This window comes from Chlorocebus sabaeus, chromosome 15 (assembly GCF_047675955.1).
Source record: "Chlorocebus sabaeus isolate Y175 chromosome 15, mChlSab1.0.hap1, whole genome shotgun sequence".
Classification (NCBI taxonomy): domain Eukaryota; kingdom Metazoa; phylum Chordata; class Mammalia; order Primates; family Cercopithecidae; genus Chlorocebus; species Chlorocebus sabaeus.
In genome coordinates, this window is record NC_132918.1 from 79,778,699 (window position 1) to 80,876,592 (window position 1,097,894).

Genomic DNA, 1,097,894 nt, shown 5'->3' on the forward strand with positions numbered 1-1,097,894 from the left:
GGAACACAATTAAGTGACTCTGCTGATCTTGGCTGGGCTCACTTATGAGTCTTTAGTTGGTTTGGCTGGCTGTTGACTGATCTAGAATGGCTTTGGTTGGGACATCTGGGATGAATTGGCTCTCCTCCATGTGTCTTTTATTCTCCACTGGGATAGCCTCACCGTGTTTTCTTCATTGTGATGGCAGAGGCTCAATAAAGCGGATAGAGACACATAAAGCCTCTAGATGCAGGCCCAGAATTGGGACACTGGAACTTCTGCCACACTCTCTTGGCCAAAGCAAGACACAGATTAGTTCAAATTCAAAGGATAGGAAAGTAGACCCTCTCAGTTTAGTGAGAAAAACTGCAATGTCATATGGAACAAAACAAGGACGCAGGAGATGGCTAAAAACCAAGTCATCGTTGTAATGTACCACACATACTATATGCCATTCCTGTAAGGTATTTGTAGAAATCCCAAAATTCTTTTACCTCAAGCTTCTTTTCCTTTCTAGCAAGTGATACACATTGTCACCAGCCCATCCTTGTTGCTAGGAAGAAAGAACAATCCTATTTCACTCTATGTCATTCTCATGTTTTCTGGCTCTTTGTGGAAAGCAGTAGTGATGTAAATGAATATAGCAGGAGCTTTTTTATTAAACCTTGTAACCTGGGCTTTAGGCTGAATGACACTGAACCCCACAGAGTGGGGATGCTGTTGATGCCCTGGTCAGATCCCCTTTTCTGAGCTAGTGAACCTACTCCCCAGCTTCCCTGAGTGTTGGCTGCTAATGGCTCATACTTGCCCCCTTTTTCAGAAAAGTGCCTTCATTCATACAAAGACTGCCTTGCTTCAGGGGTTATGTACATACTCCCACTTCTTACCCTAGCGGCCTTTAGCCAATGATGAAATTAAATGGCTATATAAGAAGCTACCCTTTTGCCTCAAGGGGGAGCCAACTCAGTGGTGTAGTTTGCACCAGAGCACCCCATTGGATCAGCATGAAGCTAATCTTTAGCTGAAACTACGTCCTTGCTCAACTCCTTCTCCTGCCCAATCCTAGTTACTGTACTCCCCTTCTCCCGAGAACACTCCATCGATAAATCATGTGCAACTCAACACCTGTTTCAGGCTCTGCTTCTAGAAACCAAAACTAAGATAACTATCTAGCATAACATATGTCAAAGGGAAGAAGGCATTCTCCTCTTCTTTTTCAAAGACCAGCTTGTAGCTCTGGCTCTAGGGTAGCTCTGGTGTAACAAAGGCGGTTTCTAGTTAAGGGGAAGCAGTGCCCAGCAGGCCATGGAGGTGGTGTCTGGCCTAAAATGTTTAGAATTGTCAATCTCCCCTATGAGTCACCCTGAAGACTTTCAGACAACTGGCTGTGACTTGGAGAAAAAGGAGAAGGAAATCCTGTGTAAGTAAGAGAGAAAAGAAATCAGTAACATTGGGATTGTTAATGTTGATGTGAATCACCTATACTAACAATCCAATTCGGTAAGATCCAGTACAGCTTGAATTACATTGGTATCTTTAGTAAGCCTAGTGATTTTATTTCGCAATTTCTGGACTAAGCATGTGTCTCTGTATGATGCCTAATGGTGAAGGCGTATTGGAGTACACAATATGTCAAAAGAGCTGCTGACTATCTCCAAGTCTTCACAGGGTCCTCAGAAAAGTCCCTGTGCAATTAACAGTATTAGGTCAGCTATTAAGGAGTACTTAAGCTTTGATATTTCCCATCAACCTTCTACCTAGCATTCTGCCTCAGATTTTATCCTGTAATTCATTCTCCAAACTTTGGTAGATTGATCTTGTAAAAGTTTATTCTTATCTTGCTACTGATCTGATTAAATACGTTCTACAAGTTAAAATTCCAACTACTTTATCATGTCATAAAAGGCGTTTACAGACATGGTCTCCATTGTATTTCTAGTCTGCTCCTTCTTCAGTTTTGCAGGGTCTAGACTGAGCTACTGGCTGTTTGCTGAGTAGTCCAGAAGTCTTGCCCTACTGGCTCTGCACACACGATTTTCACTGAGTTGGTGTGTCCTTCACATACTGTGGCTAGTAAACTTCTAATTATCTTTCATGATTTACCTTTACCCTCTGCTTTTTTGTGCAGTATCTCCTGGTCATATTAATGTCATTTTTACCGCAGGATAAATTATATGCTCATTATATTCATTCTGAGCACCCGGGGCACACTGAACCTCCATCTATTATAGAAATTCATTGATGGATGAATGAATTAGAATGCATCATTCTTCTAAAATACCATCCTAAGTTCTGAAAGTACCATAAACACAAAATACACAAAATTGTTCAAGAATAGTAAGCCAAACAGACTTCAGGCCACAATGACATTTTTATTCATAAAAGATAGATGTTGTTATTACTTCCGAGGATTCTTGCCCATCTAGTATGCCTCCTTGATGTTACTTGCAATTTAATGTCTGAATTGCAGAACTTAGAAAACGTTCATTCCTTCTATATTCACTTTTTGAGACTTTTTATTATAAAAGATGTTAAATTTAATCAAATGCTTTTTCTACATCTATTGAAATATTCATGTGATTTTTATCATTCATTTTGTTAATGTGATGTATTACATTAATTGATTTGCATGTGTTAAACCAATATTGCATGCTAGGAATAAATTTATATGGAATTTCAAAACACCCTGAATAGCCAAAGCAATTTTAGCAAAAAAGACAAAGTTGAAGGCATCACATGCTCTGATTCAAATTCTACTACAGAGTTACAGTGATCAAAACAGTATGGACTTGCATAAAAACAGATAGTTAGGCCAATAGAACAGAATAGAGGGCCTAGAAATAAACCTAAACATATATGATTAACTAATTTTCAATGAGGGCACCAAGAAGATACAATGGAGAACAAAAGATCTAAACAGGCACTTCTCCAAAGGCAGGGTGGAGGGGAAAGGCCAATGGGTAGATAAAAAGGTGCTTAATATCACTAATTATCAAGGAAATCCAAATCAAAACCACAGATCTATGACCTAGCACCTGTTAGGGGTGATTACTAGGGCAAGGGAGTGGGGAAAATTAAGAGATGTTGATTAAAGGTAAAAAGTTGTTATATAGGATTAATAAGCCTAGAGATCTAATGTACAGCACAAGGACTATAGTTAATAATACTGTATTGTCAACTCAAAATTTGCGATGAGAGTAGATTTTAGGTACTCTTACCAAAGGAAAAAAGAAAATGATAGCTACATGATAGACATAGATGATAGATATGTTGTGAGATGATAGATATGTTAATCTGCTTTACTGTAGCAATCACTTCACTAGGTACATGCATATCAAAACATTTTGCATGCCTTATGTTTATATAATTAAAAACGGATTGGAAACAAAGAATGTACAATGGTTTGAAGGCAATTGATTGTAACTAACAAAGCAGGTGAGGTCCTCACTCACTCCAGCTTTTTCACTGTGGGCAGTTTTCAATTTTTTATGTGTTGATAAAGAGCACAGAAAGAAAGAGGCAGTGGTGCCAGGCCAGTGAAGCCTATACTGAATCTCAGAGCTTTCAAGACTGGGGGGGGGGACTTGAAAGGTGAAATCCCAAGGAAAATATTTTTATCTTTTCTTCTCAAAATAATTCCCTTGACTCCATTTACCTTAAACAGCATCCATGAAAGTGCACATCTTGGATGTTCTTTCAAAAAATAACTTACTGAGGAGTGCACCTAGTTCACAAATTTCAGCTGCAGCATCTTCAGGGTCTTCCTCAGTTGTCTGAGCCAAGGCTCTGCTTTTTGCAGCCAGACCTCAGACAGAGACTTAGCATGGTGGGGGTAGTTAGGGACCTGGCCATTTTTGTATAGTATGAAACTACTGTGTAGGCAGTCATTTCACCACATCTCTCTGATGTGCTAGCTGGGACTTTCTAAGCTGCACTGCAGTCTGAGGCTCTTACTATGTAATTCTCCTTTCTTCCCCTTCTCTTTTCATAGGTCTCAGGCCTGCATCATGGCCTGAGGGTTCTCTCTGTCTAGTTCTGCTTCCTTTCCCATTTATATGTCACAAGAGATACTCAAAATAAATCCATTTCACTTCTAACTTTATCTTAGTATCTGTTTCTGGAGACCCAGTTGACATGACCCAGCAATTATTGCCTCTATTCTTTGTTCCCTTTTATAGGAAAATGTCTTGAAATAGTTATTAAAGTCACCATCTGTAAGTCCCCTCCCCCAACTGGCTTTTAATTCACTTCATTCAATCATGCTTTAACAACCCCACTACCGCGTGCTACACATACACAAATGCGTATACTACTTGGAAACTGCTCTTTTTGATGTCATTACGGAGTACTTCTCCATTGCTAAATCTGAGGATCAGTTCTCAGCCATCAGCTGATTTGCCAGTTAATCACTCCCTCCACCTTGATTTGATGTGCATTTTTCACTTGACTTCCAGGACTCCATTTCTCTCTCTCTCTCTTTCTCTCTCTCTCTCTCTCTCTCTCTCTCTCTCTCTCTCTCTCTCTCTCTCCCTCTCTCCCCTCCCCCCCATCTCTCTCTCTCTCTGTGCCTCTCTTATTCTCCCTTCCACTCTCACCCTTTTTATTCGCATAGCTCAGTGGCAACTCCTTCTAGGTCTTCATTATGATTCTTTTTCTTAAGGTTAGAGTGCCCAGAGCTCAATCCTTGGACCTCTTTTCTTGCTTTATTGATATTTTCTAGGTGATTTGGGTCTAGTGAAATACTGGTGACTCCTAACCAACCAGCCAACTCAGCCCTTTCTTTGCTCAAACTCGACACTCATATGCCCACCCGCTGTTCACTTGGAGGTTTGAAAGATCCTTCAAACGTGAAATGTCCCATCTTCCTCCTACTCCTGAGCTTTCCCCCTCTTAGGCGATGACAATTACATCTTTCTACCTGCTCAGGCCCCATACCCTTCAAAGCCGCTTTTTCTTTTTCTTTCTTTTTTTTTTTTTGAGACGGAGTCTCACTCTGTCGCCCAGGCTGGAGTGCAGTGACCGGATCTCGGCTCACTGCAAGCTCCGCCTCCCGGGTTTACGCCATTCTCCTGCCTCAGCCTCCCGAGTAGCTGGGACTACAGGCGCCGCCACCTTGCCCGGCTAGTTTTTTGTATTTTTTTAGTAGAGACGGGGTTTCACCGTGTTAGCCAGGATGGTCTCGATCTCCTGACCTCGTGATCCGCCCGTCTCGGCCTCCCAAAGTGCTGGGATTACAGGCTTGACAAGCCACTTTTTCTCACAATCTGCATCCAATCCAGTTAGCACTACCTTCAAAATATCCAGACTATATCTGGAATTTGTCCATTCTTTACTTCCTCTACCAGTACTCTTCTGGTTTGAGACACTGTCATTTCTCCCCTGCATAATCACAGTAACCTTTCCTAGCCTCACTTCTTGTCCCCGTCTGTAGTCTATTCTCAATAGAAGAGCCAGTGATAGCTTCCAAAAATGCAAATTGAATCCTGTTACTTATCTATTCAAAATGTTCCACTGGCTTCTAGTTTTACTTAAAGTCAAAACCTGAGTCCCTACCAAGGCCCGTAGGTTCCCCAATACCCTCCTCTTCCAACTCCTGATGTTCTCTCCTGTAATACTCTCCTTCAACCCATTACCTTCATGGCCATTTTCCCAATGCACCAGGAATCCTCCTGCCATAGGGCCTTCTCTTTAGCTGTTCCCTCTGACTTGACTGCTTTTCCATGAGAAAAATTCTTAATAGACTATTTATTAACACTATGAGAGCACCACTCCCGAATGTTCCCCCTTAATCTACTCAACTTATAACACTTATCAATACTTAGCCTTCCCTAAGATTATCTTATTTATTGTGTTTACTCTTTATTATCTATTGGTAGTTTATTGATGGATGAATGAATCAGACTGAATGATTATTCTAGAAATTCTTCTTCAATGCTGCAAGCAAGTACTTCAGATGAAATAATGCACACAATGGTTTAAGTACAGGGAGAAGCGGCATGTAAGCAGGGACATTTGGCTCTTTTTTCTCTTACATATTTAGTGTCTGGTTTATAGTAGATGCTTAGTAAATATTTAATGAATGAAAAGTTGTTAATCTAAGGGCTCTGATCAAGATGGCTAAATAGCAGATGAATATGGCCAAAAGTGTCTGACCAAAGACTCTTCCACTAATGCATAGGTCGTGGGCTTGCTTGTTCATTCTATTTAGCCTTGTCACCTCCTGCTAAACGTCCTTAGCAGGTGACATCTGTTGTGTCTCTAGCTTTTTCTAATATGCTTTCTAAATATATTATCAGTCTGGCATTAAACATACCTGAAGCTTCTAAATAAAGTAATATGTATTTTTGTTGTGTCTATGGGTTATTCAAGAAATAATAACCTTTCCTCATTACTGCTAGATACATACAATTTCCCAGGAGTAAAGATATCATAAATGACAATGTAATAGGTGCTTTTGTTTCATGTTTAAAATTGCACAACTTTCAAAATTCAAGGGACTTTATTTAGCACAATTTTGAAATGATAATGATAATATCACATTTTTTTAAGGGATGAAGTGAGTATTAGATGAGTCTACATGTGGAAGCCTTGGTCTGTTTCTTGGGGCATAGGCAGGACTTTCATACATGTTAATGTCATTTCCTTCCCATAAGAATAAAGAAAAATCTGTACTACTCCCTACCCCAACCCCCTTATCCCATGCTCTTCTTTTCAGGAAGGCTTTCTTGGGATGATAATTTATTTCATCACATGTCCTTCCCTTTGGCAGAACGAGTGCTTTTTTATTTGTCACCAGTAATTAAATTTCTTCCGTATTTTATCCTTGGAGTGTGCTGCGAGCCACCTATGTTTTTCTTTGTTGTTTCCTTACTTTGAACTTGGTATTATAGCGGAACCCAATTCATTTTTTTGTTTATTCATTAATTTAGTCATAAATTAATATACATATTTATTGTGAACCTATTCTGTGTCCAGCTCTGCACTAAACTTTGGAGATAAAAATGCAAAGATACAGTTCATGTCTTCCAGGGTTTTCCAGTCTAGAGGAGGAAAAAAGGCAGACACTGTAGAGATATGAGACATTAAAAACCTCACAGAAGAATTACAAAATGCAATAAAAGTCTTAGAGAATTCAAAAACAAAGATTGAAATTGCCTAATTCTGTCTGGGGCTGTCATGAACACTCAGAGAAAGTCTGATCTGAACAATTGGGAGAGTAAGTGATTTGCCACAGGGCTCAAGAATGGGAGTGTTGGAGAGGGGAGAGGAAAATGAAGGCAAAGGTGTATTAGTATGAACCACCTGGTCAACTAGGAAATGTCCAAACAAATCAATGTGGCTAAAATTAGGGAATATGCAGTGTGGCCTGGACAGGTCATGAAAGCCCTGGAATGCCATCTACCATTTTTGCTTTTCTTCTTTGGGCATTAGAAGCCATGGACAGAAGAGTCTCTAAACTATTGCTTTGGCTATTTGTGCCAGAAACTAATTATTGATTATACCTATGTCACAATTTATATTTATCTTTCAAAAATACTATAAATATATAAGATAATACTATAAATATATACAAAGTATAAAGTAAGGACAAAGTATATAGTAAGGACAAAGACAAAGGCTCATAAATATAGGGAAAAGAAGAGCGGCAATAAGAATCTAAGAAAGCAACTGTGAATCCGAGGCTTCATTTTGAGTTTTTCCCCAAAACAAAAAGGGGAAAACTAAAAGCCTGATAGGTTACTTTTTTCTAAGAAAGAGCAACTGTCTCTACTTTGGGTTGCATGCTCTCTCAAGTTTGAGTTTAGAAAGACCACTCTTTTGTGAATCTTTGCATAAAGGGTCATTGAATAATTGTCAGAGGCATTGTCTTTGAATGTTTTACAGATATGCAGAGATTTGTACTTTGAACTTCTCATTTTACATTCAGCCTTTCAGGGAAAGGCGAATATGAAGCTGACATTGTATAACGGCAAAACTTAGGGGGCCAGAGCTGTAAAACATGTTCAGAAGACAGGGATATGTGTCTTTTTTTTTCCCTTGTATTGCTCATGGTGCCTAGCACAAAGTTGGAGATGTGATAGACTCTTTAATACAGGTATTCTTATATAGTTTACCATGGCAAAATCAACTTTGAATTTGGTTTGGTTTTCAGAGTACTTTTCATGATAAAAAGTTTCATTTGTTCTACTCTCAGAGCATGTGAGAATTACAAACTAAAGGAGAAAATAATGATGAGCAAATAATTGCCAAGGCTCCTATGGAGACTTCTCAGTAGAGCTGGATTTGGTAACTCGGCGAGTTGTCATTGGCAAATTTCATATTCATATGTCAGACCTAGAATAATGCTAGATGCTTATCCCTCTTGCATGGGAACAGCCAAGAAGTCAGAAGACGACCACAGACAGAACATTTGTTGGAGACAAGAGCTTTCATATCTTCAGAACTTGGCAATAAGTATTTTTAAATAATGGGAAGAATGAATTATTTGATTTCTGTGAATTTAGATTGCAAAAAGGAAATATGTGGGAGAAAATAGGTGCCTCCATTATTAACTGGCATTGACAAAACAGCATTCACAAAGTGTCAACAATTTCCTTTGACATTTGTCATTGCCCTAATGCTGTTAATCAGTGTGAGATTATTATTTTTCCTTTCACAAATGAAGAAACTGAGGTTCTCTATCTTCATCTCTATCTTCATCTTTACTTCCATCCACACTGCAATCTTCAACTCCATCTACCAATACCAGTTTTAAGCTGTGCCCCACCATCCTCAGTCATAGCAGTGCTCGATGTGATAAACTATAGAAAAATTTCAAACCAAACTGCCTAGCATTCACTGTTGTAAAGGACATGTAGAATCAGCCAACTGATAGATGCAAAGTAACATTGAAACTGGTTGAGCAATAATCACAAAGTTGGCGCTGCAACAGCTTCCTCAGTTGTACCTCTGTGTCCACCTCCCAGCTTTTTCCTGTTGCCTCCAGTTCCTCTCACTTGTACTTCTTTATTAACTATTTGTTAACATAATTTTCTATGGTTTTATTTCACCTAAGACCCAAACCTCTTCTCCTGGCTTGCATTTCCTCTACTCCCTGCCCAAGCCTGAGGTTGCACAAGAAACATGGCTCTAATTAATGTCCCCTGTTCCAGGAATTTGACTCATTGGGCCTGCGAAAGATTTTTGTGATAAATGAAATGTTTTTCTAAACCGAGGACTTGGGGATAACTTGAGGGTCAAGGATATCTTATCATATTTAAGGTGTGACTCTTATTTTTCTCTGTTGTGTTGTAATGTGTCAGCGTTTACTATTAATAAGAAAGTTTCTAAAAGTTAGTTAGAAAATTTTAAAAAAGAATGATAAATTTTGCTATAATGGAATCTGCTCAAGATAGAGCATTGAGATTAACTGGCAGACAAAGAGATAAAAAGATCTGCTAAGAAAGTCATTTAGTAGATAATAAATCTAACCCAAATGAGGCCTCTGGGTCCCACCCCAATGGATACAATATCCTAATTTCAGAAATGCAAATGTTATAGGATTAAAACAAAATGGAATAGTGAAAGAAGATTAAGCATAACCTGATGCCCTATTAATCTCAACCTTCCTCTGAGAGTCATGTTTCAGAGAACATAGCAAAGAACTCCCTAATGGAAGTATTTATGTCTGGGAGGCTATTCAATAGACACAAATAAGTCTTGCTTAATATGTAGATGTTATGGAAGGGAGACTTCTATCTCTATTCTCTATGGCTTTCTGGAGGAATCATTGACCTATGCCATAGCCAGAATATATCAATGTTGTTTGTAATCACAGCTCCCACCACACTACTGACACTGCAGCACCTGTACATTGAACTTAGAAACACAAGACAAATTATGCAATTTGTGAAGTACCCAGAAAATGGCTACCATGGAAAGTTAACATTTAATAACAGCCTCATTACAAGTTTAGCTTATTCTAAGCTACACTGGATCTTGACTTTCTTACTGATTTATTATATCCTCTATTCTGCAGATTATTTAAATGTGTTAGAAAACAGTGGGCTTTTTCAATAACAAAAAGCATCAAAAAAGGAAAAGAATGGCCCTTTACAGAATTCAATTATTTTTACAAATGCTTCACATCAATAAAGAATCATCAATACTAGTCAAATCTGCACTGAAATTTTCAACAACTGAAAATACAAATTCCAGCTGTCCAATTTCGAGTCAACACAGCTTGTCTAAATTCAACCCTTTGACATTAAAAACAACTTGAAATTGATTGAACTCCTTTAAGCTGCAGTTTAGACTTGTCAGATACCCATAGAGCACAACTGAGGTGAGAAAATCCAACTTCTGTCATATATAAGGATTACAATCAACCTAATTTTCCTTTTTAGGCCTTCCAATCAGGTTCCTATTCAATGCACCGTTTGGTTCCTGACGTTGCTGAGATTCGCAGGGCACCATTTTTATGCACAGTGGGATCAATTTTTTTTTTCTAGCCCAACCTAGAATAGACTTATTTCTAGAGCTTAAGGTCTTTTGGGAGTCAGAAAATAAGATTGTTTTAATTACTATTTGCCTCCTTGAGTATAAAAATATTCTGGACAGGTTAAAATCTTTCAGGCAATATATTATCAAAAGAAATGCTGACTTTCATATTATAAAACATCAAAAAATAGGCAATATATTATCAAAATAAATTTGAATTTTCATTTATGGATCTAAAATTCAAGGCTTGCTACATGCCATGGTATCATGACTTCTAATTATTTTGATATTGTAGGTTCATGGATTTTTCTTGACCTCTGAGTCATTCTCTAGAGCAGGAATCTTTGGAAACAAAAATTTTACATTTTGTTCAGCTTAATAAACATATTCTTAATATGTATTCTGGACTAGACCTGGAGTGAGGCTCTGACAGTACAGAAAAGGAGCAATCCCTGCCATCATGAAGTTCACAGTTTGACAAAGGAGAAAAACTAAAAACCTCTATGAACATGAAGCTCCTAGGAGAGAGGGAAGAAAAGATGCTAGATAGTGGATCTGCTCCCTCCCGGCATGATACTGCCCCAACTCCTTTATTTTTTAGGGCATGAAAACACCAATCATGTCTGTGTTGGTGGTGGTGGGGGGAGGTGTTTGAGGGTGGGGCGGTCAACTTCTATAGATAAGTAAATACCTCCAGATCTGATCCTGCTTAGTCAAGGCTTCTTTTCCTTCCATCTGCCTTTGCCAAGACCCTGAAATGCAAAGCAATGGCATGTATAGTTAGTCCTCTCTATTCGTGAATTTCACATGTGCAGATTCAACCAACTATGGATTGAAAATAATTAGATCTTTAGTGAACATGTGCAGACTTTTTTCTGTCATTCTCTAAACAATATAGTTTAACTGCAATTTACATAGCATTTACATTGTATTAAGTATTGTGAGTAATATCTGAGACTTGAGCATCTGTGACTTTTGGCATATGGGGGAGGTCCTCAAACTAACTCCCTTAGAGGGACAATTCTCCTGTTAAATCTTTTCGATAACCTGCAGCTGCCATAAAGATTTCTTGTGTGTATATCACGTGCTACAGAGTGTGTACTGTGTGCAGGGCCCGGGCACTGCATTACATGTGGAGGTAGAGAAGCAAAAAAGTCTCAATCAGTTCTTTTAATATCAAAACTCATAGAGCCAACTATTTGGTGGTGAAGACAGGAAAAAAACAAGTAAAGGAAGAAAATATAGTTTTTGTTGGTTCTATGAAGGAAAATAACAAGGTATAGCAATAGAAAATGGTCTATCTAATGCAGAAACATTAAAAGTGGGATCTGACACATGAAGAGCAAGCCACGCAAAGCTGTGGAGGAGAGAATGTTTCAGACAGTGAGGATGAAGCTAGAGGGAATGAAGGAGAGTGAAAATGGAAGAGAGTAGTAAGAAATGAGGTTTGGTGTTTGGTTAGGATATTGGCAAGGCTTTGTTGGTCATGACTAAGAGTGAGGATCTTATTCAGCTCCCATATGAAGACACTAAAAGTTTTGAAACTTCTCATATGTCACCACATATGATTTGCATGTTTAAAAACACTCTTCCAGTTCCTCATGGAGAATGGGTTTGTGTCCGTGGGATGAAAAGAATACCAGCATTTGCACTAGTTTAGGCTGCTGCAGTAATTTAGACAAATGTTGCTGGTGGCTTGGCCTAGGGCAGAGGTCATGGAAATGCTAATCCTAGGAAACAAGAATATGGGAACTTATCCTCTGTGGTCTGTTTTTCATGTCAAAATAGACTCCAGCTTTTCCAACAAAACTGTGCTTCATGAACCTGTTTATTCCTTCTGCCAAAATAGGAATATGTAGTTGGCACTGCATTACATGTGGAGGTAGAGAAGCAAAAGAGTCTCAATCAGTTCTTTTAATATTAAAACTCATACTCAAATGGGGGAAGATACAGACTTACAACTTACAGTGGACTAACAAGTGCAGCTATATAAGCTTATGCAAAATGAATCAATTGCATGTAGAAGAGGATGATCTCCCATTGAGAAATGTTACTCTACATGTGTGTGTGTGTGTGTGTGTGTGTGTGTGTGTGTATGGCAGGCTTTTCCACTGAGGAGGGCACCTGGGAGTCTTAAAACATCTAACATTCCAAGGAAGTTGGGAGCTGTTGGTATGTAAATGGCCTCAACCATCACCTCCTTCACTTCTTGCTCTTAGAATACAATTTGACATAACTGCTGACAAAAGGATTATAAGGCTGTACTTTATTATATAGTTACAGGAAAGAAGCAACACACTAAAATGTTTCATGGTAGAAACTCAATGAGAATGATCAGAATTTAGGATACTCTTTGCCAAGTTATGTCAATAGAAAGTTTATTTTACAAGAAAATGAAAGACATGGAATCCAGTGATTTATCTCAAGAAGTTGCTAGTTTATCAAAGAAAGAGAAATCCCAAGAGAATATGTAACTATTAGTAAAATGGAGCTTGTGTCTGACTTAGATGCAATGTCTTCTTGTGGAGTGAGGAGAAGGAGCTGATTTGAGCCACCATTCTGTACCTCTAAGATACCATGGACAGTCTCAACCCATGGGGCATCCTAACGCCTGGTAAGGGACCTTGGAGAATCATACAATTTGGGAAACTGTCACTTACTCCATATAATCCAGAGGACTAGAACCTAAAATATTTGTTAAGTGCTGGTGGCCAATATCAGTTCTCTCATGAACCCCCTACCATGCTCTGGGTCTTTGTCCATTTCAGACTCATATGTAATTGTGACCTAATTTTTTGTCTCTTGCTACTGAATTTACTGGAGAAAGAATTATTATTGATACTCAATTAACAAGACACAAATAGCACGGGCTTTAGAACTGGCAAGATTTTGATTTGCACCCTAGCTTTACTATTTAGTAGCTGTGTAACTTTGACCAAATGATTCAATAATTGTCAGACTCAGCTTTTTTTTTTTTTTTTTTTAAATAAATTTTTTTTTTTTTTTTTTTTTTTTTTTTTTCTGAGACAGGGTCCTGCTCTGTTGCCCAGGCTGGAGTGCATGGTGTGATCTTGGTTAACTGCAACCTCAACCTCCCAGGTTCAAGCAGTCCTCTCATTTCATCCTCCTGAGTAGCTGGCACTACAGGCACACCACACCACGCCTGGCTAATGACATGATCTTATATATAGAAAATACTAAAGAATCCCAAAATAGAAAATATATATATTAGAATTAATAATACATGAGCTGAGCAAGGATGAAAGAGATATATTACAATTTTTGAATGTTTTTGTAGTGACAGGGTCTCACTATGTTGCCTAGGCTGGTCTTGAGCTCCTGGGCTCAAGTGATTTGTCTGCCTCAGGCTCCCAGCAGCCCCAGTTTTTCATATCAACAAAATGAGGATAAGGATTATGGTTTTGGGAATATTGTGAGGTTTACACTAGATGATGAATGTGAAGTGCCTAGTTAGTCTGATGCTTGGTACATGGTAACACCCAACACATATTAAAATAATGCAATCAGATTTGACTTTTTCCTAGGCACAAGCTATGGCATTCTGTAGTCTGTTGCACTCCATCTCTCTGGACTTCCGGTACTGCTTGGACTTCTCTCTTACACCTTGGCCCTTTTGAAATCTATTCTAATTACCCCACAACCCAGAATGATTATTTTGAATCATTTCAGACATAGAAAAAAGTTGCCAAATAAAATAACCATCTGTATACCATCTAGATTCAATAATTAATATTTTGCCATATTTGCTTTAATTTTCTGTATATTTATGCTTTTTTGTCTAAGCATTTGACAGATACAGACACCATGAGCATTCTCCCTAAATATTTCATTCAGCTTGCATTTTCTAAGAATAAAAATATTCTCCTTCACCACTACAATAACATTATGACTCTTAGGAATATTAACACTAATTTCACATAATCACTTAATATCCAACTCAGAATCAACGTTCCTCAGCTGTCCCCAAATGTCTCTTATAGCTGCTTCTTTAATCTTTAAAGCAGCATCTAATTAAGGTGCATACTTTGCATTTGGTTATGTCTCTTTAATCTGGAACAGTTTTCCCACTTTTTTCCCATGATATTAATACTTTTTAGAGTACAGACTAGTTTTCTTGTAGAATGTCCTGACTTCTGAATTTGTCTAATTAAAACCCATTCCTCTGACTCAAAGCCACATTTCTTACTCAGTGCCCCAGTGGTTTTTTGAGTTGCCACCTTGTTGCTATAATGCATGCTAATACCTTGAAACCTTCTAGCCTGCAAGAAAATCATCAGTGGGTCTTCAGTCTTAGTATTTTCACATTAATTTGATTGAGGGAAGTTCCAAGGTGGAAAGTCAGGCTTGGAGAGGATGCTAAGGAGAACTTTGTGCTCTTTCCACCAAGAGGAATGAAGCCTGGGAGAGAGCCCCCCTTGCCTAGCATAAGGGAAATGCTGCCCTGGAGAAGGCCTAGATGGCCAAAGTGACTTCTGGAAGGCCCTTATAGGTTAAAGAGTCCACTGAGAGGTGGCTCCTCAGCAAATGGCTCCTGGAGCACTCACCCAACAGCAGAGGATCTCTCCTTGCGGTGCCTTGACTGAGGGCTGCAGAATTTTCATAGGTCAAGAGAGGCTAGTTTGCCAAGGATTCTAATTGAATCCCTTGCGGGACTTTCATAGTTTCCAGACCACATTAAAGCCATGATCCTTGCAGAAGAAGCTAAGGAAATTTGTCTGGCTAGACACATTAAGTTTTGTTTCTGCCTCTTCCCTGTAGACCAGCAATGTCTAATGGAACTTTCTGCAGTGATTGCAATCTTCCTTTCCTTTTGCTGTGCTGTCCAGTATGGATCTAGTAGCCACATGGGACTATGAACACTTGAAATGGGCTAGTGTGACTGGGGAACTAATATTTACATTTAATTTAATTTTAAATAATTTTCATTTAAATATAAATAGCTATGAGTGGCTAGTGGCTACTGTATTGAACAGCATTGCTGTAGATGGTGCTGCCACTGAAACCTAGTTTCCAGATTTAGAGACAAGGGGCTACTTTGACTAGTTCCATTTTCTTTCGCCTCCCCCTCCTCATTGGTACTATAGGGAAACATACATTATTTTCAACTGCCCAGGTTCTATTTTCTCCTTTCCTAAAGCAGCCACAGGATGTCTAGGAGCCAGCAGAGGGGCCAGACACGCTGTAATTTGTGCTGTAAAAGGAAGCCTGCCGCCATGAGTGAGTGAGGCAGTGGGAGCTATTGCTTGGCAGTCTCAACCTTTCACCTTTCCATCTGATGACTTGCTCTGAATCTTCACTTCCTGGGCAGGTGAGCTGAGTCCTAGAAAGTACAGCTCACAGCAACTCTGATTCAGAGTTGACAGAGATTGAATTTTCAGGATTAAATTTCTCTGAGAGAAGGTTAGCAATACTCTGACTTTGTCTTAATAAGCTGTAGTTTGTGATGCGATTGCTGGATAAGACATGAACCGTATCAGAATAGAATGGCAATGAAAATGACCACAAAATGAGACGGACAATAACAACTACGTTTTATTATGTGTGAAGTGCTTGGCACTTGCGTATTTTACATATATCTAATCTTTATAATAACTAATATAATATGTATTATGACTTCTTATAGATGAGGAAACATGATGTTCAGAAAGGTATATGACTTGATCAAGAACCCACAACCAGGCAATGAGAGGGATATGAGGCAAAATCCAATCTACCTGATTCCACAGGCAGATTCCACAAGCACTTTCTAGGGCTTCTGATTGTGACAGTGATTTTCTACCTTGAATCTGGTCTACCTCCATCTCTGTCTCCGTCTCTCTCACACACACATGCTCGCTCACTTTCTCTCTCTCTCTCACAAACACACACAACATACACACATACATTTGTGAATTTCTCAAGCATCAAATATTTACTCCTTCAATTTCTAAACTCTTAAATGGAAAATAATTGATCCTGACAGAGTTGTCAAATACATGTATTGACTTACCTTGTCCTACTAAAAAATTAGTCATTTCTTGGTGCACATAAATTGTTTTAGAACTGCAGTGTGTGATATATGCAAGTTTTAGTGAGACAAGTAGAACAGTTTGCCATACATGAACCAACTGCAGATCACTACAGTTTTTTTTTATAGTGTGCTAAACCATACATAACATTAAATTCACCATTTTAACAATTTTTAAGTGTACAGTTTAGTGGCATTAAGTACATACACATTGTTGTATAACCATCTCTATTACCTATCTTCAGAACTTTATCCAGCATTCCAACTGAAATTCTGCACTTATTAAATAATAACTTCCCCCTCTCCTTTCCCCCAGCTCCTGGTAAGTATGATTCTACTTTCTGTCTTTGTGAATCTGACTTCTACATATGTGGGCTTGGAGCTTCCTAGTCTGCCATTTTGCTGATATTACTTCTCAAGTCACCAAGTTTTTAAGGCCAATGCACTTCTTGTCCACAAGTGGTAGAGGTGAAAGATGAATTTAGGGTGTGTGTCTGTGTGTCTGTGTGTATGTGTGTGTGTGTACTGCAGGGGGCAGGTGTAGGATCTATAAGGCAGACAGAATAAAACTGAAATTCCTTCATGGATTTAGTTCCTGTTTTTCAAAGAACAAAGTAAGAGAATAGTTGCCAACTACATATTCAAAATTACACTTTTTTTTCCCTCCTCCTTCCCTCCCTCCTTCCCTCCCTCCTTCCCCCTCCCTCCTTCCCCAAAAGGTAAGTTATCGTAGTCTCAAAGAGTAGAAACCCAGATAATTCAGGAGGCAGATTATTTTTTTATTAATGGAGAAAATCAAGACTTGATAATCATATGCATGAAATTTCCGATTTACTTCAATGCCAATGGGGAACTGAATTTTGAGGAAACCTGGGCATGTTCAAATATCAACTGGTAGAACTAGCTGGGTTCTACTTTAACTCAGACTCACTAATTCATTTGAATATTCTCTGACTTCTGTGTCCTCCCCTTCTCCCAAGAAATATGGAAGATTAAAAACAGAGTCTCATCCCTAAGAAGCTGAATTCATACATTTTTGATTTGGTATATTATTTAATACTTTAGGATCTGATGCACTTTCAGTGAAAGCAAGACCTTTGTAATTTAGAGATATATGAAATTCTCATCACACAAGAAATGTTGATCCCTTTGAGTTGTGCAGGGAGGAATAAATATCTAACTTATTTTAACCTAATAATTGTCATTCCTTTTCATCTTCCAAAATGCTAGTCATTTCTTATTGTTCTTTTTTTCCCCTACCCCTATTGGCTCTTTTAAAAAGTGATCCTTTTGAGTTCAGCAGGGATAAAAGAGGCTTAAAGATAAGAAATAACTGAAGTCCCTGAACTTCATGGGGATTACAAGTAGAATTAACATGGCTATATAAAATGAAGCCACAGCTCAGGGGCTGGGAATGACAAGGTTATTTATTCTCCTAAATCCTGGGCACTGGTTAAGTTGTTATTAATCACAGTGAATTCATGACTGAGCCCAGGAAACTTCATTTGTAGCTGGCAAACTATTGGGTTTTTCAGTCTCTATCAAAATATCCTTTCTAAAAGCAATGTCCAAACATGGAAAAAAATCTAGCTTTTCAAAACTGTCTAAAATGAAGTTACAAAGGTATCAATCTTCCCCCACCTCCATCACCACACCCCAGAGATAAGTACCTTTTAAACATTTTCTTTTTTCATTCTTTTGGCACTTCCCATTAGAATTTTAAATGTTTTTATTTCTGCTTCTATTTCTTAAGCTATCAACTTTAGACAGCAACAATCTACCTTATGCAATAAAAGATGAACAGAGCCAGGCACAGTGGTGCGTGCCTGCGGTCTCAGTTACTCAGGAGGCTGTGGCAAGAAATTGCTTGAGCCCGAGTTCAAGTCCAGCCTCGGCAACATAGCAGTAAACTATTTCTAAAATTAAAAAAAAAAAGGAAGAGATTTTAGAATTTTTTTATTATTTTACTGTATATAACTTATCTTTATACTTCAATGTTGTCAATTATATTACTTTAGTTCTAGTAATTCCCTTTTTAACTGTAAAAGATATATATTCATATTTATATTTCTTGATTTACCAATGTTAGAGACTGTTAGAAGGTAGAATAAATACATTTTTAATTGTTTCTATTTTCATTTCTTCACCTATTTTTGTTGTTATTTTGCTTTTTGTTTTTTATTCTTTTTTCAAATCAATTTCCACAAATATTTGTTTTTATTTATTAATAACATATATGTTGTCAAGGCTTATAAGATTTATATTGTTCTCATTATACTTGTTGTTTTTTTTGTGTTTGGTCTGTAGGCTGATTTTCAAATTGAAATTCTCCAAAATAGTATTTACAGTAGAATCATGATTATGTGACTGTTACTCATTTTTGAACCAAGTAAGCAACTGTTCCCACAAAGGAAGATTTTTAATTCTGTGTCATTAAATCCTGCTACCTTCACTCCCAAAATGAATACTCTAGTGAGGAGACCCAGGAGATTCTGGTTTGGAGCTTTTTTTTTTTTTTTTTTTTTTTTTTTGAGTTTTCTAGGTAGAATCCAATGCTGATGCTACTGTTCTTGTAGTTCACATTATCTTCTTTTTACATTCCCCCCCTCAGAGTACCCTCTTTGATGGGTTATTTTAAAAATATGATTATCTGATTTTAATGCTTTATGAGAGCTTGCGTGCCTGAAAAGTATTTTGTCCAATATTTGTTTAACGGTTTGGCTGGGTATATATTTCAAGATTGAAAAAAGAAATTTGAAAAACATTGCTACATTATCTTTCAGTGTCCATTATTTATGATAAGAAATTTGATGTTAATTTGTGTTTCTCCAACTGTTGAAGCTTTTATAATTTTCTCTTTGTTTTAGGACTTTTGAAATTGCTGGAACATTAAATGTTCGCATTAAATGTGAACATTTTTCCTCATTGATTCTGCTAGTCAATCTGAAAATACATTATTTTTTAAATACAAGAAAACTTTCTTCGAGCTTAGTCTTGGTATTTAATGCTATCTATTCTCAGTCCAAGTACTGATTTTTTTTTTTTTTTTGCAATAGAATGTTCATTTTTTTGAAAGTTTTTTTTTTTTCTGTTTGTTTCATTTCTCCAGAGGCCCATTTTTGGTTTTGGAAGAAAAAATTTTTTGTTCTTTCTGAAAATTACTTACTAGAATAATTTATATTCTAACAATATTATGTTCATAATATTTTATTCTGAATATGCTTATTATTTTATTCTGAATATGCTTATTAGAATAATTTAAATGTTCTTTTCCTTGATCAACTCTAATTTATCTGGGATCAGATAATTCTTTTTTTCCATTTTAGGCTTCTTTTTTCATGCTGTAAATTTTCTTCAAATGTCTCAGGTCCTTTGGTTCAGTTTAATGACTAACTGTAACAGACAATTTTTGTGTCCTATGCCGTGTTCTGTGGTCTCCTTTTGGTTTTAGCTGCCACTCTGGTGGACATGACCCTTGCACTGCCAATGACCTGCCTCAATTGCTTGCTAATTCTCTCCACAGTTTTGCCTTCTTGGTTTGGAAACATGCTAAGTCTTACCCAGCTCATGTCCAGAGAGCATGGACATATTTGTTGGATGACGCCTCCAGTGGCAACCCTACCCATGGTGGGACTGGCAGGGGGTCAATGGATAAATGCCTCAGCTTTCTGTTTTTCAGGAAAACAATTCCGGGGTGTGTTCTATGAGATTCCTAATGGTTCCCAGCAGGATGGAGTCCTAGTGGCCTACAATGACAATCCTCAAATAACACATTATTGAATTTTCTTGTTCCTCTCTTTTCCCACTGTTGCTGTTTTTCATACCTGCTTCCTGGGATCACTTCCCATATAAACCATGTTTTGTCTTAAGTTTGATTATGTGGGCATCTAAGTCAGGGTAATTAGGATATGTAGGAGGCTTGGAACAAGGAGTTTCTCTGGAACTCTGTAAATTTCCCTCTCCAACAACCCTTTTCCTTGGATAGGAGAACTGACTGAGTTCTGTGTGTACTGTGGGGTGTTTTAACAAACAACTTCCCTGTAGAATGCCTAGATGTTTTAAGGTGTGGTTTTCTCTCTTCTATTTGCTGTGTCAATATCTTTTATCTATTTTCTGTCTGCTAGAATTTCTTCTCATTTTCTAGTCCATGAATGGCACCTTTTTTTATTCACTAATATCTAGATAGAGAAAAGGCAGTGTGGGGTACCACGATAACCCAAATAAAGAGCTCTTTACTCTGGAGGTGGGGCACTGTGGTGTTTTCACTCCAAGAAGGAGTTCCTCATTTCTTTCTTTCTCCTGGATGCCTGAGATCTAAGTCCAGAGCTGTCTTTCTTTTTCTCTGCATCTCTCACAGTTTCCATCCAGGAGCCATGCAGATTGCCTGCTTTCTTTAGAGAAAAGTTCATCCTGGCATTATAAACTTCTGTTCTTTGCACGTGCTCTTCAAACAAGGAATGGAGCAGGATGAGAAGACTACTGCCCTTCTGTCTGAACAGCTAATTTATTACCATGATGATTAACTCAGATATATTTCCACTTTGGCATAAGTTGACTGTGCTTGAAATTTTCCTGAAGATCCATTCAGAAAGATGTCTTTTATTTGCGTTGTTTTAAGGTGTGGTTTTCTCTCTTCCATTTGCCCTATCAATATCTTTTATCTATTTTCTATCTACTAGAATTTCCTCTCAGTTTCTAGTCCATGAATGGCGCCTTTTTTTATTCATTTACATAGACCATGTATTAGGTAAACATACATATGTTGAGTCTATCATCTTGAACAATTTCTCTTATTTTAGATGATGAAATTATAACTGACTTAAATGACTTGATTGGTCACAGACATGGAACCTCAGAATCTAGTAAAACTTCTTCAGATTTGAAATCTTGTGTCTTTCTGTTTCATAATTTTGCTTAGAGCTCTGAGTATGTATGAGGCAAACTTCACATGGAAAAGAAGCCATATTTTATAGATTCTAAAAACTATATGGAATCAAAGAGAACTAACTCATAGAAGCAAAATTTTGGAGATAAAACAAGGTATCTAATAGCAGTAGTGATCTCAGAGTAATGAGTGGATGACCCCCTATTGTTGCTCCTTCTTTTAAATAAAATCTTAATTGCAGGAGACATACTGAATGCATTTGGCCTTGGTGGCAGCTGGAATTCAAAAATCCTGGGTTGTGTTAGTTGACTAAGACAACATTGTAGTACTGGTAGAGAATTCTGAAATTAGAAGAGCTTCAATCTCTTCTAATCTAGTTGACTCTGGAGATTCAGGCAAATCATTGTGTTTCTGAGCCGTATTTAATTTCCGTATCTGTAATGTAAGGAGAAAATCAATAACTTTAATATTATCTGATTCAAAATGTAAGCAAACAGAGGAAGGTGATTGGCAACTTAGTTAATTGGCAGGGTTATTGGTAAAGAGTGGACACTGGGCATGATCCTTATAGGTGATGACATTTGGATAACCATCTTGCACCTTGGTCCAGTAGGCCAGCTACAGTAATTGCTGTGGGTTTTGCTGAGTCTAGGACTGGATTCCAATTCAGCTATGATTTTCACCAGTGCCTACTTGGGACGGGCAGATCCATACAGAGCAGTCCTCAGCTAGCTAGTTTGAATTATTCCTGGATGGATGCCTCCCACTGAAGAGCACCTGGCATTTTTACCAAGAAGAGATCTAGCCATTCCAGCAACCTCTGATTCAATCCCCTTTTTTTCATCATCTATATTTCTCCATGGCTATTCCTTCCAAAGAGAAGCTATTGCTATAGCACACCTAACTAGTACAACTTTACCTCAAGGACACAGCTTTTATTATCTGCTGCGGACCCTGATCTAATACTGTCAGGATAGAGCCTGGTGTTCTGGGGAAAACTTCAAGTTATTAAAGCCAGTCCTAATGGCTGGTTTAGATACGGCCTCTGTCTTGATTTCCCTGCATAGAACTTCTTTTATTAATTTGGTGACTCCCCAGAATTTCTATTCTGAGGAGCCTAGTACCAGTTGTATATTTTAAAGGGAGAGCTGTGGGTCTTTATTTAAACCTGTATATGCATACATTACCTTGTTTTTTTAAACTACACTTTCTTGCTCTTGTCGGTTTTATCCTTAGGGGTTTGGACATGCCCCGTCTCTGTACTTGATTCTGCTGACAATACAGAGGTTGACAGAAACATCATGGCACAATACTCTGTGTGCACCGACCTAGGGCCTGGCATGCTTCATGTAGATACCTCCTATCCCCTTTTCACCTGCATTTGTCTCAACCACAGGCCACAGGAGCTAACATTCCCAGCCTTTGACCCAACTAATTTTTGGCTTTTGCCAATCCCCGTTGACTCCCATGTAGGCCCTGTGTTCACCAGAAGAAACCTCATGTCTGTAGACTACATTAAGAGGGAGGATATGCCTCTGTGAATCCAATTGATGGATATCTCCTGTGTGCCAAGGAAAGGCAGGGCCATGGCTCTCTCAAAGCCATCCCCATAAAAAGCCTCCCCTGCACCTACTTCCAGTCCCATTTGATTCTCGAGCAAGGAGTTCCATCCAAGAAGGAAGCTGTCAGCTGTCACTCTCTTTTATGAATCCTTAAGAGAAGGACAGTAGGAGAGTTGAAAGGTTGGCAATCACAATGACAATAGGCTATTACAAGCAAGTTAAGAACCTTCTTTTGCTCCTTACCCGCAACTGCTGTTCAAATAATCAAAAAAGGGTCCTCACTGAAACTGATTTAATTCTCAAGAGGAATGAAAGACATTTAAAGGGCAAGTCAACTCCATATATGACATTAAAAGGGTTTAAAATACTGTTTTGCTTCTAAAGGGTGTTTGTAAATGTCAGAGGTAACATATTGATTACAGTCCTGGCAGTTCTTGCTCAGGGCTTCTTAGCTATCTTTGGCTTAACTAATGCTATTGACTTATGCTCATGGTATGAAATATCTCAGCCATCTTACTTTGTTTGCTTAAACTTTTCCAACTCACTAGACTTTATCTACATGTGAATATAAGATAACATCAAATTAGTGGTATGTATAATTCTCATGCTTTTTAACATCTCGTGAATTATATAAAGTTATGAAAATGACTAGGAATTGGCCTACAAATTCTTGAGATGTTTTATAAGTTCCTACAAAATATTGAAAATTTGTTGCTTTGAGGATATAATTCTGAATATTGAAACAAATTAAAAAGCCAATTTGGAAGGGGACACATGATCCCCTTTAAGTCAAGATCAGGGTATAACCTCTCCCATATGTTCTGGGTCCAGTCCTCTGTATTGAAAAGAACTCTGATACTTTATTTGCTGATACTATTAATGGGAGCCAAAAACATTGTGGATAAAGGTGATATTGTCATGGTGAATCTCTCTGAACTCCTGTTCCCAATTTGTAAACAGAGAGCACGATTGTTCTGACTACAGGATTATACTAAGTCTCTAAGGAAATGAGGATAGTGCACATATGTACTCTGATTTACAGTGTACAAAGGCCGTTCAATCATTGGTGAAGCTGAAACCAATGACTTTCCTTCTGATTTTCAGCACCATTCAGAATCTAGACATAGAATGTGTTTATGGCATTTAACCTAGTCAGACAGTAGATATGGCTCTAAGTCATGGCCTACACCTGTGAGCCTACTTATATCAGCATTTGCCAAATGTGCTTGTAGCTATGGTCCTGACCTCACAGAACTTGGCCAAACACCAAAGACTGCCTAATTCAGGAACTACTGGTAAGTAATAGATCTATTTTGTTTACTGTTCTAAGAATTTTATACAGTGTTAGGTGGGATGGGATAGACACTTCTTATTTTTATTATGAAAGTGATAACATTTCCATGATAAACTATAACAATAATGAAATGTGTAATGTAAAAAAATAAAATCCTATCCCTGATCACCCTCTCATTCTCTATTGGTAATCACTGTTAACAGTTTTATATATATATATATTCCTCCAGAACCTGTATATTTTACTAGGAATAAACACCCATTCATATGCTTCTGCTGCTTTCTCCTCCCTTCATCCCTTCCTCCCTTCCTTGCTCTCTTCCTTCCTCTCTATTTTTTTTCATCTATATCATATAGGACATTTTCTTCTATCTGTACTTGTATTGGCCATTCTTGCATTGCTATAAAGAAATACCTGAGACTGGATAATTTATAATGAAAGAAGTTTACTTGACTACGGTTCTGCAGGCTGTACAGGAAGTATAATGCCAGCATCTGTTTCTGGTGAGGCCTCAGGAAGCTTTTACTCAATGGTGGAAGGTGAAGGAGGAATAGTCCTCTCACAGGGCAAGAGAAGCAAGAGGGAGGAGGTTGGGGGAGGTGCCACACTTCTAAACATCCACATTTTGTGAGAACTCACTATCTCAAAAACAGCACCAAGCCATGAGGAATCCTTTCCCATGGCCCAAACACCTCCCATCAGGCCCCACCTCTAAGATTGGGGATTATATTTCAACATGAGATTTGAGCAGGGGCAAATATCCAAACTATGTCAGTACATATAGATGTACTTCCTATTTTAATGACATTACATGGATGTGACATAATTCTTCAATCATATCTATGTCAAGGTGCATTTAGGTTTTTTTTAAGTTGTTTTTTGTTTGTTACTGAAAACAGTTCTGTAAATACCCTTAAGCACAAAATTTATGTGATTTTGCAATTTGAGTAAAAGTCATACTTCCTTTTGCCCTAATTTTTTATTAAGACATTTCCAAACCTACAGTAAAGTTGAAAGAAAAAAAAAATCAGGAATGCTCAGATTTCCGTTTTTCTAGAGTCACTAATGGTGACTCATCCTTGACCACTTTTATTTGTGCTTTATCCTTCTCTTTCTCTGCATATATATTGACAATTTTATATATTGCAGAATCATTTGAAAGTAAATTGAAGATACCATGACATATCTTTCCTAAATAATTCAGCATGTATCACCTAGGAACTAGGCCACTTTCATACATAGCTATAACACCATTGGCACATGCAGGAAATATAGAATTCACCCAATAATGTTATCTAGGATATTCAAATTTTCTCATAATTTTTCAAAAATATTTTTATAGATGTTATAACTGTTGTGAATATCAGATCCAGGCAAATACCATTCGCTGCATTTGGTTGTTAAGTCTGTAATTCTAGTCTCTTCAATCTAGTACAATCTTGGCATTTCATGTTGTTGCTGTTGTGACATTGACTTGTTTGAAATATTTGGGTCAACTGTTTTACAGAGTGCCCCACATCTGGACTTGTCTTTTTGTCCCCTCATGATTAGATTCAGGTTAAAGGTTTTTTTCCAAAAACTATTACATAATGTTGTGTACTTCCCATTGCATCCCATCAGAAAGCAGTGAGATTTCCATTTGTTGGATTATGGGTGATGCTCAGATAATCACTTAGTTAAGGTTGTCTCTCTCCAGATCTCTCCATAGGAATTTTTAATTATGCATTATATTAACATGTTTATTATTAATAAGTAATGCATGATTACTTTGAAATTGTATGACTATTCTATTCCCTAATAACATTTACCCAGTCATTTGCTTTTCTATTAACAATCACATTCTAATAGTAAAATGGTGATTTTGTAATTCTACCATTTCTTCATTGGGTACCACTCATAGATTCCCCTCCCCTATCCCAGTGTACTATAATCTATCACTGTGCTCAAACTGTACTGAATTTGCTGGTGGAGGCACTGTCTTTTGTCTGTCTCCTATGCTCTGATGCTTTTTTCTTGCTTTCTAGAGAAGATGTTCCAGGATTACTTCATGCTGTCCAGGTCCTAGACATAGAATCATTTGCTTCTTCAAAAGTCTGGATCCCTTTAAGATATGAATTGTATTTGGAAGCCAAAGTATGGATGCTAGGTGTGCTCATGGCCATTGGAGTGTGTTTCTAGACCCAGGAATAAGCAAACAATGGCCTGTAAACTATATCCTGTCTGTGGCCTGTTTTTGTACAGCCTAAGAACTCACAATTATTTTAAAAATTGTAAATGGGAAAAAGTCAACAACAACAAACAAATCAACAAATAACCCCACCAAGAAACAGTTTCTTAAAGACCAGAATGATCAAGAAGTCTATGCAACAGAGACCATATACTGCCCAGAAAGTCTAAAGTATTTACTGTGTGTCCCTTTATAGAAAAACTTTATCAATCTTGGTTCTGTTTTCAGTATACAGAGCTAGGAAAATTATTTCATAAATAATATTGAGTTTATAAAGAACTTAAAAGAGAACTACCATTTGATCCAGCAATACCATTACAGTGTATACATCCAAAAGAAAATAAATCATTTTACCAAAAAGACACCTGTGCTTGTATGTTCATCATAGCACTACTCACAATAGCAAAGGCATAGAATCAATGTAGGTGTCCATCAACAGTGGATTGGATAAAGAAAATGTGGTATATATACATAATGGAATACTACACAGCCATAAGAAAGAACAAAATTATGTCCTTTGAAGCAACATTGATGCAGCGGGAGGCCATTATTCTAAACAAATTAAGGCAGGAACAGAAAACCAAATACTGCATGTTCTCAGTTACAAGTGGAAGCTAAACACTGGGTCCACATGGACATAAAAAATGGGAACAGTAAACGCTGGTGACTCCAAAAACAGGGAGGAAGGGAGGAAGGGAGGAGAGCAAGGGTTGAAAAACTATCTGTTTGGTACTATGCTCACTATCTGGGTGATGGACAGGATCATTTGTATCCCAAACCTCAGCATTCATGAAATATACTCAGGTAACAAACCCGTACACATACCCCCTAAATCTAAAATAAAAGTTGAAATTATATTTTAAAAAACCCTGTTACACATAAGTTTGCATACATTGTGCCCACTTTAAAAAATATTGAGTTTTTAATACCTCAACTTCAATTCTAACATCACAACTTTTTCCTATCCTTCTCGCATTGTGTATTAGTAATTTCCTTCTCCCAATTATCAGCAGAATTTCAACAACAGCAATATATTTTCTCTTTCCTATAATGTGTTCCAGTTTCAGAAATACAACATCAATACCAATTATTAGCAGAATTTCAACAACAGCAATATATTTTCTCTTTCCTGTAATGCGTTCCAAACAGTTTCAGAAATACAACATCAATACCATCACTAACAACAAATCTAATTCAAGTTCAAGATTTATTTACTTATTTGTTGTTGTTCTTATATGCCACTAAGACTGTACAGTCAGGTTACTGTGTTTAAAAGTAAGTCAATTATTTTTCTCTGTGCTTATTTCTATTAATGTAGTATGCATTAGGTTAATTAGTTTCTTTTTGTATTCAATTTTTGGGTATTTCTTTTTCTTTCCTTTTTTTCTTTTCTGAGACGGAGTCTCTCTCTCTCTTGCCCAGGCTGGAGTGCAGTGGCGCAATCTCGGCTCACTGCAAGCTCCACCTCCCGGGTTCATGGCATTCTCCTGCCTCAGCCTCCTGAGTAGCTGGGACTACAGGCGCCCGCCACCACGCCCGGCTAATTTTTTGTATTTTTAGTAGAGATGGGGTTTCACCGTGTTAGCCAGGATGGTCTCGATCTCCTGACCCTTGTGATCTGCCCGCCTCGGCCTCCCAAAGTGCTGGGATTACAGGTGTGAGCAACTGCTCCCAGTCAGGTATTCCTTTTTCATACTTTTAAATTAATTTATATTTGAATGTTATAAAACATCTACATGATTCAAACATTGAAATAATGTATCAAGCTAAACTTAGACTAATCTTACCCATCCCTAGAACTATTCTTTCTACCCTATTATCCACCCCTACATATAACTGTTTTAATTAGATTTAGCCTTTTGTGTTTACTTTTGTAAAAATGATACATGAGAATATATATACACACACACATATACATATATACAAACACATTGACAATATATTTCTATATTTTAAATTAATGTGTAAATTAATATATAATATATAAATAATCAGCTATGTATTTTGAATATCTGTTTATTTTTCTTATGTCATCTTTCTTACACAAGATGTAACATATTATATGTACCCCTTTATACCTTAACCTTTTCACTTAAAAATATGGATAGAAATTTTTAAAAAATCTTTTTCACTTTTCATGGCTGCAAAGTACTCCACTGTTTGGATGTATCATGATTTATCCAACCTTTCCACTAAAGACAGGGTTGGATTTTTGTTTGTTTCTAGTATTTCACTGTTACTGTGAATAATCTTGCATATATCATTTTTTATGGTGGAGGTGAGACTTCAAGGTAAAATTTTAAGGATTGAGAAAACTGTCTCAAAGGATAAATGCATGTGTAATTTTAGCAGATATTCCCAATTGTTCCTCCATGGGGGTTGTTCCATTTTTTTACTATCACCAGCCATGTATGAATATGCCTGTTTCTCCATAGCCTCACCACCCGAGTGAATTGTGCTTGTTAATCACCTGACTTTTTGCCAATTTAATAGGTGAGAAGTGATTTCCTAACTTAGTTTTGGTTTGTATTCCTTTTTATTATAAGTTGAACAACTTTTTGTATGTTAAAGGACAGTTTATATTAATACTTCTGTTTTATATAATGACTACTTCTGTTTTTACTTACCTTCCCACCAGATTTTAGGTAAATGACCTTATTCTTAATTAATTACATCTATGTGAGAAGCCATAATTTGAATCTGGCTTCATGCACTAAAATAAATGTATGTTGTAATTACTCTTGGTCACTGTGGCTCAGATGAAAAACTATTTCTCTACAACAAACAAATGCTTACTTCAGCGATAGTTTTGGCCCTGAGCTGATGTGCTAGGACTCATATAAATCAAGAATAATGCAGTTGACAGTGATTGCAGACTGGGTGAATCGTTGTCAAGATTTTATGAAAATCCAAAATGAGAAAATGAGAATGATCTCATGACACAAGGAAAGTGGGAGAGTAGATATTAGCTGCAGGATCAAAAACTCAACTCAGATCCTTGTAGAATAGGTTCAAAACTGCCAGGTCCCATGAGGTTTGGCAGCTGCCCATTCCCGTGAGAAATGCCTAACAACCAGAGACAAATGGCTGTTACTGATTCTAGAGAGGCCTTCATTTTACTTCACAGTGTCTGGAAAAAATACATTTATCAGACAAAGGCCTCAAATCCAGGCAATAATAATGCCTGTAAATCATAACAAAAAAGAAAAATACATTAGAAAAGTGGGAAAAAGTCTGAAACAGAAACTTCACAAATAAAAGAGTATCAGTGTTTAATACATAAACATAAGCATATTCAATCTCTTTAGTAATGCCAAAGAAAAATTGTGTCTAATGGAGTCAAACAGGCAAGGAAGACTTTATTCAAGACCATTGCAATGGGGGAGAGAGATGAACTTCAACTCCTCTGAAACTAAAGGCAGGACAGTTTTCAAGCACTGGGGTGAGCTAGTGGAAAAGTGCTGGAAGACTTTAGTGGGGAGCGTGGTCCATGTGATTAGGCGGTCTGTGTTTGCTAATTGGCACTTAGGGGTGTTAGGATTCTACCCTCCCACAGAAACTGTAGAAGATAAAGGCTCCATTTTTCTTGATGATTGCATTTCAAACGGATGGCTCCCAGGTCCTTGAGAAAATCATTTCCGGGTTTTAAAACTGGCCAAAGACAGGAAGAAGATGTACATCTTAAAGAAGGAGAAATGTTCTGGGGCCTAAAGGAAAAGTGGTTCTGGGGCCTAAAACCAGGAAGAAACCGGTCTAAAGTTTAATCAAGTTGAGGGGAATGCTAGTTCATCTTGATCACTTTCAAATTATTCAGTAATCTTTAGCTTCTTATGGTTATTTTACTCTAATGCTACTGATGAAGTTCTGAAGTTGGTGGTAGAAATCTAAATGAAATAATACATGTCAAAGTGCCCAACACAGTGTATTGTCTACATAGCATGTGTGTTAAATAAGTGAACAAATGATTGGATAAGAATTGGGTTCCTGGTGAATTTGTACACACAACTTAATAGCAGGATGTGAGCTTGGATGAGTAAAGTATCATAAATGAGTGTGTTGGTTAATCTGCCAAGTGTTACCAAATGTGAAATTATATCCTCCATATAAAGTGTAATTGGAGTGTAAAACTGAAGGAAGGTAATGATTTAGTTGTAACTGCCACTTCAGGTCTCAAGAATGCAGCTTCACTCACATTATAAATACTAATTGGATACTAATGGAAAGCACACACACACAACATATTTAAGAACTGACGTATCTTTTGAAGGATAACAAAAGATACTCCCTCCCTCTTTCAACAATTACTCTACCACTGCCAAGGTGTAGTTAGGGTCATGGCCAAGATTATTAAAATATAATATTACTTTAAAACTGACATTAATCTGGAAAAGAGGTGGTTTTATCCCCCTATTAAGAAAATCATTGCTCAAAATATTATTTTTCTTATTACAGATCATGTAACAAGGTTAAACATGTATATTTGAACTTATAACTGTCTGACTCCAGGCTAATATTCTTTCTTTGTAGATAGAAAAAAAATCTTCCGTTCTGTTTTGCTGGGGGCATTTGCTAGGAAAATTAGGAAGTACTCAATGTCCCCTGTAATGTTATAGCTTAAAATAAAGTAGGAAAATTCAATAACCGCCAACTCTAGCAAGTTATTTGCCTCTAATTTTAGATTGCTTACAATAAAACAACAACAGTAACAAAAGTGACTGCTGTCATCACCTTCACTGTTGGAGTGATAGTTCTACATTTGTAAAACAAGGAAATGTGATGATTATTCAAGGACTGTGCTTTTTTTATGCACAAATGGCCTGCCTGCCTGTCTGTGATAAAAATGAGCTGACAGCCTTTGGCTGTTTTCATTTAACATTTGGGTCCAGAATGTCCCTAGTTACCAACAGGCCTCCCTACTTTTAGTTCACATGCATTTTTTTCCTCCAGTGTAGGAGTAGGAATTCCTTAAGACTCAGCAACTTCCACCAATCATTGGCAGCTCTCATACTTCTCTAGCTTCATTTTTGTGCTATCACATATATACAGAAAAGAGCACAATTCATAAGGGTAAATTTTCACAAATTGTAAACACATTTAGTGATTTTTTAAAAAGCCAGATCAAGAATAGAATATTAGAAGAACGTAACAGCCTCTCTTAGGCCCATTTTGGTCATGACCCTTCATCCTTATTAAAGTGCGTTTATTATACCATATATTAGTTTTGACTATTAACTTCAATAAATGGAATCATAGCATATACTCTCTTGTGTCTTGCTTTATTTCATTCAATATTATGTTTAGGTAATTCACTCATTTATATTAGTGTATTATGTTTTCTTATAGAAATCCACCACAATTAATCTACTATTCAACTATTGATAAATATATAAGTTGTTTCAAGTTTTTGGCTATTATGAACAAAACCTGTTATAAACACATATATATAAAACCATATATATATAACCATATATATAAAACCATATCTATATAACCATATATATAAAACCATATATATATAAAACCATATATATAACCATATATATATATAACTGTGTATAACTATATATATATAACCATATATATGGCCAGGTGCGGTGGCTCATGCCTGTAATCCCAGCACTTTGGGAGGCTGAGGCAGGAGGATCAGAAGATCGAGACTATTCTAGCCAACATGGTGAAACCCTGTCTCTACTAAAATTACAAAAATTAGCCGGGACTGGTGGCGCATGCCTGTAACTGCAGCTACTCGGGAGGCTGAAGCAAGAGAATCGCCTTAAACCTGGGAGGCAGAGGTTGCAGTGAGCCGAGATTGCGCCATTGCACTCCAGCCTGGGGGACAAGAGCGAAACTCTGTCTCCAAAAAACTAAAAACAAACAAAAATGTTTACATATGTAAGTTACTGGAAAGGGGGTCCCAGTGCAGACCTCAAGAGAGGGTTCTTGCACCTCATGCAAGAAAGAATTCAAGGTGAGCCCATACAGTAAAGGGAAAGCAAGTGTTTTAGGAAAGAAAAGTAACAAAAGAATGGCTATTCCATAGGCAGAGCAGGGCTTGGGATGCTCAACTAAGCATACTTCATAGTTATTTCTTCATTATATGCTACATGAGGGGTGGATTATTCATGAATTTTCTGGGAAAGGGGCAGGGATTTCCCAGAAACAAGTGTTCTTCCCCACTTTAGATGATATAAGGTAACTCCTGGACATTGCCATGGCATTTGTAAACTGTCAGGGTGCTGGTGGGAGTGTCTTTTAGCATGCTAATGAATTATAATTAGTGTACAATGAGCAGTGAAGACAACCAGTGGTCACTTTTGTTGCCATCGTGGTTTTGGTGGGCTTTGGCCAGCTTTTTGCTGTGTCTTATTTTATCAGCAAGAACTTTGTGACCTGTATCTTGTGCTGACCTCCTATCTAATCCCGTGACTAAGAACACTTACCCTCCTGGGAATGCAGGCAAGCAGGTCTCAGCCTTATTTTACCCAGCCCCTATGCAAGATGGAATTGCTTTTGTTCAAAAGCCTCTGGCACATACATGCATTTATTTAGTATATACTTAAAATATATTTTAAAATACACAGCTGAGTCATAGTATATAGGGATGTTCAGTTTTACTAGATACTGCCAAAACTTTCCCAAAATACTTCTGTTGTTTCATACTTTGGTCAACAGTTTTGAAGCCTTCCAGTTGCTTCATATTCTCTCTGACACTTGATGTTTCCAGCCCTTTATTGAAATAAATTTTAATATTTCTAATGAAGTAGTAATAAAATATCACTGTAGTTTTAATTTTTCATTTCCTTAATGACTGACCAAGATGGCTTTTTCAGTCTCCTGAGCTGAGTTAAACTTTTGACAGATTTCTTCCTGGTTTTAGGCGCCGGAACTACTTTTTCTTGGAATATTTTTCCCCCTCTTTAAGATGTACATCTTCTTCCTGTCTCTTACCAGTTTTGAAACCCAGAAATGTCTTTCTCAAGGACCTGGGAGCCATCTCTTTAAAATGTAATCATTAAGAACAATGAGGCCTCTATCTCCCAATCTCTGTGGAAAGGTAGAAGCTTAACTAAGGGCTAATTAGCAAACACAGATGACCTAATTACATGAACCACTCTCCCCACTAATGTCCTCCAGCACTTTTCCCTTAGCTCACCTCAGTGCTTGAAAAGTGTGCAGCCTTTAGTTTCAGAGGAGTTGAATTCCATCTCTCTCCCCTATTGCAGTAGTCTTGAATAGAGTCTTCCTTTCCTGTGTGACTCCATTTGGTTCAATTTTTATTTGACATTACTCGAGATTGAATGTGTTTATGCTTACTTATTGAACAATTGGATACTCTTACTTGTGAAGTTCCTGTTTAAGGCTTCTTCCCACTTTTCTATTGTATTTTTAATTTTAAAAAAATTATTTGTGGGTGTTACGACTACCTGAATTTGAACCTTTTTTGATATGAGTATTTCCCTCACTAAATTGCAAAGTCACATTTTTACATAAATCGTGACCATATGTATACATGATCTGGTTCTGAACTCTTCTTTCTGTATAGCTTGCTTTCTTGCCATATGCCAAAGCCATTCTATTCTTAATTATTGGAACTTTATAAGATATGATATCTGTTAGTGTAATTGTTCTAAATTTGTTCCTTCACCCCAAATGGTCTTGGCTGTTCTTGGTCTTTTGCATTTCCATGTAAATTTTAGAATCAGCATGTAAATTTATGCAAACACACATTAGCTGAAGTTTTAATTGCGATTACATTGAATCTATAGGTCAATTTGGGAGATACATTTTTAATATTTCACCTTCCATTTCATAAATATGGCATGACTTCCCATTATTTTTAAGGTTTTGAGTTTGTCATAAAAGTTTTTAATTGTCTACAGAGAGATGCTACATGCCATTTTACAGATTGAGTCTTAGATATTTGGTGTTTTTGATAGTATAGAAAATGGTATTTTACAATTTTCATTTTCTAGTTGTCTGTTGCTAGTATATATAAATATACACCTATGTTGACTTTGCAAACATTGACCTGTGTACATGCATGTATGTATTTTTAAATTTATTTAAACATTTTCCTCTCTGTATGACCATGCTGTATTAAAATAATGATGATTTCATTTCTTTCTTTTGCAAACTCTCTCTCTTGAGCACACACATACTTTTTGCTTTATAGTATTGACCTGAACCTCTAGAACAATACCGAATAGCATTCCTTCTTGATCAGAAGGAATCTTTAAATATTTAACCATTAAACGTGTTTTAGTTTTTAAATTTTATTTATTTGTTTTTGTATATATTCTTTGTTATATTAAGGAATTTTCTTCTCTTGAATTGCTAATCTGTTAAGATGTTCTAATAAGGACTACTTGAAAATCCATTTTTTTGTTTGTTTGTTTTTTGTTTTTTGCCTTGATAAGGGCTTGTCTCTTCTCAGTTTGCTTTTACTTTTGTGGTATAATATATTAAAGATTCTGACTCAATTCTTTCATGTTGCTTCATATTTTGAGTTCATTGAAAGCTATACATGGTATCTTAGCCACGTAGCTGCAACTCTCTTCTGGGCCGTTTAGATTCTTGTCTTACCACGTAGAAATCACAAAAGGGGAATTTCTAGAGGAAACACTGAAAAGAATTTTAGGTTCATAGCAATGTAGTTCCCACCTCTGGGATCTTGACTCCTCCATATTTAACTGCCTTTGTTACTTTTCAATACCTTTAGTAGACTTTTTAAAATTCAGCTTTTCAATTGTCTGAAGGTTTAGCGCTAGAAGCAAATTCCACCATTTTATTTAACTGAGAATTATGTATGCTTCTACTGTAAATTCACCACTGTGTTAGATACAGTGACTATTCAAAGACTAAGGAATTTTCCCCTTCTCAAGAGAGTTGTTATGCAGTAGGGGTATAAGAAATACAATAAAATGCATTATGTACAAAATAGCATTGCAATCAGAGATTACAGGATTGAGTCACCCTCCTGGAACACTTGTTAGGACACATGATTTTTACAATTATACTTCTTTCCATGCTGAAAAACAATGGTTGCCTAGCTCAATTGATGTCATAGGTTAGCAACACGAATACCCTGAATTCGAATCCCAAATCTCACAAAATATTCTGTGTTCACGAACAAGCCAGCCAAGTAGAATTATATTCGATGAAGGGTTGTAAGAAACTTAACAGATTATACTGTTCGGTTCTCTCACTGAAGTTTCACACAGGCTAAAGTCACATAGCCAGTAGGATAGAAGCAGGAACCAGAACCTGAGGCTTAGCCTTCTTATGCTATGTTTTCAAAATATTTTAGGTATGTAGTAACAATGTGTAAACATCAAAGGGAAAATCACATTTATATGTGGACTGAAGTTTCATGTCTTGGGAAATATTGATTGATTTCCCAATATTGAAGTGCAAATTCAATATTATATATATTATATAAATTCAATAGTGCACTTGAAAGCTGGTGATAGACTGCAAAAAGCAAAAACAAACACAAAACACACACACACACACACACATCAAAAACTCAAAGTAAAATGATTCCTCTAGTTTAATTAGAAACAAACCAAGATACAACTACTTTTTCAGATTCTAATATGGTAAGCACTTTGTTCCTAGTCTTCCTATCACCATACTTGTCTCTCCAATTCATTCTTTTTCCCAGTTACTATGGTTTACATTCATAAATTTTGCATCGGAGTCATTAATATGCAGGCACACACATATACACACACACTTGTAATATATATAGAATCAAAATTTCACAAAATGATATTTAGTCCTCCAATATATGATCCAATTGATATAGGTGATCTCATTTTATTTATTCTATTTCATTGAACAATTATGCTGGCCTAGACCTACTACATTGACCTGAAGGAGATTCAGACCTGCTGTCTGGAAAACACTGTTCTATATACTAGCCAGTTGTCTTTTCCAAATGTCAAAGGGTTGATTACATCAGCTCTGAATTAAAAGCTTCCATTTTTAATCTCATTCTTCCCAATCACTGCACATATTATACAGTCAGAAGCATTCTATATACAAGGCTTTCTATGATATGGCTTAATTCCCCCTGCAGTCCTTCAGTGTACCATTTCTTCCAGCCTGCCTGGTCTGTTTGATATAGTTTTCTACAAAGCCCCTTCTCTCACCAATCTCAATATGCCTTTCAGTATTTGAGTTATGCCACCTTCTTTGGGAAACCTCCCATACTATCCAATCTGATTTTAATTTTCCTCCTTGTAAACTTACCATACTATAGTGGAACATTTAATGATGTTTATGCATTGAACACATAGTTTATATCAGAGGCTGTTTATTGTGTAGTGCTTTTGGTATAGATACTGATATAATCCCTGTTGATTTGATGAGGGAACTAAGGCTTAGAAAAGTGATACAATTGACTCAAGTAACGCTGCTGATGAACTGAAGATCGGTGGCTTGAGGCCAAGCACTCTGATCTCAGAGCTCTTGCTTTTAAACATCAAGGTATTTGAGGAGGCAAAGGGGTTAAAAACTACATTGTGTCTTATCTGGTAGTATCAATCCAAGCCCACAATTTAAATTTCTCTCCGTAGGTTTCTTAGCCTCTGATTAGATGTGTCAGGAATTTTGTTTGTTTGTATTTTCTGAGTTCCATGGTTTCTCTCTATACTTCTCTAGTATGTTGTTTGCATATATGTGAGATGCATAGCCTGAGGGATCTGCATAGTATTATCTGAAGAGATACTATGTTACTCATTGGACTTGTGGCTTTTAAAGTATGGTTGGTCTCATTCCTGGGTATCCTACTGGTGTTTGCTGCGAAAGTCTTTGCTGGAACTGGAGGTTTCCCTTCTTAGCTCAATCAGGGATCAGCAATTTTCTCTTATAAACTAATCCCCACAGCACTCTTGAATGTTGCAAAGGTCTCTGATCTTGGCTGTGTCTGACAGCTTGTTCTGGGCTCATTTCTAATGTCAGGTTATTTTACAACAAAAAGCCACTGCCTTTCAGCCATGTTACTGTTTGCTTTATCAAAGGTCACACAGGAACTTCTCTAGGTATCCAAGCTATGTGAAAGCCAAGAGAGGCTTGAAGACCTAACACGGCTTCTTTCTGTGTGACTATGTTATCAATGTCTATTTTTTTTTTTTTAAATCTTCTAGTGAACTATTTGAATTCTATTTTAGAACTCTTTTCTTACCCAAGGGTTGAGAAGATATTTTCTTGTTTCACTGTAGGAGTTTATAGTTTTAGCATTTATACTGGGTCCATGATCCATTCCCTTCCTCTGTGTTTCCACAATTCTTTAATCTAGGAAGGCCAGAGTTAGGGCTTCCTACTTCTTCTTCTTCAAGATATCCTTTGTCTTTACTTCAGGCATTGCTTAAAATTCTTTATGATTTTATCCACCAAGATGCTCTGTGCATATGTTTACAAGAGAGATAAAGGAACTTAGAAAAATTCCTTCTCCTTTGTCATAAAACCTGGCTGTTACATCTATTATCTTCCTATACATTTTTTTGCTTGTTTTAGATAACAAAAGCTATTTTAAAACTATCTTTTTAGATATGCCTCTTGTTCAGGCTGTCCCTTGCTCAGGGAGAAGGCAATGTAGACACAATTTAAAAGAGAAAAATTTTATTTATGTATTTATACAATACAACCCCTATTACACAGAAGTTCCCCAGCATTTGTATAATGAAATAATTCTTCATAAATGAAGATATCCGAAGGAGTGTATGAGAATCTGGCTGCACATGCTAAAGGACAGTAGAATATAAAAATAGCATGACGAATAGAAACTCCATGGTGGAAGGAGAGCTACAGCTGGAAGAATTACAGCTGTATTGGAAAGAAGGAGAACAGAAAATCACCACTGATGGATAATAATAGAAAAATAATTTAAGACTAGAATGGGGAGGGTAGTGTGATTGTGAGATAGAAAAAAAAATTGGAACAAGGTGGAAGAAGCCAGGAACTTTACTTCTTCTCTAAAACCAATCTAACTGAAGTTTTCACATTTTTCTGTATATTTGATATATATATATATATATATTTCTTTATATATATTTCTATATATCACTTTTCTGATACATAAAAATAGATACTATATTTTGATTTTACCTCCAGAAAGCACTGTAGTGCTATAACACGATATAATGCTATTTATATAGTAAGAAGCTAAAATGATGGTCATGGATAATATATTTTATTATTTTCATTAAAAAAAATTCAGCTTCTTTTACAAAAAAATCAGCTTCATTCATTCCAGAAATACTTGTGCATTTATTTCTCATCTTATAAGTGCTAGACCCGTGAAATACAAAGATGATTTAAAAACATTGTTTCTTAACTGAAGAAAAATTGAGGAACCCTGCAACACAAGTGGGCAAAAGTCAATGACTGTACTAAGAGGTGTGATAAACACATTTATAGGTCATTCGAGCAGATTTCTGGAGTACGGTGTGATTAAATTGAGTAGTAACTAATACATGTGAAGTTGTCAAGTTTCTCCCCAAGTGCATTCGGGATGCACAGCTCTCCTGTTCCTATAATCACTCAATAATTTGAATCCAGAGGTAGCTATTTGGGTGGGTTTCATCACTGGTCAAAAGGAGATGCTCTGAAGTAGAGGAGCTGGGGAAGAAGGTAATGAGAGAAAAACTTGTTTTGTTGGGGAAACAAGATACTTCATTTGGAAATGAATATTGAACAACTAAATTTTCTCACCAAAATGAGTAAAGATAGAAGCTAGGAAGTATTCATGTGATAACGCTTTGGGTCAGAAAATGTTATGTGATACACACAAAATATTATGTGTATATATAGTATTTTATATAAATGTTTTAAATATAGTCGATATATAACAAGTGTCCTAAGCCTTTGGAAGATTTGAGTCAGCAAGGGAGTCCTAAAACAATAAAAGATGTTTTTCTCCGTGTATAGATTAAAATCAGTTTGAAAATGAAATTTAGTTCTGCTTCTCTGGAATCATGACAGCAGAGTTTCTCTGTGGTTCAGAAATATTTGAAAATAACAATAAGAAAGAATTTAATTCCCAAGTGCTTGCTTAGCAAGCATGATGCCAGTTAAGCACTGTTCTTGCGTCATTGTGCAGATCCCCAGTGGACCAGAAGAAACTTCTTAATTAGATTTAAATAGTCCTTGTTTGCCAAGGTACACTGTTCAGGGATATATGGTGACTGGCTGGCTAAGCATTTGTTCTAGTTTTTGCCTCTTTTCTGTAGTATTCTGCTGAGATGTGACACTCTCTTGTTACTTTGCAGTTTCCTCTGACAACAGGTTAAGTTAGTCTGCCCCTGTCATATGTGGAACCTGATGGATGTCAAGGGATGAGACCAAATTAATTCAACAGGTGGCAGAGAACCCTGGGGGAGGAGAAACCTGCTCTGCGTGAATATGCTAATACATATTTCAGTGCATGATTATTCTGCAGTTCAGGAATAATTGAATTTGCATATCCCCAATGTTTAAGAATTGATTTCCTAAATGAGGAAATCTGGGGCATAATGACCATGTGCCTATGCATCACTGCACATTATTTCAGGATACATAGGAATCTGCAGAGAGTAAATTACTTAGTCCCCTTGGATAGATGGAATTTTCATGTTGTTTTAGGAAAGTTGTGGGCATTATTTTCTCCTAATCAAATGGAATCACTCTCTGTTCTAAACATAGGATCAGAAGTGCCTTGGAGGCAGCTGGGAGGGTAAATAATTAGCTAACCTACTGCCTAGAGAAATAGTTTAGAGGTTTTTAGAAACTCTGCACATTTGGACTGGCATATTATGCAAAATTCATTTTGGTTAGACTTTAATTTATCTAATTTATATAATTATTGAGAAAAGCAAACCGTGGACAGTTAGGAGCAAGGAATCAAGAGCTTGTGCAAAGGAGATTGGACATGACAGTTCTACTAAAGCAATAATGACAATTAAATATGGCTGTTTTTTTAACATAGCATATGTAAAGTTTGTTCCATATCCACCCCACTGTGTCCTCAATTGTATCTTTATTGTTCATAAACTTCATGTTTATCAGGATTAAAGTCCTGTGAATAAAGGTAAATAATCATGTGATATGATCATACTTCTATAGCGTTCCCACATATGACAAAATTTGATTCTGAATCTATTTCTTTAAACTCCCTGGCCATAGGCAGAAGATAACAAAACCAGGACTCTAAAACAGGAAGATTTTATGCTTTAGAGAACATGAAGGGAACAAAAATTTTAGAAGGCTATTTCTAATCAGCCTAGTGCTCCCTCAAGTGTGGTTCAGTTGACTCAAGCAGCAATGTAAGAAAACACAATACGGTTTATTATGGGCTGCTGTAGGATATTTAGGTTCACTCAGTGCCTCTGATGACTTTCAGACTTGTTAGGGAAGTTGAGTCATAGGCCTCTGTGTTGTAGGAGGCATGAAGAATAGATTTTGAATGGGATTGGAGATGGTAAAATTTGAAAGAGATGTAACATTTGATTAAGTCATAAGCTAACAGGCTCTTGAGACTAACTCATTGGGAAGAAGCTCAGGTTGGGTGGAGAGCTAATGGAGTTTAGTCATTAATATTTCAATTGAGCTTTAGTCACATCAGCACTCACATCAACCTTCTTTCTTGTGAACCACAGAAACCATTTATTAGGAGGGCCCTTGCCAAGAGAGCTATATCATCTGTTTGAGAGACTGACATTTAGTAGGTCTTTGTGGCATATTCTTTTTTAAGAAGTTCAAACTACAAGTTGAAAACCGATCATGTTGTCAGGCATAGGACCTGCTGAAGAAGCTAGGAGTATTAGAAAAGGTGGGAATGGGCAGGAAGCCTCAGTAAACATGCAGAGTCTCAGAAGTCAAATTAGAAGAGTGAAATCTGGGGAGTAGGAAGAAGGCTGAAGTGCAGACAAATTATCTTTGAGGGAAACTGAGATATTCAGTCCAGATTTTTTGACTACCTCACAGCTAGAAACATTAAACAGATGCACTTCTGACAAAGTTCCTAAAATCGGGCTCAAATAAGGTGCTCTCTTGTTTGTCCTTCTCAGTTCTTGACCAGCTTAATGTTAAGATCAGATGAGGAGGATGACACAAGTAAGGCGTTCCTAAAAACTTTCTTTGACCCTATCTCACTTTCTAAGCGATTTCCATCATTTTCTCTGCTTTCCTTCATAGACAAATGTCTAGAAATAAGGAGTTTCTGCCTCCAATTCTCTGATTACTCAATATGCTCATAAGCCTACCCCTTTCAGTTACCAGCTCAATCCAATTTGATGTCTTGTCACTACTCACCTGAAACTGGTTTTGAATTGTTTCCAAACCCAAAGCACACTTCTTGATCCATATCCTATTTGACATTTAGGTTGTAGTTAATGTAATTTACCACAGCTTCGTTGAAACACTTTCCTTTCTTGGGCTACACATCATACTTTCTCTCATGTGAGCTCCATTACTCCTTCACCAATCTCCCAATTTCAGGGCTCTCTGAGCAATCTCTCTTCAGATGCTTTATTCATTCACTAGATGTGAAAACCATCTGATTCTTATGAATTCCCAAATATATATCTCAAGGTAGAGCTGTTTGTCTCAGTTTCAGACTCATAGTCAGTTTTTAATTTTATTCACATTTGAATAGCTTACAGATATTTCAAACTTAACAAATCCAAATTTCTGGTGACGACCCCACTGTTATGACCTCATTTAAACTTAATTACCTCCCAATGACCCCACATCCAAATAACATAACATTAGGGGTTAGGGCTTCAACATATAAATTTGGGGAATGGGGGCAAAAACTTTCAGTCCGTAACAGTTGAATAACTCAGACACAGGTACAGTATTAAATAACCCAAGAACAGGACTATTAGTTGGAAATTAGATTCCAGCCTCTTCATTAAGTTAAGGAATATTTCTTATTAGAAGTAGAGTTGGAGAAAGTTGGAAAAATTTGAAAAAAGAGACAAGTGTCTAATATTACTTTCAGACTCAGTGCAGTTGGATTGAGAAGCCACTAAAACCAGGGTAGTGCCTTTTGTGAAACATTCTTTCTTTTAGAGAAATTATTCATTGTGATTTCTCAATGTCTTCTCTTCAACTTTAATTCTATTATTCATTTTATAACTTATGTGCATAGCATAGAATATGGACATCACTCTTCCCATTTTATAGTGGAAGAAATGGATATCTAGAAAAAGGTATAACTTATCTGAGCTTTACTTTACATCAGAGACTATGTTGGGAGGATAACTGCCATCCTCTTTGAAGCATGATACAGATTTTACCACTGTATGTTTCTCTCCCAAAGTCCTTGACCATAGTCATGTTTATGATCCTGTTAGTCATTTCCTCTTCAAGGCTGCTTATATTTCCAGTGTCATGACCTGGACCTGGTTTCTTCCTCACTAGGACAGGGAAAACAACTCCAGGTATCATTATAGATGTGTAATCTTGGTTAAGATATTTGACCGCTCTTAGACTTAACTTCTTTATCTGCAAATTTAATACATTCAAATGTTATTTCTGGTGCCTGATTTTCTATGATCCTGAAAAGTGACTTGGGAAAGGAAAAGTGTGGTAAATATGGTATTGATTACATCATTAATAACATTAATGACTGCCATCAATGCCAATATTTGTGGTAATAATCATCTATATCAATAAAAATTCAATGAGTATCTATGCAGAAAACTGGGAGGGAGACAAGAGTCAGTAAAATCTAGTGTCTCTCTAAATTAGGAAAATGCAATTACTCTAACAGAGTAGCTGGCATTATAATTCTTTGAAGAAGAAATAGAACTCATTGCTAGAGATGTGGGTTTTTCTGATTAGGGATTCAGTTTGAACAGAGACATTGGCTAAGAAAGTTTCTAATATGCTCAGGGCCCATAGATGAAAGAAGATGGACAGGTAGATGTTTTGAGGTGGTTTCACAGTGATATGGAAGCTGGGTCTGCTTCATGGAGAGTCTTATAATAAAGAGAGCTGTGGATCTGTGCCTCTCAATCTGGACCACTAGCAATACGCCAGATAATTTGCAAAACCATGGTACATACCTGGCACATTCTCTTGAAGAAGCAATTTTATGTCATGATAAGTAATTTAAAATATTAGTTTCAAATGAAAAATATTTTGTAGAAAAATATAATTTAAAAATGTTTTATTACAGTATGTGTGAAATGTCAAAGTACTGTTGCAACTGTTGTAGGCTAATTCAAACTTTAGCCTGAGAAATGCTAACCATAATTCCTTTCCTACCACTGGGGACATTTTTGATTAAAATTATAGGAAGCCTGCCAGGAAAACAGATGATAATGATGAATTTATAACCTGGGTTTGAAGAAAAATGAGGGCTAACATAAAGGATGGTGTGGAGGTGCAGGGGAGTTGCTGGAGACAGAAGGATGATATGTTTATACTGCACAAATCCAGGCAGAGGCAGTGAGGGTTTTGATTAGGTTATTGCAATTAAGGTGGAGAAGAGAAGCTGGCAGTGTGAGACAAGGCAGAGGCGGGCTCCATGGGCTGGACTGTGCAGTTGGATATGGGGAATGAGAGTTGAGTTGGTAAGATACAGGCACTGATAATGTTTCAGTTGTAGACAGCCTTTATGGTTGGAAGATCAAGTCATCTATATTGAAAAGTCATCTATAAAGAAAAGAAAGTAGAATACTAAAATACTCTAATAATCAAAACTGTTAGAGAAGAGTTACTACAAGATAGAGATTCAGACTGCATCTGAAGTAATACATTTGACGCTATCAGTATAACAATAAGCTTGGCTCTGTTTCAACTTTTGAGCTCCTCTCTGCCTCAGTATGATCAGAAGTCCCTGGCCATATATATATATATATATATTTAATTCACCCTATCCTTCCAAATCGGATTTTAGCTTGACCACAAGAGAGACTAATTGTACTCACTTAATTCTGCCATGAAGCCAGCAACAGGACTATGTGCTGGCAGGAAACATTGGCAGCTTCTTGCTCATATATGTCTGTGGAATAAATAAAGACCACTCTAACATCTTCCATAAAACAATTTGTCAAGTTTCTACTGTGTATAGTAAACTATGCTAAATGGTTGGTATCTATTAGTTCTATTAATCCAAGTAGTGATTATCATATCATTTTACAAAGCCAGAGATAGTAATTTACCTGACATTAAACAGCTAGTAAGTTCATTCTCCTTCATGGGACCATCATATGGGGTCAGTACATATATGCTGAATAAATAGATGAAGAAAGATTACATGAATGCGTATGGGCATATATATGAATGAAATAATGGTAAAATTCAAGTCTGTATAACATGAACATACTTTTCCCATGCTAATACAACTCTCCAACAATTAGTAAATGAAGGGTTTAATAAGCAAATAATAAATAAATATTAAAATGAACACAACATGTTTTATAGTTGCAGAAACCTTGGTCGTGAAGCTGAGTGGCTATGTCTGGAATCACTAGTGTCATTTATTAGGTATGTGATCTTGTGCAATTTACTTTAATTCTGGGATCCTCAGTTTGACCATACATAAAGTGGGCTAATGATGCTTACGGTCTTTACTAAAATGGTGAGGATCTGTTCAGACTAAGGTTTTACCATTAAAATGAGAACTTTTCAGGACTTGAGCCTCTTAATTTGGTGGCCAAGAGTGGTCCTAGAGTAGCCTATGGTCCTGTGAATAGTCTTTCTAGACCTAAATTTAGCAAAAGGAGGAAGTTCTCAGCACTCAATATTTGTAACTATGATGTGATAATTACTTCTTGCTATGCTTCACTGAGTAGCCAAGTTGAAACATTCTTATTTAACACATGGAGAAAGAGAAAGTTTAAATGACTTGCCTAAATCTACATAACGCCCCTTATTTACAATAAACATACACCTGAATGTACAATATTATACCAGGTTCTAGAAATTTTTGTCCTCAAATTTTGGCAGAGTGCCTCCCTGATTATAACCAGAAAAATCATAATGCTTATAATTTATACAAGTGAAAATAAGTCATAGAAAGTATAAGAGCCCACCCAAGATTAAGAAACTAATCAGTGGTAGGCACTGCATTCTAACCTAGACAGTCGGGCTCCAGGGCCAATGCTCTCAACTCCTACACTTTACTGCTTATGCTAATATTTTACTTGATATTTTACAGAATTTAACGTACTGTCTCATAAATTAACTCACAGATAACTCACGTTCATAGTGATCATGAGAACTAAATATTATCCTCACTTAAATTTCATGAGGACATGAAAGCTCTGGAAGATTAAGCAATTTGTCTTAGGTCAAGCTTGTGGTGACACATGAGTCTTCTTACTCTAAATTCCAGATTCTATCCACTAATTCATTAAGATGAGACACTCTATATGTTATTAGTCATTTATTGACAGTTATGCTGTATAAATTAGATTTCTCTCTGAACTCTAGGGTAGTAGGTTGCAAAAGACCACAGTCCTCCACCCCTGCTTGCAGTCATGTCCTTTGCTAACAACTTTGCAGCTTCTCCCATCAAGAGATGAAATCTGTTTCTCCACCTCTTGAATCTGTACTGAACATAAGACTTGCTTTGATAGATACAACACAGCAAAATGATGTGACAGTTGCAAACCCAGGCCTCAAGGGGCCTTGCATGCTTGAGATCCCTCTTCTTGGAGCTCTTCCCAGTTGCCATGTAAATGGGTATGGGATAGTCTGCTGCAGGACTTTCCAAGACATCCTGCTGAGGGCATCCTAGAGCAGCTAGTAAACAGTCAACCAACCATATAGCTGGTTGCGTATGCATGACTGAATCCAGTCAAGACAAGAAGAACCATGCAGACGAACTGAGCCCAAATTGAGGACCTGCAGAAATATGAGCTAAATAAAGGGTTATATATTAAAGCCACTAAGTTTTGGGGTGGTTAATTATGCACCTTGGTTTTCTTGATACCTCTATGTCTGATTCTTCCATCTTTTACGATGATCACTGAAGGATTTCTGTTCTTTCAGAGAGATCCCTTAAAATTTGATCCCACTTCAAATGTATGTGGCAAGCATCTCATTGAAAACAATTTCGAAGCGGGGGAATGTCCAAATTTTGTCTTTTGAAGAAATTTAAAATTCTGCTAAGCTAAAGACTACATAGGGTCACTTCTCCTATTTTGATTTGCCAGTAAAGTCCAGTTATAGTGGCAAAAAGATTCCTTGATGGCAGAGAGGCCATGGAGTCAACAGTGCCTTAAGTGTCACAGAATAATGTGTTTGGTAGTGACACGTGCTCACTTTATGTTTGTGCTGATTGCTGCCAAAGATTAGATAGATAGATAGATGAGAGAGAGATAGATAGATAGACGACAGATAGATGGATGAAACAGTGCATTTTAATTGTGCTAGAATCATGTAGTTATAAAGTTATTGGCATTCTGAGTGTACCAAAATAACTTAGATTTTTATCCAACAGCAAATTACAGTGGAAGATGATGTGATAGAAGCCTTAGCAGTGCATTTTTTTTTTTTTTTTTTTTTTTTGAGACCCAGTCTCGCCCTGTCACCCAGGCTGGAGTGCAATGGCGCGATCTTGGCTCACTGCAAACTCTGCCTCCCTGGTTCACGCCATTCTCCTGCCTCAGCCTCCCAAGTAGCTGGGACTACAGGCACCCACCACCATGCCCAGTTAATTTTTTGTATTTTTAGTAGAGACAGGCTTTCACCGTGTTAGCCAGGATGGTCTTTATCTCTTGACCTTGTGGTCCACGCGCCGGGGCCTCCCAAAGTGCTGGGATTACAGGCGTGAGCCACTGCGCCCGGCCAGGAGTGTATTTCTATTTTTCATTTTTTTTCTCTAGAAGTGGATAGTAAAATCAATGAAAGCAAGTGACTATAACCTTTACTTAATAATGCTTCTAGCATTAAGTCATGCCTGGCATTGTAAAGAACATTTGCAAATGAAGGCAAATTTCCTATGAGGTCACTTGAAAAAACAGGGCTATCTGACTTGGCTTCATTTATTATTTATTGACTTAGTTGTTCCCTTATTCATGCCTTTATTAAATACATATTTACAGAGTGTCTCTCATATTCTACTAAATGCTGGGAAATCAAAGAGAAATAAAACATACTGCCTAATATAAAGTCATTTATAGAATGGTATAGCATATATCATATATAGTACATAAAATAAGAAGGAATGAATTATAATATGTGAGCAAGAGATTGGTTTGTGCAAAACAGATCTGCAAAATTAATATAATATTAGATGTAATATTTTAAATTTCCATTTCTTCTTGAACTTCCTGACTCAGACTTATTTATTCTGGCATTATAAAAAAATCACCATATGTTTATCTTTAGTTCCAAATATCATTTCCTCTGTAGCAGTACCCTGAATTTACAAGGTGTTTTTTCCCAGCTGGTGTTACAAGTGACTTTTCAATAGGCCACTTTACCATTCTATGAGGCAAGCTACTTCTATAAGATGAGGTACATGAAAAAAAAAAAAAAAAACCCATTGGCATTAGTTTTTTACATATCTATTTTATTATAAGTTTTTTGATGGAAAGCATCATTGTGCATGCTACCATATTAATGTTATAAGGATTTGAATGACATTAACAGAAACATGTTTAGCAAGTAAAGAGGATTTGAGTCCAATACAAGTGTCATTTAGAATGAGGATAAATTACTGGCTCTTCCATGATTGAAAGGATCCAGTGTAATCACTTTGCCACCAGGAGATGAACTGATGGTTTTTAGAATCTGTTACCACATTCGGGGCTCCTGGTAGGTCACTACCCTTAGTGAGTTACCACTAAGCAAGGGTGGGATTCAGATGAGAACTAGCAAAACAAAAGCAAAAATGAAACCAACCTTTTTTTTTTCCTTCAGGCAGTATAGTGGAACTAAAGAACAACCTTTTAAAAAAGCCTGTTTACAAGCACCATCTCAGTTACTATGGCCACATTTTAAGAATCTCACTGGGGGTCTGGGGAGAGGAGGCCAGTTGACAGACTCAGAGAAGACCATCTTGTTATTTAACAGCCTCTTCTGCAATGGGATCCAACCTCTTCTGCAATGAGACCCTGAGGTCCATTTAAAGTGGTACATTCACATATATTTTCCCCAAATCTCCTTGTCAGCAGTCTTCCTAACTTGCTCCTTCCAAGGACATGACCGTGTAATCATGTCTACGTGGATCATTACTTTCAGCATATCTTGTTTTGCAATCTAAGTAGGAAATGAGTTGTAACACTTAAACTTATATCTGCCAGGGATACCTCCCTATTCTAAACTCTTTCATATCCAATCCATCTCTGAGTGTGGTTGCAATGGTCCAGCTCTACACTTTTACCTGGTGTTAGCCTATCATGCAGAATTTTTTATAAATTGATTTTTTTCTCTTTTAAACCAAGTAGTTATAAAAAGATTTCTCAGTCAGCACTGTTGATATTTTAAGTTTAAGAATTCTTTGTTTTGGGGGAGCTGTTTATGTACATTATAGAATGTTTGGTAGCATCTCAGACCTTTACCCACTAGATGCTCATAGCATCCCCTCTCCCAATTTGTTACAACCAAAAAATGTCTCCAGATACTGTCAAAGTTTTATGGATGGGAAAGAATCACTCCTAGTTGGAAAGTACTGAGTTATAGGTTGGGTGACAAGGCCTAATGATTTGGCTAGGACAGTCCCATTTTAGGCCTGTTTTCCTGGCCTACTTTTTAGCTCAAAAATGTCCCTGTTTATGATAAATTATAGTTACTCTAATCAGAAGGGACTCTCCATGAGATCAAAAGTGTGGGTTGATAGAGGGGAGATCGTGTGCCAAGAGAAGACATGCTGTGTGTGTGAGCCATCTGCTCATGTAACTTTCTTATGCTTTAGGAACTGCCTGGACCCAGTCTCATATACACCTCTTCCTTTTGATAAAGATGTGCTGCTGTGTGCATCTGACTTCACTGTTTGGAGTTTCTAGATAATAGACAATTCATGATGTCTAGCTCAGTTTGAATGGGCACATAGATTAGCATCAACTAAGAAAGAAAATGAAGCAAGAGTATTCTTCAAAATAATAGCTACTTTGTAAGGAGTGCACAGGCCTTTTTTTTTTTTTTCCTTGCACAGGATTTTAATCCATAAATCCTAAGAATTGTGATTTCTTTTCCCTCTCAGGATTGTCACAGGCTCCAGGCAGCATCCCACTGCCACAGATTTCAAGCATCATGGAGTCAGCTGGGTTGTGAGAACCAAGTGGCAGAACTTCTGACATTGCAACCTGAACCAGCTAAATAACTTCCTTTACTCCTGAACTCACTCAAAGATCAAAACATTTTTGATAATCCATTAAATAGATTGGAAAAGCATACTTAAATATGGTATAGGTTGCCTGTAAAATCCCAAAAGTCCACTTGGCATCTTCCTCAGTAATATGAAATGAAAGATTTAGGAATCTGTCTTTCACTTAAAGTATATGCCAAAATGCTCAAGATTACTGGTTACATTAAAATTGATGTCTGTATTTGCAAGGGATTCACCTCCTAACCACTATCATGTAAGTGTTTCCAAGGCATTCTTGGTATTTGCTATTTTCAGCTCTATAGATCCACTAATATGATGACTCAGTATGTTAAGTTCTGAGATAGTGAGAAGATTAAGGTTCTTGCAAACCAAATTGTGATACAGAACACTGAAATATGCTAAGTATGAAGGGTAAAGCTGTATAGTGATTTCTGCTAGGTGAAAACAATGGGTTCTGGTAGCTCTTCTTTTTAAGATAGGAAAAAATGGTTGTTAGATTAAGAAATAGCAGCATACTGACTGTTACAGATTAATGTTAATTTCTTCCAGCAAGCAGACCACATCTAGCAAAACAGCTTCAAATGGATTCATTACTTAAACAAGTGACCGTTCATTGTTATTCTCAAGGATCTTCATCTTCTATATTAGCCGAATTGGTGAGTTAAATAGAAATGTGAGAAGAATCAACACGTTGCACCTCTTGAGTCCTGAATGGTTCTGAGATATCCCCAGGGATGCCATTGTATTTTTGGTTCAGAATTTTGATATATAAAGAGAGTTCTAGGTCCTTTTATTCACCTTTCTACCAAAATAAACCTTACTCCATGGGTCAGATTACAATTTTGATTATGCCAGTTGCTGAGGGTATACAGTCTAAAATATACTTGGGAATTGAGGAAATATATGTGACATAGGTTCAAGAACCAACTTGGACTGTGAGATAGACTGGAGTCACAATCTATTGAATATTTGACCTCTATAAAGACTTTATTATTTTCTACACATCACAATGACATTCTACGTCCCTAGGGATTAGCTTTCATTTAAATTCAACTTTAACTTCCAAATATCCAAATACATCTCTTTACCCAATTCCCACTTAGCTTGGTAAATGGCCACAAAGTCATCTGGGGAATGCTGGAAGGAAGATTTATGATAAGTATCTGTGATGTTATTGCAGAGTCCTCTCTCCATGGTATCCAGCTTTCTCTTAGCTAAAAAGGGTCTGAATCTGGGAAGTAACTCAAGTGTAAAATGGTCCTTTCATGAGGGCTTAGATATTGCCTGTGCTAAGCACAAAATTTTGAGGGCTATAAATGTCAAGCAGAATTTTAGTAGACTGCTCATCCATTCCAGTCATGTAGAACCCCATTTTTAATTAGCCATAACCATATATTCCTGTGAGATGTATGTATAAAACATTTAGTATCCAAATAGTAAAATAAAACTTATGAAATAATTAGTTGTTCTCTGCATCACCTTCCATTCTCTCTCTCCCTCTCTTTTTAAATTTTAGGTTCAGAAGTAAATGTGCAGGTTTGTTATATAGGTAAATTGTGTGTCCAGGGGGTTGGTATACAGATTATTTTTTCACTTAGGTGTAAGCATAGTACCCAATAGGTAGTTTTTTTTTTTTTTTTTTTTTAACCCTCTCCCTCCTTCTGCTCTCCACCCTCAAGTAGGCTTTGGTGTCTATTGTTCTATTCTTTGTGACCATGTGTATGCAACGTTTACATCCCACTAATAAGTAAGAACATGTGGTATTTGGTTTTCTGTTCCTGCATTAATTTGCTAGGGTAATGGCCTCCAGCTCCATCCATGTTGCTGCAAAGAACATGATCTTGTTCTTTTTTATGGCTGCATAGTATTCCATAGTGTACATATAACACATTTTCTTTAAGTCTACCACTGATGGGCAATTAGGTTGATTCCATGTCTCTGCTATTGTGAACAGTACTGCAATGAATGCATGCAAGCACATGTCTTTTTGGTAGGATAGTTTATATTCCTTTGGATTATACTCAATAATGAGATTGCTGGATCAAGTGGTAATTGTTTTAAGTTCTTTTAGGTATCCCCAAACTGCTTTCCATATGGTTGAACTAATTTACATTCACACTAGCAGTGTATAAACATTCCCTTTTCTCTACAACCTCACCTGTATCTGTTATTTTTTGACTTTTTAATAACAGCCATTCTGACTAGTGTGAGATGGTGTCTCATTGTGGTTTTATTTGTATTTCTCTAATGATTAGTGATGTTGAACATTTTTTAATATGCTTGTTGGCTGTGCTTGCATCTTCTTTTGAAAAGTGTCTGTTCATGGCCTTTGTCCACTTTCTAATGGGGTTGTCTCTTTTTTACTTATTAATTTGTTTAAGTTCCTTATAGATTCTGGATATTACACTTTTGTCAGGTGCACAGTTTTCAAATATTTTCTCTCATTCTGTAGGTTGTCTGTCTACTCTGTTGATAGTTTCTTTTTCTGTGCAGAAGCTCTTTATTAATAGTTTAATCAGGTAGCACTTGTCAATTTTTGTTTTTATTGCAATCGCTTCTGGCATCTTTGTAATGAAATCTTTTCCAGGGCCTATGTCCAGAATGGTATTTTCTAGATTATCTTCCAAGGTTTTTATACTTTTAGGTTTTACGTTTAATTACGTAATCCTTCTAGAGCTGGTTTTCTTAAATAGTATAAGAAAGGGGTCCAGTTTCAATTTTCTTCATATGGCTAGCCAGCTAGAGAACAGGGAGTCCTTTCCCTATTGCTTGTTTTTGTTAACTTTGTGGAAGATCAGATGGTTGTAGGTGTGTCACATTATTTTTGTTCCATTAGTCTATGTGTTTGTTTTTGTACCAGTACTATGCTGTTTTGGTTACTGTAGCCATGTAGTATAGTTTGAAGTCAGGTAGTGTGATGCCTTCAGCTTTGTTCTTTTTCTTATAATTGCCTTGGTTATTTAAGCTCTTTTTTCCTTCCATATGAATTAAAACTTTTTTGTTTCTAATTCCGTGAAGAGTGTTACTGGTAATTTGATAGGAATAGCATTAAATGTATAAATTCCTTGGGGCAGTATAGCCATTTTACCAACGTTGATTCTCCCTAAATATGAGCATGAGGTGTTTGTGTCATCTCTGATTTCTTTCAGCAGTGTTTTGTAATTCTCATTTTAGAGATCTTTCACCTCTCTAGCTGTATTCTCAGGTAATTTATTCTTCTTGTGGCTATCATGAATGGGATTGTATTTTTATCTGGCTTTCAGCTCTGATGTTATTGATGTAGATAAATGCTATTGATTTTTGCACATTGATTTTCTATCCTTAAACTTTGCTGAAGTTGTTTATCAGAATAAGCAGCCTTTGGGTAGATACTATGGTGATTTCTAGGCATAGAATCATATCATCTGCAAACAGAGATAGTGTGACTCCTTCTCTTCCTACTTATATGCCTTTTATTTCTTTTTCTTGCCTGATTGATCTGGCTCAGACCTCTAGTGCTATTTTGAATAGGAGTGGTGAGAGTGGGAATCCTTGCCTTGTATTTGTTTTCAGGAGAATTGCTTCCAGCTTTTGCCCATTCAATATGATGTTTGCTGTGTGTTTGTCATAGATGGCTCTTATTATTTTGAAGTTTGTTCCTTCAATGCCTAGTTCATTAAGGATTTTTAACAGGAAGAGATACTGAATTTTATCTGCATCTATTGAGATAATCATGTGGCTTTTGTTTTTAGTTCTGTTTATGTGATGAATCATGTTTATTGATTTGCATATGTTGAACCAACCTGGCATCCTGGAGATAATGCCTGCTTGATTGTAGTTGATTAGCTTTTCGATATGATGCTGGATTTTGTTTGCTAGTATTTTATTAGGGATTTTTGCATATGTATTGATCAAGTATATTTGCCTCAAGTTTTTGTTGTTGTTGTTGTTGTTGTGTCTCTGCCAGGTTTAGGTATCAGGATGATGCTGGCCCCATAGAATGAGGTAGGGAGAATTCCCTCCTTCTCAGTTTTTAAAAATAATTTCAGTAGGAATGGTACCAGCTATTCTTTAAACACCTGGTAAAAATCAGCTGTGAATTCCCCTCATCCTGGGCTTTTTCTGGTTGGAAGGCTTTTTATTACTGATTCAATTTTGGAACTTGTTAATGTTCTGTTCAGGAATTGAATTTCTTCCTATTTCAATCTTGGGAGGTTGTATATTTCCAGAAATTTATCCTTTTCTTCTAGGTTTTCTAGCTTGTGTGCAAAGAGTTGTTCATAGTTGTCTCAGGGTTTCTTGTATTTCTGTGGGGTCAGTGGTAATATCCTTTGTCATTGCTAATTGTGTTTATTTGGATCTTCTCTCTTTTTTTCTTTATTAGGTTAGCTAGTGTTCTATCTATCTTCTTTATTCTTTCAAGGAACCATTTCCTTGATTCATTGATCTTTTGTATTTGTTTTTTCAGATTATAATTTCCTTCAGTTCAGCTCTGATTTTGGTTATTTATTGTCTTCTGGTAACTTTGGGATTTGTTTGCTATTGTTTCACTAGCTCCTCTAGGTGCACTGTTAGGTTGTTAATTTGAGATCTTTTTAACTTTGCCATGGGTGTTTAGCACTATAAACTTCCTCTCTTAACATTGCTTTAGCTGTGTCCTAGAGATTCTGGTATATTGTATCTTTGGTCTCATTAGTTTCAAAGAATTTCTTGATTTCTGCCTTAATTTTATTGTTTATCCAAAAGTCACTCAGTAGCAAGTTGTTTAATTTTCATGTGATTGTACGATTTTAAATGATTTTTTAGTATTGATTTCAATTTTTATTGCACTGTGATCCACGAGTGTCATTGTTATAATTTTGGCTTTTTTTGAGCTTGTTGAGGATTGCTTTATGGCCAGTTGTGTGGTTGATTTTAGAGTACATACCATGTGGTGATGAGAAGAATGTATATTCTGTGGTTTTTGAGTGGAGAATTCTGTAGATATCTGTTAGGTCTATTTGGTCAATTGAGTTCAAGGCCCAAATATCTTGGTTTGTTTTGTGATAGATAGATAAGATGATCTAACTTATACTTTCAGTGGGGCATTTAAGTCTCTTACTGTTATTGTGTGGTTATCTAAGTCTCTTCATAGGTGTCTAAGAACTTGCTTTATGAATATGGGTGGTCCTATATTGGATGTATATATATTTAGGATAGTTATGTATTCTTATGGAACTGAACACTTTACCACTATATTCCCTTCTTTGTCTTTTTTGATCATTTTTTATTTTGTGTCTGTTTTGTCTGAGATTAGAATATCAATCCCTGCTTATTTCTGTTTTCCATTTTGGTATATTTTTCTCCATCTCTTTAGTTTGAGCCTATGGGTATCACTGCATTTGAGATGGGTCTCTTCAAGACAGCATAATCTTGGGTCTTGCTTTTTTATTCAACTTGCCATTGTGCTTTCTAATTGGCCTATTTCCAGTCAGGGTTAGCATTGGTATGTGCAGACTCGATCTTGCCATCATGTTGTTAGCTGGTTATTATGCAGACTTGATTGTGTGATTACTTTAGAGTGTCAGTATTCCATATTCTTATGTGTATTTTTTGTGGTGGCTGGTAACAGCCTTTCCTTTCCATATTTAACACTCCCTTAAGGATATCTTATAAAGCAGGCAGGATGGTAACAAATTCCCCTAGCATTTGCTTGTCTGAAAATAATTTTATTTCCCCTTCACTTATGAAGTTTATTTTGTTTAGATATAAAATTTTTAGTTTGAATTTCTTTTCTTGAATAATGCTGAACACAGGCTTCCAATCTCTTCTGGCTTGTAGGATTTGTGCTGAAACATCTACTGTTAGCCTGATGGGGTTCCTTTTATAGGTGACCTTCTCCTTCTTTCTACCTGCCTTTAACATTTTTTTCCATTCCAACCTTGGACAATCTGATGCCTATGTATCTTGGGGATGGTCATTTTATATAATATCTTGCAGGAGTTCTCGACATCTTGAATTTGAATGTTGGCCTCTCTAGTGAGATTGGGGAAAGGTTCATGAACTACATTTTCAAATATGTTTTCCAAGTTGCTTGCTTTCTCTTCCTCTCTTTCACAGATACCAATAAGACATAGATTTGGTCTCTTTACATAACCTTATATTTTTCAGAGGCTTTACTCAGTCTTTTAAATTGTTTTTTCTTAATTTTTTTCTGACTGAGTTATTTCAGAGAACTGGTCCTCAAGCTCTGAGATTCTTTCCTCAGCTTGATCAATTCTGCTGTTTATACTTGCAATTATATTATGAAATTCTTGAGGTAAGTTTTTAGCTCTATCAGTTTGGATCCTTCTTAAAATGACAATTTTGTTTTCATCTTCTGTATTATTATATTATATTTCTTAGATTCCTTGGATTGGTTTTGACTTTTTCCTGAATCTTGATCATCTTTATTCCTTTCCATATTTTGAATTCTATTTCTGCCATTTCATCCATTTCATCCTGGTTAAAAACCATTGCTGGGAAACTGGTACAGTCATTTGGAGGTGAGATGACACTATGGCTTTTTGCATTTGTAGAGTTCTTGAACTGGTTCTTTCTCATCTGTATGGGATAATGTTCCTGCAGTCTTTGATGTTGCTATCCTTTGGATAGATTTTTTTTTTCTCTTCTTTGATGATCTTGGGGATTTGATTGTGGTGTAAGGTGGGTTTTGGTCAACTGGCTTTGTTTCTGGACGATTTCAGGGGGCCAAGGCTCAGCTCAGAAATCCTGGGCTATGTGTTATAGCTCTAGGGTGCTGGTACTGGGCCCCAGGCTTTGTTCTCTGACCTCTTTAGGTTAGGATCATGCTGTACTAAAGGGGCTGTGTTGTTCCCAGTCCACTGGCCATAACACTTTGATGGGTGGTGGCAGTGAGATCCATGCTCACTCATGCATGCCAGCAGTTGTGGAAGTGTGGGCAGGTGCATAAGCATTAGCTGGGGTGAGGTACTGGCTGGAGTGGGACTGCAGTGCTCCTACGTGTGCTTGTGCCAGTCATGCTCTTTAATCCTTCTCCTTTCAGGATCAGTGAGAAGGCTGGTAAAGCAGTCTTAAGAAGAAAGTTCTAGTGGCAAAGCACTATTACCATTTCCCTATTGGAACACTCTCTTTAGTAAGCCATGCTGAGGCACATACCCTTGGAGATATGTACCAGTGACAGAACCACCACAGGAATTATGGACATTGACTACATGTGCTACTGAGTTCTGCTAATCATGGATAATTGCTACCTTGTCATTTATTTGGCTTTCAGTCATATAGCAGTCTAGGTGACTAATCTGTAACTCAACCTGTGCTTTTACATCCTACTCTAGAAATGCAGGGTCACAGGTTACAGCACTCAACATACCAGGTTTAGAGCATGAGTCCACACGTCATGTGCTAGGGGGTGGTGAAGGAGATGTCTGCATTTCCTGAAACTTACATCACAGATGGAAGGACCCTGCCTGAAACTTATCTTGAAGTATTGGCTAGGTAGCAATAATTATGTGTGTTCACAGTAAGAAAGTAACTATATTTCCTTCGTCTTTTTCAGCCTGGTGTAGTCAAATTCAGTTTCCCTTCTGGCCAGGTGGAAATGTGAAGAAAAATTAATAAGGGTTTATGGCTATTTGTCCCTCTCCTTTGCACTGTAGTGTAAGTGTGAGCCCTGGGAGTGTATGAGGTCTTCAGCTCTGAAATCCAGGTCATGGTGCAGTCTTAGATCTAGAAGGGTGGGTTTTACCTAGTATTTGGCAAGAGCTACATATTTCCTGCCTGGAAGAAATTGATAGTACTGACTTCAGACTTAAGCCTTGAGAGGAAATGCTTTTGCTTTTACTTATCTACGTCCCCCAAAGAAAGGTGACTGGCCAGGGCAAGTCTGAGATCAATGGTCATGAACCACCTACATGGGATTTGAACATATTATTGGCCATAAACCACCTTAGTCTTACCACATAATATAGACATGCTTTTGCAGTAAACCCAGGAAGGTAAGCTGCATATGTATTGACTGTCTCCTGGCTCCTATTATACTCACCACTGAGGCATATAAAGAAACAGAAACAGCCTTAGAGTGTCTAAGGGCTGTTTGACTTTAAACATTTTTCATTTTCCAATTGAATTAGAGTAAAAACAGTAGTTAAAATATACCCTTGGCTGTTGTCATGAAAATTCACAATAACAGATTAGCCCAAAATAGCCAATTTTCTGTAGTTTCCAAGGATACGACCATAGTTAGAAGTGTCATCTGCCATTTAAAAAAAAAAAATTCAAGGGACATTAAAATAAGACAATGGAAGAAGAAGGGCCAGAGGGAAAGATTTTTTTTTTTTTCTAAATAAAGATTAGAAGAAAAGGATAAAGAGCTCTAAAGCAGATTATTTTGATTTTCTTCAGGCTAGTTTAAGGAAAATGACTGAAATGACTCTTAAATTGACTCTGGTCCCTCAGAAGTTTCTTAATTGATAACAAAACAGGTTGGGTCATGTTTCTGCTTTACAAAGTCAGGATGGCCAAGTCCTCTAATTTACCAGACCATAAAACCGTTATCCTTCCCCTGTCTGATTTTAGCCTTCATTTATTAAGTGCTCTACTGTCAGTCTCTAATTTAATCCCCATAACAATCTTATGAGGACATAATGTTAGACACTTTTTATTTTGGTCCACTAAACATCCATTCAACTATTTTTTGGCAATATCACCTTGATGTTCTTTTACAAAATTACCTTTTTCCCATCTGATAGTGTCCAGTTAGACAGTAAGTTAAGATACCCTAGACATGGTAGAAATGTGAAACAATCAGGCCACTTAGAGTTAATCCTGAGTAGATAAATCTTGACCTGAGCTTTAAGATTACTGAATATTGTTCAACTTATTTTCTTTGTGGAAATCCTAGATGAGGCTACAGTGTTCCTAGTAACTTGCCCACAATGTTGTTGTCTTGATTCCCATGTTCCTTTGTTAATTCTGTAAATTACTAACATGCTTCCACCAACTGTCAATTTTTGTTTGCATTAGCAAAAACTAAAAATAATACCAAGTGTTATTATTCTCATTTTTAATTTGATAAAACTGAGGCTCAGTTAAATTAAATCATTTGTCCAAGGCTAGTCAGTTAATGATGTAACCTGAATGCTAATTCATACCTGCGTCCCACTCCTCTGCCTCCACTATTTCCTTTTATGTGAACAAACAAGTGACCTCACTGACTACTCCCTTTGTGACAGTGGAATCAAAACATGACTCTTTCAGAGAAAAATGTCATCATTCACACTAATCTTTTTTTTTTTCTTTTTTCTGTGGTGAGTCTTTTCACATGTTTGGTGATTTTTCTGTTTGGTCTTTTCACCTGAGTAGGGGTAGAATGACGACTGTCATGAACTAGGATCAGAAACAGTTTATTTCAGAATATACCAGTGTCTTTTCTCTCCTTGCCTTTTCTCTCATCTCATCTCATCATCTCATTTCTGTTTTTCTTCTTTTTTTCTCCAGTGTTCTTAACTAGGATGTGAGCATAAGAATAAACAACAACAACAACAAAATTGGAGGATGGGGGATGTTTAAAATGAAGAATACTGGAAAGAACATGGGCTTTAAAGTCAGGTAGAGCTAAGTCTAAGTTCTAGCAGCAGAAATTTTTAGCTTGTTATTGAGGAGATTTCCTTTTCATTTATGAGAACTTCAGATTTAGTGTAATTTTTTTGTTGATGCCTTAAAGACCCAGGAAGATAGCTACATTTACAGAGAGGCAGTTCAACTGTCTAATGGCTGCCTCTGGTCTGCTTTGACATCCTAGATCTCCCTGCAGTATTACTGCCTTTGCACATGCCACTGTTACTTAGAAGAAAACAAATTCCAAAGTATAGCCACTTCCTTGCACACGTAGACCTGCCTTAGGCAGGCTGTGAATAATCTTCAGTTTTTTTGTGCCAGCTGAACCTGGTATCCAGATTAGAGGCTCCAAATGACTCTAGGGTTTACCCCAACTACCTGCCCTGTAGTTTCAGCAGGCTAGTTTCTATGATTTGCTTCAGGGGAGAAAGAAGGATGGGAGACCGAAGAGCAGGAAGGGGATCAGGATAATCTTGCTGCTGTGATCCTTCTGCTGCTCTTCAGTTCAAAGTACTCAGCATGCCAAGGTGCCACACTTTGGGGTATTGTGTTCTGAACTCAATAGGAGGAGGAAAACTAGGAAATTAAAAATTAAACTGCCACCATACTAAGCTATTTAATTCCTGTTCTTCAAATAACACTTTGAATTTTTATTGCAGATATTTCACTGGTCAATATTAAAATTATTTTGTGTAGGTGGGTAACATTTAAGGGAAGTTGCTCTCAGAGACAAACCCTAAAATCTTGATGACTTTGTATTATAGGTGTTTATTTCTTACTCATGTTAAATTCAGTTGGCAAGGGGAGGCATCAGAGGAGGTGAGCTTCACTTCTCATGGTCAGTCAGGGGGCTAGGTTGTGATATTGGTTCTGCCATCTTTAACATGCAGATTCCAAGATCACCCTGGGCCTTAGCATTCAATAGGCAGATGGAATAAAAGAAAGAAACTACGTGTTCATGCAAGAGATTTTTATGAGCTAGATCTGAAAGTGGCACACCTGGATTTCACCCACTCTCACTCACCATGTTTAGTCCTATGGCCATAACTGAAAATGAAAATGAGAAGTTAAACTGAAATGAGAAGGTAATTGAAAATGAGAAGTTAAAATTGAATCCTCTTCTATGCCTAGGAGGAAAAGGAAACAGATTTGGTGAAGAGATAACCCATCTTGTCCACAACATATCTATATTTTATGTCAGTTCACTAGCTCTATCAGAGTTAGAGTTTTACTAATGTTTATCTGCCACTTAGTTTAATATAGAACCTGGAGATAATAGCAATTCAATGAGTGTGCAATTTAATGGGCTTTTTGTTTTGAAACTTAATTTGAATTATTTAAATATTCTCTAATTTTAATCATGGGAAAAGCATTTCTAGCAGGGACTTGCAATGGACAAGGTTATACTCACATAAAGAAGAGATGGCAGATTGACAAAGTGGACTAGGTATGGAATAGAGTTTTCCTGAGGCTCTATAAACTGTGACAAAGACCTGCTTTATTTTAACTCATCATGTAAAAGGACACATATGTTTAGCTAGGTTAGATGAGACAGAATATGGTCTGTCATCTGCCATGATCCCATGCAGTGTAATGGAGAATAATCAAAGATGACACTAGTATTGCCACTATATTCCTGCTTAGAATAAATACTTTGAACAGATAAGGCATTGTGTGTGTGAGGAGGGTGTGGGGGGCTGTTCAACATTTAAAAAATTGCTATTAGCATCTCTAAGTATTACATTTTTGTGATATCATCTAAAATGATGTGGCATATAACACAATGTATCATTATTTTCAATGATGTACATAATCTCATCATTTAGAATAGGCCCAATTTTGGGCAACTTCATCATGATAATCTCTTACTGAGATATAAATTACCAAGTGACATGGAATTCTTGAATTTTCAAAAACTAAGAAAACGTGTAGTTTAACTCTCTTAATTAGGACATCAGGAAACACGTTCATAAGTTTAAAGATTTGTAAAAGAATACATAGCACAGTGGGGACTGGGAGCAAGTTTTCTTCTTATAGCAGCCAATATTCCTGAAGGACCACATGATGTGAGAGTCTCATAAGGTTACAACCAACATGGTTCTCTTGGTGGCCTGTCCTGTGTTTTCAGTTACTCCCGATGGGGAAATCTTTAGGATTCAATCAGAAGAAGCTAGACAAAAGGGCTCTGGAATCAATGAGTCCAGATCAAGCTTCCTTGTTCCCCAAATTACTTCCTTGTTGAAAATTTATTTTCTGATTTTTTCAAAGTCAAAAAATAAGAAAAGAGAGATGAAGAGGGAGAGAAAATGAGGAGAAATTAGAAAGATTTAGACTCAACAACTATGTCTTTAGCAACTTATGTATCACTGAAACTTGTGTTAAATACTTATGAGAAGAAAAGATCTAAAAATAGAGACACTACTTTATATTTCAGCCTAATTATGGATGACCCCACACTCCAAAATAAACAAATGCACAGAAAGTGTTACATTGATTAATCTGAGCATGTTAAAGACTAGCCTATTTCTAGAGAGATAAAACTATTATTTTTACTTCTTTAAATTAGCTTTGGTTATTTCGAGAAAATCCTACATCAAAAACTGGAGTTGGTACAAATCAAAATCACAATGAGATACCATCTCACACCCATTAAGATGGCTACTATAAAAAAATCAGTGCGTAATTTTTTAGCAAAAATGTGGAGAAATTGAAATTGGAACGGCTGTGCACTGTTGGTGGGAATGTAAAACAGGGCAGCCACTATGAAAAATAAGTATAACAGTTTCTCAAAATATTAAAAATAGAGTTACCATATGGTTTTGATTTGTGTCCCTGTCTAAATCTCATGTCAAATTGTGATCCCCAATGTTGGAGGAGGGGCCTGATAGGAGGTGATTGGATCATGGGGCTGGATTTCCCCTTTGGGTGCTGTTCTCGTAATAGAGTTCTCACGAGATCTGGTTGTTTAAAAAGTATGTGGCATCTTCCCACTCTTTCTTTTTCTCCTGCCCTGGCCATATAAGACATGCCTGATTCCCCTCTGTTCTCCACCATGATTCAAAGTATTCTGAGGCCTCCCTAGAAGCTGCTATGCAGCCTGCAGAACTGTGAGCCAATTAAACCGTTTTTCTTTATAAATTATCCAGTCTCATATAGTTATTTATAGCATTGCGAGAACAGACTAATGCACTATATTATATAGCAATTCCATTTTTGGATATAATGCCCAAAAGAACTAAAAGCAAGAGTCTCAAAGAGATATCTGTACAGCCAAGTTCATAGCAGCATTGTTCACAATAGACAAAAGGAGAAAGCAACTTAAGTGCCCATTGACAAATAAATGTGCAAAAAAGGTGGTATATATATTTAAACAAACAAATACCCTCATGTGCACAACGGAAAATTATCTAGCCTTAAAAGGGAAGGGAATTCTGACCCATGTTCCTACATCTGTAAGCCTTGAGGACATTATGCTAAGTGAAATAAGCCAACCACAAAAAGACAAATTCTGTTATATGCCACTTCTATGAGTTATTTAAAGTAGTCAGATTCAGAGGGACAAGAAGTCGAATGGTCGTTGCCAGGGGATGGGGAAAGGGCATAGTGGGGAATTGTTATTTAATGGGTATAAAATTTTGGTTTTGCAAGATGAAAATAGTTCTGGAGATTGGTTGCACGATAACTTGAATGTACTTCACACTACTGAGCTGTATACTAAAAATCGTTGGGATGGTAATTTTGATATTATGTATATTTTACCACAATTTTTTAAAGGTTGAAGTTGAAGGTCAGTATGAAGTCTCATAGGTGACTCCCATCCCCTTTTGAAATAGCTCTGAGACTTAGCTCAGAATGACTTTGTGCCTAAAACACATGAAGGTTTTTAGCATCAGCTAAAACTAAACATTAAGGAAGTAGGCAACTTGTGTGAGCTGCTGGTATTACTACCGCTGTCTGACATAATGGATTTTAGTGTATGTATGCATGCATACACTAGTTAGTTTGTACTGAGCACCAGTCTTTACATGCATTCTCTCAGACCTCACATTAACCCAGTGATTTGGGCACTGTTTTTATGGCAAGAAAACTTTGGAACCCGTGTCTGTCTGATTCCTAAACTCAAGCTCTTAATTATTCACGGTCTTCAGTTCTTCCATGTCAGAATTCCCAATAGATAGAAGGAGTCACAAACCACAGATAAGCCCCAAATCCTCATCTGGTCAGTGTTAGTTATCATGATCCAGCATTCATGACACTTTCCTCACTTTTCCTTTCCCCATGGCTGTTTTTGCAAAACTGCACTTTTCTCCTGAAGTTTTGCTTCCCATTGTTCATACTTCCTTTCAATCTTGCCAGGATAGCCACTTCAGGAGCATATAACAGGCATCCCAGAGGATGTTCATGTCCCTGCATCTCTCCTTCACCATTCATCTACATCAGTGCACATCTCTCACTCTTTTACTTCTCTCTTGAACAAAGCTTGGACAACACCTGTGATCTGAGTTACATTTTGCTTGACTCCTGATGATTTTTGTTCTGTTGATTAAAATAATTATAGTGCTTTTAAAACTGATTTATTGAGGTGTAATTGACATGCAATAAATTGGTTATGTTTGAGTTGAATAATTAAATTAGATTTAACATATGTATACACCCATGACATCATGACCACATTCAGGACAGTGAGTATATTCATAGCTCCCAAAAGTTTCCTCATGTTTTTAAATAATGTCTCCCTAAAGCTTCTCCTTAACTTCCCATCTCTGAGCAATCACTGATGTATTTTCTGTCATTATTGATTAGTTTGCATTTTCTAAAATTTTATATAAATAGTACAGTATGAACTATCTCAGTCAATGATAAAGGGAGATATTTAATGATAAAAGGATTAATTAATGAAGAAGCACAACGGTCTTAAATGTGCATGAACCTAACAACAGAGCTTAAATAATGTAAAATAGAAACTGATTGACCTGAAAAGAGAAATAGACAAATCCTCAGTTATAGCTGAAGATTTCAACATGCTTCTCTCAATAACTGACCAAACCAGACAGAAAATCAGTAAGGATGTATGAGAACTAAAAAGCAAACTTGACCAAATTGACATTTATAGAATATTCTCCCCAAGAAGAGCAAAATATATGTTTTTCAAAAGCGAATATAGAACATTTAAGATAGGGTATATCTTCAGTCATTAAAGAAACTTTAACACATTTAAAATAATTGTTGCTTATAGTATTTCCTTGTAAATGACATCTGTATGCCTGTGTTAGTCAACAACCTAGCTCAAGTCCTTTAAACACACAACTTACTGAAAGTCATACATGACAAAATAGATAACCTGAGTAGTGCTATACATTTTAATGTAAATGAGCTTATAGTTCAGAATGTCCTAACAAAGAATACTGCAGATCCAGGTGGTTTCATTGGCAATTTCTACCAAATATTTAAGAAAGAAACTATATCAGTTTTATGAAATTTCTCCCAGGAAATTGAAGAAAACACTTAACTCATTTTAAGAGACTAGAATTACCTTGACAGCAAACCAGAGAAATAAATATACAGAAAAAAACTATAGACTAATATTTATTGTAAACACAGATATAAAAGACCTCAGCAACATATCAAATTGAATCAAGCAATTTATGAAGGGAAAATATAGGACAATCAGATAACGTTTATTGTGAAAATGAAAGCTTTGTTTAATATTTGACAACGAATATAATAAACTATATAAATTGTCTGAAAAATAACTACACAATCATATTAATAGATTTAGAAAAGGCTTTCAACAAAAGTTACACTCTTAATATGATAAAACCTCTCAACAAACTAAGAAGAGAAGGGGACATTCTTATCTATTAAAGGGCATCTACAAAAAGCTAACGTCGTATTTCATTACACTTAGCATCATACTTAATGTCTTCTGTCACCACTCCTATTCAACATGCTACTGAAAGTTCTAGCCAGTGCAATAAGTCAAGAAAAAGAATTAACAATAATATATTTGTAAGTTAGTAAATAAAACTGTCTTTATTTTCAGCCATGATTTTGTTTGTAACAAAGGTCAAAGAATCTACAGAAAAGTTTGTAGAGCTAATGATCGAGTTTAGCAAGGGCACAAGGTACATAATCAGTACACAAAATTCAATCATATGTCTATATATTAGCAACGAACATGTGGAAACAAGTTTTTTAAAAAGTACTATTTATAATAGCTTTTCCTATAATTTTAAACTTCACAAAATATGTATGGGATCTATATGCTGAATAGTAAAAAATGTGGAGGGAAAAGATCAAATAAGATGGTAAATCAATAGAAAGATATATGATACACCATGTGTTCATGAATTGTAAAATTGAATATATTCAAGATGTTAATCCTCCTGAAATTGATTTATAGAATTAACACAATCCTTTTAAAAATTTCTGCAGGATTTCTTTTGCAGGTATTGACAAAATGACTCTGACATGTATATGGCATGTAAAAAAATAAGAATAGCCAAAATGATTTTGTAAGAGAAGAACAAAGTTTGAGGACTCACCTTATCTATATCAATACTGAATGCTACTTTAATTAAATCAGTATCTTATTGGTAAAATGTTAGACACATAGCTCAAGAGAACAGAATATCAAATTTAGATATTGACTGACAAGTATATGGTTCATTGATTTTTGACTAAGATGTAAAAGCAAATCAATGAAGAAAAGATAAAATTGTAACAAATAGTGCTGGAACAAGTAGATGTCCTTATACAAATTAATGATTCTTAACCTATCCCTAATATCTTATGCAAAAATTAACTCAAAATAGATCCTAGACTGAATGCAAATTCTAAAAGTATAAAACTTTTAGAAAAAACTCTTTTTAAATTTTTTATGTATTTATTTTTTTGAGACGGAGTTTCGCTCCTGTTGCCCAGGCTGGAGTGCAATGGTGCAATCTCAGCTCATGGCAAACTCTACCTCCTGGGTTCAAGCGATTCTCCTGCTTCAGCCTCCCGAGTAGCTGGGATGACAGGCATGTGCCACCATGCCTAGCTAATTTTTGTATTTTCAATAGAGACGGGGTTTCTCCTTGTTGGTCAGGCTGGTCCTGAACTCCTGACCTCAGGTGGTCCGCCCACCTCAGCCTCCCAAAGTGCTGGGATTACAGGTGTGAGCCACCACGCCAGTTCTCCTTATGATCTTTGGTTAGGCAAAAAAAATTTAGACCTGATGCAAAAAACCCTTCAATCTATAGAAAAGTAATAAATGGGGCCTTATCAAAATTAAAAATAGTTCTGTGAAAGAAGTTGATAAAGGGATGAAAATACAAATTATAGGTATGAAGAGAATACTCACAAGTCAGTTTTCTCTAAAAGGACATATTATGTAACCAACTCCCAAAACTCCATAATAAGAAAATATAGAACCTAATGAAAATAACAGGAAATCATTTTTACAGACACTTCAACAAAGAGAATAGGAAGATGGCAAATAAACACATGAAAAGATATTCTTTATTGTTAGTCATTAGAAATTGCAAATTGAAACTGTAATGTGATACTGACTCATTAATGCAAAAAAGAAGCAACCAAGTAACACATAAAAACTGAAAAAATAGAGAGTTGAAGATTCAGAACAACTGGAACTTTTCTACATTTCAGATGAGAATGCAAAATAAGAGAGTGACAAAAAATATTTTACAGTTTTTTAAAAGTAAAACATATTTACCATATAATCCACTAATCCCACTTTTAGGTTTTTACCATAAAAAAATAAATATTTGTGTTTGTGCAAAAACTTGTTCATGAGTTCATATTATATAAACGAATGTTTATGACAGTACGTTATGTAATTCCAAAACTGAAGATAACCCATATTTCATTCAGTGGGTGAATTCTAAACACTTTGTGATACATCCATACAATGAGAACTATTCATCTCTATGTCAGGGTAATGTATATCATAACATAAATTAACCTCAAATGTATAGTGTTAACTGAAAGTAGCTGTACTTAAAAGGTTACATGTGGTAGAATTCTATTTATATGATATCTGGAAGAGACAAAACTATCAGAGAAAACAGTCAGTAATTGCCAGAGATTGGGGTGGAGAGAGGGGGTGTGATTTCTATTGAGTGTCATGAGGGATTTTTTTTTTTTTTTTTTTTGCTTTGAGAGAACTATTCTGTATCCTGATTGTTATGGTGGTTACGTGACTCGACACATTTACTAAATCTCATACTACTGTACAACCACCACAACAAAATAAACTTTCCAGTTTGTAATTTTAAATATTAAAATTTTTAAAGAGATCTTGTCAAAAGATCTCTTGAAAAATATTGTCTTTTTTTTTTTTTAAAAAAAAGCCCCCAATTTGTGAGATGTTAGAACATTTACAAGGTAAGCTGTATATTATTTCCAGAGTTATGAATGGTTACATTCTAGTTTCCCTCATATGTAGATAGAACCCATCAATGTGATTATTAGAAAAAAATAGATGCATTTTTGTCAGAGAAATGATATGGACAGGAGGCAGGGAAATACTAGATAGAAAAGGGCGGGGTCCCTGGCAAGGGTTCCTCCCTCAAACCTGGACCCGCAGCCCTAAATGAGAATATGCATTTCTGTTTTCTTTCCTGAATGTTACCTTTTCCAAAACCACCCTGGCCTGCCAGTCCCCTGACCTTGTACCCATAAAAACCCCAAGCTTCACTGGCAGAGGAGCAGAGTGGAGCAGCAAAAAAGGAGAGAAGAGAAGCAGCAGCCAGACATTGGAGAAAAGCAGCTTGACTTTAGAGGAATGGCCACAATCCAGGGGATGATTGTTTTCCCACTCCATCCCCCTTCCAGATCCCCTTCCTGCTGAGATCCACTTCCACCACTCAATAAAATCCTTCATATTCACCACCCTCCAATTTGTTTTCACCACCTCATTCCTCCTGGACACTGGAAAAGGACCTGCGTGTGGGTGCCAAAGGCTGTCACAATGACTCTCCACTGAGTTGTTTAACACTTAAGCCATCCACAGATGGCAAAGCTAAAGGAGTACAATGTAACACATGCCCTCTGGGGCTCCAGGGTTTGCAGGCAACCCCTAGACATTACCACAGGTCAGTATAGGGTTTGTGCCTGTTGGCACCCAAAGGCACTCGCCCTGGCTCCTGCACCCACTTACCTATGTGCTCTACCTCCTGCAAGGCTCTGAGCACTGCAGGCTGAGTAAGAAAGCCACTCCTCATAAGTCCTGTGAAGGGGACAAGGGAACTAGTCTGTCTCAGGAGAACCACCAGAATGACCATAAACTTCACTTTTAGGCTGTAAGCACAGTTTATCAGGAAGATGATAATCCATACTGACAGATCAATTAAATGATAGAGTCATGCCCTAGGCCCCCAAGAATGCCATAATCGGAGAACATCCAAAGAATATTGGTAGTAGCTGGACATTTAGGAGCTGCTGGCAGGAGAGTGTTGGGGCTATCAATTCAAGTTTTTCAGACCTGCTGGGGGCTATTAGCAATACCACTGGAGATTGCTGTATTATTTTTTATGAAGCTATTATCATATTTAATCCCAAAGCTAATATATATATTATTGTGTTGCTGGATTTCAAGGCCGAGAAATTAGAGGCATTGATAATGATTAAAAGTTGTTTACCAGCTCAGGTCCCTGTGCCATGGAATAATTCTTGGCCTCCCTAATAGTAAGTAGGAAGTCCAAGACTATGATTCAGATTAATTGGAATAATATGGAATGAAAAACCTGAGCGAAGCCTGGTTGCTTGAGGTGTCAAAGTAAGCTGCTATTGCCATCTTACTCTGCCACCCTCCTCTGACTCCTCTCCCTTAGAAGGGCATTCACTACAAACAGAAGTGATAAACCCTCCCTCAGGCTGGCCAGTACAGGGATTATTTCCATGAATCACTACCTGTGACTGCCTATTTATTTTTGGTGAACAGTCCTAACAGAAGTGAAGGCTTGATAAGCTCAAGCTTGTGCTGTAATTGTATCTTTGGAATGATGGCTCTGCTTCAGCCTAAAAGTATGGCAGAGCCTTTGCTGCCACTAAAATTGGACCAGACCTGAAATATACTCTTTACTAATAGGGTATTCAATACAGCTGTCCTTCTCTTTCATTGGCTTCTGGTTTCCATCCATTTTGTGATGGAAATGGGGCAGAACCCCACTATGTACCTTCTGCCTTCTTCTGATGCCTAGATATCACCAGTCCTAGGCAAGATGATCTCAGAATCATTTTTTGCTTGTATACAGCAAGACTTTTTCTACCCTGTTTAGATACAAGTTGTGTTTTTTCAGGAATAATGGTTTATCTGGTTGCCAGTGCAGTTAGCTCACGTGAAACTGAGCAGAGGGTTTGGTTGTAGGCAGCAGGCTGTTTGGGGCAACTTGAAGAATCCATATAAATATCCTTTTGAGGATGAAGAGAGAGATGAAATCTGAGTTACAGTACTAAGCTTAACATAGCTCCATATGCCATTTCATTGACCTAAGGGTTGCATTGAGAGCATTATCAAGGACTTCTGAGGCCCTCAGTAGAGGGAATTTCAGCGTCTCTTATGGAAATACATCTGAGAAAGCATCAGATCCCCTAAACAGACTGGTGCATCTGTTCTCCAGCTGTGTGAGTGTTGGCTGCTGATAACTTACACAGCTGCCCTCCTATGGGAGAACTGCCGTTGGCTGGTGGGAAACTGGTTTCCTACCAGAGGTTTTGTGCTGCTGTCCAAAACTCAGGGGCAGCTGGAGTTATGACTAAGTGATATCAGGGAGCATAATTCAAGCCCACTTGTCTCAAGTGGGTATGTCTCTGTGTTGAGATTTATGTTGCAAACGCCCTGTGGATGAGACTTTACCTGAGACCACAAGTGTGACAGTTAATTTTATGTGTCACCTTGACTGGGTTCTAGGATGCTCAGATATTTGGTGAAGCATTATTTCTGTATGTGTCTGTGAGAGTGTTTCCAGAACAGATTAATATTTGAGTTTGTAAACTGAGTAAAACACATGGCCCTCCCCAATGTGGATAGACATTATTCAATCCATTGAGATCCTGAATAAAAGAAAAAGGCAGAGAAAAGGTGAAGCCACTCTCTCCATGACTATTGAGCTAAGATACTGATTTCTTCTTACCCTTGGCACTCCTGGTTCTCAGGCCTTCAGACTCAGATTGGAATCTATAACATTGGCTTTCAGCTCTCAGGTCTTCAAAATACACCACTGGCTTTCCAGGATCTCCAGTTTGCAGACAGCAGATTATGGGACTCCTCAGCCTCCATGGTCACATGAGCCAATAGCATCTAAAAAAAGCCTTTATGGAGATATAGATAAATCCTGTGCACCCAAATTGTTATCTCAAGCTCTGCTTTCTGAGGAGCTTTCCCTAACCACCAATTCCTTGGAGTTATTGGCAACATCTATCTTACCTGGCTTTGTTGCTCACCTCTTATCTTCTGGCACAGTTTTGAACATTTCTCAGTCTCTGCCTCAGTCTCTCTCTCTCTCTTTTCTCTCTCTCTCTCTCCTCTCTCTCTCTTTCTCTCTCTGTCTCTCTCATTTGCATAGCATCTCCTCAATTTTATTAAACACATCAACATTTATTCACTATTAAAGGGAAAAACACTCAGGATGTATAACAATAATAAAAGTGGTTAGATTGTAGATGTTAAAATTTCCTTTGTGTTTTAGGTATATATGTCCCTATTTTCTTTGTAATGAAGAGATACTATCTTTTTAAAATTATTTATTTATTTTTATACTGTCAACTTTTTTAGATTCAAGGGATACATTTGCAGGTTTGTTAAACTGATATACTGTGTGATGCTTATATTTTGGATATAAATGATCTTGTCACCCAAGTAGTGAGCATAGTACCCAACAGTTAGTTTTCCAGTCCTTCCCCTCCTCTTTTCCTCCCCTGACTAGTAGTCCCCAGTGTCAATTGTTCCCATCTTTGTGTTCCTGAATACCAAATATTTAGCTCCCACTTATAAGTGAGAAGGTGAGGTATTTAGTTTTCTGTTCCTACATTAATTCACTTAGGGTAATGGCCTCCAGCTGCATACATGTTGTTGCAAACAACACAATTCATTCTTTTATTTAGGGCTGTGTATTTATTATTCCATGGTATATAGGTACCACATTTTCTTTATCCAATCCACTGTTGATAGACATCTAGGTTAATTCTATTTATTGGCTATTGCAAATAGTGCTATAATGAACATACACATTAATATATATTATTGGTAGAATGATTTATTTTCTTTTGCATATATACCTAGCAGTGGGATTGGAGGGTTGAGTGGTATTCCATTTTAAGTTATTTCAGAAACCTCCAAACTGCTTTCCATAGTGGCTGAACTAGTTCACATTCCCACCAACAGTGTACAAGTGTTCCCTCTTCTCTGCAGCCTCATCAGGATCTGTGGTTTTTGACTTTTGAGTAATAGTCATTCTGATTGGTGTGAGATGGTATTTCATTGTGATTTTGATTTACATTTCTCTAATGATTAATGATGTTGAGTATATTTTAATATGTTTATTGGCAGTTTGTATGTCTTCTTTTGAGAAGTGTGTCTATCTGTGTCTTTTGTCCGCTTTTTAATGTGGTTGTTTTTTGATTGTTGATTCGTTTGAATTCCTTATCGATTCTAGATATTAGACCTTTGTCAGATGTGTAGTTTGAGAATATTTTCTCCCATTTTGTTGGTTGGTTGTTTACTCTGTTGTTTGCTTCTTTTGCTCTGTAGAAGCTCTTTAATTAGGTCTCGTTGTCAATTTTTGTTTTTATGGCAATTGCTTTTGAGGAGTTAGTCATAAATTCTTTTCCTAGGCCAATGCCCATAATGGTGTTTCCTAGGTTTTCTTCTAGGATTCTTATAGTTTGAGATCTTAACATTTAAATATTGAATTCAACTTGGTTAATTTTTGTATATGGTAAAATGAAGGTATCCAGTTTCATTCTTCTGCATCTATTTAGTCAGCTATCACACGACCATTTATTGAACAGTATCTCCTTTTCTTTTGCTTATTTTTGTCAACTTTGTTGAAGATCAGCTGGCTATAGGTGTGCAATTTTATTTTTGGGTTATATATTCTGTTCCATTGGTCTATGTGTCTGATTCTTTGTCGATACTATATTATTTTGGTTACTGTAGCCTTGTAACATAGTTTGAAATCAGGTAGTGTGATGCCTCTAGCTTTGTCTTTTTTGCTGAGAATTTCTTTCACTATTCAGGCTCTTTTGATTCCATATGAATTTTAGAATAGTTTTTTTCTAATTCTGTGAAAAATGACACTGGTAGTCTGATAAGAATAGTGTTGAATCTATAGATTGCTTTGGCCAATATGGTCATTATAACAATATTGATTCTTCTAATCCATGAGTGTGGCAAGTTTTTCCATTTGTTTGCATCATCTATGATTTATTTCAGCAATATTTTATAGTTCTTGTAGATATCTTTTATCTCCTTGGTCAGAAGTATTTTTTTTTGTGGCTATTGTAAATGAGATTATGTTCCCTCTCTCTCTTTTTTTTTTTTTTTTTGGCTAAGGGGTGGGGTGAGGACAGAATCTTGCTCTGTCACCCAGGCTGGAATGCAGTGGTGCAATCTCTCAGCTCACTGCAACCTCCACCACCCAGGTTCAAATGATTCACCTGTCTCAGCCTCCTGAAAAGGTGGACTACAGGTGCATGCCACCACGCCCAGATAATTGTATATTTTTAGTAGAGACAAAGTTTCACCATGTTGGCCAGGCTGGTCTTGAACTCTTGACCTTAAGTGATCCTCCCACTTTGGTCTCCCAAAGTGCTGGGATTACAGGTGTGAGCCACTGCACCTGGCCGGAGATTGCATTCTTAATTTAGCTTTCAGCTTGAATGTTATTGGTTAATAGAAATACAGCTGATTTTTGTACGTTGATTGTGTGTCCTGAAACATTACTGAAGTCATTTAGCTGTTCCAGGAGTCTTTTAGCAGAGTCTTTAGGGTTTTCTAGGCATACAATCATATCATCAGTGAAGAGAGGTAGTTTGACATCTTATTTTCTAATTTGGATGCTTTTTATTTTTTTCTCCTATCTGATTGTTTTAGCTAGGATTTCCAGTACTGTATTGAATTGGAGTGATAAGAGTAGACACCCTTGCCTTGTTTAACATCTCTTTAGTCCTGGAGGTGTACTTGGAGTTGTGGTGTGTATGGCTGGGTTTTCAATTTGAGTGAGATCTAGTCCCTTTAGGAGGCATCAGACTAACTCAAACTCACCCACAATATGATATACAGAGATCACATGGAACTGTTTAGGGAAAAGGTGAAGGAGACATTCTTCATTATGAGGGGCAAGAAAAGATAGGAGACAATATACATCTTTGTTCATAAACTAGAGAACAATCAGTGCAATTAGGAGCCGTTCTGGAATGTGTCAATTCTGAGAGAACAAGAGCCCAAAATGTTTCTAGAGAAATGTTCTTTATAGGAGAGAAAGATGCATACTCTCTTACTGGTAGAATTATATGTGATATTTATTTTACATAAGGCACAGCAATGCAATAATAGGTTGTTATTTATTGTGGATCCTTCAAATCTCCACAAATCACTGTAGCTCTTTCAAGCTAGACAGATATTCCCTTTTATATCTTTATTGATCACTCTTCTTCCTCTTTCGTTGCTTCAAAGAAAGATGCACGGTTTTATCCTTTGTATTGTGGTTATTGCATTTTAATCCATTCCTAAAATATTATTTGAGTCCTACAATTCCTACCCCTGCATTTGTCTAGATTTTCCTGAATGTGTTGTATTGGCAAGTATTCAAAAGCTTTTGTGCTAATTATAGCTTGACAGTTCTTTGGAGAACTTAATTAATAAACCATACACGTGTGTAAGAGACATCAGTTAGACCAGAATTCATATACCTATTTTTATGCTACCCTTCATACTAGAAAGCTGGTGATAGAAAACCCAGGGTAAAAATGCATCAAGAAAAGACGCCATTCCTGGAAGACAGTAAATGTTTGGGGTTGGGAGAAGGAAGCAGAAGTTCAGAGCCTGACAGGCCAGCAAGCAGCAAGTATGAAGACCTAAACCATTCATTCACCAAGTAAGCAATACCCAAAAATGAAAAATAAATACATTCTGATCTGGCATGGTGGCTCACACCTGTAATCTCACAGCACTTTGGGAGGCTGAGGTGGGTGGATCATTTGAGGTCAGGAGTTTGAGACCAGCCTGACCAACGTGGTGAAACCCCGTCTCTACTTAAAAAACACTAAATTAGCTGGGTATGGTGGCACAAGCCTGTAATCCCAGCTACTCGGGAGGCTGAGGCAGGATAATTGTTTGAACCAGGGAGGCAGAGGTTGCATTGAACCTTGCGCCACAGCAATCCAGCCTGAGCAACAAGAGTGAAAACTCTGTCTAAAAAAAATTTAAATAAATACATTCTTTCAGGTTTTGTTTTTCTAATTGCTAACTTGGTATCTAGACTACTTTTAGCATTCACCCTTCAAAGGCATGAAGATTGTGGGCTTTTAGGTATGTTTTTGTGGTTGTCAACTCTTCACAGTGATTTTGAAAGTAATATTTTCTTTACACTCTGAAGATTTAGTCTAATCACATCAACTTTTTGAAGATCAATGGATATTGAGGTGATAGTCCAGAAAAACAAACTACAGAATTATTAATCATATGCCCTCATTACAGAAGCACAGAGGTGCTTAATTAAATAATATTTCTGTGTGGGTGAAGGTGGGTCAGGACCATAGATTTCTTAGACACACTAGCCTTGATAGACGAGTGAGTAAAGAAAGGAGAGCATATATAGGGAACAGTATCACACACCTCTGGGACCCTCTCTGACTCATATCCTCTCAAAATCACCTCTGATTTCAATTGTTCTCTAGTGGCTAGTTCCTTGTGGGCTTCATGCACTGCATTTGGATGTTTCACCTTCAGCATATGCCACATGTGTTCCCCTTTAGGTCCCAGGTTTCTCTAACACGTTGGACACTCTCAGGAGCTCATTAATTTAAGTACATGTGCATTAGTTTAAGTCTGGAAGTACAGGGAGTGACCAGGACAGACCTCGACAAATACGTAATGGGATGGGAGCTGATGATTTGAAACTTCTGGTCAGCTCACTGGTGGAAAATTCTGTGAGGCAAACTATGTGTTCCTCAAAGGCTGCAGTAGAGGATCTTGCCCACTACTCTCAGTAAGTGATCAAGAATGTAACTTTCTATTGAAGCTTTCTTTCTCCCTTAGTCTCTCAGCTCCTTTACTCCTGCATCCAAGAATCCTTTACTCCTGCATCAGGTATGTCCAAGAAATACCTGCCCTCAGATCCTTGTCACTGCCTGCTTTTCAGGGGGACCCAAATTAAGATAGTATCAGGAGTGGTTTTAGAAATCAAATGCTCGCAATGAAATTGAGCCCAGCTGCCCACAACAGTGGACTAAGGAACATGACTTTTATTGCCTTTTCCTCCTTCCTTCGTTCTTTCCTGTTCTCACTCCTCCTTGGATGACCTCCTGAGTCAACGTTGGACACAAATTCTTACTCAGGGTCTGCTATTGGTGGAAACCCAAACTTAGGGACTGAGCAGGAGTGATAAGAAATGGAGCTAGCAGTTTCACATAAGTCAAAGGATAGACAAATTTCAAAAACAGTAATTAGTAACATCAAAAGCTATAGAGAGGTTTAATGAGATGAGAACTAGCCCAGGTGTGGTGGCTCATGCCTGAAATCCCAGCACTTTGAAGCAGAGAGGAGGGAGGATTGCTTTAGCGCAGGGGTTTGAGACCAGCTTGGGTAACTTGGTGAAACCCCGGCTCCACAAAAACTACAAAAATTAGCCAGGCATGCTGGCATGCATCTGCAGTCCCAGCTTCTGTGGTGGCTGAGGTGGGAGAGTCACTTGCGCCTGGGAAGTCAAGGCTGCAGTGAGCCATGATTGCACCACTGCACTCCAGCCTGGGTGACAGAGACCCTGTCTCAAACAAAACAAAAATGAGAATGGAAAAGAATCACATTTGACAATTGGAAGGTTTATAAGCAATCTTGGAATAGAGCTGTCAATACAATAAAGAAAGTAGATTTTTTTTCTATTGTTGAATTTTTTCAAAGTCTTCATTTCTCTGGTTTTGAGCTACAAACTTTCTCATCTTCCTGAACTTCCAGGCTATAAACTTTAACACTTCCAGTCTACGCAAAGGAATAATCTATGTTGAAACATATGAGTTAACCCTATCCCTTTTGTCTCCACAAATCTATTTTGCTTTTTTTTTTTTGACAGCTGAAACACCCACTTCCTTTGGAGTTGAGCCAGCCCACTTCTCTCACCTTAGCCTATACTTTCTACCTCCTCTTTTCACTTACCTGTCACCCTCTAATTGTTTGATTCCTCTAATTTTACATGACTATGACTTGCTTCCTTCATCATCAAAATTGGTTTTCTTGCTTTTTTTTTGAAATATATAAATCATCCTTTTTAAAAAAATTATTACCATTAAGCCTCTCTAAATTCTGGAGTTTGCCATGCATGTTAGAAGAATATTGAAACAAAATACAGGCTGGGGGTGGTGGCTTACGCTGGTAATCCCAGTACTTTGGGAGGCCAAGGTGGACGGATCACTTGAGGTCAGGAGTTTGAGACCAGCCTGGCCAACATGGTAAAACTCTTATCTCTACTAAAAATACGAGAATTAGCCAGGTGTGGTGGTGTGTGCTTGTAATCCTAGCTACTCAGGAGGCTGAGGCAGGAGAATCACTTGAACCCAGGAGGTAGAGGTTGCAGTGAGCCAAGATCATGCCACTGCACTCTAGCCTGGGTGACAAAGTGAAACTGTGTCTCAAACAACAACAACAACAAAAAATCCAACAAAATGCATTGGTAAGGGTTTTGACTCATTTGTGGAATCGAGTAACGAGGATAAGCAAACTTTTTATTTATTAGAAGGATCCAGAAATGGCAGACTCAATGAATAAAAATTATTTTGCCCATGTTAAAATGCAGTTTCTTTAGAATTTTATTTTAGTCTTTAATTTGAAATAGTCTTTTCCTTCACAGTGTCTCAGACATTATTGCCAATGTCTGAATCATCTGTAAATTCCTAGCATACACTCTCCTTTCTGAGCACAGTCAATTCCATTGGCAATATGGATAATTATTCTGATTATTAAAAGTAAATCTGTTGGGTAAGGAATTATGCAGCATTGGAAATTTTCTAGACACTCTAAGAATGTGAAGTGTGAGAAGTTCATGTGAATGTGGTCTCGGAAGTCAAGACAGTGTTTAACCTTGGGGAAGTGGATGCTTGTGACTGAAAGAGGGTTCAAGGGGACTTCTGGTGTCTTGTAAATGCTCTTTCTTGATCTGGGTACTGACTACAGGGGTATATTCAGTTTGTGAAAGTTCAGTCAGTTTTACACTTATGGTTTACATACATTTATGTATGTATTTTTTACTTAAATACAAACTTAAAAACCATAAAGATGATACCATAAATGTATTAGATGTGAACACAGAATTATTTTAAAACTTGACATTGAAGAAGTTCTTAACGACTACTCATAAATCAAAAGTCAATAGAAAAATAACTGACTAAATTGAGTGAAAAAAAGAAAACATACCATACAAGGTCAAAAGTTAAATGCCAAATTAGAAAAGATAGTTGCAACTTACATTACAACAAAGGGCCAAATCTCCTAGTATAGAAAGAGTTCCAAGAAATCAGTAAGCAAAAGAACTACCTAATAAAAATGCATCTAAGAGATTAAGTCTGTTTTCCACTGTTTAAATCTGGGCTGCTTCTGGGACTTGCTTTGGTCAATAAGATGTAGATGGTAGGCTGTGCCAGTTCCAAGTCTAGGCCAAGAGGACTTGCATGCTTCCCTTTTTTTTTTTTTTTTTTGGTGATGGAATCTTGCACTGTCACCCAGGCTGAAGTGTATTTGCATGATCTTGGCTCACTGCAACCTCCGCCTCCTGGGTTCTAGCAATTCTCCTGCCTCAGCCTCCCGAGTAGCTGGGACTACAGGCATGCGCCACCATGCCCAGCTAATTTTTGTATTTTTAGTAGAGATGGGGTTTCACAGATGGTCTCGATCTCTTGACTTCGTGATCCGCCCACCTTGGCCTCCCAAAGTGCTGGCGTGAGCCACCACACCCAGCCGAGGACTTGCATGTTCGCCTCCTTGGAACTCAGCTGAACCACCATGCTAATAAGCTCAGGCTAGCCTATAAAAGGATGAAAGACCATATGAACTAGAGATGAACCCTCCCCTACCCAAGCTGAGTCTGGCCTCTGCTCAACCCAGGATGTAACTGCAGACTTATGAATGGGCCCAGATTAGGTGATCTGAGCCAGGCCAAGTTCTGTAGAATTACCTAGTCACTCAACAGATAGAAGAGCACCAATAAAATGTTGTATGAAGCCATGCATTTTGGGTGCTCATTATGCAGCAAGACATAACCAATACATGAGACAAGAACTACTTTTATCTGTTGATAAGTCTCTTCCTTTCTTCCCAAACACCATACACACACACACACACACACACACACACACACCTCTGTGTGTGTGCGCGGGGGTGGGGGTGGCGGGGAGGCAGAAGAATGTTTCTAACTGAGCTGCACTTAGAAACTCTACACTGCAGTTCTTAATCAAATGAATGGCAGTTGCAGCACATTTATGAGCTTGCCGGTAACCATTAGTGCAGCTCTAGGAAGGTGATTTTTTTTCCATACATTTTATGGCTCACATTCTGACACTGCAGCCATCATTGCCATCAGAATGCCACAGTGCATGGATTCTCATCTTCAGCATACATTTCCCTTCTGAGAAAAAGAAGGAGATTGACTTACACAATGACTCTGCTGATTTGAAGGAGAAAAAGAAGTCTGTAATTGAGACTATGCAGACAGTGCCATCCAGACTCACATTTGTATTCTCAGTCCTAATTAGCTCTTTTGGAGCAGATTGTTTGCAATGAGCTCCAGAAAATTGAGTATGATTTACTCAAGGCAAACAGGGTTCAGTTGTTAACCTTTCAGTATTTAATGAGGTAATATCTTAAGGATGAACAACAGTAAACAAAGAAGCTCGTCAATAAGAATCAAGACTGTGCCAGAATTCAATTTTACACCAAAAAATGAGTCTCTGAAGAAAAATAACTTATCTGGTATGAAGCGAGTGCAGGAAGTGCTATAAAAAAGTACCATCCTAACTTGAAGCTGATAATTCAATTTCAAGTGTCCAATATTGAAAAATAAATATAAGGAAAACAATATTTTTATTCTTCAGAAGGCAATGAGAAAACAATAAATACTAAAATATGACAAAAATAGTTTCTGACTTCATAGAAATATGAGAGTATTATTCCAAAATTGTGAATTTTAAATGGCGTATAGTCTTAGGTATGAATTATTTCATTAATAAAACAAGTGATCAGAGTGAGGTGTGGGAGCCTACTCAGACATTTTTTAATACGGTGGGAGGATTCTTGTGCTCCACCCTAGATGAGAATGAATCTACAGCCATTCACACAACTCCTTGTACTCTTCCAGCTTAGCTTTCCACATTAAATACTCACTCTTTGCTGAGTACGCTTTGTATTGCTGCAGTTCCTTATCCTTTACCATGCTATTCTGTTTACCTGGACTACCCTTCCTGTCTTTCATGGTCTGCCAAGTTTTAGCTAATCTTTTAACTCCTAATCAAATTATCTCTTTTCCAAAGAAAAATGAATCCCTTCTTCATATGTGTTTCTTGGATACATTTTACATGGAGGTTTCTGGATAGACTCTGAGCCACCAATAGGCAAAAACTGAACTATTATTTCTGTATTTTTAGCTCTAAGATCATAGCTGCTGGACTGAAAGGATTTGGAGTACTGGCACCTTCCATAAATCTCAATGTTTTTTACATAGGTGCATAGAGAAAAATTTGCACAAAGAACATGTAGATACTAAGTAAGAATAAAAAGATGCATTTTAATCATACTTCTTAGGACATCTCAGATACAGGATAGAAATTCAATTTCTGATTCTTACTTAATTTGTAGAATGGGTTGGTGGAGTGATTGCAAAGATGGCAATAATTATTCCTTTCCTATATCAACACCCCCTTTGTAATTGTGATTTTCTGGCTTCTCTCAACAAAAGGTGACATCTATGCCCCTACTCTATGAACCTGGGATGACCTTGGAACTTGCTTCACCAATGAAATGCATAAGTCATGCTGTGTGAGTCACAAGTCTACACTTCAGAAGGGCTTGGATTCCTCTGCTTCCTCTCTTAGGAATTTGCCCAGCTATCAGGTGAAACATCTTAAGCTAGCCTACTAGAAGCTGCGAGACCATATATACTAGAAACAAGTCATCTCAGCTGGGACCGTCTGAGTCTAGTCAGCCTAAGCTAACCTAACAGCTGTGCAGAGATGTATGCGTGAATGCAGAGAAGACCAGAGAAACAACTCAGCTGAGTCCTGCCCAAATTGCTAATCCACTGAGTTGTGAACTAAATGAATGGTTGTTTAAAGTATCTGTGTTTTGACAACCCCATAAAAAGTGGGCAAAGGGCCAGGCGCGGTGGCTCAAGCCTGTAATCCCAGCACTTTGGGAGGCTGAAGCAGGTGGATCACGAGTTCAGGAGATCGAGACCATCCTGGCTAACATGGCGAAACCCCATCTCTACTAAAAATACAAAAAACTAGCCGGGCGTGGTGGCGGCGCCTGTAGTCCCAGCTACTTGGAGGCTGAGGCAGGAGAATGGCGTGAACCCGGGAGGCGGAGCTTGCAGTGAGCCGAGATCACGCCACTGCACTCCAGCCTAGGCGACAAAGCGAAACTCTGTCTCAAAACAAACAAACAAAAAAAACAAAAGTGGGCAAAGGATGTGAACAGACACTTCTTTTGAGAACGTTCTCAAAAGAAGACATTTATGCATCCAACAAACAAATGAAAAAAAGCTAAACATCACTGACTATTGGAGAAATGCAAATCAAAACCACAATGAGATAACATCTCACAGCATCTGATAATGGCAATTGTTAAAAAGTCAAGAAACAATAGATACTGGTGAGGCTGTGGAGAAATAGGAATGATTTTATATGATTGGTGGGAATGCAAATTAGAGCAACCAACATGGAAGACAGTGTGGCAATTCCTCAGAGATCTAGAACCAGAAATACCATTTGACCCAGCAATCCCATTACTGAGTATATACCCGAAGGAATATAAATCATTCTATAGAGACACATGCACACGTATGTTTACTGCAGCACTATTTACAATAGCAAAGACATGGAACCAACCCAAATGCCCATCAATGATAGACTGGGTAAAGAAAATGTGGTACATATACACCATGGAATACTATGCCGCCATAAAAAAGAATAAGATTATGTCCTTTTCAGGGACATGGATGAAGCTGGAAGCCATCATCCTCAGCAAACTTTTGCACATTTTTAATAGGGGTGTGTGTGTGTGTGTGTGTGTGTGCGCATGTGCTATTGAGATGTCTGAGCTCCTTTTATAATCAGGGTGCTAATTCCTCGTCAGGAGGGTAATTTGCAAATATTTTCTCCCCTTCTGTGGGTTTTCTCTCCACTTTGTTGATTGTTTCCTTTGCTATATGGAAGCTTTTTAGCCTCATATAATCCTATTTGCATATTTTTGGTTTAGTTACCTGTGCTTTGAGATCTTATACAGAAAATCTTTGCCCAGACCAATGGCCTGTAATGTTTCCAAATGTTTTCTTCTAGTAGTTTGATAATTTTAGGTCTTAGATTTAAACGTCTAGACCATTTTCATGTGATTTTTTTGTGTGTCTAGTAAAAGATTATGTTTCAGCTTAATTCTCTGCATATGGATATTCAGTTTTCCTAGTACAATTTATTAAAGAAACTGTTTTTCCCCATTGTATGTTCTTGACGGGTTTGGCAAAGATGAGTTGGCATAAATTTATATCTGGGTTCTTTATTATGTTTCATTGGTCTATGTATCTGTTTTTATGACAGTATGATGCTGATTCAGTTACAATAGCTTTGTAATAAATTCTGAAATCAGGTAGTGTGATGCCTCTAGCTTTGTTCTTTTAGCTCAGCATAGCTTTGGCTATTCTGGCCATTTCTGAACATAGGGTTATGTTAGTCTGTTTTCATGCTGCTGATAGACACCTGAAACTGGGAACAAAAAGAGGTTTAAATGGTCTTACAGTTCCACATTGCTGAGGAAGCTTCAGAATCAAGATGGGAGGCAAAATACATTTCTCATGTCAGCAGCAAGAGAAAAATGAGTAAGAAGCAAAGGTGGAAACCCCTGTTAAAACCATCAGATCTCGTGAAACTTATTCACTATCATGAGAATAGCATGGGAAAGACCAGCCCCCATGATTCAATTACATTCTCCTGGGTCCCTCCCACAACACATGGGAATTCTGAGAGATACAATTCAAATTGAGATTTGTGTGGGATCACAGCTGAACTATATTAAGGGTGTTAAAGTTCCCTATCATTATATTGCACCCTATCTCTCCTTTTAGATTTATTAATGCATGCTTTATATACTTAGGAGCTCCTATGTTGGGTGCATAGATGCTTGTAATTGTTATATTCTCTTACTGAACTGACCCTTTTATCATTATATAGTGACCTTCTTTGTTTTCATAGACTTTTATTTGTAATCATCACTTTATCTAAGTATAGCTACTCCTGCTCTTTAGTGGTTCCCAGTTGCCTGGAATGTATTTTTTTGCACCCCTTCATTTTCGTTTTATGTGTACCTTTATTGATGAAGTGGATTTTGTGCAGGCAGCATATAGTTGGGTTTTCTTTCCTTATTCATTCAGCTTCTCTATAGCTTTTTATTGGAGAATTTAGTCCATTAACATTCAGTGTTATTATTAAGAGTTACTACTGCCATTTCTGGATTGTTTTCTGGTTGTTTTGTAACCCTTTCTTCCTTTCTTTTTTCTCCCTGTCTTTTGTGATTAGTGGTTTTCTCTGGTAGTATGTTTTAATTCATTGCTATTTATTTTTTTGTGACTATATTACAGGTTTTGCATTGTGGTTACCATGTGACTTATAAAAAACATCTTATAAACATAACAAGTTATCTTAAAGAGATTAGTACTTATCTTAGACCACACAGAAAGTAATAGAAATAAAAAAGAAAAATATTCTACACTTTAACATCATACCCCTACGTTTTGACTCTTAGTTTTTTCAACTTATTTTTTTATTATGCATCTCTTAATAGGTTACTATAGCTATAGCAAAATGATATATTTGCATTTTGGGCTTCATACTAGAATTATAAGTGGAATACACACTACAATTCAAATATCAGAGTATTTTAGCTTGTCCATGTGTTTAATTTTACCAGTGAGTTTTATACCTTCAATTTTTTTAAGTTCATTAATTTTTTTCTTTAAGATCGAAGAATTTAATTTACCTTTTAGCACTTCTTGTAAGACAAGTCTGGTGATGCTGAATTCCCTCAGCTGTTACTTGTTTGGGAAAGACTTTATATCACTTTAATATTAGCAGGATAACTGTGCTGGATACAGTATTCTTGAATGGCAGTTCTTTTCTTTTAGCACTTTGAAAATGTCAAGAATATCATTCTGCTCCCTCTTGGCCTATATGTTTTTTGTTGAAAATTCTGTTGCCAGATGAGTTGGAGCTTCTTTATATGTTATTCGCTTCTTTTCTCTTGCTGCTTTTAGTATCTTCTCTTTGTCTTTGACTTTTAAGAATTTGATTAATTTATGGTTTGGGGCAGTCTCATTTGGGTCTAATCTGTTGGTATTCTCTGCCCATCCTGTACCTGGATTTTTAAATCTTTATTGAATTTTGAGAAGTGCACTCTTATTACTTATTTGAATAAGCTGTTCACCTTGTGCTCTTACTCAACTCCTTCTTGAACACCACTAATTCTTATATTTGGTATTTTGATCTAATTTTCTGTATCTTGTAGGTGATCTTTGTTACTTTTCAATTTTTCTTTTTCTCCTCTGTGTATTTTTAAATGGCCTGTCTTCAAGATCACTGATTCTTTCCTCTGCTTGATCCACTTTGCTGTTGAGATCCTTTAATGAATTTTTCAGTCTAGCAAATGTATTTTCTAAGTTCCAAAATTTCTGTTTGACTTTTTAAAATACTTCAATCTCTTTGTTAAATTTCTGTGATTAATTTCAGAATTACTTTTCTGTGTTATCTTGGAGATCACTGAGTTTTCTTAAAACGGCAGTTTTGAATTCTTGGTCAGAGAGTCCACATATCACTGTCTCTTTAGGGTCAGTCACTGATTCTTTGCTTTGTTCATTGGGAAGATTATGATTCCCTGTTTGCTGTTGTTTCTTGTGGACATATACCTATGTCTTTGCATTGAAGGATTAATTATTTATTCCAGTCTTCTGTCTGGCTGATTTTGTTTTTTATGAAATATATTTGCTGAGAGCTTGTTTACCACTAGATCATTGCCTCCTTTTTGGCTCTAGGTGGCAGCTTAAGCCCAGGTTCACTTCAGCTCTAGGAAAGGATAGGAGCATTGGCCTTCCTCACTGCGGAAGCTCTGGAAGGGGATACCCAGCAGTGTGGGAAAACTGGAACGGGTTTGTGTCCAGAAGACTTGTGGAATAAATCTCCTACAGCGTGGTGATGCTGAACAGCCACTCTGATTGGGCATGTCCTTTGACTGAGTTATAGAGTTGAAGTTCTAGGACTGGGGATGGTAATCCCACCTTCCCTTTTTGTCTCCCCTGTCCTCAGTGATGCTTAAAGGATTCACAATGCTTCCTGTGGGTTAAGGCATGAGCAGATTTCCTGCCAGCAAACTCAGGATTGTGGGACAACACCATCTTGAGGTGGCTGTCCACCTGAATTCATTTTGTCCACTTCAAAAATTTTGAGTTGGAGGAAAATTTTCCTGGAGCTTAGTACTGGGCAGATTAGGGGGAGGGGCATCACAGATATGCAGGTTAGATTCTTTTACTGTCTACTTGGGGTTTTTCACTTCTCTGTGGCCCTGGGAACTGTCTCATCTTCATATTTGAATTGTCCACTATTGCTAGTGATGATTTTGGTGCTGTATATTAGTTTTTGGTTTTCTGTGGTGGGTAGTGAAACTAACTTGCTTTTATTTTGCCATATGAAACCAGAAGCCAGTCTTTTCACTTTCTTGAAAATGTCTCTTTATGAAAAAAAAGGTAGTAATTTTGATGCAGCCTTCAATTTATCTGTATTTTGTTTTGATGCTTGGGCTTTTGGTGTCGTATTTTAAGAATCTTAAACCAATTTAAGGTTATGATGATTTAACCCTATGTTTTCTTCTAAGGGCTTATAGTTTTAACAGTCAAATTTAGCTTGTTGAATCATTTTGAGTTAATTGTTATATATGGTGTAAGATAGAAATTCAACTGTATTCTTTAATTCTGCTGTCCCAGCACAATTTGTTGAAGAGATTCTCCTTTTACCTTTGAACAGTCTTGGCACTCTTGCTGAAAATCAATTGGCTATAGAGGTATGAGTTTATTTATGGACTCTTGATTTTTTCCTTTGGCCTATATATTCCTCCTTAGGCCACTACAACACTGTTTTGATTGCTAGAGCTTTGCAGTAATTTGAAATTGAGGAGTATGAATCTTCCAACTTTGTTCTTTTTTAAAAGATTGTTTTGGTTATTCAGGTCTCCTTTCAATTTCAAATAAATTTGAGAACTTCATTAAATCTGTAGATCATTTTGTGCAGTATTGGCGTATTAGCAGTATTAGATTATTGAATTTGTGAACACAAAATGTCTCTTCATTTGCTCAGATCTTTAATTTCTTTTAGCAATGTTTTGCAGTTTTTAGTGTACAGATCTTTCACCTCCTTGGTTGCATTTATTCCTAGGAATTTTATTCTTTTGGATGCTATTGTAAATGGAAATGTCCTTTCGTATGTTAAGGCTAACCCCTTATATTCTTAATTTTTCTGAATGTTTTAATCATAAAAGGGTATTGAATTTTGCCAAATGCCTTTCTCTGCATCAATTGAAATGATTATGATTTTTCTTCTGCTTTGCTCTATTTTTGTGGTGCATTGGGTTGATTATCTCATGTTGAACAAACTTTGCATTCCTGGGAAAAATTCTACTTGTTCATATTCTTTCAATATGCTGTTTAATTTTGTTTTCTGGTATGTTATTGAGAAATTTTGCGTGTATATTCATAAAGAATGTTTACCTGTAATTTTCCTTTCTTGTGATGTCTTTATCTGGCTTTGATAATGAGGTAATGTATGAGGTAATGCTGACCTCATACAATGAGCTAAGTATTTTCTCTTTTTTCATTTTTTTAAAGAGTTTGAAAAGAATTGGTCTTAATTCTTTTTAAAATGTTTGTAGAATTTACTAGTGAAGACTTTGGATCCTTGACTCTTTTTGTTCAGAGGTTTATTTTATTATTATTGATTAAATCTACTTATTTGTTACAGGTCTGCCAATATTTTCAATTTCTTTTTTAGTCATTCAAATTTGTACATTTCTAGGAACATTCTCATTTCATCTAGTTTATGTAATTTGTTGGTATGTAATTGCTCATCATTTTTTCCTCATAATTTTTTAAAATTTCTGTAAAGTCAGTAGAAATGTCCCCACTTACATTCTTATTTTATTTGTTTGCATAAACTCTCTCTCTTTTTCTTTTCAGTCCCGCTAGGGGTTTGTCAAATTGCTGATTTTTTTCAAAGAACCAACATTTGCTATTATCGATTTTCTCTATTGTGTTTCTACTACCTATTTCATTTATTTCCACTGTTATCTTATTATTATTTTTTTCCTTGCTAGCTTTGGCTTGCAGGAAAAATTTTTCAAAATTGTCAAGTTGTAAAGTCAAACTATTGAGATGATTTTTAATGTGAGCACTTATAGCTATAAATTTTTCTTTAATGATTGCTGTCTATGCATGTTACAAGTTTTATTATGCTGTGCTTCATTTTTATTTACCTCAATTACTTCCTAATTTCTCTTGAATTTCTTTAACTCATTGGGTATTTAAGGCTATGTTGTCTAATTTCCAGATATTTGTGGATTTTCCAGTTTTCCTTCTGTTAACAATTTTAACTTAAGTTCATTGTATTTGAAAAAGATGCTCTATATAATTTTAATGTTTTCAAATTTATTGAGACTTGTTTTGTGGATTAACATATAGACTATCCTGGAGAATGTTCCATATGCACTTGAGAATGTATATTCTTCTACTGGTGAGAAGAATGTTTTAGAAATGTCTTTTAGGTATGGTGATATATATTAATAGTATCATATACTATACTATTTTTGATCTGTATTGGCCCATCTAGATCATCTGTCTATTATTTAAGGTGGGTATATAAAATCTCTACATATTATTTTAGAAAAGTCTATCTCTTCCTCTAGTTTTGTCAACATTTGCTTCATATGTATTAGGGCTTTATTATTTGATATATATATATTTACAATTGTCATATCTTCTTGAAAAATTGACCCTTTAACCAACATATAGGGTAGTTCTCTCTTGTAGAAGTTTTGCTTATGTCTGATTTTCTGAATTGAGTATAGCTACTCTAGCTCTCTTTTGATTATAATTTGCATAAACATATTTTCTGTCCTTTCACTTTCAACCTATTTGTGTCTTTGGAGCTAAAGTGAATGTCTTATAGACCTCATATAGTTGGATCCTTTTTAAAAGTCCATTCTACAAATCTCTGCCTTTTGATTAGAGTGCTTAATCCACTTCCATTTAAATTAATTACTGGTGAGGAAAAACTGCCATTTTGCAATTTATTTTCTCTGTGGTTTTTACCTTTGTTTTCCTTCATATCCTCTGTCGTCATTTTTTTTTGTGTTTAGTTGATTGTAGTAAAGTATTTTGAATCATTCTCTGTTCTTTTTGTGTCTGTTTTAAAATATATGTTTACTATTGTGGTAACCATGGGGGCTGTCTTTAATATCCTATGTTTATAGGATATAGTTTGAATTAATACCAACATAATTTCAATAGTAGACAAAAACTCTGTTCTAATACATATTTGCTCACCCCCTTGTGTTGTAGTTGTCAAAAATTGCATCTTATAGATTGTATGTATAATAATATATATTTATTATTATTTTTATGCATTTGACTTTTAAATTATTTAGAAAATAAAAAAGTTGAATTGCAAACCAAAAATATAAGAATACTAGCTTTTATATTTGCCCATTTAGATGCTTTTATTGGAATTCTTTCTTTATTCATAAAGAATCAAATTACATTCTTAGAGTTCTTTCATTTGAACCTAAAGGTCTCATTTGCCATTTCTTCCTCAGCTCTTGTTTATCTGGGAATGTCTTCATTTCTCTCCATATGAAGCACAGTTTTGCTACATATAAAATTATCGGTTGACAGTTTTTTCTTTCTTTCTTTTAGCACCTTAAATATGCCATTCCACTGTCTCTCCCACCATGGTTTCTGTTGAGAGATGGGCTTTTAATTTTATGAAGTCTGTCTCATGTTACTTCTCTGTTGCTGCTTTCAAGAATTTCTTGTAGGTTTTGCTTTTGATTAGAGTATGTCTCAGGATGGATCTTTTTTTTTTTTTTTTTTTTTTTTTCTCCAGTTTATATGTCTTTAATTTCTTCTTGCTCCATTTCAGTGCCTATGACTTCCAATGCAATGTTGAATAGAATGATGAGTACGGACATCCTTGTCTTATTCCTGATCTTAGGGGGAAAATGTTCAGTCTTTTTTTTTTTTTTTTTTAATTTATTTATTATTATTAAACTTCAAGTTGTAGGGTACATGTGCACAATGTGCAGGTTTGCTACATATGTATACTTGTGCCATGTTGGTGTGCTGCACCCATCAACTCGTCATTTACATCAGGTATAACTCCCAATGCAATCCCTCCCCCCTCCCCCCTCCCCATGATAGGCCCCGGTGTGTGATGTTCCCCTTCCCGAGTCCAAGTGATCTCATTGTTCAGTTCCCACCTACGAGTGAGAACATGCGGTGTTTGGTTTTCTGTTCTTGTGATAGTTTGCTAAGAATGATGGTTTCCAGCTGCATCCATGTCCCTACAAAGGACACAAACTCATCCTTTTTTATGGCTGCATAGTATTCCATGGTGTATATGTGCCACATTTTCTTAATCCAATCTGTCACTGATGGACATTTGGGTTGATTCCAAGTCTTTGCTATTGTGAATAGTGCTGCAATAAACATACGTGTGCATGTGTCCTTATAGCAGCATAATTTATAATCCTTTGGGTATATACCCAGTAATGGGATGGCTGGGTCATATGGTACATCTAGTTCTAGATCCTTGAGGAATTGCCATACTGTTTTCCATAATGGTTGAACTAGTTTACAATCCCACCAACAGTGTAAAAGTGTTCCTATTTCTCCACATCCTCTCCAGCACCTGTTGTTTCCTGACTTTTGAATGATCGCCATTCTAACTGGTGTGAGATGGTATCTCATTGTGGTTTTGATTTGCATTTCTCTGATGGCCAGTGATGAGCATTTTTTAATGTGTCTGTTGGCTGTATGAATGTCTTCTTTTGAGAAATGTCTGTTCATATCCTTTGCCCACTTTTGGATGGGGTTGTTTGTTTTTTTCTTGTAAATTTGTTTGAGTTCTTTGTAGGTTCTGGATAATCGGAAGTAAAGCACTCCTCAGCAAATGTACAAGAACAGAAATTATAACAAACTGTCTCTCAGACCACAGTGCAATCAAATTAGAACTCAGGACTAAGAAACTCAATCAAAACCGCTCAACTACATGGAAACTGAACAACCTGCTCCTGAATGACTACTGGGTACATAACGAAATGAAGGCAGAAATAAAGATGTTCTTTGAAACCAATGAGAACAAAGATACAACATACCAGAATCTCTGGGACACATTTAAAGCAGTGTGTAGAGGGAAATTTATAGCACTAAATGCCCACAAGAGAAAGCAGGAAAGATCTAAAATTGACACTCTAACATCGCAATTAAAAGAACTAGAGAAGCAAGAGCAAACACATTCGAAAGCTAGCAGAAGGCAAGAAATAACTAAGATCAGAGCAGAACTGAAGGAGATAGAGACACAAAAAACCCTCCAAAAAATCAATGAATCCAGGAGTTGGTTTTTTGAAAAGATCAACAAAATTGACAGACCACTAGCAAGACTAATAAAGAAGAAAAGAGAGAAGAATCAAATCGACGCAATTAAAAATGATAAAGGGGATATCACCACCGACCCCACAGAAATACAAACTACCATCAGAGAATACTATAAACACCTCTACGCAAATAAACTGGAAAATCTAGAAGAAATGGATAATTTCCTGGACACTTACACTCTTCCAAGACTAAACCAGGAAGAAGTTGAATCCCTGAATAGACCAATAGTAGGCTCTGAAATTGAGGCAATAATTAATAGCCTACCAACCAAAAAAAGTCCAGGACCAGATGGATTCACAGCTGAATTCTACCAGAGGTACAAGGAGGAGCTGGTACCATTCCTTCTGAAACTATTCCAATCAATAGAAAAAGAGGGAATCCTCCCTAACTCATTTTATGAGGCCAACATCATCCTGATACCAAAGCCTGGCAGAGACACAACAAAAAAAGAGAATTTTAGACCAATATCCCTGATGAACATCGATGCAAAAATCCTCAATAAAATACTGGCAAACCGGATTCAGCAGCACATCAAAAAGCTTATCCACCATGATCAAGTGGGCTTCATCCCTGGGATGCAAGGCTGGTTCAACATTCGCAAATCAATAAACATAATCCAGCATATAAACAGAACCAAAGACAAGAACCACATCATTATCTCAATAGATGCAGAAAAGGCTTTTGACAAAATTCAACAGCCCTTCATGCTAAAAACGCTCAATAAATTCGGTATTGATGGAACATACCTCAAAATAATAAGAGCTATTTATGACAAACCCACAGCCAATATCATACTGAATGGGCAAAAACTGGAAAAATTCCCTTTGAAAACTGGCACAAGACAGGGATGCCCTCTCTCACCACTCCTATTCAACATAGTGTTGGAAGTTCTGGCTAGGGCAATCAGGCAAGAGAAAGAAATCAAGGGGATTCAGTTAGGAAAAGAAGAAGTCAAATTGTCCCTGTTTGCAGACGACATGATTGTATATTTAGAAAACCCCATTGTCTCAGCCCAAAATCTCCTTAAGCTGATCAGCAACTTCAGCAAAGTCTCAGGATACAAAATTAATGTGCAAAAATCACAAGCATTCTTATACACCAGTGACAGTCAAACAGAGAGCCAAATCAGGAATGAACTTCCATTCACAATTGTTTCAAAGAGAATAAAATACCTAGGAATCCAACTTACAAGGGATGTAAAGGACATCTTCAAGGAGAACTACAAACCACTGCTCAGTGAAATCAAAGAGGACACAAACAAATGGAAGAACATACCATGCTCATGGATAGGAAGAATCAATATCGTGAAAATGGCCATACTGCCCAAGGTAATTTATAGATTCAATGCCATCCCCATCAAGCTACCAATGAGCTTCTTCACAGAATTGGAAAAAACTGCTTTAAAGTTCATATGGAACCAAAAAAGAGCCCGCATCTCCAAGACAATCCTAAGTCAAAAGAACAAAGCTGGAGGCATCACGCTACCTGACTTCAAACTATACTACAAGACTACAGTAACCAAAACAGCATGGTACTGGTACCAAAACAGAGATATAGACCAATGGAACAGAACAGAGTCCTCAGAAATAATACCACACATCTACAGCCATCTGATCTTTGACAAACCTGAGAGAAACAAGAAATGGGGAAAGGATTCCCTATTTAATAAATGGTGCTGGGAAAACTGGCTAGCCATAAGTAGAAAGCTGAAACTGGATCCTTTCCTTACTCCTTATACGAAAATTAATTCAAGATGGATTAGAGACTTAAATGTTAGACCTAATACCATAAAAATCCTAGAGGAAAACCTAGGTAGTACCATTCAGGACATAGGCATGGGCAAAGACTTCATGTCTAAAACACCAAAAGCAACGGCAGCAAAAGCCAAAATTGACAAATGGGATCTCATCAAACTAAAGAGCTTCTGCACAGCAAAAGAAACTACCATCAGAGTGAGCAGGCAACCTACAGAATGGGAGGATGGATCTTTTTAGGTTTATCAGAGTGGAGGGACTAAGTTTCTTGAATTTATAGATTTAAACCTTTTATCAGGTTTTGGGAGTTTATGGCCATTCCTTCAAATATTGTTCCTGCACATTTCTCTCTCTTTCCTTCTGGGTTTCCCATTATGCACATGTTAGTATACTTGATAGTGTTCTATGGGTTCTGTAGGTTTTTTACTTTATTTATTCTTTTTTGCTCTTCAAATTGGATCATGTCAACTTTGCTATCTTCAAATTCATGATTCTTTCTTTTGACTCTTCAAATTTACCTGCTTAACCTCTCTTATTTTAGTTACGGTACTCTTGGAACTCTTCAGTTCCAGTATATCTATATCGGTTTTCTTATTTCCTTTGGCTTTTGTCCATATCTATCTCCAATTTAGCTCTGAATATACTGATAGTTGACAAAGTCTTCATCTACTAATTCCAACATCTAGGTTTCCTCAAGGGCAGTCTCTCTCAATTTATTTTGTTCCCTTGAATGGGTCCTGTTTCTTTGTATACTTTGTGATTTTTTGTTGTTGTTGTTTACAACTGGGCGTTTGAGTATCATATTGTGGTAATATTGTATTATAAATATCATATTGTGTAAATCAGCTCCCTCTCCTCTAGAGTTTGCTTTGTTTGGATTGTTGATAGTTGTGGTCATCCATTTGTTTATCGACTTTCCCCAACTATATTATTTGTTCATAGTCTGTCTTTTTTTTTTTTTTTTTTTTTTTTGGTTATTTGGGGTCTCTTATGCCTATTTTATTTTAGCTTGTGTTTGGAAAGTGCTTTGACAGATATATATATATAAATTTTTAAACATGATGAGCCAAGCAAGCAAAAACATCTCTCCCAGTCTTTGCATGTCCGCTTTGTATTGGAACACTCCTTCAACACTTAGTCGGTACTGCACTGAGCCTAAATATATGATAGATATGAAAGCTTAGCCTCTTTTCAGGTCTTTTTTTTAAATTATGAGGTCTTGCCCTGGACATGTCTGTGGCTTTCTAAATTCTCTAGTGTACCTGGGTGCTTTCGAATGCCCTAACTTTCCAAATAAACTCTTCCTAGCTTTTCTTCCCATGTTTTTGATAGTCTATTAAATGTCTCAACTGTTATCTTTTGTCCCAGGCCACTACTGGTTTTTCATTAGCCTTACAATGTTTTCAGGTATTGTTTACCAACTTTCCTTCCTGAATAAGTTCCATGTTAGGCAAAACAGAGATGACACCTTTGGTCAATCCTTCAGGTATCCCCCAGGCAAGTTAGGACAGACATATTGAATAATCTGTGAATAAGGTATTTTCTGCTTTCCCTGGAAACACAGACTAGGTTCCACATTAGGAATTGGGCCTACAATCTTCAAGACTGCTGTTGAACTTGGGAGAGAATGAAGTAAGTTAAATGCCACAAAGCTTTTCTACCATTTAACAGTTGCCTTTACTTGATTTAGTACTTACTGAGTTGCTACAAATCTTTGACTGTTTTCTGTAGTTCTAGCAAAGTTAGTTCTGACAGTTTCTGCTTGGTTCTCAATGTTTCTGTGGAAAGAAGGAAGCTTAAAGTTGCTTACTCTGATATTTTGTTTATTTACCACGGGAGCAGTAGTTTTCCCACGTATTTTTGAAATTACTGCCAATCTACAGGGGCAAAAAATAGTATCTCATTGTTTCTATCGTTATTTCTCTAATAATTTGTTAGGTTGTGTCTCTCTTCATAAGTTTCTTAGGCACTTTGCTGGGAATTTAGGTTTTTTGTTTCTTACTGGTTTGTAGGTTTTCTTTAGATAGTCTTCAAATGAATTCTTTGTTATATATGTTGTAATTATTTTCTTCTCCCTTCCATTTTATTTTAATACTGTTTATGATGCCTACACTAAAAAATGTTTATAATTTTTATATAGTTAAGCTCAATAATATTTTCCTTTATGGCTTTTGAGTTTTATGCCTTGCTTAATAAGGCCTTTCCTAAAAATATTTTCTAGAGTAAATCTAATTCATATATTAGCTTACTAAATATTATTTAAATTAAAAAATTTATTAAAATCTTTGAATAAATAAACATTTATTTATATTTTTGATTCCCTTATGTTGTACTCTAATTTTTTTGCAACTGTCTTTTTATTTTGATTTTTTTTTCAACTGCTTTTGACTTTGTTTCAGCATTCTTTCTGACATTTCACTTTTCTTGCATGCTGTAGCCTGCTTCCACTAATTATAGAATGACATGGAACAAGCTTATCTGGGTCATTCTCCAGTGGCTTGTGTTTAGAGGGAGCATGATCTTGTTCCTTCTGGATGTCACTACTCACCTTGACACTTCTTGGCCTCTTTCATACAAGTTGTCACATCTCTGCCCTAAAGTTTGTGTCACCAAAGTATGAAAGAAAAACTGGTGTAAACTTAGTTCCACCAAAATTCATCATGATAATTCTTAATATATATTCATTTAAATTAATTACATTTAAATTAATTTAATTACATTAAAAATATATATTGAGAATTATGATGAATTTTGGTGGAAGTAAATTTGTATATTTATATACAAATATATTTGAAATAGTTATGTTTTTATATACCTATATTTCTCAATATATATGCTTATTGCATCTTTTACCTTTGATTTGGAGAATTTCTAATAGTGTTCCTGCCCTTGGAAGCTGTCTTTCTCTTTACATCCTTTAATCTGTGGTCCTCTTTGTCAAGCTGATTGTTTCTGCATTTTACTCTCATAGATTCTTCAACCAATTTGATTCACTGAAGAGAATCTTTTTTGTTTGTTGCTAGTATTATAATTTTGTTTGGTCTATTACATTTTTTATGTCTTCTCTAGGGAAGCAAAAGATATAAGCATTTGTTCTCAGACTAATATCTTGATCTAATTTTCTACATATCTTTTTATTCTTACCACACATTTTTATAATAGGATTTGAGGCTCTTTGAAAGAACACATTTAGTAAAATATAATAAAAATACTTGAGGGAATGAGAAGATACGAATAAGTAAAAATGGAAAGAAAACAGCAAGAAATTAGTTTGGTACTTGTAGGAATTCAGACCTTTGGCAGGCTTGGAGCTTACTCCTGATGAGAGATAGTAAAGCTAAGTGTATACTGGGAAACTCACCTTTGACTTGTCCAGAAATAAATTTCCTAGGATTGGTTTTGCACAGTCCCTAGAACTAGTGGATAGAAAGGTGTTTAGCCAGAGTTTCCAAATTGTAAATCTTCCACTAGAATGGAAAAGTGGTAGTTCTGATTATGGTCAGGATTTTATTCCACCAAGACAGAATCATTGGCAGCCGGGCATCTCAGAACTGATTATACACTAGCTTACCCATTCTGTGAGAGAAGGTTGTATGCCAAACTTTTCTTCAAATATTCTGGACCACAATATAATAATGCCAGTACTAAGGAAGTGATAAGGAAACAACAACTGAATTTTCTTGACAGAAATGAACAGTTGATTATGTAATCTTTTGTGAGCATTATGGTAAGGTTCTCCAGCTGCCTATCTTTGCCCTAGGACTTTTTGACTTGGCCTTTTTGTGAAAGCAACAGAACACAGTAGGACAGAAGCTCCAGAGAACTGGATGATATAGAGAGAATAAAAAAAGAGAGTCTATGATGAACCTCTGATTCACAGCATTCTTTTGTTAATAGTAAGGCATGATAAAATACAAGCATCACCCAAGGAATTAAAGGATTTTTTTGATCAGGAATTATAGATTCTAATTATAGATCTTTATTTACTTCCTGAATAACCCCTGGAAATTCAATTATTCTTTTATTTATTCTTCTGTGAAAGGGAGTGAAAGGAAATTCTAATGTTTTTTTTAATAGTATTAAAAAGAGTTAAGAGAAAAATTGGAGGCAAATGAAACTTTTGAAGTGGGAAGTAATTCAGTATAATTCTTGACGTATTCATGTTCATTTAATAGTAGCTCACCCTGTTCGAGTCTTAGACTACTTTCAAATATGGTTCAGTGTTTTCAGGACTCAGTAGCTTTATGATTTATTATTTTTTCCAGGTCTAATCCACATCATATCCCAGAATTACTTCTGAGCAAATGTCTTGTCTGTTCTGTGCTTCAGTAAATCCCACCACAGAATTGAGTTTACAGTAGAAACTGCTTGAAAGAAGAAATGAGTTTAAAACTTGAATTAAGTTTCCTCAGATAAGAACAATTGTTTTTTCCTCCCTGAAAAACCTTATAACCATGTACTTACTCTTAAGGAAAGTAGCCTGGACTTGATAATTGACCAAGCTGTAACTTGAGGAACCATCTAACCCCCAGAGGAAAATCAATTGAGGGAAGGTTGTGATGTGCTTATTTCTTTTGTGGGGTGTGGAGGGCACTTCCTGAATCATGGTGGGAGATCAATTTTTTGTTCATTCTTTTCGGTGCAGATCCTTAAAAGTAGAATCAACACTTTTTATCCTTCCTGGGCCAAATTGATTACTCCTCCTTCTACATCCAACCAAAATTTTGTATACTTCTTATTTAAGCCTTCCTGAGATTTAGAGATACAGTAGAGTGTGGGCTTTAGAGACAGAGAGATGTGGTTTCAAGTGCTGTCTCTGCCACTAATTAACCATATAACTTAAAACAAGTTGTTCATCAGTAGAGTAGGGATAATAACAACTATTTCTTTGGCTTGGTGTGAGAGTTAAATATGCTACTGAATGTAAATTCCACAGAGAAGTGTCTGGCACCTTATAGACATACAGTCAATCGCAGGATGGCACATGTGTGGTAAGATAAGAGAGAAGTTAGATCACAACCTCCATCTATGTAACATAGAAGGCATGAACAAAAATAGATGTCCTATTGCTGCACTGGCCACCATCAAACACATAGAATGGTACTGTTTCACTCAGCAGTCTTTAAAATGTGTAAGCCAGAGAAAGAGGAGTACAAGAATATCCAAGGCTTTGCATGGTTTGTCAATGCTCCTAATAATATTTCCACCCCATAAAGAATCCAAAAAGAAAAGTAGATGGGTGGACAAATTCTGATAAATCCTGTCCATATACTAAAGTAGGAAGTAGATTCGGTCCGGAAGATGTCAAAGAGGTTGATTATCATCAGTATTATCGTTTTGAATGTCTTAGCTAGTATAGTTATATGAGAAAAAAAAGAACTACAAAAGTGAGAATGAAACACATAAAATTATTTTTATTTGCAAAGGATATGATTGTGTACTATTACAACTCAGGAGAATTGTCTGAAAACTATTAGAAATAAAGAGAGTTCAGAAAATTCCCTGTTTGCAAAATTTATATTAGAATCATTGGTTTTTCTATATGTCAACTATAAACAGAAAATTTAATAAAGAAAATATCCCATTTATAATACCAGGAAAGAAAAGATTTAAAAAGCTCGTAAGAAGAAATATTCAGGGTTTATGTGAAGGAAACTTTAAAACTCTTCTGAGAGATATAAAAGAAGACTTGGAAAATAGACATAACTTAATCTTAGAAAGCCTCAATATCATAAAGATGGTATCTCACAAAATTAATTTATGAAGCCTATGCCACCTAAAATGGAATACAAATGAGATGTTTTAGGGAAAACTTTACAAAATATTTTCTGAGAAATATATTTATAAAATTGCTACAATTCTGAAAAAAAATAGGGTCAGTGGAATGAAGTTTAGATTCTAGGAAATATTCATCCAGAAATATATGGACATGTTATCTATGCTAAAGATGGAATTGCATTCAGTAGGAAAGACAGGTTAAATGAAAAACAGTGCTGTGAAAATTGAATTCACATTTGTGGAAAAAAATAAACTTGGACGGCTATGGTTACTTCAGTTTCAAAATGAATTTGAGATCTACTAATCACATAAATGCAAAAAATAAAACTTTAGCAATATTACAACAAAGCAATGACAAGTCATTTAATTTATATGAAATATTAATGAAGTAGTTACTTAAAAATGAAAAACTAGAGTATGGCCACAGCATGATAGTATGAAAAATAAAAATAAAACTTCACAAAATGCTTGCAAAATATACACTGGTTTTGAAAAATTATTAATAAATATTGCACCCATAAAATGGGCAATTATTTTACAGAAAATGAGACAAAATAAAAATAAACATAAAAATTCTAGTTTTCACTTATATTCAAGTGAATATAAATAAAATGAGAGAGTATTTATGTCTATTTAATTGGCAAAAGAGAATATCATAAATAATAGCAGTTTTAAGAAGGTCTTGGAATATGGATATTCTCCTTTGATTGAAGTCCAAACTGATGCCACTTTTGAAAGTAATTTGTCAACATCCAACACAATTTTAAATGTGCACACCATTTCACCCAACAATTTCATTATCAGGGGTTGACCTAGGGACCCTTTTGTAAAACTACACAATAATATGGAAGATAATTTTCTAATAGTTAAAAAACTATATAAATATAAGTTATGATACATTAAATAAAATATAACACTGTATATTCAAGCAACAAAATTCTACACAGTTTAAAAAGTGTGCTACATCAGTATTTATTATTATCAATAGATCCTCAAAATATAAAACTGTAAAAGCAAGGTATAGTTACACTGGGTGATCTGGTGATCTCTTTTGCATAGGTAAACTCTGTGTATGTGTGTGTGTGTGCGCACACGTGCATATTATGTTACTTGCATATTTTAACTAAGAGTTAAGAAAATTTTGGTACTTTTCTGTTATGTTTCTAATGTTATTGGGGATTGGATAATGAGAAACTTTTTTTTAAATATAAACTTTTTTTTAGAGCAATTTTGGGTCAATAGTGAAATTAAGTGGGTAGTACAGAAATGTCCCACATACCCACTGCCCCAAAACATGGCGAGCCTCCTCACCATCATCCTCCTGTACCAGAACGTTACATCTGTCACAATCAATCAACCTACATTGACAGATCATTATCACCCAAAGTTCATAGTTTACTTTAGGATGTACTCTTTGTATGCATGTTCTGTGGGTTTGAACAAAGTATAATGACATGTGTCCAACATTGTGATATTATACAGAGTAGTTTCACTGCTCTGAAAAATCCTTTGTGCTTTGGCTATTCATCTCTGTCTTCCCCTTATTCCCTGGCAATCAATATTTTTTCATTGTTTTGCCTTTTCTAGTGTCATATAGTTGGAATAACAATATATACAAAGCCTTGAAGACTGCCTTCTTTCACTTAGCAATATGCATTTAAGGTTCCTCTATGTCTTTTTTGTCAACATCTCTTTCCTTTTTGCACTGAGTAATATTTCATTGTATAAAATTCCCACAGTTTATTTATATATCCATCTATTAAAGGACAACTTTGTTGCTTCCAAGTTTTGGCAATTATGAGTAAATTTGCTATAAATACCTGTGTGCACGTTTTTGTCTGAATATAAATTTCCAACTTGTTTGGGTAAGAAATGCAAATTGCTCAACCATATACTAAGCATATTTTTAGTTCTATAAGAAATTGCCAAACTGTATCCAATGTTGGCTATACCATTTTATATTCTTACCAGGATTGAAGAAGAGTTTTTGTTGCTCCTTGCTAGCATTTGGTATTGTTTGTGTTTTCAATTTTAGCCATTCTAATAGGTACATAGTAGTAACTTGTTTACATTTACAATTTCCCAATGATGTAAAATGTTGAGCACCTTTTCCTATGTTTATTTGTCATCAGCACATTTTTTTGGTGAAGTGTCTTCAGATCTTTATCCCATTTTAAAATCAGATTGTTAATTTTGTTATTGTTGAGTTTAAGAATAATTGTTTATTTCAGACATAATTTAGATAAATTCTTGTTAACTTTAGATAGTTATTTATCATATATGTTTTTTAAAAATATTTTTTCCCAGGATGTGGCTTGTTTTCTCATTCTCTTGGCAGTGTCTTTGACAGAGCAAAGGTTTTTAATTTTAATGAAGTTAAATTTATCAACTTTTTCTTTCATGGAACATATATCTTTGGTGTTGTTTCTGAGAAGTCATTACTAAGGTCATCTAGAATTTGTCCTATGTTCTAGAATTTTTATAGTTTTGGACTTTATATTTAGGTCTATGATTTATTTTTAGTTAATTTTTGTGAAGGGTGTAATGTGTGTATCTAGATTCATTCATTTTGCATGTGGATGTCCAATTGTTCCAGTTCTATTTGTTAGAAAGATTGTATTTTTTTTTCCTATTGAACTACCTTTACTCTTTTGTCAAAGATCAGTTGACTCTGTGTCTATTTTTGAGCCCTCCATTTTGTTTCATTGATCTATCTTTCAATTTTTTTCTCTAATACCACCCTGTCTTAATTACTATAGTTTTACACTATGTTTTGAAATTAGGTAATATCAGTCCTTTGATCTTTTTCTTCAATATTATGTTGGCTATTGTATTGATTTGCTGGGGTTGCCATAACAAAGTACCATAGACTAAGTGGCTTAAACAAAAGAAAATTATTCTCTTACAGTTCTTGGAGGCTGGAATTCCAAAATCAAGGTGCTGGCAGGGTTGGTTTCCTCTGAGGCCTCTCTTAGGCTTGTAGATGACCACCTTCTTACTGCTTCTTCACTTGGACTTTTGTCTGCACAGAGACATGCTTGGTATCTCTAGTATCTTCATCTCTTCTACTTTTAATTACACTAGTCAGACTGGATTTGGACCTACTCTAAGATCTCATTTTAACTTGTCTACCTCTTTAAGGACTCTATCTACAGGTACAGTCACATTCTGAGCTACTGGAGATTATGACTCCAATTCACGAATCTGGGGGGAGGACACTTCAGTTCACAACAGCTATTCTGGATCTTTTGCCTCTCCATCTAAACATTAGAATTACAGTTGACCCTTAAACAACATGAGTTTGAACTGTGTGGGTCCACTTCTATGCAGATTTTCTTTGGCCTCTGCTACCCATGAGACAACAAAACCATCTCCTCCTCCTCCTCTTCCTCATCCTATTCAATATGAAGATGATGAGGATGAAGACCTTTATGATGATTCACTTCCACTTAATAAATAGAAAATATATTTTCTCTTATGAATTTCTTAATAACATTTTCTTTTCTTTAGCTTACTTTATTGTAAAAATGCAGCATATAGTAACATACAAAATATGTGTTAATTCACTATTTATGTTATTGGTAAGGTTCCTCTGGTCAATAGTAGGCTACTAGTAGTTAAATTTTGGGAGAATCAGGTGGGACATGGGGGCTCACACCTATAATCCCAGCACTTTGGGATACTGAGGCAGACGGATAACTTGAGACCAGGAGTTCGAGACCAGCCTGTCCAACATGGTGAAACCCAGTCTACTAAAAATACAAAAATTAGCCAGGCATGGTGGCATGTGCCTGTAGTCCAGCATCTCAGGAAGTTGAGGCATGAGAGTTGCTTGAACTGAGGGGGACAGAGGTTGCAGTGAGCCAAGATAGTACCACTGCATTCTAGCTTGGGGACAGAGCGAGATTCTGTCTAAAGAAAGAAAGAAATGAATGAATGAATATTGGGAGAATCAAAAATTATACATGGATTTTCAGGTATGTGGGTGGGTAGTGCCCTAACCGCTGTGTTTCTCAAGGGTCAACGATAGTTTGTCAGTATCTACAAAATAACATACTGGGTTTTAAAAATTAATGTTATGTAGAATGTATAGATCTGGTGGGAAAGGACTGACACATCTTGACAATACTGAATCTTCCTATCTGTAAGCATAGAGTATTTCTCCATTATTTAGTTTTTCTTTGATTTCTATCAGAGTTTTGGAATTGCCCCCATATAGATCTTGCACTTATTTTGTTACATTTACATGTATATATTCTGTTTTGGGTGTGTGATGTAAATGGTATTATGTTTTTAATTTCACGTTCCAATTATTCATTGCTGTTCTCTAGGAAAACAACTGACATTTGTATATTAACTTTGTGTTATGGGATGAATTGTGCTCCTCACCCCCAAAATTTGTATTTTAAAACCTTCCTAGCACCTTAGAATGTGATTATATTTGGAGATAGGGCTCTTAAAGGAATAATTAAGTTAAAATGAGGCCATTAGGGTGAGCTATAATGCAATCTGACCAGTGTCCTTATAAGAGATTTCTTTTTTAACAGTCTCACTCTGTCATCCAGGATGGAGTGGCGTGGTGCGATCTCCACTCACTGCATCATCCGCCTCCCAGGTTCAAGTGACTCTCATGCCTCTGCCTCCCGAGTAGCTGGGATTATAGGTATGCACCACTATGCCCAGCTAATTTTTGTATTTTTAGTAGAGACAGGGTTTCGCCATATTGGCCAGGCTGGTTTCAAACTCCTGGCCTCAAGCGATCTGTCCGCATCAGCCTCCCAAAGTGCTGTGATTACAGGTGTGAGCCACTGTGCCTGGCCTAAGGAGATTTGGAAACATTGAGAGACACCAGGAATGTGTGTGCACAGAGGAAAGGCCATGTGAGGACATGGCGAGAAGGCATCTCTATGCAAGCCAAGGAGAGAGGTGATCCTACTGACACTTCGATTTTAGACTTCTGGTCCCCAGGACTGTGAGAAAATAAATTCCTATTGAAACAGAGAAAGCTCCCTTGTCTCCCTAGCAGGCTGTGCAGTGGGGATGTGGCTCGCTTCTTCAGTGCCTGGCTACTCAAATCCCCGGGGGGGGGGGGGGGGGCAGGCAGATAGGCAGGTTGTGGGGCTCTCACTCGACGGCAGCATCTAGGAGTACATGTTTACAGCTCCTGAAGCCCCAGTGGGCATGTGTTACAGTGTGCTCTTTTAGTTTTTCCGTGCCTAGGCAGCTTGTGTTAGTCAGCTCAATTAGACCCTTTGCCTTATTGCAACGACAGAGGGCTTTCTGTATTCTGGGGTTTCTTGCCTTGGTGTACTGGAAGAACTGGATCAAACGTGGGCTTGGAGAATGAGTGCAATGTTTTACTGATTAGAAGTAGCTCTCAGCAGATGGAGGAGCCAGAAGGGAGATGGAGTGGGAAGGTAGTTTTCCTTTCTGAAGTCACACCACTTAGTGGCCTGGACTCTCCTTCGACTGCCCCAGCCAAACTCCACATCAATCTGCTGGTCGAGGGCCTGCCGGCCTGCTGGTGTCTATTGGTCTGCTCCTGCACTGGTGAGTTCCTCTCCATGTCCAGCTACTTGTGTGCCTACCTGCTACCAGGGTGGTCTGGGGAAAGACAACATATGGGCCTGTCCTCACCTAGGTCCCTGGGCGCAGGTTGAGTGGGTGGAGTCGTAGCCAGAGACTACACCTTTCCCAGCACTTCCCTGTTTAAGAAGCACAATCCGTGGTATTTTATTATGGAAGTACTAGCAAACTAACAGACCTTACATGCTGCAACTTTGCTCTAATTTCTTAGTTCCAGGAAGTTGTTCTGTTTTGGTGTGGTTTTTTACTTTGAGTGTTTTCTGCTTTATAACAAAAGAAAAAGCTAATGTATATTTCTGAAATATATAAATAATATACATCATTCTTCTTCCATGAATTGCAGTGATATACATACCCTCCATATAAGAATGTACCTATTTAGGGCAGCAGCATATGGTTAGGTCATAGCACAGTTCATAGAATGACATTGTGTACTCAATATTTGTTTAGTGAATAAGTTAGAGTTTAAATATACTGTTTGCTCCTATAATTTTCTAATAAGTTTTTAGGAAAAAATGATTCCTCAAAATTAGAAAGAATTGTTGAGATATGAAATAAATGAAGAGAAGAGAAAAGCTAATTGCGTAGAGGGACCTGTCTTCTGCCAACTGATCCTGGAGAGAAAATCCTCCCAGGAGCTCCATTCACAGATGAAAGGACAAGATTGTCTAGGATATAAAAAAATTGAGGCTCTACTTGATAATCTTCTAAAAATTTACTCTCCTATGCTGTTTCTCCAGTTTTTAAATGTGTTCTTGGCCAAGAGGGCACTAGCTGAAGAGTGTGCAATTCCTGCAAGGTTTCCTCTGTGGTCAAAGACAAAAATGAAATATGTCTGGCACTTACAGAAAGAAGGTTATATTAGAGGTCTAACTTACTATATGAATTTTTCCTATTTAAGTGAATTGTTTCCATTAGAGCTAGGCTGCATATATACTTATTATCAAAAGTTAATAGTTAACTGGAAAGTAGCCCAAGGTTTGACACATAGTAAGTGCTCAAAATGTATGCATCCGCATGTATGTAGATGAATGACCAGTGCAGGAACAATGCATGTTAGATTTAGGCTTTTAATTTTAACTCCTTGAAAGAGATCTGTCCAGCTTTGTTGCCTCTAGGACTGAACAAAGAAGCCTGTTTTTATGGGCTGATGAAGTAGACATCCCATAGTTTGTCACAGATGACTAAAATAAATGTCTGCCTTAATAAAAAGAGAAATTATTTATATGGCTAAAAATAATCTATAAGCTACAAAATTATTTCCTGGTGAAGAAAGACCTTATAAATTATTGTTAAATTGAAGTGTCTTTACTGTATTACCCCTTCCCTGCTTTTGAGAGAGCAAGAGAGTAAAAAGAATATAGCATATTAAACAGCAGTCTTTAACTATGGGGCTAATGGTGCTTTCTAAAATATAATTCCCTGGATTTTGGAGGTAATGCAAATTAAAAATTAAGTTTGGTTGAAACTTTTCTGGCTAAGGCAATTTTTAATCGTAGAAAGTCAGTACATACCTGCAGAGTTTTGAAAGTGAAATCATTTGGTCACCTGGCCTCAAACATCTACTTCTATGTCTTTTGTCTAAGAATCCAGGCATGACCTAACCCTTGAAGAGTTTAAAGCCTTTTCTCTGCAATCCACCCTCTTGTCTATCAGTGGTAGTAAGCATGTACTTAAAAATCTTTTATTTATTAAGCTGAGTGCTCATGAAGTGCAAGCATCTGTGCTAGATATTTCTAGCAGACGCAGAGTAGATCAAGATAGCATGAGGCCTCACCACCTAAGAAACTTGCAAGCTAGTTGGAAAGTCAGTTCATCTAACTTCTTTCTAATAGCTGGTACCAGAAGGAAAAGCTTATTACTCAGGGGATTGTAATATTCTTTAGTGGGATGTAGTAAGATAATGTTAAATTTCCATTGGCACTTATTTTTATCTAATGTCTAAAATTTCTATTATCTTTTAAAATAATGTATGTTATGTTAATATATTAGCAAATGTTGGTATAATCAACATGAATTGGGGGTATGGGCTTATTTCATGGAAAATTTATTTTGTAGATAGAGGTAAATGTTAAAATCATTTTGGAGAGTACTGGATATACCTGGCACTTGGTCTCACACACTTAGAAATAAAATGATCAGTATTTAGCAGAGGACCTGGGACAGTGCAGCACTCCACCAGATGTATAGATGGGGAACAGCATTAGTAGAAAGAGGTTGTTGAGGCTCATTTCCAGAGTTACGAGATAAAACTACCAAAAATATCTGCTAATAGAGTACTTGCAATCAAAATTTTATCTGGTAACGATGCAGGGCAGGCAAGCCCCCATACTGGGGCTTAGCATGGGAGGATTCTTTGCTTTATCCAGGAAAGAATTCAAGGGCAAGCTGGTAGTGTTAGACAGCAATTTTGATTGAAGCAGCAACGTGCAGCAGCAGCAGAGGGAGTGCTCCTTGTGGAGCAGAGCTAATTCATAGGTAGTGTGCCCAGAGTAGCAGCTCAGGAGCAGTCTTGTAGTCATATTTATACCCACTTTTAACTACATGCAAAGGAGCAGATTATGTAGAAATTTCTAGAAAAAGGGTGGTATCTTCTTGGTCATTGTGTCACTGCCATGGAAAGGGGCAGTCACTTCTGCGTGTGGCAATGTAAAAGATTTGTAAAATCTTTTACAAATTGGTAATGGTAATGACAATGGTAAACTGAAATGACACTGGTGAGCATGTCTTAGGGAGAGGTGCTTTCGCCTCTTCCCTGTTTCAGCTAGTCTTCAGTCTGGTCTTGAGTTCGAGTCCCCACCTCCAGAGTCAAGTCCTGCCTCCTGCCTTAGTAACAGCAGAATTATATGCAAAGCAAAACACAGACATTATTTCTCTTGCTATTTAAGTTGGTAACTGGAAGTTTCCTGCTCCTCTCATTCACTCATCTTTTTTACAAAATTGTAGGAAGCTACTAGTGTGTATATAATGTTTTGCTTAGGGTTTTTGTGACTTTTATGCCAATTATCTGATTCTGAATGCAAAAGTTAACAATACATATTTTTCTTCAATAGAGATTGGGAATTACAGATACCAACATGAATACTTTATTGCTCATCTGTGATATTTCTTCAAAGAAATGTCATTACAAGCACCTTTTTGTGCTGGTAGATACCATACAACATTTAGAAAATTGTTATCAGCAATTCAACAGGAATAAAGTGGAAAAAACCGCCTTGATTTAATGTTACATAATTTAAAAAGTATCTATTCTCTCCTCTATGTAACTGAATCCCTGTGCCTCTTGCTTGTTCTTTCTGGAACTTCACAGCCTCTTCATGAAACACAAAAGTTTGGTTGGGCTTAACTCTAAGTTTTCTTTTGCTCTAATGTGCTATGTTTCATGACAACACTTACAGATATTTGTTCCGTATATATAAGGAATATTATTCTTGGCTGTATTTCAATTGTTATCTATGACCTTTTTAAGTCAAAAATAATATTTTGCTAAGTGTTTAGGTGCTTCAAATATTTGTAGAGTAATACTCTCATTCTACTCCAGACATCAGATGGCTAATGTAACCATTTTTATTTCTTTTTAATATTTCTTGATAAGTCTATTATTCCTCAGTAAGTCTTTTTTATTTTCTGGAACCCTGATTAATGCATCAGAATCTTTCTGTAAGTCAGGTAGAAGAAGAATTCATGTTGATTGTGATTATGTAGCTTTATTAGAAATATGCATATTTGATGATATCCTTATATCTGAAAAATCATATACTGTCTGATCAGCTGCTGAGAGAACATGGTCCATCATTTTTCTCTCAATGATTAATCATAATGTTGAGAAACACTAGCTTATCTGAATCAATTGTAAAGTGTGTCATAATTGACTGATGACAAAATACTTTGCAAAAAATATTAAAGCAGATTGTAGGTTTCCCTTATAATAGAATCACTTTCACTCACACACCTCCATATGCTTTCTTGAGTGGGAGAGAAAGGATTAGAATTATGGCTGTTGCTAAGATTTAAAGATACATTGCAGAAACACCTATTAGAAGACACTGGTTAGATTTTAAGCATCCTTTCTTAGTGTGTTTCCTGTATATATAGGTGGAGGGGGTGGGGAATTAAGAATTAATGTCCCATATAATATATTATCAAGCTCAAGTTTGTGTCATCAGTATTGCCATAATTGCTATGATGGCCATAATTTATTTCCCTGCTCCTATTCTCCTCCTTACATGTTGCTTTCTACCTAGCAACCAAGGTGATCTTTTACAAATATGTCAATTAAGCCACCTTCCTTTTTCAAATTGCCCAGAAGCTCATCATTGTGCTTAAAATAAAATCCATACTTTTTATGGCCTATGGCTCCTTAGGATTTGACCTCTTCTTTCATCTTAGACTTAGCCTTTACTAGTCTTCCCTTTGCTCACCATCTATAGTTCAACCTCAAGCACATCTCAGTAGATGCTGTCAGTGTCACATCCATACTCCCTGACACTTACATTTGTATACATCTCAGCTGGACTTCAAATTATCAGCATGTGGATTTATTTGCCTAAAATCTTTCTTTGGGTACTGGAGGCTGCTAAGCCTGCAAATGAGGCAGTTGGGAAGTTGTAGGGAATTAATACCTCTTAGAAATAACCCTCAATCAAGAACTGACCAAAGTGAGTATATAAATACACCTAACTTCTTTATCCTTCAGGTGGGGTAGATGTGTATTTTACACTGCCTCCAAGAGGTGCACAGCAGGATTAAGTTACCATTGACCACTGTAGTAACTTGCTGAATTATAACACCTTTACTGACATGTTTTCCTTCACTGTATTACCTCTCCATTCTCTATTTGTGTTTCCTGAGATTGTCTACAAGGTAGAGTACTTGTACTCAGTCCTTTTCTTAGGGTCTGCTTCTAGAAGGACCCAGACTAAGATAACTGAGTTAGTTTCCACAAAACTTTCTTCCTTCCCAAAGATGTTGGACTTCTTCTGGTCATTTTAATTTCGTCATAAATATCATACCTTTAAAGAATGGTCTTGTCTCCTGTCTAAAGTGGCAAATTAATTATGCTCTAATATCAGTATATTTTAATCTCTACATATCAATTACTATTATGCTTTTTTCTTGCTTATGTGTCTGTCTGTTTTCTTACTTTCCGGTAGACAAGAGCTCTGGGGAAGAAAAGGCCTTTTTTTTTTTTTTTTTTTTTTTTTAAATTATTATTTACTATGGAAGTACCACAGTAAATAATAAAGTCCATGGAACACTGGGGACTTAATATACGTATTGAAAATTAAGTATCAACTGTGAGTTACTCATATTTAGTCAACTTCTTTTTTTGTTTTGGTTTTTGTCAAACGGTTTTGAAAAAGAAATTGCACAAAGCATTGGTTATTTAGAGGCATGTTTTCAAATGAATATTTTTGGTTTGCTTTTTAACTTTCAATTATGTATCTTTGAATGACTTTCCTAAAAGTGGGACACATTTGTTTGAACATACTGATATTTATCTACCTAGAATGAAAATAATATATAAAAATTACATTTTAAAAATTACCAAATTATTTTTCTTACATATTCTTATGAAATCATGATAAAAATAATATGAAGCTTATTTCCACTTTTTAGATCAGAAAATGGAGGCTTTGCTAACAATAACAATTATCAGTAAAATCCAAAACTGCTGTTTTAAAAAGATCAATACATTTGGAAAACTGCTAGTCAGACTAATCAAGGGAAAGAGAAAGAACGTGCAAATTCTTATCGGAAATAAAGAGGGCTCATCACTGTTGATCCCATGGATACTAAAAGGGTAATAAAGGAATATTATGAATATTATGGACACTCTGACAACAAACTTGACAATTTAGATACAATGTACCAATTAGTGCAAGACACAAACTACTAAAACTCATATAAGGAAAAACAGGCAATCTTGATAGGCCAATATTTATAAAAGAAATTAAATCAATAATTAGTAATCTTTTAAAAGAAGAACGAGGTCAAGATGGTTTTATTGGAGATTTCTATTAAATATTTTAAAAAGCAATGATACAAATTGTCTACAATCTCTTCTACAAAAAGAAAGCAAAGAAGAAGAAACAGAACAACAAAAAAAAACTGACAGACAGTCCTAATGTATCTATAATTACATCAAATGTGAATGGCCTAAATATGTTAATTAAAAGATAGGGATTGGCAGAAAAGTTACATGATCCTATCAGTTTATGTAGGAAAAGCATTTTCTAAAATTCAGTACCAATTCATGATTAAAACCTCTTTGAAAACTATGACTAGAATGGAATTTTCTCAAACTTGTAAAAAGAACATTTACAAATACCTACAGCTAACACATTATACTTAAGAATCAGAGAGTAAATATTTACTCACTGACACTAAGAACAAGGCAAGTAGGTGTACTGTCACCACTGCTCTATAATATAGTACTGAGTTCTAACTAATGCAATAAGACAAAGAAATAAAGAGATGCAAATTGGAATGAAAGAAAGGAAATTATTTCTTTGTGAAATTGATATGTAAGTCGACTTAGAAAATCCTAAGGAATCTTAGAAAATAAAAACTTCTAGAAATAATAAATGATTATAGCAGAGTTGCAGGATATAAAATCAACTTACAAAATCAATTGCACTGTTAAGTATTAGTAATGAGCATCTGGAAGGAAAAATTAAAATTATATGATTTATAATATCTCAAGAAATGCACACTTAGATGTAAATTTAACAAAACAAGCACAGTAATACTTCATTATACCTGGGGTATTAGTTCCAGAATTCCTGAGTGGATACCCAAATCCATGAATGCTCACGTCCCTTATATAAAAGTATGTAATACTTGCATATAATCTATATACATGCTCTTTTATGCTTTTAACTATCTCTACATTATTTGTAATACCTCATATAATTTAATGCTATGTAAATACTTGCTATAGTGTATTTTCATATTTGTATTCTATTTTATTTTTGCATTATTTTTTCAATTATTTTTGATCCACAGTTGGTTGAATCCGTGGAGTGGATGTAAAACCTGCAGATATAACGGACTGTACAGCACTTGCATACTGAAAACTACAAAATACTAATGAAAGAAATAAAAGATGATTATCTAAATAAATGGATAACTCTACCATGTTCGTGATTGAAAACTCAATATTTTAAAAATGTCAGTTCTCCCTAAATTGATATAGAGGTGTAATGCAGGCAAAATCTCAGGAAGCCATTTTGTAGATATAGACAGATTATTGTAAAACTTATCTGAAAAGGGCAATGAAACTAGAAAAGCTAAAACAATTCTGAAAAAGACCAATGAAAATCACTCTATTCAATTTTAAGACATTATTAAATAAGTCTGGTAATCAAAATCTTATGGTGTTGTTTGAACAATAGGGAAGTAGATCAATGAAGCAGAAAAGAGAAGCCAGAAATAGCTCCATACATATACAGTTAACTGATTTTTGACAAAGTTGCAAAGGTCATTCAATGAAGGAAGGATACTCTTTTCAACAAATGGTGCTGGAGTAATTGGATATTTAATGGCAACAACAACAACAACAAACAAACCTTGATCTAAACTTCACGTTATACAAACATTAACTAAAAATTGATCATAGACTCAAAATATTAAAGTATAACATTTTAAAAGATAATGTAGGAGGAAATCTTAAACACCTAGGCATGACGAAGAGTTCTTATACATAAAATCTAAGCACAATCTATACAAGGAAAAGCTGATAAGATGGACTACATTATAATTAAAATCTTTCACTCTGAAAAAGATTTTATGAGAGGATGAAAAGACAAACTATTTAAGATTAGGATAAAAATTTGCAATTCAGATATCTGATAAAGGACTCATATCTAGAATACATAAAGAAGTCTAATAACTCAATATTAAAAAAACAAAACAATCCATCTAAAAAATAGGCAAAATGCAGGAGGAAACAATAAACTTGTAGGGATATATGGATGGCAAATTAGCACATGAAGAAAGATTCAGCATCACTAGCCATTAGGAAAATGCAAACTAAAACTATAATGAGATATTGCTATACACTTATTAAAACTAAAAAAGTAGTAACAATAGTAAATGTAAGAAAGTTGCTGAGGAAATGGATTATTCATACATTTCTGGTGGTATTTTAAAATGAAACAGCCACTCTGAAAAATAGTTTGGAAGTTTTTTATAAAACTAAACAGCAGAAAAATAAAACACATACAAACACAAGGAAACTTTTGGAAATGATGGATATGTTTATTTCTTGGGTTGTGGTGATGGTATCGTGCATATTTGCATATGTCCAAACTTATAAAATTATATATATTAAACCTGTGTAGCTTTTGGCATACAATTATACTTCAATAAAGCAGATTAAAATGACAATAACCACAATAACAAAGCTAAACATACAAATACCATGTGACCAGCACAATTGCACTCGTGGGCATTTATGCCAAAGAAATACACACTTACACTTGCATAAAGATTTATATATGTTTGTTCACATCAGCTGTATTAATAGCCCCAAACTGAAAACAATACAAACATCCCTCAGTAGGTGAGTGTGTAAACAAACACTTCTCTATTCCATCTGTAACATGGAATACTGCTTAGCAATATAAAGGAATAAACTCTTGGTACACACAAAACAAATAGATCTCAAAAGATCTCATACTGTATTGTTTGTTTTATATAACATTCTTGAAATGACAACATTTCAGAGATGGAAAAGAGATTAGGGATTATCAGCAGTTAAGGATGGTGGGGAGGTGGGCGTGGGTGTGATTATAAAGGGGAATATATGGGAGGTGTTGGTGATGGGACAGTTCTGAATTTGGATTGTGGTGGTGATTACATGAATATACACATATAAAATGACATAGTACTATACACACACATGCCAATGTAAAATTCCTAGTTTTTAATATTAGTATAATTATATAAGATGGAACTATTTGTAAAATGAAGGGAAGGTACATAGAGCCTCTTAACCATCTTTGCAACTGCCTGTGGAACATAACTTCAAAATAATTTTGAAGTGTTTCAGTTTGTTTACTGTAGTAATTGTTTCATAAGAGTCTTCTTCAAAGAGTTAATATCAGTGTTTCAAGTAAGTTGATACTGGATATTCTAAAGATGAGTAACTAGAAAGAACATTATTTTTAACTTTAACATTTATATGCTAACATTCTACATTTCACAGGTAAATATTTGTTTGCATGTGTTGGTGTGAACAAAATTCCTAGCCTTTTCTTTCTAAGCTTATAGTTATATCGTGTCATGAAGGTTTTTTTGTTTGTTTTTTAAATAGAGTCTTGCTCTGTCACCAAGACTGGAGTGCAGTGGCTCAACTATAGCTCACTGCAGTCTCAACATTGCGGCCTCAAGCGACCCTCCCACCTCAGCCTTCCTAGTAGCTAAGACTACAAGCATGCACCACCATGCCTGGCTAACTTTTTTATTTTTTGTAGAGACCAGGACTCACTTTGTTGCCTAGGCTGATCTCAAACTCTTGGGTTCAAGTGATTCCCCTACTTGGTCTTCCAGAGTTTTGGGATTACAGGTATGAGTCACCACACCCCGCCATGTGTTCTTTTATCTATTAATAGTAATGTGAGTACCTGAAGTTTCATATACAGACATTCACATTTGCACACCTATTACAATTAGATGATTAGATATGATATAGTACATCTACATCTATGGTTTCATTTAATTATACAAATGGAAATAAGTTTAGATACATAAAATATTCCTTCAAGAAATCTGTAAATTTTCTACAATAACACATTAAGAAAGTTATTTTTTATATGTTCCTTTTATTTTTAAATTTGTAATTATATATATAAAATGTAAAATTTATAATTCTAAACATTTTTAAGTTTACAGTTTGGAATTAATGCTTTTAAATTATTTTTATTTTATTGTGTTTAACATTAACCTGAAGAAGTGCCAGAAAGTATATCAGATTCAGCAATCTGAAATGGATTTCATAATATCTCTCTAGAATTAAAGAATTTTTAAAGGGGGCCCTACAGGTAAAAAAGATAAAAAGAACAAGGGGAAAGATTTTTCTAGAAATAGAGCCAATTTGTTATCATCCTAGAGGAATTTGCATAAATTCAAAATACAAATAGATTAGATAAGAAACAAGAGGACTCAGGAAATAAAACAAAACAATGACAATTAGAAGAAAGCTTTGACCTGCTGCTTGCTCACCCTAGCAAATTTTACGTCCTTAATCACTGTGCAATTTGCAAAACAAAAACAGCACTTTATTCATAAATATAATCAGTCAATTTAAAGTGTTTAAGGAGTACTATTGCACATATATAAATGTTTGCTATTTTTTTAAATATAATGACTTTTTCCCCTCATTCTTCCTTTGTTGTTGTTAAACATCTCTCTTCAGATAGATTTCACTTATGAGGGCTGGAAAAAAAACACAGGGTGGCAAGGCAATTCAATCAATCTACCAGTTTCCTTTGAAATTTGGTTCCCACATAGTTGTTTATCTCAGGGATTAACACGTTAACTTTGAATATGTGACACTAGCTTTCATCTAGATGGTGATCAAACTATAGTAATGTTCGAAGACAAAAGAAGTTGTACTCCAGGAACAGACTTCAAAGTGTCTTCCTCTGCTGGCATCCTTTGCTTATTCTAGTGCTCATTTCCTTTCTCTAACTACAGATCAACCGAGCAAAACATAATTTGGTAAGGCAGCCTGAAGGCTAATGTAAAGACAAGGAAAATAAAAACTTATAATCTGCTAAGCTTTGTTTATTCAGTTTGGGAATTATGCATACTAATTACTTCCTTCCTTCTTCCATCCTTAAGATGCCTTCTGACCATTAAGAGATCTGAAGTGTAACTCAAAATGGATTTCTTTGCTTCCTATTAGTAGCTGCGAAATTATGGAATTGCTGGCTAACAAAAAATCCAAAACATAGTGGCTTAAAGTGACAAATATTTATTTAGTTTGTGATTCTGTAGTTTGGCGATTAGGAGTGGGCTCACCTGGGCAGTTCTTATAGTCTTAACTGGGCACATCTAATTTCTGCTGGACTTGTTAATAGAAATATGCTCAACAAGTCCACTGCTTTTCAATGACATCAGTTAAGATGGTTGGGATGATTGGCCTGTCTTCGTAGGTTCTTTTATCTTTCATTAGACCAGTACAGGCTTGTTCACAAGGTGGTCACAGAGTTCCAATTGCTGAAAAGAGGGCAAACCATAATGTACAAGAGACTTTCAAGTGTACCCTTCATTGGCCAAAGCAAGTTCCATGTCATACTCAGAATAAATGGAAGAGGTGGGGCACTTCTAAAGGCATGGATATGGAAGGCAGGAACAAATTAGAGTCTTTATGTTAATTGATCAATGATAGAAGCTTTGGTACATGAACTGAGAGAAGATGGAAAACATAATAACTTGGTATTGTCTGAATATTCCAGTTGAAACTGAAGATGTACCCCCTTCAAAAAAGAAGAGTTCAGCTTAAAACCACAGAAATGTTATTGATAAATTAGAAGTTAATAGCTCTGATTTCACACATAAGAATTTGATAAGCCAGATTCTTTCAGATTAGAATCTCAAGTAGGAAATCTTAAATTCTAACCTGGATTTTAGTAACCAAAGGAATGTGATTAGAGGACATCGATATTAGATACTTTCTTAAAACTTATGAAACAGCAACTTATATTTCAAGGTTTATTTTAATTTACTAGATTGTTTCAAGTAACATTATTAAATCTTATTTTAACAGCAATTCTGGGTCATTAACATTATTGTTTGTTTTCTCAAGAGAAAATTAAGCATCAGGAAAATTAAGTGATTTATCCCCAAGTCATATAACTAAATACCTCAGCCCCTGTTGTTTTGACTCTTAATTCAGTACTCCTTTAATTAAAATATGGTTGTCTCATAGTTAGTATTCAATCAGAATATCAGTTTCCCTTTTAATAAATATGTATTGAAACCAACTTTGAGGCTGATCCATGACTTCTGCACAGCTACACAGAGTAAGGCTCAATATCCCCTTTCTTTAGGTTTTCTTAACAATTTCTTCACATAGGTATTATGGCAGATGCTTACCACTTCATTTTATTAATTTTATATATGTTTCCCTCCTTCAGTAAGGAAAGGAGCTTTGCATTGCTTATCATTGTGACAATGCCTAGCATAGTGCTTGAGCCATACCAGGTTCAAGATGAATATTTGCTGAGCTTCATTTTCCATAACTACACAGTTACCATTAAACTCAGATTGACTCATAAAGTTACCATTAATCATCAAAGACCAATGCAATTCAGAGTATAATCCTGATCAAGGCAAGGAAGTTGGATAATTTAGAATTACTTGCAGCAGCAAATATTATGGAATGCTCGCTAGTCCCCAAAGATTTGCTACTTTTAAGATTAACCTTCAATTAACTAAAACCACAAATAATCCATCTCTGGTCATTACAGTTCAGTAAGTAGGTTTTCTTATTTTGAAAGTTTAGCACATGAAAATAGATCATTTGATTGAGGAACTAAGTGAGCTTGTTAAATTGACTTCACTAGGATGAAGTTGGCCTTCTGAGTATTTCTGGCAAGAGGTCCCTAACCTTTAGAGTAAAAAACTGAAGTGTGGTAAAATCCCAAATCTATGTCAATGAATCAGCACAATCAGTTTTGAGTATCTCCAACTTTAACCTCACACAAAGTTAAAAAACACTGAGAAGAAAAAGAAGTGATGATAAGGAAGGAAAGGTGATAGGAAACAGCCAGAATCATAAAGTTATAAAAAAATAAGAGAACTTGGACAGCAGCTAGTTCATCCCTACAATGTTAGGGATGTCCAGTCCTCTTTCATCTCCTTTCACCTGCAAATCCCCAACTTAGGGTCCATCAGGATGTATTGGCTATCTTCAGAGTTTAAAACTCAAGTCTCCATCCATAACAGCTAAGAGAACTAACAAAAGGCAGTTCTAAAATTTGGAATGAGTGAGGCCCCCTCTCAGAAAGTGGCCCAGATGACCAGGCACAGAGAATGTGGAATAATAACAGATTGGCAACTGGCCAAAGCAGTCTGCATCTGGATTGGTGCTGGCTGGATCTTCTATTCCAGGAGCTGGAATAGGGCACAGTGCCCATTTTGGCCATTTCTGGCCTAGCTCAATCTGATGTAGGGATAGAAGGGTGATGAGTTCAGGCATTATTCCTCTGCAGATGCAAAATCCAGCCTAGTTTCCTTTTTCCTAACTTCTCCCTTTAGGGTTCTGCTACTTCTACTCTTGCATACCTGATGGCAAAATATCATCTTCTTTCTTAGGACAAATGAAAAGACAAAATTATCTTGTATTTATTTAAATTTTTTATTGGATTACAATAGTTGTACATATTTTGGGGGTACAAATAATATTTAACACCTGTATACAATGTGTAATGATAAAATCAGGGTAGTTAGGATTTTCATCACTTAAAACATTTATCTTTTCTTTGTGATGGAAACATTACAAATCTCTTCTAACTATTTTGAAGTATATAATAAATTGGTGATTTTCCTACTGCACTATTGAATTCAACCCTAGTTTCCCTTCTTTCAAGTTCCCCCTTTAGAGTTCTACTATCTCTACTTTTAAATAATTGATGCTAAACTATCATCTTCTTTTTCAAAAAAGAAAGAAAAAAAACAAATAAAATTACCTTTTGAAGAACTCAATATTCATGACCCCAAAAGTTTGGAGGAGGGAGATTGGCTGGTAGCTCACTTGGCATTTTCTCAGTTTCTCAGCTTAACACAGAGGCTAATTATTTCCTATTCTCTCTCCCATAGAACTTAATTGCCTTGAAGAGGTTCTTATCAAAGAAATACCAGAGAATTTTCTAAAAATATATTTTATTTTACACTATAGCACAAAGAGAAAAATGCATAAAACATACGTATATATATTAATGAATTATTCTATTTCAAACATTCATGTATCATAACAGAGTTCAATATAACGTAATATTTTCTGTACCCCAGAAGGCCTCTCAGTACTCTTCATAATCACAATTTTACTGTTTAAATTGCCTCTTTCAAAACTAGCAAATGCCCTCAAAGGGAAGTCAGGCCCCCATCTAAAGTGAGCAATTCCTCACTACCATGTGAAAGTGCTCAGATGTCTTCAAGGAGATGTTATTGGTCCGCTTTTTAAATTGTCTGCAATGAGAAAATCAGTTCAAATAATCTAGTACCTCTGTTGTTAAAACTCACACAAGTCTCTTCTTAGTATTTGATCTTTTTGTGTCTTACAGTTATTCTTTCTCCCAAAGATAATCAGAATGCCTCTTTGACACGTGTTTTGCTAATGCAGTAACAATGACACATATTTTAGTCTATGCCAGGGCTTTCTATCATATGAATAAGAGAAAATTAATGTCCGGAGAGATGTGGTAGTGTTTTTACAGAAAACACTGTTTTTACTGAACTCATGTTTCCTGATGTTTGTGGACCTCATAACTCTGTAAAAATCAATCAGAATTTGAAAAGTAAGATTAAAGTTGCTGAAATAATTTAAATGGTGTTCTTTGACTTGCCCCCAATACGGCTTTGTGGTAAAGTCCAAAATTTCCCGTGTGTTACTTAATTTCATTTGTTAGAAAATATGGCCTTGGAACCCGCAAGGTGAAAATGAGCCTCTTAGCCTTATCAGTTCCCCGAAGCATATCCAAAATTTCTGTATTCTATTTCCTATTTGTGATAGAAATCTAGAGCAGTATTAGGATAGGACGAAAGATAAAAGGCCTTGGGTTATCTGGGGTTCTCCTGGATAAGGTTCTAAAGAGTGACGCTCTGATTATTTCGTGGGAGGAAAAAGAAAACAGTGCTTCTTCTTAGTGCCTCCACTAGTCCTAAACTTAAGGAGTTTACGAAACTAGAGATTTTTTTCTGAGTAGGCTGCTGAACTCTGTAAAGGCACTAAAGAAAAAGCTTCACTAAGCTCAATACTGAACTCCAGGTAATACTGGATGCCCCTCCATCTTCTTCCTGAACTTTGAAAGGAGAGAAGAGGAAATTAGTTCCAGTTCTATTAAGAAATTTTCCTTTGCAATTTTGAGGTGAAGCAATATGTGCATGAACAGTTGTAAAAAGTACCTTTACAATTTAAGTTTATACAGTGTTTTCTTTCTGCTTACCCATTTTTGGATCTTCTTCTTTTTTCTTCCTTCTTTCCTCCTTCCTCTCCCCTCTTCCTCCCGCAAAGGGAAATGCTTCCGGGACCTGATAGGGCTAAGAGAGTCATTTACACCTTGCTGGTTCCAAGGCCATATTTTCTAACGACTGAAATTAAGTAACCCGTGGGATAATTGGTTAATACTTTCTCAGTTTTTAATTACTTTTGTTTTATTTGTAGAGGTTTCCCTTTCATTTTTAACCTATTTATGTGTAGCTGTCATTACTCTGTATTGTTTTATGTTGTAAAATAACATAAACAGAGGTGAAATAGTCTAACTATTGAAAGGGAATTTCAACAACCTGAATGTCCACTCATTCACTTGCTGATTAAATAAATTAGGATAGATCATAAAGCAGTAATCATAAGAATTTTATATACACAAATGTGATCTATTTATATATAAATCATATTCACATTAGAAATGTTCCATAGGTAAGCATATATACATATATGTTTAGATATATGTAGATATAAATATATACATATAGCTTTTAAAGATATATCTATGTCTAAATTGTTTAAATTTTGTTCAATATATGAGAATATGCATTAAAATGTAAAAAATAATTGTCTGGTAACTGAAATTCTATCTAGGCTTATATTTTCTCAGCTATATATTCTCCTTATTATGTTATTAAATGCATCAGGCTTTTATAAATAACTTTTAGAAAGTAATACATGCATATTATAAGTACTAAAATGTTAATAACAGTCTTTTTCTCCATTCTAAACACTCTAATCCCAATCCACAGAGGTTACAAAAGTCAACAAGTTATTGTGTATGGCTCTGAGCACTGTCTAAATAATACATAAGAGAATGTACATGAATGTTTGTATTTACACAATATATTTGATATATATACATATGTTATAAATACATATATTTGCATATAAATATGTATATAATATATATGAAAATAGGTATATGCAAGAATATATGTTTTATATATATATATTATATGCATACTCACAAATATGTTTACACATACACTAAAAGCATAGATTTGATAGCTCCATTACAGATCCTGGCTCTTTCTCATCCTATCTGATAGAAAAGTTACTTTTCTATGCCTCATTTTCCTCATTGGTAAAGTGGCACTAATAATTACCTCAGGGGTGTGTTCTGATTATATAAGAAATTCACATAATAATATATATAAGAAATTCACATAATAATGTATTTTGGACCCTGCTTATCACATAATAAACATTTGATAAATACAAGTTCTTAATCTCATTAGAAACAAGTCATGAGAATCTTTTACCGTTTTCATCACCAACAGTGTCTACAATTCAACTTTTACCCTTTGCCAACCTAACAGATGAAAATGGTATCTGTTGTTTTAATTAATTTTGCATAGGGTTGCACATTTTATGGGTATTTGTTGAATGATTTAATTTTACATAGATTGCCTTTTACGATTTTTTAAACTTTATGATTTTTTAAACTTTCATTTTAGGTTCAGGGCTACACGGGTAGGTTTGTTATATAGGTAAACTTGTATCACAGAGGTGTGGGGTATAAATTATTTCATCACCCAGCAGAATACTCGATAGTGATTTTTTCTGATTCTGTCTCTTCTCCCACCCTTCTCCCTCAAGTAGGCCCCAGTGTCTATTGTTCCTCCGGTTCTGTCTATGTGTTCTCATTATTTAGTTCCCACTTACAAGTGAGAACATGTGGTATTTGGTTTTCTCTTCCTGTGTTAGTTTGCTTAGGATAATAGTCTCCAGCTCCATCCTTGTTCCTGCAAAGAACGAGATCTTGTTTTTTGCTTATGGCTGCATAGTATCTCATGGTGGTGTGCATGTACCACATTTTCCTTATCTAGTTTATTGCTGATGGGTATTTAGGTTGCTTCCATGTCTTTGATATAGTGAATAGTGTTGCAATGAACACATGAGCGCATATGTCTTTACGGTAGACGAATTTATATTTCTTTGGGTATATACCGAGTAACAGGATTTCTGGGTTGAATGGTAGTTCTGTTCTTTTACCATTTTTATTGCATTATCTTTTTTATTCATAAGTTATTAGAATAGTCAAGTAGATTTCTATGCTGCAAATAATATCTGGTTTTTAATTTATTCTATTATTAGTAATGTAAATTTAATTACATGCACTATTCTTTGAGGGGTTCTGAGTTTTCACTTACAGTTTAAAACACCATCCCCATTTTGCCATAAACATGTTTACCTGTGTGTCATCTTTAGTTTTGATATTTTATATATACAGTTTTGGTCAGTGTGATTTTTATTTGCATGTAATAAATTTTGAAAAGCAATATAAGGATGTAATTTGACAATATCTAATGCATTTAAATTTTTGCAAACCCTATGGCACATAGGAATGCACCGTATGACACAGCAATTCCATTTCTAGGAACATCACTTATTAAGCTCCGTTTATGTGCTATGAGACAAGTTTGATGATTTTTTTAAAGCATTATTTAAAAATAGAAGAAATCTAAATGTCCATATGCACAGAAGTGGTTTAATATGGTGTAGCCATAAAATTAAATATTATAAACCTGTGAAAATGAATGAATCTGAGTATTACTCACAGATACTACTAATTTGCAACAAATCTTTAAATGTATGTTAAATTCTCCATATGTATTTGAGTCTATTTCTGAATTTTCTACTCTATTGATCTCTTTGTTCTATTTTAGCATCAAATTCTATTACTCTTATAGCTTCTCACTCCCATTTAATATTTATAATTTTTTTCCATAATTTCTTGGATGTTTTGAAGTGATGGTTTTACCAGATAAATATTAACACTTTGTCATTTCAAAACCTTTCTGCTACATCTGAATATACAGATTAATTTGTAGAAAATTTTGAGTGCATGTGAGAAGAGAGAAAAAGAGACACTGAGAGAAAGGAAGAAAGAGTGAGGAAGGACAGGATGCCAATGGCAATACCATAGTTAAAAACATATATTGTGACATATAGGCTGGCTAGAAAATAAGATTACTTAGGCCCAGTTCCACTTAGTCTCCACTACAGAAAAGATGACACAACTATAATGTCATGCGCATCCGTGTGAAGAGACCACCAAACAGGCTTTGTGTGAGCAATAAAGCGTTTTAATCACCTGGGTGCAGGGGGCCTGAGTCCGAAAAGAGTCAGGGAAGGGAGATAAGGGTGGGGCCGTTTTATAGGATTTGGGTAGGTAAAGGAAAATGACAGTCAAAGGGGGGTTATACTCTAGCGGGCAGGAGTGGGGGTTACAAGGTGCTCAGTGAGGGAGCTTTTTGAGCCAGGATGAGCTAGGAAAAGGACTTTCACAAGGTAATGTCATCACTTAAGGCAAGGGCAGGGCATTTTCACTTCTTTTGTGATTCTTCAGTTACCTGCAAGTCACAGGGGATGTGATGGCTTGGCTTGGGCTCAGAGGCCTGACATATAATATAATGCAGGATGTGATAAATGCCATTGAAGTTATATACATGACGTTTTGAGAATACAATTTAGCAAGAATTGAGATTTTGCTTATGGGATGATAAGAGCAGGGCAGAGGTCGGGATAGGTGTTAAAGGGTCTTTAAAATGCAGATGGACCTGGGACCTCTCTTAATTTGAAGTTGGCTACAAATATGTTCACTTAATCATTCCTTTGACAAATATTTAATGAGCATGCGCTATGCCTGATAGTAGAATAATGTAAACTCAGCGAAAGGGGCTATTTTTGTCATTGTATTCTCCCCAGGTACACAGAAAACTAAGAGAAAAACTGACAAAAACATGATAAAAACCTAACAAGATGGTATATTAGATGATGTGACGAGCTAAAAAGAAAAAATGGATAAAGAGGAGGGGGGATGTTGGTGCTGGTAGTGGATGGTGTGGGTCCATCACTCAACTGATCATGTTCAGTGGACACAGCACACTCCTCAAACATGTTGATTCCCATGCCAATGCAGATGCCTCATGTTGCCCATAGCACCAACCTGAAATACAGAGATGTTTAATTTGTTGTAGAGAATACCACGAGGTGCTGTATAGGTTATAGGAACTATTTTGAAAGGTAGTCAGTGTTTTTTGAATGATAGTAACCTACTAAAATGGGGAACCCCTAAGCTCACTTGTACAACTGTTTTAGCTCAGAGACTATTAAAGACAGAAGGAACGTTGCCCATGACCTGATTCAAACTTCTCATCTTGGGATGACTTGTGGAATTAAGTGGCTTGCTCAAGGGTATGGAGATAGTCGGTGGCAGACCTGATGTTCAAGTCCAGATTGCCTGCCTCCAAGGCCCCCGTTGCTTCCATTAAACCAACTTTTCACTTTGTCTTAGGCAGAGAGGCCTGAGAGAGAGGAAGCATGACCTGAAATAAATAGTACCAGAACAAGAATCATGCAAGAGCATTTAATAAGGGGCCAACTTGTGTCAGGCACGATTTGAGAATTCCAAATTTTATTGTCTTATATTTAAGGAATATTTTATGATTCTATACTTCGTTCTGATTTTTTTGAAGAATGAAAATATTACATATTTTAATTGAAGACCCCTAACTACCACTCCTTAATTCCATGTTTCTTCTTTTCCAGAAAAAACTATCATCTTGAAAACAGATACTTCTTTAGGCCTTGCATGATTTCATGTTATTACACTTAATAAGTATACGTTAAAACAACAAATAGCATATTTTCAATTTTTCTACTACTATATTAATTTTACTCTAATGTAGATTTCTGCGATTTATTTTCACTTACATTTTGAGGTTTATTCAAATCCATACATGAGTTCTAGATATTCCATTATTATTTTTTCCCTTTAAATATTTTTTATAGCAGTTTTAACTTCACAGCCAAATTGAGCAGAAACTAGGTTCTCATAAGCCCTTTCATCGGAATCCTGCACCAGAGTGGTACATTTTTACAATTGATGAACCAGTGTTAATACATTATTATTAACTGAAGTCTAACGGATTCATTAGACTTTAGTTTCATTCTTTGTGAAGACTTATATTAGAGCATTCTTTGTGATCTGCAGTTCTATGGTTTTGACAAGTGCATAATGTTATGCATCCACCATTACAGTATCATAAAGAATAGTTTCGGTGACATAAAGATCCCTTATACTGAGCCTGTGTATCTCTTCCTCTTCTGCATCAAATCCCTGGCAACCATTGGTCCTTCTCCTGCCTTTATTGTTTTGTGTTTTCCAGAATGTCATATAGTGGAAACACCATAGTATGTAGGTTTTTACAACTGGCTTCTTTCACTTAGTAACATGCATTTAAGGTTTATCCATGTCTTCACAGCTTGATAGCTCATTTCTTTTTGGTGCTGCATAATATTTCATTTTCTGAATGCACATAGTATATCCATTCACCTCCTGAAGGACATCTTGGTTGTTTACAAGTTTTGGCAATTACAAATAAAGCTGTTGTAAATATTCGTGTACAGGTGTTTGTATCAGCACAAGTTCAAATCATTTGGGTAAATACCAGTGAGCATGATTTCTGGATTTTACAGTAAGAGTATATTTCGTTTTCTAAGAAACTGCCAAACTGTCTTCAAAATTGATTTACCATATTCATGTTCACCATGGCTTAGAAATCCATTATGTAAATATTTCAAAATCTATTTATCTGTTCTTTCACTGATGGACAGTTTGGTGGTCTCAAGTCCGATTTGTATTGGTTAATATATCTTCTTTAGTAAATGATGAGTTTTTCTAAGTTGTGGCTATAGATGTGGAATTTGTGGGTTATTGCACATTTCCAATTTTATTACATGTTCTCAGAGTGATCTCCAAAGATATTGTGTCAATTTACACTTCTTCTGCCAATGTATCAGAGTTCTATATTTTATAAATTATGATCCTGCACTTGGTATTTTCAGGCCTGATTTTTTAATTCAATCAAAGACTTGTGAACTGGGAATTCAGTGTTCTTTCACCTTGTATGCATCTGATTATGGAGGGTTGAGCGTATTCATATGCGTATTTGTCATTTTTTCTATATTAAAATTGAGATCGCTTATTTTTTTCTAATTGATCTGTAGGAATTTATATATTCTGGATAATAACAGTAATAGCTAACCCTTATTGAGCTTTGTTCCTGGTACTTTCTGAGCATTTTAGATATATGAGTGCAGTAAATTGTCTCAACCATTTAAGGTAGGTAATAATTCCATTTTACAGATAAGAAAACTGAAGTACTAAAAGATTAAGCTACTTGCTCAAGCTCAGTTTTAAGTAATAAATGCACAATTTCTAACCAGCTCAGCTGGCTCCAAAAGGGTTTATACTAGAATAAACATTTGTCTTTTATTCGTGAATAGCCACAATCAGTGACTTTCCATTTCAGTTGCTTTATGGTGTTTCATATCATTAAAAAAAATAATAATTTAATTGAGATTAATTGTACTATTTTATTTCTTTATGATTACTTTCTGTGTTTTGTTAAAATATTCCTACAGGATGTCAAGCTCATATTGTCCTATATTCCCTTCTGAAAGTTTTAAACTTTTAAATTATGAGAAATTTAATCCCTCTGTAATTTAATTCCTTGTACTGCGTGGAGTATTTTACTTTTTTCACTGTGGATATAGAATTATGTAAGCACAATATACTGAAGAGTATATACTTTATCCATAATTTGTAAAGTCAGTTCTCATCTATCTAGTTATCACAGGTCTTAGTTTGGATTTTCTGTTCTGTTCCACCAATCAATCAATTTATTTTTGTGCTTTCATTATTCTGGATTTTTATTATACTTTGCAAAACTTTGCAAAAAGGTTTTATAGCTGGGATAACAAGTTGCCCCCTGCCTTATCCTTCTTCAAATACATCTTAGTTATTATTCTCTTGACACATAATAATTGAATAATACGTATTTATGGGGTACAATATGTTGTTTTGATCCATGCATACACTGTGTAACGATCAAGTCATGGTAATGAGCATACTCATTTTTTTGCTGTAAGGACATTCAAAATCCTCTCCTCTAGCTATTTGAAACATACAATGCATTATTGTTGGCTGTAGTCATCCTCCTATCTAGTTATCTAATAATGTACCTGTTGAGCAACCTCTAATAATGCTCCCCTCCTCTCTACCCTTCTCAGGCTGTGGTAATCACAGTTTTACTCTCAACCTTTATAAGAGCTACTGATTTGTTGATTGATTGAGACAGAGCCTCCCTGTGTCGCCCAGGCTGGAGTGCAATAGCGTGATCTCGGCTCACTGCAACCTCCACCTCCCGGGTTCAAGCAATTCTCTTGCCTCGGCCTCCCGTGAAGCTGGGACTACAGGCGCCCGTCATGATGCCTGGCTAATTTTGTATTTTTAATAGAGATGGAGTTTTGCCATGTTGGCCTTGAACTCCTGACCTCAGGTGATCCACCTCGGCCTCCTAAACTGCTGGGATTACAGGCATGAGCCACCACGCCCGGCCAAGATCAACCTTTTTTAGATTGCACACATGAGTGAGATCAGGTGATATCTTAGTTATTCTTGATGCTTTTCTTGCCTATGAATTTTAGGTGGAGTTTATTAAGTTTCATGAAAACCCCTGTGTAATTTTGAATGGAATAATATTGAGATAATATATTATTTAACATTTAGAAATTTTATGTTTTATCACATTGTCTTCCCATCCACAAAATATATTTATTCTTTTATTCGCGTTTGCTCTAATGACATTTTTTAACTATCTCTAAATGATTTTTCATACATAGAAATATATTCAAACATATCTGATTTTATTCATCTATTTTCAGAAAGTTATGCTCTTTATTTCTATTCACTTTCTTTCACTCTGTGCAGCAGTGGTCCCCAACGTTTTTGGCACCAGGGACTGGTTTCTTAGACGTCAATTTTTTTTATGGATGGGGGATGGGGCATTGTGGGAGGTGGGGATAGTTTCAGGATGAAACTGTTCCACCTCAGATCATCAGGCATTAGATTCTCATAAGGAGCACACCACCTAGATCCTTTGCATGCACAGTTCACAACAGAGTTTGCACTCCTATGATAATCTAATGCCCTGCTGAGCTGAGAGGCGGAGCCAGGTGGTCACGCTCTCTCATCAGCTGCTCACCTCCTGCTGTGCTGCCTGGTACCTAACAGGCCATGGACAAGTACCAGTCCATGCTCCCAGGGTTGGGGATGCCTGATTTATAAGATGTATCTCTTTCATTACTGTATTTTAAACTCTTCTCTTAGATTTCTTACAGATGTTTCTGCAGGAAGTAGCATGTATCTTGACTTAGTACTACTCTGGCCCATTGGTTTATTGTTTCTATCATTTATTAGGTTTTACTCGTTTTATAATATGAAAACCCCTATTTTTTATTTGGTGATTTTAATCCATTTATATGAATTACAACCACAGATATATTTGGACTTATACCGTCATAACAGATGTTTTTGTTTCTTTAATTCTCCGCCCTCTTTTGAGTTGATTTTTGTAAAATTTTTCTCTAATGATGTGGAGTGTGTGTGTTTAGTTGTTAGCCTTAAATTTTAAAAAGCATCAAATGTGTAAGTATACTTTCTCCTAACAAGAATAGAGCATTAGTTCTATCCTAAAACATGAAAGGAAAGGTAGGGCTAATGTATGATAACCCTAATCTCATATTTTTAAAGCTGTAGCATTTTAATTTACATTTACTTTATGCTTAAGGTCCGAGTGCTCTTTAGTCGGCACATGATGAACACTGCCATGACTGGTTCCTTCCTTTCAAGGCAGCGGGTTCCCTTCTGTCCCAGGGTGTGTCTAGAAATGTCATCCAGGAGCTAGGGACTGGGATGGGGGATCTCATGACTCTCAGGAAGAGTCAAGAGGTTATGACTTTCCTTATGCTTCAGATAAGATAAATGTAAATTAAAATGCTACAGTATGATTAGTTTCCTGATGGTCAATAATGTTGAGCACCTTTTCATTTGTCTATTGGCCATTTATGTATCTGCTTTGGAGAAATGCTTATTCAAATCCTTTGACATTTTTAAATTGTCTTTTTATTATTGAGTTGTAATATTCTTATATATTCTAGATACGAGACTCATCACATATATAATTTACAACTATTTTCGTCATTCTATGATTTATCTTTTTACTTTTTGATGTATCATTTGAAACAAATATTTTTAATTTTGATGAAGTCCAGTTTACCTATTTTTTAAAATTGTTTCTTGACTTTATTCTGTTTTATAAAATGTATGCCTAACTAAGAGTCACAAAGGTTTTCTCCTGTATTTTCTTCTGAGAGCTTTAGAGTTTTGGTTTTACATTTAGATCAATGATCATGAGTTAATTTTTTTTTGTTTGATGTGGAGTAGGAGTTCAGTTCATTGTTTTGAATATGAATCTAGTTTCCCAGCACTATTTGTTGAAAGATTCACGATGATCTTTCTGAAAATCAATTTAATGTAAAAATAAGGTTTATCTCCGGGCTCTGACTTCTATACCATTAATCTATATGTCTATTCTTATGCCAGCACTATGCTTTCTTAATTACTATGGGGTTGTAGTATGTTTTAACATCAGAAAGTATGAGTCTTCCAACTTTGTTCTTTTTTCAACATTATTTTGGCTATTTTGGATCTCTTAAATTTCAAAATGAATTTAGAATTAGCTTATCTTTCCTGCAAAGAAGGCTGCTGGGATTGTAATAGATTTGCATTGAATGTATATGTTAATTTGGGGTATTTTGCCATCTGATGCATGATTATGGAATATCTTTCCATTTATTTAGTTCACTTTAAAAATTATTTCAACAGATGGGAGAGACTGAGCAAGATGGCCAAATAGAAGCCTCCATTGATCATCCCCCCTGCAGGAACACCAGATTTAACAACTATCTACATAAAAAAGCACTTTCATAAGAACCAAAACTCAGGTGAGCAATCACAGTACCTGGTTTTAACTTCTTCATGTCACTGAAAGCAGCACTGAAGAGGAGAGAAGAAACAATTTTGAATCACTAATGCCACCCCTCTTCCATCCCCACCACTATGACTATGTGGCATGGAGAATCTGTGTATTTGAGGAAGGGAAATCTCGGTGCCTGTGAGACTGCATTCAACTCCTTACTGCCCTGTCACAGTGGAAAGCAAACCCAGCTTGAACTCAGTTGATGTCCACCCATGGAGAGAGGATTTAGACCAGCCCTAGCCAGAGTGGAACTGCCAATCCCAGCAGTCAGAACTTGAGCTCCAGCAAGCCTCACCACCACGGGCTAAAGTGCTCTGGGGTTCTAAACAAACTTGGAAGGCAGTGTAGGTCCCATGGACCTACACAATTAGCACTGTGCTGGGCACGAAGACAGTGGATGTTGGGGGCACACATCCTAATGAGACACCAGCTGGGGCAGCTAAGAGAGTGCTTGCACCACCCCTCCTCCAATACCAGGCAGCAGAGCTCGCAGCAAAAAAACTGACTTCTTCCTTCTTGAGGAGAGAAGAGGGAAGAGTAAAGAGGACTTTGTGTTGTATCTTGAATACTAGCTCAGTCACAGTACAATAGAGCACTGGGAAGAGCCTTGAAGTTCCCCATTCCAGCTCCTAGCTCCTGGATGACATTTCTAGACACACCCTGGGCCAGAAGGGAACCCACTGCCTTTAAGGGGAGGAGCCAGTCATGGCAAGATTCATCATTTGCTGACTAAAGAGCACTTTAACCCTGAATAACCAGCACTTATACCCAGGTAATATATACCCTAGGCTATGGGTAAGACTTAGATATGCTGGCTTCAGATCTGACTCAGCACATTCCTAGCTGTGTTGTCTATAGGGAAAGACTCCTTTTAATTGAGGAAGGCAGAGTATAAAGTAAAGGAGGCTTTGTCTTGTACCTTAGGTACCACTCAGCCACAGTGGGGTAGAGCATCAAGCTCTTGGTGTCCCCATTTCCAGGCCTTGATTCTTGGATGGCCTTTCTGGACCTGCCCTGGGCCACAGGGGAGCACACTTCCCTGAAGGGTAAGTGTCAGGCCTAGCAATATATACCACAAGCTGACTGAAGAGATTTGGGGCCTTAAGTGAACATCAGTGGTAGCCTGATAGTACTCCCTGTGGGCCTGTGGTAGTGGTAGCCACAGGGAGAGACTCCTTGGCTTGTGGAAAGGGCAGGGCAGAGTGGCCTTAGCCATGGCAGTATAAAGCACCAGGTAGATTTCTAAGGTTTTTGGCTCCCAGATAGCATCTCTTGTTGCAGGAGGGCCTGGGAGGACTCACTGTCCTGAAGGAAAGAACATAAGTCTTGGTGGCTTTGCCACCGGCTGACTGTAGAGCCCTAGGCACTTAGCAAACATAGGTGGTAGGTAGGTAGTGGTTACAGCAGGCCTTGAGCAAGAACTAGTACTGTGCTGGCTTCAGGTCTGGACTCTGTAGTCCCAGTGATGGTGGCCACAGTGGGGGCTTGTGTCACCCGAATCAGGACAGAGAGACAGGCATCATCTATGTGGAAAAGTAAGGAAAGAGAGTAAGAGTCTCTGCCTGGTAATGCAGATAATTCTTCTAGATCTTATGTACAACCACCAAGGTAGTATCTCTACAAGTCTGCAAGAAACACAGTGTTACTGGGCTTGGCATGCCCCCTAATGCAGTTTGGCTTAGCTCATAATACCTAAATCACTTCAAGTGCATGGAAAGCCTTTTGAAGAAAGATGGCTACAAACAAGCCCAGACTGTGAAGACTATGATAAATACCCAAATGTTCAATGCCTGGACACCGACAAACATCAATAACCATCAACATCATCCAGAAAACACCTCACCAAATAAACTAAGTAAGGCACCAGGAAAAAATCCTGGAGAAACAAAGATATGTGACCTTTCAGACAGAGAATTCAAAATAACTGTTTTGAAGAAACTCAAAGAAATTCAAGATAACACAGAGAAGAAATGAAGAATTCTACCAGATAAATTTAAAAAGAGTCAAGCAGAAATTCTGTAATGGAGAATGTATTTGACATACTGAGTAATGCATTAGAGTCTCTTAATAGCAGAATGGATAAAGCAGAATTAGTGAGCTTGAATACAGGCTATTTAAAAATACACACAGGAGACAAAAAGAAAAAATAATAAAAAACAATGAAGCATGACTACAGGATCTAGAAAATAGCCTCAAAAGAGCAAATCTAAGAGTTATTGGTCTTAAAGAGGAGGTAGAGGAAGAGATAAAAGTAGAAAGTTCATTTGGAGGGGTAAAAATAGAGAGCTTTCCAAACCTGGAGAAAGTACAAGAAGGTTATAGAACACCAAGCTGATTTAACCCAAAGAAGACTACCCTGAGGCATTTAATAATCAAACTTGCAGCTGGGTATGGTGGCTTGCGCCTGTAATCCCAACACTTTGGGATGCTGAGGTGACACGGTCAGGAGTTCAAGACCAGCCTGGCCAAGATGGTGAAATACCATCTCTACAAAAAATACAAAAATTAGCTGGGCATGGTGGTGGGTGCCTCTAATCCCAGCTACTTGGGAGGCTGAGGCAGAGAATTGTTTGAACCCAGGAGGCAGAGGTTGTAGTGAGCCAAGATCATGTCACTGCAGCCTGGGCAACAGAGTGAGACTCCACCTCGAAAAAAAATTTTTTTTTTCAAAGGTCAAGAATAAGGAAAGAATTGTAGAAGCAGCAAGAGAAAACAACAAGCAATGGGGCTCCAATACAGTAGACTTTTTCCAAGGCAGTAGACTTTTTAGTGGAAACTTATAGGCAAAGAGAGAGTGGCATAACATACTTAAAGTGCTGAAGAAAAAAAAAAAAAACTTCTACCCTTGAATAGTTTATCTTGTGAAAATATTCTTCAAACATGAAGGAGAAGTAAAGACTTTCACAGACAAAAGCTGAGGAATTTCATCAACACTAGACCTTTCTGACAATAAATGCTCAAGGGAGTACTTCAGTATGAAAGAAAAAGTTTTTAATGAACAACAACAAAAATCATTTGAATGTACAAAACAGAAAATCACAGACTATTACAACACTGTAACTGTGGTGTTATGAAAAGATAAAAAAATAATAACTACAATAACTTTTCAAGACATAGACAGTAAAATAAGATAGAGAAAGTAAAAGTTATAAACCAGGGAGATAAAGTTAAAGAGTGAGTTTCTATTAGTTTTGTTTTTGTTTCTTTTAGTTTCTTTTTGCTTTTAGTTTTATTATTGCTTGTTTGCTAGTTTGTTTACACAATCAGTGTTAAGGAGTCATCGGTTTAAAATATGTTATGAGATACTATTTGGAAAGCTTCATGGTAACCACAAATCTAAAAACAGAGTACATCACCAGAGAAAATTACCTTCTTTATATGGAAGGCAGGAAGAAAGGAAAGAAGATCACAAAACAACCAAAAACCAAATAACAAAATGACAGGAACCAGTCTTTAACTCATCAATAACATTTAATATAAATAGACTAAACTCTCTAATCAAAAGACATAGAGTGGGTGAATGGATGAGAAAATAGGACCCAATGATCTGTTGCCTAGAAGAAACATACTTCACCTATAAAAATACACATAACCTGAAAATAAAGGGATGGAAAATGATATTCCATGTAAATGGAAACCAAAAGAGAGTAGGAGTTGCTGTATTTATATCAGACAAAAGAGATTTCAAGACCACAACTATAAGAAGCACCCAGTGGCTCATGGCTGTAATCCCAGCACTTTGGGAGGCCAAGGTGGGCAGATCACCTGAGGTCAGGATTTCAAGACCAGCCTGGCCAACATGGCAAAACCCCATCTCTACTAAAAAATTAGCCAGGCATGGTGGTGGGTGCCTGTAATCCTAGCTACTCAGAAGGTTGAAGCAGGAGAATTGCTAGAACCTGTGAGGAAGAGGTTGCAGTGAGCCGAGATCACACCATTGCACTCTGGCCTGGGCAACAAGAGCAAAACTCCATCTCAAAAAAAATAAAATAAAACAATAAAATAAAAAGAAACAAAGAAGGTCATTGTAGAATGATAAAGGGGTCATTGATAAAGGATATAACAATTTTAAGTATATATGCATTCTTCAATTCTGGATCATCCAGATATATAAAGCAAATACTACTAGAGTTAAAGAGAGAGACTGTAATACAAAAAGGCTGGAGACTTCAACATAACACTTTCAGCACTGGACAGATCTTCCAGACAGAAAATTAACACAGAAACATTAGACTTAATCTGCCATGTAGAACAAATGGACCTAATAGATATTTACAAAACATTTCATCCAATGGCTTCAGAATAAACAATTTTTTCCTCAGCACATGAATAATTCTCAAGGATAGACAAAACAAGTTTCAAAACATTCAAAGTAATTGAAATAATGTCAAGTATCTTCTCTGATCACAATGGAATAAAACTAGAAGTCAATAGCAAGATGAATTTTGGAAACTAAAGAAACCCATGGAAATTAAACAATATGCTCCTAAATGACAAGTGGGTGAATGAAGAAAATAAGAAAGAAAGTGAAAAATATCTTGAAACACATCAGGGATACAGAGAAAGCAGTACTGAGAGGGCAGCTTATAGCAATAAGTACCTACATAAAAAAAGAAAATTTCAAATAAATACCCCAATAATGCATTTTAAAGAACTAGAAAAGCAAGAGCAAACCAAATCCAAAATTAGTAGAAAGTAAAAATGATTGAAATGAAGAAAACAAAAATAGATCAATGAAATGAAAACTTGGTTTTATGAAAAGATACCAAAAAATATAAACCTTTAGCCTAACTAACCAAGAAAAATAGAAGACCCACATAAATAAAATTAGAGATAAAAAGCAGACATTGCAACCAATACTGCAGAAAAACAAAAGATCATTACCGGCTACCATAAGCAACTATATGCCAATGAATTGGAAAATCTAGAAGAAATGGATAAATTTCTAGACACATACAACCTACCGAGATTAAATCATGAAGAAATTTAAAACCTAAACAGACTAATAACAATTAATGAGATTGAAATCATAATGAAAAGTCTCACAGGAAAGAAAAGCCTGGGATCTTCTGGCTTTACTGCTGAATTTTACCAAACATTTAAAGGCAGACTAATACCAATCCTACTAAAAATATTCTGAAAGAGAGAGAATGGAATACATCCAAACTCATTGTATAAGGCCAATATTATCCTGATAACAAAACCAGAGAAGGACAAATCATAAAACAGAAAACTACAGACCAATATCCCTGATAAATATTGATTCAAAAATCCTCAATAAAACACTAGCAAACTGAATTCAACAATACATTACAAATATTATTTGTCATGACCAAGTGGGATTCATCTCACAGATGCAAACATGGTTCAACATATGCAAATCAATCAGTGTGATACATTATACACATAGAATGAAGGATAAAAAAACCAGATGATTTCAGTTAATACTGAAAAAGCACTCGATAAAACTTAATATCCCTTCATAAAAAGAACCTTTCAGAAACTGGGGATAGGAGTAACATAGCTCAACATAATAAAATCCATGTATGACAGACCCACAACTAGTGTTATACTGAATGGGAAAAAACTGAGTCTTTTCTCTAAGATCTGGAACATGATAAAGATACCCAATGTCATCCCTGTTACTCAACATAGTACTGGAAGTCCTAATTAGAGCAATTAGACAAGAGAAGGATATAAAGGGCATCCAAAATGGACAGGAAAAAGTCAAATTATCCTTATTTGCAGATGATATAATCTTGTATTTATATAAACCTAAACCTCCACAGAAAAACTATTAAAAACTGATAAGCAAATTTAGCAAAGTTGCAGCATACAAAAGCAACATGCAAAAATAGTAGTATTTCTATATGCCAACAGTGAACAATGTGAAAAAGAAATTTAAAAAGTTAACCCATTTACAATAGCCATGCGTAAAATTAAATATCTATGAATTAACCAAATAAGTAAAAGATCTAATGTAAACTAAAACACTGCTGAAAGAAATTGAGGAGGACACCAAAAAATAGAAAAATATTCCATGTCTATGACTTTGAAGAATCAATATTGTTAAACTATCCATACTACCCAAAGCAATCTACAGATTCAGTGCAATCCCTATCAACATTTCAATGACATTCTTCACAGAAATAGAAAAAACAATTCTAAAATTTATATGGAACCACAAAAGACCCAGAATAGCCAAAGTCATCTTAAGCGAAAAGAACAAAACTGGAGGAATCACATTACCTGACTTCAAATTATACTACAGAACTATAGTAACCAAAACAGCATGGAACTTGCATAAAACAAAAAAATAGACCAATAGAATTGAATAGAAAACCCAGAAACAAATCCACACACCTGCAGTAAACTCATTTTTGACAAAAGTGCCAAGAAAAATAGAAGACCCAAATAAGGAAAAGACTGTCTTTTCAATAAATGGTTCTGGAAAAACTGGGTATGTATATGCAGAAGAATAAAACTAGAATAAAAATGGAAAGACTGCTTGCTCTTGTCATATAGAAAAATCAGATCAAAATTGATTAAAGACTTAAATCCAAGACCTCAAACTATGATACTACTTCAAGAAAGTTTTTGGTAAAATCTCTAGGACATTGATTTGGGCAAAGGTTTCTTGAGAAATACCTTACAAGCACAAACAACCATAACAAAAATGGATAAATGGGATCACATCAAGTTAAAAAGCTTCTGCACAGCATAGAATACAACCAACGAAGTGAAGAGACAACCCACAGGATGGGAACAAATATTTGCAAACTACCTATCTGACAAGGGATTAATAACCAGACTATATAAGTAGCTCAAACAACTCTATAGAAAATAGTCTAGTAATCCAATCAAAAATGGGCAAAAGATTTCAGCAGACATTTCTCAAAAGAAGATATGCAAAATGGCAAAGAGGCATATGAAAAATTATTCAATATCATTGATTATCAGATAAAAAACTACAATAAGATGGCCGGGCACAGTGACTCACGCCTGTAATCCCAGCACTTTGGGAGGACGAGGTGGGTGGATCACGAGGTCAGGAGATTGAGACCTTCCTGGCTAACATGGTGAAACCCCATCTCTACTAAAAATACAAAGAATTAGCCAGGCATGGTGGTGGACACCTGTAGTCCCAGCTATTTGGGAGGCTGAGGCAGGAGAATGGCGTGAACCCAGGAGGCAGAACTTGCAATGAGCTGAGATTACACCACTCCACTGCACTCCAGCCTGGGTGACAGAGAAAGACTCTGTCTCAAAAACAAAACAAAACAACAAAACAAAACAACCAACTACAATACGATATCATCTTATCCCAGTTAAAATGGTTTACATCCAAAAGACAGACAATAACAAATGCTGCCAAGCATGTGGATGTGGAGAAAAGGGAACCCTTGTACACTGTTGGTGGGAATGTAAATTAATACAATCACTGTGGAGAACAGATTGGAGGTTCCTCAACAAACTTAAAGTAGAGCTACTCTGTAATGCAGCAATTCCACTGAGTATAGATCCAAACAAAGGAAATCCATAGATGGAAGTGATATCTATACTCCTATGTTTGTCACAGCACTGTTTACAATAGCTAAGATTTAGTAGCAACCTAAGTGTCCATCAACAGATGAATGGTTAAAGAAAATGTGGTACATACACACAATGGAGTACTATTCAACTATAAAAAGGAATGAGATCCTGTCATTTGCAACAACATAGATAGAACTGGAGATCATTATGTTAAGTGAAATAAGCCAGCAACAGAAAGACAGACATTGTATGTTCTCACTTATTTGTGGGATCTAAAAATCAGAACATTTAAACTCACGAGTATAGAGTAAAAAGGATGGTTACCAGAGTTTGGGAAGCGTAGTGGAAAGCAGAGAGGGGGATGGCTAATAGGTACTAAGAAAATAAGAAGAATGAATAAGACCCACTATTTTATGGCACAGTAAGATAACAATAGTGAATAGTAACTTAATTGTACATTTTAAAATAACTTAAAAAGTGTAATTGGGCTGTTTATAACTCAAAGGATAAAGGCTTGAGGGGATGGATACCTCATTCCACATGATGTGCTTATTTCACATTACATGCCTGTATCAAAACATCTCATGTACCCCATAAATATATACACGTACTATATACCCACAAAAATTTAAAAAAGAAAGAAAAATAAAAATGTGCATTTATACTGTCTTTAAAACTTAAATTATTTTCCCCAAATCCCTGCCCTTACTAGATGTTTTCTTGTGACTCATTGGTCAATAACTGATTACATGGCCACCTTTGTCTATAAGGGAATTTAGACAAGCTGAGGGCAGGTTTAACAATATTGGCTTAGACAAGTCATGATTCGTTATCACTGGGTGCTGGGCACTTTGGTGCCAGCCATACTCTCATTCTCTCAAGTTGCAGTTCTATTAACTGGGAAGAAAAAGGGGATTGTATGTAAGGTAGGTGGAAAACAGTGCCAGACGTATTGCTCCTTAACCCTCTCCTCCCACCCCCAGCACATAAACAGCACATACTGTGTCCTATATATTCTTGAGACGGAGTCTGGCTCTGTCGCCCAGGCTGGAGTGCAGTGGCCGGATCTCAGCTCACTGCAAGCTCCGCCTTCCGGGTTCCCACCATTCTCCTGCCTCAGCCTCCAGAGTAGCTGGGACTACAGGCGCCCGCCACCTCGCCCGGCTAGCTTTTGTACTTTTTAGTAGAGACAGGGTTTCACCGTGTTAGCCAGGATGGTCTCGGCCTCCCAAAGTGCTGGGATTACAGGCTTGAGGCACCGCGCCCGGCTGATTTCACCTAGAGAAAATCCATTTTCTAATTGTTTACTGTTCTACTCAGTAAGTGAAACTTCTCTGTAACAAAAAAGCTCTTGCTCAGTTCTTAACCATAGTCAATTACTTCGCTTACATGAATTCATAGCATACCACTGGTTTTCTCCTTCAAACCACAACTCCTGTTTGGAACTGGTATTGAAGTTATTGAGTAAAATTATAAAGAGCATGTAGAACACTTATGAACCGAGTCTACCTTTGCTAAGAGAAGAGGAGATTGCCGGTCCTGGTTGGGATGTTTTACATTAAAGGCAGGCAGAAGGTCAGAAGGACTGGGGCTCTTTGGAACACAGTTGCCTTTTCTTTTTTGTGAAAGAACCAAATGTGTGACATTTCCATTAAAATGGAAAAGTGAGAACACAAGGAATGAGACTTCATTAGGCTATTAGAAGTTTTATACCTAAAATGTTGACACAGTACACTGTGTCTCTACATACTGCCATACCAACCCCTTTATTTTAATACCATCAATGTTTGAACCCCAGGAGTTTGATCCTGCGGGATATTTGATTCCAAACTTGCAAATACCAGCAAGGTTTATAGTTAATCAATTTTAATAATGACCCCCAATTGTTTACTTCTCATATCCATGTCCTATGCTGTGTGATTTGCTGCTCTTACCATTAAGAGGTGAAATCTCTTTCCTCACTATTTGAATCTGACTGTGCCTGGTGAGTGACATTGAACAAAACAATGCAGCAGAAGTGATGGTGTGCCGATTCCAAGTCTAAGCTTTAGTCTCTTGAGATTCTTGCAAACAACGATATGTGCAAATCCAGGATGGCCTGCTGGAGGGAGACAAGTGAAACATCACCCTCTTCACCCTGACCAACAGCCAGCCAATCATTAGACATGGGAGGGAGGACATCCTAGGCCAGCCACTGACCTGATGACTGCAGATACATGAGTGAGCTCTGCTCAGATCAGCTAAATGTGGGTCGCACCAAAAGAATGACTCAGCTGACCAACAGATTCATGAGTTAAATATGTCCCTTTTGTTTTAAATCACAAATGTTATAGGGTTTAAACTATCTTGTTATGAAGAATAGTTGAACTACTTGCTCTGAGTAGAAGTCAATGTAAGTCACATTTTCAATAAAAATACAGGTTTGTTGTTATATAACTTAAGGTAAATGTGCTGGCCTAAATTATCTTTCCACTCTACTCAAGAGAAATTATTGTATTTCAAGGTCATTCTGATCAAATCCTCAAAGCCAATAATGTCTCAAAAGTACTTGCAAATATTAATATATTTTTATTTGATTTTATTAGTCATATCAAAAATCACTAAATACTTATGAATATTGTAATTCTTGACCTATTTTCCTTTTAATTTAAAACTTCTTAGTTTTAAATATATTACATGTTCATTAAGAAAGAAAAATGCAAAACAAAGTGGGAAGAAGAAATTTTTGAAAGAAAGTCTGTAATCCCATCGAGTCACAAAGAATTGTTTGACATTTTAAGCTGACTTCGAGTTTCCCTAAATGGTTTTCCAAATACAGACAGGGTCCAACTGGCCTCCTGCAGATAGAAATATACTCTATATGCAAATGAGAAAACTTCTGAATTTAGTCTAAAATATAGATATCTATCGTGTGCGTGCACACACACACTCACAAGTTCACACAATTACCTCCTCACAGAGGTTCCTCATAGACCTTTTTTTTTTTTCTTTTGGGGGAGGAGGGGTGTTTGTAGCAATAAATCAGAATAGAAAGCAGCAGCAGTAAAACGTTTTAGCACCTCCTGCCTGTGATTTCAGTGCCAAATATAATTTTCTAAGTTTTTAATCAAAATTTTGAGGTTTTTGTCACAAGCTGACCCACAAGTCCTAGAATAAAATAATGTCAATAACAATGTTATTTTTTGAGTGCTTAGTATACACTAGGTCACCTGATGCAGTCTCTACATTTGGAATTCTGTTTTTCTCTAAATAACACTCTGAGATAGGTAATGTTATTACCGTTATCTTATAAAGGAAATGAAGCTTCAGAAGGCCGAGACACCTTTGAATGTTTCATTTTAGTAAATATTGGGGCAGGGACTTTACCCATTGCAACTAATTACCAGTCTCCTTCTGTTAGCCATTCTGCTACAGGCCTTCTGGGGGTCCCAAGATTCCAGAGGGGTGTCATTGTTGAACTTTGTGTGGTTCTATTTAACAAAGAATATAGGATTGATGCAGAATATATCTTATCAATCTTAGTAAGAAAATTCTTCTATTCATGTGCCTCATACATTAAACCTGTGTGATCATAACTATAAAGTTTTATATTCATATAAAACATCATGTTTTTATGCTTCCTTTGGATAACAGTAGGTAGATCTTATTTCTACAGCCTAAGATCCAAAATGCGTAGCAGAAATAATACTAGATATGAAGTTGCATGGACCTGGGTTTAATTTTTAATTCCTACCAGTTCAATGAGATTATGGGCATGTGTGTTTGTGAACTTTCATAGATATTAGTCCAACAATAGATGCAACTCTTAGAACCCTGAAGGTGATTCTCAGGTACAGTTTTGTCTCAACCAGAAATCACAAACCAGTTGACTTAAATTTGCAAAATTGCTTGGTTTCAGCGTTTAACTTTGACCCATTTGATGTTAAATAACAAAAAAGAAAGAATAAAAAGGAAGGTATATAAAAGGAAGGAAGGCAGGAAAGGAGAAAGGAGGGAGAGATCTTGAACATATGTGGAAGCTCTAGAGATTTCACTTAAACATCTGTGTGTCCAGGTTCTCTTGAAAAGCAGAATATCAAACAATACAAGCACACATTCCATTTGAAGAAAAAAAAAACAAAAAAAAAACAAAAAAAACAAAACAAGCCAGAGCAGTGGCCAGTTCCCTAGTTTGGGCATATGATCATTATTGTGTCACATTCTTCACTGGTTCCTTTTATCTCCCAGGCCCTAAGGCTAAGTAGTAAATGTCAGGCATTGCCAAATGTGTGCTAATGTGTGTATATGTATGTGTCTAATGCCTCTTCTGGTGTTCCAGGCCTCAGGGTTTGAGACATAAATCCTAGCTAAATCCAAAATGAGTAAGAAAAGTGTTATATTACTGTCTTATTGTAAGTACAGTACTCTCCTTTCCTTAGAATTATTATTTACCATTACTTAGAGAGGTAATTGATCTTTTTTTTTGCTGCTCCCCCTCAACCTGCTCAAATAAAAATTTATTTTAAGGACTGGCCCTTAGTTTTACAAAAGAAGTACACTATTGAAGAAGGAATTAGTGAAATCAACTATAACCTAATCGTAGTAGTTAAAGAAATTTTAAAATCTTCTTAAAGTTGCTACAAAGTGTGACCCCCCCTGCCCCCGCCCTTACTCTCAAGTTAAAAGTTAAAAGAGAGTATTAACAGCCTGTCTTCTCTGTGTGGACAGTGGACCTTATCTATACTCCCCAACTCCACATTCCTCAACATTTATTTCAGACCCAGTGAGTTCCTGCATGGCTGCAGGGACACAAGACTGATAAGTTTAGGTTGCAAGACATGTTTCTCTCAAGATGTAAGAAATGTCGTAATGCTGCCTTTGTTTCTTGCTTCTGTAACTTGTGTACCACCACCTCACGTAGTTCCTCCTTAAGATGTTTAAAAGTAGGGAAAGCCCTTAGTTCAGGGCTCAGACTTTCTGCATGTATATCTGGCTGAGTCAGTGATCACCTTAATTTAATAAACCTTTTTTGGTCTCTCCAGTCTTTTATTGTCCCGTAACATTTCTGCAGGTCTGTCCGGGATTGGAGATGGCCAATTTTCTGTCTCCTTTGCCTGTGGGCTAGAGCCCCAGGACACAGGAGACCTGGGGTCCTTGGTGCCACCAGGAGAGCTTCAGCCTGGAAGGAGAACGTCCCTCCTTCATTCCCGAGCCCTTCCCCAACAGCACAAATGGAACCAGTAGAAAGGGTTGGAGGACAGTCAGTCACCAGAGCAGTGTGCAGACATCTGAACCGCAGTAAGGTTTGGACCCTAAGGCAAGACCTATCCCGTAAGGATGGAAGGGGAGCCTGGTCACCTCCCAGGGCATGAGGACTAGTCTGACCTGAGGGGGTTGGGACAATGGGAGAGGCACACTGATTTGAATGAAACTCACTCTGACACCAGACGCGGGTGGGGCTCGCCAGTTGGTCAGAAAGTAAAACCATTTCAGGGACGGGAGAGATGTGTGAAAGTGAGTGAAAGAGATTGTCCTGGGAGAGACCAATGTGGGGTGGGATGTGGGGAGGTACAGATCTCTTAGTGTGTACTGTGTGCCCCAAGGCAAGTGTGGGAAAAATCAGACCTATGACACTGCATATGGTCCATGGGACCAGCTCCACAGCTGCCGTTAGCTGTGACAGGAATTAAGGCATGCTCCTGACTAAGCAGTGTCTGAACCTCCTGTAATAGGACCCGGTCTGGTCTGTCCAGGAGTGAAAGTGCATCTCAAAAGGTGGAATGGGAGGAAAAGCATCAAAGCCTACTCCACTGGAGTGGATGTTGGAAAATTTCAAGAAAGGTTTTAATGGAGATTATGGAGTTAACCCCTCAGAGATTGAGAACTCTCTGTGAAATAGATTGGCCTTCTTTTAACGTGGGGTGGCTGACCGAAAGGATGATAGACAGAGAGATAATTGGCTGTGTGTTTAGGGTAATAACCAGAGTCAAACAACAGCCTGGGTACCTGGACCTGTTCCCATACATTGACTCCTGGCTGAGTGTCATTCAAACTTGCCCCAGGTGGTTACAAGCCTCTTTTGAGACTTACTATGAGACCCTGGTAGCTCGTGCCAGATCTGAGGCAGCAAAAGAACTTAAAGGGATGGTGGAAAGAAAGGAAAAGCCGCAAGGAAAACAGAAAAAACCTATTCTGCAGCCTTCGCCCAAGGAGAGGGAGTTTCCACCTCTGTATGTCCCAATCTGTCCATCTCTAGCAAGGCCAAGGCAAGATGCTACACAAGTGGCCCCTGAGGAATCAAGCTCAGAGGAGAGTGAGCCTCAGGCATCACCCCACAGGGAAGAGTCAGAGCCCCCTACCTATAAAGACTGAAGAAGCACTTCAAGGTGTTGAGGCAGGCCATCTCAGATCCAGCCACATCTGAGCCTTGCAGATGTTTCTCCAGGAGACACAAAGACAAATTTATCATGATAAATAGGGTCAAGTACAAGGAGGGCAATGCTTTTTTGTTTACAAGCCTTTCTACACCACTAACCTCCTAAACTGGAAACAGCATACACCCTCCTATGTGGAGAAGCCCCAGGCCCTCATAGACTTGATGTGGTCCATCTTTGTGACTCTTAACCCTACCTGACCTGATTGTCAGCAACTACTTTTAACATTGTTCTATACAGAAGAAAGCAGGAGAGTTACTCAGGCAGCCTTACGGTGGTTAGAAAGCAATGCGCCTGAAGGCACAAATTATGTCAAGTGGTATGCACAGGAGAGGTTCCCAGAAGCAGATTCAAATTGGGATCCAAATCAGGCAGAATTGCAAAACCTGCAGAGGTATTGGGAGGCACTCCTTAGTGGAATAAAGGCTGGAGGGAAAAAGGCAATGAATATAGGAAAGGTTTCAGAGGTATGCCATTCACTGATGAGAGTCCCAGTGAATTTTATGAAAGACTCTGTGAAGCATTCCAGTTTTGTACACCATCTGATCTGGAGGCTGTAGGGAATCAATGCATGGTTAATGCGGCATTTGTGGGCCAGGCATTAGGTGACATTAGACGGAAGCTTCAGAAGTTGGAAGGTTTTGAGGGTATGAATATTACCCAGCTCATTCAAGTGCTACTAAGGTGTTTGTTAATCCAGAGGAGGCAACCAAGAAAGAGGCAAAGTGCAAAGCCAAGGAAAAGGCTGATTTATTGGCTGCTGCTCTGGTTGAGAGAGAGACTGGTTTTGTGAGAGGATATGGACATGGTCTTGGACGTGGTCGCAGAAGAGGACAAGCTAGGCCAGGGTTTGAAGGCTGGTCTAGGCTTGAGAGGGATCAATGTGTGAGATGCAAACAGAAAGGGCACTGGAAGGATGAATATCCAGAAAGAGAAAAGGAAGAAAGCAGCAGCCAGGGACCTGATGCCCAGCCAAGGCCTGCAGCCTCTAACCATTGTTCTAAAGCTGGATGCTGATCTGGTCAGCTTAGCAGGAGTTGAGGAATATGAGGACTGAGACAGACCGGGCTCCATTTCTCTAGACCTCCAGGAGCCCCTGGTCTCTATGAAAGTGGGAGGCCAACAGATGGACTTTATGGTAGATACAGGTGCTGAACACTCGGTGGTAACACCGGCCTGTTGGGCCACTATTTAAAAACTATGCTACTATCGTTGGGGCAACCAGAGTATCAGAGAAAAGGCCTTTCTGTGAATCCAGAAAGTGTGTCATTGAAGGACAAGAAGTTCAACATGAATTTTTATATTTGCAAAATTGTCCAGTGTCCTTGTTAGGAAGAGACTTGCTCCAGAAATTATAAGGACAAATCTTTACACCAGAAGGGGACATGACTCTAAACCTACGTCAAAGAAAAGCCATGATAATGACCCTTACTGTCCCAACAATTGAGGAATGGAGACTCTATGAGAGATGCAAAATTTGTAAAGATGCATTTTACCAGTGGGAAAATGAGGCAATGTATGAGGAATTATTTCTCAAGCTGCCAGGGGTCTGGGCGGAAGACAATCCCCTGGGGCTAGCCATAAATCAGGCACCTGTAGTGGTGGAGCTGCTGCGGGGCACTTACCCAGGGCAAATCCGTCAGTATCACATGCCAGTAGAAGCCACCCTTGGGATTATAAAGCATAGAGACTGGCTTCTTAAATTTGGAATAATAGAAAGATGTGCCTCTTCTTGGAACACTCCATTGCTACTGGTGTTAAAGCCCTCTGGAGATTACCAGCTGGTACAGGATTTGCAGGCAGTAAATAAGGTTGCAGCTATATTATATGCCATTGTGCCCAACCCATATACAATGCTTGGGCAAATTCCTGCTGATGCTGCTGGGTTTACATGCTTAGACATAAAGGATGCATTCTTCTGCATCCCACTAGCTCCTGAAAGCCAGGGCATCTTTGCCTTTGAGTGGGGCTCATCACAGTATACTTGGACCAGGGAAGCTCCTCCAAGGATTTAAAAACTCCCCAGCCATTTTTTGAGGAACCGCTAGCCTCAGACCTGAAGGCTTTTGTGCTACCAAGTGACTGCTGTGTCCTGTTGTAGTACATGGATGATTGGTTGTTGGCTGCACCCACAAAAGAAGAGTGATTTCAAGGCACAGAAAGCCTCCTTCATGCTCAGTGGGAGACTGGCTATAAGGTGTCTAAGGAAAAGGCACAAAGAGCAAGGTATCTTGGCTTTAACATCTTTCAAGGGCAGTGTGAGCTTGAACGTGAGCAAAAAGAGACTGTGTGTGGCAGTCTTTGACCTGACAAGTGTGGGAGTTTTTAGGGGCCGCTGGTTTCTATTGCATTTGGATTCCAAATTACTCACTCTTGGCAAAACCATTGTATGAGGCTACCAAAGTGGGGGAAAAGGAACCCCTCCAGTGGAGGAAAGAGCAGGACATGGCCTTCAAAGAAATCAGGAAGGCTTTGATCCAGACCCCGGCATTAGGACTGCCAGACATGACAAAGCCTTTTTACCCGTAAGTCCATGGAAGAAAAGGAATAGCTACAGGAGTCTTGGTACAAACACTAGGGTCATGGTATCAGCCTGTGGCATATTTGTCCAAGTGACTAGACTTGGTGGCTACGGGATGGCCACCCTGTTTCAAGGCATTGGCAGCCACTGCCCTGTTAGTGGAAGATGCTAACAAGCTCACGTTTAAACAAAGGTTAATAATTCGGGTGCCCCATACAGTTGTCACCCTGATGGAGCAGAGGGAGCATGGCTGGCTTTCCAACACTAGGATGTTAAGATATCAAGGGCTTTTGTGTGAAAACCTGTATATAACCTTGGAGACTCTGAATACTCTAAATCCAGGCACACTGCTGCCAATAGAATAGGTGGAGCATGGGAAGCCCCCATTGTGTGGCCCAGGGTATCACTATTGTGTGGAAACAGTAGATGAAGCCGAAAAGACTTGAAGAACCAGCCCTTAAAGGACCCAGATGTTGAATACTTTACTGATGGAAGCAGCTTCATATCTGAAGGAAGACCGGCTGGATATGCAGTGGTAACACTGAATTCAGTAGCCGGGAACTTTGGCCCAAAGAGCGGAGCTAATAGCCCGCAATAGAGCATTGCTCTTGGCCAAAGGAAAGTCAGTACACATCTATACTGACTCAAGGTATGCTTTTGCCACTCTGCATGCCCATGGAGCTATCTATAAGGAAAGAGGATTATTAACAACTGAAGGAAAGGAAGTCAAAAATAAAAAGAAAATAGAGCAGTTCTTAGAAGCCATATGGGCTCCAAAAGAAGTATATTTTTGATGCCATTGCAAAGGGCATCAAACAGGAAGAGGTAATGAGGCTAGAGGAAAGAGAAAGGTGGACAGAGAAGCCAAAAGAGCTGCAATGACTGATGTAACTAAGAAGGAAGAGGAAACCCTTAACATGCCCTTACTGGAGCTTCCCCTTACAGAACCCCCTAACTACTCCTCTAATGAAAAGGCTTGGTTTGAGCAGGAGAATGGAAGTTACCAGAAAGGAGGTTTAGTGGAAGTTCTCAGATGGGAGGCTCGCCATCCAAGAAGCAATAGCTCCCCAGTTCATAAAGCAATGTCATCAAGAAATGCATGTGGGAAAAACTGCATGAGAAACTTGCGTAAGACGGCAGTTCTAAGTGTTGTGCCTAACTGCCATCCCTCGAGCCGTTTGTGATCAATGTTTAACTTGTACCCAGAACAATCCACAGCAGGGGCCAACATGGCCCCCAGGGATTCAAGAAACTGGAGCTACACCCCGTGAAAACCTGCTTGTGGACTTTACCTAGCTGCCTCGAGCTGGAGACTACCGGTACATGCTCGGTACAGAGAACGCTCGGGAAGTAATCGGAATCTTATTAATGGACATTATTCCTAGATTTGGACTGCCTCTAACTTTAGGAGCAGACAATGGCCCAGCATTTGTGGCAAAAATGATACAACAGCTAACGCAGATGTAAAAAGTCAAATGGAAACTGCAAACAGTTTTTCGCCCGCAGAGTTCTGGAAAAGTTGAAAGAATGAACCGGACACTCAAAACAGCTGTTAAAGAAGTTTTGCCAAGAAACTCATCTAAGGTGGGATCAGGTGCTGACCACGGTCCTTCTCCGAGTTAGGTGCACCCCTATTAAATTAACTGGGTATTCACCCTATGAGATAATGTTCAGCCGACCACCCCCGATCGTAACTCAGATGAAAGGGGAATTAAAAGAAATTGGGGAATTAACCTTAAGAAGGCAAATGCAAGCCTTAGGTGAGGCTATGCAGGAAATACAAGGGTGGGTAAGAGAAAGAATACCCATTAGCCTCACAGATGCTTCCAACCTGGAGCATCTCACTTCCAACCTGAAGACTGTGTCTGGGTCAAATGTTGGAACCCAACCACTTTAGGGCCTTTATGGGATGGTCCCCATATTGTGATTTTGTCTACCCCCACTGCTGTTAAAGTTTCAGATATCATACCTTAGGTTCATCATAGCTGGCTGAAACCAGCAGCAGCTACCACCCAGGACAAGCAGACCAGTCAACAAAACCCAGACCACCCGACACGGCTGATCCTGCAGTGAAACCAAGCCACTGCTGACAAGGACAACTGCCCTGCTCTGACCACTCTGGAGGCTGGTCAGTCCATGCATGGCTGAAGCTTGAGGAAACATCGAGCCCTGCTCTGGTCACACAACTGGAAGCTGACTTGTCTGTGCACAGCCAAAGCCTGAGGAAGTCAATGATAGATAAGTAAATGTGGATTAAATTTACAAACATAGTTTTATTCTTACTTGTACTGATTATTTTGCTGTCATGTTATCTTTGCAAATGCTGCCAAGCTTGTCATCCAGAAGGGTGCCCATGCATAGTGTAAGTTTAATCATACTAGTAATACTGAAGCCACTGACACTTTCACCTATGGTCATAAAAGGGGACCAGGATGCCTGTCATCACTGTATGATGGAAGCCTGGTCTGGAAAAGGTGTGACTAAAACTCTGTTATACCAGACCTACTATGAGTGTACAGGGACTCATACAGGAACTTATGTCTATAACCAGACGAGTTACTTGGTCTGTGATCCTGGAAACGGGAAGCCCCAAGTATGTTATAACCCAGAGTTCTTGCCCTATGACTTCTGGTTTGAAGTCCAAATTGGCGAACCCCTAATGCCATCATATACAAACCCCACAGAAACCGGGGGGTTTGTTCATTGTAAACAAAATGAACATATTCCCTTACTCACATAAAGGACCTGTCTCCATATATTTTGATGCCTGCCAAGCTGTACATCTCAGTAAACTAAATAATATTGGGACCATCTGTAAAAATCTAGGACAAGAAACAGTCAGCATCAGAGCCACCAAGGACAGACATACCACCACCCGAACAATGGCTCTGCAAAAGTACCAACCGGTATCCCAAGATGAGTATGTACCCACTCAAGAAGAAATAGCTATCTCTGGTGCTCTTTACTAATTTGCATTTGTGTTGAGCACCAAAAGTGGGGAGTGAAGGAGGAATTAATGAAATCAGCTATAACCTAATAGTAGTAGTAATAGAAATGTTAAAATCCTCTTAAAGTTGCTGCAAAGTGTGACCCCTCACTTACACTCAAGTTAAAAGAGAGTATTAACAGGCTGTCTTCTCTCTGTGGACAGTGGACCTTATCTATACTCCCCAACTCCACATTCCTCAATGTTTATTACAGGCCCAGCGAGTTCCTGCACAGCTGCAAGTCACAAGACTGATTTTTAGGTTGCAAGACGTGTTTCTCTCAAGATGTAAGAAATGTTGTAAAGCTGCCTTTGTTTCCTCACGTGGTTCCCACCTTAAGATGTTAAGATGTTTAAAAGTAGGAAAAGCACTTTGTTTGGGGCTCAGACTTTCTGGATGTATGTCCGGCTGTCAGTGATCAGCTTAATTTAATAAACTCTCCTGAACGTTTTTTGGTCTCTCCGGTCTTTGATTGTCCCACAACACTATATTCTAATAAAAATCCTCATTTAAATTATAATTTTATAGTTGGGTGTGGTGGCATGTGCCTGCAGTCTCAGCTATTTGGGAGGCTGAGGCAAGAGGATCCCTTGAGCTCAGGATTTCAAGTCCAGTCTGCACAATATATTGTGAGCCAATCTAAAAAAAATTGTTATACTTTTCTCTAATTTGATTCAATCGATATTACAAACCCACACTTTTTAGGGCACAAGGAATACTATATTTTAGTTGAACCCATTGAGCTGAGTTAGATGCAATGGGTCAAATAAGTTAATGTTCATGCCTTCAAAATTAAAATTCTTTCTACTTCCCTCCTCCAAAATGTGGTATTGGGGCCTATAGATGAGGTGGGTGAAATTAAAGTATCTTCACTTTTTATTCTAGGTGTTCTGATCTCATCAGTGGTGTTTCTGATGTTTCCAGTCTTCTAGGTATTGGTCCCCATTATATGCTCACACAGCTTAAGTTTCCAGACAGTGGTATGCTACGGCCAACTTGTACCAGCCTATGAAAGCCAATTGTGTACATCTTGTCCCAACTCTATCTTTGTTATTTTGGCTTGTCACTTGGTAGCTTTAAAGGGCCATGCTTGGAGTATTCATAACCTGGAAATTGGCAAATGCTACAAATATGAGCTGTTTCTCTTGAAGAGTTGATTGTTAAATATTTACAAACATACCAGTCCCTCCAGATAAAGTGGAATTCATGTTGTGTATTGTCCTCTTCCATTTCGACTGTGGGCTTGATTAGATAACTTGCTTTGACCAGTATGACATTAGCAAGTATGTCAGCAGATTTTTGTTAAGCCTTTCACAATGGTGATAGTTCTCTTCTACCATGCTATGAGGAAGCCAAAGTCACATGAAGAAGCCATATGGAAGAGAACTGAGAAACATAGTTGAGAGCTAGAATGAGGCCTCAGACATATGACCTAAATTTAGCAATCCCAGCTAGCGGCTGTCTATTTAAGCCACCTCAGCAGAGGTCCCAAGCACTGTGGAATAGAGAGGAGATGCCCCATTTTACCCTTCCTGAATTCCTAACACACAACATTGTGAGAAAATAAGCTGGTAAGTTTTGGTGTGGTTTCTTACACAGAAATAAAACACTTGAATGAACATGTTTTTCCAGTTTTTCAGCTTTCTCAAAGTCTCATGGCTCTCCATAGCTGACTCAATTTTGCCTCATATTTTGTTCATATTACATATGTGTCTGAGAATCCTCCATCATTTCCATTTGGTAAATGTCTCAGGCAGTTGTGCCATTTCTCTTCCTCTGGATTACCAGCACTCAATTCTTTGGTCAGCCCATGCTCAACAGAACCAAAACACCTCAGAGAAACTAGCCTCTGGTCTTCTTCTAAGAGCAGACCACTCTTACTTGCAGGTATCTTTGATTGCTATACCCAGGTTGATGTGAGGACAGACTATAAGGCAATATCTTTCTAGCATCCTCAGAGTGATTTGGGTATAAAATTTCCTGCCTAAGATAACTCCCTTAACTTTAAGATATCATTTAATTTCTGGGCTAAGGTTTAAAAATAACCATTTAATGACAACATGTTTGAGAAAAGTCTAAGAAACCTATTCCTTTTCAAAAGAAAATGATTTTATCACAGTATAGTCACATACTTTTAAAAAGCTAATTGAGGTTGATAATCTAAATCACTATGCCAGTTATACTGAGAAGTGAAGTCTACAGTAACTTGCATTTGACATGGAGTTGATCTTCTGCTGACTTGATGAATAACTTAGCAGCCAAACAGGTGGCTCTGTTACCTTACTTTGACGCTAAGAATGCAATTTTAATCAGTTTTTAATTAGTTCCATGGATAAAATCAGTTTGGATATGAGTTTGACAGTGCTATTTTAAATCTAACATTATGCATTAGAAATATTGGACATGATTTCTATAATGTGAAGATTTTAATGTAATCTTACTTTTCCCATTCTTTGGGTTCATGATTTTAAAGTATACTAAAAAAAACTTGGAGAATCTTAGAAATATTAAACACTGTTTTTTTTTGTTGTTGTTGTTCTTACTATTTTAGCCTTGTTGATGGGAGGCTAATGATACCTCACTGTAGTTTTAATTTGCTTTATCTTGATGAGTAATAAAGTTCAGCACATTTTCACACACTTACTGACCATTTGGATATCCTCCTTTGTAAAGTTTCTATTCAAACCTTTTGTTTATATTTTTTATATTTAATTACCTATTTGGACTGACTTATAACATTTTTTATATATTTTAGGTAAGATCCCTTTGTCAGATAGATATACTGCAATTATGTTATCTATGTGGCTTATATTTTTCCTCTCTTAATGGTATCTATTGAAAATTGAACTATATTAATTTTAACAAAATCCAGTGTATCAGTTTTTACGATTTGCACATCTTTTTTCTGTTTCAAAAATCTTTGCTTATTCCAAAGACATAACGATATTCTCCTATGCTTTCTCCTAAAATTATTTATCTTTCACATTAAATTTACAACCCATCTGTAATAGCCTTTTTTTTTTTTTTTTTTTTTTTTTAGTGGTTTGAAGTCGGGAATGAAGATTTATTTTTTTATTCAACAAGGATATTCAGCTCATCCAGTACCATATTGGAAAGGCCACACTTACGCCACTGCTCTGCAGTATTCCCTTTGTCATAAGTCAATTGACAGAGGGCCATGTGTGTTTCTCTGCACTCTATTCTGTTTCAGAGTCCTTTTGTATCTCCTTATGCCAATATCACTGTCATAATTGCTATAACTATATAATGAGCCTTGATATCTTGTAGTGTGCTTAATTATTTTTGACATATATATATATATTTTCAAATTGACATATAACTATACATATTGAAGGAGTACAGTGTAATATTTTGATACATGTATTCATTGCCTAATATCAAATCAGCTAAGGAGAGGAGGAGGAAGAGGGAGGGGGAAGAGGGAGGGGGAAGAGGAAGAGGGAGGGGGAAGAGGGAGGGGGAAGAGGAAGGGGGAAGAGGAAGAGGGAGGGGGAAGAGGGAGGGGGAAGAGGATAGTCAATGGGTATAAAGTTACAATTAGGAGAAATAAGTTCTAGTGTTCTTTTAGAACTGCTCCTGCTGGTCTATGGATTGCATTTTGGGTTGCGAAAGTCTTCTTTTTTTGAATTTACAGATTATATTTATTTATTTATATTATTTATTATTTTTATTTCCATAGGTTTTTGGGGAAAGGATGGTATTTGGTTACATGAGTAAGTTCTTTAGTGGTGATTTGTGAGATTTTAGTGCACCCATCACCCAAGGAGTATACACTGAACCCAATTTGACTAAAAGGCTTCTTAAAATGGCATAAGGACCCATTAGGGAGGTCTTAATTCAGTGTGACTTGTATCTTTATGAGGAGATTAAGATACAGATACAGCGAGGAAAGACCATGTAAAGACACAGAGAGAAGATAAACATCTACAAGCTTCAGATACTTCAGAAGAAATCAGCCCTGCAGACACCCTTGATCTCCAGAACTGTAATACATTTCTGTTGTTAAAGCTGACCAGTCTGTGGTACTTGTTACAGCTCTAACAAGGTAATACATTACAACTATTGTTACTTTCTTATTCAATAATTTCAAAAATGCATTTTTCAATAGGTACTTGAGTCTCACTGTGTCACATTGGGAATATATATACATATTCCCTATGTATGTGTGTATATATATATTTTTAGTCTTTTAATATGTTGGCTTTGTATTTTGGTCACTGTAGCTTTGGATTATTTTATCATTTTATTTTATTAATTCACCTTTATTCAGAGTGTCAATCTTAAGTTTTCAATGAGATTTTAATATATCTATTGATAAAAGAAGAAATGGGTATAATTAGGGTGAACGAAAAGCAGTCGTTTGGACAAAAGACGTAGACAAAAGACATGAGTATCCAAGGTCATGAATACTGTAATAGCAGAGAACAGAAGCAGTCTCTCAGGTGACACTGAGCAGGAACCAAACAACAAACTCAAACTTTGATGTTCATATGTGTCACTTGGGGATTTTGTTTACATGTAGATTCCGAATCAGTGGCTCTGGAGTGGTGCCTGTGAATCCAGGTGACATGGCTGCTGGTGATCTATGGATTGCATTTTGAGTTCCAGAGGGCAAGATTATCTGTTTCTTCACACTTTTATCTACTTTCTAGCATTCTCTGCTGCAGACCTGTTTCTGCCACCTGGCTCACACTCACAAATTCACTTATTTACATCTCACTGATGTAATTGCAGCTGCTCTACATTTTGACCTCATCTTATTTGCTTAAGTTATACTTGAAAGACTTTCATCTTTCCTGACCCAAGTGAAACTATTTTGTCAACCTGAGTGGGTTTAATAGCATTTCCTGGTGCTTTCTCCAGCACCATTCTATGTTGCTAGTCCTCTTCAATGAAACCAGAAATCATTTTCTGTTTATTTCCAATATAATTGGGCTGCACTTAATGAAAACTTGACATATAATTCTACAATTTTAAAAAAGGTTACTTTAAAAGAGGTGGATATATGTATATTATGATGAATTTAGAGGAAAATGTGAAAGTGTTGAAAAATGAATAATGTTTGCTATTCTAGCAGAAATACTAGAATATATAATTCTATTAAAGAATTACCTTAACAGTGAGCATCCTATCTTTCTTGTTGTAATTATTACATAAGAAGATATTCCTAACATTTCAATTGTCATTAAAATTTGCTTACAAATTTATTGAGTTAATATGCTATTAAGCAAACAAATACAGGTTCTTATTGATATGCATCAACTCTTTTGACATTTGTGTTATCTCAATAATGAATAAAAATGGAAATGAATGACATTTTAACTCACTAGTTAAACTGATATTTTAACTCATATATGTATATTTATATATATTTAAATCATATCTATATATATAACTCATATGATTTTAATTATAATAACCATATTTTGAAGTATTAACCCCAATATCATCATCTTGGGGGAGGCTTTGAGAGGTAATTAGGTTTAGATAAAATCATGATGTTGGGGCCCCCTTGATGGGATTAGTTTTCTTATAAGAAGAAAAATTCTCTCTCTCTCTCTCCCTTCTTCCCTCTCTCTGCCATGTGACAATACAGTGAGAAGGCAGCAGTTTTCAAGTGAAGAGGAGGACCCTTATCAAGAACCAAATCTGGTGCCACCTCAATGTTGAAATTCCAGTGTCCCAATCTGTGAGAAATAAATACCTTTTGTTTAAGTTGTGGAGTCTATGACATTTTGTTGTAGCAGTTTTAGCTAACACAGAAATTGGTACCACGAGCAGGGTGCTTATTTAACAAATACCTAAAAATGTGGAAGCAGCTTTGGAACTAGGTAATGGGTAGAATTTGGAATAGTTTTGGGGTGCATTATAGAAACGTTCACAATAAGGACAATTATGATAAGAGCTCAGAAAAGAGAGGAGTTGTAGAGAAAGTTTACATCTTATATATAAGTAGTCACAGGAAGAATGATGATAGAAATGTGGACAATAAAGCCCATTCTAGTGATATCTTATACAGGTGTGAGGAACATGCTATTAGACAATGAAGAAAAGGCAACCCTTTTCATAAAATGGCAAGGAACTTGGCTGAATTGTATTCATGTTCTAAAGTTTTGAGAGAGATAGAACTTGCAAGCAATGCAATTGGATATTTAGCTGAGGACATTTCTAACCAAAGTATTGAAGGAGTGACTTGATTCCTCATGATTGTTTATAATCAAATGTGAGAAGTGAAAAATAAATTGAACAAGGAATTGTCAAAAAGTATTTGTAAAATTCTGAGCGTGTCCACATCATAAAAGTTGAGAAAGCATGTTTGGAAGATAACTTCAAGTGTGTGACTGACCAACTCTTTGATAAGAAAATTTGTGTGGGTATGAACTATAAACCTAAGCAGCCATCTCAACAGAAACCAGAAAGGGACACTTCGCAAGAATTGGACCATGCCTGCACAGTGATAATGAACCCGCAGCCTCCATAACTGTGAGAAATAACTTTCTGTTATTTAAGCCACCCAGTGTATGGAATTACGTTATGGTAGCCTGAGCTGACTAAAATAATCTGTATGCCTTTTTTGTTATTGGTAGCCAATTCTGACTTTTCTAATGGGAAAGAAAAAATGCTGCCATGGCTTTTCTTAGGACTATGCATAAATTTCTAATCAGGTTCTTTGCTTGAATTAAAGAATTTCCAAACAAATTACAAGACTTTCAATTCTATCAGTGAGGACATTTTGGCTTTTTCACCCTTCATAATATTTACTATACAAAGTTTTGCATTTATGTGGTTACTCTAGGGACCATGAGATAGTTAGGCCTTGAGAATCTCATAAATTTACAGTAATGGTAGGGGATTTTCAGTAATTCTTCTTTCCCTATTTTCAAAAAGAATTCTGTTCCCTCGATATGAGGATTAAGGTTGCTTTTTCCAGCCTTCTTCTGAAATATACACATTGAACTCAGCATAATATTTGCTTCTAACTGGCATCATTTAATGTTGTGTGCCACAGGCCCCTCCTATTCTTACTGTATATTAATTTTAGTTATACAGAAGGGGGCTCTGTGAATCTTGACTTCCTGCCAGTACAATCAAATGTGAGCCATGGTAATGGAAAGTAAATGTTACCTTCAGAATTCTGGTAAGGAAGGTATTACAACTTATTTAAAAAGTAAGTTATGTTTTAGTTTAAGGATGACAAACGTCTTTAGTGGTTACAGGGTCTGAAATGAGCACCCAGTTAGTATTCTGCTCTTTGCTGGTCCATGCACAATGCAATTTCAAAATTTCATTTTTTAACAGCTCCATTGTTATTGATTAAATCATGCCTCTACCCTTCATATGTTGAAGTCCTAACCCTCAATGTGACTGTATTTGAATTTAGGGCCTTTAATGAGGCAATTAAGGTTACAGTAGGCCATAAGGTAGGGTCTAGCCTGATAGTACTGGTGTCCTTCAAGAAGAGAAATAGATACCAGTGATCTCTCTCCTTTTGCGCATGCACAGAGGAAAAGCCAAATGAGAAAACAGAGAAGGTGGCTGTCTCTAGGCAAGAAAGAGAGGCTTCACCAAAACCCAACTGGACAGCATTCTCATTCTGATCTTGGACATCTAGCATCTAAAACTGTGAGAAATGCATTTCTGTTGTGTAAACCTCCCGGTCTGTTTTGTTATGACAGCCCTAACAGATGAATATGCCTATTTTCCACATTTTATTAATTTTAGAATGACTCTTCTTTCTTTTGAAAGCAACTGTTGTGGAAAGTTGAGTGTAGAAGCAAGTGGAGATGGAAAGAAAATGACTGAGAAAATAAAATTGTTCTTCAACTCTGGCTTGTATTTACTACACAATAAGCTAGAGTATTTACTATACAACAAGATACCTACAGACTCTGCTGTGGTTGCACAAAAGTCAGATTGTAAGGTTTTCTCTTGGGCTGAAATGTTTCTTATCCTTCTGCCCTACCATCTGTAGGGAGCTAACTATAATTTATAGTCAGAATGTATGCGGTATAGTCAGCTTATATACATTATACATATATGAATGTTCATATTGTTTATTAACATATTTAACTATTTTCACATTGGAATAATTTTTGACATATTTGCTAATGTATCTCTCCACTCCAAGACACACACAGATGCAACAGACACAGACCACAAACACATTCACATATACTTAAAATCCTTTTAGTACCAGAATTTTGTTCTTTCTTTCCTTCCTTTCTTTCCCTCCCTTCCCTCTGTCCTTCTTTCCTTCTTTCCACCTTGCCTTTCCCTTCTTTTCTTTCTTTCCTTTCTTGAGACAGAGTTTCACTCTTGTTGCCCAGGCTCGCGTACAATGGTGCGATCTTGGCTCATCGCAACCTCCACTTCCGGGGTTCAAGTGATTCTCCTGCCTCAGTCTCTCCAGTAGCTGGGATTACAGGCATGCACCACCACACCTGGTTAATTTTGTATTTTTAGTAGACATGGGGTTTCTCCATGTTGGTCAGGCTGGTCTCGAACTTCCAACCTCAGGTGATCCACCCGCCTCGACCTCCTAAAGTGCTGGGATTACAGGAGTGAGCCACTGTGCCTGGCCCGAGGAGCTTTCTAATACATAGTTGAATAACAAAATGAATAAATAAATAAATCATACTCCAATTAAATCTGCTGGAGAGATTTCAAAGTATGTGACCTGAGTGAAACAGGTCTAACAATGCAACAGGGTATGATGAACTTGAATAATCTGGAGGGACCACCATGACACATGTTATAACTCTTGATGTGAATCCTACTATTTTCAATGCTTATTATGAAAAGGCCATGACTAAAAGAGTCCTAAAAATTAGCTTGCCAAAAGCTACATAATTTAAGTATGCTTTATTCATGTTCAGATACTAAATTGTTATTTCATTAATACTGACCTTAGGTCAAATGCATTAGCCTGCCAAGTAAAGTCTATGTCAGTGAAGGTCCCATGTTCCCCCTAAAAGATTTATAGAATGGTTGTGGTACTCCAAATGAATATCATTTCTAAGGTCTTCTCTTTTTCTCCATCTGTTTATCTGTCATCTCTCTCTCTCTGTCTGTCTTTTTGTTTTAAAAAGAAAATTCTCAAGATGTTGTCAAAACGATTACGTTTTATGCAACCAGAACAGCATTGCTATGTTAGTTGCAAATTATATTAGGACTAGGGCATCAACAGGAAGCAACCTCTTTTTTATATTCTTTATTATGTAACTGTAATGAACAATTAATCTTTGCATGTTTTTTCTCCAATGGAATAAATGCTTAGGCTTGTGTAGAGCTCCCCTCCATAACATAAAGATATACTCTTTTTACTTCTGTTTCAATTGAACTCCTTTATGAGTCATTAATAAAGGAGATGTTGATTATGGGATTAAATATTTAATATTTTTTGCCTATCTGGAATTTCTTTCACTGAATACAACAATAGGGTAAGAACCCTAATAAAATAATCTGTTTTATAGAACACCTGTTCCAGGCACTACAGTTTCTTTATACATGGGAAACAATTTAATCCTCCTACCCACACAGGAAGTTGGCATGAGTATCTCCATTTTACAGATAAAAGACTGAGGACAGTATGCACATTGTCACCCAGATAGGAAATGCTAGAGCTGGGATCAATATCCAGATCTGTCTGGCATCCTTTTCAGTCTAAACACATAAAATAAGTATTTCATGGGGACACAGTAAGGCATCACTAATATATTAGGTGTCATAAGGTTTAGATTTATGATGAATTTAGCCCCTGCTTTGCAAAGTCCCATTAAAAAATGAAGTTGTAATGAATTATTGTCATAACCTTGCTATTCACTGAGTACTTCTTTTGCTGTGTCTGGAAAATGGGTTAAGCACTTCACATTCATTAGTTCAGGTGATCCTCAGAAGAAATTATGTAGGTGCTATTATTTGTATTTGACAGATGGAATAAGTGCAACTCAGAGAAGTTTATCAACTTCTGCCAGGTTACACAACTTTAAGTGGCAAAGTCGGGGCTCAAACCAGAGCCACATCCTTAACCACCACCCTTTTCTGTAAAACAATCTCGGACTCCACTTAAAAACTGTTTTTTTACAGGTTTTATCAGAGCCTAAGATCAGCCCTGGGAATGAAAGGACTGAGGCTGGAAGTAGGACTGAGACAGTGTTGTTTCCTTTTTCTTTGATAGGGAGTCTTACTCTGTTGCCCAGGCTGGAGAGCAGTGGCATGATCTCAGCTCACTGCAGCCTCCACCTCCTGAGTTCAAGCAATTCTCCTGCCTCAGCCTCCAGCATAGCTGGAATTACAGGCACATGCTGCCATGCCACACTATATATTTTTTTTTCTTTTGTATTTTTAGTACAGATGGGGTTTTACCATGTTGGCCAGGCTGGTCTTGAACTCCTGACCTCAGGTGATCTGCCTACTTTGGACTCCCAAAGTGTTGGAATTACAGACACGAGCCACCGCGCCCACCTGGTGTGTTTCTACTAAAGAAGCAAATTAGGAAGACCTTCAGAATACAGTCATTATGGTAGTGTATACACCACAGTAAAGAAAAGCTTTTACACTTACACTGACTTTGTGTGCAATGAATGTCAATTGGGAAGCCTGTTTCTACAGAGGCATACATGCAACTTCCAGACTGATAAAGTCATAGGGCCATGCTAACTCTTGAAAGCTGAGAAATCTATTTTGTCATTCTAGGTAGTCATCAGAAATTTCAAAACGCAGACCTTGTTCTTGCTTTTGGGGAGAAATGTTCTTTGTATTCACTCCAGAAGCACATAGTAATTTTTCATTATTTAAAAATGTTTTACAGGGTCACGTTAACATTCTGCAATGTCACATCAACATTTTAAAAATATTTTTTTAAGCAACCAGCTATCTTTATGGCGGTATTTGTCAAGAGTAAGCTCTGCTTTGTCAGTAAACTCTTATCACCCATGCAGATACTTTATTAGGTGATTTCCCACTACTTCCCCCATTCTATTCTTTCTCAAGCATCACTATCATGATTATTTTATTTAGGACCTAGTAGTTATCTTTTTTTTTTCCTCTACATTCGAACCTTTGAGTAGAGTTGTCCAATATAGTAAATTTAAATTTAAATTATATAAAACAAAAAATTCAGTGTCTCAGTTCACTAGCCATGTTTAATGTGTACAATAGCCATATGTGGCTTGTTGCTACAATATTGAACACTGCAAATGTAATGTAATAGATCTTTTATTTCTAAAAATTGTATTTGTTAGCTTTAGAGCTTTGATTTCCTAAAAAAGATCTCTTAATGAATATTGCAGTAGATTGCATTTATTTTCATGATATATCTTGTACCTCCATTGTATGTCTCTCCATTGAGTTCCCTGAATATGATACCATTCTTTGCAAAAGGACTGTATATACCTTTGCCCCATTGCCATCAAACTTGAATAATGGCTTGCTTTGTCCAATGAATTATAAGCACTAGTGGTGTGTGTAACTTATAAGAGGAAACTTTAGTGGTCAGTGTATACTTCGCCACGATATCTTTTCCCTCTGTCATGAGAACAGTGTTTGAAAATAGTTTCTTCTGAGTCACTGAATTAAAGTGGCATTAAACAGGTTGGAACACATCCCTAATTAATATTTAATGTGGAAGAAAATAACCCTTTGTTACAATTACTACTTTATGTATCATTTATTATCACATAACTGGACATAAGCTGACTGATAAAAATATGGACACCTTTCAGCATTCTAGAGATGAAAACAGGGATATTAAGTGTTTTTCATCAGTGATATTTTGTACAGGGCTGGGCTCCAGGCCAATGTAACAGGAACAAACCATACAGATACACAGTTGCCCATCAAGTTCATGTATCATCCAGAGAACAAAAGCTTTGCCCCTGGGTGAATTGGTAAAACTATGTAATAGGCCAAGAGCTAGTGTTTCTGGATTTCATTCTATTATCAAGTGCCCAGAACCTTAGTGGTTTGATCCCTAGGGTGTGAATAGCCCTCAGATGAAGAGCCCTCTGTGCTAAATGTGCTTTCTGCAGTCGAGTGAGTCCATTTATACTAATAACTTCTCTGGTGTCTGCATGGGAGAGGTTTCCCTCTTTTTATTTCTAGGGTATTTGTCCTACCATTTCAATACTTTTATATTTTGCAGTTAAAATAGGGGAGTAATGACAAGTATGAATACACAGTAAGTGATTAAAGAGTTGGGAATAAAGTAGGTAATTAGTTAGTGACCTGCCCTGCCTGAGGAGATGTGGGAGATGAGGGGGCTCAAATTTTCAGTTTAATGTTTTCTTTTGTTATGTGTATTTTGATGCTTGGATTTGTATATTGACTGAAAAGAAAAAAAAATAAAAATTAAAAATTGTGATTCCTTGCAGATTAGATCCTGCTATTCATAGTGACTCAGATAATGTTTAAACAAAGAAATTAACCTATGGAGAGTTAGAGACTCATTTAAATCTCTTGAGTGTCTCAGTCAATAGAATTTTGAGACCATCAATGATGCATCTCTCTAAAAATGAATTCTGGAGCTAAGATACCCAAAAGAAAAGACTATTATCCCATAAGATTGAAAGGGCACTGGCCTAAAGATGTCCTGGCACTGATTTTAACAGCATGTAAGGATTGGGGGAATAAATTCCTCTATATGACCTCTACCCTTCTAGGTATAAAATTAATCATTTGCTTAGATGAGATCAGTGGCTCTAACTTGTGGGTGAATTTTAACAAAATCATCTACACAGTTTTAGAAATACATATATCATATGCCTAGGTATAAAAAATGTGTTAAGACTTTACCTGGAAACTAACAGTCTATCAATACATTGAACCAAATTTTTGTATACACTTGAAATGAGGTAGTATTCATCTTAACCACATTGTCTTAAACGATGCTAATTGTTATGCCCAGGGAAACTGCTAATAACTAAAAATATATAGTACAAGAAAAAGGACATTAAAATAAGATTCTAGAAAGTATCTATTTAACAGAGAAGTGGATGAAAATTTAGGGATAGAGGAACAAAGATATATAGAGAATAAATACCAAAATGGCAGATATATATATATATATACTATCTTATAAGTAATTATATTAAATGTAAAGTGATCAAATATTCCATCAAAATGTAGAAATTGGCAAGATGGATTAAAAAACGTGATCCAAATTATGCTTCTTATAACAGACACACATTATATTCAAAGACACAAATGGGTTGATATTAAAAGCCTGAAAAAAGATATACCATGAAAACAGCAACCTAGAGAGAACTGGAATCACTATACTAATGTCAGAAAAAATCAACTTTAAGACAAAAATAGTATTAGAAGAAAAAGGAAAATTTAGGATGATAAAAGGATCAAGCAAAAAGAAAGATATGAAAATTATAAACATCCATGCACCTAAAAATAGAGCCCCAAATATAAGGAGCAAAACCTGAAAGAATTGAGGGAAGGAAAAGAAAATTTAATAATAATAGCTGGAGATTTCAATACTTCACTTTCAAAAATAGGTAGAATAATTAGAAAACATTTAACAGGGATGTATATCTTTTTTTGAAAAGTGTCTGTTTATGTCCTTTGCCCACTTTTAACAAGCATATGGAAGAAAGCTCAGTAGCACTGATCATTAGAGAAATGCAAATTAAAGCCACAATGAGATACCATCTCATACCAGTCAGGACTATTATTAAAAAATCAAAAAATACCAGATGCTGGCAAGGTTGCAGAGAAAAGGGAGTGCTTAAACACTATTGGTGGAATGTAAATTAGAGCAACCAACGTGGAAGACATTGTGGCAATTCCTCAAAAATTTAGAATCAGAAATACCATTTGACCTAACAATCCCATTATGGCTATATACTCCCCAAAATGTAAATAATTCTACTATAAAGACACATGCACATGTATATTCATTGCAGCACTGATCACAATAGCAAAGACATCGAATCAACCTGAATGCCCATCAATGGGAGACTGGAGAAAGAAAATGTGGTAACTATACACCATGGAATACCATGCAGCCACAAAAGAGAATGACATCATATTATTTGCAGGAACATGGATGGAGCTGAAGTCTATCATGCTTAGCAAACTAACCCAGGAATAGAAAACCAAATACTGCACGTTCTCACTTGTAAGTGGGAGCTAAATGATGAGAACACATGGACACAAAGAGGGAAACAACAGACACTGAGGCCTACTTGAGGGTGAAGGGTGGAAGGAGAGAGAGGATCAGAAAAAATAAGTAACGGGTACTAGGCTGAGTACCTGGGTGATGTAATAGTCTGCACAACAAACCTCCATGACACGTACCTGCACATGTATCCATGAACGTAAAATAAAGGTTAAAAAAAGTAAATATTTTGCAAACAATCTAAAAAAATATTCAACAGGGAAATAGAAAACTTGAATAGCTCTATAAATCAACTAGACCTAACAGATATTGTATTAGTCTGTTTTCACGCTGCTGATAAAGACATATGTGAGACTGGATAATTTATAAAGAAAAAGAGGTTTCATGGACTCACTGTTCCATGTGGCTGGAGAGGCCTCACAATCATGGTGGAAGGTAAAAGGCATGTCTTACATGGTGGCAGGTGAGAGTGAATGAGAGCAAAGGGAAAGGGGAAGCCACCTTATAAAATCATCAGATCTCTTGAGACTTATTCACTACCACGAGAACAGTATGGGAGAAACTACCCCCATGATTCAATGATCTCCCACTGGATCCCTTCCACAACATGTGGGAATTATGGGAGCTAAAATTCAAGATAACATTTGGATGGGGACACAACACAACTAAACCATATTATTCCACCCCTGGCTCCTCCCAAATCTCATGTCCTCACGTTTCAAAACCAATCATGCTGGGTGTTGGTGGTATAGTGGTGAGCATAGCTGCCTTAAAAAGCAATCATGCCTTCCCTACAGTCCCTCAAAGGCTTAACTCATTTCAGCTGTAATGCTAAAGTCCACAGTCCAAAGTCTCATCAGATACAAGGTAAGTCCCTTCTGCCTATAAGCCTGTAAAATCAAAAGCAAGTTAGTTACTTCCTAGATACAATAGGATACAGGCATTGGGTAAATACATCCATTTTAAATGGGAGAAATTGGCCAAAATGAAGGGAATAAAGGCCCCATGCAAATCCGAAACCCAGCAGGGCAATCAAATCTTACAGCTCCAAAGTGATCTCCTCTGACTCCATGTCTCATGTCCAGGTGACACTGATGTAAGAGGTAGGTCCCATGGTCTTGGGCAGCTCCACCCTTGTGGCCTTGCAAGGTACAGCCTCAATCCTGGCTGCTTTCACAGGCTGCTGTTGAGTGTCTGGCTTTTCCAGCTTTACTGTGCAATCTGTCAGTGCATCTAGCATTCTGGGGACTGGAGGATGGTGGCCCTCTTCTCACAGCTCCATTAGGCAGTGCCCTAGTGGGAACTTTGTTTTGGGGTCTCACACCCTCTATTTCCCCTTCTGCACTGCCCTAGCAGTGGTTCTCCATGAGGGCTCTACCCCTGCAGCACACCTCTGCTTGGACATCCAGGTGTTTCCATACATCCTCTGAAATCTAGGTGGAAGTTCCCAAATCTCAATTCTTTACTTCTGTGTACCTGCAGGACCAAAACCACTTTTAAGCCACCAAGGCTTGGGACTTGCATCATCTGAAGCTATGGCCTGAGCTCTACATTGGCCCCTTTGAGCCATGGCTGTGAATGGAGGGCACCAAGTTCCTAGTCTGCACACAACAGGGGGTCCCTGGGTCCTCCCCATGAAACCATTTTTTCCTCTTAAACTTCTAGGTCTGTGATGGGAGGGGCTGCCACAAAGGCCTTTGAGATGCCCTGGAGACATTTTCCCTATTGTCTTGGTAATCAACATTTGGTTCCTTGTTACTTATGCAAGTTTCTGTAGCTGGCTTGAATTTCTTCTCAGAAAATAGATTTTTCTTTCCTACTGCATCATCAGGCTGCAAATTTTCCAAACTTTTATGCTCTGTTTCCCTTTTTTATTTTTATATTTATTTATTTAATTTTTGAGACAGAGTTTTGCTCTTGTTGCCCAGGCTGGAGTGCAATGGTACAACTTTGGCTCAGCACAACCTCAGCTCATTGCAACTTCCGCCTCCTGGGTTCAAGTGATTCTTCTGCCTCAGCCTCCTGAGTAGCTGGGATTACAGGCATGCACCACCATACCCAGCTAATTTTTTGTATTTTTAGTAGAGACAGGTCAGGCTGGTCTTGAACTCCTGACCTCACATGATTCACCTACCTCAGCCTCCCAAAGTGTTGGGATTACAGGTGTGAACCAACACACCTAGCCTCTGTTTCCCTTTTAGAACTGAATGGTTTTAACAGCACCCTTGGCATCTCTTGAATGCATTGCTGCTTAGAAATTTATTCTGCCAGATACCCTAAGTTATCTCCCTCAAGTTCAAAGTTCCACAAATCTCTAGGGAAGGGGCAAAATGCCACTAGTCTTTTTGATAAAACATAGCAAGAACCACCTTTACTCCAGTTCCCAACAAGTTCCTCATCTCCATCTGAGGCCATCTCAGCCTGGATTCCATTGTCCATAACATTACCAGCATTTTGGTCAAAGCCATTCAACAAGTCTGTAGGAAGTTCCAAACTTTACCACATTTCCTATCTTCTTCTGAGCCCTCCAAACTGTTTCAACCTCTTGTATTGAGTTCCTTATTTGATCATCTGTATCCAAATCTCAAATTTTTCTGCTGTTGATTTCTAATGTAACTTTATTATGGTCAGAAAACATACTTTATATAATTATTTTGTTTTAAATGTTTTGAGGCCAGGCGTGGTGGCTCACACCTGTAATCACAACACTTTGGGTGGCCAAGGTGGGTGAATCATCTGAGGTCAGGAGTTCAACACCAACCTGACTAACATGGAGAAACCCTGTCTCTACTAAAAATACAAAAAATCCAACCCCATTCCAAAGCCACTTCCACATTTTCAGGTATCTTTACAGAAGTGCCCCACTCCTGGTACCAATTTACTCTATTAGTCCATTTTCGTGTTGCTGATAAAGAAATACTCAAGACTTGATAATTTATAAAGAAAAAGAGGTTTAATGGACTCACAGTTACACGTAGCTGGGGAGGCCTCACAATCATGGTGGAATAGCAAGGAAGGTCTTACATGGCATCAGGAGAGACAGAATGAGAGCCAAGGAAAAAGGGAAACTCCTTATAAACCATCAGATCTCCTGAGACTTATTCACCACCACTTATTTCCCCAGAGCAGTATGGGAGAAACTGCCTCCATGGTTCAATTATCTCCCACCAGTTCCCTCCCACAACATGTGGGAATTATGGGAGCTAACACTCAAATGAGATTTGGGTGGAGACACAGCCAAACCATATCAGATATCTATAGAACACTCCACCAAACAATAACAAAATACTTATTCTGTGTGAGAGAAGATATGGTCAGTGGCTCATTCTTTCAAGTGCACATGGAACATTCTGCAGGACAGTACATATGCTAGGCCATGAAGGAAGTCTCAAAAAATTTAAAGCAATCTGAAATAAAATAATTATATAAAGTATGTTTTCTGACCATAATAAAGTTATATTAGAAATCAACAGCAGAAAAATTTGAGATTTGGATACAGAAGATCAAATAAGGAACTTGGTGCATATATTATTCTCATGGCCAAGAGACTCCTAATTTGTTGTGAATATCTCTTCCTTCGAAAATTCTTCATATGTATGAATGTATGTATGTATATATAAAAAAATATAAATATAAAAAATATAAAAATATAAATATATAATTATAAATATAAATGTATAAAAATATATAAATATATATAAATATATATATATTTGGCTTTACAAATCAGCTCAGATCATAAAGTGTGCACTTAAGGATTAGAGAGTAATTTCCATTTTTGGTTTTCTAGGATTTAAATGGCTTGTCTAATGTTCAACTGAGTTTTCAATGTCCTCTCTGGCTAATGCTCTATTTAATGTTAATCATTAGCTATAACAACTGGATATCAAATGCTCTCCTAACAGTAAGAGGTAGACAGGAAGAGAAGTTGTTCAGGATACTTGGGTAGAGTTAGCACAGTTCAGCTAAGGGAAAGAGAGAGAAATAAAGCAGTGAAGGACTTAATCATGATTAAAACGGTTTTAGAGTAACCATGAGAAAAATAAATTATTTTGGATTAAGGTTATAATTATTATAAAGCTAGACATATTTAGGAGTGGGGAGAAGGTCCTTAGTATTTCATTTTTTTAAAGAAAGACACTGGAATCAGTGACTTATACAACAGATTTGCTTTAGCTACATAACTGAGGACTGGATTAAACAGTTTATATCACCTCTTTTCACTCTTTTTATCTCATTATCATTAGTGAGAGAACACTTATAGTTTGAGGGGAAGGTTTATTCCTGAGTCTTCTGGGCTTATTCTTTGATCATCTTAATATTACCCTGTTCACTCTATGGAATTCAAATTAGAAGTTACGGGAATTGAGTTCCTTTGGCGACCTTTTAAATAATGAAGTGTCCCTATGTTCTGTACCTTAGTCTTTTCAGTCTGAAAAAAAAAAAAATCTCATTGTCTCTTAGCACTCATTTATCTGCCACATTTCCCCAAAATAACTTCAGGGAAGATCTTCAGTGATTTCTCCAAACTAAAGAATCCATTTCCTTCTCGGAACATTTCTTGGTACAATGAAGGCATGGTATTAAGTAATGCTCTCTTTCGAATTTGAGAAATAGACATTTCTCTCTTTCCTTCTACATTCTTGAGGCTATTACTATATAAACAACTCGTTTTAAAATACAAATGGAATTTTGCCCAAAAGAAAAATAGGAATTAAAGCAATTTATTCATACATATTTTTTCTTTCATTTACAGTACATGACAACTGATCCTCTTAATCTGTGCTTCTTATTATTTCTTACATTTACCATATACTCCTTTACAGTGCTTTCATTCCCACTTCCTAAATACTTAAAATATGATTTGAGTGACTATCATGTGGCAGATACTTTTATTATATTGTTTCTAATCATTGCTAGAGTTCTGCCTTTTGTCTATGATGGTCTTTACTCAACAGATGAAAGAATAGTGCTTCAGAAATATTAGTCACTAGGTTGAAGTGGAATAGTGAAGAGTCATAACTGGGATTAAAACACAGGCTGGCAAATGCGGAAGATTGAAACTAGACTCCTTCCTTACACCATATACAATAATCAACTCAAGATGTTTAAGGACTTAAATGTAAAACCCCAAATTATAAAAAATCTGGAAGACAACCTAGGAAATACCATTCTGGACGTAGGAACTGCAAATGTTTTATTTCAAAGACACCAAAAGCAATCGCAACGAGAGCAAATATTGACAAATGGGATCTAACACAACTCAAGAGCTTCTGTACAGCAAAAGAAACTAGCAAAAGAGTAAACAGATAACCTACAGAATGGGAGAAAATATGCAAAAACTGTGCATTTTACAAAGGCCTAATAGCCAGTATTTATCAAGAACATAAATTAATAAGAAAAAAACAACCCAATTAAAAAGTGGGTAAAGGACATGAACAGACACTTTTCAAAAGAAGACATACATGTGGCCAAAAAGTATATGAAAAGAAACTCAGTATCTCTGATCACTAGAGAAATACAAATCAAAACCACTATGAGATACCATCTCACACCATCAGAATGGCTATTATTAAAAAGTTAAAAAATAAGAGATGCTGGCAAGGATGCAGAGGAAAGGGAATGCTTATACGCTGTTGGTAGGAATGTAAATTACCTCAACCATTGTGGAAAACACTGTGGTGATTCCTGAAACAGAATTACTATTTGACTCAGCAATTAAATTACTGTGTATATACACAAAAGAATATAAATCATTCAGACTTAAAGATATAAGTACAGGTATGAGCGTCACAGCTATTCACAATAGCAAAGCCATGGAATCAACCTAAATGTTCATCAGTGATAGACTGGATTAAGAAAAGGTAGTACATACACACCATGGAATACTTCGCAGCCATAAAAAGAACAAGATCATGTTCTTTGCAGGAACATGGATGGAGCTTGAGGCTATCATTGTTAGCAAACTAACCCAGGAACAGAAAACCAAATACTGCATATTCTTACTTATAAGTGAGAGCTGAATGCTGAGAATACATGGACAGAGGGAGGGGAAAAACACACACCGAGGGAGAGCACCAGAAGATTAATTAATGGATGCTGCACTTAATATCCAGGTGATGGGTTGATTTGTACTGCAAACTACCATGGCACATATTTAGCTATGGAACGAACCTGTACATACTGCACCCCAGAACTTAAAGTTGAAGGAAAAAAGACCAGCATCTGATCATTTCACTTATTTGAAAGATCCGTGAAAAGCATGGGCAACTGGAAAAGCATGGTAAGAATTCTGAGAATCTTAAATAAAAACTGGCAATGTAGAATAGGAAATAGCACTATAGGGTGTTCAAGAAGAATAATAAGCAAGACTAAATGATTAAACAAGAGTTAAGGAAGAAGAGGGAGAGAAAGATGGTACAGTGAACATTAGCTAGATGGTCATCAAGTCATTTTCTCTCTCTTTGAACAAAGTTAATTGATATTTATTTTATATGCCTTGCAGTTGGGTGAAGCTACATGAAACACTTTTGCCAATGGAATATGAACATAAATGATTTGTGGGTAAGAGAGTTAAAGTGCATGTCTTTTCCAAGCTCTCTGATCTCCCAGTTATTGAGGTGGATGATGTCAAAATGACTTGGTACCACATTTTGAAGATGGCAGGTTCACTAAATTAAAGTATCTTGCATCCCTGAATGATTGCATGGGTACACACCCCACCCCACTGATCCACATTGGACTCAAATGTCAATGAGAAATAAACGGAGGGGTGTGTGTGTGTGTGTGTGTGTTTGCACACACTGATTTTGAGGTTTTTTTTTTTTTTTTTTTTGAGATGGAGTCTCACTCTGTCACCAGGCTGGAGTGCAGTAGTGCAGTCTTGGCTCACTGCAACCTCTGCCTCCCAGGTTCAAGTGATTCTCTTTCCTCATCCTCCCATGTAGTTGGGATTACAGGCGTGTACCACCATGCCTGGCAAATTTTTGTATTTTTAGGAGAGACAGGGTTTCACCATGTTCTCCAGGCTGGTCTTAAACTCCTGATCTTATGTGGTACACCCACCTCAGTCTCGCAAAGTGCTTGGATTACAGGTATGAGCCACTGCACTTGGCTTTGAGTTGTATCTTTTTAACAGAAGCTAGAGACACACTGACTAACATAGCTATCATTCACATTTCTTGCTTGATATTATGAACAGATGAATAACACCTTTCACCGAACTCTGGAACATGCTGTAAGTTTTTAGAGCGGAAGATACTTCAGATTAATCAACTAATTTTGATATGCCTAGGGTTTATGAAAAAGTGCATGCCACTTGAAGGTCTGGATATGATTCTGGAGTTCAGAAGAAAAGATAAGGCTGGACACTTAGTAATGGGAGTTATTAGCATAGATTAAAATTGAAATTGAAATTATGATAGTGAATGATAATACCCAAGAGTTTTTATGCTATGAGAAGAGACATTGTCCAGGACCAATACCTTATGAATATAAACACTGAAGAAATAAACAGAAAAAAATAACCTCCAAAAGACCCTGGAAGTGGAGTTGAGGGGTGCAACAAAATGGTTGAAAGGAAACCAAGGATAAAGGAGCATCTATAATACACAGAAGGACAGAGTTGTGCAAAGAAAGTAACAGCCAATAAAGTAAATATTTACAGAAAGGTCAAGGAGTAATCAGTTTATTATATTCTACTGCTAAGGAGTCATGTGTGTTATGGTCATATGTCCTGTTTGTTTAGAACAGTCGCAGTTTATGCTTAATTATTAACAGTGCTCTTTTCACTCTCAAAAGTATTCTGGTTTAGATGATAATAAATATATTCGCTTTAATCATGAGACTCTTCGGTAAAAACAGTTTCACTAGTGATGGAATGGGTTTGCTGCAGGTAGAGAAGTTCATGGATGAGAAAGTGAGAAGGAAGAAATACATGTTACTGTGAAGAAAAAGAATTGAGAAAGTTTGTTGAAGACTTGATGGGGGAATTTTTATTTGTTATTTTTGTACTCAAGTTAAAGGAAACCTAAGAATATTTTGTGCCAAGAGGAGGAAAATAATTATAGAGAAAAACAGATTTATTGGTAATAAAGAAAGTTTCTTAGATTTAATTCAAAATGAGGCAATATGAATTAAATATCAATTCTTCTTCTGCTTTGTTAATCATTGGTTCTCCGTTTTGCCCCTCAGGATCACAAATATAACAAGTTTTAGGCCTACATTATGAGTGATAGTCCCTTAAAAATGAAACCTTTTAATCAAATCGTGGACTATGAAGTCAACACTACTTGTTTAATACCTAGAGTATAACCAGAAGCATATTTATTAACAAGTATATTTTTATTTCTTCTCTTTTGGGGATTGTAATTCCCCAAAATATTTGATATTTGGCTATATGTTAATGACCTCAGAAGTCTGTAAATATCCAACATTTGCAATATAGAAGAACAATTTTTCTACAATATGCTACTAAATAATCAGTACTAACTGTACTACATATGAAGAAAAGGTCAGAATTAGAACTGGTAAGATAAAGTCAGAGTAACTGCAATTAGGATTCTTATCTGCTTAGAAACAGGAGGAAATGCAACCTTCAGTATCATTCAATCATGCATCTGTAATTAAATATTTTGTTTAGCAAAGAACTTTATTGCATAAAGAACCATTTTTTAATGAAAGAAATCCTTCTCTCATGGAAGAAAATGAAACTGTTTTAAAACAAATTAGATTTTGTTTAAGTTTGAAAAGGTAATGCTGCTAGAATTGGTGACAGGCTTATGGGCAAAGCAGGCACAAGCTCAGTGGTTCATGTATAATAGCAATCCAGGAGACTCAGCTGTAAAGTTGAAGTTGAGATCTCATTATAAAAAGGAACTTACTGCTGTTGAAGATCTGTTCCACTAGAGTTAATATTCAGCCCAAGAGAAGCCATTTTTCAGAGAGATGTCAGTGGTAATTGTGATTTTCCCAAAGTAGTAACATCCTATATAAATGATCATCTCTCATTCTCACTATGAGACTGCCATATTAAAAAATATTTTAGTTTAAGAACCATCTGACTCATCTACTTTAACAGCCAAGCAATATTTGTATTGGACTTTGCTAACTTATTTTTCCCCCAGGTCTCTGTAAATTTAGACTTGTTGGAAAATAGTTATGTATTTCCTCATGGAGATGAGTGAAACTTGGAGAAAGGAAGTAGAGTCTTAGCAAAACTAACATTAAATAGCATTGGATAGAAAGAAAACGATTGTCTTAAGTGGACAGTAATATACAAGTTAACATACGAGAGACGGTAGCAGGCTTGGTTATGCTGAGATAAGTAGACAAAGGGATTCTTGGGTAAAAACACGAAGAGCAATCAGGCCTGCCTGTATTTAGAGGAGCTAGAGGTAAGATTGCAGGATGTTGGAGTGGAACACCATATTCACTGGGAAGAGAATGGAGCTGTGCTTAATATCAGGCTTTACTGTGGGACTGTAGCAAGCTTATGAATCCTTTATTTCTAGAACCTGCACTTAAGCTAGATTTGATGTTTCTCCTGGGCACTAACTTGGTGTTCCCATTAAACTTGTCTTCTTCCAATCTTGTCCATCTTGTTGAATGAACGAACCACCCAGATTCCAGGAAAGAAACCTGGGAGGCTGGGCGCAGTGGCTTACCCCTGTAATCCCAGCACTTTGGGAGGACGAGGTGGGTGGATCATGAGCTCAGGAGATCAAGGCCATCCTGGCCAAAGTGGTGAAACCCCATCTCTACAAAAATACAAAACATTAGCTGGGCATGATGGTTTGGCCCAGTAGTCCCAGCTACTCGGGAGGCTGAGGTAGGGGAATTGCTTAAATCCAGGAGGCAGAGGTTGCAGTGAGCCAAGATCGCGCCACTGCACTCCAGCCTGGTGCCAGAGCAAGTCTCAAAAACAAACAAACAAACAAAAACTTAGGAATCATTCTTAATTTCTCTCTTTCTTGTTCTTTTATATCTAACCAATGCCCAAGTTAAGTAAATTGTTTCCTATAAGCATTTCAAATACATGCACTTCTTACCATCTCTATTGTTATGATGCTATTCTATGTCCTATCATCCCTTAACTGGACTTCTGTAACTATCTTTTCACATTTATTCTTATCTTCTACCATACCCTCTCTAAATAGCATTTGCTCTAATATTTGAACAATAAAAATCTAATCATGTTAACTCCCTATTATTTTATGTATTTATTTTTTGAGATGGAGTCTTGCTCTGTCACCCAGGCTGGAGTGTAATGGCACAATCTTGGCTCACTGCAACCTCCGCCGCCTGGCTTCAAGTGATTCTCCTACCTCAGCCTCCTGAGTAGCTGGGATTACAGGTGCATGCCACCATGCCCAGCTAATTATTGTATTTTTAGTAGAGACGGGGTTTCACCACTTTGGCCAGGATGGTCTCGACCTCATAACCTTGTGATCTGCCTGTCTCAGCCTCCCAAAGTGCTGGGATTACAGGGGTGAGCCACCGTGCCCAGCCAACTCCTTTCTTAAAGCCGTTTGTTTCCCATTTTCTTTATAATGTTGTGATGGTTAATACTGTCAACTTGATTGAAGTATCTAAAGTATTGTCTGTGAAGGTCTTACCACAGGAGATTAACATTTGAGTCAGTGGACTGGGAAAGGCAGACCCACCCTTAGTCTGGGTGGGCACCATCCAATCAGCTGTCAGCAGGCAGAATAAGATGAGAGAAGCTGACTTGCTGAGTCTTCCAGCCTTTATCTTTCTCCCAAGCTGGATGCTTCCTGCCCTCAAACATCAGACTCCAAATTCTTCACCTTTTGGACTCTTGGACTCAAACCAGTGTTTTGCCAGGTGCTCTTGGGCCTTTAGCCACAGACTGAAGGCTACGCTGTTGGCATCCCCACTTTTGAGGTTTTGGGAGTCAGAATGAGTCATTACTGGCTCCCTTGGTCCTCAACTTGCAGACAGCCTATGTAAGACTTGATGTTGTGATTGTTTGAGTCAATTCTCCTTAATAAACTCGCTTTCATATATCCATATAGCCAAATAGTCTGTCCCTCTGGAGGACCCTGACTAATATAAATACTTTCTAACATCTTTACTACATGACCTTCTCCTTTCTGTATTGTGTATGTCTCTGGAACATTTTATTTCATTCATTCATTCATTCATTCATTCATTCATCCATTTATTTTTTTATATATATATAGAGAGAGAAATGGAGTCTTGCTCCTTCACCCAGGCTGGAGTGCAGTGGCCTGATCTCAGCTCACTGAAGCCTCCACCTCCCAGGTTCCAGCAATTCTCCTGCCTTAGTCCCCTGCGTAGCTGGGATTACAGGCTCCCGCTATGATGCCTGGCTGACTTTTGTAGTTTTAGTAGAGACGGGGTTTCACCATGTTAGCCAGACTGGTCTCGAACAACTGACCTCAGGTGATCCACCTGCCTCAGCCTCCCAAAGTGCTGGGATTACAGGCATGAGCCACTGCCCTGGCTCATTTTTCTTTTTTTAATGCAATTCTTTCTGCCAGCCAATTTATATTCACCCTTCTGGTCTCAAATTAAATGCCACATCCATATGGAAAATCTTCCCGCATGTCATTCACGCTGATTAAGAACCTCCTGTTTTATATTCTTATAACAACCTGTCCACAGCATGTATTACAATGTAATTAACTCGGTTTGCTATTTGTGTAATAATTGGGTTAGTCATCTTCTGTTAGACTGTAAAATCCATGAAGGCAGGGTCTATGAAATGTTGGATTCCCTAGCATCTACAATAGTGCCTGAAACTTGATAGTTACTCATTGTTAAATTAGCAAATCAATGAATACCTGACTAAAGAGTTTAATAACAAAAATATTTTTGTGACTCTGAAATTATTTTACATAATAAAAGTCACTTTGACAATGATTCAAGATTACTCTTACTTATATTTTAAAAATTACCTGCAGTCATTCTCTTGTTCTGGACCTCTTCACTTCTTAGGATGAAAACACATATATTTTTATGTCCTAAAAAGCTTCCTGGCTCTTGTTCAACTTATGTGTGTTTGTGTGTTAACCAGTGTGTGTGTAAATGCCAAAGGTGGGTTTACAGGATTTTCACAGGTTTCTCTCTGGATATAAAGATATTTTAGAAAAGAAAAACTGAGAGAGAATCTCCTCAAAGCCAATCAGTTTCCAGATGTTAAGTGACTTGCTCAAAGCCACAGAAGACAGTTATAAGTAGGACTTTCCACTCCAAGAACAGTGCTTTTTTTCTAAGGTAGCATCCTGACCTTCTTGATATTGTCTTATAGATATAGCTACATGCAGATATTGTAGATGCATGGAATAATAATCTCGTAAGCCAAAAAAAAAAAAAAAAATGTTAACTGATGACAACTTTAGAAGCCACGGTACAGTAATTGTTTTAGCGCACTGACTTGTTCATGTGGAAAGGACTACAGACCTAGAATGTGGGACAGTCTGGGCATTTATCCTGCATTTAGCACATTCATTTTTGTTATATTTCTCTATTTTTGAACTCAAGTACAAAGTGGTGTTTCTCCTTCTCCTTAGTTCATAGCACATTAATATTATTTGTCTAGTAAATGCCCCCCTTTTAATTTTATTTTACTTCATGATTTTTTTTCCTCATTTCTCATTCTCACTCTGATTATCAATTCTGTTGTATTTGATATGTGTCTTTAAATATACACACACCTTGAGTAAAATGAGGGTTGTTTTGTGATTGTTTCAAGATCATATATTGGTGTTACGCTATAAATCACATCTGATGAACAGTTTCTTCAACCAGAACAGTAGTTCTTTACTGAGGGAAATTTTGTCTCCCTGGGAGATGTACGGAGCCTAGAAACATTTTTGGTTGTCACAAGCCAGAGCATGCTACTGGCGTCTACAGGTGTGCTGTGAAATGTCTTACAATGCCCTGAACAGACCCCTGCAACACACATATCAATAGTGCTATGGTTGATAAATGATTACTTAGAATAGGAATACAATTATGTGTAACATCCAGTGCTTGAATATAGTCTATCATTTACCAGCACCGTGGTCTTGGGAAACTCACTTTTTTCTGAGTCTCAGTTTTATCAGAGTGGAAGATTATACTGCTTGCTCTGAAGGATGACAATATATAAGAAGTGAAATGAAGTGACTATTCAGCAAAACGTAACTGTTAGTGCTTTACTCTCGACTCTTTTACAAGAAATGTAGGAAAAACGTATAAAAAATTATTCTGTATATTATGCAGCTGTGCTGTGGAATACTGTGTCCACTGTGTAACTTCATATCTATGTTTATATAAATTTTCACATAACAAAACTGAGGGATTTCAACCTGTCCTTAAGAACATTCTGACTGATAATTTCCTTAAAAAATACTGACCTGTTAATGATCTTCTATTACAATATCTTTACTTGGATACGTCTGTTTGATCCTCTTACAATTGGTAGGATTAAAAAACACATTGCATTAAAAACTTATTTTTCTGTGTAGACTTTGTCTCTTTAATTGTGCTGTATGGTTTCATAGCACTTGAGTTACATATTGGTATTAGTATTTATCACTCATTATTCTGATGTATCTAATCAGTTTTCTTTCTTCTATAAAAGTTTGTGAATTCATTAAGTGATTTATGTATCTTTAAGTCCCTGGAAATTAGTATATGGAAGGAGGCAGGGTCAATGCCGCAAGAGAAAAGCTCAGGGTGGCATATGTAGGAATTGAGGAATAGGCATGTTTGGAAGAAACAAAGTTCTTTTGGAGTGAACTAATGAGATATAATATTGGGAAGGGTGACTGTGGGAAAATAACAGAGACATGAATATCAGGTAGAGTAAGGAGTCTAAGATGTTCCTGATCAGTTAATGAAACAATGAATCATTCCAATGGATAGACATGGTAAAAATGGAGATATTTGGAAAGACTAAAGTGATTCCAGTATGCAGGGCAGTGTGATAGGGGAAGAAACTGAAAGATGAGGAACAAATTAGGGAGTTAATTAATTCAGTAGGTCACACATGAAGCTCCAGTATATATCACAGAGAAGGTCATAAATTCAGGGGACACTGTGGCAATAGAAGTAGTGATAGGAGCTAGTGACTGAGCACTTATGGCAACGAAGAAAAAGCCTTATTTATAGCATCGAAGTTTTACCCCTGAGAACATAGTGCCGACGACAGAAATATGGAAGCCAGTGGGTGAAGAGAGTTTTGGTACAGAAGACAAAAAGTGAACTAACATGCTTCTGTTGCCTGTTGTAAGCACTGGGGTAGTTTACAGAATATACTTTCTTCAACAAAGATATTTATATTTCTGAAATTTTGAATTTCTATTTTTTTACAATTAAGTGTTGAGTTTATTCAAGCTCAAAGCTTGAGGATGACCACCTGGGAGCACAGATTCAAGTTGCCCTGAATATATACTTCCATTAGCAGTAGTTACAAGTGTGTTTTCAAGGAAAAAAAGAAGAGTTTCTAAGTTGTTAACCAATAATTTACATTAAAATAACATAAGCGATTACCTGGCTATACATTGTTCTTTGTATCATAACTTCCAGGAACATGAAGATAATGAGTGAGACAGCCAGTAAGGAACAAAATGTCTATGACAATTGCCTCTGAGCGTGGGGAGTGGGGAAGGAAGTGGAGGCACCACTGAAGTCCCATACTCCTGTCTCTCTGGGCTTGATAACAGTTTGGCATACCACGCAGAGCTTAGATTGCTCTAGATATTTTTCTGTTCTCATTTCCCCCTTTTTGCCAAGATCTTTCAAAGAAAGCATTGTAGATGAACCTAAAGGGTTTTGGCTCCTTTTATGTTCAAGAGCTTAGTCCACCGTTGTTAGGAGGGCTCCTTCCCAGACAGCCCTGTCCCAAGGCCGGGGTAGAGGGAGAGAATCTAGGTATGGAGAAGCTATCTGTGTGGATATTTATAGCAGATAAATAGAAATGTGGCACAAAAACTGGATATGGCTTAGAATCATTCAGCATAGAAATGATAGTTAAAGCCCTGGGCGTAGATGAGATTTTCTAGATAAAAAGTAGAGAGAAAGCATCATCAAAATTAGAGTGAACATTGGAAAAACCCACAATTGAAAAAGGCAGGGAATGAACATAATATATAAAATTTATTGAATACTTACTATGTACCGAGCATTGGACTTGAACTTTATATATTAACACATTAAATGTGCCTGGCACAGAACAAGCAAAAATAAATACATATGTTTTAATGAAATAATGAATTTCTATGAGAACTATTTTATTAAGTGCATACTACGTTTGCCTCATGACAGATAGAGAAACTGAATCTAAGATGTCTAAGTAACTTTGTCATCACATACTTGTAACTGTTGTCTTAACATTTATTTGAAACCAGATTTGTTTGAGTTCAAAATGTATGGCTTTTCTACTATGCCACGTTGTCACCTTAGATATTTCTATGCCAAGACAGGAGGAAGTTTTAATTAAGAGAGGATGACCAAATATGTAAAAATGCTGAAGTGAGGTTCCAAAAAAAAAAAAAAAAAAAAAAAAACACTAAAAAGGAGAGAGGGGAAAAAATGTTCTATGAATTTGATGGTTAACTGCTAGTCTCTTTTAAGTGTAGTATCATTAGTTTGGTGGCAACAAAATATGTCAGAATCAGGATCAGAAGGAAAACGTAAAATCAAGGATTTGGGTGAGAGTCATTTTGTCACCATCACCTCGATGTTTCCCAGATTTTCTATTAATATATTTAATCTTCTCACTAAAATATATTCAACTATTTTCACTTTAAGTCGGCATATGGTAACACCTCCTTCTCTGTCTTTTATAATGTGTCTATTTTGTGCTTATATTGAACAATAGTTTAGCTGACTGTAAAATTTTGGGTTGAGTTATTTTCCCATAAGACAGTTTCTTTTGATATATATTGTTGCTGGTGGGTAGTCTGCTTTTATTCTAATTATTGTTTATTTTCTCTTAATCTCTCCCTTCTCTCTTTAAATATTAAGATTTTCTCACCCAGGTATCAAGCTTAGTACCCATTAGTTATTTTTTCTGATCCCAGAATAATCTATACAACAAACCTCCATGACACAAGTTTACCTATGTAACAAACCTGCACATGTACCCCTGAACTTAAAGTTAAGTTCTGAACTTAAAGTTAAGTTAAAGTTAAGCACGTGTACCCCTGAACTTAAAGTTAAGATTTTCACTGTAACATGATGCCACGCAGTTTCACTAAGTTGTTTTGGGATGGAGATTTATTTTTGTTTATTTTAATCTGTACTTATATGACACTTTTTATTTAAAAGGACTTAGGGTTTTCCTCAATTATAGAAACTTATTAGCTTTTTTTTTTTGGTCTTCTCTTTTTTTTCTGTTTTTCTAGGATTGCAGTTGTATGTATGTTGAAGCTTCCTGGCTTATCTATCATATCGCTTCACTCTACATTTATAATTTTTAATCTCCTGGTCTTCCTGTGATACATTTTGTGCCCATTTCTCAGTTTTATCTTTCACTCTGATGAGCTAGTTTTAATTGATTCCTGGCAAGACATTTTTTATGTTGAGGATTTTATGTTTTCTGTAATAATATATTTCACATCTGACTTCTGTCTTAAGTCTTTATATGACCCTATATATTCCTATTATTTATCTTCTAATCAGTGCCATTTCTTCATTCTTCTCTAAGTGCACAAGATAAATTTTTCATTAATGCATTTTTCAGATATTTCAATAAACGTAACTTTATACAAAATAAATTTAAGTTTAGATTAGTAATGTTTTATTGTTGTTTTTAGTGTAATTTAAGTACATTTTGTAATTTTTTATTTCCAGGCTCTTTTAAAGAGTCTTATAGGGGTTTTTTTTGTTTGTTTTCATTCTCACTCAATGTTGATTTTTTTCTGCTCTTCTTTGTGAGTTCCTCTATCAACTCATTCACAATCCAGAAAAATAATTGTTTTTTATAATTTTCATTGGTAATATTAATTCAATAAACTTCACAAAGAAAGCATTCAAAACTAATAAGTGTTCTACTATTGGTACAATATTTACATCAAAAAATTATTAGCATTTACATACATATAACCAGGTAAAAATTGCAATGAAAAAAGAAGCATCCTTTTTAACAAGTAACAAGAAAAAATATATTATACTTATAACTCTCCCAAGGACTTAAGAAAAATAAGGCTTTACTGAAGGACCCAAGTATATAGAGCTCTAAGTAATATTTATGCATATGAAGCCTCAATACGTACAATATATCAACTCTCCAGATAAATTCACACATTTGATTCACTTTCATCTAAAAATCTGAAAGGTTTTTACTTAGTGGAGGTTGCTTGACAAAATGATATTTAAAATAATGTGAAAGAAAAAAGAACAATTAATAGCGTTTACATTTTGAACTAAAAATTGGGAAGATAGGACGTATTTCTGCTGGATACCAAGACATGTTCTAATTGTATTTTAATTAACAGAGTATGGTATTTGCATAATAGAGTATAATAGAGCATGCAAAAAAAAGGGCCAGTAAAATATGGAAGTTTAATACACAGTAAATGTTATATACCGTTCCATAAATTATGTAAGAGCATTGACTCTTTATATAATCCATACATTCATCCTCACCTTATGCCATACACCCGAACAAATGCCACTGAAATGAGGATTTAATTTGTTTGGAGAAACTACAGGAGATATTATGATCCTGAAGTAGAAAAGTTCTTTCTAACTGGACACACACATGTGCACACACACTACCACCATGAAGAAAACGATTGAGGTATCCTGTTACCTTACATTTGTATTAAAAGAATAGCATAAAATATGGTTAAGCAGAAAGTCACAAACTACACAGGAGCTTTGCAGCCACATAAAACCAAAACACATAAATTTAGTATCCTTGCTTTTGTAAGAACTGCTAAAATTTAATGTGAAAAACAAATTATTTACTTAAAACATAGACATTGGTTGTAAACAAAGTGCAGAAAAAAACTCATGAATGTATTTGGAACAGCAGAGATTCATAAAAGTGTAATATTTCTGTATCATTTTAAATAGAAGTTTCCTAAATAGAGTCAACAGAAGAACAAGTGATGGAAATGGCTATCACTAATGGAGTCATTCGCGGCTGCTATTCAGATGGGTAAAAAGCTGAGAAAAGCAAAGTTGAAAAAGGCACAGGGCAAAAGGCATTTTTCTTCAATGTGGGCCTCCGAAGGGATCACTTTGGAAACATGAAAAAAAAAAAAAAAAAGAAAAAGAAAAAGGCTAAAAGTTATTTGGAGTTATTCTTGTGTTGGAGAAAAACAGAAGAGATAACTTGGTGTTGTGAGGAGAGAAAGCCTGTGGAGCTTGTACAGGAACCTGTTTTGACGATCATATAGCAGGCCCGGGTGCTTGCTGCTGGACCATGGTGATAAGAATGGGGTGGTGAAGCAGCATGGCCAGTGGAAATGGAAAGGCATTAATAGAAATGGACATTAAGGGCAGATTGAAGCTTCCGGGAAGGATAGGCATGCCACCATTGCAAATATTTATATTTTGTAAAAAGACAAGAATTGTTCAGATGTCCTACTTCAACCCATAAGATGGTCTGCTTGACAAAGAATGTTACAATTAAATGGTTAATTTTTAATTTTTGGGGTACATAGTAGGCTTATATATTTATGAGGTACATGAGATATTTTGATACAGGGATGTAATGGGTAATAATCACATCAGGATAAATGGAGTATCCACCACCTCCAGCATTTATCCTTTGTGTTACAAGCGATCCAATTGTACTCCTTTGGTTAAAGTATACAATAAATTATTGTTTACTGTAGTCACCTGGTTGTGCTATCAAATACTAGGTCTTCTTTATTCTAACTTTTATCTTTGTACCCGTTAACCATTTTTCACTCCCCTCTTGCTACCTTTTCCATCCTTTGGTAACCATCCTTCTATTATCTCTGTGAATTCAATTGTTTTAATGTTTTTAGCTCTCACAAGTAACTTTTATTTTCTCATGGAACAAATTTAAATATGTTAGCACTCTGTTGAATATCTTGGTAAATATTCATCTGGATTATAATGTGTGTCCTGGAAACACTGCCAGGGCTCAGAAAGTGTCAATTATATTTTTTTAAAAATCTATATTTAGATTTAGTCTTGCAGTAATAGCATTTGTTCTGTGTGGGCCTTGATTTAAGATATAGATGGGTGATAAAGGGATTAGCATTATGATAATTCACTGAATCATTGAAAGCACGTTGGGGCTGGAGTAGCCTAGTTCGGGTGAGGCCAAAGAAGCAGCACTGGTTTCAGTAGAAGACCAACTTCACTTTCTTTTTATTTTATTTTATTTATTTTATTTTATTTTATTTTATTTATTTATTATTATTATACTTTAAGTTCTAGGGTACATGTGCATAACGTGCAGGTTTGTTACATATGTATACTTGTGCCATGTTGGTGTGCTGCACCCATCAACTCGTCAGCACCCATCAACTCGTCATTTACATCAGGTATAACTCCCCATGCAATCCCTCCCCTCTCCCCCCTCCCTATGATAGGCCCCGGTGTGTGATGTTCCCCTTCCCGAGTCCAAGTGATCTCATTGTTCAGTTCCCACCTATGAGTGAGAACATGTGGTGTTTGGTTTTCTGTTCTTGTGATAGTTTGCTAAGAATGATGGTTTCCAGCTGCATCCATGTCCCTACAAAGGACACAAACTCATCCTTTTTTATGGCTGCATAGTATTCCATGGTGTATATGTGCCACATTTTCTTAATCCAGTCTGTCACTGATGGACATTTGGGTTGATTCCAAGTCTTTGCTATTGTGAATAGTGCTGCAATAAACATACGTGTGCACTTTCTAAAGATATGATCCTATCAAGCACGTGAGTGAGTGTAGAACTGGCTTCGATAAGGTGAGCAGCATGAAGGTAGTCTTTACATAGAGTGCAATATGATTTTCTTTGTCAGAATGGTGAATTTATTTGATATTAATAACATAGTGGTCTTCATTAGGTTAAAGATTATAAGGTGATAGCAAATCTATTTTTAATACTATTGTGCAAAATTATTGGGTTCACAAATAACAAATAACTGAACAACATAAATCAGATTTCAAAATGAAATAAAAAGTGATTTATTTACCTAGTGTAGAATGTGGCCATGCACCAAGTCCAGCAGAAGACATGATCTCATTCATTTTAGAAGTATTTGGAGTGAACATCAAAGTGATGTCTGTAAAGTGATTGAGGACTTGCCGTGTGTGTCTCATTGGTCCCAGGTAAATACACAGGAGCATGGAAAAGGATGTGAGAATCATTTTGATAAAGACATACTTGCCTTTTATGATAACATGTTGATATTCCCCACTCCTACCTCCAGAGGAAAGAACATTCTTTCTTCCCTCAAATTACCTAATTGATGTATTAGCCAGACTAGCCCCAATCCTGGCAAATCATTGGAATAGGTCTAGGTTATTAGGAAAAAGAACCCATAGCAGTGAAGATATAAGCAACAGCTGTTTCATCCCCTCAGCCCACATTCCCCAGAGGAGAGTTGGTGAAGGTGAAGGCCAGAGTTGTTGCTGATTTATGCTTCATGGGCATATAATCTATGCAGTCACCTAGGAACCATACCTAGAAGAGCTCATACTTGGTTTGATGCCCTGCTGTTGTCATCTTGAAATTCATAATCATTTTCAAATGAGGGGTTCCTGAATCATTATTTTGCATTGAACCCTGAAAATTATATAGTCATATATAATTTTCTGACTGTAGTATAACACATACACATTTCTGTGTGCCTAGGGATTTTGGAAGCTCCTGAATCTTCTTTGAGCCTTCTTTTGGGATATTCTTTATTGTAGATCATGAATTTGAGGTGATAAGAGAGGCTAGGGACCCCTGATTGTTGATAGAAAAATCCAGTAGGAAGGGAAGAAAAGCTGAGGAAGAGGAATAGGAAAAATTAGCCTTACAATATTAGGAAATGAGAATAGACGTCCTTTTGAAATGATGAGGTAACACTATCTGAATTATCCAGCCAAGTCCCTAACATACGCACATAGAAACACAATTAAATTAGCCTAAATGTTTACTATTGCTCAGTCTTTAAATCCAAACTCCAATATAGAACTCCAGCCACCTAGACTAGTACCCGTGGAAAGCTGTCCCCCAAACTCAGACTCAATTACAAAGTGTCCCAATTTGAAAGATCTCTACATTTCTCAGTATCACGAGAAAATTTATCATATAATTTTATTGATAACTCAAGAATGTGAGCTTTGTATTCTGACCAATAAGATTAACACTCCTTCTTGAAGGTGGATTAGGTAATTTGAGGGAAGAAAGTATGTTCTTTGCCCTGAAGGCCAGAAATATACTTTTCAAATATACGTAATTTTTAAAAGCTCCAGTTGTTACCAACGAAAGAATTTTATAGGTGACTGCATTTCTTTTCTCTTTGTAGTCTAGTAGCTGTAGTCCAGAAGTTGGAGCAAGTTTCCCTAAGGGCTAAAACTGTTAGGATCACCAAACAAGAATGTTCAATGTGAAATGCAGTGAGCCCAAACAATTTACAGCTTTCATTCTCTTTTTCCATAAATGGCACTTCATTGCTCCTCAATAGGCTGGAGGGAAATGGGTTTATTATATTCATTTTAAGAAATATTCCTTCACTTCTTTTGTGGGCCTTCCTACAATTTCAGTTATATTTCATCTTCTTAGAAGTTTGCTAAATGTAGCTTCAAGCAGCTCACTCTGGTAGGTGTGCTTGAGCCATTATCATCCATTTTTCAATAAAGCTGTGGGTGAAAGTGTCATTGATTCTTTTTCACCAGGAGAGAATATTAGCTTTTTATCCTCATCATATTATCTCTCTGCTTGACTGATAAAACTGTCATGCTGAAGGAAAGGTCAGGAATTATCGAGTGGGTGTTCATTTAATTCATCTTTCATCCCCTTCTTCCAACAAATGTATTGGGAATGTAGCAGAAAATTTGTGTTTATAAGATGAGAATAGAAGAGAGCTAAATAGATGAAGTCCTCATGGATTAATGATTTCATTTTGCTGCCTAGAAATATGTGTGAGCTTTAAAGGGTGTTCATTTTATAACTTATAGTTTCCCCTTATTTCATTTTCTTATTTTGATAAAAAGATCTCTCAAATGGCATTTAGCTGAGCAATACGGTTTCTTTCATGGGTTAAAAATTCCTGGCCATGGGAGGGGGAGGGAGAATATGAGACGATAGATGCTTTGAATGCCAGGAAAAAGATGATACCACTCTCATTATTCAATGCACTCAATGAAGTCATAATTAGTGTGAGTTACTTCTAATTATATTTTATTTTCCAGGCAACATTGATTAATGCTGTGATGAGCAACTTAGGATGAGGCGGATCAAAACAGAAAAGATTTGTTAGACCACCAGTGGGTAATTCAGAGGAAACCAAACAGTAAACATGGATAATAAAACTAATGGACCAGCTCCAGGTGCCTCTTTACTTTCCATTCCACTTTTACAAATTTTTATCTTGCCCTATATTTTTCAGATGATGAGGCTGATAGTTTAGGACTTTTTCTACATGCTTCTGCTACTCTCTAACTTTTAAACAGCAATCTCACCAAGCACCTGGGAGAGAGTATCCTTTTAGTTAGCAAGATCTAGACTGAATCTCAAATTGGCCATTTAATAGTTATATGACATTGGGTAAAACACTTATCTGCAGCTCGTTGTTCTCATGTAAGAAAGGAGAGGAGAGGGTAATAGGTGATTACTGTACAAAGTTTTACATTGTCTCTGAAGTCAGAAACTTAGAAGTCATCTTTGATTTGACCCTGTTTTCCATCCCTCACATCTAACTGACCAGTAAGCCTTCTCCAACTCTATCCACAAAATATCTTTCGAGATTGTTACCTGCTAATTTTTCTGTAGACCAGAACTTCACATCTGATTTGGACTATTGAAATGACCTTCTAAGTTGGTTTTTCTTCGTCTAGTCTGACACCCTTTTCCAATTTATTTCTCACTTATTCAAGATAATACTCTTTCCAGTTCCGTATCTTATTCAATTCCTGGCCATTCATTGTAACCAAAAAAGGGACAGTAAAGTCTAGATGGCTTTTAATGATAAGTGAACTTTTTCACAGTCTGGCTGTAGCCTGAAACTCTATTTTTTTCTTTATTTCTCTTTATAATACTTAATTAACCTTGTTGAGCCAGCTGTTGAATTCCTTTGTGCACGCTTGTCCCTAGGGCTATGGAGTCACTCCACAAGGCACTGCTTTGCTCGTCCAGTGGCTTCACTGTTTACTATTTATCTACTGAAGCACAGCTTAAACATTCCTTCTCAGCCTTTCTTCCTTCTTTGAATAATCTTTATTATTTGAACATACTTGTATTATTACATTTATTGCACTATATAGGATTTGTTTTAAATGTACCCCTTTTTAGAGTATATCTTCTAAATGGAAGAGACTATCCATTATAATCTTTGTATACTGAGTCTAGAACAATGTGAGGTTTAGGATATGAATGAATGAATGAAGTCATGAGCATTTGATAGGATCAGTTAGGTAAACTATCATGATCACAGTCCATATTAGGTGCCCAAGGTTAATCTCCCTATGTCCTCCCCTTTTCTCCTTTCTTAATGTCAGTGTCGTAATTTTTTAAATGTTGTGGAAAAGCCAGAAAAATACCCTTGAGAAATGCTTACTTTAGGAAAACTAAGTAAAACAAATTCCATGGCAAGCAACAGCAGAATAGGTTCATGAAAGCCACCAAACATGAAGTGAATGATAATGAGTTAATTCATTTACATTAACTTCTCATGGCTATAAATCTTCATAGGAGAAAATCCATCTCCTGTCTTTCACCCCTGGATTTTACCAAGCTAGTTGGAAGTCCACTGAAAGTGCCTTTCTATAAGCTGCTTTCTCTTTCTGGGATAATCTTCTCTCTTTCTTCAAAGGCATTATTCATTTTCCCCTTTGCTCTGGGAAGCAACCCAAATGCTCCAAGGCTGGGTTAATTATCTTTTTTTCTGTTCTCATGTCCTCTGTGCTTTCTACTTTCCACACTGTCTTGTAATAATCTATTTACACATTCTTCCCCATTTGACTGTGAGCTTCCTGAAAGCAGGGTTGATGGTTTATTGATTCTTGTGCTGCAATGCCTTATACAATGTAGATATTCACTAAATATTTGAAGTAGTTAGTGAGTGAAAGAATGATTAAATCGCTGAAGGAGGAATTTTTCTCTTATTGTTTTATATATACATCTTTCTAGAGTTTATCTCTGTAGGTGGTAGAGACTGTTCTACATAACCTTTGTATTCTGTGTACAGAACAGTGGTTCACCTGTTATTCAGGACTGATTGGAGACAAAAGCTCTAAATTCAAGGAATACTGAGCACAACCTTTTCCCACTAAGAGAAGTGGAAGATATAAAGGGATTAATCAGGAAGAATTCAGAAATGTAAGCACACCCTGACAATCCTGACATTCACCTGCAAACATTTGTATTATCCTCTTTTCAGTTTCTCATTAAAACCTGCAAAAATGATGGGGAAGTCAAACAGCACTTGCCTGGCACTTAACTTTGTCCTCTTTTAAATCTGCAAGTTCTAATTTGTTGTTGCCCACATGTGGGTCAGAGTTCACCTCTCTGCTGGGAACAGCCTGAACACTGATCCCAGACACCCCCACTCCTACCTTTCTGCTTGCATTTTTAGAATGCCGTAACACTTAGGGGAGCTTCTCCTGATTAAAAGGTTGAAAAATGAGTCAAGATGGCGGGCTAAAAATAACTGAAATGCCCCTGCTGTCCCAGTTATTAAACGATGGCCTGGCAGTTAAAACCCCCAGGCAGTGCCTCAGGCAGACTAAGTCCAGCACCTCATCATTATCCTCCCAGAAATCCTTGGGTTGGATGAATCTGCAACTATTAGCTAGAATGGAAAGGTTTTGACCTGTCATTTAAACAAGAAAAACCAACCAAGCCAAGTTCTTGAATATAGGGAAATTTTCAGTGTTATAAGAAATCATGCATGGCCTTTAATTTGTAAAGGAATAGTAGGGGAGCATCTTAATGCTTCCCTGACTGTCTGCCTTCCACTTGTGCCATTGCCAGTCTGATGTAGGTGGTGTTCTTGTGCCTTTGAAGACACCTCCACGTTCTCTGTGTCATAGCTCTTGTTGTTGTGGGAGGTACCGCAGAGTGGTGGCCAGGAAGGCAGTCTCTGGTGTCAAGTTGTTCAAGAGAGGATGTCAGGTCTACCATTTACTAGCTGTATTGTCTTGAACAAGCTACTTTACCACTCTGTACTTTAGTTTACTTATTAATAAAGTGGAGGTAAAAGTAATCTCTACCTCATGGGGTTGTGGTGCAAAAATTAAATGAGATAACACATGTACATAGTTCCTTTAAGACTGTCTAGGATACAGTAAATGCTCAATACATTTTAATGGCTATTACTACTGCAATGTTATTTTAATAATTATTATCACTTTAATCTTTATTTGTATGCCTGCCTTTCATACTGGATTGTGAATATCCTGAGAGGAGGAACACCATTTTTTGTCTCTGAATCTCCAGGAGATTATATAGGGCTCGGCTCGTAGTAGAAACACAATGAATGAATGTTTGAATACTTAAACGAACCAAATTCAACACCTTCATTTTAGAGAGAATAAAACAGAGACCACATATCAGAGTGCGATTGGAATTATAACTCAGATTTTCCTATTACTGTGTGATTTCCTACTGCAACAGGAATATCTGTGCAAGAAAAATGGAAAAGTGAAGTTGGCTTCATATTCAGTGGATTTGGCCCCTGATAGAACTTGAGAAAAGACAAGGAGGACTTGAATGTCATACCTGTGAAGCGTGTTATCTAAATTCTATTGTGTTAGTATATTATCTATACTCTAGACAAAATTTTCTAGAGATTTCTGGGGCATCAACATAAAAATCATTCAATTTAATAATGCCTTTTAGATATTTAAAGAAACAGATATACATTTTAGATGTATCTATACACACATATGACAACATAGAAAACAAAACGGTGGCTCACGCCTGTAATTCCAGCACTTTGGGAGGCCGAGGTGGGTTGATCACAAGGTCAGGAGTTCAAGATCAGCCTGGCCAACATAGTAAAACCTCGTCTCTAATAAAAATACAAAAATTAGCTGGGTGTGGTGGTGCATGCCTATAGTCCCAGCTACTCGGGAGGCTGAGGCAGGAGAATTGCTTGAACCCAGGAGATGGAGGTTGCAGTGAGCTGAGATCATACCATTGTCCTTCAGCCTGGGTGACAGAGTAAGACTCTGTCTCAAAAAAGAAAACCAAACCAAACCAAACCAAACCAAACCAATCGACTGATCCTAGATAATAAGTGAAAAAGTGACTCAGTCAACACAGTATTAAAATCTGACTCTTAATTCAGGGCTCTTTTCCCCAATCATACATGTTATCAATTATTGAATACCCATTAAATGGCACATATTTTGTTAGATTACTTATGTTAATAATCTTAATTTTTTCTTGCACATCTTATACACATCCCCATTTTCTTATACACATCCAGATAAGAATCCTAAAGCTTACAGTGATTAGGTAAACTTTCAAGGTTATGTAAATAGAAAGTGGAAGAGATGAGCACTATGACTCATTAGCAGAATGCCTCAAGATCACTCACTATCATATCAAACCACCTCTGCAACCATGCTTAGAAATTTTGAACTTGTGTGAACTAGAAGAAAAAATGACATCAATAAAAATCATAAACTACATCCAACACATAAACTGAGTTTCATGTTACTTTGCTTATTTTCAAAAGGAGCTTTAGATTTCTGCTTTTGGCAAAGATGGAATAATGGGGACTGGATTTACTCTCCTGCCTGCAACAACCAATAAAAAAACAAAAGATATACATTTTTAAGATACTGAATGTTAGTCAAGGAAAATGATCTCTGAAAGACAAGATAAAAACATTCAGCACACTAAAAATAGAACAGAACTTCCTCAATTAAAGAAAGGGAACCTACAGAAACTCCACAGCGGTCAACACACTTAAAGACACATCAGGACTTACACCAGACCATCAGCTCTTAACATTTTATTAAGTATTTTACTGGCGGTTCATAGCCAGCGTACTATGTCAAGAAAAAGAATAGAAGTCACTTTAATGGAAAATGAAGAAGTAAAGCTGTTTTTATTTGCAGGTAACAGAATTTCTACGTAGAAAATTCAACAAAATATACAGAAAAACTATTGTAAGTAATAAATTTAGTAATACTGCAAGAAAACAAGACTAATATAAAATTAATATATTTATATGCACTAGTCATTAATAATCAGAAATTAAAATATAAATAAAATCTAACATATAAATTTACAAATTTGTAAATTCAATTTACAAATATGAAGTACTTAAAACCATTTAAATATGAAGTACTTATTACCTTTCAAAAATATGAAGTATTTAAACATAAATCTGACAAAGCATGTGAAAGACTTATACACTGAAAGCTATAAAACATTACTGAAAGAAATTATAGAAAATCTTAAAAAATGAAGAAATATAGCATGTTCCGGGGATAAAAGACTCAAGATGGTAAAGATATCAATTCTTCCCAAACTGATGTAAAGAGCAGAATCCTAGTAAAAGTTTAAGTAGGCTTGTTTTGTTTGTTTCTATAACTTGACAAGTTAATTTTAAAATATATATGGAAACACAAAGATCTTAGTGTAGCTGAAAAAACTCTGAAAAAGAAAAAAGAAGCCAGGTGTGGTTGCTCATGCCTGTAATCCCAGAACTTTGGGAGGCTGAGGTGGGCAGATCACGAGGTCAGGAGATCAAGACCATCCTGGCCAACATGGTGAAACCCTGTCTCTACTTAAAAAAAAAAAAACAAAAAAAAAACACAGAAATTAGCTGGGCATGATGGCACATGCCTGTAGTCCCATCTACTTGGGAGGCTGAGGCAGGAGAATCACTGGAACCCAAGAGGCGGAGGTTGCAGTGAGCTGAGATCGTGCCATTCTACTCCAGCCTGGCAATAGAGTGAGACTCCGTCTAAAAAAAAAAAAAAAAAAGCATGAAGGGTCCAGTCATGATGGCTGAATGGCTGACTGGAAGCAGCTAGTGTGCACCACTTCTATGAAGAGAAGAGTGGTGACTGGAACCTCCAAATAGACACACTGGGATTCATCAAGGAAACAAAGTGACCCACAGAGAATGAAGAAGAGCAAGACAGGACAGCAGCCCACCTGAGAGTGTCACAGAGCTTTCTGGACTAACTCAGTCAGACAAAAAGAAAAAAAAAACAATAAAAAAGAATGAACAAAACCTCCAAGAAATTTGAGGTTATGTAAAGACACCAAATGTATGACTGACTCCTTGGTGTCATACACCAAGAGAGGGAGAGAGGGAGAGAAAGCAAGCAAGTTGAGAAACATATTTCATTATGTCATCCATAAAAATTTCCTCAACCTCACAGAGAGACCAATATTTAAATTCAACAAATGCAAAGAACCCCAGCAAGATACTGTTCTAAAAACTGAGGAGGAAGGACTCCTCCCTAAGTCATTCTATGAGGTCAGTACAGTATCATCCTCATACCACAACCTGGCAGAGACGCAGAAACAACAACAAAAACTTCAGGCCAATATCCTTGATGAATACAGCTGAAAAAATCTTCAAAAAAATACTGGCACACCAAATTCAGCAGCACAACAAAAAGCTAATCTACCACAACCAAGTAGGTTTTATCTCTGTGATGCAAGATTGGTTCAGTGTACACAAATCAACAAATGTGGTACATCACATAAACAGAATTAAAAGAAAACCTACATGATCATCACAATAGTTGCAGAAAATGTTTTTGATAAAATTCAACATCCCTTCATGTTAAAAAAATAATCAACAAACTAGGAATTGAAAGAACATAATTCAAAATAATAAGAGCCATCTGTGAGAAACTCACAGCCAACATCATACTGAATAAGCAAAAGCTTTTAAGAATTCTCCTTGAAAACTGTAACAGGACAAGGATGCCCTCTCTCACCACTCTTATTCAACATAGTACTGGACATCCTACCCAGAACAATCAGGCCAAGAGAAAGAAATAAAAGGCATACAACTAGGAAGAGAAGAAATCAAACCTTCGTGCTTGCAGAAAAAATGATTCTATATCTCATAATACTTGCCAAAAAGCTCCTTATTCTGACAACTTAAGCAAACTTTCAGGATACAAAATCAATATACAAAAATTAGTAGCATTCCTGTACACCAACAACATTTAAGCTGAGAGCCAGATCAAGAATGCAACTCCATTCACAATAGCCACTAAAAGAACAAAATGGCTTAGAATACAGCTAGATAGGAAGACGAAAGATCTCTACAACAAGAATTACAAAATACTACTTAAAGAAATCATGGATGACACAAACAAAAGGAAAAACATTCCACGCTCATGGATAGGAAGAATCAATATTGTTAAAATGGCCATACTGCCAAAAGCAACTTACATATACAATGCTATTCCTCTCAAATTACTAATGACATTGTTCACAGAACTACAAAAAAAAAAAAACTATTCTAAAATTCATGTGGAACCAACAAGGAGCCTGAATAGCCAAGGCAATTCTAAGCCAAAAAAAAAAAAAAGAACCCAAACCTGGAGATATCATGCTACCTAATTTCACACGATACTACAAGGCTACAGTAAACAAAACAGCATGGTATTGGTACAAAACCAGACATATAGACCAAAGAAATGGAATAGAGAGCTCAGAAATAATACTACACACCTACAATCATCTGCTCTTTGAAAAAGTCGACAAAAACAAGCATGGGGGAAGGACTCCGTGTTCAATAAAAATAGTATTGCAATAATTGGCTAGTCATGTAGAAGATTGAAAATGGACATGTACAAAAATCAATTTAAGATCAATTAAAGACTTAATGTAAAACCTAAAACTATAAAAACCCTGTAAGAAAAATTAGGAAGTATCATTCTGGACATAGAACCTGGCAAAGATTTCATGGCAAAGAGACCAAAGGAATTGCAACAAAAAACGAAAATTGATAAATGGGACCAAATTAAACTAAAGAGGTTCTGCACAGCAAAAGAAACTATTGAGGTGTGGTCAGAGGCTCCCACCAAAAAGAACCAAAATGGCAAGTGAATCCTGCACTGGCAACTGAGGTATCCAGGTTCTCTCATTTGGGCTGACTAGGTTGCTGTGACTCACGGAGAGTGAGGAAAAGCAGAGTGGTGTGATGGCCCACCCGGGAGCCACATGGAGCAAGGGAAACTCCAACCACCAGCCCAGGGAGGCGATGAGTGATTGTGCTACCCTGCCTGGAAAACCATGCTTTTCCCACAGATCCGTGGAACCCACAGATCAGGAGATGTCCCTTGTGAGTCCATGCCACCAGAGCCTTGGGTCCCAAGTGCAGAACTGTGCAGATTCTCAGTGGCTACTCTACTGGAGACTGTCTAAGACTACCGAGTTCCTTTGGAGGGGGGCGGCGGGTGGCCATCATCACTGTGGCTGCCTGCTGCCTAAGACAACTGAGCTCCCTGGGGGAGGGGCGGCAGCTGTCACTGCAACTACAGTCTGCCTTTTTTTTCCTACTGGTGCCAGGGAGGTTGGACAGTTTGGATCCAGGAGGAATTCCCTCATAGTGCAGCACAGCAGCTATGACAGATCTTGGCCAAACTGCCTCCTTAGGCCAGACCCTGACCCATCCCTCCTCACTGGGTGGGGCTTCCCTGCAGAAATGTTAAAAACTCCAGGCAAGGATTTAGTGACAGAACTCTCATCTCCCTGGGACTGAACCCCTTGGAGGAGGGGCAGCCATAGTCTCCATGGATCTGCAGACTTAGTCTTCCCCCCTGCTGACTCTGAGGAATCTGGGCAGCCCAGATGAGTGGGATTCCCGCAGTGCAGCACACCCCCTCCTCCAAGGGACAGCCAGAGTGCTTCATTAAGCAGATCCTGGTTCCTGTGCCTCCTAACTGGGTGAGATGAGACCCACCAACAGAGGTTGACAGACACCTTACACATGAGCATTCCCTCTGGCATCAGGTCAGTGCCCCTTAGGGACAGATATCCCAGAGGAAGGAGCAAGCAGCCTTCTTTGCTGTTCAGCAGCCTCCACAGGTGACACCTTCTGGTGCAGGAGGGAACCAGGTGAATAGAGTCTGGAGTGGACAGCCAGCAAACCACAGCAGCCCTATGGAAGAGAGACCTGACTGTCAAAAAGAAAAACAAACAAATAGAAAGCAACAATAACAAACAATAACAATAGCATCAACAAAAACTTCCCTACAAAAACCCCATCCAAAGGTCAGTAGCCTCAAATATCGAAGCTAGACAAACTCAGAAAGATGAGACGCAAAATGCTCAAAACTCAAAAAAACAGAGTGCCTCTTCTTCAAATGTTTGCGACTCCTCTCCAGCAAGCGCATAGAGCTGGACAGAGGCTGAGATGGATGAATTGACACAAATAGGCTTCAGAAGGTGGGTAATAAACTTTGCTGAGCTAAAGGAGCATGTTGTAACCCAATGCAAAGTAGCTAAGAACCATGATAAAACATTACAGGAGCTGTTAACCAGAATAACCAGTTTAGAGAGGAACATAAATGACCTGATGGAGCTGAGAAACACAGCACGAGTACTTCACAAGGCAACCACAAATATCAGTAATCAAATAGACCAAGCAGAGAAAATAATTTTAGAGCATGAAGACTGTCTTGTTGAAATAAGACAGGCAGACAAGATTAGAGAAAAAAAAGAATGAAAAGGAATGAACAAAACCTCTGAGAATCATTGGATTACGTAAAAGAGACCTTATCTGAAAAAGATAGGGAGAACGGAACCAAGTTGGAAAATATACTTCAGGATATCATTCAGGAGAACTTCACAACCTAGTAAGACAGGCCAACATTCAAATTCAGGAAACCTAGAGAACCCTACTAAGAAACTCCATGAGAAGATCAACCCCAAAACACATAATCATTGGACTCTCCAAGGTTGAAATGAAGGAAAAAATGTTAAGGGCAGCCAGGGAGAAAGGCCAGGTCACCTACAAAGGGAAGCCCATAAGACTAACAGAGGATCTCTCAGCAGAAACCCTGCAAGCTAAAAGAGATTGGGGGCCAATATTCAACATGCTTTTATTTATTTATTTATTTTTTAAGACAGAATTTCACTCTTTCATCCAGGCTGGAGTGCAGTGGTGTAATCTCAGCTCACTGCAACTTCCACCTCCTGGGTTCAAGTGATTCTCCTGCCTCAGCCTCCTGAGTAGCTGGGATTATGGGCATCTGCCACCATGCCAGGCTAACTTTTTTGTATTTTAAGTAGAGATAGGGTTTCACCAAATTGGCCAGGCTGGTCTCAAACTCCTGGCCTCAAGTGATCTGCCCACCTCGACCTCCCAAATTGCTGGGATTACAGGCGTGAGCCACTGTGCCCAGATCAATGTTCTTAAGGAAAAGTATTTTCAAACCAGAATTCCATATCTGGCCAAACTAAGCTTCATAAGCAAAGGAGAAATAAAATCCTTTTCAAACAAGCAAATGCTGAGGAAATTTGTCACCACCAGGCCTGCCTTTCAAGAGCTCCTGAAGGAAACACTAAATATGAAAGGGAAAAACCATTACCAGCCACTGCAAAGAACACACTGAAGTACAAAGACCAATGATACTATGAAGGAACTACAAAAACAAGTCTGCAGAATAACCAGCTAGCATCATGATGACAGCTGGCATTGGGATCAAATTCACACATAACAATATTAACCACAAATGTAAATGGGCTAAATGTCCTAATTAAAAGACACAGAATGGGAAGCTGGATAAAAAGTCAAGATCCATTGGTGTACTATATTGAAGACACCCATCTCACATGCAAAGACACACATAGACTCAAAATAAAGGGATGAGAAAAATTTACCAAGCAAATGGAGAGCAGAATAGAAGCAGGGGTTGCAATCCTAGTTTCTGACAAAACAGATTTTAAGCTAACAAACATCAAAAAAGACAAAGAAGGGCATGACATAATGGTAAAGGAATCAATTCAATGAGAAGAGCTAACTATTCTAAATATATATGCACCCAATATTGGATGATCCAGAGTTATAAAATAAGTTTTTAGAGAACTACAAAGAGACTTAGACTACCACATACTAATAGTGAGAGACTTTTACACCCCACTGTCAATATTAGACAGATCATTGAAACAGAAAATTCAGGACTTGAACTCACCTCTGATCAAATGGACCTGATAGACATCTACAGAACTCTCCACCCTAAAACAACAGAATATACATTTTTTTGGTGCCACATGGCACTTACCCTAAAACCAATAACATAACTGGAAGTAAAACGCTTCTCAGCAAAAGAACTGAAATCATAACAAATAGTCTCTCAGACCACATTGCAATCAAATTAGAACTCAAGATTAAGAAACTCACTCAAAACCACACAACTGCATGGAAATTGGACCACCTATTCCTGAATGATTCCTGGGTAAATAATGAAATTAAGGCAGAACTCAATAAGTTCTTTGAAACCAGTGAGAACAAAGAAACAACATTCCAGAATTTCTAGGATACAGCTAAAGAACTGTTAAGGGGGATATTTATAGTACTAAATGCCCACATCAAAAAGCTAGAAAGATCTCAAATCAACACCCTAAAATCACAACTAAAAGAACAAGAGAACCAAGAGGAAACAAACTCAAAAGCTAGCAGAAGACAAGAAATAACCAAGATCAGAGCAGAACTGAAGGAGATGGAGACATGAAAAATTGTTCAAAAAAAATCAATGAATTCAGGAGCTGGGAGTTTTTTTTGAAAAAAAAAAAATAATAAAATAGACTGCTAACTAGACTAGTAAAGAAAAAATAGAGAAGGATCAAATAGGCACAACAAAAAATGATAAAGGGTATATCACTACTGCCGACAGAGAAAAACAAAAAGCCATCAGATAATACTATAAACACACCTCTGTGAAAATAAACTAGAAAATCTAGAAGAAATGGATATATTCCTGGACACATAAACTCTCCCAAGACTAAATCAGAAAGAAGTTGAATCCCTGAATAGACCAATAACAAGTTCTGAAATTGAGGAAGCAATAAATAGCCTATTAACCGAAAAAAAAAAAAAAAAAAAAAAAAAGGCAAGCCCTGGATCAGAGGGATTTACAGCTGAATAGTACCAGAGGTACAAAGAGGTACAAAGGGGAGTTGGTATCATTTCTTCTGAAACTATTTCAAACAATTGAAAGGAGGGACTTCTCCTTAACCCATTCTATGAGGCCAGCATCATCCTGATACCAAAATCTGGCAGAGATACAACAAAAAAAGGAAACTTTGGGCCAGTATCCCTGATGAACTATCCTCAATAAAACACCATTAAACTGAATCCAGCAGCACATCAAAAGCTTATCCACCATGAGTAAGTGGGCTTCAACTCTTGGATGCAAGGCTGGTTCAAAATACGCAAACCAGTAAATGTAAGTGATCACATAAACAGGACTAAAGACAAAAATCACATTATTATCTCAATAAACAAAGAAAAGGCCTTCGATCAAATTCAACATCCCTTCATGTTAAAAACTCAATAAACTAAGGATTGAAGAAACATACTACAAAATAATAATAACCATTTATGACAAACCCACAGCCAGTAACATACTGAAAACACAAAAGCTGGAAGCATTCCCCTTGAAAATGGGCACAAGACAAGGATGCCCTCTCTCAACACTCTAACTTAACATAGTATTGGAAGCTCTGGCCAGAGCAATCAGGCAAGAGAAAGAAATAAAGCATGTTCAAACAGGAAGAGAAGAAGTCAAATTGTCTTTGCTGATGACATGATTCTATACCTAGAAAACCCCATTGTCTCAGCCCCAAAGCTTCTTAAGCTGTTAAGGAACCTCAGCAAAGTCTTAGGATACAAAATCAATGTGCAAAAGTCACAGCATTCCTATACACCAACAGCAGACAAGCACAGAGCGAAATCAAGCAGAGAGCAATTTACAATTGCTAAAAATAGAATAAAATACCTAGGAATACAGCTAACAAGGGAAGTAAAGAACCTCTTCAAGGAGAACTATAATCCACCACCCAAGAAAATCAGAGAAGACTCAAATGGAAAAACATTCCATGCTCATGGATAAGAAGAAACAACATCGTGAAAATGGCCCTACTGCCCAAAGTAATTTATAGATTCAATACCATTCCCATTAAATTATCATTGACATTCTTCACAGAATTAGAAGAAACTATTTTAAAATTCTTATGGAACCAAAAAAGAGCTTGCATAGCCAAGACAATCCTAAGCAAAAAGAACAAAACTGGAGGCATCACACTACCCAACTTCAAACTATACTAAAAAGCTACAGTCACTCAAACAGCATGGTACTGGTACAAAAACAAATACATAGACCAACACAACAGAATAGAGATCTTAGAAATAAGACTGCACATCTACAACCATCTGATCTTTGACAAACCTGATAAAAACAAGCAGTGGGGGAAAGGATTCCCTATTTAACAAATGGTGCTGGGAATACTGGCTAGCCATATGAAGAAAAAGGAAACTGGACCCCTTCCTTACATCTTATACAAAAATAACTAAAGATGGATTAAAGAGTTAAATGTAAAAGCCAAAACTATTAAAACCCAGAAGAAAATCTAGTCAATACCATTCAGGACATAGGCACGAGCAAAGCTATCATGATGAAATTGTCAAAAGTTATTACAACAAAAGCAAAAATTGACAAATTGGATGTAATTAAACTAAAGAGCTTCTGCACGGAAAAATAAACTATCATCAGAGTGAACAGACAACATACAGAATGGGATAAATCTATTTATTTGACAAAGGTGTGATATCCAAAATGTACAAGGAAGTTACACAAATTTACCAGAAAACGACATGAATAGATACTTCTCAAAAGAAGACATTTATGCAGCTAACAAACATATGAAAAAAAACTTGACATCACTGATCATTAGAGAAATGTAAATCAAAACCCCAATGAGATACCATCTCATGCCAGTCAAAATGGCGATTATTAAAAATTCAAGAAAGAACACATGCTGGCATAGCTGTAGAGAAATAGGAATGCTTTTACACTGTTGGTGGGAAGGTAAATTATTTCAACCATTGTGGAAGACAGTGTGGAATCCTCAATGACCTAGAACCAGAAATACCATTTGACCCAGGAATCCCATTACTGGGTATATACTCAAAGGAATAGAAATCATTCTATTATAAATATTTATGCATGTGTATGTTCATTTCAGCACTATTCAAAAGAGCAAATACATGGAATCAGCCCAAATGCCCATCAATGATAGACTGGATAAAGAAAATATGGTACATATGCACCATGAAATACAATGCAGCCATAAAGTGAAATGAGATCATGTCCTTTGCAGGGACATGGATGAAACTGGAAGCCATTATTCTCATCAAACTAACACAGGAACAGAAAACCAAACACCACATGTGCTCACTCATAAGTGGGAGCTGAATAATGAAAACACATGGATGCAGGGAGGGGAACAACACACACTGGGGTCTGTTGGTGGTGGAGAGAGCATCAGGATACATAGCTAACTCATGCTGGTCTTAATACTTAGGTGATGTGTTGATAGTTGCAGCAAACCATCATGGTGCAAATTTACTTATGTAACAAACCTGCACATCCTGCAGGTGGAAATAGAATAGAATAGAATAGAATAGAATAAAATAAAATAAAATAAAATAGAAACTATCAACAGAGTAAAAAGACAACTTACAGAATGGGAGAAAATATTTGCAAACTTTGCAAACCTGCATTCAACAAAGGTCTAATAGCCAGAATCTAAAAGTAACTTAAATAAATAAATAAGCCAAAAAAAAAAAAAAAAAAAAAAAAAAGAGTGGGCAAAGGACATGAACACTTTCTAATAGAAGACATACACAGGGCCAAGAAGTACATGAAAAAAATGCTTACCATCACTAATCATTAGAGAAAGGCAAATCAAAACCACAATGAGATATCACCTCATACCAATCAGAATGGTTACTATAAAAAGTGAAAAAACAGATCCTGGTGAGACTAGGAGAAAACAGAACACATACACTGTTGGTGGGAAGGTAAATTAGTCCCATCACTGTGGCAAGCAATTTGGACATTTCTCGAAGAACTTAAAACAGAGCTACTACCTGACCCAGCAATCCCATTATTGGGCATATACCCAAAGGAAAATACGTTATTCTACCATAAAGACACACACACACACACACACACACACACACACGTTCATTGTAGCACTATTCACAATAGCAAAGATGTAGAATCAACCTAAATGACCCATCAATAGTAGACTAGATAAAAAAATGTGGTACATATACACCATGAAATACTATGCAGCCATAAAAAAGAACAAGATCAAGTTTCTTGCGGCAGCATGGATGCAGCTTGAGACCATTATCCTAAGTGAACTAACACAGAAATAGAAAACCAAATACCACATGTTCTCACTCATAAGTAGGAGTTACACATTGAGAACACATGGACACAAAGAAGGGAACAACAGACGCCAGGGCCCACTTGAGGATGGAGGGTGGAAGGAGGGAGACGATTCAAACCGTACCTATCAGTTACTATGCTTATTACCTGAGTGATGAAATACTCTACAGAAAACCTCCATTACAATTTATCTATATAACAAATTTGCACATGAACCCCTGAGCCTAAAAGTTATAAAGAAAGTATAAATTTGGCAGACTAATATTACCAAATTTCAAAACTTATATTAATACTGCAGTTATCAAGAGAGCCATCAATGAAAACAAATCGATCAATAGAAAAGAATTGAGAATCAAAAAATAGAGCCACAAATATGTGGACAACTGATATTAGACAAAGATGCAAAGACAATTCAGTGGAAAAATGATAGTCTTTTTTAAACAATGTTAGTACTGCGATTGGATATCGATATGCAAAAGATAAAAAGGTCTTTGATGTATGCCACAAATTGCAGTTAAAAATTAACACTAAATTGATAATATGCCTAAATATTAAACCAAAAATATTAAACTTCAAGAAGAAAATAAAAAATGTTTGTGACTATTGGTTAGACAAAGTTTTCTTAAGATATTACACCAAAAACATTATATATAAAGTAAAACCTTTACCAATGGGACTTTCTCAACATTAAACTCCTGCTGTTTGTAAAACACTAAGAAAATAAAAAGACAAGCCAAAAATGTAAAAAATATTTCATGTGTCATCCAGAATTTGTAATCAGATTATATAAAGAACTCATAAAATTCAATAATAGGAACACAAAGACTCAATAAAATATTTCAAAGGAAGCTGGGCATGGTGGCCTGTGCCTGTAGTCTCAGCTACTTGGGAGGCTGAATGAGAAGGATTTCTTGAGCCCAGGAGTTTGAGGCTACAGTGAGTTATGATCACACCACTGGATTCCAGCCAGAGTGAGAGAGCAAAGACCTTGTCTCTCTCTCTCTCTCTCTCTCTCTCTCACACACACACACACGCACACAATTCTTGAAAAATATTCAAAGGATTAAACAGATATTTCTCTAAAGAAAATATTCATATAAGAGACAACATAAAAAGATGCTCAACATACTTAGTCTTGAGGAAAGTGTAACTTAAAACTGCAATGACATTGTGCACACCTATTAGAAATGCTAAAATTTAAAAGACCAATCATAGCAAATTTTGGTGAGAAATGTAAAAGAACTGAGACTCTCATTCTATGCTGGTGGGCCTGTAAGATTGTCTGACTACTTTGGAAAACAGTTTTGTAGTTTTCTAAAAAGTTAAATGTATATCTACTATATGAGCCAATAATCCTATTTTTAAGAATTAACCCAAGAGAAATAAAAGCATATGTCTATAAAAAAGACTTGTACAGGAACTTCAGAACAGCTTTATTTGTAATAGCCAAAACCAATATCCCTCAAAAGGTAACTGTATAAACAAACTGAGGTGTATCCATACAATGGAATATTATCCAGTAATAAAAAGTAATGAACTATTCATAACAGGGATGAATTTCAAAATAGCTATGCTGATGGGAAAAAAAGCCACACAAAAGAATATACATCCTGTGACTCCATTTGTATTAAACTCTGAAAAATGTAAACCATTCTTCAGTGTCAGAAAGCAAATCAGTGGTTGCCTGGAGGATAAGGGAGAGAGGAACATCAGGTAGGAAGAAGTTTCTAGGGGTAAAGATTATGTTCACTCTGTTGATTGTGATGAGAGTTTCATACAGGAAATAAATCATATATTTAAAATATGTTCAGTTTATTATATATAAACTATATCTTAATAAACTTACTTAAAAATAGATTTTGATTCATGGCCATAATATCAAGGAAACCGTGAGTCCTGTCTAAAAATCAGATGTACTATGTCATGGGCTAATTGGGCATGAATGGGGTACCTGGCAGAGATTTCACTACCCAAAGTGATGAAGATGCTAAGATCTGAAGCCCTTTTGTTATAATTACATGGTCTAGCTTGTTTTTGCTTTTCCTCACTTGTTTGTAACTCATTACCTGATAACCTAAATGTATAGTGAGTGATCCTGGTTATCGGCTCAAAGATACATGCCTACATTGATGACTACAGCTTGATGGCTCTTGAGAATTGCAGCTAAACCCAGCAGCAGTGGACTTGGTGGCTTCTGTTCAAACATGCACTAACTTTAGCTCTGAGGATTCCTGGTTCCATGAGGGATTAAGATAAATATTGCCTGCTCAACAGAGGATGGCCCAGGGAAAGCCCATAGAGCCTGAATCCACATGCACAACACAAGTTGCCCTCCAGCTAAATTTTGACCTGGCTTCTAAAGCAGCCACTAAAGCTACAGAAAGAACTCTAATTCGACACATAACTACCAGAGACAGAGACATACACTCTCACTTGAGCTCTGACATTTTTCCATCTCTGAGGGATGCCACCCCTTGAACTTTTTAGTGGCGTGCAGATTTGAAGAAGTCTGATGAAGACACCAGTGTTCCAAAACTGATGATACAATCAATTGAAAAAGACACAGCAATCAGGCAGCTGCAGATCAAAATATCAGATTTATTGAGTCTAGATAGGATGATGTGGAGTCTAATGGGGTGGCTTTAAGATCGAGCACTAGGAACGCTGTTAGGGCAACCTGAAAACTTTATAAAAACATGAAAAACAAAACTTCAAAAAAGTCTTTTGGTTTTCATCTTAAAACCCTCTCAGCATAGTTATGTGATTCAACCAGAAGAAACAAATTTAATTTTCAACGGCATTCAGTCAAGTGTTTGTAGGAACACAAAACATGGAGTTCACAGCACATCATACTGGAAAACTTCTGTATTCCTTTCTCATCCATTTCTTCCATCAGAGCTCTGTAATTTAAAGCAGCTGCTCTACTTTTCACTGACCCTCTCTCTCTCTCTCTCTCTCTCTCGCTCAGTCTCGCTCCCTCTTTCCCCTGCCTGCCTCCGTTGTTGCCTGCATCCCATTTCCTCAGAGAGTTGTGTGCCCTTTCTTTATTGATTGTGTGGTTCTAGTAGCTACCCTGGCTCCTTCACTCCTTGGAGAATAGGAAAGGTGCAAATCTGTGAATGTTTAGTCTCTGATATGTTTTCATCCTTGTTTCTTTACAGCAATAATGTCCCTATATCAATGAACATCTCCTGGCCACCTTCAAAATCTGCAAATCTCCAACCCCTGACACAAACTTTTCCCATTGCTTGATTTGTTTTTCTCCTTAGTACTTAACATTGTCTAAGTTACATTTTACTTGATATATTTTACTTGATAATTTTATCATCTGTCTTCCTCCCCACCCCCAGCCATAAATGTAAGCTTGAAGAGAGCAAGGATTTTTGTTTGGTTGGTTCATTGTTGGACTTCCAAAGCATTGAAATGAACTTAGCATATAGATTGGTTCTCAGTAAAGATATGTGCAATGAAGATGTAAGTATTTCAAGGAGGCACCCTGTTTGGTCATTTTTCCTTTCAGAGTGAGTTGCCACCATAGCATCCTTGCGCTCAGTTATTAGCTGCAAGCCACCCGTGGGAAGAGTGTCTTTGGTACAAATGGCATGATGGATTTCAGCACATAGCAGCCGGGACTTTTGATCAAGACCCTCCCCAGAGTCAGAGTCTGAAAGGAGCCTTCCCAATGCTGCCACACACAGCATTTTCCTTTCTGATACGTTCAATCCGCACAATCTGGGGATCCCCGAGAAGGGTCAAACACTTTCACTGTGTGATCATTTCCCTTCAAAATAATGACTTCATTCTGGAAGAAGGTTAAATTTCTTGAAATATTTCCCACCACATCAACTGATCCTAGATACCAGCTTGTGGAGTTAGAAAAGAAGAGGAGACGCCCAAGTGAAATTTTACAGGAACAAAATGCCCCCCACAGACCACCTTGTGGAAAACTTTCTGAAATAAGATGTAACACATCCTGTCCCTGGCAAAGAGCCTACCTTAGAGGTACCCAGAGAGAAGGACAAAGCAGACGCACTGTTCTGACACCTAGACCCTTTCCCACTCTGCCTGGAGCACCTGGGAACCCATCTCTGGGCCTGTTTCTTCAAGGTGAGAGCCTGAACTCAATAACCAATATTCAGAGGGCTCAGCCCAGCTCAACGATCCATGCTACCAATGCTGTTGACCTTTAACTGAAACCATCATTTTGGATTTATCTGTAATTTGGCACTAGCCAACTCCAGAGGGAGGAGAAGAGAATCTAATTGTTTCATTGTATGCATCTTGGCAAAAATTGGATCAAGAATAAGAGGTTGTTCCCTAGTGCTGCAACCAGGTTGGACCCTAAGTTAATATATAAAATGAGCATCTGCTCTGCACCAGACACTGTACTTGGTGGTGACAAAATAGGAATGGATAAGACATATTCGGGTGATAGGTACACTGAAAACACAGTCTTCACCACAACACAGTGTGTCCATGTAATCAAACTGTACTTGCATCCCCTAAATATATAAAAATTAAAAACAAGTTTAAAAATAAGACGTGGGCCATGCACTTGCGGCATTTACAATGTTACTGTATAGTGTGTCTTCTTCTGTTGCCATTTGTGCTACTTGATCTATTTCTTAAGTGATAACATTCTCCATAGTAGCCAATGCTCTCACACTGGAAGACAAATATTTTCACTGCAGTATCCACCAAGCCCTACTTTGCAGGATGTTTTAAAGATTAAAGACAATGTATGCAAAGCTATAGTCTAAGCTCTCGGCACATTTCAGGGGCTCTCACTATTATTGTAATACTTTTGCTCTTATAAAATGTTATTGGATCTGCCTGAACCTACTCCTATTACTATGGTAGAGAGTTAAGAGGTTAACTAGTGACAAATAATCTGCTTGCTCTTAACCACCTCATAAAGTCACAGTGGATGTGACAGAAGAATCAAGCACTGTAAACACTGCACGCCTTATAAGACTTTGAGTTTGAAATCTGGAACGTCAATGAAATCATAGCTACATTAGTCAGCCCTATGCACAGATTTTATGCTTCATTTGTATAAGAATATTCGAGTTTACTTATTTCTCACTCTCAGTGTCACAACAGTCCAACAAAACTTTTAAATGACCCATTTGACCATAATTATTTTCTACACATTACTGAACTGATTTCTTGATTTATTTTGATTATTTTCCTCGACTATTTCCATATCATTGAACATCTGATGGAGAGCTACATCCTTTTTAGAACATCCACTTTTCCTATGTGTCTGACATTGAGAATACTTAAAAATTCTTTTTATTACCTCTCCTCTGCCCATCCCTGATATCTGTGGCTTGTGGGATCTAGTCAGGCCCCTTCTCTCCATACAAAATCTCATTATATTCTTTGGTGTGTAGATTTCTTATATATTTATAATTTCAAGGGCTCTGTCTTCACTTGGGCCCTTTCTGATGAGCTCTTTGCCCACGTATTCTGCAACTTACCACAAAGCTCTAACTGGATGTTCTTGTTGCCTAGTCAACAAAGACCAGGCAATAAGAAATACACCTGTAGCCAAATAAGCTACAGATTTGTTTACAAGTTACAATATTTATTTTGCTTGCTGTGGCTCAGGAAGCACACACGAGAGACACCATGGGAATTAATTCTAGATTATGTGCTGTCAAAAGACAAGTTGATAATGGTGTATCCTGGTGATTTTTACCTAGGAAACATGATGATTCACGTTAAGCCTAAGTCACCATTAATAAAGAAGAGTGACCACTCCTGCCAGTTGGATGAGGAGACATTTAGCTATTTTGGGGTTTTAGGGTAACCTTGACCCTATCTTCATTTAGACATGGTCCTGGAGTGGCCTTGTCTGATTATTATTTACTTGGCATGAACATAGTTTATATTTGGTTGGGAAGTCATGGCCTAGGGCCACTTTTGCATCTGATTCCATGGGAACCTCAAAAGCCCCTATCCCTGTTTCTCCAGTGATTTCATTTACAAAGTTACCTCAGTGAGCCTCCTGCACTGTCTTGTATTCCCATCTACCCAAACCAACAAGTCTTGCCTCCCATCTCCTCATTCTGACCACAATTGCTCATTTCAGAAACTTGACACTTCTTCTCTCTTTAATACAAAGATATTTTTAAAAGTGTTCCTATACCTTTCTATTTGTCAATAAAATACCACTAACTTGTTTGGATACTGCTAACATAATGCAATTTCTAAATATAAATTTGATCATGCCACCAGCCTGTTTAACAACGTTCACTGGTTTATCTGGCACTCAGGGGATAAACCTAATCATTGTGTACTGTCTTGAAACCTTATTGATTTGGTCCTTGCCAATCTACTTTGGAAATACAGTGATAGTGCTGTCTAGTCCATGCCCTCAGGCAGCAATCAGTCTGCAAGCCACAGAGGTGGCGATTCTCCCCAAGTATGAGTTTGTTGCAATCACATTAGGCTGTGAACATCCCATGAGTGAAAGAAAGATTTGATGAAAAGTTAAATGGATGGAAAGATGGATAATGGAATTTACACATGGATACAGACATAGAGTAAGAGGTGGGAAAAAAATAAGAAAAATTAGATTGAGAATTGGAAGGTGAGAAAAAAAGGAAGAAAGTAAAAAAGGGCTTGAGAAAGGAAGAATGATGAAATTATATGGGAGAATAAGAAAAATATGTGCATTTGTGTCACAGGTGTATGGGTTAGTTAACGATCACCATCCTATTGCCGCAGATGGGCATTTGTTAACACCCCACCAGGTTGTGTAGAAGGGCTGGTGGCAGGGAGATGTCAGTACTGACTACAGTGTCTGCTTCAGGGTATGGAGAGGGCTTTCTTGACAACCAAACTTTTTAATATCATAAAATTAATCTTCCTTAGTACTGGTACTACTTGCTATGTCATTTCCTTGCAGTAATTTACACTGAAAAATTAAAAAGAAGAAAGGTGTTCTGTACTACACTATTAAATTCAGCTAGAGAGTATGTTCTGCCGAGTGGCTGTCTAATAAAAATAGCCCCAAAATGGTTCAAAGAAAATGCTGCTCTGGAGGTCAAAAGTAGTCTTTGAACAGAGCATTATTTTTTCTTAACATCTCAAAAATCTTTTTATCCTTGAAAATAAAGTGAAGGCAGTGAAATAGATTGGGTCACAACTACTAAACATGTGCTAATCCTTTGAAAATTTTGACATTCTATCAGAGTCTATGAAACATTTTCAAAATGCACTTGTGAGAATAAGGAACATAGTACCATCCAGATTTCCAAACTTGTGATGTGCTACTGGCTGAGAAAATAATTTTACCCTCTTAATAATCCAAATTAACATGAGATATAATAATTTCACCTTTTGAAAATCTAAATAAACATTGTGAAATGAAAAAACTGCTAATTGTTAAAATTCATACAGTATCATTTTCTCTCACTGAAACGTGTACTTCTTGGGAAAATACCAGAATCTTTATTATCTAGTGCAGTTAAACAAACAAATCAAATTGATGACTAAATGCTGCCACATCTTCAATAGTTTATTGTGGAAAAGATCAATTCCATTTTATCACATATTTTCTGGACACTTTCTTTATGCAAGATGCAAAGTCAAGTTCTGAGGGAGGTAAATAGCTCTTCTTAGGATTTATTAACTATCAGAGGGATAGGCCAGTTTATAAACAGCCATGGTTGAGTAATCTAAAAGATGTAAGAGACACATGAACTGGAAACTAGGGAGCTTCAGAAAGAGCAGACTCTCTGTTCCTTTGGTGGCCAGGGATTAGGAAAGGCTGTATAGAAGAGGTGGAACTGAGATAAGCCCTGAAAGCCAGAGACAATCTCCATTTTCCCTTTCAATGTTTCATATAGCATCTAGGATGAGCTTTCTAAAATGTATACCTAATCATGATTATTTTCCTGCTTAAAACTCTTCAATGGGTTCACATAATTTTCTTCATGATAAATTTAAAGCTCTCTGACATGAATAATGAGATCTTTTTTTATATGGCCTTTTTAATGCCTTTTCAGCCTCAATGCTTGCCATTTATCTCCAAATTATCTTTATGCACCAAAAAAAGGAACTGTCTAGTAGCCGTGTGTGGATACTAACATGTGATGATAATATGAAAGAATGTAGAAAGGTCATATTAAATGGGGGCAGGCCCTTCATTAGAGGCCCTGATATTATGGCTTAAGGTAATAGGCAGAGAAAATGATGACAGAACCTAGAGGAATGGAACAAGATCTAGGGCAGTGGTTCTCAAGACTTACGTATCAAAATCATCTGATTTTTGACTCCCGGTTTTTGACTCAGAGTTTAAATTTTCTGTAAGTTCCCAGGTGGTGCTAATGCACTATACTTTGAGAACCACTGATCTAGAATAATATGCAGAGAAATACTGGAGGAAGATTTTCCTTGAAGGTGTGCTGTATAGGTGTAGGACACTTTGTAAGACAGCTAGAAAGTGAGCAAAACCACCACTGTAGATCATTGCCAGGAATCCATTGCTTTGATTACATCTCTTATTTTGAATGATGGTAGGAAATTGCTCCGACATTTAAAACTAAACTCCTTGGAAGAAAGCTCATGAAGAAAGATCAAATTAACATTACCTAACTCATAGTATGGCTGTTGACTTGAAACGAATCAATGCATAGGAATCATCTAGCGCATAAGCAGACAAATTGGCTCTGCAAAAGCAAAGGTCTTCTCAATAGTATGAGCTATATCTCAACATTGTCATATCCTAAGTGCTTAGAATTACCATTACACATAGTAAGCACTCATACTTGCAGAATGTGTAAAGTAATCTCAATCATGTACTTAGAAATATCTTGGTCCAATTTATCATCTTTTATCCTTCTACCTGCCACTTTCAACTCAAACTCTCTCTATCTTCTACCAATCCTTCTCTACAATGCCCATTAAAACTAAATTTTTCTTTATCTACCTGCCATCACCTTGTCCTAGAGCATAAAGGCTGTGTACAATTATTGTACACAATCCTACCGTAACCACCAATCCCCTACCCTCTCTCTTTCTGACACTATGTATTGCACTTAGTTCTCAAGGTACTAAAGCTGAAAAGCATATTTAGTGGTTCTCATCCCACATTTCAGGGATCATCAATCCAAGAGAGAAGATAGTAAGTAGCCTTGGTGGGATATGAGATTTATTGTCAAAAAATGCAGTGATCCAAAGTCAGAGTATGAATGTTCAAAGTACTTAGTATATGCTTGACGAGATACTTGTTTTAGCCTAAGTTCCTTGAGGATGTAGAGCTTGAAACGGGGAAGCAGGGACTCCTATGTAGGTAATATATTCTGGGAAGCGATCCCAGGAAACAAGAATGAGAGACTGAGAGAGTAAAACAGGAGGAGAGAAGGTCAGGGATAAATGATCAGGTTGAAACCTCCAAATGTTTGGAGATGGAATGGACCTCCAAATTTTTTATCTCCAAGGGACATAAGAGCATTCATCCACTAATTTCCACTACATATTTGTTAAGGCTTGCCCGTAGAACTTCTAGGTTGTGTATATGTGAGTACCTAGAAAGTTGCAGCAACGATTCCTTTACTCTCTATGTCAGGGGTCACTTAGCAAGAAAGTCAGTGATATATGTAGAGCTAAGGCAATGTGCTCCATTAAACAATTGTGTAATGTCGGATGTTGTAGTAATGGTTATAGTAAATGTTAGAAAAAATTATATAACTTAGGGGAAGAGGTGTCCCTTCCAGTACTTTACATAGGTGTCTCATTTGACTTTTAAACAATCCTATAAGATTGGCTTCATTATTATAATTTAACAAAAACTATCCTAGAGGATACATATGGCCACCCGGAGTTTTATATAGCTATGATTGTAATGCATATATCTAAGTGCAGTCTATGCTTTTTCACTGTCCCTATATAGACCTTCCCATACATCAATAATCTTCAGTCCTGCAGTAGTGACATGCTCTTCATTGTTGACACTTCTTGCCATCAGCCCTCATTTTTATTTATGACACTTTGGCCCATGAGGAGTATTCTGGAATATTTAGAGTTGCTCTGATTCTAGACTCCAGCTCATCTCTGCCAGGCATATTCCTTCTGGATGTCCCATCATGAGTCTATCACAGTATTATGAGTCTGCCCTAGTCCTGTCCACCTGGATACCTAGAAATGTCTTTTTTCTCCCAGTGATCCCATGTATGATACATTTATGAAAACTGACATTTAAAATTATCCAGTGGTAAAATTTATACTAATAATTTTATTTATATTTTATAAGGGAATCATCATTTGAGTTTGCATTTTAGAGCTAGAAAATATAAGCAAATTACTGTTTATTCGTGTTATGCAAACTTAATAAGTGATAAACAACAGAATAAATACAATCATCCAAAGACATTTATCAGAAAAGTGGGGTTTTTTGACTCAATCTTTCCAGAATCCAAAATTTTTATTGAGACTTGTGAGGCACAGATTAAACAGAAAAATGCAGAATTAAACTTTTTCTATCATGGAAGAAGGCAAAGAAAGCCAGGACAGGAATTGATCACATTTCCTTAGAAGTTACCAGTTAGGCTACCACAACAACACACTGAAGCACATAGCCCAGAGACAATATAAAGCAATTACACCATCAAGTCTAAAAACAAGCAGCTAACAACCTTCTGGCATGATCAAAATCTCCACATGTCAATATTAACCCTGAATGCAAATGGTCTAAACATCCCATTTAAAAGACATAGAGTGGCAATCTGGATAAAAAGACAAGACTCAACTCTCTGCTGTTTTCAGGAGACCCATTTCACATATAATGACACCTATAGGCTCAAAGTAAAGGGCTGGAAAAAGATCTACCATGCAAACAGAAAACAGAAAAAGAGCAGGGGTAGCTCTTCTTACATCAGATAAAACAGATTGTAAACCAACAACAATCAGGAAGGACAACGAAGGGCATTACATAATGATAAAAGATTCCATTCAACAAGAAGACTTAACTATCCTAAATATATGTGCACGCAACATTGGGACAGTCAGATTCAGAAAACAAGTTCTTTTTGACCTACTAAAAGACTAGGGCAGCTATACAACAATAGTGGGGGACTTCAACACTCCATTGACAGCGTTAGCCAGATCAAGGCAGAAAACTAATGAAGAAGTTCTGGACTTAAACTCAACACTTGATCAACTGGACCTAATAGACATCTACAGAATACTCCACCTGACAACTACAGAAGATACATTCTTCTCATCCACACATGGAGCGTATTTCTAAGGTTGATCACGTTCTCAGTCATAAAGTAAGTCTCAATAAATTTTAAAAAATTAAAATCATACCAAGCACACTTGCAAACCATAATGTGATAAAAACAGAAATCACTACCAAGAAGATCTCTCAAAACCACATAAAAACATAGTAATTAAACAACTTGCTTCTAAATAACTCTTGAGTGAACAATGACATTGTTCCTTGAAAAATTCATTGAAATTAGTGAAAATACAGATAAAACCAAAATTCTTAGGATGCTGCTAAAGGAGTATTAAGAGGAAAGTTTATACTAAACTTTCTCTCCAGTATAAATGAATGTTTAGTATATACTAAACTTTAGTATAAACTGAAGTTTATACGAAACTAAAGTTTATACTAAATGTCTTCACCAAGAAGTTAGAGGCCAGGGGCGGTGGCTCACGCCTGTAATCCCAGCACTTTGGGAGGCTGAGGTGGGTGGATCACAAGGTCAGGAGATAGAGGCCATCCTGGCAAACACGGTGAAACCACGTCTCTACTAAAGAATACAAAAAAGTAGCTGGGCGTAGTGGTGAGCGCCTACATTCCCAGCTACTAGGGAGGCTGAGGCAGGAGAATGGCATGAACCCAGGAGGCAGAACTTGCAGTGAGCTGAGATTGTGCCACTGCACTCCAGCCTGGGCATCAGAGCAAGACTCCATCTCAAAAAAAAAAAAAAAAAAAAAAAAAAAAAAAGAAGTGAGAAAGATCTTGAATTAACAGTCCAAAAGTGCACCTAGAGTAACTAGAAAAAAAGGAAAGGAACCAACCAACACCAAGCTAGCAGTAGAAAGAACCAAAATCAGAAAAGAACTGAACACACGAAATTTAAAAGTCCAAACAGAAGGTGAATGAAATCAAGAATTGGTTATTTGAAAGAATAAACAAGATTCATAGACCATTAGCTAGATTAAGAAAGGAAAAAAAAATAGAAGATTCAAGAAACACAAGCAGAAATGACAAAGATGACATTAAAGCCAATTCCACAGAAATAAAAAGGCCTTCAGAGACTAATATGAACACCACTATGCACACAAATTAGAAAATCTAGAGGAAATAGATAAATTCCTGGAAACACACAACCCCCTAAGATTGAACCATGAGGACAGTGAAAACCTGAATAGGCCAATTGTAAGCTCCAAAATTGAATCAGTAATACAAAACCTACCAATCAATAAAAATCCCTGAACCAGATAGATTCACAGCTGAATTCTAGTAGATGTACAAAGAAGAATTGGTACCAATCTTACTGAAACTGTTCCAGAAAATTGAGGTGGGGCTCCTACCCAACTCACTTTCTGAAGCCAGCATCATCCTGATACCAAAATCTGGGGAAAACACTACAAGAACTAAAAAACAAAACTTTAGGCCAATATCTCTGATGAACATAGATGCAAAAATCCTCAATAAAATACTAGCAAATCAAATCTAGCAGCACATAAACAGAATTAAAAACAAATATCATATAATCGTTTCAACAGATGCAGAAAAATCTCTAGATAAATTCCAACATATCTTCATTATAAAAACCCCCAACAAACTAGGCATTAAAGGAAAATTCCTTGAAGAGCCATCTGTGAAAAAGCCACAGCCAACATCTGGGTAAAACCTGGAAGCATTTCCCTTGAGAATGGAAATAAGACAAGGATGCCCACTTTCAGCACTCCTATTCATAATAGTATAAGAAATCCTAGCCAGAGCAATCAGGCAAGAGAAAGAAATAAAAGACATTCAAATAGGAAAAGAAAAAGTCTAATTATATTTCTTTGCTGATGATATGATTCTATACATAGAAAATCTTAAAGGCTCTGCACAAGGCCACTAGAACTGATAAATAATTTAAGCAAAGTTTCAGGATACAAAATCAGTAGTATTTCTATGCTCCAATAACTTCTAGGCTGAGGAACAAATCAAAAGTACAATTCCACTTACAATAGCTGCAAAGTAAATGAAGCACTGAGGAATATAGTAACTAAGGAGGTGAAAGATCTCTACAAGGAGAACTACAAAACACTGCTGAAAAAGATCACATACTACAAAAATAAATGGAAAACTTATTCCATGCTCATGGATTGGAATAATGAATATCATTGAAATGGTCATACTTCCCAAAGCAATTTACAGATTCAACACTATTTTTATTAAACTACCAATTTTATTCTTCACAGAATTAGAAAAAAAACTATTCTAAAGTTAATATGGAATCAAAAAAGGGCCCAAATAGACAAAGCAATCCTAAGCAAAAAGAACAAAACTTGAGGCATCATACTACCCAACTTCAAACTATACAAAAAGCCTACAGTAAGCAAAATAACACGGTATTGGTACAAAACAGACACATAGGTTAATGGAACAGAATAGAGCACTCAGAAATAAAACTGCATACCTACAACTATCTGATCTTTGACAGACCAACAAAAACAAGCGATGGAGAAAAGACTCCCTATTTTATAAATGGTGCTGGAATAACTGGCTAGCCATATGCAGAAGAATGAAATGGGATCCTCACATTTCACCATTTAAAAAAATCAACTTAAAGTAGATTAAATATTTAAATGTAAGCCCTTAAACTATAAAAATCCTAGGAGAAAACCTAGGAAATACCCTTCTTGATGTTGGCAAGGTTTTTTTTATTATTATTATTATTTTTTATTTTTTTAATAAGTACCCAAAAGCAATTACAACAAAAACAAAAACTGACAAGTGGGATCTAGTTAAACTAAAGAACTTCTGCACAACAAAAGAAACTATCAAGAGAGTAAACAGATAACTACAGAATGGGAGAAAATATTTGCAAACTATGTATCTGACAAATGTCTAATATCAAGAATCTACAAGGAACTTAAAGAAATCAAGAAGAAAAAAAAACATTAAAAAATGGGCAAAGGACATGAATGGATACTTAAAAAAAAAAAAGACATACAAGCATCTAAACAAACATGGAAAAATGCTCATCATTGCAAATCATCAGAGAAATGCAAAGTATAACCACAATGAGATACTATCTCACATAAGTCAGAAAGGCTATTATAAAAAGTCAAACAAACAAACAAAAAACCAGTTGCTGGTGATGCAGGGGAGAAAAGTGGAGCACATACACTATTGGTGGGAAATTAGTTTAGTCATTGTGGAAAGCAGTTTGGAGATTTCTCAAAGAATTTAAAACAGAGCTATCATTTGACACAGCAATCCCATTATTGGTTATACAACCAAAGGACAGTGGATCATTACACCAAAAAGAGACACACATTTTTATGTTCATCACCATGCTATTCCCAATAGCAAAGACATGAAATTAGGTGTCCATCAATGATGAACTGGATAAAGAAAATATGGTACATATACACCATGGAATACTACACAGCCATAAAAAATAATTTATCCTAAGTGAGTTAATGCAGGAATAGAAAAACAAAGCCACATATTCTCATTTATAAGTGGAAGCTAAACATTGAGAACACATGGGCATAACCATGGGAACAATCGCCACTGTGGACTACTAAAGGCGGAAAGTAGGGAGGGAAGTGTGGGTTGTAAAACTACCCATTGGATACTATGCTCATTACTTGGGTGCAATAAATCCATGTAACATGGACCCCTGAATCTAAAATTAAAGTTGAAATTTTCAAAAAAGTAAAAATAGGAAAGGAGATTCACCAGAAAGAAGACGGAGCCTGGATTTGTGTCCCAAGTTCAACACTAGGCTTAAATTTTTGCAGTTCTGGAATATAAAACCAAGACTGGAAATTCCTAAAACTCAGCCACCCCTGGATGGCTTCAGGAATAGTGATAAAGCAAGTGATAATGAAATAGGTTACCTCACACACTTCTTCCACTCCATGTACCTGTCTGGGCCTTCTGATTTTCTGAGTGTCAAAAACAAAAATGGCTTCCACTTGATTTCTATCCTCTAAATCTTACCTGAAAATATTTTCACACTTCATATTTCATCATGTTTTACCACAAAGCAAAGTCAAAGAAGGAGTGAAGATTTTTGAATGCAAGGGATAACAAGGACTTGATTTTTGTCTTTCACAATAAACACACAAGTTGCACTCAAACACACAATACAAACAATTTGATCTCAAATTTTCATTTGTGGAAGGGTCAGAATTGCTAACTGACTTTAACCACAAAGATTGTCTCCAGCTGCCTCCTCCCAAACCATGGTTTGCTATAAGATGCCTAGAGTAGGTAATTATTTACCAAGAGACAACACACCAGTATGCAATCAGAGATTGCTTAAACTGGATGACATTGGGGGACATTCTGAAGTTTAATTGCAAACAACATAGAAATAACTTTTTTATTTAACTAATACATTTATTTCTCATCTTTTATTTGTTCAACAATACCTGTGAGTGCAATGTAATGGGGATACAACCGTGAAGTGGGCAAACATGAAAATTTTTCCCATTAATTAAACAGTCTACTGAAAAGATAAAGACAGTTGATAAGTAACAACAACAACAACAGCAGCGAAACTAAGGTATGTCTGAGAAACTGTCCCAGCCAAGAAGAACCTAGAGGAGGAATGGTGATTAGATGTAATATATCTTAAATGGCAGCTGGGACAGAAAAAGGGCATCAGGCTAAAACTAAGGGAATCTGAATTAAGTATGAATGCTCATTGTGACAAATCTAACAAATATAAGATTGAAATAGGGGAGACTGGGTGTGAGACAACTCTGTATTATGTTCAAAACTTTTCTGAAGATCTAAAAGTGTTCTGAGATAAAAAGATTATTTGTAAAATGTAGTTAGAAGGATTAGTGAGAGAGCAATATGGCACAAATAGCATTGGTCTTGATATTTTCAAATCTCCTAATACAGAAAGCAAGTAGGAGAACTAGCCCCCACATTCCCCCAACATCTTAAAACAACAAAAACAAAAATAATAAAACTAGGGGAGAAAGCATGGTAGTCTTAACCCACATACCTCTTGCTACTCTTGGTGGTTGGCCTTACCTGTTTTTATCTATCTTTTGCAAGAAAGAACTTCTTTTAAAAAACTGAAGAATTACTTTTTATTATCAGTTATGACCTTGAATCAATATTCTTCATATACAAAGTGTTATTGCAAATTAATTAAAGAGGGAGATAGGGCTGGACATGGTGGCTCACACTTCTAATCCTAATGCTTTGGGAGGCTAAGGAAGGAGGATCACTTGAGGCTGGGAGTTTGACTCCAGCCTGGGCAACATAGTGAGATCTCATCTCTATAAAATAAAATTTAAAAATTAACTGGGCATAGTGGTGCATGCCTGTAATCCTAGCTACTCAGGAGACTGAGGCAGAAGAATTGCTTGAAACGAGGAATTTGAGGTTATAATGAACCATGATTGTGTCACTATACCGCAGCTTGGGTGACAGAGTGAGACCCTGTCCCAAAAAAAAAAAGAGGGAGGGATGGAGATAAATACAAAAATGAAAAAAAATGTTTGAAGACATGAAGAGAAAAATCACAAGAGAAAAACTATAAATGGTCAATAACAAAATTATAATCCCCACATTTAATCAAATAAATGCAGATCATAGTGCTCTTATCCTGTCACACCAGAAAAGGCTTTATAAATCTTAATTTTAACAGAGGTTAAAAATGATGACCTCTGTTGATGAAAGAAAATTTACATATTTATATAGAGCCAGTGGGAATGTAAATCTGCACAGTTTTTCTAGGTAGTAATTTGAGAAAATATATCAAATGTCTTTTTTATTCATTTATTTCATGTTACTAGGAAGGCATTGAAAATATAGCTTTATGGATTAGTGCTTACTGTGAGGAAGATGACATTCACTGTTTTTGTTACAAGAAAGCATCTGGAAAATGGCCTCAGATAACTGGGTGTAGCAGACAAGAAGGGAATCAAACAAGTTGAAATCTCCCATCTATGGAAGGGAGAGTAAGAGTGAGTACAGCGTAGCAGGGAAAGACAGAAATTGATGGTTGAATGACTGCTAGAATGTGCAATGTAAAAACTCCCCTGTGGTTTTATGCACGGGATAGTATTCAATTTGACTTTGTTTTGTTCATGGTAAAATATGATACATATGTAAATAAAAAATAAATTAATGCATAAATGAAGTCAATAAGGAGGTAATAGATTGTTCCTGACTGTTAACTATGAAAGAAGTGCGATCAATTCCCTCCCTGGTTCTTTTTGCCCTTTCCCATGACAGAAAAGCTTTCACTCTCTGTTTTTCTATGTAATCTATGCCTCACAAGTCTCAACAAAATATTTTGGTTCCTGGTCCTGTGTTTGGAATTTAACTCTTTGATTGTGAATAACTCTCTTTCTTCACGGAGATAATCGAGGCTGTGTCACAGAACTGGATTTTTTCTATGATTTCATGTGGCCATTCTCCTAATGTTCATTCTTCAAAAATGAAAGCCTCTTCTGTGGCCTAGATTTTGAGTCTTGAAGTCCTGGACAGATGTTTCTTCTCCTCATACAACTGTCACACTGAAGAGTACTGTGAAGAAGGCTTGCTCTCAAAATTACTCCTCCATTTTAGGGTATTGTTCTGGAACTGATCAAATATTTTCCAGCTCTTCTCCTCAGTATTCATCACTATTTTCTATATTTAGCCAATCATGGCTTTGATAATTTCTCCTTTAGGCTTCCATTTATTTATTTTTTCTTATATTCTACTCTATGTCCCCTCTCTCCCTCTCTCTCTCTCTCTCATACACACACACACACACACACAGACACACACACATTCTTATCTCATTATCATGTTTTATTTTTCTTTTAAAAACACAGGGTTATGTTTTACTATATAAAATAGTTTGAAATATGCATTCCAGGGCATTTAAAATAACTTGCACTCAGAATAATTAATTGTATGGATATATCATAATACAATTTTGCTAAAAGTAAAATTAGTACATCAATGGATTTTTAATATACAACACAAAATTTCTGAGTTTTAACTTTTACTTACCATATGTAGAGCTGGCCTATTTTCCCATACTCTTATTAACACCTTTAAAAAGTCTTGTCAATAAAATGAGGGTCAGTAGCACACAGCAAAAATGCCCAAATTTATTGGTTAAAACACCATAAAATTGTATTTTGAAAGTATCAGATATCTGGAACTCTACAATCCACTACATGTTAAGGGCCCCTGGTTTCTGTCATCATCTTCACAATTCTAGAACATGACTCCAATACTTCAAGGTAAACCATGGTGCAAACAACTGCTAGAGCTCCAGCCATCACTTCTGCATCACAAAGTGGAAGGAGGAAAAACAAGGGGACAGAAAAGAGGTGCTTTCAAATGACTTGACTTTCTTTTAGGACTGCTTCCAGAAATTTCATACAAAGCCTTCAGTTACATTTTATTGACTAGAATACCACATGACTATACTCAGATATGAGTGAGATTATGAAATATAGATTTTTTCTTGATGGCAATATTGTCAAGTTAAAAACAAAATGTTATTGGTAGAGGGGAAGAAGAGAACAGGTATTGGGCTAGACAACTAACAGACTTCATTACAAGAGAAAAACATAGTGTTATCACAGTGTATTAGTTAGTAGGCTTTTGATTATCAGTGATAGAAGTTTATGTTCGTATTTGGTGGACTTTTGAAATTCTTCTGCATATTGCTTAGGCATATTTTTGGCCATTTATTCTGTTGGGAAGGAATATGAGATATTCTTGTGAAAAGACCTTGACAACAAAAGATATTTAAACTGGATATGAACAGTGAAAGCATGAAAACAAAATTGATTGTGATTATTGAATTCATTTAAATATAGAACAAAGTCTAAATTTCTGTCAGGAATATAGTTACAGGAAGTAAATATTAGGAACTCTGACAATATAAAAGTGAAAATGACAAAAACAAAACCTGAAGGTGGATGATAAAGGAAGTTGGAAGGAAAGAGTTGCCTATTTTCTTACAGCTTCTCAAAAGTCAGCCAATTGCTTCTGCCTCATTTCGATACGTCTACAATAGGAAAAACAAAATTATAGGGAAAATCAATAGAAGCAATAATACAAATATATTAATAAACGCAATGATCTAAAAGGAGTAGGGAAGGTGATAGATGTTATTTTTTCTCCTGCCATAACAAGAACTTTATAGATATGTTGTTCAAAGATGACACGGAGGGTTACATATACTGCAAAAGGTAAACTTATCCACTTAAAAAAAAGAGACAGTAGATCTTCTAAAGTATAAGAAGGACATTACATAGAAACAAACATACCTCATATATCCTAAAATAATACATACGCATATACAAAAGACAGAAAACATTAAAAACAAAAAAGCTAAAGACGATGACACTGGAGAGGCCAATTCTGTTCATTTAGAAAAATGATATAAATTTTAATCTATTGAAAAGATTAAAGGCTCAGATTTCACAAAAAAATTCCAGTATACATCACATACAAGAAACATGTTTAAAATAATGTGAACCAAAAAACTTTAAATGTAAAATGACAGACAAGTGTCTGCAATAAGATAGCAGCAAAAATAAGTGAAAGATAAAGGGGTGGGGGAGACTTGATGATGCATCCCTGTTAGACGATACTTTCAAAATTATTTTAACAGATACTCAAAACGTTATAAAGTGTAACAATATGGAAAAGTATGAATCAACTCTGCTTGTGAATATTAAGGTAAAACTTTAAAAATTGATCAGAGCAGCCAAGATGGCCAAATAGAAACAGCTCTTCTCTGCAGCTCCTACCAAGAAGGATGAAAATGGCAAGCGAATTCTGTATCTTCAATTGAGATACCAAGGTTCTCTCACTGGAACTGACTAGATGGTTGGTGTGACCTATGGAGAGCGAGGAAAAGCAGGGTGGAGCGAGGGCCCAGCCGGGAACTGCATGGAGCAAAGGGAGCTCCCTCCTCCAGCCAAGGGAGGCAGTGAGAGATTGTGCTACCCCTTCCTGAAAAACCACACTCTTCCCACAGATGCCTTCAATCCATGGATCAGGAGGTCCTCTGATGACCTCATGCCACCAGGGCCTTGGGTCCCAAGCACACAGCTGTGCAGACTCACAGCGGCTGCTCTTGTCGGCAACCACTTGAGCAGGCACTGAGACACAGGAGTATTTGCATACTCCAGCTCTGGGAACTCTGGTGAGGCATGAGATCCATCCACTTCTGTGGGAAGGGGGCTAAAGCTAGGGAGCCAAGTGGCCTCACTCTCATGGAACCCTATAAGCTAAAACTCACTGGCTTGGAATCCCTGCTGACCAGTGCAGCAGGCTGGAGACTGCCTAACAAGACTGGGGGCAGGGGTGGCTTCCATTACTGCAGCTCCAGTAGGCCTTTTTCTCCTGCCACCAGCGCCAGCAAGACTGGGCAGTCTGGACTGGGAGCAGTTCCTCACAGCCGCTGGGTCAGTTTGTGGCCAGACTGCTTCTTTAAGTGGAACCCCAATCCACTCTTCCTCATGGAGCAGGGCCTCCCTGTGAAAATTTCAGCATCCTCAGCCAGGGTTTTATGAAAAGAACTATGATATCCCTGAGAGGATGCCCTAGGAGAAGGGGCGGCTGTGGTATCATGGATCAATGAATGGTTTTAGTCTTTTCTGCCTGTTGGCTCTGGAGAATCAAGGCATTCCAGACAAGTGGGGTTCCCCCCAGTGCAGCACACCCATTCTGCCAAGGGGCAGCCAGACTCTTATTTAAGTGTGTCCCTGATCCTGTTCCTCCTGACTGGGTAAGACTTCCCAACAGAAGTCTCCAGACACCTCATACAGAAGCATTCAGGCCAGCATCAGGTCAGTGCCCCTCCAGGACAGAGCTCCCAGTGGAAGGAGCAGGCTGCCATTTTGCTTGTCTGCAGCCTCCACTGGTGATACCTTCAGGGGCATGAGGGAACCAGGCAAATAGGGTCTGGAGTGGACCCCAAACCAACCACAGCAGCCCTACAGAAGAGGAGCCTGACTGCTAACACAAAAACAGACAGAAAGCAATAACATCAACAAAAAGGAACCCCAAAAACCCCATCCAAAGGTCAGCAGCCTCAAAGATCAAAGGTAGATAAACCCATGAAGATGAGAAAGAATTAATGCAAAAACACTGAAAATTAAAAAGCCAGAGTACCTCTTCTCCTTCAAATGATCACAATACATCTCTAGCAAGGGAACAGAACTGAGCTGAGGCTGAGATGGATGAACTTCAGAAGATGGATAATAATGAACTTTGCTAAGTTAAAGAAATATATTCTACCTCATTACAAAGAAGCTAAGAACCATGATAAAACATTAAAGGAGTTGTTAAACAGAATAACAAATTTAGAGAGGAACATAAATAACATGATGGAGCTGAAAAACACAATGTGAGAACTTCAAAATGCAAACACAAATATCAACAGCTGAACAGACCAAGCAGAAGAAGAGATATCAGAGTTTGAAGACTATCTTTCTGAAATAAGGCAAGCAAACAAGATTAAAGAAAAAAGGATGAAGTAATGAACAAAACTTCTAAGAACTATAGGATTATGTTAGAAGACTGAACCTATAACTGATGTGGTCCCTGAAAAAGACGGGGAAAACAGAACCAAGTTGGAAAACACTTCAAAATATCATCCAGGAGAACTTTCTCAACCTAGCAAGACAGGCCAACATTCAAATTGAGGAAGTTAAGAGAACCCCAATAAGATACTCTACAAGAAGATCAACCCCAAGACATATAATCATCAGATTCTCCAAGGTTGAAATGAAGAAAAAAATGTTAAAGGCAGTGAGAGAGTAAGGACAGGTCACTTATAAAGGGACGCCCATTAGACTAACAGCAGATCTCTTAGCAGAAACCTTCCAAGCCAGAAGAGACTGTGGGACAATATTCAACATTCTTGAAGAAAAGAATTTCCAACCTGGAATTTTATATCCCACCAGACTAAGCTTCATAAATGAAGGAGAACTACAATCTTTTTCAGACAAGCAAATGCTGAGGGAATTCGTCACCACCAGGCCCGCCTTGCAAGACCTCCTGAAGGAAGCACTAAATATGAAAAACCAGTACCAGTCACTACAAAAACACCCTGAAGCACACAGACCAGTGACACTATGAAGCAACTACATAAACAAGTCTGCAAAACAAGCAGCTAGCATCATGATGACAGGATCAAATTCACACATAACAATATTAACCTTAAATGTAAATGGGCTAAATGCCCCTATTAAAACACACAGAATGGCAAGCTGGATAAAGAGTCAAGATCCATTGGTGTACTGTATCCAAGAGACCTATCTCACATACAAAGTCACACATAGACTCAAAATAAAAGGGTGGAGGAAAATTTACCAAACAAATAAAAAACAGAAAAAAGTAGAGATTCAATCCTAGTTTCTGACAAAACAGACTTTAAACCAACAAAGATAAAAAAAGACAAAGAAAGACATTACATAATGCTGAAGGAATCAATTCAACAAGAAGAGCTAAGTATCCTAAATATACAGGCACTCAATACAGAAGCACACAGATTTATAAAACAAGTTCTAAGAGACCTATAAAGAGACTTAGACACCCACAGAATCATAGCAGGAGACTATAACACACCATTGTCAATATTAGACAAATCAGTGGGACAGAAAAAGATATTCAGGACTTGAACTCAGCTCTGGATCAAGTGGACCTGAGAGATACCTACAGAACCCTCCACCCTCAAACAAGAGAATATACATTTTTCTCAGTGTCAATTGGCACTTGCTCTAAAATCAGTCACATAATTGGAAGTAAATTCCTCCTCAGCAAATGCAAAATAACTGATATCATAACAGACAGTCTCTCAGACCACAGCATAATCAAATTAGAACTCAAGACTAACAAACTCACTCAAAACCACACAACTACATGGAAATTGAACAACCTGCTCTTGAATGACTCCTGGGTAAATAATGAAATTAAGGCAGAAATCAAGAAGTTCTTTGAAACCAATAAAAACAAAGATACAATGTACAAAAATCTCTCAGACACAGCTAAAGGAGTGTTAAGAGGGACATTCAGAGCAGTTACTGCCCACATCAAAAAGCTAGCAAGATCTCAAATCAACACAATAACATCAAAACTAAATTCCAGTACACTTACGTCCTCCCAATACTGAATTAGGAGAAGATGAATCTTTGAACATAACAATAACAAGTTCTGAAACTGAGGCAGTAATAAATAGCCTACCAACCACAAAAGCCCAGCCCAAGATAGATTTAAGCTGAATTTTATCAGAAATACAAAGGGGAGCTGATACACTTTCTTCTGAAACTATTCCAAACAATTGAAAAGGAGGGACTCCTCCCTAACTCACTCTATGAAGCCAGCAACATCCTGATATCGAAACCTGGCAGAGAGATAACAAAAATGGAACACTTCAGGCCAATATCTCTGATGAATATTGATGCAAAAATCCTCAATAAAATACTGGCAAACTGAATACTGCAGCACATCAAAAAGCGTATCAACCACAATCAAGTTGGCTTCGTCCCTGGGATTCAAGGCTGGTTCAATATATGCAAATCAATAAGCGTAACTTATCACATAAACAGATTTAAAACAAAAACTGTATGATTATCTCAATTGACACAGAAAAGGTCTTCAATAAAATTCAACAACCGTTAACGTTAAACACTCTCAGTAAACTAAGTATTGAAGGAACATACCACTAAATAATAGCCATTTATGACAAACCCACAACTAATATACTGAATGGGCAAAAGTTGGAAGCATTTCCTTTAAAAAGTGGCACAAGCCAAGAATGCCCTCTCTCACTACTCCTATTCAACACAGTATTGGAAGTTCTGGCCAGAGCAATCAGGCAAGAGAAAGAAATACGTGGTATTCAAATAGGAAGAGAAAACATCAAACTATCTTTGTTTGCAGATGACGTGATCCTATATCTAGAAAACCTCACTTTTTCAGCCAAAAGCTTCTCAAACTGATAAGCAACTTCAGCAAAGTCTCAGGATACAAAATCAATGTGCAAAACTCACAAGAATTCCTATACACCAACAACAGGCAAGCAGAGATCCAAATCACGAATGAACTCCCATTCACAATTTCTACAAAGAGAGTAAAATACCTAGCAATACAGTTAACAAGGAAAATGAAGGACCTCTTCAAGGAGAACTACAAACCACTGCTCAAGTAAGTCAGAGGGGACACAAACAAATGGAAAAACATTCCATGCTCACAGATAGGAAGAATCAGTATCGTGAAAATGACCATAGTGCCCAAGGTAATTTATAGATTATTTCAATGCTATTGCCATTAAACTACCACTGACATTCTTTACAGAATTACAAAAAACTACTTGAAAATTCATATGGAACAAAAATTTTAAAAAACCTTTATTGCCAAGACAATCCAAAGCAAAAAGAACAAAGCTAGAGGCATCACGCTACCTGACTTCAAACTATACTATAAGGCTACAATAACCAAAACAGCATGGTATTGGTACAAAAACAGATACATAGACCAATGAAACAGAATAGGAGATCTCAGAAATAAGACTGCACATTTGCAACCATCCAATCTTTGAAAACCTGACAAAAATAAGCAATAGGGAAAGGATTCCCTATTTAATAAATGATACTTGGAAAACTGGCTAGCCATATGCAGAAAATTGAAACTGGACCCCTTCCTTACATGTTATACCAATGTTAACTCAAGACAGATTAAAGACTTAAAGGTAAAACCTAAAATTATAAAAACCCTAGAAGAAAATCTAGCAATACTATTCAGGACATAGGCATGTGCAAAGATTTCATGACAAAAACAACAAAAGCAATTGCAACAAAAGCAAAAATTGATAAATGGGATCTAAACTACCGAGCTTCTGCACAGCAAAAGAAACTATCATCAGAGTGAACAGGCCAACTACAGAATGGGAGAAAAATTTTGCAATCTATTTATCTGACAAAGGTCTAATATCCAGAATCTACAATTAAATTAAACAAATTTAAAAGAAAAAACAACCCCATTAATAAGTGGGCAAAATAACTGACCCTTCTCAACAAAAGATATTCATATGGCCAAAAAACATATGAGGAAAAGCTCAATATCACTAATCATTAGAGAAATGCAAATCAAAACCATAATGATATACCATCTCATGCCAGTCAGAATGACAATTATTAAAAAGTCAAGAAACAACAGATGCAGGAGAGGTGTTGGTGGGAATGTAAATGAATTCAACCATGTGGAAGACAGTGTGGTGATTCCTCAAAGATCTAGCACCAGAAATACCATTTGACCCAGCAATCCCATTACTGAGTATATACCTAAAGGAATAGAAATTATTCTTTTACAAAGATACGTACACATGTATGCTCATTGCAGCACTATTCACAATAGCAAAGACATGGAATTCACACACATGCCCATCAATGATAGACTGGATAAACTGGTACATATACACCATGGAATACTATGCAGTCATACAAAAGAATGAGATCATGTCCCTGCAAGGGATAGAGCTGGAAGCCATTATCCTCAGCAAACTAACACAGGAACAGAAAACCAAACAACACATGTTCTCACTTATAAGTGGGAACTGAACAATGAAAACACAGGGAGGGGAACCACACACACTGGGGCCTGCCAGAGGTGGGGTAGGGGTAGGGAGAGCATTTTGAAAAATAGCTAATGCATGCTGGGCTTAATACTTAGGTAATGAGTTAATAGGTGCAGCAATCCCCCATGGCACACTTTTACCTGTGTAACAAACCTGCACATCCTGCATATGTACCCTGGAACTTGAAATAATAATTAAAATTAATGAACAAACAAAAATAACAAATGTACTGCTTTGGTAGGGTGTGTTGGTAATTGGAAAATCTATGCATGTGTGAGGAAAATTTTATATGAGAAATGTCTAAAACCTTCCTCTAAATTTTGTTGTGAACCTAAAGCGGCTCTAAAAATCAAATCTACTTTAAAAAGAAAAAAAATTTAAAATCACATATAAGAAAATGTAGTTCAGTGTATGTTTAAAATAAAATATACTATGATCTAAGTGGTAAGTGTGCAAGTGAGGTTTATTGTTAGAATATTTGGTTCATTCAAAATGTATGCCAGCTTCCTTAGGATGAACATGTTGGTTATCAAAGAGGATGAACTGCTAAAAATCTACATTTTTCACACTCCTCATGGAAAGAGAGGCAGATATGACATTGTGGATTTGGTTGACAAGACCAACCATTACGGAGGTGGTACTCTCTTATCCAGACCTCAGCATAAATGGTGATTTCCTTCAGTTATCAGGTGTGGAAACAGCTTTCTCTGATTCCAAGATTCCCACTAAGGTGGTGTGATATTGAAGTTGGCAGCAGACACAGAGGCTTCTTGATTCTCTGGCTTCCTGGCACGGCTAAAGGTAGCAGCTGCCTTCATGAGCCAATTCTGCACAGTTGTTCTTGGAGAGTCTGGAGAGCTAATCTGAAGCTGAACTCCTGGTTTTAAATACCTTTCTGCTTAAAATCATCATGTTGGTTTTGACTGTATGCAGTGGTATTCTGACTAGATATTAATAAAAGAACAAATTATTGTCCATAAAAACTCTTAAAATCATACATTTAGCAATCAAGTATCTCTCTTATATCTTTGTGTATACATAAGCAATAGGCAGAATTTTTATAAAGTCACCTGTAAAATTCTGGTGGAGTAAACACATACCTACACTCAGACACACTTACAGACACAAGATTTAAGTAAATAGAAAGCCATTGTAAGACTTATCATTGTTTATTAATTTAATTACCTAAAAGTTCTCCTGAATTTTCTGATTGTTTGTAGTAGGTTTTAGGTTACCACATTTTGGGGTATCTTTACAGTAGTGCCCTTTTAGGTTGGAGTTTTACCTTGTTTCTTGTGCCCCCAATATTTTCAGTTACATCAAATTCTAACCTAAAAAATAAGCCACAAAAATACTAAAATGAAGCATGACTGAATTTACATATCATCTTGAAGTAGAAAAAGCATTGTAAGATTCAGAATTTAGAAACTCTAAATTAAAATAATCATAAATCTAGTCACATAAAAACTTTGAACTTATATTAATAACATCACAAAACACAAATGAGAAAATGGATAATATCTATAACATGTATTTTACCAGGATTCTATAAAAATCCAAAAAACTAGTAAAATAAATGAGAAAACATCTTAAATGTATCACAGCTAAACAAATACAAATAATGAAAAAATAAATAAAATATGCTAAAGCATACTCCTAATTAAAGACATTTAAGTGAAAGAAAAAATCAGATACTGTATTTATCTATTTAATTGGCAAAATTGTAAATTTGATAATATTAGTACTGAAAACATTTGTAGAGTTTTGTTTCTTATCTGAGGAAAATAACAGTTAGTGTCCTAAGATTTAACAACATCAATCTTTTGATTTGTACCTAAAAAGTTGGCCAAGTTATTTCAACTTGAATGCACAGCAGAGCTTTGATTATTATAACAAACAAACAAAAACCAAGCAGTGCATTGTTCACTAGATACTTGTCAAATAAAATATTTTTAAAAATGAAAATAAAAATTACAGGAAACTCTTTTATAAAAATTAACATATATAAAAAAAGATATTATGGTTTGGCTGTGTCCCCACCCAAATCTCATCTTGAATTGTAGCTCCCATATTTCCACATGTTGTGGGAGGGACCCGGTGGGAGACAATTGAATCATGAGAGTGGTTTCCCTCATACTATTCTTGTGATAGTGATTAAGTCTCACGAGATGTGATGGTTTTATAAAGGGAAACCCTTATCACTTTGCTCTTATTCCTCTGCCTGCCACCATGTAAGACATGCCTTTTGCCTTCCACCATGATTCTGAGGCCTCCCTAGCCATGTGGAACTATCCATTAAATCTCTTTTTCTTTATAAATGACCTAGTCTTGGGTATGTCTTTGTCAGCAGCATGAAAACTAATATAGTAAATTGTACTGGTAGAGTAGGGCACTACTGTAAAGATAACCCAAAATGTGGAAGCAACTTTGGAACTGGGTAACAGGAAAAGGTTGGAACAGTTTGGAGCGCTCTGAAAAAGAAAGGAAGATGTGGGAATGTTTGAAACTTCCTAGAGACTTGTTGAATGGCTTTGACTAAAATGCTGATAATGATATGGACAATAAAATTCAGAATGAGGTAGTCTCAGGTGGAGATGAAGAACTTGTTGGGAACTGGAGTAAGCATGACTCTTAACATGTTTTAGCAAAGAGACTGGCAGCATTTTGCCCCTGTCCTAGACATGTGTGAAACTTTGAACTTGGGGGAGATAATTTAGAGTACCTGGCAGAAAAAATTTCTAAGCAGCAAAGCATGAAACATGTACCTTGGGTGCTGTTAAAAGCATTCAGTTTTAAAAGAGAAACAGAGCATAAAAGTTTGAAAAATTTGCAGCCTGATGATGCAATAGGAAAAAAAAAATTCTGAGGAGAAATTCAAGCCAGCTGCATAAATTTGTATAAGTAACGAGGAACCAAATGTTAATCACCAAGACAATGGAGAAAATGTCTCCAGGGCATGCCATAAACCTTGGTGGCAGCCCTTCCTATCACAGGCACAGAGGCCTATGAGAAAAAAATGGTTCCTTGGGCTGGGCCCATAGCTCACCTGCTATGTACAGCCCAGGAACTTGGTGTCCTGAGTCTCAGTCACTCTAGCCATGGCTAAAATGGGCCAAGGGCCAAGGTACAGCTCAGGCCATGGACTCAGAGAATGCAAGCCCCAAGCCTTGGCAGCTTCCAAATGATGTTGAGCCTGTGGGTTCACAGAAGTCAAGAATTCAGCTTTGTGAACATCCACCTAGATTTCAGAGGATGTATGGAAATGCCTGGATTTTCAGGCAGAAGTTTACTGCAGGGGCAGAGCCCTCATGGTGAACCTCTGCTAGGGCAGTGTGGAAGGAAAATGTGGGGTTGAAGCCTCCAGAGTTCCCACTGGGCACTGCCTAGTGAAGCTGTGAGAAGAGTGTCACCATCCTCCAGACCCCAGAATGGTAGATTCACCGACAGCTTGATCCGTACACCTGGAAAAGCTGTAGGCACTTAACACCAGCCTGTGAAATCAGCCAGGAGTGAGGCTGTACCCTGCAAAGTCACAGGGGTGGAGTTTCCCAAGACCATGGGAACTCGCCTCTTATATCAGCATGACTTGGCTGTGAAATATGGAGTCAAAGGAGGTCATTTTGGAGCCTTAAGATTTGACTGCCCTGATGGATTTTGGGCTTACATGGGGCCTACAGCCTCTTTGTTTTGGCTAATTTCTTTCATTTAGAATGGCTGTATTTACCCAATGCCTGTACCCTCATTGTATCTAGGAATTAACTAAGTTGCTTTTGATTTTACAAGCTCATAGACAGAAGGGACTTGCCTTGTCTCGGATGAGACTTTGGACTGGACTTTTGAGTTAATGCTGAAATGAGTTAAGACTTTGGGGGACTGTTGGGAAAGCATGATTGGTTTTGAAATGTGAGAATGTGAGATTTGGGAGGGGCTGGGGCAGAATGATATGGTTTGACCATGTCCCCACTCACATCTCATCTTGAATTGTAGCTCCCATAATTTATACATGTTGCAGGAGGGACCCAGTGAGAGGTAATTGAATCTGGGGGTGGTTTCCCCCATACTGGTCTCGTGGTAGTGAGTAAGTCTCACAAGATCTAACAGTTTTATAAAGGGAAACCCCTTTCACTTGGCTTTCATTTCCTCTTTGCCTGCCACCATGTAAGACATGCCTTTTGCCTTCTACCATGTTTGTGAGGCCTCTTCAGCCACATGAACTGTGAGTCCATTGAACCTCTCTTTCTTTATAAATTATGCAGTCTCGGGTATGTCTTTATCAGCAGCATGAAAATGAACTAATGCAAGAGGATCTATATGTGTATGCTCTAATAGAAAGGGCTCTAATATATATTATTGAGTATAATAAACAAGAACCAGTAGATATTTTATACTACGATCTGTTGTGTAAATATGAATGATTACCTAGACATTAATATCAAGTGTACACTGATACATGCACAAAAATAATCTTGAAAGAATTATATGAATGTATTATCATGGTTACTTTGTACAAGGGAAATTGTAATATGGGGAAGGACACTTTGCTTCACCACATTTTTCTGTACTACTTGAAATTTCCAAAATTGTCCCCAAAATATTTTTCTTACAAAATATATCCACACAGAGTGTGATATATTTCATGTGAGATCTCAGGCATGTTTGCCTTTTTTATTTTATGTAAAGTTTAAAGAGCCTTTTAAATGTGTACAGAGGGTTGGATGGCTCTAACCTTTCTTGAAAACTTACTAAGTGACCATGAGCCAATTTTTCATACATTCTCTTTTAAATCTATGCCACAATGATGCGAATCACATAAGACAGCCACTCTATGTTTAAAGCTACAGGGACTCAGAGATGTCATTAGGACTTGTTAATGCCAAACACAAGGTAGTAAGAGGAGTAAGGATTTCAACATGCACATTTTATTCTCATATTGTATTTCTTCCAACATCTTTCTCTTCCTATCAACTATGACAAGATGTGTATATTTTCTTTAAATACATTTCCAAAGTTAAAATATATTTTAATTTCAAATATGGGTGAGTGCTCATTCTTCCTCTATGAATACAAATGGAAGATAATATGCTGAGATGACACTGTATCAATAAAAAATGATAATCTATTATTACAGCATGTGTAGGTGTGTTATACCTCCTTGTTAATGCCTTGCTATGCATGAGTGCCAGGAGATGAATTTGACACTTGATACTAACACAACTGTAAGGAGAAGACGTTGTATTATGGCCTATTGTAGCTTCCTTAAGGTTTGAAGAATTTTGTGTTCCAGAAATGAAAATATAAGGTTAATCTCAGTCAAAGAAGAGAAGTCAATAGCCTTCTGATCTTTGTGTTCTGTCCCCGTTTTTTTTCCCCTGTCCAATGATCCTACCATCTATGTTTCTAATGCTGTGTGCCTCCTTTCCCATCAATCTTCTTTTACAACCTCAGGGTCTTGAAAGGGGCAGTGGCCCTACACAGGATCATAGTAAAATTAGGAGCACCTATACACAGGATTAAAGTGATGCTTTAATTTGAACCTACATTAACATTCTGTGGTAGCAGTTATTTGAATTTTAAGGCACTCTTTCATCCCTCATCAAAAGGGCTTTAGGACAAGCATAAGGGAAAGAGGTTTGCTTGGAGCTGTAGCAAAAGCATATGCATGGGCCAAGGGCCTAAAACACTAGAGGCAGCTTTTGTCTAATGTCTAATTGCTTCTGCTTCAACCTTCGTATAGCCTCAGCATGGAGATTGGAGGGTAAAACTGGGCTTGGCTCACAGCCTATGGATGGGATGGAGTCTGGGCATTACTTACCCTTACGTTCCCTTCAATCTCATGTTCATATGCTCTTCTCCCAACCACAGTACTATCTCAAATGCCATCTCTTCCAATAGGCCCTCACCTCAACTTGCAGGAGAAGAAAAAGGAATCAGGAACTGCTCTAAGCACGCTTTTATCGACCTTCCTAGCATAAGATTTTTTTCTTTGACATCTTTGTTAAAAGCCCCCAGTGCCTCCTGCAGCATCTGACTCAGGTGTTCTCTTGTTAGGCTTCGTGTTCTTTTAGTGTCTTGTTCTTCTGAAATCCTAACCCCACCCTCTTCCCTCAAACATTATGCACAATCTCCTAAGACCTAACTGGATAGACATGCCTCTTCCACTCATGTAAATCAAAGGACCCTCAGGACACCTTTCATTTTTTAAAAAAGTAATTACATTAAATTGATTCTATAGATTTACATTATGAGCCAATGTGCCATCAGCCACCACTTAGCAGTAATATATAATCTCCCCTTGGGATGCTCTAGTCCAATTTCTCTGCGGTGATTAGCAATGCATTTATCAACATAGACCATGTCTTGTGGTAACCGGCGTAAACATTGGTTCTCCTCTAGTGTACTGCAAGTTCCTTGAAGGCATGTCATTATTTGATTTTATGTTGAATGGCATCCCCTCTCCACCAGGGCCTTGCAAATGGCTAAAGAAATATTTGTACATTGGAAATGACTGATAGGAAATAAAGTTCCACTTTGTGCTAAATGAGGGCCACATTATGGCCTTCTGCATACAGAGGACATTCTTAGAAAGACCCAATTTTCTGTGATTTTTCTCAATTTCAAAAATTATATCTTATTGTCACATAATATGTCTTGATTTTGGATTAAAAATGTGGTAAAATTAGTGGATTTCATCTCTCTCATGTGAAACATATGGCTTAATACGAGAGAATCACTTCTGCTCTGAACTCATGAAACAATTTTTATTTTTTTCTAAATTTTACTTGATTTGTGGTTGCTCCAGCTCACGTACATGCACCCACATGCAAACACAATTTTAATGTCAGTGGTATAGTCACTGAAAATGACTTTGAAATAAACCCATTTCATTTTACTATCTCAAATTACCTTTGCTGCCATTGCTTCCCATCACCATTTCTGTAGTTTCTTCCTTAATGCATTTATGTATGTAATTTAAGGTACACACCTGGGGACATAGGTCTCCAACTCTTGGCATTAAAAGCTCATAACCAAAAAGAGAAACCAAGATGACTAGAGTTAATAATAACTGTTTTATTTAAAGATTTTCTAAAGGCAACCATTTTAGCATCCTACAAAAGTCAAGAAGGGATAGAAATAATTTTTTCTCCCAAATCTCAAAACTGTAAACTTAATGAGGTTAAACACTTCTCACAAATCAATGTCTTAAAACAAAACATCTTTTGCTAAATACAGAAGTGGGTGCATTTTGCTATTCATTTCTCTCTTTTCCCCATCCTCTTCCCTTCGTCCTTCCTGTCACCTAGCTTTTGCTGTCCCTAATATCCCCAACTTCAGCTCTTTCTTTACAAAACTGCAGCACTGAAGTCGCACACTTTTAAAGTCAGAATTTGGAGCTTGACACAGTGGAAGGGATCCAGCTAACTGTGCAGAGAGAATCTAATTAGGTAGACGGGATTTGAGAAGTTGGAGTTTTTCTAGGACACCTGGCTCACCCTTCTGTGTAATGGAAGTTGTCACTGGCCTTTTGCTGGCAGCTGAGGCATCAGGACGTGGGTGTCACTTCTCATCTGAATTAAATACTGCCTCCAGCACGACATATCAGGCAAACAGGAACTGCTGGGTACTCAGGCATTGGGATTTTTACCCAAGTTTCTTTTCAACTCAGAGACACTGTAATTTTGCACAGCGGGAGAGCTGTCAGCTAAGAATAAGGAAGAACTCCTAAAAATCAGAACTACTAATACCAGGTAGACTTTTGCTGTGTAGTGGGATCTCCACTATTGCCCAGATTCAAGCAGGGGGGTGGCTTGCTAGGAGTAGGAAAGGAGGGTTAGCCTCAGCAATGGAACTTGCAACATTAAGCCTCAGTCTCACCCATAACAAAGCAGATACTAAAAATATTCATTCATTCATTCATTTAATAAATGTTAATTGAAAATCTACTGAATGCCAGGCATTCTTCTAGGGATAAGAATGCAATGCTTCCTAAAAGAGACAAAGTGTCTACCCTCATGGAGTTTGCATTTTAATGAGGAAAGACCAGAAACAAGCAAACTAATAACTGTTTCTCATATAACAGTGCTATTAGTGGGTACAGAATGATGATGAAAATGGAAATGCTGCAGAATTAAATTAAATTTAGAAATTTCTAATGATAGTTAAATTAGGTAATAATGAATAATATGTATTAAATACTTCTGGGTTCCTGGTACAATAAGCAAATCACTATGCCTTAAGTAAACCTCATTTCAACATGAGCTAATACTGTCATTTTACAGATACTGCAACTGAGGTTTTGAGTAGCTGTGTAGTTTGTCAAGTAAATGTAGCTAGTTAGAAGTGAAACTGACAAAGGAATTCAACTGTGAGCATCTGACTCATAGCAAGCACTCAGTTAATGGTGTTGATGAAATTTGCAAATATTTTTACCCTATTGAACTCTTATGAAGGTTAAAGTTAACATTTGATATATTTAACAAATATGGCATATGGCACAATGCTAGCAGCTATGGTATATGCAAGGAAATAGGGGATAATACATTTGCTTTGTTCTTACTTTCCACCTAGTTTGTGGAGCACTAGAAAAAAATGAAGTAGCATGTGATACAGGGATATAACATTTTCAGATAACAGAAATCACTGTTGTTATTGGCAGTGGGGAAACAAATGAAGAAAGGTAGCAATGGGGTTTTCATGGTTGGAAAATACATCTAGGATTGGCTAAAGTCTTCAGGGTGATAAATATGCAAGAAACTGGTGGGAAAAAGAAACAAAGTAAAACAGGTGGAGTGACTTATATGCAAAAATTAATGAAGCTTTTTCAAAAAACTGCAAAGTACTCAAATGTTCATCAATAAGACAATGACTAAAGAAATGGTAGTATATTCGCCCAACGCGATAGCATTCTGCAATAAAAAGATATAAATTACTGGCACACACAACAACACTAATGAATCTCAGATGCATGATGTTGAGTAAAAGAAGCTAGACACAAAAACATACATACTGTATGATTTCATTCTTATGTAGTTCAAATTAAGGCAAAATTAACCTGTGGGGATAGAAGTCAGAAAAGTGATTCACTCTTTGGGTATAAAGGGACTTAACTGGAAATGAGAATAAAGGAACACACTGGGGGAACAGATCCAGGCTATGGCTCCCAGCATGAGCGATGCAGAAGACGGGTGATTTCTGCATCTCCAACTGAGGTAACGGGTTCATCTCACAGGGGCTTGTTGGACAGTGGGTGCAGGTCAGTGGGTGCAGCCCACCGAGCAAGAGCCGAAGCAGGGTGAGGCATCATCTCACCCAGGAAGTGCAAGGGGTAAGGGAATTCTCTTTCCTAGACAAGGGAAACTGTGACACACAGCGCCTGGAAAATCGGATCACTCCCACCCAAATACTGCACATTTCCAAGGGTCTTAGCAAACAGCACACCAAGAGATTATATCCCGCGCCTGGCTCAGAGGGTCCCACACCCACGGAGCCTCCCTCATTGCTAGCACGGCAGTCTGCGATCTAAGGGCAAGGCGGCAGCAAGGCTGGGGGAGGGGCGTCCGCCATTGCTGAGGCTTGAGTGGATAAACAAAGCAGCCGGGAAGCTTGAACTGGGTGGAGCCCACCACAGCTCAAGGAGGCCTGCCTGCCTCTGTAGACTCCACCTCTGGGAACAGGGAATAGCCAAACAAAAGGCAGCAGAAACCTCTGCAGATTTAAATGTTCCTGTGTGACAGCTTTGAAGAGAGTAGTGGTTTTCCCAGCATGGAGTTTGAGATCTGAGAATGGACAGACTGCCTCCTTAAGTGGGTCCCTGACCCCCGAGTAGCATAACTGGGAGGCACCCCCCAGTAGGGGCAGACTAACACCTCACACAGCCGGGTACCCCTCTGAGATGAAGCTTCCAGAGGAATGATCAGGCAGCAACATTGGCTGCTCAGCAATATTCACTCTTCTGCAGGCTCTGCTGCTGATACCCATGCAAACAGGGTCTGGAGTGGACCTCCAGCAAACTGCAACAGACCTGCAGCTGAGGGTCCTGACTGTTAGAAGGAAAACTAACAAACAGAAAGGACATCCACACCAAAATCCCATCTGTACGTCACCATCATCAAAGACCAAAGGCAGATAAAACCACAAGGATGGGGAAAAATCAGAGCAGAAAAGCTGAAAATTCTAAAAATCAGAGCGCCTCTCCCCCTCCAAAGGAACGCAGCTCCTCGCCAGCAACAGAACAAAGCTGGATAGAGAATGACTTTGACGAGTTGAGACAAGAAGGCTTCAGATGATCAAACTTCTCTGAGCTAAAGGAGGAAGGTCGAACCCATATCAAAGAAGCTAAAAACCTTGAAAAAAGATTAGATGAATGGCTAACTAGAATAACCAATGTTGAGAAGTCCTTAAATGACCTGATGGAGCTGAAAACCATGGCACGAGAACTACATGACAAATGCACAAGCTTCAGTAACTGATTTGATCAACTGGAAGAAAGCATATCAGTGATTGAGGATCAAATGAATGAAATGATGAGAGAAGTTTATAGAAAAAAGTAAAAAGAAATGAACAAAGCCTCCAAGAAATATGGGACTATGTGAAAAGACCAAATCTACATCTGATTGGTGCACCTGAAAGTGATGGGGAGAATGGAACCAAGCTGGAAAACACTCTGCAGGATATTTATCCAGGAGAACTTCCCCAATCTAGCAAGGCAGGCCATCATTCAAACTCAGGAAATACAGAGAACGCCGCAAAGATAATCCTCGAGAAGAGCAACTCCAAGACACATAATTGTCAGATTCACCAAAGTTGAAATGAAGGAAAAAAGGTTAAGGGCAGCCAGAGATAAAGGTCAGGTTACCCACAAAGGGAAACCCATAAGACTAATAGTGGATCTCTCGGCAGAAACTCTACAAGCCAGAAGAGAGTGGGGGCCAATATTCAACATTCTTAAAGAAAAAAATTTTCAACCCAGAATTTCATATCCAGCCAAACTAAGCTTCATAAGTGAAGCAGAAATAAAATACTTTATAGACAAGCAAATGCTGAGAGATTTTGTCACCACCAGGCCTGCCCTACAAGAGATCCTGAAGGAAGCACTAAACATGGAAAGGAACAACTAGTACCAGCCACTGCAAAAACATGCCAAAATGTAAAGACCTTCGATGCTAGGAAGAAACTGCATCAACTAACAAGCAAAATAACCAGCTAACATCATAATGACAGGATCAAGTTCACACATAACAATAGTAACCTTAAATGTAAATGGGCTAAATGCTCCAATTAAAAGACACAGACTGGCAAATTGGATAAAGAGTCCAGACTCATCAGTGTGCTGTATTCAGAAGACCCATCTCATGTGCAGAGACGCACATAGGCTCAAAATTAAGGGGTGGAGGAAGATCTACCAAGCAAATGGAAAACAAGAAAAGGCAGGGGTTGCAATCCTAGTCTCTGATAAAACAGACTTTAAACCATCAAAGATCAAAAGAGACAAAGAAGATCAATACATAATGGTAAAGGGATCAACTCAACAAGAAGAGCTAACTATCCTAAATATATATGCACCCAATACAGGAGCACCCAGATTCGCAAAGCAAGTCCTTAGAGACTTACAAAGAGACTTAGACTGACACAGTAATAATGGGAGATTTTAACACCCCACTGTCAACATTAGACAGATCAACGAGACAGAAAGTTAACAAGAATATCCAGGAATTGAACTCAACTCTGCACCAAGTGGACCTAATAGACATCTACAGAACTCTCCACCACAAATCAACAGAATATACATTCTTCTCAGCACCACATCACACTTATTCCAAAATTGACCACATAGTTGGAAGTAAAGCACTCCTCAGCAAATGTACAAGAACAGAAATTATAACAAACTGTTTCTCAGACCACAGTGCAACCAAACTAGAACTCAGGATTAAGAAACTCACTCAACCCGCTCAACTACATGGAAACTGAACAACCTACTCCTGAATGACTACTGGGTACATAAAAAAATGAAGGAAGAAATAAAGATGTTCTTTGAAACCAATGAGAACAAAGATACAACATACCAGAATCTCTGGGACACATTTAAAGCAGTGTGTAGAGGGAAATTTATAGCACTAAAAGCCCACAAGAGAAAGCAGGAAAGATCTAAAGTTGACACCCTAACATCACAATTAAAAGAACTAGAGAAGCAAGAGCAAACACATTCAAAAGCTAGCAGAAGGCAAGAAATGCCTAGCATCAGAGCAGAACTGAAGGAGATAGAGACACAAAAAGCCCTCCAAAAAAATCAATGAATCCAGGAGCTGGTTTTTTGAAAAGATCGACAAAATTGATAGACCACTAGCAAGACTAATAAAAAAGAAAAGAGAGAAGAATCAAATAGATGCAATAAAAAATGATAAAGGGGATATCACCGCCAACCCCACAGAAATACAAACTACCATCAGAGACTACTATAAACATCTCTACGCAAATAAACTAGAAGACCTAGAAGAAGAGGATAATTTCCTGGACACTTACACTCTTCCAAGACTAAACCAGGAAGAAGTTGAATCCCTGAATAGATCAATAGAAGGCTCTGAAATTAATAGCCTACCAACCAAAAAAAGTCCAGGACCAGACAGATTCACAGCCACATTCTACCAGAGGTACAAGGAGGAGTTGGTACCATTCGTTCTGAAACCATTCCAATCAATAGAAAAAGAGGGAATCCTCCCTAACTCATTTTATGAGGCCAACATCATCCTGATAACAAAGCTGCAGAGACACAACAAAAAAAGAGAATTTTAGACCAATATCCCTGATAAACATCAATGCAAAAATCCTCAGTAAAATACTGGCAAACCGAATCCAGCACATCAAAAAGCTTATCTACCATGATAAGTGGGTTTCATCCCTGGGATGCAAGGCTGGTTCAACATATGCAAATCAATAAACGTAATCCAGCATATAAACACAACCACAGACAAAAACCACATAATTATCTCAACAAATGTAGAAAAGACTTTTGACAAAATTCAACAGCCCTTCATGCTAAAACCTCTCAATAAATTCAGTATTGATGGAATGTATCTCAAAATAATAAGAGCTATTTATGACAAACCCACAGCCAATATCATACTGAATGGACAAAAACTGGAAGCATCCCCTTTGAAAACTGGCACAAGACATGGATGCCTTCTCTCATCACTCCTAGTCAACATAGTGTTGGAAGTGCTGGCCAGCGGAATCAGGCAGGAGAAAGAAATAAAGTGTATTCGGCTAGGAAAAGAGGAAGTCAAATTGTCCCTGTTTGCAGACGACAAGATTGTATATTTAGAAAACCCCATCGTCTCAGCACAAAACCTCCTTAAGCTGATAAGCAATTTCAGCAAAGTCTCAGGATGCCAAAATCAATGTGCAAAAGTCACAAGCATTCTTATATACCAAACAGCCAAATCATGAGTGAACTCCCATTTACAATGGCTTCAAAGAGAATAAAATACCTAGGAATCCAACTTACAAGGGATGTGAAGGACCTCTTCAAGGAGAACTACAAACCACTGCTCAATGACATAATAGAGGACACAAACAAATGGAAGAACATTCCATGCTCATGGATAGGAAGAATCAATATTGTGAAAATGGCCATACTGCCCAAGGTAATTTATAGATTCAATGCCATCCCCAATAAGCTACCAATGACTTTCTTCACAGAATTGGAAAAAAACTACTTTAAATTTCATATGGAACCAAAAAAGAGCCCGCATCTCCAAGACAATCCTAAGCCAAAAGAACAAAGCTGGAGGCATCATGCTACCTGACTTCAAACTATACCACAAGGCTATAGTAACCAAAATAGCATGGTACTGGTACTAAAACAGAGATATAGACCAATGGAACAGAACAGAGCCCTTAGAAATAATACCACACATCTACAACCATCTGATCTTTGACAAACCTGACAAAAACAAGAAATGAGAAAAGGATTCCCTATTTAATAAATGGTTCTGGGAAAACTGGCTAGCCATAAGTAGAAAGTTGAAACTGGATCCCTTCCTTATACCTTATACAACAATTAATTCAAGATGGATTAGAGACTTAAATATGAGACCTAAAACCATAAAAACCCTAGAAGAAAATCTAGGCAATACCATTCAGGACATAGATATGGGCAAGGACTTCATGACTAAAACAAAAAAAGCAATGGCAGCAAAAGCCAAAATTGACAAATGGGATCTAATTAAACTAAAGAGCTTCTGCACAGCAAAAGAAACTACCATCAGAGTGAACAGGCAACCTACAGAATGGGAGAAAATTTTTGCAATCTACTCATCTGACAAAGGGTTAATATCCAGAATCAAACAAATTTACAAGAAAAAAATCAAACAATCCCATCCAAAAGTGGGCAAAGGATATGAACAGACACTTCTCAAAAGAAGACATTTATGCAGACAACAGACACATGAAAAAATGCTCATCATCACTCGCCATCAGAGAAATGCAAATCAAAACCATGATGAGATACCATCTCACACCAGTTAGAATGGCGATCATTAAAAAGTCAGGAAACAACAGGTGCTACAGAGGACGTGGAGAAATAGGAACACTTTTACACTGCTGGTGGGACGGCAAACTAGTTCAAGCATTGTGGAAGACAGTGTGGAGATTCCTCAAAGATCTAGAACTAGAAATACCATTTGACTCAGCCATCCCATTACTGGGTATATACCCAAAGGATTATAAATCATGCTGCTATAAAGACACATGCACACGTATGTTTATTACAGCACTATTCACAATAGCAAAGACTTGGAACCAACACAAATGTCCATCAATGACAGACTGGATTAAGAAAATGTGGCACATACACATCATGAAATACTATGCAGTCATAAAAATGGATGAGTTCATGTCCTTTGTGGGGACATGTATGCAGCTGGAAGCCATCATTCTCAGCAAACTATAGCAAGAACAGAAAACTGAACACCGCATGTTCTCACTCATAGGTGGGAACTGAACAATGAGAACACTTGGACACAGAAAGGGGTGTAGCACATTGGGGTGGGGGAAGGGGGGAAGGGGGAGGGATAGCATTAGGAGATATACCTAATGTAAATGATGAGTTAATGGGTGCAGCACACCAACATAGCACATGTATACACATGGAACAAAACAGCACATTGTACCCTAGAACTTAAAGTATAATAAAAAATTAATTAATTTTAACAAAAAGGAACACACTGGGATGATGGAATTGTTCTATAACTTGATCCGGGTGGTAATCATGTAAGTACATGCATTTATATAATGTCATTGAGCTTTCCACTTCATACTGTACATTTTGCTGTGTGTGCATTAAACTTTAATAAATCAAACAATAGAAGAAGAAAGATTGGAGTGGGAATACTCTATACATCAGATGCCATTTGTTATGTTACCTATGATAGATATTGCAGACATACAATTATTTTTCATGGCTGTTTTAAGTCAAATTTAACTAAAGCTAACAAATTTTAAGTGTATCATAGCTTTTTATTCATGTAACAGTGTATGTACTAGAGAGTGTCTTCTATCAAAATACTCTATATAAATGAAACCTATTCAATTGTAATAGCTAAATAGCATTCTTAACATGAATGTGTCTTAGTTTTTATAATAGTTATCCTATTTGTTACTATAAAAACATCTGCATAGAATATCCTTGTGCTATGCATCTGAATGCATACATGTATTTTTCTTGGAACAAGTCTAAGAAATGAATTTACTAAACTATATTTACAATTGTAATATATTTCTTACATATTATATAATATTTCCCTCAAACATGGCTGAACCAAGCTTGACACTGGCAGATGTCAAGGCAGCACATAAAAGTGCCTGGCACATTTCACAAATATCCTATTTTTATAATTTTTCCATGAGTCTGTCTTCCTTAATTAATAATAGAAATATTACTATTAGCTTAGTAACACATACAGGACATATTTTTTGTCTTGCAAGATCTTACAGTCAATATCTCAGTGGTTGACTGAAAAACAAGGGAGGTGATTGAAAGTTAAAGAAGACTGGTCAGGAGTGGTGGCTCATGCCTGCGATCCCAGCACTTTGGGAGGCTGAGGGGGGGAAGTATCACTTAAACACAGGAACTCAAGACCAACCTGCCTGGGCAACATAGCAAGAAACTGTCTCTACAAGAAACAACAACAAAAAATTAGCCAAGTGTGGTGGCACATGCCTGTGCTCTCAGTTATTTGGGAGGCTGAGGTAGGAGGATCACATGAACCTGGGAGTTTGAGGCTGCAATTAGCTCTGATTGTGCCACTGTACTCCAGCCTGGGAGAGAGAGGGAGACCTTGTCTCAAAAGAAAAGAAAAAAAAGATAAGACAATAACGAACTTTCCAGAAAAAGAAAAGGAAGGTAATGGTCATTTTTCACAACTTTTTGACATTGATTGAAGCTTTCATTCTTTGGTGATAAAGACTGCAGAAGTGAGTTGCATCATCAGGGATCTACATGACAAAAACCTCTGCTGTGAATTCAAAGGTATTCCTCTTGACTGTAGGCATGACGATTGTCCTGTAAACAGCATGGAATGGTGGAAACACCACTTGTCACTGATGCAGTTGCTGGTTCCAGCATTTCTGTTAATTAGTTGGTTATCCTGGCCATGCCATATATACTTTTGAGCCTTTGTATCCTCGTTTAAGAAAGTGAGAGTTCTCCAAAAATCTTTATACATGTAAAGTTACACTATCCCCAAAGCCAATAAAATAGGTATTTAAATAGTATATTCTTTCAGTATAACTTTAGTGTGCATATGAGTCGCCAGGAAAGTTTTTTTAAAGCACAAATTTCATCCCAGCACTTTGGGAGGCTGAAGCAGGTGGATGACCTGAGGTCAGGAGTTCGAGACCATCCTGACCAACATGGAGAAACCCCTTCTCTACTAGAAATACAAAAAATTAGCTGGGCGTCGTGGTGTATGCCTGTAATCCCAGCTACTCAGGAGGCTGAGGTAGTAGAATCACTTGAACCTTGGAGGCGGAGGTTGCGGTGAGCCAAGATTGCGCCATTACACTCCAGCCTGGGCAACAAGAGCCAACCTCTGTTTCAAAAACAAACAACAACAACAACAACAAATTTCAAAGTCCCACTATAAGAGGTCTTAGCTGGGGCATGGAAATTTGCGTCTCTTAAATTTGCAACACCACTTCTTAAGTGACGCTGATGCTGCTGGTCTTGGAACCACACTTGAAAAACTACTGCTTTAGCATGTTTCTCAGGAACTTAAGGGATGTAGATTGAAAAAAAAAAAAAAAAAAGCCTGGGAAAGAACGAACTATTGAGAATTTCTAAATGTCAGTGTGATAGGCTTTAGAGGCAGTGAGTGTGAAACCAACTTGTGTTTTCAAAGGGGCTGTAAGAATTTGTAATTCAGGGGAGACATGAGCAGAGTTCAAAATAGGGTGACATTGAAGGGAAAGGATAGAAAGAGATTAATTCAGAACAATTCAGGAGTTTGAATCAGAGGATCTTGATTGTATGTTGGGGATAAAAGCTGGGGAGGAGTCATTGATGTCTCACAAATTTCTGGTTCATACAATAATGAGAATGATGGTCACATTTGGATTGTGAAGCAAGGTAAGGATCTTCTAAGAAGGCTAGTCAAGACGGGTATGAGTACTGCAAGAGGGTAGCATCATGGGTAGCCTCATGTACCTACGCAAGGACCAGAAAACTACGGGAACACATAGGAAGAGTATCTAGAGGCCTAGTGTGACTTTAAGGTATGAATAATTCTGCCAGAACTGATACTAAATCTGAAGGTCAGGGAGAAGAAGGTTGTTCAAAAATGGAATTAGTTTTATTTTCACATTATATAGTTTACTGTATGGATTTTGAGAAGTACTCTGGAACTTCTGTAAATAAACAATAGCAAGGTTTGGGGCATTTATAAAAGAGTGATAAACAGCTAACTGTGGCAGCAGCAGTTAAAAATTCAGAAAGATAAAATAACAGAATCACGAATAGGTCAGAACCATACATGCATGTACTCATAAGATAGAAATGGAGAGGAAAAAAGGAAGGTGGGGTTCTTTAAATAATCTTCTTGTATTAAATAGCAGCAGCTTCAAAATACATATACAGATAAACTAGATAAAGGGATGGAAAGAAATATCTTAATGTCTAAGCAGTGAATATATCTGAGTGTTAGGTTTATGACTCATGTTTATTTTCTTATATAAACCTTTATTTCCTCAATTGCGTATGATCAACATGTTATACTTTTAAGACTTGAAAAAGTTACTGAAATGTTTTTTAAAAACTTGTTTTTGAAAAATAGAAGGAAAAAAAGCATTATGAAATCCTTGGGAGAACAGGTTAGCATTTGTTTTCCTGGTTCTGCTCTCTGTCCTTCCAGTGACAGATCTAGGCAGCCCACAGAGAACAGTCTAGAGCTCTCTTTGCTGAATGATTGGCAGGCGAGGACCCCCTGAGAGTTGCAGCCTCATAGGCAATCTGATCCATTCCCATTGGGAAGCCTGGGGCTAAGAGGTAATATTTAGAGTAACACTTAATGTTAAAACTACTTGAAATACAAAGAAAAATTGTTAGCGAGGCACAGTAGCCACAGCTCACCACATCTGCAGCCTCTGAGAAACCAGGACAGATGGAGGTGCTCTGGCAAATTTTCCTTGGGAACTCTGAGCTCACTTCACCTCACCAGGACTCACAGTGATGAGGGAACAAAAGGCCCAAATCAACACTGATGGATGCCAATAATAAAAACAGAAAATTTAAATAAGAAGTAAACAAGATAATTTCCTGCCTTGATCCTTGCCACAAAGTAAAATAGGCAAGTCTGATTTTAAGACCCATTCTTTATATGAGAGAAGCCATTAGAGGGAAAAGAAAAACAGAGGCCGATTTTGCTCCCACCTCACATTGATCCCTGTCTTTTCTTTCCATGGATGAGTTGGTTCTGTTTCTGTGGCTTTGTGACCCTAGAAATGAAACACAGCTGTTCAAAGTTCTATGGAATGCCTTCCCTTACCGATCCGTGTCCTCTACCTTCCTTTTCTCTGGAAGAACTACAGCCAAGAGCCCGCCTCTTGGAAGCCACTTACTACCCACACACACGCATCTGCTAATCCTCTCCTTTCCTCTCTTTCTTCCATGTACTCTCAAAAATGACTCAGAGTGTTTCAAAATCTTTATTCATCTGCATTGGATGATTCTCACTTAGGTTGACAGGGACATCATCTTCAGCCCCTATTTAAACTCTGTGTACTTTACATTTTATAGAGAACATGATGTGGCCGGCCCGCTTCTATTTCTCTTTCAACACGGTCATAAGAGGTGTGAAGTGGCCGTGATCACACAAGGATGAGAAGTTGATGTGGGAAGTTTTTCGCCTGCTTCTCTATAAACAGAATATCTTTCTAATTTTCCTTGGGTCACAGGCTGAGCTTTTTTACTTCAGCATGTCATTAGGCAGGCCTGAACGAATAGGGAAATAGAAGAAATAGTGGTTACCAGACGGAGAGTTGTATCTGTAGCCTTTGGTGGTAGAAGAACACTGCTACCAAAAACCGCAGAGCAACAGGAAGGGAACCAGAGGAGTAAATACCTCAGCCTCTGCCTCCTCTTCCATCTAATCTCTAAGTGGTGCCTCCAATTGGCCTAAACAGGAATCTGGAAGGGTTTCATTGCATATCTGTACTTATGTGCATGAAAGTACGTGCATGTATCTATCCATATAATTTTATTTTACCTAAATATTATCATTATATTTTGTTTTCTGAAATTTTATTTCTCATCTTAAAATATATGAGAGAAAGCTCTGTGATCTCCATTTTAATGGAATGGGACTTGATCAGCAAATACTGATAATTAGTCTGTGAAAAATTTCTGTCATATTACAAGAAAGTCAACAATTAGGGTAAAGCTGAGGTTAGGCCTTTTATTAGGTTCGTGTTTTATCCAGTAGTATGAATTCACATAAAGAAAATAAGGTGTTAAAGTATTTCAAGTCATAAGAATGTTAGAGAATATATTATTCAATGCAGATCATTTTCCGTGGTTAAATATAGAAAAGGGAACTTTTCTGGCTACAAAGGTCATTAGGTAATCTCACTTGAGCAATTTACTGAAAACACAGAAACAAAATATTTCTGAGCTGTCTCAGGAAGCTGAGTAATTTCTGAGGAGTTCACCTGAGCTAGGAAAAGAAGTTACCTTTATTTATCTGTAAGTAAATTGAAAAGGAGTCATGAGTTTAAACTTTTTGGGGAGATGGTAGAGAATCATATTTTGAATGTTTTATAACTTTTTATATTTTCCACTTCAGTGTCTTACTTTCAGTGGAAACTTTTATACTTTCCACACAGTGCTTAAAAGACTGGATATTATTCCATGTTATGCACTATAAATCTATTCACTAACATATTGAAGGGCATTTAGATTTGTTCCAATTTTTCCTTATTCTAAACTGCATGAAACACCCTTTTGAAAATTCTATTGCATCAGTATAGAACACACATACAAAAAGTACACCTAGGGAGTTCAATACATTCTTACTAGGTAGACATGTTTTAAATAACAGAGCACTGAGAGTCCCGGAAGTCTTCCTCACACCCCCTCCAAAACATTCTTCTCTCTCTCTTCTTCAACTTCACAAGTGTCATGGCTTCTAACATTGTCTATTAGCTTTTCTATGTTTAAATTTTACATAAATTGAATGATCTAGTTAGTGGTATGTTACATTTGAACTATTTGGCTCAAAAAATTATGTTATTAGATAAATTTCTCTTTCAATGTGTAGTTGCAGCTTAATATTTTCTTACAGTACTTTATTATTTGAAATGAATAGATATTTGTGTGGTTACTAGTTTGTGGTGATTAAGAATTCTGTAAATATTCTTGTATATTCTTCTTCTTTTTTTTATTTTTGTGAGACTGAGTCTTGCTCTGTCACCTAGGCTGGAGTGTAGTGGCACCACCTAGACTCACTACAAGCTCTGCCTCCCAGGTTCACGTCATTCTCCTGCCTCAGCCTCCCAAGTAGCTGGGACTACAGATGCCTGCCACCATGCCCAGCTAATTTTTTTTTTTTTTTTTTTTTTTTTTTTTAAGTAGAGACAGGGTTTCACTGTGTTAGCCAGGATGGTCTCGATCTCCTGACCTCGTGATTCGCCTGCCTTGGCCTCCCAAAGTGCTGGGATTTCAGGCATGAGCCACCTTGCCCAGCCATATTCTTGTATATTCTTACACACAAGAATGCATTTCTGAAAGATATTGCCAGAATACATTGTATGTTCAAATTGATTAATAATGACAAAATGTTTTCTGAAATATTTGAAGCAGTTAGTATTAAGAAGAATCCTTGGCTGAGGTGGATGGATCACTTGAGCCCAGGAGTTCAAGACCAGCCTGGGCAAAATTGCAAAAGCCCGTTTGTGCAAAAAATACAAAAATTAGCTGGGCGTGGTGGCGCATGCCTATAGTCCCAGCTATTAGGGAGGCTGAGGTGGAAGGATTGCTTGAACGGAAGAGGTTGAGGCTGCAGTGAGCCATGATCGCACCACTGCACTTCAGCCTGAACAGAGCAAGACGTTGTCTTAAAAATAAATAAAAATAAAATAAAAAGTATCCTACTGTTCCACGTTCTTACAAAACAACTTATCAAAATTCTTATTTTTAGACATTTTGGTGAATGTGAAGTGATAGCTCATGATTGTTTTATTTTTTATCTTACTGACAATAACTTCATATCATTATTTTCCACTTTTGTATTCTTTTGTGAAGTATTCCTAATTTCTTACAATTTTTGTTAGATCTTACTCCTTGGTAATTAAGTGAAAATTTTTATTAATTTGAAAGTGTTCTTTATATATCTTAATGGAAGCACTCTTTTGTTTCTATATATTGAAAAAATCTTTTTCTACTTTGTTTTACTGAATTCTCATGATAAACAGTAGTCGACAATTTAAATATAGTTCAATTTTATAGCTTTCCCCTATTCTTAGTTTTCTTTAAACCTTTGTTATTTTGCAACGTTATACATATATATTTTGCATTCCCCAATTTTACTTTTTACCATTTAAAAATTCATCGGAAATTTATTATTTCTGAGTTGTGAAATAGAGAGCAAGACTTTTATTCACATGGACATTCAATTTCCCAAGAAGTGTTATTGAAAACAGTTATTTTCTTCATTGTTCTTGAGTACTACTGTTATCATAATCAAGTGGTTATATATGTGTAAGTCTGTTTCTGCACTGTCACTCTGTTTACAAGGTTTATTTTACTACCTTGATGCTAACAACACAGTATCTTAATCACTGTAGCTATAAAATAAATTATGAAAATTAGTAGGGTTTTTTTCATTTTCTTCATTGTTCCCCTTGTCCTTTTTCAAAAGTATCTTGCTTCTTTTTGATACAATAGAATGTTGAAAGGTGGTGTTGTGGGTAGGCATGAATGGCTTTAACCCTGATATTAAATGTTTTACATTGCATCTAAAATTTATTTTCACACCTATTAGTTCATAAATATGCTTTACCAGTTTTCTCCTTTATCCAGTTTGCTAAGAGCTTTCTATCATAAATAGATGTTGACTTTGTCATACTTTATCTGCATCTCTTGAGTATTCATATTTTTCTTTTATTTTGTTAATATGGAAACTTAATGTATTTTTTAATGTTAAACCAAACTTGCATTACTAAAAATATTTTCAATTTAGTTATAAGGTATATACAGATATGGATACGGATATGGATAGATTTAGGTTTATATATAAATTTTTGACTATCAATAGCTTCTGTTATTAGTATTCTTTGTACTTATCTTTATAAAAAACAATTTTCCTTTCTTGTAATGCCGTTGTAAGACACTGGTAAGGTCATTGAGACCTCATGTAAATATTCAGGAAATATTTATTTGTATGTGTACTGGAAGAGATACTGTTAAGTCAACTGTTTTATTCCCCCTTATAAATTAGGAAGATTTACTATTAAAACTACCTGTGCCTGGTATAGTTTGTGAGAAGTTTTTTTGTTTTGTTTTGTTTTTAATGTCATAGATTGATTTTTCTCACTAGTCATAGAGCTATTGTATTTTTCAATAATTTTATATTAATTTTGATGTTTTGCTTTTTCAGGAATTAGTCAATTTCAGCTAATCATTCCTCATTAGTTTAATGCTTTTATCTTCTTGAACATATGATTCCAATCTACAAAAGCTTTTGATTATACTCATGTTCTAATTCTCTAATCTCTGTCATTTTTAGGTCTGTTTCTATTGATTTTTTTCCTAGTTATGGGCACATACTACTGTTTTGTTATGCCCAGGAATTTTTGACTCTTGGATATTTTGAATTTTATATTGTTTAGTGCTAAATTTTGGTGTATTCCTTTAAATATGGCTGGACATTTTTCTGACATACAGCTACTAAAGATCTCTGTATTCCTTTCCATGCATGTTTTCACGCTTTGTTACTGTGAGTCCAGTCTTTATCATAAGGCCAATTTAATCCCACTACTAAACCAATCATCCTCCGAAGACACTACCCAATGTCACATTTCATGATGTTCTACCAATTTAGCTATGAGGGTGCAAATTATCTCCCACCTGTGATCCTAGATAGAAAAAAGAAGAAAATGAAGCAGTTTCCAGGCTACAGCACAGGGAAGGAAGAACAATCAAAGCCTAGTCATCTTGCTGCGTTGACGAGAGAGATCAGAATTAAAGGCCCAAACTGTTAGATTTTATAAAGAAGAAAACGAAGAGGAATCTGCACAGAGAAAGACTTTCAGAGATTACAGACCTGAGATGCTATTACCCAATGACTATAAATGATTGACTCACATAATGTGTTTCGTTTTCTAGTTGTTTATTGTAGGAGGATAGATCTGGCCCTTCTTACTCCAGCATGGCTCGGAGTGGAAGTCACAATAATCTCCTTTTCTTGGCAAATTGATTCAATTAAGGATCACATTTTGCACCCAGTTGTCATGTAGTGTTCTTTAATCTGAAACAATTTCTCGGTGATTTTTTTTTTTTTTTTTTTTTACCTTTACAACCTTGATGTTTTTGAAGATTAAAGCCAGTCATTTTGTAAAATGTTTCTCAACGTGGGTTTATCTAATGTTTATTTATAAGGTTCCTTTAGTTATGCATTATTGGACAGAATATTACAGAATTGATACTATATTCTCCTCGCATTCTCTTCTGTGGTACACACGTTGATTTGTCCCTAACTGGTGGTGTGAACTTGTTGCCTTCCTTAAAGTTGTGTCTGCTAGATTTCGACATTGTGAACTTCTTTTGTAATTAGTATACGTTGTAAGAGGAGATACCTTGAGACTATGTAAAAATTTTCTTAAGTCAGTATCACTCACTATTGACATTTCTTTTCTTCATTTATTAAAACTATGTGGTTACTAAATGCTGATCTTATAATTCCATCATTCTTTCTATACTTATTGCTGGAAATTTTTTTTTTTTTCTTTTTTTGCGACAGACTCTTACTCTTTCACCCAGGCTGGAGTGCAGTGGTGCAATCACGGCTCACTGCAAGCTCCACCTCCCGTGTTCACGCCATTCACCTACCTCAGCCTCCTGAGTAGCTGGGACTACAGGCGCCTACCACGCCTGGCTAAATTTTTGTATTTGTAGTAGAGACGGGGTTCACCATGTTAGCCAGGATGGTCTTGATCTCCTGACCTCATGATCCGCCCACCTCGACCTTCCAAAGTGCTGGGATTAAAGGCATGAACCATCGTGCCTGGCCTATTGCTGGAAATTCTACTGTAAAAAGAATATTTTTTATTTCTGTATTTATAGCCATGCGGATTGAGAGATTCTTAATTTCTTTAGTGGGTTAGAATTCATTACTCTCATTAATTATTTTGATATATTCCTTCAGATTTGGTAATTTTTGTGTTGACTCATGTTCTTTTTACATGTCCCCATCAGACTTTGTGCCTACTTCCAGGCACCAGATATTCCAAATTCATTTTTAACTTCCTTTGCCCCAGTCCTGAAGTCAGCCATTTCACCAAAAGCCTGTAGACCTTTTAGTATGGAGTCATTTTACATATATATTATACATATGTAATTATGTGTATATGCACATATATATCACATACATTACCCATACATGTATGATGCATAGGTATTAAGCATGGTGCAGTGATATATATGTGTTTACATGGGTATATATATTTCTGTATCTACATGCATACATTGAAGACCATGTGTTTACACTGATACCTCTAACCAGTGTGACACCACAGTGTTCATTCTAGCTTTCTACATTTTCATATTTATATTTTCTTCTCTGGCATTATAATCTTGGCTTTCATTTTCCTTAGTGTACTTATCTGTTCATTTTCCCTACATGTAATAAATCTTCTAACTTCCAGGACTGCTTCCCCTCTTAGAGGACTTAATCACGTAAGTTCTGACTCTTTCAGGACCACGAGCCAGCTCTGGCAACCTTCTTGGTCATGCCTCAGCTCCTGGTGGGCTGCCGTACTGCCCTGCTCCATTTCCCTCCTGGGTACAGCCAGGAAAGAAGAAAGGCAAACTATCTGATGATGATGAGTTTAGATTTTGAATTTGTGAATTTTATTAGTCAATGTGCCAGTCATTTTTTAAAATATTTATTTTAGAGTAGTTACTTTATGTTTACAGAAAAGTTATAAGGTTGATATGGAGAGTTGCTGTATACCATATCTCATTCTTTCACCCTATTTTCCCTAACTTTATCATCTTATATTTTATTTTCTTACAATTCATAGTAGATTTATCACAACTAAGGAACTAATGGTAGTATATTACTGTTAACTAAACTCTGTGGTTCATTTAAGTTTCACAAGTTTTTCACCCACAGTCCCTCTGCTGTTCCAGAATTCCATTTAGCATATCACATTACATTTATTCATTTTATTTCCTTTGGCTTCTCAATACTGTGACAGTTTTTGATGACTGACAATTTTAAAGAGTACTGGTCAGGTACTTTTTAGAATGTCCTTCATTTTGAATTTCTCTGATGATTTTCTCAAGATTGGACTGTGATTACTGGTTTGGGGAAAGAGGATCGCATAGGTAAAGTGCCATTCTCATCAAGTCATATAACGGGTACATTCTACTGACATGACTTATCACAGATGATGTTAGCTTTGATCAGCTGACCAGGGTGGTGTTTGCCCATTTTCTCTATTGTAAAGTTACTGAAACCACCCCTAAAAACTTTATAAAATTAATCAGGGAAGAAGGGAGGAGGGGAAACAAAAACAAACCAAGCTTGCAGCACATTCAGCATTAATTATTAAGTCAGCTTATTCTTTGACCTCCTTCCTCATAGTTATTCGGTGCCTATTGTCCCAGAATCATGCAGACTCTGTTACAAGATTGTAATTCTTTTTAGATGCTCTTTAGATAACAACTTGACCGTTACACAAAACCTTAAGCTTTCCCTTTGAGATAATCCTTCAGGTCTTGCCTACTGATAAAACTACTGACACCAGCTGGTCTGAAGGATCTTGCTGACATCAACTGGTCCAAAGGAGCCCACAGGAAGCTGACTCACCAAAAAAGGCAGTTTCCACACCCTGATGACTGCATCCCCCTTTCCCCAGTCATTCAACATCCCCAGTTTTCTGGCCCCTCACCATCCGTGGACCTCTTAAAAACCCAGTCTAGAATCCCTTGGGGAGATGAATTTGAGGGTCTCCTCTCACTCAGCACCCAGTGACCATTAAATTCTTTGCTGCAGATCTTGCTGCCTCAGTGTAACGGGTCTGTTACTGCACAGTGGACATACCAACCCATTGGTCCTATAACATTACTTTTCACTCCTTTCCACTCTGTACTCTTTTGAAGCAAGTCACTCAGCAGAACCTGTAGCTAAAGACAGAAGGAGTGTATTAAGCTGGAGGGAGAAGTATGTCCATCAATTATATGGAAATCTGCTGTTAGGGTTGTTTCTCCTTTCATCATGTATAGTGATTTTATACATGCCTTTTAAATGATGCCTTTTTTTTTTTTTTGTCATATACATTTTCTTGGGTTTTGTGTTGGTTTGCTTGCTCTTCTTCATGGTGTTTTGCATTTTTGTGTGTTGTGTAAATTTCCGGTGCAAGTGTACTGTCAGTGGAATCTTATCTATGGTAGTCATGTGCTACAGTATGGAAGACATCACTTCTGCTCCATTTCACAGCCTTTCAGCCTAAATTGCTTTTTGTTCCTATTGCCATTGTGGTGACCAGCTCTCCTATGAGTCCTACCGACTTCATGTAGGCACACCCAATATCACCCACCAACGCACTCACAGCACTTGTCTCTTGCGTGTTGCCTGAGGCTTCCCTTTTGATGCCAGGGTTGAGAACATCACAGACCTGGCTCAGTAAACACTGACACAGTAGGGTAGTTAATACCTGATGAGGAAAACCTTTGACAAAGTAAAAGATAGAGCTGTCCTCTTGCTTCTTCTGGGACGACTGCCAAGATAAGTCATATGGTTACTTGGAAGAAAGTCCTGTGGGATCAATAAGAAGTCGCACTACCCGCAAACACATCCTCATACTGGCAGCTTTTCTTCGTTTCCAGTTTAACTCCCTTAGTCTCTCATTTACCCTAGTAAAATAGCAGCCCCAAGTCCATTGCCACAGACTTGGCTTCTAAGGAATCTAGGCTAAGACAACTGCCTCTGCAGAGTCCTCTTGAGATATTACCAGCCTAGGACCACCTTTTGTCTAAATTTACCAGCTTAGGGTTTCCTGGACCATGCAGGCATTGCAAATTTAAATTTAGACTTAAACTCTTATGAGCAGAGCATTATGATTATACATTCTCAAGGGATTTTTTTTCCCTCTTATTTAGAATTCACGGTAAAATAGACAAGTTATTTTTTCTTTATCTCTGAGGTGCCATTTTGTAAAAGCCTGATTCATCTAACAACCGAAGATGAAGCATTATTAGCATCACAGGTTTACATGGGGATGTTAGTATTGATTCAACATTTTTCCTTCTAAACATATGTGGCTGGTAAAACTCTAACTCTCAAATATTTCAACCACCACTTACGTGGCAGAAACCTCAGTGTCTACTCATGTCTGATTTCAGATTCCTCACTTTTCGTTCCTTGATATTTCCCTTACATTCTTTAGAGCCCTGCTGTGCATTAAAATCATGTTTATCATTTCTTCATATGATTTTTTCTAGGTGTTTTATTGGTAAGCTGTTCATGATATATTGTCTTCTGTATTCTCAGGAACAGAAACCCTGAGTATTTGCTATTCTCTCAGGCTTGGTGATCTGGTCTATAAATGCACATCAACTCTTAAGCAATAATCAAGAGGGGAATTTTCTACAAGTAAACATGTCTTTTCCTGATAAATAATATGGAAAAGGAGAATCCAGAAAAAGTAGGTACAGGAAAAGTAGTAGGCATTGCAGTGTGAGAAGAGAGAGTGCAGGGACAATCAGCACTATATATTTCCATATACCCGAGGGTCATCCGTGTCCTAGGCTTAAATTATTAATGTTGATAATATTGACATGGAATCATCAAGGAAACACAACATTTAAAAAAGAGTCACCATGTTGAAGATGGGAACACTACAGAAGTATATTGAATTCTACTTTTAAAAATAATTGTAAATGCTATTATTTAAAAGACAGAATAGTAGGAAGATAACCAATTATTGAGCTTCTAATAGGTGTCAGGTACTGTGTTCTACCTTTTAACTAGCTTGAACAGCATTAGCCTTGATACAATAAATCTGCAAGGTAACTATTAGGAGCTTTGCTTTATAATAAGTGCATTAGTGATACATAATTCGTTAGTGGCCCAGACAGAATTATAATTTCTCTGCTCTTTCTATTTTCCCGCACTGCCATTCTTTCCATCCAGGAAAATCTCTTATTCTGGATACACATTCTCAGAATGTACCAGGTAGTGAAGGCATTATCATACTTCCTTGCCTAGGAGATTTCCTGACAATTCAGAAAAAGGCAGCATGTGCCCTATTGTCTATCTTTTGGTCCCCATTCATGACCCCTCTCTTGCAGGTTCCAGGATGGTCAGATTCTCTCTCTGTGATGGACCTGTTTTGTTACACTTGCCAAATTTGTGGCATTGAAACTAGTGAGGAGGTAAAGCAAAGGGCCTGAGTAGTGATTCAAAAATGACAAAAACAGTAACAAACAGGAGGGACAAGTTTTCAAATATGGTAATTCTGCCTGGACAGTTGACAAAGAACAAATGCTGCCTGGCTCCCTGTGGAAATGATAATTTTTAAAAGTGGACTGGGGAGCTTCAGATGATTATTTAGTCCTTTTAAATATTTATGAGTTCCAGTGTGCTACCTACATTTTAAAAGACAGTTGACAACTGCAGCATATATCATCTTGTTCCCTTTGCAAGCTAAAAATAGTCTCTCTTTTTAATGTAAAAACAACACTTTCAGTTTGTTGTTCCTGAAATATAAGACTGTAAAATACGAATTTACAGGGATGATGGTAAAGATTTTTATAAGACTTTCTTCTTATAAACTCAGATGAGTAATCAGGTCTGTCACTTTTGCCTGAGAGAAAGACTACAGAGGCCACTCTTGATGAGTAGCCAGGACTGGGGAGGAGGTTTTAAGAGCCTGAGGTTAAGACTTCCAGTCTCTACCCATGGGGCACTGGAAGCTTAAGGAATGAGCCCAGTCATAGCCTGGAGGAGCAAACTTACAATCTATTCAGAAATGAGAACCACAAGCATCAAAGCATTGGCAGGAGCAGGAGTAAAAGAGCAGAAAGGAAACAAACTGCTGAGAAGTCAGTCTTGGGCCATTGTTTCAAATACAGCTCATGTTTTTATTCCACTTCTAGAGGGCAGATGTAGGTAAGTCTGGAAGATTTGAAGGGACAACGGGATACCTCCCAGCCTCTTCTGTGTCTTACTGAGGTAAAAAGCATCCTACATGCTGTCAGTGCCCCATTCAGATCCACTTTACCAGCAGATACGTCCACTCTCCACCTACTGAGAGTATTGGCTGTTAGCATCCTAGAGCCCTTGTTTTCTCCAAAAAATTGCCCTTGGCCTAAAAGGAGTTGTCTTGCTTGACAAGCTGCCCACTGCTCGAGTCAGGATTTGATCAATGATTGATTGACACAGGGTACAAAATGCCACCCCTTTTCCCTCAATGTGGGACTTATTCTGTGAGGCAATTCGTGCTCCAGAGCTTCCCATGGGACCGGGATGTTGAGAGCACATCCTTGTTTAGCTTCTTTGCCTGCTTCATCCTGCTACCTTTACTGCATTCCATGTTCCACCAAAGAGCATTCCCTCAATAAATCATTTGGCTGAGGATCCCCATCTCAAGCTTTTTTTTCTACGGAACCCAACTAAGCCAGAAGGATGGGGGGATACTTTGTCAGTCAAATGGAGAAAATGAATCTCTAAAAAGAGAAGTGGCTTCTCTCACACTATATGAAGTGCAGTCAATGCCTTTGACTTTTGCTCATCAAACATTAGTGATGGGCCACCCAGAACACAGCAGGAGCTCAATGAACTGAACCATTCTCCACGCTTAAACTTTCTTTCTCCTCCTGAACCCTGGCCTCGTGCTTCAGAAGTCACTTCTATGTCACTTTCTGAGTGAACACTTCCTGCTTGTCTTGCTTCTTCTCCTCAGCTCTGGGCTGATCCCATTTCTCCTTCACTGAGGCTTACAGAGTGGCTTGCATTGCTTTATGTTATCAACAGATTACAAGGTATCATAAAGTTGGCTCTAACTTTTAACGAGAGCCCCATAAAATTTCTAGCTTGTTTTACCTAGAGAGGATACGGCAGGGTAGAGGTCCATACTTGAGGTTTTGTTTCTAAGAGTAGCAGTTTCTCTCCACCTCCTTCTGCCAACTGAGGGCACCAAGTTCTCCATTTACCACCTATTTCACACTGCTTGAGGGTGGTAAGAATGTCCAGAATCAACAGGCATGCTATCAGGTCTGTTTGGAAGTCAAGTCTCCAGAAGTCTGTCTTACAGGTGGATGTAATGATAGAAGAGCACTGGGACCATAAGGGGAACACAATGTCTCCCCAAACAAGACTGGAGAGGTGGGATGGCTCCAGGCCATCCTCTTCACTTAAGCATTGTTGCTAAATTCTGTGCTGAGTCATATAAACAAACCACTTAGAAAAGCAAGGATGGTATCCTATCATGGAGCTGGTTATAAAATTGCTAAGGTGCCAGGTTGCCTTGTTACCACCCTGTGGAGAAGCTTCCAGGCCTGAGAAAGCCTGAGCCATGGGCAGAAATGTTGCAGCTGGACTAGTTGAACAGACTGCAGAGGGGGAGCTAGACCCTACATATTCCAAAACAAAGAGCTTTGAGACCTCATTGAACAACAGCTGGGACATCCCCTTGAGCATCACTGTGCCCTGAGGAGACTCCACAACTGGGAGACACCTGTATACAAAATCATTTGCAGGCGTATGTACACACTGAACAGCACAGGAAGCCTACCTGCAGATCTGTGTTGAGACCTGGATACATAAGTCTGCTATACTGAGTAGCACAGAAAGCACCTAGTGAGGAAATACAGTAAACCTGGCTCAAAGGAGCTTCCCTTGAGTCACAAGTGGAGGTTCTAAACTTGTAGTTACTCTTCCTTCTCACATCTAGGCCAGGAGCCTCCTACTAAAAGCCTTTGGTCCAAAGAAGCTAAAGAGTTGTAGGCACATATCGAGAGTCTGATGGGTGAATCAAAAGTGACTGGTAGGCCCGAGATACCCCAGGAACATCTTCTAAGGCAGAGGATGGGCTCGATGATGGATAGAAGCAGATGAACCTGTAAGAATCCAACACACACAGGGAGAGATTAGCCCTAGTGGAAAGGCCATACTCAGCCTCAGCTAGCTTATGGTTCAGACACAGTCTTTCTGCAATTGGTTCAAAAACCAAGAGAAGAAAAAATTTGTTAAGTGTATGGAAAAACACTCGAGAAAATGTCTCTCATGTGGGAAATAATGAAAAAAAATGTTTGCTTTTTGTCCACGGAGCATCTCCACGGAGCATCTGTGAGAAATGAGATCTTGCTCTCCTATTCAATTATAAAAAAGAGATTATTTCCTGAGCATAATGCTTTTTCTCAGACCTATAGTTCTTAGTCTAAGACCCATGCAGTGTAGATCTGCAGCTGGAATCAGGAACTTGAGGGACGGGATGGGGGACATTCAGGACTTACAAGTCATCCAGGGGGCTGCAGAGGTGGGGTTGGGGTGGTGGGCATGGTGTTAGATGCTGTGTCAGGACCTGGCAGATTCAGTCCCTTTTCAATCCTGAGTCTCCATGCCAATATCCACAGGCTTCTAACACCATGAGGAGAAGACTGGATTTAGAGAGGGAAGACTGAGTATGAATCCCGCTAGTAAGTCCAAGTATAGTTGTCAGGATTTAAGCAAGTAAATTCAGCCTGTTTTCTCATCGATAGAAAGTATACAACGAGGCCCAGATTTCAGGGTTATTGTGAAAAAGAAATGAGATCACTGGTAGAAATGTACTCACTATTCTGCCAACTACAAAGTTAAAAATTGAAGCTGTTTAATAAACATCTATTATCTGCTAAATACTTCATTAAGCAAAGTAATGGTCATACAAACATGGAGATACAAAATCTCTTCCTTTCGGTAGCTCACAACCCTGTTTAGGAGAGATGGCTAAGACGAGGTGCATGGATCAGATCACAGGCAGAATGGGACATATTACATGATATTTAAAGCCCTGTAAGAGCAATCCCAAATATGCCTTGAGCACAGAGGTCCTACTCTATTTATGTCCACATCAGTGGCATTAACATCAAGTTAAGTTACTCTCTTGTTGAAATAAATAATAAATGAATGCAGGAAAGAATAAATTTTAGTCCACTTACCTAGTTATATGTTTGTTTTCTTTACTATATTACAAGCCCACAGAATGTGGGGGGCTACATCTTATTCATCAATACCCGCATCAAATTGAAGACAAAAATATTGGTTGAGTTCTGTTGTTGTTGAATGAAGCTATGTATAAAGTGCTTTGCCAACACTGCAAAGCCAACCTTTAATTTAGACTGGAAGGGGGGCGGAGCAAGATGGCCGAATAGGAACAGCTCCAGTCTCCAACTCCCAGCGCGAGCAACACAGAAGACCGGTGATTTCTGCATTTTCAACTGAGGTACTGGGTTCATCTCACTGGGGAGTGCCAGACGATCGGTGCTGGTCAGCTGCTGCAGCCCGACCAGCGAGAGCTGAAGCAGGGCGAGGCATTGCCTCACCTGGAAAGCGCAAGGGGGAAGGGCATCCCTTTTCCTAGCCAGAGGAACTGAGACACACAACACCTGGAAAATCGGGTAACTCCCACCCCAATACTGCGCTTTAAGCAAACAGGCACACCAGGAGATCATATCCCACACCTGGCCGGGAGGGTCCCACACCCACGGAGCCTCCCTCATTGCTAGCACAGCAGTCTGTGATCTACCGGCAAGGCAGCAGCGAGGCTGGGGGAGGGGCGCCCGCCATTGCTGAGGCTTAAGTAGGTAAACAAAGCTGCTGGGAAGCTCGAACTGGGTGGAGCTCACAGCAGCTCAAGGAAACCTGCCTGTCTCTGTAGACTCCACCTCTGGGGACAGGGCACAGTAAACAATAACAACAGAAAGCTCTGCAGACGCAAACGACTCTGTCTGACAGCTTTGAAGAGAGCAGTGGATCTCCCAACACGGAGGTTGAGATCTGAGAAGGGACAGACTCCCTGCTCAAGTGGGTCCCTGACCCCTGAGTAGCCTAACTGGGAGACATCCCCCACTAGGGGCAGTCTGACACCCCACACCTCACAGGGTGGAGTACACCCCTGAGAGGAAGCTTCCAAAGCAAGAATCAGACAGGTACACTTGCTGTTCAGAAAGATTCTATCTTCTGCAACCTCTGCTGCTGATACCCAGGCAAACAGGGTCTGGAGTGGACCTCAAGCAATCTCCAACAGACCTACAGCTGAGGGTCCTGACTGTTAGAAGGAAAACTATCAAACAGGAAGGACACCTACACCAAAACCCCATCAGTACATCACCATCATCAAAGACCAGAGGCAGATAAAACCACAAAGATGGGGAAAAAGCAGGGCAGAAAAGCTGGAAATTCAAAAAATAAGAGCGCATCTCCCCCGGCAAAGGAGCGCAGCTCATTGCCAGCAACGGATCAAAGCTGGATGGAGAATGACTTCGACGAGATGAGAGAAGAAGGCTTCAGTCCATCAAATTTCTCAGAGCTAAAGGAGGAATTACGTACCCAGCGCAAAGAAACTAAAAATCTTGAAAAAAAAAGTGGAAGAATTGATGGCTAGAGTAATTAATGCAGAGAAGCTCATAAACGAAATGAAAGAGACAAAAACCATGACACGAGAAATACGTGACAAAAGCAAAAGCTTCAGTAACCGACTCGATCAACTGGAAGAAAGAATGTCAGCGATTGAGGATCAAATGAATGAAATGAAGCGAGAAGAGGAACCAAAAGAAAAAAGAAGAAAAAGAAATGAACAAAGCCTGCAAGAAGTATGGGATTATGTAAAAATACCAAATCTACGTCTGATTGGGGTGCCTGAAAGTGAGGGGGAAAATGGAACCAAGTTGGAAAACACTCTTCAGGATATCATCCAGGAGAACTTCCCCAACCTAGTAGGGCAGGCCAACATTCAGATCCAGGAAATACAGAGAACGCCACAAAGATACTCCTCGAGAAGAGCAACTCCAAGACACATAATTGCCAGATTCACCAAAGTTGAAATGAAGGAAAAAATCTTAAGGGCAGCCAGAGAGAAAGGTCGGGTTACCCACAAAGGGAAGCCCATCAGACTAACAGCAGATCTCTCGGCAGAAACTCTTCAAGCCAGAAGAGAGTGGGGGCCAATATTCAACATTCTTAAAGAAAAGAATTTTAAACCCAGAATTTTATATCCAGCCAAACTAAGTTTCATAAGTGAAGGAGAAATAAAATCCTTTACAGATAAGCAAATGCTTAGAGATTTTGTCACCACTAGGCCTGCCTTACAAGAGACCCTGAAGGAAGCACTAAACATGGAAAGGAACAACCGGTACCAGCCATTGCAAAAACATGCCAAAATGTAAAGACCATCGAGGCTAGGAAGAAACTGCATCAACTAACGAGCAAAATAACCAGTTAATATCATCATGGCAGGATCAAGTTCACACATAACAATCTTAACCTTAAATGTAAATGGACTAAATGCTCCAATTAAAAGACACAGACTGGCAAACTGGATAAAGAGTCAAGACCCATCAGTCTGCTGTATTCAGGAGACCCATCTCACATGCAGAGACATACATAGGCTCAAAATAAAGGGATGGAGGAAGATTTACCAAGCAAATGGAGAACAAAAAAAAGTGGGGGTTGCAATACTAGTCTCTGATAAAACAGACTTTAAACCATCAAAGATCAAAAGAGACAAAGAAGGCCATTACATAATGGTAAAGGGATCAATTCAACAGGAAGAGCTAACTATCCTAAATATATATGCACCCAATACAGGAGCACCCAGATTCATAAAGCAAGTCCTTAGAGACTTACAAAGAGACTTAGACTCCCATACAATAATAATGGGAGACTTCAACACTCCACTGTCAACATTAGACAGATCAACGAGACAGAAAGTTAACAAGGATATCCAGGAATTGAACTCATCTCTGCAGCAAGCAGACCTAATAGACATCTATAGAACTCTCCACCCCAAATCAACAGAATATACATTCTTCTCAGCAACACATCGTACTTACTCCAAAATTGACCACGTAATTGGAAGTAAAGCACTCCTCAGCAAATGTACAAGAACAGAAATTATAACAAACTGTCTCTCAGACCACAGTGCAATCAAACTAGAACTCAGGACTAAGAAACTCAATCAAAACCGCTCAACTACATGGAAACTGAACAACCTGCTCCTGAATGACTACTGGGTACATAACGAAATGAAGGCAGAAATAAAGATGTTCTTTGAAACCAATGAGAACAAAGATACAACATACCAGAATCTCTGGGACACATTTAAAGCAGTGTGTAGAGGGAAATTTATAGCACTAAATGCCCACAAGAGAAAGCAGGAAAGATCTAAAATTGACACTCTAACATCGCAATTAAAAGAACTAGAGAAGCAAGAGCAAACACATTCGAAAGCTAGCAGAAGGCAAGAAATAACTAAGATCAGAGCAGAACTGAAGGAGATAGAGACACAAAAAACCCTCCAAAAAATCAGTGAATCCAGGAGTTGGTTTTTTGAAAAGATCAACAAAATTGACAGACCACTAGCAAGACTAATAAAGAAGAAAAGAGAGAAGAATCAAATCGACGCAATTAAAAATGATAAAGGGGATATCACCACTGACCCCACAGAAATACAAACTACCATCAGAGAATACTATAAACACCTCTACGCAAATAAACTGGAAAATCTAGAAGAAATGGATAATTTCCTGGACACTTACACTCTTCCAAGACTAAACCAGGAAGAAGTTGAATCCCTGAATAGACCAATAGCAGGCTCTGAAATTGAGGCAATAATTAATAGCCTACCAACCAAAAAAAGTCCAGGACCAGATGGATTCACAGCTGAATTCTACCAGAGGTTCAAGGAGGAGTTGGTACCATTCCTTCTGAAACTATTCCAATCAATAGAAAAAGAGGGAATCCTCCCTAACTCATTTTATGAGGCCAACATCATCCTGATACCAAAGCCTGGCAGAGACACAACAAAAAAAGAGAATTTTAGACCAATATCCCTGATGAACATTGATGCAAAAATCCTCAATAAAATACTGGCAAACCGGATTCAGCAACACATCAAAAAGCTTATCCACCATGATCAAGTGGGCTTCATCCCTGGGATGCAAGGCTGGTTCAACATTCGCAAATCAATAAACATAATCCAGCATATAAACAGAACCAAAGACAAGAACCACATCATTATCTCAATAGATGCAGAAAAGGCTTTTGACAAAATTCAACAGCCCTTCATGCTGAAAATGCTCAATAAATTCGGTATTGATGGAACATACCTCAAAATAATAAGAGCTATTTATGACAAACCCACAGCCAATATCATACTGAATGGGCAAAAACTGGAAAAATTCCCTTTGAAAACTGGCACAAGACAGGGATGCCCTCTCTCACCACTCCTATTCAACATAGTGTTGGAAGTTCTGGCTAGGGCAATCAGGCAAGAGAAAGAAATCAAGGGGATTCAGTTAGGAAAAGAAGAAGTCAAATTGTCCCTGTTTGCAGATGACATGATTGTATATTTAGAAAACCCCATTGTCTCAGCCCAAAATCTCCTTAAGCTGATAAGCAACTTCAGCAAAGTCTCGGGATACAAAATTAATGTGCAAAAATCACAAGCATTCTTATACACCAGTGACAGTCAAACAGAGGGCCAAATCAGGAATGAACTTCCATTCACAATTGCTTCAAAGAGAATAAAATACCTAGGAATCCAACTTACAAGGGATGTAAAGGACCTCTTCAAGGAGAACTACAAACCACTGCTCAGTGAAATCAAAGAGGACACAAACAAATGGAAGAACATACCATGCTCATGGATAGGAAGAATCAATATCGTGAAAATGGCCATACTGCCCAAGGTAATTTATAGATTCAATGCCATCCCCATCAAGCTACCAATGAGCTTCTTCACAGAATTGGAAAAAACTGCTTTAAAGTTCATATGGAACCAAAAAAGAGCCCGCATCTCCAAGACAATCCTAAGTCAAAAGAACAAAGCTGGAGGCATCACGCTACCTGACTTCAAACTATACTATAAGGCTACAGTAACCAAAACAGCATGGTACTGGTACCAAAACAGAGATATAGACCAATGGAACAGAACAGAGTCCTCAGAAATAATACCACACATCTACAGCCATCTGATCTTTGACAAACCTGAGAGAAACAAGAAATGGGGAAAGGATTCCCTATTTAATAAATGGTGCTGGGAAAATTGGCTAGCCATAAGTAGAAAGCTGAAACTGGATCCTTTCCTTACTCCTTATACGAAAATTAATTCAAGATGGATTAGAGACTTAAATGTTAGACCTAATACCATAAAAATCCTAGAGGAAAACCTAGGTAGTACTATTCAGGACATAGGCATGGGCAAAGACTTCATGTCTAAAACACCAAAAGCAACGGCAGCAAAAGCCAAAATTGACAAATGGGATCTCATTAAACTAAAGAGCTTCTGCACAGCAAAAGAAACTACCATCAGAGTGAACAGGCAACCTACAGAATGGGAGAAAATTTTTGCAATCTACTCATCTGACAAAGGGCTAATATCCAGAACCTACAAAGAACTCCAACAAATTTACAAGAAAAAAACAACCCCATCAAAAAGTGGGCAAAGGATATGAACAGACATTTCTCAAAAGAAGACATTCATACAGCCAACAGACACATGAAAAAATGCTCATCATCACTGGCCATCAGAGAAATGCAAATCAAAACCACAATGAGATACCATCTCACACCATTTAGAATGGCGATCATTCAAAAGTCAGGAAACAACAGGTGCTGGAGAGGATGTGGAGAAATAGGAACACTTTTACACTGTTGGTGGGATTGTAAACTAGTTCAACCATTATGGAAAACAGTATGGCGATTCCTCAAGGATCTAGAACTAGATGTACCATATGACCCAGCTATCCCATTACTGGGTATATATCCAAAGGATTATAAATTATGCTGCTATAAAGACACATGCACACGTATGTTTATTGCAGCACTATTCACAATAGCAAAGACTTGGAATCAACCCAAATGTCCATCAGTGACAGATTGGATTAAGAAAATGTGGCACATATACACCATGGAATACTATGCAGCCATAAAAAAGGATGAGTTTGTGTCCTTTGTAGGGACATGGATGCAGCTGGAAACCATCATTCTCAGCAAACTATCACAAGAACAGAAAACCAAACACCGCATGTTCTCACTCATAGGTGGGAACTGAACAATGAGATCACTTGGACTCGGGAAGGGGAACATCACACACCGGGGCCTATCATGGGGAGGGGGGAGGGGGAAGGGATTGTATTGGGAGTTATACCTGATGTAAATGACGAGTTGATGGGTGCAGCACACCAACATGGCACAAGTATACATATGTAACAAACCTGCACGTTGTGCACATGTACCCTACAACTTAAAGTATAATAATAATAAATTTATAAAAAAAAAAAAAAGAACAGATAATTTAGACTGGAAGAATAAGGGAAGAAAAATAAGCTGTTTAACGTGAAAATATATGCATCATATAAAATCCACTTAATCAAAAGTAACATGTGAACAGAGGTGTAAAAGATGTTAAGATTTTCATCAAGTACATGAAATAAGATTAGTTGAGAAGTCACTTTTACTGAATTTGTGCTTTAAAATTTCATACTGTTTAATCTCTACATTTCTATCAGGTTCAACTTTATGCAATTCTTTAACAAATGGGGAAACTGATTCCTGGATAGGTCAAGAAATTACTGAAGTTTATAGAATTAGTTGTCTAAAATTTAGGATTAAACGCAGGTTCACAGGAGTTCAGAGCTGGCCCTCCCCCTCCTTCAGGTATGTGGCTCATTTAGTACTACAACTAGAACTAGATTCAGGTTTTTAAAATCCCAGTGCAGAGGTGTGTTCACTACATCACATTTTTGCTTTTCCATCAACTCTAAAGCAAGTAATTTTGGTTTCAGAATCTAAATGAAAGCACTGGGGTTGACCCTTTGGGAACCTGGTGTATGACCAAGTCCTTGTTTTCCAAAGCATCACTAGTATTTTTCACAAACCTAATAAGATTTATTTTATTGCAGACTAATGCCAAAGCAGATTCCTAACAGAATTTTTCTTTATGATCTAGGAGCAAGTTTTCTGATGCCTAGTTAGGTTCAAAATGTAGTTCCTTCTCTCCAGAGAAAACAAGAGCATTGAATCTAAAATCCAGCTTTCTGGTTTGGGAACAGGTGATTTCTCATATCAGGCAGTAAAATAACCTGAAGAGCAGAATAAATGTCCCAGTTCCTCCTTTGGAAAGCTGGGTGCTTCCTCAATGGAAATGTGCTATAATATGTCATTTTCTGCCACAAATTGCTCCTGGAGGCAGAAAGGCTTTGAATTCAAAGCAAACCACAGTCATGGCCAATTTCATTGGGCCAGGTTGTCTGACTGATAGGTGTTGTTTATTCAAAACAATAAATTATCTGTTATGTTTTTCATGTCTCCTTCCAATCCCCTAGAAAGTTGTTCAGCAGTAGAAATGAGGTGGCTTTATAATTAAAGCAAGAATAAGAATAATATTTAAAACTGATAAGAACAGTTCAGCCAAATAAAAGGCTGCTGAGCACTTTGACACTTCCTATTATCATTCACATGGTGGCTTTTGCTTATGCTAATTAAGAAAAATAAACACTGCTCCATGTTGAAGCAAATGTCAAAGCAAATACACAGTAGGAAGCATAATCCATTTGCCTTGCTACAAGTTCATGCTACTGAGCCAAGTCTTTTGAAGAAATCATTTAGCTCAGCTCAGGGCAACTGTATCAATTTCTGATTCTAACCCCCAATGCCAACATTTGTTAAGCTTCTACTTGGGCCAAAATCTATAAATATGAGGAAAGAGAAAACTCTCCATTTCTTGGGTGTCTTGCAACCTAACTGGAAATTTTTATGACATACACATTGCAAGCATTTTTTTTATTTTTTCAGTCACTCAACAAATATTTATTAAGCAACTAGTATTCTAGAAGGTGGGGATCGATACCGAACCTAAAATAGACAATTGCTACACGAAGTCCAAAGAACTTTGGACTGTAAACAAATAAATAAAATTCATACTGTAAGAGAAGCTGATAAATGCTATGAAGGAGAATAAAGGAGTAAAAGAGGGATATAGAGTATTGAGCTTGGGGCTGGGAGTGCCATTTTATATTAGAGTGGTTAGAAAAGTCTTCCTCGTTAAAAGACGTTGGAGAAATTGGGGAAAAAAGTAGGGAGAAAGCAATGTGTCCACGAAGGAAAAGGTGTTTTAAGTAGAGAAAACAAGTGAACAGGAAATGAGGGAACAGGGTGCTTGGTCCGAGGGCTCAAGGACCAGCAAGGAGGTCAGTATGGCTGGAGGGCTGTAAACAATGAGAGAGAGGAAGGAGAGGAGTTTACAAAGGTAGAGCAGTCAGATCAAATGGGACCAGGCACTATTGCTAAGGCCATACCTGTTGCTTTGAATACTTTGGGACATACTGGAGGGAATCAGCAGAGGAGTGACATGATTTGGCTATGTTTGAAAACGATTATCCTGGGTCCTCTTGAAGAATAAATGGAGTGTGACAAATAAGCAAGGAAACTAGATAAGTAACTATTGCAATAATCCAAACAGGAGATGAAGGTGGCTAGAATCAGGGTGATAATAAGGGGAGAGGTTGGATATTGAATGTATTTTTAAAAATAGAAACAATACTGTTTATGAATTTGCTATAGGGATTGAGAGAAAGAAATTGACCATGACTCTCCAAGGTTCAGAAGCCTAAACAAATATAAGTATGGATTTGCCATCTAGAAACCAGTGAAAACCGTGAGGAGTGTAGATGAGGAGTGAAATTATGAATTTAGTTATGAATTTAGTTAACACAAGTTTCGGATGTCCTATATTAGTCTGGGGCTCAAGAGAAAGATCTGCATTCCAGATGTAAATTTGGAAGACACTGACATAAAGGTGTTTTGTTTTGTTTTGTTACTATTGTTAATGAGAACTAAATATGGCCTGAGAAGGATTCGGTACTTCTATATTTGAGTCCTTGTGGACAAATGGTAACCTAGCCTAACAGGCAAATAAGATTGAAACCCTAACTTAGGAGTATGACCCTGTAACAATAGCTGAGTGTTGGCCAATCCCAGTGGGCATACTTCAACCACTCACAGACTGCTGAGTGTTCAGATAAGGCAAAGGCCAACCAGCAACCAATCCAGCTGTTTCTGTATCTCACTTCTGATTCCTGTACGTTACTTTACTCTTTTTGTTTATAGATTTTTTCTGACCATGAGGAAAAATCTGACCTAGAGTCTCTGAATCTGCGGTGATCTTAGAGGTTGCCTGATTTTGAATCGTTTCTTCTTTTGTTGCTCAATTAAACTCCAGAAAATTTAATTTGTCTGAAGTTTTCTTTTAACAGATCTGCCATCAGTAGTGGGATTTGAAGTAAAACTCCGGTGACCCCCAGGAACACTAGGTGACCAGGAGAGGTGCCTGCCAAGCCTGTTATGCTCACTGGTCTCTTGATTATAACTGGAGGTTGTGGGTGAGTTTTATCTCAGATTCCAAGCTCCACTAACTTATGTTTGGAGCTCTCTCAGTTTACTTGAGAACTACTTAGACTGGTCTGAGTCTCAGGTTGAATTGGATTCAATAATTAACTGGACTGGATTCCATTAGAGGCCTTGAACCTCCAGTAGGTAACTTATTTTAATAATGGGATCATCTCCATCCAAGGAGTCTGGGACTCCACACTCTGGGACTCCAGCTAATTTTATGTATAATAATTATGGGCCCAGAATGTGTGCATTTTTAGAAAAATGGGTTAACCTAACTAAAGAAAACTTAGAATGAAGATGGCCAAGATGGAGAAGTTTTAATTTAGATAAAATTATTTATTTGCGAGGCGTATTAGAAAAAAAGGGGATCCAAAACCCCATAAAAACAGTAGGATGCATTATTTCATTAGTATGCAGAGGGCTCTAAAAGACTAAATGAATCAAAAATTGCCTCCTTACAAGATTTTTGCAAAAAGCAAATGAAAAGCTTAAGGAAAAGACTAAGGACATGATGAAAGAGAACTGTACTCTGAACTAAACTCAACTATTCCTTCTCTTTATCTGTCTATACCTACATGCTGAGTAGTAACTAACCTTTTTGCTAAGTTACCCTTTCACAGTGAAGATGATAAAATAAAGTAAGTTAGACAGATTCTTTACAAAGTGAGACCTGATCAGGCAGACCTGCCTGCTATAACTACTTTCACTCCATGTTCTAAAACTAAGCTTAGAGCCATTGTGAAGGACTTCTCTGATCCAAGGGAAAACCCTCAAAAATTTACTGAGCATTTAGAATCCTCATAGGAGCTTACGATCCAGGACTTCCTGACCTTTCCCAGTTTATTCACATGATTTTGGAGCCTGGTGAAGCTCAGAGATGGATGGCAGCAGTAGACTGGGACAAACTTGAGGTAGATATTAAAGATCTACTCCAAAGGCTCCTTGTGAGAAGGACCAAAAGTAACTAGAAAAATGGCTGAAAACCTTTTAAATTCAATTCCTAAAATTTTTCTGCCAAAAACTGATTGGTCCATCACACAATCATGTAAACCAAAAAAGGATGAACCAGTTTCAGATTACAGAACTTGCTTCAAATTTTGTTTGTGAGACGTTCTCGGCTTAAAGTACAGCAAGGAGTATTTCCCTGTAGGAACTGAAATGGCATTAACTGTTTGATTTATAAATGAACTCCATCTTAAACTTAGCAGTTTAATTAAAAACGTAAGTTTGGATAGGAAGTTACAGTTATGACTGAATTGGTGGCCTTAACTGAACATTTTGACAGAACTCTACAGCAAGAAAAAACTCAAAAGACTAACAAGCTTATGCCCCTTCAATTACAACAGTTACAGGGACCAGGACAAAGAGACCAAAGGAACCTTCTTGTTCTCATTTTAAATCACAATCAAGAGGTCCTAGTACAAGCTCTTTACCCCAAGATGTCTGGTTGTGTTGCGAACAACCAGGGCACTGGAAAAGGGATTGCCCAGTTTTATATCCATCTGCCAGTAGGCCTCCCTTTAGGCCCTCGTCTTTCACCACAAGAGGGATTCCAAGAGACCAGTAAGTATTCTCCAGTAAATTGTTCCCCGTAATAACTTTAAATGAACATGGAGAAACAGAGGTTAAGGTAATGGGGAGTCATGTAGGGTCCCGGTGGATCCTGGAGCTACTCTACCATACACCTCACTTTAATAAGTCAACAAACTCCTCGGAGTGAAAAGGTCATTTCTGTGGTGGAGGTTTCAAATCAAGTTCAAGAGGTTCTCATATCTGAACCATCCAATTAACTTTGGGGCTCTTTTCAGAAAAACACTTTTACTATGTGATATCACTCCAGTAAACTTGTTAGGGTGAGATCTACTTTCAAAGTTAAAAGGGCACATAAAATTTTCCTCAGTAAGATGAATAATCTTAGAGTTTCCTGATTCTCCTGAACCGGAATTGTTATACTATCTACAGCTATAAATTGATAAGATTAAAACTCACACCTGTAATACCTCTGATCTTTCAAAAATACCTAAATGTTTATGGGCCTCATCCCTAACTGATATAGGAAGAATTAAAAATGTGGAAACTATTGAAGTCCAAATAGATCATTCCAAACCTTGGCCTAAATTACCCGAATATCCACTAGAACCTGAGGCAATTCAAGGGCTCTCACCAATTGTAGAAGATTTAATTAAAAAAGAACTCATAGTCCCATGCACCAGCCCTTGTAATGCTCCAGTTCTACCAGTTAAAAATCAGATGGATGAGGCTGGAGATTTGTTCAAGATTTATGGGCAATTAGTAAAATTGTAATACCAAGATTTCCTGTAGTCCCAAATCCTAATACTTCATTATCTAACATACTAACTAATTCCAAGTGGTTCACAGTAATAGATCTCTGCTCAGCCTTCTTTAGCATTCCAGTTCATAAAGTAAGTTAATACTTGTTTACCTTTTCTTGGAAAAATCAGCAGCACACCTTGACTGTAACACCACAAAGGCTTACTGAAGCCCCTTTATATTTTTTCCCAGGCATTGCATCAGGGATTAATGACATTACAATTTCCTTAAAATTTTACTGTAATTCAGTACATAGATGACTAATTGTTACTCTCTCACACTAAGGAGTGTGCTAAAATTGACTCAATTTACCTTTTATAGCAACTTGCATATATCACAAAATCACAAGGCTTCAATAGAAAAACTTCAATTTTTAAGAGGAAAAGTCCACTATTTGGGACATGGTTTGACTGCTGACAGGATTTTCCTCTCACCTGAGAGGATAAAAACTATTCAAAGTTTTCCTCAACCTGCAACCAAAAATCAATTAAGAGACTTTCTTAGAGTTGCAGGATATTGCAGATCCTGGGTTCCAAATTTTTCCTTAATAGTTTCACCATTTTATGAGCTCACTAAAAATGCTACACTAGAGCCTTTACCTTGGGGAGATAGTCATGAGCAGGCTTTTAGCCAAATGAAGTTGACTTTACAACAGCCCCCAGGCTTAGGACTTCCAAATTACACTCAACTTTTCACTTTGTCTTTTCATGAGTGTAACCGTCAGGCATTAGGAGTCCTTACTCGAGAACATGGTGGTGAACATAGGCCCACTGTATACTATAACCTGCAATTAGACCCAGTGGCTAAGGCATATCCTAATTTGTTTAAAAGCAGTAGCAGTGGCAGCCAAGCTGGTAAACTTCATCAGATTTGGTTTCAGGAAATGAACTTAATTTGCAACTCCCACACACTGTGGAAAGTCCTCCAACCAAACTCAGCACTTTTCAGGAAGTAGACTAACATCTTATTAATTACTTCACCTATCTCCTTCTAATCTTCATCTAATATACTGTAATCAACAGAACGCTGCTACTCTTGTTACCTCTGCCTGACGATGGTGAAGACCACAACTCTGTAAGTGTAGTGTCAGAAATGGTGGCCCCTCATGGTGACTTATAAGAAACTCCACTGGATAATCCTGAATTAATACTTTCTTTTAATGGGTTCTATGCAAAAATCTCAGAGGGAAAATATCAGGTAGGATATGCTGTTACCACTCAAAATGAGTTAATAGAGAAGGGAACTCTTCCTCAATTTAAGTCAGCCCAAACTGTGGAGCTTTCTGCCCTCACCTGAGCTTGCCATATAGCTAAGGACAAGTCATTAAATATTTATACCAATAGTAAATATACTTTGGGAGTAGTAAATAATGTTGGTATAATATGAGAACTAAGAGGGTTTCTCACCTCTAGTGGGACACCCACCAAAAATAGACTCTAAATGGATGAGCTCCTTTCTGCTGTCTTGTTACCGTTGCAGATTGCTGTTATTAAAATTGTAGCTTATACTTGTAGAACTGAACCCAAATATCAGAAAAATTCTGTCAGATTTTTATGTTAAATTAGAGAGTGATGAAACTGTTAAGATATGCAATTTGAATGAACCCCATAAGATTAATCCAAGCCAATTCCTTGTGATGACCTATTTAATAAACAGTGCAATGCACCTGATTTGGAAAAACAAAATTGGTATCTAAAAGGATGTAAATTTAATGTGAAGCCAGAAGGCCAGGATGGACGCCTAGTGCTTCCTGAATCTTTGAAGTTTCCATTGTTGAAAGCTCTGTACTCCACAACTCATCATGGAACAGACAAAATGATTCAAATTATGAAAAAATACTGGCGGGGTGACTTTCAAAATTGCTAAAATGGTTTATAATCAATGTTTGACTTGTCCAACTCATAATCCTGGAAAGATAATCAAAACTTCAGGTGGTGTATTTCCACCACCTGATGGACTATTTGAGCATTTACAATGGACTTCATTTGATTGCCACCCATGACGGGGTATCAGTATGTTCTTGTAATAGTTTGCATGTTTTCTGGTTGGATAGAGGCCTTCCCATGTAGGAAAGCTGATGCTGTGATGGTAGCACAGAAATTATTAGAAAATATTTTTCCTTTATGGGGAATCCCTCTAAAAATCATCAGTGATAGAGGAATTCATTTTATTGGGCAAATTATAAAGCAGTTAAATAAGATGCTACTGACACATGGCACTACCACTGTCCCTGTCACCCTCAATCTTCAGGAAAGGTTGAAATAACAAATGACATATTAAAGCTGAAATTGAAAGTTAACTGAATCAATTGGGTTGCTTTGGCAAAAGGTACTACCTTTGGCTTTAATGGCAATCAGATCCACTCCCATTGGAAAACATAAATTGACCCCTCATGAAATAGTCACTGGTAGGCCTATCTCCCTGATAATACCACCTCATGCTTCTCCTGCTCTCTTAAACTCTGACATGACTGAATACTACAAGGCTTTAATGCATTATGCCAAAGTGTACTTCTACTAGATAAAGGAAGCTTTTTGAGACCCACTAACTGAGAACAATCAAACCTGCATGGTCTGGAACCTGGAGACTGGGTCTTCTGGAAATGACATCAGAAGCAGACTGCTCGTGAACCTTGATGGAAGAGATCATACTAAGTTCTTCTCACCACCCACACTGTAGTGAAGCTTCAGGGTCTTGAACCTTGGGTTGACATCTCACAACTCAAATGGGCCCCTTCAGACTCCTGGAACTGTACAACTGTTGGAGACTTGAGGGTAAAGCTGACCAGGGAAATCTCTCCCATGAAGCAGATGACATCCTAGTTGTGGATAGCTTTCCCAAGATCAGAGATCAAGACTTCTCTACCATCATGAAAGCATTGTGTGTTTTCCTGTTTTCCTAATGTTTTGTCCTAATCCTTTCTTTTTCCCCACAGGAAAATCCATGGGACCGTAATCAGTGGATGACATTAGCTTGAGCTTATGATCTAGCAAAAACCAGAGTAATTATTGGGTTTCTGGGGTAATGCCAAAAAATCAGGAAATGATTCCACTGATGCCGGTGCCTCTCCATGTTCCCAATGAGAGTCACCTTGAAATTCCAAGGGAAGAATGGAAAGCTGTTCTTGATATTCCAAACATCACTGCTACTTACTTTTCTACACTCACTAAAAACAACTCTCTAACTTTTTCAATTGATAGCTCAGTCATTAGCAAACATAGAAAAACAATCCAAGTGAAGCCTGAAAAAGGCATAGTATTTTTTCAGGCATCACACACTCAAGATTTGGGAATTACTTATGTTGGTACAAGTAATTGCTTATATAATGTAACCAGATTAAATCCAGTAGAGTCTCTTTTTACTAGATATGATTTCACATCCTTACAACATGCTATAAAGGGGCCACAAAAAGGTAAATTTCTCACTGGATGCTGTTCAAGAGTGATGTAGATTTACGGTCAAACCTGACTGATCCCTGCTCAAATGCAACTACGTGGCCGTCTTTTCCAACCTCTGTGTATTCCGTTGTTCTGCCACCTCATTGGTTCAGTTCTTGTTATTTGGCCTGGCTTGCTCCTGCCTTTCTAATACTTGAAAATTTTTTTTTTCCTAGACGGAGTCTTGTTCTGTCGCCCAGGCTGGAGTGCAGTGGTGTGATCTCAGCTCACTGCAACCTTTGCCCCTGGGTTCAAACAAATCTTTTGCCTCAGCCTCCCTAGTTACTGGGATTACACATGTGCACTACCACACCCAGCTAATTTTTATATTTTTAGCAGAGACAGGATTTCACCAAGTTGGTCTGATTGGTCTTGAGCTCCTGACCTCAAGTGATCCACCAACCTTGGCCTCCCAAAGTGCTGGGATTACAGGCATAAGCCATAGTGCCTGGCCAGAAAATTCTATGGTTTCCCTTATCAGAGGCAAAAATGATCAATAACTAAAATTAACATTACCCCTGAAATAGATGAGGATAAGCTGGTTTCTACTTGAGAACAGATTCCAGTGGGGTTCCTGGGGGCTCACCTGTGGTTGTAATGGGGTATCAGTTATATGAAATTTAAAACTAATTCATAAATTGGGAAAAATATTAGATTTTGTAGCCAATCAGAGCTCCTAGGGTTTCAGACAGGTAGAAGCTACTCTCAGAAAGGTAGATGACAACACACATATCCAACAAAAACACTTGATGAAACATCATGCAGCCTTAGATCTTCTTTTTGCTCAAGCTAGAAGCCTGTTTGGTGTTAAACAGAACTGATGTTGTACTTATCTCTCCCCTGATTTTGTTACCAAAGAAAGCTTAATTAAAAAGGTTGCTGATGCTGCTGTTTCCTTAGACACTGCCATCAAATACATTAATAAAGAACTTTCTCAAGAGAGAGGAACCTCTGATGTGTTTACAGGATCAACTAATAGTTGGCTTGCAGGCATCCTAAGTGGTAGATGATATGCTTGGGTTTTCTAAGCATTTCTAATCTTTATATTTCTTCTAGTATGTTTCCAGGTTATTATGACTTGTATTACCGGGGTAACAATGAAAATGAGTACCTCTTTGGGTCAGGCTACTTTACAGTGAACTGTGGTCCTTAACTGCTATCACACTCCAAAGGAGGATTATTACCAATTAGAACCTAATACTGTTGAACTGCCTATACTGTCTGAACCTAAACTTGGCTAATTTGGTTTGCTTCATTTCATAAGAACTCCTGTTAAGGATTATGTGTTGGCATTTTGATATTATTCTCTTGACAGTCATAATAATAGTCCCCTTGGCAAGCTGTATCCTCTCAAGTCTTAAATGTTGTGTATGCAGGCATCCATTGAGAGTTGAATGATCTCACTCCAAATGGGTCAGCAAAAACATAAAGAATCATTCAGCTGGTACAAAGCTGTGACGTGTGAATTCCATATTGACATCAAAAACTTGTGAAACTCCATACTGAAACTAAAGACTTATGACTTCCACGCTGAGATCGAATAAGTCTTTATGACAGTGACAGAGAGTGGCATCAATTCCTAAAGTTTTGGTCAATCTCTCTAAATTGACAGGCTTATCGAAAGGGGGACATTATTAACGCTAACTAAATATGGCCTGAGAAGAACTCCATACTTCTATATGTGAGTCTTATGGATGAAACGTAACCTAACTTAATAGGCAGATAGGATTGAAAACCTTTCTTAGAAGTATGTGCCTGTAACAATAGCTGAGTGTTGGCCAATCCCAGTGGCCATACTTCAATCACTCATAGACTGCTGAGTGTTCAAATTGTGTTCATATAAGGCAAAGGCCAACCTGTAACCAATCCAAATGTTTCTGTACCTCATTTCTGATTACTGTACATCACTTTACTTTTTTATTTTTTAGTCTATACATTTGTTGTGACCACAAGGCACTCCTGGGGTCTCTCTGAATCTGCTGTGATTCTGGAAGCTGCCTGATTCGCAAATCATTTTTTTCTGTTTTTGCTCAGTTAAACTCCGTCAAATTTAATTTGTCTGAAGTTTTAACACTGTTTAATGAGACTGTCCAAAGGTTGGGTTAGTAGAGTCGAGAATGAGTCAGTGATGATTACTGAGGCCTGGTAATGTAGATTGGAAACAGAAAAACAAATTAGCAAAGGAGATGAAGAGGTTAGGAGGCAGGGAAAAGTCCACAAAGAGAGCCGTGTCAAGGAATGCTAGCAAAGTGTTTAGCCCAGGAAAAGAATGGCAAAGAATTGTGTGTGCGACCCAAAAACCTGGAATGGATCACACATACCCAGAAGTTCAGAGGAAATAGTTCTTAAGGTTGGAATACAGTGGAGGAAGCTTCATGAGGAAGATCTTATTTAGAATACAGCTGTAATTGGGAGAGAGGTAGACGTTTTATATAAGAGTCTATATTACAAATGTTTAAAAAAGTACTTACCACATGCCAGACACTATTCTAAAAATATGTTTATTAACTTGAATCCTTAATCCCAGCATTTTGGGAGGCCAAGGTGGACAGATCACTTGAGGCCCATAGATTGAGACCAGCCTGACCAGCATGTTGAAACCTCATCTCTACTAAAAGTACACAAATTAGCTGGGTGTGGTGATGCATGCCTATAATTCCAGCTACTCTAAAAGGGTGAGGCATAAGAATTGCTTGAACCTGGGAGATGGAGGTTGCAGTGAACCGAGATCGCACCACTCAACTCCAGCCTGGGAGACACAGTAAGACTCTGTCTCTAAAATAAAATAAAAATAAAGTAAAATAAAATAAAATATTGAAACTTTTAAAAAAACCTACGCTATATATGTACTTGACCCATGAACAAGAGGGGTTTGGGATGCTTAGGTCCATTTAAATGCCGATTTTCTTGTGCCTCTGCAACCCCTGATACAATAAGACCCACCCCTCAACTTCCTCCTCCTCCTCAATGTGAAGAGAAGAAGGATGAAGACCTTTATGATGATCTATTTCCACTGAATGAATTGTAAATGTGTTTTCTCATCCTATGATTTTCTTAGTAACATTTTATTTTCTCTAGCTTACTTTATTGTAAGAATGCAGTATATAATACAAATAAGATAAAAATACGTGTTAATTGAATATGTATATTATCTGCAAGGCTTCAGGTCAACAGCAATTTAAGTTAGTTGAAGTTCTAGAGAAGTCAAAAGTTATAAGCCAAGTTTCAACTGCATGCAAATGTACCACTAAACCCCATGTTGTTCAAGGGTCAACTCTACTGTTATTGTACCCTGTTGTAGATGAGAAAACAGACTTGAGGCAGTGGAAGGGAATCCTTGTTTGAGATTACACAGGTTTATGTACAGTCATTTGCCATATACACCATTTCAAACAACCAGAGACCACATATACAATAGTAGTCCCATAAGATTGTAAAGGAGTTGAAAATTTGCCTAGTGTTTTCTTGAACATCCTGACCTCATGTAGACCTAGGCTATTAATTTTTTTAAAAAAAGGTTTTAAAAAAATTCCAAACCCCTCAAATTTTTACAATAGAAGAGCTTGTAGAATGAGCATATAAAGAAAAAATATTTTTGCACAGCTGTACAATGTTCACTGTATTTGTGTTTTAAGCTAGTGTTATTACAAGAATAGTCAAAAAAATTTAAAAAGATGTTAAAAAGTTTATAGAGTAAAAAAATTACACTAAACTAAGGTTAATTTATTACTGAAGAATGAAAAATATCTTTTGGCTAGGCATGGTGGCTCACACCTGCAATCTCAGCACTTTGGGAGGCCAAGGCAGGAGGATCACTTGAGGCCAGGAATTCAAGACCAGTATCGGCAACATAGTGAGATTCTCATTTCTACAAAAACATTTTTTCAAAAATTAGCCAGGCATGGTAGTGCTTAGTCCTGTAGTCCTAGCTACCCAGAAGTCTGAGGAGGGAGGATACCTAAACCCAGAAGTTGGAGGCTGCAGTGAGCTATGATCACCACTGCACTCCAGCCTGAGCAACAGAATAAAACCCTTAAAACCCTGTCTCTTAAACAAAAAAAGATTTTAAAATAAATATGTTTCCTAAGTAAGTGGATTTATAAAGTCTATGGTAGTGAATAATATCTTAGGCCTTCACATTCGCTCACTATTCACTCACTGACTCACCCAGAGCAACTTCTAATCTTGCAAACTCCATTCATAGTAAGTATCTTATACAGGTATATCATTTTTTATCTTTTATACCATATTTTTACTATATGTTTATGTTTAGATATGTTTAAATACACAAATACTTACCATTGTGTCACAGTTGCCTACAGTATTCAGTACAATGGCATGTGGTTTGTATCTTAGGAGCAATAGACTACATCCTATACCCTAGGTGTGCAGTAGACTATACCATCTAGGTTTGTGTAAGCGCATTCTATGATGTTCACACAAAAATGAAATTGCCTAATGATGCATGTCTTAGTCTGTATCCATGTTGTTAAGTGATTCCTCTCTTTGGTAGTATGGCTCAAGGTTGCATTTTCTTGATGTCTTTATTCTGCTACATTGTTCATAGGTAAAGACATGAAGTCAAGAAAAGACATAGCTGGATTGTTAAGCCATAAAGTAGGCTCCTTTGACTAGGGTGGAAGATTTTTTTTTTTTTTTTTTTTTTTTTTTACAAAAGTGAGTAAGTTCAAAAGCAAGGTTAGGGCTATATCATATTAGGGCAGGAAAATCTTGATGAGTTTGGACTTTATGGTCAGTGGAGAGTCATTCATGTTTGTAATTGGTAAGGTTTTCAGTTAATGTTTTCCCATTTTGTAAAAGATGTATGACAATTTTACAATGACAGACTGTTAGAAGTCATGAGTTTGAAACAGTCTTAGAAATTTTAAAAGGATGGAAGCTGAGAGAGGACATTAACTTCAGTTCTCCAAGGTTATCTCCAACAGTTATCTTCAGAGCACTGAGCAGGACCAGGCACAATTCGTTTGCAACTTACGCCTACACTTTTACCAATAGAACTTGATGCTTATGCAATAGCTAACTTAAAACTGGCAAGATTATAGCAACAGAGGTCTTTTTATTTCATTTAATTTTACAGTTATTTTATTGGGAAATATTTCAACATAAAATTCTTAAAACAATTTAACAGACATCCTAGTTTCAATTTAAAGCTTTAGGTCTAAACCTTTTGTGAACATAGGTAATCCAAGGACAATCACCTATAAAATGCTTAGAAGGGATAGCAGGCAAAATCAGTGCTCTGTCCACATCCTTTCTGATCCATGCACACCAATTCATTATCTAATGGCCAGTTCTGCATTTATTTTGGAGTGTTGGCTTTAGGTTTTCAGAACCTATTTCCCTCACGCACTTGGTAGGTTAGAGTGTCCAGGGAGATAATATCTTCTAGAGGCAGCCCTTAAGCAATGACTTATGGGTGTGCAATATAGCTATTGTAGCTCCCTCACCCCAGCTATGACAATATCTCTACATGATTAATAATGCACTCTTTATGGGCTGCCTTTCTTTTTATCATTTTTTCATTTCCCTACCAGTGTGTTATGAGCTGAATTGTTTTCCCCAAAATTCATATGTTGAAGCATTAACCCTTACACCTCAGAATGTGACTATATTTGGAGACAAGGTCTTTAAAGAGTTGATTATGCTAAAATGAGGCCATTAGGGTTCAACCTAATTTAATCTGACTGGTATCATTATAAGAAGAGAAAATTTGGACATCCAATGAGACACCAAGGGCACATTCACACAGAGGAAAGACCACATAAGGACACAGTGAGAAGGTAGTCATCTACAAGTCAAAGAGAGAGAGACCTCAGAAGAACCCAAAACTGATGGTCCTTGCTTTTGGAATTCCAGTCTCCATAACTGTGAGAAAATAAATTTATGTTGTTTAAATGACTCAGTCTATAGTATTTTGTTGTGGCAGCCCTAGAAAACTGATACATAATGTGACTTTTACTTTCTCAATAAACTTTTTGGACAATCGTGGTCTCAGCATTTGCGTCTAGAAAAACAAACTATGACAGTAGATATAATGGAGAATAGATCATCTCTGGTGCCCTTTTATATAAATAGAAGTTCTGTTCTGGTTTTTTTTGCTGATTATTGCAGTGTTGACCTGTAAGGTGGTGGAGAATGTGCCAGCTCTAATTTTTAATTTGCATTTCCTGTCACCTAGAAGATGAATGCAGGTCTTGCCTTTTTTCATACCTTCAGGAAAAGTCACTAATTTGTATTTCTTTGTCATCTCATTTCAGTGTTAAGGGCTCAGGTCACAGGGCCTGATGGGGGCACAGCTATTGTTAGCAAGGGGCAAGAAAGCAATTTCACTTTCCTCTTTTTTTTTGTCCAGGGAGGAAGCACACTAGAATTGCCAAGGTAACACTCCAGTTTTCATTTAAATTAAAAAGCATTTGTATTTTTGGCCAAGTTCTTGCAGCCACCCTCTTGGAGTTAGCAACAGTGGGCTATGCAAGAAGAGTCCCTAATGTTCTGTGCTCTCCTCTTCTCTGCATGATGACCCTCCATGATCAACACTGGAAATCTTACTGTGTTCATCAATGGACAATAATGTCAATACCAAATATTATCAGATAAAAATTCTTAGAGAAGAAGAGATCTTCAAACATGATTTATTTGAAGAGATTTTAGGGACGGTAGCTTCATCTCTGATGACTGGAGTTAAACAGGCACATGATTGAAGAAATAAATTGATGAGGAAGGGAATTTAGCTTTCTTAAGCACCTACCGTCTATCATGCACAGCTTTAGGCTCTTTCACATACCTTATCTTACACAATCAGCCCTTATAATTTATTGATGAAGAAACAGGGCTCAGAGAGGTTAAGTGACTTGCCTGAAGCAACATGTTATTTAATGGTGGAGCCAATATCTGAACAAAAATCTCTGACTTCGAAGCCAGGCTTTTATAATATTATCTTGCCAAAAGGAGAGGTTGAAGAGAAGAAATATCCTAGAATTTTTTTTCTACTTTTTATAAAGTGAAGAGAGGCTGAGACAAGGAGTCAGAGGACTTATTAAATGAGAAAGAAAGGAGTGTTTGTCTTTCTCAGTTCCAGGAGGCATTCAGAAGCAGATGAATGTCTAAAAATCTAGCTCGAACTAAAGGAGATAGTTGACTCTCTCTCTGACATGGAGCTTAGCATAACACAGGTCAGAAGACACTTATAACTATAATCCAAGGAGGAGGATGTTATCAGAACCTTGAGTTTCTCTGAACAGCAACAGAGCTTACAGCTTTCTGGACATACAAGCCATTCCCTGTAATTGTGAGCATTCAGCCCAGAGGGCGGTCTCAAAAACTTTGAGAAACCAGGGAACTGTTTCAGGCTCTGTATTAGATACGTTTTGCTGCCAAAAACATAAAATCACAAAACTTGGTGCTTCACCACACGGTCTTGATTATTTTAACTATCTTAAAATTGAGTAGGCTGATCCTTATAGCATTTTTTCTTTTTCAGAATTATTTTAATTATCATATTTTCTTTGCATTTCCATATACATTTTAGAATAATGTCTATAACTACGTAAAAATCTTTGTGGGATTTTGATTGAAATTGTGTTAAAACTTTGTAACAATTTGGGGACAACTGACATCTTTGAGTCTTCAGGTCTACGAACACTGCATGTTTTTCTGCTTACATTTTTAATTTAATCAACATTTAATAGTTTTTAACATACCAAAACCACACCACGTTTTGTTAGCGTTTTACGAAATTATTTTAAGAGTAATTGGTATTGTGCTTTTAATTTCAATGTCCAAAAGTTCATTACTAGTGTGTATGTGTATATATGTGTGTATATATATTGATTTAGTTTTGAACTATCTTGTGACCTTGCTGAACTCAGTTATTAGTTCTAGAAATATTTTTGGTAGATTTTAAAAATCTTCCTATGCAGATAATGTCATCTAAAAATATGGACAGCTTGATTTCTTCCTTTTTTATCTATCATTACCCTTTTTGCCTTGTTGCACTGGCTAAAACATCTAAAACTATGTTGAATAAGTATAGTAAGAGCAGATATCCTTGCCTTGTGCTCCATCTTTGGGGGAAAACAGTCTTTTACCATTAAGCATCAGTTAGGTTGTACATGTTTTGATTAAGTTGAGGATATGCCCCTCCATTTGAGTTTCCTGATAGTTTTTTGAATCATAGATTTGTGTAGAATTTTTGTCAATGCCTTTTCTGTATCAAATTACAGTATATTTTTTCTTTTTTAGCCCATTAATAGAATGAATTACTTAGAATAATATTTGACCATTGAAACAGCATTTCATCACCAGAATTTACCTCACTTAGTCATACAGGGTACAATCATTTTGTGTGTATTTCTGCATTCTATTTGTTATATTTGGTTAAAAATTGTGTCTAATTTCATTTTAAAACTTGGTCTACCATTTTCTTTTTTAGACAATTTTGTTTGGTTTTAGTAACAAAGTAATACTAGTTTCATAAAATAAACTGAAAATCGTTTTTCTCTTCTTTGAATATTTGAAAATGTTTGTGTAGAATTGGTGTTAATTTTTTTTAACATTTGGCAGAATTCTTCAGCAAAAACATCTGATTTGAAAACAATTTATAACTGGAAAAATATCTGAACAGACATCTCATCAAAGAAGGTATACAGATTGAAAGTATGCCTATAAAAAGTTGCTTCATATCCTGTGTTATTGAGAAATTGCAAGTTAAAACAAGAAAATATTACACTCCTATTAATGACTAAAATCCAAAACACTGACACCACCTAATGCTGGTAAGGATGTGGAGCAACAGGAGCTCCCATTCTTTGCTGGTAGGAATGCAAAATGGCACAGCCACTTTGAAAGACAATTTGGCAGTTTCTTACAAATTTAAACATTTTCTTGTTATTCAATTTAGAAATCACACTTCTTGGTATTTACCCAAATTAGTTGAAAACTTACGTCTACACAAAGCCCTACACATCAGTGTTTATGGCAGCTTTATTTATAATTGTCAAATCTTAGAAGCAACAAAGATTTTTTTCAACAGGTGAATGGATAAACAAATGAAGACATATCTATATAATGGAATTATAAAGCCACAGAAAGGCATGGAGGATCTTTAAAAGCATATTTCTAAGTAAAAGGAGTCATCTGAAAAGGTTACATACTATATGATTCAACTGCATGACAATCTAGAAAAAGCAAAACTATGAAGAGTAAAAAATGTTAGTGGAGGGGCGGAGCAAGATGGCCGAATAGGAACAGCTCCAGTCTCCAACTCCCAGCGCGAGCAACACAGAAGACCGGTGATTTCTGCATTTTCAACTGAGGTACTGGGTTCATCTCACTGGGGAGTGCCAGACGATCGGTGCTGGTCAGCTGCTGCAGCCCGACCAGCGAGAGCTGAAGCAGGGCGAGGCATTGCCTCACCTGGAAAGCGCAAGGGGGAAGGGCATCCCTTTTCCTAGCCAGAGGAACTGAGACACACAACACCTGGAAAATCGGGTAACTCCCACCCCAATACTGCGCTTTAAGCAAACCGGCACACCAGGAGATCATATCCCACACCTGGCCGGGAGGGTCCCACACCCACGGAGCCTCCCTCATTGCTAGCACAGCAGTCTGTGATCTACCGGCAAGGCAGCAGCGAGGCTGGGGGAGGGGCGCCCGCCATTGCTGAGGCTTAAGTAGGTAAACAAAGCTGCTGGGAAGCTCGAACTGGGTGGAGCTCACAGCAGCTCAAGGAAACCTGCCTGTCTCTGTAGACTCCACCTCTAGGGACAGGGCACAGTAAATAATAACAAACGCAGCAGCTCTGCAGACGCAAACGACTCTGTCTGACAGCTTTGAAGAGAGCAGTGGATCTCCCAACACGGGGGTTGAGATCTGAGAAGGGACAGACTCCCTGCTCAAGTGGGTCCCTGACCCCTGAGTAGCCTAACTGGGAGACATCCCCCACTAGGGGCAGTCTGACACCCCACACCTCACAGGGTGGAGTACACCCCTGAGAGGAAGCTTCCAAAGCAAGAATCAGACAGGTACACTTGCTGTTCAGAAATATTCTATCTTCTGCAGCCTCTGCTGCTGATACCCAGGCAAACAGGGTCTGGAGTGGACCTCAAGCAATCTCCTACAGCTATAACCTACAGCTGAGGATCCTGACTGTTAGAAGGAAAGCTATCAAACAGGAAGGAAACCTACACCAAAACCCCATCAGTACATCACCATCATCAAAGACCAGAGGCAGATAAAACCACAAAGATGGGGAAAAAGCAGGGCAGAAAAGCTGGGAATTCAAAAAATAAGAGCGCATCTCCCCCGGCAAAGGAGCGCAGCTCATCGCCAGCAACGGATCAAAGCTGGACGGAGAATGGCTTCGACGAGATGAGAGAAGAAGGCTTCAGTCCATCAAATTTCTCAGAGCTAAAGGAGGAATTACGTACCCAGCGCAAAGAAACTAAAAATCTTGAAAAAAAAGTGGAAGAATTGATGGCTAGAGTAATTAATGCAGAGAAGCTCACAAATGAAATGAAAGAGACGAAAACCATGGCACGAGAAATACGTGACAAATGCACAAGCTTCAGTAACCGACTCGATCAACTGGAAGAAAGAATGTCAGCGATGGAGGATCAAATGAATGAAATGAAGCGAGAAGAGAAACCAAAAGAAAAAAGAAGAAAAAGAAATGAACAAAGCCTGCAAGAAGTATGGGATTATGTAGAAAGACCAAATTTACGTCGATTGGGGTGCCTGAAAGTGAGGGGGAAAATGGAACCAAGTTGGAAAACACTCTTCAGGATATCATCCAGGAGAACTTCCCCAACCTAGTAGGGCAGGCCAACATTCAGATCCAGGAAATACAGAGAACGCCACAAAGATACTCCTCGAGAAGAGCAACTCCAAGACACATAATTGCCAGATTCACCAAAGTTGAAATGAAGGAAAAAATCTTAAGGGCAGCCAGAGAGAAAGGTCGGGTTACCCACAAAGGGAAGCCCATCAGACTAACAGCAGATCTCTCAGCAGAAACTCTTCAAGCCAGAAGAGAGTGGGGGCCAATATTCAACATTCTTAAAGAAAAGAATTTTAAACCCAGGATTTTATATCCAGCCAAACTAAGTTTCATAAGTGAAGGAGAAATAAAATCCTTTACAGATAAGCAAATGCTTAGGGATTTTGTCACCACTAGGCCTGCCTTACAAGAGACCCTGAAGGAAGCACTAAACATGGAAAGGAACAACCGGTACCAGCCATTGCAAAAACATGCCAAAATGTAAAGACCATCAAGGCTAGGAAGAAACTGCATCAACTAACGAGCAAAATAACCAGTTAATATCATAATGGCAGGATCAAGTTCACACATAACAATCTTAACCTTAAATGTAAATGGACTAAATGCTCCAATTAAAAGACACAGACTGGCAAACTGGATAAAGAGTCAAGACCCATCAGTCTGCTGTATTCAGGAGACCCATCTCACGCGCAGAGACATACATAGGCTCAAAATAAAGGGATGGAGGAAGATTTACCAAGCAAATGGAGAACAAAAAAAAGCGGGGGTTGCAATACTAGTCTCTGATAAAACAGACTTTAAACCATCAAAGATCAAAAGAGACAAAGAAGGCCATTACATAATGGTAAAGGGATCAATTCAACAGGAAGAGCTAACTATCCTAAATATATATGCACCCAATACAGGAGCACCCAGATTCATAAAGCAAGTCCTTAGAGACTTACAAAGAGACTTAGACTCCCATACAATAATAATGGGAGACTTCAACACTCCACTGTCAACATTAGACAGATCAACGAGACAGAAAGTTAACAAGGATATCCAGGAATTGAACTCATCTCTGCAGCAAGCAGACCTAATAGACATCTATAGAACTCTCCACCCCAAATCAACAGAATATACATTCTTCTCAGCACCACATCGTACTTACTCCAAAATTGACCACGTAATTGGAAGTAAAGCACTCCTCAGCAATGTACAAGAACAGAAATTATAACAAACTGTCTCTCAGACCACAGTGCAATCAAATTAGAACTCAGGACTAAGAAACTCAATCAAAACCGCTCAACTACATGGAAACTGAACAACCTGCTCCTGAATGACTACTGGGTACATAACGAAATGAAGGCAGAAATAAAGATGTTCTTTGAAACCAATGAGAACAAAGATACAACATACCAGAATCTCTGGGACACATTTAAAGCAGTGTGTAGAGGGAAATTTATAGCACTAACTGCCCACAAGAGAAAGCAGGAAAGATCTAAAATTGACACTCTAACATCGCAATTAAAAGAACTAGAGAAGCAAGAGCAAACACATTCGAAAGCTAGCAGAAGGCAAGAAATAACTAAGATCAGAGCAGAACTGAAGGAGATAGAGACACAAAAAACCCTCCAAAAAATCAATGAATCCAGGAGCTGGTTTTTTGAAAAGATCAACAAAATTGACAGACCACTAGCAAGACTAATAAAGAAGAAAAGAGAGAAGAATCAAATCGACGCAATTAAAAATGATAAAGGGGATATCACCACCGACCCCACAGAAATACAAACTACCATCAGAGAATACTATAAACACCTCTATGCAAATAAACTGGAAAATCTAGAAGAAATGGATAATTTCCTGGACACTTACACTCTCCCAAGACTAAACCAGGAAGAAGTTGAATCCCTGAATAGACCAATAGTAGGCTCTGAAATTGAGGCAATAATTAATAGCTTACCAACCAAAAAAAGTCCAGGACCAGATGGATTCACAGCTGAATTCTACCAGAGGTACAAGGAGGAGCTGGTAGCATTCCTTCTGAAGCTATTCCAATCAATAGAAAAAGAGGGAATCCTCCCTAACTCATTTTATGAGGCCAACATCATCCTGATACCAAAGCCTGGCAGAGACACAACAAAAAAAGAGAATTTTAGACCAATATCCCTGATGAACATCGATGCAAAAATCCTCAATAAAATACTGGCAAACCGGATTCAGCAGCACATCAAAAAGCTTATCCACCATGATCAAGTGGGCTTCATCCCTGGGATGCAAGGCTGGTTCAACATTCGCAAATCAATAAACATAATCCAGCATATAAACAGAACCAAAGACAAGAACCACATCATTATCTCAATAGATGCAGAAAAGGCTTTTGACAAAATTCAACAGCCGCTGAAAACGCTCAATAAATTCGGTATTGATGGAACGTACCTCAAAATCATAAGAGCTATTTATGACAAACCCACAGCTAATATCATACTGAATGGGCAAAAACTGGAAAAATTCCCTTTGAAAACTGGCACAAGACAGGGATGCCCTCTCTCACCACTCCTATTCAACATAGTGTTGGAAGTTCTGGCTAGGGCAATCAGGCAAGAGAAAGAAATCAAGGGGATTCAGTTAGGAAAAGAAGAAGTCAAATTGTCCCTGTTTGCAGACGACATGATTGTATATTTAGAAAACCCCATTGTCTCAGCCCAAAATCTCCTTAAGCTGATAAGCAACTTCAGCAAAGTCTCAGGATACAAAATTAATGTGCAAAAATCACAAGCATTCTTATACACCAGTGACAGTCAAACAGAGAGCCAAATCAGGAATGAACTTCCATTCACAATTGCTTCAAAGAGAATAAAATACCTAGGAATCCAACTTACAAGGGATGTAAAGGACCTCTTCAAGGAGAACTACAAACCACTGCTCAGTGAAATCAAAGAGGACACAAACAAATGGAAGAACATACCATGCTCATGGATAGGAAGAATCAATATCGTGAAAATGGCCATACTGCCCAAGGTAATTTATAGATTCAATGCCATCCCCATCAAGCTACCAATGAACTTCTTCACAGAATTGGAAAAAACTGCTTTAAAGTTCATATGGAACCAAAAAAGAGCCCGCATCTCCAAGACAATCCTAAGTCAAAAGAACAAAGCTGGAGGCATCACGCTACCTGACTTCAAACTCTACTACAAGGCTACAGTAACCAAAACAGCATGGTACTGGTACCAAAACAGAGATATAGACCAATGGAACAGAACAGAGTCCTCAGAAATAATACCACACATCTACAGCCATCTGATCTTTGACAAACCTGAGAGAAACAAGAAATGGGGAAAGGATTCCCTATTTAATAAATGGTGCTGGGAAAATTGGCTAGCCATAAGTAGAAAGCTGAAACTGGATCCTTTCCTTACTCCTTATACGAAAATTAATTCAAGATGGATTAGAGACTTAAATGTTAGACCTAATACCATAAAAATCCTAGAGGAAAACCTAGGTAGTACCATTCAGGACATAGGCATGGCCAAAGACTTCATGTCTAAAACACCAAAAGCAACGGCAGCAAAAGCCAAAATTGACAAATGGGATCTCATTAAACTAAAGAGCTTCTGCACAGCAAAAGAAACTACCATCAGAGTGAACAGGCAACCTACAGAATGGGAGAAAATTTTTGCAATCTACTCATCTGATAAAGGGCTAATATCCAGAACCTACAAAGAACTCCAACAAATTTACAAGAAAAAAACAAACAACCCCATCAAAAAGTGGGCAAAGGATATGAACAGACATTTCTCAAAAGAAGACATTCATACAGCCAACAGACACATGAAAAAATGCTCATCATCACTGGCCATCAGAGAAATGCAAATCAAAACCACAATGAGATACCATCTCACACCAGTTAGAATGGCGATCATTCAAAAGTCAGGAAACAACAGGTGCTGGAGAGGATGTGGAGAAATAGGAACACTTTTACACTGTTGGTGGGATTGTAAACTAGTTCAACCATTATGGAAAACAGTATGGCGATTCCTCAAGGATCTAGAACTAGATGTACCATATGACCCAGCCATCCCATTACTGGGTATATACCCAAAGGATTATAAATTATGCTGCTATAAAGTCACATGCACACGTATGTTTATTGCAGCACTATTCACAATAGCAAAGACTTGGAATCAACCCAAATGTCCATCAGTGACAGACTGGATTAAGAAAATGTGGCACATATACACCATGGAATACTATGCAGCCATAAAAAAGGATGAGTTTGTGTCCTTTGTAGGGACATGGATGCAGCTGGAAACCATCATTCTTAGCAAACTATCACAAGAACAGAAAACCAAACACCGCATGTTCTCACTCATAGGTGGGAACTGAACAATGAGATCACTTGGACTCGGGAAGGGGAACATCACACACCGGGGCCTATCATGGGGAGGGGGGAGGGGGGAGGGATTGCATTGGGAGTTATACCTTATGTAAATGACGGGTTGATGGGTGCAGCACACCAACATGGCACAAGTATACATATGTAGCAAACCTGCACATTGTGCACGTGTACCCTACAACTTGAAGTTTAATAATAATAAATAAATTTAAAAAAAAAATGTTAATGGGTACCAGTGTTTTGGGGGGTGGAGGTGGGGTCAACAGGAATGAATAGGTGAAACATGGAATTTTTAGGGCAGTGAACTATTATGAATGATACTGTAATAGTGGAAGAAGCTTGTCATTATACCTTTGTCAAATCCCAATGAACATGCAACATTAAGAGTAAACTCTAATGTAAACCATGGACATTATTATAATACTGGCTTGTCAATTGTTACATATCTGTCAAATAAAGCAAGATTTTAATTAGGAAAGCTGTGTGTAGGGAGTGTTTGGAGGAGGGGTCAAGAAGGGGCATATGAGAACTCTATTTTCTGCTCAATTTTTCCACAAATCTAAAACTGCTCTAAAAAATAAGGTGTATTAACTTTTAAATGAAACAGTTCATCAGTAACATACACACAGACACACACACACATTTGAATCTGTAGATTTCTTTTGTGGGAGTTTTAAAATTACAAATTCAAGCTTTTTAATATTTATAGCACTATTTGTCAATTTCATGTTCCTTCAACTGTGGTATTTTGTGTTTTCAAAGAATTGGTTCATGTTATCTAAGTTGTTATTTTTATGGTATACAGTAGCTTACACTATTCTTTTTTTAATCCTTTGATGTCTATAGGATCTGTTTTTATATTTCTTGTTTCATTTCTTCTTTTGGGAATTTGTGCCTCATTTTTTCTTTGCCATTCTTGTTGGAGGGTTTGTCAATTTTATTGACCATTCAAAAACAAGCTCTTTATTGATGCTCTCTATTGTTTTTGTTTTCAATATCGATTATGCCTTTTTAAACTTTTGTGATATTAAAAATTGTATATATTTAAAGTGTGCATATTTTTATATACATGTTGTAAAATGATTACCAATTGAGCTAATTAACATAGCCATCACTTCTTATCATTACCTTTTCATATACGTGTAGTAAGAATACAAAAGAATTTTTTGAGCACATTTCAAGTATATAACACATAATTACTAAATAAACTTATTGAACTCTATATTTGGTCTCTGGAACTTATTCATCTTATAACTGCACATTTGTACCCTTGACCAATATTGCCCCATTTCTACATTGCCTAGCCCTGGAGAACCACTCTTCTATTTTTCTACTATCTGCTTCTACGTATTAGAAACTTAGATTTCACATATGATGTGGTTTGGCTCTGTGTACCCATCCAAATCTCACCTTGAATTACTATCCCTTAATCCCCATGTATCAAGGACAGGACCAGGTGGAGGTAATGGAATCATGGGGGCAGTTTCCCCCACACTGTTCTTGTGATAATGAATCTCAGGAGATGTGATGGTTTTATAATCTGGCATTTCCCCTGCTTTCTCCTTTCCGCTGCCTTGTGAAGGCGTCTTGCTTCCACTTCTGCCATGATTGTAAGTTTCCTGAGGCCTCCCCCAGCCATGCTGAACTGAGAGTCAATTAATACTCTTTCCTTTAAAAATTACCCAGTCTCAGGTGTTTCTTCGTAGCAGCACAAGAACAGACTAATACAACATATAGGCGATACCACGCATTGTCTTTCTACATCTGGCTTATTTCAATTAACCTAATGTACTCCATGTTGTCAGAAGTGACAGGGTGTTTTAAGGCTGAATAATACATCAATAGATATCACATTGTCTTCATTCATTCATTTGTCGATAGAAGCTTAGGGTTTTTCATATCTTGGCTGTTGTGAATAATGCTGTAGTAAACATGGAAATACAGATATCTCTTTGACATAGTGATTTTATTTCTTTGGATGTATACCCACAAGTGGGATTAGTGAATCACATAGTTTTATTTTTAATTTTTTAAGCAACTTCTATAATGATCCATAATGGCTGTACCAATTTACATTTCCAACAACAGGATACAAACTTCCTTTTCTTCATGTTCTTATTAACACTTGTTATCTTTTGACTTTTTGATAAGTTACCCTAGCAAATGTGAGGTGATATCTCAGCGTTTTTTTTTGATTTCCACTTCCCTAATAATTAGTGATGGTGAGTGTATCTTTCCACATAACTTTTGGCCATTTATATGTCTTCTTGGGAAAAAATGTCTATTCATTTGTCTAATCAAATGTCAGTTCCTTTGCCCATTTTTAAAAAAATATTTTTTTAACTATTAAATTGTAGGGCTTTCTTGTATATTTTAGTTATCATGCCCTTGTCCAGGTATATGGCTTACAAACATTTTCTCTCATCCTGTAAATTGCCTATTTTCTCAATTGTTTCATTTGCTTCACAGAAACTTTATTTTTTCTTTTCTTGCCTATGCTTTTGGGGTCATACCCAAAATATCAATGCCAAGACCAGCATCAAGGAACATGACATCTAAGTTTTCTTCCAGGAGTTTTATAAATTCTGGTCTCAGGTGTAGGTCTTTAATCCTTTTGATAGGATTTTTGTGCATGGTATAAAGTAAGTGTTCAATTTCCTCTTTTTTGTATGTGAATAGCCAGTTCCCAACACCACTTATTGGCAAGACTACCTTTTCTCCATTATGTATTCTTGGAGCTTTTGTCAAAGATGTATTGACCCATGCCTTAGTTTGTTTTTGGGCTCTCTATTCTGTTCCATTGGTCTATGTGTCTGTTATAATTCCACTACCACACTGTTTTAATTAATATGGCTTTGTAATATAATTTGAAATCAGAAAGCATGATGCCTTCAGCTTTGCTCCTCTTGCTTGAAATTGCTTAAGCCAGTCAGGGTCTTCTGAGATTCTATACAAATTTCAGATTTGTTTTATTTCTGTGAAAAATGCCATTGGAATTTTGATAGGGATTGAGTTGACTCTATATATCACTTTGGGTACAATGGATATTTTCATATTATTTTTTTCAATACATGAATATGGGATATATTTCCATTTATTTTTGTTCTCTTCAATATCTTTCACCAGTATTTTATTATTTCTAGTGTACAGCTCTTTTATTTCCTTGGTTAAATATTTTTCTCTTATATTACTTATAATATTTTATATATTTACAATAATTTTTATAAAATATTTTAATTTATAACTTTTTTATATTGGTAGAATTGTTTTTCTAATTTCTTTTTTGGGTAGTTCATTGTTGGTGTGTAGGAATGCAACTATTTTTTGTATGTTGTATATCCTGCAACTTTACTGAATTTCTTCATTGGTTTTAATAGTCTTTTAATGAAGCCTTTAGCGTTTTCTATGATGAACCTTTAAATGAGTAAATACAGAAGACTAAAGTAAATAGAATTACAAATGAAAGATTAAAATACAACTGATATCACACAAACAAAGAATCATAAGAGACTACTATGAATAATATGCCAGCAAGTTGGAGAAGCTAGAAGAAATGGATAATTCTTAGTAACATGCAATCTACAAAGATTGAATCATAATAAACTATAAAATAATTTGAACAGAATAGTGATAATTAAGGAGATTTAAACAGTAATCAAAAGTCACCCAATTAAAAAAGTTCAGGGTCAGACATTTCCACTGGTGAATTCTACCAAGCATTTAAAGAAGAATTAATACCAATCCTTATTAAACTCCTTTAAATAAATTGAAGAGGAGGGAATATTTCTAAACCCATTTAAGAGTTCAGCATTATCTTGATACAAAAGGCAGACAAGGATACTACAAGAAAAGAAAACTACAGGCCAACATTAGTGATAAACATAGATATAAAACTTATCAGGGAGATACTAGCAAACCAAATTTACAGCACGTTATAAGAATCATGCATCAGGATGAAGTGCAATTTATCCTGAAGATGCAATGATTGTTCATCATATACAAATCAATATTATATACCGCATTAGCAAAATATAGTATAAAAATATGTTCACCTCAATAGAGGCAGAAAAAGCATTTCACAAAATTTGCCACTATTTCATGATAAAAATTCTCAACAAATTAAGCATAGAAGTAATGTACCTTAACATATAAGCCCACAGATAACATCGTATGCAACAATGAAAAGCTGAAAATCTTTTCTCTAAGATCAGAAACAAGGTTGCTGGGTCACAGTGCTACTTCAGGATCCACAGTTGGGACTGATACTGGCAGGCATGTTACTGGCAGCACAGGTAGGTGTGTCTTTCACTGGATCCCTGTGCAGGCAGGACTGACTCTGGAACAGTGGTATACCAGGGCTGGAACCATGGCATAGGGTGGTTTCAAGATCCACAGTCAGAGTTACTATGGGTGATGCTATAACCAGAGGCACAGATGGGCATATTTCCTCCTGAGTTCCTTGACGAATGGGGCTTGTTGTAGGATCATGGCCAAATGGGGCTGAGGCCAGTTCCATAGAGGGACTGTTGCTTTGGCCTTGCAGCTGAAACATTGCTGACCTTGGCACCAGTGTGTACCTGCCTTCTCAAGGAAGCTCTCTCCAATACTGGGCTTCACCAGGATTTCATAATCTCCTACAGGCACCCAAAAGCTTCCAGAAGGATACTTCTGTTCATAGATGGCTGCTAGACTTTTGTGTGTTGGGAGCTATAATCTGGGGACCTATTATTCTACCATCCTACTGACATCTTCTTAATATTATTTATTTTGGTTTTTACCTTTGTAATGTCCTTCCTTCTGCTTCATTTTTCTCTTCTTTTTCTAAGCTCTTGATATCGAAGTTTAGAATTTTGAGAGTTTTGCTTTTTTAGTTTTTTAAATTTTTTAACTTTTTAGATACAGTGAGTACATGTACAAGTTTTTTACATGGGTAAACTGCATGATGCTGAGGTGAGGGTGTAGGTCATGCCACCAAGGTAGTGGGCATAGTACACAAAGGTAGTTTTCAGCCCATTCCCACCTTCCTCCCTTCCCCCTCTAGTAGTTCATAGTATCTATTGTCCCCATTCATATCCATGTGTGCTCTTTTCTGTTTTTATCTCTGTAATTTTGCTCTCTGAAATATATGTGTCTCACAGATTTTGATATATTGTATTTTAGTTCGTTTAGCTTCATGTTTTTAAAATTTATCTCCTGACTTATTCTGTGTTGTTTAGTTTCTAAGTGTACAAAGATTGTTCTGTTATTTTTCTGTGATTTATTTCTAGTGCTCTTATTCTATTGTAGTTTGAGAAGTCACTCTTTATCGTTCCATTTCTTTTAAATTTGTTGTGAATTGTTTGATGAGCTAGTATACCAGTCCACGTTCTATGGGCACTTAAAAAATGTACATTCTGCTGTTACTGGATGATTTATTCATGTCTATTAGATTACGTTATTTGATTATGCTTGCTAGTTTTCTGTCTATAAATTATTGAAAGGCTGAAATCTCTGTATAATGTAGATTTGTCTGTTTATTCTTTAATTTATATCAGTTTTTACTTTATATTTTGCAGTAAAAACTGTAAAATATACTTTATTTTGCAGAATACTTTATATTCTTTTTGTCAGTGCACACACATTTAGGATTGTTCCTAATGAACTGACCCTTTTATCATTATGTAATGGCCCTCTTTGTACCTGGTGATTTTTCTTCTCTGAATGCTACTTTATCTGTTATTAATAAAAATACTCTTGCTTTGATTAATATTCACATGACAGACTTTCTTCACATTTAATATTACTGTAGTTGAGTTTTTCTTGACAGTATACAGCTAGTTTATGTCTATTCCATTGCCACTTTTTGTCTCTTAATTGGTTTTTGAAACCTTTTGCATTTGTGTAATTATTGATATGTCAGGGCTTAAGTCTGACATTTTTTTCTGTTGTTGGGGCTCAGAAATGAAGGCCTCTGAAGCAACCTCAGTAACAAAAGTTTTTCCTCGGACCTTCTCCTGCCTTCCTGTTTCTCAGTTCCGTTCTCTCCCTGAGGCTAGACATAGAGACTAAAATTCCTCTTCCCCAAGGCGTGCCATAGAAACTAGAACTTTTTTTCCTGAAAGTCAGCCATGAAAACCTCAAAATATTACTCCAATTTTCCCTTTGACTTTCTGTGTAAAAAGTGGCCATTGAGAAATTGCCTGACCTATATCTTGTTTGAATATAGGTCTTATGACTGCCATTCCAGAGGGTCCTGCTCCATAAACAGAAAAAAGAAATTTGTGCTTAGAGTGGCCAAGAAGAATCTAGATAGATAGGCTTGTTGAGTTTCCCCAATTAGTCTATTAGCATTAGAGTATAATCTTTTTTGTCCAATCATATTTCTACATGGTTATCCATAGTTTGTTCAACTTAAGCATAAAAATGAACAATTTCCCCTAGATCTTTGAATCTTCATTCTGAAGACTGCTGTGTGTACACATTAAATAAATTTGTATGCCTTTTCTCCAATTAATCTGATGTACATGAGTTGATTTTTCAGCAAACCTTCAGAGGATGAAGGGAAACTTCCCCCTTGGCCACTACATGCTTTTATTTCTCTATTTTTCTTTTCTCTCTCTAACCTTCCTGTGTGTAAAATGAACATTTTTAGAATATCATTTTAATTTACCTATAGTGTTTTAGAGTACAGCTTTTTGAATAATATTGTTGGTTCTAGGAATTATATATTTATATAACTTATGACATCCCACTGGTGTCATCATTTTACCAATTCACGTGAAATGTAGAAAGCTTTCTTCCCTTTACATCTTTATATCCCACCCCCTATTTATATTTTTTAAAATAATTCCTTTATATACATTTAGGACTGTATCAAACATTGTCACAGTTTTGTTTTAACCATCAAATGTAATTTAGAAAACTCAGAGAGAAGAAAAGTCCATTGATTTTTGCTTACCATGCTCTTTTTGATGTTCCAAAGTTCCTTGTTTCATTTCTATTTTAAAAAATGTCTTTAGTCATTTTTTAGGGTAGTAGGTTGGTGAAATATCTTTTTTTTAAGTTTTCCTTCATCAGATCATGTCTTTATTTCTCCTTTCTTTCTGAAGTGTATTTTTGTTGTGCATAGGATTCTGAGTTAGCAATGTTTTTTTTTTGTTTGGGTTTTTTTTTTTTTTTTGAGCAATTAGAAAAATGTTACACCACTTCCATCTGGCCTCCCTGCTTTCTAATTAGATATTTGCTATCTTTTGAATTACTTTATTATATTCAAGATGTTATTGTTCTCTCATTATTTTCAAAATGTTTTGCTTTTTGTTTGCAGCCATTTGCTTATGATGTGCTTTGGGATAAACTTTTTTTGGTTTATCCTATTTGAAGTTTAATCATCCTCTTAAATCTGTAGGTTTATTCCTTTTTCCAAATGTGGGAATTTTTTTAGTGGTTGAGTACTTTTTCAGCCCTGTACTCATTCTTCTTCCAGAAATATGTTGGCAAACATTCAATTTTTTAAAATTTTCACAGGTCCTGAATTTCTCATTTTTATTTTCATCTATTTTGCTTCTGTTAAGATTGAGTTATATCTGTTGTTCTATTTTCAAGTACACTTAGTCTCTGCTTTGTATTTTCCATTCTAATGTTAAGCTTCTCCATTGCATTTGTTATTAAGATATTTTTTAGTTCTAAAATATGCATTGGGATTTCTTTCTATCTTCCATTTCTTTGCTAAAGCTTTGTGGTTTTTTTCCCATTGGTTTCATGTATATGTACAATTGCTTGTTGAAGCCATTTAAAAATCTGTCAAATAGTTCTGTCTTCTCTGCCATGGCAGTGTTGACAGCCCTGATGTATTTTTGTATTCAGTTTGAGATCTTTTTTCTTGATATAATGAGTGATTAAAACATGGACATTTTGGATATAAATTTGTGAAACTCTCAATCTTATTTAAAACTTCTGTTTTATCTGTTTTCTTTTTACATATCTCTCACAGGAAGAAAGGTACCCTCTTGTTACTATCAGGTGGAATAGACTGCTATTTTCTATTCAGCCTCCATTGGCATCCAAATGCCGGGAGTTCTTGTCACTGCTTGGCAGGGATGAGAATTCTGGCTCCCCACAAGTCCTCCATTTATAACTCCCTGGCTGGAAAGTGCTTTATTATTGCCCTTCACATGACCTCCACCGATACTACTGGGCATGACTTTAATTTTATTAACACTAGGAAATGGTAAACGTTCTGATTCATCACAAGGCCTCCTTTGAAACCTCCCAGTCAGGGAGAGGGAAGAATACCTTATTATTGCCAGGTGAAGGCGAGAAGGTAGAAGCCCAGGCTCCCTACATGGTCTTCACTGACAGTGCAGGAATGGATGTGTCAGTAAAGGTGTGATTGCTACTGTCAGGAATAAAAAATTCCAGCTCATTGCTCATGTTCTGTAACACTACACCAACGGAGGCACTCAGGTTACTTGTTTACAGCCTGTCAAAGTTGTAAGTCTAGACTGCTCACTTGTCCTTTGATGGCATGGGTGGGGCTGGCATCACAGTTATTACTGTGGTGCTTAAATGGAAAAGAGTGGTTGCTGATTACAAGTTTTCTGTTTTGCAAGGGTTCCCTTTCCTTGTCCTTTGGCTACAGAAGGCGAGTAGTTGTTAGAATTTTTGTCTGGACTTGTTGGCATTTCTCGGCTTCTAGTTTCTTCAGTCCCAAGTCTAGGATATCTGAGGCAAAAAGAAAACCCAAGGAACTCACCACTGTGTAATTCCTTCTTTATTTTTATTTTTATTTTTTTGAGATGGAGTTTCGCTCTTGTTGCCCAGGCTGGAGTGCAATGGCGCGATCTTAGCTCACCAGTCTCCGCCTCCTAAGTCCAAGCGATTCTCCTGCCTCAGCCTCCCGAGTAACTGGGATTACAGACATGTGCCACCACGCCCAGCAGTTCTTAGCCAATATTGCTACTTCTTTCTACCTTTCAGAGTCTTCTTATAATTCTTTAAATAAATAATGTTCAGGGTTTTCACTGGTACATGGTGGGAGGGATAGGGAAAAGCACATTCATTCTATCTTCCTGTAAGCAATAGTACCATATGTACGTTTAAAGTCTCTGCTTGTGTCAGGTAGCTATTGTCTCACTAATCATAGCTAGTTACAAGACCAACCCTAAGTGGTGGAGAAATAGACAATGTGCTTGATGGGAGAATCTTTGAAGTCACATTGCAAATGTATAGACACAGGAAGGGGAAGAATTGCCAGCCATTTTTATAACCTCTCGAAACCTGTCTTATGAATGAAGGATGAGGAGGCACAGAGAGAAATGTGGACCAAAGAGATCAACAGAAAAAGAAAGAGAGAGAGAGAAAGAATTGGTGTGTGTGTGTGTGGGGGGGGGGGGGGAGATCAACAAAGCTGTTAAAAATATCAAAAGGGAAACCATTAACACCATTGTTGAGGAAAAAAAAAAACAAAACTATCAGTAAAAGCTGCACTATTACATAAGTGAATAAGAAAGTATAAGCAGCAATTAAAGATGTGAAAGTGTCAAACTGAACAAACACATCATTTCACGTGGATGGTAAAAAGAATATGGGCACATAGAGATAGTATGGCCAAGGCACCCTTTATGGTCTTTTAGTTTCTTATTCTCCGGCGTGATGAAAATGTTTTCCTGTTTCCAATGTTGCAGAAGAAATGAAATGATTAATTTTTACATATTTTAGAATAAATTCTGACTTTTTAATATTTCCGAGATATACTGTTTTCCCCACTTATGGAACATCCATGTTCTCCCATGTTATGTCAGTGACTGGGAGTAATTATGATACCGCAGTGCTGGAAAGGGAAGAACATGGTCCCTTTAAATGATATGGAAGTGGGGAAGGGAAGTGCTGGATAGAGGAGAACATGGTCCCTGGGTAGGGCTCCACCCTCACGGACCTAGGTGAGGACAGGTCATCCTGTTTTCCTGTCCAAATGTTGCATTTTCCAAGACCATCCTGGCCTGCCACACCCCCATCCTGGGCCTCTAAAAACCGGAGACTCTAGCGGGCAGACACAGACAGCTGGAGATTAAGAGGATCACACTGGCTGAGGAAGAAGACACAAGCAGCTGGTTGTCGACAGAACATCGAGGGGAGCATCCCGACAGAAGAGCACACCGACAGGCACCGGCACCCCAGCAGGCCATCCACCAGCGGCAGGAGGTGGAGTTTGGCCCAAGCCGCCTGAGGAGAGCTGGGACCGATGGGCGGCCCAAATCCAGGGGAAGACTATCTCCCTTCTGGCTCCCCCATTGGCTGAGAGCTACTTGCATTCAGTAAAACTTTGCCCTCATTTTTCAAGCTCACCTGTGATCTGATTCTTCTGGTGTACCAAGGCAAGAATGCAGAATTCAGAAAGCCTTCTGTCCTTGCAACAGGGTAGAGGGTCTAATTGAGATGGTTAACACAAGCCACCTATAGACAGCAAACTAAGAGAGAACCCTGTAACAGTCGTCCACTGGGACTTCAGGAGCTGCAAACATTCACCCCTAGACACTGCCATGGCATCAGAGCTCCACAGCCTGCCCGTCTGTATGCTCCCCTAGTGGTCTGAGCAGCGGGGCACTGAAGAAGGGAGCCACATCCCATCATACACCCTGCGAGGAGGACAAGGGAACTTTTCTCGTTTCAATTAAAGTTTGAGATTTCTTGCAACTTCCTCCCTAAAAACAAACCTCAATGCTCAATCAGTGAACGGATAGACGACATATATATATATGTATGTATGTATGTGTGTATATATGTATGTATGTTTGTATGTATGTGTATATATATAAAATGAAATACTACTCAGCCACCTGGATGGAGTTAGGGACCATAATTCTAAGTGAAGTAACTCAGGATATGCTCTCACTTATAAGTGGGAGCTAAGCTATGAGGACATAAAGGCATAAGAATGACACAATGCACTTTGGGGACTCAGGGAGAAGGGTGGAAGGAGGGTGAGCAATAAGACTAAACATTGGTTACAGTGTATACATCTTGGGTGATGGGTACACCAAAATCGCAGAAATCACCACTAAAGAACTTATGCATGTAACTAATCACCACCTGTTCCCCAAAAGCAGATATAGATACCTTATATATGCGAAAATAAATATTGGAAAGTGAAATCAAAAATAAAAAGTTACATATTGGGTCAGGGAAGGAGGAGATGGAGGGGAAGGGATAGGAATGAAGGCAAGATTTCTTTGAATATAACTTATTATGAAACTTTGACTTTGGAATCGTGCAAATGTGTTCTCTTTTTAAAAAATCCAAAAAATAGGATGAACATAAGCAGCTTCCATATTCAGACTGTTTTTCACCAATACTGTCATCTAACCTTCATGTCACAATAATCATAACGTACAAATAATAAAAATAAATTGCTGTCAAACCCCCAAACCTCAAACTCCTTTTCTATTGATTCATTCATTTCTCAAAAACTGGCTCTAAGTTCAGTGTGCAAGAGAAGCATCTCCACATCCATAACACACCAACATGTTATTGTAAAGTGCGAAGTCAACTTCATTCCGTTTCTTATTTCATATTAGGTGTTAAGAGATTTCCTTGTATTAGATACTATGCTATACATTCTACATAAATTATCTTATTTGCCTACTTTGATGTAAACATTATAATCACCATTATAAGGAGAAAATTGAGACTTAGAAGAGTTAATGACAAGCAGAAGGGCACCCTGAAAGTAACAAAATTAGAAATTAAACTTAGTTTTCTCTAGTTCAAAGTTATGGCCACTTGACCATAAAGTCACACTGTATCCCCAAATAAACCTCAAACGGCAATAACAGTGAGGCCAGAATCCTGGGAATGAGGGAATTGATGCCACCGCTGTTGGAACTTTAAGCATTAAAGTAAAATTTGTGACACTGAAGTTGAACATCACAAATATGTAAAGACTGGAAAGACTTTACCTTTCTCCGAGGATGCTCAAACAAGCCATTTTAATAACAGAGTTTTAGAAAGAGTTTGAGAGAAAAATTGTATTAACATGTTTAGCAGGTACTGTTAAATTCTTACAAATGCTGCAAGCTTTCTTATTCTGAGCTTAAATTAATCAACGCTAATATACTGTTCTGAGATACTAGACTCAGAGATAATTTACAAATAAAAATTTTTAATCGTGTTTCATCAATTTCTCCTGCTTAGCTAGTACTAGAGCAAATACATTTAACCTGTGACATCTTAAGTATCACATATTTTATTAAACCAATAAATACTAACATGTTTGAAATTAATAACTTGATAGAATGTCTGAAACTAAGCTCTACCTCTATGAAAATAGACATTCCTTACAACTCTGTTCCGCTCTAGTTTTGAGAACATTAAAATTGTGAGAAAGAAAATCAAATAACAAAGCACAAATTATCTTAAACTGATTGACACCACTAGGAATCATCTGCATATATGGGAAATGTAGAACTGTCTTTTCTCCCAAAGACCCGTTGACAATGAAGATCCTACTGGAGGTCATACTTTGGAAGGAGGAAGAGGAGAAAATAAACTGCCAAGAGCTAGGAAATGAAAAAACCCTAGAAATTATGTTTATTCATATATTGCTTCATTTATCAGAAGGTGCACTCATCACTGAGCAGCATGAACAGTGAATGGAGTGAATTTTTGATTCATGCAGATTATGTTTTATACCCAATTCTTCTACTTCCTGGTATATTGTGCATTCTCTATAAGCTTCAGGTTTTCCATCTATACAATAGATTCTTTTATTAAATTATTTTATTATGAAATGACCCTCTTTATTTATGGTGATGCAGATTCAGCATCCTTTGTTTGAAAATCCCCAATTCGAAATGCTCCAAAATCCAAAACTTTCTGAGTGCTGATATAGCTCCAAAAGTAAAAAATTTCACTCCTGACCTCATGTAATAAGGTGCAGTAAAAAATGCAGTCAAAACTCTTTCATCTTGAAAATTATTTTAAAATATTTTATAAAATTAACTTTAGACCATGTGTATAAGGTATACATGAAACATAAATGAATTTTGTGTTTAGACTTGGGTCCCATTTCCAAGATATCTCACTATGTATATGCAAACATTCCAAAATCTTAAAAAAAGAAACCCAAATCTGAAATACTTTTTGTCCCAAACATTTTGGCTATAGTATACTTAGTCCATATTTTCTGTCTTTAGTACTACAATATTGGATGTTAATGTAGCAGCACCTGCTTCCTTACGCTTAGAGTTTGAATGGTATATATATTTTCCATCCTTTTATTTTCAATGTGTTTGTCTTTGTATTTAAAAAGTGTCTGTTGTAAATAGCATGTAATTGGGTCTTGCTTTTTCTCTACTCTGAAAATCTTCACATTTTGAGTGTTTACACTGTTTATGTTTAACGTAATTGTTACATGGTTAGAGACGTCTACCATTACATTCTTTATGTTTTATTAGCCTTTTTTTGTTTTGTTTCCCTGTCCTACTCCTGTCCTCCTTTGGGTTAACTGAATATTTTATATCTCCTTTTGTGGCTTTTTAGGCCAAATAAGGCTGTTTGTTTGAAATATTTAGCTCAGTGATTGAACTCAACTTATGAAACTATCTTTTTTGGAGAGCTCTTAATCGTTAATTACTGATAACATAATGAATAACCTACTTTTGCTGACATCATGTAAAATCCATGTGTATGGAGAATTGTTTTTACCCTGAAGGGGACTTAGAATTTCGTGAGGAAGTGTAATACATAGGTTATATACAAATGACGTATGTCAAAATGAAAACATATACAAGTATGTTCAAGAAAGCATTGAAACACAGGGCAGGTAGGATTTGCAGAAAAAGGATGAAAAATATATTTTCAACTGAGACATTGAGAAGAAAGGTAGTTTATTTGCAAATAGTCATGTGTATAAAAAACGGTTATGTTAGCCAACTTTGATTACTGTAACAGGTTTGAAATACAATCCACATATGTGAATATGTGGAGAAGACTGACCATAAAAGTGAGTGGATTCTGGATTAAAAGGTACTCTATGCTTCACTTAGGGAACCTGAACCTCATTTTAGTGGCAATAAGGAGTTTCTAAATGATTTTAAATCATTTGGGCAATGGGATTTGATACATATTTACAAAAATCACACTGGTGGTTGTGTGAAGGGTATTAAGTGGATGGAGAGAAGCCTGGAGGAAGAGAAGTCATACTCCATTTGGAATTTAAAGAAAATGAGAGTCAAAGAACTGCTGTGATATACCCAAACCACAAAATATTAAAACTGAGGCATGACATAGACAATCCTGAAGTATTATTCATGATGCCCAAACTACATATTGGGCATCATGACATTAAAAATGTACCCTAGTACATTTTTAATATGGTTATCTTTGCCTGGAAGTTTTAACAATTATCTATCGTGTACTCACATAATTGTTTCTGATATTAAAATGATTATTTCATAATGAAGTTAATTGATATTTGCAGTCACCATTGTACTAACCTGAGTGTGAACTATGTCTCTATATATTTATACGTAAGTTCTAAAGGGAAGAGGAAAAAATCGTGCATCACCCGAGTTATTTAGCGGCTATTTTAAGAGGACAAACTTTCTATTCCAAACTTAACTATTACAAATACATTTTTAACCTGTTCCCTGAATAGATTTCATACACATTGTGTCAGCCAAGTCATTTTTACTGCTTTTCCCTCTTCTCCATCTTAACCTAGATACATGATTGACTGAAGACTATATTTGATTGACAGATACGGCAATTTAAATACAAACACGTATTAACCCTGCAACAGCATCTTAATAAAAGAACATGGAGATAGACATACAAGGTAGATGTGCTGATTTTGACCCCAATTGCATTGTACCTTAATGTGACAGAAGCAATGAATCAAATGAAAGTCTGTGTGAAATAGTTCCAAAGATATTTTTTTCCACACTATTTAAATCAGCACCTCCATGTAGGCAAGCAATGCTAAAGGATTATGCAAAGGCTTAATGCTCTCTTTTGCACTCTATAGTATTTCAACGTAGACTCCAATTCTCGTTACTTTTTTTCCTTTTTTGCAAACCTGAGATGTCTTCAGGAATTCATTCCTTTTCATCTGTTCTATGACCATGGTTGGACCTTGACTCTGCTAGAATGACTTATAAATCTGAGTTATTATTTCTGGATAAGGCAATGGGCAAAAAAGGTATATGATAATAAGTACTAACCATGAAGAAGATACTATATTAGATCGTTTACATGCATTAACTCATTTAATCTTCACCACAAACAAATGGCATAGGTAATATATTGCCTTTTTTTTTTACAGATGAGAAAACTGAAAGGCAAAGAGTTTTTAAAATTTATTTTTTTTTTTAGATTCAAGGGGTACATTTGCATGTTGTTACATGGATATATGGTGTGCTGGTAGGGATTGGACTTCTAGTATATTATCCAAATAGTAAACACTATACCTGACAGGCATTTTCAATCCTTGTCCCCGCTTCCACTTACCCCTCTCTTTAGGAGTTCCCAGTATTTATTATTTCCATATTTATGTACATATGTACCCATTGTTTAGCTCCCACTTATAAGTGCCAACATGCAGGATTTGAGAATCTAAGAATTTATGCAGTTCTTCTAAGGGCAAACATTTAGTAAGTAGAAGCCAAAATTAGAATCTAGGCTATCTGCTCCAGTTCCCAAGGTTTTAAACTTCAAGGCTCTACTACATATTGGGCATCATGACTGGACAAGTATTTTCAAATGCAAGTTCTGCTGATGGGTGATGGAAAATGACTTTCTAATAATGGTAGCCATCTTTCATAGTTGTATCTCCATAGAATCCAAAGTTCTTCCACATGACAATTTGTTAAAGCTTTCTAATAATCTTGCAAAATAAGTATTATTCATGTTTCCAATATATAGTAATAGAAAGCTGAGAGGCTGAGTTTTTCAAGATTATTCAGGAAAGAAGCATAATTGGTTTTTCCAAAAAGTTAGACTTGTGTTCAAATCTAGACTCTGCTCTCTATAATACAGAAAACTAAACTCAGTGAGCTGAATTTTTTCTTTTGCCTGTGAAATAAATTCCTCTTTAGACAAGTATTTTACTCAATACAGTGCCTGCCACTTGGTATCTACACAATACATATTTGATTTTTCATTTGTTCAATCTGTGGAATCTTTTCATATCATCTGATTTGTAGGACTAGAGAAGCAAAAAAGGAAATGCCAAAATCCTCAGCAAGGACTGTATTGCCATAGCCAAACATTCTAAGGAGGATTTCATAACCTTAGAAAAGAAAAGACAAAAGGGCAAATTTTAGTAAGTGGCACTGTCCTTCATGGACTAGAGAAGAAATCATCTTAAACATTTTTCTATTGTTAGGTTGACTTCAACTTAGTCCAGTTTTAAGTCTAGCTAGTAAAAATCATTGAGCAAGGTCATTCTGCTTCCAGCAAGGTGGAGTAGACATACTTTTCTCTAGTACTCCTTCTAAGTACAACTACAAACCTTTGATATTATAAACAAAACAAATATCAGAAGACTGAAAGGTAGAGAGAAGACAACAAACCAACCAGGGACCTTGGGGCATGAGGAAAAACATAGTGATAATTTCTTTTGCATTTTTTTCCTCATATACCCCAGACTTGGAACTGAAGAAGCATGTAAACTAGAAATGCCAATAGGCACAGGAAAAAGAAAAAAGCCCCAATGAAAGCCTATTGTCTCTAGGCAATAGACCAGGAAAGGAGCAGTCTAGGAAGACAGAAGATTTTTAGACAATAACTGTTATACTCTATGTAAATACCACAGGAAAACTCGTGGCTCTGACCTCCATCCACGCTGTTAGTTGGGTGGGGGTCCTGGAATTGCATCCTTATAAAGCTATAATGATGTGCCCAACAACCCTGATGTGTTGATATCAGTGAATGCTAAGTGGAGACCATGGATTTTCATCTTCTTAGACTGGTAATAAACACCCCTTTTCCCCTCATCCCTGGGTCCTGTATTCCATACCCATACAACTGTAATGAGGTGCTCCTCTCTTCTCCACTGGGGTTGTGTCAGTGGAGACCCAATAGAGAGTCAGAACTTGCATCATCTGGTAATGAGGCCAAACAATGTCGGGGGAGACCATGAGGAAATCTGAAACTCATGCCCCAGTGCAGACCAGTGTTTGAGATTTTTCCAACATCAGGAAGACTTCCTGCAGCTGTCTCTCTGTTTCTGACAAACTGGTCACCCTACAGTTTAGCCTGTATCTCCAGTGAATCTATAAATCTCCTCCCAACTATTTTTCAACATGAATTCCACAGTTTTTGAGAGTACTCATAGGCTTGACTTTCTATACACTTTTGTAAATGAGGTCAGTTGCTTTGGGGAAGTATTTGGAACTCTGTTCTATGGCCTGTTATTTCCCTTAGAAAATATCTCTGAACTAGGCTCTGGTGCTGGGGGTAGGGAAAATGGCACGCTTGTGTCTGAGTGACAACCTCAGTTTGGGAGTTGAAGACATGGTGGATGAGGGGGTCAGCAGCTCCAAGTCTCCTTGGTTTGCCTGTGTGGAACCTCCAGACTATAAGGACAATTCCTAGTGGTGCCTCATCCAAGGTAGAGTTCTATTCTGATGAGTAAAGTCTGGGCAGAAGAAGGGATCCCTGACCTCTTGATTGTTCTCATCTGAAACTTACTTCCAATAGCAGACAGTGGGGGCATGATAAGAATTTACAGACATTCTGCCCTTCTCAGGAAGATAGCCCTCATATTGGGATCTGAGGAAAGTGGGATTCCTACATTCTTGGCTATGACATTCTGGTGTGAATTTCTGCCTTGCTGAGCTAGAAGGATAAAAGAATAGATTTTGGTTCAAGTACCAAAACTTCTCATAATTCTTACAGAGTCTTATAGATTTTCTTGAATTTTTTTTTTTTTTTTTTTTTTTTTTTTTTTTTTTTTTTTTTTGCTGTACACCTTTAGGGCCCTTTCGAAAAGCGTTAATTTACTTTTGATAGTTTTCATCAATTTCACTGGAGAGTGACTCAGCAGAGATTCTCATGGTGTCATGCCAGAAGTGGAACTCCTCTCCATATTATTCCTTCCAACTACAATCTATCTGATCTCAAAAGAAAACAACTTAATTAAAAATTGAAATAGTGTCTTAGATTATCTCCAAGACAGGATAATTTTGTGCAAGTGATTTTTGGGGAGAGACTTTTAGGAAAAGGGGAGTGAGGAAAGGAGAAGGGGCAGGGAAAGGCACTAAGCAAGGGCGTGGTCTCAGCTGGAACCCAGCTTCAGGCTGATCCCATAAGAACTATGAAACACAATTTTTCACTACAGATTGGCTCCATCTTGAGACAGGTCAGTCACTCATTGAATTCAGGTTGTATCCAGGGGATGACTCTGCCTCTTTGGCAAGGTGATGTGTAGATTCCAAGGGCAATTACCTGGAGGAAAGGCCAGCTGTGACCAATTAGCAACCAACATTGACAACAGGTGGGGAGTGGGTATCCTTGCCAAGTAAAAGGAATGTGAGTGACACACCAACAGTACCTATTACTCCTAACCATTCATTTATTCTGTCATTCATGTAGCGAGGTGAACACTGTTTCAGGGGCTGGAGATACCAAGATAAATGAAAATCAATCTGTGTCTTCTGGATGTCATGAAAGTGATTGAAATAACAGATTGTTATGGTAAATGGGCCATGCCAGGTGAATGGAATAATCACTTTGTCCATGGCGTATAAAACAATACAGCTGACTTGGCAATTCTGAGGCACTCCCTTCCCATATGAGGAAACATTCACAACATTGAAATAATTTGTTCAACATCTCACATATTGTTTTCTCATTCATTTTAAGAAACAGTTATTAAGCACCTTGCTAGGCACTATTGTTATAAAGAGAAATAAACCAAGACCTAAAGTTAAGGAGCTAACTGCACAGTGGGGAATTGCGAAGTAGATCAGTGAAGGTAGAACAGTCTGGGAAGTGCTACATTAAAGGTCAATTGAGGAACAATGGATTCACAGGGGAGGCTTTGCTTCCAGGCTGAGAATTTGCCTGCCTTTCTTGATTTCTAATTCAGTTCTCCTTTACTAAGCTACAGACAGAACCACTGGAGGGGAAAGAGTTCTTGAGGAATTCCCGAGGGTTTACATTAAATCATAATCATATTAAATATATCAGTCATTCCATTATGCGCTGCTAGAGTAAACTCACTATTAAAATTTATCATGGTTATAAATAAAAAGTGTTGTTTTGCTTCCATAAATTTAACTGTGTTCTAAAATAAATATAATCACATTTATTGGCACAGTTAGAATGGGTAGCCTTGTGAAAATTATTCCTACATGTTAAAAGAGAACAGGGGAAAGAAACAGGAAGAATACACAGAGTATAACAATTGGAAAATTATTGTTATACTTAATAGAAAACATTATGAGAGCATGTTTGAAAAAACCTTACTTCACAGCATTTTTATTATATTGCCCATACACCGAAACGCCTATTATTTTATCAATTTAAATCAGAGAAAACATTACAAAAATGAAAACATGGTACAAAACAAGAGAAAATCTTTATGCTATGCTTTTTTTTTCTATTTTATTGAAAGTAATAGCACATTTTAAAAAATTTCTTAGACATTTTAAATATCTTCTCATTTATCATGTTTCCTGATTTTAAAATTACTATTTCAGGGCTGGGCACAGTGACTTTGACCTGTAATCCCAGCACTTAGGGAGGCCGAGGCATGCAGATCACTTGAGATCAGGAGTTCTAGACCCGCCTCGGCCAACGTGGCAAAATTCCGTCTCTAATAAAAATACAAAAATTAGCTGGGCCTGGTGGTGCATGCCTGTAATACTAGCTACTTGGGAGGATGAGGGAGGAGAATAGCTTAAACCTGGGAGGCGGAGGTTGCAGTGAGCCGAGATCATGCCACTGTACTCCAGCCTGGGCAACAGAGTAAGACTCTGTCTCAAATAATAATAATAATAATAATAATAAATTTCTATTTGATCATTTGGGAAATTTTGAAAATACAAAAATGTATATGTATTAAAATCAGATGTTTCTAGTGTTTGACTTATATCAGGCAAGCTATTGAGCAGTTTTTTGTCAGAATGAGAGTAACTTTTACTAGTTTGTAAAAAGTATTGCTTTGTTAAATTTTAATTGAATTTAGATAAATATCTATCATTTGATGTAGGCATATGAATGAATAGATGTACTGATACAATATATCATATTGCTGAGTTTGGTAAAATTACTTTGCTGTTTGTCACGTCTTTTATCCCATTGTGAACTATGGCAGACTGTATCAGGTAGCCTACATTCCTTACTTCTTTTTACAGCCATATGCTTTGCCATGTGACTTTGCAGTGTCTTTTAGTGAAGGAATATATGTTTCCGTATCTCTTGATTTTGGATATAGTCATACAACTTGTTGTGCGGGTGGAGATAGAAGTTATTGGAGCTCAGGACACATTACCCCAAAATATGGCTGTAGGAGACCAGAATATGCCAACCCAAGACCATACTTTTTTGAAATATTTTGAGCTGGTTATTTTGAGAAATTGCATACACAGGAGTAGCCCTGAAAAACTGTTCTTTTGTAAAATAAATGGATGTCTATAGGAAATCTACATTAATAAACTATCTGTATCATGGAGAAGCCTGTTTTGTCCACATCCTCTGTAAACAGGCACACTGTAGCCAAACTTTAGGACTAAGTTTGTGTAAACTGCTGTATAGTCTGCTCTGAGTGATGGTCCTAGGGAAGAGGTTCATGCAGACCCTTGAAGTGGGCTTTGGACTATTTGAGCTTGGAATTTCTTGGTCCTAGGTACCTGGATGGTTTAGAAGGAGGGTATGTTTCCTTGACTTTGTGGACTCTGATCTCTGGAGGCTGGTATGGCTGGAGGAGAGAAGAGGAGGTCTCCAGAGTGTGTCACCTGAATCAAAGTCCTGCTTTCCCAGATCTAATAGTAATACTGATGCATATAGTTTGACATACCTATTAATTTACTAATTCTATTCTAAGCACTGTATATAAAAGACCTGTTAAACAATGAGAACTGTATTACAATTTCTCACTTCTATTGCACTGCTATGTCTTTATTTTCTTTTGAAAAAACAAATTCTGTGACCTTCGTATCTGATGTTTATACCGGTTTTAATTATATTATGAATCATAACGGGAAAAAATATACTCTCTTCCATGGGTACTGTTTTGGATAAGATGAGAATGGGTTTTTTTTTAATCACATTTGCTTTTCCATTTGTGAAAACTCTATGGAGAAGAAAGATCAGGTGCATTGACTTTGAACTATATCTAATAATGTATTCTAAATACGGTTAAATACTGTAATTTCTTTTCTTGCCAAATGGCATAAGTAGATTAAACATGGGCTGGGGCTGCCATAAAAAATACAAACCATTTGGCTTAAAACAACGGAACTGTATTGTTTCATACTTTTTCAGGGTAGATCTTTAGAATCAAAGTGTCTGTAGGTTCCTTCTGAGGGCTCTGAGAGAGAACTGCTGGTGATAGCTGGTAATTCTTGGTATTCCTTGGCTTGTAGATGCATCACTCTGGTCTCACCTCTTAAGATGACATTCTCCCTGTGTCACTGTGTCTTCACATGACTATTTTCTTATAAGGACTCCAGTCATACTGCACTCCAGTATGAACCCTCATCTTAATTAATGCATCTATAATGGCCCTACTCCAAAATAAGGTCATATTCTTAGGTACTGGAAGTTAGGACTTCAACATACCTTTTCTAGGGAACATAATTCAACTCATAATTACTTTTCCTCTGGCTCACAAAAATTCACGTTCTCCTCACATGGAAAATACATTCCCCTCATCCAAACAACTTCCAAAGTCTTAATGCAACTAAAAAATGTCTAATTTTGTTTTTTTTTTTTTTGAGACAGTCTTTCTCTGTCTCCCTGACTGGAGTGCAGTGGCATGATCTCAACCCACTGCAACCTGTGCCTCCCAGGTTCAAGCAATTCTCCTGCCTCAGCCTCCTGAGTAGCTAGGATTACAGGCGCCTGCCAAATTTTTGTATTTTTGGTAGAGATGGGGTTTCACTGTGTTGACCAGGTTGGTCTTGAACTCCTGACCTTAAGTGATCTGCTCGCCTTGGCCTTCCAAATTGCTGGAATTACAGTCATAAGCCACCATGCCCAGCCCTAAATGTCATTTTTAAAACACAACTAAATCTGGGCTGGGCGATACTCTTGATACTGTTCATTGTGGAACAAAATTCCTCCCATCTGTCAACCTGAGAAAACTAGACAACAAGATATCTGCTTCTAAGATAAAATGATGTGACATGTGTAGGACAGACATGTCCATTCCAAAAAGAAAAAGTTAGAGGGAAAACACATCACTGGTCTAAAGTAAGTTTGGAACTTAGTGAGGCAGATTCTATTAGGTTCCAAGACATGAGAATAGTTATCTGTGCCTTAATACTCTTTCCTCTGGGATTTTTGGGATGGCTGCACTCATTTGGCCCCAGGCAGTGGCTCCACCCTCTTGGACCTGGGTGGCAGCTCCAAGCTCTGGAACCTAGGAAGTCCCACGGACCCAGGCCTCTGTATCCATGACTCTGTTCTAGGAGTTGTTCTTCCTTCATTTTAACCCATATCTATTCTTCCCAGTCCAGGCATGCAGTGTTTTTTGGTTTTATTATTGTTTTGTTTTTACTGGTGTAAAATTCTCAAAAACCTTGTGGGTCATCTGTGGATGTTGAAGGTATTCACGAAGCTAGACACCAGGGTTCTCAACAAATCGTCCCTGGATAACCACATCTCTATTCCTGGCTGTTCCTGAGATGATTGACTGAATCCATGAATCACATGCCTTTAGCAATGTCTTTAGTAAATGGTTGTCTAGCCACAGTTTTGGTGCTATTTCCAGAACATGCTATCTGGATAGTTGAGAATATGGCAAATCATCAAGTTGAGGACTCAACTCTGATCTTGAATTTCTCCTGCCCAAATTCCTATTTAAAGGATCTGAGGAACCAGACCCTACAAACCATAAAATCTCTTTTGACCAGTTTTTATTAATGCTATATAATATGGCTTACTTTCCAACCTGTCTCTGGTATAGCATCTCATGACTGATAGCAAATCCTGAAGATAATAAAAATATTTTACCCTCAAATATATTTATTTGACCTTTTAAAACGGGTTCCATAGGGCAAGAGATTGAAATAGTGCTGCAGAGCTTTTTGTTGAAGAAAGGGACACCTGTAGAAAATCTTTATGAATGCAAATAGGCCTTCTCCTTCTAGGCATTTCCCAGATCTAGGAGATTAACTGAGAGCCTGACACCTTTAGAGTTTAAAAAAGAGACATCTGCCATCTATTCTCTCTGAGGGCTTCCACCAATAAGGCTTCAACTACAGAACAAGGGTTTGATCCCACAATTCCCTTATCTTAATTCAAACATTCTTTTCTACTGGCTTCAAGTCTTTAGACAATAGCTGACCTCTCTCAACAAATTGACAACTAAAAAAAATCCCTAAAATCCACCTGTGACTTGTAAGCCCCACCCCTATCCCCAGATGCCCCACCTTTTCTGGCCAAACCAACATATACCTTCCAGGTATGAATTTATAACTTTACCAGCAATTCCTGTCTCCCTGTTACATAGAATATGAAACTGTAACCTGGTTGCCTCAGGTGCACTTTCTCAGGACCTCTTGAGATTATGTAAACCTGGGCCACAGTCACTCATATTGGCTCAGAATCAACCTCTTTAAATACATTTTGGCAGAATTTGTTGTTTTTTTCTCCACTCATCAAAGTGCTGGTTCCTTTCTGTTAGTAATTTCTTCTTTGATTTACCTCTTTCCTTTCACAGTTTACTACTAGCAGAAAGGAGAAATCAGGCCACAACTTCCACTCTTTGCTTGGAAATATGTTTAACAGTCCTGTTGGTGACTCAGCTACTTATATATGATCAGTTGTTTGTTATACAGCACCCCACTTCCCCATACCAGAATCTATTAGTTTCCTAGGACTGCTATAATGAAGTACCACAAACTGTCACTTAAAACAAGGGAAATGTATTGTCTCACAGTTCTGGAAGCTAGAAATCTGAAATCAAAGTGTTGTCAGGGTTGGTTCCTCCTGGAGGATCTAAGGGAAGATTTTTCCATGCTTCTCTCCTACCTGAGGTTTACATTGCTTATTTGGCAATCTTTGGTATTTGTATTAGTCAGTCTTCACGCTTCCACTAGGTAATTTGTAAAGAAAAAGAGGTTTAATGGACTCACAGTTCATGTGGCTGAGGAGGCCTCACAATTACTGCAGAAGTCACAGGAGGAGAAAGGCGTAGCGTTACAAGGCGGCAGGCAAGAAGGAGCTTGGGTAGGGCAACTCCCCTTTAAGAAACCATCAGATCTCATGAGACTTATTCACTATCACAAGAACCATATGGGAAAGACCTACCCCCATGATTCAATTACCTCCCACCAGGTCCCTCCTACAATACAGGGAATTATGGGAGCTATAATTCAAGAGAGATGTGGGTGGAGAGACAGCCAAACCATATCAGTGATTATAGATGCATCACATATAGATGCATCACTCCAGTCTCTGCCTCCATCTTCCCAGAGCCGTTCCTGTGTCTCTGTGTCTTCACATGGTCATCTTATAAGATCTTTGTCACATTGGATTGGGGGTCACCCTACCCCAGTATAATTTCACCTTAACTAGTTACATCTGCATCAACCCTATTTCCAAATAAGGTCACACTCTAAAGTATTAGGAGTTAAGATTTCAATATATCTTTTGGGGAGTACACAATTCAATAGTTTCAGAGAAGAGAATACATTTTTTAAATCATCACATTTGCTTTTCTGTGTATCAATCTGTGGAGAAGGAAGTACAGTATCTTGAACTATGTAAGTAAGTGTATAGTACCTCGAACTATGTATCTAAGAATGTGTTCTAAAGTCTTTTTAAAACAACAGCAACAACAACAATAGTAATTCCTTTTCTTGTTAAATGATATAAGTGGAATAACCGGGGCATTTATTTCTACACTTTTCTGAAATCTCTTAAAAATGAAGCGAAGACATGAAATAGAAACAGTTCAGAGTAAAGAATATAGGGAAAGTAATGAGAGCTGTAAAACTCAACTGGAGAGCAGATAGGCAAATTACAAACTGATTTAACCCACCTGGAAAAGATGGACCCTAAATAACAGTATGGGAAATCTAGAGGCCAGGAGAGTTATAATGGAGACTCTCCCACCACGTGCATAGACAAACCCTAGTGATTGGGGGCCGCAAGAGTGCTGAAATGGGGAAGCAGGTGAAGTTAACAATTGGAGAAATGAGTGAAAGTGTATATTAGAAATAGGTGTCCCAGATCACGTCCTTGATCCTTTTCAGCTGGGCAAATGCCCTTCCCCTATTTCAGCACAGAGCAACATGCTAATTTGCTGGCAAGTTTGAAACAGAGGGACTCTGGACTTGAGGAATCCAACACAAACTCGAGTGTAAAAGCATAGCATGAAATTATAGAGATGAAGAGAAAGTTAGAAAATGATGACAAGTCAACTTACACCCTCAGTGAAGGAGGATTCTTCTCTGGAGAAACAAGAAAAAAGACTTAGAGTTACAGAAAGTTGAGGAGTCTGCTCCAAAGTGAAGGCGTCAAACGATCATCCAGGAAGCCACTCCTAGAAAGGCCACATCTTCCGTCTTACTATATGAATACTAAGGCAAGGACCAGCAAACAGTTGAGGAAAAGCCCTAGTATCAGAGACAGAGGCCAAAACAAAAACAAACAAAAAATAATAAAAAAAGAGTAAATGGAGATAATGTGGAAAGCAGACAGCAACCTAAAAAATAAAAACAATAAATATCCTCAGAAAATATAAAGGCTATTTTACTCTAAACAAAAGTAAAAGCCAAAGAAACAGGAGCATTCAGATTTACAAAAACAAATCAATGAACTTGAAAATATGATAGCATAAATTAGAAGGACTAGAAGAGAAAAAAACACTCCAATTAAAAACTAAAAAATAGTTTTTAAAAGTAGGTGGGCAATTCATGAACTTCAATATCTGAAAAACAGGAGTTTTAGAAAAGATACAACTAAGAACTAATTCAGGAAAAAATTCTCAAATGAAAAGATAAGATTGTATAGAATTAAAGTGCCTAAATTGTGGCAAATGAATGAAAAGCCACATATTTTAAGTAACATTGTCATAACGTGTATTTGTTCTCCAGAACACTTTAGAGAAATAAAAGATCTCAAATTCTCATAGAGAGAGTAAATTAGTAATATATAATTGAGAATCAGATGACCTGACACTTATTAACTGCAGCACTGGAAGCAATGGCTTCAGAATTTTGAGTGATAAAAAGAAATCCACCAGACATCTATAATTATTCAGACTATGAATCAAATAGAACAATTGATATTTTTATACAAGCAAGTTCTTAAAACACGTATCAACCCATTTTTATTAGGAAGATACTGGACTATGTGTTTCATCAAAATTATGGAATAAGTCAAGCTTCAGGAAAATGTGGAGTCCAAGAAAAGGGTCACAACATAGGACCAAAGAGAAAGACATTGCTGGGTGATGGTAAAGGGAGATGCAAAATAGAGAGCAGCAGGTCTAGAGAGATCGAGAAATGTGGAGCTATGGGGCTTTCGGGATCTGAATGAGGGCGTAAGGGCAGTGTGCAATCATTCTGGGGAATAATCTGCCTGGATTTATTCAGATGTACAAACTGGGACCCAGCCCTTTTGCTCCTGGGTATTTTCACAAAGGACTAGAAGGGAGATGTAGATGAGGCTGATCTATGCAGTGTTTATGAAGGTAGAAGTTTATGAAGGTGTTCGTGTCTGTGCTGCATCTTAAGTAAAACAAGGTAGATCTGCAGCAGTTAGCAGTAAATTGCTAGCTGCACACATAGCAACACAGATTTTATAAGGAGGGTGCTGAGTAGAAATGAGTGAGAAATCATGAGATTTAAAAGCCAAACTATTTATGTAAGTTAAGAACATATATAAATAGAAAGATAGACTTTAAACACATTGGAACACACCAGTAAGTGGTGTAGAAAAGAACTGTGGAAATAAAAGGAAAAAACAAACGAGTAAATAAAACCAGAGAAAGAACTTCTTACAGGACGAGTGCACCCTGTCTTATTCTCACTTCCTTCAACTCTAGGTAAAAGCCCTGCGAGACCTAGCCAGGGCCTGGCCTTGAGCTCCATCCTGGATCCCTCACTATACCCGTGAAGAGAAGACAGCAAAATCTCTTCTTCCCGTTCTCTAGAAACTCTATGACACTATTTCTCAGATAACTAAAGGAATTTTAATGAACTTAATCACTGACAGAATTGAGAATGTAAAAGTTTCATCTTTGTAACAGAATTGCATAATCCAATAGCTTCAAAATATAAATAGAAAATGACACCTCTAGGCACATACATAAAATTTTTGTTTCCTAACATATAAAAGGATAATAAACGCTTCTGCTTTTAGGGTTATTTGAAAATTAAAATGAAATTATGTATATAAAATGCTCACCATAATACCTGGCCCAGGGTAATGCATGCAATAAATAGTAGCTATATTGAATGAGTTCATTGCAAAAATGTGTTTTGAAGATGGTTTAACTGGAATTCTAAGAAATAATATTAAAAGAGATGGCTAGATATCTAGGTGAGGGCCAAAAGACAAATTTAACCCTTAAATGACTGGAAGTATGAAATTTGAGTCCCTAATGACATCATTGTTAATTAACTAACATTTAATAAGAACGTGCTACGTACCTGGTAACTAATCTCCAAGATAAGACAATGTGTATGGAGTGCAAAAAAAGGCTTCAGATTTCAGAGAATGTTTCCTTGACCAGCCTATGTGTAAGTTACTGTCCAAGCAGGTTCTAAACACAGGGGCCTCTGCAGTCTCTCTTGTTACTGATCTATGTTGAAATTAGAGCAGTAATTGAGAGTAAACATTTAGATATTTTTACAATCATGCCACGGAGTAATTTCATTTTTTTATCTACCAATTTTAAAAACTAAACTTGCATTTCTGTATTATTTTTCTGGTAATATAGTCATATACTATTTTATAGAAGTTTTGTCCAGTAATGGATTGGGAAGAAAATAACAGTTCACATCTCACATAGACTATGAATGTGGCTTGGAAAGAGTGGATCCAAAATGAGTCCCTACTTCAATCACTCCCTCAGATCATCTTACTTTATTTTCCCTATAGAAATTATCACTAATTAAAGTGAACACATTTGTTGAATTTTTATCTTTTCTTTCTCCTTTTACTAGAGGGTAATCTTTGTAAAGAGGGGTATCGTTGGCCGGGCGCTGTGGCTCAAGCCTGTAATCTCAGCACTTTGGGAGGCCGAGACGGGTGGATCACAAGGTCAGGAGATCGAGACCATCCTGGCTAACACGATGAAACCCCGTCTCTAATAAAAAATACACAAAAAAACTAGCCGGGCGAGGTGGCGGGCGCCTGTAGTCCCAGCTACTCGGGAGGCTGAGGCAGGAGAATGGCGTGAACCCGGGAGGCAGAGCTTGTAGTGAGCTGAGATCCGGCCACTGCACTGTAGCCTGGGCGACAGAGCGAGACTCCGTCTCAAAAAAAAAAAAAAAAAAAAAAAAAAAAGAGGGGTATCGTTACTCTTATTCATTAACTAGAACAGCGTCCAACATATACTAGATGCTAAATAAATTTCAGTTGAATGAATACATTGATTAAATTTCAGCTGCTGTTTTTGTCACGGTAACAATTGTTGTCAGCCAGACTGGCAAAGCTGTATGTAGGTGTAACTTCTAGCAGCAGTGAGGTGATAAAGACAGGGGCTTCACTCTCCAAACCACAGGACTCTCAGAATCTGGGACTCCAGAAAGCCTTTGGGATTTTATGAATAATTAACTTCTTTGAATGACAAAAGCCTATTTTCTCACCAGTTTGTATGCTAATTATAAACCTTTTTTAAACTTAAAGCTTTCTAACAGACAGCTTTAGTTTAAAGCTTATTGTTAAAGCATTTCAGTTAAATATTCTATATGCTTGTGGTAATAAACTATATTTGAAAAAGATGTTTTTTATTTATTTTCAGATTATTTTCTAATTCAGAACAACCTCTCTTGCCCTATTAGTGTGAATTACAGATTCTTCACTGTCACTGTCATGGCTAAAAGAGAGTAAGTTAATTTAGATTCCTGGATGACTAAAGTTGGAAGGATATTTTTAGTGACTCTAATGACTGGATCTTGTGGCTTGCTGCAAAGACAGTATTAGAAGCTGCTATTCAAGTTAGAAAGGGGTGATGAAGAGATATTGCAAGGGTTTGAGGGAAGATGGGGGAGGGATGGAAGATAGGGAAAACTGCTTTCCCATTACATAATAGCAAATACCATTCCTGTCCTTACAGAAGGTCAGAAATGCAGCAGCTGAAGCCATCACATAATAGACAATTTGATGATAGTAACTAAGAAACTAAGAAAACACAAAAGGCATCTAATCTCCCCCCTATTGATAAAGCTGTCTGAGGTAGATCAATTTAGTCATGGTTGTTGTTAGGAAATTGCTCTTGTTTGATGTTCCACAAGCAGATCATGTAGTTTCCTAGGAAACATCCTTTTTCACTTAAATCTAATTCTCCCACGTTGCGGGATCTGATGACTCACTCAGCCTGACTTTTCTCACACTTCTCTCTGCCCATTAAAAAGGACCCACCAGCTGGAAATCCACTAAATGAAATGAATTTATTAGCTCTTTTCACCTTGCTCTTCACTTAACTCTTGTGTTCCTTCCTTATAAGTCTAACTGCTTCCCTGATGCGAAGGGCTAGAAATAAGGAAGGAGCTAGCTGTGTGATGTGAGCAAGTGTTGAGCACTGAGTTCTGTCAATTTCTTGGTTATTAAACTATATTTCAGCTTCTAGCTTTAAATGGAAAACATTACATGCATAGAGACGTTTTTTCCTTGTACCCAGTAGTGGAATTTGATAGCAATTTCATTTAATTTCAGATTCCCAGTCACACTTTATGGTAATGACAGAAAAAGAGAAGAGAGGGAGGGACAAAAGAAAAGAGTGGGGTGGGAAATAAGAGAGGAACAATGAAACTAAGAGAATTTGAACAGGTGTTTTAATTCTTATCGGAGTCAATTAATATAAGCAATGCCACACACACACACACACACACACACACAAAACTAGACCCTGAAGCTAATGGAAATATAATTTTAATTTGTTGGTGAAGTGCAGCTATATAATACATTTTTAAGAAATTAAAGCAGCATGTTCACATCTCCTAAATATGCTGAGTACACAGTTAATGGAGCTGGCACATTCTAAGCATAGTTGTTTCTATGGTAACATGGGCAAAGGCATGGGTGATAGAGGGAAGTCTGCTGAGATTTAATGTGAATAAAGGATTTTCAGAGCAAAAAAATCAATGACGTTTTGCTCAGATGGTAGCAGAAACCCACAATGGTGGAAGGCCTGAACTGCTGACAGTGGGTACCCTCTTGGCTGATCTGTGCTCTGAAAGTCATACTATTTTCACCCCCCTTTTTGTGATACTCACTGAATCTTTGCTATATGCCAGAAAACATACTAATTGCTTTCCTTATGTTATCTTAATGTGAACGAGGTATGGTATCATTACCATCAACAGATAAGAAAACTGAAGTCTAGCATTGGTAAATGTTTTGCCTAAACTCACACAGCTCAGGACAGTTTTAGGACTTGTTCTCAGCTCTGATATCCACGATCTCTGTCACTTCTACATTCTTTCTCTCACAGGTAAATTTATTGGTTTTTCTTTAGGATGAGAGACTGCAGAGGCTTGTGAAATGCCTGTGGCTGAGCCACCAAGCCACTATTTCATTCAAGCAACTATAAATATATCTGAAGCCTAGGTGGGTCTCACCAAGGTGACTCTTAACAAAAGCATGATCAATATAGTCAGAAACTAGATTTTGCAGTAAAGTTACTTGGGGCAGAGTTGTCTGGAAAAGACTTTCCAATATAGCATCATGTAATCTCCAGAAATCATCTTCATTTCTAGGATGTGGAAGAAGAGATGACCTGTTTTCCAGCCATCTCCTATGCTGAATGTTCCTAATACTGTCTGTTGTATAATACAGAGAGAAGGAGTTATGGTGGGACACATTTCACTGGATGACTAGCAGTAAAATCACCCTGGGGTAGAACCATAGCAACAACCTGTATGAGTGATCACTTTTATCTGCTTCCAACCTTAAGATTCTTAGTAAACACTGATATGATGAATAGGCTCCATTTATAAGACTTTTCTTGAAAATCAGTTGTCTAGTTCCCAGACCATGCATGTCATGCATGGTGATAGAAGAGAGTTCTGACACAAGGACTATTGAAACGCTATTTCCACTAAATTCTATTTGAAAAGCAAAGTGATGCAATAGCACCCAAAAGATATATATCTTGCTCCCCACAGTGAGAAAGCGCCACAAATTTAAGTGGCAAAAGGTGTAGGTACAATGCAGATAAAGAATCGTGGTTAATCATGCAATCTACCAGAGACAATGTGACACATTTGAAATTCTCTGTCTGACACTAATGGTGTCAAGTTAGGCAAACTATTTATAATCTGAACCTTAATTTCCTCTTTTGTTAAACTGCATTATTCCTACCACATGGAGTCCTTGTGAGAATTCAACGAAGAAAAGTGTGTGAAAGTCACAGACAAGAAAATGGAAATGTAGCCTGTTCAGGGCTTCAACAAGCTTCATCCTTCCTTTCACTCTGCCTTTCCTATTTCTCTTGTGTTCCCATTTCAGAGATGTTCTCTTTTTTTGATATGCAAGGGGACCTCCTCCTGAGGTTGGGAAGCTGAATTACAAAATTCTATATGCTCTGTTTTAGCTTCATTTTAGGCCCTCACATGCTACCATATGACAATTAAGACTATACAAGCAATTATTTTCCAGTAGGCACAGATGTTGTTTGTTTCATTTGAGAACCCAAATTCTTATTGTTCCTACTTTTAAGGTCCATTTCCCAGGAAACACTTCATGCACAGAACAATAAAGAGCAGCAAATGACATTATTAATATCTAAAGACTTATTACATTCTACACAGTATTAAAATGTTTTAAACTCTCTGAAAAGTTCTGAATACAAATGTTCATTTAATGTACCTTTAAACTGCAGTATTTCAACAGAAGGAAGAATTCAGTTTTGGTCAGCAAATGTTAGGTGACAGCTGCTTTCGGAGGGCTGTTGTGTGTTCCCATTTTTTTTTTTTTTTTTTTTTTTGAATGCCTGAATTTGCAACTTGAGGAAGAAGGCTTTATTTAGATATAAGATTGCCTTTATCTTCAGTCTCAGACCAGATTTCCTCCTTGCTTTTGGGAGACAGTCATTGTATAAGGTTTCTGTGTCTTAAATGTTAGTGAAAACCCTCCTGGAATCCATTAGTGACAGCTATCTTAGGTGATGCACAAAAGATTAAGTCTGAAAGAATAAGTAGCTGGTTGCATCTTTTGGCATCTAGCTGGGGCATCTTGTGACCTAGATGGATTTGAAGGAGGTTTTTTGTTGTTGTTTGTTTGTTTGTTTTTAAGTTTAGGTGTATGAATAGGCTCCTATGTACTTTTCAGTTTGAGGTTGACTTCAAATGTGTTGGAAGAAGGCCAGTAACAGACAGCAGACTGTGACTCACAAAGCCATGGAAATGCCCATTCAGAACCTTAGGAAAGTTGAGTAGGGGTATCTATGTTACTCAAATATTGGGTGGATAGAACTTTGTAATGGGAAATAGGAGAGGGATATATGCCAGTTCATAGAAATATGTGGTAAAGGGGTGGGCTTATACAGGGGATCAAGATTAGGCTCTCACTCATAAATCAAGCCAAAATGTATTCACTAAGCCCAGGATACAAGGTTACAACTAGATTAATAGTCTTCATATCCATTTCGCTTGTTTTGGTGCTGAGTCAAACTGCCCTGACCTCCAGCCCTATTAAACACTCACTGGATAGAAACACATCTGCATACATGTGACTTCCTCTCCATTCATCTTCACTTCTGATAGAGAATATTTGGCACCATTCATTCCTAGTACTGAGACAAAACTGAAAAGTGAGCTGTGGGCCTATTTGTGATCTGAGAACTGCATATATCTGATAGGATCTTTAAATGAAACAGAAATCTTGAATTTGTAAAGGAATTTAATTAAGTGACTCTTTATAGAGATGAGGTAGGGGACCACAAATAATGCTGAAACTCTGAGGGACTGGCAAAAGTGGAAAACCATTACCACCCATAGGCCTGAAGGAATAAGCAGAGGGAATGAAGCCTGGGAAGTGCAGGAGCTGAAAAACTGAGACCACTACACATAAATGTCATTGTAGAGGTGCATGTTTTTTACTAGACCTGAGATACTGAGACATGGAGACAGCGAGGAGACAAGTGCATTGACCTGTCTCTGTCAGAAACTCCTGTTGTAGATGCAAATTAGTGAACCAATCAGGACCCAGAGGACCAAGGGACTCTGATGATGTAAGGGGTCAAAACGAAGGGCATAGAGCCTGGCAAAGCAGGTGGAAAATGGCTATGAGTGAGGACAAGTGCAGGATGATGTAAAAAAAATCTGTGACACAACTGAGGATGCTGAAAATCGTTTGGTCTATCAGTGCTGACTTTTCTCCTTCAATTGAATTACCTCATTGCCTTTAACTGTCTCCTACTTATCAAAGCTGATGTTTTAGAGATGCAATATTTCAAAAATACCTTCATGTTGTTTTAATGATTTCTTAGTGTAGCATCTTAGATATTTGTTGGTTGCATTGCTTAAAAAAAATTCCAAACCAAAAACCAAACTGCGTGTACTGACATATAATATGATCTCCATTTTACTGAAAAAGATACTCAAAAAGCTTACGGAAGCTGAGACCTGTCCACATCCCTAATGTGAAATCACAGTTGGATGCAATGCTTAGGTTAAGAAACACTCTGACAGCTAACACACCTTGATGCTTCCCTTAAGCTCTGTAAATGTCATGGGACTAATTACAGTTCACATTTAATGACCGCCTAACATGTCCTAGGCACTGTGCTAGGGGGATACAATGGCAAATAAGATCACAGAATCATAAATGTTAATCCTTTTAGTGATCTGCCTAAACATGCTTGCAATTGCCATACTATTGTTGTGCCATGGATAATACTTTGTCTGTTTTTATAATAATGGAAATCTAGAGTTTACTAATTTGCTTCAGTAATCCTTTCTTTTATATTTTAGATCCTTCCATGATATCATTCTAACTCCTCTTTTCCACCTCTTCCTTCCTCCCCTACCCTATCTGCCTTCCCACAAATGTGAAAGTCGAGATTTTCAGAGGCAGTACTGCCCAACTCAAGAATCAGTGCAGTCCAGGCATGGTGGTTCATGCCTGTAATCCTAGCACTTTGGGAGGCACAGGTGGGAAGATCACTGGGCTCAGGAGTTTGAGACCAGCCTGGGCAACATAGTCAGACTTTGTCTCTACAATGTATAAAAAGTTAGCCAGCTATGGTGGTGCACACCTATAGTCCCAGTTACTTGGGAAGCTGAGGAAGGAAGATTGTTTACACCTGGGAGACTGAGCGGTGATTGTGACACTGTACTCTAGCCTGGGCGATGGAGTGAGACCCTGTCTCAAAAAGAAAAAAAAAAAAAAAAAATCAGTATACAGGGATGAAATTGGCTTCTTGACACAAAGGATTTGAGATCTTTTTCTCTGAGAGACATTGCTCCTCTGATTGAGACACTGTATAGTTACTTAGCAAAGCATTTCCAGGTATCTGGTATGGAAATAAATACATTGTACACGAAATTTTTCTTAATTTGTTCCTATGTGTGGCCTTTATTTGTACACATTAGTTCTGCGCTTATATTTCTGCTGTTACTAAAATGATTAATGTCATGAAACTAACAAGAAGCAGATCATTGTGAATTCTAACTTTTAAAGCCCTTAGTCTGTCTGCTCAGGTCTAAGTAGTTCTCATTTGTTTTACAACATAGAAATCTGAGCATAGAATAAAGCAAACATGGTTAAGTGAGAGAAAAGCCCTTGAAAAGAGAAAATAAGGGATCATGTGGCATGTGCTAGACTAACCTTGAACGAGCTGCATGAAGACAAATAACACTGTTAAGGAGGCAGCCGGTGAAGAGCTGCACTGTAACACTTGATATACTCCCACAGACCATTATTCTTAAGCACACCTCTGATGGGATATTTCTTTTTCCTTCTGGCTTGGATCTTCTTTCTCTGTAAATACATTTTCTTTTCTTTCTACCACTTTTTCTTTTTTCTGTACTTTTAACTAAGCTTAGCTTTGGGGAGGGTATGCTTAGCAGCTTTGGAAAAAGGTGCATTCTGTTACAAAACCTTAGCAGTTTAGAGTCAAGAGGCAGTTTGGAAATCACCTAGTTTGACTTCCTCCTCTCACCTACCAAGAACCCACAGTCTAGCAATGCAGAAATATAAATTACTGCGATGACGAAAGTTTTCTATATACTGTCTGCACTGTCTGATAGGGTATCCACTCCCTGAATGTTATTGCTATACACTTTAAATCTGGTTAGTGTGACTAAGGCTAGCAATTTTAAACTTTAATTTAAATTCAAACAGCCACATCTGAATAGAGTCTCCCATATTGGACAGTGTGGGTCTAGAATGTTCTTGTGATGTGCCCAGTGTCACATTTTGACTCAGTGCATGGGTCCTTATTGATTTTCAAATACTGGAGAAAATCAGCCAATTAAGCACTGAACACATAATTAAGGTAGGAGAGAAGTGTCTGCTGTCTTGGCAATGACAAAGCACAATGGGAGCTACCTGAAGTTGGTCGGGGGGATATGGTGAACTATTATCTTGTAATATGGATATTCCAGTTACATTGCACAAATTGATGAGAAAAGCTTTGGCACAGTATTTAATTTTATAAAAACAGCTGAAATGGAAGCCAACATGGTTATAGAGCCATAAAAATTAGGGAGAAAGGCAAGAAAAACAAGATGGAGATGGTATAAGAAGGTTAAATTAAATTGAGCAGAAAGTTAATAGTAAATGTCTTAAAATGGGCAAACTAAAGAACAAGGTAGCATAAATAGCCACAAAAACAGCTATGAGTAGCAAAGGTTAAGGCTGGTTCTGTGTGGAGTGAGGCAGCGAGTTAAGGAGAAATAGACATGCAGGGAGTTAATGCTTTTCTGCATTTTATTGTTTTGTTTCATGCCTATGCTTTTTTTTTTTTTTTTTTTTTTAATAAATAAAAGCCATTTTTCCAAGTTTCATGGGTTTGAATTTCAGGCAGAAAATAAACTTACCAGGTATACTTTTTTTCTTTTTTAATGGAAAGATGGTTGGAAACAACACTTAAGGAAAAATTAAGTCTATCACTGCTTTCCTCTTGTACTTAGCCAGATATACAAAATATTTACCCACAGAATCATTTGTATTTGTCTAATACATAAAGCCAGTAATTTTGCCTGGCAATCTGAGACTCTTGTTGCGTTAAGTTGGATCTTCTAAATAACTATTAAATTCAATCAAAGCAAGAAAAAGTAAGCTGGAATTATACAAATTCAAACACAGCTCGTAATACAGTACAGTCAAAGAACAAGGAACATAAATGCAGAGCTGGTACTGCCTGATGGAATACGCCAGGCAGAGTGTTCACGTACACTGTCCAGGCTGGCTATTTGTTACACAGGCTGAGAGGGAATGGAGTAGAGCCAAGAAGGAGCTCATTTATCAGAATTAGGGGAAACAAGGCAGAGATGCCTAAGCAGTTAAGGTCTATATTTGAGGTAGGTGTTGAAAATAATAGATATTGGGTTGTAGATAGGGGTTGAGGATGGGCAGATGAGCTGCTGCAGAGTGGAGATACAGACACTGAATGGACAGCCTCAGAGTCTGGTGAGTCTATGAATCCTCACAAGGCATGGCCACCCAGGCACAAGGTTCATGGGCAGGCAAGACCAAAGCGAAGAGTGGGCCCCAATTATCCAGTGAGCGTGTAGAAAAGGCTTGCCAAGCACCATCAGACTTGGTAAGTCCATCCCTGCTTTGCAGAAGCTCACTGTCTGATTTTACCTCTGAGAAGGAGTAAGTGGAATACGATGGGTATAGCATAACATGACCCCCTGGACAATAAGAAACTGACCTTCTCATAGATATAATGCTAAATTTATTTTTACATGTTGCTTATACTTACCTTGAGAATCTCCATTTTCAAGTCTCATTCTCTAAAATTTCATCCTGAGTCATTTCATTTTCTTAAATATAACCCATACATTAAACCTCCTACAAAGCCATTGTATATCTGTAGTCTACAATGGTTGTGGAGTTCTCTTCACCCAGGCCCTACCTGGGCAAAGGAAGCACAATCCCTACTAGAAATGAATTCTAGAGCAAGTCTCAGTCCATTGTCACTTTGTGCTCGATTGGCTTGCAGACAAAAATGTTCATCCTTAGTAATTCATTCTTCCTCCCTAAGTTGACTATGGACATACAGTCATGCCAAACAAGTGTGTAGTACATTCACCTATTGGATATTTTTATGGGTCTTCAACACCCGATTTTCTTTTGTCAAAAATTTCCAAGAAAATTGTAAACTAACCCTCTGTTTCTGATGGAGAGTAGGATGTCACGGCCTCCTCTCCATCTTTGATTTCTGTAGATTCTTTTTATCAAGTGTGGGTCTTTTTTCTAGAAATCCCCTTGCTCTTATTCCAGGCCCATTGCTCCTGAACAATGTCAATAATTACTGCAGGTGTCCTAGTGATCTCAAAACTGAACATGCAAAAATGTGTGCCTACAGTCTTAGTCTGCCCAGGCTGCCATAACAAAATACCATGGACTGGGTGGCTTAAATAATAAAATTATTTTCTCACAAACGTGGAGGCTGGAAAGTATAAGCCTCCAGATGCAATATACTGGCAGACTAGACTTCTGGTGAGGGCTCTCTTCCTGGCTTGTAGATGGCCACCTTCTCAGTATGTTCTCACATGGCCTTTCCTTGGTGTATGCATGCTGAGGGAAAAAGAGCACTCTCTCCCTGTTTCCTTCCTTCTCTCTTTCTCTCTCTCTCTGTCTCTGTCTTCTCCTTCTTGTAAGACCCTACAAATCCCATTATGAGAGCTCCACCTTGCCAACCTAATATAATCCTAATTACCTCCCAATGGCCCCATCTTCATATATAATTTATGTTGGTGTTTAGGGCTTCAATATATGAATGGGAAGGTTCATAATATGTACTTAGCATGAATATGAGAATGCTCCTGGCCTGCCTCAGAGTGGATCCAGATCATGTTCCCTTGATTTATTATATAATGCTCTGATTAGGCTAATACATCCCTCTTAATTGGTTTTCCTCCAGCCCCTCTTAGTGTGTGTGTGATCTTACATCACACCATCCAAAGGAGATGTAGCATGCATTGTGCTCTACAAAAGATAATTTATGTGTGTCATCACTTTTGTGCCTTCTCTAGAGTATATTTCACCTCAAATCCAGCATATATGTTTTTCTTCCATTTCAGTTATATCTGTTGGCCAGTGTAGAGGTTCCTTTTGTTTGCTGAGAAATAGTACAGGGCAAGAACTCAGGCATGCTTGACAGGTGAATGGTATTGCTAATGAGAATGCCCCTAACAGTGGGGTGATCATGGGGTCAGCCTGCCTCAGATTTTATATGAGCTCTGAATCTTATGTTTTCTATTAACTCTCTATCTGTTTATTATAGTCTCCTGCATTCTGTGTTGCTTGCTTAACTTCTGGCATTCTGACTTTAGTGTTTTGGTCATTTAGAGGTTGGTTCCACCCAGTCAGAAAGCCATCTGACAGTCTAATTTCTTACATGCGACCTCTTCAAGTGTCTTCTGATTTGAAGCCAGATGAAATATAATACTGATTTTTTTTCCATAATTGCTGATGTGTTTAAAGATGTGATGTACATCTTCAGTATCAAATGAGAAAGGCTTCCAGTTGGCTAGGGCGTCAACAGAACAATTCAAAGCTCAAGTAATGGACCCATGACACAACTCTGCTTTTTAAAGAGCAATACTAACGAGGGAGGTACTATGTTAAAAATTGAGATAGGAAGGAAGCAGATGAGAGAGGGTGGGGGAGGAGATGGGCATAGAAAGAGAGAGCAAATATTTGTATACATGGATATTTTCTTAATTTAATAATATAGAAGACATGGATAATTTTTTAAATTATCGAATCTGCCTCTGAGGTTAGTCATGATTTTATATTAGTTATTGGTTACCAGACATGAGCACTTCATATTTATCTTTAGCATCAGGGAAGCTGTGATATGCTATGGATGGACTTGAAAGAACAAATGTAGTTCAGGAGGTTTTCAAATACGGGACATTTTGGAGTCAAGACATTTTCTTTCAATTCTGAACCTTCCATTTAATGATAATGATGGTATATAAACTACGTAATCTCTCAGTGACTTAGTATTCACATTTGCCATGAAAAGGTTTGACTAAATAACAGCCAAAGACTTCTAGAACTTCTAATAGAAATTTCTTTTTATTCTGTTTTTTGGTATTATTAAAGTTGATAACAGATGAGAAAATCATATAATTTATCATCAAACCAAGGACACTTTCGATATTCTCCCAAATCAGAATAAAATATAGCTTTGTTAAACAAGTGACCTTTTAAATGTTTGAAAGACCACAACCAGAGATAGGATGCAATTCGGTAAGTTTTCTTGTGAACTCTGGAAACAAAGTTCCATTGCTCATAGAGGCTGTTTTATTTACACGTATGGTTGCACATCTGCACCTTCTCTCCTGACAGTGCCCGGAGTTTCCATTCAAGGGACTTCATTGCTAAGAACCCACCTTCTCCACTTCCATTCAGTCCTGCCTCCCACTCACTCATGGATTTGAGAATCTTTCCTCATGGTTCCCACAGCACTCAAACCTTTATCACGGTAGTCAGTGCACCATTTGATCGTTGTTCATTGCCGTGCCTGTCTCTTCCATAAAACTGAGGGCAGAATCTGATTGTTTTGTTTCTGCTGCCCCAGGACACAGGCAGCAGAGCTGAGACGAGAAAGAGACAAGCAAAGCACTAAGGTTAAGTGCAGGGCCAGCACTTGCACAAACCTCAGAGTGAGCCCATTTCTACATTTCACACATTAGTTACCTCACTTTCTTGCTCTAGTTGAGCATTGGTGAGTAGAGTACTTAGCATGTAATAAATCTCTAGCAAGTCAGTGACATGAAGAAGTACTTCACTTTGGAGTCAGGCTTTGTTTTGAAATTTGGATTGAATATTATTCAGGTACAGTGAGGCCAGCAGGTCAACAGATTAGACAATTGCTATTTGAAAGATAGTTTGTGACTTAGAGTTTCTAAGAAGAGGTGACATGCCCTTCCATGCAGGTGCCACATTGGGAAGCTGCAGAGTCAAGAGGCAGAGGGAGAAAGGGGAAAAGGTGGGCAAAATGCTTTATTGTGATTTCCACAGAACAAAATGGGAAAGCCAGTGCAGGTAGTTTTAGGATTAGCTGGTTTGAATAATTTCAGCAGGCTTAGGGGTTAAGAGACTGTTTCTAGTTAACTGGTACCTGGCCCTGGGGTGACTAGGCAGGCGAATAGTAGCACTGAGAGAATCTGATAAAGGAGGTGGTTGGGATATAGGCTCTGCATTGGTTGGTTGGCATAAGAAAGGTACACTTGTAGGGCAGTCTTTTACTATCTCTGGGAATTGACTATCAAGGAAGGGACAGTCCCTCCAGGGTCAGCAAGTCTCCCAGATGTCAACACATCAGAATAAAAAGACATGCTAAATACAGGCTTTCCTGAATTTGAATTTGTGCTGTCATATACAAGCCTCATGGCCTTAGGCAAATCAACTTATTCTATAATGTAACAACCTTACTGGGTTGTTACGTGGATTAGAGCAAAGAGCCTGTACACAGTAGGTAGTCAATACTGGACAGACATTAGTCAATGATTGAAGTATGCACAGTAAAATCTCTATAACATAACTTACACATGTTGCATATTTATGCACCCACGACTAGACAAATTTCAGGCAATAAGTACTTCAATTTGTGTGGAGGGGTAGCTTGCTTCATTGCTGTTTTGAAAATGACCTTCACTTTAGGCCACTTCTTTGAATATTATTCTGAATAATCCTGCAAAATAGACTAGCTGCTTCTGGCAACTTGAATCTCTCTTTGAGGCTTCTGAAATCTCTAGCTTTGAACAAGGCTAAAAATAACCCGAGTATCTTCCTTCCCTGGGGGATGGTGGTGCTACAGACTTCACAGGAGAAGTCAGGAAATACAGGGGACAATGTACGTGGATTCCAAAGTAAGCTTCTAGAACTTTCCAAAGCTTCAAGGAAAAGTTAGTTTCAGCTGCCTTGCAAGTTTCAGAAGAAGCTCTCTCTAGTCTGGTACAGAGACAGCAGCAGCAGGGATTTTTACAAACATCAGGGCACATTAAAGAGAGGCCCTAAATATGGCATATGGAAGCAGCAGCAGACAAAGGATAAGATTTGTTGTGGAGCATTAGCTCTCCCTTGCCAACGTTTAGGGATTGGAAATGATATAAGGCTATTAACTTTAGACCTTTGTCTCCTATACCAGGGAAAACATCAGTGAATTGGAAGAGAAGAGAATCACAAATGATGTGTTGTGCGAGCTGCAAAGAAGAGTTATTGTGCTAGCAGGAGAGACAAACATAGCAGCTTTCTCCAGGGACTTCCTGCTCTTCTCATGCTGTCATTCAGTGTAAAATAGCATTCTGATCAGGCATCCTATGACAGTGAAGAACTTTTCCCTGGGCCTCCTTCAGGGGTTGGAGTGGGTCTTTGCCAGGAAATGTTAGGAGGCTGACACTGCTTAAACTTAAATGTATAAGAGACTAGAGTGTGGGCAGCATAAACATTCTCTTAACCTTTCTCATTATAACAGCTGAGACACTTCTTTGGAATCTTCCATTTCATTCCCTCCTAAATGAAGAAACTCCAATGTCCCGGGAAACAGTTACATGAGCCCATATACCACTGTGTCCTAGAGATTCTAAAAAAGCTGGTCTCTTCACTAGTTATCATTATTTTTGTGTATTTTTACAAGAAATAACTAAAGTAACATGTAACTTTTAAATAACTAAGGTTAATGTAACTTTTGCATTGTGGAATTTGTTGAAAGAATATGCACTATGGCAGCGACCTTTGAAAAATTACCTTCCTCTAGGAGAGAATTTATAACCTGTACAAAATAGTAGGGCTCTTAATGTTTTCTTTTAGTTTCTTAATTTTTCACTTTTTTTTAAAAATTGCATTAAGGAGGTCCAGTACATGCTAAGCTTCTAAGATGAACAGCTGTGTATTTTTCAAACAGCTTCTGTAGAGGAGACTGAGATATAGAACTGAGCAACACCCACTGAACCTGATTAGCCTGATGTTGTTTAAGGAAAGCTCTTAGTTAAGGTTAAAAAAAAAAAAAAAAAAAAAGAAAAGAAAATAAGGAAGAGGTGGTAAAATAATAACAACATTTTGTTGCTTGAGTATTTACTGAATACCAAGTATCTCCCTGTGTTTTTTACTTATGTTCATGATAATTTCACAATAACTAGATGAGGTAGTTGGTATTATATTCTTCATTTTATAGATAAATAGACTAGAACATAGAGAATTATAAAAATTGTCCAAAGTCACAACTACTGAATCACCCAGAAATTGAACCTAATTCTGATTGAAACTATTCAGTTACTTTTCCTTATCAAACATACAAGTAAACTTGTTAAAGTCAAATGGCAGTAAAGACCTGAAAGTGAAAAAATTCTCCCCATTTTTCAATCCTGCTCCACAGAAAAACACATTTTTAATGATTTTGATTTTTTCCTGATATATATCTTCATATTTCTAAAAATGTGATTGTATTGAGTTTTTTAATTTATTAAGTTTAAACTTTATATACTTTCTGTTATCACATATATAAATTTATTTTGCCAATACACATCCTCATTCCAATTACTCTCTCCTCATTCTCTCCATTATAATTTTTACATTATTATGTCTATGCAAATGAAGTCTTTTGCCATTAATTAAGTGATTCTTTTTTTCTTTTCCCTATTTTTTAAATGTTGGACGAATATTTGTTTATTACTTCATTGACTTATTTAACTATTAATTCTCACAAGTTTCTTTTCAAATGTCCTAATAGATCTGTCAAAAGCGGGAAGTCTTTATATGCTCAGTATACCACATCACTCTCCCCAGAGGTCATACTTTCTCTTTTTGTTTCAAGAGAAACCGGTTTCAGTTAGGCCTGCCCTGTAACTGTCATCTGAAGACCGCTTCACCACAATTCTGTGTTGGGTCCTATCCTTTCTGCATCCATCTCTTTCTCTTTCTATGCTTATTTACAAATTTTGATAGTGAAATATCGAAAATACCATATCTCTCGTAATTTCTTTAGAAAGGATATGAAAAGCAAGGATGTTGAGTTGGAGGAGTTTGTTATGTATTTTAATAATGAACTTCTTATCAGATACATGGTTTGAAATTACTTACTCCTGTTCCATAGGTTGTTTTTTTCATTCTCTTAATATTGTTTCCTCTGGTGTACAGAACCTTTTTAGTCTGACGTAATACAATTTGTTGATTTATTCTTTTATTGCCTGTGTTTTTGGTGTCATATTCATGGAATCATTATCAAGCCCAAGATCTTGAGGTTTTCTTCCTGTGTTTTCTTCTAGGAGTTTTACAGTTTCAGGTCTTACGTTTAAGTTTTTAATCCATTTTGAGTTGACTTCTGTGTATGATGTAAGATATGGGACCAATTTCATTCATTTGCATGTGGATATCTTGTTTTCCCAGGACCATTTGTTTAAGAGATTATCCATTCTCCAAATTTTAGTTAGCACTCTTGTCAAAGATCAGTAGACTGTATATGTATGGATTTGTTTCTGGGCTTTCTATTCTGTTCCATTGGAATATATGGTTGCCTTTATACTAGTCCTCTATTGTTTTGATTACTGTAGGTTTGCAATATAATTTGAATCAGGAAGTGTGATTCCTCCAGCTTTGTTTTTCGTTCTCAGAATGCTTTGTATTTGGAATCTTTTCTGATCAATATGAATTGGAAAATTGTTTTTTCTATCTCTGTAAAAAATGCTATTGGGATTTTGACAGGAAATTCACTGAATCTATAGATCACTTTAAGTGGCATGAAGATTTTAAAAACACTAAGTCTTTCAGTCTATGAAAGATTTTTTTCATTTCTTTGTGTATTGTTTAATTTGTCATCAGTGTTTTGTAGTTTTCAGCAAATCTTTCACCTTCTTAGGTAATTTTATTCCGAAACATTTCTTTTTGGTGATGCTGTAGATAGGATTGTCTTCCAAATTTTCTTTTTAGATAGTTTAATTTTAGTGTATTTTATAAAATGAGCTAAGGACTTGAATAGTATTTCTCTAAAGAAGACATGTAAATGGCCAATAGATATATGAAAAAAATGTTCCCTGTCAGCAATCATCAGCAAAATGCAAATCAGTACCACAATTAAATATGACCTTATACCTGTTAGGATAGAGATCATAAAAAAGATGACAAATGTTGGCTAGATTGTGGAGAAATCAGAACCCTTTCACATTATTGGTGGGAATGAAAAATGGTGCATTTGCTTTGGAAAACAATATGAATACTCTCAAAAAAATAGAACTGCCATATGATCCAGCAATCTTCTGTGTATTTATCCAAAAGAATTAAAATCAGGATCTCAAAGAATATTAGCACTCTAGTGTTTATTGCAGAACTATTCACAATAGCCAATATGTAGAAATAACTTAAGTGTCTATAGACAGAAGAATGGGTAAAGAAAATGTTGTGTAGACATACAATGGAATACTCATCTGCCTTCAGAAAAGGAAATTCTGAAATAAGAGACAACATACATGAACTTTGAGGACATTATGCTAAGTGAAATGAGCCAGTTACAGAAAGACAAAAACTGCATAATTCCACTTACATGAAGTATCTAAAATAGTTTCATAGAATCAAAGAGCAGAATGGTGGTTGCCAGGGGGTGGAGATAGGGGCCAGCGGAATTGCTAACTCGCAGGCACAAAGTTGCAGCTAAGCAAGATGAGTAAGCTGTAGAAATATGCTGTACGGTATTGTGCCTATAGTTAACAATAATGGATTTTATAACTTAAAAACTTGTCAAAAAGGTAGATCTCATGTTAAATATTCCTATCATAATAAAACATGATTTTAAAAAGGAATATGAAAAAAAGATTTTTTTGTTGTTATTTTCATTGATTTTGAATTCTCTGCTCTTAACTCTTACATTGTGGAGTAGTTTGGCCAATTAAGAATTCTAAATTGAAATCAGAATTTTAAAAATGATGCTTCATTCTTTTTTTAGTTTTCTTTGCTGTTACTAAAAATTCTATCCTATACTGAATCCTGCTCCCTTACATGTGACCTAACTTTTTTTCTTTAAAATATTTTAGGATCTTCTCTTTATCCTCACTATTCTGAAATATCACTATGAGGTCCACTGGGGGATGTACGTGTGTGTGTGTGTGTGTGTGTGTGTGTGTGTGCGTGTTTAGGAAGGATGTTTTTGTTTTTTGTTTTTATCTTGGAAGCTTAGTTAATCCTTTCCTTCTGGTGACTTCTGTTCTTCAATACTGAAAATCTTTATTGTATTATATTCAATAACTTTCTGCCTTCTGATTATTTTGCACTCTTCTTCTGGAATTCTATTAGTTGAAACTTCTTCATTTATTAAAGTATGTCTTTCTTTGTAATCTCTGTCTGTCTCTCACATGCACTCTCTTTTTCTCTCCCTCTCTCTGTTGGTTGCTGTAGTTCTGCTTTTTGGGAAAGCCGTTAAAATGTTTTACGTTAAAATCTTTCTATTTTTTTGAGAAGGTTCTTGATACAAAATGTTAATATCTATGAGGTTTTAAATATTATTATTTTTCAAAATAGCCTTTTATTATTGTAATATCTTCTCTAATCTCTTGTGGGATGTCATAGTTTTTGTTTTAAATTTGTTTTTACTTATCTAATTTATGCTCAATAATTTCCCCCCTGTTTCTTTTAGGTTTCCACTTTTTGTTTTGGTCTCTGGGTTTTCTTATGTTGAAAACTTTTTTCAAATGTTGGTGCTCTTTGGCTGTCCATTTTAATTTTAAGAAGGAGGAACAAAGAAATTTACTAAAAGCTCTGTGTGTAGGCACATGACCTGTAAGCTTTGTGGCTTCATTCTAACATGATTTGGATACGATAAAATTTTTATTGGGGAATTATTACTAAGTGTTACAGTCTGGAGATATTTTCTGTGAGACCATTTTGTTCTTGTAGAGAGGAATCTTCTCTTTATCTGAGGTGTGGAGTGGGTGATGGCCTTAGTTTTTAGTTTTCAGATTTGCAGGTAATCCACTGTGTCCAGATGCATGCCTCACGCAAACTTTCCACATGGCCTGGATCCTCCCAGTCCTATACTGTTCTTAGTTCTAAAGGTCAACTGCCCTTTCTCAGTGGTATTTCCTGCTGCAGAAACTTTACTTACAGCTATCATCATTCTGTTAACTCCAATTCTAATCATCCATTTGCTTTCCAGCTTCCAAAATTTTTGTTGAAATACTAATCCCTTGTCTACTACTGTCTTTTCTGATTCTCCTTTTGGTCTTCTTGGAATATTATGATGTTAAGTTCGTTATTTAATTATAGTTAATTGTAGAAAAAGAGATAAACACATATGGTTTACCAACCCTGTTTAACAGTAATCCTTATTGTTTCTTATTGCCTTTTAATATATGCTCTCCTTTTGCTGTACCATATTATGATTACAATTTGGTGTGTATTCTTCATCAAGTATAAGGTTTTTCATCGCTTTGATTCTTTACTCTTTAATAAGTACATTCTCAGAAACATTGTCTTACTTTATTCATATAGAAATCCTTAGTATAAAGCATAAGTATATTATTCACCCTTGACAGATGGAAGGAACTACACTCTGAGAGTTTAATTAGCATGCCCAAAATCACACAGTCAGGTTTGCAGGCTTCTCCTTTACAGAATATTGCCTCCATCCCCTCCAACTCTAAATAGTCTACTTTGTGGCAAATTTATGATATAAATAAAGGGAAGAAAGAGGTGGATTTCAAGCACTTAGTTTAAACACTTTTTCTCCCAAAGAAACTGAATTCTCAAAATTAGTTTGGGGTAATTTGATGATTTTAGTACATTACATGATACACAATCACTACCACAGTGAACAATTGAGATTTGACTGCAATAACAACAGAATGTACATTGCATTGATGTTTGTAGAAACATTTAAAGAAGAAAATAATATGCTGGATGGTGAAGGAGAACTACAAAAATGAGGAGACACAGTTCACACATTTAGTTGCTTTCACAATCAATGTAAGGCAGGACTGCTCTGTGGCATGAACAAAATTGACAGCCACATCTACAGGGATTTCTCTACCTCTGGACCTAATTTAATGGAACTAATGCATATTTATTACAGCATGGCTCTCATTAAACAACAGCCTGGCCATTAGACATAAAATCCCTGCAAGCGACATGATCCGTTTTCTACAAAGGACCGTTTCTGGCCACAGAGACCCTGCTGCACTCACACTGACAACTTCATGTGCTGTGAACTGGAGGGATGAGAGGCAGGGGCTCTTGGCCTTCTGTAGCCCAGTCTGCCTGTGAGTCTTCTGGTGGAGTCTAAGGAGGCCTGTATTGCTTTCCTGGAGGCAGACACCAAGGCTTGTCAGGGCTGACATCTACCTCCCAGGTCCCTTCTTGTCAGATGTTTGGGCTCTGTCAGCTGAGCTCTGGCTGAGATGACAGCTGATACCTTTTGCTTTGGAGAGTGCTTCCTGGGCTGCAGAACTGACTCTGTGAAGGGTGCCCTGACACATCTTTACCAGCAGTCCCTAAACACTTGTCTCAGACTCACTGATTCTCAAGCTTTTGAATGATTCCTCAAGTCCCTAACCAAAAAATATTCCTTATCTTGCTGAATATTTAGCTAGCCAACCAGTCGATTGTGTGTTCTCTGTTAGGCTTTGCTTAAATACTGTCACCTCTATTACTACTTTTTTAAATCCAGAAAGACTTAATCTGCTCTATTTTTATGCCTTTAGTGCGCTATTTGTACTCTAGTACTTATTAGACTGTGGCTTACATGATGAGGATGGTAACGGTGTTGATGTCAATGGTGCTGTTGCTAGGGTAGTGTATGCTTGAGAGACAGCCCTATGTTTCAATATTCTTTCTGGCCTTCACTTCGTCAAATTGTTTAACATCTTAATTTTTTCATCTGTAAAAGGGTGGAGACAATAATACTCTGTTTCCAATTTAAAAGATTAAGAATAAAAATGAATTGCATAAAGTGCCTGACACTAACATTGTTTTTATTCCCTTTCTCATTTCTGTATTACTTGCAAATTATTATGAGAATCTTCCCTTTAAAACAAACCTAACTTTCTAGATCTTATGTAAGTGTGTGTATATATATATGTGTGTGTATATATATGTGTGTGTGTGTCTGTGTGTGTGTATCTTTATGAGTTTATACTCTAGTAGAAAAAAAATGCTGCTATACCCTATGTTGGCTGCTTTCTGCCATGGGTCCAGGGTTGGGCTGACTCATCTTCATTTCCTGATGAGCTCCTCTTTTGGTCAGTTGTCATAATTAGTTTCAGCTGTAGGTTATGGTTGGCGATCATAAGATCAAGTTGGGGCTATCTGAGCTCATGATTTGTATGCTCACCAGCCAGGGAGAAGTCTTTTGAGAATTATAGTTTTATTTTCATAAACCCTGATCCTTAGGTCTCAATGATTTGCCCTGGGAGAAGATGACTGGGTTGTTGCTGTCTACCATCAATATCAAGGAGTGGTTCTACCCAGTTATAGCCATAACTACCACTTGTCTTGCATTTTACAGTTGTTATAATGCCTTCAAAGGTGCTGTCTGCTGCAAACCACACTACTGCCCTGGAGGTGGATCACATACCCATGTTACAGATGGAGACACTGAAGCTCAGAGGTGTATGAGATTAGCCCAAGAACACTCAACTGATGCCAGCCTACATCTCAGGTTTTCTGACTCCACATGGCTGCACAGTCTTAGTCTTCTCTATGCTGCTGTCGTGGTTTATATTTCTGGCACCCTCATCTTCTCATACTAATCTGACAGAGTCAGACTCAAGGGAACTCACAACACACTTGAAGGAAGTGAGTCATTCTCCTTGGAGCAAGTTGACCAAAAAGCATTTTACTTCAGACTATTTTCTTAGAGACACTCATGCCTAACTCCACCCCAGGGGCATGTTTCAGAAATGTGAGGGAGGATTATAGCTTGAAAAAGCCCCCTTCGTGATTGTTATACATTACTCTAGGGGCAGCCCTCCCTCCACTCAATGCTTTTGGCCTTTTAGGAGAACATGTTTCCCCAATTACTCAAAGGCCAGGTCCTTAGAGAAAAATGTACTGCTGCGCATAGTGATTTATATTGATTCTTCCAACAAGTTGTAGAGAAGATTCATTTATCTGTTGGATAGTTGGGAGTTTATGGGGATTCTTACATTTTACCAAAGAGTACCTTTTAACCACTGAATTCCATTATTCTGTTATTTTTACCTCATCTCTTTAGGAAGGTACTCTCTTGTTGACTGAGGCTGTTTGCCACTGTTTACAACATAAATATATTCTCATAATTACAAAAGGAAGTGTAGGTTCCAGAAACCATGGGTCAGTCTGAAAAGAAAACCCAGGTCCAGCTGGGGTACTGAAAGTTAGAAAGAATCTCAAACCCAGGCTTGCACCAGAGACAGGGGGCCAGCAAGGGAAACTGGAAGTCCCTCAAGTACTCCAGACATGTGTGAATTTCTGTGAGTCTCTGGGTTGGCGTCTGGTGAGACATTTCATGTCAAGGTTTAAAGTGACAGCTGGTGTTTGAAGTCTGAGTCCATGGGCACAGCAAGGATATGAGACATTGGCGAATTGGCCAGGGGACTCCTAATAGCCTTGACGAGAAGCCAGTCACAGTTTACACTATCCTTATTAAGAAAGTAAGTTGGGAGATCACCCCAGCTGGTGTTCTGGATTCTCAGTGGGTATTGAGTTTTACAGCCTCCAATCCCCATAGGCATTTGCCAACTAGATTTCTCAGAGATGCTTTTATCCATTTTGCTCACGGATAGCCTCTGAGATGGTGTGTATGAGGAATCATGGGGCTGCATTCTAAGCATGGCAACCTTTACATGACCAATAAATACACCTGCTTGTCGGAGGCCAAAATTGGTCTCAGTGGATGTAATTGAAGTTGCTTTGTGTTTTGATTTTTCATCACTTTTTTTTTCAGTGTAGCTAGCACTTACAGATAGTTTTAGTTGTATCTGACTTTGGGCCTTTAAGGGAGAGAAATGAGAAATAATTCAATTTTACTTTTGCTGCATAAATGAGAGCTGGAGCTTTGGGAATGAGTTAAGCAGTAATAACAGACAGCACTTCTTTCCTAAAAAGGCATTGCTGGAACAACAGCAACAACAAAACTATTGTAATGGAAGCCTGGGGTGACTTTAAGAAAGTGCTATGCGGGTTTTAGAAGAGTTTTGTTACCTGTAGTTCGAATGAGCAGTAAAATAAAAAAACTCGCTTTTACTAATTCCTCAGTCTGTGTCTGTTGTTAACTGGGTTGTTCACAAAGATACATCTGTAGCTGAGCCCTTTACTGCTCCATTTATGTGCATTTGAATTCTGGCAAGCACATTTGCAGTACAACTTCCTATCATTTTCAACAGAACCTTGTCTGGGCATAGAAAGAAGAGCAGAAATGTATTTTCATGAGTAAATCCTAAAATATCTTGCTTTGGTGACCCATCATCCAGAGATAACCTCTTCTCCCTCCACTGCCTCATTTCCTACCAATAATAGGACCAGTCAGGTATGCTAATTTATCATCTTAGAACTATACCCCAAGAGGTTAAAACTTACTGAGTCCTTTTTAAAAAAAGCCCCCTAAATACTGAGAAGCAGAGCCATATCTCAGCACTTTGGCTCGAGAGAGAGGCCATTGACTACAGATTGTCATCTTCTTCCTCTAGGTTATCTATTTATTGGTATCTTCCTCACAGACCAGCAATACTGGTTTCCTTTTTCCTTCCTCCTACAATCCAGCTGCTGAGATGGCTTCTCCCATTCATCTTCACTAATTAATTTATTTTTATAGTGTGATCTAGCTAGTTTTTCATTAGCCTTTCCAGAACATTGCCTTATTCTTTTCTAAGAGCAACTATATTATTTCTTCTCAGGAACTTCTATGTTGTTAATTTTTCTATTCAAAAAGTTATGTTGAATGTAATAGCTACTTTTTCATGTAATTCTGAGCAAATATGCAGGAGGAAGGTGAGGGTGTTGTATAGTTCTCAACATGGGAATTCAGGTACTTTGGAATTCCTCAAATAGTCTGTATTTGCACCTGCTGTAGTACTGCTCTTCCCTCTGCAATATTGCCAACTCCTAGATTCACAGGGTCCCAGAGTCTAGAACTAGATAGATTTGACAGAGGATTAGCAAGTTCTGAGAGGCACAGGGTGCAGGTAAGAGAAGTAACTATCATTAATAGTTTTTTCTATGCAAGAAGATGGGAGATTCCTTCCTACCATGTGGATTTCAATACCTTCAAAGGCTGTGTTTCTCAAATCGCAAAGTGAACACAAATCACCTGGGGATATTATTAAAGTGTAGATTTTGGTTCAGATCCTCGGTGATTCTAATGCTGGTATTCCAGGGACCACATTTGGAATATTAAGGTCTAAAGTTTCATTGTCCGATATGGTATCTACTGCCACATGCAGCCATTAAGCACCTGAAGTGTAACTAGTTCAAATTCGGATGTTCTATAAATGCAAAATACAAGATTTCGAGGATTCATCTAAAAAAGCGTGGATATAAAATTTCTCATTGATATTTTACAATGATGACATGTTGATAATAGTTTGGCTATGTTGAGCTTAATAAAATGTATAATCAAATTCATTTTAGTTGCTTCTTTTAATTATTTAAAGCAGAACTACAAAATTTTAAATTACATTTTTTATAATTGTAATCCAGTGCTTCTCAGATTTTACCGTGCTTACCAACTACCCAAGATTATTGTTAAAAGCAGATTCTGATTGCTCAGTTTATATTTCTATGAACACGACTGCTTTAATTCTCTTTTCCTTCCATTTCATTGGCTATTGATAGCATTTAGCATATTTTATAACAGTGGCTCTCAAGCTTTATTGTGATTAATAGTCACCTGGTTGGCTTGTTAAACCAATGTTTGCTGTTCTACTCCCAGACTGTAATTGAGTAGTTCTGAATGAGGATCCAAGAATTACTATTCTTAGCAAGGTCCCAGCTGACACTGATGCTGCTTCATGGACCACACTTAACAGCAGCAAAACCCTAAAACTCATTCCTCTCTTGCCTGTTCAGTCGCACTTAGCATCTTCTGTCCCTCTGTTTTGCAGTATAGTCTGTGAATGTATTCTTTTATATTCCGCTCTACTCACACCAATGTCCATTCATACTGTGGCATGTCCATTCACCCTGTGACATGGTAAAGTCCTTGAAGGGAAATGTTGTACCTGTTTGTCTTGGTACCACCAAAGCACCTACTTCAACAATTAGCTTGTTAAATGGAAATAAATTAGATTTAATGAAGTAATTCACCTTTCTTCTTTATTCTTTTATTAGAAGTTCTGACAAGCACAAATATTAAAATGTTAATGAAAGAAAATAGGTATAAGGGTTGATCTGTCAATTAATCTATTGATTTACTAATTATTGGGTAAATTGTTTGCTTTCTGTTCTTTATTATTTTAACTCAATGCATATTTTTAAACACTGAAATGCTGATGATTAGGGCAATCACTTAGTCTGGTTTCAGATGATAAGTTAATTGGAAGGTTAGAACAACACTATCAAGTACACCTAGGAAATTAAAGCTATGATGTCATGGTAGCCCAGAAGTAGGAGATAAGCTAACCCTTTAAATTATGCTGATTAAAGCCTTACTGCCCAAAAAGTTCTCCTTAGACCAGTAGCATCAGCAGAGTGGAGGTAAGAGAAGTAACTATCACTAATAGCTTTTGCCATGCAAGATGAGAAATAACGTCCTACCACATGGATTTCAATACCTTCAAAGGCAGTGTTTCTCAAATCTCAAAGTGTACACAAATCACCTGGGGATATTATTAAAATGTAGATTCTGACTCAGATCCTAGGTGATTCTGATGCTGGTAATCTGGGGACCACATTTGGAATGATCCCTGAAACATTGTTACAAATGCATCATCTCAGGCAAAATACCTGAATATATCAATCAGAATCTGCTCTGAACAAAGATCTTGGGTAATTGGTAAGCACGTTAACATTTGAGAAGCCCTGGATAGAAAGTTAAGGGCAGAATCAGGTGCTATGTAAGCGTAAGGATGACTCTGGACCTCTTTCCTCCCTTCCCTAAGAGAAGTGTCAGCATTTGGCCTAAGACAAGTCAGATGGCAGAATGGAGGAGGCAGATGCCCCACACAGATGGAGATACATTGCACGGGGATATGCAGACCACAGCAGAGCTCCTCCAATCTGCAACAGCCTTGTTCACAACAGGACCAATTCTCTCAAAGATTTGTGGCTAGGAGAATTGAAAGAAAAACAGACTCTTAATATGATGGTAAGGCTTTAGCTGTCAAGCAGCAGGATGCTGCTCCTCCTTGACAGCATGAAAGGAAGCTCAGCTCTACCAGCCTACCTGTCTGGGAGCCACCTGTCACGTAGGAGTAGGAAGCAGATTTACTGCCAGAATTTGGGCAAAGCTGCATCCCCTCTCTCCAAAATCATGGGGATGAGATAAGTAAAGTGTAGGACTGAGCTTGCAGGGATGATGCCATCATGTAAACATGTAAACGTCTACCTTAATACATCTATTTTTTTTTTTTTTAATAAGAGGGAGGCATGTGAGGCAACTTCAATAAGTTGAAACACTTGTTATTTTGAAAGATAGTTGTAATGGTAGCTCTGATATGTGAAAGTTAATACACTTGACATAATGCAATATTTGAGTGTTGGTGGTTTGGAGAGGAGTCCATTAAGTAAACCACACCCTTTTTAAGTTACTGACCACAGTAACCCTGGGTCCTCCATTTGATGAGCGGAGATTACAGATCTCAGTCCAAATAGATATTCTTGAACATATCCTTTCAGAAATTGTTAAATGGGTTATTCTTTCCTTCTGTAAGTCCTCTAATACTTTAATATGTATGTTTTAATAGGTATTCATTCAACCAGTTGTATAAATAAACATTAATTGAGCAATGGCTATTTAGGCACTAATCTTGGGGCTAAGGAAATACACATGGACAGGCAACATCTTTGACCTTGAGCTATTATATAATGGTTCAGAGAGAGTGACAAAAACATTAACAGGCAGCACAGAGCTGTCAGTGATAGGATAGAGGACGTACTGCCTAATGTGAATATAGGCATAACAGAAAATGATGATGACATTAATGTGTGTCTAATATTTATTACATGTCAAGAAATATGCTAAGTACTATCCATAACTAAACTCATTTATTTTTTATCATAACCATATAAAGTAAATATTACTATTCCCATTTCTTAGGGTAAAAGTAATAAAGCACAGAAAGATTAAGTAGTTTGCTGAAAGTCACACAGCTAGAGTGTCAGGAATAGACAAACTTTAAAACTAAGGTAATATTGTTTGGAAATAAGATACTGAGGTCCAGAGATAGAAAATTAAATGCATAAAATTACATTAAAATGAACATTTACTAAAGGTCTGCTATTACCAGGAACTGTGCTAGATCTGGAAAGTAACAAAGATAGATAAGACACTGTTTCACTAATCAGGAGTTTATCAATAGGACATATAGGCCGGGCGCCGTGGCTCATGCTTGTAATCCCAGCACTTTGGGAGGTCGAGGCAGGCAGATCACGAGGTCAAGAGATCGAGACCATCCTGGTCAACATGGTAAAACACCGTCTCTATTAAAAATACAAAAATTAGCTGGGTGTGGTGGCATATGCCTGTAGTCCCAGCTACTCAGGAGGCTGAGGCAGGAGAAACCCGAGAGGTGGAGGTTACAGTGAGCCGAGATCGTGACACTGCATTCCAGTCTGGTGACAGAGCAAGACTTCCACTCCCCGCCCCCAAAAAGAAAAAAAAAAGATATATAAACACACATCGGGATATATTTGGTAAACTGTTCTAAGTTTGCTGATGCATGTATGTGCAAGGTACTGAGGACATAAAAATAAGGGAGTGATTAACTCCATTCTGGATGTGGTCAAGGAAGACTTAAGAGGAGGTGATATGTCAGCTGCGCTTTGAGTTGTGAATAGGAATTTGCCAGGTAGAGGCATTTCAGAGAAAGGAAACAACAGGTTAAAAGAAAAGCAAGGACATTAAAGAGCAAGGTAAGGGAGGTTTCTTTATACAATTCAGTTGAGTATCTACTCTATATAAGCAGCTATAACACCTGGTATAGATGTAAAACAATGAAGAAAAAGAGTCCTTGGAGTCTGCAACGAAGGTTACTATTCCTCATCTTTATGCCTGGCAAGGGTGCAATGGCAGAGTGTGGTTAGACACTGCACAAGGAATACAGTCTTCCATCTCTTGAACCTCCTGATCCTAGTAAAGTGGTGGTAACAGATTTGAAACAGGTAAGTACATACAGAAAAAGAATAGAAGACAGAATTTCAGGGAACATAGGACTATAACAATAATTTAAAGATAAAAAATGTACAAGGAGTCGTACCAGATTGTTATGAATGAAGATACAACCCATTCTCTTGTAGAAGGAAAGCATGGGATAAGGTAACATGGTGCCCGATCCAGGAAAGTTTAGTGATGAGAATATTCCAATTAATGTAAATGGAATGTCTGAATTGAGCCTCATACAGAAGACATCTAATGAATTGTAAAAGATATCCTCAACATTCTACATTAAATGTCATAGGTTTCTTATAAGTCACATCAACTAGAAGCTGAAACTCTAAAACCAGAATAAATTCCCAGTAAGCAAGAAGAAACTGATCTTCATTCATTTTATGATAAAATAAAAATTATGTTTACCTTATCACTCAGGCCTTGAGGAAGGACAGAGGCAAATGTACAGACCAACTCTAACAACTTCCAAGACTCTAAGACGATACTGAATATCTGTATTGAATGTATTTTCTCTAGCTGCGGACATTCATATGTGTATATGTCTTTCTTTCTGATTTTGATTTTTACTCATATTTAATACCACATTATGATTGTTATGTATTTAGTGGAATGAAGTAATTCAAATAAACAGGGGCTGGGAGGGCTATGGGTGGCCACATGAAGTCAGGCGTCCTGGGATGTCGGTGAGGAAAGATCCTGGCTGGGCCCTGGCTAGGCTGACACCTGTAGGCGCTGCCACGGGAGGTGTCTGGGACTCAGTGAAGGTTGCCCCGGGAATGCACCAGCTGGCACAAGACAGCTTGAGGGCCTGTCAGCCATACAAGTGCCAGTCAGGTGTCACAGAAACAGCCCAGCGTGGTCAGGGTGCAAAACCTCAAGTTCAAGTGGAGAAAAGGAAGCTGAAAACTGAAATATTAATGCTAAACATGGGAGGACCTGAAACCCTCGGACATGTTCATGACTTCCTTCTGAGGCTCTTCCTGGACCAAGACCTCAGGACACTTACTGTTCAAAATAAGTTTACACCATTCTTTTCCAAATGCAGAACCTCCAAGATTCAAGGCCAGTACCACAGAATTGGAGGTGGGTCTCCCATCAAGATGTGGATTTCCAAGCAAGGAAAAGGTATGGTGAAGCTGCTGGATGACTTGTCCCCCCACACAGCCCCTCACAAATACTTTATTGGATTTTGGCATTTCCATTCTTTACCAAAGTAAGCAAATGAAGAGATGGAGAGAGATGACCTGGAAAGGGCTATTGCTTTCATGCAACATCCACAGTACAGTTGCTTAAATGCCATTTAAAGATCAGATAATAGAGTGGGACAGAAGCTTACAATGAAGTGGAACACTATCGGCAGGTGGCTCACACATCGCCTCCTCACCCACTGCTTTGCTGACCACATTCTGAAAGAGCTGGACCATTTTCCACTGGAGAAGAGAAGTGAGTTGGCCATTCTCTTTTCTGTTCACTCACTACCAATATCTGTGTTCAACAGAGGAGACCCCTATTCTTAGGAGTTGTGTGCCACTATCCAAAGAGTCATAGAAAGGCTGGGTTACTGCAACCCTTACCAGCTGGTGTGAGAATCCAAGGTTGGTTCAATGCCCTGGTTGGATCTTCAAACAGATAAAATCTATCAGAGGGCTTTCTGAGAGGGGGAAGAAGAATATCCTCTCAGTTTTGATAGCATTTACCAATGATAACACCAAAATGCTGTAGAAACTGGATATCGAGTACTCTCAAGTTTTAGACCATGAGTGTGGAGTTGAAAACATCAGAAGAGGAGCCTTTTAGTGAAAACCCAGTATTCCCTAAGGCCCTGGCTGACTTGGTGCACTCACTTATCCAGTTAAATGAGCTGTTTTCCGCAGAGCTGACTCTGAGTTGTCAGTTCTGTGTAAATCCTGTCTGCAGGGAGATTAAATTCTTCACCAATTCTAAATTGTCTGCAGGGAGATCAGATTCTTCACCAACCAGCATCTGTGACTCCCCAAAGGTGGACCTCACGGGATTAGGCACATGCCCAACCTCTATCTCCTGCTCATGTGGAGAGGCATGTTATTTAGAGATTAAGGAAGGAAGTCACCTTAGCATATGTACAGTCTTTGGGCACAAATTATGTGTTTTCTTGAGGATTGGACTATAGTGATGTATTTCTATTTTTATATAACTATACAGTGGGCATTGATATTTCCTCTCTCTAGGTATAAATTACTAATTTGTAATGTTCAATAAGACATTCAGTAAAAAAGTGTAAAAATTTATCTTATGAGACACACACCTATTTTAAATACAGATTTTTATTTTATTGCCTAAAAACCTCCTGTAAAGGTGTGGAGTCCCCTCTGTGGGCTGTCAGTGTGAATGGGATCTGTTCAGTCTTGAGCATATAATTGTAGTTATTAAAATAAACATAGTTGAGTATTTGAAGTGAATTCAAAAAAGAAATGTTACTTAATCTTTCCCTAAGTCCGTGGGTTCTAGAATGCCAGCAAGGCCATTTGGCTACCTACAATGACTGCCGTTGCCAGCGAGGCCGCCATTCATTAGTCATTTGATATTTGTGTGTCTCTCACTTTCCTCAGTATAAAATTGAATCAAGTACATATTTCAGAAGTAATCTGAAATTCTCTAGGCACCCAAGGCTAATAAATGTTATACATGCTTTGGTGGGTGTCTGTGGTTGCACAGGAAAGGGGTTCCTATCCTCAAGGACAGCACTGCTGGGAAACGATAAGGATGGTGTTCATCCTTACATCTCCTTCAGGGACCATCACAAGCCTTTGCATCCAGCATCTTGTTTATCTTAGTTGAATATCTCCTTTCTGTACATTTCTTTTAAGATTTACTTTATATGGTCAACTATACTTTGTAAGCTTGAATTATTTCTTAATTTACTATTTTTTATTATAAAAATTGTCAGGGGAACCAGCCCCCAATATTTCAACATAGGTTCTTTTCTATTTTCCCTAAGTGTCAGCCGGTCTGAGAAATAAAGAGAAAGAGTACCAAAGAGAGAAATGTTACAGCTGGGCCTCTGGGGGTGACATCACCTATTGGTAGGTTCCGTGATGCCCACATAAGCCGCAAAACCAGCAAGTTTTTATTAGAGATTTCAGAAGGGGAGAGGGGTACAAACATGGAGTAAGGCACAAAGATCACATGCTTCAAAGGGCAATAAAAGATCATAAGGGCAGAAGGGCAGAGCAAGATCACAAGGCCAGGGTGAAATTAGAATTACTGATGAGGTTCCATGTCCTGCTGGGCACATGCTGTCTTGATAAACATCTTAACAGGAAACAGAGTTCGAGAGCAGAGCACACAACGGGTTTGACTATAATTCACCAGGCTGGAATTTCCTAATCCTAGCAAGCCTGAGGGCACTACAGGAGGCCAGGGCATATTTCATCCCTTATCTTCAACCGCATAAGACAGACATTCCCATCGTGGCTGTTCATAGACCTACCCTTGGGAATGCATTCCTTCCCCAGCGTTATTCCTTGTGGGGAAAATAATTCAGTGATATTTCTCCTATTTGCTTTCTGCAAGAAGAAAAATATGACTCTGTTCTACCTGGCCCCATAGGCAGTCAGACCTTATGGTTATCTCCCTTGTTCCCTGAAAATCGCTGTTATCCTGTTCTTTTTGAGGGTGCCCAGATTTCATATTGTTCAAACACACGTTTTACGAACAATTTGTACAGATAATGCAATCATCACAGGGTCCTGAGGCAACATACATCCTCAGCTTTTGAAGATGACGGGATTAAGAGATTAAAGTAAAGACAGGCATTGGAAATTATAAGAGTATTGATTGGGGAAGTGATAAATGTTCATGAAATCTTCACAATTTATGTTCAGAGACTGCAGTAAAGACAGGCGTAAGAAATTATAAAAGTATTAATTTGGGGAACTAATAAATGTCCATGAAATCTTCACAATTTATGTTCTTCTGCCACAGCTTCAGCCAGGCCCTCCGTTCAGGGTCCCTGACTTCCTGCAACAAAAAATTATAGCCAAATAGGACATGTGAAAAATACAGAAAATAAAAATAACCGGTCTAATGTAACACTGTTATCATATTATTGCATTTCATACCAATCTTGTCCTGTAGATATTTTTAATGCCATTGTCACCTTGGATTTGTGAGTGAAAAGTTGTTATAAAAATGTAAAAATAATGTCATATCAGAATCTGATCTTCTATATTTGGATTTAAGTAGATTAAAAGATCTTTGATGGATCTATGAAGAATTTTTAATGATCACTTTCTCTTTCCTCCCAGCCCTAAAACTTTGTTCTTCAAAAAAGCACTTCTTTGATTTTTTATAAGCTAGTTTACAAAGTGGAAATATTTGTGAATTCATAAATCTTATATATTGAGAATTTGCTATGTTAATAAATATTATGACATCAATTAATAAATAAACATATGAAAGTGGAGATATCGCCAGGCTCAGTGGCTCATGCCTGTAATCCCAGCACTTTGAGAGGCGGAGGCGGGCAGATCACTTGAGGTCAGGAGTTCAAAACAAGCCTGGCCAACATGATGATATCCAACCTCTATCAAAAATCCCCCACCAAAAAAATTAGCTGGGTGTGATCTCAGCTACTCAGGAGGCTGAGGCAAAAGCATTGCTTGAACAGAGGAGGTGGAGTTTGCAGTGAACTGAGATGTCACTACTGTACTCTAGCCTGGGCAACAGAATAAGAGTCTGTCTAAAAAAAAAAAAGTGGATACATCATTGTGGCTAAAAATGTTTTAAGAGAAGACGACGTTTTCAAAATTGTTTAAATGTAATGGACATGTACAAATCGAAAACACAGCAAAATAATCAAAGTAGAGAGCAATGGCAGAAAAACAACTTAAAATAAAAAATAGAAATTGTGCTTTAATAATATACATTAAAGTTCCTGAGTCATTCTAGAGAGCAAAGAAGTTATTAATATAACTGATAGAAATATTCATTTTTATCAATGTACTTTTGGAAAGTTTACCTATAAACATCTATTCATCCAATCATGTGTTCATTTATTCAGTAACTTTTCAATAAGTGCCTTTGATGTACCAGTCACCAACTGTTCTGAATACATCAGAGAACAAGACAAATAATGCAATTGTCCTACATTTGCAGAGAAACAGCTAATAAATAAATAAACAAAGAAAATAATAACAGACTATGATAGATGATAATAAAAAGGAATTATAAAATGTACTTATTAGGTAGTTATAACCACTTAAGTCACCCTAAAACTTAGTGGCTTAGAACGACTAGAAATTACTGAACACACAATACTAGGGTTTGGCAATTTGTCCTGGGCTCTGTGAGACAGTTCTGCTTATCTGGGCCAGGCTCAATGGGGTTTGGCCATATCTCATTTGTGCTTCTGCAGACAGCTGTGACATTGGTTTAGGGTTGGCAGGTCCAAAACAACTCAGCTGTGATGGCTCATCTGCGTTCCACATGGTTGTACATCCTCCAGCAGGCTACCTGCGACTTACTCGTTTGGTGATGGTGCTGAAATCTCAAAAAAGAGGATGAAAGCTTCCAATGCCTCTTGAGGCCCAGACTTGAAACCCAGTAGACTCCAGCTACTGATGGCAGAAGCTCCTAAGAATTGAGGTCATTTTTGCAGTTAACACAGTAGGACAGAACACCCAGGACTAAGTTGATAATTGTGATGTTTGGAGTTTGGTTATAAAAGCAGCCAGCAAAGAAATCAGGAGAGGATGATGTTCTAGGAGTCTCTAGAGGAGAGCTAGAAATAAAATAATTGAAACTAATGAAGTGAAACAGATACAAAGAGTACAGATAAGGAGCTCAAAATTAATGATAACTTTTACAGGCTATAAAGGAGAAAAGAATATGAAGTACAAAATGTTGGAAAATTGTCCCAGAGTTTGCTAAAATTACCAACAAATAAAAACTCATTGGTCCTTCTGGTCTTTTATTTTTTCACCAAATCAGTTGTATTAAAACTGTGAATTAGTTATGTTCTTGTATTTTGCACTATTTATCAAAAATAAAGCTATATAATTACTCAAGGGAGAGGAGAATGTTCAAGAGTATCCAGGAGGGAAAAAAAATGTCAGTAGGAAAGAAAAAGCTTGCTTAATTTGATTGATTGCATCTGAATTTAACTGAAGAATTTAGAAATTTAAAAATATTAGACTACTCCAAAAGTTGCAATCTGTTACTTCCTTTCACATCTATTGTATATGTGTATGTATATATGTATATGTATGTATATTTTTTCTATACATATATATGCATATAGGCATATCACATGTATATGTATATGTGTTATATACATATAAAACCTTGCACTGTGTTCCTGGAAAAGCCACAGACACTCAATACTAGGCTGTGAAAGCAGTTGAAATGGGGGCTGCACCCTGCAAAGCCACAAAAGCAGAGCTGCCCAAGGCTGTGGGAGCCCATCTCTTGCATCAGTGTGAACTGGATGTGAGACATGGAGTCAAAGGAGATCGTTTTGGAACTTTAAGGTTTAATGACTGCCCTGTTGGGTTTCAGAACTGCATGGGGCCTTTAGCCCCTGCATTTTGGCCAATGTCTTCCATTTGAAACGGGTGTATTTACCTAAAGCCTGTAACCCCATTGTACCTAGGAAGTAACTAAAGTTCTTTTGATTTTACAGGCTCATAGGCTGTAAAGTTGTGCAATGTTTCACCTTGGCTACATCTTTCTAAATTTCTCACTGATATATTGCCATGTCTACATAGACCCAAACTTTAACTGACCCAGAAACCCAACAGAAATGCCAAAGACAATCATGCAAAAGTTTTCTTAATGTTAACCTACCTTCTAAAAGACATTTTTTTCAAAATAGCAGAATCTAAAGGTAAATAATTACTTACAAGGCAGGGACTTGCCTTGTCTCCAATGAGACTTTGGACTTTTGAGTTAATACTGAAATGAGTTAAGACTTTAAGGGACTGTTGGTTGGAAGGGCATGATTGTGTTTTGAAATGTGAGGACATGAGATTTGGGAGGGGCCAGGGGCAGAATGATACAGTTTTGCTGTGTCCCTACCCAAATCTCATCTTGAATTGTAGTACCCATAATCCCCATGTGTCATGGGAAGCACCTAGTGGCAGGTAATTGAATCATGGGGTGGTTACCCTCATGTGGTTCTTGTGATAGTGAGTGAGTTCTTATGAGATTTGATGGTTTTATAAGAGGCTTTTCCTTATAAACTTCTCTCTCTTCTGCCACCATGTGAAGGACTTGTTTGCTTCCCCTTCCACCATGATTGTAAGTTTCCTGAGGCCTCCCCAGCCATGTGGAACTGTGAGTCAATTAAACTTCTTTCCTTTATAAATTACTCAGTCTTGGATATTTCTTCACAGCAGTGTGAGAACGTACTAATAAATACGCGTATGTATATATGCATATGTATGTATATAATATCTATTTCTATACACATATATGCATAACACATGTATATGTATATGTGTGTATATCCCTTTAATTGAATACAATTCATTTTGGGAAATGGGCAATTACTTTTTTCTAGCCTTCAGCTGGTCGACTTTATCCCACTTTCTGTTGTGATTTGTTGGTGGTGGTGTGACCTATTGCAGACTGCTTTCAGAAGTTTGATCACCGGTATTACTCAAGCATTATGACTGAGCCCAGAATGATGTGTCCTGTGGTGTTAGATATCCAATATTATGATAAATAGCTCTGTGCTCTAAAAGAGAAAGAAACATTTCAATCCAATATAAATGAAGAGACCCTGGCCTTGCCTGATTTTCTAGACAAACAGAGTTTGCTTTCTAGCTCTGATGAAAGGGCAAATTTTGAAATGGAATTAAGAAGCTCACATACACACCTGAGTCAGACTCATACCCACGCGTCAGTGATTTAACCATAATGGAGTTCCTGTTGTTTATATTGCCTGTTCACATACAAGGTAAACTCAGTTTATTCTAAACACTCTGTGTCAGAAAGAATGAAACAAATGTATAGAACTGAACTCTGTGGCCCAAAATAGTTCCTCCTCTCTTCTAAAAGATAAAAATGTAGATTACTTGTTTCATGTATAGTTCATCTCCTGTCACAACTGAAACGAAGGAAAAGTAACTCCATTTCTCTGACAATTTATATCTATAATATTATGCTCAAATAGTCAAAGCTTCTCATTTAAGCATCATATGAATTTTTATGAAGATACTCATGAAGTTATTATTTGAATAAACAAATAATTGAATAATTTAGCACTTCCCGATGTGTTATGATATATTTGTTTATTATATGCTCCATGAACAAAATAAAGTTTCCATCATTAGAAAAACCTGGGAATTTCTGTATAGTACACATCGGCATAATAAAAGTTTTAAGAAATTCCTTATTAAAGAAATCCGATAACTATTGTATGTTAGAATGTTTACATGCTTTTTGAACATAGAGCTTTATTATTTCCATAAAATATCATTGTGATTGATTGTATTACTTGGTGGTTTGCAGAAAACAACTGGAAAATTCTGAGTTCTATTTTTTTTTCTTTTCCTGAACCAAACACTAGCTATCCAGGAAAAGGCCAAGTCGCGAAAGAATTACTGGAAATGTGTGTGTGCCTCCACGCCATTTACTTGAGCAGAAGTACCTGTCAGATCCACAAAGTCCTTAATAGTCCTAGAATAAAACTACAGAAAACCATGATTATGGGGGCAAAGAGTACAATGCAAAGAGAGCATCTGTGGATCGTGGAAATACAGAGAGAGGCAAGATGCTGTTTTAAAAGCCTGAAAAAATAGCACTATAAAGACGCAGTGTCACTTAATGGCCCAGAGGCAGGATCTTTCGATCATTTTGCAAAATCTGCAAGACATGTCTCTGACACCCCCAAGATTTGTGACCTCTGCCAAGTTATTTCACTTCCTGGAGCCTCATTTTCCAGATCTGCAAAATGGGGTGAATCTGATACCCAATTCAAACGATTGCTGTGAGGATTAAATTATGACAATAACATCTGACCTATAAGAAGAACTCAATAAATATTAGCTATCATTTAGAAGAAAGAAATAAATAACTTTTTTGTTTCACTTAGGGTAGATTTTGGTATCTGCATTTATTTTGTTTGAGACTTATTGACAAGGAAAGCTAGAAGGGAGCTTAAGAGCATCTGGTTAATTCCCATTATTTTATATATAAATAAACTGAGACCCAGAGTGACTGGGCTGGAGGCATTTAGGCCTGATACATTTAACTTCCCACTCATGGGATTATAGTAATTTAAATGACTCAGAAGAAATTATCATGCATAAAATTAACATTTTCCTTTTGAGCACATATTGACTTTCTTTTTTAGTTCCCAAATATCCTAAATATTTCTCAAATATAGTTCTGAAATCAGACATTTCATTTTTTTCCTGCACTTATTGGTAATGCTTTAAGCATTTTGCCAATTAGCTTGGAGAGACTCTTTCTATTATCATTGCAGAAGAGTTTTCATTGGGAATGGATGCTAGTTATCTCAGCTAATCTAGACTGGGTATCTGGATCTGTCATCTGTGTTCCGTAATACCTCTTCTCTAATTCTTGTTCTTTAACTTTCTCTGTCAAATCCTAGGACACTGCTCCCATTTGTCTCCTATTGCGGTGATGCAATTTTCTGTGGTATCAAGTTACTATTCTGCATCCCCAGTCTCATTTTAAATTCAGTTCTCAGGTTTTCTTTACTTTGTACATATTTCTGACAACAGCTTATTTATAACAACTTGGCTTCATAAATACATGCATCTTTTCTCTTTAACATTCTGAGAACAAATGTTTCTAGTTTTCTCCCTTTTTCTTCTGCAGCTCTTTTGTTAACTTTTCTTCTGTTTTTATTACTAATTTTATTGCTTTGAGTCAGAGAAAATGTCCTTCACATATCCTAGATCTTGTAATTTTTTGAGACCTCATACATAGTTGATGTATGTTCATGTTTTAATAAATTTTCAAATTATTTTTATGGTGCATGCAGAAAGCACCATTCAACCATTACATGATTATTATTGGTTACCTTATTATAAAGTTTAGTACCTTTACTGTTTTTAAACATTTTTGAAAGATTGAGATTTACAAGTTTAAAACTACCATGATTATAAAGGTGTCCCATATTTTTATTTTTTCTTATATATTTTTCTTCACTGTCATATAACTATGCAGTCTACTTTTTAATGGAAGTAAATAGCCACTCTTTCTTTTGCATGATATATTTATTTAAAGCTTACACTTTGTGATATTCATACTGAAACCACTTTCTTATCTTACCATTTTCTCATCCTTTAAAGGTAAAATTTGAGGGTCAGATGTGTCCTTTTTAAGCAATGCGTAGTGACATTTGTCTGATGAAGTGAGGCCACATAGTACTGAGGAGTCTGTCATTGGCTGGTGGTTCACTTTCACCTTTACACCCACAAGTTCTCACTGACACCCACTCATTACTTCAAATGATTCTCTTTTGCAAACTAGACCTTCTGAATATCATTTCTTGGCAAGTTGCATAGGAGTCTAGCCAATTAATGAGTAAGAAAAATTTCCTTTCCATCAAGTCTTGAGATAATAGGTTTATGAAGTCTGTTCTATCTAAAAATTAGCTTTTAAGAAAGGTGTTGATACAAATATAATGAATTAATATACCAAATTTCTTATTAAATGTGCTAGATACTGCTGAATATACTGAAAAAAATACGAAACACCTTTGTGAAAATTTATCCTTGTGACCTCATACAAATCCTTTGTGTCATCTGAGGCTTACTTACTGCATCTGTACAATGAAACATTGGCCTATCTTAGCCATAACGTCCCCTGCCCTACTAAGAGGTTTTGCAACTCTATAAACTCTAAATATAAGGCAGATCCAAGAACTCAGTTAGGACACAAGTATTTGGGGGAAGATGCATAAATTTTCAGAAACATGCTTTAGAATTTAGTATGGCTTACCAATAAAATAAGTGATAAATGGTTTGAATAAACGATGATACGCTGGTAAACTCTGTATTACAGTGTACTTTATCGGATTTTTTAATGACGCAAAAATTCCAATGTGATGAGCCAATAACTCAAGACTTTTTTCAGATAAAATATGTATTTTCATATTCTAATCAGTTGCTTATGCATTTATCCATTCATGATTATTTACTTAAGTAAAACTGCAAGGTAGATGCTCTGTGGTGATATAAAAATGGAAACATGAGTCCCTGGAGACATTTGTTTGATAACTGTCACTAACATTTGGTTTCTCTGATGCCAAAGAAAAGAATTTTGATTTTGGCCCTAAACAAGAGATATTTCATTAGCCACCAGTTTTACAGGGCACTGTAGGTGTTAGTTCAAAAATATGATATATGTATTTAACATAATATAGTTCTTTTTATCTTCAAGAGAAATGTATAACGTTCAGCATAACTAATAAAGAAGTACTTTTGTTGTTGTCGTGGTCGTCGTCGTTGTTGTTCTTTTGGCATAATATCTTGAGGAACATGTGTTTCATGGGAAAGTTTTGGGGATATAATGTGCTTGGTGGGTCTGTAAGGTGGAGTTGAGTTGACCACCCCCTCTGGCCAAATGCTGAAGAGCCTTTTTTTATTTAAAAAAACAAACCAACAATATCATGAAACGGTTGTTTAAGCTAAATGGAAATGACTTTTGAATGATATCTTCTTTCAATGATTTGTACCATAGTGTCCTGTGACTATGAACTAAGAGTTTAATGAAAACATAGAGTTAGATTTGTGGTAAACTTATGCAAAATTTCTTCTCTGAGTGGGTCACTAATTATTTTATACGAAAGCAGGTTAATATCACATTTTTCTTGCTGTGTGTACAAAACAGGCTAGAATAAGTGCAAAAATGCCTACTGTACCCTTTCACACTGGCCCTCAAAATAATTCTGAATAACATAATGGAAAGACAGAAGTTATTTTTTAAATATTTTAGATTCTAGGGTAATGCTGAATTAACTTTGTCCTTTCAATGTTTCCGTCCACGATGCCAATCCGTAGATATGATTTTGGCCCACAAACTCCATACAGTTCTGCTTTGCAGCTGCAAAGTAGATGAGGGGCCAGGAGGGGGAGTAGAAGTTAAAATATTGCAGACAGAGCTACCCTAAAATTCATGATGAAATGATTAATGCTGATAACAGATGGAGAAGTAAACAGGGCCAGCCAGAAAACGCCACCAACTGCTACCTAAGGACAAAGAATGAGGACTTCCAAAATGACAAACAGAGCAGTAATTGAAAAAAAATCACATGTGCAATTATTAAAAAGGGGAAACTGTAGTAGGAGACAAACCATTTCTCAAATATAAATGCAAATGGTGGTTGTATATGTTTCAGCCAGACAATAGTGCTTCAATGTATCACTGTCATGAAAGAACAATGAGGCTTAAGCTAAGTTTGTGTGTTGATTTTCCATGAAATCCACAAAAACAGGCTATAGTTTTCAAGTAAATAGCTCTCCTATGGTAAAATGCTAATACTCTTCTTGCATACCTTTTCTTTTTTTTCTCTCAGGAACCACAAGATAGATCCAGGTAGCCTTGCTGATGAGTGTCAGATACTTTAAGCTTGCTTTATTATTTTTTATTTCTGCAAAGAGTAAGGCATGAGGGAATAGTGCTCGATATGATGATATCTGCTCCATTCTGAACAAAAGTGCCTTTAAATCCCCCAAGCCTGGTCTCAAAATACTCTCCTATGTAAAATACCAAGGGAAAAAGAAAACCCTAGGGACAAATAAAGGATGAACCAGATGATGACATTTTTTCTTTTGATATTTTTTCCCTTTCTAAAGTTACATATGCTTGTGTTCACTGTCCATTACAAATATGCTTTGTCCTTTAACCAAATGAGTCAGAATGCCACCTGGGTGTGCCACTTCCTCACAATTATGCTGTAAATATGTTGATTTATGCAAAAAATTATGCATCTTATATTATGTAAATGTGGCTATAAACTTAATGTAGACCATTCTTCAGAAAGAAATTTTAAACATTCCTTGTAAAAGTTATCATACAGTTATCAAACTTTTTTGTTTCTCCACAAATGTATGTAAACATTGAAACTCTTAACCACCCTGGTACACACTCAATGCTATTGACTTTGTTTCTTGTTATTCCTCTTTCCACCTCAGGCAGCAGACAGGAAAAGAAAAAAAAATACAAAAGGAATCCATGGAGATAAGAATTGTATTGTTATTATAATGTTAACATTTATATAATATTTTGGAATGGTGGCTTTTATGGCAAGTTTTATGCATCATCAATTAATCAATCCTATTAGAGGAAACAGTACAAAGGGTAAAGTATTCAGGAATCTCAATTGCTGCTCTCCACCTTTTCCCTTGATGTTTCCCCACACTGTCTGAGATCATTGTTGCTGTATGGATAATACAGCCCATGATTAGAAAAAAAAACCATTCATCTTGACTGCAAAGTAGTATAGGGTTAGTTTCCAAAAACTTGAAAAATATGAAAAAAAAGAAGCATACATTTTTGCCAGTTCTCCCTCTTACTGAATTTGTTGCTTACCTCAAGCATAAGTTTCCTCATTTGCATAAGAGGGATATGAATGTTTTGAAAATTCAGCAGGTGAAACATTTCAGCATATTTAGTTTGGGCCCTGGCACAGAGTAACTTTTGTAGCTGCTATTTGACTTAATGTCTAGAGAAAAATTCAGTATCACTGCCCAAAATGGTTATTCCTTAAAATGTCTTTGTTTTATTATAAAAGTGGTAAAATCTTGTGACAGAAAAATTGGTAAGTGGAGAATATTACAAAAATAGCTCCCAGTTATATTTTCCATAACACATATAATTTTGGGGTACTTTTTCTAGTTGTGTTCTTTTTTAATCTCATGGTGTTTCATTTTGTCTTGGTAATCATTCTGTACACACAATTTGGCATACTCCATTTTTGTACTGTTTTTCATATTCTTTCATAACCATGAAATTTTAATACCCACAGAAAACTTTATGTAAGAAAAATGTATTTAATTATTTTAAATTGCCTTATTTACAAAATTTAAGAATTTTTTTTTAAAGCAAAATACACTTGCAACAATTATCCTTAGGCAGCTATTAAATAAGTTTATTGATTACACTATGTATGGGTTATATTAATTCACATCCTTGCCACATAACTTTTTTTTTTTGTTTATCATCTTTTCAGCATGAAGGGATTACTAAAGTACCTAGCATTCAAAATATGCTATATTTGAATTACTTCTCAGCTAGAGTAAATGCAGTATACTAAAAAGTTAGCACAAAGCCTGGATACAGTAACAAACGCATTGTATGTGGAAATGATAGATTTTTTCTGGAAGTAAATTACTCATCTCCCTGGATCGCTCTGAAAATATTAGCCAAGCAAAAATAGTTGCTGAGAACACAGTAAATTTTACAGTATATTTTTTCCCCTGGCAAAATATTTTGAGAAATTTGTTAGTCAAAGAAATTTTTATTTCTCCTCCCGTTCTTATTAAACATTATTCATAGAAAAAATTTCATTATCTAAGTTCCATGGACCACACTGGAGTTTCATGGATGGACATTGGGAGTTTCATATGTTGCTTAAAATTGTGCACCAAATCTAGAATTTTCGAACCTTTCTAAATTGGTCTTGGGAGAGGGGCTTTACTTTCTTCATAGCATCTAGTGCTGGACATAATGATGTCAAAGTTTCCTTCCAACTATAAAGAAATGTGTTTTTGATATTCTGCTGATATGATGGTCTGAATGTCTCCCAAAACTCATCTGTTAAAACCGAATCCCTGTTGTGATGGTATTATGAGGTGGGGGCCTTTTGGGAAGTGATTAAGTCATGAGGGCTTATGAATGTATTCATGCCTTATAAAAGCACTTGAGGCAACTAGCAAAGATCATTTTTACCCTCTGCCTTGTCATATAGAGGACACAGCAAGAAGGCTCTCATCAGACAGCAAATGCCTGTGCCTTGATCTCGTACTTCCCATCCTTCAGAAATGTGAGAAATACGTTTCTGTTCTTTATAAATTACGCAGTCTGTGTATTCTGTTACAGAAGCACAAATGAACTAAGAAATTGGTGCTGAGAAGTGGGGTGTTGCTATAACAAATACCTAAAAATGTGGAAGCAGCTTTGAACTGGGTAATGGGTAGAGGCTGAAGCAAATTTGAAGGTCATGTTTGAAAACATCTAGAATGCCATGGAGCATTAAGGGTAACTCTTGTGAGGCTTAGAAGAAAAGGATAGATATAGAGGAAGACTCAGTCTTTTTTTTTTTTTTTTTTTTTTTTTTGAGACAGAGTCTCGCTCTGTGCCCCAGGCTGGAGTGCAGTGGCGCGATCTCGGCTCACTGCAAGCTCCGCCTCCCGGGTTTACGCCATTCTCCTGCCTCAGCCTCCCGGGTAGCTGGGACTACAGGCGCCCGCCACCACGCCCGGCTAATTTTCTTGTATTTTTAGTAGAGACGGGGTTTCACTGTGTTAGCCAGGATGGTCTCGATCTCCTGACCTCGTGATCCGCCCGCCTCGGCCTCCCAAAGTGCTGGGATTACAGGCTTGAGCCACCGCGCCCGGCCCGGAAGACTCAGTCTTAGAGATTATCTAAGTGGTTGCGAACAGAATGTTTGTAGAAGTATGGACAGTAAAGGCCATTTGAATGAGGTCTTAGGTGGAAATGAGGACTGTGTTACTGGAAACTGAAGGAAAGGCCATCCTTGTGTCAAAGTGGCGAAGATCATGGCTGAATGATGTTTGTGTCATAGTACTCTGTGGAAGGCAGAATTTAAGAGCAATGAACTAGGATATATAGCTGAAGAAATCTCTAAGCGAAGTGTTTAGGATATTAAATGGTGTCTCTTAAACTACTTATAGTAAAATACAAGAAGAAAGAAATGAGTGAAAGACTGACTTAATAATCAAATAGGAAGCAGAACATAAAAGATCTGGGAAATTCTCAGCTAGACTATGTAAAGAATAAAAAAGCATATTTAGGAGAGAAAACTAAGGATGTAGCCAACAGTCCCTTTGATAAGAAGATTAGTATGGATCGAAGGAAGCCAGATGCTATTCATCAAGACTGTGGGAGAATGACCCTGAAGGCATTTTGGAGATCTTCCAAGCTGCCTTGCCATCACAGGCCCAGAGTCAGAACATGGAGGGCAGAATGGTTTCAAGGAAGAGACCCAGGTCACTACAGAGTTCCAGGGTGCCTGTGGGACTGCAGGGCTCACTGCCCGGGCTGCCTCAAGTCTCTGCTGTCTGCATTCTGGTGTAGCACTCTTTGGCTGCTCCAGATGTGACTCAGGTGGGCTCAGGTGCAGCTTGGGCCACCCCTGCAGAGGGCACAAGTTGTAAAGCTTGGCGCTGTCCAGCTGCTACTAAATCTGCTGGCACACAGAGTGAACAAGCATTGGATGTACCTTTAGTCTCATCCATATCTAATTTAAATGAGAGTCTGGAGAGAGGACTTTTGAGTGACTGCTAGAATTAGTTAAGAACTTTGGGTTGTTGATATGAAATAAAAATATATTTTCCATGTGGGAAAGACATAAATGTTGGGGCCAGGGCTGAATGCTATGGTATGTGTATCCCCCTAAATGTATGTGTTGAAACTTCATCTCCACTGTAATTGTGTTTAGAGGTGGGGCCTTTTGGGGAATGATTAAGTCAGGAGGGCTCCACCCTCATGAATGGATTAGTACCTCATAAAAGGGCTCAAGGTGACTAGCCTAGGTCCTTTCTGCCCTTTTGTCTTCTGCCATGTGAGGACACAGCTAGAAGGCCCTCAGCAGACACCAAATGCCAGTGCCTTGATCTTGGACTTCTCTGCCTCCAGAACTGTGAGAAATAAATCTCTGTACTCTATAAGTTACTCAGTCTGTGGTATTCTCTTGCAGCAGCACAATTGGAATAAGACACCTGCCTCACCCTGTGTTTGGAAATACATGCTCCCATGTGGAGACTAGTCCTAGCTCTCCCACTTCCCTCTAAAACAGCTAAACATTGACAGGGCTGCAGAGAAATAATCTGAATGTGGAAATTGCAGGTGGTGGGAGATCCTTGACATTTTGAAGACATAAATTAGACAGGTTTGACATGGGGTGCTAGAAAAAAACAAACAAGCAAGCACACAAAACATAAACCAAACTCTTTCCCCAGCGGCAGAACACCCAGGCCACAAGTTGTTGTTCCATTTTTCCTTCCCCAGACTAAAAATAATGGTCCTATTTGGAGGGGCTCACAGCTTTTAAAAAGATGATGTGCCCAGTTATTCTAACATTCTATTTTCTTCTTTATAACCAGTAAAAAGGCTTATAACATTCTATCATCCAGAAACTGGGACCAAATCAATAAATTGTAAACACTTCACAATTCTTTTCCCTTATTCTTTTCCACAAATAACATCTGTGCAAATAAGTAAAATCTTACTAATGCTTTTCTTCCTTTTCTATTTTATACTTTTAAAATGTTTACATTTCTATGATAGTCACTGAAAAATATTTTCCAAAAGTCAGAGAAGCTGCACTACATTTCTAGAATATAAAATCAGATCTGGAGATTACCAATTTTTGTTTCAGTGCCTAAATTTTTCAAAACTATATAAAAGGGAACCAACATATGCATGCTAGTGATGTACCAGAAACTGAGCTAAGAGGATTACCTAGATTTTTTCATGTGATCCTCACAGCAACTTGAAGTTGCTATTTTCAACTTATTTTATTTATGAGGAAGCACGCCCTAGGATATTAGGTAACTTGTCAGAAATCCCAAAGCTGGTATACAGATGTACTAGTCCATTTGGGTTGCTGTAATAAAAATATTATCAACTGGGAGGTTTGAATGACACACATTTATTTATCAGAGTTCTGGAGGTTGGGAAATCCAAGGTCAAAGCACTGGCAGATTTGGTGTCTTGTTAGGGCCCATTCCTCGTAAATGACACCTTGCTGCATCCACACATGATGGAAAAGGGAAAGAGAGCTTTCTAGGATTTTTTTAAATTAAGGGCACTAATCCCATTTAGGAAGACTCTACACTCATGAGCTAATCATTTCTCAAATGCCCCACTTCCTAATACCATCACATTGGGGGTTAGGATGTCAACACATAAATTTTGAGAGGACACAAACATCCTGTCAATAACAATGGCAAAAATGAGTTACATCAAGGGTTTTCCTATTTCATCATCATTCTAAACCTTACTTTTTTATTACAGGGACTAGAGATTCTTTCATAATCACATGTCAGAAAATGAGTATGACAGTATGCTTCATTGGAATAAAACTGGCAGAGAATAGCATGATGATGCTGTGGTTTCTGTTAGAGACTGGAAAGATATCACTGAGAATAAGCCATTTTGATCAATACCATATTAGGGGGATGGTGTGAAGAGCAGAAGCAATTGACTTGAAGGTCTACAATGCAATGAATTTGCCACCTAATTAAGGATGCTTCAGCTATGCAAATTATTTATTTGAGAGAATCACATCATTAATATTTGAGCCATATTTATTCATTAGGCAAAATGGATCTACTTAGATACAATATTTATCGTTACTTCAAATGTAGATGTAGCAATGCTTTCATTTACCTCAAACTTCTCTCCACACTGACAACTCATTCAATATTAATGATTCTCCCACAAATTTGCTTATGGGTGCTTTCAGCTGTGGGGGGTCAACTGAGACACAAAGCTTTAGTGAACACAGGTATGCCATTTCCTCCATTACAGTGAACAAATGAGGAGCTTTGTCCAAGACAGTTTACTAAATGTGCTCGGTAGTGAGCTCTGCATTACAATACACTGAGCGTGTGGCTACTTTTGGTTTAGAAAAGAGCCCTATCAGAGTTGGTGGCTAACCTCAGTAGCTTTCACAGTGGTGCTGTGATATTACAAGGGCTCAGGATAGCCTGGCAAGACATTTGCTTTCGCCAGTGCTAAATTAAGGTCTCCTGTTCTTATTTTTATTGAGTGTTAGGGAATAAAAAGATACACATCTTGTTTTCTTCTTTCCTTTCTCCATTCCGTCTCCCCTCCTTCACTTCCTTTTTCCCCACAATCTAAACCTAAACCTATTCTCAAGCTTGCTCTTTCTCTCCTTCCTTCTTTCTTTCCTTCCTTTCCTTCCTTCCTTCCTTCCTTCCTTCCTTCCTTCCTTCCTTCCTTCCTTCCTTCCTTCCTTCCTTCCTCCCTTCCTTCCTTCTTTCTTCCTTTCCCTTCCTTCCTTTCTTTCTCTCTTTCTTTCTTTCTTTTCTCTCTCTCTCTCTTTCTTTTCCTTCCTTCCTTCCTTCCTTCCTTCCTTCCTTCCTTCCTTCCTTCCTTTCCTTTTCTTTCTTTTCTTTCTTTCTTCTCCTTTTCAGAAATATGTTTTATATTAGAAGTAAGTGTGAAAAGAACATTGTCTGGTCCAAGGACTGGTACTCTTTAGCTATAAAGTGTCAGCAAATAGTTCACTTTTTGTGGGCCATGTGATCTCTGTCACAATGACTCAACTGTGCTCTTGTGACATAAACAGAGCCATAGACAATACTTGTAGGTATTAGTGTGGCTGTGTCCTAATAAAATTGTATTAATGGGTGCTGAAATTTGAATTTCATGCGAATTTTTTGTACCAATAAATATCATCCTTTTGAATTTTTTCTAACAACTAAAAAATGTAAAAAATAAAAATCTTAACTCGCAGACTTTACAGAAAGAGGCATCAGCGTAGGTCTCTGGTCAGAGGCCAATTCAGCTCTGATGTCTGCCTGGTTCCATATGCTAAAATTTGGCATTTAATGTTTCTCTCAAAGACATGACCTCTGTCTAAAAGATCACTTTCACAATTTCGATTCCATGCTCAAAATTCCCAGACTTATCTTTTATTCTCTGTCTCTGCATACCCTTTGACCCTTAACACTAAACTCAAGTGATTTATCTTTCATGAAATCTCTCCTTATCTTTCTTCTTTCCGTTAGCTTTTCAGCTGAGGCTGTCATAACAAAATAACACAGACAGGATACCTTAAAGATCAGAAAAGTATTTTTCACAGTTCTGGAGGCTGGAAATCCACGATCGAGTAGTCGGCAGGTTTGGTTTCTCCAGAGGCCTCTCTCCTTGGCTTGCAGATGGCTGCCTTCTTGCTGTGTCCTCACACAGCTTTTCCTCTTTCTGCATGCATGCCTGGAGTCTCTCTCTCTTATTCTAAAGACCCTACCCTTATGACCTCATTTATTATCTTCTTAAAGGGCCTGTCTCAAAAAACAGTCATATTGGGGGTTAGGACTTCAGCATCCTAATTTGGGGGAAAGGAATTCAGTCCATGACACCTTCAATTAGATGCATGAAACTTAAGGAGAGCAAAAAACTCAGCAATCAAGACAGATAATATTTTAATACAATATTTAAAAAATAAAAATCAATGCAAAAAATCAATGAGAAAAAATCAAAATTTTAAATAAAGGTAGGATCAATATTATTGATTTTTCTTTTTGTCTCAGACTTTAATATGGCTCAGCATGACACTGACTTCTTCCTCTTTCCTACTTCAGCCTATCCTTCATTTTGGTCCCGTTTTCACTTATGATATGTAGCATCCCCTTCCTTGATTATGAATTTTTGAAATCGGGTATTCTAACTATAATTGCTTCCTCAATTTTTAGCACACTATCTAGCATATAGTAAGTATACAGTAATCATGTAGTTTTAAAATGTGTACCCTCTGATGCGGCATAAGGGTCTAATGTAGCCACTTAAATATTTGGAATACTTTTAAAAATCAGAAATGTGTAAAGAAGTACACTACAATGAACTTTCCCATGATGTTTATGATGAAAACATTTTGTGTAAGGCAAATATTTCTGGTAAGTGAAGAAATTGGAAGAGGATGCAAGCAATGTAAATGATAATATGATGGTACCTATGAGACAAGAGGAAGAACAAAATCTTTTTGAAAAATGTACTATGCAGCAAAGTCATACATGAGGCTTGTCATATGGGATACTTCCTTTAAACTTCACATCTTTAGTTTAAATTTATAGGTGAGAAAACAAAGGAGTTAAGAAGTTAAGTAATTTATAGCCCATAGCCAAGTGCAGATTAGAGAGGATTAAATCATTCTGAATCCCATAAGACTCACTTCCTAAGATTCTATTTTGGTACACATTAAGGAATAGACATTATTCTTCTCTCAAGGGATTTACATTAACATAAAAGAATAACAAAGAGTAATGCAAATCCTTAGTGGCTTGAGGATTCTGGCACAAAATTGTCTCTGAAATTAACCATACTGCTCTTTCAAATTTCTCCTGCCAGACAGTGAGCTGCTAGAGCATAAGTGCTGTCCTACTAAACTGTATTCACCATGATGCCACAGATTATAATGAATGCATTTTGACTTTTTCATTACAGTCACACTTGGTTTGCAGCAAACAGGGAGTTCATCAAGCCTGGAGAAAGGGACGTTTCCCAGATCAGCACAGTGTACCCACACGTTGGAGGTACTCAGCCATAAGACCTCATGAAGTACATCCCAACTATGCTTATGGTTCCTGTGAGGAATTTACAGCCCCATCCTCCAAAAATCTGGCACTATCACTATGATTCTACCTTGATGTCTATTCACCAGAGGACCTTGGTCTTTTGTTACCCTGTATTTATGTGTTACAGTTTTTTTTATTTCCAGCCTCGTAAACTTTTCACCACCACTACCATTCAGAAGTCTGAATGTAATTGCTCTTTGCTTCCTGTCCTACAGCAAAAGTCTTCTTTGTTTTGACAGAAAATTGTTGACATGGGTTAGCATGTGTTAACACGCCCAATGCTTGCTTCTAAGACTAAATTCTTAGAATAACTGTTTACCTTTGCGCACATGGGTGGGAAGATGAGATGGGGGGGATCTAGAAATATGAGGGCATCTGCTGTTATAACTTTGATAATTGTGTTTGTCAGGTAGTCATCACCTCCTTATGGGGGTGGTATATTTCAATTCTCAACATGTTCAAGAGAATGAGAAGCTTCCCCATGTGCCCTTTAGTGGCAGCAGCAGAACCTGAAAAGAAACTGGGAAAAAAATCATATTCATGATGTGTATAAATATTGAGAAAGTGGCAACTGAACAAATAAGGTAATCTTTGAAATCCTAACTTCCTTTCTGCCTATAAGGATAGAGGCAGCTGGAATATAAAGGTAAAGGACACTGGCCTTAAATCCAGCAAATTTGGGACAAATCTCAGCTAGGCTGCTCAATTGCCTATGTAGCCATTAGCATGTTACTCTGTGTTTCTTCATTAGTATGTGGGGGATAATAACAAGCTCATTTTAGGATTGTTGAGGATATTAAAGGAGGTGCTAATGAAGCTTAAGCTGCAATGCCTCTCACTTGCAAAGGTCCTTAATTAATTTTATACTAAAATTGTGTATCTTTTAAAAATGTAAACATTTTAGGTTCGGAAAAAATCTGAATCCATGATTGTTTGAATCTTTCTCTTTTCAAAACACATTTAATATCTGATACTAGAAAGAGGAAGACAACAACTTATGGCAAGAAATGGCATACTTATATTTTTAACCAACTCTCAAATAACATAAAAACATATGAGGTATTTAGGTAGGAAGACATTTATTTAGAAACCTAACAGCATAATAGAATTTGTAGTGATTTATTCCATTTACCTTATTATTTGTGTTAATCTATATATACAACATTTTCTATACTGTTCTTGTTATAACTTGTTTGCATTTTGGATTTCAGCATCATCTGTTGAATGTAAAACTTGGAATTAAATCTGGAGCACAGGAGGAAGTGTTGGCTTTCTATAGCAGCAAGGACACTTACCTCATTTTAATAATGAATTAGTAATATGTCTAATATTTAGTAATCACTTACCATGTGATGGGTTGTTCTTAGGACTTGAACAATATTAACTCACTTAATTTCCAGAAGTAATTTGAGAGGTAGATTCTGTCACCGTTTTCATTTTACAGGTGAAAAACAGGGATACAGAGTAGTTAAACCACTCCTCTATTCTCACAGAGCTCAGCTATTATATAGAGGAGACAGGACAGAAAGCCAAGATGTCTTACTGTACAGGCAGGCGATAGCCTCCACCATCATGACAGACTGCACTCTGTAACTAAGGAGAAGCCACATTAGAAGAGTAAACATGAGGGCTGGGCACAGTAGCTCACACCTGTAATCTTAGCATTTTGAGAAGCTGAGGCGGGAGGATCACTTGGGATGCAGAGCTTGAGGCTGCAGTGAGCTATGATTTCACCATAAGCTGCGTGAAAGAATGGGGCCTTGTTTCAAAAAATAAAATTTTTTAAAATAGTAAAGATGAGGAGCATACAGAGATTTGGAGTTGGGAAGGGGATAATACTTCCATGTTGTAACATTGATTTTGTAAGTTAAAGATAAAGAAAATGTGAAGTAGTCATCTTGGATTAAAAAAATGAATTTACTAAGAAAACATTGGGATTTTGGGGTAGTTTTAGTTTAACATTTGTGGCTATACATGTAAAAGATATCAGCACCATTTTAGGATTTTTCTTCAACAACCTTTAGCTCCCTTCTTATCTTTTTATACTAGGTAGGTGTATTAGTCTGTTTTCACACTGCTAATAAAGATATACCTGAGACCAGGTAATTATAAAGGAAAGAGGTTTAATTTAGTCACAGGTACACATGGCTGGGGAGGCCTCACGGTCATGGCAGAAGGCAAGAAGGAGCAAGTCACATATTACGTGGCTGCAGCAAAGAGAGAATGAGAACCAAGCAAAAGGGGTTTCCCCTTATAAAACCATCAAATCTTGTGAGACTTATTCACTGCCATGAGAACAGTATGAGGGAAGCCACCCTCACAATTCAATTATTTCCCACCAGATCCCTCCCACAACAGATGGGAATCATGGGAGCTACAATTCAAGATGAGATTTGGCTGGGGACACAGCCAAAACATATCAGTAGACATTTGGATTTCATTAATGATTGGTTGTTTTCTCATGAGTGTGTCAAAGTAGAAACAAAAGAAAAGGTGTTAAAAGTATTTGCAATGAACTGGTTATAGTTCTGGGCCATGCATTCTATAGTTCTGTGTTAGTAAAGAGGACATAACATGTGCAGACGTGATAAAGTGAGTAATAGTTCCAATGAGGATAAAGAGTTAATGGAATAAGAGACTAGAGTAAGCAAGCTGGAAAGACCAGAGTTAGTGATCTAAAATTAGAATTTTAGCTTTCAAGGCTTTGAAAGAAGCAATGATATTGTTGATGACAATGTCTAAGTTTGAACCATTATTGTGAGTGACTTAAGTAGGAGTAAAGAAAAAGTATGGCTCTTGAGGAAGTCAAGGAATTGAAATGCTAGTGCTGCTGTGGTTATAAAAAATGGTGGAAGGACCAGTAATGGAGAGCAAATTAGCGAGCTAGTTTGTAATGCCATCAAAAGATTAAAGGGAAATAATCAGAAAATGGTAACTAATAGCAGATTAGCTGTCAGAATGACTGAAGTGTCAAAAAGCATAAAGTTTTCAAGGACGAATGTAAAACAGTGATTTAGAATAGGGACTGGCAAACTATGAACTGTGAGCTAAATCCTTCTCACACTTTTTTTTTTTTTTTTTGCAATAAAGTCTTATTGGAACACAGCTAATCCCATTCATTTATGTATTGTCTATTGCTGTTTTGGAGCTACAATGGCAAAGTTAGATAGCTGCAAATATTTCCTATATGTGTCATTACAGAAAACATCATAGACCTCTGATCAAAAAGTAGTGTCAGGACACTTACTGCATGTTTAAAGTCCAAGATACCTGGAGGGGGAAAACGCTGTTTATTTGAGAGAACTGCAGGGAAAGCATTGTCCACAGAGTCCCTCCAAGTTTTTCTTCTAATGAAGTGGTATAGAGTTCAGAGTATAGAGTGGTAATTTTATCACTTAGAGTTTTCTCTGTATAACGAACTCTAAAGATAGTTACTGACACAAGTTCAGCCATCTGCCAGTGTCTCCATGACCCAATATGTTTTCTGGCATTCTTCTCTGCCATCCTTGGCAGGTTGGTTTGGGGCACTTAAGCTTTTCATTGCACGATCTCAATATTATAATAAAACAACCTTGAATCCAGGAAGCTGGAGTTGGGTATGGGTTGGCTAGAAAGTGACCTTTTCCAAATAGTTCTTCCTTTATGTCAGTTAAGTCAATTTCTCAAAAGTCTTTTAGAAGACATCATGAACTAAATCAATGTCAAGAATTGCATCAATGTCAAGAATTGCAGTTGATGCAATTCTACTCTACACCTGCTACAAATAATGGCAGGGAAATCAAGTACCTGGCAAAGATGAAGGTGACTATCATGACTGACTTAGTCTACTAATGATTCATTTGCTTCCCTAAACAAAATGGGAAGTTAACAGCAAGGGAAAGATGGAAATGAAAATAGAATAGGGACCTTTAGGTGTGCTGCAACCTTTAGAAGAGTTTATTGTTCTCTTACACTCTGAATTTCAGAGAGCACACTAGAGAGGTTGGGTAAAATGGAAAAGAATGAGAGAGGTAGTCAGATCATTGAATGTATAAAGCCTTTTAGGGCTAAATAACCTGGATGATGGTTGGTGACCTGGGTGGCTTAGATTAGTGGTACTGATTAACATAATGGGGGTATGAAGTGTGATGGAATTGGTCCTGTTAGACTCTCAGTTGATGGCAGACAATTCATGTGATAGCCTAAAGCAGGGCTACTCAAAGTGTGGGCTAGTTTGTTACCCATTAAAATGAGATTAGTACAGGAAGCCAGGGTTAATGTTTAGCATCTTTTATCGCAACTTGACACTGCCAGATATTTTTATTGTTTTCCAAAAGTATTGATCTACAATAGACTAATAGGAGCAACAACACAACAATAAGTAACAACAACAAAAAAACAGTTTCTTTACTATAGTAGTTTGAGAAGACTAGCTTACTTAAACTAGGAGAGTCTGGGTTGTACTATCAAAATTTCCTTTTTGGGGTGATTAAAATATTTTAGAATTAGATAAAGGTGGTGGCTGCATAATTTAATTTATTTATTTAATCTTATTCTATAATTTGTTTCTTCACATATAACCAAAGATTTCTGTCTGAAAATTTGTGGGAATTTAAAATAATTTTTTCTAGTCAAAAAATTTTCCATATGTCTGTTTTTATTTCTCTTTATTTTATTAAATTTGCCAAAGTAGATGTATTAGTTTACTATGGCTATCATAACAAAGTACCAAAGACTGGGTGACTTAAACATCAGAAATTTATTTTCTCAGAAATTGAGAGGCTAGAAGTCTGAGATCAAGAAGTTAACAGAGCTGATAATTCTGAGCCCTCTCTCTTTGGCTTGGAGGAGGCCATTTTCTCCCCGTGTCTTCCCATGACTCTCCCTCTGTGTGCTCCTGTGTCCTTGTTTTCTCTGTTTATAAGGACACCAGCCACACTGGAATAAGATCCACCCATATAAACTTATTTTTCTTTAATTACCTCCTTAAAGGACTCAACTGCAGATACAGTCACATTCTGAGGTTCTGAGGGTTAGAACTTTGCTATGTTATTTGAATTGGAAAGACACAATACAGCTCACAACGATAGGGTTAAGCCCTTTGGAAATAGTTCTATTCTAAAATTGAAAATTTTTCCTGCACTGTGTTTCAAATTTTTGTTCATTTTATAATGTTTCCCTTTTTCATCAGTTCAATCATATTTGTTCCATTGGATTCCCACCTGCACTTTGTACCAATTATTCATATGCTTTAAATTTCTTAGTAATTTTGATCCACACCCAAAATTCTCAGATTTGAATTACAGATGTATGGCTTAACTTTTCTATACACGTTTACTTAAAGATTCCAATGCACTGATATGTATTTTAATTCTCATACTGTAATTATCTTATGGCAAGCATTCCTTAACTCAGCCTCATTAGGTTCTCCTTCTATTGTGTAGGTCATATTGCCATTTGTTTTCCTTAATCTTAGCTTGTTTTTGATGAAAAGTTATTTTGTTGTTCACAATGTCTTTATTCATTATTTCATCTATCTGTCTATCTACCTACTTACTTATTCCATTTTAAGGTGGTTTCTTATTTTCTTTTAGAATTTTCTTCTCATACTACAGGAGATGGTATTAAGATTCATTATTCCAGTGTCCAGGTCAGAGTTCCCAATTCCATGTTCCAATCTCTTCTTTGGTACAATCAATAGTGACTTTTTTCCCTTTTTAAGATGAGAATTCATATTTCCAGGCATAGTGTTTTTCAGCATGCAGGTAGGCATATAGATCATACTTCCAGGGTCATTTGGACTTCGGCTATTTCATTTTCTAGTCTATAGTCTGAAGGCTGTTAATTTGCTTAGTTTCTAGCCCAACTCCCAGTGTCTAGCAGGATTCTTTCAATAAGGCTCTGGGCATTTGAAGAACTGTCTCCTATCCTGATGTTGCTTAAACTTTGAACTAGTGGGTACATTTAAATAAATCAGCAGTCATCATGCATTGCTGCCAGGAATCTTCTGGTCTCCATGTGCTCATAATGCCTCCCCCTCACCACCCCCCAGGGATTGTGGTTTTAAGGATTTAACACACAGTTTCAACTTCTCTGAAAGTGTCTTAACATTTGTTGTCAAGGAGTTACTTTCTCTATATCTGATAAGGATGAGATAAAAGAGAAGAAGTATCTTTTTAGCTCCCCTAAATAATATCCCTGCTTAATTTTTCCATTTGGTATAGTGACTGCTGATAACTCCAAGTCCCTCATCATAACTTATCCATCACTGAAGGGAGCTGAGGGAGTTGATTCATTAAAGAATAAGCACCCTTCCTGGAGACAGTCAGGGTACAGTGACTGATGAGTATGGGGGTACAAAGCCCTGTTCCCAGTTCAGGACATCTCTGTGGAGCAATCCAAGCTCCAAAGCTGATAACTAAATCAGAATTAAACTCATCTCCTTATCTAAACCTATTTCCCTCACTCCCTTGTTGGTGTTGCTTCTAAAAATTTTTCTTTCTAAAGCTCCTGCATGCAAATTTCCATTGAGGGAAACTTGACTTAGGAAAAATCTTCCTACCTTCTTTCAGCTGGTTGACGTTGTTTTATCTCTGGTGTCAAATGTATATTTACATTGCCATTTCTTTTCCTCTCCATCCTGTTCTATTGTTGGCATTGGTGAAATTTTTTTCCTGGTGTTTGGTAGTAGATGATCTTCTGATTTTAGTTTTTACTCTTATGAATTTTGCTTTGGCGACATGCCTTTATAGTATATTAGCAGGATGCCAGATGAGGTTGCTTCAGGTACTATTAGCTGGTTGATATTTCGAACTCATCAATTCCATCATGAGTCTCCAAATTGTACAAAATATGTGGGGACTCATGGCAGTTTAACACAGTGAAAGTGTCAAAAATTCCTAACCAGGTGTCAATTTTAGTCATTATCTTTTGTACCTCTAAATTGTCCATGAAATTTCAGAGTGTGTGCTTAAACCAAACTCCTACTAGTTTATTCCATAGAGATTGTTCTATACTTTAATAAAGGCAGGAAGCTGACTAATTCAAACTTAAAACTTTGGTTCTAGTAAGTTCCACATGTAACCAGCTCTAGGACTTACTGAGTGAAGTATGGGCCAAGGAACAGTCATACATTTCTTCTAAAATACTTTCACATGTGTACAAAAAGATAAGGCATAATGGCTTATCCAGCTGAAAGAAGGTAGAAAATTTTCCTAAGTCAGTTTTCCTCAATGGCAATTTGAATGCAAGAGCTTTACAAAGCAATCTAGTGTGTTGGAGCCTAAGGGGCAAGGAGTAATTAAAATAAAGACCTGGATTCAAATTAAAACTACATTGACTAGCTCAGTAATTTGGGGCAATTTTCCAAAACATTATAATCCTCCATTTCTTTATCTACAATATAAGAATCACAATACTTATATTACTGGTTTACTGTCAGGAATAAATGATATAAGGTAGGTAAAACCCCCAGAACAATCATATTATCTTATTTTTATGCAATAGGTGTGGGATACATTGGAAACAGGATGAAGTTCAAGGTCAAAAGTTGTAGGCATATTCTAGGCCAATCTTTTCACTCTTCCTGGTCTAATTTTTCCATCCTTATACAGGGGGAATTGGGATTGAGTTTATTATTTCCTAGGACCTTTCCAGCTGTAACTTTTCATAAACATATACAAGAATATATTTTCATATATACAATTATGCACATTTTTAACAGGACACTGATAAAAACTAAAAACCCAGGTAATTTGCCCATAGTCACACAGATAGAAAGTACCAGAGGTATAGTTGGAAATTAAATTTTTGTGCTTCAAATCTTTAGTTCTCTGAAATGTATCTTGCTTAGTGTATATATGATATATTATATCCTTATTGAACAATTGCATATTCTTATGTGTCTGCATTTATCTTTGGTTATTTATTTATGCAGTCGCACAAATTTCAATCATGCCCATCTACCTAGAGGACTTCAGACAATGAGTACAGAATCTTTTCAAAAGAGGGGACTGTTGTTTTTCCTTTGTCCAAAAGGAGACCATTAATAAAGGAAGCTGCCATCCTACAATTTCCCTACTCTCCCAGTATGTGAGTTATATGATTTGCTGCATCAGGCAAAACTGTAAGTGACTTGTCTCATTATGTTCTGTCCTGAGATGACAGTACAAGTATTATGGAAACATGAAAAAATGAGGCAATACATTTGTGCTTCTTTCTTTTACCATTAGCATCAGCACTTTGGTTCAATTCACAATTGCACCAATGCAGGTGTGTGTGATTTGGGGAATGGTATTTAGCCTATCTAAACCTTCACTTTCCATTCTGAAAACAGATATTTCAATTAATACTTAATCGATTTATCCTGACCTCATAAAATATCAATTTCATTTTTTTTTTTTTTTTACTTCTCTCAGAATAAAGGCCAGAATCTTAAGAAAAGCTTAAATGATGGTGCTTAATCTGGCCTCTGCCAATTTCCAAAATGGCTGAACATACAATTTCTCCCCGTTACTCACTATGTCCAGTTACAGTGACCTTCCTCTTTATCTTTGAAGTCCCCAGGCCACCTCCATCTGCTGGACCTCTGCATCTGTGTTTCATTTGCCTGGAATATCCTGGATCCCTTTCTTGCCAACACCTACTTATTCTTCCTGCCTAAACTCTTTATTGGAATATATTCTCTGAACACCGAAACTAGATTAGGTTCTCATTTATAAGCTTTCAAAGCGTTCTGTAATTCCTGTTCATAATATTCATAGACCTTTAATTATATTTTCTGTGACTGTCTTCCTAGCTAACTTTGCATTCTAAGGTTGTAGATAAAAAGTCTGGCTTGTCCATCATTGCACTCTGATTTTCTTTCATGGTGCCTTTTGATGAGTGAATGAATAAATGAGTAACAGCACAGTAGAGGGGGAAAAGTGGTAGAAAAAAGTACAGAATACTAGAGCACCCAACCACTAGCATCTTCAAAGAGAAAATTAATTAACATTCATTGAATGGCAACTTTTTAGATTAGCATATCATTTAATTTTCCTAATAAATTGTAGATATTAGGTAAAACTAGCTCCATTTTACAGACAAAGAAAAAAAAGTCCTCAAAGATTATAAATCACCCTAAATCACACAACTCACAAGTAGCAGAGATGAGATTTCAGCACAGCTTGGCCCAAGTTTAGCGTTTTTCTTCTTTCGACTATTCCTTGAAGGTTGTGATAATTATAATGAACTGAGCTGCTGAATATCATTTATTGGACATTTTCTAAATGCTAGTGTTTACTCTGAGTGCAATGTTCATTTTCTTACTTAATAATTGCAATAATCCTTTGAAATTAATTATGTTTTCAGTTCATAAATAAATCAACCGAAGACTACTGAGTACTAAGGGACTGTGACTTTCCCAACATCACAAATATAGCAAATGTTAGAGCCAGGATTTAAATCCACATCTTCCTGATTCCAAAGCGTATGGCCTCAAATGACTATACTGTATCACTTTTCAATAGCTTTGGAGCTGGTACATTGATTTCCTCATTTATTTGTAAGCAAGTTGCGGTTCAGTAAGGAGTAATGTCTTGGCCATGATTCCACCAGATTTTATAAAGTACATGAAATATATTCCAGGCAGTAGAGTCAGCAGGATGTAAACATTTACATTTATTGGGTAAGTTCCATGTAGAAATAAGTTGTATTTCTCCCATGTCCTGAGACATACCTTGAGTTAAAGACAGGCTTTCCAGGTGTTGTAGGCACTGTGCCAGAAATGATGCTGGAAGTGTAACTTGCACCATAAACAACTCTGTTGATCTAGCTTCTTACATTAATTAGCAAATCCACTCACAGAACAAATGTTTACTGAACATCCACTTGAAACACTTTCTGATAGCTAGAAACCAGTTTCCTCCTCATGGATCTAAATTATGGAAATGGAATTATTTTTTTGTTGCTGTTCAGTGTGAATGAGTCTATAGTCAATTAATCAATAATGAAGTCTACAACATGCCCAGTAGAATGATGTGTTGGACCTAAAACAATATTGTTAATATTGATATGAAAATGACAATAACAATAATAACATTAATAATAATTAGAACTTGCTTTATGTCTTTTTTTTTTTCTTTTAGTAGAGACTGGCTTTTTCCATGTTGCCCAGGCTGCTCTTGAACTCCTAGACTCAAGTGATCCTCTCACCTCAACCTCCCAAAGTGATGGGATTATGGGCATGAGCCGCTGCACCCAGCCTATATTAGTACATTTTGGTTTCTGTCCTCATTCTGTATTCTTAATACTTCAATGAATAGTAGAGTTAACAATTATGAATCTCATTCTACAGATGATGGTGCTAGGACTCAGAGAAGTAAAGTTACTTTCTAAAGAACATCTCTTGCCTATTTTATGGCTGAGCCTTTTATGTAGAGCTGGGTACCAGGAGAGTGCTGCCAAAGTCAGGTGCTCCTTCCACTATATGAAGATACTCCCTAGACTAGGTGTTTTAACCAATTATAGCATTGATAATTAACATTTATCCTCTCTCATTCTTACTCTTTCTCTATGAGATGCTATTATTTTACTTTTATTAAAAAAACAATAACTGGACAAGAGAGATGAGTTGACTGCAGTGTCATAAAGCTGGTTAGTGACAGAGCAATAACGCCAGCCAAGGCCTGTGTGACTCCACAACCATAGTCTTTCCACTGTGTTACATTGCCCTTCCAGTAGAAAGGGTGAAACCTATATCTTTTCAGGATAATAGAATATTCATCAGTTCACAATGGCAGACACTAGCGAATGAATTTCTACACACTGACAGTGCAGAAGTGTCGTGTACAATGAGTCACAGAAAATTTGCAGAGTTACCGTTATTTTGAACAAGAGTTGAGTGAATTATACTGATTGATTTTCAAATGTTAAATCAACTTGCTTACCTGAGATAAATAGTTCAATTTTTATGTATTGTCCATTTTCGTTATTACTGTGTTTTTATGTAGAATGTTTGAATTTATATTTATAAAAGCTATAGATGTGTAATTTTTTTCTTGCAATGTGTTTGTCTTGTTTTGCTATTGGGACTATTTCTGACATCATAAAAATTTGGAAAATAGTCCTAACTCCTCTAATTATTTGAACAATTGTGTATAAAGGTATCATTATTTCTTTTGTAATCAATTGATAAAACTTAGTCTTGAAGAAAATGGTCATATTTTTGTGGAAAGTTTTAAATTTTAATTAATATCTTTGACAGATACAAGACTGTAAAAGATCTCTATTTTTTTTTTGTCAATTATATCAGTCTGAGTTCAACCAGAGAAACAGATGCAGTAGGCTATATATATTAAAAGATGTATTATTAGGAATTCCCTTATGTGATTGTGGGGACCAGTTGGAAATATCAAGATTCTTAGGCCACCAGGAAGGACAGACTGTAGCCTTAGGTGTAAACTGAAGCTTCTGTCCATGGGGGGATTTTATTTTTTTTGGGGGGACACCTCAGGTCTGTTCCTAAAGACTCTCCACTGACTGAATCAGGCCCAGAATGTCTAGAGTACTCTCCTTTATTTAAAGTCAATTTATTTTGGACTTTAATTAATATAAAAATGTCTGCATGGGAACATTTTGATCAGCATTTGATTGGATAACTGAGAACTGCAGCCCAGTCAAGTTAAACATAAACTGACCATTACTGCCTAATCCTTGGTCAACTTTGCAGCCATATACATCTCCTTAAACCATACATAATCTCCCAATAAAGACAATATCAAAGTTGTTCTTCCACCTAACGTGACATAAGTATCCCATTTATAACTGAAAACATGTTTTGTTTTGTTTTTCTCTAAAGAGGATGTAAAGTTTTTAGGTAAAATTTCACTCTTCTCCTATGATACCCTATAAAATAAATGCTGTAATATAAAGTTAGCTATTTTTAATACATTTTATGTTACATGATAAGGGTATAAGAAGGAAGAAAATATTATATGCATACATACACATATCTATAACAAAATAAAAAGGAAACACTTATAATTATTATCATCCTTATTTCTGCAACTAATTGCATGGTCATATTACTGTAATTATGTACTTTATATTCTCTTTTTCTGCAGAAAGCTCCTCAACTGGTCTTGGTTTTTGGCCTGGTGGGGCAAACCAAACCTTCATTCTAAAGATTCTGAGCCATTAGCTGTCCTGTTTAAACTGGGATAGTATAGTTTTCCATTAGCTTTAATCACAAGATATGGTAATAATAAGAGACATCTAAGAGAGCTCCTATGTTCTAGACATACTCTTTGCAGTCCAATATCCCCTTGGTAATCAGGATCAACTACCCCAAAGACTACATTCATTCACTTCTTTAGCAGTTAATTTAGAGACATAAGGAGCCCAAAGCGGCCAGATGACAGTCTCAGCTTCCAGTTCAGTGGTGGTTGTGTCTCCTAGTGGAAGCATTTCCCTCTTTGGACCTAAAACTTATAGACCAGCAGAACTAAAAAACAGGAATCAACAAATTTCACTATTCAATCTCTAGGGGTATCTTCTAGTGGAGGTAATCTCATATCCACTTCTTGATTCCTGGACCCATGAATTCTGACTATGGGAGAAATAGCACAATTTATTAGATGCTGATTCAGAGGATATTCAACATACTGATAGACACAGCTCCAGCCTTGAAGTCTTGCCACCTAGTTGGCTGTGTAATTGACTCTTCAAAAGGCAATCCTGTTATATCAAGACAGCTGAAACAGCTGCTTCAGGGTGATGGAAACATAATAGGAACAGTGAATTCCCTGAGTATGGATTCACTGCTGCACTTCATTTGTTGTGAAGTGCATTCTTTGATTAGAAACAATGCTGTGTGGAATACCATGATGATGGATTAGGCATTCTGTAATATCATGGGTGCAAATTTTGGCAGAAGCACTGCGTGAAAAATCTATATTCAGATCGAATATCTACTCTAACAAGAAAAAAGAACTTCACTTTTTATGATGGAAATGGCACAATGTAATCAACTTTCCATCAACTAGCTAGCTGTTTCTCTAAGAAATGATGCCATATTAGTGACTCAACATCGGTCTCTGCTGTTGGTAGATCGGACACTCAACAGTCACTGTAGCCAGGCAAATCTTGGTAAGTGAAAGTCCATGCTGCTGAATCCATGCATAACCTCCATCCTTGCCACCACGGTTAGTTTGCTCATAAACCCATTAGGCAATGATAGAATGGCTGGGGTAAAAAACTGAGTGGTGTCTTTAGCACAAATCATCATATTCACTTGATTATCAAATTCTTCCTCTGTTGAAGTCACCTGTAGCAAGCATTGGCATAGGATACAAATATCTTTGTATTATTTACCTCTTCATGGAGATCTTTCTGCATGTCTCTTCCTCTGACCTCCTGGGCACCAATTTTCCAATTGTGTTTCTCACAATTTTTTTGGCCCTCCAGTCAAACCATTGACCACAGCCAGTGAACAGCATAGGTACATACCTCTGGCCATTTCTTCTTCTAGACAAAATTAACAGCCAGATATACTTCTTGAAGTTCTGCTCACTGGGTAGGTTTCCCTTTTCCTCTGTCCTTCACGGTTGTCCCAGAAAAAGACTCTACTGCTACAACTGTCTGCTTCTAGGTGGTGCCTGCATACTGTGCGTAGCCATCTGTAAACAAGGCCCAAATTGTATGTCTCATAGTCAATTAGCAATAGAGAACTCCTCATGAGGCCATAGGTGCAGGTTGGGAGGGATATGTAATTTACCAGGAGCAGGGACTATGTGCATTAGGCCATAGTATCTCATGTATCTTACTTGTGTCTTCAGGTACTGCTTGAGTTTTTCCATTTGGTAAGGGAGTGCTGCTGTGCACACCCAACTTTAGCGCTGGGAGTCTCACGACACCCTGTTCATGATGAACAGCTAAGTTCAAAAGATAACTTGTCCCATGGTTAAGCATTTGATCTCTACTAAGGACCAATAGCAATTTAAAAGTTGTTTCTCAAAATGAGATTAGTTATCCATAAAGGATAGCACACAAATGGAAGAATATGTTGTCTGCAGTGTCCAAGGGGGTTCACTAGATATCGTGCCTCTTTTGGGGTCAGTAGGGGCCGAATGCAACAACCTTAAGAAAACATATCTTAACATGCCTCCACATACCTGGTATCCTAGAAATTTCACTGAGGTAAAAGTTTCCTTAAATTTTGGTAGTATTTATTTCCCAACATCTGGCAAATATTTTTTACCAACATTTCCAGAGTAGTTGCTACATCTTTTTCACTAGGTCTCATAGAAGCAAAAGATAATCAAGGCTCCTGTGGGCTAGACTGTGACATAGGGCTGGAAATTTGATATACCCCTGAGATGGCAGAGTCAAAGTGTATTGCTGGCCTTTCCACACCCATGATGGTCTTTAAAACAAATACAGATTTTTAAAAAGCATTTTCCAGATAAATAGCATATCAGGTACCAAGCAATGTGATAATTTGTTCAAGCAACAAATCCACATTTGTACCAGCAGCTGCAATTTGAGTCATCACCAAATTAACTATGATAATCTACTGTCATTGTCCAACATACGTCTAGTTTCTGCACAAGTCAAGTGGGCCAACTGAATGGGGATGTGGTAGAAGTCACCATATTAGCATCTTCAAGTACATGATAGTAGTAATAGTCTATGCAAGCCCTTCAGATGTATGGTATTTCTTTCGTTTTAGTTTTACTATTTTTACAGAGAGAAGCTGTTCAGTGACTTCCACTTAGCTTGTCCCACTATAATAGTACTCACTTCACAGGTTAGAAAACTAATGTGGGGATTCTGCCAGTTGCTGAGTATGTCAATTCCAATTTTGCATTCTGGAACCGAGGAAATGAACACAGGATAGATTTAGAGACCCACTGGGCCTACTGTGAGATGCTCCTGAGCTAATACTCTATTGATCAGCTGACCTCCATAAGCTCCTTCTCTGACTGGTGACCCACAGTGATAATTTGAATCTCCTGGAATTAGGAAGTAATTAAATTATTAACTTAAATTAGTAATTTAAATTAAAATACTGCTTTGCCTTTTCTGTTCATATCTCTTCACACGTATATGGAAGAAAAGGAAACAAATATAAATAAATTAGTATCATACAAACTAAATATTTTAGTAGGTTTAATTAAAATTAGAGATAAAATAAAATTAAAGAATAAAAGAAAAACTCAGATATTTAAAAGTTTACCTCTATATTTCTAAATAGTTTGAAAGCTGAAAAAAATTATATTGAAAGTAAGAAGATGTTTAGAGCAAAATCACAATGAAAACAACATACATCAAATAGGTAAGCATAAAACATATTACATAAAATACTTTATGCAAATCTATATTGCTAAATATATATACTGGAGGAGAAAAGCTGAAGATAATAATTTGATGAGCTAAATCACTAATCAAGAAGTTTGAAAGCGAACAATAGAATAAAGGCAAACAATGCAGATGAAAGGATAATAAAAATAAAAGAACTACCTATTGGGGTTCAATTACACTATTCCGGTGATGGGTACACTAAAATCCCAGACTTCACAATTGTAGAATTAATTTGTATCGCCAAAAACCGCTTGTACCACTAAAACTATTGAAATTTTAAAAAACATTTAAAAAGAAAATTGAGAAAGTTAAAAAAATCAAAAGTTGTTATTATTTTTTTCTTAAAAACATAAGAATGGAAAAAAATAGGTAAAATATTGGCATATGTTTAATATGTATGTTTGGTACATGAATGTCAGTTTATTTTTTCATACTTTTACATTTGATATGTTTTGTAACTATAATTTTTAAGTGAGAAAAGGGAGACAGCATAAATATTTTTCTGTTCTTTCTTTCTTTTTAACAAATTAAAGAATTAAGAAAATAATGGAACCCTCAGGTATGCTATCCTCAATGAAAGGAGTGTTTCTGTATGAGGTTAGACAGAGATATGAGAAAGAGTGCCTGATGGAATAATATAATTTAAGTTAGTTTTCTTTATGTAATGAAAAATAATGATAACTTTGTCACTCTATTCCTTTTTGTCTTTGTTGAAGAAAAATAATTTTTTTTTTCACTTTGGCAGATTGTATTGTTTACCACAAACTGCTTTTCTGACTGGTTTGATGTCTAATTATCCATTCTGTTCTGATGTACTATACTGTACAGTCTGTTTATCTCCATTTTCCTGACCCCAATTGAAGCAACTCAAGTAAGGGAGACAATTCCAGTCCCAGGTCACTTTTCTTGACTGCAATTATACATTTTCTTTATTATATTATTGTGAAAAATTAGAGTTAATTCATGCAATGTGGGGGGTGTTATTTTTAATTAAATTATTATTGTCTGATGATGTTTACATCTATTCATTGAAAAAAATGTACATAATGGTAATTACATGTCTGACACGGCTAAACAGTCTGTCAGTGTTTCCTGTATGATATTTGACACAAGGAGACTAATCTAATTTTTCTTTGGCCTGAACAAAGTTTATTTTTTTTTTTTGAAAAAACTTCAGTGTCCTTCCTTTCTTCCTTCTTTCTTTCCTATTTCTTCTTTGCAGGTTTTTCAAAGCACAGATGACCTAACACTGTCATTTATTACAGAGGAAAACTGAATATAAAGAAGTTTCATCTCAAATACTGCCAGGAAGATATATTTAATTACTAAAGTATTATAAGGCCCTGTTATAATGTAGTTTCACTCATTTAAAGTGATACTATGTATTGTTTTATAATTTAAAAAATGTTTTTTCATGTACTTTATCATTTCAATTCAGAATGTTGTGAGGCAGATACAGATCTCTTTCACAAATGAGAAAATTAATGTTCCATGCTTTAAAATGTACACATTTATATTGTTTTCAGTATAGAAGTAGGACTCAAGCCCCAGGGTGGCAATCTAGGTCCTGTGTTTTACCCATAATACCTATTTTTCATGTAAGGGACCTTGGGCCCAGGGTGGAAGTGGTGGTGGAAGCAGTGTTTCTTGGAGGCTTCTGTCACGCCTTCAGTGATGTTTCCAGGTGAACCTTTATGTTACATAATGTACTTTAAGGGCTTCAAAGTTCTTTCTTGGTTTCTCTAAACGAAGAGACTTAAACTGTTAACATTAAAACAATTTAAAGAAATATACATGCATTCTAAGACCATTTAAACAGACCATGAATGTCTGGAAAATAAAGATCTTGGTCTTCATACCAATCATTCTTTCCTCTTTAATTTAATCATGGGTAGAAATTTCTGATGTATCTTTCTAGAAATTTAATTTATCAATCAATCTTTTATTTATTTATTTATTTATTTATTTTTGAGACAGGGTCTCACTCTTGTCACCCAGGTTGGAGGGCAGTAGCACGATCTCGGCTCACTGCAACCTCTGACTCCCCTCCCAGGCTCAAGTGATCCTCCCACCTCAGCCTCCTGAGTAACTGGGACCACAAGCATGCACCACCATGCCTGGCTAATTTTTTGTATTTTTGGTAGAGATAGGGTTTCACCATGTTGCCTAGGATGGTCTTGAATTCCTGAGCTCAGGTAATCCACCCACCTCAGCCTCCGAAAATGTTGGGATTACAGGTGTGAGCCACTGTGCCTGACCTATCAATCTATTTTTTTAAATGTGGTAATTACTTAATGAGGATGTGTTCTGAGAAATGCATCATTAGGCAATTTTGTTGTTGTGTGAACATCATAGGGTGTATTTATACAACCTGGATGGTAAAACCTACTACACCCTTGGCTATATGGTATAGCCTATTTCTCCTAGACTACAAACCTCTACACAATACTGTGTACTGAATATTATATACTGAATACTATAGAAAATCATAACACAATTGCATTTGTGCATTCAAACATACCTAAACATAGAAAAGGTATAGTAAATATACAGTATGAAAGAAAAAAAATGGTATGCCTGTTAGGGTAGTTACTATGAATGGAGCTTGAAGGACTCAAGATGAGTCAGAGTGACTGGTTAGTGAATGTGAAGTCCTCAGACATTACTGTATACAACTGTAGACTATAAATTAGTATTTATAAAGTTTTATAAATTTAGGCTACACTAAATTTATAAAAATATTTTTATTTTTTCAATAATAAATTAACTTTTGTTTACTGTAACTATTTTGCTTTATAAGCTGTTAATATTTTAAAATTTTTGATTCTTTTTAAATAACACTTAGCTTAAAACAGATGTTACAACGCTGTACAAAAATATTTTCTTTCTTTATATCCTTATTCTATAAGCCTTCTTCTATTTTATTTTATTACTCCGCTAAAAATTAAGACAGAAACACGCAGATTAGCCTATGCATATACTGGGTCACTATCATCAATATCACTATCTTCCACCTCCACATGTTGTCCCACTGAGAGGTCTTCAGGAGCAGTAACATACATAGAGCCATCATCTCCTATGATAACAATGCCTTCTTTTGGAATATTTTCTTTAGGATCTGCCTGAGACTGTTTTACACTTAACTTGTATTTTATAAGTAAAAGAAATATACTCCAACATAACAATAAAGGCATAGTGTAGTAAATACCTAAATCAGTAGCTCAGTCATTTATTATCGTTATCACATATTATGTACTGTGCATGATTGTATGTGCTATCCTTTAATATGACTGACAGGACTGTAGGTTTGTTACACCAGCATCACCACAAACATGTGAGTAATGCCTTGTGCTACAACATTATGAAAGCTACAACTGTCACTAGGAAATAGATTTTTTCAATTCCACCATAATCTTATGGGACTACCGTTGTATATTCAGCCTGTCATTGTTACTCAGAGTCTGACTGCATTTTTATCACCTGTGCAAATGTGCGTGTATGTGTACGTGTGTGCTTAGCATGAATGTACTTATTTACAAATGTTGTTTTTATAAAAGATGTCATTTATTGCATGCTGTTTTTTACCTTATTTCTTTCGATTAATATATTTTGAAGGCAGTTTCATACTGGGCCGTGGTTTGTGAGGTGAATATCAAATCACCACTGTGGCTTGACTTGCTCTGGCCTTGGTCCTCCTTATTGTTTTCTGAAGAATCATCTGATGTTGTCATGTGTAGGTTCTTTCTAAGACATTTCACTCTGGGGATCAAGGATGAGTCATCCTTGTTCTCCCCAGTATGGCCCCTACTGCATCCGTGGTACCAGGTGTTTGTAGAGTCATCCGTGTATACTTTATATCCCAGGGGAGGGTTTTTTCCCCTTAGTCCTTCAGTGGTAAATTTCGTATTTCTTGTCCTAATTGTTTAATATGACTAAGGGTCCTTGGGCAAAGGAGCCATTACTGGATGCTATGGACTGATTTGCGTTCTTCCAAAAACCATGTGTTGAAGCCTTAATCTCCAATGTGACTCTATCTAAAGATAGGGTCTTTAAGAAGCAATTACATTTCAATGAGCTAATAAAAGAGGGGCCTTCAGTCAATAGGACTGTGGCCTCATAAGAACACCTCTCTCTTTCTCTGAAAATACAGCAAGAAGGTAGCCAACTACAAGCCAGAAGAGATCCCACAATAGGAAATTGATTGACTGTCATTTTGATCTTCAACTTCTATCGTGTAGAACTGTGAAAAAATAAATATTTGTTGTTTTAGTCACTTAGTCTATCATATTTTCTTATGGCAGTCTAAGCTGACTGGAGACTGGTTTGCTGCTGTAACAAATACTTAGAAAAGTGGAAATGGTTTTAGAACTGGGTAATAGGTAGAAGCTAGAAGAGTTTTGAGGCATATACTGGAAATACGAATGTTAAGAGTAATTCCAGTGAGGTCCCAGATGAAAATAAAAAACATGTTATTGGAAGCTGAAGTAAAGGTGATCCTTGTTATAAAGTAGTAAAGAATTTGGCTTAACTGTGTTCTAATATTTCATGGAAAGTACAACTTGTGAGCCACGAAATTGGAAATTCCAAATAAAGTGTTGATGAATGTCTTTATTTTTCCTAACTACTTAGAGTAAGATGTGAGAGTGATGAGTCGAAAAAAAAATATTACTCAAAAAGGAGCCCGAAGTTGGAAATTTGGAAAATTACCAGCCTATCCATATTCCAAAAAGTGAGAAAGTTTATTCTGAAGAAAAAAGCAAGGGTGTGGCTGGAAAAATCATTTGACAGAGATAACAGACACAATTAATGAATTAATCAGCCATCTCAGCTGAAGCCAGGAATATAGATGGGACTATACCAGCAAACACGTTACCACTCTAAAATAAAGAGAACCGAGAAAATAGATTGGAATGAAGGAAGACTGCCATACTTTTTGGATTCTACAGGACTGGGACATAGAACTGTTTGGCTTTAAGCCTGAACTATTCTTCAAGGAGAGGGAAGAATAACCCAGAAAGCAATTTGGAGATCATCAGGGCTCTCATTCTCACCCAGGAGGCAAGGCTGTTTCTTCCTCAAAGGGTGGGGCTGCCTCTCTGAATTCAGCAAGCCAGAAGTACTATACTTAGTGCCTCAGGGGCAGAGTATCCTTGCAAAGAGCCATGTGGCTACGGCCCTTTCAGAGAGCTGAATGGGTAATAAGCTTGTCCCCAAAAAGCTCTGTGGTTGGTGTTGTCACCCATGGTCCTGGAAAGCAGAATATCAAAACAGAGGGGATTATTCTTGAGTCTAAGATCTAAAATTTGCCTTTATTGGTTTTGGACTTGCTTGTGATCCACCACTCCTTTTTTTCTTTTAATTTCTCCCTTTTGGACTAGGAATGTCTTTCCTAGACCTGTCCTACCACCGTATTTTGGAAGCGTATAACTTGTTTGGTTTCACAGTTTTGTAGCTGGAGAGGAATTCTGCCTCAAGAATAATCATCCCTGAGGCTCACCTTTTTCTAATTCAATGATCGTTGGATTAAACCTTTGGAACTTAGAGTTGATGTTGAAATCAGTTAAAACTTTGCAGGCTGTTGGGATAGAATTAATGCATTTTGCATCCAAGAAGGACATGAATTTGGATTGGAACGCAGAAGCAGAAAGCTATGAGTTGAATTGTGTCTCCTGTGTCTCCTGCCACAAGTTCATATGTTGAAGGCCTAACTGCAAATGTAACTGTGTCTGTAGATAAAGTATTCAGGAAGTAAATAAAGTCAGAGGAGATTATAACAGTGGGGCCCTAAGACTGAAAGGAATGAGGCACATCCCCCATATATCTCCCAACTTCCTGAGCCCAGCACAAACACATTCCTCCATATTTCTTTCAAACTTCAGAAAAACATCACCTGGGAGATCTCCGATAAGGAATGCTAAATGTATAATGTTAACCAATTGTAATGCTGTAACCGAGAGAATTACCTTGTTCCCTGTAACTTTACATATCCTGTTTACATCGGGCTATAAAAAGCAAGCACTCGCATTGTTCGAGGCCCTCTTGTATGCTGTGGAATGGAGGGACCAAGTTCGAACTTGTAGTAAAGATCCTTGCCGCTTGGCTTTGACTCTGGACTCTGGTGGTCTTCTTTGGGGAACAAACGGTCTGGGTATTACAAGACTATGGCCTTATGAAAATTATTGGTGGTATGTGAAATGAAGTTGCAACCATGAGGCAAGAAGTTAAAAAAGTATTTTGCTATGGCGGCTTACACCTGTAATCCCAGCACTTTGGGAAGCCGGGGTGGTCAGATAACTGAGGTCAGGAGTTCGAGACCAGCGTGGCCAACATGGAGAAACCCTGTCTCTACTAAAAATACAAAAATTAGCTGAATGTGGTGGCATGTGCCTGTAATCTTAGCTACTCGAGAGGATAAGGCAGGAGAATAGCTTGAACCTGGGAGGGAGAGGTTGCAGTGAGCCGAGACCATACCATTGCACTACCAACCTAGACAACAGACTGAGACTCCATCTCAAAAAAAAAAAAAAAAAAAAAAAAAAAAAAAAAAAAAAAAATACTATGCTAAAAATCAAGCTAAAAATAAAGCTTATTCAGGAACTAAAATTTCCAAATCCTTGTTTGTAAGGAGATAGTTCTCTTTACCTTAATCACGTTCATCTTAGTAGCACTGAAGTGGCCCTTTCTCTACCAGGAATACTCAGATATTTTCAATACATACTCCTATTAGTAGTGGAAATGAAGCCACATCCCAATAGTCCTAGGGAAAAAGCTAGATGTGTAAGTAGTTTATGTGAGGTGGAAGTTAAAATCCTAGCTTGTTTATTTTAATGCATATGCAATTCTCATTCTCCTTAATGTGTCTGCATTTGTTTTTACATGAAATAACATTTAAATTTACTTATAATGGGATAAAATTCGTGCCCCTAAGACATAGAAAAATATGCTGTGTTTATCCTGTACTTTATATATGGCCTTCCCTTGCTGCTATTCATCTGCAGCATAATGTTGCATATCTCCTGGAGGCATGCATTCTGGCTCAAGAAGTCTTGCAAAGGAATTCCAACAGGCTTAGAGGAAAAGAAGGGCTTTTCTTTGCAGAGAAGGACATTTTACTGGTATCTTACAAAACTAAAATACAAAATAGATTACATTGCCTTTCTAGATTCTTGCCAGAGACAGTTCTTCAAAATTTTCCATTCTTCTGACTTTTCTCCTAGTGCAGCAGTCACAATGATAGAGCTTGAATTTAAACAACAACCCCCTGAGACAAAACACTGCTTGAGAGGGATGGAATGAAAAGAACTGAAACACAGAAATTATCTGAAGCCCTGGAGCTGCTGCTACTTGTCTGAGTCCATTTCCAAGCACAGACATGGGCAGAAAGCTCTTTTGTCATTTGAACAAGAGCCAGAAAGTAAGTTGGCTTCCATTGTACTAATGCCATTCATCTGTTTTGAAAGTTCCACTTTTCAGTGGCTTTTCAGTATTGATGTGCTGATGTGTATGCACAGGATTTAATGTGATCAGAAGGACTGGAATGATTTGCTCAAGCAATGCAACACATATTCTTTGTCATTGTATAACCTTCGCTCAGTGTCTTTATCCTGGAAATGCAATACTGCAAATATTCCTCACAGAAAATTATTCACAGTACTATAGTGCATACTCATCTATTTCAGTTACATCTAGTTTATAAAAACTGTCTGACATTTTTCAGAACTAAAAACGATGCTAATTTAACACAGTTAATTTTTTGTTAGTTATGGCAGAAAATAGGTAATGTCTCAGTGTGCTGAGGGAAATGTGTATTGTCCTGTTGTGATGATTATAAGTTGTGAAGTCCTTGTGATTCTCTTTCTAACCTTGAGCGTGATCAGCATGTGGTGTCAATACTAGGTAGGCTATAGAGAATTCTCGGTCATACAAGGAAAATTTTCTATCTTTGTTCCTGGTTCTCAAATTTAAAGACTGCAAAGGCGAGGAATGAGGAGCAACTTATTCTGCAGAGAAGTTAGAGCACCTAGACACAACATGTAAGCAACTATCCACTCAACATACATTCTTCCATCCATCCTTGATTCCATTAATTTATTTTTCCATATTCAACAGTTTATTGAGGCCAGAAAAAATTACTCCTTCTCTGTCACATAATATAAACAACTTTCCAGGCCAATTCCTGACTTTAAGAACCACAGACACGAAGACCTGTTAGGTGTCTAAACTTTTTTTTAAGCAAAAGTAAAATCTGTAAAATCACTAAAAATTGGTAGAACTGATTTGTTTTATTTTATTTATTTTGTTTTCAGACAGAGTCTTCCTCTGTCACCCAAGCTGGAGTGCAGTGGCGTCATCTTGGGTCACTGCAGCCTCTGCCTCCCAGGTTCAAGCAATTCTCCTGCCTCAACCTCCTGAGTAGCTGGGATTACAGACGCATGCTACCACGCCTGGCTGATTTTTCCATTTTTAGTAGAAATGGGGTTTTACCATATTGGTCAGGCTGGTCTCGAACTCCTGACCTCAGGTGATCTACATGCCTCGGCCTCCCAAAGTGCTGGGGTTACAAGTGTGAGCCACTGCACCCAGCCGACAGAACTGAATTTTAAAAATAAAACAAAAATGGTATCTTAAAATATATTTGCAATGAAATGCGAAAACCAAACTTAAACCAAAAGCAATCATTACAAAACTAAGTACATTTTAAAGAGGATTGTTTTGGGATTGTGTATGGATGCATCATGTATTTAACACTTAACAGTGGTTGTCAAACTGTTCCCTTGAAACAGTGATGTTAGGCCAGGTGGAATAAAGTTACCTATTCTTAAAATCATAACTTTGATACTTTTTCAATGATGTGAATTATTTGTTACCAGTACACAAGGAGATAAATGCAGAAATTAAGAATAACAGTTGGAAACTTTGGTGGCAAAGTAATTTAATGTTCGTTTAGTAATAAAACTGACTGGGGTTTGCATTTTATTTATCTTCATTTTTATTTAATTTTTCTAATAATTAATTATATTTTATTTTACTAAAATATCAGTCCATGGTGGATTGGGGACAAAACAAAACAAAGGAATGATAATATGAACAAAAACTACCTTCATCACATTAGTTTGAAGAGCGTTGTTCTAAAATTCTCCTGATTAATTTGAAGTTTAGGAAATGAAAGTATACTTTCCAGGCCTTTACTTTTTCATGGCACAAGCTCCGACTCATTCAGAATAATGATTTATTTCCATGCAAGGCCAAAGGTAAGAGTGCCTCCTCTAATAGGATTTTAGCTTTAATCACATTTCATAGATTTACTTAACGGAGACTACTTAATTTTCTTGTTTTAAATAATTTTACACAAAGAGAATAGTTATTTAAAAGCCATTTTCTTCTCATAAAGTATACCTGACCTTGAATTGACATTACACCACAGCCTATAAGCCATAATGATGCTATATTTTAATAAAAAATATCTTTCATACTTCCTGACAGAGTAACAAAATCCTTGCTGGTACTCAGGACACACTGTCTCTGTGATGATGCCAGTGAGGGAGATTGCCTGGTTAAAACTGCAGAAAAATCTGTCATTAGCAGCTCACTTCTTTGGGCTGCTCCACTCACCTGCCAGCAGAGGTGTCTGAGGGCCTGCCAAAGCTTTGTCATATATGGGGTGCAGAGAGCCTGAGTCCCCTAGGAACCTCTGGGATTTCAAACCAACACACCCTGCTGGTCTATTAGGAGAAGCACTTCACAGTCCTCATTGAATTCACACAAGGGCGCCTCACAAATAAGTCTATTGCACAGGACCATGTAGGATGACCATTTCTCAGCCTGAATGTGGAATGTTTCACCCAGAGAAGTCAGCACTTTTCTAACAAGACTTAATTAGAGTGTCAGTTGAAGGAAGGTGATTGAAGATTGTACTTCCAGCCATGATTGTGCTGGAGCGACTGTTTGAAGTTCAAGGTACAACCTTCCCATTCCTGTCTTCTCCCTATCCTGTAGAGATCTTCAAAGGGGAAGACCCCTTTGAAATTTGTGAAAGTTCTCCTATTTGATCAGCTGAATGGGGTGTAGGACAATATAAAAGATAGGATATCAACAGAAAATAGCAAGTAGGTAATAAAACCATCACAATACTGTTCTACATGCTTTTCCCACTAATACGGACTGAGTTGTGTCTACCCAAAATTTATGTGTTAAAGCCCTAATCCTCAGTGCCTCATAATGTAATTCTATTTGGAGACAGGAACATTAAATAGGTAATTTTTTAAAAAATATACTTTAAGTTCTGGGATAAATGTGCAGAACGTGCACATACCTTTGTTACATAGGTATATATGTGCCATGGCAGTTTGCTGCACCCATCAACCCATTATCTACATTCGATATTTCTCCTAATGCTATCACTCCCCTAGCCCCTCAACCCCCAATAGGCCCTGGTGTGTGATGTTCCCCTCTCTGTGTCCATGGGTTCTCATTGTTCAACTTCCAATTATGAGTGAGAACATGCGGTGTTTGGTTTTCTGTTCCTGTGTTAGTTTGCTGAGAATGGTAGTTTCCAGCTTCATCCATGTCCCTGCAAAGGACTCATCCTTTTGTATGGTTGCATAGCATTCCATGGTATACAAACTTAAACAAATTTACAAGAAAAAAACCAAACAACTCCGTCAAAAAGTTGATGAAGAATATAAACAGACACTTCTCAAAAGAAGACATTTATGTGGCCAACGGACGTGTGAAAAAAAGCTCTTCATCACTGGTTATTAGAGAAATGCAAATCAAAACCACAATGAGATACCATCTCACACCAGTTAGAATGGTGATCATTAAAAAGTCGGGAAACAACGGATGCTGGAAAGGATGTGGAAAATAGTAACGCTCTTACACTGTTGGCAGGAGTGTAAATTAGTTCGACCATTGTGGAAGACAGTGTGGCAATTCTTCAAGGATCTAGAACCAGAAATAGCATTTGACCCATCAATCCCATTACTAGGTATATACCCCCCAAATTATAAAACATTCTATTATAAAGACACATGCACATGTATGTTTATTGCAGCACTGTTCGCAATAGCAAAGACTTACATAGGTAATTAAAGTGAAGAACTTAGGATGTGCCCTCATCTGACATAACTGGTGTCCTCGTAAAAGGATGTTATTACTGAAGTGGAGTAATCATTTCACTGTGTGTATGGATATCAAAACATCATATTATACACCTTAAATATGGACAGTAACAGTTAAATAATTATTTTTTAGAAGAGGAGATTATGACACAAGGAGATACCAGAGATCTGCTTGCAGAGAGGAAAGGCCACGTGAGAACACAGTGAGAAGCAGCCATCTGCAAGCTCAGGACAGAGGCCTCAGGAGAAACCAAACCTAGCAACATCTTGATCTTGGCTCTTTAGCCTTCAGAGCTGTGAGAAATACATTTCTGTTTTTTGAGCTGCCAATTCTGTAGTATGTCATTACAGCAGCATCAGAAAATTAATACACCAACATATGCTAAATGCAAATGAAACCATGCTCTATTTTTGTTACTCATGTTGTTTGATCTGAAGGATGAACAAAATATAAACACAAGAATGAAGATGTAAATATATGGGAGCACGTGCAATGTGAATCTTAGTTACCCTAAGGGGCTGCCTTTGGCCTTCACCCATGTCTTACCTTGTGAATGACCGCATACTAAGAAATGGTTTATAGTAAGAGAAATGGTTTATGCGGATTTTGCTTTGTGAGTGGCAGTGAATAGAGAGGTGTTTAAAACTCCTGCAGTTTATGTCAGCAGCTGCAATCTGAACAGAGCATAAAAGATGGCTCAATGTGTTGTCAGTGTAAAGGGCCACACTTCTTGTTGAAACGGTCTTTCCATTTCCATTTCCCTATTATGTTGCTAGTTTTTTTTCCTCATTTTCACTTTTGGACAATCAAAAAATGCATCATAGTTATTATGACAATAGAAGAAAATCAATTCATGTAGGCTTCAGAGGCCATTTATATATTTATCTACTTATTCATTCAAACAATATTTGTTTAGTACCTACTATGTGCTGAGCATTATGGTGATTCCTGGAAACATGGTTCATGTCATTATGAAGTTAACTTTCTGAAGTGTCTGAGAGGGATATGGGAGTTAAGGAGTGAATAATTGTCAAGTAATCCCATGAATAAATACAATTATAATAGATTCTCTAGGAAGAGAATACCGGATAAGAGGCTTTTTATAAAAGATCTAAATAATGAGAATAAAAAGGCATGTGAAGAGCTAAGGGAAGACAGCTCCAGTGAGGGCAGACATAAAAGAAACATGATTCAGCTGGATATGCTCAAGGAAGAGAAGTGAGAATAATGTATCTGTAATGGAGAAGATGGAGAATGATGAAAGATAGGGTCAGCCACGTCAGACATAGCCGTATCATTTGCAGTTATTCTAAAATCATTGTGCAAGCCATTGAAGAGTTTTATGGAAGCAGGTTAATAGGTTAATTTAATTTTTAAATAACTTTTTAATTTCACAGATATTCATGACATACTGTCTTGTGGTGATGCTTGTGAGGGGGCTGCCTAGTTAAAACTGTAGAAAAATCTTCCATGAGCTGCCTAGTCACATAGAAGGGCCAAGAGTAAACGATGAGCTGTTTGTACACTTCATCATTCCTTAAACACCTGCTTTATATGAAGCCTGTAGTAGATTATCTGCAGAATTCATCTGAGAAAAACACAACTTCCTGTTCTCAAGGAAATGCCAGCCTCTCTGGGGAAGATGGAAATACACAAATCACTAATGTTCTGATTTGAGAAATAAAGTTATAAATAGTTTGGTTAATATTATTTTTTTCAACTGAGACAAGGTATCTGTCTCACTCAGATGGGTAATTTCTTATTTTATTATCAATAATTAACTTATTTATCTATTTTCTTATTTCTTTTACTATATTTTTACATTATTATGTTATTAGTTCCATGGTGATTACAATTTATATCTAAGTTTAAATAATCTATTTTGGATTAACACCAACTTAATAGTATACAAAATCTGTATAGGTCCACTCCAGCTCTACTCCTTTGTGATACTGTTGTACACAAATTATATCTTTATACATTATGTGGGCATCAACACAGATTTACAGTTATTGCTTTCACAGTTGTTGTTAAAATCAGATAGGATTTTTAAAAAGAGTAACAAATAAAAAAGTACATTTCTATGCCTTTTATATTTACCTTTTCCAGTTCTCCCTATTTCTTTATGTAGATTCAAATTATTATTTATGGGCAGAACATGCAGGTTTGTTACATAGGTATACGTCTGCCATGGTGGTTTGCTGCACCTATCAACCCATCATCAGATAGGTACTTTTTTCAGTCACTTTCTCTGGTTCTACAGGGCATTTATTATTTCCTTTTATTTAGAAAATACTATAAAAATGGGCATTTAGACCATGGAACAGAATAGAGAACCCAGAAATAAACCCATATACACACAGCCAACTGATCTTCAACAAAGCATCCGAAAATATAAATTGGGGAACAGACACTCTATTTAATAAAGGTGCTGGGAAAACTGGCAAGCCACATATAGAAGAATGAAACTGGATCCATGTATTTTACCTTATGCAAAAATCAACTTAAGATGGATCAAAGACTTAAATCTCACACCTGAGACCACAAAAATTCTAGAACACAACATTGGAAAAACTCTTCTAGACACTAGCCTAGGCAAAGAATTCATGACGAAGACCCCAAAAGCAAGTGTAACAGAAACAAAAACAAATGGGACCTAATTATACTAGAAAGCTTCTACACAGCAAATTAAATAATAAAGTAAACAGAAAACCCACAGTATGGGAGAAAATACTTTCAGACTATGTGCCTGACAAAGGACTAGTGTCCATAATTTGTAAGGAACTTAAAGAAATCAGCAAGAAAAAAACCAAATCATCCCATCAAAGAGTGGGGAAAGGACATGAATAGACATTTATCAAAATAAGATATACAAATGGCCAAGAAACATATGAACAAATGCTCAACATCACTAATCCGGGAAATGCAAATTAAAACCTCTCTTCCTCCTGCAAGAATGGTCATTTTATAAAAGTCAAAAAACAATAGATGTCGGCATGGATGTGGGGAAAAGGGGATGCTTATACATTGCTGGTGTGGTGGGAATGTCAATTAGTACAACCTCTATGAAAAACAGTATAGAGAATCCTTAAAGAACTAAAAGTAGATTTGCCACTCAATCCAGCAACTCCACTACTGGGTATCTCCCTAAAGGAAAATAAATCATTATGTGAAAAAGACACCTGCACATGTGTGTTTATAGTAGCACAATTTACAATTTTAAAGATGTGAAACCAACCTAAGTGCCCATTGTCTAATGAGTGGATAAATACAATTTTGTATAAATACACCATGGAATACTACTCAGCCACAAAAAGGAATGAAATAATGTCTTTTGCAGCAACTTGGATGGAGGTGGAGGCCATTATTCTAAGTGAAGTAACTCAGGAGTGGAAAACCAAAAAACTGTATGTTCTCCCTCACAAGTGGGAGCTAACTTGTGAGTACCCAAAGGCATATGGAGTGATATAATAGACTTTAGAGACCTAGAAGTGGGAGGGTAGGAGGAAGGCTAGACTACATATTAGGTACACTATGCACTATTCAGGTGTTGGGTACACTAACATTTCAGAATTCACCACTATGTAATTCATTCATGCAACAACAACAAAAAACACTTGTAACTCTGAAAACTATTGAAATAAAACTTAAAATAAATAAACATTTAATTGTGCATATTTGAAGTTTATAATGAAGACATAAAAAACAGATCAACAGGTATATAAAAAGATGCTCAACATCAGTAATCATCAGGGAGATGCAAATTAAAACTACTGAGATAGCACCACACAGCTTTCAGGATGGCCATTATCAGAAAGACAAGAGACAACAAATATTGATGAAGATTTGAAGAAAAAGGAAACCTAGTACACTGCTGGTAAGAATGTAGACTTTTGTAGCCCTATAGAAACCAGTACGAAGTTTCCTAAATAAATTAAAATTAGGCTGGTTGTGGTGGCTTATGCCTATAATCCCAGCACTTTGGGAGACCAAAGTGGGTGAATCATTTGAGGCCAGGAGTTTGAGATCAGCATGACTAACATGGTGAAACCCCGTCTCTACTAAAAGTACAGAAATTAGCTTGGAGTGGTGGCTCTGGCCTGTAGTCCGAGCTGCTCAAGAGGTTGAAGTGGGAGAATTGTTTGAACCGGGAAGGTGGAAGCTACAGTAAGCTGAGATCACGCCACTGTACTCCAGCCTTGGAGACAGAGCAAGACTCTGTCTCGAGGAAAAAAAAAAAAAAAAAAAAAAAACCCAAACCAAAACAACTAACATATGACGTAGGATATGTATTCTTGATCAATCACTGGTAATATGTGGTAGGCTCACAGGAATAAACAGGTTGATATAGTTAGAAAGACTGTAAAATAAAAGATCGTGGCCACACTCAGGAACCCAGCAGAGATGGGGATCATTGCTTTCCAGGAGGATGAGTCACCTAATGTGTGTGAAAAAAAAGCTAGGGCTACACAGGCATATCATACTTCTTATACAAGTGAGTCCATGCTAAAGGAAAAGGCTAATTAATTACAGGTTTCTTTCAGTTAGTTTATTCCAGTTGATTAATCTATCCTTAGTTACATAGCAGTTTAACAGACTTATTAAATACCATTCACAGTAATAAGAGTTCTAAGAAAGGTGTATGTATTACACAGCCACAAGGAGAATAAATCACACTTGTATTAACTGCAAAACATGAAATAAAATAGCTACCATCTTGACTGACAAAAAGAGGTGGGAGGATGACATTTCAGAGAGAAGGGCTCTATGATCATTGACATATGTAGAAAAAACATATTCAAAATATGCATTGGGGCTGGAGTAAAAAGTGTATAAACAAAAATAATACATGGCATTTATAAAGAGCACATTATAAACCTCAGATGCTATATTTTATATGTATTATCCTATTTAGTCTTGAGAGAAACATAAGTGGGTAGGTAATATTATAACTGAACTTTAGAGAGGAGATAACTGAGATTAATATAATTTATGTAATTTGCTCAGCTTTTCAACAAAGCTCTAAAAGAATTGTACACCAATGTTGAGGAATTTGAACTGCATTCAGTACTACCCAGGGAGCAATTAAAAGTTACAAGTAGACCAATAATATGATCAGAGTGTGCCATGGGAAAATAAATAAGGCAGAGAAAAATGTGGTAGATTAGAATTGGTTACATTGGACTTGAAGAGGCAAGTCAAGAGGTTTTTTCAGTATGTCAGTAGGAGAGGTGATAAAGGTCTCTGCCAAAGTAATGTCAATCAGGAGAAAAACGAGAGTACGGGTATTAGAGTAATTACAAATGTAGTAACTATGGGATTAATAACAGGACGATGGGTCAAGGGAGAGAATGAATCTAGACTTTTGAATCCCTGAATGTCTTAGTTGATAGTAATGTCTTTAACAGATAGGGAAACATCTGTTATATTTAATCTAAAATTTTCATGTCAAAACTACATAAATATTGTCTGAATTTGCTGTATATGAGAGTAGGATGAGCATCCCAGCAAAGCAAGGGTATTATTAGTGTTCACCCTCATCTTCACCTCATCATTAGAGAATATTTATGGACCTGCAACATGGCACAGCAGCTGTTTTCTACAGGTCAGTAGGGGGTTGAGATGCAAGAAACACGGCTTGTTTTACTATTTTTAACATTTTCAATTTGTATAAATTTAGGTGAATGTGGCCAATTATTTGCAAAAGTGACCACATTTATATAATTCCCAATATGCATAATCCTTTGAAATGTGACTAAGATTCCTCTCATAAAGAGATAGAGTCTATTTCTCTATCTCTTGAGTTTGGGCTGGTCGTGATTTGCTTTGACCAATAGAATGTGGGGGAAGTAAGTTTGTACCAATTTTGATACTAGGCTTTACTCTCTCTCAAAACTCTCCATCTGCCATGTGAAAAAAGCCTGGGCCACCTGCTGCACAATGAGAGAGATGTTGACCAGGTGTACTTGGTGCCCATTCAACCATCCAGCATGTGCACAAAGCTGTCTTAGACCAGGAAGGCTCAATGAATCTGTCAGCAGACAGTGTACAATTGATGATTCTAGTCAAGATCATCTAAGCCTACCTAGATAACCAGAATTGCCCAGCTGACACATAGAATTGTGAGAAATACAATTATTGTTTTAGGTAACTCAGTTTGGGGATGGTTGTTACACAGCAATACGTAACTAATACACTATTATACATATTAATAGTGTGAAAATTTTGAAATTGCTTAAAAGAGAAAAGATAATTAAAATCATACATGTTCCCATAATATGGTTTGGCTGTGTCCCCACCCAAATCTTACCTTGAAATGTAATAATCCCCACATGTCAAGGGTAGGGCCAGGTGGAGATAAATGAATTATGGAGGCTGAGGTGTTTTCCCCACACTGCTCCTATGGTAGTGAATAAGTCTCAGGAGATCTGATGGATTCATAGATGGGAGTTCCCCTGCACAAGCTCTCTTGCCTGCCACCATGTAAGATGTGCCTTTACTCCTCCACCTTCCATCATGATTATGAGGCCTCCCCAACCATATGGAACTGTGAGTCCATTAAACCTCCTTTTCTTTATAAATTACCCAGTCTTGGGTATGTCTTTATTAGCAGTGTGAGAACAGGCTAATACATTCCACTTAGTTCAACTCTGTTTTGGTATGATTAAATCTTTTCACAATTATATACTCACAATAAAAATGTGGTAAGACTTTCTATCCTTTTTTGAAAACTGACTTTTTCACTTAACAATATGCATTAACAGCATGTGATGTGTCTTTCTGTGAGAATGAATACACTTATACACATAGTTTAGCGCTTACATGTAAGTCCACGCATGATTTGTGAATAGACATCTGGAATTCTTTATTTGTGTTATTCCACATTGAGTGTAATTTTTCTGTCAAGCATATTCTTTGACAGAAAAGGGAGATGAGATTATGTACATATTATCTCCAGTTTCATCTGGAGTAGCTCCAGAAGTAGAAAATATTTTTTTAATGAAAGGAAAATATAACCTAAGTTATATATTTATTTTTATTTTTGTTGAGGTGGAGTCTCACTCTGTTGTCCAGGCTGGAATGCAGTGATGTGATCTCAGCTCACTGCAACTTCTGCCTCCCAGGTTCAAGTGATTCTCCTGCGTCAATCTCTCAAGTAGCTGGGACTACAAACGCTCACCACCACACTTGGCTAATTTTTTGTATTGTTAGTACAGATGGGATTTCAACATGTTGGCCAGGCTGGTCTCAGATTCCTGACCTCAAGTGATCTGCCCTACTCAGCCTCCCAAAATGCTGGGATTACAGACATGAGCCACTGTGCCCAGTCCCTAAGTTAAATTAAAGACACCGACTTTGGTGAAGTGTGATCCACTGAAGGTCATTGACTGTAATAGCTAGAACAACCAAAGGAAGAAAGGAGCTGAGTAATCATTATTTTTCATTTGTCACGTCAATGGCAGTGTTTTCTTTTTTAATAGTAAAGGAATGACAATATTTATAAAAAGCACAATTTGCCTCTTTGGATAGTGGTGAAGGCAAAGAGTCTCAAAGCTGACATATCACACTAGAAAGAGATTCAATTTATTTGATCTTTTCTAAAGGATGGGTTTGACATGAATAGTCAAGGGGAAATTACTTTTTGAATAAATGTTTATTAGACACTCTCATGTTTATGGTCTTTCAAGGTGCTAAAAGGAATACAAATAGGTGGATTGCCTGATAAATTATTTGGTCTCATACTGTGTACCTGAAATCACACGTTTTACATTGTAACCCTCTGAATTATCCCAAATCCCTATGCTAAAAATCTAACTTTCATGACTTCCATAGGAGAAACTGATGGTCTAGCTATTAGTTTTACACAGCTGTTGTTTTGATGGGGAATCAAATACCCAAGGAGAAAATTCAGCCAATAAATAAACCTTTACTGGGCATACTTTTTTAGTGATATATTAGGAAGAATAGAGATTCATGAAGCAAAAAGAACATAGGGTCTTTAAATATTTCCTGTAGAAGTGAGAGCATGTTAAAATAGTGAGTGGCCCATTGGTATGCCTGAATGGTTGGCATGTGCCTGAGATATTCATATTTTCTGCCTGACAACAGAGGGGGCAGGGCCTGTTGTAGCCAGTGTTCCTGACTGTTTACCTTCAGTTCTGTCTGGGAATAACTTTACAGTTTATGCCAGGGTATAAATAAGATGACCTAGTGGGTATGATATGAGGAAATTTGGAAATAATTATTTTGAATTTCAAATTCTATGTTGGAAAAAGAAATAAGAATTGAGAGTCTTGATAAATGTATATAAGTATGTATAAAATGTATATAAGTATGTATAAAGGTATGAAGTATGGATCTAAATCACAAGAATGAATTCAACCCAGACAATGGAAGGAAAAACAGGAGAAAAAGTGAACCATAAAAGTTATTATGAGCAAATCCAAAATGAAATAAAATGCCTAAAATAGATTCAAATTAATCAGTTATTATAGATATAAATGGGATTAACTCACTAATCAAAAGATAGATGTAAAAGGATCCAATAAAATCAGATCCACAGACATGTATTTAAAATAATAGTACAGAAAAGTTAAAAAAGAAAAAGTTGTGTCAGAAAAATATAACTAAAATTTGGCTTAGCAGTTTTAATATGAAACTAAATAGATTTTAATGGCAACATTTTTAAGGGACACAAAGGAATACTCTTAAGTGTTAAAGAAAACAAGTCAGTGCCATATGCTGGTTCTTCAAAAATATCAGAAGATGTGCACATCTCTGAAAAGACTGAGCAAACAAAAAAGAAGAAAGAATGAAAAGGGTAAAATGCAAGTATTTGAAAAACAGTAAAATATCACTATCCATAGCTATATGCTAATGTTTTAAAATACAAATAAAAATATAAAATGTTCACACAGATGATAGATAATTTCAATAGAATATTAAATATTAAAAATTACAATTTTTTCCTCACATACACACACAAAGGCCCCATATCTCGTAGACATGACAAAAAAATTTTCTATCAAATATTCAAGGAATAGTAAAACATGAAGATGTAACTCATTATTTCAACATTAAAGGCATTCTATAGGCCAAAATACTTAAAATGGATGGTAGTAATGCAGTAACAAAAAATAGACCAATGGGAAAAAATAGAGAACCCCTATAATATGCTTACAGTGAAACGAATATATGAGAGAGTTCACTGCACAAACTGTGGGTGAACAATAGATGATTTAATAGAGATATTAAGAAAACTGAGTAACTATACTAATAAACGTATACTTTCATTCCTACCTTACACAATAGAAACATGGGGCTGAAATGACAGAGCTAATAGAATAAAAATGTTAGGAATTATCTGTAGGATCTTAGAGTGGAGAATGAGTTCTTAAAGAAATCCAACACAGAAAACATACAGGAACAATTGGTTAATACATAGAATATTCAGGAAAATATTAAAAATTGTGATGAGAAAAGGGGAATACACGCAGACTGACATCCTCACCTTAATCCCCTCACCTCAGCAACCCCGCCCACAGACGGTACTAGACAATTTAGAGAGGTGGAACTCTAAATGGCAAGTAAAGGCATTCTCTCTTTCAATATTAATCAAAGGAACAGTAATGAAATAATGAAACATCAGTTTATAAATATTAAACCTCAGTTATTGCAAATATTTGTAAGGTCGTGGGAAATAGGAACTTTTGGTTGACTTCTGATGTTAGTCCCTTAGTGACATTGCAAGTACTTGTTTGACCTGTCACCTGAGATTTTACTCCACAAAAAAATCAAACATGTTGATTTTGTTCCCTTTAGGGACAGGCATAAAGATTTTCCTCATTACATTATTTGTAATATGTATTACAAATAATATACATTGTTTTGTATATTGGTGGGCAGGGATGTGGAATCTGCTTAGGGCAATGGAAATATAAATTATGATACATGAATATATGGAATACTCCGCAGCAGTCAAAAGCAAATTATAGGTGTACATAATAATAATAATGAATTCTAACAGCATATTTTTGAGTAAAAAGTACAAATATGAACAAGATTTATAGTGCAAAAACTTATACCTGAAATTATAATACACACACTCATACTTAAAACACCACTGTATGATTTTCAAAGACACATGCATAGACAAACATTTGTACCAAATACCTATGACATAAATTAAAAAGAAAGAGAGGAGCCTCAGAATGGGGAAGAAAATGCAATAAAGCAAGAAAGGAAACAGTAAAACACAAAATATCTTCTCAGATGAAAGAATACCTGAGACATGTACAGGGAAGGTCATTGATATCATGTCTGCCTTGAGTCTTATCCATCCCAGATCAAATTAAGTTTGCCTTGGCTTTCACCTGCTAAAACTGGCAGGGAATTTAATTTCAGTCATTTTTTAAGTTGTCATTCTTGTTACTGTTGATTTACCACAACTCTATATGCTTCTGTGATCCAACAAAGTTTCTGGACTTTACCTTGCCATGCTCTAGCTTCCCACCCCTCTGTCAAGAACTAGACTTTAATTTTTCTTGTTACTACTGCTCTTTTAGATAAATGGGCAGAGACATCTGCTTTCAGTAGTTCTCCCTATTACTGTCAGCAGTTCTTAAAATAGTCATTACCAACGCCTCCTTCTCCATGAGGTTAGGCTCTTTCATATAATTTGGTACTTGTCTATTTTCAGTCTCCCAACGAACCTTCATTAATTCTTCTTCCAGGGTGGCCCAGGACAAATACAGATGAAATTAATTTTGGAATTATTAAGAATCTGAACCACACGGAAAAAAAAAAAAAAAAAAACAAAAAAAACACCCAACTCACCTTTGAGAAAGGGAAGAGTGGGGTGGAAAAAGAGGAAGAATATCATCATTTAAATGGAGCTAACATCATTATATCTAACAGAACCTGGCACAAATTAGTGTCTTCATGGATCAGCCAAGCACAGATGTGAACCTGGCTTCTTTGCTTCAGGACTTCCAATACCATTTATTATGTTAAAGAAGATGTGTAGACTTGCAAAGGACTCTATAGACAAAATTTAACAAAAATATTTGTCCTCAAATATTTTTTTCTTCGAGTATATTATAAAACACTACTTTGGGAATTCCAGTATAAGATATTCTAAAACTAAGGAATTGCTTTTCCTCAGAAATTGTTATTGTATCAATAACCTCAACTCAGAAACTGAACCACACATAAATCATTTGATCACCCAGGATTTTATACAAGCCTTGAAAACAGTCGTTCTCTGTAGTGTCTTTCCTGTATTGTATATTTTCAATGAAGAAACAATTATATTTTCTATTTTTTTTTTTTTTTTTTTTTGCAGATACAGTTGAAGAGACTATTGTTGCCACATGGCTAATTAGAAATCAATAATATTTGATTGTATACAATTCACTGGTGATCTGCTCCATTAGCTCTTACAGAAGCATGTTATTTACTCTGATTCCCTGTGTAGGATGTAGTCATTTTGTGTTAAGTACAATTCAGGGATAGAAGCTGAGGTTTTCTTATCAGTAAAGGTGGTTTTTCTTCTTATACAGCTCTTTACAGTAATATTAAGTGAGAGGGTCCCAATAATTGTCAATAATAAATTAATATTAAAAAACTTTTACCTTATATTTATAATTTTCCTGATGAAGACACAACCTTTTAATTGTCAATTTATTCATATCTACATGAAATACCCACCTTAGCAACACATTTGAAGAGAAACAAGATCAAGTTGAAAGCAGTTCCTTTTAAATTTGACTTGTTAGATGATAACAATTTATATTTAAATAGCATATAATTTTTCCTAAACAGTTTTTGTGGAATTCTAGACTGGAGTAAAGATGAGCTTACTTACAAGGAGAAAAAATTCTTCCTGACTGCTTTTCATGGAGCAATGAAAAGCTAAGAGAAGTTAAGGACCTACTTTCCTCAATTCAAATTAATAGCATCGTCTGCATTACTAAATGTGTGTGGGGAAGGTGATAAAACAACAACTATATAAATTTATTTTAAAAACCCATGATTGTCCAAAACATCAGCAATCATGGTGTAATGGAAAATAATACACTTTTATATTCAGAAAGAGGCATTTACAAAATTGAGCACAGCAGTGTGATTTTAACAGCTAATACTTAGAAACTACCCAAATTCCTATTAGTGGTGAAATGGATAAATAAATTGTGGTATATCTATGCATTGGAATATTACAGAACAATAAAAATGAACAAACTACAAATACATGTAAAAATATGGACAAATTACATAGGCAATAATAAATTAATTCAGACACAAATATACAGTTGGCCTTTCCTATCCAAGGTTTTCACATCTGTGGATTAAACAATTGCAGATCAAAAATCTTAAAAAAATAGGAATGGTTGCATCTGTACTGAACATGTATAGACTTGTTTTACTTGTCATTATTTCTTTAAAAATACAGCATAACAACTATTTACATAGTATGTATGTTGCATTACACATTATAAGTAATCTAAAGTATATGGAAGGTTGTATATAGCTTATAGGCAAATACAGTGTCATTTTACATAAGATACTCGAGCATCTGTAGATTTTAGTATCAGCAGGGGTTCCTGAAACCAGTTTCTCATAAATACCAATGGACGGCTGTGTTTCATGCATGAGGTTATATGTGTGCATATGTGTATTCTTGTAGTACAATTTATATAGGCAGACACAAACAAATTATGATGTTTGAAGTCAATATATAAAACTACTTTGGGGAAAATAGAGGGGAAATGATGTGGAGATGACACAGGTAAGAGGCATCGTCTGGAGTATTGGCTATATTCCCTTTAATGACCCAGATCATGGTTACAAAGGGTATTCACATTGTGGATAATCCATTCTGCTGAACAGTTATTTTGTGTACCTTCCCTATGAACATCATATATATATTTTTTTAATGTTCAAACACTGCTAACTAAAAAAAAAAGAGAGAGAGAGAGAGAGAGAAAGAGCAAGATTTTCAAATCTGAGTTAGCCTCATTGGCCTTGGTATAAAGTTATTTAACTCTAAGAATCTTGTTTACTTCATTTAAAATGAATTTTTAAATGGAATTTATTATTACTATCCAAGATTTTGTCACAGGATTTAATGGAATTCTGCATAACAAGGCCTTCCAATCAGTGGTACTTTAATAAAATTAATCAAAGTTAATTCCTTCCCCTCTCAAATTTTAACATGCTATCTCGAAAGTACACTGATAGCTATGAGAAGCAATACTAGGTATCTCTCAAGTAAGAAAATAAAACTGTTCTGCCATGTGAGAAAATGTGGAGATTCTAAAAGGCATCTGGACTGAGAAAAACAAAGTTCAATACACTGTTCAATAAATCAATAGATTTATTTCATTGTCCAGTAAAATTACTGCCAATCTGTTCAGCACTAGCCAATTAGGAGGAAAAAGGGAGGGCTTGGTTACAAGATTGGGCAGATTAAGAAGTCCTGGCCGAGAATATCAATTTGATTCACAGACCCACATTAATGTATCAACTTAATTCATGGATTAGCATTGATCTATAAATGAGCAAAAACTTCATGGATTTGTTTGGATCAAAATCTTCAATTCCAAGAAAAGTTTGCTCTTGTTTGTATGTTTAGCTCATGCATTGACTCTTTCCTTCAGAGATGTTTCTAAATAATGATGGGTTAACCTGGCAAAAAGCCATTTATTTATTGATTGATTTAAGCAATGAATATTTTTAAGTATTGATTTTGTGTTAAATCACAGTTCAAATTTCATTTGGAGATACTAGCCATTATTAAGGCATAACTTAAAAATGCCATTTTCAATTTGCCCTCTAGGTGAATCACATCAGCTTTTCTATGGTCTTCCATTTGAATAAAACTTACAAGTTGATGTATACTTGGAGCCTCATATACATTTTGAAAGGTTGTTTGATACTTCTTTGTGAAAAGGAGCACAAATATTATTATAGTTTCATAGAGAACTGACTTGCAAATGTATACATTCTTAACATACATATTTTTACTTCTATATTTATCTTCTATATTTAACTAGAACCAAGTCTTTTTATTTGAATCCATAACCGGGTCAACTAATATATATTCAGAAACACATAAAAAAATAGAAGGCTTAAAAATAAATACTACATAAAAATCTTATATATATATACATATATATCTTAATTTTGTTTTTAAATGAGGCAAGGGATAGTGTTAGTACATACTGCAAAATTGGGATAGCCTCTTAGCCTCTGTGAAGCTAATTATATGTTTAAAAAGTTTTGTCTTGTTTTGGGAAGACAGCAAAGGCCCATTAAACCAAACTTAGTCTCTTCTTAACTTTATGATTCCTGTGAGAGCTATAGAGTTATTGGACTATATAATGGCTAATTTATGAATCTCTCTATAATCCTCATGTCCCCAGTTACCTCCAAATAACCAGGTGTCTCTGGTTAATCAAAATGCTTAGTAATGCCGAGATCCCATTAGTGGCAGCTCATACTTCATTATTACAATGACTGTGTGAGTGGTATAGTTGTAAGGCTCTGGAGCCAGACTATTGGGTTACCTCTACCGCTCTGTTTCTTATTAGTTGTGAACTATAGGCAGTTAATTTATTATCTCATGACTTCAGTTTTATGTCTACATACTAGGATTTATGATAGCACTTACCTCATATAATTATTTTTGGGATTACATGCGATAATGGAGGTGAAATGAGAAGTCAGAAAACTCTGATATTAAGTCCAGCACTTACTTTTGAGTAAAGTTAAAAGGGTACACTCCCACATGAGCTGGGTTTGATCCAACATTTTTTTTCTTTAAACTTTTTATTTTTAGATAAATTTATACTTACAGAAAAGTTCCAAAAATAATACAGAGCTTTTGTGGACCCTTTACCCATTTTCATCTCATGTTCGTATCTTGCATAGCCATAGTATAGTTATGCAAACTGAAAAAACACTGGAATATTATTAGCAATAGTCTTTCTTAGAAGTTGCACTGTGTTTACTTGTTATGGCTTATTAGCATTCTCCAAACTGTGACCATTTCTCAGTCTTGTCTTTTATGACTTTGACACTTTTGCAGAGAACAGAGAAGTTATTTTACTGAATTGCCCTCAGTTTGGAGTTGTCATGATTAGATTAAGGTTATGCATCATTATGATGAATACCACAGACATGATATGCTCTTCTGAGTGCATTGTATCAGTGGCTACGTTGTGTTGGTTTGTCTCATTCCTGGTAATGTTAACCTTGATTACTTGCTTAAGGTGAAATCTGACATAATTCATGATTGAGCTCCAGTTTTTCCCATTGTAATAAGTAAATATTGGGATGAGATAGTTTGAGACTACAAATATCTTCTTTTTTCTTACACTTTTATCTATTTACTTTTAGTATTCATTGGTGGATCTTGACTGAAGCAATTAGTAGTTATCATTGTAGTGTTCTAATGGTTAACGTTGATTTTCTTTTTTCACATTTTGTCTACATTTAATACTTGAAATTATACCATAGGATAAGCTGTTCCTTCTTATTTATGTATTCATTTATAAAAGTATAAGCTGATGGATTTTTTTTCTTTGGTTATGATCTCATTCTACCATATATGTTCCCCTCAAATGACTTCAAGTTTGGTCATTGGAAACTCTTTTAGGCTTACTCTTGTGTTTTGTTTTGTTTGACATACCCCATTTCCTCCCTCCCTTCCTCCCTCCCTCCTTCCCTCCTTCCCTTCTTCCTTCCTTTCTTCCTTCCCTCCCTCCTTCCTTTCTTCCTCCTTTCCTTCTTCCTTCCTTCCTTCTTTCTCTTTCTTTCTCTTTCTTTTTCTTTCTTTCTTTCTTTCTTTCTTTCTTTTTCTTTCTTTCTTTTCTTTTTCTTTCTTTCTTTCTTTCTCTTTCTTTCTTTCTTTCTTTCTTTCTTTCTTTCTTTCTTTCTTTCTTTCTTTCTTTCTTTCTTTCTTTCTTTCTTTTTCTTTCTTTCCTTCCTTCCTTCCTTCCTTCCTTCCTTCCTTCCTTCCTTCCTTCCTTCCTTCCTTCCTTCCCTCTCTCCTTCCTTCCTTCTCTTCCTCCTTCCTTCCTTCCCTCCTTGCTTCCTTCCTCCTTCCTTCCTCTCTCTCTGCCTCCCTCCCAACTTCCCTCTTCCTTATCTTCTTTCTTTTTTTCCTTTTTAATTGTTCCCTGGCATCTAAAGATGCTCTAAACTCATCTTGGATTTTTCCAAACCCAATCCTAGAATCGATTACTTCTCAAATAATCTCTTGCTCTTTTGTTAAAGAATGATATGTATAACCCAAGATCCGGTTACTAAGTATACTCTTTAATAATGGGTGTCATTGCTTCTAAACTCACTCACTGGACACAGAAATATATATATATATATATATATATATATATATATATATATATATATATATGCATCCTAAGTCAAGTATACAGAAGGAGCTATATTTATGTATAAATCTATGTGCTTTTATATATTTTAAGAAAACATTAGTTTATACTCATACATCTAATTCTTATGTAGTGCCAGAACACCCATTCTAACCTTTCCCCTTTCTTATAACTTCTTTTTTCTGACAACGAGAAGCCTGGGTCTCATTATCTACAGCATATTTGCTCCTATGCTCACTCAATTCTAGTATGGCTCAGAATTGCTAACTCATTCACCTGTGAAAAGAAATTTACCATGTAGTGCTCAATGTTGATGTACCGTTCTTTTTTTTCTCTTAAGCTTTACAGCATCCAGTCAAAACACTGTTTTCTAAAGTTAATTAGGTCATCTTCTTTCTTCTCCATGGTTATGGTTATACAATAGTTTCTGTATGGTTTTTCGGTATGGTTATGCAATAGTTCTGTATATGTTAAGATTTGTCACAGTCCATCTTAGGTTCCCCCTCACATATAGGTTCAGTTTTTAATGTATGTATATTAAAATTCAATATTTGTGATATAAACGTTTATGAGTTTCAACAAAAGCACCATAACTGTTCTATAAAAATAAATAAAGTTCCATATTCTGCAAAATTTCCTTTCGTACTTCCTTCCTAGTCAATCCAACAATTAGAAACAATTGGCAACACTGACCTGTTTCTCATCCTTGTGGTTTTGTTTCATTTTCCAGAATGTTATATAAATAGAATGATATAATATGTAACATTTTGGGTCTGTCTTTTTTCATTTAGCAAAAAGCATCTAGGATTCATCCATGTTGTTATATGAATGAATATTTTATTCCTTTTTAGTGATGAATAGTGTACCATTGTGTGGATATATCACAGTTGGTTCAGTTTGTACAGATATCCCAGTTTGCCAACATTTATATTGAAGCATTTAACATATGGATCATCATAATTTTAAATTCCCTCCTGAATAGTTCCAGCCTCTGTTTGTGTCTAAATCTAATTCACACCTGAGACTGCTGTTTTTTTTCTTGTCTTTTTGTATGCCTCATAAATATTGTTGAATAGCAGAAATAAAATCTTACGTAGAATAGTAGAGACTGAGTGAAAGGGTTATCAGCTCTAAAAATAGGCATGCTTTTTAGTATGAGATTTCAAGCAAATCTGGTTAGGAACTGAGCTAGTTTTTGGTAGGTTGCTGTTATGTTTGCATACAGCTAACCACCAGTTTCAACTCCCTTTTGTAATAACTCATGTTGAATGTTGGGACTGGTTTAACAAACGCCAGCTCCAATCTCAGCTACACGTCTTCTCTGTGCTGTTCCTCAGAGGGCATCTTTTTGTAAGCTCTTAGCCTGCACCTTCCTCTCTCTGTCCCATCTGTATTCTTATGTTATTTGTTACTGCATGCTTGCTCTATGAGAGTTGAAAGGTAATGATGGGAAAGTGTTTTCTCTTTTTGTGTTTAAGAGAATAGAGACCCCTTTCTTTTTCTTCTTGGACAGATACAGTGTCCTTTGGGCATGGAGGTGTGGCCCGTTTCTGTATTTCTCCTTCTCCTCTGGCTGTCGTTCTGAGTTCAGTTCTCATTTCTGACTCTCCACCAGAGATAGGTTTATCTTTTTCCTGCCCTCACTACAATGAGTTTTTGTAAGCATGACAAAGATTATAGTATTTAGATTAAGGTATTATTTTTATAAGAGAAATAAGGAAAACCAATTTTAGTTGAGGTTTAAGTGGAGGTTCCCATCCCCTAGATATGTACTACAAAAGGTGATTTATTAAGAATCTATCTAATCTTTTCTCTAAACATCAGGTAGGATTCATGAAGAAAGAGCCTACAAAAGGGTGCAGACTCCCCAAATGTTGTGGTCACCAAATGTCTCCCTGGCTTCTGCATACTTTGCTTGTAATAATTAACCAACCACTTCAGCAAAATTTTTCTCAGCACTATCTGGTTACATTGACCTTAAGTAGGACAATGTTTGGGTCTCTGGTACGTACCAGTCTTTCCCTAGATCTTGACTGCCCTGTAACCTCAGCCATCTGATAGTTATATGAAAAGTTATAAACTTGTAGTTTATCCAGCATTTCTGTTGTTTTAAAGATGGGAGCATCGTCCTTTTACTTCTACACCCCTAAGTATAAACTATAAGTTCCTCATATTCTTTTAATGTTAATTTTCTGATAGAGTTTAGGTAAGAAGTGATTTCTAATTAACTGAATTGTAATCATTTGAGGGTCACTTGGTACAAAAACAGTATATGATAACACATGGGTTTTATGCCATCTCTTTTCAACCAGCATGGACTCTCCATCAAGATATCTTCTTTTTGAAGGGAGAGAGCTGAGAGAATGGGTAAGAAAGGTTAATTTAAGCATTCTATGTGATCTAACTTTATAAAGGAATTCTTTAGAGAATCACAGAATCTTGATACTTTTATGGTACAGGCATAAGTCCAAAATTCAAATTATTAAACACTAGAAGGCTTCTGTATCTCCCTTCTTGGCCTTTGAATCTGGTAAGTTACATCTTCAGTAGCTGTGTATCCCTGGGGCTCAGAGTCCAACTGTACACACAACAAGACAGCAAGAAGACAGACTCATACAACAGATGAGAATCCTACTGTAAAGACATAACAGAATGTCTAGCACATGCTGAGGTTTTGGAGATTATTAGAGAGTAGTATTATCAGGATGGCAGTTGTCTTTGCCTGTTATAGCTTTCTCCTCTATTAGATCTCTAACTCCTTGATAAAAAGGGACTGAATCTTAATTACTTTTGCATCCAAAATTCCAAGCCAATGCCTTGTACACAGTAAGCCAAGGATAAATATTGGTTAACTGCATTACACAAACAATAAATGATTCTCATGCTCAATCATGTTTGCCTCATCATCCCTACTGAAATATTCATGAAGGCAGAGATCTGTCTTATTCATTATTCTTATTCAATGTTTAATATTACAACTAGAAAGTTACTGATTCTTAATAAATGTTGCTTTTTGGAAACAGTCTTTTTTGACAAGTTTCTTCTACTTATACACCTTTTATGTGCCAAAAAAATGGTTGCTCCAATATTTAAGTCAGGGTGGTATTCTAGATTCATCACCAATTAAAAAAAAATGTAACTCTCTTATTTGTTTGGTAGTGAAATGTGTCTTTATTTCTTTAAAAATATGTTATCTCTATAGACAGAATTACTTGTTACAAAACAGATATGTATATTGCTTTAGGATGGCTCATCCAAGAAGGAAGAACTCTACAAGGCTGCATAACAGGATTCTCAGAAAGAAGTCATTTACAGATTTCAAGTATGCAGCTATATATTCTCATTAAATGTAATGTTGGCAGTAGTCAGTTCTACTTCACTGAACTTTTACCACAATCCAATTTGAAAAGCTCATAAGAATAATTGATACCTAACTCACTGGAGACAGATATTAGAAAAGTTGAAGAACGTAACATTTATTTTAGATGAGTTTATGACCTAGTGGAAAGAACAAGCAATATACCCTTGAAATGATGTTAGAAGTAAAGTTCCATGTACTGAACAGAAACAAAGGTTGAACTATATCGAAAATACTCAAATGTCTCAAACTTTGATAGTGAGTGGTAAATTGATGCAAACTTTTGACAACCTAGAAACAGAAAACACCAGCAAATATGGAAACAAGATAAATGAAATTTTTTTATGAGTTATGATATTTTTGATAATGTCTTTCGATATTTGTTTAACAAATGATGCAGTAGATATTTTACTTTTGTCATAATTACAAGTGTCAAGGATTCATACATTTCAGGACAAACAATTTCCCAAATTAAAGGTATTTGGGAGTATATTAAAAGCATTATTCTTTTATTAAGCAATTACTCTATGGCAGGTATTTTCCTATGTTCTTTGTCATTATTGTTTTATTTAGTTGTCATAACATTGTAAATTGAAACATTTATTATCATGATTTTAGAGATGAGAAGACTGAGGCGTGGAGAAGTTAAGCAAGTAAGGGATCCATGATTTGAACCTGACAATCTGAATCTTGTGTCCCTATTTCTAACCATAACAGTAGAAAGGTTGTCCTAGTTCACTCCCAGCCTTTGGTGTATGGTGGGAGACAACAGGAACCAGAAATCTGTAGTTGGGAATTTTATGAGAACTGACTCATCAAGTAAACAAGGGAGAGGAACAGGTGCAGAATTTATGTAAATATTATAAAGAGTGGAAGACACAAACCAAAGGCAAATAATACTTTTTGAGCATAGGCCAGCTGTAACAATTCAGATGTGGGAGGCAGGAGGATCCTGTAAGATCCTCTAGCCCAATAATCCTCTAGCCAAAGAATCTCTAGCTGAATAGAAATTCAGGCTTTTGGTGGTAAAGGTATTTTGGAAGATTTCACTACTTTGGAGTGCAGAGACAATTTGCTAGATCCCAGCTAGCTCCTTGCATAGCTTCTTGGAGTCAGAAATGCTGTGAGGTATGGGAGGTGACTGGTTATCAAAGACAAAATAAAAATAAGCTTTTAAAATCAGGCATAAGAATTCAGAAATTAGGTTTGTGCAAAATTACGGTGATGTTATTCATATATCATATTGTTTCAAATTTAATATTGATTTGATACAATCTCTTACTTACTGCATCCACCTAAATAAAACCTTTGGAAAAAAAATGGTGGCCAACTAATTAAAGAGTCTGGGGTTATGATTTCAAAAAAGACATGCTCTTGAATCACACAGCTGAAAGTGAAAATGCAATTTAATAAATACTGAATACGATTATTTAACTAAACAGCTAAGCCGAGTTGGTAACAAAGAATAAAGCTATTTGGAGACTTAAGTGAAGAGAATTGGATGCCTAACTTGTTTTCATTTTTTGAAAGACATGTCAGACCTCTTTTCACTGTAAATGTGCTTGCTTTAATGTACTGCTTTAAGCTTTCCTTAAAATCTGCAGGAAAAAATTAGCCCCAGTCTTTTATTTGCTATGTATCATGAAACCTCATTACTACATACCTGGCATTCTGACAGAAACTAAAGAAAATTAGTCCCAATAGTTTAGCAATGCTTGCATAGAAGAGGTCACACTGAAATGTTCCTTCTATCAGCCTGATTCTCCTTGCATTCCAAAGGGAGAACAACGCAATCTATTTGTGGCTGCATAAACTGTGTGATACATTGTAATAAAAGAATTCCCTGCTCCTTGCACAAGAAATATGGGACTAGCTTATTCTATGGAGTTGGGGGGGCGTAATTATCTCACTATGTGTTTGTTTATGAAAATATTTTTATGAAGAGCTAATTCCCCTACGGAACAGCTCCTAAAGAAAGTGCTTGATTCATTCATATTGATAAAACTGTCTTATTTTATTTTCTGCATGAGGTTATAGCTTTATATCAAGCCTCATGTTTTATGACTAATTTGTAGCTGTTCGAATAAAATACTGCTAAGCTTAGTAATGTTTTTCTGGATCAACCTTTCCCAGCTTTTAAAATCCATCAAATTAAAAGTGATCAAGAAGGTGTAAATAATTATGTATTCTTTATTTAACCTGAATCTTTTATTGGAAGTGAGACCACATGCCTGGAATTTCACACATTTTCCACTTTCACAGATGAACCTTTCAGAGAATCTTAGTTTGGAACTAAATAATGAACTGCACAGGAGATAAGAAATCCTTGGAAATATATTGGAGAATAGCCAGTCAATGCAAAGGGTCAGAGACAAGGAGTCCAACAGCTTCAGTCCTAGGGACAAACTTGGCTTTTCCTAGTCGGGGAATTTTAGGCAAGGGAAGTTTACTGACACTCATTTCCCTTTACTGGAAAGAGAAAGAGAAAAAAAAAAAAAAAAAAAAAAAAAAGAGGCATGGTTGTTTAGCTCAAAGCTCAAGTTGTTACAACGAAATACCCCAGACTGGGTGACTTAAACAACAGGAACTAATTTTCTCACAGTTCTGGAGGCTGGAAAGTCCAAGATTAAGGTGCCAGCTAATTTAATTCCCTGGTGAGTGATTTCTTCCAGGATTGCAGATGACTGCTTCTCACTGTGTCCCCACAGGATAGAGAGAGCAGTGGTGTTTTTGTCCTCTTATGGGGTACTAATCTCATCATTAGGTCTCTACCCTCACAACTTTATCTAAATCTAGTTATCTCCCAAAGTCTTATTGCCAAATACCATCACATTGGAGGTTAAGGATTCAACATATGAACTTGGGGGAGGGAGAACAACTTAGTGCATAACAGCTGTTTATATCAAATGAGGCTATGATTGACATTTCAAAATACTACAAATTGTTGAATTATCATTATTATTGCTTTATCGTGTCCAATTGTTATTCCTTGTGCTTTATTGAAGTTGAAACGTCAAAGTGATTCACACATCCTATAATTATGACCACAAACTTGAAACCAACATTGTTATAGGTTCTAGAGAAACAGCAATAATCTTTCATGCAGCTCTAATACTTGACATAATATGTTAAGTGCCACCAAGTGTTAAAAATAAAGCAGCAAAGTAAGGAAAGAATGGATAATAAAGGAGGATGCCATTTTGAATTGGGTAGACAGGAAAGACCTCTCCATTTGCAAAGAGATCACAAATAAGAGAGGGAGTGAGCCAACTAATGGAAAAGTTTGACAACAGAGAGAACAACAAGCACAAAGGCACTGAGGCAGGGGCATGTTTGCAGGCTTCAGAAAGAACAAGCAATTCACTGTATAAGGAGCAAGATAAGTAGTGGTAAGTAGAAGATAAGGTCAAAAAGTTAGCAAGAAGCAGGATCATATAAGACCTTACGGCCACATTAAGGAATTGGAATTTTATTCTGGAGAGGTGTGAAGCATTGGAGGATTTTGAACAGAGGAATGACATTATCTGATAATAATCTCTCCATCTATCTTGCAGAGAAGAGACTACAAAGGGGCAAGGATCAGAACAAGGATCTTTTCTTTGGAAAAAGACCAAACACAGATGATGAAAATAGTGGCGAAGATAGTGACAAAAAAAGTAATCAGAATATATTCTGGAGGTAGAGTCGATGTTATCTCCTAAAAGACTGCACTGTGGGCCATGAAAGTACTTACAATGTAAGTGGTGAACTTACATCGTTGCCTATAAAACTTATAAGTGAATAATCTGAAATGACTTTCCCAACCCATACCATATCACTCTACAGAGAAAAGTGTTTGTCCTAAGATATATACCATGTTCAGTTTATTTCTCTTTTACTTGAGTTGAGCTTTATTTGACTTGAACTTTATTTTTTATTTTACTTTTATATTATTTTATTTTAATATTTCAGGATCTTTGGTCCAGATAATTGAAATAATCATATACTTTTGTTCCTGGAACATCATTATCACTAAGGCAGGCAAGCCCTATTTAATTTAATTTAATTATTTAATTTAATTTTCTAACCTTTTAATCTTTGATCCCTATTCTCCTTTTCACTTTTTCTCTATAGTACTCAAAACAATAAATCTGATTTTTGTTCTCGTATATTTATCTTTGAAAAATATGTGGTAGTGTTTGTAAATCTATGCTTAAATTTTTCCACAAGGGCATAAATCAAGAAGTTCTTTGAAACTAATGAGAACAAAGATATAACATACTAGAATCTCTGGGATATGGCTAATGCAGTGTTAAGAGGGAAATTTATAGCACTAAATGCCCACATCAAAAAGTTAAAAAGATCTCAAGTTAACAACCTAACACCAAAGCTAAAAGAACTAGAGAACCAAGAGCAAACAAATCCCAAAACTAGTAGAAGACAAGAAATAACCAAAATTAGAACTGAGCTGAAGGAGATAGAGACACAAAAATCCATTCAAAAGATCAGCAAATTCAGAAGCTGGCTTTTTGAAAAAATATTAATAAAATAGACCACTACCTAGACTAATAAAGAAAAAAAGATAGAAGATTCAAATAAATACAATCAGAAATGATAAAGGGGACATTATCCATGACCCCACAAAGATACAACCATCCATCAGAGAATGCTATGAACAACTCTCTGCACATAAGCTAGAAAATCTAGAAGAAATAGACAAATTTCTGGACACATACACCCTCCCAAGACTGAATCAGGAAGAAATTGAATCACTGCAACAGACTGATAATGAATTCTGAAATTGAGGCAGTAATTAACTGCATACCAACCAAAGAAATCCCAGGACCGGAGAGATTCACAGCTGAATTCTGCCAGATATAAAAAGAAGAGCTGGTACCATCAAACCTACAGATTTGTTTTTTTTATTTGGCTCTTGTCTGCTCTGTATGTTCTTAAGGATTTATTTATGTTGCTACATATGTTTTTAGAATATTGCTTCTGACTGCTCTGGAGCATTCCATACTGTGCACCAACCTTGTCTAACTCATCCATTCTCTTCATTGTCCCATGTATCTTACAGCTAATGCTTCTAGGAAGAATCTCCTTTTATATGCCTCTTTGTAATCTTGGGCAGCAATTTCTCTAGGGCAAATGACCAGTAGTTAGTTCGTGTTTAAATAACATCCATCAATGTATCCACAATGAATTCTACACAGTTAAAAACAATTTCACATTTACAATAGAAAACAATGTTATTTTATACATTTTGGAGGCTTAAATAAGTACATGTATTTACTTTTTTATTTATATAGGGACAATTTCAAAAATTATAGAATGCTTCAGTACTCAGCTTCAGAAATTAAGAACTGAGAGTGAGACATTCTACCCAGAAAATAATATGAAGATAAACATTCTGAGAACAGAAAAAAAAGAATTAAAGATAATCATTCTAAATTTCAGATTAAATCACATCAAGAATCAAATCCATTCCTTAAATCAATGTTTTCTCTCCACTAGAAAGTTTTTAGCACCAAATCAGAAATTGTCCCCTCAAGACCAGTATTCTTCCAACTTCACAGAATAAACTTCCAGTATCTCTTCCTAAATCTTACAATACACATTTCTTTTTTCTTTTTTCCTTTTTTTTTTTTTTTTTTTTTTTTTTTTTAGTTGGAATCTCACTCTGTCACCAGGCTGTGGTGCAGTGGCAAGATCTTGGCTCACTTCAAACTCCACCTCCTGGGTTCAAGCAATTCTCCTGCCTCAGCCTCCCAAGTAGCTGGGACTACAGGCGTGTGCCACCACGCCCAGCTTATTTTTTATTTTATTTTTTGTATTTTTAGTAGAGATGGGGTTTCACCATGTTGGCGAGGATGGCCTCTATCTCCTGACCTTGTGATCTGCCCGCCTTGGTCTTCCAAAGTGCTGGGATTACAGGCGTGAGCCAACACGCCCAAGCGATACACATTTCTTAATTATATAAGTACCCACAGAAAAAACACTAATGAAATATACTCACACAACTACCCCAGAACAGATCCTAATAATTCATGCTATATAACACATCATACCTTGACTTCAAAGAAAAAGCTTCATCAATATCCACATACATAAAAACAGGCTTTATATTTTTTACAGTTAAAAACCAAGTTGCTAAATGACATGTACACTATGTAGCATATCAACACTTCAGACACACCATGATTCTGTGTAGCTCAGCATTTGTTGCTGTGTTCCTAAAGAATAGATATAGCCTTCTTCCTAAAGTTTTCTATATGTGTTTGCTCATAGCAAGTTCAGGGCACAGATCCCTTCCCTGCAACCCAAATCCTTGACAATCCCCTGAATCTTTTTCAGTATGGGCCACAAAGATGCCAAGCTTGAGGTTATCCAGGACACTAAGCCAACTGGCCAAAAAACCTGATTTTACTGGACACCTCAGCCCTCATGCTAGTTACATAGATTTTTAAAGGAAAATGAGATAATGAGTATTGGTGACGAAGATATTGATGCAGGTGGATACAAATAGAAATGTTGATCCAGCAAATGGAGGGGCAGTCAGGGGAGGCCTGAGAGTGGGTAAAGTCCTTCATCTCTGATATTAAACATCTTCAGACCTCTCCAGCCAAAGAAAAGCATATGGTATTAATATTTGGACACACCATTCAGTTAACTGTCAGGATTTACATTTAATGCCTTTCTGCTAGTTCTGTGGTCAACACAATGGAAAATAGATTTTAAGAATTGGAATGAAATTTGAAACAAAGATTCTAAAATACTAAAATACTAACTGGTTTTAGCTGAGCGGAATTAGCTGCTTCCAGATTTGCTATGTTGCATGGTGACAGGGAACCTAACAATAGTTAGGAGGGTACATTCTAGAGTCAGACTACCTGGGTTTAAGTTGTGGCTTCGTCACTTACTAGTGCCGTGTCCTCAGGCAAATTTATTTTCTTTTTACATTATTTTAACATTTATTGTAGATTAAGGGGTACACATGCAGGTTTGCTGCATGGTTACATTGCATGATGCTGAGGCTTGGGTTCCCAATGATCCCATCACCAAAGCAGTGTACATAATACTCAACAGATGGTTCTTCAGCCCACTCTCTGCTGCTCCATCCTGCCCCCATCTAGTGGTTCCCAGTCTATTGTTTCCATCTTTATGTTCATGTGTATTCAATGTTTAGATTCCACTTATAAGTAAGAACATTTAGTTTTCTGTTCACGCGTTAGTGCACTTAGGATAATGGTTTTCAGCTTGAAATTGAGATAGTAATGCCTATCTTGGGTTTTTATGAGAACGTAATGGGTTTGTCCAATACCAGTTCCCCAAATAACATCAACACAACTAGTTGATAAGACAAAACTGTGTTTAGGCAGGGTGCAGTGACTCATGCCTGTAATCCCAGCACTTTGGGAGGCTGAAGTGGGTGGATTACTTGAGGTGGGAGTTCGAGACCAGCCTGGTCAAAATGGTGAAATACCGTCTCTGCTAAAAATAAAAAAGAATCAGTCTGGCATGATAGCATGTGCCTGTTATCCCAGCTACTTGAAAGGCTGAGGCAGGAGAATTGCTTGAACCTGGGAGGCAGAGGTTGCACTGAGCCAAGAATGTGCCACAGCACTCCTGCCTGAGAGACAGAGCAAGACTTTGTCTCAAAGAAAATAAAAAGTAATTTTTTAAATTTAATTTAAAAAAACTTAGTTTATTGATCCTACAACAAGGAAGGAAGGAAACCATCTCTACAGAACTTTGGTAGTGTCTCATCACAGGAAAGACAAGGTCAGGTTTATGGAGAATTTGGAGTTTGGTTTAAGGCAGGCATTTGATAAATATGGGGTAAGGGTCATGATAAGACTGTTTAGAATGAGTGGAACAAGAAAGTGTAGGATTTTGAAATCCTGATGATGCTTCTCACTGAAAGTAGGTGGGTCATTGTGGAAGTTTCTGTAATTAACAAGTTACTTTCCTGGGGAAGAGTATCCTGAAATAGTAAAGCCATACTAATACAGACAATAAGCTGTGTGTAGGGAAGGAGATGGGGAGGTAGATGGTTTCAGATTTTAATTAATGTGTATAAAGAACTTATTACCTTGCCTAGCATGAATTAAAGCTCAAAAAATGTTAATTGCTATCTTTCTCTTAGATATCTTTCACTGAAGTAGAAAACTATTTTAGTGCCGATGAAGCCAAGGCCACTGGATAACCAAATTTATTCTCCTCTTTCTATAAGCTCAGCAGTGATACCAGCAGTTACTTGCTGAAGACGTTTGATTACATGATGTCAAGTTCTATTTTTTAATGTACTATTAAAATTAAAACTAATGGAAATGAAGATGTCTAAGAAGTGTAAAGAAATCAAGCATTGAGTGAGCTACATCGTTCTGGGCATGAAGTCTCCTAACAGAGTAAGGAAGGTGCTGCTGAAACCACAGGTTCTTTTTATAGTCTTGAGGGCATCATTTAAATAAAGGAGGACAAACTTTAAAAGTGTTCCCCAAGTAGTTTAGATCAGCCAAAGTGAGAATGTAGAAATTTAAAGACAAAAGCAATCTAATTGATGAAGAAGAATTGTTAGATGGAATTCACTTAAGTTGACTAATCATTTCTTTTGTTTTAATAAATGTTTAATAAATAAGAATTGTTTTCTCTGAATGCTGCATAAAAGTTTTGTATTAATTCAAATATATGTATGTGTATATGTATGTGTGTGTATATGTGGGGTATATATAAGTGTGTATATACAAATTGTGTGTGTGCATATGTACTATATACTAGAAACTTTGTAACGAACACAAAGTCCATTTTGGGGTGTATTTTGGATATATGCACTGGGGAAAACAGACAAGGAAAAATAAGTAAAGGGGTTGATATATTTGAGATAAACATAAGTATTATGAATAAATATAAAATAGGGGTCTTATAAAACAGAATCAGAGAAGACTTACGGCAATAAACTACTTACAGCTGAATATGAGCAAGATTATTTTTCTGAACAGATGATATTTGAACAACAACCTAATAAAGTAACTGTGTGATGCTAAAATTAAGAAGAACAACATCCCAGGAAGAGGGAGTAGCAAATAAATAGGCTCTGAGAAAACAATATGTTGGTATGTTCAAGAATAAGGAAGAAGTCAGAGGCTAGATTGGGGTGATTAGACCATGACAAGAAAGGTAGCTAGGATCCTGGTCATGCTGGGATATTCAGGAAAATGAAAAAGGATTGTATTCCAAGGCCATTGAAGAAAGCCATTTGAAGGCTTTAACCAATAGTGTGAGATGATTGGTTAAATTTCTAAAAATATCACTCTGATGATGTAGAAAACGGATGATAGAAAGGAAAAATAGAGATCAAGAGGTCAGATAGGAGGCTCTTATAGCCTCCGGGGTAGAAAGAGAAGCTTGGGCTAGATGATAAGGTAGAGACAGCAGAAAAGTGATCCGATTTGGGGTATATATTGAAAATAGATTGACTGCTTACTAGAAAAATCAAGCACACCATGAGAGTTTTGGTCCAAACAATTGGTTGAAAGGTGGTAGCATTGACACTGATGAAAGATTGAGGGAAGAAAAGATCAATGAAACCACTGCAGTGAGAGGGTAGTTTTGAACAGCCTTCTTCCTTGCTGCCTTCTCTGTGTCTGCTGCCACTCTGCTAGGGTTTGCTTTTAGCACCCCGCACCTGGCCTCAAGAAGTTATTTTACATCCAAACGCAATTATGCTCCTTAAGTATCTCCCCAGGATGCCTAAAAATCTCCAAGTGTTTAAACCAAAATAATTGGTTGGAAGAAAGGAAACAATAACTAGAAAGTAGGAAAGTGGCAAAATCCAAATACATGAAGATAAACATCATTTGACTCATAGCTTTTTCTGAAACAAGGCCTACGATAACCTACCAAAATCAATGCTTCATTGTCTATTTTGTGGTAGCAACCTGCATGTAGGGGAAGATTCCACTTTTACCTATTATATATTCTGTTTCAAATTGATAGTGAAGAGTAGAAAATGTGTTTTCCGTTGGATAAATTTTATTTCATTTTTAATATGGAGACAATGCCTTCACTATTTAGTGGCATCATACTCTGTGTCAAACTAAATAACAGAGGGATGCTCTCTAAGAGAAAATAGTATTTATTGGGATTGGACATTGCAATGGAATTGAATATATATGCTATACTAGACTATGTGAATATTCGGGGAGGTAAAGGAAGACAAAGAGTGCTAAAGGAAAAAACTGAAGAGAATTACATGATCTCTTTGAGATAATTATTTTTGTCTATAAAGATCAATAACCAGGGTGACACTAATTCAAGGTTGAACAGGCAGTTGCTGGACAGATGTCCTTGCAAAATTTTTTTTTTTTTTTTTTTTTTTTTTGCATAAGATTGCAAAGACCATTGTGCAAGGTTGTGGTTTTTATTGTGTCTTCTGCGACAGTTTTTGTTATTAGATATTTATGCGTAAGAACCTTCTCTTCATGGCCTTCCTTAGCTGTATTTCAGTTTAGTTTAGTTTTGTTTTTAACACAAGTGACTCCATTTTGATTCTGATGATTTTTATACCTATAAATGCAAATAGTCCCTAACTAACAGAAAATTTGGAATTATCAAGTTAACAAGATAAGTAGAATGCTCAGCAGAGCTCACTCAATAAATGTTACTTTTCTGTCATCACACATTTCTTTGTTCAAAAGAAAACAAAGTCAGTTCTTAGAATACTACTGTTTCCATTCACCTTGCTGTCCCTTGCTGGTTTAGTATTTACTGAACTATCTGAAGGAACTATCAGGTAACTCAAATGATACGTTTTGGCCTTGGAGTACAGCAAATGATTTTTTTTTACACAAATAAAAGCAATTCCAGACCTTAAAAGATGAACAGACAGTAGTGACGCTGAATAAGCTCAGAGACCTGAAGATCTGAAGGTTGCATCTAAAATTCCTGAAGTCATTTAGCATATTCATTTAAGTATTTAACAAGAAAGAATTGTTTAAAGATGCTATTAAACTTCTCGGAACAGAGAAAATCTGGCATGCAAAAGTGAACACAAAATTTTTACTTTTGCCACACAGATTTTTTTTTTTTTGCTATCATAATTTTGCCAAAAAAATTCCACAATAACACAATAGGTACAAATAGATCATCGAGCCCATTTAGAAAAAAAGTGCCCCCATACCTTAATCATGCTCTGGTAGAACATTTAGGAATGTTAGGTCTTACTAACTATAAATCCCTCCATAAAGCAGAATTCATAGAGTCTCTCTAAGTTAAAAGAGTCAAAGTGCCCAGAGGGGATTTTGAATCCTAAATTTGTCAAAAGAAATTAGTGCTAAGCATTATTACATTTTTCTTTCTCTTTTGATTTCTTTCATACAATTTATCTTCCTCCCAGCTCTCTCTCCCCACCCCACAAAAAAAGAAAGTAAAAAGACAAAAATAGTTGTCAAAGCCACAAGCTTCTTTTCCCCCAAAATGTAAGAAACCACAAGTTCCTGGGTGAAGATTAGGAATTATATGCCAAATTCTTTCAAAGTTGTTATATTTCACTCAACAACATTAGTCACTGAGCTATCAGCTCCAGGGGGTAACCGGAAAGAATTCATTTGAAATCATGTCTCCTAGCTCCTGTGCATCTGTTCCTATTGCTGGGAAATCTACTTCCTATTGCTGGGAATGTGGCTTTGACCTTTTCTGAGTAATTTCTCCAATCAATCCAGTATGATATGGGAACATGACTCTTCAAATATATTTTTCCTTTATGAGGACTTGTGTGAGGAATTTTAATGACATTATTCAAATTATTTATATTATACTAGCTCAGGTTTGTATAAGTTTTGCCAGTTGCAGAACTTATTTTTATAGATGTTCTATCTAAATTCTTGCATTGAAGAATAGAAAACTTCCTTTGAATAATCTCTGTGAAATTCTAGTGGTCACTAGATAAGCATCATTATGAAAACTCATAAAATCATATCATTAACAAACATTTAGAAATTTGCTAAACAGACTTTTTGACTTGAACTTTATATTAGAAAATATGTTAAGTTTCTTGAGTTCTACTTTGTCTTCCTTTTTTTTTTTTTTTAGTAATTTCAATATACTGTGAATTAATCTTGGTATTTGTATATAGGAATTAAGGAAATAAAGTTTCTCTTCTCAAAGTACTCATAGTCAAAAGGTAAGTAGATATTAGTTTTGAAAACTGCCAATTATTTATACTTTTTCAAATAATTCAAATAATAAAATATTGTTACAACTCAACAAGAAGAAATAAACCTTTAGGCAATGTCTTTTTTCATTTTTAAATATTTTTTATATATTTAGGCGGTACAAATGCAAATTTCGTACATGCATGTATTGCATAGTGGTGAAGTCTGGGCCTTCAGTGTATCCATCACCCAAGTAGTGAACACTGTGCCCAGTAGGCAGTTTTTAAACTCGCATTCCCCCTTTAAGCCTCGCACCTTTTAGAGTCTCCAGCGCCTATTATTCCAATCTGTATGTCCATATGCATCTATTGTTTTGCTCCTACTTATAAGTAAGAACATGCAGTATTTGAATTTCTGTTTCTGAGTTATTTCACTTAGGATAATGGCCTCCAGTTCCAAGTTCCATCCATATTGCCGCAAAAGATAATATTTAATTTGTTTTTATGGATGAGCAGTGTTGATATATCATACTGATGATATATGATGATATATATATACCATATTTATCATATATATAGATACACACACACACACCACATAGTTTGTTTAGTTCTCCATTGATGGACACTTAGGTTGGTTCCATATCTTTGCTATTGGGAATAGTGCTGTGATAAATATATGAGTGCAGGTATCTTTTTGACATAATTCTTTCTTTCCCTTTGGATAAATACCCAGCAGTGGGACTGCTGGATCAAGTGATAGTTCTATTTTTAGTTATTTAATAAGGAATGCTTATTTTGATACAGAACCCCTCTGAAAAGGCATCATAGCTTAAAATCCATATCACTATACATAGCTTATCAGAATATCAGAATATTTAAAGCTGGCCAGCCAGAAATCTCCACACAAGTTCAATACAGGAATTGTAAAGAAAATAAATATATTGATTTTAACTTAAATATCAAGTGAAACGTGTTCAGTTTTCTAACAGGAAGGCACTTAGACTTAGAGGAAACATTAGAACATATATCAAGGTTGAATAACAAACAGTCTTTATCAAGGTATGCTGAGATATCTGGTCAAGAATTTCTCTGAAAGATGCCAGTTATTTACACTTCTTCATTATATTGTTCCTGCCTTTGCTTCTTCTGAATTGTTATTATCTGACATTGTCTTAGGTTGTATTTCTTAAAAGGAGAGTCTGGGGAGCATCACACACCGGGTCCTACTGTGGGGAGTGGGAGGAGAAAGGGATAGCATTAGGAGATACACCTCATGTAAATGATGAGTTAATGGGTACAGCACACCAACATGGTACATGTATATATATGTAACAAACCTGCACATTGTGCACATGTACTGTAGAACTTAAAGTATAATTAAAAAAAAAAAAAGAAAAAAAAAGGAGAGTCTAAGATGAAAATTTTGACTGATGTGCTTTATTGTGGGGGTGCTTTCATGTAAATAGGGAGTGAGAAAAGCAGGATAGGGCAGTTGGAGGGTTTTCTGAAAACTTGGTTTGCCTGATCCAAAGGGAACATGGAGGATGGAATTAAATCACAGAATCATGTCACCATGTTATCCCTGACTGACTCACTCAATTTCCATGGGCTACTACTTGGGATGGCTGTACGAAATAAACTGCTGGATGAGTCAATTTTCCCTGAAAAGTGGTAGATTTGAGTAACAGCAGCTTGGAGGTGGGTGTGACAGCCTGGTAAAGGTGATCTGGGCAGGGCACAAACAGCTTCAACTATACATATAGCACCTACATCAGCCATTCCAGTATAGCAACCATGGCCACATTTTGTCAAAGTTGTAGCTTCCTAATGTCTAGAGAGCAAGGCTGTACAAAGCAAGAAGAGCAGATAACTCATGCTTTAGAAAATTCTCCAACTATCCTCACAGGCCTGATAAACATTACAATGCTGTAGCAGGAAAACACATAGACCCTTCTGCTATATGTACAGTTAAAGAAGAAAAAGGAAATCTCTCAGCTGAATGCTTCTAGGAATACTCTCCTCTGTAATTCAGACATCATTTTCTTTGTAACTCTTTCCTGACTTTCACATTAAAAAACAAAAACAAACAAACAAAAAAAACCTTCTTGTATCTAGCAATTTGAATTAAAAGATTTTCCTTACCAAATCATAACAATAGCTGATATATATTGAGTGCTTATAAGATTGTGGACTTTGTTCTGAGCAATATATTTGTGTTATCTCATTTTGAGAGGTGACAATGTGCTAGCAGCCCTCACAGTGCCTCCTCGGCCTGGGCATCCACTCTTGCAGCGCTTGAGGAGCCCTTTAGCCTGCCACTACACTGTGGGAGCCCCTCTCTGGGCTGGCTGAGGATGGAGCTGGCTCCCTCTGCTTGCAGGGGAGGTGTGGTGGGAGAGGCACGGGCGGGACCTGGGGCTGCGCATGGCACTCACAGGCCAGGGCGAGTGCCGGAGAGTGTGGGTGTGGTCGCGGGCTTGGTGGGCCCCACACTCCCAGCGGCCGGCTGGCACCGCTGGCCCAGGGCAGTGAGGGGCATGGCACCCGTGCCAGCAGCTGTGGAGGTTGCACTGGGTGCCTCAGCACTGCCAGCCCGCATGCACCACTCTCCAATTCTCACTGGGCCTCAGCCACCTCCCGGCAGGACAGGGCTCGGGACTTGCAGCCCACCATGTGGGAGACCCCCTTCTGTGGTGGGCTCCCGCATGGCCCAAGCCTCCCCGAGGAGTGCCACCCCCTGCTCTGTGGCCCCCAGTCCCATCAACCGCCCAAGGACTGAGGAGTGAGGGCGCACAGGGCAGGACTGGTGGGCAGCTTGGCCTGCAACCACTGTGCGGGATACATTGGGTGAAGACAGCTGAGCTCCTGAGTCTAGTGGGGACTTAGAGAACCTTTATGTCTAGCTAAGGGATTGTAAATGCACCAGTCAGCACTCTGTGTCTAGTTCAAGGTTTGTAAATACACCAGTCAGTACTCTGTATCTAGCTAACCTAGTGGGGACTTGGAGAACTTTTCTGTCTAGCACTCTGTGTCTAGCTAAAGGATTGTGATGCACCAATCAGCACTCTGTGTCTAGCTCTGGGTTTGTAAATGCAACAATCAGCACCCTGTGTCTAGCTCAATGTTTGTAAATACACCAGTCAGTACTCTGTATTTAGCTAACCTAGTGGGGACTTGGAGAACTTTTCTGTCTAGCACTTTGCCTCTAGCTAAAGGATTGTAAATGCACCAATCAGCACTCTGTCAAAATGGACCAATCAGCTCTCTGTAAAATAGACCAATCAGCTCTCTGTAAAATGAACCAATCAGCAGGATGGGGGTGGGGGTGTCAGATAAGGGAATAAAAGCAGGCTGCAGGAGTAGGTGGTGGTAAACTGCCTTGGGTCCAAGTCCATACGGTGGAGGCTTTGTTCTTTTGCTCTTTGCAATAAATCTTGCAACTCTTGACTCTTTGGGTCCACGCTGCCATTGTGAGCTATAACACTCACCACGACAATCTGCAGCTTCACTCCTGAAGCCAGCGAGACCAGGAACCCACCAGGAAGAATGAGCAACTCCAGACACGCTGCTTTTAAGATCTGTAACACTCATCGGGAAGGTCTGCAGCTTCACTCCTGTCAGCGAGACTATGAACCCCCCAGAAGGAAGAAGCTCCAGACACGTCTGAAGGAACGTACTCCAGACATACCATCTTTAAGAACTCTTAACACTCATTCCGAGGGTCCGCGGCTTCATTCTTTAAGTCAGCTAGACCAAGAATCCAATAATTCTGGACACAATTTTATATTCAGTTTTAGCATATAATGTTAATTTATTATCCCTAGTTTCCAGGTGAAAGTATTGAGGCATGGGGACATTAGTCAACTTTCTGAAAGTCACCCGGCTAATGGCAAAACTTGGAACCCAGAGCAGCTCTTCCGCAATTTTAATAGGTACATGAAGCACCTGGGCATTTCAGTCAGATGCAGATTCTGATTTTGTCTAAGGTAGGGTCTGAGATTTTGCATTTCTAACAAACTCCCAGATTGTGCTTCTGCTGCTCATCTAAGGACCACACTTTGACAAAGAGGAGTCTAGAGCTCCGTACCAAAATGGCCTTCAAGAAATGTTTCCTATGAAAATGTGGCCTATATTTGATTTCTGCTTACTATAAACAGGTAAATTACATTTCTTTCTTATTTGCTCATCCTTATCATGATGTAATGCTGTGAATGTGACTGTCTTTACCCAAAAATTGTTCTTTAAATTTTAGGATGAACAAAGCAGCCTTAAGAGGCTAAACATCTTCACCAACAGGCTGAATTCATGAGTTCTTGGCTTGTCTTAGATTTGACTGCTTGACTTAAGCTTTAATTCTCCAGAAAATATCTAACTTCCACTCTTTAATCACTAAGCTACGTATTTGAGATGGTTCCTTGGCTACTACTCGCTCTTTTTCCTTTTTATTCCAGAGTGCCCAAACTACGAGGAAACTGTGAGTTTCCTATTTATATTCGCATTGTACTGTTAAAGCAAGGAGACCATGTGGTTCACTGGAGGTAGATTTGTTACCGAGGCTTTCTCTTGTTTAATCACAAACTGGGAATTATGAAAAAAACTTTAGTAGGATTTAACTGTTCTCAATACGTGAAAGATGACTAGATGGGCACAATGAATTCAACAGCTAATTGCCAAGTGTCTACTTATGTGCTAGACACTGTGTTAGACAATGAGGATTTGATAGTGAACAAGAACAAAATGTTTAATAACATGTGATGATGAAGCTAGCCTTAAATTTAGCAATGTAGAATGCTCCTAATAGTCCTAGGTCTAACACCTTTATTGGTCAATTACAGAAGCATAGGAGAGGAATCCTTTCTCATTCCCAAACCAGGATCTGATTCCTGGCCAGCTCTCTGTTAATGCCACTATTAGGCTGAATTTAGAGCTGCCAGACCATCAGGATGTTTTCCCACTTTATGAAAAACTTGTTCTTCTATTTAGAAATATGGGAGTTAAGCACAGGATAGTGATTACAGATTTGGGCTTATCTTGGATGCTTTGAACTGGCTTTCACCAAACTGATGAGATCTACTACTTGCCTGGGCCATAGTGGTTCTATTCTGTCTGCTCTCTAAGTGGCCCACATAGCAGACTCACAGGTGCCAATGCAAAACCTACTCAAGTCTCTAAATATTACTCACAAACAGGTGAGATATTTCTCTAGGGTTCATATAGTGGTATTTTACTCAGTTTCTAATGTAACGATTTCTTCCCCCATTCTTTCCAGCAGGAGCTATAGAGATACTGATTAAGCAGCAATTAAACATCCTAACACTATCATTATCTTTTCTTAAGTAGCCACTTCAGCCATGAGGAAAACATTCACTAAACCAGAATGTAATTTTCCAAGGGTGTAGGTAAGCTGTCAATTTTCCTGATTCTGAGTTTGTCAAGAAGGAACAGAGAGCCTTGTGTTTACCTTAAGAGACTGTTCACATTGAATGTAGAATTCATGGGGTTGGAGTTTGTGTCTTCAGATCATAATATTTGTAAAATATATTTTCCATCCAACAGTACAGCAGTTATCTGCAGGGAAGAAATCACATCTCGTGAAGTCTATTGATGCTGTGTCAGGTCAGAATTGATTGGGCAATCAGATAGCCGATTGATCAGCAGTGACTGCCAGGGCGTACAATCTTCTCAGGACAGCTTCTGTTGCTTCCTCAACTGATAGCAAATTCTGGGCTCAGAAAGCCTCTGTAAGCTGCTCTAGAGGGAGATTGGCTCAATCGTCCCCATTATCCTCTTGCCTAAATCCCCATTCTAGTTAATTCTTCATGCTACCCCAAAAGAGGTCTTACTTAATGGTCACACTTCAATTTGGTAAGGTGTTACTAACTCCAGAACCCAGTTTCGGAAGCCTGTGGCATTTGGAAGCCTGAGGTATTCTATAAAGGAAAAAGAGTACAATTTGGTTTGTAGAATCTAACGTGATTTCGTTCTGTGGAATGGCCTCATCTACTTTTCTCAACTCTTCTTGTGCCTCCAATTTCCCTGCCCACACCAGTCACATAGATTTTTTTTTGTTCCTACACCTTACCAAGATGGTTCCTACATCAAGACCTTTGTAGACTCTGTTCTCACTACTTATAAAAGTTATTTCTTATGACATTTTCACATCTGACTTGTTCCTTTCATTCAGATTTTAGCTTAAATGCCTTCTTAGTGATACTTTCCCTGAATTCCCAATCAAAAGTCACCACCTCATTTTTTCTTTTATTTATTTTGGGGCTTTTTTCTATAACTTGAAATTTTACTTTTATGCTTTGAATCTCACAAATTCAATATGTGTCCTTTGTTGTATAATTTCAGATGAGATGAAGATGAAGAAATTATTGGGTTTATTGGTAAAGCTCAAATAGGACTTCAAAGTCATATATTATTCCAAACACTTTTGGTAATTAAATAATATGGAAGATGTCCCCGACCCCACCACCACCACTACCCAAACAAGTGATCCTGAATCCGGAAAGATCAGCCTCTATGTTCAGAAAAACTGCTTTTAGCCAACATTATTTTTTTAGAGTATGATTTGAAAGAGTCCCAGTATATTGAACATTAGATAATTCATTAGATTATAGTAAATTATAAATTAGATAATAAATTAAATAATTATGATAAGTTATCCTGGTCACTACAGAGATTCCTGCTTGGGTCGCTAATGAGCATGAGAGCCTGCAGATTGGTATAACCCCCAAGTGTTCCTCAGGGCCTTATCAAACACAAATTCTTGAAATCACTGGGAAAGCTTCTAATGAACTTGCATTATGCAATCCAATACAATTTAGCAGATATTCATTATGTCATCAATGTCCTGTGTGATGATATAAGCAGGGAGACGACTTGGCCCCTGCCCTCAAGGAGAGCACAGTCTGGTGCAGGAGACAAATACATAGATATGTAATTAGAGTACAAAACACATTATAAGAACAAGGTCTAACCAAAGCACTAATGGAAGACAGACAAAAATAGAGATGGATCCTAGATGATGCATCTGGAGGGCACCCGGCCCTTTATCACACAATGTATTAGGGAAAATGGTTTAAAATAAATGTCACTCATGTGCCAGTGTTGGAGGGTTTGTCGATCTCTAACTCAGCAATTCAGATGTTCATAGCTTCTGGCGAGCTTATTGTTCTTAGTGTTAGGCTAAGACTAGCACAAAGCAGGCAGTAATGCCAGAATCAGTTCTATGATTCCATTGCCAGAGAGCAGGGAAGGAGTGAGGGGTTCCAGACTTTAGTCATGAAGCCTGATGATCAGATACCGTTCTGTTTAAATAACTGCTTACAATTCCAATCTGTAAAACAACATCTTTAGTTCAACAAATTCAGCAAAGGTGGTCTTTATCCAAATTTAGTTTACTCTTTCTCCACATTCGTGTCATTCCAAAATCCCAAAGTATTGATTAATAGTTGTGTCACTTAAATTATTTTGCATATATAGTATAAAATTATTTGCATGTATAGTATAGAATTTTACTCATGTTAAGAATTATTTCTACTTTAAAACTCACACATTAACGTGCTTCCCTCCATGCTATGCCATTGACTACTTCTGTTAAGCGTAAGTCATTAGCAAATGGTATAATTCTTTATAGGAGTTTTTGGATATTTGTCCTCACTCTGAGGAGGTTTTATGCCTGTATTTCCTCAGCTGACTATATGCTGTTAGCTTAAGACATAAACAGATAAGCTATTTTGGGTGGACGTTATCTGAGAGCTCTTTTCTTTCTAATTAGCCACCTTCTTTTAAATGTATGTCTCTAGTGAAATTTGATAACACAGAGGTTCAAGGTGTCCAAATGGTGGTGTCCAAAATTGCTAATGCTGTGCGAGGATGCAGGCTATCGATTCACCATATAGGGTGTCTATGGAGAATATGAGTAAGAAATAGTCATGTCAGAGTTGAGCCTGGGAAAAGAATTCAAAATTGTATGCTTTGCAGTGGAAAATTTGACAAATAAAACTATTATTTATATCAAGTTAAAGTGACTTTTAAAAAAGTATTATTTTCTGGCCAGGCGCAGTGGCTCATGCCTGTAATCCCAGAACTTTGGGAGGCTGAGATGGGCGGATCATGAGGTCAGGAGATCGAGACCATCCTGGATAACACAGTGAAACCTCGTCTCTACTAAAAATACAAAAAAATTATCCGGGCATAGTGGTGGATGCCTGTAGTCCCAGTCTCGGGAGGCTGAGGGAGGAGAATGGCGTGAACCTAGAGGCGGAGCTTGCAGTGAGCGGAGATTGTGCCACTGCACTCCAGCCTGGGTGACTGAGCGAGAGTCCGCCTCAAAAATAATAAATAAATAAAATTAAAAAAAAATAAAAACATTAAAAAAATAATTACTTTCCATATATTAGGAATATAAAACACAGAGAGTTGAGTATTTAAAGTAATCTTGATATGGGGTCCATAGGTTGTACTGAATTTTATAACTTGCTACAAAATATTTTTTCTTACTTCTCTGATCATCCCTGTTATTATCCTGGCTAATAACAACATCAGATATGTTTTTATTTTCTTGTTGGAGTGCAATTTCCCAGGCCTACTTCTTATACTATCAGAGACATTTAGGGCTGCGCAGTGTGAAGTCTTCTATGAAATGCAGAAAGATAAAAGACTGTATATTTAATCGAGCTATGAGAACAATGGGAGAAATATTAATCAGAGGGACTTTGAGCATATTTCCATCTTTAATTTGGGGATTAGTATAGCTTCCTCAATGATGAATAAAGCCACAATCAAAGCAAGAGCGCATAAGGCTCTTAACAATCTCTTCTTCATGTATATTTCCAGCTATGATTTACAAATGAACCCAAGGTGGTATATTTTCCCTAATTTTTTGTGGATGAAAACTTGCCATTAAATTTTAAACTACATTTTTTATTTCTCTGTATTTTTTGTTCATGTTGTTCCTCTATTTTAAATAAGTGTCACTCTTTCTGTTGTTTTGTACATGAAGGTCCAATTCCTTTGATATCTCTGTAAAGCCTCCCTCCATTTACATGAGGCAGTTCTATTCTATTCTGTTTCAGCAACACTGACCCAGCAACACTAGGCTCAAACTACTGACATAATGCTTACTTTGAAAAGTTAGTATAAACTTCATGGTGTCGGCCTGTTAACAGCTTCCAAGTCTCATATATTTTGTATTTTTGTGCCTTGCAAAATAACTAATACCCAGTAGAATGAGAAATAATTCAATGCTAATTCAATTGGTAATTTATTTTTAAAAGAAAAAATATGACTTATTATAGAGTAGATTTATCTGTTTCAAAGTAAGTAACATTTTATGCATTTATTCGACGACTGTATATACACATATATAATCAGAGTAACAGTAGTCTGCATAAATGACTTTCCTAGTGAGAAGTTAAACAATTCAAAGAAAAAAAACCCCAAGATTTTACAGTCATTTGTAATCATTCATAAAATTATTCTGTTCTAGAGTTGGATAACAGTCTTGGAAATTGCATAGAATGAGCTCCATATCTTTCAAGAAAGAGAGAGGTAAAATAGTATATGATATCATGCATGACCATGATTTTGATTACCAAATGAAAGCCAGCAATTAAAACAGAGCCAGGGCTTCAGCCAAAGCCTCTTCTCTAGGTTTCACAAACATCTATCTATGTCCTTCATGAATATCTCTATTATGATGTTCCAAAGGAACCCACGTTTTGCCTGAATTATCTTTCTATGTGATCATAATTTTTTGTAAAATACGTTATTAGCCCCGACAACATTCTCTGAAGTTTTTCTTACATATATTTTCTCATCTCAATTTCCACTTACTTAACCCTGGTTTACTCCCACTTACTCCTCTATCACATGGGTTAATTTAGTAACTTCTTAGTAGTCTCTCTTCATCCAAAACTATTTCCGTTCAGTCCATCCCATGCATTGCACCAAGAATGATTTTCTTGTGCCTTCACTCCTCAAAAATAAAGCCATTTTTTAGCGTGATTTTTCATGATTTTGTCCTACTTCTGAATATATCCAGACCCTTTTCTTGTCTCTGGGCTTATGTATCTTCTGACTTACTAGCAGTTTTTAAAAATATGCCATGGCCACTCACACATCCATACTTTCACAAATGCTCCTCTGTCTTTCTCACAACATTGCTCACCTAGGAAACCCACATTTATCCTTAATCTCATATCCTAGACATTATCTACTTTTGGAATTCTGTAGTAGACCTTTTGGTGCTCTGCATTATCCCCTCCAAGCTCATTCACGATTTTAAACATGGTTGCGGTAGACAATTCCTTGTGAGTTCAGACTTTCCTCCAGATAGCAGTGTTCCCACTCAAACATTTTTCTATTTTCTGAGTCAGGACATTCTATAGTGTCGTGTAAGTCTGCTTCTTGTTCTCTTATGAGTGTACACAGACTAAGAAAAAAGGAGATTTAACACTGGGACAACCCTTAACTAACAGGGTTTAGGAAGTGGTGGGTAACTCTACAGCTTCCTGTGCTTTAGAAGGAAAGTTCTGGTAGATATTGAGGGGGCCTTTATGGAATGAAGTTTCCATTGCCCAGAGCACCAGCATTGATAACAAACAAGTGTATTGGCTCTTTCAACTTTTCTTGACTCATTTTTCTACCTTATCACTTCTGCCTCCCAGAATTATCTAACACACTACATATATTTCAGTCCTAATGCAAGTTTCTGCTTTGGGAAAAAGATAAAAGACGAAAGGAGCATTTTTATAACCCGCACCCTTAACATATTTTTTTTTCCTCTCTACTATGCACTCTCTATATGTTCAGATGCATAAGCATGCATTAGTCTTTTAAGTTATTTTTATTATTGTTTGCATTTCCTTTTTCTTACTAGATTGTAAGCTTATTGAGAGGGAGATTTCTGAATTTTACCCATCATTCATTCTATTTCAAGCCCTTTATCCTAATATATAGCACATAATGAGTTCTCACTAAATATTTGTGCAATTTAAACTAGATAATGGGTAGGGGAGACATGTCTTCAAGTTTTCTGATTTCAAGATCATGTCTCTTTTTTCTACATTGTGTTACCCACCTGGAGGATAAAGGCATTTACAGTCACTTAGAAGGGACATTCAACTATCAGTGCTCAGAATTATAGCATTCCAATTGTCAAGTCTTCCAGATCATTTCGTCCCTCTTGCTTCATTTTTCTGTGCTTGTGTTTGGGTGTTTTATAGCAAGTGAGAGAGGGTACAGTAAAAAATAATGATAGTTACCTTATGGGGTTTTTTAGAAATTAAGGAAAATAGCATATGTAAAACATGTGGCACACCAAAAACACTCAATAAATGTTTGTTTCCATTTTTATTATTTTGTAGGCCTAGTCTATTTTGGCTTAAGAAATATTAGAAACTCTGAATCAAGTTTTATTTGAGAAGATGTGTGAATACTGCCAAAAGTAGAATCTCAAAATATATGGCCTTCAATTATTCATTCTCTTTGGGAAAAAGATAAAAGACGAAAGGAGCATTTTTATAACCCTTTCATCTCCTACATTGATTTAGGTATTCATATATTGTCTGCATTGCCAAATACACATTAGGATGATAAATTGAGAGTGACAGGAAGTTATCCTAGAGCAGTATGAAGTACTCAACAACGCTGTTGAATGTGTCCTGGGGATGATATGCATGGTTTAGTACACCATGTTGGAAAGAACATTGGATGATATTATGGATACTGGAGCTTTTATTCCAACTACTATTCTCAGTAAATATCCATGCAATTTAAACTAGAGAGCCAATGAGAAAAATATGCCTTGAACTGAGTGCCTTGAACTCACTTTTCTGATTTCAAGATCATGGCTCTTTCCACTACATTGTGGAAAACAAAACAATACAAATGAAAACAAACATTCAGTTACTACTATTACCTGAATTTGGACAAGTGAATCATATTTGGGGGACTAGGTTCTTTATTTGTACAATAATAGAGTAGATGACAGTTGAGGGGAGGGGGTGCCTACTTGGCACAAACCTTTAAGACTATTCTGATTCATTTAGTGTTTGTCAAATAGAGTCAACCATGTTGGTCATAAACAGATAATTGATTTTTAAATAAGAACATAACAAGATAATACTATAACTACAAAAGAAGATTTCTACTCTCCTTGACAATTCAAAGGTGTTTTAACTTAAAAGGACCACTTGGTTAGAGTAATCCATTTGTGCATTTATAATCATTAATCTAAACTAAAATAAGAAGTGATTTTAGGGGAAAAATGTTCCCAGTAAGAAGATGCTGATTAAATTAGTTTTTAATGCAATTGGGAGGAAATTCCTTAATGTATTTAAGAAAAAAAGTGCTTTTTTGTAGACTATTCTGCAACTGCTTTGTTTGGTTGACATATTCTAATGAAAAAAATACATTACAAATGAAGTGAATGGACCATAATACATGCCCTATGCCAGTGTGAATGATGGATGGGCTCCAAGAAGAAACAACCAATGTCCACAATAGGCTTGTAATAATAGAATGAACCCTTGGTTTTCTGAGGCCAGTGGAAGTGAAAGTGTTTAACGATCCCCTTTTACAATGAGAAATTTCCACTATCTGTCAGTATTCTTTTGTTTTCTTTTCATTCTATTATTCTATTCAATTTGGTTTTCTAGTTTTATAATTAGAAGTCCTTGAATATGAGTAGAGGGGAAAGAAAAAAATACTAAAAGGGAATAATTTTGTAAAGAAAATAATTGCTTTTCAGAAAATTTAGGAAATTATCACTCTTTGCAGTAGGCAAGGAATGTATTTTGATTGAGTGATGGCAGATCTGCCTGAATGTAGTGAAAGATACTTATTTCTTGTTAAATGCAGCTCTTCATAATTTTAAATATAGCTTTTTATGACTTTCAGTCAACAAAATTTTGTTTTGGTGTGCTGAATGGTGTGCTGAGTGAGCTAATTATAGGTACTAGACAAGCCAGGGAGCTCTGATGAGGTAGCCTTGGTTTGAGGAAGGAGACTTGGTTGAAGGACTTGCCCTAAAATTGTGTAGCCATGAAACCAAAATCAGTATCCAGAGAAACATAGTTGGGTTGGACTTTGAGAGGTGTCCAATGAAGATCTAGCTTGAGAAAAGGAAGGGCAGGATATTTTCAAACAGAATTCATATTTGAAGTAATTAGGTAATAATGCCATAGTTCTGCAATACAGCGCTATCCTGCACTAAAGTAGAAAAGAAGGATGCATCTCTATGGTCTATGCTGATCATTAAACCATTTTCTTTTAGCTATAAACAACCTTCTCTGCATTGTGATGCAAGGGCTAAGATTTCGCAAACCACTTTCTCCATTTGATTACGTTTATGTTTATGTTAGAATCTGCCAGTAGGGGTGCTAGAGGAAGATCAAAAATCTGGTGGAATTAAAAGGATAACAGCAAGGGTTACCAGTAAAAACACTAGATGCTTTGGTTTTACATAGATACTACCAAGAAGATCCTTCCTATTTTCTTTTTCACTTGGGAGTAAAAACTATGCTGCTTATACTCTGTACAAATGGAAAAGATGCATATTGTTCACTTTCAATTAAAAAACGTCCCACCCTATTTCTTACTCCTACACCTCATCATCCCTTCTCCCATGCTGGGTCCAGAGACTCTCTTGGTCCCAGATGAACACATCGTAGTTTTCTTTTGCAGCCTCCTCATAGTTGGGTTTTTCCGTGGGTCAGTATTCATACATTCCATTCTCTCTCTAAAGTCCAGAGATTTCTTGAATGGTCTCATCTCTTGTTGATTCTAGTTCTCTTTACCATTGTGGGTTTATGCCTTTTACAAACTCTAAACTTTTATTTTGTTTGAATCTGGCTGTGGGAAAGAGGTAAACATAATGTACTCTATCCTCCATCTTAAACCCTAAGTTCTAATTTTCTTTAAATTAATTCTTACAAATTATAATTGCCATTAATTTTTGCTCCCATGTCTTATTTATTCAAGAAAAGGAGTTTGATGATGTCTCCTTTCATTTTTCAATATTTTCACATTGTTTATAGATAAATTATTGCCATTTCGTCAGAAATTACAGATGAGATTTATACTCTGTGCAAGATAAATATGTAAAGATAATGCATAAAGTAAGCTGTGACTTCTTATGTATCTTCATGTTTGGGATTTATTTCTTATTTGCTATTTGACCTTAGCAAATCACTTAACTTGACTGAGCTTATGATTTCCTCATCTGTAAAATGATGATAATGATACTTATCTAATAGATTCATTGTAAAAATTCAAATATTATATACACTGCAGCATATAAATTATCAGGAAATTATGGAAATTCTAAAAGAAAATATATTAATTACAGTTATATAGACGATTTTTCTGGTACAATTGTGGATATAATGTGATAAATGTGGCCCTAACTATTGAAGACAATAAAGTCCTGGAAAAGCTAAATGCACTTAAATGCACTCTTTTTTTCTTATACAACAGACATTACCTGAATAAATTACCTGAGAAATTACCTGAGAAGCATAGAAAGGCTTCATATTCATTGAGATCATTTTGGAATAGAAGTTCTGTTTTTTTGTTTTTGTTTTTGTTTTTGTTTTTTTTAATTTTAACTACAGAGGAAATTTAAAGGAGGGAAGAGCCAGCCACATAAATATAACTGCATAAGCACTGTTGGCAGAATGAATCCCTAAAGACGTTCATGTCCTCGTATCTGGAACCTGCAAATATATTATATTACATAGCAAAGAAGTCTTTGCAGATGACATAAAGGTTATGGACCTTAAAATAGGGAGATTATACTAGATTCTTCTGGATAACCTAATCACATGGAGTCTTTAAAAATGGAGACTTTTCTCCTGGCTAAATCCAGAGAGATTCAGGGGAAAAGAAAGGCAGAGAGATGTAAAGCACAGGAAAGATTCCACATGCCGTTGCTGGTTTTAAAATGGAAGTGGCCAAGGACTTCAGTCCTACAACCACAAAGAACTGAATTCTGTCAACAATTTGAATAAGCTTAGAAGTGGATATTTTCCCACAGTCTCCAGAAAGCAACACACAACCTTGTGAACACCTTGGTTTTGCCCTGGAGACACTAGGCTGAGCCTGCCTGGACTTCTGACCCACAGAACTAGAAGCTAATAAAGAGGTTTTTGTAAAGCTGATTAGTTTCTCATAATTTGTTACATAGAAATAGAAAACCAGCACAATAAAAGTGTGAGGAGAATGTGTACAGCAAGCTCTGGGTCTACAAAGGAGATCATTTTAGTCTAGGTAGAACAGTAGGTAGAAGCGACAATTTCAAATGACAAGACATATGTAGGAGAAGACTTTTATTATTATTTTGTTAACAATGGAAAACTATTGAAGAATTTAGAAAAGAGAACGAATGCTATCAGATCTTAGTGAAAGAAAACTATGCTTTGAATGAGTCAGATAGCTATGCAATTTTTTTAGAAAATAATTTTGGATCATTGCATGGGCATGGAGATGTGAAATTTAAGGAAGTAAGGAGTGGTGGAAGAAAGAAGAGCTGAAATGTTTCTTACTTGGTCCCAGTAGATGATAAAGTGGATAAGTAGGACAGAAAATGCAGAGATGCATTTTTTATTACTAAGAGCACAGTCTGTGTGGTAAACTGTACCTAGATATCAGCTCACTCTGTGCCCCAGTGGTCTTATCTGAAAATGAGTATTGTAAGCCTAATTCTTAAGGCTGTAACAAGGATTAAATTAGATGATAAATATGCATTTTTGAAGATTATTGTATAATTAGATGAGGTGACTCATGCAAATCTTGTATCAATGTGCTGGGGAGCACTAAATTCAGATAGGATATAATCATCTTTATTTCAACGATTTCCCCAGCTAATTAGAGGCAAAAAGCATAGCTAGAACTAGCTCTCCCCACATATGATCACAGCTGTTTCCCCACATAGGATTTCCTGCTTCCAGAAGAGGATGGATTAACTGTCTTTTCTCAAAATAGATAACTTTTCTTAAAATAGATTTTCCATTTACAAGAGTTGTCTCAGTCTGGAAGCTATTTTTCTTACTGAAAATCTTAGGGTGCTAGCTAAAAAAAGGGATGACAAATTGTTTTTCAGAGAGGAATAACTCAATAATACTAGCCATTAACTAACTTCTTTGAACTTCTCATTTTCTCTATCCATTGGAAAATTTACATCATGTCCCGTAACATTAATTACAATATGTTTGCCGAATGTCTTTTGCTAATGAACTGTTTTCCAAGTTCAAATGGTGGAGTTGTTACCACTTGAGAACTTAGACCTAGAATTGCAGCGGGAGTGTATTGAGAGCAAGGAGAGTCACAAAGAGACATAGCTCTGACTGCTGGGAATAGTAAAAGTGCTATTTTCCAAAAGGAAAAATATTTGCAGTGTGAAGCTCGAGATATATATTAAAAACACTTCCAACTCATTTTTGAACTATTTTAAACAATTAAATTATTTTCAAGATGTTAGTCATGGGTTTCATTTCTTAAAATACAAATGTGGAAAGGAAATAACACTGCTTATTTTAAGATAATGAGATAATGCAGGGATGACTGGCACATTAATCTCTTGGTTATTGGCGCTTTAAAAAATGCCAGAAGGGTGCTCAGAGTTTTAGAAAAGTAAACTTTCTTAACCAGCTTTAAAATAGTTCCCAGGGATATCACATTTTCCAACATAAGAAATTCAATTTTGGTCCCATTTTCTTGTCTATTTTTATTGTTTTTATTTATTCATAACTTGACTTGTTCAAAAAATAATTCAAGATGTTTTATAAAGATATATAACTTTGAGCAGAATAAAAAACATGGAGAAAAAGGTGTAAAAGGTGTAATAAAGGGGAAAATGTAGAAAGTAAGGCAGAACCAGCTAATAGCAACTACTTCAAAGCTTATATACTTGTTGAAGGTGTCACACACTTGAATTTAAACTTTGCTCAGGGAAAGCACAGATATTTCCTTGTTTTGAGACCATAAGGAAGTGTTCTTCTCTGGTTTACCATGAAAAGAACACTGTGTGAAATCAACAATATTCACGTGTAAAACCTGATTTTTTTTTTTTTTTTTTTTGGCAAAGCACTTTTTTTTTTTTTTTTTAATTTTCCTAAATATGGGTAGTTGGCATTATATCAATTCACGTTTTGAAAAACACAATTTCTTCAATAGTCTGATGTAATACTGTCTATATTACCTAGGGATTTATTGCATAACAATTGGAAGAATGGATTGGTATGCTTCTATTAGCCTCATCCTCCCTAAAATCTCTTCCCAGATAAGGTTTTTAAAGGTCTTGCACTGTGGGGAGTTCAATGTTATGCTCACAGAGAGGTTTCTAAAATGTAGGTCCTCTGCACCTGCTTCAGATTATATGAGCCAGGGAAAGGATTGACCGGCTTGTAAGAGACAAAGCAATGTGTGTTATAATTGTATTTTAAAATTTACTGTAGAGAGTTGCTTTTAGTGATTTATAATTCAATTTACTTATCTAAAAATATTTATTAAAGCTCTATTAGCTCCAGGACAGTTTTTCTAGAGGTCACGGTGATTATAAAATCACCATCGTTTAAGATCTTAAAAATGTTAGTCTTGGAATAAAAACATACACAAGATACATTGCACAGGGACAAACTTGATGAGTGTCCAAAATGAAGGATGGGTTTGTCAAAGACAAGGTGAATGTAAATGCATGGATTTATATGTGTTCTCTATTCTGTTCCATTGGTGAATATGACTGTTTTTATGCCAACACCGTGCTGATTTGGTTACTATAGCTTTGTAGCAAGTTTTGAAGTCGGGTAATGTGATGCCTCCAGATTTGTTCTGTTTGCTCAGGACTGCTTTGCTTACTCAGGGTCTTTTTGGTTCCTTATATAGTTTAGGATCTTTTTCTATTTCTGTAAAGAATATCATTGGTTTTTTGATAGGGGTTGCATTGAATCTATAAATTGCTTCAGGTAGTATTGCCATTTTAACAATATTAATTCTTCTAATTCTTCCAATCCATGAACATAAAATATCTTTCCATTTTCTTGTTGTCCACTTTACTTTCTTTCATCAGTGTTTTATAATCTCCCATGTACAACTCTTTCACTTATTTGGTTAATTGATTCCTCAGCATTTTATATCCTTTGTAGCTATTACAAATTAGATTGCTTTCTTGATTTATTTTGCCAATTGTTCATTGTTAGCATAAATAAATATTACAAGTTTTTGTATGTTAGTTTTGTGTTCTGCAATTTACTGAATTCATTTATCAGTTTTAACAGCTGTTTGGTGGAGTCTAGATATAAAGGATAAAATCATGTCCACTATCACCAAGGCTAATTTGACTTCATCCTTTCTAATTTGGAAACTCTTTATTTCTTTCTCTTGCCTAATTGTTCTGGCCAGGGTTTCCAGTGTTAAATTGAAAAAATTGGTAAAAGTGGAAATCGTTTTCTTTTTCCAGGTTTGAGAGGAAAGCACTTCAATTTCCCCCATTCAGTAGATTCTTAGCTGTGGATTTGTCATATATTACCTTCGTAGTTTTGGGGTTGTTTTTTCTGTACCCAGTTTAATGAGGATTTTTTTTTTCATTAAGGGAGTTCAAATTTTATTGAATTCTCTTTCAGCATCTATTGAAATAATTGCATGGTTTTTGTACTTGGTTCTGGTTTTTCTTTTTTCTTTTTTTTAAATTATACTTTTTTCTGGGATACATATGCAGAATGGGCGGGTTTGTTACATAGGTATACACATACCATGGTGGTTTGCTGCACCCACCAACCCTGCATCTACATTAGGTATTTATCTTAATGCTATCCCTCTCCTTGTTCCCTACCCCCTGACATACCCCCATGTGTGATGTTCCCCTCCCTGTGTCCACGTGTTCTCATTGTTCAACTCCCACTTATAAGTGAGAGCATGCAGTTTTTGGTTTTCTGTTCCTGTGTTAGTTTGCTGAGAATAATGGTTTCCAGTTTCATCCATGTTCCTGCACAGAACAGGAACTCATTCTTTTTTATGGCTGCATAGTATTCCATGGTTGTGTATGTGCCACATTTTCTTTATGCAGTCTATCTTGATGGGCATTTGGGTTAGTTCCAGGTCTTTGCTATTGTGAATAGTGCTGCAATAAACATACGTGTGCATGTGTGTTTATAGTAGGATGATTTATAATCTTTCAGATATATACCCAGTAATGGGATTGTTGGGTCAAATGGTATTTCTGGTTCTAGATCCTTGAAGAATTGCCACACTGTCTTCAACAATGTTTGAACTAATTTACACTCCCACCAACAGTGTAAAAGCATTCCTATTTCTCCACATCCTCTCCAGTATCAGTTGTTACCTAACTTTTTAATGATAACTATTCTGACTGGTGTGAGATGGTATCTCATTGTGGTTTTGATTTGCATTTCTCTAATGACTAGCAATGATGAGCTTTTTCTCATACATTTGTTGGATGCATAAAAGTCTTCTTTTGAGAAGTGTCTGTTTATATCTGTTGCCCACTTTTTGATGGGGTTGTTTTTTTCTTGTAAATTTGTTTAAGTCTCTTGTAGATTCTAGGTATTAGCCGTTTGTCAGATGGATAGGTTGCAACAATTTTCTCCCATTCTGTAGGTTGCCTATTCACGCTGATGGTACTTTCTTTTGCTGTGCAGAAGCTCTTTAGTTTAATTAGATCCCATTTGTCAATTTTGGCTTTTGTTGCCGTTGCTTTTGGTGTTTTAGACATGAAGTCCTTGCCCATGCCTATGTCCTGAATGGTATTACCTCGGTTTTCTTCTAGGATTTTTATGGTATTAGGTCTAATATTTAAGTCTCTAATCCATCTTGAATTAATTTTCGTATAAGGAGTAAGGAAAGGATCCAGTTTCAGCTTTCTACTTATGGCTAGCCAATTTTCCCAGCACCATTTATTAAATAGGGAATCCTTTCCCCATGTCTTGCTTTTCTGAGGTTTGTCAAAGATCAGATGGTTGTAGATGTGTGGTGTTATTTCTGAGGCATCGGTTCTGTTCCATTGGTCTATTATATCTGTTCTGGTACCAGTACCATGCTGTTTTGGTTACTGTAGCCTTGTAGTGTAGTTCAAGGTTAGGTAGCGTGATGCCTCCAGCTTTGTTCTTTTTGCTTAGGATTGTCTTGGCTATATGGGCTCTTTTTTGGTTCCATATGAAATTTAAAGTAGATTTTTCTAATTCTGTGAAGAAAGTCGATGATATCTTGATGAGGATAGCATTTGAATCTATAAATTACCTTGGGCAGTATGGCCATTTTCACAATATCGATTTTTCCTATTCATGAGCATGGACTGTTTCTCCATTTGTGTCCTCTCTTATTTCCTTGAACAGTGGTTGGTAGTTCTCATTGAAGAGGTCCTTTTTCTTAAATATTTGTCATAAGCTATTTTACCTTTATTTCCATTTATAGGTGTAGGGGCTACAAGTGCAGTTTTGTCATGTGGGTATGTTGTGTAGTGGTGAAGTCAGGGCTTTTGGTATACCCATCACTCAAATAGTGAACACCGTATCCAATAGGTAATTCTTCAACCCTCAGTTCCCTGCTCACAACACTCCCACCTTTTGGAGTCTACAATGTCTATCATTTTAATCTGTATGTCCATGTGTTCCATTGTTTAGTTCCACTTACAAGTGAGAACATGCTTTATTTGACTTTATGTTTCTGAGTTACTTCACTTAGATAAATGCCTCCAGTTTCATCCATATTGCTGCAAAAAAACTATGATTTCATTCTTTTTTATTTTTTGTAATAACTGAGTAGTATTGCGTGGTGTGTGTGTGTATGTGTGTGTGTGTATACCTGCATTTTCTTTATCAAATTCTCCATTGATGAGCACTTAGGTTTATTCCATGACTTTACTGTTATGAATAGTGTTGCAATAAACATATGAACACAGACATCTTTCTTATGTAATTATTTGTTTTTCTTTGGTTATATATCCAACAGTGGGGTTGCTAAACCAATTGGTAGTTCCATTTACTTCTTTAAGAAATCTCCTTACTTATTTCCAAAGAGGTTGTACATTCTCAGTTCTGTTAATGTGATACATCATGTTTATTAACTTGCATTACATTGAACCAGTTTTGCATCTCTAAGATGAATCCCACTTGATCAAGGTAAATGATATTTTTAGTGTGTTATTGAATTCAGTTAGCTAGTATTTTGTTGGGAATCTTTCCACTTATGTTTATCAGATACTGGCCTGTAATTTTCTTCCTTCATTGTATCCTTGTCTGGTTTTAGTATCACGGTAATGCTGACCTTGTAAAATGTGTTTGAAAGTATTCTCTCTTCAATTTTTCTGAGGAGTTTGAGTAGAGTTGGTATTAGTTCTGCTTTAAATGTTTGGAAGAATTCAGCAGTGAAGCCATCAGGCCCCGGGTCTTTCTTTGATAATGGACTTTTAATCATAGCTTCGACCTCATTATCCCTTATTGATGCACTGAGGTGTTCTATTTCTTCATGGTTCAATCTTGGTAGATTGTGTCCAGGAATTTCACCATTTCTAACTAGGTTTTTCAATTTGCTGATACACAGTTGTGGAATGGGGAAAGGACAGTCTCTTCAATAAATGGTGCTGGAAAAACTGGATAATTATATGCAGAAGAATGAAACTACACTGTGATATTTCACCATACCAAAAAACATCAAAATGAACTGAAGCCTTAATTCATTATGTTCAGGCCTCAAAAGCACAGGTAACAAAACCAAAATTAGACAAATGGAATTACATCAAATTTAAAAGCCTCTGCACAGCAAGGGAAACAATCAACAAAGTGAAGAGATAACCCACAGAATGGGAGAAAACATTTGCAAACTACCCATTTGACAAGGGAATAAATATATAAAGAGCTCAAATGATTCAACAGGGAAATCATATAATCCAATGTAAAAAGGGGTAAAATATCTAAATAAACATTTCTCGAAAGAAGATATACAAACCACCAATAGGTATATGAAAAAGTGTTCAATATCACTAATCATCAGAGAAATGCAAATTAAAACTACAATGATACATTAACTCACCCCAGTTAAAATGGCTTTTATCAAAAAATTGGTAATAGTGGCTGCTGGGGAAAATAAGGAGAAAAGGTAATGCTTGCACCCTGTTGGTGGGAATATAAATTAGTATAGCCATTATGGAGAACAGTATGGAGGCCGGGCACAGTGGCTCACGCCTGTAATCCCAGCACTTTGGGAGGCCGAGGCAGGCGGATCATGAGGTCAGGAGATGGAGACCATCATGGCTAATAGGGTGAAACTCTGTCTCTAGTACAAATACAAAAAAGTAGCCGGGCCTGGTGGCGGGCGCCTGTAGTCCCAGCTACTCGGGAGGCTGAGGCAGGAGAATGGTGTGAACCTGGGAGGCGGAGCTTGCAGTGAGCAGAGATCCGGCCACTGCACTCCAGCCTGAGCGACAGAGCGAGACTCCGTCTCAAAAAAAAAAGAAAAAAAAACAGTATGGAGATTTCTTTAAGAAACTAAAAGTAGAACTACTATATGATCCAGCAATTCTACTACAGGGTATATATTCAAAGAAGGAAAATGAATATATGAAAAAGACATCTGGACTACCACATTTATTGCAGCACTATTCACAATAGCTACAATATGAAATCAACCTGAATGCCAAGCAGTAGATAAGTAGATAAGTTGAATGTGGCATATATAATATATACAATGAAATATTATTTGGCCGTAAAAATAATGAAATCCTGTCATTTGCAGCAACATAAATGGAACTGGAGGTCATTATGTTAAGTGAAATAAGCCTAGCACAGAAAGGCAAATATTACATGTTCTCACTGGCATGTGAGAGCTAAAAAACATGGAACACATGAAGACAGAGAGTAGATTAGTTGTCAGGAGCCGAAAAGAATAGGGGCAAGAAGAGATGAATTAATTGGTTGATTAATTGGTAAAAACATACTGTCTGATAGAAGAAATAAGATCTAGCCTTAGATAGATTAGTGGGGTGACTATAGTTTACCATAGTTTATTGTATATTTCAAAATAGCTAAAAAGAGAGGAATTTTAATGATTCTAGCACAAACACAAATATTTAAGGTGATGAATATCCCAAGTACACTGACTTGATCTTTACAAATTATGAGTGTATTAAAGTATCATACGTGCCTTAAAACTCTGTACATCTGTTATGCATCAATGTTTAAAAAAACTATGTAAATGAAGAATGAATAAGTTGCTTTGTAAGTGCAAAGGAGCGTTAAAAAAAACCAAGTCATATGTAGGCAGGGCGGGGTGGCTCACGCCTGTAATCCCAGCACTTTGGGAGGCCGAGGTAGATGGATCACCTGAGGTCGGGAGTTTGAGACCAACCTAACCAACATGGAGAAACCCCATCTATACGAAAAATACAAAATTAGCCGGGCGTGTTGGCGCATGCCTGTAATCCCAGCTACTTGGGAGGCTGAGGCAGGAGAATGGCTTGAACCCGGGAGGTGGAGGTTATAGCGAGCAGAGATCATGCCATTGCACTCCAGCCTGGGCAACAAGAATAAAACTCCATCTCAAAATAAAGAAATAAAATTAAATTAAATTTTTTAAAAAGGCATATGTATATTTAGGGGCCAGAGAAAGATAATCTCTAGAAGAAGACAGACTAAAAGCAGACAAAGAAGAATAAAAACCAAAAGATTTTGATGATCTGGATTATAGGGCGATGGAAACCTTGGAGGAATAGGCTGAGTCATCTGTATCATAAAGCTCTAAAGAGGTAAAGAAGAGTAAAATGTAAGGAACCTCCATTGACTGTGATAAGAGACTTACTAAATGCCTAGTAATGTAATAACTAACAAGAGAGGAATATTTGCCATTTTGAAATCATGCTTTTTTTGATTTACTACTTAAAAAGTTAGTTTTGTCAAAGGCACTTAGTAAAATTCAGTCTGTTGGAAGTATATTTGGAGTTCCCAAAGTGTGAACTCCAACTATCTGCTAAAATAGAGCTGGAAAATTATTTCAGATTTAATTTGGAATTGTCTGCAGTGCTGTAGGGCATCACATAAACCTTGTCCTTCCTTGCTGACTTCTGATGCTCCCTTTGTAAATCTTGTAAATCAGGGCTTCCCAGTTTATGTCCTCAGCACGCAGGGATTCTGTAGATGGGATTCAGGTATGTCATGAGACAAGAATACCCCCTCAAATCTCTACAGCCATATTGAAGTTGGTTCCAGAATAAAGAAAACACGATTCATAATAACCAGCTGTTGCTGCAGTGCTGCAACACTGGGTGCATGGCCAAGGAGCAGCTGTATTATTCTACCTGCATCTCAGCAGCTGGCAGCATAGTGCCACAACCCATATAGACATAAGTATCATGAAATTGCTTGAGTTAGTTCACGGTTCTCATGTCCGAGGCTCCTGGTGCTCAGCCAGGAAGGAGTGGGTATACTTACCTTCAACTATGAAAATAAGTTGACCTAATGTCTCCAAAATTCCTTTGAACATTCTTTAGAAAAATATGCCATAATTTCATTTTCCTTGCATTGAATTCTAGAGCAGAAAATTTAAATGTTTACTATTTTGAGATGTTCTGTCAATGTAATTTAAGTGCTTTGTGTGTGCACACAATCTTTCTCTCTCTACGTATCCTTATGTACTATGTGGATATGTGTTCTACATATATATGCACTCTGGTAAAAATATATTCTATATTCTTTCTGTATATGTATATTCTAAATATATAATTATAAAATAGAAAATATTAAAATCTAAATACATACACTATTCTAATATATTCTATAAAATATTTAATATAGACAGTATTTAAAGATGAATAGAAAAAAATCATGGAAATCATTAGAAAAAGTAGTAAACAAAGTTATTCATTCTACCTTTGAACAATTCAGTGGCAAGAAACTTATTATGAGGTCATAGTCCAAGCAGGTAATGTTTTTAATACCTCAAAGTTATCTGATGTATATAGATGTAATGAAAAGAGGATGATACTGGGAAGTACAATTGATTTTCCATGCAATCTTCTATATTAAGTTCTGGAATACATATGCTGAACGTGCAGGTTTGCTACATAGATAACGTGTGCTATGGTGGTTTGCTGCACCTGTTTACCAGTCCTCTAGGTCTTAAGCCCTATGTGCATTAGCTATTTGTCCTGATACTTCCATGCAATCTTCTGCAGATAGGCTGACTTCTGAACGAATTTGAAGCAGCTATATCAATATGTAATAGATAGGTATTTTATATATAATACATATATTATATTATATTCTGAAAGGATTTTCAGAAACAGATTTACTGAAAGGAAGGTGAACATTTTAAAAAATAAAGGTTATTAACTTTTGTATTAATTTAACGTTATTTCAATAAAATTGATTTTTAGAGTCGTTTTAGGTCTACAGAGAAATCGAGCAGAAAAGAGAGAGTTGACACAAACCTCCCCTTCCCTGACCCCACACACAGTTTTCTGTATTAATTAGATCTTGCTTTGTGGTACATTTGTTACAAGTGATGAACCAATATTGACACACTGTTATAAATGGAAGTTCATAGTTTACATTATATTCATGCTTTGTGTTGTGCAGTTCTATGGGTTTTGCTAAATCCACAATGTCACTTATCCACCATTACAGTATCATACAGAACAGTTTTACTGTCATAAAAATCCCCCTGCTCTACCTATTATTTCCTCCCCTAAGCCCCTAGCAACTACTAATCTTCTTACTTTCTCTGTAGTTTTGCATTTTTCAGGATAATTGGAATCATACAATATGTAGCCTTATCAGACTGTCTTCTTTAACTTAGCAGCATGCATTTAATGTCCTCCCACATATGTTTGTTGCTTGATGGTTCATTTCTTTTATTGTTGAATAATATTCTATTGTAGGGATGTACCACAGCTTATTTATCTATTCAACAACTGAAGGACATTTAGTTGCTTTCAAGTTTTGGCAATTATAAATAAAGCTGCTATAAACATCTACGTGCAGGTTTTTGTGTGGACATAAGTTTGCAACTCATTTCACAAGGACTGTGCTTGTTGGATTATGTGGTAAGACTGCTTTTCTTGGCCTTATGTAGATTGCAGTCAGGGGAAAATATAGTCTATTTTGCCTCTGAAAAAAATCTGTTCACAAAACCCAAGAATGTTACCTACGTGTGTTAATAAGTCAGTGCAACATCAAGAGAGGTAGAGCCACCAGTATAGGTTCTGCAAGAATACAGAACACTTGGCCAGTGTCACAATCAGAAATGCAACATATCCCATGTCTTTTGGAGGCTAAGAAAGTGGGAAAACAGGTTGTGAATGTGCACAGAACTTGCTTGTATTCTCCGGAAAATTCAAATCCCTTCCACACAGTAATCATTAACATGCCATAGCAAGCACATTTAACCTCTAAAAGGTGATGATAGGGTTGCCTTTCTGACATTTGGTGAAAATACATTAACAGCTTTTCAACATATTCAACTTTTACGATTCTGACAAAGAAAATGAAGCTCTAGGGTGCTGTATGTTACGTATTCTCTAACTATTCTAAACTAGCAGCTGCTGCTTTCTCCACATTTCAGTTCTCAACATGGACTCTTTGGATTAAAGCCATTGCACATTTCCCGTCAAAATAAGGGTTAATTTTAAACTCATTTTCACTCCCATTCTTCAAGACCTCTGAATAAAAGAAATACCAACCCGTTATCTCTCCTAAAATGAGGTGTTAGTTTACATACCTGTAGAAGAAACAGTCTGTGGAAGGAACAATATAGGACTTAACTGGATTTGATTTACATTAGATTGGTCCTCTCTAAGGTAGTACTGTTATAATGTTTTTGTTAGTCTGTCCATCAAAGCATTTAAAAACAATACTTAACGTCTCCCACATCAGAGTTAACATTTAAATGTTTTATCTTAAGTGTAAAGTTTTAAGTTTATAATTTTTGTAGATTTAGGAATATTCACTTTATAACAACAGAACTATTATTTATTAAATGTTTTATTGAATTCTAAATGTAAATTTAATACAACCAGGAAACATTCAAGAAATGTTTTAGAAAAAATATGAAAAGTTTATGAGATGTGGAATGTATGATATTGTCTTAATTTTACCTTCATAGTAGGTTCATAGTTGGTTATTATTTTTTACTTCTAATTTCAAATGATTTGTGAAAACTTTAAAAATATTGCAGCATATTTGTCTTGAATCTCATCATAATCTAATTATTCCTCAAATGTTTCTAGGTGGTATTTTTATTTTTTTTAATCTATTGATACTTCTAAGGTTTTCTTATGATCTTTTAAACAGTGGGGGAAATTTTATTTCATTACATTTTTCTTCATTATTCTTTTTGTGTTGTCCTTTGAAAATTCATAGTACAGAGATGTTGGAACTTCCAGATATAACTTTTATGTTCCTACATCTTTTCTGTCATGGTTTTCATTCATTTTTTCTTTTATTCTTCATTCAGAGATGATGCTGGTTTAGTGTTCCAGCTTATTCATTCATTCTTTAGCTTTTCTTTTTCTTTTTTTTTTTTTTTTTTTGGCACTAAACCTATCTGTTTAATTTTGTATTTTAATGGCTCTGTTTTTGTATTATAGGATCACTAATAGTTTCCTTTTCAGGGGTGCAGTTTCCTCCACTGTGTTATTGCACTATGTATATGCAGTAAGCCCACTTTTAAATATTCTGTTGCAGCATAAATGGTTGCTCTTGGTGTTATTTCTTCTATTTACCTAGATGCCCCCTTTTCATAGTGTTGACCTTGTGAGTTTCATAATTACCCCCAACTACTTGCTCATCTTTGCATTTTGGAATTCCTGATCCATTCTTTAGATGCTAGTTCTGATTACAGTGACTTGTTTTTGGAGATTTTTGATGCAGTGTGGGAGTTAGTGGGGCAGGAAGATCCATGGGATTCTGCCCAGTCTCTCCAAGTTTAAGATAAACACCCCTAGCTTTAATCAGAGTTCAAGGCCCCTATGTCCCACGGGTGAACTCAAGTTGGGAGTGTCCAGCAAGTCCATCTTTTCTGGAATGTTGCTGCACATAAAACCACCTAGAGTACTGCAGAGGTTCCCCACTTTGTTTCTTGAATTAATTCATATTCTGAGTTGAAAGGTTCCCTGAAACCAATCATACTTTGCACAGGAGTTTTCTGCTCATGGTTTCAGATCAGATCTTTTTCAGTTTTTTCTCCAAAGGTATAAGTCGGTATGCTTAAATTCCTTAGAATAGCAAGGCCTGCTATTGTACTTCTTTCTGTTAACCAGCTTTATAACAAATTTAAACTTTTCTAAAATATATTTTCTGTCATTTCTTATGACTTTATGTGAGAAATACGTAGACACATGTTCTCAGTTGGCTCTCTTGATTCAATTTCCACTTTATTCTCTAAAGAAACTCTCATGTCAAATTAAAATGCAATTATTTTCGTATCTTGATAATACCCTGTAATTTCTCTAATGCAGTTTCAGAGGAATGATAAAAGCATATGGGTATTGCATCTCCTAAAACAGCTGTAAGTCAAAGGGAACAGCGTTGCATATGTCAAGGATTTAACACTGATACATTTTACGCCATCTTGAACTCCACCAGGAAGCATCATCCTTCCTGGATGAGTTTCTTGGGACCAGTCATTTCAATTAACTTGTTTATATTACCAAGCCATTTGTACAAGCACAGACTTAGCTGCCCTGCATGATGGCATAATGGACAGATTAAATGATAGAGATAAATCTTTCTGTCTAGCTGAAGTCTTTGCATGTGTGTATTCACACACAGATCTACACACATATAAACATCCATTCAAGACGAGACACACCACACACCCATTCCTTTGAGACAACTCCAGTATCACCTACTATGGGAGGCTATTTTTGTTCCCTCTAGAATTTGGTATGTGCCTTTACATTGTGCTCCCAAGCACTCTACTCTCTCAATTTATATGGTTCACATAAACCTGGAATGTAATTTTTTTGTTGTTTGATCTTCGCTATCCCCTCACCTTTCACTGAATCTGAGCACTCTGAGGGCAAGAGAAAAGGGGATTCTTTATTCAACTTTATCTTTCAAAAATGGTTTGCAATGATCTGTCTCATACTGAGTATTATGGACTCAGTAAATATGCTTTTAATATCGATACCCTCATACACATATATATACACAGACATGGGTATTTGCATGTAACATCAACAATATATAAAATGAATGAAATTGTGGTAGTAAACACTTCTATCTTGCTTAACTTACTTGACCATATGTATAGTCAAAACTATTTGTTTCTAAGTATGGTCCGTGCAAGTTCTCCTTGACCTATGATGGGTTACACACCAATAAATTCACCATAAGCTTAGAAGATCCTAAGTTGAAAGTGTGTTTATGACTGATGATATTCTCAATGTATAATGGGTTTATCCACATGTAACCCCATTGCAAGTCAAGGAGTGTACTGAAAGTATATTATTTTCACACCACTGTAAAGTTAAAAAATCATAAGTTAAACCATTGTAAGTTGGGGACTATCTTTACCTATTTATAGAAATATACTTTCTGGATCCTCATGTAAAGACACACAGACTTAAGCTACACAGAGTGATTTATCCTAATAATTTTATTAATTTATAATACAAAATTTATAGTTTCCCCACATAATCATACCATCATATATCAGTTTTTACATATATTTAAATATATACATTTGTATGTACACATATATATTTGCTAGCATATGGTATGATTAGAAGTGTGAGGAAAAGAGAAAAGGAGCTGTTCTTATTACTTTATTGCTATGATAAATTGGGTGATGATGGCTCAGAAAGTTTGTGCGTTGGGTTGTTTTGATATATTGTATATTTTTCTGTGGTTCTTTTCAAGGATCAGGAATTGACAGAGTAGAAAAGAAATGTCCTGCACTAAAAGAGCATGTGTTACAGGCATACCTCATATTATTGTGATTCACTTTATTGTACTTTGCAGAAATTGCATGTTTTACAAATGGAAGGTATGTGACAATCCTGTGTCCAGCAAATCTATTGGCAGCATTTTTTCGAAAGTACATGTTCACTTCTTGTTTCTGTGTCACATTTTTGTAATTCTTACAATATTTAAAATTTATTATTACATCTGTTAGGATGTTCTGTGGTCAGTGATATTTGATGTTACTATTGCAATTGTTTTGGGGCACCACAGATTGTGCTTATATAAGACATTAAACTCAGTCAATAAATGTTGTTTGTGATCTGACTGCTCCACTGACTGGCTGTTTCCCCATCTTGCTCTTTCTTCTTGAGCCTCCCTATTCCCTGAGACACAACAATATTGAAATTATGCCAACTAAAACCCTAAAATGCCTCCTGGGTGTTCAAAAGAAAGGAAGAATTGCCCTTCTCTCACTTTAGGTCAAAAGCTATAAATAATTAAGCTTGTTGAAGAAAGCATGTTGAAAGCCAAGCCACTTGTACCAAGGAGTTAGTCAGCTTAGTCAAGGAAAAGTTCTTGAAGGACATTTTAAAAATTCACTCTAATTGAGGTGGACTGGTAATTATTAGAGGCTGGGAAATATGTGTGTGGGGAGAAGGGGGATGAAGAGAGGTTGGTTAATGGAAACAAACATACAGCTAAATATAAGGAATATGTCATAGCATTTTGATAGAGCACTAGTGTGTCTATAAGATTTGAAATGTGCCCAACTCAAAGAAATGATAAATGTTTGAAGTGATGAATATCCTAAATACTATGATTTGATCATTATATATTGTATACATGTATCAAAATATCACATGTACCCCATAAATACATACAAATAGTATGCATTAATTAAAACATTTTACTCCAATGAACACACAAATGATAATAAAATGAAACAACAGCCTCATTACTGATAGGGAGAAAGCTTTAACAGTCTAGATAGACCAAACTAGCAATAGTATTCCCTTAAGCCAAAGTCTAATCCAGAGCAAGGCCCTAACTCTCTGAAATTCTGTGAAAACTGAGAGAAGTAAGGGAATTTTAAAAGAAAAGTTTGAAACTAGAAGAGGTGGCTGCATGGGATTTCAGGAAAGAAGCCATCTCCATAACATAAAATACAAGGTGAAGCAACATGTTCTGATGCAGAAGCTAAGCAAGTTATCCAGAAAATCTAGCTGAGATAATTGATGAAGGTGGCTATACTAAATAGCAGATTTCAGTGTAGATGAAACAATCTTCCTTTGGAAAAATATGCCATTTATGACTTTCCTAGGTAAAGAGAAGTCAATGCCTAGCTTCAAAGAACAAGTTGACTCTCTTGTTAGGGGCTAATGTAGCTTGTGACTTTAAGTTGAAGCTGATGCTCATTTATCATTCTGAAAATATTACGGCACTTAAGAATTATACTAAATCTACTCTGCCTCTGCTCCATACATAGAACCACAAAGCCTAGATGGCAATACATTTGTTTATAGCATGATTTACTAAAGATTTTAAGCCCACTGTTGAGACCGACTGCTGAAAAAATATTCCTTTCAAAATATTACTGCTCATTGGCATATATATCTGGTCACTCAAGAGCTTTGATGGAGATATACAATGAAATTAATGCTGTATTTATGCATGCTAACACATCATTTATTCTGCAGCCCATCGATCAAGGAGTAAATTTGACTTTCAAGTTTTGTTATTTAAGACATTGTTATTAATACATATTGTAAGGCAATAGCTGCTATACATTGTGATTTATTCATGTCTGTGACAGTAACATGGATGTAGCTGGAGGCCATTATTCTCAGCTAATTAATGCAAAAACAGAAAACCAAATACTTCATGTTGTCACTCATAAGTAGGCACTGGGTACACATGGACACAAAGACAGAACCAATAAACATTGGGAATTCCAAAAGTGAGGAGACAAGGATGGGGGAAAGGGTTGAAAAACTACATATCAGGTACTATGCTTACTACTTTGACTACATTAGAAGCCCAAATCTTAGCATCACTCAATATACCCAGGTAAAAAACCTGCACATGTATCCCCCTAATCTTTTTTTTTTTTTTTTTTTTTTAAAGATGGTGATATCTCTGATGGATCTGGACAAAATAAACTGAAAATCTTCTGGAAAGAATTTACAATTCTAGATGTAATTTAGAACATTCATGATTCATGAAAGAAAGTCAAAATATCAATATTAACAGGAGTTTGGAAGAAGTTGATTTCAGCCTTCATGGATGCTTTTAAGGGGTTTAAGGCTTCAGTGGAAGAATTAACCATAGATGTGTTGGAAATAGCAAGAGAACTAGAATTAAAAGTGGAGTCCGAGATGTGGACTGAATTGTTGCAATCTCATGAAATCTGAATGGGTTAGTTGTTTCTTATGGATAGGCAAAAAAAGTTTTTTCAGATAGAATCTACTCCTAATGAAGATTCTGTGAACATTGTTGAAATGACAACAAAGGATTTAGAATACTGAATAAACTTAGCTGGCAAATCAGTGGCAGGATTTGAGAGGATTGACTCTAATTTGGAAAGAACTTCTACCGTGGTTAAAATGCTATCTAACAGCATCTTGTGTTACAGAAAAATCTTGCATTGATATGGCAAGCTTTATTGCTATCTTATTTTAAGAAACTGTCACAGCTACCCAATACTTCAGCAACCACCACCTTGATCCACTAACTGATCAATCAGCAGCCATCAATAATGAGGCAAAACCCTCCACCAGCAAAAAGATTATGACTCACTGATATCTTAGATGATCATTAGCATTTTTAGCAATAAAGTATTTTTAATTAATATGTGTACATTTTAAACACAATGCTCTTGCACATTTAATATAGTATAAATATAACTTCTATATGCACTGGGAAACCAAGATATTTGTGTGACTTATTTTATTATGATATTCATTTTATTGCAGTGATCTGGAACCAAACCTACAATAACTCCAAAGCATGCCTGTACATGTATTTATATATACTCTATGTAGTTTGGTTTATACTTTATCAGTTTTTGTTTTGTTTTAGGCAGAGGAGCTGAGTGACTTATTAAAACGAGTCCAAAAAGGAATCATTTTATGGTGGTTGCTGATAAGTCTCCAAAAATTCAAAAATTTTCATATTGACAATAAGAGTTGGGAAACAATGAAAAGAACTAAAAGAAACGGTGCAGGTAAGTTGTGATTCTCCCTTTGGGGTATGCTAGAATCTGCCTCTAGTTATATTCTCAAGACAATAATGGGAGCTAAAGGTCCACCATGAGGAGAATAGGCATCTCTTTATAAAGTTGTCTCATATAAGGTTATCACGGTTTTTGTAAAAAGACAAGGCTGTTTTACTCAGACATGGTTATGGGGGTTGAGGGTAGATTTAGGGATTTCAGATCTTGTCATTCAGTGACATAATTTTCAAATAAAAGATTTATGAACCTAAATTTAATATATATTTACATTTTAAACATGCAGTATTAAATATGTAGTCTGATTTTCAGCTATGTCCACACTGTGTAATAATTATATAATTTTGAAGATTTCGTAAGAATGCTATAGTTTTCTGACCATGCCTTGAGTTTATTTTTTTCACATCTCTTTCGTTAACCAGATGTAGCATTTTACCACACAATCTTTATAGACAGCATAGTATAACAGTTGAAAATAACCAAACATGGTATTCCAAAGCCCTGTATTGATGCGCACTTTATCTCAAGCACATACAAGTGATAATTTAATTGTTTTACTACTGCATGTTGTGCACTAGCATAATATTCCATTTTCTCCTGGCGATTGGGTCATAGTTTAATTTATCCTCAATAATATCAGCATCTAATCCAAAATTCTACTGCTGAAAGCCTGCTTCCTGATTCTAAGCAGTGTTTCCATCATGATTAATATAACAGAAACAACTTCAGGTATTTCAAACAAAAAATTAATATGTTGAATTTGTGACATATTGTTAGATATACTGGAAGAACGAAGGTTTAAAAAGATAGGAAGGAAAAAACAAAACAAAAGTAAAAAAGGACAAACATCAAACATCAGACATTCAGGCATCAAAACTTGTCAGTGTTGTCATTCTCATTGTTGTTCATAAAACATCTTTTCCACGTTTCCTGTGTTTGTCAGATGTTAACTGAGAATCTGCTTCCTTCGTTATTATCAACAACTTCTCCTGTTAAAAGCCAAATGCAGCAATGTTCCTGCTTATTTTAATAGCATTTTCAAGTTAAGGGTAAGTATTATTTTTAGCTCTCTATTATACTCCTTACATTTCATTAGTTGTATCAGAACATTTCTCTCATCAACTTTCTGACGGTTTTCAATTGCCTGCAGTGCCAACCAGACTCTTAGGGGATGGGACTGTTCTAGATTAATTATCTTTAAAATTGATTTTTATCTGTTTCTTTTTCTGGTGTTCTATAGGGACTTCTCAGCTGGGCTGACTTGTTTATATGCTGTTTTTGATATGGTAGCCCTGAGACAGAAGAGCAATGGTTTTCTTAGGTGGGAATAATGTGGATTGCTTCCTACATCTTGATTGTTAAGTCCAGAAAAAAATCATGATTCTGTGTGCATCAATTTTGTATCCCCTCCAATGAAGACATGTTTGGGGTTTTCTCTGTCTCCAAACCTAGACCAGAACAATACACCCCCCACTTTAAGTTTTGACTTTGTAGGTGAGGAACTAGAGCATCTATGTGATTCTGCTGGACAACCCACCTATTTAATGTCCAGGTATCACTTTTGGTGTTGTTTTTTCCTTGGACCTTCATAATTTGCAACAAAGACTGATCCCTTCCTTAATCTTCTGTCTTCCACTACAGTTTGCAAAAGGTCACTCAGTAAATAATTATACTATGAATAATAATGATGATGATAAAATAACAACTAGCTATGAATCATTACTATGTTTCAGTCTCTGTTCTTAATATGTACTACCATTAATTCTCACAACAACAATTTGACATAATAATATGATGGTCTGTCTTTATGAAGTGAGAAATATGAAGCATAGAAAAGTTAAGTAAATTTTTGTGTTCTAGGTTTTGCATCTAATAAGCTGGGTTACTTTATGGTCATCCGCTTTATTTTCCCAGCGTGAACACTCACACACATGCACTCACACACGTGCACTCACACACACATACATTTCATTTGGGATTTGGCCAAAAAAAAAAAAAAGTTACATTGAAGACTTTGATGACTATCTTAAATTGGATCTACAGATTCATTAGTAAAAATATTTACTATGGAAATTTAGTATAACAGATGTATATTATAGAACGCAAAACAGCCTTCTAAAGAATGATTTAAATTCACATATGCTTAAAAGTTATGCTTATTAAAATGACTTAGCTATTACTCAGTAGAGGCATAGAGAAATCTTGGTTTATTTAAAATTTATTTCTAGTCAATAGACATTAAAATAGTTACTTGGAATTAAGACACAATATTTCAAAAATATTTCTCATTCACTCAAATTATGGACATATATGTATATATATATAGATAGATTTTATATTTAAAGTGATATATGAATCAATACATATGCTAATAATGGTAATTTCCCTTGAGATAAATATCACATATTGCCACAATAATTTTCTATCTTACATATTTATGATTGTATATAACAGTTTTCTCACTGCAAATATAAGATAACTGCCCTTCACCGTAAATAAAACCATCCTAAGTTACATTTTTCTTGTGGAGGAAAACTAGTATATATTATGCCTTCTGGGAGAAAACTCTCATTTCCAGATAACTAAATAACCTTTAATATTTTGGCATTTCCATCTAGCTAGTTATTATACCTTATGATCGAATTAGCATTTGGTATTTGATATCTCCAGTGACTAACAAGACCATCTAAATTAAAGCATTTTAAATCCTAATGTCATGTTAGAGAATTCCATTAAAATGGAAGAGAAACAGTGGCTTCCTCCATTTCTCAAAGTTTATCTTTGGCTTTGTTGGTTAATGTTTAATTCTCCAATGAAAACTTAATGATCTTGGAATGTCACATACTGCGAACTCTCAGTTTGCTCCTTTCTGTCTCATCTCTCTATTGAATTATCCAAAGACTTTAAGAATCTGAAAACTTCAGCCTTAATTGTTTTAAAACCTGAATGCAATATCCAACAACAAATTTTTTTTTTATGTATTCTAAAATCTCCTATAATATAGAAAGCAATTTAAAAAGTTCTGAATTATTGTGGTCTTTTGAAGCTCTAACTCTTTGAAACTAATTATATGTATTTTTTTCAGAAAACATTTTATGATGTGGTCATACATATGTGCACACACACATATCTTAAGAAATCCTGGATAGGGTTTTCTTGCTTACATTTTGCCATAAATGTGCCTTCAGATTTTTTTTTTTTTTTTGTAGATAAAACATGGATTTTAGAAGAATTGGCACAAAACTCTGTTGCAATGGAATATGTCCCATAAGAGAAATCAAGAGTACTTTGAGTAATGTATGGGTATCTACATACTATATACCATGACACATACACAGGCATGTACATATGGTAGTCCCACAAAAGACAGCAAGCAATTATCATAAGCAGACTTAAAACATCATCAGATCTGCTGAAAATCAGTTTAGCCCATAAACTTTCACGAGAATCATCTACTTATCTCTACAGCTTCTCCTTTTGAAACATCACCAACTTTCTTTCATCAATATCCTAAAAAAATAATAACTATTAAGTACATGTGGTAAGAAGAACAATAGGTGTTGGTGGTGAGAAAAAAAAGAAACAGCAAGTACTAAGACTAAATTTAAAAAGTCCTTGCCCTCAAGGGGTTTAACAGGATAAGGGGATAAGAGGTAACCCATGCAAATAGACATTAATGAATGCAGTGGGACAAACTTTTCCTACAAAAAGGGTACAAATTAATGCTTTCACTATGGCTGCTTCAGCTATGGAAGCATTGCCATTGTGGCATAGAAAGTGTTGCAGTAGAAAATTCTGAAGGCACTTTGAAGTAAAACCAAGTTTGAAAGTTCTTTCCTGCAAAATCAAGGTGGTCATTCAACAAGGTCAAGGAAATTGTGCTTTGGGAATTCACAAGTGATCACATCAGATGTTTACATAATTAGGTAAACATAACCATGATTTTTTGGAGAAATAGCTGCAGTGACAAATGTGATCAGAAAGAACATGTACTGTAGAGATTCTTTGCCAAGATTCTTATCTTTCTTTGAGCAATTCTATCCTAAGAAATTAGAATGATGGCTGTGACTGAAGGAGATTTTTTGTTTTTGTTTTTGTTTTTCATTTTGAACCTACTTTGGTCAGCATGCAACATGGACCAACAGGAAGCATGGAGAGTTTAGAGAATGTTACTGAAAAATGGCAAAGGAAAAGAAAAGATCATGCTGACACTTATCCTTTAGATACTTCTTGCTCAGGATTTCACAATGTCCCAGGAAAAAAGAGATGAAGAATTAATTCTAAAACCATTCTATAGTTATAACTCTTGTACTTAAAGTTATATATTTGTTTATATTTAAATTAACAGTTAAATTATATTAATATAAATACATGTTAAATATGATTGATATTCATTTAGTCATTCCCTACTGTGATTCAGTTCTCAAATAATCCTTCTTAGTGAAATAAAAAGGCTAAATCGCACACACATAAAAACATGGGTTCTGGAGTATAAAATACCTGAATTCAAATTGTATCTCCACCATTTACCAGATGTGTGATTTGGAGTAAGTCTCTGTGCCTTTTTATGACTCAGTTTCCTCAGCTATAAACTAGAAATAATGATACGATCAGCATTTTATGTAGTTGTAATGAGTAAATACGACAAGTCATGTGATAGACTTTCCAAATGACTAGTATGAATAAGCACTTATTAAATTTACCTATTATATTTATAATCATGATTTGCTGCCTTCTTTCCAAATTTACTACAAATTATATTGTCACATGAGGCACATGATCCCATTAACCCAAATAGATAAGAGTCTCAGTTATCCTTAATAAAAACAGAGCAGGTAATTTTCCTTTCAGAATTTTTGCCAGGCCATATCACCTGTTCAAAAATTCATAAAAACAACAAAAATATTCCCAAGAAGATATAAACAAGGACTAAGCAAAAAAAGCAAATATGGTGTTGGGAAGTCTAGGGAAAAAGCTAATAAGGTGTTGGGGGAAAAGGGAAGAATTTATTGAAGATAAAACATTTGATTAGGCTTTTACAGAAAGGTCGAAGGAAATGAGAAAGGGCTATCAGACCAGAAACAACAAAGATCACACAATTGAAACACGTCAAGAGTTCTCTCTCTCATGAGTCTTTCAGTTTCCCTTGAATGAGTGAAAGAAACTTGTAGCACGAATTCTTGGAAGGACAAGTCTAAAGGATTTAATGAGGAATCTCAAACATAGGCTTGTGCTTTATTCTGTTGTTCAACCACATGTTTCCTCTTATATAGTCAAAGAATTGTTAAATGCAGGTGGAGTTGGGCAGTAGAAGATGACTTTTTTTTTTTTTTTCATTTCCATTGGAGTTAGTGGTAGGCATGTGCTAAGCTCCAAACAACAAGGTGGAAATAGATGTAATGTGGATAACTTATTTTTGTATCCATCAAAAACAAAATAAAGCAAAACATAAACAAAACTTGTCCTCTCTCCCTTCTATTTATCTTCTGTTAGCTTGGATGCAGGTGAATCCATGTTGGACCATGAAACCAAAACAGTATATTTAGGAAAACAGAGTAATCTTGGGTTTCTAAAGATTAAGAAGTCATTATACCAGCCCTGAACCACCAACCTGAATTGTCACAGGGACATAAAATAAACTTCTCTCCTGAATAAACTATGATTATTTTATACATCTCTGTTACAACAGGAAAAAAGCCAAATTTTGATTAACATATTTTATATTGGAAACTTTAAAGAAGTGCTTATAATCATGACAATTTAACTTAGAATGTGACGAATGTTAACAGTGCCTCAAATGTAGTTGACCTTCAAAATGTTAGTTCAAAATATTACAATTTACTCACAAAATATTTTGTCATTAAATTGTATATGATACATTTTGCAAATGTTCAGCACTCTCTGGATCCCTTCTTGTTTTTGGGCTTATGAAAACACTACACTCCTTTTCCCTTGAAGCTAGGCGTGGTCATATGAGCTGCACTGGCTAATGAACTATGAATAACAGGTGTTGGTGTTAGGACGTGGCATTTAAAAGCTGTATGTGAATCTCGTACTCTCCTTTGTGGTCTCTATTCCGAATAGTGGAACCTCTGTCAGTCTGATACTGGAGAGTAAATAAGCCCGCTACCACTCTTACCCTAGGCAAGCAACAATTAACATATAAGGGAATGAAGACAGAAATAAATCTTCATTGCGTAAGTCACTGAGAACTGGGAGTTTTCAGTACCCCCAATTTAACCTAGAGCGTCCTGACTTAACACTTGGAGGAATTCTAACTGTGCTGCCTGTGAACTAGAGAATACATCGCTTTTGCTGAAAATATTGTTAACCCTTTATCCCCACCATTAGTTTCTTGTCCTCATGTTTTCAATGACAGAAGTGAGGGTAAGATTTCAAATTTTTTTATTGTAATCCAAGGGGAAATAGTAAAGTCAGAACTTGTTTGCTGACTCAAAACCTAGTGTACAACTATTGGAAATTGCACCTGGTTTTTATCATAGCAAAAAATGTCCCCCACTGCATCTTATTTATATGAATACCGAGCAGAAATAGGTACAAAAATAACATAATTTTTCATAAGGCAAGAAATTCTAAAATGTATTTAAGAGCACATTTCTTATATATTCCTTTATTCCACTTGGAAATTTAATTCTTCCATAAATTGATCTTTTCTTTTACTTATGAAGCATTGATGTGAAGTTATTCAGGGTTAACTCAGTAAATTATCAAGACAGCATTCCTTCCATCCTCTGCATGTAAATACCAATTCAAATTGGGAATGGCTGAATATAAAATAAATGTGATGAAAAACCATGATTGAAACAATAGGTTGTGCTTTTTGTATCTTCTTATTTTTTTTTAGACCAAAAATACTATAAACTACCAAACAAAATGATAGTACACAGGTGTTGTTATTGCATTACAGACCAGTGTGGTTTTTAAGGTGGTTGCTATGGTGACATGATCATTTATAGACTATAATCCCATTAGGAGAAAGTAGTGATAAAGTAAGCTCATTATAACAAACTTTATATTGCTTCACTTCCGGTTCTGTTTGCTTTATGGCAAATTACATTAGCAGAGCTATGAAATAACAAACAAAGAATGCCATACTTAGTCATAAAATATTTCTGGACAGAGGAAATGAGGATTTTGAAAATTACTGCAGACGATTTCTTAAAGTGTTAGCAAAATTTTGCAAATAAATGCACATTATTCAGCTTTAGAAGACTAAATACGGATGTAGTCCTTTCTCCCACAACATGATCTTAGGGTAGCATTTTGGGATATATAAGCCAACAGATTATTTATACACAACACAACTGGGACCTGATAGGATCTATGACTAACGAAAGAAGTTAATCAATGGGTTGACTGTCTGAAAATTAAAAGCAGATACAGTTTTACTGTTATGTGTTTTCTCTTGCTTTATTTCATTGTTTAATTTTTTCATTGGTCAGAATTACACTAAAAGTTTCGGTTTTTTATTTTAGGAATGCTGCTACCACTAAGAAAAGCCATGCCAGATTCCCACCAACATCTCCTAATGAGAATACACATTTTTACATAAGAAGATATAAGAAAGCAACCACCTGACTAGGAGGGTCTGTGCTGAAGGAGTTGAGTGAATTAAAAACTTCATCTGGCTTCTATTCCAGGAAGATGGGGTAGATATACTTTTCCTATTCCTCCCACCTAGTACAAATAAAAACCCTGGACATTCTATGTAAAACAAACCTTTGAAGATTCCGAAAGGTAGAGAGAGAAGGCAGATCAGTCAGGGGCCTTGAGACTGAGGAACAATCCAGTGCTGTGTTTCTTTTTTTGTTTGATTGTTTGTTTAATTTTTCATTTTATATCCTGGACTAGAAACTGCAGAAGCCAGCAACCTGGAAACATTTATGAGTGGGAACCTCAACAGCCTTGGGAGTAGCCTGCTTTCTGTAGCCATGGCGCCGGGAAAGGGGAAATCTAGCAAAAAACCCCACAAAAAACAGCAGCAACAATAAAACCCTTAAACATTTAAATAACAACTGCTCTACTCTAGTCAAACATCCCAGGAAAACTGCAGCCCACCCCCACTCAGGCCAACAAAGCCCAAGTGAGAGCCTAGACCTCTACACTCACCTTCATCAGGCTGCGATAAGATGCCAGTAGTACTTGTAGGGAGCTGGGACATCGGCCCTTTTGGACCACACCAAGCACCCTCCACAGAAGAATCAGTAGAGACCATCTAGGAGTCTAGGCTTTTACTTCTACTCAGCAGGAATGAGGAAAATTGCACAGGTCAGAAAAGACCAAGCGGAGGATAAACATTTTCACCATCACACAGCAGCAAGTAAGGCCACCTACTTGTGGTATAGGTAGGAGCCTTGTGGGGAGAAGTCAAAAGGTATTCCTGTCCTTCTTTGGTAGGGTAGTAAAAGCCAAAACTCCCACACCTGCCTAGAAGCAAGGACTCCAGCTATGCCCCTTACGCATCAAAGGAGGCTCAGAGGGGAAACTGAACTCTACCACCAGCTGGCAGGAAAGTAGTGGTGCTCCTTTGCCTATCTGAGGAGACCTCACATTACCTACCTAGTAAAACAAATAGAATGACAACAGTTTTTGCAACAGAAACAGAGGAAGCTACAAGAAGGTGACACAACATTTTTCGAGTGCTGAAAGGAAAGATCATGCTGTACATTAGATCTCTAGAATTTATTCATCTCATAACTAAAAGTCTATACCACACATTGCATCAATCATTATACAATGTACATGTATATTGAATCATGTTGTAAACCTCAAATGTATACAATTTTTATTTGTTAGTTAAATATTTAAAAAAAAGAAAAACAGTCAAACCAAAATTCTATATTGAGTGAAAATGTCCTTCAGAAATGAAGGGGAAATCGAGTCTTTCTCAGATGAAGAAAAGGTTACATACTGTATACTTCCATTTATGTAACATGTTTGAAATGACACATTACAGAAATGGAGATCAAATTAGTGTTTGTTCAGGGTTGAGAAGGGAGTGAGCCTGAGAGGGAAGTGGGGGTGGTTAACAAAAGACAATGAGGGTGGGGTGTGGTGGCTCACGCCTGTGATACCAGCACTTTGGGAGGCCGAGGCAGGCAGATCACAAAGTCAGGAGTTCAAGACCCGACTGTCCAACATGGTGGAACCCCATCTCTACTAAAAATACAAAAATTAGCTCTGTGTGGTGGCATGTGTCTGTAATCCCAGCTACTTGGGAGGCTGAGGGAAGAGAATTGCTTGAACCTGGGAGGCGGAAGTTGCAGTGAGCCGAGATCACACCATTGCACTCCAGCCTGGGTGACAGAGCAAGATACTGTCTCAAAAAAAAAAAAAAAAAAAAAAAAAAAAAAAAAAGGCAACGAGAAAATAGCATTGCACTAAATCTTGAATATTGTGGTTGGGATGGTTGGGATGTTATACTGTAGATATACAAGACGTTGCCACTGGGGAAACAGGCCAAAGAGTACATGGAATCTCTTTGTATTGTTCTTTACCACTGCATTTGAATCTATATCCTTTAAAAAATGTCTAATTCTTATAGAGACGTAATCTCCTCTTTTATCCTGGGACAGGGATGTATTATCCTGTTTGTTCCTGGAGACATGTATATTCTATCTGCATACACTCTGAAAATGCACTCTGAAAAGCAGAATATTTCCAGTCTTGTTCTTCAAAGTATTCTTGCATTCTAATAGAGTGCCTATGACAGTCCTATATGCATTTGTTGAGTAACTGAATTAAGGAAATGATTAAGACAAATTACTGTCTTTACAATATTAAAGTGAGTCCTGTTATCACATAGGCAAATCTCCTGAGCTAGACAGAGCCAGCTTACTCCATCTTCCAAATGATAGTCTTCCAAATGACAATGACCATAACACTCCATCCTCCCTTTCAATATTTTTTTCTCAACTCCTAGGACTTTATTCATTCTCCACATGCAAGAGATTTTTCATACCATTAGGCAATATGGTATTTTCATTTGAAGGTGCTCTAATTTGCCAATATCCCAGATAATCTGAGACTCTCTAACTGAACATCATAGGGAAGATACAGTCTTAGAATATGGAGCAGAGTTAGACTGTGGTCTTCCTTCTATATTTTAACTATATACTTACTAATATTTTATTTGCTAATAGCACAAATAAACTTATTTTTTAAGAAAAACCTAAACTTACTCGTAATCCAAAAGTTCAGAATCACCTTTGACATTAAAACAATGACAAAAGTAGAATTGCATAATGTATTAAGTAGCAAAAATTTCATCCCTGAAGATAAACACTCTTAATAGTTTCTTGTTTATACTTTCAGAAACTAAATGTTTGTATGCTGGTAAATGTGCATATCCTATGTATATTTAAATATATAATATATTTATAAACATAATAAGTAAAAACATATTTAAATATATAGTAATATTTGTATATTTATTTGTATAATGCATATATTTATATTATATTTCCATACCAGTTTGCACAACAACCAAAAATTCACTGAGAAACCTAGTAAACAACATCATCCCAAAGGACGATGCATGTAGTTTGACTGCCTAACATTTACCAAGTTTCCTTAATTGCTAAGTGTATGCATATAAGTGTGTGTGTGTACGTGTATAAATTTTCTCCACAACCTTATGAAAAGGGTACAATTAAGGTTCATTGTGTTATTTTTACATATGAGTAAAATGAGTTCAAGAGATATTAAATAAATAGCATATGGTGTCCCATGTGGCATATAGGGGTTACAATGTTAACCTCCTCTAATAAGTTGGTACAAGGTTATAGAAATTAAATGACATAGAAACCTGTTCCAAAATGAAAAAAAAAAAATACTAAGGAAGCTAGTGACTGGATAATTCCCATGCCTATAATATGCAAAATAATTAAGGAAATTCACAAAAGTTTAATGCCTGTCTTGAGTCAAAGATTATAACTATTTTTGTTTCTTTCTTCATGCTCATTTATATATTTACCATATATATGCACAAGTTTTTTTAATAAGAAAAAGTATAAAATCATAAAGAAGTCAAAATAATCATAAATTTTGCACAACATTTAATATATGGCTTTTAAAATTTACTATTCTATACAATAATGAAGACTCAAAAAACATTTTAAATACAAAACTAAATGGGAATTATACAATACATTCTACATATTTCATATGAAAGACTAAGTAGCTATTCAGAGGACTGTTAATAAAAATATTATTGACTTATAAAGTACTTAAACTAAAAGTAGAACTTTAAAATATCAACAATTATTTCTACTACTTCAGGCAAGTTTTTGTTTCAGTAAAAATCTAAATAAATATGTAATAGAATACAAATATGTAATATATGTATTGCATATACATATATAAAATATGTACTTGTTAAGCATGGATTCATATGTTTGGGTAGTAATAATATAAATAATTTTGTTTTCTCATGTAAAATTTTCTGTTCTTTGCATTTGTTTTATGAGTATATATTATATAATCAGAAAGCAACCATAACTACAAACTAATTTATCTGGCAATAAAATATATTAATGGAAAGTAGTGTTTCAACAGAATGAAATAATATTCTCTAAAGTGTAATGTTTTTTGCGAATAACATTTACATCATTTCACTTTCATCATTCGCAAAATTGAGTCTCCCAATATGACACTGATCATAACGCTCTTTAAGCACTTGACCAGTATGCTATTTCCAGACTAAGCATGTCAGAATTGGAGAAGCAATATCCTCTTTGACATAAGAAGCTGTTATAGTTGAATGTTTAATTATCTACTTCTATCTTATATGCAGGAAAATATTTTTAACTCTGTAAATTTTTTATGTTGGAAATTCTCCCATTTGCCATCTTGCCATTGCCATTGCAGGCATACCATTTATCCAGCTGTTAGAAGGCTTTCTTATGAAAGTTATTTTTTTAATAGAATGCATCTATTGCTTTGTTTTTCTTCTTGAACACTGAAATCCTGAGGACTAGGGGTGCTCATTAAGACTGAAATAGAAAATGAATGTGCTCTGCTTGCTAAACAACCATGGCATCTCTTTGTAAAGATTTTTTAAATATAAAAGACATACATTAGCCTCCTTTAGCTAAGTATCTGAAAAAAACAAATGACCCCCAGTTGAAATAACAAAATCCTGCAAGTAAATACATAACTAAACTGTTCACTTTCCAAATGACAATAATCTGATAGCAGATACTAATCTCCCACAGTGTCCTAGCACTAGATTATTTGATTAATTACTACCCTACCTGAAAGACAAATGCTTTGCCCTCCATTTGAGCTCTCAAATATACTCTAACTGCTAATTTCCGCTTTTAAGTTCAAAGCTGTTTACTGAAGTCAGACAATTTTGCATAATGATGATTTCCTAGACCCAACATACTGGAGAGTCAGTGTTGGGTAATTATAGCAATACAAAATAAAATTGTTTACAAACACATATAAATGATTTCGTATAACCTACATATGGTCAATATCTAAAGTAGGAGATACTGGGATTCAGCAAATTTTTCAGTCTTATTGGATACCATTGGAATCTCAGTGGCCCGGAAGATGTTTCCTTCTTATATTTTTGTGTGATGGACTAGAGAATATTCTGTATTTTATAATCCTGAGTATCTCATGAGACATTTTATGCACACATTGAGAAGGACATCTTATCTTGGTGTGGGATATGATGCAATGTGCCCTAAAGTAGGTTCCACAGTACACTAGTGTAGCATGATGCTCTAATGAAGAAGTGCTGCACGGTGACACATGTTGGGAAGTACATTTATTCTATTTATACCCTCATACACACACTCATATTGAAGATTCATAATACATTTGTAACATCAAGAAGTTTTGATACTAATAAACCTGTTTATCTTGCTTCAAACTCAAGTTCCCTAAATTTGTTCAAACATAGACCCTGTTTGAAATAATACATTTTTGTGTCCTACTGAAGAAATATTCTTTGGAACACAATTTAGATAATGTTATTTAAAAGATTTTACAACCAAGAGTGTGCAAATATCATATGAAATCTTGGTCTGCAGCAAACACTGACATCATTTTGTATATAAGAGCTTCTCGCGAATTCTCATATAAAAAAATTGCTTGGTACGTTTTTTTTTTCCAAATGGTTGACAGCCCACTCATTTAAGGGGACAAAACTAAAGTTTATCCATCTGACATCATCAACTTCCAAAGCATATTACCAATAAAAAAGCCTGTGATAAAGTAGAAAGTACGCCAGATGTAGATTCAGATGTTTGTTAGATTCAAGTCCCAGTTATGCCTTGAGACCTTAAGAGAAACTGAATGCTTTGGTTTTTTTTCATCTGTTAACTGGGGATGAAATCAATTGACTTTTAAGATTTTCTAAGGTTAGAGGGCAAAATGTTAAGACGTTATTACTCTTATAAGAGCCTCAGAATCTTATGCCTGGTGCACAGTAATACACCAAAACCATGACGCAGCAGAGTTTGTAGCAGGAAGTATAATGGTTGCAGGGCAACTGAGTGAAGATATGGAAGGAGACTCTCAAATCTGTCTCCCTGAGGAGTTCTGAGTTGGGACTTTTAAGAGGATTGTGGAGGGTAAGGGATTGGAAAATTTGAGTTATTGATTGGTGGGTGTAAGAAGGATGAAATCATCAGAATGTGGAAACTGCATTCTTTGGTGAGTCTGCTTCTTGTGGGGTCCTTCAGATCAGCTGATGTCAGTAGTTTTATTAGTGTAGGGCCTAGAGAATATCTCAAACGTTTTTGACAATGTCTAAGTTTTTATCTATAGAGCAATTAAGGGGAACTGTAATCTGTGAGAATATTTGCATAATTCTGGGGCAGTAGGCACCAAACAACTGTGAGCAAGCAGGTCAGAGAATAAGCTGAACTAAGGATTATTGCTAACGGTGCTGCAAGCTTGGTTTAGTTTTGTTTCTCCCCCTCCGTTCTTTCCTGATTAATTTTATAAAGTTTATAGGAACAATTTCACAACGTTAAGGGCAATCAATATTAAACTGAGTTCTATTGTAATTGCATTCTGAAGGAAGCTTCATTGGGCCAGAAAGTTTGCTTAACTAAAAGAAGTTCAAATTTCTTGTTTATGCCTAACTATTCACAATAGCAAAGACTTGGAATCAACCCAAATGTCCATCAGTGACAGATTGGATTAAGAAAATGTGGCACATATACACCATGGAATACTATGCAGCCATAAAAAAGGATGAGTTTGTGTCCTTTGTAGGGACATGGATGCAGCTGGAAACCATCATTCTTAGCAAACTATCACAAGAACAGAAAACCAAACACCGCATGTTCTCACTCGTAGGTGGGAACTGAACAATGAGATCACTTGGACTCGGGAAGGGGAACATCACACACCGGGGCCTATCATGGGGAGGGGGGAGGGGGGAGGGATTGCATTGGGAGTTATACCTGATGTAAATGACGAGTTGATGGGTGCAGCACACCAACATGGCACAAGTATACATATGTAGCAAACCTGCACGTTGTGCACATGTACCCTACAACTTGAAGTTTAATAATAATAAATAAATTAAAAAAAAAAAAAACATTTAATTAGATTAAGACATAAGATTAAAACATGTAATAGTGACCAATCTGAGGACATTAGGGGAGCAATAAAGGGACTCAGGGAGCTATCGAACCAAATGTCTTTGAGTATATAACCACATATTCTGCATGGCAACTTTCAACCCAAACCAACTATTGTCTTACTACTAATGGAAGATGGGTTCCAGTGCTTGGGTTCTAGTGTGAAATATCCCCTTGGATATGTACAAAATTTTAAAGAGAGAGAGAGAGAGAGAGAAACATTTTTGACCAAATGATGGATAGGAGAAAGGAGAATACATCTGATCCCAACACTTGAAAAAATTTTCTTAGAGAACAATCTTTCTGTGAAAGAATTACTTGTTTTCTAAGATCCCAGTTTGTTAGAGTGAATGATATTTGTGTAGTAATAGCAACAGAAACATGACTTTTGGATTTTCAATTTAAAAAATCAGGCTGGGTGCAGTGGCTCATGCCTGTAATCTCAGCACTTTGGGAGGCCAAGGCAGGTGGATCACCTGAAGTCCACAGTTCAAGACCAGCCAGGCCAACATGGTGAAACCCTGTCTCTACCAAAAATACAAAAAGTAGCTGGGCATAGTGGTGCATGCCTGTAGTCCCAGCTACTCGGGGGTCTGAGGCAGGAGAATTGCATGGATCCGGGAGGCAGAAGCTGCAGTGAGCTGAAATCACGCCACTGCACTCCAGTCTCAGTGATGGAGTGAGAGATTCCGTCTCAAAATAATAATAATAATAACAATAATAATAAAAATAAATAAATAGATAAAAAGTCAAATGAGAGACAAACATTGGTGCTTAAAGCAAAGTTATAGCAAGGAAAACAAATGTAGACTTTTAATCGAAGTAATGATATAGTTAAAAGAGTTTAAGCATTAGACGGAAGAAGATAATTGAAAGAGTAAAAGAATGTTAAATGATCTTTAATAAAGGGGGAGTCAATTACACTGTCTAAAAGATTAATGAATTGAGAAGTAAATAAATGTGATAAATAGATGTATGAAAATAAAATTATAATGAACCCGGGAGGTGGCTGAGGGGACAAAATAATGGCTAGGGAAAGCTATCAAAATTTTTCATCTTATATAAAGTTACCTAAGTAGACCTTAAATTTGATAACATTAAGAAATAAAGTGATGAACATATATAGAAACTCGCCAGAAGAATTACAACAGAAATTCTCAAAATTAACTACCTCTAAGGGTGAGCCAAAGATAAACAACTTTTCACTTCATACTCAAGTGTATTGCTTGCACATTTTGTGCAGACTTAATTTTAATTAAAAAATTGTTTGCCCACTTGCAGATTTGGATCATTTGAGGTAAATGTATTTTTCTCTCTTTTTTTCTCCTCTCTTACTGAAATATTTTCCTAATTACCCAGCAGCCTCAACAGACTGTTTTTGTTTTGTTTTGTTTTGTTTTAACCATCCTCCATAGGTTTATCGACCTTTGCCTGAAATTGAACCGTATCAATTGATGCATCCCGCCCCCGCTGAGTGAGCTGCTGTTTTCCAATTCTGCACATAAAAACTTCCAGGGCATGTGGCAATGGTAAGTATTAACAAACCTAGCAGAATCCCTCTGAGTTCCGCTGGGATTCAGGAAGATACTCCAGGACAAAGAAACACGTTTATGTACTTGATCAGAAATAAAAGAAAAAGACTAACAAGAATTCAATAATAGAAACCATAAATCACCACCAAAGTGTATTAGAATATAACAGCAACAATTTATAAAATAACAACAATTATAGCTGTCATTTATTGAGTTCTTGTACTGTGTCATTGTACCTGGTAATGGATGTTTTTTATATGATGTATGCCACACATACACACACACACACACACACACACTCATGCGCACGACTTTAAATTTTTCAAACTCTGTAATTAATATCTTGATATTTGAATATTATCGAAAAAGTTCATCTGAGATCATACAACTTTGTTAAAAGCACTCAGCTAATAAATTCCAGGTCTACCTGGCTCTATTAGGAGCATTGAAGGGAAATAACATGAAAAGACATGGAACACATGGACCAAAATAAGAAGAAATAGTATTATCACTCATTCAGATGCTTGGCAAAAACTTGGCACCTACACCAGCTTTGCTCTTTTCTTCACCCTCTACATCCAATCAGCAAGTCTCGTGAGTTCTACGTCTGACATACAGCCGGGATCCTGCTACCTCTCATGCCTCTCCATGTCCAGTGTCCAGTGAGAAGCTTCCATTGCTTCCCTTCTTGGCTTTGACAACCACCTCCTCATTTATTCCCCTGCTTCGACTCCTGCCTCTTCTCCCATCCACTCTTTTTGTTTTTTCCCATCCACTCTTTATAAGGCATGTGGAATCAACTTTTAATTATGTAAATCAGAAAAGGTCCTCTGCTTAAAATGGCTCAAGACTTTCTTTCTGCACTCGTAATAAAAACTTATACTTTATCACGATTCATAAATTTCTATGTAGTTAGTCTCTCCTTTGCTCACTAAGTCCATCTATGTCATCCTTCACATATTTCCTTGAAAATATTTAGATATCTTTCTACAGAGGTTTTTGTTTTTGTTTCCGTTTTTTCCTGTGAATTTCATTTTGGAAAAGGAAGCACCAAAATCACCGCATGATGGAGATCCAATGGCACAGAGAAGGCTGGTTGACCTTAAAAAAAAATATTCCGGAAAGCACATTTGAACCTGAAAGAGATATCGCATTCTTACCCCAGTCTGCTTTCCATAAGGTACTGCTCAGTGGGGGATATAGACCTCTCTGTAGCTGAAATCATTACTTCTGACAACTCATTGAAAGTTTAAATCTTTTCCTATCCCTGCATACATGTTACTGCCAATATGGCAGTAGATTCATCTTAGAGCTAACATCCAGAAAACTCCTAGAGGAATATTTTTTGTTACTTGTAGGTATATTTAGATCACAGGTGTATTACCCAGAAACTAAATTTAGGTGTTTTAAATTCACATTTTAGTATCAGCTAAGTCCCCCTGTAATCCACATCATGTGCTGCAAAGGAAATGAAGTCATAGCCAGAGGAAGCTTCCCAAAAATATCCTTCCAAAATGAATTTTAAACAATACAGACATGGTTCTTAATTATTTTATAATGATAAGCAGGGATAGTACAGTCCTCAATTAACCTTTGGACTCCTTTTTGAGTTTTGTTACTCTTAAAGTACATCTGAATTCGCCCCCTGCAAGAAATCCTTTATAAGTAATCTGATATTTAGCTTCTCCTGTATCTCATTTTTAATCATGAATATTAAGATGATATTTAAAAATGGGATGGTTTCTAGTGGTTTTAATGTTAATGGTTATCTAGTTTTCCAAAGACAATGCTTAAATCACCCATTAATAATCCACATTTCCTTGCTTTCAGGAGAATCTATGAGATTCCTGATCTCCTTGCACCCTTTAAATCAATTATCAAATTTACTTTTTATCCTGTTTGAAGTTCAATCATCATCCCAAACTTTGAATTTTCCTAACTTCTCTCTATATTTGTTTTTCCATAGTAATTAATATCTTCTAACATATAATTTATTTATTCATTTGTTATGTTTATTGCTTTTCAAGCTATTCTAGAAACTAAACTCCATGAAGCCATGGTCTTTGGATGCATTGTATTCTGAAGTCTTCCCAGCACCCAGAAGACTGTCTGATACATGGAAAACCCTCAACAGATATTGCTGAGAATTTTTTTTTAATCAAAAAATGTATTAGACAATTTTCAGGCTATGGGAAGAAGTTTTTCAAGGTATTTAAAGAAGGTATGTTTAAATTTTTTATTTCCCTAAATACACACAAAAGATTAACAAGTTCAGGATTTAGATATTTTTCAAGCAATTTAAGAAATAGTACTTAATCTTTAACTTCAAATGCTCTCATACAGAATTTCAATTTATAATATATTTGTCACAGAGAATCTAGTTCTCTCTCCTCTTCTGCTGAACTCTGTGCTAGATACTCTCCTGATTCTGATGTTCCTTTGAGGTACCTGTCCTGACAGGAGTTGTAGGTGAATTACATTAACACCTTTGGGCTCCATGAGCTGTTTATCAACCTTCTTCTGGAAAACAGTAAGGCCCTCAAGTTTCAAGTCACCTTCACTGAATGCCCTCTGCACCAGAAAAAGGGCATAAAGAGTCCCCATCAACCTAAATTTGTATCATGCTCTTCCTTTCCTCATATGGTTTATACCTTCCACCATTTCTCTATCTGCGTGCTGCTCAAAATGTGGTTCTTGCAACAATGTTCCTTCTAAAAACTCTAGCATCAAGAAGATGGGACTTGGCTCCATACATTTTAATATATTCCCCACATGATGCTTAAGAAATCAGATATTTCAGAACCAACTAAAGTATTCTTAAATCCAAAAGGACCTACATTCCAGTAAATACAAAATCAAGTGACTTATGAATCAAAATCAGGTGGACTGATTTTTTTCAACTCAATTTGGCATTAAAACATACATGTCAAAATATGTGGCCTTAAAACATATTTGTCAAAAAGTAATTTAAAAATAGTTAGCCACCCAACCAAATAAGCATACTCTTATCCTTATTTTCACCTACCATCTTCTCATACTTCACTTCTTCATAATGAAAATAAATTAGAAAATGAAATGAAAATGAAATTCTTTTCCTTTTCTAATTCATTTTCAGTATGATGGATCTCTAGTATGCAGGGATCTATAGATAACCCTCCTTTTTTTTTGGTTTGTATTTTTGGTTTTGTTAATGTTGTTTTATAGTCTATCTATAATCATGTTAGGGATGCCATAACAAAGTGTTAGAGACAGAGTGGCTTAAACAACAGAAATTTATCTTCTTATGGTTCTGAGACTAGAAGTTCAAGATCAAAGTGTCAGCAGGTTTGGTTTCTTCTTTTTTTTTTTTATTTTCTTTAAATTTATTTATTATTATTAAACTTCAAGTTGTAGGGTACATGTGCACAACGTGCAGGTTTGCTACATATGTATACTTGTGCCATGTTGGTGTGCTGCACCCATCAACTCGTCATTTACATCAGGTATAACTCCCAATGCAATCCCTCCCCCCTCCCCCCTCCCCATGATAGGCCCCGGTGTGTGATGTTCCCCTTCCTGAGTCCAAGTGATCTCATTGTTCAGTTCCCGCCTATGAGTGAGAACATGCGGTGTTTGGTTTTCTGTTCTTGTGATAGTTTGCTGAGAATGATGGTTTCCAGCTGCATCCATGTCCCTACAAAGGACACAAACTCATCCTTTTTTATGGCTGCATAGTATTCCATGGTGTATATGTGCCACATTTTCTTAATCCAATCTGTCACTGATGGACATTTGGGTTGATTCCAAGTCTTTGCTATTGTGAATAGTGCTGCAATAAACATACGTGTGCATGTGTCTTTATAGCAGCATAATTTATAATCCTTTGGGTATATACCCAGTAATGGGATGGCTGGGTCATATGGTACATCTAGTTCTAGATCCTTGAGGAATCGCCATACTGTTTTCCATAATGGTTGAACTAGTTTACAATCCCACCAACAGTGTAAAAGTGTTCCTATTTCTCCACATCCTCTCCAGCACCTGTTGTTTCCTGACTTTTGAATGATCGCCATTCTAACTGGTGTGAGATGGTATCTCATTGTGGTTTTGATTTGCATTTCTCTGATGGCCAGTGATGATGAGCATTTTTTCATGTGTCTGTTGGCTGTATGAATGTCTTCTTTTGAGAAATGTCTGTTCATATCCTTTGCCCACTTTTTGATGGGGTTGTTTGTTTTTTTCTTGTAAATTTGTTTGAGTTCTTTGTAGGTTCTGGATATTAGCCCTTTGTCAGATGAGTAGATTGCAAAAATTTTCTCCCATTCTGTAGGTTGCCTGTTCACTCTGATGGTAGTTTCTTTTGCTGTGCAGAAGCTCTTTAGTTTAATGAGATCCCATTTGTCAATTTTGGCTTTTGCTGCCGTTGCTTTTGGTGTTTTAGACATGAAGTCTTTGCCCATGCCTATGTCCTGAATGGTACTACCTAGGTTTTCCTCTAGGATTTTTATGGTATTAGGTCTAACATTTAAGTCTCTAATCCATCTTGAATTAATTTTCGTATAAGGAGTAAGGAAAGGATCCAGTTTCAGCTTTCTACTTATGGCTAGCCAATTTTCCCAGCACCATTTATTAAATAGGGAATCCTTTCCCCATTTCTTCTTTCTCTCAGGTTTGTCAAAGATCAGATGGCTGTAGATGTGTGGTATTATTTCTGAGGACTCTGTTCTGTTCCATTGGTCTATATCTTTGTTTTGGTACCAGTACCATGCTGTTTTGGTTACTGTAGCCTTGTAGTAGAGTTTGAAGTCAGGTAGCGTGATGCCTCCAGCTTTGTTCTTTTGACTTAGGATTGTCTTGGAGATGCGGGCTCTTTTTTGGTTCCATATGAACTTTAAAGCAGTTTTTTCCAGTTCTGTGAAGAAGCTCATTGGTAGCTTGATGGGGATGGCATTGAATCTATAAATTACCTTGGGCAGTATGGCCATTTTCACGATATTGATTCTTCCTATCCATGAGCATGGTATGTTCTTCCATTTGTTTGTGTCCTCTTTGATTTCACTGAGCAGTGGTTTGTAGTTCTCCTTGAAGAGGTCCTTTACATCCCTTGTAAGTTGGATTCCTAGGTATTTTATTCTCTTTGAAGCAATTGTGAATGGAAGTTCATTCCTGATTTGGCTCTCTGTTTGACTGTCACTGGTGTATAAGAATGCTTGTGATTTTTGCACATTAATTTTGTATCCTGAGACTTTGCTGAAGTTGCTTATCAGCTTAAGGAGATTTTGGGCTGAGACAATGGGGTTTTCTAAATATACAATCATGTCGTCTGCAAACAGGGACAATTTGACTTCTTCTTTTCCTAACTGAATCCCCTTGATTTCTTTCTCTTGCCTGATTGCTCTAGCCAGAACTTCCAACACTATGTTGAATAGGAGTGGTGAGAGAGGGCATCCCTGTCTTGTGCCAGTTTTCAAAGGGAATTTTTCCAGTTTTTGCCCATTCAGTATGATATTGGCTGTGGGTTTGTCATAAATAGCTCTTATGATTTTGAGGTACGTTCCATCAATACCGAATTTATTGAGCGTTTTTAGCATGAAGGGCTGTTGAATTTTGTCAAAAGCCTTTTCTGCATCTATTGAGATAATGATGTGGTTCTTGTCTTTGGTTCTGTTTATATGCTGGATTATGTTTATTGATTTGCGAATGTTGAACCAGCCTTGCATCCCAGGGATGAAGCCCACTTGATCATGGTGGATAAGCTTTTTGATGTGCTGCTGAATCCGGTTTGCCAGTATTTTATTGAGGATTTTTGCATCGATGTTCATCAGGGATATTGGTCTAAAATTCTCTTTTTTTGTTGTGTCTCTGCCAGGCTTTGGTATCAGGATGATGTTGGCCTCATAAAATGAGTTAGGGAGGATTCCCTCTTTTTCTATTGATTGGAATAGTTTCAGAAGGAATGGTACCAGCTCCTCCTTGTACCTCTGGTAGAATTCAGCTGTGAATCCATCTGGTCCTGGACTTTTTTTGGTTGGTAGGCTATTAATTATTGCCTCAATTTCAGAGCCTACTATTGGTCTATTCAGGGATTCAACTTCTTCCTGGTTTAGTCTTGGAAGAGTGTAAGTGTCCAGGAAATTATCCATTTCTTCTAGATTTTCCACTTTATTTGCATAGAGGTGTTTATAGTATTCTCTGATGGTAGTTTGTATTTCTGTGGGGTCTGTGGTGATATCCCCTTTATTATTTTTAATTGCATCGATTTGATTCTTCTCTCTTTTCTTCTTTATTAGTCTTGCTAGTGGTCTGTCAATTTTGTTGATCTTTTCAAAAAACCAACTCCTGGATTCATTGATTTTTTGGAGGGTTTTTTGTGTCTCTATCTCCTTCAGTTCTGCTCTGATCTTAGTTATTTCTTGCCTTCTGCTAGCTTTCGAATGTGTTTGCTCTTGCTTCTCTAGTTCTTTTAATTGCGATGTTAGAGTGTCAATTTTAGATCTTTCCTGCTTTCTCTTGTGGGCATTTAGTGCTATAAATTTCCCTCTACACACTGCTTTAAATGTGTCCCAGAGATTCTGGTATGTTGTATCTTTGTTCTCATTGGTTTCAAAGAACACCTTTATTTCTGCCTTCATTTCGTTATGTACCCAGTAGTCATTCAGGAGCAGGTTGTTCAGTTTCCATGTAGTTGAGCGGTTTTGATTGAGTTTCTTAGTCCTGAGTTCTAATTTGATTGCACTGTGGTCTGAGAGACAGTTTGTTATAATTTCTGTCCTTGTACATTTGCTGAGGAGTGCTTTACTTCCAATTACGTGGTCAATTTTGGAGTAAGTACGATGTGGTGCTGAGAAGAATGTATATTCTGTTGATTTGGGGTGGAGAGTTCTATAGATGTCTATTAGGTCTGCTTGCTGCAGAGATGAGTTCAATTCCTGGATATCCTTGTTAACTTTCTGTCTCGTTGATCTGTCTAATGTTGACAGTGGAGTGTTGAAGTCTCCCATTATTATTGTATGGGAGTCTAAGTCTCTTTGTAAGTCTCTAAGGACTTGCTTTATGAATCTGGGTGCTCCTGTATTGGGTGCATATATATTTAGGATAGTTAGCTCTTCCTGTTGAATTGATCCCTTTACCATTATGTAATGGCCTTCTTTGTCTCTTTTGATCTTTGATGGTTTAAAGTCTGTTTTATCAGAGACTAGTATTGCAACCCTCGCTTTTTTTTGTTCTCCATTTGCTTGGTAAATCTTCCTCCATCCCTTTATTTTGAGCCTATGTATGTCTCTGCATGTGAGATGGGTCTCCTGAATACAGCAGACTGATGGGTCTTGACTCTTTATCCAGTTTGCCAGTCTGTGTCTTTTAATTGGAGCATTTAGTCCATTTACATTTAAGGTTAAGATTGTTATGTGTGAACTTGATCCTGCCATGATGATATTAACTGGTTATTTTGCTCGTTAGTTGATGCAGTTTCTTCCTAGCCTTGATGGTCTTTACATTTTGGCATGTTTTTGCAATGGCTGGTACCGGTTGTTCCTTTCCATGTTTAGTGCTTCCTTCAGGGTCTCTTGTAAGGCAGGCCTAGTGGTGACAAAATCTCTAAGCATTTGCTTATCTGTAAAGGATTTTATTTCTCCTTCACTTATGAAACTTAGTTTGGCTGGATATAAAATTCTGGGTTTAAAATTCTTTTCTTTAAGAATGTTGAATATTGGCCCCCACTCTCTTTTGGCTTGAAGAGTTTCTGCCGAGAGATCTGCTGTTAGTCTGATGGGCTTCCCTTTGTGGGTAACCCGACCTTTCTCTCTGGCTGCCCTTAAGATTTTTTCCTTCATTTCAACTTTGGTGAATCTGGCAATTATGTGTCTTGGAGTTGCTCTTCTCGAGGAGTATCTTTGTGGCGTTCTCTGTATTTCCTGGATTTGAATGTTGGCCTGCCCTACTAGGTTGGGGAAGTTCTCCTGGATGATATCCTGAAGAGTGTTTTCCAACTTGGTTCCATTTTCCCCCTCACTTTCAGGCACCCCAATCAGACGTAGATTTGGTCTTTTTACATAATCCCATACTTCTTGCAGGCTTTGTTCATTTCTTTTTCTTCTTTTTTCTTTTGGTTTCTCTTCTCGCTTCATTTCATTCATTTGATCCTCCATCGCTGACATTCTTTCTTCCAGTTGATCAAGTCGGTTACTGAAGCTTGTGCATTTGTCACGTATTTCTCGTGCCATGGTTTTCGTCTCTTTCATTTCGTTTGTGAGCTTCTCTGCATTAATTACTCTAGCCATCAATTCTTCCACTTTTTTTTCAAGATTTTTAGTTTCTTTGCGCTGGGTACATAATTCCTCCTTTAGCTCTGAGAAATTTGATGGACTGAAGCCTTCTTCTCTCATCTCGTCGAAGTCATTCTCCGTCCAGCTTTGATCCGTTGCTGGCGATGAGCTGCGCTCCTTTGCCGGGGGAGATACGCTCTTATTTTTTGAATTTCCAGCTTTTCTGCCCTGCTTTTTCCCCATCTTTGTGGTTTTATCTGCCTCTGGTCTTTGATGATGGTGATGTACTGATGGGGTTTTGGTGTAGGTGTCCTTCCTGTTTGATAGCTTTCCTTCTAACAGTCAGGATCCTCAGCTGTAGGTTGTAGCTGTAGGAGATTGCTTGAGGTCCACTCCAGACCCTGTTTGCCTGGGTATCAGCAGCAGAGGCTGCAGAAGATAGAATATTGCTGAACAGCGAGTGTACCTGTCTGATTCTTGCTTTGGAAGCTTCCTCTCAGGGGTGTACTCCACCCTGTGAGGTGTGGGGTGTCAGACTGCCCCTAGTGGGGGATGTCTCCCAGTTAGGCTACTCAGGGGTCAGGGACGCCCTTGAGCAGGGAGTCTGTCCCTTCTCAGATCTCAACCTCCGTGTTGGGAGATCCACTGCTCTCTTCAAAGCTGTCAGACAGAGTCGTTTGCGTCTGCAGAGCTGCTGCGTTTGTTATTGTTTACTGTGCCCTGTCCCCAGAGGTGGAGTCTACAGAGACAGGCAGGTTTCCTTGAGCTGCTGTGAGCTCCACCCAGTTCGAGCTTCCCAGCAGCTTTGTTTACCTACTTAAGCCTCAGCAATGGCGGGCGCCCCTCCCCCAGCCTCGCTGCTGCCTTGCGGGTAGATCACAGACTGCTGTGCTAGCAATGAGGGAGGCTCCGTGGGTGTGGGACCCTCCCGGCCAGGTGTGGGATATGATCTCCTGGTGTGCCTGTTTGCTTAAAGCGCAGTTTTGGGGTGGGAGTTACCCGATTTTCCAGGTGTTGTGTGTCTCAGTTCCCCTGGCTAGGAAAAGGGATTCCCTTCCCCCTTGCGCTTTCCAGGTGAGGCAATGCCTCGCCCTGCTTCAGCTCTCGCTGGTCGGGCTGCAGCAGCTGACCAGCACCGATCGTCTGGCACTCCCCAGTGAGATGAACCCAGTACCTCAGTTGAAAATGCAGAAATCACCGGTCTTCTGTGTTGCTCGCGCTGGGAGTTGGAGACTGGAGCTGTTCCTCTTCGGCCATCTTGCTCCGCCCCCCCGGTTTGGTTTCTTCTAAGCCTTCTCTCCCTGACTGTGGTTGGCAGTCTTCTTCCTATGTCTTTATGTGGTCTTTCTCTGTACCTGCATACAGATTTCCTGTTTTTATAAAGGCATCAGTCATATTGGACTTGGACCCACCGTAATAATTTCGTTTTAATTTAAAGACCAAACACTCTCCAAATATACAATTTATACATGGAAGTCCTAACCCCTCATAATTATGTGGTATGTGGTATGAGGGGTTAGGACTTCCACGTATAATTTTTGAAAAAACACAATTTTGTCCATAAAACTCCCACCTTTCACTAACAAGCTTGCAGTTAATGGTTTGTCACAACTATTTTTTCCAATATCTGCACATCTTTTCCCATTGTCTTACTATCACAATAACAGGGAAAATCCTAACTGATGAATCCAACTTTCCATCTTCTGCTGGACTGCATCTAAGTAGCTCAGTGACTTGAAAGAATTTGATGAAGATGCAGATTGATACCATGATGAATTATCAGATTATAATTAATGCAGCCCTCTCCTATAAAACTTACAAGCTTAGTAGATTCTGTACCCATTCTCTCTTTTTATGCTATCATGAAAGAATTACTTCTTCATGTCTAAAGATAACAGTTTTGTGTTCTTAATGTTTAACAATCTCATTCTTATTTTAATATTTTAATTCAACTTTCTTTTATCTAGCATCCTGTTTTCATGAGTAGTTTCATAAACATGTGTAATCCCTTCTAATGTAAAAAAAAATTAATATTTAACAAATATCTATTTAGCCCTGTGTGCCAGACAGTCTTCCAGGCATGGCAATGCAACGCACCAGTGTGCAAGACACAATGACCACTCCCAAATAATTTACATTGCATTAGAAGGAAACAGCTAACAAAACCAAATCATGTATGAGAAAATGTATGACAAAGCATTAAATAGTGTATGGAGGAAAATAAAAGTGTGTAAGGGAAAGAAATAACGTGCACTATTAGTGAGGATGGTTGAAGATGTTATCCGAGGAAGTGACTTTTAAGGAAAGATTTGGATTAGTTGAAGGAGTGAGCCCTTCACTTCTTTAGAACATTCCAAACAAAGGAAATAGTGATTTCCCTCAGGAAATGCTCTTGTAATGCTTAAGGAACAGCAGTCAACTGCAACAATGAATGTGAGAAAAGGATGTCCCAGATATAACTGCGGGTCAGATAGTATAGCACATTATGAGCCATTGTAAAGATTTTAAATTTGGCCCCATATGTGGTGGAAGGTTAAATATAGTGTGCGTTTTTCTACATTTTTATGATTATATATGACATTGGCAATACTTTGAAACTATATACAGGAAATATTTTATCTCTATTACAATAACACACACATATATATATGGGTATGTGTGTATATTTTGTTGTACAAAAATCTTTTATATGTCTGGTTGGATAACTCTTTTCCTTTGTTATTAATATGAAGAGTTGTATTATTAATTTCTCAATGCTAATCCACTAAAGCATAATTGAAACGCTTATATTTTAATACTTTTTTTATTCCATTGACTACTCTCTTTCTGATTTTCTTTTTTTTTTTTTTTTTCTTTTTAGACGGAGTCTCACTCAGCCATGCAGGCTGGAGTGCAGTGGTGCGATCTCAGCTCACTGCAAACTCTGCCTCCCAGGTTCACGCCATTCTCCTACCTCAGCCTCCCGAGTAGCTGGCACTACAGGCGCCTGCCACCTCGCCCTGCTAATTTTTTGTATTTTTAGTAGAGACAGGGTTTCACCATGTTAGTCAGGATAGTCTCGATCTCCTGACCTTGTGATCTGCCCGCCTTGGCCTCCCAAAGTGCTGGGATTACAGGTGTGAACCACTGCACCCAGTCATCAGGCCATCTTTATGCACTGTAGAATTCAAAATGCAAACTAACTTTACTTTTAGTGGAAACATATTTTTTAACTTGGGGGTTAACTTTCAGAGGCCCAAATCCTTTCTGATTAAAAAAAAAAAAAAAAAAAAAAATAGTCTATTGCCAAATCGTAAGCATTCAATGAAAAATAAGTTCCATATGCTGTTTCTATGAGTGTCCATATCAGGTATGAGGTCACGGGGTACTATAGAAATTTAATCTAGAAAAGGGCATGGCACAAATAAGTAGAGAGAATCAATATCAGCTGGGTCTGAAATGGCTCCCAGTTGAGCATCTGAGTGCATTCAGCTTTGCTTGTGACTGCACTTACATACTTTTCTTATAATATTTGTCCTTCCCCTATTGTCCCATTCTCCATGACAGATATCAAATAGCATAAACTCATTTGGAAGAAACAATAAGTCTTTTGTTTTATAACTAAACATTAATCTGCAAATTATAGCATTTGTTTCCTGTGTTGGTTCCATAAGGAATAGCCTAATAGACTCATAATAGACTGCCATTAACTCATCAGCAAAAAGTAAGGTGCCTACAGTAGAATAAACTATTATATTACAATTAAGTAAGTCCAGTCGACTCATTGGTGCTTCCACAAAATTATACTCAAATGCTTGATTATGAAAATCATTGAAGGGGGACCATAATTGAAATATCTCTGTCTCTAGCAAGGAGGAATGCTTCCAGAAAAGCAATATGGCTTTCATATACAAACTTTTTGTTTTATGATTCAAAAACTATTGTCTTCTCAAGTGGGAAACAATTTTGAGAGCTTACAATGCATCAAGCATTTGTAAATTGCTAATGTCAACCAAATTCAAAGCAGTGCTTTACCAAAGGAGAGGAACTTCCAGTGATGGCAAATAGATGAATATTTGGCATTTACTCTATGTCTGTGGTGAGAAGTAAGCACAGGGTTTGCCAGATTCCACAGAATCTATGATGGTTAGAAAGCAGAGGTTAAGGAAGGGTTTCAAGAGAAAGCAATAGCTGGACTCAGGATTTGAGGATGTGCAGGATTTAAAACACGTGTAGTGGTTATGTTTACCACTCAAGCACGGTTGATGAGATGAACCCTAATATCTTTCAGGCAGAGAAAGTCAGCATGTTGAAGTCACAAGAGAGAGGACATGCAAAGTGGGCTAAGAACAGGGAGTTTATTCTGAGAAGCACAGAGTGTCAGTGACAGATGGGTGAGGAGACCCTGGATAGCCAAGCAGGGCATGAGAATGCACATGGGGCTAGTTCTAAGGAGTGGGAGTCTATACTGTAATCAGTGAAGGCCACTAAAGAATTGTAAGCAGAAGAATGGCAGAATCAGATTTCTAGTTTAAAAATCAGATGCATGGTCACTTTTAGGGCAGAACCTTTCTCTATTAATCTTTCAGAAAGAGATGACTGACCACTTAACTACAAAAGACCTCCTCCTAGGAATGTTATCTTCTTTCCAACGGTTCAAACAATCTTATAGATATTGTGATCTAATTTTTCATAAACATTACCACGATTTCATCTTTTTAGCTGTGTTTTATGTCTTCATACTCATGACTTGTGCTGTGCTTTGTACCAGATAGACGAAATTTGTGGAATTTACAATACAAGAGTGTTTTTGAACCTGAGATGAAATGTTCACCAGATTGCCAAACCAAGTGCTTTCACGTAATTGCCAAAGTGCCTGGAACTCAAGATTAAAAGAAAAAAAATCAAGCCACCTCTTTTGAAATCTGTTAAGAGGCACTGTTAATCACATTTTCCTAGTACCTGTGCTTTTGGAAATGTGATATTTTAAGTTCATGCTGTACTGATTTGACAATTTACAAATTACCTTTCAATAAAAAAGAAGTATGTTGGATATCTCTGCCTTTGCTAGCTCTGTGTACCTTTAAGTAAAATAGCTTGAGTTGCTTCTATAATGAGACAGCTCAGAGATTTCTGTGCTGTTGTATGAATTTACAGAGAAAGTAAAAATAAACATCCCAAAGGATCATTCTTATGCAGCCGATTTTGCCAATTGTATCAGTCATGTTTTCGAAATACAAATGTGAATATGGTATTCTTGGTCAAAGGCAATAATTTTCTTTCCAGGCACATATATTGAGCAGTGTTTGTTCTCTACTAAAAACATTTTTATTGCCTGGCATCTTCTAGATCCAACACTTTTACTCTCTCCTCAGTTGGTTTGATAACACTTCCCACTTCAGATTACATTTAGGAATCATCTACACCTCATTCTCCCAAAAGATCTAGCGCGATAGGCTTCAGGCTGTTTGGAAATACAACTTCTTATTGTTTTGTTTCTACTTTCTCCATTATAGATAGAAAACAATGTTGAATCACTAACACTCCTCAGATTAAGTTAATAGACAAACTTGTAGAGTGCTTATTACGCTTCAAGTAGACTCTGAGCCCTTTCTATATGTCATGTGAACTTTTGTAAACTTATGTAATCCTTACAATGAACCTATAAGGGAGTGATTACAATTATTGGCATCACAGAGGAAAACACTAAGGCAAAAAAGGTAAATAATATAAATACATATAACTTACATATGTATATATAAGTTATATATAACTTAAGTAATATATACATTAAGTTATATGTATTACTTAACTTTTGATATACATATTATATATAATATAAAAATATATTTTATATATATTATATATATTAGAGGCAGAGTCTAGCTGTGTTGCCCAAACTAAACACCAATTCCTGCCTGAGCTTTAAGTGTCCTCTCAACTCAGCCTCCAAAGTAGCTGGGGCTACAGGCGCACACCACCACTCACAGCTGCATCACTGTGTACCCCATAAGTATGTTCAATTATTATGTCAGTTAAAAAATAAAAACAAATAAATTGGAAATGCAAGAAAAAAACCTAACATGCTCAAATTTACACAGAAAGTGAATGAAGAAACTCAGAAACTGGCTCCACTGTCTGTGCTCTTAAAGGCTATTCTAATACTGAAAATGGAACTGACTTGTCACCTTCTTATTCTCAAGTACAGCAACCATTAAAATAAACAACATATAAATTCACATTTGCCAATGAATATCGACTTGCCCTACTAACATTCAGATTTTTCCTTTTTTAAAAAACTCAGTATATACCAAATAGAAAAACAAATTATGGTCTCATTTTCCAACAAGGCAAAAACTCTATTTAGTTGTGCATGTGTAATTTTAAACAGATTGGAGATTAGCTTTCTTATTTAGTTCTTGAAAATTTCACAAGACATGAGTTGAATTAAATCAATTTTGTTGACTTGGACATAGAAATTTACTTTTAACCACACACACAACACATATATGATTACCACTAATACTTCACAAACATACACAAATTTATTCGCAGGGAAATTTCCCATGTACTTTCTGAGGTCATCTTGTCAATAACACTCTTGAGCAGACAGTGAAGTTATTATCACCTCCTTTATATATAGGTAGAAACTGAAGTTCAAACAAAGAAAGGAACTTGTTTTCCAACGTCAACCGCTAAATGAGTTGCTGAGGCAATACTTAAGCTTCAGTGTTCGAGGTGCTAATTTACTCCCACAAAACTAGACATTTTCCAATACAAGTTATATAACCTCTAATCTTTTCATGACTTTATTTCTCTTTTTTTAGCTCACATATTTAAAATATATCTGGTGAGCTCATTGTGTTGATTTTATTTGCTCCAGTGGTCATACTTCACCCATAGATTTTTGTGCAGGATTTGGAAGTTATAAGATTTGAAGCACTTTACATTTTTGTTTTCCTGAAGACTCATTTTTTCCCCCCTTGCCTGCTATCAAAACCTCACATTAACCCTTCAAATTCAGATTTAAAATCTGCGGGATTTAGCTTATTTTTTCAACCTGATTGTAAGTACTTAGTATGACACAGGGGACACAAATAGTAATAAATTGTAATTTTGTATTTGTCACATCATAGAATCATTAAAGGTCATCTAACTCTAATGTTTACAAGCTTTTTTTTTTTCTTGATTGGTTTATCAAACAGGTTTCGTTCAGCTTCATGATTCCATGTCCTGTGGAATTTGCTTTTTCTTTGGTTATTCCTGTGGAAATGCCAAAGTGCTATGGAAATATGCTACTGATACTGTAATCCACTTAGCTGTTTATGTGTTCAGACAAATCCTTATGGGAGCAGACACTCAGTACACTGATTACAGTGATGTTATTCACATGCAGAAACTCAATAAGATTTTTGCCTTTCTTCATTCAAAAATTATTTCATCTCCTTATTAATATACTTTTGCATCTTATGTTACCCAGGATTGTTCAAAATTTTTCTGGAGAGAAGTAGAAGTGTTTGGCATTGACATTTTGTTGTAAAAATGAAAGATACACTGCATTAGGGAAGGGATGTCATAGCAATATGTACTAGTCCATGTTGGGGTTTATTTAATGTTCAGCATTATTGAGAGGAGATAATTAAGGACAATGTAGACCATTCAGACAAGTTTCTACCCTTGGGTAATGAACACAAAAGTCTCTTCTTTTTCTTTCTTTCCTAAAGCCTGTCACCAACGTATTTATAGCTCACCAAAAGTGAGTGACTCTGCTCTCTGAGCGAGTGGCTCATACTCTATACTGTGGAAAATGCTATTTATTATTGATTCTGCTATGCATATTCTATGGAATATAAAACCCTCTAAATTTTCTACTGGTGCCTTTGGCACAATGGAGAAGAGAATTTTTTAAAAGGAAAACATTGCCTCATCTATAATAAATTAATAACAACCCAATGTGGGATTTTTTTAAAGTAACTAAATGCATTGCAGCTATTTTTGAAGAGATTTTAAGTATATGCAAATACACAGCTCTAAAAATTTCAATTTGGGGATTAGCATTTTGATGCTTTTTCTCCCACAGGTTATGCTTGCCCTACCTAAAGTGTTTATACTTTCTCTGACATTCTGTATAGGAACAGATAGGAAATAATTAACTCTCATTTATAAAGTGTTTTATAGTTTACAATTGTGTATTTTAAAATGTACATCTATTTTCTCTTGTTATCTGCAGAAAAATATAACAGGATAGACTGTTATTAGTCCCATTTTCCAGAAGGTAAATTGAGTATGAGAAAAGCATGGGTCAGGCTGGACGCAGTGTCTCATGCCTGTAATCCCAGCACTTTGGAAAGCTGAGGTGAGTGGATTACCTGAGGTCAGGAGTTCGAGACCAGCCTGGCCAATATGATGAAACCCCCGTCTCTACTAAAAACACAAAAATAGTCAGGCGTGGTGAGGTAGGCCTGAAATCCCAGCTACTCAGGAGGCTGAGGTAGGAGAATCGCTTGAACCTGGGAGGTGGAGGTCACAGTGAGCCAAGATCATGCCACTGCACTCCAGCCTGGGCAACAGAGCAAGACTCCATGAAAAAAGAAAGAGAGAAAGAGAGAAAGAGAAAAAGAGAGAAAGAAAGAGAGAGAGAGAGAGAAAGAAAGAAAGAAGAAAGAAAGAAAGAAAGAAAGAAAGAAAGAAAGAAAGAAAGAAAGAGAGAGAGAGAGAGAGAGAGAGAGAGAGAGAGAGAGAGAGAGAAAGAAAGAAAGAAAGAAAGAAAGAAAGAAAGAAAGAAAGAAAGAAAGAAAGAAAGAAAGAAAGAAAGAAAGAAAGAGAAAGAAAGAAGGAAAGAAAGAAAGAAGGAAAGAATTGGTCAGCATGCTGTATATACTGCTTTGCCTCAAATTGAAGGAAGACTTCATATATATCCCATTCCCTTTGAGATTTCTTTTTCAGGCTTTAACTTCTATCTGCTTATTCCTTCCCTGCACAACATGTTCAGGCATATACTTCGTTCAACCCATCTGTTTCTTAAACTTGCCTTCTGATACTTTGCTGTTAGATTATTTCTGTGTCTCCTCACTCCACTGAATTTCTGGAACCCCATCACTACTCTTGGTCCTCAAAACGAGTGAGATAGAAAGTCAGAGATAAAGCAAGTAAAGAAGAAACTAGTTCTCTGTCTCCATGTTGTCTGTCTCTATCCTCAGAGTTATATCAAGAGAAAGTAGAACTACAGTATTCCTATATCTATATCTGCAGGGCAAGATAGGGGTTCTAAAGTCTTGGGGTTCTGACACATTTTTTGCATCTGATAGATGTGTTAATATTTGCAAGTCATATGAGCCATTCTGGTTCTCATTCTACTGAAAGGAAATGTTAATAATCCCTCATTTTCTGACAAAGCTATTATGAGGCACAAATGATCTGTGAAAGTAAGTATTTTTTTACTTTGTAAAGCTCTATATAAGGAAATATTAGCTATTGTAATTTTCATGATCATAGACTTCCCCAGAGCAATCAGTGGCCATTCCTTATTGCTAGTGTAAAAAAAATGTGAAGCCACAATGAACATTACGCTCCTCTGTGACAGGTAAGAACCTTCAACATAAATGCAGATATATGAGCAGTTTAATGTATCATTGTTTGCTTCAAAACAATTTCATGTTGAATCTATATCTCTTGTCATCTGATGGGCAAGATACACAAAAGTACAAAATCTGAAGTCATGAGCAAGCATTGGATCAACAAGCAATGATCTCTCTCATCATTATTCTATACTTTTAACCTCTGATTTACCTGTTGTCTCACCATTAATCAGGTAAGTCTTCTTGTTGTATTATTTCTTTGTCAGGCTTGGGCACAAGATTACTTAAGATGCCTGAGAATCTAAGCATCTTGAGTCAAGCTGTCCTTAATATATCAGGGGGTCAATCCTCAGGAGATCTTAACACCTCCCAGGGTGGTGCCCACGTCCTCAGCTAACTGCAAATTTACTAATCTCCAAAACTTCTGAACTTTTCCTTGAGTTAAAGTTCTCTTTCTTTCCAGACTTAAAATACCATCTTCAAGCCCCTTTCCATCTGGAACTCCTACCATCATCTCTTTAAGGTATTTTGTCACTTTGAATCAGGTTCTGTTTTTTTGTTTGTTTGTTTGTTTGTTTTTCATTTATACAGGCTACTAAGGGAGGAAAATAAAAATAACCTGATTGCCTTGTTGTAAAGGTAGAAGAGAGAAATGTAGGAAAGACAAAAAAAATTAAAGCGTCAACGACTACATGTATAATTAAGGACTAGAGTATAAATAATAAAAACACCAAATAAAGTTGCCTACCTGCCATCCTGGTTTGCAGAAAGGTGCTCACTAATATTTTGACTTGATGCTAAGTTCCCTAATTTTTATACCAAATTTTGCTTAGAATATCTGCTATAGAAAGAGGCTAGCATCACAGTCAGTTAGGTCAGCAGCATGCATGATAAAGTTCAGGGTAGGAGAGAAAAATTGAGAGAGAGAAGGAGAAAAAGAAAGAGAGAGAGAGAGGGATGGAAGGGAATAAAGTAGGTCAGTAAAAATATATGGAATATTGGTTATAAAGAACAGGTTCTGATTGATCTTCAAATAAGATGATTGAGGAATGCTTTTCTGTGGGCAAGGATGTTTCTATACATCCAATCTTTCAGTGAAATAATGGATAAGTAAAGATAAAATGTAAGAAAAAGTAATGTGCATCCAAGACACAGATAATTTTAAATGTTTAAGTTGTTTCCATTTATTTGGCATTACCAATTACACTGACTTAAACACCTACGAAATTTTCAGTGATTGAAATTTTGCCCCCATTTCAATCACTGATTGGAAAAATAGATTCTTGAAAGTGAAATTATTTAATCAGGTGAATGATTGTATTCATGACTCTCTGTATGTATGGTAAGAATGCTTCGTCATTGATTAATGTTTTAAGACTATTTTAGCAGACATTTTAAAGATATGAATTCACTTTACTCTCCAAATGTAATCTTTATGAAGAATCTGGAGGCCTCTGAAATTAGCCATATCGTATATTTACTTATATTTATTTCATTAGTCAGGATTATCCAGAGAAGCAGAACCGATGTGATATATAAGAATATATAAAAGAGGAAATACGTTATGGAAATTGGATTACTCAATTATGGAAGACCATAAGTCCCACAATCTGCCATGTGCAAGCCAGAGAACCAGAAAAGAAGGGCCAGGTTGGGGGTGCATTGTGAGTACCAAAATCTGAAGGCCCAAGAAGCAGGAGCTCTTATGTCCAAGTGCAGGAGAAGGTGAATTCCCCAGCATAAGGAGAGAGAACATTTACCTCCCCCTCACCTTTTGTTCTATCTGACCCTCAACTTAACGGATTAGACAATAACTGCCCACACTGATGAGGGTGGATCTTCTTTACTCGGTCTACTGTTTCAAATGCTAACCTCTTCCAGAAACATCCTCACAACCCATCAGAAATAATGTTCAAAGAGATATCTGGGCATCCTTTATCCCGGTCAAGTTGACACATAAAATTAACCATCATATTCCTCTTTTGTCCTCTTGGTCTTCTGAGTCAAATTGGATAAGCAGATTTCAGGATTACTGTCTTCTGACTTAGAATAAAATTCAATGTTCTCTCACTTGCTGATAATGTATTATGAGTAGAGATAGCATTAACTCTCAATTCTGAGTTGTAGCTCCCTGAGAAATATATAATTTCCAGTGATAGACTAGCTAGCTTTCTAACACCAAAGCTTATTGTACATTAGACCCTGGTTAATGTGCTTTGAAATGAAAATTAGAAAGTGTGAAGCCTAAATCTTTGGTAACAAACATGCAGTTTAGTTTATGCTACATGACTCAAATCCAATATCACGGTTTTCCAAAAATGGTGAATCTACTGACAGTCTGGAGATTAATTCAAATATATAGAAATTCTAATAATACCTTATGTCTAATTTTATCTTGCTTGGGTCTTCAGAAGGCCACCTGAGTTTCTCCAGTGACTCTGTCACACAGAAGGTGAAATAGCTGCTCTAAGCAGGTAGAACTCAACCTAAAAAACTCAAAAGACACTAAGAGTAAAGAAAAGACCAAATGGTCAATCCAAAGTTTACTTTAAGAATCAGAATCTGAAGTACTTTTATTCATGAAATTTGTTTCCTGAATATTACATGCTGCCTTAAATAAGAGAAGAAATTGTGCTCACATGCTGTGGAGGATTCTCAAAAAAGCATTGAACTTGTCAAAATATTTTATTTTTTTATCTGTTTGACTGTTCCCTGGTATTTTAGCCGTGAGGAATCACCTACTCTTGAAAATTCCTCACATGCAAAATTGGAATAGTTACCTCTTATTGTGAGAATTTAATATGGTAATATCTATAACAGTATTTTGAAATCTGTAAAGCACCTCAAGATTAAAGGAAACAAATATGCAGAAAATCCTTTGGAGTAAGTCAGGAGTCCAGCTCCCAGCCAAAAATCCTACATGTGATTTTCAGGCCCAACCATAAGTAATGACAAAGACTACCTGGCAGGACTCACAGGGGAAACTGGCTACATTATACCACACTTGGGGCACAGTCAGTTCATTACAGTCTGAAGGAAGTTGCAGTCAAGGACTCAGGCTTTCTTGGTCAGTCATGGACATGTTTTGGATGTGTGTGCCCTCCAAATCTCGTGTTGAAACATGATGCCCAGTGTTGGAGGTGGGGGCTGGTGGGAGGAATTTGGGTAATGGGGGCAGAACCTTCATGAATGTCTTGGTGTCATCCTTTTGGTAATAAGTGAGTTCTTGCTGCATTAATTCCTGCTATCATTTAAAAGATCATGGCACCTCCTCCCTTCTCACTTTTGCTCCCCCTCTTGCCATGAGACATGCCTGCTCTGTCTTCACCTTCTATTATGAGTCAAAGCTTCCTGAGGCCTCACCAGAAGCCAAGCTGATGCTGGTGCCATGCTAGTACAGACTGCAAAACTGTGAGCCAAATAAACCTCTTTCCTTTATAAATGACACAGCCTCAGGTATTCCTTTCTACCAATGCAAAAGGGACTATAACAGCCGTACTGTCATCGTATTAGTCTATTCTCATGCTGCTGATAAAGACATAACTGAGACTGGGAAATTTACAAAAGAAAGAGGTTTAATGGACTTTCGGTTTCACGTTGCTGGAGAGGCCTCACAATCACGGCAGAAGGTGAAAGACACATCTCACATGGTGGAAGGCAAGAGAAGAGAGCTTGTGCATGGAAACTCCCCCTTATATAGTCATCAGATCTTGTGAGACTTATTCACTATCATGAGAACAGCATAGGAAAGACCTGGCCCCATGATTCAATTACCTCCCACCAGGTCCATCTTACAATAAATGGAAATTCAACATGAGATTTGGGTGGGGACACAGCCAAGCCATATCATTCCATCCTTAGCCCCTTCAAATCTCAGGTCTTCACATTTCAAAACCAATCATGCCTTCCTAACAGTCCCCCAAAGTGGTAACTAATTTCAGCACTAATTCAAAAGTCCGTAGTCCAAAGTCTCATCTGAGACAAGGCAAGTCCCTTCCACTTATGAGCCTGTAAAATCGAAAGTTAGTAACTTCCTAGATACAAAGTGGGTACAGTCACTGGGTAAATACAGCCTTTCCAAATGGGAGAAATTGACCAAAACAAAGGGACCACAGGCCCCATGCAAGTAGAAAATTCAGCAGGGCAGTAAAATCTTAAAGCTCCAATATGATCTCCTTTGACTCCATGTCTCACATCCAGATCATGCCGATACAAGAGGTAGGTTCCCATGGTCTTGAAGAGCTCCACCCCTGTGGCTTTGCAGGGTACCACCTCCCTTCTGGCCTCTTTGCTGGACTGGTATTGAGTGTCTGTGGCTTTTCTAGGTGCATGGTGCAAGTTGTCAGTAGATCTACCATTCTGGGTTCTGGAGGGTGGTGGCCCTCTTCTCACAGTTCCTCTAGGTGGTGCACTAGTAGGGACTCTATGTGGGGGCTTGACCCCACATTTCTCTTCCGCACTTCCCTAGCAGAGTTTTTCCATGAGGGCCCCACCCCTGAGGCAAACTTCTGCCTGGGCAGATATCCAGGTGTTTCCGTACATCTTCTGAAATCAAGGCAGAGATACCCAAACCTCAGTTATTGACTTCTGTGCACCCATAAGCTCAACTCCACGTGGAATTTGCCAAGGTTTGGGGCTTGTACTTACTGAAGCCACAGCCTGAGCTGTACCTTGGCCTCTTTTAGTCATGGCTAGAGCAGCTGGGACACAGAGCACCAAGTTCCTGGACTGCACACAGCACAGGGACCCTGGGCCTGGCCAAAGAAAGCATTTTTTTCCTTGACCTCCAGGCCTATGATGGAAGGGGCTACTGTGAATACCTCTGACATGCCCTGCAGGAATCTTCCCCCTTTGCCTGAGGATTAACACTGGGCTCCTTTTTAGTTATGCAAATTTCTGTAATGGCTTGAATTTCTTTTCAGAAAATGGGATTTTCTTTTCTATTGCATTGTCAGGTTGTAAGTTTTCCGAGCTTTTATGCTCTGTTTTCCCTTTAAAATGGAATGCCTTTAACAGCACCCAAGTCACCTCCTTTTCTTTCTTTCTATTTTTTTATTTTTTTATTTTTATTTTTGAGAAAGAGTCTCGCACTGTCACACAAGCTGGAGTGCAGTGGCACAATTTCCGCTCACTGCAACCTCTGCCTCCTGGGTTCAAGCCATTCTCCTGCCTCAGCCTCCCAAGTAGCTGAAATTACAGGTGCCCACCACCATGCCTGTCTAATTTTTTGTATTTTTAGTAGAGATGGGGTTTCTCTATGTTGGTCAGGCTGGTCTTGAACTCCTGCCAAGTCACCTCTTGAATGCTTTGCTGCTTAGAAATTTCCTCCACCAGAATTTCTTCTGCCCTAAATCATCTTTCAATTTCGAAGTTCCACAAATCTCTAGGGCAGGAGCAAAATGCCACCAGTCTCCTTGCTAAAACATAACAAGAGTAACCTTTGCTGCAGTTCCCAACAAAGTATCTCATCTCCATCTGAGACCACCTCAGCCTGGATTTCATTGTCCACATCATTTTCAGCATTTTGGTCAAAGCCATTCAACAAGTCTCTAGGGAGTTCCAAACTTTCCCACATTTTTCTATCTTCTGAGCCCTCCAAACTGTTCCAAACCCTGCCTGTTACCCATTTCCAAAGTCACTTCCAGGTTTAGGGGTGTCTTTTCAGCAGCATTTCACTCTACTGGTACCAACTTACTGTATTATTTCACTTTCATGCTGCTGATAAAGACATTCCTGAGACTGGGCAATTTACAAAAGAAAGAGGTTTAATGGACTTACAGTTCCACATGGCTAGGGAGGCCTCACAATCATGGTTGAAGGTGAAAGGCACATATCACATGGCAGCAGAAAAAAAAAGAGAACTTGTACAGGGAAACTCCCCCTTAAATAGTCATCAGATCTTGTGAGACTTATTCACTATCATGAGAACAGCATAGGAAAGGCCTGCCCCCATGATTCAGTGACCTCCCACTGGGTCCCTCTCACAACACATGGGAATTCAAAATGAAATTTGGGTGGGGACACAGTCAAACCCTATCAGTCATGTATTTATTTTTTCTTCAGTATCTCTACTCCAGGAACCCCCACTTGGATGTCTCCTTATGGGGGGAAGCTTGAAGACACTTTTCTCCACTGTGACTCTGTACTCAGTATCATTCCATTCTTAGCTTTCCTCCCTCTCCGTCTCTCTGGCCTGGGCTAGAACTTTCTCTTTTGGGCTAGTCTTTCTCTTTTGCCCATGACTCCACATCTGGGCTTTTTGGTGAGTCAGATTAGAATTCCAACAGAGGGTTGTGCACCTTATGAAGAATATGATCTAACTAAAAATGCTAGTTTAAATGCAGAATCATAGTCTCTTGAACTCTGTAAAACTGGATAATTTTATAAATTATTTTTCCATTGCCTATTTTCTATGTAATCATGAGTTCACCACTTATTGCCTATTCAAAATAATTTCATGAAGCTCTTTATTCAGAATTTCTTGTTTTATTCTGTAGATGTTTAGAATGTTTATATTTTCTTTTGACATTATCTGCTTCTTTTTGATATTGTTTTCATCTGTGACTTTAATATAGTTTCCTTTACAGCTTTGCTACTTTGAAGCATTTTCAATCAATTTTTGGCTTTATGGGATTTCTTCATTTTTAAAAAGAATAAATTTAATGTAAAATATTTATCTAATCCTTTTCCATCTATTAGCCCATTGGGTATATGTTTTATTCTCTGGTATAAATGTCATAGTTCTTTTATGTTTTTTCCTCTTTTTTATTAAGATTAAATTAACATATGGTAAAATTAACCATTTTAAAGGACACAATTCAGTGGCATTTAATATAATTACAATTTTGTACCACTCCCTCTCTCCCTAATTCCAAAACAGTTTCACCATCTCAAAAGAAAACCTGTACAAACTAAGCAGTCACTCCTCATATGTGGTATGTGTCTGTCTTCTTTCACTTAGCACATGGTTTTTAAGGTTCATCCATATTGTAACATAATCAGTACTTTAGTCCTTTTTATAGCTGAATAATATTTCATTTTGTGAACTTTCCACAATTTGCTTATCCATTAATTCATTGATGGACATGGAAGTTGTTTCTGTTTTTTGGCTATTATAAATAATGTGAACATGTCATTATATGTATTTTTCAGTTTTCTTTTTCAGTTATTTTGGATATATTCATGGTAGTGGAATTACTGAGTCATATGGTAATTCTAAGCTTAACTTTTTGAGGAACCTCCAAAATGTTTTCCACAGAGGCTGCAATATTTTATATTCCCACCAGCAATGTACAGGTTTTCTAATTTCTCTATATCCTGGCAAACATTTGTATTTCCCTTTTATTTTTTATTTATCACAATTCCAGTGGGTGAAAAGAGGTGTCTCATTGTGGGTTTGATCTGCATTTCCCTAATGACTAATTACATTGAGTATCTTGTCATGTGTTTGTTGGCTTGCTGATTCTTCTTGAAGAAATGTCTATTCAAATCTTTGGCCCATTTTTTTTAATTGGGTTGTCTTTTTGTTATTGAGCTGTAAACATTCTTTAAATATTATGGATATTAGATATTTATCATATATATAATCTGAAGATATATGATTTGCAGATATTTCTTCCATTGTGTAAATCTTTTTATTTTTTAAACAATATCCTTTGAAGCACAAGGTTTTTAATTTTGATGTAGTACAACTTATTTATTCTCCTCTTTCTTGCTCTATGATGTACTTGTTTTTTTTAACTTCAATTTAGTTGGTTTCCTGGTACCACATTTTCACACTTTGAAACAATAGTTGTTTATTTCTTTCATTTTTTTTTTTTAACCACAGCAACCACATTTTTTTTGTTTTCCTAATTAACTTTTTCACCTATGTTCTGTCTTTTCCTTTTTTTTTTTTTAATTTTTATCATCATCCTCTTGTTATTTTGTCTAACCAAGGTCCATGTAACTGTTTCATTTTTAAAAGAATCACCTTATTCACAGTATTTAAATCTGTGTTATTCAGAATAATTCATGACAGGAAACTAGAATCATCACAAGTTTAAAGAGGACTGTGAACTTACTTCCTCTTGGTTGTTTTTATTCTCCTCTCCTTCATGAGTTGAAGTGACATGAGTGCTGAATGAGGGAGGAAGGGAAGTGAGGAAAAAGGAAGGACAAAGGTAGTAAATACTCACCACTAATAATGTGGTGCCCAAAGGACTTTAACCAATATATCCTAAAGCACCAAACTGATGACAATACCTTCGAATCCCAATTTATTTCAAAAAGTTCTTTAGGGCAGCTAATTAGTTTAGAAGGACAAAAGGCAGTATGGGACTATAATAGAACGGAATGGGCTTTTAAAAGCTGGCTTTGAAACCTGGCTCTGCTCCTTAGAAATAGGGTGCTCTGGCACACTTTTTCTTAACCTTTCTGGTCCTCAGTTCTTTTGGCGGTTTTTTTTTTTTAATTTCTTCTCAGTTCTGGCATTTTATAAGGACACAACAAAATCATAATTGTGAAGCTCTGCATGTGGTACTTACCAAATGTTAATTTCATTTTATTATTTTAAAATTCCAATGCAAAAGGAAAGATCAAGTTATAATGTTATAGTCATAACTTTGTTGTCAGAAATATTTATATTATATTTCTCAAAGAGTTGATCATAGAACTTTAAAAAACAAAATGTTTAACTCTCTACAAATGACAGGGAAGCATAGGGTAACCTGTAAAAACAACATTTAATACACGGAATAACCAAATAAATTTGCCTAGTCATTTTAAAGCTGTTTACTCTCTTACTTCATCTTCATTTTCTGAGCAAAAATTTAGAACATTTCTCAGCTGTAAAACAGAAACAGGAACGAGAACACTCTTAGATCTCACATTATGATATAAGAGACAAGGAAAACAAGTACAGAGAGGCGGGAGCTATCCAAATGGGGAAATTAAAGGTGACTGGAGTCATAAAATATTAAAACATGGTTTAATCAGCAGTGAGATATGTGAGTGAGCTTAATTAGGAATACATATTATTATTTGACTTTAAAGTACAAAATTAAAAATTAAAGCAATCTTACAGGATACGTAATCAGTGAGGAATAGTATGTTGGAAAATGAGTCTGATGTTATAATTGGTGTGCGCAATTAAAATTAATTAATTTTAGTTAGCATCCATGCATGCAAATATGAAATCAACAAATTTTAAATATTAAACTCATAATTATAGTGACACTGGTATGTTGATACCAAGAAATGAGAGACTGCTCTATGGCATGTAGTCGCCTCTGCTGTAATGCACTGCTTCTGATCAAATCAGGGAGGCATCCCGTCTACAGGACAATTGTGATTATATAAAATGTGCCCACTTTTAAACTGATTTAAATTAAAATTCACAGTGATGTTTTGCCTGTGTTAAATGTTCTTTCCCATCACACCCTAAATGAAAAAGGGACTTAATTTTAATTAACACATCATTGCAGGTAGTCTAATATTAATGTTCACTAAGCCCTTTATAAGATTCATTAACAGCCATTTTGTGATGAAAGGACGTAGGAGACAGAAAGTTGGGAGGATCTTTTAGCTATTTCACTATTGATTTAACAAAATACTGAAAACTGAAGCACAATCCTTTAGGATTCCATAGTTAGGAAGGAGTGAAGTCATCCTAATATGTAAGGAGAGAGAGGAAAAGAGAGGGATGAGGGATACATCTCTCTCTCTCTCTCTCTCTCTCTCTGTCTCTCTCTGTGCATGTGTGTTTGTGTGTGTGCAGACATACAGATGTATAGATGCATAAAGAGAAAGCATTTTATGATGCAGGATTAATATTGGTAGACTTCAAAGAAATTGTCAAACAGGGCAAGAACCAGAGTATGAGCAAAACTATTGGAATGAATTTGAACTTATTATTTAAAATTGACGGCCGGGCGTGGTGGCTCACGCCTGTAATCCCAGCACCTTGGCAGGCGGAGGCGGGCAGATCACGAGGTCAGGAGATCGAGACCATCCTGGTTAACACGGTGAAACCCGGTCTCTACTGAAAATAGAAAAAAATTAGCCGGGCGTCGTGGCGGGCGCCTATAGTCCCAGTTACTCGGGAGGCTGAGGCAGGAGAATGGCGTGAACCCAGGAGGCGGAGCTTGCAGTGAGCCAAAATCGGGCCACTGCACTCCAACCTGGGCGACAGAGTGAGATTCCATCTCAAATAAAACAAAATTAAATTAAATTAAACTAAAATTAAAATAAAATTGACCACAGATCCATAGATTACACAAAAGATGATGAATCAATATCCTTGAACATCAAAACAGGTGACTGCTATTATATCTTATTAACCTTTCCCCAGCCAATACCAGCTTATAAAGACAATCTGAAATTTCTAGGCCATTCATCTATACCTTCTGCTGTGCTATGTCTGCTTCTACCATCCACTATACCTTTGATTCTGACATGTTCTCTTTGTTGCTAGACTGCATCTTCTTTGCCTTCCTTAAGTTAATTTTCACCTCTGGTCCAGTGGTGAAATGGTGCTTACAGCTCATGCCCCACTTGCTTAATGCTCCATGGATTATTTCAGGACTGGACAACCATATTTGAAGGCAGATGCCTTTCTCAAAAGGTGAACTTATGTCCCTCATTTTGTCAACCTCAGCAATATCTTCCCTCACTGCAGCCTTTCAGAAAGATACTGGGATGTAGAGGCACACAAGATAGAAGAGGGGAAAATAGGCACGGGAAAGGTTCTCAAGGGAAGACAGTAAGATTCATGTGGTCTTTCGAACGGCAGTCTATTTTATGGTCATCAGGAATACATTGATGGAGACCAAGGGGGTGTGAACTGAATTCCACACACATTGGATATCAGCTTCCATGGAAACATTTAGGATCTGGTTCTGTGTCATTGACCTTTTGACTTATGAGCTAGGTGTCAACACCAAATAGAAAATAAAAAAGGTAGGGGAAAATGATTGTCTATTCTACCCTGTTCCATAACCTATGTGTACTTTCTCTTAGACCATCATACTTACCCTACTCAAAAAGCAAGCAGTTTGGTTTTAAAAATATGTTTATTTCTTTAAAACTGTAGTAGTATTGGACTTGGTCTTGCTGCATATTTTTAGCAGTTGCCTGTGGCACAGATGCACTTCATTCAGGCCCTTTACATCTTGGACTTGGCTCTTCCTCACGGATTTGGAAGGCTGTCATAGCTTCAAAATCCACCTTTCCTTCAAGTAAAGAATTTCTATTCAGAAACTTTTGAGTTTCCATAACTCACCTTCAATTTATCTAGTGTGGAAAAGAATTTGAACCTCATGGCATGGGTATGAGGGATTATGAGGGGTAGAAATGAAGTGTTTCTGTGGGAGACATGGCTGCCTGAAATAAACACAGAGAGAATGTCTTCTTGGAACTTCACTTCTCTGTGCCATAGTAATAGTCAGGACTCTCTCTATCAAGAGAGAGAGAGGGGCTTCTAGCCAACACAAAAAGGAATCTACGAAAACTTCTAGAGCTATCAGTGAATTCATTAAGTTCACAGGACACAAGACCGATACACAAAACTCAATTGTGTTTCTATAAGCTAGCAACGAACACCTAAAAACTGAAATTTTAAATATACCATTTACAGTAGGTCCAAAAAAGTGATTTTCCTAGGTATAAATCTAAGAAAACATGTATTTCTGTGATGAAAACTACAAAATACTGATAAAAAAAATAAAGATTTAAATAAAGGGAGAGACATACTGTGTTCAGGGATTAGAAAACTTAACATATAGTAAAATATGTCAATTATTCCCCAATTGACATACAAATTTGACACAATTGCTATAAAATCTATATATTATTTTATTTGACTTAGAGGCAAGATTATTTTAAAATTTAAATAAATTGGCAAGGAAGTAAAATAGCAAAAGTTCTAAAAAAGAATAAAATAGGAGAAACAATGCTACTTGATTTCAACTTTATTGTAAGACTACAGTAATCAAGATTTCATGATTGAAGGGATAGACAACATGGTCAATGGAAAATAATTGAATATCTAAAAAATAGCTTTATGCAAGTATGGATAACTCATTTTTTAAGAGCTTCATTGAGATATAGTGCAATACTTAACAATTCACCCATTAAAATAGACAGCACAATTGGTTTTAGAATATTCACAGATGTGTGCAACCAGCATCACAACCAGTTTCATAACATTTTAATAACCTCACAAGGAAACTCTGTAACCTTTAATTATACCCTCTATTCCCATTTCCCCCACCCTAAGCAACCACTAATCTATTTTCTATCTCTGTGAATTTGCCTATTCTGGGCACTTCACATAAATGGAATGGGATCTTTTGTGACTGGCTTCTTTTACTTAGCATAATGTCGTCAAGTTTCATTCACCGTGTACCAAGTATCAATATTTCATTTTTTATGATCAAATAGTGTTTTATTGTATAGATATCCCACATTTTGTGTATGTATTCATCAGTAGATGACAATTGGGCTGTATAGCTAACTGATTTTTTACTTCAATGCTGAATTCAACATTGGACAGATAGTCTTTTCAACAAAGGATATTGAATCTTTTAGTCTTTTTGGGTTATTATAACTTATTATAACAAAATACCTCAGATGAGGTAATTTATAAACAATAGAACTTTACTGGTCACAGTTCTGGAGGCTGTGGAGTCCCAGATCAGGACGAGCAGATTCAGTGTCTGGTGAGGACCCCTTCTCTACACTTGGTGCCTTCTATTTCTTCACATGGCAGAAGGGCAAACAGGTTTCTTTGGACCTCTTTTATAAGGACATTAATTTATGATAGCAGAGTCCTTATAACCAAATTACCTCCCAAAGGCCGTATCTTCTTATTACTTTGGTGATTAGGTTTCAACATATAAATTTGGGGGAGATGGCACAAACATTCAGATCATAGCAGCCATAGCCAAAATGATGAACTTCATTTTAAACTTCACAATGGATAAAAATTAAACAGATTAACTCATTGATTTAAAGATTAAACATAATACTATGAAACTTTTAGAAGAAAACACAGAAGAAAAATCTTCAGGACATAAGGCTTGCTGAAACATTTTTAGACATGACACTAACAGCATGATCTATAAAATAAAAACTTGGGAAATTGGATTTCCTCAAAATTAAATATTTTTCTCTGCAAAGGACCCTTTAGGATAATAAAGATAAGAGACAGATTAGGAGAAAATATTTGTAAACCTGGACTCACCTACAATATATATAAATTAGTCTTCTCAAAAGTTACCATTAAAAAGCAAACAATCTAATTAGATGATGAAAAAAAGACAGAGACATTTCACTGAATAAGATACACAGTTGGGAAATAAGCATATGAAAGGATGGTTAATTTCACTAGTCAATTTCTAGTTTAGACAAGTGTTTTCTACAGTCTTTAAAGGTAAGAAAAACTAGATGTAAGCTTAAAATTAAGCTTACGTCTACATGAACAATCAAATTTACCAAAAGTATTTCTGAAACCATTGACATCACTTCTTTTTTTCTGACTATTTAAGAAAGCACGTTGGCCAGGTATGGTGGCTCTTGCCGGTAATCCCAGCAGTTTGCGAGGCAGAGATAGGCAGATCACTTGAGCCCAGTAGTCAGAGGCCAGGCTAGACAACATGGTGAAACTCTATCTCTACAAAAAATACAAAAATTAGGGGAATAGGTGGAAGGATAGGAAGTTGAATTTGCAGTAAGCCATGATCGGCCACAGAAAGAAAGAAAGGGGGAATAAAAGAAAGAGGGAAAGGAAGGAAGGAAGGAAGGAAGGAAGGAAGGAAGGAAGGAAGGAAGGAAGGAAGGAAGGAAGGAAGGAAGGGAGAGAAAGAGAGAGAAAGAAAAAGAAAGAAAGAAGAAAGAAGAATGAAAAGGAGAAGAAAAGGAAAGAAAGAGAAAGAAAGAAAGAAAGAAAAAGAAATAAGGAAAGAAAGAAAGAAAAAGAGAAAGAAAGAAAGAAAAGAAAAGAGGAAAGAGAAGAAAAGAAAAAAGAAAGAAAGAGAAAGAAAGGAGGGAGGGAATTCAATGCTGAATTCAACAATGGACAGATAGTCTCTTCAACAAAGGATGTTGAAGCTTTTAGTCTGTTTGGGCTATTATAACCTATTATAACAAGATACCTCAGATGAGGTAATTTATAAACAATAGAACTTTTTTGGGCACAGTTCTGGAGGCTGTGGAGTCCAAGATCAGGGCAAGCAGCGAGGGAGGGAAAGAAAACACGCTTACATCTGCCATTTTTACAATTGAGTTTTATAGGACTAGGGGCTACCAGAGCAATTTTAAAACATGGGTATATTGTGTAGTGGTGAAGCTTTGGCTTTTAGTATACACGTCACCCAGATAGTGTACACTGTACCTAATAAGTAATTTTTCATCTTTCGCTATATGGATTTTTCTATGGAGAAGAAATTTAACAGCAAAATTTCATGGTGAACATAATTTGGTATAAACTAGTTCCAGTGGTCCCTGAACCTATGCTTCTGTAGTATGTTTCCCACATAGTTGTCCTAATTCATTTCTTCAAATGCTTTAGGAAATGTTAATTAACAAACCTAAAATTCCTTAGAGTAATACAACATTTAGGTAGAAGGATTAGCTTCTCCCTGGAAGTTTTGTAAGGCCTCTAGAGCTGTTTTTTTGTTTCTTTATTTGTTTTGTTTTTTTTCCCCCAAACATTTCTATCTTGAAGTAAATATTTGAATGGCCAGTATCAGCTCTTTTACTCTGAGGTCAGGATCAAGAACCATCCAAGTCACTGTCATTAGGGTTTACTTGCAGCAACTATGACTAAGATTACTAAAATTCAGCAATGTTCCTATACTTCCAGGGAGTGACCTTCTTTACTTTTGTGAAGATGAGACATCACAAATCAGGTCCCAACATACTTTCCTGAATGGACTTCGTCAGTATTGTTTCCAACAGATAAAGTGCAGTTGTTTAGATAGAATTTACCTTAAAGTTTTTCATTTTTGACAACATCATGGTTACCAGTAAGATTGCTAACTTAGATATAAAAATGAAATAAGTTATGCCCTACATAAATTATGCACAATAGAAAAGCATAACTTTTGGGGTTATCTTTTCTGCCAGACAGAAAAAAAATCATGATTATTATTGTTTTGTTTTGTTTTCCTTTTTGATTTTACAAATTAACATCCAAATTTACAGGCTTCTAAAACATCTGGGCTCAAATCAGTTGTGCCTAGTGAAATGAGGAAACTTACATTCTTAAGAGGCTTACAATCTTTGTTGGGCTTATTGGAAACTCTGGCACAATATTAAATAGTCACATAATTATCATTTTGCCTTACTTTCAATTTACCTTGAGCACAGTCTCTAACCAGTATGTTTTCATGTTTTTAAAATGTATGTAACTCATGCCTCCCATATATATCTTTGTGTCTTGTTCTTCTGCTCAATATTGTGTTTGTGTCATCTACATTGTTGCTTAAACTCCAATATTTTTATTTCATTTGATTGCTGAATTGTATTCCATTGTACAGATATGATATATTTCTCATTGTACTGATGAACAAGTTTAGAGTCTTTTCAATGTAAATTTTTATATACATATGTATTAGTTATCTATTACTGCACAATAAATTACCACTTGTGCCTATTGCATTGGTTTAGAAACAAGCAACAAGGCCAGGGTTCACTCAAAGGGAGGGGATGACACAAGCACATGAATAACAAGAGGTTGACCTTTCTAGAGGATCCCTAGAACCACATGTTATACCCATGTTTTAAATAAATGGAATCTCATTTTTCAAATTTTCTCTGCAAGATTTAAGCCTGAATAATAGTTCTGCAGTAGGAACTTTGCTTAGCAGTGAAGTCAATTTCTAATCCTCTTAAATATACTGCAAGTATTACTACCCTCCTTTTACAATTTTAGGACATGTAGCTCAGCAGGTTTAAGTGATTTGCCTATGGAAATTCTACTGTGTGGGAGAGCACATACTGCATGCTTCAAAACCAAGCTATCAGCATGCTGTTGAAATATAATCATGGTAAGCATTGATGAAAATAGAAAATAAATATTGCTGTTGCCCATCTTAATTATGATGGTCACCCCCTATCTCGGTCAAACATAAGACAAAAAAAGCATTGATGATAATAGAAAATAAATATTGCTGTTGCCCATCTTAATTATGATGGTCACCGCCTATCTCTGCCAAACATAAGATAAAATCAAATGACTTTTCCCTAGACTTTATACTAGATGTGTTCACAAGGGTAAAAAGTGTCAGTGTAGCTGCAATTCACATTGCCATATATGAGTAATTCTATGATCTTTTGATTCTTTGAATTATCTGCCTAGAACCTATACTTCAATAATATGAAGGTATTACTAGCCAATATTACTGTATTGATGTTATTTACTACAAAGAATAATGCTGCTAGTTTTGAGTAGCATTTGGCCAATCTAGGTGCAGACAGTGTTGGCAATTAATTTCATCAAACATTTGGACAGAAAAGTAAACTGTTTATCATTGTATTTTTAAAGTTAGAATAGAGATAAAATCTCCTTTTTAGTTTGTTTTTGTTTTCTGTTTTAAGTTGTAGATATTCTTCTTACATAGGTATTCTATGAAAAATGGCATGGGAGAATCTGGAATTCACAACCATGTCTAGCATTACCCACCATATTTTATTCCTGATGGAAGGCCACAAAAGATTGGATATAGATTTGATAATGTATAAATACATATACTGTAGAATGTTTTTCCAGCTCTTGGCATCTCTTCCTTGAGCAATTTTAATAACCTCCTAGCTGTATTCTTTGTATTCTTATTCCTCCAATTATTTACTCATTCAATGAATATTTATTATCCTCCAAGGTGCTTGCTTCCAAACATCTTTTTAAAATGCATATCTGATCATGTCACTTCTCTGCATGATTCTTTATCATCTTTAGGATGTAGTCCAGAGAGTATAACAGAAGGCTTTAGACCTACCTGTCCACCCCATCTGCTATTGTAAACACATAATGGTTGGAGCATATCAAACAACTTGTCTACCTCAACCACTTTATTTTTCTATTTTTTAAATTGTCATACACTTCTTTTTTTTTTTAACCTTATAAACACTCTTATTGTATTTTAAATCTCAGATTAAAACCTTCTTTTCTTTCCTTTCCTGCTTGTTCACATAGCATTTTGTATGTAACTCTATTCAGACTTTATAATTGTTCAATTTGTATATATTTTTTAATAAAGAAATACTCATGAACAACTTACCACCCAAAAGATTTAAATAGCAAATATAAGCCAGGATAATCACTGAGGGACTTACTAGGGCATCCGTTAATAATGTGGAAGTTCTAAATGTCCTCACATAAATCATTTGGGCTCCAAAAAATCTTGCACCTATTGTGTAGCAACAGTGCAATTCCCTTTGACAAACGGAACCATTCACCTCGGACTTCTACTATGAGTAACAGTTCAATAGCATAAGAAGACCAAATTGGCAGATTAACATTCTCAGATTTCAATTTTTGGGGGGACCATGGATATGTTCTCTGATAAAAATGTTCCTCTCTTAGGAAGTAGGCACTAGGAACTCTAAATTAACCAAGTTCATGGATTTAGGAAACGAAACAAAAATTCTGTAAATTCATTGTAAGATGAGTGGGGTCACTCCTGCATCAACCCTGAATATGTGGATTCATATATGCTTACTATGTGGAATTTATCATATATTTGTCACTCTTTTAAAGAATATTCCACATTCTTTAAATAGAATCCCAGTCTTACATGGTGGTATCTCTCAGCTGGTACTAGAACTTTCCTTCAGTAGGCCATTTCACCATTGTAGAAAGTCAATTGCCTTTGGATGATGGGACACATGGTAGATCAATAAATGCCAAAGGTCTTAAGCTTCTTGCCTACTTCCATTGTAAAATGATGTTGTCCACCATTGTGAAAGAGTGGAGGGTACTACTGAGCATCATTCTGTGGCAGAGATTAAGTCATTCTGTCAGGGTAAGATGGGGCTGATGAAAAAATCACGCACAAGAAATACAAATTTGCATTCAGAATACATACCTATTTCTATAAGGACAGATTCCTATTCTCTGCAGTATGGAAAAGGTCCAATGTAATCAATCTATCACTAGGTGGCTGGCTGATTCCTCCTCTTCCCTCATCATTCCTGGGAAAAGTGCCATATCAGTGCTTAGACTTGACCTATGTTATTGGCAATTTGGATACTCAGCAGGTGTAGCAGTCAGATCAGCTATGGTGGAGGGGGATTTCACGTTGTTGAACCTACATGAAGCCTTCCTGGCTGCCAAAATGGACACTTTGTTCATAAGTCCATTAAGTAAACATTGAGCTGACTGAGAAAAGAAGTTTACTGACAACCCCAGGATAAAGTCCTCTTGTTCACCTGGTTATTTACAGCCTGAACCACAGTGAATGCAACCTGTGAGTCTTTTTATGGTGCACAAATATATACTTATTATATTTCCATTCTAAGAGGAACATGTACATACTCCTTCCTTCAACTTCCCAGGCACTAATTTTCCAATCTTATTCAGTAACTATGGAGGTGCAAATCAGGTTTAACTCTTTAGATCTAGGATTTATCTGATTACATAGATCAAATAATATCTTAGAAGGCTACTTATTTATTTTTCTTCCTATAGGCCCTGTGAAAAATTAGTCACTGTCACATATTCCTGAATGTAAAAATACTTTGATTACTACTCTCTCCTTGTGGATTATTGCAGTAATGGCAGCCACCTGGCCAGGAGTGATTAAGTGCCACTGTCTGGCATTTGCCACTTAAGGATCATATTATTCTCAGTAAAATATGGAACTCAAATTTGTAATGATGAAAGGTAAGCCCCATTTATACCTAGATTGAAGCAACTACAGAAGACAACCAACTACCATAGAGGTTTACGAAAGATGCTGGTATTCCCTTCATGAAAATTTTTCATAATGCCTTAGTAAAGAGAGTTTTCTCCAAACTCCCTGACAGGTGGGTCTATTCCAACATTCCTACTGTCTTGTGTATTCTAATTTCTTTCTCTGTTTTATACTAGAGAAGTTCTGGTCTCTCAGTCTTGTTCAGTATACCGAGAAAACTTATAGATTCACTCCCAGATCCTGAATCCCTGGTCTAACACACTGAAGATCTAACTTCCACCAATGTTCCCCGGATTCCTCCCGGAGCTGGATATAATTTTTTCTCTGCTTCTCCTCCAATCACTTTTTAACTCTGAGCTGCATCAAATCCCTGTTCTTCAGTGACTAAAAATGTTATGAAACTTTAGCCCTAACCTGGGAAGAGGAAGAAAAGGAGGGAGAGGAAGAGGAGGAGGAGGAGGAGGGAGAAGAGTTGTCTCTAAAGTAGAAAATCTCTATCAAACATGTCAAAGGTGGGGGACCTAAGCAGCTGACAGCATTGCTAAGAGCGAGGAGCTGGAACAAGAAGGAGTGAGATCCATTTTAAAGACAAGAGTCCTGTGAGAAAGAACAAACCCATACTCGGACCTAAGAAACCAGATTCCAAGAAATAAGGAGCCAGGAACTGTCTGACTGCGGTGATCAAGAGAGGGCCTGTGAGACCACCATGCAGAGTGGGCCTTCCTTGGGCTGTGTTGTGGTCATGGGGTGTACCTCTACCTTGCCCCTTCCATCTGAGTCTAAATAGAATGGGAGTGTGGTGGAGAAAGTGACAAAAGATCCTCTTACTCAGAACTCTCCCATGTGAGGAGGCCCTGGTGAGAAGAGCCTGACTTCAGGGAAACAATAAAGTTTGCTGTGTCAGGACCCTTCCTGCTCTTCTTCCCTGAAGCCATCCTTCTCACCAACTGCAAAAGCCCACGTGCAGAAGACAGCTGTGAACCAGCACAGCTGGGTCCTGAGATCCCATCTGCCACCCTGCCCCCAGTTCTGATCTGAGGCTGCTGTGTCCCAGCCAGACTTCAGCTGGGTTCTGCTCTGCTCTTCCACCTTCCTACTTTTTGGCACCCTAAGCCCCAACTTTGAGGGAAGAACCAAATGTCTCAGCTTCTTGCCCAGCCTCAACCTTTGCCCTCTGCTAAGCTGTGTGTCAGGCCTGGCTAGAAGGAGGAAACAATGACAACAACAACAAATGTAGGCAGTTAAGTCACTTTGTGGTACAGGAAGCAATGGCCCGGGGTGAAATAGCATCTTCTGGTGAAATACTTGCCCTGGGTAAGATCATTAAAATGTCTTCATGCAATACAGTATATGATTAGTTTTCTACATAACATGGAGGGATTGCTTCTGCTGGAAAAGGAGATTGAGGAGGATTTGCAGTTCAAAGTTCTCGACTTCATTTGTTGAAATGTTCCCATCTTAAATATCAGGGTCACCGTTTATTCCCAATCAATATCTTAACTTTAGCATAAGACCCTTAGCAAAGGCAGTGGACACACACACACACACATACATACACATACATATATGTATATAGTATGTGTGGAAGAGAGAGATTCTGAACGAGAGAGAGAGAGATTGTGAATACTGATTCAGAACAATGCACAATATATTACTGTCAACTTAATCTTTTCATAGGGAAAAGAGGAGAATGGTATTTTGATTTACAATAAAAAATAAAACTGGGAGGGAAAATCTTTTCAAAGAGTGGAAGATGGAGGCAGAAGTGGTTTGTGTTATTAGGGAAATGGTCTTGTAAGAAGTTAATGACGAATTGCATGTATTATATGCCCCTTTCCTACTCCTTATTCCAGAGAGAGATTTTTGCTGGTTATGCACATGAATTGGCATTTCATATCTATGTCACAAACAAGTCTCCACATCTGTCATATGTCAAACTCTTATGGTAATTTCTACAATTCATATGATATGTGTGAAGTCAATTCTGTCACCACTTTACTTTTTTACTTTGGGATTCTGCATCTTAAAATACTTTGCTATCACCAAGTTACATGTATTTCATCTCCCAAAATATTTTAATGCTACCATATAGTCACACAGTGTTACTTTTATTTGTACCTTCTCTTTAATCTATATCCATCTAACTGTCATCTGTCTACCTCTCTTTTTCAGCCTACATGAGCAGTAGTCGGTCTAACTTCATGTCAACACTAATGTATAAATAACATTAATTTAACGACTTCCCTAAATTTTTAATAATTTGAAATTTCACTTTTATAATTAATTAAATTTCTATAAACTAGTGGGCCTAATTCTGAACTCAATTATGTTCTATGTATCTGTTTTTTTTTTTTTCACTAATACTTTTAGTTCCTATATACGATTGTAGTACGTTTAAAAGCCTGAAAGACCAACCCTATCTCTTATCATTTTATCATGGTAAGAGTATGCTTTTTGACATCTCCAACATAAATTATCCCAGGATGTTCTTGACTTTTTAAAACATTTTATTGGGACTTTGAATTAAACTGAACATTAAAATTCACTTGGTGGGGGTGGGGGGATAATTGACATCCCTAACTGTATCCTAACCCTAATCCTAAATAACAATAGTGACTATTTGCAACCAGAAATATGCTACGTCTTTCTATTTTTGCTAATCTCTTTCATTAAAGGGTCCTTACTTTTATGACAGACACTTCATATTTATAATTAAGTCATTTCTGAATTGGCCAAGATTTTAGTTTTACTCCGAATGGCTCAGTTTTTCCAGTTCAATTTTCCAATGTAGCTGGCATCCAGGATTTGATTCATTTACGTTGGCCTTTTTGTTTCCACCTACATCCCTAAATGAGTGTATTTTCTATGTAGAAAATCATATTAATTGAAGTAAGTGACTTTTTTCTTCTCCAGTGTTTAATACTATTTATTATCTTGCTATTTTTATACTCTTCATTGCAATTTAAAAAGGTACTTGTAATAGGAATTTTTGTTATATTTCTCCTCATTTGAATTTGGTCAGAATGTATGCACTTTAATCTTTGTCTATCTACCTATCTGTCATTTTAGCATTAAATTTTTATTTTAATAAATTTCTAGTAGAAAATGTTTTTGATATTAGGAAATATATAAAATTCCCTTTTTTAGCTAGTAAAATAAATTTTGGCTACATATGTCAAACGTTTAATTTCTTTTGGCCTCTGATTGAAATCATTATATGCTTCAGTTTCTCCGACTCTGTTAAAGTATTAGAATAGCTTAATATTTGCTGAAATTAAACTACCTTTGCATTCCTAAAATAAATCCTGCTTGACATAGTAATCCTTAAATATACTTACAGATTTGTTGATTAGAGGTCTATTTAGATTTTTTATTCTGTTCATGTCTGTGTTTGGCTTACACATTTGAGTTTTTGTGTTATCCTTGTAATAATTTGGCATCAGATTAGGATAGACATATAAAACAAATTGGAAGGGGTTTTCATTATATTTTATGACTAGCAACACTTTATAAATTAGTGATATTGTATATGTTCAGGCACAGATTTGCAAAACAATATATAGCAAGTGTGTACTCTTTGCAGGAATCATGTTAGGCTGTCTGATGAACAAATTTAATATCTTAAAGGAAAACACTGATGCTATTATTACATCCAATATTAGAGATAAGGCAATTGAGAAATACAGAAGATCTCTTATGTGTGCAGATTACACATAACAGATTTGTACAGATGAGAAATCAGTACCCAAACTGACATTGCTGCCTCAAGTTTCTTCATTCCCATTTACCCCTATCCAAAGAAGTTATTTTTCAAAAATATAAAATATTCATTTATAATCTATAATGCAAAAGACACAGTGTAAAAAATAATAACTAAATTATTGCTCGTGTATCCATTACTTGTTTAAGAAATGGAATAATAATATCGACTCTGAAAGTCTCTTTGTGTTCCTCTTTTATGTCTTCCCATCTTCTCTCCACAGATATTTATCTTACTGAATGTATAGTTAATTAGCCTTACAATTAATCTTATACTTTATAGTTATATCTGCTATTTATTTTTTCTTAAATATTTATCAACTTGTTTGTCAATTTTGACTTTTGTGTTAATGGAGTCAAGAAGTAGGTTTCTTGTCCCCGCCCGCACCCTGCCCCTCTTTGGTTTCAGTACTGCTCTGTAATTGATTATACTACAATTTGTTAATCCATTCTTTTATTGATAACCACTTGGATGTTAACAATTCTTTGCTGAGGAAAGCAATACCATTTGGAATATTCTTCTACATGTCTCCTGGGGCACATATGCAAACTTCGTCTAGTTGTTTTATTGCTGGGTTACTGGATATGAACATTGCCACATTTGCTAGGTGATGCCAAACTATTTTCCAAAGTAGTTGTACCTGTTGACATTACAGCAGAATGTAAGGGTGTGGACTGATTCACATTCTTCCAAATGCTTGTATTTTTAAAATTGTAACAATTTAAACTATTTAACCTGTTACAATTACTGGATATAAAACTACTTTGATTTTCACTTCCCTAATGATGTTGTGGAACTCTCTTTTTGACAATTGCAATTCCTTTTTTGACAATTGTCCATTTTTCTCTTCAGATAATTTGTTTTATTTAGAGGTAGGATTATGTATATATTCCAAACATTAATTCTTTGTGATTTTTTTGTTTGAAATGATTTATATTGATTGAAGTCATTTTTTCTCTATATGTTATTATAAATTATTATAATTATCATTGGTATTGTTGTTATGTGCTGGATATTATGTATAAAAGGGCCAGACCTGAGGTCCATTTTATTTCCCCATAAAGACTACACATCCTTTCTACTATCAGATACACACAATAGAAGTTGATCATCTCAATCCAACAAAAAAATTGACCTTTGTTGAGCTGGGTGGCAGCTTATTTATTTAACTCACTTTTAGTTACAAATATTTTGAGGGCAAGATGCACTCTGTGTTTATTTTAGGCCCTTCTGTCTTTCTTGTAAGATTCATGAGATTTTAGGAGATTCCCTACCTTCAAAGTTAAACACCCCAGCTTCCCTCAAAACCTCAGTATTCATCAAAAATCCCAGGGCAAAAAAAAAGAGGAAAGAGATTGCTTATGATTTGAGAATCTCCTGAGATTTAAATCCATTTCTGTTGACATGGCAATGAAAAACTCTGGCCTGTTTCTGTTTCCCCTGAAAGGTTTTTTTTTCCTGTCTGAGCTCCTAGGGTCATGTTTAACGTCCTACTTACCATTTACTCTACTTATATATCCCAGTTTAGGGACTTATGCCTTCACATGGATTAGGAACTCAACACCTCAATGCATGTTTGGACTAAGGAACAAAGGAAATCAAAGGAAGCGATGTTACAGCCACAGGGCGTTATATTCCTGATTCTAATCTGTAGAGTTGAATCATAAAGTCACTCTAATCATGATTCTCTTCACATGTATAGTAAAAAGTCCATTTTTACACAGACAGATATAACGTTTTCTAGCTTCCAGATACTGAAGCTTCCTGAAGGTCTTTAAATGCTGCTGACAAAAGTTATGAAACTAAGTGAGGAGAGAAAAAGACAAGAAGAAACTAAGTGGTTGGTCTGCCTGTTCTAGGCCAATTCCCATGGCAGGGGTGGTATTTGAGCTTCTCAAAATTCTTCTGCACAAGAGAGCCTCTGTCTTTCCTTCCACTTCTTTTCATTCCACAATAACATCTTGAACAAAACAGGACTCTACATGAGATAATCCTGATAGACTCATAGCTCCACACATTTAAAGTCTGTACTTAATAAAACATTTTTATGTGGAGCTCATTGCGCTGAGAGCAAGTGTGTGAATGTCCGTGTTTGCCAAAACACAGTAGAAGTTTATAACATTATATATATTTTTTCTTTGGCCAAGTTGTAAAATGCCATTGGTTTATGAAAAGCCTCAGGATTATATGCAATAAAATTGCATTAATTGGAATATGCAAACCATTTGAAACTAATGACAGGTACACAACTACACAGAACCACATGAAAGCAGCCGGAAAAAAATTGTATGTGTTTACAGCTATCTGGAGATAGCTGAATTTTAAAATGTTTTATACTCTTTTGGGAAAAAAAAAAATGCATGCCCCACCCCCACCACCATACATAAAACACGGGTATTGTTTTGAGACTAAGAGAATACAGATACTTATTCAACTCACAAAGCTACAAAGGTAGAATTGTGTTTATAGTACATCCAAGAAATCTAAACTGAGGTCCTCAGTAGGATTTCCTGAGGACATTAAAAACACATTAATTGATTCATCAATTAATCCAGTAGATCTGAGAGTTTTGAAAGTTGGGGCACAGGTTGGTTATTTGTTATTTATGCTTAAACATATGTACATAACTATAAGGTTTACATATATATATGTATGTGCATGTGTGTGTATATATATATAGTTTGAAATGTCACTACATATATAAAAGCTATAACTCGAATCCTAGTTTTTCTGATGGGACAATGGACTCCCCTAGCACTGTCATGAGTTTTCTCAGGTTATATGGTAGTGAGAGTCATGTTGGCAGTCTCCATATTTGTCATATGTCACACTCTTATGGTAATTTTTACAATTCGTCTGATATGCGGGAACTCAACTCTGTCACCACTTTACTTTCTTACTTTGGGATTCTGCATCTTGGGGAATGCTAATCTCTTATTTCCCTGAAATAATAGTGTGCTTTTTCATATGCATTTATTATTTCTTCCAGATAATATAATTAAGTATATGTGAGAAATATAATAGAATTTTAAATGTCTTAAACAGGGGAGGTTTAACGTATAGAACGGGCAGCCCAGGTTTGGAGAGCTGAAGGAGTAAAAGGGAACACCGAAATATCTCAAACTAATCCTCGGTTAGAGACCGTAAGGGGCAGAGTTGGGTTACCAAATCTGGGGGTACACAGGAGTGACCCATTGGATTTGGTGCCCACAACTCTCAAGACCTGGCCTCATCTGACACCCCAATAAGGCAAGGAGTGATCGTGAAAGGGCTCCATAGTTTATGCTTAGGTCTCTGAGGAGAAAGAATCTTCTTATTGCCACTAAGCACCTCTAGGAGGTTGTGATGAGGCTAGTTTTAAAAGTTCTAAAAGGAAATGAGGTCTGGAACCAAGCGGAATACTTCAGTTTCTCAAGACTCCAGCAAGACTGCCTCAAGGAAGTGACTGTACCATTAACCAACCACTTCTTGACTGTTTATTAACTGGAGTACAGTGCAATAGTATGGAACTTATTCTATGCATGCAGGAAAGTACACATGTATGTCTTACTCATTCTGTACCTATGCTGTAGTCCTCCAGTTCACATTAATACTGTAACTACACAATAAAACTTCACAATCACAATTTTCAGCTCATCACAGGCTTTAATAAGTTTACGATTCTTTTGTAAATATGTATTTTTGAGAATAATAATTAAACTTGCTTTATAAAATAGTATTTCAATACAGTAAAATAATTTTTAGGAAAGTAGAAATACTTTTTTCACATGATTGAATAAAAATGCAGCAGCAGCACTTTTAGTTTTGCTGGTAGTGTGTTTTTATTCTTACTTTCACATTCAAAGAACTGCTTAGGCTCGTTGTATATATTTTATCACAAAAGTAGTCATATGTGGTGTATTTTTAATACTTTTGTAAGTAATAATTTTAGTTATAATTGTAAACATTAACAGTGATTGAAAAATATTAGTCAGGAGGTGATCTCCAGAAGTCCCACATTCCTGATACAACCACCATTAATATTTTTATGCCTATTCTCTCACGTATCTCTTTGGGAAATAAGCTTATATATATATATATATATATATATATATATATATATATATATATATATGTGTGTGTGTGTGTGTGTGTGTGTGTGTGTGTGTGTATATATATATTTAGTTATGAGTTTAGAATCTTTTTAAGCATATTTTTGTGTGTGTGGAAGTGGCTAACCTTTCCCATTGATCCATGGCATCCCTTCTCCCTGTGATTAATGGTAACCTGGTGTATATCCATACACAATTTTTCCACAGTGGTGTAATAGTATGCTGATTTGTGCAGGGTCTTCCTCATTGTTTAGTTAGGATCATATACTTCTACAAATCTATAGCTAGTTTAGAACCATAAAACAATTTATTCCACCATTTCCTTAGCAAAAGAAAATTGCATATCTTGTTTTTTTATCCCTCTCTATATATTAAACATATTTTATATTATTTTGACTCTGTACACTTTGTTTTTGAGGCTTAGATTTCATGGATGCGATTCCTGGATTTTAAATAGAGGTACATTCTTAATTGTAATACATATCACCAGATAGCTTTCTCAAATGTCTATATCAATTATTTTTCCTCCAACAGGGTATAAGAGAACCCATTTTTGCAATCACTTTCAATAGTAGATGCTATCACTCTTAATTTTTGTGCATCAGTAGGGTTTAACTGTTCTTTCATTGTTGTTTTAATTTTCATTTCCTTTTTCACTAGTGGGATTAAACATTTTTGTAAATGTTTACCAACTGTTGGATTTTCTCCTTTTTTGGAGTGTATATTCACATCTTCTCTTTTTCATTAAATTTTTATCAATTTAACACAAATTTGTTAGAATAGTTTCTATATTATAGACATTAATTTTATCTTGTTTCAAGTATTTTTACCAACCCAATGTTTGTGTATTGAAATTGTCTACGGTCTTTACTTATCTACTTACTTATCTACTATTTGTTGCAGTTGGTGAACTAATATTGACACATGAATGTCTACAGCTTACATTAAGGCTCACTATCATGTTGTACATTCTATGGGTTTTAACAAATGCATGTCATATATCCGCCATTAATTACATCAGCATATAGAATACTCTCACTGTCCTAAAAATCCCCTATGCTTGACCTACTCATCCCTCTCCTCAGCTTCTGATCCCGATCCCAGCACCCTGCCAATCCGACAACCATGGTCTTTTACTGTCCCATGAGTTTGCCTTTTCCAGAATGTCATGTAGTTGTAATCATATAGTACACAATCTTTTCAAACTCGGTTTTTACACTTTGATTCATTCACCTGCTCAAACACATTAACTCATTTATCAATAGGCATTTAAATTTCCCATGTTTTTATGGCTTGATAACTCATTTCTTTTTATTAGTAAATAACGTTACATGAATGTACCACAGTTTAATTATCCATTCACATATTGAATGACATCTTGGATGCCTCTAATTTTTGCCAGTTATGAATAAAGCTACTGTAAATATTAAGGTGTAGATTTTTGAACCAAAGTGTAAAATACCCCTGGTAAAAGAAGTCAGAGACCACTACACCATATCTGCTCTCTCTGCCTCCACTTTATGTTGCCTAAACTGTATATTCTATTCAGTAGCTGCAATGATTTTTTTAAAACAGCAAGTCAGGTTATGTTGTTCCCATGATCAACTATGTTGTTTCCATCATACTTGTAATATAATACTAAGACATTACTATTACCCTCAAGACTGCTTGATCTGAGTTTCAAATTTTTCTTATAACTCATCATCTATCACTGAGGGGGAGACACTGTCAAAAGCACATGTTATCAAGCAAAAAACTCATACTCCAAAATACATAAAGGACTCCTACAATTCAATATGAATAAAAACAATTCAATAGAAAAAAATGGTAGGAAATTTTTAACAGGCTCTTCAGAAAAATTATGTTTATCCAAATAATCAATACAAATAGAGAAAAAAGACATTCTCTCTCTCTCTCTTTTTTTTTTTTTTTTTTGGTTGAGATAGAGTCTCGCTCTTGTTATCCAGGCTGGAGTGCAGTGGTGAGATCTTGGCTCACTGCAACCTCTGCCTCCTGGGTTCAAGCAATTCTCCTGCCTCAGCCTCCCAAGCAGCTGGGATTATAGCTACTCGCCACCATGCCCAGCTATTTTTTTTTTTTTTTTTTGTAATTTTAGTTGACATGGGGTTTCACCATTCTCTATTTCTTTAAAGTAGGAATTTAAATAAAAACAAGATAGCATCACATACCTACCAGAAAGTCCAAAAGAAAAAGATTGACCACACCAAGTTTTCAGAAGGAAATGGAACATTAGAACCCTTATATACTGCTGGCAAGAATATAAATTAGCACAACTCTCTTGTTAAAATTTTAGGCATTGTTTATTAAGTTTGGATACATCAATGCCCTAAAAGCCAATGTTTCCACATCTATGTATATTTCTAATAAATTCCATATATTATATATGCATATACATATGTGTGTTTATGCACCAAAATACTTGTGAAAGAAAAATTTTATCAGCATAGAATGAATAAATACATTGTAGTATTCATCCATTCCATGGAATACTATACAACAATAAAAATAAATTAAAGCTATGTATGACAACATGGATAGATTTTCTCCAATACAATGTCAAGCAAATGAGTCCATAAACAGAGAAACACATATGTCCTATTTTTGTCATTGTAAACTTCAAGAAGAAGCAAATCTTAGGTATGAGATAGTAGTACAAGGAAGATAAGAAAATGTAGGTAGAAATTAGAGGGGTTACAAGAAGGATTCTGGGATATAGGTAATGGTCTTTCTTGACTTGGGTGATGTTTTGTTGGTATGTTCATCTTATGATAGTTTATCAAACTTTACAATTATGATTTTGTGCATTTTATGTATATATGTGTAATAAAAAGTTAAAAAACAAAATAATAAATTAGGAGAAAATCAATGTAATCACTAAAATCTAACCTATGAACAAATACATTGTCAAAAGTATTCTAAAAACAGTAATTTTAAATAAATGGCCTCTAAATAAATTGCATATATATGTGTCTCTTTCCTTTTATTTTTTAATACCTGATAATTTGAATATAATAATTGTATATTATATTTTATATGGTTTTCAATAGACTACTAACCACAGATAAACTTTTTTACACTATTATTTCCTTTCAATATTAAAAAATGGATGTTATTAATGATTACTCACTTTCTTTTTTTTATTATTATAATTTGGATTCTAGGGTACATGTGCACAATGTGCAGGTTTGTTACATAGGTATACATGTGCCATGTTGGTATGCTGTACCCATTAACTCATCATTTACATTATGTATATCCCTAATGTTATCCCTTCCCACTCCCCCCACCCTATTCCTATTCAACATAGTGTTGGAAGTTCTGGTTAGGGCAATCAGACAGGAGAAAGAAATAAAGGGTATTCAGTTAGGAAAAGAAGAAGTCAAATTGTCCCTGTTTGCAGATGACATGATTGTATATTTAGAAAACCCCATCATCTCAGCCCCAAATTTCCTTAAGCTGATAAGCAACTTCAGCAAAGTCTCAGGATACAAAATCAATGTGCAAAAATCACAAGCATTCCTATACACCAAGAACAGACAAACAGAGAGCCAAACCATGAGTGAACTCCCATTCACAATTGCTTCAAAGAGAATAAAATACCTAGGAATCCAACTTATAAGGGATGTGAAGGACCTCTTCAAGGAGAACTACAAGCCACTACTCAATGAAATAAAAGAGAACACAAACAAATGGAAGAACATTCCATGCTCATGGATAGGAAGAATCAGTATCGTGAAAATGGCCATACTGCCCAAGGTAATTTATAGATTCAATGCCATCCCCATCAAGCTACAATGACTTTCTTCACAGAATTGGAAAAAAACTACTTTAAAGTTCATATGGAACCAAAAAGGAGCCTGCATTGCCAAGACAATCCTAAGCAAAAAGAACAAAGCTGGAGGCATCACGCTACCTGACTTCAAACAATACTACAAGGCTACAGTAACCAAAACAGCCTGGTACTGGTACAAAAACAGAGATATAGACCAATGGAATAGAACAGAGCCTTCAGAAATAATACCACATGTTTACAACCATCTGATCTTTGACAAACCTGACAAAAGCAAGAAATGGGAAAAGGATTCCCTATTTAATAAATGCTGCTGGGAAACTGGCTAGCCATATGTAGAAAGCTGAAACTGGATCCCTTCCTTATACCTTATACAAAAGTTAATTCCAGATAGATTAAAGAAAATGTTAAACCTAAAACCACAAAAACCCTAGAAGAAAACCTAGGCAATACCATTCAGAACACAGACATGGGCAAGGACTTCAGGTCTAAAACACCAAAAGCAATGGCAGCAAAAGCCAAAATTGACAAATGGGATCTAATTAAACTAAAGAGCTTCTGCACAGCAAAAAAAAAAAAAAAAAAAAAAAAAAAAAAAAAAACCTACCACCAGAGTGAACAGGCAACCTACAGAATGGGAGAAAAATTTTGCAACATACTCATCTGACAAAGGGCTAATATCCAGAGTCTACAAAGAACTAAAACAAACTTACAAGAAAAAAAAACAAACAAACAACCCCATCAAAAAGTGGGCAAAGGATATGAACAGACACTTCTCAAAAGAAGACATTTATGCAGCCAACAGACACATGAAAAAATGCTCATCATCACTGGCCATCAGAGAAATGCAAATCAAAACCACAATGAGATACCATCTCACACCAGTTAGAATGACGATCATTAAAAAGTCAGGAAACAACAGGTGCTGGAGAGGATGTGGAGAAATAGGAACACTTTTACACTGCTGGTGGGACTGTAAACTAGTTCAATCATTGTGGAAGACAGTGTGGTGATTCCTCAAGAATCCAGAACTAGAAATACCATTTGACCCAGCCATCCCATTACTGGGTATATACCCAAAGGATTATAAATCATGCTGCTATAAAGACACATGCACACATATAGTTTACTGTGGCACTATTCACAATAGCAAAGACTTGGAACCAACCCAAATGTCTATCAATGACAGACTGGATTAAGAAAATGTGGCACATATATACCATGGAATACTATGCAGCCATAAAAAAGATGAGTTCATGTCCTTTGTAGGGACATGGATGAAGCTGGAAACCATCATTCTCAGAAAACTATTGCAAGGACAAAAAAACCAAATACCTCATGTTTGCACTTGTAGGTGGGAACTGAACAATGAGAACACTAGGACACAGGAAGGGGAATGATTACTCACTTTCTAAAGCTTTACTGAAATTGTTGGAAGGTAGTTCTGGAATTAAGGTATTTATGCTAATCAGGAATTTGTATTTCTTTTCAAACATATGGTCTCAATCATATTTTTTTAATCTCTGATGTTTCTTGCCTTGATTATTTCTGATTACAATATTATTTCCACCAAATTGTTGAAAGGATTAAGAAAAGAAGCTTTCTACAGTGCCTGATATATAACATTCAATAGAATGTAAATACCTTTTTATACTTGCCCATCTCATTCTTGACAGGAAAGAGAGTTGCTAGTTCTTAAAAACCACATGGCCAAGATATTGGGCTATATTTTAATTTCAATCAAAATTCAATTATCTGTACCTTGAATTATTTCACAGAAGCACATACATTTGCACAAAAGACCTGAGGTCAAAATGGAAAGAGAATGGTTTTGTAGAGCATTTGTTCCTACAAGGAGCTCAAAATATAAGCAGGCTGAAAATAACCAGTCCTTGTAATCATCAAAAACCACCACATCAAATCAATATGCCATTTCAAGTCTCCTTTAGAAGAAAAATTGTTAAATGAAGTTCAGAAATTCCAAATTTATGACAACATTGACAACAGCAATTGGTCACTAAATCTCAAATAGCAAATGATTAGGTAGCTGTTGATTTCAAAGAGACCTATTTTGGTCTCCACAATGTATTGAAAGCCACAGGGAAATCGCTCTCATATCAAGTTTGTTTTGCAGAAGGCCTTTATTTCTACTCTTTCTTGGGCTTTGGGGAGCAAGTCTTATTTTAAAATCCAACTCAGCAGCTCAGCAAAAGGCAAGATGTCAGCAGTTCCTGATACACCCGAAGAAGAGTGAAGCAAGTTGGGGAAACTCTCTCAGGGTTTCATTTTCCAGTTTGCCTTAGATAATTCTTAAAAGTTTGATGCTTACTTGAGATTTATCTGAGGGACCTCCAGAGACTCCAAGATCTCTCTGGAAACTGCTGTCTGCAGGATGTTTACTATTTTCTTCTTTCTCAACACAAATAACACCAAAATATATATTTTTTCCTCTCAAGCAAGTTCGGTTGTGCTTTTCTTTACAGGTAGACCCTAGTTGAGTGAGAAAACATTTTAACAGAGTGGAACTGGAAACAGTGTGTGAACTTTAAATAATTTAATTAATGTGCTTTGCAAAACAAGCTATGAGTTAGAAAGACAATGTTTCTAATTGCCTTCTGATTATTGTATTCTTATTTATACAATAAGAATACAATATTATATTGTATTCTGGAGGCTTTTACTGAGATAAAACAATAACTAGACATGAAAAATGGAAGTAAGCAATATTCTGTATAGTGTTATGAAAATATTTTATTCTTGGACCTTTTTTCTTCTTTTTTTGAGAGGGAGTCTCGGTCTGTTGCCCAGGCTGAACTGCAATGGGGTGATCTTGGCTCACCACAACCTCCACCTCCAGGGTTCAAGCGATTCTTCTGCCTCAGCCTCCTGAGTAGCTGGGACTACAGGTGTGCGTCATCATGCCCGGCTAATTTTAATATTTTTAGTAGAGATGGGGTTTCACCATGTTCTCCAGGCTGGTCTTGAACTCCTTACCTCAGGTGATCCGCTGGCCTCGGCCTCCCAAAGTGCTGGGATTACAGGCATAAGCCACCACGCCTGGCCTTATTCTTGGACTTTTTAATATACTCCTGTTATTTGCTTTCAGATACGGGCACATTTTGAGTAGGGTGCTATGACCCAGTAAAAAGACAACTGGACACAAAATATCATTAGTTTTTATTCTTAGTTCGTAACTAATATTTTTCCTGAAATAAGAACCACCAAAATGTTTTGACCTCTCTTTGCCTCGTCACCTGCACAGGCTAGAATAAACTTAGCCCTAGAAATAGAGATGATTTTGACTCTATATCCTATATAAGAGTAACTATCTTAACATGCAGTGTGCATCTATGTAGCTTTTGTTAAATAATAAAACACAACAAAACTGGTGGCTTAAAACACATGTATTTTCTTCTTCTCACAAGCCTGTGGGTTGGGTGACTAATTCTCCTGGTCCTGGCCACTTGGCTGATTTCTCCTGATTTGTCTGTGGTCAGTTAGTAGGTGAGCTGACGAATGAACGATGTAAATTGGCCTCCCTCACACGTCTGGTGGTTGAGAGGCTGATAGCTTGGGAGACTTTGTTCTCCTCCTTGTAGCCTTTTATTTTCTAGCAGGTTAGTGTATACTTCTTTCATGGTATCCTCAGAATACAGGAAAAAAAGTACAAAATGAGCAAGTACTTTTCAAGTATCTGCAAGCCACATGTTCAAGTAGAGATGTGAATGAATTGGAGGGCATTACTGCAGATATCAACTCAATAACCTCTTTGCTTCAGTTCATAGATAATAAAGCTAAAATCCAAAATTCCCACACAATTTGGAAGACCCAGTTTCATGATATCTCTATCTCTTTCCAAATTCCTCCTGTTCTAAGTTAACTAGTCCCTATTCAACACTACAAAACCTCTCACTTCTTTTGTAACAGTTGTTTATATTTTATATGTTTGACTTCCTTACAAGATTCTGGGCTCTTTGAAGAAGAGAGACTCAATTTAGTATATAATAAGTAAACCACCAAGTAAATGAATGAACATGTAAAAGAATGGTAAACAACTTTTTCAAAAGTGTTTATGTATGCTGAAGAAACATACATATGTTATTATTCCATTTGTAGAGCCACTGAGTAGTTCAGAATTAACCTTATGCAAAGGAAGACCTGTCTCTTGCCTTCAGCTCCTGGGAGGTGATCTCTAGATCCTTGATACATTCTGCCTGGTAAAACTACCTTTGTTTTTGGGGGGACCTTGGGGCACATTAGATAGTCAGTTTATGATGGGATCTGTTGTACCTCTGGGAAGGGTTGTAGACTAAAGTTCAGCCATATGGAAAGCCACTCGTGTGTGTAATCAAGACCCAGTGAAAACTCCAGACACTGTCTTGGGTCAGTGAGCTTCAGTGCTCAACAATACCCAAGGATACTGGCACACAGCATTGCTGGGAGGAGTTAATGTTGTCCATGACTTCATGGGGAAAGAACAACTGGAAGCTCCATGTTTGAAAGTTTCCTGGACTCTGACCTAGACAACTTTTTCTTTGGCTGATTTTAATCTGTATTGTTTCAGTGTGTCAAATCATACTGAGAGTATAACAGCTTTTGATACCTTCTGTGAGTCTTTTAAGCAAATTATTCAATATGAGGGTGGTCTTGAGGACCCCAGAATTCTGTGGTTGGTGTCAGAAATGAGCATGTTTTCTGGACTGTTCCTTAACTTTGCAGCTATAAATGTTAAGTCAGTACTACCCTAAGTATAGGTAACAATTCCTAGACTTTTTTTCTAAACTACTATCCCATTATCTGACAATAAATGTTCATTGATAATAAGAGTTTATGTCTAAATTAGGCTTTAAAGATACAGAATTGAAAGACAGATAAAGTCCACGCTCTCACAGGTACTACATTTTAGTGGGATTGACAAGAATTAAACAATTTCAGAGTTAGAAATGTTATAAATTTAATAAAACAGAGCAATATGATAAAGATCAGTTTCCAGGGCCTCTGGTAGGAGAGCAAATCTAGAAAGGGTGGTTAGGAAATACAGGTCTGAAGATGTGATATTTGTCTTGCAATTTAAAGATAGCTTGGAGCCAACCATGCCAATATGTAGGGCAAGAAATTTCAGGAGGAAAAATGTGGTTGGAAGAAGGCCAGTGTGGCTGTATCCTAGTGATAGGGGGCAGCGACCAGGGGACCAGATAAGAAATAGAAGGAGAAACCTAATCTTATAGGATAGTGTTCCTCAGAGTGTAGTTCCTGGGCTACAATCATCAGCATCACTTGTTAACTTACCATAAATACAAATTCTCAAGCTGTCCTTGACTTACTGAGTCACAAATTCTGGCAGTGTTGCCCAGCAATCTGTTTTTAGAAGCCCTTCAGGTAATTCTGATGCATGGCTCAAATGTGAGGTCCATGATCATAGGTCCTGGAAGACCTGGCAAAAATATCATTTTATCTGAACTATAATAAAAACTGGTTGAAGCATTACATAATTTTAAGCAAAAAAAAAAAAAAAAAAGTCCTGATTTATGTCTTTAAATGTTGGCTTTGGTGTATGTAATTGCAGAGATGAATAAAAGTGAAGAGATGAATGCTGGTGCTGCTGTTGTCATCCAGGTGAGGGATGATAACTGATAAATGCTCACAGAGAATAGTGGAGGGAGATGAGATACACTTGTAGGGTGAAAGAAAATTAATTTGTCTTTACGTGAGAAAATTAAGAGAGCTCCTGCAATCCTAAAGTGCATTGTGAATCTATTAAAATGTATTATAAAAGTGTACTTAATTTTTATTTGATAATGGAATTTTTTTTCTTTTATTCCATTACAAACTTATAAAAAAATCTCTCAGTATGTTAGTCTCCATGGAAAAGAAACACAACTTGGAAAATACTGCGTTACAGGTAGGAGAGAAAAGATTAAATGCTTTCTAATTAATTAAATCATAACTATATAATTTACTTTTCAAATGCAGCTTTCTAGATTATTCAGCAACTAGAACCAAGCTAACCAAGTGGTTTTTAAAAAATAAAAATCCCATTTCAGTGAATAGATAAGTGGGTTAGTGTAATTTACTTTTCAAAGAATTCATAATTGCAGTTATTCATTGCCCAAGTGGTCATTTTACAACATGTCAGAGCATTATAATCAGATTAGAAAACATATATTTACTTAGTCATTTAATAATTTATTGAGCAAGTCCCTCAAAAAAAGTAGAAAAAGCATTTGGCCCAGGAACTATCCAAAGTATAATTTTTTTTTTTTTTTTTTTTTTTTTTTGAGACAGAGTCTTGCTCTGTCACTAGGCTGGAGTGCAGTGGCGTGATATCGGCTCACTGCAAGCTCCGCCTCCCGGGTTTACGCCATTCTCCTGCCTCAGCCTCCCGAAGTAGCTGGGACTACAGGCGCCCGCCACCGCGCCCAGCGAATTTTTTGTACTTTTAGTAGAGACGGGGTTTCACTGTGTTAGCCAGGATGGTCTCGATCCCCTGACCTCGTGATCCACCCATTTCGGTCTCCCAAAGTGCTGGGATTACAGGTGTGAGCCTCTGCGCCGGCCCAAAGTATAATTTTTTTTTTTTAGCTTAGCTAAATATGGTTTTGAAATCATTTATCCTGTGAATGTTTAACACTACATTTCTCAGCATGGTACAGGGTAACTTAATGTTTTACTTTTACGATAACTGTAACTAATACTCAGAATTTTTCTTTTTATGCTAAAGTTTCCAACAAAATGCATTCAATCTCTTTATCTCTTCATTCTGAATACATAACATTTATAATTTATGATTTTGCTTGTTTTGTATTTAATACATATTACCTTATCTCCTAAAATGATTCAGAGGAGACTACTAAAATAAAATTTAGACCAAGGCCCTAGTTTTAACTAAACAGATCATTACCTGTGCTAGGCCTCACAGCCCACATTTACAAGATGGAGTCATGGGTTAAATGCTTTCTTAGGTCTCTTCCAATTCTAATGTGTTGATATTTTAGAAACATGTATATTCCCCCAAAGTCCAGTGATCCCTTGCAAATGGGACCAGGAAAAATTTAACCCAGCAAAGAAACTGCTTTGCAAATACTCCATAGACTATTTTAATCTTCTCTATTTCCACTTACTTGTTCCAAGGTTAGATAATAAAATGTTCTCTTAAAAGTTACATGCGTCTGCACAATCAAAATGCTCTCATATCATCCTGAAACTGCCAGTGTGTCCTACTTTGCCAATCTGAGCCTATATAAGTCCCAGTTTCCCTGTGTCCAATCAACTGACAACAGGTTTATGAGATACTCAACAAGTCTGGAGTGCACTAGGCATTTTAGAGATTAACATGTTCTTTATATTCTCCAGAACTGCCGATGATACTTGTGTCTTTTAAAAGGAGCAATATTCACATAATCTCATACCTCTTGAAAGAAGTTGCCCAACTTTGAATAGAGCACCAATAACTATTTACCTTAGAGGATCTGTTCTTCATTATTTTTGAGATAATATGTTGTAGCTGTTCCAGAATTCAGGAGGACTTTCAGATTTATCTTCTATGAATAAGGTAAAGTATACACTTTCAGATTTATCTTCTATGAATCAGGTAAAGTATGCACTTGACCAAATTTTTGGAGAAATTAGATTACATACAATTTATAAGTGTAGGACACAATGCATAGAATGCTGTGAAGGCTTAGTTATCTAATTTAGATGAGTATGTAAACTAATCAATCCATCAACCAATCACCAGGACGTAAGTGCTGAATTATTTTAATTTCAATGTGTTGGAATATGACAGAATGTTTGACTTTTAGGTCATTTATATTAGGAAACGAGCCTTAGAGACTCTGGGTCCATAAAGCAGGGATATTTGAGATATTCTTGTGGAGTGTAGAACGGATCAGGTTCTGGCCAGCAGTGAGGGACTTAGTTTGTATAAGAAGATTCCTAGGTCATATCTACACCTGCCTACAATATTTCATATGAACTATGAAATCTTCTCTCTGCATAAGGAGATTTGACTCCTTATCCTACCTCTCCCCTAGGGGGAAGAAAGTCTGTAGAAAGGACAGAGCACTCTGCTTGCAAGGTTATCTAAGAATAACAACAAAATGTGTGAATGGCTATTATAATCATTTTCAGATATTGAAATAGTAACCTGAGATTTTAAGTAATAAATTCACATACTTAGTGACAAATCTATAATTTATCCCTTTATATTTATTTTTCCCATTTCATACCTTTTCCCTATTATATACTACTTTTCTATTTAAATGTACTGAATTTCAGTTTCTTCATGTAAAAAAATGGGCTAAGAACACCTGTCGTACAGTATCATTATTAAGATTAAATTGAATAGCAAACAGGATATGTGTTGAGAATACTAAAGTGCTACACAAATGTGAAGTGTTACTCTCCATGGTTGCTGATGTATCCTCAAATCGTGAGTGTTCATGGTTGTCTATCATAGAGAAGCCTCACTTTTGAAAATGGTGATTTCTAATATACAACTTATATTTTCTATCATGCCCCAGTATATCTGTTCTGGAGATAGGAAAGTAATTTACCAGTCACTTTTCTACTGAAAGTAGCCTTTGACAATATTTGACAATGTCATAGTTTTTAGTCTCAAAACTCCATAAGGCACATTTAAGTTAAGGCACCATCATTTCCTGTGCCTCAATGTTATCATTCATCATTGTGAATAATTAAATACATACATCCATCTCTTAAATGAAAGCTTGGAAACTTTATTAGAAAGGTGTATGAAAGATCTGGCCTTTATAAATGACAAGGAAACCTGTTTTCTCTTTATTTTGTTTCCACTTTGAGATAGGTGGATATAAAAATGGCCTTAAAAAAGTATGCATGGAATATAAGACTTCCTTAATCCAGTTATGTTTCTGGGAATGTTTTTAAGAGGTGAGGATATTCAGCTGCCATTTTGTGACCTGGAAATGTCCTAAAGCTCCACCTGTTGTGGAATAAATACCTACTGATCACCAAAGATGTGATGATGGCTGACATTTTGAGTTTCTAATCCTGTAAAACTGTTTTAAGTTTCTGGTGAATGCCTTAGCAGAGCAATACTCCATATACCTCAAAATTAGCTGGGATGTATTCCCTTTTAAATGACACTACTGCATGTAATTTAGAAGTGTGAGACTCATAAGGTTCATGTTATCAAGCAAGTTCACTATAGATAAAAAATTTCTCCACTCAGGATTTTCAGAATGCTTGAGGCATCATTATTTTGTATGAAAGCATTTAAAAAAATCTGTGTACTACTTCAATATTGAAGTATTTCCTGATTTTTACACTTTTATATTGACAATGATTTCATCTTTTCTCCATTCAGCAGAAATTTTTTTCTTTTTGTGAGTTTTCTTTTGAAAATGCCAAGCTATTATTAAGGTACAGTAAACAGAACTCTTCTGTGAAGAATGCCTGTTTCAAGCAGATACTTAGGCCTTCAGATAGGACAATGGAAGAAAATCCATTAATTATCATTTTCCAGACTGAATAGGATGAACTTTGACAAAGCATACTTGCGGAAAAGCTATCAGCATCAAGCGCTCCTCTTCCTGTTTAGGGTGTTTGACCCCAGGGAACCACATAGACACTGAAGGTATTTTTTTTTCTCCTTTGTTTATATTTAGACAGTAATTTAAAAATAGATTAGAGACAGATTTAATACTCCAGAGTGATTTGCTTTCCTAGCAGGACTGTTAAAAGCACTCCAGATTGTTAACAAGTATAATTGTACCTCTACTACGGGATACCAGAAATAATAGCACTGTTATAACAATGATATCATTTTAGTTCAGATTAACACTTGCACAAAAATTATAAGGTTAAACTGGAACTTCCAAATGGGTATGTCGATTGCAGTGTTGTTGAAACCAATGTGGAAAATATTGAACATCTGTATAGTAAGGACATATCTTAACAGTGCAGAAAAATGTAATTGGCAAATGGAGCTGAATACTCATAAATACTTGTCTGATGATGCAGTTATAAGTAAAACAAACTACTATTTTAGGGAAATGTTCAAATAATAAAAACAAACGTGCATTTGATTACTTAACTGAGACAAGTGTTTCCATTCATCTTCACAAAATTTTTGTGTACTTAGAACTAATATATTAAAAGAAAATTCATTAATATTTAAGTTTCCTTAATTCAAAATCTATTCTTACCTTGGTGTAAAAACTTTGAGACAAAGAAATATAATTAGTCTGTTCTTTTGGCCATCATTTAGACTCTAAAACTGATTGTAGTGAGTGTCTGTTTGACCTCTGTCATATTTATACACACTCACACACACATGTTCATTTTGGATTTACTCTTATTTGCATTACTATCGTTGTACCTGTCTTGTTCACAAGTGGGTATGGGACCAAAAGAGACCAGAAATGATCTCCCAATTTTTCCACATTTGAACTAGGGCTAAAAATCTTATCATTCTCTGGTGGTAAAGCCTTAAGCATGAGCTTCGTAAAACTGATCTTCATTATTTTTATTTGCATTTAGAAGGAAGAATTCTGAGATATTTAAGAAGGCCCGAAGAGAAAAGCAGAAATGAGAGACAGAGAAATAAGGTGTCTCTTAGCACTCAAGCCAGAGGCCCAGCTTGTCACCTGACTGCAGTGGTTATAAACAAACACCACAGTAGCTTTCCAGTAATTTCCTGTATTGGTTTAACACAACTTAAATTGGCTTTCTACTTGTTACAATTCAAAGAGTTTTGGCTAATCCAGCAAGAAAAGATGCGTATTTCTGAATGGAGGGAACTGTGATTTTGGTTCCTGAAAGATACCAATTTAAATACCAGATTAATAACTTGAATAGTCTTGAGTAAATTATTTGATTCCTCTACATTTCATATTTATTTTTCATTGAAGAAAAAGATTAGAAATAACAGTGCCTAGTTTACTTTTTTAAAGATTACCATATCAAAATGGTTGGAAATTTGAAACATTGGTTTCCTTTCTCATTCTTATCTAAGTATATCTAAAAAAAACTATAACAGAACAGAACAAAACACATTGGTGGTAGAGGAAAAATGGAAGCAATAATTCAGCATCTTTTTACTGATTTTAATGATAGAACATTTTTCTTATAAGTTTACAAGCACTATTAATGTGCTCCCAATGATAACAATATTGTTTGCTCAAAATTAAATGTCACTCATTGTGAGTTCCAATAAAAGATTGAAAATATCATGTTTAGATAAAATTAAATGTCACTGGGTGCAAGTTCCAGTAAAAGATTGAAGAGATCATGTTCAGATAAACAGAAGTCTTTAGAATGATTTTCTAAACAAACCACCAATAAGCAATGCAAGAAAATATCTCCCTCTAAAAAAAGGAATATCTGTCATATTTTGGAATCAGAAAATTTCGAAGTTGTAGTGAATGAATGTCATGAGTCTCAACTTTCAGGTTGGTGAAGTGATCTCTCATATTAACTTTTTTTTTTTGTTTTTTGGGTTTTTTTTTCTAATGACTTACAGAGTGACCTGGTGTATTTCACGTAATCCCCCCCTTACCTTTCTGCCCTTTATCCTCATAAGAGAAATAAAAAAATGGACCACCACCTGCCACACAGGAGATGGTAAGATTAATGAGCTGGCATGGCAATCCTTTGCCAGACAAGGCTGTGTGAAAGATGAGAGAGAAAGCACCAACGAGCACCTGGCTTGGAAACAGGAAAAGGCAAGAGAATGTATCACAGTGGAGTGTTAGAAATGGGCAAAAAGACTTTGAAACCCTTTGTTTGATGACAGAAAAAAACTTTTTTTTTTTTTTTTTTTGAGGTAGGACACTTATTTGTGGGCATCATGGAGAAAAGGCAGGGACCTTAACAGTGGTTACTGTAAATTGTTATATAATGTCAATTACAGGTTACAGGTAATATCAACTTACCTCAGCACTTCACTTTACAGTGTGAAAAATTCTTTCTCATACATGAGCTCAGTTCAGACTCTAGCAGTTCCAGTAATAAGTAGGTCGAGAATTAAAGCCTCATTATTTTATAGGGCTTGTATATTTTGTCCAAAGTCATAGACAGTGACTACTGGAGCAGATATCAAAGCCAAGGCTACCAGATCCAGCCCAGTTTTATCACAACCCCACTGCCTCCACCTGAGCGTGTGTGGAACCTCTTTATGAGAGAACCCCTATGGTGAAGTATGTATAGCATTCTTTCTTTACCATGCCAGTCTGTTTTTCTTGTGATTTTCTTTCTTTCCTATTTCTGTTTAATTCATATTTCTCCCCGTGGTTTTTCACACTTTTTACATTTTTCTCCACTTTGAAGGTGTATTTTTATGTACTTATTTTAATTAATTAATTTATTTTGAGACAGAGTCTTGCTCTGTTTCCCAGACTGTAGAGCAGTGGTGTGATCTTGGTTCACTGCAAACTTCACCTCCCGGGTCTAAGTGATTCTTGTGCCTCAGCCTCCTCAGTAGCTGGGATTACAGGTGTAATTTTAGGGTAATTTTTGTATGTTTTTGTAGAGTCAGGGTTTCACCATGTTGGTCAGTCTGGTCTCAAACTCCTGGCCTCAAGTGACCCACCCACTCAGTCTCCCAAAGTGCTTGGATACAGGTATGAGCCATCATGTCCGGTCTGAAGGTGTATTTTCAAAGTATTTTAAAAAACACAGCACCAGTGGTTTTTGCAATAATCCTGTAATGGGAAAACACAATCTTCAGCCCCATTTACCTTTGAGAGAGCTGATATGCAGAGGTGTTCCAGGTTCATGTTGGGGACAACTTGTAGTATTAGGACCAGTTTCCCAGACACATGAGGGCAACCAGAGCCTTAGTGTCTTTCACTGTTTCAGAGCCTTGATTTAAGGAAACTATGTTCACAGCCAGGTAGCAGGCTAAGAATCTATTCAAATTCATCTATCCACCCATTTATCAATCCACATTTCTATCCAAAAAAGGGTGTTGTTTTTGACCATGAAATTACAGAAGTAAAAAAATCCAGCAATCTCTGCTGATAAAGAACCCACATTTTACAAGAGAGATGCTTTAGTGGATACTATGGAATAAATATGACGAATGAACCCCCTTTTTTTTTGGCACAGTATGTCCCTTGTGGGTGAGAGGCACAGATGCAAGCATAAAGAAGGAGAACAGTAAAGTTGAGAAATCAACAAGGAGAACCGTAAAGCTGAGAAACAGTAAAGTTGAGGCCTTGGTATCAAAGGACTTATGCTCTGGCATTATCTAGCTCTATAACCTTGGGCAAGTCATCCCGCCTGAACTGTTAGGCAGAGAAAATAACATCGGGTGGTGGTGTAGAGCAGGGAGTGGTATTTTGGGCAATTACCAAATTAAATACTATGAGAGTTTAGTTCTATTGTTTTCAAAACTCTACCACCTTGCTCATTATTTTTTTTTATTTTTTTTTTTGGTAATCTGCATTTTCTTATAGCTTCTCCTGAAACTTATGGTTCTGGAAAACTAGTTTCTTACAGTTTTTAAAATGGCATATTTCTGATGTACATTATAAAGCTAGCTGCACTTAGATTATTTTCTCTTTTCTTCAAGGTCTCATTGATGATTGTTTTATGAAAGTGAAAGGCAGCTAGATATTTTGCAGAAGGCTTGAAGGTAACTTCCATTTGCTTTGTTGAAATGATTTGGATGTCTGAATTTAATTCAGTCTTAATTGACATTCCCTAGAAGCAGAGCTGGATAGAGGAATTCAGATTTATATCATTGCTTGAGGGTGTCTTCTACTGGGAAAACCTGTAGGGTAAGAGGAAGTGAAGACCTAATGATGGTAAAGGGGAAGGGGCTGAGTGAGGATAGTGTGTCAGGCAAAGTCTATTGCAGTGGGTCTCCAAGCGTGGTTCCCAGACCAGCATCATTAACATCAACCAGGAACTTGATAAAAAAGCACATTTTCAGATTGAAGCTGGATCTCATCCACAGAGGCCTCAAAAGCATAAATTATCCTGAAGGATTGTCCTTTCTTGAAAGAAGAGATCTGGCCAGATGTCTAACATGTTGAATGTTAGACAGTCACTACTTGTAACCTGCTGGTAGTTATTGCTAATGGAGGCAGTTCGTCAGAGAAGGGTAGCAGGTGTGAGCTATGAGCAGATAAACTTCTGAGCAATTAGGAGATGGTCCACAGTCTGAGAAAGGGAACCTAGGGACAGGACCAAGGCATGTTAGGTTTGGAACTGCACAGCCTTGACCCCACCCAATTTTTTGTATAGCTGGTTTTAGTTTATGAGTTTTTCCAAGGTTGTTATAAAACAATATCGACTTTAAAATGGCACTTATTCACCAGCCCCTTAGTCATGCTCAATAAATAAATCAAGATGTAACTTAAAAGCCATAAAATTGTCCATTTTGAAATGTAAAGTTTGTCACTTTTAGCATATTCACAGGGTTGTACAACCACTACCTAAACCTAGGACATTTTTATTACCCCCTAAATAAGCCCAATGCACTTTGATAGTGCCTCCACATTTTGCCCTCAAGAGTCCTGAGAACTACTAACCTATTTAATGTCTGTATGGATTTCTTTCTTCCAGATTCTTTTTTTTTTTTTTTTTGAGATGGAGTCTTGCTCTGTTGCCCAGGCTGGAGTGCAGTGACACGATCTCAGCTCACTGCAAGCTCTGCCTCCTGGGTTCACGCCATTCTCCTGCCTTAGCCTCCCCAGTGAGCTGGGACTACAGGTGCCTGTCCCCACACTCAGCTAAGTTTTTGTATTTTTAGTAGATACTCGGTTTCACCATGTTAGCCAGGATGGTCTCGATTTCTTGACCTCGTGATCCACCACCCTTGGCCTCCCAAAGTGCTGGGATTACAGGCATGAGCTGCTGCGCCCGGCCCAGAATTTTTTTAAGACTGGAATCAAAATAACTAGTCTTTCGTGACTGGCTTCCTTCACTTAGCACAATGTTTTCAAGGTCTACCCATTTTTTAATATGATCATTGCATTGAATCCTTTTTATAAATGAGTAATATTCTGTTATGTAGGCATAAACTACATTTTGCTTATCTATTCATCTGTTGATAGACATTTGGGTTCTTTTTACTTTTGCAATATTATTAACAACTCTGATATGAACATTTCGTGTGTGTTTGAATCTATTTTTTGAAATATTGAATCTAAACTAGCAGACAAACTGCTAAGTCATATGAAAACTCTACACTCAACCTTTTGAGGAACTGACCACCAAGTTATTTCCTAAGGAGTCTCCATCATTTTACATTTTCATCAGCAATATTTGACACTTCCAGTTTCTCCAGAACCTAACCAAAATTTGTTTCTGTCCAATCTTTTAAAAATTCAATTATTTTTATTTTCATATTATGGATATATACATTCATAGATTTATATATTTATGGGGTACATGAAACATTTTGATGCAGGCATGCAATGTGTAATAATTACATAAGGAAAAATGGAGTGCCCATCACTTCAAGCATTTATCTTGTCTTTATGTAACAAACATTCCAATTACACTCTTTCAGTAATTTTAAAATGTACAATAAATGATTATTGACTGTAATCATTCTTTGTGCTACCAAATACTAGATCTTACTCATTCTATCTAGCTATGTTTCTATGTGCATTAATCATCCCAATTCTCCCCCTTCCCCCAACTCCCAACACCCAATACTACCTTTCCCAGCCTCTGGTAAATGTCATTGTACTCTCTATCTCCATGAGTTCCACAATTTATTTGATTTTGTTTTTTTATTTTTCAAAATGGGGTCTTGCTCTAAGGCCTAGGCTGGTCTTGAACTCCTGGGCTTAAATTATCCTCCAGCCTGTGCCTCCCTAAGTGCTGGTATTACAGGCATGAGCCACCATACTGAGCAGTATTTTTTTTTTTTTTTTTTTTTTTTTTGGAGACAGGGTCTCACTCTGTCACCCAGGCTGGAGCACAGTGGTGCAGTCTCACCTCATGCAATCTTTGCCTCCCTAACTCAAAGGATCCTGCCACCTTACTCTCCGAAGTAGCTGGGACCACAGGCGCGAGTCAGCACACCTGGGTAATTTTTGTATTTTTTGTAGAGGCGAGGTTGGTTTTGCAATGTTGCCCAGGCTGTTCTCTAACTCCTGAACTCCTGAGCTCAAGCAGTCCTACCGCCTTGTCCTCCCAAAGTGCTGGGATTGCAGGTGTGAACCACCATGCCCAGCCTTCCATTATTTTAATTTTTACCTCTCACAAATGAATGAGAACATGCAAAGATTGTCTTTCTGTGTCTGGCTTATTTCACTTAACAATGCCTTCAAGTTTCATCCTTCTTGTTGCAAATGACAGGATCTCTCTTTTTTTTTTATGGCTAAATATCATTCCCTTGTGTGTATGTACCACATTTCCTTTACCCATTAGTCTCTTGAAGGACACTTAGATTGCTTTCAAGTGTTGGCTATTGTGAATAGTGCTTCAGCAGACACAGGAGTGCTGAAATTTCTTCAACATACTTATTTCCTTTCAGGTATACCTAGCAGTGAGATTTCTGGATTCTATGGTCGTTCTATTTTTTAGTTTTTTGAGGAAACTCCATACTGTTCTTCATAGTGGTTGCACTAAATTACATTCCTATCAACAATTGTACAAGAGTTCCTATTTCTTCATATCTTCACCAGCATTCATCATTGTGTGTCTTTTGAATAAAAGCCATTTTTACTGGGAATAAATGATATCTCATTATTTGCATTTCTCTGAGGATCAGTGATGTTGAGCACCTTTTCATATATCTGTTTCCAATTTGTATGTCATATTTTGAAAAATATCTATTCAGATCTTTTGATCATTTTAAAAATCAGATTAGTAGATTTTTTTCCTACTGAGTTGTTAGATCTCCTTATACATTCTGGTTATTAATTCCTTGTCAGATGGACAGTTTGCAAATATTTTATCCCATTTTGTGGGTTGTCTCTTCACTTTGTTGTTTCCTTTTCCATGCAGAGGCTTTTTAACTTGATAGAATCCATTTGTCCATTTTTGCCTTGGTTTCCTGTGCTTGTGGGGTCTTACTACTGAATAAATCTTTGCCCAGATCAACGTCCTTGAGAGTTTCCCCAGTGTTTTCTTGTAGTAGTTTCTTAGTTTCAGGTCCTAAATTTAGGTGTTTAAGACATTTTTACTTGATTTTTTTATATGGTGAGAGATAGGTGTCCAGTTTTATTCTTTGGTGTAAGGGTATCCAGTTTTTCAATCACCACTTACTGAACAGACTGTCTTTTTTTCCCCAATATGTGTTCCTGGCACCTTTGTCAAAAATGAATACACTTCATATGTGTGGATATTTTTTTCTGGTTTGTCTATTCTGTTTACTTGGTCTATGCATCTGTTTTTATGCCAATACCATGCTGTTTTGGTTACTATATCTCTGTTGTATAATCTGAAGTCAGGTAGTGTGATTCCTTCAGATGAATTCTTTTTGCTTTAGCATAGTTCTGTCTATTCTGGGTCTCTTGTGCTTCCATATACATTTCAGGATTTTTTTTTCTCTATTTCTGTGAAGAATGTCATTGGTATTTTGATAGGGACTGCATTGAATCTATGGATTGGTTTGGGTAGGATGGGCATTGTAACAATATTGATTCTTCCAGTTCATGAACATGGAATATCTTTCATTGTTTTGTGTCCTCTTCATTTTCTTTCATCATTGTTTTGTGACAGCATTGTCATTATTGTAGAGATTTTTCACTTACTTGGTTAATTCCTAGTCACTTAATTTTATTTGTGGCTATTGTAAATAGAATTAAGTTTGTTTGTTTGTTTGTTGAGATGGAGTCTTGCTCTGTTGCCCAGGCTGGAGTGCAGTGGCGAGATCTTGGCTCACTGCAACCTTCACCTCTTGAGTTCCATCTATTCTCCTGTCTCAGCCTCCCAAGTAGCTAGGATTATAGACATGCATCAGCACGCCCAGCTAATTTTTGTATTTTTAGTAAACATGGGGTTTCCTTCTTGGCCAGGCTGGTCTTGAACTCCTGACCTCAGGTGATCTGCCCACCTCAGCCTCCCGAAGTGCTGGGATTACAGGCATGAGCCACTGTGCCCAGCCAGGATTAATTTTTTACTTGTTTTTCAGATTGTTCACTGTTGGTATATGGAAATGCTACTGATTTTTGTATGTTTATTTTATATCTTGCAACTTTACTAAATTTGTTGATCAGTTCTAATTGTTTGTGAAGTCTTTAGCTTTTTCCTAATATAAGATAATATTATCTGCAAACAAGGATAATCTGAGTTCGTTTTCTATTTGCATGCCCTTTATTTCTTTCTCTTTTCTGATTGCTCTAGCTAGGACTTCTAGTACCATGTTGGATAGTAGTGTTCAAAGTGAGCATCATTGTCATGTTCTCAATCTTAGAGGAAGTTTTTCCACATTTAATATGATAGTAGTTGTAGGTCTGTGGCATATGGCTTTTATTATGTTGTGATCTATTCCATCTATAGCCAGTTTTTTGAGTGTTTTGTAATGAAGGATGTTGAATTGTATCAAATGCTTTTTTCAGCATCAATTGAAATGATCATATGGTTTTTATCCATCATTCTGTTAACATGATGTCTCACATTGATTTAGAATGTTGAACTATTCTTATATACCTGGGATAAATCCCACTTGGTCATGATGAATGATCTTTTTAGTGGATTGCTGAATTAGGTATGCTAGTATTTTGTTGAGGATTTTTGCATCAATATTCACCAGAGATATTGGCCTACAGTTATCTTTTTTTGATGTGTCTTTGATTTTGGTATCAAGGTAATACTGGCCTCTAGTGTTTCTTCCTCCCGTATTTTTCAGAATAGTTTCAGATGGCTTGGTATTAGTTTTTTACAAATATATTTGGTAGAGTTCAGCAGTGATGCCATCGTGTCCCAGGCTTTTCTTTACTGGGAGAGTATTATGGCTTTGATCTTGCTATATGTTATTGGTCTGTTCAGGTTTTGCATATTTTTCGTGGTTTGATCTTGGTAGGTTGTATGTGTCTAGGAATTTATCCACTTCCTCTATATTTTTTTAATTTACTGGCATATAGTTGCTCTTAGTAGCCACTAATCATCTTTGGAATTTCTTTTATATCAGTTATAATGTTGCCCTTTCCGACTCTGATTTGATTTGGGTCTTTTCTTTTTCCTTTTTAGTCTGGCTCAAGGTTTTTCAATTTTGTTTATCCTTTCAAAAAACAAACTGTTTTGGTGATTTTTTTGTTTTGTTTTCTTTATTTCAAATTCATGTATTTCTTCTCTGAGTTTTCTTTATTCTTTTTTTTCTAGTAATTTTGGTTTCGATTTGCTTTTTCTTTTCTAGCTCCTTAAGATGCATTGCTAGGTTGTTTATTTCAAGTTTCTCTTCTTTTTGATGTAGGCATTTGTAACTATAAACTTCCCTCTTAGTAATGCTTTTGCTGTATTCCATAGGTTTTGGTATATTCTTTTTCCATCATAATTTGTTTCAATACTTTTTTTTATTTCCTTCTTAATTTCTTCACTGATTCACTGGTCATTCAAGAGCATATTGTTTAATTTCTGTATGTTTGTATAGTTTCCAAAATAGTTTTATTCCACTATAGTGAGAGATAATACTTAATATTAATTCATTTATTATGTCATTTTTTGAATGTTTTCAGACTTGTTTTGTGACCTAACATATGCTCCATCCTTGAGAATGATCCATGAGCAGAGGAGAAGGTGTATTCCACAGCTGTTAGATAAAACGTTCTGTAAATATCTATTAGGTTTATTTGATTTCTAGTGCAGAATAAGTTTGATATTTCTTTGTTGATTTTCTGTTTGGATAATCTGTCCAATGCAGAAAGTTGGGTACTGAAGTCTCCAGCTATGATTTTACTGAGGTCTATCTCTCTCTTCAGCTCTAATAGTATTTACTTTATATACCTGGGTGCTCCAGTGTTGAGTGCATATATATTTACAAATGTTACATCCTCTTGCTGAATTAGTGTCTTTATCATAGTATAATGGTATCTCTTTATAATTTTTGTTTTGAAATCTATTTTCTCTGATAAAAGTATAGCTATTCCTGCTCCTTTTTTGGTTTCTATTTGCATACAGTATACTTTCCATCTCTTTATTTTCCGTCTTCATATGTCTTTTTAGATGAAGTGTGTTTCCTTTAGGCAATAGATAATTTGGTCATTTAAAAAAAAATCCCATTCAGTTGCTCTACATCTTTTGATTGGAGAGTTCAGTCCATTTACACTCAATATAAATTATTGATAAGAAAGGACAGTCTGCTTTCATTTTCTTGTTTTTTGGTTGTTTTGTAGTATTTTCTTTCTTCCTTCCTTCCTCCCTGTCTTCTTTTTCATGAAGATGATTTTCTGTGCTGATGTGTTTTAATTTCTTTCTTTTTATTTGTTATTTATATGTTGAATTTTTTTAATGTAAAGTAACAACGAGGCTTGCAAATAACATCTTATAACCCGTTCATTTAAACTGATGACAACTTAGCAATTGCAAACATGAACAAACTAACAAACAAGCAAAGAGAAACTAATAAAAACCATACACTTTAACTTCATACCCCCCCGGTTTTTAACGTTTTTGTTATTCCTATGTATATCTATTAAAATTTCTGCCTTAAAATTTGTTGTAGTTACTACTTTTGATAGATCCATCTTTTAGTATTTCCAGTCAATAAATGAGTAGTTTACACAGCACAATTACAGTGCTATAATATTCTGTTTGTGTGTGTGTACTTACTATTACAATGAGTGTTGTACTTACAGATGATTTCTTATTGCTCATTAATCTCCTTTTTTATATTGAAGAACATCTTTTAGCATTTCTTGTAGGACAGGACTGGTGTTAATGAAATCCCTCAGCTTTTGTTTGTCTGGGAAAGTCTTTATTTCTCCTTCATGTGTGAAGGATATTTTCACTGAATAAACTATTCTAGGATAAAAGTTTTTTTTTTTTCCTGCATCATTTTAAATATGTCATGCCATATTTAAAGATTTCTGTAATCTTTAATTATGACCTGTAAGATTTGCACTGAGAAATCTGCTGCCAGATGTATTGGAACTCCTTTGTTTGTTATTTGTTTCTATTTTATCCTTTACCTTTGTTAGTTTGGTTATTAAATGTCTTGAGGTAGTCTTATTTAGATTAAATCTACTTGGTGTTCTATAGCCTTCTTGTACTTGAATACTGATATATTTCTCTAGGTTTGGAAAGCTCTGTTATTATCTCTCTGTTATTATATCCTTCTGTTATTATCTCGTACCCCTATCTCTCTCTTTACCTCCTCTTTAAGGCCAATAACTCAGATTTGCTCTTCTGAGGCTGTTTTCTAGATCTTGTAGACATGCTTCATCTTTTAAAATGATAGTGTTAAAAGAAGACACGCTGAAATGATGCAGGCTGCTCCTATGTTGAAAATTTGTTCATTACAATTCTCCCAATAAAGCTTTACAGCCCTCAAAAAAAAAATATTTTTTATTTTGTCTCATCTGTGTATTTTAAAATAGCCTTTCTTCAAGATCACAATTGTTTCTTCTGCTAGATAAATTCCTTTTGTATTCTTTAGTATGTTCATTGCATTTTTTAACTCTATAATTTTTGCTTGATTCTTTTAAATTATTTCAATATCTTTGTTAAACATATCTGATAGGATTCTGAACTACTTCTTTGTATTATCTTGAATTTAATTAAGCTTCCTTAAAGCAGATATTTTGAATTCTCTGAATGACCACATTTATTTGTCATGTTGGAATTGGTCACTGCTTCCTTGTTTAGTTTGTTTGGTGAGTTCATGGTTTTCTGCATGGTCTTGGTAGTTGTGGATGTTCCTTGATGTCTGGGTATTGAAGAGTTAGGTATCGATTGTAGTTTTCAGTCTGAGCTTGTTTGTACCTGTGCTTCTTGGGAAGGGTTTCCAACTATTCAAAGAGAATTGAGCGTTATGATCTAAATTTTTGGTCTCTGCAGCTATATTTGAATTAGGGAACACCTCAAGACCAGTAACACTGTGACTCATACAGACTCATAGACATTCTGCCTTAATAGTGTTGGGTAAGATCCAAGACTATCCAAGAGAATCCTCTTGATTACCAGACAGAGACTCTTATTATCTTCCCTTCCTTTCCCCCAAAACGTAGTATTTCTCTGCGTGGAGCTGCTGGAACCTGAGGGAGGGGTGACATAAGCACCGTTATGGCCACCACCATAGGTACCGTGATAGGTCAGACCCAAAGTCAGCACAGGACTGTGTCTCAATCAAGGCCCACAGCGACTACTCTCGGACCACTTCTATATTACTTCAAGACCCTATAATCAGATGGTGATAATCAGAGGGCTCTACTATCAGAGGGTGGCAAATCATCTAGCCAGGCTGTGTCCTTCCCTTCAGGTCAGCGAGCTTCCCCTTGGCCCAGGGCATATCCAGAAGTGCTATCCAGAAGCCAAGGCCTGGATTTGGGAACCTTAGAAATCTATCCAGTGGTCTATTTGACTGTGGCTAAGCTGGCACCCAAACCACAAGACAAAGCCCTTTCCCCTCTGCCTCTCCTTTGCACAAGCAGAAGGAGCCTCTCTCTATAACAGCCATCACCCGAGGCCCATGGTGAGCATTGCTTGGCTGCTGCTGATGTTCACTCAAGGCCCAAGGGCACTTAGTCAGCTCACAGTGAATGCTGCCAGGCTTGAGTCTCTCTCTTCAGAGAAGTTGGTTCCCTGTTGCCCATGGCAGGTCCAAAGTGCCATCCAGGAGCTGAACCCTGGATCCCTTGATTCCAAACCTGGAATCAAGGACCTCAGGATTTTCCTTGTTCTTCTATCTCACTGTGGCTGAGCTGCTGCGCAAGTTGCAAGACAACATCCCCTTTACTCTTTCCTCAGACAGAAGGAATCTCGCCCCTGGCCACCACAGCTGAGAATGCACTAGGTTAACTCCTAAAACCAGCCCGGCCCTGGGTCATATTCAAGGCCCACGACAAGTACTGCCTGGAAGCCACTAATGTTTATTCAAGGCCCAAGGACTCTTTAGTCACCTGATGATGAATCTTGCTAGGACTAGGTTTTTCCCTTCAAGGCAGCATGTTCCCTTCTGTTTCAGGGTATGTTCAGAAACTTAGTCTTGGAGTTAAGGCCTGAAATTTGGTCTTCGAGTCTCTGCTTGGTGCTCTATTTTACTGCAGCTGAGTTGCTATTAAAGTTACAAGACAAAGTCCTCTTTACTCTTCCTTGTCTCCTGAAACAGAAAGGAGGGGTCTCTTTCCGAGTTGGAAGCTATGCTGCTTGGGGTTGGGAAAGGGGTGACACAAGTACTCCCTGGGCCAACCTAGCTGGTGTCTCATTAGGTAGCATGCACCCCAAGTCCAATGGCTATAGAAGCCCAGCAGAACACCAGGACTTGTTCAGGAATTGCAGTCCTTGCGTCCTAGTCTGCCTTTCAAGTTTATTTAGGATTCCAGAGCGCTTCAGCCTGTTGTGGTGGGATATCTGGAACTCAAGTTCTGACTGCTAGCATGGACTATTTGACTCCCCATTGGCTAGGGCTGGTCTAACTGCTTCCTCTGTAGACACTAGTCAAATTCTGCCATCTGTTGCTTTTTGCTATGACATGAGAGAATTCAGATCCAATGCAAAGTCCCACAATCACTTTGCTCTTCCTCCCTATAGTGCATATATTCTCTTTTCATGCCACATGGTGGTTGTTCCTGCTAGGGTATGGGGGAGGAGGTGTAGGCAATTCAAAACTGTCTTTTTTTTCCTCTTCAGTGCCTCTTTCCTTGATAGGATGTTAAAACCAGGTACTGTGATTTCTCACCTTATTTTGGTTCTTAATGAAAATTCTTTCTTGTGTGGATAGTTGTTTGATTCAGTATTCTTGGGAAGGGGGAGGGCAATGATCACTGGAGGGTTCTATTTGGTCATCTTGCTCTGCCTCCCTCCATTTTCTTTTTCTCATTATATCTATCCCAGTGACTGTGAAGGCATAGCCTGCAGTTTTGATTTACATTTTCCTGATGACTAATAATGTTTCATGTGTTTATTGGTCATTCATATATATTTTGTAAATCCATGTCTACTCAAATACTTGTCCAAATTTAATTGGATTATTTTTATTCTTAAACAATATAATTGTTCTTTATATTTTATAAATCCAAATCTCTTAACATATACAAATTTGGAAAGTTTTTCTTCTATTCTGTGGATTGTCTTTTACTTTTTTAATGGTATTCTTTGAAGCACAGAAGTTTATAATTATGACAAAGTCCAATTTATCTGTTGCTTTTGCTTTTGATGTTGCATCTAGGAAATTATTGCTTAATCCAAGTCATGAATACTTACACCTATTTTTAAGGGTTTTGTAACTTTAGCTCTTACATTTGTGTATTTGATTCATTTTTAGTTAATTTTTGTATGTTATTTGAGGTAGAAAGTCAAACTTACTTCTTTTCACATGGCTATCTAGTTGTCTAGGAATAATTTTTATTGAAAAACAAACGGTAATTTTCCCACTGACGTGCCTTGAAATCCTTATTGAAAAGGAATTGACTAAGATTGAATTCCAGCATGACAGCATGAAGAGATCTACTAACTTTTTCCCTGAATAATTGGTGAAACATATGGTATTCTGACCACAATGGAATGAAATTCAAAGTTAAAAGCAGGAAGAATTCGAGAAGCTCACTATTACATGAAACTAAAGAACACACTCTTAAATAGCCAACAGGTTAAAAAAGAAATCATAAGGGACATTAAAAATTGTTTACAATTAGTAAAATAAAGACATAGTTTACTAACATTTTCAATAATTAGCTAAAGCAGTGCTTAGAGGTAAATTTATAGATCATGTGTCTATAATTAAAAAAATATCAAATTAGTAATCTAACCTTCCACCTTAAGACAACAATATTTTGTACTCTTAATGAGCCAGCTTTTGGTTTTATTGATATTTCTCTATTTTTTTATTCTCTATTTATTAATTTTCACCCTAATTTTTATTATTTCCTTCTCCCTGCTTGCTTTAGGTTTTGTATGCTATTCTTTTTTTGTTGTCTTTGATACAATTGCTTTGATACCAAGCCCAGATAAAGACATCACAAGGGAACTACAGACCAATATATTTTGTGAATATGGATACAGAAACTCTAAAAAAGTAAAACTTAGAAAAAGAAATTCAGCAATATATAAAAAGAATTGTACACCATGACCAAGAATACTATATCCAAGGAATTCTGGGTTCATTCAACATCTGTAAATAAAATAATGTAATATTCCATATGAATAAAAACAAAAATCATATGATAATTTCAATAGACATATAAAAAGCATGTGTCATTATTCAACATCTTTTCATGATAAAAAAAAATCGACAAAATAACAATAGAATGGAATGTCCTCAATCTGATAAAGGGCATCTACCAAAGCAACCCACAGTTAAATTATAATGAGTCAAGGCTGGATGCTTTCACTCAAAGATCGGAAAGAACCTAAGAATGTATATACCCACCACTTTCATTCAACATCACAATGAAAATGCTAGCCAAGGAAATTAGGCAAGAAAAAGAAGTAAAAGGCATCTAGATTGTAAAGGAAGAAAAAAAATCTCTATTTGTAGATTACATAATCTTAAATATAGAAAATCCTAAAGAATATAGTTTCCTAAGGGTGTAGGGTACAAGATCCATATACAAAAATTAACTGCAGTATTATACACTTGTAATAAATAATGTGAAAACAAAGTTAAGAATACTATTCTATTTATGCCAGCATCAAAACAAAAAAGAAGAAAAAGAATATTGTGGCTTCTCATGCCTGTAATCCCTATAATCCCAGGCTTTGAGAAGCCAAGTTAGGATCACTTGAAGCCAGGAGTTAGAGGTGACCCTGAGCAACAGAGAAAGACCGTGTCTCAAAGAAAAAAAAAAAAGCTGGTTGTGGTGATGCATGCCTATAGTCACAACCACTAGGGAGGCTGAGGTCAGAGGATTTCTTGAGCCCAGGAGTTGGAGGCTATAGTGAGCTATGATTGCACTACTGCCTTCCAGCTGAGTGACACAGAGAGACCTTGTCCTTGTCTCTAAAAAAGTAATAATAATAATAATAATAATACTTAACAATGTAACAAAGGAAGCATAAAACTTAAATTCTGAAAGCCACAAAACTTTGTTGAAATAAATTTTAAAATATCTAAATAAATGGAGAAATATTCTATGTTTCAGTATCAGGAGACGTGGACAATAGTTCTCAGACTTATCTGCACATTGAATGCAATCCATGAATCCATGTCAGAATTCAACCTTACATTTTTTTGTAATAACTGCCTAACTGATTCTACAATTCATGTGGAACTACAAGGGACCTAGAATTGCTGAATCAGTCCTGAAAAAATGAATAAAGTGAAAGTATTCAATGTCTTGAGTTCAAACTAACTACACTGTCACAGTAATCAAGATATTGTATTGTGATCGTTGCAGTACTGGCACAAGGATAGACACATAAATATATAACTCAACGGGGTATAATTGAGTATTTAGAAACAAGCCCATATATCTGTGATCAATTGGTTTTTGACAAAGGTGGCAATACCATACAATGGGGAGAAATGATTCTTTCAACAAACGATGCTGAGAACACTGGAGAGACACACATAAAAGAATGAAGTTAGACTCTTACCTCACACCATGTACAAAAATCAACTCACTACAGATCAAAAGTCTAAATGTAAGAGATAAAGTGCAGGCACAGTGTCTGCTGCCTGTAATACCAGCACTTTGGGAGGCCGAAGCAGGCGGATAATGAAGCCAGAAGTTCGAGAGCAGCCTGGCCAACATGATGAAACACTGTCTCTTCTAAAAATACAAAAATTAGCTGGATGTGGAGGTGCACACCTGTAATCCCAGCTACTCAGGAGGCTGAGGCAGGATAATCATTTAAAACCAGGAGGTGGAGGTTGCAGTGAGTGGAGATCATGCCACTGCACTCCAGCCTGGGCAACACAGCAAAACTCTGTCTCAAAATTAATTAATTAATTAATTAATTAACTAAATTTAATAAATGTAAAAGCCAAAAATATAAAACTCTTAGAAGATAACATAGGATTCAATTTTGATGACTTTAAATTTGTAAAGGGATGCTTATATATGACACAATAACCGTGAGCAGCACAATTTAAAAAATAGATAACTTGACTTTATCACAATTAAAAAGTTTGTATTTCAAATAACAACTTAAAGAAAGTGAAAAGACAACAAGCAGAATATTTGCAAGTTATATACCTGGTAAGAGACTTGGCTATATTCTAACACCCTTTTATGATATAAATACTCAACAAGCTAGTAATAGAAGTTAACTGGCATGTATATATATGTGTGTGCATATATATTCATATATGTAAATGTATATATTTCTATAGAGAATGGTTATAATTCAACAATAAAAAGAAAAATATCCCAAATAAAAGTGAGCAAAGGATCTTAATAGATATATCTTTTAAAAAGATATTCAAATGTCCAATAAGCACACAAGAAGATGGTTGATACTATTAATCATCAGGGAAATGCAAACCAAACCCACAATAATATATCTATGTATACTCACTAGGATGGCTAGAATTAAAAAGTCATATAATGACAAGAGTTAATGAGTGTGTGGAGAAATCAGAACTCTTATACAGTGCTGAAAGGAATGGGGAACATTTTGCAAATACTGTGAAACGTGATCTGGCTGTTCATCAAATGGTTAAAGGTAGAGTTACCATATAATCCAGCAATTTCACTCATAGCTACGTACCTAAGAGAAATGAAAACAGATATCTACACAAACTCTGGTACATGAATTTTTATAGCTCTATTATTAATAATAACTATAAGGTGGGAGCAACTCCAACATCCATCAACGGAAAAATGGCTAATGTATTTCCATACAATTTAACAGTATTCCACTCTTCAAAGAAACAAAGTTTAATAGAAGCTACAACTTATGTAAATATTGAAATATTATGCTAAATGAAAGAACCCAGTCCCAAAAGTCCACATATTAAATAATCCCATTTATATGAAAGTTTAAAACAGGAAAATCTACAGAGACAGAAAAGTAGGTTTGTGGTTCCTTGGGCTGCTTACCCTGAGGGAGTAGGCGGTGATAGCTAAAGGATGCAGGGTCACTTTTTGAAGTGATGTAAATGTTTTATAATTGATTATGGTGATGACTGTGCATATTTGTGAATATACTGAAAACAATTGAATTGTATACTTTAAAAGTTTGAATTGTATTATATTGTATGTGATTCTTAATAAGGTTGTTAAAATAACATTCAATTTAACAATCAATTGACCGTATTTGCATTTATTTCTATGCTCTTTATTCTATTTATGTGTGTGTGTGTGTGTGTATGTGTGTGTGTGTATAGTTATACATATATCAGCACCACTCTGTGTTGCTTATGGTAGTTTTATAGAGAGTTTTGAAATTAGGAAATATAAACCTCCAACTTTGTTCATTTTCAAGATTGTTTTGAGTATTACAGTCCCTTTGAGATTTCATATCAATTTTAGAATCAGTTTGGCAATATCTGCAAAAACAAAAAAGAGAGTTGGAATGTTGATAGATATTCCAATGAATCTATATTTCATTTTGAGGAGTATTACCACCTAAAATAAGAAGTCTTTCAATTGGTAAAACAAGATTTGTTCTTTTTAAGTCTAATTTTATTCAATATTTTGTAGTTTTCAATGTACAAGTACATTAGTCCATTTCTCACTGATATAAAGAACTACCTGAAACTGGATAATTTTTATATATTTTAAAAAGAGGTTTAATTGACTCCCAGTTCTGCATGGCTGGGGAGGTCTCAGGAAACATACAATCACAGCAGAAGGCAAAGAGAAAGCAAGCACCTTCTTTACAAGATAGCAGGAGAGAAAGAGAGAGATAGGGGGAGTGGCCAAACACTTTTAAACAGTCAGATCTCCTGAGAACTCACTCACTATCATGAGAACAGCATGGGGGAAACCGCCTCCATGATCCAATCATCTCCCACCGGGTCCTTCCCTCAACACATGGAGATTACAATTCAAGATGAGATTTGGGTGGGGACACAGAGCCAAGCCATATCAACAAGCCTCATACTTCTTTTATTAAGTGTTTTGTATTCTAGTTTTATGCTTCTGTAAATAACTGTTTTCTTAATTTTATTTTCAAATCGTTCACTGCTCTGCTAATATATTCTAACATCCACCCAGGGTGGTTACTGTAAGCACCCCCTTTTTGCCTATACAAAGTCCCTATCATGCACGTCCATGTAAAGACACCACCAAATAGACTTTGTGTGAGCAAGAAAGCTTTTTAATCACCTGGGTGCAGGCAGGCTGAGTCCAAAAAGAGAGTCAGTGAAGGGAGTTAGGGATGGGGCAGCTTTTTAGGACTGGGGTAAGCAGTGGAAAGTTACAGTTAATGGGGGTTTTTCTCTTGCAGGCAGGGGCGGGGGTCACAAGGTGCATGGTGGGGAGATCATAAGACTCATTGTCCAAAAGAGGAATGTCACGAGTTTGATTGATTGATCAGTTGGGACAGGGCAGGAACATGTCATAATGGAATGTCGAAGGTTGGTCAATCAGTTAAGACAGGAGCTGGCTGTTTCACTTCTTTTGCACTTTCCTGTTGCCTCAGGCCATCTGGATGTATACATGCAGGCTTGGACTCAGAGGCCTGACAGTCCCCACAGTTATGCTTATAAGAGAGGTTTAGGAAGACTTCAATTCCTTCCCTCAACTTCAGCTGTGTCATTCTCTCTGGTCACACCATCTTTGGTGTTTTATATCTGAAATCTCCCTTTTCTTAACCTCTTCAGATTGCTGATTCATTGGATGATCTGATCTGCTTAGCATTTTGTTTCTTCTTTTTTTTTTTTTTTTTTTTTTTTGAGACGGAGTCTCGCTCTGCCGCCCAGGCTGGAGTGCAGTGGCCGGATCTCAGCTCACTGCAAGCTCCGCCTCCCGGGTTCACGCCATTCTCCTGCCTCCGCCTCCCGAGTAGCTGGGACTACAGGCGCCCGCCACCTCGCCCGGCTAGTTTTTTGTATTTTTTAGTAGAGACGGGGTTTCACCATGTTAACCAGGATGGTCTCGATCTCCTGACCTCGTGATCCGCCCGTCTCGGCCTCCCAAAGTGCTGGGATTACAGGCTTGAGCCACCGCGCCCGGCTTGTTTCTTCTTAAATTACCTTTTCAGAAGCTTCTGTTGGAGGCATCAATCACAGCTGAGGACCAGTCCTATCCTATTCTGGCATGGAACTCCATTTTCAGTGATAAAACCCCAAATTGCTTTTAGCCTTTCTCGTTTTAAAAAAAATCAACTGGAAATTTTAATTTTTTTTTCCTTTAAATGCATGCTGAAACTTAACTTTCCAATATATGGCTATAAAAAGAAAAAATTGAAAACAAAACAAACACAGAGATTTGAAAGTAATCATGCTTTGGAAAAATGTAACAATATCTAATAAAATATTATGCAATTGAACTACAAAAGACTTTTTAAAATGTTACTGAGGTATTCAGAATTCAATATTTTCTGTGATCTCAATCAAATGTATCAACTACAAAAACCTTGAAACATGGTAGACAAGAATGTTAAACATTTTTGTCCCTGATAAGATTTCGGATTTCTTATTTTTATTCTATGTTTTCACAGTGAAATATATCAGCAATGTTGGTGGATAAATTATCTAATGTATCTCTTACCACTACTCAATGCAGACTATGGAACCATTTATTTTTATACTAAGTTTAGAGGAATAATCTATGCAAGGAAAGCTATTATGTCCACTTGCTTCAGCATTCCCAGATCATTTTTATATTGCCCTTTCTACTAACTGGTGCTCAAGCAAATGCATGTCACATAGGATTTAGAGCAGATTGCAGAAAAACAAACAGAACTTAACTTCTGCATAAAATACACTGTAAATAAAAATTAATTATCTTGGAGAATCTTCTTCACATTTACTATATATATTGACATACCAAATGAGGCCAAGTTGAACAAAAGAAATGCTAATTAAGAGAATACAATTGAATTCTTAATGCCAGTTTAAAAAAATAAAAAGCTAATGAGTTAAAGGAATCAGTAAAAATTAGTAATTTGTTTTTAAATAATGCAAAATGATATAACAGAGGACCAAATTACTCTAAATGAACAATATTTCTAATTCCTCATATAAAGTAAAGAAATATTTATATTTTCTAGGAAACTATTAAGTCTTGACAGGGAATACTTCTTTTACCAAAATGCCTACATTTTATGTTGACATGTTACATTTTCGTCCTTTCCTCTAAAACATACATGACTTTATCTTTTGTCACTTTATTTTGCATCATAATTAGCAACTGGAAGATTTCATCTTCTAAGTGTGTAAGAATGAAGGACATTTTCACCAGGGCTTACTACAAGTATAAATAGTTCTGCTGAGGTATTTAGAGCAAGTAGACTTGAGCAAGGATATTTAGCCTATAAAATAATTCGGGGAACAGTAGCTGCGCTCCAAAAAGTGAAGGGTTGATCTATGGGTGAAAGATGTGCTTTGTTATCTGAAGCATCATCAGAAAGTAGAGTAAAGCATCAATGGATAAAGATAGAGGGGGCACTTTGGTTCATAATAAGGAAGAACTGTCTAATAATTGAGCATGATTGAAGTGGAATTGCATGGAGGTGGCCAATTCCCTCTCCTTGGAGGCCTTTGTTTTTGCAAATGCTTAGTATCTACTGAGTTAGCGTGCTAAGTCAGGGATTAAGTGACAGATGGTTGAGAGGAGTGATTTCAAAATTGTAGGTCACAGCACATTAGTAGGACATGAAATCAAATTAATAGATCTTGACTGGAATTTTTGAAATGAATGTTATAAATTTATTTTACTCAACATTTTGATGAAAGTCATTCATGCTTCTTGCAGAAAATGTATATAAATACAGGTAAATCAAAACAAAAAATAATCAAGAGACTATTGTAAAGACTGTAATCTTACTATTCTGTTGTTTTATACTATTTTTCTACACATTTTTGTCTGTAGACAGACATTTAAACACGTTCATTTTGTATCTATATATGTGTGTTCATATTAAATTTCCATTTAATTATGTTTGTGCAGTCATTTTTCCTCACTCATTTGGAGGGCTGAAATTGGTCTATAGGACATTTTATTTTAATTGTTTTCACCATTTGTTTTTAAAAAATATTTGTAGACACATTACAGTTGTACACACTTATAGAATATGTAAGATATTCTGATATAAGTATATAATGTAAATAAATTAATGCCATGTTGGTAATAATGTGACAGGCCTTATGTTTTGTAGTCTTGTTATATTATTATAGTCCTTAAAACCATGATGAAGTAGATATAATGATGCCCACTGTATAGATGAGGGCTCTGAGGATTACAAAGATTAAGAAAGCTACCAAGGCCAAATATCTAGTGTGTTATCTGGAATTAGAATGGACATAGTGCTAGAGATTTCCATTTAGAACAAAATGTTTGTAAGGAAATTGTGTATAGATCAGTTATCATAGATCAGAAACTGTATTCAACTTATTTCCAATACCTTGGTACCAAAGTTGAACTTGTTTTCTGAGATTTCCATCATCTGGAAATCAAAATATTTAATAATTATCCTACCCTTGCCTCTTGTCAGGTGTGGGACATAAGTCATTTTATCTCTATGGGTCTCCCTCTAATAAAATTTTAATGGTATAATTTTAAACACAGGAAAATTTATCCTTCATAGTATACATTTGCATGAGTTTGACCCTATTTATGATCTCAACCACAGTCAAGATATAGAAAAGTTCCATTACTCACCCACTATATTTCTTCATGTCTCTTTGTAGTCAACCTTTCCCCATCTCCAATCTGGTAACCACTGAACTGTTTTTGTTCCCTGCAGTTCTTCCAATGCAAGAATGTGATATAAATCACATTTTACAGAACTATAGTCTAAATAATCTTTTGTATTTGGTTTCTTTTACTTAGCCAAATCTATTGCTTCATGTATATTGACATGTAGTCTCATGTATCAGTAGTTTGTTCCATTTCATTGCTGAATGGTATTCCATTATATAGATATACCAATGTTTGTTTACCCATTCATTGCCTGGGGAACACTTGGACTGTTTCCGTTTTCAATGCATATAACCACTACATTTGTATTTAATTCAGTAATATACGAGAGTTCTGGTTGTTCTTCAACTCCACCAATGATTGGAATTGTCAGGTTGTGTTTTCTTTTTCATTTTAACTATTATGATAGGTGTGTAGGTGTGGTTTAGTCTTGTTTTAATTTGCAATTCTCTAGTTAATACTGATGAATATTTTTTCATGTCCTTAGTTTTCATCCACATATCTTCTTTGGTGAAGATTTTGTTAATATATTTTCTCCATTTTTAAACTGGATTTTGTTTTCTTACTGTTGATTTTTTTGCATTTCTTTGTTTATACTACACATAAATCCTTTATCAGATATGTAATTTGCAAGCATTTCTTTCTTTTCAAGTCTTTGGCCTGTTTTTTCTCTCTGAACAGTGTCTTTTGAAGAGCAGAAGTTCTTAATTTTACTGAAGTTCAGTATATCAGTTTTTCTTTCATGTTCTTTGCCTTTGTTTTATAGCTAGAGAAATCTTTGCTGAACTCAAAGTTGAAGAGATTTTCTTCTATGGTTTTCTCTAAAAGTTAAATATTTGGGGGGTTTATATTTAGGTTTATAACACACTTTGAATGATTTTCAGTATAAAGTGTAAGACATAGATTGAGATTCATTTATTTAGCATATGGGCATTTATTTATTCCAGCATCATTGGTCACAAAGACTCTCATTTTTCTATTGATTGCTTTTACAACTTGACAGAAAATAAATTGATTACATATATGACTATTTTGGGACTTATTCTGTTCCATTCATCTATATGTTCAGTATTCTAAGGTAATAAATATAATACAAATAAAGGAATAGGAAGGAAAGGTAAGGAAAAGATAAAAAATATATAAGCATGCATTATTCCTGGTAAAAATAAACATTATTTCATGAAAGTTCTTGTTCAATTAAGAGAGTGTACATATGTTCATTAGATCATCACCATCAAAACTCAATACTTTTGAGTTTTCCATCACAAATGTGAAATTATTGAATTAGTTTTGTCCTTCTGTGATGCTCTAAAATCCAAGTTACCTAGGAGTTAAGTAGACAACAAATATATATTTATGTGTGTGTGTGTGCGCGTGCACACACACACTTTTTTCTCTTTCAGTTCTACTTTTCTTTTGTTCTCTGCAATGGTTGACGATGGTGCCAATATCTGCTGCCTTTCCCACAACATATGTTCTCCCTTTCTTCTACAATAACTGAATTCATGGCTAGACAGACACTTATTCAGAAAAAAAGGTGTATTTTCCTGAAGCCCATGCAACTATGTGTGCCAATGTGATTATGTTATTACCAATGAGATTTAGACAGAGTATCATATGGGATATTCAGGAAACTTTTAAATTAAATTAAATTTAGGGTTTGATTTTTTTTTTTTTTCTCTGAAGTAAGTGCTTGCATGCACTCTATATGTAATTCCTTCTTTCTAATTTTTTTCTGGTGATTGGAACAGGCATATAAGCTTACAAGTTTGACAATGAACAACCCCATTCATCTACTCACCAGTTTTAAAAGGAACTGACAGAATTTCTTTTTTTTCTTTTTTTTCTTTCTTTTTTGTTTTTTTTGTTTGTTTGTTTGTTTCTGTATGTGTGCTCTTTTTTTTTTTTTTTTTTTTTTAGACGGAGTCTGTATCTCCCAGCCTGGAGTGCAGTGGTGCTATCTCAGCTCACTGCAACCTCCACCTCCCTCGTAGCTGGGACTACAGGAGCGTGCCACCACTTCTAGTTAATTTTTTTGTATTTTTAGTAGAGACAGGGTTTCACCATGTTAGCCAGGATAGTCTCCATCTCCTGACTTCATGATCCACACTCCTCGGCCTCCCAAAGTGCTGGGATTACAGGCATGAGCCACTGCGCCTGGCCCAGAATTTCATACAGTGAAACTCACATTCCCACTGTAGGCAGCATTTATGTAAGGATGACTCAACATAAATCTTGTTTAATATTTTGCCAATTAAGTTTTCTCTGTTACTTACAAGGAGATCGCCATCATTTATCTGACAGCATTCCTGATTTCCCCTCACCACTAAGCATGACCTTTGTCTTCACCATCTTCATGAATCACACCACCACATCGCTACTGGTTTAGATCAACAAATCTTGGAGTTCCCTTTGACTCTTCTCCCTCACTCCTAATCCAATCAATCAGCAAATGGTCTCTTTCCGACCTTTACAGCATTTACAGAAATCACTTTCTCATTATTTGGTCCAAGCCATCATCCACCATCCCTGTGGATTGCTACAATTGACCCACAGCTAGTTTCCCTTCTTCTACTCCAATCCCCTTCATTCAGTTCTTATCAGAACAACCAGAGGGAGACTATTCGAAACAAGTGGTATCATTTCATCCTCTGTTCAAATCCTGCCGAGGGCTCTTTCTCATCCAGAGTAAAATCCAGAGTCCTTACTCTGTCCTTATAGGCCTCACAATTTCTCACCTCCAGGTACCTCCCTCTGTCTTCTCCTCTCTTCTCCCTTATTATCTTATTTCCACCCACTCTGGCCTGCATAATGGGTTTTTCCTACCAGATATCCTCTCTTAGTCCAGATAACCCTCACAGTTGACTCTCTCCCTGCATTCAGGTCTCTGCTCAAATGTAAACTCATGTGAGAGGAGGTTTTTTTTTTTTCCCCACTTATATAAAATATTACTCCTTCCAATACTTTATGTCTCCCATACTCTGTTTTATATTCTTTATGTCACTTAATCTCACAGACATTATTATACCAAATTCAGATATTGCCTCCTTCCCTCACAGAGTCTGGGGCTTTGTTGCTTCATTTTGTTCACTGATATCTCTAGAGCATCTAGAACAGGGCATGGCATGTAGTGCCCCTCAAGAAATATCTGTGGAATGAATGAATAAATTAATGAGAAAAAGAGGATGGGAAGTGAATCTTCAAATCATGACTATGATACCTGCTACCCATAAGATAATAACTAACTGATCTCTGATCCTCATTTTAATCTTCTCTTGAGTGGGCATAATAATATGTAACTGAGGATATTCACATGAAGATTAAATAAAATTATCCTAATAAACATCCCACACAAGGCCCTACACACAAAAAAAATGGAGTCAATATGAGTTTGATAAATCATCAAATTTTGAAAAAATATGCAACCAAAGTCATCTAGTGATCTTGAGGGAAAGCATCTTGCAAGATTTTTCAGGCTAATGATGTAAATAAATTCAGATAATCCCCAAGCATTAAATGGAATTTATAATGCCTTAATTCAATTCTCTAAAGCATTAAATATCCACGATCAAGAAATATCTGTGTTATTTATGCCTTGTAAAAAATGTCATTTATTGTAAACCTGAAACATTGGGCAGAATGTTTAGGAGCCTTTGTGACTTTTGACTAACCCCCTGAGAACAGTCTTCAGAGAAAGAGATTGGCACTTCTCATACCTTGTCCCCCAGGGAAGGCTGCTGTCACTCCTAACATGCAGAGAGTGCCATTCTGTAACTCTGCTGACATGAAGCATGCCTCCTTTGAGAGTGCAGTCAGCCCAGGCTTGAGTTCCTTTTTCACCAGAATTACCCTGAGACAAACTCATCTGGAAGCATTCCTGCCACCTCTGATGCATCTGCCAGCCTTCCACTCCTAGGGCAGATATTTCTCCCTCATTTTACTCAAGCTCTTCTTGTCTTACTGTAGCATCCCTTGCTTCCATTCTTTTCTTCCTTGCCAATATTTTTCCATTGTGCCTAAAGGAATTCACTTTCCCCTTTCACTTCTTGAAATCTCCCTTCTCCTTCTGGCTGATATATATGTGCATTTATTTATAAATAAATCATAATTTATTTACATATATTATAAAATTATAATTTTATAACCTACAAAATACAATAATCTATAATATAAAATTATATATGTAGAATTAGAATAGGTAGGTTGGAATCTCTTATTAATTCTATTTAAGACGACTTTGTGCAATAATGAACATTTTCTTTATCTGTTCTGCTCGACATGGTCACCACTAGCTATATGCAATTATTTGGGATGGGGTCCCCAACCCCTGGGCTGTGAACCTTTACCTATCCTTGGTCTGTGGCCTGATAGGAACCAGGCAGCACAGCATGAGGTGAGTGGCCAGAGCAAGCATTGCCACCTGAGCTCTGCCTCCTGTCAGATCACCAGCAACCTTATATTCTCATAGGAGTGTGAATCCTATTGTGAACTGCTCATGTGAGGGGTCTAGACTGCATGATCCTTATAAGAATCTAATGCCTGATGATCTGAAGTGGAAGTTTCATACCAAAACTATCCCCTAACCCTTCTGTGGAAAAAATATCTTCCAGGAAACCAGTCCCTGGTGCAAAAGTTTGGGGACTGCTGATTTGGGACTTTAGGTTTAGTGTAACTTAGGAACTGATTGTTTTATTTTTTATTAATTTAATTTAAATAGTGACATATGGCTAGTGGCTACTATATTGAACATCATAGTTCTACTCCCTTTCTCTTTCACCCTCAAATGAAAGACTACTTATGATTCTAGAGATAATACTCTTGACTCTTTACCTTCTGACTAATTCCATTCATCAATTGAACGTATCAGTTTAATTCTTTGTCTTCTGGTTTTTCATCTTACATTCCACCTCAAGCCCCACCATTACAGTGGGAAACTTCAACTTGTATACCTGTAACCTATCTTCAAAGCTTGAAGCTCCAATCTATAATATTGTTATTTTAAATGTATTATACTCTACTCCATAGTCTCTCACATATGAAATATTAAATTTGAATCATTTACCTTTTGATCACCATAGTTGAGAGAAGTGTTAAATAATATCTTGTGTAGTAATATGCCATCTACTAAAAGTTATCCACTGGTGCTGCAGTTAGGATTCATTGCTTTTCCATGCTATGCATCACCAACCACCTGGTCTGTAATCTTATGGCACTTAATACACTTCCAATATAAAACACTGTAGCACTTAGTAGCACTTATTGTAACTATCTCTTGATTTCTCTATATTCCCATTAGAATTTGTAGGGGAAAACTTTCTCATTTATATACTACTACCCAGACACATAAAGGCTCTCAATAAAGGAGTGAATAAAGGAGTAAGTTAATGAATGAATTCATTTTATTGGCTGATGCAATGAGTCACAATATTTATAAGATCCCTGACAACTACTCTACACTCACATGAATTAACAGTGATCTGAATAGAGAAATAGGGTTGTGGTGTGTCCCCTGGTAATCACACAGAGCCCAGACAGATCACAAATGCATTAGGATAGTCTCATCCTGATGAGGATTTGTATTTCTAACTAGAATTTAATCCATCTAGCACTTCAATTTTATAGGTGATAATTAGTAATTTCCTCACAAATTTGGAGCTTAGAGTCATCATAGAGTCCTTAACTCAAGTTTCACAGCTTTTATTGGATAGAGATAACAGTTTAGGATTTTGTTGTTGTTGTTGTTGACTTTTGTTTGAATGATTGCTTGTTTTTTTGTGTTTGCGTTTGTTTTTGTTTTTTTGAGAAGGAGGCTCGCTCTGTTGCCCAGGCTGGAATGCATTGGCATGATCTCAGCTCACTGCATCCTCTGCCTCCCGGAGATTCTCCTACCTCAGTCTCCTGAGTAGCTGGCACTGCAGGTGCATGCCACCATGCTCAGTTAATTTTTGAATTTTTAGTAGAGACAGGATTTCACCATGTTGGCCAGGATTTTCTCAATCTCTTGACCTCATGATCCGCCCACCTCAGCCTCCCAAAGTACTGGGATTACAGGCGTGAGCCATTGCACCCGGCCAATTTCTTGTTTTTGATTTAAAAATTATTGCTGTTTCAATAGCTTGCTTTGACTTAAACTCAATGGAGAAATGGCTCATCCTTACCAGGAACTTGACATGTTTTCTATGAATAAACGCAAAATCCAATTTCAGATGATAGTTACAACATATACCATTCAGTCTCTACTTTTACAATATTAATATGTACAGTTTTTTTTCTGAAAATATATGCACATTAAAAAAAGAAAATATGTATCAATTTAAGTATTGTGTTCTGTGAGACCAAGGAAAGAACCTACAGGTTCTAACCATGTCAGCTTTCCTTGTATTTTACGGACAATGTGTTTTAAATTTCTAAGGCAGAATGGTATGATTGAAAATATTTAACACAGAGATCTTAATATGTTCTTAAGAAACAGAATCTTTGCAAGCTCTAAGAGATTCTTAAGAAATTTTGAACATTACTTGTCTTTCTTATACTTTATTATTCTATTTTTAAAGGAAATAAAATTATCTAACTCTAGTCCTACTCTAAGTGTTCTAAATACTATTCCTGTTAAATGATAAGAATAACAAATCATAATGTCCTAGCATTTTGATTGCTTCCCTCGAGGAAATCTCTGTTAAATGCTCTGTGTAACTTGTGCAGTATAATATTCATACCAACACATAAGTTTAATATTAATATAATAGTTTTGCAGATGAGGAAGCTGAGGTCCAGGGAGGTTAAATACATTTACCACTAATATAAAAATTATACACCTTATCTATTCATTTAATTTGGTTCCAATGCCCATGCCATTAACTGCTGAGCAACACTGCCCTGCTCTTAAGCTCTGTTACATGTAATTACATAAGTCTCATACTAACCGTTTTTCTCCAGTGTGAATATTACATTGTTTTAATTACCGTAGATTTATAGACTATAAAGCCATAGAACATCTGGTAGGGCAAGAGTTTTCTCCTAATATCTGGAAAGGTAGATCTTTCCTCATTTTTATTTACTATTTATTATACATTATTTATTCTTCAAGTAATAAATACATAATGTACAATTATGTATAATGTATAATACCTCAAGTGAGGAATACATCATGTATAATAGTATTATGCTTAATATATACTATATAGTAAGTATAGTATATGCTTGACATATAATATAAACAAAATATATGCTATAATACATTATACATACATTCATATATTCATTATGTGAATAAATATATAATGCATATATTCATTTAGCTCCATAATACATGCTATAAGAATTCTGATTAGAATTATATTAAATTTATACATTGTTTTATGTAAAATACATTTGCATATAAATTTGAAGTTTTCTACATAGAAATATGGTATATCTCTTTATTATGATCTTATTTGCCTTTTATAAAGTTATATATTCTTCTTTATTTAGCTCTTAATGTGTCTTGACAGCTATCTTTCAAAGAATTTAGTAGTGTTTTTATTATTTTTAATGATATTATTTTCCATTAAAAAATCAATATTTATTTTCAAGTACATCAATGATGGAGACTAATAAGACTCGATTTTTAAACTTTTAATTTTGAAAAATTTTAAATATAAATAAGTTTTTCCAATATGATGTAGGGATATTTGACATACCCTTCACCAGCTCTCCCTAATGTCAACACCTTGCACAGCCATGGTATAATGTTCTAAACTACAAAATTAATTTCAGTACAACATTATCAACTAAATTAAAGACTTTATGTGAAATGCATTAGTTTTTAAGGTTCTTTTTCTCTATCAAGATTATACAATAAATTTTGTTGTTTCATTCAATCTGTGACCATCAATTTTTTATTGTCTCTTACAACTTTGACACTTTCTAAGGAGTACTGGGGAGTTGTTTTATAGAATGTCCCATAATTGAAGTTTGCCTCATATTTTCTTATGATTAGATGAAGATTATTTTTTAAAGGATACAGACAAGTGATGCATTCTTCTCAGTATATCACGTCAGGTTACATGGTGCCAATACATCTTTTTATTGGTGATATTACCTCAATTACTCGGTTAAGGTGGAGTTTGGTGGGTTTCTCCACTATAAATCTACTATTTTCCCCTTTGCAATTAACAAATATCTTGGGAGATATACTTTGAGACTTTGTAAATATCCTGTTTCTCCTCAAACTTTGACCCCCTAAATTTACTATTCATCATTAAGTCTTGCAGATGGTAATTATTAACATTGAGTTCTACTGGTAATTTTTTATTCCACAATTCCTTCTACATTTGGAGTATATAAACAAGAGATAACTCCGCTCATCTATCAATCTCTCTATCTCTATATCTGTCTATCTATGTATCCATCCTATCACCTACCTGTCTATCTAAATCCATTTATTTATTTATTTCCATTTGGATTCCTATATTAATTTTAGTGTATGACTTTTAATTCAATAATATTGTTATTTAATTTACAGCTCAAATTATTCCAGGTTTGTCTCTTGGAAGTACTTTCTGGTTGACTCCTGTTCTCTCTTCAATATATCTCCATACCTTTTTTTTAACACTTTCTTACTTTCTGGAACCAGAAAATGATTCAAGATATCTGCTCTTCTTTCACAGAGCTGTAGATCTGATTTTGTGTATTGGTGTTGAGTTTTAGCTTAAAGTGTGAATTTTAGAAAACTTTTGGTAGGTTATTTTTTATTCTGAAATACATTATAAATGTTTTTAGAAATATTTTTAGTCTTAATTGCAGTTTATTATTGTATTTCTCTATATCAATTTTACGGATTATCTAAAAATATTAATGTGATATTTAAAATGGTCTAGGTCATATATCTACGGAATGGCAAAAAACTGGACTTGATACAACTATTATAATTCCAAAATCCATGATCACTGTTCATACCACTGAGCCTATCATAGGAAGAGACAAATACTATCTGCTTATCATAACATTAAGCATTTAATACACGGTTATTTTAAACCATGATGTTTATAGCTTGTGTACCTCCCTAAAAGAGTCCCGTATGGAGCCCTGTACAACCTTTACCTCAGCCAAGGTTATACACCAAATATCTGGTAAAAATGAGATCCACACTCAGATTTGTCTTGCTTTAAATGCTACCTCACCTTGCCATCCTTAAAATATGAGCAATCTGCTGAGATGTTAAATTTCAAAGTTGTTTTGGTGAATGATTTGGATAAGACATGAGTGTATATGTATGTGTGTGTGCATATATATATATGAATGTACATTTACATATAAACATACATATAAGAAGTCTGTGTGTACGTGTATAGAACGCAAAAGACTCCATCAAAAAATGGTTAGAACTAATAACTGAATTTAGTAAAGTTGCAGAATATAAAGTCAACATATAAAAATCAGTAATATTTCTATATGACAATAACAAGCAATCTCAAAAATAAGTCAATAAATCAATTTCATTTACAATAGCCAAAGAAAAATACCTAGGGATAAATTTATCCAAGAAGGTGAAACATCTCTACAATGAAAATTATACCATCAGAGTGAACAGGCAACCTACAGAATGGGAGAAAATTTTTGCAATCTACTCATCTGACAAAGGGCTAATATCCAGAACCTACAAAGAACTCAAACAAATTTACAAGAAAAAAACAAACAACCCCATCAAAAAGTGGGCAAAGGATATGAACAGACATTTCTCAAAAGAAGACATGCATACAGCCTACAGACACATGAAAAAATGCTCGTCATCACTGGCCATCAGAGAAATGCAAGTCAAAACCACAGTGAGATACCATCTCACACCAGTTAGAATGGCAATCATTAAAAAGTCAGGAAACAACCGGTGCTGGAGAGGATGTGGAAAAATAGGAACACTTTTACACTGTTGGTGGGACTGTAAACTAGTTCAACCATTATGGAAAACAGTATGGCGATTCCTCAAGGATCTAGAACTAGAAATACTATATGACCCAGCCATCCCATTACTGGGTATATACCCAAAGGATTATAAATCATGCTGCTATAAAGACACATGCACACGTATGTTCATTGCGGCACTATTCACAATAGCAAAGACTTGGAATCAACCCAAATGTCCATCAGTGACAGACTGGATTAAGAAAATGTGGCACATATACTTCATGGAATACGATGCAGCCATAAAAAAGGATGAGTTTGTGTCCTTTGTAGGGACATGGATGCAGCTGAAAACCATCATTCTCAGCAAACTATCGCAAGAACAGAAAACCAAACACTGCATGTTCTCACTCATAGGTGGGAACTGAACAATGAGTCACTTGGACTCGGGAAGGGGAACATCACACACCGGGGCCTATTATGGGGAGGGGGGAGGGAGGAGGGATTGCATTGGGAGTTATACCTAATGTAAATGACAAGTTGATGGGTGCTGATGAGTTGATGCGTGCAGCACACCAACATGGCACAAGTGTACATATATAACAAACCTGTACGTTATGCACATGTACCCTAGAACTTAAAGTATAATAATAAAAAACAAAACAACAACAATAAAAAAACAACACACACACACTCAGAAAATTATAAAATGTGTTGAGAAAAACTGTAGAAGACACAGTAAATAGAGCAATATCTTGTGTTCGTGGATGGAAGAATTAATATTGCTAAAATGGTCCTACTACCCCAAATGATTTATGGACTGAAGGCAATCCTGATCAAAATACCAATGATATTCTTCATAGAAACAGAAAATAACCTTGAAATTCATGTGGAGCCACAAAAGAACCCAAATAGTCAAAGCAATCTTTTGCCAAAAGAACAATGCTGGAGGCATCACACTACCTGAATTTAAAATATACTACAAAGTATAGCAAACAAAACAGAATGGTACTGGCATAAAACAGACACATAGACCAATGGAACAGAATAGAGAACCCCAAAAATACATCTATGCATTTATAGTCAGCTGACTTTCAATAAAGTTTCCAAGAACACATATTGGGGAAATAATGGTATCTCCAATAAAAGTGCTAGGAAAACCAGGTAGTCACATGCAGAAGATTAAAACTGAATCCCAAACTTTCACCACATATAAAAATCAAATTGAAATGGGTTAATGACTTAAATAGAAGACCCAAAACTGTGAAACCAATGGAAGAAAACATAGAAGAAATGCTTCATGGAATTCGACTGGGCGAGTATTTTTCTTTAAGACCTCAAAAGCTCCGAAATAAAAACCAAAAAGTAGACAAATGAAACTACATCCAACGAAAAAGCTGTTTCACAGCTGGAAATAACAAAGTGAAGAGACAACTGACAGAATAGGAGAGAGTATTTGCAAACTATGCACATGACAAATGTCAATATCCAGAATATATAAAAACTCAAACAACTTAATAGAATACACACAAAATATAACACAATTTAAAAATACGTGAACGATCTGAATAGACATTTCTCAAAAGAAGGCACAGAAATGACCAATAGATATATGACAAAATGTTCAACCTCAGTAATCATTGGAGATTCAAATCAAACTTACAATAAAATACCACCTCACCCCAGTTAGAATGGCTATTACCAAAAAGACAAAAATAACAAAAGCTAGTGAGGATGCTGAGAAAAGGAAACTTTAATACACTGCAGGTAGCAATGCAAATTAGTACAGCTATATTGAAAAGCAGTATAGCAGTTCCTCAAAAAAATTAAAAATACAACTACCATATGACCAGCAATCCTATTTCTGAATATATATCCAAAGAAATGCAATCAGTACGTTGAAGACACATCTGCATTCACATGTTTATTGCGGTGATATTCACAATAGCCACAATATAGAATCACTTTAATGCCCATCCACAGATGAATAGATATAGAAAATATCTATATTTTCTATAAATTTTCAAACACATACACACACGACTCAAAATGGACTGTCATTCAGCCTTAACAACAGAATGAAATCCTGTCACTTATGGCAATATATATGAACCTGGAGGACATTATGTGAAGTAAAATAAACCAGGCATCGAATGACAAACACCACATGTATCATTCATTTGTATAATCTAAAAAGTTTATTTCATGAAAGTAGACAGTAGAATAGTGATTACAGAGGCTGGAGAAGGGGGAGGAGATGTGGTATTGGGGGAGATTGCTCAATAGGTACAAAGTTACAGTTAGACAGGAAGAATGGGTTCTGGTATTCTATTACACAGTAGGGTGACTTTAGCAAATAAAAATGTGCTATATATTTCAAGATCGCTAGAAAGGAAGATTTTCAATTTTGGCACCACAAAGAAATGATAAATGTTTAAAGTGATAGATATGGTAATTGCCCCTATTTAATCATTATATGATGTTTACATGCATCAAAATGTCATACTGTACCCCATAAATAAGTACCATTATTATGTGTCAATGATAAAATGACTAATGGGAAAATAAGCATCTTTATTTAAAAATAAGTTTAAATATATTATGCAGTGAATATCAAAAAGTAGGAATTTTTATATATACTTTGATCAGTCAAACATCAAGGAAATATAAGTAACACAGTCTTTACTTGTTATCAAATAGGGATGAGTTTATTTTGTCTGTAGCTAATATGATCTTCCTAATTTTAAATAATAATAAAGATAGTTCAGTCCTAAAGATCTATGTGCAAGAACATATATAGTTGACCCTTGAACATGTGAAGGTTGGGGGTGCCACCTCCTGCACAATTGAACATCTATGTGCAACATTTGACAGTCCCAAAACTTAATTCCTAATAGTCTACTGTTGACTAAAAGCCTTACTGATAAAATAAGCCATTGATAATACATAGTTTGCATGATATATGTATTATATACTCTGCTCTTACACTAAAGTAAGCTAGAGAAAAAAAAAGCTAAGAAAATCATAAGAAAATGTCTTCACCATTTTTTGAGCGAAAGTGGATCATCATAAAGCTTTCATTCTTGTCCTCATGTTGAGTAGACTGAGGAAGAGTAAGAGGCGGCCTTGGTCTTTCTGTCCTAGAAGTGACAGAGGTGGAGGGGTTGGAATGGGAGGCAGGAGAGGCAGGCACATTGGCATAACTAACAGAAATACATCTTAATTTCTGTCTAACTGTTCCGGCTTTCCGTTTCTGTAAAACTGTTTCTATATGGTATCAATCCTTCTTCACCAGTTGCTTTAGTTTCAGTGCCCATATCACAGAAGGGTCCATCTCATAAAAGGAGTCAAAGCAGTCTTGAACAATCAAAACCCTCCCGACAGATTGCCTCATGTCAATTTGTTTTCCAGCACTGCTTCTTCTACGTCGTCTTCCTTATTGTCAAATACTCAGTTGGACGCACTCATTTATGTTAAGTCATCTGTTAATTCATCTGCTGTAGTGTCTATTAGATCTTGAATTATTCCAAGATCTATATCTTAAAACCTTTCAGCTGTCCCTACTCTTTTTATTATTATTATTATTATATTATTATTATTATTTTTTGCCATATCCACGATCTCTTTCATGATTTTCTTGACTGGCTCCATTTTAAATCCTGTGAATTTATGCACGACATCTGGACACAGTTTTCTTCAGCAAGAATTAATTGTTTGGGACTTGATAGCTTTAATAGCTTTTTATGTAATAATGATGGCATTTTCAATGGTGTAAATCTTCCAGAGTCTCATGATTTCCCCTCTACTGGAGTCTTCCCTCGTAGTGTTGATAATCCTTCCCATAGAGTGCTGTGTGCAATGGGACTTAAAGGCCATTATGACCTCCTGGTCTAGAGGTGTAATTAGAGATATTATATTTAGGGACAAGTAGATCACTTCCTCACCACTGGTGTTTCACTCATGGGGTTCTGAGTTGTCAGGGGTGTCCTTCAATATCTAAAGAACTTTAAAAGGCAGTCCCTCACTGGTAAGGTACTTCCTGACTACTTCAGGGACAAAATATCAATGGAATCAATGTAGAAAAAGGGTTCTTGTTGTCCAGGTTTTCTTGTTTTACAGTGAAAGTACTGGCAGCTGGTGTTTATTTTTCCCTTCAAATCTTAGGGGATAGCAGCTTTATAGATAAAAGCAGCTCTGATCATAAACCTGATTGCATTTAAATGAAACACTGAAGTTAGCCTATCCCGTCCTGCCTCACTGCTGGTGTTTGGTCTCTTCCTTGCATATGTTATTTGTGACATTTTTGCCAGAATAAGGCACTTTTATCTGCAGTAAAAACTTGTTCAGCCAGATATCCTTTCTCTTCAATTGTTTTCTTAATGAATGGCATCTGGGAACTTGTCTTCACCATCTTGGTCAGCAGAAGCTTCTTCTCCTGTTATCTTTTTCTTTCTTTTTTTTTTTTTTTTTTTTTTTTTTTTTGAGATGAGAGTCTCTCTCTGTTGCCCAGGCTGGAATGCAGTGCTGCGATCTCAGCTCACTGCAACTTCCGCCTCTCTGGTTCAAGGGATTCTTTGCTCAGCCTCCCGAGTGGCTGGGACTACAGGCGCGTGACACCACGCCCGGCTAATTCTTTTGTATTTTTAGTAGAGACAGGGTTTCACCATGTTAGCCAGGATGGTCTCCATCTCTTGGCCTGGTGATCCGCCCACTGCAGCCTCCCAAAGTGCTGGAATTACAGGCCTGAGCCACCGCACCTGGCCCTATCTTAACATTTTTTTAAAGCTAAATCTCTTTCTAAAATTGTTAAACCATCCTTTGGTGGCATTAAATTATCCAGCTTCAGAGCCTCATCTTCTTTTTGCTTTGAGTCTTTGTATAATGACTTTACTTTTTCTTAAATCTAGAGTCTATAAGTAGGTCTTTCTTACAGCAATCCTGCATCCACAGAAAAGTTACGCTTTCAGTAGAATGGTATTTTAGGAAAAGTGCAAGTTTTCATTTCTGCTGGCGTAAATGTAGCAATGAGACACATTTTTTTTTTCTTTTTTTTTTTTTTTTAAACAATGGTCCTTATGCTGGATTTATTTAACTTGAAATGTGGTCAACTACAGCTGCAAATCTCAATCTACAGTACATATTAAATAATTCAACTTTTTTCTTGTCATGTCATGACCTTCCTCTGCTTCTTGAGAGCATTTCCAGCATCACTAGTGGCACTTTATATGGGACTTGTGATTTTCAATGTTTATGATGTTACATTAAATATGATGAAAAATTATATTACATTAAATATTATGAAAAATACACTAGAACGGCAAGAGATCACTTTTAACTGAGATACACAACTTACTGGAAAGACGAACTGCTCATGTAGCGATCAGAGTCATAGGGCATTTTATGCTGATACTTGCAACATTTGAGCCATCTGCAGTAGTCACAGAGGGTGGCTACGATATATTAGAGCAGTATAGTAAATTTTATGCATTTACAATTTAATACTGCATCTTTCCATTTGCTTACATTAATCTCAACTTTGAATGATACCATTTCTGGTCTGTAAGTGTTTATGTGCAAAAGTTCTGATAGATATTTACTTTTTATAATAGGTTTGCCTATAGTTTATGGTGGTAAATGATAAAATAGACTAGTGTCTACATGTATTTTATGTATGCATAACATACCTAATCTTTTCTTCATTTTTTCAGTATTTCTAGGCTACTAGATTCATCTATGAGTTTTTTCAAATTGTTAAAAAATCTCTAAATAATATTTCAATATATTTATTGAAAAAAATGTACATATAAGTGGGCTCATGTGGTTTAAGCCCAAGTTATTGGGTCAACTGTATATACATGTACATATAATGCATATATATATATAGAGAGAGAGACAGATCATGCTAATTAAATATCTCAAACATTATATATATATATATAAAATACTCATTATTTTCCAAATCTATAATAGAGTTAACATGTCCTGACAATGTGAATTTTTTGCAGGGTCATATTGAACTTGGGACTGTCAAATTATTGGGGATACAGATCTCTATAGAAATTGCACAAAAGTGACTCCAACTAAGAAGAGATAAATCAATAAATTTCTCAAATCTGAGAGAGAAAAAAAAAATCCAATGTACTTTAACAGTACCAGATGCTTTGCAGCATGAAATCTGCCAAAGATTTTACAAGTGACTGAATAATTTTGATCTTTGGTTTTCTTGTCATTGAAATCATTTTGGTAATATCTACTCACAAGGGTAATTGTAAAGATTAAGTCAGCTGGTATAGGTAAAGTCATCAGCATACTGCTTAACATATATGAACTGCTCTGTTAATGGTAAGTATAACTGCTGGTCTTACTTTATCATGAGCAACACTGTCATTACTAATATTAAGATTAATTATAGCCTTCCATGTATGTTGCTATTCTCTTCTCTAGAATTATATTCCCCCTTAGTAAAACAGGTTTAGCTAATCTAGTACAGCTATACTCAGAGATGCCTGCATGTGCTTTGCTAAGACCTGAAGATGGTGTCTATGATGCTGGCAATGATTGAAGAAAGGACAAGAACCCACTTCACTCAGCAATACTTTATAACACAGCCTCAGAGAGGACAATTTCCTGCCCCATGACAGTTTTATTATTACAGCTTTCATCTCAACAGGCAGAATAAATACAACCTTCATAAGAAGTGCTCCAGATAGGCCAGCAAGTATTACACTGACTTTTGACACAGGAAACACTGAAATTATGAATGTAATATTGTCATGTGTGTTTTGTGCCTTGGAAAGCCAGCTAGGATATTGAATATAAAGTTGTGTTGTAGAAATGTAAATCAGCTGTTAAACTGTATTAATAAGAGGCAGTCTCTCCTTTCATTATCTAGCTCCTGTTCTCTTTTTCTTTGTCATGTAAACATTTAGGCTACAGATGAAGTGTTCCTTACATGAATGTACATGTGACTTCTGGATGAGATTAGAAATCATGCTGCTGCTTTAATATATTCACATGAATACATTTAGGGGAAATGCTTCTATTTTTTAATACCAAGGTAAACCTTTCATTAAAGTTTTAAAAAGCGATCAAAATTATTTTTCCCTCGTCCAATTTGCTCACATTATCAATCATCAATCACATTATTCAGATACACTTTTTTTTTTTTTTTTTTTTTTTAATTTTAGAGAGTCTCGCTCTATCCCCCAGGATGGAGTACAGTGGCATGATCTTGGCTCACTGCAATCTCCGCCTCCTGGGTTCAAGCAGTTCTCATATTTCAGCTTCCTGAGTAGCTGGGATTACAGGCACCTGCCACCATGCTGGCTAATTTTGGTATTTTTAGTACAGATGAGGTTTCACCATGTTGGCGAGGCTGGCCTCAAACACCTGATCTCAAGTGATCTGCCCACCTTGGCCTCTCAAAGTGCTGGGATTGGAGGTATGAGCCACCATGCCCAGCCTCAGATACACTATTAAAAATAAAGTTGACAATTTTATGAATATGCATTGTTAAGGTACCTATATCATATTGATTACATGGTTAATCTTTGAACTCCTGCTTCAATCTACCTGAGTTCGTATTCTGCCTTATCTTAAACACGTTACTGAACTTCTCTCTGCTCCACTCATTCAACAGATGTTTAGTGACCCTCAACCATGGGCTGTGCACCATTCTAACACAATGTTGAACAAAAGAGATAACAATCTGTAAGCAAATAATGTTTATACATTAGTGGGAGGAGATCAATAAATTATTAAAAAATGTGTATCAGGTGATATGTCATTGTCCAGGTTCTCCAAAGAAAATAGAACCAATTTATACAGTATTGGTTATATACACCTGCACATATGTGTGCATATATAGACACATGCACAAAGATACAAATACACATACATAGAGATACAAATATACATATATATATAGATATGTGTATATCTATATATACATACATATATAGAGATGTGTATATCTCTATATACATATATATAGAGAGAGATTTCAAGGAAGTGGCTTACAAGTTTGTGGAGGCTTCAGCAGGGAGTCAATCTTTTACTGAAGGTCTTCAACTGATTGACTGTGGGACACTTATGGAGAATAATATTTTTACTTAAGAAACAATGATTTGAACATGCATCTCACCTAAAAAAAATTCTTCACAAAAATATCCAGGCATATTTGACCAAACATCTGGGTATTGTGGCCTAGTCATACTTTATCTCTAAGTCATAACTCAGTTATGCTTCCACTTACCATGATAAAACTATTTTGCTTGCAAATAAAAATGCATGAAACTTTTCCTAGGAAGGGATTCAAAGTCCTTGGGTAATGATCATTCTTCTCCTTGATATCCGTAGTAACTTAAATACTATTACATAAAATCACTACATGTTATGATACATGACAAAGGAATAAGAGAGAAAGAAAATGAAAAGAGTTGCCACACACACACAAATATATATATATTTGTGATGAAATAAGGAAGAAATGCTCATAAATACTCATGACAATTACAGTTCTAATTTCTGTAGCTGATGACATCTTCCTGAATAGCTGTTATTTATAGTTTTTTCTACTTCTCATTCTCTATTACCTTTACTATCAGCAAGTAACTCAACTGGTTCTGGCTCTTTACCCGATGGGTTGACCCAAACCTTCATTCTTAAAGGGTCTGGGCTTAATAATTTTCCCTGAATTTAGTAGTTGTAGTTTTCCATTGACTAATAACAGGGCGCAATATGACTAAGAGACACCCTAAGAGATCTCCTGTATTTCAGACATATTGATTCAGCTCCATTGTGAGTAGCAGTCCCATTTCCCCTTGGTAATTAGGATTAATTACCCCAGCCAACGCTGTAACCTCCTTCTCTGCCTGTTGATTAAAGGAATGAGTAGTACAAAGTAGTCAGATGGTTGTCTTAATGTCCAATTCAATGGAGTCATTGTTTCTTCCAGTAGAGGCATTCTTCCCTTTAGAATTAAAATTTCTAGGTCAACAGAACATAATTTTGCAGTGACAGGATGGAAAATTTTGCTGGTGAATGACCAGGATAATAGTGAGTGGTGTCACCCCCCTTTCTACTCATTGAATACTGGACCTGTGAATCCTGACTATGGGAGAAACAACACCATGTATTAGATGCTGATTCAGATTATATACAGCTTCCTGAAGAGCCTTGCCCAAACCCTGCATAGTATTTCCACCTAGCTGGCACTGTAACCAAGTCGTCCAAGGCCATGAAGCCATTCCGGCATTCTGTCAAGTGCTATAGGATGGTGAAGAACATACTAACACACTAGTACATGTCATGATCACGGGCCCATTGCTGCATTTCATTTGCTGTGAAATGAGCGTCTTGATCAGGATAAAGCTACATGGAATATCATAATGATGGACAATGCATTCTATAATTTGTGAATGATAGCTTTGGCAGAAGCATTGTATGCAGTGAAGGCAAATCTTTATTCAGAGTAAGTGTCTATTCCATTAAGAACAAAACTCTGCCTCTTCCATGATGGAAATGGACCACAAAGCAACCAGATCTACCAGGTAGCTGCCTGACGACTCTTGAGAATGGTGCTATATGGGAGACTCAGTGTTAGTGTCTGCTACTGGATGATGGACACTCAGCTGTGGTCATAGACAGGTAACACTTGTTGAATAGAAGTGCATGTTGCTGAGTCTATGCATAGGCTCTTCCCCTTTTGCACATGCTGAATAGGTGAGTTGAATGGGGATGTAATGTGAATGGGAAACCTGTGCGTTCCTCAAATCATTGATGTTGAAACCAAACTCTGCAATCCTTTCAGGATTGTGGCATTGCTCTTCATTTACTATTTCCCTAGTTAGAGGTAATTCTACTGGCCTCCACTTGGCCCTTTTTTACCATAATAGCCTTTATTCTATGTTATAGAGAGTAATCTTTAATCAATGTTTATAGATTTAAATGTTTATTTTATATTCAAATACCTTTTATAGAAATATCTAGAATAGCATCAGTAAATATCTCGTACCATGGCCTCACCAAGTTGACACATAAAATGATCATTACACAATAATACAAAATGAGGCCTCTTCATAATTTTAGGCTAGACAAAAACAGTGTCAATATATCACCCACGAAATGCCAAGGATCTTCTTTCTTGGCTAAAACAAGTGGCTACTACTTTTTTTTTTTTTTTTTCCCGAGATGGAGTCTTGCCCAGGCTGGAGGGCAGTGGCATGATCTTGGCTCACTACAACCTCCATCTCCCAGGTTCAAGCAGTCTTCATGCCTCAGCCTCCCGAGTATCTGAGATTACAGGTGCCCACCACCACGTCTGGCTAATTTTTGTACTTTTAGTAGAGTCGGGGTTTCTCCATGTTGACCAGGCTGGTCTTGAACTCCTGATCTCAAGTGATCCACCCACCTTGGCCTCCCAAAGTGCTGGGATTAGAGGCGTGAGACACTGTGCACAGCCATGACTACTACTTCTTTACAAATTACAACTTTATCTTCATTCTCTGTCTCTCTAAATAAGATTAACTGAGATAAACACAAAATTGTTCCCACTTTCTGAAAGCATCAGTCTAGAACAAATCCCCATTCCCTGAGACCCACAGTCAAGTCACCCAACCAAAGTCCAAATATTACACAATTCCCCATGGTGCATGGTCTCTCTCTCTCTGCAGAGAGTGATTAACTCAATTTGTTCAACTGCAGGTATGCTCTTGATGGTCTTTGGTTAGAAGGCATTGACATGAGTAACATGTCAAGTAAATGCACATATCTGATGGCTTGAAAATAAAAGACATATCAAGTTATAATCTGTGATTTACAAATAGCACACTGTAGTCTAAGAAAATGTAACAAGAATGATGAGATAAGGCTAGTGAAGATAACAGGTCTAATATTTCATACCTAAGCATGTATATTTTATCCAAGGAAAAGGGGAGCAATAAAATATGTTAAGAAACACAACAGAATTTTAGAAAGATCACACTAGAAACACTAGGACATATGATGTTAGTTACTTTCCATTTGTATTATGCTGGTCACTTCAGGACTAGTTACCACATGTCAAACATGGAGGACATTACTTCAGTTTTTATAGTAAGTAGCTGAGCCCAGACAGAAAACTAGTGCCCAGTTCAGTCCATATGCCTACAGTTGAGACCAAGAGGAAGTAGATAAGGCAATGTGAGTTGATTGTATAATATCATTTCTTCTTCCAGAAAATGAAAAATGAATCAATTAGAAAACTTTCATACATTCTGTAATGATGGAATATCAAGTTATTGGAAGAAGAAGGACAGATTTTATTTTAAACAAATAAATTGAAGTTCTAAAAATTAAGAGTGTGAGTTTTCTCAAAACATTTTAAAATCTTTTTTCAAATTCCTGGCCTTATAATTGATCTACTCATTCTTTGCAAATGGCCTTGTTATTTCATCAAATTCCCTTTGTTGCAATGGATTATGATTGTTTCTTCACTACCTCTCTGCTGTTACAGAGATTAAGAACTGTCACTACGTCTTGGACATCATCTTTTTGCACCTTCTTTTGTGCCATGACAAATCATTTATTTCTCATCCCTTTTCTCTTGAATTTTTGATATGTTCATATTTGAAACGACAGAACCAAATAAGTGGTCAGGGTAGAGTGTTACTACTATTAGTGAGAATTTTTATGTCCAAGAGAAAACCCTGAATGGTCAAATACAACCTTAGAAATCAGCATATCAGTAATTTTTACAACATAACTTAGAATTTTTAAATGACAATAAAATATCAGAGTTGTTTCAAATGTTTTACATTCAGTGTTTTAATAATTATAGCTATCAACATATTTTCTGAGATTAAAATTTTATTTTTTATTTTACAGCTAAGAAGCTTAGATTCCAAATATTGAAAAATCAAAGGCAACATAAGGATCATTTAAACTTTACATGAAATCCCATTTTCAGTTCAATTCTACATTACCAATATTACTAAAACATCAATGAATCAACACTTGCATTTCAAAATACAGTGCATAGAATCATTGCGTGCAACTACAGAATTATCTATAAGATGTATAAAAAGGGGATAGGTGAGGTGGGGAGGAGAACAATAAGAAAATTAGGTATTTTAGGCTAATTAAAAGGTCAGGATAATATATGTTGAAAGACATATAAGTCAGCCATGTCATTCTGGCTGTCCTATATTTCAGGAAGACCTGGGTTTTGATATAAAAGTTGTCCAGTTTCCCAGATTAACGGCTAAAACATGTGAGACTACAGGCAACTCATTTAACATCTCTGGGACTGAGTCTTGTCATCTGGAAAATAGGGTAATCACAGTAACTACTTCAAATAATTGTTGCCACGTTTTCAATTAGAAAATGTGTGTGGCAATCATCCTATTACTGGAAAGAACTAACTAAATAATACTGTTCATTGCAATATTAGTGCAATTAAGTGGATATTGTTAGGAAAATTTATAAAGACATTGAACCTCAGCAGTTGTCAAATATCCACAGTAAACAAGGCACTATTTGATACACAAAAAGCTTGGTCTCTATTTACACTACTGATGAACCAAGAAAATATCTTCCTAAAAACATTAAATAAAGAATATTGTCCTATGTAAGTATTTTAGGAAATTGTTAAGTGGGATAAAGATATATATTTCTGTAGGTATGTGAATGTATGTAGGTGTGTGTATATTTGTATATATACACAATTACATGAGGCAAACTTTTTTAAAGGTCAATGAAAAAATGTGTATTTAAAATATATATATGTGTATATGTACACACACACACATATATATTGTTTTCCTGTGTAACAAACTCCTTTAGTTTGAAAATACATTTTTGAAGTTGGAAATATGACATATCTAATTATGTTAGGGAGTATCTTTAAATCACAAAAATGCATAATTCAGCTTTTTCTGAGATCATGGCGGATGGGAGGCAGGACTAGATTGTAGCTTCCACTTGGACAGACAGAGCAGACTGTGGAGGCTCGCATTGTGAACTTTTGTTCCAGAATAACTTCAGGAATACATTAGGAAAGCCAAGAGAACCTAAAGACCCACTGAAGGAAGCAGATTGCTCCTGCAGGACCTGGGAGACACCCCAAATACTGTGAATTCCCAAACTGTGGAATTGTGAAAGGGAGAATGTCTACCCCCGAACACACATCCCCCCTGGGGAAACTGAAGTTCTAGATTATGGGGAAATATTCTGATCTCACCTGAAGCAGAGTCAGTTTAGATAGCAGAGTGAAATACAGGGGTAGAAGAAGCAGCCGAAAATGTCCTGTGGGCTCACTGGATCTCCTAGCAAGCCATTTCTGCTTTGCCTCACAGGGGTCCTTAAGGAGGGCTGCCAGAAGAACTAGGAAAATGCCACAGAGAGAAGGAAACCTCCAGCTGAACTTTGTAACAATTTGAACCCATCCAGAAGTCTCCTGGTCAAAACTTGGGGGAGAGTGACAATCTGCTATACAGACTCCATAGGCAGGGAAAGAACAAAAGCCCTGCTTGCTTTTGAAGCTGGGAGGCAGGTAGCCTGGGGCAAGTTCTCAGCCCTGCTCATCCACTGCCTGCAAACAGACTCTGTGCTCTTGGTCGGGGGGCAGAGTGGAAATGAAACTGGCTCTCTGGGTTGCGTGGGAGCTGTGACTGATTGCTTTCCCTCACTTCACTGACAGCCTGTGTGACACAGTAGAGGCAACCATAATCCTCCTAGGAACATAACTCCTTTGACCTGGGAACCACACTCCTATTACACACAGCAGCCCCAGCAAGACCCACCCAAGGACAGTCTGAGCTCAGAAATGCCTAGTCCTGTCCCCACTTAATTGTCATTCCCTACCCACCCTGGTAACTGAAGACAAAGGGCATATACTCTTGGAATTCCACTACCTGTTTCTCCCCATACTAATAAGAACAAACCAAATCCAAAACCAGCAGAAGAAAGGAAATAATCAAGATCAGAGTAGAAGTAAATAAAATTGAAGAAAAAAAATACAAAAGAGAAATGAAACAAAAAACTCGATCTTTGAAAAGATAAATAAAATTGATAGACAATTAGCAAGATTAACCAAGAAAAGAAAACAGAAAATCCAAGTAAGCTCAATTAGAAACAAAGTGGGAGATATTACAACTGACACTACAGAAATACAAAAGATTATTTTGGCTGCTCTGAACATCTTTCTGCACATAAACTAGAAAACCTAGAGATGGATAAATTCCTGAAGAGTTACAACCTTCCTATCTTAAATCAAGAAGAATTAGATACCCTAAACAGACCAATAGCAAGCACCAAGGTTGAAATGGTAATAAAAAAAAATACCAACCAAGAAAAGTTCAGAACCAGATGGATTCACAGCAGAATTCTACCAGACATTCAAAGAATTGGTACCAATCTTATTAACACTATTCCACAAGATAGAGAAAGAGGGAACCCTCCCTAAATCATTCTGTGAAGCCAAGATTACTTTCATACAAAAACCAGGAAAGGACATGACCAAAAAATAAAACTATAGACCAATATTCCTGATGAACATAGATGCTAAAATCCTTAGCAAAATACTAGCTAACAAAATACTAGCTAACCAAATATAACAACATATCAAAAAGATAATCCACCATGATCAAGTGGGTTTCATGCTAGTGATGCAGGGATGGTTTAACATATGAAAGTTAATAAATGTGATACACCTCATAAACAGAATTAAAAAGAAAACACATGATAATATCAATTGATGCAGAAAAGACATTAGACAAAATCCACCATCACTCTATGATTAAAGCTCTCAGCAAAATTGGCATACAAGGGACATACCTCAATGTAATAAAATCCATCTATGACAAACCCACAGCCAACACAATATGGAATGGAGAAAGTTGAAAGCATTCCCTCTGAAAACTAGAACAAGACAAGGATGCCCACTCTCACTACCCCTCTTCAACACAGTACTGAAAGTCCTAGCCAGAACAATCAGATAAGAGAAAGAAATGAAGGGCATCCAAATCGGTAAAGAGGAAGTTAAATGGTGGCTGTTTGCTGATGATATGATTGTTTACCTAGAAAACCCTAAAGACTCCTCCAGAAAGCTCCTAGAACTGATAAAATAATTAGGCAAAATTTCTGCATACAAAATTAATGTACATAAATCAGTAACTCTTTTACACCAACAGCAACCAAGCTGAGAATCAAATCAAGGACTCAATCCCTTTTACAAAAGCTACAAAAAAAAAAAAAAAAAAAAATCAAATAGTTGGGAATACACCTAGCCAGAGACGTAAAAGACCTCTACAAAGAAAACTACAAAACATTGCTGAAAGAAATCGTGGACAACACAAACAAATGGAAACAAATCCCATGCTCATGGATGGGTAGAATTCATATTGTGAAAATGACCATACTGCCAAAAGTAATCTAAAAATTCAATGCAATTCACATCAAAATACCACCATCATTCTTCACAAAATTATTTGTAAAAAATCATAAAATTCATATGGAAACTGAAAGAAAGCCCACAAAGCCAAAGCAACTAAGCAAAAAGAACAAATCTGGCAGCATCACATTACCTGATTTCAAACTATATTTTAAGGCCATTGTCACCAAAACAGCATGGTACTGGTATAAAAATAGGCACATAGACCAAAGGAACAAAATACAGAACCCAGGAATAACCAAAATACTTACAACCAACTGATCTTCAACAAAGCAAACAAAAACATAAAGTGGGGAAAGGACACCCTATTCAACAAATGGTGTTGGGATAATTGGTAAGCCACGTGTAGGAGAATGAAACTGAATCCTCATCTCTCGATACAAAAATCAACTCAAGATGAATCAAGCACTTAAATCTAACACCTGAAACTATAAAAATTCGAGAAAATAACATTGGAAAAACCCTTCTACACATTGGCTTAGGCAAGGATTTCATGAACACCAACCCAAAAGCAAATGCAATAAGAACAAAGATAAATAGCTGAGACTTGATTAAACTAAAGTGCTCTTACATGGCAAAGGAAACAGTCAGCAGAGTAAAGAGACAACCCACAGAGTGGGGGAAATCTTCACAATCTATACATTTGACAAAGGACTAATATCCAGAATCTACAATGAACTTAAGCAAATTAGCAAGAAATAAACAAACAATCCCATCAAAAAGTGGGCTAAGGACGTGAATATACAATTCTCAAAATAAGATATACAAATGGCCAACAAACATGAAAAAGTGCTCAATCACTAATGATCAGGGAAATTCAAATCATAACCACAATGTGATACAACCTTACTCCTGGCAAGCAGGGCCATAATCAAAAAATCAAAAAATAATAGATGTTGGTATGGATGCAGTGACAAGGGAAGACTTCTATACTGCTGGTGGAAATGTAAACTAGTACAACCACTATGGAAAACAGTGTGGAGATTCCTTAAAGCACTAACAGTAGGACTACCATTTGATCCAGCAATCCCACTACTGGGTATCTACCCAGAAGAAAAGAAGTCATTATACGAAAAAGATACTTGCACATGCATGTTTATGGCACTACAATTTGCAATTGCAAAAATGTGGACCCAATCCAAATCCCCAGCAATCAACAAGTGGATAAGGAAACTGTGATATACATACACACACACACACACACACACACACATACACACACACACACACATAAAATTGGGAATACACCTAACCAAAGAGGTAAAAGATCTCTACAAAGAAAACTAGAAAACATTGCTGAAAGAAATCATGGACAACACAAACAAATGGAAACAAATATATATATATATAAAATATATAATAATATGTATTATATATTATATATTATATATACATACATCAGTGCTATATATATACACATACATACATATAAACTGTGATAAAATATATGGGATACTACTCAGCCATAAAAAGGAATGAATTAATGGCATTCACAGTGACCTGGATGAGATTGGAGACTATTATTCTAAGTGAAGTAACTCAGAAATGTAAAATCAAACTTCGTATGTTCTCACACATAAGTGGGAGCTAGGCTATCTTGATGCAAAGGCATAAGAATGACACAATGGACTTTGGAGACTCAGGGAAAAATGGTGGGAAGGGGGTGAGAGATAAAAGAGTACAAATTGGGTGCAGTGTATACTGCTGGGGAGATAAGTACATCAAAATCTCACAAATCACCACTAAAGAACATATTCATGTAACCAAACACCACCTGTTCCTCAGTAACTTATGGAAATAAAAAACAATTATTATTATTATTTTTTGAGACAGAGTCTCACTCTGTCATCCAGGCTGGAGGGCAGTGGCACAATCTTGGCTCACTGCAGCCTCTACCTCCTGGGTTCCAGTGATTCTCCTGCCTCAGACTCCTGGGTAGTTGGGATTACAGGCACGTGCCACCACACCTGGCTCATTTTTGTATTTTTAATAGAAATAGGGTTTCACCATGTTGGACAGGCTGGTCTCAAACTCCTGACCTCAGGTGATCTGCCCACCTTAGCCTCCAAAAGTGCTGGGATTACAGTCATGAGTCACCACACCTAGCCAAAAAACAATTTAAAAAAATGCATAATTCAGTACTATAATTACAGGGCAAGACACCATTACTTTATTTTAGAGTTCTGAGTTTTCTTCCAGAAATTCAAGGATAGAGCAGTATTAGGAAATCTATTAATAAAAACTACCATATAAATGGACTGAAGAACAAAAATTGCATAGAAATCTGTGTATGTCCTAAGAAGAAATTTGAAATGACATCTGTTCTTAATAAAATACCCCAATAAAATTTATAATATAATGATTGTCATTCTAACTGGTGTGAGATGGTATCTCATTGTGGTTTTGATTTGCATTTCTCTGATGGCCAGTGATGACGAGCATTTTTTCATCTGTCTCTTGGCTGTATGCATGTCTTTTTTTGAGAAATGTCTGTTCATATCCTTTGCCCACTTTTTGATGGGGTTGTTTTTTCTTGTAAATTTGTTTGAGTTCTTTGTAGGTTCTGGATATTAGCCGTTTGTCAGATAAGTAGATTGCAAAAATTTTCTCCCATTCTGTAGGTTGCCTGTTCACTCTGATGGTAGTTTCTTTCGCTGTGCAGAAGCTCTTTAGTTTAATGAGATTCCATTTGTCAATTTTGGCTTTTGTTGCCATTGCTTTGGTGTTTTAGACATGAAGTCCTTGCCCATGCTTATGTCCTGAATGGTATTACCTAGGTTTTCTTCTAGGGTTTTTATGATATTAGGTCTAACATTTAAGTCTCTAATCCATCTTGAATTAATCGGTGCTGGAGAGGATGTGGAGAAATAGGAACACTTTTACACTGTTGGTGGGATTGTAAACTAGTTCAACCATTATGGAAAACAGTATGGCGATTCCTCAAGGATCTAGAACTAGAACTACCATATGACCCAGTCATCCCATTACTAGGTATATACCCAAAGGATTATAAATCATGCTGCTATAAAGACACATGCACACGTTATGTTCACTGCGGCATTATTCACAATAGCAAAGACTTGGAATCAACCCAAATGTCCATCAGTGACCGGCTGGATTAAGAAAATGTGGCACATATACACCATGGAATACTATGCAGCCATAAAAAAGGATGAGTTTGTGCCCTTTGTAGGGACATGGATGCAGCTGGAAACCATCGTTCTCAGCAAACTATCGCAAGAACAGAAAACCAAACACTGCATGTTCTCACTCATAGGTGGGAACTGAACAATGAGATCACTTGGACTCGGGAAGGGGAACATCACACACCGGGGCCTGTTGTGGGGAGTGGGGATGGGGGAGGGATTGCATTGGGAGTTATACCTGATGTAAATGACGAGTTGATGGGTGCTGACAAGTTGATGGGTGCAGCACACCAACATGGCATGGGTATACATATGTAACAAACCTGCATGTTCTGCACAAGTACCCTAAAACTTAAAGTATAATAATAATTAAAAAAAATTTATAATATACATGTTTCCTTACCATGGAGAATATATGTGGCTACTGGGAAAATATTAGTTTATTTATAATAAAATAAGAGAAACAGAAAAATGTTTCAGAGGTCTATGAAAAGAAAAAGACATAAATAAGAGAAAAAATAGCCAGGAATACATAGGAGACTAAATAGGCAGTATAAGTACTGAGAAAGAGTAGTTAACATTATCACAATTTTCAGATGATTTGAATGATTTTCAATGGGAGAAAAAAAATTTCACAAATGATAGCAAATATAGAAAGATGGCTGGATAAATATAATTACATGTTAATGTGGAATTTTATGTATAATAAATGTAGAGCATATTTGTAACAAAAGCTCATTCTTTTTCATGACTGAATAGTGCTTCACCGTACCCTTAGATATTACTATTAGACAGTACTTCATTGTGCATATGTAACACATTTTCTTTATCCATTCATTTGTTGATGGACACTTAGGTTCCTTCAAATCTTGGATATTGTGAATCATGCTGCAATAAACATGGGATTGTAGATATCTCTTTGATATTCTGGTTTCCTTTCCTTTGGGTATATAGTCAGTAATGGGATTGCTGGATCATATGATAGTTCTATTTTTAGTTTTCTGAGGAACATTCATACTGTTCTCCATAGAGTCTGTACTAGATTACATTCCCATGAACAGTGTACTAAGGTTTCGTTTTCTCAACAACATCTCCAGCATTTGATATTGCTTGTATTTGGTATAAAATCTTTTTTAACTGAGATGAGACGATATCTCATTATGGTTTTGATTTGCATTTCTCTGATAGAGATTTTGTGCACTTTTTCATATCCTATTTGCAATTTATATGTTTCTTTTGAGAAATACCTATTCAGGTTTTTGCTAATTTTTAGATCAGATTATTCTGGTTTCTATTAAGCTTTTTGAGTTCCTTGGTCTTGTTATAAATCCCTTCTTAGATGGATAATCTGCAAATATTTTTTCCATTTGTTGAGGAGTCTTTTTATTTTGTTGATTGTTTTCTTTGCTGTTTAAAAGCTTTTTATTTTGATGTCATCCCATTTCTGCTTTGGGTGCCTGTGCCTGTGGGGTATTACTCAAGAAATCTCCCCAGAGCAATGTCCTGGAGAGATTCCCCAATGTTTTCTTTTAGTAGTTTCCTAGTTTGAGGTTTTCAATTTTTCTTCAATCTGTTTAGATCTATTTTTTTTTTGTATGTGGTGAGAGATAGGGGTCTATTTTCATTCTTCTGCATATGAAATCCAGCTTCCCCAGCAACATTTATTGAAGATACTGTCCATTCCCCAGTGTATGTTTTTGGCAGTTTTGTCAAAAATGAGATAAGTGCAGATGTATGAATTTATTTCTGGGTTTACTACTCTGTTCCATTAGTCTTTGTGTCTGTTTTTATGCCAGTACCATGCTATTTTGGTTACTACAGCTCTGTAGTTTAGTCAGATAATGTGCTTCTTCCAGTGTGTTCTTTTTGTTCAGGATGGCTTTAGCTATTCAAGGTGTTTGTGATTCCATTTAAATTTGTATTATTTTTTCTATTTTCTGAAAAATCTTATCAGTATTTTGAAAGGAATTGCATTTAATTTGTATGTTGCTTTGGGTAGTATAGACATTTTAACAATATTGATTCTTCTAATCCATGAACATGAAATAACTTTCCATTTTAGTGTCCTCTTCAGTTTCTTACAGCAATGTTTTAGAGTTTTCATAGCAAAGGTCTTTCACTTCTTTGGTTAAGTTTATCCCTCAGTAATTCATTTTATTTGTAACTCGTGTAAACGAGATTACTTTCTCGATTTCTTTTTCAGATCATTCACTGTTGGCCTACAAACATGCTACTGATATTTGCATGTTACTTTTGTATCCTGAAACTTAACTGATTTCATAGGAGAAATATTTTTTATTATTTAAAGTGTGAATAAACTCCTAAAATAGAATAAAACAAAAGTTTAAAAATAACAGAGTGATACCTACAACATATGTAATATGGTAATATGAGGATGTAAAAGATTCTTAAAATAGTTACTGTCTATAAAGAAGGGGAATTACTGGCTAGATGAAATTGTTTTTAGTGCACATGTATGTAACTATGGAAAAAGTAAGCCGATAGAAACAGTTATTTAAGAAACAAAAATAACATGACCCGATATTTGGAAGAAAAAGTTTGAATAAACTTTCCAAGTAAAGATGAATTTTATATTATACCAAATGTAACATGAATCGTAAAAAAACAAACAAACAAACAAAAAGGAACACACAACACTTAAAGGACAAGCATAGTCTTCATGCAAAGTAAGAAATGAGAAAGGTATATTAAAGGCCAATCAAATACACAAATAATTCTGGCAGACTAAATCTAATACATTGGATTGATTAGATAATAATAGCATATTATTTTTAAAATGATCTATCAAAAATATAACTCAACATTATCATCAATTAAAGGGGAAGTTCACATGGTCACATCATCAGATGCAGAACATGTTTGACAAAATTTAACTCTTGTTACTCCCGTTTTTGAGTTAATTAAACATTTTAACAGACTAGGGAATGATAAAGGTCACTGATAGTACAATGTTATTCTACTATTTTAAGTATTTATAATGAAAAATAGGAACAATAAATGATAACTGCTCTATTCGTGTCTCTTCCACATTGTACTAGAGATACTAGACTATATAATAGGACAAGACAAATAAATGATTTTCAATTAAAATGTCATAAATTGCAAAACATATTGCTATTATTGTATAATGTCTTCAGATAAACTATTCAAATTATAGTGAATTTTATTATAGTCATTGGCTATAAATATATATAATATATAAACACCTATAACATCTAATAGAAACAAAAGTGAGAAAGAATTAATATTAACAATGATGTATACATAATATTTAGAAACATATTTTTCATAAGATATTAAATAATCTTATAGAAAAAATCATTAGAATACTTAGAGACAGAGAATGGTTCTCAAATAGATTAAGATATGTGTCAGTATAGAAAGACTCAATGTCCTAAAGATGATGATTTAATCAATATTAATGTATGAATGAATTAATTCATAGGTTAATGAATAAATTTGGTTTTAATCCAAAATAACCTATGAATAAACTATATTTTAATCACTTTACCATAACAATTGTTTATGGAACTAGGCAAGATAGCCTTTGGATGTAAATTGCTAAGCAGCAGATCTGTAATTCAGTCTTTTTTCACTTGAGGATGATGCTGGTAAAGAAAGGAAATGACTACGTCTAATATCCTCATAAGCTTTCTAGTGAAAACCTACATACAAATAAGGCAATGGCATTTGCTGGTGAGGATAGACTTTATGCAATTAATGTTTTCAGGATATACCTGGTTGTCTGGGATTTCTTTTGGTGAAAAAAAAAATCTAAAACCAAACAAACAAAAACTGTATTTTAGACCAATAGGGCATGAATCCACGTAAAGTCTGTAAGGATCCGAGCATAATACGGAGATATTTCATGGCTTCACATCTTGCTTAGAGATCTCTTATGTTTATCTGGGTCCAGAGAGCATTTTGATGCTGAAAGAGGGAACCTGGTAGGTTCTCAATTTCTCCCTGCATGATCTGTGCTTTGAGATTATTTACAGTCTTGAAATTTCTTATACTATTTGATACTAGGTAAAGTTTCTGATTCATGTGAGTCTGATGTGACAATGTGATCCATTGTATTAACTTGAATCCAAAAGTAAATATGGAAGAGTAAGAAGGAAAAATAGCCCATTAATTTCTTAAGAACTAGGAATATTGATTAAAGGCATAGTCAGGTATCAAAGTTCATTTTAAATCCATTGTAATTAAATCAGTTAATATTGTGTGAAACAAACACAATTGAGCTAAAATAGTATTTTAGACCACATAAAAGTCAGTAACTCCTGTTCATAAAACATACCAGTCACAGAATGAAATGTGAGTCTCAGAATGAAAGAAAATATTTTCAGGCATATTTTTATTTTATTCATTTGTCTGCTCACTGAGAAACTAAACCACTTCGGAGTTTTTTGTTTTTGTTTTTGTTTTTTTGAGATGGAGTCTTGCTCTGTCACCCAGGCTGGAGTACAGTGGCATGATCCTGGCTCACTGCAAGCTCCGCCTCCAGGGTTCATGCCATTCTTCCATCTCAGCCTCCCAAGTAGCTGGGACTACAGGTGCCTGCCACCATGCCCAGCTTTTTTTTTGAATTTTTTTTTTTTTTTTTTTTGTATTTTTAGTAGAGATGGGGTTTCACCATGTTAGCCAGAATGGTCTCGATCTCCTGACCTCATGATCTGCCCATCTCAGCCTCCCAAAGTGTTGGGATTACAGGCGTGAGCCACGGCGCCTGGTCGAGATTTTGTTTTAACAAGTTCAGTCTTAGACAATAGTTTACTCAATACTATACTCCTTCATGGTATATATTTGCAAAATATCTCCCCTTTTAAGCAGATTGGAGAGTCTTATTTAATTTATTAAGTGTTAGAAAAACACCAAATAAATTGTAAAATAATCTATGATGTTTCATCTAAAATATTTATGAGAATTCATTCACAATGACAAAACAAATCATAGCTATAAGTTAAAATTTAAAAAGAGATTTTCATTTCTCACAAAAGTGTGTGCATGTGTGTTCTTTGAGGTATAGTTGGTTTAATGCTTCCATGATTTGCTACATTCAGATGGTTTCCATGGAGACAATTTCTGTTTAAGCTTAGGTGAGAAGGCAAGTTAATTTTAAATGGGCAGAAGTAGTAAAAATTTCATTAAACAAATAGTAACTATATCTATCTAACTGATCAATTTGAAACTCCCAGGTCAGTAAAATCTTTTTTAACCATATTTTTAATATTTTCTGTCCTTTTCTACACCTATCTCTTCTTCAACCTCTTCACTTCAATTTTTTTCTCTTCTATCTCATCCCGTTTTCTTCTCCATTATTCCCTCAGTTTCACACTGCACTTCTTTCAACTTCTTGATGAAAATTAAAAATTTAAGTATAAACTTAAGTATCAAGAACTGGGAAAAATAATTTTGCCTTTCTAATCTTAACATGTTCTTGTATTGTTTGCATGGTTGTTTGTACCATTTACAGTGACTGAAAATACAGAAAATCAGTGGGATTTTTTTTTTTTTTTTTTTTTTTTTTTTTTTTTTTTGGGAATGAAGATTGCCTCTCTTACCTCAGTCTAGAAAAAGAGACTTCAGAGATCTACCTGGAGATCTGGATAGTGTGTGTTGGAGTTTTGAGCCCCAGTAGGTCAGACTCACTTCTAAGCAATAAGAGAAAGAGGCTGGCCACAATTCTGTGCCAGCCAAGGTGAGGTCTGTCAATTGGAAAAGAATGCACTTGCACCTGTGGCAGAAGAAAAATGCAAGTTTCCTGTGAAGCAAAGATGGAGGAATAAAGACTGTATAAAAGACAGAGAGAGGCCTGGCACAGTGGGAGGCACTTTGGGAGGCCAAGGCAGGCAGATCACTTGAGGTCAGGAGTTCGAGACCAGCTTGGCCAACATGGTGAAACCCTGTCTCTACTAAAATTACAAAAATTAGTCAGGTGTGGTGGTGCATGCCTATAATCCCAGCTACTTGGGAGACTGAGGCAGGAGAATTGCTTGAATCCAGGAGACAGAAGTTGCAGTGAACTGAGATCGTGCCATTACACTTTAGGCTGGGTGACAGTGAGATCCATCTCAAAAAAAAAAAAAAAAAAAAAAAGAAAGCCAGACAGAGAGAAAAAAGACATTGCGGGCAATGGTACCCCAAGGGAGAGAATTGGTGTGGGATAAAACAGTGGAGGATTAAAGAGTGAGACCTGAGTGAGCAACCAAAGAATTTCCACATTAGAGAATCCCCAGAGACAGTGGAGATCTTCAAAGAATTTATACTATTATTCCACATGAAACAGACTCAGCTCTAAACATGTGCCTCAAGAAGTTATGACAGACACATTTCAAAGTGAACCAAGTAAAATGGTTTGTGCTATTACTCTCCCTTCCCATTTCAACAGTGGAGGAATCAAGAACTGGAGCTGAGTTAGGAAGCTGAAGCAAACAGAGAAACTAATGAAAAAGTGAAATTTGTACCCTATTCTCAACCGGCTTTCCACCTTCAGTGGGCCTGAGCTGGTTGAAAGATAAACTTTAACATTAAATTATTTCTGAAGACTGGATATCTAAAATATCAAATTGAGACTACAGACAATTCTTATGGATTGAAGGGACCAACAACCTCCTTCTCCTTCTCCTTCTTCTTCTTCGTTACCTAAAGGTAACTAAGGAAGTGATGTTTCTTGGCTAAGTAGTTACTCAAGGGCAAAGAAACAACTAATTTTAGAAGGAAGTTTGGAAAGAACTGGGAGATCTGAGAGAGCTGGGAGGCTAGAGTAATTTGATGATAATATCTTACTTATTCCATTCTTTAAATGTAAAGGATCACTAAAAACACTTTAGTTTAAGTCATAAGCTCTTGGCAATTTCTAGCAAGTGTTTGTTATTTTAGAATCCAATGGTTTATTTATCTAATCCCTAAATTTGGAGTCCCAGTGATGCTCTAGCATCTCTTGAAATTTAGTTATGTAGAAGTTGTTTTTACTTTGCAGATAGTGAAGTTTCAAGTGCTGCTATCAGGGTGATTATCCTAATCTACTATTTCCATAAATATGGGCTTCTGGATAATATTTCTTTTAAGTGTTAATTTACCAACGTGTATTCGTATCATATAATCAAAAGTCCAGCATGTTGCTGTCATACTGACAAAATGAAATTCAATATTTGAAAAATCCCAAGTAAAACCACTTGCATGTAAAAGAAAAGGTACATTTCCAAACTAGTACTTCCAAATTAATAATTGCCTTATAAAAGAATCGTTGCTCTTTAAATAAACAGAAAATCATTCAGAGTGTCTGAGTGAAGTGTAGAAAGTTTACTACATACAACTTATTATTAAATTAATTATATTTCTATCAGCAAGAAATAATTAAAAAATGAATTTCAGAAAAACTACCATTACAAAAACATCAAATGGCTCAAAGGAATACATTTAATAAAAGTTGTACAAATCTTCTATCTAACTTTTAGTGTTTTCAAACTAAAATCATTAAGAAAAATTAAAGAATATCAAAATATGTTCATAGATGGCACAACGTAATACTGTTATGATACAACTCTCCCGAAAATGATCTATAGATTTAATGTATATCAGTCAGCATCTCAGCAGAAAATTATTGAAAATTAACAAATCAATTCCAAAATGCAAAATGGAAAGCAAGAGATCAAAAATTTTCAAGGCAAACTTGAAAAAGTGTAACAAATTTAGAACACTTACACTACAGCCTATTGCAAACTAATTAAAACAACAGTTTTTACACTGTTTTTGTCCATCTAATTCTCAGTCTACATAAAAATCTGACCTAGCCTTTTTTTGGCCCCCAAATAATTTCAAGTACATTAATTCTATATTTTTCATTGTAGAATTGATTACCCTTTGCATATTTTCTTTAATTATTTGTAATATTTAAATATTCCATATTTTTAAAGTAGAAAAAATACTATATGTACCACATCTCATTGACTATATTGAACAAATATTAATATGTATCAAGTAATATTGATTTCAATATTACCATTATATTCTAATAAACATCATTTACATGTAATCACTATGCCTGTCCATATCTATGTGCACATATACTTGTGTATGTATGTGTCTGTATATACTAATGAGAAGAGCGTACAGATGACACTAAACAATCGACAATGCATGACTGACTACCAAAGAATTATCTAACTCAAAATGACCCTGATACACACATACACAGATATATGTATTAATGCACGTGTGTGAATATATATGTGTGTGTGTGTAAGTATAAATTCTCCAATCTCATTCCTTCTTCCCTCATCTGCCTGAAATAGCTATGTTCCTGAAGTTAATATGTACATTTATTAGTTTAAAATATTTATCTTCTTTTCTGGATCATGAGTCCCTTGAGGGCTGAGATTGTACCTAGTCAAGTCTTTGGTGTACTCCAGTATTTAACACAATAAATTCCATGCCTAGATACTTCATATATATATTTATATATATTTTTTTTTGTCTAGTTGATTAAAATTTTTTGAAATATGTAGATATTTTTCAGTATTTCATTTTAATTTATTTACTGGCATTTTTGCTCAATCTCTGTGTTATTTTATTCATGCTCTAAAAAACTGCATTATGCATTACCTTTCACAAATCTACTTAAAGTTAACATTGTGCCACTTCAAGATGCAGAAGACTTGCAACCTTTGATCATCCCATGGTAATTTATATTTAGTTTTTCGGATAGGTTACATCTACATACATCAACACCTCTATCAACATTTGCTTTAAACTGTCATGCATAAATTAAATAACTTAAGAAATATATTTTATGTTTACACTGATATTTATCATCCTATTTCTCTTTCTTCTTGAAGATACAGGTTTCCCTTCAGTGTTATTTCTCTTCAGCCTGAATAACTTTCATTAATTTTTATAGATCATATATCCTGAAAATCAGTTCTCCCAGTTTTCCTTCATTTGTGAATCTTTTTATTTCATTTTCACTCACAGGTACTTGCCTTCTCGAATGTTTGACTCCTGTTCAACGTAGTGAAATGGAAACCCCTCAAAAGTTTTTTATAACCCACTAATTGCTTGTTTAAAGATGCTTATTTCTTCTGGGATATAAGATCACTGAGAGTAGGGTAGAGTCTATTTTACCTCCGTATCTCTATTGCTTAGCACAGTGCCTGATAATTATGTGAAACTCAAATAATTAGCTGAACATGTCAATGAATGAGACTTAGGAAAAAGAAAAAAGTCTAACCTCAAGGCCTAGAATATTTCTACTAAGCTATTTTGTGGTTATTTAGGATTTTACCAAAAACTTGAGTTATTTGCTAGAATATAAAACACACAAACACACACATGCACAAACACAAAGGGATTTCTTCAAGTGGTTCTTCTGCAGTGTTTCTGCATGGTAAATTTTTCAATTCACCCTTTCTGCCGTCATCTCGACCTGACAGCCTTACTATTACCTTTACTGAGTCATAGGCAATTGAGCATGCATTTTCATCTTTTCTTTTCCTTCTATAACTCTTGCTATTAAATTCTCACTGCCAAAGAATCATCTTTCCATATTTTATCATACTGAATTGTACAAAAATTCTTAAATAGAAGGGGAGGGTTGGTATTCCTTGGATAGCTATTTGTTGTCAAATGCTTTACTCAGTATTTTCTTATTTCTCACAATCCTATAGAACTACCATATTTATATCCATTTTATAGATGGTGAAGTTGAGGCTAAAAGGCTTTAGTATCCGAGGTCTGCTGAGTATCAGTTATGATTTGAAGCCACTAATGCCTACCTTCTAAGCATGCTTCAGTTCATCATTCTATGTGGTTGCTGTTAGGAAAAAGAGTTGTGCCTAAGAATATTTACTGTAAATTTACTACAAATCTTAAATAAAATTAGACTAATTGAGAAACTGGGGACTTCATCTCAAATAAAAGGACTATAATGTGAACTGCAGCCCAAGGACCCCTTGGAAGAAAAGAATTATGGTAATTGAGACTGAGATGAAATCTACAGGGGAATCACAGGAAACTGATTTTTTGTTGTTTGTGGTGGTGCCCTTCTTTCTATACTTTTACAACTGTTTGGAATCTTGTTTCATTTGGTGTTTTTTTTCTTTCTTCTCTTGTTCTAGCTCTTTTCTATCTTACAATAATGGACTTATGTCCCTCCACTTGAGAAAAAACCACCTGGCTAGTGATATATTCTTAGCTGCTGTCTATTATCGCATTATTATTTCATTGTCAAACATTTCAGAAGGCTAATTATTTGCATGTGTGCCTCAAACATTCAAATTTTGAGTTCAAACGCTTTTCCTTTTTCCAAGACTTCTTCTCATTTTTCTGAGATTGCAAGACTCATGAAATTCATCCAGAGCCTGACAATCACAATCACTAAATCAAATTTTCTTTTCCATTCCTTTCAACGATTCAATAAGATATTATGTTAACACCAATATTTTTATTCAAAAATATTTAGTTCATGGGCTGCTCTGTCATAATCTTTCCTGGATCTTATATCTCTCAGATTTTTACATTACTAGCTTCTTCTTGGGTACTTATTTTTCCTCCCACCCTTGTAAGGTGGCCATTTTCTACTCCCATGTGCCAAGTTTTTTTCTATTTTTTCCCCCTCTTTTACACAGATCCCTTCTACTCCTATGCTTCCCAATGCTTCTACACTCTAAATGATCCTGAGATGTATCCATAATTCTGATCAATGAAGCAATACATAATGAACCCTGATTGACTTTCTTTTCACTCCAGAATCCATAACTTTGAACCTGACTCTAAATCTCAATCTCTAGTTTCACATTTGCAACGAACATTGTCCTACATGTCTTTTGAAGAGTTCAAATAAAAGATAACTTAAACAAGACTTATCTTCCTTTCCCCTAAACCTTTTTTTAAATATCAATTTTCTTGATGGCAAAATAGTAATTTTCTCCATCAAGGCTTGAAACCTCTGACTTATTTTTGGTTTATTTTACTCCTTTGACATTTCTACCTTCACTTTAGAGACATTCTTACTTACATTTATTCCTGAGATGTCACATCCCCTACTTCAGATGCAGTGGGGTATAGCTCTTCAGAGGCAGAGGTTGGAGGTTGACTATCTGGTCTCAGATGCTATTTGCACTACTTTTTAGATGCAAAAATCACTTAATATAAACAATTGGAATAAAGCGTTTAATAGACTAGCTGAAAAATCAAATAAATTAAGTTATATGAAGTACTTGGCAGGGCACAATGGATGTTAAATTTTATTATTGGTCAGGTAATTTTTATTAGTTTTCATATAGGTTTTTCTGTTGTCCTCCTAAATGAGATTCTGACCTACAGACTTTTACCTATACCAATTTATTCCATATTCCATATGTTTTTAGAGAGGAATAATTATTTTCCACTCCTGAAATTTTTTTTACATGTACTTGCAGTCTTCCTTCACTTATCTTACTCTTGCTCTGTGTAGGTGGTATGATATCTTGTTGGTAAATGAGCAGATAGGTCTATTTTGCTGGACTCAGATGAACCACTCTTTTGGAGCAAGTTGACAACTAGCCTACCTAGGTTAAGTGTTCTGAAACTGGCTAGGTATATGGTGCTACTTCTGAAGTTCAATGAGCAGATCCATTACGTTCTTACACTGAGCTCTAATCTAGTGCTTTCAGTAATAATGATTCTATTCCAATCAGTATCTACGACTCCATTGTTTTGTTTCTCAAAAGTTGAGAAAATCAGTGTCCTCTTCTGAGGAACTCACTTAGAGAAACTCACATATAGGAGTAGCACTTTTACTACCAAATGACAATGAGCACTACCAATGCCCATTCTCATCTTACCATTCAAAAGAAAAATAAAGGCTTTGTTTAGTCATTCACTTAACAAATATGAGCTAAAGAGGAGGATTGAGTGGCTGGTGAGGTGACAGCATCTAAATAATGTTCTGGTGCATGTTGGAAGAGAGATGATGTGTAACCACTCGGCCGGCCTAATGTTCATCCTCACAGATCCTTCAACCTAGGGCTGACAACCTTATAGAGTCTGTATAATGCTGAACTTTGTCACATGAGACAAATCAGATGGATGTGGAGCCTTTCTTTTGTGCCTCTTGCATTTAGGTTGTAAAGCTCCCATCAAATTTATCACATACTTCCCTGTATTATAATTGTTAGAGTTTTCAACGTAGCTATACAACAAGAGAGAGGCTTCTTGATCAGCAGTACTATATTTCAAATAGCTGTACAAAGAGCTATTACACCAAGAGGAATGTCAATAAATATTTGATGAACGAACTAATGGATAGCAGTAGAAACAGCATTATCCTTTTAATCAAACAGACATGAGCTTAATATTAGCTTCCTCCCTCACTAAGCAGTTTTCTTTCTCATATATAAAATTGGAGCAATAATACAGAACTGACATGAGAATTACATAAAATAATATATATTAACACACAAATCACAGTACCTGGTGGATAATAGATATCATTACATGTTAATATGTTTACATATTGTCTAAATACTGGGTGAATACCTATAATTTGTGAGACTATTCTCTGTCATGCAAAGCACAGGAGTGTGTTGATTTTCATTACCAATTCTGAATTGCCCAGTGTTAAAACTTGGGGGACCTACTTTGATAGTGACATTATATTTTCTCTCTAGTGTCTACTTTGTACCAGTTAATATCTGGTGCTGCACAAATTGCACACTTGGAACTATTGGTTTATCAAAGAATTCAGAATGGCTGACAAGTGCCCCAATGACTATGTAATGAAGACTGCATTAGAAGATATGTCACTGCGTAGCAATGATGACCTTTAGTGAGGCAGTAGGGGATGCTCAGTGTGTTCTCAAATCTCACTAACAAGATGACATTATTTAGATTTTTATTTCAGTTGCTTAGTTACCAGTCTCTGTAAATCTTTTTCTGTTTCATCTAAGAATTTTTTTTTTTAAGGAAATAGCAACAGTTTTATATTTTTCTTAAAAATAGGACTCACACATATGGCTTGAAAGAAGAAATCTCTCTTCTTAGGGAAGAAAAGGGGGATTGTAGGTGATTGGAATGGGCAATAATGTCTAAATAGGTTTCCAAGTAAGGAAAAGCTGATAGTGACAGACATTGTTGGAAGAGCGACGAGGCAACCTTAAAATGGGAATTAACCAGCAAGAGAACATGACTGGAAATATCCTAATGTCATGACGAACAAAGCTGGAGTCACTTTATAACCAGTACAAGATTTAAACTTCTATTTGAGGCACTTTATTTTGACCCCTTTTTTTTTTCTGATGTTTGTTAAAGTTTATTTTCCTAATTGACTTGCCTGGAAAATTGGTAAAGAGATTTCTAGCTTCTAAGAATCTATTTAAGCCATGTTGTGTCCATGGACGTTAGAAATAACTCAATTAAGGCCGGTTGTCGTGGTTCACGCCTGTAATCCCAGGACTTTGGGAGGCCGAGGCGACCTGACTTTAGGTCAGGAGTTTGAGACCAGCCTGGCCAACATGTGAAAGCCCGTCTCTAGTAAACATACAAAAATTATCTGGGCATGGTGGCATGCACCTGTAATCGCAGCTTCTCAGGAGGTTGAGGCAGGCGAATCACCTGAACCCAGGAAGCGGAGGCTGCAGTGAGCCAAGATCGCTCCACTGTACTTCAGCCTGGGTGACAGAGCAAGACTCGAAAGGCAAGGGAAGGGAAAGGAAGGGGAGAGGAGGGGAGGGGAAGGGAAGGGAACTCAATTAATACCTTTGACTTTAGTTTTTACTCTGAATCTAAGATCGAAATTAAAAGAAATGATATATCTTCCTCTTTTATTAGGGTAAACTTTACTTACAAATTACCAAGTTAACTATTTTTAAGTGTACAGTTAAATTACATTAAATACATTCATATTCCTGTGCAACCATCACCACCATCCATCCCTGAACTTTTTAATGAAAGTTTGTACCTCTTAATCAATAAATTCCCATTCCCTTTCCCCAACAGTCCTTGGCAACCACCATTTTACTTTCTCTTTCTGTAATTTTGACTATTCTAACTACCTCAAAGAAAAATAATACAGTATCTACCAGTTGTGATAGGTTTATTTCATTTATCATAATTTCCTCAAAGTTTATCTATGTTGGAGCATTCGGCAGAATTTTCTTCCTTTATAAGGCCGAATAATCCTACATTATATGTATATATTACATTTTGCTTGTCTGTTCATCTGTGGATGGAAACATTGGTTGCTTCCACATACTAGCAATTCTGAATAATACTGCTCTGAACATGGGTGTACAAATATCTCTTCAGGATCCTTCTTTCAGTTCTTTTGAATATACCTAGATATTGTAATTCTATTTTTATTTTCTTGAGGAATTACCATACTTTCCAGAGTGACTGTACCATATACATGATTACCAACAGTACACAAAGGTTTCAATTTCTACACATACTCGCTAACACTTGTTATTTTTTAAAAAAAATATATATAGTTATCCTAGTATAGCACTATATTGGTATGTGAGGAGGTAATATCTCACTTTGGTTTTCATTTGCATTTCCATAATGATTAGTGATATTAAGCATTTTTTCACATGGTATTATTAGTCATTTGTATATCTTTGTGCAGAAAAGTCTATCCAAGTTCTTGGCCTATGTTTGAATCAGATTATTTGATGGTTTTTTTGTTTTGTTGTTGTTGTCGTTGTTGAGTTTTAGGAGTTCTCTATATATTGTGGATATTAATCAATTTTCACATGCGATTTATGAATATTTTCTTCCATTCTGGGGGTTGCTTGTTTACTTTGTTTACAGTGGTTTTGAGTCACAATTTTTAAAAATTAATGAAGTCCTATTTTTCTACGTTTGTTGCTGTTGTTGCTTGTGTCTTTGGTATCATATCTAAGAAAACATTGCCAAATCCAATATTGTGAAGTTTTTGCCCTAAAAGTTTTCTTCTAAAAGTTGCATATTTTTAGTCTAACACTTAGGTATTTGATCCATGTTAAGTTTGTATATGGTGTTAGGTAAGGGTTTGACTTCATCCATTTGTGTGTGCATATTCAGTTTTCTCAGTACCATTTGCTGAAATAAGATTCCTTTCTGCATTGTATGGTCTTGGCACCCCAATTAAAAATAATTACCATATATGTGAAAGTTTCTAGTATCTCTATTTCATTTTGTTGGACTATATGTCTGTCTTTATGTCAATATCAAATCATTTGGATTACTGAAGATTTGTAGTACACTTTGATATCATGAATTGTGAGTCTTAAAGCTTTGTTTCTCCTTTTCAAGATTGTTTTTACTACTTTGGGTCCTTTGAGATTTCGTACGAATTTTTGGAAGGGTTTCCCTATTTCTGAGAAAAAAGCATCATGGGAGTTTACTAGAGATTGCAGTGAATCTGTAGATTGCTCTGGGTAGTATTAACTTCTTTACATTAAGTCTTCCAGTTAGTAAACATGGGATGTTTCTCCATTTATGTCCTTTAAAAATTTATTTCAGCAATATTTTGTAGTTTTCATGGTACAACTCTTTACTTCCTTAATTCCTAAGTATTTTAATCTATTTGATGCTATCATAATATAATTACCTTTTAAATTTCCTATTCAAATTATTCATTGTTCATGTATAAAGCGTAATTTTTATGTGTTGACTTTTTATCCTATTTTTAAATTCGTATATCAATTTTAATGTATTTTCTGTAGAATCTTTAGTTTTCTGCATACAATACCATATCACATACGAATAGATATAATTTTATATTTTTTTCCCCTAATTTCAATGTTTTTTATTTCTTTTTCTTGTCTAACTGGTCAGGCTAAAACTTCCAGTACTATGTTGGATGACCGTGTGAAAGTGGTCATTCTTGCCTTTTTCCTGCTTTTAGAAGATAAGCTTTAGTCATTTATCATTGAATATGATGTTCATTTTATTTTTTTTTTTGTAAATGGAGGTTTTCTTATGTTGAGTTAGTTTCTTTCTATTCCTAGTTTGATGAGTGCTTTTTATCATAAAAAAGTGTTGAATTTTTTTAAGTGTTTTTTTTCCTGCATCTTTTGAGATAATCATGTGTTTTTTTCCCTGTTTAACTTTGTTACTATGGTGTATTACATGTATAGATTTTTTTCTGTGTTGAACAATCCTTGCATTCCAGGAATAAATCTCACTTGCTCTTGCTGAGATTTTAATATGCTGCTGAATTAAGTTTCCTAGTATTTTGATGAGAATTTTTGCATTAATATTCACCAGAGAAATTGGTCTGTAATTTTCTTGTGGTGTTCTGGTCTGACTTTGGGATTCAGGTCATGCTGGCCTCACTAATTGAATTAGAAAATATTTCTCTTCAATTTTTTGAAAGAGTTTGAGAAAAAATCAGTTTTAGGTTTTTGTTTTTGTTTGTTTGCTTTTTTTGTTTTAATGTTTAGTAGAATTCACCAGTGTAGCCATCAAGTCTAGGACTTGACTTTACTGGGAGATTTTGATTACAGATGCAGCTTCCTTACTAGCTACAGGTCTATTCAGACGGTCTCATTTTTGTGATTTAGTCTTGGTAGGTTTTGCATGTCTAGAAATGTGGACATTTGATCTAGGTTATCCAATTTGTTGTCACAAATTCATAGTACATTTAAAAAACTCATAATATTTATGGTGCTTTCTGTTTTACAATCTTCCCAGTGCGCAAGATTTTAAAGTCAAGATTTAAATGGAGAAGAAAGAGACCATCAGGAGAAAAAGAATAGAGCACAGGAAATGAGGTGGAAGATAAAGATAAAATGTAAAGTAGGGAGGATCTGAGCAGTGATTAAGAGCTTCCTCTAGAGAAGGACTTCTTGGGTTTGAAATCTGGCCACCCACTAGCTTTTTGACACCGAACCAGTAACTTTTATCTCTAATTTTCAGTTTATTTTGTCTGTAAAATAAAATAAAATAATAATGATGATATTTACCTCACATGATTAAGTGGATTAAATATACTAGTACTTAAAAGTAATTAGAATTATAAGTGGGACATTGCATATCTCAATAAATATTAGCAACTAATAGTTATTCTAGGGGAATCTATATTAACTAAATAATTTATAATAAAGATTAAGGCATTTATCAGTATAGAACATGTATTAACATTTTAGAAAAGAAGGCTGCATGAAACTCCAGAAGACATCTTCTACAAAAATGCTGTCACAACTTGAGAAATGAATAGAACTACAGCAGCCCTGCTCAAAAGGTATAACTGAGAAAGAAACAGGAACAGAAATTCAACACAAAAGGAAAAGAAGCCTAAGAATAAAAAAATCATAGCCTTACATCTGACTATACCTTAGAACAGCTTTCTGACCTTGGTCATCATGTCCTTTTACCACTGTGAATATTGCCCTGTTATCCATAAAATTTAGGATATGGCCAACATTATCTCAAAAGCTTCATCATCATTAGTATTCTCTGAGGATCACCTGCCTTTCTCATGACACACCCTTTTAGTAAAGTGAATTTAAAACTAATTGTTCATTATTTATTGCAGATTAATTGCCCATTTATTTTTGTTCCAGATACTGTTTGATCTGCTTAGAATTTGTCAGTGAATAAGGTAGACAAAATTTGTGATAATATAGAACCTTCATTCTAGGAGAAGTTTTCATTGTTCTCATCAGTTTCTTAACCCCCTACAATATTTTATGATTTTGGCATGTAACTTATTTAATGGCTTCCTTTGTTGTATTGTGTTTCATTTTAACCATTGCTTTGAGTTCTCTGAGTGAAAGTGAAAGTTAAACTGAGAATGATATAGTTTCACACATTTGACCCTCACTATTAATAGTTAAGAGCAAAATAAAGAAAAGAACTGTATAATCTCTTAGTTGCAGCAGAGAACTCTGTTGTCAATCAATAAAAGTTTCTCTTCCGTAATAAAGAAAGTACCAAGTTGTAGCTGGGTACCTGGCTCCAGGGTTATTGGAAAATGTATTTCTACATTTCTTGTCATTACTATTGCCTTGTGAATAAGTTCTGGACAAAGGGAAAGAAACAAATGATACGTATCACTTCTGGGTCATGATGTTCAAACAAAGATACATGAACTACCCTTGCTCATTATTTCTTCTTGTTGGTTGGCGATGATGTAAGCCAAATCTGCATCTTAGATTATAAAGAGAAAAACCATGTGTTGAAGATAGCATAGCTGCTCTCACATGTTCAATAACTGAATAAATGTATATCCTACTTATGTCATTGTATTTTGGGGCCTGTCTGTTATAGCAGCTTTATTTTTACCCTACATAACAGACTACTAAAACTTACCATGGCAAAAAAACAAAAACAGAAACAAAATAATAGTGTTGAAAACTTAAGCCACTGAAGTCTTTGTCTCTTGGTCACTCTCTTATCCTGGATCATCTAGAACATTACACAATGTTTTTTTTTTTTTTTTCTTTCTGAAATTCTAGTTGGGCTTCATACTGAGATTCTTTGATCAATGTTTATCAAGAGCCTATGTGTCAGACATTGTTTGGAGATTATATTTAAGTGGATGAGACAATCAGTAGAAAAATAAAGTAAGAAATATAAGATATTAATTAATTTGATAATGGAAGAGAAGGCATGTGCGGCCTTAACAAGAAGAAAAAATAAAAACAGTTCACTGAATATAGGACATGAGAAGGAATAGTTAAGAACAGAGTCCAAGTTTTCTGGATGAGCACATAGAAGGATAAAGTGACCATTAACTAAGATAGAGAAGACTATAGGAGGAGCAGAAATGGGATGGAAGAAGAGACTGTACAACCTATCAGATACCCAAGTAAAGAATGTCAAGTAGGCAGTTCAACATACATGTGGGTTTCAGAGGATAAGTAGCAGGTTACAAAAATGTGCCTGTTGATGGCACATAGATAATTTTAAGCCATATAACTTTATCAAATTAGGAAGGGAATAAATGTAGGTAGAAAAAATAAGATGTTCAAAGACTGAAGTAGAGTACGCCAACATGAAGGAGTCAGAGAGATGTGGAAGAACCAGCAAAGGAGACTGAGAAGGAGCAGAAGAAAAGCAGAGAATGTGGTATCCTGGAAGAGGAGCAACAGGAAGGTAGAAAAAAGATGAAACTGTAATTATATTATCAGATGCTGTTTGACAGAGCAACAATAGAACTTAACATTACCATTGAATCTAGCAATACAGTATTCATTGGAGGCCTTGATAGAAGAAATGTTAACAGAGTTGGGGGAGCAAAGCCTGACTGAAATAGAGAGTAAGAGAAAAGCAATGGAAGTTATGACAGATAACTTGTTCAAAAAATTAGCTATAAAGGGAAGGAGAGAAATAATACTGTATTTGGAGAATAAAGTCTTTCCAGAGAGGCTTTTGTTTGTACTGTTAATGGTTTATACACGTGTTCAAATAAGAAACTGTTTTAACATGGATAGGAGTCATCCAGTAGTGACAAAAACTATATTGTCAAACCTAGAGCACAAATAGAGGAAGTGGCCTTCAATAAAAGCATGGGTAGCCCATCCTGATGTGGAAAAAAGGTGAAGCATGTGGGCTCAGATGTAGGTGGCTGAGTTTATTTAGTAGAAGCTTGTTTACATGTTCCTCTGATAGTTTCTGTCCCTTTGGTGAAGTATAGAGGCATCTGTGAAGTGGAGATAGTGATAGATGGAGAGGTAGTAGTGATGTCTTAATTTGTTTGGCATTTTTGTTTTTGCTTTTTTGTTTTCATTATAAATATATTGATGCTAGGAAAATATATCATGTATTAATAGAAGTGAGATGTTTACGATGTGACTGATAATGTCCAAGACAACATCTATACCTTCCTAAAAGTCTTTAGATTCCAGTGTTCTCAGACTGAGAGGATGAGCTGGTATCAGATTTGGAAAAGCTGTCTCCTAAGACTATTGAAGGGTAGACATGCTAAGCAGAACACATGGAAGAATAGTCAAGCACAGTCACATATTTACCAACACATAGAAATCTCCTCACCTTTATAGAGACAAGAGAGAAAATAGCCAGCCACACAGTATTTAAAATTATTGAAAAAGTATGAGACTTTTCAGAACATACAATTTCCCAACTAATAGCAGCTTCATTCAATTTGTCAGGGACGAACTCTCATCTATCTCAGATGATAAAATATCACAGAAAGATTTCTAGGCAGAGAAAGGTTTCCATTTAGACAATAAACTCTAGACACTATTTCTAGGTAAATGACCTGAAATCTATTCTGTAATTACGACAAATAGGTGACAGCAGCACCGCACATCGAGCTCATCAGCACCCTGCATCTCCACCGGAGACAAAATTCAAAAGATCATTCATCATTTCAATTGTTTTAGCCACCATTTGCCAGCATTATTTTAACATTAACCTTTTTCACCTAATATCTTTCAACTGAGTTTTCTTTAAATAACTCGGAGAGGAGGTGACTAACTTCTTTCAATTTACATATTTGGTGGGAAGGTGGAGGCATAGTTAAAGGAATACAAATTACACAAATTGTTATTCAAGCTGAAAGGTAAATAACCAATTAACACCTAAGAATTACTTGTGACTAATGGATTTATTTTAGGAGAGGATAGAGATGACAACTACATCATATATTTTATGTGACACTCATATATGTTTGTGCATATATGACATAAAAACTCCAATGTGGCCTACAGAATACTGTATGCAAAAATCAACATAAATGTGGATGTAAGGGACAAAACCGAGTTAGTGATCATTCTTTCTCCCAAAGATAAAATTGCTTATTTTACCAAAATAAGAGAATTCTTCAATCCTTTCTCCTTTTCTTACTTGGGTGGGAAGAGTGTGGCATTTGATTAATGGAAGCATTTCCTGTTCCTTAAGGTATCTTTGGGGAGATAGTGGTTATCATATAGTACAGGTGCTCACTTGATGCCCTACCCTGGAATAGAAACCATGTGAGAGTAACAGAGACTCTAAAAGTGTGCAGTCTTTTGGCCCAGGGTATCAATCTTACAGCCCAGGGATCAGCAAACTTTTTCTGTAAAGGGATATATGTAAATATTTTAAGTTAACCTTAGGAGATAAGCAACAGGCAATAAAACAAAGGACATTTAATTTATTTCATACAAAGTGAGTGTTTGCATGAAAATGTGGGATCTTTATCAGCGCTGAATGCAATATGTATCAAGGTGGTGAAGGGTTATTGGAGATTCAAACACTGAGGATAACAGCTATCCATCACTGGATTCCTGCTTATCTGGAACTTTGTGATGGGTCTTAGGAGAGCATGCACAGGACATCAATTCGCTGTTGAACTCAGAATCTCTTGGGGAAGACAAAATCTGAGGGAGAAAGTACTTGTGATCCTAGGCTTCTGATGTCTTTTGTGTCTCTGTTGTAAGGAAGAGGCTTAAAATACAGATGTTTCTAATATAATGCCATGTATGTGTATGTTCTGGAAAAACATAGCCCGTAAAAATTGCAGGGTTTATTGGAAAAATAGGGTAGAATTAAACCATAAAATAAAAACTTTATGAAACTTTGTAACCATAGCACTGGAAAAAACTATTAAAGATAAAAACAAACCTCAACCAAAATCCTAACACAGTTAAATCTCTACTGTCATCAACATCATTATGACAAAATCTCAACCAGCTGATCTTTTGCAACTTTAGACTGGGACTTGTGTTTCTTCCTTAAAAATGAGGCCCTTGAGGTCATTTGCTTATAAGACAGTAAGTTTCTTCAAAACTAAATATCTAATCTACAGTGCAGACTTCTTCACATTCAATTAACTTAAATCTGAGGGAAATACCTTTGCAGCTCCTGCATCTGTATTCCCAAGTTTTCATATAATTTAGCATGATGGAAGGCATGCTAGTTTTTCAAGCCACTAAAACAATTTTATTAGTTTTCTATTGCCATGTGACAAATTATCATAAACTTCGGTACTTAAAGCAATACACATTTATTATCTTACAATTTCTGTGGATTTGGAGTCTGCATGGCTTAATTGGCTCTTTTGTTCCTGGCCTCCTAAAACTCCAATCAAGGTGCCAGCCAGACTATTCTCCTTTCTGGAGCTTTGAGTCCCTTCCAAGCTCACATAGTTATTGCCAGAATTCAGTTCATTGCAACTGGAAGACTGAGACCCCAAACCCCACTTCTTGTTAACTGTCAGTGAGGGCTCTCTTAGCTTCCAGAGACCCCACAGTCCTTTGCCGTGTGTCCTTCTCATAGACCCTCTCACAACATGGCAACTTACTTCTCCAAGGCCAGCAGGATAATTTCTTACTCCTTACCGTCTTAAGGAATGTAATCATTGGAGCTACTAACCCATCACTTTGTCACATTATATTTGTTTGAAGCAAGTCAGAGTTTTTAGCCACATCCAAGAGGAGGGGATTATATAAAGATGTAATTCATTGGGGATCTTGTTACGATGTGTGTGCCACATCAACTGGAAAAAAAATAATTTCCGTAGGACTTCCCTTTTTAAAAATGTATCTTTACATACTGTTAAAGCTGTCTTTTTACATGTGAGGAAACACTCCTAGATGCTGCAAATCATTAATGCACTGGGAAAACCTTCTATGAACTTACCTATTTTCATCTTGTAATAACATCACTTCGCTCTTTACCAGTTGAATGTGAGGAAATCTGGGTTGAAAAAAATGAGTTTCAGCAAAGCAGTTGTATTTTTATTTGCTTTTAAAATGGCCTCCAAATCTTAACAGGGTGGGTGAAAAAATACTGAACAACTAGAAGGCAGTGGGGCACTTCTGATGTGGGTAGCACGGAGTAAAATACAGCTCAAGCTTCTGTGGTTGGATCATTTGAAACTCCAGTTGTTATGAGGATGGGTAGAGGTATAGGGGCTGAAAAGATACACTGAAGGATGCAAAATCATAAAATTGATAAGAATGAGAAAATCTTAAATGTAATGTATCATTTTTCAGGAGAAAATTCTCGATCATTTCCAAAAGGGAGAAGAGATTTTTTGATCCTCTTGTGCTAGTAAGGAGATGTATTTTTTTTTCTAATTCCTACAGCTCTTTGTAGATTCTTGCTTTGTGCTGGTATCTCAATTCCAATATCACTCCTGAGGTAATCCCCAGGCCTTGTTTCCTGTCTTTCCATTGGCACTGAAACCTAAACCCAAATTTGACAGAGGCAAAGGACCTACTTGTCATTCTTCCCTTCTTCTCCATCCCCATGGCAGAAGATGGGATGCTTGTAACTATGGTTTTAGTTTCCTCTTAATTTCAGCACCTGCTGATTTATTTTTCATTCTTGAGTGCTCTTTTATGCATTTAAGATATGTTTTGTTATTTTTCCCCTAGTCTTTCTAGATTTTTGTACCAGAAGTATATTCAGATCATCATAGTGGAAACTTTGTTTTTCTCTTTAATACATGCCCAATTAAAATTACATTTTAGCTCTGTGATTCATGAGGTGCAGTTCCTTGCATTTGTTTCATCTACTGATTTTTAATATTAGTGGATTTCTCCAACTGCTTTGTAAGTTTCTGCAGTCTCCCCTTCAGCTGGAATTAATCTTCAGTTATTATACTTGGTTATGGAAATGTTCCTGTGGGTTACTTATGAGATCTCCTCTACAGGAGTCTTATATATTTCACTTGCTCAGGATTTACTTTCAGTTAGTTTCTTGGATTAACATATCCACAATTTTAGTAATTGAGATTAGCACTCCATATGCAAACCTAGCTTAGGCTTGATGTTTCCTAGCTGTGGCCTAATGAGAGTGCTCTAGTCATCTTATTATCTGAGGCTTTCCTTGTAGTAGCTACTGCAGCTGCTGTTGTCTTCTTTTTGGCATTTGAGAGGGAAGAAGATTATTACCTACTCTCCACTACATAGGATTTTCTTGTGGATATTTCATCCCAGATTCAAGGTATATACCTCTTTGAAATAATCTACATTTCTTGTGGCTTCATTTCCAATTTATTGCTGAGGCTTAGAAGTCCATCTTCACTACCAGTACATTGGAAATTCATACTGACATTGGCAATTATCTGAATCTCTTATAAATATTTCTTGTTATATTTAATGTGTCATTTGTATGTATAAAAACCATGAGGGAGGCAGAGGCTTCTTGTTCAGCTCGGTCTATATACTAACCAGAAATCAAGAGGCCATGAATAAGGCCCAGCAAATATAAGAAACTACAAAGGTGGCTCCAAAGCAGACTTGGACTTTGCTTTCAAGTAGATTTTTGTAAATAGTGGCGCTCATCTATTCTAAAGCAACATCTAAACAGCCCCCAAAGCCAAAAATGTGGATACACGACATTATTAAAGGTATAAGAAAGCTGTAGAAGCAAAGAAAATTGGATAAACTAAAATTCTAGACAAGAAGGAACTTTCCTAGGCCAGCTGAAATAACAGATTTGCCAAATCTGGAAATAGGTAGAGAATCTATCTGGTAATACTGTGACTCCGCTATGAAAACAAGGAACCAGTTGAGTTTTGACAGCTACATGGGCTAGCATGGCAGATTGGAACCTGGAAGACCATTGGTTTTCTCCAGATAACTGTTTTCAGGGGGAACAGGGGCACCATGGGATACTGGAGGCCTAGAATATGTATGCAAAGTGATGTCTTTCTCAATCTCCCAGTATGAACACAAAGTCTCAACAGAGGGAGGGGCTAAACAAACATATCACAGGTGTTTCCCTAGAGAGAGAAAACAAGAGGTAAAATGAGCCTAGATAAACACTCATCTTAACCTCCATCTGCTTCCATTCTGGAATGAATGGATGTGAGCAGCTACCAATCCTGTCTGTCTAGCAGAGAAAAAGGTAAACTCTCTGAGGATAATGAAGGGGGATTGGGATGATAATGATATTTTCTCTGAATAGAGTAAAATTAAGCTAGAAACCAATAATTCAAAGTAAGTTTAGAAAATACTAAATCACCTTTTGATCAAAGAAAAATTATTGAAGAATTAATTTAAATTGTGACTGAGATAAAATAAAAAATATGTATCAAAACTTAAGGGATACAGCTAAATTTCTAACTATAAATACATACATTGGAAAAAAATGGAAAACTAATGGTCAAAACTCTCAGGAAGTTTAAAAAATAAGTAAGAAATGTAAAACCAGAAATAAACAAAATAGAAGGCAGAAAATACAATAACATGTATATTTTAGTAAAAAAAAAAAAAAAACTTTAGCTGATTCCTTGAAAATTAATAAAATTTATAAGCTACTTGGAAGACTAATCAAGAAAAAAGAAAGATAATACAAATTTCCAATAATAGAAATGAAAAAAAGAGGTATCATGTTATGGATCTTTAATACATTAAAATGATAATAAGAATATATTATAAACAACTTTATACTTATTCAACAATTAATGAATGAAAAAGAAAACTTTGAAAAAACATTACTTACCATTATAGAAACAAGAATAAATAGAAAATGTAAATATTCTTGTAACTCTTTAAAAAATAATTTAGAAACTCTTCTACAAAGTAAACTTTAAGACAAAATAGCTACTCTGGTAAATTTTTCCAAATGTTTAAGAAACAAATGATACCAAATCTTCTTTCAAGAAACAGATAGAAAAACCACACTTCCACACTTATTTTATATAGCCAATGTATTACAGACACAAGAGGCTGACAAGGAAATTACAGCCATCAAGAAAACTGTAGGCTGATATATCTCAGAAAAATAGATACAAATATGCTAAATAAAATATTATCAAATTATAATAAAAACACAATATTACAAAAGCTATATATAAAAGTATATAATAACCCAAGCGACATTTATTCCAGGAATACAAGATTGATTTAACTTTTGAAAAGCAATCAGTGGAATTCGCCACATTAACAGAATAAAGGAGAAATAAATAGAACCATCTTCATAGATGGAGAAACAGACTTTGATATTATTCAACACCAGTTCATAATAAAACTTCCAGCAAAGTGACAAAATTAAAATTAAAACATGAAAGCCTCTTCATGTGTCATCTCAGACCCTTGGAACTCCTCTTTATTCTGGTGGACTTGTAAGATACCACGTGGCTTTAGGTGTTTCCATAACACTTGAGTTGCCCCAAATCTCATGGACCTAAATTATCCCACAGGACCCTCCCAGCAACCACGAAACTTTCTCTAGTTCAGTTTAATAAAATGGAAACAAATATATAAAATTATACAAAGAAACTTTATAAGAATCCACTTGTCACTAATGTGCCAGCATTGAAGTTCATGAGTTTTTTTTTTTTTTTTTTTTTTTAATCAATATAGGGAAATAGGAAAGTGTAGAACCAAAGAGATGAATACTTTAATAATAAAAATTTAAAAATTTTCTGATTTAAAATAATTATCAAGAAAATGAAAGGATAAATAATCCAACTTAAAACTGGATAAAGAATATGAATAAACATTTCTCCAAGATGATGTATGACTGGCCAATAAGCACAAGAATAGAACGTCAACATCATTAGTCATCAGGGAAATGAAAATTAAGACCACGATGAGGTAACTTTTCAAACCCATTAGCATGGCTAGGATTAAAAAGATAATATCAAGTGTTGGCAACAATGTGGAGAAATCAGAACTGCTGGGGGGAATGTAAAATGGTGCACACACTAGAAAACAGTCTTGGAGTTCTTCAAACGACTAAACAAAGTCACCTTATGACCCAACAGTTGAATTCCTAGATACATACCAAAAAGAAATGAAAACATATATACACAGAAAAAAATGTATATGAATGTTTATAGGAGCATTATTTATAATAGCCAAAAGGTAGAAAGAAGCCAGATGCCCATCTACTGATGAATGTGTAAACAAAAACGAGGTACATCAGTAGAATGAAATCGTATTCAGGCATTGGAAGGAATGGAGTACTTACACATGCTGCAACTTGGATGAACCCTGAAAACATTATGCTAACTAAAAGAAGCCAGTCAGAGGCCAGGCGCGGTGGCTCACGCCTGTAATCCCAGCACTTTGGGAGGCCGAGGCGGGTGGATCACGAGGTCAGGAGATCGAGACCATCCTGGCTAACATGGTGAAACCCCACCTCTACTAAAAATACAAAAAATTAGCCAGGTGTGGTGGCGGGCGCCTGTACTCCCAGCTACTCGGGAGACTGAGGCAGCAGAATGACTTGAACCCGGGAGGCAGAGCTTGCAGTGATCCGAGATGGCACCACTGCACTCCAGCCTGGGCAACAGAGCGAGACTCCGTCTCAAAAAAAAAAAACAAAAACAAAAAACAAAACAAAACAAAAAGCCAGTCAGAAAAATCCACATATGATATAATCTATTATGTAATTTGATTCATATGAATTTCCAGAATGGGGAAATCTATAAACATAGAAAATTGATCCATGGTTACTTAGGTCTGTGTATTAGTCTGTTTTCATGCTGCTAATAAAGACATACCGACTGGGTGATTTATAAAGGAAAGAAGTTTAATCAACCCACAGTTCATCATGGCTGGGGAGGCCTCAGGAAACACAATCATGGCAGAAGGGGAAGCAAATGCGTCCTTCACAAGGTGGCAGCAAGGAAAAGAAAGAGTGAAGTGGAGGGAAAGCCTCTATTAAACTATCAGATTTCATGGGAACTCACTCAGATATCATGAGAATAGTATGGGGAAACTGGAAACCACCCCCATGATTCAATTATCTCCACCTGGTCCTGCCCTTGACACATGGGGATTATTACAATTCAAGATGAGATTTTGGGTGGGGGACACAGCCAAACCATATCAGTCTGGGAGAAGATTGATAGCTAAAAGGTAATCGCTAAAAGGTTCTTTTTGACATGATGAAAATGTTCTATAAATGACTATGGTTATGTTTCACATATCTGTATATGTAATAAAAACCTTTAAATGCATACTCTGGAGAATTTTTATTACATAAATTATACCTCAATTGAGCTATTTAAAAAGGAATGCCATATATATGAAATCTTAAAAAAAATCAAGAAGGATATTTAATTTGGAGGAAAAAAAAAAAAGAATGAAGTAATACACTGAATGCTATTTAGTGTAAAGAGTAGTCCCTGGCATCTGAAATAAAGAGTAATGTGAACTCTCCTGATCACTAGTTCTATGACTTTCACCACCAGAGGCTATTTTCTCCTTTGGATAATAGGAGATATCATCACCTACTTAAAGTTTTGGTACTAATTGAGAAAACGCGTGAATATCATTTGCACAATACCTAGCACACAGCAAGCTCTCCAAAGATGTGTTAATTTCCAATTATACCTCTCTATTCTGTTATAGTGGTTATGGTATTATATGCGCAGGAACAACAATTTCTGCCAAATAGGGCCTAGGAATGTTTCCAAAGGGAAAACTCTGAGATGGGTTGAAGAATGCCAAGCAGTTTACCATGACATAATGGCCTGGGTCAGGGTCAAGCAGATAAAAAGTTGAGCAAAAATAGCTGATTTCTCCTGTAGCACTGGGGTGATAGTGTGTGACAGGTATACAAAGTTGTACATTTCAATTTTAGAGGCAAGTAAATAGATTTAGGATGGTGAAGGATGAGATCAAATGGACACAACTGGTATGAGACAGAGATGAGGAATGACCACAGATCCACATCTGGAGCATCTTTAAAGTGAAAAGTAGGACTTTAGTTTTTCTTCAAAGTTTCTGCAGGTAGAAACAGTTGTCATTCATGGCCCGGAGTCCCCTGTTACTCAATTCAGGAGTTATTCCATTCGAGTTATGATGAGTGGTCTTTCACTCTGCATTCTCCCATAGACATTGCTGCTATTTCCTGGCTGATACAGTGAGCCTCAGAGCAGGAACTGTGTCTAATCCAATATCCAGCAAGACAAAAATATTCATGATCAGAATAAAATTCAAGTAAAATATATGCAATTGTAGAAGGTATAATAATAAATCTTAGGTGTTTTTGAGCCAAAAGCAGCTCCAAGATGTCTCAAAAAACAAATATTTTTTTAAAAAAAGACCAGATGAGACTTCAGAAAATCAGGATTATTTCCAAATATTTGGGACCTAAAAAAGTAGTTTCTGATGCATTTAAAGAGGCAAGGAATGAAAAACAAGTGTTGGTATCAAATATTTATTGGCATGTGTAATGCAAAGATTTCTTTTGCCATGGCATAATATTGTAATTCCCCTCCTGGGACTACTCAAAATAGACAATTCTGCAGCAATGCCAAGAGAAGCTCCTTTATAATAAATAGCTGATGCTCCGTGCTTGCTTTTGTAAGAGCACCTAATGATAGTACTTCAGTTTGTATCCCTCTCTATTGTCATAAAAACATATTTGAAATCTTTTTGGGGTGAAATGTTCAAAGATGCCTAACATCTTGATGCACACATATTTAAAAATCATTCACTGTAATACTCAATAATAATGAAATCCAAGTACAAGGTCACGGAAGTATGTATACAAGCTTTTCATAAGTTTATTTCACAGTTTCCAAATATATCCACAGATGAACAGTAGCAATAATTGTACTCAATGGAATATTAAAAGAACATTGTCCTTTACATATTCCAGTACTGTGACTTCAAATATGCTATATGTATGCATTTTTAAAAAATTTTGTAGATGTGTGCGTTTGTGTATGTGTGTGTACGCTACATGTTAGGAGCTGGGATCTTTAGCTGTTCACTTTCTCTGACTGGTTCTATGTTATCATTTTTTCTTGCCACTTCTTTATCCCTTTCTTCCACAGTCTGTTATGTATAGCCTCCAGTACTTGAAAATAAATTATATTTTAAATATGTATTTGTATCTTACATTTTAATATTATATTTCAGTGGAATAGTATGTTTATTTTATATTTAAATGTTAAATTGGGTTTCATCCATCACAGATGTATTGGTGCCTTTCCTAGTCCCTTTTCCTGGACCAATATTCCCAGGGTTTCCAGTGTTCCCATTCCCTGCCCATTGTGTGTGGTGTGTGTGGCTGCTGGTAACTCACAGTCTGCTGCCTTTTAAGAATTGTCCACAGATAAATGGAGACTCCCCACCTTGGTAGTTATGATCTTCATCCACCTGTGAAGCCAATGCCTGACTCATGGGGTATACCAGAGACTATCTCCCTTGTCAAAAGACAAAAAACAAACAAACAAACAAACAAACAAACAAACAAACAAAAACTTGTGATAAAGATTATACTCCAGAGTCCTTCATGGGTGAAGCCAAGGATAGACTCAATCTAAGACACCTTTGCTTTGTTCTTTTCCTGTTTCTGTCCTCCTTCCTTCCCTTACACATGCGTTTTTCTGAAAAGCAACTCCTTCAATAAATCAGTTTGCACCCATGTTCCTGTCTCAGCCTCTGATTCTGGGAAAACTAACTTTAGTCACAATCTCTCTATATGACCATTTCTATCGACATGTATTTTAAAGTGCTTATTGAAACTTTATTCTAGGGCCAAGAACTGTATTAAAGAGGTTTCAGTCAGATTTCATCAACTGAAGAAAAAAAGGCAAAATAATTTTTGTAACAGATCAGAATAGTGAAATATTCAAGAAAAAATGAGAAACACCGGTTCAAGCAACATGAACTAGAAGAAAAGTGAGGGCCGGGGGTGGTGGCTCACGCCTATAATCGCAGCACTTTGGGAGGTCGAGGCGGGTGGATCAGCAGGTGAGGAGATAGAGACCATCCCGGCTAACACGGTGAAATCCCGTCTCTACTAAAAATACAAAAAATTAGCCGGGCGAGGTGGCGGGCACCTGTAGTCCCAGTTACTCGGGAGGCTGAGGCAGGAGAATGGCGTGAACCCGGGAGGCGGAGCTTGCAGTGAGCTGAGATCCGGCCACTGCACTCCAGCCTGGGCGACAGAGCGAGACTCCGTCTCAAAAAAAAAAAAAAAAAAAAAAAAGTCTGATTTACTTCCATGCCATCTCTTCCTCTCCAAGTGTGTTACTTGGTTTTCAAGGATATTACATAGGCTCTCTCTCTCTTTCTTGAGAAGAGTGCATGAACTTATTTCCAAGGGTGCCATGCTGTGCTAGAGTGAGCAAATGAAAACAGCTGAGACCCAGAACCAACAGAATTTCTTCTGCCATATTTTGTTAATCAAGTCAAATCTCAGGACAGCTGAAATTCAAGGGATGGGGTAAAAGTCCACCTCTTAATGGGAAAATGATTATGCATATATAGGTCTTGCTGACATCCACCTTTGCAGAATTTAAAATATATATTAAAATCTATTTTAGAATTTTTATTTTGGTAGATGGTAAACAAATGAATTAGAGGACCCAGAAAAGATCAGTCTTTGAACACTATAGTAATTCATCCTAGAGGTAATGATATCTTTGTTTAGCGTGACGGGAGTAGAGATGTGCTGAAGTGAACCGATTGTAAAAATATTTAGCAAGTAGACTCAGCAGTACTTTAGAAAGTTTTAAATGCATTTGGTAAAAAGATAAACATTTATTAAAAAGATATAATTATTTAAAACATTATATAAATGTCAACTTTTTCTCGTTGGCCCCAAATAATATTAGTGCATTTTTAATAGATGGAATTACACTGAATCACTCCATTCCTGGAGGAAACTATTAGATTTAGCAAAAATATAAATTAGTGTTGCTTTAAGAAGAAAATTGGATAGCATCAATACAAAATGAAAATGCACATCCATATTGACCTATTAAGTTTACTTTTAGTCATATATCTCAAAGAAACACCATCCTCCACTTATACACAGAATAGAATGCATAAATGTGTTCTTGGGATGCTATCTATAATATTGAACCAAAGAAAATCACTTAAATATCCTTTAATAGAATATTGGAGAAATAAATTACACTACACTGACATGAAATATTCTTCAAGCATCAAAGGAAGTACATTTATGCAAACTGTTGTAACAAATTTTTGGAACCAGTGACATTTCAAATGAAAAAATACGTTGCAAAAATCTATATAGTATATATTTGCCTTTATGACCAATGTTATTTACATATTCAATAGATGTTAGTAGAAGCTCATAAATGATATATGCTAAAAGAGTGTGACAAAGTTAAAAGAGGGATTTTATTTTCTACCTTATATATTTTTAAAACATACGAATAATAGAATTTGTAAACTTGAAAACAATATGAGAGAAAATGTCTAGGCATTTTAATTTAAAATAAAATTATTTTGTGAAATTTCTTAAGCATCCTGATGCTTGCTCCTTGGATGTATTAACTATCCTTAGTCCAAAATTTATTTTCTCTAGCCTTTTAATAATGTCCAGATCTTACATTAAAGATTATAAAATTATTTCCTATATGTATATTGCTGGTGACACAGGTGAAAAGTTGAATGATCTATTTGACTTTATGAACAGATTTAGTAAGCTAATATTCAGACTTGGAGTTCCCAGGTTTATTTCTATTTTGAGTTAATGAGATTATGTACCTGATAGTTACTTGCATTCAGGGCTTCCTTCACCATTCCTCAAAGCTAATTTCATGGTATGAATTACTCTTCCTCTACTGTGAGGCAGTAAGAAAGGTAGACCCTATTTTTTAAAAAGCACGTGAAGCTTTCTTTTTAAACACTTTCCAATTTATGTAGACATGTGTCAGTGGAAATTTAATTGTGCCCACTTGCTTTGTGAAAGTGGAGAGGCCACCAATTTATTTTATAGAAAATCATTCTTAAATGTTATTATGTGAATAGCCTCACACTAAGTTCTCATTTTAGATAGGAGTGCTGAACTCTGTTAGTTAACTGCATTTCATAAAAGAGTTAGAAATCTTTGGGGAAAAACTAATCATCAAAAACTATTACAAAAGGTAACACTGGAATTTCGTAAGTTGATATATTATATCATCAGTAATTCTTGCCAAAGGAACATGTTTATGTGTGTCACAAAATTTGGTCAGTAATGCTGAGTCTAGGCATCAGGTTCAACATTCTGAAAGTTTAAAAAGTCTGTATTGTTGATTACACTCTCATTTTAATAGATTTTTTTATAAATTCTACTGTAGCTAGACTGTTTTGGCTAACAATATTTTTATGATTCAGGAATATATATTGTAACAATCCACTCAACAAGTTTGTTTATTATTAAGTGATTGATTATTTATTTTAGGGATTGAGTATAAATGTTAAGATTGGTTTTTTTATTTTGTGAGACAGAAGAAAACAATGTCAAGCATAGTGACTCTCCTTTAGGACAAAGCAATTAAAAACAATAGAAGTAGTCATTAATCAAATGTTAAACTATGAGATTTTTAAAGTCTGTATAAAGCAATAGAAATGAGTTGTTTATACAAGTATTCCTCCAAAGTAATTTATTAGGGTTTTTATGGAAAATTATATGTGAAAGAAAGCTTCAGAAGTCCAATTTCTGTTACAAGAACTTGGATTAATAAAGTTAAACAGGGTATGAGAGATCCCTTAATGAAAGAGTACACAGTATGTGACTATTCCAAAATACTTGAAATGATTCAAGAAGGGGTCATGCCAAAACTCTATAAATGCAAAAACATTTTTCTACAGAAAGTTATTCAAAAACAAAAATTGGGATTCATAGGTAGATAAGTAGATATTTTAAATCAGAGAAAAATTGGACTCCTAAATAAGTTTAAATAACATAACCTTAAGAATTGTTTTAAATTAAGGCTTAATATAACATAAAGTAGCAAAAATAAATCAGGAAATAAAGTCACAGACAACAACATTCTCATTTGAAAACATTTATCATTGCATTAATCAATGGTCACACGCAGTTTTACATTATAAACTTACTTAAAATTTTTGTAGCAAGAATGTAGCTAATATGTGGCTTCCTTTCCTCTTTCAAGTAAAAAATCAGGTTTCTCTGCTTACACTGATTTCCAGAAAACTTAGAATTAGATTTAATATTCAATCACATTTATGAGATTTACTTAGAAAGTGACTGCATTTTACTTGTCTTTCTGCGATGTGAATCAGACTTTTACATGTATATGAAAAAGGTTATATTAACTATTCTTAGTCCAAAAGGTATATGTGTTGGAGGTGAGTACAACACACCTACTATATACATTTACAGTGTAAATCATTACTCAGTTTTTTCTTCTTTGATGATTAAAAATGTAATTATTCAAGAACAAGTAATATGAAATACTGTCTACACAATTATAACACAATCATTTTAGTCTTAATGTTATTTGATATCTGCTATGCATTTTGGCAGTGAAAACAGGATTTTTGCAGAGCAATTACGGGACAAAATATATTGGGGAATCCCAGCTTTAAGGATATTCAACTCTAGATAGCAGAATGCAACCTCTAAGCAGTTGAAGGAGCAAAACTGAACTATTAAACTATATTATCTTGTAGTCCCTTTCATGTTAAATGAAAACAAATAAAATGAGTAAACTTGTTTCATACCCATTTCAGGCATTAAGAAGTAAAACATAAAAGCCATCATAAAAGTCCAATGCTGCAGTAAGCTAGCATTGAAAAATAAGTCTTCAATTAAGAAGTACTCTGGTATGGGATGATGAAAACCATCACCCTATCTGCTCCTTTGATGCCACCATCCCATTACTCAGCATCAATGTTGGAGAAAGGCTTAATCTTAGAGTTTTCGTATTGAGAGCTGTAGCTCCAGTATAAGGAACTGTTATCTTTTTTGGTATTCAGAGAGAAGGAACTAATTAAATATAAAATATTTACTTGTTTTAAGGCAAATAAAGGAAATGTTAGAGATCATAGTAAAATTTTTAAATTTCTAATTGGTGATGGGAGTCAGAACACGCTACCCCTAAATACAGCACCTTGGCATACTGAATATTTTAAGCTAAAGGAATCTGAGTCACTAGACAGCTTCCCCTCCCAGCTCAGCATCCTCCAGTCTGGCAGGCAAGTATAGGTCATCAATTGTCCATGGAGAGAACATTTGGTTTCACTCAGATCCAGAGGCTGAGCTGTGACACAGCAAAGCCTTTTTGCTCTATTTAAGGCTATCCTAGATCTAGAAACAAGCCTAAGTCCATGCATATCTTTGAAGCATAGGCTCTGTTCTACCAAAAGTGGCTGATCAGCAACTGCAGAGACCCTGCCTACACAGAGGCAATCACAGACCCAAGACAGCTGCTACACCTGACCACAGAGTCCTGCCAGTAGTCTCTTCAGACCACAGAGCACAAGAAAATTTATAGCAATAAAGGTACACACACACACACACACACACACAAACGTATACATAAGCGTATGTATATATACACATATATATATATCAGTAGGATTACACACACACACATACACACACAGGTATAGCTCAAATAAACCAGCAAATGTTATATCTCAAAGTTCTAGAAAAATGAACTAAGCCCAAAGTTAGCAGAAGGAAGAAAATAATGAAGATTAGAGCAAATATTTTAAAAAAAAATACAGAATTGAAAAACAGAAAAAAAATCAACAAAAGTAAAAATTGGTTTTCTGAAAAAATAAAATCAAGGAAGCCTTAACTAGACTAACTAGGAAAATAAAGAAAAAATATGCAAATAAGTAAAATCAGAAATGAGAGCGGAGACATTACAATTAATCCAACAGAAATACTAAGGATCATAAGAAAGTACTATGAACAATTATTTTTAAAATATGCCAACAAATTGAATAATCTAAAATAAATTAATTAATATATTCCTAAACATAGCCTACCAAAACTGAGTCATGAAGAAATAGAAAATCCAAACAGGCCAATAGTGTGTAAGGACATTGAATCAGTTATAAAAAGTCTGCAATCAAAGAAAAACCTAGGATTGGAAAATTTCACTGTTGCAGTGTACCAAACGTTAAAAAATACTAATGATAATTCTTATTAAATTATTCCAAAAATTAAAATACAGGGAATATTTTCAAATTCACTTTCTGAGGCTAGGTTTACTCTGATACAAAAGCCAGAGAAGGACAATAGAAGACACCTAAAGTCCAATATTTCTAATTCATATAGGTGCAAAAATTCTAAATAAAATATTAACAAACTAAACAGCATATCAAAAGAATCATTCACAATGTTCAAGTGGGATTTAATTTTAAGATTTAAGGATGGTTCAACATACGCAAATTCATTTTCTGAGGTTATATATAAATCAGTAAATGTGACATACCACATTAACCAAATGGAGGATAAAAACTACATGATCATCTTAAATTTTAAAAAAGCATAACACCCTTTCATGATAAATAATCTCAAAAGATCAGGTATAGAAGGAATGTAACTGAATACAATAAGGCCATATATAACAAGACCATAGTTAAAAACATACTCATATAGTTAAACATAGTTAAAAACTTAACTATGTTTTAACATAGTTAAAAACATCTCATATCAGGAACGAGGCAAAGATGTCCTTTCTCACTACTTTTTAACAATATTGTATTGGAGTCCTGGCCAGAGTAATTGTGCAAGAGAAAAAAATAAATGGTATCCTAATAGGAAAGGGAAAAGCACAGTTGTCTCTATTTGCTGACTATATGATCTAATATATAGAAAACTCTAAAGCCTCCACCAAAAGAAAAAAATGTTAGAAAAAAACCTGAGAAACTCGTAAACAAATTCAGTAAAGCTGCAGCATAGAGAGTCAACATACAAAAATTAGTAGTGTTTCTGTAAGTAATAACAAGATATCCCAAAAGCAAATTAAGATAACAATCCTATTTACAATAGCAACAATAACAAAAACACACATACATGTAAATGTAACCAAGATGAAAGACCTGTCTACTGAGAACTGTAAAACACTGACAAAAGAAATTGAAAAGAAATTGAAAGAAATTGAAAAAGGAAAAACAAATAAAAATATAGTTTATATTCATGGATTGGAAGAATAACTATTGTTAAAATGTCCCTACTGTCTAAAGTAGTCTACAGATTCAATGCAAGCCCTATCAAAATTCCAATGACATTTTTCACAGAAATAGAAAAAACAATGTTTAAATTTGTATGAAACTACAAAAGACCCCAAATAGTCAAAACAATCTTGAGCAAAAAGAACAAGCTGGAGGCATCACATTCTTTAATTTCAAAATGTAAAGCAATTGTAATCAAAACAGCATGGTATTGGCCTAAAAACAGAAACCCAGGTCAATGGAACGTGACAGAAAGCCCAGAAATAAACCCACACATTTACAGTCACTTGATTTTTGAAAAAGATACCCAGAATATGCAAAGGGGAAAGGACAGTCTTTTCAATAAATGTTGTTGGGGAAACTTGATATCCACATACAGAAGAATAAAATTAGATTCTTATCTCACAATATATTTAAAAAAACTCAAAATAGACTAAAGACTTAAATATAAGATGTGAAACTGTAAAACAGCTAGAAGAAAACATAGGAGAAAGCTCTGGAACATTGTTCTGGGTGATTACTTTAAAAATATGATCCTGAAAGCACAGGCAACAAAAACATATACAAACAAATAGGATTGCATCAAACTAAAAAGCTTCTGCACAGCAAAGGAAACAATTAACATGATGAAGAGACAACCCACAGAATAAGATACAATATTTGCAAACCATATGTATAATGAGTTAATATCCAAAATGTATAAGAAACACAAACATTTCAACACAAGGAAATAACCCAAATAAAAAATAGGCAAGAAACTTGAGCAGACATTTTTCAAAAGAAGACATACAAATAGCCAATAGGCACATGAAAATACGCTCAGCATCAGTAATAATTAGAATAATGCAAATTTAAAACCATTTTATTAGAATGGCTTTTATAAAAAAGATGAAAGAGAAGTGTTGGTGAAATGCAGGTTAAAGGGAACTCATACATTCACAGTGGGAATGAAAATTAGTATAACTATTATGGAAAAAAGTATGGAGGATCTTCCAAAAACTGAAGTAGAACTACTATATGATCAGCAGCCCCACTACTGGTTACCTAGCCAAAAAACTTAAAATCAGTATGTCCAAGGGATAGCTACATTCCCAAGTTCATTGCAGCATTATTTATAATAGCCAAGATATGAAATCCACCTAGGTATCTATTAACAGATAAATGAATAAAGAAAGTGTGGTATATCTACACAAGGGAATCCTATTCAGTCTTAAAAAAGAAGAAAATCTTGTCATTCATGATAACATTAATGAACATACAGGACAGGTTATTTCATGCTAAATGAAGTAAGCCAGGCCCAGAAAGAACAAATACCACAAGATCACACTTGTATGTGGAAACTAAAACAGTTGAACTCATAGAGGTGAAAAGTAGAATGATGGTCACCAGAGGCTAGGTGAGGGAGGAAGGAAAGGAATGTGGGGTTGTAAGTCAATGGGTACAAAGTTTTAGAGAGAAAGGAGGAATAAGATTTGAGATATATTGCATAGCAGAGTGACTATAGTTAACAATACTGTCTATTTCAAAATTAATTTCAAATGTCTTACCGCAAAAAATATGAGATGAAAGATATGGTAATTAGCTTTAATCATTTCACATATATCAAAACATCACATTGTATCCGATGAATATATATGACTATTTGTTAATTAAAAAGAATAATAAAAATAATAGTAATTTATTAAACAAAGTCACAATCACTTTATTGGTAAATATAAAATAATTATGAGAATAATTTAATAAAACAAATAGGTATATCATGTTTATAGATTGAAAAACTATAAAAATTATATATAGGGGAGTTTATCAAGTACTAACTTACATAATTAATCACAAGGTCCCACAATAGGCTGTGTGCAAGCTGAGGAGCAAGGAGAGTCAGTCCAAGTACCAAAACTACAGAATTTGGAGTCTGACATTGAGGGCAGGAGGAATCCAGCATGAAAGAAAAATGTGGGAAGATTTCCCTTCACCACTGTTCTTCAGGGATGTCCTAGAAAGGGACTGTAATGCTGCAAGTGTTTACTTTCAAGTGGTGTCTGCATATCATGCAGAACCATCCATGAACCAGGACCTAGTCTTCCTTTACTGTCAACTGATCATAGGGAGCTCCCCATGAGGCCATCAGTGCAGGCTGGGGGAAAGAAGGCAGGGTAGCAGGAATGGAGACCATCGGCATTTGAGTCACTTCCTCATGTAACTTACTTGTGACTTCAGTACCTGCACAGGCCTGATTACGTATATACCACTTCCATTTGATGATGGAATGCTGCTGTGCATGACCCACTTTCTGGCAGGATGGGTTAGAAAGCACCCAGTTCATGATAGGCAGTTCAGGTCACATGGTGACTTGATGACCCATAGCCAAATGTTTCATTTCCACCAATACCCAGTAACAAGCCAAGAGCTATCTCTCAAAAGGAGAGCATTTATCTGTAGAAGATGGCAGGCCTTGCTCCAAAATCCTAGAAGCCTCTGCTGTGATTCATCAATGGGGCCTGCCAAAGGTTCCAAATAACATTCCTATCTGCCACTGACACCTCAAGCACCATTGGATCTGCTGGGTCATATGGCCCAATTAGCAGAGCAGCTTGCAGAGCAGCCTGGACCTGTTCCAGAGCCTTCTCCTCTTCTGGACCCCACTCCTGGTACCAAAATCTGTATTAGTCAAGGTTCTCTTAGAGAGACAGAACTAATTATATGTATGTATGTATGTATATAGAGGGGAGTTTATTAAGTATTAACTTAAAGAATCACAAGGTGCCACAATAGGCTGTCTGAAAACTGAGGAGCAAGGAGAGCCAGTCCGAGTCCCAAAACTGAAGAACTTGGAGTCCGATGTTCAATGGCAGGAAGCATCCAGCACGAGAGAAAGATATAGACTGAAAGTCTAGGCCCATCTCTCCTTTTCATGTTTTTCTGCCTGCTTTATATTCACCGGAAACTGATTAGATTGTGCCCACCAGATTAAGGGTGAATCTACCTTCCCCAGCCCACTGACTCAAATGTTAATCTCTTTTGGCAACACCCACACAGACACACCCAGGATTAATACTTTGTATCCTTCCATCCAATCAAGTTGATACTCAGTGTTAACCATCACAATCCTAGTACCAAAACTCGGCAGAGATACAACAACAAAAAAGACAACTTTATGCCAAAATCTTTGATGAACATCGATGTAAAAATCCTCAACAAAACATAGGCAAACTGAATCCAGCAGCACATCAAGAAGCTTATCCCCCATGATCAAGTTGGCTTCATCCCTGAGATGCAAGGTTGGTTCAACATATGCAAATCAATAAGTGTGATTCATCACACAAACAGAACTAAGGACAAAGGCACATGATTATCTCAATAGATGCAGAAAAGCTTTTGATAAAATTCAACATCTACACGTTAAAAACTCTCAATAAACTAGGTATTGAAGGAACACACCTCAAAATAATAGAGACATATATGACAGACCCACAGCCAATATCATACTGAAAGGGGAAAAGCTGGATGCATTCCCCTTGAAAACTGGCACAAGACAAGGATGCCTTCTCTCACCACTCCTATTCAACATAGTATTGGAGGTCCTGGTGGGCTAAATCAGGTAAAAGAAAGAAATAAAGGACATTCAAATAATAAAAGAGGAAGTTAAATTATCCCTGTTTTTAGATGACATGATCCTATATCTAGGAAACCCCATTATCTCAGCCCAAAAACCTTTATAAGAAAATCAAACAGCAAACCAATGACCTAAGTATCCAACTAAAGATGATGAAACATACATTACGAAATGAAAAGACATTAATTTCAAAAATCCTAAATGATTGACAAATACGAAGCAAGACTACTCAATCTAAAAACAGTATAAATAATATATAATACAAGCAAAATATAGTTTAATTTTTAAACGTATAGAACTTGAAATTATTTACTAATCCTGTAAATAACATCATTGCAATATGTTTACAATTTAGATAAATCAGAAAATTACTTAGCAATGTATAAATTCATAAATTGGATCTAAGAAAAAGTAATTAAAACCTGAAAAGGGTTTTATTTCTAGATACAACTTGGAGAAGACAGTGCTTCTGTTGCAGCAACTAGCAAATGCTCAATATATTACACACACTCACAGGAACCTCCATATTTAAATATATCAAAGTGCTTTGGAAGCAGAAATGTTCCAGACAGGAAAGAAGTTTTTTCTTGTAAGTCAAAGGATGGCCAGCAGATTTCTTCCTGAAGGCATTTGCAGATTCTGGTTTTTGGCTAAGAATCAGTTTTAACTTTGGCAAGTGCCTCTTCTGGAAAAAATATAAATCAGCAAAGCATTTGGTCATTATGCAGGGCTGGAGTGACAATCTGGATACTCGAAGGGCCCACGAGCATGGCTATTTTTTTCTAGTGAATATGTGTTAAATTATGAGGTATTATGGAGTTCTGGGGAACTTGGGTGAAAGCTTCTAGAAGACACAGTAGAATCTCCCTTAGTCTCAGGGAATTTAGAAGAGCAAGGTTTGCCAGGAGTGAGGGCTTGTGTCAAGTACACATCAGGTTTCCCATTTAAAACTGTATTCAGTTAGTTTTATCAGAAGCATAACCAGAGGCAGACGATCTTGTGAAAGTGATTTGTTTGGGAGATAGGTTGCTCTCATGAGAAGGGAAATGAGAGAAACACCACGGAAGACAGGGGGAATGTTCCCCTCCACTCCTGCAAGTATAGAAAGCAACTAATGAGTAATTGATATGAGAGTGCAAACAACAGATTCCTCAACTCAAGGTGGGACAGCTCTGTGGTACGACTTATGCTCCAGAGATCCTGTGGGATCAGGCCAAAGCAGATTCCAGTCATGAACATATCTAACCCTGCAAGAGTGAGGGGTGCATTCTCCATGTCTTCTATTCCTATGGTAGTTCTCTGAGGATAGAGGAAGCTCTGAGCCTTTAGCAAACTCTCAGCAGCTGGGGGTTGGACGCACTGGTCTTATAGAGGGGATCTTCAGAGAACATAATACCATCCACTAGAAACAGTTAACAGCTTTTCTATGTGTTCTCTTCTTTAGTGACAATAAGAAGATATTTATATATAAAAGAAATATTTTCCTTCTTCTAAGCCATGGGTGACCTTGAAAAAGCTCTCATATTTTCCATGCACTTTCTAAATCAAAAGCTGTAAGGAGATTCAAATGATTATAAAATTAATAGCCCCCCAGGTGGAGGAAGGGTTGATATTACTGCCTAATTACACGCGAAAGTTCTCAGCTCGATTTCACGCTGCTGATAAAGACCTACCTGAAACTGGGTAATTTACAAAAGAAAGAGGTTTAATTCAACTCACAGTTCCACCTGGCTGGGGAGGCCTCACAACCATGGAGGAAGGCAAAAGGCACATCTTACATTGCAGCAGGCAAGAGAGAGAATGTACCAGAAGGGGAAATACCAGATGCTTATAAAACCATGAGATCTCATAAGAACTCACTCACTATCACGAGAATGATATGGGGGAAACCACCCCCATGATTCAATTATCTCCACCTGGCCCCACCGTTGATCCATGGGGATGACTACAATTCAAGGTGAGATTTGGGTGGGGACACAGAGGCAAATAATATCATTCCATCCTGGCCCCTCCCAAAATCTCATGTCTTCACAATTCAAAACCATTCATATCTTCTCAACAGTCTCCCAAAGTCTCAACTCATTCCAGCATTAACCCAAAAGTCCACACTCCAAAGTCTCATCTGAGATAAGGCAAGTCCTTTCTGCCTATGAGCCTGTAATATCAAAAGCAAGCTAGTTACTTCCTAGATACAAGGGGGGTAAACACAGCCATTCCAAATGGAAGAAATTGGCCAAAAGAAAGGGGCTACAGGGCCCATGTAAGTCCAAACTTCAATGGGGCAGTCAAATTTTAAAGCTCCAAAATGATCTCCTTTGACTTTATGTCTCACAACCAGGTCATGCTGATGCAAGAGGTAGGTTCCCATGGTCTTGGGCAATTCTGCCCCTGTGGCTTTGCAGGGTATAGCCTAACCTCCCAGCTGCTTTCACAGGCTGGAGTGGAGTGTCTGTGGCTCTTTCAGGCACATGGTGCAAGTTGCAGGTGGTATCTGGAGAACGGCGGCCCTCTTCTCACAGCTCCACCAAGCAATGTTCTAGTGAGGACTCTGTATGGGAACCCTGCCTCCACATTTTCCTTTTGCACTGCCCTAGCAGAGGTACTCCATAAAGCCCTGCCTCAGCAGCAAACTTATGCCGGGGCATCCAGGCATTCCCATACATCCTCTGAAATCTAGGTCGAGGTTCCCAAACCTCATTTCTTGACTTCTGTGCACTGGCAGGCTCACACCACGTGGAAGCTGCCAAGAGTGGGGGCCTGCACCCTCTGAAGCCACGGCCCGAGATGTACCTTGGCCCCTTTTACTTGCCTGGAGTGGCTGGGACACAAGCCACCAAGTCCCTAGACTGCACACAGCATGGAGACCCTGGGCCTGGCCCAGGAAACCATTCTCCTAGGCCTCTGGGCCTGTGATGGGAGGGACTGCCATTAAGACCTCTGACATGCCTGGCAGACGTTTTCCTCAGTGTCTTGGGGATTAACATTTGGCTCCTTGTTACTTATGAAAATGTCTGCAGCCAGCTTGAATTACTCCTCAGAAAGTGGGCGTTTATTTTCTATCGCATTGTCAGGCTGTAAATTTTCTGAGCTTTTATACTCAGTTTCCCTTTTAAAATGGAATGTCTTTAACAGCACCCAAGCCACCTCTTGAATGCCTTGCTGCTTAGAAATTTCTTCTGCCAGATACCCTAAATCATCTCTCTCAAGTTCAAAGTTCCACAAATCTCTAGGGCAGGGGCAAAATACTGGTGGTCTCTTTGCTAAAACATAACAAGGGTCACCTTTGCTCCAGTTCCCAACAAGTTTCTCATCTCCATCTGAGACCACTTCAGCCTGAACCTTCACCGCTTATATCACTATCAGCATTTTGGTTAAAACCATTCAACAAGTCTCTAGGAAGTTCCAAAATTTCTGACATTTTTCTATCTTCTTCTGAGCACTCCAAACTGTTCCAACCTCTTCCTGTTACCCAGTTTCAAAACTGCTTTCACATTTTTGGGTATCTTTTCAGCAACACCCTACTCTGCTGGTACCAATTTACTGTATTAGTTCATTTTCATGAGATTGATAAAGACATACCTGAGACTAAGTAATTTACAAAAGAAAGAGGTTTAATTCGACTCACAGTTCCATGTGGCTGGGGAGGCCTCACGATCATCATGGAAGGCAAAATGCAAGTCTTACATTGTAGCAGGAAAGAGAGAGAATGTAATAGCAGGGGAAATGCCAGATGCTTGTAAAACCATCAGATTTCATGAGCACTCACTCACTGTCACGAGAATAGTAAGGGGGAAACCACGCCCATGATTCAATTATCTCCACCTGGCCCTGCCCTTGACACATGAATATTATTACAATTCAAGATGAGTTTTCAGTGGGGACACAGAGCCAAACTATATCAGGCAGAAAAAGTTAAGTTTATACATAAACTATAAACTAATCACAAACACACCATGTTTTCAGCACATCACCTGGTATTAACATTAATAATATGAGAAAGCTGACCAGATGGACATATTTCTGTGAGCAACTGTGAAGAAAATGTTCTTGTTGTTTTGCTGCTCTTGGTTTTCAATAATATTGTGTTTGCTGGCAGAAATTGACTGTTGATTTGATTGCGGTAATACGGTTTCACATACATTTAAAACTGTCGTACCCCCTTTTTTATTCAATAATTTCATTATGAATTACTTATTAAGTTTTGGGTACATACGCAGTATTATTCTAAGTATTCAACAACTTCCCCCACGCCTAACTTTTCATACCAATATTTTGGTGGCACAGTCTCAAAGAATTGGATTTAAATAATAATTTATGAATTTAAAGAGATGAAAAGCATATTTGAATTTTCACAAGGCAGAAACATACAGGGGTTCATTTTAGCACAGGAGGATCAGTAGTCCTCAAACTGATCCTGAGGAATAAGAAGCTGAGCAAGTTCAGGTCTTAGAGCAATTACATTTCTTTAGTTTTTCTTTTGTTCTCACAGAAGCTGACCTGAAAACAATAGCAGGATTTTATGTGATTCTTTTGCTTTTACACATCCCATCTTGCTTTAGCTAACTGAAGTTCAATAAAAATAATTTTGCTTGAATTCCAATTATTTATTTAATGTCACAGAGCCTCTCAATTATATTTTTACTTAATAACTGTTTAGCCCAATGTATTTTACATAATGATTCAAAGGATTTATTACCAGAATTTACCATATATGGAGTTTGGGCTCTTCATTTTTATATTGTTTCATTTAGTATAAAATGAGAAATTTGCATTAGAGACAACAGTCAAATTAATCTTTTGTGGAAAAGATTATATTTCAATTTTTTATTTATTAAGAACAGATTTAAAGCTTCCATTCTCATCAAAATTATCTAGAACTACTACAAGCATGGATCACTGATTAGGTGTTCTAAGTGATATTTCTAATCTAAAGTTTGCAGTCCCAGCTATGAGACTTCAGGCAAGTCCCTTTAGTGGTCGGACTGAAAAGGACTGTTGGATGAGGTCAAAAGCTCTATCTAGTTTTAACATTTATTCTGCAGTGTTCTTCGCATAATAGAAATTGGCATGTGTTCAGTTACACGTAACAGCAAATTCAATGAATTTTTCTTAATGACTACATCAATATATAAAACTAGAAGTTTTATATATTATATAAGTAGAAGAGGTAGTGCACTTACAGGGTGACTCAGTGTGTCAATCATATGATCAATAATTTGGTTTCTTCTGTGTCTCTTCTTGGCCCAGACTTTCTGGCAAACCCCTGCAGAGGTGTCCAAGGGAGAAAATACAGTCATGGGTTCTTAGTTTCTGTTTCTGGTTGGTCCAGTAAAGCCCCTTCCTCATCCCTCTTTTACCCTCATCACTAGAGACAGAAACTGAAAATTGTGGCTTCAGGCTGTTTAAAGCCTAAAGCAAAACAGAACAACAACAACAAAATAAGGCGGGTTGGACAAGCTTGGAAGTATTTCTAATTGAAGTCTAGGAAGAGATAGCTTGACCTCTGCTAGCTCTTTTAGGATAGCAAAAGTCTGTCTTTCCAAAGCCACCATAATTTTTGCTATAGTTATTATTGGCTTAAACTGGATATATATTCATAACTGCATTAAAAAAAAAAAAAAACAAACTTGACTTCAGAAGCAAGGGACCTACCAAGGACTACTAAGACTATTTTTAAAAAAAACACACAAGAACGGATTAGAAAATTTCTCACTAACTAAATATGAGATAATTTAAACATAAAAGAGAATACTGAGGCTTCCTATTCTGGAAAAATACAGCTTCACTTTTCCCTGCTCATCTCTTCTAAATACAACTAAATATTCTAGAAATAATTCAACTTACAATGAAAAAAGAATGTTGAAAGCTGGAAAGAAGAAGGTGGACTGACTAAAACTCTATCTCAGGACTTGAGAACACCACCATGATCAACTTCCTGGGTTTCCTTTTTATTTCCCATATGGAGTTCTAGAACTGCCAGAAGGCATAGAGAGAGAGAAAAAAAAAAAGTTTACTATCTCGGGGGCGGAGGGGGGGGGAATAAAAGGACTGAGAAAAGTCCAACTAAGACCTAGTAGAAAGTCCAACCTTAGCACCACGTCCAGGGTCACCATCTGATTTGATGATCTACCTGCAGAAACAGCTTCAAAGTCTCAGTGGTGAGTTCAGATCTCCCGTCTTAACCCCCACTCCACAACTCGGGCAATGGCAGGTGGGCTGATCCACCCACAGTCATTAGCAATGGAACCCAGCTTTTCCCTACAGTCTACTCAGTGGCATAAGACTCAGGGTTAGCAGCTCCTTAACCCCCATCACCATCCCCACATCACAGGGTGGTCCAGAGACACAGACAATAGACATACCAAGAATGGAGGAGGTAAAACCTCATATTATGATGATAATTAAAACCTCGTATTATGATGATAAAATTGCTTTTCGTTTCATGTATATTGAGGCTTTGTTTTTATTCACTTATATTGTTATAACTTTCTGATAAAAAATCTCTTATTATCATTTTGAAATGTCCCTCTCTATTTTTAATAATATTCTCAGTCTAGAAGTATACATTATCTGATGCTAATATAGCCAAATTTGTCTTTTTTTTTTTAACTCATTTGCTTTTACATAATATGTATCTTTATATTTAAAATGCATCTTTTCTAGACAACACATTAATGGATATTGTCTTCTTTTGCTTTTTTCCTCCAACTTTATTAAGAGATAGTGGATGATATGGTTTGGATCTGTGTCACCACCCAAATCTCATGTCAAATTGTAATCCTCAACATTGGAGGTGGGGCCTGGTGGGAGGTAATTGGATCATGAGAGGTCCTTCATGAATGGTTTAGCGCCATCTCCTGGTGTTGTTTTCGTGATAGTGAGTTCTCACGAGATCTGGTTGTTTAAAAGTGTTTATCATCTCTCCCTTCTCCTTCTCTTGCTCCCGTTCTGGCAATGTAAGATGACTGTAATTCCCCTTTGACTTCTGCCATGACTGGAAGCTTCCTGAGGCCTCCCCAGAAGCAGAAACCACTATACTTCCTATACAACCTGCAGAATCATGAGGCAATTCAATTTCTTTCTGATAAATTATCCAGTCTCAAGTTGTTTCTATATAGCAGTATGAGAACAAACTAACACAGTGGATAAACAAAAATTGTATATATTTACAGTGCACAACATGACATATATATATATAGAAGTTTTGAAATTATTAAAATAAGCTAATAAACATATCCATCACCTTACATAGTTATCTTTTTTTATGGTGAGAATATTTAAGACCTACCTTCTTACCAATTGACATGTATGCAACATATTATTATTAACTATATTCTGGATCTTGTCTTCTTATACACTTTGAAAATCTCTGCCTTTAATTAAAATGTTTAGACCATTAATACACAATGTAATCGTTTGTCTTGTGGGAATTGGGTCTATCTTCTTAGATTTTGTATTTGTTCCCTTCCAGTTTTGTCCCTCTCCTCCTCTTTTCTTAACTTCTTTTCGGGTATTTGAAATATTTTTATTACTTTATTTTAACCTATCTCTTCTTGCCTTTTGGCTATAGGTCTTTATATTATTTCTTTATTGTTTTTCCCTAGGAACTAAAATATGTATTCCCAAACTTTCAAATTCCACAATCAGGTACTATTGTACTACTTTACAAATATATATATAAGTAAAATAAAACTATAAAGGTCATTTTAGTTACCTGCTGCAATGTTTCATATTATATTATCATGTATCTTATATATATATATCATATATCTTACATTAACATACATTAAACATTCAAAAAGATAATGTTATACTTTTTGCTTTTAAAGAACTTGAGATGAAAAAACAATATTTTATAAATACTCAGATATTTACATACCTGATGTTCTTTTTTTTTTTTTTTTTTTTTTTTTTGTTTGAGACTGAGCCTCGCTCTGTCGCCCAGGCTGGAGTGCAGTGGTGCCACCTTGGCTCACTGCAAGCTCCAACTCCTGGGGTCACGCCATTCTCCTGCCTCAGCCTCCTGAGTAGCTGGGACTGCAGGCACCTGCCACCACGCCCGGGTAATTTTTTTGTATTTTTAGTAGAGACGGGGTTTCACCATGTTAGCCAGGATGGTCTCCATCTCCTGACCTTGTGATCCACCCACCTCGGCCTCCCAAAGTGCTGGGATTACAGGCGTGAGCCACCACACCCACCCTGTTCTTTTTTCTGTAGATAATTTTTTTATTTTTTATTTTTAGGGCCAAAAAAAAAAAAAAAAAGAAAGAAAAACAAAAGATTATTTGGCATGTTTAGCAACATGGAAAAATTATACGGAGAGATATTTTACGGGGCTGATAGACAGATGAAAACAGCCTAAGCCAGATATTTAAACTAAAACTGAATGACAGGTTATCGATCATTAAAGCCAGAACAAATAAAATTGTACAATAAAGTGATTTAGCACCAAATAATATTTACATCGTTTTATTTGTCCTCTATGGCCATGGTAGCAAATTCCCACAAATTTGATGGCTTAAAATATCACACATTTTATTCTCTGACTTCTCTGGAAGTCAGAAGTCCAAATCAGTTTCTTTTTCTTTTTTCTTAAATCTTTTTTAACTTTTATTTTAGGTATGGGGATACACATGCAGTTTTGTTACATAGGTAAACTCACATCATAGGGGTTTGTTGTACAGATTATTTTGTCACACAAGCACTGTGCTAAGTCTAATATCCAATAGTTATTTTTTCTGATCTTCTCTCTCCTTCCACCCTCTACTCTTAGGTAGGCTCTGGTGTCTGTTGTTCCCTTCTTTGTGTCCATGACGTTTTCCCATTTAGCTTCTACTTATAAGTGAGAACATCTGGTATTTGGTTTTCTGTGCCTGCGTTAGTTTGCTAAGGATAACAACCTGCAGTTCCATCCATGTTCCTGCAAAAGACATGATCTGATTCTTTTTCATGACAGCATCATATTCCATGATGTAAGTGTACCACATTTTCTTTATTCAATCTGTCATTGAGGGGCATTTAGGTTGATTCTGTGTCTTCCTCTTGTTAATAGTGCTGCAATGAACATTGATGTGCATGTGTCTTTAAGGCAGAACAATTTATATTCCTTTGGGTATATACCCAGTAATGGGATTGCTGGGTCAAACAATAGTTCTGCTTTTAGCTCTTTAAGGAATCACCACACTCTACAATGGTTGAACTAATTTACATTCCTACCAGCAGTGTATAAGCGTTTTCTTTGTTCTGCAACCTGGATAGCATCTGTTATTTTTTGACTTTTTGATAGTAGATATTCCGACAAGTGTGAGATGGTGTCTCATTGTGATTTTGATTTGCATTTCTCTAATAACCAGTGAAATTGAGCTCTTTTTAATATACTGGTTGGCCACATGTATATCTTCTATTGAGAAGTGTCTGTTCATGTCCTTTGTCCAGTTTTTAATGGGATTGTTGTTTTTTCTTGAAATTTTAAATTCCTAATAGATGCCAGATATTAGACCTTTGTCAGATGTGTGGTTTGCAAATATTTTCTCCCATTCTGTAGGTTGTCTGTTTACTTTGTTGATAGTTTATTTTGCTGTGCAGAAACTCTTCAGTTTAATTATATTCTATTTGTCAGTTTTTGCTTTTTTGTGTATGATTTCTTTTGGCATCTTCATCATGAAATCTTTGCCTGTGCCTATGTCCAGAATGGTATTGCCTAGCTTGTCTTCCAGGGTTTTTATAATTTTGTCTTTTACATTGAAGTCTTTAATCCAACTTGAGTTTATTTTTATATATGGTGTAATGAAGGGGTCCAGTTTCAATCTTCTACATATGACTAGCCAGTTATCCCAGCACCATTTATTGAATAGGGAATCATCTCCCCATTGCTTGTTTTTGTCAGCTTTGTCAAAGATCAGATGGCTTCAGATGTGTGACCTTATTTCTGGGTGCTCTATTCTGTTTTATTGTCTATATGTCTGTTTTCATACCAGTACCATGCTGTTTTGGTTATTGTGGACTTGCAGTATAGTTTGAAGTCAGGCAATTGGAAGACTCTGGGTTTGTTCTTTTTCTTTAGGATTCTGTTGGCTATTTGAGCTCTTTTTTTGCTTCCACATGAATTTTTAAATAGTTTTCTCATTCTGTGAAGAATGTAATTGGTAGTTTGATAGGAATAGCATTGAATCTGTAAATTGAGTTCGATAATACGGCCATTCTTTCTTTCTATGAGCATGAAATGGTTTTCCTTTTTTTGTGTCATCTCTAATTTGTTTGAGAAATATTTTGTAATTCTTATTATGGAGATCTTTCACTTCCCTGATTCCTAGCTGTATTCCTAGATATTTTATTATTTTTGTGGTTATTGTGAATGGGGTTGTGTTCCTGATGTGGCTCTCGGCTTGGCTGTTATTGTTGTATAGGAATGTCAGTGATTTTTTTACATTGATTTTGTATCCTGAAACTTTGCTGAAGTTGTTGATCAGCTGAAGGAGCTTTTGGATCAAGACTATGGGGTTTCCTAGATATAGAATCATGTAAGGCTAGGCAGAGTGGCTCATGCATGTAATCCCATCACCTTGGGAGGCTAAGGCAGGCAGATCACTTGAGATCAGGAGTTTGAGACCAGCCTGGCAAACACGGTGAAACCCTCTCTGCACTAAAAATACAAAAATTACCTAGGTGTGGTGGTGTGCACCTGTAATCCCAGCTACTTCCGGGGTTGAGGCAGAAGAATCATTTGAACCCAGGAGGCGGAGGTTGCAGTGAGCTGAGATTGTGCCACTGCACTTCAGCCTGGGTGACAGGGCAAGCCTCTGTCAAAAAAAAAAAAAGAAAGAAAAGAAAAGAAAAGAAAAAGATGAATCATGTCATCTGCAAATAAGGATAGTGTGACTTACTCTATTCCTATTTGGATGCCTTTTGTTTCTTTCTCTTGCCTGATTGCTCTGGTCAGGACCTATTCCAATACTGTGTGGAATAGGAATGGTGAGAGAAGGCGTGGGCATTCTTGTCTTGTGCCAATTTATAAGGGGAATGCTTCCAGCTTTTGCTCATTCAGTACAATGGTGACTGTATATTTGTCATAGATGACTCTTATCATTTTGAGGTATATTTCTTCAATGCCTTGTTTATTAAGATTTTTTAGCATGAAAGGATATTGAATTTTATTGAAAGGCTTTTCTGCATCTATTGAGATAATCATGTGGTTTTTATCTTTAGTTGTTTATGTGATGAATTACATTTATTGATCTTCATATGTTAAACCAACCTTGCATCCTGATACACACGACTTCATATTTCTTGGAGATGGAACCCCAGCCCCAAGGGGCAAATGATAGTCGCTCTGCCACAGCCTCTGTAGGGATCTACCCCTGCTACCTTCAGACTAACAACGGAGCAAAGACCTTAAGTGTCTTATCCATACCTCCAACAAGCTGCGGTTGACTCAAGAAGAGGAGGCCAGTCCATTTCCTATGGGTCTCACCCACTCCCTCTGCTCATCACTAGGCAGGGAAATCCCTGGATTATGCCCATAGCACAGACCACCCACCTTGGGCTGATTACACTGAACAATTGCTGACCTTCATCTCTTTGGAGTGGAGCCCCCAGGAGACAGGCAGAAGACCCTTAGCCGTAACCACTACTAAAGTCCCTTCCTCTGCTCCCTCCAGATTATGGAGGAAATGTAAACCTTGAGATCATCCCAGAGCTGTGGTGGGACTCCTAGGAGTACTAAGCCATGCTCTACAGCCAGAATTCAGAGGGGAGAGGGGCCCACACTTTCAGAGCAATGAGAGCTGAAACTGTGAGGAAATATACGGGAGCCACACAACTGAGCAAGAGGCTACCTACTGACTGCTATGTCTAAGCATCACTTACTGGATAGATAATACCCCAAAGCTTCAAAATCAAAAATACCTCACTAATATACACCTCTATGAAACCAAAGACAAGAAACCAGCTACAAATAAAGACCCTGCACAAAGCCTCAGTTCTGTGAAAACATCCAAAAGAAAAGTCTACTGACTATTCAATCTATACTGCAGTTAATGGAACACTCACACACAGAGATGAGAAAGAACGAACACAAGAACTCCAGATACTCAAATGGCTGGAGAGTCTTATGTTCTCCAAACAAATGCACTGGTTACACAACAAAGGTTCTTAACCAGGCTGAGTTGACTGAAATTGCAGAAAAATTATTCAGAATATGGATAGGAATGAAGATCCTTGAGATTCAGGAGAATGGAAAAACCCAATCTAAGAAAACTAAGAATCACAGTAAAACAATACAAGAGCTGAAGGATGAAATAACTAGTATAAAAAAGAGCATAATGTATCTGACAGAGCTGAAAAACACATTAAAATTTTTCACAATGCAATCACAAGTATTAACAGTGGAATAGGCCAAGCTGAGAAAAGAATCTCAGAACTTGAAAACTGGCTTTCTGAAATAAGACATTCAGACAAAACTAAAGAAAAAAAAAAAGAATGAATAAAACCTCTGACAAAAATGAGGTTATATAAAGAGGTCAAATCTATGAATCATTGGCATCACTATAAGAGACAAGGAAAAAGCAAACAAATTTGAAAACATGTTTAGGATATCATCCATGAAAATTTCCTCAACCTCGCTAGAGAGGCCAACAGTCAAATTCAGAAAATACAAAGAATCCCTAGAAGATTCTACACAAGAAGTTCATCCTCAAGACACATAATTGTCAGATTTTCTAAGGTCAAAATAAAGAATGTTAATAGTAGCTAGCGAAAAAGGACAGGTTACCCACAAAAAGAACCCCGTGAGGCCAACAGTGGGTATCTCAGGAGAAACTCCACAAGCTGGAAGAGACTGGGGGCCTACATTCAACATTCATAAAGAAAAAAATTTTCAATCAAGAATTTCATATCCAGCCAAACTAAGCTTTCTAAGTGAATGAGAAATAAGATCCTTTTCAGATAAGCGAATGCTGAGGGAGTTTGTTACCACGAGACCTACCTTAAAAGAGATCATGAAAGGAGCACTAAATATGCCAAGGAAAAACCATTACCAGCAAATTCAAAAACACACTTAAGTACACAAATCAGTGCTATAAAGCAACCACACAAAAAAAGGCAGCATAATTACCAGCTAACAACACAATGACAGGATCAAATCCACACATATCAGTACTACTGTTGAATGTAACTGGGCTAAATGTCCCATTTAAAAGGCAAAGAGTGGCAAGATCTAATGGTATGCTGTCTTCAAAATACTCATCTCACATGCAAGGACACACACAGGTTCTGATGTTATTAATTTGTCATCATTTGTTCCTAAAAATCCATATTTCTGTTTACTATAATTTCTCTTCTGCCCAAAGAATTACTTTTAACATTTATTTCTTCTCAAAATATAAATCCTCTGGCTAAAATTTTTAAATTTATTTTTATCTGAAAATGTCTTTAACTGGCCTTTCTTTCTGAAATATATTTTTACTGTACATAAATTTCTGACTTACTAGTTTTTTCTTATTCCTTTCAACACTTTAAATTTTGTGTTCCGCTGTCTTCTTGCTGCCGTAATTTGCCATGAGACATAGGGGGTCATTAGGAATGTTGTGTTCTTATATATAATGTGTACTTTTTTTCTACTTGCATTTAACATTTTTTTAAATTTATTGGCCTTTAAAAGTTTACTATAAATGTAGGTTTTTAAAAACTATATTTTATTCTCTCTGGATTTTACTGAAATTCATGAGTTTGAAAATTGATGTCTCAAAAAAATTGGAGAATTTTTGACCAATATTTTTTCAAATGTTTGTTCTGCTCTCTTTCTCCTTTCCGTTTCTGGTACAGAAATTACACATATGTTAAACCATTAATGTTGCCTTCAGTAGTCCACAGCTCCATTTATTCATTTTCAATATTTTCTACTTTATCTTTTTTTGCAGATTGGGCAATTTTCATAGGTTATCTTTTCTTGTCTACATTCTACTGTTAAGTCCAGTGAGGATTTTATTAAATATATTTTATTTTTTCATTTTAAAACTTACATTTCACACATTTTCATGTTTTATGTTTCTTTGCTGAGATTTCTTATGTTTTTATTCATTTTGAGTACATTTATCTTTATTTCACTGAGCATTGCTTTTGATTCATTGACTACCAATTCCAGCATTTAGATTATTTTTGGTTACACTCCTCTGTCTCTTCTGTTGAGAATGGGTCACATACATGTCCCTTATTCTTTGTATGTTGAGTAATTTTTTGTGTTGTTCTAGGATATTATGAATGTTCTGCTGTGGAGAATCCAAATTCTGTTATATTCTATTAAACAATGTCGATTTCTTTTAGATTGTTGTTTTTGTGGGTAATTGATTTGTTTTCATCCCAGCTTCAAGCTCTGTCTCCTGAGTCACAATTAAGTTCTCAGTTCTGATCATTTAGTCTTTAAAGGACGCTTTGAGTCTGCCTTGCACATGCGTCATTCAGTCGACATTCAGGTATTTGGACACATTTTATGCATGTAATTTAGGGATCCCCTTCTTTGGCTCTTCCTCCTGAAATAACATATCATTCTCCAATATTTGTGATTGCTTTTTGATATTTCTTCTTATTTTTCAGGTGAGAGAGACAGCATGATGTTCATTAATGCTTCAGCAACTTTTTGAACTACGAAGTGCCTCCTATGCTTCAAGTAAAACCTATAGAAACGGGAAAATCACTTTGTGCCACTCCCTTTATTTAAGTGTCACCTTTCTACAATATTTACTTTCTTTTTACACTTTCCAGAACTTCCTAGTAGTTTTAAGAATATTTTTATGGACTTTGAAGGTCTGCTTTATTTGAACATGTAAAGAGCTTATTTTTTAATCCTGTCAATAAGAAAAACCTGGAAAAACTGAAAATCAACAAATTTTCCTGGACCCAGCAGAGAAGTAAAGATGCAGCAAGTATCCTAAATCCGGAGACACGGGCATGTTTAAAGACACACAGAAAGCAAAATTACTTATGAAGAGGAGAAGCCGCTAGAGTCATAAACTGGTAGGAATACTTAAATTATTATTTTGCTGAGTATTTGGTGGTGACTGTAGACTAGCAGGGGAGTGAAGAACTCTTCAGAACCGCAGTCTTGTGGGATTATCTTTATGCTATCTTAGGCTTTCCATCCAGAACCCCACTATGGTCTCCTAGTGAAAACTTGAGAAAGATCCCCTTAGGAAATAATCTTCTAAAATGCCTCCATCTGTCCAATCCCTTCTATCCTTTGTTCCCACCCGGGGAAAAATTATAACAACAGGAGATGGGACTTCAAGGAAATAGATTGGGAAGGTATTCACCAGGTAGAGAAGTAGAAGGAAAGGGAAAAATAAGCTATACCACGTGAGGATAAACAAAAATATTTGTGAAGGCCACAGCCGTGGAACACAACAGAAGACAAAAAAGCTGAGATTAATAAGAAAATTATAGAACAATCCCCCTCAGCCACATCCTACCACCAAATTCCCACAAGTCCCTACTCTAATGAGGGTGGATTGTAGCTCAAAGATCTGTCAGTCAGACTCCCTCCAAGGGGCAGTAACTTGAGAATTTCACCAAGCCAAGAGAGGATGTAAAAATAAGAATGCTAGATGAATTTTAAACCCCTAACAACTATAGCTACAACAAGCATTAAACATAGCCCAACTCCTAGCATGATTAAAATAAATCATCACAGTAAAGTCTTATTTACTTTAGTTCACATTAGTCAATACAGGATGTCTGGCTATCTGCCAAAAATGACAATATGTACAAAAAGGTAAGGAAAAATATCTAAAAAGACAGGAAATATCAGAACTAGACTTAGGTACAATACATATGTAAAAATCTTCAGGCAGATAATTTAAAATGGCTATGATTATACTAAGAAATCTAATAGAAAAACTGGAAAACATGTAAGAACGAATAAATAAAGCAACCAGAGAGACATACACTCTAAGAAAGAATCAAAAAGAAATGCTAGGAAGAAAGTCCCGACAGTAACAGAAATAAAGAATGCCTTTGATGTGCTCATTAGAAGACTCAAAAAAGAATTAGCAAACTTGAAGATAGGTCAATAGAAACTTCTCACACTAAAATACAAAAAGAAAAAAAAAAGCATTAGAGAAAAAACAGTACAGAACATGCAATAACTTGGAGACAGTTTCAAAATGTATAAAATACATATAATTTGAATACCAAAGAAGAAAGAGAAAATGAAACAGAAGAAATATCTAAAGAATTTGGGTCTAAGAACTTTCCAAAATAAACCATAAAAAGCAAACTAAATATCTAGGAACACTGAGAACACCAAACTGAAATAAATCAAAACAAACAAACAAAAAACCCCAGCACCACCACCAACTGAAAACCTACCTAGTTATATCATATTCAAACTCTGGAAAACTGAAGAGAAAAAAATGAAGAAAGCTAAAGAAAAAAAATTCTCACCTTAAGAGTAACAAGCATGCAAATTGCAGTGGGTTTCTTATCAAAAACCTCATGCAAGGAAATAGAAAGCGATGGAAAATGTTTAAACCTAGAATCCTATATCCAGTGATATTATCCTTCAAAACTGAAGAGAAAAAGGCTGCCTCAGAAACCCAAAATAAGAAATTTATTATCAGTAGACCTGTCCTAAAAGAAATGTCAAAAGAAATTCTTCAGGCAAATATAAAATAATATAGATCAGACACTGAGATTTTAGTTTAAAAAGGCAAAGTGCTGACAAATAAATAAATATAAAGATATAATGCATGATTTCTATTTTAATTTATATAAAAATAATGGTATATTTAAAGCAATAATAACAATGTATTGAGTAATTATAGCATAAAGATTAGTGAAATGAAGACCGTAACATCACAAGTGATAGGAGAAAAGGTTTGAAAATATTGACCTTGTCATAAAGTACCTGCACTACAGGTGGAGTAGTATAGCGATATCTTAATAGGATTTAGACCATTTTTAAAGATGTATTTTGTAAACTCTAGGGCAACCACTAAATATTTTTTAAAAGAAGTATGATGAATGGGTCAATTCTCTAAGAAGACATAAAAATCCTTAAGAAAACATGAAAATGCATGAGCCAAAAATTGGTAGAACCAAAAGAAGGAATAAAAAAATTCACTATGATAGTAGAAGACTTCAACACTCCTCTTTCAATAATTGATAGATCAAGTAAGCAAAAAATCTGTATTAGGTTGGTGAAAAAGTAATTGCGGTTTTTGCAGTAAAAAATAACTGCAAATTGATTAATTTGATGACCTGAGCATCACTATCAATCACCTTGACCTAACTGATGTTTATAGGATCCTCCATCTCAAAACAGCAAAATGCACATTCTTCTCAAGCTCACATGGAACATTCATCATGATGGAATACATTCTGTGGCATAAAACACACCTTAACAAAATTAAAATAATCGAATTCATTCAAAGCGTATTCTCACACCGCAATGGAATTAAATTAGAAAAAATAGCAAAACTAGACAGAAATCCTCCAAATATTTGAAAATTAAACAACAGATTTGTGAATAAACTATGGACAAAAGAAGGATTCTGAAAAGAAATTTAATACTATATTGAACTAAATAAAACTGAAAATACAATTTTTATATATTTGTTGTCTGTCAGAGGTCCAGTCTAGTAAAAGTTCACTTATCTATTACATTTTATAACAGCTTCTTAGAAATATTATGTAACCTGTTGGGTGAGTTTTTATAGGAACAGTTATTTCCTGACATTTATCAGGTTAAGTTTACTTTCTTTATTCTCTTTTAGTTTTATATTTTTATTTTTCCTAGAGACAAGGTCTTCCTTTGTTGCCCAGGTGGGAGTGCAGTGGTATTGTTACAGCTCACTGCTGCCTTGAACTCCTGACCTCAAGTGATCCTCCTGCCTCTGCCTTCCAAAGCACTGGGATTGCGGGCATGGACTACCATGCCTGACCTTCTAAATTTTCAATTAATCACTTTATTTTTCCTCTTCTTTTATTTTCCATTTATAACTTTCCTGAATTCACCTAATTTTCATTATTTCTTCCCATTTTCTATTTTTAGTGGTGCTTCCAATAGTTAGTACAATTATTTGTATGTATTTATCATATTGAATGTAATTCTAAAAATAAAAATTAACATTACAGGTTAGGGTTAACTGCTTATATAGATCCCTTGGTGCCAGATATCTTTCCAATTCAGCATTTTTTCATATTTTAAAAAGATAATGCAGGTTAGGCACAGTGGCATGCACCTCCCAGCTACTCAGAAGGCTGAGGCAAGAGGATTGCTGGAGCCTTAAAGTTTGAGACCAGCCTGGGCAACATAGCAAGACCCATTTCATTTAAGAAAAAGGTAAATCTCCAAAAGCACATATTATATAACGTAACGCCAGAAGCAGAATCTGGAACACATTAATATTCCTATTCTGAATCATGTTGATACTAAGTAGGAGAAATAAAGACTTTGCATATCCACATATATTTGTTCAGATCACATTTTGCTGCCAAATTAATTTTACTTTAATGTGAGGGAAAATATTTTGAAAAATCACTTTTGTAGGTTTTCTTTCAGACTTCAGAATATCAAATTAAAGGTTGTGGACCTGAATCTTTAATTTGATCTATGCATAGCTATAAAATAAAAGATGCAGGCCTATATATATACATATTTGATTTGGGTTTCCCACATCCAAATTCTGTGCTACCCTTTCCTAATATTTTGCCTCAGTTTTGAATTTAAATTCCCCAAGGTAGTAACCATTAATTTACAATAACAATTTGTTTAGCTTTAGCAATATAGTGCCTATATTTTTGCTTATCATTATTATTTACATCCTACTCTCTTCCTGGGCAATCTTATTTTGTGCTGAGGACAACATTTTAATGTTTTTTAAGTTAGTCTATGATTGGTAAGCACTTTCAGTTTTTGTAAATTTGAACATTTTTTTTTATTTCACCATCATGCTTAAATGACAGTTTAGTAGTGCGTTGAATTCTAGGTTTACACTTACTTTCTCTAAATGCTTTAAAAACAATATTTTGTTAAGTTTTTATTATTGCTAAATAGATATATTGATTCATGATCTTTCTTTGGTAGAAAAGTTTGGGTTTGTTTACCTCTGATAATTCTTAATATCTTCTCCCATCTTTTGAGCTCATTTGTCTGTGTTTGTAAGTTGAAAGACTATACTTTTTATCTCTAAATGTTTTTTCTTTTTTAGTGCTGCTTAGGATATGCTTATGCCCTCCTATTATTGCTTTTGATTACCTTTCTTTATCTACAGATTATACATAGTGTATTTCAGTGTCTTTCAGACTGTGCTTATAATTCAAGTGCTATGAATACTAGTTCTTGTTTTGAAAGGGTTTATCATCTTTCTTGCTTATCTCTGAGTATTCTTTGGGAGCCACATAAGTTATCGTATTTGGTGCATTGGTTTGACCTGTGCTTCCCTACTCTTATCCCTGTGTTGACTCTGCTATGCTGAGCCAGAGTTTGCTAGTATTGTCTCCATGATCAATGACATCCAGCATCAGCACCTTCTGCCATGACAACTACCATCGCTGCAGGTACAGAGGCTCTGACAACTCCATTTAATAACGCCAAATCTCAAATCAGTTATACACTGTCTTCTTTGGCAATACATTTTTTTTTTCAAATTTACATTATCATGGATGCTATAACTAAGTGGATTTTATAAAAATGCTTTCTCCTTCCTGATATGTTGCCTATTATATGAAAACCATAATGAGGTGTTTGGGGCCTCATGATGTTTTAACATTTAATAAATTATATTTTCAATTTCACAAAGAGACTTTTTTTGTGTGTCCAGGAAACACACATGAAACTTATTAAAAGTCCCTAGTCCATGAAGCTTTCATATAACATCTACTATGCACAATCCAGAACTTTCCTTTGAAATTTCAACTCTACTGAACTTGGTTCTTCGTACCTCATTTTCAGGGCCTATGGAAAACTCATTGTAATTGGACATTTGTGTCATTCTTCCCCCAACTCCACACACACACAAAATCCAGGTTAAAAGATATGCTTGTTTTTTTCAGAACAACTTTATTGAAATGTTTATGTCAGTAAGCCAGAAAGCTCTACTAACTTCACATATATATTGGAATACAAATAAGAGTTTCTATAGGTCAGAACTATTCAAATATATCTTTGATATCTCCCTTCATAAAGCAAAGGACATTTTCTCCTAGATTTGTCTAATATTTAGTAGTGAAGGTAGATGGAGGAATAGATCACTGTAAAACTACTTGTTAAGTGTTATCTTGGATATAAATCCATTCAGATGTGCTCAGAATACAAAGAACTTACTCCTTTGTAGGATATGTCAATGGGGTTTAATGTTATATTTGCATTTGGTTTGTTTTGATTGACTTATTAAGCATACTATTCGACAAAAACTCAATAACGTATTTGTGAAAATGTTTTACATCTGCTGTTCTATGTACCCATAGTGATTTCCAGGGGAAAAAATGTAAAATAGAAAGTTATAACTGAAATTTCTGACAAGATTTCAGAACTGCTATGCCAGTTCAACTTTTAATTTAGTTTCATACACATTTTTTTTTCCTTTTGTTAGGGATAGTAATGAAATTTATAAAGCAAATGAATAATATAACTTTCTAATAATAGAGCTACATAACACATTGTAGTTTAATACAAACAGTTATCATAACCAAAAAGCAAAATTAACATGTCAAATGTTTTTTTCTATGGAAAGAAAATGTCCTGTGAATAACAGGGGTGTGAAAAAGGCCATGTTGTGAGTCTGGATATTCAAAGTAAAATATTGAGACAAGAGAAAATCTAATAGCAAGTATTTATTATTTTATTTATTTATTCAAGAAACATTAAGTATCTTTTGTTGGTTATCTCCTGTTCTAGATGCTCGTGAAGCAGCAGAGAGTAAACTAGGTAAGAGTCCATGTTTTTCTAGCACTAATATTCTAGCGTGGAGAAAAGTAAAGAATCAAAGTTAACTAGTAGAATACGCGTATTATCCTAAGTATGGAGAAAGATTAAGTAAAGAAACAGGACAGAGCAGAGTGTCATAGATGGCTGTGATTTTACATTAGTGGGTCAGGATAATTCCTCATTGAACAGCTTATATTTTAGTAAAGACCCAATGGAGGTGAGGGGAGAAAGCCACAGTTCTATCGGGAGGATGGATGTTTTAAGTGGAAGAAATGGTAAGTGCAATGACAGTACTCTTTCTCTGATTTAAACAGCTTTACTGAAGTATAATTGACATATAAATAATCGTACATATTAAAGAATTGCAAATATTTAACATATACAGTATGACGATTTGGGGCCTATAGGAACCCGTGTTTATCCACAATACCATAACCAGAATCAAGGTAATAGATATAGCCAGTACTTTCCAGTTTCCTGGGTCTCTTAGTCATCATTTCTGTTTATTTTGTGGTAAGAACACTTAACATGAGATGTAAACTCTTAAAAAAAAATTTTGAAGAGCACAATACTGTATTATTGCCTATAAGCCCTATGTTGTACAGCAGATCTCTAGAATTTATTCACCTAGCATAACAGAAACTTTATGCCCACTGAACAACTTCCCAGTTCCTCTACCTCAGACCCTGGTAACAGCTATTGCATTATCTGCTTCTATGAGTTTGACTGTTTAAGATACCTCATATAAACAGAATCATGCAGTGATTGTCCTCAGAATGGCTTACTTTACCTGGTGTAGTGTCCTCCAGCTTGGTGCGTGCTGTTGTACATGGCAGTTTTTCCTTCATTTAAATGACTGAATACTGAATAATATTCTCTCTCTCTCTCTCTCTCTCTCTCTCTCTCTCTGTGTGTGTGTGTGTGTGTGTGCGTGTGTGTGTGTTTGTGTGTCTGTGTCTGTGTGTGTGTGTGTATCATGTTTTCTTTATCCAGTCATTTATTGATGGACACTTGGACTGTTTTATATCTTAGCTCTTGTGAATAATGTTGCAATAAGCATGAGAGTGCAGATGTCTCCTTAAAATAAAAGGCATGAACTTGTGTGTAGAGTTTTTTGAATAACAGGGAGAATACTGTGGCTATGGAGAGTGAGTGAAGGGGAAGATAATACAATTCAATAAGTGTAAAATCAGAGAATTTTTTAGTGTTGTGGAGTCCTTACTATTATGCATATATTACCTCAGTATAAATGCTTTTGACTAAAAAGATAAGAATGCAGGTTCCATCTCACTTTGGAAGCTAGCTCCATCTTAATATATAAGTCTAATTTCTTCTTGCTTCCCTCACAGCACTCTATGCTCTAGTATTATTCAATTATTACTATTCTTCATATTGTGCATGTTCTTACTACACTAATATTTTCACAAAGAAATTTCATTTTTTATAAGCTTTTTCTGATCTTTCTCACTTTAATCCCTAAACTATTCTTTAAGAGCTTAAATATACACATAGTCTCCTCTAGATTTTCTTTTGTCCCTAGAATTGATTAGGCATGTCTCAGTGTGCTACCATAATGCACTCTACCTAACCCTTTCATCACTTCAATCATGCCGTATATTAAGTGCTGGTTTACTTACCTATCTGTTAGTTTATTGAGTGTAAGGGCTTTGTCTTATTTATAATTATTTCCGTGTATCCAGTGCAAGTCTTTGCACAAGTATTTGTGAATAAGCAAAACTTCATTTGACCCTAAAATGATAATTGTTATGATGATTTTAACAACAAAAATCACAATAAACTTGCTTTATAATGAAGTTTTCTACTCCAAAAGTGGGAACAGTATCATAATAAAAATTACTTTGCATTTGCTTCACTATAATTAGAAAAAGAAAATATGCACAAAGGAGAACTCTAACAATCTTCAGACATACAAGGAAAGCAAATTGTTCTTAGTATGAATAATTTCACTCTTCAATACATTTATCTCAAAGTAAAATATTCCACTTGAAAAAGAATAGGCAGTTGATTAGCTACTAATATGATAGCAACATTTCTTATGTGTTCAAAGTATGTCTTGTGTTTTACTGAATACTTACACTTTCTAATTGCCAACACTATTTTTTGTTTGGAGTACTTGGACTTTTAATTTGCAAAGATAAGATCTTCAAAACATGGTATAAAAAGAAAAATAAAGTAGCTCTGATACTCTAATATTTTGTTAATGAATTAACATGGTTCATGTAAAACTTTCTTATAATGGATATTACTTTTTCTTATTCTAGCACTTTCAGGTACAGTTATAAGTCTTGTTGGCTATTACTGAGAAATGGTTTTCTAACAATTACAGCAAGAAAGGTTTCCATTAGTTAAATATATTTTATGCCTTCATTTTTTCCCATGACTTGATGTCTTTGGCAAAGGTGAAATTAAATGCAAAATATAACCTTAGAATTAATCATGTCCAGATATAAATATCTATGTCCAGATATAGTTTATGCCAGGACATGATGATTACTCACAAAAGTATTACCTATCATTAATAAAAAAATATATTGCGGGGATAAAAAACACCTCTGATGTAAATAACTAGCTCAATGTCATGTACAAAAAAATATATGTGAATATATCTTTATATATATATATAAACATATGTGCTATATATATTTTTTTTCTGATGGTGATGAAATATTAATTTCTTAACTCTATTCCTGCTGTGTGTGTGTGTATATATATAATGTAAATTTATATAAGAAATACATATGTATGTTTTCTTTCTTTCTGTCTTTCTTACTGTCTATAAGGGTGCTGTAAGGTAACACCCTTAAGATTCTGTTTTTTTAAATTTTTATTTTACTTTAAGTTCTGGAATACATGTGCAGAAGGTACAGGTTTACTATATAGGAATACATATGCCATGGTGGTTTCCTGCACCTATCAACCCATCATCTAGGTTTTAGGGTAGTCCTAATGCTCTCCCTCCACTTGCCCCCCACCCCCTGACAGGTCCCAATGTATGTTGTTCCCCTTCCTGTATCTATGTGTTCTCATTGTTCAACTCCCATTTATGAGTAGGAACGTTCAGTATTTTGTTTTCTGTTCCTGTGTTACTTTGCTGAGAATGATAGCTTCCAGCTTCATCCATATCCCTACAAAGAACATTATTTCATTGTTTTTTATGGCAGCATAGTATTCCATGGTGTATGTGTACCACATTTTCTTTGTCCAGTCTATTATTGATGGGTGTTTCGGTTGGTTCCATGTCTTTGCTATTGTAAACAGTGTGGCAATAAACATACGTGTGCATGTGTCTTTATAGTAAAATTGATTTATATTATTTTGGGGATATACTCAGTAATGGAATTGCTGGGTCAAATGGTATTTCTGGTTCTAGATCCTTGAGGAATCACCACACTGTCTTCCACAATAGTTGAACTAATTTATACTCCCACCAACAGTGTAAAAACATTCCTGTTTCTCCATAGCCTCAACAGCATCTATTGTTTCTTGACTTTTTAGCAGTCGCTATTCTAACTGGTATGAGATGGTATCTTACTGTGGTTTTGGTTTGCATTTCTCTAATGATCAGTGATGATGAGCTTTTTTTCATATGCTTATTGGCCACAATAATGTCTTAATGTCTTCTTTTGAGAAGTGTCGGTTCAAATCCTTTGCTCGCTTTTTGATGGGGTTGTTTGCTTTCTTTCTTGTAAATTTGTTTAAGTTCCTTGTAGATTCTGGATATTAAAACTTTCTCAGAAGGGTAGATTGCAAAATTTTTCTCCCATTCTGTAGATTGCCTGTTCACTCTGATGATAGTTTCTTTTGCTGTGCAGAAGCTCTTTACATTAATTAGATCCCATTTGTCAATTTTGGCTTTTGTTGCAATTGCTTTTCGTGTTTTTGTCAGGAATTTTTCTCATATCTATGTGCTGAATGGTACTGCCTAGGTTTTCTTCTAGAGTTTTTTATGGTTTTAGATTTTACATTTAAGTCTTTAATCAATCTTGAGTTAATTTTTGTCATAAGGAAGGGGTCCAGTTTCTGTTTTCTGCATATGGCTAGCCAGTTTTCTAGCATCATTTAATAAATAGGAAACCCTTTCCCCATTGCTTGTTTTTGTCAGGTTTGTTGAAGATCAGATGGCTATAGATGTGTGGTGTTATTTCTGAGGTCTCTGTTCTGTTTCTTTGATCTATATGTCTGTTTTGGTACCAGTACCTTGCTGTTGTGGTTACTGTAGCCTTGTAGCATAGTTTGAAGTCAGGTAGCGTGCTGTCTCCAGCTTTGTTCTTTTTGCTGAGGATTGTCTTGGCTATATGGGCTCTTTTGGTTCCATATGAAATTTAAAGCATTTTTTTCTAGTTCTCTGAAGAATGTCAATTGTAGTTTAATGAGAATAGCATTTAATCTATAAATTACTTTGGGCAGCATGGCCATTTTCATGATATTGATTTTTCTTATCCATGAGCATGGAATGTTTTTCCATTTGTTTGTGTTCTCTCTTACTTCTTTGAACAGTGATTTGCAGTTTTCCTTCTTTGTAGCAGTTGTGAATAGGTGTTCATTCATGATTTGGCTCTCTGCTTATCTATTATTGGCATATAGGAATGCTTGTGATTTTTGCACATTGATTTTGTAGCCTGAGACTTTGTTGAAGTTGCTTATCAGCTTAAGGAGATTTGGGGCTGAGATGATGGAGTTTTCTAAGTATACAATCATGTCATCTGCAAACAGAGACAATTTTACTTCCTCTCCTCCTATTTGAATACCCTTTATTTGTTTCTCTTGCCTGATTGCCCTGGCCAGAACTTCCAATACCATGTTGAATAGGAGTGATCAGACAGGGCATCCTTGATTTTTGCCAGTTGTCAAAGGGAATGCTTCCAGGTTTTGTCCATCCAGTATATTGCCTATGGGTTGGTCATAAATACCTCTTATTATTTTGAGATATATTCCATCAATACCTCGTTTATTGAGAGTTTTTAACATGAAGGGATGTTGAATTTTATTGAAGGCCTTTTCTGCATCTACTGAGATAATCGTGTAGTTTTTGTCATTGTTTCTGTTTATGTGATGGATTACATTTATTGATTTGTGAATTGAATCAGCCTTGCATCCCAGGGATGAAGCCCACTTGATTGTGGTGGAAAAGCTTTTTGATGTGTTACTGGATTTGGTTTGCCAGTATTTTATTGAGGATTTTCCCATCGATGTTCATAAGGAATCTTGGCCTGATGTTTTCTTTTTTTTGTTGTGTCTCTGCCAGGTTTTGGATGATGCTGGCCTCATAAAATGCGTTAGGGAGGAGGCCCTCCTTACCAGTTGTTTGGAATAGTTTCAGAAGGAATGATACTAGCTCCTCTTTTTACCTCTGGTAGAATTCAGCTGTGAATCCATCTGGTGTGGGGTTTTTGTTGTTGTTGTTGTTGATAGGCTATAATTATTGCCTCAATTACAGAACTTTCTATTGGTCTAGTCAGGAATTTGAATTCTTCCTGGTATAGTCTTGGGAGGGTGTACGTTTCCAGGAATTTAGACATTTCTTCTAAATTTTCTAGTTTATTTGCACAGGTGTTTATACTATTCTCTGATGGTACTTTGTATTTCTGTGGGGTGCGTGGTGACATTCCCTTTATCATTTTTATTGTGTTTATTTGATCTTCTTTCTTTTTTGTTGTTATTAGTTTAGCTAGTGGTCTATTTATATTGTTAATTTTTCAAAAAAACCATCTCCAGAATTCATTGATTTTTCCAAAGAGTTTTTGTGTCTCTATCTCCTTCAGTTCTGCTTTGATAGTCATTTCTTATCTTCTGCTAGCTTTTGAATTTGCTTGCTCTTGCTTCCCTAGTTCTTTTAATTGTGAGGTTAGGATGTTGATTTGACATCTTTCCAGCTTTGTGATGCGGGCATTTAGTATTACAAATTTCCCTCTTAACACTGCTTTAGCTGTGTCCCAGAGATTCTGGTACATTGTGTCTGTGTTCTGATTGGTTTCAAAGAACTTCTTTATTTCTGCCTTTATTTTGTTATTTACCCAGGAGTCATTAAGGACAAGGTTGTTCAATTTCCATGTAGTTTTGTGATTTTGAGTGAGCTTCTGAATCCTGATTTCTAATTTGATTGTACTGTGGTGTAAGACACTGTATGTTATGACTTCAGTTCTTTTGCATTTGCTGAGGAGTGTTTTACTTCCAATTGTGTGGTCGATTTTAGAATAAGTGCTATGTGGCACTGAGAAGAATGTATATTCTGTTGATTTGGGGTGGAAAGTTCTGTAGATATCTATTATGTCCAATCGACACTTGATCCAGAGCTGAGCTCAAATCCTGAACATCCTTGTTAATTTTCTGTCTTGTTGATCTGTCTAATATTGACAGTCGGGTGTTAAAGTCTCCCACTATTATTTTGTGGGAGTCTAAGCCTGTTTGCAGGTATCCAAGAACTTGTTTTACGAATCTATGTGATCCTGTATTGGGTGCATATATATTTAGGATAGTTATCTGTTCTTGTTGCATTGATCCCTTTAGCATTATGTAATGCCTTTCTTTGTCTTTTTTCTCTTTTTTGGCTTAAAGTCTGTTTTATCAGAGACTAAGATTGCAACCCCTGCTTTTTCTTGCTTTCCATTTGCTTGGTAAATATCCCTCCATTCCTTTATTTTGAGCCTGTTTTTGTCTTTGCCCATGAGATGGGTCTCCTGAATATAGCACACTGATGGGTCTTGCCTCTTTATTCTGTTTGCCAGTCTGCATTTTTTACTTGGGACATTTAGCCCATTTACATTTAAAGTTTATATTGTTATATGTGAATTTGATCCTATCATCATGATGCTAGCTGGTTACTTTGCACACTAGTTGATGTGGTCTCTTTATAGTGTTAATGTTCTTTATATTTTGGCGTGCTTTTCCAGTGGCTGTTTTTTCCTTTCCATATTTAATACTTCCTTCAGGAGTTCTTGCAAGGCAGGCCTGGTGGTGACAAAATCCCTTAGCATTTGCTTGTCTGGAAAGGAATTTTTTTTCTCCTTTCCTTATGAAGCTTAGTTTGGCTGGATATAAAATTCTGGGTTGAAAATTCTTTAAGAATGTTGAATATTGGCTTCCACTCTTTTATGGCTTGTAGTGTTTATGCTTACGGATCCACTGTTAGTCTAATGGGTTTCCCTTTGTAGGCAACCTCTCCTTTCTCTGTGGCTGTCCTTAACATTTTTTCTTTCATTTTGACCTTGGAGAATCTGATGATTATGTGTCTTGGTGTTGATCTTCTTGTGGATTATCTTAGTGGTGTTCTCTGCATTTCCTGAATTTGAATGTTGGTTTGTTTTGCTAGGTTGGGGAAGTTTTCCTGGATGATATGCTAAAGTGTGTTTTCAAACTTGGTTCCATTCTCCCCACTTCTTTCAGGTACTCCAATCAATTGTAGATTTGATCTTCTCTCACAGTCCCATATTTCTGGGAGGCTTCATTCATTCCTTTTCATTCGTTTTTCTCTAATCTTGTCTGCATGCCTTGTTTCAGTAAGGGTCTTCAAACTCTGATATCCTTTTTTCTACTTGATTGATCCATATTTATGTATGCTTCACAAAGTTCTCATGCTGTGTTTTTCAGCTCCATCAGGTTATTCGTCTTCCTCTCTAAACTGGTTATTCTTGTTAGCAGTTCCTGTAACCTTTTATCAAGGTTCTTATCTTTTTTGCAATGAGTTAGAACATGCTGCTTTAGCTCAGAAGAGTTTGTTATTACCTACCTTCTGAAGCCTACTTCTGTCAATTCATCAACTCATTCTCAGTTCAGTTTGTGCCCATGCTGGAGAGGTGTTGTGATCATTTGGAAGAGAAGAGGCATTCTGACTTTTTGCATTTTTGCACTGGTGTTTCTTCATTTTTGTGGTTTTATCTACCTTTGATCTTTGAGGCTGATGACCTTTGTCTGGGGTTTTTGTGGGGAGTCTTTTTTGTTGATGTTGTTATTGTAGCTTTCTCTTTGTTAGTTTTTCTTCTACCAATCAGGCCTGTGTTCTGCAGGTCTGCTGCAGTTTGCTGGAGGTTCACTCCAGACCCTGTTCACCTGGGTATCACCAGTGGAGACTGCAGAACAGCAAAGATTCTTGCCTGCTCCTTCCTCTGGAAGCTTCTTCCTAAAGGGGCACTGACCTGATGCCAGCTGGAGCTCTCCTATATGGGGTGTCTGTTGACCCCTGTTGGGGGGTCTCTCCCCATCAGGAGGCATGTGGGTCAGGGACCCACTTGAGGAGGCAGTCTGCCCCTTAGCAGAGCTGGTGTGCTGTGCTGGGAGAATTCCCCCTTGTCAAGATCAGCCTCTCTCTTCAGAACAGGCAGGCAGGAAAGATTAAAACTACTGAAGTTGCAACTGCAACCACCCTTCCCACAGGGTACTCTGTCCCAGGGAAATGAGAGTTTCGTCTGTAAGCCCCTGACTGGAGCTGATGGATTTCCTGCAGAGATGCCCTTCCCAGTAAGGAAGAATCTAGAGAAGCGAAGCAGTCTGGCCACAGCTGCTTTGCTGCACTGCAAAGTCCAAACCTTCTAGTCTTCTTAGCACCGTCAGGGGAAAACTGCCTACTAAAGCCTCAGTAATGGTGGTTGCCCCTACCCCCACCAAAATCCGTCCTCCCAGGTTGACTCCAGACTGCTGTGCTGACAGTGATAATTTCAAGTCAGTATTTCTTAGCTTGCTGGGCTCCATGGGAGTGGGACCCGCTGAGTGAGAGCACTTGGCTCCCTGACTTCAGCCCCCTTTCCAGAGGAGTGGACAGTTTACTGCCTTACTGGAGTTCAAGGTGCTGCTGTAGTATGAAAAAGCTCCTGTAGCTCAGTGCTGGCCTAAATAGTCACCCAGTTTTGTACTTGAAACCCAGGGTCCTGGTACTGTAGGCTCACAAGTTAATATTCTGATCCACGGATTGCAAAAATCTCTGGGAAAAGCATAGTACGCGGGGAGAAGGGGAGGGTAGCACAGTACCTCATGGCTTCCCTTGTCTGGGGGAAGGAGGTTCACAGCTCTGTGTACTTCCTGGGTGAAGCGACACCCCACTCTGCTTCTGCTCACTCTTTGTGTGCTGCATGCACTGTCTAATCAGTCCCAGTGAAATGAACTGGGTCCCTCAATTGGCAATGCAGAAATAACCTGCCTTCTGTGTTGGTCTCGCTGGGAACTACAGACTGGAGCTGTTTCTATTTGGCCACCTTGACCCCTCAAGATTCTTTTTTGATTGCGTATTTTGTTGTAGTTGTTGTCATTGTTGTTTTGTTGTCTGTGCTTTTGAAAGTTTAGCCATTAAGAGTCTTCTCTGGATCAATGTCCTAAAGCATTTCCCCATGTTTATTTTTGATTTTCTTATTGTTGTGGGTGTTATGCTTAAGTCTTTAATCCAGTTTTAGTTTACCTTTATATATTGTGAGAGATAGAGTGTCTAGTTTCATTCTTTTGCATATAGATACCTGGTTTACACATCACTTATTGAAGAGGGTATTCTTTCACCACTGTATGCTTTTGTCAAGATCAGTTCACTGAAAATCTGTGGTTTTATTTCTGGGTTCCCATTTCTATTCCACTAATCAATGTATCTGTTGTTACACCAATACTATTCTTTTTTGGTTACTATAGCTTTGTAGTGTATTTTGAAGTGAGGTAGTGTGATGCCTCTAACTTTGTTCTTTTTGCTTAGGATCGTTTTGCCTATTTGGGGTCTTTTGTGGTTGAAAACAAATTTTAGAATATTTTCACCTATATTTGTGAAGAAGGTCATTGTTACATTGACCAGGATTGCACTAAATGTTTAGATTGAGTAGTATGGTCATTTTAACAATATTAAATATTTGATCCATGAGCATAAGATGTCATATGCTTTTTCCATGTTTTGTATGTTCTCCTAAACTTGTTTCATCAGTGTTTTGTGATTTTTATTGTAGAATTTTTCACATTTTTTGGTTAGATTTATTTTTTGTATTTTTTGGAGTTATGGCAAATGGAATTGCTTTCTTGATTTATTTTTTGGCTAGTTAATTATTCATGTACAAAAATACTACTTATTTAATGTTAATTTTGTATTCTATAGCTTTACTAAGTTTATTTATTGGTTGTAAGAGATTTGTGGTGGTGTCTATAGGTTTTTCTGTATAAAAGATCCTGTTGTCTGCAAAGAGGGACCATTTGACATCTTTTCTTACACGGATGACTTTTATTTCATTCTCCTACCTGATTTTCATGGTTAAGACTTTCAGTACTATAAGAATGATGAAAGTGGGCATCGTGTTCTTGTTCCAATTTTTAGAGGAAAGGCTTTCACCTTTTCTTCATTTAGTATGATATTAGCTGTGGGTTTGTCATATGTGGTCTGTATTATTTTGAGGTTTGTTACTTCTATGTCGAGTTTGTTGAGAGTTTTTTATCATGATGTTGTATCAGATGATTTCTCTGTGCCTATTGAAATGATAATATGGTTTTTGTCATTCATTCTGTGGATGTGCTGTATCAAATTTATTGGTTTGTGTAAGTTGAACCATTCTTTCATCCCTGGGTAAATTCCATTTGATCACAGTGGGATTACACATTTGTATATGTTATTGAATATGGTTTGCTAGTAGTTTGTTGAGAAGTTTTGCATTTATATTTACCAGGGATATTGGCCTATAGTTTTCTTTTTTACTTTTATGTCCTTTGTTGATTTTGATATCAGGTTAATGTTGGCCTCATATAATGAGTTAGAAAGAACTCCCTCATCTTCAGCTTTTTGGAATAGTCTGAGAAAAAAAATTGCTCTCAGTTCTTCTTCCTTATATGTTTGGTATAGTTCAACAGAGAAGCATCTGTTCCTGGGCTTTACTTTGTTGGGAAACTTGATTACTGACTCAATCTTGTTATTCATTACTAGTTGGTCCAGATTTTCTATGTCATCTTGATTCAGTCTTGTGGTTGGAGTACTCGGAATTGTATCCATCTCTCCTCAGTTTTCCAAATAGTTATAGTTCTTTATAGTATGTCTAATACTCTTGTATTAATTATAATGTCTGACTTTTATTTATGATTTTATTTATTTGGGTTTTCTCTGTTTGTTTTCATGGTTAGTATAGCTACTGGTGTATTTAGTTTGTTTATCTTCTCAAAAATCAACTTTTTATTTTGTTCGTCTTTTGTTCAGACATTGGTCATTGTCTTTTAAGTCTCTATTACATTTATTTTTGGTTCAGTCTTTATTATTTCTTTTCTTTTACTAATTTGGGGTTTGGTTTGTTTTTGCTTTTCTAATTTTTTGAGTTGCATCATTAAGTTATTAATATTTTTCTTCTTTTTGATGTAGATGGTTATTGCTATAAACTTTTAGCACTGCTTTTAATATATGTTATAACATGTTATATTTTGATGTTACATTTCCATTTTCATTTTTCACAGAAAATTTTGTTTTTAATTTTCTTCTTAATTTCTTTACTGACCAACTAATCATTCAGGAGCATGTTGTTTAATTTTCATATATTTTTATAGTTTCCAGAGTTCCCCTTTTTAGTGATTGCTAGTTTTATTCCATGTGATATGAAACAATAATTAATGTCATTTCAGTTTTTAAAACTTGTTGAGACTTGTGTTGTGACCTAACATGTTCTATGCTGGGTAATTTTCCATATGGTAAAGATAAGAGTATATAATGTGTAGCCATTGAATAAAAAGTTATGTCATTATCTATAAGATCCATTTAGTCTATAATGCATGTTAAATTCAATGTTTCTTTGTTGATTTTTTTTGTTGTTGTTTATATTGTGTGTTCAGTGCTGAAAGTGGGATGTTGAAGTTTCCAACTATTATTGTATTGGGGGGTCTCTCTCTCTTTTAGCTCTAGTAATATTTTTTAGCTCTAGTAATATTTTTAGCTCTTTTTAGCTCTAGTAATATTTGCTTTAAAAATCAGGGTGCTCAGGTGTTAAAGGCATATGTATTTATAATACTTATATTGTCATGCATAATTGATCTCTTTATCATTATGTAATAATCTTCTTTGTCTCTTTTTTGTATAAAGTCTATTTCATCTCATATGTGTGTGTGTATATATATGTATATATGTGTGTGTGTATAGCTACTCATGCATGTTTTTTGTTTCCATTTGTGTGGAATATTTTTTGATCTTTTAACTTTCAGTCTATCTGTGCCTTGACAAGTGAGGTGAGTTTCTTTTAGGCAGCTTATAGTTGGGTCATTAAAAAAAATCTATTCAGCCAGTCTTTATCTTTTAATTAGAGAATTTAAACCATCTGCTTTAAAGTTGTTAATGATAACTGAAGACTTACACTTGTCATTTGTTAATGGTTTTCTGATTGTATTGTATATCCTTTGTTCATTTCTTCCTTTTATTTTCCTTTATTATATCATAATTTTCTTTTCATAGTGCTAACATTTGACTCCTTTCTGTTTCTCATTTGTGTATCTGCTCTGTCAGTGGATTTCATGTTTCTTGATGATAGATATCATCCTTTTACTTCCATGATTATGGCTTCTTAAGCATTTCTTTTAAGTCTGATCCAGTAGTGATGAATTCCCTCAGTTTTGTTTATGCAAAACACTGTATTTCTTTTTCATTTTAAAAGGTAGATTTTCTGAGTATGGTATTATTGAATGATAGTTTTTTTCTCTTTCAGCACCTTGAAAATACTATCACGTTCTCTCCTGGTACCTAAGGATTCTGCTGAGTAATCTGCTTTAAGTTTGATGGAGATTCCCTTATATGTGAGCTGATGTTTTCCTCTTGCTGTTTTTAGAATTCTCTCTCTGTCTATAATTTTTGACAGTTTGACTATAATATATCTTGGAGAAGACCCTTTTGGGTGGAATCTATTTGGGAACGTTTGGGTTCCTATACCTAGATGTCTGTATTTCTGCAAGCTTTTGGAAGTCTTAAGCTATTATTTCATTATGTAGATTTTCTATGCTTTTGCCCAATCATCTCTTTTCCTTCTGGTACTTTCAAAATTTGAATATTAGCTTGCCTTATGATGTCCCATATGTTACATATGTCTTCTTCATTTAAAAGTGTGTATTTATTCACTTTTTGTCTGTCTTGGTTATTTCAAAAGACCTGTATTGATGTTCAAAAATTATTTATTCTGCTTGATCTAGTCTATCGTTTAAGCTCTCAATTTTATTTTCTATTTTATTTACTAAATTGTTTAGCTTCAGTATTTCTGGCTTTAAAATAAAATCTATCTCTTTGTTTAACTTCTCATCAGGATCATGAATTATCTTCTTAATATTTGTGTTGTTTTTCTGTGTTCTTTTGCATCTCAATGAGTTTCTTTAGTATCATTACTTTGAATTTTTGTTAAGGCTTTTTATAGATTTTCTTTCTTTGTTATTTATTATTGAAGAATTATTGTGCATTTTTTTGAGGTGTCGTGTCAGCTTGCATTTTCATGTTTTTATGTCACATTGATGTGTGCACATTGGTGTTAATAGTCACTTCTTCCAATTTTATGGATTGACATTTGTAGGAAACAACTTTTTCAGTAGATGTATCTATTATGCTGTTTGAGTTAGATAATTTGACTCTATTTCTGGGTGGATGCAGTAATGTAATCTCTACATAACTTCCTCAGCTGTAATAGGTGTCAGTTATGTCTGTGAGTTCCTCAGTAGCTTAGGCTGTGATAGTTAGTATAAGCTGGGATAAGGCTTTGCCTGTCTAACTGTCCCTTGCACATGAATAATGGCTATGATAGGCTAGACATGTCAGTTGTTGGGAACCTGAGTAATGTTTGCAGGCATTGGCAGTGGCAGGTCCTGGTAGGCCAGTCATTAATCCTCTAGGAAGCATGCTCAGGTACCTACAGTGACAGAAGGAGGCAGGCCCTTGGGCCCCTGAGCAGGACTCAAGGCATTTTTAGTGGCAGTAGTAGTAGCAGATCAACCTTTGGGCTCCCAAGTGGTGCTTCCAGGTATCAATAGTCAAGGCAGCTAGCTGAGCTGTCTAGTCCCAGGTTTCCCTGTGGTGTGCACAGATAAACATTGGCATTGGCAACAGCATGTGAGGTAGGCCAATCCCTAAGCATTTGTGAGGCATTTGTGAGGCATGTGTAGGCCCTGGCAGCAGGGGTTTCATTCTATCATTAGGCCTTTAGATTGTGGGCATGTGCACTAGTGGTAGAAGGCAGTGTGGAACAATCCTCAGGACTCCAGATAATATATATGGGCGCTAGCAGCAGTGGCAGCAGTGGGCTGGGTGGGCCTCTCTTTTTTGCTTGCTTTCTTGGTTTGTGTTCTTTCTCTGTGAATTCCCTGGGTTAACAAACTTCACTTTTGGACTTGCAAAAATTTCTTTCTACTTTGTTTTGAAAAGTAATGTGCTTCTGTAAGATTTGCAATATTGTATATAAAGTGTCATTAAGTTTTTCAGTTTATTTGTAGATGGAGTCTTCAGGGCAGTGAATAATTTTCTAATGTCAGGTCTGAAAACAGCAGGCTATAATTAGAATATTATGTGGATAAATATTCCTGAAGTTATTCCTAGATGATAAATCTCTAAACTACCTGGATCTTGTATCTGTCATCCAAAGTGTTGCCTAATATCCCCTGGAATGACAGCACTGAGTAGATGAAAATGTTCATTATACATTATTAGCTCACCTAAGGCAAAAGAATATCAAAGGAATCCAACAGGGCAGCTTTGAGTGTCTTTGTGCACCCAAAATTGAATATTAAATACTGATGATGATTAAAAGAACCATCCTAAGAATTATCCATAGTCAACTCAGTCCACTCCATACAACAGACTTACAAGCTAGGTGGGAACAGAGGTACTCACAAGTCTATTATGTATGCTATATTTAATTACCAATTCCAGGGAGTCATCAGACACAACACTGAATCTCACATTTGGGCTTTAAGAGATATCCACTCTAAAATTATAAAAAAAGGCTATAATTAAAATGATGAAAAATACTACATTTGGTGAATATGTAAATTAGAGAATGTTTATACATTGCTAGTGGTAGTCTAAATATGTAAAAATATTCTGGAAAAAATGTTTGGCCATTTCTACTGAAGCTAAATATATAAGATTTATTTGACCCAAGAATTCAACTCTTGGGCATGCAACCAAGAGAAATTGAATGCTACATATGACAAAAAAGTACAAGAATATTAATGGATGCAGTAGATGCTTCAATCATAGTAAATAAAGGCAGGAAAATACTCTCATTCCCATCAGCATTAGAATGTGTAAATAGATAGTAACATATTGATATAATAGAATACTACATAGCAATGAGAAAGAATGAAACCTGTTAAACTCTGTAGCTTGAATTATTTTCACAGACACTACATTAAGTGAAATAACTCAACATATAATAGTGTATTTTATATGATTCCATTTATATCAAGTTCAGCAATAGGCAAAAATAATCTCAAGTAATAAAATTCAGACTCATAATTATTATCCTTGTAATAAGGAGATGTGATGAAGCATTTGTAGATACTGGAAATTATATATATGTTGAGTCGGATGGTGTATTAGTCCATTCTCACACTCCTATAAAGAAATACTTGAAACTGGGTAATTTATGAAGGAAGGAGGTTTAATTGACTCCCAATTTCACATGGCTGGGAAGTCTCAAGGAACTCACAATCAGGGCAAAAGGCACCTCTTCACAGGGTGGCAGGAGAGAAAATGAGAGCTGAGCAAAGTGGGGAAAGTCCCTTATAAAACCATCAGATCTTGTGAGAACTCACTCTCATGAGAACAGTATGGGTGTAATGCCCCCATGATTCAATTACCTCCTACTGGGTCCCTCCCATGATAAGTAGGATAATGGGAACTACAATTCAAGATGAGATTTAGATGGTGACACAGCCAAACCATATTATTCCCCCCAGCCCCTCCCAAATCTCATGTCCTCACATTGCAAAACACAATCGTGCCTTTCCAACAGTTCCCCCAAGTCTTAGCTCATTACAGCATTAACCCAAAACTCTAGGTCCAAAGTCTCATTTGAGATGAGGTGAGTCCTGTCCTCCTATGAGCCTGTAAAATCAAAAGCAAGTTAGTTACTTCCCAGATACAATAGGGGTACAGGTATTGGGTAAATACACCCATTCTGAATGGTAGAAATTGGCCAAGCAAAGGGCTACAGGTGCCATGAAAGTCTGAAATCCAACTGGAGCAGTCATTTAACCTTAAAGTTCCAAAATGATCTCCTTTGACTCCATGTGTCGCGTCCAGGTCACACTAAGGCAAGAAGTAGGCTTCCACAGCCTTGGGTAGCTCCACCCCTGTGGCTTTGCAGGGTACAGCCCCCGCCCCACCCATCCTGACTGCTTTCATGGGCCAGCATTGAATGCTCATGGATTTTCCCGGCACATAAAGCAAGCTGTTAGTGCATCTACCATTCTGGGGTCTGGAAGACAGTGCCCCTCTTCTTACAGCTCCACTAGGCAGTACCCTAGTGGGAACTCGTGTGGGAGCTCCAACCCCACCTTTCCATTCTGTACTGCCCTGTCAGAGGTTCTCCATGAGGGATCCACCCCTGCAGCAAACTTCTTCCTGGATATCCATGCATTTACATACATCCTCTGAAATCTAGGCGGAGGTTCCCAAACCTCAGTTCTTGACTTCAAGAACTGAGAACCCAATGGCTCAACACCACATGGAAATTTCCAAGGCTTGAGGCTTCTGCCTTTTGAAGCAATGGCCTGAGCTATACCCTTTAGCTCTTTTAAGCATGGCTGGAGCTGAAGCAGCTGGGGCTCAGGGCACAATGTCCTGAGGCTACATAGAGCAGGGTGTTCTGGGCCTGGCCCATGAAACCATTTTTCCCTCCTAGGCCCCCAGGCCTGTGATGGGAGGGGCTGCTATGAAGGTCTCTGACATGCCCTGGAGACATTTTTCTGATTTTCTTGGTGATTAACATTTGTCTTCTTATTACTCAAATTTCTGCAGCAGGCTTGAATTTCTCCCCAGAAAAGACATTTTTGTTGTTGTTATTGTTGCTCTGTTTTTTTTTTTTTCTGTCACAGAGTCAGGCTGCAAATTTTCCAAACTTTTATGCCTTGCTTCCTCTTGAATGCTTTTCCACTTAGAAATTTCTTCCACCAGATACCCTAAACCATCTCTCTCAAAATCAAAGTTCCACAGATCTCTAGGGCAGAGGCAAAATGTTGCCAGTCTCTTTGCTAAAACATAGCAATAGTGACTTTTACTCCAGTTCCCAACAAGTTCCTCATCTCCATCTGAGACCACCTCAGCCTAGTCTTCATTGTCCATATCACTATCAGCATTTTGTTCAAAGTCATTTAACAAGTCTCTAGGAGTTCCAAATTTTCCCACATCTTCCTGTCTTCTGAGTCCTCCAAGTCTCTAGGAAGTTCCTAACTTTCCTACATTTTCCTGTCTTCTTCTGAGCCCTCTAAACGGTTCCAGTGACTGCCTGTTACTCATTTCCAAAGTCACTTCCACATTTTGGGGTATCCTTATATCAGCACCCCACTCCTAGTACCAATTTACTGTATTTGTCTGTTCTCATGCTGTGATGAAGAAATACCTAAGATTGAGTAATTTATAAAGGAAAGAGGTTTAATTGACTCACAGTTCTGCATGGATAGGGAGGCCCCAGGAAACTTATAATCATGGCAGAAGGCACCTCTTCACAATATGACAAGAGAAAGAATGAGTGCCAGCAGGGGAAATGCCAGACACATAAAACTATCAGATCTAGTGAGAACTTACTCACTATTATGAAAACAGCATGGGGATAACAGCCCCCATGATTCAATTACCTCCCACTTGGTACCTCCCCTGACATTTGGGGATTATGGGAACTACAATTCAATATAAGATTTGTGTGGGGAAATATCAGATGGTATTCATATAAATGGAATTCTATTAAAAAGGCAATCTATACAGACTTAATATTGTGTATTTTGCTATGTGTAAACTTTATCTCACAAAATTATTTAAAACAATAATATATCTCTACACTTTACTCCTCTCCATGAAGGCAGGAGGGAACGCTATGGTCCAAAACAGGTTGATGTGATTGTAGACTTGGAATGGTCAGTCTGTGACCTAGGAGTATGGAACCTAGTGGAACCAAGTAAAGGTGAATTAGGAGGAGCCAGAAAGTAAGAAACAGAGTAGAGATAAAATAAAAATGGGATACGGGACAATAGGAACCAGGTTCCAAGCTAAGAGCAGGCAATAAAGAAACAGAAGGAAGAAGTTTCCAGAGGTTTATCCTGCACATGGGAAAAGAGGAGTTCTTATAGAACGTATGAGGACAGGAAAGGATGTATCAATAACTCTGAGTCAAGATAAACACAGATCTCCTTCTCATCCCCTCTCTCGGTTAGAGAGGAGTTCTGATTTTCTTTACTTCTATTCTGTAGGGTTTCTGAAATTTAGAGAAAAGTATTTCTCACATACTTCCTCAGGGTATACCATGAGACAAATATGTGTTAAGTGTCTATACTTTGCAAGGTTAAGTATTCATCATAGTGTCATTAAGAATTCAGCATCTCCCTCAAAGCATTCTCACGTTCTGATTCTTAAATGACCCTTGTCTGTCACCAAGGATAAAGGGTAGTGTGTAGGTTAGTAAGGTGGCATGCACACATGCTCCTGACCTTTTACTGGAACTATAACTGTGAATCTTAACAGGTCTTATCTTAACATCAGATATACATGGATTTCAAGTTCAATATTAGGCATCATATAATGTCTTTCCCATCCCTTATCTCTGGGGTGACCATATGTGAGGTAGCATGATAGAGTCCAGGATTTAAATTGTTATCCAGGTAAATTATTAATGACATCTGTTTAGGTCTCAAATGTGTTCTTATTTTGGATGATAAAATGTACACTGATCCTACTTATCCTGTAGATCACCCTGCATCTGCTTTTTACATATAGACATACATCACTTTACTGATTCTCATGTAATATTGAAATGTATTCGTTTTTTGTCTACCCCATCCATGACAATTTCATCTTGGTACTTGTCATGTGTTCAATGAGTATTTACTGCATGAATATGTGAATCACCAATAAGGAAGCTATTATTTTGATGGTTTGGTTAAGTGGAAAGTGACTATGGATGACTAATATGGGAGAAAATTGCCTTGACATATTATAACCTCTCTGGGAAGCTGACTGGAGAGAATAGTAGCTCAAAGGAAGACAAAAACTGGTCACTGCCATGGGCATCCAGGAGAAGCATTCATTAGCTAAATTGATCTTACTGCAGGAAATAAAACATCTCTAGGATATTTCAAGTTTGTACTAGGTGAAATTAATGATCAATTAATCATCATTCATCTATCTCTTTTCAAAAATAGGTAATTACACCACCAAATTTAGGTTAAGAAGCTTGTTAAGTAGAGATTATTGGGATGATGGTGTAGAAAAAAGGCAAAACCATCCATCATTTAAAGCTATATTAAGAAAGTTAAGCCCTCACCACAAGTATGTGCTTCATCAGCATGACTGCATACTTTTCTTAACATTTTTAGCTTCAAAGATTCTTCTTTTAATTGAAACCCAATATGTGTTTATTGCTGATACGTGTTAAAATCTTGCTTATACAGTACATAGATCTCTTTCCAAAGCCAATAGTCCTACATTGTTTGTTTCCTAATTAGCACAGACACTACATGAAAAATGCAAGAGACATCTGCTAGGTGGAGATGCCTATCAGTTTTAATTGATTTTTTTGTTGTTCTGGGTAGTCCGGAGGCACTGTTGGTTTGGCTTGTCTTGAAGGTTTTTAAATAAGCACTATTGTTTTTTTGCAGGTGCATTTAGCATAATACTACTAATTTGGAGGTATTTTTAATAAGTTCTAGATTCACTTGACATAGTGCTTGGTGATTGAGTTGACCAGTAGTAACCATATATTATCTTGTCTGGAATGATACAGAATTTGAAATAAAGCCAAGCAGTGTCATAAGTTTCCTGCCATCAGAATTCAACATTGTGTAAGCTGCACAGTACAAAGAACTAATTGCAAAATGTGCTACTGAGTATGAAGCCTTTTAAAAAATTAAATAATATGTAGCAGAAATTGAGGAATAGACTTCAAATAACCTAGAGAATAATTTTTAAAAATTATGATTCAGTTTTTCATGTGTTCTAGACACTACCAGACAGTCAACTGTGGCCTTTGTACTGTATTTTTGGTTTCATGCAATATTCTTGCTTTCTCTTCTCCCCCACAGAATTTATGTAGATCTACTCTACACCCATACTAAAATCTGTACCCCTGTGATAGCATTGCACACTGTCAATTTATTTTCTGTTTCATCCACTAACAGGCCTGCCATCTAAGCCCAGAGCCATTTCTGCATCCATTTCTGTCTTCGTAATACGTAGCATATTACCTGGCCAATAAAAAGGGGTTCCGTGCCAGGTGCGGTGGCTCACGCCTGTAATCCCAGCATTTTGGGAGGCCGAGGCAGGCGAATCACGAGGTCAGGAGATCGAGACCATCCTGGCTAACACGGTGAAGCCCCTTCTCTACCAAAAATCAAAAAATATATATATATTAGCCAGGTATCCTGGCGGGCACCTATAATCCCAACTACTCGGGAGGCTGAGACAGGAGAATCGTTTGAATCAGGGAGGTGGGGTTTGCAGTGAGCCGAGATCGTGCCACTGCACTCTAGACTGGGTGGCAACAGAGCGAGTCTCTGTCTAAAAAAAAAAAAGAAAAAGAAAAAAAAAAAAAAAAAGGGAGGGCATGGGTTCAATAAATAATTGGTGAATCAATAAAATCCTGGGCAAGCTATGATAATAATGTTTTCTCATCTATGGAATGGAAATAATAATACTACCTTACCCATATTTATTTATTTATTTAGTTAGTTAGTTAGTTATTTTTTTGAGACGGAGTCTCGCTCTGTCCTCCAGGCTGGAGTGCAGTGGCCGGATCTCAGCTCACTGCAAGCTCCGCCTCCCGGGTTCCCGCCATTCTCCTGCCTCAGCCTCCCGAGTAGCTGGGACTACAGGCGCCCGCCACCTCGCCTGGCTAGTTTTTTTGTACTTTTTAGTAGAGATGGGGTTTCACCGTGTTCGCCAGGATGGTCTCCATCTCCTGACCTCGTGATCCGCCCGTCTCGGCCTCCCAAAGTGCTGGGATTATAGGCTTGAGCCACCGCGCCCGGCCACCCATATTTATTTTGTTAAATAAATACCACACACAATATTTAGCTCTATATCTAAAATATATTCAGTTCGTTAGATAATTAACAGTTATATTTTTGAAATAAACTAATATGTCTTTCCTTTTGGCACTTTCTTGTATGTAGTCTCCCTGTAAGCCAGAATTATCCATGGCCTCAGAAAGGATTAGGATTATTATAACAGGAATGGAAAAAAGAAAGGCAGTTGATTATTTAACTCAAATAAATTTTTATTGCAGGGTGGTAAAAGTTTAGTTGCATACAGGTCAAGATTAAATATTTAAATCAATTCCCTATATGTGACCAGTATCAATTAGAGGGGGAAGCTGATATATATAGAAAGTCATTCTATTCTAGTTACAACACTATTTTATTTACAAACATCCTTCTAATTAATCATCACAACAGATTGTGAGTTGGGAATGATTATCTACATTTAACAAATGAGCACACTGGGTGAGAGATTAAGTCAAGTGTAGATGAGGGATTGATATTTGAAACCTAGTTCTCTCAGAATCTTGTTCCTTAGGGATGCAATAGACTGAGATAGAAAAAACTAAAGTGTTCTGGGCAGGGGGAAGAATTGAAAGAGTTCACAACGAATAGCATAATTTGTGTATGGACTGACTCTTCTAGTTTGTGTTCTCTACAATCTTTAAATCAAACTAGATTAGACAGGACTTTATTAAATTTGGCCTAACTACTTTACCTCATTCATGTCAATAACCAGTCATCCAGTGGAAATTGTTTTGTGACCTTTCTTCAGATTTCTCCCTTTTCTCATCAAGAAAATTCTCCAGTTTCTCACTCCATTAGTCCAATCATAGCAATCACAATTATAGCTACCATTTGCTTAGTGCCTTTACCAAGTAGCACCCATTTTTCTAAATGCCAAGCTTGTAGGGTAATTATTATCTTCATTTTATAAAAGAGTAAACTGAAATTTAGAGACATTACATGGTTTATCCAAGGTCAAAGTTTAACAGGGAGAAGCTTCCTTCTGAGTCTAGAATCTCTTTTTATTATATCCTGCTCCAATTCAAACTCTAAGTCTTAGCTCAAATTCTTCCTCCTCTTTGATATCTTCCTTAAGTATGCCATGAGAATTTAAGGATTTCTCTTTGGTACTCAAATAGCACATCCTCTGGGCTTTCATTCCAAGTATAATTGACCTTTGTATTACCATCCCCATCTTGGATTCAGAATTACTTGAGAATCATGATTATTAATTTCATGTGGCAACTTGGCTAGGTCATGGTATTTATATACTTGGTCAAAAATTATTCCAGGATGGGCCTCATACATCACACACACACACACACACCTACACACACACACACCTACACACACACACACACACACACACACTCTCTTGTTGATTCTGTTTCTCTGGAAAATTCTGACATACACAAGAACAAAACCCTGTATTATCATCTTTGTATTCCTAGATACTAGTTCATAGAGACTGGTGCATAGCAGGCTCTCAGTACATGATCAAAACATAAGGTGTAATAAGAAAGAAGAAAAAGTAAGGGGTACTACGTGGTGGGAAAAATTTAGATATATTAAGTGTAATAAGTACAAATGTTTGGGTTTGTTTAGATTATATGGGAGTAGTTTTAACATAAAACCCTTAAAATTATGTTCTAGTTTGTTGCCATATACTATCTGCTTGTACTTTTTACAGTATTTTATTTTCATATATAAAGAAGATAGTCTCTAAATGACTACTCAAAATACTTTGTAAAATAAGAATGAAGAGTCACAGAAATCTCTAGGAGCTCAAAACTATGGAGCAGGTAAATGGTGTCTCATATGGAAAGTCAGTTTGCCATAGGCAGTTTGGAATCTAGGTCTCAGTAAAAACATGGGAAAGATTGTGAAGTTATCCAGTGATCTTTCCTGCACACACTGTGCTATATTTGCATAGAATATAAAAAGTGTGATTCCTGAGCACAATTGAGACATAAGAGCAAAAAATCTTTCTTTTTCCTTATTTGTGAATTTATGCGTATACAAAAATTTTGAATTATATGAAAAATATAAAATATTCATGCCAAATCACCCTTATTATAAAGAACTAAATTACACACAGTTGACACACTATTAGAGAACTGGGGACCTGCAGTCATATTACCTTAGAGACTATTAACACTCTTATAGGATTAATGCACCTTAAAGGGAAATAAGTTCGAAATTCCCCTAGGACTATCATTCTCAAATGGAGTGTGGTTTTCCTCCTCCTGGGCAGTATTTTGGAACGTCTGGAAATATGTTTTATTGTCAACCTGGGAGGCAGTATGCTATTAGCATCTGGTGAATAGAGACCAGGGATGCTGCTAGATATTCTACAATAAACAGGAAAGCCCCTCACCAAAACATACTTACTCAGTTCAAAATGTCAATATTCCTAAGTTGAGAGATAAACTCTACCCTGTATATTTTGATGATATTAATTATTCAGATTCCTCTAGGTCACCTCAGTGGTCTAGGTGGTCTAGAGAAGCCTGAATAATTAATGTCATCATTCCCAATGTCTTTATAGAAGCAGTCTTAAAGATTACCTATCTTTTGAAGATGGATTTCATGATTTCCTTTTCTCACTTGTGGAAAAAAAATTAAAATCACCTAAATGAAATAAAGCAAAGGCTGTATATTCAGAGCAAGTGAGTCAGTCCCCGATACTTATGTATGTCCAAGAATCAAAGGCAGACAGAAGAGTGGAAAAGCTTTGTAGCAGAAAAAAAAGGCTTCGGGTATGCCCTTGCTCTTGATGTGGGGGAGCTGTAAGAAGTATCCCCCTGCCCTGATTAACCCCCTGCCCTGCATTCTTAATCCCTGATTGGTTAAGGAGGCATATTGGTTTTCTGCAGTTTGCTCTAGGATAGAAGCAGGGAAAAAAATTGGAGAGGCTGCTATTATTAATCAATATCTGACCATTTGGAGCTGTTTACTACATGAGGTTTTTTTTTTTTTTTTTTTTACTTTTTGGACTGATTGTTGCAGATAGTAGCTTGGTTTCTAAGACTGATTACCACAGACAATACATTGGCTTCCTGGGATTCCTGCAGACTGTGGGACAGAATTCTAGTTTTATGTGTAGTCTGTTCATTATCAGTTTACAAATTCAATCTCTCATATGCTTCACTCATAGACATATAAACTGCACGAAATTCCATATTTACTTGAATTTAAATCTAAGAAAGTTTAGTAGTAGACATCTGTAGCCAAACCCAGAAAGTAAAAGTTGAGAAAAATATTATACAAATGAATTCCCAAGAAGAAGATGGGGAAGACAATTCGTAAAGCAAAGAGTCATACTATTTACATAATTCTGTGTTGGTTTATTTACTTATTACTCTCTATACCCTGCTTTTTTTGCTGGGAAAATACATTCTCAAGCTATATTTTCCTGATTTCCTTGCCTGCTGACTTAATGTAAGCTCCTTCCAATAGGAGACTTTCATTAGCAATTAAAATACAGGAAGTAAAATTAAGAACAAGAAAACAATACCTTTCTGCTTCTAGTATCAATAGGAAAGCAGCAATTGCCAGCAACTCTAGGAACAACATGAAGAAGGAGTGATTCTGGAATCTAGCAGCCCAAGAAGAGACAGAACTTTTCTGATGGATCTTAAAATAAATTAATTGGAAGGTAACAAGTTCAGACTTTTCAAACCTAACCCAGAGGCATCAGTGCTTCTGATCTTCAGAAATCATCCTTTTTTCTTCAGTCCCCATAATCACTTTTGTGCTTCATACCTTCCAGCACCAAGTTCTCATATTAAATTCTTTCAGTTTGATTTATAGGGATAATTTATATATTCTATATTAATGATTCTAACTGATATAGGTAAATGTTGAAATTTATAAAAATAAGACTTTTACTTAATGTAATATATTTAAGTCTGATATCTATAATGACTTATGATTAAACTAAGCCCTGTCAACAGTGTATTGCCCAACTCAAGTTAATGGAAAACTCTTAGCTTTTTAATTCTACCTATTTGTCTGTTTCAAGTTTTTCAAACTCTTTCTAGGAAAATTACTTCCATTGATTTCTAAAGTATTGTTGATGCACAAGCAACCATGCTTGCTCAGCAAAACAATTCATAATACTCACTTGGATACTCTGGAAAACAAAAGATTGTCTTTTTGGTTTCTTGATCATGATCCTGGTTAATGAATCAAAAGCACTTGTAGGCCATAAGGAATTGTGTTGTAATATCAGCATCTTTTTAAAGCCATATCTATGAAGAGCTAGGGTTCTCCCTAGAATGAATGTGCCTTGTAAAGAGATTTAGATTTCTTAGTTACCTGTCCTTTAAATGTTATATTTCATGCTTTGAAAGCAAGCAACAAATTTTCCATTTTTATGTCTTTCTTTTTATGTCTCTATCTCTCTACCAATCATTTTCTCTGCCTGTTTCTCTGTCTCTCTCTCTCTCTTTGTGTCTCTCTCACATACATCCCTTTACCTCATTTCACAAGTCTTTCTTTTGTTTAAGTTTTCCTGGTAGTATTTAAATCAGAATACCCATTCAGAATTTAATTCCAGTAAGTCTGAAACAAGGTATGAGTAACACCAAGGGTGGGAAATTTTTGCAGTAATCTTTTCATTAAAAGAATTCAATCTTTACTCATGTTGTCTTAGAAATAAAGCTGATGTGACAGCAAAAAGAAAAACAACTTATTTCTGTTCAGCCTAATCAACTTAGGGAAAGCAATAATCATTTGCTAATTTCTTCCATCAGAACAAGCATATGTTGTAAAGAATCACATTTAGAACAAAAAGTAAGCTACATTAAGTGCCAAGAAATCATGCAAAGAATAGTTTGCTTTCTGAGTATGCCAGATTCTCAAGGTTCAATGAAAGGGCCTTTGTTTATCTTCCTAAACAAAGACCAGAAATTCTTGAGGAATCCCAATCTTGCTGTTTCAGACTGCTTCAGTGTGATACTGGCTTCTTGCATTGTGAGCTGTGTAGTTTGAAAGGTGCAATAAAAGTCAAGGCAATTGGTGTTGCAAAAAGAGTGTTTTCAGAAAAAGGTCTATTTGTTTAAATTGATAGAAATAATCTCCTCTCATATCAGCTGGCTTCTACGGCAGAGCAAACCTCCCCAAAACTTAGTGTCAAAAACATAAACATTTTTATAGACCAGGGTTCAGCCAGTTATGGCCCATGGGCCAAATCTGGCCTATAGCTAGTTTCAGTACAATCCTAGAGATTGGATTTTGTTTTCTACATTTTTTTTTAAGGGTTATAAAGCCTAAATTATTTATTTTCTGGCCCTTGACAAAAAAAAATTGGCTAACTTGGATTTAGACAAGGTTTTTATCTGTCAAAAATTCACCCTGGGCTCTGCAGGGTGTTTTTTTGTTAGTTCAGCTGGTTTCGGCTTTTCATTTTATTTCAACTTATATTTTAGATTTGGGGGGGTATACATGCATGTTTGTTACATGGGTATATTGTGTGATGCTGAGGTTTGGGATTCAAATGATTCTGCAACCCACATAGTGGCATGGTACCCAGCAGTTAGAGTTTCAACCCTTGGCTTTTTCCCTCCCTCCTCTCTCTACTAGTCCTCAGTGTCTAATATTACCATCTGTATGTCCATGACTAGCCACTGTTTAGCTTCCACTTATAAGTAAGAACATGTAGCATTTGGTTTTCTGATTCTGCATTAATTTGCTTAGGATAATGACTTCTAGCTGCATCATGTTGCTACAACAAACATGATTTTATTCTATTTTATGACTGTGTAGTATTTTATGGTGAATATGTACTATGTTTCTTTATCCAGTCCATCATTGATCAGCACCTAAGTTAATTCCATGCCTTTGCTTTTGTTAATAGTGCTGCTATAAACATACGAGTACATGTGTCTTTTTGGTAGAACAGTTTATTTTCTTTTGGATATATACCCATTAATTGGATTGCTGGGTCAAATTGTAGTTCTGTTGTAAGTTATTGAGAAATCTTGAAACTGCTTGATGATTAGTGTTGGTGAGCATTTTGTTTTTTTCAGAATGGCTTGTTGGCCACTTGTATGTCTTCTTTTGAAATATTTCTGTTCATGTCTTTTGTCCATTTTTGTTTCTTTTTTGTTTAGGATAGGCTTCATCACACATCTGTGGTCAGCTGCCTGTTTGTTAACTGGCTTAGTTTCTAGGGGTTAGTCCCTATTGGCTGGGGTGAAGGGAATAACTTAGCTACATGTCTCTGATTATCTGATGTGTAACCCAGACTTGTTTGCATGGTGGCTGACAGAGTTCTAAGAGGAAGTGCAGAAGTACACAAGGCCTCTTGAGGACTGGACTTCAAGCTGTCACAATATCCTCCCCGTTCTATTGGCCAAAGTAAGTCAGAAAAACAGCAAAAGAGGAATGTGTAATTGTTTTTGCAAGGAACACACACAGAAACTAAGGGCTTTAAAAGTAGTGGCACCTAATTTGGAGTTTGAATGAGGAAGAGGAGAGCTGCCTTCCCCCTTAGATTCCCTTGTTTTCAGATTCACTTTTTTGCTTTCTCTATCTCTGCACAATTTAATCTTGTGTGGTCTCAAGGCTTGTTTTACTCTATCCTTCTGTGGTCTGGCTTTCTCTGCTTCTCTTTGTGTAGATGCCAACTATGTCTATTCCATACTGAGGCATATGAACTCATATAGTGCCTCTGGGGCAATTAGGAAAAGGTAGTCTTTTCTCTGGCAAATGGCTTGGCAAGTAAAGCACAAGATGGGGATTATAGGCTAGACATCCTCATATAGAATAAAACCTACAAACTCATTTTTTGAGGAGCTCTGGTTCTAACCAGGTCCATGCTCTCTGTGTATCTACAGACTTCAAGTATCAACTGAGACTGACTCCAGAGGGAGAATATGATTGTGTCTTCTTTCAGGTATCTATTCCTAGTTCAGTTAACTGGGACTCACAGGGTAGCAAGTGGCATCCTGTGTGCCACCATACACCTTGAAAGAGAGCATGAGCAAAATCTCTGAGAAATAGGACTGGTCAGACTTTTTAAAGGGAATGTAAAGAGGAAATGATTAGGGAAGAATGGTATGGACGAATGAGTATAATATTGCCTGCTGGATATTTGAAGAAGTCTAAGTTTTATTACGTATTTACTCAAAGATTGTAGTAAATATCAGGAGAGTAGATTCCTATCTCTATTATATATGTTACGTGTTAATATATGAAGACTACATACACCATACCTTCCATATAATAAGCCTAAGTTTTAAAAAATACTTTGCTTATATGCCTTTTTCTCAGTGAGAACCTAAATATTAATATATATTTTAAATAGGGTGCTCTCAATCTATGTATGATTACATCAATGCCTGAAACGATGTAACACTTAAGGAGTTTAATAAAATAATACAAGGATAAGCTAATATTACTAACATCACTCACAATGAAAATTATAGAAAACTTACTAGACAGATTAGTTAAGCATAATTGCATATAATTAAAACATACATTAAGTTCTGTTTTGAATTTCCAACTACTGAAAACTATTTTCAAGTATTTACTCAGTTTTATTCAACTGTATCATAAACAAGAGTCTGTGATACGGTTTGGCTCTGTGTCCCCACCCAAATCTCACCTTGAATTGTAATCCCCATGATCCTCATGTATCAAGGGCAGGACCAGGTGGAGGTAACTGAATCCCAAGGGTGGCAAACACCATGCTGTTCTCATGATATTGAGCGAATTCTCACTAGATCTCATGGTTTTACCAGGGGCTTTTCTCCCTTTACTTGGCACTTCTGTCTCCTGCAGCCCTGTGAAGAGTTGGCTTCTGCCATGATTGTAAGTTTCCTGTGCCTCCCCAGCCATGTGTAAATGTGAGTCAATTAAATCTCTTTATAAATTACCCATTCTTGAGTATTTCCTTGTAGTAATGTGAGAATGGGCTAATTCTTATATAACCAGTATAGATTTTCTTTGTTTGTCTAAATTCCACTGGTATGCTGCTAAGTGATCCATGTCCTATTTATCCCATGCTACTGTATGAAATTAGCATCTACTCTTAGGCACTGCTCTTCCTGTGACTGTGTATTACTACCCTCATTTTCTAAATGTATTATTAAATCACATTATATAACATTAAACTACCAGTATTTATTTGGGGAATCTTCTTTCTACAAGAAACAAAAAATAGCTTCCCATTCTATTCTCTCAGTACTGTCTAACATGCTGGCCAAGAAAAAAGGAGGAGATTGTGTTTAATAACTTTTTCTCAAAAAAGATCAATTGGTCTTTCATACCTATTTCTACAGTTTTGTCTCTCTATATCTTTGGTAGCAAAAACAAGAATCTTAAACATGTTCTCACTGGATGGGACCCATTTTATTTCTTGCATCTTTTATAATCTTCTTAAATCACTTTAGGAGTATACCAAAAGGTAGATTTTGAGCTAACAGACCTGGTTTTGAATCTATAACTTATAGCTGGTAAATTTAAATAAGACATTTATGTGCCCTAATGCTCCATTACCATATATGCAAAATGGAAGTAAAAAATATGTGTCTTTATTACTGTTTGCAAGATTAACAAAGAAATTTATATTAATTACCGTGTGCATTATGCAATTTAAAATTACTACAAAGCATGCTATTTTGTATTTTTAAGTCTATTTGAAGTGAAATCTTGTCGTTACCCCTGTCCTTTACTCAGAGTTTAACCATACTCAGCTTCTGTTAATATCCCACTAACAGAGACTTAATATTTGAGCATCTTAGTACTATATGAAGGATTAACCTTTTCTTGTATGTGGAAATTTTAGATCTCAGTCATATGTAAAAGAAATCCAAAACATGTGACTCAGCCATGTACAGGCTTGATTTATTTTATCAGAACTTACAAAGAATCTGAAGGTAGAAGGTCCAGGATTTGTGCAGTGGCTCTAACAATACTTGTTTTTTCTTTCCGCTATGCCATCCTTAGCCTTTAGTCACAGAACAGCTGTGGAACCTCCAGGCATGTGTTTGCATAATAAGCTGGAAGAAGGGATGATGGGGGAAGCAAGGGCATGCCAACTGAACCTGCCATGTTAATCATCAGAGCAATAGCCTTCTTGCATGCCCTGTTCAATCAGCTTCTACTCATGTCACATAGCAATGCCTATACTTTCTTTTTTGGCTTAACTTTTTTTAAAGATGAGCATTTTGCATTACTAAATAACACTGAGTTGTGTTAGCAAAAAGGAAAATGGAAAATAGTTTTTAGTAGACAGGTAGGAGTTTTTGACACAGGTATCTACAGGAACTTCAAAGTCACCTTTAAAAAACATTTAACTCTCTCATCTTTCAAAGAAACTGCAATGGTGATATATTCTGAGTAGAACAATTAAGACTTTGGAAAGATATAAACCGTAGGTAAGGCTCTGACTATACACTGAGTTGTGAGAGAAAGGTAAGGATCACTCTAGGTAAGGGAGATTGTTCCCCTAAAGAACAGTGTGACTATTCCCAAAACACAGGTGTAACTAGGAATTATGGCAGGATATCAAGACTAAGAACTGAAACATATCTAGAAGGGCATTCATTTAAGATGGACTTAGTTTTGGAGCATTTTTTTTCCTCTTGAATCATGAGGAGTGTCAGAATAAGTTTACTGTTTAAATTTTAATCGTTTAGTTATTTTCTCTACTGATATGCTATGTATTGTTACATGAGTATGTGTATTCAATACCTCTAGAACCTAATATGATGATATGGATAATATAGTGATGAAGCAAAAAACAAACAAACAACACACAAAAACCCTGGTCCATTACAAGTCTTCTCCTCTCCTGCTGACACTTGGGATGAATTAGCTGTGTTCTCTCAACAGAACTGTGGACAGTAACTCCAAGAATGCTTCATGGTGAAGGATGAGGTGGCTCACAGGAAGAAATTGTTACAGGGAGCTTGCAAAGGGTGGACAGCCACCAGGTAGGCAGTTCAAGAATTGAGACAAGTTCCATCATTCCCAAGATATGGTAGAGGAAGGTGGTTCTTGACAAAATAGAAGCTGGTTTTGTGTTACAAGAGTAAAAGGAGCAGGATTTTAGAAGGGACTAAGAACTGGGTGTGAGACCCTGTGCTGCCAAAAATAGGAATATGACTTCATTTCTTTTGGCCACAATTTTTACTTCTGCTAAATAAAGGCAACTTCAAGTTCCTTACCTGGAAACATTTTTTCTTTTTCTAGGATTCTGAATTTAAATGTAAATCTTATGTGCTTGGAGGGAGTCTGAAATCCTTTGCAATACTGAAGGAATGGAATGAGCTGCAGATTATCTGATATAGCTTGTTATCCAGCATTGTTGTGAATTGATTCATCCGGAAGCATGAAAGAACACTGCATCTCTGTGATGTGTACCATAAGTAACATTACTGAAAATGTCGTATCAGGTATTAGCCACCCCCCACCATGTTTCCTAATTCAGACGCCATTTTGTTTGTTCTACAACTCTTTGTAACAAGATATTCTAGGTGAAATTATGTATTCACAGATTGCCAGGGAAAGTTGACTGAGAATCATTAACTATAATATGAATTATAGAACAATTGCTATTAAGTGGCATTAAAGCAGAGATGGAAGAAAATTGTGTTTATCTTGGGAACTTAAAACTTTATTACGAAGGTGGACTAAGAGTTGAGCTTCCAACTATGTACAGAGATACAGAAGGTTTCATAGGTACTGAGGTTGACAGAAACCTGTAAGAAGACAAAAGAATGATAGAGAAGACATGCAGTTGTAAATTTAAAAATTTAAACAGAAAAGTTACATGCCAGATCATAGTGTTAATTGGAAAAAGAGTTGGAGCTGTTTTTTTCCCATCTCCCTCCTTTCCTTCTTCTCTTCTTTTGTTCTTTCCTTTGGATCACTTCTTAACATACGAGTAAGCTGACTCTGGAAGAAAAAATGATTTATCCAAGAACACACTGCTTATTACTAGTCACTAGGAATTGTTCTGAGTATTCTGACTTCCAGGCTAGAGCTGCTGCTAAAAACTGTGATGGAGTTTGATCATGAAGCACCTTGATGTTGCAGGAAGTCAGGGACACCGAATGGAGGGACTGGCTGAAGCCATGGCAGAAGAACATAAATTGTGAAGATTTCATGGACATTTATTAGTTCCCCAAATTAATATAATTTCTTACACCTGTCTTTACTGCAATCTCTGAACATAAATTGTGAAGACTTCATGGACATCTATCACTTCCCCAATCAATACTCTTGTGATTTCCTATGCCTGTCTTTACTTTAATCTCTTAATCACATCATCTTCGTAAGCTGAGGAGGATGTATGTCACATCAGGACCCTGTGATGATTGTGTTAACTGCACAAATGGTTTGTAGAGCACGTGTGTTTGAAAAATATGAAATCTGGGCACCTTAAGAATAGGATAACAGTGATTTTCAAGGAACAAGGGAGATAACCTTAACGTCTGGCTGCCTGTGGGCAGGGCAGGACAGAGCCATATATCTCTTATTACTGAAAATGGGTAAGAGAAATATTGCTGAATTCTTTCCCCAGTAAGGAATATTAATAATTAACAGCCCTGGGAAAAGAATGCATTCCCAGGGCAGGGCCTCTAAACCTGCAGCGCCCCCAGGCTTGCTAGGATTAGAAAATTCCAGCCTAGCAAATTCTAGTCAGACCGGTTCTCTGCTCTTGAACCCTGATAATGCGTGCACAGTGGGACATGGAAGTTCATTAGTGATTCTAATTTTGCCCTGACTTTCTGCCTTGTGATCTTTTGTTGCCCTTGAAGCATGTGATCTCTGTGACCCACACCCTATTCGTACACTCCCTGCCTTTTGAAAATTGTTAATAAAAACTTGCTGGTTTTATGGCTCAGGGGCATCACGGAACCTGCCGACATGTGACGTCTCCCCTGGACACCCAGCTTTAAAAATTTCTCTCTTTGTACTCTTTCCCTTTATTTCTCAGACCGGCTGACACTTAGGGAAATAGAAAAGAACCCATGTTGAAGTATCAGAGGTGGGTTCCCCTGATACCTTGAGTTCTACATTAAACAGTCATAACTGTTGGTAGTCACAAGCCAAAGAAGTGGCATGATCTGGTTCAGGATTTAGAAAGATAATTCCATAAATAGTGTGAAAAATATGATGAGAGTGAGAATATCAGTAAGAGAGTGGTGGTAATTTTCTAGGCAAGGTCTGAAGATTATCACTGGAAAAGAAAGAATGAAGTTGGATACTCACATAATGAAGAAAATTTCCTAATTGCTAACATGTCCTATGTATGGGACCTGGAAAACTTTACTGCAATAATCTATCCCCCACAGGTCTAGTAATCTATGCAACTCTATAGTGGTATAGCAGTGATGTGAATATGTTTCCTCTTCAATTCCCATTTGTGGTAGGGAAATTTGGGATACAGAGATGGTGGTTCAATACCATATCGAACATTGTGAATCTCTTCTTATTCTACTGGCAGACTGCTAGCTGGGTGATAAGGACCTATAGCTATTATTTCTACTGCAACATTTATTATTAAGTATCCATTCTTGACATCTGTGCTAGATTAACCATTCTTTAACCTCCTCCTTTTTTGCTGTCAAACATACCAACCTTCTCAACCCTAATATCATCATTATCAACCCAGGCTTTTAAAAGTTTCTACAGAGCTTCATAACATAAAATAAACACATTTTTTTTTTTTTTTTTTTTTTTTTTTTTTGAGACGGAGTCTGGCTCTGTCGCCCAGGCTGGAGTGCAGTGGCCGGATCTCAGCTCACTGCAAGCTCCGCCTCCCGGGTTTATGCCATTCTCCTGCCTCAGCCTCCCGAGTAGCTGCGACTACAGGCGCCGCCACCACGCCCGGCTAGTTTTTTGTATTTTTTAGTAGAGACGGGGTTTCACCGTGTTAGCCAGGATGGTCTCAATCTCCTGACCTCGTGATCCGCCCGTCTCGGCCTCCCAAAGTGCTGGGATTACAGGCTTGAGCCACCGCGCCCGGCCAACAAACACATGTATTAACAAAAAAGAAAAGCAGCTGAATCATATATCTGATAAAGAGTACTGGTGACTGTGCTAATTGCTCAGCTGAGTCCTGCATGATTTTACAGCCTGTCTAGCGTGCTACCCAGAAGTAATTTCCCCAAACATGTTTTCTGTCCTTCAACAGCTAGTACCATGCTTCTAAGCTTCTGTTTTCTAATTTGGATGAATGAGTGAACTTGGCTGAGGGGATGCATTGTCAAAGCTGATTTATGTTGTTGTCAATCCAAACTGCTTAGCTCTGCAGCTGAAATTATCCTTACATGCCCATTGTTCAGAGTTCAGAAAAACACCTTCTGTTCTATTGTTCAGCCATAGTCAGAATACAGATTTTCTGTGCTGTTGTTGTTCTTTTCCCTATGCATCAAGCTTTTTTACAATAATGGATGACTCTACTGCAGAGTTGTTTCTTTTAATCTCACAGGAAAGGACAGAGCACAGTTACAAATTGACACAGTGGGCTGGAGGTGATATTTAAAAAATCTCTAAAAGTGTAAATAACTACCAACCATTTTTTATTTTCATAGAACTCATTTCTAGCACTAATGGGAGAATATATATTTTTATATATATATACACACACATATATATGTGTGTGTGTGTATGTGTGTGTGTGTATGTGTGTGTGTGTATCTCCACACATATATAGTGTGGTCAGTGATTGTCATCTGTGTAGCCCTGAATAATTTATCCAAAAGTGAAGAATAGGCTTTTCTGTATATACCTTTCCCTGATTCATTCAGGCTTTAAATAGAAAACCAAAGCTATTCTCAAATTAGAATAATTTGATAAAAGTTTACTTATTGGTGGTTTGTAAAAGCAAAAAGAGTGTAGTGATCTTAAGAAAATTTGCCACTCTGAACCCTCCAAATCCACTCTAAGGCCTAAGTGAATGGAGTAGTTACTGGAATCCGGAAGTGGAGAGCTATGCAGATGAGTCTACCTGGAGAGAAGGAGTGATTTTTGCTCATGGGACACAGCTAGCCCAGAGAAATGTCTCAAGGGCGGGAGGTAGAGAAATATATAACTACCTACTCTCCTCCTCCTTCCATGCCCTACTGAGACCCTCTATTGGCCTAACACAACCAGGAACCACAAAATGAAATATCCTAAAGCTGCTGCTGTAATGGGTACAAGGTAACCTCTAAGACAACAAGCTAGGTGGGATGTGAAGGGGGTCAATCTAGACAAGCAAACAAAAGATATGTGGTGCATTATTTATCAATGTTGCCATTACATAATTCTTGAACGAATCTTTTAAGGTTAACATCTTCACCTATAAATTGCTCACTTTATTTAGTTCAAGGTCAAAAACCTAGTTATGCTCCGTATTTGGTGTTTTAAACTAATATTTAGAAAAAAGCTCACAGCTTGGCCCATGGCAGGAGTGGAGCCAAGGACTTTGACCAGAAAAGCAGAAAGGACTCTCTTCAATCCCATTCCCTCTTAGCATGGTTTATCCAGACACAGTTCCTTTTCAAGCATATGCTTACACCTCCCCCAGGTTTCTGTGTTTCACTCCGGTGCCTCTCGTCCTGGATGTTGTAGGCAATCAGGCCTCTGAGACCAGATACATCCTTCCAGGCTTTGGAACACAGCCTTGTTTATAATGACACCTTCCTACATTGATCCCACTGCTGTTGCTTTAGGACTTGAGAATATTACCAAAAACAATACTCTGCCTAGTTTCTTTTTGGGAGACGATATGCTGTAGGAGCTCAGAGAGGCTTCATTATCAGGAGAGGAGCATCAGTGCTACACAATCAGGTCTTTAACCCCAAGCAGCCCAAAATAAACACAGAAAAAATTCTGCCATTTTCAGAATGTTTTTGTACTTCCATGGGAGTGTGTGTATGTGGAAGTTGGTATGCACACATATTCCTGAAGTATCTTTCCTGGAGCAAGACACAGAAGACGCCTGGTCTGGTTTGAGTTCTTTACCCTTTACCATTTCAGTCTTGCTTTTTATCATCTACATCCCTAAATCTTAAGTTTCATGTTTTTCAATGATGCAAGTGTTAAATACTAAGACTGCTTTGTAAATTTACCCAGTTAAATGTTTTATACCTTAATCACCAGGTAGATTTTCCTTGTCTAGTTATATATATATATATATATATATTTTTTTTAGCCTATGTAAAATCTGTTTTAGAATCATCTTAATATTTGTTTATGCAGAAGTAAGTCGTAAGCCTTCCCAAAGAAGTATGACATTGGACCGTGGAGATATTTTTTTTTTAGTTTCTTTCACTGGGAACAGACTTTAATCAAAATAGACGCATCACAATAAACAATATTTTTATTGAACTTCCTAAGTTATAGATCACTTTTTAAATTCTTTACCTAATTTAATTCTCTCAGCAAGACCATGGGATAAACAGTTTCATCCCCACATCCAGGATGAAAAGGCTCAGGCTAAGAAGCTTGATTTTTCTCAGAAAATGTGGTCCTTTGTGTTTGGCCATCCCAGGTTCCACATTCTTGGTCTCTGTGTCATATATGAGTCTAGGGAAGCTGTTAACACAATGTAGCCTCCAATGTATGCCACTACTTAGAACACTGAATAACTTCTTTTTTAAATTTCACATATCTTGCTTAGATATGCCAAGGTTTGCCCTTGAGGCCCGCTCAAATCTTGAAAATTGAGTCATTTTTAACAAACAGCAAGAATCATAACAGCAGCATCTAAGTTGCTCAGAGTTATAAAACCAGATGCTGAACTGTAATAACTTATCTTTAGCCTCAGCATTACTCAGAGACCTCATATTACAATGGAGCCAAACTCTCCTCTCAATGGCCTTGGGTGAATCTAGCCAGAGCTTTTCAACTCATACCTTTGGACACAAAGACAACCTAAGGAGATATTTTACCCATGCCCAAATAGAGGAAGGAAGAGACAGAAAGAGGAAGACAAAGGAAGGTGGGAGGGGGGAAGATGTGACTTTTAAAATATGAAATATACATATATTTCCTATGTATATATGGGCTTCTTGTTCAATAGGTCAACTTAGACTCTACTAAATTAGTTCAAAGTTTTCTGAGATCATCATTTTTATTATGGTACTGGTAAGAAACTTAAAATCTCGTCTCTTTCTACAATTGATTACTAACACAGTGTATACAACTTGTCATGCGTTTGGGAGATCTGCTCTTGATTAATGACTTGATAGCATCTCTGGATGTAAAGATGAGGGTCTTATTTTTTCATTCAATTTAGTCACAGCTTAAATAATTTTTGTTGTTAGCAATGCTTATGTTTCTAAAGCAAGATCCTATGCCTCTCTCATTGTGTGTGGAAAGATTAGACTCAAATTCAAAGAGGACATTTTGTTAGCCTTAATATAAGGAATTGGGAAACATCATATATGAACATTCACCTGGAGACAGAATATTCTGTAAGCATGGTCTTTTCCTTTCCATTTTATAATAAAAATCAAACTGAAGAAGTTCCTGGGCTTTTCCCATTAACAGTCAGCTTTCAAAGGTCTCTTAGTAAAATGTATTTCAGAAACAAATTCAGTGAAGTCAATTTTTGAACTTTCTTCCCACATTTGTGCTAACGAACAAGAAACAATCACAGCAATGAATTAATTACTCTAATAACATCTCTCATAATCACATTCTTTCAAGAACAAGGGTCTTTTTTCTTCTTGTATTGAAGAACAGCCAATCAAAATACAGATATAATTATTCTAAAAACTCCTTGCTCTCCCTTTTAATATAATTATTTTAAATATCTAGGGAGAAAAACTAAGGAGACACAATCAGAGGAGGAATTAATTACTTTATTAACTTTGCTTTTACTCAGTTTCGTTTATTCACAGTTCTGGAAGGGGCCCTCCAGAGGTCATTGTTCCATGTATCTGCCACCTGTCAGGGATGTTTCAAAACCATACAGACAGATGGATAGCTTCCTAATGTTTTTGCTCCATCATTTAGAGTTTATTTATTTTTTTCTTTTCTTTCTTTCATTATTCCTTTTCCTGTGCCTTCTGGTCTGTAATTGCCTGGAAGAATGACACACACACAAACACGCACACACACATTCAGGATTTCTCCAATTCCTTAAAGATAATACACTTTGTCTAAAACATCATTAAATCTATAACTTGTTTTTGGAAAAGTTATATAAATATCCATCTACATTTTGAAGAGGTGAGCTTAAGTACTACAAGATGGATAATGATAGGATTCTGGAAACATTCCAGAGAGTAGAAAAAGGGGGAAAAAAAGACATGTTGAGAATGCTGCCTCATTTCTACTACTGGCGGTAAATTACATTTTGAACAATGACACTTACTATTATATTTTTCTTTTTAGTTCGCTACATGTTTATGACATTGTAAACATTCCCTTTAAACATTTTAAAGAAATAAAAGTAAGTTGTTGTTCAAAATAAAGGTAATCATTTTTGTTTGTTTTGGTTTGTTATCTAGTGCAGTAAGTAACATTCTTTTGAAGAAAATTTTAGGATCAGTGAAAGAGGTTCTGTTTTTAGAAATATTTTGGGGACAGCTTCTCTTAACCTTGTGCCATAAAATAAGTGACCATTGCAAACTAGCTCTATATTCATTTTCTTATACTTTCTAGGAGTCCATATTTTTATGAATTAAAAACTGAGCAGATGTAAGTGGCAACCATTGGGTCAACATGTAGGGCCATGATTCTGATTTTGTGGTGTTTTGAGGCAGAGAACACATAATGATTACCTGTCCAGGAACACTATGTGGTCAGGAACTTCTGTGGAACTAAATTCAAAGGATTATATATTTTAGATGTCAATCTGGATACATATTCAAATATGTGTAGTGGGCCAGGCATGGTGGCTCATGCCTGTAATCCCAACACTTTGGGAGGCCAAGGCAGGCAGATCGCCTGAGATCAGGAGTTCAAGACCAGCCTGGCCAACATGGTGACCTGACGTCTCTACTAAGAAATACAAAAATTAGCCAGGTGTGGTGGTGGGCACCTGTAATTCCAGCTACTTGGGAACCTGAGGCAGGGAGAATTACTTGAACCCAGGAGGTGGAAATTGCAGTGAACAGAGGTGCAGCAACTGCACTCCAGCCTGGGCAACAGAGCAAGACTCCATCTCAAAAAAAAAAAAAAAAAAAAAAAGAAAGAAAAAATGTGTAATGATCCCAGGCATTGCCTTTATGTATCTTTTGCTCTTGTGTGTGGTTATCCTGGTGGATTAGTTATGAATACTAAAGTATCTTCAGAACTGCTTTTATTATGTTTGTTTCTCCATCTGAGCTCTTCAAGAAGGATGTTCACATATTTGTACAGGTAACTAAACTAAAGTTGTGTTCTGTCTATTGTTTAAGGGGATATGATATCAAACCTGCCCCTAGGATACTGAAAACAGATATGTCAGCTTCTTCTCTGAAGAGACAAAACACCACATAGTAGCTTAAAACAATAACCATTTTCTTTAGTTCAGCATTGAGGGTTGGCTGAGTTATCCTTCTCATACATTTGTGGTCATTTGGTAGGTTGACTTGTGGCTGGATGTTCTATTAAAACAGCCTTATTTGCAAGTGTAATGGTTAGAATTCTGGTTTATTTATGTGGGCCTTAGCATGGATTGCTTCTCTTTCTTCCACAAGGTCTCCAATCTTCAAGCAGCCTAGCTCAAGCTTTTCTACTTCATATAGTTGGGTTGATATCCCCCACCCAAATTCTTGTCCACCCAGAAACTCAGTATACTGCAAATACAATTAGTTAAAATAAGGTCATACTGCATTAGGACGGGCCCTAACATCAATGACCAATATCCTTAAAACAAAAGGAGAGGACAGACAGAGACAAATGGAAAGAAGAAGAGAATGAGAAGGTGGAGGTGGAGATTGGAGTGATGAAGCTACAAGGCAAAGAAAACCAAGAATTGCTGGGAGCCACCAGAAGCTAGGACAAAGCACAGAACTGATTTCCCTTCATAACACCTAAGAAGGAACTCACTCTGCTGATACGGTGATTTTAGATGTTCAGCCCCCAGGAGTGTGAGAGAATAGAAAAGTGTGGGTTGTTTTCATCAACTCTGTCCATAGCATTTAGTTATGGCAGCCCCAGGAAGCTAATACATGGTGTTTTCAAGGCTTCAAAGAAAAGAAAATGAGAGCAAGTCCAAGGTAAAAGCACTCATCAAGTTTTTGTTTGAGGCATGTTTCCTGATGCTCCATAGCCCAAAGCAAGTCACATGGTCAACCAGGTCAAAGAATGAACAATAGTCTTCACCCCTTAATAGGAAGAGCTGTAAGCCGTATTGAAAGGGGCACAGACACATAGAAGGACTCTTTTTGTTGCCTTCCACCTCTGCACCTGTAAGATGTAGCTACTATCCTATCATCCATGGGTAGCATATCCTAATATAAGGTTTAGGTATATATAAGGTTCTGTGGTGTATGTTCTTTAAAAAATGTCATAAAATGCATTATTAAATCAACCGATTAAAAAAAATCTGGCTGAATTGAGTTTTGAGGCTCTTGAATTCACAGACCAGAAATACAGTTTGGTGCCAGGTAATGAACTGACATTTAGATTCCAAGTGGACCCTTTGTTGTGTGAACAATTACCCCCAGAAATTTTCATAATTACTCTTTTAATGTAGACATCTCTTAGAAGGTAGATTAAACCAAGAGAAGTTTCCTGACGTCGTATTTTTTCTGGTATTTTGTTTGATATTTTACTTTCTAAATAACGATCAGTTTCATGGAAAGGCGTAATTAGTAAATGACAGGGCATCTTTGTTACTACCAATTTCTTTTGGTGCACTGGGTGATTAAGAAAAAGTTAATTCTGTAGAATTTCTTATATATGCTTGTTCAAGTGGTCTACTCCTCACTGAAGCTTAAACATCAAAGGACTTTGTTCTTTGGAAAACCCTATAAAAGACATGAATAGACAATCTACAAAATGAGAATATAAATCATTATATAGACAAACATACTGTATCAATGTAAATTTATGAATGTGTCAATTGTACTGATGGTATGTAAGAAAACATTCCTATTCTTAGGAAATACTCATTTTAATATTAAGGGCAAAGGGTCATTATATATACAATGTATATTTTGTTCAACTATTTCAAATGTTTCAGAAAAATAATGAAGTAAACACATATACAGGATATGGGGTAAAATATTAAGCATAGGTAAATATGAGCAAAAGGAAGGCAGGTGTTCTTTATACTATTTTTATTTTTGCAGAATGTATAACTAAGATTATTTCAAAATGTAAAAATTATCATTAAATATATTTTGCTTTTTTAACAAAATCAAATGACAACCAAGTTTTGTCCATTTTAATTTCTTCAGTTTTCCTCTCTGACATTACACAGTTGCTGTTTTGTTCCTGGGAAGGAGATGATGTTGCCTTCTGTGGAAAGATTTTTATCAGGTCAGCTCCATTTAGGAAAGGCCAAGTTCTTACGGGTGTTTTACTTGTGTGGAGGGTCTAAGCAAGCAGACAATCTGTCTGTCAAGCTCACCAGATGGCCTAGCTATTAAGTTGATCTACTACACAGTGCCTACACTCTCTCAAAGGCAGGCTAATGGGTGAGGAAAGCAGGTAAGTGAAATGCCAAGGAAAATGGCAGTCAAGGCTGCGAATCATATTCTAGTCTGCTTTGTAAATAGGGAGATAGATAGAAAGTAGAAGCGTTATGTTCAGTGGCCCTCACTTGAACATGAAAAATAACTTCTTCTTTATTAATAAATGACATTAGATATATTCATACATCCCTTTTATCACAGCTAACACAGTAATGCAGTCACAAACTCAATGATGAATAAGAAAAACTGTCAATGTCTTAAGTACCTTTTATTCAGTAACCAGTTTGTCAACAAGGCTCAACATGGTGGGGTTTAAAAATGCAATGGCTTTTTTTTTCCAATCACTGCTTTGTAGAATATATGTTGCTGTCCATTAATAAATCATGTGATTTTCACAGCTTTCCATTTACTCACAGTTATCAAAATTCGGACCATGTTAAAGCTTAAAAATCTAACTTGTTCACTAGCAATTATTAAAATTTGGTAAACTTGAAAGCTTCAGATCAAACTCAATTCAAAACTCAATTCCTCAGCATACGCTACATTGCTTCCCCATCCCCCATGCCCGCTTCCACTGACACTGCCACCAATGCAAACCTGAGATGAGAGGCTTACTGTGGAGTGACAGAGGCTTGGAAATCTATCCACCTTTTGCAATCCAGCTCTTTTGCACCTGGGCAGAGGGGAGGTATAAGTGAAGTTTCTCCTTACTTTACTAGGTAAGCTTTTAATGCTTTTGTAGGCCACCTCTGTTGTTTTTGCAACACTGACTGACCTTTGTTGTCCTCTAAATGGCAGACCTGTAAGGCCTGCTTCTCTCATGGAATGTGTGCTTAAGTTACTATATTATGTGATTTCCCCACTCCATCTTTCCCTGATCCTAGGTTTTGGAGACCTAAATGGGGCCAGGTGCCTCACGCTTTGCTACCACTTGACCCATGGCAGACTCTCATATTCTTCCCAAACTGCCCACTGCTTGTGTCAGTTTACTCTAATTCTCTTCTTATCTCCTCCAATAGACCCAGCAGTAGATTTATGTGTCTCTTGCCCAAGCAAGTGTCCAACTAAGCAGTGGAGAGCTAACCCTCTCCCCATCTTGAAACAACCTCTAACTACTTTGAGTCTCCTTTCATTTTATTTCAGAAGAGAGAAAAACTTATTCTTTCCATCAATAAACCTTGAAAGATTTAAAATTCAAACCAAATATAACATGGTCATTTTCACTGGATTTCAGATACAATGTATCTTTTTTTCTTCTGCACTCAGTCCAAAGGGTCCTGAAAATTCCTCATGGGAATCCTAGAATTCTGCATTATGAGGCTATATAAAAAGGCACCTCACCACCCACTCCCATTCCCGCCAGGGTGATGTCAAAGTAGGGATGAGTGGGGAGCTAAAACGCTCATTCTTGGTGAGCAATAGTAAGCATGCTCCTGACTCTCCCACCCTCTTCATTTTTCCTCCCACAGCACTGCCATGTCAGAGGAGATGTCTGTCCCCTCTGGGTGGTGACAAGTATTGAATTTTCCTTTCCTTTCCCCAATGGGTTAATGCCAAAGGAGTTCTAGTGGAGAGTTAGGACTTTCTCAGCCGTTATGTGGTAACTGGGATATCCACCCCCTGGTGTCACCTCCTGCTATCATTTGGTGACCCAGACCTTCCAACCCTAATAGGTGGATGAGAGGGGATATCTGCTTGTTCTTAATCCAAGAGGAAAGAATGAAATCTTCCACCATTTAGTATGATAACAGCTATAATTATTTTGTAGATATTCTTTACCAAGTTGTGGAAAATTTTTCTGTATTCCTAGATTACTGAGAGTTTTTATCCTGGTATTGGATTGTGTGAAATGCTTTTTCGCGATAATACAATTTTTATTCTTCAGCCTGTTAATGGTGGATTACATTGATTTTTAAATGTTGAACTAGACTAGCATACCTAGACTAAATCTACTGGGCATAATTTATAATTCTTTTTAACATACTGTTGGATTTAAATTACTCAGGTTTTGGTGAGGAATTTTGAATTTATCTTCATGAAAGACACTGGTCTATAGTTTCTTTCTTTCTTTCTTTCTTTCTTTCTTTCTTTCTTTTTTTTTTTTTTTTTTTAGCTGGAGTCTCGCTCTGTTGCCCAGGCTGGAATACAGTGGCACGATCTCGGCTCACTGCAAGCTCTGCCTCCAGGATTCAAGCCATTCTCCTGCCTCAGCCTCCCCCAAATAGCTAGGACTACAGGTGCCCGCCACTACGCCTGGCTAATTTTTTGTGTTTTTAGTAGAGACGGGATTTCACCGTGTTAGCCAGATGGTCTCAATCTCCTGACCTCGTGATCTGCCTGCCTCGGCCTCCCAAAGTGCTGGGATTACAGGCGTGAGCCACCGCGCCCGGCCCTAGTTTCCTTTCTTCTAATGTCTCGGTATAGTTTTGGTACAAGGATGGTGCTGGCTTCAAAGAGTGAATTAGGATGTGTTCTCCCAATTACATTAAATGATCTAATATACTACTCAGAAGAAGACTGGAAGAATGGATTTAAAAACATGATAAACATGCTCTAACAAAATGACTAAAAGGAACTCACTTAAAATAAAACAATATAGATAACTTTAAAGTAAAAGTATGTACAAAGGTGCACCATTTAATCATTAAGCCAGAGAAAGCAAGAGTGACCATCATACTCTCAGATAAAGTAAAATCAATGCAAACAATATTAATAAAGGCAGAGCAAGCATTACATAAGAAACATCAATCCCCAAATAGGTCACAGAAATCCTAAATGAATATATACCAAAAAAGGGCCACAATTATTTGCATAAAAATGATAGAATTAAGAAAACAAAAAGGCAAATAAACAATCATAGGAGACTTCAACATCCATGTCTCAACAATTACCAGAAAAACTAGACATGAGTTTAGCAAGAATGTAGAAGAACTCAACATCATCATTAATCAATAAGATCTGATTTACATATATAGAACATTTCATTTGAAATCAGCATAGTACACTTTTCATTAGTGTGCACAGTGTACATGTAGCATGACACACCATCTGTTGGACTGTTAAAAAAAAACCTCTCAACATATTTAAAAGAATTAAAATTTCTGAGAACAATGGAATCTGGAACTCAGTAACAGAAGTATATGAGGGAAATCTCCAAATGCTTGGAAAGCAAATGACACACTTAATAATAACATAATTAAGTAATTCATGAATCAAAGAGAAAGTTTCAGGGAAAATCGCATAGTACATTGAAGTGAATAAAACTACAAACTTATGAAAATATGTGGACCACAGCTCACAAGAAAATTTATAGCACTAAATGCTCACATGAGAAGAGAATCAATATCTCAAATCAATAATTTAAGCTCCCACCTCAGTAAACTAAAAGAGGAGCAAAATAAAACCAAAGAATGCTGAAATAAGTAAATTAAAAAGGTGAGATCAGAAATCAGTGAAACAAAAAACTGATTCTATTTAAAAGACCAAAAAAAAATTGAAACAGACCGAAAAAAAGAAAGAGACACGAATTACTAATATCAGGAATGATCTGGAAGATACCATTACGGATACTGCAGTCATGATAAGGGTTATAAGGCACTATTACAACTAATTCCATACACACAAGTTTGACAACTTAGATAAATTGGACCTAATCCTCAAAAGCACATACTACCACCACTTATGTAAAATAGGTAAGTTGAATAGCCCTAAAATATTAAGATAATTGAATTTGCAATGTAAACTCTCATAAAAAAGAAATCTCTAAGTCTAGATTGTTTCACTGGAGACTCCTATCAAGTATTTAAAGAATTAATATCAGCACTACACAATCTCTTCCAGGAAACAGAAGAGAAGGGAAGACTTCCTAAATCATTTTATGATTTATTATTAATTTATTGTACTGACACCAAAACCAGGCAGAGAAAATACAAACAAAACAACAAAATACAATCCTTCTTACAAACACAAAAATTCTTAAGAAAATATTAGGAAATATATTTTAGCAATATATACAGAAGAATTATACACCATTACGAAGTGAGACTTAATACATGTTTACGAATAGCAGGAACAGACAGGAGCTTCCTTAACTTGATAAAGAACATGCACAGATTACCTATAGCTAATATTCTAAGAGTGAAAGACTGAATATTTCCCTCCAAAGATTGGAAACAAAGAAAGAATGTCCACTTTAATCACTGCTGTTTGACATCATTCTGGAAGTCCTAGATGCAGCAATAAAACAAGTAAAGGAAAAAAAGGAATATAGATCAGAAAGGAAAAAATAAAACATTTATATTTGCAGATGACATGAAAGTCTTCATAGAAAATCTCAAAGAATCTCAAAAAACCCGTCTAAAACTAACAATTGAACTCAGCAAGGTTGCACTACACAAGAACAATGTTCAAAATCAATTGTATTTCTATATGCTTGCAATGAATGCATGGAAACTGAAATAACCATTTATAATAGCTCAAATAATGAAATACTTAGGTGTAAATGTACACAAATACATAAAGGACTTGGATTTTGAAAATTAGCACGATATTATTAGACATACATTGTATTTAGTTGTCCATATGTCTGTCTGTCCTTCACCGATTACAGTTCTTTAGCAGAAGCCATTTAAACATCTTTGTATGGCAGTATTCAGCAGTCTTATTGCTTAAATGTTACAAATGTTTTGCAAAGAGATAAAGAAGTTGAAATAAATAGTGACAGGCATGTATTTAGAAGTTTGGAATGTAGAATTTAGTTTGGTACTTAAACACTTTCTAATCACGAAGGAAACCGATTTTGACAGTAGACGCTAACACTGTCCTCCGACTCCCATGTCATCGCGAAGGCTGGAATTCATTGTGATTGGAATCTCCAGATTGCCTTATAGATTTCTCTATGACCCTTCTACATTCTCTGCTCAACAGTCTTGAACTTTAGCTCTGTAAAAAAGGAGTGGTGTTGGGGGACTAATGTAAGAAGATAAGAAAAAAAAAAGTTTGGATATGTAGGAAGCTTGTGGGAGGGAAGGTAGTTGTTCAGATACAGAGCTGTGTCTCCTGACTCACTATTTGCCTTTTTACGAAAGGAGCTACCTCCTCATCCTAAGAACAAAGAGCAGTTGGCTAATTAGTGTCCTTAAATTCCCTCAAGGAAAGTTATTTCGATAGCTGTGACCTTTGTTTCAGTTGAAAATTTTGATCTCTCTTTCTCCTGTGACTTCAATTTTTGCTTTTGGTTATGATAACTTATATAATTTCACATTTTTAATTATACAGTTCTTAAAGGCAAAAATGTGGCATTATACACCTCTATAGCCTTCACAGCACAACACAGCTACAGGCTTTGCTCATAGTAGGGGTCCAAAAATATTGGAGAAAAGAAATAAAAAGTGTTTGTTTATTGCCTAGCAAAGCACTGTGTTACATTCTGGGATCACACCAGTGAATAAAGCTGGCATTTAAGTGTTAGAAGGCACACATCAAAACAATAATCACATATGCTAATGTAAACTCATAAAGTATTATAAATGGCATTAAGGGAGTAAATGTTAACTATACTATGGCTAGAGGTGGAATGAGGATTATGGCCAGATTTAGAAAAGGCATCTATGAAATGATATTTAAGTTCTCTGGTCTGAGAACTTGGCCAGGTATAAGCCAAAGAAAAGAGCATTCTAGCAAGAATGAACGACTTTAGTGAAAAGTAGACAGGAGCTTGAGGAACTGAAATAAATTAACAGAACTGAATTGGGAGTTTAATTTCTCCCTCTCACCTTAATCCTCCATTTTTCCTCTGTAAGAAATGAGAAGGTGCTCATCCCCCAAGGAAATTAAGCAGTTCATCAGGAAGCAGCACTAGTGCAAAACATTAACATGTATCCCCTTGATTATCTAAAGAAATATTTCTCTCTGTTAAAAAAGAAGTCTTCTTATTCCACAAAATTGGGGAAACTTAAATAAATATTGAAGTGACTTTGATGTAAAAACGGTTGAAATGTCTTTTTTATTCTAATTGTATTTTTGTCTTCAGAATATAATCACTGACCATTACTGCCCTTAGCTGCAGCCTACACATTCTTTCATATTTTGTGAAGTTCATTTTTCTCATTTGGCAATTTTAAATCAAGTAAAGTCTAACATTTTTTAGTTTTCTGAAGTAGAAATATAGTTAACAAACTACTCTTATCAAATTGTAGAAGACTAAGATATATATGCAAAGAAATTTATTGTAACTGAATTGTATGTGATTTAAAATTAGTTATCAATGGATTTAAAATAAATTGATTTTTTCACATCCTTGATATTGTCAACATCTATTCTTTTCTTAAGCGACATTTTAAAAGGCTTTATCATTAAGAAAGAAATAACTAGTGAGACCCTAATCAACCTAAACACATACATAATAGCCATCCCTGCTATTATTATCAGCCATCGATGTTCCAGATAATTTGAAAGCATAAAGAAGACACAGTTTTCTCACAGTAGGAGTCAAGCCAAGTAGAATAAATACTAGGTGAAAATTCTACAGAATTTTATGAGAGGTAATTTGTACATTCTTTCATTTCTTTTTGGTTTCTTTTTCAACTTGGGAAATTATCTAGACTAGCCTTTTGTATCTACTTTTAAAATAATTGTCAAATAAGGCCTCCGGCTTAGTATCCTTATAGAAACAGCAGCTTCTATTAACCATCTGTTGTTCCTTTAATTACGGTTTCTGTAATGATTGTGAAAGAATAGAGATGAAGATTTGATAAATTGGGGAGCACTAAACCAGAAGCATTCGTGTATATTAGTCTGAAAAAAGCACTTCTATTAGACAACTTTCTATTCCATATTCAAAAATTCATCAGAAAGTGATATAAAAGAAAAATTGATCTGCCTTTGACACTGGGTCTTAATGTATGATTGTGTTCAATATTTCTTAGGTTTGGAATATGTTGAAGGAAACTCACACAAGCAGAATATGGTAAGTAGATGAGAGTTTTATAAATAATAACTATTTGGGCCTCATAGTTAATTTCTACCATACTCCATGAGAAAGATATGCCGATGAATTTTCCTTCCTTGCTACAGTCAGCAGAAATTGAATTAGAGATAAGCCAGATCAATGTTTCTTTCCAGAAAATCCCTGGTGCCACCATAAACCTTCCATAGTTTATGTTTTCCTGGAAGTTTTAGAAAAGTACAACTGAACCCACACTTTAAAGATACCCCATTTCACGTGGCAAAAATATAAAAATTACTACCATTGTAATCAGGCCTCCTGAACACTCTCAGACTGTGAATAAATCAGTCATGCATTTTGAGTTTCATTTCACATTTTCTTCTTCAAAAATAAGTGTTTAGGCAATATATTATGGTGAAAAGATAATTGGATAATTCTGTATCCTGCTTGAAAAATTTAATGACTGTGAGATGCTGGGGAAGTTATTCTTGCTCTTTTAGTCTAGGTTTTCTCAACAATTAAAAACCATCAGTCGAGGCTTCAAAATAATCTGTGATTTTTCTTTTCATTTTTTCAAAATTTTATGTTTGTCTTTGGTAGCTGAAGTTACATTATGATGGATCTTTTTGTGATTTTCTTCCTGTTGCATTTTATTTTGAATCAAATGGCTTCATACAATCTTGCCTTTATTGTTTTCATATGTTTATTATTATTATTATACTTTAAGTTCTAGGGTTCATGTGCATAACGTGCAGGTTTGTTACATATGTATACTTGTGCCATGTTGGTGTGCTGCACCCATCAACTCGTCAATGTTTTCATATGTTTTAAAAAATTCTGTATCTTTGCTTTTAAAATATACCTTTGATCACATATATTTCTTTTTTTTCTGCTAGAAATCCATTTGGAGGTACCATTGGCTATGTCTCTGTCATCACTGTTTTTAATTTATATTTTCTTCGTTCCCCTTCATGCCATTATATGTACTATTTTTTTCTTTCAATACATAATAGCTTTATTGAAACATAATTTATATATCATAATACTCACCAATTTAAGGTGCATAAATCAATGGTTTTTAGTATATTCACAGTTTTTCAACCAGTCAATTTTTGAATATTTTCATTGCCCCATAAAGAAACCTCATAACCATTAGTCACACCTCATTTCCCATAAATTGGCCCTCAGCCATAGATAATTACTAACCTACTATCTGTCTCTATAGATTTTCATATTTTGACATGTAATAAAAATGGAATCATATAATACAAGACCCTTTGTGATTACTGTTTTCAGTTAGCATGTTTTCAAGATCTATTCATACTGTATCATGTCAGTACTTCATTACTTTTTATTGCCAAATAATACTTATTATATGGGTAGAATAAATTTATTTATCCATTCATTAGCTGATGGGATTTTGGATTGTTTCCACTTTTTTGACTCTCATAAATAACTCATTTATGTGAATATTTGTTATGGACTGAATTGTGTCCTTCCCATGCTCATATGTTGAAGCCCTAACTCATGTTCCTTAGAATGTTTTTCTATTTGTAGATAGGACTATTAAAGAGGCAAGTTAAAATGGAGTGCTCAGGGTGGGTACTAATCAAATATGGCTGGTATCCTTATAAGAGGAGGTTAGGACACCGACCACATAGAAAGATTAATAATACCATGTGAAGACACCAGAAAAAGAACACTATCTACAAGCCAAGGAGAGAGATTTCAGAACAAACAACCTGTCTGACACCTTGATTTCCGGCTCCCAGCCTCCTGAAGTGTGAGAAAATAAATTTCTATTGTTTAGGCTACTTAGTCTGTGGTATTTGTTACAGCAGCTGTAGACAAATACATTATTCACAAACAAGTTTTTGTGTAGAGGTATGTTTCATTTCTCTTAAGTATATACACAGGAGTGAAATTGTTGGTCATACGCTAACAGTGTGCTTAAACTTTTGAGCAATGGTCAGACTGTTTTCTGACATGTCTGCACAGTTTAAATTGCCATTGTAGTAGAAGAGGATTTCAAGTCCTCCACATCCTTTTTTTCCCCTTCTCTCTTCTTTTTTTGGTATAAACATCTTAGCAAATATGAAGTGTCATATTGAAGAAAACCACATAACTCAAGATTATGAAGACCTCTATGTTTTCTTCTACAATTTTTATATTTTCAGCACTTACTTTTAAGTGTGTGATTTGGGGTTATTTTTTATGTACAATGTGAGGAAAGAGTATATATTCCTGGTTTTGCATATGGATATCTAGCTCTTTCACCACAGTTTGTTGAGAAGACTATTCTTTCTCTCACTGAACTGTCTCTGCCTTGTTGAAAATTAATAGTTACTTGAAAATTTATTTCTGGTCTCTATTCCATTACTCTTTATGTCTGTCCTTCTGCTAATATCAAACAGTCTTTATTACTGTAGCTTTGTAGTACATTTTGAAATAAGGAGTGTGATCCAAATGTTGTCTTTTTTAAAAAGTATGTTTTAGTGATTCTAGGTCCCTTGCAGTTCCATATAGTATTAGTTCATTTTCACACTGCTATGAAGAATACCTGAGACTGGGTAATTTGTAAAGGGAAGAGTTTTAATTAACTCACCATTCTGCATGGCTGGGGAAGCCTCAGGAAACTGACAATCATGTTGGAAGATGAAGGGGAAGCAAGGCACATCTTATATGGCAGTAGGAGAAAGAGAGAGGGGGGAAGTGCCAGACACTTAACAATCAGATCTTATGAGAACTCACCATCACAAGAACAGCATGGGGAAAACTGCCCCATCATCAAATCACCTCCCACCAGCTCCCTCCCTCAACACCTGGAGATTACAATTCCAGATGAGATTTGAGTGGGGACACAGAGACAAACGATATCAATATGAATTTTAGGATCAATTTGCAATGTGCACAAAAAAAAAGCTTAGATTTTGATAGAATTTTGTTGAATCTATAAACTTGGGAAGTATCACCATCCTGACAATACTAAATCTTCTGATCTATAAAAATGGTATGCCTTTTCACTTATTTAGGTCTTCTTTAATTTCCTTAACAATGCTTTATAGTTTGCAGAATATAAGTTTTGTATGTCTTTTGTTAAATTAATTCCTAAGTGTGTTGACCATGTAGATTTTTCACAGATGCTTGCTTGTCAAGCGTTTTATAAATGAGGATTTAATTTTATAAAATTCATTTTCTGAATGTATTGGGAAGTTTTTGTATTTTATTCTACTGACATAGCGTATCAGCTGATACAAATTAATTGATTAATAAATTAATTGATTTTAGGGTATTTAAAGATTGCACACCTGGGATAAATCCCAGTTGGTCATGGTATATAATCCTTTGTATGGGTTTGGTTTTCGTTTTTTTTTTTTTTTTTTTTTTTTTTTTTTCTTTTTTCTTTTTTCAGAGCTAGCTGAGGTTTTATTTTGGATCAAAAACAACAACAACAACAACAACAACAAAAAACAACAAAAGCAATTGAATTGTTTTGCAGCTGGAGGCATGGGCAAGGGTGGGGGCTGAGAGCTAGGGCTGAGCCTTAGGTGGGTCTCCTGTTCCCTGTACTCCCCTGCACAGTGGCCTCCCTCCTGGGCTCTGGGGAAGCCTCAGGAGGGGCAGGCTGGGAGTGGCTGCTGCAGCTGTTCACTTGGGCAAAATGTTGGGGGACTTGGACACCAGCTTCCCATCGCAGCTCTCGATCTTCTTCACAACCACGGCCCTGCTGGAGCTGGTGTGACTGAAGGAGCTGAAGCCCACACCAGAGCCAAAGCTGCAGCCCACACCATAACTGAGGCTGGGTCTTATGAAGCCCCCATAGGACAAGCTCAGGTCACCTACATAGCCTCTGATGGTCTTAGTATGGTTACTCATGTTCTGCATCCCAGACTCCAGCCATCTCTCCTTGCCCTCCAGCAGCTTCCTGTAGGTAGTGATCTCGCTGTCCAGGGCCAGCTTGACATTCATCATCTCCTGGTACTCATGCAGCTGCTGTTCCATGTCCTGCGTGGCCCGCTGTAGGGCTGCCTCCAGCTCCCACAGCTTGGTGTTGACATACTTAACTGCCAGCTCTCCACGCTGCTTGGCATCTGCGATGGCAGCCTCCAGGGAAACCTTCTGGCCTTTGAGGTCCTCAGTCTCAGCCTGGAGCTGGCTGATGTTCTGGTTCATCTTGGAGATCCCAGTCTTTGTATGCGACAGGTCATCATGGTGCTTCCCAGCCAGCGACGGCAGCTCCTCATACCTGATCTGGTGCATACTCTGAGCCTCCGCCTGTCTGCGGTTGGCGATTTCCTTGTACTGTGCCTTAACCTCAGTGATGATACTGTCCATCGTGTCCAGGGAGCAGCAGTTGTCCATGGACAGCACCACATACGTGTCTGAGATCTGGGACTGCAGCTCCCAGATCTCCTCTTCATACAGCTGCCTGAGAAAGTTGATCTCCTCAGTCAGCCCTTCCATGTGAGACTCCAGCTCTACCTTGTTCATGTAAGCTTTATCCGCATCCTTCTTAATGAGGACAAATTCATTCTCCATCTTGTATGCTTATTGATCTCATCCTCATACTTGTTCTTGAAGTCCTCCACCAGCCCCTGCATGTTGCCAAACTTGGCCTCCAGCTTCAGCTTCTCCCAGCCCAGAGTCTCCAGCTGTGGCCTAAGGTTGTTGATGTAGCTCTCCAACATGTTGTCCATGTTGCTCCCAGCCATCTTCTGCTGCTGCAGAAGGCTCCACTTGGTCTCCAGCATCTTGTTCTTCTGCTGTAGGAATCGTACCTTGTCAACGTAGGAGGCAAACTTGTTGAGGGTCTTGATCTGCTCCTTCTCCTGGGTGCGCACGACCTGGATGTTGGGGTCCACCTCCAGGTTAAGGGGACTCAGCTGGCTCTGGTTGAGCATGATGGTGGTGATGCCTCCCAGGCCCCTGGCCCCAGCATAGCTTCTGCCCAGGCCACCCCAGAAGCTTCTGCTGCCCACTGGGGAGAAGCTCGAGGAGCTGATGTGGGCACCGGGCCCACTCGTGTAGGAGTGGCTGTTGAAGGCTGGAGGGCCAGAGGTGGACACCTTGTAGGACTTCTGGGTCACCTTGATGGACATGGTGGAGGCAGGAGTGGAGGCAGGTGGGCTGAACCAGGCGGAAATTCCAGAAGGAGCATAGAAGCTGCTTCTTGGTCTGGGTTTGATTTTCTAGTAATTTGTTGAGGACTTTTTTCTCTTTATTTATTAAAATTTTGGTCTCCAGTTTTCTCTCTTATAATTTGTCTTGTTTGATATTAAGATAATAATTTTCTCATCAAACGAGTTAGATGAGAAAATTCTGTTTCTCATCAGGGTATTCTGTTTTTTGGAAGAATAAGTGAAGTATCATTATTAACTCTTCTTTAAATGTTTGGAAGAATTCACCAGTAAAACTATCTTGGTTTGTAATCTTTGTGAAAAGTTTTTAAAACTACTTTTCCATCTCTTTCCTTGTATAGGTCTATTAATATTTTTATTACATCTTGAATCCAGTTTTGATCACTTGTATCTCTCTCAAAATTTGTTATTTCAAGCTGATTTTTCTAATTTTATGGTATAGTTTTTCATGGCATTTTCTTATAATTATTTTTATCTCTGCAAGCTCAGTATTAATGTTCCTTCTTTTTCAGACTTTTGTAATTTGAGTTATTCTTTTTCTTGGACAGTCTAGCTAAATAGCTAAAGGTTGGTCCATTTTCTTTTCTATTTTCAAAGAATCAACTTTCAATTTCGATGATTTATTTACTGTTTATAAAAGTTAAACAGGTAAAAAATGAATAAAAATAATTCTCTATTTCATTAATTTTTGCTGAGATCTTTATTATTTGCTTTTTCTGCTTGCTTTAGGTTTAGTTTGCTCTTTTTTCCCCAATAGCTTATGGTGGAAAGTTAGATTATTGATTGAAGTTTTGTCTTCTTTTTAAACACAAGCATTTAGAGCTTTTCTTTTCCCTCTTAGGACTGCCTTAGCTGTACCTCCTGTGTGTATGCGTATACATGTGTTTCAATGTAGATTTGAATTACTTCCTGAGATTACTTGATGTCATCCAGAAGTACTTCCTTTAACATTTTTTAAAAGATGAGTCAGTTAGTAGTGAATTCTATCAGTTTTGTTTACCTGGGAATAGCTTCATTTTATCTTTATATTTTTCAACTTTTTGTTATTATCTTATATCAGTATGGTATATTTGTCACAATTAAGTAATCAATAATAATATAGTATTATTAACTGAAGTCCATAGTTTATTCAGATTTCCTTTGTTTTAACCTAACATTCTTTTTCTGTCCCAGTGTCGCACCTAAGCTATCATATTACATAATTTTTGTGTTTCCTTACATTTTCCCCTAGCAATGACAGTATCTTAGAACTTCCTTGTTTTTAATGACCTTGATGGTTTTCAGGTATACTGATTAGGTTGGCCATATCATGCCACTATTGGAGTTTTTCTGATGCTTTACTCATGAGTAGACTGGAATAATGCATTTTTTTCTTCATTTTTGCAAGGTAGTTTTATTGGATATAACATTTTTGATTGACAGTTGCTTTTCTTTTCTTTCAGTAGTTTGAATATGGTTTCTTATGAGAAATCAGCTGTTATTCTCATTGGGATTCCTTTTATGAGTAGTCGCTTACTTTTACTGCTTTCAAGATTTTCCCTTTGTGTCACTGATGCCATGATGGCTCTGATACAGATCCCTTTGTTGCTAACCTACTTGGCATTTCTCTCACTTCTTTTATTGGTTGGTTGTTTTTATCGTCTAGTTTGGGAAGCTCTCAGCCATTATTTCTCGAATATTTTTTCAGCTTTTTTGTCTCTCTCCTCTCCTGCTACTCTTATTCTTGGTAAACTGCATGGAATCCCGAATTTCTCTGAGCGCTGTTAATTTATTTTTAGTTTTATTTTAGTTATGTATTTCTAATTGTATAATGCCTAAAGATCTCTCTTTAAATCCACTGATTCCTTTTTCTGCCATTTCAAATCTACTTTAGCTCCTCTAGCAAATTTTAAAATTTTACTTGTATCAATTTTTAACTCTAAAATTTATTTATTTTTAAACAACTTCAGTTATTTCACTAACATTTCCTATTCAATGAAACACTGTAATCATGGCTTCCCTTAATTCTTAAGCATAGTTTTCTTTAGTTCTTTGAATATATTTATGATAGATAGCTGCTTTGAAGTTTCCTCTGTTGAATTGTACACCTGGGCCTCTTCACAGTCAGTTTTTGTTTTCTACTTGTCAGGCCTCTGAGCCCAAGCCAAGCCATGGCATTCCCTGTGACTTGCACATATATGCCCAGATGGCCTAAAGTAACTGAAGAATCACAAAAGAAGCAAAAATACCCTCCCCTGCCTTAACTGATAACATTCCATCACAAAAGAAGTGAAAATGGCCGGTCCTTGCCTTAAATGATGACATTACCTTGTGAAATTCCTTTTCCTGGCTCATCTTGGCTCAAAAAGCTCCCCCACTGAGCAACTTGTGACCCCCACTCCTGCCAGAGACCCCCCCTTTGACTGTAATTTCCTTTACCTACCCAAATCCTATAAAACAGCCCCACCCTTATCTCCCTTCCCTGACTCAGCCCCCCTGCACCCAGGTGATTCAAAAGCTTTATTGCTCACACAAAACCTGTTTGATGGTCTCTTCACACGGACATGCATGACACTACTTTTTTTTTTCCATGCATAGGTCAAATACCCCTGTTTCTTTGTACACCTTACTTTGTTGTTGTTAAAAATTGGGGGATTTTAGGGAATATATTATGGCACCTCTAGAGAGCGACCCCACTCCTCTGGAGCTTGATGTTATTACTGTTTGCTTATTTATTTGTTTAGTGACCTGGCTGGACTATTTTAGTGAAGGCTGTTTTCCCTGCAGTGTGAAGCTTCTAATATCACTCAAGTTTTGGGCTTGTACAAGGTTACCCTGGGATGACTATTGTTTTAACAGGACTGTCTTTAGCTATCTCTTTCTTTGATGTCTCTATTTAGCTGTCTGCCTCTGTTGGTATCACACACAGCTGTTAGACTCCAGAAATAGCCAGTAAATTGCTATATTTTTTTCAACGATGCACTGGAACATAAATTGCTCCACGATTATAGCCAATTAAATGCAGGTCCCTCTGTAAGGATAGTTTTTGGGGCCAGTCTTTGGGGTTTCTTCTAACACCCAGAGAGCTCATCTTAGCTGCCTTTCCCCCTGGTTTTCTCTGGTAAAATAACTGAGCTATAATTTAGCTTGTGGCTGATATGGAGTTACCAGCCTCCACTTAATTATTTAACACCAAAAATCACTGTTTTCAAGAGTACCCTTAGTCTTGAATTCCTCCATACTGTGTTCTAAATAACACCAGTTAGTTCATTTAGGGAGAACTTCAGAGCTGTCTGTTCTTATGACCTGCCTCATCCTGAAGAAAATCTCCATGCCATCACTCCTGACTTGTGAGTATGACTTTACTTAGCTTGTCCCTTTGGGCATGGAATTTCTCCCTCAAGTGGGCTAAAGAGAAGGTGACTGAGGACTTAATAATCTGACCTGCCACTTCTGAAATAGAGATGGCACCCTGTAAGTTGGGAGTAAGTATAGGAAGAGAGCCCCTAGTCTAAACTGACTCATCTGAAATTTAATCTCCACATTACAGAGATAGGCGATTAGAGTGAGAATGATCTTCTTGGCAATGTCCATTTGGAGCAAAGTGTCTGTCACACTGAGCTGGGGTTGGAGGGAGCAGCAGTTTTGCTCTTCTTACTTTTGTTCTTCAAACAGTTTTGCTCTTCAAACTTTTGTTGTTCTTAGTGAGATGTACTTGATTTTCTTGAATAAATATTCTTCACATGCTGTATGCCATTATGACAATTTCTGGGGACTTTAAATGGTTGCTTTAGAAATTATTTTCATCACTTACGATTGTTTCACTGAGTAATAGGTCTATAGAGCTCTTCACACTGACATCCCATAAGCAGATTCTCTTTTTTTCCCTATTTTTCTTTCATTTATATAATCTAAGCTTTAAATATCCACAATACTCTAAATGTGTAAATATCAATTGCTGTGTGGTTTATTTCTAGAATATCTCCAGCTCATTTTCAGACATTTAGGTAATTTTTAATAGTCCCGAATCTCTACACTTGAAAATTTTTGAGTTTGCTTCTAGTTTATTTAAACTTGGTCATTATAGACTGTTTTATAATCTCATATTTTTGTGGTAAAATATATATAACATAACATTTACCATTTTAACCATTTTAAGTATACATTCAGTGGTAGTAAGCATATGTACTTTGTTGTGCTCTAATAATTTTAGTATATGTTTCTTTCTATGTTATTTCTGGTTTTGCTCATGATACCTAATTTTGTGTGTTTGTGGAGTTTTTAAGGTGAATTCCTGATTTTCCTGCAAACGTTATTTGCAGGGAAACCCACACTAGAAATCCTGTAAAGGGCCTCTGTGTCCCTGCCTTCTACTCCATGAACCTACATCCTTAAGAAGAAAACAACCTCATGTATTCACTAGTCAATACAATCCTATCTTCTTTTCATCTTTTAGGAATTGTGTACAATTTCTGAAGCACAAAGAAGTCTATATTTTGTATTCCAGCAAATAGTAATAAACTTATTTATTTTAATAGCTTTTGGAAAATAATAGTAAAATTTAACATGTGTTTGGACAAATAATTTGAAATCAATATATGATGTATTGATAATATATATATGTATGACTTCGAAAATCAGAAAGTTAAGAGTGAATTATTCAATAAGTTGTGTTAAGACAATCATGTAAGAGCTTGAACAATTGGGAACAATTTTTAGATCAAGTTTAAGAGGCAGGCTTCTTTAATCATAAAACAAACAGGAAAAAAATGATATATGATATATTTGGCAATGTAAAATTGAATGTTTCAACATCAAAAATGTCATAAATAACTGCAAAACACACAGAATTGGGAAAATAAGTTTAGAATACTTGTTTTCATATTGGAAAATCTTAATAATGCAAATGATGCAGTGCAAGCTGTAAATATCACATTTGAGAATAATTATTACTTGCATAAAACATATTGAATACAATGATACTGTATATAGATGTCAACTAATAAATTACTTGAAATAATAATGCTAATGTAGCAAAGTCTAATAATATTAATGTTTAAAACATAAACTTTCCTGTATATGGCTTAGTTTAGACATATGATCAGATAAAGTTTATTTGACCTGATATCAAAAATATAAATTATCCAGAAAAAGTATTAAAAAGAAATATATAGGACACATACTAAAAGAAGTTTTAATTTATTTCAAAAGAAAAAGAAAATTGGGTAAATTAAAACATAGTTTTGGACAAAAATATTTTTAAAATGTCAGCTCTTCCTAAAATAAAATCATTTACAAACATGCATATATAATTAGGATACTCACATGAGAAGAGGGAATATTGAGGGAGGAGATTGAAAAATACTACTAAAGATTATCCAAAAGAATGTAAGATCCTATAAAATATGAGTAATGGGAGAAGTCTAGTTTTAGTTAATATCAAAAAGTTAACAGTATTAAACACAACTAAAGCAGATGAATGAACTGGACTAGAGAGTCAAATAATATATCCTGATCTATGGGGAACATAGAATATGCACTTTAAATCATTGTGGGAAAACATGTATCAAATTAATAATGAAAGAGCAAGGGATTAACTAGCTCTTTGAGGGATATACAGTTGGACATTTTTGCCAAAATCATACAGATGGCTCCAATTTTAAAATAAAGGAATGTAGAATAAGCAGAAATTATTGAATAATTAATTAACCTTTAATATCTCACAATCCTTATACCTTTGAGCATGTTGTGAAACTAGAACATATTCTAGTTTCTATATTCTAGAGTAATATATAGATACATTGAATATATAGACACATTGAGAAGAATATATAGATACATTGAGATTCACACGACAAAATGATCTTACTGGCAAAAAATAATACCACAAACAAAAGTCAGATACAAAAACACAAATTGGAAAAAAAATGAAAAACAGATAGCAAACAATGGATATCTTCACATGCAATAATCCTTTTAAATTTTAAATCATAAAATAAACCAACATTTACCAATATAAAATTGAATAAATTTTATGTTAGACATTCCACTGGGCAAGTATCAATAGAACTTAAACATGAGAAAAAATAGTCAACTTTATTCGAACCTCAAAAGTGATCAAAGTAATACCAGTTTAAAATATGCCGTTTTTCAACGACAAATATTTAAAATTATAATACCCAGTAGGGCAAAACTTTAAGGGAATGAATACTTTCATTTACACACGGTAATACATGACAAGGATGTAAATTGGAACAACCTCTGTAAATGGCAATTTTTCATTGCATATTAACAAAATTAAAAAGTGAACTCAATTTGACCTACCAATTTCACTTTAATTCTTGCAAATGTAATAGGCATCATAGTTCTTCATTGATCAACATTTATTGAGTATGTTCTATATGCTAGTCATAGTGATGAGCATATTACAAACATCATCTTGTCTAACACCTGAGAAACTACTATGAAATAGGAAACTCTTGCTATCTTGAGTTTCACCTGAGAACACTGAGTGAAACAAATACATCTCTTAAATAGTCTAAAGCTATGTAGATCCAGAGCAAGATAAACCCAGAACCTCTTAACTTCAAAATGCATAATTTAAACATTATTCTATACTGCTGGCACATAGCATACACTACAAAGTAGTAATAGTTAATAGTTACTGTTTTGGGAATTCTTGTAACTCTATAGATAATATGTGTGCATATATATATATTCATATATACGTGTACACATAGCTGTATACATATGTGTATATGTGTGTAAAGATCTATATGTGTTTATGTATATCTATCTATCTATCTATCTATCTATCTATCTAATATGATATTCTGTAGTCCTATTGGATAGGGGTAGCCGGATGATGACTATAAACAATGGAGATCCTTTGTGAGTAGGTAAATGACAGGGTTAAGGAGTGTGTGTGTGAGTGTGTGCGTGTGTCCATGCACGTGCATGCGTGTGGTGGTTAGTATGGTGAGACTACATAAGAAGGATCTGATATACTAAAAATTGAATGTGAGAAGAAATGCTAGCAGCTAGGCATATAACCTGAAGTGCTATAATAAAATTTGGGATAAGGAAGCAAGGCCAAGTCTGAGAGGGATTTCACCATATGAGAGCTGATGTGGTAATTTATTGACTCTCACATTAGAGGGACAAGAAGAGTAAGAGAGGAATTAACATTGTACCTGCAGATAAGTTTTCTTAGAAGTTTTTCAGAATACTTCTGAACAACCTCTTTGATAAATGATGATCATAGTAAAGCCAGAGTACTGCTTTTTTTCTCAAGACATACAATCTGCCAAGAGTAGGAAACAGGTAGAAAACTATTTCCATGTTTTATTTTTATTTTTAAAAGGTCCTAGTGTTTCATTGCAAAAATCACAATGATTTGAGCAATGTACAGTGAAATGAAGGCTTCATTGAATTAGCAATTTAAACTTCTGTTATATTAGCATCCTGTTGAATTATTACTCATCCTTGCTAATATAGCATTTAACAAGGAATTACACTGTCATACTAGACTAGTGTAAAAAGAAACTTTAATGGGGCATGATGTGAAAGCTATTATGAAAGATACTATTATAAGTATAAGCAATCTTTCCAACAATACTATTTTGGATTTTCCTATAGGTATCATGATCATATTGGGGGTGGAGGGCACTGAGACAACTGAGAATGAAGAGAATTTGTGTAGCTGAGTAGCCTGAGTGCTCTTGAATAAGATATTTTTGAGAGAACTAAATTATTTTTGTCAGCCTTCCTTGGAAAATTTCCAGATGTATTGAAATAATAAAATTTGGGGCTTCTAATAACCTGTTTTTTTTTTTTTAATTTTCTTATTTGAAAATCAATGCCATAACTTGTAGTCCAGTGGCAGGATGGCTAATGGATTATTCTTAAACACTTTGGATGACCAGAAATGTGTAGGATATTTTTAATCTAAATAAAGAATTTACAGTGGGCCAAGTAACTTAATAAGCTAGTGATATGGAAGTTAATTTGGTTAAGTAGCAAACAGCCCTTGTGTTGTTTTCATATAGGTACAGTGGGGGATAATTAAGGTGACACCACTGGAAATCTGCTGACATTCAGGAAAAATGCTGCAGTTTCTTTCCAAGTGTCTAAAAGTGAAGATAGGCAATGTTTGGTTTCTCTCATGATCACTCAGTTTTGTGATCTGTATGAATGGTAAAACTTGAAGAAATATTGGAAAAAAATTAAAAATTGTTTAATGTTTAAGAACTCAACTTTGTCATTCTGTCGTTGATATTATCTCCTTTCCTCTCCTCCACATAATACCAAAGCATGCAATTCCCACTCGTCTGAATTCCTTTCTCATGTTCCTCATCTGAGACCCCATTCTTACAGTATTTACTTTCAGAGGCTGGTACATGTCATTCACTTTAGGAAACATTATCCACCTCTTCCTTTCATTTATCTCTTCCAAGGCCTGATTTAAAATCATCTTTCTTCAGAGACACTTTTCCAATATTTTGTTTATTTTCTTACACTGCACCCATGGTCTGCCTCGTCTTTCATTTGATATACAACCTTTCATTTTTTATAGACTTGTGACTGCCCTAAAGCTTGGCCTCCAGATTTGTTCCAATCCATTTGTTCTATTGGGACTGATACCAGCCTCTCTCTGAGGGACATTCAGTTTTGATGGGGCTAGTTGTTCCCATTTCGGGGACACTTCCTTAGAAAAGAGAACACAAAATTATGAATACAATATTGGTATAAATTAGCCTTTATTTAGAATGGGAACATAAATCATGCCAAATACATGTTTTAAAAGTTGGGCCAAGCGTGGTGGCTCACACCTGTAATCCCAGCACTTTAGGAGGCTGAGATGGGTGGATCACCTGAGGTCAGGAGTTCAAGGTCAGCCTGGCCAACATGGTGAAACCCTGTCTCTACTAAAAATACAAAAAGTTAGCCAGGCGTGGTGGCAGGCACCTGTAATCCCAGCTGCTTGGGAGGCTGAGGCAGTAGAACGGCTTCAACCTGGGAGGTGGTGGTGCAGTGACCCGAGATCACGCCATTGCACTCCAGCCTGGGCAACAGAGCGAGACTCCATATCAAAAAAAAAAAAAAAAAAAAAAAAAAAGTTATAAATACCATAAACTTTGTGAGCACAAAATACTGTCATTACTGAGTAACTGCCTGCTGTGCCTCTATGATGCTTTTCCATATATTTTGGCTGTATATTCTTTGATTATTCATTAGTCTTTTCATATAGAAATTGTTTTGTGCTTTGTTCTATAGAAGGAACAGAAAAGTAATTCAGTACTTTCTCTCTACCACAGTTTCTTAAAAATCTGTTGTTATTATTTGTTGTGGAAGTCACAGTGGTAGTAGACATAGAAATTTAGAAGATTTTTCTTCCAGTTTAGGACCCATTTTGGATAATGTCATATTTTTAGAAATATAGTCAAAAAGACTTTATCGAATTTATTTAATACATAAATTGTAACATCGCAAGTCATTTCAAGTTTTCTCATGCAATATAATAAATATGTTTAGAAATGACCACACTCATAACCAATGTGCTTTCAATGTCCTTATTTAGTGGCATATACTTTCTTGATGTTATCTGCACTGATGTTAGTATTTGCATCAAATCAGCAAGAAACCATTGTTTTTTCAATATGTTCCCATGTTTCAAATCTTTTCATCACAGGGGATCATAAAGCAACTCAAAGATCTCCACATAGCTTCTATTTAAGAGGGATCTCTTTTTCTTAATGAACTACTATTTTCATGTGATCTAACCATTGTAGGTTCACATTTGCTTCTCTATGTCAAATTATTTATAGTTTTATTATTTTAGATCCTTAAACGAGATTCATGCAGGCCAGGGGTCTTGAAGCATAAGTTCTTTTTTTTTTTTTTTTAATGAAATTTTGCTCTTGTCATCCAGGCTAGTGTACAATGGCATGATCTTGGCTCACTGCAACCTCCGTCTCCCAGGTTCAAGTTATTCTCCTGCCTCAGTCACCCGAGTAGCTGGGATTACAGGCACGTGCCACTAGGCCTGGCTAATTTTTATATTTTTAGTAGAGATAGGGTTTCACCATGTTGGCCAGGCTGGTCTCAAACTCCTGACCGCAGGTGATCCACCCGCCTCGGTCTCCCAAAGTGCTGAGATTACAGGTGTGAGCCACCGTGCCCGGCTAAAGCACAAGTTCTTTACTGTCATCAGAGATCATCTGCCTCTGATTCTTCCCTTCTTATGTGACATGATATTTTAATCTGGTGTAGAGAAGACAGAGATTGATTGGGCATAGAGAAACTTAAGTAAACTTACTCAACTTGTCAAAAAGTGTGTGTGCAACAGATGAGAATATAAATGAAGGTATCATTAGGCAAGAGTATGATTTTATCAGCCCAAGTTTGGAAAGGATTAAATAAACACAAGAAATCAGAAATACGATATTATGTGAGAGAATGAGACTTCATGTGCATGCATTCAAAATATTTTATAATGTCTGAAGATGTGATTGGGAGAATTTCATAACATGTCTTGATGTGCATGAGAATGGGGATTAAGAATATGAATTAGTAAGGGTATAAATGTACAGAAGACACTGAATGTGACAGAATGTTACTTTGAAATTCATTGTGATCAAGTAAAACAGTGATAAGAAAACAAAGCAAAAAAAATAAAAAATGAGTGAAACCTTCCTATTGGTGCATTAATTTCAGCTTCTCTGTCCATCATCATGAGAATTTAAAATATATACCAAACAGCCACGATATTATAAGGAAATATGGGAAGTACCAGTTGCCAATGCAAACACTGCTACCATTTGAATATATATATTTTTAGAACTTCCACTTTCTTTTCTTCTTTCAAGATCTTTGCTTTTCCTTTCATTTATTTTGTTATCCATGAAAACTTATTTGTTTTTAGAATAATATGAAAACTCTTGATGCCTTCTCACTAAGGATATCTAACATGAGTAGAGCATATAAATTTCAAAATTAAATAAATGTTCATGTCCACCAGAAGGAAGTTGCAGGGGAACTATCCCAAGATAAAATGGAGTATTTGCTTTCTCTAGATATGCTATGAGAGAAGGCTGTGGGAAGTCCTGGTATACAAAGTTCGCATATACTAAGTAAATCACCATGATTCAGGTCTCTCCTTCCCTATAAAATTCTAACTGAAGTTCTCAGAAGTAGCTGCTGCTGCATATACCATAAATCTAACTATATATTCTTAAAGCATGCAGACATGTGAAGATTTATTTTTCTGTAACAAAATACATTTGTATGTAAGAAACTTAGGGCTGTTTTGCAAGCTGTGTGTCATCAGGGACCCAGGCTCCTTCCAGTTCTGCTCTTTGCCATCTTCAGGTCACCTGTAGAATATTAAAAATGGTATAAATTCATTGCATTTCTCTCATTAAGAGATTAGGTCTGGCTGGGTGTGGTGGCTCATGCCTGTAATTCCAGCACTTTGGGAGGCCAAGGCGGGCAGATCTCTTGAGGTCAGGAGTTCAAGACCAGCCTGGCCAATATGTCCAAACCCCGTCTCTATAAAAAATACAAAAATTAGCTGGGTGTGGTGGCATGCACTTGTAATCCCAGCTACTTGGGAGTCCGAGGCAGGAGAATCACTTGAACCTGGGAGGTGGAGGTTGCAGTGAGCCGAGATCATACCGCTGCACTCCAGCCTGGGCAACAGAGGGAGACTCTGTCAAAAAAAAAAAAAAAAAAAAAAAAACAAACAAAACAAAACACCAAGAGATGAGGTCTCTATACTCTCCTCTAGAATCTGGGCAGAATATGTGACTACTTTAAATAATAAAATATGGTAGAAGCAACACTGTGCCAATTTCTAGGCACATGTCTCAAGGTACTGTCAAATTCTACTTTCTCCTTCTTGAAACAGTTTCTTCAGAGCCCTCAGCTGTCATGTAAGAAATCCAATGAGCCTGTTGAAGAGAGAAGCTGGACAGGCTCTAAGGCTACATAGAGAAAGAGAAAGGCCCCGCTGGGCTCAGGATTTTAGCCACTCCCAACTAACCGCCAGTCATGAAAAATAAGCTGTCACAGTTCTTCAAGATCAGCCCTATTGTCAACTAAATTTTAATACGTCACTTCAAATGATGTTCTATGGAACAGAAGAATCATTCAATCTACATAATTGGGAGGTGAAATTAAATTTTCGTTTTTTAAGCTACTAAATTTGGGGGTGTTTTATAATTTATCAATAGATAACAGTATTACCTTATGGTTCAGAATGGCTCCCAGAGCTTTAGCCATCATATCACGTTACAGAAACCTATGCAGTCATGCAGCAGGAAGGAGAAAAGGACAAAAAAAGTGCATCTCTTTCACTTTTAGGAAGACTCTCAGAATTCAAACAACACTGTTTCGATATAATTGGTGAAAACTTGGTCACACTGTCATTCAGCTGTAAGAGGGACAGAGTAATGTAGTCTTTTGGATGGCTACACTGCCAAGCTAAACAAATGCACAATTATTTTTCTAAGAAAGAAGAATTGGATGTTGGATTGGCAGCTAGTAGTATCTACATTCCTTCAACTCTCTCATTAACATCAACAACATTTTTGAACACTTAGTATGTTCTCAAATTCTCATTAGAAAAAATGTAAGATAGCCAGAAATAGTACTAGTTTGCTGTCACTTCATAACAAATTACTAAACACTTAGTGGATTAAAAACAATACCCAGTTAGTAGCCAACAATTCTCTGGGTCAGAATCCAGGCAGACTTGGCTGGGCTTTCTGCTTAGGGTTTCACAGGGCTGATAGCAAGATGTCAACTAGTCTGGGCTTTTATATGAATGCTCTAGTGAACACTTTACTTCCATAAACATCCAGGTTCTTGACTGAGTTCAATTTACTGTGGTTGTAGGACTGATGTCCTTGTTTTCTTGCTGGCTAACAACTGGAGGAGTCGCTCCACTCCTTAGGCAAGTCATATTCTTTCTCACATGACCCCTCTATCTTCAGACCAGCAACAAAGTGTAAAGTCCTTCTCACATGTGAAATCTCCGTGACATTTTTTCTGCCTTCAGCCAGAAAAAGCTTTGTACTTTAATAGCTGATATAATTAAATCAATCCTATCCAGATAATCTTATATGAAGTTTAACTTTGCTGCCTATTATCATATAATTACAATATACTCAAAGGAACGATATTGTATCGTATGTATAGTTTTGTGGATTAGTTAGAAATATTTTGGGGGGAGCTGCTTAAAAAATTTGACCCACCACACAATTCAATGTTATATCCATTTTTAGATAAACATTGGCACTAAGTTCTTCACCACAGTATAAGACAAAAGAGAGAATGGGGAAGAACCTTGCTGTCAATTCTGTGCTCATCTGGTCTGTTGGGAGAACAGAATCCTTTTAGACCTTCTCTCTCAAATTTCTCTATACAACAAAGTGGTTTAAAATATGCTCACACCTCTGCTGCATTGTTAAGAATTTGGTTTTCCGTATTTCTGTTACTGACCTTGTCTCAGAACTCAACTCATTTTCCCTCTATGAGTAACTTCTTAAGCTCCCTCTTTGGCCTTATTGAAATTGAATCTTTCTTTATGCCTTTTCTGTATGTTCTACAAAGTTTGTCCTGAGTTATCACTAAAGTTGTTTGTGCCACATTCTACCTCTCCCATGCAACTGAAAACTCTAGGCATGCACTGGTGTATGACTATAGCATTTAGCACAGTTCCTAACACTTGTGCATTTGATATGTATTTGTTGCTCAAAGGAAAGGCTGGAAGACATCGCAGCTAGTTCAAGTGGCCTTTAGGAGGCTTCCACTCACCTGCAAACATGGATAGAGGAATTCAAGGAGGGAGAAGCTCGCCTTATCAAACTGTCATTTAGATAACCCTCTGTGGCATCCTTCCAGTGCTTGAGCTTAAGAGTAACAGTGACAGTAATTTTTATTTAATTTTTGAATCTAGACATTTATTTCTTCAAAGTGGCTCCCGAATACTATCCTTTATTATTATTCTTCTTTTTAATTTTTACAATTGCATTGGAATAGATGTACAACAAATCGGTTCCCAGTGTCATATTTTTCAGTATATAATTTGGGGATATAACCTTCCCTCAAAAATTAGGTATTTGGTTTCTACTATGTGCAAGACTGGAGTTAAGGGGATAGGAAAAAATATGTGGTATATGTACTTGAGAGATGTGGTATATGTACATAGACGTATATGTAGAGACAAAGATGTGGTATATGTACAAAGATGTGGTATATGTACTTGTGGTATATATACTGAGTCACAGAGTACTGTGGGGAAACAGACAAGGAAAGAATTGAAGCTAATGTTATTTGACTTGTTTTGGTAATGGGACTATGTTGGACACAGAAGCAGTGCCTCTGACCTTGGCCAAAGGCAAAGGAGAAGTTTCTATGAAAAGTGATAACAGAACTAGTACTGAAGGACTGGTATGAGTCTTCAGGTGAAGAAGTGAGAGACAGAGTTTCGTACAGAAAGTTTATTTTCTCTGTAATAAAAGTACAAAAGTTTGCGTTTGGAGTTCAAAAGGAAATCAAGCTATACATAAGAAAGCAAACATAGAATACTGTTATCTGCCCTGCTGTTATTATTGAATCTGTACTCCAAAGGCAAGATTATCACAGGAATTACATTAAAAATTCTTGTGAATAACAATGAAGGCACTTTCTGTTTCCTTTTTGATGCTAAATACCTTTTTTTTTTTAATTTCCCCAAATATTGTCGCATATCACTTTTTAAATTTTTTCACTATTAAATGTTTGATCATAAAATTGAATTGCAAAAAGAAACCAAAAGAGATGCTTATTGAATAGAAGTGGCACATTAGTTACTTTTAATAAAAAACTCAGCAGACCAAATAATAGGACTTCAATGGGCTTAGAAAACAATAGGTAGATGAGGCTCGAGTTTGAATTGCAGCTCATGGTAAACTTGTCTTTGGGTCTGCTTAGAAAATATTTTTTTTTCCTGACTGTACCTGAAGAGTTTTAAATTTGTCCTCCTTTTGACTTTGAATCTCTGTGTGTGGTGGTTTTCAGAAATTAGCTTTTATGTGATCAAACCGCTCCTTTTTGATTCTCAATTCAAAGCTTTTGTAATTATGTTCAGAGCACTGTAAAAAAAAAAAAAAAAGTATAAATGCATCTTTAATGTATGGAGATTGGGAGACCAGCAGCCAAGTGAAACTATAGCACAGGGAGAGAATGTACAGAGGTCAGCGGAACTGTTGAAAAGAATAGAAATTAGATCCTGTCAGAAAGAGGTGAAGGAATTAGACTCATCCTAAGAAAAGAGCTGGCAAAGAAGAATTTAATAATGTATCTCCTTATTTGTAGAGGCAGAATATTAGACAAATATAAGAATGTAGAGAATTTGAAACCTAGCGATATCTACTGCCTACTTTCCCACCTACCAACTCATGAGAAATCCAATTATTGGATACTTAGTAAGTTCCTATTGCATACACAGCATTTGCTGGATATTAGCAGAAATTAATAGCCGCTCATATTACATTAATGAATATTCATGGCTGAAAAGAAATAGGCACGTACAAGGCAATATAGGTTGAGAGTTTTTAGACCTCAAAAATTAGAAAAGATATAGAATTAAGGACTCTTCTAATTATGCTCTCTGGTGTGAAAATCAATGTGTGGCCTAGAGAAGAAATTTTGAAACAACTGTATTATGCATTTGATGTATTTATTTTTGGTTTCTAAAATATCTACCTTTTTGCAATAAGTTCCTTGGCATATGCTCATTACTGAGGAAAATAAAACAGGTATATGACTAATTAGATTTCACCTTATCGGTTCAGGAAAAGCCTGCCTACCCATCCCTTGTTATAATAAACTAATGATGCCTCCATGTATTATATGATACAGTCAGGGTGGTTCATTACAACTTTATTGTCTTAGTCCATAAATGTCAAACAATTAAAGGTGAAAGCTTTACCTTCACATTTTTTTTTTTTGGAGATAGGTTTTAAATAGTTCAGTATGGCCACATTATTGTAAGATAGCAGCAACAGTTTCTTCATGATGCCAAATGTCTAGTAGAAAAGTCTAAAAACCTATTTTAAAACATCTATTTATTTTTGTTTATAAAATAAGGAGTAAGAAATTAAAATATGCTCTTATATTCTGATTGTTTGAATATGTCAGGTGTTCAGCTTAATATTTCTATTGGTAATTTTGAGTTTCTGCTAATATATCCTAAATTAAATATTTTTAATATTCCACATTGTCTAACTTGAGAGGTCAGTAGTGGATGTCTACATGTGGATTCTCTTTAGTATCTTTTATTTAAAAAATAATCATTTTCTTTCATTTTCTTCCCTTCCTTCAAGTTGAAATTAGTTGTTTTTATTCTAATATGAGAATAATAAAATGAAAGAGAAATGGAACTGAAATTAGCTAGACCTAGGTTTGTATCCAACTGTCCCATTTCTGTGTAAGATATTGAACAGTTTACATAGGCTTTTCGTGATTGAGGTTAACCTGTAATATGGGAATTATTAGCATCCAGCCAAAATGAAGGATGTGTGGTAAAGCTTAACTGAGATAATCATGTGTTGTATTTAGAAAAATGTGCTGTACCTAGCAGGTATTCAATAAATATTACTGTTTCTTCTCTTGTTATGGTTGCTATTTCATTTTGCTTATGCTATCTCCTTTAACTTGTGGGTTTTTTTAGGTAGTTGAATGCTGAAATAATAATTAAAAGATGAAGTATATAGAAAATGTGATTTTCCTTTCTCATTAATCTGTCAGTGACAGAGTTAGGTCACTGAAACATCAAATTTAAAGCTCCAAAAGATCTCACAAATAATTTTGTACATCTTCCTCATTTTCTAGATGAGGAAAAATTTCTCAAACCTCCATAGTCACCCAGCCTGTCATCTCTAACTTCCTATTCAATTCCAGAAGGAACAATGGGACAACTGGGGAACTGAAATAGGAAAGGGATTTCTATATCAGCTTTGCATTTTCAAGTCATTATTGTAGAAATCTATTTCAATGAGACTTTAATAATTTTATGGATAATTGTCTGAGTCAGTCACACATATTTTACAACCAGAATCTAAAACATCTTTTCCAATAGTTTGCTTTAGGAAACAATATTTCTACAAGAAGTTACACACAGAGAGATTGCCATAACTACAAAACCTTGAAAATGTTAAACTGAATTAAGTTGAACAAGTTTGTCCCTAGATGACCTTCTGAAGGTCATGAACATCTTCAAAGAACTGTGCCTGCCGGTGGGTGTACAAGTGTGTGTGTTGGAGGTATTATACTATTGTGTAGTTCATAAAGCTAACCATAAAGTGAGGTAAAACAAAAATTGTCTTTTTGTCTGCTTAACTCTAAACAGTTAGCTTATCCTGTCAGTGGATTATTTTAAATTTTAAAAAAGAAAGTCAATGAAACAGCATTCGACATATATTATAAAAACTATATATTTATAAAAACTATTCATTGATTATAAAAATTATTGTAGGAAACAACACATATAACAGAGGAGTAAGAAATGGTGTCATGGCATTTACTGAATTCTGAAGAAACATGTACTAATGATATGAGGCTAAGTCTGAACTGGGGCAGCAGCAGGGGCAGTGGGCTTAGTTGCAGAAATTTAATGTATGATGAAGCAAAACAACTACCCAAATAGTAGTTGTTTTTAAGCATCTGGGGAGTCCTTTTAAAATTTTAGTTTAAAGATATTAATGCTGCTTTCCCACAGATGACATTTAGAGCATTTTTACAACTCTTTTAAAAAATTAGCTATACATTTCCTGTGAATAAGAAAACTTAAAATCCAGCTTGCAATAATGCAGACTGCTCTAAAATAATTTTTTAGAAGAAAAATATAAGAACATTTATTCTAAGAATAGTGAGAAAACAAATACACTATCAGTTGAGATTTTATTCTTGTTACCATGGGAGACATGACAACGGTCATGCTAGAGCATGATTAAAGGGTTAAAGTAAATGAGAAGATTAAAGGAAAAAAAAGAGAGACCCAGAGGGAAAAGAAAGCCACAAGAAAATAGGTCCACTAATGAATGAGGAAGGGCATGAAATTAATGATGACTCTAAAACGCTTGAGTTATTGAACTCATTTTTTAAATCTGCCTTTAACAAGAGAAATGAAGCAAAGAAATATAGACAATTAGGGAGTAATGAAGATGTTGCAAATATTGCTCTAGCCAACATGAAGATAAGGGAATTCCTTACTTGGCAGTCATTACAAGACTCACATCACCCTGAGTTATTTAGGGGATTAGGCAGCATGTTTACTGATCCACGCATATTTATTCTTAGAAAACGGAAGAATGTTAGCATACTGAGAAATATGGAAATAACAGGCTCTTGAAAAGTATTGGAAACTTCTGCTCAAGAAGGTGAACATCAGCAAAGTGTAGCATTTGATACTCCTGGAAAATAGTAAGAGTAAGAAATAGGCAGAGTGGTTTCAACGAGAATAAAACAGGCTCAATGAATATACAGTTTTTTCAGCACAAATCCACGAAAGATATTGAAAAGAAAATACCTAAGTCAAATACTTGGACATCAGGATCATTTCTGACTTCATGAGTCACCCAGTTGTGCATACAAAATTAATCAGAGTGAATTAAAATGGGGCGTTTAATCATGGTCTTGGAATCAGGTTAAAGATCATCATGAGTGATAAAAATAAAGCAAATTATATAAATGATCAGTGGGCTCAGTATGGGCCAGTACTAATTCTGTTTTGTGTAAAGGCTTTATTGTTTGTGACTAGTAAAACATTCAATGAATTGTTTGAAATATTTTTAAGTGGTTATTATTCACTTAAAGCCAGGAAAACTTACAAAAACAACAAAGAGACAAAAAGAATAAAAGCAAAACTATGAATCTCTAAGTAGAGAATTATATTTATAAAAAGAAGGAGAATAAGAGTTTTCAAGAATTCAAGAGTCATTCTTATAGGTGGAGAACTTATGCGGCTTCTCGCAGTTTAAATGAGATAGAAGTTCAACAATGTCAAACAATCTCAATCTCTTCCATGATAACATGATTCTATACCTAGAAAACCCTAAAGGCTTTGCCAAAACATTCCTTGAACTGATAAACAACTTCACCAAAATTTCAGAATACAAAATCGAAGCAAAAGATTGGTAGCATTTATACACACCAATAGCATTCAACCTGAGAGCCGAATAAAGAATGCAGTCTCGTTTACAATAGGCACACACACACACACAATACCTAGGAATATCTCTAACCAATGAGTTGAAAGGTCTCTGCAGGGAGAACTACAAAACACTGCTGAAAAAATATTAGATGGCACAAACAAGTGGAAAAACATTCCACGTTTATGGATTGGAAGAATCAATATTGTTTAAATGGCCATACTGCCCAAAGCCATCTATAAATTTAGTGCTATTCCTGTCAAACTACCAATGTCATATTTCACAGAATTAGAAGAAACTATTCTAAACTCATATGGAACAAAAAAGAGTCCAAATAACCAAGGAAATTCTAAGCAAAATGAACAAAGCTGGAGGCATCATGCTACCAGTTTTCAAACTATACTATAAGTCTGCAGTAACCAAAAGAGCATAGTGCTGGTACAAAAAGAGATAAGCCAGCCAGCTGCAGTGGCTCACATCTGTAATCCTAGCAATTTGGGGGGCTGGGGTTGGTAGATCACTTGAGGTCAGAGCTCAAGACCAGCTGGGCATGGTGACCCTCACTACTAGCTACTCAGAGGCTAGTCCCAGCTACTCGGCAGGCTGAAGCAGGACAATCACTTGAATCCAGGAAGAGGAGATTGCAGTGAGCCAAGATCACGTCACTGCACCCCAACCTGGGTGACACAGCAAGACTCCATTTCAAAAAAAAGCCAATGAAACAGAATAGAGAACCCAGAAATAAGTCTGTATACCTAGAGCTATTTGATCTTTGACAAAATCAACAAAAATAAGCAATAGGCAAAGGACTCCCTATTCAATAGCTGGCTAGACATATACAGAAGAATGAAACTAGAACCTTACATTTTACCATATATAAAAATTAACTCAAGATGAATTAAAAATTTAAATGTAATATCTCAAACTATAAAAATTCTAGAAGAAAACCTAGGAAACACTATTCTGGACACTGTCTTTGAGAAAAAAAAAAGTATGACTAAGTCCTCAAAAGCAATTGCAATGAAATGAACACTTGACAAGGAGGATGTAATTAAACTAAGGAGTTTTGGTACAGCAATATAAACTAATAAGAGAGTAAACAGGTAACCTACAGAAGGCGAGAAAATATTCACAAACTATGCATCCAAAAAAAATCTAATACTCAGAATCTATAAGGCACTTAAACGATTCAACAAGTGAAAGACAAATAACCCCATTAAGAAGTGGGAAAATAGTATGAACAGACACTTTCAAGAGAAGACAGACAAATGGACAGCAAACCTATGAAAAAAAATGCTCAAGATTACTAACTATTAGAGAAATGCAAATCGAAACCACAATGAAATACTCTCTCTCACCAGTCAGAATGGCTACTACTAAAAAATAAAACAAACAGGCCGGGCGCGGTGGCTCAAGCCTGTAATCCCAGCACTTTGGGAGGCCGAGACAGGCGGATCACAAGGTCAGGAGTTCGAGACCATCCTGGCTAACATGGTGAAACCCCGTCTCTACTAAAGAATACAAAAAGCTAGCCAGGCGAGGTGGCGGGGGCCTGTAGTCCCAGCTACTCGGGAAGCTGAGGCAGGAGAATGGCGTAAACCCGGGAGGCGGAGCTTGCAGTGAGCTGAGATCGGGCCACTGCACTCCAGCCTGGGCGACAGAGCGAGACTCCGTCTCAATAAAAAAATAAATAAATAAATAAAACAAACAAACAAAAAACAACAAAAAATTGTCAGCGAGGCTGCAGCAAAACGGGAATGCTTGTATGCTATTGGTGGGAATGTAAATTAATTCAGCCACTGTGGAAAGCAGTTTGGAGATTTCTCAAAGAACTTAAAACAGAACTACCATTTGACCCATTGATCTTATATCCAAGAGAAAATAAATTGTTCTACCAAAAAACACATGTAGTTATATGTTCATCACAGCACTATTAACAATAGCAAAGACGTGGAGATAACCTAGATGCCCATCAATGGTGGGCTGTGTAAAGAAAATTGATATATATACACCATGGAATACTACAAAACCATAAAAAAGAAAGAAATGTCCTTTGCAGCAACACAGATGCAGTTGGAAGCCATTATTACAAGTGAGTTAATGCAGAAACAGAAAACCAAATACCACATCTTCTCATTTATAAGTGGGAGCTGAACACTGGCTACTCATGTATATAAAGACAGCAATATTAGACACTGGGGACTGCAAGAGGTGAGAGGGAGGGATGGGGACAAGGACTTATAAATTAGCTATTGACAAATATGCTCACTATCCGAGTGATAGGATCAGTCATACCCCAAACCTCACATCACACAATATACCCATATAATAAACCTGCACATGTAACCCTGAATCTAAACTAAAAGTTGAAATTACATAGAACAACAACAGCGTGACAGCAGCAATAATGAAAGGATATACTATTTTTTCCTTGCTCTTATCTTAAATTCTCTCAATGCTAGAAAGACTACTTGATGTTTTTCTTCACCTAATCAATAAGCAGCATGAGAAACATTGTATCCTAAGAACTACAGAGTCATAGCCATGCTGTGAGAAAGAAAAAGCAGAATTACACATAAGAAATTCTAAAAATGAGTAAAAATGGCATTTACAAGTTAGACAATCATGAGCATTTTAGTTTACCTCTGGGCTCTAGGCTTTTTCAAGGAAATTTAGAGGAAATACCCACATTATAAAGCAGCAAGACTAGGAAAAGGAGCAACAGGTAACAACTTTTAATTGGATCGGGGCAAATAAATTCTGATTAACAGAAAAATGAGAATCATAAAACTTGAAATGGAGGAAAAGATGAGAACAAGCAGTAATGATTTAACATTTCAAAGAAATAACTCATGTATACGACGAAACTTGCTGTTACATGGGAAAGCTAAGATGTGACTGCACTAACCCTGACACAGTGACATGGTAAGCCTTTTGAAATCTCTTGTATTTCACTTGTGAGATGGGTGCATATTTACTCTCCATTATTTACTCTGCCATTATTTACTCTCCAGTTCAAGTGTTTTAAGTCTCTGCTGTTGAGGAAAAGTCACAACTTTTTAAAGTGGATGTATTATATATATTTTTTTCTATTATATGTAACCAAAACACTTCCTCTGTGCTAATGAGAGCTCTATTGTGCCAAACACTTGCCATGGCAGATACACCACGCCCATTATCACAGCCATTCATATCAGTCCTTCGGGGCAGGCATTGTTATCTAGGCATCACTAATAAGAAGAACGACATAAACTCTAAGTAGTATTTCCAGTGTCATCCATCATGGAGGTGGTGATGCTGAAAAACAAACTCAGGTAATAGGCTCCCAAACCCTTGTTCTTGCCCCACCCACTGCTTGACACCAAGACCAACTTAAAGATCATAATAAAGACTTAAGCAGCTCCACTCACTCTCTGACAATGTCCTCACTTAAAAGGAAGTGAAATGGGTTTTTGTCAGAGTCTGTGATCTAACTGGAACAGCCCAAAGGGATTGCTATTAGTGAAGACATATTCTTCTCCTGGACTACCTTTGTTATAGTGGTCTAGTAGTCGCAGGTCTCAGGATGGCCTTTGATGACCTGCCCTGGACTCAAGGTATTTGCAGCAGTTCCATACAAATAGATGCTGCCTGGAACTCCCAGGGCAGGACAGCTGCAGTTGTGTGCTAAACAACTATGGTTTTGTGAATCAAATGTAGCAAAAGAAATAGAGGAACTTCTGTTTTGTATACCTGCATGGCAGATTTATATACACACTCTAATACACATGCATCTCATCTCTGCAACCTGTGATTTCAGATTTATGTATGTATGTATGTTTGAGATGGCTTGGTCTCACTCTGTTGCCCAGGCTGGAGTGCAGTGGTGCAATCATGGTTCATTGTAGCATCAAACTCTTGGACTCAACTGATCCTCTTGCTTCAGCCTTCCGAGTAACTGAGACTACAGGCATGGACCACCATGCCTGGTTAGTTTTGAAAAAAAATTTTAGAGATGGGTTCTCACTGTTATCCAGGCTGCTCTTGAACTTCCGGCATCAAGCAACCTTCCTGCCTCAGTCTCCTGAAGGATTTTGGATTCCTAATTCAAGTTTGTGGGGATTTAGACCAAATGTCTTATTATTCACAACATTTGTTGATGGAGACTTGGATGTCACTAGGTTCCCTAGAAGATCAATGCTTTGCTGATCATACCATTAAATAAAAATATTAAGTTAATTAACCAAGTAGTCAATTCATGCATTCATTCAGAAAATCACTCTGCAAGCATGTCCTAAGCTCCTACAATGTGCCAGGTACCGCTTCCAGCCATGCCAACACAAAGCAAAAAGGCACTGACTCTGGGAATCCTTAGCCTCTAACCAGTGAACCTACATTATGAGGCAGATCACAAGACTTTCTTGATATTTGTCAAAACACTAAAGCTTACTAATAACTTTCCTATTATATAAAGCAAAGTAAATTCAAGGTTTTTCTTTCAATAATGTAAGTTTTACTACCATGGTTTCTAATATAGTTTCCTGCATGTAGAAAAATTGAGTTATTGAGATAGGATAAGAAATAGCTTATAACATTGAATATTATTGGGACTATATTGGAACTATGTTGTATAAGTGGACTTTGTAGATAAAACAGGAAAACTAAAATTGAAACTACTAGTTGTTGGAAACAAACAGGTATATGGATGACAATGCAACCATAAGCAATATGTCACACAAAAGTTCTGTGGAAGCACAGAGTAGACTGGGAAAGTTTCCTACAAAAGGTAGAGTTTAAAGTAGTCTACAAAAAAGAAATCAGAATGATGAACCCACCAGTACAATAGTCTAGGGCAGGGAAATTGATTGCTGCTGTGAATACAGGCAATAGTTTTATCTTAATAGACCATAGTTTGTAGATAAAAACTGAAATGAGCTAAGTTGGGAAGGGTTTCTGAAGACATTTTTAAACCATGCTAAGGAAATTTTGGACTACATGGTGTAGTCATTGGCAAGCCCACGTATCACCATGAAAAAAGGTGAAGTTAGCACCTTTTTCACATGGCTTCTTTTCAAGATGCAATTATAAACTACTTCTTCTGGGTAAAGACGCTTTTGGGTTTTTCCAGTCAGCTCTTACAGCATGAGCGAGTGAAGTCTCAGACTGTGAACTGCCCTCCTTCAAGGGATATTTGAGTCTCATCCACCACAAAATGTCCATCCTTATGTCCATCATTCACTGCCCAAGGTATAAACTCCCAAGCATTTTATCCCCCACTGCACAATCAACTCAAACCACTCTAAATGTCCTGCCCCACCCAAAGTCATGAATGCTGCCACCAATTCTCAAATACTTTTCTATGCCCTTGAAGATTCTACCTTTTAACTAGAAAATTCTCATAGATACTTAACCCCTTCCCTTGAGAGTATATTGACTGAAAAATGGCTCTTACCTTGTACACTTTCTTTTGAAACCTCTGCAAGCTACAAACCTCACTCATCTCAAAGAAGCCTGAATATTTTGTAATGAATTAGGTTTCCAGATAGATACAGGAGGAGTCTGGATTTTCAAGCAGGTTACATTTGGCCCACATAGAAGATCAGGGAAACTAATGGGGACCAACCTGTTTAGGAAGTCTTATGCAGGCAGAGAGGGCCTAGCACTTAAGAAATCAGATATTCCATAAAAGAAATAATAACAAACAGACTTAAATCCTAACTGCAAGTCATTGATGCTCTTCTTTCCAGGACGCCAACACTTCTATATAAAGACCAGATTTAAGAAGGTTTGTAAAGCCCCTAGTTTGCTGCCACAGAGGTCCAGTTTAAACACTGAGCCTTCATGGAGTTTTGTGCTATATCCATAGTGAATTCCTTTTAATACTCCAATGTGACAAAATATATGATATTCTTTCTGTTCTTCTGTCTGAAACATCCTTTCCCATCCAACACTTTCACTCACCTGTCTAACTCCTACTCACTTTGCGAATGGAAGTTAAAAATGTTTCTTGATGCTGACAGGCTGACCTGATTCCCCAAGTGAGGATTAGATGTCCCTGCTGTGACATTTCATACAGTTTATACTTTCCCTCATTTAATTAGCTGACATGCTGTACCACCATTGTTAGTTTCATGCTCCTTGATTCCCAGCACTCAAAATAGTGTTTGGGACCATCAGTGCTCAGGACATCTTTTTTCAACAATTAAATTAGTTGAACAAATACATAATTGGATAAATGAATGGCTAAATTAGTGAACGGATGGATGTGAGATACTTGTTACTGGCTTCTAAGTGTAAGTTTTGCCACAGAGAAAGTTATTATGTATGAAAATAAGGAAGTCAGGAGAACTATCTCAGATCAAAAGAAATATATAACTTAATACTCCATTAATTCTTGCATTTATTCACTCATCAAATGTTCTCTGAATGCCTGGTTGTTATGGCAAAAGTCAGCTTTACATTTTTTATTCTTTTAAATATTTATTGGATGCTTATTGTTATATGACAAAGTAGTTTTTCTTCTTTGTTCCAACAATTTATTTGTTGTTTTTCATATATTCTAGGAGCCAATAATTAGCTAAATCCTTTAAAAAAAAATCTGCCTGTTGTACATACAGCACAGATGTTTAAGAGCTTGATAAAGATTTATTTTCTCTTTCTTTCGAAGTAGTTTAAAAGCAGGAGAAAAATTGTCAAATTAAGTGCAGTGTGTACTTTTCAATGAAGAATTGACCTGCACATGCATATATAAAATAAGTGGTTACAAATCAATAGGTACACTAGCTGCTCTTCTTTCTGTATGAAATGCTCATAGGTGGTGTGTTGGTCAGCATTCAGATCAGCTTCAGGCCTGGGATTAAAGCAAAGCTCTGTTGATATACAGAATGTTATATAAGCTCCACCATATACAAGAGCTACTTCAAGAATTGAAATATTTTGTTTAATCTAGACATTTTAAAAATTCAAGGAGAAGCTGGACACATGTAAATGACAATACTTATTTTAAATTAGAGCTTGATATTCTAGATATTTAGTAAAACAAATTAAATTGTCATAAAGGTAGAGGGAAGTTTCTAGATAGAAGAAGGATTCTTGAAAATACTAGTGTCCATTTCTTATAAATCCCATGTCTTGTCAGTACCTTCACCATCATTTTTCCTGAGTTTGGAGCTAGGTGATTACCTGTCTACAAATGACTTACTGACTTACCTTTGACATACATACCAAAGTATGGAAGCAGCAGATTTTGTCCAAAGAAACATATAAATATCTTGGGGAATTTATATAGTGTCTTTATCAGTATAGTAGGCAAAAGATAGAGGAAGAAAAACATAGAAGAAGGTTGCATATGAAATGATTAATACAAGTCTACAATCTGAGGTAGGTTTGGATTATAATTGCTTATACTTTATATAGGATTCTTCATTCCAACTAGAAGCAAGTTTCAGCATTTTTCCAGGTATATACCCAAGTAAGAGCCCTCTGACTATTGTTTAGACTGCATATATTATACCTTTTCTTGTTTTTGACTTATTTCTTGAGAAATAATTATTGCAAATATTTCTACCATGAACATTCATCCATAGTTTTTGTTTAAATATCTATTTTCAATTACTTTAGATATATATGTAGAAGTTAAGTTGCTGGGTCATATAGTAATTGTATGTTTAACTTTAAGAAGAACCACAAAACTGTTTCACTGAATGATTTTTTTTATCAGAGAAATAACATGGCATAATTTATGATTTAAAAGGTCATTCTTATTGCTTTGAGGAAAATAGACTGCAAGGGATCAAGGCAGAAGCAGCAAAACAACATGGGATTTAATTGCAATAATCCAAGTGAAAGATGATAATGCCTCAAACCAGGATACAAGCAATGGAGAAGAGTGAGAAGTGGTTCAGCTTTTTACATTAAAAAAAGAGTCGGGCAGGGCACAGTGGTTCACACCTGTAATCCTAGCACTTTGGGAGGCCAAGATAGGCAGATCATGAGGTCATGAGATCAAGACCATCCTGGCTAACATGGTGAAACCCTGTCTCTACTAAAAATTTAGCTGAGTGTGGTGGCATGCACCTGTAATCCCAGCTACTTGGGAGGTTGAGGCGGGAGAATGGCTTGAACCTGGGAGGCAGAGGTTGCAGTGAGCCAAGATCGTGCCACTGCACTCCAGGCTGGGTGACAGAGCAAGACTCTGTCTCAAAAAAAATAAAATAAAATAAAATATAGTCGACAGGATTTATTGATGGTTTGGACATGAGAGGAAAAAAGAAAGTTTGAAAAGATGACTGAATGGTTACTGGCTTGAGAAATTAAAAGACTGAAATATCCAATTACTGATAAAGCGGAAACTGAAGGACTACGTTTAGGGGGTTAAAACAAGGGTTCCTTGTTGTATTTGCTAAATTAGTGATGTTTATTCAACATTGGTATCAAACATCTACTACTATGTAACAAACCACAACACCACTTAATGGCTTATTTGATCATGAATCTCTGTATCAGCAATTTGAGCTGAACTCAGCTAAGTAGCTCACCTGGCCTCACCTGGGGTCACTCACAAGGGTGGAATAGACTGATGGATTAATTGGGGACTGGTTGACCTAGGAGACCTCTCATGGGTTGATCACATCTCCTCCACATGATTTTGCCCACTTACAAGTTAGCCCAGGCTTTTTTCACATGGAAGTCTCAAAGCAGTAAGAGAGATGAAGAGTAGAAACTGCAAGGTCTTTTGAACCTTTGGCTTACAACTCCCATAATGTCCTTCCACAGCATGCAACTGGTAAAATCAAGTCACAAAGATTAATTCTGCTGGTGGGATCATCAAATGAATGCTGTATAGCAAAGGGGGATGAAAAAGCAGAAGGATTTAGTACCTTTTTTAACTATGTTTTTTCTTTTTTTACAATCTACTACACCATCAAAGTGGAGATATTAGGAACATATTTAGTTACATGCATCTGAAGTCCAGGAGAGAAGGCTGAGTCTTGATGTCCAAAATTTAAAAACCAGTGGGATAACGAGGGCATAAAGAAGTGCATTCAACAGATTATCAGTAAGGTAGGAGGAAACCGAGACACGAATGTCCAAAAGTTAAATTTCATGTTGAAAATTGCACCAAAAATGACTGTGCATTTGTTGTTTATATAGTCTTTAATGGCTTTTCTGGCAGTTAAGTCTCTTTGAAGTTATCTGACCAGTTTATAATGGTAACTGTTTTCTCTTTGGCCGTAGGCTAAGAGAGGGGAAGTAGTTTATTTGAATACCAAAATTCTTCCCTATTAAGCTCATTAAAAGAGATCTGAACTTCCATTAATATCCAGGGAAACTAGGCCAGAAATTCTCTGCAATGCTAATGGGAGCTGTGAATTTGAATTTTCATTGAAGTAATAAGGCCATGTGTTTTAAATACTGGTAAAACTCTGTGATGAGGGCAACTGAAAGACATTCACTTTAAAAACATGTTAAAATGTGTAATATTTATTAAGCATCTTTCTATACATAAGATCATTTTAGGTCTATATAATTATGCAAAATTGAATGAAGCATTTAATCTGTTTCAAACAAGATGCCATTTAAATGAGACAACATAGATAATAAAAATATGCTAATGGGAAGAGAAGAGTGATCATGTTCACACACAGGCATATATATGCAAAGCATAGAAAGATACACTCAGCAATAGAATACAGAAAAGAAGTCATAGAAAATAAAAGAGTATCAGGTAGTCAGAGCGAAGTTCCTAAAAACTAGTAATGCCCATCAACAAAGGTCTTAGTCTAATAAAAGCCCAAGTTGTTATGTTTTTTATGTAATGAGCCAAGCACCATCATTCTAAATATATCCATATATTAATTTACTTAATCTTCATGGCACCTAACATTTTTTGTGCCTACTTCACATTGAATAGGTACATCTGTTTTCAGTGCATGTCACCAGCCCCTCCTGACACAAGCGTGCTGAGGTATCTCTCTGTTTTCCTGCCTTCCAGACTGTCTCTGAAGTCTTGGAAAGTCACGTAGCCTGCATACAGATGCAGATTGGGAGCAATTTTCAACCAATGGGAGACAGGAATCCGTAGATAGATACTTCAGCTTTCCTTTCCTTAGAAAAATCATTTTAAGATGCATTCTATGTGGGTCCTTGGACAATCCTCAGAGGGATTAAGCTTTTGTTGTCTACCACAGAAACTACCTCAGGGATGCACCTTCTATTGCCTTTTCTTCTTGTGCTGTTTCATTTTATTCTTCTCTTTGCTTGCTGTAATTACTCTCTCTTAAACTAACTGCATCCAAATTCATGTCCACTGCATCCACAGTTTTTGAAGAATTCAAACTGAAATAGGAACAAATTTCCCATACTTCAACGGATTAAAAAAAATGAAGTTTAAACATTTAAGAGCTTGATCAAAATCACCTACAGAAATAATTAGAATCCAAATTGGCCTCTGATCTTCTAGCATTAAGTAATACCAAATCTCTCAACATTAGGATTTTTATTATTTAATTGTTATAGGCAATTCAATATATATAGACCCAACTGTGAAATTCTGTGACTTTAACTTATAACTTCTTGTGATTAAAAAAGGAGAGAAATATTTCTCTATAAGAATTTAACATCTAGATTGAAGGAACATACTTCAAAATAATAAGAGCCATATATGACAAACCCACAGTCAAAATCATACCCAGTGGGCAAAAGCTGGAAAGCATTCCCCTTGAAAACAAGCATAAGACAAGGATGGCCATTCTCACCACTGCTATTCAACATAGTATTGGAAGTTCTGGCCGGGGCAATCAGGCAAAAGAAACAAAGGAATCAAATAGGAAGAGAGGAAGTTAAATTATGTTTGCTTGCAGATGACATGATCCTGTTTCTAGAAAATCCCATCATCTCAGTCCAAAAGCTTCTTAAGCTGATGAGCAACTCCAGCAAAGTTTCAGGATAAAGAGTCAATATGCAAAACTTGCTAGCATTCCTATACACCAACAACAGGCATGCAGAGAGCCAAATCATGAATGAACTCCCATTCACAATTTATACAAAGAAAATAAAATACCTAGGAATACAGCTAACAAGAGAAGTGAAGGATCTTTTAAAGTAGAACTACAAATCACTGCTCAAGAAAATCAGAAAGGACACAGACAAATGGAAAAACATTCCATCCTCATGGATAGGAAGAATGAATATCGTGAAAATGGCCATACTGCCCAAGGTAATTTATAGATTCGATGCTATTCCCATTAAACTCTCATTGACGTTCTTCAGAGAATTAGAAAAAACTATTTTAAAATTCATATGGAACCAAAAAAGAGCCTGTATAGCCAAGACAATCCTAAGCAAAAAGAACAAAGCTGGAGGCATCATGCTCTCCAACTTCAAACTATACTACAAAGGTACAGTAACAAAAACAGCATGCTACTGGTACAAAAACAGAAACACAGATCAATGGAACAGAAAAAAAGAGCTCAGAAATAAGACCACACACCTACAACCATCTGATCTTTGAAAAACATGACAAAAACAAGCAATGGGGAAAAAATTCTATTTAATAAATGGTGCTTGGGAGAACTGGCTAGCCCTTTGCAGAAAATTCAAACTGGACCACTTCCTTAAATCTTACACAAAGATTCAAGATGAATTAGAGACTTAAAGGTAAAACCCCAAACTATAAAACCCTAGAAGAAAATTTAAGCAATACCATTCAGGACATAGTCAGGGGAAATATTTCATGATGAAAATGCCAATAGCGATCGTAACAAAAGTCAAAATTGACAAATGGGATCTAATTAAACTAAAGAGCTTCTGCACAGGAAAAGAAACTGTCATCAGAGTGAACAGATAACCTACAGAATGGAAGAAAATTTTTGCGATCTATCCATCTGATGAAGGTCAAATATCCAGAGTCTATAAGGAACCTAACTAATGTACAAGAAAAACACAACCTCATTAAAAAGCAGGCAGAGGACATTAACAGGCACTTCTCAAAAGAAGACATACATGCAACCAACAAGCATATGGCAAAAAGCTCAGCACCACTGATCATTAGAGAAATGAAAATCAAAACTAAAATGAGAACATCTCACACCAGTCAGAATGGTTCTTATTAAAAAGTCAAGAAAGAAGAGGTACTTGTGAGGCTGCAGAGAAATACAAACATTTTTACACTGTTCATGGGAATGTAAGTTAGTTCAACCATTGTGGAAGACAGTGTGGTGATTTCTCAAAAATTTACAAGTAGAAATACCATTTGACCTGGTAATTCCTTTACTATCTACCCAAAGGAATAGAAACCATTCTATTATAAAGATACATGCATGCATATGTTCATTGCAGCACTATTCACAATAGCAAAGACATGGTATCAACCCAAATGCCCATCAATGATAGAATGGATAAAGAAAATGTGGTACATATTCACTGCGGAATACTATGCAGCCATAAAAAGGAATGAGATCATGTCCTTTGCAGAGACATGGATGGAGCTGAAAGCCATTATCCTCAGCAAACTAACACAGGAACAGAAAACCAAAAACCGCATGTTGTCACTTATAAGTGGGAGCTGAACAATGAGAACACATGGACACATGTGGGGAACAACACACACTGGGGCCTGTTGGAGGGGTAGGGGGAAGAAGAACATCAGGAAGAATAGCTAATGGATGCTAGGCTTAATACCTAGGTATGGGTTGAACTGGGCAGCAAACACCCAGGTGCACATTTACCTATTTAACAAACCTGCACATCCTGCACATGCACCCCAGAATTTAAAATAAAAGTTGATTTAAAAAATAATAATAATAATTTAGCACCCAGGACACTGAATATTCTAGAGCAGAAGAGTTCTCACATTTCCTATGTTTTGCTAAAGGAATATCTTCATATTTTAATCTCAGAATGTTTTATTTCAAGAAATGCTGCATTGAAAAACTCCATTTTTAGGATTTTTAAACACAGTGTACTTTGAAATCCGTGACTCTTAGTTAAGATCCTTCCTCTCTGATTTACGGGAACCTAGTACAACAATTATAACCTACATTAGTCTAGTGTTTTATTGTTTGAGTGCAAGCACATATGTTACTTCATTTAAGTGTTGCAACAATCTGATGAGGTACATGGAGTCGTTTTACAGATGGGGAATCTCAATTGCAGTGATTGTGTCTTGTCCACGCTAATGTTCTTGGCAAGTGCCTAGCCAGGTAATGAATCTAGGTCTTCTCGTAAATCCAGGGCAGCCCTCTATCTGCTGCAGCACAGCCATTTATGAAGCCTTTGATGATAGCAATGCCGAGGAAAGCAGTAAAGAATGAACTCTAAGTGGGCAGTTTAGAAAGGAGATGCTTTAACTGAGTTTATAGATAGCTGCTTCTCGTGAATTGGCATCTTTTATTCTCTGCATTTCCAGAGAATGAGTAGATGCATAGATAAGATGGGTTCCAATGAAAGTTATAGAAAAAAATTATGGTGCTGTCATATCAAGTACTCAGATTTTAGATTCTGACAGGAATAGACAATTACTTAGTTCTTCCACTAGTAATTCCTACCACTTATCTTTCTTCAATCTCTGGACGCTCAAGGCTTATCTTTCAAGTGGGACTGATAACACGGTATCAAACAACATAAGTGAACTTGCTCATCTACCATAAAGCAGAGTCAAATTGTAAGTTGCTGTATTGTCACCTTTTGCTAATTTCAAGTTGCTATCTCTCAATAAAATTGAAAGGGGAAGAAAAGAATCTTTGTAAGAGTATTTAGCATTTGTCCTTTCTTAAAAGTCAGAGAAAACATTTTTTAATTAGTCTTTCAATCCAGATAGTTGCAGAGGGCAAGATTTTCTATGTTCTTCATCTTTTCACCTCACCTGAGGAGCAAGAAATCCTTTAAATCTGCATGACAATTTTATGCTGTCTTAACAAGTCAAAAATCCCTAGCTTTTCAATATGCTCTTCCATGCCACAGTCTCTGCTCTGTTCCGTTGACACTGCCTCCTTCCTCTCTACAAGTGCTTTATTTTTGACTGTGGAAAAATACATAACATAAAATTTACCATCTTAACCATTTATAAGTGTACAGTGTTCAGTATTGTTAAAAATATTCACATTTATTGCAAAATGTTCCAATTTTTTCATCTTACAAAACTAAAGTTTTATACTCATTTAACAACAACTCACCATTTTCCGCTCCTTCCAGCCCCTGGCAACCATCATTTTACTTTCTGTATCTATGAATTTGACTATTCTAGATACCTCATGTAACTGGAATCCTACAGCATTTGCCTTTTTATGACTGGGCCATTTCACTTAGCATAATGTCCTCAAGGTTCATCCATATTGTAGCATGTGTCAAAATTTATTTCCTTTTTCCTTTTCCTGAATGATATTCCATAGCACACATATGCCACATTTTATTTATTTACTTACCCATAAAAAATGCTTGGTTTGCTTTCACTCCTTGGCTATTTTAGTGCTGCTGTGAACATGGTATTCAGATACCTCTTTAAAATCCTGCTTTCAATGCTTTTGGCTATATGTCCAAAAGTAGAATTGCTGGATCATATAATACCTATTATTAATTTTTTGAGTAACTTCCATACTGTTTTCCAGAATGGGTGCACCATTTTTTATTTCCATCGAAAGGATACAAGTGTTACAATTTCTCCACAAGCTCACCAACAACTTATTTTCTGTGTATTCTTTTTGTTTATGTTTTGTTTTTCTTGTAGCTATTCTAATGGGTGAGATGTTAGCCTCATTGAGGCTTTGATTTGCATTTTCATATTGATTAGTAATGTTGAACATCTTTTCAAATGCCTGTAGGCCATTTGTATTTCCTCTTTGGAGAAATGGCTATTCAAAGTTTTTTTTTCTCATTTAAAAAATATAGAATGCTTCATGAATTTGTGTGGCACCTTTGCATGTGGACTGTGCTAATCTTCTCTCTATGTATCCAATTTTAGTATATGGGCTGTCAAAGCAAGCCCCCAAGTTGTTGATTCTTAATGAGACTTTTCAGTGCTGAATCTTTCTCTTCTCAAAAATCTTCCCCCTATCCACCTACACTCAATACTTTTCCCTATTAAAAATACAGAAAGAAATTTGTTTATATCATAAAATTTATGTTTGCCCATGTTCAATTTATCAGGCCTATTCATTGCTTGATCACTTAGTCTTTGACTTTTTGGTTTTGTTTTGCCTTATGCTTGTTCACGTCACTAGGTTTAGGGGATTTTAAGATCCGGCTTAACTCTGCCACCTTAAATGGCCTGATGCAGGTTAATATGAGTTAGGAGCAATATTTCAACCTGGCATCTAAATGATTCTTTTTTTTTTTCATTTTAATCATAAGTTCTTAATTTTCTCAGCATTGATGTAAAAATCATTTATGCTTGCACTGAAAGCAACATAAATCATTAACACTCCAAAAAATAGTAAACAACCTTGAATCAATATCATTTTCTTCTATGAGACACTGTGGAAATGAAAGAATACAGTTCTTCATTGATCAGAAGTCTCATAAACATTTAGCCTGGGCCTCATCTCTTTACAGTACTTACTTTGCTCCAACCACACAAGTCTTCTTTATGGTTTTAGGACAAGTCAAGGTCCTTTCTTCCTTGAAGAACTTTGCACATCTTGTTCTTTTTCATCACTTAGGTTTTAGCTCAGTGCCATCACCTCAGAAAGGCTTTTCCTACACCTAACTCAAGGGCGTTGCTCCTCGCGGTCACTTTGTATCACTTTATCCACTCAGTATGAATCACTTTTTGAAATGATCTCATTATTTACTTGTATGCTTGTTTAGTGTCAACTACCCCCTGCCCTCATTCAAATGTATGCCCCGTGACTGAAGAGGTTTGTTTCACTTATTGACCTCTATATTGTCAGTGCACAAAACAGTGCCTGGGCCATAGTTTACTGACTGCTAGTGTAGGTCATGTGTTCTCAACTATGGTATCAAAGCACACTTGGATGTTGATTCAGCTGCAGGTGTTCACCAAAATGTCTCTTAAAAATAATAAAGAACCAAAGATAAAGTTGAATTTACTCCTAAAATATAGAAATAAGATAAAAATTCAGAGCAAATGCCAGATTTTCTTTACAGTATTATGACTATTATTCACTTTGAAGCTTCACTGAGGAGAGGAATATTAGCCTTAATGATAATGTATATTGGTGGAAATCCATGTTTGACATAATCTTTAATGTAGAGTAGTAGTTCCCACACTGTGCATCAGATTCACCAATGAGTGCTTGATTATACCTGCAGAATACTGATCCCGTAAGTTTATGATACACATGAGGATCCAGTTCCTGATGATTCTAATTCTGGAGGGTAGACGTTAAAATATAAAGAGGAGACTCTACCAGCTGAGATGCATATTAAGATGTAATTGAGGTGACATGGGTAAGAAATAAAGGCCTGCTTGTGGCGTGGTTTGTGGAAATGGGAAGCAGTACATGAAGGAGAGGGAATTATCCAGAATTGTAGCATAAATAGTAATTAAATATCAATTGGGTATACAGATAAGGAAAAGTAGGAACCATATGACCTTGTTATCTGAGGAAACTAGGTGAATAATAAATTCATTAATTGGAATAAGGTATTTGAGCAGCAGGTTCAAAGGAAAGATCATAGGATTTTATTTCAATATGCTATGTTTGTGGTGTCTGTATCTATCCAGTGGGATTGTCCAGAAGGCCTTTGAAAATGTGAATGAAGCTCAGGAGCAAAATGTGGGACCAAGATATACACTTTCGATAGCAATCAGCATATGTGTGGTCATTGAAATAATGAAACAGAAAAGGTGAACTAATCCTTGGGGAATGTATAAAACAAAAGGAGAATAAATTATCAGGAATTCTAAACTATGACAGCCTAAAACGTGAACTCTTAGAAAATTGAATTTTCTTCTTAACAGAAGTACTAGACTGGATGATCAAGAAAATGTAGTAGTTTATATAACAGCACTTGATTAGGTGTGGAGTTTAATAATGAAGTTCCTGGTAGTATAGTGGATAAAATGAGCCACTCACTTTGACAGTGCACAGGGTTATTTACTTGTATGCTTGCACAGGTATGAGTGCACAGGTTTTGTGAATGGACAGGAGGATGCCTAATGGTGTACCTGTGGTCTCTTCCTTCAGATTCATCCCATCAATAGATATGCAGGATGAGTGCATTAATGCTTTTGAGATAAAGCTGGATGAAATGTTTTGAATGAGAAAATATCCTTAACAAAATTAAGTGTAAGGTTAAATCTTAAACCTTACCAGAATAATTTTTGAAAAACAATTAAGTTGAGCACTTCCTTTGGAAAAGAAAAGAGAAAAGATAGAAAAGGAAAAAGAAACAAATAAATGCATGGAACTAACAGACATCAAACATCAAGATGGAAGACGTAAAAAGTTTCAGCAGCTTAATTAAGTATAAATGGTCCAATCCTTGCAACTGAAAGACAGAGAGCTTCATAGTACATTAGAAAATAGAAATTGAGATTAAACTCTACACTGTGTATATAAGTAGAAAAAAAGAATAGAAAAAGATACGACATGCACGCTATAACAATACAAAAATATTTCAGACAAGGTAGAGTTTAGCACAAAAATTATCAAAAATAAAGTGGGAAATTATATAGTAATAAATAAGGCAGTTCACTGGAAAAATATAATAATCTTAAATGATTACGTTATCTAAGAGAGACTTAATAAAGTTAAGACTATCAGAAGCAAAGGGAGAAATACAAAAATCCACAACTAAACTTATTGATTTAATTATTTTTGTTCAGTAATTGGTATAATAGTTGGGCAAACAATTCAGTAAGTAGATAATATGCCTGAACAATACAGTTAACCTGAACTAATTGACATTTAAATAAGTTCTTCCTTAAAAGCAAAAGCCGCATGCTTTTGCATGAAAAGCAGCAAACCTTCAAGAAGTTCTTCCACATTTATTATTTTCCCAGATATATGAGAATTTGGCATTGGGGTGTGTGTCCTCTTTGCGATCTATGTGCTTTCTGTAGCTCACTTCTTACCGAGGTCTATTTTAAGGCTTGCCAAAAAGGTCGGGCACGGTGGCTCACACCTGTAATCTTAGCACTTTGGGAGGCTGAGGTGGGCGTACTGCCTGAGCTCAAGAGTTCGAGACCAGCCTGGGCAACACAGTGAAACCCCGTCTCTACTAAAAATTGCAAACTATTAACTGGGTGTGGCACTGTGTGCCTGTAGTCCCAGCTATTAGGGAGGCTAAGGCAGGAGAATCGCTTGAACCCAGGAGGTGGAAGTTGCAGTGAGCCAAGATCATGCCATTGCACTCCAGTCTTGACAACAGAGTGAGACTCCATCTCCAAAAGAAAAAAAAAAAAAAAGAAAAGACATCAAAAAATGACAGAATTTTCAGATGAGGTTAGTGTTCTTTGGTGACTTATTCTCAAAACCTCATTAGGTTTCTCATTTATTTACTTCTAGTCAGTTTCATGTATGAGTATCAACACTAAAAGTTCTTTCTGAAATAATTCTTAGTCTTTATTTCCTCTATTCCTGGCTCCCTTAAGCTACCTTGAGGAGGTGAGGCCTGAATAGGGTATATTTCAAATCTAATCACTTTATTGAAATAACTGATGTGAAAAAGTACAAACTACATTACATCTTGTCTTTGCCAATAAAACAATATTTATAACGCTATCTCCTATTATTTGGGGTCTAGAAGCTGTCATTTTTCTTTTTAAATCCTGTAAGTCCCAAATATATACTTTCCCTTTCTCTTTGCATTTCTGCTTCTAAGCATTCTTGATTGCTTCTCCTATATTGCCAAACAGATCCAGTGGCAACCAAGACATAGTAAAGTGAACTTTTTCGACTTCCTTTCCCCAGCTCCATAACCATTTGATTTGTCTTCCAAGTTATTGCAAGTAAGAGATTTATTATTATTTTGCATGCAAATGACAAAGATCAAGAGCTAGCTATCACTTTATATGCGTTGTCTTCCTCCATTCAACAACTGGACCAATGTTTCATATTTTTTAAAATGTGTGTAATGGTTCTCCAATTTTAGTATCAATTTGTGTATTAACACTAATTAATATTTTCATAAATGATTATAATACAGTTATATATAACATATGATTATATAATTATAATAAACATTAATATATTAACATTATTTATGTATTAGTTTAAGTGCTAATAAGAATGAACCATACTAGCTGCTAAAACAAGCAATACAGAAGCTCAATAGGTATAAACAATTAAAACTACGGCATTTGTGTGTGCATGTTTTCATATAGCAGGATTCAACACTGGGCAACAGAGGAAGGTGAGGAACTCTGCTCCATAGAGAAATTCTGGGAGCAGCCTCTTTTTCATGCTGTGGTTTTATTACATTCAAAATGTGACTTCAATAACTAATTTATCAGATAGGAGAAAAATAGGAAGAAGGTAAAGAAAATCTTAACTACACACTTCTGCTGTTATATTGGTAAGAACTAGTGCTATGGTTTGGCTTTGTGTCCTCACCCAAATCTCATGTTAAACTGTAACGCTCACCTGTCTGGGGAGGGATCTGTTGGGAGGTGACTGGTTCATGGGCAAAGTTCCCCCATGTGGTTCTCCTGATAATGAGTGAGTTCTCTTGAGATCTGATGGTTTAAAAGTGTGTGGCAGTTCCTCCTCGCTCACTCTACTCTCCTGATACCCTATGAGACATGCCTTGCTTCCCCTTCACCTTCTGCCATTATTGTAAGTTTCCTGAGACCATCCAGTCATGCTTCCTGTCATGCCTGCAGAACTGTAAGCCAATTAAACCTATTTTCTTCATAAATTACAGAGTCTCAGGGAGTTATCTATAGTAGTGTGAAAATGAACGAATACAACTAGCTACAGAGATATTTCATGCAACAGAACAGTCTGGGAAACAGAACATTAAATATGTACAAAGGACTCACAGGAAATGAAGAATACACTGTGATAGGAGAGAAAGAAAGATAGCAGATAGCTCTGACTTGTACTGGTATTTGTGATAAGACAAATTTCGGAGGGCTGAAAGGAGCTGAAACTGCATCCAACCGCTATTTGAACCAATTACTGTTGCCAGGTTGAAGAACTATTTGCTCATTTGTTGCTCACAGGAGCCGTAAGCCAACAAAGGAGAAGCTAATCATTTTTTCCATTACCTAGTGTCCCTAAGGGCACAAAGTAGCAGCAAATCAGTTTAAAAGGACAAATGTTTGTAGATTCCCAGTTCCAGCATCACAGAGATGACTATAGAAAATGGGTGGATTTTGAGTTGAGTGAAAATAGCTTAAGTGGTACAGTTTTTCTAACCTACCATTTGGAAAGGTGTCCTCACATCTTGCCCCAGTCCTGGTAACTAAGAACTAATAATACCCACTAACATTATTACGCAGTGCATTGCAATTTACAAATTAATGATTTCTCAGATGACGCTCCTTGACGGCAAATCTGTACTTGGTAACATTATTAGAACCATAGTGACATTAAAAAGGAAGCCCTTGCAGTATTAATTTTGCCAACATATATTTTACCCACCGCTATCTGCAACCGCCAGAAATGGGTTGCATTTTAGGGGCACTGATTTTGCTGGTTGATTTCCCCAGTGACGATTATTGGCTTGAAAATCAAATACCTGTGATTAATCATCATCATTTCATTCAAGGTAGCATCTTCTACTGTTCGGCTTCAATTCTGCTCATCTCAAGAGCTGATTTTGTCCAAATGTAATCATCTAGCTCCAATTCCTAGTTCATTTCTGAAAAACGAGTTGCTGAAGAAGTTCCATATCCAAGATAATTATATTTTTAAACTATTGACAAAGGAAATAAGTGCAACTTAACAGATGTTTCATTTATTTATGTTATTAAACAAACATTCCACCTAACAACAACTTTATTAGGTCACATGGTTTTATGGGTCAGGACTTTGGGCAGGGCCTACGTGAGCAATTCTTCTGCTCCATGCAAACCCCACTGGCGTCACACAGTACTCTTTAGCCATTGGGGTTGCCTGGAAGGTACACGTTGGCTACAACCATAAGGCTGTCGTCTCCAAGGCTGACTTCAGGTGGTTGCCTCCCTTTCAATGGAGATTTAGGGATTTTCTATGGTATCTCTGCAGCAAGGTAATAGGACATTTTACATGGTGACTCAGGTGACTCAGACCTCCAAGATCTGACTCAGGTAACTCAAGTCTCCAAGAAACAGAAACCAAGACAAAAATTGTCAGTCCTCTTAAAAGCTAGATCCAGAGTTGACACAGAGTCACTTTGCAACAATCAGTAGAAAAGTGATATCCTTCATGTTGCCTATGCCTTCTGTAAGGGATAATTTTGTAGAAGAGGCATCTTGCTTCATACTAAGCATGTAGGTAGAATTAATAAGATTCACATATGCTGATGAAAGGACTAATGAGGTTTTCTTGAACATGTCAACCTTCTCAGAAACAAACAAACAAAAAAAATAGAAAACAGTCTAAGAGTATGAAGTTTGCTCCTCTAATAATTTAATTTCGAACCATAGGAAAAATAAGAAACATTGCCCATGTGCTCAATTTATCAAATAGCAGTCTAAAATTTTAATCTTAATTTCAAGATTGAGAAGTTGATCATAGCCATACATGAAACTCCACATGAGTACAATCCAGGAAAAAGATTGTTCAAGTCAGCCATATCTTAGGTTTGGTGCCTTTCCCTCAACAATGCAGAGAATATGGGACTTTCAAACAATATACTCAGGATTTAATTTGGGCTGCAAAATTTTAAGTCTTTTAACTTGTATCAGAAGTGCATTCATCCCCATCTTTTAGCTTGCAACATCCTTAACTTGCTATTTGTCTCACTCCACTAAACCTTCCTGATATGTCCCCATCCTTCTTTTAAGAAGCTTATTATTATCATTATTATTATTGTGCTTTAGTAAGAGGTGGGAGAGAAGTCTTCATTATGTAAAATGTGATATATAAATCTAAGTGGAGTGCTTCTAAAAGTAGAATGTCTGCCAAGTTCTCTAGCAGCTTTACCAGTGTATAATTAAGTACTCATTTAAAGTATATGTTTGTGTGAAGGGAGAGTGTAGAATTCAAAAATAGAATTTGTTGTGTTTTTCTTCTGTATTTTTAAATTATATGCTAGATTCTGGTTATGACAGCTATGACTTTTAGAGTAACAAAACTGGATTTTCAGTTTTAGTAATATGGTGGACTAAATGACCAGAGAAACCCTCTTGATACAGGATATATCAAAAGTCCTGCCTAAAATGTAACATCTAGTATGAAATAAGATAATCCTTAGAGGATAAAGATGGAAAGAAAAAGCAAATTTACAACAGTACTGAGGACTGATTATGTCATATTTCCTGGAGCATCTGATTTTCTCTAATGCTCTAATAGCTCTAATAGCTGTTTTTGTGGTAAGCGGGAGATGAAGCCTGAGATCCATGCAATGCAAGTGGGTTTAATATAAGACCCCAATATTAGGTCTGCATTTACGAAAGCCAACACCATAACTAAATGGAAGGATAAATAACACAGAGGGAGATGGACAAGATAGCTGGGTATCTCATCTTTAGCTTTGAGCGGAGGGTAAAGTAGGATAAAAATGTTTATATAGAACTGTGTGTCTTTGTGTGTGTATATATGTATACATGCATGCACACAAACATGTACACAAGTACTTTGTGAATTTCTAAATAAAACCATGATTTTATATAAGTCAGGGACACATTTAAATATCTCTGTGTTAAAACCTTCTCAAAGTTGGTAATTTAGTTTAAGGGCAGAAGGAAAACATAATTTAACACCAGGATTGAAAGATCTTTCACAGATGAGGTTTAAGTAAAGGTGATTTCCCAATAGTAACAATGACAAAAGAGTAAATAAAAAATATCCAATATACCAGAAAAAATGCTATGATGAAAGCTAATGAAGAAAAAAACATGAAATTAAATACACAAAGACAGTATATTCTGAATTAATCAGAGAGAAACTATTTAAGCATATTAGCATGACATTTAAAGATTATGTAATATTTATAAAGAAGGAATAAGTAACCAAATTAACAGATATATTTGTAAAAGAGTTGAATAGATCTTGTAAAAATTATGTGGATATATGTAATTTTAATTTTATATACATTATATACCTATATGAATACTATATATGTAATCGAACAATCAATGAACAATTTCAGTATGGTGTTAGACACAGCAAAAGAGAGAAGTAACAAGTGATATATTTGATAATGCAGAAAAACTGCAGATGTAAACAGATGAAAAATATATAAAACATATTATGTGACACTTATGGGTGAGAGGGTCAAAAATAGAGACACATGAAGTTCTGAGTAGAAATCCTCAAATAGGAAGAGTTAATATTTAGAAAAATGATTACTGAGAATTTCCAAAATTTATAAAAGAAATAAATCATCAGATTCACAATGACTGAAGAACCTTATAAATCCAAAAGTTGAAAACAAAATCGGCCGGGCGCGGTGGCTCAAGCCTGTAATCCCAGCACTTTGGGAGGCCGAGACGGGAGGATCACGAGGTCAGGAGATCGAGACCATCCTGGCTAACACAGTGAAACCCCGTCTCTACTAAAAAAATACAAAAAAAATAGCCGGGCGAGGTGGCGGGCGCCTGTAGTCCCAGCTACTCGGGAGGCTGAGGCAGGAGAATGGCGAAAACCCGGGAGGCGGAGCTTGCAGTGAGCTGAGATCCGGCCACTGCACTCCAGCCTGGGCGACAGAGCGAGACTCCGTCTCAAAAAAAAAAAAAAAAAAAAAAAGAAAACAAAATCAACTAAAATAAGACAAAATAAATATACACCAATATTTCGTAATTTAAGTATAAAACACCAAAGTAACAGAAAATATCTTACAAGTAGCCAGAAAGGAAAATACATTATAAGAAAACAAACAATATATAAACAGAGCTGACTTCTCAAAAGTATGAAAAGACAGAAATGGGGCCGGGCACAGTGGCTCACGCCTGTAATCCCAGCACTGTGGGAGGCTGAGAAGGGGGGACCATCTGAGATTGGGAGTTTTAGACCAGCCTGACCAACATGGAGAAACTCCGTCTCTACTAAAAATACAAAATTAGCTGGCCACGGTGGCGCATGCCTGTAGTCCCAGCTACTTGGGAGGCTGAGGTAGGAGAGTCGCTTGAACCTGGGAGGTGGAGGTTGCAGTGAGCAGAGATTGCACCACTGAACTCCAGCCTGGCAATAGAACGAGACTCCATCAAAAACCAAAAACAAACAAACAAAAAACAGCAAAACACCACACCAATAGGTTTAACAATATTGTCAACATACTGAAAGAAAATAATTGCAATATTGGAAATATATTTAACTTTACATTGGTGGTATAATGATAACATTTTTAAAAACTGAACATTGCTGTCTAAAGACTCATTGATAGAGCATCTAAAAATATACATGTGAGACTAAAGAAGCATTGTAAAGCAAGATAAATAGTAAATATGTGGATAAAATATAAGAAAATGTTTATAAATAGTGTCTTTTGGTGTTAAAAATTAATAAGATACATTTAAATGTGCACAATCTAAAACATGTAAATAAGGAAGGTGTTCAATTGTGAATTAACATATTCTAAGATCTTCATTGAAACTTTAGAATTGCTCATGTGTCTCTTAAATTTTCATCTGCATAATAGTCTTTTCCCTGCCTGAATTTGCACATTTTCTTATTGAACTACTCCGTCCCATTTTCCTAATCCTGCCTTCTGCTGTGACTAATATTTTTAAAATACATTTCTTAATTTAGATATTGTATTTTTCATTTTTGGAATATCAATTTGATTGTTTAATACAGCTCCAATTCTTTTTTAAATTCATCCATGGTATCTACCTTTTCCTTTATTTCCTTAAACATAATAATCATGTATTTTTAAAATTCATTATCTGCTAGTGCCAATATCTGGATTCTCTCTGGCCTGTGTATATTGTCAGCCCTTTCTTTCAAACATCAGTTATGTTCAATTTTCTCTTTTCCCAATTTTCAGATTAGCCCACCTGGGATTTTGATACAGAGCCTTGTGGATCCTCAGCCTTGTGGGGAATTCAAAACGCAGGAGGCAATGCTCTGCCATTTAGTTTCCAGTGCAGGTTCCTTGTCTCCCAATCCACGTAAGATATAGGAATCTCTTGGGTTAAAACAAGAATTGTGTTTGATGACTTCTGCCTTGTAAGACTCACAGGTCGGGCCGGGCGCGGTGGCTCAAGCCTGTAATCCCAGCACTTTGGGAGGCCGAGACACGTGGATCACGAGGTCAGGAGATCGAGACCATCCTGGCTAACACAGTGAAACCCCATCTCTACTAAAAAAATACAAAAAAATAGCCGGGCGAGGTGGCAGGCGCCTGTAGTCCCAGCTATAGGGAGGCTGAGGCAGGAGAATGGCGTGAACCCGGGAGGCGAAGCTTGCAGTGAGCTGAGATCCGGCCACTGCACTCCAGCCTGGGCGACAGTGCAAGACTCCCTCTCAAAAAAAAAGGAAAAAAAAAAAAAAAAATACTCACAGGTCTCTGCTTCCCAAACCTCACAGACCAGAGGAGATTATTCTCTGACTTTTAGAAGCTTTCAGCTTAAATCCCTAGCTTCACAAGCAGCAGCAAACCCTAGCCGATATCCCATGGGAAAAACTATGATTTCTGTTGCCTCAAATTTCTAATTTGTCATGCTAACGCTAATAACTGTTCAATCATTTGCTTGTTTCTTTTACCCCTAGCAGAGGTTTTCTGCCTGAAGAAGGTGGATCCGTAATTTGCATCCAACAACAGGAGATTACCCCAGGAAATTTTTAAGTTGGAGATGTTCATTTTGCCTCAAAGAAATTTTCTTTTCTCCAAAATTTTAATTTCTAACTCTGATTGCTTACATAGTTCTATGATGCCTTTAAATAATTAAATTTATGATTCATGTAGGTTTTCTTCCTAGTTGTAGTAGACTTATTGTTCTGCCATGAGTTTCTAAATCCAACCTAGAATTCTTGCGATTTTCTTAAGACTAAGAATATTGAAGCACATTTTCATATATTTACCAGTCGTTTGGATATCTTCTTTTATTTGTATTGCTAAGTTTTTTGTTTTTTCATATATATTTTCTTATTGATTCGCAAGCTTTTAAAAGTATGCTAAATATGATTCCGTTGATGTTTACATATGTTGCAAATTTCTTCTTCTGATCTAAAGCTTGACTTTTTACTTCTTTAATTGGTAAACAGAAAATTATAATTATAATTTAGTTCAATTTGCAAACAGTTTTCTTCACAGTTAGTGATATGTGAGTCTAGTTTAATATAACTTTTCCTAGCTCATGATCATGAATATATTCTTCCTTGCTACATCTTTGAAGGTTTATTGTTCTATTATCCTCATTTAGCTAAAAAACTCACCAGAAATGATTTTATGTGGTATAATGACCAAGGTATGCTACATTATTATTCTATGTACATATCCAAAGGATCCAACACAAGTTGGTGAAAAGATTGCCTTTTTCTACTCTTCTACCTGCCAATTGTATAATAAATCAGATGTTCATATTCGTGTGTCAGTCTATTACCAAACTCTGTTGTGTCTCATTTGGCAGTTTGTCTATTCTTCGGCAAACATTATGTTGTCTTAATTAACTTTAAATTTATTATGTCTTCATATAAAGTATAAGTCTTCCAACTTAATTCATCAAGATTGCCTCTTTAGATTGCCTCTTTAGCCTATTTGTGTTTCTGTATCTATTGAGGTAATATTTATTCAGTAAAATGCACATGACAGTAAACATAAAGCTCCATTAATATTTACTTACATATACAACTATATAACTACTTCAATAAGCTTGTCAACTTACACACACACACACACACACATACACACACACACAATACCTGTGGAGATTTTGTCTGGGTTTTGTGATAGATTGACTATTTTGGTCCTATTTGGTCATATCTCTAAATCTATGCAATGTTACTCTGTAGTCCATCTCTTCAAAAAAATATACTTTTTCTATTCCTCTAAAATCTGAGTTGTCTTCATTACTTACATGGCCCAAGATATAGTGAGTTAATACTGTGTCAGTCACCCAAGTGATGCTGTGCCAGTCCAAGCCTAGGCCTCAAGAGATACTGTGTCGTTCCACACTATCTCATGAACCATTTATTATCATAAAAGCATTTCCAGGGTAGTCTTTAGTAGAGATATAAGAGCAGAGCCAGGTTGCTCTAGCCAACAGTCAGACAACCTCCAGAGGCAGAGCTGCCTAACTGTAGAAGCATGATGAAGCCTAGCTGAGATAAACAGCATCCAGCTAGAACCACAGGCCAATCCACAGTAAAATGAGCTTTACAGGTGATTGTTATTTTATATCACTATATTTTGGAGGCACTTCTTTTCACAGCATTATTTTGGCAATATGTGACCAATTGTATCAAATGCTTATTTTGTACCTATGAAGTAATTATATTATTTTGCATCCATGTCCATAAGATAAACTTGTCTATATTTCTCCTCTTTTCTGTATTATTGTCAGGTTTTGAGTGTCAGAGTTCTGCTGTTCTCATAGAATCACCCAAGAAGGCTTAATGTATCTTGAAGAATTTACCATTAAAGGTATTTAAGCACAGAATTTTCTGTGTTAAAATGACTTAATTGTAGAATCAAGTAACTAGAGAGTAAGTTTATATTTTGTTTCTTCTTGTATCTGCTTTTAAAATTTACTTTTTGTAAATTTTCAGTTGTGTTTGTTTCTTATTTTTTAATGTCAGAATAATCCAAATTTTGCCTCAATTTTTCTTCCTGATACCAGTCACGTTTTAAAAAAATATGTCTTGGAAAAGGTTTATGACTTAGTAATCTTTTAAAGCATATCCATTTGATTTCAGTGGTCTTTCCTAGTATTGTTCTATATTATATTAATGAAAACTTATATATTATTTTCTTCCCTCGTTTAATTTGCTATGCTAATTCTAACTTCTATAGATGATTAATTTTTAATCTTCCTCCTCTTATAATATATATAAGGCTCTATATGCCTTTCTAACCACATCTTTATTTTCAAACTTTTCTCATATATGGTATTTTTCTGTCACTGAATTTAACATTTAGAATATTGTTTAATATCAATTGTTAATCTTTTATCCATTCATTATTTAGAACCAGTATTGCTGAATTTCTGACCTTTTTTTAGTGTTTATGTTTCCCTAATGGTTATCAATCTCTGTTTAATTTGATTTCATGTGAGAACATTTTAGCATAATTTCAATCAAGTGAAGTTTCTTGAAACTTGCTTTATGGTCCCGTATATTGTTAATTTTTGTAAGTATCTTATGTGCACTTACAAAATATGTATTCTTCAGTTTTAAGGAGTGGTCATTTATATTTCAGTTACATTTAATTATCTTGCATATATTCAATATATGACTCTTTTTTTGTGCATTTATTTGATGAGTTATTAAGAGATGTGTGTCAAAATCATCCACTATGTCTTCAATTGCTATGGTGGGAAGAAGGAATGTCCTAGAGCTGCAATACAACTTGTGGTGGTGATAGATATGTTCATCATTGTGATTGTAATTGTCCCACAGGGTATACATATATTAAGTATTTTCATACAGTATACTTTAAATATGCAAAATGTGTTGTATATAAATTACATCTCCATAAAGGTGTTAAAATGATCCACTATATTTCACCACCTAGTAAAAGAGAAAAGTCAGATGATCATCTTAATAGATACAAAAATAATTTGATAAATTTTAACATTTATTTGTACAATGTTATTAGATAATAATGTATATTAGAACTTTACGTAAATTTTCTTAATCTATTTTAGAAAACAGGATGTACACACACATACACATACCACTATTGAGTGGCAAAATATTCAAAACCATTCCCAATGGAATGAGTTAAGTTCAGCTGATATTGCTACATATATCAAACACAGTATTATTAAACCTGGGGTAACTACATAAAAAGGGGTAACTTAATAAATATTGATGGAAAAGTCAATAAATTCATAGGTAGAGGGTAAGACAAATGTGTTTAGAAGAATACTTCTAATCTCTAGCAGACTTTCTCAACTGCAGTTCTTGAGAAGAATGTGCCTTAATATCCTAAGTCATCAACTATGTGTAAAGAATAAACTTATTTCCCATGCATTTGACTGGCATGGATTCTGTACCATCCTTGGAAGAACCTGGTTGTTACTGCCATCATTTTCTGTGTACCAAGGCTTAGATTAAGAATTCTGGGTGAATAAGGCTAATAGAAGCAAGGACTCAAGATTCGAATGAATATTTGTGCAGATTTCTAAGTATGTCTATGAGTAATTCCTATGTTTTGTGAATTTTCTGGAAAAGTTGACTTTTTTTGAAGAATTTTTCTTGTTCACAGACAGAGCATCGTGTGCTGACACCAAAAAGGTAATAAAACAGCCATCAACCACTTTACTAAATGATCCTCAAGGATATTTGTAAATGTTTCCTTTAAGGAGTCACTATGTCTTCTTCTGAATTTCTTCCACCTGCTCAAAAAGTCTTGGAAATATTTCACTGCCCTCAGTAAGTTTTGTCAGCAAGAGAGGAAAGTTTACAAGTGAATGCTCAAATGCAGCAATCATTACTTGTTATTTTTCAATTTAATTTTAGTATAAATTAACTTATCTCTGTGCAAGTAGCATTAAAGCTAATAACCCTAAAAAGGATTAAGATTAGAAAGTAATGCTGTCAGTGACAAAGCTCATTAACAGCCTTTATCACCAGAATCTGATGAACTACATCTAGGATAATTGGCCTAATTATAATACATTTGTTTCTTTAGCCAGGTATTCCTTGCTTCACTCTCTACTGATTACTTATGGATCTCAGTTTGGCCAATTAACTTTCTCTTCCCACTCTATCTATTTCTAAAATTGATAGTGTATAGCTTAGGTGTGGCTTACTGTCAGCGTGCCTGTGCTCTGGATAGGTAAGGGCTGAATTAAGAAGACAAGAAGTAGAGAGACAAAGAGGTAGATTTATCCTAGAGTGCTGGACTTAAAGTAGATATAGAAAGAATCATAATTCTTTTGGGGTTTCTACCTATTTAAGTGAGGTTGTTAACATCTATTTAAACCCTAACAGTACTGTAGACTTCTGATATATTCTAGCCTATTCATTCCCACACAGCATTTTAAATTACTTTATTTTTATGATAAGTAACAGACCACCCAACTACAAGTGGCTTAACAAAAAAAGTAGTTTACATTTTATGTAAAATGTAGCCTGGAATTAGAGAGTTCCACATTTGGAAAAGTATCTAATGAATAACTCTGAGGAACACTTTGCTTAAGTTCTAACATCCTCAGGATATATGGTTTTTACTTCCTTTGTCTATAGACCTTTATAGTTTTAGGATAATTTCCATAGGCTAGAAACAGTACAGAAACCAGGACAATGAAAGCAAATCATCACGATTTCCCCTTCTGTTACCAGAACAAAAGTCCCAGAAGAACTTATCTTACATCTCATTGGCCAACAATTGATGATCTGTTCATGCATAGATGAGAGGGAGATTGGTATGACGCCTGAATTTTTCATGATTTGTCAAAAGAAAGACTTATAATAAAAGGTGCTCAGTAATGACTTTTGACTTTCCAACTGCTTAACTTTGAATATATGTATACCTCCAAAATTCATATACTGGAACTTAAACCCCAATGTGATAGCATTAATAGATAGGGTCTTTAGGAGATAATTGAGTCATGAGGTCAGAGCATTCATGAATGGAATTAGCCACCTTATGAGAGGACTGAAAGGAACCAGCTAGGCCCTTTATACCCTTTCATTCCTTTTTGCTCCTCCATTACTTCACTCCATAAAGACATAGTGCAGCAACAAGGTACCCTCGATGCAGCAACAAGGTACCATCTTGGAAGCAGACACTGAACCTGCTGGCTCCTTGATCATGGATGTTCTAGCCTTCAGAACTGCGAGAAAATAAAATTCTATTGTTTGTAAATTACCTAGTCTGGCACATTTTGTTATAGCAACAAAGATGGACTAAGACACCAACTGAAAGTGTAGCGGGAATACAGTCCTTTTTCTAGTAAGTGGAAATCTCTATGGAACTTTGTTTCTCTCTACTTATCTTGATTATATGGTGTAAATTTCATGGAGGGACAAATTTGAATTAAAGTACTTGGAGATGTATCAGTGTTTTCAGCTGAGTTCTTACTGAATATTAAGGTCCACTATAATGAGAATGATCAAATAATTCATTGTCCATAATACACATGTTTGAGAGTGAAAAGGGGACTAGTAATAATTATGCTTGGATAAGTGAGAGCTCAGCAAACCAAGCAAACTGATACATAAGGTCACCTTATTTTTAATAACCATATTTACATCTCAAAGCCACAGTATCAGTGACTCCTGACTGTTGATTTTATCACTGAGACAGGAAAAAGTGACATAATTAAAAAGAAAAAAATAGGCGTATGTGCAATTATAAGAAAAATGCAAAATTCCTAACTCAATAATTGATGGAACCAATAAAATACTGCACCAGTTTTTTCTCTGTCTGAAGCTCATGTCTCATATTTTGCATGGCTGACTAAAACAGTCTCTAATCAATTATGTTTTCTTAGCATATTGTCTCATCCTAAACAAACCTCCTTAAGAAATCACTGATAGGAGCCATAATTGACTAATATTTTCCCATGTTTACATTCTACATAGAATGCATTAGAGTTAGATATTTTTATTTATTTAATCATTGCTAGTCACTCCCCTGCTCAAATGTAAGCTCCTGAGAGCAGTATTTTCTGCCTTCCTAACTGTTGTTCCCCAATTTTTTGACCAGTGTTTGAAAGAGAAGATGTACACAATAAATATGCCTTGAATGAGTAGATACCTGAATCAACAGTGATAAGTTCATTAAAAAATAGAATAAAATTTGTCAGACTCTAATGAAGAGACATAATATAACATAAATATTTAAAGAAAAGCTGAATAATGAAAATATTTTTAAATGTGTGTATAACAGAATACAGACTACAGCCACATGAACAGAAAAAGTAAGAGTTTAAAGAAATATAAATGTGCCAATTCCTTCACCTTTCATAGCAGGAGATTAAAAGTTGATAATCTACAAAATATAAATTTCAACCTATTATTACAAAATAGAAAGGCAATCAGTAATAAACTAAAATTCAGGTCCTACGTATTTCAAATAACTCAAAGAGGGATAAAAGAAAGCAAGTAAAAATAATATAGAAATATAACAAATATGGCAAATATTGATACAAAGGAATTCAACAAATTAATCTAAAAACCGAGGGGCGGCAAGACAGCTAACTAGGTACATCTGGTACTTGCTGCTTTCACAAAAAGGAACCAAAATACCAAGTAGATAAACACACTTCAAGGAGATCTTTTAAGAGAGAATAGTGGAATTCAGCAGAGAAGTGACAGAAAACATGTAAAGTAAGGAAGGAGAGACAAGCAAGCAGCCTGCTTGGCCAGGATAGACTGGAAACCTGGAATAGCTCCCCAATCTGGGGAAAGGGTGAGTGAATGACCACCAGGGGTTCACATGCTCACTGAAAACTCCTATAATCCTAGTCATGGGACAGCCCTGAGACTAACATAAGAAGCCTCTGGGAGATCATGGAATGGCATTGCTCCAGAGAAGGAGCTTCCATTGAGTACCACGGACTGCCAAGTTTCAGGCAGCTATGACATGGCACCATTTTGAGAGTCTAGCCCCTACCAGACTGCATCCTGCTCTGGGGTAAAATAGCCCCTGCATCTCCACAGCTCCAGATTCCCATAGACATTCCTTGCTCACACCTACCTTTGCTGCCGAGAGCTGCCACCAGGGCCAAAGTGGGAGCCACTGGCAGCAGTGAAACCCCCACAACAGAGGAGCAGCATTAATGAGAAACTACCCTATCCATAGCCACTGCTGCTGCTGATGGCTGCTGCCACTAGGCCAAAGCATAAACCACTGGCAGTTACCTCATCCCTGCAGCAGGACAATTATGTGTTTTTAAATTCTCTGAGGACAAATGCAACTGCTACTCTGGGCTGCCACTACCAGGGATGAAGTGCAAGAGAAGCATACACCTTCAGCTGCCTGTCTATGGCTATTTCCACAGAAATAAATCCCGTACAATGCAGTAGCAGGGAAACAGCACAGCTGCTGCTGTCCCCACCTGAACCTTCTGCTGGTAGCCTGGAGATCATCCCACCTCTGTCTACCACAGCTAACACGTGTACACACTTCCAAGGGGTATGGCAACAGGTGTTCCAAGCCCGACTCTGCCTCCTAGTACCCAAACATGCCATCTGGGGCTTGGGGATCACCCAGCCAAATCCATAACCACTAGCACCTAAACAATCCTCCCAGGATACTGAGGTTAGGCTACAACCTCAATCTGCTGCAACCACCACAGCTGACACCTACCACATGTGCCATCTACGGGCCTGGGAACTGGGCCACTTAGCCCATTGTAACCACTGCCAACAGCAATACAGACTGCTTGGGACCCAGAAGGTTGTCCCACCACCGCTACTGCCACCACCAACACAATGCCCAACGCCCAAAGACCTGATAATCCACCCATCTGCCCAGTCCATTGCTGTCATTCTTGACATTGAGCAAGGGATCTAGAGGCCCAAAATTGGCCTACCTGGGCCTATTAATACTGGTGTCAGCACATGCCATCCTGGGAAATAGCGACAGGGATGTTTGGTGCAGTGTTGCATCACTGAGGCCAAATGGCCAACCAACCTGGTATCCTGGACCCCAGTAAAACATCATCACAGCCACTAACACTAAATATGCACTCTAAGCTACTAAGAAAGTCAGAGATACCACTGACTCTATTTACAGTCAAAGAAATTATACTGAAACTACACTACAGCAAACCCAGAATCAAAGCTAAATTGCAGTTCTCTATTCGGCCAATACCATAGACACATCTTCAGGAGAATTCCTCCCCTATAAAAGCAAATTCAAAAAATTGGAAGAAGCAGCTGTCACACTCAATGTGCAGATATCAAAGTAAGGACACAAGAAACATGAAAAAGTAAGGAAATATGACACCTCCAAAAATAATAATAATAATTCTCCAGCAACTGATTTCAATCAAAAAGACATTTACAAAATCCCAGAGAAAAATTCAAAATATTTTCATAAAAGAAGCCCAATGAGACATGTGAGAATACTGAAAACAGTACAAATAACTCAGGAAAAAAATTCAGGATACAAATGAGAAATTTGTCAGAGATAGAAATCATAAAAATGAACAAAATAAAAGCCCTAGAACTGAAGAATTCATTTAACGGAGTAGAAAACATACCCAAAAGTGTCAGTAATAGACTAGATCAAAGAAGAAGAGAAAAATTGCAGAATGTGAAGACAGATCTTTTTAAATTACCTATTCATATACAAATAAAGAAGAAAAGAGGAGAGGGGCCAAGATGGATAATTGGAAGCAGCTGCAGTCTGCAGTGCTCATGAAGTGGAATGAAAGGAGAGAGTGAATTCAGCACCTTTAACTGCCATATCCAAGTGCTTGCATCGGGACTGACTAGGAAAACAGCTCAACCCACGGAGAGCAAAGAGAAGCAGGCCTGGGTGATTGCCCACCCAGAAGCAACATGGAGCCAAGGGAATCCGACGCTGAGCCAAGGGAAGCAGTGAGTGATTTTGCGACCAAGTCTGGGAAACCATACTTCTCCCAGAGATCTGTGCAAACTGCATATCAGCAGATCCACTTGTGAGCCAACGCCACCAGGGCCTAGGGTCCAATCCATGGAGCTGTGTGGAGTCTTGGCAGAGTGAACAGTTACGCACACACAAAAACCAGGAGTTTTGCATACTCTGGCCCCAGACTCCACTACAACATGAGAGATTCATCTGTGCATAGCCCTAGGAAGGGGGCTGAGTCCAGGGAGCCAAGTGGCATTGTTCTGCAGGCCCCACTTCCACAGCACCTCATGGGTTGAGACCCACTGGCTTGGATTTCCAGCCAGCCATCGGCAGCAGATGGAGCTGGCCTGAGTCGGGACCAAGTTCCCGGAGGGGAGGGGTGGCCACCATCTGTGTGGTTTGGTAGACTCAGTCATTTCAGCTTGCGGGCTTTGGAGAATACAAATGGTGCAGACAATTCAAGGTTCCTCCCTCCCCAGTGGAGTGCACCCGCTCTACCAAAGGGCAGCCAGACTGCTTCTTTGGGTGGGTCCCTGATCCTGTTTCTTCTAAGTGAGACCTCCCAGCAGGGGTCTCCAGCCACATCCTATAAATGCATTTAGGCCAGCAACAGGTCAGTGCCACCACTGGAATGGAGCTTCCAGAGGAACAAGCAGGCTACCATCTTTGCTGTTTTACAGGCTTCACTAGTGATACCTCCAGGTACCGAAAAAACTGAGGCAATTATGGTCTGGAGGGGACTCCGGGCAAACTGCAGCAGCCCTATGTAAGAGTGACCAGACTGTTAAAAGAAAACAAACAAACAGAAAACAACAACAACTAAATGACCCCACAAAATCCCCATTTGAAGGTCAGTAACTTCAAAGATTGAAGACAGATAGGTCCATAATGATGAGAAATAATCAACACAAAAATGCTGCAAACTCAAAATGCCAGAGTGGCTCTTCTTGCAATGACTACGAAACCTCTCCGGCAAGGGCCACAAAACTGAGCTGAAAGTGAGAAAGCTGAATCGACAGAGTACGCTTCAGAAGGTGGGTAATAACGAACTTTGCTGAGCTAAAGGACCATGTTGTAACCCAATGCAAAGAAGCTAAGAATTCTGATAAAACAATATAGGAGCTAACGGCCATAATAGCCACTTTGGAGAGGAACATAACCAGCCTGATGGGGCTGAAAAAGAAAAGACAAGATCTTCACAATGCAATCGCAGGTATCAATAGCAGAATAGACCAAGTGGAGGGAAGAATCTCAGAACTTGAAGATAAATTTTCTGAAATAAGACAAGCAGACAATAATGGAGAAAAAAGAATGAAAGGAATGAACAAAATGTCAGAAAAATAGAGAAATATGTAAAGAGACCAAACCTATGACTGACTGGGGTACCTGAAAGAGACAGGGATAAGAGAACCAAGTTGGAAAACATACTTCAGGATATTACCAGGAGGACTTCCCCAATATAGCAAGACAGGCCACCATACAAATTCAGAAATGCAGAGAACTCCAGTAAGATACACCACGAGAAGATCAACCCCAAGACACATAATTATAAGATTCTCCAAGGTCAAAATGAAAGAAAAAAATGTTAATGGCAGCCATGGAGAAAGGCCAGGTCAACTACAAAAAGAAGCCCAACAGACTAACAGTGGATCTTTTAGTGGAAGCCCTAAAAGCCAGAAGAGATTTGGGGCCAATTTTTAACATTCTTGAAGAAAGGAATATCCAACCAGGAATTTCATATCTGGCCAAACTAAGCTTTATAAACAAAGGAGAAATGAGATCCTTTTCAGACAAGCGGATGCTGAGGGAATTCATTACCACCAGGTCTGCTTGCAAGAGCTCCTGAAGAAAGCACTAAATATGAAAAAGATAAAACTGTTACCAGCCACTGTAGAAACACACTGAACTACACATAGTAGTGACACCATGAAGCAACCACATAAACAACTCTGCAAAATAACCAGCTACCATCATAATAACAGGATCAAATTCACATGCATATCAATAATAATATTACATGTAAATGGCCTAAATGCCCCAATTAAAAGACACAGTCAAGCCAAATAAAGAGCCTGTCCCATACATATGCTATATTCAAGACATGTGTGCAAAGATGCATATAGGCTCAAAATAAAGGGATAGAGGAAAATTTGCCAAGCAAATGGAAAACAGAAAAAAGCAGGGGTTGCAATCCTAGTTTCTGTCAAAGAGATTTCAAACCAACAAAGATCAAAAAAGACAAAGAAGGGCATTACATAATGGGTTCAATTCAACAAGAAGAGAGAACTATTCTAAATATATATGCATCCAATACAGCAGCACTCAGATTTATAAAGCAAGTTCTTAGAGACATACAAAGAGATTTAGACTACCACATGATAAGAGTGGAAGATTTCAAAACCCCACTATGAATATTAGACAGATAATCAAGACAGAAAATTAACAGACACTCAGGACTTGAATTCAGCTCTGGATCAAGTGGACCTGATAGATATCTACAGAACTTTTCACCCTGAAGCAATAGAATATACATTCTTCTTATCACCACATGACACTTACTCTAAAATTGATCACATAATCAGAAGTAAAATACTCCTCACCAAAAGCAAAATAAATGAAATTATAACAAACAGTCTCTCAGACCACAGTGCAGTCAAACTAGAGCTCAAGATAAAGAAATTCACTCAAAATCACATAACTACATGGAAATCAAACAACCTGCTCCTAAGTGACTCTTGGGTAAATCATGAAGTTAAGGCAGAAATCAAGAAGTTATTTAAAACTAATGAGAACAGAGAGACAACGTACCAGAATCTCTGGGATGCAGCTAAAGCAGTGTTAGGCAGGGAATTTAGAACATTAAACGCCCACATGAACAAACTAGAAAAATCTCAAGTTAGCAACCTAACATCTCAACTAAAAGAACTAGAGAACAAAGAATAAAAAATCCTGAAGCTCCAGAAGACAAGAAATAACTGAGATCAGAGCTGATATGAAGAAGATAGAGACACAATAACCCTTCAAAAGATCATCAAGGCCAGGAGCTAGTTTTTCTGAAAAATAAAATTAATAAAATAAATAGAACACTAGCTACCCTAATAAAGCAAAATAACAACCTAAATAACAAAATCAGAAATGATAAGGAGGATATCACCATTGACCCCACAGAAACACAAGCAACCATTAGAAAATACTATAAACACCTTTCTGCACATAAATGAGAAAATCTAGAAGAAATCAATAAATTCCTGGATATATATGCCCTTGCAAGACTGAAACAGGAAGAAATTGAGTTCCTGAATAGATAAATAATGAGTTCTGAAATTGAGGCAGTAATAAATAGCTCACCAAACAACAACAACAACAACAACAACAACAACAACAACAAAGCCTGGACCCGACAGATTAGCAGATGAATTTTACTAGAGCTACAAAGAAGAGTTGGTGCCATTTCCACTGAAGCTAATTCCAAAAAAACTGAAAGAAGGGACTCCTCCCTAACTCATTTTATGAGACCAACATCATCTTGATAACAAAACCTGGCAGAGATACAACAAAAAAAGAAAACTTCAGGCCAATATCCTTGAAAAACATCAAAGCAAAAATCCTCAACAAAATACTGGCAAACTGAATCCTGCAGCACATCAAAAAAGTGTATCCACCTCAATCAAGTTAGCTTTATCCTTGTGATGTAAGGTTGGTTCAACAAACAAATCAGTAAATGTGATTCGCTACATAAACAGAACTAAAGACAAAAACCACTTGATTTTCTCAAAAGATGCAGAAAATGCCTTTGATGAAATTGAACATCGCTTCATTTTAAAACTTCTTAATAAACTAGCTATTGAAGGAACACACCTAAAAAGAATAAGAGCCATTGGCCAGGTACAGTAGCTCATGCCTGTAATCTCAGCACTTTGGGAGGCTAAGGAGGTTGGATCATCTGAGGTCAGGAGTTTGAGACCAGTCTGGCCAGCATGGTAAAACCCCATCTCTACTAAAAATACAAAAATTAGTCAGGCACAGTGGAGCACACCTATGATCCCAGCTACTCAGGAGGCTGAGGCAGGAGAATCACCTGAAACTGGGAGGCAGAGGTTGCAGTGATCTGAGATCGCACCACTGCCCTCCAGCTTGGGCAACAGAGTGAGACTCCATCTCAAAAAATAAATAAATAAATAAAAGAATAATAATAAGAGCCATATATTACAAACACACAGCCAATATCATACTGAATAGGTAAAAGCTGGAAGCATTCCCCTGGGAAACTGGCACAAGACAAGGATGTCCTCTCTCACCATTTCTATTCGACATAGCATTGGAAGTTCTGACCAGGGCAATCAGGCAAGAGAAATGAATAAAGTGTATTCAAATAGGAAGATAAGAAGTCAAATTATCTTTGTTTGCAGATGGCATGATCCTATATCTGAAAAACCTCATCGTGTCAGCCCAAAGGCTTCTTAAGCTATTAAGCAACTTCAGGAAAATCAGGATAAAAAGTCAATGTGCAAAAATTGCTAGCATTTCTATGCACCAAAACAGACAAGCAGAAAGCCAACTCATGACTGAATTCTCATTCATAATTGTTACAAAAAGAATAAAATATGTAGAAACACAGCAAAAAAGGGAAGTGAAGAACCTCCTCAAAAATAACTACAAGCCACTGCTCAAAGAAATCAGATAGGACACAAACAAATGGAAAAACACCCCATGCTCATGTAAAGGAAGAATCAATATGGTGAAAATGGCCATACTGCCTAAGTTATGTATAGATTTAATGCCATACCCATTAAATGACCATTTACATTCTTTACATCATTAGAAAAAAAATGATTTTAAAATTCATATGAAAACAAAAAATAGCCCAAATAGCCAAGACAATCCTAAACAAAAAGACCAAAGCTGCAGGCATCATGCTACCCAGCTTCAAACTATAATACAATGCTAAAGTAACCAAAACAGCATGGTACTGGTACAAGAAGAGACACAGAGACCAACGGAACCAAATACAGGACTCAGAAATAAGACCACCCACCTAAAACTATCTTATCTTCGACAAACTTGACAAAAACAAGCAATGGGGGAAAGATTCTACTTAATAAATGGTGCTGGGAGAACTGGCTAGCTATATGCAGAAAATTGAAACTGGACCCCTTTCTTACACCTTATACAAAAGTTAACTCAAGATGAATTAGAGACTTAAATGTAAAATCCAAAACAATAAAATCCCTAGAAAAAAAATCTAGGCAATACCATTCCAGACATAGGCATAGGCAAAGATTTTATGATGAAAATGCCAAAAGTAATTGCAACAAAAGCAAAAATTGACAAATACTATCTAATTAAACTAAAGAGCTTCTGCACAGCAAAGAAACTATCATCAAAGTGAACAGACAGCCTACAGAATGTGAGAAAATTTTTGCAATCTATCCATCTGACAAAGGTCTAATATCCAGAGACTATAAGGAACTTAAACAAATTTACAAAAAATCAAAAAACAAAAAACAAAAACAAACAACCCCACTAAACATTGGGCAAAGAACATGAACAAACAATTCTGAAAAGAAGACATACATGCAGTCAACAAACATGAAAAAAGCTCAACATCACTAATCATTAGAGAAATGCAAATCAAAACCACAATGGTATACCATCTCATGCCAGTCAAAATGGCTATTAGTAAAAAGTCAAAAAACAACAGGTGCTGGTGAGGTTGTGGAGAAAAATGAACACTTTTACACTGCCGGTAGGAGAGTAAATTAGTTCAGCCATTGAGGAAGATTGTGTAGTGATTCCTCAAAGACCTATAGGCAACAATACCATTTGACCCAGAAATCCCATTACTGGGTTTATATCCAAAGGAATATAAATTACTCCGTTATAAAGATACATGCACACGTATGTTCACTGCAACATTATTCGCAATAGCAAATACATGGAAACCACCTAAATGCCTATCAATGATAGATTGGATAAAGAAAATGTAGTACATACACACCATGGAATACTATGCAGACATAAAAAGAAATGAGATTATGTTATTTTCAGGGACATGGATAGAGCTAGAAGCCATTATCTTCAGCATACTAATTCAGGAACAGAAAATCAAACACCACATGTTCTCACTTAAAAGTGGGGGCTGATTGATGAAAACACATAGACACATGGCAGGGAACAACACACACAGAGGCCTATCGGGGGGGGGTGAGGGGAGAGAGAGCATCAGGAAGAATAGCTAATGGAAGCTGGGCTTAAAACCTAGGTGATGGAATGATCTGTGCAGCAAATCACTATGGCACATGTTTACCTATGTAACAAACCTTGACATCTGGTATATGTACCCCTGAACTTAAAATAAGAATTGAAAAAGTAAGAAAGCATGAGCAAAGCTTATGCAATATATAGGACATCATAAAGCAATCAAATATTTGAGTTTCAGTGCTCCAGAGGACAAGGAGAAAACAAAAGTGTAAGCAAAACTATTTAATTAAATAATAAATGAAAACTTTCCAAGTGTAGCAAGAGATTTGACCACTAAGATTGAGGAAGCTCAGAGAAGCTCCCAAAATAGACACAATTCAAAAAGGTCATCTCTAATGTATTACAGTCAAACTGTCAGAAAACAAAGACAACGAGGTAATTATAAAAACAACAGGATAAAAAAGTCTAGTCCCTTATAAAGGAACCACCATCAGAATAACAATAGATTTCTCATCAGAAACCTTACAGGCCAAGAGAGAATATGATGATATATTCAAAGTGCTGAAAGCAAAAAACTGGCAGCACAAGATACTATACCCAACAAAGTCAAACTCCATAAATGAAAGGAAAATAAAGTCTTCCTGAAACAAGCAAAGCTCATGGAAGTCATCACTGCTAAGTAGACTGGTCCTACAAGAAATGTTTAAGGAGGTCCTACACCCAGAAGCAAAAGAATGATATCTACCATCATGAAAACACATGAAAATATAAAACCTACTCATAGAACAAACATACAAACAGAAAAGACTTAAATACTACCACTACAGAAAACCATCAAAGCACAATGATAAACAATATTAAACAAAGGAAGGAACAAAGGATATACAAAACAACAAGAAATCAATTAATAAAATGACATAAATAGCCATTACTTATTAATAATGAGCTTAAACGTAAGTGGATTAAACTTTCCACTTGATATAGAATGGCCAAATGGATGGAAAAAAATGACCCAACTATATGCTGCCCACAAGAAATTTATCCTGCCTATAAACACATATAAAGTGAAACATGGAAAAACATACTTCATGCAAATGGAAACCAAAAGAGAACAGAAGTAGCTATAGTTATATCAGGTAATATGGACTTTAAGACATAACAGTAAAAAGAGACAAATTCATTATATAATGATAAAAGAAATTAATTCAGCAAGAAGACGTAACAATTATAAACATATATGCATCCAATACCAGAGGACCTAGACATGACATACAATACAAATATTATTAGAGCTACACTCCAACACAATAATAGTGGAGGACTTTGGCATCAATGCTTAGCATTAAACAGATAATTCAGACAAAAAATTAACAAAGAAACATTGAGTTTAAATTGCACATTAGGGACAGGCACAGTGGTTCCCATCTGCAATCCCAGCACTTTGGGAGGTCAAGGCAGGTGGATCACTTGAGCCCAGGAGTTCACAACCAACCTGGGCAACATGGCAAAAACCCTTCTCTAACCCCCCCAAAAAAGGAAAAATGGGTCACATCTAGTGGCATGTGCCTGTAGTTCCAGCTATTTGAGAGGATGAGAAGGGAGCATAACTTGAACCCAGGAGGTGGAGGTTGCAGTGAACTGAGATTGTGCCACTGCACTCCAGCCTGGATCGCAGATTAAGACTCTGCCTCAAAAACAGATAAAAAGACATTCAAATAAATTCCACATTAGACCACATGAACCTAATGGATATTTACAGAACATTTTATTCAACAGATACACAATGCACATTCTTCTTGTATATTCAGTGCAGGGAACATTCTCCGAAGAGACCATATGTTAGGAGACAAAACAAATCTCAACAGGTTTTTTTTTTTTTTTTTTGAGACAGTCTCACTCTGTCACCCAGGCTAAAGTGCAGTGGCGTGATCTCAGCCCACTGCAGCCTCCATCTCCCAGGTTCAAGTGATTCTCATACTTCAGCCTCCTGAGTAGCTGAGACTACTGGCATGCACCACAGTGCCTGGCTAAGTTTTTTATTTTCAGTAGAGTCGGGATTTCACCATATTGGTCAAACTGGTCTCAATCTCCTAGACTCAAGCGATCTGCCTACCACAGCCTCCCAAAGTGCTAGGATTACAGGCATGAGCCACCATGTCAAAATAATCTCAACAAATTTTTAAAATCTAAAATAGTGTCAGGTATATTTTTAGACTACAAAGGATACAATATAAAATCAATAATAAGAGAAACTTTAGAAACTGTACAAACACACTGAAACTAAACAACATGCTTCTGAATGACCACTGGGTCAAGAAAGAAATTAAGAAAGAAATGTTTTAAATTTCTTGAAACAAAAACCTAAACATACTCAAACCCATGGGATACAGATAAATTAGTACTATGAGGAAATTTTATAACAAATGCCTACATCAAAAATGGAGAAAGATTTCAAATAAAATTCTGAGGATACACCTCTGGAACTAGGAAAGCAATATACATTTTCTATATAATTCAAATTAATTTTTCTATACAAATAAACAGAAATATGTAAGAGAGAGATCCAAAACTGAATGAAATTAAAGGAGAACTAAAAGTGTAATAATTCTTTCAACCAATGCTTTTTGAGAAAAAAACATTAAAATAGGCAAGACAATAGATGTTTCGATTAATAAGTCTATGGATAAACATATAGTCTTTTAAAGCATACCTAAAATAATTCAAAAATATCTATTAAGCCACAAAAATACAATATATTCCAAAATTTTTGCACGATATAATCTTTTTGAAAATTAATAGTTAAAAGTAGTAACAAATTAACTAAACCAATATCACATAATTTAAAAAACTTTTGAAAAGCACTTCAGTCAAAGAAAAGTTGAAATTTTACAATTTATTTTTTAAAGTGTATAATATATATCCAAACTCATGGAGTATATCTAAAGTCAATCTAAAAGGACAATTATTTGTCTCAAACATTTATGTTACTGAAAAAGATATAAAGTTTGTAAAACAGTAAAATTAATCTGTTTAAAATGTAAAATAAATTTTAAAAAATCAAGAGGAAGAAATTCATAAATGTAAAAAGATTCCTTTGTAAAGATAATTACAGGAAAAATATTTTAAAACACAATTGATTCTTAAAACAATAAAATGAGTCTCTAGATAAAGTAGCAATATAATACAGTTGATAAAATGAGAATTGAGAATGCAGCAATAATCACAAACACAAGAATATAGAAGTATCAGGAAGTACTCTTCAAAGTGATACAGATAAATTTAAGAACCTATGTAAAATAGATGATTTCTCAAGACATATGCATGATAAAATTTTTACTCAGAAATGATAATAAAGGATTTGAAGTGAAAATAAAATATTATTAATATTTTTATCAATGATTAAATAATATAGCAAGAAGTTTAAAAAATAGTACCAAAGATGTTTTCACAGTTAAATTCTTTAAAATCCTCAACTAATATATTTTAAGTGCTATCCAAACAAGAGATAGAGAAAGCAAGCTTTAAAAAATATTTCTAAGAATCCAACAAAGAACAAGTAACAAAGTATGCAAAATAGTCAATGGAAAATTTAGACTTGCATTGTCTAATATGGTACTTGCTAGTACAAAGTGACTATTTAAATTTAAATTTAAGATTCAATTTCACAGTTGCACTGGTCACTTTTTTTTTCTTGCAGACAGAATCTCGCTGTGTCACTGAGACTGGAGTTCAGTGGCATGATCTTGGGTCACTGCAATCTCCAGATCCCAGATTCAAGTGATTCTCCTGGCTCAGCCTCCCAAGCAGCTGGGATTACAGGCGCCTGCCACCATGTCCAGCTAATTTTTGTATTTTTAGTAGAGACAGGGTTTCACCATGTTGGTCAGGCTGGTCTCGAACTCCTGACCTCAGGTGATCCTCCCCCCTCAGCCTCCCAAAGTGCTGGGATTACAGATGAGTCACCACATCCGGCCGCACTAGTCACATATTAATTGCTTAATGGACACATGTGGCTAGTAGCTGCTATATTAGACTGTGCAGAAATAGAACATTTTGACAGGTAGTTCTAGAAGAAACGCCCCAGTGAGTTTCTCCTCCTGGACACATCACTGAGGGTGGAAAAAACTGGGACAGCCTAATTGAATAAGCCTGCTCCATTTACCTACTTCTGGGGATAAGAGACAGATTCAGGGAGACACTGATTTATGGTCCCTGTAGAAACTCAAGAAGATATAAACGATTCTTGCCATCACATACTTTCAAATACATTATATTTCCTTGGCACAATACTGCACCCGTCTTAAAGAGTGGAAACTGAGACTCAGCAAGATTAAGAACTTGAGTTCACTATACTGATAAATATTAATGCTGGATCTTAAATCCATAACTTCCAAATACAAGCTTACCATACCCTTGACAATGTACCACCTAGTTCTTGCCCAAAACAGGTGCTTTGATCTGTTGCTAGAGTGCTATGGCCATGTACCCGAAAGCTAATTTGTAATCCTCAAGGGCCTGCAAGCTCTAAGTGTTCTCAAGGATTCAGCTTGCAGATATTCAGTAATTATTGGTTCTTGCTTATTTGCCAGACTTAATAAACATTACAACATTTAATATACACGATACAAACAGAAAGAGACAGAGGGGAGAAAGAAATGCTTTGGTTAAAAAAATATAAAGTAGATGAGAACATAATTTTGATCCAGTTTTATATGGAAACGAATATATGGTTTGGCATAATAAAATACTCCATGTTAAAGTAACCTCGTCACTTACGCATAGTAGGTACTCAATAAATGTCTGTGGTTGTGCACTGCTGGTAAACTGTAGAGAGTGGAAATGACATTCCCCACATTCTACAAATAAGCAATGGTCTGTTTTTCTTGGAAACTGGATGTCTAAAGATAGACGCTAAGAAGAAATCATGGAGTAAACATAAAGTAAATGTCATATTTATCACTCTAGTGAACTGTTTGTTGCATTAGGGAGGAATTAATGTTGGTGGAGCATTTGTGCTGATCCCCAAATGACCACAAACTGAGCTGTAAATATATATATATATTCTCATCACATTTTGCTGCTGTTTATCTCAATGAGCAGCATCCACTCCCAAACCATGTAAATGGCAGCTCTGATGTTAGGGAGTAGAGATGACCTACAGAGTACCAAGCTCATTTAATGAATGTATTCCTATTGTCAGTGATGGTATTGATAGAGCTGCATTATGTACTACCTGGAAGCCCATTTCTATAGAAGGACCAAGGAGAAGTTTTTGCTTAGGCATCTGTGGCAGGCTCAGGAGTATGGTTAACTCTTTTTTAATGAAACTAATTGAATTAGTGGAGTGGGGAAAGGGAAGGAGTTACATTAAAGCATTATTCTCCAAGAGTGATGAAGTCTATCATTCTGAGAAATTTGAAATCGCTCCTTCAAGGTCTTAGGCATGGCTCAGAAAATGTTAAACTGACAGTCACCTGCCAACAAGGTTGAAGAAGAGAGTATCCAAGATAAAGAGACCACTGAGAAGACTGACGGTTGCAAAATGAATGCCAAAATGAGAGCAAGAAGGAAGACAATCAAAATCAAATATCTCCCATTGCAAAACTGTTCTTAGGAAGATGGTATGACAAAGACAGGGAAATGAAATATAAACAAAAACAAAACAAAAAACTGGTGTCTATGTTTCAAAAAATCACAGATTGGAGTAGATACAGATATCAGCAAATAGTAAAACTGCACTAACAACTAACTTACTTCCTTCGTTCCTTTATCCCTCCCTCCTTCCCTCCCTTCCTCCCTCCCTCCCTCCCTTCCTCCCTTCCTTCCTTCCTTCCTTCCTTCCTTCCTTCCTTCCTTCCTTCCTTCCTTCCTTCCTTCCTTCCTTCCTTTCTTCCTTCCATTCCTTCCTTCCTTTCTCTTTTGATGGAGTTTCACTCATCGCCCAGGGTGGAGTGCAATATCACCATCTCAACTCACTGCAACCTCCACCTCCCAGGTTCCACTGATTCTCCTGCCTCAGCCTCATGAGTAGCTGGAATTACAGATGCCCACCAACTGCTCAGCTAATTTTTTTGTATTTTTAGTGGAGTTGGGGTTTCACCATATTGGCCAGACGGGTGTCGAACTCCTCAGGTGATCTACCTACCTTGACCTCCCAAAGTGCTGGGATTACAGGTGTGAGCGGCCACATCTGGCCTACTAACAACATTCATTTGGTAAAACTGGTGATGATTAAAAAGAAACAAAATACAATAGTGAGGTTTCTAGGCCACATGATGAGAACTGACCAGGCAAAGGAGCAGGCTCACTGTAGCAGTAGAAAAGAGATTTGCTTATGCGGCCAAACTTAAGGTACCAGAACAGTCATGACTGCCAAGTGTATGATAAAAAGAAGAGCCATAAACAGGTTGGGTCTAAGATACAAAATCAGCACAAAAAAAGCCAAAATTTATTTTCAGTTTAATTTTAACACAGCATATTGCATTTGAAGTACTAGGAAAAAGCACATATTCCTATTGGTGTCTAGGGGTGAGGAGGAAATATTTATGGCATAATAAAAATATGCAGTTCTGATGGTATGTATTGTGATCTGAGAGAAATTCTTAATTAACATTAGAAATTCTTTCAAGAAGTATGCAATAAAGATATCCACCTATGCCATTTTTGTGAATAAGAAGAGTTAAAAGTCATGCATAAAAAAATAGGCACAGGTGGTGAATCCAGGCTGCAGTAGTTACTGTACCACTTTCAATTATGATCATAGATGATACATTTATCCTTAATGGGCTCCTTGTTCCATGGGTGTGAAAGAAGTGCAACTCAGGGCACTTACCATGCTCCTATGGGACATTGAGAACTTAAAATGTATATAAAATTAAGAAAGCAAACTCATTCACTTAGAAGCATTTTTTTAATTGAAAACAAGTATATTCTATGTGACAACCATTATACTTAGGCAAGTGAATTTCAAAGATAAATAGGACACCATCCAAATCCTCAAAAGTCCAATAAAGAATAAAGACAAAACAATTATGTATGAGAAAACAAAATGACTTGTTAAAGAAATTTGCCTGTTTACACAATACGTTTTATTATTTTTCTCCACTTGATCCTTACACCAATTCTATGAGATAGCAATTTAGTAATAAATTTATTATTCCTATCTTGTTAAAACAAACGGGAAAACTGAGTCTTAGAGAGTTGTAGTGATTGGACTGTGGTTAGAATTTTGTAGTAATTTTGTAGGTGAAGACTCCAGGTTTTCTGACTGTCAATGATTCATTTTTTTTCCATTTAAGTAATAATAGTCTTCCAAAACAGAAATGGATTTCTCCTGTTATTGCAACAGTGAAGATACAAAACAAGACTCCATGTCGATAGAAAACCAAAACGTCAATCACATCACTCAGTGATTCAGTAGATTATCTGAAAATGTTGTCCCCATGATGTCATTTATCTACATTGTTCACCTAGTTTACTGTTTTGGCCAGACATTTTAGCATGGCCTCAACACAGGCTTAGAGCCTAGCACAGCACACTAGTAAAATATTTTACCCAATGACCCAAATTGTCAATTACACGATTTGTCCAGATTGCATTGCTACCACCAACATATTTTTTAAAAGAAAACTATCAGAAAAGGCAGAAATAGCAGCATATTAATGAAGATCATTAGTAAATGATAAAGATTAGGCTTTGGCCCAATCATATTTTCATCTTAATCATGGCAGAGAAGAGATAAGGTAGTAAGAGAGTGGTAGAGACAACTATGAAATCTGCACATCCCCTTCAGTTCCACAACTCCCTGGTTACCTTGGAGGAAACCCGGATCTATGACATGCCAGTTACTCCTAGTGATAGCATTTTTGTGTTGCAGGAGTGCGGCCAAAACTTGTCCTTAGAATTGACAACCTCAGGTAAAGGGATAATAAAACTGCTATTTATTGAGTGTCTACTGCATGTTAGGCCATTTTACGCATTTTAAACATTGCAATGTAAGTGTGAATTTTCATATATGGAACCCAGGGCTCAGGGAGGTTACATATTTTCTTCATGGTCAAATTTCAATTAACAGTAAAAAACTGTTTTTCTTAGATCTGGGGACCTTCTATAATGCTGATCTGCAAAATACTTCTAAAGGGCTTAATTGAGAATGCTGGTCATGTAAAAGTCACAGGATGAAAGCAGACACTACAGAGGCAGGAACTATCTGTAACAGTGGAAAAGAAACAACCTGGCATTATGAAACAGTATGAGTTTGGAATTTGAGATTAGATAGTGATATGTATTGGTATTTATAAACTCAAGTGTTTAAGGGACCATGTAAGCCATATAGTTCAACTGCCCATTTAATACTTGAGTTTCCTCCATAAGGTCCCCACTAAGCTGATCCAGCTAAGTTTCTCTACTTTGAGCTTCCCTATTATTTGACACCATATCCTTTACCTCCTGGGTCACGCCTCACATTCTCTCAATCCTCCTGTACCCTATTCATTGCCCAGCAGGCAGCTTGGATCAGGAGTAACTTAACCACATTGCTCAGCTGTTCAGTGTATACATTCCTTCTATAGGAGTTCTTGAAGACCACAACCAGAGATCTGCAAGAACACCCTGATAATCACTCACACACAAATACGGGAGGGTGAGGGATTTAATACCCTTTGGCAACTCTGATCATCGTGGCATGGGAGCTAGAACCATTCCTTGAGCAGAAAATTCTGAATTAAGTTAGACTTGACTGCATCAAATAATCAAGTAGAATTTTGCCCCTGTTGTCAGAGCAGTGGCAAGCTTGACAATGTACCCTCATACTTGTTTTCTTTTTTCCTTTTCCAAAGTTGCCCTTTTTCCATTCCTGTTCCCCTGAGTTTCTTCCTAAAGCAAACTACCTAGACACACCTCTTCTTTGGCTCTACTTTCTGAGGATTGGTCACTTATGGGCCGGTATGAAGAGAGATCCTTTCCAATCCTGATCTAATATGCAATGTGGTCTCAAGGTTTTTTTATCCTCATCTTCTTGTCTTTTATTAATTTCCATACACCTAGCACCTAACACAGACTTCAATCCCATATAAAGGAATCAAAATATCTAATAAATGGGTATATAGATGAATAAACGGTTGAAATAAGTGTGGTCAAGGTAAATGTGTTTAGAATTAAAGTGCTCTCTAAGGTTGAAGAAAAGTTTTGCCCAACTAGTTAAAGGCTAAACTAGTTACAGACAAAGTGGGAAACATCAAGAGGCTTAGGATATATCCATTCCTCATCATGATAGCTTAGGACTCCATTAACCTAATCCTAGCATAAAGTCATTGGATCTATACTGTTGATCATAAGAATACTAATTTTTAACTATTCTATGTTTATATTTCAGAGCCATATTTTTAAAATATAGACTCAAAGCCAGGCATGGTAGCTCACGCCTGTAATCCCAGCACTTTGGGAGGCTGAGGCAGACAGATCACTAGGTCAAGAGGTCAAGACCATCCTAGCCAACATGATGAAACCCCGTCTCTACTAAAAATACAAAAATTAGCCAGGCATGGTGGCGGGAGCCTGTAGTCCCAGCTACTCAGGAGGCTGAGGCAGGAGAATCGCTCGAACCCGGGAGATGGAGGTTGCAGTGAGCCAAAATCGTGCCACTGCACGATTTTTTTCAAAGTGAAACTCCATCTCAAAACAAACAAACAAACAAACAAACAAAAAACGTGTGTATGGGGAGGAGATAGATTTAAGATTCTATACTTAAGAAGCAAGGATTGGCTAGACTTTAAATCAAAATACATGGTTTTAGTAGCTTAGTAGCTGTGTGCTTTGGTATTGATAAAATTCTTGGTCTACTTGTCTTACTGTGTTGATTATAGTATAAGATAAATAAATAAGGAAATCTTAATTGTACAGTATCATATATATTTAAAGTATTATGGATAATGTAATTCCCTCTAGATTAGGCACTATGCCTGATGTTTGTATTTTCCAAAGCACCTGGAGTGAACTACTAAAGAAATGAAGTGTTTTCAACTGAGTGCTCAGAAGATTAAGAAAATAATTCAAGGGCTGAAGGGCCTGATCTACAGGGCAAGATTAAATGAGAACATGTACTTCATCATTCTGTTAGGCAATGCCTAATGGAGGGTCAGGACTGTAAACATATTTCAAAGAGGTAAACGCAAAGATGGAGAATTATTTCAGTTGATACAAAAATAAATAAGTGAGAACATTGAGAATGAAATTAAAAATGATCTGGGTACCAAAAATGAACAAAATTATCTTATTCGGAATATTTCAAGCTAACATAAAACAACCTAGATTTTTTATCTTCATTTTATCGTTGAGGTGGTCTCCAGAGACTAACATATACTGTTTGATGACATACTTTTCCTCCCACATTAGATAGAAACTCATCCTGAATTATTATCTTATCTTTTTAATTCAAACTATCATGGGAGAAAAATAATCACAAAATATATTGTTTTTTCCAAAATGTCAGTTTTTTTACCACTTGCTTTTTTTTTTCTTCTTACCCACCATGAACTTCCTATTTCACAGTTTCCTTGAGGAATGCTTCTGTGAGTGTACAAGTGGAACTAATTGAAAAAGATCAGACTTAATAGAATTTAAACTAACTGAAGGGAGAGATAACTTCAGTCACAGTAGTATCAGGGGAAATGAGACAAGACCAAGGGAGATTCTGAAAACTAAAGTACTACAAATGCACTGTAAATTCTGCAAAGGCAGGTGTCTGTTCATATTTAACTTGAAGGAAAATAGAAGTGAGTCAATATAATATGTGATAATTTTTTTAATCTGGAGAGGCACTTAATAGTAATTTTTCTGGCAAACGTATCTGATTCAAAGAAGGAAGAAAAGAGTATATTATTTTCTTTCTGACAACAGCAAGATTCTGTTTACTTCAGACTCCGTAAGAAATTGGCATCTTACTAAAATGAGACTATAGCTTAATTGTTCTTGTTTAAAGAATAACCCATAAGCAAAAATGTGGTATTTGAGGCAGTTTGTCTTTATAATGGCTTTGAACATATATTAGTTAGTCCTGAGCCCTGTACTTCTTTTCTCACATTTCTGGGAGTTGGCATTCCCCTGAGGCCTGATCTCACTGGGCAGGTCCTGCCGATAATAATAAATGATGATAGGGTCATGCTTTGCAGCTTAGAGCAGTCCCATTTGTATTTGATTTCTCCACTATCCTAGGAATTTAGATAGCTAAGGCAGAGTTTCCTTTTTCTCCCACTTTCCCCATTACACAAAAGTTCTCATGCTCAGGTTCTTTTGATCCTGGCATCTTCATTGTCATCAACATTAGTTATTCTGTGACTCTTGTCATCTGGGAACTGTCTAGGGATATCATTTTTTTTTTCTTTTTTTTTTTTCTTTTTCTTTTTTTTTTTTTTGAGACGGAGTCTTGCTCTGTCACCCAGGCTGGAGTGCAGTGGTGCAATCTTGGCTCACTGCAAGCTTCATCCCCCAGGTTCACGCCATTCCCCTGCCTCAGCCTCCTGAGTAGCTGGGACTACAGGTGCCCGCCACCACGCCCGGCTGATTTTTTGTATTTTTAGTAGAGACGGGATTTCATCATGTTAGCCAGGATAGTCTCTATTCCCTGACCTCGTGATCCGCCCGCCTCGCCCTCCCAAAATGCTGGGATTACAGGCGTGAGTCACGGCTCCCTGCCAGGATATCATCTTTAATTACAACTTTGCCAAGCTGTGAGTCCTTGCATCAGTCACCCACCCTCTTTGATTTTATTTCCTCATCTGTTTAATCAGACAAGATGATCTCGAACCTTCTATCACGTGACTCTAAATCAGTGTTTCTCAACCTCAGCACTACTGACATTTTGAGCAAAATAACTCATTGTCGTGAGGAGCTGCCCTGTGTGTAGTAGAATATTTAGCAGCACCTCTGACCTCTATACAAGATACCAGTAGTAAATAACACCCCTTCCTAGTTATGACAACCAAAGGTGTCTCTAGACATTGCTGAATATTCCCTGGGTAGGGGCAAAATCACCCACAGTGGTGAACCACCATTCTAGACCCAGATCAAGAAGAGTGTTTCTTTTTACAAAATACTAAGGTATGTGCCATGCAGTTGTCTAAAAAAATTTTTTAAACATAAACTATCCTAAAATATAAATCTCATATTCAGTAGAATTCCACTGTCTCCATAACCATTCCCACAAAATTGCACGTTCTTTTTATTCTCTTTCTGCCCTGTTTACTTTTTATTTTTTTATTTTTGGGGGAGCCCTGTTTAAATGTTGGTTCTGCACCACCAGATGTGGTCTGATCAAGGCTCTCCTGACAGTGTGGCTCTGACCCATGCAATCTACCACAGCTGGTCCTGCTACGTTCAGTTACATCACCTTTCCTGTTGGTGCAAGTGGGCCTGTTTCAGTCTCAATCTTTGTGACATCTGGTTGTTCTCTCCTTTCTAAAATCCTATTTGCTATTTGCACAGCCACTTCATCCCACCCTGTTCCCACAAGAGAAAGAGGTTCACAGTTTCCTTTTTGTGGTTGACCCTATTGTGAGAACTGGTGGCTACTGGGGGGAGCCATATCAATGAAGAACTGTTTTTTCACATGGGCTAGCCTGAGAGCAACTATAGTGCTCTTTTCTCAGTGTGCACGTCTCTGCACTGGGCTAAAGAAGTTGTAGGAATAATAATCAATTTATATACATTCTGATGCCATGAAATTAGTATTTGAAAATTTATGTTTTGTATTTATACAATTTTTGAGAGTATAATTCAAGGCAAGTTATTTGATGTCAAAATTGTGAAAAAAATATATATATTATTATTATTATTTGAGTTGGAGTCTTACTCACTCTGTTACCAAGGCTGAAGTGCAGTGGCACAGTCTCAGCTCACTGCAACCTCTGCCTCCTGAGTTCAAACGATTCTCCTGCCTCAGCATCCTGAGTAGCTGGGATTACAGGCATGTGCCACCATGCCTAGCTAATTTTTGTATTTTCAGTAGAGACGGGTTTCACTATGTTGGCCAAGCTGGTCTTGAACTCCTGACCTCAAGTGATCCCCCTGCCTCAGTCTCCAAAATTGCTGGGATTATAGGCATGAGCCACCATGCCCGGCCAAAAATTATTTACAACCATTTATTTTATATTTTTAAATAATAACCATATATTGATTAGAAGGATGTTGATGCATATTAAAAATACAACAGAAATTTTTGATTCTATTTTGTCAATAATGCTAACCTTTTGGACTTGAAAAATAATTTGCTTTGCAGGACATTGTTAGAGGGACTGTTTAATTTGTATTGCTGGGGGAGAGGGTGGACACAAATTTATAATTTGTGTTATAAATATAGTCTCTGGAAACTTGATCTGCATGTATTTATTCAAAATGACAATCAGGCCATGAGGTATTACAGGCAAAAGAGATTTCTACCACTTAGAGATTTGGTAATTTGTGCAATCTCTGATGTGAAATAATACTTTCACTCTTAATGCCTTCATTCCTCTAACACTTCTGCTTTCAATGGTAAATATTAATGAGAAAAAGTGTTGTGACCAGTAAGCACAGTTGTACCTCTTAGCACAATTATTGGTTTTAATAACTTCAGAATTGATTAATAGCCTGTTTGTTTTATGGAACCTGCTCAAAGACAAGACTAACTGGGACTAGACTTTTACATCATTTTCACTGGGACACAGCCTAATCCAAGGAGGACATCTTGTAATTACTGAGCACAAGACAGGATTCTCAGTCTGAACTATATGAAGCTGAAGTCTGAATCTGGCCATTTATGTCTTGTCTTAATTCCTCAAACCTGTGTGCAAAGAACTACCCTCAAGTAATTTATAATCCAAGGACAAAAAGGGAAAAAACACAGGAGGAAATATAGTGAAAAATTGCGCAATATATGTCTACAACCAGGCCTGGTTCATCACTAAATGAAATGATCCAGGTAACTAGAAAAGGTTATCATGAAGAAGACAACCTTAAATAGTATTTATTTTCAAAGATCATAGAATGACTCTATTCTTCAAGTCCCATGAACTAATGTTTTTTTCATCCTTATGAAAGGGCTTTCATGAGAAATTCTTTGTGTATTGTCCCCTGGCTGCTTTTAAATCACTTTTTGAAAAAAAAATTATTGAAATATAATACATCTATCATATAATTCATGCATTTAGAGTGTAGAATTAAATGCTTTTTGGCATATTACATCATTAAAATTTTATGTGGTACTAAAATATATGTAACAAAACTTGCCATTCTAACCATTTTTAAGTGTACAATTCAAAGGTATTAATTATATTCACAATGTTGTACAATCATCACTTTTTTTTTTTTTTTTTTTTTTTTTTTTTTTTTTTTTTTTTTTGAGACAGAGGCTCACTCTGTGCTCAGTCTGGAGTACAGCGGTACGATCTCGGCTCACTGCAACCTCTGCCTCCCAGGTTCAAGCGATTCTCATGCCTCAGCCTCCCAGTAGTTGAGACTACAGGCACGTACCACTGCACCTGGCTAATTTTTATATTTTTAGTAGAGATGGGGTTTCGCCATGTTGGTCAGGCTGGTCTCGAACTCCTGATTTCAAGTGATCTGCCCACCTCGGCCTTTCAAAGTGCTGGGATTACAGGTGTGAGCCACCACTCCTGGTCATTTCTATCTATTTCTAAAACTTTTAATCACATCAGATAGAAACTCTGTAACCATTATGTAAAAATTCTGCATTCTCTCTCCCCCCAGGTTACCCTGGTAATCTCTAATCTACTTTCTGTCTGTATCAATTTACCTGTTTAACTATTTCATATAAGTGGGATCATGTAATGTTTTTCTTTTGTGTCTGGCTTATTTTTATGTAGCAGAATGTTTTCAAGGTCCATCCATGTTGCAGCATATATCAGAATTTCTTACCTTTTTAAGGCAGAATCATATTCCATTATATGTATATTGTACATTTTGTTTATCCATTCATCTGCTAATGGTCATTTGAGTCATTTCCACCTTTAGCTATTGTAATAATGCTGCAATGAATATTGATGTCTAAACGTCTGTTGAAATCCCTGCTTTCTATTTATTTGGTTATATACCCAGGAATGGAATTGCTGGTTCATATGGCAATTGCATGTTTAGTTTGTTGAGGAACTGCCAAACTAACTTCCATGGTGGTTGCATCATTTTACTTTTCCATCAGCAATGTGTGAAGGTTCCAATTTGTCCATATCCTTGCCAACATTTGTTACTATTATTATTTTTTAGATTATCCTGGTAGATATGAAAAAGTATATCATGGTTTTGATTTGCATTTCTCTGACAATTGGTAATGCTAAGCATTTTCTTATGTGCTTATTGTTCATTTGTATATACTCTTTGGAAAAATGTCTATTTAAATTATTTCACCATTTTAAAATCAGACTGTAGATTTGTTGTTGACTCGTAGGAGTTTCTTCTGTGTTTTTTATACTAACCCCTTGTCAGATATATGATTTTCAAATATTTTATCCCCTTCTATAGGTTGTCTTTTCACACATTCTTTTTTAAAAATTATTTCAATAGCTTTTGGGATACAAATGTTTTTTTCTTACAGGGATGAATTATACAGTAATGCATTCTGAGACTTTAGTGTACCGAGTAGTGTACATTGTATGTAACATGTAGTTTTTATCCCTAGCCCCCAACCACCCTCCCATTTCTGAGTTTCTAAAGTCCATTATATCACTCTGTATGCCTTTGCTTACTCATAGCTTAGCACTCACTTGTAAGTGAGGACACACAGTTTTTGGTTTTCCACTCCTGTGTTGCTTGGCTTAGAATAATGGCCTTCAGCTCCATCCACGTTGATGAAAAATACATTATTTTGTTCATTTTAATGGCTGAGTAGTATTCCATGGTGTATATATACCACATTTTCTTTGTCCATTCATTAGTCAATGGGCATTTAGGTTGGTTCCACATCTTTGAAATTGTTAATTGTGTTGCTATAAACTTTATGTGACTTCATACTTTCTTGATAGCGTATTTTGATACACAAAAGTTTTCAATATCTGTGAAGCCCAATTTACATATTTTTATTTTAAATAACTGTCAATGAGCAGAAATTAAGTAAAAATGGCACTTTTGAGCAATATTATTTCAAGTTACTGTTCCATGTGCTTATCACAAAACTTAAGGCCTGTATTAAAGTAACCCATGGAAATGTCAGGTGGCTTCCCAACCAAGTAGTCATTCTTACATTTATTTTTTGTTCAACAAATTTAGTTATGTATAACAAGGACTTAACACTGCATTAGGCATTGAAGGAAAACAAGAAACTGAGAGAGAAAAAATATATAAAGTTTCAATGTACTTTGAGGGAGCCCACAGAAGAGCAGGAGAAAAATGGGAGTCAGGGGAACGGAGTGTGTTGCGGCCCCAATACTACAGATTTCTAGTGTTCTTACCGACATTATAGTCAATTTTCTTGAGTAATTGTTTCTCTGTTTACTGTGTGCTTCTAGGACAATGTTCAGAAATGTTAAATGATTGTTTTTTATGATTTTCACCAATTAAATCACTGTTATACTGGGGCAAGGGCCTGCCGAGCTCCTCATGCCTCCATTCTAGGAGCCCCACCCCACTGTTGGTTGTTTCTAATATGTAGCCAAGTAAAATTGTCCTGCTTGTCATCATCACTTAATTTCACACTCCTGATTTATTTCACTTCTTCTTCCCTTATTGAGGCTCTGCATAGCATAGTTTTGAATTCAGTAGATGCTCATTCCTACAGGCTTCCTGTCTTGGTCATATTGCTCCCAACTTCTCCACTTCTACTTTGCCTACTATTTTGATTTTGTTTTTCCCAGTTCCTCTACATCCTTCTTAAACTTATTTTTGGCTCCCTAATTCACCCATAAGAGTAATGTAATGATATCTACTTTCATTATTCACAGCTTAAATATATCATCATGTACTCTGTCAAAGAAGTCCCAAATCAGTTTTGTAAGATAAGCATCTTTCTCTTATCCAGAAAGATTATAACTAAGGGTTTTAAATCTTTGAGTGAAGAAGAATATCACCCTAACTGCATAACAGTTAACTTGGCCTTCTAGTTGGTAGTCATTTATCACCAATCTAAAGGTGTTAAATTTTTTTTGAAAATAGACATGTTTTTCAGTAATTTTCCTCCTGTAACATTTTATGTCCAGTATCTTTAGAAAATATTTGCCAGTTATGCTATGATTTAAACATTTCTATCAAGTAGAAACATTCTTATGATTTGAATAAACCTAATAATAATGTTCACATAATAATTAACCCTAACAAAAGCTCTATAAATCATATATTGTGCATCTTTTCTGATTAGGAAAATTAGCTCTAGATCACTACTAAATTCTGCATATTTGTGGCAGAAGTCTGTCTGAAGTCTCTCTGTATTCAAAGCCCGTACTCTTAACAATGGTATTCTAAAGTGGTTGTTATGAAAACCCACTTGCCTTCAATATTATTGTTTGAAATATATTGAAAAATTTACAAAATAGAGAATAAAGCCCGTGTGCAAAGGCACAGAGGGATAGGAAACAATCTACATTATAGTAAATTGCTGATAAACCAAAACCAAGCAGACTCCTTTCTAAGATACCCTAGATATTACCACCAGTCTATGGAAACAAATCATTTTGGAAAACATGTGATCTTATGACCACAGTCAAGCAATGAATTAATTAAACAATGTGTACCACAAGGCACCATCTCTACTCTTGCTATTATCCTTGGCCCCTGCCCTCTTCACCTGGTAAGATATACTCTCTTCACATCTCACTTAAGACTCCCTCTCCAACAAGTCAGCTGTTCCGCTCCAGGTTTACTTCACCGCACTCACCTTTATAGTACTTGTCACATGACACTAGATTAGTTGTTTATTATTTTCATGTCTTGGCTGGACCGTGAGCTCTGCTAGGAAAATCCCTGAAAATCAGCATGTCACATTATAGGCATTCAATACAGAAAACTTCTTGAATAATCACATAAAGGAAAATATCTCCTCATGTTATTAACTGTTGAAGACAACTGCTATCTCTCCTTTCATGATGTATAGACACACTTGCAACTTATTCTCCTTCAGCCTTATTTTTCTTGTAAGTTTTCTTCTTCCCTTCCCATGATTTTATATCTGAGTGGTGAAATTATTTGGCTTTATTTTGTCAAGTGACCCTTTCTACATATACATACCGAAGAATGGAAATATTACCGACTTGATTTGACTGTCTAGCTCAGCAGACTTTACCACCCAAAATATAAACTTAAATTTTTAATGATAAATGCAGACTGTTTCCTCTATTATACTTACCGTATATCCATTTGATTTTTTAAATAATTAGATTTTAAAAATCCTTCTTTTCTCCTTTTATCTTATTAGTAAGTACCCATCATTTTTTTAGTCCAATAAACATCTATAAATGGCAATCACATGAAGAATATTTGGTTGGTGATGCTGGTGATGAAAAAGATAAATAGTACATACATTTGTTCTCCTGGGTCTTATTATCACAGGGGAACCAGAGAAACATAAATCACACACACACACACACACACACACACACACACACACACAGCAAGTTGATACAAACTTTCTAAAAGATGTTCTTCTGTAAAAGGAGATGTCCTGTACTCTAACATCAATCATGCAGTCTCTGACGCCTGATTCTATGCACAATGCATGTTAGGAAAAAAATATGATTCTTAGCTCCAGGCAGATGTGTCCTGAACATATCATGACTCCAATGAAGGGAAGTGAAAGTCATTAGGCATGAAATGTTTACAAAAAAGAAGAGTGACGGAATAGATATCATGTTCTGGAGACTGGAGAAGGGAAGTCACTCTCCTTTTTTGACATAAAATTTCATATACCTTCCTTTGTATCGGTAACTGCATTTCCTCGACCAGGTATTATAAGAGCATTTAAAAAAGAATAATAATGTCTGTATGCTTCTGACAAAATATACATAAATCTGTACTTGACTTTCTACTTTAGACTTATTTATTTCATGTTAAATTTCTTTGTTGTTTCAATTAACCCACGCTTTCATTTGGCTTTCTACCTAAATATTATTTGGACTTGGGTAAAAATACCAATGAAGCCAAGCTTTAATTTAGTTCATTTCCCTAATAATCCACTCCTCCATCTCTTCTGGGATCATACAGCAGAGCACCTGTAAAGACAGGTTTCCCAGCTTTACTTGCAGGATTCAGAGTAAGTACTTCTGCTTCAAGCTTTGGAAATATTAAAACCAACCTGAGTCATTTCTTAATATACACAGAATATTCAAAAACAGTTCTCAACTGAAATTTCTATTCAATGTAAATTGAGTTTATCAACACTAAACCAAAACAGAACTAACTTTAAATGTTAAAGGCAGAAACCATCTTTTTACTGTTCTTGGTTTTCTTGGTTATCAGTTTAGTATTTTGAAGTTATACACAGCTTGTTACTCAGAATCAGGGCCTTATAATTTTTTATTTGTTGTTTTTTCCTTCCTAAGACAGATCTCAAGTTTCATTTTCTTCTTTCTACATTTAAAGTCATAGTCATTTCATTCAGCTTAAGTGTCCTGATAGATCCTAAAGGTATTAGGAGAGTTTATTTTCCATGGCATGGGAATTCTCAATAGATCCGACTTTCTTAAGAATCATTTCATCTTTGGTGTTGAGCCTCTTACTTTTCAATTCAGATTCACTCCCATTAGAATAATAACTAAATAATTTGTTTTTTGCCATTGTTAAAAGTCCAGAATTGGGCTTCTATGGAAAATCTCAGAATTGAATGTTGTTATCAGTAAATATTTAGCTGTATCTTGTACCTTCTTGGCTTAGAATGTCCAAAGGTGGTATTTCACTCTAAAACAAAATACTCTTTAATTCATATGTTGCATTCCAATTTTTTTATTTAATTGGGAATAAGTGGAATCCATCATCCATTTTTTATGACTTCTATTATAGGTTTTTATTTCAGACATATTTTGATCTATAATATAAATAGAGGAATAATCTCACAGAAGATTGTAGCTTCCATTGGGTTAAGGAGAATCTAGACCCATCAAAGGCATACATAATTAATGGATAAGAAATCTTCCCATGTGTATTTCAAGAAAACTACTAGAAAAGTAAAATGAATGCTTAAAATTTATCATTATTTCATTTCTTCCCCACTCTGCCTCACGTACAGGTTTCATTGTGTTGCTCATTCTTAACCCAGAAATAGTAAACTTACCAATTTTTGTGCATTTCCCAAATCTGTGGATTTTGCTAGACTGTCATATTATCACTATAATTAACCTCAGCCCCAGGTGACAAGGAGTCCGTAAAGATAAAGAAAATTCACCCTCACATTCAATGGGTTATCCCTCATCCTTGAATCTTTGGTATTATCTATAGGGAATGCAATTTATACTGTGAATCCCCAGTTCTTCTCTTAAACAATGCATAATAGCAAATAGCTATTTTAAAAAATATATTGCAGACTGGTTATCAACCTTTTAAAGGAATCCTTCGAGTATTTGAGAATGCTGAGTGATTCCTTTTCTTGCTTTGTGAAGCGTGCTTAATATACAGAATGCTGACGAGAAACCCTGCCAATCTGGCACCTCCAGATGGTTGGAAGATGGGAATTTATAAATTGGATTGCTACCTTCTCCAAATATATCATACATTTCCTGGTCATTTTTCTCCCTATAATATGCCTCATTAAGTGAAAAGTTTTAAAGACAGTTGGATAAATTGTGCATAAACTCATATCCAGGTGTCCTGAATAACTTAGCTCATCTTCTCTACATTTCTAACTTAAACTAGAAGATTTTCTGAGGCCCTTGGACATTCTAGTTCTCTGAATCTTTGAGGCACTAATTAAACATGTGTGTGCTCTTAATGAAAGTTGAGGAATATTAGACCAACTTGAGAATATTAAGCTTACCTTCACATGCAATGTCATTGAGTTTAAACCCTTTAATATTTTAATCTATCTTTCACATTGTAGCTATAATAGTAAATTCTGACCAACTTGCTTGTTCTTACTTATGGGAATTTTATTTGCAGAAATGCAAAGGTAATCTCTGTTCTCTAAGCCACACATTCTGGTAGCAAATATAGGGTTTTGTTTTTTTTTTTTTTAACAATTGCAAAACAGAATCTCTACAATCTACCTCCCACTCACTGAAATACATATTCTGCAGTATTTTGTTTTTTATTGAATATTGTCCTACTGTATGATTCCTGATAACACATCAGGACTAGAACCAGGATCAAGCAAATGAGGTATTTATATCATGTATATAATTTAAGAAAGTAGTAAAATCTTATTAATCAAGCTGATTAGTATCTTAACACAATTCCTTACTGCAATATTTTAAATTACCAAAAATAATGCGAAATTCGCATTGTACAAAATATCATATTTTAAAATAGATATAGGGCCCAACTGTAATCATGCAAAATGCTGCCTCACATTTCTTACCTTAATTCTGGCTCAGTGGCATAAATGTCTGCCCTCTTGTTTTCCTCCAATTGCACTGTAATGGCAAAAAATTCTTTTAAGTATGAAGCAAAAACAACTGTAAAACAGAAAGGAGCGCAATTCAAGTTTTCAAATAGTTAGAAGATAAATAGTCGACAAGATCAAATTTAAAGGAAAATCACACTGAATTTCAGTCCAGACATAATATTTATGAACTGAGTCCACAAATGTTCTGAGCTGAATCAACAAATACAAAGACAAAAATATTCAACAAATGTCAAATGATCAAATGTAAAAAAAAAAAAAAAAAAATTGATGTTAACAAATGTAAGGGAGATCGGACAGAGAAGAGTTTGTGCCAAACAATTGGGTATTTTTCCTCAATCGTTTTAATCAAATCTAATTTTTACTTCAATATGTCTTAGGAATGGGATATTTTTATAGTAAAAAATTGCAATCATAGAGAAGAACATAAATAAGAGAGAAGGACCAGGATGAATAAACAGAATCATAAATGCTAAATAAAACAATAAAATAATTCAAGGAACAAAATCTTAACTTGAAAGATGCTAGGAGTTATTGCAGACATAAAAAGTAGGAATAGCGAAATGAAAAATAGCAAACAGAAAATTAGGAAAACACTTTTAAAACTAGCATTATAGTTGCCAAAATCATTTAAGATAATTAACACATGGGTTGCATAAATACGTTTTTACGGTAGGCATCTGAATTATTTATCTGGAATATAAATGTAGTCATATTCCCAGAATCCAGATTACCAAGGCAAGAAGTACTTGCTAAGGTAATTTAAACTAGCTGCTATATAAAACCACTTTGCCTAGATTTCATCCCTTGCTAAAAGTCAGTGAGCACTTCTGGAAAGCTCTTCTTTAAGCACTGACTCAGAAATCAAATCATTTTTTATCTTTCATTCAACATCTTTTGGCTTCCAAGGTGCATTGGCATCTGTCAGCCTTCAAATATGAAAGGAAAAGATAAATGAGATAGACCACTACCTACTTACACCAACTTGTACTGAAAGGGACACACATGACCCCGGTTAGCTTACTCTTGGCCAGAACTGGTCATATGGATCCTAACTACATGCGAGGGGTGCTGGGAAATCATGCTCGACTGTATTCCAATGGAAAATAAAATGGTTTTGTAACTATATGGGTTTTATCTGACAGTTTCCAACTAGATCACCTGCGACAGAAATTTAGAGGTACAAAGGGAAATATCCAACTAATCCATCATCCATCTAATGGAAATTCTAAATGGAGATGCGCCAAAAAAATGAGGGGAAGAAATAATTAAAAAATAGAAAATAAGTATTTGGAAATGAAGAAACAGTTATTTAATTGAGGTGGCATGTTGAATGGAAAACAGGACTAATGAAGTATTATCCATATGTACACATATGGAATTTCCATTTCCTCAAAGATAAAAAGAAAATTCTAAAATCTTTTAAATAGGAACAGAAAGTTATTTACACAGAAAACATTATAGAAACAGCCATACACTGTCTTTCTTAACAACACTGAATATAGAAAATAATTTTAAAAGTCCTCGATTCTGAGGGGGAAAAAATTCACCTTTAAACCTAGAGTTTCATCCCCAATCATATGTGAGGGCAAAATAAAGATGTTTTATTTATGAAAAAGGTTACAACATTCATTATTCTCTAAGTACATTTGTTTTGTTTTGAGAAGGAGTCTCGCTCTGTTGCCCAGGTTGGAGTGCAGTGGCGGGATCTTGGCTCCCTGCAACCTCCACTTTCTGGGTTCGAGTGATTCTCCTGCCTCAGCATCCCAGGTAGCTGGGATTACAGATGCATGCCACCATGCCCGGCTAATTTTTGTATTTTTAGTAGAGACGGGTTTTATTGTGTTAGCCAAGATGGCCTCCATCTCCTGACCTCATGATCTGACTGCCTCGGCCTCCCAAAGTGTTAGGATTATAAGCGTGAGCCACCATTCCTGGCCAAGCACCTTTTAAAAACATATTCAACAGGATGTAATTTCAATGAAATTAAAAGTAATTTAACTCAGGGGTAACATGCGCTAAAATAAACAATGACAATTGAGCATAATGCAGAATGGGAATACCTGCAAAAAATAAAGTGTAATTCAACACGGTGAAACACATACACAATTCATACAGTCTAACACACTGAAATACATATACAATTCGAAATTTTGTAAGATGTGAGACTGCATTTTCTTTTACCTGGTTTCAACTACACAATTTCATTATTGTATGAATGTGATGTACATGTACATAATCATAATATTATGAATACTATTATTGCTTTCTCTTTTGAAAATCCAAATACAGACAAACTACAAATAATTCAATGCTATTTAATGAAATAGAATGTATATTCTATAAACCTTGTAAATGTAAAATACAATATTTACAGTAATTGGGAGGGGAAGAGAGATGAAATAAATAAAGTCTTTATTCCATTCTCTTTTATAGCACAAAATTAGTAGGTATTTTCAAAGCTTGATAAATCAAGAAATAAATATTAAATTTAGAATTTAACACTAGAAGTCAGTCTCTGAAAATAATAGTAATACATCCAACAATATTGGGATTAGAGGGTAGAAGGGAGAAAATGGGAAGGTGGGTAGTAACACATGAATGTTTTCTAAAGCAGAGAGATTGTAAAGCTTGTCTAGAACACAATAATCAGGAATGAAGATATATGTATATATTACATAATCTTAAAATGTTAAACAAAGAAAAACTTAAGCCAGAAATATTTCCAGTATTTTGTTATCTAATGAATGGGGTTAAAGGAAAGGCGTTAGTAAAATGTTATTTCCCTCTCAATGGTTACTATTTTTAATATGTGAAAACATTAATTGTATACCTGTTAAATAAAAATAAAATACCACACATATTATCCCAATATAAAGTAGTCCTCAGGAATTATATGCAATTTGCAGATTCTGTCATGTTTCTCAGGAAGACATATGCTCAATTTGTAAATTTATGTGACCTGGGAATATTTATTAATGATGCCTATTTTTAAACCATATGACACTAACTATAAGTGCTATAAGGTTAAATGGTACTTAAGGAAATTGTGTCTATTATTCTAAACTATACATTTTTTAAGTATGCAGTGAAGAGAAACTCTTAGCTTGGTGCCATAAAAAGTAAAACAGAACTTGAAAAAAAGTGAGGCAAACCACTGTGACATTAAAGCAGAGTGTGAAAAACAGCAGAAAACTAGTGTCCAAAGGGGAGGAATTTGAAAATCAGTGAAACTTGGAGTTTTGAGAAGTGCAGATAAGACTTAGTGAAGCCCTGGAAGGGATACTGGAAGTGCCTTGCCTAAATATCATTGGTTGCTAAAGTAAGTCTCAGTCTCAGGAACCAAGATCAGCTTTCTTTTCTAGGCTAATACTAAAAACTTGTTTATAAAAAATACATACATACATATATGGCAAAAGATTGTAAAATTCACATTTCTGAGAATATATACATAGCAAACATGATTATGTCTTTCTGTGGTTTCTGTTTTTATCTTTGTCAGAAGATACACATTTGTGAAATTAAATGTTTCAAATGTAAAGCTGTTGAAACTTTAAATTATTCTAGGCCTTGTGAGAAATATGGCTATGTGGCCTGAGTCACGTGGCATGTAGCTGCAACTTCTGCCTTTTGTTGCTGCAAATAATTAGGAAGACCAGATGGTTCCAGAGATGATGCCCCTTCTGATCACTACTCAACTCACAAAGTATAAAGTTATCTTTCTTAGAATGTAGCAACCTGTAACCAATAGAATTGCTGTAACATGCACTGGTCTTGTGTGGGAAATGTAATTTTGCTAAAATTTATCTGTCTCTGCTTATATAATTTGACTGACCCAATTTGAAGTTGGTGCTTCACAGGTGATCACCCTCAAGCTTTGCCCTTCAATAAACTCTAAACTTAATCATATTTTCGGAATCTCATTATTTAAGGTTAACATAATTATTTTTTGTTTTCATTTTTACCTTCACAGATATTTATGGTTTTATAGCTGGTCCTTTTTGGGTTGGAATTTATTCACTTACTGCATTTCATTAGGCTGGACTACTAAGGTTTGTTTTAAGGCTTTCTATAGGAATAAGTTTGTAAATTCCCCATGAGTAGCTAAAAGAAAGCTTTCATTAAAGTATAACATTTTCGAATACATCCACTAATCAACCTTATTAATTATTGTATTCAGACAATCTACATCTTATTTTCAGGTTACCTATAATATGCTATGAGTGGATGCTTCCATTGTATTTCTGTCAATTTATCCTTGCAATATGTGAGATCTCTGAGTTATATATTTAAATCAATATGCACTGTGATAACTATAAATGGGTCCAAGTTGTGTATATTACCTTTATCCTTTATCGTTTTACATGATATATTTTTATTTTGTTTCTTCTTTGGTGTGTTTGGTTTTTTTGTTTGTTTGTTTCTTTTTGAGACAGAGTTTCACTCTTGTTGCTCAGGCTGGAGTGCTGTGGTATGATCTCAGCTCACTGCAACCTCCAGCTCCCAGGTTCAAGTAATTCTCCTGCCTCAGCCTCCTGAGCAGCTGGGATTACAGGTGCAGGCCACCATGCCCAGCTAATTTTTGTATTTTTAGTAGAGAAGGGGGTTTCACCATGTTGACCAGGCTGGTCTCCAACTTCTGACCTCAGGTGATCCATTTGCCTTGGGCTCCCAAAGTGCTTGGAATTATAGGCATGAGTCACTGCACCTGGCCTCGATTTTTATTTTATTTGATATATTATGTCCCAAATAAACTTAATTGACTGTTTATCATATACCAACTATCTTGTTTAATATATCAAGCATGTATTTTTTAAATTAATTTTTCAAAATTAAAATTGTTATTTTAATCTTGAAATTTCTAAGACATATATATTTATTCAATATATGGGGTTAGTTTAAAATTTTGATCTATTAGAATTTTGTTATTTTAATGAGTACAAATTTTCCATTTATATTAATATAATATTTATATTTTGAATTAATTCTGCCTTTCTTCTTTTAAAATCACTTTTATGCTTACATTGCTCTCTACCATATTACCATATAATTTTTTCTCCAGTTGTTTTGTGGTATGCTTAGGTTTGAATAAACATTTTTCCTCCTGCTAATTTGTAACATACAGATTCCTTTTAGAACATCTAATGGTTGCTATTTTAATGGGAATGTTTTTAACGATCTAGTCTGATTTAGTAGACAAGACACCATAGTCTTCATTAGGAGAGCTGAGAAAATTAGCACAATCACATCAATCCGTCTTCCTTTCCCTTTTTAAATTACTGGTTTTAGGTAGTTATCATATTACTTTTTTTATTATACTTGTTTGTATACTTGTTTGTATACTGATTTGTTACATATGTATACATGTGCCATTTTGGTGTGTTGCACCCATTAACTCGTCATTTTCATTAGGTATATCTCCTAATGCTATCCCTCCTACCTCCGCCCACCCCACAACAGGCCTCGGTGTGTGATGTTCCCCTTCCTGTGTCCAAGTGTTCTCATTGTTCAATTCCCACCTAAGAGTGGGAATATGCGGTGTTTGGTTTTCTGTTCTTGCGATAGTTTGCTGGGAATGATGGTTTCCAGCTGCATCCAAGTCCTTACAAAGACATGAACTCATCCTTTTTTATGGCTGCATAGTATTCCATGGTGTATGTGTGCCAGATTTTCTTAATCCAGTCTGTCATTGATGGACATTTGGGTTGGTTCCAAGTCTTTGCTATTGTGAATAGTGCCACAATAAACATACGCATGCATGTGTCTTCATAGCAGCATGATTTATAATCCTTTGGGTATATACCTAGTAATGGGATGGCTGGATCAAATGGTGTTTCTAGTTCTAGATCCTTGAGGAATCGCCACACTGTTTTCCACAATGGTTGAACTAGTTTACAGTCCCACCAACACTGCAAAAGTGTTCCTATTTCTCCACATCCTCTCCAGCACCTGTTGTTTCCTGACTTTTTAATGATTGCCATTCTAACTGGTGTGAGATGGTATCTCATTGTGGTTTTGATTTGCATTTCTCTGATGGCGAGTGATGAGCATTTTTTCATGTATTACTTTCAGTTTTTTGTTATTGTTATTACTGTTTTCTGTAGGTTCCTCTTATTCATTTATACAATATATCTAAACCTCTTTTTTTTTTCTTTACTCAGTGTAAATATTATCTATTAACTTTTGGGTAAGGAAGATATGAAAACCAACTCCATTACCTTTTTTTCTCCTTTCCCCTATCCACTTTGAGAATTTTTGTTGTTGTTTCTATATTATTGTTTAAGTTTATATTGTAAAGATAATATAGTAATTTGTGATATATTCAGCAATATATTGCAGAATTGATTTCTTACTAGTTATACATTGTATTGCAGTGATTCTCAGCCATGTTACCAAGTGTTTTTCTCTCAACTCTTGATGGTGGACATCCACGCTAATTTGTGTGTGTGTATGTGTGCATATGTGCATGTGTGTGTGTATCATAACTTACCTTATTGCTGTGGTTTTGAGCTGTTTTGATTTGAAGAAAATTACCTGACAATTTTACATGTGAATTACAACTTAACTATGTATAATATGCTTTCGACATGGTTCCCTTGAAACTGTTTCTCAAACTGAGCTGCATGTTAGAATCAACCAGGGAGCTTTTAAAAGCCCAGGTTTTACCCCAGAATAATTAAACCAGAATCTGTGGGACTGAGGAACACACACTAATTGATTTTTGTTTGTGTTTATTTTCTCAATAACTCCTCAGGTGGTTCAATGTTCAACTAGTTATCAAACCAGTGTCTTAGAATATGGTGAGCCTCACTCGGCTACACCTAACATTGGATTTGAGGCTAGCCCCAATTTGCACAGGCTGCTCCCCCAGTCGCAATCCCACTACAAATTGCATTTGACTTCCTTTTTTCCTAAATAACTTTTCCATTGTTTTAAAAATTCAATTGTTAAACATTTGTTTATGTATTAATTGTGCACAAATGTTGCTAGAATATGATATGCCTTTTAGATCTTAAAATTGTATTCTTTCTTCAATTCAGAAACATTCTTATTACTTACCTATTGTCTTTTTAAATTTAATTTTGTCCTGATCTGAATTTATACTTGTTAAATGATTCAATATTATTTTAAATACGATCAATCTAAGAATTAAACTGTCTTTTAAAAATTCATTAGAGTATATCTTTTTAGTGTATGCTCTGATTCTTCCACTTTTTCTTTTCTTTAGAGCTATTTTCCTGTATCTGGCCATGTATTTTCATTTTTGTTTGCAACCTATAGAAAGTATTATTTGGCTGTACCCTATTGGAAGTTGCAGTTCTGTTTTGTCCATATTAGACATTGTCTCACATGTTTTTAATCTTCATAGCTATATTTTGCATATTAATAAATTTAGTGGCTTGTGAGAGGGAGGAATCCATTACCAAAATAATTTCTTAGGAAACAACTTTATTCCTTGTTCTCACCAAACACCAAAGTGAAGAGCCATGTCTTTCCCCCAGCTGGTCAGCCTTTCCTCTTTCTGTAATATCTATGTGAATATTTTTGCTTCATCTAGCGGGCTCCCATGTTAGTGAAGCTGGATGCATTTACTAAAGCTAACAGCTCCTCAGCTATTGCTAGTACAAGTTGGGTTAAAATTTACCCACATCAAGTGGATCTGAACCTGCCCCCTTCTCTGTCCTAACTGTAAGCCACACATTGGCTGTAACTTTCTTGCTGTCTGTACCTCTTTCACTTGTCTTCAGTTTCTCCGGCATCAAAGAGTTAGTGATTCTCCCGTGACATCATTAGAAGTTACTTTTGCCGGCCAGGCACGGTGGTTCATGTCTGTAATCCTAGCACACTGGTATGCCAAGGTGGGTGGATCACGAAGTCAGGAGTTCAAGACTAGCCTGGCCAACATGGTGAAACCCTGTCTCTACTAAAAATACAAAAATTAGCTGGGTGTGGTGGCACGCGCCTGCAGTCCCAGCTACTCAGGAGGCTGAGGCAGGACAATTGCTTGAACCTGGGAGGCAGAGGTTGCAGTGAGCCAAGACCACGCCATTGCACTCCAGCCTTGGCAACAGAGTGAGACTCTGTCTCAAGAAAAAAAAAAAGAAAAGAAAAGAAAAGAAAAGAAAAGAAAGAAAAGAAGTTACTTTTGCCTCGGCCATCATCAAGTCAAGAAAGGATTGGTGAATAGCATAGGAAAATCTGACGATATCCTTTGACAGCCCAGATTTGTTCTCTTTCTCTCTTGACTTGAGTTTGCCCAGCTCTGTAGCTCTGCTTATCATCTTATCACTGCTTCCCAGATGGGCTTTACTTCTGCAGGTATGAAACTGCTGCTGCTCCAAACTCTGTCCATCCTATCACAACTGCACAATACCTCCCAGAAATGCTGAAAAGCTTCTTGCTTATTTATTGTCCTCTATTTGTTGAGTCATTTCAGATAGCATTTGGAAGACAAGGAAGTGAAATGTGGGACAAGTCTCCATTTTGCTCTGAAGTGATCCCCTTCCATTATTATAAAATGCTCATAAACTTACACACAGAAGTAGCTGTTTCTTCAAAATCCACTTTTGTGTCATTAATCATCTCAGCCCGGCAAAAATAGAGTTTCAAAGTTACATGTAAATAAAAGGTGATCACAGAGTTAATGACCTCTATTTCAGAGCTGAGGAGATCCTGTGAAATCAAACTTCATATGCTATGACAGAAGTATGGGATTTTAGTCATGTCCTCGCTCCACCCACTCACGACTGGTAGCAATAGTTTAGAGTCATTTGTTACGGACTAGTAGCCTGACCCATTATTTTCATGTTCCTGGAATTTGTGAAACAAACAATGTATAACCAATCAACAGTTTATGTCATTTTAATGGAAAGTTTTGGTAAATAACTTAGGGATTGCCTCTTCTTTCTCTTTAAAAATTCATTTGTAATTGCTACTAAGGAGACTATATATTCAGAGTGAATTGAACGTATGCTCCCAGGTTGCAACCCTCATGCTTGGCCCACATGAACTCTCATACTTTGTTTTAATTTTGGCTCAACTTCTTCCTTTCAGGTTGACAAAGACAAGTTGTACATGATGTATTTGATGAATGATAACCTTCTTTGGGATTGCAGAAATTGCCACACACATACACACACACACACACATTTTGTAAATGATTACAAAATGCCATTCTTCAAAAGCTGTCATTCCGAAAAGCAGGTCTTTTCAAATGCTTGACATTTTAAAAAGTATAAATTGAATGATGAAACTGTTTTCAACCTAATATCAATATAGGCATTTGTTGAAAAGCAATTTGAGTGGTATGCTTGTAAAAAGTGAAGACGATGCAAATGTTGAAGACTTTTAGAAATCCTCTAGCAGCCCTGGAGCCTATAGGAGGTCTAGCATGGACCATAACTGTGTGAACAGGGAGTGTTATTCAAATCTGGACCAATCAATCCCAATCAGTCTAAGACTCCAATCTGTGCTCACGGCCCCAAGAGGGGAAAAAAATCGTTATTCAACTGCCTTGTTATACAAATAACAAAACTGAGGTCAAGAGGTGGTAGATTACAATGCAATTGCTAGTTACATTGTTATCCTAGATAAGAGTAACTCTTGTCTTAGTTCCTGATTCTTCCCCCAGGATACTTAGTGAGAGAATAGAGGACATCTTCCAGACAATCCAATCCAAGTTTTACTATCAAAACACTACAAATCCCATACCAAAAATAGAAGAATTCAAATGATCTCTAAAGTCCGCCACAGCATGCAGTTCAGGGAACGAGAAACATTGCCATGCTAAGGCTTAACACACTGAAAAGGAGATTCTGAGAAGAATGAATTTGTTTTATCCTCAGAATAAAGATACAGGAAATTAATTTGTTTTAGAAAGAAATGCTGATAGACCTGAAGTAAACACTGCCATGGAATTGATTATTTGTGCCAAGCTGTATGTTAAGAATATAGATTGTACTACCGAATTCATTAGACAATTAATACAAAGATAAGTTTATATTATTTTGGACACTATTTGCAGAATTGACATTTATAAGCTTCTGATAACTAAATAAATTTGAGTTAAAAGCAAAAGAAATATGATAAAATGCATCTGAGTTAAAAGCAAAATAAATATAATACTATACAGTGAAATATGCTTATATAAATATACACTTGTGACAGATGATATCATACATAGACTAAAATATATTTCAGAATCATTGTTGGGGTTTTGTTTTGTTTTGGTTCGGTTTTTGGTGGGGTAGTGAGATAAAGTCACCAGAAAAAAAAAAAAAAAAATGTTAAGGAAATCACAAAGGAAATCCAAAATTAGGTTGCTAAGAAACCAACTTTTTAGAGGAACAGGAAGTAATCCAATAGTGCAAACCTTACATCTTTCAATCAAAAGTTTCTGTATTATTCTTAGCCTGAATGCCCCAATTAGCTATGCAGTGAAAAATAAACATGACATTTAACAAACAAGGTCACAAGTGAGTGGTAGACTGAGAATCCCAATTTTTAACAACAACAAAGAAACCAAGTTTGCTTAGAAAAAGAAAACTTGAAAATAGATATATATAAAAATGTGAGGAAAAGGCTTATTTACATTGTTATTGGGGGTAGGAATGAGTTGGGTGCCAGTTAAGATTTTATTTCAAAATACGGACCAGGCCAGGTGTGGCGGCTCATGCCTGTAATCCCAGCACTTTGAGATGCCAAGGTGGGCGGATCATGAGGTCAGGAGTTCAAGACCAGCCTGACCAACATGGTGAAACCCCATCTCTACTAAAACAAACAAACAAAAAGTACAAAAAGTAGCTGGCTGTCATGGCACGCACCTGTAATCTCATCTACTTGAGAGGCTGAGCCAGGAAAGAGAATCGTTTGAACCCAGGAGGTGGAGGTTGCAGTGAGCCGACATTGCACCACGGCACTCTAGCCTGGGCAACAGAGCAAGACTCCATCTCGAAGATAAATAAATAAATAAATAAATAAATAAATAAATAATAAGGACCTAGAATATGCAGAGCTTTGTACTGTGGATTATTTGAGTTTCTTCTACAAATTGCTAGCAAGATTAACGAAACTCAGCTAATTCAGTCAATTTAAGATACAAAGGATTTAAACAACAGATGGCTAGTTAAACTATATATACGTATAATATCTGTAAGCAGAGATTATACTTTCTTTTCAAGAGACTACCAATTATTCAATTTTAAGATGTCTGTTAAGCTATGACACCAATTAAAAGTGTTTTAAAGAGGAAAAAAGCAATTATCTCCATAGATGTAGAAAGTTATTTGATTAAATTTGATATCAATTCTTGATGAAAACTCTTTTTTAAAAAAGTAACAGTTGCTATTTTAACATGGTAAGTATATATGTCAAACCAAGATATATATTCTAAAATAAAAGTTGGCAACATGCTTGTCATTATGTAATGGGAGCATTCCTGTTAAATACGGAACATGACAAGTAAACATTTTATCACCATTAACAGTGAAGAGCTTTGAAGAGCTTCCAGGAGTGTGCTCCAATGCAATTATACAAGAAAAAAAAAAAAAAAAAAGCAAGCTCTGCTAGATTTTAAGTTCCTTTAGGGTCATGATTTGTCTCTAATTCAATACATATTTACTGACTTAATTTTCAAAGTAATAAATGAAGACAAAAATGGCAAAATCATCTATATTTCAAAATTACTATGATCATTTATTTAAATACTCCAGAGATGCAACTAATAAGCAATTAGATCTAAGAGGGGAATTCAATATGTTGACTGGTTACAAAGAGATAAATAATTCACAAAAAACTTCCAGAGTTTATATGAAGATGATTTTAAGACTCTTAAGGCAAGTGAAGAATATTTGAATAGATGGCATAACATACTTAATTTGAAGCTAGATGGAATTTGTATTTTTAAAGTAGCAATTAAAGCTGTTAATCAATAAATTTGATCTTTAACTATTAAAACTGAATGTATATTAAATATAAAAATTGGAATAAGTAAGAATAACCAGGAGCAAGGATACATCCTGTCAATTATAATATATTTCAGTTAAAAGAGTTTGTTTGTTAATATTTCAAGAATACATTCAGTAAAACAGAAAGTACAGAAATAGATTCAAATAAATATAAAGATATAGAATAAAATGAGATTTATACCTCAAATCAATGAAAGAAAATGGATGAATTAACAAACTGATGCAGAAAACTGGAGAATAATTAAAGTCAATTTACCATACTTCCAAAATAAAATGTTATAAACGATGATATATGAACGGCTGAAAACAGGGAAATGTGTGAGAACTCAGAGCCATAACAAAATGAGAAAGTGAAGATGACTACATTGGTTTTAAAAGCTAACAAACATAAAGTCAAAAGACCAATGATAAACAGGGAAAATTGTAGTTTTTTGCACACATAGCTTACACAGGATTAATTCCAGTTTTATATTGATAATCATACATACTCCTTGACATTATAAGAAAATAAACAAATCCCATTTAGGAAAAAAAGGAGGGAAAGAATTTCAGAAAAATTTTACAGAAAATAAGAAAAATAAATGATATCTTTATAATATATAATAAATATTTAAACATTTTAATGCATTCACAATTTTAAAAATATATATTAAATAACAATGAGACAGCACTTTTAACCAAACAGACTGACAAAATGTTGATTATACAAGTGCTGGTAGACACCTGGAGAAACTCAGTCATCCAATATGGTAAGAGTATAAATTTTGCTTGGAAATTTGGCATTGTCTCTTTCAATTTAAACTACACACTCTCTTTGACTCATATTTTGCTTATAGGAATCTTCCTTGGATCACATGTCCTGTGTCAAAGGCTGAATGCTATTTAAGAGAAAGAACTCTCTTAATTTAAGCCACTCTAACGTAATTATGTATTTTAGTACAATAATATTGAAACACTAGGTCTTGTTCCTTAACCAAACCAAGGCTCCTATACAAAGGACATATTCCTAGGAGAGTGTTGAGCTTAGTGAGACAGAGGAGTGTAGTTGATTTGGCATTTTCTCACCTCCAAAGACTTTAGCAAACTCACTTATAGTGGTAAAAGTCATTCTCTATTAAACAGCTAGGAGGCAGAGATCGTCCTAGACATTACATACACATCCCTTCTAATCGTTCCATCTCTCATCAGGGTAGATAATCTTATCTGCATATTTAAAATAAGGGACTTAGCTTTTCATGAGTGGAAGATAAATGTTAGACCCTGTAGGAGAAGAGAGATGATACCATAGTAGCACCTTCTGTGTATGAAGGGAGTGGTATTAGCATTCCCCGTAGGAGAAGAGAGATGATACCATAGTAGCACCTTCTGTGTATGAAGGGAGTGGTATTAGCATTCCCCGTAGGAGAAGAGAGATGATACCATAGTAGCACCTTCTGTGTATGAAGGGAGCGGTATTAGCATTCCCGCAATAGCTGATCTGTCTTTCTGAGCCTGGAGAAAACTCAGTATTGCCTTATGTTAATCTCTAGGTCAATGCAATTAATTTCACCCTGAGAAAAACCGCTTTCTTTAAATTTATATAACTTAACACCACAAGCTAGAAGTCAGCAGAAGTTAAATTTCGATTTATAAAAGTATTCTTTTAATCATCCTGCAGTATAAAGAAAGAAGTTTAGAGGTTCCTTATACTGAAGCTAGACAGAAGAAAACCTTCCTGAATATAAGATTTGCTCAGTGCAGTAGACTATTTATGTGAAGAAGATCAGATAATTCTTATTTATGAAAGTCTGGGTACCATTGAGGATATGTACAGCTGCAAAATCTTTAAACCCTTCAGACACTGGCTTCAGAAACAGGAACTTACAGCCTTATGTAAGAAGAAACAGAGGTGGAGAGTAGGTTCAGGACAAGTTAACAGATTGGTTTGATGATATTAGAGCTTCCAGTCAGCTTCTCTGTGAACTTCCTTCAAGGTTATAAAATGACTGCTAGCTAATAAGCATCACATGCTAAAATTAAAAAAAAAGAAAAAAGAAAAAAAGAGTGGGTGCGGGAGATTTTAGATATGTGTTTTTTCTTAAGAATAAAGACAATTTCCCAGACATCTTCATAACACTTCCATTTATTCCCATTGACCAGGGTGGTGTTTCATGCCCATATCAAAATAATCTCTGGAATATCAAAATAATCTCTGGTCAAGATTCTGGAATTCCCACAGGTAGTTCACTTTAATCAATATAATATATGGGATTGAAGAGAAGCCCACAAAACACATATGGACAAGCCTGAGCAACTAGTACTGAAAATCTATCATTGCATCACATATTTTTTTTCAATACAGAATAGCAAATGATGACTCCTCGAGACATTTTTTTAAATGTTTTATTTTTTCTATTAATTTCTCACATAATTTCTTGTGTAAAATTACTAAAATTGATGCATTTTCTTTTTTATTTTAGCACATTAAGTCTTATAAATATATCTTATAAAATTTCATAATTATTAAATTATTTTTCATTCTTATTTTTTTGCCAATAGGACCAAGATTGCTAGCATAATCCCAAAAGTAACTCTAATAGTTGAGACAATATCCTGGTCGGTAAATCTCTTCTTTAAGTAAATAATAAAATATTACTAATTAGCTCTTTTATTCACTCTTTTGCAAATGAAGCTTTCGATTCAGGTGCTTCCGCAGTCTCAGTTAATTTCAAAACCTCAGAACTGAAGAAGCCCACTAATTTAGGAAAAAAAAAATCTGTGGATTTATTTTATTTCTACTGATTGAAATATATTGGGTTTTAGAGGAAATGTCTTTTAGTTCCAAATTATGTATATTATGCAGCCTCTGTATGTATTTTCTGAGTGATTTAAATGAATTTGAATCAGCTCATTAGGTTCCAGACTGGCGCTGAACATAATGACTCATTCCTAAATTAATATTGTCTACCCTGAACTACTCCTGTCTAAATCACTTTAATCACTGAAAAGATTCATACTTTTCAAAAGGATGGCCACATTCAAATGAATTCTGCAACAGTTCATTAGGTAATGTCATTTATGTTCCCTGGGTCAGCAAATGTGTTTCTGCTTGACTGTAAAATGGACTGACTATGAGCAAATAAACAGGTACTTTGTATGCATTTGACGTTCATACATGCACAGAAGGGAAGTATTATGTTGGCATGAAGTGTTTCAATTTGGGACATTGCTATGTTTCAGATTCAGATTCAGCTTCCCTCCCCCTCGCCCCCGCCCCGCCCGCCTTTTTTTTTCTTTCTTAGCTTTGCAGCTGTATAGTTCCTGTCTTTCAGAAGCAGTTGAGGTGTCAAATCCTTTGTCACATCTCACTGACATTAGGCCACTAAAAAGGAATTTCTTACAGTATTCTAGCAAGGCATAATATGAAGCAAACTCTTAGGAAGAGCATCATGTTTGACACTAAAATTCGATGGCACTCAAATGAAGGCTACTTCAGGAAGACCCTAGAAGCAACAGACATGATCACAGTCTTACGAAATAGTAGGTTAGCAGGTAAATAATCTCAGACTTTCTCCTGTGCCCCTTGAAGTTGTCGGCAATGACAAAAACAAAATGACAAACTGAATGTGCTTAGCATCTTAGCATATTGATGAGTTACCTTTGAAATCAACTCATCCAATAGTTCTGGAACGTGTATCGCAGAATACATGTCAGGCCAGTTCTACATGCATCCCGAGGGGAAGCATATTCTGCCTTATCCTAGGAGGTTCCCCTTCAAGTGAGAACCAAAAGGACTAGCAACTTAGCTCACAGTTCCAGAAGTAAGATAAGAACTTTAACTGTAGCCTCAATAGTGAATTCACTGATTGACTAATCTATTAATTCATTCAAAAGCATTTAGTATATAAAACATCGATGTGTTATTGAGTGGTTACTGTGAGCTAAATATAAAACAAGTATTTTTAAAATATTCTGTCTCACTTTCTCTTTATAATAATTCTATGAAGTGAGTATTAAGAGCCACTATTTTAAAGATAAAGGAATTTAGAGATGTCATATTGTAATTGTCAAACGGGTTCTTCCTGCCTGCTGCACAAAGAAAACCAATTCACTGAGACCATGGTATTGCAGTAAATAAATAATTTAATTAACACAAGGCCAGCCATGCAGGAGAAGGAGTTATCACTGAACTCAATCTCCCCAAAGGCTCAGAGGTTAGGGTTTTTAAAGGATAGTTTGGGGAGCAGGAGACTAGGAAATAGCGGCTGCTGATTGGTTGAGGACATAATTATAGAGATGTGGAAAACAGTCCTTGTGCACTGAGTCTGCCTCTGGATGGGAGGCCACAGGACTGGTTGGGTGATGAGTCATAAGTCTGGTTAGGGTCAGTCTGAAAAACAATAAAATGCTAATCTCAGGTTCTTAGTGGTGATGAGATCTGTAGGAACAATTGGAGAAGTCACAAATCTTGTGACCTCTGGCCACGTGACTCCTGAGTAGTAAGGGATTGTAAATACTATGCCTACATCTTGGCAGAATTCAGGCCCCTCCCATAATTATAATCTTGTTGTCTTTTATTAGTCATACAAAGACAATTTTATGACAAGGAGAGGATCAGTTTTAGGGAAAGACTATTACCATCCTTGCTTAAAAGTGAAACTAAAATAAATTGCTCGCATGGTTATCTTGGCCTATACCCAGGAATAAGCAAAGACAGCCAGCCTGTGAGGATAGAAGTAACAAAGAGTCATCCATTCTAGATTTCTCTCACCATCATAATCTTTGCAAAGGCATTTTCAATTCCCTTCTTGGGTTTCAGCACACCTCAATCCTGAGGTGGGAGCACGGAGATGGGAAAAGGCTGATGGTGCTCTAACTTTTTCTGCTGATGGAGAGTATATCTGGGGTTGAGACTGGGCCTGGGGTGAAAAGAATGAAATCACTTTGCAGTTATCTGCATGTATTCAGGGTGCCTGGTTGGCGTCCTAAGGTTTATGTGATAAAGGTTAATATTGTTATTCACAGCTTTAGTACAGCACTTAAGTGAACAGTAGACCTCAGATTCCTCTCTTCTTAAGGTCCCAACATAACGTAAGGTTCCTGGGCCTGTCAGAAAGTGACATTTTTTAATTACCACAGGTCAGGAACCCTGTACAGGACAAAGTATTAGGCCATAAGACAAATAATGAGCCCCCAAACAAGGAGTGAGATTCTTAGCTTTGGGAGTCCATATGGAATTTACTTGAAGTCTTGAGGCATCCAGGTGAATAGCCTCAAGAACCAGTCAGATATGGAGTCATAAGCAAAGAGTCAAAAACAATGGACAAGGCTGGAATCTAATAACAGGTATAGTTTTAATTTGCATTTCTCTAATGATCAGTGATATTCAGCTTTTTTTCATATGCTTGATGGCCACATACATGTCTTCTTTTCAGAAGTGTTTGTTCATGTCCTTTGCCCACTTTTTAATGGGGTTGTTTTTCTCTTATAAATTTATTCAAGTTTCTTATAGATGCTGGATAATAAACTTTTGTTGGATGCATAGTTTGCAAAACTTTTCCCCCATTCTGTAGGATTTCTGTTTAACCTGTTGACAATTTTTTTTCTGTGCAGAAGCAATTAAGTTTAATTAGATCCCATTTGTCAATTTTTGCTTTTGTTGTGATTGCTTTTGCCGTCTATCATGAAAGTTTTGCCCATTCTGATGTCCAAGATGGTATTGGCTATGTTGTCTTCCAGGGTTATTATAGCGTTGAGTTTTACATTTAAGTCTTTAATTCATCTTGAGTTGATTTTTGTATATAGTGTAAGAAAAAGGGCCAACTTCAATCTTCTGCATATGGCTATCCAGTTATCCCAGCACCATTTATTGAATAGGGAGTCTTTTCCCCATTGCTTGTTTTTGTCATCTTTGTCAAAGATCAGATGGCTGTAGGTGACAAACCATCTCACACCGGTCAGAATGGCTATTATTAATGAATCAAAAAATAACAGATGCTGGTGAGGTTGCAGAGAAAAAGGAACACTTATACATTGTTGGTGGGGGTGTAAATTAGTTCAACTACTATAGAAAGCAGTATAGCAATTCCTCAAAGAGTTAAAAGCAGAGCTACCATTCTCTCCAGCAATCCCCTTACTAGGTATATCCCCATATGAATATAAACCATTCCACCATAAAAACACATGCCCATGAATTTTCATTGCAACACTATTCACAATAGCAAATACATGGATTCAACCTAAATGTCTATCAATGACAGATTGAATAAAGAAAATATGGTATGTATACACTATGGAATACTATACAGCCATAAAAATGAATAGATCATGTCTTTTGTAAGAACATGGATGGAGCCGGATGTTATTATCCTTAGCAAATTAGCACAGAAACAGAAAATCAAATATTACATGTTCTCACTTGTAAGTGGGAGCTAAATGATAAGAACTTATGAACACAAAGGAGGAAACAACAGACACTGGGTTTACCTGAGTGGGGAAAGTGGGAGGAAGGATAGCAGCAGAAAAGATAACTACTGGGTCCTGGGCTTAATATCTGGGTGATAAAATAATATGTACAACAAACCCCTGGGACATGTGTTTACATAAGTAACACATCTTCACACGTACCCTCAAATCTAAAATAAGAATTTTAAAAAGTCTTTATGACAAACAAATAATAAAATTACTTATGAAAAGTTAAAATAAAATTAACATGTGTATTACAGTATTTTTCTGAAACATAATTTTTCTCTCTTCAGTTTTCCAGTTTTACCAAAGACAAATCATACTAGGACAAGTTTATTTGCAAAATAAGTTTTGTCTTATTTTACTTGGTCTAATTATTCACAGATAATGCAACCAGAATAATCATTTGCCATATAGGCTTGTTTAAACAGGCTTTGCTGGAACTTTTTCATAAGGAATCTCAGATTAAACCTTTTAAAAGCTTCCCAAGCCTAGCGAAGGATTTATCTGTGCCTGCAGATACCTATATGAATTGGATGAATTCTTCTCTTCTTAAGGTCCCAACATAACTTAAGGTTCCTGGGCCTGTTATAAAGTGACATTTTTTAATTACCACAGATCAGGAACCCTGTACAGGACAAAGTATTAGGCCAGATTCCCCAAGGGGATGTTATTGGCCTTATAAGTCAACCTCAATTCCTCAAAGTAGTCTGAAAATATGTCATTCCAGTCAAAGCCTTGGTAAAATCACCAATCTAATTATATACTGTCACAGAGGAAACTAGATACTTACTGAACTTATACAAATAACTGTATTGCCATAAATAAAGAATACTTACAAATAGTTTCCAAGTTCTGGAGAAATTAAGTAGAGAGAAAGAAATGTAACATACATTTTGCCCACAAAAGTAAAATTTACTCAATAGCTTAAAAGCTGTAAATATCTCAAAAATAAAGAAGCTTTTTGACTCTAAAAACAAAACAAAAACTATCAGCAATGTTTCAAGCAAAAAGTCATAAAAAGATTATTTCAGTCTTCTGTTAGTTCAGTCCATGCAACTAACTCCTGTTCTGTGTTCTTGATATTTATGAATGCATCAGCTCTCCATGAGAGTCCTAGAAGTTTGTTTTCTCTATTCCACTGACACAATTACTGAAGTTAACAGAAACCTGCATTCAGAAGTACCTGTTAAAGTCCTACAGTTGATTATAAAACCACCCTTTGAAAACGATCAAAGTAAACAAAGTTGTGGATGATGAAAGTCTTAGAGCAGCCATTATTAATGATGCAATTTACACGGAAATTTTGTTATTTTTATGGTGTATAATAATTTAATGTAACAATCCTAATTATTACTGATAACATACACTAAGTCACATCAGAATTATGGGAGCCAGAACCAGGTGTGGTGGCACACCTCTGTAGTCCCAACTACTCAGGTGACTGAGGCGGGAAGATTACTTGAGGCCAGGAGTTTGAGGCTGCACTGAGCCATAATCACACAAGTGTATTCATCTGGTGACAGCAAGACACTGTCTCTAAAAAGAAAAAGAAAATATAAACAAACAAACAAAAAACCAAAAACAGAATTATAGGAGTCTCATACAATTCTGGAATGCACACTAATAACATATTTATACAAATACAGCCCAAAGAAAACCAACCACCATTTCATAGTTGACAATGCTTCCTGCATGATTGTCACATACCAGATAAGCCAAATGTCTCTTTTGGACTTCAAGGAAGCTAGTATCTAAAAGGTTAATGATGCCAACAAGGGCTGCATTTATAACTTGAAATTTTGATTTTGGAAGGTTTATCAAATATTAAAAGTTTAAAACACTTGATATCACAAAGTAATATCACAATTCATCTAGTTGAAGTGATAACTTAAAATTTTCAAAAGGCAAGAACTTTTGTCTTCAATAGAGGAGGCTCAGCTTTCCAAACAAGACCAAATAAGACGACATGTGGCCAAGTAAACCTGCCTATTCTCTCTTTTCTCGTTTTTTCCTTGTTTTCCTACAATTTACTAGAGAGGCAAACAAAAATATTTCTTTTTCTCTCAATATTAGACAACAATCTTGTTCAAAAGAGAAATGCAAATTCCACCTTTGCTTTAGTGTAGTATTAATGTTAGACACAATTTCTAATAAAACCTTATAAACAAATCTATCCATTCTTAATCATTTTGACCATAAGGTAAGATTCTTATACAACTTATATAACTTTTTATGATTTTCTATTAAAGAGCAGATCAATGCTCCAAGGAAACCATGTTATTTTGACATATAGGCCCAGATTCTGGTCCTGCAACAGTGTGATTTTTATCTTAATGTATAATTTATAGAAAAACTAACTCCCTTTAAGTTTTGGCCAACTTGCTCATGCCCACAAAACCTCGTTTAAAATACCAATTTTTCACAAATCTACTTTTTCTTTGGTTTTGTTCTACCATTCTTTTAACTTAGGACAATCCTTAAAAATCTCTAAATGAGACCAAATTACTTTCCCTTTAACAAAAACTATATCCCCATGCCTTCTTATAATCTTTTACCAAAACACATTCTATTTTCCTTATATACCTTGCATGTAAAACTATGTCCCTACCAGTCTCAATTACATATGTTACAATGTTAACTCTTAGCAACTTTTATTTTTTGTGACAAACCTAGTAAATAAGCAATTTTAACCATATATCAGGTTGCAGATCCCAAGACAAGGACAGAACTGTAGACAATGTCTGACTTTTCCCAGCATAGTAAGATGTTTGGCTGACACCATGTGTCCACAGGTCTTACCTAGAATCCAATGGCTATAAAACAGACAAGTCAAACAATTATCAAAAATGTCACAGAAGAATTTTTTGACCTTAAATCATCTAGCAAAGACAATACACAATATGCCTAATTCAAATGAAATGCCTAAATTTTGAGGACATAGATTTCTCTCACTATCACAATCTTCACAAAGGTGGTTTCACAGTAACCTGCCTAACACCTTAGGATGCATAAGGGGCAGAAATAAGATTTCACTTTGGGTCTGTCTAACAAAGCATTCTCATTTCTCTATTTTCCACTGTCTTCTTTTATGTCAAGACTAGAGTTGGTGGAGTGGAAGGTTCAAGATGTATGAAAACTATTACTTGTATTCAAGTTTTGTATTCAAAACTATTACTTGTATTATACTCAATACTTAATTGACTATATTTATGAAACAAATTACTCCAAAACATAGTGGCATAAAGCATTTATATTGTTATGATAACAGACTCTTTGTGACAAAAATTTGGACAAGACACGGTGGGGCCAGGTATTATCTGCTTTATAATGTCTGGGCTCTCAGGGGTGGGAAGACTCAAAGCCTGGGGTATGACTTAATGGCTACAGGCTAAAATCCTGTGTTAGGCCATTCTTGTGTCACTATAAATACCAGAGACCAGGTAATTTATAAAGAAAAGAGGCTTAATTAGCTCATGATTTTGCAGGCTTTGCAGGAAGTATGGTGCTGGCATCCACTTGGATTCTGGCAAAGCCTCTGGGAGCTTTCAGTCATGGCAGAAGTTGAAGGAGGAACATTCATGTGACATGGTGAAAACAGGAGCAAGTGAGAGTTGGAGGTGAAGTGCACACTTCTAAATGACCAGATCTTTTGTGAACTCAGATTGAGAGCTCACTTATTACCAAGTTGATGGCCCAAGCCGTTCATGAGGGATTATCCAAATACCTCTCACCAGGTCCCACCGCCAACATTGGGGATTGCATTCTAACCTGAGATCTGGATGGAGAAAAATACCCAAACTGTATCAAACCCTTTTGGAATTGTCTGCATTACAAGTTTGATGAATGATGCTGGCAATCTCTTAGGAGTTCAACTAGAGGTATCAGCTATGACATCCACCCATTGCCTTCCTATGTAGCCTGAAGTGCCTCCTAGTATAGTGGCTGTATTCCTCAAGTGAACATTCCAAAGAAAGTAGGAAGAGGATGAATTACCTTTCTGTGACCTACTCTCAAGAGTCAAAGTTTCATGTCTGCTCTGGTCACAAGTCTGCCTAGATTCCAGGTGAGAGAACAAAGACATACTTCTCAATAGGAGGAGAGTCAAAATTGCATTGAAAAGCATAAGGAATGGAAGACAGAATTAAGGCCATATTCAGTAAATGAAGTCAGCCACATTCTTCACTTGACTAAAATCCTGTAAAGAAGCCAGTAGATTGGAGAGCATAAGCTAAGCAAGTAACCAAAGGCTACAGATATCTCCATAGACTTCAGGAAGCAAAACCCCAAGTAACCTCTAGAATGGAATTCTAAGCAGTATGTTTAAACTGCTATTGATTTGAGCTAGTGGCTGGTGGCTGTTTTTCATGCAATCTTTTCCTTTAATCAGGAAGTTAATTTTATTCTGTGTACCTCTGTGCATAGTGCAAAAGATCTCAAGTGATCCTAGGGCTCTTTAAGCAGAAAAGCTGTCAGTTTTTCTTTGTATTAAGTAGAAGAAATGGTTTGAGGAAAGACACATAAGACAAAGCTGCACAGCAAAAGCCCATGTGTATTAGTCTGTTCTCACATGCTAATAAAGACACACACAAGACAGGGTAATTTATAAAGGGAAGAGGTTTACTTGACTCACAGTTCCACATGACTGAGAAGACCTCACAATCATAATGGAAGGCGAATAAAGAGCAAAGTCACGTCTTACATGGCAGCAGGCAAGGCTGCGTGTGCAGGGGAACTCCCCTTTATAAAACCATCAGATCTTGTGACTTACTATCATGAAAACAGCTTGAGAAAGACCCACCCCCATGATTCAATTACCTCCTACTGGGTCCCTCCCAAGCCACGTGGGAATTATGGGACCTACAATTCAAGATGAGATTAGAGTGGGGACACAGTCAAGCCATATCACCATGTGAACATCTGAAATTCAAGTGCCATTGTAGAAAATATACAGCATTACCTTGAAGAAATGAATTCTGCTATGAACTTATTTTGTAATAACATTTTATTTTTTTCTTACAAAGGTTACAATTAATATGTGAAAAACATGGATATTTCTGTAATGTGACTCTAATGTGACTCTAATAGACTAATGCCTATTTTATTTTTTTTTTCCTTTTTCAGGAGTGATTAAAATGGAGAAATCTCTTTTCAACCTGCTGCCACTAGAAAATTTTGTAGGCCATTTATTTTTCCACTCTGTCATCTGGAATGAGTGGCAAAATACAAAACATCTATAGGAGTCAACAAGGTCATGTTAGTAAGGAAAGTGACTGGTGGAGAGGCAAGCTCTCTTTAAATGAGAAGTGTGCTAAGAAGGGAAGGGATAAATGTTAATATGGTGTGTGTGTATGTGTAAGAGATAGAGAGGGAAATTACCTAGAAGTGGAAAATGTTCTGCTAAAAGAATGCATTAATCATTGAACTTCAGATGTTTCCTGCCTTGTGGGAATATGATGTTTCCTGATCTATTGAAAGTTTTAAAGAAGCTAGAAATATAGATTTTAACTTAAAACTCATACTAATTTTTGAATATTGATAACAAATTCACTTTCTCTAAAATACTCTGGCAGAGAATGGGATTCCTTCATATTCTGTTGTTCTATAGTATAATACTTTGGACAAAGCTCTAGTTCCCCTACTTTGTCCTCTTTTAGGAGTGATTACCACATTACATTGAAAGCTTTTATGTATAAATCAATATCTTGATTTATAATCCTTAAGACGATTATAAAACGTCTTAAGGATGGCATTGTACATTATTTAATTCTGCATCATTGAAAACCAACATAAAATACAGCACAAAATGTTTCTAATGAAAGCATTAAAAATGATACTTGAAGATTATTTCAAAGTTAGATGACTTGTACAGCTTAATTTAATCCCCAAAGACCAAGAAATGGCCTTCAGTTGAAAGTGTCCAGGGATAGCAAATCATATGAGGTAAACCTTCATTTCTTCATAACCCTTGTTGGCAACATAACATTTATTGGTCAACTGGTCCAATAAATCATTCTGGAAAAAATTGTATAAACACATTCTAATTTCAAACAGATTCAAACAAAAAGATTTATACATGCTGATACATCAAAGTCTTTCTTTTGCTTCCTTACTCCCAACCCCTCTTTCAAGGACAACCATGATTCATATTTAGACATGTACATCTCGGCTTCTTCTTCTACACATTCATGGACATGTATGTATGTATCACATTTATACAATACCCAAATGAATCCTTTTATGTATTGTTCTGAAATTGGCTTTTTAATGCCACTTAAAGTGTTGGATTGCTTTCTTTTCCAGTGTGTATCTTCTTATTGGAGATTGCACAGTATCTAATATGCCAATATATTTAGAAAATAATTGCATAGTGATAGATATTCAAGATGTCCTGAGAATTCCTCTTACAAATAAACTTGCAATAACAAACATTACACATGACATTTATGCACATATGAACATGTGTATGTGATACATTTCTAGATATGTGTTTTAAGAAGTAAATTCTTAAAAATACTAATTCATTAAATATTAAATTTATTTTACTAGTACCAATTAGTATCCCTTTTAAATATTTTTAAAGTTAATATTTATTATAAGTAAATTAGAATATCAGTTTTCTTGCATTCTTATCAACATTTTCAGTGCTTAAAATTTTTTCCAGCTTAATGAATGAGAACTGATAATTCATTATTGATTTATGTTTCTCTGGATGTTAGTGATTTTAGGTACTATTTTACATTTTTATTTGAAATATCTATTTTTCTTTTTATCAATTACCTGTTGATATTTGTCTAATTATCTGTGGGCTGTCTTATTTTTATTAGCTTTTGATAAGTTATACATCTTAATCCATAATTTCATTTTTATTGGCACTTTCAAGCTTTATTGAAGTACAACTGACAAATAAAAATTATATATGTTAAAGTGTACAAATATGATGTTTTAATATGTGTATACATTGTGAGATGATTGTAACAATAAAGCAAATTAACATTTCCCTTCACCACACACAATTACCTTTTATGTGTGTGTGATGAGAAAACTTAGTATCTTAAGTGATACTTAAGATCTCTCTCTTAACAAATTTCAAATATCCAGTAAATTATTAACTATAGTCACTATGCTGTACACTAGGTTTCCAGAACTTACTCAACTTATAACCGAAAGTTTGTAGGCTTTGACCATTTCTTCTTTTGCCCCAGTCTTTGACACCTAGTAACTACCACTCTATTTCTATGAAGTCCGTGTTTTTAATTTCTATATACAAGTGAGATAATGTAATAAATGTCTCTGTGTCTAGTTTACTTCAGTTAGAATAATGTCCTCCAGGTTTATTCATGTTGTCATAAATGACAGGATTTCCTACTTTTAAAGGTTGTATAATATTCTATTGTGTATATATATACAAACTTTCTTTAGCCATTTGTCTATCTACAGATACTTAGGTTATTTCCTTACCTTAGCTGTTGTGAATAATGCTGCAATGAACACAAGAGTGGCGTGAGCCACTGTGTCTGGTCAATAGTTCTTTTTAATTTTTAGAGGAACCTCCATACCATTTTGCACAATGACTGTACAAAGTCACATTCCCACCACAAGTATTTAAGGGTTACCTTTTCTCCTGGTCAAAACTTGTCATCTTTGAACTTTCTGATAAAAGCCATTCTAACAGGTGTGAGGACATAATCTAATTGTGGTTATAATTTGCATTTTCCTAATAATTAGTGATGTTAAGCACCTTCATGTATACCGGTGGGCGTTGTATATGTCTTTTATGGAAAAATGTCTATTCAGGTCTTTGATCATATTTTAATGATTACTTGTTTTTTATGCTATTGAATTACACGAATTCCTAACATAGATTGAAACCTTCTATCAGACATACAGTTTTTAAATATTTTATTTTATTCTGTAGGTTTCCTTTTTATTTCGTTGATTGTTTACTCTGATATGCAGAAACATTTTAGCTTAATATAGTATCCCACTTGTTTACTTTTCCTTTTGTTGTCTGTGCTTTCTGTGTCATACCAAAAACAAACAAACAAACAAACAAACCAAAAAACCCATCATTGCCAAGACTAATGTCAAGGAGATTTTCCCCTATGCTTTCTTTAAGGAGTTTTATGGTTTCAGGTTCTCTTTGAAGAGTTTCCCCTCTTTAACCTCCTTGGTTAGATTTATGCCAACTATTTTACCTTTTTGATCCCATTGTAATTGTTTTTCTAATTATTTTTCAGACCATTTGTTATTAATGTATAGAAACACTGTGAATTTCATATGTAAGTATTGTGTCCTGCAACTTTAGTGAATCTGTTTTTTGATTGTAACAGATTTTTTTGAAGTTTTTTAGGTTCTATACATATAAAATCATGTCATCTGCAAACAGAGATAATTGTACTTCTTCCTTTCCAATTTAGATGTGTTTATTTATGTTTCTTGCTTAACAGCTCTGTCTAGAACTTCCAGTGCTGTGTTGAATAGAAATGGTGAGACTGGACATCCTTGCCTTTCTCCTCATCTTAGAGAAAAAGCTTTCAGATTTTTACCATTGAATATGACATTTCCTGTGAGGTTGTCATATATTACCTTTATTGTGTTGAAGTTCATTTTTTCTACTCCTAATTTGTTGAGATATTTTATTATGAAAGATATCGAATTTTGTCAAATGTTTTTTCTGCATCTATTGAGATGATCGTATGATTTTCATCCTTTATTCTACTAATGTAATATACCATATTTATTAATTTATATATTTTGAACCATATTATCCCGGGAACAAATGCCACTTGCTCATGGTGAGTGATCCTTTTAATGTGCTGTTTAATTTCTTTTGCTTGTCCAGCTGACCATAGAACAACACGAGTTTGAACTGTGTGGATCTACTTATACATAGATTTTCTTCTCCTTCTGTCCTCACTGAGACAGCAAAATACCTATTTTTAAAGGCTGTGTAATATTCCATTGTGTGTGTATGTGTGTGTATATATACATATATATCACGTTCCATTGTGTGTGTGTGTGTGTGTGTATATATATATATACCACCACCCCTGCCTCTTTCTTTTCCTCTTTCATCCAATCAATGTTAAGACAATGAGGATGAAGATTTTTGTGATGATTTACTTTCACTTAATAGTAAATAAGTTTTCTCTTTCTTAGATTTTCTTAATAATGCTTTTCTCTAGCTTACTTTATTATAAGAATACAGTATTTAATATAAATATAATATACATAATATGTGTTAATTGACCTGTTATTGGTAAGACTTCTGATCAAGAGTCGGCTATTAATAGTTAACTTTTAGGGAAGTCAAAAGTTATACATAAATTTTCTACTGTGAGAGTTATCAGCACTCCTAACACTTTTATTGCTTAATAGTCGGCTGTATTTTGTTGAAAGTTTTGCATACATTTTCTTACAGGGCCCTTGTGTGACTTTGGTATTAAGGTAATGCTAGCCTTATAAAATAATTGTGAAAGTGTTCTTTCCTCTTCAATTTTTTGGAGGCATTTGAGAAAGATTTGTATTAATTTTTTTTGAATGTTCAGTTGTATTCACCAGTGAAGCCATCAGGTTCTAAGATTTTCTATGTTGGGAAGTTTTAATATTATTATTACTGATACAATTTTTTTATTATCCATCAATTAAGAATTGATATTTCTTCACAATTTAGTCTTGGTAGGTTGTATATATCCAGGAATTTATCCATTTATTCTAGGTTATCCAATTTGTTGGTGCATTATTCTTCATAGTGGTCTCTTATGATCGTTTGTATTCCTGTGGAATAAATTGTAATGTCTCCTCCATTTCTGATTTTGTCTATTCAGTCTTCTCTCATTTTTGTTATTCTACTTAAAGGTTTGTCAATTTGATCGTTTTTAAAAAACAATTCTTTTGTTGATCTTTTCCATTGATTTTCTACTTTTTATTTCTTTATTTCTGCTCTGAACTTTTCATTTACTTTCTTGTACTAACTTTGTGTTTTGTTTGTTCTTTTTCAAGTTGCTTGAAATATAAAGTTAGGTGGTATATTTTAGATTTTTTTTTTCCTTTTTGTAGGCATTTATCACTTTACTTTCCTTTTAGAACTGCTTTTCTAACCTCCCATAAGTTTCAGTATGTTATTTCCATTTTCATTTGTCTGAAGATTTTTTAAAGTCCCATTTCATTTTATTTTGATCTATTGTTTGTTTAGGAGCATGCTATTTAGTTTCTGTTCATATGTGAATTTTCTAGTATTTATTTAATTTTCAATAATAGATTTCTGGAGTCATACAATTGTGTGATTGGAAACGATGCTGGAAGTGATTTCGATCTTTCTAAATTTGTTAAGGATTGTTTTGTGGCCTAACATATGATCTCTCCTGGATAATGTTTCATGTGTGCTGGAGGAGAATGTATATTCTGCTACTATTGGATAAAATGTTATAGACATGTCTTTTAGGTTCATTTGGTCTAACACGTAGTTCAATTCCAAAGTTTTCTGATTGATTTGTCTGATCTATCAATTGTTGAAAGCAGGCTATTGAAGTTTCCTACCAATACTATATTGTTGTCTATTTCTCCCATCAGATTAGATAATATCTGGTTTACATATATAGGTGCTCTGATGCTGGATGCATATATATATATTTAAATTTTTCTATCATCTTGATGAATTGACTCTTTTATCATTATGTAATGACCTTATTCTTTGTCCTTTGTCATAGTTTTTTATTTAAAGTGTATTTTCTCTGATATAAGTATAGGTACCCCTGCTCTCTTTCGGTTTTCATTTGCATGGATTATTTGTTTATATCACTTCACTTTCAGTCTATATATGTTTTTAAAGCTGAAATTAGTGAGGTTATTAATTGGCCTAATTTCAATATTGTTTTGTCTCAAGGAATAGGGATGCCTGAAAAGTGGAAGAGACGTGAGGATTGGCCATTTGGTGGACCAGTCAGAACACAAACAACAGTTATCAATTCAGTTTGTCATTTTATCGTGGTTCATGGGACCCCGAAACAATTACAATAATAATGTCAAAGATCACTGATTACAGAGCACCATGAAAGATATAATAATGAAGAAGAGTTTGAAATATTGTGAGAATTGTCATCATGTGACACAGAGACAAGAAGTGAACACATGCTTTCGGAAAAATAGTACTGATAGACTTGCTCAATGCAGGGTTGCCACAAACCTTCAATTTTTGATTGTAAAGTGCAATAAGATGAGATATGCCTGTAATTATTGAGAAATAATTATGAAGAGATTATCTTCTAATGAACTGGTCAATTTTAATTATTTTCAATACAGTTTAATTAATTTTTATTTTAAATTTCTCTCATTAATTTATTGAGAGGAAATAGAAATATATTCTGTGTTAAACTTTTAAGTGTTCAAATCATGTTGTTAGGGTAAAAAATAAATTCAGTTCTGGAGCACTTCACTTTCAGGTAAATTATGTAGATAGCTATACAAATTAGGATTAATGGAATAAAATTCCAGAGAGGAGAGAATCATTCAGGGGTGAACTGAGGATCCCGGAAGTTTTTATTCTGGCAGTATGTACTAATTTTTAGTGTAGGTTAGAGCCTGAGAACTGTGACTCATTCTAGGAAGAGGAATCTTCCTAGAGAAAGAGCAACCAGCAGATCTTTCACAAGTTATACAAAGCTAGAATGAGAAAGAGCAAGAGTGGGGAGATCCCCTGTATTGCCGTGCACCCACTTACAAATTACTTTGTTGTGACTGGCCCGGCGCGGGAGGGAGCGAAGCAGCGCAGGCAGCGAGCCAGATGCGGCACCGGCACCGAGGCTTCCTCCTTCTCACCCTCCTCGCCCTGCTGGCGCTCACCTCCGCAGTGGCCAAAAAGAAAGACAAGGTGAAGAAGGGCGGCCCGTGGGGCGAGTGTGCGGAGTGGGCCTGGGGGCCCTGCACCCCCAGCACCAAGGATTGTAGCGTGGGTTTCCGCGAGGGCACCTGTGGGGCCCAGACCCAGCGCATCCGGTGCAGGGTGCCCTGCAACTGGAAGAAGGAGTTTGGAGCCGACTGCAAGTACAAGTTTGAGAACTGGGGTGCATGTGATGGGGGTACAGGCACCAAAGTCCGCCAAGGCACCGTGAAGAAGGCGCGTTATAATGCCCAGTGCCAGGAGACCATCCGCGTCACCAAGCCCTGCACCCCCAAGACCAAAGCCAAGGCCAAAGCCAAGAAAGGGAAAGGAAAGGACTAGAGGCCAAGCCTGGATGCCAAGGAGCCCCTGGTGTTACATGGGGCCTGGCCCACGCCCTCCCTCTTCCAGGCCCGAGATATGACCCACCAGTGCCTTCTGTCTGCTCCTTAGCTTTAATCAATCATTTCTTGCCTTGTCCCTCTCACTCCCCAGCCCCACCCCTAAGTGCCCAAAGTGGGGAGGGACAAGGGATTCTGGGAAGCTTTAGCTTCCCCCAAAGCAATGTGAGTTCTAGAGCCCGCTTTTGTTCTTCCCCACAATTCCATTACTAAAAAACACATCAAATAAACCGACTTTTTGTTCGCTCCCCCGCGCCCCACCCCCCAAAAAAATTACTTTGTTGTAAGGCTGGAAACTTCGAATGTCAGAGTAAATTTCGTAGGAGTGTCCTGGTGGTTATTTTAAAAAAAGTTTTTTTTCATGGGGAATAGGCCAGCTAGTGGGTGAAACTCAGGTTTGGCTCTGCAGAAAGCTTCATTCTAGAAAGCAGAGCAAACCAGAGGTAAGATGACTTTACTGAAATCATAATCGAATTTGGATTGAGGTCAACACCCTCACATTTTCTCTGCCTAACAGAGATAGGAATTAACCCTGTCTGGTTGAGGATTACAATCTGGAGTATCTATGGTTATTTTTACACAATCCAAACACAAAACTTGCAAAATATCAAGACTATATGACCAATAATAATTTTTAAGAAATTGATATTAGAACAAGAACTTGGATGTTGGCATGAACAGAACTGGACTTTAGGATAATTATGATAACTATATTAATGAAATAGTTTAAAAAAGGAATAAAGGCATAAAATAATGAAAACTTTCAATTAAAAATTGGGACCTGTAAAAACAAAGTAAGTGGACATTTTAAACTAAATTTAAAAAATCTGAAATTAAGAACTGCAATGGATGAATCCAATAGCATGTTAGCCAGGGAAGACTTAGTGAATTAAAAAACAGATAAATAAAAAATGCAAAACTGATGCTCAGAGAGAAAAATTCAGGGAAAATTGGTGAGAGACATGTAGAACAAACTCAGTAAGTCTGGTAGTTGTATAAATCTATTTTCACAGGGAGAAAAGAGAGAGAATTTGGCAATGGAAATAGTGAAGAGGTAATGACTGAAAATTTTCCAAAATTGATGGATCACATTAATCCAGACTCAAGAAGTTCAACAAGCTCCAAGCAATATATATAAAAGTTACAGGGTAGGAATCCAAAGAGAAAATCTTAGTACCAGCCAAGTAAAAAAGACAAATTACTTTCAAAGAAGCAGGAAGACTGAAACTAAACATAAAAATAATAAAAGCTAGAAAATAAGGACATGGCCTTTTGAAAAGTGCTAAAACAATATAACTTAGAATTCTATATCCAGTGGAAAAATATTTTATATATAAAAAGCCAAAAGAAAAATGTTTTTAGAGAAAAAAATCAATTAAATATGTTTTCAAAAAAATCTGTTAGAAAGGAGGCTGAAAATCAATATTTACACATCCATCTCAAGAAATTAGAGAAAAACTAACTCAAATCTCAAACATATACAATCTATAAAAATATTAATTTAATTCATAAGTACCTACAAACTGATCAATAAAAAAAGAAAGAAAAAACAGTTCTCAGAATTAGGAATACAAAATAAATCATCACTAATATCATTCAAGCATCAAAGAAATTAACATTATTAACAACCTAACGCCAATTAATTTAGAAAATTGTATGAAATGGACATGTTTGGGGAAAAATCTATAGCCTAAATTGACAGAAGAAGAAATTGAAAATCTTAATAATCTCATATCTATGAAAGAACTTAATCATTCCCAGAAAGAAAACTCCAGATGCATATAACCTTATCAGTGAGCCCTTCCAAATATTTAAGGGAATAATACCACTATTAAACAAACTCATTCAGAGTAGAAAGAAAAAGAGATAACACTTTTCAACACATATTTTATAAGACCCAGGAAAACCCAACAAGAAAACTTCACAAAACATTAAAGGAAAGGAAAATCACAGACTAATTTCTTTTAGTCACATAAATGCAACAATCCTAAACCCAATCCTAGAAAATCAAATCCAGCAACATATAAATAGGATAATATATCACGAAAAGTGTGGTTTATTCCAGGAATATAAGATGGGTTTAACATTTGGAAAAATGCATACATATGTTCTCCAAAAGATGTGCACATGAATATTCATAGCAACAGTATTCATAAAGCCAACCTCAAAACTACTCAAAGGCCTATTAACAGTTGAATGGATAAATAAATTGTGGTATAGTCACACAATGCAATACTATGTAGCAATGAGAATGAACAAAATATAGCTACCCACAAACATAGTATTGAGGGAAACAAGCCGGAATGAAAAAAGTAACTATTTAATATGCAATTTGCGTAGAGTACAAAAATTAGCTTCCATGATGCTAAAAGTTTGGTTAATGGCTTCCCTGGGGTGGAAGTAAGATCATGATTAGAAGGGGGTATGAAGGGCTTCTATATGTTGCTGTATGGGTGTGTTCCATTTGTAAAATGAATCAAGCTGCACACTGAGGCTATGCACTTTTCTGTATGTGCATTCACATCAAACCAAATTAAGGAATGAGTGTGTTCTAAATTGGAAAGCTGGCTCTCATGATAATGCCTCATTTCAGCAGTGTATGTCTAAAAAAAAATTTAGTTTCCTCCACTGTCCCTGCCAGCCATCGTGTTTGTTATTTTAGTGACAATGCTCAACAGAACAGGGGGTGTGGGATGAGAGTGTAGTATTTGAAGTAAAGGACACTATGTTCATGATTCATTTACCTAATCTAAATAGCTAAAGTATTGCCTTTATCTTTCACAAATGATTATAAGCTTACATTTTATGCAGGTAGAATTATTTGCTATAGGATGAAGCAGAAGTTATCCATTGATCAAAAGTAAGAAAATAAAAAATATGGCTGGGGAAAAAAATCGTCTCTAACAATTCCGTCAGAGAAGTAGTTTAACTTTGAACACCATCATTTACAGAATCAATCTTATAATTTTCTCTTTTGGCAGATTTTCAAAGTTTTCAAAATATAGCTGATTCTATAAATTAAGTCCCACAGCTGTGGTGCTGAGTGAATTTTCTAATTTCCTAGTAGGAGAGTCAATCTGCATAATTACTTTCTGAAACAATGGTGTGTATTTCCCCTGTTAATATCTGCTTAAAAGGGAATATTCTTTGATCTGCGACTTATGAGGGAAAAAGATAATGAAGTTAAATATAGTCAATTCAAATGGACACATATTTAAAAGCATCTAAAGTATGCTGAGTCCAAGCACTAGAGATGTGGTAATGTTAATAGTGGCTACCAATTTCTAAATAAATAAATTAAAGCAAAGAATAATAATTGAAATAATAATTTAAATTGAAATAATAATTTAAGTACAGAATGTGCAGGTAGAGAAGCAGCAAGGATTTATGCTCATAGTGTAAAGTGGGAAGCATGAGACCAACCAGGAAATGCATTAATATACATTTCTCTGCCAGAAAAAATAAGAATAGCCCTTCTAAAACAAATGGCATTTTGAAAAGTATTATGATTTTTATGGAAATGTAAAAATGATAGCATTGACCAATGACATTGGTAATTGGGAATAGATTGTGAGAACAATTTGGCTTTTAAGTGTTATCTTTAGGCAACAGGTACGTAAGTAAGAGGTTCAAGGGCAGAGCAATAATTAGATTTGTCTTTTAGTAAGATAAGTATGGCAATAAAGTAAAAAACAGGTCTGATATGGTGAGGAGCTGATCAAGAAGAATGGCAGTGGATTTATAGAGAGCACTCAAAATGCACACTAAGGTTAAACGTCAAGTGAAATTTGAATGTCACGTTCTCCACTGTCTTCTTATTTTTGTGTGTTTGTTTGTTGTTTTAATTCACTTTAATGGCCTATAAGTTATGGAATCCTAATCTTAGATCTGTGAGTAAAAATATCTGGAAATCATTTCAGTATAGTTGTGATATTCTCTATAAACGAAGCATTTCGATCACTGGTGTATTTGATGTGTTTTGTAGCCATCCACACGAGGACTCTGTCCACACCCGCAGATCATTATGGGTGTACATTCCCGAGCTTCCCAAAGCATTGATCCCTCGCTTTGCATCTCACAATAATGGCAGACATAAATATGCCTTGAAAAGCACTCACCATTACTCTCTTGGCTCATTACCCTTATCCACTGGACAGTAAAAGTAATCTATCAAAATCATATGTAAAATCACTGCTTCCCTCTTACACTAGACATTTTAATGCACTTATATAACATCATTTAACTGGAAATAATAGAACTCACTGCCTTCTATGATAGAACAGCTGAAACAAATGTAACTTAAAATAAGAGTGTATTAGTTGTGCTTCTGTCTTAGACTATGTTGTCAGTATCCAATAAACTAGCACAAAAAATGGTGACATGTTTGAGAGTCAGTACACAACCTGAAGGACTGAACTAACTGGCAGGACCTACATCCTTTAACATATCAGAAGACTTTTTGTCTTACTAATTAGAAGTAACTTTGAGTTCTTCCACAAATTGGCCAAGCCAGACCTACTCTAATGTTTATATTATTCTTCTCTCCATGAGCTTAAGTTATTAAGGTCTGGTCATTGATTTATTAAACTTCATGGGAACAGTTTTGTCACAGTGGAGTAGAATATCATGCTGGGGTACGAAAATCGGAATTTCATAACAGTCTATCCAGGACTGTGGTTAAGTCATAGGCTTTTCTGATCCTGAGGCTTGCCATTTACATATGCCTTTCCCACTTCTGAACCATTTTTAACCAGGAATTTCTACAAGGGGTAATGTGGTTATTAATAAGATTTTTTGAGATTTTTTTTAAAATAAAAGCTTTAGTATGTGAAACACTATTGTTTACTTCAATCAGAGAGACAAGGGAAAGGTTCTAATTTAAGAAATTACCACCAAATAATACCAAGAAAGCTCCAAAGAGCAAACACCTACAAAACAATATTAGTGCAGCATATTTTTATTTCCATTTTTATTCTTGCTTTTGTATAGGCAGCAGTAAAAAGCTAGCTCTAGCAAGAGTAGCCTCCCTTAGAAATTATCACTTTCGCAAAACAAGAAAATTTCATCTAGATAATTAAGAAAGTCATCAGAGAGTTGGGTTTTGGTAATGATAAACATTAAACATTGAAGACTAATTTCTTTGGCCCATTTTGTATTTTTTTTCACAGAATTACAGCAAAAAAATGCTGTGTTTTTCCAATTCTCATTGAAATCTTTCCTACAAAGATAACCTCCTTTCAAGTCACTCTAGAGATATTAGTTTAATTGCCTCAAATAATTGAGCTGTTTTGCATATACAGATAGCATACTATTATTTGGCTATGATGTAGCTTCCATTCTTTGTAGAAAAAAAATTATTATAATCTAACTGTAAAAGATTAGATAAATTAGTGCTAGATCCAAATGTTAAAATCAACGTCCTATTAATACTTTCTAGACCAAATATTAGTCAGCCTGCTAGATATTCATTACTTTTCAGATGCTTAATATATCTAGAAATTCATGACACTGTTTGCTTTTCCTCTCTGCTCTGCCACTTTATCCACTGTTGTATTTACTATCACTGACAATGGAGTTTGGTAAGCTGCACATTCCTTATGCCACTCTGTTGGACTGGCTGTTTAGTTTCTTTTTTAAAATGCAAGAAAACTGAAAGCACAGAAAAAGATAACATCAAATTGACCCCTGCCTAGTAACATGCTATGCAGTTGAGTTATATTCTAGAATTGCTGCCTGTACTCAAATTCTTTTGACCTACAAATTGTCAAAGAAGAGATAACACACTGCCTAAACTATTGATTTTATTCACCATAATTTTTGCCTTAACATCCCAAATGCCCAACACATTATGAATCATTATTGCGCCTAATACTGATCAATATGCCATGGGCAAAAGTTCAAAAATAATATCATTGGTGACACAGTGATGATGATGATGATGATGACGACTATGAAGGTCAGCTTATGTTACAAAAAGGGCTTTCTGCAAGGAATCAGTCTAGTTACCAAGTGTTTCTAGAAACTGAGCATGCACCAAAAAATTCAGCAAGTTACCAAAGAAAAAAATCTGGGGTAGAAATAGTATAAATTGCAGTACAATTTATGTAATGAATTATAACTTAAATATTAATTTTTTGGTACATAATTTAACTCTTTGCAGCTGCTCCTACATTTTTAAGTGTCCTCCAGGTGCCTGCAAGTAGCACTACTTCAGAAATGGAACGAAGTAGGGTTCTTTTGTTTTGGTTTCCCATCACAATAGCTTTCATCTGCCATCAACGACATGGGCCTACAGATGAAAAGATGGCAGTACCTGGAAGCCAGTTGATGATGCATTTTTGAACCCTGAATAAGCTACTTATTTTGAAGAGCTGCTGCCAGTATCTCTTCCCACCACCAAGCTGTCATGAGCATTCTGTAGCTGTGCTTAGGATAATACAGTTGTGGACATGTCTGCCTGGGTGTTTGGATGATGAGATCACAGGCCTCTGTGCAACCTGAGTAGGAGATCTAGAAGCAGTGCTGCCTTGGTCAGTGTTAAACACACATTAATGGTTAGAATTTTTAAGGAGAAAGAAGAAAAAAGGAAGAAAGGAAAAAATGAGGAAAGAGGGAGGGGGAGGAAAGAAGGAAGGATGGAGGAAAGGAAGAATAGAAACAAGGAAGGAAGAAAAAAGGAAGGGAGGAAAGAAAGAAGGGAGGGAGGGAGGAAGGGAAGGAGAGAGGGACATTACCTAACTGTGTATTATTTTCCTGATTAAAGTAAATTCAGATGGTCATTCCAAAGCAGTGTAGCTCAGTAGAAATACAATGCAAACCACATATGTAATTGAATTTTTTCTCGTAGTCATGTTTAAAAAGTAAAAAAAAGAAGTGGGTGGGTGAAATATTTTAATAATATATTTTAGTTAACCCAATATATTACTTCAATATGTAATCAGTAAAAAAAAAAACACTATTCATGAGATATTTTACGTTTCTGCACTGCATCTTTGATCTGATATGTATTTTACACTTGGGGCATATTTCAATTCAGGCTAATCATGTTTCAAGTGCTTAAGTGCCACCTGTGGCCAGTGACTACTTAATATATTGGACAGTGCAGCTCTAGAACATCTTGCAAGATCAGGCTGAAGCTGATTTCCAGCTGAGACCATATCATCACTTGGCTCCTATCCCTGTCTTATCCTTCTTTTCTCATCCATTTATCCCCAAATATATCATTTGTACAGGAATCCTTATCTCAGACTTCCCTTCTAAGGAAATTGACCTAAGCAAATGCTTAATAAAATTTAGCATTTCTCATTTAATAATGAATCCGACAGGTTTCTTCTTGATATTACCTCCTCCTTACCATGCCTCCTGTCTCTTTCACCCTCAATGTCTACCTATCTCTCCATATCCCAACTGATTTGAAAAATGAATATTCTGTAGAAACTTGTGGAGCCAGCAGCAGTAACTTCTTAGTATCTACTGACATTTTAACCACTTGGTGTGGTAACAAACTACAAAAACTCCTGATTTAGGGTTTGTTTTTTAATCTGGGGACTAATATGTGTGCAAAGTGTTTGCAGCACTTCTGTCTATGGAGTGGGCTTTCCCTGTTCTTAGTTTCCCAAAATGGGACCCTAGCATGAGAGATAAATGCATTCAGGTAAAACGTCAAAACAAAAGCCATTTTCAAAAGATGTATCCAAAAAAAGAGAGAGAGAGTTTGACAATTGCCAGTAAGATTATTGAATATTTTTGTTTGTTTCTTTTTAATATCTTTCATTCAAATTCTATTAAAAAACAGCAAGCATTTGGTATCTTTTATCTTTTGGGAGTAATTTTTTAAGACCTTTACAAGGTGCTGTTCTTTTTATTATGTACCCCAAGCATAGTGATGGATGGATTGCTAACTGTTCTCAAGATGGCAGAAAATTGGCTATCAAGGACAAATGTTATGCATCCTCAGGCAGCAATGACTCTGGGAAAACATTGAAGTTGTCTCTGTGTGAAGTAGCTATGATGCAGTTTTGCTTTATTGTACTTTTTTGCTTGCTTTCGTCTGTTTATTTTTCTCAGTTTGAGCAGAATTCTGCTGACTGGCAAGTTGGTAAGGGCATTAATTGCATTTTAACATCAGTTTCGTTCAAAAAAGATTGAAAGTAGGGAGAAAAGAAAATCTTTCAATAATCTGTGAATTAAACTCCAAATAGTTTTGCAATTTGTTCCAATCCATTCTCATTCATGGTGGATCTCAAGTGACCTTTTCTAGGAAATTCTTTAAACTTGTTCACAATGAGAGAGAGGAAAGTTGGTGAATGCAAATTCTTCCGTTTCGTCAGTTAGGACAGTCAATCAATAGAGGATAAAGATGAAAATATAAAAAGGAAAAAAGAAACTGTATTAAAACAAGCCAAATTGTTAAGTGAGAAGTAGAATATTGTTATGAATGAGTACTGGAATTAGAAGGGTTGGGTCATAGGTACCGGAACTAGAAGGGTTGGGTCATAGGTACCGGAACTAGAAGGGTTGGGTCATAGGTACCGGAACTAGAAGGGTTGGGTCATAGGTACCGGAACTAGAAGGGTTGGGTCATAGGTACCGGAACTAGAAGGGTTGGGTCATAGGTACCGGAACTAGAAGGGTTGGGTCATAGGTACCGGAACTAGAAGGGTTGGGTCATAGGTACCGGAACTAGAAGGGTTGGGTCATAGGTACCGGAACTAGAAGGGTTGGGTCATAGGTACCGGAACTAGAAGGGTTGGGTCATAGGTACCGGAATTAGAAAGGTTGGGTCATAGGTACTGGAATTAGAAGGATTGGGTCATAGTTATAATATCTGATCTTGGGTCAAACACTGCATCTCTTAAAGCCACAGCTTTTCTCTTTCATTGGGGTGATGGGATTAAACGGTTGTTAAGCTTCCCATCAGTACTGTACTATGGTTCTATGGTTCCAAGCAGCTTATATAAAGACACTTTAAATTGTGCTGCTTGCTTTATGCTGATGATAAGTATATTTCTGGGTCAATGGGTATGGTGGAAAGAGTTTTGGGGGCAGATACATTTAAGTTTAAATTTAAACCTACCATTTAACTACTACTAGTTCATCTGAGAAACGGAGATAACAATACCTACTTCTCAGAGTTTTGTGGATGTCCTTGAACAATGTCTGGAACAAAATAGCTTGGACAAAAAAAAAATCTTCCCTTTCTTTTCAGCTATTGGGAGGACATCTTTCTGACATATCTTCCCTGTATTCTAGAAAAATAGCCCTTAACTGGAAACTGAATTTTCTGTAGGCATATGCAATGCATCTGGATAGAAGAGGGGAGACTGGACATTGTTATACTCCTGGGAAACAACTTCTGGTGCTCCAGGGGAAACCCACACTTTATTAAAGGTCATCCTACAAGGCCAAACAAACACAAGGGGACCATATTGCTGTTCAACTAAATAGCAGAGAAATACAAATAAATGCTTCCTGAAAATCAGTATGTAACAAAAAAAGACCCAGAGAAATAATGCAGAACGTTGCATGGGAGAGGCAGGAGAGAGAAGGGGAAACTGACTTATGGATCTGTCTGATTCTACCGCAGGAATCTTGGCAGTTTTTCATGTGGGATCAGGGCACAAGTGACTTTCATCAAGGTTGAAACTGGCAGAAGAAAAAGCTTGGGACTTATCCATATTGAAATTGCAAAAATAATACTCCTTTACAGTCCTCATAATGTAAAATAAAGTAACTGCCACTGTGGTCCATCTCCCCTTGCAATTTTCTAGTAGATAAAAAGCACATCAGGTTGTGATGGTTAAGCTATTTGCATGATTTTTCCATATGCTTGAAGGTATTTCATACGTCAAATTATCATTCTATCTAATATTTTCTGTTTAATGTTTTCATTAACATGACTTTTGATTTCAGCAATTTGCATATGCATATTGTCTCATTATCTTAATATAATACTGTTTGGAAAGCCTGATTCCTAAATAGATGATGTGAATACAATTACCCTGATGAGGTCTTGCTTAAATTATCAGAAAATTTTCAAAATGTGTTTATATTCTGGTTTATATAAATTAATCATTAAAACAAGAATTAAAGATTTATCATTATATTCTGGTTTGTATTAATTAATCATTAAAACAAGATTTAAGGATTTATCAGAGAGGTTGTATGGGTTCTTAAATTAGTTTTCTTTTTTTCCTTTTACACATGTATCCCAGATCTTGCTCTGTTAACTGTGTGTTATGTCTAGACTACTAATGCACTGTCAGAGAAGAGAGTATAGCAAAAGAAGCCTGGTATTTAGAAGAATTACTTTAAGGTAGAAAAAGGTAGAGTATGTTATTTGTTTTTAAGAAAAGCATATTTTTACAAAACATATAAATATTAAACATAATTTCATTATTTTTAGTGAAAGTTAGTGATAAGCACTTCACTTTACATATGAGTCTTAGACCAGATAACTTATATATGTTTTAAACTGCTTGAGTAACAACCATCAATGATGACCAAAGAAACATAGATTAGCCATCATCTCATATAATAATTTATTCAAGTATCCACTCATTCAGGAAGACATTTACTGATCACATGCTTCATGCCAGGCATAGAGCCAGAAGGCAGGTGTGTAATGATAGTGATGACATAGCCCATCCCTTCAGATACCCTCCCGTAACTTAGCAGAACAGACAAAAAATGAGCAATTATCATTGACTTTGCATGGCTCAGAGTTGATGAGCAAGTCTCCTGCTAAGTCACTGTGCTCTCCTAGTCATAATTAATATGCCTTGTTCCCCTACCAACTACATACGACATTTAGGCCTTAACATGCATTATGTTCAGAAAGATATGAATATGTTGCATTCTCATTGAGATTTGTGTCTTGTGTAAGTTGCATCCCACCAAGTGCTGCTTCTATTCTATAAAAATACTACATAAATTTAAAGAAAGAAATGGGTAAAGAGAGAGTGCAAGGGAAGAGGGAAAATTATTCTACCATTATATATAGTTTGAGTATACAGAGCTTGGAGTCAGAAACATTGTTTATTGAATTCCCTGTCATCAATTTCTAATCATGTGACCTTGAAAAAAGCATTTAACCTTTCAGAAACTCATTTTCTTATTCACATTATGAGGATGAGCATACCTGTACTGTAGGGTGTCTATAAGCATTGGAGAGGTGTTATATGCATGAATTCTGGCAGAGTATATACTATTGAGACACAATAGATGCAGGAGTCTTACATAGAAAGTGTACAATTCAGCATGTGTATCGGCATTTAACTGCTTAAATTATAAAACTGAGTTAGGATCCCAGTCTGTCTCCCCTTGAAAAGCATGCTTGGACCTCTATGTCTGTGCAAATGCTGTTGAGATTTCAAAAGCCAGCTTTAGCTCCATTCCCTCACAGAAGATATCCTTTCATACCCCAGTAGTCCTTGAGCTCCTCTTTTCTGAAAACCCCCAAATCGGCAGCACATCATTGTAAGAGGAATAAATCCATGCCCAGGTAGTTCAGGGTGATGAACTTAACAGAAGAAACAGGAGCTCAACTCCTGATGATTATTTGCTCAGAGAGTGAAGTTATTAACCACTTTGAGCTTTAGTGAGTTTGTTTTTTATCTCTGAGTTTCTGGGTTTCTCTGTGACAGGGACAGAAATCCCTGTAAGGATTCAATTAACAATTGAAAGTCTAGCACAGAATTGGCCCCATAGCATGGATTCCACAAATCCTTGTTTCCTTTGTGTTTCCTCTTTTCCTTGTTTCCTTCCATAGAGCTCCTGTGACGAAATTACCATAAACCGGGTGGCTTACAACCACAGAAATCTTATTCTGATACAGTTTGGGTGCCTGGAAGTCCGAAATCAAGGGGTCAGCAGGTTTGGTTCCTTCAGGAAGTTCTGAGGGGAAATGTTTTCCATGCCTCTCTTCTAGCTTCTAGTTGCCAGCAAACCTTGGCATTTTTTTGGTTTATAGCTGACTCATTCCCATCTCTGCCTCTGTGTCACATGACAATCTCCCTTGGGTACATGTGTGTACCCTCTGTGTCTACATCTTTCTCCCAATTCTCTTACAGATACACACATTTTTGAATTCAGGGTGTATCTTAATCAAGTATGACCTCATTTTAACTTAACTAATTATATCTGCAAAGATTTTATTTCCAAATAAGGGTGTATGGAGATTCCTGATGGACATGACTTTGATGTGAAGGGGGCACTACCCAACCCACTTTCTTTCTACTTTTGTATTCCCTCATAGCATCTGACGTGATGTTGAACACATCACAAGTGTAAACAGGTAGAACTTAAGTTAATAAGTCAGAGCCTTCCTAAGAAATCCTTGACTTCGTAGTCAAAGACTACATCTATTAAGCCTTAAATATACTGTCTGAAAAATTCAACCCTATTGTTTACAAAAAAGAATGAACTATTAGCACAGTAAGGCTGAAAGCATGTTTCAAGATCCATTCCCTGGTTACTATTAGTAACAACTAAGTAACAGCATGAATGCAAGAGCTAGGAACATTTTCTGTTTAAAGTGCTTATGAACACTAGAGTTTTTCTTATACTGTGAAAATGTTTTTAAAATTTAGAACTGTATCCACATGCATGCAGTAATGATTTTTTAAAATTAACTAGATTTATTTATACTCATGTCTCAATACCTACACTTTAGTGATATGTTTGCCCATGATTTTGGTGGTGTCCTTTCAAAAGAAGAAAGGTGTGAATTAGAGGACTGAGTTAACTAACTTAATCATGTCTTCTCTATCAAAAATAATGGGTCCATCTAGACATTTATTTTACCATTATCTGTGAAGGTGTAGGAGTGTTGAACGTCTAAGCTTCTTTGAGAATTGCATAGACACGCTTTTGGCAAAATGGTCTTTGCACAAGCTGCTTCAGTCCCTCTCACATTTATCTTCCAAACCACTACCACTATTCCTTAACATTGTAGTAGAAAATTCTAATATCAATGTTTAAAATAATATGTACAGAAAATAAACAATGTATTGTGACTGAAAGTTTATTATTAAATAAGGGATTTAACCTTTAAACTTACTCTAGCAAAAAAAAAAAAAAAATCCATGAGTGTTTTTCAAATAGGATTATTAGAACCATCTTTGGGGACTTCTGATAGAGTACAAGGTTTTATTTCTGGGATGAAATTTATATGATTTTGGTTTGCCAAGCAAAATATTTAACGTTTCTAATTTGACATTTGCCTGCCTATCGCCACCTACTAAAGCTCTCATAATTATTCCTTCCTGAAAATGAATAGACCTTGACTATTCTTTAAAACTGTCAGTCTCTCTGACTTTATACTTTTGCACATACTGAGTTTTCAAACTAGAATGTTTCTGTTCCTTTGAGTTATCTGTTATGTGTGCTAAAAATGTATATAAAATGTATGGCACTCCAGGAAAAAAATATATAAACAAAAAATTACTGTATTTAATCTTACCTCATTTATGTAAAAATTAATTATAATTCTTGTTTATAAACCACAAAAGTGATCTTTACTATATAACTAAATAAGAAATGACTAGGAAGGTGGCTGCAGATATGGAAGGAAGGGCTCTAGGTCTGCTCTTCTTCCATGCTATTGCATTGGCTGCATTCTCAGGGTATACGACTACCAGGTCCATCCAGGCATACCTAGTAGAAGAAAATGTGTCATGTTTCTCTTGTGCCTCTTTCATAGGAGAGAAAATAAAACTTACCCAGAGCTCACAGCAAAGGCTCCATAATATGCCTGTCAATAAAATTCTGCATTATGATCCCCATTGTGGAACCAAACACCAGAATTGTCAGGATTCATACAGTCTAATTATTTGAGGTGAATAGATGTTGAGGTTCTACTGTATTACCACTTTTGGAGCCCACAATATCCTGAAAATAAGGACAGAATAAATCCCAATACATTTACTATAATCTTTAAATTTCAAAATCCAGATCCAGGGATATTGTATGGTCTTGTGGGACAAGTTCCTAATTGTGAAAAACAAAGCAAGGGCTTAATTTGAATGTCGTACTGATTGTGTAATATTAAGCAACTAAATTTGCACCACTAGAAACTTGTGCCTTTGTGTTTATAATAAAGTGTTTTGGCAAAAGACTATGTTTTCTATGGGTTGTCGTCCGTGCGTGTGTATCTGTGTGTGTGTTCTATTATTCTATTAGGTTGGCATAAAAGTAATTGCAGTTTTTGCAAAAAACACAATTTGCACCAACCTAATACATCTATATCTATGTTAAAATTGAAAACTCTAGTGCATTTATGCTGCTATAGAAACATGCTTAGCAGTTTTAAATAAATCAGGATAAATATGAAAAAGATTAAATAATATGCTGAATACAGGACTGATGATGTGGTTCAAAAATTCACATTTCTCATTTTACTTTTCATTTAGTTGCTCTTCATTTTGCTGTATATGAGCCTATAAAACTATTACTTGGCTGTTGTATGTCTGTGGTGTTCTTTCAAAGAAGCTCCTGAAATGAAAGAATTACTTCAAGAAGTACTTCATTTCTGTGGTATCCATTGTAGTAGACACTAGCCAAACATAAATACTGAGCACTGGAAATGCAGCTAGTGTCAACATGCAACTAAATTTTTAATTTTATTTTGTTTAAACAATGACATAGTGCCAGTGTCTACCATATTGGACAAAGGGATCTCAACTTCCATCTTGTCTCAATTTTTACTATCTACTTCAGCTATAATTAGCTGTAATCAACTCCCACAATTTCCAAACAATATCATATTTAATGTGCCTTTTTCACAATCACCTGGTTGCCTTCAATGAAAGCCCTTACCTTTTAAACCACTTGATAAACTTACTTCTTTTAAGTAACTTAATGCCACCTTCCAATTGACCAATTAATTCTCAATCTCTTCCTCTTTGAAGTTTCATGGTAGTGTTCATTAGTAGTTTACTGCTTATAATGATTTTAGGTGAAAATATTATCACTGACCATTGTTACTCATCTCAATGTGCTTGCAAATAAATGCAGTTTTTGTTAGTGCTGTTTTTAACAATAGTATCATTTTTACAGTATTCCTTGATATTATAATTTCTAATAAAGAAATGTCAGTATTTGGTTGTAGGTTTAGTACCATATTATTTGGGAATCCGTAGGGACAGTGGAAATACCTTTGCAAAATTCACTAATAATAAATAAGTTCACCTAAGTTAGATTAGCGAAAAAGAAAAAAAGGACAATTGACTGTTGATGTTGTAACTACAAAAGGATAGAAAAGGGGTTTTCTGGAGGAGAAGCATAAAACACAGGCCATTAACAAAAGTGTTGTGTAAAGATATTAAATGAGAATTACCCTAAATACTGCTAGACTGTCTCTACCCAGCTGATATTGGAATATCCTGGAAAGATCACTGAAGCCCCAGCATCAGCTCAACATTTGTTTTTGAGATAGTCGGTATATTGAAAAGCAGAAAAATGTGGTTTTCATTTGAAGATTCAGACTCTGTGATCTTGGGGAAGTTATTTAACTATTTTGAAGTTTTCTTAATTATAAAATTATCTAGGTCAGAAAATCACAGGAGACAATACATGTAAATTTTGTTTTGAATAATAAAAATATTGCCTTTATTAGTATTACCATGATTATTGTTATTATTATTATTTTCTGGTCAATTTGTTCAATTACAATTTCTGAAAACCTATCCTTTATCTTGCATGTGTTAGGTACAACGAATGTCATCTTTTCTAGCAAGTCTAGTTTAGTAGACATACAAAGATTTAAATTCATGAAACATATCTAACAAGTTTCCAGATAACCAGAGTAAAAAATGAAGTGTTAATTTCTAACAACTTGAAGAATGAATCAATTTTATGTAAAAGTTAAGCACAATATTCTAGAGTATTTTTAATATTTCTCAAAAAATATAATGAGAAATATGCTTCAATTTCTCTTTCTATGCAAATATAATCTTCAAATAATTGTTCATAGCATATTCCTCATTTCGAAAGTACATGAACTTTGTTCATTCCTCTCAGTTGTCAATCTGACTTCTCCATTATCTCTCCTCCAAATTACAGATTTTTTAAGAATTTCTCATTCTCCCAGGATTTCTCTTTTTTTTTTTTTTGTCTATTTTCCCTGATGTTTCCTGGGTGGAATTTACTTTCCAAAATTCACATATGTTATCGTTTTCCTCCGTAAACACTTTTATCACTTCTTAAAGGACCACTAATGAAACTAAAGTTTCTTAACTGGCTTATATGTTTCTTCACCTCACTTCCAAATTCATGCCTGCAACTCTCCAACTAACCAGTTCAACTTATCCAAATATTGCCCTTTTCCCATGAAGACAGTTCTTGGGAGTCATTTGGAAACTACTCCCTCTTCAAGAACATTCTTTACCACCTTTTTTGACTGATGATCTTTTATCATCAAGACATAAATGAACATTATCTCAGTTATGTTACTCCATCTTTAAAAAGGACTAATTCAATCTTGCAAGATTATTCTTAATGTGCTCTTAGTTCTTAATATTGAATACTTTCCAGTGGCCTTTCCATTTACAAATCATTGCAAAACTCCCTGTCAGGTTCTCAAGAACTTAAGCTATAATAACACAAAACAGTACATTTGGTATTTGGGAGCAGAAGTTTGTAATGGGGGTAACCTCAGACTTTCCCTTTAGTACCTGTTCTGGTTAATCATAATTTAAGCCATTATTAGGCCTCTATAAGATGCCAAAAGATTTCTCTACAAATGTTTCCCAGAGGAAAACTAAAAAGTTGATCCAGGATAACAATTCTATATTTATTCCTACAAAGTATATGATAAACCAGTGAACAGCATCATCCCATAGTTGCAGTGTTCAGGAATTTGAATTTTAAAAAGTAATATGTTAAATTTCAACAAAAGTTTTACCCACGACTTCTCAAGTGGGATCAATAAAATAAAGGCAGATTTAGAGTTTTATATCAAACTCTATTTGAGTAGGACTATGTGAAATGAAAGATAGAATTGAATATTTTTTTTACAGAGTTAGAAAACCTATACTTCTCTTCAAAGGCTTCTAACTTAAAAACGGTGTCTATGTTTCAGTCAAAGTTTCCTAAAGGAAATTTTCTTCTAGCCAGGGATATTACAAGAAAATGTTCAAATGCGTTAAAAAAAAGTAGAAAAAGCTTTTAACAGAAAGTTAATAGGGTGGTCTAAATGGAACCTAAAATGGAAGCATTCACCCCCTTAATGTGACTCTTCATGGAACTTCAAAAGAAAAGACAGCATGAGAAGACTTCACTGAATTCCAGGATGATGGTGGGCTGCAGTTGTCATTAGCTGAGATGGTTACTTCATTTCTGAATATATTTTATCCACAACTAAAATAGTGGCCCATGGTATTTGGACAATTTAAGCACAAAAATGATCACTGGCTTAAAAATGAATATACCTTGCTGTGGGCCTTTGTTCTCAGCTTAGGTGAGAAAACAATTACGTTGTTATTTTTCATCTTAAAGAATGCATACTGATACAGATACAAGGTATTAGAGACACCTTCTTGTACTCACAAAAAGGAACCAGTAGTGTGACATTTTCCATTCTTTTTCTAAGCTTTTTCATGAAAATGAGAGCTCTAAATGTGAATATTGGTTATCTAAATGCCAATAATGGCCTTTTACATTTATAAATATGGATATTGATGGAGGATCCACTGATGTGAACCAGGTAGCTCTTTGCTTGGTATGAGGTGTCACTTTGAATTATTTCGACCTCAATTAGAAATTGACCTGAGTCTTACTCAAAGACTATGACATAAAATACTATTGAGAATCAACATTATTTAATTTACTTGCTCTGTATTTTTTAACCTGACCTCAGCTTCATTTATAGTTGAATAGTTTGTGTAGGAACATAAAATATTATATTGTATTTATTATATTTATTAACCAAATATAGTCTTCACTCAATATCTATCCTCATTTGATTTCCATCCAAATGCTTAATAAATAATATGTCTATTATTGCTATATCCCTGTTGTCATCCACCATCCTTATCATCAAAAAAGCCTGGAAAAGACAAAAGATCCCATGACCAGGAAAAGGGCATTCTACTGACCAGGAGCAGCAAGAAATAAGGCTTAGTGAGATAGGTACGGGACAAAGGAAAGCCAAGTCTTTCGTTTTGTCCAAGCACAGGGCTAAGACAGGAGGGCTCAAAATCAGATGAAGCTAGGAAATCAGACAAATATCAAGAGGAGAGGATGATTGGTGGAGAGAGTGTAAGACCATCAATTTTACTGATGCCAAGGAATGGTGATACGATACATAGTACTATCTGAAAAGGCACAGGATGGGGCTGACATAGACTCTCTTATTCAAAAATTGTTTGGAAAACAAGCAGCCATACATAGGTTCTGAAAGAGCGGAGATCTTAAGATATTTACTAGATATCATTTGTTAATAATTTCAATCCCCAAGGCAGATGAAATAACTTTCCTGGGTAGTCCTTCTGAAAGTGAACTTGACACACTGAATACAGAGCATTAATTTCGTGTGAGCAACTTACTAGCTGTGTGCCTTTTGGCAATTTTTCTTTTAAACACTTTTTTGTTTCAGTTTTCCCATTTCCAAATGGAAATTGTAATAGTACATTACCCACAGTGTTGGAATTAATAAATAAGTTAATACATATAAGTACTTAAAACACTGTCATTATGGATTATATTTCCCAGGACTTGGCTAAGGTAATGAGAAAGTGTAAGAGTTGTAATGGTTTTTTTTTTTTAGATGACAAGAGAGACTGAAATCTAGAAGTTCCACAAATACACATTTAATTCTCAAAACTTGCCTATTCTGTTCTACTGTATACCATTGCAGGAAAGGTGGTAGGTGGAGGTGGCAAGGGCTGCTAAAAGCAGAATGAGATCTCTCCTACTCATGTGGTATTTGTATCTCCAAAACCTTAGAGATGAAGAGGCCTAAATGAAAATAAGGCCGATCTCAAAATGAAGATTTTAAAAACTAAATGTGAATTGAAACTCACTCAAGTTACACACAGCTCAAACTCAGCTCTATATCTAAAGGAAAAAAAAGGAACCAACCTCTCTCTTAGTTTCCTGACAGTGAAATGGGTATGCCCCATTTGGGGAAAAATAATATTAACTTTAGTCTCTATTATGACTTCTCTTTAAATCAAATTATCAGAATACAACAAAAAGTCGGAAAATATGACACATAGGTAGGCAAAGAAAAAATATATAATATAAGCAGAGCCACAGAGATTCTGATATTAAAATGTTAAAACAATGTATTAAAAATAAGTATTTAAATTTGTTCAAAATTCTAGAAAAATGGGCAAAAATGAATAAAATTAGGAAGAAATTTAGCAGAGAAGATATAAAATTCATATATAAAAATATGTGTTATTTCATGTTGGTGCAAAAATAATTGCAGTTTTTACCATTACTTTTAATGGCAAGAACCACAATTACTTTTGCACCAATCAAATACATATATAATATATATGAGACAGAATATGTATAATATATATCATATATGAATATACAAGGGAAACTACACAATTCTGATGAACTAAATCAAAGAAGGTCTAAACAGAGAGCTAGTTCATGAATCTGAATAGGAAGGCTTGATATTGTTAAAATGTTGACTATTACCAAACTGATCTATAGATTCAATGAAATTCCAATAAAAATTTCAGCAAGTTTCCCTGTGGATATGGACAACCTGGCTTTAATGCTCACATGGAATGGTAAAAGATCCAGACTAGTCAACACAATTGTAAAGGAGATAAACAAAGTCAGATGACCGACACTATCCAACTTTAAGGCAGACAATAAAATTACAATAACTAAGGAAGTGAGGTATTGATGAATAAATAGAGAAATAAATCAAAATAGCCTATAAATGCACCCACATAAATGTAGTCAACTGACCTTTGACAAAAGAGCAAAGGCAACTCAATGAAGAATAGATAATATTTTCAACAAATGACGCTGGAAGAACTGGGTAGGAACGTGGAAAAAATAATCTAGACACAGACTTTATACTTTCACAAAAATTAATTAAAAATGGATCATAGACCTAAACATAAAATACAAAATCATAGAACTTCTAAAAGGTAACATAGAAGAAAATCTATGTAACCTTAGGTTTGGTGATGACACCTTAGGTACAACACTAAAAGCACAATTTATGACCAAAGAAATTGATAAGTTGTAGTTCATTAAAAGTAAAAACTTCTGCTGGGCAAAAGACACTACTAAGAAAGTAAAAAGACAAAGCACATACTGCAAGAAAATATTTGCATAATATATATATGATAAAGGATTGCTATTCAACATATACAAACTCTTAAAATTCAACAATAAGAAAGCAAACAACTTAACTGAAAAATGGGCATAAAACCTGAACAGACATGTCACTAAAAAAGGCCACCACTTCCTACCTGTTACTATGGCCAAAATCCAAAACATTGACAACATCAAGTACTGGTGAGGATGTACAATAACAGCAATGCTCAGTCATTGTTGGTTGGAATGCAAAATGGTATAGCTACTTTGGAAGGCCATTTGGCATAATCAAAACTAGATACTCTATTACCATAGGATCCAGCCATCATGCTCCTTGGTGTTTATCCAAAGGAGTTAAAATCCTACAGCCATAAAACTTGTACATGGATGTTTATAGCAACTTTATTCATAATTGCTGAATCTTGGAAGCAATTAAGATGGTCTTCAATGTAATAGGTAAACAGATAAATAAACCATGGGACATCTAGACAATTTTTTTAGGACATCTAGGAATTTTTTTCAACAATAAATGAAATGAGCTATCAATTCACAAAAAGACGTGGAGAAATCTTAAATGCATATTGCTAAGTGAAGAAAGCTGTATTAGTCCATTTTCATACTGCTAAAAAGAACTGCCCAAAATTGGGTAATGTACAAAGAAAAGAGTTTTAACTGACTTACAGTTCAGCATGGCTGGGGGGGCCTCAGGAAACTTACAATAATGGCAGAAAGTAAATGGAAAACAAGGCACCTTCTTCACAAGGTGACAGGAAGAATGCTGAGCAAAGGGCAAAGAGCCCCTTATAAAACCACTAGATCTTGTGAGAACTCACTATCACAAGAAAAGAATTGGAGAAACCACCCCCATGATTCAACTACCTCCACCTGGTCTCTCCCTTGATACATGAGGATTATGGGGATTACAATTCAATATGAGATTTGGGTGGGGACACGAAGCCAAACCATATCAGAAGCCAATTTGAAATGCTACATACTACATAATTCCAGCTTTAGGAAATTTTGAAAAAGGCAAAACTGGAGAGATAATAAAAAAATTAGTGGTTACCAGGGTTTCTGGGGAAGGAAGGAATGAACGAACAGGTAAAACACAGAGGATTTTAGGTCAGTGAACACTACTGTGAATGTTACTGTAATTGTGGATATATGTCATTTTACCTTTGTCAAACCCATAGATTGTATAATACCAAGAGTGAACCCTAATGTAAACTACTGGACTCATGTTAGTAATGTGTTAATATTGGATCATTAATTGTTAATAGATTACCACAACTATGCAAAATATTATTAATAGGAAAACTGAGAAGGGAATTAATAAATCATACAAAAACTAAACTTGCTTTGTTTAATTTTTCTGTAAATCTAAAACTTATATCTAAAGTAAAGTCTATTAATTAAAAAAGTAACCACTGCATACAAATTCTAGAAATGAAAAATGAAACATCTGATGTTAAGGATTTGTTCAAAATGCAGAATAGACAGAAGCAAAAAATAAAAAATAATTGATGAGATCAAAAAGGTTTATTATTAACTATCCAAACTAAAGATTGATAGGAAAATTAGTGAAGAAGAAGAAAATAACGTAACAGAATTGCTTCAAGCACTCTAATACAAGATTTACTGATGGGGAAGTTAATGAAATAAAAAGCAAATAATAGAGATGTATTTCAAATGGCCAAATACATAATTAACTGAATTGTGAGAAGATTAGAATGAAATGGAAGAAATATTTAAGGAAATAATGACTGAGGTTTTCCAAAACTGGTGAAGGACATCGATCAACATATAAAAGAAGCTTAACAGATCCCAACGAAAATAAATTAGTAGACAATCCAACCTAGAACATCATAATCAAGCCACCAAAAGCCGAAAATAAAATAAAATTCTGAAAAATAACCAGATTTAAAAATAAGCAGCATAAATACAATGGTATAATAACAACTGATTTCCCATCAGATACCATGAAAACCAATGAATTGATATTTTTTAAGTGTTGAAAGAGTTCATGTAATTTTCCATAGATTTAGTGTACTTTCTTTAACTGCTTTTAACTTTCTCAATAGGAAACATTAGAACATATTTAATTTGTTTATCAATTCTCCTATTGATGAATATTTGGTGTTCCTACACTTTTGCTAAAAATAGATAATATTTCTACAAAGTTTACTTTGTACCAGGCATTGGTCTAACTATTTTACATGTGTTACTATTTTTATTCTCTCAACAAAAATTGGACACGTGGGAGTTTCTACAGCATGGAAATCAGCAAATGTAACAGATAATCTTTTTTGTTTTTTTTCTGCCCATGGAGAGCTAGTTGTTAAATACCAACTAGCACATCACTGATTATCAGTATTGTTGCAGAAGAAAATTCCAAATTGAAAACTCAGTGGAGAAAACAACACTCACAAGCTTTCTTTAATTAAAAATTCAAAGAAAATGTTACTTAGGCCAGTGATATAACTCCGAATTTGTATTGAATAGCATAACCAGGTATTTACTTTAATCCTAGGCACTCATATTTTAAATCTTGCTATTTATTTTAACTCTGCTAATGTCTAACAACTTTTGTGAGACGTATTATAAGGCACAAGAACAGACAGGCTGAACAACTCTTACTAAGGTTAATCTACTAAGCAGGAATGAAAGTAGACCCCCAGAGTTTAACTCATTTCATTTGTGTTGAATTTCCATATTTCTGTCTCCCCTCTTGGCACACAATGAAGAATAGAAATGAAAACTAAAATGAAAAGTAGACTAAGCTGTAAATAGTCTATTTTTTCGTTCCTTGTTTTCCACGTACGTGAAAAGGAAAGATTAAAAATTAGCTCATTCACTACTCTGTATTTCTCATTCGGTAAAAGATAAACTGATGCAATACAAAACAAAGAAACAAACAACTTCCTTTGATGTCTTACTTCTTAGCTGCCTCCTGTAGCTTTATAGCTCATACCTCCATTCAAAATTATTTCATGCATCTCTTGGTTTGTCCCTTGCATTTGCATTTAGCCAGATTTATTGGCGACAACAACAAAAAAGACAGTAACAAATTGCTTTCTAGTGAGGCTGGGTTTAGAGAGGCAGGACTTAGTTAGCTTCAGACATAAGAAAACATTGCAACTCCTGGAGTACCTTCTACCAAGCAAGGGATCCTCTCCATTACTTGGGTCCTTGAGAGGATTTTTGCTCCAAACACCAAATTTAGTGATAAGAAGGCCAATACATCTGGATTCTGAAAAAAAGCAAGTAAATTTATAGGGACAATTTATCCACATTCTTCATTTACTTTCCCGCTCAGAAAGATAGTACCATGTACTGGAACACCATGGACTTTTGGCCCACAGAAGGCCAGACATCTATCACAAAGCTGCCACGTGCTAACTGCAAATCCTTTAACATCTCTGAGTATCCGTCATCTCTCTTATAAAATGGGACCACAAGTCCTACTTCACAAGTTATTTGGGGATTAAATATAATGCATGTTAAGCACTTGGCATATTAAATATGCTTAATGAACCATAGCTGTGTTGTTACATTTGCTGTTGCAGTTAACAGTTATTGTTAACAGAAAGAAAAAAAAAGAATTTTGTCATTGTTAAAATTGACACAGTTTTGGTGATGGCCAGGCTTTATTCCAGTACAAATTACACGTCAAGATTATCTTTGAAACTGGGAGGGTCCTGATGGATAACTTGTTTTTACTGTAGTTATTTTAAAGTTTTGGTGGCATAAGAACCTCTTGATATACTTGGTAAAATGCAGGTTCCCATGTTCCAGTCACAGAGCTTTTGATTCATTGGATCTGAGATGGGAACTGAGAGTCCGCTTTTCAATCAATAATCATGTGATTCTCAAGTAAGGACTTTCAGAAATATGTCTGGGGAGAATATCAGTTTGCCTTTACCTTGGGCCATGTATTCTACATCCATGATCTCATTTAATTTTTACAATAAACTCGGGGAGCAAAAATTGAAAAGAATGAAACTGAAAGTTTTTAGATTCATTTAAATCCATCCAAATAGGGTGTGTATTTCAAATAATTGTTTAACCTGCTCATACCAAGTCTGAACAAAGCGGTATGAAGTTTGCCAGGCCAGTGGCACAAAATCACATATCAAATTGTGTTTGCTCCAATCTGGGTCTTCTTGGGCCCTATTATCCCCTAGGTTTTCAGAGATCAATCATCTTGCAGACATTGAAGCACAGGACTGACTTCAAGGGCATATGACTTGTGCAGCCCTATAGGACTCCACATGAAGAAGGGACCTGTGTAATGCTCTTCTTTGCCATCCTGAAATTCTCAATAATATTTGAACAAGGGGTCCTAGAGTTTTATTTAGCTCAGGGATCCACAAATTATGTCAGTGATCGTGTTGAAGTAATTTGGTTATATTGAGAAATTAAGTCAGTAATACTGCAAGTAAAACAACAGAGTCTCAGATATGGGCTTATTTGCTTAAAATTGATAGGGTCCAAGATTTAAATAGAGGTTGATGATCCACAACTCTATGAGACTTTTACTCTGCAAGAAATTACAAGAGTCATCTGGAAAATATCTGCATCCAGGAGAGGTCTTCAGACAGTTTAAGAATTAAAGATCCTCAACTAAGTAAGCAGGAAAGATCATTCTTTAAGTCATAGCAACTTAACCAGGAGAAACAAAACTAGCAACCCAGGCCCTCCTTCCTAACTTTACCATACTCAAATCCTTCCTGTGGCAGCTTTAGGATCATTTCCCAAGGGTGCTATTTCAGGAGAAATAGATATCAGACCATATTCTTTCCTTTGCAACCTATTCTAAAGTTAAAAGGATTAATTACTTTTGTTCTCTGCATATTTCTATTAAAGCATAAAAATGTACTATTCCTTTTTATATGCTCCATTTTCCTCCTTTGTTTTACATGTGAACTGCAAAGCATGCTCATCTTTCTCTCCTTCTTCATCTTGAATAGTATTTCCCTAGGATGTTTTTAAAATACAGATAAAAATGTGAAACAGAAGGAATATGAAAAAAGGGGGAAGAAATGCTAAGTGAATAAAAACTGTTTTACCTTTTTCCCCCATTATCTACATCTGAAAATAGTAGTTGGCCTTGTTTTATTTAAAAATATGACTAAACAAACTCAGAAATACCTATAATGTTCAAGCCCTAAATATCTGTCACTACAAACCAGTAATACAGTACAGACAAAACAAGAGGCTAACACATATAGGACAGTGTGGTGAGGAATGAATAACCATACATTTTCAGGCAGGCAAAAATGGGTCTGATTCCTACATCAAGCATTTGAGAATTGTGCCACTTTGGGGAAGTTTTTATCTTCTCTCAGCCTCAATCTCTAAATTTTTGAAATGGTAGTTTCATTAGGTACATCAGAGGGTAGATTCTAATTATAAACAAAAATGGATTGCAAGCAGACAGTGCAGTGTTAATTCTCCTTCCTGTGAGGTGCTGTCTTGGAAATCTGCCATCACTCCATCTCTCACAACAGAAGCAACCAACAAAAGCTTCTGTTGTGAGAGCTGAAGTGATGGCAAAACGAAGGAGGCAAGCAGAATGGAGAACAAACCAAGAGACCAAGGTAGATGGGAAAACCATGAAAGACGGGAATTTAGGCTGGTCACTAAATGAGAATGAGGCCAGAAGCAGGTAGGAAAATCAGTAGGAACGCCAGTAGGAATAAATCAGTAGGAACAAAGCCAGTAGGATCAAAGTCCGTATCTCTCACCTGTAAGGAGATCAAAGGCCTAGGATGGGGCAGTGAGAAAAGCAAGCTTTGCTTTCACTCCCATTCCTGGTAGTTTAAAGATTTCTGCCAGTTCTTTGGAGTTCTATGTGAGCATTGTTTAATCACCAAGAGAAATGTACACAGGAGAAATGGAGACAATCTAAAAGGAGAGTAGCGGTGGCTATGACATTTAATGCCATTCTTTCTAGAGACATTCTCCAAGATAATGGTTCTTAACCTGTAGTATGCATCAGAATCTCGGGGGTGGTGGGAGCTCATTAAAACTGATTGAGGTGACCCACCCCTAGAGTTTCTTATTCAGTAGATAGATATAAAGTAGAGCCTGAGAATGAACATTTCAAATAAGTTCCCAGGTAATGCTGATGCTGCTAGTCCAGGGATCACACTTTGAGAACCACTGCTTAAAGAGATTGGTGAAACTGCAATTGGAAGCAACCGTAGAGATCCAAGATTAGCATATTGATACTATCCTATCTGAAAGTTCCATGTCTTCAGTGTCCAGCTCCAGGTGCCATCAAATTGCCTTCAGAATTTACTAGACACTGCTGGTCCCTAAAAATGCAGTCCTAAAGTTGGTATTAATTTTCCAAGTTTGAAATCTTTCTTTTTATGTCTTAGATGTTTGATTTTTTTTCCCACTTCAAAGTCCTATTTTGTTTTGCTTTCAGCAATCTTTGCTTAAAGAAAAAGGGGTAAAATCTTTACATGGGAATATAACCTTTTAAAAACCATTATAGAACACAGTGGAGCCTCTGAAAGGTGCATTAGGAGGACAGCTGTGGAGGAGGCATTTTGAGGAAATCTCTAAGCCTGCAATTTGAAGGCCCTTTTAACCACCTGCTGTGTCCCAAAGACTTCAAGCTTTCATCCTTACAGACAAAATGATGTTTCCAGCCCTTTCCTTTGGTTGCCTAGAACTTCAATACACCAACACATGAATCTCACTGTGTGTGCGTGCATGTGTGTGTGTTTGTGTGTATCTAACTCCATTAAAGCTGTACTCAGAGTTAGCTCCACGTAGTCTGCTATTGATTGACGTGGGGATGGTCAGTAAACTCTGACCATCTTCCAAGGAAATAGTAATCATGTGACATTAAAGATAAAGTAAAAGGGTGAAGCCTGAAACAAGAAAGTGATATCCTGGATAAGACTTGGAATCCTGGCTGATATTTGCATCTCAACCCAGTGGGTAAATATGGCAGGCTTATGTAAGCATTATTTGCTTTGAGTTTGAGTTTATATAGACATTTGGTTACGTCAATATAGCTTTCTAGAAGGAAAAAAATCATGAGTCAATTTTTGTGATTCCACCAGATAGAAATTAAAGCTCTGCAACAGGTCAGAAAACGACATATTTTGGTCTTGCATGTCTATCCTACGTTTTGCTGCCTATCAAATGGACAGAGGCATCCTCCTCTGATTCCTCAAAAGACTCCTCCTATAGCAAACAGGCAGATAAAAAGAGATATCAGCTACTCTCAACCAATATAAAAATAGAAAGGGCTTCCAAACTATTATTTCCTAGCCAGCTTTTCCAGACTATCAGAATGCTCTGTCCATACTCTGCAATTATTACAGGTAAATATGACATTTATATTATTTAGCAGCAAACATGACAGGGACACAAACCAATCAAAATAGATGCCGATCATACACAGATAATGTGGGTGTCCTGGTGTGTATATTGGTTGAATATCCACTATGATTAAAAAGCATGCTCTTCATCATTATCTATCACTAATCTATCTTATGCTCATACATTTTGCAATATAGGTTCTAGGATCAAGATGTAGGGCTTAACACATGTCCTTCTGCCTCCTCACCCTCTATCATTTAAAGCATGCCAAATTTGAAGTATAAATGCTTAAGACTCTCTAAGACGTGGAATTGGTGAGACACAGTTGATTGAGAAAATGGCCTGTAACAAACAGAACAGGACTGTTATGAAAAATAGAGTGAGAAGAAGGAGTAGCTCCATTGGTACTTCAAGTCTTGAAATGATAGAGACCTGGAATAGGATATGAATAGCTTGTAAGTAGTTCAGCAGAGAGCCCACAACTCAGTGTTCCATGATGGTTTCAATCAACCAGGGCAGTGAGTCGGAGCACTAAGGCCAGTGGCAGGACAGTGCCCTGAATAGATAACAAAGAAGGAAAACAGGACAGTCAGGCCCAGAAGTTAGCTACACATATGTACCTGTAAGAAGCACGTCCTATCCCTCTTGAAAAATTTCTTAAGATAGGCCAAACCGCGTACACAAGTAGGCAAAAGAATCTCAGAGACAAACATGAGCACATAACTAACACAATAAAAAAAGAAACAAACTCAACATGCTAGAACATATGGCAGAAAAAAACAAAGGTAAGAAAGAAATAAAAGGTGAAATTCATAAACTTAAAGGCATAAAAAATGGGAATGGCTCTTTAAACAGTAAGTAACTGTAAAACAGAAAAACACATACAACTTGAGAATAAAAAAATGGATCATCAAAAGAAAACTGGAAAGACAAATTTGAGACATAATCCCAGAATGCTTTTCAAAATAATGAGAAAATAGAAAATAATTTAATATACAGAGACTAGATCCTGAAGCATAAATATTTATTAAATAGTTAAATAAGAATGCAAATAAATAAGAGCAATAAGGGGATTAGAAGGGAAAGAATTCCCAAAGACATGACAGAACGTTTTTTGGCATTGAAGAAAAACAAGTATTAATAATAAAACGTCCTTCAGAATGTAACAAGCAGTACAGTACAGGGACCCTTGAAAAAATTAAATACATGAGAATATATCAGTGATTACCTGCATCTCTCTGCCTAAGGATATACATCTGCTGTTGCAGAAAAGAGGAGTCCAAATCAGGCACGCTAGTCTTGATGAGCTGAGGAGACAAGGATAGGAGTTCTGGGTTGCTGAAACAGCTTGAGTTTGCAGAGCAGAATACTAGGTGAGAGGGAGCTATGCCTTAGAAGAGAAGAAATGCCACAGAAGTCTGAGAATTCATACGGGCTTTTGGTCAAGGGGTTCTCTGTAATGCGTAGCAGTATAACTTGCTGCGAAGGTAAAAATGGGACACTGACTGTAGAGGAGTCATGAAATGCTGGGAGATATTGATGTTATGCACCCGCCAGAATGGACAGACATTTCTGAGAAATGCAGACTTTCACTTGAGATCCTGGAAAGGCCACAAAGTTCAAGTAAGTAATATGCCATAGAGTAAGCACAGGGCACTAACCTAGAACTAAATTGAATACTAAAATAGATCCTCCTTAATAAGGAACAAAACCAAGTCTGACAGGAGTAACAACAAATAGCACAAGTAATCTAATTACCTATAAAAACAAAATCCAGCACTATTTAAAGGAAGGAAACATATTCCAAACTCCTAACAGTGTGTCATAAATAATTCCCAGCATTGAATAAAAAATTACTAAACATGAGAGAAAGCAGGAAAAGATGACCTGTAATAATTAGAGGGAGAGGATATAAATAATAAAGTGGTACAGCATTAAGAAGATTGTGATAATTTAAGAATGTATGCTGTAATTGCCACAGAAAAACTAAAATAAATAAGGAATGAATATTCAGAATAGATTAAAAGCCAATAGATGAAAATGGAAGATTTTTTTAAACTTGAATAACCAAATATAAGGCAGAAATAGAGAAAGAAAAATCCAAAACAGAAAGATGTCTTTAAAAAAGCAAGATAATAGAAATAACCCAAACATACCAGTAAATATTATATCCATTAAATGTGAATTGACAAATAACTAAAATTAAAAAAAAAGATTAGTGGAGACATTAGGAAAACAAGACTTAATTATATATTATCTACAAAAGACATACTTAAAATATAAATTATCAGAAGTTGGATGTAAAATTATAATAAAAGATATACCATGCAAATAGTAAACATATAAAAGGCATGACTATATTAATAGTGAAGTAGACTTACAGGTAAGAGTATTACAAGCAATAAGAAAGGTAATATATGATGATAAAGACTCATCAGGAAAACGTAGGAATTCTATATGTATATACACTGCATATACAATATAAGAAATACAAGAAGAAATTAACCTGCGGAACTAAATGAAAAACACAAATTCCCTATCAAAATAGAAAATTTTAACACTCTCATCTTAAAACTTAGTAAAACATACAAAAACTCAGTAAGAATATAAATTATTGTAATGGAAATATGAATCAAGTTCACTAATGTGTATTTTACAAATACTACACTCAACATAATAGAATACTTATTTTTTTCGAAGTCCACATAGAATATTCATCAAAATACATTATTGGAGTCTATTTTCTGTTGCTATAACTGAATACCTGAGACTTAGTAATTTATAAAGAAAATAAATTTATTTCCTACTGTTCTGGAGCCTGGGAAGTCCAAGGTCAAGGGGCCACCTCTGATGGGTGCATGCTTACAGCATCATAAAACGGAAGATTTCATAAAATGGCAAAAGGGCCAAGAGCATGCCAAACTGACTTTTAAAATACACCTACTCTCCTGATAACTAACCTACTTCCATGATAATCCATTAATCTATTAATCCATGAATGAAGTGATCCATTTTTGAGGGCAGAGCCATTATGACCGGAACACCTCTTAAAGGCCTCAGCTTTCAATACTGTGACATTTGGGATTTTCAATATAAGTTTCAGACGGGACGAACATTCAAACCATAGCATAGATCATGTGTTGGCTATAAAATATATATCAATGAATATCAAAAGATAAACATTTTACAGAGTATATTCTCTAATGATAAGTAAATTACAAAAAAGTCAGTCATAATAAGAAATAATACAAGCCCCACATATTTGGAAATTAAAAACCACACATAAATAATCCATAGATAAAAGAAGTAATGACAAGTGAAGTAGAAAGCATTTCAAACTGAGTTATAATCAAAATACAACATATCAAAAATATATTGGGTACAATTAAATAGTGAATTAAGGAATTTTGCATTGTAAGAGCATGTTAATAAAGACGGGAAGTTTAAAACCAAAGATCTAAGTTTTCACCTTAAGAAGCTAGAAAAATAAAAACAAATTAATCCCAAAATATGGAAAAGAAAAACTAATAAAGAGTAGAAATTAATGAAATAGAACACAGACTGACAATGGAATAAATTAATAAAGCCAACATTGACTCTTAGAATAGATTCAGAAACAAAGATAATCTCCCAACAAACCTTATTTTCATAAAGTTTTATTATTCTTATAATAGAGAAAATATTAATTTGCTACATCAGAACTGAAAGTGTGAATCCTATAAACCCTATAGGTAATACAATTATAACAACGTACTATCATGAACAATGATGTGCCTATTTATCTAACAACACAGCCCAAATAGTCAAATTTCTATAAAAACACTTCTTACAAAAACGAACACAAGCCGGGCGCGGTGGCTCAAGCCTGTAATCCCAGCACTTTGGGAGGCCGAGAGGGGCGGATCACGAGGTCAGGAGATCAAGACCATCCTGGCTAACGCGGTGAAACCCCAAGTCTACTAAAAATAATACAAAAAACTAGCCGGGCGAGGTGGCGGCACCTGTAGTCCCAGCTACTCGGGAGGCTGAGGCAGGAGAATGGCGTAAACCCAGGAAGTGGAGCTTGCAGTGAGCTGAGATCCGGCCACTGCACTCCAGCCTGGGCGACAGAGCGAGACTCCGTCTCAAAAAAAAAAAAAAAAAAACGAACACAAATAAGAAAAAATTATCATAGCCCATATCCGTTAAAGAAATTGTCAAGCAGGCATGAAGAACTTCTCCCACTGAGAGAGACCAGAATAATGAGTAGACTGGCATACTCTGGATAGATCTTCAGAGAGAATTTACTGAGTAGACAGACAGACAACACAGACATTGAGGCTGAAGGGGAAGGAAGCTGGAAACCCCATATGGGTTTGCAGAGCACCAGGAGTTGTTCCTGTCCCTGAATTGCTCTTAAGAAAGGGGTGTGTGAAATAAATGCAGAGCAGCCCACTCTCAACATGGGCCACCAGGATCATAACTGCAGGAATGCACACAACCCCCAATGAGATTTGAGTTCACAGGGGGAACTGCCCAAGGAGTAGGCAGTGGCAGAGCTTGAATCTGTGTGGAGCCCAAGTAGTTTAGCATGGAAACAGCTACAGTGGAACACAGCCATAGATGCTCATTCCTAAATGTTCTCCATACTTTTGTATGTGGCTTTAATCATTTTTATCTGACAGAACTGCAGACAGTAGTGCAGGAAGAGGACTTCCTGGAGAGCAGGAAGTCATGCATTTTAGACTCACCCTGATCCCACAGGATCTTAAAGATCTTTAAGGATCCTTTAAGGATCTTTAAGATCCTGTGGGATCAGGGTGAGTCTAAAATGCATGACTTCCTGTCTGCTGACCCCTCCCAGAGTTCCTGCCTGGGTACAATGGCTTGCAGTGCAGCCTCAGTGGCCTTGCTAGAGCACGTTTATTGATGGCCCCCGGCCATAGCACATTCACCTGTGACATACCTGCTGCCCCACCAGAACATGTTCACTCAAAACACTGCTACCGCCCTTCAAACTGCTTTCACTTGCAGGCGCCTGGCTGCCTCACCAGAGCAATTTCACCCATGACCCTGAGATTGCCCCTCTGGACTGCTTTCATCCACAGTCCCCTGCCACCTGCAAGGATGCTTTTGTCCATGTCCCCAAACAACCCCACCAGAGTGGTTTTACCCTCAGTCTTCTCACCAAAGTGCTCTCACTTGCAGCTCCCAATGGAATATTGTTGCCAGAGGTCTGGGAGCACCTCAGCTCCCCAAGAACAGTCTGTGCTTGACCTCAAGGGGCCAGAGGACAAAGCCATGGGCCTGATCATAGACCCCCAACGTTAGAGCATGCAGCCTAGGAGTGCTGAGTGAGCCTTGGCCCTTTGAAACCATCCAGAAATAAAGCCATTTGACTATACCCAGTTTGCACCACAGTTGAACTCTCAAGGGCAATAAAGAACATAAAAAAATCAAAAGTCCCCTTCAAGGGAAAGCAACTTCAAAGGAAAAGGGAACATCAGCCTCCACAGATGAGAAAAAAACCAGTGCAAGAAATCTGGCAACTCTAAATCCAGAATGTCTTCTTATGTCCAAATAATCACACTAGTTCACCAGCAATGGTTCTTAATCAGATAGAAATGGATGAAATGTCAGAAATAGAATTTGGAATCTAGATGTAAGGAATCTCACAGAGATATAAGAGAATGCTTAGCCCAATTCAAGGAAGACAGTAAAATGATGCGAGAGTTCAAAGATGACATAGCTATTTTAAGAAAGAACCAAAATGAAATTCTGGAAATAAAAAACTCACTACAGGAGTTTTCATAATACAATTTGAAGCATTAACAAGAGAATAGACCAAGTCAGGAAAAAAGTATCAGAGTTTGAAGACTGCTCCTTTGAAGCAACTTAGGTAGAAAAACATAAAAAAAAGAAAAAACCTCTGAGAAACCTCTGTAAAGAGACATAACCTATGACTCTGCATTCCTGAAAGAGAAGGAGAGAGAGTAAGCAACTTGGAAAATGTATTTGAGCATATAGTCCATGAATATTTTGTCCAACTAGTTAAAGAGTTTGACATGCAAATTGAAGAAATTCAGAGAATTCCTGTGAGATACTACACAAGACAGCCATCTCCGAGACACATAGTTATCAAATTCCTCAAAATAAAAAATCTTAAAGGCAGCTAGGAAGAAAGAACAAGACTTTCTGTACAAAGAAAACTATATCAGGTTAACAGAGGAACTTTCATTAGAAGCCAGAAAAGATGGGAGGCCTATTTTCAACATCCTTAAAGAAAATAAATTTTAACCAAGAATTTCGTATCCCACCAAACTAAACGTCATAAGCAAAAGATAAATAATGTTCTTTTTTTGTGTGTGTGTGAGACAAGTTTTGTTCTTGTTGCCCAGGCTGGAGTGTAATGGCATGGTCTTGGCTCACTGCAACCTCCACCCCCCAGGTTCAAGTGATTCTCCTACCTCAGCCTCTCAAGTATCTGGGATTATAGGCAACTGCCACTATACCTGGCAAATTTTTGCTATTTTTTTTTTTTTTTTTTTTTTTTTAGTAGAGATGTGGTTTCACCATTTTGGCCAGGCTGGCCTTTAACTCCTGACCTCAGGTGATTCGCTCTCCTCCGCCTCCCAAAGTGTTGGGATTACAAGTATGAGCCACCATGCCTGGCCCAATAAAATTCTTTTTAGACAAGCAAATACTAAGGGAATTCATTACAACTGGACTTGCCTTACGAGAGGTCTTAAAAGGAGTAATAAACATGGAAACAAAAGAACATAACCACCACCACAAAACACCCTTAAGTACTTAACCAATTGACAATATAAAGCAACTGTACAACGAAATCTACATAAAAATCAGCTAATAATATGGTGTCAGGATTAAATGCTCATATATCAATAATCACCTTGAATGTAAATGGAATAAATGACCCACATAATAGGCATAGAGTGGCAAGTTGGATAAAGAAGCAAGAGCCAACTGCTATCTTCAGGTGATCCATATCACATATAATGACAACCATAGGCTCAAAACAAAGGAATGAAGAAAGATCTATCGGGCAAATGGAAAACAAAAAGGAGAAAGGGTTGCTATTCTTATACTAGATAAGACAGACTTTAACCAACAATGATAAAAAAAGGAGAACATTACATAATGATAAAGGGGTCAATTCAACAAGAAGCCTTAACTATTTTAAATATATATGCATCCAATGTTGGAGAACCCAGATTTATAACAAAAATTATTAGAGATATATGAAGATATTTAGATAACCACACAATAATAGTAGGAGATTTCAACAACCCCCGACAATGTTAGATAATTGAGGCAGAAATCTAACAAAGATATTCTGTACTTAAACGCAACACTTGACCAATTGGACCCAACAGACATTTAGGAGAACATTCCACACAATAAAAAGAGAACATACATTATTCTTGTCTGCAAATACTCTATAAATAAAATAACTCTATAAATAAAAAAATACTCTAAAATTGGCTATATGCTCAGCCATAAATCAAGTCTCAACAAATTCAAAAAAATCCAGGAAGATCTCTCAAAACCATACAATTATATGCAAGTTAACCTGCTTCTGATGACTTTGGGATAAGAATGAAATAAAGGTAGGAATCAAAAAATTATTTGAAACTAAGGAAAACAGACACAACATACCAGAATATTTGGAACACAGCTAAAGCAGTGTTAAGAGGAAAGTTTAAAGCAATAAGTGACTATCAAAAAGTTGGAAAGATCTCAATTTCACAATCTAATGTCACACCTAGAAGAACTAACAAAATAAGAGCCAACTAAACCCAAAGTTAACAGGAGAAAAATAATAACCAAAATCATAGTTGAACTGAATGAAATTGAGACATGAAAATCTATTAAAAAATCAATAAATCCAAAATTGGTTAATTGAAAGAATGAAAAAGATTGGTAGACTGCTAGCTAGATTAATAAAGAACAAAAGAAAATCCAAATAAACACAATCAGAAATGACAAAGGCAAAATTACAGTGGACCCCGTAAAAATACAAAAAATCCCCAGAGATTGCACACCTCTATGTATACAAACTAGAAAACCTAGAATAAATGGACAAATTTCTGGGAACAGACAGCTTCCCAAAATTGAACCAGGAAGAAATTGAAATACCAAATCGATCAATAACAATTCCAAAATTGAATCGGTAGCAAAAAGCCTACCAACTAGAAAGAGCCCAGAACCAGATGAATTCACAGCCAAATTTCATCAGATGTACAAAGAGCTAGTACCAGTCTTACTGAAATTATTCCAAAGAATTGAGGAGTAGGCACTCCTCCCTAATTTGTTATACAAATCAGCACCATTCTGATAATAAAATGTAGCAGAGACACAACAAAAAAAGAAAACATCAAGCCAATATTCCTGATGAATATAGACACAAAATTTCTCAACAAAATACTAGCAAATCAAATTTAGCAGTGCATCAAAAACTTAATTCATCATGATCAAATAGGCTTTATTCCTGGGATGCAAGGTTATTTCAACATATGCAAATCAATAAACGTAATTCACCACATAAACAGAATTAAAAACAAAAACCATATGATCATCTCAACAGATGCATAAAAGCCTTTCAATAAAATTCGACATCTCTTTATGTTAAAAACTCTAAACAAATTAGTCATCAAAGGAACATACCTCAAAATAACAAGAGCCATCTAAGACAAACCTATAGCCAACATGATCACATTGAATGGGCAAAAGCTGGAGCATTCCCCTTGAGAAGTAGAACAAGACAAAGACACATACTCTTACCAATCTTATTCAAGATAGTACTAGAAGTCCTAGCCAGAGCATCGGCCAGAGAAAGAAATAAGGGCATCCAAATATGAAAAGAAGAAGTTAAACTGTCTCTCTTTGCAGATTACAAGGTTCTATATGTAGATTTTCCCATAGGCTCCATCAAAAGGATCCTAGAACTGATAAACTATTTCAGTAAAGTTTCAGAATACAAAATCAATAAACAAAAATCAGTCGCATTTCTATACACTGATGACCTGCAAACTGAGAGCCAAATGAATAATGCAATCCCATTCAAAACAGCTACCAAAAGAATAAAATACCTAGGATTACAGCTAACCAAGGAGGTGAAAAATCTCTACAATGAGAATTACACTGCACTGCTGAAAGCAATCAGAGAAATTGCGAACAAACAAAAATATTTTTTGAAATGTGATATATGTAACAAAAATACTGAAGACCTTTACAACAAAAACTATGGAACATCACAGCAAAAAATGAAAGCCTGAATTACTGTTCATCTTCATGAAGACTCAATATCATTAAACTGCCAAACTGATTTATAGATTCACAGTAACCCCAAATCTAATTTCAATATGATTTTTATAGATATCAATCAACGTTTCAATATTTATAATAAAACTACAGTATTTTAATATTTATACTACTGTAATATTTACAGTATTATAAAATCAATATTCACCTGATTTTTTTTTTTTTTTTTTTTTACATAGGCACCAAGGAAATTTAATGGATTCAACAGTCTTTTTAACAAATGGTGCTAGAACAACTGTGTGTTGGATAACCATATAATTAAAATGAACTTCAACCCCTCCTTCACATAATATACATACAACACTGAATTTCAGAAGGATCATGACTCTCTTGACTCTGAGGAACAGGCAAAATTTCTAGAAGAAGAAAAAGTACTAACAAAAAATATATATGTTTCTTAGGCTTTATTAATTTTAAAAAATTGGTTTATTAATAGCATTTGGGAAATGAAAACATGTATTATAAACTGGAAGAAAATACTCACAATAAATACATAAAATAAGGGAAATTTTACCAAAACAAAGCTTTTCACATTTTTGTTCTCAGAATCCTTTTATACTTTTAAAAATTACTGAGAACGCCAAAGGTCTTTTGCTCATATGGGTTATATCTATTAATATTTCATGAATTCAAAATTAAAACTGAACAATTTTGGAAATATTTAACAATTAAGTTAAAACAGTTTTAATAAATCCATTACATTTTAACAGAAATTACACATTAAAAACTGTATTTCTCTAAACCAAAATGAATTTAGTGAGAAGAGAGTTTAGTTTTGCCTTTTGTAAATTCTCTAATTCCTGATGTAATAAAAGATAACTGGTTTCTCATTATCTGCTTTTGCATTCAATCTGTTATGACACAATTTTAGTTGAAGTAAGCTGAAAAAAAATAGCCTCACACATTGTCTTAGTTTGTTCAGGCTGCTATGATGAAATTCCGTACACTGAGTGGCTTGTAAATAATAGAAATGTATTTTTCATTATACTGGAAACTGGAAAATTCAAGATCAAGGCATCAGCTAGCTAGTTGTCTGGTAAGTTTCTACTTCCTCGTATATAGCCATCTTCTCACAATTAACTCACATGGTGGCAGGGGTGAGGGAGTTCTCTGGGGTCTCTTTTATTTCTTTCTTTATATTATTATTATTATTATTTGAGATGGAGTCTTACTCTGTCACCCAGGCTGGAGTGCAGTGGCACCATCTCGGCTCATCGTAACCTCAGCTTCTTGGGTTCAAGTGATTCTCCTGCTTCTGCCTCCTGAGTAGCTATGACTACAGGCGCACACCACCACGCCTGGCTAATGTTTGTATTTTTAGTAGAGATGGGGTTTCACCATATTGGCCAAGCTGGTCTTGAACTCCTGACCTTGTGATCTTCCTGCCTTGGCCTCCCAAAGTGGTGGGATTGCAGGCGTGAGCCATGGCACCTGGCTGGGGTCTCCTTTATAAAGCACTAATACCATTTGCTACAGCTTCATTCTCATGATCTAATCACCTCCCAAATGCCCTCAATTCCTGATACCATCACATTGGAGGTTAAGATTTAAATGTGTAAGTTTTGGGGGACACACCATTTAGCTCATTGCACACATATATGTGGTTGGAAGAAGGAGGGGGATTTTCAGCCTTCTTAGGTAAATATGAATATTCTTTTTTGATACTCTAACAAATTTTCAAAAGTAGTTATTTTGTAGCTAGGTGTGATGATGTACAACTGTAGTCACAGCTGTTCAGGAGACTGAGACAGGAGGATTGCTTAGCCCAGGAGTTTGAGTTTGCAGTGAGTTATGATTAGGCTACTAACCTCTAACCTAGGCAACAAAGTGAGATCTTTTAAAAAATAAAAAAGAAGAACAAAAAGAAGAAAAAGTGGTCATTTCTTAAATATTAGTTGTAATAAAGAATGTGAAATTATATTGGTGAGCTTTTCATCCTATTTCATTAACATTATTTTGTCTCTTTTGCATTTTAATGGATTTTGTACTCAGGCATGATTTTGTAACACAGCGTGCATGCGTGCACACACACACACACAAACATGCGCGCGCGCGCACACACACACACACACAGAACTATACCAAGGAAATGATAAACAGAAAAGACTGAGGTAATGTTAACATTAGAAAAAAATTGATTTGAGGTAAGTAGGATAAAGGATACAATGAGAAATATTTCATCTTAATATTCAAGCTCCTAGCTCCTAGCAACATATATTTTGTGTTGAAAAAGCAAAAACTGTAGTAATAATAATAATAATAGAGACATTTCACATTCTTCTCTCAGAAGTTGGTAGGTAAGAAAAGAAAATATCACGCATAGGTAGAGAAAATTTCAACTTTTTGAAGGCTTATTTTATAGTAAGTGTGGAAGGAACAAAGAAGGGATGAAGAAAGGAAAGAATCTGTGAATCCAATAAATATGACCTATTAGTTGTTACTAATATGCTTAAGAAATAAAAGGCATGTGATATGATATCATGTTAAGATGCAGAATAAAACTTCACAGATTACAAAGAGCAGTAATCAAAGGGGTCATGCCACTGATCATGATGCAAAAAATTAATAAACAGACATAAAAAGTAGAATTATCAAGTACCTACCCATTGAAAGTTTAAAAGACCATCCCCAGTGACATAAAATGTAGCAGAAGTAACCAGAAAAAAAACACTAGGCAAACTGCAATAGTATTAATGTAAATCATCCCTATGAGTTTTGTGTCTATGCTCTTGTAAAGTGGAAATTATCTGTTTCTGTTTTATCTTTGTAATGATTCTTTTTAAATATCTAAAAATTGAACACAAAACACTATATGCATGTCTCTTTCAGTGGCAGTTGGCAATCACTTAAAAAAATAAAAGGAGATTTTTGAATCACCATATTGAAAAGTCCACTAGGTAGATTAAGTGTAGGCATGAATTAGTTCAAGTTCTACAAATTATGTCCTCAATCTTTGTCTCTTCAGCTTTAAATTATCATCTATATTGTGTGGTCTTTTCCCTGAAATATTGTCTTGGATATGTTGGCAAATGGTAACTAACATTTCTAAACCACTATCCTATTAGTTTAGCACCTCTAGCAGAATGATAATTTCTCTTTTCTAATCGCTCTAGCAGAAATTCTGAGTAAGAATCACAGCCCTAATGTAATTTCCTACAATAACAAAATAAAATGTTTTTAGAAAAAGTAGAGATGTGATCATCTGAGATCTGATGAGAATATAATTGGTGGTTTTTTAAAATTTTCATTTGGTAAGTTAGTTTTTACTGTGAGAACAGGAGAGAAATTCCATAATTTAATGAAAGCCACAAGAGAAAACCACTGTGAAACTTTACTAACTTTACTGAAGAGACATAAAATAAGATTGAAATGAAATTTTACATATACCTTATGACTGGTAAAATGCAAAATTGTAAACATATCAATTCTACCAAATTAATTATGATTTAAATCCTAAAATAATGTTTAAAGATTTTTGGCATGGATATTATAACATTTATCTGCCAAAAAAGTAAAGGAAAACTCAAGAAAATGTTTAGAATAGTATAATGATAGAATATTTGTACCTGCAAGGAAAAAAAGAATTATACTAAAGCTATAATAATTAGTCCTATGTAATATTGGCATGAGAAAAACTGAGTAAATGTTAGAATCCCAATAGAGAAAAACTCATAAATAACTGGAAATGGTATATGTGATAAATTTTATACTTTAAATTATTGAGATCAGAACAGATTCAAATACATTTGTCTATTAATACAATTGTCTAGTCTCGCGGGGGGAAATGTTAGATTTCTTTTTCTCACCATGCACACTGGACTTCTCTTATATCAGCAGCTATATTCTTACAATTTCTTATGTCTTCCTGTATATATTCACATTTATAAAACCACACATTAGTTTATCTTCATAAAAATGATTAGGAGCCAAACAGAAGGAAAAGGAAAGGAGGAAGGAAAAAATAAGAAGAAGCAGGGAATGAGGAAGGAAGGAAGGAACGAAGGAAAGAAGAAGGAAGGGAGGGAGGGAGGGAGGGAGGAAGGGAGGGAGGGAAAAACAAACCAAAAAAAGAAAGGTAAGAAGGAAGAAAGGACAGTTTTGGACCAGAATGGAAGTTTGATTGGATGGAAAGGTTATAAGCTAATAGAACAGATCAAGTATGATTTTCATTTTCCAGCTACAAGCTTTGAAAATTGAAGAAAAGAGAAAAAAGGTGATTTAGAATTTTATTATATTTAGAGAGGGAGAAGTTGATAATTACTTTGAGATACCTCAATTTCTTTTTCCTATTTTTCCCTGATTTTAAGAGAGGAGGCCAGGTTTTACAATTTAACATCCAAAATCAAATTTTATACTCAAGAATTCTAGAAATTTTATATCCAAAGTAATCCAAATTTTTATAGTGCTTTAAATTTTAAAAGATTATAGTAGAAAATCCTTTCTGGAGAAGATGGGTTTTTTGAATGAGAGTGAAAAAATATATGATACACACACATACACAAGCACACACAAATATACAAATTGCTGTTTGCCAGTTTATCAACAATTAGAAAAGCAGAATTAACTTTAACTAGAAATACATCTGTTTTTCAGAAGGAAGCACCCACAAATCCTTACTACCCATGTCCTTATTCTCCTTCTTACGTTGGTTTTCTCACTCTCATTGGCTTTCATAGTTGTCTCGACTTTTTAAATATCCTGTTCTCATAAATATTATTTGCTTAGATCAGATGCCTGAAATTACAGTCATTGGTAACCATGAGGATGGGTTTCCTGGGACCAGCCTCCAATTTGGTAGAATTCTATTGAAATGCCAATCAAAGTTCCAGGCAGCAGGGGAAGAAGGCCTCCGTGGGGCATTTATATTCTGAAATGTAAATTATGGTTTTCCTTGACTTCCACTGCAATCTTTAAGATGTCCTCCTCCTCCCTTTGTTCAGAAAACATTTTCAGTACAGCTGGGAGTGCAGACAAATCCGCACATAAGGAAAGTAAGACTATTAACCAACATTCTTAATGTTAAATTTTAATGTTCTTTCATATAGCCCATGTCAGCTTTTTAGTACTTTAAAAAAATCATGGATTGGGGATAATATGATAGATTCAAAATGGAATACATTTTTACTATAAATCGTGCCTGTTAAAACTTTGGAATTATGACCAAGAAACTCATTCTAGCCTGTTTGAATTGTCTACCATCATAATTAATGAACACTTCATAAATACAAATAGACAATAATCTATTTTGTAATTCAAATTGCCACTTTTAAATATTTGTTTTCCTTTGAGAAATGTTAGAAATAATGAAGAAAAAAATGCCTTTTGAGAAAAATCAGCGTAATGTATACTCATTCATTCACATACATAAAACACTGATTTCTCTATTTATATGCCTTTTGTATCTTTTCTCAACTATGGTAGATTGAATTATTTGCTTCAGTTCTTCAGCCCTCCCTATAGACTCACCTTGTCTTGTGATATTGCAGTGTCTGTCACTAAAGGTAGAGTGTATTTCACCATTGCTTGATTTTGATCAATAGGATATTTGGAGAACTGATGTGAGCAAAGGCTCAAAATGAATGATGTGCTTAAAAATGTGTAATGACTGGCTCTCCAATTATTAAAGAGCTTGGTTTCAGAATCAGTTAAACAAGATGAGGAAGTTCCTGATTTCTCATATTTGATGATATTCATGGTATAAATACTTTCACCACGGCCAACTTCATGTTACCAATGAGACATTAGTGAATGTGGAGATGGAAAGAGATTCACAGTAACATATCATGTTATGATATCTCTACTGTATAGACATACTAAGGGAGGAGACCACCCTTCATACTGTCTTATGCCCAATTTCTGCCTCCAAAGAAAGAAGAAGTAAAAATTAAAAGGCAGAAATGAAATCCACAGGCAGACAGCCTGGTACCGCACCCTGGGTCTGGTAGTTAAAGATCGACCCCTGACCTAATCGGTTCTATTATCTATAGATTACAGACATTGTATAGAAATGCACTGTGAAAATCCCTATCTTGTTTTATTCCGATCTAATTACCAGTGCATGCAGCCCCCAGTCACATACCCGCTGCTTGCTCAATCAATCACCACCTTCTCACGTGCACCGCCTTAGAGTTGTGAGCCCTTAAAAGGGACAGGAATTGCTCACTCAGGGAGCTCGGCTCTTGAGACAGGAGTCTTTGCCGATGCCCCTGGCCGAATAAACCCCTTCCTTCTGTAACTCGGTGTCTGAGGAGTTTTGTCTGCCGCTTGTCCTGCTACAATACTAGATGTAAATGACCTCAAGATCCTAGATTAAAATAATGTAGAAAAATAATTAGGAAGTGGTGAGTTTTTAATGTTTATTATTTTCTTTTTAAATATAATGTATTTATCTATACCTTTATGTAATTTAAATTTTAATAATGGCTGTATTTAACAACCACCTCAGAAAATGCTGAAAATTTAGCAATCAGGTCTTACAAGTAAATATAGCCAGCTGTGGCACATGCCTGCTGGAAATATACTTTTTAGGTTGTCCAGGCTCTTCTGTACCTCTGCCATTGCTCTCAGAAGAATGTGCCCTGCCTATTCCACTGCTTCAAGGAAGATGAAGACACATGGAACAGTGTCTTTATACCCCAGCTAACTCAAAGGCCTGCAATTCAAAGAGACAAGCTTGCTAAGTCTTGTCTTCATCAGTAGACTCACAGCTGCAACAGCTCCAGGAATGAAGGGGGGCTATTTCTTTTTCTTTTTTTTTTTTTTAATTATACTTTAAGTTTTGAGTTGGAAGGTAGTTTGTTACATAGCATCATTGCAGTAATAGATGACTAATGTACCAATCTCTTTTTGAGAGGTAAAAAGCAATGACTATTTTTTTATATTAAAAGGACCATTGAGATATTTATTATATTATTATTAACTGAGATTATTAATTTTGTATTATAGATGGAATTTAATCTACAAAGATATAAAAGCATATACTGGATCATCTGTTTGATCAACAAATTAGCAGAGATTATCTCATAACTTCAATGACTGTGTTTGATTGGCATTTGTGATTATTTTGATGCCAAGTGAATATTCATGGTAGCAATATTTAAGTGTTAACGTATCAGTAAGCAAATCTGACTGACATTAGTGGGGCATATTTTAATGTCAACTTGACCAAAGTCACCTCAGGCTTATGACTATATTACATTACCAGTAATAATGATGTACTTTCCTTTGCAGTAATAAATAGCAATTGAAGATCTGTCCATAAAATGAAACTTTTGTATTTTAAGTTCTTTAATAATGTAAGACATTGGTTTGACATCATAAAAAAATGTAACAGAGGCAATGGAAGTAATTTTATTGCGGTTGTCTAATGAAAAAATAATAAAAGAGAATTTAGTGTGAGATGGTCTATTTGCAACAAGTGGAGTCCATTAGAATCAGCGGTGCCAGGGCATAGGATATTACAAGCCTACTGGCCTCAAAATGACATATCCATTAGCAGGAAGTGCATATTCACATCACAACTGACACATGTTGTTCCAGAAACATATCACTTCTTCCAGCTCCTGCCTGCTTCTTCCCTGGGTACCACTTGTTTCCCGTGCTGATCCTGCTATAATATCACTCAGATCAGGTCATATCTCTGCTCAGAACCTGTCAAATCCTTCCTGTCTCACTCGGGGGAAAGGAACAATTTCTTCTAAGGCCCTCTACGTCTCCCCACAATACTTCTCAGCCCCCTGGCTCACCTTCTCTCCCTTTTTTGTCTCCGACTTCATTTCTTCATACTGTCCCTACACTAGAAAGTATAGATCACACTACGACACATTGGCTTCCATACTGCTTTTCAAAGCCTAAATTAGAAGAGCTTTCGTTCTTGCTATTCCATCTGCTGTCAATTTTCTTCCCACACACATCCTCACCATCAAAGCCTCTAATAAAGTCATCTTGTTAGCGAGGCCTTCTCTGATCATTCTACTTGAAACGAAACATTGCCCCAAGAACTTTCAATCCCATTTCCCCTCATTATTTTTGCTAATATTCTAATATACTATGTGTTATATTATACTAATTTATTTTGCTTATGATCTATCTTCCCCCATGAGAATATAAGCTTCATGTGGTCAAGAATTGGAATCTATTTTGCTCATTGTGTATTGTCAGCAGCTAAAGAGTGTCTGCACATAATAGGTGCTCAATACATAGTTTGCTGATTAAATAAGTCCTCACTGATATAGTTGGGGGACTAGATAAGGTCATCTGTATAAAAGGTTCAGCATTATTTCTTGTCATATAGAAATCTCTTAACCACTGTTAGTGTCAGTCATAACTTTCTTCTATTTGAAGGTCGAATGTAGCTGGTAATGTGTAGAAAACAGAAGGGGGACTTCAAATGTAAGGAACAGGCACATTTTAAAATGTGCTAAAAAAATCTCTAACAGACCTTATGATTTCTCAAAACTATTTAGAAGCTTTGGACTTAACATTATAAAATAACAAATTTCAAATTCACTCAGATCTCTCTCCATTTAAATTCTCAAGAGAAAGTAAATACAGTGACAGATGAAACAAATGTGATGAAAGTCTTACATTCTCGGGTACTTCTCCTTATGTTCAAACTCAATAAAGAGCTGACTTGTCCCTGGAGCTTTTGCCAACAAATAAACACTTTTCCTTTGCTGATCCCCTCTCTAGCCGGCTCACTAACCAGGTATTATTTCGTGCTCTTTAGTTGCTTTCTTAAAACTCTGTCCCTCAATTAGCTCACTGCTCGTGTTTTCAGCTATCACCAGTGCTCAGATTATATCCAATTTTCTCTTACTTTTTTCCTGGTTTCTTATTCTTTCTTCCCTTGTTGTTTCCACAGTATATCTATATCTAACATCAAAATTTTATTAGAAATATGAAACTGTCGCACTGAGATGTCAGCTGCCTGAGTGAGTTCGTCGTCACCCTTCTTAAATTCTGTTGCCTTGGAATAACATATCAAAGATCTCAACTCTCTTTTTTCTCACAATAATTCTGGTTTCCTCTCTTTCTCTTTTATACCTGAAGTGGTACTTATAATGTAATATATTATCATAAATGTTTCATTGTTTTCTGAATATTTATTATAATAATTATAAAATATTTCTGATATATAAAGCATATTGAGACTCAGGATGGGAAAGAACATATTAGAAAATAGTAAAGCCCATTTTATAATCGCAATGGTCACTCATACTAATGGTTGGTCATAAAAGAATATATAAATATTATTTTATATGAATATGCAGGGAAGTACTTATTCTATTTAACAGGTGCTTATTGAACATTCACTGGAAGTAAGTAGGATTCAAAGATCGATACAGAGTCAAGCATAGCTCCTGTCCTTAGTGACTTAGATCAATTAGATGTCCATAAAAAGACAATAGGAGTTCTGCATGACAGATATCATGTTCAGATTTTATATAAGGTGTTATGGAAACATAGAACATGGGCTCCTTGCCTGGCATTATGGATGAGGTTAAAACATTCTTTTTGGAGCCTGTAATTTTTGATATTCCTGTAACTAGCTTTAAAGGATGAGCAACCAGTTAAAACAACAAGATGGGAAGGAGATGGAAGTCATATCAAGCAGAGAAAATAATATGCACAAAATCTCTTGAAGTACAAGGTACCTCACATACATACAACATGTAGTGAGAATACAAAGTTTTTGAAGTTGAAAGTAAGGCAGTGATAAAATAGCACTTCCCTCATAGGAGTGTCTCCTGGGGAGACATGGAGACCCTTAGAAGCCAACAAGAGGACTAAAGCACTTAGAATAGTGCCTGACACCCAGTAAATTTAACTGTTAGCCAAATAATATGAGATTTTAAATGCTAGCCTGAACTTGGATTATGAAGAGTATCCAGAGAGTTTTAAATAAGGAAATGGCATGATAAGCTTTACTTTCTTGATAAAATACTATGAAGGCATTTTGAAGAAGAAAGACAGGAGAGAGGGAAACTAATGAGGAAGATATTCCAGTTTCCACTAGGAGATGACAAAGCCTAGGGCAGAAGTAGTAGCAGTGGACATGAGGAGGGGATGGATTCAACAATAGCTATTGAATGTGGAAGCTGAGGGAGAGGAAGACAGACCCAAGGTTGGTAGATTACATGGCTAGATGGAAGAAAGTACCATCAACTGAACTGAGGAAATTCTCCTCAGGACACTGGGGCACTTCCTGTGCATTCTGCACTAAACTTTCTAATACATGGTTCTCAACACTGTGCATGATCGACAAATATGGCTGATTATGACTGAGACTATAAAACAATGTTCTCTAACAAGGTGTATTATGACATGTGACATTAATGGATCATGTGCACTAAAAGCAAGAGCAATGTTCACCCAGTAGAATTAGCGTGGCTTTGGGTACTTAAAGAAAAGGCAGATATTAATTTTCAAAAACATACCTCTGACTAGGATTTCTGGACTGAGACTGAAAGCAATTTGTTCTGTGATTCAGCAAACTTTTTCTCCAGAGTAGTATATAGTGTGTCTGTCAGATTCATATTCTTTAATTTTTCTGTGAGATGAACATATGCTTTATAATGGTAATTTCACGTATAGGGTAAGCTACAACAGAAGTATATCATGGCCGCGTCCTAATATGGAGACCAAGGTCTAACTATTCATCTTAATTCAATAACTATTAACCCAACTTTCTTTGTCTTATTTCACATTTACCATATGCAAACAAGTGTTTTAGGGAGCGGAGAAAATGATAAAATCATAAGCTCTGTCTTGGATTAGGTCACAATTAAGCTAGACCAAATAGACAATCACAATAGAGAAAAACCTAACTGTGGCAGCAGTGTGCTTAAGACACGGGAATAGCCTGCTAAAGATTTAAGAACCAAGCGGAAGACAAGAAAATCATTGCAGGGTTTTAAAATAAGGGTGAAAAAGATCTTAGATACATTTTAGAATAATCACTCTGGCTGCAATGTGGAGAATGGATTGAACAAAACCAATATGGGAAATAGGGAGATATAATATGTGGATGCTGAATTTCCCAGTCAAGAAAGAATTAGGGCCAGGTGCAGTAGCTCACACCTGTAATCCCACCATTTGGGGAGGCCAACGAGTGAGGATCACTTGAGGTCAGGAGTTCAACACCAGCCTTGCCAACATGGTGAAATCCTGTCTCTACTAAAAATACAAAAATTAGCCAGGCCTGGTGGCATGCCCCTGTAATCCCAGCTACTTGGTAGGCTGAGGCAGGAGAATCACTTGAACCGGGAGGCAGAGGCTGCAATGAGCTGAAATTGTGCCACTGTACTCTAGCCTGGGTGACAGAGCAAGACTCCATAAATAAATAAATAAATAAATAAATAAATAAATAAATAAATATTAGTATCTTAACTAAGGCAGCAGCGTAGAATATGAAAAGAAGGAGATAATGGCCAAATGCATTTTGGATAGAGCAGAATAATGTGAAAGTAGTGGCATATTGAACAAGTCATGATGAAGGCATATGATGCCATCTAGCACCAGCCAGACAGACAGTCATATATCAGTAGAGGTGGGGTGGCATATTGGGACAGAGTGTAGGCTTCCTGAATTCATGTGCTGGCACTGCCACTGATGTAGCTGGGTGTCCATGTGAGAGACCCTTTACTTCTCTAGTACCAACTTTATTAAATTATTGTGATGATTTAGTGAGTTAGAATATAAAAATGCTTAGAATAGTGTCTGACATACAGGAAGCAAGTGAGTGTTAGTAATTATCTTGTTCCAACATTCAGGTACACAGGTTCTGGAGGCATCATGATGCAGCTCTGAGAATTTCCAGGTCCTATGCATCTTACGTATCCTAAATTTGGATGATTTCATGCCAGAAGGCTAGTGGTTACCTGGGGAGAGGCTGGTACTTTTCATGGCTCTAAACTACCCAATCTTGCTACCACTCACCAGAATTTCTTCCTTCCTTTTAATTAAGGCCTTGCTGAGCATCATTCAGAAAAGTCCCTCCTGTTTAATCTGTGACTCATAGTCCAACCATTTGAACGGTACAAACATTTCCTCTGCAGGAAGGAGCAGATGCACTGGTGAAAAACAAGTAGGGGAAAATAAAGCAGGGAGCCTCATAAATGCGGAGGTAGTTGGGACTAAAGAAATCACATGTTTTTACAGACATGTTAGCTTGTACAAGTCCCTTATTCTTCATGGCACAATAATCATCGGAGACCTTTGTCTCTAAAGGAAATGAAACCAGCCACAGTTGCATCAGTTACCATCCCTGGAGTGTTGATCTGCTATTGGAAGATACACAGGGCAGGAAAGGCTTCTCTCCAGGTAGCAATAAAAGAGTTATCAACTCACTCTGGTACTCCTCTGGGACCCAGAAAAAAAAATCTAAGTCTGGCACCTAGGCTCTTTCCTGAGTGGGTTGTCATGGCAACAGGATATTAGCAACTGTTTTCAGGATTCTAGGGCCTTGGCAATTCTCATGAGTTTCTCTGCCTCAGCTTCTATGTATGCACAGACATATGGATACTAGAACTGATGCCAGAATTGAGGAGAGAATTTAAAATTCATGCCAGGATCCCTCTGGGTTACACAGGACCTCAGTTGACCTCGCAGAGTTTAGCTTGCTCTGCACCACCGCTGATACCATGACCCATCTGATTCACTGCCTGCTGGAGCTCAGTTGCTCCAGCTGTAAAATAAGGGGGTTGAAGTCAGCAAGCTCAAAGGTTAATGTCAGCTCCAGAATGCTTTGAATCTCAGTAGTTTTATAGAATTTTCTTCCAGAGTTCTTCATGGTTGATCTTGATCATGCTGTTTGAGAAATGAAAAGTCATCTTCATTAGTACTATTCTAGATAGAATCATTTGCTCTTGATCAAAGCCTTTATTGTTATTCAAATAGAACATTTAACTAATTGCATATGATATACATATTTAAGAAGGCAATGTATTTGTGTGTGTATATATTCACAGAAGCTTTAGTATACAGGCATTTCAATATTCATACATTTTATTCCTTCATTCATGATTTAATTTACTTGATCTATGACTATATGGCACGCAATGTTGTATTAACTATAAATACTTGTTTCTTTGTGCCTGGATGTATGGTTTTAACTTGAGTACAAGTTCTGTTCTTCCAAGAATTCAGAAGAAAGCTGTAATTTTTATGACTTCAGCTATTGTGTCTGTGTTACACGCTATTGTATCCTCAGCACTTTGAATAGCACTTGACAAATGATAGATGATTAACAAATGTTTGAAGAACAAGTGAATGAATGAATATATTAAAGACATAAATTGGGCCTACTTGAGTTTCTTTACATTAGAGTAAAAAGTACCTCTTGCTAAAGAACACATTAAATGTTCCAATTACCTACAGTATAATAAATAGTCCTAAAACATAGCAGCAAAAACAAAGACAACCAATTCAAAATTTCATGCTCATAGATTCAATATGTTAGGAATTCAAGAGGGGTACAGTGAAGATGGTTCTTCTCCACTTCATAATGTCTGGGGACTTAACTGGGTTGAGATCAGCTGACAGTGCCCAACAGCTGGAGACTGACAGATTTGTGGCTGGGAGATCTGCTTCCAAGATGTCTTCTTCACTCATAAGTCTGCTACCACAAGAAGATTGCTGAAAGGTTGAGATCAACTGGAACAATTGACCAGAGCTCTTAAATGAGGTTTGAAATATCTCTCTCACTTGGTGACTGGTTTTGGAGAGGGAACATCTAGAGCACAGGCATTCAAAGAGATCAAGATAGAACCTGCAAGACTTCTGTTGACTTAGCATCAGAAGATACAAGAAGTGCCACTTTTGCCATGTTTTACTGGTTGTAAGCAAATCACTGACACCAATCCTCCATTTTTGACTCCTCTGGAACACAGACATCGGTTGATGGCACTTCTACTGCAACAATTCCTACCTTTCATTTTATGTTTGTTTTTTATAATGTCCTGCTATCTTCTAAAATAATTCCTTCATCACATCTTTCGCCTTACCAATCCATGTTTCAGTGGTGTTCTCTCTGGTAATTATATCATCTATTGAACATTTTATTTTATATACTAAGTATTTGATACCAAAATACTTCTACTTGTATTAATTTAAAACTTCCCAATTTCACATTGCCAATATCTGCCCTTTTAAAATTTTATTTGTTGTATTTAAATAGCCATACATTTAAAGTTATTTTTTTGTAAAGAATTTGTAAGCTTCAGGTGTCTAGTCATATTGGTCTAGGGTGCCATTTCCATGATAATATATAATGTAATAGGTCAACGATCTGGCCTTGGTCCGCATCCTAACTGAGGGCAAGAAATAGGCCCAAGACTCCACAGAACGACTGTGTGTGTTCCTCTCTCTGCCACTCTCAAATGCAACTCTGTCAGAAGATCACCTTTAAATTTTTAGAGAAAAATAAAGAATATCATAAAGAGGCATTTTTCATAATTCTAATCCACCACCCACGAGATTTGGAGGAAAGGTACTAAAAAAGTAAATATTAAAGAATTGTTTTCATCAACCCTCATCCTAGCAGTTTTTTGTGCTGTTTTCATATTGTCCACTCAACACCAACAACATGGCCATTGCAATTTCTGTGAGAAGAGGTCAAGAAATAGACTCTTAAATGTCTAGTTCCTCAATTGCCTTAAGTCCGCAGACCATGCCATCACACCACACACACACACACACACACATTCATACACACACTCACACACATCTACACACACATAGAAACCAAGGCACGATAATGGCCTCACATTTCCCAAAATGTCTCTCATTCCTTTATTTTTCTAATTTCTCCAGGGTTCATTTAAGGGAGAGGTCAGCAGTTCATGTTAATTTTTATCTCATTAGGAACGGAAAGCTACTCTAATAGTTTTTCTAATGAAATATATTTTCTGAGGTGATCCACCTAAGAAAGGGATGACAAAATAATTCATTTTTTTCTAAGTGCTCCAATTATACAAGTCTCTGTAATGATATGTTAATAAGACATGCCTATTCAATGAAGCTTTTGCTGGAATTTTACTCCAGATATAACCATGATCATTATATTATTATTATTATAAAAGTTCTTGTTTATTTGGGATTTCCTATGAGCCATGTTCAAAAATATTCACCTTACATGTCTAATCATATGCAATTAAGGGCACTAAATAGGTTCCTTAGTTAGGTCATATGCAAAGTTTCAAAGTAGAACAGTCGAAAATGAAATAAAATAAAATAAAATAAGAAGCCCAATTCTTTTTTCAGTCCCTCAAAGAAAACAAATACAAACTTCTGGTAGCTGCTTTTGTTACTTTCTTAACTCTTGGCATCCATACATTCTCCAGACTCTCATTCTACACTCTCCTTCCTTGCCTACTTCTTTTTGCTTTTATATCTGTTGACTTCATTTCTTTGTTAAGTCCTTTCCGTCTTCCTCCTGAGTCTTAGGCTCAATCTCTTTTGGATTATTCTGCATCACAAAAGGTTTCTCTAGCAGAGACAGATCACACAGAAGGAATCTAAGACTTGAAAGCTGGGTTAGCAATGAAAGCATTCTCGCTGGTAGACTGGGGTGGGGAGACAACATCTCTGAGCATTTCTTGATTAATATTTTTTCCATCACATATATATGATTTCATTTGTTCTCTCAACAACACTATTAGTTAGATATCATAACTGTATTTTTTATGTGAGGCAAGCAAGTGTCACTGAGGTAAAATTGCTTGTCCAAAGTTACAATAGATGTTCTTGAAAGTAAAGAAGTGAAAATGTACAGCCAGGGTATCTGATGTTGATGCCCCCACTTTTAACCATTTACCTAGTTTGCGATACTTTTTCCTATGAAGATGTATTTTCAAAACAACATCAAAAGTTAGACCTTCATAGGAACTCTCCTCTTCCACTGAAAGAGTTTGGGTCAAGGGAGATAATGTATTTAAAAGAACCTGTCTGAGTACTCTGAGTTTGTTTCCGCTTGCTCAAGTATATTTCCATTCCCAAAGAATGGCTCACCTGAGGCCATCAGTATAATTTTACATAATTATACACATAGCCGGTGTAACAGCTATTAGCAACCAATTAGTAATAATTTGGGCAATGCTAGACATTCTCTTGCACTAAATCTTTTATCATGAAATTTTAAGTCATTAGATTAATAAATAATAAACTACCTACCAGAGATATTTGTTATAATAGACTGTACTTCAAATATGCTGTGATAAGTTCTTTAAATATAAGCAAATTATGCAACTGAAGCAGCATTTCTCACAATCCTGCTATGAATTTGAACTTATCACCAACTCAGAAAAGCCAGTGCTCATCATCTGAAACACAGATTCCATTTCCAGCTGCCATGAAATCTAGAGTAAGGTCTGACTACTCATTCAAGAGACACTCCAGGGAATACTGACAGTCACCCTACTGCAGAAACTCTGTTGTATTGGTAAAGTGGGGAATAAAAAGGAAAAATGGTGGGGGAAACTTCTAAGATATGATGATTTATCTTTACCTGTGGACCAAATCTCTTAGGAGCAAAGAAACAGCAAAAATTTGGAAAATTGTCTAGATAATGTCTTATATGCCTTCATAATCAATTCAAGGCAGTGTATTCTAGAAATAAAGCAGCTACATTTTTGTTTCCAACATGAGATAGAAGGAAAATTGAGACTACTCAACTCAAGTGTTTAGGACCTGCAAATCTGTGAAACTTAAAATCAAAATGGCAGGTTCCTTATTCCCCAACCCTGCAATATTTCAGATCAAAAATGGTTGACTTCCTGATACTCAAAAAATAGGTAATGAATTAAAAAATAAACGAACTTTATAGTTCTGTTGTGTATTTGTAGCTTAAAGTGAGTTTACAACCATTATGTACTAAAAAGAAATGGTAAGAATTAGTGCTATTACTACTTCACAAATAAAAAAGCCAAGGCACATACAAAATAGAGTGGAGGAAAAATAACAAAGATTTTAGAGCAAATTATAGAGCTAAATTCTTGCTCTTTTGCCATATAAGTTTTTAATTTGAGAATTACTCTCCAAGTTCCATTTGCTTAGCAATAAAATAATAAAAACAATTCTGGACATCTTGAAGTTTAAAGGATCGCATGAAAAGTAACAACAGGTATCCAATACATCTTCCTTTCTCCTACCCCACTGTCCCCTTTTGCTTTGGGAAAAGTATGTATGTTGATCTTGCTTGCCAAGACAATTAGGAAGATGTTTCTTTATACATTTTTCTCAGTAACTATTTTTGCTGTCAGATATAGCTTGTTAGAATTTTATTAGCTTGATAAACATTAGTCTGATAGAAATTGTCAATTAATTTTTACTGTTGACCTAATTTTTTCCTATCACTCCTACATTTGAATTCCATCCCACAGTGCTTTGCCTACTTGTCTTAGTGTCTAAGGTAAAAGAAATATTCAGTAACGCTAATCTTGCCTTTATTTAAAATTTTGATATTTTGTTCATCATCAATTTTTTTGCATTCTTTTTAAAAATATTGCTTTAAAATATTGTTTACCTCAATTACTAAGTTTTTTGGCACCTTTTAAAGTTTTCAGACAATGCAAATGCCCCACTTGCTTCATCTCAGTCCAGGCCTTGCCATTCTGCTTCTATTTTCATATGTTTAGAACACTTTTTTTTTTTTTTAACCTAGTATGAGGTGAGTCTAAATCTGGCTTAAACCAGTGGAGGATACCAGAAGTATCCAAAGTATAGATGAGGCCCCTACCATCTGTCTTTATAAGGCCCTGGAAATAAAATAACCTCTTTACTTTTTTATGACCCCAAAAATACCAAAACACAACAGGAGGCATGTTAAGCCCAGAGTTTAAACTGAGAAGATTTGATTTGGTTTCATTGTTTGCATGTTTTGTTTGCTTTATTGTTTACTTTCAGTTTTGTTTTTATTTATGTCTTTCTTTTGGCAGCAAGCAATGGATAATTTCAGTTAGTGGTTCAGGAGAGGAGATGAAGATAATCCCTTCCTTTAAAATCTGACATCCGATATTGTTGTGCCCTTCACTTCCCCAGAGGAGAGACTTACAAGAGCAACAGGCCCAGCAGCAGCAGCTCCATTAAATCTCTATCCTTATACTTTCTTCAGGGTGGCAAAAATTGAGCTTCTCAAAGTTGTCCAGAGCTTTAAATATCCCCTCCTTTATTTTCCCAAAAACATGCAAGCTTAGTAAAGACGAACTTAGGTGACACTGCAGGAGCTGAGTCCTAGTGCTCTAGGCCCAGCCTTAGCTCAGCTGGAGTCAGAGCAAGATGTATCTATGACTGGTTTGCAGAAGGTCACTGCATTGGTTACCTTGCTGACAAAAAATAAATCCTAGACTTAACACTGATAAGAAACATCATTTTGGCAGAAGCCATTTAAAATTGACCATGTAGGGAAAAAAGTAGACAATGTGACCGGCAAGAAGAATTTAGGGCTTCCAGAAATATAGTCTACATAGGAAATTAACAATAATTAATGTTCATTACCTGCTTACAAGGAACCTGATGTTGTTTCTAGTTCTTTTGTTATATTGAACTTTTACAACAACTTTTTAAGATAGTCACTATTTTTAAACTTGCTGAAGGTCACTGCTAGGTCCTGAGCTGTAGCTACTATAATATATGCTTCTCAAGTAACCAAGAAAACCCAACTTTAGGAAAATGCAAGTATTATTTGCCCATAATTCTAGTTAATGGGTGCTACATGTATGTGTATTTATGTATGTGCATATACTTAGGGAACTATCTGTGGAAGGTAGAGAGTTCCAAAGTCAAGATGGTTGGAGGACACATGTCAAAAAAAGTTAAACAGATTTTTATTGCAAACATTATCAGTGTCATGAATAGGCTAAGGTGAACAGTGATTCTCCAAGGGAAGAGTTTTAATGATAGGGTTTATGTATTAGTCCATTTTCATATTGCTGTAAAGAAGTGCCTGATCCTGAGTAATTTATAAAAGAAAGAAGTTTAATTGACTCACAGTTCTGCATGGCTTGGGAAGCCACAGGAAACTTACAATTGTGGTGGAAAAAGAAGTAAACACATCCTTCGTCACACGGCAGCAAAGAGAGAAGAGCCCATCAAAAGGGGAATAGTTCCTTATAAAACCACCAGATCTTGTGAGGACTCACTCATTATCATGAGAACAGCAGCATGGGGGTAACTGCACCCATGATTTAATTACCTCCCACTAGGTCCCTCCCATGACAGGTGAAGATTATGGGAACTACGATTCCAGATGAGATTTGGGTGGTGACACAGTCAAACCATATCATTCTGCCCCGGCCCCTCCCAAATCTCATGTCCTCACTTTTCAAAACACAATCATGCCTTTCCAACAGTCCCCCAAATTCTTAACTCATTCCAACATTAACTCAAAACTCCGAGTTCAAAGCCTCATCTGAGACAGGGCAAGTCCCTTCTGCCTATGAGCCTGTAAAATCAAAACCAAGTCAGTTACTGCCTAGATACAATGGGGGTAGAGGAATTGGGTAAATAAACCCATTATGAACAGGAGAAATTGTCCAAAAATGGGGCTATAGGCCCCATGCAAGTTCAAAATCCAATAGGACAGTTATTAAACCTTAAAGATCCAAAATGACCTCCTTTGACTCCATATCTCACATCCATGTAACTCTGATGCAAAAGGGGGTTCCCAAGACCTGGGGCAGCTCCAGTCCTGTTGTTTTGCAGAGTACAGTCATCTTCCTGGCTGCTTTCACAGGCTGGCATTGAGTGTTTGCAGCTTTTCCAGGCATGTGGTGCAAGCTGTCAACAGACCTACCATTCTGGGGTCTGAAAGATGGCAACCCTCTTTTCACAACTCCACTAGGCCATGCCCCAGTGCAGACTCTGTGTAGGGACTCCAACCCCCATTTCCCTTCTGCACTGCCCTAGCAGAGGTTCTCCATGAGGGCTCTGCCCATGAAGCACACCTCTACCTGGACATCCAGGAGTTTCCATACATCCTCTGAAATCTAGGCAGAGGCTCCCAAACCTCAGTTCTTGACTTCTGTGTACCTACAGGCTCAACACCACATGGAAGTTGCCAAGGCTTGGGGCTTATACCTTTTGAAGCCACAGCCTGAGTTGTACTTTGGCCCCTTTTAGTCATGGCTGGAATTGCTGGGAAACAAAGCACCAAGTCCCTAGGCTGCACACAGCAGGGAGCCCCTGGACCTGGTCCTGGAAAATATTTTTCCCTCCTAGGCCTCTGGGCCTGTGATGGGAGGGCTGCCATGAAGGTCTTTGAGATGCCCTGAAGACATTTTACCCGTTGTCTTGTCAATTAGCATTTGGTTCCTTGTTACTTATGCAAATTTCTGCAGCATGCTTGAATTCCTCCCCAAAAAATGGGGTTTTATTTTCTACTGCATTGTCAGGCTGAACATTTTCAAAACTTTTGTGCTCTGTCACTTATTAAATGCTTTGCTGTTTAGAAATTTCTTTTGCCAGATACTAAATCATCTCTCAAGTTCAAAGTCTCGCAGATCTCTAGGGCAGTGGCAAAAAGCTGCCAGTCTTTTTGCTAAAGCATAGCAAGAGTGACCTTTACATTAGTTCCCAATTAGTTTCTCATTTTTATCTGAGACCATCTCAGCCTGGACTTCATTGTCCACATCACTACCAGCATTTTAATCAAAGTCATTCAACAAAGTCTAGGAAGTTCTGGGAGAGGCAGGGGGCAGACAAAGAAGGGTCCCCAGAGAATCTCTGACCTGCCCCACAAGCGTTTACACCAGATGTTTTTGTGCAGCTAAAGAAACCTGCACAGTGGGCTTGCCTGGGCATCCCCACAATGAACTGGAGGCCCACATGCACTATGGGAATGGGGTGGGGCCACCAGGAATCCATGTCTTATGCAGGAGAAGAGCTTGGCCTCCTCAGCTCCTCAGCTTGACCCCCTCAGTTCAGCTCAGTGTGGTAGCCTGGTATTCAATCTGTGAGGTGGGAGTTGGCTGGCAGGAACCCTCTCTTTGCTGAGAGCTCCCCTTTCACTTAATGAATTTCACCCTCCTCACCCAGAAATGTGTCCTCATGTCTAATTTTTCCTGGTTGTGAGACAAGAACCCAGATTTAGTTGAACTAAGGAGAAAAATAATCCTGTATCAGTTCCAAATTTTCCTACATTTTCCTGCCTTTTTCTGAGCCCTCCAAACTGTTCCAACCTCTGCCTATGACCCAGTTACAAAGTCATTTCCACATTTTCGGGTATCCTTGTAGTAGCACTCCACTCTCTGTGGTGCCAATTTACTGTATTAGCCCACTTTCATGCTGGAATAAAGAACTGCCTAAGAGTGGGCAATTTATAAAGGAAATAGATTTAATTAACTCATAGTTCTCCATGGCTGGGGAAGCCTCAGAAAACTTACAATCATGGAAGAAGGGGAAGCAAACATGTCCTTCTTCACATGGCAGCAGGAGAGAGAAGTACCAATCAAAGAGGGAAAATCCCCCTATAAAATCATTAGATCTCATGAGAACTCCCTCACTATCATGAGAACAGCAGCATGGAGGTAACTGTCCCCATGATTTAATTACCTCCCACTGGGTCCCTCCCATAACACATGGGGATTATGGAAACTACAGTTCATAATGAGATTTGGGTGGGGACATGCAAAATCATATCAGTTTAAGTATAAGGTATTTGACTAGGACCATACCTTTGTGATGGGGCATGACTTCTCGGTTGCATTTCATTTTGTCCTGGCACCTTAGTAGTTAACAGCTGCTGACTGAATGGCAGCCAGAAGTTCACTACCAACAACAGGTGCATGAGTGCCACCACATTGCAGATCTCTGCCTGGTCCCCAGCTGTCACACCAACCTTAGTGTGAGTGTGGAATGTTTAACAATGCGTGGCCATGCATACCAGTCCCGAGAGAGAGAGAGATCAAGCATGAGGGAGTACTGGTGAGGCAGCCAGCTGAAAGAGCAAGTGATGACTCAGAAAAACATACAGAGCCGTTGGGGTTTCTTAATAGGCACTCACTGCCCCTAGGAAAGGGTAAGGAGAAATTTAATGGACCCTGCTGGGTCTGTTGCTATGTAAATCTCATCTCTGGGGAAGTGACTGGCACGAGAATATCAGATGTCACTGGTGCAGACATTTTGCAGATGTGTCTTGTATTTACCAGCGTGCAACCTGTGAGCAAATTCCAAATGTGTGAGCATGGGAGTGTGGGCAGATGGGTATGGATGTGTGCATATGCCACTTCTTACATCTACTGCCCACAACGCAGGAGCAAGGTTTAAGAGGTGAAATTTGACATGACATTTCATGCACACTAATAGAGATAGTTTAATTTTTGCAAATACTCGTTGTCAGCTGCATTTTAGAGGCGAACATCCCATCCACACACACTCTCTCACAAATATGTGAAATGAATCAAATTGCCCATGGCTCCCATGGGAAAAACGTGCTATTACTCTGTTTCCAAAGCAGTTGTCAGATCTCTGGTGATACCTCAAACCAGATCCTTGCATTTATGTGACAAGGACTCTTAAAAAGCCTGATAGCTTGTTCTAGGGGTAGGGAAATAAAATAGATAAGTGGAGTTTATTTAAAGTTAAAGTTGAGAGGAACAGAAAGACAGAATATTTATATTGATAGATGATATTTTATCCTTATTATGCATTTTTATCCTCTATTTGGTCAATGGACAAATAGTGCTGAATGTAGGACTAATCTTAAAGCAAATGTCCAGAGTACTTGAACTGTATTGAATTAAATTGAAATGGATCAAATTGAATCAAATAGATTCTGTGAGTGCTCACCTGTGTCCAGGAATAGGTTATTTAAGGCTGATTTTGGATATAGAAGAGACAGCCTTAGCTTACAGTGTGGGGCATAAAGCAAGGAGGAAATGGAATTTATTTCTGTCCTGGGCAAGAGTTGGTAGCAAGCAAGGGGAGGTCTCAGTCTTCAAGGCAAGATCAGAAGCAAAGTTAAGCTAAGATCAGAAGCAAAGTTTCAGACAGGAACTATATATGGCTGGAAAGTAATTTAGAACTTAGAGCCCAGGGAAAATCCCAGAAGCCCTGTGCCCAGGGATAATGTTGCTGGGGGTAGGTGTGGATATTAGGGTAGAACAACTGTGTTATCTAGACAATTTTGTCAGGAATTGATAACAGGGAAACCCTAAGATACAGACTACGCAACACCAGTTGTAGACCATCATGGTGACCAATATTTCCTGAACTTCAGGAGCAGTGGCCAAGGGAACTACTAGGGAATATGAAATAAACACAAGATATGGTTTTGTGCCCTAATCTTGAAAATCCCTGACTCTTCCAATGTACACAGCAAAAAAAATTGTAAAATGTTTAGATTTCTTTTGTGTGCGGTCATAAGATTGAAGCAAAGAAGCCAAGAAAAACACTATTAATATTAAATAAGATGATTTTCACATAAATAATTGCCACATTATATTTTACTATTTATTTTCATATTCACAAGAAGGAATTCATTTGAAAATGACGGTGGAGTTCTGCTGTCCTGTGTTAAGTAAATGACAGAATCAAAAGTCTCTCATGATCTTGAAAAGACAGTGAATCCAGCCTCCCACCTCAAAGTTAGATTGTATGAGCCCCAGCATAAAAGTGTGCTAGACTCTTTTTTAAATCTCCATCACTGCATGACCTTGAGCTAACTGCCACTTCATCTTCTAAACCTCCCATTTTCTTTCTTATAAAATTTCCTAAGAGGAATTCCCAGCACTTGCTCAGTGGTCACTGTGTGCCAAATACTGTTCCACATATTTTATCTAAATTCTTCCATTTAAATCCCCATCATCACCCAAAAACTCAGATGAAAACTGTCTCCATTTTAAAGAGGGGGAGTTGAAGTATGTAAAGGATAAAGAACTCATCCAAGTCACATAGTTTCTAAGGGAGAGTACCAGAACATAAGCCTAGGTCATTGGGTTTCTAAGTCTATCTGCTTGACCAGCAAGCTATACTTTCTCCCAGGGAAAATATTTCTTATGCAATATGAATATGATAGAGGTGAAATGCATAACAGGTACACAACAAAACCTAGTAAATGTTGTTTTTCTCCTTAGTCGGTCCAGCACTTACCTCCCAACCTCACCCCAGGTTATGGAAAGGGAAGAGGGAAACTGCAGGTATCCATGGGTTTTAACTCCTCAGGTGATTCTGACAGACTTCACAATTGAGAATCTTTCTCTTCTATGAACCCATTCCATGGTTTTGTAGCATTCAACCTTAAGAGAATCCTTCCTGACTTCTGACTTAATTCAAACAGGGGAGACTATAAGGTATTTTCCCCTTGTTTTATTAAAAATTCTGTGTTACAACACTCCTAGGTGTTTATGATTAAGTCAAACATGTCAAAATTGTTTCATCTAAAATTATATAGCTTTCTGAAGTCTCTATTTTCTTTCAACTTTGACTTGTACAATCATTATATAGCTATATAAATGAATATCTCCTGAGTACAAGTACATTCTGCTTCTTGAGCTGCCAGGTACTATTTCCAAAAATTAGATCCAAGTGTGATGTGCTGCTGCATTCAGATCCCTTACCTGCTGCTGAGCTGGGCTTACATGGTCCATCACTGTATTTGCCTCCTTCCCACCAGAGCGTTTTTTACAGAGAGCTTCAGCACTAGCTGCAATCCTAGTAGACATCTTAAGAGTATAAAAAGTGTTACACCAATCTAGAACCATTCAATGTGGCCACAAATTATTGTGGGTTTGGGTGGCTAGGTGGCTTTCCGATACATACTTAGAAATGTCAATGTTTTATCATAACTATGTGGATCTAACTTCTGCGAATGCTTATGAGCCATTTTAAAGCAATTTAGTACAGTGGAACATGAGAAAAATGAGGAAGAATGACAATTTCTATGAGGAACTTAAAGACTGATATTTTATTTGAATAAAATTGTAGAGTGGAAAGTCTCTAGCATCTTAAACGTATGAAGAGATTACTGTTCTCCCAATCCCTCCCCACAATGGATTATCAGTTTTTTGGATGAGCTTTGGAGGATTCATGAGCCCCAAAATGAGGGTAAAATTTTGTAGCTGCATTTTGGGGAAAGAGTTTTATACTGTTTTTTCCCCCCAGATTCTCCAAATGACCTGTGCCATGATGAATTAAGGATACAGAGCTAGAAAAAAAAAAAAAAAAATAGATGTGAGCTCAGTGTTCATGTCTGTACTGAATGGAAATGTAGTCTACATCTATTTTGTTATTTTTACCTAAATAGTTAATTCAAAGTTATTTGCTGTGTGTCTAAGATGTATCATGCACAGTGCCAGACATTAAGAATGTGACCAAACATCAGATTCCTTTCTTTTGAAGCCTAAACTTTTTAAAGAGGGAACTCTTTGCTAGCTCTACATTGACTGTTTCTTTTCTTGACTCTCAGGTGTACCATCTACTCCAGCCTCCCAATACTTTCTTTTCACTTGCAGTGGATTCTCCAACTCTCACCTACCTCTCTCTTTTCCTGGGCCTCACTGAGGCTAGGAAAATAATGGGATGGATTTTTGACATGTTTCAATTCTGGGAAGAATCTACACTCTTTCTGGTATGGTATGATACAGAAGTTATAGCAGAAAATGTTTAGCTTCATGATGCAAACTCTTTTGTTGTATTTTGCTACTCCTATATGATATCAGACCTCTCTGAAGGCTTCTGTTCTTGTATTCCTCCACTGTCAAATCTCAAAACTCCCATCTCCAACTTAAACTAAAGAGCCCATGCACAGCATAATAAATATAAACACAGTAAACAGGTAACATAGAGAATGGGAGAAAGTATTCATAAACTACGCATCTGACAAGGATCTAATGTCCAGAATTAATAAGCAATATAAACAATTTCACAATTATGAAACAACCCCATTGAAAAGTGAGCAAAAGACATGAACAGACATTTCTCAAAAGAAGACATATAAGCAGCCAAAAAGCATATTTAAATAAATCCTCAGTATTGCTATGCACTAGAGAAATGCAAATCAAAACCACAATGAGATACAATCTCACACCAGTGAGAATGTCTATTATTAAGCCTGGGCAACATGGCAAAACCCCATCTCTACTAAAATACAAAAAAAAAAAAAAAAAAAATACCTGGGTGTGGGGGTGTATGCCTGTAGTCCCCACTACTTGGAGGGCTGAGGTGGGAGGATCACTTGAGCCTAGGAATTTGAGGCTGCAGTGAACCGAGATTGTGCCACTGCACTCCCACTTGGGCAATAAGAGTGAGACACTGTCAGGGAAAAAAAAAAAAAAAAAGGCTGGGCACGGTGGCTGACGTCTGTAATTCCAGAACTTTGGGAGGTCGAGGTGGCTGGATCACCTGAGGTCCGGAGTTTGAGATCAGCCTAACCAACATGGAGAAAACCCATTTCTACTAAAAATACAAAATTAGCCGGGCATGGTAGTGCATGCCTGTAATCCCAGCTACTCGGGAGGCTGAGGCAGGAGAATCGCTTGAACCCAGGAGGCAGAGGTTGTGGTGAGCAGAGATCGCACCACTGCACTCCAACCTGGGCAATAAGAGTGAAACTCCACCTCAAAAAAAAACAAGAATGCCTATTATGAAAAGTAAAGTAACAATAGTTACTGGCAAGGCTATAGAGAAAAAGAAATACTTAAATACTGTTGGTGGGAATGTAAATTAGTTCAGCCATTGCAGAAAACAGTTTGAAGACGTCTCAAAGAATTTACAACTACCATTCAACCCAACAATCCTATGACTAGGTGTATATTCAAAAGAAAATAAATCATTCTACCAAAAAGACACATGCACACATATGTTCATCACTGTGCTATTCACAATAGCAAAAACATAAAATCAACTTAGGTGCCCATCAATGGTGGGCTAGATAAAGAAAATGTGGTAGATACACACCATGGAATACTATGCAGCCATAAAAAAAACTACATCATGTTCTTTGCAGCAACATGGATGCAGTTGGAGGTCATTATCCTAAGTCAATTAATGAAGAAACAGAAAACCAAATACTACATGTTCACACTTAAAAGTGGGAGCTAAACACCGTACTCATGAACATAAAGATGGAAACAACAGACAATGAGAACTACTCGCAGGAAGACAGGGAGCAAAGTGTGAAAATGTAAGTATTGGATCCTATGCTCACTATCTGAGTGACAGGATCATTTGTATCCCAAACCTCAGCATCACCCAATATACTCATGTAACAAATCTGCACATATATCCCCTGAATCTAAAATAAAAGTTGAAATTATTTATAAAAGCCACCTCAATTGGATGAGAAATGAACACGATGGCATAATCTTTTCCGTATCTCAAAGAACTTATACCAAAATAGTTGGGCTTTTAAAACTGTAGGGAAGAAGATAGGGCAATGGAGTGAATCATTGGAGGAAGTGTGGGATCTCTCTGCTGACAGAAGCAGTTGGCCATAGTATGCACTTTCATAAGCTAGAACGAAGGTTCTTTTCTCATGGAGTGAGCAAAACCAGATTTATGTGTTAAGTAGTCAGGAGCTATTTTAAAATCTCCACTATCCAAATGACCATGCGTATCTTGTAACACTTGAACCTGAGACAAAAAGCAGACTAAACATTCTCTAAGGATATGTATATGCCCAACCACTTTTTACTTTTTTGATACAAAATTCAATAACTGACTCCTAAAGTTAAAATGTGGGATTCAGTCAACATACTAATTTGTGAACAGTTGATTAAATTGTGCATTTGCTGAAGTTAAAGAAGCAGGTGATGTATAAAGGGAGGGAATGAGAATAATGGTACCAAAAAAACAAAACAAACAAAAAAAACCTTGAGCTAGAGATAGTTACTGCAACTATCAGTTGAGCTCTGAGCTTTGTGGGAGGAAGGATGAGCAAAATGAAGCATACAGATATTTAACATGTAACTGAGACTGATTTGCAGCACATGGAAGGAGAGAACTTACAGAATAAAATTCTTCATCAATTTACTCTGATGAAACTGTTACGCTAGCTCTGAGAGTGCAGTTAATTGCAATAAAAATTTCACATTATAAAATCATTTTTCTCTAAATATTTATCCATGTAATTGACTCAGAAATATTTAAATATGGTGCTCATTTTTGCTTAAGACTTCACTCTTCATGGATGATATGATGGCTGTGGCTCTCGGGTCTGATATTGTCCCAGATTTTCCATTTCTTTACACAAATCCTCAGCTTGGATATTTGTAGGGGTAGAATTTGTCTCAGCATGCCAATATTTGCCTCTAAAGTGAGAGTTCATGTTTTTCAGTCAAAGTACTACTTTGTACACTTTTGATTTTATAAGATGAATTAAAGATGGAATCTGAGATTACATTTAAAAATTGATCTATATTGATTCTGTAATAATTAGCTTTGTCCAATAATATAATTGTAAATATAATTGTATATATTTAATATAATTGTAAATATTTATATACACTATATAATAGTCTGTTTTGGAGACAGGGATACTTTCTGAAGAAAATGTTGATTCATATCTATAGAATCTCTAGGATGTTTAGTATTATATAGGACACCATTAGGGAAACTAAAATCGAGCAGTTATTTTTTAATCTTTAAATCATGAAGATATCATGCAATCTTCCCAGTTAGTCAGTTTGTATCATAATAGATTTGGAGTGATTTTCATTCTTCAAATCTGCTAGTTATGGAATATTCCTGATTCTAAGGAATGGCAAACTCATATAAGAACACATTGCTAGGACTGAGACAATTTTAAGTTATTTACATAGGTCATCTTGTAACCCCACTGTCTTGAAGGAGACCTTCTATTCTTGATTCTCTAGGCCAAGATAAAATTCCCAAGGCCTCAGGATCTACCTAAAACCAATTGTACATTCTAGGCTCACTCAGGCTGAAAACCATCCTAAAACTGGATCATAAATCATTAAATAAGAATATGTTTGCCCAAAGCTCACCTTTGGTCTAGGCTGGCCTCCAGTATGGTATATATAGTAAGAGATAGCTTATGTTTTAATTTTTTTTAAAAAAAAAAAAAAAAAAAAAAAAAAACAGAGTCTGACTCTGTCCCCCAGGCTGGAGTGCGGTGGCGCGATCTCGGCTCACTGCAAGCTCCACCTCCCGGGTTCGCGCCATTCTCCTGCCTCAGCCTCCGGAGTAGCTGGGACTACAGGAGCCCGCCACTGCGCCCGGCTAATTTTTTTTTGTATTTTTAGTAGAGACGAGGTTTCACCGTGGTCTCGATCTCCTGACCTTGTGCTCCGCCCGCCTCGGCCTCCCAAAGTGCTAGGATTACAGGCGTGAGCCACCGCGCCCGGCCTTATGTTTTAATTTTAAAGATTTAATTTGATAAGTTCTTAGGATTATTTTTTTCGACAGAAATGCTAAAGACAAGAAGATAGTCACCTTTCTCAGACGGCATATTCTGCCAAAATTTCAAGTATGAAACTTAGAAGAGAGAAAGAACATGGTCTCCTGCATTCAAAGTACAGCAACTCCACCCAACAAGAGCTAATCTCTAACCAAGGCTCTAATAATAAAATTGGCAACTCTGTTTTAGTAAAAGAGCAATAGCAGATTCAATATTATATAAGAGAAAGTGAATTAGCCTCTGAAAACTCTTCCTATTTTCTTCTTTTAATCAATTCAGCTTAACCTTTGAGCCTGTACTGAACTGCTGAGGGACAAGTAAGATTTTTGAGGGACCATGCTCTACCATCATGAGATATTTCCCCAATTTATATCACTGCACTTGTCTGTACTCATTTTTTTCATACATAGTTTAATACAGAACAACTGTAACTACATAGCCCACATGAAAGACAGAACATGAGAAGAACATCAAATTCCTCTCTCACATGCGTATTTAAGGCAAACGTAACCCCCTGAATGTTTTAGTTGGACTTAAAAAGGCAACAAAGAGTGGAAAATAAGCAAATTGGTGTGCAATTTGTCACAAGTGACTACGAATTCTAGATTGAGGTTACTGACTAGGTAAGATTGGAGGCCCCTCTAGGATTATTTGTCCCCAGCTAAAAGAGAGTCTGCTCTGTGTATACCAGGGTTGTTCTTTATATTCCAAGATGCCATTTCCACAAGTGCTGTCATCCCCAAGTAAAATTCCACTCTGGGGATTTATATATAGGACATAAAGCTGCAGTTAGCCTTTGCCATATTTTCAAATCTGGCTCTCGTTCTTTCATAACCAAGCACACCTAACATCAGCACATTTTCTCTAAATTTTTCTTTTCTATTTTTCTTCCCAAGGCAGAAACTTTTTTTTCCCCTTGCTAACCTGAAAGACCCGGAGATGCTGAAAATAACACAGAGAAGTTGATATTTGCTTCCTTTCATATTTAAATCTTTTTTTTCTTTTCCTCCTATTTTTCTACTTTTACTCTTTCTTCCATCCTTCAATTCTTTCTTTTCCCAAATTTAAAATATCTTGACTTCTTTGAATTATCCTTCTTTCAGGTCCTTCATGTATTAAACTATATCAAAGAATGAGTAAGGGCAGGTAGCTCAAATGAAAATACAAAGGAAGCCCTGTAGCTTTTTGCTACATTTCTTATCCTACAGAGTCATTTTTCTTTTTTCCTACTGTTCAAGGATATGCTTATTCTTCTTTTTAAACTTTATCAGATAATATAGCATCTATTTTTATTTCTTCTTGAGACATTTATCAGTCAGGCTGCATAACAGGTCATACTAAAACTTAAAGACTTACATGTATTAATCTCACAATTTTATCATTGCCAATTTGCACTGGGCTCAATTGGACAGTTCTGCTGATCTGGGCCAGGGTTGGTTGGTGTCAACCGGGTGCGTTCATTTGTCAGGAGTCAGCTTCCAGACTGGTTGAGGGCATGCTGTTCAAAGATGGCCTAGATAGAATGGTCTGTTTTATGTACTTTCTCATTCTTCAATAGGTTAACCCCAGTGGCCAGGGCAAGATATTCAAAGGGTGACAGGAAAGGTTCGGCCTCAAAATTCACAAAAATGGCATTTGACTGCATTTTATTTAATAATTCAAATCAAAGATTAAGAAGAGAAGAAATACACAGGCTCTGCCTCTTGATGTCAGGTGAAAAGTTTGTAACCATTTTCATAAAATCTACTACAGAAAATTGAGGTAGTGTAATGTGACTCTGATGTTTGAGTTAGGAGTCAGAATATCAGGGTCAAATCACATCTCCAAACTTATTACTTTTGTATCAGTTCCTTGCTTTTCTGTGGCTTCATCCCACATGTAAGTGCTTAATGCATAGTAAGAAAATATATTTTAGCTATTGTCATAATATTGTCATTATTTTTATTATTACAGTTTTTAGGCCTGACTCTTAATTTACATATACTATAATGATTAATCTATAAATTTTTAGGTAGCTTTTACATTAGGGCCTGGTGAATTCCATTGAGACCCACAGGCATCTTCGTCTTGAAGAAATACTATTGTTGTATCTGTGAATCACATGTTTACATGATCCACAGAGGGCAAAGGTGACTCTACTCTCCTGACTCTATGATGCACACAATTAATTGATTTTAGCATTTTTCCCAGATTGTTTTGAACAGACCTCCAGAAAGCCACTACCAGTTGACCAAAGGTGGTATATACTTACCTCCCCAGCAAGAATTTCAAAAACCTGGGTAATATTTACTTCTATATTTATTTAAAAGTCCATTAATTCTATTGACTTCAAAGTAAGTAATGATGATCTAAACTAGTAGTTCTCAAATATTTTGGTTTCAGTATTTATTTTCAGTTTTATAAATCATAGAGGACTCCAAAGAGCCTGTTTATGTGTATCATAGCAACATTTATCATATCAGAAATTAAAACCCCAGTTATAAATAAATTTTAAAATATCTATAATCTACTTATTATATGGTGATTCACATTTTATGTTAAATACCAAGTTTAACATAGAATAGTACCATGTTTTTATGTTACAAAACTTCTATTTTCTCAAAAAAAAAGGTATTGAGAAGAGTAACATTGCTTTATACTTTCTGCAAATATATTTTACATCTGACCACAGACAACAACTAGATGATCATGTCTATTTCCGTAGTCAATTTCTTGTGATATGTTTTTTGGTTTAAGTATATGAAGAAAAACCAGACTTACAGAGTTATATTATTGGAAAAGCAAGGACCTCATGAATGCCCTGAAAGGGTCTTGGGAATCCCCACTGGTGCTCAGACCACATGATGAGAATAATTTATTTAAGCAGACTATTCTCCAAGCAACTGAAGGGAGCCCTAATGGTAACATAGAGGAAAGGTTAGAATAGAGAATATTTTCAGGTGGGAGCATGGCCTGCCTCAAGGAGCAGGAGTTGCCATGGACATTGATATAATTGTCTTCCATACTGCCTCCACCTCCTGAAAACTACTTTCCCACCAGCCACCTGAGCTCTGTGAGGCCCCTCCCCACACCAGCTATGGTTGCTAGGGCCATAGGTAGATATCCACACCTGACTGTGCCAACCAAAGTCCTCTCAGAGACTTGGAATTGATGGAGTCCATTTCTCCACTGGCGATAACTATAGGCTGCTGAAATTGCTAGCAGTTGTTTCCCACTAGAATGCCAGTGTGTGTTGGTAAAAATGAAGCAGCACATAGGGGTGAAGGAAGCTGAATTAACAGTTTCACAGAGGGTTCTTGTATCACTCAATTCCCTAGATTTAGAAATGAGATTCAAACAAATGTTCTTATTGTCCTGGAAAGGGTGCCTGAAGGAAATCGACAGCTGGCATGGGGGAGAACAAGACAGTTGATTTAAAGAGGAAATTTAAGTTGCAAAGACAAAGGTTCTTTGTCAAGGATAAGGACTCATCATGAAAAATCAGGGTGATTGTGAGGGAGCAGTCTGGCTTATAGGTAGGAGAATATGCAGGACACCCATTCTGGAAGTTAGAACTCTTGTTTCTCTCATGCCACTGACACTTTCACTAAGTCAAAGAACAGCAAATAAACAAATGTTAGTATAATTTTGTGAAGATTCAGCAATGCGTTTATAGAGGAATGACGTTTGTAAGCCACTTAAACTCCCTGAATCTGTTTACTGATCTGCTAAATGAGAGTCATAAAATAGAACTAATAAATTAAGGCCTTCAGAGGAGATGTAAATAAACTGATTATGACACTTGCAGGAAATAAGGGACTAGGGACTTGATTCAGCTGTGTGTCTAAAACATAACACATTTAGTTTTAAAATGTCACCAAATACCTCAGTGCCATGCATTTCATAGACAAAACAGGTAGGAGAGGTTTAACTTTTCACTGTTCAGGTGAACATTTTTGATACCTTATGTAACCAGGGTTCTAAAGAACTCGTAGGTAGTCCTGAGTTTTCTACCTGAGATGAAAAGGAAAATAACCTCCACATTTCTCCCTGCTCTCTCTGGCTCTCAGTGAACTTGATGGGCTTGGCTGTAGTTGAGGAGATCTCTTTCAAGAAAACCACACATGTATCACATCATTACAACAATCTATGGATAGAGAGTGCTATCAGAGATGCTGTTTTGTATTCTTCACAGCAAACTCAAGCAATCATTTCGTTGTTGTCCCATTTATAAAAAAATCTCAGAGAGTAAAATGCCTCTCCAAAGGTCAGGCATCAATACCCTGACAGAGCCAGACCTCAACAGCAGCTTTTCTCTCACATTCTGGGCTATAGCTACAATCCAAAATGGGACAACATGACCACTTGGTAGGCTTATAAGTGTTGTTTGATTATCAGAGTGTCAGACGACTGCTTAGAAAAATATTTTCAACACAAAATTCCTATGGTAAAATTTGCTTAGCATTTTCTTTAGAAAACGTTAATTTGAGTCTTTTGTTAACTTCATTTTTTACTTAGCACTTATTACATATATGCACCAAGTTTAGTGAGCAAAGCCATTACCAAGTTAACAGTAAACAGAATTTAAAATATTTTTTTTCATTTCTATGATGGAATTATTGGCTTTCATTCCTAAGAGTTCTAAAGCACTAAGATAATTACATAGTATAAGATGATGATGATGATGATGATGATGATGATTATCTTAAATACATGAATAAATCTTCTTTTTGGACTTGATTCCAAGCCCCTCCAGGCTCTTTCATACTCATATCTAAATAAAGCAATTAAAATTGAGGTAAATTAGTTTGTTGTTGTATCTTAACAGTTATGTGTCTCGAAGTGTATTTAGAAAGATGGCATTGATACCTTATTACTGGGCTTTTGGCCATTTGTCACATCCCAGTCTCTCCGTCTATAAAGTGCAAATCACACTGACTTAACTCACGGAATTGCTTTGTAACACAATGTATGACATCAAGGCATTTTGCAATTACAAAGTGCTACATGTTAACCCATTGAATTTGAGGGTCTCTAATGTATTTAAAGCACCCAATTTGGAGGTAGCTTCTAAAAATCCAAACCATGAAGCAGAACAGATGCATTGAGGCCCTGATACAGCACACAGACTACTGGGGGAGACAAAGATGGATCAAACATTAAACAAGTAAGTAAATGTAAAATTGAAACTAGGATGTTATGGGAATCTGACTTCATGAAGGAAGGTTTTCTAAGAATGTTATGGTCAAAGTGAGTTATAAAGTTCTGTTAGAAGCGAAGTTATCAGATAGAGAGACAGACAGAGAGAGGGAGGACCTGCAAAAAAGCACAACATATATAGAGTTCTGCTGACAGTAAAAAGTGCTGCATGAACAGCAGAGTTGGAAGACAAAATAAGTGGGGGATGTCCTGTGAGATGACACTCCACAAAAAGGCACACATGGACTTCGATGTCTCTAAATGATTTTAACTTTATCTTAAAAGAAAATGCAATGGGTTTAATTGATGGTAGATGCAGATAGTTCATCATATAGCATTTTGAAAATATCTCTCTAGTTTTAGTGTGGCAAAGAACTTAGAATGGGAAGAGGATATGAGGAAGAATATGAGACTATTGTGGTGTTCTGATGCTGGTTGCTATGTCAAAGGGTACCTGGGTAGAAAAGGAGAAAAGCAAGGAGATTATAGAGATAATTAGGAGTAAAAATTGAAAGAACATGGGATTGCATTGAATGGCAATGGTTACTGAGAGGGAACCATCAATAAGTTTCTGGCTTATCAAAGTACATGGATGGTGACACTATTCATTGCAATAGGGAGAATTAGAGGAGGCTCTGGCATATCCTCTGAGCGGGGAGCTGAGAGAGGATATGGGCATATTGAATTTGAGGGTCTCTAAAACACCTTAGAGAATATGTGAGATGCTCATTTAACTATATGAGTCTGGAATTTGAAGAAGATGTCTAGAAGGAGGTATAAAAAAATGGAGTCTTCTGTATATGGAGAAAGTCAGATTAAACATTTTACTGACCATAGGTTTCAATGTTTAGAAATTCCAACATTTAACCACGAAAAAAATAATATAAATGAGGTAGACAAGGAATGTTCAGGAGGAAAAAGAATAAACAAGAGAATATTATGCCACAGAAGGCCAGACAAGAGTCTGTTTCAAGAAGAAAGGATCCATAGCTCTGTCCGGTAGATTTTGCTTTTGCCTTAAAGATGGTTAAAATTATAATGATTATGATGATTATAATAATCTACATTCTAATAAGTCCTAATAATTCTATCACTTTGAAAATATTGCATTTTATATTATACATAATAAGGATACACCAAAGTGTTTTATTTAGAGGGTTGTAATAAAAAAGTTTGTATTACAGAACCATTATTCTTGTGTCTGTGTGAAGGATAGATTTCAGAAGAACAAGATTGGAACAGAGACCTTTTATATTATTGTAATATTGTAGGTAATAGTTTATGAGGGATTGAAGAGTATTAAATGTTGAGATGGAAAAAGAATAAACTCCAAATACAATGAGATAGTAAAGATATCAGAATTGTATAGTAATTTATTTGTTTTGTGTCAAGAACATTGAGACAGAGATGAGGCCAAATTTCAAAGATAAGGTTAAGCAAAAATGCCAATTGATGTGGAATATTCAAGAAATACAAGATTAAAATGATAGCATTGAATTGTGTTTGGAGAATATTACGCTTGAAATATTAGCATCTCTGCAGTTATTTCTAGTGACTAACTCAAAATGACTGAATATCGAAGGAGGAAAGAACTGTACTAGAGTTTGGAATTATCAGCGTATTTGTTACAACTAAATTTATGAAAGTTGTGAAAATTCCCACAAAAATTGCAAAATGCAGAGAGCAATATGACAGTCCACTGGAAAACTGCAAAATTTAAGGACCAGATACCAGAAGAGGATGCCGCCACGAGTCAAAGGAGGAATATCAAAGAGGAAGAGAGAGAATCTGTAGAGGATGCTTTCAGAACAGAAAAAAATATATATTAAATTATTAAAGTACTCCTACTGGCCGCGCACGGTGGCTCAAGCCTGTAATTCCAGCAATTTGGGAGGCTGAGGCGGGCAGATCACAAGGGCAGGAGATTGAGACCATCCTGGCCAACATGGTAAAACCCCGTCTCTACTACTAATACAAAAATTAGCTGGGCGTGGTGGCGCACGCCTATAATCCCATCTACTCGGGAGGCTGAGGCAGGAAAATCGCTTGAACAAGGGAGTCAGAAGTTGCAGTGAGCCAAGATTGTGCCACTGCACTCCAGCCTAGTGACAGAAAGAGACTCCGTTCAAAAAAAAAAAAAAAAAAAAAAAAAAAAAAAAAAAAAAAAGTAGGCCTTTAAAAATCAGCTTTAAAATTTAGAGAGCAAAAACAATATTTCGGGCATTATAGTGAGAAAACTGTTAGATATCTGGAATTATATTAGTAGACATATTCTTGATTGAATGAAAGACTAACACAAACTTGCAGATTTAAACATTTAGAGAAAAGTTCCCCTAAAATGTCATTTCTTACCACAGATCATTATTAGAAGCTTCCGGGGTCACAGAAATGCTTATTAGAAGTGAGGGACAGCTGGGTGCAGTGGCTCACGCCTGTAATCCCAGTACTTTGGGAGGCTGAGGCAGGGGGATCACGAGGTCAGGAGATCGAGACCAGCCTGGCTAACACCGTGAAACCCCGTCTCTACTAAAAAATACAAAAAATTAGCCGGGCGAGGTGGCGGGTGCCTATAGTCCCAGCTACTCGGGAGGCTGAGGCAGGAGAATGGCGTGAACCCGGGAGGCGGAGCTTGCAGTGAGCCGGGATCGCACCACCGCAGTCCAGTTTGGGCGGAGAGACTCCATCTCAAAAAAAAAAAAAAAAAAAAGAAATGAGACACAAAAGTACTTGTGGTTGGAAGTTTTCCCTTTCTTGTACTCATAGTTAGGCTTTAGTGTCGTGTTTAAAGAGAGAAAGAGAGTGTGAGGGAGATGTTGTCCAGAGACATATTTTAAATGTGAAGACAATTTCAAAGGCAATTCCTCATTTGGTCACTGCAGTCATTGAGTCTGGAACTCAGCTTTGCTAGTTAGGAAATATGATGTTTTCAAGGTACTAAAAACTAACTCAGAAGAAGTGACTTTATTAACCAAACTCTCAAATGAATTATCAACAAATCAGGAAGCTAATTTAATTTCTTTGACTTTGAATTTACTAATTTCTTTTATGTCCACCAATGTAGGTACTTTTCTAGGGTAATCAGAAGTCATATTAAACTGGAAGGGATCTGGTAAGGCTTCAAGGAGCAGACAGTAGAAAGGTTTTAGGCATAACTCGGTCAATCCCTGGAAACACCAGTTAAAATATTCTTGCCCCACATTACAGTTTCTTTCCAAGATGCGTAATTTGCATTGCTTAGTCTTCCAAGGACGCTGAGTACGTCTTTTGTTTGTTTGTTTTTGTTTCTCTTTCTCTGAACACCATTCAAACTACTTTTTTTTTTTATAAGCATATCAACTTATAAAATAAATCGCATTGTTAGAAAGTTTGGGACTCAGACAGGCCAGCATCTATTTATGGGTTGAGTGACCTTGAACAAGTTAAATTACTTGATTATTTTTATAGCCTTCAGTACTACAGGTGAAAAACAATACCTAGCTTTCAGGTATATGGTGAGGTTAAAGGAGATAATGCATCTAGTCCTATACTTCACACATAGGAGACATTCAATAAAATATAGACACTGTTTCTTTGTAGATGTTATTCATTCTATCTCTGTCTCTTTTCTCTTGCTAGTATTTTGTCCCTAGTTTCAGCTGGGCATTGTTTTCATGTGGCCATTCACCTCAATAAACATGCAAGCTTCCAGTGATCATGTGCTGATACTAACAGGTGACATATAGGAAGTGACTATAAGAATTGTATGCATTTAAGTGTTATTTCTTTAATTTTTAAAACATGTCAACTGTTTTGAAATTAATAGAAATCAAAATGTGAAATAGCATCATATGAACTGCTGACTGAGCATGTTGTTACTTCATGAAGTACTTCTAAATTTTAGGAGTTACAAAAATGTGTAAAAAATATGAGAAACTCTAGAAGAATTTCAGTTCCTAGTAAAATTAAGAGAGCTAAAATAGACCATAACTCTCAAAAACAAAACAAACAAACACCTCTATAATCATAATAAGGAGACATAATAAGGAGACAATTCTAAAGGAAGAATAATTGCAAACAAAAGTAATAAGAAAACAATGTGGCACTAATCAAAGAGGAATGCCAGATGTGAATAGTCAATAAATTATAATCAACATGGAAAAACAAAACATGAGAAAAGTGTATTACAACTGTGATGTAATGCTAGCTTCTAAAGACACAGCTAATAACAGCAAATGTCAATCATGTTAAATGTTCCCATGTTGGCAGATTTCTACTCAAATAACTCACTGTCTGATATTTGGTCTATTGTGAGACAAAGTGTTCACATGTGAAACATCATCTATAGTGATGCAATTTAGTAAAAGTCACTGAGATTAATTTATCTCCAGTATCTAGTCACAGATAACTATAGCGTTACTCTCATAAGAATTTAATCATGTACTCAGTGTATTCAGAATTTGAGAACAGAACTGTTGTCTTTACAATTGAAATATAGACATAAATTAAAGGTATTAATATGTAATGTGTGAGGTGATGGTAAACCTATATATTTTAAGATAAATAAAACCAGTTGTTCCTGTTGTTAATGGTTCTTGATATTGTTACAATTATCTTTGATAAAGGATAATCCAGGAAAAATGATTAGAATGGATTATGACTATGTCAATTTTATCCATGTATTGTAATTGTTTAAATTATAGCTTTTTTAGTTACAACTTCAAATATATTGGTAAATTTTACCTTCCCGAGATTTTGCCTTGGGCGTTTTAACTGATCCAAGCTCTGTTACATATTCTCAGTCATAAATTTCATGACTCTTCCTGAGGGTAAGTCATTTTAATTCTGATTTTACCTGAGTTTGACTTGCTTAACATTCTGTGGTTGAAATTATTTTTAAATGTACTTAAAATACTCCATATTCCATGAAGCATTTCAAAGATGGTCACAATGGAATAAAATTGAAACTAAAACTTTACATTTTAAAATATAATGTAATATATGCTGACAAATATAAATAACCTAAATAACCTAAAAATATAAGACATTTTTAGGTAGATGAGTAGGGTGAGGCTTTTTCTGCAAATTCCTAAAACTGGGATGCTCATTTTGCTTTGAGTAAAAAGAAAAAATGTGGTTAGTTTTAGTTACATTGGCCTTGATAGGGGAAAAATGTATATGTATATATAGAAATGTATATATAGAGAGAAATATATAAAGAAACATATATATATATAGTTTTGTGTGTTTGTGTGCATATATTTATATATATATACCTGAGAAGCAGATCTTTTTTGGGGAAGATTATTTAAAACTATCCTAATTTCGACCTTTTGTGATATGGGGATGGGGCTAGCTTCATCTCAGGAAGTCAATTTAGAGGATATAATATCACACATTGCATTTCAAAGCACTACAGGGTGATTCCACTAGGTTTTTCAAGTTTTACTCATGATACTGCTGCTTGTAGAAGTTTTGACTTTGAAAGTTCAGGCATATTTTTTTAACTTTTATCCGTGTGCAAAGCACATCTTGAGTTTCTTTAATGTAGCTTGCAAGCTTGTTCTGTATTTATTTCACCCTTGCATAGCTCAAAAGTAGCGGAACAGATTGTGCTCAGATTGGGCAAAAGCAATTACCAAATTCTTAGACTAGGACTAGTCATGGTCCCAGACGATAAGTTTGGGGAAAGCCTGGATAGTACGTAAACACAGGGTTATTAAAGGTTTTCATTGACAACTTAGCAGCACAGTGCTTTCTAGCACAGATTTTCTCACAAGGGTCTGCAATGTCACTTCAGAAGCTGGGCAGCACATTTTACGCTCTGCACTAACTTTGGTTTTAACATATGTTCCTGGTCTTTTGCTCATTACAAATTATAACAGCATGACAATAGTCAATAATAAATATTGGCTTAGCACTTTAACATTGGCAAAGTGCTTTTATTATTGTGTTCTCCAAGAGATCCTCACTGTGTCATAAATTATTCTTTGCTCCTTTTACAGATAAGAAAACCGAGACTCATACGATTAGTAAAATATTCCACAGCCCCTTCAGCTCATAAGAGATAAAGTCAGGACTGTAATCTAATTCTTTATTCATTCCAATAATTATATCATGAGAGTTTACTTTGTGTTAGGCACTGTACCTCCGAGGATGCAGCAATCAATGAGACAACCAGAGCTTCTTTCTTCATGAAATGCACAAAGCCATGAAAGAGTTGCACAAAAAAATAATAAAAATCATAAACTATTATACTCTTATTCATCAAAATAAATGTTCTAAAGAAAGAGCTCAAGACACTCTAAGAAGGGAAAACATGGAAACTATTGAGATTGAGTGACCTCTATGAAGAAGATGCAATTAAGTTGAGACAAGAAGGAGTGGACAGGTTTCTAATTCCACAGCTCACGTTTTTCACATTACACTCAGACTAACTTGGAACAATATTCTGACAATAACACAAAGAAACTTCACATGAGAAAATAAAGCCCTCAACTTTGTCCTTATTTAAAAATAAAAAGGACCTTGCTGGTGTCTACAGAATCCTTCAAACTGAAAATACATGTTTTTATCCCTCAGTCTACACATATAGAATCTATGGATCCAGTTATGTAGTCAAAACTTACTTCATTTTTAATGATATCCAGATTAATAGGGAAGAATATAATTGCATTTCCTTCTCTTGAAAGAATTTTTGGATTCTAAAACCCGATGTGAGACATTTCCTTTAGAAGTCCATGTAACGTTTTGTCTAGTGTCCTCTCAAGACACTTTTATCTGCCTTTGATATGCTTAGTTCTGCCAAGTTATACTGTCCACAGAAGAAGAGACCATGATGTTTTCACATTTGCATTCTGAAACGTGAGCTGTGTCAACATTTAGTGTATAATTGAATCGACGGATGGAGATATATAACATGTATATGGGAAAAATACATGCATATTAGGAGCACGGTTTAGCATATAAAGCAGGGCCTGCAGGATCTGATTGATCTAGATTCAAGTCCTCATTCCACAGTATCTTACCTTGTTTACTTAAATATCTCTCAGCGTTGAATTCTCTGTCTATAAAATGGATACTAGCATCTTCCTTATAAGGCTCTTAGTTTGTTGTAGAGAGAAAACACAATTTACATGAAAGGGAGATTCAGCATCTCACAAATTGGTAGCAACTATTGATTTCCTATAATCATCTTTCAATGTGGTTGTTCAACACTTATAGTTATTTGGAAGCTGATCGAAGAAAATAGGTGGGAAGTCCTGAGTGTTAGGATATTTAACATATTTGAAGCTGTTTGTGCTATAACAACATGTAATAATGAAAAACGTGCTAAGTCATTAATAAGCAAATTACTAGATAAGGATTATATTTCACTCTGAACACCAATTAGCCAGTCTAGCATTGTTAACTTATCAAAATGCATTATGATATTGTTAGTCCATTCTCACATTGCTATAAAGAAATATCTGAGAATGGGTAATTTAAAAAGAAGAGAAAGTTTAATTGGCTCATGGTTCTGCAGGCTGTATGGGGAGCATGGTGCTGGAATCTGCTTAACTTCTAGGGAGGTCTCAGGAAACTTACAATCGTGGTGGAAGGTGAAAGGGGAGGCTCATCACTTGGCCGGATCAGGAGAAAGAGAGAGAGGGGAGGTGCTACACACTTTTAAACTACCAGGTCTCATTAGAACACACAAACTATCACAAGGACAGCATCAAAGGGATGGCGCTAAACCATTCATGTGAAATCTGCCCCCATGATCCAATCATCTCCCACCAAGTCATACTTCCAACACTGGGGATTACAATCTGACATGAGATTTGGTGGGGACACAGATCCAAACCATATCAGATATGAATGATACTACTTCCTAGATTTGTAAGATTATTGTTGGATATGTCTAAAAATAATTACAATGCCATTGCATACAGACTGAAATCATTTAAAATCTCTCTACTTATGTAAAATCACCTGTCCTCAGTTTTTATGGATATTTTTAACACCTGTTTTCCTTAATGAAGCTTTCTGCTGGCTTTGCAATTGATTAAAGTAAACAAATATTCCATGCCCGTCTCTGAGCCCTGCCCTGACTCACGGAGAGAGAAAGGGAGTGGGAGGCAGTCAACAACATGAACTGAGGGAGAAATGTGAGTTCATGCTGTTAAGCTAAAGCAGGGATGTTAATCCTCAAACTGCATGGGGAGAAATCAATAAATCCAAACCAATAATAATAATAATAATCTCTTTGGTGTTTCACACTGGCAAAAGGTAACACGAGCAAGAGAAACTATAAAGAGAAAGCATCTTTTCTGTAACGTATAATCATCACCGATACTAGTTGCATTTGTCCTTATAAAGAAAAACAATACAACAGTTAGATTATCACAAACTTCTAGCTGTTGCTTACTCCACTTAAATATTGCCTGTCTGGAATGTAGTAGACAATGGCCTGATTATTATTATCATTATTATATTTTCAATCTTTCCACTTTCCTCTTGAGATAACTGCTGTCTGAGATAATATTCAAGTAAATGGGACATAAGTTGGTTCCAGTCATGCCTGGGCATTTCTTTGTAGTCTTAATTGTCACACACTGATGGACTACACCACAGCACCACAGAGCTCTCTTAGAATACTTTGGTTCATGCAATTAATACACTTGGGTGCTCCCACCAGCTTTTGCTAGTAGATCCCACTTGGTGTTTAACTGATAATTGCAGGGAAAACATGGATCATTCTCATGTTCAGCTGTATCAATCACGGCTTTCATCCACCTGGATGACACAACATGTGTCCAGGAATCTTTTGAAAGACAATACTTCCCTTGGTTTGTCATCACCAGCAATCAAAAAGGATGGCGAAGTCCTAAATACTGGTTGCCCATAAGTAACAGATTATAGGAAGAGGGCTTCAAGTTTGGGGGCAGTATGCTTCAAGTTTTTTGGTACCAGTTGAGCAAAAATATTTGAATTGAGTGTACCTGATTCATGCCTTCCTTCTCAGTGACTATGGAAACCTCAGTCTTGTCCATGCTGTGCATATGCAGTAGGGTAAATATCTGTTAGACATATCTAGGGAAAGAGAATCTTCTAAAATTTGTAATCCAAAGTTTTGATGAAGGACTGAATCAGGATTTAATGAGGCTAGAAACATGCCACTAAAATGGACTGGAATTTTTCTCTAATCTTGCAGCCAAAGTGGTTGAGGCTGTGAGTACTCTGGATCACAATAGACACCTACTGTAATTCTTCAAGTAGATAGGCCAAAGATCACTTCATGAATGCTCAAAGATTCATGCACACACATGTGAACACTCATGACCTTGCCCCTGTTGCATGCATTACCTTCCTCTCTAAATTCCCTTCCCTCCACTCTGCTCTCACTACAATCTCTGCATGCCTAGAGTCTACTTATTTTTAAAGCTCAACTAAAACCTCACTTACTGTACATAGTTAACCTGGTTATCGTCTGTTAGATGCAATTCTTTCTTCCTCTGAATCCACAGAACATTGTTTCTGATCTGATTTTCTCTAAGGGCCTTTTTTTGCCTGTGTTAAAGTTAAAAGTGAACATAGTTCACTCATTTCCCAGTAGAACAAGACTATCATAACTCCCATATTTGCCACATTGTTGGCCCTCAGAATACGAATGTTAAAGGAATGTAAATCACTAATGAACACTATATGCAAATTCAAGCCCTAATATGTGCAGTAGAGATAACAGAGATCAATATGCCAGTACCAGATTAAATCCTCAAGATTCCTCAAAAATCTGAGTGGGTTCTTCAAGCATTATTAGTGCTTCAGTGGAAGAATATGTGTTTGTCACAACAAATCCTGACTGATCAATTAGCACGACTGGCTGTTTTGGATTTCCTATAATGATTCAGCACTACCCCTATCAGACAGTGCAGCAAGACCCAGGAAAGCAGAGTCTTCACTGGAGTGGGACTCCAGGAACAGATAAACAGATGATCAAGTACAAAGGCTAAGTGAGAAAAGGACTTCTTAATTCTTGGCAAACTGGTTGTGGCTTATTTAATGTTGACTTTAGCTATATTGGCAAAGTGTGTACCGATTTGTTCAGCAAGCCCTTATTGATAACATTGCTGGGTTCTGTGGCAGGGTATCAAACAAACAACAAAAAAGATCCATCATTGCCAGCAAGATTAAATGCTGTGAAACAACTGGACTGATACATACACATCATTTAATTATTTATTATTTTTAAGACACCATTTTCTTTCATAGCACTCAAGTTCCAACCTAATAGTCAATGCTATTTCTACCTTACTTCTAGCATTTATTTTGTTGCCATATGCAATTTCATAGTTTGCTTACCTGTTCGCTGGTTTATTCATTACTTCTGTATTCATTTAATATGGTAGCTGTGGATTGTGGGTGTTATGTAGTACAGGTGGTCAAACTTTAACCATGTTTTGTTGTCCCTTCTCTGCTATGATGATACTCCTGTAACATTTTTCTACAGAGTGGACATTTTTTGGCTCCTGGAATCTCAGAGTTTTAACCAGTTTTAATGTCACTTAGTTCAGGCATCTCTCTAATGGATAAGTGTCCTTACAGGAAGCAGATACACTCTAATTGGCATGTGCAATGTGGCAGCTTCCAATGTCAGGAGCTTACTAAATCTTTGTGTAACAAATGGCAAAGTCCTCTTCCAGACTATTTTCATTTTAGGGACTATTTTGCTTATGTGGGGGTGTTTTGTTTATTTTCTTCATTTATTTGCTATCTATTTTTTTTTTTACTAGGCTCCAATCGACCTAAGTTTAGGATTAGACTTTACCTTATCTGTCTACAGTTCATCTCTAGTCGGAATTCCCAAACTAAATAAGTCAGAAATTCAGTAAGTAGTCTTGAAAAAGAAAAGCACCCATTTCCCACAAGAATGGAACCCATGGCTTTAATCATATTATTACCATATACATTTTGACTCTGAGTTTAAACTGCAGCTTCTCATTTAAAATGTGTATCCTTGGATAATATTCTTAAATTCTCTAAGCCTCAGTTTCTGAGAATTTATCTTCAAGCTTTGGTTAGTGAGATCACCCTTGTCCTCCTCACATGATTATTGTGTTGGCCAAATCAATTAATTCTTATAGAAGTGCTTTATAAGCTGCCTGTACACATGTGAAATACATGCCAATTTGCATGCAGTTTATTACCCTGAAACAGAGTTCCTAAGTGTCTACGTGACTGTGGAAGAAAAGAATAATTCCAGATCTGCAATCCATCAGAATACACTTTCATTAGGAATATTTGGATGTCAAATGTCAGTATTAGTCTCAATGTGACCCCTTTAAATGCCTCAGGAACATTTGGGTATGGAAAGTTCAAAGAAAGGCTGCCTCAGGTGTCTTCTCATAGGCTGAGTTTTATCCTGGCTATCTTGATCCTCCAGCCCTGTTTCTTTGGGCCCTATGCCTTTGTCCTCTATTTCCATAGATTCTAGAATCATGTCCAGGCTGCAGCTGGAAAAATTTTTTTTTTTTTTTGGCTTATTGATCTATTCATTAAAAACTGCATTGCACTTAAAAGGTACCTTTAGCGTGTGCCTACACTCACACTTTGACATGTTCCCAGATTTGTCACTGATGTGTGGATAATTACTTACAACTAGAAACCACTTAACAGATACCTGAGGTGCCTCTCCTTTTGCTCAATTGGCTGCTGCATGGATGGTCTATGTTTTTTGCTAGGAAACACCCTTTCCTCCACTTCAGTCTACTCCCCTCCATTTGAAGTTGAGTGGGCTTAGAGATAACAGCAGACCTTGCCACTGATATGACATCCATGGGAATATATCTGTCATGTAATTGAGGAGGTCATGGCCTTGAGAAACGCAAGTGTTTGGCCTATACCCTTGCATTGCCTGTGCAGTGAACACTGAAGAAATCACATTATTCATTGTCATGGCTAAATGAGGAGCAGTGTGTCTAGGATTTGCTGGTGTAGGATTTTTCATTTAATTAAATCTGAGTTTATATCTGCCCAAGAGACCTCACTGATAAAGGGAGGGTACCGAAATAGCTTTGTCGGTATTGAAGTCCCACAATAACTTTTTCCTGATATAATTAAAGTTTGTCCATTGATTTCAGTTCTCAGGGAAGGTTATTGTTTTTGAGCCAACATTATCATTGCTACTTCACATTTATGGAGCAGCTTTATTGGTTCTGTGACCTTGGGCACATTACTTAACCCCTCTGACTTGTCGTATAAAGCAGAGTTATTAATGACTTTCAAACAGAGCTGTTGTCGGGATTACAATACATTTCTAAAAATGTAAAAGACTTGCTACCTAAAAAGGTAACTCACCTGAATTATTTCAGTTTATCCTTAAAATATCAGTGAGTAGAGAACAGACTAGGTGATATGTGTGTGTGTGTGTGTGTGTGTGTGTGTTTAACCCTAAACTCACAGGCGGATTCAAGTTCAGAGAAATGGAGTAAACTGTTTAATGCCACAGGGCTGGTAGGCTGAAAAAACAGAGATTTCCCTCTGGCAATTTTGACCCTTATAGCGCATTGGACCTACATGTCTTTCCTGAGACCAAAACCTGACATCTTCCAGGAATCTCCTATTGACTCTCAATAAATTGCAAGAAATGAGACATTCAAAAAAGCAAACAAAAGACACCATTAAAAACATTTAAAACAAAGTTGGAATAGAACCATTGGTGTGCTGTGACAGTTCTCTCTTGAGAGAGCTGTTAATTGTCAGCAATTTGGTGAGCCATTGTTAAATGTATCCATTATTACAACTTATATTGTATAAACATAACTAAAGTATAGTAAAAAAAGATACTTAATACTCAAAAATTTTCACTCCCTATTCTTTTAAAAAAACTACATTTTACTATTATCTACACTCCTAAACGCATTGTATCCATCTTGTAGAAATACTAAATAATGTTAAGTTACTATACATATAGCAGAAGTGATGGCATGTCACTTCTGATATTAGGTTATCAAAGACTTCAGCTGCCATCTTTGGTTTCTCTCTGTCTCTTGGATCACTCACTCTGGGGAAGCCAGCCAGTATCTTTGGGACACTCAGATGGCCTATGGAGAGTCCCATGTGGTGAGGGCTCCAGCCTACAGCCAGGGAGAAACTGAGGCCTGCCAATAACCACATGAGTTTGGAAGTCTTCAAATGCCTGCAGTCCCAGCTGACAGCTTGACAGCAACTGCATGGGAGACCTTGAGCCAGAAACAGCTAGCTAAGCTGCTCCCAACAACAGAATGATGACTATTAGAGTCGCAAAGCTTCTAAATAATCTCCCATTCCATTCTGATTTTATAGGGGTTTCTATAGCAGTCAGGTACTCTCTATTTTTCTGAAACACTACAAAGTAGTAGGCAAACCTGAAATAATACCCACTATTAGTATAAATATCTGCCCTTTTGTCTTTTGCTAGCCAGTAGATACAGGCAAAGACAATTAACTCTGCTATTGGAACCTATTGAATTTTGGGGAGAGGCTTATTATTTCAAGTGTAAAATTAGATCTAACATAATACTCTGACGATTTTTATTTTTTAGTTTTATGTATGAACCCTCAACACACACAAATACCTCAGTATTATCCCAGAAAATCCCTAGAAGCTCTATGCAGGGTGTGGATAGTTTCTTAACTGAGGTAAAAAATTATGGGTTGTCTGTATTCGGATAGGGGAAAGACGGTGGATAAGAATGTTACAACAATTCATAGTGATGTGCGAATATGATACTTTACAGAAGTTCAGGCAACTAAGCCAGAAGTTTGGGGAGTTTTTGCCCACAGAAGGGTCAGTAAAGCATTTAGTGGAGGTCTTAAAACTAAACTGGAACTTTAATACATCTGCCATTACTGCTATAGCACTTAGATGCATGGATATTTTTTGACTACTGGAGTTAAGTAATGAAAGACTGAATAAGCAATAAGCCTCTGATGATTTCAATGTAATTGAGTTAATAGCCTTAGTCCCTGCCCAGATCTTCCATAAGCCCTCTTTTTATAAAAAGAGTTTGTGAATCTAAAATCCTGGAAAAAATTATTGCTGAAAAAAGTTCTTCTACCAGTCTCTGTGCTTAAATATGAATATATTTCTTTTAACTTGGAAAGCATATAATCATTAAAGAATGTCAACGTATTTTATTCATGTAGGATTAACCTGGAAGAATAAAATCTCTTTTAGATTTTCCAGTTTTCCCCAAATTTGGTAAATAAATGAGTTCTCATACAGTCTTGAATTAATTAAAACTTGGAGAATGCTACACAAAACAAAATATTCATATTGTTCTTTATTTTACAGAGTAAAGGAGCAAAATTTTGTGCCATTTACAAGCCCTTTTAGAAAATCAAAACTCTGTTTAGGCATAAAAGGTATAGTAGTAGCTTTATTATTCTGAATTCAGGATCTAAATTTGGAAAAGGCACATAAAAATATTGTCAAAGTAGACAAGATTTAATCATAAATATCTAGAGACAGGAAATATTTTAAAGTAACATGGCCAAAAATATACAATAAATGAAAGTGATTATCAGGAACTTAACTTTTTTAAAGTAAAAAATAATAATATTTAATTATTAAAGAATATAAAAGGATACAGAGATTAAAAGAATATTTTTGGTCTAATGAGGAAACTTTACAAATCTGGGCACAAAATACTCATTTTATGGAAAAAATGTATTTTGATTTTATTCCTTTTGTATAATACTCGTAATAATTTTCAGCATACAATTTATTAATATGACTTTATGTTTTTTGGCATTAATATACACATAAACATATAAATAGGTGATAAATTTAAAGTTTTTACTACATTTTAAAATATTATTGTCAGAATGTTAAATAATACATATCCTATGGAATCAGTCTTATTCATAAACTACAATAACTTTGGAAACAAATATATTTTTATACATATTAAATATTGAATTATTAAAATAGAATAGTTAACTGCTTATACTATTTATACTTATAATATTTAATACTTATTATATTTAATTAAACTGTTTTCTCCAAGCACAGGGAAAGCTAGAGAACAGAAATTTGATAACTGGCTATTATATAAAATGACTACTTTTTATAAATTTAATGATTTTGAGTTGCAATAATAATCATAAATAATATGTAAAAAACATTTAAATGTTTTATAATTTCTAGTTATTTAAAAGGTAACAGTAAATTAATGTTAGATTAATGAATACTGTTTTATGGGGTTTTTTTTAATTTAAAAATTGTCCAAGTACCCAAAGATTAAATGTCTAAGGTCGTAATATGAAATTTCTGAAAATCACAAATGTAACTTACACATCAAATCCTTATGATTTGTAGCACTGTAAGAATGTCATAAAAATAAACCCTTTAGAAAGATATCCATGATGAGTATTCCATCTAGTTGAGTCTCCTCAGCCTTGTGTGATCTCTGAAATTACTATTCGGCTTTCAGCTTCCCAGCAACTGTACTCAGCTGGGCCTCCCACATCACCCTGACCATGAACAGCATATTTTTACATAGATTTTCATGACTCCTTCGCTCTGTTTCTCTTTTCTGTAGTAGCTTGCCCCCCAAATACCATCTGCCCTAGTATCCCCAAACTCTAGTTGCTATTTCATATGTCCAGTCCTCTGTTTAGGTTCTATTTCCATACATGGACACCCCATATGGCAGATGCCTGCATTACCACCAGACTTTAGATGTTTTCTAATTCTCACTTCTATATTAAATCATGAAGTAAAAATTTCTCTTTAAAGAGCATATTTCCTCTTGGATTTCTTTCTGGGAAAAAAACATCTCAGAATTTGGGTTCCTACACAAAAGAATGAATACTTTTCAATGACTCTTGATATGGCGAATGCTCTCTGATAGACCACTGGGCATCCTTGCTATTTTATAGGAGTGACAAAAGTGATATCTTCTTAAATTCACCATCCAAGGGCCTACATCCAAACATTTTTGGAAAAGACACCTTATTAGACTTGAATTTTTCCTGCATCATGTCCTGCATGCCCAGTGGTACAGAAGATACACAGATATGTATTATAAATGCACTTTATTTCACTAATAAAATCAGGGCAGGTTATGTCATTGGACCTCACTAAATTTACTTTGCTGAAAAACAAAAGAAATCATCTACAACTCCATAGGGCAATCTCTTGCTTTCAGTTGTGCAAAACACAATATTTTCAATATTTCAGAAAAGTTAAGAAAGCTGTACCAAATTGTAGATGCCTTAAAGATTGCTAAATGAGTTCACTTTCCAACTTGAAAGACTATTCCAAGGGCATTTCAAAAGATAAGATCCAGAATAAGGAAGTTATTGAGTCATTAGTTGTTCTGTGGCCTCGTAGCAGAGGAAGTTAAAGCAACCCAGATGTAGTTACTGAAGGAAGTCCAAGACCCCCGGCCAGCCTCTCTCTCTTGTTCTGGTGGTGCTGTTTGTTTTGTTTCATTTTGCTTGTGTTAAGGTAGTAATTTGGGGGTGGGGGGGTGATGCAAGGGTTTTCTACTCTAGAACCTTTAAGCTCTATTATTTTTAGAGAGTGGAATTTTTTAAAAACAATCTTTTGGCAAGTAAGATGTAGGAAGCTACAGTGAAGCAGTGTTCAAACCTAGCAGACATTTTGTTTTTTTACACATATTTATGCATGTGAGTCATTTCAGTCTTTTATTTTTTCCAGCCAAGGGAGATGGACTGCAGTGAGGTTGTTTCTAGGCAAAATCTCTTTGTTTCTCCCTGCAAATAGACTGCTCCTTCCAAATTTGACTTACTTGCAGGAAACCTTATTCAGCCCTCCTCCTCTGGTTTAAAGCACTAAACTAGGTCTAGAAAAGATCTTCCCTCGACCGTAAGCACCTCATTTTCACTCTTGAAAAGGAGAGATTTTTTGTTTGGCCCTCCAGGTTATACTCCCCACCTTTAGCAGTGTAATTGGCTGGCTCCTTCTGAGCTCTGCCACTGCGTGTGTGCATTCAAAAGTTTCTTCTCTTATGTCTCTGTTCCGTTTCAAGTACTTTGGGCAGTCACTCCTCTTATCTTGTGGTTCATATTTTCAGCTTTCTTCATGTTTCACTGAATACACATTTACATTTTTATTTCTGATTCCCCTTGATATTTTGAGAGGATTTCTCAAAAGAAAAGGGGCAAGTGTTTATTTTTGCCACATTTTCAAATTAGATGTCTAGTTCTTTTACTTCAAATGTATTGTATAAATCACACATAATCGGATCATTAATCCAAAGACTCTCTTTAGATTATTGAATAAGTTTTTAAAAAACACTCCAATACCAAGACCTAGTTCTTACATTTTTATCTTGCTTTATTTAACACTTTCCTATTTTTAACTATATGCATCTAAATTTTGTCTGCTTGTTTTATAGCCATATATTGTATTTTTTTTTCCTATTCTCATAGGCTAAAATTACTTTTCCAGTAGATTCTTCAAAAAAGGCTCAAGAAAAATCTGTTCCTTATGATGTCTTAGGTATTTTTAAATGTCGTTTCTTTGCCCTCATGCTTGAATGATAATCAGTAATTCCAACTTGTAGGTTCTAGGACAGCTTCAAAGAAAGATGGCATTTGACATGGTTCTTTAAAGATAATAAGAGCTTTGATAGAGGATGAGAGATGAGCCCTCTGTGTTGATGGAACAGCACGTATTAACTCAGAATGAGGTTGGCAATTGCCTACTGAAAAGTAGTTTACAAGAGAATACTTATTGTGAACGGAGTATAGGAAGGAACCTTCCTTGACCATTCTCCATATTCCTCATTACTTACAATAGTATCTATAACATAGTTATCAAGGTGTTGAATGATGGCACAACTTAAAAGCTGCTTAGAAATAGATAATGCCAAAAGAAATTTAATATTAGACTTCAAATATTATGATTCAGTGTTATCATGTATATTGTGGGTATTTGTAAGATCATTCTGGCATCCATTCTGTGATAGGTGGATGGGTTGGTGTGGCGCTGCAGAAAGGGAGGCAGGGAAGAAGTCTGATTTAATAGTCCAAGCAAGACTGATGAGACCTGAACTACAGCAAAAGCAGCAGCAATGGGGAAGGGAAAAATAAATTGATTTTAGAAGAATACAGGAGGTAAAATTAGCAGGAATCAGTGACTGGTTGTGGAGAAAGAGAGGGAGAGCTCTGAGATGATCCTGAAATTTCTAGGGTCCTGGCTTCTCTTGGGGAAATAGTCATGAAAATGGCACTTCTGTTGAAGCCCAGGCTATTCCAAAAAATGTAGATACACATACCCTTCCCGGGGGCTACACTGAGGAAGCAGAGATGTAGAAAACATTTTACCAGTGTATAAGGGGAAACAGGAAACAGAATTCTTGGAAGATAAGAGGCTACAGAGGTGTGGCTGTCAGTGTATACCAGCCCTGGCCATGAGTTCAAAGTGATTAAATGATCAATGCCAAACACGATCTATGCAGCTCAAGAGGTTTCTGAGCCCATGGAGAGCTTATAGGTGTGGAAGTTAAATGACTGGAAATACAATCCATGGTATACCACTGATGCTTTAGCCAAAGCATCTAGATATGGACCCTTTAAAGGCCAGAGATACTCGAGGCCTTGCCTCTTAATGCAAGTAGCTGTTGAGAAAATATAACTACAAGATTGGGAAAAAAGCACAAGGAAACTGTACAAAAGGAAGAAATACAGTTCAAAAATGTCATACTGAGATGTCATTGAAAAGTTGAGGCAAAAGTACTGTGGAATAGTAAGTAGATCCCTATCCAAGAACAATGGCACTCTGGTCTAACAGTCCCTAGTTTTATCTCATAGAATTGTTTAAGTGAACCACTAGTGAATGATGTATGCAAAAATTATACACAGATAAGTAGCCATTAACTTAGGCACTAATATGCAATAATGTAAAGATGTATGTGCATTAATATTAATTTACATATTTCCTCCTAGGCATCACACACCTTTTCTACGGCCCTGGAGTTTCCTGAATAACATAATCAAGACAAGGGCTGGTCTGGTTAGCAGCTGTGTAGGAAGTAGTGCTTAGTGAGCAGTACAAGTTTAGGTTATGTCTTTTGAGACTAGGTCAAATAAAGACATTTTATATGGATTCGTGCACTGCAATGGATTTTCTTTCTTCCCTTATAATTCACATCTCCTTCTCCATCATTAAAAAGAAGACTTTTACCAAAAATTTTTTTTAAAGCAGGACTTAATATTTATTTTTGAAGATCTTTTTGGAGAATATCGGCATCTTTAGGTGAGATTCAGCATCTTCCAGATAATACTGAATCTGTTTTCAATCAGGTTAGTAACTCCCCATATTTCAATTCAGGAATAATCTTTCATAAGAGCATCTTCGAAAGAACTCTAGCACTAACTAATAATTTCCTCATCACAGGAGAGAATATAAAATCTTAAGTCAAAATGAAATGGACAGATGATGCAAAATGACAATTTGATTAAATGAGGATGATATTCAAAATTTGCAGGTAAGACATGAACCCTGAGAGCTCTCTCGGTACACAGCACATCTTTCCATGCTGAACTAGAAAGCAGTTTGTGACCAGGAGGCTGAGTGTGCCATAACTTCACCCTCTCGTTCCCAGTGCCTCCCTGGTAACGACCTGTGTACTGCCAGTGAAAACACAATTTAGAAGATGTCATTTGACTGTCCTCAGAAAGGCATCATTAGTTAATTAAACTGTAGCTACTTAAGCCCCTGTAACAAGTAATGGGAATTTCAATTCTACTGATAAAAGGATATTATTTATAATGAGCTTCACCACCAAATGCATTCTGAATGTGAAAGGCTAACCATTAAATTGTGACTCAGAACATTACCATAAAATCTGAAGCTGCACATACTGATTGCAAAGGGAACTAGTATATGGAGAAATGATGAGAGCTAATGAGCCCAGCCTGTTAGGAATATTCGGTTCTAAGAGGGGCAATCTTCTAGGTTTGTTGGGACAAAAATAGAAGAAGGGAAATCGATTGAGAAAGGGGGCATTGTTGTTGGTTTTGTTTCTTTTTCAATTTTTCCCTATATTATAATATCCAAAGGAGAATTTGATAGGTTTTTAAAAAAATATTGCTTGAGAATGCTTACACACTGCTGGTGGAAATGTAAATTTGTACAACCTCTATGGAAAACAGTATGGAGATTTCTCAAAGTATTAAAAGTAGACCTACAGTTTGATCCAGCAATCCCACTACCAGGTATCTACCCAAAGGAATAGAAGTTATTATATAAAAAACATACCTGCATGCATATGTTTAACATGGTACAATTCACAATGGAAAAACATGAAATCAACATAAGTGCCCATCAAAGGATAAGTGGATAAAATGTGGTATATATACACTACAGAATACTACTCAACCATAAAAAAAGAATGAAATAATGTATTTTACAGTGACTTGGATGGAAGTGGAAGCCATTATTCTAAGTGAAGTGACTGAGGAATTGAAAAACCAGATACCGCATATTCTCATTTATAAGTGAGATCTAAGCTATGGGTATGCAAAGGCATACAGAATGGCATAATGGACCTTGGAGATTCAGAAGGGGGAAGGATGGGAGGAGGATGAGGGATGAAAAACCACCTGTTGGGTACATACCACATGGATAATTAGTGCACTAAATTCCTAGGCTCTACCACTATACAATTCATCCATATAACTAAAACCATTTGTACCCCTAAATTTGCTGAAATAAAAAAATTAAAAATAAAATAATATATTACTAGAATATTCTGTACTTTTCATCTGGAAAATGTCAGTGGCAATTGTAATTTCTTAGAAAAATAATTCAATAATATAAAATGGCTACAATCAGGGCTTTTTGGTCTTCATACATTTTACAGACCACTTCATTTCCCTCTGCCAGCAAAAAACAAATTTAAGTTTCATATTTTCATATACTGTCCACTGCCTTTGTTATTAGAGTCAGTCAACAACAAATAGAGGACATTTTCTCTTCCTCGAAGATTTTGGCTCCTAGCACAGCACTCTTCATTATATTCTGCTGGTCATAATCTTTGATAACATCAGTATTCACATAATCTTCTGATACACTGATCTCTCAGTTCCTGGACCTCCTCTCCTCAAATGAGCTTGTCCTCCACCCTACCTAAGCCATGGTCATACCTAAACCTTTCCATTGGCAGTGACTAAAATTCTTCCCTTTTTTTTTTTGAGGAGTCTTGCTCTGTCACCAGGCTGGAGTGCAGTGGTGCAATCTCGGCTCACTGCATCCTCCACCTCCCTGGTTCAAGTGATTCTCCTGCCTCAGTCTCCTGAATAGCTGAGAATACAGTCGCCCAACACCACACCCAGCTAATTTTTTGTATTTTTAGTAGAGACGGGGTTTCCCCATGTTGGCCAGGATGGTCTCAATCTCTTGACCTCATGATGCACCCGCCTCAGCCTCCCGAAGTGCTGGGATTACAGGTGTGAGTCACTGTGCCCGGCCTGCCAATTCTTCACAATCTTGAGCCTAACTTACTCTAAGTTGACTTAATTTCTTACCCAGCAATAAACAGTCTTCAATCCCACAAGGACTTCTGAATCATTCATTTCTGATCATACCATCTTTTTATCTCTGACCTTAACCTTTTCATGCTTTCAAATGCTTCCTTGTATAAAACAGATTCCACAGTCAATTTTATATCTTGAATATATTTTTCCTTTCTCTTCTTATTTACTCAATTGGAAAACCAATAAACCTGGTGAAATATAAATTTTCATCTACTTATACATAAACCCCCATAGTTACGTATAGAAGGAGAAAAACACACTTACGCTGATTGTTCTCACTTTAAAGTCATAACCACTAATCTCAAGTAGACCTGTAATGGGCAAACCACAATCTATCCCTCTAATCTTTCTCCTCCTCCTCCTCCCTCTTCTCCTTCTTTTGAGACAGGGTTTCAGTCTGTCACCCAGGCTGGCGTACTGGAGTGCTGTGATCATAGCTCACTGCAGTCTTGAACTCCTGGGCTCAAGGGATCCTCCCACCTCAGCCTCCTAAGTAGATTTTTTTTTCCCCCCACAGATGGGGATCTCGCTGTTTCCCAGACTTATCTTGAACTCCTAGTCTCAAGTGGTTCTCCTGCCATGGCCTCTCAAAGTGCTAGAATTATAGGCATGAGCCTTTGTACCCAGACCCTAATCTGTTTTCTTCTTCTCTGATTATGACCTTGCTACTTCATTGACAAAATGCAAACAATTAGAAGAGACATTTTTGAGACCCCACTCATACTTGCCTACTAACATCCATGCCCATAAATTGGCTTTCCCTGCTGTTACTGTGGATGAATTCATGGTGCTTTTTGTGAAGGCTACCTCTGTCTATGCACAAGAACACATTTCCTCCCAAGTGTGAAATTGGAAAGGAGAATCACTATCTCAGGAGCATCACACTAGCACTCCTCCATTTTCTAATGCAAAGTTTCATGTCATCCAACTTTCCTTTTTACTGCCTTATTCCAATCAGCATACAGACATGCTGGGTTTTTTCTTTCTTTCTTTCTTTCTATCTTAAAAAAAAAGTATTTCCTTCCCTATTTATGACTCCAGCTACTGCCTATTTCCCTGATATATTTTATGACAAGATGCCTTATATCTTTTATACTCACTGTCTCTAATAAATCTCCTATCATTTCCTACAACTTTTCACATCAGTCTTTTGCCCCTACCACTCCTATGAAACTGCTCTTTTCAGGATTAACTCTGACCTCCACACTGGTAAATCAGTTCTCAGTTTTCATAGTACAATTCAGTAAGTAACCATGTGCCCTGGTTAGGCTGTGACAATCACTGATTATAACCATTGTTCTATTACAGGTATTAATGGTGCCAGTATTCATGCTTAAAAGTGTTCAAATTTGGACACTAAATGAGAATCCTACCTATCAGGAGGATTGGATAGAGTTGAGCACTCCCTCCTCTTTGAAAGACATTCTTACCCTGTGTCTCTCTACCTACTGTCTTCCTCCTAACTCACTGGCTTCTCCTTCCGAATGTCGTTTGGTTCTGAATGCCACATAACTTCATACCTGGATTTCTTTGGTTAAATAAATATTTACACTTCCTTGGTAATATTTATCCATTCATGGCTTTAAATATTACTTGACATGTATATTTCTAACACAGACCTCTCTCCTCAAACTCCAGCCTTATGTGTCTTGCATCTTGTTTATTCAGAAAATCTACTTGAATATCTAATTGGGTTTTCACACTTAGTTTCTCTAAAACCAATTCCTTCATCTTCTTCCCATTCCAATGCACTTTCCCTTGCTGTCTTCCCAATCTCAATTATTGGCAACTTAATGTATTCAACTGCTTGAGTTAATATGCCTTGAAATAAACTTTAACTCAAGTCTTTCTCTCAGTTTTCACATCCAATCCCTCAGCAAACCTTTTCAGATTCTCCTTCAAGTTGTATCCAGAATCTGCCTCCTGTCACCATCCCATTATTTCCAAGTCACCATAATCCAAGTCACCATTGTCAGAGCAAAAATTGCACCAGACAAAATTATACAGGGCAGAAAGACTTCTTTCAAGACTATTGCAATAGAGAAAGAGAAATCAGTCTGAATTCAATTTCACCAAAACAAAGTATTGAAGTGTACTTTTTTTTCTTTCAATCCAACAATACATATGAGAATTTTACTAAAGTGCAATTTAGCATATACCAAATATTTCAAAAGTGTGAATCATCATAGGCGAGCTACCTTCAAAAGAGTATCCCATAAACCCACATTTGCATATAGTCAGAATTATTCTTAGAATGTCTTTAATTTTAGCAATAAATGTTATTATTTTGATAGGCCTTTTGATATGAATGTACATTTTAAAAATTAATAAATTTTATTTTTTGACACACATTTAGGTTTAGAAAAAAATGAGGGAAAAGTACAAACAATTCCCAAATACCCCCCATCTCCCACCAATTTTGCCTATTTTTAACATTTTATATTAGTGTGTTACGTTTGTTACAATCAATAAGTCAATATTGATACATTATTATTATATTAAAGTCCATAGTTTAGTGTTCAGTCTTTGTGTTATAGATTCTGTAAGTTTTGACAAATGTATAGCATATACCCGCCATGACAATATTATGCAGAATAATTGCTTCTCTATTACTTCTAAAAATCCCATGATTCATTCACCTACTGATTCCCTTTTTCATCCCTCCAAGCTTCTGCCAGACAATGATCTCCAAAGTTTTGCATGCCATAGGTCTTATCATTGGAATCAGAGTGTAGAGACTTTTTAGATTGCCTTCTTCCACTTATTAATATCAATTTAAGAACCTTCAATGTCTTTTAGTGGCTTGATAGCTCATTTTTGTCACTGAATAATATTCCACTGTATAGATGTACCGCATTTTGATTACCATTCACCAGCTGAAGGACATCTTTAGTGAAACCAATGTCTTCAGTAGCTTCCACATTTGTCAGTTTTGAATATATATAATGTACATGCTATATAATGTGCTATATAATGTACATAAGGTTTTTGTGTAGATGTAATTTTTTAACTCATTTGGGGAAATACCAAGGAGCATAATGCTGGATCATATGGCATGTGTATGCTTATTTTGTAAGGTACTGCCAAACTGTCTTTTGAAGTGGCTCTATCATTTTGTATTCCCATCAACAATGGATGAGAGTTCCTGTTGCTCCACATCCTGGCCAGCATTTGGTGTTGTCAGTGTTCTAGATTTTGGCCATTCTAATAGGTGTATGGTGGTATCATGTTTTAATCTGCATTTGCCTAATGACATATAATGTTGACTATCTTTTCATATGCTTCTTTGCCATCTGTGTATCTTCTTTATTGAGATGTCTGTTCAGATCTTTTGCCAGTTTTCTAATTAGGTTGTTTGCTTATTGTTGAGTTTCAAGGGTTCTTTGTATGTTTTGGATACAAACATTTTATCTGTATGTGTTTTACAAAAATATTCTCCCAGTCTATGCTTTATCTTTTCATTCCCTTAACAGTGTTTTTTGCCCAGCGAAATTTTTAATTTTAGCGAAGTCCAACTTATTTTTTCTTTTAGTAGATTGTATTTTTGGTGTTGAATCTAAGACATCATTAAATCCCAGGTCACCTAGATTTTCTCCTATATTACTTTCTATTACTTTCTACTAGGGGATTAAACTGTAAAAATGTTTTTTACATTTCACAGGTAGGCGTATAATCTATTATTAATTAATTTTGTGAAAGGACTGAGGTCTGCATCTAGATTCATTTCTTTTTTGCATGTCAATCTCTAGATATTTCAGCACCATTTGTAGAAAATACTATCTCCTGTCCATTGAAATGTCTTTACTACTTTGTCAAATACCAGTTGACTATATCTGTATGGATAAATATTGATTGAATCTTCCTATTCATAAACATTCAATCTCTCTCCACTTATTTATGCTTCTTTAGTTTATTTCATCAGAATTTTACATAATTCTAGTTTCCTCACATAAACCTAGTACATGTTTGTTAGGTTAATAACTATTTCATTTTGTATTATATGTGGTATTGTATTTTTAATTTCAAAATTTTACTAAAGTGCAATTTAGCATATACCAAATATTTCAAAAGTGTGAATCATCATAGGTGAGCTACTTTCAAAAGAGTATGCCATAAACCCACATTTGCATATAGTCAGAATTATTCTTAAAATGTTAATTATAAGAAAGCGATGAACTTATTTATATTAACTTTATGCAAACTTATTATAGTTGCCTTTTTGTTTCAGGATTTTTTGTGGTGGTTAATTCTTTGGGATTTCCTATATAGACAATTATGTCATCTGTGAATGATGACAATTTGCCTAATCTGTATATCTTTTTTTAAAAAATGTTTTTCTTTCTTATGACATTAGCTAGAACTTCCAATACAATGTTAAACAGGAATGGTGAAAGCGGACATTCTTGCCTTGTTCTTGATCTTGGTGGGAAAGTATCTAGTTTCTCACCAATTAAGTATAATGTCACTTATAAGGTTGTTGTAAATGTCTTTTGTTAATAGAAGAAATTCTCCTCTCTTCCTACCTTGCTGAGAAGTTTGGTCATGAATGGCTATTGGATTTTGTTAAATGATTTCTTTTCATCAATTGATATGATAGGTTTTCTTCTTCAACCTGTTGATGTGATAGATTACAATCATTGATTTTTCAAATCAGCCTTGCATACCTGAAATAAATCCCAGTTAGTCATATACTTCTTTTCATGCATTGTTATGTTATATTGTTAAGTTTTTGCATCTATTTTATCAGCAGTTTGGTCTGCAGTTTACTTTTCTGTAATGTCTTTGTCTGATTTTTGATATTAAGATGATGCTGGCATCAAAAAGTGAGTATTTATTAGGTTTCCTGGAAAAGATTGCAGATAATTGGTATAATTTCTTCCTTACATCTTTGGTAGAATTTACCAGTCTATCTGGGCTTGGTGCTATTTTAAAAGGTTATTAATTTTTAATTCAATTTCTTTAAGGATATGATATGGTTTGGCTGTGTTTCCACCCAAAACTCATCTTGAGTTATAATTCCCACAATTCCCATGTGTCATGGGATGAGCCCAGTGGAAGGTGATTGAATTATGGGGGCGGGTCTTTCCCACAGTATTCTTGTGATAGTGAATGAGTCTCATAAGATCTGATGGTTTTGAAAATAGGAGTTTCCCTGAACAAGCTCTTTTTGCTTGCTGCCATCCATGTAAGATGAGACTTGCTCTTCCTTGCCTTCCATCAATTGTGTGGCTTCCCCAGCCATGTGGAACTGTAAGTCCATTAAACCCCTTTCTTTTGTAAATTGCCCAGTCTCGGGTATGTCTCAGCCAGCAGTGTGCAAATGGACTAATGCAGGAGATCAGTAGTGATGGCCTCTTCTTGGTTTCTAATATTAGTAATTTGTGTGTTTCCTCTTTCCTTCTTAGTTTGCCAGGCTATAGGTTAATCAATTTTTTTTGATGTTTTTAAAAAATTTGTTTTTTATTTCATCATTTTTCTTAACAATTTTGTTTTTAATTTTATTAATTTCTGCTCTATCATAATATTTCTTACTTTGGGTTTAATTTTTTTCTTCTTCTTCTAGTTTCCTAAGTTAAAGCTTAAATTACTGATTTTAAATTAGTCCTGTTGTCCAGCATCCAGTGATATAAACTTCTTGCTATGCACTGCTTTCACTGCATCTCACAAATTGTAATGTTCTATTTTTGTTCTTTTTAATTCAAAATACCTTTTAATTTATCTTGAGACTTCTTCTTTGACTCATGTGCCACTTATAAGTTTTTTTTTTATCTCTAAGTATTTTGGGATTTTCTAGTTATCTTTCTGTATTGATTTCTAGTTTAATGACATTGTCATCCAAAGAAATATTTATATTCTTTTATATTTGTTAAAGTGTGTTTTATGACCCAGAATGTGGCCATATGAGCTTTAGAAGAATGTGTATTCTGCTGATATTGGCTGAAGAATATTCTGTAAATGTAAATTCAATCCAGTTGATTGATGCTGCTGTTCAGTTCTACCATGTCCTCACTGATTTTCTACCTGCTGGATCTTTAAGTTACTGATAGAGGAGTTTGAAGTCTCTAGCTACAATAACAGATTTATTTACTTCTCTTTGCAGTTTAATCAGATTTTGTTCCAAATATTTAGACACTTTCTGCTGATAGGTGCGTATACATTGGGATTTTTATGTTTTTTTTTTCTTCTTCTTCTTTTTGGAGATTTGATTATTTTGTCTTTATGTAATGCCCCTCTTTCTCCCTGATAATTTCTGTTACTCTGAAGTCGGTTATCATGGTCAACTTTATCTGTCAGGTTGACTGGGCCACCGAATGCCTAGATAGTTGGTCAAGCATTATTCTAGGAGTGTCTGGATGTGCCTGTGAAGGGTGAAATGAACATTTGAATTAATAGACCAAGAGAAACAGATTGCCCTTCTTAATGAAGCTGGGGTTAATACAAATAGTTGAAGGACTAAATAGAATAAATAGTCTAAGTAAAAGGGAATTCCTTCTACCTGGCTGTCTTTGTGCTAGGACATTGTTTTTGTTTGTTTGTTTGTTTTTTGTTTTTCTCCTGCATTTGCATTAAACTGAACATCAGCTCTTCCTAGGTTTCAACCCTGCCAGCAATTGGACTGAAAGTACATGTTTGATGCTCCTACTTCTTAAATCTTGGAACTCAGACTGAAACTACAGCATTAGCTCTTCTATTTTCCAGCTTGTCAACTGCAGTTCTTGGAAACTGTCAGACCCCATAATCATGTTGGCCAATTTGTTATAATAAACCTATCTCCTTATGTATCTGTCTATACATTTATCATATATATTGGTTCTGTGTCTCTGGAGAACCCAAACTGATACATCTGCTTTGTCTAATAGGTATAGATCTACTCCAGCATTCTTTCAATTAGTGTTAGCATGGTATATCTTTCTTTATATACTTTAGAGATATTCATATATATAACATCAGTTTCTTGTGGACAGCATATAGTTAAGTCTTGTTTTTTAAACAACTCTTGAAAGTCTCTGTAATTGGTGTATTTACACCATTTTTATAAATTAGTACTGATATGTACCATATTTGTTACTGTTTTCTATTCATTGCCCTTGTTCTATTTTAGTCTTCTATTTTTTTCTGTATTTTCGAATTTAATTATTTTGTATAGTTTATTTTTTCTCTCAATTCTTGTCATCTAGTTCATGTATTCATTAGCTATAATTACTAAATACATTTTTGCTATTATTATTTTGAACAAGTGGTCATCTTATAGATTAATAAAAAATAAAAATAATGATTTTTTCATTTATTCATTTTTTAATGCTCTTCCTTTCTTTATGTTGGTACAAGTTCCTGACCTATATAGTTTTTCTTCTTTCTGATAAACTTCTTTTAACATTTCTTCCAAAGCAGGTGTACTGGCAACATATTCCCTTAATTTTTTGTTTTTCCTTTAAAAAATCTTTATTTTGCCTTCATTGTAAAAGGATAATTTCACTGGGTACATAATTCTAGGTTGCTGATACTCAACACATTGACTAATTCAGTCTATTCTCTCCTTGCTTTCATAGTTTTTAAGAGCAGTTCACACAGTCCTTAACCTTGATCATTAATAAGTATGGCATTTTATTTCCTCTGACTTCTTTTGAAATGTTTTTGTCTTTTATTTTTGGTTATGAATTTTTATTGTAATATGCCTAGTATAGATTACTTGATATTCTTCTACTTGGTGTTCTCTGAGCTTCCTGTGTGTATAATTTGGTGTGTATCATTCGTTTGGGGAAATTGTCTGCCACTGTTTTAAAGTTTTCTTTTGTTCCTTTCTTTTCTCTCCTTGTTCTGGTTAGTTTTATTAAACTTACGTTATATATTTTGTAATGGTCCCACAATTTTTGGATTTTTTTTCTATCTTTTTTATTCTTTTATCTTTCTTTTGAGATTTTAGTTTTAGAAGTTTCTATTGGCATCAAGTTCACTAATTCTTTTCTGAGTTATTATTGGTAGAACGATCAAAGGCATTCCTCATTTTTATTATGGTGCTTTTTAAAAAAATATTCTAGCATTTCCTTTTTATTCTTTCTTTCTTTCTTAATGTTTCCATCTCTTTGCTTACATTATCCATATGTTCTTGCATGCTGTCTACTTCTTTCATTATAGCCCATAGCATATTAATTATAGTAGTTTGAAATTCATGGTCTGATAATCCCCAAATCTCTACTATATGAGTCTGGTACTGATGCTTGTACTAACTCTTCAAACTGTGGGGTTTTTGTGTGTGTTGTTTTTTTTCTTTTCAGTATGCCTTGTAATTTTTGTGGCAAGTCAGGCTGCTTGTAGTGTGTAAAAAGAACTGAGGAAATAGGCCTATAGTGTGAGGTTTTAGATTTATCTGGCTAGGGGTTGAGCTGCGTTTACTGTTTGCCATAGCTATAGGTATCAGAGGCCAAAATTTCCTCTGGTGTTCTTAATTTTGTCTTCTCTGTTGTCTTTCAGTTTCCCTAGAGACTTCTTAATTATTGTCTGAAAACATTGTTTTTTTTTTTTAAATTGTATCCCTCTATCATTACAAAACTGCTGTCACAAAGTTATAACTGAGACAGTGAAAGGAATCTGACCTAACCAACAACATCTTGCTTCTAACTTCCAAGCTGTCCTTGTTCATTCCTGTGCATAGCCTGCACTAACTTTGGGAGGAACATAGTTTATAGTTTATAGTTTAAAATAAGGATGACAATAGCTCTTTCCCAGGATAAATCCCTTTCTTGGCCGGGGACCAGTCTGCCTTTGTAGGACTAACAAATTAGCTACAAGATTAGCAATTACAATTTAGGAGCTACACAACCTCTGGTTGCAAGAGTCTGAATCTCCCCAAATTACTCCTGGTAATAACATCATTGTTGTAAAACCTAAGATCAGGGCTTCAGATATTTTGCAGACCCTGCATTCCAATACACCAGCTGACACCACCCAGATCTGACTCAACCAGTTCCGTGATGCCCTCTGGGAACAGAAGACAGCAAGAAAAACTCACTTTGAGCACCTTTTATTCCATCTCCAACCTGACAGTCAGCAGTTTCTACTTCCCCAGCCCCTACCTACCAAATTATCTTTAAAAACCTCTAGTCCCAAGTTTTTGGGGCAACTGATTTGAGTAATAATATAACTTCGGTCTCCCACATAGTGAATTATTCTTTCTCTATTGCCATTCTCTTGTCTTGGCAAATAAGTTCTGTGTAGGCAGAAGACAAGTTGAACCTATTGGGTGGTTACCATTATACAGGAGCCTTATTAATGTGGTGGCAAGGTTTGGGGAAGGGGGAGAAAAGCATTCTATAGTATTGATTAGTTTTCTGTCTTAATTTTTTTTTTTTTTTGAGATGGGGTCTCACTATGTTGCACAGGCTGGTCTTAAACTTCTGGGCTCAAGCAATCCTTCTACCTTGACCTTGAACATTGCTGGGATTTTGGCTCATATTGGCTCAGGATAAACCTCTTTTAAAATATTTTACAGAGTATCTTTTTTTAGTAAAAGTCCAAAACAAAACTATAAGCCATTGTGAAGTCCCTAGCTAAGGGATATAGCCTCAGTAAAAGACAGAGACTTGAGCTGGGCTTGGTGGCTCACACCTTGCAAGAGTCTGAATCTCCCCAAATTGCAAACCCCAGGTGGGATCACAGAACTGGTTGAGCCAGATTACCAGTCTGGGTGGTGTCAGTTGGTACACTGGAATGCAAGGTTTGTGTAATACCTGAAGCACTGATCATGGGTTTTACAACAATGATATTATTACCAGGAGTAATTTGGGGAGGTTCAGACTCTTACAAGGTGTGAGCCATGAAGCCCAGCTCAAGTCTCTGTCTTCCACTGAGCCTGTATCCCTTAGCTAGGGCCTTCACAATGGCTTATGGTATTGCTTTGGACTTTTAATGAAAAACAACATACTCTGTAAAATATTTTAAAGAGGTTTATTCTGAGCCAGTATGAGTGACCACAGCCCAGAAAAAACACAAACCAAAGAAGCCTTTAATAAGTAGCCCCAAAGTGGTTGGATTACAGTTTGGTTCTGTACATTTTAGGGAGACAGGAACTACAGGAAATGGCATAAATCAATACAGGGAAAATATACATTGATTCAACCCAAAAAGGCAGGACATCCCAGTGCAGAGGTTTACTAGTCATTAGGTGAGTTTTAGGGATTCTTTACTTGACAATTGAGAGAATTAAGCTATTATCTAAAGACTTGAAGACAGTTAAAAAAAAAATGCCCAAGTAAAGATAAAGGAGTTGTGGGGGCCAAGGCCTTTGTTATATAGATGAAGACTCCTAGGTCACAGCCCTCAGAGAATAGATGTCAGATGTCTCTTTTCAGATTTTTAAAGGTGTCAGATTCTCAGTTAATCTCTCCTAGATCCAGGAAAGGCCTAAACGGGGAAGGCCTGACTGCATTTATGGAGATCTCCACAGACTCAAATTTCTCCCACCAAAGATAGCTTTGCAAGGCCATTTCTATCTGCTGGCACTGTGGTAGTCATTTCAAAATATGTCAAAGAAATATATTTTGGGGTAAAATATTTTGATTGCTTTTAGGGCCTGCTGTCATGTGATGTTATAACAGAGTCAGGTTGAAAAGTAAGCCACATTGTACCAGGTTAACAACAACAACAACAAAACTTCTTTAAGATTTTATGGGCTGTAGAGTGTGACTTAACCTTTATTTGAATGGACTTAAGTCTCGTTTATAATTTAGTATCTTAATGCTGCAGATGTCTGTTTTGCCAGTCTTATGATGTCTATTTTAATTTTAATGTGGGTGAGTTGTGTCTACACTCCGAGAGAGGGAGTGTAACAAGATGAGTTTGACCTTCCTTTCTGTCATGGCCAGGGATCCAGTTTTTCAGGTTTCTCTGGGCTCCCCTTTGCCAAGAAGGGGTTCCTAAGCCAGTAGGGGGCGTAAGGTCTTATTTTTGTCTTACAGTATCATTACCTCTAGACTTTAAGAAAAAGAAAAAAGCTAGAGGGTGCTAAAATTGAGTACTTCTCTGCTGCTGCCTTGAAGGCTACATTGGCCTTGAGTTGGATATTTCCCTTCCCTAGTGAGAGAGGAAAAAGGAAGAAAGCAGTCAGGCAGTCAGTTAGGGTGGGTCCTTGGTTAACTTCTCTCAAACAAAAGAAAAGCCTAAAAAAATCAAGCTGCAGGCACAGATAAGGGAACTTGTACAGAGGGGCTTGCCTAAGACATGCCCACAGCTGCATAGATAAGAAAGGCTACACAGGTGACTTGCCCAGACACGCCTGCAATGGAAAATTCCATCCCTTAACACATGCGCAGTAAGGGGAGCAAAGCAATATGGAGTAACTCAAGCTAAGGGCCAACATGTGTATTAGGACGATGGAGTGGAATTACCAGAAATTAGCACCTTATGCAAATGAGATGCCCAGCCCTCATCAGTTTCTTATAAAAGCCTTTGCATTCAACTGTTAAAATGGCAGCTCTTTTTTGGAACTCCTTTCTATGGCAGATATCTTTCTCTCTTTCTTTCTCTTACTAAACTTCTGCTCTCACCTCACCTTGGAGTATCTACATTCTTGATTTCCTCAACTGTGAGACAAAGAACTTTGGGTGGCACCCCAGACAATGAGGCTGCTTCACCAGGTTAGTTATCTCTGGTAAAACTACAATAGGTTAAGCTCTGGTAAAAATACTTTATCTTGAAGGCAGACCTTATGAAAAAAAAAAAAAAAAAAGGAAAATCTGGGCGTATTTAAAAATGGTTACTTTCCTTTCTCCCTACTGGAAGCATGAAGGACATTTTGTGAGTTCTTTAATGTCAAAACCTGTTAGGGCTCCTGGAGGTGTCACCCTCGTCCCACAAGGCTAAGCCTGCAGGAGGATTTTTAAGTGCAAGTTAACGAAAAAATATTTGTGGCCTTGGGAAGCCCAAGTGTTTGGCCTATGCCCTTGCATTGCCTATGCAGTGAACACTGAAGAAATCACAGTACAAGTAAAAGGAAAAATACTGGTGGACCTTAGAAAAGATGTTGATCAATGGAATGTGTCCAGTACATTGAGTTTTGTCCTGAAGTTTGCTAAAAGTTTCTTTCTGTGGTTCAGCCACCTGTGCTTTCTAACAAGCACTAAAGAGCACCCATGAATGTTAGGCCCTTACCCTACCCAAGAGACTGGGGAATAGAGGCACTGTCTTCCTTGATGTAATTATCCTTGGTGATTACATTTCAAAGGGATGGCTCTCAGGTAATTGAGAAAGATAGTATATTGATTGTAATATTGACCAATGGCTTTTGAAAATTATTTATATCTCAAAGGGATAGAAAAAGTAAGTACAATTACATGTTGTCTAAAGTAAAGGCTCTAAAGAAAGTAGATCAGGCGCCTAGAGTCCGGAAGACTCTAAAGGCAAATACAACTGTGAAAAATGTTAGGCAATCTTGGTCACCATCATGTCTCACTTAGATTATTGCAGTAGCTTCCTTGCTTTTGCCCTAAATGACCCTGTTAAAGATAATAAAATGGTAACTCCTCCTTAAAAAAATAAATTAATTAAAAATGAACAGTTTCTATCTTACTCCGACAAAAAAAAATAAGAATAATCAATGGAATGGTCATCCAGATATTTCATAATCTGCAGCATACCTCAGCACAAAATTCTAGCAGCATAAAAACATATATATTTATTTAATTAACAAGCATGTAGGTCAGTTGAATAATCTGATTTATGCTGAGCATTGCTGGGTGACTGCTGATCTAGGCTGGGTCCACTGGGTAGGCTCTGTTCTGCCTCCTGGGGCACTGGTCCTCTTCCTAGAAAACACTGGGCTAACCCAGACATATTGTTCTCATGACTGTGGCAGAAATGCAGGAGGGCAAGTAGACAAATATGAGGACTCTCAAAAGGATAAAGTTGAAACTGGTGCACTATCATGTCTGTTTCATATTACTGGGCAAAGCAAGTCACTTAGTCAAACACAAAGTCAAGGAACAGAGAAATGAGCACCACCCTTTTAAGTGGGAGATACTGCAAAGTTAATAGCAAATGGAATGAGTATAAAGAGGGGTCCAAAATTGAGGCCCATTCACTATTCATCCCAGAAATTATACAATATGTTTTGCTAATTTGCTCTCTGTTTTCCATGTGTCTACTTTCACTAGAATGACCCATGAGGAATTTCCATTTGTTTTGGATACTGCTTTGTCTTCCATGTCAGAAACAGTGCCCACTGAAAGTGGTCAGTAAATATATTTAAATATATCAGTGTATAAATGATTACATAAAATTATAATTAAGGTGATAAATTGCATTAGGTAAATATGTGTAAGCCATAGAAATAGAATGGAAGAGGTTGTTTTGGAAGGAATATCAGAGAAGGCTTAAATAAAAGATGTTGCATTAACTAGGTCTTAATTAGTAAATACAAGTCCACCCTGAAAATTTGAAGAAATATGATGGGGCAAAGAGTGTTGGTCAATGTAAGTGACTCAAAAGTAACCTCACTTTACAACTTATGCATATTTGGATCAGGTTTACATTCATAATCAAATTAACATAAACATATTTCTTATGAATCAGGAAGCTAAGCTTCCCTCAAGAGTCCCTCTACAATTTGGGACTCTTCCCTCAAGAGTCCCTCTACATGCAGTATCTTCATACTTTCCCCTCTACCCTAGCTACCACATGTCAATGTCAGGTTTCCTTAACACCTCTATTGACAGAATCAGTGGTGCCATCACTAACTGAACCCATCATAGGAGGTCTATTGTCCCTATTAAGAGAATAATGAAGCTGCTGAAGCCACCAGATCTTTAAGAAATACGTCAATGTTGAGTTCCAGGCAGAAGCAAGGCTTCTTTTTGCCACCGGTGTCCTGAAGCAACCAAACCCCCGCCCAGTCCCACAGAGCCTTTCAAGAAAGGAGCTCCGTTAGCTCCCAGCCTCTGCTAGTCCCACTACAGAAGTTTAAAGACTATCCAAGGCAGAACGCAGGTGCATATCTATTCAAACTCATTTTTTAGTCCTCTCTTCTATATCCCCTGCTACCAAACCAGAAGGGTCCCTCCCTTTCCCATTTACAAAAGAAAACTTCATGCATCTCAAAAGATAGAGACAGTAAGAAGTATGAGAAGTGAGGTTGCCAGATAAAATATAAAACACTGTTACCACTTAAATTATTTCAGATAAATAATGAAAACGTATTATCAGAATAACAATGTTCCATGCAACATTTGTTACATATACATACTAAAAATTATTCATAATCTATTGAGAATTTAAATTTTTCTGGTGTCTTGTATTTTTATTTACTAAACCTGGAAACCCCAATAAGGAATTGTGAATTGTTCACTTGAATAGTGCCTTATTAACAGCTTGGTCAGCCAAAAGGCCTGTTGCATATTTTTCATCCCTATGTGTCTTGAAAATTGCAGGTGGTCAGCCAGGCACAGTGGCTCACACCTGTAATCCCAGCACTTTGGGAGGCTGAGGTGGGCGGATAGTGAGGTCAGAAGATCGAGATCATCCTGGTTAAGATGCTGAAACACTGTCTCTACTAAAATACAAAAAATTAGTGGGGCATGGTGGCGGATGCCTGTAATTCCAGTTACTCAGGAGGCTGAGGCAGGAGAATGGCATGAACTGAAGAGGTAGAGCTTGCAGTGAGCCGAGATTGCACCACTGCACTTTAGCCTGGGCAAGAGAGCATGACTCCATCTCAAAAAAAAAAAAAAAAAAAAAAAAAAAAAAAAAAAAATGCAGGTGGTTAAACTTTGTTAAAGTTTGTTAGTATAAGTTCAGCAAATGTTGTTAGTATAAGTTGTTAGTTTAGAGAATCAAGTAGAGTGATAGGTCTGTGCAAAATGAACTGGGTAGGATGTTGAAATAGTGGGAGATTCAGGAAAGAAATTGACAACCAGATTGATGGTATAGGAAAAATAATTTTGAAAGCTTTCAGACTATTTAAATCCGTGAGATCAATACAAAAAAATGTGAAGATAGAAAGATAGAATAAAAGTAAATATGTTGAAATTGGTAATATCGTGAGGTAAGCAAAAATAGGATTTAATAACAAAGATTTAAATCTAAGAAGAGAAGAACAGCAAGTGTCCTCCGAAGTCTTACAAGAAGTGGATTTTTGAAGGCTTTTAGTTTTGGTTAGCAATATTCCCCAAACCTGCTTTAAAACAATTCTATGCAGCTTAGTATTTTTCAGGAGAGATGTATTCATAAGCATTATTGCAAGGAAGTACCAGGTCCCAGTGGTCACTGAGAAGCTATGCCATCTTAAGCAGTCATTTAATATCTCTCAGCCTTTGTTGTTTCATTTTAAAAGGAATTCAATATATGTGTATAAACCACCAACTCTCTGGGCTTGGTAGTGCTCTATATATAGAGGATATTGCAATGAATTTTAAAAGTCTGCATTTATGGAGCTTAGAGATAAATAGGAGAAAAAGAAAATCAGCACACAGATATTATGTCAGATAGTCGTAAAAAGCTATGAAAAAAATAAATAATAGGGTTATACTGGTGGGGTGGGGATTGCGATTGAAACTTTATAAAGAGACCTGATGCAGCGAGACAGGCAAATGCATCTGAAGACAGGGGATACATGCAAAGGACTTAAGGTAGAAGTGTGCTAGGAAGTGCACTAGGAACAGCAATGAGACCTGGTGAGCAGGAAAGAGACTGAAAGAAGATGTCAGTCAGAAGAGGGAATCAAGCACCGAGGGGGCCTTCAGGGCAAGAGATGGCTTCAGGATTAAAACCAAAATGTGTCACGAAACCTTCGGAGGATGAAGATCAGGGGATCATTCAGGCTACTGGGCAAATCAACTGTAGAGTTAGAGAATAACCATTTGGGAGATTTTTGTTGTAATTCAGATTAGAGATAAAGATTGCTTAGAGGAGGGTGGTAATGGTAGAGACTGTCATACAGGGTACAATTCTGGGTGGATTTAATGTACAGTCTGAGAGGACATGAGCAAATAAAAATGACTTACTCCAAATTTTTTGCCTGAGAAACTGTTCAGTTTACTAAGATGGAGGACATGAAGGATGGAGTAGATTGTGAACGAGGGGTTGGGAAGACAAGAGTTCTGATTTAGATAGTTAAAATTTGAGTGGAAATATTTAGGTGGAAAATTAAGTCAGTAGCTCACTATGTATTTCTGCAGCTCTGGAGAGAAGTTGGGGCTGGTAATATTCGTTGGAAACCATTAGCATGTGACCCTCTCATAATTGTAAAAGGTATTACAAGACCCCTAATCTGATCTATGTATTTTGTATACATTGCTTCATAATTTCCCTTCTGGAAACTTTAAATAATAAGCAACTCTTTAACTCTCAAAAGTTTATACTCTGAAATTACATTAGCAGTTAGAGTTTAAAAAAATTATTGAGTCAAAATTTGATTTCCTGAAATATTTCTTTGTCATTCAGTCTTAACAAATTACACAGAAAATCCACATAAGAGACTTTAGAACATACAAAAACAGTACGTCTGATGTAAAGCTTCTCTGTTCTGCATTAGACCCTCTATTTTTTTTTTTTTTTTTTTTTTTTTTTGGTGACAGAGTCTTGCTCTGTCACCCAGGCTGGAGTACGGTGGCACGATCTCTGCTCACTGCAACCTCTACCTCCTGGTTTCAAAAGATTCTTCTGCCTCAGCCTCAGCCTCTCAAGTAGCTGGGATTACAGGCATGTGCCACCATGCTCGGCGAATTTTTGTACTTTTAGTAGAGATAGGGTTTTGCTATATTGGCCAGGCTGGTCTCGCACTCCTGACCTCAGGTGATCCATTCCCCATGGCCTCCAAAAGTGCTGGGATAACAGGCATGAGCCCACCATGCCCAGGCACTTCTCAACGATTCTTCTTTACTCTAATTTTAGTTTTCTAGACCTTCTACAGTAGTCCCTCCTTATGCACAGTTTACATTTTCCATGGTTTCAGTTATCTGCAGTATAGTACAGTGAGACATTGTGGGAGAGAGACCACATTCATATAACTTTTTATTACAGTATGTTGCTATAATCATTCCATTTTATTATGAGATACTGTGGTTAATCTCTTACCATACCTAATTACTAAATTAAATGTTATCACAGGTACCTGTGCATAGAAAATATAAAATATAGAGGGTTTGGTACTATATGCAGTTTCAGGCATCCAAGGGGAGTCTATAGGTTAGGGGGAACAACAATACTACTTTAAACTTCCCTTACAGATATGCTAATGGTTAACGAGCGCCTTGCAAAGTATATGGCTCTTATCATTTATTCTGAGATGAAAGAGAAATGGACACCCAAATCTTTTGCACAGCTCCATGATCCCATGTCTCTCCATGGAGGAAAGGTCTACAATATTTAAGAGAAAATTTTTTTAAAAAAGCAATTTTTTTTATAACCACGATAAATTTTCATTTAACATAGGAAGTATACTTTTAGTTGAATTGAAAACGAAATTCCTTAGGCTGCTGATACCCTCTGATAAATGCTTCTACTTCATATATGAAGTAAAAATGATCCTACTTCATATGATTTACAAAAGGAGTAATTTTTTCTGAATCTGCCAAACTGACTTAAAACTTCAAATATTTTTTAAGAAAAAATGCAATGAAAGTTTCACTGCAGAAAAACATGATAAAACAAACAGTTGTGGATGGCTAGTAAAGGATGAAAAATAATATCCTGCATGCAGAAGCAACAATAGAAAGCCTTGAATAACTATCCTTAATTGTCTAAATTAAAAGCAAATTACTGTTGTTTCCTTAAATGCTTTTCTTATCATGTACAGAAGAAGGAACACAGTGGATGTTCTACACTTTGACTTCAGTAAAATGCCTGTTAAAATGTGTCATTAAATATAACCCAGAAAATTGGTTTAAATTGACTTGCAAAAAGACACAGTAGCATGAATTAAAAACTAGATAAATCATGAGAAAGATCAATGATCATTACAACTGTGGCCTCTCTGTGTTTGAGGTCTTAGTGTTTAGTTAACCTTTTTATTAGGGATGTTTTCATCACTGCAGTCTGCAAATGTAGCAGTTTAGAAAATACCTGATTCACACTGGTACTCAGATGAGCTGTATATTGCATTAAAGACAATCACAAATTATGTGACACTATTTCCATCAAAATGTGGAGTTTATTTCCCATTCCCATAAATGTGGGCAAGTTCACGACTGCTTTGACCAATAGGATACGGAAGTGACCCTGTGATAATTTTCTGATCCAGAGCTATAATCTCCTACTCCTGTTTCACAGAACATGTGATTTTTGATTTGTTCCCTCTGGGATCTCAGCCATTCTACTGTGAGAAACCCAAACTGCACAGTAAAGGCACACATAGGAGCTTCAGAAGACAGACTAGCTTAGCTGCAAGATGATAGCAAGATTCAACTGCTGTCTTCATGGAAAAACCACCCAGCCCAATAGTGTCAATGCATGATGCCAGTCCCAGCCACCAGCTGATGAAAATTGCACAAGGAATCCCAGGCAACAACTCCAGAGGAGCCCGGCAACCCACAAAACTGAGAGATTTTAGGTGGAGTTGGGGGTGGTTGTTCAACAGCAGTAGACAATTGCAACAACCTGTAAAACAGATGCCAATGTGGTATATAAAACATAAAAATATCATCCCTCAGTACAAGTAGATACTCCCATTGATTTACATTGAAAAAGATTTGAGGATACATATACTGAATATTGAGATAAATCTGCATATAAATTTAATCTCTAACCCTCCAAAAATCTTTCATAAATCTATTTTTTAAATTTCTCTTTGAAAGTCAGTGAAAGGAGAAAATCGTTTTGCTGCATCTGCTTTATTAGTCTGATTTATGTAGTTATATTAAAAATATACATATATTATCTTAAAAGGTTAATATAACTTATTTTTATTATTTTACTGATGTTGGATGATATTATTATACAGATGTCAGATTCTATTTTAATAGGCAAACAATTTAAGCTGTATTTAAATTTATAAAAAAGCATTCTAAAGCAAAACAAAGTATCTCCTGTGTAAACAGTATTTACCATTTCAAAAAATAAGTGTGACACTTATGAAATAGTGGTGAACACAGTAGCTTTTTAGCCCCTAGTAGGCCCTTAACAACTACCTGTTAATCAACTGATGGATGGACTAGTCTACACATGGAGGTTCCATGTCATAAAGACAGACAACTTTGTACATCTTGGTTATATCCTGCATGCAAGGAAATGCTTCAGGCCACAAGGCAAACACATTTATATAAATCAACACCTGCAGGACTCTTAAGTCTTTCCATCATCAATCTTTATCTAACTCTCTGACAGGTTATGTCATAGTATTAAACACGCCAGTACAATCTGGGTCTGGATTTTAGACATGGTAATGGATTCCAGACTGTCTTCAATTCTTTAAAGAGAGAAAGAGAGATTTGAGTCAACTTGCTATTTTTTTTTCCATAGAAATTATACACAGGAATTAAAATGCTGACATTTAAGTACCTCATAATGCTTTGAGAACTAATTTAGATTTTCTCTTTGCAAAAATCTTTTGAATAAAAAAATAATTGGAAAGAGCAACCAGACACTTCAAATACTGTGAACTTTGAAATTGCCACCTCCATTAAAAAAAAAAAAAAAATTCTTTATCTCCCTGCATTCTAGAACTCTGATCAGCAAACACAGTCTGTTGCCAACTTTGACTGGGACTCATGCCAACGCTGAAAATTTTCACCTTATCAAGACTCTTTAACCTGTTTCTATGTGTGCCACTTTGCTTAAAAGGGATGAGTCTGAAAGAAAAGACAGTGGGTTTATATATAAAGTCAGCCTGGTGAGAAGAATGAGGAAGGGAGTAATGTGAAAATGTCAGAAAAAAATGATGCTTTCTTGGCATTCCCTGCCTTTTGGTATGTGTGGGAGACCTTTTAGTATTTCCACCAGAATAGAGGGACACAAATAAAATTGGGATGAGTTACAGAATTTCTCCTCCTGATGTTTCCTTTATCCCAAAATATACTTGAATCAGAGGAAAAATAAAACACTTTTCTCCATTCTGTAGGTCCTTATTTTTCTCTCAGCTGCTTTTTTATCCACTGCTTATATTGAATCTCAGAATACAGTGTGTGTTGCGGGGACAGGGCATGGATGGTGTGTATGAAAGTATTTTTCAAACAAGTTAAATCCTGAAGTTTTGAAGTAGATAGCAAGGTTACAGAAGGTGTCACATTGGGAGACGTTTGGCAGCAGGCTTTTTTCATGCTTTATCTATTAGATGGTAAACATGACTGTTTTGGAAAGTTTCCCTAATTCTCTGTTGGATGTTGTTTCGCAGAGATTATCAGCCTAAGTGAGACAAAAATGAATCTGCAAAAATGAAACATTATATTGAGATCTACTAAATTTAAGGTCATAGAAATGTTTCTCCAGACATCAGACATAAAATCCAAAATGCCAAGTTCAGACTCAAAAGTTCACGGATGAGGTTTGTCAAATATTTAAGTCAGCAGTGTTATACAAACTCTTCTAGTGAAGAGGAAAAAGAGAAATACTGACCAGTTTGTTTTGTGGGGCCAACATAACCTTGATATAAATAGGCAATAGGTAATTACATGACAGGAAAATTGTAAGCCAATTTTTCTCATAAGCAGAGATATAAAAATATATATATACATAAAACCTTAAAAATAGTAAATTTAACCTAGAGATACATAAAATGGATACCACAATTCAGTTTAGAAATAACATTATTAAGAGAAAAACACCTAAGTATATGGAAAGATATATTAAGATAATAGATTAGAATCTCAGGATTTTCAAGATGAATCTTCTCCCAAATATCATTTATGCATTTATTACAATTACAATTAAAACATTATGTTTTTTTTCTTCCTGACATAACTGGTTGGCTTATTCTAAAATTTACATGGAAATGAAAAGGGCCAGAAGAACAAGAGAATCTTGGAAAAAAAAAAAAGGGGGGGGGCAAGCTTGAGGTATTACCCAAAATTAACATAATATTAAATCAACAGTATTTTATTAACACAAAGACAAATGCATAGACCAAGGAGACAGAACACAGAATGGAGAAATAAAATCATACATACATGAAACAGAATTCAGAGTTCAGCAACAGATCCCTACATATATGTCACTTGATTGATAATAAAGATGGCACTGAAGTTTAAAAGGCAAGTTAAGTCTTTTCAATAAAATTTCTAGGTCTTGCATATCAATATGAATAATTTTCAATCTTGATCCACAACTCACATCATGCAGAAAAATAACACCATCTGGATTGTAGATCAAAATGTGAAAAGTAAAACAACAAAGCTTCTATAAAATAATACAGGAAAAAGTCTTCATAAACTTGAGGTAGGTAAGAATTCCTTAATCAGGACACAGAAAGCACTAATTATAAAGAATGAAATGATAAGTAATACTATATCAAAATTTTACATTTTTACCTATCAAAAGATGTCATCAAGTAAAAAGGCAAAACACAAATTGGGAAAATATAGAATACATATCTCTCTCTCACACACACACACACACACACACACACACACACACACACACACAAAACTTTTATCCAGAAAATATTTTTAAATTAAACAAACAATAAGAAAAAGAGATAACAAAATAGAGCAAATATTTCAAAACCAAAAGGAATATCCAAATGTTTGACAAATGCATAAAGTGCTCAAGATTTTTAGTTATCAAGGAAATGCAAATTAAAACCAAAATGAGATACTACTATATACCCACTAGAATGACAAAAATAAAAATTTTGACGTTAATAAGTAGTCAAGCAACTAGAATTCTCATCAACTATTAGAGTGTTTTTATTATTATCGGTAGAAAATTTTAGTGGTGGAATTATTTTGGTGGAATAATATTTATTGTTGGAAATAAACATTTTTTGGACCACTTTAGAAGCAATAAAATTTGTTGAACCATTTGACAAAAAAAATTGACTTTCACATTATCTAGGTAGGTTGAACACAGGTATACACTATGACCCTAGAATTTTACTCCTAGGTATATACTAAAGAAAAATGTATTTTTTTACCAAGACATGGTAAAAGAATGTTCATAACAGCATTATTTATAGTACATCCCAGACAGAAGATAATCCAAGATTATGAAGATTAAAATACAAACATATCATGATGACACACGATGAGAACTATGTGACAGTGATAATGTACAAACTTCTTTTACTTGAAACAACACAGGTGAATCTTACATATGACATGTTGAGCCAAACAATGTATATATTATACAGTTTCCTTTGTATAAAATTCAAAAATTGGCTAAACTAATTCAAGATAGTGGTTGTCTTTGGGTAAGGGGACAGTGACAAAGGATCATGAGATATTTTCTTGGTAGTGGCAATGTTCCTTTTTTTTTTGTCTTCATCTGTATAGTAGTTACACCACACACCTTTTTTTTAAGTATCAAACTCTCTATATATGAATTGTCCATTTTTCTATTTGAAGGTTATACTTCAACGCAAATTTTCTTTCAAAAAATATTAAAGCATTGTCAGTAGATTTACTTTTGTAAAATTTGACAATTTGATACTTTATATATAAATGAAAAAGAAAATTCAAGACTCTCTTGTAAATAAACAAGGCAAGAGGATATATTATACACAATACGAAGACATTTTATAGAAAAACATAGGTAAGGCAAGATAAAATTGGTGTAAGAATAGGAAAACAAACCAAGGAAATACAACACAATAATCCAGAACCAAACCCACATGTACATGACTGTTTGAGCTACAAGGAATGTCACATGTCAGAGCAGTCTTTTCAATAACTGCTAGTCAAGGAAATAGCTAACAAAAACAAGAATGATAATAACCACACATCTAACAGTCAACAATAAATAACAAGTGGCTCATATTTGGAATATAGAGGAGCTCTTATAAACGAATAAGAAAAAGCAAAATAACTAATAGAGAAAGAATAATCAAGAAGCCTGAACAGAAACATCTCAAAAGAATGTATCCAAATGAAAAATAAACTCTTGAAAAGGAGCTCAGCTTCAGACATCAGGGAAATGATACATGAAATAACAGTGAAATATGATTACAGATTGATAATAATTTTTAAACTTTCAATATTAATGTTAGAGATCATGTGACACAAGTAGACATCTCACAGACTATTACTGGAAGTATAAATTCTCTACAACTACTTGGGAAAAATGTTTTGTCTGTGTCTGCTAAATTTAAACATACTTACACCCAATGACTAAGCAATTTCACTTCTATATATATATATATACACACAACAATCATATGCACATATTCTTGTAAATGTTTTGGTGTGCATATCTATGAAATAATTGTTAAAATTAGACTAAAATGTTCATCAATAATTCAATGGATACATATGTTATAGTACAGTCACACAATCGAAAAACTAAACAACAAGCAAACTAAAGCTATACACACAAAGATAAATGTAAACAAAATGCTCAATATAAGAAGATACAAATGAAAATACACTAAATTATTCTCTTTATAATAAGTTTTAAATGTGCAAAATTGATCTATGGTATTCAAAGTTAGATTACATCAAGTAAAAAGCTTCTGTACAGCAAAGATTAATAACCAGAATATATTAAGAGCTCAAATAACTCAATAGCAAGAAATCAAATAATCTGATGTTTTAAATGGCCAAGGACAAGAGGACAAAGATAACAAGCTAGAAGAAGCTCATGTGTCGCTTTCACGGAGAAGAAACAAAAGGACTAGTGAACACTGACCCTGCAGGCCAATTATCTGAGAAACCATCTTGCGATCCATCAAAGCAGGAGTGAGACACAGAAAGCAGAGAGGAATGAAGCTTGCCACCAAATTGGGCTCAGCGTGGAGCCAGGAGAACCTCTCCTACATGGGAAAGGGTGAGTGAGTAAGAGACCCCAGGAAGATTCATGAGCTCCACAGAGACCTGTGCAAGACCGGAAATGGGAGAATCCCCTGCTCCATGCCCCGTAGACTGAGGCAGACAGACACCAGGACATTTTGCACGGGCAACTCTTTAGTCCAAGGGGACATTTATAAGCCTTGTGCCTTGAAGCAGATCACCACTGGTGCCATAGCCCAGCAGAGGTTGCAGTGGTGGTGCCTGAGAGCAGTAAGATTGCTCCACCTCTAGCTCCTCACCAGATGGAGCTGACAGCTTTCTACCCAGTGGTCTCATTTTGGTCTGAAGTCAGCTGGACACTTTACCCACCCCTGCCAGTGGTGGTCAAGCAGACAATGCCTGCTAGAACTTCTGGCCCAGTAGTCACACTTCTGTGTAGACTCACAGTCATGGGGCACAGCCCCTTGTTGTCCTGGGAAATGCCTGGACTGCAGGGCGGGTAACTCCAGCCACCCCCACCGGTAGAAGCCAGGTGGGCAATGCCTGCTAGAGTTTCTGGCCAAGAGGTCTCATTTCTGTGGGAACTTAGCTAAAGTGCAGTCTCCTGTTGTCCCTGGAAGCACCTGGACAGCAGGGCAAGCGACCCCATCAACCCCTGCTGCTGATAGCTAGGCTTGCAATGCCTGCAGGAACTTGCGGCCCTCTGGTCCTGTTTCTATAGGAACTTAGTTAGTGGGCAAAGCCTCCTGTTGTCACAGAGCACCTGGATGGCAGAGTGGGTGCCCCCATTCAACTCTGCCACTGGAAGCCAGGTGAGCCACACCTCCTAGAGCTTTCAGCCCAGTAGTCCCACTTCCGCCTAAATTTGCTGAAGGGTACACCCTACTATTGCCCTGGAAACACGCAGACAGCAGAGCAGGCAACTCCACCCACCCCCACCTTTCATAGCCAGATGGGCCATACCTGCTGGAGCTTCCAGCCCAGGGGTCCTGCTTCTGCCTGAGCTCTGTGGGCAGGCACAACCCCATGTTTCCCTAGTAAGTACACAGACAGCAGATTAGGGCCGGTGCAGCAAGGATATAGCTTGTCTGTTCACTGTGGGTCCTCCTCAGGGAGCTCCATGAACCAGAACACCCAACAAAAAAAATGTGAGCAAGGAGACAGTAATCAGAGGGGCCTCCTTCATGATCCAGGAGCAGACTATAATCAAAACAAGTCAACAGAACCCACCTTATACCATAACCAAACAACCAAGAGCATTGAAGAAGATAAAAATGAATGAACAAACACAACTAAAGGATAGCAACGTCAAATACTGAAGGAACATTAGCTCACACAGATGAGAAAGGACTACTGCATCACAATACTTACCCAGCAATGGTTCTTAACTAGGCTAAAATGGCTGAAATGACAGTAATAGAATACAGTAAATGAATAGGAATAAAGATCATTGATATTCACGAGATAGATGAAACTCAATCTGAAGATTCTAAGGAATACAATAAAACAATGTAGGAGATGAAAGGTGAAATGGTCATTTTAAAAAAGAACCAAACTGAGCTGGTAGAGCTGGAAAACTCACTTCCAGAATTTCAGTATACAATTACAAGCATTAAGGGCAGAATTGACCACCGAGGAAAGAATCTCAGAGCTCAAAGACCTGTTCTCTGAAATAACTATCAGACAAAAATAAAGAAAAAACAATACAGAATGAAAAAAAAAAAACACTGACAAATATGGAATTATGTAACAAGACCAAATTTGTAATGCATTGGCACCCCTGAAACATAGAGAAAGCAAGCAACTTGGAAAGCACATTTCAGGATATCATTCATGAAAATTTCCCCAAGCTTGCTACAGAGGCCAACATTCAAATTCAAGAAATGCAGAGAAATCTTGCAAAATATTATGCAAGAAAACCATTCCCAAGACACAGTCATCAGATTCTCTAAGGCTGAAATGAAGCACAAAATGTTAAAGGCAGCAAGACAGAAGAGGCAGATCACCTACAAAGGGAACCCCATCAAACTAACAGCAGACCTGTCAGCCAAAACTCAACAAGCCAGAGAGATTGGAGGCCTATATTCAGCATTCTTAAATAAAATATTTTCCATCCAAGAATTTCATATCCAGCCAAATTAAGCTTAAAAATGACAGAGGAATAAGATACTTTTCAGACAAATGAATGCTAAAGGATTTTTTTACCACCAGACCCACCTTACAAGAGGTCCTGAAGGGAGTGCTAAACATGGAAAAGAAAAATCATTACCAGTCATTACAAAAACTCACTATGTACATAAAATAGTGACACTAGAACGCAACTACACGAACATCTGCATAATAGCTAACAATATGACAGGAATGAATTTGCAAATTTCAATATTAACCTTGAATGTAAAAAGGCTAAACATCTCAATTAAAAGGGACAGAGTGACAAGTTGGATAGAGAAGCAAGACCCAACACTATGCTGTCTTCAAGAAAGCCAAATCACATGTCTACAAATCACATGCAGTGACACCTATAGGCTCAAATTAAAGGGATGGAAAAAAATCTACAAAGCAAATGGAAAACACACAAAAAAGCAGGGATTGCTATTCTAATTTCTTCTTTTATTCTTTTTCAATTTTACTTTCAGCTCCCGGATATATGTATAGAACGTACAGGTTTGTTACATAGGTATACATGTGCCAAGGCGGTTTGTTGCACCTATCAACCCGTCATCTATATTTTAGGCCCCACATGCATTTGGTATTTGTCCTAATACTCTCCCTTCCCTTGTCCCCCATTGCCTGACAGGGCCTGGTGTGTGTTGTTCGCCTCCCTGTGTCCATGTGTTCTCATTGCTCAACTCCTACTTATGAGTGAGAACATGTGGTGTTTGGTTTTCTGTTCCTGTGTTAATTTGCTGAGAATGATGGCTCCCAGCTTCATCCATGTCCCTGCAAAGGACATGAACTCATTTTTTTATGCCTCCATAGTATTTCATGGTGTATATGTACCACATTTTCTTTATCCAGTCTATCATTGATGGGCATTTGGTTTGCTATTGTAAATAGTGCTGCAATAAACATACGTGTGCACGTGTCTTTATAGTAGAATGATTTTTATTCCTTTGGGTATATACTCAGTAATGGGATTGCTAGGTAAAATGGTATCTCTGGTTCTACATCCTGAGGAATCGCCACACTGTCCTGCACAATGGTTGAACCAATCTACACTCCGCCAACAGTGCAAAAGCATTCCTATTTCTCCAAAGCTTCACCAGCGTATATTGTTTCTTGATTTTTTAATAGTTGCCATTCTGACTGGGGTGAGATGGTATCTCATTGCGGTTTTGATTTGCATTTCTCTAATGATGAGCTTTTTTCACATGTTTGTTGGTTGCATAAATGTCTTTTTTTGGAGAAGTGCCTGTTCATATCCTTCACCCACTTTTTGATGGGGTTGTTGGTTTTTTTCTTGTAAATGTGTTTAAGTTCCTTGCAGATTCTGGATATTAGACCTTTGTAAGATGGACAGACGGCAAAAATTTTCTCCTATTCTGTAGGGTGAGTGTTCACTTTGATGGTCGTTTCTTTTGCTGTGCAGAAACTCTTTAGCTTAATTAGATCTCATCTGTCAATTTTGGCTTTTGTTTCAATTGCTTTTGGTGTTTTCGTCATGAAGTCTTTGCCCATGCCTATTTCCTGAATGGTATTGCTTAGGTTTTCTTCTAGGGTTTTTATGGTTGGAGGTTTTAATTTCAGACAAAACAGACTTTAAACCAACAAAGGTGAAAAGAGACAAAGAATGACATTACATAAAGGTAAAGGGCTCGATTCAACAAGAACACCTAACCATCTTAAATATATATGCACCCAATCCAGGAGCACTCAGATTCATAAAGCAATTTCTTAGAGAGCTACAAAGAAACTTAGATAACTACACCTTAATAGTGGGAGACTTTAACACTCCACTGACAATATTAGATCATTGAAGCAGAAAAATTAACAAAGATATTCAGGACCTGAACTCAACACTTGAGCAAATGATCCCAGTAGGCATCTATAGAAGTCTTTATCCAAACACAACAGAATATCCATCTCAGCTGTACATGACACATATTCTAAAATCAACCACACAACAAGACAGAAAACAATCCTCACCAAATTTTAAAAAACCAAGATTATACCAACCACTATCTTAGACCATAGCACAATAACAATAAGAATAAATATTAAGAAAATTGCTCAAAACCATATGGTTACATGGAAATTAAACAACTTGTTCCTAAATGACTTTTGGGTAAATAATGAAATCAAGGAAAATATCAAGAAATTCTTTTAAACTAATGAGAACAAAAATAAAACATACTAGAATCTCTGGGACACAGCTAAGGCAGTGGTAACAGAGAAGTTTGCACCACTGAAGACCTACATTGAAAAGTTAGAAAGAACTTAAAACAACCTAATATCACAATCAGAGGAACTAGAAAATAAAGAGTAAACTAGTCCCAAAGCTAGCAGAAGGCAAGAAATAACCAAAATCTGAGTTAAACTGGAGGAAATTGAGACACAAAATGTTATACAAAAGATGAACAAATCCAGGAGTTGGTCCTTTAAAAAAATTAGTAAGATAAATAAGCTAGACAAATGAAGAAAAAAATCCAAATAAACACACTCAAAAGGACAGGGAATAATAGATGCTGGTGAGGATGGAGGAAGGGAGCCCTGGAACGCTGCTGATGGAAATGTAAATTAGTACAGCCGCTATAGAGAATAGTATGGAGGTTCCTTAGAAAAGTAAAAATAGAACTGCTATATTATCCAGCAATTCTACCACTGGGTATATACCTAAAAGTAAGAAAATCAAGAAAATTAATATTTCAAAGATACAATCTACACTCCCATATTTATCACAGCACACTATTAACAATCGCCAAAATATGGAATCAAGCTAGGTGTCCATCAGTGAGTGAATAAAGAAAATGTAAGATATATATACACACACACACACACACACACACACACACACACACACACACAAATAATGGATTACTATTCAGTCAAGAAGATAATGAAACCCTGTCATTTGCAGAAACACGTATGAAACTAGAGGCCATTAAAGCAAGATAAGCCAAGCACAGAAAGTCAAATACCACATGATTTCAGTCACATGTAGGAGCCAAAAAAGTGGATCTCATGAATATAGAGAGTAAATTGGTTAAGGAAAAAAATAATTGGTGGTTATCACAGGCCAGAAAAGTGAAAAGGTAGGGAAGAAGTGGAAATAAAGAGAGGTTGATTAATGGGTACAAATACACAGTTTGGTAGAAGAAATTAGAGCTAGTGTTTAACAGATTAATAGGATGAGTATAATCTATTGTATATTTCAAAATAACTAGAAGATAATAATTAAAATATTTCTAGCATAAATAAAAGACAAATATTTAAGATGGTGAATAACCTAATTACACTGATTTCATCTTTACATATTATTTAATGCCTCAATATATCACATGTAGCCCCTATATATATATATTAAATATCAATAATAGAAATTAAAAAATAAGTTATACTATTGATGATCTTTGTGTAGGAGAGAGAGAGAAATCTGAGGTAGTTGATAATTTATATCTTGAGCTAGTGTTTCACTCTGTGATAATTCCTTGCACTAATAACTGTAATTTGTGTCCTTTTCTGTTTTAAACATAATGTATTCCAAAATGATAGCTCATTTATATTTGTTTAAGGAAAAAGAAATTAAATTTCTTTCAAGAGAAAAAATGAGTTTGTTGTTATGCTTATCCAAACACTATTCAATAGCAGAAGAAAGTTAAAACTTTCTAGAAATCTTTCTAAAATAAACTCCAAAAATGTGTTTTCAAAAATGACAGATACGTAATGCAGGAATAAAACCATAATAAGCAGGTATTTATAAAGATGTATATAACATCTATCAATTTTTTTTTAAAAAGACAATAAATTAATTCAATTATAGTTTCAGGAGTAGATGAGTCTCTGTGACTGTATAAAATGTAAACATCAAATTCATAAAATTAAAAATTAATTTTATTCAACCATGTGAAATATGGCCACAAAACCAATTTTGAATAAAAACCTATACCATGTTAAAACATGAAGTGACTAGTACAATCAGAATCTGAGGGGGAGGAGAAGTGAGAACGTGTGAGAGTGAAAATATATTCATCTTTCATTTATAGTATTGATTGATGCTGCTAAAATTAAAACACGTAGTTTCATAATTTGAGCCCAACTTCTTAATTTTTTTCCTCCTTCCCTAATCTAAGAGAGACCATATTTAAAGTTGAGCAATTTCTTCATTTTCTTTTTGTCTAATAAAAGCCATAAAATTAAGTTTGTGCTTGTCATTTAAATGATTTTGGTAATATAATCCAATTTTAATAAAACATTTCCATTTCTCAATTTATTTATATATACTTTAAAATGTGACTGAAATCATATTCATCAAATGTTAATAAAGGTTATTTCTGAGTGATTGAATCTGGACTGTGTTTTTAACCTTTATATTTGCCAATTTATGCATTGTTTAAATTCTTTATAAATAGCATACTAACTTCCTTTTTTTTTTTTTTAACTGAATATAGAATAATACTATTTTTTAAAGTGGAAGCACACCTGTCAAGATTGTATGTTTGTGTCATATTAGATATACTGATTGTGTGGGCTCTTGTAATTTTTTTATAATTCTAAATATTTTTAACTTTTGTTAAAAACAATACTAAGATAAGAGATTCAATGCAAATGACACAATCCCTCCCTCCCAACAGGCTCTTTAGAGTGACATGAGTGTCCATTCTTTGAATATACTAGAAAATGATCCAAACAAGCAAAAAATTGATTTTGTTTAGGTTACAAAGAGAGGAAATTTACCTTTTGGCACCTGATTGACTCACAGAGAAGCAGTTCAGGAAGAAACTCATGAAGTCACAGCCAGGATTCTGATGCTGCCGCCACTGGATGCTAATCAGCATGCTGCCTGATTGTGGCCCCCTAACACTCACCATCATGCTTTCATTTATACCATAACCATAATCTCTAATTGACCTGCAACTTTGGGTTACCCTTTTAAGATTCATACTCACGAGCAGAGCATGCAGGTAGTTGGGTTTTGGTTTTGCGCCCTGGCCAAGATGCAAAGGGTATGGAGAGGAACCATCTTTCTACCTCTTACTTATTTTAGTATTTCTCCCCAAAAAAGAAGCATCCAAATGACAGGCCGTATAACTTACATCTTTAAAAAAAGACAAAATGCCAACTATCCCAGGCCTTCTCAAATCTAATGTGCACAGGGATCACCTGGGTATCTCATTACAATGCAGATTCAAATTCAGAAGGTCTGGGATGGGGCCTTAATGCTACATACCTAACCACCTCTCAGGTGATGCTGATGATAATGAAACACACTGAGTATCAGGGCCTAGTACTGCCCTGCCTGCTTCATGATGCTTGGCACATTCTACTTTTTGTCATAATCTCTTTGTCCCCAGCACCCTGCGCAGGAACTGGAAGAGAGGTGCTCAAATGTTGGCTGAACAACTGATTGAGTGACTGATTGACTGAATTAATGACTCCTTATCAATGTTTAGGGCCAATATCAAGTTGCTTTTTCCCTATAAAACTTCCTCTCATCTCCAAAGTTTTCTGAGTCATGAATAAAAACTTCTTTCTCCAATTCCTATACTACTTATCTTTTGACTATACGGCCATCAATAAATTATATTTCACGTGGAAATACTTTGTTCCTTAACTAAACATAAAATGTCACATAGCAAGCAGCTATGACTAAAAAATTTATTCCTACTGAGTTTGTGACAGACTATGTTTACATCTATACTCTGGTACTTCTATGGAGTCTTGATTAAATTATTTAATCTTCAAGTCAGGTAGCACAGTAATGAATGATATCAACTAATGATTTGGTGTTTCATTTTAGAAGATTCAACCTTTAATACTATTCATCTTTTTTAAAGAGGTACAAACAAACAGTACAGGTGTCCTCTTTTCACCTCCCAATTCTATTTGCCCTGGCTTGCCTTCTTAACAGGTTATAACAGACAGTTATTCGATCAACGTGTGAAAGTAGTCAGGAGGAAGAAACAATTCTTGATTGTTTTCAACATCCTAGTCTTTAGCATTTTTGTTTCATAGTTATATAACATATTTTGTATTCAGATTTATTGGAAATCATAATTGAGCTATGTAATAATGGGTGGGGCTAGTAAACAAACAATATAAAATACCTTAATTTAGATAAAATTCTGATTTTAGGACCCTTAAGCTTAATGTAAACATTTCTAATTTTTTCTCTTCCAAATTTCTTTTTTATATAGTTTCCAATTACTCTTTTTAGAGAGCTTGTTTTTTTCTCCTTTCATGTCCAACCGCTTTTTGTTTTCCCAAATTCTCTTATTAGCTCTCATTCTGTTTTGGTGACCACCAGTATCTAAATGAAATATATTATGTTTTCCAATCACTTTCTCAATGTCATATCCAAATATTGATCTTTCACGTTTATGCTGCTTGTCAATTTGATTAAGTTTACCTCCAGTATCTGTCCTCCAAACTTTCCTAAATTCAGCTTCTTGGTTGATAATTTCCTTGCTTTGGTTCTCACTAATGATCTAACTAATCCTATGATCTTTGTCTTTTCCACCTTATCTCTCTCACTAGAAACGGCCATTCTCCAGGTTGCCGAAGCTTATGTAAGATAACTTGTGAACCTGATATTTACTTCAAAAATTTCAGTTACTTCTACTATAAAAAGAATGAATTAAACATTTCTTTGTTTTGAATTCAAAACCTCTATGTTCTAACCATATAATACTTTTCTTGCTTTATAGCTATTAATCTTTCCTTAAATCAAAATTCCCATCTCTCATCTATTACCCATTCTGCACTTTTGAAAGTTGAGTCATTATTCCATTCTCAACATTAACGCTCCATCTTTCTTAAAGCATCTCCTAATTACAATAGTAGGAATTAAACTTCCCTTTTTTTGTTCTCTCACATATTTTTTAACTTTTCATGTTATCCTACTACCAATGTTATTTTTACTCTGCATTATATTTACTTATTTGCATGCAAGCCCTTCAACAAGATCTTTGTCTAATCCTTTTATAACCCCCAAAATACTTAGAATTCTGTTTTGTATATATTAAATACTATTTTTTTTTGCTGAAAAAATAGAATGAGTGAATTAAATTCCTTTGATTTAAGACAGACCCATTGAATATAAATTATTTTAATATGACCTATATTGAAAATTCTCACTAAACTTATAATTTAGCTTCATGAAGGCTGAAAATTGGATTTTCCATTAATTTTCTATTACTTAATTTCCCACATAATTTTCTATAGATTACTTAGATGGGTTAGTACTTGTATTAGTCCATTTTCACACGGCTGTAAAGAAATACCCAAGACTGGGTAATTTATAAAGGAAAGAAGTTTACATGACTCACAGTTTCACATGGCTGAAGAGCCCTCAGGATCATGGTGAAAAGTTAAGGGGAAGCAATTATCTTCTTCACAAGGCCGAAGTGAGAGCACGGGACAAAAAAAAAAAAAAAAAAAAAAAAAACACCAAAAAACAAAAAACTACCACTTTAGAAACCATCAGATCTCAAGAGAATTCACTCACTATCACGAGAACAGCATGGGGGGAAACCGCCCCTATCATCCAATCACCTTCCTCCCTCAACACATGGGGCTTACAATTAGAGACGAGATTTGGATGTGGACACAGAGCACAATATCTGTATCTTCCTATTTATATCAGACTATTGGCATAACGACTGAAGGCATACAGTTATTCAGGTAAGAAGAATGATATAAGTAAGTAAAAGTGGACACACGTAAAAAATGTTAAGAAAAGATGACATGCAGATTTAATTAAAATATGAAGAAAGATAGATTTATCTATAATGAACATGCAGGTAGTCAAGTTTGGCTTTGCTTGAACCTAGACTTGATGTAGTGTAAAAAGTGCTCAGTTAATACTTGTCTGGGTCACAAACTTACGGAGTTTAAATATTCTACCATGAACTGGCTAAGTGGACGAGACAGGAATTGTTTTGGTTTGCTATATATCTGCAAATATATGTAAATATCTTAATTCAAATCTTCCCTACTATTAAGAAATTTCTTTCTGAATCATTTCAACACAATATACTCGATCAAAAGACCAAAACAACAGACCTAGCTATATCTACCAGACATGACAGGATACAGAGTTTTTTAGTTTTTTCCCATCAATTTTTTGGAGTATGGCTCTATTAAACATTAAACATAAAAAACATAAAAACATAGAAAATTTCAACATTGACCTTCAAAAAGTAGATTAAAAAGAAACGTTAGTATTCATATTATTTTGGTATATAATGGGTTACTGCAAGCATGACATGAAGATCTTGGTATTTACTGTTCTCCTCTTTAAGGGTTTTTCTCGTACTCATCATAGAACTGAGGTCAGGAGGCAAACTGTCACCCCCATATCTGGAAAGATGGGAGCATCCAGAAAGATACTGCATCAAAGATCCACTTAGCTGGAGCAGAAGGTGTTCCAGCTGAAGCTGCTCAAGTCATAAAATGGTAAGAACTCTTAAATGGTAATTTTGATGAATTGCTAGAGGCTGAGTGTGGAAGACAATGAGAGTGAGAAACTTCTGGAGGCTGCAGTCTTCAGAGAAGCTCTACACATTTGTGGATCTTTCCTCCCGGAACTCTACCAGGTTCTCCATAATAGTAAAGAAAAATCCTCTTATGGTTCCGGCAAGGGTGGAGAAGAGTAAGCTGTTGTTCAACTATACCCAGAGCCTCCCTCACAATGTAGTGTTACTCTCCGTGGAAGAATTTCACAAAGCACAAGATTCAAACCCTATCCCAGCTGGTAGAAGGAAATTCTTATCCCAGCTGCAGGAAGGAAATCCTATCCCATGTTGCGGAAGCGAATTCCTCCCCACTCTAGTCCTTCTCAACGTTCATGATAAAAAAGGTATAAAAGGCATACTGCTTTTCTCCTCACTTCAAGTAGGCAGGTAAGTAGATAATTTTTTTTAATGCTTAAATTTTGATACAATTTATTTTATCTGAAACCTATTAACAGCGACTAAAGTCCTACATTTTATAATTAGCCTTTTTTTTTTCTTAAAGCCCCTAAAAGTCAGTTTATTTGTTGAAGTTGACACAACTTGGATACCAAATAGAAGACAACAATGTGAACAAATTATCTATCTCTTGTTAACTGGACTAGTTGTTTGAGTTTTTCAAAACTCACCAATTTATGTTTTTCTAATATGGAGGAATTTTTGTAAATGCTACTCTTATTGGAAAAATAAATTGTATATATTTAAACTCTGAAGCAACACAAAGTATATAAGTCAGAAAGCAAACCACACAACATTTTATCCTACAGAAATATCCACTTCCAACATTTGAAAAACATCATTGGAGGCACTGCTGTTTATATATAAAGACAGAGAAAAGGGAAAGAACTGAAGGAGTAAAATAAGGAATTTAAAAATAAAATCATAGACATGAGATTTCTATAAATGGTCATTAAACTTAACTAAAAATTAAAGAATATATAAATGGCTATCAAATACAGCAGATTAAACATTTTAAACTCTATTGACTCTTAAAAGATTACTAAAAGAACAGTACATGCACAAAAATGGTCATAAACTTTGAAGCAGAAAGAGAAAGAGGAGGCAAAACAACAGGAGATGAATGGTATCAACAAATTTGGAGTTTAGAAAGCAAATGTTAGAGGGATTAAATTTTAAGCATTAATAAATCTTAAAGCTGAGTCTCTTGTAAAAAAAAAAAAAAGGTACCTTGGCCGGGCGCGGTGGCTCACGCCTATAATCCCAGCACTTTGGGAGGCCGAGGCGGGCGGATCACAAGGTCAGGAGATCAAGAATGTCCTGGCTACCATGGTGAAACCCAGTCTCTAGCAAAAATATGAAAATCAGCTGGGCGTGGTGGCGGGCGCCTGTAGTCCCAGCTACTTGGGAGGCTGAGACAGGAGACAGGCGTGAAACTGGGAGGCGGAGCTTGCAGTGAGCTGAGATTGGGCCACTGCACTCCAGCCTGGGCGACAGAGCGAGACTCTGTCTCACAAAAAAAAAAAAAGAAAAAGAAAAAGTGCCTAGCATACGTGCAAGAAATAGAATTATAGAATTACATATATATATACACACACACATGCAGAAACACAGAAACATGGAAAGGTCCTCATTACAAATTTCAAAATGGTGAGGCTAAGATCAGTTATGAAAATAGAATAATAATTCTCTATAACAGCATTAAAATTTAGAAATTTTTGAAGCAATCGATTGAAAGTGAAATGCTTTGTCTCTTAGAATCATGTACTCACCAGAACAATCACTCAATAGTAACATGTGAAATGTCTCAAATTTTCTTTCCATGCACCCTTTAACCAGAAGTTAATGAAGAATTATTTTACCAAAAAGAATCAAGAAGTGGGAAGATATGTAACTTAGAATTATGACTTTCAGAATATAAGGCTGGAGAGGGAATTTCCAGGATTTTCATAAAAGGGAAATCTGAGGCCGGGCGCGGTGGCTCAAGCCTGTAATCACAGCACTTTGGGAGGCCGAGACGGGCGGATCACGAGGTCAGGAGATCGAGACCATCCTGACTAACACGTGAAACCCCGTCTCTACTAAAAAAATACAAAAACTAGCCGGGCTTGGTGGCGGCGCCTGTAGTCCCAGCTGCTCAGGAGGCTGAGGCAGGAGAATGGCGTGAACCCAGGAGGCGGAACTTGCAGTGAGCTGAGATCCGGCCACTGCACTCCAGCCTGGGGGACAGAGCGATACTCCGCCTCAAAAACAAAAAAAAAAAAAAAAAAAAGGGAAATCTGAGACAGTCGTAGAGCAGTTCTAGAAAACAAGTGACTCTGAGATTTATCAGTGTTAAGTTCACAAGGAAGTATGCAAAGGAAGGAATATGTGAGGACATGAATACTTGGTTCAGATTTGAATAATATTTCTAATAAGTTCAGTTTGTACAATGATTAAATGAAGAATTAAGACAATAACTACAGTGTGGTATCTTGAGAAGTTGGAGGTTAAGAATTTATGTGTGGAGGGGGAGTATAGAAAGTTACATTCTCCTTATTTATATTAGATGAACAAAAGACAATATGTGACCTGAAAAAAAAGTGTTATAGAAACGATGAAAATTAAAAACAGCTAAAAAACAAATGTTGAAAGTGGTAAATTCTAGGGTGTGGAGGGAAACAACAGAACTGGCTGGGACAGGGAAATGCTATCTTTTATTGTAAATCTTGTAAAGAAAAATTTAAATACTATGCATGTGAATTTTTATATAAAAATCAAATTTCAAAATATGAGTTAAATTGAAGCTGAAGGGATAGCTGAAATTCAAATATATGGTTTTCCACAAGAACATCTGTTCCTAAATTTATTATTTAAATTAAAAATGAAAAGCTTTAAAAATGAAAAGCTTTAAATATGAAATTTAAGATCGTTCTATTTTAATGCTAACAGATTTATTGACTCTCTCTTAATTATAATAAATACCTTTAAACTATCCCTGATATTCTTCTTTCCTCTACCAGTTTTTGGTTAGTGATACTATAACTTTAACATTATCAGGATTTATGGACTTTATATTTGGTTTTCTACCCATATTCAAGGAATAGGTTAGTTTTGGCTTAATGTGTAAATTTATTACTGTGTACTGCTAGTCCTTTTACTATGACTTTGATATTTCTGAGTTCCTTATTTTTATCCATCTTTTCAGTCATTTTGATTTCATCTTATAGTTTTGTTATTGTTTTTAATTCAAAACAAAGTTAAGGTATATTTCCTAAATCCTTCATGTTTTACCTTTCTAGATCATGTTTACAACTGAAGCATAGTTTGGTTGGATACAAAATTCTTATGTCATATTTTTTTTGGATACTAGCTATTACTATAAAACCATGCTCCTCTGTGATCTCTGGATGCTAATTATTATTATATAGGTGCTGTCACAATTCAGCTATCTCTGTTTCTGTTTTTTCCATTTACTTAATTTCATTTTTAGGAATAACATAATACATGCATCACATATGCCCATTTTTCTTCACCTTTCTTCATATTTTTGATGTCATTTCCCTTCCCTAGAAAATTTGTTTTCACTATTTTTTCCTAGCATGATGGAGAATTAATTGAATTCTTTTGTGTCCTGGAATAATTACTCTCCTGATGTGTACTTCCCTTTTAATTTGGTTCTTATATTTCTCCTTCTAATTAATAAAATGTCAATATCTATGCACAGGTTTTATGCTGGTACTATTCTGCTCATTATAAGTACTTGAAAAGTGGTGTTTGAGTATATGGTGGAAAACATTGTGGGGAAATGTTGGAGAGGGATTAGTGGGGATGACCTCCAACTCACAGTGCAGTTTGTTGCCCTACATTTTTTTATAAAATGGTATGTGCCCTCTGTACTGAAGACACATTTTCTCTGGGTTTCTTCTAGATTTTTGGGGCTAGCATGGTGTGTGAGACTCATGAAGAAGCCTCACGTGTCCAGAGTTGTGACCAGAATTGGTTGCTTCCAGTGGGTTCTTGGTCTCACTGACTTCAAGAATGAAGCTGCAGAACCTCGCGGTGAGTTACAGTTTTTAAACATGGTGTGTCCGGAGTTTGTTCCTTCAGATGTTCAGATGTGTCCAGAGTTTTTTCTTTCTGGTGGGTGCATGGTCTTACTTCAGGAGTGAAGGCACAGACCTTCTGGGTGAGTGTTACAGCTCATAAAGGTAATGCGAACCCAAAGAGTGAGCAGCAACAGGACTTACCGTGAAGACAGAAAGAACAAAACTTCCACAACCTTCAACCCTGATGGCTCTGGTGGCCAGCTTTTATTCCCTTATTTGGCCCCGCCCACGTCCTGCTGGTTGGTCCATTTTATAGAGTGCTGATTGGTCCGTTTTTACAGAGTGCTGATTGGTGTGTTTACAAACCGTTAGACACAGAACGCTGATTGGTGCGTTTTTACAGAGTGCTGATTGGTGCATTTACAAACCTTTAGCTAGATGCAGAGTGCTGATTGGTGCATTTACAAACCTTTAGCTAGACACAGAGCGCTGATTGGTGCATTTACAATCCCCTAGCTAGACAGAAAAGTTATCCAAGTCCCCACTGGACCCAGGAAACCCAGCTGGCTTCACCTCTCACCACCAGTTACAGAAAATTGTTGTAATCTGGTGATTTTCCTTACCCATTCCATCCTTTACCTGGAAGACTTCCAGTCATTGTCTCACAACCAGGACGTTGAATTACAAATAAAATGATGTGCCTTTAGTTTCTTTGTCTTTCTGCTCCAATTACCTACCATTCTCTACTCTAACATTCATCCTGTCCTTGGTGGCCAGTAGGATTAATCACAGACTGAGAGAATAAAAAAAAAAAACAAAAAACTATAGCATAGAGAATTTTTAATCAGAAACTACAGGCAGAAATGTCAGAGAACTTCAAATTTTGAGCTCTGACTGATACTTTTGCTTCCTGAGAATGATGTTCTGTTTGATTTATATTGATTTCACAATGTGTCATAAAGGTAGAATGGGACTCAGATTCATACTGAAGACCACAAGTATAAGATAGTGAAGGGAAGTTTAGAAAATCTCTTCACCAGATACTAGCATGAAATGTATGGTTGCTGTCATCAGAACTAGTACAAATGTATCTTCCTGGATCAATGTGGGTGCTATCACAATGACTTTATACGTGGAGTTTAGTTTCCGTGCTTGTATCTGTGGCACTCAGCACATGTAGTAAAATTCTCAGGCTATTAAATGTTGATGAACATTGGGATTTTGAACACAGATAAATTTAATTGTGCTTCTTATCCATCTTATCTGGTTAAATCAGGTCTCAGCATGTCACTGTGAGAAGACTACAGTTTATGGGTGTTTGCATTGAATAGTATAAATGTGTGACATAATAGCACAGTTCTGAGTGGAGAGGGTTTGTTTAGATAATAGTTCTCAATCTTCCTGAAGTGGTTATTTGCTATTGTAAACTTTGCTTCCACTAACGTTATTTTATAATTAAGTTTTGGAGAAAACATTAAAAATATACATAAGCAAAAACAACATAAAAAGCAAAGATATGTTCAGCCTAATCCCATTAGCATGCCTGCATACATTAATTTTGTATATATACATATGTATTTCTTCATAATTTTATGCATATACATATCATGAGATCATAATATAACTATAGTTAATTTTCTTTTCCCAAATAACTATACGTAGAGTAATACGTTTATTTTTATACCAAAAACAGCCTTTTACACCATCATGTTTTAAAATTCTTAGTAGTCCCTTATATTCTTTAATGTATTTCTCTTATCTATCACTTACATTTACTTTAGAAATGTTCTCCTTAATTATTATTTTACAAATCTTTGAAATATTTTGCTTCATCGCTTAATGAAGTAAACTTAGAAGTGGAAATTTTAGGTTAAAAGGCATATATATTTTTAGAACTTCTATTACATTTCATCAAATTGCCTTCTACAAAATTTGCACTGATCTGTAATTCTAACTTATGTGAAGCTGTCCATCACCCTACACCATCTCTGGAAGTAGCTATTAACAGTTATATCTTTACCTAGTTAAAAACTAAATATGAGATAGCTTTTTTCTTTAATGTTGCATTTTCTAAATTACTGTAAATGAGAAATTACCATGATAAAATTAATAGTGGTTGATAGTTATGTTTAGTTAATTACCTATGTAAATACTTTCACCATTTTTTCTAGTAGAATCTGTTTTTTAAAATCCATACATGATTGTGTGTGTATATCATATAATAACACCCTTTGAAATTGACCCTACCTTATTAAATATATCTTTCAGTTTATTGCTTGCTTTTTAATTTGCCCACAGAGATTTTACATTAAAAGAATTATGTTAGTTTGTACGTAATCTATCAGTATTTTATATTATTATTTCTGAATCTATTGTCATAATATGAACTACTTTCAGCAACCCAGAATGATAGAATTGCTGTAATATTTTTATGAATTTATTATATTTGAATATTAATACATTTATACTTAATTGGATGTTAGGATTCTAATACACCTTACTAACTGGCCCAAACACAATTTATTGTATTTATTATTTTATTCATTGCTTAAAATTCCATTATATTTTATAATAAGTGATATTATTAATAAGTTCTTGGTCATTCTACCAAAAAAACCCCACAAGTACTCATATGTTCATTGCAGCACTATTCACAATAGCAAAGACTGAAATCAAACTAGGTGCCCATCAATGATGGTTTGGATAAAGGAAATGTGGTATATATGCACCATGGAATACTGTGCAGCCATGAAAAAAGAATGAAATCATGTCCTTGGCAGCAACATGGACACAGCTGGAGGTTGTTATCCTAAGTGAACTAACATACGAACAGAAAACCTAATACTGCATGTTCTCACTTATTAGTGGGAGCTAAACATTGAGTGCATATGGGCATAAAGATGAAAACAAGAGACACTCGGGATTACTAGAAGATACATAGAGGGAGGACTGTGGGCTGAAAAACTACCTGTTTGGTAGTATGCTAAGTACCTGAGTGATGGGATCATCTATGCCCCAAACCTTAGCATCATGTCTCATCCATTGTACCCATGTAACAAATCTGCACATGTTTGAATTCAAAAAAAAAGTTGAAAAAAAAGAAACAAAAATATAAGCTCTTGAGTCTATTTCTCAACTGCATAGGCACTTTCACTGCTCTGTTTGTCCATTCCTGCACCAAATTTTGCCCTCATTCTTCTTTTTTATTTACAAAGTTTTCAGCTTGCTCTTTTATTTATTTATTTTTCGGATAAACTAAAGAATTTTTTGTAGTTCCTCATACAATCCCAATGGAATGTTAAGTAGAGTCAAGTTGGATAGAATCAGTATCTGTACTGTATTGAATTTATGCATCTGTATTAGTCCATTCTTACACTGCTAATAAAGACATGCATGAGACTAGGTAATTTACAAAGGAAAGAGGTTTAATTAACTCACAGCGCAGAATGGGTGGGGAGACCTCAGGAAACTTACAATCATGGCAGAAAAGGAAGCAAATACATCCTTCTTCACATGGCAGCAGGAGAGAGAAGAATGAGAACAGACTGAAGGGGGAAGCCCCTTATAATACCAACAGATCTCATGAGAACTTACTGTCACAAGAATCGCCTGGAAGAAACTGCCCCCATGATTCAATTACCTCCCACCAGGTCCCTCCCAAGACGTGGGGATTATAGGAACTACAATTAAAGTTGGGATCTGGGTGGGGACACAGCCAAACCATATCAACATCCAGGGATATAATAAGCATCTGTTTTTATGTAAAATTTTTCCATTGATCAAATAATGAGCTGCGGTTATATAATCATTTCCAAAGAGATCCTGCACAATTATTGTTAAGCATTTTAATTTTTTTTGCTGTAATGACTGGGACATTTCCCCATTCTATTTTTATCTAATATTCTTACAAGCTCTTCATCTCTGGGCATCATTTTAAAAATTATACTCTTGTTGAGTTATCTTAATTGGTTTTAATTGTATTATAGTTTATTACCTTTAATTTATAAATAAACATCATTGCTAATAGTAACTATTATGCATATATGTCAAACTCTACATTAAACATTTGGCACACATTCAATAAAAATAAATAATTTATGCTACGTACTATATTTATAATCTGATCACAATATTCTAGCCAACAAGAGCTAGATCAATGTCAAGCCACAATGTTTGTTCACTATTTTTATTTTTCACTTCACTGGGAATGCATCACTTTACTATTAAGCTAAACATCAATTATTTCTTTGAGAGATAATACATAATATGCTATTTTTATACCAAGAGTTTTTAGAAGATATAGATGTTAAATATAATCAAATGTGTTTTCAGTATTGATAGCATCTCTTTAGGGATTACATTTTTTTGTTGTATCAATATATTACAGTCCTATTATATCTTAATATATCTGTATAATGAGGTTATATCAAGATTTCTTAAAAATAATTTTTTACTTTAAAATTATACAGTATTTTATTATGTCATTAATTTCTTAGATAGTTTTCTCTTTTGAGAACGTATTCCTTTAATAAATATAAATGAAGTTATTGAGTATCTGGATTACACTAATAAAAACACAATTATTTATCCAATGAGATTGGTTAAGAAATTTTACCTTTATCAAAATTAATTGGAAAGCATTATATCATTTTCTTTCAGATCACATAAACAGCAAAAAAAAATTTGACATAATTTATTCATAAAATCATCTGGATAGAATCATTTAGGCAGTTATGTTACTATTTCTGGATGTTTTGAATTCATATATTATTTCCCTGTTCAGGTACATACAGTTGATTGAGTCAAATTTGGTAATAAATTCATGTGTGTTCAATATCTATTTACACCTATGGTTATATCACCTTTCTAATTGGTAACATTGTAAGTTTTGTTTTTCCTGGATAATTCTATTAGTTTTTCTTAAGAATAAACTTAGTAACTTTTCAGTTTTACTATTGTGGTTTGAAATTAAATTTTTGTGGTTTGCACATATTTTTTCTGTGACTTGTCTTTTCTTTCTCTTAATACTGTCTATCACAGAGCAAAGTATTCATTTTTAAAAAATTTACTTAAAAATTTCATACATCATTCTTTTTGCTGTAACTAAAAAGTTACCATCAAACCTAAGACCACCTAGATTTTCTTCTAGAAGTTTTATAGTTTTGCATTTTATATGTAGGTCTATGATCCACTTAGAGTTAACTTTGTAAAAGGTGTTAGATCTGTGTCTAGATGGACTTTTTTCTTTTTGTAAATGAGCATCCAATTTTTCCAGCACCATTTATTGAAAAGACTGGGCTTTCTCCAGTGAATTGCCTTTGTTCCTTTGTCAAAGATCAGTTGGTTATATTTGTGTGAGCCTATTTCTGGGCTCTCTTTATTAATCTATGCATTCATTCTTTAACCAATACCATGCTGTCTTGAAGTAATGTTATAGTAAGTCTTGAAATCATTCTTTGAAATTCATTCTTCTAATTCAGCATTGTGTTTGCTACTCTAGGTATTTTGCCTTTCAACATAAACTATAGAATTAATTTGCCATTATCTAAAAATAACTTGCTGATATTTTGACAGGGATTATGAGAATCTATATATTATACTGAGAGAATTGACACTACTGTCAATTACACAATCTATATATCACACTGAGAGAAGCGACAATACTGTCTTCCAATTTCCATTTATTTAGATCTTCTTTGATTTGTTTCATGAGTTATATAATTATTAACATGTAGGATATGTTCATATTTGATTAGGTTTATATCTAAGCATTTAATTTTGGGGGTAGTGCTATGGTAACTGATATTGATTTTTAATTTCAGAGTCCAATTGTTTGTTGCTGGTACAGAGTAAAGCAATTTTATTTTGTATATTATATTGTCTCCTGTGACATTACTGTGTTCATTTATTTGCTCTAGGAGTTTCTCTCCTTTTGGGGGTATTTTATACACAATCATATTATCTGCAAATAAAGACAGTTTTATTTCTTTCTTCCCAATCTGTATACCTTTTATTGCATTTTTTATCTAGGGCTATCCAGGGCTTCTAGTAAGATATGAAAGAGAATGGCAAAATAGTTAATCCTTGCTTTGTTCTAAACCTTTGGAGGACAGAGTCCTGTTTCTCATGAATAAACATGTTCCCTGTAGGTTTTTGGTACATTGTAGTAGTCCCCCCTTATCCATGGGGGATACATTCCAAGACCCTCAGTGGATGTCTGAAATCATGGATATTAATGAACCCTACTTGTACTATGTTTTTTGTATACTTATATACCTATGTTAATATTTAATTTACAAATTGAGTGCCATAAGAGATTAATAATAATGAAATAGAACAATTATCACAACATGCTGGAATAAAATTATGTTAATGTGGTAGCTGAAACTGCAGAAAGCAAAACCATGATTAAGGTAAGACTACTGGATTTTTTTTATGGAGTTATGTAAATTTCTTCTCTACTGTATCTGGGATTGGGATTAGAATAATGCTGGTCTCATAGAATTATTAGTAATTGTAGTATCTACTTCTATTTTTTGGAAGAAATTTTGGAAAATAAGTATCTTTACTTTCCTGTATATTTGGTAGAATCTACCAGTGACTCCACCATGGGGGCATGCTGGGATTTTTTGTCGTTATTTTTTATTCACATGATTTAATAGATATAAACACATTCAGATTATACGTTACTTGGAGTGAAGTTTGGTAATTTGTGTTTCTCAATAGTTCATTTTATCTGAATTATCAAATGTGAGGCCATGAAGTTATTTATAGTATTGCTTCATTGTCCTTTTAATATTCATGGAATTAGTATCACTTCTGATATTGGTAATTTATTTCTTCTTTTTTCTTCTTAGCCTATCTAAAGATTTATTGATGTCCTTGATCTTTTCTTTTGAGGATAAGCTTTTGGTTTCATGGATTTTTTTATTGTTTTCTTGGTTTCGATTTTATTGATTCTTACGGAATTTTCACTATTTACTTTTTTCTGCTTTCTTTAACCTGAAATTGATCTTTTAAACATTTTTATAATGTGAAATCTTAGGTTACTGATTGCGGGTCATTCTTCCATTTTAATATATGCACTTAAAGTTATTAATATTCCTCTAAGTACTGTGTTTACTGCGTCTCAAAATCTTCATAGGTTGTATTATTGTTTTCATTTAAATTTAAATTACATTTCTCTTGAAACAGTTTAACCCCTGGGTTATTTGGAACTGTGTTGTTTAATTTCCAAGTATTTGGGATTTTCTAGCCATCTTTCTGTTATTGATTTCTGATTTAATTTTATTGTGGTCCGAGGACATATTTTGTATCATTTCTATTACTTTAAAACTGTTAAGAATCTTTTTGATGAGTGTTCCATTTGAGTTTCATAGGAATGTATTTTGCCACTGTTGAATGAATTATTCTATAAATATCAACTAGATCAAATTGTTTGATAGTGCTCTTCATATGTATTATATCCTTTTAAATTTCTGTCTGCTTGATCTATAAATTATTAAAGAAGTCTATTGGAGTTTTCAACTATAATAGTGGACTATCTAGTTCTCCTTGCCCTTCTATCAGTTTTTGCCTCAGTTATTTTGACTTCGGTTGTTAAATTCATAAACAATAGAAACTGTTATATCTTCTTGGATAATTGACTCCTTTATTATGAATACAGTTATAGCTGAAACTTTATACCTTTGACCTATATCTTCCCACATCCCTACAATCTCCCTTCCACCCTGCTCCTGTTTTACTTTTTCTAAGTATTCATATTTTAAATATTTTACATATGAGTGAGATCATGCAATATTTTTTCTTTGTGTTTGTCTTATTTCACTTAGCATAATAATCTCTAATTGTGTTCATTTTGTTGAATGTCAGGATTGCCCCCTTTTTTAAATGCTGAATAATATGCTATTATACATGTACACAAACACACATGCATATATATATGAGATATATATGATATATACATATATGAGATATATATCTCACAGCTTCTTTATGCCTTCATCCATTGATGGACATTTTGATTGTTTCTATATCTTGGATATTGTGAATAATGCTGCAATGAACATGGAAGTACAGATATCTTTATGAGGTAATTATTTTATTTCCTTTGGTTATTTACTCAAAAGAGGAATGTCAGCTCATATGGTAGTTCTATTTTTAATTTCTTTAGGAAGCTGCACACTGTTTTTCACAGTAAGCAGCTCCAATCTATGTTGCTTTTAACAGTGTGCATGGATTCTTTTTTCTCCATACCTGATATCGTTAGGCTTTGTGCTCCCAACCAAATCTCACCTTGAATTTTATTTCTCATAATCCCCACATGTCAAGGGAGAGACCAGGAGGCTGTAATTGAATCATGGGGGTGGTTTCCCCCATGTGGTTTTCCTTATAGTGACTGAGTCCTCACAAGATCAGATGGGCTCTTCCTCCTTCACTCAGCTCTTCTCCTTCCTGCTACCTCTTCACATTTCAACATGATTATAAGTTTCCTGAGGCCTCCCAAGTCATGCTGAACTGTAATCAATTAAACCTCTTTCTTTTATAAATTACCCAGTCTCAGGCAGTTTTTTATAGCACTATGAAAACGGACTAATATAATACTCATGCCAGCACTTGTTATCTCCTGTCTTTTTTAGAAAAACCATCCTCACAGGAATGAGATAATATCTCATTGTGGTTTTGATTTGCATTTACCTGACGATTAGTGGTATTGAGCACTTTTTCATGTACCTATTGGCCATTTTTTATGTCTTCTTTAGAGAAATGTCTATTCAGGTCCTTTGCTTACTTTTTATTGGGTTATTTGCAGGTTTTTTTTTTTTCTATCGAGTTGTGTAAGTTCTTTATACATTTTGGATATTAACCTCTTATCAGATATATAGTTCACAAATATTTTCTCTCAATCCACAGGCTGCCTTTTACTGTGCTGTGTCTTTTGCTGTGCAGAAGCTCTTTAGTTTAATGAAGTCCCACTTGTTAATTTTTGCATTTTTGTCTTTGCTTTCAGTTTTTGCATTCTTTTTCATATCTCTTTGCTTTCTAAAATTTTATATTTTGTATTGTTTAAATTATACATACTCTTTTCCTCATTGATTTATAAATTATTAGTCTTGTTTTTATTTATTTCCATTACTTTTAATATAAAATAGTCATATACACATGTATTTACAAAAGGATAAAGAATAATTGATCATTTAATATCAATTATTCATATTATACTGCTTTGTGCCAATTTTCCCTTTTTATTATAAGAATGTGGGATTTCACAGAAGTTGCTCTTCCTTTTTGACTGACATTTGGTCTCTGTCAGAAATTATTCTGATATTTATATGTCTCATAAATTATCGGCAAGTAAGGCAGAGATTCTGTGTTATAGGTTTTATTTTCCATAATCCTTTTTCCCCCAGTGATGTGTCTTCCTCATTCATAATGTTTTGGTTTTCATTTAGTCCTATCAAGCACTATATTTCTTCAAGTAACACTTTCAGGAAAGGAACAAGGATGGTAAATTTTCTGAATTCCTGGATATCTGTGGATGACTTTTTTCCTCTTTGGCATAAAAACATAACTTGCACATAGCATTTTTTCCCTCAGAAATCACAGAAATTTTCCTTTTTAGCCAATACTTACTATTGCATAAATTCTGTTGATCATTTTTATTTTCATTAGAGATCGTTGGGCAATAATTAATTGTGTGTGTGTGTGTGTGTGTGTGTGTGTGTGTGTGTACTCCTCCATAAATGCTTGGAGAAAAACAATTTGAGCTTTTCAAAATGTTACCATTTGTTGGCCGGACGCGGTGGTTCACGCCTGTAATCCTAGCACTTTGGGAGGCTGAGGCGGGTGAATCACGAGGTCAGGAGACCCTGGTTAACACGGTGAAACCCGTCTCTACAAAAAATACAAAACATTAGCCGTGGGTGGTGGCGGGCACCTGTAGTCCCAGCTGCTTAGGAGGCTGAGGCAGGAGAATCACGTGAACCCGGGAGGCGGAGCTTACGGTGAGCAGAGATTGCGCCACTGCGCTGTAGCCTGTGTGACACAGTGAGACTCTGCCTCAAAAAAAAAAAAAAAAAAAAAAAAGTTACCATGTTTTGGTTTATTCTTTCATTTGCCTGAATTTCAGTAATTTCTGTTAACAAACATATTCTATATTCTATTCTCAGAAATGAATGTTCAGTATTATGTTTTAAATATTTTCTTCTATCTTTTTTACCTATTTTTTCATTATATACACATAATGACCCAGACTGGTGAGCTAAAGCACAGAGGATTTCATAGCTTTTCAAGACTGATGATATTACAATGCCCTTCTCCATTGTATGAGAAAATGAATATATTCAGTTAATATTTTATAGATAGATACATAGATAGGAAAAGTAAAACTCAGAGAGTTCAATAATTTGTGGCAAGCAATGTCACAGAGTATGTGGAAGGGGGGGAAATACTGAGGTTGTAACTCTCTAAACATGGGGCCATTTTTGTCTAATAGTTCTAATTTTTCTAATTTCTAATACTAAAAAATTTTTCTAAAGAGAATCTCTTTAGAAGATTTGAGAGAAAAACTCTAATTTCAACTCTCATACATCTCAGGAGGGACACTTTGGAGAATGGCAGGTCTCAGGAAATAGGTCTCACACGCCACTCGCAAGGAAAAGCATCATTTGTAAATTCCTCTGCATGCAGCTTTGAAACTTGGCTCCTAAGTCCAACTTATGCTTTTTCAGTAAGGCGTCATTGCACTAGCTAAGGAGTCATTGCACTAGCAAAGCAGTCATCAGCTTATGCAAACTCCTGTGGGTACAAAAAAGAGATCTTTAAGCTGCTTATTACTTTATTATTGCTGAAAGAAAGAAAAAAAAAGCAACCCATAAAGAGAAAAGGGGGTGGGAGAATTAAGGATCTAATAACAGTGAAAGCTTTCTGCCCAGGTTGTGTCTCTTGCTGTGTTTGAATGATTTTTCTTTGTCAACAGCCTTGCACTGGGCTATTTTTAGTATCTCTTTAATAATTGAGCTGTAGCAATTGTGCTCAGCAGCTGGAACAGGCAGGGAAAATAGCAGCTCAAAGAAATAGTGCAGCAGGGTCATAATTTTAGTCAAGCTGCATTATGGAGCATACCTTTCTCAAAGGTAGAATGCCGAGGTTAAAAAAAAGAACTGAGGAAAGTGGAAGGAAAGAAAGACAAAAAGAAGTGATGGATGCTGAATTTTTTTGTATGTGTTTAAAACAGGCCTGAAAAGATGTCTCCTTGGGCAGGTTCTTTTGATGGCAAAGAAAGTGCAGATGGAGGCCCCTACTATTTTATGTGGCAAACAGGACAGGGAAACTTGGATTGCCAGCAGAATTGACGCTTACCTTATTCCAAGGGCTGATTCCTGCACACCACAAACCTCACAATGTTGTAATGGCATGACAATAAAAAGTTGAAAGAGTGTACTTTAGCCACTGAAAAGGAAACTGACCATGATAAAGAAAGGAAAATCTTACATTCCACAGCATTTCCCCGTCCACTTTTGGATGACATAGTTGGGTTTCGCATAGTCCAATTCTCAGATGCATCATCAAATGCCTGACTTAGGTCATTAATCCCGTGGGAGTGGTATACATCGCACGTTGCTGAAATACTTGGCTTTGTGTTGTGGACTCTCTCCTAGTCTCAGCCTGCTTAGCTCAAAGTGACATAGAGGCTTGCCAAATGAAGACTTATAAGTGTCCATATATTAGACCAGTGGAGACATTCAACTTCGGTAATTAGAGAAAATAAAAATAACAAATAAGATCAACAATTAAACGATCAGATCAACTAGACCGCTGCCAAATTGTTTATGTCTTTGGACCAGGCAGGGATTGCTAACGGTTGATGAGGTCGTGAATGTTCCTCCTTGGCACTTCAAACTTTTCCCCACTTACATTTTCCCTCCTTGGTTTGCTTTTCTATAAGCTTTTGCGTGCTTCACTACCTCCATTTGTTGTCCTTACTCGCCTCCCTTCTTTACTGTGTTTTCCTCTGCCCTTTTTCTGCCCCTCTGGTTTCTGCCTGGGGTTTTAGATTGGAGCCCTAACCAATAGGAGGAAGTTTTTAGGCTGAGTTGGGTTGATGTGACATTTCTTCCGGTAGAGGTCAATATGACAAAGGGAATTTCCACAAATACCCAGGCATATACACACCCTATTAGCACAATATAGGAATGGTGAATGGCTACCCATGATTGCTTACAGGACCAAGAAACAATTTTCCCACAAGTCTGTGTCCTTTAATTATCAAAATGGCCATTTACTTCAAAACTAGTTTTGGGGAATTTTTACATAGAAAGTCGGTATAATTTTTTTTTTTTTAATTACACACATTTCTTAAACATCAGGGTAAATGTTAATTTATGCTTTATTTTAAATTTATAAAAAATAAGAAGGAAGTAGAGGGAAGGACTGGTTAAAATGCCAGTCCTGACATTGTTTTAAATACCTAATATATGCTTTTAGATCTTTAGCTGACCAAACAAGGAGAGTTTTCAGGTGTGTGACAAACAAAAACCAAAAGAATGTAGTTGGATCAGTGTGAAACCTGATCTCTATCAGAACTCCCTTTTTTATATGAACTCATTCTGTAAGCATTGGTTTGTAATGGAGGAACAATTGGATTGGACTGCGTGGATGAAAACGTTTTCAGGCGATTCAGCGAGGGTGAGGGGATATTTGTAAGGCTGTGTTTGGATTTAGTCTTGATTTATTTATTTATGCCTCTGAGTTCAACACACAAGGCATGCAGGTGCTGACTTCCTCTGGCAGGCGAGGAGAGATATCCATATATCGTTACCCTTGCAGGCATTTAGGAGAACACCAATTTTCAACCTCACAGACTTTCCTGAAAGTCCAGTACAGCAGCCAGTTCGATCCATAAAATTGAAAATGAGATCCGATGGGTTCCAAGGGATTAGAACATCAGAGTAGAAACCTGTCCTCTATGAATTGCCTAACTCTGGCCACAGAATTTAGTCGCATTCTGTATTACTTTCCCAGGGCTTCTGTAACAAACTACCACAAACTTCATAGCTTCAAACAACATAAATTTATTTGCTCACAGTTTCAGAGGCCAGAAGTTCAAAATCAGCATCACTTGACCTAAATCAAGGTGTCTACAGGGCCAGACTCCCTCTGGAATGCTAGAAGGGACTCTGTTTCTTGTCTGTTTTGAAACTCTAATCTCTCCTGGCATTTCATGATTTGTAGCACTTCACTCCCATCTCTTCCTCCAAGGTCACATTTCTGCTTCCTTTTCTGTCTGTCAAATCTCCCCCTGCTTCTCTCTTATCAGAACACTAATCACTGACCTTGGGGCTCACTCAGATAATGCAGGATAATCTCCTATTCTCAAGATCCTTAATTTCGTTACATCTCCGAAGATTCTTTTTGCAAATAAGGTAATTTTCACAGCTTCCAGGGATTAGGATATGAATATATTGTTTAAGAAGGCACTATTTAGCCACTGCACCCTCTTAGTCCAATAAAATGCCCCAGATCCATTCAGACACCATTGACACCCTAGACAAGACATTTTACTTTGCTGTTGTTTTTTCTTACATCATGGTAATAATAAAAAGAATAGCTAACATTTATCGAGGGACTGGTTTTATGTCCTCTTGTAAGAGAGTTTTGTATTGAACTAAAACTTATGAAATTGCTAATGCCTGTCAGGTTTTGGCCCACAGAAACAGCAATTTCATTTTATTTAGTCACTTACTTTCACTCATTTAGAATTCCTATTTATAAGAAACTGACTATTATTATTCCCAGTTTATAGATAAAGAAACTGAGGTACAGAAACTTTAGGAGACTTACCCAAGGTCATATAGGAAATGTTAGTAACATCAGTATTTACCCCAGATGGCCAAAGTCCTACACTCCTACTTTAACCTTCCTCCAACTAGGCTTCTCTTCACTCACTAAAGGAGCTCAACCTTCAGTTGCTATCGTTATACATGAGACATTTCTGTGGCTTATGCAGGATGATTAACTGGGGGCAAACTTTGGTTCTTGTTAGTGATCAGATCATTTTGTACCCTTTGTCTAATCTGCATGCAAAGTACAGAAAATGAAAGAAGATGGAATGTATGAAGGAGGTGAAAAAGAAAACGGCAAAAAAAAAAAAAAAACAAGGTAGACAAAAAGTCAGTTAAAAACAGAAGAAAATACAAGGAGATATACATATTTTGAACGGCGCTCCAATCCCAAAAACTCTTCTAATAATTTACTAGTTGCGTAACTGAAAAAATTCTTGTGAGGTTTTAATTGCTGTCTCGAATTTATAGCTGGGAATTTATGTTAGTCATCAAGTGATTCAGTTACTAGACACCAGATATCCAAAGTATAAAAGTGAGAAGAAAAAGGAGGAAGAAAAAGAGGACGAGGAAACATGGTCATTAGTTCATTATTTTTCAAATCATGAAGAAACAGACAAAATACTCAACAATCTCTAAGTCCTCACTGGATCTCTGAAAGCAAATGCCAGCATCCAGTCTTTTAATTCAGAGATTAAGAAGTAAGGGGGACAAAATCATTATCATACAGTCCATGGGTAAGAAAGGGCAGACGGTGAAAGAAGACATGTACATGTATACACATACATACGCACAAACATGTATATATGCATATGTGTATATATGCACGTACATGCATTTGTGTATGTGTGCACATGTGTGTATATACACACATACATATACACACATTAAGATTTTCGTAAATTGGGCATGATGGCTCACATTGTAATCCCAGCATTTTGGGAGGCCGAGGTGGGTGGATCACAAGGTCAGGAGTTCGAGACCAGCCTGGCCAACACAGTGAACTGTTTCTACTAAAAATACAAAAATCAGCTAGGTGTGGTAGTGGGTGCCTGTAATCCCAGCTACTCAGGAGGCTGAGGCAGGAGAATCGCTTGAACCTGGGAGGCAGAGGTTGCAGTGAGCCGAGATGGCGCCATTGCACTCCAGTCTGGGCGACAGAGCTCGACTCCATCTCAAAAAAAAAAAAAAAAAAAGATTTTCATAAATTCTGTTAATTAAATAGGAAACAAAAAGTAAAAGAACAGGCTCAGGAAGAAATGTCTATTCCACACCAAACTATGTTTCACTAATCTTTAATGAAAATAGTAAATAAGGCCACAATAAGAAATATGACATTTTTTTCTCTGATTTTTTTAGTGTCTTATGTTTTATACAATAGCAAAAACTGGAGATCGAGGATGTCTGGTCCCCTGGAAATAAGTCTCTTTAAAAAGAACATCTACAAATATAGAGAGTAGACTGTTCTTGGGGAATGGAATGGGATGCCCTCAAATGTCATCTATTTTCAATGTCAACTTTTGGAAAAATTGTATCTCCGCCTTACATTAAGGTACAGTGATTTCTTTCCTAAATACCATCTGTTCAAGTAGGATACCTGCTGAAGGAAATTGTTACTTCAGTTCTTTGACATATGCTTTGCTTTTGTTCTCATGGGAACTGAATTACTCTTTATTCACTGCAAGCAGCAAAATGTTAACTATGGTAGCTGTCTTTTAAACTGATTATAGTTTTGTTAAATAATGACATATTTCCTACAAATTAAGAGGCAAGGTATGTTCATCATAAAGAATTTACAAAGCTGGACAATTAAAAAGAAAAAAATGAACTTAATCCCAACACCCACATATGACCACTATTAATATTTTCTATATTGTTTTCAAGTCTTTATATGTAGGTGCACATATTATATAATGTAGTAATGCTGTGTATAGAGTATCAGTTCCATCTTTTTTACTTTACATCAACCTTTTCTGAGCTTAAATACTCTTCACAATGTGATTTGAAGAATAATACAGTTCATCATTAATGTGCATATTAGGGTTCTCCAGAGAAGCAGAACCAATAGCATGTGTTTATAGATATAGATATAGCTTTATACTGTGGAATTGCCTCATTTAATTATGGAGCCTGCTAAGTTCAAAATCTGTGGAGCGGGCCAGTGGTTTGGGAGACCCAGGCAGAGCCAGTGTTCCAATTTGAAGTCCCTTAAGCCAAAAGAGCCCTTGTTATGTATGAAGTCTGAAGACAGCCAGTTGGAGAATCTTAATCCAGGGAGGGTCAGCTATTAAATTGTATTCCAGGCTTCAGCTGATTGGATGAGACCCACTCACGTTATGAAGCTCAATCTGCTCTATTCAGATCCACCAATTTTAATGTTAATCTCTACCAAAAACACTCTCACAGAAATCCCAGGAATAATGTTTGACCAACTATCTTGACATCCCATGGCCCAGTCAAGCTGAAACATAAAATCAATGATCAGTTATAAGAATGTATATTCCTTGTTTTATTACATCAAATTAGATGAGTGACTATTTAGGTAATTTTTAAATACGTGGAAATGTACAGTAAATCACTCCCCTTCTCCCATTGTATACGCTGGTATTTTATCACACAACTCTTCCTTCTAAGAAAGGGCAGAGCTTTTTAAAACACAGCAACCATATCCTGCTCCACCTGCTACCATCAGCTGGAGTTGATGTGTCATTGGAAATGTATTCCATATTTTTTATTCCATTGTTTCTGATCTCCTCATGTGAAATCGTCTGTTTCTACCTCCCATTTTTCTATTACCCTGAGGTGATACAGCACATGGACCTTCATGGTACCCAGCATGCCCTAATAGGTCCTTCTTATTTACTCCTGCTTTAATTGTAGGAGCTAAATTCTATCAATATTCAATGCTTGTCTGACCATCTTTACGGTATCTCTTAAGCCTATTTTTTCTTTGATTCTTGCTTTCAATGAATAAAAAATAAATAAAAAGTCAGGACAAGGTGTGGAAATGGGAGGCACTATTGAGGTAAAAAATAAATAAACAATGCTCAGACATCTCAAAAAATAGCACATGTGCAGGAAAGGTATAGCTGGGCATGTTATTTTTCATTATTATATTTACAATTATTTGGTCAAGGCAAAATAGTGGGAGATATGCCCATTTTCTTTCTAACTCCTGCAACACCACCCACCCACCTCCAAAACTACTTTTTATGAAGAAAAGTCTAGTTATTCATCAGGTTGATTTCAGATATGTCTGCAGCTGTGTTTTTATTTTTAATCCGGCTAAACTGGCCTATTTATTAGAATACATTCTCTCTTAATTCTGGAATTAGGTTCTCTATCAGTGTTGGTAATGTTGTTATCGGTATTCATATTTTCATATATATAAAATTTGAGAAAAACTTCAGAACCTGCAAATCAGATACAATTTTAACCAATAACATGTTTTAAATATGAATTCACATCACTGTCATCTTGAGCTGTTACATGCACACTACAATCCACAAAGGCTAGTGACCTAACAAATTGAAGTGGCTTGATAGACTTAAAGTTATTTCTCAATGCTCTATTGTAGATTTTACATTTGCAACAGTAACTAATTGCACCTAATATGAAATCTAATTAAGACTTCATTATACCATCTGTGTTCTTTCGTTAAAAGACATGTACTATTAAACATGTATTGAAAAGGAGGTATTGAAAGAGTTACTTAAAATTCATTTCCTTCCATTCTCAAAGACTGGATAGTGGCAGAGTGTGATACTCTATTGTTGTATGCAGTCTTTAACAGCTCCTCAGAGTCATAGCTAATTTTCCTATTAGTTACAGAGTAGAGATTGCACCACCAAATTAAACCTCACAATTTCAGCAATAGGGAAGGGACAGAAATACACATATACACATTATTGAGAAAGAGGAAAACAGCTTCGGTAATGCACACACACAACAATTTTCTGTGGATAAAGTCTTTTCTTCTCACCTCATTTAATGCAAATAATAAATATTTTGTTTGTTGTACTGGAAAGTCTTAAGATTTCCTCTGCCTACAAATGGACCAACCTTTGAATCACTGTTATTCTTGGTGTTACATGATGCAAAAGTTAACAAGTAAAAAGGAAGGAAGTCAAGAAACACGTTATTGGAGTGAAATCCACACACCTGCAAAGAAAAAAACTGACTACCGATTAAACCCACACTAGCATGTCCTATATTTAGCTTGTTTCTCCTCTAATAGTCACATTATATTTACAAAGAAATTACTGTTTTTGAGGGTTTGTCAAGATGTTAAAATCACTTGCAGAGGACATTCTCAGAGTCTCCTAGTCTTTTTAAAATGCTAAAAAAGTAATTGGCATCCCCTCATGTAGGTCTTAGACAAAAAATGCCCTAAGTGGCCTCCAGTTTATTTATATACCAGCAGCTGCAGTCACGTCATCAAGATGCAATAAAACCATCTCTCAGTTTTGCATGCACCTGTTAAAGGGAAATCTGAAACAAATGATCAGGGGTTGCGGGGTCCTAAGTGACAGTGGGACACTGAAATAGTGCATCTCTGGCAATAGTTATATATTTTCAGGGAAGGTGAACTGGTGATCTAGGCATCAGTGGTAAAGGGTTTCCTCCCTTTGTCCTGTGTTAAACTGGTCTCCTTATTCATACATGGGTAATCATCAGTTTTCTGGTGTAAAATACAAGAAAATTATGATGGAACAAAACCTATTTTCCCTTGTTTTTTAAGCTTTGTACCCTGTTGCAGAAGACCCAGAAGCACATAATAGGCTTTTGACAAGTATCAGTGACTGATGGAGCAGCAGGAACTTTAGACCCTGATTCAGGACAATTGCAACCCACACTTGTGAAAGGTGGTTGTCCTAGTAGAGTATCCAACAGACTCATTTATGATTGTGGTATTCATAATAACCATATCTAATAAAGCAAGCATTGTTTAGTGACCCTAGAGGACACTTAGGTTCCCAGATGTTGAGTGATTTGCTCAAAGTTACAGAGTACAAAACTGATGCAGGATTAGCATCCAGTTGTTAGAGCAACTCTGAAACACCTGGTCTTTCACACATCCCTGAGTTTAAATTCTGACTTTATCATTAGTTTTTTGTGTAAAACTCAGTCTCCTTGTCTGCACATGGTTTGCTATGGGAATCAAATGCCGTAACTTATATCTGACAACAATGAAGCAACAGCAACAAGAACAATTTGAAGGATGTCTAGAATTATATCTGGTATGTAGCAAGTTACCTGCACAGGCTCGTTCCCACTACCTCTATGAGTGAGCACACATATATACATAAAGGAAGTTTAAAGGAACCTGTAAGGTTCCAGGTCTCCTCTGAAGCAGGTATCTCAGCTCAGAGACACCCACCACAGTGAAGGTTAGGCTCTGGGTCTGGGAGCACTCAGTCTGCCCATTGATATAAGGTCCTCAATGTGAGGTGCTCCCACCTTCCTGACCACCTCCTCTTCCCTCCCCTTGGGAAGCTGAAATGGAGCCTGAGAGTGAGGAGCATTAGTGGTCATTTGAAGCCATTCTCATGAGAACAGACGAGAAGTATTTGATTCTGCAATGAGAATTCCATGCTTTCCCAGTTTATTTTTATTTTCAAATGAAGAGAGTTTGATAAATCTTTTGGCAATTGGTGACTTTCAGACTTGAAGAACACTCTAAAAAAATATCCCGCAGTAGACCCCTTAGGTCCAAACACACATTAAGATGCTGAATCTCCTTCATCCTTGCAAAGTAAATTCTGTGGCTAAAATGCCTGAGTTCTCTTTATCAACTCTCAGCAATAAACCACACTTCATTGAAAAGCTAGGCTTCAAGCAGGACCTGACAAACCTTAGCATCTTAAGCATATTTAGAAACTCCTTATTTCCATTGCTTTTACATAAAATACAAAATTATGATAACATTGATGATGTATAAATGTATTGGGTTCTTGCTATTTGGCAAGCACCGTACTATTATAAGACTTGACAAACAATAACATTCTGTGATAGGTAATATTAGTACTCCCATTTTATAAGGAAAATTTTTTAAAAAGTGCATAGCGGTCACTCATGGCAGCCACTTATATTGCATTTACTATATGCTATCATTGTACTATTATTGCCTCTACCTATCTATGCATACATGTCATATATGTGTATATAGTATCTATGTATCCCCTCATAACAACTCTATAAGAAAAGAATTTTTTTTAATCTTCACATGAGAAAATGGAGGTAAGTAGATAATAAGTCACTTGCTCAGACTCACACAGCAATAAGTGGTGCAGAACAGACCTGGGCCCAAAAGTCCAGTTCAGAGTTCATATTCCTAATCACTGTGCTATAGTGACTATTAAGTGTTCAGAAAATATTTTTTTGAAAAAAGGATAAATGTAGGAGCAGCCTCAGTGGTTCATGCCTGTAATTCCAGTACTTTGGGAGGCCAAGGCAGGATGATCACTTGAGGCTAGGAGTTCAAGACCTGTCTGTGCAACAGCAAGACCCCCTCTACAAAAAAAAGTAAAAAATAATAATAATAATTAGCTGGGTGTTGTGGCTCATGCCTGTCCTCTTTGCTACTCCAGAGCCTAAGGCAAGAGGATTGCTTGAGCCCAGGAGTATGAGGCTGCAGTGAGCCATGATAGCACCACTGCCCTCCAGCCTGGGCAAAAGAGCAAGACCTTTCAAAACAAAATACAAAACAAAACAAGAAATGAATGGATGGATGTACTTTCCCATGGTGAAACGAAGAAATGAATGGATGGAAGAAGCTATGTAAATGAAGAAATGAATGGATGGATGTACTTTCCCATGGTGATGATGATGTAGCAAATAAAGAATGGAGCAGAAACTCCTGCTCTGAACCACTATACAATTATGCTTCTCACTTTGTTCTAAAATGATTTCAGTTGGCATGGATTTTCCCTTAAAAAACAAAATACTCAGTTTTCTGCATTCATCGGTGATATGGTGAGATATTAGTGGCAAGGTGATCATAGAGCCTCCTAGAGAGTGCAAATGTATTTTACCTGGTGTTCCTTTCAGTAATTGGATAAAATATTCTAAATATATTGTGGAAAAGTTAATTTAGAAATCAGAAATTAGCTAACAAACTCTCCTATGAACAGAAGGAAGAAACCCACTTAGTTTAACATGACCAATTTTAATATTTTAAGTTATCAGAAAGGACAAGAAGGGCTGATAGAAACACAATCTATAGGGATTGCCTGTGATGAGAGATCCAGTGTAGTATGAAAAGCTAAGATTTTATTATTCGTACTTTTGAATTTGCAGGTAATGCCCAGTTCCTTAAAATTGGGAAATCTTTGAAAATTTTAATGCTTTTAAAAAACATAGGCTTTATTTTTAGAGCAGTTTCAAGGTCACAGAAAATTGAATAGGAAGTACATAGGTTTTCCATATATCCCCTGCCCCTACACATGAATAGCCTCTTCCATGATCAACATCCCCCCATCAGTGCTACATCTATTATAATACAACTGGTGAGACAATGTTGACACATCATCACCCAAAGTTAATTCTTCATATTAGGTTTCTTTTTTGTATTGTACATTTTGTGGCTCTGGAAAACTGTAAAACAACATGTATCCACCTTACAGTATCATATGGAATATTTTCACTGCCTTAAATGTCCTCTGTGTTGCACCTATTCATTGATCCCTTAAGCCAACGCTTGACATCACTGATCCTTTTACTGTCTCCAGAGTTTAACTTTTTCCAAAATGTCACATATTAAAAGTTGAAATCATACAGTATGTAGCCTTTTCAGACTGGCTTCTTTAGTAATATGAATCAAAGTTTCATCCATGACTTTTATTTCTTGATAGATCGTTACATTATTTCAGTGAATAACATTTCATTTCATGTACCAGATTTTAGGTATTTATTCACTTACTGAAAGACACTTGGTTGCTTCTAAGTTTGACATTGTGAATAAAGTTGCAATGAACATCTATGTGCATGTTTTTTGTGGAAATGTGTTTTCAGTTCCTTTAGACAAATACCAAAAAGTGTGATTGTTGTATCATATGGCAAGAGAATGTCAAGTTTTGTAAGAAATAGCTAATCTGTTTTCCAAGGTGGCTACACCAATTTGCATTTCCACCAGCAGTGAATGGGAGCTCTTGTTGCTCCATATCTTTGTCAGCATTTGGTGTTTGTGTTCTGGATTTAGCCCACTCTAATAGGTGTACAGTGGATCTCATTTTTGTTTCGCTTTGCATTTCCATAATGTCATTCAATGTGGAGCATCCTTTTATATGCTTGGTTGCTATCTGTATATATTATTTGGTGAGATATTTGTTAAGGTATTTGACTCATTTTTAATAATATTTTGTTTCTTATTCAGTTTTAAGCATTCTTTGTATTAGGTTGGTGCAAAAGTAATTGTAGTTTTTGCCATTACTTTTGCAAAAACCTAACATATTTTGGAAAACCGTCTTTTATTAAACATGTCCTTTGCAATTTTTTTCTAGCTGTGGTTTGTCTTCACTTTTTGTTCTCTTTGTACCATCATTCATAGATCAGAAAAATTTAATTTTAATGAAGTTCAACTGATCAATTCTTTTTTTATGGCTCACATCACTGGTGATGTATCTTAAAAAGTAGAGCCAATCCTATGTCATGTAGATTTATCATATGTTGTCTTCTAGAAGTTTTACAGTTTTCTGTTTTGAACAAACTGCTATAAGATTAATTGAGAATAAGAAAAACAGGCCAGGTGCAGTGGCTCACACCTGTAATCCCAGCACTTTGGGAGTCTGAAGCAGGCAGATCACCTGAGGTCAGGAGTTCGAGGCCAGCTTGGCCAACATGGTGAAACCCTGTTTCTAATAAGAATACAAAAAAAAAGGCCGGGCGCGGTGGCTCAAGCCTGTAATCCCAGCACTTTGGGAGGCCGAGACGGGCAGATCACGAGGTCAGAAGATCGAGACCATCCTGGCTAACACGGTGAAACCCCATCTCTACTAAAAAAAATACAAAAAACTAGCCAGGCGTGGTGGTGGGCACCTGTAGTCCCAGCTACTCAGGAGGCTGAGGCAGGAGAATGGCGTGAACCTGGGAGGCAGAGCTTGCAGTGAGCTGAGATCTGGCCACTGCACTCCAGCCTGGGTGACCGAGCGAGACTCCGTCTCAAAAAAAAAAAAAAAAAAAAAAAAAAAAAAAAAATACAAAAAAACTATCCAGGCATGGTGGCACATACCTGTAATCCTAGCTGCTCAGGGGACTGAGGCAGGAGAACCGCTTGAACTCGGGAAGCCGAGGTTGCAGTGAGCTGAGATCACACCACTGCATCCAGCCTGGGTGACAGAGTGAGATTCCATCTTAAAAAACAACAAAAGAAAGAAAGAAAAATAAACGTCTTTTAAATTTTATTTTCACTTATTTGTTCTCCAATACTGTTTCTGTATGTAGACCCGAGTTTCTGCCCAATATCATTTTCCTTTTCTCTAATAAACTTCTAATCTTTCTTTCAAGACTAATTTACCAGCAACAAATTCTCCTAATTTTTATGTCTGGGAAAGTCTTTATTTCTTCTTCACTTTTGAAAGATAATTTCACAGAATACAAATTTTTAGGTTGGTAATTTTTTTTCTCTCAACACTGTAAATATTTTACTCACTCCTTGTTTGCATAGTTTAATCAGATTTAATTCTTATTTTTGCTCCTCTAAGTGTAAGGCATTTTATCTTATGGCTTCTTTTAGGATTTTCTCTCTTTCTTTGATTTTCTGTAGCTCGAAAATGACATGCACAGGTGTAGGTTTGTGGCATTTATTTTACTTGGTGATTTCTGAGCTTCTTGGATCAATGGTTTGGCATCTGGCATTATTTGGAAAAATTCCAATTTCTTGTTGTTTCAAATATTTATTGGTTCCTTTCTCTTTTTCTTCTGGTATTCCCATTATAGATATGTCATACCTTTCATAGTTGTCTCACAGTCGTTGGATATTGTTTTTGTTTTGTGTTGTTGTTTGTCTTTTTACTCTTTCCTTTTCAGTTTTGGAGGTTTCTATTGACTTATCTTAAAACTCAGAGATTCTTTCCTAAGATAGGTTCAATCTGCTAATGATAATCTATGCCCATCAAAGACATTCTTTATTTCTGTTACAATGTTTCTGATATCCAGGATTTTTTGTCTGCTTTTTTGCTTAGAATTTCTCTCTCTCTCCTTAGATTGTTCATGTGTTCATTCCTGCTGTCTACTTTATCTAATAGAGCTTTAGCATATTAATCATAGTTGTTTTAGTACCCAATTTGATATTTGTAACTTGCTTACCATATCTGAGTCTGGTTTTAGTGCTTGTTCTTTCTTTCAAACTAAGTGTTTTGCTTGCGGTATGTCTTGTAATTTTTTTCTTCATAGCCAGACATGATGTATTGGGTAAAAGGAATTGCCATAAATACGTCTTTAGTATGTGACAGTAAGGTGTGGAGCAGGGAAAGTGTTCTACATTCCTGTGATCAGGCCTTAGTCTTTTAGTAAGCCTGTACATTGCATTGTGAATTTCACAAGTGATTCTCAATATCCTCCCTGCCCAGGTGGGACAAGATGACTAGAGCGGTCTTGAGCTCAGTATTTTCCTTACTCCCCATAGAAGGCTAGAGCAGCTGGAGTGAGATATTTCCCTTTCTCCAGGTAAATTAAGCTCTGAGAAAACTCCAGCAGGTTAGATTCTGCTTAAATAGTTTCTCCTGAGGACAGATTTTGTTAAGAAGAATAGAATGTTCTGGTGTATTTCAGGATGCTTATTTTCCCCTCCTCCTGCCAGAAGCAAGATGAGATATTTCTTTGATAATCACTGCGAGGATCTGGTAGAGCTCCTGGAGGTAAAACTCACAGAAACTCACAAAACTGGGTTCCCCTGGAGTTTTTAAAGCTAAATTATCTACACTGAGCCTCAAGCAATTGAGTTGTCTACACTAAGCCTCAAGCAATTGTCAAGTACAGCTCAGGTTTTCCTACTCCAGCACTGTCTCCTACAGAAGTTGCTGCACATGGGTTTCTACTTCAGAAGATTGTGATTCTCTGTATTTACCATTGTGTTTCTCCAATTCGGTGGGGAGCAGTTTGCCCTGGGACCTTACTTCTCGTATAGCTCTAGGAAGAATTGCTGATTTTTTAGTTTTTTCATGTTTACTTGTTATAGGATAGAGTGGCAACTACCAAGAATCTACCAGAACCAGAAACCGAATGCCCTTTCCCCCTCTAGATCCTCAATATCTCCTAGATACTGGAAGATAGATGATTCTGGTCAAGTGAATTCAGGTTTTAAAATCTAAATTTAAATTTATATAGATATGCTCAGCTGGCTCTTTTTTTAAAATAATTACTGTTTGTATGATTATCAGTTAGAAAATAGAGAAATGCAATAAGATGAAATTTAAAAACCAATATTTAATTAATATATGGATGTATATTCTAACCAGTGTTAATTATTTCTTTATGTCTGTATTTTACAAAGTAAAGATCATACCTTCATATTGATTTATGTGTAGTCATAATTTATAATGTAATATATTTTTCAAAAGAATTTCAATGAAAGCAGAATATTTTATCGGTAGGTAACCATATTATATTGACTTAATCCCCAATTAAACATTTAGGTTTCCTGTTATAAACAATACTATAGGGAGCATTTCTGAGCACTATCTGCATCTGTGAAAGGATCTTCAGGTTAACGCTTTCTCAATAATTTAATGAGGGACTGATATCTTAAGAAGAAAGCTTATGAACACTATTTTTGCAAAGTATATCAAAATAGAAAAAAACTAGAGTGCTACGTGCTGTTTATTTCATAAGCAAAGGCATCAGTCAGTTCTAAATTCAATATATGGTTATCAAATAATAGTAGTCTAAATTTTATCTTTACTGCAGCAGTTGGAAAGAAATCTTATTACTCAGATTATTCTAGTTTCAGTTTAATGCATTGAAATGATAATTTCATGATGATGTTTATATATATTATTAATGAACCCATGTAAAAAATAGAGGGAGATAGCATATTCTTTTCAAAAAAATTTCCAAGTAATCACCATATGCAATTAACACATTTTAAAGGAAATTGGAATTTTATGGAATGACATAAACACCATCCATGTGGATAATACTCTAATCTGTATTAAAGACTATGTAAAATTTGAAAAATCACTATCCAAAGATAATTTAAAATTTACAAAAGCACTTATGTGTTCACACATTAGTGTTCATTGAAAGTACAGTGAATAAAATGAAACGTATACTCATATAAAATACCCCTATTCCTCAAAAAGAAAAAACATACTCAAGTTTATATTACCAGTATAGTTCCACTTCACTATTTCTTGCTGTCACTTAGCAATTTATACTGGTTAACCAATACCTCTTTTAAAAAGTAACTATCCCAAGGAAGTTTAAGATAAATGTTCTCCTTAGTGTGATTTAGTTTGGTTATTTTAAATATTTAGCTGAATTTATGGTTCCTAATGTGAACAGCTGATACTCTTAGGGTAAGAGGAAGGGTTGATCATGGACAGAGAGGGTTACAGTTTGTAGCTCTTCACGAAAGTCCAGTCCTGGCTGTGGTATGAGATTGCCATGTAACCAGACAACAGCTGGAGGACACTTCCTCGGTGTTGTTACCCTACAACTATTCACTCTACTAATTAGTTACCAAATAAATACTTGCTTTTCTAAGAGGGAGTGATAAAAAATAATAAAGTAAAAAAAAAATCTAAATGACAAACTATTTTATCGAGAACTGACTTCTTATCACTTTCTCTGTTCATGAAATACCCACAAAAATGTAAAACATTTCTCTCTCAAGAAAGTGACTCTGAGAGATTCTGGGCGTGAAAGCAGGCAAGAGGTTTCTGCACAGTCAGAGACTGAGTCCAAACATAGCCTCAGCCATTGAGTCTTAGGCCAGGTGTGGAAAGTCTGTTTTGCAAGCTTCAGCTGGTGTAAGCTGATGCTGGGGAGCATAAGGGAGGCTAGTGAAGCTGATGAGATGCAGAGCAAAGCTGGTGGAGTCCAATCACATTGAGGTTAATAAGGAAATTCCAGCCAGAACATGGTAAGGAAGAACTGAAACAGTGCCCAAATTCTAGCAATGAGTTTTGTGGGAATGAGTTTGAAAGCAAACTCTAGCTAGTTGCCTGGATTTTCTTCCAGCACTGCCAAGTGGTTGCTCTTGCCTTAGATGGATGCCTTGTTTTTTCCACATGGAATATATAGAGTGAATAATAACTCATGGCTCTTTTACCCACCAGGAGTGTACAGTTGACTAGTTCTAAACCAGAGACTTGCTGGCTTTAGCAGGGGAAATTGTGGTAATGTTGGAGAGCACTTCATGTCCAGTGTGTCGCTATGTGGCATACATCTGTAGTCTCAGCGTTACTCATGAGGCTGAGGCTGGAGGATTACTTGAACCCAGAAGTTTGAGCCCAGCCTGGGCAACATAGTGAGACCCATATCTCTAACAATAACCAACAACAAAGTTGGACTGGAGTTTCCACTAGAAAAAAAGACAACAACACTCCTTTTACACTGCGAAAGTCTCCATTTTTTCCTTATTTCCAGTTCTCTCATTGTTCATATCATAACCTCTTCCTAAATTCCTTCACAAGACTTTTCTTAAAAGGATTTTTAAAAAGTGTATAACATCAGGCTGCTTCTGATATTGCAAGCAAGGTCTCTAGTCCTCAAGTTAACTGGGATGTAAAGCTTTAATCATCTATTACACTGATTTGAAATTTTAGTGAGTATAAAAATTCACCTGGATGTTAAAACACAGATCGTTGGACCTTATGCCCAGAATCCCTGATTTAGTAACTTTAAAATTGGGCCTGAGAGTTTGCTCATCTAACAAGTATTTAAGTGATGCTGATGTTGCTGAATGAGGAACAGTTTGAGAATTGATTGAAAAGACCCTTTTATGGTATATAAGGATATGTCTGCTTCTTTATAGCTGTATGTACACACAAGTGTCTGGCTGCATGTAATATATAGCTAGACACATACAGTCAAAATACCATGAATTACAGAATTTTACACATTTCATTCAGCAAAGTAGAAAATTGGGAGACTAGATAGGTCACTTAAGAAACTTAAACAATGTATATTTTCAGTTTTCTTATTCTTCAGTCAAGCATGTTCATTGAACATCCAGTTAACTCATACTGAGTGAAAATATATAGAAAACCCTTGAAATATAGGGTGATTGAACTCAAAGAGCAAAAGTGTAAATCAACAGTGGCTAACCAATGATCGTATATTACTGATTCTTATCTGGTAGGAACCATCAGAAACATCAGGGAAGCTTTTACGAAGCATACATACTCAAACCCTACTGCAAAGCTGTAAGATCCTTGGAAGGTAACGAATTAGTGGAAACTGCATTAGAAAATAATAATTGAGGAAACTGAATAATGACTGTAAGTTTCTATAAACTTACTAATTTCATTTGTTTTCATCTAGCCTATTACTAAGTAGGAATCACACTTTCTCTCCTATTAGTGAGAAGTTCATACTGTCATCATGCATGTGCCTCTAGTGCTTTCTGATACACTCCTATGTATTTCACCCACAGCTGCAGAGGGCAGTTCTTTGAAAGTTCAGACTCACCTTGCGCTGCCGGCCTACACCGACAAGTACCAGGTCCTCCTGAATTCTGCCCAGGGTCTTCTGTTATATTCCAGTGCTCACTGGACCCATGTTTGTAGGCTCTTTCTGAAAGTACAAAGGAGGTAATACCCAAGAGATCATCCTCATCCAATAGGCAATGAAGCCAGTGGATAAATGCCAAGGCTGACTATTCATCTGCAGGTGGGCAGTTCTGGAAGGTCTTCTACCTGTTCCTCAGGAAGACTCAGGAATGGAATGAAGTCCCTATTATTCAAAGGAAGCACATTGATGACAACTTTTTATCTGACTTTTATTTTGCTTCCTTGTTTTATTCACTCATTCCTGGTTCTTGAGGTCACTTCCCAAATTAACCTCCAGTACTCAAGTCCTTTTCTCAGACTCTATAGGGAGTCACAGATTAAAACATTTTGTGGTGTAGAAAATTGGCAAAATATGTATTACTAAAAAAAAAATGCAACTTCCTAGTAAACTTTTTTTTTTCAAAAGACGGTGTGCATGAAGGTAGAAGCAATGTAAGGATATATAAATATTAGTAGCCATTTATTTAAGGATTAATAAATTTGAATTTAAAATCATGGATTTCATCAAAAGGAACAAGATACAAATTTAATGGATTGTAAAATTTGACTCTTACTCTTCCCTAAAAGGAATCTGAGCAAATAACTGCTCTCAAAGCAATAGTTAACAAAGCTTCAAAGCTTTTAGGTTATTTGTTATCACAAACCAAACAAAGCAAAGGAGACCAGACATTCCCTTTATGCTTCTGGCTTCTGCCACTTTTCTTAATGCCTCTATTGCCCCTCCTAAGTAGATAATAAGACCTGTGATGCTTCATCTAGATGCACAGAGCTTATGGTGAGAACAACAATTTAAAAGGAGGCAACTCATGCTGATGTAATTGGTGTAAATCTTGGATTGAATCATAATGTTCTAAGATTAATCTAAATTGTAAACCAGTGGCATTTTTTGTTAGTCTGTTTTTCCTTAACCTTATGTATGTTACTAGAATTTATCAAATCAATATAATCAACATCCTGGAAATGACTGAATTTGAAGGCAAACCAGTAGTATGCTGGATATTAAGAGCAAAGCCATACAAAGATAGACAATTAACAAATCACCATACTTGCCTGAATATCAAGGCTTATTTTGAAAAGCAAAAGGTCAACAGTGAATATTCACTTTCTCATGAAACTTGTTTGTAATCTGCCGATAGGCAGGAAAAATGAGTCACTCATATGTCACTCAGAGACATAAAACGTAAGACCAGTGTGCCCTTTGGCGATCAGCCAGTCAAGGCATTTCAAATACAGCTATTCTCACTTTCCAACCCTAATTGATTAACACTGTCTGCCAGATTAGTCTTGTTCAGAATAAGTCTGGGTTTGCACTTCCACATCTAGAAGAAGTTATTAATTCTTTCTTACAACATTGGGACTTAGATTTTGAAGAAATTATTAACATTTTTAAATTAAAAAATTTAAAAATAACTGGGTTAGGACTCATTCTAATGGCTCTGAAATGTGAATAGAGCTTATCTAGGACATGTTGGGTGTCATTTTTAAAACTGAGCTACAATAAATATAGCATAAAGTATATAAAGTCTACAAATTTAAGTATATAGCCTTGTGAAGTTCTGCATAAGAAAACAACTGTGGTGACTATCACCCTGATCAAGTTGTAAAACTCTTGCAGCACTCCAGAAGTTTCCCTAAGCCCTCTCCCAATAAGTAACTCATAGGTAACCACCATTTTGTCTGCTATTATCATTGATTCATTCTATATGTTCTTAAACTACATAAAAATGGAATCATAGATGAACTTGAAGATATTTGTATCAGTGTGGGCTTATTATTTGTGTCTGTGCTGCCAACTGATTATTCACAGTAAGTTGATTGAGAGCCCAATATCTTAGAAAACTTATTCTACTTTACAAAAGAAATTATTATGGAGAGAGAGGGTTATATTACATCATACGCAAACCTCTACTATTGTCAGTGCAATGCCTCTTTAAAACAGGTCTAAATTGGCACCTGTACCTTGAAAAGACTTTCTTAAAAACCAGATACTCTGAACAAACTCACCATATAGATAGCTAGAAATGTTAGATAAGATATATATAAAACAGCCTCGAAAAAGCAAAGATGACTTCACAGGCCTCCAAATAAAATTGCCAAGGACCAGGAAGAAATTTTTAAAAACCTAAAAATGGCCGGGTGCGGTGGCTCACGCCTGTAATCCTAAGCCACAGGGGCCTAAGATCCCAACACTGGAGCTCAGATTCTCCACAGCCTTTCAGCTAGAATCTGCTTAAGCCTGCTGAGTTCCCAGGGGGAGGGACGACAAGCACCACAGCTGTGACTGCCTGTTGTCTAAGCTGTTTGGGCTCCTTGTTTGAGGGGCAGCAGCCAGCACTGGGACTGATAGCTACCTAATATGCTAAGCTCCCTGGGTGCAGGGGAGGGCGGCAGCAATCTCTATAGCTCCAGGCCATGTTTTTCCCCTGCTGGAGCCGGGGGCTGGACGACTTGATCCCAACAGGTGTCCCCCATAGCCCAACACAGGGGCTATGGCAGACTGCAGCCAGAGTGCCTCTTCAGGCCAGACCCTGACCCATCCCTCCTCACTGGGCAGGGCCTCCCTGCAGGAACTCCAACAACTCCAACAACTCTAACAACTCTAGACAGAGGCTCAGAGACAGAACTCTGATCCCCTGGGCCTGAGCTCCTAGAGGGAGGGGTGGCCGCAGTCTCTGCGGACCAGCAGACTTAGCCTTTCCCCCTGCTAGTAATGAGGAATCCGGCAGCCCAGACAAGTGGATTCCCTGCAATGAAGTACACCCCCTCCAACAGAGACAGTTAAAGTGCTGCATTAAACAGGCCCTATTCCCTGTGCCACTCAACTGGGTGAGACCCTCTAACAGGGGTTGTCAGACACCCTATACAGGACTGATCCTGCTGGCATCAGGTTGGTGGCCCTTGAGGTCAGAGATACCAGAGGAAGAGCAGCTACACATCTTTGCTGTTCTCCAGCTTCCTTGAGTGACATCTCTAGGCCCAGCCACTAACCAAATGAATAGGGCCTGAAGTGAACCCCTAGCAAACCATGGTAACCTTACAGAAGAGGAACCTGTCCACTGAAAGAAAAACAAACAGAAAGCAACAACAACAGCATCATCAACAACAAAAGTCCCCACAAAAACCCCATCCAAGAGTCAGCAGCCTCAAAGATCAAAACTAGACAAAGTCATGAAGATGAAAAAGAATCTATGAAAAAAAGCTGAAAACCCAAAAGGCCAGAGTGCCTCTTCTCCAAATGATCACAATGCCTGTCCAGCAAGGGCACACAACTGGACATAGGATGAGATGGATGAATTGACAGAAGTAGGCTTCAGAAGATGAGTAATAAACTCTGCTGAGCTAAAGGAGCATATTCTAACCCAATGCAAAGAAGCTAAGAACCTTGAAAGAAGCTTAGAGGAGCTGCTAACTAGAATAACCAGTTTACAGAGGAACATAAATGAGCTGATGGAGCTAAAAAACACAGCACGAGAACATTGTGAAGCATACACATATATCAGTAGCCGAATCGACCAAGTGGAAGAAAGGTTATCAGAGTTTGAAGACTACCTTGATTAAATAAGGTATGCAGACACAATTAGAGAAAACGGAATGAAAAGGAACAAAGCCTCTGAGAAATATGGGACTCTGTAAAAAGACAACCTATGACTGATTGGCGTACCCGAAGGAGACAGGGAGAATAGAACCAAGCTGGAAAACACACTTCAGGATATTACCCAGGAGAACTTTCCCAACCTAGTAAGGCAGGCCAACATTCAAATTCAGGAAATACAGAGAACACCACTAAGAGACTCCACGAGAAGACCAACCCCAAGACACATAATCATCAGATTCATCAAGGTCAAGAAGATGGAAAAAAATGTTAAGGGTAGCCAGAGAGAAAGGCCAGATCACCTACAAAGGGAAACCCGTCAGACTAACAGCAGAGCTCTCAGCAGAAACCTTACAAACCAGAAGAGAGTGGGGACTATTATTAAATATTCTTAAAAGAATTTTCAACCCAGAATTTTATATCTAGCCAAACTAAGCTGCATAAGTGAAGGAAAAATAAAATTCCAGACAAGCAACTGTTGAACAATTTCATTACCACCAGACATGCCTTGCAAGAACTCTGAAGGAAGCACTAAGTATGGAAAGGAAAAACTTGTACCAGCCAATGCAAAAACACACCAACATATAAAGACCAATGGCACTATGAAGAAACTGCATCAATGAGTGTGCAAAATAACCAGATAACATCATGATGGCAGGATCAAATTCACATATAAAAATACTAACCTTAACTCAAGATAGAATATAGACTTAAATGTAAAACCCGAAACCATAAAAGCCCTATAAGAAAACCTAGGCAATAACATTTCAAGACATAAGCATAGGCAAAGATTTCATGATGAAAACGCCAAAAGCAATTGTAACAAAAGCCAAAATTGACAAATGGAATCTAATTAAACTAAAGAGCTTCTGCACAGCAAAAGAAACTATCATGAGAGTGAACAGGCAACCTACAGAATGGGAGAAAATTTTTCCAATCTACCCATCTGACAAAGGTCTAATATCCAGAATCTACATGGAACTTCAACAAATTTACAAGAAAAAAACCACTCCATCAAAAACTGGGCAAAGGATATGAACAGACACTTCTTAAAACAAGACATTTATGCAGCCAACAAACATATATATATAAAAGCTAAACATCACTGATCATTAGAGAAATACAAATCAAAACCACAATGAGATATGATCTCATGCCAGTCCAAAATGGTGATTATTAAAAAGTCAAGAAACATTAGATGCTGGTGAGGCTATGGAGAAATAGGAATGCTTTTACACTGTTGGTGCAAATATAAATTAGTTCAACCATTGTGGAAGACAGTATGGCAATTCCTCAAGTATCTAGAAACAGAAATATCATCTGACTCAGCAATTCCATTACTGGGTATATAACCAAAGAAATATAAATCATTCTCCTATAAAGACACATGCACACATATGTTTATTGCAGTGCTATTCACAATAGCAAAGACATGGAACTAACCCAAATGCCCATCAATGATAGGCTGGATAAACAAAATGTAATACATATACACCATGGAATACTATGCAGCTGTAAAAACGAATGAGATCATGTCCTTTGTGGGGACATGGATGAAGCTGGAAGACATCATCCTCAGCAAACTAACACAGGAACAGAAAACCAAACAACACATGTTCTCACTTTTAAGTGGGAGTTGAACAATGAGAACATATGGACACAGGGAGGGAAACAACACGTGCTGGGGCCTGTTGGGAGGTGGCGGATGAGGGAAGGGAACCTGGATGATGGGTTAATACGTGCAGCAAACCACCATAGCACATGTGTACTTATGGAATAAACCTGAACATTCTGCACATGTATCCCGGAACTTTAAGTCTCAGAATAAAAATATATTTTTTTTTCTTAAAAAAGGACAAAACATCTTTTAGCTGGCACAGGGAGAGGACAATAGTGTTCCAGTCTGAATGGGTTCTGTGTAGACAAAAACAAAAAAAATGTCCTTAGAGCCTAAAATGTTACAATCACCTTTCCTGAGTTCGAGATTCCAACGTAAACAAACTGTGTGGTCTGGAAACTCTTAGCAAAGAAACTAACATAAAAATGGCCATACTCCTGGGCACTTGCTGGAGGCAAGCATACATCCTTTTGGAAAGGTAACTCCTTAGCCTAGGATCTACAGGATCCTCATAGATAAAACCCTTCCAAACATGGGTCAAGATTCGAATCACAATAAGAAGATAAATGAATAAGAGTCTCTTTCTCTCTCTCTCTCTCTACATATATATATATATATATATGTAATATAACATAACAATGTTATTCAGGTGACTTTGATTAACCAATCTGTTAAAATAGGATAAAAAGGTTAAAGCTAAAAATATTAAGAAATGAATCAAACATTATGAAAAAATATCAACAAGTGAAGAAAAAAACCAAAATTCTGTAAATACATATGTATATAGATATATGTATGCAAACATATACATTTAAACATTTACATATAGAATACGTAAAGTCATCGATGAGATAGAAGATATATTTAAGGCAATTATTTAGAGACATGAATTTTTAAATATTAAATACTTAAGAAAATTTGAGGAAGTAGAGAAGAGGACATAGTAATAAAACTTAACATGCATCTAATGAGGGTTCCATGACAAGAGAATGCAGTTAATGGAAGCAAAACAGTATTCAAATAATTATAGAAAAAGGCATACACTATTCTAGAATTGAATAAAAAGCCTAAATTCTTAGATTTACAAAGCATAATGAATCTCAAGGATAGTAAATAAAAATGAATTTACTCCTAAGGAAAAGTGTAGAATACTAAAATAAATAATAAATATTTAAAGGGAGAAAGTAAACTAGATTACAGAAATGATACAGAAGATATCCCCAAAGCAAAAATAAAAAAGAGACAAAAAGTATCCCTAAAATTATGAGGAAAAAAAATCAATCTAGAATTTTATGCCCAACATTATTGAAGAATAAATACCAAATGAAGATATTTTCAAATAAATCAAAAGTGACAGAGCGCATCTGCGTTTTCCTTTATCTTGTGTCATTCTCTGGCTTTTCTCATTTGAATAAAATCAACTTAGCTATATAACTATAAAATTATTAAACACTGTATTAAAAATCAAAGCTACCATTGTATCAAAACATTTATTCTTCTAAATTTAAAGTTACATGACCCAGTTTGGCTTCTCCCAGAAATACAAGAACAGAGTAATGCAAGAACACACTCAAATTTGTGTTGAATAACATAAATCCCTCTCCTTTGAGTTATATACTTTTGGTTATTTTTCAGATTAAATATTGTAGTATTAAACAACCTATTATGATATCTGACATATTTTATACTTAAAATATAAATTTATGTAAATATATTGAATGTTTTCTTGTATATTGTTCTATAATAGTGACTGAAAAAAAGAAAAACACATGTATTGTCTCACTATCTGGGTGGACGTTGGAAAAGCTTAGCTGGAATCTCTGCTTCAGGATCTCACAAGGCTGCAGTTGAAGTATTGGCAGGACCTGCAGTCTCATCTGAAACTCAGTCGAGGAAACATTCGCTTTCATGTTTATGTGGTTGTTAGTCCATTAGTCCCTTATGGGCTACTGGACCCAGGACCTCTGTATCTTGCTGGCTGTCAGCTGGAAGCCTTCATCAGCTTCTTGTCATGAGGGCCTTCCCAGCATGATAACAACTTGCTTCCTCAAAGACTGCCAGGGCTAGTGTCCCCTAGAAATATGGTTTATGGTTTTATGAAACATTCACATGACAGTGACATCCATTATCTTTGCCATACTCTATTGATCAGAAGCAAGTCACAGGTTCTATCCACGTTAAAAAGGCAGAAAAGTTATAGGGCATAAATTCCAGGAGCTAGAGATCTTGGGGACCACCTTTGAGTATGTCTACCACAAATATATGTGTATATTTAATGTATTTTATAGCTAGAGCAAGGTGGTAATAAAATTATTTATTTTTTCTTTTCTTCTTTTCCTTCCTTTTCTTTGCTTTTTCTCTTTTCTCTCTTAACTTGCATTTGTCCTGCTACAGTGCTTGGCTTTTGCTCTGAATTTCTTAAGTTGGGGTAGTTGGCATCCAAGATGAGTGTTGATCATAGCAAACTATCCACATCGTGACATCTATTATGACTTGTGTGTTATTATTTTAACTAAGCAAGGCCTCTAGAATCCTTGGAGTGAATGGTGTTTTCTAATATTAAATAATTTAAAGAAACAATGATATGCTTATAGAAAAAACCAGCCAACTGAATAGAACACCTGAGGCTCTGAAGATATGTCCAAATATTTTGGAGCTTTAACTAATACAATATTGAAATAATGAATTTGTACATCCTGTTGAATACAACCAACTCAAGTTGGGACCTACTAGACTGGCAATAAAATTCTTTACTTGGGTCTTAGTCTGAGATTTCATTATAATATATATGCAGAATGAATTTTTCAGGGAGAATGATCATTTATTTCTATTCCATTGTGCCTTGGACAAGCCTAATTTCTTCAAATAACCAGGGCTCATTAATTTAGACTACTTCTTGAAATTTCAGCCAAAATATTCAGAAATAACTGCATTCATTCAAAAAGAACACATAGGTTCTTACTATATAAAACCCACTACAATTTAGATTATGGAGCATATGATGTTATAATTAATGAAGTTTCTATATTAAATAAGAGCACCATCACTATGCATAATTATATACGGTAATTCAAGCTATGCTAACAAAGCGTAGTTTAGTTTTGGAATCAACAATACCTACTTTCACAATGTATACTTTCCATATTAACTTAATTTCTTTCTCCATTATTAATTGTGTTGCATTTATTGCTACTAAATGAAGAATTGCTTTACCATTTTGTTAATGTTAAATTAAGGAATTTTTATTATTTCATTCCAAACCATGTTATCCTCTGAAAAATTAGCTTATAGGCTTCAAATTGTCTTAGGTTCATCTCATAATAATTAGGAAGGCTTCAGTCAAAAGTGGGGAGAAGTCTGGGTGATCTACTTAAGAATCAGGAGCCTGGAAACTTAGGCAGTGTTTCTACTCCCTAAAAACTTATGTTAAGCAATTATACAGTTCTTGAATCTGCTCTCTGTTAAACAGAAGCACCCTGGGATAGTCTCAAAGCATTTGTCTTAGAACACTTACCAACTTGTCCCTAGGTGATATGAAGGATTGCTATGTCAACCTGGAGAAAGGACTCAAGCACTAATGCATTAGGAAAACCTGGACAAATCAATATAGACAGGTGGATGCTGAAGATCATAAGATGCCAGATCTGGAAAAAACATAGATGAAGTTTAGCAGGGTGATGAGTAGTTTACTACAGAAGATAACATATCCTTCATTCTTCCCATCCTTTATTCACCCAGCAGCTTAGTTGTATTTAAACTTTCTCCTTTCCATTTATTTCTTATTATTTTCCATCACTTTTGGTAAAGTCCGAACTTTGTAAAATGTTCAATAGAATCTTGAACAATTCTGCTTACATCTGCTGCTTCTGCTTTAATTTATATGATGTCCACCACCCACACCTGAGGTCTTTTATTTTAGCTGGTCTGGCATTTTTCACAGTTCCTCAATGCAACATGCTATTTTCCACCACAATGCCTTTGTACATATTCTTCTATTTACTTAAAATACTAAAAACACTCTCCCCTGACACACAAACTCACTTTCTTTCCTCAGTTAACTCTGTTCCATTAGCCCTTAGCTCAATTTTTACTTGTTCAAAAGAGCCTTCCTTGATTTTCCAGATGAGATCTAATCCCAACGTTAAAGCGTTTCAAAGCAACATGTCCCTCTTTTTGCTAACAATTAACATAATTGAAATTTTCTGTTCTTTCTCTTAATATATGGCTAGTGCCAGTCTATTTCACTAGATGTAAACTCCATCAGGGCAATGTCTATTTTGTTCATTTCCTAAGTCATATCCCATAGTAAGGATTCAATAAATGTTTCTTACCAAACTAATTTATAATGTCTTTACCATAATATTCTCTCCAACTGTCATCATTTCATTTGGATAGTTACTCCGTTATATCAGGGGAGAACAATTTGACAGAATGGTGCTGTAGTATCCGTACTGTGACAAAGGGTTTCTTGGGATATACAGGAATCATTTAAATGGGCTCAAGGACCATAAGGTCTTTAGTTAGCATGATGAAAATTACAGCTTTCCTGATTAGTCTTTCTTATCGCTTAAGGACCAAGAACAAGATAACAAAAAAAGGGAGAATTCAATGTGGAAGAAAACAACAGCATAAAAGCAGGTTTACACTAGGTACTTCAAACCTAACACAACATACCAAATAATGAATTTAAAATGTACCAACAATGTAAGACCTCACATAATACAATTTTGCTGTCCGAATCCTTAAGGAAAAAATAAAGCAGAATACCTCACAAAATAAAGCAGAAAGAAATTATGTAAATGGAGGAAATTGAAATTATGGCACAGATGGAAAAAAGCTGAAAAGTTCTTTAGAAAAAATAAAAAATGTACCTACCACTATGGATAATTAATGACTCAAAGGAGAAGAAAAAATTAGTCTTTTTTTTTTTTTTTTGCCCTGGCTAGGAGAAATGCTTACTGGCACAGAGAAAGTTCCCCTAAACTAATCAGTAATAAAAACACATGGAAATGTTTTTTGACAGCTTCTTTTCCAATGGTGATTAAGCATTCTATAATCAAAACCCTAAAACATTGGCTACCTTCTCTTTTACCCCGCTATGCTGTTCTTAGCAAGAGACAAGGAGATAAAAGAGGAGCATTCAAACAGGACTGAGAAGTGATAACACACACACAGCATAGAGAGGGTATAAAATTAGTCAAGGGTAAGCTACCCAGAATATATTTGAACACACAGATAATGTAGTTAGAGGAATCCATGTATTTTGTTTTGTTCTAAATAGAAATGCTATAGACTGCAATATAATAAAATGATAAATCATAACGCAGAAAGTTTTAGATGCTTATTTGGAAATATTTTTAAATTATCTCTTAAACAATTTTTACATCAAAGAAAAAATCAAAATCTCAACCTTACACCAACAAATAGCAATATTAGTTTCTGAATATGACACCAAGTATTTAAGACTCTGCGTGAAAAAACATTGTAGAGTTTTAAACACTTGCATTATTAAAAAAGAAAGAGGAAAATTAACAATTTTATTTCAAAATTATAGTGAAAAAGAACACAATAAGGAAAGCAGAAGGAAACCAGGAATAAAAAGCCATGAAAATTAATGAATTAAAATATAGTAATGAAAAGTAGACTTTTTTACATTTTTTAATTAATTGACTCATATATAATTATACATAATTATGGAATACAATGTGATATTTCAATACATACATTTATTATGTAGTCATCAAATCAAGGTCGTTAACATACCCACCATTTTAAACATTTATTATTTCTTTGTGGTAGGACATTCAAAATCCTTCCTTCTAGCAATTTTTCTATGTATAATACTTTATTGTTGGCAATAGTCACCCTAATGTGTGATAGAACACAATAATTTATTTTTTCTTTCTAATTGTATATTTGTATTCATTGCTCAACCTTTTCCCATCCACTCTATCCTCCTACCCTCCCCAGTCTCTGGTAACCACTATTCTATTCACTACTACTTTGAGATCAATTGAAAAGTAGCCTTGATATATAAATTCAGGTACTGATGATTTTTAAATCTAATGACATCTGGCTTTCTGAAGCAGATTTAAAAAGATAAAACAGTGAAAGTCATTGAAAAAGAAAAGGTAAATAATCCCATCTACAGAAATGAAAATAAAATGTACAGTGTAAATCATACATAAAGTTGTAAAGTCTTGGTGTATTTTTTAGGAAAATATAAATCAATGTAACTCTAAAGGTTACTAAAATGACTTTTCAAATATTCAACAGTAATAAAATATAAATAAATAGACAATCTTGATATGATCTCTCTTATTCTTCCTCTTTTTTACACATATATACATAATTCCTGGAAACATTAAAAAATTTATACATTATAATTTATCAACTACTGTATTGGGAATACATTAGTTAAGGCGTTAGTTAAGAGTATAAAATAAGATATGTAAATATTGAGAGAAAAAGTATTATTTGAAGATATTATGAATAGATGCCTAGAAAACACTAGGAAAAATAAGAAAAAATAGAAACCCAAGAGATTATCTGGTTCATAAAATTATATAGAAAATCAAAATATTTTATTTCTGCAAACAACAAAAATGATAAAATATAAGGAGAGAAGATATTTCTTTAATGTTGGCAATACAAAAGGTAATATGCCTCAGAATGAAGTTAGTAACATATAAAGAGGTATTTTTAAAACACTACTTAAGGACATCAAAGAATGTTTGAATAAAAAAGATCACTTAAGTGGTCTTGGATAAGAGGACAACATTATCAAGACATCAGTACTTCCTGCCACAATTCTTACATTTTCTTTTCAAGTACATTTATAAGAAGCATATTCATTTATTATTGTATACATGAGTTTGAAGGTGACAGCACGCATGTGTGTGTGTGCACGTGCATATGTGTGTGTGAGAAAAAGGCAGAAAAAGACATGAAAACAGAGAAAGTAAAATATAGGCGTGAAGAATAAGGAGAGAAATAGACTAGAAAATAATATAGTAAAACTGATAGGAAAATATGAGAATAGCAGGTAAAAAATTGTAAAATAAATGTGACAAGGAGGGAAGATATCTACCAGATATACAACATTTAAAGCTTAATTATTTGATTCTGGTACTGGAAGAAACATAAACACTAATGAAATAACTAAGATTTCAAATACAACCTCAAATGAATATTGGAATAAGTACTGATAAAGATGTTATTTTAAACAAGTGATGTAAGTGTCTATGTTTGGAGAAGAAAAGACACTGAAACCTTCTCACTCTTTCAACTAAAATAGTTGCTATGTTAAAGTGTGCAATATAATAAAATGTTTCAAAGAACTCAAAGAAAGCATGTATGACATATTTGTGTTTTCTCTGAGACAGGAAGACATTTCTAACATCAATTCTAGAAAAAACTTTGATGTAAAATCAAACATGTTTATACTAAAAACAGATTTAGTAAAAAGATGAGAAACTAAAGTTATAATATAAATATATTTTTACATTTATATTATATTTTTATAATTAGAGATAAAAATACATTCAGACAAAGAGCTTTTATAGGTCGTAAGAAACAGGCACCCTGTAAAGAAAATATAGGCAACATGAGAAGTCAGTACACTGAAAAAGGAAGCAAAAATAGCAAATGAAGATAAAAAAATACATTTTATAAATAACTAAATGCAAATAAAATAATTAAATACACTTTTCGTAGATATGTCTATGATGATTAAAATTTATTAAAATTTAAGTAGGCCAATTGAAAAACAATATTTTTGAGACAACAGGAAAAAATATAGCCTTGGTATAAGACTATAATAATGTATTATTAATTTGGCTGGGGTTGACAATGGCACTGTGGTTGTATAAAGAAGTATCCTTACATGATGTAAACACAAACTGAAATATTGAGGGATGACATGGCATGATATCAGAATTTTAATATTTCAGAAAAAAGGGCAAAATGCTTGTGTTATGTCTAGTGATGGATATACGGAGATTCATTATGCCATTTTCTCCACTTATGTGCCTTTGAAAATTTTCATTATAAACAGTTAAATAAAATACATTGTTAATATAAAATGGGAGTCAGTATGTGAAGATGTCAGCAGTCTTTTACATATTAGCCAAGCTAAAACTGGGTTCCCCTTTCTTAATCCTCCTCCTGGTTGACATCTTAGCAGTCTTTAATACTGCTGGCCAGTCATTTCTTCATAAATCTCTGCTTTCCTCAGTTCCTGCCATAGCGCTCTGTTCTGGAGTTCCTCCTCACGTCTTTGAATATTCCTTCTGGGTCTCCTCCCCTCTGTAGACACATTCTTTCTTATTGGTCATTAACTGCAGTAGTTTCTCAAGGCTCAGTTCTGAACTTTCCTTCTCTCTCCCTTTAAAATCTCTAGATAAGCTCAGTTTCCTTCTTTCTCACACTTCAATTACATCTATACACAGAAAGTCTCAACTTATCTAGTGGTTACAAGCATTGGTGTAGACCATCTTGTGTAGAGGTGAAGGGTCATCAGTGTACACATTCCACCAGCTATAGGATTGTAAGCCCCTATAGGCCTTCTATCTTCTCATTTGTTGACAGGTCAACGTTGAAATGTTGTTAAGATTTTGCACATACCGAGAGAGAGAGAGAGAGCTTATGAAAGTGTCTGGGGTGTCCACTCAATGAAAGCTAATATTATTCCCAAACATACACCTCTCTACCTTATTTTCATAGTTATGTGACTACTCGAGATCTCTAAACACATCTTTGGGGATATTCAAATTTAATTTTTCTTCTTACCCTCAAACCTGGTTCTCTTTTGATGCCCTTTATGCCAATAAATAATACCACTCTTCAGTTGGTGCACAAGCGAGACAGTTAGTGCATTAGTTTCCTATTGCTGCTGTAACAAATTCCCACAAACTTGGTGACTTAAAAAAAACAGATTTATTATGTTACAGTTCAGGCAGTCAGAAATCTGAAATAAGTTTCACTGAGCTAATGTCAAAGTATTGACAGGGCTGCATTCCTTCTGGAGGCTGTAAAGGAGAATTCATTTCCTTTTTCAGCTTCTAGAGGCTGCTTACGTTCCTTGGCTCATAGCCCTTTCCTCCATCTTCAAAATCAGCTGTGTAGTATCATCAAACTGCTCTCCTACACTGACTCTTCTGCCTTCCTTCTCTACATTTAAACCCTTGTGATTACATTACACTCACACTGATAACCCAGGACAATTTTATTTTAAGGGCAGCTAATTAGAAACCTTAATTCTATCTACAACCTTAATTCCCTCTTGTCCTGTGGTCACAGGGTCTGGAGATTAGGGCATAGAGACCCTTAGGGGGCCAATACACTATCAAGAATGCCTAGTTACCCTTATTGCTGATATACAATCTCTTATTCAATCATTTAGATTTTCTTTGTTTTTAATATGTGTTTGTTGTTGATGTTGTTTGTTAATTTATTTTAAAGGCTTAATTTTTTTAGAGCAGTTTTAGATTCACAGCAAAACTGAGCAGAAGGAGCAGAGATAACCCCTATGCCCCTGTCCCACACAAGCATAGCTTCTTACATTATCAACATCCCCCACCAGAGTGGTACATTTATTACAATTGATGATCCTACACTGACATCATTATCACCCAAAGCTCTTGGTTTTCATAGGATTCACTCTTGGATTTGTGCGTTCTATGGCTTGGACAAATGTATAATTGCATTATCCACTATTATAACATCATACAGAGTATTTTCACTGCCTCAAAATATCCTCTGTGTTCTGCCTTTTCATTCTTCCCTCCCCTCTATATCCCGACAAACATGAATTATTTTACTGCCTCCATGCCTTTTCCAGAATGTTACATAGTTAGAATCATATAGTAGTTAGCATTTTTAGACTGAGTGCTTTTACTTAGCAATGTACACTTCAGTTTCCTCCATGTCTTTTCATGGCTTGAAAAGCTCATTTCTTTTTAGTGCTGAATAATATTCCATTATTTGGATGTACCCTAATTTATTTATCCACTCACCTACTGGCAGATATATTGGTTGCTTCTAAGTTTTGACAACTATGAACATCCATGTGAAATATTTTGTGTGGGCATGTTTTTCAATGCCTTTGGGTAAATATAAAGGAATACAAAAATTCTTTAGCTTTTACATCCCTTCTATCCAATGATGAGACTCCTATCCAGTCAAGCAGAACACAGTTAGCTTGACAATATCAAAGTTACTAATATCTCCCTAACTCCTTGTGCATCTCTATCAATCAAGTTTATACCAACCAAAGTGATACTTTCAAAACAAATCTTAAATAGCATCTTGCTCCTCTTTAAACCTTTTATTGACTTCCCATTACTTATTGCTCTTAGGATACAGCCCAAAATCCTTATTATGTTCTATAAGTTCATTAACATTGCATATTAGAACCTACCCAAAGAGCTTAAGAAACAGAAAAACAAAAACCATTCGCTGAGAAGGGTTGTATATTAATCATGTTCCCCCTGAAAGAGGACATATTCAAATTAGAATAATTTCAAGAATGCTTGTTTACAAATGATATAATTACAAAGCTGTGTAAGCTGAGGTAAAGGATAGTGCAATAGCACAAAGCTAGTTGCAGCAGTGCTTTTACCATGCTGGGTGTGAAGGCATGAGGAGTGGCAGAGGTTATAGGAACCACCGTGCTCCACCAACACCCAAAAACATCTTACTTTAAGCAGCCCATCTTGGAAAAAACAGAGGTCGTCCTCAAGTGGGAAAAAGCAGCCTAATCAAAAGGAAATACATACCCTTAACCTCATTAACCTCTAACCTCTTGCCAGATATCCCCTTTGGCCAAACCCTACAGAAGGCCAGTAGACATAGGAACCTGTGACTTACCCAAGCAGATTAGCCTTTGATGGCGAAGAGCAACATGGACATGGGTGGGACGTCTTTATAGAAGGGCAAACAGAAGATATCTGGTCTAAATAGGGAATAAAATAAGTGAACAAGATTTAGAGGAATCATTGTGAAAAGTAATGAGACATATCTGTGAGTGAGAGGAGTCAAAGAGAGCGTGGAAAATAGCCAGATACATTTGGAAGTAGATGCTTTAGCTAATGGACATGCACAGCAGGTTCTTAAGCAGGGAAATAAAATTTAGCAATTTAGGAATAAAGTAGGAATATTAGTTTGGCTAGTGTGGGCAGAGTAAATAAGAAACAAGGAAGTAGCAATTAAGGCTTGAAAAATAGGCATCGTGGACAGGGTGAATGTGAAACCAGGCTTGAAAAAAAAAAAATCAGCATCATGTTTTAAAAGTAGAAAGTAAGTGGTTTGCTGAAACAACGTTTATCCAAGCATCTGTGAAAACCATCACATACCAATCTTGGGGCAAATTTTTCCTGGAAGTCTTTCAAAGGGTAAAATCCACTTTAAGATTGTGAGTATAAATTGACAAATTGCCTTTCAGATAACTTGTATTGATTTATACTTTTCACCATTAGGCATGGAAATACCAGTTTTCCCATTGATCATCATCACTCTTTTTCTTTCCCTACCTCATAGACCACTGAAAAGTCCCTTCCAAGTACCTTATAATACACACAGGCACCTCTGTCACCACACTTATCATATTATTAATCTATATGTTTGTCCTATGCCTTCAAGTGTTTTTTACTTTAATGTTTCTATTGTCTCCCTAATTTTCTCTCATTCTTTCAACCTGGTGATCTCAAAACATAAAATTAAAGAGAGTGTCTCAGAGGACAAGGTGATTAAAGAGATGATATTCTTAGGATCAATTTGAAGACTATGTCACATAAATGCATGGATTTGATTTAAAAACAAAGTTTGTTTTTTTTTTTTTTTTAATGGAATTGATAGAATAAGGAAGAAAGCCAAATCCAATAGCATCCCTAATATATACAAAGTAGGGAAAAATATATATTCTGTATATATGGAATGAGGGTCAGGATAAGGAATGTATTCACTATTAGGAGGACTGGTAGATGAGGTCCCTAATTCTGATGATAATCAATCAATTTATAGAAATATGAAGAAACAGACAAGGTAAAAATAGGTAATGAGTCTGAGTAAGTTAAGCAATTGCATGAAGTTCCAAGGTTAATAGACTGTTTTGGTGAAACAAGGGTAGATCCTGATCAGGCATCATTAGTTGGGAATGCTGGCATGTACCAAAGTAGACGAGAGAGAGGATAAGATGAGAGAAAAGGCTATTGCCTGGGAATCACATACTTGTTTCTAAACAATACTGAAAACCATTAGCTTTATTTATTATAAGACCAAAGAAGATTGAGAAGACATAATAAGAACTTGACAAAATAATGAAGACCTAGTTAGAGGATACAACTGTAAGAGAAGAGGCAAACATCTATGTAGGTGAAGAAATAAATCGAGATATTGCAATTTAAGAGTTAAGACCATTTGACATAGTAACTAGCTTAATAGTCATATATGTATATGTGTGTGTGTGTGTGTGTGTGTGTGTGTGTATATTTTTTTTTTTTTTTGAGACAGAGTCTCATTCTGTCACCCAGGCTGGAGTGCAGTAGCACGATTTCGGCTCACTGCAAGCTCTGCCTCCCAGGTTCATGCCATTCTCTTGTCTCAGCCTCCTGAGTAGCTAGGACTACAGGCGCCCACCACCATGCCTGGCTAATTTTTTTGTGTTTTTTTAGTAGAGACGGGGTTTCACTGTGTTAGCCAGGATGGTCTCGATCTCCCGACCTCGTGATCCGCCCGCCTCGGACTCCCCAAGTGCTGGGATTACAGGTGTGAGCCCCTGTGCTCGGCCAATAGTCATATTATTATATGGTTACTTTTCTTATAATTAAGAGGTGTGATATATTTTAAATACACCTGTAATATCCGGATTATTAGTCTGTTCAATTAACATTTAGTATAGAATTTAATAAAACATTTTTATTAAAGTTCTTTCTTCATTAAAAATGAAAATAGGGAAAGAATTTATTAATGAAGGCAAAATGAGATGGGATTTGCTTGCACAAACCAAAGTCTCCCTAAAATCAGAAAACTTCAGTTAATTCCACTTGTATATCACCTTCATTTACACTAAAGACAGGCTGTAAAACCCTCTATGGAAATAGCTTATTGCAATAATTATGTACTATATCATAGACATTAGTCTGCAGGCTACAAAATTAGAATTGTATTGACTTGAGTTTTCTTCACTGGAAAAAAGCAGGCCATTAAAAATAGAATTGTGAATGTGTGTGTGTGTGTCCATTAGCAAAAGCCCTTGCAGCAGCCCCTCTGGGAAGGGCACCAACAGTGGCTTCTAATCAAGTATTCAAATATATGTGTTAATAAAACGTTAACTCAGACAAGAAGTATCATAACCAGACATCAAATGGTGAAAGGACATCCCTTCTCTCTGTGAGTTGTTTTGTGGTGTCCAGGTTTCTGAATCTAATTGCTCTTGCTTTTGGCCACTTGGTCTCATGCCTGATCCCCCAGTTGCCCTTCTGAGTGAGATAGAAGGTAGTGTTCACATCCAAACCGTCACAAGAGAAAAACACTTTCGTTCTGGCATTGATTTATTTTGATGTTAATTTCCTATTAGTTTCTCAGTGTGCTGACTTGCATTTCTTTGATCTTTACCTAGTCTTCATTCTGTTAAACATCCTTATCCTGACTGAGAGATTGTAGCTGTGGTAACGAAGTCTATTCAAGTTTGACCAACCAACACAAATACCCACTAACACAGGCTTTCCTCACACACCCCGTCTCCTGCCTCCTCTGCCTCATTCTGTTTCTCAGTTTTCCTTTTCCTGCTTCTCTATTTGCATGAATTAAAAACGATAAAATCAGGAGATAACACAGCAACAAGAAGAGACACTGAAACCTAGTTCCTACATTAGAATCTGATTTTGTTGTGAATACAAAATTCCTTCAGTTGGTATCAGATATCCAGAGCACGTTGGGGTAGCGGATGGCTGAGGGAATGGTTTCAGGATGAAACTGTTCCACCTCAGATTGTCAGGCATTAGACTCTCTTAGGGAGCGCGCAACCTAGATCTCTCACAAGCTTGGTTCATGCTAGGATCCGTACTCCTATGAGAACCTAATGCAGTTGCTGATCTGACAGAAGTGGAGCTCAGGCCATAATGCTCTTTGGCCCGCTACTCACCACCTGCTATGTGGCCTGGTTCTTAACAGGCCATGAAGTGGTCGTGGCCCCGGGTTTGGGGACCCTTGGTCTAGAGACCTTAATTGAGAAAGATCATGAGGTTTCATTTGTATCCAGTGGAAAAGAGCTTTATGATCCATTATGTTGTCTGGCTCAGTGATGAGACACCGGACTGAGGTCTCTTGTACTGGAAATCAGACAGACTGATTCAGTGCTTCACCTTTTTGACAGTTGAAGCATCTAAGGTATGTAAATAATGCTTTCTCACACAGCTAGTGAATGCCCCTGCTGGAATGAGAAACCAGATTTTCTGAGTTCTAGGAAGCCAGTGTTCAGGTATCAAAAACCCTCTAATACCAAGAGTCAAATTGTCTTTCCTGTTTTCTTGTTCTAGCAAATCATTTTTACAATTACTTCAAACTGTCCCTTGGTACTTTTATTCTTTCCAGCACCTCAGTTCAATTGCTTTTCTTCTCACACAACCATGATGACAATCCCTTGTTAAACTGGTTTCTTTGTCTCTCACTGATTACTGTCCAATCAGCCCTGTTCTCAGTACTAGAGAAATCTTCCAAATGCATTATTATCATAATCTCAGTCTCCAGCTTTAAAAATTCAACAACATAAACATTAGCAAGAAAAAAAAATGTATTCCTCAAACTACATTTTAATCCCTTTCATGACCTCAGACTACCAGTTGGGAACATGTATCTGCTACTATGATCCAGCATAAAAAATATCCACCAGCGATTTTAGTTTTGTCATACATCAAAATACAGCGTCATAATCTCTACCTAACAAAATCCTTAATCTGTTTTCTCTACCTCATTGTCAGTTACTGCCTCTCTACCTCTTTCCAGTAGTTCATCCTACCTCACGAGACAAACATCTATTAAACTTCTAAAATTGTCTAGTTAAATAAAAATAAAAGACAGACATCTATACACAGATTCAGAGTTTGCTTTTACCCAACAATAATCTCATCGGTGGTGCAGCAGTCAGCTGAAATAATTGGAAGAGTGAAACATTACATTACGTAAGGACCTTGGAATGTGAAGAACCACAAAGAATGTTCACTCAAATCTATTCTTTACATAGTAATAAAACCCAATAAATATTTTTCTGAAAACAATGTTGATATCAAAAAATTGTAGTTACTCAGTTTGGCCATAATTTTATTAGCCTGAAGTATATCTACATACTGATTTTCCCCTAAAATAGATGCTTTTGAATCCCTAGCCAATTCTTTTCATTACTTTTCTGAAATTGATCAATTTCATCCCTGGCTTGTTTGGCAGTCAACAAGGAAATTGAATTGCTTTTGAACAAGTAAATGGGTTCCCACTCTTTTCCTACTTGAAAGAAAATACTTATTTGAAGCACAAACAAGCACCATGCATGTTCATTTCCACAATACAAAAATTCTTTGAAGAATTCACTGAACTGGAAAATATAGTGGGGGTAAGAAACTACACAAATCTGGAAAATGAATTAGGATAAAAAATCTGACACTGTCTGTACCTATTTTTCTCCTTGCGTAAGAAACAGCTTTGGCACCAAAAGTTCCAGTTATTTTATATGGCTCTTTACCAGAAGACTGGATCTGGTGAACTTGCTGGAAATCTTTTCTAGAAGTGCTAGAATTTTTTTCATTGAATGTTCTTTGATGTTGTTTCTACTTTAATTAATTTTAAGAGAAAATCAGAAAATACTATTAGTTAATACAGGTAAAATTCTGGGTACATGTAATTCCACAGATTATTGTAGTTTATCCCCAAAAGCCATAATCAAATGTCACCTCACCTCAAGCCGTTGGAAACCTAATTTCACATGACTCTCTCATGGGTCTTTGTCATGGAGTCTGCACCATGGCCTCCTGCTGTGTGGTTGTCTCATAATGCTTTTTCCCTGAAAAGACCACAGAGATAACTTTGTGATGTACTCCCTTTGTTCTATAGTCATTCTGCTATCTGTGCCTAGCAGGGTCCGCTGTGTTTTCTTTTCCTGGGAGTTCTGTATTTTAAATGAGATTCCAGTTGCCTATGGTGTACTTCTATTAACCCAAGGGTTGCCCTCCTGACGTAATCATTAACTACTGCTCTTCTATGTCAGTTATTTTGAGAATGAGGTGTCCATTTAGGAATTCCAACTTCAAAATTCTATTTTTCTTCTCAAAGTGGTAACTGCTTTAAATCATCGTCAAATTAATGTATACTTTTTAAATTGATAAAAATAGAGCACTGTATCAAGTAAAAAGTAAAACTGTATCTCTCAGCTACATCATCCTATATGTTCAATTCTTCAAAATTAGCTACTGTTAGCACTTCAATGTGTATACTTCCAGTCATTTTAAGTGTGTATATGTTTGTGTCTCTGTATATGTGTGTATGTGCATACATGGGTATATAAAGGGCACATATGTAATTTATATTCATATTACTACATTTCAATGTTTATCATATAAAAACAGGTATAGCATATTCTTCTAAAAATATCTTCATTTAACTCTAAATACAGGCATACCTCAGAGATATTATGGGTGTGGTTCTAAGACGATTGCAATAAAATTAATACAGAATAAAGTGAGTTGCATGACTTTTTGGTTTCTCAGTTCATATAAAAGTTATATTTACACTGTACTGTAGTCTATGAAGTGTATGATAGAATTCACTGAACTGGAATTTATTATGTATAAAAATAATGTAAATACCCAAATTTAAAAATATTTTATACCTAAAAAATGCTAATGATCATCTGAGACTTCAGTAAATTGTAATATTTTGACTGGTGGAGGATCTTTTGTCAGTGTTCATGGCTACTGACTGATTACGGTGATGGTTGCTAAACTTTGCAGTAGCTGTGTCAATTTTTTTAAATGACACAATAATGAGGGTTACTGCATCAGTTGACTCTTTTACAAAAGATTTCTCTGTAGCATATGATGCTGTTTAATAGCATTTTGCACACTGTACAACTTCTTTCAAAGTTAGAATCAATCCTCTCAAAATCTACCACTGCTTTATCAACTAGTTTATGTAATACTCTAAAACCTTTGTTGTCACTTCAACAATGTTCACAGCATCTTCACCAGGAATAGCTTCTATTTCAAGAAACCTCTTTCTTTGTTTATCCATAAGAAGCAAATCTTCATCTTTTCAAGTTTTAAGGTTTCAGCAATTAAGTCACATCTTCCGGATCCACTTGGAATTCTAGTTTTCTTGCTATTTCTACCATATCTGAAGACACTTCCTTCAATGAAGTCTTGAACCCCTCTAAGTTATCCATGAGGGCTGGAATCAACTTCTTCCAAATTTCTGTGTTGACATTTTGACAACAGTCTGTAGCCCTTAGATCAAGGAGTAGTTTTGACTTTCAAGTCTTATTATTTAAGGATATCTACCCCAGCTATGGCCTTACAAAATGAATTTCTTAAATAATAAGACTTGAAAGTCAAAACTATTTAATCTATGGGCTGCAGAATAGATGATGTGGTAGCAGGCATGAAGACAACATTCATTTTTCAATGTACAGCATTATCAATGAGCAGTAATATTTTAGAAGTATCTTTTTTTCCTGAGCAGTAGGTCTCAACAGCGGGCTCAAAATATTCAGTAAACCATGCTATAAACAGATGTGCTGTCATTCAGTTCCATTTATAGAGCACAGCTAGAGTAGACTTAGTATAATTTCTTAAGGACAACAGGATTTTCAGAATGATTAATGAGCATTGGCTTCAACTCAAGGTCATCAAATGTATTAACACCTAATAAGACAATCAGCCTATCCTTTGAAGCCAGGCATTGACTTCTCCTCTAGCTAGGAAAATCTTAGAGGGCATTTTCTACTATAAAGCTGTTTCATCTACATTGAAGATCTGTTACTTGGTGTAGCCACCTTCAGAAGATCTTTTGAATTACTTGCTGTAGTTTCTACATCAGCGCATGCTGCGTATCTTGCACTTTTACGTCATGGAGATGACTTCTTTCTTTCTCTTTCTTATGAACCAGCCTCTAACAACTTCAAACTTTACTTCTGCCACTTCTTTGCCTCTTTCAGCCTTCATAGATTTGAAGAGAGAATCTTGTTCTGGCTTTGGCTTAAAAGAATGTTGTGGCTGGTTTGATCTTCTATCCAGACCACTAAAACATTCTCCATATCAGCAATAAGACTGTTTGACTTTCTTATAATTCATGTATTCATCTAAGTAGCACTTTTAATCTTCTTCAAGAACTTTTCCTTTACATTCACAACTTGGCTTTTTGTTGGAAGTGGCCTAGTTTGAAGCCTCTCTCAGCTTTCAGTATGTCTTCCTCATTAAGTTTAGTCATGTGTAGCTTTTGATTTAGTTGACAGACCTGCAAATCTTTCTTTCATTTGAACACTTAGAGGCTATTGTGGGGTTATTAATTGGTATAATTTTAATATTGTTATGTCTCAGGAAATAGGGATGTGGGATGGAGGGAGAGAGATGGGGAACAGCCAGTTGGTGGAGCTGTCAGAATATGCACAATATTTATTATGTTTACCATGTTGTATGGGTGGGGTTCCTGTTGCCCCCAAAATAATAATTACAGTGACATCAGTAACATAAAAGATCACTGATCACAGATAACCATGATAGATATAATAATAATGAAAATGTTTGAAATATTCCAAGAATTACCAAAATATGACACAGAGATACAAAGTAAACACACGATGATTGAAAAATGGTGCCAATAGATGCTCAATGCAGGTTTACCACAAACCTTCAATTTGTATAAAACACAGTATCTGCTAAATGCAATAAAGTTCAGTTAGATGAGATATGTCGGTATCTTTAATTTTAATATTTAATGCCAATATATTCAGGTCTACCCTTCTGATTTTTAAAACTGCAACAGATTTTATGAATACAATCTGATTTATTTAATTACTTAAATAAAAGGATTTTTTTTAAGTTGTACATGTGTTCTTAGAAATCATGCAAGGAAGAATAGAGTTAAATATTTTTATTTAAAGTGTTGTAAGTGAAAAGCCCACCAATGTGTAATACTGCACCCTGGGACAATAGTCTTCAAAATTGAAGAAATAAAGACTTTTTCAGACAAATATCATTAAAAAAAATTGTTGCCAGGAGACCTTAATAGTAAGAAACGATAAAAAGAAGCTCTTATGAGACAGAAAAATTGATACAGGTTAGGAACTCAGATGTACATAAAGAAAAAAAAGGTGTTAGAGAAGGAATAAGTGAAGATAAATATGTTATAATTTATTTAAACTTCATGAACCAACTTCTGCTAGGTATTTTTTTCTTAGTCTTAATTGATCTAACAGATAAGAGTTTGTCCAAAACAATAGCAACAATTTATTTAAATATATATATGTGTGTATATATATACCTATTTATGAGTGACATGCATGACAGAAATAATACAAGGATAGAAAGGAACTCAGATTATTTTATTATTATAAAGTACTTACAGTACCTTATAAGTACTACAAAATTATTTGAAAATAGACTTGGATTAGTTATAAATATATATTGAAAACTCTAGGACAGCCGCTAAAAAATGTAAAAGGAAAAAACATAATTGATATACTAAAGAAGAGAAAATGTAATAATATAATGCTTAATTAAAACCAGATAGAAAAATTGTGAAAGACAAAATGAGAACAAAGAACAAGGGCAACAAATGGAAAACAGTAACAAAATTGGTGGATATTAATCCAACTATATCAATATACGTTGGCTACAAAAAAAAACATCTTTACTTATTGACACATACAAATTAAAAGAAAAGATATGGACTTTCACTTTCTGGTCTGGCATGTAAGAAGATTACAACTAAAAAGTGAACTAAACCGAAAAACCAACGTTTTGTAGATTCGGCAAACAAGCGAGGTCACAGGGCAAACCACTGCCACAAAAATTAAAGAGAAAGGTTGATACAAAGAATCGAAACTTACTAGAACAGAAACCCACAACTTGCAACCAGTGCTGGGTAGGAAAACCTGAGAAGTAATTGACAAATTGCTTGAAGCTCAGAGTAGCCAATTCTTGACAGTTAAAATCTTCAGGTGGACCCAGTCACAGTGACCCCACTTTTTTTGTAAGTTTCACCTCCAGGAGCTTTATCTCACAGTGACCATCAGAGAAAAAAAAAAAAACCCATCTTGCTTCTAGTCGAAGGGGACATGGGGTACAGGGATAAAATAACCATCTTCAAATATACCAGAGCATTCCGTTCTTAAGCTCTGTCCTTAGGAAAAACTATTCAGGCAGAACCTCACCTCTGAAGTTTTATCAGAGCCTCATCTACCTGGGGAAAGGGAAATACCCATCTCCGCACGCTCCAGGCATCTGGTCACACCTGAAGGGGAAGGCACAGGTGAAGGTCATCTCTCTGAAGCACAAGGTCACCCAAAGATGGGAGACCTAATCGTGGACACCAAAAGAGGGACACCTACTTTTGGAAGCACAGAATACCTCTCTGCATACCTTACTACCATATTACTAAAAGCCTATTTAGATGGTTCTTTTATCTAGTACACCAAGTCTAGCTTTCAACAAAAAATTACAAGGCATCCCAAAAGGTAAAAAATGGAGTTTGAAGACATCAAACAAGCATCAGAATCAGAATCATGTCACTGACAGAAATATTGGAATAATCAAACCAGAAATTTTGAAAACCTATGATTAAGCTGTTAAGGTCTTTTAGTGGAAAACATAGACATGTAAGACCACATGGAAAATGTGAAGTGAAGCGATGTAATCAAAAAGTAGTGCTGGGACCAAAAGTATTGTAACAAAAGGGAAGAATTTTTTTATTGGACTAATTCGTATATTGGACAAAGCTGAGAAAATAATCTAAGCTTGAGAACATTACAATAAAAACTTCTAAGACTGAAAGGCAAAGAGGAAAAAAATCCTGCAAGAAAAGCAGAACAAAATACCGAGGAACAATAGAACTACAAAAGGTGCAACTTACACAAAACAAAATTTCAAAAAGAGAAATATGCGAAACATAAATGAATGAGGATTTTCAGCAAATAGGTGTCAACACACCAAACTACAAATGAAGCATGTTTGAAAAACAAGCAGAAAAAAATGTTCAGACAGACTACATCTAGATATAACATATTCAAACATAATAAAAAAAAATTCTTGGAAAAGCCAGGAGGGGCTCAGTGGTGAGAGTGGAGGGGTGGTAGTGTCTCCAGAATTGGTGGATTCTTGCGGTGAGTGTTAGTTCTTAAAGATGGTGTGTCCGGACTTCGTTCCTTCAGATGTTCAGATGTGCCCAGAGTTTCTTCCCTCTAGTGGGTTTGTGGTCTTGCTGACTTCAGGAGTGAAACTACAGACCTCCACCGTGAGTATTACAGCTCATAAACGCAGCACGTCTGGAGTTGTTCATTCCTTCTGGTGTGTTCGTACTCTTGTTGGCCTCAGGAACCAAGCTGCAGACTTCTGCTGTGAACGCTATAGCTCATAAACGCGGCTTGGACCCTAAAACAGAGGAGCAGCAAAAGCTACTGAGAAGAGTGAAAAAGCAAAGATTCCACACAATGGAAGGAGACCCAAGCGGGTTGCCGCGGCTGGTTCAGGCAGCCTGCTTTTATTGCCTTATTTGACCCAACCCACATTCTGCTGATTGGTCCATTTTACAGAGAGTGGATTGGTCTGTTTTGACAAGGTGCTGATTGGTGTGTTTACAAACCTTGAGCTAGACACAGAGCACTGATTGGTGCATTTACAATCCTTTAGCTAGACATAAAAGTTCTCCAAGTCTCCAGCAGATTAGCTAGAAACAGAGCCCTGATTGGTGCATTTACAAACCTTGAGCTAGACACAGAGTGTTGACTGGTGTGTTTACAATCCTCTAGCTAGGCATAAAAGTTCTCCAAGTCCCCACCCAACTCAGGAGCCCAGCCGGCTTTGCCTAGGGTGGATCTAGAGCTGCAGCCACGGACGGGGCTGCCCATCAGTCCTGCGCTGCACATCCACGCTCCTCAGCCCTTGGGCGGTTGATGGGACCAGGCACCGCAGAGCAGAGGGTGGCACCCGCCAGGGAGGATTGGGCCATGCGGGAGCCTATCAGTGGAGAGGGGGGTTCCGGCATTGGCGGGGGAGCTCGGACTTGGCAGGCTGCAGGTCCTGAGCCCTGCCCCGGGGGGAGTTGGCTGAGGCCTGGCGAGAATTCCAGCAAGGCATGCGCTGGTGGGCCAGCAGTGCTGGGGGACCCGGCGCACCCTCCCCAGCTGCTTGCCTGGGTGCTAAGCCCCTCACTCCTTGGGGCTGGCGGTGCCAGCCGGTGGCTCCAGGTGTGAGGCCCGCCAAGCCCGCGCTCACCCGGAACTCCGCTGGCCCGCAAGTGCCATGTGCAGCCCCAGTTCCCACCCATGCCTCTCCCTCCACACCTTCTCGCAAGCAGAGGCAACCGGCTCCGGCCTTGGCCAGCCCAGAGAGGGGCTCTTATAGCGCAGCAGTGGACTGAAGGACTCCTCAAGTGTAGCCAGAGTGGAGGCAGAGGCCGAGGAGGTACCGAGAGCCAGCGAGGCCTGCTAGCAAGTTGTCACCTCTCAGTATGGGCTGGAAACTTATTTACTGAGAAGCAACAAAGATAAGGATTACATCCAACTTGTTCTCAGGAACCATGCAAGTAAAAAGGGAATGTAATAAAATATTTAAAATGTTGAGAGAAAAACCTACCAACCTAGAATTTTATAACCTGCAAGAACTTTTCAAAAGTAAAGGTAAAATACTTTCTCAGACAAAAATTGCGGGATTTATTGTTAGCAGAACAAGCTTTCAAGAATAATTAAAAGAATTTATTTAAAGAGTATAACAATGACATAAGGCATATACTTGGATCGACATAAAGGAAGAACACTGGGGAAGGAATAAGTGAACGTAACAAAACTTGTCTTATTAATTGATCTAAGACGTAAGTTCAAAATAATAGCAACAACATAGTTGGAGATATATGTATATATGTAGGTATGCTTAAGTATAAATGAATGACAGCAATGATATAAGCACAAGAGAGGAATTGAGAATATTTTGTTATAAGTCACTAGAATTACCCATGAAACTGTGTAGTGTTATTTAAAAACAGATATGCATTAGTTGTAAATATATATTGTGAGTTGTAGGTCAAGCACCCAAAAAAGGTAAAAACTATTGATATGCCAAGAAAGGAGAGAAAATTGAATCATATAAAATGCTCAGTTCAAAATACATAAAGCAGAAAAAGTATGGAAGATAAAATAGAAACAAAGAACAAGGAAATCAAATGGAAAATAGTACAAATATGGAAGATATTAATACAACTATATCAATAATAACCTTAAACATCAATGGTCTAAAGATACAAATTACAAGACAGATTGAACAAATTACAAGTCAGAATGGATTTAAAAATATACAAATTATAAGTCAGAATTGATTTTAAAAAAATAAGACCCAGCAATATGTTCTCGACAAGAACCTACTTTAAATGTGAAAATATAGGGAGATTAAAACTAAATGGTTGGAGAAAGGTATACAATGCTAAGACTAAACAAAAGAAAGTAGAAGTAGTTATATTAATATCAGACAGAGCCAAATTCACAGCAAGGGAACTTATGAATGAAAGAGGCATTACATAATCAGAAAGGAATCAAAAGTATACAGGTTGGGAACAAGGAAATAAAACTGTCTTTGTTCACAGAGGACATTCTTGCTTATGTAGAAAACCTGAAGAAATCGACAAGTAAACCTCTGGAACTAATAAGCATTTATAGCAAGGTAGCATGATACGCTATTAATATATATGTGTCATCTCTTTTCTAAATACCAGCTGTGAATATGTGAAATTTGAAATTATAAACCATAGTGTTATATTATCACACCCTCAAAATGAAATCCTGAGGTATCAATCAAATAAAGTATGTGTAAGATCAATACAAAACACACTACAAAACTCTGATTAAATAAGTTATAAAGCTACATAAATGGAGACATATTACATTTTCATTGATAGAAAGATTCAATATTGTGAAGACATCAGCTTTTCCCAAAATGATCTATAGATTCAGTGTAATTCCAATCAAAGTTGCAGCAAGTTATTTTGTGGATTTAAATAAATTGATTCTAAAGTTGTTATTTTTTTATATAAGAAATCAAAGACCTATAATAGCCAACCCGATATTCCAGAATAACAAACTTGTAGTACTGTACTTCAAGTCTTACTGTACAGCTACAGTAATTAAGACAATGTAGTACTGGCAATAAATGTCAATCAATAATATCAATCAATAAACAGAATAGAGAGCCCAGAAAGAGACCCACATAAATATAGTCAGCTAATCTGTGACGAAGGAACAAAGGCAATATAATGAAGAAAAGACAGTTTTTTCTACCATCTGTACAGGAACAACTGAACACCCACATGGGAAAAAGAAATAATACAATCACAAGCTTTGCATCCTTTATAAATATTAGCTCATATAGATCATAGTTCTAAATGTAAAACACAAAACTATAAAACTTCCATAAAATAAAAGAAAATCTAGGTGGCCTATGGTTTGGTGATTATATTTTGGATACAACACCAAAAGCATAATCTGTAAAAAAAATTATAAGCTGGACTTCATTAAACTTAAAAATGTCTGTTCTGTGAAAGATACTATCAGAGAATAAAAAGAGAATCCACAGACTAGTAGAAAATATTTGAAAATGACATATTTAATAAAAGATTTCTATTTGAAGTATAAAAAGCAGTCTTAGAACTCAACAATAACAAAAATGACCTGAGTGAAAAATAGGCCAAAATCCTTAACAGACACCCCACCCAATAAGATCTACAGATGGCAAATAAGCATGTGAAAAGATGCTTCACAGCATATGAAATGCAAATTAAAACAACAGAGATACTTCTACACATCTACTGGAATGGCCAAAATTCAGAACATTGACAATAACAAATGCTGGTGAGGATGTGGAACAACAGCAACTCTCATTCATTGCTGTTGGGAATGCAAAATGGTACAGTCACTTTAGAAGACAGTTTGGTGATTTTTTACAAAACGAAACAGACTCTTAGTATATGTTTTAGTAACCACACACTTTGATATTTACCCAAAGGAGTAGATAACATGTTCACACAAAAACCTGCACATAGATGGTCATTGTAGCTTTTTCCATAATTGCCGAACTGTGAAAGCAATCTCTTGTCCTTTAGGAGGCAAATGAATAAACTGTTGTACATGCAGACAATAAAATACTCTTCAGTGCTAAACAGAAACGAACTATCAAGCCACGAAGACATGAAGGATACTTAAAAACATATTGCTAAGTAAGAGAAGCTGATCTAAGAAAAACTAGACACTATGTGATTCCAACTGTATGACATTCTGGAAAAGGAAAACAATATGGAGACAATAAAAATATCAGTAGTTGCAATGAATTAGGGAGGAGCAACAGATGAATAGGTGGAGCGCAGAGAATTATTAGAGCAGTGAAAATACTCTGTATGATGCTATCATGCTGGATACATGTTATTATGCAATTGCCAAAACGTGTATAATGTATAATGCCAAGAGTGAACCCTGATAAAAACTACAAACTTTGGGTGATAATGATGTGTCAACAGAGGTTTGCATTTATCAATTGTAACAAATGTACCACTGAGGTGTAGTTGTTGATGATGTAACTAACAGTCTATGCATGTATGGATGTAATGGGGTATATGGAAAATGTCTGTACCTTCTGCTAAATTTTGTAGTGAACTTAAAACCCTTTTAAAAATACAGTCTTTTTAAAAATGCAGAAATCACAAGTGAATATATTTTAAAATTTTATTCTAAAAATGATACAATTTACTATATAAAGGATGGTGACCAACTCAGTGAAAAAGATCCCAGTTAAAAAGTCAGGAAGGTTGATCCATTGACCTATCCTATAAATATACTTTGCTTCCAATTAGCTCTTTAGTTATTTAATTTTATGTATAAACAGGAATTACCAGACCTAGAAAAATCTATAAACTGCTACCAAAAAAAGAAAAAAAATCAAACAATAATGAGGAGATTGAGAGAAAGCCAAGACAATGCAGGGAAAAAATTAAGAATGCCACGTTAAAAACCCTCTGAATGATGGAATGTTGCAACTTTACAAAAGAAGAGGATGTTACAGAAAATAATCAAACTACATAAAATATCTCTGCAAAGTAAAAAAAAAAAAAAAATTTCCAAAATATTTAATAAAATGACAGCATGGTAAATTTGTGGTAACTTCAACAAATAAGATCTATCTCCATAACAAAAAAGAAATAAGTGGAAACTGTATGTAGAAAGTAGAATGTTCAAGTAAATTATTCCTAATAATAAAACTTACAAAGCTAAAAAAAAAAAAAAAAGAAAAAGAAAAAAGCCTAATTAAGAAAGAGGAAGAAGATAGTATAAATTTACTATAATTTTAATATAGCAGCAGTTTCAGATTGAAAACTGCCATAAGGTTATATGCACTATAAATAAAAACAGCTAGTGGCAAGACATGCCATTGAAAAATTTCAGAACATTTGAACTAAATACAAAGTTTTAAAGTTCCAAGAAAGAAAAATAACGGGCTACATACAAGAGGAAAAAAATCATGATACACCATACTTCTTATGATAAGCACTGGGTGCCTGAAAACAATTTTACAATATTTACCAAATCTGAGAAAAAGGTGTTAATGTAGAATTTCATGTTCATATGGCCAAACTATTAAAAGTAGAAAATATATTTTCTCAAAAAAAAAGCAAAATGTTTAAGTTTTCAAAACGTAATTCAAAAAATAATTTTGAAAACTAGTAAATAAAATAAGCCAATGAAAATTAATATAAAACCTAGGAAAGCAATTGACAAAGGGAAGAAAGTGTCTAGGAGTCCACTCTTAAGAAGATGTGCTCCACCATAGCAAGGGATTAAACCAAAGCGATTAAAATAACAGCAACAATAATGAGATAGAAAATTTCCAGAATAAAATTGGCCCAGAAGGACAATAAAGTAACAGGCCCAGAGTGTAACTTGTTTGGACTGAAGCAAGAGGATAAAAGTACCAGAGAGATAGCTTGGGGTAGAACCGAGGAGAACAGGAAAGGGAATTGAGCGATCAACAGATATTTAGACCATGTGGAAAAGAACTTGGAGCAAGTTAGTGAAGTCAAGTCATGTAAGAAGCCAGTACAAAATGAAGCAATTGTGGTGGGTGCAGTGGCTCACGCCTGTAATCCCAGCACTTTGAGAGGCTGAGGTGGGTGGATTACAAAATTAGGAGACTGAGACCATCTTGGTCAACATGTTGAAACCCTGTCTCTACTAAAATACAAAAAAAAAAAAAAAAAAAAAAATTAGCCAGAGTGGTGGTGCATGCCTGTAGTATGAGCAACTCGGGAGACTGATGTAGGAGAACTGCTTGAACCCCAGAGACAGAGGTTGCAGTGAGCCGAGACTGCACCACTGCACTCCAGCCTGGGCCACAGAGTGAGACTCCATCTCAAAAAAACAAAAAAAAAGAAGCAATTGTTAATTGTATCGAAACATGAGTTTATAAGAAAAGAAATCTCATTATAGATTTGCTGAGGCTTAGCTGTGAAAAATATGTAAAGTCAAAATATTCCAAATGCTGATTATTGATTTAACAGAACTGTTTTGATGTAACTATGTTGAAAGAAAGAAAGGAGAGAACGTGTAGGAGAGATTTGAGAAAAACATTTAAAAAAATAAAAAGAATTCTCAATATCCAAAATAAGAAATCACTACATCTTGGAAAACACTAAAAATCATGAAATAGTACCGTAATAATCTGTTTAGAAATATGGAAAAATGCTAGAATAAATCACTAAAATTTTAGAAGAAATTGTAAGAGTGGGAGGAAAGAGTAAGATAAGATACTTTTTTAAATTGTAAGCCTTGTGATTCTTTTTTACTTTTTAAAGTTATGATCTTATAATAATTTGATAAAATAAAATTTATCTTGTCATAAAACAAAAGTTTGATAAAATTGAAGAACAGATAGCAAACCAATAAAAATGCCTGACATGTATGGGAGGCAGTTATTTCAGGTCATTAATGCATTGTATTTATTGAGAAATGAAAATCACAACAAGAAAATGGAGAAAAGACCGAAAACATTTGTGAAAGAAAAGAAATAAAAACATAAAAATATTCAATTTTTTAACTGTAAGTTAAGAACATTCTATACCATTGGTATCTATTCTAAAGTTTCTTTTTTTTTTTTTTTTAATGGAATCTATTTTACACACTGGGTTACTCTGAAGGATAGAGTCCATATTGAATAACATTACTGAAAAACAATTTTCAGGATTTAAAAAATTCTTTTAATAATGTGTATATATTTTTACCAAGGTCATTCTACTCCCAGAATGTATCCTAAGAAAATGGTAAGAGCTGGATACTATTGTAAATAATGAAGGGTTTTTACATACTTTCTGGCTACAGTGATGATGCTTGTAATCTTGGACTCTTAAAAATAAATAGCCAGTGATGTGAGTTGGTGAATATATTAGGAAACACCGTAAACAGTATATGAATGCTTCAACCTGTTTATCTGTGAAAGACCTTCGGATAGTATTGTTTTCCATATAATTTTGCTGAATTTCTGAAAGTCTGTCTCCCATGCCTCTGTTTTCCACAGCAGTGCAGTTTTTTTTCTGCTTTCAACACAACTTCCATTCTGTTAGGGCTCCATTAAAAACCCATTGTCCGTGAGTCCAGATTTTCTATGGCTCCATGTCTGTAGAGAGAAAACCTCCAGGACCTTGTGGATGGAGAAGAAATAACTAGCTTTAAAATATAATGGACCTGTATGAATGGACTAAACCATTTTCTGTAAGGAATCTGGGTGAATTCCCTCATGTTCATTTTGTGTGCCTCAGCCCTGCCTCCCAATAGACCTAGTGTGTGAAACAATAAATCTTTCTCTAGTTCTGCAGGAAGATTCTGCTTCCCTTCATCTTCCCCTTGGTGGACACTTCGGTTTCAGCCTATATACTTTTTGAATTGAGGTGATGTTATTTGAATAATAACTGCAAAATTAGCATGAGAGAGGAGCTGAAAGTGAATTTTGTGGCATCCTTTAGGCTTATATCTCTCCCTCGCCCCAGAATTAAGAGTAGTGTTGCTTCTTACCACACACAGCCTCTCTTCCACCCTACCACACTAATGGCCAGCTCCTTGCAAAGAGGACATCTCTGCATACTCAGTAGGTAAGCCAGGCTTCTCTGACAGTCCATGGATTCACACCAGCTTCAGAGAAACTCTTGGGATTTAATCTTGCTGTTTAAAGCAAGGTGCCATTGGACTTGCCAATCAGAATACCACCTACTTTGAAATAGCCTTCTTGTAACAGTTTGAACTGCGTGGTTCTATATTTTTAAAAAAAAAAAAAAAAAAGATGGATAGCTGGCTTGGGAATATATAAGAGGTATGTTCTATAGGATGGTAATACCCAGGGTTATGGTTTGGGGTGTGTAGCAGACATTGCCAGTGCTTCACCCAGTTCCCTTTGAGCCAGGTTTTGATCACTTTAGTGCATCCTCCAGGTTGGTTGTGCTTTCCCTCCCAAAAGCCAGCACCTATGACTCCTTGTCAGCGGACTGCCATCAGGCTGCTGTAGCCTGTTTTGCCTAAATGGGTGGAGATCGAGAAGTGCGTAGGGATTTCATTCCCCTGCGCTGGCCCCTAGCCAATGACTGCTGATGCAGGTGTATGAAAGCAGAATTCCCTTGCATTGTGTCGGGATAACTGATGCACAACCTACACTTCTCAGTTCTTCTGTGGGATAGGGCTGCATCCATTCCTCATGGAATTCTGATGGAGATTGCACCATTGATTGCCTTACTGTGCTTCCCTGTACTTCTCCCTAACTCTCTAATGTTCATGGCAGCACTCCTTAATACATTGCTTGCATAAAGAGCTCAAGTGCTGGTTCTCAAGAACTTGACTTGAGATGTAGGGAATTTATTTAGTTTACTTTCTTATTTCATATAATAAAAGAGCATATGTTAATTTTAAAGTGAGATTGTACTTCTGCATCAACTTCCTTTATAAGTGAAAGTACTTCTAATGATATAATACCTACTGGGTTTTGAGAGGAAATGATTTCATTACAGAGCTCCAACAATAGGGAAGGCAACAAAAAGACATTCTCAGATGTATAAGTATTTAGAAAATATGGCATCTGTATATTATTCTTTGAAAATTTTCCTGATGTCATAACCTTTTCTCCTATGAAATAGAAAAAAATAGAATTTGGCCAGGCGTGGTGGCTCACGCCTATAATCCCAGCACTTTGGGAGGCCAAGGAGGGCGGGTCACCAGGAATTCGAGACTAGCCTGACCAACAAGGTGAAACCCCACCTCCACTAAAAATACAAAAGTTAGCAGAGTGTGGTGGCACACACCTGTAATCCCAGACACTCGGGAGGCTGAGGCACGCAAATAGCTTGAACCCAGAAGGTGGAGGTTGCAGTGAGCCGATATCGCACCACAGCCTGGCAACTCCAGCCTGGGCAACAGAGTGAGATGCTGTCTCTAAAAATAAAATAAAATAAAATAAAATAAAATTAGAATTCAAGAATATCAAGAATAGGGAACCTGTAGTAGGTATGTTTTAAAAATTTATTCATCAAGCAGATTGAAAAGAAGAAAACAGACTGTTGTGGTCATTCAGTACCTTTTATTATTAAGTGCCACAGTATACCCGGCAGGCTGCCACATCAGGAATACAATGGTGAACAAATAAGCATAGGTCCTGCTGTCATGAAGCTTACATTTTAGTGAAGGAGATAAACATTAACTCTAAGAATAAATGTTAAATTATACCTGTCCCAGACATTGTAATATAAAATTTGGCCTAATAAATTCAAGGACAAATACACATTCCTCACAATTCCCTGTACCATCTATGCTAGTTACTTATAGCTGATATCCACAAAACTCTCCAAGAATTCTGACACAATACCTTGTTGATCATCAAAGAAAGGTTAGACTGACATTCATTATAATGCTACATGAGCTGTATTTCCATCCCCAGAAACTGACACTGATATTAAATTCGTCATTACCACCAGTCACCAGATCCAATAATCTCTGTTTACAAGCCTTCAGTATTTCACACCACTGATTCCTTACTTGAGAATTTTTTCTCTTTAGACTTCACTTGTACTGTGCTCTTCCCATTTTTCTTTGAGCTTCCTGCCTGAATCTTCTTCTTTTCCTCTGGGTGTTTCCCAGGGACTTCCACTCTTCCTCTTGTTACGTTCTCGCTTGGCAATATTATGACTTCAAGTGGCATCTCCAAGAAAGTATTCCTATCTTCCCAAGCTGTCTGCAGCCCTCACCTCTCTCCAGTGTTTCACCTAGAAGCCTGTCTGCATGGATGTCAAATATAGAAATTTATAACCTGTATGGTTGAAGTCCACCATTGCTATTAAAAATTTTCTTTCTTCCAGTAACATTTCCTCACAATTGTTATTGCAATGTTGGTTCTTTCTTATACATTTTTCTTACTTTTTTTGTAATTATCTATCATATATTTTGTCCTTAATACTACATTGTATCTTATTTCTGCATGTGTATACATATCACACACACAGAAATAAGATACAACCTACTATATATGTTTGTGTGTATTCATACACACGCATACACATTAACGTGTATATATATAAAAAACTTAGGACAGTATCTTACACATATGAAGAATATAAACATGTTGAATGAATGAAAGAAATTAAATGTGTAGATTCACCAGGTCATTTCCTTATTGTACACCAACATGATTCCATATCAAGAAAGAAATCATGAGCAATCAGTTCAAAAAGCATTTATGATGCGCACACACACGTCAGGAACAAAACCCAGACATGAATAAGTCATAGACCTTGCCCTTGAGGAGTTCACAGTCAAAGACAAGAAAACAGGTCCGTAATGTACACCCATAGTGGATTTGCTTCAAGAGGAAAATTATTTTTTCTATTACAAGAGTCACTTTCACTAGCAGTGAAGTCCTGCCTTAATTTAAATCCTCAGCGGAATACCCATCACATAAATGACAACTTGGGGAAGTATTTCACTCTGGAGTGTATGCCTGGATTTTGAATTTCAGCTTCCCCTAAGCCCAGTTCTGTGGATGATAGTGCATTGGTTCTCACATCAAAAGGAACACAAAACTATACATACTTAACCTTTGTAACCAGCTACTGCTGGAGAAATAATAAGAAAGTCTTAGGAGGAAAAAGAGTTGCTTGAAATTCTACAGTTCTTTTAATCTTGTGAAGAATGAGATATAAATCAATAAATAACAATAACATCAAGAGGTGCAATTACATTTTCTGTCCACTTAAAAACATTGGAAAGAAGTGCTTGGTTCCAACAGCTTTCTTCCTTTAAAAGTAATAACAGACTAAATCTTTGCTTCTGGAACTAGGACGTAAGTCTGGTGTAGGTTAGTGTCCTTTCACTGGGCTAGAAACATTCCAACAAAAATAAATAGAAAAATAAGACTATGTCAAGGATTTGTTTTCTAAACTTTCTCAAATTAAGAAACATTTACCTTTTAAAAATAATGTCCCACATAGCTCCACAAAGTAGACATATATTCAAGAATTGTAGGAATAGTTAGAATATTAGAAGTCTAATATATATAATAGTTAGAATATTCAAAGTGACTCATTTCAAGTGAGGAAAAAATGAGTTACCCAAAGCAATATAGTTACCTTTTGATATTATCCTATTATGACTTTGACCTAAGTACAAAATATTCTGCTAAGAATTTGACCAAATTCGGCCCAAGTCAATCAACTTTGTCCTTTTTGTAGTTAATGCATTTCTCTCTAGGGCAAAGATATTCTGTTTTCTTAATCTAGAATTGTTGGATTCTTTCCCCTGATTGGTTTGATTTAAAAAGTAATGAGATTTACTTTTATGAAACAAGGTCCTGTCACAATGTTTAATTATAGGTATAAAATAATTTTTCTAAATATTCAAATGATATTTATTAGATTTTTGCTTACAGTTCATCAATATGTTTTCTTCTTTCTTTCCTGTTATTTCACTTAGTTTCTAGATTTTCAAACTGGAGTTTTGAGAGGTAGGACCCAAGGAGACTTTGCTAGAAGACTGTATTTCCTTGGATGTAGGTTTTCATATTAGTATAAATCCTGAAACCCAAATCATAACAACCCAGGAGGAGGAAAGAGTTCATCAGCAGATTAAGTGGAATGAGTTGTAATAAATAAATATGGGTAGAATTACATCAGTGATTGATGGAAACTTTGTTTAAATTATTAAAAACTTGAGCAGAGCAGATACAATGGAGAATACCCTGCAGTGGCTGCCAGGACTTGTTTTTTATTTTATTTAATTTTTAAATCTGGTATTTAGATGTTGCTGATCCTCTCTTTTCATAATCTGCTTTATCTCAGGAACTGATTTTCTCAGTTATTATAAGCAAATCAGACCCAGAATTCCCAGGTTCTTTTACTTACAGGTTCACTCATCAAGTAGGCAAAATCCCAGATCATGATCTACTTTGGTCTTTTTAGAGAGAAATAAACAGATGATGGCCGCAACTTAACACCAGTGAACAGATAAATTAAGGACCAGTGTTCCCTGGGCTGACCTTCTCTTCTATACCCCATGGATCTGAGGTTTGGGCTGGAATCAACTATGTGACTTAAGACACCATCGCTCTCTCTTCCTCTTTTCCTCTTTTCCTCTCTTCCTCTCCTCTCTTCTCTCTTCTCTCTCTCTCTCTCTCTCTCTCACCTTATTATAAAATAAAACTCTTACAAAAAGCCACCATAACAAATGAAGTGACTTCTTATGAAGCAAACATTCTTATAAACACCACTCAGCTAAAATAATAGAACTCGCAAGCTATCACAGAATTCTTTTATATAGTGCCCCCTTGCAATCACCTAGTCCCTTCCTATCTCCAGATGTAACCACCCTCTTAAGGTTCAATGCAGTATTGCCTGTAATTTCATAATAAATAAATAAATGTGGTAAAAGGGGGAAATTGGTAATAAGGTATAGATATTCAGTGGAAGGTTACAGAACATTACTAAAGATGGAGACTGAGTCATTCAGGCAATCCTTCATTCATAAATGTACACACACAGTCCTGGCCTCTGGGGGTATGGTGATGAACAAAAACATATATAAAACAGATTCATGCTCTTTTAGAGCTGACTTGCAAATGAGAGAGGCAGACAAGAAACAGGCAAACAAAATTAATTAAAATTAAAGTAGTACATTTGCAGTTAATGGGCAATCACTTCAAGCACATTAAAACAAGATGAGGAGATGGAGAAGATATAAGTGTGTTGTCCAAGGAAAGGCTTTCAGAGCCATGAGCATTTGAGCAGAGTGGAGTGAGGTTGGGGACTACAATTCCAATCAGAATGAACAGCTAAAAGAAATTCTTGAGTAAGACCAAGGAGGCCGGAGTGGTAGAATAGTGAGAGAGAAGTTCATGAGAAGGAAAGTGCAGATCATGTAAGGGTCTTGGAAGCCACAGATGGTAAAGGAGTCTGAATTTTATTTCCGTTTCATTGGGAAATCACTGAAAAGTTTTGAGCAAGAAAGTCACCATCATATGTATTTTTTTTTTTTTTTTTTTTTTTTTTTTTTTGAGATGAGGTCTTGGTCTGTCACCCAGGCTGGAGTGCAGTGGTGTGATCTCGGCTCACTGCAAGCTCTGCCTCCTGAGTTCACACCATTCTCCTGCCTCAGCCTCCTGAGTAGCTGGGACTACAGGTGCCCGCCACGACACCCGGCTAATATTTTGTATTTTTAGTAGAGACGGGGTTTCGTCGTGTTAGCCAGGATGGTCTCGATCTCCTTACCTTGTAATCCACCCGCCTTGGCCTCCCAAAGTGCTGGGATTACAGGCGTGAGCCACGGCGCCTGGCCCGTCATATGTATGTTTTTAAAGATCATGTTGGCAGCTAGGAGGAGTAATAGGATACTCTTTGCTGTAAGACTGAAGAAAGACGATGATGGAAGAAAATTCTGTCTCAAATGATAAGGAAAAGTCTCCATGGCGTAGTGTTGATTTTTTAAAAAAGAAAAACATTTCTCAGTGGGATCCTAGTTATGTAAAAATAGCAAAATTAGTACTTTCAACCACATAATAGAAATTGTATACGTGTTTGAATGTGTGTGTGTAAATGCCTATTTTAAAAGCTCTCAGGAGAGACATGGAAGGCAACGAGCCCAACAGACAAGAGAATTAACTCTGGGGTGTGGAGTGGGCTGGACTGCGGGTGTGGATGAACTACTCTTGTATTAGTTGTTTCTGTTTTTATTTTTGCAACAATAATTTCCCATCTCAAATCTGAATTATAAAAATTATAAAGCTGAATCAAACAGTTGGAGAGTTGCTTACATAAAAATTAGAAAGACTGCTTTTTAACTGCTACCTTAAAAAATGATAATTTTTTTTTTTCATCAGTGCTTCTGGAGACATGAATACAATCTAACCACTTTAAGTTTACAAATTTACTGTTGAATCATTTTGCTACAAAAATAATTTGGGAAAGGTTATATATACATTTACATGGAACATGAATAGAACATGGAAAAAGTGTGGGAACAAGTATAGGTTTAATACAGTTCATGAAGAAAATTTGATCTAAAATTGCTAATGGAGAATAACAGAGAGACAAAAGCTACTTTTAAAAGCGTAGGATTAGGAAGAAAGAGAATCCTAACATGGAATCCTTTCTCCTTCATTTTCTAAAGGACTGATCCAGGAAAAGTCACTAAACTCTCTAAACTTCCGTCTCCCTCTGCTAAAATGTAGCTAACCATTTCTACCTGATGAAATTATTATAAGCGTAAAAGAAAGGAGAGAGATAGGCAGTGCAAAAGGTTGTTATTTAAAACCATGACTACAGCAGCTTCTACTTCCTTAGGGAGTGGTGTTATTTTTCTCTGGAGAAAATAACCTCCTGTATAGCAAAACACAATGAGGGACATTTGGCTCTGACAATATAGGTCTCAAGGCTTGGTTAAAAAGAAAATCTGTGAAACCGAGGATTAAATTGCCCTACACAATAAATTATAATTTTCAAGTGTCCAGGAATGGAAAGAAGAAACCTAGTAGGATGAGTAAAGGGGGCCACTGTAGGCTTTCAGCCAAGGAAAATATTTCAGGATGCATTTGAAAGGCATACAGACTGAAAATGGATAGCTACTCTCTAGAAAGAAGAGAGCAAGCATCCCTAGTTCCCTTCTCTTCCTAGCAGATACCTGGGGTACATGAGGGAGGGAAAGTGAGGTGTTCCTGTTACTTTCCTCTGTCCTTGTATTCCCGAGTCCTGGCGACCGTGACAGGGTACCACCTATGGGTGCCAAAGTGACTTGCACCCATGAAGCAGGGTGAGCCTAGAAAATAGGAATTATCCACTCTCCCCTATGCCTCTACCCCCACTACTCTCAGTAGCCTCGGAGCTCCCTAGACCTCATTTATACCATAGATATTAGCATGAACTTTATCCATGAAATGTGAGGCTTAGTTTAATCATCAGGAATTAGCCATGCTTACCTGCACTGTGCCTTTTAAACTCTGTTATTGTCTGCCTCTGGATCTCTTAGATCCAGTTTTCTTTTCTAGGGCTTTGACTCAAAACTTGGAATTGAGTTTGGGACTAAAATGTGTCTTGGGCGGGAAGCAGGGGGGTTGACGTTGCATAGACTCCTTATCATAAGCTGAATGCTAAGGTGAAACTGTGGCATTGAGTCCTCCCCCAACAAGGGAGAGAAAACGATGTCTTTTGACATACCAAGATAGCCGGTGGCTATAGTTACGCTTTCTAGGATTTGGGTTCATGGTGCTTGGCTTTGGTGAGCTCCCTTGGTCTTACTTTCACAAAAGGGAAACCTCTGGGTGATGGACACCCTATTTATTCTCATCACCTGGCAAGATTTGCAGGATAATTGCTCAGAACCAGAATACTGATCCATATTTCTACATTATCCATCCCTTTTGCTCTTTCTGAGCTGCAGCCCGAGATTGCTGGTTGGTTAACAGGAACCAGCAGGGTTAGTCTAAAATTTAGCCAAAAACTTGAAAACAACTAATGAGTTTAGAATTTAATGACAAATGTATGATAAGTTTTGAAACATAATTTCTCTCTCTCCAGGCCTCATTTTTCTTAAAAAAATTATTTTGTTAAAAAATCATGATAGGACTGAGTTGTTTGCAAAATAGACTTTAGTCTTATACTTGGCCTGATTATTTGCATAAAATGCAGCAAGAATAACTATTTCTACATAAGCATTTGAGGCTGGCTTTGATGGAACTCTGTTCCACAAGGAATCTCAGATAAGACCTTTTAAAGCCGAGCCCAGCCATGAGTCGGGTTTGTATCTTCAAATACCTGTGAGTTGGGTGATCATCTCCTCTTAAGGGCCCAAAATTAACTTGGAGTTCCTGGGCCTGTTAGAAAGTGACATTCTTTACTGGCCACAGGTCAAGAACCTTGAACAGGGACCGTGTGGACAAGGTTGTGAGGCCAGTTTTTTGTTTTGTTTTGTTTTGTTTCCCCCAAAGAGCTTTTATTGTCTCTGCAAGTTGAGCTTGACTCCTTAAAGGGAAGCATAGCCTTCCAATCAAAACCTTGGTAAAACAACCAGTTTCTCCAATTGCATCCTGTTGCAAAAGAAAATGGATTCTTATTGCACTGATGCAAACAACTATATTGCCATAAGTTAAGAATACTCACAATGTCAATACCATATGTTGCCTTTGGGTAATGTACTAAACAACCAGGGTCTCAGTTTCCTTACCTATGACATATGGATACTAATTTAACTTATTTTTTTTTTGCAAGAATTAAATAAGTTAACAAAATGAAGTAATGTATTGTTAATTAGCTTGATTTAGCCATTCCATTATATATATATATATTTCAAAACATATTGTATATAATAAACATAGACGATTTTGTCATGTTGTTAAAGAATTAAAAACAAAAGCCTAGAGAGAAAAATAATTTACATACATAATGTGTTTAGAACATGCCATAATTGTTGAAGTAAACATTAAATATTATTATTAAATATTTATTTTCTATATCTATTGCACTGCAGGTAGTTTTACAACACTGAATTGCGATGAGACAGTGAGGCATTTTGGAAAGAGCAGTTGCCTCAGGAAATCAAAAGTCAAGTCCCACAAATGCCATTGACTTACTGTGGGACTCTGAGCCCAGGAGATTTTGAGGCTAAATTGCTTCATCTATAAAGCACGCACTTTGAACGAGAAGATCCCAATATGTTATTTCCATTCTATCAAATTTCGAATCTCTGATTCTATATAAATATATTCAGTACTAAATTGCATATGCATTTTATTTAAGTATCTTATATAAAAAGACAGTTAATCTTGTTTTTCCATCTTTTTGGGAGAATTCTGCAAAGGACCATAAATGTGAAAAGCAGATTTTTACCCAAGTCATCTGTCTTTATGGAAATACCTTTGCCTTTCTAAGTCTTAGGTTGCTTGTTCATAAAAAATAAAAGGTTGTTTCAGAAGAATGGGATGGTCCTTTCTCCATTCGACATGAGAGGCAGACCATGAATAAGGTATGGGGCACCACTTGGCTTTGGGGGGAACCACAGTGGCAAGTCATAGTCGTTGGAGACTAATGAGAAAGTCAGAGGCTCTAGGAATTGGGAGGAAAAAAATTGCTTATTGAAATAAGGTAGCAAAAGAAAGGAAAGGATCAGGGCTTGAGTGAATCAGAACACAACTCCTCAATTTTGCCCCAAGACTAATGAATGGAAAAGTAATTTCCATGTGTCTTGAAGAATATTACTTTTCACAAAATGTATCGGGCAAGAGATGAGAGTGGCTTAAAGTATTGGCAGTAGCAATTAAGAAAAATGGGTGTAAATACAATAGCTTTGTAAGTGAAATTGATAGGACTTAGTAGAGTGGGAGTAAAGGAAAAAGATGTGGTGGATTAGGGGTGCAGGATAAAGGAGAAACCTGGGTGTTTCTAGGTTTCTGGCTTAAGCAATGGAATGCTTGTAGATAACATTTAACTATATGGGAAAGACTAGAAAAAGAATAAGCATGAGGAAGAAAATAGGAAAATTAAAGTTTCTGTTTAGGACCACTTAATTTGAGATGCAGGGGTTACTTCCAAATAAAGAAATCAAATAGTTTAATAAGAAACTCTGGCACACAGAGGCAGGTTTGAGCTAAAAATATCCTTCTTGTTGTGGTCCATGTATATGTGACATTTTAAAGCCTTGAAAATATATGAAAAGATTAAAGAGAAGAGGATCTACCATCAAACCCAGGACACCAGAATTTAAAGTGGGAAAGAACAAGGAGTTTATTAAGGTGAGTGAAGAAGAATGGCAAAAGAGGTAGGGGATCACTTTAAGGAGGTTAGAGTATTCAGTTCTATGAAATACAGTTGTTGTTTTTACTGAAACTAACTAGTAATGGTGCTCTCTGGACCATTCCTAGCCTTCTCATAATGCTAACTTACTTGCAGCTCATGGAGACCTCTAGTCTATTATTATGGCTTATAGAAGCTCACTTGGGAGCCATGGATTGCTCTTTATTTGGAGCCAGAGACTAAGGATAATATTTAAGCAAATTGAGTTGGGAGAATCTCAACTCAATTTCTATGACATAGAAATTGGGTTGATGAAGAAGGGACATTGTTCATTCTACCTAGGGCAGTATAGCAGAAGGACATGAACCAAGGTTGCAGCTAAGAGCAATATTTGTGCTAACCCTGAAGGGAAGTTGCCTGTGAAGACAGCTATGTGGTGCCGAGCTCAAACTATTAACCAGTCCTTCTAAAGGCTGTCTCATGCCTTAAATTTTTTTCTAAAATTTTTGTGATTCCTAAATAATCTGGCTTTGACATAGCCTCGCAGGTCCCAGAACCACCTTCTCTTTTGACCAAACTCAGAGACAAGCGCTCTTGCCCCAAGGAGAGACTCATATGACTGGTCTCTGGTAAGACAGGGCCTGAGAGGTGGAAGTAACCATGGGACCTTTATTTAGAGAAGGAAGATTTCCCCGATTCAGTAGATTGCTTCCATTGGAGCCCACACTGGTCTTTCTAGCACAATTTATAACCTAGATCCCAAGAAAAGATTGTATTTTAGTTAATAGATTTCAGAAGCATATAGTATTTATTGTTATTTCAAAGTTCAAGGCACACTATTTTATGTCTTTGGCTTGCATTTTCTTGTTTTGTTATTATAACTATCCTATGATGTATAATGTAGAACATGATGGGAAGAATCTGAAGCTTGAGGATTGTGCCAAGTCTGAAGAATCACAAGAGCAGTGAGCTGAGCAGGGTATGTCAGGCAGCAGGCCTGGGGATGAATGCACTGCAGGAAGACTAGCAGCTGGCCATGAGCCCAGGCCATAAAGATACAAGCTGCATCGTTATTCTCTTTTATTTGGCTATTATCAATTTTTCCTGTCAATCTACATCCTGACTTCCCCTTTGAATAAATAACCCTGATGTATTAGAATCAGTCTGAAAGTCAACAATTTGAGGGGTTTTGTTCTAAAAAAAGAAAAAAAGAAAAAGAAAAAAAAAACACACAAAAAAATGGGTGAGCATGTGACCAAATTATGGCAGTTGGAGTTTTTTCCCCTGGGATTTGAAACTTAGAGGAACAAAAGGCCTGAAATATCTGGGGTCCACTCTGTGTCTGTGATTGTGTCCTGACCAGTTGAGACTTTCTACACTGCTTCTTTAACATTTTGTCAATTTGATGAGCCCCTGATATCCTTATGAGATATTTCATTTTGTTTAAGTCCATTAAAGGTAAGTTTCTGTTAGTGGGAACCGAGGATCCTAGACTGGTTCAGTGGACAAATTCCATCAAAAGTTAAATGAGAAAGTCAGAAGGTGAATGTCAAAACATATTCTTGAGACTGAAAGGATATTGAGGATGAATATGTTGGGATGACAGTAAGATATCACATAACAAGTTACAAGTATGTCTGTGAAGTGGCTCAGGTAGGTTGCTGAAGAATAAAAGAATGGTCAAACTTCTTTTATCTGAGCCTCATACTACTAGGAAGTTCCCATAACTGTGAAGGCTGTGGATGCAACTTTTGATGGCTGATTCTACGCAATGCCATAAAAGTTGCTGGAAAAAATGCTCATAATTATGCAATATACATCTCAGCAAATCATCCTCTACTCTTAAGCTCAATAGGACCTCATGGAGTCATCTGTTCCAATCTCATCTCTAGAGAAAGAAATTGAAATAGACTTCCCAAGCTACCACAAGGAATTCATTATTTTTCTCCATAAGAAAGTATATATTTTTCTCAAATAAAGATACTAGCTAAAAGTAACTAGCCAATCTTGTGAACTGTGACTCAGGATTTGGAAGAGTGCTAGTGCTAATACCCTGGGAGTCAAGACAACAACTGGCCATTTTAGGATATGATACAGAAATTACAAATGAAAATGCTGGTCTCTCTATAGCCTCCTCTCCATTCCCACATTCCTTGCTAATTATTCCTTGTTCTCTGTTCCTACAAGTTATATATAAGCATAATAGATATAGCTCCAAATTTTAAGTGTAAGAAATGTCTCTTTTTATTCTAATTATATTTAATCTTTACAGAGCCCCCTCTCTTCTGAATGACTGGCTATTCAGTCTTAGTTATTATGAAGGCCTCGCTCCTTCTACATTGAAATATGTGAGAAACTGGAACTTACATATTGGCAGAAGAGAAAAGAAATGCCGTGATCCTGGACTGGTGTAATCTCAACCATCTGTCCCTTTAGCACCACTAATTGGTCCACAAGACTGACCACAGACACCATATCACATCTATCCTCCTGTCATCCCACCATCTAGAGCACCAGGTATCAGGAGCATACCTCACTACCATTCCCATCTCTGGGCTCAGCACTTTTAAGAAGCTCACATTTTACATTCAGACATTTCAACCTCTCCTGCTCAAAAATTTTGCCACATTCCCTCTCTCTGCCCCAGACAATCCAAATTTAATACAATCCTCTTCCATCAGACTTTAGACTTCTTTCTTGTAGGTGGATATAGAAAGGAAACCCTAACACCACTTGGATTTTTTTTTCCAGAATAACATGCTCTGTTAAATAACCAATATAACATATATGTCATTGTGTTATAATTATTTTGTGTTTGTCTCTAACTATAAAATTCTTGAGGATATGAAAATTTTATCTACCTTTATACATCTCACCCCCACTTCCTGGACTTATTGAGTTTTTTATAAATGTTTGTTAAATAGAACATCACAAAAATTCATTATGTAGGCCTATGTTAATTTTTTTGCCCAGTTCTGAGAATGGTTTTTGTGTGAAGTCATGAAAATGCATTGATGAGTATACAGTATCCTCAAACCAAGATTTTCAAGTGCTTTTTAACAATTAAATTCTGAGGAACAATGTAAAGCTTGCATAGTTTTCTGTCAAATACTTTCTAGAGACAGCTGGTGCTCATTGGGGTTCATGGACTTCATTATGAGTTCATCTCCTTGACTTCAATGTTGGATATTGTATTAGTCAGTTTTGCACTGCTAGCCAGAAATACCTGAGACTGGGTAATTTATTAAAAAAAAAAAAATAGTTTAATTGGCTCGTGGTTCCACAGGCTATACAGGAAGCATGATGGAGACCTCAGGAAACTTTCAATCATGGTGGAAGGGGAAGGGGAAGCAGGCACAAACTACATGGCCAGAGCAGGAAGAAGGGAGGGTGGTGTATTACATACTTTTAAATAACCAGTTCTTGTGAGAACTCTTATCACGAGAACAGCATGAGTGGGATGGTGCTAAACGAATGGAAACTGTCCAATGACCCAATCATCTCCCACCAGATCCCCCCTCCAGCATTGGGGATGACATTTTAACATGAGATTTGGATGCAGACATAGATCCAAACCATATCAGATGTATTGGCTGAAAAAAAAAGGAGGGAAAGGGAAACACATGTTAAACAGAGTGAGAAAGCAGCAGAGGCCTCAGTAGATTGTTAAATAATAGGTTTTGCCTTCAGCCTTGACCATGCTAGGCTGTATTGTTCTAAATGAAATTATGGGCATATGATGGCATTTAAATTATGACTAAGGTTCTAAGATCAGTTCAATCAATGCAGGGCCTCCAACAAGTTTGTCATGTATATAATGCCTCTTTTTCTTTCTCTGTAAAATAGGTTTTATAAATTGCTATCCCAATGAAACCGAGCAAGAAATACCTTCAGATTTTCCACATGCCGAACGGCACATAGATCATACTAAAAGTTTAATCCAAGGGGGGATTTGGTTTGCCCAAGTTAGATTTTAATAAAATTAAGCCTGGAGTATCTTGTATTTCTATCCACTCAGATCCCTGAGGCCTTGCCATTGTGTTACTGTTGCTCAGAACTAACTCTCCACCTTTATCTTCAACTCGTTATAATAAATCCTTTCAGTCCTGAACCATTCAGGCACACCCTCTTCCTCCACCTCTGTGAAGTGTGTCCTGTCAGATTCTTTCTTCCCAGCCCTTGTCAGTCATTAATCGGCATTACTTATCACTGTTGATTATAGCAGTGCTTATTGCTGACTATAGAAGAAAACTGTGTGTCTCCAAGATGACATCATCTAACCTTAAAGAGGGATCGCTGGTGAAAATTCTAGTCTGTAAGGTGTGGACAGTAGCGAGCGCACCGGGTGATTAGACTGGACATTTAGGGGATAGTGGGGAGAAAGGTTACAATTTATTCCTAGAAAACATTTTGGTGTTCTTCCCAGTGATTAGAAAATGCTTAAGGTTGTATTTGATTTGAATAAAAGACACTACATACTTACAGAAATGCAAATGATTAAATATCTCACAGTTTACTTTTCAGAGGACATCTAATTAATTAATTTGATTCTTACTAACAGAATACCTCATAAATTAGCCAGGACTAATCATTAAGCATAATTTTCAAGGTGAGGAAACTGCATCATAAAGGAAAAAAGAAAAGAAAAAGGAGGTACTGTTTTTATTATCACTCTGTCATTGCTTTATTGGGGACTGGCCCTGTGAGAGTTAAAGCCTTAAATAATGCAAGTGAAGGATGCAGGCCTGGACTACCTACACCTGCCATAGGATGTACAATCCACGGGATAACTGAGCTACACCTAAATTTAAACATCTTGAGACTCAGGGAGTCTCATAAATGTTTTGTAAATGGTCAGTGTTAGTTGCAACATAAAATTCTTACCTTTATTAAGTTCTTCAACCCAGATCAACTTGAAAATAGAAACCAATAAAAAAAAAATACAGTGCCCTGTTTGTTCTTACCATCTCTGATTTAGAGTAATTACTTAATAAACAAATTATTAATTTATTCCTTCATTTAGCCAACAAACATTTATTGAGTTGTGCTGATTTTCAGCTACCATTTCAGCTGCTGGTCGTTCAGTAATAAACAATATAGGCAAGATTTGTACTCTCTTAACACATATGTTCTAGTGGGTGACAAGTAATTGAAGATATTGTGCATTAATTATGGCCTGATGACTTCAAGGGAAGAAGGAACAGGTAGTAAATCACCGGCCCAGGGATAAAATTGCTATTCTGTGGTGACACTTAATCCAGTATGTGTACCAGCTTTACCCAATTAGGGAAGCTTTGACTGTGACAGGTGAAGGTGGCCTGAGCACAGTTAAGCACAGGTGGGAGGAAAGTGGGGACAATATGGTTGATTTAAAATTTGACTTCAGAAAATAGGTGAATTTTTAGCTTGTTCTTAAGTTTCCAGTCGATATTTCAAATCATTGAATTAAAATATTAAATCTGAACCTTTTTAAGTATCTTCATCAGATGTCCTGATCTAAACTCTTCACTGTAATGACATCAACAATAGGCCCTAGACATATCCAAGGAAGTTATTTATAAAGTACCTTGAATAATACTCAGCACATATCACAGTCTTAATAAATATACATTTCTGTATCTATTTTCAAGAACTGGTAGATTCCTATGGGATTATGTTAGGATGAAGGACTGGCTTTTTTTTTTTTTTTTTTTTTTTTTTTTTTTTTTTTTTTTTTTCCCCTGAGACAGAATCTTACTCTGTCACCCTGGCTGGAGAGTGCAGTGGTGTAATCTCGGCTGACTGCAACCTCCACTTCCCTGATTCAAGTGATTCTCCCAACTCAGCCTCCTGAGTAGCTGGGGTTACAGGCACCTGCCACCACGCCCAACTAATTTTTATATTTTTAGTAGAGACAGGGTTTCAACATGTTGACCAGACTGGTCTCGAACTCCTGACCTCAAGTAATCTCCCTGCCTTGGCATCCCAAAGTGCTGGGATTACAGGCATGAGCCACCATGCCCAGCCAGGACTGATGTATTACACTCAGTGTGTAATGACAGGTGTGTTGTTCATCTATTAATTTGTTATGAGAACAATTTTCTCATGCTATTCTGGCTAGCTGGAAAGGGGCCTAAACTAGGAAATGAGAAATCTGGATTCCAGTCTTATAGAACCTGAACAAGTCATCAATTCCTTAAATTCACTGTTCTTGTCATTAAAAAGATAATATTTAACTTACCTCCTCTATGGAAATGCAGTATGGTTTGGATATAAAAGTTAAATAAATGTTAAAGTAAATAAAATATAAAACATTGGACTAATATTAAGTAATCCTAGTAGTCTATAAAAATAAAGAATTGAGTATGTTAATAGGTTTATAGTTAGGCTAGTATTCATGGCCATCATTCATTGGTATTTCCAAATACCTCTTTCAGTTATACCTTGCCTTCAATGAAAGAGATCCATAGACTCCATCTCAGGAACCATGCAGATAGGCTTATGAATATGCCCCCCATAATGACACATCCTCAAAGAAAGGAAACCCTAATAATGGTGCGTGGAATTGAGACCTAGACACTGTTGGTATGGTTGTGCTGTTGAGCATGTAAAAGCAGCTTCTATCTCTAAGTTAGTTATTAGGTTAATAACTTGTTTAGAAGGCAGGGCTAAGAAAATATGTAATTTGCTATAAAGCAGAAGGTGATTTGGGGTCACAGTGATTCTCTTCTTTATCCATTATAGTCATTGTAGGATTCCAAATTTTTAGTGCCGTAGTGAGCACAGACACATACAATAGCAAACCTTGGTTTTATGTTTACCCGGAGAACAAATTTGAGATTTATGTTTGCTCTCTATTAATGGTGGATTTTTTAAAATGAAAGCAGAATACTAATAAGTTTCCTCTGCTTTCTCTGGGCTGTATTATCTATGAATATTTGAATCCCCTCACCTTCACTATCCCCTTTGCATAAGAATTTTGCTGCTTTGAGAAGATAGAGGACACAATATTGAAATATATGTGTGGAATCCAAGGCAGCTGATGGACTTGGCAGCAACTTTGAATGACTTCATCAAGTATGATGCTTTTTAGCAATATGTTACAAAAGCTGAAACATAATATGGCATAAAGATAGAGAGGCTGTTCATCAATATTTCCTTGAAACCACATATATACAGTTTCGCATTAATTATTTGACATGTCAGGTGGAGTTGCTGCCTGCTGGGGGACATCAGTTAGGTGTTGTTTTGTAAGCTTTTCATTTGCTAACACAAAAGTTGCGGTGACATAGCTTGGTTCACACTGAAATAAATGTTTCATTGGGTATCCAGGAATTTCTTCTGTTTTATTATTTATTAGAAGCCACAAGGGCCTATAGAATGTCACCGAACATGCCAGAAATAAGCCCCAATCTCTGAAGTCATGTGCCAGAGCTAGTAATGTAATAAGATAGGGTGGTATGAGAAAAACAAAATAGATAAGACTACATTTTCTTTTCATACAGTGGTTCAATAGGAGGACATTTACTATTTGACTTTTCTACTTGTAATGTGAGAGATTTCTAGGTAAAAGATCTGACATTTTGCCAAATTGCCTTGTTTGTAACTTCACCAAAATCAAGTCACAGAAAAACAAACTGAAAACTGCTTGGACATATTTTTCTATTATTTTAATCCACCACGTTTTTAGAAGCAGTTGTCTTATGTGACACTAACCAGCACTGTTTTCCACATGGCTCACTGGAGAAAAACAAAACAAAATCAACAACAACAACAAACTATTATATTACAGCCATCTTTAAGACCAAGATCCCCAGCTATTAGCCAGAAAAGTTTAGAAGTTTAGATGATTTTCTAGGTTAATTTTTTTATAGTAACTCTTATGAGTTAAATACTTTTTCTCTGTTGTTTTCTTCTTCTATTACCATGGCTTAATACCATTCTTTATGTGGGAAAGTCTCTTTACAAAATATCTGCGTGATGAGAATAATGCCTTATCTTTGCGTTGCCAGAGCCTAGCCGAGGAAGAACTTTGCACTGAGGAGAAAATAAAAACAAAGTCTGTTTGGTTCAATGGAAATATTTGTTCCACTTAATTACTGTGAAAGGTATGACTCCTTTCTGAATACATGATTCAATCATTTGCATGAAGAACAGACAAATACCTATAAAACTCGAGGTATCCTTCTGGAGTGACATCAGCAGAATAGGAGTTTCCAGGATTTCTTCCATCACAGAAACATGTATTTGAACAACCATTCATGAAAGAACATACCTTCACAAGAACTAAGGAATCTAAATAAAAGATTATAGTATCTGGATCCAGCACAAATGTGAGAAAAGTCACATTGAAGAGATTAGGAAGGACAGTTTTACACTACCCCTTCCCACAACCCCATATAGTATGGCTCAAAGAGAAATACTCTCCATGTGGAGGAAGAAAATGAAGTGAGCACCTGAATTTGTCTTTGACCCCAGCAACAGGCCCATTCCAGTGAAACCAAGAAACAGACCATCCCACTCCCTAGCCCCTAGACACACTCCAAGTAAACCTCAGAGCAAGACCAGGCCTTGTATCCCCACGCTCCAGGACCACCTCAGTACCAGGTTAGCTCCCATGACCCCAGGCTCCAAACCAGCACCCATGGAGCCGAGCTCTAGATCCAACCTAGTTCCAGGCTGACTCCTGTGGCCTTGACCCCAGCAGGTGCCTATGGCCCCAGGATAAAGACGTGCTTTTGTGGATCCAGACTCTAGAACCATCTTCTTGGATCCAGACACAAGGCTCACACAAGCGGACCCTGGCACTAAGTCAGCACTGTGGACTCAGAACCATGCAGATCCCCATGGACCCAGGTACTACACCTGCCTCAGTGATGGTTGTGCCTCTGTGAACCTAAGATCAAAGCCTGGCCCAACACCAGGTCAGCTCTGATGGAACCAGGCTTCAGGTCAGCTCCCATGTACCTAAGTTCCAGGTACTCCCCCATGACTGCAGTCACCAGGCCCATCACAAAGGATTCTAGTGCCATGCTGACCCTCATAGACCCAGATTACAGGCAAGTTCCCTCAAACCTAGGCTCTAGAACTGCACAACAAATTCAAGCCTCAGGCCTGCACCAGTGGACCCAAGCTCTGGGCCTGTCCCTACCGACTAGGTACTAGACTGTCCCAAGTGTAGCTAGGCATCAGACCCATCTGCCCACTGATGCAGGCACTAGGCCAGCATGCTGAAGAATTTAGGCAGCAAGTATACATTTAGACCCCACCAGCCAGTCCACCCAGAATCTCTAGATAAGATTGCTGAAGAAGTGCTTTCCTGCCAAAGCTAGTCTGCAAAGACTTAAGGACCCCCAGGAGGGTCCTTGTGTATTTCTTTGAAAACACAAGGTACCAATTCAAGACCACCAGGAGGGTCAGGAATAATCAGAGATACATGACATCACCAAAGGAACAATATAAAGCACCTGTATAAGGAAATGGAGAAATATTAACTACCCAACAAAGACTCCAAAATAATCTTTTTTTTTTCTTTCTTTCTTTTTTTTTTTCTTTGAGACAGAGTCTCACTCTGTTGCCCAGGCCGTAGTACAGTGGCACGATCTCGGCTCACTGCAAGCTCTGCCTCCCGGGTTCACACCATTCTCCTGCCTCAGCCTCCTGAGTAACTGGGACTACAGGTGCCCACCACGATGCCTGGCTAATTTTTTGTATTTTTAGTACAGACAGGGTTTCATCATGTTAGTCAGGATGGTCTCCATCTCCTGATCTCGTGATCTGCCTGCCTCGGCCTCCCAATGTGCTGGCATTACAGGCATGAGCCACAGCGCCTGGCTCTCAAAATAATCTTTTTTAAGAAGCTCAATGTACTACAAGAAACTACAGATATATAACAAAACAAAGTCACAAATACAATACAAGAAATAAGTGTAAAGTTCAATGAAGTGTATAGTAACCATAAGAAAGAACCAAACACAAGTTCTGAAGCAGGACACAATTACTGAATTAAAATATTTAACAGATAGCTTCAACAGCAGATACAATCAATAATAAGAATTAGCAAACTCAAAGACAAGTCCTTTCAAATCAACCAGGAAAACAAACAAACATACCAAAAAGACAAAAATAAATGAAGAAAGCCTATAGGACTTATAGGATGCCATCAAATGAACCTATATAAGCTTTATAGAATATCTAAGAGGAGCAGAAATAAGAAATAATCAGGTTGTTTAAAAAAACAATAATAGAAAACTTCAAATATGGAGAAGAAAATGAACATCTAGATTCATGTTGCCAAAAGGACCCCAAATAGGTTAAAAATAAAGAGACCGTCACTGAGACACATTATAATCAAACTTTCAAATGTCAAAGGCAAAGAGAGAATTATGTAAGAAGCAAGAGAAAAGTTATTCATCAAATACAAAGGAGCTACCCAATACTATCAGTAGTTTTCTCAGCAAAAAACATTGTATGCCAGGAGATAGTGAGATAATATATTCAGTCTGAAAGAAAGCAACTAGGAACCAAGAATAATATGCCCAGCAAATATGTCCTTCAGAAATGGAGAAATTAAAAAGACTTTTCAAAACAAACAAAAGCCAAAGGAGCTCACTACCACTAGGCAACCTTTACAAAACATACTAAAGCTAGTTCTTCAAGTGAAAATAAAAGGACTCTAACTTAAAACATGAAAACATATGGAAGTATAAAACTCATTGTAAAAGTAAGTATACAGTTAAATTCAAAATAATCTAGTACTATAATTGTGATGTATAAATCACTTTTAACCCAGCATTAAATTTCAAAGACAAAAGTATTAAAAATTACTATAACTTCAATAATTTGTTAATGGATACACAATGTGACGTCGAAAACATAAACTATATAGGGAGAAGTTAAATGATAGAGTTTTTGTATGTTGTCAAAGTTAAACTGTTAGCAGCCTCAAGTAGACAGTTATAACTGTAAGTAGCTTTGTGTAAGGCTTGTGGTAAAAGACCTTTACACACACACAAATCAAAACCTACCACAACCAAATATTATCTAATCACAAATTAAAACAGCAAGAGACAAAGAAGGAAGAAACTCCCCCAAAATCAGAAAACAATTAATAAAATGGAAATACTAAGTTCTTACCTATAAGGAACTACTTTAAAAGTAAATGGAATAAATTATCCAATCAAAAGACATAGAGTAATGGACAGAACAACAAAAAAGAAAGAGACCCAACTATATGAACTATATGCTGCCTACAAAATCCTCACTTTAGCTTTAAGAACACAGATAAGCTAAAAGTGGTGGGATAGAAAAAGACATACCATGCAAACAAAAAAACAAATAGATCGGAGATGGCTATGCTTACATAAGACAGAGTAGTCTTTTAATCATAAAAAATTTTAATAAGAAATTTATTATGTAATTATAAAGGGGTCAATTCATCAACAGGATTTAAGAATCATAAATATATATGCACCCAACATCAAAGCACCTAAATATATAAAACAAATATTAATAGAACTGGAGGGAGAAATTGATGGCAATACAAAAATGTAGAGGACTTCCATACTTTACTTTTAACAATAAATATCCCGACAGAAAATTTATTTTAAAAAACAAGAGTAGACTTGAACAACACTGTAGAATAAATGGACCTAAAAGATATATACATTATAAATACACAACAGAAGAACACATATTCTTCTCAGGTGCACATGAAACATTCTACAGGATAAATAATGTGTGAGACCACAAAACAAACCCTAACAAATGTAAAAAGATTGAAATCATTTCAAGTATTTTTTTCCAACAACCATGGTATGAAACCAGAAATAATAACTAAATAATGCAAATTTTACATATAAAAATTAAACACACACTTTTGAGCAACCAATGAGTTTGAAAAAGTCAGAAGAGAAATAAAAAGTATCTTGAAACAAATAAAACGGGAATCACAACATAGAAAAACTTACGTGTTGTAGCAAACACAGTTCTAAGAGGACAGTTTATAGCAATAAATTCATATACTAAGAAAAAAAGATCTCAAGTAAGCAACCTAACTAAATATCTCAAGGAACTAGTGACAGAATAATAAATTCAAAATCAGCAGAAGGAATGAAATAAAAATCACAGCAGAAATAAATGAAACACTGACTAGAAAAGCAATTGAAATTATCAACAATTTTGAAAATGTCAAACACTTAAAAAATGTTTTGAAAACAACTTTTTTAAAACAATACTGAAAAATCTTCAGTTAGACTAAGAGAAAAAGAAAATAATGCTCAAATAATATAAAATTATAAATGAAAGAAGAGACATTACAACTGATACCACAGAAATATAAATGTGTTTAAGAGACAACCATAAACATTTATATGCTAACAAATTGTATAATCTAGAAGACAGTATGAATTCCTACAAACCCACAACCTATGAAGACTGAATCAGAAGAAATAGAAAATGTGAACAGACCAATAACCAATAAGAAAATTGCATCAGTAATCAAAAAACCTTCCAACAAAAAAAAATCTCAAAACCTGATGATTTTACAGGTGAATTCTACAAGACATTTCAAGAAGAATCAACACAAAACCTCACACACTACCAAAACATTGATGAGGAGGAAACAATTCCAAACTAATTTTATGAAGTTAGAATTATCCTGATACGAATTACAGACAATGACACCCCAAGAAAAGAAAATTATGTAGGCCAATATCCCTGTTGAACACAGATGCAGAAACCTTCAATAAAATTCTAGCAATCGAATTTAACGGCAAATTAAAAGGATCATAAACCTAGATCATGTGGAATTTATGGGATGTACGGATGTTTCAACATACACAAATGAATGTGATAAACCACATTAACAGAATGAAGGCTAAAAATACTATGACCACCTCAATACATGAACAAAAAGCATTTGATAACATTCAATATCCATTCATAATTAAAACTCTTGACAAATTAGCATAGAGGAATTGTATCTCAACATAAAAAGGCCATATATGATAAGCCCACAGGTAACTTCATACTCAACAGTAAAGAGCTGAAAGGTTTTTGTCTGAAATCAGGATGCCCACCCTGATCATTTCTATTCAATACAGTATTTATAGTACTACACAGAGCAATTAGGCAAAAAATAAACAAGAAAAAATAAAAAAAGATATCTGACTTGCAAAGAAAAGTACAACTGTCTATTTCAGATAATATTTTATATATGTATAATCTTTAAGATTTCACTAGAAATCATTAGCTCTAAATAAGATCAGTAAAATTGCCAGGTACACTAGGCATCAGTTGTGCTTCTCTATACTAACAACAAACTACCCAACAAAGAAATTAAGAAAACAATCCAATTCAAAATAGCATCAGTAAACCCTGAGGAATAAATTTAGCTGAGGAGGTAAAATAACTATATACTGAAAAATCATGAAACAGTGGTGAAATACACTGAAATAGGCAGAAATAAATAAAATGACATTTCATGTTGTTTGATCAAAATAATTAATATTTATTTAAATGTCCATATGACACAAAGCAATCTAGGCCAAAATCTCTGAAATTCGAAGTTGATAGATGAGATTCTAAGAATGGACCATGGCTAGAAAGGAGGCATTTCAATACCTAAAATTCTGTGTTTATATTTTCAAGTTGCACTTTAGTTCATATTTTGCTACCATTCGAGAGTTGCTTGTTTTTTGACTTGACAGAAGAGCTGAGAAAATCACTAACACTGGGGAACTAAATAGCCTTAAAAACAAGTCATCGCATTACTACCAAACTTCCCAGCTGTTATGATTTGGGTGTTTGATCCCTCTAAAGCTCATGTTGAAACTTAATCCCCAATATGGCAGTACAGAATGGTGGGAACTTTAAGAGGTCATTGGGTCATGAGGGCTCTGCTTTCATGAATGGAGTAATCCTTTCATGTATTAATGGGTTACTGGATTAATAGGTTATCATGGGAATGAGACTAGTGACTTTTTAAGAAGAGAAAGACTTGAGCTAACCCACTCAGCTGCCTTGCCCTGTGATGCCTTCCATCATGTTATGACACAACACAAGGTCCTCACCAGAAGTGACCAGGTATAGCCAGCCACCCAATCTTGCATATCTCAGACTCCAGAACTGTAAGAAATAAATTCTTTTAAAAAGAATAAATTATTCCACCTCGGGTATTCAGTTATAGCAACAGAAAACAGACTAAAATAGAAAATTCATAACAGGAGTGGTGTTGTCACTATAAAGATACTTGTAAAAGTGATAGCAGCTTTGGAATTGGGTAATGGGCAGAGGTTGCAAGAGTTTATTCTGGTGAGATCTTAGAAGATTAGGGAAAGGTTAGAACTCCTTAGAGTTTAATAAATTGTCATGACCAGAATGATAATAGGAATATGGAGAATAAAGGATATTCTGACAAAGTTTCAGATAGAACACTAAGAAACAAGGCATTAGAAATTGGAGTAAAGGCTATCCATGTTATCAACTGGCAAAAAACTTGGTTGGATTGTGTTCATGCTCAAGGGCTTTATGTAATACAGAGCTCAAAAACAAAAAAAAATAGAACATTTGGCAGAGTAAATATCTAAGCAGTAAAGAATTCAAGTGCTGCATCCTTGTAACTGCTTACATTGAGTTGTGAGAGGAAAAAATGAGGCCTTGAGGGCCCATCCATTGCCCCAGTGTATCCCAGAGGAGGCACATAGAGTCAAAAGAGATTATTCCCCAGCCTTAGGATTTAATAGTGTCCTTGTGGGTTTTTAAACTTGCTTGGGGCTGGTTACTCTTCTCTTCTGTCCTATTTCTCAATTTGGGAATGGGAATGTATAACCTGTGCCTGCTTCACCAATTCTATCTTGGAAGTAGATAACTTGTTTTGGTTTTACAGACTCCTTGATGAGATCTGGATTTTGGACTTTTGAGTTGGTGCTGGAATATGTTAAGACTTTGGGCCTAGAGAGATGAAATGAATATATTTTTTATATATGAAGGATGTGAGTTTCGAGGGGCCGGGATGGGATTCCATGTCTTAAATGTTTGTCTTCTCTAAAATTCATGTTGAAATTTAATCCCCAATATGGCAGTATTGAAAGATGGGACCTTTAAGAAGTCACTGGGTCATGAAAGCTCTGACCACATGAATGAAGTAATTCATGAATTAATGGGTTAATGGATTAATTGATTATCACAAGAATGGAATTGGTGGCTTTACAAGAAAAAGAAGAGATATCTGAGCAGAGACATTCAACCCTCTTGCCTTGTGATGCCTTTCACCAAGGTATGACAAAGTGTGAGGCCCTCACAGAAGCCAACCAGGTGCAGCCACCCAACCTTGGACTTCTCAGCCTCTAGAATGATAATAAATAAAGGCACTTTATTTATAAATTATACGGCCTCAGGTATTCAGCTATTGCAACAGAAAAGTGATGAAAACACCAGCTAATATAAATATATTAGTCATATAATTATTTTCTCAGAAACACATCATAAGTAGCAGAAATCTTTTAGATTATACTAATTGTGCCATATATTGGAGGTCCTAATGACAGGGTCTGGGGTATTTTAAATACTTTAAACAAGAGTTTGCTACTAGTGTTCGTGACAAAGGATTACAGAAGAATCACAGATATAGTCAGTCACAGCTTTAAATGCTGTAATCCAAAGAGGAGTATATGATTAAGAAAAAGATATTAAAAAATTAGAAAATGCAAATGGGTTAAACCCCAGTATCTATCATAATTAAATGTATTGTTTTGTAGGAAAAAGACAACATAATACAATTGACAGTAGTAAGGAGTGATTTTTATTTTCTTCTCTATAATACTTGTACTTTCTATGATTTTAAACAGTGTATATTAATGTCTCATGTAACTAGAGGAAAAATATCTATTAAAATCAACTTTGGCTAGATTTCCAGAAAGTTACCTCTTCTTATAGAGATTTTATTTGTCATTCTGCTATAAATCATTCCAGATGACTATGTCTTTTGGTTCATGCAATAACAAAGAGATCTTTATTTTTAACATTCAGCTGTGCATTCCTGACTTGTCCAGTTAATATTCTATTGGGACTGGCTCTCTAGAATCTTCTTTTTGAAGGCTTAGGTAGATTCTTTGGTTAACTCAAAGGGTATAAATAGACAGCCATAAATTTGAAAATCCCCTTTATGGAATGATTACCTCTTTAATTAAATTTAGAATAATCTATATTCTGGGTGTGATTTTTTTCAAAACATTATTAGTTTATTTAAAATTTTCTTGTTGTTTTATTAACTTCATTAGTCTCATCATAAACAGCATCTCCAAATGTAACATACGTTAGAAAATTTTGTCTCTTGAAAGCATAGCTATGAAGTGATTTCAGGCAGGGTCAGAAAAAGTAGTTGGGCTATCATTTACTTGCTTCAGCCATCCTTACTCATTCAAATTATTAGTCTGTTCAAGGCAAAGTAGTAAAGGAATCAAATGTGATCATTAGTGCTCCTCCACTCTTTCACCCAGTAGCATCCTTTTGTCTTGAAAGCCTCAGGATTCCCTTAATCAGGCAACCACCCTTCAGCTTTACTCCTTAGACAATATCTCAAAAGCTGTATCATATAATACTTCCTCCGCCTGCTGTCAAAATTACCTGTTCTATAAATTCTGAGGAACCATGATCTCTCCATTCCATGGTGCTGGAGAGCCAAGTAGATGAACCAATTCAGGCTGTTATTAAAAAGAAAGCAGCTATTTCAATATCTTTTTTCTTCTGAATATATAAAAACTTCAGTGGCTGTTTTAATATAGACAGCATGCTTACTCAAAAGCTTTAGTCTAGTAATGGAAATTCCAATAAACAAAGGGGGGAAAAAACGACTGAAAGACAAATGTGGATTATATTTTTAAGAAAGGATGGTTTCATATTGAGTCTCTATGCTTCTCCAATATAGGAGGGGAAGGTCTTTATCTATCTATATCTCCGTAAAACTTAAGTCATGAGATCTGAGTTGAAAACAGAAGCCCTTTCCTTTACTACAAACTGCCACTTCACAAGATAAACTATGCTAACTGTCTAATTTAGTCATTTATTCTTAAAACTTTCTATCAGATAATTGAATCATCTGTAAATAGACAATGACCTTCTATGTTACATGATTTCATGATTACAGTATGCCTTTATAGATATATTTTCTTATACAGGAAAATATCACTATTCCATTCCCAAATGCCTGAGAAGGTGCTCAAATTACAGAAACACTGATTGCACACCAACTGAAAAGGAATTTAAAGATGAACAAACAATAATAGGGAGGTTATATGACATTAGTCATTAGATAGTGGCAGGATGAGTTAAAACTCTTAGTTAACTGCTTTTTCTTTCTACTCCATTCAATTTACAAAAATTAAGATCTGATAGGAATGAATGAGAATGTTAAGGTATGCGAGGACTGAAAGCTTTGGAAGTAGCAAAGATTCTTCTGCCTAGTTCACACAACTGACTAGAATGTACCAGGGCATTTCTTAACTCACTTCTATTTAACCTCACACCCATCAACTTGGAAAATATCTTTTAAGATGAGTTTTACAAGATGCCTTATGAGAGAGAAGAGCCAGGCATGGTGGTCACACCTGTGTTCCCAGCACTTTGGGAGGCCAAGGTGGGTGGATCACCTGAGGTCAGGAGTTTGAGACCTGCCTGGCCAACATGGTGAAATCCCATCTCCACTAAAAATACATTAGCCAGGTGTGGTGGTGCACACTTGTAATCCCAGCTACTCGGGAGGCTGAGGCAGGAGAATCGCTTGAACCCGGGAGGCAGAGGTCGCAGTGAGCCTAGATTGTGCCACAGCACTCCGGCCTGTGTGAGAGTGAGACTCTGTCTCAAAATTTTAAAAAGACAGAGGGAGACAGACAGACAAACAATTATAGAGAGATAAACAAGCAGAGAGAAACAGAGAGACAGACTGAGAAAAGAGACCGAGAAACAAAGAGATTTGAGAAACAGAAAGGCTGTGACACAAACATTTGATTTGCCAAGGCAAAAAACAAACAAACAAACAAAATCCCTCTGTGTGGATATTATCATCATTCTAAACCTCATTAGGGTATTAAAAGCTGATCCTGTGGACTTTTCATTCCACTGCCTATTCCAAGTTAGATGGTTCTTTCATTTTGCAGAACAGTACCTGAGATAACTAACAAGTAAAAAATAAATGCTGACTCTGCTAGAGGGTTAGAGATATCATATTTACAGTCAATAAAATGAGCTCACACCTGTTAAACAGCATCATGACATTCCTATAGATTTATTTCCTAAGGTTTAAGTGATTCTTGTATTATTTAATAATTCTTCAAAATCCTATAACTTCAGGACGCTCATCAACTTAAAAGAAAGCAAAAATCAAAATAACATAGAAAAGTGCAAAGACTTTCTGATGTTTTCCCACTTTCTACCATCTTCTTACCACTAAGTCTTTGTACACATTGTTCCCCTTTCCTTACTTAATACTACTTATCAGCAACCCCTAACCCCTTCCATTTCTCTCACTAGTTCTGTATGGCTTTTCTACATCCAGAGATGGGGTTCACTTCTGTAATAACCAGCCTTCAAGATGCCTTCCACAGATTCACATCTCCTGGTGTTTACACCTTTATTAGTCTTCTCTCAGACTTGATGAAGAATGGTCATGACTGACAATGTATGACTTCCAAAAGAAGTCGCAAACCACTGAGTCTTCTGCTTTGTTCTCTTGTATTGCTTGCTGTGGGACTAAACACATACCATGTTGCAAGAAAACTCAAGAGAACCACATGGAGAAGATCTGAGCCATTATCAACTTGGCAGCCATGTGAGTGATCCACCCTGAAAGCCAAACCTCCAGCCATAGTCCAGCCTTCAGATGATTGTAGCCCTAATCAACATCTAGCTGCATCTCACATTAAACCCAGAGCCAACAGTGTCCAACCACACTGTTCCTAAATTCCTGACCCACCAAAATGGTGAAAGAGTACCTATTCTTTTAAGATTTGGAGTAATTTGTTATGCATTAACAGATAACTAATACAGCATTGTTTATGTGGCTCTAAGGATTGTCCCAACGTGGGTGTCCCAACGTGGGCTAGATGGCACCTCACTGTGATTCCATGACCTCTACTTCTTTCAAACATCATTCTAGCCATAGTAAACTCAGTCCTAGTTTACTAAATCTTCTTGTCTGTCTCACTCACTAGCTTCAAGATTTTTGAAAAATTATCTAACTCTCTCATTTGTGAAGGCCGCATGTCACAGTAAAGTTTAATTGTCCCAACTAGTATATGTTATATATTGATGAGAATGAAATAATAATTTCAATCTTGCCATATGCGATAAAGGAGGAGAGATGAAAAAGTATCATCTGATTCTCCTGTACCTTGACTCCCAAATGCATAAAGCATTTAATTGAAGTTAATAATCATTTTTTTCCTAGACATTTCCCCTGCAATATGTGGCAGTGGAAAAGCCCCATCAGGGCACTAGGAGGTAAAATTTACAGATTCAACACACATATTTATCTTTTTTTTACCAAAGTGATTACAAGACAAACTGAGAGCAGACAGTGGATGAGAGATAGCAGCTAACTGTTGTAACATGCAAAATGGTACAGTGAGTATTGATGAATTAGTAGTTGGTGAAACTCTACCTGGAGAACTGTTTTAAAGCTTGCATGAAAAGAATGTCCAGTCCCTAGCTCCCCTTCAAATCCCACATAAGCAGGCCCAACACAGCTTCTTAAAGAGGGAATCTGAAGAAGGCAAATAGGGGGCTGAACTACAAATTGTGGCTGCCTGAAATAAGGCAGGTAGGCGTATACCTCCACAGTGAAGGATGTAGCAAAATGTCTCATTATTTGGGGAATCCCGAAGTTGAGCCTCCCTCTCTTAACCATGTAGATATAGCTTCCGATTGGCAGTTGACACTAGGAAAGTCAGTGTAGGGTCAGACACTGTTGCTGTTGCTGCATTTGTCACAGATTTGCTTGCTCGACTTGTTGGCTAAGTGAGACAGCAGTCAGATCCATGTTTCCTCCAGTTACCACCCATTTTTCTCCTTCAGTTTCTTCATTCCTGCTCCAAGTATGTGTTTAACACCATGGTGTATGTCACCTGCATCATTGAATTTGTACACTTTTAGGAAGTGAAAGCCTGATGTGAGCTCCAGATTGTCCACGTGGATTTTAGCACATCTTTGCAGGCTTCCAGTTTGTTCTTGCTCTCACTCATATCACATCCATCTTCCCAGTGGAGTTATGGTATCTAGCTACTAATAGTTTAACAAATTTCTGAATATTTATTAATTGGTATTGCCTACCCTGCCCAGCACCAGGGCAGAAGCCCATTGTGTAAGGTCAAATCCCTATAGCAAATCCCCTATTCCTGAGATTTTATGGATGGTACAGACAAAGATATAGACATAGATCTAAACACAGACATAGATGTAGACATGGATCTTAGTAGTTCTGCTTCTTTGATCAAGTCTTCATTGTTACTCTATGTAAGAAAGATATTAATCAAAGACTCCATTCCTGAACAGTTGAGGTCAAGTTTTGCAAGGATATTTAGCAAATTGAGACGTCTCTAATTTTCCAAATGTTATGAGGTAAAATTCACGTTAACCCATCTCAACAGTGTTCATTACAATAAATTTGTTAGCAAAGGCTGACAGTTATAAACACATAACTCCTGAAGTAGTTTTTTTAACTTTAATTAATTTGTTGGAAATAGTATCATGAACGCCATTAACAAATTCAGGATGATGAGTGTTCTAGATTCTATAAAACCCACATTAGGCAGTCACTGCCTAGAGAAGAGAAATCAGATACTTGATTGGTGAGAGATGTTCGTATTTCTACAATGTCTTAGATGCGTCACGCCAAATCTGCCCTGTAATTCACTCTGGGCAGTAAGCATAGGCCTAGATGTGGTAAACACAAATGCCCTTTATTTTTCTTTTTTTGACTAAGCTAATTTGTTTCCAACAAACTAACAAAAAATCTATACTATTGCTCCCCAAGCATAGGTCACAGAAGGCTTGTGGCATATCTTGGATAAACCACTGTCCTGAGGTTCTGTCGTCTGGGCACCTATGTCTAATCCAGGAGTCACACAGAGCTCAGCAAGATAGAATGGGATAACCTAGTCATGTTCAAGGAAGATGATATTTTGCTTTGTGAATCAGACTTATAAATTCTGGTTTAAATGGAGTCAAACAAATACAATTAGGGCCTCTTGACTTTGACATGAACTCTATTCAGATCATGCTTTTCCATGTAAATTTTATTACCCTCCACTCCTTTTCCTGCAAAGGACTTAGCATGTCTAGCAGAGGGCTTTGGGATAACTAGGTGGTGTTTAATCTGAAAATATCACTGAGTACATAAATATTTCAGAAAGCATTTGTATGCCATGATACTGCATACCCTAAGTTTTAGACCCAGCTAATGTAATGGGCCAGTGTAACTACATAGTTTTATTTGTTTTTACTACTTTGGCATGGGTCTAGAAAGATATTGTTTTAATTACTTCAAAAGAGTTTGCTGCTATTTGAGTATTCAGTGGAATTTCTATGAGTACTTAAGATGCTATCTTTGGGTGAAATAAACGATTATAATGGAAGGGTTTTTGATTTTTTATGACCTCCAAGCCAGTATCTTTTCGCTAATTTGGATATGGGTACAGCATGCTATGTTATTTGTGGCTTCAAACATGGGCCAATTACCATTTTGTCTGTTGGCATGAACTTAATATATAAGAATGCTGGACAGGAGTGCACCGAGGTGTTCTAATGAGGATAACCAACACATGCTCCGTGACTGCTGAAGAAGATGGATTGTCAAATAAGCTACCCAGTGCTCTAACAAGCTAGCTTGGTGTGATAATCCAGTTTAAGATCTTGTTACATTATTCATTTCTTTTCTCTTGCACTAATCTTTGCAGCATATTTCTGTTTTGTTACTGCCTGCATTTTCAGAGCTACAGAGATTATTGTTTTATGATAAAGATAAAGCCTTCCATTAATTTGTTCATGCTTTGCAGGGAGAACAAGGCAAAACAAAGATCTGTAGTAGTTTACTTTTCACAGATTGCTTGTTATACCCGGTAAGTTCCACTGGCTATTGGGGAATTAACTGTACGTGAGTAGAGATCACAGCAGGTTCAGACTGGGTCCATGTCAAGCAGCCATAGTAAATGAGAGCAAATTAAAAGGCTTCTGAGCACAGACCTTTTCACCAGGTTTTACCATGTTAATATGTTTACTTATGAGGAACTGGACACATGGATGTATAAACATGAACACTGTTGCTTTACAGGCACCAAAATTCCACTACCTCTCAATATCAGCATAATTGCAAGAAAAGCAGGTGTTAGCACAGAGATGCAGTTAAGGAATCACAGAAGAAGAGTTGAAACGTTTCTCAAGAAGTTATCAGAATAAGCCCCAAATAATACATAATTATAGTAACACAATTATTAAAGGAATTAAAATGTTACACTGGAACTAATTCACTTAGTACAAAAAAAGCAATAAAGGAGACATAGAGGAACAAAAAAGATACAACTTCTTTTTTCAAAAAAGTTAAATGACAGACATAAATAAAATTACATCAATAATAATATTAAACATGGTTGGACTGAACAACCTAAAAGTCAAGGATTGTCAGACTGGATTAGAAAATATCAAAATATGTGATGTCTAAAGTAAATACACTTAAGATTAATAGATAAAAATAGGTTGAAAATAAAAAAATGAAAAATATATATAATGCAAATAGAAGCCACAAAAAGCAGGAAAGGTACTAATACCAGACAAAATAGACTTGAAAATTTTAAGCAATTATTGCTAGACATAAAAAGGAACATTTTTTAATGATAAAATAGTCAATCCATTAGGCAGCTATAACAATTTTAAATATACACAGACATACTTCATTTGATTAAATTTTGCAGATATTGCTTTTTTTCTTTTCTTTTTTTTATATAAATTGAAGATTTGTGGCAACCCTGAAAAGAACAAGTCTATCAGTACCATTTTCCCAACAGCATTTGCTCATTTTGCATCTCTATCATATTTTCATAATTCTCACAATATTTCAAGTCTTTATTATTATATCTGTTATGGTGATTTATGACCACTGGTCATTGTTGTTACTATTGCAATTGTCTAGGGATCGACAAACAGCGCTCATATAAGATGTTGAAAGTAATTGATAAATTGTGTTCTGACTACTAAACCAGCCAGTCACTCTCTGTCTCTCTTCCTTTCCTCAGGCATCCCTATTCATTGATATATAATATTGAAATCAGGCCAATAGATAACCATATGAGGCTTCTAAGTGTTCAAGTGAAAGGAAAATATGACATCTACCAATTTAAATCAAAAGTTAGAAATGGTTTAGCTTAGTGAAAAAGATAGTCAAAAACCAAGGTAGCCCAAAAGCTAGGCCTCTTGTGTCAGAGAGTTTGCTAAGTTGTAAATGCAAAGGAAAAATTACTGAAGAAAATTAAAAGTGCTACTCCAGTGCACACATCTATTTACAGCATGGTTTATTGAATATTTTAAGTCCACTATTGAGACCTATTGCTCAGAAAAAATGATTCCTTTCAAAATGTTACTGCTCATTGACAATGCACCTGCTCACCCAAGAGGTCTGATGGAGATGTCCAAGGAGGTTAACATTGTTTTCATGCCTGCTAACACATCTATTCTGCAGCCCATGGATCAAGACATTTCAACTTTCAAATCTTATTTAGAAATACAGCTGTAGCTGCCATAGATACTGATTCTACTGGTGGATTTGAATAAGTAAATTGAAAACCTTTGAAAGAATTCACCATTCTAGATACACTTAAGAACATTCCTAATTCATGAAAGGGAGGTCAAAATATCAGCATTAACAGAGTTTGAAAGAAGTTGATTCCAACTTTCATGAATAACTTTGAGGGGTTCAAGACTTCAGTGAAGACAGTAGCTAAAGATTTGGTGGACGTAGCAAGACAATTAGAAGTAGAAGTAGAGCCTCAAGATGTGACTGATTTGCTGAAACCTCATAATACAATTTTACTGAATGAGCAGTTGCTTTTTATAAAGGAGGAAAAAGGGAGCTTCATGAAATGGAATCCACTCCTAGTGAAGTTGCTATGAATATTGTTGAAATGACAACAAATAATTGAGAATATTACATAACCCTAGTTGACAAAGCAGTGGCAGGGTTTTATAAGATTGACTCCAATTTTGAAAAAAGTTAAAATGCTTTTAAATAGCATCACATGCTTCAGGGAAATCTTTCCTAAAAAGAAAAGTCAAAAAAATTGGCAAACTTCATTGTGTGGTCTTATTTTAAGAAATTACCACAGCCACCCCAACCTTCAGTAAGTATCACCCTGTTTAATCAGCAGCCATCAAGACTGAAGCAAGACATCCTTCTAACAAAAAGAGTTTGATTTGCTGGAGGCTCAGATGATTGTTAGCATTGTTTAGCAATAAAGTATTTTCAAATTATGATATGAACATTGTTTTTTAGGCATACTACTATTGCACACTTACTAGACTACAGTATAGTGTAAACATGACTTTTGTACTTTAATTCTTATGAAACAGAAAATTGTATGTGACTGGCTTTATTGCAGTATTTGCTTTATTGCAGTGGTCTGGAAACGAACCCACAATATCACAAAGGTATGCTTGTACACAGAGAGTCCCAAAATACATGAAGCAAAAATGAACATAATTGAAAGGAAAAATAGACAATTCAACAGTAATGTCTGGATACTTAAACAGTCACTTTCAGTAGTGGATAGAGCAACAAGACAGAAAATTAACAGGAAAATATTAGACTTCAAAAACCGTGTAAACCAACGGGACCTGACAGACATCTTAAAGAGCACTCCACCCAACAACGGCAGAATACACAGTTTTCTTGAGTGCACATTTAACTTTCTCCAGAAGATAGCATGTGCTAGGCCACAAAATGAGCCTCAATACATTTTAAAATATTTAAAATATGAAAAATATCTTCTCTGATCATGATGAAATAAAATAAAAATAAACAACAAGAAAAATTGGGAAAATTCACAAGTGGAAATAAAATAATACTTTCTAAGTCACAGATTATGTAAGAAAGATATCACAACAGAGATTGGAAAATACCCTGGGATGAATGAAAGTAAAGAAACACCAAAACAAAATTTATGAGATGTAGCTAAAGCACTGCTTACAGTATAGTTTTAAACACCTTTATTAAAAAAGTTAAAAGATCACAAATAACCTAACCTTCTACCTTATTACATAGGAAAAAAGAAAAGGTACATCTAGAGCAAAAAGAAGAAAAGAACCACTAAAGATTAGAGTGATAACAATAAAATAAACATTTTAAAAAGCAATAGAAAAACACTTGTTTCTTTGGAAAGGTTAACATAATTCAAGAAAACATTTAGCTAGACTGGCTGAGAAAAAAGAGGAGAATTACTAAAATCAGGAAGTAAAGAAGGAAGATTAATATTGACCTGACAGAAAGAGAAAGATCATAAGTAAAGAAATGTAACTCTATGCCAGAAAATTAGATAGCTTGGACAAAATACACAAATTCCTAGAAAGACACAAACTTTGAAGAATTAATACCAAGTCTTCCCAAACTCAAAAATTAATAGCAGGAAAAAAACACTTCCCAGTTTATGCTATGAAGCTGGTATTACCTTGATACCAAAACTAAATAAGGACATCATACAAAAAAATAAACTTACAGACTAATATTTCTTATAAATACAGACGTAAAACTCCTCAAAAATACCAACAAACCAAATATAGCAACACATAAAACAGATTATGCACTATGACCAATTGTGATTAATTCCACCAGTGAAAGGTGGGTTTAACATCTGAAATTAATTAATGCAACATATCATATCATCCCCTATGGATTGCTGATAGGAATGTAAAATAGTGCTTTGGAAAACAGTTTGGCATTTCTTCAAAGAAATAAAACATTGAGTTATAACATCATGACTGCATCTTATTATAACTTTCCATTCCTAGGTGTATACCCACGACAACTGAAAGCAAATAGCCAACAAAATACTTGCACATGAATGTTCATGACACCATGATTCATACTAGCCATAAAGAGAAAACAATTCAAATGCCCATTAAGTGAAAAATTAGTAGAGTATGGTATATCCATACAATGGATATAGTGTATCACCATAAAAATAAATGAATTGTTGATACGTATCACAACATGGATGAAACTTGAAAGCATTATGCTGTGATGGAAGCAGTCTGCAGATGCAATGGAAACCCTGTGAACATACCAACACTATTCTTGACACAGATAGAAGAAACAATCCTAAAATGTATATGGAACCACAGAAGATTCAGAATAGCCAAAGCAAACATATAATCTCTTGCCAATGACTTAAATCTAAGATGTCATACTATGAAATTGCTGCAAGAAAACATTGGAAAAACTCTCCAGGACATTGCTCTGGGCAAAAATTTCTTGAGCAATGTTCCATAAGCACAGGCAACCAAAGCAAAAATGGACAAATGACATCACATCAAGTTAAAAACCTTCTTCACAGCAAAGGAAACAATCAAGAAAGTGAAGAGAAAACCCTCAGAATGAAAAGAAATATTTGCAAACTACCAATCTGACAAGGGATTAATAACTGGAATATATAAGGAGCTCAGACAACTCTATAGGAAAAAATATAATAATCTGATCAAAAAATGGGGGCAAAAGATTTGGATAGGTATTTCTCAAAAGAAGAAATACAACTAGCAAACAGGCATATGAAAAGGTTCTCAACATTGCTGATTCTCAGAGAAATGCAAATGATAACTACATTGAGATATCATCTCATCCTAGTTAAAATGGCTTATATCCAAAAGACAGACAGTAACAAATCCTGGCTAGGATGTGGAGAGAAGGGAACCCTCATACATTGTTGGTGGAAATGTAAATTAGTATGACCACTATGGAGAATACTTTGAAGGTTACTCAGAAAACTAAAACAGTGCTACTGTATGGTCCAGCAATCCCACTGCTGGGTATATTCCCAAAATAAAACAAATGAGTATATTGAAGATATATCTGCACTCCCATGTTTGTTGCAGCACTGTTCACAATAGCCAGGTTTTGGAAACAACAACTGGAGTGTCTATCAACAGATGAATGGATAAAGAAAATGTGGTACATAGAGACAATGGAGTACCATTCAGCCATAAAAAAGAATGAGATCCTGTCATTTGCAACAACATGGGTGGAACTGGAGATGATTATGTTAAATGAAAAAAGTCAATCACAGAAAGACAAACATTGCATGTTCTCACTTATTTGTGGAAACTAAAAATCAAAACAACTGAACTAATGGAAATAGAGAGTAGAAGGATATTTACCAGTGGCTGGGAAGGTTTCTAAGAGAGTGGAGAAAGGTGGGGATGATTAATGGGTAGAAGAAATACCTAGAAAGAATGAATAAGACCTACTATTTGATAGCACAACAGGGTGACTCTAGTCAATAATAATTTAATTGTACATTTTAAAATAACTAAAAGAGTATAATTAAATAGTCTGTAACACAAAAGATAAATGTTTGAGGGGATAGATATCCCATTCTCCATGATGTGATTATTACACATTGCATGCATATCAAAACATCTCATGTACCCCATAAATACATATGCCAACAATGTACTCACAAAAAATTAAAAGTTAAATAAAAAAAGAAATTGCAGTTAGTTTTAACTTCTCACCTTACTTGTGAAAGCAATCAGCTTGTCTTTGCAGGTGAATTATGAAGTTGGCTGTTATCTCTGATCTTGTGCCACAGTTTGCAAGAATACAGAGGTACCACCAAGGTCTACAAACCAGCAAATACGCCCTTTGCCTTCTCTATTTCTACCAGACCTGGGCAGGCTAGGTGTGCCTTTACTGCTAGTGCTCCCTGTGAAGTGAGACTGACATAGGCTTCCTGGGAAGCATCTCAGAATGCTAGGGAAGCTATACAAATGCCCTCAGTTCTTTTCTCACCCTTTACAAACTGTAGACCCAGAGACACCCGCTTTTTCTGGCCCAGTGCCTACTTGGAAGAGTGAGGGGTGTTATGTCATGCTGAGACCATCCTCTTCCCCTTCTAATTCTGTTTTCGTTAATTTGGGCAGATCACACAAGTGTTTCAGGCTTGTTCTCAAGTATTGGCATTTTCAGAAAGTTCTTCTAGGTTACAGATAGTTGCTTTTTAAATTTTCTTTGTGTAGAAGGAATAAAGTCTGAGACCTCCTATTTCACCATCTGCTGATGGTGATAGCCTCTTGATATCACCTCTTCATTTTTGTGTATTTTCATTTTACTGTTGCCTTTTGCAGAATGGAGTGTTTTTTGTTTGTTTTCACTTATTAATGAAATCCAGCTTAATGATTATTTCTTTCATAGATTATGCCTATGGTGCTGTATCTAAAAAGTTACTGCCTCTCCTGGGGTCATCTAGGTTTTCTCCTATGCCATCTTCTATGACTTTTATGGTTTTGTGTTTTACATTTATGTCTGTGATTCATTTTTAGTTAATTTTAGTGAAGGTCTAACTAGATTCATTGTTTTGCATATGAATGTTCAGTTGTTCCAGCACCATTTGTTGAAAAGGCTATTTTTTCTCTATTCTATTTCCTCTGTTCATTTATCAAAGATCAGTTAACTATATTTAGGTGAATCTGTTCCTAGGCTTTTTATTCTGTTCTGGAATGTATCTATTCTTTTGCCATATTATCTTGATTACCATAGATCCTTGGGAAGTCTTGAAGTAGGATAGTGCCTGTCCTTTGACTTAGTCATTCTCCTTCAATATTATTGGCTATTCTGAGTCTTTTACATCTTCAAATAAACCACAAAATATCTTACTGAGATTTTTATTGGTACTGCATTGGAACTATAGACCAATTGGGAAAGAGCTGACACCTTTAAGATAATGAATCTTCCTATCCAATAAAAATGGAATATATCTCTATTTGTTTAGTTATTTGATTTCCTTCCTCAGAGCTTGGCAGTTTTCCTCATATATGTCTTATCCATATATAAGGAAATATATATATTTTACTAGATGTATACCAAAGTATTTTATTAGCACCAAAAGGTGCTAATATAAATGGTATTGCATTTAATTTCAAATTTCACTTGTTCATTGCTGATATATAGAAAATCAAGTGATTTTTGTATATTAACCTTGTATCCTGCAACCTTGCTATGATTGCCTGTTAGTTCCAGAAGTTTCTTTGGGTTATTTTTTTTTTTTTTAATTTTCTTCATAGGCAATCATATCACTATGCTACCATATGTTTATAAAAGTTACTTGAATTTTAAGGCAATAAATTTGAAATAAAACCACTCTGTGCAGGTAGATACTTTTCTTCAGCCCCTGTATAACAAAGACAAGTGCAGATGAGATGTAGTTGATGAATGGAGGGAGGCCTACCATGCAGCTGAATGATAGATCCCAAGATATGCCTTGAATAGTGACTCAGGAGTGAAAGTTCAACCTATAATTCTGGAATACAATGCTTGTAATATATTTTTGTTGTATGAAGAAAAGTGAAATAAATGTTATTGTTAACCCTGATTCAAGAAATCACTTTAAGTTGTATTCAGAACCACTGTTCATCATATTCTGGAATACTTAGCATTGTAATGATTTGGCAAAATTATGAGTTATTCTGGCATTGCTAGGTAAAGTTTAATTACATTTATCTTATTTATCAAGCATTCTAGCATAACTTGGCAAACATGCAACAGCAAGTTAATTCACTATGTTTTACCCCCTTTTTGAGTAAATGGAAGATTTTGTGTGCATAACATTTAACTTTAGGCACAGTATGACAAATCAGAAATTCCTCTGAAAATCATCACTCCAAAGGCAATATTTAATACTATACACCTAGTTACCTGATGACAAGGCTTATTAATATGTTTTTAATAAGGGGTTAAACTAAGATATTTATAAAAGAGCTGAAAGACCTGAATATCTCCATTCCCATTTTTTACCAAGAAGATTTTTTCACTTGAAACCCTGTAATTTCAAAGACCTGAGAGTTTGTTACTGCATTTTAATAGAAAAAATGCCTTTGAACTGTATGGCTCTCTGAAATTCTAATTTAAAAAATCAGAACTGGTTTACATTATCTAAATAGCCAAATGAAAACTAGGCGATATTCTGGTAATCTGGCAATCATGTAGTAATATTTTAACTGAAGGATTAATGTTACTAAGTTTGGGACTTTGAAACATGAGCCATTGTTTTGAGTAAGCTGTTTTTTTTGTTTTGTTTTGTTTTTCGTTTTTAGCAGTATTATGAGACTACCAGGTAAAATGAGAATGAGTGGACTCTGACATAACTTCTACCTTTCCCCAGTTAGCAAGAGTAAGTTTATTAGAGCAGCAAAATTGTCACACTGAAAATTGTCATGGGCCAGACCTCGAATGTGAGAGGTAGTTAGCTTTGATAGACTATATCAGCCAAGTATAAGTAGGCAGAAGCAAGCCGGATGGAAATCTTCCAGGCATTGTGACATCATGGAAGGGTAGGTTTTGATATACCAGGCCCTGACTTCCTATCGATAATTATGGCAGTAAGCAAAGCAATATATAGTAACCTTTATAGGAGTTTCTGCTAGATACTGTGCTAAGAATTTTATATATAGTAACTCAAAGGAAACATGTTATTCCATTCTACAGATGGGAAAACTGATTAATTAACACATACAACTTACCTAAAGTCACAGATAGCCAGGATTTAATCTCATGCACTCTGGTTCCAAAGTTGAGGCACTTTAATGGCACCTTACAATTAGAAATGGGAAACTCAAATTCTACTTTAGCCAGGAGATGTTGTGAGCTAGTGATGCAAATTGAATGAAAAACAATCAGGAGTGATGGGGCCTTATGGAAAACAGACAACCAGACAACCTCATGCTTATTCCGTATAAATGTTTTATTTTAATGTTCTTTGTCTTGTTATTTTCTTTTTATTCTTTTTAAATTTTACTTTAACTTCTGGGATACATGTACTGAACTTGCACATTTGTTGCATAGGTATATATGTGCCATGCTGGTTTGCTGTACCTATCAAACTGTCATCTCGGTTTTAAGCCCCACATGCATTAGATATTTGTCCTAATGCTCTCCCTCCCTTTTCCCCCCACTCAAGATATCTTAAAGACTTAAACATAAAACATAAAATCATAAAAACCCTAGAAGAAAACCTAGGCAATACCGTTCAGAACATAGGCATGGGCAAAGACTTCATGACTAAAACATCAAAAGCAATTGCAACAAAAGCCAAAATTGACAAATGGGATCTAATTAAACCAAAAAGCCTCTGCTCAGCAAAAGAAACTATCATCACAGTGAACAGGCAACCTACAGAATGGGAGAAAATTTTTGCAATGTATTCATCTGAAAAAGGTCTTATATCCAGAACCTGCAAGGAACTTAAACAAATTTACAAGGGAAAAAAAACTCCATCAAAAAGTGGACGAAGGATATGAACAGACATTTCCCAAAAGAAGACATTTATGCAGCCAACAAACAAATGGAGAAAAGCTCATCATCACTGGTCATTAAAGAAATGCAAATCAAAACCACAGTGAGATACCATCTCATGTCACTTAGAATGGCAATCATTAAAAAGTCTGGAAACAACATGCTGGTGAAGATGCAGAGAAATAGGAACACTTTTACACTGTTGGTGGGAGTATAAATTAGTTCAACCATTGTGGAAGACAGTGTGGCGATTCCTCAAGAATATAGAACCAGAAATACCATTTGACCCAGCAATCTCATTACTGGGTATATACCCAAAAGATTATAAATCATTCTACTATAATGACACATGCACACATATGTTTATTGCAACACTATTCACAATAGCAAAGACTTGGAACCAACCCAAAAGCCCATCAATAATAGACTGGATAAAGAAAATGTGGCACGTATACACCATGGAATACTATGCAGCCATAAAAAAGAACGAGTTCGTGTCCTTTGCAGAGACATGGATGAAGTTAGAAATCATCATCCTCAGCAAACTAACACAGAAAAAGAAAACCAAACTCTTGTGTTCGCACTCACAAGTGGGAGTTGAATAATGAGAATACATGGACACAGGGAGGGAAACATCACACACCGGGGCCTGTTTTATCATTGTCTAAATTTAACAGCATCTACTGGCTAAAGAAATTTCAGCACAGTTTGCCAATTAGCAACCTCACAAAGATGGGATGAAGTCCATGAACTTTGTGAAAAGTCAAACCCAATCAGTCTTACTATTTTTTTTTCTTCTGAGAAATAAGTGGATAATTTCCAATTAACACATGCATCAACTATGAAAAAAATCAATGATTGACAATGTTTACAAATCTTGCCCTATCTCTTTGTCCTTTGTTCTCACACCTTCCAGGTGCAGATGTGTCCTGGAAAAAAAGAAAGCCTCAAGTATTCACTTCATTGGTGGAATTTCTGCCCTCTAAACTTAAGAATTCAAACGTTGAGATTCAAAGACAGAGATGACTCTTGCTATTTCCTCCACCACAAAGCTCTAGAGTAGCTTTTCCTTAAACATCACTGCATGGAATAGAATGGGCAAAGGAAGAGGAGCTTTTTCTTTGTAAATACAAAATAATAAGCTAAAATATCATTTCCCCCAACTATGCCCTGTACTTACTGTATTATGCAACTCTGTACTTACTCTTTCTCCTTCTCATTATTGTCATGCGCTTCTTATAAGAGACAGTACAGATTAGGGTTTATAAATCTAGACTCTACAGTCAAACAAACTTAGGTTTGATTTCTCTGCTCTTAAATGCTACTTGTGTGCAACTTATTTCATTTATGAGAGCTCTGGCTTTCTTATGTGTAAAATCAAGATAGTAATACTTGTATAAAATTGTTGTAACAGTTAAATGAGTTAATGCCTTGTAAATGCATATGTTCAGTAAAGGATCCTTGTTATGATTATGTCTGTTTTTTAATCTACCCAACCCTGGACACACAACTCTACTGTTATTCCCACCATCAAACCTTAAATTCTTAAGAGAGATATTTTCTTTGCATCTCCCATGTGTTTATTAGTCTCATATTTCAATACATGTCAAATAAATAGTTGTGCAGTATAATTATTCTTATACAATTATAATACCTATTCAAATATGTCATAGAAAGTTGTGTCATTCATTTTTCCATATCTTAAATTATAATGCTGTAATGGTAAAATTCTTATCTTATTTACCACTTATGCCCATTGATATTCACTGTTGTAATTTGTTGATATTAATCACTCAAAAACATGTATTGAACAACTTCCACACACTTTCAAGCCTTTTATAGAAGCATAACATACAAATATTTAGTTGTTAAATTATAGGTGTACAGGATGATAATGAGATATAAATGAACAAACCCACATAAACCACCACTAAGGTAAAATAATAGATATTACTAGCATATCACCAGCACTCCAGAAACCTCCTCTTCAACTCTGCCAATCAATGCTGCCACCTCCCACACTAATAATCACTATCCTGACATCTAACAGCCTACAGTAGTTTAGTTTTGTCTGTGTTTTAATCATGTATAACTATGTATAATATAAATGCACAGATAAGAGTGTTTATTATTTTTTCTTCTGATTAGTAATACATATGTTAATGCATACCACTGTATGGGGAAAAAAATGTTCTTTCATTGTAATTGTCAGTAGCATTTCATTCTGTGCATATTCCATAATCTATCCATTCTAGTGCTAATGGAAATCTGGGTTTTTTTTTTTTTTTTTTTTTTCCTATACGGAAAGTTTAAAATACACTCCTAAGTAACACAGAGGACAAACATGATATAATGGAAATTAGATGTCATTACTTTATAGCCTTTGATGTATACATTAGAAAAGAAGAATGCTCAAATATAAATCAATAAACTGAGAGGTTGCAGATATAAATCATTTATTCTGAGAAATTGGAAATTGGAAAAATAATAAATTTAATTAAAAGAAAGTAGAGAAAGAAAAGAATTTGATTAAAGGAATGTAGAGAAAGAATAATAAATATAAGCTTAGGATATAATAAAATCTATAAAACACACAATAGAGAGTATCAATAAAGAAGAACATTTTTTGAAAAGGCTATCCAAATTGAGAAATTTTGGCAAGAACAATCAAAGAGCAATAAAAAAGATTTTATTAGAAATATAAATAAGGAAAATGGGGTATTCACTACAGATTCTATGTTCATAAAAATAGTAATAGGTTATTCTGGACAACTTTATGTTAATAATACATAAAATTTTATACAAAATAGGCAACTTATCTAAAAAGGCCACAAAATGTGACAAACACAGAAATTTAAAACCTGACTTTTTAAAGATCTATTGGAATAAAAGAGGAAGGATACAAAAGCAAACAAAATATTTATTTGGTTGCAAAGAGCATGTAATCTGGTGGAGTAATTGACTCATAAGATGGAGAATATAATAGAGAATCGAAGACATGTAGATATTATATTTTGAGCACTTCCAATTTTCCATAATTTTTTCAAACCAACTGAAGAAAACCAAAAAATTCTAGATAGCATATTATTCTTAAATAAAAAATTGACAGCATCCAAAACCTGACAAGCTAATACAGTATTATTTCTACAAAACCTGAAGGGAAAATGGAAACTCAGGGATGAACAAGTTAGTTTTTCCTTCAAGATATTAAGTCATCCTGAAAATTTATATGTTCCTTTTTACATTCTCTCCTGGGTAACAGAAAAGAAGTTAAAGAGCAAGACTTACACGATGTAGGAAACATAACCCCACATTGTCTAGTTTCCTAAAGTTCTACATCTTCATGATAAGGTTGGATCAGATTATCTTGGGAATTTTTGTTGCCTAGTTTCATGTGGACTCAGTAGTCTAAGGAATCTCATTATTTGAATTTTGTTTAAGGTGATTTAAGACAAATAATGACTCTAGGAATGTGAGAAAATCAAATACAAATAGTCTGCAGAGGAGTACCTATTCATCCATGACTTGATATTATTTATAAATATAATTCTACAAAATATAATAAGCATCACACCATGAAGACATCAAAGCAAAGAAAGGAAGAAGTTCCTATGTTAAAAGGCGATGGAAACAGACCAGAAAAGACATTAGAAATGGGAATTATCACACATATTTTAGTGAAAAAATACAAGCCAAAAATGTCTGTAAGCGATAAACTATAAAAGGTGATCCATGCTCTGTTATAACTGATTATTCAAAAGAGAAATAAATACAATTCAGTTGACAATGGTATAGGCTTGCTGAATATGGCAGCATTTGAGTTGGTCAAGGAGGGTTTTTACAGGGAAGGATAGAATAGAAAGTGCTTTTCAGATGGGAAAAATCTCCTGAGTAAAGACATGAGGGCACAAAGGCATTACATGTCTTTTAAAGATGAAGCATATTCCCTTTTGGTAAATGGAATATATGAGAAGGAGAGCTAAAAATGAGGTTGGTGAGGAATGTTTAAATGTGAGGCCCCACAAAGATTGAATAGACATTATTATTACCACTTTTCCTATCCCAAAATCTAACAACTTCTCTAATCCAAAACCTAAATAAAATTTAGCACCTAGTCTTGTCATCCAGAGGGCTCTTAATCCAATTATTGCAGAAGCAAAAAGAAAGAAAAACTTCTATTACTGTGTGAAGAAGGAGGAGGGGGAGGAGGAGGAGGAGAAGGAGAAGAGAAGGAGAAGGAGAAGGAGAAAAGAAGGAGAAGGAGGAGGAGAAGGAGAAGAGCACTGGATCCTGAATCAACTTATAAAATTTTATGGTGGGTAATGAAAAAAGACATCTCTGGTAGACTTTTTAAAATTCTTAGCATGCTCATGCAGTCATGCAATAAACAAAGGAACTAATCATAGTGCATGCCATGAGAAGATACCACAGCTATATATTTGTTATTCTAGATGTAACTGTCTGTTAGAACAATAAAATGTGCTAGGATCGGGCACTATTTTTGATATATCTATCATCTCATGCAATTTCAATGTTAAAGATATGGGAAATAACAATGATCATATATTTGTAGTCAAAGAATGTCTTCTATTTGATGATAGAATGAAAAACCACACTGAGAAGAGAGAAAAGGTTTATGTCCTTGTCAGCACTGAGAATTTAGACATATTTCTAAAGATAACAAGTGAATAGAAATGGATTCATGGACAAACTGAAGCAGAGAGAAACAGGCAGTAGTGTCCTTGGGAAAAGGCTGAAGATGAGAAATGTTTCTCTCTGAACGAAGAGGTTCAGATTTGGAGAACTGAGATTGAGAGAGTGGAAACATGAGGGACAGAAGCGCACTTTGGGAGGCCAAGGCGGGTGGATCACGAGGTCAGGAGATCGAGACCATCCTGGCTAACATGGTGAAACCCCGTCTCTACTAAAAATACAAAAAACTAGCCGGGCGTGGTGGCGGGCGCCTGTAGTCCCAGCTACTCGGAGGCTGAGGCAGGAGAATGGCGTAAACCCGGGAGGCGGAGCTTGCAGTGAGCCGAGATTGCGCCACTGCACTCCAGCCTGGGTGACACAGCGAGACTTCGTCTCAAAAAAAAAAAAAAAAAAAACATTTATGGAACAAATATGTGTCACCATATCCCTTTCTTTTTCTAATCTCGTGTATGAAGAGTCACTGATGCAGCTCATTTCACCCCCAGAATGAAATCGAGGGAGCTCTCTACAAACAAATAAGATAATCTTCCTGTGGGAAATTAAGGCTGCCAGACTGATGATAGAAAATTGTCCCTGAAACAAATTCCCCCATATTGTAAAGACTGAAAACAGTGATTTATTTGTTATTATTTCTCTTGAGTCTGTACATCAGGAATTAGGGCAGGGCTCAACCGTGTGGTTCTCCTACACATGACACCAGCTGAGGTGGCTCACTCAGCTTCATTCAGCTGGCAGTTGGTCTGAGCTGTAAGGCTTTAGTGCTCCTCCATGTGGTGTCTCTCTGTCTCTTTTCCTCTCTTTCTTTAGTGTTTGCCATCATTCAGTAGTTTATCCCAAAATCTTTCACATCTGGCTTCTCAGGGAGATCATTTCTCATGCACAAACCCTGATTTCAATCCCTGAACAAGTCTTGCTCACTTCAAGTTTACTGGCATCCCATGAGTCAAAGCAATAGACTTCCACAACAACTTAGAAGAAGACACACTTTGCTTAGTTTTGGAAGAAGGTAGCCTGCCTGTTTCTTACCCCAATCCCAAACAATGAACTAGCATGCATAGAATTTATAACCAGTTCTTGCATTCCAGTGAAAGAATCATGTGGGGATACTAAATATGTCCACATCATATGCTCTTATTGCATGAAATAGTTAAAGAAAACAAAGAACACAGAGTAAAACAAAGATAGACGTTGGTACAACCTACCAGCAACAACTTTTGAAATCAAAGGTTTTTAAAAACTACATTCTAACTAGTAGACTGAAATTATCAAGGACAGTATTATATCAATAAAACAAGATTAGATTGCCATGAAAATGGAAGAATCAGAAGAAATAGCTGTTGAAAATTTAAAATATAAGCACCTAAATAACAAAAGATAACCAGTAGCAGAAAAAATTCAGAAAATTATTGAACATAGAGAACAAAGAGTGAAAAATATGTGACGAAAATTAATGGAAATTAAGATTCAATAGAGGACCTCCAAAAAAAATCCCAGAAAATAGAAGAGAGAAAATAATCAAATAATAATATAAGAAAATTTCCCAAAGTCTAAGAAAGACAGGAGGCCTTAAATTGCAGAAGACACATAAAGCAATGAACAAAAATGAAAGTGATTCATGCCTAAATATATCCTCATGAAATTTCAGAAATTCAAATTAAGTGATCTTATATTAGATTCACCAATAGTAAGACTGCTTGAGTTAGACAAAAATGCAACAATGTCTTTGAACTCCTTAGGGGGAAAATATTGTTAGCTAAGATTTCTATATGCAGCCAAACTAAAAAAAAAAAAGTGTAAGAACAAAATAAAAACTTAGATAGGGGCCCATACGTTTAATTTTAATTAGCTTTCTTGGAAAGAAATACTTAAGTAGACTACAGTGAAACAAAGCAAAGAAAAATGAAGATGAAGGAAACAGAGTAGATAATATGAAGAATCCAACTCAGAGATCCAACAGATCAACCAAGAAGGGCAATGAAAACAAATTCCACACTCAGTTATGGCATTGATCACCTGAAATGATTGTTTACTCTTAGGGAGTAAACATAGATTGGGAGAGAAGGGAGACAAGTTTTAAAATCTTATTTAATTTTATCAGTACACATTGAAATACAAAATATTTGCAGTACTTTATTTTTAATTTTATTTAAAAGCAGAAATAGCAGAGAAACTTTGCAAATAGTTTTCTTCCATAGTAAAAATAAAATGTGTTTTATAGTTATTAAGCTTTGTTATGATATTCTTCTCATTTACATTGATAAGATTATCTTTCATATAAATTTTATACCCTTTGGAATGTTTATTATTTCCTAGATTGTGCCAGAAAGTGGACTTGATTTTTATCTCTCCCTCTAAATCTTTTGGCCTTTTTTTTTCATTCATGACCTGCCTCCTACTCAGTGTTTCTTTGATTAGATGTAGAATTGCTGACTGGAAGATATTGCCCATGACTTTCTTGTTATACCTTTCTGATTAAAAAAAAATTATGCTTCATCAAAAGTGCAACCTTATTCAAAACAGAAGAACACAGGCAATCAACAAAGCTGTTCCTTTATGATCACAATGGACAATTTGCATTAAAAAGAAAAGAAAAATTAAGGAAAGGAGGCAGGATGAGAAGAAAGGAAGGGAAAGAGAGGACAATGGGGGTTGAAAAACACGTAACATTTCTTTTATAAAATGTCTAAAAAGAGAACCTTTCTCTGGGGAAGAAACTGTTTCTTGAGGGCATTATCTTATTAAACATGGTGACATTCAACAAGCTGAAGACAATAAGAAAGTTTGTGATATGACAGAATTGTGATTCACAGAATGACAGCAAGGCTTAAATCATATTTTCCTTACCCTCCAACTTTTATTTTGCTATTACATATTATAATGAAAAACCCTTACTTTGCAACTCTATAGATGTATCTAGGAAGGACTCAAGGATTTTATGAAGGAATAAAAAATGAAACTGCTTTTGCATATGTGCAATTGTGTGTGTGTGTGCATGTGCATGCATGTGTGCAATAATTGTGAGGATCTCCCCATCTTTTATAGTAATCTGGAGGTTTAGTTTTTACATAGTAACACAATTTGAGCTATGTAATCAAACCAAAACTATCTGACTGCTGTACTTAATTGTCAGTCCTTTCTGAGTCAGAGATAATATGTGATTATCTCACAACAGAAAAATCCAGTTCAATATATGTATGAAAGCGTCCAACAATATTCCATCAGTTACGTTCCTGCAGAGCGAAAACCCCTACTTCACGGGGTTTCTGTGAAATCTTCACTGGCAGATTTCAAAACCCATGCCTTTTGTATTAGTTAGTTACTGCTACATAACAAATCACCCCTAACTCAGTAGCTTAAAACAAAAATCATTCAGCTCACAGTTCTTTAGGTTGACAATTTAGCCTAAGTCAGCTAAGCGGTTCTTCTGTTCTCAGCTGAACTCCTTGTTGAATCTGTTGTTAGCTGCACTTCCACAGAATAATTCTGCTTCTGGGAGTAGGCCAGCTATTAGCTGGGGTGATATGGAAGCAGTAGGACCATGTGTCTCTTATCCTCAGCAGCCAAACTATGGTGGGTCTCAAAATGCCTAGGCAGGCTTCTGAGAGAGTGAACATAAGCGTGGAAAACCTCTTTAAGGCCTAAGTTGGAAACCCACACTTACTCATGTCTGCTACATTCTAATGTCCAATAGCCCTAAACTGTATTCAAAAACTCTACCTCTTGATGGGAAGAAGAGAAAAGTCATATTGAAAGGCATCTTTGATACAGGAGTCAAATAATTTCAACTATTTTTATAAATGATCTATGTTATCCTTTTAACTATATATTTTTGTATTTCCTTTAGGGTGCTTCATCATTACATGTTGAATCCAAGACAAATTATAAATCTATTTTGAATATCAGGATTTAGCCCAGAAATAAAAAGATGCCTTAACATTAACAATCTATTTTTATAGTTTAGTGCATTAACAGATAAAGGGTAATTTTGTATACTTAGAACATTTACCTTTGTCATTCTCACAACAATCTCTGGTACAATGGTGAGTGTTGTATCCATTAACTTATTTAAATAGTAACAAAAATACTAGGAGATAAATGCTATTATTACTCATAATTTACAGAAAAGAAAATTGAGTCTTAGACATTATAAGGAACAGGGACTGAAACACTGCTTACAAGCTTAAATCATTTTTAAGTTGTAAACACAAAACCTCTTGATAATGGTCACCACTTCAATAAAAGGGCATCTCTATACATTTCCAACTTCCTTCTCTCCATTCACCGTTCAAAATCTTGCAGAAACAACTCATATTTTCTAGCAATGATGATTAAGGTTACTTTGCAAGGTGCTCTATGGATCAAGAGTGCAAAGTCCATATCATCACAGAGTTGACAGTCTTTGTGGCCTAAACTCATTGAGCACTGAAATAGCTGAGCAATTTAGAATAAAAACAAATGTGAAACTCAAGCTTTCTGCCTTGGATTTTAGAGGAAAAGGAATCCTACAGTGGATCTAGAAAGAAAGAAAGTCCAGCTTCAAAACATTTCATCTATACTTGCATTAAAGATTAAGGAAGCTTCTCTTTGAGGAGGAAAATATCCAATCAGTTGGTCAAATAGTCATGCCTACTTAAGTGCCTTTTGTTTTAATTAGATCACAGCCTAGCTGATTAACTGAATCAGGAGTAGCATACTTGAAATTGAGCCAAGAGAGTTTATGGGAATTGAAAGAATGGTGAAAACATGGAAGGGATAAAAAAATGTATGTATTCATCAACCAAAAAGATTGCTAAGATTGGAATAGCACTTAGTCTGATGGCAGAGATAGACAGATTAAAGTGAAAATGATCATGTTCCAAGTTATTATTTGGGTAAAACTTAAGTGATTTCCTGAGATAGGAAAGAAAACCTAGCCCTGTGAAGAAATTATATTCATTGTTGTCATTTTTATTTACGACTATTATTAGATGTTGAGACAACTCAGATTTGCAATTTCCTGAGTGGAGATGTGCAATATCAGAAGTGGTTTTACTGATGAGGTGATATTTGAGCAAGGTCTTAAAGAGTGAGTGGAACTATGCCTCAGATTCTGTGCTACTTATCTCTGAATACTGAAGGAGTTGTGTGCTATGAGATGTGATTGTTTAGCAACCATGGCTTGTGCTCTGCCTTGTGTAACAACAGAGGCACAGCATGACAAGTAAAGTGTAACAATTATGGAATTCTAATTGTGATTTCCAGGGCTGTTTCCTTAGCTTTGGGATTTAATTTTAATAGCTACAGAAATCGATGAGATACCATGCTTTGCTGTAAGTCTTTCACACAGTGATTCTACTAATTGCTCCTCAACTGCAGGTCTGACTGTTATCAACCTTACTTTTCAAGTGATCCTTTTCTGGTGTAATTCTCCTTTTAATAGCTATTTGTACAGAACCAAAGAACAGCAGAGCCAGAATGGCCCTGGGAGACATATTGTGCAGAATTCTATCGTCAGAGCTCTTTCTCCAGACATAATCCTATTTAACATTGTAAACAAATCAAAGAGGAGTGCTCGAATTGAGGAGCCTTGTGTGGTCCGACCTGTGCAACCACTGCCCAGATTCATAGTTGTAGTGACCCCAAAAGAACCCCAAGGGCATCTTGTCACATTTTCAAAGATAGTGAAAATCACTGTCTTATGTAAAACCTCTTTTCGCAGGCAAGGAAACTGATACCCAGAAAAGTTAACTGATTACTTGAGGTCACACAGAAAAGAGTTGTCATCGCTACCTAAGATTCATGTCACCTTCTACTCTACCATAGTTTATATCCTATGTCCCTTTAGAAATAAATATCATGGATTGGGCACATAGTTAAGAATAACAGTTTGGCCACTTAGAATGAAGCTCATTTTATCCCATCTCCTCACACGAAACAAACTGCTAAACAATCACTCTCAAAACCTCAAGAGCTTGTTAACAACACAATACAATGTGAGTTCACTCACCTGATTCCAGAATTAATGAACTAAAATTTCCTGGGTCAGAAGGAGAGATCAGAAATTGTATAAGATTTTTCAGGTGATTCTGAGGCAGTCCACCAGGAAATGGTTCAGGTTTTGTCACTGGAATGATTGTTCTAGGGACGTTGTGACTTATAAAACTTTGGAAGTTATAATACATGAGTGGTATTTAACTTATCAGAAAGACAGGGTGATCTCAGCTGGGGAAAAATTACATATTGAGTTTATTAACAACTGTAGTTTGCATAAGCAGTTATCTTCCCACTTGTCACATTTTACATATTTCTGCTTAAAACTCATTGCTTGTACGTTATCACATAATCACAAAGTCCAATGGGAAAGGCTATGGAAGTCATATTAATAGCTTCCTTCAGTAGTCCCTCTACTTGTAAGCATCTGACAGAATCTGTTACAGTAAGATTTTGGCCTCCAAAATTAAGACTGACAAAGTTTTCTTGGGGAAAACTCAATATATGTATTCCAACTTCATAATGTTTACATTGGAAAATTTAAATTCATCCATAGAAGATAAAGCAGAGATGCTTTTCTTTATAAAATAATTAGTTTTACAGAAATTGAAGAGATCTTAGAGATCAACAATTTATCCCAGTATTTTTACAGAGAAGGATCAGGACTGAGGTCCATACCTAGACATCTCATTAGTAGCAGGGTTAAGATTTGAATCAAAGGCCAGGACAGTAAAGATTTTGAATGAATTGCTAAATGGTATATAAAACAAAGTTCCCCCAGAATGATGTATACATGAAATTTGAATGAGGTCAGAATAAATAAAAACCAAATGGGATAAATAGGAAATTAAATTCAAATTAGTAAACAGATTACCTGGAAACTTTGGAAATAATCACTATTGTTTTTCAATTTGTGTTTATTTTAAATAAAATTTGGATACACAGTAGTATAAGAAGAAGCAATTCATCCTCTTTAGTTCCTCAGCAAAGGGGGAGAAAAGAAGCAAGCCTGAACTCAATTCTTAAGATGCTGTGATTTTAGATGAAAAATTTTCTACAAAAGAAAAGTGAAAGGCCAGCGTAATAATGAAAAATATTGTAACAGCTATAACAAAACAACAACAACAACAACTATTGGGGGAATCAGCCCCCAATATTTTAACGTAGGTTCTTTCTATTTTCCCTAAGTGTTGGCCAGTCTGAGAAATAAAGAGAAAGAGTACAGAGAGAGAAATTTTACAGCTGGGCCTCCGGGTGTGTCATCACATATTGGTAGGACTGAGCTGCAAAACCAGCAAGATTTTATTAGGGATTTTAAAATAAGAGGGCGTGTATGAACAGGGAGTAAGTCACAAAAATCACATGCTTCAAAGGGCAATAAAGTTCACAAGGCAAGGCAAAATTAGAATTACTGATGAGGACCTATGTCCCACTATGCATGCATTGTCTTGATAAACATCTTAACAGGAAACAGGGTTCGAGAGCAGACAACCAGTCTGACTAGAATTTACCAGGCTGCAATTTCCCAATCCTCATAAACCTGAGGGTACTGCAGGAGACCAGGGCACATTTCAGTCCTTATCTCAAACACATAAGACAGACACTCCCAGAGTAGCCTTCTATAGACCTACCCCAAGGAATGCATTCTTTCCCCAGGGTATCAATTATTAATATTCCTTGCTGGGAAAAGAATTCAGTGATATTTCTCCTACTCACACATCTGTTCATAGACTCTCTGCAAGAAGGAAAATATGGTTCTCTTCTGCCTGACCCCACAGGCAGTGAGACCTTTTGGTTATCCTCCCTTGTTCCCTGAAAATCACCGTTATTCTGTTCTTTTTCAGGGTGCACTGATTTCGTATTGTTCAAACACACATATTTTACAATCAATTTGTACAGTAGTGGTCCTGAGGTGATGTACATTCTCAGCCTATGAAGATAACAGGATTAAGAGATTAAAGTAAAGACAGGTATAAGAAATTATGAGTATTGATTGGGAAAGTGATAAATGTCCATGAAATCTTCACAATTTATGTTCAGAGATTGCAGCAAAGACAGGTGTAAGAAATTATAAAAGTATTAATTTTGGGAACTGATAAATGTCCATGAAATCTTCACAATTTATGTTCTTCTGCCTCAGCTGCAGTCAGTTCCTCCGTTCGGGATCCCTGACTTCCCGCAACAAACAACAACAAAAAATGCTCAGTCTTTTAAGCAGATATGCAGACCCTTTTACTCATATTTTTTTTGTTTGTTTTTTAATTTTACTTTAACTTCTGGGATACATGTGCAGAATGTGCAGGTTTGTTACATAGGTATACCTGTGCCATGGTGGTTTGCTGCACCTATAAACCCGTCATCAGGTTTTAAGCCCTGCATGCATTGGGTATTTGTCCTAATGTTCTCCCTCCCCTTGCACCTCACCCCCTGACAGGCTCCAGTGTGTGATGTTCCCCTCCCTTTGTCCATGTGTTCTCATTGTTCAACTTCCGCTTAATAAATGAATTTTATACACTGAAATGCAGTGTTGGACAATATTCATGGGTCTACTTAGATGTGACTTTGGCTATGGCTTAAACAGTTCCTGTGAAAGGCATGTGAAAGGGGCAGTTCTACTTCCTGAGGAGAAGCAAATCAAGGAGACTGTGCTATCCTCACTGCCTTCTCACTCACAGCTACCTCTTTTTTGTCAGCCCTGGCTGGAGCAGTGGGAAAGGAATAGGGGGTACCAGAAATGCTGCTTTGGATGTTGAGGTGGTCTCAGTCTGTGTGCCAAGGCAGCAAGTGCGGTACTTAGACACACATTGTCTCCACAACCAAATAGTGCAATAGCTTTGAACTTTGCTTTCTTCCCAAGATCTTGTGCAAATTATTTCTTCAGTCTGATTTTGTGCAATCTCTGGGCCTCAGTTTTTTCATTTACAAAAGGATAAAGATGAGAATACTAGCTCTGTCTCATATTTGCTGAATTTGTTTATTTTTGTTCCTGAAGTAAAGTAAGTTTTTCATAATCATTGGTTTCCTCTTCTATCTTCACCATAGCCTCCATGTCCAAATGTCTTTCCTTTGACAGGTATATCAGTTACCTTGTATTGTATAATGAACCAACCCAAAAGATTTGAAACAACAAACATTTCCTTAGCTCATGGTTCTGCAGATTGGCAATTTCAATTGGACTTCTGTGGATGGTGTGTTATGGATTTGGCTAATCTTGGCTGACCTTTCTCATGCCTCTTCATTCAGCTAGTAAGTCAATCAGGGCTGTCTGAGACACAGGGTCCCTCACATCATGTGGAGATTTGGGGCTGGTTTCCATGAAAATAGTGGAGGCACCAAGAAAGCAGATCAGAGTGGAAACTGCAAGAAAGCAGAGTGGGATCTATAAGACCTCTTGAAGTCTAGGCTTGGAATAAATACAATGTCACTTCTGTGAGTTTGTTTTGGATAAATCCAATCATAAACCCAGCCCAGATTTATGGGTTGCACAAGAAATTCCATCTCTTGATGGAGAAGCTAAAAAAATTGGTGCAATTTTTGAAATGCAAGGAAAAGCAGGTAAGCTTTTTCTAAAGAGTATTTTAATTGATGGAAGAATCATGGTACTACATGGCAGAATGCTTGGTTCCTAGTCACTTCACTGAATCTGACTATTATCATCCACAGTACAGAGCATTTGTACCAAATGCTCTATTATTTTAATTTAAAATTGCTTCTCCTTGTGATTCATCCCAGAGCTAAGACAAGCATGCATGCCATGCATTTATTTATTTGGGAGTTGGGGGCTTCTCCTTTTCTTTCTTTCTGACAGGTGTCCTGGGAAATCCTTCTGGAGCGGCAATCTGGACCTTCTTATCATTTTGCCAATCTGATCACCCTAGGGTAGGGTGATTTAACAGGAGTAATTAATCATTGTGTTTTCTGAAATTGGAAGCCAAGGCACATTAGCCTCATACCAGAGAGCATGTATCCAAGTGAGGGGGTTCTGAAGGAGTGTGTGTAATGAGAGAGGTGAGAGTCTTATAATTAAGGAGGAGCATAAATAATAATGAAAGTCATTAGTGCCACTTGGTTTGAAAGAATGTCATAAATGTACTTGGGACATTAAAGTGAAATCCATTATGACAAACATTAACACATACAAAGGAGGGGGAAAATGTGGTTATCTTGGGTTTGACAGATAGTGTCAGCTTCCAGTGGGGCCCAGATGGCATTCAGGAAAATGTTATGAGCAGTTTTATTTTAATATTTTTGGTTATGTGATATTTGGGAATCAAATGACACAAACACATGAGGAATTTTCACATGCCTGGCCTTGAAGAGGCTGGCAGAGAAGAGAGGTCACTGAAGGCAGCGGCAGACTGGAGGACTTCCATCTCAGAGGCACAACTTTTTTTCCTTAGTTGTTGCGATACCTCAAGGCATATGATGCAGTCTGGCATTTTTCCTCTGTGAAATTCCCTGTTGAACCAGTTTGGAGTTTGGATGCTTTCTTTAAAAAATAGCAAAGTGTGGGGGGAGCGACAGGGATGAGAATGAGGACATTTAAACAATTATGCAGGAAATTATATGATGCTAAAATTGAACATGGACAGGCTGTTCAATGGCAGGATTCCCACTCGTGCTGAGCTTTGCAAAGGGGAAGATCTTTTTTTTTTTTTTTTTGCTTTCTCTCCAAGACTGTAATTTTTGAGCAGGAAATAATTCAGCATATAAAACAAAAGAAAAAATTAAATATATGTAGAAATGGAAGCACAGAGAAATAAAAAGGAGGCAGTTGTAAAAAAAAGAATTAAGATGAAGAAAAGTGTGTGTGTGTGTGTGCACGCACGTGTGTGTGTGTGTGTGTGTGTGTGTGTGTGTTCAAGGTAAAGGAGCGATAAATGCTGGTGATGGTTTGGGAAGAAAAATGTTCCTCTCTGGGATTTCTTTTCAGGGTAGTGCAGACTCAACAGGATCATATTCCTGATACACAAGGGTCTCATGAGGACTCAATAGGTCTATATATGTAAAAGGCTTGGTACACTGACTGACAAATGATAAGTCCTGAATAAATGGGAGCTATAATAACTATTATTATAAGTATTATTGTTATTGCATATCAGGGCTGGTGGAGCAATCCATATATTTGGGAATCTAAAATTATTTATGCATGATGGGGAAGAGGGAGGGATAAACTGACATCTGTGTCAAGCCTACTGCATGCAAAGAGATTTAGTTAATCAGTTAGCTCATATTATCTATTGCAAAGCTGCTCAGTAGGTGTTATTGACTACAACTGAGGAGACAAAGGATCGGATAGTTCAATGCATGTAAAGCAGTAAAACAGTTGCCAGCACATAATAAGTGTTCAATGAACATTAGCTCTCATGATTGTCATGCTCAAAGTCACACCACTAACTACTGGAAGAATCCAAGTTTCAATCCCTTTCTTTTTTATTTCAATGGCATCAAGCTGCCTCTTACTTGACTCACCAGGAACAATCTACAGCTCACAAATGGACATTCTATAGTGAAGGCCATGAAGATGCTTGGGATCTATTCCTATGCAAGGGCATATAGAGTGATATCACGGACTTTAGAGACTCAGAAGGAGGAGGGTAGGAGGGCGGCAGAGATTTGAAAAAAAAAAAGACACATTAAGCACAACGTACTAAAATCTCAGAAATCACTACTATATAATTCATCTATGTAACAACAACAACAACAAACATTTGTACCCCTAGAGTTATTGAAATTAAGTAAATAAATAAATAAAGAGTAAGACTTTGAAGACTGCAACCAGAAAATTGGGTGGAAATCTCTGCAGTCGTCCTTTAGAACTATGGTTTTTGTAGTGCACATGTAGGTATGGCATATTCCTTTCAAGGAAAGACTAGTCTGGGCTGCTGGGAAGAATTAGAAGACAGTCTTCTGCTGTTTTCCCTTCAGGATTGCTTTGTTTGTCAAGAATCACTTGATACGAGGTCGTGGCTGCGCTTGATACAGTCCATATCTGATGACTGAAGGCTATGGGCATATAAAGACTTAGACATCCCAACGCAGTATGAACAATTCTAAAGGGCCATTAGAACTCCTCATTGGTGTGTTTGGGAGAAAGGGGTATTGGCTACAGCTGTCACTGGACCTGCATCATGACTCAACTTCTATATCCAATCCCACACTGCTTTCTCTCCCTTCACAGGAGTGCACCCTAAGTGCTCTTTTAAGTAAACATTATACACTCTAAACTGGCTCAGAATCTGATTCCCAGGGACCCCAAGTGGTAAGAGAATTGAATCTGCTAAGGGAAGTGGTATGATAATAACCTAAGTGAATTCATGATATCCACACTGAGCAGGACCATTCAGGGGGCTGAAGAAGTTTAGTCAATATTTCCATCCCACCCTGACGAGATGCCATCCCACATTCAGGATCATGCCTAAGGAGCATGCCAAAAGCCAAAGGACATTATTTGTGCACCTCTGTACTGTGTGGAACTTCCCCCAGTTTATGCTTTTCTTCTTGTTATTATTATTTTATTTTTTGAGATGGAGTTTCACTCTCTCACCCAGGCTGGAGTGCAGGGGAGCCATCTCGGCTCACTGCAACCTCCAGGTCCCATGTTCAAGCGATTCTCCTATCTCAGCCTCCCGAATAGCTGGGATTATAGGCATGCGCCACTACTCCCGCCTAATTTTTTGTATTTTTGGTAGAGACAGGTTTTCGCCATGTTAGCTAAGTTAATCTCAAACTCCTGACCTCAAGTGATCCGCCTGCCTCGGCCTCCCAAAGTGCTGGGACTACAGGCGTGAGCCACCGCACCCCATCCCCGTATATGTGTTTTGATGTAGAAAAAAATTATGTTTAAAATGAACAGCAACAACATCAGGAGGAAGGAAAAGAGAGTCATAAAAGGGCAACATTTGGGCTGAGAAGGCTATGTAGAGAACAATCTTCAGTGCACCTTGATTTACGAAGCCTCACTTGCAACACTTAATAAAAGAGACCAAAACTTGGACTTAGGTAAAATGGGCTGAGGAAGAACACGCAGAAGCTAGAACTTGGCTTAATTTTGCTTACTTGTTTTTTAATTACATTTTTATGTATTTTACATTTCATGAGTAGTATCTGAATATAATCTCATAATTAAAAAGAAGCCAATACATTAGCGCTTTAAAAATCTAATAATGTTCAACCCATCCTGCTCAGCCTAGAAGTTTGCCTTAAATAGAGAAGATTGCTGGGCTAGAGGTTCTTTTGTACTAGCGGGTAATGTTTTTACTGATTTGTTTTTAGAATTTTTAATTATGTTTTTGTCTACTTGTTTTAATTTGTACTTTTAAAAAATATTTGTTCCTTCAAACACGATTATTTGTAGTAATTTGTTTATATTGTTCAATTTTTTTTAAAAAAAGAACATCACATTTGTAGCAATATTCCTCCTCTACTTCCCAAAGGCTTATTTGTATCTCCTTTCTTTTTTCTTAGAAAATTGTCTGATTTGCAAAGTATAAACTATTTTGGAAAAAAAAAATCTTTGTTAAAATTATAATGAGTCTATCTTTTTTGGTTTAAGTCTGTATTTTTCTTTTTTAGTTGAATATTTAAATAATCACGTTTCAATTATTCTATCTACCTATCTATCTTCTGTCTATCTACTTCTCCATCTATCATTTATAGGGCTATGAAATCCCCTCTGAGCACAGCTTTAGCTCCTTCCCACTGACATACAAAGGTCTTCTATTTTAAACAGTTTTTTAAAAAAAATTTTTCATGATTACATTTTTAAACAATTTATTATTTTAAGAGTGTGCAACTTAATTTCCCAATATGCTTTGAGGGACATTAACCATTAAACTATTGTTGATTTCTAATTTTATTTCATAAGGTTAGAAAATACTTTACATTTCTTTTTTATAAAATCGGTGATGATTTCTCGTGGCTTATAAGCTATGTATTTATAATGTTTCATGTGTTTGAAAATATTGCATAGTTTTCTTTGGAAGGTATAACATACTATAGAAAGCTGGATCATACTTGTTAATTGTGTCATGTAGCTCTAATATTTTTACTATTTTTCCATTTTTTAAAATTTGTCAATTCCTTCTATGAATTCTCCTATTTCAGCTTTATACATATTTGTAGCTATCGCAAAATGTCTTTGCATTTTCAAAATTCCATCATTAGAAACAAATTTCTTTGTATCGAAATAGATTTCATTATCCAAAAATATCTATTGGAATGCCATCAGTCTTGGAAAAGTTGATACTTCCAGCTACACTGGCAACCACAAGGACTTCTACCATGCTTCTACCCTCCTGGGCTTTCACCAGCTTTGGCTAATTGATCAAGATCTTCCTTCCTGCAGAGACCAGATGCTACTTTGGAACATATCACTCAAGTCAGTTGCTACCAACTGATAACAGTTTGCCCTTCAGTCAATAAAACCTGTTTCCTCTTCCTCCTTAAAATATTGTCAAGTTAAAATTAAAAAATAAAATTGAGCAATATCTACGAGGTTCAGAGAAAAACATCAAATTAATATTTTCTCAGTCAAACTATTATTCAAGGAAATAGGCCAACACTGTTAAACATTGGTGATCTCAAGGTGCAAAGCTTCCATGAGACCTTCTTGAAATAACTACCTGACAAAAGCTAGATAACAAAGAAGTGAATCAAAATTAAACAACCTTGCATTAGAGAAGCTATAATAAGTGGAATCCATCAAAATATAATTAAGCAATTATAGTTACAGGGACTTACAGTACAGTATGTAAATAATTTGTACTGTGATAATAGAAATGAAATATGTTACTGGGGAGAAAGAAGATAAAACAGCTGACCCATAATCCATATATCTAGTAATTAGTGAAAGAATGTTATTGAGACAGGAAAAAGGCTGTTGTTGACTCAGCCTAGCCTTCCTGTAAACATATTGATAAATGAACCTCTTGGTAAATGGTTTAATGATAATTTCTAGGAGTATGGGCTATTATCTATGAAATACTGTTAACTAAATATCCCTAGGTTAGGTTGCTTATGATGGATAAGACTAGTATAAATTGATTTATGAAGCATAATTCTCAAAGAATATCATAGAAGCTATATAACTATCTGAAGTTTCAAATGAAAATGTTTCATGACATTATTCACTCTGTAAGACTCTGGTGTATTTTCATTAGAGGTCTCATATATTTCTCTGATACAAGGACCTTTTGGCCCATAAAAGAAGGAAGAACCCAAGGAGCTGTGCAGAGTCTCCAGGACCTCCGTTTGCTTTGCTTAGGCCTCTCAGTTCTTGTATATTAAAATTATTCATCAAGATTGAGATTGAGTATGATCCTTTGTGTGACTCAGATTTGACAAACAACTATTTATTTTTGCTGAGTAGCACAACATGGGAGATGATTAGGAAGAAGTGCAAAAATGTCTATTTCTTCTTGTTTCTTAGCATGGAGCCCAGTAATACTGCTCAAAATTAAAACACGGAGTTATTTAAAATGTTTTAATCTCAGTGTTTCAATGTTTTATGATATCTACTGTTCAACAAATTCCTTTTTTTAAAAATTATGCTTTATGTTCTAGGGTACATGTGCACAATGTGCAGGTTTGTTACATATGTATACATGTGCCATGTTGGTGTGCTGCACCCATTGACTCGTCATTTACATTAGGTATATCTCCTAATGCTATCCCTCCCCCCTTCCCCCACCCCACAACAGGCCCCGGTGTGTGATGTTCCCCTTCCTGTGTCCAAGTGTTCTCATTGTTCAATTCCCACCTATAAGTGACAACATGCGGTGTTTGGTTTTCTGTTCTTGCGATAGTTTACTGAGAATGATGGTTTCCACTTGCATTCATGTCCCTACAAAGGACATGAACTCATCCTTTTTTATGGCTGCATAGTATTCCATGGTGTATATGTGCCACGTTTTCTTAGTCCAGCCTGTCATTGATGGACATTTGGGTTGGTTCCAGGTCTTTGCTCTTGTGAATAGTGCCACAATAAACATACTTGTACATGTGTCTTTATAGCAGCATGATCTGTAATCCTTTGGGTATATACCCAGTAATGGAATGGCTAGGTCACATGGTGTTTCTAGCTCTAGATCCTTGAGGAATCGCCACACTATCTTCCACAATGGTTGAACTAGTTTACAGTCCCACCAACAGTGTAAAAGAGTTCCTATTTCTCCACATCCTCTCCAGCACTTGTTGTTTCCTGACTTTTTAATGATCGCCATTCTAACTGGTATGAGATGGTATCTCATTTTGGTTTTGATTTGCATTTCTCTGATGGCCACTGATGATGAGCATTTCTTCATGGGTCTGTTGGCTGCATAAATGTCTTCTTTTGAGAAGTGTCTGTTCACATCCTCTGCCCACTTTCTGGTGGGGTTATTTTTTTCTTGTAAATTTGTTTGAGTTATTTGTAGACTCTGGATATTAGCCCTTTGTCAGATGAGTAGATTACAATAATTTTCTCCCATTCTGTAGGTTGTCTGTTCACTCTGATGGTAGTTTCTTTTGCTGTGCAGAAGCTCTTTAGTTTAATGAGATCCCATTTGTCAATTTTGGCTTTTGTTGCCATTGCTTTTGGTGTTTTAGACATGAAGTGCTTGCCCATGCCTATGTCCTGAATGGTATTGCCTAGATTTTCTTCTGGGGTTTTTATGATTTTAGGTCTAACATTTGAGTCTCTAATCCATCTAGAATTAACTTTTGTATAAGGTGTAAGGAAGGGATCCAGTTTCAGCTTTCTACTTGCAGCTAGCCAGTTTTCCCCGCACCCTTCATTAAATAGGGAATCCTTTCTTGTTTTTGTCTGGTTTGTCAGAGACCACATGGTTGTAGATGTGTGGTATTATTTCTGAGGGCTCTGTTCTCTTCCATTGGTCTATATCTCTGTTTTGGTACCAGTACCATGCTGCTTTGGTTACTGCAGCCTTGAATAAAGATGTTCTTTGAAACCAATGAGAACAAAGACACAACATACCAGAGTCTCTGGGACACATTTAAAGCAATGTGTAGAGAGAAATTTATAGCACTAAATGCCAACAAGAGAAAGCAGGAAATATCTAAAATTGACACCCTAACATCACAATTAAAAGAACTAGAGAAGCAAGTGCAAATACATTCAAAAGCTAGCAGAAGGCAAGAAATAACTAAGATCAGAGCAGAACTGAAGGGGATAGAGATGCAAATAACCCTTCAAAAAATCAATGAATCCAGGAGTTTTTTTCTTTTTCTTTTTCTTTTTTCTTTTTTTTGAAAAGATCAACAAAATTGATAGACTGCTGGCAGGACTAATAAAGAAAAAAAGAGAGAAAAATCAAACAGACACAATAAAAAATGTTAAAGGGGATATCACCACCGACCCCACACAAATACAAATTACCATCAGATGGAATACTATAAATACCTGTATGCAAATAAACAAGAAAATCTAGAAGAAATTGATAGATTCCTGGACATATATACACTCCTTAGACTAAACCAGGAAGAAATTGAATCCCTGAATAGACCAATAACAGGCTCTGAAATTGAGGCAATAATTAACAGCCTACCAACCAGAAAAAGTCCAGGACCAGACGAATTCACAGTGGAATTCTACCAGAGGTACAAGAAGGAGTTGGTACCATTTCTTCTGAAACTATTCCAATCAGTAGAAAAAGAGGGAATCCTCCCTAACTCATTTTATGAGGCCAACATCATCCTGATACCAAAGCCTGGCAGAGACACAACATAAAAGGAGAATTTTAGACCAATATCCCTGATGAACACGATGCAAAAATCCTCAATAAAATACTGGCAAACTGAATCCAGCAGCACATCAAAAAGCTTATCCACCATGATCAAGTGGGCTTCATCCCTGGGATGCAAGGCTGGTTCAATATATGAAAATCAGTAAAAGTAATCCATCATATAAACAGAACCAAAGGCAAAAAACACATGATTATCTCAATAGATGCAGAAAAGGCCTTTGACAAAATTCAACAGCCCTTCATGCTAAAAACTCTCAATAAATTCGGTATCGATGGAATGTATCTCAAAATAATAAGAGCTATTTATGAAAAACCCACAGCCAATATTATACTGAATGGGCAAAAACTGGAAGCATTCCCCTTGAAAACTGGCACAAGACAGGGATGCCCTCTCTCACCACTCCTATGCAACATAGTGTTGGAATTTCTGGCCAGGGCAATCAGGCAAGAGAAAGAAATAAAGGGTATTCAATTAGGAAAAGAGGAAGTCAAATTGTCCCTGTTTTCAGATGACGTGATTGTATATTTAGAAAACCCCATCATCTCAGCCCAAAATCTCCTTAAGCTGATAAGCAACTTCAGCAAAGTCACAGGATACATAATCAATGTACAAAAATCACAAGCACTTTTATACACAAATAACAAACAGAAAGCCAAATCATGAGTGCACTCCCATTCACAAGTGCTTCAAATAGAATAAAATACCTAGGAATCCAACTTACAAGCGATGTGAAGGATCTCTTCAAGGAGAACTACAAACGACTGTTCAACGAAATAAAAGGAGACACAAACAAATGGAAGAACATTCCATGCTCGTGGATAGGAAGAATCAACATCATGAAAATGCACATACTGCCCAAGGTAATTTATAGATTCAATGCCATCCCCATTAAGCTACCAATGACTTTCTTCACAGACTTGGAAAAACTACTTTAAAGTTCATATGGAACCAAAAAAGAGCCCGCATTGCCAAGACAATCCTAAGCCAGAAGAACAAAGCTGGAGGCATCACGCTACCTGACTTCAAACTATCAGCAAATTCCTTTGTTTCATTTCCATTTCTTCTCCCTCTATATTCAAGTAATTTGTTACTAACAGTAGCACATATCATAAATCTTTTTAAAAATAATTTCTTTATGTAACTACTGATTTTTCTATATTTTTAGGAGAACGCACTCACACTAGAAAGATTATTTATTTCTTGAATTCTTCGTAAAGGGTATGAGCAATTTTAAAACAATAAATGATTTATCATTATTTATTTCAAAATGACCAGCCAGCTCCTAACTAGGGATTAATTTAACAAGCATAAGATGTTTTGGAAATCCTAGATAATGGGGAGGAAAAGGATGAAAATATGGTAACCAAATTCCCAATCCTAACATTTTGTCTCCCACCTGATACTTTGTACAAATTCTTAGCATAATTATCCTTCATTATTTCTGTATTTGTTATATGCTTACTATGTCCAAAGCACTGTGTTAAGGGTTGACAGAAAGAAGAAAATCTTCCCTCAAGGTGCTTACAGCTCAGAGTAAAAGGTGGATGGTTAAATCAGTGTGGTTTATTGTGAAGGGTATAAGGATTATTGTGAAGGGTATAAAGTCCTGTGACGACCTGGAAGGTGGAAACAATAAATGGCTCAGGCAGCTAAGAAAAGTTTCCATAGTTTCTTTTGCTGTGCAGAAGCTCTTTAGTTTAATGAGATCCCATTTGTCAATTTTGGCTTTTGCTGCCGTTGCTTTTGGTGTTTTAGACATGAAGTCTTTGCCCATGCCTATGTCCTGAATGGTACTACCTAGGTTTTCCTCTAGGATTTTTATGGTATTAGGTCTAACATTTAAGTCTCTAATCCATCTTGAATTAATTTTCGTATAAGGAGTAAGGAAAGGATCCAGTTTCAGCTTTCTACTTATGGCTAGCCAATTTTCCCAGCACCATTTATTAAATAGGGAATCCTTTCCCCATTTCTTGTTTCTCTCAGGTTTGTCAAAGATCAGATGGCTGTAGATGTGTGGTATTATTTCTGAGGACTCTGTTCTGTTCCATTGGTCTATATCTCTGTTTTGGTACCAGTACCATGCTGTTTTGGTTACTGTAGCCTTGTAGTATAGTTTGAAGTCAGGTAGCGTGATGCCTCCAGCTTTGTTCTTTTGACTTAGGATTGTCTTGGAGATGCGGGCTCTTTTTTGGTTCCATATGAACTTTAAAGCAGTTTTTTCCAATTCTGTGAAGAAGCTCATTGGTAGCTTGATGGGGATGGCATTGAATCTATAAATTACCTTGGGCAGTATGGCCATTTTCACGATATTGATTCTTCCTATCCATGAGCATGGTATGTTCTTCCATTTGTTTGTGTCCTCTTTGATTTCACTGAGCAGTGGTTTGTAGTTCTCCTTGAAGAGGTCCTTTACATCCCTTGTAAGTTGGATTCCTAGGTATTTTATTCTCTTTGAAGCAATTGTGAATGGAAGTTCATTCCTGATTTGGCTCTCTGTTTGACTGTCACTGGTGTATAAGAATGCTTGTGATTTTTGCACATTAATTTTGTATCCTGAGACTTTGCTGAAGTTGCTTATCAGCTTAAGGAGATTTTGGGCTGAGACAATGGGGTTTTCTAAATATACAATCATGTCGTCTGCAAACAGGGACAATTTGACTTCTTCTTTTCCTAACTGAATCCCCTTGATTTCTTTCTCTTGCCTGATTGCCCTAGCCAGAACTTCCAACACTATGTTGAATAGGAGTGGTGAGAGAGGGCATCCCTGTCTTGTGCCAGTTTTCAAAGGGAATTTTTCCAGTTTTTGCCCATTCAGTATGATATTGGCTGTGGGTTTGTCATAAATAGCTCTTATGATTTTGAGGTACGTTCCATCAATACCGAATTTATTGAGCGTTTTTAGCATGAAGGGCTGTTGAATTTTGTCAAAAGCCTTTCATCAGAGTGAACAGGCAACCTACAGAATGGGAGAAAATTTTTGCAATCTACTCATCTGACAAAGGGCTAATATCCAGAACCTACAAAGAACTCAAACAAATTTACAAGAAAAAAACAACCCCATCAAAAAGTGGGCAAAGGATATGAACAGACATTTCTCAAAAGAAGACATTCATACAGCCAACAGACACATGAAAAAATGCTCATCATCACTGGCCATCAGAGAAATGCAAATCAAAACCACAATGAGATACCATCTCACACCAGTTAGAATGGCGATCATTCAAAAGTCAGGAAACAACAGGTGCTGGAGAGGATGTGGAGAAATAGGAACACTTTTACACTGTTGGTGGGATTGTAAACTAGTTCAACCATTATGGAAAACAGTATGGCGATTCCTCAAGGATCTAGAACTAGATGTACCATATGACCCAGCCATCCCATTACTAGGTATATACCCAAAGGATTATAAATTATGCTGCTATAAAGACACATGCACACGTATGTTTATCGCAGCACTATTCACAATAGCAAAGACTTGGAATCAACCCAAATGTCCATCAGTGACAGATTGGATTAAGAAAATGTGGCACATATACACCATGGAATACTATGCAGCCATAAAAAAGGATGAGTTTGTGTCCTTTGTAGGGACATGGATGCAGCTGGAAACCATCATTCTCAGCAAACTATCACAAGAACAGAAAACCAAACACCGCATGTTCTCGCTCATAGGTGGGAACTGAACAATGAGATCACTTGGACTCGGGAAGGGGAACATCACACACCGGGGCCTATCATGGGGAGGGGGGAGGGGGGAGGGATTGCATTGGGAGTTATACCTGATGTAAATGACGGGTTGATGGGTGCAGCACACCAACATGGCACAAGTATACGTATGTAGCAAACCTGCACATTGTGCACATGTACCCTACAACTTGAAGTTTAATAATAATAAATAAATTAAAAAAAAAAAAAAAAAAAAAAGAAAAGTTTCCATAAAAAGGGATTTAGTGTATACATTAAGGACATCTATTTTATCATGTATTTGGCATTTTTAAGAATTTGACGTTCTGTTTTTCAAAATAACACCTTGAATGGGATGCAAAATACAACTGCCCGACATAGCCATGAAATAGAACAACCATTTCTTAGGCAATTACATAACAAAAATGAAAGAACAGTAGTTAGCAAACAGAGAAATTACATTATAATCCTGATTTCAACACTAAACTATTGTAAGGAATGTGAATTTGTGAAGTGACATAAACTCTTTGGGTTTCATTTTCTTCATCATATAGGAAGTGGTGTTAAATAGTATTACCCAATACCTTTTGGACACAGGAATCTGAAACATAGCCTGGTGTTATCATAATAATACCATAATAATATAACAAAATTATAAATAATAATTAAGAAATTTATAACACAAGAGGAAGACCTATGTAACTAAAATCCAAACTATGAGGAATTGGTTTAGCAATCAGACAGGAAGTGGTAAGAAAACTGATATCAAAGGTTGAAAAGATGAAAAAATGTTTGGTAGAATTGTTACCTACAGTAGTCTAGAAAGCAAATCACATGTCTTACAAATGTGAGGTTGTACAAAAAGCTGGAGACAGATATGTCAGTAGTATGTGTATGTGTAGAATATTATGTTGTGCCTTTGGCAAAGTGTTAAAAGATGGAGATAAACTCCAGATAGAATTGGCTGGTGTTTAAATAGAAATGTTGAAAACACTATGTTAGAGAAGCAGAATGCTTCTAACCCTGGTTAAGATGGCTTATAGAGAGGTTTTGAATGGAAACATATCCAATAAACATAAACATTTTATTAAAAGAATGCATATAAGCATCTAAATAAGAGCACAGCCTACATACTTCTTGTTAAAGTTTTTCAGTGAATAAATGTAATAAGGAAAAAGATTAGAAAGGGTATAACCTTCATACCTATTGTTGCAGATATCCTCTTAGAAGCAGCCGAAAGAGAGAACTATGGGAGAAGAAAGTGAGATGGTGGGTAAGGAAGGGTTCTGGGAAAAAAAAAAAAAAAGAAAAGAAAACAGTTAAGAAAACCACTGTGAGTGTAGTCATTAGCACATGAAATTTGCTGAAAATAAGCCTAGTAACGTTTGAAAGATAGCTACTATTAATTAAAAAAAAAAAAGAAAGAAATCAAGAGCTCAATATTTAAAATGACCCTTTGGCTCACAAAGTTCTGCAGGCAGGAAGCAGAGTAAGAAAGCTACACAACCAGCTCATATAAACTAGGTAGATAATAAAAAAAGAGGAGTCTCCTAGAGGACATTATCTAGAGATTTCTAGAGCAGCGACAAGACAGCCAAATCAAGACTTGAAGCACAGAAGACTAGAATGTCTGCCCAGAAGGATTTCAGAATTGCTGCAAACCTGTGACTCCTGTTATCTCCCATTTTTCCACTTTGGAAATGCACATGTTTATTGTGGTTATCCTCTTCTTGTTCAACCACTGCCTATTAGTGCTGGTTGTGGTGGGGCCAGTGGGACAGGTAATTTCTTTTAATTCACTGATTTCTGTAACTTTAGCTAGACCCTTTTCTAGATTTAATATAGTAGTTACTATACATCACTGAAAGGTCCTAGACTTTGAAATAAATATATTGTTGACCAGGTGTGGTGGTTCACGCCTATAATCCCAGCACTTTGGGATGCTGAGGTGGGCGGATCATCAGGTCAGGAGATCGAGACCATCCTGGCCAACATGGTGAAGGCCTGTCTCTACTAAAAATACAAAAAAAAAAATAGCCAGTCATGGTGGTGGGCACCTGTAGTCCCAGCTACTCGGGAGACTGAGGCGGGACAGTCACTTGAACCCAGGAGGCAGAGGTTGCAGTGGGCCGAGATCACACCACTGAACTCCAGCCTGGGGGACAGAGTGAGATTCTGTCTCAAAAAAAAAAAAAAAAAGACAAAGAAATGTGATATTTAGTTAGTATTTGGGGTTGTCTCCTGTGATAAGGGAGGGAATGTCTTTTTTAAGTGGGAAGAAGGAAACAAAGAGATATGTGGTGACCTGTAGTAAGTAAAGCTATAGTATTTATATATTACTGAAAGTCAAAAGATGTCAAGAACATCTGAATTTAATAATTATTGCTCATGTCTAGGAGTGTTATTAATGACAACCATGTTTGGAAGAGTAATATTATAAAGATTTTTAAAAAATCAATGTAAAAAATGTGCTTTACTTGCCTTTACTTCGGATAAAATCAATAATTATGTTGTTATGAAGTTTGTCCTGTAATTTGTGTTCAAGTGACAATAATGATATAAAATATTAAAACATGAAGTAGAAATATTAACTGCAGAAAATTTGAATATGAAACAAATCTAAACAATCCAAACCTGTAGAGTGTATGTTTTCAGGAATGTTATTTTTCTCCTGAAGTATTTGTCATTTGCTATTAGAAAATCACAAATACTGATGAAATTTTAGTAAAACTATTACTGACTTTTATACTTTGAAACTTACTTAAGTTATATCCAGTGCTTTTTAAACATAAAGCTATTCACAATTCCAGCTTTTAATGTCCTTCTGGTTGCCAATGTAAACAGTCAGCGTTGTGCTTCAGGCATAGTGCCAATTTTCTTGAATAAAAATACTGTAAACCCAATTAAATTTGAATTTCAGATAAACAGCAATAATGTTTTAGTATAAGCATGTCTCAAATATTGCATGAGACATATTTATTATAAAAAGTTATCCATTTTTTATCTAAAATTCAAATTTAACCCTTATCTAACAACACTAATGTAGATAACAAATTTAAGAGTAATGGAATTTTCTTAATATTGCAACATGTTTCTGATGATAGACATAGATAAATACCTGAGGATTCATTAATTGAAAAAAAAAAAAAGTGAGTAGCAATAAAACAGACACTTTGCAATACAGCAAACATTTTTCAATATATTTAAAAAACCATTGAATTCACACCCAGAGGAAAGATTTGACATGTTAATTTGTCTTTTCTCTTGCCTATGTGTTTCCACTGTTCAAATTCTGCTTGTATTCTGAAGGGATCTTCATCTTCATATTTAGCAATGCAAAACATTTTCATGCTATGGAAACACAGTTGTCCTTTATTTCTAGGCCACAGGGCAAAAGTCCTAGAGAAGTATTGTCCCCCCGGGTTCTGGAATGTTGTTGGTTATGACAGTGAACATTTGGAGTCATGACTCAGACTCTACCCTTGCTAAGTCCTTGATCCTGAATAACATCAGGGCACATATATTCTTTAATAAGTGTATGTTTATGGTGTGTGGATGTGTGTTCTTACAAAATCCTGAACTCTCTAAAGCTTGGGTCCTGGAATAGACATTCGTTATGCCCATGTGAAGACAGTAAGACCAATAAAATAGACTGGAGATACAGTTCTCTCCAAATATCCATGCTCCAACATGTTTTCCAGTCCCCCTTGTAGTTTCCCTTTTGTCCTTGCAATTAGTTCTGGCCAATGGACTGTGCACAGAAGTGCTGTGTGGCATATCCTGTCTCAAAGCATTTCAGATGTGGCTGACACCCTTCAACTGTTTCTTGCCACTGAGATGTTGAGATGACAGCACTGCAAGATGGTAGAGCCTCCATTTGTGACCAAGAGAAGAAACCCTCACCAACCCACACTAGACATGTAGCAAAGAGGAGTTTAATTTTTAATGAAAAGAAATAAAAAAGCAAAAATCATTACTAATGGGAGGAGACTGGGCTGAATGCATACAATCACATACAAATATACCCTTAAGCAAAACTACAATTTCATCCACTCCCTGTTGAAGGTTAATAGAGCTAAACTTATGTGAAAATTGGAAAGCAATCACTTTCATGTGAGGAAGCTATTTAATTTTTCTTTTTTATTTATAAATTAACTATCTTAGTGAACTGCTTGCTTTATTAGATGTGTTGGACATATATAATGATTTGCAAGTAATTTTGAAAATTTCAAATTTTGTAAACTTCAGTTTTTCTTTTCCAATATTTATACCTATTTTATGAGCATCTAAGTTTCCCATTGCTACTGTAATAAATCATCATAAATTTGGTGGCTTAAGTCAACAGAAAGTTATTCTTTCATAATTCTGGAGGTCAGAAGCCTGAAACCATTATCACTGGGCTGAAACCACGGTGTTAACCAGGCCACACTTCCTCCAAAGACTGTACTGAAGAATCTGTTCCTTATTTCTACCAGCTCCTGTTGGTTGTCAGTCTCCCTTGGTTTCTAGCTGCAGCACTCCAATCCAGCCTACATCTTCATGTTGCTTTCTCTTCTTCTGTCTGTGTAATCTTATGCCTTACACTTATTAATGATGACATTTGTCGTTAGATTTAGGACCTACATAAGTAACTCAGAATGATCTCTTTATTTCAAGTCTCTTAATTAAATCATATCTGCAGACACCCTTTTTTCTCAAATAAGGTAACATTTACAGACTCCAGATATTAGGATGTGAATATCTATTTTTCTTTAGTAGTGGTGAACGAGGGCATTTTTCAGCCTGCTACCTCCAGTTTGGCTATTTTATTGCATTAGCTAGGACAGAACAATGTTAAAATAATAATGATAGTAGTTGTACTCAACAGGAGAGTTGGTACAAATTACCTAGTTTACTATTATAAGAAGAATAAACAATATGCTTCATTCTTTATGCCTTTTGTTTATTTTAGTGCTTTTGATACATTCTGTCATAAAATATCTTTTCTCTAATTAAGATTTTACATAAAACATTTTATTCTCTATAATTTACCTTTTTGTGAATGTATGCAGTTATTTCAAATATCAAATTAAGCAGGCATAATCATATGGATTTTTTTTATAAAACGTGTAAAAAAGAGAATCAAACATGTTAATGCTTAGTCTGCTTTTATCTGTTGACATTGTGTGTGTGTTTGCGTGTGTATCTTAACATATCAACATATATAGGTATACGTCATTATGACTAATAGCTCTGTACATGGTGCATAAATATTTCTGGAGATTTAGAAATGTTCTTTCTCATATTTTACTCTTTAAATAATACTACAATGAACATCTATGTATGTATGTATCTAGTTAGTTAACTAGTTACTTGTATATGTAAATACTTGATAAGAATGCAAAATTTAAAGTAGAGATCAAGAAAAGAAAGTATATTGTAAACTTCATAGTCTCTATATGAAGTGGTATGATTATCACTCATATGCAAACTGCGGTAATTTAAAATATGTATTTTATATAGTAAGAACAACAATTTAAATATTTTTTAAAAGAGTTTTAGGTTATAGGTCAATAAAAGAAATAAAATGGTAGCATAAAATATTCAATGGATGCAAAATTTGCAGAAAAAGTAGGGAAAATCAAACAATAACGGACAGGATATATAACTGAGTATAAGAAATGCACCTTAAATATAATATAAAGATACAAATAAGAAAAATAAAATAATAGAAAAAGGTATGCTATGTTAATACTGGATTTAAAAACCTGGAATGGTATACAAAACGATTCAAAGCACACATAAACACAAAATTGTAGGAAATAAAGAAAGTCATTCCCAGACATGTAGACCAATGGAACAGAATAGGGAAACCAGAAATAAGGCCACATGCCTACAACTGTCTTATCTTTGATAAACCTGACAAAAACAAGCAATGGGGAAAGAATTACCTACTCAATCAATGGTGCTGGGATAACTGGCTAGCCATACACAGAAGATTGAAACTGGACTTTTTCCTTACATCATTGTGATGGTTAATATTGAGTGTCAACTTGATTGGATTGAAGGATGCAAAGTATTGTTCCTGGGAGCGTCTATGTGGGTGTTGCCAAAGGAGATAAACAGTTGAGTCAGTTTACTGGGAGAGGCAGACCCACCCTCAGTCTGGGTGGGCACCATCTAATCAGCTGCCCAACACAGCTAGGATAAAATCAGAAAGAGGAATGTGGAAGGACTAAACTGGCTGAGTTTTCTGACCTCTGTCTTTCTCCCGTGCTGGATGCTACCTGGCCTTGAACATCAACGTCCAAGTTCTTCAGCTTTTGAGCTCCTGAGTTTACACCAGTGATTTGCCAGGGGCTCTCAGGCCTTCAGTCACAGACTCAAGGCTGCACTATCAGCTTTCCTACTTTCCAAGTTTTGGGATTCAGACTGGCTTCCTGGCTCCTCAGCCTGCAGATGGCCTATTGCAAGACTTCACCTTGTGATTGTGTGAGTCGGTTCTCCTAATAAACTCCCCTTCACGTATTCATGTATCCTATTAGTTCTGTCCCTTTAGAGAACCCTAATACAACTGTATAAAAAATTAACTCAAAATGGTTAAACACTTAAATATAAAAAATCAAAACAATAAAAACCTTGGATAAACATAGGCAATACAATAAAAATAAAAACATAGGCAATACAATTCAGGGCATAGGATTGGGCAAAGTTTTCCTGAGGAAGACACCAAAATCAAATGCAACAAAAGTAAAAATTGACAAATGGGATCTACTTAAACTAAAGAGCTTCTGCACAGCAAAGGAAACTACCAATAGAGTAAACAGCCTATAGAATGGGAGAAAAACTTTGCAAACTATCCATCAGACAAAGGTATAATATCCAGCATCTATAAAGGACTTAAACAAATTTACAAGAAAAAAAAAAAAAAACCATTAAGAAGTGGGCAAAGGACATGAACAGACACGTGTCAAAAAAATGTGGCCAACAATCATATGAAAAGAAGCTCAACATCACTGATCACTGGAGAAATGCAAATCAAAACCGCAATGAGATAGCATCTCACACCAGTCAGAATGACTATTACTAAAAAGTCAAAAATAACAGATGTTGGCAAGATTGTGAAGAAAAAGGAATGCTTATATACTGCTGGTAGGAATGTAAATTAGTTCAACCACTGTGGAAGACAGTATGATGATTCCTTGATGTCCTAAAAAGAGAATTACAATGGACCCATTAATTCTGCAATTCTGTTACTATTGTATTATAAAGACACATGCATGTATATGTTTGAAACACTATTAACAATAGCAAAAGCATGAAATCAACCTATAGGACCATCAATGGTAGATGGATAAAGAAAATGTGACACATATATACCATGGAATACTATGCAGCCACAAAACAACAAGATTATGTCCTTTCCAGGAACATATATGCAGATGGAGGTCATTATTCTTGCCAAACTAACACAGGAACAGAAAACCAAATGCCACATATTCTCACTTATTACTGGGAGCTAAATGGTAAGAACATATGGAGACACATAGAGGAAAACAACACACACTGGGGCCTTTTGGGGAGTGGAGGATGGGAGGAAGGGGAGGATCAGGAAAAATAATGGCTACTAGGCTTAATATCTGGGTGATGAAATAATCTGTATAATAAACTCCTATGACACAAGTTTACCTATATAACAAACCTGCAGATGTACTGCTGAACTTGAAAAGTTAAAAACAAAGTTATTCCATAATAGCGAATTCATCAAGAGGCCGTAGAAGTTCAAACATATATGTGCCTTAAAAACAGAGCTTTGCAATACACAAAGCAAAACAGAGAACTGCAAGGGGAAATAGACAAACCAATTATTATAGCAAAATTTTGATGCCCCACACTCAATACATCATAGAACAAGTGGACAGAAAAATCAGTAAGAAAGTGGAAAACTTGAAAAACGCTATCAACACACGTGACTACTTGAATACTGCACTCAACAGTGGCAAAATATACATTCATTTTAAGTGCACGTGGAAGATTGACCAAGACAGACCATATTCCAGGTCACAAAACAAGTCTCCCTAAGTGTAAGAGCATCCCATTCCTTATATTCTAGACTAGGTTTAACCAAACTATACCACCACCTTTTGACTTTGGGGTACAGAATTCGAGTATGGGAAGAACAAAGCAATGGATAAAAGATGAAAAAACATGTTAGGCTAAGGAAAGAAAATTTGGGGAAAGTCTGGGACGGGAGAATAATGGGGCAGCTGGTTAGGAATAATGAAGACAGGATTGAGAAGAAAGAATTTTAAGCAGTGTTTCTATTAATTATATATTCTGTTAATAAATGGAAATAAAACACTTAAATTATTTAAAAATTATTTTTGTACTAGACCACATGGATTGTGGTCACTGAAATATAATACTTCTACAGAGATTAAAAATTATAAAAAATTAATATATAACTAAAGTTTCTTGCAATATATTACTTTTTTCTGATATTTTGCATCTTTTTGTATTTGTTACAACTAATGAAACATTTGATGTGCCTTGTGATTTTTCTGTCTTAACTATTTCTGCTCTGTGTTCATCCAGACAGAAAAGCCTTTTCAGAAGTTCTCCAACAAGCTTCTCCTACGTCTTATTATGTCCTACTATGCACTCCAACAAGCTTCTCCTGTGTCTAATATGACCCTCCTCACCTTCGGCTGTAAGAGAGATTTAGAAAATACATTATACAAGGCACAAATATTTTTATGATTGGCTTAGATGAATTTGATGTATCATCTGTAGCCTGGCCACCATGAACAAAATCGGAATTTAAATCCTATAATTTCTATAGCAAATATTCATGGTATTGAGTATTTAAAATAAAATGCTTTAAAATGTATAGCATGAAGCTTTTATTTGGGATTTAAATATTTATTTTATTTCATTTGATTTCTTAACTTTTATTTCAGGTTCAGGGGTACATGTGCAGGTTTGCTATACAGGTAAATGGTGTGTCATAGAGGTTTGTTGTACAAATTATTTCATTACCCAGGTAATAAGCATAGTACCTGCGAGTTTTTTACCCTCTTCCTTCTTCTACCCTCCACCTTCAAGTAGGCCCTGGTTTTGTTCTTCCCTTCTTTGTGTTCATAGGTATGCAATGTGTCGCTTCCACTTTTAAATGAGAACATCTGGTACTTAGTTTTCTTTCCCTGTGTTAGTTTACTTAGGACAATGGCCTCCAGCTCCATCCATGTTGCTGCGGTGGACATCATCTCATTCTTTTTATGGCTGCGTAGAATTCCGTGGTATATATGTACCAAATTCTATTTATCCAGTGTACCATCGATGGGCATTTAGCTCGATTCCATGTGTTTGCTATTATGAATGGTATTACAATGAACATATGCCTGCATGTGTCTTTATGGTAGAATTATTTCTATTCCTTTGGATATATATCCAATAATGGGATTGCAGGGTCAAATTATAATTCTGTTTTAAGTTCTTTGGGGAAATTACCAATCTGCTTTCCACAGTGGCTAAACTAGTTTACATTTTTAGCAGTAGTGCATAGGCATTCCTTTTTCTCCACAACCTCACCAGCATCCATTATTTTTTGACGTTTTAATAATAGCCATTCTGACTGGTGTGAGATGGTATCTCATTGTGATTTTAATTTGCATTTCTTCAAGGATCAGTGATGTCAAGTTTCTTTTCATATGGTTGTTTTTTTTGTTTTTTTGTTTTTTTTAATTTATTTATTATTATTAAACTTCAAGTTGTAGGGTACATGTGCACAACGTGCAGGTTTGCTACATATGTATACTTGTGCCATGTTGGTGTGCTGCACCCATCAACTCGTCATTTGCATCAGGTATAACTCCCAATGCAATCCCTCCCCCCTCCCCCCTCCCCATGATAGGCCCCAGTGTGTGATGTTCCCCTTCCCGAGTCCAAGTGATCTCATTGTTCAGTTCCCACCTATGAGTGAGAACATGCGGTGTTTGGTTTTCTGTTCTTGTGATAGTTTGCTATGGTTGTTGGCCACATTTTCTTTTGAAATGTGTTTGTTCATGTCGGTTTCTCACTTTTTAATTTTTTTTTCTTGTAAATATACTTAAGTTCCTTATAGATGTTGGATATTATACTTTTGTCTGATGCATAGTTTGCAAAAATTTTCTCCCATTCTGTAGGTTGTCTGTTCACTCTATTGATAGTGCAGAAGCTCTTAAGTTTAATTATGTCCCATTCATCAATTTTTGTTGGGTTTCAATATTTAAATAAATACATCCACTTAATAATCAGTGGAAATACATAAAACACTTATTAAAAGAATAATAAACATACTTTTGTTTCTGGCTAAATAGTGGACTTAGTCTTTAAAAGTTAAATATGAATGTATTCTACGATAATGAAAATCAGAAGCCACCCAAATGCCAATTACAGAAAAAAATGGTTACTTATATCATGGAGTATTCTATTGCAATGAGAAAGAATGAACTATTTATATATATATATATATATAAATATGGGTAAATCTTAGGACTACCATATTGGGTAAAAAAGAGCATATCCCTAAAACTTTATGAAGTATGTATATATTAAATATTTGAGTCTTTATAAAATCTCAAAGAGAAACAAATCTGAACACATTGACATGAAATATATACATATATAGGGTCAAGTCATTAAAATGGGGCATGATTAAACATAAACCAAGATAGTGATGAAATTTGGCAGTAAAGCTGTGGGATGGAATTTTGGATGATGTCACAGGTGGATTTCAACAGTATTGATGCTATTTTAGACAATATTCTGGATAATATCTGGTTAGAAAATTTAGAGATGTTTATTTTGTATTAAAATTTCATATGTATTTCAAAATTTATTTTGTGTAATCAAATATTTGATTTTTAAAATTAAAATACAATAAAAAAGTCAATTCTATAAATCACGTCTTTTTATCCATTGATGAAAATCACAGTTTATGATTTTCTTACTGGCAGATAATTATATCTGAGAGTTACATTTTAAAAAAACAGAAAGAAGAAAGGAAAATAAGTTCAGAAAAAAATAATATTCAATTTTGCTAATACCATATTGGGCTTGAGCAGTGGAATAACAGCAGTGTCTCTGAGTTAGTGTCATAGGGGAGACTGGTCTTAATAATTAAACAGGAAACTTGCTGGAGTTGCTAATGTCTTAGACCCTTCAAGCTGCTATAGCAAAATGCCGTAGACTGTGCGGCTTTCAAATGGCAGAAATCTATTTTTCGTATTTCTGAAGGCAGGAAATCTGAGATCAAGGTGCCGGCATGGTCAGCTTCTCGTGAGGGCCTTTTCCTAGGTTGCAGACTGCCAACTTCCTGCTGTATTGTCACTCGGAGGAAAGAGGGCAGGTGTCTCAGGTCTCTTTTATGAGGACACTAATCCTATTCATGAGGGCTGCACTCTTATAGCCTCGTTACCTCCCAAAGCCTCTGCCTCCTAACATTACAATAGGCATTAGGATTTCAATATATAGATCTTGGGGGGCACACAAATATTACAGCCAGAAAGAAGGGATACACATAATCATATAGAATGGAAAATTTTAAGGCTCCCATTTTTTTCTAAAGCAATGTGTTCAGTTTCCTTATTGAAAATGAGTAGCACAAGATCCTTTTGTTTTCCTCCATTCAGAGAACCTAGCCTGGAAGAAAAGTCACACTTTTGAAACTCTCTTCAATATACAGAGCAACCCTTTCCTGATAAGGAGAAAATGCTAAAAGATATTTAGCAATGTATCGGAGGGAGCAAACTTCCAGAACCAACAATTACTCACCACAGGGTACCTGAAAGGAACATCAAGTGATCTGCAATTACAACAACAATGAGAGTAAGAAAAACCAATGACTGATATGATTTTCGTGACACCTTACATAGAACTCTAGAGAAGATAAATCCAGAACACGCCACAGCAGAAGCTGTGCATCACGTAACCAGTGTGTCAGGCACTGTGGCAGCAAATTTCTTGGAACATGCAGCTGTGCTCGTTACTTTTTTCCACAAGACTCAGCTCATGGTCTCTCACTTTTAGTTCATGTTCTTCTAGAATTTGACCCTGTTGGAGAGATGCTTGGGTGGCCATATTAATCTCTCCAACTTTTTACACACACACACACACACACACACACTTCAAAGCTTTCAAGGTACAACTGGGTTTTGGTTACATGGATGAATTGTATAGTAGTGAAGTCTGAGATTTTAGTGTGCCCACTACCTGATAATGTACATTGTACTTAATATATCGTTCTCTTTCTGTCCCTCAGCTCCCTCCCACCATCTCACTTCTGAGTCTCCGAAGTCCATTATGTAACTATGCCTGCATTGTCATACCTGTAACTTAGCTCCCATTGTAAGAACACATGGTATTTGGTTTTCCATTCCTGAGTTACTTCACTTAGAATAATGGCCTCCAGCTTCATTCAAGTTGCTGCAAAACATATTATTTCATTCTTTTTCATAGGTGAGTAGTATTCCATGTTGTATATATACCAAATTTTTTTATACATTCTTTGGTCAAGGGCATTTAGGTTGGTTTGATACCTTGGCAATTGTGAATTGTACTGCAGTAAACATACATGTGAAGAAAGTCTACCAACTTATTTTCAATAGAATAATTCAGAATTTTTTTATTCTTTGGAGTAGTCCAAACTTCTTTAATAACTCTTCATTTTAGAGACTCAGGCCATGGATATTGTACCTATTATATTTCTTTCTTTCTTTTTTCTTTTTTTCTTTTTCTTTTTCTTTTTTTTTTTAAGACAGAATCTCTCTCTGTCTCCCAGGCTGGAGTGCAGTGGCGTGATCTCCACTCACTGCAAGCTCCGCCTCCCAGGTTCACACCATTCTCCTGCCTTAGCCTCCCGAGCAGCTGAGACTACAGGTGCCTGCCAACACGCCCAGCTAATTTTTTTTTTTTTTTTTTTAGTGGAGACAGGGTTTCACCGTGTTAGCCAGGATGGTCTCGATCTTCTGACCTTTTGATCCGCCCGTCTCAGCTTCCCAAAGTGCTGGGATTACAGGCATGAGCACCCGCACCCGGCCATTGTACCTATTACATTTCTTAATTTTTAACATCTGTCTCTTTAAAGTCTAGAGAGTACTTCTGACCGAACCCCTATATCATATCCAAAGGTTGCTATAACTTCCTCTTTGTCAACTAATTCCTCCCTGGTACACATAATTGGGCTTAAGACAAACTTTTTTCCACCTCTTAGGAAATAGAATTGTGTGCAAGGCACATCAAAAGTTTATCAGATGTGCTGCTTTTAAGCAAATGAGACTTTCAGCAATATAAGAGGTGGCTGAGGCCCCTCATGACTGCTGTGATTTCCCTGTGTGTCAGTTTTATGATCAACACTGGGACCCTAACATCCATCTGGCTGAATAGTCATTCCCTTGATAATCTGACTGTGCTGCCCTCTCTCTTTTTTTCCACCTAAATGCTCTCTGGCCTGGTTCAAAAAATCCACATTCCAGGTGTATTTATCTTTTTGACTTTTCACACTACTCTTCCTCTCCTAATAGACCTAAAGATTCTGGATAAGTTACATCCTTTCATTGTTTTCTTTCAGATCATGAGCTTTTTCTTGTCATAGCTACATGCTGTGTGGGATACCCTATTTACTTATGTAATACTGTGCTTATTACTAGTATTCTTCCATTTATATCCTCATTGATATTGCTGCCAAATAGCTTCCATCCACTCAGGACCTTTTGTTCCTGGCTTCATTTTATTTGACAACCTTTCTGATTAAGTTAGGCATTTGCATTCTCTAGTAAGCAAAACAAGTCATTCTAAAATATTTTTATGACATATACTAGAAATTTTTCACAAGTATGGTATATTCCTCCAATTTTAAAACCTTTAAATATATCTTTTTACATTCTATTCAAGTTAATTCGTTAGAGTGCAATGGATGGCATTGTTAGATAAATAACACTAAATTTATTTTTAAATTAACTAGAAAATAAAATTTAAATATTATTTGTAAGAAAGTGAGACACGTTTCACAACTGACTGCAACACTCTGGTATATTAAACCATTGTTAATAACCATTGAGCACCAAGAAACATTCTTAAACATTTTTATCTTAACCAGAGGGACTAGCTTAGATTTTATCCACCATGAATTAGTGAATAGATCCAGCAGGAAGATGTACAAAACACTTCAATAAGCCCTGAGAAATAGTTCCTCTGTTTATATACATCTAGTGAGAGGGTTTAAGGATTTCTATTGTCATCTAAGCTTGAGAGCTGCCGAGATAAGATCTTTTCTTCTCTTTTTAGCAAACTCTATTCTCCAGAAACTATCCAACTTGTTACATCCATCATAGTTGGTTGCACTAAATATGGTTGTGTTTCAGAGAGACAGATCTAGTCTTTTAAGTTTCATAACGAAGACAAGGCATGCAGTAAGTTTAGAAACCAGAATAGAGACAGTGGCAGACAATGCAGTACAGCCTACTTCACACTATTTCAGACTTCTTTTTCCAGACTTCCTCACTGTGGAAGATGAAAAGGGAACCATGTGAATGCCTGGACTCTATTATATGGGGTTATGGTAATTGAACATAGTTTGTGACAATAAGATATAAGCAGGAGAAACTGGTATCTCCTCGCTAGCACCAGAAGCAAAGTCTTATGAGTTGGACTTCTCGTATTTGTCTTCCAATTTTCCTCTCACTTCCTCGGTGAAACTCAGGGGAATATTGAGTCCTGCTTCCATTATGGATGCATAACAATTTAAAAGATCATATTTTCCTGAGACAATAATAAATTGAGGAATCAAAACCAGAACATTTGGGAAGGGAGTTGATTATTGAAACAAGGGATCAGCATGGATTGAATTAAATATTTTTTATGGCTTGCAGTCTGAGGACAATCAAAAGTCAGGCCTGTGTGGCAACTAAAACCCCACTCAAAAACCCACTGGCTTGATAGCATGAAGAAACACTGAAAAACAGGGAAGGATGTCTGGAAAGGACATATCCAGAAAGAAGAAGCCCAAATTCTGTCTATAAACTCTTCTGAAATCTTAGGCTGATCTCTGGCATTGCATACAGTGGACAGACTGCAAGTAGTCCAGTTAAAGAAAAAGAGAAATAATCTAAAATTTCATTTGATGACTTAAATATTGAATGTGAAGTTTGAACCCAATCAAGTTAAGTACCTGGTAAAACAAAAATATCAACAATCTTCATTAGACAATAGTTCAAAGACTCTCAACAATATAACATTCATATGATCCATGATACAAGTAAATATTAATTGATATTTGAAAAGATGCAGAAATATGTTAAGCATTCTTAAATTTTAAAAAAGTCAATGAAGGCTGACTTCTAGGTAGCCCTGATTTTGAAATTAGTAAATGACAACATTAAAACAGCTATTTTAATTAAGATAGATGAGATAAAGGAAAATACACTTATAATAAATAAAACATTAGGAGACCTGAATAAAAAATAGAGGATGTAAAAAGAATAAAATGAAAATTCTAGAACTGAAAATTATAATATCTGAAATAAAAAATTACTGGATAAAAGTTCTTTCAATCACGTTAAAGAGAACATGTTTTGTTTCTGGTGGATTTAAGACTATATAAGAAATAAAAGTTTGCAATGTTACTTAAGCACTCAGATAAAATAAGCTATGCAATTATCAAAGAAGTCTTCAAAAAACTTTTTGATATGTAGGTATGTATATGTATGTATATATTATATATAATATATAATGTGTTATATAGTATATTACATGTCATAGGGTATTATATACTTCAAATATTCATTAGTGTATGTGTATGCATGTGTCTATATGTGTATATATAAAAATAACTATAAAATATAAAGTGTTAATTGTATAACATATAAAATATGGTATATAACATATATGTTATGTATTTGTAATATGCTATATATGTACACTTGCCAGTGCATGTTTTAAGAAGCAAACTAGAACAACTGAAAAAAGAAGTGGAGCTAGATATAATACCACATAGCTGTCAAAGAAATCTAAAAACTTTTCATATGATATGTATAAAACATATCTATAATATGTATTATGCCATGTATATATAATACATATAATATATATCATACCATGTATTTATGTCATATAGTAGCATGTAATATGTTAGGCCATTACATGTATGTGTAAAAATACACACATACACGCAATATATATGAAATTCTTGCCTTTAGCCTGGTTAATATAAACCAACCAAGCAAATATTGCTTGCCAAAACAAGTTATGTAGAAAGTAATATGGTAATATGTTTTATTATGTAAATCTAGGTTATAGTGTTATAGATATTTTGGAGAAAGGGTGAGTTCTTGCTTCTTCCTACTAAAAACTTTAGGCTGGGCATGGTGGCTTACACCTGTAATCCCAGCACTCTGGGAGGCCAAGGCGTGATCACTTGAAACCCAGAGTTCAAGACCAGCCTAGACAACATAGCGAAACCATTTATCTACAAAAACATTTTAAAAATTATCCAGGCATGGTGGTGTGCACCTGTGGTCCCTGCTACTCAGTAGGCTGAGATGGGAGGGTCCCTTGAGCCCCGGAGATTGAGGTTGCTATGAGCCATGAAAAAAAAAAAAAGCGAGAATTCAAAAAAATATTTACTTCATTTTACTATGCCATACTAAATACATTCTGAAGACTCTTCCTCCTAGTCTAAGTCCATAAAAATGACAAAACAGAACATGGAAAATTAGAAGCTGTTTTATCAGGGCATTAGTAATTATAGAAAGGAAAACATATATTGAAGAGTAAATTACACTGAGGAAGTAATCCAAGCCCTTTGCTTTAAAAATAGAGAGCGCTTCAGAGGAGTTTCTGTTCCAAAAGTGGTAGCTTTCTAAAAAGCAGAGGCAGTTCGGTGGCAATTGAAAAGATAGCAGTTTGCAAAACCACAATTGTTATCCATGGTTTGATACTGACACATTCATTCATTCATTCCTATTTTTGTCAGGCAACGTAAGAAAGGAAATAAAAAGGTACATGACTATAACAGCAGTGGTAGTTTTTTCATTTGTTTTTTTATGTATGAAAGAATAAAATATACAGTATAGGAATAATCTGAGTATGTGGATGGCAAGTACAGTTTTTCCCAATAAATATAAAGTTAAAAAGTTACTATAAGAATAACTAAACAACTGGAATATGTTGGAAATCATGGTTGAAACTGAAATGCATCTTTAATTCTATGTTTTAAAAAGCTACCAGACTCAGACTTTCCAGATCCAGATAATTCTCCTTTTTATTTATACTTTTCTGGAAGACAGAGACTCATGGAGAGTTAGCCCAAAATTATTTTATTGAGTTCTCTAATACCTGAAATAGATAAGGACAACCCAAGATGGAAAGGTATAGACAAACCTAAATTAGGAACATGTAATAAAACATTGGAAAACAAAACAAAAAATTCTAAATACATAGTCACTGAAATAACATTAAAAGCCAATTGATGGTTTAAGAAGAATACTAAACATACTGAAAAGTGACAAAGCTAGAAATGAGGAAATCATATAGAAATCCATGCAGAGAGATAAGAAAATAGTGTGAAGGAAAACCTATAGCTCATATCTAATATGTGTGACAAAAAGAATTTTAAAAAGGCAATAATCACATGGGGAAATTATTTAGAAATAAAAAAGCAAGACTCTTCAAATGAAACAAAAAAAGTACAAGAAGTCCCTAGTAAGATAAATGAAAACAAATCTATAAACCTAATCTAAACCCAACTCTGAGATTTATATATATATATACACACACACACACACACACATATATATATACATATATGTTGTGTTGTTATTGTTGCCCAGGCGGGAGTGCAATGGTGTGATCTCGGCTCACTGCAACCTCTACTTTCAGGGTTCAAACAATCCTCCTGCCTCAGCCCCGCAAGTAGAAGGCATGTGCCACCACATCCAGCTAATTTTTGTATTTTTTATTAGAGACAGGATTTCACCACGTTGACCAGGCTGGTCTTGAACCCCTGACCTCAGGTGATCCGCCCACTTTGGCCTCCCAAACTGCTGGAATTACAGGTGTGAGCCACTGTGCCTGGCCTGAGATTATATTTTTAAAAAGACATTCAGCTGTATGATTTTAAGTAAAGCGTGATTAAAGTACAGAAAATACCCATGTACAATACAGAAAATTTGAAGGACTGTAATGTATATTAGCACCTGCTAACCAAAGTAAACTTCTAGAGTGGATATCAAGGCTCCCAACCCCCAAGCCTCAGACGCATATGGATTCCTGGACTGTTAAGAGCAGGGCCGCACAGCAGGAGGTGAGCAGCCTGCAGCAGCATTATTCCCTGAGCTGCTCCTCCTGTCAGATCAGCAGAAACATTAGCGTCTCATAGGAGCACTCACTCTATTGTGAATTACACATGTGAGGGACCTAGGTTGTGTGCTCTTTATGAGAATCTAATGCCTGATGACCTGAGGTGAAAGCCTCATCCGGAAACCATGACCCTATCACCTGTGGAAAAATTGTCTTCCATGCAACTGGTCACCAGTGCCAAAAAGGTTGGGGACCACTGGGGGACCACTTTTAAATAGCAGGCAAAATAGAATATAAAGTAAAAGCATTGATAGAGATAAAGGGCATTGAAAGAAACAATAATCTAAGAAGAAGTCATATTGTTTATAACTTTGTCCCTGTTTAACAAAACATAAAAAAATACAGAAAAAGGAAATTGAAATGATTGCAAGAAAAAATTTAAAAATCCACAGTTCTCTCAGAGATAGATAGATCAAAACAGATAGAATTGATAGGATAATAAATAATACATTATTATATTTAACATTTTATACTAATAAAATGAAAATATTTTAAATAATATAAGCAGTTTAATTTTATATATCTGAGCATATAGATTTATGTAGAACTTTGTACTAATACAAAATACAAAAAAATAACCTAGCTGGGTGAGGTGGCGGGCGCCTGTAGTCTCAGCTACTCGGGAGGCTGAGGCAGGAGAATGGCGTAAACCCAGGAGGCGGAGCTTGCAGTGAGCTGAGATCCGGCCACTGCACTCCAGCCTGGGCTACAGAGCGAGACTCCGTCTCAAAAAAAAAAAAAAAAAAAAAAAGAACATCCATTGTTTTCAAGGACATGCAGACTATTAACAGAAATTGTTCATATCTAGATGCTACATGATTTCTAAACGAATTGTTGACTAAAATTAAATTAATTGAAACCTCATAATAAATAGTGAGCACTCCTTCAAAAAGAACTTTATAAACTAAAAGTAAAAAATTCTTGTAAATAGTCCATGGGATGAAAATGAGAATTACAATGTTGAACAAAACAATGAGAAAATTCCCATGGTAAAAGTTTTGTTATGTAGCTAAAAGGTACAAAGATGAAAATATATGTACTTAAGTGGGTATAATAGGAAATAAGAAATAATATAATTTAATGAGCTAAGCGGTCTTTTTCAAGCTGGGTGTGGTGGCACAAACTTGTAGTCTCGGCTACCAGGAAGACTGAGGTGGAAGGATCACTTGAGCCCAGCAGTTCAACTCTAGCCTGGACAACATAACAAAAATGTCATATCTTCTCTAAAGAAAGAGAGAGAGAGAGAGAGACAGAGAGAGAGTGCATAAAATAATAATAATGAAACAAACCCTACCTAAAATATTAGAAAGATTTAAAACATAAAATTATAAAGAGTACTAAAATAGAGAACGTAGATATTTAAATCTGTTTTTTGGACGAAAGAATAAAAATCTGATTATATTGATAAACATAATCAAGAGCTGGCACAATTTAAAAATTATAAGAAATTAATAACATTATCATTAGAAGTACCATGAATATATAGCAAAAGACACTTTAAAAACTGAAAAAAAAAAAAAAAAAAAAAAGGAGAAATTAATCAATTGATCTTTGGGAAGACAACAGCAAAAGATACCAATTCTCCCCAAATCGAACTATAGTCAGTGCAATAACAATGAAAATATCAATAAGACATTTTATAAAATTTGTAAGCTATTTCTAGAAATCAAATGTAAGACAAAAAGTAAAATAAAAAATGTCAAAATAATACTGAAAAGAAGAAGAATGAGGTCTTGCCTGGAAAACATGAAGCTTTATTATAAATTGTCAGTAATTAAAACATCGTGGCATTGGTTAGATGAAAACTAATCCTTATCACCTAATTTTAGAAACTTAGAAATATAAATAAATGAGGCAAGAAGGTAGAAATGACTTAAGTCTCATAGCTATGGTGGCAGATTCAGGACCAAAATTCTTGTCTCCTTAATCCCAGGCCTGGACTCTGTTTCCTACAGTACATGTTACTCTCTCACGTGCTGTTAGACAAGTAGAGAGTTTATAAATTAGAACAGTCTGGGTCTGCTATAGAAATAAGCAATTCCAAATCTTTGTAGCTTAAAACACAGTATTTTTTTCTTGCTTAATTACATATCCAACTGGGTCAGTGTTGAAGTCAGCTCCTCATAGTCACTTAGCAACTTAGGCTGATGGAGTCTCCGTCATCTTACAACTGAACTGTCTCAACTTCATCTGTGATTTGACCTTTTCTGTCACTGTGTGAGGGTCAAGGAGAACCTAGAGGTCTCCACAGAGGTTTTTCATTGCCTTAGTCCAAAAGTATTATATGTCAGTTCCATCCACATTTCACTGACGACAACTTGTCACATGGCCCTTCCTGATTCCAGGATGGCTGGGCAGTGTATTGAGCTGTAAGTTCAGAGAGGTAAGAACAAGTAGATACTGATGGACCTTAGATTACAATTACATGTAGTAAAGTGAAAGTAACTCTGAATTGTTCAGCTGATGATTCATATCAAATTCTTTCTATCCCATTGAGGTTTCTAGTTTTTTAATGTATTCCTGAATATCTGTATCCTTATCCTAGGATTTGGAGAATAAACATATGACAATGTAAATCAAATGAGTGCTTTTGACTCTGTGGTTAAAATATTTAAAATGATAAGCAAAGAAGGAGGATGAAAACCATGGTTTGGAGGTTTGCCCATGGTTCCTAAGGATCTGCTTTACTTATGGAAGGGAAAAAGGCAGGTCCTTAGTTCACCAAATTCTAACTTCTTGGCCTGAAAATGTTCCCTTAGCTTCCCCCAGTATTTACCCTTTTTACAGAAACTAGAGCCTGTTTCAGGGAAAAGTCTGAAGCAAAAAGAAAATTAGTGAACTCATAGAATTTGAAGAATGCTCTTTTCATAAGAAAAGTTTTTGCCTGAATTTAGTACAATTCATTCAAAATATACATAGAAAAAATGTCTTAAACATTTTTACTGATATATTTATTTTTTAAATGTATACAATTTATACCAGGAAGTCAAAGGTCAGTCAACTCCTTGATAAAGGTTAGTAATCAAAACAAAAGCGATTCTGAAACTGATATAGCATCATCAACTCCAATGTGGTGCCAAAATGTAAAATATAGATACTCTGAGAATGACAAATTCAAATTTTAAAGATTTGCCCTAAAGAAAAAAATTTCCCAACTTGGAAACTATGCCCATCAATAGCTTTGATTTATGTATAACATACACATGTCCTGTATTTAATAGACTACTATGCTGTTATAAATGCATTGATATAGTCAATGTCATGGGAAAACCCCCATCAGTTATTCTAAAGTAGAGAGCAGATTATAAAATAGGAAAGTAGATTACAAAGTAACATGCATTCTGTAATCCATATATGAAAATTACAACTATATTTTTATGGTTATATATGCAGAGAGATTAGCTAAGCACAAAAATGATGGCAGTTTGGGTGGTGGTATACTGGGAGACTTTAATTTTGTTCCTTTTTGATTTTGTGCACTCACTTTTCTTTTTTTTTTTTTTTTTTTACAAATCTCTACACATTTTGCAAATGTACATTTATTTTGAAAAGACAAAAACAACTTAAAGAGTAGCTTTGGAGAACAAGTTGTACATTTATGCAGAATTATATATCTGTATATTGTTTTTCTACAGATGCTGGGTATTGAACTACAATTGGGTTTCCAGGAAAGACCTAACCTTTTGGAATATTCACACTATGAATATGTTTTACCTCTTAACTACAGACACACATGCACACACACACGCACACATGCACACACACACACACCATTTTAAGGTATGAAGAACAGTTTAAAAATGTAAATATCCTGTACCTCATTGGAGATGGATTGAAGCTCTTTTATTCTAGGGGCTAATTGATAGATCTTTTAATATCATCTCAGGGTCAAGAAGCCAAATATATTATTCCAAGTTCTGTATTGCTTGGTAACCTTTGTCTTTCTTTGTATGAAAAAGAGAACTGCGTCCATCGCGGAAGAAAGTGTGATCTCTGGAACAGCAATGTAAGAGAGGCAGGATCACAGACAGTGGTTTGGCAAATGTTAGGTTATGCTCTGTGTCATCACTTCTTGTGTTTCAGAGGGATAACATTTACCTCTGTTTTTCCCACATATGCTTCTAATGCTCCTGCTTTCAATTCTAGGCTAGGTTTTGAAAAATCAAAAACATGTTTTGTGGGTTCCATAGGAGATTGCAAATACTTTGTGTTGAAGCAGATCCTGGAGGGGGTGATAACATAGTCTGGGTAGAGAGGGCCTGCTGCTGGGCATCCTGCCTCCAGCCCTGTTCTACATCAGAAAAAGTCCATGCATCTGTGCTCTGTTGCCTGCCTGGACTGCCTCAGCCACACCAAAGCCACGGATCCCTCTGGGCAGGGAGGGCAGAGGAAGAAACACAGTGCTCTGTGGGCCAGGAAGAGAAAACCTCTAAATATTAAGGGTATGTCTGAAAAAAAAATGGTATATCTATCCTAAGAGATGCTGAAAAGAAATACGAAATTTAGTCAGCAAACTTTCTTGTCTCTTGATGCTCAGCTCTTTTAGTGACAGGTTTCCTAACCCTCTCTTTAGCTGTTTCTCCTATTTATTCTTATTGTCCTTCCTCTGATTCATGCATCTCCATGAAAGTACCACAGACATTCATTTTTGAGAAAATTTCTTGATTTGGATTTTCAGCAAAGCATCGTTGTGCATGTGCAGGCCAGTGTTCATTTGTGGTCTGCCTGTGAGAACTCCAAGGGCCCGTGGAGATAATTTTCTCATCCTATATACAGCCTACTACAGAAGAGACATGGCTGTCATCAAGGGATCTGTGCCATCAGAACATTTGGTTTCTAGTCTCCCAAATCCTCTTTGTTTTTGATCGTGACATTTCTTCATGCTCAGATGCATACGTGATGTAACATTCTTTGTTGATGTTCTGAAATGTGTTTTAGAGTTATTTTGGCTTCACACAAAATAAGAATGGGGCTCAAAACTTTCTGGTCGAAATGCTAATCTTTGGGGCTTTTTCTTTTCTTTTTCTCCTGCTTTTCAGTACTATGCATATTTGTAAAGCTTTACACCTAAGAATGGTATTTAATGGACCCTAGACTGTTTTGTTGGAAACAGGGCAAATAAGAAGTCTCTCTAGGGGATTTGTGGGCCCTTATTGTGGTGCGGGAGTATGCCCTAAAGGGGAGCTCCTCGCAGCCTAATTGTTGACGAGTGATGGAAGTTCAACAGCATGGAAACTCTACTTCGCGCTTCAGCTAAAAAGGTGCTTATTAAGGTAGCTGGGCTATTTTAGCAATTTGCCTTATTTTGAAAATCCAATTTGGTAGCTTCATTAAAGGGCACTAATTTAGTGTCTTAGGGGAATATATGTTTAAAGGAGCTTGTCAACAATCTTCGATGTTTGCCAGAGTATAGGTGAGCTCATTTCCCCAAGCTGGTGTTACCTGGTTACATGCATGCTCCTCAGTTTCAAACATAATACAAAATAAATTCAAAAGCCCTCAAACCGAGAGAGGAACAGCACCACTCCCTCTTTCCCAAGTACCACCTCCCATTCCTCAACATAGGGTGCTCTTGGTGCATAAATACTATGTCTGCAATTTGACATAGTCAGTCTGTCACCTAGAGGTCTAATAATGAGGACAAAGGTATTAGTTTAGTGATAATTAATATATGACAGTCTAAGAGCCGTAAAGCATGACAACTGTTTTAAATTGTTTAAAAAAATAGAAACACTTTCTGAACACCTAGAAGAATCACTTACTGCTCACTGCCTGCCTAATACTCCCAAGGGTATATTTCAGTCCCACATCGGGACAAAAATTTTAAAGTTGAGTAGTTGAATGCTAATTATCTACATAGCCTCAAATAAACTTGAGCCCTTCTACAGTTCCCACTATGTTGACAAAATATTATGAGAAAAGTTAGAAAATTTAGTTGAAGCAAATCAAATTCTTCTTCTTTGGGATGCTTTCGTTTAAAAATAAAGCTTAA

General features: G+C 36.2%; 1 long non-coding RNA gene, 1 other non-coding gene and 3 pseudogenes across 2 annotated transcripts; 2 read left to right on the forward strand and 3 right to left on the reverse strand.

Moving 5' to 3' along the window:
• Positions 1–345,439: 345,439 nt before the first annotated feature.
• On the forward strand, positions 345,440–346,926 carry LOC119625667 (ferrochelatase, mitochondrial pseudogene; annotated as a pseudogene).
• A 2,835-nt stretch (positions 346,927–349,761) lies between these two features.
• LOC119625799 (uncharacterized) lies at positions 349,762–869,841 on the reverse strand. The gene is made up of 4 exons (XR_005241941.1): positions 869,690–869,841; positions 780,328–780,382; positions 353,396–353,449; positions 349,762–350,538 (listed from the first exon to the last, which is right to left on the reverse strand). It is a non-coding gene; the product is annotated as an uncharacterized lncRNA (long non-coding RNA).
• Positions 697,277–698,727, reverse strand: LOC103241859 (keratin, type II cytoskeletal 8 pseudogene; annotated as a pseudogene).
• LOC119626017 (U6 spliceosomal RNA) lies at positions 732,797–732,903 on the reverse strand. Its single transcript, XR_005242224.2, has one exon. It is a non-coding gene; the product is annotated as a U6 spliceosomal RNA (small nuclear RNA).
• Positions 810,568–811,271, forward strand: LOC103241860 (midkine pseudogene; annotated as a pseudogene).
• Positions 869,842–1,097,894: the final 228,053 nt, after the last annotated feature.